This window comes from Phyllobates terribilis, unplaced genomic scaffold (assembly GCF_046119375.1).
Source record: "Phyllobates terribilis strain yellow unplaced genomic scaffold, ASM4611937v1 Scaffold_1__5_contigs__length_1240528914, whole genome shotgun sequence".
NCBI lineage: Eukaryota > Metazoa > Chordata > Amphibia > Anura > Dendrobatidae > Phyllobates > Phyllobates terribilis.
The window spans coordinates 417,446,546-418,599,978 of NW_027362761.1; the positions used below are offsets into that span (position 1 = coordinate 417,446,546).

The 1,153,433-nt window shown below is 45.8% G+C and overlaps 1 protein-coding gene across 2 annotated transcripts in view; it reads left to right on the forward strand.

Moving 5' to 3' along the window:
• Nucleotides 1–6,501, forward strand: part of TRIM36 (tripartite motif containing 36) — a 132,006-nt gene extending 125,505 nt beyond the window's left edge. For both annotated transcript variants that reach the window (XM_073677178.1, XM_073677186.1), the window contains exons 8-10: nt 519–806; nt 1,693–1,990; nt 4,281–6,501. In XM_073677178.1, the coding sequence (XP_073533279.1) occupies nt 519–806; nt 1,693–1,990; nt 4,281–4,635 (941 nt within the window). In that variant the 3' untranslated portion in view covers nt 4,636–6,501. The remainder of the gene's footprint in view (nt 1–518; nt 807–1,692; nt 1,991–4,280) is intronic.
• Nucleotides 6,502–1,153,433: the final 1,146,932 nt, after the last annotated feature.

Genomic DNA, 1,153,433 nt, shown 5'->3' on the forward strand with positions numbered 1-1,153,433 from the left:
TGATCGGGGGAGGAGCGGCTCTCTGAGGTGCTCCCAGATCACTGAGCATAAGGCAGAGGTGGTCTCTCACTGCAGGGGGCGGGAGGGTGAGGAGAGCTGCCTATGGACTATAAGACGCAGGCACTTTTCAACATGATTTTTTTTTCTTGCTGAAAAATTGTCTTTTAGGCCATGTTCACACATTCAGTTTTTTACCTCTGTTCTACTCCTGGTTCTGGCTTAAAAATACAATCAGACGAAAAGTAGAATAGTACCGTGCACCACTCCTGTATTTTTCACCCACTTCTGGTTTTTGTTTACAAATAAGGAGGTAAAAAAAAATCCCCAAATACTCAACGTGTGCCTTTTTATAGTCTGAAAAATGCAGTGCTAACTTGCAGGACCCTGAAAGACTTTTTTTTTCATAGTAGTAATTGGTATGGATTGATGCCAAGATTATAATTTATTACAAAACTAAATTGTTTTTAAAAAAAAAAAAAAATTCCTTATTGAACATGTATCTTTTTGTATATTCTTAGCTCTAGAGGTGCCGCAGATCAATACGGATGAGAGCAGAGTGTACAACAACGCAAAGATCTGCTGGAATCAGCGTAACGACTCCGGCTTCACAGATGGCTATATTCTGGAGTACCGCAAACTTGATAATCAAGATCCTTCATGGAATGAAATTGAAGCAACAAGTACAAGTAAAGTCATCTCTGATCTGGACCTAAACAGCTCCTACTGCTTCCGGGTGCAGGGCCTTAGGGGCTCCATGTGCAGCACCCATAGCAAAGAAGTCGTCCTCCAGACACCACCTGCTCCAGGTAAAGCTTTGTAACCTTCTCCGATCGCTGTCCCATGGGCTTCTGAGTGACACACGGGCGGCTATTTGCAAGGCACTGGCTATTCAATCACTGTAGAGGTGATGGAATGTAAATGGCAGCAAATCTTGCATTTCTGATGCCTCCATGCTTGTAAAACAAGGCAGTGACACAACAAACTTACTGTATGTGTGGCAATATTCAAGAAAGAATCTTCATGTGTGTATTCTCATGTTTTGCCTTTTGGATCAGTGGAAACAATCCACACTGAAAATCCAAAAACACCACCTGTGACCGATCACATCTGAATGTGCCTTGGGGAGTAAGAACTTGGGAGGAATGTTGTGATCTCCATTTAGATGGGAGGTAGCTCTGCCGTGATGCATTTTATTTACCTTGAAATTAGAGGGAATCCGCCAGCAGGTTATTGCTATGTAATCTGAGAGCAGCACGGTGTAGGGGCTGAGACCCTGACTTCAGCAACGTGTCACTTGCTTGGCTGCATGCTGTCATTTTGATACATTTGCGGTTTTCTCTAGCTGTTCTCTGAATCCTGAGCTCTGTATAACCCCCCCCCCCCCACATCACTGATTGGCAGCTTTCTGTCGATATACAGTTTAATCAGTGGAGGCAGGGTTACACAGAGCTTTTGACTAGGAGGCAGGAGACTCCTAGTTCTGTAGTGGTGATCTCCTACTGATAAAACTGACTTTATTGAAACGACAACACAGCCTAGTAAGTGACACAACACTGGAATCAGGGTCTCTACCCCCACAGAATGGCGTGCTTAGATTACATAAAAACCTGCTGACATATTCCTTTTAAATCTTTTGCTGTAAAAAATATTTATTTTTTCCTCCTAATTCACTTGATTTTTTTTTTTCCTAAGTGTTCAGCTTTCTGTTTGATGATAAATGTGGCTTTAACAAGGAGCACCTGATGCTTAACGACATAAGGAACAACGTGGAAAGTGTCGCCGGTCATCCCCTACTACTCGGAGCTGAACGTGTTCAAGTAGGGTGTTACATGTGCCTTGACTACATTATCGGCGATGCTGGCATCACGAAGGGCAAGCATTTTTGGGCCTTCTCGGTCGAGCCTTACTCATACATGGTGAAAGTTGGAGTTGCATCGGATATCAAGCTGCAAGAATGGCTCCATAACCCTCGTGACATTAGTAGTCCCAGGTAATCTAGAGGATAGTTTAAAAAAAAAAAAACAACTAATGAACTAAACTGGTACTGCTAACGAAAACCATAATTCTCCAGTAAAAGATCACTGATCTAATCCGAAGAGCAGCTGAAAAATGTAACTTTATCACATTCAATCACTGAATATGAGCTCTGCTTCTAGCTGAAAATATTCATTTGTTTAAGCAGAAGCCATGTCCCTAGCTACAGATCTCATTAGTCTCCGTCTACTGTGTGATTGAGTCAGACCCACCCTGGGGGGGTATTCCAGTGTCGACGCCAACTAGCTGTCTAAAAAGAGAAATTGCTGAGAAATTAGTTTTGTTGATGAATTTTCTGCCTGGAAGAAAACCCTGAACATACTGAGATCGGTCTACTGCGTGCTAATTCACCCTTTTATTATGGTGCAGCCTTCACAAGAAGTCCACTGTATGAACTGCATGCACTTAGGAACTCTGGAAAATTGATGGACTCTAGTCTGTGTGTATGGGGGAAGGCTTCTAAACCTACCGATACCGGCAGGATCTCCACTTCTGACAGATATCAGGTGGTGGAATACTCCATCTCTTCAGACTCCCTTCAAAACCATAGAGCACTGAAGGCAGTTGGCCAGATAATGATGTAATGTGTACTTAGTATAGGTATCATCATTGTTTGCTGGGTGGGTGCCTGAACCTTGTAATCAGCTGCTTAAGGATGCAAGCTCTGTGTCCCCTTCATTGTTTATCAGGCACAGCTCTGTTCTTTTGTAGTAAACTGTAATACCGGGCACTACACCTTTTATCCCATTCAGGTGAATGGTTCTGAGCTGCAATACAAAGCGCAACCGATATTAAAGTTTTAAAACGCATGTGGTACTCGCCAAAGTACCTTGCAATGTGTGATCTGAGGATTTCTGAGAGTTTAAAATTCATAATCTTAATGGGCTATTCTAAGGGTGACCAGTTATAAAGGGTACCTGTCAATTTGGATAGGATCAATCTGCAGTTAAAGGGGTACTCTGGGGAGATCAGTTTTTTGGTTTTTTTTTTTTGTACGGTCCCTGCCCTCAAACTAAAAAGATGAGATGCCCAGTGCTCTTCTATTATCTTTGCAACACCTGTCATTCCATGTGACAGGAGCTGATCTTCACTGCTGCCCCCTCCCATCTGGAACATTACGTCACACAGCAATGTGCAGCTCCCCACAGTGAGTAACAGTCTGCTTAGAAACGGCTATTATCAGGAGACTGGCTGATAGTAACAGCCTGGAGCTGCACACTGATGTAATGTCCCAGACAGAGGGGTGAGCAGTGCAGTGAAAAGCAGCTCCTGTCACACCAGCCCCCTGATAATGTCTGAGGGGAAGGGGCTTGGTTTGTTCACCATTATTAGCCCTGCAGTGAAGGAGATCTTATCGGGGCTGGCTGCTACTAGAAGTTGGGGGAGAGGGGCCACTACCTCGCCACACACCCCTCATTTCAGGCTACTGACAGGGAGACCTTATCAGGGGGTTGGTGTGACGGGAGCTGCTTTTCACTGCACTGCTCTGCTCACCCCTCCATCTGGGACATTACTTCAGTGTGCAGCTCCATGCTGTTACTATCAGCCAGTCTCCTGATGATAGCTGTTTCTTTGCAGACTGTTACTCATTGTGGGGAGCTGTACACTGCTGTGTGATGCATTTTCCCAGATGGGAGGAGGGTGCAGTGAGGAGCAGCTCCTATCACACTGAATTAAGTGTCCTAAAGATAATAGAAGTGCATCGGGCATCTCATCTTTATAGTTTGAGGGCAGGAACAGTACAAAATTGATCTCCCCAGAGTACAACTTTAAATAGCGTTTAAAGTGCCCAGCCGACTTACTGGAAGTGCAGCAACCGTCTGACTGAAAGCCGTCGGTTCCCCGGAGGAATAAAGTAAATTTTCACCTCAGTATTTGACAGCTGGCATTGCAGTGAATCGGTACAGAGCCGACTGTCAATGTGACAGGGCGTGCTTAGAGCAGTTACTCACAGTATAGTGATCTAAGACTGTAGCAGTGCCAGTAAGTCTGTATGACTGAAAGCTGGCAGCTCCCAGGAGGAATAAAGTTAATTTCCCTCCTGATGCTGCACTTTCAGTACTTTAGCCTGGCACCTTTCTAATGCTTTTAACCTGCCGATTAACACTATCTGCAGGTGTATGGCTTTATCTAATTTGACTGGTTCTCGTTAATGAACCAGATGACCCATTTCAAGCACCTGTAGGGATGTTATGTACGTAATAAGAAAAATTCATAACCTAGTTCTCCTTGTGTTTTTTTTCCAGATATGATCAGGATAGTGGTCACGACAGTGGCAGTGAAGATGTTGCCTTTGACTCGTCCCAGCCTTTCACCTTGGCTACAATAGGCATGAGAAAGCTCTTTATCCCCAAAGCGTCTAATGTTTCCACCACTTATGGGGAGCGCATTCTCCCTCTGCCTGTCCGAATAGGGGTTTGTCTGGACTATGAAAAGGGAAAAGTGGGGTTCTACGATGCCACCAACATGAAATGTCTGTATGAAAGAGAAGTGGACTGCATCGGAACAATGTATCCCGCGTTTGCCTTGATGGGCGGTGGAGCAATTCGTTTGGAGGAAGTAATTACTGAAAAACACTTGGATTATTCTCAAGAAATGTAACCAAGAAATCGATTGTTGTTCTCTCGTTATGCGCAGAGTTCTCAAATACATGTGTAAAGCTGTCCTCCACGCTTTTGCACCTCCTTCTCGTCATTTTAAATGTCATTCCACCGTCTGTTTTAGCTGAAGGCCACAGGAATAAGCCTTCATATCCGATTTATGTGTCTGAACGTCTGTCCCTTAAAATGACTCTCCTTTTAAAGGGCTTTTTTTTTTTTTTTTTCTTTTTTTTTTTTTTAGAATGAAATATCAGATTTTATTGTCTAGAATCGTTTAATTCTAGATTATTTTAGGTGTATCTATGAATTACTGAGAGTGCTCTTGGAGGGAGCCATTTTCAAGTTTAATTGATCTGTATCCAATATAGCATATATTTTTTTTTTTTAGTGCCTTTAATGTAGCGGTGGCCTCATTAATGAACTGTTTTCCATGTGTTCATTGATGAGTTGGCGGTACAATGAATGTTTTGTATTTATTTAATTGTTTTTTTTTCTGTGTAGTTTATTGACTTCTCACTACGATGTTTCCTAAAACACATTCTTTGTATGTACTATTTATGATGTGTGAATGTCTTTTATCAAGTCACTAGACACAGCGGACACTATCGTACTACTGTACTGACAAAACAGGATATATATGTATTCAGTTAGATCCACAACTGTCTCTCGAGTTAAAGGGCTATTGCTTGTTTACATAGGAAATTTACTGCATTTTCCAAATTGCATTTTGTCGAATAGAAAACTTTTAGGGATATTATGAAGAAATGTAAATCTATAGTTGCTTGCTGAAGGTTGTAGTACTGATCTTCAGCGTACAACCGGAGGTCACGTAAAGACTACTGAGGATTTGAAGTTTTCCGTTGTGGTTCAGGTAAAGGCTTTCATAACTAATGTATGAGATTGATCTCTGCTACAGACAGTGCCACTCTTGTCTATGGATTGTTGGGTATTGCAGGGCCTCCCCATCCAGGTGAATTGAATGCAGATGTAATCCATTTCACAACCCATGGACACCAGATGTGCAAAAAGAAACTTTTTTTTTTTTTTTTTCTAATCTCGTATTACCCCTTTGCTCATAAATGAAACTTTTAATCTCCAGATTGCATGGCTTTGTGAGAACTAGACAGGACTGCAGGCCTTTCACTTTTTTTTTTTTTTAACAACTTTTTTCTAAAACAGCTGGTACAATGGGGAACACTTCCACCCAGTTTTACTCTTTGACCAACTTTGAAAGTAAGGGGCAGTGTTTATATCATGTGTTTGCCATTTTTGCAGAACACTGCAATTTTTGGGAGAAAAAAAAATTGCAAACCCATTATGTTCTAATGGTTGGTTATTGGGTTGCTCTGAACCACTAGTCCACTTCTCCTTTGCACTAGGTTTGCCTTAATATATCTTAATGAATGCCTTGATAAGACCTCAATGTCAAATAAACTACCTATAAGGGGCATATAACACTAACCACCAGGGCCTTTTACAAGAACCAAATAGAACCAAGCTTCTATTTCTACACTTCTTCACTTTTGTGCACTGATCTAAACTCCTGTTTCATCTATTACTGTATATTGGGATTAAAGTAATGAACGAATTTGTAACTACTGGGGGGGCACACACGTAGGTACTCACGACATGCCACACACCTCCACCCCATAGGCTGGTTCTCTGCATTGCTGACTAATGGTTAAAGCACCTCGTAGCTGTTTTCCTTGGTTAAAGGCACTTTATAGCATAGACTTTTCTGTGTGCTATGCAATACTAGAAATGTGCAATTATGCTGCTAGACTGATAAACATTTTGGTACTACTGTAAGGAAATATATACATTATGGAGTTATTGATTTCCTTAAAGCTTTACTGTTAAGACATCTGTGAGCAAAAAACTAAATGTTTTTTTGTGTTTTTAAGTAAAATATTAAAATTTCTTTTTTAAGTGTATTGTCTTGTCCATTTATAGCGACATTGTACCAGGATTGTGAGCCACAGAGGCTTTCATTGTAATAATGTGTGAGGGCATTGTTTTTTTTGTAGTCAGATTGACGGGATAATTGTAGGGCTGTATGGGATAACCATTCTGGAGCGCAAAACTTCTAAAGCCCCCAATAAAGCACAAATTTAAAAAACAAAAAAACAAACTGTAGAAACAATGATTAATAAGCGCTATAGGGTTGAAACCTCCTGGTGACAGGTTACTCACATGCTATTAGAGCCTTTAATCCTTCAATACATTCCTTGATTGTAGAATTTTATTTTGACATCTTGGAGAAATCCAACGTTTTAGTTGCAAGTGCAGGTAGATGGGTACTGCACTTCCACCTATTCCTACCTCTCTCCCCTAAATCACTACCCACCTCTGAAAGGTCAGTCTTCTGTTGGGGATGAGTCTTCGCCCTAGATTTTGCACAGGCGTATTCATTGCTCCTTGGTCATCTCAGAGGTAAGCGCTTTAATGTTGCGAGAACGGGGTGATTGATCTGCGCATGGGCTGCCCCCTCTAAGGACACTACTCCCAGGGCAATGACTAAAAATGTTGGGCGTGGGAAGCAGGTCATTGAGAGAAGGGTGACCTGCCAGTCAGAGACGGGCAGGAGAGCTGGAAGTGCAGGGCCAGCACTTGTGACTATCTTCAACGAAGGATTTCTCTAAAATGTCAAAATAACCCTACAAGCAAGGGCTGGATTTAAGGCAATGTTCAGTATTTGGTCAGTATTTTATATCTGTATTTGTAAGCCAAAACCAGGAGCGGAATAATCAGGAAAAGAATAGAAACACGTCACCAGTTCTGCATTTTTCACTCGCTTCTGATTTTGGCTTACAAATACTGATTGGAAATACTGACTACTGAATATGTGAACATGACCGAAGGCTTAACTTCACATGCCGTTGTTTAGGTTTCTTAACATCCTGAGGGAATCTGTCAGCAGAATTATGTACGGTAATAGTCTGATTCCAGTGATGTATCGCTTATTGGGCTCTGTTACTGTTTCAATCTGCTGATTTTAAAATCAATGTTTTATGACTACACAACTTGGAGTCTTGTAGTAAACTTGCTCTGTGCAACCCTGCTATCATTAGAGTGGCAGCTTTCTGTGTACACTGTACATAATGTGTGGTGTGGGCAGGTTACAAAGGGCCCACAAATTGTGGTTGTATTAAAATAACAGCAAGCAGCCCAGCTAGTGACACATCGCTGGAATCAGGCTATCATCCCCTACATCATGCTGCTCTCGAACTATAAAACTTTGTGACATTCCAGTGTAAGTATTTTTACAAGACTGCAATTTTAAAATATTTTTTGCTGGAATGGTGATGATTGGGTGAAGTGGACCTGAATTGTTCACCTGGAGGATTGGAAGAAGAGCAGGTGGGAAGGGCTGCTCATATAACAGTTTAGGTATGCGATCAGTTTGGTGATTAAACAGATCTGTTTTAGGGCGCAGTCAGACAGCCATATAAATTGGATCAAGATTGGAGTGCAAAGCAATGCTCTGACTGGCCAGCAGCACTCCCAACCAGAGTGACAGATGCATACAAATACATGAAGCTGTCACTCTCGGATCAAGAGCTGCTGGCCAGTCTGAGTCTTGCATTCTGATCTCGCTCTGATTTATTTGGTCTTCTGATTGCACCCTTAAAGGGAGTGTCCGCACAACATGACCGCCCAGACCACGCACAGGTGCTTGGTGCACACTGAGCAAGACTAAGAAATCCAGTACCCCTTCCCACCATACAATTTTTCCTTTCTCCTATGACAGCACCACCTGAGAGAGGGTATCCGCCCACCAAAGACAGGAACCTACTGAATAAAAAGGTGGTACCTCTCTTCCGCGTCAGTTTTGGTTCCTGTCCTTGATGGGAGCCTCTCTAGGTTGTGCCTCGCCTACCTGTTCGTGGGATCTGGAGCTGGATCCCGGGATCCATGCAGCCTGGAGCCCGTGAAGAAGCAGCAGATAGGTCCTCTGTTCCCAGCCCCATCTTGCTGGTACCTGGGTCTGCGTGCGGGGGGGGGGCGCCTTCGGGGGTCCCCTCCCACGTGCGCTGGGTCCGGCGGCCGGGTCTGCGCACGCACGGTGGTCGTGGCTGGGCGCACCGGCAGGCAGGCCTTCTGGGGTCACATCGCGCCCAGTGACGTAGCGCGCCGGAAGTGCGGGCTGCGCATGTGAGGGGTCGTGTCGCACCCTAGCACGAGTGTGCCAGAAGCGGGGCAATGTTGTGGTTACGGATTCCAGAAATTATAATCAATGTGCCTGAATATTTTGTGTGACAAAGATTGCTATAGGGTCTTGAGGGGTAATCCTACTGGTGAATATTTGGATGATCTGAAATTGTTGGCATCTGAGGGCCTGACAAGTGGGGTTATCAGCAAGAAAGAATTTGATTTTATCTGCCCTAAATTCCCAATAATGGCCACATTCTATAGCCTCCCCAAGGTGCATAAGGGGACGAGTCCTTTGAAAGGATGTACTATAGTGGCAGGGGTGGACAGTCTTACCCAAAATTTGGGTGTGTATCTTGATAAAATCTTGAGACCATTTGTTATTGGCCTTAATTCACACATTGGAGATATCAGTGACCTATTGAGAAAATTGGATGCCATATCTGTGGATCCTGATGTAATGCTGGCTAGTATTGACGTGGAATCCCTATATTCATTAATTCCCCATGAAAAGGGCCTGGAGGCCTTCTTGCGTAGCAGAGGTTGTCAATTTGCTGACCACAATGAGTTTATTAAAGTCTATCGAGCTTTGCCTGAACAGAAATGTTTTTCTATTTGACAACCAGTACTTCCACCAGCTCAGGGGGACTGCGATGGGGAGTCCCTGTGCCCCATCGTACGCCAATCTTTACCTGGGCTGGTGGGAGGAAACAATTGTGTTTCGGGAATGTCCTGTGGAAGGTAGTGAGAGGATATCCCTATGGATACGGTAGATCAATGATATCCTAATTTTTTGGAAGGGGGACTCCATACAATTTGATACCTTTTGTGAAGGCGCTCAACAAAAATAGTCTTAATTTGTGGTTTACATGTGAAATAGGCATCAATACCTTGCCTTTTCTGGATATTTTGTTATGTAAGAAGGACAGTAGTATCTCTACCTCGACATATCGTAAAAAAACAGCTACACATTCACTATTGAAATGGGAGAGCAATCACCCCTTGCCCTTGAAGAAAGGATCCCAAAGGGCCAGTATCTGAGGGTCTGTAGAAATTGTTCAGATAATGTGGTTTTTGATCAGCAGGCCTCTGAACTGCGAGATAGATTTATTGAAAGAGGGTACGCCAAAAAAGTTCTAGCCAAGGCTTACGAGGAAACTCTGGCAAAGGATCGTATGACTCTTTATCCATCTCCACAGGATCAGGAAATAAATGACACATGTAGAGTGATCACTACCTACTCAAATAAGGCACATGAGGTCAGAAAAATTCTCCAGAAACACAAGTGGCAAGGGGTGCTTTAAATGTAGTGGATGTGTAGCATGTAAGGTGATCACACAGAGTAAAACTTTTGAGAGTAAGGTGACTGGAGAAATACACTATATTCATTCCTTCATAAATTGCAGATCTAAAGGGATTATTTACAAAGCCACATGTCAATGTAATATCGAATATGTGGGTAAAACGAAAAGAGAACTCAGGAGGCGTATAGGTGAACATTTGTGTGATATTGTTAATAAAAAGGACACACCCTTAGCTAAACATGTTAACACCATGCATGAGGGCAAAGTTGATTCGGTCAGGTTCATAGGTATTGATAAGGTCAAGTTTCCAGAGAGGTGGGGATTGGGATAAGGCTCTACTTCAAAGAGAGGCCAAGTGGATACACTATTTACGTACGCTGGCACCTAGTGGATTTAATGAACAAATCTTGTATAAATGTTTCCTATAGGTTGAGGGACAATCTAGGGAAAGGAGTGTAGGGACAGCCGCTGTCGAGTGCCACTGTGCAGGTCTAGGGTGCCAACCTCCGCTGTCGGGTAGGGAGTAGGACCTAGGTCAGTGTAGAAGAGATCTGGTGTGCCATGCTGTATCCTTTTGGCCTCTTATATGGGGCTTCCATTTTTTGCCAGGGTTTCCCTTATTTATTTTAGAAATATACCATTTATTTGCCTATTCTATGGTGTGTATTGTTCTCTCTACCCCGTACTTCATATGCTGACCCTTTGGGGTAATGTTCCAAATGGTTTGTTGTGGACAAATATGTGTTTGGTCTTGGCCTTCTATTTATGCCTGCTTAGCTGTCTGGTGAAGATAGCCCTATGATGGGAGGCCATGCTTAACCCTTAAGGGGTGGGACGATGGATGCTTGCTTTTTCTTAAAAGTTGATTTGCTATAAATAACTTGGTCCCATTATTTGATATTTTGCTGCGTGATTAGAGTGGCGAATATATCTGAATGGAGGTGAGGAGGTATACTATATCCCCCACTGTGGTAGTGGATTACTTTTTTCCTTCCTCCCTCCCCAACCACCGCTCTGTGGAATCCAGATTAGGATCGGCGGTTTTGGTCTTATTGAAGCGCTAGGGTAGTGTCTAAGATGCGCCTCATTGATGCATACATGCGTTCCAGCAACCGGAAACAGGGAGGACGTCACCGGATGTGATGTCAGCTAGATCCCGTATGCGTTCCACCTGGATGGTGGATGCGTTCCAGATACTGGATATACCAGCCCACGTGACCGGAAGTGACATAGCGGTGTGTTGTTAGCGCTGCAGTTTAAAGGAGACATCGTGTAGGAAGTGACAGGTGGAACCCTGGGTCTTCTGAGAGGAGGATAAGGGCTGATTGTAATGGTGGAGACCCTGAGCCCTGTTTTCAGTCTCCCCTGATGAATCTATTTGGGAGGAAACTCGTTGGGAGCAGGATACCTCCAATATTTTTTGGTCATGAACAATAGGATGACATTACACCAGGATGAATCAAGCCATGATGCACTTTAGCATTGGGTGAGAGTGTTTCATTTTGCTTGGTATAACAACAACCCGAAGGATTCTTTCAGTGAGGCTTTGATTTTCCCTGACATGGTCCACGGTACCTTTTTTGAATAAAGAGCATGTGGGATTTTACTGTATAGTCCATGGTACCTTTTTGTTAAAGGGCATGTGGGATTTCATTTTATACCTAAAGCTTTTGATAATGTATTGTACACTCCTGTGAGATGAGTTGCAGGATTTTTATAGGTGCCAGGTTGGAGAATATTATCTTGACCGATTATACATTTTTTGAGGGTATACATGGTATCTCTATATGATTGTTACTAAAAATGTCAACCAACACTAGGAAGGGTAATATTTAACTGTATGATCCTCTATGTTCTGGATGAACTGAGGCTGACTCTTCTAAACCCTATATACTTGGTATTTGGCATTTTAAGGTGTGGTTTGCATGTATATACAGCTATAAGCTGTTGATGGTAATTCAGAAGACCCAGGGTTCATTATATGGCTCATTGGGTTTTTGATCTAAAGGAAAATTTTAATATATATCTAATAAACGTTATATTTTAACTATCTTGCTTATAACCAGTCTGAGTCTTGCATTCTGATCTCGCTCTGATTTATTTGGTCTTCTGATTGCACCCTTAAAGGGAGTGTCAGCACAACATGACCGCCCAGACCACGCACAGGTGCTTGGTGCATACTGAGCAAGGCTAAGAAATCCAGTACCCCTTCCCACCATACAATTTTTCCTTTCTCCCATGAAAGCACCACCTGAGAGAGGGTATCCACCCACCAAAGACAGGAACCTACTGAATAAAAAGGCGGTACCTCTCTTCCGCATCAGTTTTGGTTCCTGTCCTTGATTGGGGCCTCTCTAGGTGGTGCCTCGCCTACCTGTTCGTGGGATCTAGAGCTGGATCCCGGGATCCATGCGGCCTGGAGCCCGTGAAGAAGCAGCAGATGGGTCCTCTGTTCCCAGCCCCATCTTGCTGGTACCTGGGTCTGCGTGCGGGGGGGCGCCTTCCGGGGTCCTCTCCCACGTGCGCTGGGTCCTGCGGCCGGGTCTGCGCACGCACGGTGGTCGTGGCCGGGAGCGCCGGCAGGCAGGCCTTCCAGGCTGCGCATGTGCAGGCTCGCGTCGCGCCCAGTGACGTAGCGCGCCGGAAGTGCGGGCTGCGCAAGTGAGGGGTCGTGTCGCGCCCTAGCACGAGTGTGCCAGAAGCGGGGCAATGTTGTGGTTACGGATTCCAGAAATTATAATCAGATGTGCCTGAATATTTTGTGTGACAAAGATTGCTATAGGGTCTTGAGGGGTAATCCTACTGGTGAATATTTGGATGATCTGAAATTGTTGGCATCTGAGGGCCCGAGCGCTAGAAGCCCGGGTCTGCGCTTTCCAGGGACATCCCCGTTTGCAAGCGCGCCACGAGCCGCTGGGTCTGCGCATGCGCAGGAGGGATCCTGCGGCGTAGCGCGCCAGCTGGCATGTGAAAAAAAAAATGTATTTATTTTAGTGAAAAATCTAAAATAAAGTATATATAAAAAAAGTACAAGAAAATTTAATGACAAAAAGAGAGCACACTGCTGCCGGAAGGGGAGGAGCCCAAAGGAGGTGGAGCCCCCTTATGCTTTAAAAGGATGGGAAGCAGTCAAGATGGCGGTGTCTGCATCCCCGTCATCATGAGTGAGAAGCTGCAGTCACCTGGGCAGAAGCAGTCACCGCCGCAGGAGGAACAGCAGCAGCCACAAGCGCCTAAGCAGCGTAAACAGCTCAAGCAAAATGTGAGACAACGGAAGTCTTCCCATCATCAGAGCCACAGCAGTGGGGGTTGTACGAGTGCCGGCAGAACCTGTCAGAAGAAATCTCGTGAATCCACCTCCGCCAGATGGGAGCGTTCATGTGAACGGCAACCACCGCCTCCGGTACCCTAGTCTGAACGGCATTGTGGTGAGTGATCTTCGTGAAAGTTCACCTTAGTAATGTGCTCTTCCTGGTTTTTTTCTCTTTTCTCTCCTTTCATTTCTTTCTGGTTGTTAGGAACCAAAAAAAATAGTAGTTCCAAGAATAAGAATAAAGAGTGTGCATTATGTAAAGTTAGCCTTCCCAGCTCTTACGCTAAGAACCTTTGCTCTGGTTGTATCCAGAAAACTATAGTAGAGGAGTCCCCTAGTTTTTCTATTGATTTAAAAACCTTTATCCAGACTGAGGTCAGGGATTCCTTAAAGAACTTGACCTCTCATAAGAGGAGGAAGCAGAAACTGGTTTCCTCGGACTCAGAGGAATCGGTAGAGTCCCGTTTCACGAGGGAATATCCTTCCCCCTCTGATCTCTCTTCGTCGTCTTCATCAGAGTCTTCGGATGATGATGGAGGGGATAGGCCTTGTTTTTCGGTGGACAATACTGAAAGATTGGTCAAGGCTATTAGAGTGACTATGGGTATTGCTGATGCCAAAGCTCCCAGAACAGTTCAGGACGTCATGTTCAGGGGCTTAGATCAGAAGAGGAGATGCACATTCCCAGTTAACGAGAGGATCAGGACTCTTTTATAGATAGGGAATGGAAAAAACCAGAGAGGACAGGCCAGCTGCCGCCTTCTTCTAAGTGGAGATACCCTTTTGAAGAGGAGGATGCAGCTAAGTGGGACAAAACCCCTAAAATTGATATGGCCATTGCGAAGTCCTCAAAGATCCATACTGCCCTTTGAGGATTTGGGGACCCTAAAAGATCCGCTTGATAAAAAGGTGGAGTCTTTTCTAAAACAGGCCTGGGAGTCCTCAGCTGGGGCTCTGAAATCGGCAGTGGCAGCCACCTGCACCGCCAGGTCTATGATGATCTGGCTTCAACAGTTAGAGGACCAGATCAAAGGGAATGTCTCTAGAGAGAAAATTCTGTCGGGTCTTCCTCTTTTGCAGGGGGCGGCTGCTTTCCTTGCAGATGCATCGGCAGATTCAGTTAGTCTGGCTGCCAGGTCAGCAAATCTTTCTAATGCAGCTCGTAGGGCATTATGGCTCAAGAGCTGGCCAGGGGATGTGCAGGCAAAATCTAAACTATGCTCAATCCCTTGCGAAGGGACTTTCTTTTTGGGAAGGCCTTAGATGACATCCTGGATAAGGCTGCGAACAAGAAACATGGGTTTCCTACTGTGTCTGTTCCCCGATATAAGAGCTCCTTTCGGAAGAGGAAATACAATCGGAGCAAGTTTCCCAGAGACCAGAGTGGTTTGAGACACAGGAAGCAGAATACCAGAGGCTTCATGTTTGGGGGTCCATCCTCCGAGAATAAGAAAGCCCCTAAGTGACGGACCTCCCCAGGTGGGAGGAAGGTTGTCCCACTTCCTTCCCGCCTGGGAAAAAATCTCGTCCAGTGCTTGGATTTTAGGGATAATCAGGAGGGGGCTGAAGTTGGAGTTCAAAAACATTCCCAGAAACAGTCAGGATTTCAGCCCCCAGAGGCCTAAAGGAGCAGATGGCCCTGCAACAGGAAGTACTCACTTTGGTTGTGAAGGGGGTTCTAGTAGAAACACTTGTACCTGAGCAAGGGAGAGGGTTTTACTCAACTCTCTTCCTAATAAAGAAGCTGGATGGCTCCTTCAGAACCATTGTCAACTTGAAGAAGCTGAACGACCATTTGATTTACAGGCCATTCCAGATGGAATCAATAAAATCGGCCATAAAAATGTTGTTTCCAGAATGTTATGTGTGTGTCCTCGATTTGAAGGACGCTTACTACCACGTCCCAATCTTTCCTGCACACCAACAGTTTGAGGGTAGCTGTACGGTTCGGCAAGCACAAGGCATTTTCAGTTTGCAGCTCTTCCCTTTGGCATCTCCATGGCTCCAAGGGTTTTCACAAAGATTATCCTGGAAGTTACAGCGCATCTAAGTGAGAAAGATATCCTAGTCATCCCTTACCTGGATGATTTTTTTAGTGGTGGGCAGATCAAAACAATTCTGCGCACTTGCTCTGGCGGAAGTCATGGCCAGTCTAAATGGCCTGGGTTGGATGTTAAATTTAGAAAAATCGAGACTGAACCTTTCTTGGTTCCAATCATTCCTGGGTCTCATTTTCGACTCTGAAAACCAGACTTGTCTTCTGCCAGAGGACAAGAAACTGAAGATCAGCTCCCTCATATCACGCGTAATCAGCAATCCATCCATGACCTTGAGAAATGCAATGTCTCTATTGGGTACGATGACCTCTTCTATCCCAGCAGTTCAGTGTGCTCAGTTCCATTCCAGACATCTTCAGCAGGAGATCCTGACAGCAGACAAACGGCTCAGAGGTCGCCTGGATGGAAGAATATCCCTTTCAAGTTTAGTAATCAACTCGCTGGACTGGTGGATGAATCCGGTAAATCTATCTCTGGGGGGTTCCTTGGTCTTTCCAGGTGTCAGATACGATTACGACAGACGCAAGCACAGACGGCTGGGGAGCTCACCTGAGAGATCATTCAATACCAGTCCTCTGGTCGGATAGCGACACGTGTCTCTCCTCCAACATGAGGGAGCTGTTGGCAGTCAGAAATGCGCTAGTAGAGTTCAGTTCTCTTCTTCAGGGTCATCACATCCGGATAATGTGAGACAACCAAACGACAGTCGCCTACATCAATCGTCAGGGGGGTACCAGATCCCTTCCTCTGATGTTAGTAGCGGATCAGATCCTTCGTTTTGCGGAGAGTCCTCTATTCACGCTCTTGGCGCTGCATATAAGAGGAGAGGAGAACGTAAAAGCCGATTTTCTAAGTCGACACAACTTGAAACAAGGAGAATGGGAATTGAATCCAGCGGTATTCCAGCAGATTGTCGGCTGATGGGGACAACCTCAGATAGATCTGTTTGTGAACAAACACAATCGGAAAACCAAAATCTTTTGCTCCCTGAATCCGAAGGAGAAGCAGTTTGCGGTGGACGCGCTGCAAATTCCTTGGGACTTTACCCTGGCCTTTTGCCTTTCCCCCTCTAATGCTGATCCCTATATCCTGAGGAAGATCCGAGAAGAACAGGCGAGGGTTATATTGATCGCCCCGTTTTGGCCCAAGAGACCATGGTTCACTTGGATGAAGAGAATGTCCCAAGCGGATCCATGGGTTCTTCCGGACACCCCAGATCTCCTCAGGCAGGGCCCAGTCTTCCATCCCAAAGATCGGGCCTGCATTTGACTGCCTGGATTTTGAAAGGTCACTACTAACGCAGGAGGGGTTTTCTCCAGGTCTAGTTACTACTCTACTGGCGAGTAGGAAGCCGGTGATGACTAGGATCTATGGCAGAACCTGGGCTAAATTTCTGTCTACCTCGGGTCAGTCCGCCAAAGGGAGGGTTCCTATTGGGGCCATCCTGGAATTCCTTCACAAAGGCTTAAGCATGGGGTTAGCCACCAGTACCCTTAAGGTACAAGTATCAGCTCTGGGGGCACTATATAATTACGACTTGGCAGCGAATAGGTGGATCATCAGATTCATTAAAGCTTGCAGTAGATCTAGACCTATTCCGACTCCAAGGATGCCTCCTTGGGACCTTAATCTGGTTCTAGACGCGCTAACCAAGCCTCCCTTTGAGCCCTTAGAGGAAGTTTCGGAGAAAATTCTCACCTTAAAAACAGCCATGCTGGTAGCTCTAACGTCAGCTCGTAGGGTTAGTGATCTGCACGCGCTGTCAATTAACCATCCTTTCACTCAGGTGTGTATGGATAGAATAATCTTAAGGCCGAGTCTGGTCTTATCTTCCAAAAGTAGCCTCCAAATTCCATAGGACACAAGTAATTACTCTCCCTTCATTCTATCCTGACCCTAGAGATTCAGAGGAACAAAAACTTCACACTTTAGATGTTAAGAGGGTATTAGTCCAGTATTTGGAGGTGACTAAGGCCTGGAGAAAAAATGACGCCTTATTCATCTCATTTCAGGGGGCTAGGAAAGGGCTTAAGGTTACAAGGGGGACCATAGCTAGGTGGGTCAGGGACACCATTGGCTTAGCGTACTCTTCTAGCAATCTGCCAGTTCCAGGGAACCTGAAGGCCCACTCCCCCAGAGCTGTAGCTGCTTCCTGGGCTGAGAAGGCGGATGTGCCCATCGACATCATATGTAAGGCGGCAACTTTGTCATCACCCGCTACATTTTACAAGCATTACCGTCTTGACCTTTCCTCTTCTACTGATCTGTCCTTTGGGAGGAAGGTGTTGCAACCGGTGATCCCTCCCTCTGGTGTCTGATCTCTCTAAATCTCTCAGGTGGTGCTGTCATGGGAGAAAGGAAAAGATCCTAGTTACTTACCGGTAACGGGATTTTACAGAGCCCATGACAGCACCCTATTAATTCCCTCCCCTTTATCGCTTATGGTGTTCACTTCTTAGGGTGTTTTATTAAGAAATGTTTAGGTGGTAGTTATGTACTAACCTATTTTTCGGAGGCCCTCTCATGCTCTGAAACAAAAACTGATTCGGAAGAGAGGTACCGCCTTTTTATTCAGTAGGTTCCAGTCCTTGGTGGGCGGATACCCTCTCTCAGGTGGTGCTGTCATGGGCTCTGTAAAATCCCGTTACCGGTAAGTAACTAGGATCTTTTTTTTGTTTGCTTTTTTTTGCATTGGACTCTGGCTCCTCTAAAGCCAGAGCTTTCAAAACAAGAGGAGAGTAGAGAAATGGAGAACAAGTAACAAGGTGCACAGAATTGCACGACCATACCAAGTGCTTGCGCTTGGTTTGAACAGTTGCTTTCTGCTGATCACCCACAAAAAAATCTAATTTAAACAATGTGTACATTCACATAGGGGGCTTGGCCCCAATAAAATTCATAGAGTGTATAGTAGTACAGATTTTGCCAATCTTATTTTACATATGTAATAAATCTGTATGTGAAATAAGGAGACTTTGATGCCCTGTTCTACTCTATTAATAATCTTTATGTAGCGCCAACATATTCCGTAGCACTTTACATACCTTACCATGGCTGTCCCCATTGGGGCTCACAATCTAGATTCCCTATCAGTATGTGTTTGGGGTGTGGGAGGAAACCGGAGAACCCGTAGGGAAACCCACGCAAAGAACATAGAACATACAAACTCCTTGCAGATGTTGCCCTTGGTGGGATTTGAACCCAGGACCCCAGCGCTGCAAGGCTGCAGTGCTAACCACTGAGCCACCATGCTGCTCACTCTATTAATTGCAATCCACTGCAACTCCCCCTTATGCGAATTAGCAGAGCTCACTTTGCAGCACTACCTCAATTGAATCCTCATCCTTGCACATATTGACAGTGTAGACCCTAAGAGCGCACTGTCGGTGCAGATATGCTCTCATCCGTCTTATGTGCAGTGGTCGCTTGCTGCCCTGTGATCCTGTGTGCAGCAGGCAGGAGCACAGACCCGAGTGTGCTTGCTCTGACACCGTGCATTCGTCTCTGCTGGGCTACTGAAGAGTCAGTGCGGGCAGGGCTGGGGATTCACTTTAAACTGTGCTGTAGGCCACGGCCCCACTATCCGTATTTGGTCAGTATTTTTTCTCCGGAGTAGGAGCCAAAACCAGGAGTGGGTGATAAATGCAGAATTGGTGACTTTTTTCTATTATACCTTTTCTCTGATTGTTCCTCACCTGGTTTTGGCTCCCACTCCTGAGAAAAAATACTGACCAAATACTGATAGTGGGGCCATGGCCTTAAAGTGAAATTGGTAATCTGTAGATGTATGGTTTTGTAGGGGCCAAGTGCCCTAACTGAACGTACAAGTGGCTTAAATTTAATATGTATTTAATATATATTTTATTATTAAGCAGGTAATGACACTGCTGGAGAAGAGGTATTCCTAAGCTGCATCCCTAATGCAATGCTACCAGCACAGAAATGTCCCATTGTGCAGGGCTTTTGTTGTTTTTGCTGGAAGGCAACAATTCAAGTAATTTGTTACACCTCTTTGTACAGTCTGTAATAATCTGGACTATAAGGTTTGTTATGACAGTCTTCAAGGCTGTTTTTCTTTTCTTACTGTGGATACTAAAAAGATGACCATAAACTTGTGGACTGATTTATGGGATACATAATTGATTCAGGATTAAGAGGTTTAGTCAGCACTTTATTTTGGGTGACAGTTGGCTCACCTCTGTTCTACCAAAATGTATAGGCACATTTTAAGGAGAAGGGTCAGCGTGCCAAATTACAGGTGATCAGCCTCTGTTTTATTCCAAATCAAACATGACCCAATTATACATCACATTATCCATAAGTAATAGTTACGTTTTGGGCATAAGCACCAGCTTCGGCTGAGCAGGACCACAGAACAAATTGGCCCACAGCGGTAAACGCAGCAGTTTAGAGCCATAAAAAGACAGGTTGTCAGTTGTCACACAACCAGCGCTATGGAAAAAAGCACTACTGATTGTCAAGTGGTTTAAAATATGAATATTTTATTATTTTGAATTGAGACATTTCCATCAAAAGGCAGAATGGTCTAATTATACCTGTCTGCAAAGGCTTCTCACGAGAATTGGAGGGAGGAAAAAAATGCCTGTCCAAAATGCCACAATCTGAATAAAAAAAAACAAAACACAACTAGTTCAGGATCTGACTACCTTCTGAGTCTGGGTGGAGGACTATGCTAAGAAAGTAGCTGCTGGAAAATGGTAAATTAATGGTCAGATGTAGTGATGAGCGAGCACTAAAATGCTTGGGTACTCGTTCAAGTCGAGCAAATTGGAATGCTCGGGTGCTCGGACCCAGTAACGAACCCAATGTAAGTCTATGGGAAACTTGAGCATTTTTCCGGCGGCTCCCCCCGGCGGTCTGCAGAGGGTCTAAAAATTGTCCAAATCGATGGGAACAGTGCTCGTATGACCTGGGAACAGCATGGGGAAGACTCCTGGAAGCATTTATGACTCCCAGGTCACTGCTGTCAACAACGTTGTCAGAGGTATTACACCACTTTTATGGACTCACAATAAACCGTACGATAACGAAACCAAAATGGATTTTCCTGGGAAATATGATAAGGAACATCCTTTCCAAGGTAATGAATTGTATATAAGGCAAAATAAATAACCAAAAACAAAAATTCTCCTCCACACCTTGGGCTATGTTCACTTTTGCATTGCTTTCAACCAAGACAAATGCATTTACCAGGAAATGTCATTTTAACATTTTACAACCTTATCTGGCCATGTGGTGTGTGACACATCATCAGACACATCCTGTTTCATTTATGATAGAGGGACTCTGAAAGTCACAAATCCTATTTTTATAGGGCCATCAGGCGGCCCTTACTATTCTTAAAGGGCCAGCAGTCGGCCCTCGCTATTGTTATAGAGCCATCAGCCGGCTATGCTTTGTTGTTCCCATTATTAACGAGTGGGTCTCCTATACTGATATTGCGTATACAGTGACTGCAAGGGCTGCCAAAAATTTAGAGGACTCCAATGCCCCTTGCAAGAGATGTAGCGGTCGGAGAGCCTCCTGCAAAACATGCTCTCATTATTAGGAAGTGTCTCCCATAATGTTTGCCTATGCAGTGAAGCAATGGCTGCCAAAAATTTGGAGGAACTCCAATGCCCCTTACAAGAGATGTAGATGTCGGAGGAAGGAGGAGGACAAGAGTAAATAGACAAAATCAGGAAGCGTATACCCAGGTCTAGGTTTGAAGACAGAGGTGCATGGGAATAGAGTCAGACCTCCCAAAAAAAAGACACTGTATTTGAGTTTGTTACACTGCTATCATTCGGTGGTGTTGAGAAGTCTGGCCCAATCCTGCCCTTGTTCATTTTTATAAGAGTCAGCCTGTCAGCATTTTCAGTAGATAGGCGGATGCGCCTATCGGTTATAATTCCACCGGCGGCACTAAAAACCTACTCTGACATAACGCTAGCGGCAGGACAAGACCTCCAAGACGTAGAGAGTCAGTTCATGCCACGTGTCCAGCTTGGATACCCAATAATTATAAGGCACAGAGGAATCACGGAGGACGTTGGTACGGTCGGCAAGGTACTCCCTCACCATCTTCATAAACTTTTCATTCCTTGAGAGAGTACCCCGTGTATCAGGGCTTGTGCGATGGGAGGGTCTGAGAAAACTGTCCCAGAACTTTGACAGTGTTCCTCTGCCTCTGCTTGATTGCATTTCTGTCTCTCTCACCTGTACTCCTCAGTTGTCCAACGAAGTCTGACCTCTGCTGCCAGCGTTTTCAGATGGGAATTTTTTTAATAATTCCGCAACAAGGGCCTTCTTGTACTGCCCCATTTTATTAGGCCTGTCCTGCTAGGGAATAAGAGACAGAAAGTTCTCCTTGTAGCGTGGGTCTAGAAGTGTCACCAACCAATAATGACTGTCACCCAAAATTTGGACAAGACAAGGGTCACGGGAAAGGCAGCGTAACATAAACTCAGCCATGTGTGCCAGACTGTAAAGAGGCAAGACTTCCGTGTCCTCACCAAAAGGACGACTGACCATGCTCTCCTCCTCATCCTCCTCCTCTTCCTCCTCACTGTCCTCATGCTATCCACGCTGAACAGACAGTATGACAGTTGTGCAGGTAGTACCGTCTATAGCGCAGGAAACTAGCTCCTGTTCTTCTTCCTCCTCTTCCTCATTGTCACCCAATCCACATTGGGATGAGATGAGGCTTGGCTGTGTGGAATCACCCTGTATGGTTCCTTGCTCCATCTCATTGTACTCCGCCTGCAATGCATCCTCTTTAATTGTGAGCAGAGAGCGTTTCAGAAGACAGAGAAGCAGGATGGTGACTAATTTATGGCATCATCGCCACTCACCACCTTGGTAAAGTCCTGAAAGTTTTGGAGGATGGTACATATATCTGACATCCATATCCACTCCTGAGGTCTTATGTGTGGAGTCTGAACTGAATACCAATGGCCTTGTTGATGCTGACAGTCAACAACTGCCCTCTTCTGCTCACAAATCCTTCCCAACATGTGCAATGTAGAGTTCCAACGCGTGGGGACATCGCAGATCAGTCGGTGAGCTGGAAGCTGCAAACGCTGCTGAAGCACGGCAAGGGGGCGGAAGCTGTAGCTGACTTTCTAAAATTTGCATACAGGCGGCGTACTTTGACAAGCAGATCCGACAGATCCGGGTAGGTTTTGATAAATTGCTGAACCACGAGGTTAAGCACATGGGCCAGGCATGGTACGTGTGTGAGCTCGCCTCACCTCAGAGCTGCCACTAGGTTCCGGCTATTGTCACACGTGACCATGCCTGCCTGTAGGTTCAGCGGTGTCAGCCACAGATCTGCTTGCTGTTTCAGAGCTGTCACCTAAGCATATTAGCTTCAGCACAGCCTGTTGGCGCTTGGCCGAGGCAGTGCTGCTGTGCTTCCAGCATGCGACTGATGTGGTCATTTCAGAGATAGAGGCTGAAGAGGAGGAGGAGGTGCAGGAGCTGTAGACTATGGGGGCAACCCGGATTCACCCAGGGCCCGCAATCCTCGGCGTCGGGAGGACGTGTTCCATCCCAAGGTCCGAGTGGGTCACGGCTTCCACTATATTAACCCAGTGTGCAGTCAGCGAGATGTACCGTCCATGCCCACAAGCAATTGTCTACGTGTCCATGGTTAGGTGGACATTCCCAGTAACTGCGTTGTTAAGGGCACGTCTAATGTTGTGGGACACGTGCTCGTGTAATGCGGGGACAGCACACAGGGAGATAGTGGCGGCTGGGGACTGAGTACCGAGAGATGGCCGCCACCATCAGGCCACGGAAAGCTTCCGTCTCCACGAGCCTGAAAGGCAACATTTTCCCCTCCCCCATGACAGCACACCTTGAGAGAGGATCCGCCCCACCAAGGACAGGAAACCATCTGAAATAAAAGGGCGGTACCTCTCCCTCGCTTCAGTTGGTTTCCTGTCCTTGATGGGGAACCTGTCTGGAAGAAAGAAGACTTACCTGGGGCTGTCCCGGTGTGGAAGAGCGGGCACTGGCCTGTGCACTGGGTTCAGTATCCCAGAAGCGCCGTCCGCAGCTTCCCCTGGGGTCTCTGCGCCGAGCGGGGCGCACGCGGTGAGGCAGGCTCTGTCCTCCCGGAGACCGCGGCGCCGTCCTCCCCCTGCAGTGTGGAACGCTTCCGGGTGTGACGCGCCTGACGTCACGGCGCAGGGCGGCGCGCTGGGTGACGTCAGGAGGCGGCGCCGATCCAAGATGGCGGCGCCCATCGGAGCGTCCCAGGCCGGTTTTTTTCAACGGAGCTCCGGCCTGGCAAAGGGGGAGGACCCACAGACCGGAGGAGGCTGGATGGCCCTATATTTAAGGGGGGGGGAGCTTTCCTGGAAGCGTGGTGCGCTTCTGAGACATGGCTGATCCAGATAGCCAGGAGCAGCAGCTTACCCCCCCACCTCAGCAACAGAAGCAGAGGGATGCATCGTATACAGACAGCCACTCGAGTAATCGTAGTGGCAGCCGCAGGAGTAAGGCTTCGAGCGCCTCGGGACCATCCAGAATGGAATCATCAGTTCCGCGACAGCCTCCGAATCCGGTACCCGTTTGTGACCTCCGAGGGTGAGTGAGCTTCGTGAATGTCACTGATTAGTAACGGGAAGTCTCTTATGTGCTTCCTTTTTTTAGGAGCCTAAGAAGAGTAGTGCCAAGCAAAAGCATAGGATGTGTGCCCTTTGCCAAGCTTCTCTCTCAGTAGAGTGGCAGAAACCACTTTGCCAGGGCTGTGTGACCAAAACCATAGCTGAGAATTCCCAGGATTTTGCTGCAAATTTAAAGTCCATAGTACATGCAGAAGTTCAGGGGTCCCTGAAGGGGTTCCTTAGAGGGAAGAAAAGGCCCCGTAGAGAGGTTTCCTCCGTCTCTGATTCCTCCCAGTCCGAGGAGCAGTGGGATTCATCGTCCTCTTCCTCATCGGGGGGCGGTAGACCCTGCTTCCCCATTGAGAATACAGACAGACTGGTTAGGGCAGTAAGATCAACCATGGGTCTGGAGGAAGAGAGAGCATCTAAATCCCGGGAGGACATCATGTTTGCGGGCTTGGGAGAGCGGAAGAGACGCTCATTTCCGGTGAACAGTAAGATTCAGGGCCTCATTGACCGGGAGTGGAGGAGACCTGAGAGATCAGGGGCTTTACCCTCCTTCTCCAAAAGAAGGTACCCCTTCGAAGAGAAGGATGCGGAACCTTGGGATAAGATCCCCAAGGTGGACGGGACTGTGGCAAGGTCATCAAAGAGATCTTCCCTGCCCTTGGAGGACTCTGGCGTCCTAAAAGATGCCCTGGATAAAAGAGCTGACTCCTTCCTGCGCCACACGTGGGAGGCGGCAGCAGGTGGCCTAAAACCAGCGGTGGCTAGCACCTGTGTGGCGAGGTCCTTGATGGTGTGGCTTCAACAGCTGGAAGACCAGCTTAAAGATAAAAAGGTCTCCAGACAGGCAATACTTGCAGAGCTACCTTTAATTCAAACAGCATCGGCCTTCCTGGCCGACTCTTCAGCTGACTCGGTCAGACTGTCAGCTAGGGCAGCGGGACTATCCAACGCAGCCAGGCGGGCCTTGTGGCTCAAGGGTTGCCCAGGCGACCTACCTTCGAAACAGAAACTGTGCTCCCTCCCGTGTGACGGTAGACTCCTGTTTGGCCAAAAGTTAGAGGACCTGTTAGAAAAAGCAGGCGATAAAACCAAAGGGTTCCCGGGATTTTCGGGGGAACCAAGAAGATTTAGTTTTCGGAGGAGAAAATTTAACCGGGGTCGTCCTCCGGGAGACAAAAAGAAATGGGAAGCCAAGTCCAAAAAAGAATCGGGCTACATGTTTGGAGGACCATCCTCGAGTTCGAAGAGATCCTCCCAATGACGCCAGGCTGGAAGTGGGTGGAAGGCTTTCCCACTTTTTTCCAGCTTGGGACGCGATAACAACAAACCCATGGATTCTGAAAATTATCAGTGGGGGCCTGAAGATCCAGTTCAGCCAGACCCCCTGGCGGACCTTTGTGGTTACCCCCCTACGAAAGGTCCAGGAAGAACAATTAGCCCTGGAAACAGAAGTGTTAGAGTTAGTAGGAAAGCAGGTCCTTCTCGAAGTACCAGCAACACAGAGAGGGAGGGGGTTCTATTCCCCACTATTCATGATAAAAAAACCAAACGGGTCCTTAAGGACCATCATCAACCTCAGGAGTCTGAACCAAGTAGTAGAAAACCAGACTTCCAAAATGGAGTCAGTAGGCTCGGCAGTGAAGCTCTTACATCGCAACTGCTTTATGGCTGTAATAGACTTGAAGGACGCATATTATCACGTCCCAATCCATCCGGAGTATCAGAAGTATCTGAGAGTAGCCCTGTTTATTCAGGGGAAGCTGAGGCATTTTCAGTTTGCTGCCCTACCCTTTGGCCTCTCCATTGCCCCGAGAATATTTACGAAACTAATAGCAGAAGTGACAGCCTTCCTACGGATCAAGAATGTAGTGATCGTGCCATATTTAGACGACTTCTTGATAATAGGGAAAACAGAAGCTCACTGCTCCAGTCAGCTCCTAGTGGTCACGGAAGTGTTGCATCAGCTGGGGTGGTTAGTAAATTTCCAAAAATCAAGACTAACCCCCTCCAGGACTCAGACCTTTCTGGGTCTAATCCTAGACTCTCGTCGTCAAACCTGCTTCCTCCCAGAGGACAAAATCTGCAGGTTAATTGCATTAGTCTCGAAGGCCATTCAAGCTCCAGAGATGTCTCTGAGAGAGGCAATGTCCCTCCTGGGTTCTATGACGGCCTGTCTCCCAGCAGTAATGTGGGCCCAGGGGCATATGAGGTGGCTTCAGTGGGAGGTCCTGTCAGCACAGAGGTCCTGCAACGGGCGTTTAGAAGGCAGGCTCTCTCTCTCCCCAGAAGTAGTAGATTCTCTTTCGTGGTGGACAGTCAGGGGAAATCTGACCACAGGCGTTCAATGGTCCAGATCGATAGATCGGGTAGTTACGACCGACGCAAGCAGTTCCGGATGGGGGGGTCATCTGGCAGAACTCTCAATACAGGGTCACTGGGCTTACCACGAGAGGGGATCATCCTCAAACTTAAAGGAGCTTTGGGCAGTAGAAAGATCCCTCAGGGGCTTCCTCCCTCACATCCAAAATCACCATGTCCAGGTCAGGTCCGACAACCGGACCGCAGTAGCCTATGTGAATCACCAAGGAGGGACAAGGTCACGCCCTCTGATGGTGGTGGCAGACAGGATCCTTGGTCTAGCAGAGCGAAACCTCCTATCCCTCAGCGCCCTTCACATAAAGGGGATAGAAAACGTGAAGGCAGATTTTCTAAGCCGCCATACCCTGAGACAGGGGGAGTGGGGGTTGAACCCGGAGGTCTTCCATCAGATTGTCCAGTTATGGGGGCAGCCAGACATAGACCTGTTCGCCACAAGGGCAAACAGAAAGGTGCAGAGATTTTGCTCCCTAAATCCGGCAGAAAATCCCCATGCCATAGATGCCCTCCAGATTCCTTGGGGGTTCAGGAAGGCCTATGCCTTTCCGCCATTAGTGATGATTCCAGTAGTGGTGAGGAAGATCCGGGAGGAAGGCGCCAGGGTGATTTTGATAGCCCCTTTTTGGCCCAAGAGGCCTTGGTTCTCTCTGCTTCGGCTAATGTCGGTGTCAGATCCCTGGATTCTACCAGAGAGGCCGGACCTTCTCATGCAGGGACCAGTATTCCATGCCCAGGCCAGGGGATTCCATCTTTCGGCATGGAATTTGAGAGGTCGCTATTGAGTAGCAAGGGGTTTTCACCAGGCTTAGTTTCTACTTTATTGGGGAGCAGAAAACCGATTACAACTAAGATTTATAGCAGGGTTTGGGGTAAATTCCTAGAGGTTATAGATATTCCGCTATCGAGCAAACCTCCGATCAGAGGGATCCTGGAATTTCTGCAAAAGGGGCGGGACCTGGGTCTAGCTACAGGGACCCTTAAGGTTCAAGTTTCAGCTTTGGGAGCACTCTACAATTGTAATCTGGCTGGGAATAGGTGGATCTCGAGGTTTATCAAGTCCTGTGCCAGAGCTGGACCGGTTAGGTCCATGGGTGTTCCTCCTTGGGACCTGAATTTAGTCTTGAACGCTCTTACTAGTGAACCATTCGAACCCCTACACAAGGTTTCTCCAAAAATTCTCACCCTTAAGACCATCCTTCTAGTGGCCTTAACATCAGCCCGTAGGGTGGGGGATCTGCAGGCCCTCTCGGTTAATCCTCCTTACACACAAATCTTTGAGGATAGGGTCACCTTGCGGCCAGATCCAGCATACCTTCCCAAGGTGGTATCTAGATTTCACCGTAGTCAGGAGATTGTGCTACCCTCGTTCTGCAGCAATCCCAAGAACCCAGGGGAAGTCAGGTTCCATAGCCTAGATGTTAGGAGGTCCCTGCTACAGTACATTCACATGACTAGTCTGTGGAGGAAAGACTGTTCTCTGTTCCTGGCCTTTCAAGGGTGTAGGAAAGGTCATGGGGTGTCCAAGGGTACCATCTCTAGGTGGCTCAGGGAGGCCATTTGCTTAGCCTATACGTCCACAGGGGTTCCAGCCCCGGACAATGTGAGGGCTCATTCCACCAGAGCCGTTGCAACCTCCTGGGCAGAGAGAGCAGACGTCTCGATCGAGCAGATATGTAGGGCTGCTACTTGGTCTACACCATCCACCTTCTTTAAGCACTATCGGTTGGATCTATCCTCTTCTGATCTCACCTTTGGGAGAAGGGTACTTCAGGCGGTGGTCCCTCCCTAGGGTGCTCATAAATTCTCCAAAATTCTCTCAAGGTGTGCTGTCATGGGGAAGGGGAAAACACCAAGGTTACTTACCGGTAGCCGTTTTTTCCTGAGCCCATGACAGCACCCGTAGTTTCCCCCCCTTATTTTTTCTATGTTTCTCACACCCTGGTGTGCACTGTGTGGGGTGGTGTGTATTTGTATATTGTGGTGTTGGTTATGTGCCTAACCTGTTTAGGGAGGTCCTCTCAATGCTCTGTAAACAACTGAAGCGAGGGAGAGGTACCGCCCTTTTATTTCAGACGGTTTCCTGTCCTTGGTGGGGCGGATCCTCTCTCAAGGTGTGCTGTCATGGGCTCAGGAAAAACCGGCTACCGGTAAGTAACCTTGGTGTTTCGAGCGCAAGCATTCGCGAAATGTGTGAATTTAGTAGTGTGGCCTGTGGGGCGCTCCAAGGACTGGGGTAGGGACAACTGAACACTGCGCTGGGACAAGGACATGGACGTGCTTGTTGATGGTGCTATTTGAGAGTGTGCAATGACAGGTGCAGGGCGGGAGGCATCTTGACATGCTCCATGGACAGGGGATTGGCGTGCACGCACAGCAGCAGAACAGGCAGTGGTGTCATCCGCAGACACTGTTGCTGGACCCTGTGGTTCGGCTCACTTAGTCGGTTGCTTTGCTGCCATGTGCCTGATCATGCTGGTGGTGGTCAGGCTGCTAGTTTTGCTACCCCTGCTGATGCAGGCCTGGCAGGTGATGCAAATGGCCTTTTTGAGGTTATCTGCAGAGTCTTTAAAAAATAACCAGATTCGGGAAGACCTAACAGTTGTATTGGCTACTTCCGTTGTGTTGGCGTTAGGAGGAAAGCTTTCTCGCCTTGTGACTGTGGCCACCAAACTGCTTGTTCCTGTCTGTTGTGGTGCTACACCTCCCTCCCCCTGTGTGCTGCTGTCCTCGCTCTGTATATCCCCCTGCCAGGTTGGGTCAGTTACTATATCATCCACCACCTCGTCTTCCACTTCCGCACCCTGGTCCTCCTCCTGACTTTCTGGCAATTGTGTGTCATCATCATCATCATCATAATCCACCTCTTGCGACAGTAATTGCACTTTCCCACCATCGCCTTCATGTGACCGTGGTTGCTCCAATATTTAGGCATCTCTACAAGCATTCTTCTCTTGACTCGCTTGAAGCTGGCTGGGCGAGAGGCCCGAATCTACAAGTGGAAAAGTGAACAGCTCTTCGGAGTGTCTAAGTGTGGGATCAGTTGACTCCAGACACTCGGCATGGTGGGAGGAAGGAGGATCAGGGTGAGGAATATGCGGTCCAGACTCACGGCTACTGAGACTAGACCATGTGGAAGACAGGGTGGTGGTGGCGGCTAAGTGACTGGAAGTACTATCTGCTATCCAACCAATAACCTATTGACACTGCTCTGTGTTCAATAGTGGTGTTCTGCAGTCCCCTATTAATTGGGACAGGAAGGTCGAGCGACAAGATGTGGGTGTTTGTTATGGGAAAATTTTCAACTTGTCCAAGGCCACATCCTCGGCCTCAGGATCTGCATGCACCATCCCCGTCCACTCCCCCGTCCCTTGCCACGCAATATTTTCCACGTTCACAAGAAATGGCTGATTTTGGAACGCAGTTATATGTGATACGTCTGACAGAGAACCACGGTTTTAAATAGTATCCCTGTAATTTACTAATATTATTCTACATAGAGACCTAGTATGAATAGCTTCACCGACACACTGCAACGGAATGAAAATGGAAGAAATATATGATTTTTGAACAGTCTTATAGGTGATATGTCTGACAGAGAACCACGGTTTTAAATAGTAGGCCTGTAATTTACTAATATTATTCTACACAGAGACCTAGTGTGAATAGCTTCACCAACACACTGCAATGGAATGAAAGTGAAGAAATGGCTGATTTTGGAACACTCTTATAAGTGATATGTGTGACAGAGAACCACGGTTTTTAATAGCAGGCCTATAATTTGCTAATACTATCCTTCACAGACACCTAGTGTGAATAGCTTGACCGACACACTGCAACGGAATGAAAATGGAAGAAATGTATGATTTTTGAAAAGTCTTATAGATGATATGTCTAACAGAGAACCACGGTTTTAAATGGCAGGCCTGTAATTTACTAATATTATTCTACACAGAGACCTAGTGTGAATAGCTTCACTGACACACTGCAACAGAATGGAAAAGGAGGTCAATATTTTCCATGTTCAGTTCAAATTTCTGGATTTTTATCACTGAAATATGGAACAGATCTGACTTTATTCTGCAGTGAGAACAAGCAAATGGAGCAGAAAAATGGTGTACTCTGGATTGCTTTTTAAGCAAATAACCAGGATTAAGATAAAAAAAAAATTGCCTTTCTATGTCTAGAAATATCTGTAATTATTACAGCAGCGCAGCAGACAGGACATTCAATGGACCCTCTTGTGGTGTATCATACACTGCAGTCTGCCACATACACTGCCTGCCTACCTAGCAACGATGATATGCAGCTGGATTAATCCTCAGAAGGACTGTTAGTTCAGATGGATATATATATACAGTACAGACCAAAAGTTTGGACACACCTTCTCATTTAAAGATTTTTCTGTATTTTCATGACTATGAAAATTGTACATTCACACTGAAGGCATCAAAACTATGAATTAACACATGTGGAATTATATACTTAACAAAAAAAAGTGTGAAACAACTGAAAATATGTCTTATATTCTAGGTTCTTCAAAGTAGCCACCTTTTGCTTTGATGACTGCTTTGCACACTCCTGGCATTCTCTTGATGAGCTTCAAGAGCTAGTCACCGGAAATGGTTTTCACTTCACAGGTGTGCCCTGTCAGGTTTAATAAGTGGGATTTCTTGCCTTATAAATGGGGTTGGGACCATCAGTTGTGTTGTGCAGAAGTCTGGTGGATACACAGCTGATAGTCCTACTGAATAGACTGTTAGAATTTGTATTATGGCAAGAAAATAAAAGCTAAATAAAGAAAAACGAGTGGCCATCATTACTTTAAGAAATGAAGGTCAGTCAGTCCGAAAAATTGGGCAAACTTTGAAAGTGTCCCCAATTGCAGTTGCAAAAACCATCAAGCGCTACAAAGAAACTGGCTCACATGAGGACCGCCCCAGGAAAGGAAGACCAAGAGTCACCTCTGCTTCTGAGGAAAAGGTTATCCGAGTCACCAGCCTCAGAAATCGCAGATTAATAGCAGCTCAGATTAGAGACCAGGTCAATGCCACACAGAGTTCTAGCAGCAGACACATCTCTTCAACAACTGTTAAAAAGAGACTTTGTGCAGCAGGCCTTCATGGTAAAATAGCTGCTAGGAAACCACTGCTAAGGACAGGCAACAAGCAGAAGAGACTTGTTTGCTCTAAAGAACACAAGGAATGGACATTAGACCAGTGGAAATCTGTGCTTTGGTCTGATGAGTCCAAATTTGAGATCTTAGGTTCCAACCACCATGTCTTTGTGCGACGCAGAAAAAGTGAACGGATGGACTCTACATGCCTGGTTCCCACCGTGAAGCATGGAGGATCCGGTGTGATGGTGTGGGGGTGCTTTTCTGGTGACTCTGTTGGGGATTTGTTCAAAATTGCAGGCATACTGAACCAGCATGGCTACCACAGCATCTTGCAGCGGCATGCTATTCCATCCGATTTGCGTTTAGTTGGACCATCATTTATTTTTCAACAGGACAATGACCCCAAACACACCTCCAGGCTGTGTAAGGGTTATTTGACCAAGAAGGAGAGTGATGGGGTGCTACGCCTGATGACCTGACCTCCACAGTCACCAGACCTGAACCCAATCGAGATGGTTTGGAGTGAGCTGGATTGCAGAGTGACGGCAAAAGGGCCAACAAGTGCTAAGCATGTCTGGGAACTCCTCCAAGATTGTTGGAAGACCATTTCCAGTGACTACCTCTTGAAGCTCATCAAGAGAATGCCAAGAGTGTGCAAAGCAGTCATCAAAGCAAAAGGTGGCTACTTTGAAGAACCTAGAATATAAGACATATTTTCAGTTGTTTCACACTTTTTTGTTAAGTATATAATTCCACATTTGTTAATTCATAGTTTTGATGCCTTCAGTGTGAATGTACAATTTTCATAGTCATGAAAATACAGAAAAATCTTTAAATGAGAAGGTGTGTCCAAACTTTTGTTCTGTACTGTATATATGTTGTGGAATACCTATACCAATAGGACGTTCAATGGACCCTCTTGTGCTGTATCATGCACTGCAGTCTGCCACATACCCTGCCTGCCTAACTCTTGCTATCACATTCACCACTGGAGAAACTGCGCTCATTGTATGGTCATCTTGACGCCCTTTTTTTTTTCTAGTAGTGTTAAATATGGGAGCAGAGAACCATCTGTCTTCAATAACAATAGTGCAAGTTCTCGAAATTTTATTAGATATATATATTATATATTTTAATATTTTTTAGTCAGTATATACTATGGATCAGAGTACCCCTTAAAATTTTATGCGGCCCTTAGGAGTGGTACAATTACAAAATGTAGTTGAAACATGATTTTCACCTAGTATAAGTGAGACACCTGGAGGAAAAGGTGTGGAATTACAGAGAATGGATAGCTGCAGTATACAGAACATTTTAAATGACGTGTTTTTGTACAGATGGCTTCTATGTGTATTCTTCCATGAGAACATTATAAAGTAAAATAAGTTTAGCACCTTAAGATTTTACAGGAAGAACTTGGATCCAGAAATCCCATTTGTGCTGGCTAAAATCCAAATCTAATTTCCTATAGGCTCACAAATTATAGGGACTACGGACACATAACAGTGAAAGAAACTAAAGGACATCATAGTTAATGGTGCCATTTTGTTACCATTTGCCTCAGTTATACAATGGACTTGTATTCCACAGGGTGCCTGGCCTATTAACCAAAAGAAGTGTTGGGTGTTGGGGTTCACAGGGCTCTGGTCTAGTCATTATTGATGTGGCCGCTGGACCAGGGTCTTGTGAATCTTTTTTCTCGAGGCTGATTGTGAAGGTACTAGCCTTATGATATATTCACAGTCATTATAGTGTTTGGTTACAGAAATTCATGTAAATGAAAAATCTTTTTCACAACAGAGTTGTTTGTGTAAGATGCATATGGATTTCTTCAGTCGAATGGGACAGTAGCAGTTTGTGTGATTATAACCTTTGTAGGACTTCACTAATCTCTCCATATTCTAATCATTTGGATCGTCAGTGGACCTTTTGGGTACTTAGAAATTTTGATGAACATTATGGACAAAAGTGTTGAAACAGCTACAACTTACACCTATGGGAGCTTTTTTAACCTCCCACCCTAAATCCAGAGACCTTAATATGGATCCCTCCCCCCTCCTTATTCGCAAAAGGAGTTGCCACTCTGCTGGGAAGGTTTTCTACAAGACTTTGAAGTCTGTCTAGGGGAATTTTTGTCCATTTGTAACACGGGTACTTTAGATGCAGCAACACAGAAACACAGAGCAACCAATGCAGGGTTAATAAACAGGGTAAGTTTATGATAACAGGGTCAATCTCCACGCAGGGAGTAACAGGTGAAAATATGAGGGAAAACAAGGGAAGTAGCAAGTAAAAGTCTTTAACTGACAGTTCACAGTTTAACTAGATATAGCAGAGTTGAACTGGTTGTAAACGACAGTTTTTACACTTAGCTGACTCTCTTCCTCCGCAAGGCAGTTGCCGTGTTGATTTCTTCAGGCTACCCCGCCCAAACAATGCTCCGTCTTCTGGCGGCAGCGGGCGGTCTCCGGTTTTACCCGCTGAGCCCCTAGTCCATAACACGGCACCTCACATGCTTGGCTCCACAGAGCCTGCGTCTCTTCTCCCTCTAGTCGTCTTGACTGCTCCGGTCCACTGCACTCGGCTCTTGCTCCCAGTACTGGAGCCAGGAGCCTGGACCCTCTCACACTGCTCTCCTGAGCAGGACTCTGCTCTCCCTTTCCCACGCAAAAGTCCTCGTCTCTCCCTCTCTCTAGCCACGCCACCAGTTTTCCGGTCACCTGACCTCCCAGATCTCACTCTGGACATGCCTCCAGCTTCCCAGTCACCTGACTCCTGTGCTGGAAGCCTGTCTTCCCCCTGCAACCAGAGGTACGGCCACGGCAGTTCCGGATCCCTTGTTCTGAAAGTACTTACACCCCGGTCTTCCCTCTTACACCCCTGCTCTCCTTTAACTCGCCATTCCACGGGCGAGAGTTCCTTCACCAAACGTTCACATTCTTGGACTTCCTGGACGATACGGTACCATATGAATTGATCTTGTTCGTAACGATGAGGAGGCACTCCTGCTGTTGTTCGTTCTGACCGGTGTAACTCAGTTTGACCGATGGGGGGGTGCAGGGTCACTCGGATTCCCAATCTCCGCCTGCCCGGTGGCTTCAACCGAGGTTGTTCCCTCGCCGCCTGCACTGGGGAATGCAGGTAATCGACTGCTGGGGCTCGGAGGTAGAACCAACATTTCTTCTTCGTCCACATCGTGGCTTGGGGCAACTGTGACAGGACCCTCGCTAGAAGCAGGTGATTCTTCTCCATCCTCGTCATCTTTAGACAGACAGGGTCGCAGCATACCACGATGAATCACTCTGGTAGGGGCTCCTTCCGCCCCCTCGGGTTGAACTTCATACACAGGTCCTTCAGCGCCAATCCTGCGCTTCACTCGGTGCGGGGTCCGTTCCCACCGCCTACTCAATTTGCCCCGGGGCCGCCTGTCCCGAACCAACACCCGCTCCCCGGGCCTCAGAGCTGTCACCTCGAAGAGGCAATGTCTCATGATGTTTGAGCTCCTGAAACTTTCGTTGTACCAACCGTCGGAGGGTCTGCAGTCGATGCCGATGTTCCCGGACCCAGGAAGACATCCCCGTCCGTGGGTAGTCCTCCTCGAGGTCCAGCTCTAACTCGGTAATCTCTCGCCTCTTTCACCCGAACAGCAAGGTATAACCCCGTCGTACTATTCACTCGGTTGTTGTAGACCCACACCAGCTTGGCCACAAACTCAGGCCATCGTACCTTCCGATCTTCCTCCAACGTGCGGAGCATTTGGATCAGTGTCCGATTAAAGCATTCACAGGCCCCATTTCCTTGAGGGTGGTAAGGAGTAGTCCGTGACTTCTCAATCTTGTACAACCAGTGCAGCTCTTCCATAACCCGGCCTTGGAAGCAGGCGCCTTGATCGGAATGGATCCTCTTTGGGCAGCCGTACACCAGAATGAATTCTCGGCAGATAGCCTGCGCAGCTGACTCGGCGGTCTGGTCTCTGGTAGTGGTCACTACCGCAAACTTTGTGAAGTGGTCTGTCATTACCAGGCAATGTTCATACCCGAGATGCGCCGGTCCAACAGTCAAATAGTCGATCATCAGCACCTCCAAGGGGGCAGAAGTTACAATGGTTTGTATGGGGACCCGTTGCTCCGGGGGCATAACCAGCTCACAGGTCCGACATCTTCGACAAGTGTCTTCTATTGTTGCTCGCAGTCGGGGATGATACACCAGCCTCTGCAACCACTGAAATGTCTTCTCTGGTCCAAAGTGAGCCCCTCGTTCATGAGCCTCCTTAGCCACTACTCCGACCAACTTCTCTGGGATCACCACTTGCCAAGTGGTCCCGAACTCTCGCAGTAGCTGCACCCGTCGGAACAGCAGCCCGTCTCGCAAACACAGTCTCTCCCATTGTCCCAGCATTTTCAATGCTCCCGGGGACAGGGTACTACTTTCTTCTTGACTGGGGACTTGCCGCGAAGCCACCCATTGACGTAATTGAGCAACTTCTCTGTCAGTCTGTTGAAGTCGGATCCAGTCATCTCTTGGCCGCCCTAGCACTTGTTCTTCCGACGTCACTCCGATCTGTCCCTGCGCCGCGCCCAGCGGTCCCACGAAAGCAGGAAGCTAGGGGTCTCATCCGCCTCCAAATCTTCATCGCGGTCATGATTAGGCCGTTCATAAGTCACTCTGGAGAGGGCGTCGGCGTGAGTATTCTCTGCCTTAGGCCGTTAGGCGATCTTATACCGGTACCTGGCCATGCGGGCCACCCACCGCTGCTCCAGGGCCCCCAATTTCGCATTCTCCAGGTGGGCCAGCGGGTTATCTTATCTCACAAGTCCTTCGGACCCGGACAAATATTCTGCAAACTTCTCGGTCATTGCCCAAACCAGAGCCAGCAACTCTAATTTGAAAGAGCTATAATTATCTGGGATCCTCTCGGAGTCGTGAAGGGAGCGGCTGGCATACGCAATCACGCGCTCTTCCCCCTTCTGTACTTGGGATAACACGGCTCCCAGACCATGCAGGCTCCCATCAGTGTAGAGTATGAATGGTTGGGAGAAATACGCATAGGCTAGTATTGGGGCCTCGGTCAGGGCACGGAAGGCCTCTTCCTGGCTGCTTCCCCACCGAATCACCTGATTCTTGGAGCCCGCCGGCACTCCCTTAAGTAGCTCCAGTAATGGGTTGGCTATGCGGGTGAAGTTCTTCATGAATCTTCGGTAGTACCCGGCAAGTCCCAGGAAGGCCCAAACATCCTTCACTGTCTTCGGAGTAGGCCACTCCTGTACGGCGGCCAACTTTTCCTGGGTGGGCCTGACTTCTTCACCGGACTCAGTATGACCGAGATATTCGATCTGTTTGTGGAACAGGTGGCACTTCTGGGGTTTCAACTTTAGGCCATGACTCTATAGGCGACTCAGTACTTGCTCCAGTCGCTGGAGGTGCTCCTGGAAGGTGGCGGTATAGACAATTATGTCGTCAAGGTAAATCAGTGTTGCCTCAAAGTTCAAATCGCCCAGGCACCTCTCTATCAAACGATGGAACGTCTCGGGGGCGTTAGTCAGGCCGAAGGGCATCCGATTGAATTCGAACAGTCCCATGGGTAATATGAACTCCGTCTTCGCACGGTCATGTTCGGCCACGGGCACCTGCCAGTACCCACTGGCCAGATCCAGAGAGGAGAAGTATCTTGCCTTCCCCAAGGCCGACAGGGACTCTTCGATTCGGGGTAGTGGGTAACAGTCCCGTACTGTACAGGTATTCAGTCATCTATAGTCCACACAGAACCGCAGGGTCCACACAGAACTGCAGGGTCCCATCTTTCTTCCGAACCAGGACAATCGGGGCTGCCCACAGACTCTTGACTCTCCCGTATCACACCATTCTGTAACATATGGGCTAGCATCTCCTTAACCTCTTTATACATCTGGGGAGGTATCTGCCGGTATCTCTCCCGCACTGGGGCAGCGCTCCCCGTGGGAATCTCGTGGGTAATGGCTTCGGTGCAACCAACATTATCCACATGGCGAGCAAAGACTTCCTGGTACCCCTGCAGTACCTTCTCAACTTGCTGCACCTGTCGAGGTGTAAGTCCCATCAATTCAGCCCGCATTCGTTCTAGGATTCTTCGTCCCCCCTTCGCACTAGCCCAGTGGGATTCCGGTGGTGACCGCCAGAGTCCAGGGGTCTCCTCGTACAGCGGACAGCTGTACCACATCAGGTCGCACCAACTTCTCTGGCATTCCCAGAATCTGGGCTATTTCCACCTTGGGAGGGAGTGTGAGATCATCTTCGCCCAGATTAACACACCACACTATAACATTGCCACCCTGAACGGTGGCCAGTGTCTGAGCCACCAAGAGTCCGGGGGGTACTTTGTCCATCGATGTTGGTTCTATCTGAACTTCGACCCCCTCAAGAGGTGTGCAGGCCTGTGCAGATAACGTGAGTACAGTTTGTCCGGGCGGTAAGGTGAGCGCCGTAGCTGCGGGCACTATTATTTTCCCCATGATCTTCCGTTCACTCGACGTCTCCTGAGCCTGGGCAGCTCGCATTAGTTGTTGAAAGACCCTCCTTTGGGGGGTTCGCGGGTCCCACTGGTCTAGAGGAATCACCTTCGGCTCACTAATCAGGATTTGCCCGATCTCTTTCAGCACATTCATTCCGAGGGTCACCGGGGGTCCACTTCCGGTTCCCCCTGCGACCAGGACGACTCCTTTTTTTCCCACATCTTTTCCACACACTCGGATCTTCATCCATACCACACCTGCGACCGGGATGGGTAATTGATTAGCTTCCATGAGTCTAATTACTGGTCCCCATTAAGGCCGCGCTATCTCTGAAAATCGCTGTTGGAAGTAGGCTTCTGTCATCTCAGTCACCTGGGATCCCGTGTCAATCAGGCAGTGAACAGCCCGAACGCTTATTTTGGCCCAGACAGTCGGGCTGGTGGAAACAAGGTCCTTGGGACTTCCTCTTTTTCTTTCCCCTTCCTCAGGCTCCGGGCTGTGTCCCCCAAACACGGAGACCACTAGTTTAACGGCTGCCGTGACAGGGGCTGCCCTCGGCTAGCACAGCCCCTGGCGTAATGTCCTGCGCCTCCACACTTCCAGCAGGTTGTGTCTCTGTCTGTGTAGGGCTGCCTCACTTCTCTACGGAACTCTTCTGCAGGGCAGGGCCTGAATTAGATTCTTTCCATAACTGGGGCAATCGATCTGGGTAACTCTGGTGTTGGGGCAGGGGTCTTCTTGAGACTGGACCATTCATCCCGCATCTCCTGTATCTCCTTTCGCATCTCTCGAGCCCATTCCGGTTCAGCTGCAGGCGGGGTGGGTACCTCATTACTCCAAACCATCCCTGCCAGGGCCGTCACCCCCATCTCCTGCTCTCTCACACGTGCCTCCGCCCCCACTTCTAGAAAAGTCATATGTGGGTTGGCGCGCAGGCGCTCCCGCAAGGCCTGCTTCAGCTGCACATCCCTGAGGCCTGCCACAAACTGGTCCCTTAAGATCACTTCAGGGGGGGCCCATTCCCAAATTCCCCATGTCGTCTTTTCTAGTGTTATAGGCATGCACCCTCTGTTAGGCATTAACATACTGCGTCACAGTCTCCCCCTCCTGCTGCACTTGGTGAAACAGCTGTATCCTCAGCTCTCCTACATTGGTGTGATCCCCATGCATCTCCTCCAGTATCCGCACCACTTTTTCTACAGTATCCCGATCATAGGGAGGGCGGTACATCACGGATTGTCGGGCCTCGCCGTCCATGGCCAGTAAGGCTATTTCGGCTTGCATAGTTGGGGTCATCGGATGCATACGTAACATACTCCTAACTCTCTCAATCCAGTCCCACAGCATCATATTGTCCCCGGTGAACTTTGGGAGATTGCTGAGCATGGCCCCCAACGGCAAGCTAGATTTAGGGGGTCCCAGGATGGACTGCTCTGCAGTGTCTGTGTCTAACGACTGCATCCTGCCGACTATGCCAAATGTAACATGGGTACTTTAGATGCAGCAACACAGAGCAGCCAATTCAGGGTTAATAAACAGGGGCAGTGTAGCATCGGCGTCTCTGCCTCCTGCCCGGCAGAGACGCCGTCCCCCTTACCGCCACGGTCCTGCTCTGGCGTCTTCTGGCCTCCCTGCAGCTGTTGCTGGTGCGCGCAGCTTCCCTGGCCCTGTGCTTAGGGCGCACGCGCTCCCGCCCTCTTAAAGGGGCCGCGCGCGCCATCCTAAAAAGTCCCCGGCCAATGGCCGGAGGACTTCCCCTATAAAAGGCACCTCCTCCAATATGGAGGTGCCTGTGCAAGGTTGTTGCTCTGTATGCTAAACTCTGCTTCAGCCCACAGGTCCCGCTGCCTGTCTGACTACCAGTCTAGTCCGTCTATCAGTCCAGTCTAACAGCCTGATTACCAGTCCAGCCCGACAGTCTTCTTACAGCCCAGTCCGCTAGTCTGTCTATGGGCTTGGCCAGTCCACTTATCCGGAGCCTCCACCTGCTACCTGTCTCCGCCTGCCAAGGACTCTCTCCAGCCCGACGGTCTGCCTCCGGTCAAACCCACCAGTCTGTCTATGGGCTAGGCTAGCCTGCCTACTTGGAGAACTTGCCTGTTACCTGGAGGCTCTGGCTGCACCTGCCGTGTATACCTGACAGCCTACCTAGAGGCTCCTGCCTGTCACTTGCCGTGACCACCAGGCAGCCTACCTAGAGGCTCCTGCCTGCAACTGCCGTGTATACCTGACAGCCTACTTAGAGGCTCCTGCTAGTTTCCTGCCGTGTCTGCCAGCCCGTCTGCCCGGATCGTTCATCAGCCTGCCTGCCATGCTCATCTGCTGTACCAGTCAGTCTCTGCCTTCTGACCCGTGGGAGTCACCTGCTCTCATACAAGGTCAGTCCCCAGAGTAGCACCTGGTCCCTCTGCTCGGTCCTTCCCTGGTCACGGAGTTAATTGAGCCGCCGTACGGCCTTGGTCGGTCCGAGTTGATACCTAATTGCGCCCCTCTGGTCCCTCCTTGCACCGCAGCACAGAGGTTCCACCACCCGGATCCGTAACAGGAAGTTTATGATAACAGGGTCAATCTCCACGCAGGGAGTAACAGGGGAAAATATAGGGGAAAATGAAGCACCCCGAGGGTTCGGTTGCTACAGAGGTATTGCACCTCAACCAGAGGTGTGATATTCCACTCCCGGGAAAGGATGGAGTGTGGACCAGGGCGCAGTTAGCTGCATACACACACTCACCCCATTTCCGGGGGACAGCTCGACGGTGCTCCCATTTATGCAGGCACAACTGACCATGTCCCTGGCTGGAGTGGGGAGGGGGGAGAGAACCCAGTGATGTAGGAGCAGAAGGGGATGGTTTCTGGAGCATAGTAAGGAGCTCATTGGGTGCAGGTCACCTGAGCTCAGGCACAGAGAAGCAGATAAAAGGTGGGAGCCATCTTAAGTCAGGAAGAAGTTCAGTCCAGTTCAGAAGGGAGAGAGAGCTGACAGGGAGCCGAGGCTCAGCCTGAGCTCAGCTCCACGAGGCAGGCCTGGAGAGAAGGCCGGGGCCAGAGAGGAGAAGAGAAGAAGGAGAAGGAAGGAAGGAGAAGAGACAGAGGAGTAGAAAGGCTCCAGAAACAAGAAGGCAGATGGGATCCAAAGAGAGCAGAACAGACAGCAACTGTTGCAATCCCGCGTTATATCGGGTGAAGGGTCAGGCTATAGAAGGGTACCGGATTCCCAAGTTGGTGGAGGTAAATCATCCCTCAGTCAAGAACCGGAGGTCGTGATCATCTATTGGTGCGACCCCCCGCCAAACCTGCTAGGAAGGCACCATATAGGATAGCAGGAAGCGGAGGCCAACGTTTGCCCGCAAAGGTCCGCGGTAGCTGGACAGAAGTTTGGTCACTGGTGGGGCACGAGAGGCCAGAGAAAGGACAGAAAGGAGTCCTGTGCCATACTCCTGAATTGCCTGGGGGTTGACCAAGCCCCTCACCTGGTGGACGCAGCACGGCTTGGGCAGTCATTGCTGACAGAAGTGACATCGATAACAACTGTGAGTAAAAACCCTGGACTGCATCATTGGACTCTGTGTGATTTCTGCTGCGCCGGCACCATCACCCCCAGCATCCACCTACATTGCCCTGAGGCTACACTCTTCCCGTGGGGAGTTATCCTATCCCTGTGCTGCACACCAACATCAGCCTCAGCGGTCTGCCTTGCAGCGGCGGTCATCCCTGACCGCAATCCACGGGTGGCGTAGTTGGACATTCATAACTCTACAAATAGACTGCCACAGCATTTGGTCTGACCACCCTGAGCCACGGGATCGGGTTGCCACTACTACCCCCAGCATCGCACAGAAGCCCGGTCCCCGGTGCCCCACGGCCCAGGGGGCGAGTCAGCTTTGGCGTAGTCAGCAGGATCGTGACCAACCCACCACAAACGGATATTGCGTGCCTGAAAAGAGACTGCTTCACAGTATTGAAAATGGCGCCTGCCCCGGCGCCATAATGTGCGCGCCAAAAGACAACAGGAAGCCACCTCCCATCGTGGGCCAGGTCCCAGAATGGCGCCAAAGAAGGAGCCCACCCCCAACAGCCATGAGTGCGGCTGTAGAGATGTCCATCAAGGTGGGGGGGCTGCCCCTGAGAGTGATTGTCAGGAGATTGCCCCAGGACCACCCCCAACAGGGGCGGAAAGAGAAGAAAACCGGGAGGCAGGGTGTGGTTTGGATCAGTCTCACCAGACCACACCCGGAGATGGAGAGGAGCGTCAACTCCAGCACCCTGGCAAGCGGCCTGCTGCAGGCCGAGTCTCCGTACAGCTTCACGGAGCTGATGGCTCAGCTCCCCGCAGAAGACCCTGAGTTCCTGCGGACTGCGCTGGAGGAGCTGGACCGGATGATGGTCCGAGCGCAGAGGGACGTCATCGCCGGATGGAGGGAGGAGATGGCCCGGCGGGTCGCGACCCGGCAGCAAGAAACGCTGCCAGTACCCGGCAGTGTGCCTGCCCCCGAAGACGGAGAGAGAAGACCGGAGGCCGAGAGCAGCGCTGCCGCGGAGGCAGGTAAGGCGGACACCCCTGCCCCGGGTCCTGACACCGAAAGCTTACCCCCGGATCCCGCCGAGGAGCCAGAAGTCTCGGGAGCCGCTGCAGCTTCCACGCTCCCGCCGCATACACCTGGGCCTCAAGCCGCGAACACCGCCGCTGAACCATGCCCCACGTCGTGCCCCCTGACCCCAGGTGCGGTTGGAAGCGGCCTGCTCCAGGCCCGGTCGCAAGGTCTGGCCTTCCCAGGCGCCCCCCAACCGCGTGCGCCCCCGGTCCCGAAGCCACCACCCCTTGGGACTGACCTGTACAGCCAGCTCGCCGGACCCGATGGAGAGCCGGTCCCTGTACCAGAAGGATGGGTCCACCCTTGTCTCCGGGTGGCCCTGTCCGCAGAGGGTGGAGCCCTGCTTCGTCCGCTCCTGCCTGCTCCACAGCCTGTTGATGTCCCCCAGTTCCCGATCGAAGAGGTTCAGTACGAGTGGGACCAGGCTGGGGAGGACCTCATGGGGTTCTCGCAGGAGACGTGGGCGGCCGCAGCCCGCAGGCGGGAGTTCTGTCACCGACAGGTGGCGCAGTTGGAGAAGGAGATGCGGGTGCAGCGCCAGAGGCATGAGCAGTTGCAGGCCCGGAGCGCGGAACAGAAAATGCGCGCCCGGCGAGACCCCCAAACCGCACGCAGTCCCAAAATCATAGGGACCGTGGTGAAATTCCAACAAGAGGAGGGGTGGGGTTTCATCAGAGACCCGACAACGGACATGGATGTGTTTGTTACCCGGAGAGACGAGGAGAGCCACCTGCCGGAAGGTCACCAGGGGCGGGATCTGTTCCCAGGAGATCGGGTAATATACACCCGACATCAAGGCCTAAAAGGGTGGTATGCCCTCAGTATCCAGAAGGTGGAGGAGGAACAGTACCAGGAGCATTGCTACCCAGAGGACCCGAACGGGTCTGAAGAATATTATGAGGAGGAAGAAGGTGCGCAAGGAGGACACCGCTACTGATGAGCGGCAGCGTACAATGTATATAGTTACCCGTCAGAGTAAAAGAGGCTGTTGCCTGTATGTCGTTTGAATAACCGGCTGAGGACTGGGAGCAGCCAACTTAGTGAACTCTCCGGCCGAGGACTGGGAGCGGTCAATTCTGTAAATAGTTGCACTTCATAAAGTGCCCCCTACTGGTTTTATAAGAAACTACAACAACTGACCTCAGAGCAAAAACCCGTTAGAGGTGGCCGAAGATGAGGTCCAGCAGCTGGATCAGCTATGCCCTGCAGCCACCCCAGGGCCTACGTTGAGGGTTTACGAACGGGTCCCTCCTGTTAAAAGTTTTGCCAAAGTTTGCATTTTATAGAAAGATGGACACATCGTTGCAAGTTGCACAGTGGCCAATGAAGAAGAGAATTTACTTAAAAAAATGTTTTACCTGAAAAAGTTTTATATATAGAATTGTTATATATGCTGGTAGGAGAGTTACATGATATTGAAAATGTTTTGCATGATGGCTGATAAAAGAGTTCCGGTGGTATTAAAGATGCAGTATAATGTTTGGTAAAAAAAAACCAAAAAACAAAAAAAAACTTTAATTCTGCATGTCTTGTAAATCAAATGTTTTTGCTCTGTTCCAGCCCGAGGACGTGCTGTGGTTTACCAGGGGGGAATGTAGCGCCCCGAGGGTTCGGTTGCTACAGGGGTATTGCACCTCAACCAGAGGTGTGATATTCCACTCCCGGGTAAGGATGGAGTGTGGACCAGGGCTCAGTTAGCTGCATATACACACTCACCCCATTTCCGGGGGACAGCTCGACGGTGCTCCCATTTATGCAGGCACAACTTACCATGTCCCTGGCTGGAGTGGAGAGGGGGGAGAGAACCCAGTGATGTAGCAGCAGAAGGGGACGGTTTCTGGAGCATAGTAAGGAATTCATAGGGTGCAGGTCACCTGAGCTCAGGCACAGAGAAGCAGATAAAAGGTGGGAGCCATCTTAAGTCAGGAAGAAGTTCAGTCCAGTTCAGAAGGGAGAGAGAGCTGACAGGGAGCCGAGGCTCAGCCTGAGCTCAGCTCCACGAGGCAGGCCTGGAGAGAAGGCCGGGGCCAGAGAGGAGAAGAGAAGAAGGAGAAGGAAGGAAGGAGAAGAGACAGAGGAGTAGAAAGGCTCCAGAAACAAGAAGGCAGAAGGGATCCTAAGAGAGCAGAACAGACAGCAACCGTTGCAAACCCGCGTTATATCGGGTGAAGGGTCAGGCTATAGAAGGGTACCGGACTCCCAAGTTGGTGGAGGTAAATCATCCCTCAGCCAAGAACCGGAGGTCGTGATCATCTATTGGTGCGACCCCCCGCCAAACCTGCTAGGAAGGCACCATATAGGATAGCGGGAAGCGGAGGCCAACGTTTGCCCGCAAAGGTCCGCGGTAGCTGGACAGAAGTTTGGTCACTGTTGGGGCACGAGAGGCCAGAGAAAGGACAGAAAGGAGTCCCGTGCCATACTCCTGAATTGCCTGGGGGTTGACCGAGCCCCTCACCTGGTGGACGCAGCACGGCTTTGGCAGTCATTGCCGACAGAAGTGACATGGATAACAACTGTGAGTAAAAACCCTGGACTGCATCATTGGACTCTGTGTGATTTCTGCTGCGCCTGCACCATCACCCCCAGCATCCACCTACATTGCCCTAAGGCTACACTCTTCCCGTGGGGAGTTATCCTATCCCTGTGCTGCACACCAACATCAGCCTCAGCGGTCTGCCTTGCAGCGGCGGTCATCCCTGACCGCAATCCACGGGTGGCGTAGTCGGACATTCATAACTCTACAAATAGACTGCCACAGCATTTGGTCTGACCACCCTGAGCCATGGGATCGGGTTGCCACTACTACCCCCAGCATCGCACAGAAGCCCGGTCCCGGGTGCCCCACGGCCCAGGGGGTGAGTCAAAAACAAGGGAAGTAGCAAGTAAAAGTCTTTAACTGACAGTTCACAGTTTAATTAGATATAGCAGAGTCGAACTGGTTGTAAACGACAGTTTTTACACTTAGCTGACTCTATCCCTCCACAAGGCAGTTGCCAGCTGATGCTGGTGTTGATTTCTTCAGGCTTCCCTGCCCAAACAATGCTCCGTCTTCTGGCGGCAGCGGGCGGTCTCCGGTTTTATCCGCTGAGTCCCTAGTCCATAACACGGCACCTCACGTGCTCGGCTCCACAGACCCTGCGTCTCTTCTCCCTCTAGTCGGCTTGACTCCTCCGGTCCACTGCACTCGGCTCTTGCTCCCAGTACTGGAGCCAGGAGCCTGGACCCTCTCACACTGCTCTCCTGAGCGGGATTCTGCTCTCCCTTTCCCATGCAAAAGTCCTCGTCTCTCCCTCTCTCGCAAAAGTCCTCGTCTCTCCCTCTCTCTAGCCACGCCACCAGTTTTCCGGTCACCTGACCTCCCAGCTCTCACTCTGGACACGCCCCCAGCTTCCCAGTCACCTGACTTCTGTGCTGGCAGTCTATCTTCCCCCTGCAACCAGAGGTACGGCCCCGGCAGTTCCGGATCCCTTGTTCTGAAAGTACTTACACCCCGGTCTTCCCTCTTACACATTCATCCTGAAGAGCATTTGAAAAGTCTGACGCTGATGTTGGCCGAGAGGACCAGGATCGCAATCTCTTCTAGTTCATTCAATGAAGGTGAGAACAGGGCTCCATGCAGGCCAGTCATGTTCTTTCACACCAAACTCCAAAAAAAAAAAATGCCCTTCTGGACTTCGCTTTGTGCAAACTGTTCCCGCAAAGTTGGAAATATACAATTGTCCAAAAAGTATGGTATGCTGGTATGCTGAAGCATTAAAGGGAACACGTCGCCAGGTTTGTCCCTTACAGTATGAGATAAGACCACCACATTTCAGCCGTCATTTACAACATGCTAATATGCTGTGTATTTGCTCCCGATCCAGCCTGCAACAAAAGAAAAATACCTTTTATTTTACTCACCTACGGGGCGTATATTGTACGTCCCTACGTCATCCACACAGTGTCCAGCATCATGCTCCTGCGCAGGCATACTTCTCTGCCCTGACTAGAGGACAGTGTGGAGGCCAGGTACATTGGAGAGACAGAGTAGGGGGTTATATTTTGTGCAGGGAGCACAGTGAGGGGTATTGTTTATTCAGGGGCACAGCATGGGCACATATATTTATATTCAGGAGAAAAAAATGCATGCCGATTGTACATGCGTTTTCCTGCCAGGGACATGCGGAAATGGAGCGTTATTCACTGACATTTCCGCATGCGGATTGACAAGCGTTTTCCAAGCGCTTAGCATCACTTGGAAAGTGCTTGTGACAACTAGGTCACACTATATAAATCCATGCAAACTGCATGGATTTATATAGTGTGACCCGAGAGAGTGGTTAAAAAAAAAAATATATATATATACTTACCCTCCGATGGCCCGTGCTGGCTTGCTTCGCTCGGTGCCGGCAGCGGTGGATTGAAAGACCTGCCGACGTCAGCATCGCGTGACCCGTCACATGACTCTGACGTCAGCGCAGGTCCTTCAATCCACTGCAAAGTGCTGTGAAGCAAGTAGGAGCGCAGCGCGGGCCGCCAGAAGGTAAATATACATTTATTTTTTACTTTATTCTTTTTTTTACAGATTTTTTACAGATTTTTTAATGGTACCTGGGTGTGGATGAGACTCTCCTCTCCTCTACACCCGGGTACCATCCGCACATTAGAACGCGCCAATTACGCAAGTACAGATGCAGTCTTGCGGAATTGGCTCGTTCTAATGCAAGTCAATGGCGGCGAAAACGCAGCATTTCCGCAAAATAATTGGTAGTGCTGCGTTTTTTTCCGCAATGATAATCCGTAGCGGAAATTTCCGCAGCATGTGCACAGCACATGCGGATTATCATTGGGGAACATTGCTGTCCTTCTACCATGCATTTTTAATGCGTTTTCGCAGCTGCAAAAACGCTGCAGAAATGCATTAAAAACGCATGGTGGGCACACAGCCTTATAGTGACTAAGCTATTTTTAAGGGCACCATATTTGGAGTGTGTAGCAGAAGACCATAGAAGAAGGAAGTCTGCAGAGACTAAAGCCCCCGTCTCACATAGCGAGATCGCTGCTGTGTCACGGTTTTGGTGATGCAACAGCGACCTCACCAGCGATGTCGCTATGTGGGACACTTTGCAGCGATCAGGCCCCTGCTGTGAGGTCGCTGATCGCTGCAAAGTGTCCTGGACCATTTTTTGGTCGTTGCCCTCCCGCTGGTCAGCACACATCGCTGTGTGTGACCAGCGGGAGCAGCGATCAGGCTGGTAACCATGATAAACATCGGATTACTAGGGGCACACGCGCACTTAGTAACCCGTTGTTTATCATGGTTACGAGCCTGCTAAAGTGAGCGGTAACCTCCCGCTCACCGTAGCAGAGTGGTAACCATGATAAACAATGGGTTACTAGGTGCGCGTGTGCCCCTAGTAACCCGATGTTTATCATGGTTACCAGCCTGCTCCTGCTTCAGCAGGCTGGTAACCAGGAGCAGGACATCGTGGAAAGATTCTTTCCACGATGTCGCTGATCCCCTGATCGCTGGTGTGCCTGCCTGTTTGACAGCTCACCAGCGACCACATAGCGACGCAACAACGATTCCTGACAGGTCGAATTGTTGTCGGGATCGTTGCAGCGTCGCTAAGTGTGACGGGGCCTTAATTGTGGATGTGAAAAGTCATCATTGTGTCTCGACCAGATGGTGATAAAAGGGATGAGAAAGACACCAATCAGAGAAATGGTCACCTATAAGGTACCTGAATACAAATATTTATTTGTGATATGTCTAATCAGTACTGTACTTCCTTTAGGCTGTCTGATCATGGCTGAGTGATAACAGTATCTCCTTACCATTGTTAAAGACATACTGAACGTTTATGTTTATTCGATACAAATGTATTGGATTGATCCTTGTATTGAAGGGGTTGTCCGTTTTCAGAAAATGTTGGTCACCAAGTGCAGTTTGTTGTAAAAACAAACAAACTGGGCTTTACTCACTGTTCCTGGGCTTTACTCACTGTTTCTGGGTGCTGGGTTTTGTATGCCGCGTTGATGTCACATCAATATCGTGGCGGCCAATCAATGACCTCAGCAACTCTGAGCAGGGCGTTCCATCTGTACTGGCAAAGCCATTGATCTCACTGACTGGCTGCTGTGCTATCGACATGACTGCGGCGCTGCAGTCAATTCCAGACACAGGAGCAGAGGCGGTAATTTATCAGTCTGGTGATGTAAGGCTTACATTCAGCTGTTTGGCCATGGAAGCTCTCGGTGCACAGATTTGTGCTGACATTAATGCTGCAGAAGGTATGGTGCTGATATTGAGTCAGCGGAGTGTTGGCAACTTTTATGCACTCTGCACTTTACGACTTTGCTCTGTAACTTTAGGTAGTCTGCAACTTTGTCCATGAGTTGCTATGATTTTTAAATTCTTCTATTTTCAATAATTCTACTCATATTGTAGAATTTTTAGGAGGGAAGAAATTTCAAGAACTGACTTGTGATATCATATTACAGCACCACACTCGTATCAGTGACCTTTTAGAACGAACCATTGTCACAAATGTAGTAAAGGAAGACGGCATGGCGAGGGGACAGATTTTATACATCTGTGGCAATGGGACTACATGAAAAACTGGAATTGAAATATTAAAGGGGTTGACAGTTTTTGGGGATATTTTTATACAAAGTGTACAATTATTCAGCTAGTCTGTTTTTAATCATGTGATGTCATAGACCTAATAGAAAAGAAAATAATTAACTTGGTAGAAGGGCAAAATGAGCAATTTTAAATGCACCGCTCTACATAATGTGATGACTGCAATATATTAAGAGGATAAAAATTTTGATCGGAGTGCTTCTTTAAGTAAAAAAAAAAACTATCCTGGAAGGTAGCCAATCCCTTTAAGACATGTGTCCTAAAACTAAAGTCCGTATACTTTGAATGGAAATAATCTGTAATTAAATAATCAGCTACACAGACACCTTCACCGCGTTATCACTGTTTCTTTTGAAGTGCAATATAATTCAAATATAAGCTCTGTGTTGGATGCACATCTATAAATGTAGTCAGTGACTGTAAATTATATAATTTTTTCTGGGCTACAGAAGAAAACATTAATGAATGAAAGATTGCATCTCATAGATGTGTAGACATTTTATTATCTTTATGAGATGAGATTTCGAAAAAATTATTCTTCAAGGAATGCGCTCAGCCCGTGAAATTTAGTCACTGTACATGTTATTAGATTTGCTTGAGAAGTCATTTTTTTATGAGCTTCTCTTGGTCTGTAGCTGTTCCATAAATAAGTAGAAAGGCAATGACTCTGTTAGGCTCATCTGTTAAGGTGGATTCACAAAACCGCAGGTTAGTGACTGTGGCTATACGGACCAAGGGTGTTGGCACAGTCGGCTAGATGGCATGTGGGAGAGAGAGGACTTGGGCACACTGGAAACCACAGGACCAGGAGGACAGCCCAGGGAGGAATTGGCAAGTCCGAAGCAGAGGAAGGCAGAAGAACCATAGGCATTTTGCAAGGATGAATGTATAATATGAACAGAGTTCAATAATTGTTTATTGTGCCTACTGCATACCTCCCAACTTTTGAAGAACAGAAAAAGGGACAAATCATAGGGCGTGCTTAGCGTCAAATTTTGGCCACGCCCCTGGCCACATCCCGATACACACCCATTTACCATTATCTTTCTTCCCCGGCAGGAGAAGTTGTTAAAGGGGGCTGGCAGTGAGGGAAATTTAGCTGACGCCCAAGACTGCAGGTTGTAGACCCAAATCCGAGACTGTCGGCTGTATCCGGGACAGTTGGGACTAGAGATGAGTGGATCGATTCATGGGTCTCCAGTCCAGAGTCCAGATCAGTGCTACCTGGCAGCTGGACGGGAGGTCGCGAATCTCTTATCTTCCGGGGCAGCGCGATGTTGTCTGTGCGTCCTGCTCATCTCTCGTTGGGACCCGAAGATTATTTTTTGTTCATTCATTCACAGTCGGAGGCGACAGAACTTTCTCATCTTTATGTTGCTTCACTACACGACATCTGGCTTTTTTGTGTCTGTAAGGTCATGTGCACACGTTGCAGAAATACTATGTTTTTTGTTTTCAGCAGATGTCCGCACCAAACTCCACAATAACTGTCTTCTCCCCCTTATTTGATGCGTATCTGGTGCTGCTGTGAAGCCGTGTTTTTAATGTGCTTTTTATAGTACAGAAAAGCTTTGATTCTACACTTTAATAAAGTATCTGCGTTTTTTTAGGCTGCACATAAAAATCTACATAAAAGAAAGCACCAAAACTGCACAGTTCAGCAGCGCACAGCGGGCGCCTTTTTTGTTAAAGTAGTTTTTATTAAGGATTTTTTACATAAATGGGGTAAAGAAAAAGGGGGGAGACATATTATAAGTACACAGTAATATAGAAAAAGGAGGGGGAGACATAAATACACAGTAATATAGAAAAAGGGGGGAGACATAAATACACAGTAATATAGAAAAGGGGGGAGACATATTATAAATACACAGTAATATAGAAAAGGAGGGGGAGACATAAATACACAGTAATATAGAAAAAGGGGGGAGACATATTATAAATACACAGTAATATAGAAGAAGGGGGGAGACATTATAAATACACAGTAATATAGAAGAAGGGGGGAGACATATTATAAATACACAGTAATATAGAAGAAGAGGGGAGACATATTATAAATACACAGTAATATAGAAGAAGAGGGGAGACATATTATAAATACACAGTAATATAGAAGAAGGGGGGAAACATATTGTAAATACACAGTAATATAGAAGAGGGGAGAAATATTATAAATACAAAGTAACATAGAAGCAAACAACAACAAAATAAAAGCGAAAAAGCTAAATTTAAAGGGATGAAAGATATAGGCAAAATAATAGGTAGAAAGAGTTAAAGAAGTTGGCCACAACTTTTTATTATACCCCCAATGTATCCCCCCGGGGCCCATAAGTGTCTTTGTAATTACCTCCTGGTGCTGTTTCTGCCTGTGAGCGGTGCTATCCGTGGCTGCTCACAGGCATCACGTGACCCCGCCCTGACGCCACAACAAGTGAGGCGCACGCTTTCCCAATGAATGGGGAGAGGGAGAGCGCATGGTTGATGCTGGGTGTGACGTGTGGGGTAACCCCGCCCACCGCCTGGCAGCCACCGGTGGAATGCGGAAGAGGTACCCTCGGCTGCAGCCTGGACTTGTCGTGACATCAGCGGATGCCAGAGATGGCTCCAGCCGGGGGGCCAGTGATCCCTGTGAACGGTCAGTGATAGCGCCGCTCGCAGGCAGAACCTGCAACAAAAGGTAATTACAAAGACACTTATGGGCCCCGGGGGGGATACATTAGGTAGGGGATAATAAGTAGTGGACAACCCCTTTAAGGATGAGAGGGGGGAAGGAAAAATATGGTTTATTAAGGAAAATGGGAAAAAGGGAAAAATTAAAAATTAAAGGGATAGAATGAAAAAGATTGTTATGTACAGGATAGGCAAGGGAAAGGGGTTACGATACATGTAAAAGATACCTTATATATAAAACATTTAAGAGGTAGGAGGGGAAGAAAAGGAACGGGAAAGGCAAGGAGAGAAAAGGGTAAGGAAGAACACCTGTAAAAACAGCTGGAGAGACAAGAATATAGATAAATAATAACTTCTAAATAATGTAAAATGCTATTGAATTCTATTAGCAGGCGTAGTTCTCATGAAATCACATACACTTTGATTCGACAATTAAACAGCAGAATTTTTGTGCAAAAAAGCAGCAGAAAACATGCAGCATTTACACTACATATGAACACGGTCTAAATTTTGAAGCAAAGTGGATATGATTCCATGAAATCTCTGCCCCCTGTGGACTGAAGACGCTGCTGAACTCTGCGGTTTTGGTGCATTTTTTCTCTATAGGCTTCTTCTGAAAAAATGCATGAAGAAAAAAATGGCGCTGCATTTTTAAGTGCAAAATCAAAGCTTTTCTGTACTATTAAAAAGTGTTAAAAACTCTGCTTCATATCTGCCCCAAAACCGCATCAAATAAGCAGGAAAACGCATAAAAGAAACGCAGCAAACACCAATAATCAGAGAAGATTGTTATTGCGCCGTATGGTGCTGACACCTGCAGAAAAAAGCAGTAGAAAGAGTGCAGCATTTGCGCTACGTGTGAACACGGCCTCAGCATTACCGTTTTATTACATTTTATGGGTTTAATAGAGAAAAAATATCAATCACGCCATTTTTTAAAAATCATTTACCGATCCCCGTAAATAATCTGATCGCTGTGTTGTGCGGGTCGTTACAATTACAGGGACACCAAATATGTCCTTGTTATTTGCTGATTTGTAATGTTCATTATTTTTTACAAAACGCATTGAAAATGACAATATTTTTTTCATTAACAAGTGTTTTTCATTATTATTTTTTAGCAATTTTATAGGCTGAAAAAATCTCTTATTCTCCCTGTAGAATAAAAATACTTAAAGCGAAGGTGCCATCAATTTTTTTTGTCTTTTTGTGAAAATAACATTATAATATTAAGTTAAGCTTTGTAATGCAGTGTTTGCATAGATTGCAAACACTGCAACATGCAAAATATCTATAAAAAAAAAAAGATTACCTATACTTGCAGCTAGGGGAAGCATCTTCCTGTATAGACCTCAAGCAGCTACAGTAATGCTTACTTGCATTACGTTAGCTGCAAAATTGGGGCAGTGTCCTTGTGACATCAATGTTTTCCTCCCCTTTTAGGTGTTATACTACACCCAAAAGTGGGGGAAGCAGAATAAAGACTAGAGACAATGCACCGCCATTTTCTTGGTGACTGCACTGTGATCTAATCTCAACCAGCTACTAAACAGGAAGTGGATCTCAGTATATTTACAGAAGAGCAAGCAGAAGGAAGACAACGGACTGTGGAGCAACGTGAACCTGAGGAGCAGAGCTGCACGCAGTGGAGAAGAGAGCAGCTGCGAGGCCAGGACCGAGAAGACTAAGGCTATGTACCCACGATGCAGAAATGAAGCAGAAATTTTCCTGACCATTTCTGCATCTCCTTTCCAGAAAAACGCATGCGGATTCTATGTGCGGTTTTGGTGCGTTTTTGATGCGTTTTTCATGTGTTTTTTCATGCGTTTTGTAAGCTTTTTTGAAGCCAAATAAAGTTAGTGAAAAAAGAAAAAAAAAAGGGCCAATTTGATGTCTTTTCCTAGTCAAACCCCTTTTCACCATTTTGGAAGTATACTTCAGGATGCCACGTCTCTTCGCTTTTGCTTGTCCTTGTATACTTCACTTGCCCGGTCCCATATCTCTGGGTACTTTTTCACCTACAATGTAAGGAAGGATAGATAGATACACACACATATATATATATATATATATATATATATATATATATATATATACAGTACAGACCAAAAGTTTTGACACACCTTCTAATTTAAAGATTTTCTGTATTTTCATGACTATGAAAATTGTACATTTACACTGAAGGCATCAAAACTATGAATTAACACATGTGGAATTATATACTGAACAAAAAAGTGTGAAACAACTGAAAATATGTCTTATATTCTAGGTTCTTCAAAGTAGCCACCTTTTGCTTTGATGACTGCTTTGCACACTCTTGGCATTCTCTTGATGAGATTCAAGAGGTAGTCACCGGAAATGGTCTTCCAACAATCTTGAAGGAGTTCCCAGAGATGCTTAGCACTTGTTGGCCCTTTTGCCTTCACTCTGCGTTCCAGCTCACCCCAAACCATCTCGATTGGGTTCAGGTCTGGTGACTGTGGAGGCCAGGTCATCTGGCATAGCATCCCATCACTCTCCTTCTTGCTCAAATAGCCCTTACACAGCCTGGAGGTGTGTTTGGGGTCATTGTCCTGTTGAAAAATAAATGATGGTCCAACTAAACGCCAGCCGGATGGAATAGCATGCCGCTACAAGATGCTGTGGTAGCCATGCTGGTTCAGTATGCCTTCAATTTTGAATAAATGCCCAACGGTGTCACCAGCAAAGCACCCCCACACCATCACACCTCCTCCTCCATGCTTCACGGTGGGAACCAGGCATGTAGAGTCCATCCGTTCACCTTTACTACGTCGCACAAAGACACGGTGGTTGGAACCAAAGATCTCAAATTTGGACTCATCAGACCAAAGCACAGATTTCCACTGGTCTAATGTCCATTCCTTGTGTTCTTTAGCCCAAACAAGTCTCTTCTGCTTGTTGCCTGTCCTTAGCAGTGGTTTCCTAGCAGCTATTTTACCATGAAGGCCTGCTGCACAAAGTCTCCTCTTAACAGTTGTTGTAGAGAGGTGTCTGCTGCTAGAACTCTGTGTGGCAATGACCTGGTCTCTAATCTGAGCTGCTGTTAACCTGCGATTTCTGAGGCTGGTGACTCGGATAAACTTATCCTCAGAAGCAGAGGTGACTCTTGGTCTTCCTTTCCTGGGGCGGTCCTCATGTGAGCCAGTTTCTTTGTAGCGCTTGATGGTTTTTGCAACTGCACTTAGGGACAATTTCAAAGTTTGCCCAATTTTTCGGACTGACTGACCTTCATTTCTTAAAGTAATGATGACCACTCGTTTTTCTTTACATAGCTGCTTTTTTCTTGCCATAATACAAATTCTAACAGTCTATTCAGTAGGACTATCAGCTGTGTATCCACCTGACTTCTGCACAACACAACTGATGGTTCCAACCCCATTTATAAGGCAAGAAATCCCACTTATTAAACCTGACAGGGCACACCTGTGAAGTGAAAACCATTTTCGGTGACTACCTCTTGAAGCTCATCAAGAGAATGCCAACAGTGTGCAAAGCAGTCATCAAAGCAAAAGGTGGCTACTTTGAAGAATCTAGAATATAAGACATACAGTATTTTCAGTTGTTTCACACTTTTTTGTTAAGTATATAATTTCACATGTATTAATTCATAGTTTTGATGCCTTCAGTGTAGATGTACAATTTTCATAGTCATGAAAATACAGAAAAATCTTTAAATGAGAAGGTGTGTCGAAACTTTTGGTCTGTACTGTATATATATATATATATATATATATATATATATATATATATATATACATATACATACACACACACATGGCCAACCCCTCCCCCCAATATCCAATTGAGGCCCTTTCACATTTCAGAATCTCCGGTACAAGTGGTGATGACTTTTTCCACACATACCGGAGACACACACACCCCCATTTCAAAGTATCCTAGGTCACGCATACGCTGTATAATAATCTTACATTTCAATGTATTTAAAAATAAAAAAAATTGTGTGGGCTCACGCATATTTTTAATAACCAGCAGAGGGAGAGCAGACGGATGAGGGCTGATGTTATAGTCTGGGAAGTAGCCAAGGATCATGGCCCCTCTCTAGGCTATTAATATCAGGCCGCAGCAGTTAGCTTAGCCTTTACTGCCCATTCTACAAGGGCCCCCCCCATAAAAAATATATAGGGTCCCCCTACAAATTGGTGCCAGCAAAGGCTAGGCGGACAGCTGCGACCTGATATTAATAGCCTAGAAAGGGGCCATGGTTATAGGCCCCCTACCAGGCTATAATATCAGCCCTCAGCAGCCCCAAATTTGGCGCATCATTTTGTGCGCCAAATCTGGCGCTTAGCCTCGCTCTTCCACGCTGCCCTGGTGCGGTGGCAGGGGGTAATAGTGGTGAGGTTCATGTCAGCGCCAGCTGCCATGAAGCCCAGGTTAGTAATGAGGGGCATCTATAAGACACCCCCATTACTAACCTACAAAGAGTTAAAAAAAAACACACTAGACCCAGAAAAAAAATTGTTTATTTGAAATAAATGACACAATTTTATTTAATTATTAATTTACTAAAAAAAAAATAATTACCTGTCCACGTTCCTGCGCTGATCTCCCATGCACAGCTGTCACATCTGGAGATGTGACAGCTGTCATGGCTGCTGTAAGCTCACACTGCCGGGAACACATCCGCTCCCAGCAGCGTGAGCCCCTGACTGAGGTCACCGGAGTGCATTCAGTCAGCGCAGCTCCGGTGACCTTTTTTACGGCCCTGCTGTACCCTGGGAATTTCTCACGGTCAGCGGGGCCGTAAAGGAGCTCACTGGAGTAGCGCTAGCTGAACTCTGGTGAACTCGGTTATGAAATGACGGGGCTGCTTTACGGCCCCGTCATTGTAGCGGCAGCGGCGGTTTAGAGTGGTCACATTTTATGTGGCTGCTCTAAACTGGAGATCTTCGTGGGACACTCGTGGACTACTACGGAGGGGTAAGGATACACTTGTGGTTTATTATTTTATATTTTATTACAGGAGATCGATGGCTTCGGGGAATTAGGTGTCTAGGCAGGGGCGTACATAGAAGTCATGGGGCCCCATAGCAGAAGCTCTAATTGGGCCCCCTCCTCCACAAAAAAATAAAGAAATATTTGTCTGTGTCACAGAAGAGCAGATCTCATAACTTTTCAGCCTTTACATAGAAATTTTCCTCCTTCTGAAGTCGTAGATTCCTCTTTCATTGCCCCATAAAGTATGATGCCAACAAAAGTGCCCCCCAAACAGTATGATACCCCTATGGTGCATTCCTCCACATGCACAGTATAATGACCCTATTGTACCCCACTTCAACTACCACGGCAAAGTATGGTGACCCTAATGCAGTATAATCCCCCAACTGTGAACCCCACAGAGCCCTCCATACACTCTCATGGCCCCCACACAGCCCTCCAAACAGTATAATGGCCCCCACACAGCCCTCCAAACAGTATAATGGACCCCACACAAACCTTCACACTGTACAATTGCTTTCATACAGTATAATGGTCCCCCACATAGCCCTCAAATATTATAATGGCCCAACATAGCCTTCCATATAGTATAATACACCACCGATAATCTTCCATATAGTATAATGCACCCCCATAATCCTCCATATAGTATAATGCTCCCCCCATAATTCTCCATATAGTATAATGCGCCCCCCATAATCCTCCATATAGTATAATGAACTTCCCATGGTCCTCCATAGAATATAATGCACTCCCCATAGTCCTCCATACAGTATATTACACGCGCCATAGGGTAAAATGCAGCCCCCATATAGTATAATGCACGCCACAGTCCTGCAGTATTATGGGCACCACGTACTCACTGATTTTAAAATACCGTATATTTTAAATAAACTGACCCGAATATAAGCCGAGGCCCCTAATTTTACCACATAAAAATGGGAAAACCTATTGACTTGAGTATAAGCCTAGGGTGGGAAATGCAGCAGCAGCTAAATTTCCCATCCTGGTATGTGTGGCCCCCTCAATCCCTGATATCTGTGGCCCCCACAATCCCTGGTATGTGTAGCCTCATCAATCCCCCAATCCCTGGTATGTGTGGCCCCCTCAATCCCACAATCCCTGGTATGTGTAGCCTCCTCAATCCCTCAATCCTGGTATGTGTGGCCTCCCTAATCCCCCAATCCTGGTATGTGTGGCCTCCTCAATCCCCCAAACCTGGTGTGGCCTCCTCAATCCCCCAATCCTGGTATGTGTGGCCTCCTCAACACCTCAATCCTGGTATGTGTGGCCTCCTCAACCCCTCAATCCTGGTATGTGTGGCCTCCTCAACCCCTCAGTCCTGGTATGTGTGGCCTCCTCAACCCCGGTATGTGTGGCCTCCTCAACCCCTCAATCCTGGTATGTGTGGGCTCCTCAATCCCCCAATCCTGGTAAGTGTGGCCTCCTCAATCCCCAAATCCTGGTATGTGTGGCCTCCTCAATCCTCAAATCCTGGTATGTGTGGCCTCCTCAATCCCCCAATCCTGGTAAGTGTGGCCTCCTCAATCCCCCAATCCCTGGTAAGTGTGACCTCCTCAATCCCCCAATCCTGGTATGTGTGGCCTCCTCAATGCCCCAATCCCTGGTAAGTGTGGCCTCCTCAATCCCCCAATCCTGGTAAGTGTGGCCTCCTCAATCCCCCAATCCTGGTATGTGTGGCCTCCTCAATCCCCCAATCCTGGTATATGTGGCCTCCTCAATCCCCCAATCCTGGTAAGTGTGGCCTCCTCAATCCCCCAATCCTGGTAAGTGTGGCCTCCTCAATCCCCAAATCCTGGTATGTGTGGCCTCCTCAATCCCCCATTCCTGGTATGTGTGGCCTCCTCAATCCAAGTATCCTAGTATGTGTGGCCTCCTTAATCCCAGTATTTTGGTATGTGTGGCCCCCTCATCCCCCAATCACTGCACACAAAACAATAAACACTAAGACTGTGTGCCCACAATGCGTTTTTAATGCGTTTCTGCAGCGTTTTTGCAGCTGCGGAAACGCTGCAGAAACGCATTAAAAACGCATGGTAGAAGGGCAGCAATGTTCCCCAATGATAATCCGCATGTGCTGTGCACATGCTGCGGAAATTTCCGCTGCGGATTATCATTGCGGAAAAAAACGCAGCACTACCAATTATTTTGCGGAAGTTCTGCGTCTTCGCCGCCATTGACTTGCATTAGACCGCATGGATTACGCATCACTGTATATGTAGATGCGTAATCCAAGCGTTCTAATGTGCGGATGGTACCCGGGTGTAGATGAGAGGAGAGTCTCATTCACACCCAGGTACCATTAAAAAATCTGTAAAAAAAGAATAAAATAAAAAATAAATGTATATTTACCTTCCGGCGGCCCGCGCTGCGCTCCTACTTGCTTCCCGGCACTTTGCAGTGGATTGAAGGACCTGCGCTGACATCAGAGTCATGTGACGGGTCACGCGATGCTGACGTCGGCAGGTCTTTCAATCCACCACTGCCGGCACCGAGCGAAGCAAGCCAGCACGGGCCATCGGAGGGTAAGTATATATTAATTTTTTTTATTTTTAACCACTCTCTCGGGTCACACTATATACACTGTGTTCCAAATTATTATGCAAATAATATTTTCTCAGATTTTCTCAAACTTATGGTGTGGCACCCATGCTCCCCTGACCTCAACCCCATTGAGAACCTCTGGAGCATCATCAAAAGGAGTGTCTATGATGGCGGGAGGCAGTTCACATCTAAGCAACAGCTCTGGGAGGGTATTCTGTCCTCATGCAAAACAATTAAAGCAGAAACCATCCAAAACCTGACAAATTCAATGGATGAGAGAGTTCAGAAGCTCCTTTCGAACAAGGGGTCCTATGTGCAAATGTAACATCACCTAGAATAAAGTTTTGAGTTGAAAACTGTTTGATTTCAGTTTGTAATAACCTGCTAATGCTTATAATTTCAAAAATGACCATTTTTTTGTTCTTTATTAAAATAAAAAGGTTGAAAACTCTGCTGTGCATAATAATTTGGAACATGCATTTTGAGTGCAGTTTGAGTTTTTATTTTTTTAAAAATATACTGTTATCATAGTCAGTTTGTACAAAAACCTTTCAGTTGTACTCTAATAGTTATTTGACTGGAAAATTACAATGACTGCAATTCATATAGGTAATTTGGGAAAATCTGAGAAAATATTATTTGCATAATAATTTGGAACACAGTGTAAATCCATGCAGTTTGCATGGATTTATATAGTGTGACCTAGTTGTCACAAGCACTTTCCAAGTGATGCTAAGCGCTTGGAAAGCGCTTGTCAATCCGCATGTTGAAATGTCAGTGAATAACGCTCCATTTCCGCATGTCCCTGGCAGGAAAACGCATGTACAATCGGCATGCGTTTTTTTCTGCCAGGGAGATGCAGAAACGCTCAGGAAAAAATCCTGAGCAATTCTGCATCGTGGGCACATAGTCTAAAACTTTTGAATATAAATATATGTGCCCATGCTGTGCTCCTGAATAAATAATACCCCTCACTGTGTTCCCTGCACAAAATATAACCCCCTACTCTGTCTCTCCAATGTACCTGGCCTCCACACTGTCCTCTAGTCAGGGCAGAGAAGTAAAAATCTGTAAAAAAAGAATAAAATAAAAAATAAATGTATATTTACCTTCCGGCGGCGCGCACTGCGCTCCTCCTTGCTTCCCGGCACTTTGCAGTGGATTGAAGGACCTGCGCTGACGTCAGAGTCATGTGGCGGGTCACGCGACGCTGACGTCGGCAGGTCTTTAAATCCACTGCTGCTGGCAGCCGGGACCGAGCGAAGCAAGCCAGCGCGGGCCATCGGAGGGTAAGTGTGGCACCCCAGGGGTCTGGTTACCACAGTAATAGAGATATTATGTCTGAGAGCAAGTGGGAGGTTTCTCTGGTCAGGAGCCCTAAGCATGCAACACGGCCCACCCAGACCTGGGAGGGGAGGAATCTGCCCTTATAAACTGGGTCTGGGGCGGGATTAGGAGAGACAGAGCCTGCAGAACAAGCAGAGCAGTCAGAGTCAGAGTGAAGTCCCAGACAGAGACGCAGTCAGGTCTGGAGGACAGCAGACACAGGGAAAGTGACAACAGGAGCTCTGTAGGAGCAGGAGCGAATACCAGGGGCTGGAGCTGAGCAGAGTTCGCCCTGGTTGAAGACACTAATACCGGACACGGAGTCCGAGGCTGTGGGGACATCCAGGTCCAGCAGCAGAATCCAACCGGCAGGGGATTCCATGTCCTCTGGCCTTTGAAGCCCGAAGGCACGGTCACAAGCAAGGGACCAGCACCGCCATCGTGAAGCGGAGGCTAACGGAAGGCCCCAAGTCACCGGCCATACGGGTGAGCACCACACGGTATACTCAGGGACGTGGGCTACTTCTACCCGCATAGAGCAAGGTAGCCAGGAAAGAGTGCAGATAGTCGGGGAGGCCTACAACTCCACCTGGCCAGGGGAGATCCTGCTTGCTCACAGACTGACCAGGCCCCTACTGCTAACCAGTACTCCCGGGAGGGTCTGCTTTATACCATCAGTAAAGACCCTGAACTGCACCACACGTCTCTGTGTTTCATCGCCGCTCCAGCACCATTACTACTGGGACGCTCACACCATCACTCCCATCATCCACTCTAGCTGCCTTGAGGCAATACTTCTCCTGTGGGGAGTTATCCCATGCTTGGCTGCGCATACAACATCAGCGCAGCGGCGGTCCCCACTGACCGCAATCCACGGGTGGCGTAGTCGGACACTTATTATAACACCAATAGACCGCCACTGGTTTGACCGCCCTGGGCACGGACCGGGTCACCGCCACACTGAGACTACAACCCCCAGCGATCCGGCTCCGGGCATCCCCCTGCACAGCACAGGCCCAGGGGGCGAGTCATAAGTATATATTTCTTTTTTTATTTTTAGCCACTCTCTCGGGTCACACTATATAAATCTATGCAGTTTGCATGGATTTATATAGTGTGACCGAGCTGTCACAAGCACTTTCCAAGTGATGCTAATCGCTTGGAAAGCGCTTGTCAATCCGCATGCGGAAATGTCAGTGAATAATGCTCCATTTCCGCATGTCCCTGGCAGGAAAACGCATGTACAATCCGCATGCGTTGTTTTTCTGCCAGGGAGATGCAGAAACGCTCAGGAAAAAATCCTGAGCATTTCTGCATCGTGGGCACATAGCCTTATACTCACCTTCCTTCCTCACCTCTGCTCCAGCGCTGAGTCCTGTCTGCAGCAGCTCATGTCGGCATCTGACAAGATGCCGAGGTGAGCTGCTGCTGCTGCTGCCGGCACATTCACTCCTCTCCACGCCGGGACTATGGGTGTGAAGAAGCGTGAATATGCTTTCTCTTTAGCAGCGGGCACTGACAGGAGCCGCGGCTCAGCGCTCCTCTGTGCCCACTGCTGAAGAGAATGAATATTCCCTCTTCTCCATGCCCTTGGGAGTGGAGAAGAGGGAATATTCATGTCTCTTTAGCAGCGGGCACACATAGTAGCTGCGGCAGGGGCTACTGCGTGTGCCCCGCTCCTCCACTGCTGCAACCCGCTCCTCTGCCGCCGCAACCTCCTACTCACCTATCCTCCTCGTTCCCACGCTGCTTGGGGCCCTCCCGGCTCACAGGCCCCCTCCGGTCACGGGCCCCATAGCAGTGGCGTGGTCTGCCACCATTGGCGGTACCCCAGTGTGTCTAGGTGAGTATAGGTGTATTTTTTTATTTTTTACTTTATTTTAGGTGGCGATCGGTGGGGACAGGTAATGTATAAACTAAATTTATTTTAGGCAACCACTAGCCACCAATAAAATGTAATTTTAAAATTTGTGGTCCAAAAAAAAAAAAAAGGGGACTGTAAATTAAAAAAAAAATAAATAAATAAGTGAAATCAAAAAAATATGGGGGCATGAAAAAAATAAAAAAAAGATATAGGGGCAAAATATAAACCTATGGGGGCCAAAAACTAACATATGGGGGCAGTTTAGAGGACACATTAGGGCAATTTTAACAGCAGGATCAGGCTGATGGGAACTACTGCTCCCATCAAGCTGATCCTGCTGGCACTATTGGACGGGGGACAGACATAGGCCGATGGGAGTAGTAGTGTCACATCAGCCTATGTCTGCCTGAATGAAGACACCGCACAGAGCACCCGCAGACAGGATGGGAGAATATGAGAGCAGAGCTGGGGGAACTTGTGTGTGTGTGTAAAAAGCTTCCAATTACATGTCCTCAGTGTGGAAGCTCTGGGCCACAATGAAATGGCACCTAGACACACCTACAGCTGTGAATTGAGCAGCCCACAGAGGTGTGCCCAGTTCACAGCTAATGTGGCTACAATGTTACAGATAGGGTGGCATCCAACAGCTGAAGCCTATGTGCAGGGCTGCCATATTTGAAGGAGTGTGAGTGTAGTGTAGTAACTCTTACACTCCTGAAAAGCAAGATGGCAGCCCCCAGTAGCTGCAAAACAAATTAATAAAAAATAAACTATAAATACTGGGCACTTGAAAATATGTTATAACATTAAGGAATTTAACATTTTAATTTATTTTACATAATGTAAAAATGCGGCACCTTCCCTTTAAATTGTACACAGCAGTATAATTCTATCAGTACATTTAGCCTAGTCAGCGTCTGTAGTACAGATCAAGTAGACAGAATTCTCCTATTGACATCACTAGAGCTTGTGGCTTAACAGCTTAATGTCTGTGTCAATGAAGATTTAAGGTTTGTGGTTTCAAGACCAGTGACTCACAGAAGGAAAAATACATTTTTGTAATTGCTCAGAAATTTACTACTTTTATAGGACCAAAAAAATCATTTTCTTCTGCTCAGTATACAGGCACCATAAAAATACATTATTATACACAATGTATTTCTATGGAGTTGTATGAGCTTCTTCTAGAGTCATTGCCTGCAATGTAGAGTCAAGATAACCAAATTCTCCCTATGATTTTCTCCCTATGATTTTCTTCTTATGATTTTCTCCCTATGTTCACCATTGAGAGATCTAGCTCAGTGGTTTGAGCTACAGCCTCTAGATACTGAGATCCCAGTTGGAAGTAAGTTTGAGTCCTGATGAGATCATAGAAGAAAGAAGAGGTGTGTAATATAATTTAATTTATTCACTTGCAGCGCCCCCACCCCCTGAAGAGGAGGAGCTATGGATCGATGAAAACATCAGAGAGGTGAGTATAAATAGATCCCGGGAGAACTGCTGTGATGGGACAGTTGGCAGCTATTCTACTGTAGCCTATGGGTCAATACAGAAGGTGGGTAGTGGAGGGTGAATCGGCAGGACTAAGGGTATGCAGAAATCACAGAATTGCAAGAGAAATGCCCAATATGAACAGATGGTGAAGCACTCCGAACTGCAACTGAACTCTAACATCTAACATCTAAATACTAAGAAACAGGTTTGTTTCTAACTAAGCCTTAAAAGGCTTAGGGAGATGATGTCACGGAGACATGCCGAGCAACTTGTAAAACCCGAAGGGGGGAAGGAAGTCGAGCCCGACCTACCTAGGGTTAACAGACACTAAATTTATGAAGTTTATATCAAGGGAAAATATTGTAACCAACGTGATTTTATTATTATATTATATGATTGTTAGAATATTGTACTTATCAGTTTTAATACTAGAATAAACAGTATTAATGAGAACAAATACTGATTTCCTGAAAACATAAATCTCATGTAGTGCAGCATACAATCTAATTAGCTAAATTCTGTTACTTGTGTTTTTTCATTTCTTTTAATGCATTTAGTAAATTATTTTTTATGCATTTTTTACACTGTGATTATTTTTTTGGGGTATTTCAAGTTTTAATTAAAATTACTTTATTTTGGAGACTTCTTGTTTGCTGAGCTTTCATAAAACCTTATTGATAAAGTCTTGAGTGAATTACATACGTTTTTACTGCATTTCCAGATGTTCGGTTTTTATAAATGGATTTTTTGTATCTCATTCAAGTCTATGGGGAAAATTCACAAATAAAATGCACATCTACCGCAAGAGATTAACATCCTGTGGACTTAAAAAATGCATTTTAAATCAATTCTACAGCTTTAAAGAAAGCACAATGGACATGAACTTTAAATAAATCTCATCCTCTTTGCTGGAACTGTCATATGCTGCATTTTTTTGTGCACAAAAATACTCATCATGGGAACTTGGCCATAGACAAAGCAAACTTATACCAGACAGACTTAAAATGTGCCAAATTAATTAAAGTGTTTTTATGCTGTTTAATAAATCTGGTCTATTTTTAGACTGTCTAGTCTAAGTTCATACTATTACTTCACTCACTTTGTGCCAGAAACTTGCATCAAGAATTTGGCAAATTTTTTAACACATGGCATTGTATATTAGTGCACACCCGAGTGAAATCAATCCCCTTTTTAGCAAGGTTATGCACCCCTGATAGACAAGGGGCAGAAATTGACTAAAAATCACAGGTTCCGGTTCATCAAAACGGCATTTTGTACATCAGTCTTGATGAATAGTTCTCTGGAGTAACACGTGCCAAATTCATTAAGAGTTATGCACGTCTTAATGAATTTGGTGCATCTTTCTGCCATGTTAATTGGTGCCATGTTTGTTTGTGATACTGAATATGGCTCATCAATGCTGTGGTTCCTGTATGGTTCACAGTCTAATGATGGCTGGTAACAACCACTCAGAGCATCTCCTTACCATTGTTAAGGACATGCTGGGAGTTGTAGGTTTATACAATATATGTGTATATGGGTCTGACTTGACATTACAATTGATTGCTGTGGTAAGCTTTGTTGGAGTAGTCATATACTGATGATGGTTCTGGTGATGTATTCATGTACTGATGATGGTTCTGGTGATGCATTCATGTACTGATAGTGATTCCGGTTATTTTGGTTGTGTATTCAAGTACTGATAGTGCTTCTGGTGCTTTATTCATGTACTGATGGTGGTTCTGGTGATGTATTTATGTACTGTTGATGGTTCTGGTGATGTATTCATGTCCTGATAATGTTTCTGGTGATATATTCATGTACTCATGACAGTTCTGGTAATGTAATCATGACATGATGATGGTTATAGTGATGTATTCATGTAATAATAGTGGTTATAGTGATGTATTCACATACTGATGGTGGTTCTGGTGATGTACTCATGTACTGATGAAAGTTCTGTTGATGTATTCATGTACTTATGGTGGTTCTGTTGATTTAAATATATTCAAAGCTTATGGAAAGCTAGGCATTTATAGTTATGAACATTATATTTATCTTTGTTTATCAATTCTCTATATCAGCAAGCAGATATTAGCTTAGATATAGTGTTTCAGTGGATAGTATCACACACGATTGGCTTAGGCTAGATTCACACTTGCGAAAACTCTGGCGCATATTTATTTGTCTCCTAATAGACGTTACTTTCATCAGGCAGATTCCTTTGACTATAGTGGGGTCTGCTTGGTTTCCACTAGGGTATTTGTCAAATGCTGGACATCTTAACTGAAACCAAACAGCAGCCATTATAGTTAAGCTATACTAGTGTCTATTGACCATACTTGGATTTGACAATTCAATTATAGGATGTAAGGGATGAATATAGCTATTTGTCCCTGGTATCATGTAAACAGTCAATGAGTGATTTCTATATCGAATAGTGAAATTGCACCCCCTGGTAAACCCCCCTGGTACCCCTAAAGTACACAGTTTTTTTATTTTGCTGGTATTTTATTGCTGAAAAAGGTAACAATTCTTGTGGAAGAGCTTGTTACCTGAACGATTTGGGGTAGATGTGTTAATGCTCCTATTATATTACCTCATTCTCTGACCCATTCATTTGCTGGGGGCAACAAACTACGTTGTCCCAGCCATGGCTCTATATAGTGCAAGGGATCAAAGAATCTCAGGTTCAAGTTTCCTATGGGGACCGAAAAAAAGGGAAAAGTAAAACATAAAAGTCTAAAAATGTTTAAAAAATAAAAAAAAGAAAATATAAAAGAAACTGAAAAATTGCATTACCCCCTTTTTCATAATGAAAAATGAATTAAAAAATTAAACATATTTGGTATCACCACACCTGTCCGATCCATCAAAATATAAAATTGTTTAACCCATACGGTAAATATCGTAAAGAAAAAAATTAAACTGCCAAAACTGCTGTTTTTTTTGTTGTTGCATCTCCCACCAAAAAAAATACAATGAAAAGCAATCAAAAAGTATAATTTTTTAATCCACTAAAATAGTTGAAAAAAAATATACATGTTTTGTATTGCTCTAATCGTACTGACTTGACAAATCGTGCTGCCAGGTCAATTTTACTGCAACATTAATGCTGTAAAAATGAAACCTAAAAAGCAATCAAAGAATTGTGTTTTTTTTCATCATTTTACCACACTTGGATTTTTTTCAATATTCCAGTACATTTTAAATACACAGTATATCACAAAAGTGAGTACATCCTTCCCATTTTTGTAAGTATTTTATTATATCTTTTCATGGGACAACACTGAAGATATGACACTTTGATACAATGTAAAGTAGTCAGTGTACAGCTTGTATAACAGTGTAAATTTGGTGCACCCTCTACATAACTCAACACACAGCCATTAATGTCTAATCCGCTGGCAACAAAAGTTTGGTACACCCCTAAGTGAAAATGTCCAAATTGTTCCTCATGTGTCAATATTTTGTGTGGCCACTAGTGTTGAGCAAGTATGTTCTATTAACCCTTTCGCCGAGTATGCTCGGGGGTCTTGGTCGTCTTGGTCGGGGGTCCTCTTGTGTGGCAGTCTCCTGCACTTTCCATCACTTATTTAATTGGGTAAGCTAGGACTTTGTATGCATTTCTGTCTCAACGACATGTGCGTTTAATGAATGTGCTCCCTTATGGTTGCACCCTTTTGCACTTAATACACACTGTTTGATAGAGTGATTTAATATGCACCAGCATTGCCCTTTTTCACTGATGACTATCTGTGAACATTTATGTATCTGATATACAGACATCAGGTCTGATTGATGTATTGGTCCAAGTGTATGGTTCTGTGCAGCACTGCACACACATTTTTTATGTATCAGTGTCTGTTCTGTCTATGTCTTACAGTTTTGTACACCTTTTAATAGATTTGAATAAAATTTGGATTTTAGTCAACCAAACTCCGTATGTTCTCTCCTAAATTCAATAAATGCTATTTATGGAGTCTTATAGGGTTGCATAGTCAATACTAATCGACCTTGCTCCCGGATATTCACATGTATAATGCTGTATCTGGGATTATATATACTAATTTGTGCTCCGAGTATTTATAGCTGCTCGGTGATGGTTGAATCACTCCCGTGTGCATGATTTGCAACTGTTTGACAGCTTTATTACATGTGAGGAATGTCTATTTCTTACACATTCCTCACATGTAATAAAACTGTCAAACAGTTGCAAATCATGCACACGGGAGCAATTTAACCTTATCACCGAGCAGCTATAAATACTCGGAGCTTGGCCCGAGCATACTTGGACAGAACATACTCGCTCAACCCTAGTGGCCACCATTATTTTCAAGCACTGCCTTAACTCTCTTGGGCATGGCATTCACTAGAGCTTCACAGGTTGCCACTGGAATCCTCTTCCACTCCTCCATGATTCCTCCGTGAATTGATATCGGTTGCAGAATTTAGAAGGGAGGGAGAGGAAGGGGGCTCCCTCTCCCCTCCGATCGGCGCCCCCGCGACGTTATAACACAGGTACTTTAGATGCAGTGACACAGAAGCACAGAGCAGCCAATACAGGGTTAATAAACATGGAAAGTTTATGATAACAATCTCCACGCAGGGAGTAACAGGGGAAAATATGGGGAAATAGCAGGTATTAGTCTGTAACTGACAGTTTACAGTTTAACTAGATGTAGCAGAGTCAATCCGGTAACAAACGACAGTTTTTTCACTTAGCTGACATGTATCCTCTACAAGGCAGTTGCCAGCTGGTGCTGGTGACGCTGTCTTCAGGCTTCCCCGCCCAAACAATGCTCCGTCTTCTGGCGGCAGCGGGCGTTTTTACCCGCTGAGCCCCTAGTCCATAACAGTGCACCCCACGTGCTCTGCTCCACGGACCCTGCATCTCTTCTCCCTACAGTCAGCTCGACTCCTCTGGTCCACTGCACTCGGATCCCTTGCTCCAAGTCCTGTAGCCAGGAGCCTGGACCCTCTCACACTGCTCTGCTCCGCAGGACCCAGCTCTGCTTTTCCGCGCAAACGTCCTCGTCTCTCCCTCTCTCTCGTCACATCAGGAGTCCCTCTGTCACCTGACCTCCCAGCTCTCCCTCTCGACACACCCCTTGCTTCCCTGTCACATTGTTAGAACCCTCCTGTTAGTTTTTTCTATCTTGTGTTTTGCGGTCACATGACCATCTGCCTATATATTCCAGCTCCGCCCATCTGGCTTTGCTGGACTTCAGTGTTGTTTGACTGTCTCTCTAGCCAGGTGCTTCGGTGCCTATCTCTGTCTAGTTCGCTTGGTCCTCTGGGACCTCTAGTACTTTTTGTCAATTTGTCTTTTGTGCTCTGCAACAACTTCTGTTTGGGAGGTGTCCCATTTTTGTCCCAGTCCTTAGTTCTTTTAGGGACCCCTCCCTTAATTCTATAGGTCTTCGTTCAGACTAGCCGAGGACGAAGGCGGGTCTGTTCACTAGGAACAGGCAGCCCGCTACATCGTAGGGATTCAGCTTAGTCTTACTCTAGGGACAGCTTTCTCCTATCTTTCCTTAGTTCTTGTTGCAGATCGTAACAGTAAGTCCAGCCCAAACAAAAAAACTAAAAGGAAAGAAATTCGGGGATCAGTATGGTTTCTGTCCAGGAGTTGGCTCAACGCCTGCAGGGATTGTCTCTGGAGGTGGCCGAGCTTCAGCAACACGTGAGTAGCTGTCCTGGAGCGCATTTTGTTGAACCCAAGGTAGGACTGCCTGATTTTTTTTATGGTAAACAGCAAGATTTTTTTTCCTTTAAAAATGCTTGTTTGTTATATTTTCCTTTTCTCTCCAGCCTAATGATCCGTGTTTAAGTTCTGTTGAAGAATTTTTTTCTGCTATGGGGCTATTATATGATGATCCTGATCGAATCTCATCTGCTGAATCAGAACTTAAAAGTTTGAATCAGGGGTCAGATGATGTTGAAAATTATTGCACACACTTCAGGAGATGGGCTTCAGAAGTTAAATGGAATGATTCTGCGCTAAGATGTTTATTTCTTGCTGGTCTGAGTGAAAGGGTTAAGGATTTGCTAATTGCATTCCCTGCACCTGAGACTCTGCAGGAAGCTATGCAGTTAGCTGTTCGTGTGGACAGGAGACTGAGGTCCAGGGTTAATGATGTAAAAACTCCTGTAACTTCAGGTCCTAGTTCCCAGAAAATCTTCTCTGACAGCGGAGAACCAATGGAGGTTGGGGCGATGTCACTCCGCTCTCAGGAAAGAGATCGGAGATTCGCCGAAGGTTTGTGTCTTTATTGTGGTAAAGATGATCATTTGATTAAGTATTGTGAGCGTCATTTAAGTAAAAAAAAAAAAAAAAGGTCAGTTACGCCCGTATAGCTTGTTTACGCTCTGCAGGAGTGTTTCTTTCTGGGAGTACTACTCTGCAGGGAGATTTGATTGAATTTCAGGTATTTGTGGATTGTGGTTCAACACTTAATGTGATTGATAAAGGGTTTTTGGAAAACCTTAAATTGAAATCCAAACCTTTGTCATCACCTATTTCTGTGGTTGCAATTGATAACACTCCTTTGAAATGTATTACTCACAAGACTGCTGCATTTCCTCTCACTATCAATGGAGATGACCAAGAAATTTTGGACTTGGTTGCTTTGGATAATTTGCCCTCTCCAGTTGTTCTAGGATTGTCTTGGTTAAGACTGCACAATCCTTTATTGGACTGGTCTACTAATGTGATTAAGTCTTGGAGTCCGAAGTGCTATGATAAATGTTGTAATGGTCGCATTGCGGTTGTGGAAAAGGGGGAATTACCTGTACCTATTCAAGATTTTTGGAGGGTTTTTTCAGAGGAGGAGTCGCAAGTTTTACCTCCTCATAGGGATTATGATTGCGCCATTGAGTTTGTTCCGGGTGCTACTCTTCCCAAAAGTCGCTTGTTTAATCTGACTATCCCTGAAAGAAAGGCCTTGGAGGAGTACATCCTTGTGCATTTTTTTCGAAAATTTTTTCGGAAACCGAATTGAATTATGATGTTGGAAATCGGGAGTTGCTGGCTATTAAACTTGCGTTTGAACACTGGCATCATTTTTTGGAGGGCGCTAGATTTCCTATTCAGGTTTTCACAGATCATAAGAATTTGATCTATCTGGATGCTGCCAAGCGTTTCAATGCCCGTCAAGCTAGGTGGGCCCTTTTTTTTTATCGGTTTCATTTTTCTGTTACCTATATCCCTGGTACTAAAAATGTTAAAGCCGATGCTTTATCTCGCAGCTTCTCTCCTACGGTCGGTGCCGAGGAGGAGGAGAGCATTTTGCAGAAAGGAGTTGTGGTGGCGGCTTTGGACTCCGTTTTGGAGAATGGGATTCTGAATGCTCAAGATGATGCTCCATCTAACACTCCCCATGGGAGGTTGTTCGTGCCTAGAGCCTTTAGGAGAGATTTGCTTGTGGAGTGTCATGAGTCTCGGTTGGCAGGTCATCCAGGAGTTTTGGAGACTAATAGACTTATCAGTCGCAGTTTTTAGTGGCCTGGATGGCAGAAGGAAGTCATCAAGTGGGTGCGCCAGTGTACTGTGTGTGCTAGGTCAAAGGCTTCACATACTCCTGCTGCGGGGTTGCTTTGCCCTCTGGAGGTTCCTAGTGCGCCTTGGATGCATCTCACAATGGATTTTATTACGGGTCTTCCTGTGTCCGAGGGTTTTACTGTCATCTGGGTGGTCGTGGACCGTTTTAGTAAGATGTGTCAATTGGTTCCGTTCATTAAGTTGCCCTGCGCCAAGACACTCGCTAAGGCGTTTGTTAAGGAGATTGTCAAACTCCATGGCATTCCCACAGATTTTGTTTCTGATACAGGACCTCAGTTTGTGGCTCGCTTTTGGCGTGCTTTTTGTGACAGGTTGGGAGTCCATTTGTCATTTTCGTCCGGTTATCATCCTGAGTCTAATGGGCAGACTGAAAGAAAGAACCAGGATGTTGAACAGTTTTTGCATTGTTTTGTGGCAGACAATCAAGAGGTGTGGTCTGAGTTTCTGCCTCTCGCAGAATTTGCTCTTAACAATCATACATCCTCCTCTGCTGGGTGTTCTCCTTTTTTTGTTGTACTGGGAGACATCCGTCTTTTGGTTCGTTCTCCAAATTAGGGCCGGAGGAGGAGAATTTTTCCGGTGATTTGGAGAGAGTTTGGACTAATGTACGTTGCAACCTTCAAGAGGCTAACAAGAAGTCCAAGAAGTATTTTGACAGGAAACGTAAAGAGGTTTTGTTTACTGTGGGTGACATGGTTTGGTTGTCCTCGAAGAACCTGCGGTTGAGGATTCCCTCTAAAAAACTGGGTCCTAAGTTTGTGGGTCCATTTAAAGTGCTTCTGGTTGTTAACCCGTCTGCTGTTAGGTTGGATGTTCCTACTTCCTGGAAGATTAATCCTGTGTTTCATGTTTCCTTGTTGAAAAAGGCTGACGTATCTGATAGGGACGCCACTGTCACAGTTCCTCCTGTGGTGGAAGACGGCGAATTTGAAATTTTACGTATCTTGAATTCTAGATGGCATAGAGGGAGATTACAGTATCTTGTCTCCTGGAAGGGTTTCGGTCCCGAAGACAACTCCTGGGTAAGGATGGATGATGTCTCTGCTCCTAGGCTTGTTAAAGCTTTCCACAGGAGGTTTCCGGATAGACCTGGGCCTGGAGGATCCGGAGGATCCTCATAAAAGAGGGGGTACTGTTAGAACCCTCCTGTTAGTTTTTTTCTATCTTGTGTTTTGTGGTCACGTGACCATCTGCCTATATATTCCAGGTATGCCCTTCTGGCTTTGCTGGACTTCAGTGTTGTTTGACTGTCTCTCTAGCCAGGTGCTTCGGTGCCTACCTCTGTCTAGTTCGCTTGGTCCTCTGGGACCTCTAGTACTTTTTGTCAGTTTGTCTTTTGTGCTCTGCAACAACTTCTGTTTAGGAGGTGTCTAATTTTTGTCCCAGTCCTTAGTTCTTTTAGGGACCCCTCCCTTAATTCTATAGGTCTTCGTTCAGACTAGCCGAGGACGAAGGCGGGTTTGTTCACTAGGAACAGGCAGCCCGCTACATCGCAGGGATTCAGCTTAGTCTTACTGTAGGGACAGCTTTCCCCTATCTTTCCTTAGTTCTTGTTGCAGATCATAACACACATGACTCCTCTGCTTGCAGTCTGTCTTCCCCCTGCAACAAGAGGTACGGACCCAGCAGTTCCGGATCCCTTGTTCTGAATGTACTTACACCCCGGTCTTCCCCCTTACACTCCCGCTCTCCTTTAACTCGCTATTCCACGGGCGAGAGTTCCTTCATAAAACATTCACATTCTTGGACTTTCTGCACGATACGGTACCATATGAATTGATCTTGTTCGTAACGGTGAGAAGGCACTCCTGCTGTTGTCCGTTCTGACCGGCGTAACTCAGTTTGACCGATGGGGGGTGCAGAGTCACTCGGATTTCCAATGTCCACCTGCCCGGTGGCTTCAACCGATGTTGTTCCCTCGCCGCCTGCACTGGGGACTGCAGGTAATCAATCGAGTGCTGGGGCTCGGAGGTAGAATCAACAACTCTTCTTCGTCCACATCGCGGCTTGGGGCAACTTTGACAGTTCCCTCTCTAGAAGCAGGTGATTCTTCTCCATCCTGGGGTCGCAGCATACTACGATGAACCACTCTGGTAGGGGCTCCTTCAGCCCCCTCGGGTTGAACTTCATACACAGGTCCTTCAGCGCCAGTCCTGCGCTTCACTCGGTGTGGGGTCCGTTCCTACCGCCTACTCAGTTTGCCTCGGGGCCGCCTGTCCCGAACCAACACCCGCTCCCCGGGCCTCAGAGCTGTCCCTCGAAGAGGCAATGTCTCATGATGTTTGAGCTCCTGAGACTTTTGTTGTACCAACCGTCGGAGGGTCTGCAGTCGATGCTGATGTTCTTGGACCCAAGAAGACACCCCCGTCCGTGGGTAGTCCTCCTCGGGATCCAGCTCTAACTCGGTGATCTCTCTCTCCTTTCATCTGAACAGCAAGGTATAAGGAGTGAACCCCGTCGTACTAGTCACTCGGTTGTTGTAGACCCACACCAGCTCGGCCACAAACTCAGGCCATCGTACCTTCCGATCTTCCTCCAATGCGCGGAGCATTTGGATCAGTGTCCGATTAAAGCGTTCACAGGCCCCATTTCCTTGAGGGTGGTAAGGAGTAGTTGGTGACTTCTCAATCTTGAACAACCGCGGCAGCTCTTCCATCACCCGGCCTTGGAAGCAGGTGCCTTGATCAGAATGAATCCTCTTTGGGCAGCCGTACACCCGAATGACGTCTCAGCAGATGGCCTGCGCAGCTGACTCGGCGGTCTGGTTTCTGGTCGGGGTCACTACCGCAAACTTTGTGAAGTGGTCTGTCATTACCAGGCAATGTTCATACCCGAGTTGCGCCGGTCCAACAGTCAAATAGTTGATCATCAGCACCTCCAAGGGGGCAGAAGTCACAATAGTTTGTATGGGGACCCGCTGCTCCGGGGGCTTTACCAGATCACAGCTCCGACATCTTCGACAAGTGTCTTCTATTGTTGCTCGCAGTCGGGCATGATACTCCAGCCTCTGCAACCACTGAAACGTCTTCTCTGGTCCGAAGTGAGCCCCTCTTTCATGAGCATCCTTAGCCACTACTCCGACCAACTTCTCTGGGATCACCACTTGCCAGGTGGTCCCGAACTCTCGCAGTAGCTGCACCCGTCGGTACAGCAGCCCGTCTCGCAAACACAGTCTCTCCCATTGTCCCAGCATTTTTAGTGCTCCCGAGGACAGGGTACTCCTCTCTTCTCGACTGGGGACTTGCCGCAAAGCCACCCATTGACGTAATTGAGAAACTTCTCTGTCAGTCTGTTGAAGTCGGATCAAGTCATCTCTTGGCCGTCCTAGCACTTGTTCTTCCAACGTCTCTCCGATCTGTCCCTGCGCCGCAGCCAGCGGTCCCACGAAACTTCGGAAGCTAAGGGTCTCATCCGCCTCCAAATCTTCATCGCGGTCATGATCAGGCCGTTCATATGTCACTCTGGAGAGGGCATCGGCGTGAGTAATCTCTGCCATAGGCCGGTAGGCGATCTTATACCGGTACCTGGCCATGCGAGCCACCCACCGCTGCTCCAGGGCCCCCAATTTCGCATTCTCCAGGTGGGCCAGCGGGTTGTTATCTGTTCTCACCAGTACTTCAGACCCGGACAAATACTCCGCAAACTTCTCGGTCATTGCCCAAACCAGAGCCAGCAACTCTACTTTGAAAGAGCTATAATTATCTGGGTTCCTCTGGGAGTCGTGAAGGGAGCGGCTGGCATACGCAATCACGCGCTCTTTCCCCTCCTGTACATGGGATAACACGGCTCCCAGACCATGTAGGCTCCCATCAGTGTGGAGTATGAAGGGTTGGGAGAAATCCGCATAGGCAAGTATTGGGGCCTCGGTCAGGGCCATTTTTAGGGCACGGAAGGCCTCTTCCTGGCTGCTTCCCCACCGAATCACCTGATTCTTGGAGCCCGCCGGCACTCCCTTAAGTAGCTCCAGCAAAGGGTTGGCTATGCGGGTGAAGTTCTTCACGAATCTTCGGTAGTACCCAGCAAGTCCAGGATGGCCCGAATGTCCTTCACTGTCTTCGGGGTAGGCCACTCCTGTACTGCGGCCACCTTTTCCTGGGTGGGCCTGACTCCTTCACCGGACACAGTATGACCGAGATATTCGATCTGTTTGCGGAACAGGTGGCACTTCTGGGGCTTCACCTTTAGGCCATGACTCTGTAGGAGACTCAGTACTTGCTCCTGTCGCTGGAGGTGCTCCTCGAAGGTGGCGGTATAGACAATTATGTCGTCAAGGTAAATCAGTGTCGCCTCGAAGTTCAAATCACCCAGGCACCTCTCCATCAGACGCTGGAACGTCCCGGGGGCGTTAGTCAGGCCGAAGGGCATCCGATTGAACTCGAACAGTCCCATGGGTAATATGAACGCCTTCTTCACACGGTCATGTTCGGCCACGGGCACCTGCCAGTACCCACTGGCCAGATCCAAGGAGGAGAATTATCTTGCCTTCCCCAAGGCCGACAGGGACTCTTCGATTCGGGGTAGTGGGTAAGAGTCCTGTACTGTACAGGCATTCAGTCGTCTATAGTCCACACAGAACTGCAGGGTCCCATCTTTCTTCCGAACCAGGACAATCGGGGCTGCCCACGGACTCTGACTCTCCCGTAACACACCATTCTGTAACATATGGGCTAGCATCTCCTTAACCTCTTTATACATCTGGGGAGGTATCTGCTGGTATCTCTCCCACACTGGGGCAGCGCTCCCAGTAGGAATCTCATGGGTAATAGCTTCGGTGCAACTTAAATCATCCTCATGGCGAGCAAAGACTTCCTGGTACCGCTCCAGCACATCCTCAACCTGCTTCACCTGTCGAGGTGTAAGTCCCTTCAATTCAGCCCGCATTCATTCTAGGATTCTTCGTCCCCCCTTTGCACTAGCCCGGTGGGGTTCCGGCGGCAAGGTGACTGCCAGAGTCCAGGGGTCTCCTCGTACAGCGGACAGCTGTACCACATCAGGTCGCACCAACTTCTCTGGCATTCCCAGAATCTGGCTTATTTCCACCCTGGGAGGGAGTGTGAGATCATCTTCGCCCAGGTTAAGACACCGCACTATAACATTGCCACCCTGGATGGTGGCCAGTGTCCAAGCCACCAAGAGTCCGGGGGGTACTTTGTCCATCGATGTTGGTTCTATCTTAACTTCAACCCCCTCAAGAGGTGTGCAGGCCCGTGCGGATAATGTGAGTACAGTTTGTCCGGGCGGTAAGGTGAGCGCCGTAGCTGCTGGCACTATTATTTTCCCCAGGATCTTCCCTTCACTCGACGTCTCCTGAGCCTGGGCAACTCGGATTAGTTGTTGAAAGACCCTCCTTTGGGGAGTTTGCGGGTCCCACTGGTCTAGAGGAATCTCCTTCGGCTCACTAAGCAGGATTTGCCCGATCTCTTTCAGCACATTGATTCCGAGGGTCACCGGGGGTCCACTTCCGGTTCCCCCAGCAACCAGGACAACTCCTTTTTTTCCCACATCTTTTCCACACACTCGTATCTTCATCCACACCACCCCTGTGACCAGGATGGGTAATTGATTAGCTGCCATGAGTCTAATTACTGGTCCCCATTCAGGCCGCGCTATCTTTGGAAATTGCTGTTGAAAGTAGGCTTCTGTCATCGTAGTCACCTGGGATCCCGTGTCAACCAGGCAGTGAACAGCCCGACCGCTTATTTCGGCCCAGACAGTCGGGCTGCTGGAATCTAGGTCCTTGGGACTTCCTCTTTTTCTTTCCCCTTCCTCAGGCTCCGTGCTGTGTCCCCCGATCACGGAGCCCACTAGTTTAGCGGCTGTCGTGACAGGGGCCGCCCTCGGCTAGCACAGCCACTGGTGTAATGTCCTGCGCCTCCACACATCTAGCAGGTCGTGTCTCTGTCTGTGTAGGGCTATCTCCCTCCTATATCGAACTCTCCTGCAGGGGGGGTCCTGAATTCAATTCTTTCCATAACTGGGGCAATCAATCTGGGTATCTCTGGGTCGGGGCAGGGTTCTTCTTGAGACTGGACCATTCATCCTGCATCTCCTGTATCTCCTTCCACATCTCTCGAGCCCATTCCGGTTCACCTGCAGGCGGGGTGGGTACCTCATCACTCCGAACCATCCCTGCCAGGGCCGTCACCCCCATCTCCTGCTCTCTCAAACGTGCCTCCGCCCGCACTTCTAGAAAAGTCATACATGGTTTGGCGCGCAGGCGCTCCCATAAGGCCTGCTTCAGCTGCACATCCCTGAGGCCTTCCACAAATTGGTCCCTTAAGATCACGTCAGGGGAGCCCATTCCCAAATTCCCCATGTCGTCTTTTCTAGCGATATAGGCATGCACCCTCTGTAAGGCATTAACATACTGCGTCACAGTCTCCCCCTCCTGCTGCACTTGGTGAAACAGTCGTATCCTCAGCTCTCCTACATTGGTGGAATCCCCATGCATTTCCTCCGTATCTGTACCACTTTTTCTACAGTATCTCGGTCATGGGGAGGGTGGTACATCACGGACTGTTGGGCCTCGCCGTCCAGGGCCAGTATGGCTATTTCGGGTTGCATAGCTGGGGTCATCGGGTGCATACGTAACATACTCCTAACTCTCTCAACCCAGTCCCACAGCATCATATTGTCCCCGGTGAACTTTGGGAGATTGCTGAGCAAGGCCCCCAGTGGCAAGCTAGATTTAGGGACTCCCAGGATGGACTGCTCTGCAGTGTCTGTGTCTAACGACTGCATCCTGCTGACCACGCCAAATGTAACACAGGTACTTTAGATGCAGTGACACAGAAGCACAGAGCAGCCAATACAGGGTTAATAAACAGGGAAAGTTTATGATAACAAGATGAATCTCCACGCAGGGAGTAACAGGGGAAAATATGGGGAAATAGCAGGTATTAGTCTGTAACTGACAGTTTACAGTTTAACTAGATGTAGCAGAGTCAAACCGGTAACAAACGACAGTTTTTTCACTTAGCTGACTTGTATCCTCTACAAGGCAGTTGCCAGCTGGTGCTGGTGACGCTGTCTTCAGGCTTCCCCGCCCAAACAATGCTCCATCTTCTGGTGGCAGCGGGCGGTCTCCGTTTTTACCCACTGAGTCTCTAGTCCATAACAGTGCACCCCACGTGCTCAGCTCCACGGACCCTGCATCTCTTCTCCCTACAGTCAGCTTGACTCCTCTGGTCCACTGCACTCGGATCCCTTGCTCCAAGTCCTGTAGCCAGGAGCCTGGACCCTCTCACACTGCTCTGCTCCGAAGGACCCAGCTCCGCTTTCCTGCGCAAATGTCCTCGTGTCTCCCTCTCTCTCGTCACACCAGGAGTCCCTCTGTCTCCTGACCTCCCAGCTCTCCCTCTCGACACACCCCCTGCTTCCCTGTCACATGACTCCTCTGCTTGCAGTTTGTCTTCCCCCTGCAACAAGAGGTACGGCCCCGGCTGTTCCGGATCCCTTGTTCTGAAAGTACTTACACCCTGGTCTTCCCCCTTACAATGTCATCGCGAGGGGCCGATCGTTGCCATGGTGACCCGATGTCATCATGATGACATCCGGGTCACCAGGGCTAGCAAGCTAGTTAAATCATGTGCAGGGGCAGTGCAGCACTGATGGCTTATAAAGCATTGCCATGCTTTATAAAGCCATCGGACTGCAAAAGTAAAAGTCTCATAGAGGGACTAAGTAAAAAAAAGTAAAAATATTTTTTACAATATCAAAAAATAATAAAAATAAAAGTATATTGTACCCATAAATAAGTAATTATACAGTACAGACCAAAAGTTTGGAGACACCTTCTCATTTAAAGATTTTTCTGTGTTTTCATGACTATGAAAATTGTACATTCACACTGAAGGCATCAAAACTATGAATTAACACATGTGGAATTATATACTTAACAAAAAAGTGTGAAACAACTGAAAATATGTCTTATATTCTAGGTTCTTCAAAGTAGCCACCTTTTGCTTTGATGACTGCTTTGCACACTCTTGGCATTCTCTTGATGAGCTTCAAGAGGTAGTCACCAGAAATGGTTTTCACTACACAGGTGTGTCCGGTTAGGTTTAATAAGTGGGATTTCTTGCCTTATAAATGGAGTTGGGACCATCAGTTGTGTTGTGCAGAAGTCTGGTGGATACACAGCTGATAGTCCTACTGAATAGACTGTTAGAATCTGTATTATGGCAAGAAAAAAGCAGCTAAGTAAAGAAAAATGAGTGGCCATCATTACTTTACGAAATGAAGGTCAGCCGGTGCGAAAAATTGGGAAAACTTTGAAAGTGTCCCCAAGTGCAGTTGCAAAAACCATCAAGCGCTACAAAGAAACTGGTTCACATGAGGACCGCCCCAGGAAAGGAAGACCAAGAGTCACCTCTGCTTCTGAGGATAAGTTTAACCGAGTCACCAGCCTCAGAAATCGCAGGTTAACAGCAGCTCAGATTAGAGACCAGGTCAATGCCACACAGAGTTCTAGCAGGAGACACATCTCTTCAACAACTGTTAAGAGGAGACTTTGTGCAGCAGGCCTTCATGGTAAAATAGCTGCTAGGAAACCACTGCTAAGGACAGGCAACAAGCAGAAGAAACTTGTTTGGGCTAAAGAACACAAGGAATGGACATTAGACCAGTGGAAATCTGTGCTTTGGTCTGATGAGTCCAAATTTGAGATCTTTGGTTCCAACCACTGTGTCTTTGTGCGACGCAGAAAAGGTGAACAGATGGACTCTACATGCCTGGTTCCCACCGTGAAGGATGGAGGAGGAGGTGTGATGGTAAGGGGTGCTTTGCTAGTGACACTGTTGGGGATTTATTCAAAATTGAAGGCATACTGAACCAGCATGGCTACCACAGCATCTTGCAGCGGCATGCTATTCCATCCGGTTTGCGTTTACTTGGACCATCATTTATTTTTCAACAGGACAATGACCCCAAACACACCACCAGGCTGTGTAAGGGCTATTTGACCAAGAAGGAGAGTGATGGGGTGCTACGCTAGATGACCTGGCCTCCACAGTCACCAGACCTGAACCCAATCGAAATGGTTTGGGGTGAGCTGGACCGCAGAGTGAAGGCAAAAGGGCCAACAAGTGCTAAGCATCTCTGGGAACTCCTTCAAGATTGTTGAAAGACCATTTCCAGTGACTACCTCTAGAAGCTCATCAAGAGAATGCCAAGAGTGTGCAAAGCAGTCATCAAAGCAAAAGGTGGCTACTTTGAAGAACCTAGAATATAAGATATATTTTCAGTTCTTTCACACTTTTTTGTTAAGTATATAATTCCACATGTGTTAATTCATAGTTTTGATGCCTTCAGTGTGAATGTACAATTTTTATAGTCATGAAAATACAGAAAAATCTTTAAATGAGAAGGTGTGTCCAAACTTTTGGTCTGTACTGTATATTACTCTTCAGTTAACACCGTAAAAAAAATTTATTAAAAACTAGGCAAAAAACAATGATTTTTCATCTTACCGCCAAACAAGAAGTGGAGTAAAACACAATAAAAAGAATAACTGTAATTAAAACTGTAATCACTGAAAATGCCATCTTGTCCCGCAAAAAACAGGGTGCCATACAGCTCCATCAGTGTAAAAATTGAAAAGTTATAGCTCTCAGAATATAGTGATGCAATAATAATTCTTTTTTTTATAAAATAGTTTTTATTGTGTAAAAGCGCCAAAACATAAAAATATGCTATAAATGTGGTATAGCTGTAATCATACTGACCCAAAGAATAAAGTTTCCTTATCAATTTTACCACACGCGGAATGGCATAAAACCCCCCCAAAAAAAACAATTCCTGAATTGCTGGAATTTGTTCATTCTGCCCCCCAAAAATCGGAATAGAAAGCAATCAAAAAATGTCATGTGCCAGAAAATGGTACCAATAAAAATGTCAACTCGTTCCGCAAAAAACAAGTGCTCATATGTCAACAAAAATAAGGAAAAATTAAAGCTCTCAAAATATGGTGATGCAAAAATTAGTTTTTGCAAAAAAAACCTCTTTTAGTGTGTGACAGCAGCTTAACATAAAAAAACTATATAAATCTGATATCGCTCTAATTGCACTGACTCAAAGAATAAAGTCGTCTAATCACTTGTACTGCATGAGGAACTGCGTAAGAAATAAATAAAAACAATTCTTCACCTGCTGTTGATTTGTTCATTCTTCCTCCCAAAGATTGTAGTAAGGCTCGGCTCACATTTATCCTGCGCTCTGCGCTGAGTGCTTACACCGGGATTTCCGTGTAAATCTCTGAAATACATGATTCAGATGGAACCATATTCCCTGTAAAGAGACAGATAGAGGCACTGTGGATGCCGTCTGGCCTATGATCAGGCTGTGTCCATCTTTTTGCATAAAAGTGCGATCGGCCACAGTTTTGTGCACCTCTGAAAAGAAGTACACCGCTGAACAGAGGCCAATCGGAGTCCAGAGTAACTCTGCTGCCTCATTACAGTGAATGGATTGTTCTGGGGTTTCATCTGAATCATGTCATTCGGAGATTTAGATGGAAACCCCTATGTAAATGCTCAGCGAAGAGCGCAGGATAAATTGGATCCCAAACATTATATAAAATGTTCCCAATAAAAGTTTCAACTCAGTCCGCAAAAAAAGCAAGTCCCCACTCAGGTCCATCATCTCTTAGCGGAAATATAGGGGGCTCCACGTTACTGGTAGTACAAAGGATATGGAAAAAAGCTATGGCTCCTCGCCCCCCAAAAGATATCCAGCAAATTCTGCACTCCTAAATCCAAATGCCCCCTTTCTTCTGAGCCCCACAGTGTGCCTAAACCATTTTTAGCGTCCACATGTTTGGCATTTCTGTAGCAATGAGAGCCCACTTAATTTACGGGTGCATGTCTTCAGAAGCACAAGCTGGGCATAGCATACTGGTCACTACAACGTACTGGGCACTATGATGTACAGAACCTACAATAGCAAATTTGCAATTTTCACTCAGCAACATCCACTGCTGCTTGTTTATGGAAAACACCCATGTAGTCAAAATCATCACTACACCTGTAGATAAATTCCCAGAGGGGTATAATTTCCAAAATGGGGTCACTTGAGGGGGGATTCTGCTCTTCTAGCACTTAGGGGCTCTATATATGGAGTCTGCAACTATTCTAAGAAAATCTGTGCTCCAAGAGGCAAATAGCGCGCTGTCCCTCTCGAGTGGCTAAGCAGTACTGTGCCCAGTGTCAGAAAGCTTTTGATATTTTTTTTTGTTGGCAGGTGGGGGGATCAAATAAGTGCAATTCTGAAATATCAATAATTTTTTTGTTTATAGCATTTATTGTAGAGTTAATCAATTCCATATTTTAATAACCAAACATTTACAGATGCAGCGATACCAATTATGCTTATTTGTTTTCATTTCTTTTTTTAATGCGGGAGAAGAAGGGGTGATGCATTTATTTATTTAATTTATTTTTTTACTTTATTTTTAGTTTCCATAGCGGATTTGAACATAATCCTTAACTTCACTCCACATGACTTCTATATCTAGCTGTAAGAACTGGCATCCATTGTTTTAGTAATGCCAGACTGACCAATGTGTTCTCACCGCTGGAAGAAGACTTTTACGGATGTGTAAAAAGTTTTTTTTCAGATATGTTTTAAGTAATTTCTCTATTTTAAGGGGTGAGAAGTGGGAAGGCATGATTACTATTTTATATACCGGTATATTTAAAAAAATATATTTTTCACTTTTACTGACTATGCAGTGTGCAACTGTCAAATCATTGCTCTGTCTGCTGTGCTTTAAATACTTAAAACTTACTTAGTTGTGCTTTGCCGGTAACTACTGCCTTTGCAGCAAACAAGATAGATACATATCCATCATGCAATCCCATCAGAGAGGCATCTGATTAACTGCAGATTTATTCTTTAGCAGGACAATGACCCCAAACATACTGCCAATGTCATTAAGAACTATCTGCTGTGTAAAGAAGAAGGCGTCCTGGAAATAGTGATATGGCCCCCAGAGACCAGATCTCAACATCAGCAAGTCTGGCTGGGATTACATGAAGAGACAGAAGGATTTGCGCAATCTTACATCCACAGAAACTCTGTGGATAGTGATCCAAGATTTTTAGAACAACCTTCATTCGAGTTCCTTCAGAAACTTGATACTTTGATGCTCTCTTGAAGGCAAAGGGAAGTCACACCAAATATTGATTTGATTTAGATTTCTCTTTTGTTCACTCACTTTGCATTTTGTTAATTAATAAATAAAACTACGAACACTTCTATTTTTGAAAGCATTCCTACTATGTAGTATTTTTTCTCTCTTTCCAAAATCAAAACTTTTGCTTAAAACTTTTTTAAGGTTACAAACCTCTCTCACCATCAAAGTCAGACTTTCTTCCTGTATAGTTGCCTATCTTTGCTGTACTACATGTCAGGTTTTACTAATTGCTCTACTACCTCACTGGCATCATCATCAAAGGCCCTTTAAGATCCATTTGGACACACCCATAAGTCTGTGTTGTCTTCAGTTGCAGTTTGTTTGGAGTTTGCTATTATCCAGTGTTTTCAGCTGTAACCATCTTTTCAAACTCCTGTGATTTTTACAACGTGCATCATCTGCTCATCCGACTTGTTTATTAACCCATCATTTGCTTTAACCATGATGAACTGTTATTTAGAGACTATTGATATTATGCTGTAACCATTTTTGCATTCTCCTGTGGTTTCTGCAATGTGCATCTAATGCAACCTGCTTTATTTTATCCGTTGACTGCTGTATGCATTACAAACTATTATTTAAAGACTTTTCACAATATTGTCATCCCTGACAATTCGAATAGTTTCTGCAATCTGCATCCACTGCTACCTGCTGATTATCCCATCATCTGCTGTGTATATTACGAATTGCAATCTGGAGACTATTTACATTCCGCTGTAATCATCTCTGCAAAACCTCTTTGATTTAGTCAACTTTCATTTACATCCTGGTTCAGACCTGCTAGTTAAATCTTCACCTACTCTCCATTGTTTGTTTGCACTCTTGTCTCTGTGGCATCTCATGTGTCCTACTTGGAAGGACATGCTGCTCTTCTCTCCTATGATGGATGCTGTAGATACTTGGTGAAGGTCTGTTTCTCCCACTATTGTATATATTTCCCACTGTAAATAATACTACTAGAACGTATAAGTTATAGTAAAGTAAATGGCAAAATTCTCACTTTATCTTTGTTGTGTCTATAAGTTGTGGACAAGAATGGACAGCCTCCTGTATTTTTTCTTTCTTCTTCTTCTTCTTATTATCATTATTCGTTACCAATACTATTATTGTTAGTCCAAAGGTATTTTTAGATCTAACTTTAAGAGGAAAGTGTAACAGATTTCTCAACATGTAACACTAGATGGCAGTATTTCCTTGAATACGTTCATTTTACACCATCCATTTACTGATTGCTTTCTTAATATAAAATCATGTGGCTAAATGAAGATTCCCCTAGAGAAAGTAAAAAAAAACATTTTAGAAATTATTAGAAAACTGAAATGAATTTGAAACCTTTTGCAATAATTTTTATCTGATTTTCTTGATGTCAAATATCTATCATTTACTACAGATATACAGTCGGATTTATTTTCATTTTTTAATACACACAAAATGTAAATAGTATGACAATATTGACCTGCATTATATTGGATGTTTAAAATGATCCTTGAGCAAATGACATAGAAGTCTGTACTTTGTCATACACAATGTAAGCGATTTGCCTAAGCATTTATGCCAGAATACGCAAAACACTTTGAAAACAAGCAAAACTTTTGTTCAATGCGGAGTTGCACAAAAATTTGGCGACTTTTGGTTTGAAGCAGCTCCTCCAAAATGAGTAGAGCTTGGAAAAAGCTAGGATGGGGTATGCCGGTCAAATTCAGCAAAAGTTCTAGTGTTTCTTCTGCCAGAAATGCTACTCTATTGACTGGAGTAGTATTTCTGGCTAGGCACACGCCACAGAGACGATGAGCAGAATTTATTTGTGGCATGCGCATCTTGAAATTGGCATATCATACTCATTGGCAAATTAAATTGGCATATCATACTCAAGCGAAGTATTTAGTACATAAGGGGTTCTCAAGGAATTAAATAAAATGTGTCCCTTATATAATTCCGTGTCAGGACGTACTGCAGATTGAAGACATACAGCTCCCGAGACCTGTGTCTCAACTGACAAGGGCTGTGTCACACATACCTGTCAGCCGGGAGCAGGGCTGTGATTTGTGAAGAAATATATCTATTCCTTGCTGAGCACAATGAGATTATCTCCAGCTTCATCCTCCTCAATGATTATTTGGTTTCCAGTTGGGCACAGTCAGTTTCTGTGCACTGCTATGAAGCTGTAAGTCTGACAAAAGGAATAAGAGGAGGCTGAAGCAGGAGATCTCCTTGCCAAGCACAACGTGGGCTAAAACATTTTTCTTCACATTACATAGCCGTCCTCACGACCGACTGAAATATGTGTGATACAGCTCTTATCAGTTGAAACACAGTTCTCAGAAGCTGCAAGTCTTCAGTATGTAGCCCGTCCTTACACATGAATAGGACAAGCTGAAGTTTGAATTATATTTGGGATGCCATTTTATCTCATTCTTGGAGAACCTCTTATGTATTACTTTATTTTCCAATTAAATCTTTACTACCGTACAAACCCTTATTAATAGCCCAGGGTGCAGCAAAATAAAAACAAACAACCATGCTTGCCTCCTAGACGACACTATGCTTACAAGCCCAGCGATATGTCTCCCACTGGTCCTCTTACTTAGGCAATGTCACTTGAATGTTGCAGCCAATCAGTGGTCATTGATCAGGTACAGCCTTCATTATGCCATTAGACTGTGAGAAACACTGTCACTGAGGCTGGCATGATGTGTTAGTTAGATGTATAGTTAGTTATTCATTTTACCCATAATCTGGGTATATGGTCTTGTCATTGAACAACACATTTCAGCAATTCATTGTCACCAAATTAGCAATTGTAAAAGTGACCAGATATAAAGTTTTTTACCCTGTTATGTGCATCTGAGTCTGGGCTCAAAGCAGGGTCCATAAAGGCATGGTTGGGTGAGTTTGGTGTGGAAGAATTTGACCACCCCGCAAAGAGCCCTAACCTCAACCACATCACTCACCTTTGGATTTAACTAGAATGGAGATTTCCCAAGACAAACTCCAAAAAAAGGTACAGTGCTTCAAAAGTTACAAAAAATGAAGTAGTGAAAAGACATACATCCAAGGCAAAAATGATATAACTAGTGTTGAGCGAGCACTAAAATGCTCGGGTGCTCGAAGCTCGGGCTGAGCTCACCGTGATACTCGGGTGCTCGACCCAAGCAACGAGCCCATACTATGGGAGACCCGAGCATTTTTGCGGCGGCACCCGCGGCAGTCTGTAGAAAGCCTAAAAAGTGCCCAAAATGATAGTGACAGTGCTCAAAAGACATGGGGACAGCATGGGCATCGCCCCAGGAAGCATTTCTGACCCCAAGGTCACTGCTGTCAACAACGTGGTCAGAGGTATTAAGCCACTTTTACGGGCTCACAATAAAACGTTCAAAAACGAAACTGAAATGGTTTTCCTGTGAAATATGTTAAGGAACTTCCTTTCCAGGGTAAAGACTTGTGTATAAGGTAAAATAAATAACCAAACACAAAAATACTCCTCCACACCTTGGGCTATGTTCACAAGTAGCATTTTTTATGCGTTTTTACACTTTTGTATTGCTTTCAACCGTGACAAATGCATTCACCGGGAAATGTCATTTTAACATTTTACAATCTTATCTGGCCATGTGCTGTGTGACACATGCATAAAGTGCTGAAAAGACATGGGAACAGCATGGGGAAGACCCCTGGAAGCATCTCTGACACCCAGGTCACTGCCTAAGAGTATGCCCATCAGAAGTGATCCTTGCCGCATCAGAAGATGCAGACTTGCAACTATCCCCGTGCAAGTCCTTGTCCCAGAGCAGTGTTCAATTGTACCCCCTCCATTCCTTGCAATGTAAGCGCAAGTATGCAGCCTGCCACCCACCCACCCCCAGGCTGCAATACCATACTGCTAGCATGCACTTGAAATGGGGCCTTTTAGTTTGGAGGAGGCCGAAGCTGGCCACTACCTCATGGCTGCTTTGGCAGCGAGGTATCCATACTCAGTCCCCAGCCGCCCGGCGGCCGGGTGTCCACGCTCAGTCCCCAGCCGCCTGGGGGCGGCCGGGTGTCCATAAACGGTCCCCAGCCACCCCTATTTCTCCTTGGAAGTTCCCCCACACTTTTCTTAGCCCGTCCTGCTTTAGGGCAGCATTGGACGAGCCCACCAGAGAACCAGACTCCTCCAGTGGGCCCTGGCTTCTCCATCAGGGGAGTTGAGAGTGCCAAGGTGAGGAGCATGATGATGATGATAGAAGTTAGCATCTGCTTTGTTTTCTTGGAATGCAAGCGTAAGTGTGCAACCTGACACCCACCCACCCCCAGGCTGCAATACCATACTGCTAGCTTGCACTTGAAATGGGGCCTTTTAGTTTGGAGGAGGCCGAAGCCGGCCACTATCTCATGGCTGCTTTGGCAGCGAGGTATCCATACTCAGTCCCCAGCCACCCGGCGGCCGGGTGTCCATACTCGGTCCCCAGCCGTCCCTCGGCCGGGTGTCCACACACGGTCCCCAGCCACCCCTATTTCTCCTTGGAAGTTCCCCCCACACTTTTCTTAGCCCGGCCTGCTTTAGGGCAGCATTGGACGAGTCCACCAGAGAACCAGACTCCTCCGGTGGGCCCTGGCTTCTCCATAAGGGGAGTTGAGAGTGCCAAGGTGAGAAGCATGATTATGATGATACAAGTTAGCATCTGCTTTGTTTTCTTGAAATGCAAGTGCATTTGGCGCTTTTGGCGCATATCCTACCTCCTCCGAGGATTGCTGGATGTTGCCCTACTACTATCCCAGTTCTATGACTGCCGTTAAAACAAAGCTTCAGGTGATGAATGATGGATGAGGTGATGGCAAAGGAGAAAGAGCAGGAGGAACAGGCACCATTCACATCAATATCAGGTCAGTCAACCACACATGTCTTGTAGGATATGTTTCTGTACCAAAAGGAGCGGTTCGGCTACACAGTTATAGGGCATACAGTGAGTGCAATGCCTACTAAAAATTTTGAGGCACTCCAATGCCCCTTGGAAGTGACATGGAGTTCAGAAGGCCTTAACTAAACCGTTTTTTCCATTTATAGCAACTGGGTCTCCTGTGTACTGTTGGCCTAAGAAGTGAATGGATGGCTTTCCAAAAATTATGAGGAACTGCAATGCCCCTTGAAACAGACGTGGATTACAGCATACTAAAAACTTTCTACCCATTATTGGGGAGTGGGTCTCCCTTAGTGTTCGCCTATGCATTGAAAAGCAAAAGCTGACTAAAATTAGGAGGAAATGCAATGCCAGTTGGAAGAATGGTGGAGGTCCCAGTGGAATAAAAAGACAATATCAATGCCCCTTGGAAAAGTGGTGGAGGTCGCAGTAGCTTAACAAGATGGTTTTAATGCCCCTTGGAAGAATTGTGGAGGTCGCAGTGGAATAAAAAGACAATATCAATGCCCCTTGAAAAAGTGGTGGTGGTCGCTGTAGCTTAACAAGACGGTTTTAATGCCCCTTGGAAAAGTGGTGGAAGTCGCAGTAGCTTAATAAGACGGTTTTAATGCCCCTTGGAAGAATGGTAGAGGTCGCAGTAGCTTAACAAGATGGTTTTAATGCCCCTGCGAAAAGTGGTGGAGGTCGCAGTGGAATAAAAAGACAATATCAATGCCCCTGGGAAGAGTGGTAGAGGTCGCAGTAGCTTAACAAGACGGTTTTAATGCCCCTTGGAAGAGACTTGGAGGTCGCAGTGGAATAAAAAGACAATATCAATGCCCCTGGGAAAAGTGGTGGAGTTCGCAGTAGCTTAACAAGACGGTTTTAATGCCCCTTGGAAAAGTGGTGGAGGCCGCAGTAGCTTAACAAGACGGTTTTAATGCCCCTTGGAAGAATGGTGGAGGTCGCAGTGGAATAAAAAGACAATATCAATGCGCTTGAAAAAGTGGTGGAGGTCGCAGTAGCTTAACAAGACGGTTTTAATGCCCCTGGGAAAAGTGGTGGAGGTCGCAGTAGCTTAACAAGACAGTTTTAATGCCTCTTGGAAGAATGGTGGAGGTCGCAGTAGCTTAACAAGACGGTTTTAATGCCCCTTGGAAGAATGGTGGAGGTCGCAGTGGAATAAAAAGGCAATATCAATGCCCCTTGAAAAAGTGATGGAGGTCGCAGTAGCTTAATAAGACGGTTTTAATGCCCCTTGGAAGAATGGTGGAGGTCGCAGTAGCTTAACAAGACGGTTTTAATGCCCCTGGGAAAAGTGGTGGAGGTCGCAGTGGAATAAAAAGACAATATCAATGCCCCTGGGAAAAGTGGTGGAGGTCGCAGTAGCTTAACAAGACGGTTTTAATGCCCCTTGGAAAAGTGGTGGAGGCCGCAGTAGCTTAACAAGACGGTTTTAATGCCCCTTGGAAGAATGGTGGAGGTCGCAGTGGAATAAAAAGACAATATCAATGCCCCTTGAAAAAGTGGTGGAGGTCGCAGTAGCTTAACAAGACGGTTTTAATGCCCCTTGGAAGAATGGTGGAGGTCGCAGTGTAATAAAAAGACAATATCAATGCCCCTTGAAAAAGTGGTGGAAGTCGCAGTAGCTTAGCAAGACGGTTTTAATGCCCCTGGGAAAAGTGGTGGAGGTCGCAGTAGCTTAACAAGACAGTTTTAATGCCTCTTGGAAGAATGGTGGAGGTCGCAGTAGCTTAACAAGACGGTTTTAATGCCCCTTGGAAGAATGGTGGAGGTCGCAGTGGAATAAAAAGGCAATATCAATGCCCCTTGAAAAAGTGGTGGCGGTCGCAGTAGCTTAATAAGATGGTTTTAATGCCCCTGGGAAAAGTGGTGGAGGTCGCAGTAGCTTAACAAGACAGTTTTAATGCCTCTTGGAAGAAAGGTGGAGGTCGCAGTAGCTTAACAAGACGGTTTTAATGTCCCTTTGCAGAATTGTGGAGGTCGCAGTGGAATAAAAAGGCAATATCAATGCCCCTTGAAAAAGTGGTGGAGGTCGCAGTGGCTTAACAAGACGATTTTAATGCCCCTTGGAAAAGTGGTGGAGGTTGCAGTAGCTTAACAAGACGGTTTTAATGCCCCTTGGAGGAATGGTGGAGGTCGCAGTAGCTTAACAAGACGGTTTTAATGCCCCTTGAGAGAATGGTGGAGATCGCAGTGGAATAAAAAGACAATATCAATGCCCCTTGAAAAAGTGGTGGAGGTCGCAGTAGCTTTACAAGACAGTTTTAATGCCCCTGGGAAAAGTGGTGGAGGTCGCAGTAGCTTAACAAGAATGTTTTAATGCCCCTTGGAAGAATGGTGGAGGTCGCAGTGGAATAAAAAGACAATATCAATGCCCCTTAAAAAAGTAGTGGAGGTCGCAGTAGCTTAACAAGATGGTTTTAATGCCCCTTGGAAGAATTGTGGAGGTCGCAGTGGAATAAAAAGACAATATCAATGCCCCTTGAAAAAGTGGTGGTGGTCGCTGTAGCTTAACAAGACGGTTTTAATGCCCCTTGGAAAAGTGGTGGAAGTCGCAGTAGCTTAACAAGACGGTTTTAATGCCCCTTGGAAGAATGGTGGAGGTCGCAGTAGCTTAACAAGATGGTTTTAATGCCCCTGCGAAAAGTGGTGGAGGTCGCAGTGGAATAAAAAGACAATATCAATGCCCCTGGGAAGAGTGGTGGAGGTCGCAGTAGCTTAACAAGACGGTTTTAATGCCCCTTGGAAGAGACTTGGAGGTCGCAGTGGAATAAAAAGACAATATCAATGCCCCTGGGAAAAGTGGTGGAGTTCGCAGTAGCTTAACAAGACGGTTTTAATGCCCCTTGGAAAAGTGGTGGAGGCCGCAGTAGCTTAACAAGACGGTTTTAATGGCCCTTGGAAGAATGGTGGAGGTCGCAGTGGAATAAAAAGACAATATCAATGCGCTTGAAAAAGTGGTGGAGGTCGCAGTTGCTTAACAAGACGGTTTTAATGCCCCTGGGAAAAGTGGTGGAGGTCGCAGTAGCTTAACAAGACAGTTTTAATGCCTCTTGGAAGAATGGTGGAGGTCGCAGTAGCTTAACAAGACGGCTTTAATGCCCCTTGGAAGAATGGTGGAGGTCGCAGTGGAATAAAAAGACAATATCAATGCCCCTTGAAAAAGTGGTGGTGGTCGCTGTAGCTTAACAAGACGGTTTTAATGCCCCTTGGAAAAGTGGTGGAAGTCGCAGTAGCTTAACAAGACGGTTTTAATGCCCCTTGGAAAAGTGGTGGAGGCCGCAGTAGCTTAACAAGACGGTTTTAATGCCCCTTGGAAGAATGGTGGAGGTCGCAGTGGAATAAAAAGACAATATCAATGCCCCTTGAAAAAGTGGTGGAGGTCGCAGTAGCTTAACAAGACGGTTTTAATGCCCCTTGGAAGAATGGTGGAGGTCGCAGTGTAATAAAAAGACAATATCAATGCCCCTTGAAAAAGTGGTGGAAGTCGCAGTAGCTTAGCAAGACGGTTTTAATGCCCCTGGGAAAAGTGGTGGAGGTCGCAGTAGCTTAACAAGACAGTTTTAATGCCTCTTGGAAGAATGGTGGAGGTCGCAGTAGCTTAACAAGACGGTTTTAATGCCCCTTGGAAGAATGGTGGAGGTCGCAGTGGAATAAAAAGGCAATATCAATGCCCCTTGAAAAAGTGGTGGCGGTCGCAGTAGCTTAATAAGATGGTTTAAATGCCCCTGGGAAAAGTGGTGGAGGTCGCAGTAGCTTAACAAGACAGTTTTAATGCCTCTTGGAAGAAAGGTGGAGGTCGCAGTAGCTTAACAAGACGGTTTTAATGTCCCTTTGCAGAATTGTGGAGGTCGCAGTGGAATAAAAAGGCAATATCAATGCCCCTTGAAAAAGTGGTGGAGGTCGCAGTGGCTTAACAAGACGATTTTAATGCCCCTTGGAAAAGTGGTGGAGGTTGCAGTAGCTTAACAAGACGGTTTTAATGCCCCTTGGAGGAATGGTGGAGGTCGCAGTAGCTTAACAAGACGGTTTTAATGCCCCTTGAGAGAATGGTGGAGATCGCAGTGGAATAAAAAGACAATATCAATGCCCCTTGAAAAAGTGGTGGAGGTCGCAGTAGCTTTACAAGACAGTTTTAATGCCCCTGGGAAAAGTGGTGGAGGTCGCAGTAGCTTAACAAGAATGTTTTAATGCCCCTTGGAAGAATGGTGGAGGTCGCAGTGGAATAAAAAGACAATATCAATGCCCCTTAAAAAAGTAGTGGAGGTCGCAGTAGCTTAACAAGATGGTTTTAATGCCCCTTGGAAGAATTGTGGAGGTCGCAGTGGAATAAAAAGACAATATCAATGCCCCTTGAAAAAGTGGTGGTGGTCGCTGTAGCTTAACAAGACGGTTTTAATGCCCCTTGGAAAAGTGGTGGAAGTCGCAGTAGCTTAACAAGACGGTTTTAATGCCCCTTGGAAGAATGGTGGAGGTCGCAGTAGCTTAACAAGATGGTTTTAATGCCCCTGCGAAAAGTGGTGGAGGTCGCAGTGGAATAAAAAGACAATATCAATGCCCCTGGGAAGAGTGGTGGAGGTCGCAGTAGCTTAACAAGACGGTTTTAATGCCCCTTGGAAGAGACTTGGAGGTCGCAGTGGAATAAAAAGACAATATCAATGCCCCTGGGAAAAGTGGTGGAGTTCGCAGTAGCTTAACAAGACGGTTTTAATGCCCCTTGGAAAAGTGGTGGAGGCCGCAGTAGCTTAACAAGACGGTTTTAATGGCCCTTGGAAGAATGGTGGAGGTCGCAGTGGAATAAAAAGACAATATCAATGCGCTTGAAAAAGTGGTGGAGGTCGCAGTAGCTTAACAAGACGGTTTTAATGCCCCTGGGAAAAGTGGTGGAGGTCGCAGTAGCTTAACAAGACAGTTTTAATGCCTCTTGGAAGAATGGTGGAGGTCGCAGTAGCTTAACAAGACGGTTTTAATGCCCCTTGGAAGAATGGTGGAGGTCGCAGTGGAATAAAAAGACAATATCAATGCCCCTTGAAAAAGTGGTGGTGGTCGCTGTAGCTTAACAAGACGGTTTTAATGCCCCTTGGAAAAGTGGTGGAAGTCGCAGTAGCTTAACAAGACGGTTTTAATGCCCCTTGGAAGAATGGTAGAGGTCGCAGTAGCTTAACAAGATGGTTTTAATGCCCCTGCGAAAAGTGGTGGAGGTCGCAGTGGAATAAAAAGACAATATCAATGCCCCTGGGAAGAGTGGTGGAGGTCGCAGTAGCTTAACAAGACGGTTTTAATGCCCCTTGGAAGAGACTTGGAGGTCGCAGTGGAATAAAAAGACAATATCAATGCCCCTGGGAAAAGTGGTGGAGTTCGCAGTAGCTTAACAAGACGGTTTTAATGCCCCTTGGAAAAGTGGTGGAGGCCGCAGTAGCTTAACAAGACGGTTTTAATGCCCCTTGGAAGAATGGTGGAGGTCGCAGTGGAATAAAAAGACAATATCAATGCGCTTGAAAAAGTGGTGGAGGTCGCAGTAGCTTAACAAGACGGTTTTAATGCCCCTGGGAAAAGTGGTGGAGGTCGCAGTAGCTTAACAAGACAGTTTTAATGCCTCTTGGAAGAATGGTGGAGGTCGCAGTAGCTTAACAAGACGGTTTTAATGCCCCTTGGAAGAATGGTGGAGGTCGCAGTGGAATAAAAAGGCAATATCAATGCCCCTTGAAAAAGTGATGGAGGTCGCAGTAGCTTAACAAGACGGTTTTAATGCCCCTTGGAAGAATGGTGGAGGTCGCAGTAGCTTAACAAGACGGTTTTAATGCCCCTGGGAAAAGTGGTGGAGGTCGCAGTGGAATAAAATGACAATATCAATGCCCCTGGGAAAAGTGGTGGAGGTCGCAGTAGCTTAACAAGACGGTTTTAATGCCCCTTGGAAAAGTGGTGGAGGCCGCAGTAGCTTAACAAGACGGTTTTAATGCCCCTTGGAAGAATGGTGGAGGTCGCAGTGGAATAAAAAGACAATATCAATGCCCCTTGAAAAAGTGGTGGAGGTTGCACTAGCTTAACAAGACGGTTTTAATGCCCCTTGGAAGAATGGTGGAGGTCGCAGTGTAATAAAAAGACAATATCAATGCCCCTTGAAAAAGTGGTGGAGGTCGCAGTAGCTTAGCAAGACGGTTTTAATGCCCCTGGGAAAAGTGGTGGAGGTCGCAGTAGCTTAACAAGACAGTTTTAATGCCTCTTGGAAGAATGGTGGAGGTCGCAGTAGCTTAACAAGACGGTTTTAATGCCCCTTGGAAGAATGGTGGAGGTCGCAGTGGAATAAAAAGGCAATATCAATGCCTCTTGAAAAAGTGGAGGCGGTCGCAGTAGCTTAATAAGATGGTTGTAATGCCCCTGGGAAAAGTGGTGGAGGTCGCAGTAGCTTAACAAGACAGTTTTAATGCCTCTTGGAAGAAAGGTGGAGGTCGCAGTAGCTTAACAAGACGGTTTTAATGTCCCTTTGCAGAATTGTGGAGGTCGCAGTGGAATAAAAAGGCAATATCAATGCCCCTTGAAAAAGTGGTGGAGGCCGCAGTGGCTTAACAAGACGATTTTAATGCCCCTTGGAAAAGTGGTGGAGGTTGCAGTAGCTTAACAAGACGGTTTTAATGCCCCTTGGAGGAATGGTGGAGGTCGCAGTAGCTTAACAAGACGGTTTTAATGCCCCTTGAGAGAATGGTGGAGATCGCAGTGGAATAAAAAGACAATATCAATGCCCCTTGAAAAAGTGGTGGAGGTCGCAGTAGCTTTACAAGACAGTTTTAATGCCCCTGGGAAAAGTGGTGGAGGTCGCAGTAGCTTAACAAGAATGTTTTAATGCCCCTTGGAAGAATGGTGGCGGTCGCAGTGGAATAAAAAGACAATATCAATGCCCCTTGAAAAAGTAGTGGAGGTCGCAGTAGCTTAACAAGATGGTTTTAATGCCCCTTGGAAGAATTGTGGAGGTCGCAGTGGAATAAAAAGACAATATCAATGCCCCTTGAAAAAGTGGTGGTGGTCGCTGAAGCTTAACAAGACGGTTTTAATGCCCCTTGGAAAAGTGGTGGAATTCGCAGTAGCTTAACAAGACGGTTTTAATGCCCCTTGGAAGAATGGTGGAGGTCGCAGTAGCTTAACAAGAAGGTTTTAATGCCCCTGCGAAAAGTGGTGGAGGTCGCAGTGGAATAAAAAGACAATATCAATGCCCCTGGGAAGAGTGGTGGAGGTCGCAGTAGCTTAACAAGACGGTTTTAATGCCCCTTGGAAGAGACTTGGAGGTCGCAGTGGAATAAAAAGACAATATCAATGCCCCTGGGAAAAGTGGTGGAGTTCGCAGTAGCTTAACAAGACGGTTTTAATGCCCCTTGGAAAAGTGGTGGAGGCCGCAGTAGCTTAACAAGACGGTTTTAATGCCCCTTGGAAGAATGGTGGAGGTCGCAGTGGAATAAAAAGACAATATCAATGCGCTTGAAAAAGTGGTGGAAGTCGCAGTAGCTTAACAAGACGGTTTTAATGCCCCTGGGAAAAGTGGTGGAGGTCGCAGTAGCTTAACAAGACAGTTTTAATGCCTCTTGGAAGAATGGTGGAGGTCGCAGTAGCTTAACAAGACGGTTTTAATGCCCCTTGGAAGAATGGTGGAGGTCGCAGTGGAATAAAAAGGCAATATCAATGCCCCTTGAAAAAGTGGTGGAGGTCGCAGTAGCTTAACAAGACGGTTTTAATGCCCCTTGGAAGAAAGGTGGAGGTCGCAGTAGCTTAACAAGACGGTTTTAATGCCCCTGGGAAAAGTGGTGGAGGTCGCAGTGGAATAAAAAGACAGTATCAATGCCCCTGGGAAAAGTGGTGGAGGTCGCAGTAGCTTAACAAGACGGTTTTAATGCCCCTTGGAAAAGTGGTGGAGGCCGCAGTAGCTTAACAAGACGGTTTTAATGCCCCTTGGAAGAATGGTGGAGGTCGCAGTGGAATAAAAAGACAATATCAATGCCCCTTGAAAAAGTGGTGGAGGTCGCAGTAGCTTAACAAGACGGTTTTAATGCCCCTTGGAAGAATGGTGGAGGTCGCAGTGTAATAAAAAGACAATATCAATGCCCCTTGAAAAAGTGGTGGAGGTCGCAGTAGCTTAGCAAGACGGTTTTAATGCCCCTGGGAAAAGTGGTGGAGGTCGCAGTAGCTTAACAAGACAGTTTTAATGCCTCTTGGAAGAATGGTGGAGGTCGCAGTAGCTTAACAAGACGGTTTTAATGCCCCTTGGAAGAATGGTGGAGGTCGCAGTGGAATAAAAAGGCAATATCAATGCCCCTTGAAAAAGTGGTGGCGGTCGCAGTAGCTTAATAAGACGGTTTTAATGCCCCTCGGAAAAGTGGTGGAGGTCGCAGTAGCTTAACAAGACAGTTTTAATGCCTCTTGGAAGAAAGGTGGAGGTCGCAGTAGCTTAACAAGACGGTTTTAATGTCCCTTTGCAGAATTGTGGAGGTCGCAGTGGAATAAAAAGGCAATATCAATGCCCCTTGAAAAAGTGGTGGAGGTCGCAGTAGCTTAACAAGACGATTTTAATGCCCCTTGGAAAAGTGGTGGAGGTCGCAGTAGCTTAACAAGACGGTTTTAATGCCCCTTGGAGTAATGGTGGAGGTCGCAGTAGCTTAACAAGACGGTTTTAATGCCCCTTGAGAGAATGGTGGTGATCGCAGTGGAATAAAAAGACAATATCAATGCCCCTTGAAAAAGTGGTGGAGGTCGCAGTAGCTTTACAAGACAGTTTTAATGCCCCTGGGAAAATTGGTGGAGGTCGCAGTAGCTTAACAAGAATGTTTTAATGCCCCTTGGAAGAATGGTGGAGGTTGCAGTGGAATAAAAAGACAATATCAATGCCCCTTGAAAAAGTGGTGGAGGTCGCAGTAGCTTAACAAGATGGTTTTAATGCCCCTTGGAAGAATAGTGGAGGTCGCAGTGGAATAAAAAGACAATATCAATGCCCCTTGAAAAAGTGGTGGAGGTCGCAGTAGCTTAACAAGATGGTTTTAATGCCCCTTGGAAAAGTGGTGGAGGTCGCAGTAGCTTAACAAGACGATTTTAATGCCCCTTGGAAAAGACGTGGAGTTCGCAGTAGCTTAACAAGACGGTTTTAATGCCCCTTGGAAGAGACCTGGAGGTCGCAGTGGATTAAAAAGACGGTTTTAATGCCCCTTGGAAGAGACGTGGAGGTCGCAGTGGAATAAAAAGACAATATCAATGCCCCTGGGAAAAGTGGTGGATGTCGCAGTAGCTTAGCAAGACGGTTTTAATGCCCCTTGGAAAAGTGGTGGAGGTCACAGTAGCTTAACAGGATGGTTTTCATGCCCCTTGGAAGAATGGTGGAGGTCGCAGTAGCTTAATAAGACGGTTTTAATGCCCCTTAGAAGAATGGTGGAGGTCGCAGTCGAATAAAAAGACAATATCAATGCCCCTTGAAAAAGTGGTGGAGGTCGTGTAGCACCCTGAGGATTCGGCTGCTACAGGGGTATTGCACCTCAACCCAGAGGTGTGATATTCCACTCCCGGGCAAGGATGGAGTGTGGATCTGAGCTCGGTAGGCTGCATGCACTACACACATCCCATTTCCGAGGAACAGGCCGACGGTACTCCCACTTAGAAATGTGCAGGTACGACCGAGTCTGTTCCTGGCTGGAGTGGGAGGGGGGTGGTACATCCCAAGTAGTGTAGGGGCAGATAGGGGGAGCAGCCTGGGTAAAGATAGGAGCTCATTGGGTGCTGGTCACCTGAGCTCACACATAGAGGGTGTATATAAGGTGGGCACCATCAAAGATCAGGGTCAGTCTGTCAGAATCAGGAAGAGGAGCAGAGCAGAGCCCTAGAGAGAGAGAGAGAGGAGAGAGAAAGAGAGACCCAGAGGGGGAAGCAGAAGAGAGGACTCTAAGATCCCAAATTAAAACAACGGGTGAAGAGCCGGCATCAGGGTACCGGAACCCAAGCTGGTGGGGGCAAAAACACACCCCAGCCAGAGACCGGAGGCCGTGGGCAGCGTCTGCCACGGCCACCCACCACATCCACCACGAAGGCATACCACGTGGAGGGTCAGGGAACCCAAGGCCAAGGGTCACCCAACAGAAGGCCCGAGGGAGCTGGACCTGGGTGGATCACTAGTGGGGACGGCCAGAGAAAGGACAGAAGGAGAGCTCAGGGTCACGCTCCGGACTCGCTTGGGGGTTGGCTGGATCCAGGACCTGGTGGACGCAGCACGGCTCGGGTAGTCACTTGAAGCTGGAGTGACCGGAACATCAGCAGTGAGTAAATACCCTAAACTGCACAACCCGACTCTGTCTTCCTTTAACACCTATGCTGCACCACCACAACCCCCATCCTTTGCACCTGACCCCCTGAGGCTATACCCCACCCGTTGGGGGTTATACCACCACAAGCTGCACCCTCACCATCAGCCTCAGCGGACCCTGCTGCAGCGGCGGCCATAGTGACCGCAACACAACGGGTGGCGTAGTCGACATTAAGAACTTAATAACATCTGTAGGACTGCCACATACAACTGAGTTTGACACCCTGGGCACGGACCGGGTCACAGCCACTCGGAAGACTACAACCCCCATCTGATCCGGCTCCGGATATTCCCACTAACGAATATGGCCCAGGGGGCGCGTCAACTTTGGGTAGTCGGCAGGATTACGTGCCCGCAACACCCGGGTACTGCGTGCCTGAAGAAAAGGACAAGTTTACCTCAAAAAGAAGTCTCCTGCCGGTTCCGGAGGGTCCCCGCCATCGGACTCCATCACAGGTCGATTCCCGCCGGTTGTCCGCCATTAACAGCTTTTTCCCGCCATCTGCAGAGTTTCCCGCCACTGGGAAGCGATTCCCGCCATTTCCAAAGGTTTCCCGCCTTGGAAGAGCGGACGCCATTATGGGCGTGCCAGAGGTTGGTGAGAGGCCGCCTCCCATCGTGGGCCAGGACCGAAAATGGCGCCAAAAGTGGAAACCGCCCCCACCAACAGAGACTGTGATGCTAGAGGTGTCTGTCAGCGTGAAAGAACAGCCCCTGGAGCTGACAGTCACCAAGTGGCCCCGGGACCGCCCTCGAGGGGGGAGGAGACGAAAGGAGAGAACAAAGATGGGTGCCGCCTGGAGCAGTCTGGAGCGAGCGCACCCGGAGACAAGAAGTCTGGAGAGGAGTAGCAGAAAAGCTCACCCGGAGATGTCCAGAGAGCAGAGCAGCACCGGCCCGCTGGCCAGGAGCCTGCTGGAAGAAGAGCAGAGCAGCACCGACCCGTTGGTCAGGAGCCTGCTGGACACCACGACCCCACTAGGCCTAGTGGAGGTCCTTGCACAGCTCCCCCGAGACCGGGAGTGTGCGCAGACTGCCCTGGAGGGCCTCGCACGGAGGATGGCCCGGGTACAGCGCGAGATATTGGCGGAATGGAGCCGGGAGATGGCCCAGCAAGCTGAAACCAAGACGCAAGCTGAAACCAAGACCCGGAGCACGCCAGCCGAGATGAGGAAGGAGACCGCCTCTGAGGATGGCGCGGGAGGACCCAAGGCCGGAGACGGCGCCGAGAAGGGAGCCGAACGCATGGAGGCAGGTAAAGGGGACGCCTATACCCCAAGCCGTGACACCGCTTACCTGCCCCAGCTCCCCGTCGCAGAGCCCGAAAGTCCCCCTGCTGTGCCCGAAAACGCCATGTCACCGACGCAGACTAGGCCCCAACCGGAAGCCGCCGCCGCGACCCCTGTGACGTCACACGCCTCGACCCCGAGCGTGACCAAGCAGGAAGTACCACCAGCCTGGTCGCAGGGCCTAGAATTCCCGGGCGCCGCAACACCAACAGCGCCCCCTACCTCCGCGGAGCCTCCGGCCTGGCCGCAAGGCCAGGTAGCCCAGGGCGCCGCCGTCCTAACGGTGCCCTTCACCTTCCAGGTGCCCCAGGCCTGGCCGCAAGGCCTGGGCAACCCGGGCGCCACCACCACCGCGCCCGCACCCGTAAAACCAAGGGTGCCGCGTCTGGGAGAGGACTTGTTTGCCCAGCACACGTGGCCGGACGGGCAGCCTTTCATCTGGCCCCAGAAGTATTACGAACTGGAGCACCAGAGGAGGGTTGGGGCCATGTGTGCACCCCTGATTCCGGCTCCGAAGCCCGTAATAAGGATCTCGCCCCCGCTAGCGGAAGCACAGTTTGAGTGGGACCCCACCGGAGAAGATCTAATGGGGTTCACTCAGGAAACTAGGGCAGCTGCAGCAGAGCGTGCGGAGTGCTGCCGCCAACAGCTCGAGGAGTTTGCGAGGGAGCGGAGAGAGAGGCGGGTCCGGGAACAACAGGCCCAAATAAGGAGCGCCGAGCAAAAGAGCCGGACCAGGAGGGACCCCCGTGCAGCGCACAGTCCCCGTACCACCGGGACTGTAATCAAGTTCAACCAGCAGCATGGGTGGGGCTTCATTAGAGACAACAACACCCCCGGCGACGTCTTTGTCACGCGCAGAGACGTGGAGTCCCATCTGCCGGAGGGGCACAGAGGTCGTGACCTCTACATCGGAGACGAGGTCACCTTCACCCGGCACAAGTGTGCCAAAGGACCTTATGCCCTCCACGTACACCGCCTGACGGAGGAGGAGTTGCGGTGCGAGAAGGAGGAGCAAGAGGACCCGGACGGGTCTGAAGTAACAACCAGCTGTAAGCAAAGAGCAGGAGGAAGACGCCGTTGAGTGCGGCAGAGCAGGTGCTGTAAATAAGTTACCCAATCGGGGTATAAAGAAACTGAAACTGTTGCTACATATATATAGTCCCCGTTGGGACCAGCTGAGTGAACTGTTTACCCGTTTACCCCTTAATCCCACAGGCTGAGGACTGTGAGCAGCCATTCCCTTTCCCTCCTTACCTGGCCGGCTCCAAAGCCCGTAAAGAGGATCTCGCCCCCGCTAGCGGAAGCGCAGTTTGAGTGGGACCCCACCGGAGAAGATCTCATGGGGTTCACTCAAGAGACTCGGGCAGCTGCAGCGGAACGTGCTGAGTGCTGCCGCCAACAGCTCGAGGACTTTGAGAGGGAGCGGAGAGAGAGGCGGGTCCGGGAACAGCAAGCTCAAGTAAGGAGCGCGGAGCAGAAGAGCCGGGCCAGGAGAGACCCCCGTGCAGCGCATAGTCCCCGCACCACCGGGACTGTGATAAAGTTTAATATGCAGCATGGGTGGGGCTTCATCCGAGACCACCGCACCCTAGGCGACGTCTTCGTGACCAGGAGAGACGTTGAGTCCCACCTACCGGAGGGACACAGAGGTCGTGACCTTTACATCGGGGACGAGGTCACCTTCACCCGGCACAAGTGTGCCAAAGGACCCTACGCCCTCCATGTGCATCGCCTGACGGAGGAAGAGCTGCGGTGTGAGGAGGAAGAACAAGAGGACCCGGACGGGTCTGAAACTAGAGCCAAAGGTAACCAAAAAGCAAGAGCAGGAGGACGCCGTCGTTAAGTACAGCGAAGCAGGAGCTGTATATAGTTGCCCGTCGGGGCACCATAAACTGAAACTGTAACTGCTGCTAATATAGTCCCCGTTGGGACCAGCAAGTGTGAACTGTTACCCGTTTAACCCCTAAATCCCACTGACCGAGGACTGAGAGCGGTCATTCCTCCCTAATACCTGGCCGAGGACTGAGAGCGGTCATTCCTCCCTAATACCTGGCCGAGGACTGAGAGCGGCCAACTTCCCCTGTATATAGTTGCGCTTCCTAAAGCGCCCCCTACCGGTTTTATAGGAAAACCAGTTTTTCTAAGAGACTGTCGCACTTTTCCCGGACACACGTTGCACAGTGTCCGGAGGAGGAACCTGAAACAAGAGACGACGAGAAAGTTTTATCTGCTAAGATATGTTATTTATATATGTTTATGCAAAAATTTGTATGTTTGGTGTTGTTTATGTCTTACAGCCCGAGGACGTGCTGTGATTTACCAGGGGGGAATGTAGCACCCTGAGGATTCGGCTGCTACAGGGGTATTGCACCTCAACCCAGAGGTGTGATATTCCACTCCCGGGCAAGGATGGAGTGTGGATCTGAGCTCGGTAGGCTGCATGCACTACACACATCCCATTTCCGAGGAACAGGCCGACGGTACTCCCACTTAGAAATGTGCAGGTACGACCGAGTCTGTTCCTGGCTGGAGTGGGAGGGGGGTGGTACATCCCAAGTAGTGTAGGGGCAGATAGGGGGAGCAGCCTGGGTAAAGATAGGAGCTCATTGGGTGCTGGTCACCTGAGCTCACACATAGAGGGTGTATATAAGGTGGGCACCATCAAAGATCAGGGTCAGTCTGTCAGAATCAGGAAGAGGAGCAGAGCAGAGCCCTAGAGAGAGAGAGAGAGGAGAGAGAAAGAGAGACCCAGAGGGGGAAGCAGAAGAGAGGACTCTAAGATCCCAAATTAAAACAACGGGTGAAGAGCCGGCATCAGGGTACCGGAACCCAAGCTGGTGGGGGCAAAAACACACCCCAGCCAGAGACCGGAGGCCGTGGGCAGCGTCTGCCACGGCCACCCACCACATCCACCACGAAGGCATACCACGTGGAGGGTCAGGGAACCCAAGGCCAAGGGTCACCCAACAGAAGGCCCGAGGGAGCTGGACCTGGGTGGATCACTAGTGGGGACGGCCAGAGAAAGGACAGAAGGAGAGCTCAGGGTCACGCTCCGGACTCGCTTGGGGGTTGGCTGGATCCAGGACCTGGTGGACGCAGCACGGCTCGGGTAGTCACTTGAAGCTGGAGTGACCGGAACATCAGCAGTGAGTAAATACCCTAAACTGCACAACCCGACTCTGTCTTCCTTTAACACCTATGCTGCACCACCACAACCCCCATCCTCTGCACCTGACCCCCTGAGGCTATACCCCACCCGTTGGGGGTTATACCACCACAAGCTGCACCCTCACCATCAGCCTCAGCGGACCCTGCTGCAGCGGCGGCCATAGTGACCGCAACACAACGGGTGGCGTAGTCGACATTAAGAACTTAATAACATCTGTAGGACTGCCACATACAACTGAGTTTGACACCCTGGGCACGGACCGGGTCACAGCCACTCGGAAGACTACAACCCCCATCTGATCCGGCTCCGGATATTCCCACTAACGAATATGGCCCAGGGGGCGCGTCAGTCGCAGTAGCTTAACAAGACGGTTTTAATGCCTCTGGGAAAAGTGGTGGAGGTCGCAGTAGCTTAACAAGACGGTTTTAATGCCCCTTGGAAGAATGGTGGAGGTCGCAGTGGAATAAAAAGACAATATCAATGCCCCTTGAAAAAGTGGTGGAGGTCGCAGTAGCTTAACAAGACAGTTTTAATGCCCCTTGGAAGAGACGTGGAGGTCGCAGTAGCTTAACAAGACGGTTTTAATGCCCCATGGAAGAGACATGAAGGTCGCAGTAGGTTAACAAGTTGGTTTTAATGCCCCTTGGAAGAGACGTGGAGGTCACAGTGGAATAAAACGACAATATCAATGCCCCTGGGAAAAGTGGTGGAGGTCGCAGTAGCTTAACAAAACGGTTTTAATGCCCCTTGGAAAAGTGGTGGAGGTCGCAGTAGCTTAACAAGATGGTTTTAATGCCCCTTGGAAGAGACGTGGAGGTCGCAGTGGAATAAAAAGACAATATCAATGCCCCTGGGAAAAGTGGTGGAGGTCGCAGTAGTTTAACAAGACGGTTTTAATGCCCCTTGGAAAAGTGGTGGAGGTCATAGTAGCTTAACAAGACAGTTTTAATGCCCCTTGGAAGAGACGTGGAGGTCGCAGTGGAATAAAAAGACAATATAAATGCCCCTTGCAAATTTGGTGGAGGTCGCAGTAGCTTAACAAGACGGTTTTAATGCCTCTTGGAAGAGACGTGGAGGTTGCAGTGTAATAAAAAGACAATATCAATGCCCCTGGGAAAAGTGGTGGCAAGAGCCATACAGTACAGCATATTAAAAACATTATTCCCATTATTGGGGAGTGGGTCTCCCATAGTCTTTGCCTATGCCTTCCAAGCAAAAGCTGCCAAATTTAGGACGGAGGAACTTGCAATGCTGGCAACACGGACCACGGTCACCCTGGTGGTACAGTGGTGGTGGAGGCTGAGGATAAGGAGAAGAGCAAAACACAGCTGAAATGAGGAAGCGTATACCCATGTGTGGGTGTGAAGCGGTGCATGGGAATACACCTCCCGAAATAACACAGAGGATTTGACTTTATATTACTCTGCTGTCATTTGGTGGTGATGAGAAGTCTGGCCCAATCCTGCCCTTGTTCATTTTGATAAGGGTCAGCTTGTCAGCATTGTCAGTTGACAGGCAAGTGCACTTATCAGTTATAATTCCCCCAGCGGCACTAATAACAAGTTCCGATAACACGCTAGCGGCAGGGCAGGCCAGGACCTCCATGGCATACAGAGCGAGTTCATTCCAAGTGTCCAGCTTGGATACCCAATAATTAAAAGGCACAGAGGAATCACGGAGGACGCTGGTACGGTCGGCAAGGTACTCCCTCACCATCTTTTGAAACTTTCCACTCCTTGTGAGAGTACCCCGCGCCTCAGGGCCTGTAAGCTGGGCTGGTCTCAGAAAACTGTCCCAGAATGTTGACAGTTTTCCCCTGCCTCTGCTGGATTTGAGTTGCGTCTCTCTCGCCTGTACGCCTTGGTTGGTCAACGAACTGTGACCTCTGCCGCTAGCGTGTTCAGATGGGAATTTTTTTAACAGTTCTGCAGCAAGGCCCTTCTAGTACTGCCCCATTTTTGTAGACCTCTCCACCTCAGGAATAAGAGAGTGAAAGTTCTCCTTGTAGCGGGGGTCTAAAATTGTCACCAACCAGTAATGACTGTCACCCAACATTTTGACAACGCGAGGGTCACGGTTAAGGCAGCATAACATAAAGTCAGTCATGCGTGCCAGACTGGTAACGGGCAAGACTTCCGTGTCCTTACCAAGATGATGACTGACCACGCTCTCCTCCTCCTCCCCCCTGTCCTCAGGCAACCCACGCTGAACCGACGGTATGACAGTTGTACAGGTACTACCGTCTACAGCGCATGATACCAGCTCCTGTTCTTCCTCCTCCTCCTCTCCCTCATTGTCCCCCAATGCACATTGGGATGAGATGAGGCTGGGCTGTGTGTAATCGCCCATTACGGGTTCTTGATCCATCTCATCATACTCTGGCTGCAATGCCTCCTCTTTAACCCCTTAAGCCCCGAGGGTGGTTTGCACGTTAATGACCAGGCCAATTTTTACAATTCTGACCACTGTCATTTTATGAGGTAATTACTCTGGAACGCTTCAACGGATCCCCCTGATTCTGAGACTGTTTTTTCGTGACATATTGTACTTCATGATTGTGGTAAAATTTCTTCGATATCACTTGCGTTTATTTGTGAAAAAAATGGAAATTTGGCGAAAATTTTGAAAATTTTGCAATTTTCAAACTTTGAATTTTTATGCCCTTAAATCAGAGTGATATGTCACACAAAATAGTTAATAAATAACATTTCCCACATGTCTACTTTACATCAGCACAATTTTGGAACCAAAATTTTTTTTCGTTAGGGAGCTATAAGGGTTAAAAGTTGACCAGTGATTTCTCATTTTTCCAAAAAAATTTACAAAACCATTTTTTTAGGGACCACATCACATTTGAAGTCACTTTGAGAGGTGTTTATGACAGAAAATACCCAAAAGTGACACCATTCTAAAAAATGCACCCCTCAAGGTGCACAAAGCCACATTCAAGAACTTTATTAACCCTTCAGGTGCTTCACAGAAATTTTTGGAATGTGGAAGAAAAAAATGAACATTTAACTTTTTTCACAAAAATGTTTCTTTAGACCCAATTTTTTTTATTTTCACTGGGGTAACAAGAAAAAATGGACCCCAAAATTTGTTGTGCAATTTCCCCTGGGCACGCGGATACCCCATATGTGGGGAAAAAACACTGTTTGGGCGCACGGCAGGGCTCGGAAGGGATGGAGCGCTGTTTGACTTTTTGATTGTAAAATTTGCTTGAATAATTAGCTGACACCATGTTGAGTTTGGAGAGACCCTGTGTGCCCAAACATTGGAGCTCCCCCACAAGTGACCCCATTTTGGAAACTAGACCCCCAAAGGCACCTATCTAGATGCATAGTGAGCACTTGGAACCCCCAGGTGCTTCACAAATTGATTCGTAACAATGAAAAAGTGAAAAAAAAAACACTTTTTCATTTTTATGAATCAATTTGTGAAGCACCTTGGGGTTCCAAGTGCTCACTATGCATCTAGATAGGTGCCTTGGGGGGTGTAGTTTCCAAAATGGGGTCACTTGTAGGGAGCTCCAATGTTTGGGCACACAGGGACTCTCCAAATGCAACATGGTGTCCGCTAACAAATTGAATGGAAAATCGGCTCAAATTATTAGCGGACACCATGTTGCATTTGGAGAGCCCCTGTGTGCCCAAACATTGGAGCTCCCCCACATGTGACCCCATTTTGGAAACTAGACCCCCCAAGGCACCTATCTAGATGCATAGTGAGCACTTGGAACCCTCAGGTGCTTCACAAATTGATTCGTAAAAATGAAAAAATGAAAAAGTGAAAAAAAAACACTTTTTCATTTTTATGGATCAATTTGTGAAGCACCTGGGGGTTCCAAGTGCTCACTATGCATCTAGATAGGTGCCTTGTGTGGTCTAGTTTCCAAAATGGGGTCACTTGTGGGGGAGCTCCAATGTTTAGACACACAGGAGCTCTCCAAATGCAACATGGTTCCAATTTGTTAGGGGACACCATGTTGCGTTTGGAGAGCCTCTGTGTGTCTAAACATTGGAGCTCCCCACAAGTGACCCCATTTTGGAAACTAGACCCTCCAGGGAACTTATATAGATGTGTGGTGAGCCCATTGAACCCCCAGGTGCTTCACAGAAAATCATAATGTTGACTTGTGAAAATAAAAAAAAAATATTTTTTCCACAAAAATGCAAAAAAAAATATTTTCACAAGGGTACCAGGAGAAATTGCACCCCATAAGTTGTTGTGCAATTTCTCCTGAGTACGCATATACCCCATGTGTTGGAAAAAACTACTGTTTGGGCGAATGTAAGGGCTCGGAAGGGAAGGAGTGACGCTTTTGAACGTAGACTTTGATGGAATGGTCTGCGGGCGTCATGTCATGTTCTCAGAGCCCCTGATGTGCCTAAACAGTGAAATGCCTAACAAGTGCCCCCTTTTTGGTAGTTAGTTGATTTTTGAATTTTGTAATGTAGTGTTGTACATCAGTTGTGTAGGACAATCTGACGAACACTAGACAACTGACGTATGACAACCTGACGAACACTACGTCAGCTGTGTAGTGTTCGTCAGGTTGTCATACGTCAGAAATTAATTCAATAGTCCATCGAAGTATGGTACCTTTTGAAGCAGTCTTTCATACACAGGCCAGGTTTGTGAGGGCAGGTGTCACATTGATAAATGGTGTCCTTGCTTATTCCACTTTTCTAACACACTCGGCACCTCTTTTGTGACTTTCCTTTTTTTCCGCTGTGAGGGATCTGCCCTGGGAAATGCTGGCCTGGTACAATTCTCGGTCCTTCAATTCCAGAAGTACTGGGGCCCGCTCTGTCACCGCTGCCAAATATCAGGGCCTTGATAACTGTTTCCTGAAACTGAAGATACGACGCTGAAGTCTGGCCTGCACATTGTGACAGAAGGAAAGCATTGTGCATTGTGCACAGCCAGCTTCTTGTACCACACTCTGGACTTTCTCAAAGCACTGTATGGCTGGAGGACTTGATCAGAGAGATCAACTCCCCCCATGTACTTGTTGTACCCCACTACACAGTCTGGTTTAGCGACCTGTGTAGTGGAACCTCGTACAGTGCTGAGTGTGCTGCCATCACCATGTATGGTGGTCAAGAAAAGCACATCCCTTTTGTCCTTGTACTTGACCATCAACAGGTGGTCGCTACATTGGGCTCTGCTCTCACCCCTTCTGAGCAGCTGCCCAATTAGCGTCTTTGGGAGGCCTTTCTGAATTTTGCGGACAGTACCGCAGGCTGCGGTGCGTCGCGCAGAGAGGGACTGGAAGAGCGGGATACTTGTATAAAAGTTATCCACATAGAGGTGATAACCTTTATCAAGCAGTGGGTGCACCAAGTCCCACACAATTTTCCCACTCACTCCCAGAACAGGAGGGCATTCAGGGGGTTCAATCCGGGAGTCCTTCCCTTCATAAACTCTAAACTTGTGAGTGTAACCTGAGGTACTCTCACAAAGTTTATACAGCTTGATCCCGTACCTTGCCCTCTTACTGGGCAGGTACTGCCGGAATCCAAGCCGCCCCTTAAAAGAAATTAAGGACTCATCCACACAGATGTCCTTTTGGGGCACGTACACTTCACCAAACTTGTTGAAGTGTTCGATGACAGGCCGAACTTTGAAAAGACGATCAAAGTTCGGGTCATCGCGTGCAGGACACCTTGCATTATCTTGGTAATGCAAGAACTTGTAGATGGCCTGAAAGCGTGTCCGGGGCATGACTATTCGGAACACTGGAGTGTTATACAAAACGTCAACACTCCAGTATTGCCGAAGCTCGGGCTTCTTCAAGATCCCCATAAGAAGGACCAGGCCCCAAAACGTCATCATTTCTACGGCGTCTACAGGAGACCAGTTAGAAAATGATGAAGAGGGGTTTTGTTCTAAAAATTGATGAGCATACAAATTAGTTTGGCCCACCAGGAGGTTTATAAAATCCTCAGAGAAAAAGACTTTGAAAAAGTCTATTTCTGTGAGGCCGGTGGTGTCAAACTTGATTCCTGATTCCGCTACGAAATCAGGAATCAGCGGCTCATAATTTTCGGGGGGCGAAGTCCATATAGGCTCAGTAGTGGGGGGCGCTGGAACATCTCTCCTGCGACGACGGTGGGACGGGCCAGCAGAAACTGAGGAAGAGGAGGAAGAAGAGAAGGAGGAAGACGACGAGGAGTCGGAAAAATAAAGAAATGTGGGATCCTCACCCTCACTGTCAGTGTCGGAGGCAAGAATAGCGTATGCCTCCTCCGCTGAATACTGAGTTTGGGATGAGCAGGACATTGTTTGTTATGTATGTGGTGCGTGTGTGTCAATACTTTATTGAGAGTGTGTGTGTGTCAGTACTTTATTTAGAGTGTGTGGAAAAAGGAAATACTGTATGTGGTGCAAACAGCGAGCACAAGTGTGGATTGGTGAACTATGCCACCGATCAATACTCGGCGGCTGCTGGATGTGCGCACAAATGTGTGGGGAGTGGGAAGAGGGGAATTGGGTTGGATGAGGGGAGATCAGAGATTACTTACCAAAGTCCTCTCTGTTCTTCTTTCAGGACCGGGAGCCCGGAGCAGGAGCCCGGCGCTGGTGACCGGGAGCCCGGAGCAGGAGACCGGGAGCCCGGAGCAGGAGACCGGAGCAGGAGCCCGGAAGCCCGGAGCAGGAAACCGGGAGCCCGGAGCAGGAGACCGGGAGCCCGGAGCAGGAGCCCAGAGCAGGAGACCGGAAGCCCGGAGCAGGAGACCGGAAGCCCGGAGCAGGAGACCGGGAGCCCGGAGCAGGAGACCGGGAGCCCGGAGCAGGAGACCGGAGCAGGAGACCAGAAGCCCAGAGCAGGAGACCGGGAGCCCGGAGCAGGAGACCGGGAGCCCGGAGCAGGAGCCCGGAGCAGGAGCCCGGAAGCCCGGAGCAGGAGACCGGGAGCCTGGAGCAGGAGACCGGGAGCCCGGAGCAGGAGCCCGGAGCAGGAGACCGGAAGCCCAGAGCAGGAGACCGGAAGCCCGGAGCAGGAGACCGGGAGCCCGGAGCAGGAGACCGGAGCAGGAGACCAGAAGCCCGGAGCAGGAGACCGGAGCCCGGAGCAGGAGACCGGGAGCCTGGATCAGGAGTCCGGGAGCCTGAAGCAGGAGCCCGGAGCAGGAGCCCGGAAGCCCGGAGCAGGAGACCGGGAGCACGGAGCAGGAGCCCGAGCAGGAGACCGGAAGCCCGGAGCAGGAGACCGGGAGCCCGGAGCAGGAGACCGGGAGCCCGGAGCAGGAGACCAGGAACCCGGAGCAGGAGACCAGGAGCCCGAAGCAGGAGACCGGTACTGGAGCTGGAGATCAGAAGCAAAAGAATTAACAGGGACACTGGGGTGAGGCGGATTGGGGTGGGAAGGGGGGTAAAAAGACAGGGGAGTGGGAAGAGGGTTTAAAAAGACAGGGGAGTGGGAAGAGGGGGATTGGGGTGGATGAGGGGAGATCAGAGATGGACTTACCAAAGGGTCAGCAGGACTGGAACAGAAGACCCAGAGCAGGAGCCCGGGAGCCCGGAGCAGGAGACCGGGAGCCCGGAGCAGGAGACCAGGAACCCGGAGCAGGAGACCAGGTGTTACAACTCTCCTGTTAGTTTTTTTTTAGTTTGCTGGTCACATGACCATTTTGCCTATTTAATCCGGCTCCGCCCTCCTGGCTTTGCTGGACTTCATTTGTATTTACTACTGTTGAGCTAGCTTGTTGCTCTATTGCCGTTCTCTGTTAGTTTTGCTAGGTCTTCGGACCTCTATGCTTTTTGTTGTGTGTTTGTCTTTGACTGCTACTATTTCTGCTAGGAGGTGTCCAACTTGTCCCAGTCCCTAGATCTTGTAGGGATCCCTCCCCCACATCTATAGGTCTGCGTTCAGACTAGCCGAGGACTTTAGGGGGGTCTGATCGCAGGATCAGGTTCCCCGTTACATTGTAGGGATCTAGTTTAGTTCTATTGTAGGGACAGATCTCCTGCCTTTCCTTAGTCTCTGTAGCAGATCATAACAGTAAGTCCAGCCATAAAAAAAAAAAAAAATAAAAAGGAAAGGATTTGCTCTGGGGAAAGACCTCCAGTTTTCCATCATGATCTCGGTGCAAGATTTGGCTCAACGCTTGCAGGGACTCTCTCTGGAGGTGACCAAGCTCCAACAACACGTGAGTAGCTGTTCTGGAGCGCATTTTATGGAACCAAAGGTACGTCTGCCTGATCTATTTTTTGGCGAACAACAAGATTTTTTTTTTTTTAAAAATGCTTGTCTATTATATTTTCATTTGAGACCCGGATCCTCTGGTGATGAATCACAGCGCATAGGATTCATAATGTCACTTTTGCGCAAAGATCCTCAGGATGGGCCTTCTCTCTCCAACCTAGTGATCCGTGCTTTAGTTCAGTGGATAGTTTTTTTTCTGCTTTGGGTTTGTTGTACGATGATCCTGATCGTGTCTCATCTGCTGAGTCTGAATTAAGACGTTTGAGGCAGGGATCAGGTAATGTGGAAAAATATTGTTCTCACTTCCATCGGTGGTCTGCCCAGGTAGGGTGGAATGATTCAGCTTTGAAAAGCTTGTTTCTCGCAGGGCTAGGTGAAAGGGTTAAGGATTTACTGATTGCTTATCCCACACCTGGAAACTTGCAGGAGGCAATGCAATTAGCTATACGGGTGGACAGGAGACTGCGTGCAAGGGTTAATGAGAGCAAATCCTCTGCTATGTCAGCTTCGAGTCCTAAGAGGTTCTGTGCTGACAATGGAGAGCCGATAGAAATTGGGGCGATGGCACCCCGCTCTGAGGAAAAAGACCGCCGACTTTCTGAAGGCTTGTGTTTGTATTGCGGAAGCTCTGGTCATTTTATTAAGAGCTGTGTGCTTCGTAAGAAGAAAGAAAAAAAAATGGTCAGTCATGCTCGTATTGCCTGTTTAATTTCTAAGGGGGTATTCCTATCTGCCACTACTGCTGCTCAGGATGAATTAATTGAATTTCGGGTATTTGTGGATTGTGGATCTACTCTGAATGTGATTGATGGGGGATTCTTGGAAAAACTTAGATTAGAACCTAAAACTTTGTCATCCCCTATTGCTGTGGTTTCTGTCGATGGCTCTCCCTTGAAGAGTGTTACTCACAAGGTCTGTGAATTTCCCCTCACTATTAATGGTATTCACCAAGAAAATTTGGATTTGTTGGTATTGGATAATTTGCCTTCTCCAGTAATATTGGGGTTACCCTGGTTAAAATTGCACAATCCTGTACTGGATTGGTCTACCAATGAAATTAAGTCCTGGAGCCCTAAGTGTTATGACAAGTGTTGTAACGGACGCATTGCTGCTGTGGATAGAGGGGAATTGCCTGTACCTATTCAGGATTTTTGGAGAGTTTTTTCTGAGGAGGAGTCGCAGGTTTTGCCTCCCCATAGAGACTATGATTGTACCATTGAATTTGTCCCTGGAGCGACTCTTCCTAAGAGTCGTTTATTTAATCTTACTATTCCTGAGAGAAAGGCTTTGGAGGAATACATACAGACAAGCTTGGCCGCTGGTCACATTAGGCCTTCCAAGTCTCCTGTGGCTGTTGGTTTTTTTTTTGTGAAAAAAAAAGATGGCGGTTTACGTCCTTGTCTGGACTTTCGTGAGATTAATAAAATTACTGTACGCAATCCTTACCCACTACCATTGATTCCCGATTTATTTAACCAGTTAGTGGGGGCCAAGTGGTTCTCTAAAATTGATCTCCGGGGGGCATACAATTTATTGGTCATGAAGGAGGGTGATGAATGGAAGACTGCTTTTAACACTCCTGTGGGTCATTTTGAGAATCTGGTTATGCCTTTTGGTCTCACCAATGCTCCAGCATTTTTTCAGAATCTTATTAATGATATCCTTAGACCTTTAATCGGCAAAGCTGTGGTGGTGTATTTGGATGACATTTTGATCTATTCGCCGGATCTGGAGTCTCATTGGCGGAGCGTACGTGAGGTATTAGTTATTAATGGACAATTCGCTTTTTGCTAAGCTGGAGAAATGTGAGTTCGCTGTACAGAGAATTAGTTTTTTGGGCTACATTATCTCCAGTGAAGGTTTTGAGATGGACCCGGTTAAAGTTCAAGCTGTGCAGGAATGGCCTAGGCCTATTGGTTTGAAATCGATACAGAGGTTTTTGGGTTTCGCCAATTATTACAGAAAATTCATAAAAAATTTTTCTATTATTGTCAAACCGCTGACCGATCTCACCAGGAAAGGTGCTAGTGCGGTTCAGTGGACTTCTGAGGCCATTGAAGCTTTTGTGTTTTTAAAGGAGAGGTTCACCTCTGCTCCCATCCTTATGCAGCCTGATGTGACTAAGCCGTTTTTGGTTGAGGTTGATGCTTCTTCGGTGGGGGTTGGTGCGGTGTTGTCTCAGGAAAACAAGGATGGAGTACATTCCTGTGCCTTTTTTCAAAAAAATTTTCCGAGACTGAACTTAATTACGATATTGGTAATCGGGAATTGCTGGCGATTAAACTCGCATTTGAACACTGGCGTCATCTCTTGGAAGGTGCTGAATTTCCCGTTCAGGTTTTCACTGATCATAAAAATCTGATCTATCTTGATGCTGCCAAGCGCTTGAATGCCCGTCAGGCTAGGTGGGCACTTTTTTTCTCGCGGTTTAATTTTTCCGTTACTTACATCCCGGGTACCAAGAATGTTAAAGCGGATGCTTTGTCTCGCAGCTTTTCTCCCATGGTCGGTGTTGAGGAGGAAGAGGAGACCATTTTACAAGAAGGTGTTGTGATTGCTGCTTTGGACTCCGTTTTGGAGGATGAGATTCTTAAAGCACAGGAGAATGCCCCATCTAACACTCCCCATGGGAGGTTGTTTGTGCCTAGGACCTTTAGGAGAGATTTGTTTGTTGAGTGTCATGAGTCTCGGTTGGCAGGTCATCCAGGAATTTCTGAGACCAAGAGACTTGTGGGTCGCAGTTTTTGGTGGCCTGGATGGCAGAAGGAAGTCATTAAGTGGGTGCGCCAATGTACTGTGTGTGCTAGATCCAAGTCTTCGCATGCTCCTGCTGCGGGGTTGCTTTGCCCTCTGGAGGTTCCTAGTGCACCTTGGACACATCTGGCTATGGACTTTATTACTGACCTTCCTCCCTCTGAAGGTTTCACGGTCATTTGGATGGTCGTGGACCGTTTTAGCAAGATGTGTCGCTTGGTTCCCTTCATCAAACTACCTTGCGCTAAGACACTCGCCAAGGCCTTTGTCAAGGAAATTGTCACACTACATGGTGTTCCTACTGACATTGTTTCTGATAGGGGACCTCAGTTCGTGGCTCGTTTTTGGCGTGCCTTTTGTGACAGGTTGGGAGTTCATTTGTCGTTTTCATCCGGATATCATCCTGAGTCTAATGGCCAGACAGAAAGGAAGAACCAGGATGTTGAGCAGTTCTTGCGTTGTTTTGTGGCAGACAATCAAGAGGGGTGGTCTGAGTTTCTGCCACTTGCTGAATTTGCTCTTAACAACCATACATCCTCTTCTGTTGGGTGTTCGCCTTTTTTTTGTTGTTCTGGGAGACATCCGTCTTTTGGGTCATTCTCCAAATTGGTTTCGGCTGTGCCTGAGGAGGAGAGTTTTTCCGGTGATTTGGAGAGAGTTTGGACGGATGTGCGTGGTAATCTTCAGGAGGCTAACAAAAAATCTAAGAGGTACTTTGATAGGAAACGGCAAGAGGTTTTGTTTGCTGTTGGTGACATGGTTTGGTTGTCCTCTAAGAATCTGCGATTGAGGATTCCTTCTATAAAATTGGGTCCCAAGTTCGTAGGGCCCTTTAAGGTACTTCAGATAGTTAACCAATCTGCTGTTAGGCTGGAGGTTCCTACGTCCTGGAGGATTAATCCGGTGTTTCATGTTTCTCTGTTGAAAAAAGCTGATGTGTCGGATGGTGACGCCTCTGCCACTGTTCCTCCGGTGGTGGAGGACGGGGAATATGAAATTTCCCGCATCCTAAATTCTAGACGGTATAGAGGGAGTTTGCAGTATCTCGTCGATTGGAAGGGTTTCGGACCTGAGGATAACTCATGGGTGAGGGCGGATGATGTTTCTGCCCCCAGACTTGTCCGAACGTTTCACAGGAGGTTTCCTGGTAAGCCTGGGCCTAGGGGATCCGGAGGATCCTCTTAGAAGAGGGGGTACTGTTACAACTCTCCTGTTAGGTTTTTTGTAGTTTGCTGGTCACATGACCATTTTGCCTATTTAATCCGGCTCCGCCCTCCTGGCTTTGCTGGACTTCATTTGTATTTACTACTGTTGAGCTAGCTTGTTGCTCTATTGCCGTTCTCTGTTAGTTTTGCTAGGTCTTCGGACCTCTATGCTTTTTGTTGTGTGTTTGTCTTTGACTGCTACTATTTCTGCTAGGAGAGTGTCCAACTTGTCCCAGTCCCTAGATCTTGTAGGGATCCCTCCCCCACATCTATAGGTCTGCGTTCAGACTAGCCGAGGACTTTAGCGGGTCTGATCGCAGGATCAGGTTCCCCGTTACATCGTAGGGATCTAGTTTAGTTCTATTGTAGGGACAGATCTCCTGCCTTTCCTTAGTCTCTGTAGCAGATCATAACACCAGGAGCCCGGAGCAGGAGACCGGTACTGGAGCTGGAGATCAGAAGCAAAAGAATTAACAGGGACACTGGGGTGAGGTGGATTGGGGTGGGAAGGGGGGTAAAAAGACAGGGGAGTGGGAAGAGGGGTAAAAAAACAGGGGAGTGGGAAGAGGGGGATTGGGGTGGATGAGGGGAGATCAGAGATGGACTTACCAAAGGGTCAGCAGGACTGGAACAGAAGACCCAGAGCAGGAGACCGGGAGCCCGGAGCAGGAGACCGGGAGCCCGGCGCTGGTGACCAGGAGCCCGAAGCTGGTGACCGGGAGCCCGTCGCAGGAGCCCGTCGCAGGAGCCCAGGAGCCCGGTGCAGGAGACCAGGAGCCCGAAGCTGGTGACCGGGAGCCCGGCGCAGGAGCCCGGAGCAGGAGCCCGGGAGCCCGGAGCAGAAGCCCGGAGCAGGAGACCGGGAGCCCGGAGCAGGAGACCAGGAGCCCGGAGCAGGAGACCAGGAGCCCGGCGCTGGTGACCAGGAGCCCGAAGCAGGAGCCCGGGAGCCCGGAGCAGGAGACCAGGAGCCCGGTGCAGGAGACCAGGAGCCCGGAGCAGGAGACCGGTACTGGAGCTGGAGATCAGAACCAAAAGAATTAACAGGGACACTGGGGTGAGGCGGATTGGGGTGGGAAGGGGGGTAAAAAGACAGGGGAGTGGGAAGAGGGGGATTGGGGTGGATGAGGGGAGCCCGGCGCTGGTGACCAGGAGCCCGGCGCTGGTGACCGGGAGCGGAGCTGGAAACTCGGAACAGAGCTGGAGACCGCTGCAGGACGCAGAAAAAAAGGTAAGGGGGGGAGGGGGGATTGGGGTGGATGAGGGGAGAACAGACTTACCAAAGTCTTCTCTGCAGGATCAGCAGCACGCTCTGGAGCAGGAATCACAGCAGGTCAGAAGCAGAAGATCCAGGAGCTGGAGCAGAAGATCCAGGACGCTGGAACAGAAGATCCAGGAGCAGCGGCAGCAGCAGCAGTGACTGGAACAGTGAGAAGATGGTCTTGTGGTGTCACAGAATATTCTGTGGCACTACAAGGCCCAGCACAGACACATCAGATGTGATCGCTCTGTAGAAATCCTCACCAAGTGTGAGGGTCTGCAGGGCGGTCACAGGGTGATGATGGGGTGGTGACAGGTGGAGGTAATCTGATTGGAGCAATCATTGATGACATTGATCGCTCCAATCAGAGTACCTGAATACAGGTGACCAGGCGGTCACAGGGAGGTGTCACCTCTCTGTGACCCCCTGTGGTGCATGTTGTGCCCCAGCCATCTGATTCGTGACACTGATTGCACCAATCAGACATGGCTGGAGCAGAGCACGCACCACAGGGGGTCACAGAGAGGTGACACTTCCCTTTGACCGCCGGTCACCTGTATTCAGGTACTCTGATTGGAGCGATCGATGTCATCATCGATCACTCCAATCACAGTAGTCTGGGGGCTTGAATCACATTACAGGGGGTCATGGGGCGGTGACAGGCAGGTCACAAGCCGGTCACCGCCCCAAGACCGCGCTGTCACCGCGCGGTCGCGCTGCGATCGGTGCGATTGATGTGATCGGCGATCGCACCGATCATAGCAGTCTGGGGCCAGGGCTGGGGTGTCCTAGCAACAGCCTAGGATCGGTGCTCTTAGGAGCACCGATCCTAGGCTGCAGATCACTGTTTCCGGCAATCAAATTGTCGGAAACAGTGAGAAATGCTGTGATTGGCTGTTCAGATTTGAACAGCCAATCACAGCGATCGCTGGTGCGGGGGGGGGCAGCGACAGCCCCCGGGATGATGACTCCATCTACCAAGAGGTAGGATGGCACCGTAACTTTAATGCTGTCACCGCGACTTAAGTCTGGGATATGGACAAATGAATGCTGCGGTGGGACGTGGACGTTGATGCTGTTTCTTGAGAAACTGCCATAACAAGTGAAGACTAAGAGGAGGGGGCATCTTTGCATGCAGTATGGACAGGGGATTGCCTTGCACGCACAACAGGGGGTTCTATTACACACACAACAGCGGAAGAAGCAGTGGTGACACCCGCTGACACTGGACGTGGACCCAGGGTTCGCCCCACAAAGTCGGGTGCTTTGCTGCCATGTGCCTGATCATGCTGGTGGTGGTAACGCTAGTAGTTTTGTCACCCCTGCTGATGCTGGCATGGCAGGTGCTACAAATGGCCTTTTTGGGGTTATCAGCAGAGTCTTTAAAAAAATTCCAGACTCTGGAAGACCTACCGCTTGTACTGGCAACGTCCCTCGTGTTGGTGTTACAGGGAACTGTTGCCCGCCTTCTGTGTGCGGCCACCACACTGCTTCTTCCTGCCTGTTGGGGTACTCTGCCTCCCTCCCCCTGTGTGCTGCTGGCCTCGCTCTGCGTGTCCTCCTGCCACGTTGGGTCAGTTACTAGATCATTCACCACCTCCTCCTCTTCCACTTGCACACCACGATCCTCCTCCTCACTTCTTGGCAATTGTGTCTCGTCATTGTCCACCTCTTGTGACAAATTGCCAGCGTCGACTTCCTCTGGCCGTGGCTGTTCAAATATTTGGGCATCGCTACATGGGATCTCCTCTTCCACCACTTCAAGCGGAGCAGGCAAGGGGCCCAAATATGGAAATGGACCAGTGAACAGCTCTTCAGGGTGTCTAAGTGTGGGATCAGTTGCTGTCTGACGACACTCAGTATGGTGGGAGGAAGGAGCATCAGGGTGAGGAGGAGTATGCGGCGAGACTCATGGCTACTAAAACTTCACTGTGTGGATGACAGACCGGAGGTGGTGGTGCCCAGGTAACTGGAAGTATTATCTGCTATCCAATTAATAACCTGTTCACACTGATCAGTTCGCAATACTGGTGTTGTAGTGTGCTTCCCTAGTAATTCGGTCAAGAAGTGGGAGCAAGAAGATGTGGCTGTTGGTTGTGGCACATTTTCACCTTGGCCACGGCCCCGTCCTCTACACGCACCATCACCAGAATGTCAAGTTCCACATCCCTTGCCACGCGCCTTGCTCATTGTAAATGAAGTAAAATAGCTTACACTCACTCTATCAATGGAAAAAGGGTAATAAAAAGGAGATTAGAACCGTGGAAGATGAAAACCACAGTTCTATTTGTCTGGCCTACACCAGAATCTTTTAAACAGATATATTTGTGACTGAACAGACAGGGAGACACTATTACTGTTTTTTTTTAAGTAAAACAGGCCAAAAGCAGGATAATACAGAGATTTGACCCGTGGAACTGCAAAACCACAGTTATAGTTATGTGGCGTACACCAGAATCTTTTAAACAGATATATTGGTGTCTGACTAGTCTGGGAGACACTATTACAGTTTTTTTTACGGCAAAAAATGCCAAAAGCAGGATAATACAGAGATTTGACCCGTGGAACTGCAAAACCACAGGTCTATTTCTCTGGCCTACACCAGACTGTTTTAAACAGATATATTGGTGTCTGACCAGTCAGGGAAACACTATTACAGTTTTTTTACGGCAAAAAATGCCAAAAGCAGGATAATACAGAGATTTGACCCGTGGAACTGCAAGACCACAGTTATAGTTATGTGGCGTACACCAGAATCTTTCAAACAGATATATTTGTGTCTGAACAGTCAGGGAAACACTATTACAGTTTTTTTTATGGCAAAAAATGCCAAAAGCAGGATAATACAGAGATTTGACAAGTGGAACTGCAAAACCACAGTTCTATTTCTCTGGCCTACACGAGAATCTTTTAAACAGATATATTGGTGTCTGATCAGTCAGGGAGACACTATTACAGTTTTATTTTATGGCAAAAAATGCCAAAAGCAGGATAATGCAGAGATTTGACCAGTGGAACTGCAAGACGACAGTTATAGTTATGTGGCCTACACCAGAATCTTTCAAACAGATATATTGGTGTCTGACCAGTCAGGGAAACACTATTACAGTTTTTTTTATGGCAAAAAATGCCAAAAGCAGGATAATACAGAGATTTGACCCTTGGAACTGCAAAACCACAGTTCTATTTCTCTGGCCTACACCAGAATCTTTTAAACAGATATATTGGTGTCTGACCAGTCAGGGAGACACTATTACAGTTTTTTTTTACGGCAAAAAATGCCAAAAGCAGGATAATACAGAGATTTGACCCGCGGAACTGCAAAACCACAATTCTATTTCTCTGGCCTACACCAGACTCTTTTAAACAGATATATTGGTGTCTGACCAGTCAGGGAGACACTATTACTGTTTTGTTTTACGGCAAAAAATGCCAAAAGCAGGATAATACAGAGATTTGACCCGTGGAACTGCAAAACCACAGTTATAGTTTTGTGGCCTACACCAGAATCTTTTAAACAGATATATTGGTGTCTGACCAGTCAGGGAAACACTATTACTGTTTTTTTTTACGGCAAAAAATGCCAAAAGCAGTATAATACAGAGATTTGACCCGTGGAACTGCAAAACCACAGCTCGATTTCTCTGGCCTACACCAGACTCTTTTACACAAATATATTGGTGTCTGACCAGTCAGGGAGACACTATTACTGTTTTTTTTCACGGCAAAAAATGCCAAAAGCAGGATAATACAGAGATTTGACCCGTGGAACTGCAAAACCACAGTTATAGTTGTGTGCTGTACACCAGAATCTTTTAAACAGATATATTGGTGTCTGACCAGTCAGGGAGACACTATTACAGTTTTATTTTATGGCAAAAAATGCCAAAAGCAGGATAATGCAGAGATTTGACCAGTGGAACTGCAAGACCACAGTTCTAGTTATGTGGCCTACACCAGAATCTTTCAAACAAATATATTTGTGTCTGAACAGTCAGGGAAACACTATTACAATTTTTTTTATGGCAAAAATGCCAAAAGCAGGATAATACAGAGATTTGACCCGTGGAACTGCAAAACCACAGGTCTATTTCTCTGGCCTACACCAGAATCTTTTAAACAGATATATTGGTGTCTGACCAGTCAGGGAGACACTATTACAGTTTTTTTTACGGCAAAAAATGCCAAAAGCAGGATAATACAGAGATTTGACCCGTGGAACTGCAAAACCACAATTCTATTTCTCTGGCCTACACCAGACTCTTTTAAACAGATATATTGGTGTCTGACCAGTCAGGGAGACACTATTACTGTTTTTTTTTACGGCAAAAAATGCCAAAAGCAGGATAATACAGAGATTTTACCCGTGGAACTGCAAAACCACAGTTATAGTTATGTGGCCTACACCAGAATCTTTTAAACAGATATATTGGTGTCTGACCAGTCAGGGAAACACTATTACTGTTTTTTTTTACGGCAAAAAATGCCAAAAGCAGGATAATACAGAGATTTGACCCGTGGAACTGCAAAACCACAGCTCGATTTCTCTGGCCTACACCAGACTCTTTTACTCAAATATATTGGTGTCTGACCAGTCAGGGAGACACTATTACTGTTTTTTTTTATGGAAAAAATGCCAAAAGCAGGATAATACAGAGATTTGACCCGTGGAACTGCAAAACCACAGTTATAGTTATGTGGTGTACACCAGAATCTTTTAAACAGATATATTGGTGTCTGACCAGTCAGGGAGACACTATTACTGTTTTTTTTCACGGCAAAAAATGCCAAAAGCAGGATAATACAGAGATTTGACCCGTGGAACTGCAAAACCACAGTTATAGTTATGTGGCGTACACCAGAATCTTTAAAACAGACATATATTTGTGTCTGAACAGTCAGGGAGACACTATTACAGTTTTTTATTACGGCAAAAAAAAGCCAAAAACAGGATAATACAGAGATTTGACCCGTGGAACTGCAAAACCACAGTTCTATTTCTCTGGCCCACACCAGACTCTTTTTTAAACAGATATATTGGTGTCTGATTAGTCAGTGAGACACTATTACTGTTTTTTTTATTGCAAAAAATGCTAAAAGCAGGATAATACAGAGATTTGACCTCTGGAACTGCAAAACCACAGTTATAGTTATGTCGTGTACACCAGAATCTTTTAAACAGATATATTGGTGTCTGGCCAGTCAGGGAGACACTATTACTGTTTTTTTTTACGGCAAAAAATGCCAAAAGCAGGATAATACAGAGATTTGACTCGTGGAACTGCAAAACCACAGTTCTATTTCTCTGGCCTACACCAGACTCTTTTAAACAGATATATTCGTGTCTGACCAGTCAGGGTGACACTATTACAGTTTTTTTTACGGCAAAAATGACAAATGCAGGATAATACAGAGAATTGACCCATGATACTGCAAAACCACAGTTATAGTTATGTGGCGTACACCAGAATCTTTTAAACAGATATATTGGTGTCTGACCAGTCAGGGAGACACTATTACAGTTTTTTTTATGGCAAAAAATGCCAAAAGCAGGATAATACAGAGATTTGACCCATGGAACTGCAAAACCACAGTTATAGCTATGTGGCGTACACCAGAATCTTTTAAACAGATATATTGGAGTCTGACCAGTCAGGGAGACACTATTACAGTTTTTTTTTACGGCAAAAAATGCCAAAAGCAGGATAATACAGAGATTTGACCCGTGGAACTGCAAAACCACAGTTCTATTTCTCTGGCCTACACCAGACTCTTTTAATCAGATATATTGGTGTCTGAACAGTCACAGACACACTCAATTTTTTTTTTTGGGGGAAAGAAATACCAAAAGGTTAATAAAACGTGTATTTGGACAGTCTGACTGAGGAAAAAAAAATAGATTTAGATGAAAAAAAAAAAGGATTTTTCCTGGCCCCTGAGACCGGGGGATAAGTTTAGCAATTTGACCAACAGGAGCACACAGGACTGTAATGCAGCGTTTGCTGGTATAACCACTGCGTCTCCTATACAGCCTGCCTGCCTGATATCTGGGATGGATATTAGTCCTGAGAAGGACTGTTTGTTTGATTTGGCAGGCTTTAGAGACCCTACACTAACTATTTCGGAGTATACACTATGTGCCGAATTATTAGGCAAATGAGTATTTTGATCAAATGATACTTTTTATACATGTTGTCCTACTCCAAGCTGCCAATTAAGTAAATCTGGGGATGTGCATCTCTGTAATGAGGAGGGGTGTTGACTAATGACATCAACACCCTATATAAGGTGTGCTTAATTATTAGGCAACTTTCTTTCCTTTGGCAAAATGGGTCAGAAGAGAGATTTGACGGGCTCTGAAAAGTCCAAAATTGTGAGATGTCTTGCAGAGGGATGCAGCAGTCTTGAAAATTCCAAAGTTTTGAATCGTGATCACCGAACAATCAAGTGTTTCATGGCAAATAGCCAACAGGGTCGCAAGAAGCGTGTTGGCCAAAAAAGGCGCAAAATAACTGCCCATGAATTGAGGAAAATAAAGCGTGAAGCTGCCAGGATGCCATTCGCCACCAGTATTGCCATATTTCAGAGCTGCAACGTTACTGGAGTATCAAAAACCACAAGGTGTGCAATACTCAGGGACATGGCCAAGGTAAGGAAGGCTGAAAAACGACCACCTTTGAACAAGAAACATAAGATAAAAAGTCAAGAATCGGCCAAGAAATATCTTAAGACTGATTTTTCAAAGGTTTTATGGATTGATGAAATGAGAGTGACTCTTGATGGGCCAGATGGATGGGCCAGAGGCTGGATCAGTAAAGGGCAGAGAGCTCCACTCCGACTCAGACGCCAGTAAGGTGGAGGTGGGGTACTGGTATGGGCTGGTATCATCAAAGATGAACTTGTGGGACCTTTTTGGGTTGAGGATGGAGTGAAGCTCAACTCCCAGACCTACTGCCAGTTTCTTTAAGACAACTTCTTCAAGCAGTGGTACTGGAAGAAGTTGGTATCGTTCAAGAAAAACATGATTTTCATGCAGGACAATGCTCCATCACATGCATCCAACTACTCCACAGCGTGGCTGGCCAGTAAAGGTCTAAAAGAATAAAAAATAATGGCATGGCCCCCTTGTTCACCTGATCTGAACCCCATAGAGAACCTGCGGTCCATCATAAAATGTGAGATCTAGAGGGAGGGAAAACAGTACACCTCTCGGAACAGTGTCTGGGAGGCTGTGGTGGCTGCTGCACACAATGTTGATCGAAAACAGATCAAGCAACTGACAGAATCTATGGATGGAAGGCTGTTGAGTGTCATCATTTCTAAATTTTGTGCACTGATATTGGTTTACCTGGTGAAAATAAACAAGTCAGATGGGATTATATTTGGTTTTTATTAAGTTGCCTAATAATTCGGTACAGTAATAGTTACCTGCACAAACAGATATCCTCCTAAGATAGCCAAATCTAAAAAAAAAAACACACCAACTTCCAAAAATATTAAGCTTGAATATTTATGAGTCTTTTGGGTTGATTGAGAACATAGTTGTTGATCAATAATAAAAATAATCCTCTAAAATACAACTTGCCTAATAATTCTGCACACAGTGTAAATCTCTCTCTAGCTCAGCAGCACTGACCCTACACTGGCTGATCCGGAGCGACTGTGTCCAAGATGGTGGCACCCTGTTTTAAATTCTCGAGGTGACGCTGTGCGGCCAGCCAATCACAGTAATGCCCACAAACAACATGGCTGCGGCATTACAGTGACTGACTGGCAATCCCTGCATGTTCATTGGCTCTGTAAAGAGCACCAATCATGCAGGGCGGAGACCCGAGCTCCCGCCCGAGTAACCCGGAAGTGCTCGGTGCTTGCCGAACAACCCTAGTAGTGAGATGCTCGGGCGAGTAACGAGCAGTGTCGAGCATGCTCGCTCAACACTAGATATAACACAATGAGGGATGAAGAAAGCCTTTATAGATTAGATCTGTGAGTAATTTTTTGCAGAGCAATCACCACAGAAATTTGGGCAGATCTACAATTCACGTTTTCTATCCTGGATCTGTAACAATAAGTTTTTCTGGAGTAGATACTAGAATGGGTCTCATCTATACCCTTCATCCCTACTCCTGGTCAGGTGAGAGGAGGATAGCTAATTGTATGCACTGAACAAGGGAGAAAATATCTAAATCCAATTTATGTCATATTTTCATATCAGAGTATCATTTTTTTTTTAACAGCCTTCGACTTGATCTCGAGCCATGGTGACAATGCATATCAATCTGTAGGAAGATCGATCTGCAAGTCTAGAGAGGTCCATCAGGAACTTCTTCACCGTTATTTTGATAGTTTCAAGCCATCAGGTAGCTGATCTTCCTCTTCGCCTTGATCCTTCCATTCTTCTGACCATGATGTCCTTCTCCAGTTATTGCGCTCGTCGTATGATGTGTCCAAAGTAGGCAAGTCGTAGTCGTATTAGTGATATGACATGGAAATACAGCATTTACATTGCCACTTGAGGTCTCTGAGACTAGTGTCCTAGATACGACCAGTCTTACAGTATTTGGGAGCAATTATCTTCACCTTCGATTTAGCAACTATTCACTATCTCATCACCCCTTAGTTTGGACACCCGATACAATAACTTCCCTTGAACAGCGAAGTGTGAGTACCTGGTGTCTGTCCCCGGCCCTTGAACAACCCTATTACAAACAGTAACATTGTCCCACGTCCCCTTTAAGGTCAAGTCCCGAACTTTAGCAGACCCAAAGTCCTCTCCGGGCACCTCTAGCTCAGGGAGGTTGGCCTCCTCGGTCACAGTCTCGTTCTTGTCGCCGGCAAGGGCACACAATGGGAACTCATCCACTTCAGATTTCGACAGGGGTATTTCCCTAGGGACCTGGCTTTTATCCACGTTACTCAGTCCGGTTCCCTTCCCCCACAAGTCCCAGAACAAAGAAAAATCGCGCCCCAATATGACGGGATGTATCAGGTCCTTGACCACCCCGACCTCGTGTAATTGGGCACCACAGTTTGTTCCCACTGTCACTATGGCCACAGGGTAGTCCTTGACGTTCCCATGTATGCAGCGGTGGCCCACAGTTTTGGCAGGGACCAGCTGATGGAGAAGGGTGGCACTGATTAGGGTCACCAGACTCCCTAAGTCCAATAGTCTAAGCACCATCACCCCATTAATGGACACGGCACACGTCTGCAGCCCCTCACCAGAATGACCATTCATGCTGCAGGCATAATAGGAACAACGCCGGCCTAGGCTGCAGTCCATTGGTTCAGGGGACATATGGCACCTCTGCCCACTGCTCCGGAGGCAGCTTTTCCCGCTCTGCTAACCTTTCGAATACAGTCAGAAAATCTTCAACATCATCCCCTGGGGTCATCTTTTGCATACCGCCTACCAGACGTATGAAATACCACCTGGACTTGGGGGAGGGACGGTTTCCCTGCTGCAGATCTCCTTTGCTAGGAGGTCAATCTGCCAATGCTGCTGTTGGATCTGCTGCATCAAGAGTTTATTAGTCTCCTGCTGTATCTGCTGGCTCTGTTGCTGCTGCTCTCATTGCTGGTGTAGAAGCTCCCGCTGCTGCTGCATGTTTTTAGTTCTGCAGGTGCTGTTGATGTTGCTGTTCTTGGCTGTTCTTGGCTCTGGAGCAGGTGCTTGAGGAGCTCCTCCATGCTGCCGGACATCTCTGGCTGGCTGGTGGCCTTTACCCAGGATATCCACCAATCTCTGTGGCAGGTACAACTGGTGTTCCTGGAATCTTGCTTGCACTCTCACACCAACTGTGGCAAGATGACTTGCTCGGCTGTAGTCGGAAGTAGACACAGGAACGGTTTCGTCTGCAGGTTTATTATATCAGCATAAAGCACTGCAGACTTCAGCAAAATAAACTCAGCCTTGCTGGCATAAACATAAAACTAAAGACAAAGGATAACACAGTCCATATGTGTGCGGGTTCGACTGCACCAATTTGCAGCACACTTCAGTTCCTCCTGAGCTGAAGTTCCACCGTCTGGAGACTTGTCACTCCAAACTCCCAACAGCAGAAAAAAAAACAGTGACTAAGCATTTAACCTTGCTTAGCCACACCCTGAGGTGGAGATATGGTGAATGACTCCCCTCCCGTCTCTATGTCATTCACACAAAACCACTCCCTTCACAATGGTGATTTAACCTCCCGACATATAATATGCCGAAGAAAAGTTATAGGTTCAGCTCACTAAGGCTAGTAGCCGTAGTGAAACATATCTCCCCTCACATATAACATCAGTGACTCTTTTAAACAGATATATTGTTGTCTGACCAGTCAAGGAGACACTATGACAGTTTTTTTTATGGCAAAAAATGCCAAAAGCAGGATAATACAGAGATTTGACCCATGGAACTGCAAAACCAGAGTTATAGCTATGTGGCGTACACCAGAATCTTTTAAACAGATATATTGGTGTCTGACCAGTCAGTGAGACACTATTACAGTTTTTTTTACGGCAAAAAATGCCAAAAGCAAAATAATACAGAGATTTGACCCGTGGAACTGCAAAACCACAGTTCTATTTCTCTGGCCTACACCAGACTCTTTTAAACAGATATATTGGTGTCTGACCAGTCAGGGAGACACTATTACTGTTTTTTTTTCACGGCAAAAAATGCCAAAAGCAGGATAATACAGAGATTTGACCCATGGAACTGCAAAACCACAGTTATAGTTATGTGGCATACACCAGAATCTTTTAAACAGATATATTGGTGTCTGACCAGTCAGGGAGACACTATTACTGTTTTTTTTATGGCAAAAAATGCCAAAAGCAGGATAATACAGAGATTTGACCCATGGAACTGCAAAACCACAGTTATAGTTATGTGGCGTACACCAGAATCTTTTAAACAGATATATTGGTATCTGACCAGTCAGGGAGACACTATTACAGTCTTTTTTTACGGCAAAAAATGCCAAAAGCAGGATAATACAGAGATTTGACCCGTGGAGCTGCAAAACCACAGTTCTATTTCTCTGGCCTACACCAGACTCTTTTAAACAGATATATTGGTGTCTGAACAGTCACAGACACACTCAATTTTTTTTTTTGGGAAAAAAAATACCAAAAGGTTAATAAAACGCGTATTTGTACAGTCTGACTGAGGAAAAAAAAAAAAAAAGGATTTAGATGAAAAAAAAAAGGATTTTTCCTGGCCCCTGAGACCGGGGGATAAGTTTAGCAATTTGACCAACAGGAGCACACAGGACTGTAATGCATCGTTTGCTGGTATAACCACTGCGTCTCCTATACAGCCTGCCTGCCTGCCTGATATCTGGGATGGATATTAGTCCTGAGAAGGACTGTTTGTTTGATTTGGCAGGCTTTAGAGACCCTACACTAACTATTTCGGAGTATACACTGTGTGCCGAATTATTAGGCAAATGAGTATTTTGATCAAATGATACTTTTTATACATGTTGTCCTACTCCAAGCTGCCAATTAAGTAAATCTGGGGATGTGCATCTCTGTAATGTGGAGTGGTGTTGACTAATGACATCAACACCCTATATAAGGTGTGCTTAATTATTAGGCAACTTTCTTTCCTTTGGCAATATGGGTCAGAAGAGAGATTTGACGGGCTCTGAAAAGTCCAAAATTGTGAGATGTCTTGCAGAGGGAAGCAGCAGTCTTGAAAATTCCAAACTTTTGAAGCGTGATCACGGAACAATCAAGTGTTTCATGGCAAATAGCCAACAGGGTCGCAAGAAGCGTGTTGGCCAAAAAAGGCGCAAAATAACTGCCCATGAATTGAGGAAAATAAAGCGTGAAGCTGCCAAGATGCCATTCGCCACCAGTATTGCCATATTTCAGAGCTGCAACGTTACTGGAGTATCAAAAACCACAAGGTGTGCATTACTCAGGGACATGGCCAAGGTAAGGAAGGCTGAAAAACGACCACCTTTGAACAAGAAACATAAGATAAAACGTCAAGAATGGGCCAAGAAATATCTTAAGACTGATTTTTCAAAGGTTTTATGGACTGATGAAATGAGAGTGACTCTTGATGGGCCAGATGGATGGGCCAGAGGCTGGATCAGTAAAGGGCAGAGAGCTCCACTCCGACTCAGACGCCAGTAAGGTGGAGGTGGGGTACTGGTATGGGCTGGTATCATCAAAGATGAACTTGTGGGACCTTTTTGGGTTGAGGATGGAGTGAAGCTCAACTCCCAGACCTACTGCCAGTTTCTGGAAGACAACTTCTTCAAGCAGTGGTACTGGAAGAAGTTGGTATCGTTCAAGAAAAACATGATTTTCATGCAGGACATTGCTCCATCACATGCATCCAACTACTCCACAGCGTGGCTGGCCAGTAAAGGTCTAAAAGAAGAAAAAATAATGGCATGGCCCCCTTGTTCACCTGATCTGAACCCCATAGAGAACCTGCGGTCCATCAAAAAATGTGAGATCTAGAGGGAGGGAAAACAGTACACCTCTCGGAACAGTGTCTGGGAGGCTGTGGTGGCTGCTTCGAAAACAGATCAAGCAACTGACAGAATCTATGGATGGAAGGCTGTTGAGTGTCATCATTTCTAAATTTTGTGCACTGATATTGGTTTACCTGGTGAAAATAAACAAGTCAGATGGGATTATATTTGGTTTTTATTAAGTTGCCTAATAATTCGGCGCTGTAATAGTTACCTGCACAAACAGATATCCTCCTAAGATAGCCAAATCTAAAAAAAAAACCACTCCAACTTCCAAAAATATTAAGCTTGAATATTTATGAGTCTTTTGGGTGATTGAGAACATAGTTGTTGATCAATAATAAAAATAATCCTCTAAAATACAACTTGACTAATAATTCTGCTCACAGTGTAAATCTCTCCCTAGCTCAGCAGCACTGACCCTACACTGGCTGATCCGGAGCGACTGTGTCCAAGATGGCGGCGCGTTGTTTTAAATTATCGAGGTGACGCTGTGCGGCCAGCCAATCACTGTAATGCCCACAAACAACATGGCTGCGGCGTTACAGTGACTGGCTGGCAATCCATGCATGTTCATTGGCTCTGTAAAGAGCGCCAATCGTGCAGGGCAGAGATCCAAGCTCCCGCCCGAGTAACCCGGAAGTGCTCGGTGCTCGCCGAACAACCCGAGTAGTGAGATGCTTGGGCGAGTAACGAGCAGTGTCGAGCATGCTCGCTCAACATTAGATATAACACAAAGAGGGATAAAGAAAGCCTTTATAGATTAGATTTGTGAGTAATTTTTGCAGAGCAATCACCACAGAAATTTGGGCAGATCTACAATTCACGTTTTCTATCCTGGATCTGTAACAATAAGTTTTCTGGAGTAGATACTAGAATGGGTCTCATCTATATCTATGTAGGAAGATCGATCTGCAAGTCTAGATAGGTCCATCAGGATCTTCTTCACCGTTATTTTGATAGTTTGAAGCCATCAGGTAGCTGATCTTCCTCTTTGCCTTGATCCTTCTCTTCTTCTGACCATGATGACCTTCTCCAGTTATTGCGCTCTTCGTATGATGTGTCCAAAGTAGGCAAGTCGTAGTCGTATTAGTGATATGACATGGAAATACAGCATTTACATTGCCACTTGAGGTCTCTGAGACTAGTGTCCTAGATACGACCAGTCTTACAGTATTTGGGAGCAATTATCTTCACCTTCGATTTAGCAGCTTTTCACTATCTCATCACCCCTTAGTTTGGACACCCGATACAATAACTTCCCTTGAACTGCGAAGTGTGAGTACCTGGTGTCTGTCCCCGGCCCTTGAACAACCCTATTACAAACAGTAACATTGTCCCACGTCCCCTTTAAGGTCAAGTCCCGAACTTTAGCAGACCCAAAGTCCTCTCCGGGCACCTCTAGCTCAGGGAGGTTGGCCTCCTCGGTCACAGTCTCGTTCTTGTCACCGGCAAGGACACATCCACTCATCCACTTCAGATTTCGACAGGGGTATTTCCCTAGGGACCTGGCTCTTATCCACGTTACTCTGTCCGGTTCCCTTCCCCCACAAGTCCCAGAACAAAGAAAAATCGCGCCCCAATATGACGGGATGTATCAGGTCCTTGACCACCCCGACCTCGTGTAATTGGGCACCTCAGTCTGTTCCCACTGTCACTCTGGCCACAGGGTAGTCTTTGATGTTCCCATGTATGCAGCGGTGGCCCACAGTTTTGGCAGGGACCAGCTGATGGGGAAGGGTGGCACTGATTAGGGTCACCAGACTCTCTAAGTCCAATAGTCTAAGCACCATCACCCCATTAATGGACACGGCCCACGTCTGCGGCCCCTCACCAGAATGACCATTCATGCTGCAGGCATAATAGGAACAACGCCGGCCTAGGCTGCAGTCCATTGGTTCAGGGGACATATGGCACCTCTGCCCACTGCTCTGGAGGCAGCTTTTCCCGCTCTGCTAACCTTTCGAATACAGTCAGAAAATCTTCAACGTCATCCCCTGGCGTCATCTTTTGCATACCGCCTACCAGACGTATGAAATACCACCTGGACTTGGGGGAGGGACGGTTTCCCTGCTGCAGATCTCCTCTGCTAGGAGGTCAATCTGCCAATGTTGCTGTTGGATCTGCTGCATCAAGAGTTTATTAGTCTCCTGCTGTATCTGCTGGCTCTGTTGCTGCTGCTCTCATTGCTGGTGTAGAAGCTCCTGGTGCTGCTGCATGTTCTTAGTTCTGCAGGTGCTGTTGATGTTGCTGTTCTTGGCTGTTCTTGGCTCTGGAGCAGGTGCTTGAGGAGCTCCTCCATGCTGCCGGACATCTCTGGCTGGCTGGTGGCCTTTACCCAGGATATCCACCGATCTCTGTGGCAGGTACAACTGGTGTTCCTGAAATCTTGCTTGCACTCTCACACCAACTGTGGCAAGATGATTTGCTCGGCTGCAGTCGGAAGTAGACACAGGAACAGTTTCGTCTGCAGGTTTATTCTGCAGGTTTATTATATCAGCATAAAGCACTGCAGACTTCAGCAAAATAAACTCAGCCTTGCTGGCATAAACATAAAACTAAAGACAAAGGATAACACAGTCCATATGTGTGCGGGTTCGACTGCACCAATTTGCAGCACACTTCAGTTCCTCCTGAGCTAAAGTTCCACTGTCTGGAGACTTGTCACTCCAAACTCACAACAGCAGAAAAAAAACAGTGACTAAGCATTTAACCTTGCTTAGCCACACCCTGAGGTGGAGATATGGTGAATGACTCCCCTCCGGTCTCTATGTCATTCACACAAAACCACTCCCTTCACAATGGTGATTTAACCTCCCAACATATAATATGCTGAAGAAAAGTTGTAGGTTCAGTTCACTAAGGCTAGTAGCCGTAGTGAAACATATCTCCCCTCACATATAACATCAGTGACTCTGTCACAATATTTGGTATCTATAAACTCATAATGACCTGGAGAATCATACTGGCAGGTCAGTTTCAGCATTTAGTGAACATGGTAAAAAAAAAAAAACAACTGTGGAATTGCACTTTTTTTTTCAATTTCACCGCACTTGGATTTTTTTCCCCATTTTACAGTCCTCAATATGATAAAACCAATTGAGACATTCAAAAGTAAAAAAGTTATGGCTGTGGGAAGAGGAGGAGCAAAAAATGAAAGTGCAAAAATGGAAAATGGCCCCATTGTGAAGGGGTTAATATCTTTGTGAGCGCTCCTGCGCCTCTGGTGTGCGTATCACAAACACCACCCAGTTGATGCACACGTGACTTGAATGCGACTGTAAAGGGACACTTGTAAAGGTTGACTTGCCCACACACCATTTTAATAAGCCAGCGAGATGCCTGTTCTGGTAACACACTAGGATTCACACCACCCAGCTTTTCCAAGCACATGACAGGTACAGTTCTTGCACTCTGGCATACACAGGGTAATACAATCAGGCTTTACTTACCCTGAGGTTGTGGGTACATTTAGAGCTGCAAGGATCAAGCTTAGCTTATTTACTTTTACATTTAATATACACAAGAAAGTACAGTGCTTAAAAAGTTCCAAAAGATAACAAAAAGACATACACTTAAGGGGAACCTGTCATATCCTATCTATTATGTAAACTGCCCCATTGCGTTGTTAGTGATGCAATGTGCATCACGAACATGCTTTTTTCATTAAAATCGGTGCTGATATCATGAGTATATAGCATTTTATAAACTTATATGATACCTGCTCATTTAGTCATAGGTGTGTGATCCTCACATTCAGTCATGGCTGGTGCCGCCCACACATTTGAATTCTGCTCCAGGCACGCACTGAAGTAAGTATGGGGTGCTTGCGAAGTATGACATGGCCAGCCAGCAAAGCTTGCAGCGAGGGGAGCCACGCATGCGCTGTGACGAGTGGTTCCCGTGCGTGTGCAGTGTGGCAGTATAGTAACCAGCTTCACTGTGCATGCGCTGTGACAAGTGGATCCCTGGGCATGCGCAGTGAAGCTGTGTAGTTCCCAGCTTCACTGTGTGTGGCCGCAGCCGCTACCCTCCCCTGCAAGCTTTGCTGGCTGGCCATGTCATACTGCGCAAGCACCCCACACTTCAGAGCAAGACGGGAGCAGAATTCAAATGTGTGGACAGAGCCAGCCCTGACTGAATGCGAGGATCACACCCCTATGACTAACGAGCAGATATGATTATAAGTATGTAAAGTGCTATATACTCATGATATCAACACTAGTGATGAGCGAGCACTAAAATGCTCGGGTGCTTGAAGCTCGGGTCGAGCACATTGGAATACTCGGGTGCTCGACCCGAGCAACGAGCCCAATGTAAGTCTATGGGAAACTCGAGCATTTTTTTGGCGGTCCCCCCCGGCGGTCTGCAGAAGGTCAAAAATTGCCCAAATCGATGGGAACGGTGCTCAATTAAACGTCAGGCAGGCAGAATATATAGGCAGACAGGCAGGGTATATAGGAGGGTGCATGAAAAACATAGCAGGGCAACTGGAACACACTAGTGCCCTCCGATTTTCATGCACCCGTCTCTTTAAAAAAGCCGGCAATTCATCAGCGGCATACATCGGTACCCGACAATTTAGAAAAGAAAGAATAGAGCATCACACATAGATTAGATAGAAAGAAACATGTCAGTCACATATATAATAAGTACAGTGATAGTGTTGGTTACTGTACTTGTCATTTAGTGTTAAAATAAAGGATTTATAAAAAAAAAATAATAGTGTTTTTGTCTCTTTAAAAAAGCCGGCCAGCAATTCATCAGCGGCATACACCGGTACCAGACAATTTAGAACAGAAAGAATAGAGCATCACACATAGATTAGATAGATAGAAGCATGTCAGTCACATATATAATAAGTACAGTGATAGTGTTGATTACTGTACTTGTCATTTAGTGTTAAAATAAAGGATTTATTAAAAAAAAAATTGGCGTAGGGTTCCCCGTAATTTTAGTCTCTAGTGGAGGTTAAGCAGACAGCTGGGGCAGATGTTTGAAGCCTGGGAAGGGGGTAATACCCATGGAGCTTCCCAGGCTACTAATATCAGCCCCCAGCTGAATACCTAGCCTTTACTAGCTATTAAAATGGGGGACCCCAAAAAAGAATGATGTGGGGTCCCCCCTATTTTATAGCTTGCAAAGGCTAGGCAGACAGCTGGGGGCTGATATTAATAGCCCAGGAAGGGTGCCATGAATATTGGCCCCCTCCAAGGCTAGAAACACCAGCCGTCAGCCGCCCCAGAAATTGCTGCCTATTTGTACCTGGCCGGACACAACAATATAGGGAAGCCATTTTTTTTTTTATTATTTCATGAATTTCATGAAATAATTTAAAAAAAAATTGACGTGGGGCTTCGCCCTATTTTTGTGTCTAGCCAAAAAAATCTGCAACGCAGGGAGGTCCAAACTTTCTGGGCCCCCCCCGCTGCAAATTGCAGTCCGCAGCCACCCCAGAAAATGGCGCGTTCATAGAAACGCCATCTTCTGGCGCTGTACCCAACTCATCCAGGGCCCTGGTGCGGTGGCTCACTGGGTAATAAAGGGGTTAGGGCCAGCTTGGTATTATCAGCTGGCCCTAAGCCCGAAATTCATGGGGTCACGCCAATATTAGACATGGCCACCATGAATTTCTAGTAAAGTATTTAAAAAAAACACAACACCCAGAATAAAGTCGTGCATGAGGTGAGCTGAGTTCATTGGACATGAACTCGGCTCATCTGGATGCCGTCACAGCCAGACACTGAGGAGCGCTTCTCAGTGTCTGCGGCATGGCAAGCTGGATGTCAGCTTTTGGCTGTGATCCAGCCTGTCATGTGAATGTAGCAGAGCTGGAGCTGTCCTGGGAACCATGGAAAGGTAAGGATGAGGTTGCTTTATTATTTTACTTTTAGTGCAGAAGACATTGGTTTCAGCTGGAATGGGCGTGATTGTAAGTATGGTTTAATTTAGAACATTAAAGAATTGTGTGTTTATTTCAATTAAAGGACTTCATTCTGGGTGTTTGTGTTTTTTTTAACTTTAACTATGGGGTTAATAATGGGGGTGTCTTATAGACGCCTCTCCATTACTAACCTGGGCTTGATGTCAGCTGGCATTATAAGCTGACATCAACCCCAGCCCTATTACCCCACTGCCACCGCTACAGGGCAGTGGGAAGAGCGAGGCTAAGTGCCAGAATTGGCGCATCCTATGGATGCGCCATTTATGGGGCGGCTGACGGCTGGTGTTTCTAGCCTGAGAGAGGGCCAATATTCATGGCACCCTTCCTGGGCTATTAATATCAGCCCCCAGCTGTCTGCCTAGCCTTTGCTAGCTATTAAAATAGGGGGGACCCCATGTCATTTTTTTGGGGGGTCCCCCATTTTAATAGCTGGTAAAGGCTAGGTATTCAGCTGGGGGCTGATATTAGTAGCCTGGGAAGCTCCGTGGGTATTACCCCCTTCCCAGGCTTCAAACATCTGCCCCAGCCGTCTGCTTAACCTCCGCTAGAGACTAAAATTACGGGGAACCCCACGCCAATTTTTTTTTTAATAAATCCTTTATTTTAACACTAAATGACAAGTACAGTAACCAACACTATCACTGTACTTATTATATATGTGACTGACATGTTTCTATCTATCTAATCTATGTGTGATGCTCTATTCTTTCTGTTCTAAATTGTCGGGTACCGGTGTATGCCGCTGATGAATTGCCGGCTTTTCATGTTTCACTGTGAGCACTGTTCCCATCGATTTGGGCAATCACTGTAATGCCACAACCACCATGGCTGCGACATTACAGTGAGTGGCAGACAATCCCTGCATGATGGCTGCTCTAAATAGTGCCAAACATGCAGGACGAGGACCCGAGCTCCCGCCCGAGCATCGTGCAAGTACTCGGCGAGCTCCGAGCATCTCGAGTACTGAGATGCTCGGGCGAGTACCGAGCAGTGGCGAGCATGCTCGCTCATCACTAATCAGCACCGATTTTAATGAAAAAGTGTGTTATTGATGCACATTGCATCACTAACAACGCTATGGGGACAGTTTAAGGCAAAAACAGTATAAAACAAAAAAAGGGATAAATTAAGTCCATATAGGATAGATTCATGAGCAATTCTCTAAGGTGCTAGAGGGCGGTAACCATAATTGAGCTGCGGCTCCATTACACCCTGGCACTTTAAAGGAAAATCGTGTCCCAATCCCAGTGTGCTGTCTCATGTAGGGTGCATTACACTCACTTGTAGTCCTCATGCTTCCGCTATCTTCATTTCTCCATATTGTGGAAGAACCGCACACAACTCAGGGGACACCCGTTTTGTTTCAACACATAAAAGTTTACTGGACAGTTAAAGTACATCAGATTGTATCACACAGTATTGGGCACAGCACCCTATGTTTCTTGTTTCAGTAATAGAGTGGATTTCCTACTTTACTTTCCATTCTTCCTGAACTATTCCTACATCCACCGATCCTGTCAGCCCCAGGGATTTCTTGTTCAGTCCTGCAGTATATCCGAAATCCATTACCTTTCCCTCACACGGTTCCACGTCCATCTTCCTCTCTACGAAAGGGGTTAAAGTGCTCTTCAAAGCACCTGTATTGTGCCGTAGGTTCCGAATGTTGGAGGAATGTCCGCAGGGAGTCTTGTAAAGCCTCATACCGCCCAGAACATTTTGTACTCGCTTCTGCTATCAGCCCACTGCACCTTGAAATTCACCTTGTCACTTAGCAAACGAACTCTCCCACTAATTAAAACGGGAACTGATTCCATTTTTACTGCCCCTCCCAAACATTTAACTATATCCCTGCAGCCTGTTGCAGGGCAAATCTCCCTTACAAACACTCTGCCTCTTACCCTAGTATTGAAAACTCTTATCGACATTTATTTAATACTTTGTACAAAAGTCTTCGCTGGTGATGACAGCTTCAAGATGCCACCTGAATGGAGAAACTAATCGCATGCATTGCTCAGGTGTGATTTTGGCCCATTCTTCCACACAAACACTCTTCAAATCCTGAAGGTTCTGTGGGCTCCTTCTATGAATGCTGAGCTTAAGTTCCTTCTACAAATTTTCTATTGGATTCATGTCAGGTAATTGGCTGGGCTAGCAGCTTTATTTTCTTTCACTGAAACCAATTGAGAGTTTCCTTGGCCGTGTGTTTGGAATCACTGCATTGCTGAAATGTCCTCGTTTCATCTTCATCATTCATCCTTTCTTCAATCATATGAAGTTTGGCAGTGCTGTATGCTGAAAAACAGCCTAACCCATGATGTTCCCACCTCAAAACTTCACTATGTGGTACGGTGTTTTTGGAGTGATATGCAGTGCATTTTGGCTTCCAAACATGGTGTGTATTATGGTATCCAAAGAGTTCAATTTTGGTCTCATCTGACCAGACTATATTTTCCCAGTTTTTCATAGGCTTGTCTAAATGTTGTTGAGCAAACTTTAAACGTGCTTGAACATGCCTTTTGTTCAGCAATGGAGTCTTGCATGGTGATCATGCATACAGGCCGTGGAGGTTGAATATCTGCTGATATCATGTCTTTCGATAGCTCTCAACAAGTGGTTCTTAGCTCTAGGACAACTCTTCTGATAATTCTTTTCCCTCCTCTATTTGAAATCTTGCGGGAAGCTACTAGTAGTGGCTGGTTTATGGTGAAATTATGTTCTTTCAACTTTCGGATTATGGCTCCAACAGTGCTCATTGGAACCTTCAGTAGTTTTTAAATTCATAGGTAATGAATGCCATTAGTATATTTTGCAACAATAAGTTTGCAAAGGTCTTGAGACAGCTCACTGGTTTTACCTATCATGAGATGTTTCTTGTATGGCCCCTTGGTTATCAGACACCTTTTATAGGCCATAGGTTGAACCAGCTGATATTATTTTTTACTAAGTGGCAGGATTGCTTTTTATTTACTGATGGATTTCAGCTGGTGTGATGACTTTCCATGTTTTTTTGCTCCTCCCTTTCTTCACGTGCTCAATACTTTTTTCCTGTGTCATTTATCATTATTACACATAAGATAATTTATGGACATATATGGTTTGATTTTTTTGCCTGTGTGAATTGGATGGATTGTTACATTTACTTTGTTTCATTGCTCCTGAGAAAAGGACTGTTTATGTCAGGGGTATTGCTAGCATTAAAGATCTGAGGCTCCGGTCCCGAACTTTTTGGCCATAGCCCCGGATCTCCTGCAACTGTCGCACTTAACTGTGTCGACGTCAACATGACACTGACCAGAGGAGGGCCGGTCCCAAATTAACTGTGAGCTCTTGCTGTCTTAGCAGCCAGGTTCTGACACTGCACTTTCAAACTGTACTGAGCCAACGGCATCTCAGCATAGCAGATGCACGCACTATACTATGCGCGGTCATGTCTGCTAGCCTGACGTCACAAAGAGCGAGAGATTTGCAGAAGAGGATCCCGAACAGAAGTGTAGGCCAGAGCGGAGACAAGCCGCACAGCAGATGAGCGCTATCTGCCTGGCTACTCCAATCGAGAGATGCAAAAGCTTCCACAATGTATTTATATTTATCTGGGATTGTATGTATCTGTAAATTTATGTTTGTGTGTATATATGTGAATATATCTATTTATATAAAATTGTGTGTATGTAGTTGTAAATGAGTGTAAATATATATAGATATGTATGTGTGTATTTGTACATATATGCAGAATTGTATGTGTGTATGTATTTATGTATACAGTATGTACAGGTCTGTGTATCTGCAATTATAGATATTTTTGTAAGATGTGTGTGTATGTAATAGTGTATTGTGGTGTATGTTTGTGTAAAACATATGTCTTCGACATATGACATACAGGGAACGTCACATGCCAAATTCCTGCCTTTGAAGCGGACTCGCAAGTGTGGCGCCCTGCTGCGCATTGGTGCCACAGAACCCAGAAGGGTGCATGGATGTACTTCTCCACAAGAGGCCCTCACACATTCACACACCTCCACCCTACCACCTCAGACCACCAGAGGGAGCCCGTTAGGGATATATATAGGGAGGGTGGAGCCAGGCAGCTTAGCTTAGTGTTTAGTCTGAAGTGAGTTCAGACAGTTCCTGCTCAGACACAGAAAGGGACAGAGCTCAGAGGTGAGCAGAGAGCGTGCTGATGCTCAGAGAGAAGCGAAGAGGCAGCACGCTGGCTGCTGTGCTTAGGCGAGCCAAGGCCTACAGCACGAGTGAAAACCTAGTGAGGGCCCTGAGTGTGGCCGAAGGCGAGAGGAGAAGGAAGAAATAGCGAGGGGGCAGAGGAGCATACCAGGCTCACCCCGAGATATATACCGGACACCGGGTCCTCGCCTACAGGGACCCCTGTACACCCAGTAGGGTCCACCGGAGCCCCTGGAGGACTACAGGTCCCAGGTTTACCAAACGCTGACTACAGTACCAGGGCTAGGAGTCACGGAGGCCCCAGCGACCAGGGAGAGTGATCTTCAAAAGAAGGCCCTACCACCAGGTCAGCAGGTGCAAGGGAGAGACAGACAGTAACCGAGCTAGGCCTAGTTCCAGGCAGGCCAGAAGCTTAACGAGTAAAGCCACAGATCAGGAGACCCTATAGCCGCTCACTGGGGAGAGTCCAATAGTGCGCCCTTCGTCCGGAGTACCCTGGACGGTGCCTGCATCATCACCAGTAAAGGTACTGAAGCTTACCCCCGTGTGAGTGTCTGTCTTTCCCTCGGGACCGTCCTGCGGTCTCTCACCAGCATCCATCATCTACCCCTACACTGCCCTGGAGTTAGCTCTACCTGTGGAGAGTCACACCATCCCTGCTGCCGTAACACCCGCTCCAAATAGCTGTAGCCCCTGGGCAGCTCCCCTTATCCTGGTCAGGAAAAAGGATGGAAGCATGAGGATTAGTGTTGAGCGATACCTTCCGATATCGGCAAATATCGGATCGGATTGGATCGGACCGATACCCCAAAAGTATCGGATATCGCCGATTCCGATACCGGAAACCAATGCAAGTCAATGGGACAGAAATATCGGAATGAAAATAAACCCTTTCTTTCCTTGTAGGTTAATTCTACATGAAGGAAAACAACTAAGAATAATGTAGAATGTATTGGGGGAGGTGGGGGAGACAATAAAGGCATAGAGGTTTAGCCCAATCAAATGGAATAGCAGGAATTAATATTTTTTTTAAGACGTTCTGAGTTACGGAAATATTGACTATGTTAAGTATTTTTATATTTTGTCAGATATTTATGTTTCACTACTTTCATGCTCTTCACCTTCTTTTTTACTTCTCCCACACTTTCTCCTTCATCATCCTCAGCATCAGCATCTTTTTCATCCACTTCTTATTCACCTTCTTCATCTTCTTCTTCTTCACCTTCTTCGTATTATTCTTTTTTTTTACATTCTTCATATTCTTCTTATTCAACTATTATTCTTCTTCATATTCTACTTCTTCATATTCTTCTTCTTCATCATACTCTTATTTGTGACAGGCATTCCTGTAGTTGTTATCTATAAAAGTTTGAACATTACACCTTTCGTTCTGCCCGTCACAAAAGATTTACAACAGGATTTGTCCGCGTTCAGTTTGGCCTGCAGCAGCAAGTCTTTTCCAGGGGCACCACGAGGAGGAACGGACTCACCCCCATACACTGCTTAGTCATCTTCTGCTTATAATTTAGATATTATCTTTTGCTCTGATTTTTAGTCTTATGCTTAATGTTCTTCCGCTTTTTGTTCTGCAGCTTCTTGTACTTCTGCTTCTTGGTTTTCTGTCTCTTGTTCTTCTGTATCTTGGTGGTTGTCTTCTCTTCTTTGTCCTCTTGGTCAACTTCTTCAGGGTCATCTTCTTGGTCTTCTTCGGGGTGGTCTTCAGGGTCGTCGTCTTCGGGGTCCTTGTCTTCAGGGTCATCGTCTTCGGGGTCCTCGTCTTCGGGGTCCTCGTCTTCTTTGGGTTGGTCTTCAGGGTCCTCGTCTTCAGGGTCCTCATCTTCGGGGTCCTCGTCTTCTTCGGGGTGGTCTTCAGGGTCCTCGTCTTCTTCGGGGTGGTCTTCAGGGTCCTCGTCTTCAAGGTTGTCGTCTTCGGGGTCCTCGTCTTCTTTGGATTGGTCTTCAGGGTCCTCGTCTTCAGGGTCCTCGTCAGGGAGATCCAGAGTGATTACCAAGAACCATTTCAAAAAGCTTGAACTTGGAAATGTAGCAGAAGGTACAAGAAGGCTGAGGAACTACCGAGGACCAGCTGACGGTACTGGAACCCGGATGGGTAGCAGAAGGTACAAGAGCCAATGGAACTACCGAGGACCAGCTGACGGTACTGGAACTCGGTTACTAAGCAGGAGGTACCTGTGCCAGAAAGCACTACCAAGGACCAGCAGATGTTGGTGGAACTTGGATACCGAGAAGGAGGCACCTAATCCAAAGGCACTGCCGAGAACCAGCTGACGGTACTGGAACCCGGATGGGTGGCAGAAGGTACAAGAGCCAATGGAACAACCGAGGACCAGCTGACCATACTGGAACTCGGTTACTAAGCAGGAGGTACCTGTGCCAGAAAGCACTACCAAGGACCAGCAGACGTTGGTGGAACTTGGATACCGAGAAGGAGACACCTAATCCAAAGGCACTGCCGAGAACCAGCTGACGGTACTGGAACCCGGATGGGTAGCAGAAGGTACCCATGTAAAAAAAAATTTCAAGGCCGTGAGCCGGCCGCAGTTACCAAAACCCACAGTCCTACAGGGGGTGCTTGTCCTATTGGCACTATGGAATCAGCCTTCATTGCCAGATCCCGCAGCCCACATAGGAGTCACCTAAACTGCAGGCACCATAGAGTCGGCTAACCCGACCGCAACACAACAGGACAACGCATTGGAGGCAAAGTGACGTTGACACTACCCGGAAACAGCTGGCATGCTGGAATCAGGCTGGGCAGGAGGGAGTACCCGTGCCAAAGACACTGTCGAGAACCAGCTGACGGTACTGGAACCCGAATGGGTAGTAGAAGGCACAAGAGCAAATGGAACTACCGAGGACCAGCTGATGGTACTGGAACCCGGATGGTTAGCAGAAGGTAAAAGAGCCAATGGAACTACCGAAGACCAGCTGACGGTACTGGAACTTGGTTACTAAGCAGGAGGTACCTGTGCCAGAAAGCACTACCAAGGACCAGCAGACGTTGGTGGAACTTGGATACCGAGAAGGAGGCACCTAATCCAAAGGCACTGCCGAGAACCAGCTGACGGTACTGGAACCCGGATGGGTAGCAGAAGGTACCCATGTAAAAAAAAGTTTCAAGGCCGCGAGCCGGGCGCAGTTACCAAAACCCACAGTCCTACAGGGGGTGCTTGTCCTATTGGCACTATTGAACCAGCCTTCATTGCCAGATCCCGCAGCCCACATAGGAGTCACTTAAACTGCAGGCACCATAGAGTCGGCTAACCCGACCGCAACACGACAGGACAACGCATTGGAGGCAAAGTGACGTTGACACTACCCGGAAACAGCTGGCATGCTGGAACCAGGCTGGGCAGGAGGGAGTACCCGTGCCAAAGACACTGCTGGGAAACAGCTGGCGGTGCTGGAACCCAGGGTAAATACTAAAAACAGAGTGGAGCCAGAGGCGTAATTGGAGCAACTTTAAAATCTGTAGTAGTGTGAATGTGGACAGAGCAGGAGAATTTGCCGGACACACAGCTGGGGATCAGCTGACGTTACTGAACCCCAATAACACTGGAGCAAGCGTTGACTATGCAGACGGCACTTCTGAGCAGCAACTAGCGGTATTGGAGCCCAGGGTAAATACTAAAAACAGAAGAGCCAGAGGTGTAATTGGAGCAAGTTTTAAATCAGTAGTACAGTGGATGTGGACAAAGCAGGAGAATTAGCCGGACACACAGCAGGGGAACAGCTGACGTTACTGAACCCCAATAACACGGAAGCAAGTGTTGACTGTGCAGACGGCACTTCCGAGCGCCAACTGGCAGTGTTGGAGCTCAGGGATAATACTGAAAACAGAGGAGCCAGAGGTGTAATTGGAGCAACTTTAAAATCTGTAGTAGTGAGAATGTGGACAGAGCAGGAGAAATTGCCGTCCGCACAGCAGGGGAACAGCTGACGTTACTGAACCCCAATAACACGGCAGCAAGTGTTGACTGTGCAGACGGCACGTCCGAGCGCCAACTGGCGGTGTTGGAGCTCAGGGATAATACTGAAAACAGAGGAGCCAGAGGTGTAATTGGAGCAACTTTAAAATCTGTAGTAGTGAGAATGTGGACAGAGCAGGAGAAATTGCCGTCCGCACAGCAGGGGAACAGCTGACGTTACTGAACCTCAATAACACGGCAGCAAGTGTTGAGTGTGCAGACGGCACTTCCGAGCGCCAACTGGCGGTGTTGGAGCTCAGGGATAATACTGAAAACAGAGGAGCCAGAGGTGTAATTGGAGCAACTTTAAAATCTGTAGTAGTGAGAATGTGGACAGAGCAGGAGAAAATGCCGTCCGCACAGCAGGGGAACAGCTGACGTTAGTGAACCCCAATAACACGGCAGCAAGTGTTGACTGTGCAAACGACACTTCCGAGCAGCAACTAGTGGTATTGGAGCCCAGGGTAAATACTAAAAACAGAGGAGCCAGAGGTGTAATTGGAGCAAGTTTTAAATCAGTAGTACAGTGGATGTGGACAAAGCAGGAGAATTTGCCGTCCGCACAGCAGGGGAACAGCTGACATTGCTGAACCCCAATAACACGGCAGCAAGTGTTGACTGTGCAGACGGCACTTCCGAGCGCCAACTGGCGGTGTTGGAGCTCAGGGATAATACTGAAAACAGAGGAGCCAGAGGTGTAATTGGAGCAACTTTAAAATCTGTAGTAGTGAGAATGTGGACAGAGCAGGAGAAATTGCCGTCCGCACAGCAGGGGAACAGCTGACGTTACTGAACCCCAATAACATGGCAGCAAGTGTTGACTGTGCAAACGGCACTTCCGAGCAGCAACTAGTGGTATTGGAGCCCAGGGTAAATACTAAAAGCAGAGGAGCCAGAGGTGTAATTGGAGCAAGTTTTAAATCAGTAGTACAGTGGATGTGGACAAAGCAGGAGAAATTGCCGTCCGCACAGCAGGGGAACAGCTGACGTTACTGAACCCCAATAACATGGCAGCAAGTGTTGACTGTGCAGACGGCACTTCCGAGCGCCAACTGGCGGTGTTGGAGCTCAGGAATAATAATGAAAACAGAGGAGCCAGAGGTGTAATTGGAGCAACTTTAAAATCTGTAGTAGTGAGAATGTGGACAGAGCAGGAGAAATTGCCGACCGCACAGCAGGGGAACAGCTGACGTTACTGAACCCCAATAACACGGCAGCATGTGTTGACTGTGCAGACGGCACTTCCGAGCGCCAACTGGCGGTGTTGGAGCTCAGGGATAATACTGAAAACAGAGGAGCTAGAGGTGTAATTGGAGCAACTTTAAAATCTGTAGTAGTGAGAATGTGGACAGAGCAGGAGAAATTGCCATCCGCACAGCAGGGGAACAGCTGACGTTACTGAACCCCAATAACACGGCAGCAAGTGTTGACTGTGCAGACGGCACTTCCGAGCGCCAACTGGCGGTGTTGGAGCTCAGGGATAATACTGAAAACAGAGGAGCCAGAGGTGTAATTGGAGCAACTTTAAAATCTGTAGTAGTGAGAATGTGGACAGAGCAGGAGAAATTGCCGACCGCACAGCAGGGGAACAGCTGACGTTACTGAACCCCAATAACACGGCAGCAAGTGTTGACTGTGCAGACGGCACTTCCGAGCACCAACTGGCGGTGTTGGAGCTCAGGGATAATACTGAAAACAGAGGAGCTAGAGGTGTAATTGGAGCAACTTTAAAATCTGTAGTAGTGAGAATGTGGACAGAGCAGGAGCAATTGCCGTCCGCACAGCAGGGGAACAGCTGACGTTACTGAACCCCAATAACACGGCAGCAAGTGTTGACTGTGCAGACGGCACTTCCGAGCGCCAACTGGCGATGTTGGAGCTCAGGGATAATACTGAAAACAGAGGAGCCAGAGGTGTAATTGGAGCAACTTTAAAATCTATAGTAGTGAGAATGTGGACAGAGCAGGAGAAATTGCCGTTCGCACAGCAGGGGAACAGCTGACGTTACTGAACCCCAATAACACGGCAGCAAGTGTTGACTGTGCAGATGGCACTTCCGAGCAGCAACTAGCGGTATTGGAGCCCAGGGTAAATACTAAAAACAGAGGAGCCAGAGGTGTAATTGGAGCAAGTTTTAAATCAGTAGTACAGTGGATGTGGACAAAGCAGGAGAATTTGCCGGACACACAGCTGGGGAACAGCTGACGTTACTGAACCCCAATAACACGGCAGCAAGTGTTGACTGTGCAGACGGCACTTCCTAGCGCCAACTGGCGGTGTTGGAGCTCAGGGATAATACTGAAAACACAAAAGCCAGAGGTGTAATTGGAGCAACTTTAAAATCTGTAGTAGTGAGAATGTGGACAGAGCAGGAGAAATTGCCGTCCGCACAGCAGGGGAACAGCTGACGTTACTGAACCCCAATAACACGGCAGCAAGTGTTGACTGTGCAAATGGCACTTCCGAGCAGCAACTAGCGCTATTGAAGCCCAGGGTAAATACTAAAAACAGAGGAGCCAGAGGTGTAATTGGAGCAAGTTTTAAATCAGTATTACAGTGGATGTGGACAAAGCAGGAGAATTTGCCGGACACACAGCAGGGGAACAGCTGACGTTACTGAACCCCAATAACACGGCAGCAAGTGTTCACTGTGCAGATGACACTTCCGAGCGCCAACTGGCGGTGTTGGAGCTCAGGGATAATACTGAAAACAGAGGAGCCAGAGGTGTAATTGGAGCAACTTTAAAATCTGTAGTAGTGAGAATGTGGACAGAGCAGGAGAAATTGCCGTCCGCACAGCAGGGGAACAGCTGACGTTACTGAACCCCAATAACATGGCAGCAAGTGTTGACTGTGCAGACGGCACTTCTGAGCGCCAACTGGCGGTGTTGGAGCTCAGGGATTACAGTTCAGGTGGTAGGAACATGAACACAACAGGAGACCTGGATACTGTTGCCAACCAATTATTTATTTTGGAAGAGGACTGGCAAATTCATGAGAGATCCAGGCCTTCTTCATTTTGATAAAAGTAAGCCGGTCAACGTTATTGGAGGATAGTCGCATGCGACGGTCTGTTAGTACACCACCTGGGGCACTAAAGACGCGTTCCGATAATACACTAGCAGCAGGGCAAGCTAGCACCTCCAATTCATACTGACTAAGCTATGGCCATGTATCCAGCTTACAGACCCAAAACTTGAAGGGAGAAGAGCCGTCTGGGAGTACACTAAGAGGGCAAGACATGTAGTCTATCACCATCTGACGGAAACGTTGCCTCCTGCTGACTGGAGCCGTCTGTGATGGTGTAGACATTTGTGGCGGCGGGGACACAAAACTTTGCCACATTTCGGCCATACTGGTCTTGCCTTGTGCTAAGGCACTGCTTCTGCTCCCTCTTTGTGCAGAGCTTCCTCCACTGCCTCAACGCACTGAGCTGCTTTGTAAAGCACTAGCAGCACTGCTCTCAGTTGGAATGGAGAACATGATGGAATGCACCAGTGCGTCTTGGTACTCCCGCATTTTACGCTCCCGGTTCAACGGTGTTATGAGGCTTTGTAAGTTGTCCCGGTAGCGAGGATCTAGGAGGGTGGACACCCAATAATCAGCCGTGTTGAGAATGTGGGCGATGCGGCGGTCGTTTCTCAGGCACTGCAGCATGAAATCAACCATGTGCTGCAGACTGCCAACTGGCCAAGAAACGCTGTCCCCTGCTTGAGGCGTGATCTCTGCCTGCTCTGCATCACCCCACCCTCGCTCTAGATACTGACTACTAGAGCATTGTGTACCTCCCTCCTCTGGACAGATGTCTTCCTCATCCATTGACTCCTCCTCATCCTCCTCACAAAGTGTCCCCTGCCTAGGCCTTTGTGAGGAACCACGTTGCGCAGACTGTAGAGAAGCAGATGGCATTTGTGACTCCTCATCCTCCACCTCTTCCAAAACCTCGTCCCTTAGTGCTTGCAGTGTTTTTTCAAGCAGGCAGATAAGGGGGATAGTCATGCTGACTAGTGCATCATCTGCACTCGCCATCCGTGTGGAATAATCGAAGGCACGCAAAACGTGGCAAATGTCCTTCATAGAGGCCCACTCAGTGGTGGTGACGTATGAACGGCGCGCACTGCGACTTGTTTGCGCCTGCTGCAGCTGGTACTCCATTACTGCTGCCTGCTGCTCACACAACCTCTCCAATATATGTAACGTTGAATTCCACCTGGTGGGTAGGTCACATATGATGTGATGTTCCGGAAGACGTAATCAGCGCTGCAGAGCTGCAATGCGTGATCTTGCGTTGCTGGAACGCTGCAAGTGAGCGCACTCTATGCGGACCTTGTGAAGCAGTGCACCAAGATCCGGATAGTCCCTCAAAAAACTCTGCACGACCAAGTTGAGCACATGTGCCAGACATGGGATGTGAGTGAGGTTGCCTAGGCCCAGAGCTGCCACCAGATTTCGGCCATTGTCACATACTACCATGCCTGGCTGGAGATTCGCTGGCACAAACCACACGTTGCTCTGCTGCTTGATGGCATTCCAGAGCTCCTGCGCTGTGTGGCTTCGATTCCCCAAAGAAATGAATTTTAATACGGCCTGTTGACGTTTGGCCACGGCTGTGCTCATATCGGTCATCATAACAGGTAACCGTTCACGGGTCGATGTGGAGCAGCGCTGATTCAGAGGAACTGGAGTATGAGGAGGAGTCAATGTGTACAGACTGGATTCCTGCAATCCTTGGAGTTGGCAGAACACGTCCAGCGCCACTCTCAAGATCTGTACCCAGCTCCACAACATTTACCCAATGGGCAGTGAGGGAAAGGTATCGTCCCTGTCCATGCTTACTGGTCCACGCATCAGTGGTCAGGTGGACCTTGCTACTGACGGCGTTTTGCAGCGCATGTTTAATATTTGTTGCAGGGCAGGGACGGCTTGCCTGCTGAAATAAAAGCGGCTGGGCACGTTGTATTGTGGGACTGCCAATGCCATAAAGTTACGGAAGGTGTCAGTCTCCACCAGCCTGAATGATAGCATTTCAAGGGCCAGTAGTTTAGCAATGCCAGCATTCAGAGTCTGTGCTCGGGGGTGGTTTGCCGAGTATGGGCGCCTTTTCTCCCATGCCTGTGCTAACGATGGCTGTAGACTGGCCTGGGAGTGTGAGGATGACTGGGAAAGTGGTGCTGTGGGTGGAATTACACTGTGTCTCTGTACAACAGTGCCAGAGATTCTTCCATGGCGATCCTGTGAGGAAGCCGAACCAGCTGTGTGTGAGCTGGAGGAAGAGGCTACAACACGAGCTGAAGAGGTGGTAGGTGGCACTGTAGATTGGTCTAGGTCTTCAGTGTGTTTTTGTACCTCCACCACGTGCTAGGTCCATTCATGTTTCCACATATTTGTGGTATTGAGGTTGCTGTCACTTTTCCCTCTTTTCACCTTCTGATTACACAGCTTGCATTTGACAAAGCAAATGTCATCTGCAACTGTGTCAAAAAAGGACCAGGCACTGCAAGTCTTGGGAGCGCCCGCTTTGGATTTTGGAAGAGCCATGATCCTAATGGGTGCCGAAGTGGAGGCTACAGGCAACCAAGTCTGCCCCCTCCCTCTCCCTCCTTTTTGGGCTGTTCAGGGAATCTCTTCCTCAGAGCTGCTCCCACCACCTTCCTGTCCCTCACGACATGATGGGTCAAGGACCTCATCATCTACACCACTCTCTTCAAACAACTGCTTCTCCTGGGTAGTCTCGACAGCACAGTACACACCAGAAAGTGGCACCTGAGTCTCATCATCAGATGCGTACTGAGGTGTGCTGCTGACCATAGGCACTGGCCCACCCGCCTCTTCAGATTCAGAGAGACAAAACGGTTGCGCATCACTGCATACTACCTCTTCTTCAAATTCTCGAATTCTGCTTGGCTGGCCCCCTCTTTCCAAGCCAAGAGATTCAGAGAACAGAAGTAGAGATGGCTCCTGTCCAGGGCTCTCTGACTGCCTGGGCAATTTGGCAGGTGGTGAAGAGACAGATTGGTGCTCTTCAGTGCTCAGGACCTGAGAGGATCTGGAACTAATTGAAGTCGATGCGTTAGCTGCCATCCATCCGACAACGGCTTCAATTTGGTCCTCCCGCAGCAATGGGGTACGGTTAGCTCCTACAAAGCTGCGCATAAAGGACTGTTCCCTGGTAAAACTGGGGGATGCTGAGTCACTGGTGCCCGCAGCAAGCACAGAATCCCCACGTCCTCTCCCTGCAGAAACTCCACGCCCACGCCCACGCCCACGACCACATGCCTTACTCCCTGCCTTCTTCATCTTGGTAGACTGATAAAGATAGGCAGAAAAGTACTAAGGGCTTAGTGTGCTTATTCCTGAACAGCTGCTAACAGGTATAAGAAACACTAATTTTATAAAGTGTGGACTAGACTTTAATATGAGCTAATGTGGCCTACACAACTGTAAAGTGGAGTGTTTGGTGAACTTTATTTAGGTTTTTTTTGTCACAAAAAGACACTGGATGTGCCCAAAGATGTAATACCGATAGTATCACAAACTTTTTGTAGCTATTACAATGTAGGAAGGTAACCTACAATGCAATAGATGAGGCTACAAAAAATAGGCTAATACTAATCTGGCTGGGGCTGCAGGGCACAATGCTGCAGAAAGGCTCCTCTAACTACTCCTATATAGTGTGTTTGGAACCAATGTAGCTGAATACGGATGGAACCACCACTAGTGTTGAGCCACCCCCGTAGTGTTCGAGTTCGGTTCGGTTCGTCGAACACCCGTGTGTTCGCCGAACTGTTCGTCGAACACCTTCGAACACCGTTAAAACCAATGGCAGGCAAACAAAAACACATAGAAACACATAGAAAACACCTTCAAAGGTGTCCAAAAGCTGACAAACTGCTCAGAAGACACAACTAACACATGGAAAAGTGACAAGTACATATAGTCATGCGAAAAGAAAAGAGGTGGAGGAGTAAAAGGAGGGGGAGACACAGATATAGGCATGTCATGCCCTTCTAAAATCCAAAAAGTGAGAAGCCGACACGTTCAGTCCGCTCCTGCCCGTGCCACCTCCGTGTCGCCGGGTTTGTGCCAGAGCTGCGGTGAACCCTGACGGCCAGCCCCCCTCTCCCAATACTGGTGCCTGTCCGCTGGTGGGTCGAGCGAGCCCCCCTGTGGTGGAGGCAGCTCTAAGCTTTTTAATTTAAATTGTCTCTCTAATTTGAATGAATACACTTTAAATCCATTTACAAGGATCTATTGGAGGGCAAGTCTCATGCCAGCAGCCGCGTAATTCCAGCTCCAGTAGCGTCCACTAAAGCTGCTGCAGTTAAAAAGCTTTTATAAGGATCGAGCTCGGCTGTCCACCGCAAGGCATCCTACTGCCAGTCCCAGCCCCTATGCCTTGGGGTGCCTCCTGATGCTCTTCACTGAGTATCCCGTGGTCCCGAAGCATTTCCTTTGAAAAAATTAAGTGTCCAAACTACAGGTGGTGTAGCTTGCTTAACAGCCGGGATAATCCGCTGACTAGCAGACACTGCTACTAGGCACAAAGTATTTCCTGGGCTAGATGCAGTTAAAAATTTGTAATTAGATACTCTTGTTTCGATGCTGAGAAAGCATTCCATAGAGTCTCCTGGCACGCCATATATGATTCTCTTAAAAAGCTTGGGGTAGGGGTCTAGGGGACCCTTTTATAGCCAAAATCACGGCCCTGTATCACAATACGTCACCTAGGCTGAAGATAAATGGAACTGTAGCACCCTGAGGGCTCGGCTGCTACAGAGGTATTGCACCTCACCCAGAGGTGTGATATCTCACTCTCAGGTAAGGATGGAGTGTGGATCAGGACCCGACACCTGCATGCATTACACCACATTGCCGTGGGGCAGGGCGACCAATATGCCTCTGAGATGGGCACGACAGTCCCTGTCCCTGGCTGGAGTGGGGGGAGGGAACACTGAGGAAGGGGAACCCTGTAGTGCAGGAGCAGGGAGGAAGCAGTTCCTGGGTGCATTGAGAAGGGAGTATAAAAGGTGGGCACCATCTTAGTTCAGTGCAGAGAAGTCTGAGCAGAAGTGGCAGGGAGCAGGGGCTCTGCATGAGCTCTGCTCCGGAGGCGGGCCTAGTAACAGAGGCCCAGGCCTGGAAGAGGGAGAAGGAAGGAAGAGGAGCGGAGAAGGCTCCAGGAACGAGGAATGAAGGGATCCCAGGGGTGCGGACGGGTGAGTCGCCACCGCACGCCCGAATCCACCTGCGTGGAGGGGTCAGGCCAAAGGGGGAGACCGGTCCCCGAAACTAGTGGAGGCAGGAAATGACCCTCAGCTAGAAACCGGAGGCTGTGACATTTTATGTGGTGCAGCCCCTCGCTACACCCGCTAGGAAGGCACCACATAGGGTCAGGGAAACTGGCGCCAAGTTTACCAAGAGGAGGCCCGAGGCAGCCGGACAGAAGGGTTGGTAAGAAAGGCCAGACAAAGGACACACAAGGGGGTCCTGTGAAGCGCTCCAAAGTTATCTGGGAGTTGTCTGAGCCCCTCACCTGGTGAGCACAGTACGACGTGGGCAGCCGTTACCTGCAGACGTGGTCTGGATAATAAGAACTGTGAGTAAAGGCCCTGGACTGCATCACTGACTCCGTGTCGTTACTGCTGCTGCCCTGCACCATCACCCCCATCCTCCGCATACACTGCCCTGAGGCTATACTCCTCCCGTGGGGAGTTATGCTACGCTCTGCTGCACCCACAACACCAGCCTCAGCGGTCTGCCCTGCAGCGGCGGTTCACTCTGACCGCAATCCACGGGTGGCGTAGTCGGACATTTAAACATCAAAACCACATAAATAGTTCCGCCACTGGTTTGACCACCCTGAGCCACGGAACCGGGTCGCCGCCACGAAGACTACAACCACCAGCATCCACCAAAAAGGGTCCGACTCCGGGTGTCCCAAGGCCCAGGGGGTGCATCAGAACATTTTCATCACCTTTCACAATCACCAATGGGACAAGGCAGGGATGTCCTCTGTCCCCTCTCTTATACATCCTAGTGACGGAGCACCTGCTCTCATCAATTCGCCATAACCCCAATATTAGGTGGATTGAGGTGGGAGGCACCGAGTACAAGTGCTCTCTATTTGCTGATGATGTCCTAGTATATATCACTCAATCACATATATCTATCCATGCTGTTATGGCTGAAATAGATCACTTTGTTACATGGTCAAATTTTAAAATCAATGCAGCGAAGTCTGAGGCCCTCGATGTCTCCCTCCCCAAATCCATGTAGGATTCCATCCAGTCCAACTTTCCCTTTGCCTGGCCCTCACAGGGTATCAAATACTTAGGAATTCCTATTCATAGAGACCTCTCCCATCTATGTTATCTTAATTTTGGGCCCTTTATTGAACAACTCCATACAGACCACGGTTGGCAAGTTAGAACTGTAAGATTCACTATGTGAACCACTGGTGTTTTGTGGAAAAGCACATGTACACTGTGTTCCAAATTATTATGCAAAAAGTGTTTAGGAGTGATAAGGGAAGAATTTGTTTGTTTGTCAGTTAAACTCATTGATGGTGATGTGTGTCAGGGCTCTTTATATCACTGTAAGCAATTGCAGACACCTGTGCTAATTAGTTTGGCAGGTGTGTCCAATGAAAGGCAAGACTACTTAAGAAGGCTGTCTCACATTATTAAGCAGCCTACATTTTCTGCCAAAATGGGAAAGAAAAAGGATGTGTCGGCTGCTGAGAAGCAACAAATTGTGGAGTGTTTAGGTCAAGGCATGACTACAATCAACATTGTGCGATGATCAGGATGAAGTGTCTTGGCAATCAAGAAGTATGTAGCTGATTCACAGTACACACGTGTGCGTGCTGATAAGGGCAAATTGAGGACTCTTTCCTACAGGCAATTACATCAGGTTAAAAGAGCAGCGGTAAAAAAGCCTTGTCATAGCAGCAGACAAGTTTTTGATGCTGCTGGTGCCTCCAACGTCCCCCGAACAACAAGATGCAGGGTCCTTCAGAGGTTTGCAGCTGTGCATACGCCATCCTGTCGACCTCCTCTATCCACTTCACACAAGCAGAAACGGCTCCAGTGGGCTAAACATTACATGAAGACTGATTTCAAAACTGTTTTGTTCACGGATGAGTGCCGTGCAGCGCTCGATGGTCCAGATGGATGGAGTGGAGGATGGCTGGTTGATGGACACCCCACGCAAACACGGCTACAGCGCCAACAAGGAGGAGGTGGAGTAATGTTTTGGGCTGGAATCATGGGGAGAGAGATTGTCGGCCCCTTTAGGATCCCTGAAGGCGCTAAAGATGAACTCCATAATGTATGTGGATTTTCTCAAACAGCACTTCCTGCCATGGTTCAAGAAGAAGAACCGTGTATTTCACAGCAAGATCATTTTTTTGCATGATAATGCACCATCTCATGCTGCACATAAAACATCTGCATCTCTGGCTGATATGGGCATAAAAGGGGACAAACTTATGGTGTGACCCCCATGCTCCCCTGACCTCTACCCCATTCAGAACCTCTGGAGCATCATCAAAAGGAGTGTCTATGATGGCGGGAGGCAGTTCACATCTAAGCAACAGCTCTGGGAGGGTATTCCGTCCTCATGCAAAACAATTGAAGCAGAAACCATCCAAAACCTGACAAATTCAATGGACGAGAGAGTTCAGAAACTCCTTTCGAACAAGGGGTCCTATGCGAAAATGTAACATCACCTAGAATAAAGTTTTGAGTTGAAAACTGTTTGATTTCAGTTTCTAATAACCTGCTAATGCTTATAATTTCAAAAATGACCATTTTTTTGGTCTTTATTAAAATGAAAAGGTTGATCGAAAAGTTTGGGGGATCTAAGAGTGTGGCAACCCAGTAGTCATGATTACTTCGAATTCTGACAATATGAGGGTCATGTTGCAGGTAGTGCAGCAAGAAGGCACTTATGTGTCTTGCGCATCTCGGAGCCCCAAAATTATTTTCCAGGCTAGATGCAGCTAAAAATTATTATTAATTTTAAATCTGGTGGAGCTTAGTATAGATGGCCTAATAGGATCAGTGCTGCACACTGCTACAAAGCCCAAATTATTTTCCAGTCAAGATACAGATAAACATGATTAGTAATTTTAAATCTGGAGGAGCTTATTATAGATGGCCTAATAGAATCAGTGCTGCACACTGCTACAAATCCCAAATTATTTTCCAGCCAAGATACAGATAAACATGATTAGTAATTTGAAAGCTTAAAACGGTTGGTAGGGTGATTTTAACCAATCATCAAGCTTTTACTCTCCCCAGGATGACACAGGGGTAGAAAAGTCGTTTCGGATCCATGATTTGTTCATCTTTATGAACGTGAGTCTGTCTACATTATCAGTGGAGAGCCGCGTGCGCTTATCTGTCAGCACACCACCAGCAGCGCTGAACACACGTTCAGACAGAACGCTGGCTGCGGGGCATGACAAGATCTCCAAGGCGTAAGTGGCTAGCTCCGGCCATTTATCCAGATTGGAAGCCCAAAAAGAGCAAGGGTCCAGTGACAGAGTCATGGCTTCAATGTTTACTTGGAGATACTCCTGTACCATCGTCTCTAGGCGTTGACTATGTGTCAGACTTCTTGTCTTCTGTGGCCTTGCAAAGGATGGGCTAAAAAAGTGGTGAAATGATTCCGCAAAATTGATGTTACCAGCAGATACTGTGGTTCTGTTACGGTTTGAGTGCTGAACACTTGACGGTCCCACGGTTGGCAAGTTGGAACTGTGAGATTCACTACGTGCACCACTGGTGTTTTGTGGAAAAGCACATGTAAGATTCTGCAACAGTCTCTGCTGATACTCCTGCATGCGTGCATCCCTTTCTATGGCAGGAATAATTTCTGCAAATTTACTTTTGTACCGGGGATCTAACAGTGTGGCAACCCAGTAGTCAGGATTATTTCTAATTCTCACAATTCGAGGGTCATGTTGCAGGTAGTGCAGCAAGAAGGCACTCATGTGTGTTGCGCATCCAGGAGCACCAAGTCCCTGTTGTGTTGGTGGCGAGGTAACAATCATGCTTCCTTCCTCTGTCCTCTCCCCCCAACCTCGCACAACAGAAATGTGATCAAGGTCTCCCTCATCTGATGAGTCTTCCATCAGTTCGTCCTCCACTTCTTCCTGGGCTCCTGCACCTTCCTCACTAGTTTGGCTGCTACCATGCGCCCTGGTAAAACCATCTCCCCCACCCTCACATGCCTGCCGCCTTGGTGTTGCCGACCGTCTGGACCTTGCAGATGTTAGCCCTTCCGCATACAACTCCTCCTCCTCTACTTCCTCCACCTCCTCTTGTGCCACCACCTGATTCCGAATTCTGTTTAACATGTGCTCCAGCATGTAAATCACCGGAATAGTCATGCTGATAATGGCATCGTCAGCACTAAACATCTTCGTCGCCATTTCAAAACTGTGCAGAAGGGTGCATAGGTCCCTGATCTGAGACCACTCCTCCAGCGTGATTTGCCCCACCTCTGGATCTCGTTGGCCCAGGCTATACGTCAGAACGTATTGCACCAGGGCTTGTCGGTGCTGCCATAGTCGCTGCAACCTGTGCAGAGTTGAATTCCACCGGGTAGGCACATCGCATTTTAGCCGGTGAAGTGGCAGGCCCAACGACTTCTGTAGAGATGTAAGTCGCTGAGCTGCGGGATGCGAACGGCGGAAGTGAGCACACAGCGACCGTGCCCTCTGCAGAAGGCCATCTAGTCTGGGATAGTGGGCTAAAAATTGCTGGACAGCCAGGTTCAACACGTGAGCCATACAAGGCACGTGTGTGACATTGCCCCGGCGAAGGGCCGCACCCAGGTTTGCAGCATTGTCGCACACGGCCTTCCCTGGTTTCAGGTCCAGTGGAGACAACCATTCATGAAATTGGTTCTCCAGAGCTGACCACAACTCCTCAGCTGTGTGACTCACATTTCCCAGACATTTCAAAGTAAAAACCGCCTGATGACGTTGAGCCCTACTGCCAGCATAGTAAGGAGGTGTGCAGGATCCCTTCTGCGCAGTTAGAAAGCTTGTGGCATGACCAGACAGGCTTTGGGTGCAGGTGGAAGACCGAGAGGAGGTTGAGGAGGCAGAAGCAGTGGAGGAACTTTGACATAAAGAGGATTGACGCACAACTCGTGGGGACGGCAAGACTTGGACAGCAGCCCCTTGTCCTGCTGTCACCATAGTTAAAAAAGAGGAGAGTAGATTCAGCTCACCTGATTGCTGTAGGCTTTGGAAGGAAGCACGGGTACGTGTGGCCTCACGTGTTTGCAGGAAAAAAAGGTTGAAGAAACCAGCTTCCAAAAGTGCAAATATTTATTGAAGCAAATCCACGCAGTTTAAAAATTTCCAAATTACATCGGGGAATCTCACATGGAAAAAACGCAACGCGTTTCGAACACAGAGCTGTGTTCTTTGTCAAAGCTAACATGCATATGACACTCTATAGTATTATATCCAATAACAACCAATCAGATCGATATGCTTGGTCACATGAGAGTGAATAAGGTGCATAATTAGTGTGAGCCAATCACATAAAATGGAAGAAACGATAAAACCATTGTAAAGAGAAAGAACAAAAAAAACAAAAAAAACAAAACAAAAAAAAAAAGAAGATAAAATTCATTTTAACATGGAATGTTACATGAAATAAATAAAATAAACTGACAGAAACATGAAGTAGAATCAATAATGAAACATGATTTCACGGCGTGCATTGAGTCCGTCTGGGAAACGGGATCCAAGGTTGTAGATCCAGAATGCTTCTCTGGTGAGTAAACGGTGTCTGGAATCTCCTCCTCGATGTGCAGGTTTAACCCTCTCTATACCAATGACCTGTAGAGAACTGCACGATCTCTGGTGAAATTGAATAAAATGCCTAGAGGCATGTGAAATATTACGGTTGGTACTAGAAAGAGAAGATATATCAGTTAAATGTTTTGAAATGCGAACTTTAAGATTTCTTGTTGTGCAACCAACATATATAAGATCACAAATTTTAGATAGAATTATATAGACCACATTCGTGCTGTTACAATTTATGTGTCCTTTGATTTTGAAAGTTTCTGTGTGGTTATAATTGAAAAATTCTTTAGTAGCTGATGTATGTTTGCATGTCCGACATCTATTTTGGCCGCACTTATAGAAACCAGAGTAATTTAGCCAAGTATTACTTTTTGAATTATTAGAGGAGAAAAAAGACGGTGAAACGATATTACCAATAGTGACACCTCTCCTTGCTACTACAGAGCAATTGGATTGTAAAATTTTGGATAAAGTTGCATCCTCATACAAAATGGATATGTGTTTGAAAAAAATAGATTTGATTATATTAAACTGAGGGCTATACTGCAATGACAAGACTAGTCTATTAGAATTATTGTGAACAATATGTGGTACCAAATTTTGGTGTCTCTTGTGTTTGATTATTTGTTTGGCTCTGCTCAGGGTCCATTTAGGATACCCCCTTTCTGAAAGTTTGGACCATGTATGTGTAAGTTCTGTAGATAGAGTGTTTTCATCATTGCAGTTCCTTGCAACACGTGTGAATTCACCCACAGGTAATGCTTTGATAGTATGGGGCGGATGACTACTACTTGCATGCAAAATAGTATTTCCAGACTGTGGTTTACAGTAAGTACTAGTCAATATGTGTTGATCTGGGATGCCCCGCAAATTCAAATCCAGAAATGAAATGGCAGAAATTTCAACCCTATACGTAAATGTCAGGTTGCAATGATTGACATCTAAATATTGCACAAAGTCGGGTATGGCAGACACATCGCCCGACCAAACAAACAGTAAGTCATCTATGTACCAGCCATACCAAACCAGGTGTTTGGTAAAGGGATTATCAGTACTGTAAAGATAACCTTCCTCCCAATAGGCCATAACTAGATTGGCTAATGATGGAGAGTGTTTAGCACCCATTGACACGCCTCTCGATTGTAAATAATATTGGCCATCAAAAGAAAAATAATTACATGTCATAAGAAAATTGACCACTTGTATAATAAATGTACATAGGTCTTCCGTATAATCACTATATTTTTTCAGATGATATGAGAGTGCTTCCACTGCATTTTCCCGAGGGATTGAGGTATATAATGCCGTTACGTCACAAGCAATCCATGCAAAATCTCGTCTCCAAACTATATTAGAAAGTTGTCCCAATACATCTCCAGTATCTTTGAGAAAACCAGCTGTTCGTTGTGATAATGGTTGCAAAAGCGAGTCAACCCACTCACTTAATCGTTCAGTGACTGATCCTATGCCCGAGATGATGGGCCTCATAGGGGGTGGGCTGACTCCCTTATGTACTTTGGGCAATGCATGCATAATAGGGGTGATTGGAAAAACTACCAAAAGGTAATCTCTTTGGTTTTTAGATAATACACCCAACATGTAACCGTCACTTACAATTTCATAGGTTTGTTTTTTAATATCTACAATCGGATCACACCTTAATTTACGATATGTGGATGAGTCCTCCAATAAAGATGCAACCTGGGATCTATATGTGTCAGTGTCCAGCACAACTACTAAGCTCCCCTTATCAGCCATACGCATAACAATATGTGGCATATTTCTCAATTCCTGCAATGCTTGATGGTGTAAAGATGATAAGTTATGGTGGGAACCATGATGCTTGACATCCTGTGCCAGCGATTTGAGCTCTCTTTCCATTGTGTCCTGGAAGCGATCCATACAGTCCACCCGTGTTTGTAAGGGATAAAAAGAAGGATTTCTGGTTTTGAACGAAGTAAACATCGAGGTTTGAATAGAAGCCGGTTCCAAAGGATTCTGAAGATCCTGCAAATGCAATAAAGACATCTGTTCTTTGAAATTCAAGTCTCTGTATTCATTGACAGTAATTTGAGGGAGTTCAGGTTGCTCATTGTCCTCTGTTGTAAAGTGTTTTTTTATAGTAAGATTCCGTATGAATCTATTCAGATCCAATAGAGTGGAGAAAAGGTTGAAATTACGGTCTGGTACAAAATTCAAGCCAAGTGAAAGAACTTCATCTTGTTTCTGAGTTAAAACTTGTTTTGACAAATTCAGAACATTGGATTTATGTGTTGTTAGAAATATTTCTTTCGGCGAGTTGTCATGCCTGGGGGGTTTGCGGTGTTTGCGTCCTCCCCTCCTTTTCCGTTTTTTGTCTGTTTGTGGCTCTTGTAATATTTAAGCTTGCGATAATAAGTGAGATTCTCCTGAGTTTCTGTATCTGTTACATTACTGTCAATTGACTCTTGGTCAGAGGAACTAAAACTGACGTGGAAATCAGATGGCGTATTAGACTGATTATTTTTCTTTTTTAAAATGGACTTAGGTGATTGGGAGGTGCGTGCCCACCTACCCCAATCATACACCTGTTGTTGTGAATAATCCATTTGATCCCTTTGGAATTTAGACTTTTTCCGTGTCATAATAGTGGTTTCTAATCTGGAAACTGCTTGTTGTATGCGGTCATTAAATGTCTGATAATCAGGGTTAATTTTGTATTGCTCCAATTTATTGTGTGTGGCTTCAATCTCTTTTTGTAATTCAGTGAGTTTTGACTCCTCATGTTTGATAATGAGCCTCATCAGATTCAAGGAGCAGTCTGAAAGGAGCTGATTCCAGTTCACAACAAATTCCTCAGAGTAAATAGTTGTGGGTATTTTTTTGATTCTTAAACCTCTAGGGATCATATTTTTGTGCATGTAATTCGACAGAGTGGTTTGATCCCACCAAACTTTGGTTTCATTTAGCATGAGTTTTTCCAATTGCTTAAATAAAGCGCTCATGTCATTCACATCTGAGGGGTTAATAGAGTCCACAGAAAAAACACTCTCCGCCTTACGTAGGCGTTCAGATTGAGAGTGTGCCATCTGATTTTTATGCACCAAAAAGTTTAAGTATATAGCCTTAAGCAAATAATTCCACAATATTTGTTATCTTCATTAGTCCTGATATGGTTCAATATGAAAAAATATTATAGTGGAATTGTGAGCACGAAAATATGACCATTCAAAGTGAAAAAAGAGGAGAGTAGATTCAGCTCACCTGATTGCTGTAGGCTTTGGAAGGAAGCACGGGTACGTGTGGCCTCACGTGTTTGCAGGAAAAAAAGGTTGAAGAAACCAGCTTCCAAAAGTGCAAATATTTATTGAAGCAAATCCACGCAGTTTAAAAATTTCTAAATTACATCGGGGAATCTCACATGGAAAAAACGCAACGCGTTTCGAACACAGAGCTGTGTTCTTTGTCAAAGCTAACATGCATATGACACTCTATAGTATTATATCCAATAACAACCAATCAGATCGATATGCTTGGTCACATGAGAGTGAATAAGGTGCATAATTAGTGTGAGCCAATCACATAAAATGGAAGAAACGATAAAACCATTGTAAAGAGAAAGAACAAAAAAAACAAAAAAAAAAAAAGAAAAAAAAACAAAAAGAAAAAAAGAAGATAAAATTCATTTTAACATGGAATGTTACATGAAATAAATAAAATAAACTGACAGAAACATGAAGTAAAATCAATAATGAAATATGATTTCACGGCGTGCATTGAGTCCGTCTGGGAAACGGGATCCAAGGTTGTAGATCCAGAATGCTTCTCTGGTGAGTAAACGGTGTCTGGAATCTCCTCCTCGATGTGCAGGTTTAACCCTCTCTATACCAATGACCTGTAGAGAACTGCACGATCTCTGGTGAAATTGAATAAAATGCCTAGAGGCATGTGAAATATTACGGTTGGTACTAGAAAGAGAAGATATATCAGTTAAATGTTCTGAAATGCGAACTTTAAGATTTCTTGTTGTGCAACCAACATATATAAGATCACAAATTTTACATAGAATTATATAGACCACATTCGTGCTGTTACAATTTATGTGTCCTTTGATTTTGAAAGTTTCTGTGTGGTTATAATTGAAAAATTCTTTAGTAGCTGATGTATGTTTGCATGTCCGACATCTATTTTGGCCGCACTTATAGAAACCAGAGTAATTTAGCCAAGTATTACTTTTTGAATTATTAGAGGAGAAAAAAGACGGTGAAACGATATTACCAATAGTGACACCTCTCCTTGCTACTACAGAGCAATTGGATTGTAAAATTTTGGATAAAGTTGCATCCTCATACAAAATGGATATGTGTTTGAAAAAAATAGATTTGATTATATTAAACTGAGGGCTATACTGCAATGACAAGACTAGTCTATTAGAATTATTGTGAACAATACGTGGTACCAAATTTTGGTGTCTCTTGTGTTTGATTATATGTTTGGCTCTGCTCAGGGTCCATTTAGGATACCCCCTTTCTGAAAGTTTGGTTGTTATTGGATATAATACTATAGAGTGTCATATGCATGTTAGCTTTGACAAAGAACACAGCTCTGTGTTCGAAACGCGTTGCGTTTTTTCCATGTGAGATTCCCCGATGTAATTTGGAAATTTTTAAACTGCGTGGATTTGCTTCAATAAATATTTGCACTTTTGGAAGCTGGTTTCTTCAACCTTTTTTTGTCACAATAGTTACCCAGTGCCCAGTCAGCGACATGTAACGCCCCTGTCCATGCCTACTCGTCCAAGTGTCTGTGGTGAAATGCACCCTGTCACACACAGAGTTTCTCAAAGAAGCGGTGATGTTGTGTGCGACATGCTGGTGGAGCGCAGGCACACCTTTCTTTGAGAAGTAGTGCCGACTGGGCATCTGGTACTGGGGCACTGCGACGGACATAAGGTCTCGAAAATCCTCTGTGTCCACCAGGCGGAAAGGCAGCATTTCTGTAGCCAAGAGCTTGCAGATGGTGAAATTCAACCTCTTAGCTTTCTCATGGCTAGGAGGAAATGGTCTTTTACTTGTCCACATCTGAGGGACCGAGGGCTGGCTATTGTGCTTAGACGGGGTTGATAAGGGTTGGAATGAGACCCAGGACAGCGACCCGGTTGTCAGCCGTATCAAAGAACTGATAACCCAGGAAGGTTCCTCCCTGGAGAAGGATGCTCCTCCACAAGCCAAGCAACTGTGGAATGAGAGAAGCCGGCTGTTCATCTATAGAGAGAAGCTGTGCCGAAGGTATGTCAACCCTAGGACCCATGAGATGGTATGGAAGATCGTAGTGCCCAGGACAGACATCCAGATGGTGTTGGAGGCCTACCATGATCAAGCAGGGCACTTTGGCTGGAAGAAGTTAGAAACCCTCCTGAAGAATCGGTTTTATTGGGTTGGAATGCGGAGTTCCATAGAGAGGTGGTGCCAGGATTGTGGACCCTGTAGCCTCAGAAGAAAAGACTACAGCAGCCAGAAGGCACCCCTGCAGTCCATCATGACAAACCAGCCCCTAGAGATCGTCTCTCTGGATCACGTCAAGCTGTCACCCAGCAGATCAGGCTACTCGTATGCCCTGACCATGGTGGATCACTACTCCAGGTTCCTGGTGGTAGCCCCCGTCAAGGATCTGACGGCAGAAACTGCAGCAAGGATATTTCAAGCATACTTCTGCAGGCCCCATGGATACCCGGATAAGGTGCTGACGTATCAAGGCCCCGCCTTTGAAGCCGAGCTGTTCAAAGAGTTTTGCCATCTGTACGGGTGTAAGAAGATCCGGACTACACCGTACCACCCCCAAGCCAATGGGTTATGTGAGAAGATGAATAACATCGTCATCGACCTGTTGAAGACCTTACCTCTAGAAGAAAGAAACTAGTGGCCAGACAAACTACCTGACCTGGCAGATCTGTACAATCACATACCTGTGAGTTCCACCAATTGTACTCCGGCGTACCTCATGAGAGCAAGACTCGGAAAGTTGCCCATGGACCAGGAGGTTGGAGTGGCAGAGCCAGAAGCAGATATGTCCACTGAAGACTGGGATACGACTCGACAGGAGCAGTACAAGAGAGTACTGTCGAAGACAGTCTAAGTAGGGTGAGAGATAAGCAGGAAGCACAGTACAACAAGAGTGCACCAGCTGAACCCTTGACACCGGGAGAAGTTGTGCTGAAACTAGAGAAGAAGCCATAAACTTAACGACCAGTGGGAAAGAGAACCTTACACTGTGTTGAATTCCAGATTGATAATAGGAAAACCTGTCTAATTAGCAAAGATGGAGGAAGAACGACTGCAACGGTATCAAGAGACCATCTGAAGTTGTGCCCAAGTCCGCTGAAGCCCCAGGAGGAAGTGCCTCTCACCGTACCGGAGGAGCCTAAAGAAGAAGTACTCCATACTGACTTAGGAGATTTCCCGGCAGATTGGCCTCAATTGGATGGAGCGGTAATAATACCTGTGATACACTTCTACCAACAGCCAGAAGACTCTCCACTGCAAGTAGGACCTGTAAGTGCCCCAGAAGAGCCTGCTCAGGAAGAATCCCCGGAAGAAGGATCACCGGTAGAAGCTGAGCCAGTAGGCCCAGTAACCAGTGTACTTGCCAGTCCCGTAGAGAGGTTAAGGCAGTCTTGCAATCCACCCACACATAGAGCGGAAAATAGCGCAAGCATCCACACTACACGCATCCCAGTACTACGTAGGTCATTGCGTAGCACAAAAGGCCAGACCCCTGTCAGGTATAAGGAGTAAATAGAAAAATACCTGCAGTATAAATAGTTACCCAGTAGGGTATTGCATAATGTTTATTGTATAAACTGAAATATATGTGTTTATTTAGCAACCCGTAAGGGTATATATATAAAAGGACTTGTAGGCTGAGGACTGTGAGCAGCCCAAAAACTGTTCATGTACATAGTTGCACTCCCTGGAGTGCCTTTTAAGTGACCACTGAACTGAAAACCCGTTTGGCGTGGCCCAAGACGTGGTCCAGCACCTGGATCACCTATGCCCTGTAGCCACGCCCAGGGCCTACGTTGAGGGTTTTCAGGCGGGTCCCTCATGTTCCTTCATCGGTGAAATGGACACCATTTACTTGAAAAACTCTGAACTTGTTTTATATATATTTATTGTGTTAATAATGTTACCTGTAACGTTCAAGAAAAGTGCCTCCCATAAAGGGAAGAAATGTTGATGTTATTGTTAAACCTGTTTTTGAAAAATGCTTCAGTCCAGGAGTACTGAGTTTTACTAGGGGGGAATGTGGCGCCCTGCTGCGCATTGGTGGCACAGAACCCAGAAGGGTGCATGGATGGACTTCTCCACAAGAGGCCCTCACACATTCACACACCTCCACCCTACCACCTCAGACCAGCAGAGGGAGCCCGTTAGGGATATATATAGGGAGGGTGGAGCCAGGCAGCTCAGTTAGTGTTTAGTCTGTGAGTTGAGAGCGTGCTGACGCTCAGAGAACAGCGAAGAGGCAGCACGCTGGCTGCTGTGCTTAGGCAAGCCAAGGCCTATAGCACGTGTGAGGGCCCTGAGTGTGGCCGAAGGCGAGAGGAGAAGGAAGAAATAGCGAGGGGGCAGAGGAGCATACCAGGCTCACCCCGAGATATATACCGGACACCGGGTCCGCGCCTACAGGGACCCCTGTACACCCAGTAGGGACCACCAGAACCCCTGGAGGACTACAGGTCCCAGGTTTACCAAACGCTGACTACAGTACCAGGGCTAGGAGTCACGGAGGCCCCAGCGACCAGGGAGAGTGATCTCTAAAAGAAGGCCATACCACCAGGTCAGTAGGTGCAAGGGAGAGACAGACAGTAACCGAGCTAGGCCTAGTTCCAGGCAGGCCAGAAGCTTAACGAGTAAAGCCATGGATCAGGAGGCCCTATACCCGCTCACTGGGGAGAGTCCAAAAGTGCGCCTTTCGTCCGGAGTACCTTGGACCGTGCCTGCATCATCACCAGTAAAGGTACTGAAGCTTACCCCCGTGTGAGTGTCTGTCTTTCCCGAGGGACCGTCCTGCCGTCTCTCACCAGCATCCATCATCTACCCCTACACTGCCCTGGAGTTAGCTCTACCTGTGGAGAGCCACACCATCCCTGCTACCGTAACACCCGCTCCAGAGGACTGCTCCGCAGCGGTGGCTCCCTTTAGCCGCATTCCACAGGTGACGTCACAAACTTTTCAAATCCCCTATAAACATCCCCCTTTTTACTGACCGCCCTGGGTCACGGACCAGGCCAGCCACCGTGATATCCCCCACCGGCATACACAGAGGCCCGGCTGCCGAGTACCCCACGGCCCAGGAGGTGAGTCACAAGCTGAGCCCACATCTTTACCAGCAAAAAATGGCTGTAATAATCAGCCATCATCTGCGTCTAACAGCTGCGGGTGAAGCAGAGTTTTGCCCTCAGCTATTGACCTGTCAAATGCCGCTGTCAATCTGGAGAACACAAAGAGGAGAAGAGAACTGTCTGAGGATTTGAGAGCCAAAATTACTGAAAAATATCAACAACCTCAAGGTTACAAGTCCACCTCCAGATATCTTGATGTTCCTTTGTCCATGGTGTGCAACATAATCAAGCAGTTTACAACCCATGGCATTGTAGCTAATCTCCCTGGACATGAATGGCAGGGAAAAATAGTCCAGAGGGTGGATAAGCCACCTCAATCAAATTCCAAAGAAATTTAAGCTTTCTTGCAGGTTCATGGTGCATCAGTGTCAGCGTGAACTATCTGACATTTGAATGAAATGAAACGCTATTGCAGGAGACCTGGGATTACGCTACTGCTGACACAGAGACATAAAAAGCAAAACTGCAGTTTGCCAAATTGTACGTAAGTAAGTCAAAATCCTTCTGGTAAAGCGTCTTGTAAACAGATGAGACCAAAATACAGCTTTTTAGGAAAGCACATCATTCTACTGTTTACCGAAAATGGAATGAGGCCTACAAAGAAAAGAACACAGAATGTTGGAGGTTCAAAGATATTTTGGGGTTGTTTTGCTGTCTCTGGCACTGGGTGCCTTGACTGTGTGCAAGGCATCATGAAATCTGAAGATTACCAAAGGATTTTGGGTCGCAATGTAGTGCCCAATGTCAGAAAGCTGGGTTTGCGTCCAGCAGGACAATGACACCAAACATACTTCAAGAGGCATCTAGGAATGGATGGATCAAAGCGCTGTAAAGTTCTGAAGTGGCCAGCAATGAGACCGGATCTAAATCCCAGTGAACACCTATGGAAAGAGCTTACAATTGCTGTTGGGAGAAGGCACCCTTCAAATGAGAGACCTGGAGCAGTTTACAAAAGAAGAGTGGTCCAAAATTCCAATTGAGAGGTGTAAGAAGCTTGTTGATAGTTATAGGAAGCGACTGATTGCAGTTATTTATTCCAAAGGATGTGAAACAAGATATTAAGTTGAGGGTGCCAACAATGTTAACCATCTTATTTTTGGGATTTTGTGTGAAATGATGTCCAATTTGCCTTTTTTTCCTCAGTTTTTTGTGTTCCAATACACAAAAAGGAAATAGACATGTGTATAGCAAAACATGTGTAATTGCAATAATTTTCTGGGAGAAATATTTCATTTTCTGGAACAATTTTAAGGATGTCAACACTTTCGGCCATGACTGTATGGAATAAAGTGGTGTACATGAGGCTGCTGTATATACATCACCCAGAATACACTGAGACATAAGTACACTGAATACATTGCTGTTAGGGATGAGCGAGTAGTGAAATAATCGGACTCGCTATACTCGAGTAGGTCCCAATACTCGGGTACTCGTTACGAGTAGCGAGTCCAATGTAAGTCAATGGGAAAAGCGAGTAAGCCGAGTAATTGTCTGCTGGAGCCTATAAAGCGGTCTGGGGGCTGAGGAAAAGGCTGAAATGGGTGCATGATTGCTTAAAAGCCGGTGGTAAAAAGTCGCCGGCTTTTAAACAATCACTCAGCCCCATACTCGCTTCCCCGCAGCCTCCCATCCCGATCCTCTGCTCCCCCGCCACCTCCCATCCCGATCCTAAGTTAGGTGCTTCGCTCCTCGCCCGGTTCTAACTTATGATCAGCATGGGAGGCGGAGGGGGAGCGGGAGCGTACATCAGGGAGTGTGGAGCGCAGCACCGAACTGGAAAGCCGGCGGTGAAGTCTTTTCACTGCCGGCTTTCCCGCCAGTTATTTCAAATGAACAGCTGAGGTATCAGCTGATGCTGATCAGCTGTTCATTTGAAGTAGCCGCGGTGCCCTCACAGGGTTCATGTGAGTTCATGCTTGACTGCATGAACTCACAGCAACTTTCCCACGGCCGCACAGCTCAGCTACATCTCTGGTAGAGAATCTCTACCAGAGATGTAGCTGAGCTAAAGAAGAAGACTCCATTGTACTACGTCAGACGGAAGATAATTTTTTTTTAATAAAGATGGAGTCTCTAAGTGTTTTTTTGTTTTATTTGTAATAAAATATTTTTTTCTATGTGTTGTGTTTTTTTGAAATACGTTACTAGAAATTCATAGCGGTCATGTCTAATATTGGCGTGACCCCATGAATTTCGGGCTTAGGGCCAGCGGATAATACAAAGCTGGCCCTAACCCCTTTATTACCCAGTGAGCCACCGCACCAGGGCCCTGGATGAGCTGGATACAGCGCCAGAAGATGGCGTTTCTATGAACGCGCCATTTTCTGGGGTGGCTGCGGACTGCAATTTGCAGCGGGGGCGGGGCCCAGAAAGCTTGGGCCACCCTGCGCTGCGGATTCCAGCCCCCAGCTGCCTAGTTGTACCTGGCTGGACACAAAAATAGGGTGAAGCCCCACGTCAAATTTTTTAAAATTATTTCATGAAATTCATAATTAAAAAAAAGGGCTTCCCGATATTTTTGCTTTCAGCCATGTACATTTAAGCAGCTGGGGGTCGGGGGCAGCCCGTACCTGCCTGCTGTACCTGGCTGGCATACAAAAATATGGCGAAGCCCACATCAAATTTTTGTGAAAATTTAAAAAAAATAGGGCTCCCTTGTATCTTCTTCACATCGAATAGAGAAGTCAATAAATAACATCAGGGAAACTTTTTTTAACAAGAAAATATCTTTCTTCACTGTCTCAGTGGACAGTGCAGAAAAATACGCATACATAAAAAAAGCAGCGTGTGTGCGCAGCTGTAATGTGTAAATGTTTCAAAAATGTATGGTGTAAATGTATATAACATGGGGGCACCTGGTCAGGGACTGCACGAGTGTACAAACCCTGTTTGAAGTACTGTTATTTATTGCTGGCAGACTGTGACTCGTATGCCATGTACGCACTGAGCTATAATAAGTGACGTAGGAGCAAGTGATGATCGAGGCGATCTTCTGACAGCTCAGTGTGTAAGTGGCGTAAGGATAGCTAACTGCCCTAGGGGTTGTGTGATGGTTAACGCAGGAAGAATCCACCCATCATCATCAGTAGTAGGGCTTCACAATTATAAAAGTTAGACTACTGTCCTTGTTGTTCCACTGCCACTGCACAATGTGCAGGCATAGGCATGTTGCTTCAAAAAATTAGCCCAAGGGGCTGTCTGATGGTTGATGAAGGAAGCAGGCCTCATGGGCCAGACAATCATGAAGCTAGGACTTCTAGCACAGTACTTCCACTGCCCAATGTGCAGGCATAGGCATGGTACCTCAAAAAATTAGCCCAAGGGGCTATATCTTGGTTGATGAAGTAAGGAGGTCCCATCACAAGTGCCTCCGATGGGAAATATAAATTAATGGAACAGTGTTTCTAGGGTTTTGACCATAAGGAACATGTGGCAGGAGCAGGAGTAGGGTACTCGTGTAAGATTAAGGAAATTGTTTTTGTATGGAAAGGGATGGACGTGAACACCTGTAGCATAAAAGAACATTTTGCGTGACTTTAGCTTTTGATCATGTCTTCTGGAGGGCTTAAGAACTGTGGTGAAATCCAGTCCTTGTTGAATTTTATCAGATTCAGCCTGTCTGCATTCTCTGTAGTCAGCCGTGTCCGTGTATCGGTGATGATTGCCCCAGCGGCACTGAAAACACGCTCTGACATCACACTAGCAGCAGGGCAGGCCAGCACCTCCAAGGCATATAAGGAGAGCTCTGTCCAACTATGAAGCTTGGATACCCAGTAATTAAACGGAACAGAAGCATCAGTAAGGAAGCAGGTATGGTCACTTACATACTCGTTGACCATGTTGTTCAATTTCTCTCTCCTTGACATGGTTACCGGACCACCAAGCCCTTGCTGATGAGAAGGTTTATTGAAGATGGCCCAGTTTGTGGACATCTTCCCCCCACCTCTTTTGGACATGCTGGGCGTGTCTCTCCCCATGAATGACTGCTGTTCCAAAGAGCTGGTACCTCTGCTAACAGCAGTGTCTGAGGGTGATCTTGTCATCAAATTGTCGACAACAGCCCTCTTGAAGTATTCAATTGTAAAACCCCTTGGTGACTTCAACAGTAGCGAAGGAAATTTGTCCTTGTACTCGAATTTCCCATTGACTTACATTGTACTCGTTACTCCTAGCGAGTAATCACAAGGAAACTCGGGGAGTAACGAGTAGCCTGAGTACCGTACTATTCGGCGAGTACCGAATAGTAACGAGTATAATCGCTCATCCCTAATTGCTGCATATCACAATTGAGACACTGAGACTCTGCTGTATACATGACATAGGATACACTGTGACTACTGTGTACATCGCATAGTATACGCTAAGATTGCTGTATATAAATCACATAGGAAACACTGAGACTGCTGTATATACTGTACATCACATACACTATGCATAATTATTAGGAAATTTGTATTTTTTTCATTATTCATTTTATTATTGAACATCTACATTACTGTTGGTCAATCCAAAAGGTCAATAAACCTGAATATTTAAGAGACTAAAGGGGAGGCTTTATCTTTCCCATGAGAATATCTATGTGTGCATAATTATTGGGCAACTAACGGTGTACAGAATTATTATGCAACTAAATATAAAACGTAAATTTTATTTTAAGTTTATTTTCATCTGATCAAAGTGAGAATAATAAGTAAACAACTCAAAATATACAGGAATACATTTATGACATTTAAAAAAAAACATATCAATGACCAATATGGACCCCCTTCTTTCCAATAACAGTCATTAGCTTTCCACCCATGGAGTCTGTCAGTTTCTTGATCTGTTGAAGATCAACTTTTTTGGCCATTATCAACCACAGCCTCCCAGACACTGTTCAGAGAAGTGTAATGTTTTCCTTCATTGTAAATCTCCTGTTTAAGTCCCCACAAGTTCTCAATAGGGCTTAGGTCAGGTGAGGAAGGGGACATGTCAGTATTTCATCTTTGACGCCTTTACTGGCTAGCCAAACAGTGGAATACTTCGATGCATGCAATGGAGTTTTGTCCTGCATAAAAATCATGTTTTTTCTGAAAGATGCAGACTTTTTCCTATACCAATTCTAGAAAGTGTCTTTTAATGACTGTCAGTAGGTTTGGGAGTTGATTTTGAGTCTATCTTCAACCTGAAAAAATCCATCCAGCTCATTTTCAATAATAACTCACCTCTACTTTGCTGGAGTCTGAGTGGAAGTGGAGGTCTGTGCCCTTTAGTGATCCAGCCACATGCCCATTTATCTGGTCTGTCAAAAGTCACTCTCATCTCATCAGTCCATAAAACCTTTACAAAAACTTTCTTCAGATATCTCTTGGCCCAGTCTTGATGTTTCAATTTATGTGTCTTGTGCAGTGGTGGTTGAGTTTCAGCCTTCCTTATCATGGCCATGTCTTTGAGCACTGAACACGTTGTACTTCTGGGCACTCCAGGGAGGTTGCAGTTCTGGAATATGACAGCATTGGAGGATAATGGCTTCCTGCTCGCTTCACATTTGGTTCTTCTCAAATCTTTGGCAGTTAATGTGCGTCTTTTTTTCTCAACACGTTTTTTGCGACTCTGGTGACTATTAACAGCAAAACTTTTTATGGTCCTGTGCTCACGCTCTAACATTTTGGTAATTTTAAGTAGTGCTGTACCCCTCTGTAAGAATTTTAACAATTTTTAATTTTTCAAAGTCAATTTTTTTGGCCTATTTTGGCTGAGGAACACAAGCTGCCTAATAATTATGCTCACCTTGATAAAGGGTGTTGATATCCTTAAGACTCAGAAATACACATCACCTGATATGCATCTAACCAATAAGCATTCAAGTTTATTCAGCTTGGAGTTGAAAAATATGCAAAAAAAATGATATGGTCAAAATATTCAGTTGCCTAATAATTATACACACAGTGTAGAATACACTTAGATTGAAATATACAACACATAAGATTCACTGAGACTGTTGTATATATATCACATGGGGGACACTGTGACTGCTGTATATACATCGCATAGGATACACTGTGACTGCTCTATACATCACATAGGATACACTGAAACTGCTGTATATACATCGCATATGATTCACTGAGAATGCTGTCTATACATCACATGGGAGACATTGTGGCTGCTTTATACATCACATAGGATACAGTGAGACTGCTGTATATACATCGCATATGATTCACTGAGAATGCTGTGTATACAATGCATAAATGACACTGAAACTGCTGAATATACATCACATAGAAGTTACTGAGACTGCTGTATACATCACATAAGAGACATCAAGACTGTTATATATATACACCACATATGATTCATTGAGAATGCTGTATATACATCACATAGAATACTCTGAAACTGCTGTGTTTTATATATACTGCTCAAAAAAATAAAGGGAACACTCAAATAACACATCCTAGATCTGAATGAATGAAATATTCTCATTGAATACTTTGTTCTGTACAAAGTTGAATGTGCTGACAACAAAATCCCACAAAAATCATCAATGGAAATCACATTTATTAACCAATGGAGGCCTGGATTTGGAGTCACCCCCAAAATTAAAGTGGAAAAACACACTACAGGATGATCCAACTTTGATGTAATGTCCTTAAAACAAGTCAAAATGAGGCTCAGTATTGTGTGTGGCCTCCACGTGCCTGTATGACCTCCCTACAATGCCTGGGCATGCTCCTGATGAGGGTGCGGATTGTCTCCTGTGGGATCTCCTCCCAGACCTGGATTAAAGCATCCGCCAACTCCTGGACAGTCTGTGGTGCAACCTGACGTTGGTGGATGGAGCGAGACATGATGTCCCAGATGTGCTCAATTGGATTCAGGTCTGGGGAACGGGCGGGCCAGTCCATAGCTTCAATGCCTTCATCTTGCAGGAACTGCTGACACACTCCAGCCACATGAGGTCTGGTATTGTCCTGCATTAGGAGGAACCCAGGGCCAACCGCACCAGCATATGGTCTCACAAGAGGTCTGAGGATCTCATCTCGGTACCTAATGGCAGTCAGGCTACCTCTGGCGAGCACATGGAGGGATGTGCGGTCCTCCAAAGAAATGCCACCCCACACCATTAGTGACCCACTGCTAAACCGGTCATGCTGAAGGATGTTGCAGGCAGCAGATCGCTCCAGACTCTGTCATGTTTGTCACATGTGCTTAGTGTGAACCTGCTTTCATCTGTGAAGAGCACAGGGCCCCAGTGGCGACTTTGCCAATCCTGGTGTTCTGTGGCAAATGCCAAGCATCCTCCACGGTGTTGGGCTGTGAGCACAACCCCCATCTGTGGACGTCGGGCCCTCATACCACCCTCATGGAGTTGGTTTCTAACCGTTTGTGCAGACACATGCACATTTGTGGCCTGCTGGAGGTCATTTTACAGGGCTCTGGCAGTGCTCCTCCTGTTCCTCCTTGCATAAAGGCAGAGGTACCGGTCTTGCTGCTGGGTTGTAGCCCTCCTACGGCCCCCTCCATGTCTCCTGGTGTACTGGCCTGTCTCCTGGTAGCACCTTCAGCCTCTGGACACTATGTTGACAGACACAGCAAACCTTCTTGCCACAGCTCGTATTGATGTGCCATCCTGGATGAGCTGCACTACCTGAGCAACTTCTGTGGGTTGTAGAGTCCGTCTCATGCTACCATGAGTGTGAAAGCACAACCAACAATCAAAAGTGACCAAAACATCAGCTAGAAAGCATTGGTACTGAGATCTTTCCTGTGGTCCCCACCTGCAGAACCACTCCTTTATTGAGGGTGTCTTGATAATTGCCAATAATTTCCGTCTATTGTCTATTCCATTTGCACAACAGCATGTGAAATTGATTGTCAATCAGTGTTGCTTCCTAAGTGGACAGTTTGATTTCACAGAAGTTTGATTCACTTGGAGTTATATTCTGTTGTTTAAGTGTTCCCTTTATTTTTTTGAGCAGTGTATATCACATAAGAGTCACTGAGACTGCTGTATATAAATCACATAGAAGTCACTGAGATTGCTGTATACATCACATAGGAGACATTGTGACCGCAGTATATATATCACCTAGGATACACTGAGACTGCAGTATACAGCAAATAGGAGACTCTCAGGCTGCGGTATATACTGAGACTACTGTATGTTAGAACTCTCCTGTTAGGTTTTTTCTATTTTGCTGGTCACATGACCTTTTTGCCTATTTAATCCTGCTCCGCCCTTCTGGCCATGCTGGACTTCATTGTAATTTCTACTCTTAAGCTAGCCAGGTGCTGTGTAACCATTCCCAGTCAGTTTAGCTAGGTCTTTTGACCTTTATGTTCTATGTTGTGTGTTTGTCTTTTTTCTGCTACAATTTCTGCTAGGAGGTGTCCATCTTTCTCCCAGTCCCTAGTTCTTGTAGGGATCCCTTCCTCACATCTATAGGTCTTCGTTCAGACTAGCTGAGGACTTTAGCGGGTCTGATCGCAGGATCAGGTTCCCCGTTACATCGTAGGGATCTAGCTTAGTTCTATTGTAGGGACAGATCTCCTGTCTTTCCTTAGTGCTTGTAGCCTATCATAACAGTAAGTCCAGCCCATAAATATCTCTAAGGAAAGACCTCCAGTTTCCATCATGGTGTTGGTTCAGGATTTGGCTCAACGCCTGCAGGGACTCTCTCTGGAGGTGGCCGAGCTCCAACAACACGTGAGTAGCTGTTCTGGAGCGCATTTTGTGGAGCCAAAGGTACGATTGCCTGATTTATTTTTTGGTGAACAACAAGATTTTTTTTCCTTTAAAAAAGCTTGTTTATTGTATTTTCATTTGAGACCCAGATCCTCTGGATGAATCACAGCGCATAGGGTTCATAATGTCACTTTTGTGCAAAGAACCTCAGGGATGGGCCTTTTCTCTCCAACCTAGTGATCCGTGCTTTAGATCAGTGGATAGTTTTTTTTCTGCTTTGGGGTTGTTGTATGATGATCCTGATCGTGTCTCATCAGCTGAGACGGAATTGAGACTTTTGAGACAGGGATCAGGTAATGTGGAAAATTATTGTACTCACTTCCGTCGGTGGTCTGCTCAGGTGGGGTGGAACGATTCAGCTCTGAAAAGTTTGTTTCTTGCTGGGCTAGGTGAAAGGGTTAAAGATCTGCTCATTGCTTATCCTACACCTTGGAACTTGCAGGAGGCAATGAAATTAGCTATACCGGTGGACAGGAGACTGCGTGCAAGGGTTAATGAGAGTAAATCCTTTGCCATGTCAGCTCCTAGTCTTGAGAGGGTCTGTACTGACATTGGAGAGCCGATGGAGATTGGGGCGATGTCACCCTGCTCTCAGGAAAAAGACCACAGGTTTTCTGAAGGTTTGTGCTTTTATTGCGGAAAATCTGACCACTTTATTAAGAACTGTGAGCTTCGTTTGAACAAAGAAAAAAAAAGGTCAGTTACGCCCATATTGCCTGTTTAAATTCTAAGGGGGAGTTTGCAGTATCTCGTCGCTTGGAAGGGTTTCAGTCCCGAGGATAACTCATGGGTGAGGGCGGATGATGTTTCTGCTTCCAGACTTGTCAGAGCGTTTCACAGGAGGTTTCCTGATAGGCCTGGTCCTAGGGGATCCGGAGGATCCTCTTAAAAGAGGGGGTACTGTTAGAACTCTCCTGTTAGGTTTTTTCTATTTTGCTGGTCACATGACCTTTTTGCCTATTTAATCCTGCTCCGCCCTTCTGGCCATGCTGGACTTCATTGTAATTTCTACTCTTAATCTAGCCAGGTGCTGTGTAACCTTTCTCAGTCAGTTTAGCTAGGTCTTTTGACCTTTATGTTCTCTGTTGTGTGTTTGTCTTTTTTCTGCTACAATTTCTGCTAGGAGGTGTCCATCTTTCTCCCAGTCCCTAGTTCTTGTAGGGATCCCTTCCTCACATCTATAGGTCTTCGTTCAGACTAGCTGAGGACTTTAGCGGGTCTGATCGCAGGATCAGGTTCCCCGTTACATTGTAGGGATCTAGCTTAGTTCTATTGTAGGGACAGATCTCCTGTCTTTCCTTAGTGCTTGTAGCCTATCATAACACTGTATACATCACATAGAATACAATGAGACTGCTGTTATACATCAGATACACTGAGGCTACTATATATATATACATCACATAGGATACACTGAAACTGCTGAATACATCACGTAGATAGGAGACTATGAGACTGCTGTGTACATTACATGGGAAACACTAAAACTGTTGCATACATCACATAAGATCCACTAAGACTGCTGTATAGATATCACATAGTATTCACTGAGGCTGCTGTCTATGTATCACATAAAAAATACTGAGACTACTGCATACATCACATAGGATACATTGAGACTAGGGATGGGCAAACCCGAACGGTAAAGTTTGGGGTTAGTACCGGACACCTAGTGTCTCCCAGAAGTTCGTGTTACTATTCAGGTTCAACAGCCGAATAAAACTTGTTAAAAGGCTCCAACGCAGCTAACGAACAAGCTTTAAGACTGTGGGCACTTCTGGCACCATCACACCCAAGCCAAGTATTGGCATGGCTTTTATTGGACAGCGCTACCCATGACCCAGCTTGTTAAAGCCGGATCACGGATGGCGTCAGAGACAGTGTAAGAGAAATAAATAATTAAATAATTTAAAAAAATGACATGGGGTCCCCCCAATTTTGATAACCAGCCCAGGTAAGGCAGACAGCTGCGGGCTTAGGCTGGGAAGGTCCCTGGTAATTGGGCCTGTCCCAGCCTAAAAATATCAGTCTGCAGCAGCCCCATAATTGGCATATCAATTGATACACCAATTCTGGCGCTTTGCCCGGCTCTTTCCAATTGCGCTGGTGTGGTGACAATCAGGGTGATAGCAGTTAGGGTTGAAGACAGCTGTGATTTGTCAAAAATCATGGCTGAAATCAACCCATGGGGTTAGTAATGGAGAGGTGTCTATTAGACACCCCCATGACTAACCCGGTAATTAAAAATAAAAACACACACACAGAAAAAAAACAATTTATTTGAGAAAAAACACACACAGAAAAACTTTATTTTAATAAAGACTCCCTCACACTTTCCCTTGTTCTCCAATTTATTAAAAAAAAGTTCCTACGAAGCTCCTCCGTCGTAGTCCACGATGTCTCCGGCGTCTCTGAATAGCAGTAAAGTAATGCCATTCACAGACGCAAGGTGCTGACTACAATTCTCTTCAGAGCCGCTGGCTCAATGCTTCTCTCAATGAAAGCCAGAAGCTCTGCTGAGAGTTGTTGTCACTACCCAGCACCTGTGAAAAGCATACATACATACAATGATTAAGGACCATAGGGTCTGAAACGAGTCTGTACATCACCTCCTCCCGTGGGGGCTGTGACTTTTCTGCATATGATTTTTAAAATACTTTTCCAATAAAGGATTATTGATTTTAAAGAAGACTTTTGGATGCTGGATCACTCCTTTTTTTTTCCTAGAAAAAAATCTGTTTCACGTATGCAACAAAAAAGTCGGTCATGTAATTGTGGGGGCTATTGGTTACGCTTTTAGATTAAATGTACCACTCTTCTGATAAACTCTATCCCAATTCAACTTTTGTAGAACACCTTCTGTTGAAGACCATTAAGCTCTATCGGGAATATTTGGTGCTTTATTATGGAGAGGATTTCAGATCATGATAGTTTAAAAGTAATTCAAGTCTGCACAAGCAAAGCATTGGCAGATCATTATAAAGATTTACAATCAAAGTTGAACATTTTTATGATTGCGTGGATTTACTCTTTATTGGAGCGTATTAGAACAGATTCACTATGTAAAGGTGATAATAATCCTTCCTTAATAGAGTAATCAAAGATGGAATTTCAATAACAGAGGAGTATATATGAAATTTGGATTAGTACTATACTAAAGCAGGATCAATATTCTCTCTAAGCTTTTAAATCATTAGATGCAAATCCTCTTTGGAGGAGACATTAAAGACATTGCTGGAAGTGTTCAGCAATCACACCTTAGCTTAATACAAGGCTTTTGAAGAAGTTTATGACAAGTTACATACAACTTTCCATCAACTTTCATTAATTGCAAAATAGATGTAATGTTCCCCTCATTCCAAATATGTATCCATGTTATAATAACTTAAAAGATATATGCACAATTTTGCATCTCAAAAAGTTAAGCAAATGTGAAAGATATACGGTAATCATTATGATCCTTATTTATATGGTGCCAACATATTCCACAACACTTTACAATTCAGAGGGTACATGAACAAACAAAATAAGATATTAGAGGTACAAGTAACTACAAAAAACACAAAGTGTGGGGCCTTCAAACAAGCTTGCAATCTATTAGGAAAATGGGGGTGACATTAAAGGTGAAAGTACTTCATTTGTAATTTAGTCCAGCCATCACAAAATTGACCTACAGTGGTGGCCAAAAGTATTGGCACCCCTGCAATTCTGTCAGATAATACTCAGTTTCTTCCTGAAAATGATTGCAATCACAAATTCTTTGGTATTATTATCTTCATTTAATTTGTCTTCAATGAAAAAACACAAAAAGAATTGTCCTAAAGCCAAATTGGATATAATTCCACACCAAACCTAAAAAAGGGGGTGGACAAAAGTATTGGCACTGTTTGAAAAATCATGTGATGCTTCTCTAATTCATGTAATTAACAGCACCTGTAACTTACCTGTGGCACCTAACAGGTGTTGGCAATAACTAAATCACACTTGCAGCCAGTTAACATGGATTAAAGTTGACTCAACCTCTGTCATGTGTCCTTGTGTATACCACATTGAGCATGGAGAAAAGAAAGAAGACCAAAGAACTGTCTAAGGACTTGAGAAACCAAATTGTGAGGAAGCATGAGCAATCTCAAGGCTACAAGTCCATCTCCAAAGACCTGAATGTTCCTGTGTCTTCCATGCGCAGTGTCATCAAGAAGTTTAAAGCCCATGGCACTGTGGCTAACCTCCCTAGATGTGGACGGAAAAGAAAAATTGACGAGAGATTTCAACACAAGATTGTGAGAATGGTGGATGAAAAACCTCGACTAACATCCAAACAAGTTCAAGCTGCCCTGCAGTCCGAGGGTACAACAGTGTCAACCCGTACTATCCGTCGGCGTCTGAATGAAAAGGGACTGTATGGTAGGATACCCAGGAAGACCCCACTTCTTACCCCGAGACATAAAAAAGCCAGGCTGGAGTTTGCCAAAACTTACCTGAGAAAGCCTAACACGTTTTGGAAGAATGTTCTCTGGTCAGATGAGACAAAAGTAGAGCTTTTTGGGAAAAAGCATCAACATAGAGTGTACAGGAAAAAAAAAGGCATTCAAAGAAAAGAACACGGTCCCTACAGTCAAACATGGCGGAGGTTCCCTGATGTTTTGGGGTTGCTTTGCTGCCTCTAGCACTGGACTGCTTGACCGTGTGCATGGCATTATGAAGTCTGAAGACTACCAACAAATTTTGCAGCATAATGTAGGGCCCAGTGTGAAAAAGCAGGGTCTCCCTCAGAGGTCATGGGTCTTCCAGCAGGACAATGACCCAAAACACTTCAAAAGCACTATAAAATGGTTTGAGAGAAAGTACTGGAGACTTCTAAGGTGGCCAGCAATGAGTCCAGACCTGAATCCCATAGAACACCTGTGGAGAGATCTCAAAATGGCAGTTTGGAGAAGGCACCCTTCAAATATCAGGGACCTGGAGCAGTTTGCCAAAGAAGAATGGTCTACAATTCCAGCAGAGCATTGTAAGAAACTTATTGATGGTTACCGGAAGCAGTTGTTCACAGTTATTTTGGCTAAAGGTTGTGCAACCAAGTGTTAGACTGAGGGTGCCAATACTTTTGTCTGGCCCATTTTTGGAGTTTTGTGTGAAATGATCAATGATTTGATTTTTGCTTCATTCTCTTTTGTGTTTTTTCCTTGCAAGCAATTTAAATGAAGATAATAAGACCAAAGAATTTGTGATTGCAATCATTTTCAGGAAGAAACTGAGTATTATCTGACAGAATTGCAGGGGTGCCAATACTTTTGGCCACCACTGTATATGCTTTTGTGATAATAAGGATATAATAAACTGGAAACCAAGCAACATTATAATAATAATGTTAATAATAACAGAAGGTGAAGATAAGACCTTAAAGGCATTGTCCACTAGCGGTCATCCCTTATAAATTACCACATAGTGTTGCCTATAATAGAAAAAAAATCTATAGTAATACTCATCTCACAGACTGGCGACACTTCTCTGTTTTAAGCCATTTGTCCCTTGCTGGTCTTGTGACATAAAGAATGCCACATGACTGCTGCAGCCAATCAGTGACTGCTGATTGGCTACAGATTTACAATTCTATCAGAAAAGAAGTCTATGCAGGCTGCAGTCAATCACAGGCCCCTGATTACCTGCAACAGTCAAATGACTTTGTTTATGTCAGTAGACTGGCAGAGGACACAGGTGTCAATGTGGAGAACCCATGCCAGTCCAGGAGGTAAGTAAAAATCTCTTTATTGTATGCAGTACTCTGAGGCCATTCATTAGAGGTTGGCCAGTAGCGGACAACCTTGTAATCAATAATTATTTGAGTTGTAACAATGGAAGCAGTGCAGATCTTTTTTCACATAATTGTCTATGTTTCAACACTTTCATTTGAACCCTTATAAAAATATTTTAGAAAAGTCTCCAACATTAACTAATATTAAAGGGAATCTATCTGCAGGAACTAACACTGTGTTAGTTTTCAAAGACAAGTCCAGCAATACGTTTAAATTTTCAGTCTGTTGCTATATTACTGAGAAATCAGAGTTTGAATTGATATGCAAATGGCCATGATATATCTGTAGCCTCTGTCACTCCAGCTCTATTCCCTGCTCAGCACGACTCCTCCTGCTTGACTGATAGCTCCTTTGCCTGTAGTCACAGAGCATAGAGATGATGTCATTGAAAAATACAACTCGTCCTGCCAAAAAACAAGTCTCCACGCAACTATGCCGACGGAAAAATGAAAAAAAAAGTTTTGGTTCTTGGAAGAAGGGGAGAAAAAAACAAAAGTGGTAAAACTGAAAATCGCAATGTTGGGAGGGCGTTAAAATTGTGTTTTCTTTAAGGTTAGCCATACTGTAATCATTGGCACGTTATTTGTAATAGAGTGCTGCTTCCCATTTTGATAAACCGGAACATTAGGTAAAATGCATAATTGAGTTAAGTAGAAAAGATATCATTCATAAATTAATCATGTAAAATTCTTTCTACTGTGCAAATTCCTTTCCAAACACTTTAACTGTAAAATATTTTGAAACCTTTCGAAAGAGGTTCAAGTTGAATTAATGGAAGACATTGATGTTCTCATTGAGTTTTTCTTCATAGGCGTAAACATTTGACAATAAATTACTGCTACCTTTTGAATGAATACTTCCCGTATATTTTAATAGGAAATTATTGATTTTTTTTTCTTCCACATCTCTCTCTCTCTCTGAAACATTACTTGGCCACTGAGAATTCTTGCATAGCTCTCTCTAATGTTAATCACTGTCAGACTCTGTCAGTACATTTTCGCCTGACATCATCTTGTGCTGATGTAAAAGAAATCATAGAAAAAGAACATAGCCTTAAAATAAGTCAACTCCTTAAATTTTACATAGCACATAAAAACATAAAGAAAATGTATAAGGTGAAGAGTGGTCTGCACATGATTGTAATTATGAAAATTGCATAAGATGACCCTCAGGAGTGTTGAAACATGGGCAACAGGTATCAGGCAGTGGCTGTATTATCTAACCCAGTCCGCTGATTGACAGGTCTCTTCCATTGGCAAGCGGGTAGGGAGAAACCACTGGGGACCCCCCTATCCGACTAGTCTACAGAGCAGTTAAGGTCCCCAGTGGCTACTTAAGTATGTTTTTACACTGAAACACAGCAGCATACCAGAGTTAAACATACCTGGATGAGATAATACAGCCAGTATCTGATACATGCTGCCCACGGATTTTGCAGCAGGTATCAGCTGATAGGTTTTTATTTTCATTTATTTTATTTGCTTATATAGCGCCACTAATTCCACAGTGCTTCTCAGACAATATTGGCACTGTCCCTGTTGGAGCTCACAATCTAAATTCCCTATCAGTATGTCTTTTGAGTGTGGGAGGAAACCGGGAACCCACGCAAACACGGGGAGAACATACAAACTCCTTGCAGATGTTATCCTTGGTGGGATTTGAACCCAGGACCCCAGCTTTGCAAGGCTGCAATGCTAACCACTGAGCCACCGAGCTGCCTCTTTAAATAATGCTGTTACCTTTAATTAAATGAAATCTAAGGTTATAGAATTTAAAAAAATTGTCATTTATTACTAAAATCATATTTAAAAAAGAGAAAAACAAAGTCATTATTTTATAACATATAAATTATTAGGGGAATAGAGATACAGTATATTCATTATTCAGCTAAGCCATAAATACCAATAAACTACTGGACAGTAAGTAAAATATTCGTGTGGTGTAGATGCTGGACGCAGAAATGAAAAAATGCCTTAGTCCTCATCAGAGCAGACTGAGTGCCGGACCAAGGCAAAGTGAATCTTTTTGCTAATTTGTACACATTTGTAGTGTGTACCTTTCTGTAGGATTTTGAACCTTATAATAAGCATACCCCAAGAGATACCATAGAAGGTTGTATTATGTTATCCATAACTGATAGTGGAATGTTTATAGTTAAAGGGAACCTGTCATGTAAAAAAGGTCTTTAACCTGCAGATATAGGGTTAATCTGCAGGCTAATAGCATTCTGATGCTGCTGGTGCCCGCACTGAGAGCCCTGTTGCCAGCAGGAAATTAACTTTATTCCTCGGGCGTTAAGTCATAGGAGTGGACCGGCGCGGCTTCAGTCATCACACAGTACATAGTGAGTGACGGCTGTAACTGCTTTCCCAGCACTGACTGGCAGCCAGCTCTAATGCTGAGCCAGCCGTCAGTCAGTGCCGGGACATGGTTTTATCCGCTGCTCACTATGTACTGAGCGGTGACTGAAACCACGCCAGTCCACCCTCATGACTGAAAGCAGAAGGCTGCCAGGAGGTATAAATTTAAAGAGGTGGTCCACTACATTGTATAATGCCCCCATCGATTTACACCTTTTAACCAAGTATTTTTGTAAATACCTTCTGCTTCCATATGTGCCTGTGAGCGGTACTATTGTTGACCGCTTAGTCCGCATCACATGACCCCGGTTGCAGCCACCGCTGACATCCACTGATGTCATATCAACTTCCAGATTTCCTGGATTCCACCAGGCATGACCCAGTCACATGCAGCCCACAGATTGACTGAGCTTTGGGGGGTGTTTCACCACATGTCACAACCCAGTATTCAGCGCGATACTGGGCTGGAAGGTTTTTCAAAAATACTTTGTTAAAAGGTGTAAATTGATGGGGGCATTATACAATGTAGTGGACCACCTTCTTAATTTCCTACAAGCAGTGGGGCTCTCGGTGTGAGTGCCGGACAGCTTCAGAATGCTCTTAACCTGCATATTAACTCCATATCTGCATTTTTTTTACATGACTGGTATCCTTGAAGGGAGGTCCACCAACTGGTCTGAGAGACCCCTGTTCTTCACATAGGGATAAGTGCCAGAGGTGAGACTAGCATTTATTGTAAATTTATGGAACATATCATGGATATGCCATAAAAATCCACATTGGAAATATCGTTTTAAATTCAGACCTGTTATTGATTAGGAGTTGTTAAAATAAAGAGGATTTTCCTGCAGTCATAGTTTCAGGTAAATACCATTTTAATAATGTGCAGCAGTCTAATAGGAAGTCCGGCTACAGGGAGAAAATGAACTTATATTCTCCCTGCAGCCTTTCGCTTCCACCCATCGAGGCGTTGCCAGGACAGTGAACAGTTAGTGTTTACTACACAGAGAGCTGTAATCACGCTCACTGCTCCTTGAATGATATCCTGATCTGCAGTGTATGTATGGAAGGACATGTTGGAGTTATTACAGTGCACTCACTGTGTAGTGAGTGCTGACCGTCCACTGCCCTGGCACTGCCAAGATGATTGGAAGCGAGCAGCTGCAGGAAACATATAAGCTTATTTTCTCCCTTCAGTCGCATTTCCAATTAGACTGCTGCACACAGGACCGAGTCAAGGGTTTTGCAGGCTAGAAAACTGCCTAGTGCCCTACCTCCTGCCTCTCCGAGGGAGTGCACTTTGGGAAAAAAAAAACATGGCTGAATGCCTGCAGCCGTCTGACTCCTTCCTCTGGCTGCAGGCATTCAGCACAGTGACGGCCAGGGCGCAGGCACACAGGGAGCAGTGTCAGTTACTCACACCACTCACCCCTCTCTCTGCCTGCGCTCCGGTACTGGCAACAGGCCACGCGGCTGTTATGGGGCTCCCACCCATTATCGCAAGTTCAACTGTATCGGCATCTTAGATGCCAACACAGTTGAAAGCAATGTTGAAACCGAGAGCTTCAGCTGATGCTCCCTCCCCCATCATTCTTCCTCGGCGTCTGATTTCTCAATGCTGCAGGCGTGATGAATTCACTTCATGGCGTTCCCTGCACTGAGATGTGTGGTGCTTCAGAAAGCTCGCTGCCAAGACCGGAGTCGGGGGAACAAGGAGGAGAGGTGAGAATTGTATTTTTTTTAAATCAGTAAGAATATTGTGGTGGCCAGAATACTGGAGCCCCCTAAAGACAGACTCTTATCTAAGAAGCTGTCTACAATGCCAAACATAGAGATCTCCTGCAGCCAACTGCATGGCGACTGTCTGTCATCTCTGAAATACCCGTGACAACTATGTAGAGGATTATGGGGAGAGCATTACACTATATGGAGGACTATGAAGAGTGCAATATACTATATGGAGGACTATGGGGAGTGCTTTATACTGTATGGAAGACTATGGAGAGTGAATTTTACTGTATGGAGGACTATGGGGACTGCATTATACTATATGGAGGACTATGGGGAGTGCATTATACTGTATGGAGGACTATGGGAAGTGCATTATATAGGAGTGCATTATATTATATGGAGGACTATGGGAAGTGCACTATACTATATAGAGGACTATGGGGAGTACATTATATTATATAGAGGACTATAAGGTGCATTATACTATATGGATGACATTATACTATATAGAGGACTATGGGGTGCATTAGACTATATGGAGGACTATATGGAAGGGTATGCGGGGCTATTTTAATATTTAGAGGGCTATGTGAGAGGCTTTATACTGTATGCAAGCAACTATACAGTGTGAAGGTTTGTGTGGGGTACATTATGCTGTGTGGGGGGCTTTGTGGGGGCCACATTACAGTGTGGAGAGGTGTGGGGCCATTATACTGTATGTAGGCTGTGGAGACCCGAGGGGTCAGTGGGTGATCTTGTCTGCTGGCCCGAGACCGCAGGGCTCATCCCACTGAATGCCCGCTCTCCTCTCCCGTGGGCATAATACTACTCAGACAACACAAGGTGAGGGTAAAACAGTGTGGCAATACTTTATTGAACCATCAAACAGACTAGAACAGTCCCAGCAAATACCCAAGATGTTGCAGATTACATAGTCTCACCCTTCCGTTGACTCACCTAGATTAGAGCAGCTGCAACTTCGGGGCTTCCAGGGCCGACTACCCCCACCAGTGGCACCCCACTTTTGGCAGCACAAACAGAGAGGAGGTAACGACAAGCTTAAGAAGCTGACAGTCCATTGAGGTGCGTGGCCAGGCAACCAGAGGGTCTCAACCTTGCTTCTTCAACCGTCTCCAAGGAGCCAGGTGATCGGTGGGTCCCAATTCTGGCTTCCCCGAACATATCCATGGGGCCAGTTGACCGGGGGCTCCCAATCCTGGCTTCCCCAAACATATCCTGTGGTTCAGTGATGGACAATGGAGTAGATCTGTATTCTTTCAGCTAGGGCCATTGTCCTTAAGGCTGGCATCCTGTAAAATGACAAATCTGTCTCCCTCTTGATGGAGCCATGATGTTCTGGCAGCTGTCCTGTAGTGTGCTCCTGGCTGTGATTTTATAAAGTTCCTCTCTCTTGGCAGAAGGATAGAAAATTCCTTTTTATACTCACATCTGTGGTTCAGGTCATCATCCAGAGGTCAGGGGGAAGTGGGATGAGATCAACTCCAATTGTTTGAGTATTTATAATTTATCCTTCAATGTTTGCAAGTTAACAAACTGCATGGCCTGGTCCAATGTGTAATCAACATATTAGCAAACATTGATTTTTCAATGACCCTGCATTCTTGTCTTGCAAAGATAGCAATAACTTGTAGGAACTGATATAAGAGGAAAACAGCAGCCATTCAACAATTTACAAATATCAATTCAACCTGCAAGAAGAGTCAACATTCAAGCTGATATGATCAATGGCTCAGGTCTCTTGACCTCCTGAAGAAAAATATGTCTGGCCTAATTAAGATTAAATGCTGTGTTGTCACATAGGCCCATTACACTGCATGGAAAGCTGTGTGGGGGTCACAGTTGGGGGGTCATACTGTGTTGGGGTCACCATACTTTTCCAGGGGAATTGAAGGGTGGGGTACAGTAGAGTCATCATACTGTGCGTGTGGAGTGTACTGTGGAGGAATTGACTGTGGGGGTATCTTACATTGTTTGAGAGGTGTACTTTTGTTGATAAAATACTTTATGAGTACAATGAAAGGAAAATCTAGGGCTCCAGTAAGATATTTTTTATGCAGAGGGCATTTTAATAACACTTTTATTTTACCGTCTGGGGATGTGCTACAAAAGACCGGAGAAGAGAGAAGACTTCAGAGAAGAGCTGTGGATGTGAAAAGTCATCATGCCGTCTGGTGAAGATGGAGACGAAAAGAAAGAAATGACTCAGAGAAGTTGTCACCTATTAGGTGCTTGAATGTAAATGTTTACACATGATACTGCTTGCGTTTTATCAGTATTGTGGTTCCTGTATGGTTCAAAGTCTGATAATGACTCATAAGAACAACTCCCAGCATCTCCTTACTATTGCTTAAGACATACTGGGAGTTGTAAGTTCATGACAGACAAGTGTATATGGGCCTGACTTGACATTGCAACTGATTGCTGTACTGATGGTGGTTCTAGTGACATATTCATGTACTAATGGTGGTTCTATAATGTATACATGTTTTGATGATGGTTCTGGTGTTGTACTTATTTACTGACTATTGTTCTCATGATGTATTTATGTACAGATGGTTCTAGTGACGCATTAATGTACTGATAGTAGTTCTGATGATGTATTCATATACTGATGATGGTTCTGGTGATGCATTTATCTACTGATAGTAGTTCTGGTGCGGTATTCATGGACTGATGGTGGTTCTAGTGACCTAGTTATTTACTGATGATGGTTCTGGTGCCGTATTTACGTACTAGTGATGGCTTTGGTGTTCTATTTATGTACTGATGATGATTTTGGTTTCGTATTGATGATGGTTCTGATTATGAATAAGTCACCAGAACAATCATCACTAAATGAATACATTAAAATTATCTGAAAAAGTCACCAAAACCACCATCAGTACAAGAATATGGCACTAGAACAACCATCACTACATGAATACATCAAAAGAACCACCATCCGTACAAGAATGCATCACCAGAACTACCATCTGTACAAGAATATGGCACCAGAATCACCATCAGTTTTGTTGCAAACTGTATTTGTCGCATGATGGATGTAAAAATTATCATATGCATCTCTTTATCTATAATGGGGTCTGTTTAGTTTCCATTAGGATATCTGCCAAATGCTGGACGCCTTAACTGAAACTAAACAGCCCCTATAATAGTTAAACTATATTGATTTCCATGACTGTTCTTGGGTTTGACATTTAAAATATAGGATGTTAGGGATGAATATAGCTATTTATTCCTTGTATTGTGTAAATGGTCCATAATCAATGAATGATTCTATACCTCACTTTGAAAATATACTCACTGTTGAGCCTCACCCTCAAAATGCATCTCTTTTTTTTACTTTTTCTGGTATTTTTTTGTGAAAATCAATTCTAGTGAATGTAGTCATCAGAGTTTGTTACTGGAAGGAAAGGAGGGGGGGCGTTAGGGGACCTGTTACTTTAGTCTCAGCAGGCTCAGGGTTCATTGGAGGTGTGAAGGGACCCATCGGCTTCATCTGCCTAGGGCAGCAAAATACCCTGACCCGGCCTTGGCTGCACATAATTAAAGTAAAAAACCCCAAGGAGATGAACAGGAATATAAGTTGGTGTGCAAGCAGCAAGTAAGCACATGTTCACACTGGCCACTAAACAGACAAAAACCCAAGATAAAAACATTATATGCAAATACCCTACAGTAAATAAATAAATGAGCCCTCAGCCCGTATCCACACGCATGTCACGTGACAAATGGTAAGGTTTTAATATTAGAGGTTAGGACTGTCCCGAATAGGGTCACCATGACGTGGTGGGATGGCTTTTAATATTTTTTTTAATCACAATTATGCTAACTAAGTACCCTATGTTATTTTCCTGCACTATTGCTGTTTATTTATTTATTTATTGCATGGTATTTCCTTATATTGATTTTATCTTGGGTTTTTGTCTGTTTAGTGACCGGTGTGAACATGTGCTTACATGCTGCATGCACACCAACGTATATTCCAATTCATCTCTTTGGGTTTTTATGTTTCAGTCTGTTTGCAGTCAGTGTATATAAAGGTGTGGTCAGCCTTTTTTTCTAGCTGGACATTACATTAACGCAGTTTCCCATGGTTGCGTGTCCACTAGCTGGGTCTGTCCTTCTCAGCCCTTGTACACACGTATGTCATGTGACAAATGGTAAGGTTTTAATATCAGAGGTTAGGACCGTCCCGAATAGGATCACCATGACGTGGTAGGATGGGTTTTGCATTTTTTTTAATCAAAATTATGTCAACTAGGTACCCTATGTTATTTTCATGCACTATTGCTGTTTATGTATTTATTTACCACAGGGTATTTGCTTATAATGTTTTTTTCTTGGGTTTTTACATGATAAAAATATTATTTACCTGCAGATTACCATTCTGACTGCAGGTAAAAACCCTTTTTTCTACTGTTGACAGGTTACCTTAAAAGGTATATTCTCAAATTGATTATTCAGTTGCACACTTTTCCTACCCTTTGGTTTCCTGCTTTGTCAGGGGTGGTATATTCCTGAAGACTGATAGTTCAAATCAATGGCATGGGAGAGAACTGTGTTCTCTCCCAGGATGTTAGTAGAGGCAGCTTTGTCTCTGTAGCTTGAGAGAAGTGCCCGCTGCATGGGCACTGACCAAGATAACAATGCATTCAGTATAATCATTATATTGAGCACTTTGATATCTTTGTAGCCACTTTTCCAGAACACAGTAGCCGTTGACAAATTCATATCTACTGTAGCATACAGTTATATGAAAAAGTTTGGGCACCCCTATTAATCTTAAGCTTATTGTTTTATAAAAATTGGTGTTTTTGCAACAGCTATTTCAGTTTGATCTATGTAATAACTGTTGGACACAGTAATGTTTCTGCCTTGAAATGAGGTTTATTGTACTAACAGAAAATGTGCAATCTGCATTCAAACAAAATTTGACACGTGCATAAGCATGGGCACCTCACCAGAAAAGTGACATTAATATTTAGTAGATCCTCCTTTTGCAAAAATAACAGCCTCTAGTCGCTTCCTGTAGCTTTTAATGAGTTCCTGGATCCTGGATGAAGGTATTTTTGACCATTCCTCTTTACAAAACAATTCCAGTTCAGTTAAGTTTGATGGTCGCCGAGCATGAACAGCCCTCTTCAAATGATCCCACAGATGTTCAATGATATTCAGGTCTGGGGACTGGGATGGCCATTCCAGATCATTGTAATTGTTCCACTGCATGAATGCCTGAGTAGATTTGGAGCGGTGTTTTGGATCAATGTCTTGCTGAAATATCCATCCCCTGCGTAACTTCAACTTTATCACTGATTCTTGAACATTATTGTCAAGAATCTGCTGATACTGAGTGGAATCCATGCGTCCCTCAACTTTAACAAGATTCCCGGTGCCGGCATTGGCCACACAGCCCCAAAGCATGATGGAACCTCCACCAAATTTTACTGTGGTTAGCAAGTGTTTTTCTTGGAATGCTGTGTTTTTTTGCCGCCATGCATAACGCCTTTTTGTATGACCAAACAACTCAATCTTGGTTTCATCAGTCCACAGGACCTTCTTCCAAAAAGAAATTGGCTTCTCCAAATGTGCTTTTGCATACCTTAGCCGACACTGTTTGTGGCGTGCTTGCAGAAACGGCTTCTTTCGCATCACTCCCATACAGCTTCTCCTTGTGCAAAGTGCGTTGTATAGTTGACCGATGCACAGTGACACCATCTGCAGAAAGTTGATGCTGCAGCTCTCTGGAGGTGGTCTGAGGATTGTCCTTGACTGATCTCACCATTCTTCTTCTCTGCCTTTCTGATGTTTTTCTTGGCCTGCCACTTCTGGCCTTAACAAGAACTGTCCCTGTGTTCTTCCATTTCCTTACTATGTTCCTCACAGTGGAAACTGACAGGTTAAATCTCTGAGACAGCTTTTTATATCCTTCCCCTGAACAACTATGTTGAATAATCTTTGTTTTCAGATCATTTGACAGTTGTTTTGAGGAGCCCATGATGCCACTCTTCAGAGGAGATTCAAACAGGAGAACAACTTGCAAGTGGCCACTTTAAGTAGATTTTCTCATGATTGCATGCACCTGGCTCTGAAGTTCAAAGCTCAATGAGGTTACAAAACCAAAAAAAGTGCTTTAGTAAGTCAATAAAAAGTAGGTAGGAGTATTTAAAACAAGAAAATGATAAGGGTGCCCATACTTATGCACCTGTCAAATTTTGTTTGAATGCAGATTGAACATTTTCTGTTAGTACAATAAACCTCATTTCAAAGCAGAAACATTACTGTGTCCAACAGTTATTATATATATGAAACTGAAATAGCTGTAGCAAAAACACCAATTTTTATAAAACATTAATCTTAAGATTAATAGGGGTGCCCAAACTTTTTCATATAACTGTATATACTGCAGTGGTCAGTGAGTGGATTGCCTTACCTTGATTGAAGCTAGTGCTTCCTGGGAGCTAGACACTCACTGCCCAGTGTGCTGCTAGTAGGAGTGGGGCTTACTGGCCACTCAGTTAAGATTCCCTAGGGGTTGCTCTTGGCATTCTGTATTATATTCAGGTTTTTTTGTGCCCAGAGAAACCTCCCTCCCCCCACTTATGACATACACCATATATTTTCTCTTTTGTCATAAACTGTTAGAAAACTGAAATGGAAAGACTTGGAACTATAAACTTTCTTTTGTAAAGAACATAGAACATGCTAAGAAATTATTTTTACAGAACATTTGAGAAGCATCATAAAGCCAAATTTTGTACAATTGCTGATTAAGTTCATTTTGCTTTATTAATTACTCTTCATTTAGATGAACTCATTTTCATTCATTTTGTTGTCCTTGCTTGTTGCAACATATTACAGAGGACTAGATTCTTTTGTCTAGAGGAGCAGGAGACACAATGTTCAGATCTAAACTTAACAAAAGGGAGGAACAATATGGCAAGCTTGTGATGTAAAACCTCAAGGTTTTTTCCTACGTATTCTTTATTTAATCTTACAGCTCAGTAAAATACCTTGAACCTGTTTGCATATACAGTGAGTGCATGATTTATCTATCTCTTTATATATGCATGTCTATATGCACAGTATCTATCTATCTACAGGTGCATCTCACTAAATTAGAATATTATAAAAAAGGTAATTTATTTCAGTTCTTCAATACAAAAAGTGAAACTCATATTATATAAAGTCATTACAAACAGAGTGATCTCTTTCAAGTGTTCATTTCTGTTAATGTTGATGCTTATGGCTTACAGCCAATGAAAACACAAAAGTCATTATCTCAGTTAATTAGAATACTTTATAACAACAGCTTGTAAAATGTTTTTAAAATCCGAAATGTTGGCCTACTGAAATGTATGTTCAGTAAATGCACTCAATACATCAATGTGGCGTGGTATGGAGGTGATCAGCCTGTGGCACTGCTGAGGTGTTTTGGAAGCCCAGGTTGCTTTGATAGCAGCCTTCAGCTCGTCTGCATTGTTGGGTCTGGTGTCTTTCATCTTTCTCTTGACAATACCCCATAGCTTCTCTATGAGGTTAAGGTCAGGCGAGTTTGCTAGCCAATCAAGCACAGTGATACTGTTGTTTTTAAACCAGGTATTGGTACTCTTGGCAGTGTCGACAGGTGCCAAGTCCTGCTGGAGAATGAAATTTCCATCTCCAAAAAGCTTGTCGGCAGAGGGAAGCATGAAGTGCTCTAAAATTTCCTGGTAGATGGCTGCGCTGACTTTTGTCTTGATAAAACACAGTGGACCTACACCAGCAGATGACATGGCTCCCCAAACCATCACTGATTGTGGAAACTTCACACTAGACCTCAAGCAGCTTGGATGGTGTACCTCTCCACTCTTCCTCCAGACTCTGGGATCTTGATTTCCAAATGAAAATTGGAACTCTGGAACCTTGTGGAGTGTGTCAATGACTGCCTTCTGGACATCTGTCAAGTCAACAGTCTTCCCCATGATTGTGGAGCCTACTGAAACAGACTAAGGGACCTTTTTAAATGATTAGGAAGCCTTTGCAGGTGTTTTTTAGTAAATTATTTTAATTTACTGAGATAATGATATTTATGTTTTCATTGGCTGTAAGCCATAATCATCAACATTAACAGAAATAAACACTTGAAATAGATCACTCTGTTTGTAATGACTCTATATAATATATGAGTTTCACTTTTTGCATTGAAGAACTGAAATACATTAACTTTTTGATGATATTCTAATTTAGTGAGATGCACCTGTAGTCTATGTTGGTGAAGTGGAGTGAGAAAAATATAGGCATAAATTAAATTTATGGGATCAAATAACTAAAAATTGGCATGTGCATATGTATTCACCACTTTTGCTATGAAACTCTTAAAAAATTCTGAAACAAGCAATTACCTTCATAAGTAGCATGCTTAGTGAAAGGAAGTCCACCTGTGTGCAATCTAAGTTTCATATCGTCTGTTAGTATATACATAACTTTTCTGAAAGGCCACAGAGGCATCAACACCATCAAACAAGAGGCACCACGAACCAAACAACACCATGAAGACCAAGGAGATCTCCAAACAAGTCAGGGACAAGTTGTTGAGAAGTAAGAGTCAGGGTTGGGTCATAAAAAAATATCCCAATCTCTGATGATACCCCGAAGCACCATCAAATCCATCATCATCAAATGGAAAAAATATGGTACCACAACAAACCTGCCAAGAAAGGGCTGCTCACCAAAGCTCACAGCCCGGGCAGTGAGGGCATTAATCTGAGAGGCAGCACAGAGACCAAAGGTAACCCTGAAGGAGCGACAGAGTTTCCAAGCAGAGACTGGAGTATCTGTCCATACGACCACAATAGTCGTACACTCCATAGAGGTGGCCTTTATTGAATAGTGGGCAGAATAAAAGCCTTTACTTACACACAACAATTTTAAGGCTCATTTTGATCTTGCCAAAAGACATGTGGGAGACTCCCAAAATGTATGGAGGAAGGTGCTGTGGTCAGATGAGACCAAAATTTAACTTTTTCGCCACCACAGTAAACGCTATGTCGGGCGCATAACCAACACATCTCATCACCCCAAGAACACCATCCCCAAAGTGAAACATGGCGGGGGTAGCATCATGCTGTCGGAATGTTTTTCGGCAGCAGGGACAGGGAGAATGGTCAGAGTTGAAGGGAAGATGGATGGTGCGAAATACAGGGATATTCTTGAGCAAAACCTGTTTCATTCTGTCAGTGATTTGAGACTGGGACAGAGGTTTACCTTTCAACAAGACAATGACTCAAAGCATACTGCTAAAGTAACACTTAAGTGTTTTTTGGGGGAAAGTGTAAATGTTTTGGAGTGGCCTAGTCAAACCCCAGACCTTAATCTAATTGAGAATGTGTGGTCAGACTTGAAGTTTGCTGTTCACCAGAGGAAACCATCTAACTTGAAGGAGCTGGAGCAGTTTTGCCTTGAGGAATGGGCAAATATCCCAGTGGCAAAATGTGGAAAGCTCATAGAAACTTATCCAAAGTGACTTGCAGCTGTAATTGCAAGTACTGACTTTAGGGGGTGAATTGTTATGCACACTATAGTTTTCAGTTATTATGTCCTATTTGTTGTTTGCTTCACAATAAAAAGAAAACCAAATGTTCACAGTTGTAGGCATGTTCTTTACATGAACTGATGCAAACCCTAAAAAACCCTGTGAAATTCTACTGCAGGCTGTGAGGTAGCAAAACACGTAAAAAGCCAATGGGGGTGAATACTTTCGCAAGCCACTGAATCTATTGTTGAAAGAAAACAATAGTGTTGAAAATTATGGGTTCAAGACACAGGTCCCTAATATTGTGCCTTTTTACAAAATAAGTATCACAGAACAATCAACACTTCAATAGTGTGATAGTGAAAACAAATATATAAGGGTTTATTTGCCAAGATATGGGTGCAATGTTTTGGCTCTATTTACACTGAGCCTTCCTCAATGAACAGCATGGTATATAGAGTGTGTATAGATAGATAAAATACATAATTACTAGTGTTGAGCATTCCGATACTGAAATATCGGGTATCGGCCGATATTCGCAGTATCGGAATTCCGATACTTAATTCCGATACTTTTGCAATATCGTATACCGTAATCGGAAGTTCCCATAATGCAATGAGCCATTTTCATTTTATTCAGCCAATGAGGATCCTAAGAAGTGTGGGCACATCCTGTTAGGCATGTAGGCATCTTAACTAATGGCATTGCTGTGATTGGCTGCTGAAATGATGTCATGATGCACTATAAAAGCCGCTGCCGCCATTTTGAGCTCACTCTGCTGTGAATTCAGTTAGGGATAGGACGCTGTTGTTCTGAGGGACAGTTTTAGCTACCTATTTGGTCTATTCTGCTTTACCCAAGCTACTTTATAAATCGCTGTGCCTTGCAGTGCTAGTGCACAGTTCTCTGTGCTGTTCACCGCTTTCTGCAAGGTCTCTGTGTGTGAGTGCAGCTCACCCTGTAGTGTGTACTTCAACCACGTCTGGTTGTAGTGCACTCAGTGTGTGTCACTGCCTCATACATTATCCTTTTTTGCCAATTCATAATTTTTCCTGATATCTCCTATTAGTGTGGTGGTTCCATCCGTATTCAGCTAAATTGGTTCCAAACACACTATATAGGAGTAGATAGAGAAATTTTTTTGGTCTTGCAGCGCTAGTGCACAGTGCTCTGCATCTGTGCTTGACTCGCCCCCTGGGCCGTGGGGCACTCGGATCCGGGCAATAGGGAGACGATGGGGGTAGTAGTGGCGACCCGGTTCCGTGGCTCAGGGTGGTCAGGCCAATGGTAGTCTGCTATGTTCTGCTGATAATGTCCGACTACGCCAACCGTGGATTTGCGGTCATTAGGTACCGCCGCTGCAAGGCAGACCGCTGGGGCTGATGAGGTGTGCAGCTGGGATGGTGTGACTCCCCACGGGAAGAGTGCGGCCCCAGGGCAGTGTAGTGGATGTTGGGAGTGATGGTAGTGAGAGTCCCGGTGCTGATAGTGCTGGAGGAGCAAGGAGCACACAGACAACAAGTTGCAGTCCAGGGTCTTTACTGAAACAGGTAAACTGACCCATAAACAGTCCCGGCTAGGAGGGGATCTGGATGTCTGAGAGCAACGGGGAAATTGGCCCTGGTCAGGGTGAGGGTGTAGGCCTACCGTGCTTTCTGCGCTCCTTCTGGCTATCTCCTCCTGATAGGGTAACAGCCCACGTTTCCGAGCTTTCCGTGTTTTCTCGCCTGTATGGCCTGCGACGTGGGTTCCTTTCTGCTCCCAGCCTTGTACGGCTTTACTGGTCCCTTCGGTTGTGGCAGGGCCTCCAGGCTTCTTAGGCCAAGGAATGTGCAGTCCCTTGCGGACTGGTTCTCTGCTGGGCGATGTGGAATCCTTCCAGCCTCAGACACCAAAGTCTGGTAAAATTAAGTCCTTTCTCTGCCAAGACAGGCTCTCTTCGCCTCTTGTCTCTGGCTTGTGGCTCTCCTCCTGCCACACTTCCTCTTAGGTGCAATCAACTTTCTGTCCCTGCTCCACTCTGGGACACGTCTCAGTGCTGAGACAGGCTTTCCAGTTCTCTCTAACCCTGCCCTCAGTACCAGCTTTTATAGGGGCAGCCTGCTCCCCCTACTGGCCTGAGACAGGAGGCATTGCATGCTAATGTTCCCCTGACCAGAGAACCTCCCCCTTGCTCTCAGACACAGCTTTAATTACACTTGTGGCATCCAGGTCAGGGTGACACATTCCCCCCTAGTGAAATTTAGTACTCCGGGACTAAACAATAAACAAAGACAATATGCATAACTATAAAACATTAATAGACAGACGACGCACAGATTGAGTTCTTAAGGTCACAGTGTGGTCTGTGACCGGGTGTCCATATCACCAATACAACGGGGAGCCTTAACCAGGTGGGGGTCTGTCCTACCCCAAGTCCTTTACAGTCTTAGTTCATTTCTGGGTTAGGCTCAGAATGCAGTCCATACAAGGTCCCAGTTATAAAAAGTCCATAACCTGTGAGTCCTTACGGTAGCTGCAAGAAACTGAAACACACTATTAATAAACATGCAGGTAACTTGGCAAACATTTCAACATTTGGCAACAGGGTTATTTACAATTTAGTGCATCCTATATTCTCCAGCGAGCGGGTATCTGTCCCTTTGTGCTCCTGGTGGACCTCCTTAACCCACTGTCTGGTGGTGGACCAACCTGGCTTTCCCCACTAGCATTAGGGGTACAGCTACCAGCTGGGTGTACAGGTAGGGCAGGCAGCTGTCTGCGGGTCCTTTGACTTACCGCAGGCATGGCAGGCTCACTGTCAGCAGAGGGTTGACTCTCCTGGGCTGCTGGTACAGGCTCTTCTGCCTCTGGAACTGCTTGCTCCTCTTCACCTTCCGGCTCTGGTGTTGGTTGTTGCTGGGCCGGTTGCAGGAAATGCAGGACGGGTAACACTATGGCATCATTTATGCGAGTCCAGGACTGAGGGAACTCTCCGAGAACGGTGCTGATCATTTCTTCCTTGTCCTCTGCGGGTTCAAGGTCACTCTGATCCTCTTCTGCACTACGGAGTTGCTCGGGGCACCTTTTGAGGTGGTCTCTGGAGACGACACTAGTGGTTTGTCCTCCGTCCTTGGTGATTACGCACACCTTTGGGTTGTCGTGATCAGACTGCAGTACGGTGTAGGGTTCCCTTTCCTACTGGTCATCCAACTTATGTAGCCTTCTTTTTCGCTTTAGGACTTGCTCACCAGGTTCCAGGGGACCAGCAGGGGCGTGTTGATTGAAGAGTTTTTCTTGCCTCTCTCTCACCTGGCCAGGCTCTTCTCCACACTCTCCTGTACCCTCTTGTACTGCAGTTGCCTTTCCGTATCCCAGTCCGCATCCAGGGAGGTGTCCTCAGGTATTAGGACTCCCATCTACAGGTCTACGGGCAGCTTACCTGGTCTAGCTTGCATCAGGTAAGCCGGGGTGCAGTTTGTAGCATTCACAGGGATATTGTTGTACATGTCTACCAGGTCCGGCAATTTTTCTGGCCACAGGCTGCGTTCCTCCAGGGGCAACGTCTTCAGGAGATCAATGACTATATTGTTCATCTTCTCACACATCCCGTTGGTTTGGGGGTGGTAAGGCGTTGTCCGAATCTTCTTACAGCCATAGAGGTTGCAGAACTCCTGGAAGATTTCGGCTTCGAACGCTGGACCCTGGTCCGTCAAGACCTGTTCCGGATACCCGTGTGGACGACAGAAGTATTGCTGGAAGGCTCTGGCTGCTGTTTGGGCTGTCAAGTCTTTTACCGGGACCACCACTAGAAAACGGGAATAGTGGTCCACGATTGTCAGGGCATAGATGTATCCAGACCGGCTTGGAGCCAATTTGACGTGGTCCAGAGCTACCAGCTCAAGAGGCTGCGTGGTGACGATGGGCCTCAAGGGTGTCTTCTGGCTGGTACGGTCCTTCCTCCTTAAGTGACAAGGGCCACAGTCTCTGCACCATTTTTCCACAGCTCCTCTCATGCCGACCCAAAAGAACCTTCCTCTTAGTAGGAACTCCAGTTTCTTCCAACCGAAGTGTCCCGCCCTGTCATGGTAAGCCCCCAGGACCATAGCTGCATCCCGCCTTGGGACCACGACTTGCCAGGTCAGCTCGTGCGTCCGGTGGTTAACAATCCTTCTGCACAACTTGCCTTCGTAGAGGAACAGCTTGCTCTTCTCCTTCCATAGCTGCTTGGCTTCCTCTGGGGCATCTGGATCTAGGCGGGCGTCTTCCCGGGTCAGCAGATCTTTCACCAGGCGGACTGCAGGGTCACTATCTTGGGTTTCGGCCCAGCTGTGGTGAGGTAGGGGATTCATCATCACAGTTGTTAGATCCTCCTCCTTCACGCGGTGAGAGTGTTGAGCGGCTCCATACCGGTGAAACGCGGGGAGTTCTACCTCTTCCAGCTCTTCTGGGTCTTCGTCGCCTTCAGGTAAGTGAGGCATCCTTGATAGGGCGTCCGCGTTGGCGTTGGTTTTGCCTGCCCGGTACTTGATCACAAAGTCATAGTTGGAGAGACGGGCCATCCACCGCTGTTCCAGGGCACCCAGTCTTGCATTGTCCAGGTGTGTCAACGGGTTGTTGTCCGTGTACACAGTGAACTTCCCGGAGGCCAGGTAATGCTTGAAGTGTTCCGTCACGGCCCACACCACCGCCAAGAATTCTAGCTTGAAGGAGCTGTAATTCTCCGGGTTCCTCTCGGTGGGCCTCAGCTTCCGGCTGGCGTATGCGATCACCCGTTCTCTGCCCTGTTGGTTTTGGGACAGTACGGCTCCCAGTCCCACATTACTGGTATCTGTGTGGAGAATGAAAGGCTGGCCGTAATCAGGGTAGGCCAGGATCTCATCCCCCGTGAGGGCCATCTTTAGCTGGCGGAAGGACTCCTCTTCCGGTTTATCCCACTTGAAAGGTGGCTTTTGACTCCTGGACTTAGACTGTCTGATCAGGAGATCCTGCATAGGAGCTGCCATCTTGGTGAACCCGGGGATGAACCTTCGGTAGTAGCCTACCAACCCGAGAAACTGTCTCACCTCTTTGATGTTCGAGGGGCTTGGCCAGCTCTTGATTGCCGTGACCTTGTCAGGGTCGGGGGCCACTCCTTCCGCGCTTACCACGTGCCCTAGGTACTGGACCTTTGGTTTCAGCAGGTGACACTTCGATGGTTTCACCTTCAGGCCATAGCCTGCCAGGGCTTCGAACACCTCGGCCAGGTGCTTTAGATGGTCTTCGTAGGTCTTCGAATAGACGATCACGTCGTCCAGGTAAAGGAGGACCGTCTCGAAGTTTCGGTGCCCTAGACAGCATTCCATCAGCCTCTGGAAGGTCCCTGGTGCGTTGCAGAGCCCGAAGGGCATACAGTTGAACTCACTCAGTCCCATCGGGGTGGTGAAGGCGGTCTTCTCCTTGTCAGCCTCTGCCACAGGAACCTGCCAGTACCCGCTAGTAAGGTCCAAAGTAGAAAAGAAGTTAGCTGATTTTAGTGCGGCTAAAGACTCCTCTATTCTAGGCAGCGGATATGCGTCTTTGTGGGTGATACGGTTGATTTGTCTATAGTCCACGCACATTCTCATGGTGCCGTCTTTCTTTTTGACCAGAACCAAGGGGGCTGCCCAGGGGCTACAGCTGTCTCTAATGACCCCAGCTTCTTTCATCTCTCTTAGCATGCCCTTGGCGTTCTGGTAGTGTGCAGGGGGTACAGGTCTGTGTCTTTCTTTTATCGGTGGGTGGCTCCCTGTGGGGATGTGGTGTTCTATCCCCTTTACTCTGCCGAAGTCTAGCGGGTGCTTACTAAAGACTCTCTCGTACTCCTGTACCACCCGGTAGACTCCTTGTTTTTGGTGCAGGGGAGTGGAGTCAGCACCCACGTGGAGTTTCTGGCACCAGTCCTCCTTTTGTTTCTGGGAGCCATTACCCTCCGCCTGAGGAGATGGAGGCAAGGGTTCCACGGCCCTGATAGCTTTGTGTTCGACCACAAACAGCTTGGCGAGTGTAGCGTACCTGGGTAAGTGTACCTCCCCCTCCCCAATGTTGAGGATGCGGACGGGCACCCTCCCATGACGGACATCAACCACCCCCCGGACTGTCAAAATGGTGGGCCTGCTGTCTGAGTACACGGGTTCTACCATGGCTTGGTAGTCTCTACCTCTCAACCCGATTGCAGTCCGACACCAGATCATCATTTCACTTTTGGGAGGCATGGAAATGGGGAATGGGTCACTCAGTCTTACGCTACCGATCTCACCACCAGACAGTTCTACCTGCTGCCGTCTCATCAGGGCTTTTATCTCCTTGTTGAGGACTCTCTGTTGGCTGGAACTAGCATTCACCGCCACCTGTTGTAGAATTACAATTACCTCTGAAAGACAATTTTCAATTACATTAGTACCCACAGTTATTTTAGGGTGACTTTCACGACGGTCAATGTCCACAATAATCACTCCCTGTGCCGGTAGTTCAACTTTACCAATTTTAATGGTCATCTCCTTGAACCCCATTTGCAGCACGGGTAAGCCATTACTGGCGATGATGCTCAAGTTACTGTCTGGATACCGTGTGATATCAGCATCAGTCCAAAACTGCTTAAAAAGTACATAAGGGATAGTGGTTACTTGCGACCCAGTATCCAGCAAGGCGCTCATGGGGATACAGTCCAGCACCACGGGTAAAACCGGGCGCCCCCCAACGTACTTATTACGCCAATTGTAAGGGCCTGGTGATCTTATGCCTGGGGGTTGGCCCTCTGCCCCAGGTTGGACCCGTTTAAATTACAGTACCTGGAAATGTGTCCGGGCTGGTTGCATCGACGGCAAATGGGCTGTCCATCCTCTGCGTAGCAGTCTGTGGGCCTCCCTCGGAACGACGGGATCCGCCACGGGACATCCTCCGGACTTGAAGCCAGCTCGATGGGTCTTGACGGGTCCACTTGCAACGCCTGGACGGTCCTGGTCAATGCCGCAACGCTCCTGGTTAGCTCCTGGACTTGGTGGTGCAGGCCTTTCGACGGGGCTTGGTTCAGGGCCTGTGCATCAGCCTCCACGGAGTCCATAGAAGAGGGCGCCACCTCCTGGTGGTAGGTGATAGCAGGGCGCCGGGGGTTTATAGCGCCACTGGTTGCAGATTCACGGAGCACCCTTATGGCCCTGTCCTTAAATTGGGCAAAGGTCAGGTCAGGGTTCTGAAAGAACATGAGGCGCAGTTGGGCCCTGTGGGCGCTAGACAGCAGACCCTCTATGAATTGTTCTGTTAGCAGCTTATCAGTTTCCTGCACACTGCCAGGGTCAGTTTGTTGAATAGCCCTCAAGGCTTCCTGCAGATTTAGGGCATAGTCTCTGATGCTGTCCTGTGCCCGCTGCTTACACCCATAGAACCTCATTTTAATCTCAGCAGAGGTACGTGTATCAAAGGTACCCCGCAGCTGGGCCAGAATACCCTTCACAGTCCTTTTCTCCTCAGTGGGCCATGATTTTACCTCCCTCTGGGCTGCGCCAGTTAACTGCCCTGTTAATATGCTGACCTTCTGTTCCTCTGTCAGGGGGTAAACGTGGAACAAACTGTATAGCCTTTCCTTGAAGTCAGTTAGGGCATGGGGCTCCCCTGAGTATTTGGGCAGCCAGGCCGCTCCAGGGATGTAGGGCAGGGAAAAGGGCATCACCGCTGCTGCAGCTGCGTTGGTGGTAGTGGGCGCCTCTGTATCCGACATCTTTCTACCCCCCTAGTGGACCGTGGCCTACCTTCCGACGATCCTCTTCTGTAGGCCGCGGCTCCGCTGCTGCTGCTATGGACGAGGACCTGGCGTCGCGTCCTGATGACGTCAGCGTAGCTCTCTCTCCCTTCCAGGACCTTGCGCAGCGTCGGTGCGTGGGGCGGAGCTTCGGGTCTCGCGCGCTTTCGGCGTCCACGCCCCTCTTCTTCCCACGCGGCGTCCTGGAGATGGCGTCTGATGGCGGGAATCGGCTCCAGATGGCGGGAAACGACTCTGGACGGCGGGAAACTTCGCCACAGGTAAGTTACAAAAGTCTTTTTCAGGCACGCAGTACCCGGTGGTTGCGGGCACGAGATCCTGCCGACTACGCCAAAGCTGACTCGCCCCCTGGGCCGTGGGGCACTCGGATCCGAGCAATAGGGAGACGATGGGGGTAGTAGTGGCGACCCGGTTCCGTGGCTCAGGGTGGTCAGGCCAATGGTAGTCTGCTATGTTCTGCTGATAATGTCCGACTACGCCACCCGTGGATTTGCGGTCATTAGGTACCGCCGCTGCAAGGCAGACCGCTGGGGCTGATGAGGTGTGCAGCTGGGATGGTGTGACTCCCCACGGGAAGAGTGCGGCCCCAGGGCAGTGTAGTGGATGTTGGGAGTGATGGTAGTGAGAGTCCAGGTGCTGATAGTGCTGGAGGAGCAAGGAGCACACAGACAACAAGTTGCAGTCCAGGGTCTTTACTGAAACAGGTAAACTGACCCATAAACAGTCCCGGCTAGGAGGGGATCTGGATGTCTGAGAGCAACGGGGAATTTGGCCCTGGTCAGGGTGAGGGTGTAGGCCTACCGTGCTTTCTGCGCTCCTTCTGGCTATCTCCTCCTGATAGGGTAACAGCCCACGTTTCCGAGCTTTCCGTGTTTTCTCGCCTGTATGACCTGCGACGTGGGTTCCTTTCTGCTCCCAGCCTTGTACGGCTTTACTGGTCCCTTCGGTTGTGGCAGGGCCTCCAGGCTTCTTAGGCCAAGGAGTGTGCAGTCCCTTGCGGACTGGTTCTCTGCTGGGGGATGTGGAATCCTTCCAGCCTCAGACACTAAAGTCTGGTAAAATTAAGTCCTTTCTCTGCCAAGACAGGCTCTCTTCGCCTCTTGTCTCTGGCTTGTGGCTCTCCTCCTGCCACACTTCCTCTTAGGTGCAATCAACTTTCTGTCCCTGCTCCACTCTGGGACACGTCTCAGTGCTGAGACAGGCTTTCCAGTTCTCTCTAACCCTGCCCTCAGTACCAGCTTTTATAGGGGCAGCCTGCTCCCCCTACTGGCCTGAGACAGGAGGCATTGCATGCTAATGTTCCCCTGACCAGAGAACCTCCCCCTTGCTCTCAGACACAGCTTTAATTACACTTGTGGCATCCAGGTCAGGGTGACACATACTGTTCACCGCTGTCTGCAAGGTCTGGTGTGTGAGTGCAGCTCACCCTGTAGTGTGTGCTTCAACCCCGTCTGGTTGTAGTGCACTCAGTGTGTGTCACTGCCTCATACATTGTCCTTTATTGCCAATTCATAATTTTTCCTGATATCTCCTATTAGTGTGGTGGTTCCATCCGTATTCAGCTAAATTGGTTCCAAACACACTATATAGGAGTAGATAGAGAATTTTTTTTGGTCTTGCAGCGCTAGTGCACAGTGCTCTGCATCTGTACTGTTCACCGCTGTCTGCAAGGTCTGGTGTGTGAGTGCAGCTCACCCTGTAGTGTGTGCGTCAACCCCGTCTGGTTGTAGTGCACTCAGTGTGTGTCACTGCCTCATACATTGTCCTTTATTGCCAATTCATAATTTTTCCTGATATCTCCTATTAGTGTGGTGGTTCCATCCGTATTCAGCTAAATTGGTTCCAAACACACTATATAGGAGTAGATAGAGAATTTTTTTTGGTCTTGCAGCGCTAGTGCACAGTGCTCTGCATCTGTACTGTTCACCGCTGTCTGCAAGGTCTGGTGTGTGAGTGCAGCTCACCCTGTAGTGTGTGCTTCAACCCCGTCTGGTTGTAGTGCACTCAGTGTGTGTCACTGCCTCATACATTGTCCTTTATTGCCAATTCATAATTTTTCCTGATATCTCCTATTAGTGTGGTGGTTCCATCCGTATTCAGCTACATTGGTTCCAAACACACTATATAGGAGTAGATAGAGGAGCCTTTCTGCAGCATTGGGCCCTGCAGCCCCAGCCAGATTAGTATTAGCCTATTTTTTGCAGCCTCATCTATTGCATTGTAGGTTACCTTCCTACATTGTAATAGCTACAAAAAGTTTGTGATACTATCGTTATTACATCTTTAGGCACATCCAGTGTCTTTTTGTGACAAAAAAAACCTAAATAAAGTTCACCAAACACTCCACTTTACAATTGTGTAGGCCACATTAGCTCATATTAAAGTCTAGTCCACACTTTATAAAATTAGTGTTTCTTATACCTGTTAGCAGCTGTTCAGGAATAAGCACACTAAGCCCTTAGTACTTTTCTGCCTATCTTTATCAGTCTACCAAGATGAAGAAGGCAGTGAGTAAGGCATGTGGTCGTGGGCGTGGGCGTGGAGTTTCTGCAGGGAGAGGACGTGAGGATTCTGTGACTGCAGGTAGAGGACGTGGGGATTCTGTGCCTGCTGCGGGCACCAGTGACTCAGCATCCCCCAGTTTTACCAGGGAACAGTCCTTTATGCGCAGCTTTGTAGGAGCTAGCCGTACCCCACTGCTGCGCGAGGACCAAATTGAAGCCGTTGTCGGATGGATGGCAGCTAACGCATCGACTTCAATTAGTTCCAGATCCTCTCAGGTCCTGAGCACTGAAGAGCACCCATCTGTCTCTTCACCACCTGCCAAATTGCCCAGGCAGTCAGAGAGCCCTGGACAGGAGCCATCTCTACTTCTGTTCTCTGAATCTCTTGGCTTGGAAAGAGGGGGCCAGCCAAGCAGAATTCTAGGATTTGAAGAAGAGGTAGTATGCAGTGATGCGCAACCATTTTGTCTCTCTGAATCTGAAGAGGCGGGTGGGCCAGTGCCTATGGTCAGCAGCACACCTCAGTACGCATCTGATGATGAGACTCAGGTGCCACTTTCTGGTGCGTACTGTGCTGTCGAGACTACCCAGGAGAAGCAGTTGTTTGAAGAGGGTGGTGTAGATGATGAGGTCCTTGACCCATCATGGCGTGAGGGACAGGAAGGTGGTGGGAGCAGCTCTGAGGAAGAGATTCCCCAAACGGCCCAAAAAGGAGGGAGAGGGAGGGGGCAGACTTGGTTGCCTGTAGCCTCCACTTCGGCACCCATTAGGAGCATGGCTCTTCCAAAATCCAAAGCGGGCGCTCCCAAGACTTGCAGTGCCTGGTCCTTTTTTGACACAGTTGCAGATGACATTTGCTTTGTCAAATGCAAGCTGTGTAATCAGAAGGTGAAAAGAGGGAAAAGTGTCAGCAACCTCAATACCACAAATATGTGGAAACATGTGCGGGCTAAGCACGTGGTGGAGTTACAAAAACACACTGAAGACCTAGGCCAACCTACAGCGCCACCTACCACCTCTTCAGCTCGTATTGTAGCCTCTTCCTCCAGCTCACACACAGCTGGTTCGGCTTCCTCACAGGATCGCCATGGAAGAATCTCTGGCACTGTTGTACAGAGACACAGTGTAATTCCACCCACAGCACCACTTTGCCAGTCATCCTCACACTCCCAGGCCAGTCTACAGCCATCGTTAGCACAGGCATGGGAGAAAAGGCGCCCATACTCGGCAAACCACCCCCGAGCACAGGCTCTGAATGCTGGCATTGCTAAACTACTGGCCCTTGAAATGCTATCATTCAGGCTGGTTAGACTGACACATTCCGTAACTTTATGGCATTGGCAGTCCCACAATACAACGTGCCCAGCCGCTTTTATTTCAGCAGGCAAGCCGTCCCTGCCCTGCAACATCATGTGGAGGGAAAAATTAAACATGCGCTACAAAACGCCGTCAGTAGCAAGGTCCACCTGACCACCGATGCGTGGACCAGTAAGCATGGACAGGGACGATACCTTTCCCTCACTGCCCATTGGGTAAATGTTGTGGAGCCGGGTACAAATCTTGAGAGTGGCGCTGTACGTGTTCTGCCAACTCCAAGGATTGCAGGAATCCAGTCTGTACACATTGACTCCTCCTCATACTCCAGTTCCTCTGAATCAGCGCTGCAGGAGCCGTCACGGTCTACCTCCACATCGACCCGTGAACGGTTACCTGTTATGATGACCGATATGAACACAGCCGTGGCCAAACGTCAACAGGCCGTATTAAAATTAATTTCTTTGGGGAATCGAAGCCACACAGCGCAGGAGCTCTGGAATGCCATCAAGCAGCAGAGCGACGTGTGGTTTGTGCCAGTGAATCTCCAGCCAGGCATGGTAGTGTGTGACAATGGCCGAAATCTGGTGGCAGCTCTGGGCCTAGGCAACCTCACTCACATCCCATGTCTGGCACATGTGCTCAACTTGGTCGTGCAGAGTTTTTTGAGGGACTATCCGGATGCACTGCTTCACAAGGTCCGCATAGAGTGCGCTCACTTGCGGCGTTCCAGCAATGCAAGATCACGCATTGCAGCTCTGCAGCGCCGATTACGTCTTCCGGAACATCGCATCATATGTGACCTACCCACCAGGTGGAATTCAACGTTACATATGTTGGAGAGGTTGTGTGAGCAGCAGGCAGCAGTAATGGAGTACCAGCTGCAGCAGGCGCAAACAAGTCGCAGTGCGCGCCGTTCACACTTCACCACCACTGAGTGGGCCTCTATGAAGGACATTTGCCACGTTTTGCGTGCCTTCGATTATTCCACGCGGATGGCGAGTGCAGATGATGCACTAGTCAGCATGACTATCCCCCTTATCTGCCTGTTTGAAAAAACACTGCAAGCACTAAGGGACGAGGTTTTGGAAAAGGTGGAGGATGAGGAGTCACAAATGCCATCTGCTTCTCTACAGTCTGCGCAACGTGGTTCCTCACAAAGGCCTAGGCAGGGGACACTTTGTGAGGAGGATGAGGAGGAGTCAATGGATGAGGAAGACATCTGTCCAGAGGAGGGAGGTACACAATGCTCTAGTAGTCAGTATCTAGAGCGAGGGTGGGGTGATGCAGAGCAGGCAGAGATCACGCCTCAAGCAGGGGAAAGTGTTTCTTGGCCAGTTGGCAGTCTGCAGCACATGGTTGATTTCATGCTGCAGTGCCTGAGAAACGACCGCCGCATCGCCCACATTCTCAACACGGCTGATTATTGGGTGTCCACCCTCCTAGATCCTCGCTACTGGGACAACTTACAAAGCCTCATAACACCGTTGAACCGGGAGCGTAAAATGCGGGAGTACCAAGACGCACTGGTGCATTCCATCATGTTCTCCATTCCAACCTAGAGCAGTGCTGCTAGTGCTTTACAAAGCAGCTCAGTGCGTCGAGGCAGTGGAGGAAGCTCTGCATAAAGAGGGAGCAGAAGCAGCGCCTCAGCACAAGGCAAGACCAGTATGGCCGAAATGTGGCAAAGTTTTGTGTCCCCGCCGCCACAAATGTCTACACCATCACAGACGGCTCCAGTCAGCAGGAGGCAACGTTTCCGTCAGATGGTGACAGACTACATGTCTTGCCCTCTTAGTGTACTCCCAGACGGCTCTTCTCCCTTCAAGTTTTGGGTCTGTAAGCTGGATACATGGCCAGAGCTTAGTCAGTATGCATTGGAGGTGCTAGCTTGCCCTGCTGCTAGTGTATTATCGGAACGCGTCTTTAGTGCCGCAGGTGGTGTACTAACAGACCGTCGCATGCGACTATCCTCCGATAACGTTGACTGGCTTACTTTTCTCAAAATGAACAAGGCCTGGATCTCTCATGAATTTGCCAGTCCTCTTCCAGAATAAATAATTGATTGGCAACAGTATCCAGGTCTCCTGTTCTATTCATGTTTCTACCACCTGAACTGTAATCCCTGAGCTCCAACACCGCCAGTTGGCGCTCGGAAGTGCCGTCTGCACAGTCAACACTTGCTGCCGTGTTATTCGGGTTCAGTAACGTCAGCTGTTCTCCTGCTCTGTCCACATTCTCACTACTACAGATTTGAAAGTTTCTCCAATTACACCTCTGGCTCCTCTGTTTTCAGTATTATCCCTGAGCTCCAACACCGCCAGTTGGCGCTCGGAAGTGCCGTCTGCACAGTCAACACTTGCTGCCGTGTTATTGGGGTTCAGTAATGTCAGCTGTTCCCCTGCTGTGCGGACGGCAATTTCTCCTGCTCTGTCCACATTCTCACTACTACAGATTTGAAAGTTTCTCCAATTACACCTCTGGCTCCTCTGTTTTCAGTATTATCCCTGAGCTCCAACACCGCCAGTTGGCGCTCGGAAGTGCCGTCTGCACAGTCAACACTTACTGCCGTGTTATTGGGGTTCAGTAACGTCAGCTGATCCCCAGCTGTGTGTCCGGCAAATTCTCCTGCTTTGTCCACATTCTCACTACTACAGATTTGAAAGTTTCTCCAATTACACCTCTGGCTCCTCTGTTTTCAGTATTATCCCTGAGCTCCAACACCGCCAGTTGGCGCTCGGAAGTGCCATCTGCACAGTCAACACTTGCTGCCGTGTTATTGGGGTTCAGTAACGTCAGCTGATCCCCAGCTGTGTGTCCGGCAAATTCTCCTGCTTTGTCCACATCCACTGTACTACGGATTTAAAACCTCCTCCAAATACACCTCTGGCTCCTCCGTTTTTAGTATTTACCCTGGGCTCCAATACCGCTAGTTGCTGCTCAGAAGTGCCATCTGCACAGTCAACGCTTGCTCCAGTGTTATTGGGGTTCAGTAACGTCAGCTGATCCCCAGCTGTGTGTCCGGCAAATTCTCCTGCTTTGTCCACATCCACTGTTCTACGGATTTAAAACCTCCTCCAAATACACCTCTGGCTCCTCCGTTTTTAGTATTTACCCTGGGCTCCAATACCGCTAGTTGCTGCTCAGAAGTGCCGTCTGCACAGTCAACGCTTGCTCCAGTGTTATTGGGGTTCAGTAACGTCAGCTGATCCCCAGCTGTGTGTCCGGCAAATTCTCCTGCTTTGTCCACATCCACTGTACTACGGATTTAAAACCTCCTCCAATTACACCTCTGGCTCCTCTGTTTTCAGTATTATCCCTGAGCTCCAACACCACCAGTTGGCGCTCGGAAGTGCCGTCTGCACAGTCAACACTTACTGCCGTGTTATTGGGGTTCAGTAACGTCAGCTGATCCCCAGCTGTGTGTCCGGCAAATTCTCCTGCTTTGTCCACATTCTCACTACTACAGATTTGAAAGTTTCTCCAATTACACCTCTGGCTCCTCTGTTTTCAGTATTATCCCTGAGCTCCAACACCGCCAGTTGGCGCTCGGAAGTGCCGTCTGCACAGTCAACACTTGCTGCCGTGTTATTGGGGTTCAGTAACGTCAGCTGATCCCCAGCTGTGTGTCCGGCAAATTCTCCTGCTTTGTCCACATCCACTGTACTACGGATTTAAAACCTCCTCCAAATACACCTCTGGCTCCTCCGTTTTTAGTATTTACCCTGGGCTCCAATACCGCTAGTTGCTGCTCAGAAGTGCCGTCTGCACAGTCAACGCTTGCTCCAGTGTTATTGGGGTTCAGTAACGTCAGCTGATCCCCAGCTGTGTGTCCGGCAAATTCTCCTGCTTTGTCCACATCCACTGTACTACGGATTTAAACCTCCTCCAAATACACCTCTGGCTCCTCCGTTTTTAGTATTTACCCTGGACTCCAATACCGCTAGTTGCTGCTCAGAAGTGCCGTCTGCACAGTCAACGCTTGCTCCAGTGTTATTGGGGTTCAGTAACGTCAGCTGATCCCCAGCTGTGTGTCCGGCAAATTCTCCTGCTTTGTCCATATCCACTGTACTACGGATTTAAAACCTCCTCCAAATACACCTCTGGCTCCTCCGTTTTTAGCATTTACCCTGGGCTCCAATACCGCTAGTTGCTGCTCAGAAGTGCCGTCTGCACAGTCAATGCTTGCTCCAGTGTTATTGGGGTTCAGTAACGTCAGCTGATCCCCAGCTGTGTGTCCGGCAAATTCTCCTGCTTTGTCCACATCCACTGTACTACGGATTTAAAACCTCCTCCAAATACACCTCTGGCTCCTCCGTTTTTAGTATTTACCCTGGGCTCCAATACCGCTAGTTGCTGCTCAGAAGTGCCGTCTGCACAGTCAACGCTTGCTCCAGTGTTATTGGGGTTCAGTAACGTCAGCTGATCCCCAGCTGTGTGTCCGGCAAATTCTCCTGCTTTGTCCACATCCACTGTACTACGGATTTAAAACCTCCTCCAATTACACCTCTGGCTCCTCTGTTTTCAGTATTATCCCTGAGCTCCAACACCGCCAGTTGGCGCTCGGAAGTGCCGTCTGCACAGTCAACACTTACTGCCGTGTTATTGGGGTTCAGTAACGTCAGCTGATCCCCAGCTGTGTGTCCGGCAAATTCTCCTGCTTTGTCCACATTCTCACTACTACAGATTTGAAAGTTTCTCCAATTACACCTCTGGCTCCTCTGTTTTCAGTATTATCCCTGAGCTCCAACACCGCCAGTTGGCGCTCGGAAGTGCCGTCTGCACAGTCAACACTTGCTGCCGTGTTATTGGGGTTCAGTAACGTCAGCTGATCCCCAGCTGTGTGTCCGGCAAATTCTCCTGCTTTGTCCACATCCACTGTACTACGGATTTAAAACCTCCTCCAAATACACCTCTGGCTCCTCCGTTTTTAGTATTTACCCTGGGCTCCAATACCGCTAGTTGCTGCTCAGAAGTGCCGTCTGCACAGTCAACGCTTGCTCCAGTGTTATTGGGGTTCAGTAACGTCAGCTGATCCCCAGCTGTGTGTCCGGCAAAATCTCCTGCTTTGTCCACATCCACTGTACTACGGATTTAAACCTCCTCCAAATACACCTCTGGCTCCTCCGTTTTTAGTATTTACCCTGGACTCCAATACCGCTAGTTGCTGCTCAGAAGTGCCGTCTGCACAGTCAACGCTTGCTCCAGTGTTATTGGGGTTCAGTAACGTCAGCTGATCCCCAGCTGTGTGTCCGGCAAATTCTCCTGCTTTGTCCATATCCACTGTACTACGGATTTAAAACCTCCTCCAAATACACCTCTGGCTCCTCCGTTTTTAGCATTTACCCTGGGCTCCAATACCGCTAGTTGCTGCTCAGAAGTGCCGTCTGCACAGTCAATGCTTGCTCCAGTGTTATTGGGGTTCAGTAACGTCAGCTGATCCCCAGCTGTGTGTCCGGCAAATTCTCCTGCTTTGTCCACATCCACTGTACTACGGATTTAAAACCTCCTCCAAATACACCTCTGACTCCTCCGTTTTCAGTATTTACCCTGGGCTCCAATACCGCTAGTTGCTGCTCAGAAGTGCCGTCTGCACAGTCAACGCTTGCTCCAGTGTTATTGGGGTTCAGTAACGTCAGCTGATCCCCAGCTGTGTGTCCGGCAAATTCTCCTGCTTTGTCCACATCCACTGTACTACGGATTTAAAACCTCCTCCAAATACACCTCTGGCTCCTCCGTTTTTAGTATTTACCCTGGACTCCAATACCGCTAGTTGCTGCTCAGAAGTGCCGTCTGCACAGTCAACGCTTGCTCCAGTGTTATTGTGGTTCAGTAACGTCAGCTGATCCCCAGCTGTGTGTCCGGCAAATTCTCCTGCTTTGTCCACATCCACTGTACTACGGATTTAAAACCTCCTCCAAATACACCTCTGGCTCCTCCGTTTTTAGCATTTACCCTGGGCTCCAATACCGCTAGTTGCTGCTCAGAAGTGCCGTCTGCACAGTCAATGCTTGCTCCAGTGTTATTGGGGTTCAGTAACGTCAGCTGATCCCCAGCTGTGTGTCCGGCAAATTCTCCTGCTTTGTCCACATCCACTGTACTACGGATTTAAAACCTCCTCCAAATACACCTCTGACTCCTCCGTTTTTAGTATTTACCCTGGGCTCCAATACCGCTAGTTGCTGCTCAGAAGTGCCGTCTGCACAGTCACCGCTTGCTCCAGTGTTATTGGGGTTCAGTAACGTCAGCTGATCCCCAGCTGTGTGTCCGGCAAATTCTCCTGCTTTGTCCACATCCACTGTACTACGGATTTAAAACTTGCTCCAATTACACCTCTGGCTCCTCCGTTTTTAGTATTTACCCTGGGTTCCAGCACCGCCAGCTGGTTCTCGGCAGTTCCATTTGCTCTTGTACCTTCTACTACCCATCCGGGTTCCAGTACCGTCAGCTGGTTCTCGGCAGTGCCTTTGGATTAGGTGCCTCCTTTTCGGTATCCAAGTTCCACCAACGTCTGCTGGTCCTTGGTAGTGCTTTCTGGCAAAGGTACCTCCTGCTTAGTAACCGAGTTCCAGTACCGTCAGCTGGTCTTCGGCAGTTCCATTGGCTCTTGTACCTTCTGCTACCCATCCGGGTTCCAGTACCGTCAGCTGGTCCTCGGTAGTTCCATTTGCTCTTGTACCTTCTACTACCCATCCGGGTTCCAGTACCGTCAGCTGGTTCTCGGCAGTGACTTTGGCACGGGTACTCCCTCCTGCCCAGCCTGGTTCCAGCACGCCAGCTGTTTCCGGGTAGTGTCAACGTCACTTTGCTTCCAATGCGTTGTCCTGTCGTGTTGCGGTCGGGTTAGCCGACTCTATGGTGCCTGCAGTTTAGGTGACTCCTATGTGGGCTGCGGGATCTGGCAATGAAGGCTGGTTCCATAGAGCCAATAGGACAAGCACCCCCTGTAGGACTGTGGGTTTTGGTAACTGCGGCCGGCTCGCGGCCTTGAACTTTTTTTTACATGGGTACCGTCTGCTACCCATCCGGGTTCCAGTACCGTCAGCTGGTTCTCGGCAGTGCCTTTGGATTAGGTGCCTCCTTCTCGGTATCCAAGTTCCACCAACGTCTGCTGGTCCTTGGTAGTGCTTTCTGGCACAGGTACCTCCTGCTTAGTAACCGAGTTCCAGTACCGTCAGCTGGTCTTCGGCAGTTCCATTGGCTCTTGTACCTTCTGCTACCCATCCGGGTTCCAGTACCGTCAGCTGGTCCTCGGTAGTTCCTCAGCTTTCTTGTACCTTCTGCTACATTTCCAAGTTCAAGCTTTTTGAAATGGTTCTTGGTAATCACTCTAGATCTCCCTGACGAGGACCCTGAAGACGAGGACCCTGAAGACCAACCCTAACAAGACGAGGACCCCGAAGACGACGACCCTGAAGACGAGGACCCTGAAGACCACCCCGAAGAAGACGAGGACCCTGAAGACCACCCTGAAGAAGACAAGGACCCTGAAGACCACCCCGAAGAAGACAAGGACCCCGAAGACGAGCACCCAGAAGACCAACCCGAAGAAGACGAGGACCCCGAAGACAAGGACCACCGAAGACGACGACCCTGAAGACCACCCCGAAGAAGACCAAGAAGATGACCCTGAAGAAGTTGACCAAGAGGACAAAGAAGAGAAGACAAGCACCAAGATGCAGAAGAACAAGAGACAGAAAACCAAGAAGCAGAAATACAAGAAGCTGCAGAACAAAAAGCAGAAAAACATTAAGCATAAGACTAAAAATCAGAGCAAAAGATAATATCTAAATTATAAGCAGAAGATGACTAAGCAGTGTATGGGGGTGAGTCCGTTCCTCCTCGTGGTGCCCCTGGAAAAGACCTGCTGCTGCAGGCCAAACTGAACGCGGACAAATCCTGTTGTAAATCTTTTGTGACGGGCAGAACGAAAGGTGTAATGTCCAACCTTTTAGAGATAACAACTACAGGAATGCCTGCCACAAATAAGAATATGATGAAGAAGAAGAAGATGAAGAAGATGAAGAAGTAGAATATGAAGAATGTAAAAAAAAAGAATAATACGAAGAAGGTGAAGAAGAAGAAGAAGATGAAGAAGAAGTGGATGAAAAATATGCTGATGCTGAGGATGATGAAGGAGAAAGTGTGGGAGAAGTAAAAAAGAAGGTGAAGAGCATGGAAGTAGTGAAACATAAATATCTGACAAAATATAAAAATACTTAACATAGTCAATATTTCCGTAACTCAGAACGTCTTAAAAAAAATATTAATTCCTGCTATTCCATTTGATTGGGCTAAACCTCTATGCCTTTATTGTCTCCCCCACCTCCCCCAATACATTCTACATTATTCTTAGTTGTTTTCCTTCATGTAGAATTAACCTACAAGGAAAGAAAGGGTTTATTTTCATTCCGATATTTCTGTCCCATTGACTTGCATTGGTTTCCGGTATCAGAATCGGCGATATCCGATACTTTTTCGGTATCGGTCCGATCCAATCCGATCCGATATTTCCCGATATCGGAAGGTATCGCTCAACACTAATAATTACATAATGTAAACATATTTCATTCAGTAATAATTTTACAAAATGCAACATTAATTAAATGCAACTTTAAGTGCATTATAGTGTGCAATTAAAGTGCATTTGCCAATAGTAGAAGCATAATATCCACAATCCAAAAAGATTTCTATAACAGTCCATAAACTCCATAATTATATTCATTAACCCTAATCTAATACATCCTTACGAACAGCATAAAATTTGCTTTTTATGCACATTTTTCTTACTCCATAGATCCAAGAGATGCCAATCCATATAAGGAGTCAGAGTCAGTACGTAGCTGCAGAAGGGGGGAGCAGAAGGGGTAGTTGCTCCAGGTCCTTCACTAGGAGGGGTTTACCTGGAGCAACCATTACTCTTAACTGTATCAATGTGTACATATTGCAGATACAGTTAAACTGTATGGTAGAACAGGGGAGACATGCTTTCTGTTCTGTAGACTGCACATTGCTTTAGGGCTACATCCTATAGAACAGCAAGATGATGCACTGGACAAGTCACAGGCTGAGCAATGTGATAACATAACAACGCCAGGAATCGGACGTCCTGGGCGTGCCCCGGAGCGATAACATCACCTCGTTGGTTTGCCCGCACCTTGCCACGGACTCTCCAGAAGCTGGAGTTACAGTAGGTGAATATATAATGTTTATGCACTGAAGCATTATAAGAAAACCCTGCAATGCGCCCTGGATGAAGCCGCACCTCCTACACAGAGAACAACTCGGCACAGACGGCGACAACCCTGGCACACGCTGCAAACACGTTTTCTTCAGCGGCGCTCCAGGTGTGCCGAACGGCTGTGGAGAAAATCTAATCTGGCCAAAGATTTCCTCCATTATAAATTTATGCTTAAAACCTATAAGTCCGCCCTTCACCCCTCCAAACAAACCTACTTTAACAACCTCATCGTCTCACTGTTCAATAATCCTAAACGCCTCTTCGACACTTTTCACTCTCTCCTTAATCAAATAGCACAGGCCCCGACCACCGACCTCAGCACTGACGAGCTAGCCAATTATTTCAAAGAAAAAATTGACCATATCCGACAGGAAATTTTCACCCAATCCCCAAATGTTATACATGCTCCTCCCTCCCACAGTGCATCTTGCTCACTTTCTGACTTCGAACCAGTCACGGAACTAACTAAAATATTCAACCTCTCCCTCTCATCTGGTATCTTTCCCTCCTCATTTAAACACTCCAGCATACAACCATTACTTTAAAAACCTTCCCACGACCAGAACTGTGCTGCTAACTACAGACCTGTTTCCAATCTTCCCTTTATCTCTAAACTCCTTGAACGCCTGGTCCATTCCCGTCTAATCTGCTATCTCTCAAATAACCCTCTTCTTGACCCTTTACAATCTGGTTTCCACTCTTTACATTCTAATCAAACAGCACTCAATAAAGTCTCTAATTATCTACTAACAGCCAAATCTAATGGTCACTACTCCCTGCTGATTCTCCTAGATCTCTCCGCAGCATTTAACACTGCTTTGGTGTCCATCATACTGTGCATAGAATAGCTTATAGCCCATCATACTGTGTATAGAATAGTTGCTGGGGCATCTTACTGCACATATGGGAGCTGTAGGGCCATCATACTGTGCATAGGTGAGCTGTGGGGTATCATACTGTGTATAAGGGAATTGTGGAGACATCATACTGTGTACAGAGTAGCTATGGAAACATCACACTATGTGGGGGGCTTTGGAGCTCATCATACTGTGTATAGAAGAGCTGTGGGAGCCACCATACTGTGTAAAGGGGGATATGGGTGCATCATACTGTGTATGGGGGAGCTAAGGGCCAATAATATTGTGTATGGGGAAACTATGGTCACATTATACTTTATATACGGGAGCTGTGGGGACATCACATTGTATATATGAGGAAACTGTGGGGATATCGTACTGTGTATAAGTGACCTATGGGAACATCATACTGTGTATAGTTAGCTGTGGAGGTATCATGCTGTGCATAGAGAAAAAGTGGGGACATCATACTGCGTATAGGGAAGCAATGGAGACATTATACTGTGGGGGCTTTGGGGCCCATCACACTTTGTATACAATAGCTTGTGGCCCATGATACTATGTATAGGGTAACTGTTGGGGCATCATACTGTGTATAGGGGAGCAATGGATACATCATACTGTGTGACGGGCTTTGGTGTCCATCATACTGTGAATAAAATAGCTTGTGGCCTAATTATACCGGAGTATAGAGTAGTTGTCAAAGCATCATAGTGTATATATGTGGTGGGGACACCATATTGTGCATAGGTGAGCTGTGGAGGTATCACACTATGTGTAGGGGAACTGTGAGGACACCATACTATGCATAGGGGAGCTGTGGGGGCATCACTCTTTGCATAGTGGACTGTAGCTGCATCATATATTTCTAACCCCCAGCTTTTAAAAGCCAGAAACTGCACAAAAAAATGCCAGTTCTGCATTATTGTGCAGTTTCTGTTATGTTCTGCTACCAGAGCTAAGGAAAGAGAGGAGATCTGTCCCTACGATAGAACTCAGCTGAATCCCTACGATGTAACAGGGAACCTGATCCTGCGATCAGACCTGCTAAAGTCCTAAGCTAATCTGTACGGAGACCTATAGATGTGGGGAAGGAATCCCTACAAGTACTAAGGACTGGGAGGAATATGGGACACCTCCTAACAGAAATAGTAGCAGACAGACGAACAAACAAAATATATAGAACATAGAGGTCCGTAGACCAAGCAAACTAACAGAGTTAGATACAGAGCACAGGCTAGCTAGAAAGTAGTTATACAATGAAGTCCAGCAAAGCCAGAAGGGCGGAGCAGGATTAAATAGGCCAACAAGGTCATGTGACCAGCAAAGGAAAAAAAACCTAAGAGCAAGGTTCTAACAGTACCCCCCCTTCTAAGAGGATCCTCCGGATCCCCTAGGACCAAGCTTATCAGGAAATCTCCTGTGAAACGCCCTGATAAGTCTGGACGCGGAAACATCATCCGACCTCACCCAAGAGTTATCCTCGGGTCCGAAACCTTTCCAGGCCACAAGATACTGCAAACTACCTCTATACCGTCTAGAGTTAAGGATGCGAGAAATTTCAAATTCCCCGTCCTCCACCACCAGAGGAACAGAGGCAGAGGCGTCACAATCCGATACAACAGCTCTTTTCAACAGAGAGACATGAAATACCAGATTAATTCTCCAGGAGGTAGGAACCTCCAACCTAACAGCAGATTGGTTGACAACCTGAAGCACCTTAAAGGGCCCTACAAACTTGGGACCCAATTTCTTAGAAGGAATCCTCAACCGCAGATTCCTAGAGGACAACCAAACCATGTCACTGTAGCACCCTGAGGATTCGGCTGCTACAGGGGTATTGCACCTCAACCCAGAGGTGTGATATTCCACTCCCGGGTAAGGAAGGAGTGTGGAACTGAGCTCAGATAGACTGCATGCACTACATACATCCCATTCCAGAGGAGCAGGCCGACGGTACTCCCACTTAGAAATGTGCAGGTACAACCGAGCCTGTTCCTGGCTGGAGTGGGAGGGGGGTTGGTACATCCCATGTAGTGTAGGGGCAGATAGGGGGAGCAGTCTGGGTAGTGATAGGAGCTCATTGGGTGCTGGTCACCTGAGCTCACACATAGAGGGATATATAAGGAGGGCACCAACTAGAATCAGGGTCAGACGCTGAGAACAAGTCAGTTGGAGAGGAGAGAGAAGGAAACAGCAGCCCTGGAGAGAGAGAGAGTGGAGCAGAGAAAGACCCAGAGGGGGAAGACTGAAGGGACCCAAGAACCCAAATTAGAGCACCGGGTGAGGAGTCAGCAAGAGGGTACCGGAACCCAAGCTGGTGGGGGTAAAGACATTCCCCAGCCAGAGACCGGAGACCGTGGGCAGTGTCTGTCACGGTCACCCACCACATTCACCCCGAAGGCACACCACATGAAGGGTCAGGGAACCCAGGGCCAAGGGTGTCCCAAAAGAAGGCCCGAGGGAGCTGGACCTAGGTGAATCACTGGTGGGGACGGCTGAAGAAAGGACAGAGGGAGAGCTCAGGGTCACGCTCTGGACTTGTTTGGGGGTTGGCCGGATCCAGGACCTGGTGGACGCAGCACGGCTCGGGTGGTCACTAGCAGCTGGAGTGACCGAAACATCAGCAGTAAGTAAACTCCCTTAACTGCACAACCCGAGTCTGTCTTCATTGCCGGCTGCACCGCACCACCACAACCCCCATCCTCTGCGCCTGTCCCCTCTGAGGCTATACCCCTCCCGTTGGGGGTTATCTCACCAAGCTGCGCACCCACCATCAGCCTCAGCGGACCCTGCAGCAGCGGCGGCCACAGTGACCGCATCACAACGGGTGGCGTAGTCGACACAAAAGAACTGTAGTAACATCTGTAAAGCTGCCACATAACACTTAGCTTGACGCCCTGGGCACGGGACCGGGTCACAGCCGCTCGGAGACTACAACCCCCCCCATCTGATCCGGTGCCGGGTATTCCCCTCAAAAAGGAATATGTCCCAGGGGGCGAGTCATCACCAACAGCGAACAAAACCTCCTGTCGTTTCCTATCAAAGTAGTCTTTAGATTTTCTGTTGGCCTCCTGAAGATTACCACGCACATCCGTCCAAACTCTCTCCAAATCACCGGAAAAATTCTCCTCCTCAGGCACGACAGATCCCAACTTGGAGAACGACCCAAACGATGGATGTCTCCCAGAACAACAAAAAAAAGGCGAACAACCAGCAGAAGAAGATGTATGATTGTTCAGAGCAAATTCAGCAAGTGGCAGAAACTCAGACCACCCCTCTTGATTGTCTGCCACAAAACAACGCAAGAACTGCTCAACATCCTGGTTTTTCCTTTCTGTCTGGCCATTAGATTCAGGATGATATCCGGACGAGAACGACAAATGAACTCCCAACCTGTCACAAAAGGCACGCAAAAAACGAGCCACGAACTGAGGACCCCTATCAGAAACAATGTCAGTAGGAACGCCATGAAGTCTGACAATTTCCTTGACAAAGGCCTTAGCGAGAGTTTTAGCGCAGGGCAGTTTGATGAAGGGAACCAAGTGACACATCTTGCTAAAACGGTCCACGACCACCCAGATGACAGTAAAACCCTCAGAGGGGGGAAGGTCAGTTATAAAGTCCATAGCCAAATGTGTCCAAGGAGCACTGGGAACCTCCAAAGGACAAAGCAACCCCGCAGCAGGAGTATGTGAGGACTTAGATCTAGCACATATAGTACATTGACGCACCCACTTAATGACTTCCTTCTGCCATCCAGGCCACCAAAAACTGCGACCCACCAGTCTCTTGGTCTCAGAGATTCCGGGATGACCTGCCAACCGAGATTCGTGACACTCAACAAACAAATCTCTCCTAAAGGTCCCAGGCACAAACAACCTCCCATGAGGAGTGTTAGATGGGGCATTCTCCTGTGCTTTAAGAATCTCATCTTCCAAAACGGAGTCCAAAGCAGCTATCACAACACCTTCTTGTAAAATGTTCTCCTCTTTCTCAGCACCGACTATGGGAGAAAAACTGCGAGACAAGGCATCCGCCTTAACATTCTTAGTACCAGGGATGTAAGTAACGGAGAAATTAAACCGTGAGAAAAACAGTGCCCACCTAGCCTGACGGGCATTCAGGCACTTGGCAGCATCAAGATATATCAGATTTTTATGATCCGTAAGAACCTGAACGGGAAATTCCGCACCTTCCAAGAAGTGGCGCCAGTGTTCAAATGCGAGTTTAATAGCCAATAATTCCCGATTACCAATATCGTAATTCAGTTCAGTCTCCGAAAATTTTTTTGAAAAAAAGGCACAGGGATGTAATCCATCCCCGTTATCCTGAGACAATACTGCGCCAACCCCCACAGAGGAAGCATCAACCTCAACCAAAAACGGCTTAGTCACATCAGGCTGCATAAGGATGGGAGCAGAGGTGAACCTCTCCTTGAGATACACAAAAGCTTCAATGGCCTCAGAAGACCACTGAACCGCATCAGCACCTTTCCTGGTGAGATCGGTCAGAGGTTTGACAATACTAGAAATTTTTTTTATGAATTTTCTGTAATAATTGGCGAAACCTAAAAACCTCTGTATCGATTTCAAACCAATAGGCCTAGGCCATTCCTGTACAGCTTGAACTTTAACCAGGTCCATCTCAAAACCTTCGCTGGAGATAATGTAACCCAAAAAACTAATTCTCTGTACAGCGAACTCACATTTCTCCAGCTTAGCAAAAAGCGAATTGTCCATTAATAACTGTAATACCTCACGTACGCTCCGCCAATGAGACTCCAGATCCGGCGAATAAATCAAAATGTCATCCAAATACACAACCACATTTTTGCCGATCAAAGGTCTAAGGATGTCATTAATAAGATTCTGAAAAAATGCAGGAGCATTAGTAAGACCAAAAGGCATAACGAGATTCTCAAAATGACCCACAGGAGTGTTAAAAGCAGTCTTCCATTCGTCACCCTCCTTCATGCGCAACAGATTGTATGCCCCCTTAAGGTCAATTTTAGAGAACCACTTGGCCCCCATTAACTGGTTAAACAGATCAGGAATCAATGGCAGTGGGTAAGGATTGCGTACAGTAATTTTGTTAATCTCACGAAAATCCAGACAAGGACGTAAACCGCCGTCCTTTTTTTTTACAAAAAAAAATCCAACCGCCACAGGAGACTTAGAAGGCCTAATGTGACCGGCGGCCAAACTTGTCTGTATGTATTCCTCCAAAGCCTTCCTCTCAGGAATAGTAAGGTTAAATAAACGACTTTTAGGAAGAGTCGCTCCAGGGACAAATTCAATAGAACAATCATAGTCTCTATGGGGAGGCAAAACCTGCGATTCCTTCTCAGAAAAAACTCTCCAAAAATCCTGAATAGGAACAGGCAATTCTCCCCTATCCAAAGCTGCAATACGCCCGTTACAACACTTGTCATAACATTTATGGCTCCAGGATTTAATTTCACTGGTAGACCAATCCAGTACAGGATTGTGAAATTTTAACCAGGGCAATCCCAATATTACTGGAGAAGGCAAGTTATTCAAAACTACCAAATCCAATTTCTCATGGTGAACACCATTAATAGTGAGAGGAAATTCACAGACCTTGAGAGTAATATTCTTCAAAGGGGAGCCATCCACAGAAACCACAGCAATGGGGGATGATAAAGGTTCGGGTTTTAAATTGAGTCTTTCCAAGAATCCCCCATCAATAACATTCAGAGTAGACCCACAATCAACAAACACCCGAAATTCCATTAATTTTTCCTGAGCAATCGTGGAAGCAGCTAAAAATACACCCTTGGAATTTAAACAGGCAATACGGGCATGACTGACCATTTTTTTTTCTTTCTTCATACGAAGCTCACAGCCTTTAATCAAATGACCAGATTTTCCGCAATAGAAACACAAGCCTTCAGAAAATCTACGATCGTTTTCTTGAGAGCGAGGTGCCACCGATCCAATCTCCATCGGTTCACCACTGTTAGTACACACATTCTCATAACCAGAAACTGACATAGCAGAGGATTTGCTCTCATTAACCCTTGCACGCAGTCTCCTATCCACCCGTATAGCTAATTGCATAGCCTGTTGAAAATCTTCAGGTGTAGGATAAGCAATTAGCAGGTCTTTAACCCTTTCATTAAGCCCAGCAAGAAATAGACTTTTCAGAGCAGAATCGTTCCACCCTGTTTGAGTAGACCAACGACGGAAATGAGTACAATATTTTTCCACATTACCTGATCCCTGTTTCAAACGTCTCAACTCAGTCTCAGCTGTTGCGACACGGTCAGGATCATCATATAATAGTCCCAAAAAAAACTATCCACTGATCTGAAGCATGTATCACTAGGTTGCAAAGAAAAGGCCCACTCCTGAGGCTCTTTGCGCAAAAGTGACATTATGAACCCTATGCGCTGGGATTCATCCCCAGAGGACTTGGGTCTCAAACGAAAATACAATAAGCAAGCATTTTTAAATGAAAAAAATTCTCGGTGTTCACCAAAAAATAAATCCAGCAAACATACCTTAGGCTCCAAGAAATGTGCTCCAGGACAGTTACTCACGTGCTGACGGAGCTCGGCCACTTCCAGAGAGAGTCCCTGCAGGCGTTTAGCCAAATCCAGAACCGACACCATGATGGAACAGAAAAATCTTTCCTTAGAGAATTTGCGGGCTGGACTTACTGTTATGTTCTGCTACCAGAGCTAAGGAAAGAGAGGAGATCTGTCCCTATGATAGAACTCAGCTGAATCCCTACGATGTAACAGGGAACCTGATCCTGCGATCAGACCTGCTAAAGTCCTAAGCTAGTCTGTACGGAGACCTATAGATGTGGGGAAGGAATCCCTACAAGTACTAAGGACTGGGAGGAATATGGGACACCTCCTAACAGAAATAGTAGCAGACAGACGAACAAACAAAATATATAGAACATAGAGGTCCGTAGACCAAGCAAACTAACAGAGTTAGATACAGAGCACAGGCTAGCTAGAAAGTAGTTATACAATGAAGTCCAGCAAAGCCAGAAGGGCGGAGCAGGATTAAATAGGCCAACAAGGTCATGTGACCAGCAAAGGAAAAAAAACCTAAGAGCAAGGTTCTAACAGTTTCCAAGGTTAAACATGTAGAAGTGCATTTGGTGACATCATGTTCATGTGACCAAAGGCCTTTCACCTGGAGGGAGTATGGAGGATCCGAAGGTGAGGGAGCATAGTAACACCACTACACTGTGTGTGTTATATACTGATGTGTGAGTTATATATTAGTGTGTGGGTGTGCATGTAACATACATTTGGTGTTTGTTTAATATGAAGTGTACATGTGCGGCACCCAGCTGTTCACAGGTACCACAGGACCCAGGGTGCATGGATGGACTTCTCCACAAGAGGCCCTCACTACATACAAACACCTTCACCCTTCCACCTCATACCAGCAGAGGGAGCCCTGTTAGGGACATATATATGGAGGGTGGAGCCAGGCAGTCAGTCAGAGTTTAGAGTCAGAGAGTCTGGGAGCGTGCTGATGTTGAGAGCAGCGAAGACGCAGCACTGCTGAGTTCTGAGGGCCCCGAGTGTGGCCGACGGTGAGGAGGAGAGGAGAGAGGAGTTGGGGGGGCAGAGGAGCATCATAGGCTCACCCCAAAGATACAAACCGGACACCGGGTCCGCGCCTACAGGGTCCTTTATACCCAGTAGGGACCACCGGCATTCCAGGAGGACTATAAGTCCCTGGCCGACCTGAAGCTAAACCCTTAACAGGACCAGGAACCAGGAAGGCCCCAGAGTTACCAGGGATAGTGGTTGCCAGCAGAAGGTCCTACTACCAAGCGACAGGTGAAGGAACAGCACGACACATAAGCTAGGCCCAGTTGCAGGCTGGCCAGGAGCATACAGAGAGGCAGACACGGACCAGGAGGCCTTATACCCGCTCACTGGGGAGAAGTCCTGAAGTGCACCCATCCTACTGAGTACCCTAGACCGTACCTGAGGCCCGCTCCACCTGTGGGGAGCCGTTCCATCCCAGCTGCCTTATCAACTGCCTCAGAGGTCTGCAGCAGCGCTGGTACAAATTACCAGAAACCACAGGTGGCGTCACGATCGAACTATAAACCCCATATAAACTTTCCCCCCTTTTAGTTGACCGCCCTGGGCCACGGACCGGGCCAGCCACGTGACATATCCCTCACCCCCAGCATCTATCGGCTCGGACACCGAGTACCCCATTGCACTGGGGGCGCGTCACATGTATAACATACAATGTTTGGGTGTGAAGTATGGATTGTGTATGTCTAACATTCAGTATGTGTCTGTATGTGTAGCATGGAGTGTGTGGGAGCATGTACTTGAGTGTGTGCAGTATCACACTTATATACCGCTACAGCAGATGAGAGTTTGTTAGCAGTCACCAAACGAACTAGCAAAATGAAACTCATTCTTGCCTTTTTATGATTCAGAATGAAATACCCGATGGGACAAGCGCTCCCAAACTTGCAAGGATTGGAAAATTAGCTCTTTATCTTCAAAAGATATATTTCACTCTGTTTTCTTGATGTAGTATTAGAGATACCTATATAAGCTTCCTAAAGAAAGGAAAGGTAGGGAGGGGGAATAATGGAATAATAAAAAGAAAAAAAAAAAAAAGAAATTTTATAGATAATGTATAACTTGAAAATAAAATATAATTTTTTTGAACTTGCACATATATATGTATAGAAAAACAGCTGACATGATTAAACTGAAACAATACTTGGTATCTATATGGTTAATCTAATCCAATTAACATAACCAGGTGCAATTGTGAAGACTATATAACTCTCATATACTCTAAGATATGTTCATACCTGAAGAAGGCTATGTTTTATTTTATAGCCGAAACGTGTTGTTTTATTGTTTTAATATATACTGCATTGAGAAAACAGAGTGAAAGAAATCATTTGAAGATAAAGAGTTAATTTTCCAATCCTTGCAAGTTTGGGAGCGCTTGTCCTATCGGGTATTTCATTCTGAATCCTATCCTACGGATCCCTGGCTGAGAGATCCTGTCACACCCGTGATGAAGCTGCATACCTGAGGAGTTGGACACTGAAACAAGACCGTGAGGTCGACATGCAGTATTACAAGATAATTTAAAGGTGAGCTTAAAACCTTTTTCTTTTCCTAATCTATATAGAAAATCTACACTTAGATCTGCGCTTGTTTCTCGACCTCCCCCTATCTTTTAGACCCCACAGCCTTGAAGTCGAAACTGTTGTCTTGCCTTTTCATGAAATTTGACTCATCTTTCTGGCTGCAATCTCTACTATGAGTATTGTGCGGTTGCATAGTGCATCCGCTATCATGTAAAGTAAATGATTAGCGGATTAATAAAATATTGTGGGTGCATTAACAGAATGGTGGAGTGCACAAGCTGGTTAATTTAAGAAAGTGTACATCTGTAAAGCATGGTTAGCTAGGCGAGGACAGGCTGGAGTGTAAATATTTGTGTTGAGTTCTAGACTATTATATGATATTTCACTGAATATGCTAGAGTACACTTTATATGCACAACCTTATTCAATGGGCACAAAAGAGTTGAATCTCTCATTCAATGTACAATACAGAATTCTTAGCCCTGGTTCACGTTTAAATGAAATGCATCATTTTCCTTGGCATATTTTATTCTGCATTTCCATAGTTCTTTGTTTTTGCTGTTTGTTTACTCGTCTATTTCTCATGTTATGTTTGAAATGCAAACATAAGGACTGTAAAAATAAAATGTACCATTACTTTGTGCATTTATGTGATGCTCATTTCTCATAGAGATTTCAATTTCTTTATTTTAATTTCCTATGTAATCTGTTTTGAAGGTATATGTAAGAAGCCAGGAACCTTTTTTAAAATTGAGAAATTTTAATATATGATATATTCTGATGATTTGGCTCATCTTTCATTTGAGAAGTCAGGTAATAGACCATTAGTCTGTGATTGCTATGTATATACTTCAATCAATATACCCTGGCTTTTCTCTTCTGTTATTGTGATCTAATCAATTTAACCTTGAGAATTTTATAGGCAGAAGAGCTGGCACTTGGCTCATGAAACATTGAATTCAAGGAATATATTACAGGCAGTGGAGGCAATCTCCAAATTCTGATGGGTCATTTCTTCTCAATGTTAGAATGACAGATATAATGTAATAAGTTCAGCCTTTATCATGTTAGAAATAAAGAGAGCAGAAGCCTCTGTTGTAACTGGTTTCAACTTCAAGCTTAAGTATAAGGCCTAACTGTAAAATGGTGAGTGTTAAGACTTGAACTGCGGTGTAGGATTTCATAGATGTGGCCATCCTAGTGGCTTGTGATTTTGGTGGTTATATAGATTTACCCATCAGAATTGAGCCCTGAGTTCCCTTCATCAGTAACCCTCTTGGTCTTTCTCATGGGAACTTGCACCTGCTCAATTGAACTAGATTCTATGACTAATGTATAATAGTACTGATGTCCCAATTTAGGGGACGTTGTAATCGAAAGTTAGAGCATTATCCGATACCATGGTTATGCAGGCCATTTGGGCAGTTTATAAGGGCACATAGCCAAAAAGGGAACACGGATATATGAGATAAATATTTCTCATTAGGCATCATGTCAATCTGGCTGAAGTGAATAATAAATATGATGGTTGAGTCTAATGACCATTATTATCAGCACACCCTTTTCCGTGACAATGGCCAATTATCAAATTATTTTTTACATGGGGGTCTAAACTTCAAGTCCCCCACCAATATTTCTTTTTTGACTAGAATAACTGGATGCAAAGTGATCGCGCAGTTACTATGGACATGACTTAATGTGTTTTTGACTTACCACAATGTAACTTGTTCCTTTATTAGGTACTAAAAATGCCAACATTGGCTGTTAGGTGTTAAATGATTATAATGATTTTAGCATGCATATAAGAATAAAACTTTTATTGCAATATTGGACATAATTACAAAGAACAAAGTGGATTAAAATGGAAATGAGACAATGCTTAATATGATCACTGATGAATGAAAGGATAATACAATATGTAATGAGTCATGATGGATCATAATACCAACATGAATATTGCAGGCAAATTCATTGATTTGAAAAGATGGTGATTAGTGGACATTACAAAAAATTCTGTGCCTTGAACCTAGTAGAATATTTTTTTCCAAAGGTATATATTTTTCCTTAGTATACAGGATATATATAAATACTTTATATATTTTTTAATATTTGCAATACATATATATATTTTTGCTTTCATAGCAATAGGATGTACAGGTAAGGTCAGTTATAAAAAATACTAAAGAAGCAGGCCAGCTAAAATATTTTTCTATCTCTACAACCCGACCTTATTAATGTGTGATAGGGTCTGTGCGATAGGAGCTTATGATCTCCCCCTATGGAGAACTTCAGTGGTGCAGTACATTAAGTTTCATCATACAAGAAATTCTGTTGACTGTTTCTGAAAACATAAAGCCATGTAGTTGCCAGGTGGTCACCAGGAGATAACCTAACTAGCAAGAAGTATACTAGGAATTTTCAGATAAATAGGACCAGCTAAATAAGGTAATACTAGCTGAAGTGTATATATTGGAGGACTAGAAAAATTAATAGAAAAAAATACTGGAGCGCTACAATAAAACTATTAATTTTTTGTGTAGTGTACAGACTTATCATCTCCCAAGAGGTAAATTCCAAAAGACTATAAAGGAGATTTATTAACATAAGTGCATCACTGGAAAGTGCACCAATTAGTCAAAGTACCGTGTGCTAAATTCATAACATGGCATATGCCTCTTAAGGAATTCAAAGTTGCCTACAAAACTGTGCCAGCTGTTATGTCTTACTTTTTGAGCTGAGCAGAAGTCACTGATGACGTTGATGCCGCAAGAAGAACCATCCAAGTAATGGAGGTTGTCAAAGTTCATGGTAGCTGGAAGAGCAATGGCTGTAGTGGCTGATGGTTTTGCATTGGTGGACCAAAGAAGTAAAGTTGGGTTAAAGGCACAGTGGAGTAAGAGCCAAGCAACTAGGTATTTCAAGAGACTAACGTGTGATGATATAACAGAGTCCTGCAAAATAAACAGCTAAAGTAGATATATCAGGAGACTCACAAGTTAACATAGCAGAGTCCAGTAGTTGTAGCAGAGCTAGAAAACTCACAAAACAATATAGCTGAGATCAGCAGTTGTAACAGAGCTGGGTTAGTAAGAAAGCCCTTCTGAGGCATATGCTGGAGCCCAACAAGGTAGTAGCGACAATAATGCTAACTACCGGCATACTCAGGCGGATTTCCGCAGTATGACAAGGACAAAGACCCCAATGTTGGAGCCAGTATCAGGTGAGTAACACTAAGTAGTAAGTAGAGTTATTCTCAAACACTTTTGTGACAGAAAAGTGATAGTTTGTAACAGTTTTAAGTTACATCTCTGGCTTCCCCTACAAATCAATAAGCCTTGAGCACCCATGGCTGAGTTGCCGGATCACTAGCAGTCCTTACATTTTTTTTCTTCTGACCATGTTTGTAGATATTAATCACTACATACTGGGAACACCCTACCTGCCAGTTTTATTACCTGATCCATCTGGACACTTAGCAATTACAATTTGACACTTATCAAACTGTCTCAGATCCATACACATGTCCATTTTCACAATGGTCACTGGTCCACTTTGGCTAATAGAGTCAAGTTCCAAGGGGGGACTTTACTCTATAATGTGCATTTGCCCTAATATAGCATATGAATAAAACAATTCCTTTGCTTCGAATACCTCCTTGTAACTAACTGTGAAATATATAGAAATATAGATCCCACACTTCGTGAGAAACAACCATGCCCAGCTGCAAAGACTGGCTACACATACTGATTACAAGGTTTGAGAGGATAGAATAGATTCTCTGACATAGTATAAAGTTATATCTATATATATAATTGTCTTATCCCGTCTGTCTGTCTGTCTGTCTGTCCAGGAAATCCCGCGTCGCTCATTGGTCCGGCAGCCGCCAATCAGCGCCGCGGGATTTCTGAAAAAAGATGGCGGCCGTTAGTGGCTCATCTGCGGGACGGAGCTCAGCGGCGATGCAGCCGGGAGATGAGCGCCGCGAGGCGCTCATCTCCCGGCCGGTAACAGCAGAAGGACCCCGACCGCCGGACCCATCTGCGGGACGGAGATGCAGCTGGGAGATGAGCGGCGCGAGGCGCTCATCTCCCGGCCGGTAGCAGCGGAAGGACCGCCGGCGTCGCTGACCTCCATGCGGAAGGGAGGACCGGGAGCGGCGCTGCGGGTCGGGATACTTCTGCTGCGAGCGCCCGCTCATGTCCCGGGTTCTCGCAGCCGAAGTAGCCGCACAGGCAGCCGCTCCCCGGTCCTCACCAAGACGATTCAATGATTGGTCGCGGTCTTCGGACCCGACCAATCACTGATCTTAGCGCAAAAGTTAAATACCGCTTGGCTGATTGGTCGCGGACGCTGCCCGCGACCAATCACCGATTTGGGCGCCACATTTAAATATCGGCCGCGACCAATCAGCACAGCGGTGTTTAAATGTGGAATCAAGATCGGTGATTGGTCGCGGCCGATATTTAAATTTGGCGCACAAATCGGTGATTGGTCGCGGGCCAAGACCGCGACCAATCACCGATTTGTGCGGCACATTTAAATAGCGGCCGCGACCAATTGGATGTCAGCGCCGCTCCCCGGTCCTCCCTTCACACCCTAGCCGCATGGATGTCAGCGGCGCTGCCTGTGCGGATACTTCTGCTGCGAGAACCAGGGACATGAGCGGGTGCTCGCAGCAGAAGTATCCCGACCCGCAGCGCCGCTCCCCGGTCCTCCCTTCACACCCTAGCCGCTGATGTCCCCACAGTATCCGCATGGTGTTACAAAGATCCGGACATTTGTATTAAAAATCGCTGATTGGCCGCTGGCGGTGCACGCGACCAATCACCGATTTGGGCGCCAAATTTAAATATCGGCCGCGACCAATCAGCACAGCGGTGTTTAAATCTGGAGCCAAGATCGATGATTGGTCGCGTCCAATATTTAAATTTGGCGCCCAAATTGGTGATTTGTCGCGGGCAGCGCCAGTGACCAATCAGTGATTTTTAACACAAATGTCCGGACCTTAGTAACACCATGCGGATACTGTGGGGACATCAGCGGCTAGGGTGTGAAGGGAGGACCGGGGAGCGGCGCTGCCTGTGCGGATACTTCCGCTGCGAGAACCAGGGACATGAGCGGGCGCTCGCAGCAGAAGTATCCCGACCCGCAGCGCCGCTCCCCGGTCATCCCTTCACACCCTAGCCGCTGATGTCCCCACAGTATCAGCATGGTGTTACAAAGGCCCGGACATTTGTGTTAAAAATCGCTGATTGGTCGCTGGCGCTGCCCGCGACCAATCACCGATTTGGGCGCCAAATTTAAATATCGGCCGCGACCAATCACAATCTTGGCTCCACATTTAAACACCAATGTACTGATTGGTCGCGGACGCTATTTAAATGTGGCGCCAAAATTTGTGATTGGTCGCGCCCAGCTTCGGCGACCAATCAGCACAGCGGTGTTTAAATGTGGAGCCAAGATCGGTGATTGGTCGTGGCCGATATTTAAATTTGGCGTCCAAATCGGTGATTTGTCACGGGCAGCGCCAACGACCAATCAGCGATTTTTAACACAAATTTCCCGACCTTTGTAACACCATGCGGATACTGTAGGGACATCAGTGGCTAGGGTGTGAAGGGAAGACCGGGGAGCGGCGCTGCGGGTCGGGATACTTCTGCTGCGAGCAGTCGCTCATGTCCCGGGTTCTCGCAGCGGAAGTAGCCGCACAGGCAGCGGCGCTCCCCGGTCCTCACTAATACGATTCCGCTTCCCGCTCCTCACCAATACGATTCTCTGATTGGTCGCGCTCTCCGCACGCGACCAATCAGTGATCTTGGCGCTAAAGTTAAACACCGCTCTGCTGATTGGTCGCGGCCGCTGCCCGCGACCAATCACCGATTTGGGCGCCACATTTAAATAGCGTCCGCGACCAATCACCGATCTTGCCGCCACATTTAAACACTGCTGTGCTAATTGGTCGCGGAAGCCAGCCGCGACCAATCAGCGAGCTTGGCGCCAAATTTAAACAACGCTCTGCTGATTGGTCGCGGACGCCAGACGCGTCCAGTCAGCGAGATTGGCGCCAAATTTAAACAACGCACTGCTGATTGGTCTCGGTCGCTGGCCGAGATCAATCAGCGATTTTGGCGCCAAATTTAAACACCGCTCTGCTGATTGGTCGCAGGCCGGCGACCAATCAGCGATTTTGGCGCCAAATTTAAACACCGCTCTGCTGATTGGTCGCGGCCGCCATCCGCGACCAATCAGCGAGATTGGCGCCAAATTTAAACAACGCTCTGCTGATTGGTCGCGGTCGCCGGCCTCGACCAATCAGCAGAGCGATGCAGAGCGAGGTTTAAATTTGGCTCCAAAGTCGCTGATTAGTCGCGTCTGACGGCCGCGACCAATCAGCAGAGCGTTGTTTAAATTTTGCGCCAAAATCGCTGATTGGTCGCGGCCGGCGGCCTCGACCAATCAGCGATTTTGGCGCCAAATTTAAACACCGCTCTGCTGATCGGTCGCGGCCGGCGACCAATCAGCGATTTTGGTGCCAAATTTAAACCCCGCTCTGTATCGCTCTGCTGATTGGTCGCGGTCGGCGGCCGCGACCAATCAGCAGTATTGGCGCCAAATTTAAACACCGCTCTGCTGATTGGTCGCGACTAATCAGCGATTTTGGTGCCAAATTTAAACACGCTCTCCAGTCCTCACTAACACGGTTCGCAGATTGGTCGCGGACGCTGCCCGCGACCAATCACCGATATTGCCGCCAAATTTAAACACCGCTTTGCTGATTGGTAGCGGCTGCCTAACGCGACCAATCAGCGAGTTGGGCGCCAAATTTAAACGCCGCTCTGCTAATTGCGCCCCGTCGGCCGCATACCTATTCTAGAATACCCGATGCGTTCGAATCGGGCCACCATCTAGTAGATATATATATACTTTGCAATAACAGTGTATGACAAGTGGCCCTTCTTTGACAGAAGGCCTATGTATAACTACATTTATGTCAATCATGTTAATACATATGTTGGAGAATAGTTAATGATCATACAATGAGCAATCATTAGTGGTAATGTATAATCATGGATTACCTATCCACTACCATTTGATAAAAGAAATACATTAAATGTACATAATTAGTTCATTAATACTGACTGGATTGTGTGAATAGTTGAAATCTATTGATCTACTTCAGAAAAGGAAAGTTATACTTACTGTGCCATATGTCAGCTTGATGTGGGCAGCATTATCTGTACCTGCTTCATGTATTAATCAATAGAGCTTTGACAGATGTAGAAACTGGTAGAAGAAAAATAGAACTATTTTTAAGACTCTAACATATGTGTATATAGAAAGTGGGAGAATGGATAGATAGTTACAGATAGATAGATAAATAGATAGATATTGTATATAAATATTGTATATATATATTGTATATTCCGCAGCGCGCATGATTTATTATACATTAATTATAAAATATTTATTATCAACTATAAATTTAAAGGGAACCTGTCATGTAAAATAATGCTATGAACGTGCAGATATAGAGTTAATCTGCAGGTTAATAGTGTTCTGACACTGTTTGGTGCTGGCACTGAGAACCCCAGCTCTGTGGGTGAAATTTTACATCCATTTTACAGCACTGAAGTTCGGGTCTCCATTGTGTTATATAGTGTTTGAGGTCCGGGGTTAAGTTCGGGTCCCAAACCGGACTTTTTAAAAAGTCCGGCTGAACCTGGCGAACCCGAACATCCACGGGTTCGCTCATCACTTATATTAACCTTTTTCCAAGTCTTTCATTGTCTTAAGAATGGTAAAGTTTTGTTATCACGTTAAATGGACATTTAAATAAGAGCACCAAGCCCTGTGTTCATTCACTAAATTTATCATATTCATTCCACATTACATAAATACAACCCCTGGCAAAAATTATGGAATCACCGGGCTCTGAGGATGTTCAATCAGTTGTTTAATGTTATTGAAAAAAACCAGATCACAGACATGGTACAAAACTAAAGTCATTTCAAATGGCAACTTTAGGGCTTTAAGAAACACTAAAAGAAATCAAGATTAAAAATGTGGTACTCAGTAAGGGTAATTTTTTTCAGACCAAGCAGAGGGAAAAAATTCTGGAATCACTCAATTCTGAGGAAAAAATTATGGAATCATGAAAAACAAACACACAAAAGAACACTCCAATACATCACTAGTATTTTGTTGCACCACCTCTGGCTTTAATAACAGCTTGCAGTCTCTGAAGCATTGACTTAATGAGTGACAAACAGTACTCTTCATCTTTCTCTGATTGCTGTTGCCAGATCAGCTTTGCAGGTTGGAGCCTTGTCATGGACCATTTTCTTCAACTTCCACCAAAGATTTTCAATTGGATTGAGATCCGGACTATTTGCAGGCCATGACATTGACCTTATGTGTCTTCTTTCAAGGAATGTTTTCACAGTTTTTGCTCTATGGCAGGATGCATTATCATCTTGAAAAATGATGTCATCATCCCCAAACTTCCTTTCTATTGATGGGATAAGAAAACTGTCCAAAATATCAATGTAAACTTGGGCATTTATTGAAGATGTAATGACAGCCATCTCCCCAGTGCCTTTACCTGACATGCAGCCCCATATCATCAATAACTGTGGAAATTTGCATGTGCTCTTTATGCAGTCATCTTTATAAATCTCATTGGAACGGCACCAAACAAAAGTTCCAGCATCATCACCTTGCCCAATGCAGATTGGCGATTCATCACTGAATATGACTTTCATCCAGTCATCCACAGTCCACGATTGCTTTTCCTTAGCCCTCTGTAACCTTGTTTTTTTCTATTTAGGTGTTAATGATGGCTTATGTTTAGCTTTTCTGTATGTAAATCTCATTTTCTTTAGGCGGTTTCTTACAGTTTGGTGACAGATATTGACACCAGTTTCCTCCCATTCATTCCTCATTTGTTTTGCTGTGCATTTCCTGTTTTGGAGACATATTGCTTTAAGTTTCCGGTCTTGACGCTTTGATGTCTTCCTTGGTCTACCAGTATGTTTGCCTTTAACAACCTTCATATGTTCTTTGCATTTGGTCCAGATTTTAGACACAGCTGACTGTGAACAACCAACATCTTTTGCAATATTGCGTGATGATTTACCTACGTTTAAGAGTTTGATAATCCTCTCCTTTGTTTCAAATGACATCTCTCGTGTTGGAGTCATGATTCATGTCAGTCCACTTGGTGCAACAGCTCTCCAAGGTGTGATCACTCCTTTTTAGATGCAGACTAACGAGCAGATCTAATTTGATTCAGGTGTTAGTTTTGTGAATGAAAATTTACAGGGCGATTCCATAATTTTTTCCTCAGAATTAAGTGATTCCATAATTTTTTCCCTCTGCTTGGTCTGAAAAAAATTACCCTTACTGAGTACCACATTTTTTAATCTTGATTTCTTTTAGTGTTTCTTAAAGCCCTAACGTTGCCATTTGAAATTACTTTAGTTTTCTGCTTTTTTTCATAATTTGATTCCATAATTTTTGCCAGGGATTGTAGTACAGGAACATTTAAAGAAGATGACAGAAATTAATTCATGGTACTTTTATCTTCAATGTGATGGTACTAATATTAGCAGGGAGACTTGTCAGAAGCCTCAACTATGCATAAAAATTCTTTTCAGTTTCTTTCTCTTTTTTTTTTTAAATAAAAAGAAACATGAATTGTACTGAGCTTATTGTTTAAAGGAAATATTTGTATATATAAATCTATATATTTAATTTAATGAATAACCTTATATAAAAATATAGATACTTCAAAGTAAGAATGCTTTCATAAATAGAAGTTAAGTTATTTTTATCAGTTAACAAAATGCAAAGTGAATGAACATAAGAGAAATCTAAATCAAATCAATATTTGGCGTAACCGCCCTTTGCTTTCAAAACAACATAAATTCTTCTAGGTACACGTGTATAACATCACAGATTTCATTAACTGGGAAGGAAGCTTGAAACTAAGTGAGGAACAGTCAAGATTTGCTACTAAGGAGAGGTTGTGGAAGATAATTTTAAGTCACAGGTCATACACCATGACAAGAAAGAGCCTAACAACAAGAAAAAAGAAATTATACTGCATCTGCAAGGTCTCTACCAGACAAAGATTTCAAAGCAGACCAAGGTTTCAAGTTGTGCTGTTCAAGCCGTTTTGAAGAAGCACATGATCAATGTTGAGGAATGTATATGCAGTGGTTGGCCAAGGAAACTTAGTGCAGAAGATGAGAGACCCATCTTTCTTACTGTCAAAATTGGAAGAGCAGAGCCATCAGCTCAGTACTGGTAGCAACCAGTAGGACCCAGCTACATACTTCTACTGTTCGGAAAAGTATGGCCAGAAGTGGCATTCATGGAAGAATTGTGGCTAAAAAGCCATACCTTTGACATGAAAATAAGGCCAAGTATCTAAACTGTGTGCAAAAACATACGAACTTCGGTAAAAGAAAAATGGGAGCAGGTGCTCTGCACTAATGAGTCAAAATTTGAAATATTTGGCTGTAACAAAAGTTAGTTTTTTTCGCCAAAGGGCTGGAGAGTGGTACAATAATAAGTCTGCATTCAACGGTGAAACTTGGTGAAGGTTCCATACATGTTTAGGGCTGCATTTTCAGCAAAGTTTGGGATTTGATGTGGATTAATGGTTCCTCAATGCTGAGAAATACAGGCAGATACTAATCCATCATGCCATACTATCATGAAGGCGTTTAATTGGCAACAAATTTATTCTGCATCAGGACAACTACTCCAGACAGCCAATACCATTACGAACTATCTTTAGGTTCAAGAAGGTCAATGGGTCCTAGAAATGATAATGAAGTCACCACATAATTTATGTTGATTAGAAGCAAAAGGGACACCCCAAATGTTGATTTGATATAGATTTCTCTTTTGTTCATTGACTTTGCATTTTGTTAATTGATAAAAAAAAACTATTAGCACTTTTAGTTTTGCAAGAATTCTTACTTTGTATCATTTTTCTACACTAGCCTAAAATTTTTCCACATTATTGTTTATGCAAACCTAAGGTAGAGTTTTACAGAAAATCTCCTTCTATATACAGGGTGGTCCAAAAGTAGGTGGACAGAAAGTGTAATAAGTTTATGAAGGGGGAGATTTATCAAACATGGTGTAAAGTGAAACTGGCTCAGTTGCCCTTAGCAACCAATCAGATTCCACTTTTCATTCCTCACAGACTCTTTGGAAGATGAAAGGTGGAATCTGATTGGTTGCTAAGGGCAACTGAGCCAGTTTCACAGATCTAGTTTTCACAGATAGATCTCCCCCAAATCTGTTTTCTTTTCAGATAATTCAGATAACACATAATGGCAAATAATTTAAATACAGATCAAAGAAAATGGATTTTAACAGAGTATTGGAAATCTCAAAATGCTGAAACCGTTAGAGTAAATTGGGTTGAAACATTTGGTACTCAAGCCCCAAAGAGACAAACCATTTACCGCATTCGTGACAAATTCAATGACACTGGCTCAATCCTTAATGCTCCAAAAACTGATCGACCCAAAACAGTCTGTACAGAAGATAATAAACAACTTGTTGCTGAAACATTTGTTCAGAGTCCAAATAAGTCCACAGAAGAGCCTCTTTGGAATTGGGAATTTCACGAGCTTCTATCATGTGAATCCTGAAATCTATTGGGTGGAAAGCTTATCGTCCACGTCTAATTCATGGTTTATTGGAGGATGATCCAGACAGGCGGCTGCAATTTAGTGAGATTATGCTTAAACGAAATTGAAGAAAATCCAGTAATTTTAGATAACATTATGTGGAGTGATGAAGCTTTTTTAAATTATCCGGCCATATTAACAGACATAATTGTATAAACTGGTATAATGAGAACATGCATTTAACATTAGAGCAACAACTAAATGAACCTGGTGTCAATGTTTGAGGTTGTATTTCAAGTTTCAGTGTTTTAGGACCAGTATTTTTTGATGGAACAGTCACAGGAGATAAGTATCTTGAAATTCTAATGAATCAAGTTGTTCCCCAGTTACAGCAACAGCGTAATTCAAATGACCTTTATTTCCAACAAGATGGGGCCCCTCCACAATATTCAAGAGTAGTCCGCGAGTATCTTGATGAAACATTTCCTAATAAATGTATTGGCCGAAAAGGCCCACTTGATTGGCCGGCACGTTCACCAGACTTGACCCCAATGGATTTTTTCTTTTGGGGAGTACTCAAGGACAAAGTTTATAGTCGAAAACCAAAAAGTGTCAGTGATTTGAAAAATTACATAAGAGATGCATTTCAAGAAATTAATACCCAAACAGACTTGTGCAAAAAAGTTTGTCGAAGCGTAAGAGGCAAACTTCAAAGCTGTGCAAATTGTAATGGAAAACAGTTTGAGCACCTACGTTGATAAAATTTAAGGGCTTTTGTATTATTGTTCAGAATAAAATTTAATTGTCAATGTTGTGCTTGTGTTAGTAAATATAATTTTATATATAAATTAAAATAAATGTTATTATTTTCTAGCCACCTACTTTTGGACCACCCTGTATATTGTACTTATTATTTATATTTAATTCTGTGGTACATTCTGTTCAAAAAATATTTTTCATTTTTACTTGTAAACCAAATGATTTTAAAAGGCAACTTATTTTATAGATGCATGTTGTGTGGTATTTCGGTACATTTTTGAGTAAAATTGTTCTGAATTTTTAAAATATGGAAATAATTATTTTTATAAACTATAAATGAAATTTTGTTTATTATGCCGTTTTTTAAAGATAATAACAGTGGTTATTATGTAGAGGGCCTGCTATTTTAATAATAAGATATGTAAAGGGGTAGTCTGAAACTAAAGTTTGGGCACCCCTGGTCAAAATTACTGTTATTGTGAACAGTTAAGCAAGTTGAAGATGAAATGATATTTAAAAGGCCTAAAGTTAAAGATGACACATTTCCTTTGTATTTTAGGCAAAAAAAGTCTAGTCATTTTTTTCATTTTAAAAATTGCAAAAAGGAAAATGGGCCGATGTAAAAGTTTGGGCTCCGTTGGAGATTTGTGTGTTCAGATAACTTTGACCAAGGTTTCAGACCTTAAGTAGCCTGTTCGGGTTATGGCTTGTTTACTGTCATCATTAGGAAAGGCCAGGTGATGCAAATTTCCAAGCTTTATAAAAATCCAGCCTCCTCTAACCTTGTGCCAAAAAACCGAAGCCATGGATTCTTCTAAGCAGCGGCCTAGCACTCTGAAAATGAAAATGGTGGAGGCCCACAAAGCAGGAGAAGGTTATAAGAAGTTAGAAAAGTTTTTTCAAGTTGCCCTTTCCTCAGTTTGAAATGTTATTAAGAAATGATAGTTAACAGGAACAGTGGAGGTCAAGATAAGATCTGGAAGACCAGGCAAAATTTCAGTGAGAGCTGCTCCTAGGATTGCAAGAGAGGTAAATCAGAACACCCACTTGATTGCAAAGACCTTCAGATACATTTATCAGACTCTGGAGTTGTGGTACATTGTTCTACTGTTCAGAGACACCTGCACAAATTTGGCCTTCATGGAAGAGTCATCAGAAGAAAATCTCTCCTGCATCCTCACCATTAAATTCATCATCAGAAGTATGAAAAACTACATCTAAACAAGCCTGATGTATTTTGGAAACAAGACCCGTGGACCGATGAGGTTAAAATAGAACTCTTTGACAATGCTCAAAGGTATATGTGAAAAAAAAAGGGCACAGAATTTCAGGAAAAGAACATCTCGCCAAGCATTAAGCAAGGGGGTGGATTAATCATGCTTTTGGGTTGCGCTGCAGGCAATGGTACGGGGAACATTTCACAGGTAGAGAGAAGAATGAATTCAAAGAAATTTCAACAAATTCTTGATGCAAACATAACATCATCTGTAAAAAAGCTGAAGTTGAAAAGAGGATGGCTTCTAAAAATGGATAATGATCCTAAACATACGTCAAAATCCACAATAGACTACCTCAAAAGGTGCAAGCTGAACAAGCTGAAGGTTTTATAAAGTCCCCTGATCTGAACATCATTGAAAATCTGTGGCCGGAATCTCACAGAACTGGAAGAATGTTCCAAGGAAGAAATGGATGAAAATCCCTCAAGCAAGAATTGAAATTCTCTTGGCTGGCTGCAAAAAAACATTTACAAGCTGTGATACTTTCAAAAGGGGGTGCTACTAGGTACTAATCATGCAGGGTGCCCAAACTTTTGCATCGGCCTATTTTCCTTTTTGTAATTTTTAAAATGTAAAAGATAAAAATATTTTTTTTTTGCCTAAAATACACAGGAAATGTGTCATCTTTAACTTTAGGCTTTTTAGAGATCATTTCATCCTCAACTTGTTTAACTGTTCACAATGACAGTAATTTTGACTTGGGGTGCCCAAACTTTTACATGACACTGTAATCTAATCACTTTTCTAATATAGTTAGAAAAAAATTCTCTACTGTTTCCTCTCACCTCTATCTTCTTGACTTTTTTTTTCAACTTCCGTTTTCATGATGTTTCATTCTGAGACTACCCAGTTCAAGCTGGAATACTCAATCAGGACGTCTTCACGGAAGCAGTGACTGTGGTCACTGACACAGCTGCTTTCCTCACCATGAAACAAAGTGTCATCAATAATGCCACCTTCAGAGGCTGGTCTAGTCCTTGCTCTACTGAGGATGCTTCGGTTGTCAATTCCAACGCATGCTCAGTATCAGCTACTTGCTTATAGTTCTATATTTCCTTTGAATGGCCAGTGACAATGCACTCTTTCTCCAGCTCTAATAACAAGTGACAAGCTGGCAAGAGAGTGCACTGTCAGTGCGCATTGTAAAGGAGAGAATGTGGAGAGCAGGAAGAACTTAAACCTGCTCCACCCTTGAAACAGACATCACTGTGACATATATAACTGTAACCTTGTAGCTCATACTGAGCATGCACTGGAATTCACAAACAATGCGTGCTCAGTAGAGCAGGGACTAGACCAACATCTGAAACTCATGTCACTGATAACACTTAGTTTCAGGGTGGGTAAAGCAGCTGAGGCAGTGACTGCTTCAGGCGCCGCCCACTAATGACATCCTGTTTAAGTATCCCAGCATGCTCTGGTGATTTTGAAATAAAATTTAATCAAAAAGGAAGAAAAAAATGCACAACGATAGAATAGAGAGGGAGAGAGGGAATTTTTAATTAAACTATATTAGAAAGTGACTAGGTTATTATATTAAATAAAAAGTCATTTAGGATTAAATTAAACTTTGTTTTGGACGACCCCTTCAATCTCTTTTGTTGCCCATTTACTTTGTCTATTTACTTGTTTTCCAAGGTAGTCATCAAACCCTTAATATGAATCTGCCTTGTGATGTAAAGATTAGTGTTGAGCGAGCACTAAAATTCTCTGGTGCTCGAAGCTCGGGCCAAGCTCACCGTGATACTCGGGTGCTCGACCCGAGCAATGAGCCCAATGTTAGTCTATGGGAGATCCGAGCATTTTTGCGGCGGCACCCCCGGCAGTCTGTAAAAAGCCTAAAAAGTGCCCAAAACGATAGTGACAGTGCTCAAATGACATGGGGACAGCATGGGGATCGCCCCAGGAAGCATTTCTGACCCCCAGGTCACTGCTGTCAACAACGTGGTCAGAGGTATTAAGCCACTTTTATGGGCTCACAATAAAACGTTCAAAAACGAAACTGAAACTGCTTTCCTGTGAAATATGTTAAGGAACTTCCTTTCCAGGGTAAAGACTTGTGTATAAGGTAAAATAAATAACCAAAAACAAAAATACTCCTCGACACCTTGGGCTATGTTCACAAGTAGCATTTTTTATGCGTTTTTGCACTTTTGTATTGCTTTCAACAGTGACAAATGCATTCACCGGGAAATTACATTTTAACATTTTACAGCCTTATCTGGCCATGTGCTGTGTGACACATGAATACAGTGCTGAAAAGACATGGGAACAGCATGGGGAAGACCCCCAGAAGCATCTCTGACACCCAGGTCACTGCCTAAAAGTGTGCCCATCAGAAGTGATCCTTGCCGCATCAGAAGATGCAGACTTGCAACTATCCCTGTGCAAGTCCTTGTCCCAGGGCAGTGTTCAATTGTACCTCCCCCATTCCTTGCAATACAAGCGCAAGTATGCAGCCTGCCACCCACCCACCCCCAGGCTGCAATACCATACTGCTTGCTTGCTTGCACTTCAAATTGGGCCTTTTAGGCATGTGGAGGTGGAATCTGGCCACCACGTCATGGCTGCGTCGGCGGCCTGGTAACCATACTCAGTCCCCAGCCGCCCGGCGGCCAGGTGTCCACGCTTGGTCCCCAGCTGCCAGGGGGCGGCCGGGTGTCCATACTCGGTCCCCAGCCGCCCCACCGTGGGGTGCCCACACACGGTCCCCAGCCGCCCCTATTTGTCCCGGTGCGCCCTATACACAAGCGCGCATACCAAAACATTACCTGTGCCCTCCCCAGTGCATTTAGTGGGAAGGACAGCCTAACCACAAACACGTGGACAAGTGAATGTGGCCAGGGATGGTCCATCTCCCTGACTCCTTCACACTGGGTTAATATTGTGGAAGCCGGGACACAGTTGGACACTGGGATGCAACACGTCCTCCAGACAAGTCAATCAGGCTTCAACACAAAGTTCATAAGGTAGAAAGCAGCAGTGGTCGGCCTCCTACACAACGAGTAAATTATTCATGATCATGAGGCCATCCATCTCCTTAGCTTTCTGTTCCTTGGAATGCAAGCGCATGTATGTAGTAGCGGCTAGGCCTGAGGTGGTCAGCGTTTTGGCGCATATCCTACCTCCTCTGAGGATTGCTGGATGTTTTCCTGCTACTATCCCAGTTCTATGACTCTCGTTAAAACAAAGCTTCAGGTAATGAATGATGGATGACGTGGTGGCAAAGGAGAAAGAGCAGGAGGAACAGGGACCATTCACATCAATATCAGGCCAGTCAACAACACATGTCTTGTAGGATATGTTTCTGTACCAAAAGGAGCGGTTCGGCTACACAATTATAGGGCATACAGTAAGTGCAATGCCTACCAAAAATTTTGAAGCACTCCAATGCCCCTTGGAGGTCAGAACGCCTTAACTAATCCGTTTTTTCCATTTACAGCAACTGGGTCTCCTGTACACTGTTGGCCTAAGCAGTGAATGGAAGGCTTTCCAAAAATTATGAGGAACTGCAATGCACCTTGAAACAGACGTGGATTACAGCGTACTAAAAACCTTCTACCCATTATTGGGGAGTGGGTCTCCCTTAGTGTTCGCCTATGCATTGAAAAGCAAAAGCTGACTAAAATTAGGAGGAAATGCAATGCCCGTTGGAAGAGTCGTGGAGGTTAGAGGTAATTAAAAACAACATTTCAATGCCCCTTGGAAGAGCTGTGGAGTTCAGAGTGGTTTAACAAGACGGTTTTAATGCCCCTTGGAAGAGACGAGGAGTTCAGAGTGGTTTAGCAAGACGGTTTTAATGCCCTTTGGAAGAGACGTGGAGTTCAGAGTAGTCTAACAAGACGGTTTTAATGCCCCTTGGAAGAGATGTGGAGGTCACAGTAGCTTAACAAGATGGTTTTAATGCCCTTTGGAAGAGATGTGGAGTTCAGAGTGGTTTGACAAGACGGTTTTAATGCCCCTTGGAAGAGACGTGGAGGTCACAGTAGCTTAACAAGATGGTTTTAATGCCCCTTGGAAGAGACGTGGAGTTCAGAGTGGTTTAACAAGACGGTTTTAATGCCCCTTGGAAGAGACGTGGAGGTCACAGTAGCTTAACACAATGGTTTTAATGCCCCTTGGAAGTGACGTGGAGTTCAGAGTGGTTTAACAAGACGGTTTTAATGCCCCTTGGAAGAGACGTGGAGTTCAGAGTGGTTTAACAAGACGGTTTTAATGCCCCTTGGAAGAGACATGGAGGTCACAGTAGCTTAACAAGATGGTTTTAATGCCCCTTGAAAGAGACGTGGAGTTCAGAGTGGTTTAACAAGATGGTTTTAATACCCCTTGGAAGAGACGTGGAGGTCACAGCAGCTTAAGAAGAGGGTTTTAATTAGTGTTGAGCCACCCCCGTAGTGTTCGAGTTCGGTTCGGTTCGTCGAACACCCGTGTGTTCGCCGAACTGTTCGTCGAACACCTTCGAACACCGTTAAAACCAATGGCAGGCAAACAAAAACACATAGAAACACATAGAAAACACCTTCAAAGGTGTCCAAAAGCTGACAAACTGCTCAGAAGACACAACTAACACATGGAAAAGTGACAAGTACATATAGTCATGCGAAAAGAAAAGAGGTGGAGGAGTAAAAGGAGGGGGAGACACAGATATAGGCATGTCATGCCCTTCTAAAATCCAAAAAGTGAGAAGCCGAGACGGCCAGTCCGCTCCTGCCCGTGCCACCTCCGTGTCGCCGGGTTTGTGCCAGAGCCGCGGTGAACCCTGACGGCCAGCCCCCCTCTCCCAATACTGGTGCCTGTCCGCTGGTGGGTCGAGAGAGCCCCCCTGTGGTGGAGGCAGCTCTAAGCTTTTTAATTTAAATTGTCCCTCTAATTTGAATGAATACACTTTAAATCCATTTACAAGGATCTATTGGAGGGCAAGTCTCATGCCAGCAGCCGCGTAATTCCAGCTCCAGTAGCGTCCACTAAAGCTGCTGCAGTTAAAAAGCTTTTATAAGGATCGAGCTCGGCTGTCCACCGCAAGGCATCCTAGTGCCAGTCCCAGCCCCTATGCCTTGGGGTGCCTCCTGATGCTCTTCACTAAGTATCCCGTGGTCCCGAAGCATTTCCTTTGAAAAAATTAAGTGTCCAAACTACAGGTGGTGTAGCTTGCTTAACAGCCGGGATAATCCGCTGACTAGCAGACACTGCTACTAGGCACAAAGTATTTCCTGGGCTAGATGCAGTTAAAAATTTGTAAGTAGATACTCTCGTTGGATGCTGAGAAAGCATTCCATAGAGTCTCCTGGCACGCCATATATGATTCTCTTAAAAAGCTTGGGGTAGGGGTCTAGGGGACCCTTTTATAGCCAAAATCACGGCCCTGTATCACAATACGTCACCTAGGCTGAAGATAAATGGAACTGTAGCACCGAGGGCTCGGTTGCTACAGACGTATTGCACCTCACCCAGAGGTGTGATATCTCACTCTCAGATAAGGATGGAGTGTGGATCAGGACCCGACACCTGCATGCATTACACCACATTGCCGTGGGGCAGGGCGACCAATATGCCCCTGAGATGGGCACGACAGTCCCTGTCCCTGGCTGGAGTGGGGGGAGGGAACACTGAGGAAGGGGAACCCTGCGGTGCAGGAGCAGGGAGGAAGCAGTTCCTGGGTGCATTGAGAAGGGAGTATAAAAGGTGGGCACCATCTTAGTTCAGTGCAGAGAAGTCTGAGCAGAAGTGGCAGGGAGCAGGGGCTCTGCATGAGCTCTGCTCCGGAGGCGGGCCTAGTAACAGAGACCCAGGCCTGCAAGAGGGAGAAGGAAGGAAGAGGAGCGGAGAAGGCTCCAGGAACGAGGAATGAACGGATCCCAGGGGTGCGGACGGGCGAGTCGCCACCGCACGCCCGAATCCACCTGCGTGGAGGGGTCAGGCCAAAGGGGGAGACCGGTCCCCGAACTAGTGGAGGCAGGAAACGACCCTCAGCTAGAAACCGGAGGCTCTGACATTTTATGTGGCGCAGCCCCTTGCTCCACCCGCTAGGAAGGCACCACATAGGGTCAGGGAAACTGGCGCCAAGTTTACCAAGAGGAGGCCCGAGGCAGCCGGACAGAAGTGTTGGTAAGAAAGGCCAGACAAAGGACACACAAAGGGGGTCCTGTGAAGCGCTCCAAAGTTATCTGGGAGTTGTCTGAGCCCCTCACCTGGTGAGCACAGTACGACGTGGGCAGCCGTTACCTGCAGACGTGGTCTGGATAATAAGAACTGTGAGTAAAGGCCCTGAACTGCATCACTGACTCTGTGTCGTTACTGCTGCTGCCCTGCACCATCACCCCCATCCTCCGCATACACTGCCCTGAGGCTATACTCCTCCCGTGGGGAGTTATGCTACGCTCTGCTGCACCCACAACACCAGCCTTAGCGGTCTGCCCTGTAGCGGCGGTTCACTCTGACCGCAATCCACGGGTGGCGTAGTCAGACATTTAAACATCAAAACCACATAAATAGTTCCGCCACTGGTTTGACCGCCCTGAGCCACGGAACTGGATCGCCGCCACGAAGACTACAACCACCAGCATCCACCAAAAAGGGTCCGGCTCCGGGTGTCCCAAGGCCCAGGGGGTGCGTCAGAACATTTTCATCACCTTTCACAATCACCAATGGGACAAGGCAGGGATGTCCTCTGTCCCCTCTCTTATACATCCTAGTGACGGAGCACCTGCTCTCATCAATTCGCCATAACCCCAATATTAGGTGGATTGAGGTGGGAGGCACCGAGTACAAGTGCTCTCTATTTGCTGATGATGTCCTAGTATATATCACTCAATCACATATATCCCTCCCTGCTGTTATGGCTGAAATAGATCACTTTGTTACATGGTAAAATTTTAAAATCAATGCAGCGAAGTCTGAGGCCCTCGATGTCTCCCTCCCTAAATCCATATAGGATTCCATCCAGTCCAACTTTCCCTTTGCCTGGCCCTCACAGGGTATCAAATACTTAGGAATTCCTATTCATAGAGACCTCTCCCATCTATGTTATCTTAATTTTGGGCCCTTTATTGAACAATTCCATACAGACCACGGTTGGCAAGTTGGAACTGTGAGATTCACTACGTGCACCACTGGTATTTTGTGGAAAAGCACATGTAAGATTCTGCAACAGTCTCTGCTGATACTCCTGCATGCGTGCATCCCTTTCTATGGCAGGAATAATTTCTGCAAATTTACTTTTGTACCGGGGATCTAACAGTGTGGCAACCCAGTAGTCAGGATTATTTCTAATTCTCACAATTCGAGGGTCATGTTGCAGGTAGTGCAGCAAGAAGGCACTCATGTGTGTTGCGCATCCAGGAGCACCAAGTCCCTGTTGTGTTGGTGGCGAGGTAACAATCATGCTTCCTTCCTCTGTCCTCTCCCCCCAACCTCGCACAACAGAAATGTGATCAAGGTCTCCCTCATCTGATGAGTCTTCCATCAGTTCGTCCTCCACTTCTTCCTGGGCTCCTGCACCTTCCTCACTAGTTTGGCTGCTACCATGCGCCCTGGTAAAATCATCTCCCCCACCCTCACATGCCTGCCGCCCTGGTGCTGCCGACCGTCTGGACCTTGCAGATGTTAGCCCTTCCGCATACAACTCCTCCTCCTCTACTTCCTCCACCTCCTCTTGTGCCACCACCTGACTCCGAATTCTGTTTAACATGTGCTCCAGCATGTAAATCACCGGAATAGTCATGCTGATAATGGCATCGTCAGCACTAAACATCTTCGTCGCCATTTCAAAACTGTGCAGAAGGGTGCATAGGTCCCTGATCTGAGACCACTCCTCCAGCGTGATTTGCCCCACCTCTGAATCTCATTGGCCCAGGCTATACGTCAGAACGTATTGCACCAGGGCTTGTCGGTGCTGCCACAGTCGCTGCAACATGTGCAGAGTTGAATTCCACCGGGTAGGCACATCGCATTTTAGCCGGTGAAGTGGCAGGCCCAACGACTTCTGTAGAGATGTAAGTCGCTGAGCTGCGGGATGCGAACGGCGGAAGTGAGCACACAGCGACCGTGCCCTCTGCAGAAGGCCATCTAGTCTGGGATAGTGGGCTAAAAATTGCTGGACAACCAGGTTCAACACGTGAGCCATACAAGGCACGTGTGTGACATTGCCCCGGCGAAGGGCCGCACCCAGGTTTGCAGCATTGTCGCACACGGCCTTCCCTGGTTTCAGGTCCAGTGGAGACAACCATTCATGAAATTGGTTCTCCAGAGCTGACCACAACTCCTCAGCTGTGTGACTCACATTTCCCAGACATTTCAATGTAAAAACCGCCTGATGACGTTGAGCCCTACTGCCAGCATAGTAAGGAGGTGTGCAGGATCCCTTCTGCGCAGTTAGAAAGCTTGTGGCATGACCAGACAGGCTTTGGGTGCAGGTGGAAGACCGAGAGGAGGTTGAGGAGGCAGAAGCAGTGGAGGAAAAATGACATAAAGAGGATTGACGCACAACTCGTGGGGACGGCAAGACTTGGACAGCAGCCCCTTGTCCTGCTGTCACCATAGTTACCCAGTGCCCAGTCAGCGACATGTAACGCCCCTGTCCATGCCTACTCGTCCAAGTGTCTGTGGTGAAATGCACCCTGTCACACACAGAGTTTCTCAAAGAAGCGGTGATGTTGTGTGCGACATGCTGGTGGAGCGCAGGCACACCTTTCTTTGAGAAGTAGTGCCGACTGGGCATCTGGTACTGGGGCACTGCGACGGACATAAGGTCTCGAAAATCCTCTGTGTCCACCAGGCGGAAAGGCAGCATTTCTGTAGCCAAGAGCTTGCAGATGGTGAAATTCAACCTCTTAGCTTTCTCATGGCTAGGAGGAAATGGTCTTTTACTTGTCCACATCTGAGGGACCGAGGGCTGGCTATTGTGCTTAGACGGGGTTGATAAGGGTGTCCCCGGCAAACTGCCGGTCTGTGAGGAAGATGCAGGCGGACATGTTAGGTTGCCTTGATCCAAAGGTGGTGCTATCGATGTCGGACAGCGCTCAAGACCAGCTGGTGTTACCACCTCCAAAGAAAATGATGACCTGCCAATCACGCTGGCTGTTGCGGGTAAAGAGGTGGCAGGTCTGCGCCCCAAAACAGGTGTGACTGCTGTCCCCCCAGTCACAGAGGATGAAGAGGCCGCGGATGCACAAGATATGGCAGACGGTGGTTGGCCCGGCCGGCTAGACCGCATTGTAGCACACTGAGCTTCCCACTGCAACTTATGCTTCATGTCCATGTGCCGGTTCATGCATGAAGTACTCAAACTATGTATTTTTTGGCCTCTACTTAGCTTTTGCTGACAAATGTTACAGATAACACGAGTTGGGTCATCTTTATCGATCTGAAAAAATGCCCAGGCTATGCAAGGCTTAGCACCCATGCGACCTGAAGAGCCACCACGACTTGTGGTGAGAGGCAGAGTTGTGTTTGAGGATGCAGTTGTTGACGTGCTTCCAGTACTACGTCTCTGTCCAGGAAGGCGCAACCTGACCTCGTCGTCACTAGCATCTTCCTCCACCTCCTCTGCTGACCTCATCTCTTGGCTGACTGTGGGTTGACAGTAAGTGGGATCTCCGACCTCATCATCATCACCCTGTGCGTTATCACACCCGTCGTCCTCAGAGCCAACCTGTTCCTGCCCTGACAAAAAACTAAAGTTGTCGCTCCAATCAGGTATTTGAGTCTTATCATCGTCTTCCTCATTGTCTCCACCAACAGGAGTTACAGTTTGGGAATGAGGGTCTACATTATGGTCAGAACCTTCTGCGTCTGGTCCTGGATCCGACTCATAAAGATTCTGGGCATCAGTGCAGATCATTTCCTCGTCTGGATTCACAGAAGCGCTGGAGTCGACCTCTGATTCCCAGGCTATAGTATGAGTAAACAGCTCTGCAGACTCAACCATCTGTTCTACCTCATACTCAGACGGGCAGCTGGAGATTTGGGAGCTGTGAGGAAGCAAGTGCGATTTGGGTGACACCTTTGAGGACTGGAGTATTTGTGATGTTGAAGTTGATGTGGAGGAGAGCCCACTTAAAGGAGCACTTGATATCCGTTGAAGCACCTGCTGTTTTTGTGCCTCATCTGGAATTTGTAGCGATTGGCGTGGCCGTAAGAAAGGGATCTTATCACATTGTCCGCTAAAAGAAGTAGACATTTTAGTTTGGCTGGAAGATGGTCTTTCTTCTGCACCTACCCCACGGACACAACCTTTTTTCCCCTTCCCAACACGCCTATTCCCCTTTCCACCAGCAGCAGGCCTTTTTCCACTCATTTTGGTGGTTAACTAATTCACAACTCTGGAGTTGTTTGCACAAAAAAACAATGGATGGTAACCGAGCAGAGCTGAGTGGCCAAACTGTGGTATTAGGCCAAAACTATTGGCTGGGTTAGATGCAGAAAAAAAATATTTTTAATTTGCAACCTGATGGAGGTCAGTATAGATGGACTAATAGACCAAGTCCCACACACCGCTAGAAGCCCAAATATTTTTTCAGAGCTAGATGCAGAAATTTTTTTTATTCAATTTGCAACCTGATGGAGGTCAGTATAGATGGACTAATAGACCAAGTCCCACACACTGCTAGAAGCCCAAATATTTTTTCAGAGCTAGATGCAGAAAAAAATTATTTTTAATTTGCAACCTGATGGAGGTCAGTATAGATGGACTAATAGACCAAGTCCCACACACTGCTAGAAGCCCAAATATTTTTTCAGAGCTAGATGCAGAAAAAAATTATTTTTAATTTGCAACCTGATGGAGGTCAGTATAGATGGACTAATAGACCAAGTCCCACACACCGCTAGAAGCCCAAATATTTTTTCAGAGCTAGATGCAGAAAAAAATTATATTCAATTTGCAACCTGCTGGACGTCAGTATAGAAGGACTAATAGAACAAGTCCCACACACTGCTAGAAGCCCAAATATTTTTTCAGAGCTAAATGAAGAAAAAAATTATTTTTAATTTGCAACCTGATGGAGGTCAGTATAGATGGACTAATAGACCAAGTCCCACACACTGCTAGAAGCCCAAATATTTTTTCAGAGCTAGATGCAGAAAAAAATTATTTTTAATTTGCAACCTGATGGAGGTCAGTATAGATGGACTAATAGACCAAGTCCCACACACCACTAGAAGCCCAAATATTTTTTCAGAGCTAGATGCAGAAATTTTTTTTATTCAATTTGCAACCTGATGGAGGTCAGTATAGATGGACTAATAGACCAAGTCCCACACACTGCTAGAAGCCCAAATATTTTTTCAGAGCTAGATGCAGAAAAAAATTATTTTTAATTTGCAACCTGATGGAGGTCAGTATAGATGGACTAATAGACCAAGTCCCACACACTGCTAGAAGCCCAAATATTTTTTCAGAGCTAGATGCAGAAAAAAATTATTTTTAATTTGCAACCTGATGGAGGTCAGTATAGATGGACTAATAGAACAAGTCCCACACACTGCTAGAAGCCCAAATATTTTTTCAGAGATAAATGAAGAAAAAAATTATTTTTAATTTGCAACCTGATGGAGGTCAGTATAGATGGACTAATAGACCAAGTCCCACACACTGCTAGAAGCCCAAATATTTTTTCAGAGATAAATGAAGAAAAAAATTATTTTTAATTTGCAACCTGATGGAGGTCAGTATAGATGGACTAATAGACCAAGTCCCACACACTGCTAGAAGCCCAAATATTTTTTCAGAGCTAGATGCAGAAAAAAATTATTTTTAATTTGCAACCTGATGGAGGTCAGTATAGATGGACTAATAGACCAAGTCCCACACACCGCTAGAAGCCCAAATATTTTTTCAGAGCTAGATGCAGAAAAAAATTATATTCAATTTGCAACCTGCTGGAGGTCAGTATAGAAGGACTAATAGAACAAGTCCCACACACTGCTAGAAGCCCAAATATTTTTTCAGAGCTAAATGAAGAAAAAAATTATTTTTAATTTGCAACCTGATGGAGGTCAGTATAGATGGACTAATAGACCAAGTCCCACACACCGCTAGAAGCCCAAATATTTTTTCAGAGCTAGATGCAGAAAAAAATTATATTCAGTTTGCAACCTGATGGAGGTCAGTATAGATGGACTAATAGAATGATGCTATGCCCAAAAGATTTTACTTCACTAGGTGCAGTAAAAAAATTGGTATTCTATACACAGGTGGTATATCTTGCAACACAGATAGGCTACTCCACTGACTAACACACTCTGCAATAGGCCAAAAAGGATTAGCTTTGCTAGATTCAGCCAAATGCTGTGAAAAAAACTTGCACAGCACTGGCACAGACCTGCCTGGCAAAAACTGATAGGAACTGATGTAACCTAGTCCTGAAAAGGACTCCAATTACAATTAGTCTTTACTCCCACAATCTATCTATTTAAGAGCACAGACCTGCCTGATAAAAGTCGTAGGAAATGCTGTAACCTAGTCCTTAAAAGGACTGCAATCACAACTATTCCCTACTCCCAAGCTATCTGTATATTTGTGCGAAAATTGGCTTGAAATTAACAAGGTATAGCGCACACAGCAACAGCGGTGCCGTCTAACACGCAGCTGCAGCAGTGAGAAAATGGTGGCGACGGGGAAAATGGCTTGGTCTTATAGGGCAAGGACATGTGACATACACTGCCAATCACACATGCCCTTGCTTGTGTGAAAAAAAGCACTTCGCTCCGTGTGTGCGCTGCTGATAGGCTGACAGATTGCACCTCCCCACTGCAAATGCGGGAAAGAGAAAAAAAAATGGAGATCTTCATTGTTCCTGCAGAGATCCATCCCCTGCCCCTCCCCCCGCCCCGCTGTACACTCAAACTGCGTATTAACATTAATTTTCATCATTACTGAGAAAAAATCCAGTTATGATTTTGGTGCACGAACAGTTATCGAACATAACCTCGAACAGCCGAATTTTTCTCAAATTGTTCGTGTTTGCCGACCGGCTCGAACACCGCCCAAAACAGCTCGAATTTGAGATTGGCGAACAGTTCGAGTAGAACAACGCTCATCTCTAGTTTTAATGCCCCTTGGAAGAGACGTGGAGTTCAGAGTGGTTTAACAAGACGGTTTTAATGCCCCTTGGAAGAGACGTGGAGGTCACAGTAGCTTAACAACACGGTTTTAATGCCCCTTGGAAGAGATGTGGAGTTCAGAGCCTGAAAACTTGCTTTAAAAGCAATATTTGTTTTTGTTATTAGGTTCAGTAGTTGAATACATTTAGTAGTGTACTTTGTTTACTCAATCCATAATAGTGATCTATGATGCTGATTAAATTTGTGTAAATTTCTGTCTAGAATAAAGCAAGTACAATAATATTCAATTTAGCTTGACAAAATATATTTGTTAAAACTGACACATCAGAAATCGATAAAATGGTTTGCTTGCTTTCGGAAATGAAATAGTTACATATTAAACTTTAATCACCTTTCCCTGGTGAAGGCAGAAATTTATCAAGTTCTGCAGAGAATTAAAGATGCTCATTGAATGCTTTCCTAGTTATTAATCACAATCAGGGTCTGTGAGTAATTTTATAATTACCTATATCAGAGGTCAGATTATTGATGTACTTCGCTGACTCTATTAGGTAGTTGGCAAAAATGGCCTGCTTGAGATACAGAGAAAATAATGCAGTGTATCATCCAAAATTTCATCTCTAGAATTTTTTTTAGAAATTCTGCACTTGTCACTTACGTGTCTGTGCCTGGGAAACCACATTTAGAAGAGTGAAAAATGGTAAAAAGTGAAATATCAGTGGTGACATTCACATAGTTATATATGGAATTGTGATTTCCACTTTCAATTAGTAATAAGCTATGCTTTTATTGGTATATAGGCTTATTTATATGTTTACTCCATGGGAGTTACAGCAGCTCGTAAGATTTGCAGCTGCAGATTGTTGCGTCTTGACACTTTGTCACCTATGGCACTGATGAAGATAGACAATTAAAGCTCTTGGCTATTTTCTTTAGTACCGTAGAGTTTGAATGGCAAGTTGCATGCGCAAATAGCAGCTCCATTAAACTCATCCAAGTTGTGGTCCAATATATAGGTGATAATTTATCTAAACTCATATCCTGCCAAATTTAGTCCCTAAGGGTCTGTGGCCGAAACAGGTCCACTGCCTCTTGGTCAGTTTGAGTACTCCTTAAAGGGGTTGTGCGGTCAAAAGTGATAAGTCTGTAGTCACTCAGTGTGACTGCAGATTTATAAATCCCCCAAGTGCAGGTACTGTGCGCTGCAGGGATTCGCCGGTATGAGACCCGGTAATGGAGGGTATGTATGTGTTATACATGCCCTGGCCAGTGAGCGCGGCCTTGCTCTCCATATACTAGTATTGAGCGAACCCGCGCCTTCTAGTCGGACGTGCCCACTGGCCGTCCACGTCACTAGGCGGGGCTTGGCCTTGCTCCATACTAGTGTATGGAGTGAGGTGGCGCTAAATGGCTGGGGGTATGTATAATTTATACATATCCACCGGTCCCGGATCTCATACCTGTGAATCCCCGCAGCACACAGTGCCTGCACTGGGGGGATTCATAAGTCTGCAGTCACACAGAGTGACTGCAGACTTATCACTTTTGACCGGACAACCCCTTTAAAGGGGTTCTCCAAGAATGAGATAAAATTATATCACTCATATAATTCAAACCGCAGCCGAAGCTGAGAGGAACCCGCATATGTGTCAGGTATAATCACACACAGCTCTGCAGTGAGCTCAGGAGAGCAGAGAGCGGCCATTACACATCACACTGGTAACTCCTCCTTCATGTATAATAATCTCTGGAGGCAGAGTTATCTTCCAGGTAGCCTCCTCCCCATAGCCTGGAAGAGGTCATTTATATAAAATGATAAAGAATGATTTCTCAATAGCAAGAAATCTAATATGAGGCATACAGGGATAACCCTTTATAGCAGGCTATAACCTGTATGCCCATATTAATAGTTTATAAAGGTCAAATGTCGTGACAGATTCCCTTTAAAAGGGAATTTATTTTTCTGCAAATAAATATTTTTTTGTGTAATTAAAAATGATGTAATTTTCCAATATACTTTCTGCATAATTTACCTCACAATTTTCAAGCTCTTTACTTTCTATCATTGAAAAGGAACCTATTATTGATTTCTAGATGATAAAATGTTGCCCTGCTCATCACAAGTTGCATGGAAGACAACTCTGATACTTATCTAACTATTCCGGCACTGGTTTGATCATCATTCAACCCTGGAAGTAAAACAGGAAGTTTCTATTGAATGATTGCAACCAGGGGACTTGAAAACTGTAACAAGTTAATACAGAAAGTATTTTTTAAAAAAAATTGAATGATTATTGTATGTGCTAAAACCAGAACAGCCCTTTATTTGCAATTTTTCTAAAATCCTCAAAAATCTCCTTCCTATGGTGAAGACCACGACCTATAATAGTAAAGGCCGGGCTTTAAAATTAAATAAAGGGGAGGGCCCACAAGAAAATTTTACAATTTTTAAAGGGGTATTCTTGGGTTATGAAATTGGTATAGTTAACCCCTCTACGACCTTGGGATTTTCTGTTTTTGCATTTTCGTTTTTTGCTCCCCTTGTTCCCAGAGCCATAGCGTTTTTATTTTTTGGGCAATATGGCCATGTGAAGGCTTATTTTTTGCGGGACGAGTTGTACTTTTAAACACTATCACTAGTTTTACCATATCTTGTACTGGAAAACAGGAAAAAAATTCCAAGTGCGGTGAAATTTAAAAAAAAAATGCAATTCCACAGTTGTTTTTTTTTCTTTCCACGTTCACTGGATGCTAAAACTGACCTGCCGTCATTATTCTCCAGGTCATTACGAGTTCGTAAACACCAAACATGTATAGGTTCTTTTTTATTTAAGTGGTGAAAAAAAATACAAAATTTGCTAAAAAAAAAAAAAAAAAAAAAAAAGGCGCCATTTTCCGAGACCCGTAGCGTCTCCATTTTTTGGGATCTGGGGCCGGGTGAGGGCTCATTTTTTGCATGCCGGGCTGACATTTTTATTGATATCATTTTGGGGTAGATACGATGTTTTGATCTTGATCGCCCGTTATTGCATTTTATTGCAATATTGCGGCGACCAAAAAAAACGTAATTCTGGCGTTTGGAATTTTTTTTTTCGTTACGCCGTTTACCGATCGGATTATTATTTTTTTATATTGATAGATCGGGCGATTCTGAACTCGGCGATACCAAATATGTGTATGTGGGGTTTCTTTTTTATTATTTTATTTTGAAAGGGGCAAAAGGGGGGTGATTTAAACTTTTATATTTTTTAAATTTTTTTTATATTTTTAAAAACATTTTATTTTACACTTTTTGCTTGCTTCTATAGTCTCCATAAGACACTAGAAGCAGCAACTGTCTGATCGCCTCTGCTACATAGAGGTGATGAGCAGATCACCTCTATGTAGCAGAAATGCTCCTGTACTAAGAGCGCTGACCACTAGGTGGCGCTCATAGCGATCTTTACATGACAACCACTGGGGTCTGCTGCAGACCCTGGGTTGTCAAGCCCACCTATCAGTGACCCGCGATCACGTGACGGGGTTACTGATGGGCAGGGTAAGTGACGCGCTTCCGGCGCATTGCTGTTAAATGCTCCTGTCAGAGATTGACAGTGGCATTTAACTGGTTAACAGCCATGAGTGGATCACGACTCCACCCGCGGCTGTTGCGGGCACATGTCAGCTGTAAGAATCAGCTGACATGTGCCCGGTTCAGTGTGTGCTCAGCGCCAGAGCCCATGCTGAACCGGGGGTGATGGCCTGGGGCGTACTAAAACGCCCCAGGCCAGTAAGGGTTTAAATAACATGAAAATAAGCAAGTTTGCAATTGAATTGCTTGTTATAGATGCTATCATTCTCCCGCAATCTTATCTTACATAGTGTATTGCCAAGGAGATTGACTGCTACAGTAGTAATTGCATTCCAGGCTGAGGATTTAACTACTGATGCACCAGCCAACTCTCTCCAACCCACTGATTTCTATACAGAAGTTAGCTGCTCACTCCCACTCACTCCTTGACAGCCTCTAACCTGGAGCTGATGTTATCAGTCCTGCAAAATCAAACGGTATTTATTGCTCACTCGAGCCAGGCGCTTGTTGAAAGGCCCTGTTATCTCTATATGCAAAAATATGGATAACATAATAGACTTCGGAATAAACCACTGAAAGATGTTAAGGTGTCACAGCAGCACGATGAAGTTCCTGAACCAGAACTATTACTCATGGAGGAATGCCCACTCCTTCAAGCAACCAGAAGTTAAAATAGGCTTGGAGAGCTGTGCTGCTAAAGACACAAGTTGAGAAAATATACACAATCGAAATATATATTAATCCCATTCACGCCGCAGCCATTTTTCTTTTTTGCTCCCCTTCTTCTCAGAGCCATAACTTTTTTAATTTTTGCTCAATATGTCCTTGTAAGGGCTTGTTTTTTGCGGGACAAGTTGTAATTTTGAATGACACCATGGGTTTTACCAAATGGTGTACTGGAAAACTGGAAAAAAATTCCAAGTGTGGTGAAATTGCAAATAAAAGTGTAATTCCACAATGTTTTTTTTATGTTTTTTTTGCCAAAAAACCTAAATGATAAAACTGACCCACCATTATGATTCTACAGGTGATTCACAGATACCAAGGATGTATAGGTTCTTTTTTATTTAAGTGGTGAAAAAAATTGCAAAGTTTTTTTTTAAAAAAAAGCACCATTTTCCGAGACCCATAGCATAGTAACAGGGCCGGCTCCAGGTTTTTCTGGGCCCCGGGCGAAAGAGTCTCAGTGGGCCCCTTTAACACATACCACGATTCATGATGCAGAGATACGGCGGAGAAATATATATATATATATATGTATATATATTTATATATATATATATATATATATATATAGTACAATGCAAAGATTTCACTTCTTACATTACATGAGTGATATCTATTGTAAATTCCACAATAGCTCAGAAACCGGTGAATCGCTCCATACGGAATACTGGCCCCCATATAACGCTTCATACGGAATACTGGCCCCCATATAAGGCCCCATAAGGAATACTGGCCCCCATATAAGGCTCCATGCGGAATACTGACCCCCATTTAAGGCTCCATACGGAATACTGGCCCCCATATAAGGCTCCATACGGAATACTGGCCCCCATATAAGGCCCCATGCGGAATACTGGCCCCCATATAAGGCCCCATACGGAATACTGGCCCCCATATAAGGCTCCATACGGAATACTGGCCCCCATATAAGGCTCCATACGGAATACTGGCCCCCATATAAGGCTCCATACGGAATACTGGCCCCCATATAAGGCTCCATACGGAATACTGGCCCCCATATAAGGCCCCATACGGAACACTGGCCCCCATATAAGGCTCCATACGGAATACTGGCCCCCATATAAGGCTCCATACGGAATACTGGCCCCCATATATGGCTCCATACGGAATACTGGCCCCCATATAAGGCTCCATACGGAATACTAGCCCCCATATAAGGCTCCATACGGAATACTGGCCCCCATATAAGGCTCCATACGGAATACTGGCCCCCATATAAGGCTCCATACGGAACACTGGCCCCCATATAAGGCCCCATACGGAACACTGGCCCCCATATAAGGCTCCATACGGAATACTGGCCCCCATATAAGGCTCCATACGGAATACTGGCCCCCATATAAGGCTCCATACGGAATACTGGCCTCCATATAAGGCTCCATACGGAATACTGGCCCCCATATAAGGCTCCATACGGAATACTGGCCCCCATATAAGGCTCCATACAGAATACTGGCCCCCATATAACGCTCCATACAGGATACTGGTCCCCTTATAAAGCTCCATACAGGATACTGGCCCCCATATAACGCTCCATACAGGATACTGGTCCCCTTATAAAACTCCATACAGGATACTGGCCCCCATATAACGCTCCATACAGGATACCGGTCCCCTTTTAACGCTCCATACAGGATACCGGTCCCCTTATAACGCTCCATACAGGATACTGGCCCCCATATAATGCTGCATGCAGGCTGTTACCCCCCACATAATGCCCCATACAGGCTGCCCCCCCCTTATAATGCTCCATGCAGGCTGTTACCCCCCACATAATGCCCCATACAGCCCCCCCCCTTTTAATGCTCCATGCAGGCTGTTACCCCCCACATAATGCCCCATACAGGCTGCCCCCCCCCTTATAATGCTCCATGCAGGCTGTTCCCCCCCACATAATGCACTATGCAGGCTGCCCCCCCCCTTTATAATGCCCCATGCAGGCTGTTCCCCACCTTATAATGCCCCATGCAGGATGTCACCCCCCTCTTTATAATGCCCCATGCAGGATGTCCCCCCCTCTCTTTATAATGCCCCATGCAGGATGTCCCCCCCTCTCTTTATAATGCCCCATGCAGGATGCCCCCCCTCTCTTTATAATGCTCCATGGAGGATGCCACCCCCCCTTCTCTTTATACTGCCCCATGCCTCCATACATTAAAAAAAAAAAATCAAATACTCACCTCCCTTCTCCTCACCTGCTACCTGCTGCTCGGGTCCGAACTCCAGCGTTGTCGGCGTTGTCCCGCTCAGCGCTCCCTGTGACGGCTCAAGGGAGGGCGCGGTGTAAAGACGTCACCGCACCCTCTGACCTGAGACGTCACAGGGAGCGCAGAGCAGGAAGACAGTTGATCTGCGGAGGCACGGGGAGAGGTAAGTATCCGGCTGCCGGGGCCCTGAGCAAGCGGCGGAGAAGGGCGGGCGCTGACACCGCTCTCCTCCGCCCATAGCCCAGCGGGGTGCGCGACCGCCAGTGGGCCCCTCTGCCTGCTCAGGGCCCCGGCATTTGCCCGGGTGCGCCGGGTGCTGACGCCGGCCCTGCATAGTAAGATAGTAACATAGTCTTCCTTCAACCTTAAAAACTAAGTCCATCTAGTTCAACCCATAGCCTAACATGTTGATCTAGAGCAGGGGTCTCAAACTCGGCTGGGTATATGGGCCGCACATGGAAAAAATTTGAATTTGGGGGGCCGCATTCTTTGTTCAATGTGACATTTTTAGTGATACCATTTTTTTTGTATACACCTTTTGAACATTTTTGCCGTGTTTATTTTTTTATGGCTTGGGTCGTTATGGATGTGGCGATAATAAACGTGCACTTTTTTGTGTTTACTTTAGTTTACATATAAAACAGCATTTTTAGTGCCCAATATTTTTTCATGCTTTATTTTATTTTTTATTTTTTTTACAATTTTATTTCCCCCAATTGGCCACATACAGTAATATTGTCTTACAATTAGCATCATATAGTAATAATGGAAAACATCTTGTAGTAATGTTCCCCATCCAGGTCCCCATCCTGTGGCTATGTGCCCCATCCAGGTCCCCATCCTGTGGCAACGTTCCCCATCCTGGCGCCCATCTTGTACTAATGTGCCTCATCCAGGTCCCCATCTTGGGGCTATGTGCCCCATCCAGGTCCCCTTCCTGTGGCAATGTTCCCCATCCAGGTCCCCATCTTGTGGCTATGTGCCCCATCCAGGTCCCCATCTTGTGGCTATGTGCCCCATCCAGGTCCCCATCTTGTGGCTATGTGCCCCATCTTGTGGCTCTGTGCCCCATCCAGGTCCCCATCTTGTGGCTATGTGCCCCATCCAGGTCCACATCTTGAGGCTATGTGCCCCATCCAGGTCCACATCTTGTGGCTATGTGCCCCATCCAGGTCCCCTCTTGTGGCTATGTGCCCCATCCAGGTCCCCATCCTGTGGCTATGTGCCCCATCCAGGTCCCCATCTTGAGGCTATGTGCCCCATCCAGGTCCACATCTTGTGGCTATGTGCCCCATCCAGGTCCCCTCTTGTGGCTATGTGCCTCATCCAGATCCCCATCTTGTGGCTATGTGCCCCATCTAGGTCCCCATCCTGTGGCTATGTGCCCCATCCGGGTCCCCTCTTGTGGCTCTGTGCACCATCCCGGTCCCCATGTTGTGGCTCTGTGCCCCCTGTGCTGTTCTTCACACACATAAAATATAAAAAAAAAAAAGATGATTCTCACCTGTCCTCCGTTCCCTCGGCGGCCTTCCTGCAGATGTGGCCCGCAGGCACCACAGAGTCCGACCCCTTGACGATCCCGACCTGGTCCAGGAGGAGCCGCCGACAGCAGCGCTGCATTGCCGCACAGAGACTGTCTCCCAGCACAGCATTTTCAATGTCAGCCGCCGGCCAATCAGAGGCCAGCAGCTGACATCTGCATATGGCAATGACGTCATACTCGCTGCGCCGACACGCAGATATCAGCTGCTGGCCTCTGATTGGCCAGCGGCTGGCATTGGAAATGCAGTGCTGGGAAACAGTCTCTGTGTGGCAATTCAGCGCTGCTGTCGGCGGCTCCTCCTGGACCAGGTCGGGATCGTCAAGGGGTCTGTGCCTGCGGGCCGCATAAAGCAGCCTCAGGGGCCGTATGCGGCCCGCGGGCCGCGTGTTTGAGACCCCTGATCTAGAGGAAGGCAAAAAAAACCATGTAGCAAACAGTAAGCTCCACATTGGGGAAAAAAATTCCTTCATGACTCCACATATGGCAATCAGACTAGTTCCCTGGATCAATGCCCTATCAAGGAATCTAGTATATATAACCTGTAATGTTATACTTTTCAAGAAAGGCATCCAGGCCCTTCTTAAATTTTAGTAGTGAATCACTCATTACAACATCGTGCGGCAGAGAGTTCCATAGTCTCACTGCTCTTACAGTAAAGAATCCGCGTCTGTGATTATGATTAAACCTTCTTTCCTCCAGACGTAGAAGATGCCCCCTTGTCCCCGTCTCAGGCCTCAGAGTAAAAAGATCAGTAGAAAGGTCTTTGAACTGTCCCCTCATACATTTGTACATGGTAATAAGATCACCCCTAAGCCTTCATTTTTCCAAACTAAATAACCCCAAGTGTAATAACCTGTCTTGGTATTGCAGACCCCCCAGTCCTCTAATAGTCTTGGTCGCATCTATTAGAAAACCCTCCAGGATTTTACCCACAGTAGAGGTTAAGCTTACAGGCCTATAATTTTCAAGTCCAGTTTTTGTCCCCTTTTTTAATATTGGCACCACATTTGCTATACGCCAGTCCTGTGGTACAGACCCTGTTATTATGGAATCTTAGAAGATTAAAAATAATGGTCTGTCTATGACTTTACTTAATTCCTGCAGTACTCGTGGGTGTATCCCATCCGGGCCCAGGGATTTGTCAACTTTAGTGATTTTTAGACGCCGCCGTAATTCCTGCTGGGCTAAGCAAGTGACATTTAATGGAGAATTTTTGTTATCTCTGATCATGTTTTCTGTCATGTGATTTTCTTGTGTAAATACTGTTGAAAAAATCATTTAGCATATTCACTTTTTCCTCATCCTCATCCACCATTTCACCCAGACTATTTTTATGGAGGCCAACACTTTTTTAGTTTCTTACTATTTAGTTAAAGAATATTTTGGGATTATTTTTACTTTCTCTGGCAATGAGTCTCTCTGTCTCAATCTTTGCTGCCTTGATTTGGTTTTTACAGAATTTATTTAATTTTCTGTATTTATTTAATGCCTCATCACTACCTACTTGCTTTAGTTCTGTAAATGCTTTCTTTTTGTCACTTATTGCACCCCTTACAGCCCTATTTAGCCATAGTGGTTTCCTCCTATTTCTAGCATGTTTATTCCCATAGGGTATATATTGTGCACAGGTTCTATTTAGGATGCTAATAAATGTCTCCCATTTGCTTTGTGTAGTTTTATGTCTCAGGATATCGTCCCAGTTTATTGCACTAAGATCATCTCTCAACCGTTGGAAATTTGCCTTCCTGAAGTTTAGTGTCCTTGTAACCCCTCTACTACACATCTTATTAAAGGATACATGAAAACGTATTATTTTGTGATCACTATTACCCAAGTGACCCCCAACTCGTATATTTGATTGCGGTCTGGCCTGTTGGTTAATATAAGGTCTTGCAGTGCCCCACTTCTTGTTGGGTCCTGAACCAGTTGTGAAAGGTAATTGTCTCTCATAGTTGTCAAAAACCTATTACTTTTGCTGGAACTTCAAGCTCTCTGGAGCTTGAGGCCGAGTTCGCATTTGTCTAAAGTCGTCTAAAGCTAAGCATTCTCCCCCTGTTTGTCTACCCTTGTTGTTTATAGAGTTTAGTGGAGATCGACTAGTGCTCATCTCCTTCCATTCCTAGGCTTAGCCATATGCCAGGGAAAGACAGGGCAAGGTATGCGTGTGGCGATTGCTGAAGAGGCAATATAGGGACGGTAGTTGAGACAGGGTGACACTAGACCAGTCTAGGAGGTCTCCACTTCCCCCTTTCCCTAGTGTCTGGGCTCCCTTTCCTTCTTCCCTCTGTGTTGAACTAAGTCTTTCCCACACCTGATGTGACAATGTGCTGCAAAAACCTGATTTAAACAATGGGTCATTTTCTGATGATAGCTTCCATTTAAGCCTTAGGCACATAGACCAATTTGTACAGAAACTGCTATTTTTATAAAGCCCTTAACCTAATAAATTCGACCTTATAAACATTCCTACCTGGTGATACTTACCGATAAGCAGAATTTTTATAGCTTGTGTATGTGAGGAAAGAACTCAAACCTTCACTTTACTTTTCCTTAATATTCAATTAAGTTTATTTTTTTCAAGTCGGTCATTGGAACAAATCGAGTTTTCAAAAATACAGTGCCTTTGGGTTCTGTAAGTGTAAAACGTTGTTCTTTATTTAGTTCAAGTCTGGAGAGATGACATTCATGTATTTTTACTGAGGAGTAAATTAAAAGCTGTCAATCTCAGTTTTTTTCAGTTATCCGTTAAATTACTAGGTAGCTTTATGTTCTAATGTGCAGTTCAGGAAGATACACAAATGGTGGACTTGAAACTGAATTGGCAACACAAATTATTAGTACTTCAGATTGTAGTTTCTTTTAAAATGTGGGTGACTTTTGATATTTCTTGGTAAATGTGAATATTCAGCTATCTGACATATCCTATAAAACTACAAAAAGGAAAAAATTTAAAGAGGTTATCTGGGACTGAGATGCCCATCATCTCATTGATGTTAATGAGAGATGAGCTCTGGATGGTCATTAGAGAGTGCATGGTGCTGTGGTGTTCTGATTCTGTGTACTCCCATTGGACATGGTGCCAAGTATCAGCTGATCTGTGAGGGTGCCGAGGATCAGACCCCCACCAATATGATATTAATGACCTATCCCATAGTTAGGTAATCAATATCTCAGTCATGGGAAACCTTTTAAGCATTCACATTTATGAAACTTTTTCAAAATTAATATCCTGGCTGACTGTTATTGTGAACAGTTAAGCAAGTTGAAGATAAAGTGATCTCTAAAAGGCCTAAAGTTAGAAATGACACATTTACATTGTATTTTAAGCAAAAAAATATATATATTGTAATCTTTTCATTTTAAAAATTACAAGAAGGAAAATGGACCAATACAAAAGTTTGGGCACCCTTGGAGATTTGTGTGCTCAGATAACTTTGACCAAGGTTTCCGACCTTAATTAGCCTGTTAGGGTTATGGCTTGTTCACTATCATCGATAAGAAATGTCAGGTGATGTATATTTACCAGCTTTATAAAAACGTAGACTCCTCTAACCTTGTGCCAAAAAACAGCAGCCATGGGTACTTCTAAGCGGCTGCCTAGCACTCTTAAAATTAAAATGGTGGAGACCCACAAAGCAGAAGAAGACTATAAGAAGATAGAAAAAGCGTTTTCAAGGTGCCCTTTCCTCCGTTCGAAAAGTAATTAAGAATTGGCAGTTAAGAGGAACAGTGGAGGTCAAGATAAGGTCTGGAAGACCAAGAAAAATTTCAGTGAGAGGTGTTCGTAGGATTGCTAGAGAGGTAAATAAGAACCCCCACATGACTGTAAAAGACCATCAGAAAGATTTAACAGATTCTGTAGTTGTGGTACATTGTTCTACTGTTCAGAGACACCTGCACTAATATGGCCTTCATGGAAGAGTAATCAGAAGAAAACCTCTCCTGCATCTCCACCATAAAATTCAGCGTCAGAACTATGCAAAAGAACATCTAAACAAACCTGATGCATTTTGGAAACAAGTCATGTGGACTGATGACTAGTGTTGAGCGAGCACTAAAATGCTCGGGTGCTCGAAGCTCGGTCCGAGCTCACCGTGATACTCAGGTGCTCGACCCGAGCAACGAGCCCAATATTAGTCTATGGGAGACCCGAGCATTTTTGCGGCGGCACCCCCGGCAGTCTGTAGAAAGCCTAAAAAGTGCCCAAAACGATAGTGACAGTGCTCAAATGACATGGGGACAGCATGGGGATCGCCCCAGGAAGCATTTCTGACCCCCAGGTAACTGCTGTCAACAACGTGGTCAGAGGTATTAAGACACTTTTATGGGCTCACAATAAAACGTTCAAAAACGAAACTGAAATTGTTTTCCTGTGAAATATGTTAAGGAACATCCTTTCCAGGGTAAAGACTTGTGTATAAGGTAAAATAAATAGCCAAAAACAAAAATACTCCTCCACACCTTGGGCTATGTTCACAAGTAGCATTTTTTATGCGTTTTTGCACTTTTGTATTGCTTTCAACCGTGACAAATGCATTCACCGGGAAATGTCATTTTAACATTTTACAACCTTATCTGGCCATGTGCTGTGTGACACATGCATACAGTGCTGAAAAGACATGGGAACAGCATGGGGAGACCCCTGGAAGCATCTCTGACACCCAGGTCACTGCCTAAAAGTGTGCCCATCAGAAGTGATCCTTGCCGCATCAGAAGATGCAGACTTGCAACTATCCCCGTGCAAGTCCTTGTCCCAGGGCAGTGTTCAATTGTACCTCCCCCATTCCTTGCAATGCAAGAACAAATATGCAGCCAACCACCCACCCACCCGCAGGCTGCAATACCATACTGCTAGCTTGCACTTGAAATGGGGCCTTTTAGTTTGGAGGAGGCCGAAGCTGGCCACTACCTCATGGCTGCTTCGGCAGCGAGGTCTCCATACTCTGTCCCCAGCCGCCACTATTTGTCCCGGTAACCTTTCCCACACTTTTCTTAGCCTGGCCTGCTTTAGGGCAGCCTAGGATGAGCCCACCAGACAACCAGACTCCTCCGGTGGGCCCTGGCTTCTCCATCAGGGGAGTTGAGAGTGCCAAGGTGAGGAGCATGATGATGAGGATAGAAGTTAGCATCTGCTTTGTTTTCTTGGAATGCAAGCGTAAGTTTGCAGCCTGCCACCCACCCACCCCCAGGCTGCAATACCATACTGCTAGCTTGCTTGCACTTGAAATGAGGCCTTTTAGGCTTGTGGAGGCAGACGCCGGCCACCATGTCATGTCAGTCCCCAGCCGCCCGGCGGCCGGGTGTCCACACTCAGTCCCCAGCCGCCCCTATTTGTCCCGGTGCACCTTATGCACAAGCGCGCATACCAAAACATTACCTGTGCCCTCCCCAGTGCATTTAGTGGGAAGGACAGCCTAGTCTGCTGTAGTGTGTGCACGCCAACTCCCTATTCATGGCACATGCGAAGATGCCTCCCGCCCTGCACCTGTCGTTGCAGACTTGCAACAATCCCCGTTCAAGTCCTTGTCCCAGGGCAGTGTTCAATTGTACCTCCCCAATTCCTAGCAATGCAAGCGCAAGTATGCAGCCTGCCACCCACCCACCCCCAGGCTGCAATACCATACTGCTTGCTTGCACATGAAATTGGGCCTTTTAGGCATGTGGAGGCGGAATCTGGCCACCACGTCATGGCTGCATCGGCGGCCTGGTATCCATACTCAGTCCCCAGCAGCCCGGCGGCCGGGTGTCCACGCTTGGTCCCCAGCCACCAGGGGGCGGCCGGGTGTCCATACTCGGCCCGCGGCCCGGGTGCCCACACACGGTCCCCAGCTGCCTAGGGGCAGCCGGGTGTCCATAAACGGTCCCCATCCCCCCCTATTTGTCCCGGTGCACCTTATACACAATCGCGCATACCAAAACATTACCTGTGCCTCCTCAGTGCATTTAGTGGGAAGGACAGCCTAACCACAAACACATGGATAAGTGAATGTGGCCAGGGATGGTCCATCTCACTGACGCCTTCACACTCGGTTAATATTGTGGAAGCCGGGACACAGTTCGACACTGGGATGCAACACGTCCTCCAGACATAGAGGATTGCGGGTCCTGGGTCAATCAGGCTTCAACACAAAGTTCAGAAGGAAGACAGCAGCAGTGGTCGGCCTCCTACACAACGAGTAAATTATTCATGATCATGAGGCCATCCATCTCCTTAGCTTTCTGTTCCTTGGAATGCAAGCGCATGTATGTAGTAGCGGCTAGGCCTGAGGTGATCAGCGTTTTGGCGCATATCCTACCTCCTCCGAGGATTGCTGGATGTTTTCCTGCTACTATCCCAGTTCTATTACTCCCGTTAAAACAAAGCTTCAGGTGATGAATGAAGGATGAGGTGGTGGCAAAGGAGAAAGATCAGGAGGAACAGGGACCATTCACATCAATATCAGGCCAGTCAACCACACATGTCTTGTAGGATATGTTTCTGTACCAAAAGGAGCGGTTCGGCTACACAATTATAGGGCATACAGTGAGTGCAATGCCTACCAAAAATTTTGAGGCACTCCAATGCCCCTTGGAAGTGACATGGAGGTCAGAGGGCCTTAACTAAACTGTTTTTTCCATTTATAGCAACTGGGTCTTCTGTACACTGTTGGCCTAAGCAGTGAATGGAAGGCTTTCCAAAAATTATGAGGAACTGCAATGCACCTTGAAACAGACGTGGATTACAGCGTACTAAAAACCTTCTACCCATTATTGGGGAGTGGGTCTCCCTTAGTGTTCGCCTATGCATTGAAAAGCAAAAGCTGACTAAAATTAGGAGGAAATGCAATGCCCGTTGGAAGAGTCGCGGAGGTTAGAGGTAATTAAAAACAACATTTCAATGCCCCTTGGAAGAGCGGTGGAGCTCAGAGTGGTTTAACAAGACGGTTTTAATGCCCCTTGGAAGAGACGTGGAGTTCAGAGTGGTTTAACAAGACGGTTTTAATGCCCCTTGGATGAGACGTGGAGGTACCAGTGGAATAAAAAGACAATATCAATGCCCCTTGGAAGAGTGGTGGAGGTCCCAGTGGAATAAAAAGACAATATCAATGCCCCTTGGAAGAGTGGTGGAGGTCGCAGTGGAATAAAAAGACAATATCAATGCCCCTTGGAAGAGTGGTGGAGGTCGCAGTGGAATAAAAAGACAATATCAATGCCCCTTGGAAGAGACGTAGAGGTCACAGTAGCTTAGCAAGACAATTTTAATGCCCCTTGGAAGAGACGTGGAGTTCAGAGTGGTTTAACAAGATGGTTTTAATGCCCCTTGGAAGAGACGTGGAGGTCACAGTAGCTTAACAAAGCGGTTTTAATGCCCCTTGGAAGAGATGAGGAGTTCAGAGTGGTTTAACAAGACGGTTTTAATGCCCCTTGGAAGAGTGGTGGAGGTCCCAGTGGAATAAAAAGACAATATTGATGCCCCTTGGAAGAGTGGTGGAGGCCGCAGTGGAATAAAAAGACAATATCAATGCCCCTTGGAAGAGTGGTGGAGGTCCCAGTGGAATAAAAAGACAATATCAATGACCCTTGGAAGAGACGTGGAGGTCACAGTAGCTTAACAAGACGGTTTTAATGCCCCTTGCAAGAGACGTGCAGTTCAGAGTGGTTTAACAGGATGGTTTTAATGCCCCTTGGAAGAGACATGGTGGTCCCAGTGGAATAAAAAGACAATATCAATGCCCCTTGGAAGAGTGGTGGAGGTCCCAGTGGAATAAAAAGACAATATCAATGCCCTTGGAAGAGTGGTGGAGGTTACAATGGAATAAAAAGACAATATCAATGCCCCTTGGAAGAGTGGGGGAGGTCGCAGTGGAATAAAAAGACAATATCAATGACCCTTGGAAGAGACGTGGAGGTCACAGTAGCTTAACAAGACGATTTTAATGCCCATTGGAAGAGATGTGGAGTTCAGAGTGGTTTAACAAGACGGTTTTAATGCCCCTTGGAAGAGACGTGGAGGTCACAGTAGCTTAAATAGATGGTTTTAATGCCCCTTGGAAGAGACGTGGAGGTCATAGTGGAATAAAAAGACAATATCAATGCTCCTTAGAAGAGACGTGGAGGTCCCAGTGGAATAAAAAGACAATATCAATGACCCTTGGAAGAGACGTGGAGGTCACAGTAGCTTAACAAGATGATTTTAATGCCCCTTGCAAGAGCCATGCAGTACAGCATATTAAAAACATTATTCCCATTATTGGGCAGTGGGTCTCCCATAGTATTTGCCTATGCCTTCCAAGCAAAAGCTCCCAAAAATTAGGACGGAGGAACTTGCAATGCCCCTTACAAGAGCCATGCAGTACAGCATATTAAAAACATTATTCCCATTATTGGGGAGTGGGTCTCCCATAGTCTTTGCCTATGCCTTCCAAACAAAAGCTCCCAAAAATTAGGACGGAGGAACTTGCAATGCCCCTTACAAGAGCCATGCAGTACAGCATATTAAAAACATGATTCCCATTATTGGGCAGTGGGTCTCCCATAGTCTTTGCCTATGCCTTCCAAGCAAAAGCTGCCAAAAATTTGGACGGAGGAACTTGCAATGCCCCTTACAAGAGCCATGCAGTACAGCATATTAAAAACATTATTCCCATTATTGGGGATTGGGTCTCCCATAGTCTTTGCCTATGCCTTCCAAGCAAAAGCTGCCAAAAATTAGGACGGAGGAACTTGCAATGCCCCTTACAAGAGCCATGCAGTACAGTATACTAAAAACATTATTCCCATTATTAGGGAGTGGGTCTCCCATAGTCTTTGCCTATGCCTTCCAAGCAAAAGCTGCCAAAAATTAGGATGGAGGAACTTGCAATGCTGGCAACACGGACCACGGTCACCCTGGTGGTATAGTGGTGGTGGAGGCTGAGGATAAGGAGAAGAGCAAAAAACAGCCAAAATGAGGAAGCGTTTACCCATGTGTAGGTGTGAAGCGGTGCATGGTAATACACATCCCGAAATAACACAGTGGAATTGACTTTATGTTATTTGCTGTCATTTGGTGGTGATGAGAAGTCTGGCCCAATCCAGCCCTTGTTCATTTTGATAAGGGTCAGCTTGTCAGCATGGTCAGTTGACAGGCGAATGCGCTTATCAGTTATAATTCCCCCAGCGGCACTAAAAAGATGCTCCGATAACACGCCAGCGGCAGGGCAGGCCAGGACCTCCAAGGCGTACAGAGCGAGTTCATTCCAAGTGTCCAGCTTGGATACCCAATAATTAAAAGGCACAGAGGAATCATGGAGGACGCTGGTACGGTCAGCAAGGTACTCCCTCACCATCTTTTGAAACTTTCCACTCCTTGTGAGAGTACACAGCGCCTCAGGGCCAGTAAGCTGGGCGGGTCTCAGAAAACTGTCCTAGAATGTTGACAGTGTTCCCCTGCCTCTGCTGGATTGGAGGTGCGTCTCTCCCACATGTACGCCTTTGTTGGGCAACGAACTGTGACCTCTGCCGCTAGCGTGTTCAGATGGGAATTTTTTTAACAGTTCTGCAGCAAGGGCCTTCTGGTACTGCCACATTTTTGTAGAACTCTCCACCTCAGGAATTAGAGAGTGAAAGTTGTACTTGTAGCGGGGGTCTAAAAGTGTCACCAACCAGTAATGACTGTCACCCAACATTTTGACAACGCGAGGGTCACGGTTAAGGCAGCGTAACATAAAGTCAGCCATGCGTGCCAGACTGGTAACGGGCAAGACTTCCGTGTCCTCACCAAGATGACGACAGACCATGCTCTCCTCCTCCTCCTTCTCCTCCTCCCCCCTGTCCTCAGGCCACCCACGCTGAACCGACGGTATGACAGTTGTACAGGTACTACCGTCTACAGCGCATGATACCAGCTCCTGTTCTTCCTCCTCCTCTCACTCATTGTCCCCGAATGCACGTTGGTATGAGATGAGGCTGGGCTGTGTGTAATCGCCCGCTACGGCTTCTTGATCCATCTCATCATACTTGATCTCTTGATCCATCTCAACTTTAATTCTCTGCAGAGAGCGTTGCAAAAGACAGACAAGTGGGATGCTGATGCTAATGATGGCGTCATCGCCACTCACCATCTTGGTGGACTCCTCAAAGTTTGTCATGATGGTACATATGTCAGACATCTAGGTCCACTCCTGAGGTCTTATGTGTGGAGTCTGACCTGAATATCGACAGCCTTGTTGCAGCTAGTACTCCACAACTGCTCTCTTCTGCTCACAAATCCTTTGCAACATGTGGAGGGTAGAGTTCCAACATGTGGGGACATCACACACCAGTCGGTGTGCCGGAAGCTGCAAACGCTGCTGCAACACAGCAAGGGCAGCGGAAGCTGTAACCGACTTCCAAAAATGAGCTGACAGGCGGCGTACTTTGACGAGCAGATCTGGCAACTCGGGGTACGATTTAAGAAACCGCTGGACCACGAGGTTAAGCACATGAGCCAGGCATGGTACGTGTGTGATCTCGCCTCGCCTCAGGGCTCCCACCAGGTTACGGCCATTGTCACACACGACCATGCCTGGATGTAGGTTCAGCGGTCTCAGCCACAGATCTGCCTGCTCTTTCACAGCTGTCCACAACTCACAAGCAGTGTGAGGTTTATCACCTAAGCTTATGAGTTTCAGCACAGCCTGTTGCCGCTTGGCTGAGGCAGTACTGCAGTGCTTCCAGCTTGTAACTGATGTGGTGATATCTGAGATGGAGGCTGAACATGAGGATGAGGAGGTGGATGATGCGCAGGAGCTGTACTATGTGGGGGCAACTCTCACTGACATTGGGCCCGCAATCCTCGGTGTGGGGAGGATGTGTTCCGTCCCAAGGTCCGACTGGGTCCCGGCTTCCACTATGTTTACCCAGTGTGCCGTCAGGGAGATGTACCGTCCCTGGCCACAAGCACTTGTCCACGTGTCTGTTGTTAGGTGGACTCTCCCATTAACTGCATTGTTGAGGGCACGGCAGATGTTTTGGGACACATGCTTGTGTAGTGCGGGGATGGCACAAAATAGTGTTGGCTGGGGACCGAGTACCGAGGGTCGGCCACCGCCATAAGGTTGCAGAAGGATTCTGTCTCCACCAGCATAAAAGGCCGCATTTCCAATGCAAGCAGTCGTGAAATGTGCGAATTTAGGACTGTGACCTGTGGGGCGTTGGCTGCGAATTTGCGCTTTCGTTCAAAGGGCTGGGATATGGACAATTGAACGCTGCGGTTGGACATGGAAGTTGATGCTGTTTCTTGAGAAACTGCCATAACAAGTGAAGACTGAGGGGAGGGGGCATCTTTGCATGCAGTATGGACAGGGGATTGCCTTGCACGCACAACAGGGGGTTCTCTTACACGCACAACAGCGGAAGAAGCAGTGGTGACACCCGCTCACACTGGTCGTGGACCCTGGGGTTCGCCCCACAAAGTCGGGTGCTTTGCTGACATGTGCTTGATCATGCTGGTGGTGGTCATGCTGGTAGTTTTGTCACCCCTGCTGATGCTGGCCTGGCAGGTGGTACAAATGGCCTTTTGGGGTTATCAGCAGAGTCTTTAAAAAAATTCCAGACTCTGGAAGACCTACCGGTTGTACTGGCAACGTCCCTCGTGTTGGTGTTACGGGGAACGGTTGCCCGCCTTCCGTGTGCGACCACCACACTGCTTCTTCCTGCCTGTTGGGGTACTCTGCCTCCCTCCCCCTGTGTGCTGCTGGCCTCGCTCTGCATGTCCTCCTGCCACGTTGGGTCAGTTACTAGATCATCCACCACCTCCTCTTCTTCCACTTCCACACCACGGTCCTCCTCCTCACTTCGTGGCAATTGTGTCTCGTCATCGTCCACCTCTTGTGACAAATTGCCAGCGTCACATTCATGTGGCCGTGGCTGTTCAAATATTTGGCCATCGCTACATGGGATCTCCTCTTCCATCACTTCAAGCAGAGCAGGCGAGGGATCCAAATATGGAAATGTAACAAAGAAAATGACGGCACTTCCACTACAAGAAATATGTGTGAACAGGTGCTTACTAAGAGCAGCTACCTCCATATATAATGAACAAATAAAGTAGCACACTGTAACACTGAGTATGTAGATATGAAATATGAAATATGAATAGCATAACTGCTGTAGAAAATGGAAATAAATGAAATTTTTTTTTTTTTTTTAGCGCATGTAAATATGAAGTATGAAATATGAATAGCATTACTGCTGTAACATAAATGAGAAATCTTAGCGCATAAATTGGCCAATTCATGTGTACCTGAAAGCCGCGGTAAGGCGTTTCTCGATGTCAAGACCTAACCATGTGAATACCTCTCTAAGAGACCTCCGTCTGCTTATGTGTTGGAAAGTCAGATCCTGATGCATTTAAAACCACCTGCGGCATCGGGGTGGAGTGCTCAGTCAAAGCTTAAATCTAGTAACAAAGAAAATGACGGCACTTCCACTACAAGAAATAGGTGTGAACAGGTGCTTACTAAGAGCAGCTACCTCCATATATAATGAACAAATAAAGTAGCACACTGTAACACTGAGTATGTAGATATGAAATATGAATAGCATAACTGCTGTAGAAAATAGAAATAAATGAAAAATGTTTTGAAAATTTTTATTAGCGCATGTAAATATGAAGTATGAAATATGAATAGCATTACTACTGTAAAATAAATGAGAAATCTTAGCGCATAAATTGGCCAATTCATGTGTACCTGACAGCCGCGGTAAGGCGTTTCTCAATGTCAGGACCTACCAATGTGAATACCTCTCTAAGAGACCTCCGTCTGCTTATGTGAGGGAAAGTCAGATCCTGATGCATTTAAAACCACCTGCGGCATGGGGGTGGGGGTAGAGTGCTCAGTCAAAGCTTAAATCTAGTAACAAAGAAAATGATGGCACTTCCACTACAAGAAATAGGTGTGAACAGGTGCTTACTAAGAGCAGCTACCTCCATATATAATGAACAAATAAAGTAGCACACTGTAACACTGAGTATGTAGATATGAAATATGAAATATGAATAGCATAACTGCTGTAGAAAATAGAAATAAATGAACAATTTTTTTGAATTTTTTTGTTAGTGCATGTAAATATGAAGTATGAAATATGAATAGCATTACTGCTGTAAAATACATTTTCTACAGCAGTTATGCTATTCATATTTCATATCTACATATTCAGTGTTACAGTGTGCTACTTTATTTGTTCATTATATATGGAGGTAGCTGCTCTTAGTAAGCACCTGTTCACACCTATTTCTTGTAGTGGAAGTGCCGTCATTTTCTTTGTTACTAGATTTAAGCTTTGACTGAGCACTCCACCCCCATGCCGCAGGTGGTTTTAAATGCATCAGGATCTGACTTTCCCACACATAAGCAGACGGAGGTCTCTTAGGCTGTGTGCACACGATGCGTTTTTATGCGCTTCCGCAGCTGCGTAAAAGCTGCGGAAACGCATTAAAAACGCATGGTAGAAGGGCAGAAATGTTCCCCAATGGAAATCCGCATATGCTGTGCCCATGCTGCGGATTTTTCCACAGCGTTTATGCTGCGCTCAAAAATCCGCAGCATGTCCATTAATTTTGCGGAAACGCGGCGTTTTCGCCGCCATTGAATTGCATTAGAACGCGCCAATTCCGCCAGACTGCATTTGTACTTGCGTTATTGGCGCGTTCTAATGTGCGGATGGTACCCGGGTGTGGAGGAGAGGAGAGTCTCATCCACACCCAGGTACCATTAAAAAACCTGTAAAAAAAGAATAAAATAAAAAATAAATGTATACTTACCTTCTGTCGGCCCGCACACCGCTCCTGCTTGGTTCCCGGCACTTTGCAGTGAGTTGAAGGACCTGCGCTGATGTCAGAGTCATGTGACGGGTCACGTGACGCTGACGTCAGCAGGTCTTTCATTTCAATGTTGCCGGCAAGGGAGAACGGAGTGAGCAGGACAGCGCGGGCCATCGGAGGGTAAAGTATACATTTATTTTTTATTTTTACCATTCTTTCGGTCACACTATATAAATCCATGCTGTTTGCATGGATTTATATAGTGTGACCTAGTTGTCAAGCACTTTCCAGGTGATGCTAAAATCGCGTGGAAAGCGCTTGTCAATCCGCATGCGGAAACGCATGTGGAAACGCATGTGAATCCGCATGTATTCCGCAGGAAAACGCATGTACAATCCGCATGCGTTTTTCTGCCAGGGAGTTGCAGAAATGATGCAGAAATTTTCTGCTTCATTTCTGCATCGTATGCACATACCCTTAGAGAGGTATTCACATGGTTAGGTCCTGACATCGAGAAACGCCTTACCGCGGCTGTCAGGTACACATGAATTGGCCAATTTATGCGCTAAGATTTCTCATTTATTTTACAGCAGTAATGCTATTCATATTTCATACTTCATATTTACATGCGCTAAAAAAAATTGGCAAACATTTTTTTCATGTATTTCTATTTTCTACAGCAGTTATGCTATTCATATTTCATATTTCATATCTACATACTCAGTGTTACAGTGTGCTACTTTATTTGTTCATTATATATGGAGGTAGCTGCTCTTAGTAAGCACCTGTTCACACCTATTTCTTGTAGTGGAAGTGCCGTCATTTTCTTTGTTACTAGATTTAAGCTTTGACTGAGCACTCCACCCCCATGCCGCAGGTGGTTTTAAATGCATCAGGATCTGACCTTCCCACACATAAGCAGACGGAGGTCTCTTAGAGAGGTATTCACATGGTTTGGTCCTGACATCGAGAAACGCCTTACCGCGCCTGTCAGGTACACATGAATTGGCCAATTTATGCGCTAAGATTTCTCATTTATTTTACAAAACCTACAAAAGACAAAAAATATATCTCATACCCTACCATCATTATATATAAATGTAAAGCAAAGTTGCATATTAAATATAGGGTACTTAGTGAACTATTTTTGATCAAAAAAAGTATACAAGCCGTCCCACCTAGGTGGTCTGGAGTTGGGACCCGGTCCTATTTGTCTACCCTTTTATATGCATTACTTCAACTTTGATATACAGTAAGGTTTTTAATATAGACAGTGTAGGTACCGTCGCAATTTAGGGTCACCTTGTTGCTGGTGGGATGGCTTGTATACTTTTTTTGATCAAAAATAGTTCACTAAGTACCCTATATTTAATATGCAACTTTGCTTTACTTTTATATATAATGATGGTAGGGTATGAGATATATTTTTTGTCTTTTGTAGGTTTTGCTTCTTTTTGCTAGTGTGAACATGCTCCTATTTCTTGCATGTGTACCATCTTAGACCTCAGTTCACATTGCTTGGTTTTTTGTCTTGTTTGCATTCTGTGCAAATTAAGGGTGTGGCATCCCCTTTGTTGAGCTGATTAGTATATATGTAGCTTACCACGGGCCTAGGTGGTCTGGAGTTAGGACCCGGTCCTATTTGTCTTCCCTTTTATATGCATTACTTCAACTTTGATATACAGAAATCTTAGCGCATAAATTGGCCATATTTCATATCTACATACTCAGTGTTACAGTGTGCTACTTTATTTGTTCAAATATGGAAATGGACCAGTGAACAGCTCTTCAGAGTGTCCAACTGTGGGATCAGTTGCTGTCTGACGACACTTGGCATGGTGGGAGGAAGGAGTATCAGGGTGAGGAGGAGTATGCGGTCAAGACTCACGGGTAATAAGACTTGACCGTGTGGAAGACAGACCGGTGTTGGTGGTGCCCAGGTGACTGGAAGTATTATCTGCTATCCAATTAATAACCTTTCACACTGATCAGTTGGCAATAGTGGTGTTGTTGTGTGCTTCCATAGTAATTCGGTCAAGAACTGGGAGAGAGAAGATGTGGCTGTTGATTGTGGCACATTTTCACCTTGGCCACGGCCCCGTCCTCTGCACGCACCATCACCAGAATGTCCAGTTCCACGTCCCTTGCCACACTCGTTGCCCATTGTAAATGAAGTAAAATAGCTTACACTCGCACTATCAATGGAAAAAGGGTAATAAAAAGGAGATTTGAACCGTGGAAGAGGAAAACCACAGTTCTATTTCTCTGGCCTTCACCAGAATCTTTTAAACAGATATATTTGTGTCTGAACAGTCAGCGAGACACTCAAACTGTTTTTTTTTTATGGAAAAAATGCAAAAAGGTGGCGAACACCCAGATTTGAACAGTGGAAGAGGAAAACCACAGTTCTAGTTCTCTGGCCTACACTAGAATCTTTAAAACAGATATATTTGTGTCTGAACAGTCAGCGAGACACTCAAACTGTTTTTTTTTATGATAAAAAGGCAAAAAGGTGGATAACACCCAGATTTGAACCGTGAAAGAGGAAAACCACAGTTCTATTTCTCTGGTCTACACCACAATCTTTTAAACAGATATATTTGTGTCTGAACAGTCAGCGAGACACTCAAACTGTTTTTTTTTTATGTAAAAAGGCAAAAAGGTGGATTACACCCAGATTTGAACCGTGGAAGAGGAAAACCACAGTTCTATTTCTCTGGTCTACACCACAATCTTTTAAACAGATATATTTGTGTCTGAACAGTCAGCGAGACACTCAAACTGTTTTTTTTTATGTAAAAAGGCAAAAAGGTGGATTACACCCAGATTTGAACCGTGGAAGAGGAAAACCACAGTTCTAGTTCTCTGGCCTACACTAGAATCTTTTAAACAGATATATTTGTGTCTGAACAGTCAGCGAGACACTCAAACTGTTTTTTTTCATGGAAAAAGGGCAAAAAAGTGGATAATACAGAAATTTGAACCGTGGAACTGCAAAACCACTGTTCTAGTTATCTGGCCGAAACCAGACTCTTTTAAACAGATATATTGGTGTCTGAACACTCATAGACACACTCAATTTCTTTTTTTTGGGGGGGGGGGGAATACCAAAAGATTAATAAGATGGGTATTTGTACAGTCTGACTGAGGGAAAAAAAAAAAGAGGATTTAGATGAAAAAAAAAGGATTTTTCCTGGCCCCTGAGACCTGGGGCTAAGTCTAGCAATTTGAGCAGCAGCAGCAGCACACAGGACTGTAATGCAGTGTTTGTTGGTATAACCACTGTGTCTCCTATACAGCCTGCCTGCCTGCCTGCCTGATATCTGGGATGGATATTAGTCCTCAGAATTTTGCAGGCTTTAGAGACTCTACACTACCTATTTTGCAGCATAAATCTCTCCCTAGCTCAACAGCACTCTCCCTACACTTTCTGATCCGGAGTGACTGTGTCCAAGATGGCGGCGCCCGGTTTTAAATACTTCGAGGTGACGCTATGCGGCCAGCCAATCACTGTAATGCCCACAACCAACATGGCTGCGGCATTACAGTGACTGGCTGGCAATCCCTGCATGTTCATTGGCTCTGTAAAGAGCGCCAAACATGCAGGGCGGAGACCCGAGCTCCTGCCCTAGTAACCCGAAAATGCTCGGTGCTCGCCGAACATCCCGAGTAGTGAGATGCTCGGGCGAGTACCGAGCAGTGTCGAGCATGCTCGCTCAACACTACTGATGAGGTTAAAATAGAACTCTTTGGCCAAAATAATCAAAGGCATGTGTTGAGAAAAAAGGGCACAGGATTTCAGGAAAAGAACATCTCGCCAACCATTAAGCATGGGGGTGGATTAATCATGCTTTGGGGTTGTGTTGCCGCCGATGACACGGGAAACATTTTCACGGGTAGAGGAAGGAATGGATTTAATGTAATTTCAACAAATTCTTGATGCAAATATAACACCACCTGTAAAAAAAAAAAAGCTGAAGTTGAAAAGAGAATGGCTTCTACATTAAAGATGATTGTATGGTCACTGTATGTACATGTACAGTATAAAGGAGTTCCAGTACTACTCCTTTAGTTCTCATTCATATGCCTGTGTTTAAACACGAATTTGAAAGAAATAGTACCGGTGTCATCAGTGTTTTGGATGAATGTGTTATCAGTGTTTTCTCCATGTTTCTGTTTTTACCATCAGTGTTTCATCAGTGTTTTTTTGCAGATGGATAAATAAATGAATTACAAAGCTTTTCCTATCCTTTGCAATGTTAAATATGGACAGCACACAGATGATACATAGATGCTATCTGTGTGGTATCCGTGTTTTTCATGGACCCATAGACTTGTATTGGCCCTGAAGAAAAACGGACATGTCTCTGTGAGTCTGCACGGACACACAGTTCGTGAAAAAAATCAGGGAATGGGAATAGCACCATAAATGATAATAGGTACAAGTTCTATCCATGAAAAACAAAAACGGACGCAACACATACGTGCAACACAGATGTCTGAATGAGGCCTTAATGGGAATGTCTGGGATTTTTTTTTATATAGCCCTCTTTGCAACATACCATTTCATTTTTAAGCTAATAAATATAGTAGATTCATTAGCATGGGAGTTAGGGCAAGAGTTACTATCTGAATGATGTTTTTAACTTTATTACTTTTAAGAATGTATATAGGTTCCTGGAAATTTAAAGTTGCTCTGTGCTGTTGGCTGATTTCTGTATTCCTTTATTTTTTATCTTCAAGAACTTTTGTCTTTGACATGCACAGTTGTGAAGCAGCAAGCTATGGATTCAGTGAGCATTCCCTGTCTAACCTGTCCATTTATGTTTTCCCTTCTTAATGCTCTAGCTAATGTCTTCTCCATTGCCTCTTCCACACTGACATAGCCATGTGTAAGCTGTGCTTTCTGTGAATCTAGGGGGTGGGTGGTAAGAATGGAGTTCCACTCCTCTGCCAACTCATGTAATTTTATTGTATGACAATGTATTACATGGCACTGTATGTTACTGCATTCTGTGTGCTGTCCTCCTGTTAGGCTGCAGTTCCTGTTAGTTGGGTATTACAGGGTTAACTGTAGGGCCGTCCCAGAGTGGGGAGGAGGATTGGGGATTGTGGGATAGTTCCAGGAAAAAAGGAATGAAAAAGGAAGTTCAGGTTGCGAGAGGGAGAGAACAGAACACCCTCAGCTAAAAAGAAGATCATTATTGGGTGTGTAGGAACCAGTAGCAAATGAAGCCAGACTCATCAACAGCACTTTAGTGGCAGCAAACAGGCAAGTCAGAGGACATACAGTGAGAAAAAATACAGGAACATCTTTAGAAGACTTAGGCTGGGTGCCCACGTAGCGTTTTTCAAGCGTTTATGCTGCGGAATTCCGCAGCGGCAACACTAGGTAATCCGCCCCCCATGGTCCCCAAGGGGATTCCGCATGTTCTATGCACATGCTGCGGATTTTTCCGCAGCGTTTATGCTGCGTACAAAAATCCGCAGCATGTCATTTAATTTTGCGGAAGCGCAGCGGAACTCCCGCCATTGACTTGCATTGAAACGCATAGAAACCGCGACTGTACATTTGTACAAGTGGCTTCTATGCGTCTCTATGTGCGGATGGTACCCAGTTCTGGAGGAGAGGAGACTCTCATCCAGACCTGGGTACCATTGTACCTGTAAAAAAAGAATAAAATAACAAATAAAGTTTATACTCACCTTTCCGAAGGCTTGTCTCTGAATGCCGGCATCGCTTGAGGACCTGCGGTGACGTCACAGTCATGTGACCGCAGGCCCTTCACCGCTCTGTCTCGCGATATGCCGGCAGCCGGGAACCAGACAGGAATGAGCGCTGCTGCACTCACCGGGGCCTCGGGGGTGAGTATAGCTTTATTTGTTTTAATTTTTACGGTTCACACTGTATAAATCCAAACCGTTTGCATGGATTTATGTAGTGTGACCTAGTTGTCAAGCACTTTCCAAGTGATGCTATTGCCTGGAAAGCGCTTGTCAATCTGCATGCGGAAACGCATGTGAATCTGCATGTGGATCCGCATGTATTCTGCAGGAAAAACGCATGCACAATCTGCATGCGTTTTTTCTGCCAGGGAGATGCAGAAATGCTGCAGAAATTTTCTGCTTCATTTCTGCATCGTGGGCACATAGCCTTAGTGTGAATGGTTCTAGTGCTGGACAGACTTGAGAGCTTCGGTTAGTCAGACAGTGTCAGCAGGTTTGGGAACGAATAGGAAGAAGACATCGGTTGAATCTCCTCTATGTTTATTCCCGGGGAAAGATTACTCTGAGTGCAGTATCACAGTGAAACATGTCGACCCGGGTGGTGTAACACTAGCATTATGGAGGTCTTCTGCATAAGCTGTGAACTTTTAGCAACTTTAATCAGAGGTAATGTGCTGTCACCAGTAACCACTAAGCACATGCCTCTGGTGCAGAAGTGAACAACAAGTGATTATTCCCTGCTTTCCAGTTGGTTGGATGGTAAAATGGACTTAGTTTTTAACCAATTGTCTGGTTTCCTCATCTTGGGTATAAAGGGTCTGGTGTCACGCAGACTGTGACAGGGCTGAACATAAAGGTGTCCATTGCTACATCACCCCACACAAACACCCAGGAACCCCATTTTCTGTACTGTACCAGACGCTCAAACTGTAGTACTCGCCCATGGCTACCGCCTCGGGCACCGCTTTAAATCCACCTTAGATGTCTCGTCACAGATATATAAAATGCAGTGAATTATGTTGACTCTCACTGACTACAGGGACTTCTACCATACAGTAGACTACCAAGAATACCAAGAAAGTTGACTACAAGTACAGTACTTAGCAAAAGTTATAGTCAGGAGTAGAAAAATGCTGCAGAGTAAAAATACTTTCAAAAATTGAATTTTTAATAGTTTATTTTCATCAATTAACAAAATGCAAAGTGAATGAACAAAAGAGAAATCTAAATCAAATCAATATTTGGTGTGACCACCCCACAGCATCAATTCTCCTACATACTCTTGCACACAGGTTTTGAAGGAACTTGGCAGGGAAGTTGTTCTAAACAGTTTGGAGAACTAACCACAGATCTTCTGTGGAAGTAGGGTAGTGTGGCGCCCCTGAGGGTTCGATCGCCACAGGAATGCTGCACTTCTTCAATGGAGTGTGGTGTTCCTCCTCTGAGGTAAGACCAGTGTGATGGTTGTGACCTTACCTTTTGCATCCAACACCACATCTCCACCAGAGGGAGCTAGTATGCACTAGGTGCTGCTCCCCTGGTTACAGGGAGACTGGGGAACACAAAGTGGTAGGAACCAGTTAGTGGGTGTGGGTGGAGGAACACTAGTTAGTTACACTTCAAATTTCATATTTAATAGAATGCCATCTTTGATCTTGGTCCTTTGTTAGTCCTTGGTCTCTGGCAGTCTGTCTGTCAAGTGGTCGTCTTGGTTGCTGTCAAAATACTGTGTGTAATGTGACTTCCCTCCGGGAGCGCAGATCCTGTGTGGGCCTGCACCGGCATGGGACACAGCCCTCGTACCCTGATCTTTGGGACGAGAGGTAGGTTGCAGACAAGGAATGTCTCAACCCGGCCGAGGACCAGGATCAAGAAGGCCCCGGGAGCTTTAGAGTGTGGCTCCCTAGCAAATGGGTCCCGGGGAGGATGCAGACTGTAACATACCTGGCGGCGTCCTTGCATGGTGGTCCATCTCCCACTGTGCAAGAGGGCGCACTTGATCTCCTGTCCAGAATGTCTCTCTGGCTTCCCTCCATGCTGTCTGTTTGTGTCTGTTTCTGCTGCTTAAGGGCGGCGCCCGATCACTTCCTGCCTTTTGTACCTGCTGTGGGTCACACCCCTTGTGCGTCCTCAGCCTATTGCTGTCTGTCACTTGGTATATAGCTCAGCAGCTCCCTTCTATCCCTGCCTGAGCATAGTGTTTCCTTCAGTGTGTGCTTGCACTCTGAAGGTGCCAGGTCCCGTCTCTTGTCTCCTGCTTTTTGTATCAGTTCCCGTGTCTGAACTGAGTCCTGTATGTCTCCTGCTTTGCGGTATCAGCTCCCGTGTCTGAACTGTGTCCTGTATGTCTCCTGCTTTGCGGTATCAGCTCCCGTGTCTGAACTGAGTCCTGTATGTCTCCTGCTTTGCGGTTTCAGCTCCCGTGTCTGAACTGAGTCCTGTATGTCTCCTGCTTTGCGGTATCAGCTCCCGTGTCTGAACTGTGTCCTTTTTGTGTTCTCTGGTCTGTCCTGTCTGAACACGCTCCTTGCCTGTTCGTTCCGCCTTCTAGTGGCCGATTTCCTAGACCCGCTCCTGTGTCTGGTCTGTCCTGTCTGAACACGCTCCTTGCCTGTTCGTTCCGCCTCTCTGGGGGCCGTATTCCCAGACCCGCTCCTGTATCCCTCTGCAGTGTCGGTCTCCTCCGTACACTCAGTTCCAGTCTGAACTCTCTCCTGTCCTTTACCTGTTTTGCCTCTATGTCCGTTCCCTTCCTTTTTCTGCAGAGTCTGAACTCGTACCTAACTCCTGCTTGTTGTCTCTGCAAGTACTGTGTGAGTATCTGGCTCTGTCTTTCCCTTCCTGTCTGTTCCGTGTGAACAGAGCCCTGTCCTCCCTGCTCAGCCTTGTCTGCACTCTAGCTGTGCTTGCCTGTAACCCTCTGCCTGTATTGTTCCTGAGTCCCGGTGTGTACTGGGTCCTATCCCGCCTGTGTTCCTACCTGCTAGTACCTCCCTGTCTGCACTCTAGCTGTGCTTGCCTTTACCCCCCTGCCTGCATACCCGCCTGCCTGCATACCAGTCGTGCCTGCCTATACCCACCAGTCTGTGTGCCAGCCTACCAGCCTGTTCCTGTATTCCCCTGTGTGGGTCAACAGCCGTGTCCGGGGTCTGTCCTGGAGTAGCACCTGGTCCCTCTGCTCGGTTCCTCCTTGGTGCACTGGCGTCGTATGCCGTCGTGCGACCCTGGTCGGATCGGGTGAATACTTAGTCACGCCCCTCCAGGCATTCACTCTCCGGCACGGTCCAGTGGAATCACTACCAATCACACGCACACGCCGCTCAGCCCGGGCGTGTGCATAACAGCATGCTCAGGCCATGGTTCCCGTTGAGCCCCACGGCCTTCGCTCTTTGAGAAGTTTTTCCAGCGAATACATGCATTAAAATAAATAAATAAATTTTTTCCCCCTTTAGCTGAGTTCCAGGCGAATTACGCACCCGTCCAGATGGATCTATCAGCTCTCGTTCCTGCGGATCCGCCACGTTACTATGGGGATCCAAGACAGTGTCGTGCATTTGTGGAGCAATGCATGCTACACTTTAAGGCCTACCCTCTCTATTTTCCTTCCGATTGGGCTAAAGTGGCCTTTATGATTGACTACCTAGCGGGTGATGCCTTGAAATGGGTCACCCCCCTATGGGAAGCATGGGATCCTGTCATCCTTGACCTGCAGGCCTTCCTGGTGGCCTTTCGTATGGTCTTCGAGGACCCTAACTCTGAAGCCCCTGCTGAAGCTTCACTTCCCAATATCCCGGAGCAGCCCCGACGGGTAATGTGTGTGGGTAGCGCAATAGTCCTCCAGCCCAATGAGACTACTGCCCACCCAGAATCCTCACAGGGTGACTACGCTTTCCGGAATACTTCTCTCAACCTCAAGAGGCAGTCCAGACGTGCTAGACTTAGAGGCAAGCCGTCACGCCAGGGTCTGTCCTCCCTGAGACCTCCTGACCCCAACCTTGAAGTCCCTACTGAAGCTTCATCTCCCTGTATCCCGGAGAAACCCCAATGGGTAATGTGCGTGGGTAGTGCACCAGTTCTCCTGGCTGAAGAGACTTCTGCCCATCCAGACTCCACACAGGAGAACTTCCTGCACCCGGCATCAGATGCTTCTCTCTCTTTAACCGGTGTGCATGTCCAAGGATGCTCCAAAGCTGTGGTTACCTCAGAGTCTGTGCACCTCTACTACCTGGCGGAGGATCCCCTGTTGCCTCCTGAACCCTCCGGGATACCACTCGATGACAAATGGAGAGAGACTTCTCTACACCCGGTACACAATACTTTGTCCGCTTCGTCCTGTGAGCCTGACAATGGGTACCCCAAAGTGGTAGTTACCTCCGAGTCTCTACACCCCTCCGACCAGGCGGAGGATCTCCAGTTGTCTCCTGAACCCTTCGGGGTGCTACCTGGTAGCGAAAGGACAGAGACTCTCCTATACTCTGTACCTGATACCTCGCTCGCTTCATCCAGTGAGTCCAACCTAGTGTACTCCGAAGCAGAGGTTACTCCTGAGTCTCTACACCCCTCCGACCAGGCGGAGGACCTCCAGTTGTGTTCAGAATCCTTCGGGGTGCCACCTGGTGGTGAATGGACAGAGACTTTCCTATACTCTGTACCTGATACCTCGCTCGCTTCGTCCAGTGAGTCCAACCTAGTGTACTCCGAAGCAGAGGTTACTCCTGAGTCTCTACACCCCTCCGACCAGGCGGAGGACCTCCAGTTGTGTTCAGAATCCTTCGGGGTGCCACCTGGTGGTGAATGGACAGAGACTTTCCTATATCCTGTACCTGATACCTCGCTCGCTTCGTCCAGTGAGTCCGACCTAGTGTACTCCGAAGCAGAGGTTACTCCCGAGTCTCTACACCCCTCCGACCAGGCGGAGGACCTCCAGTTGTGTTCAGAACCCTTCGGGGTGCCACCTGGTGAATGGACAGAGACTTTCCTATACTCGGTACCCGATACCTCGCCTGCTTCCTCCAGTGAGTCTGACCTAGTGTACTCTGAAGCAGTTGTTTTCTCTGAGCCTCTGCACTCTTCTGACCCGGCGGAGGACCTCCAGTTGTTTCCTGAATCCTCCGGGATACCACCAGATAACAAAGAGACAGTGACTTTTCCTCATTATGTACCTGATAACCCGTCTATTTTTTCCTGTGAGCTTGACAAGATGTACCTCGAAGCAGAGATTACCCTCAAGTCTCTGTCCCCCTCCAACCCAGTGAACGACTGGTCCTCGAATTCCCTGCGGAAGATTCTGGCAGGCCTGAAGAAGAGGGGGCGTAAGGGGGGAGGTACTGTAACATACCTGGCGGCGTCCTTGCATGGTGGTCCATCTCCCACTGTGCAAGAGGGCGCACTTGATCTCCTGTCCAGAATGTCTCTCTGGCTTCCCTCCATGCTGTCTGTTTGTGTCTGTTTCTGCTGCTTAAGGGCGGCGCCCGATCACTTCCTGCCTTTTGTACCTGCTGTGGGTCACACCCCTTGTGCGTCCTCAGCCTATTGCTGTCTGTCACTTGGTATATAGCTCAGCAGCTCCCTTCTATCCCTGCCTGAGCATAGTGTTTCCTTCAGTGTGTGCTTGCACTCCGAAGGTGCCAGGTCCCGTCTCTTGTCTCCTGCTTTTTGTATCAGTTCCCGTGTCTGAACTGAGTCCTGTATGTCTCCTGCTTTGCGGTATCAGCTCCCGTGTCTGAACTGTGTCCTGTATGTCTCCTGCTTTGCGGTATCAGCTCCCGTGTCTGAACTGAGTCCTGTATGTCTCCTGCTTTGCGGTTTCAGCTCCCGTGTCTGAACTGAGTCCTGTATGTCTCCTGCTTTGCGGTATCAGCTCCCGTGTCTGAACTGTGTCCTTTTTGTGTTCTCTGGTCTGTCCTGTCTGAACACGCTCCTTGCCTGTTCGTTCCGCCTCTCTGGGGGCCGTATTCCCAGACCCGCTCCTGTATCCCTCTGCAGTGTCGGTCTCCTCCGTACACTCAGTTCCAGTCTGAACTCTCTCCTGTCCTTTACCTGTTTTGCCTCTATGTCCGTTCCCTTCCTTTTTCTGCAGAGTCTGAACTCGTACCTAACTCCTGCTTGTTGTCTCTGCAAGTACTGTGTGAGTATCTGGCTCTGTCTTTCCCTTCCTGTCTGTTCCGTGTGAACAGAGCCCTGTCCTCCCTGCTCAGCCTTGTCTGCACTCTAGCTGTGCTTGCCTGTAACCCTCTGCCTGTATTGTTCCTGAGTCCCGGTGTGTACTGGGTCCTATCCCGCCTGTGTTCCTACCTGCTAGTACCTCCCTGTCTGCACTCTAGCTGTGCTTGCCTTTACCCCCCTGCCTGCATACCCGCCTGCCTGCATACCAGTCGTGCCTGCCTATACCCACCAGTCTGTGTGCCAGCCTACCAGCCTGTTCCTGTATTCCCCTGTGTGGGTCAACAGCCGTGTCCGGGGTCTGTCCTGGAGTAGCACCTGGTCCCTCTGCTCGGTTCCTCCTTGGTGCACTGGCGTCGTATGCCGTCGTGCGACCCTGGTCGGATCGGGTGAATACTTAGTCACGCCCCTCCAGGCATTCACTCTCCGGCACGGTCCAGTGGAATCACTACCAATCACACGCACACGCCGCTCAGCCCGGGCGTGTGCATAACACAGACAGAGAGGAGCACGCCACCTGTCCTCGCCTACCTGATCTATTCAGAGGGATTCCGGCTGCAAGAGGGGTACCGGCCCCCGACACCCGACCTTGTACTCTACGTCCAGGACGGGAAAGCCCGGTTAGGCCCTGAGGATCCCGCCGGGCGTCGGATGGAGAGGAATTGCCACTCGAGCCCTACAACTGAGAAGAGCTCAGAGGGAGACCCGGCCTATCTACACACGCACAGACGGGAAAGGGTGAAGTCTGTAGTGCAGGAACACTCTGGTGTAGGGTCGCTACCGAACACTGGACTTCCTCGGAGGTAGTCGGACCCCCGTCCCTGGTGGCCGCAGGACTCCGCGAGGAGCAGGGAGTCGCCTTCCCGCTAACATCTCCGAGTGAGTAAAGCTTTGGAAGTTCACCCCTATGGCCTCCGGACTGTTCATTACGCGCCATACCATGCGACGCGGTGCCCGTACTCCCCGCGCTACTGCTACCCCCCTTCTTCGTCTTGTTTGCCTGCCCTGAGGCCTTGCTCCGCCTGTGGGGAGCAGTAATAACTTTAGCCGCCATGACATCGAGCCTCAGTGGACTGCTAGCGGTGCTGGTGGCCCTTCACCAGACACCACAGGTGGCGTAGTCGTAAAAATCAGCCACTCAACCCGGAATAGCCCACACCATCTCTTTCTAATGTGACGGCCCTGAGCACGGGTCGGGCCCCGGCCACGGCTGCATCCCATCTCTTCGACACAGGGCCCGACACCGAGTCCCCCAACACCCAGGGTAAAACACGGGCTTTCTGAGTAGAGGCGTCACAGTAGCACAAATCCCTCTATCTCTTCATGCAACCCCAGACATATTTGATGATGTTGAGATTAGGTTCTGTGGGGTTATATCATAACTTCCATGACTTTTGCTCATTGCACTGAAAAGATTGATAATAACATTGGCTCTGTGTTTGGAGTTGTTGTCCTGCTGCAGAATCAATTTGGAACCAGTCAGATACCTCCCTGACGATATTACATGATGGCTAAGTATTTGCCTATATTGATAACACTATTAATCACCATATCCACAACTCCAAATTCAGTCCCAAACTTGCAAAGAACCTCCACCATGCTTCACTGTTGCCCGCAGGCACTCATTATTGTACTGCTCTCCAGCCCTTCAGCAAACAATCTTCTGTTATAGCCAAATATTTGAACTTATCAGTGCAAAAGAGCTTGAACAGCACATCTTGAAACCCTGTCTGCTTTGAAATCGTTGCCTGGAAGAGAACTTGCAGATGCAGTATGTTGTATCTGTTTATGCTTTAATTAACCCCTTCCTGACATCCACCATCCATGTACGGCGCAGTGGGAAGTGCATTCCCAAAAACTTCTATACATTTATGGCACAATGATCTTGCTGTTTCACAAGCAGAGCCAGCAAAATCATCAATGATTGTCAGCTGTATACCATAGCTGACACCCTGCTGTAACAGTCACAATATTTGCTAGCTCTGATCACATCCATTCAACCCCTCAAATGCCACTTGACAGAGGCATCTAGAAGCCTTTTTGAGGGAAGGGGCTCCCTCTTTACGCCCATCGACACCCCACGATTGTGATCGCGAGGTACCAAAGATTGCCGTGATGCCCAGCTGAGTAATGGCCTTTGAGTTACCCAGCTATGGCGGCCAGTAAGGCCCTGCCATAAGTAGTGTCGAACACGTCTCTTGTAATTGTTAGACTGATACTGACAGCTGTAATACCTTGCAATGGATATGTTAGATTAATGATCAAACTACTAGAAGTAAATGTACTGGGACTATGTAAAATAGTTTTAACATTTTTTTTTTAATTTTTAAAAATAAAAAACGTGGAATGTTTTGCAACTAAAAATGCTATTTTTATGTGAAAAAAAGTAAACAAAACTGTAACAAAAGTAAACAATACTGTACATATAATTGTTATCGCTGAGTCTGTAACAACCTAATCTATGAAACTGTCCTGTTATTTAAACTATATGATGAACATCGTAAAAAATAAATAAAAAACTTACCAAAAATATGACTTTTTTCATCACACTGACATAAAAAATGTCATAAAAAGTCATCAAAGAGTCATATGTAAAACAAAATGGTATCACTTTAAAGGTGGTACCAGAAAAAAAACAAGCCCTCTTATGCACTGATAGACAAAATATAAAAGTTATAACTGCAAGAATGGCAAAAACAAATTATTGTTTGTAAAAAATAGTTTTTAGTGTGCTAAAGAAGCAAAACAAAATATACCTGTATAAAGGTAGTATAAAACAACATTTTAGTTGAAAGAATGTCATTTTTCCTTTTTTTTATTCCCATTTGCCTTAATTCCTTTGAAGAACCTTAAGGCTATTTTCACATGTTGCGCTTTTGCTGCATTTTTTTGTTGCTGCTTTTTATGCAAATTAAAAGCTGGTTTTTACAGTACTAGCAAAAGCTATGAGATTTCATAAATCTCATGCCCACGCTTGTGTTTTTGTTCCTGACTGAATTGGAAAACTGCTGCATTTTAAAAAACTGCAGCATTTTAATTCTTTTGTCAGGGTAAAAGAGAATATATATATTTGTAACTTTTATACTTTTGTAACTTTTATACGCTTTTTTGCTAATGTACTAACCACCATTTTGTATCATATAACAATAAGCTTTCCTTGCTACGTAATACTCAAATCGAAACTTAAACTAAGACATTTCCAGCGTTGCCAAGATTTATTTCAGAGAAACGAAACAAGATTATAAGCTGACGGCTGCAATATCTGCCCAGAGACTGAGATAAGGAGATGTGGACCAATCAGGAGTGGCCAGACACTGGACTTTCATTGTTTAACCCGCCCCGGACAACCCCTTTTCCCTCCCATTATGTAGTGTATTTAGATTTGTGTATGTAAAAATAAACGCAGAACAATGCTGAGGAGGTTGACTGTAGTAGTCTTCTGAGCATGCTCTGAGCTTGAACCAGCTTGTTGTCTGACTCATTCTTTGAATGGTTGACCCATGCTCATAGTTTGAATTTGGAGTGACTGGAGGACGAGTGGAATGTCATCACGACCCCCACACTTTCAGCGTTTTTGCAGTATTTTTGCTGCATCCCCCCCCCCCATAAAAAACTATGAATTAATGCAAAAAATGTTGGCTTCAGTTTTTGCAGCGGTTTTAGTGAAAAAAAGGCATGTACAGCAGAATGTCAAACCCATTTATTTTTGGGATTTTCCCAAGTTCAAACCAAAATGTCTTGGTATCCTCACATGAGCCTGGCAGTTAGGATTAGTACAGTTCAGTACTAAAGTGTTATATGGTTTCACATACCAGTATGTATCGCATTGGTGGCCTAACACCTTGCATTGTTCATGCTTGTATGGTGGAAGCAAAGCTATACTTTGGAATCCTGGAAAACGCAGCAAAAAAACGCAGCAAAAAACACAGCAACAGCTCAGCAAGAAAAGCAACAAAACCTGCTTTTTGTCTGTAGCTTTATTACTGCCAAGAGATCAGTTTTTTGCTGCAGAAAAAAAAGCAGCAAAAAAGCAATGTGTGAACATAGCCTAAGGTTTAATAAACTTCATGAATGTGGTTTTGAATGCTTTGAGGGTAGCAGATTCTCGAGTGGTATCACTTTACAGGTTTTCTGACTTATAGGGCCCTCAAAGTCACCTCAAACTGAATAGATTTCTAAAAAAAATAGATTTTGTAAATTTTTATGAAAAAATGAAAATTGCTGCAAATGCAATTCAAAAACACTAACAAAATAAAAGGGCCTTTCAAAAATCATACTTATGTGCTGCATGTATACCATTTTCAACCAAGCTCAAATTTTGTGTTTTTTTCTTTGTATATTTTGCATTCTGTGCAAACCTGGGTGTGGCCTCCCTTACTAGAGCTGGATAACACATTTAAAAGCTTCCCTTGGCTGGTGTTCCCAGTTTGGAAACGGAGCCTCAGTCTTCCCTTATTCACACAGAGGTCAACTTTGACACATGGTAAGGTTTTTAATATTAGACAGAGTAGGTTCTATCCTGAACGGGTTCACCTTGTTGCTGGTGGGATAGCTTTCATGCTATTTTTGATCAAAAACAGTGTTACTAAGAACCCTATTTTATTTAAATGCACTTACTTTTATTTATTTACAGCAGGGTTTATGTTCATTTTCATTTTGCTTCTTGTAGGTTTTCTGATTCATGGCCATTGTGAAACATGCACTTATGTGCTGCATGTATACCATTTTAAACCAAGCTCAAATTTTGTGTTTTTTTCTTTGTAAATTAAACATGGAAAAAGGAGTTTCTTAAATATTTTGTGTGGCATAACTATCTATTAAAAGTCTGAATCATTGGGAATGGAGAAAGCATTTTAAAGTAATTACCACTTAAATTGATTCTTTTCAGATTAAAAAAATGGGGCTTTGTCAAGAAGGTGAAAACAGGCTTTGGCATGTAAGCAGATAGATGGAAATAGAATACTTCGGGCATACGGTCTCCAGTGAAGGTGTGTACCCAACGAAGGAAATAGTGGCTGCCACGCAGAAGTGGCCTACGCCAGCAACATTTAGAGAGTTAAGAGCATTCCTGGGTCTGTTGGGGTATTATTAGTGATGGGCGAGCACTAAAATGCTTGGGTGCTCGATGCTCGGGTTGAACAAATTGGAATGCTCGAGTGCTTGACCCAAGCAGTGCTCAAATGACATGGGAACAGCATGGGGAAAACCCCTGGAAGCATTTCTGACTCTCAGGTCACTGCTGTCCACAACGTTCTCAGAGGTATTACGCCACTTTTACAAACTCACAATAAAACATACAAAAACAAAACCAAAATGGATTTTCCTGGGAAATATGTTAAGGAACATCCTTTCCTGGGTAATGACTTGTATATAAGGCAAAATAAATATACAAAAACAAAAATGCTCCTCCACACCTTGGGCTATGTTCACACATAACGTTTTTGATGCGTTTTTGCTCTTTTGCATTGCTTTCAACCAAGACAAATGCATTAACTGGGAAAAGTCATTTTAACATTTTACAACCTTATCTGGCCATGTGGTGTGTGACACATCATCCGACACATCCTGTCTCATTTATGATGGAGGGACTCTGAAAGTCACAAAGCCTATTTTTATAGATCCATCAGGTGGCCCTTACTATTCTTAAAGGGCCAGCAGTCGGCCCTCGCTATTGTTAGAGAGCCATCAGGCGGCTATGCTTTGTTCACATTATTAACGAGTGGGTCTCCTATACTGCTATTGCGTATGCAGTGACTGCAAGGGCTGCCAAAAATTTGGAGGCACTATAATGTCCCTTGCAAGAGACGTAGAGGTCAGAGAGCCTCATAAAACCAATGTTCCCATTATTAGGAAGTTGTCCTCCCATAGTGTTTGCCTATGCAGTGAATGCAAAAGCTACCAAAAATTTTAAGGAACTCCAATGCCCCTTGCAAGAGACATAGAGGTCGGAGAGCCTCCTAAAAACAATGTTCCCATTATTAGGAAGTGGGTCTCCCATAGTGTTTGCCTATGCAGTGAAGCAACGGCTGCCAAAAATGTGGAGGAACTCCAATGCCCATTGCAGGAGGTGATATGGTAGATATGGTGGTGAATGATATGGTTATGGAGGATGAGGAGAAGGAGGAGGACAAAAGCAAATAGACAAACTGTGCAAATAGACAAAATCAGGAAGCATATACCCATGTCTGGGTGTGAAGACAGAACTGCATGGGAATAGAATTAGACTTCCCAAAAAAAGACACTGTTTATGAGTTTAGGTTACGCTGCTATCATTCAGTGGTGTTGAGAAGTCTGGCCCAATCCAGCCCTTGTTCATTTTTATAAGAGTCAGCCTGTCAGCATTTTCAGTTCACAGGCGGATGCGCCTATCGGTTATAATTCCACCGGCGGCACTAAAAACCCGCTCTGATAAAACACTAGCGGCAGGGCAGGCCAGTACCTCCAAGTCGTAGAGAGCCAGTTCATTCCACGTTTCCAGCTTGGATACCCAGTAATTATGAGGCACAGAGGAATCACAGAGGACATTGGTACGGTCGGCAAGGTACTCCCTCACCATCTTCCCAAACTTTGCACTCCTTGTGAGAGTACCCCGTGCCTCAGGGCCTGTAAGATGGGAGAGTCTGAGAAAACTGTCCCAGAACTTTGACAGTGTTCCCCTGCCTCTCCTGGATTGGAGTAGTGTCTCTCTCGTCTGTACTCCTTGGTTGTCCAACAAAGTGTGACCTCTGCCGCCAGCGTTTTCAGATGGGAATTTTTTTAATAATTCCGCAACAAGGGCCTTCTGGTACTGCCCCATTTTAGTAGACCTGTCCGCCTCGGGAATAAGAGATAGACATTTCTCCTTGTAGCGTGGGTCTAGTAGTGTCACCAATCAGTAAAATTTTGAGAACGCGATGGTCACGGGAAAGGCAGCGTAACATAAACTCAGCCATGTGTGCCATACTGCTAACAGTCAAGATTTCCGTGTCCTCACCAAGAGGACGACTGACCATGCTCTCCTCCTCCCTATCCTCAGGCCATCCACGCTGACCAGACAGTATGGCAGCTGTGCTGGTAGTACTGTCTATAGCGCATGAAACTAGCTCCTCCTCCTCTTCCTCACTGTCACCCAATCCACGTTGGGATGAGATGAGGCTGGGCTGTGTGTAATCACCCTGTATGGTTGCTAGCGCCATTTCATTGTGCTCCGCCTGCAATGCATCCTCTTTGATTGTGAGCAGAGAGCGTTTCAAAAGACAGAAGCAGGATGGTGATGCTAATTATGGCATCATCGCTGCTCACCATCTTGGTGGAGTCCTCAAAGTTTTGGAGGATGGTACATATGTCTGACATCCATGTCCACTCCTGAGTTCTTATGTGTGGAGTCTGTACTGAATACCGATGGCCTTGTTGATGCTGGTAGTCAACAACTGCCCTCTTCTGATCACAAATCCTTCCCAACATCTGCTAGGAAGAGTTCCAATGCGTGGGGACATCACACACCAGTCGGTGAGCCGGAAGCTGCAAATGCTGCTGAAACACTGCAAGGGCGGCGGAAGCTGTAGCTGACTTTCTAAAATGGGCACACAGGTGGCGTGCTTTGACAAGCGGATCCGGCAGCTCCGGGTAGGTTTTGAGAAATCGCTGAACCACAAAGTTAAGCACATGGGCCAGGAATGGTACATGTGTGAGCTCGCCTTGCCTCAGAGCCACTAGGTTCCAGCCATTGTCACACACAACCATGCCTGGCTGTAGGTTCAGGTGTGTCAGCCACAGATCTGCCTGTTCTTTCAGAGCTGTCCACAACTCTTCAGCGTTGTGTGGTTTTTCACCTAAGCATATTAGCTTCAGCACAGCCTGTTGCCTCTTGGCCAAGGCAGTGCTTCCAGCTTGCGACTGATGAGGTCATTTCGGAGATGGATGCTGTAGAGGAAGAGGAGGTGGTGCAGGAGCTGTAAATTGTGGGGGCAACCCTGATTGACCCAGGGCCCGCGATCCTCAGTGTCAGGAGGATGTGTTCCATCCCAAGGTCCAACTGGGTCCCGGCTTCCACTATGTTAACCCAGAGTGCCGTCAGCGAGATGTTCCGTCCCTGCCCACAAGCACTTGTCCATGTGTCCGTGGTTAGGTGGACTTTCCCAGTAACTGCATTGTTGAGGGCACGGCTAATGTTGTGGGACACGTGCTTGTGTAATGCTTAGATGGCACACCGGGAGAAATAGTGGCGGCTGGGGACTGAGTACCAAGGGACGGCCGCCGCCATCAGGTTGCGGAAAGCTTCCGTCTCCACCAGCCTAAAAGACAAGATTTCGAGCGCAAGCAGTCGCGAAATGTGTGAATTTAGTAGTGAGGCCTATGGGGCATTGGCTGCATATTTGCGCTTGCATTTCATGGACTGGGGTATGGACAACTGAACGCTGTGCTGGGACAAGGACTTGGACATGCTTGCTGATGATGCTCTTCGAGAATGTGCAATGACAGGTGCAGGGCAGAAGGCATCTTTGCATGCGCCATGGACAGATTGGCTTACACGCACAACAGCGGAAGAAGCAGTAGTGCCACCCGCAGACACTGTTCCTGGACCATGGGGTTCGGCCCACTTCATCGGGTGCTTTGCTGCTATGTGCCTGATCATGCTGGTGGTGGTCAGGCTGGTAGTCTTGCTACCCCTGCTGATGCTGGCCTCGCAGGTAGTGCAAATGGCCTTTTTGGGGTTATCGGCAGAGTCTTTAAAAAACAACCAGACTCGGGAAGACCTAACAGTTGTACTGGCAACTTCCGTCATGTTGATGTTACTGGGAACAGTTGCCCGCCTTCTGTCTGCGGCCACCACACTGCTTCTTCCTGTCCATTGTGGTTCTACGCCTCCCTTCCTTTGTGTGCTGCTGTCCTCACTCTGTAGCTACTTTCGATCTCCTCTTGCCCTGCTTCAAGTGGACAGGGCGAGAGGACCGAATCTATAAATGGAAAAGTGAACAGCTCTTCGGAGTGTCCAAGTGTGGGATCAGTTGTCTCTGGGTACTCGGCATGGTGGGAGTAAGGAGGATCAGAGTGAGGAATATGCGGTCGAGATTCACGGCTACTGAGACTTGACCGTGTGGAACACAGGGTGGTGGTGGTGGTGGCTAAGTGACTGGAAGCATTATCTGTTATCCAACCAATAACCTTTTCACACTGCTCTGTGTTCAATAGTGGTGTTCTGTGGTCCCCTATTAATTGGGACAGGAAGGTTGAGCGAGAAGATGTGGGTGTTTGTTGTGGCACAATTTCAGCTAGTCCACGGCCTCTGCCTCGTCCTCTGCATGCATCATCATCACCATCACGTCCACTTCCCCGTCCCTTGCCATGCGCTTTTTCCCATTTTAAATGGAGGACAATATTTTCCACGTTCATTACAAGTGTCTGGATTTGAACCTCAGTGATATGTGATACGTGTGACGGACAAACCACAGTTTTAAATAGCTGGCCTGTAGGTAACTATTTTTAACAATGAACTGGTGTCAATAACTTTGCTGACACACTGCAGCAAAATTTCAATGGAGGCCAGAAATGGCAGAATTTTCAGCGCACTTATATGTGATCCGTGTGACGGACAAACCACGATTTTAAATAGATGGATTTTTAGCTCTGTAATATGGAAATGATCTGGCTGTATTCTGCAGTGCCAACAAGCAAATGGCACAAAAAAACTGTGTTCTCTGGATTGCTTTTTAAGCAAATAATCAGGATTAAGATCCAAAATAAAATTATTCCTGGCCCCTGATACCTGGGACTATTTCTAGAAATATCTGTAAAAGCACCAGCAGCAGACAGAACTGGAGCTCTTTTATTATAAAAGTACAAAAACACATATACAAAACACAAAAACCAAACCACAGATACAATTATACAACAAACAAACAACTAACAACCAACAAAACCCCAGCAAGACATAACCTAAAATCTGAAATTATACAAGTCCAACAAAGAAATATGTGACAACACAAAGTCCAAGTCCTCCAGCAGACTCTCTAGGAGACCCCCCAGCAAGGGAAGACCCTACCATACCTCCAGGGTGCGCCCTAAAACGCACCCGACCCCCAGCATACACAACATCCATACCTGCACATTCATACCTAACCCCCTAAAAAAAAAGAAAACTAAATAACTGGCCCATCGCCAAAAATAAAGAAATAGGCCACCTAGCCGAAAATTTAATGCACAGCAACCCTATATTTTTTTTTTTTTTTCCCACCACCATTTTTTAACACCCAAGGTCCCACGAAAGTCTGTGGCCTTATCACAGCATCTCTTTTTAGGTCCCACGAAAGTTTGTGGCCCACAAATAACGGGTCCTTTTTCCCGCATCCCGTAGGACGTCCATTCTCCCAAAAACCCCCCACCCAACCTACACTAAACCCCCCCGTGCGCAAATTACACATACATACAATACACAAAACTATACATGTATATACAGTACTCAACATAACCAAAGCAAACACAACATAACAATAGCACAATATAAACAAATGACCATAACCATGAACAAAAGTCAGACCCAAGTTCAGTACTTGCAAGCCCTATATTCGGGTTTCCAATACCGTAAAACAAAAAACTATAATGTGAGGGGAGCAGCCCACCACCAGGAAACTGGAGACTACCGAGGTTCTCACCCTAATCTAGCACACAAACACCCTGTCCCTCCCTATTAAAGAAAAAGAAAAACCTGTCCCTACCGCCCTACCAATCTATCCCTACCTGTCCCTACCTGTCCCTCTCTGACCCTCACTACCAACCTAATGCTAACTACCTATCCCTAAAGACTGTCCCTACCTGTCCCTCCCTGACCCTACACATCCACCTGACCCTACAAATAAATATAAAATATAGAAAGGACTAAACTAACCCTATCACAGACACACATACCCTAACTCTCCCTAGGGCACATTAAATGAGAACCCCCTCCATAGAAGGGAAGCCCTCCCTGCACCCAGCCTCTCATACTCCAGCGAGCGCACTTTTGCCAGGTCACCCAGGATGTTCCTAATCACCTCTTCCCGGGGGCGGACTTTATGCTGGGTGGACACTAAACACCGTGCATTCCACGTGTAAAACCTAGTCACTAAACTAACTAAGAAGACAGTGCCCCGATCTCGGCCACCAAGGGACCTGAATGCCCCATAGGCCCACTCCGCATAGGAAAGGCCTGCCAGCCTAGGCCAGCCAATGGAAGCACCCACCCTACTGTAGACCTCTGTATTAAAGGGACATTGAAGCAGGAAGTGCTCCATGCTTTCAAGCATGCCGCCACACTCCTCGCGGGGACAATCCCGGTCATCAGAGTTCCTGTAATTCAGGTTGCCCCTCACATACAGTCTCCCATGGAAGCAGCGCCAAGTCAAGTCCCAAAACTTCAAGGGGATCCGCTTAGAGTTTAATAACCCGAGCCCCACCTCCAGATCCCGGCTTGGGCAATCCTTGAGGGCCAGGGGCTTCTGGAAGTGGGTCAACAGAACCCTATTGTCAAGTAACCTCCTTGACAAGGTCCTGATCTCCCACACTCCCAGACCCCACCGGCGGATCGCCTTCACAACCAGGGTAGCATAAGCCGGAAGATGCCCATGAGGCGTGCGAAGGTCCTTCACCCGCCCTCCTGTCTCCCATTCCTGGAAGAAAGGCCGAAACCACCCCCTACAGGAGAATACCCACGGAGGAGCCCTCTCTAACCAGAGGTTGGCGATGTTTGCCTTAAGAAAGGTGTTTACTAGAAACACCACCGGGTTGACCATACCCAACCCTCCTAGTCTCCTCGTGCGGTACGTGACCTCCCTCTTGATCAGGTTCAGCCTATTCCCCCATAATAGTTGGAAGAACAGGCTGTAGACCCGTGTCCAAAGAGGTTCTGGCAAGATGCAGACGCTGCCCAGGTATATTAATAAAGGGAGCAAATACCCCTTGGCCAGGTTAACCCTTTCCCTCAGGGTCAAGGACCAACCCTTCCACTGATCCACCTTCTGGGCGGCAATCTTAAGTCTGCCCTCCCAGTTTTGCTGGGGATAGTCCCCCGGGCCGAAACTGATGCCTAAAATTTTTGCTGTGGCCTGAGGCCCTGGAAGGGTGTCCGGGAGATCAAAACTTGGATCTCCCCCTCCCAGCCAGAGACTCTCACACTTATCCCGGTTGATCATGGACCCAGAAGCCACCGAGTAGCGCTCAACTTCAGACATGACCCAGTCCGCCTCCTCTCTCGAGGATACAAAGAGGGAAACGTCGTCGGCGAACGCCACTACCCTCAAGGTGGCCTCTGGCTCCGCCCGGTCCATCCTGACTCCCACCAACGGTCCGCGTTCCACTCTCCTTAAAAAGGGGTCGATCGCGAACACGTATAACAGTGGGCTCAGAGGACAGCCCTGGCGGACACCAGACCTCACCTCAAAAGGGGGTCCGACCCAACCGTTCACAAGCGGAAAAGTCTCTGCCCCATTGTATAATACTCTCAACCAATCAACAAACCTCCCAGGCAGACCGTACCTCAGAAGGACGGATCAGAGGTACTCATGGTTAACCCGGTCAAAGGCCTTCGCCTGGTCTAAGGACAGCAAGTACCCCTTCCAGAGACCTGCCCTGCCCTGCTCCACTGCCTCTCGGACACCGAGCACAGCACTAAAAGTACTGCGGCCTGGAACAGAGCAGTGCTGGGCCCCCGAAAGGAGCCGGGGTGCAAACTTCACCAACCGATTGAAAAGCACCTTTGCCAGAACCTTTCGGTCCGTATTGAGAAGCGCTATGGGACGCCAATTCTCAATACGGGACGAGTCTTTACCCTTTGACAGGATAATCAGGGCGGACTTCCTCATTGAACCGGGAAGAATGTCCGAGGAGAGACATTCATTAAAAACCTCAGTCATGAGGGGGACCAAAGAGTCCCTAAAAGTCCTGTAAAACTCGGATGTTAAGCCATCCGGACCGGGCGATTTTTTTGGGCCGGAGCCCATCAATGGCCCGTCTCACTTCCTCTTCCCTGATTGCTTCTGCCAAACCATGAAGAGAGGGGTCATCCCCTGGTTCAGGGATGGTTTCAGCCAGGAAAGCCGACATCTCATCCCGATCTGGATCCCTCCTTCCCAAGAGATGCGAGTAGAAGGATCTGACCACCTCCAGGATCCCTGATTTGGATCTGTTCAGGGAACCCGTACTGTCGATCAGTCCTGCTACCATCTTGCAACTCACTGACATCCTGCAGTTCCTGTAGGGGTCGGGCGAGCGGTACCTCCCGAAATCCCTCTCAAAAGCTAAGGATGTGTGCCTATCATACTGGCACCCCTTGAGCAAGGCCTTCACCCTGGAGATTTCCTCACGGTCCCCTCCAGTCGAGACGAGCTGCTCGAGTTTCCTCCCCAGCTCCCGATACAGGCGGTACCTGTTCAGGCCTCTGAGGCTCGAAAGCTGACGGAAGAACCCCGCAACCCTTGTTTTGAAGATCTCCCACCACTCAGACTTACTGCTACAGAGACCCAAGAGAGGCACCTGGCTCTGAAGAAATTCCTCAAAGGATTGTCTCACATCCGCTTCTTCCAACAGGGACGAATTCAGCTTCCATAGGCCTCTCCCTATCCGGGGAGTCTCTGCAACATTCAAAGAAAAGGAAATGAAACAGTGATCGGAGAATTCCACCTCAACAGCGGACACTGCAGAAGAGACGGCTTCCTCCTTTAAAAAAAACCTATCTATCCTAGACCTACAACTACCCCTATGAAAGGTGAAACCCCCGTGACCTGGGGTGTGCCGGATGTGGACATCCACCAGGCGAGCTTCGCTTGCTATGCTGTTAAGGGTATTACTATCAAAAGCCAGCCTTCGGTCTCCGGGGCCTCCCCTATCACGGGATCTGGTTATAGTATTAAAGTCCCCACCGAAGACCACCTGCCGGCTGGTAAAAAGATAGGGCTTGATCTTCAGGAAGAGACAATTACGGTCCCACTCTGACTGTGGACCATAGATGTTAATGAGCCGGAGCTCCTGTCCCCCCATGAAGACGTCAAGGACCAAGCACCTCCCCATTTCTACCTCGATCACCCGTCTGCATTCCACCGAAGCGGCCTTAAAAAGGACCGCTACCCCGCTATACGGCTCGGCCGCAAGAGACCAGTATGAGGGCCCGCACCTCCACTCCCTCCTTGCTTTGTAAATGGCCCCCATGTCCGTTAGTCTGGTCTCCTGCAAAAATAAAATGTCAGCCTCAACTCGGTTGAAAAAATCAAAGGCCATAAATCTGGCCGCATCTGACTTTATACTGGCGACATTAATCGACGCCAGAGTCAACGGGGTAGGTTCCGCCATCATGGGTGATTGAGTTAGACGGCCTTCTTTTTAACCGCACCCCTCAATTTACCTTTTTCACCCTCAGAGGAGGAGCCAGACTCTCCCCTCCTCTTTAGTGACACCGAGGTGTCCATAGCACCCGTCACCACCTTCCCAGTCTTACCGGGTTCCTCACCCCTGGACCCCAGGGCAGTCCCCCCCCCAGAGGAAAGTGAGCCCTCCGGAGGACGGACCCCGCCGCTCCCTGAAGGCACCTCAGATGTTACCGCCGGTCCCTCACCCCCGACCTCCGACACAGCAGAGTCATCGAGGGCATGGAACCGGTTGGAGAGGGGGATCAGAGGGGAGCCGGTGAGCCCTTCCGTAGGCACCTTAGTGGCCAGGGGGGGGGCCTTAGATGTTTTTGCCCCTTTTCGGTTCCTCCTCCGACTCTTACTGGTCTTATTGTCACCTTTTGTTTTAGGCTGCTCCACCACCTCCTCGTCCAGACTTTCATACTGGGAGGAGTCATCAGAAGCAGCCACCTCCTCCCTCTCCATCCTCCTGATCTCCTCGCTCACCGCCTCCTCCCCCAGGGCCTCAGGGGCACCGGCTGCCGCTTCCGAGGAGGGTACAGACATCACCCCAGTCGCCTGGGGCTTATCCTGCCCCCTACCCCCACGGCGCCTCACCTGATGCCACTGGTGGGCAGATGTACTGGCCACGCCTTCCTTCACCGGCCCCTCAGCTCCTCTCCCGCCCCCACCTCCGGCTCCAGCAGAGGATGCACCGCTGGGGACCCCCCCATGGCTCTCCCCCGCCTGACCAGAGATGGTGTTAGAAAAGGAGCGGGGGCAGCGGCTGTACGGGTGACCTAGGTCACCACACAGGTGACACCTAATGTCACCACAGGCCGCGGCAAGATGACCTACCCCGCCACACAAGGCACATTTCTGCACCTTGCAGCCCGCGCTGAAGTGGCGGGGATCACCGCACCTGTGGCAGACCTTTGGTTGCCCCTGGTAGAAGATCAGGATCCTGTCCCTCCCCAGGAATGCTGAGGAGGGGATGTGGCTGACAGTACCGCCTGAGACCTTCAACCTCATCATGAAGGTCCAGCCCCCTGACCAGATGCCAAACTCGTCCCTGTTCTTTTTTGGGACGTCCGTGACCTCCCCATAGCGGGAAAGCCACGTCATAATATCGACCCCAGAGAGCGACTCGTTATTAGTTAGAACGGTCACTCTCTTTACTCCATTTTGACGAGACACCGCCTGCACGGCAAAGTCTCGCCAGCCGGGCTCCCCCTTCACCAGTTCAAAATTCGACCAAAAAAGCTCTAGGCCCTCCGGCCGAACAAAACTGATGTCGAAGATGGGGGTACCAAAAGGATGGATCAGGGCAAAGATGTCAGTCGCCCTGAAGTTCATCTTCAGGAGGAGCTCCACGACCCTTGCTCTTGGCGGGCACGCTTCACTGTCCCTCCACCGAAGACGAACTACATTCCTCCTGGCCACCCCCTGCCCGGCTGTCGGGAGGGACCACGCTGTCTCCCCCTCCTTTTTATCTTGGAAGGCGGCCAGGCCATGTCTATCTAGCCAAAAGGCCAGGTCCACCTCTCTTCCCTCTACCTGGATCATCCGTTCTCCCTTCTTGAGGGCCTCCAGGAAATGGCGTCGCAAGTCACCGTCCCTGAGGTCCAGAGGTGAGGAAGCCCCCCGAGAAGACCCCGAGGCCCCGGCTACTACCCCCGCAAAACTCCGGGGACCAGCAGCCGGGGGGGCAGATGGACCAGCCCCACCCCCACTCCCCCCACTAGCAACAGACACACCAGCACTCGCTTCCTCCACCACAGACACATCCATACCGACAGTCACCCCACTTGCCCCACTCCCACTCACATGCACACTGGGGTCACAGTTGTTTTTTTTCTCCACACACTTTCTGCCAGCAGGTTTTCCAACAGCATTACTACTGCTGCCACCTGCTGGCAGCACCTTCCCTGCCGGGGGGTTTTGGGAGCCTGGTGCTGCAGCTATTTTTGCCGGCGCCCCTGCCCCAGATAAGCCCGTGGGCACAGAGGACACTGGCAGGCAGGCACCACCTCCATTTTTAGCCACAGCTGTGGCACTACTGCTCCCAGCAGCTGCCGGCGCTAAGCCCCGGCCCTTTTCGGGTGAAGCCACGCCCACTTGTGCGGGATTTACCCGCGAGGACACGCCCCCTGCACCAGGCAGCACAGTGGGGGCCCCAGAGGCCACTCCCACTGGTGCCGTGGGTGATAGGGAGGCCACGCCCCCCGCACCAGGCAGCACAGTGGGGGCCCCAGAGGCCACTCCCACCGGTGCCGTGGATGACAGGGAGGCCACGCCCCCCACACCAGGCAGCACGGTGGGGGCCCCGGAGGCCACTCCCACCGGTGCCGTGGGTGACAGGGAGGCCACGCCCCCCGCACCAGGCAGCACAGTGGGGGCCCCAGAGGCCACTCCCACCGGTGCCGTGGATGACAGGGAGGCCACGCCCCCCACACCAGGCAGCACAGTGGGGGCCCCAGAGGCCACTCCCACCGGTGCCGTGGATGACAGGGAGGCCACACCCCCCACACCAGGCAGCACGGTCGGGGCCCCAGAGGCCACTCCCACTGGTGCCGTGGACGGCTGGGAGGCCACGCCCCCCGAAGCTGGCCGCGCCGGGACCCCCGAAGCCGACCCGGAACTGGGTCTACTCACAGGGGCCCCTGGACCAGCGGCACCAGCTGTCAGGGGCATAGCACCCCCTACCGTCACACCCTTCACCACAAACAGCCTGGCCACCCCAGCTCCGGCGGCCGGCCCCAGGCTAGGCCACTCCCGCTCAGCACCCAGCGGCGGTGGAGCCCCCCGCGCTGACCCATTACTGGGCCCCTGCGCAGGGGGCCCCGACCTCGCCACGGATTTTGCCAGGGGAGCAAGCCCCACCTTTCCTTTATGAGCCGGCTCTGCCGGAGCCGCAGGCCCCGCGCCCTTCACCTTACCAGGTCTCTGGGTCCCTGAAAGTGATCCAGATTTAGTGGATCTGTGCGTGAGGGACCCAGACACCCCAGCACACGCCGCCGGAGATGCGGCCCCGGCTGTCGGTGCGCCGCCAGCAGAGCAGGAGGCAGCGGCAGATGTACAAGCCGCCCCCTGCGCGCCAGCAGGCGCACCAGGTGCCAGGCCAGACCTCCCTTTTACAGGGGATCCAGCCTGAGCACCACCACAGATCACACCCACCGTCGGGCCGCCCTCCGCGCCATGCTCCATATCAGACACCTTGGACCCACTGCCTCCATTACCACAAACAGAGGCAGCGCTCTGCGTGCCATGGCCTATGTTCTCCCCGCTCCCTTGCTGTGGACCCACAACAGAGTCCAAGCCGTGGTGGGTGGCGGGTGCCGCACAACGGGACAGGGGGGCCCCAGAGAGGGTGACAAACACAAATTTATGTGCAATAGATGTTTTCTTTTTTTTTTTTGCTTTTCTCTTCGTCCCCCTCCCGGGTGCCTCATCCTCGCAGATCTCATCCCCAAACGTAAGCTGACCAAAACGTACCGGGGACTCGATCTGCTGGATCTGCTGCATGATAAGGCAGCCCCCCTCACTGCTGCTACTCCCATCCTCCTCATCCTCCCCCTCGCTCCCGCTGCCCTCTGAAGGGCTAGAATCAGACGGGAGAGCCATCTGCTCAGGGGCTATCCCGCTATGCGATGCCTGGAGATCACTTACCAGGCCACCAGGCGGTGGGTAGGGTGCGACCTCCTCCACGCATACCTCTTCTTCCTCCTCCTCCACCACCTGGCTGGGGCCCTGCGACCCCTCCAGAGCCCCACTGGTCATGGCTCTGAACCGGTCATCATTAAGCAGCTTCTCCATGAAGGGTCCACTGCCCGCCAGTATGGTGCTCCTGCGGTCTTCCAGGTCTTGAATGGCCCGCTTGATCTTCCGGACCGCGGCGGATAGCTCAGGCTTCTTACTGCCAGAGGCCCTCACGTGGCGTCCTCATACTCGCAGAGGTGCGCATGTATACGGGAGGCATAGGTGACGGTTGCCTCCCTCGACGCCTTGGTACCCCAATCAGGGGGCACCGCTGCAGCACCTCCGCTCGTACTCGACCTACCTCCGGAGGGAGGAGCCGCCGCGGTCGTAGCCTCGGGGGTCCTCCGGGTCCTCATGCTGGAACCCCTGCTGTCTTGGCCAGATCTTGTAGCCTTAGCCGGCTTGGTGTTCCTCCCACCCCCCGCCAGCTTGGACCGGGAGGTGGGAGCCGGGGGCCCAGCCCCGGAGGCCAGTCCCACTCTGAGCCTTGTTTCCTGGGAAGGGGGCAGACAAAAAAGTCCCAGATGACAAGAAAAAAACCTCCCTTCCCAGGAGCTCTCTCCACAGCAGCACACAGTCCAGACAGCACACTCAGCACAGCTCACTGCAGGCTCCGCCTCCACCACTTCCTGAAACAAGCTGCAACAGGCAGAACTGGAGCTCTTTTATTATAAAAATATAAAACAAACCATAAAAACACACTACACAAAGAACCAAAACACAAACCCCAACGAAACACAAACAAATCCAAAATTATAATGTCCAGTATAAATTATAAAGCAAAGCAAAAAATGTCCTACAATGTTCATAACATAAAGTACATTTCCCAAAATCCCCCCAGCAAGGGAAGACCTTAAACCTTTTTTTCAAAAAATATCCCCTTCCAACATTCACTCCACATTCATACCTAAACCCCCAAAACAAAACAACAAACTGGCCCACTGCCAAAAACAAAGAAATAGGCCACCTGGCCGAAACAAAACTTAATACACAGCAAACCTTTTTTTTGTAGTTTTTTATATATTTTTTTTTTTCCCCACCACCATTTTTTAAAACACCCAAGGTCCCACGAAAGTCTTTGGCTTATCACAGCATCTCTTTTTAGGTCCCACGAAAGTTTGTGGCCCACAAATAACGGGTCCTTTTTCCCGCATCCCGTAGGACGTCCATTCTCCCAAAAACCCCTCCCCCTCCCCCCCTGAAACCCCCCACCCAACCTACACTAACCCCCCCGTGCGCAAATTACACATACATACAATACACAAAACTATACATGTATATACAGTACTCAACGTAACCAAAGCAAACACAACATAACAATAGCACAATATAAACAAATGACCATAACCATGAACAAAAGTCAGACCCAAGTTCAGTACTTGCAAGCCCTATATTCGGGTTTCCAATACCGTAAAACAAAAAACTATAGTGTGAGGGGAGCAGCCCACCACCAGGAAACTGGAGACTACCGAGGTTCTCACCCTAATCTAGCACACAAACACCCTGTCCCTCCCTATTAAAGAAAAAGAAAAACCTGTCCCTACCGCCCTACCAATCTATCCCTACCTGTCCCTCTCTGACCCTCACTACCAACCTAATGCTAACTACCTATCCCTAAAGACTGTCCCTACCTGTCCCTCCCTGACCCTACACATCCATCTGACCCTACAAATAAATATAAAACATAGAAAGGACTAAACTAACCCTATCACAGACACACATACCCTAACTCTCCCTAGGGCACATTAAATGAGAACCCCCTCCATAGAAGGGAAGCCCTCCCTGCACCCAGCCTCTCATACTCCAGCGAGCGCACTTTTGCCAGGTCACCCAGGATGTTCCTAATCACCTCTTCCCGGGGGAGGACTTTATGCTGGGTGGACACTAAACACCGTGCATTCCACGTGTAAAACCTAGTCACTAAACTAACTAAGAAGACAGTGCCCCGATCTCGGCCACCAAGGGACCTGAATGCCCCATAGGCCCACTCCGCATAGGAAAGGCCTGCCAGCCTAGGCCAGCCAATGGAAGCACCCACCCTACTGTAGACCTCTGTATTAAAGGGACATTGAAGCAGGAAGTGCTCCATGCTTTCAAGCATGCCGCCACACTCCTCGCGGGGACAATCCCGGTCATCAGAGTTCCTGTACTTCAGGTTGCCCCTCACATACAGTCTCCCATGGAAGCAGCGCCAAGTCAAGTCCCAAAACTTCAAGGGGATCCGCTTAGAGTTTAATAACCCGAGCCCCACCTCCAGATCCCGGCTTGGGCAATCCTTGAGGGCCAGGGGCTTCTGGAAGTGGGTCAACAGAACCCTATTGTCAAGTAACCTCCTTGACAAGGTCCTGATCTCCCACACTCCCAGACCCCACCGGCGGATCGCCTTCACAACCAGGGTAGCATAAGCCGGAAGATGCCCATGAGGCGTGCGAAGGTCCTTCACCCGCCCTCCTGTCTCCCATTCCTGGAAGAAAGGCCGAAACCACCCCCTACAGGAGAATACCCACGGAGGAGCCCTCTCTAACCAGAGGTTGGCGATGTTTGCCTTAAGAAAGGTGTTTACTAGAAACACCACCGGGTTGACCATACCCAACCCTCCTAGTCTCCTCGTGCGGTACGTGACCTCCCTCTTGATCAGGTTCAGCCTATTCCCCCATAATAGTTGGAAGAACAGGCTGTAGACCCGTGTCCAAAGAGGTTCTGGCAAGATGCAGACGCTGCCCAGGTATATTAATAAAGGGAGCAAATACCCCTTGGCCAGGTTAACCCTTTCCCTCAGGGTCAAGGACCAACCCTTCCACTGATCCACCTTCTGGGCGGCAATCTTAAGTCTGCCCTCCCAGTTTTGCTGGGGATAGTCCCCCGGGCCGAAACTGATGCCTAAAATTTTTGCTGTGGCCTGAGGCCCTGGAAGGGTGTCCGGGAGATCGAAACTTGGATCTCCCCCTCCCAGCCAGAGACTCTCACACTTATCCCGGTTGATCATGGACCCAGAAGCCACCGAGTAGCGCTCAACTTCAGACATGGCCCAGTCCGCCTCCTCTCTCGAGGATACAAAGAGGGAAACGTCGTCGGCGTACGCCACTACCCTCAAGGTGGCCTCTGGCTCCGCCCGGTCCATCCCGACTCCCACCAACGGTCCGCGTTCCACTCTCCTTAAAAAGGGGTCGATCGCGAACACGTATAACAGTGGGCTCAGAGGACAGCCCTGGCGGACACCAGACCTCACCTCAAAAGGGGGTCCGACCCAACCGTTCACAAGCGGAAAAGTCTCTGCCCCATTGTATAATACTCTCAACCAATCAACAAACCTCCCGGGCAGACCGTACCTCAGAAGGACGGACCAGAGGTACTCATGGTTAACCCGGTCAAAGGCCTTCGCCTGGTCTAAGGACAGCAAGTACCCCTTCCAGAGACCTGCCCTGCCCTGCTCCACTGCCTCTCGGACACCGAGCACAGCACTAAAAGTACTGCGGCCTGGAACAGAGCAGTGCTGGGCCCCCGAAAGGAGCCGGGGTGCAAACTTCACCAATCGATTGAAAAGCACCTTTGCCAGAACCTTTCGGTCCGTATTGAGAAGCGCTATGGGACGCCAATTCTCAATACGGGACGAGTCTTTACCCTTTGACAGGATAATCAGGGCGGACTTCCTCATTGAACCGGGAAGAATGTCCGAGGAGAGACATTCATTAAAAACCTCAGTCATGAGGGGGACCAAAGAGTCCCTAAAAGTCCTGTAAAACTCGGATGTTAAGCCATCCGGACCGGGCGATTTTTTGGGCCGGAGCCCATCAATGGCCCGTCTCACTTCCTCTTCCCTGATTGCTTCTGCCAAACCATGAAGAGAGGGGTCATCCCCTGGTTCAGGGATGGTTTCAGCCAGGAAAGCCGACATCTCATCCCGATCTGGATCCCTCCTTCCCAAGAGATGCGAGTAGAAGGATCTGACCACCTCCAGGATCCCTGATTTGGATCTGTTCAGGGAACCTGTACTGTCGATCAGTCCTGTTACCATCTTGCAACTCACTGACATCCTGCAGTTCCTGTAGGGGTCGGGCGAGCGGTACCTCCCGAAATCCCTCTCAAAAACTAAGGATGTGTGCCTATCATACTGGCACCCCTTGAGCAAGGCCTTCACCCTGGAGATTTCCTCACGGTCCCCTCCAGTCGAGACGAGCTGCTCGAGTTTCCTCCCCAGCTCCCGATACAGGCGGTACCTGTTCAGGCCTCTGAGGCTCGAAAGCTGACGGAAGAATCCCGCAACCCTTGTTTTGAAGATCTCCCACCACTCAGACTTACTGCTACAGAGACCCAAGAGAGGTACCTGGCTCTGAAGAAATTCCTCAAAGGATTGTCTCACATCCGCTTCTTCCAACAGGGACGAATTCGGCTTCCATAGGCCTCTCCCTATCCGGGGAGTCTCTGCAACATTCAAAGAAAAGGAAATGAAACAGTGATCGGAGAATTCCACCTCAACAGCGGACACTGCAGAAGAGACGGCTTCCTCCTTTAAAAAAAACCTATCTATCCTAGACCTACAACTACCCCTATGAAAGGTGAAACCCCCGTGACCTGGGGTGTGCCGGATGTGGACATCCACCAGGCGAGCTTCGCTTGCTATGCTGTTAAGGGTATTACTATCAAAAGCCAGCCTTCGGTCTCCGGGGCCTCCCCTATCACGGGATCTGGTTATAGTATTAAAGTCCCCACCGAAGACCACCTGCCGGCTGGTAAAAAGATAGGGCTTGATCTTCAGGAAGAGACATTTACGGTCCCACTCTGACTGTGGACCATAGATGTTAATGAGCCGGAGCTCCTGTCCCCCCATGAAGACGTCAAGGACCAAGCACCTCCCCATTTCTACCTCGATCACCCGTCTGCATTCCACCGAAGCGGCCTTAAAAAGGACTGCTACCCCGCTATACGGCTTGGCCGCAAGAGACCAGTATGAGGGCCCGCACCTCCACTCCCTCCTTGCTTTGTAAATGGCCCCCATGTCCGTTAGTCTGGTCTCCTGCAAAAATAAAATGTCAGCCTCAACTCGGTTGAAAAAATCAAAGGCCATAAATCTGGCCGCATCTGACTTTATACTGGCGACATTAATCGACGCCAGAGTCAACGGGTAGGTTCCGCCATCATGGGTGATTGAGTTAGACGGCCTTCTTTTTAACCGCACCCCTCAATTTACCTTTTTCACCCTCAGAGGAGGAGCCAGACTCTCCCCTCCTCTTTAGTGACACCGAGGTGTCCATAGCACCCGTCACCACTTTCCCAGTCTTACCGGGTTCCTCACCCCTGGACCCCAGGGCAGTCCCCCCCCCCAGAGGAAAGTGAGCCCTCCGGAGGACGGACCCCGCCGCTCCCTGAATGCACCTCAGATGTTACCGCCGGTCCCTCACCCCCGACCTCCGACACAGCAGAGTCATCGAGGGCATGGAACCGGTTGGAGAGGGGGATCAGAGGGGAGCCGGTGAGCCCTTCCGTAGGCACCTTAGTGGCCAGGGGGGGGGCCTTAGATGTTTTTGCCCCTTTTCGGTTCCTCCTCCGACTCTTACTGGTCTTATTGTCACCTTTTGTTTTAGGCTGCTCCACCACCTCCTCGTCCAGACTTTCATACTGGGAGGAGTCATCAGAAGCAGCCACCTCCTCCCTCTCCATCCTCCTGATCTCCTCGCTCACCGCCTCCTCCCCCAGGGCCTCAGGGGCACCGGCTGCCGCTTCCGAGGAGGGTACAGACATCACCCCAGTCGCCTGGGGCTTATCCTGCCCCCTACCCCCACGGCGCCTCACCTGATGCCACTGGTGGGCAGATGTACTGGCCACGCCTTCCTTCACCGGCCCCTCAGCTCCTCTCCCGCCCCCACCTCCGGCTCCAGCAGAGGATGCACCGCTGGGGACCCCCCCATGGCTCTCCCCCGCCTGACCAGAGATGGTGTTAGAAAAGGAGCGGGGGCAGCGGCTGTACGGGTGACCTAGGTCACCACACAGGTGACACCTAATGTCACCACAGGCCGCGGCAAGATGACCTACCCCGCCACACAAGGCACATTTCTGCACCTTGCAGCCCGCGCTGAAGTGGCAGGGATCACCGCACCTGTGGCAGACCTTTGGTTGCCCCTGGTAGAAGATCAGGATCCTGTCCCTCCCCAGGAATGCTGAGGAGGGGATGTGGGTGACAGTACCGCCTGAGACCTTCAACCTCATCATGAAGGTCCAGCCCCCTGACCAGATGCCAAACTCGTCCCTGTTCTTTTTTGGGACGTCCGTGACCTCCCCATAGCGGGAAAGCCACGTCATAATATCGACCCCAGAGAGCGACTCGTTATTAGTTAGAACGGTCACTCTCTTTACTCCATTTTGGCGAGACACCGCCTGCACGGCAAAGTCTCGCCAGCCGGGCTCCCCCTTCACCAGTTCAAAATTCGACCAAAAAAGCTCTAGGCCCTCCGGCCGAACAAAACTGATGTCGAAGATGGGGGTACCAAAAGGATGGATCAGGGCAAAGATGTCAGTCGCCCTGAAGTTCATCTTCAGGAGGAGCTCCACGACCCTTGCTCCTGGCGGGCACGCTTCACTGCTCCTCCACCGAAGACGAACTACATTCCTCCTGGCCACCCCCTGCCCGGCTGTCGGGAGGGACCACGCTGTCTCCCCCTCCTTTTTATCTTGGAAGGCGGCCAGGCCATGTCTATCTAGCCAAAAGGCCAGGTCCACCTCTCTTCCCTCTACCTGGATCGTCTGTTCTCCCTTCTTGAGGGCCTCCAGGAAACGGCGTCTCAAGTCACCGTCCCTGAGGTCCAGAGGTGAGGAAGCCCCCCGAGAAGACCCCGAGGCCCCGGCTACTACCCCCGCAAAACTCCGGGGACCAGCAGCCGGGGGGGCAGATGGACCAGCCCCACCCCCACTCCCCCCACTTGCAACAGACACACCAGCACTCGCTTCCTCCACCACAGACACATCCATACCGACAGTCACCCCACTTGCCCCACTCCCACTCACATGCACACTGGGGTCACAGTTGTTTTTTTTCTCCACACACTTTCTGCCAGTAGGTTTTCCAACAGCATTACTACTGCTGCCACCTGCTGGCAGCACCTTCCCTGCCGGGGGGTTTTGGGAGCCTGGTGCTGCAGCTATTTTTGCCGGCGCCCCTGCCCCAGATAAGCCCGTGGGCACAGAGGACACCGGCAGGCAGGCACAACCTCCATTTTTAGCCACAGCTGTGGCACTACTGCTCCCAGCAGCTGCCGGCGCTAAGCCCCGCCCCTTTTCGGGTGAAGCCACGCCCACTTGTGCGGGATTTACCCGCGAGGACACGCCCCCTGCACCAGGCAGCACAGTGGGGGCCCCAGAGGCCTCTCCCACCGGTGCCGTGGGTGACAGGGAGACCAAGCCCCCCGCACCAGGCAGCACAGTGGGGGCCTCAGAGGCCACTCCCACCGGCGCCTTGGATGACAGGGAGGCCACACCCCCCGCACCAGGCAGCACGGTGGGGGCCCCAGAGGCCACTCCCACTGGTGCTGTGGACGGCTGGGAGGCCACGCCCCCCGAAGCCGGCCGCGCCGAGACCCCCGAAGCCGACCCGGAACCGGGTCTACTCACAGGGGCCCCTGGACCAGCGGCACCAGCTCTCAGGGGCATAGCACCCCCTACCGTCACACCCTTTACGACAAAAAGCCTGGCCACCCCAGCTCCGGCGGCCGGCCCCAGGCTAGGCCACTCCCCCTCGGCACCCAGCGGCGGTGGAGCCCCCCGCGCTGACCCATTACTGGGCCCCTGCGCAGGGGGCCCCGACCTCGCCACGGATTTTGCCAGGGGAGCAAGCCCCACCTTTCCTTTATGAGCCGGCTCTGCCAGAGCCGCAGGCCCCGCGCCCTTCACCTTACCAGGTCTCTGGGTCCCTGAAAGTGATCCAGATTTAGTGGATCCGTGCGTGAGGGACCCAGACACCCCAGCACACGCCGCCGGAGATGCGGCCCCGGCTGTCGGTGCGCCGCCAGCAGAGCAGGAGGCAGCGGCAGATGTACAAGCCGCCCCCTGCACGCCAGCAGGCGCACCAGGTGCCAGGCCAGACCTCCCTTTTACAGGGGATCCAGCCTGAGCACCACCACAGATCACACCCACCGTCGGGCCGCCCTCCGCGCCATGCTCCATATCAGACACCTTGGACCCACTGCCTCCATTACCACAAACAGAGGCAGCGCTCTGCGTGCCATGGCCTATGTTCTCCCCGCTCCCTCGCTGTGGACCCACAACAGAGTCCAAGCCGTGGTGGGTGGCGGGTGCCGCACAACGGGACAGGGGGGCCCCAGAGAGGGGGACAAACACAAATTTATGTGCAATAGATGTTTTCTTTTTTTTTTTTGCTTTTCTCTTCGTCCCCCTCCCGGGTGCCTCATCCTCGCAGATCTCATCCCCGAACGTAAGCTGACCAAAACGTACCGGGGACTCGATCTGCTGGATCTGCTGCATGATAAGGCAGCCCCCCTCACTGCTGCTACTCCCATCCTCCTCATCCTCCCCCTCGCTCCCGCTGCCCTCTGAAGGGCTAGAATCAGACGGGAGAGCCATCTGCTCAGGGGCTATCCCGCTATGCGATGCCTGGAGATCACTTACCAGGCCACCAGGCGGTGGGTAGGGTGCGACCTCCTCCACGCATACCTCTTCTTCCTCCTCCTCCACCACCTGGCTGGGGCCCTGCGACCCCTCCAGAGCCCCACCGGTCATGGCTCTGAACCGGTCATCATTAAGCAGCTTCTCCATGAAGGGTCCACTGCCCGCCAGTATGGTGCTCCTGCGGTCTTCCAGGTCTTGAATGGCCCGCTTGATCTTCCGGACCGCGGCGGATAGCTCAGGCTTCTTACTGCCAGAGGCCCTCACGTGGCGTCCTCATACTCGCAGAGGTGCGCATGTATACGGGAGGCATAGGTGACGGTTGCCTCCCTCGACGCCTTGGTACCCCAATCAGGGGGCACCGCTGCAGCACCTCCTCTCGTACTCGACCTACCTCCGGAGGGAGGAGCCACCGCGGTCGTAGCCTCGGGGGTCCTCCGGGTCCTCATGCTGGAACCCCTGCTGTCTTGGCCAGATCTTGTAGCCTTAGCCGGCTTGGTGTTCCTCCCACCCCCCGCCAGCTTGGACCGGGAGGTGGGAGCCGGGGGCCCAGCCCCGGAGGCCAGTCCCACTCTGAGCCTTGTTTCCTGGGAAGGGGGCAGACAAAAAAGTCCCAGATGACAAGAAAAAAACCTCCCTTCCCAGGAGCTCTCTCCACAGCAGCACACAGTCCAGACAGCACACTCAGCACAGCTCACTGCAGGCTCCGCCTCCACCACTTCCTGAAACAAGCTGCAACAGGCAGAACTGGAATAGACCCTCTTGCTATATGCACTGCAGTCTGCCACATACACTACCTGTTTGCCTCGCACTGATATCTATGCAGCTGGTTTAGTCCTCAGAAGGACTGTTAGTTGAGATGGATATGTGTATATGATGGTATACCTACACTAACTAAGAAACAAGCAAATCTCTCCCTAGCTCAGTAGCACCTCTCCCTACACTGCCTGATTCCGGAGTAGACTATGATGAACATGGCGGAGCCAGGTCTGATATAGACCTGATGATGCTGTGTGGCCAGTCAATCACTGTAATGCTACAACCAACATGGCTACGGCATCACAGTGTGTGGCAGACAATCCCTGCATATTCATTGGTGCTCTAAAGAGCGCCAAACATGCAGGGAGGGGACCCGAGCTCCCGCCAAGCAACACAGGGAATACTCGGCGAGAGCCGAGAATCTCAAGCATCTCATGGAAGTCCATGTGTACATTTGCACATTTTGTAACAGAAAGGACCTTTCAATGGTTGCAACGTCTTGTGTATTGGCCACAACTATGTCAAGTGGTTGAAGAAGTTTGTCAGAAGTGCCCTCAGTGTGAATTGGCTATGCCTCAGGTGATAAGGATGTCTGAGCCGTTGGAAGTGTTGATGGTGGACTACCTAGTGATCGGTTCATCCCATAACAGTTGTGAATATTGCCTGGTGATAACGGACCATTTCAAGAAGTTTGCAGTTGTGACTCTTACCAGGGATCAGATGGCAATGTCAGCGGCCCGAAGAGGATTCACTCCGACTGTTCTGTCTACTCATGAGCAGAATGTTCATAGAGTTATTCTAGTTGCGACCTGTAGAGGTCACCAGTTGTCTGTTTATGTTGTTTAGAAGCTGCACATCATCTAGTAATACTCTTATAGCCACAAGAGTCTGTCCCCTTTAAGAATGTGTGCAGAGGGACCGCCGCCCTCCTTCAAGGAGAAAGAGTTCCCGTAATGAGTTTTTCCCGGGCTTTCAGGGAAGCAGATAAGACGTGTGTCTGGCTTTACACTCTACAACTTTTCTCTTGTCAGATGATTCCGGTAAGAGCAAATACAGTTGCATGTTTTGTGTGAAGTACTGTAAAGTGAAGTGTATTGTGCTCTGAGATACACCATTTAGTTAATGCCTCTTGCACTGTACTCAGGTTGATGCATTCTGTATAGAATAGAGCCTGTGGCAGTTATCTACCCCAGTTACTCCTGTTTACTGTAATCTGTATTATCACTATGTTAGTGCTAGTTTCTTTAATGTACCCAGTACTGACTATCATCATTTTGTATTGTGTTATAGTTTTTACCACACTATCAAGTTCATACCATCACCATTAAATCAAGATTACAGAACGCTACAGTCTATTTAATTGAGTATGAATGAGGGTTAAGCTGTATGCTAAATAACCCACAGCATCATACGTGGAGGAAGGCAGAACACTGACCAAGGAGCATGTTTCCAAGGGAGAGTCATGGAGAAACTGCACTGACTCTATGGCATTGAGAAGTCCAGGACAATGCCCTATCACTATCATGGAAATGGGGCTTGTGAATGTTCAACAGACTGTTGTTACAGATGCTAAGGACATTGGAAGACAATCGAAAAATGAAGTGGCTTGAATTTGTGCCAGAGTTGGTGTGGGTATACAAGAACCGAGCTCACGCCACAACTGTGTTCACGCCTTATACATTCCTGTTTGGCCATAACTGCTGCAAGATAACTGAGCTGGAACTCAGAAGAAGAGTGCACCAGAATGAATAGATCCACCTGGGTCTGAGAACACTGGCACTGGTTGCAGACGATGAGGCGGCTAGTTGGGCAAAGATTCCAGGAAATGAGCAATCCTGATGCGCCCCTAGTGCACTACAGCCCGGAGAGTGAGTCCTGATATGAGAAAAGAGTCCTAGGGGCAAGTTGGATTACAGATATGAGGTGACTCCTCCCCGAGTGATGGAGAGAGTACACCCGAGAATTCGGTGTATGAGGTCCAGCCCGAGGGAGAAAATGGGGCACCAGGAACAGTGCAACACCGCTCCGTCCCTGTGTGTCTAAAGGGGGGGGGGAGTGATGGAACCCCCAAAAGAGCAGAGGGATTCTGCAGCAAGGAGGTTTGCGGATGATGAAGATGAGTGTTGGGTAGTACCTGCAGTGCCAAGAGAAGTAACACTACACTGAACTCACAGGAGGAGTATCAGAAGCCTCAAGTGCTTTGAAAAAGACAAGCCAGGAGGGGCTTCAAAAAACTGAGAGTGCCGATGCTGGTGTTCCACCCACAAGATACACGGAGGATGACTTCATTTGGCAGTACTTAATGCAGGAGACACAAGAATGTGCTCGATTACTAGCAATGCTGGGACTGCCCCTGAGGAGCATCGTCTGGGAACTGGCGAGTTTAAAGAAGTGAGGAATGTAAGGAGATGAACACATGAGAGATTTCCACACTTTGAGGCCTAATAGAGTATTGGCAAGCAAGCACCGCATCTGCTGGTCAAATTTTATAGGACAAAAGAAAGTAGCAAAAACTGCATCAGCCAGAACTGTAGGGCGAAGTACATGGTACAATGTAGGGGAAGAGATTGGGGGAGACACCAGGTCAGGTGACATCTGTGGGGAAGTTATTAATTATAAAAAGGCCCAAGAGGGTAGAGTCGGTGCCTGGACCTGTAGCAGGACAGATGTGCGGTGCAGCAGAACTGGCTTATAGCCGCCATTGCGAGTAACCAGAACTGAGTGAAGAAACAAGTAACCAGATCCAAGTGAGGAAATGAGTAACCATATTCGAGTGAGAGACCGAGTAACCAGAACCGAGTAACCAGATCCGAGTAAGGAGCCAAGTGACTAGAACTGAGTAACCAGATCCAGATCCGAATGACCAGAACCAGAGACAAGAGACCAGAGCAGGGAGACCTGAGCCGAGTACACAGAGCCTTGGCAGAGAGACGACAAGGCTGCAGAAGAGGGATGTTCGTGTAAGCTGTAACTTCAGGTGTAGACGTACGGTACAAAGGGTCATGCTGCAGGGGACTACAGAGGTCAGCACAATGGGCGTGCGAAGTGACTGATTGATGAGGGACTTCTGGCCTAACAATGTAGTATTGCAGACTCCCGTAGGGGCCTATACGACTGATCGTACTGTGACACCTTATTGATATTAAGTATATAATAATAATAATAATAATAATAATAATTTTTATTTCTATAGCACCAACATATTCCGCAGCACTTTACAATTAAGCGGGGACATGTACAGACAATAAATTCAATACAAGGTAAGACCGTTTAAACAGTTACATTAGGAGTGAGGTCCCTGCTCGCAAGCTTACAATCTACAAGGAAATGGGTGGACACAATAGGTGATCTTATATGTGCTCACATGTTTTGTTTTTCGCTTTGTGGGTGGAGTTTAGTGATTTCAGATGTTTTTGGCTGATTGTTTAGTTGCAACTTTTTAAAGAGTCATAAAATTAGCTGCATCTCCACTACAGTGCCCTCTTGGAGTGATTCTCTGTACATCAAGCCAAAAGGCCTATTTTTGCAACATTTTTGCTCAAGAGTCACAAATTGGTTAATGATAGGAAGAAAACCCAATTTGGACTTTTCACAAAATTCATGGGCCCCTTTCCTCCATTTTGATAAATTTAGCACAATAAACTTCAGCAAATACAAGACAAAAACACACCTGTGACTTAGAAAAAAGACTCAAAAGATGAATAGTGGCTCATGTCTAAACATGAACTCTATTATTTAGGTGCATTGCTTTTCAGACAAATGTTGACAATGTTGCACACATTTTCCATCCACTAGTTGTTTTGGGTGCTTGAAAGGTTGTCATTGAATTTTTTGTTCCCAATATTAAATTATCTCTATGACAGCTTTCAATTAATATTACATTTTATATAATTAAGTTTCCAGCTGTTATAATTTCAGTCTGATTGATGGCTGGTGTTTGGATTAATTCTTTTCAAGGACTATTTAAAGTTCTCATTCATGAATAGTTTAATCGATGCTCTTCCATTTTTGATCACACATATACATAATATAAATAAATATAAATAATGAAACATAGCATATTTCTGTCAGATTAGATAAAACAAAATCATTCAAGTTACTTTTCTGAAGACCATTAAACCCTTCCAATGAAGGATTATACTTTAGGTTCATGTATTTAGACTACATGCGTTTATCTTTCTATTAGGATTTGATCTACTATGGTCCATTGGAGAGATTTTTTTTTGTTCGAGATATCTGCTGAAAGATTTGCATGGCAGCAGCAGAAGTTATAAAATTCTCATGTATAATACTTAAATAGGTTGTCCGACCCCGAAATCCAAAACTTTTTTTAAGCTAATCTACGCTGTATTGTAATATACAATACCCCCAGCTCTGACCTCTATCATCACTCCAGTATTGGAAATAACAGAGCAGGGACCCTGTGTCCTCATCTGTGGAAAGCAGCACAATAACTCCACTCCACACCACATCCACAGTGGTGACAGAGTCTCCACATCATCCCTGACATAGGAATACTGTGAATGGAAAAATCTATTGTGATATGTGTGTGCAAGAGTGTAAGTATATATGTATGTGTAGTATATATCTTATAATAACCTAATAATACACTGCAGCTACTGCGGAACCTTATTCTACAGTGATGTGTGTGCAAGAGTGTAAATGTGTGTATCTACATATATACCTCCTAATACACCTCAGCAGCTGCAGAACCTCAGTCTATACTGATATGTGTGTGTGCAAAAGTATAAATTTGCGTGTGTATATCTACATATATACCTCATAATACACTACAGCTGCTGTAGAACCTCATATATTCACACCTCAGCTGCTGCAGAACCTCTTAATTCACACCTCAGCTGCTGCAGAACCTCATGTTTCTATGTTTCATAATACACACTTCAGCTGCTGCAGAACCTCTCAATACATCTTGGGCCTCCTTCACATGTATGCGTGAAAGTGTGGCACGGTCAATTTTTACCATCTGTGTGTACGTGAGTTTCATCCATGTGACACGTACCAGAATAAAATGCATTGAAGAAATTACTGATTTTTATGTGTTAAAGGGAACCTGTCACCAGAAAAAATGCGATTAACCTGCAGATATGGGGTTAATCTGCAGGTTAATAGCGTTATCAACCTGCTCGGTGCCCGCACTTAGCCAAGCGCTGTGGGGAGAAAATTAAGTTTTCCCCCCCCGCAGAATTCTGGTTTCAGTCATGCGGTCGCCACTGGTTCAGTCACCGCTCTGGAGTGTACAGAGCTCTCACTGTAACTGTGTCCCCGGCCCTGTCCCAATGCAGAGGCTGTCAGTCAAGGCCGGGGGCGCAGTTACAGCTAGAGCACTGTATACTTCAGAATGGTGACTGAACCAGTGCTGGCGCAGCCTCCATGACTGAAACCGGGACCCTGCGGGGAATAAAGTTCATTTTCTCCCTGCAGCATTTGGCTACAATGCAGGCACCGGGCAGATTAGTAATGCTGTTAACCTGCATTTTAACTCCATAACTGCAGGTTAATAGAATTTTTTCAGGTGACAGGTTCCCTTTAACCCCTTTACCCCCGAAGGTGGTTTGCACGTTAATGACCAGGCCAATTTTTACAATTCTGACCAGTGTCACTTTATGAGGTAATTACTCTGGAACTCTTCAACGGATCCCCCTGATTCTGAGACTGTTTTTTCGTGACATATTTTACTTCATGATAGTGGTAAAATTTCTTTGATATGACTTGTGTTTATTTGTTAAAAAAATCTGAAATTTTGAGAAAATGTGCAATTTTTGAAATTTTAATTTTCAAATCCTTAAATCAGAGAGATATGTCACACAAAATAGTTAATAAATAACATTTCCCACATGTCTACTTTACATCAGCACAATTTTGGTATCACATTTTTTTTTTATTAGGAAGTTATAAGGGTTTAAAGTTGATCAACAATTTCTCATTTTTGCAAAAAAATGTACAAAACCATTTGTTTTGGTACCACATCACATTTGAAGTGACTTTGAGGGGCCTTTATGACAGAAAATACCCAAAAGTGACACCATTCTAAAAACTGCACCCATCAAGGTACTCAAAACCACATTCAAGAAGTTTAGTAACCCTTCAGGTGCTTCACGGGAATTTTTGGAATGTGGAAGAAAAAAATGAACATTTAACTTTTTCACAAAAAAGTTACTTTAAACCCAATTTTTTTTTTAGTTTTGCAACGGTAACAGGAAACAGGAAATGATGGACCCCAAAATTTGTTGTGCAATTTATCCTGAGCACGCCAATACCTCATATGGGGGAGAAAACCACTGTTTGGGCGCACGGCAGGGTTCGGAAGGGAAGGAGCTGCATTTGACTTTTTGTAGTAAAATTTGCTTGAATAATTAGCGGACGCCATTTCACGTTTGGAGAGCCCCTGATGTGCCTAAATAGTGTAAACCCCAAACAAGTGACACCATTTGGAAACTAGACCCCTAGAAACTAGACCCCACAAGTAATACCATTTTGGAAACTTATCTAGATGTGTGGTGCGCACCCTGAAGCCCCAGGTGCTTCACAGAAGTTTATAACATAGAGCCGTGAAAATAAAAAATCAAACTTTTTCCACAAAAATGATCTTTTACGTGATACCCCATATGGGGAAAATACACTGTCTGGGCGCACAGCAGGGTTCAGAAGGGAAGGAGCACTGTGTGACTTTTAGAAAGTAAAATGGGCTGGAATTGAGAGCGGACGCCATGTCACGTTTGGGGAGCCCCTGATGCGCCTAAACAGTGGAACCCCCCCACAAGTGACCCCATTTTGGAAACTAGACCCCTCAAGAATTTTATCCGGGTGTATAGTGAACATTTTTAACCCATAGGTATGACACAGAATTTGATAACATTAGGTCATCATATTGAATAAGTTGTCATTAGTCTTGAGCGCAAGTGCTCACTACTTGAGTTTGTATCGGGTACTTGCACCATGTATTGCGGGTGCTTGAGTGACATGCTTGAGTCCCCTCCCCCCCCATGTTTCATGGTTGTTAGACACACAAAAAAAACATGCAGGGATCGCTCGTGCATGGCAGGCAATCCCCGCAAGGTTTTATTGGCCTCGAAGCATATGGGGCGGAGACTCGAGCAAGTCACTTGAGCACCTGCGATACTTGGTGTATACCCGAGCACCCAATGCAAACTCAAGTAGCGAGCACTTGCGCTCAACACTAGTTGCCATATCGTCATCATTTTTTTTTCTTTACTTTTGAAAAAATCCCAACCCTAGCACAACCCTAAGCCTAGCACAACCCTAAGCCTAGCACAACCCTAACCCTAGTACAAACCTAACCCTAGCACAATCCTAACCCTAACACAACCCTAACACTAGAGTTTATTTTTTACGTCTTTCCTCGTGCAGTATAAGTGATTAGACGACTTTATTCTTCGGGTCGGTGCGATTACAGCGATGCCAGAGTCATATCGGGTTTTTATGTTTGGCAGCTGTCACACACTAAAAGACGATTTTTTTGCAAAGACTAGTTTTTGCAATCATTTTTCCATATTTTGACCGACGGAGTCATGTGAGGGCTTGTTTTTTTGCGGGACGAGTTGGTACAATTTTCAGGCAAATGACATTTTTTGATCACTTTCTATTCCGATTTTTGGGAGGCAGAATAAACAAGAACCAACAATTCAGGATTTTTTTTTCCTTTTATGCCATTCCGCGTGTGGTAAAATTGATAAGGCAGCATTATTCTTCGGGTCAGGCCTAGCTTACCTCCCCTTGCTCCCATTTCGGGGGTTAATGTGCTGGGAGCGGTGCGGGATTCTCACAGCTGACACCCGGTGGCGATTGCCCCCCACAGCTTCTGTGCAGGCGTGATCACATTGTGAGTAATGGTACATATCTGGTCCATAAGGCCCAGGGCACAGGGATGACGATGTCAGTAAGGGGTTAAGGATGGGCAAAGATAATGATAGATGGAGAGATAGATAAATAGGTAGATAATAGATATCCAGCAGATATATAACTTCACAACCATACAAGACATTATAAAATTGCACCATTTAGTGCCTGGCATGTGGAGCTTATTGTCCAGCTTTGTATTAACCAAATGTACAGTACAGACCAAAAGTTTGGACACACCTCATTTAAAGATTTTTCTGTATTTTCATGACTATGAAAATTGTACATTCACACTGAAGGCATCAAAACTATGAATTAACACATGTGGAATTATATACTTAACAAAAAAGTGTGAAACAACTGAAAATATGTCTTATATTCTAGGTTCTTCAAAGTAGCCACCTTTTGCTTTGATGACTGCTTTGCACACTCTTGGCATTCTCTTGATGAGCTTCAAGAGGTAGTCACCGGAAATGGTCTTCCAACAATCTTGAAGGAGTTCCCAGAGATGCTTAGCACTTGTTGGCCCTTTTGCCTTCACTCTGCGGTCCAGCTCACCCCAAACCATCCCAATTGGATTCAGGTCTGGTGACTGTGGAGGCCAGGTCATCTGGCGTAGCACCCCATCACTCTCCCTCTTGGTCAAATAGCCCTTACACAGCCTGGAGGTGTGTTTGGGGTCATTGTCCTGTTGAAAAATAAATGATGGTCCAACTAAACGCAAACCGGATGGAATAGCATGCCGCTGCAAGATGCTGTGGTAGCCATGCTGATTCAGTATGCCTTCAATTTTGAATAAATCCCCAACAGTGTCACCAGCAAAACACCCCCACACCATCACACCTCCTCCTCCATGCTTCACGGTGGGAACTAGGCATGTAGAGTCCATCCGTTCACCTTTTCTGCGTCGCACAAAGACACGGTGGTTGGAACCAAAGATCTCAAATTTGGACTCATCAGACCAAAGCACAGATTTCCACTGGTCTAATGTCCATTCCTTGTGTTCTTTAGCCCAAACAAGTCTCTTCTGCTTGTTGCCTGTCCTTAGCAGTGGTTTCCTAGCAGCTATTTTACCATGAAGGCCTGCTGCACAAAGTCTCCTCTTAACAGTTGTTGAAGAGATGTCTGCTGCTAGAACTCTGTGTGGCATTGACCTGGTCTCTAATCTGAGCTGCTGTTAACCTGCGATTTCTGAGGCTGGTGACTCGGATAAACTTATCCTCAGAAGCAGAGGTGACTCTTGGTCTTCCTTTCCTGGGGCGGTCCTTATGTGAGCCAGTTTCTTTGTAGCGTTTGATGGTTTTTGCAACTGCACTTGGGGACACTTTCAAAGTTTTCCCAATTTTTTGCACTGACTGACCTTCATTTCTTAAAGTAATGATGGGCACTCATTTTTCTTTACTTAGCTGCTTTTTTCTTGCCATAATACAAATTCTAACAGTCTATTCAGTAGGACTATGAGCTGTGTATCCACCAGACTTCTGCACAACACAACTGATGGTCCCAACCCCATTTATAAGGCAAGAAATCCCACTTATTAAACCTGACAGGGCACACCTGTGAAGTGAAAACCATTTCCGGTGACTAGCTCTTGAAGCTCATCAAGAGAATGCCAAGAGTGTGCAAAGCAGTCATCAAAGCAAAAGGTGACTACTTTGAAGAACCTAGAATATAAGACATATTTTCAGTTGTTTCACACTTTTTCGTTAAGTATATAATTCCACATGTGTTAATCCATAGTTTTGATGCCTTCAGTGTGAATGTACAATTTTCATAGTCATGAAAATACAGAAAAATCTTTAAATGAGAAGGTGTGTCCAAAATTTTAGTCTGTACTGTATAAATAAGTAGAAAAAATGATGTGGGGCTCCCCTATTTTGGACATCTAGCCAAGGTAAAGCAGACAGCTGCGGGCTTATATTATCAGGCTGGGAAGGTTCCTGGTTATTGGGCCTGCAGCTGCTCCAGAAGTGGCGCATCACAATAGATGTGCCAATTCTGGCACTTAGCCTTGGCTCTTCTCGATTTACTCTGGTGCGATGGCAAATGGGGTAATGGTTTATAGGGTTGATATCAGCTGGGATGAGTCAGCTGGCATTAAGCACCGGGGTTAATAATGGAAAGGCGTCTGTCAGACACCCCCATTACAAGCTCAGTAATAAAAAGGAAAAACACACACAAAAATACTTTATTGAAATAAACACTTCCCGACACTCCCTCGTTCACTGCTTTACTTAACAAAAAGAAAAAATCCCATGCAGGCCAGACATAGTCCACCTGATCTGACGTGGTCCAGCGAATTTGACAAACAAAGCCTATGGAGCCTCATTCTGACACTCCATAGACTTTGACAACCAACCACGTGATTCTGTGACTCTAGACTAGATAGATGAATGAGGGAGGAATGGATGGATGGATGAGGGAGGGATGAGGGAGGGATGGATGCCCTCAGCACAATATACTAGCCTATGTAGAAGCTTTCCTTCCTGGTTAGTCCAATCAGCTGAGTGATTCGTGCTACCTTGTACTGTGTGCTGCATGGGGAGGCTTGAGCAGGAGGCAGGGGGAGGGTCTGTCAGAGACTGGGATTGTGGTGTCTGTTGTGAAATTAGACCGGTCTCTGTCAGACAGTAAAACTAGTCAGGGTGTGAGTAGCTCCTCCAGAATCAGGAGAGAGCTACCCATATGACTATGTGTGCTATATAGGACACCATGCAGAATGCTGACAGGGAATATATTACAAACTGTTGGCATTCTGCATTCTACATACACACACAAATTATAAAGAAAGCCTGGATAACCCCTTTAAATTTATTGTATATGATAGTCAGTAGCATAGCTATCAAAAAGGAAATGGACAGAAGGGGTGGTTGCTCCAAGCCCACTTAAACAGTTGGGCCCACCTAGCGCAACCATCACCCTTAGCTGTATTGGTCTACATAGCATTAGAATACAGTTAAGCTCTGCAGGTAATGCAGAGAGCCATGGTCTCTCTCCTCAACTACTTTCTATTCAGTAGGCCGCAGGTCGCTTTTGACCTGCGCCCTACAGAACGGCAGGGCTGCCGTGAGTTTATTACTAGCAGTACTGCTGTCAGGGGTCCGGACGGAAGCCTAAAGAAATGGGGCATATTTGCGTCCAATGCAACTGAGCATATATGCATACCTTCCAACTGAAGAACAGAAAGACGGACAAATTATTCCGCAAATTTTAACCACACACTAGACACACTTATAGCCACACTCATTTACCATTTCTTCCTACCCTGACAAGACTAGATGTCAGATTGGCTGGTGGTAGCGAGGGACATTTAGCAGATGCTGGTGACTGCAGGGCATAAACCCAAATCCTGCATTGTCCAGCTTTATCCAGGACGTTTGGAATTAGAAATGAGCAGTTCGATTCATGGGACTCCGGTCCAGTGTCCAGATCAATGATACCTTGCGGGTGAATTGGAGGCCCATGAATCTCTTACCTTCTGAGGTCCCCGGCGCAGCTTTTGATTAATCAGGGCTGGCGTGATGACATATGTACGTCCTGTTCATTCCTAGTTGAAACCTATGGATTTATTTTTTGCATCAGCTATTGACTCAGTTGCCCCTCTCATGCTTGGCAGAGTGCGACGAATCAATATACAATTCTGACACACTAATCTCACTAAAAAGCTTCTGCTAGTGTCCAGGGTTGCTGAGCCGCGCTGGAAGAAAACACACTCACAGGAAGACTTTACCACCTTCAGAAAGCAAACTTTACATTCAAGTTGGCCCTCACCTCTGATAAATAGGAATACTCCACAACTCTCATATCTTCTCTACACAACAACCCTAAACAGTTATTCAACACTTTTAATTCCCTTCTCCGCCCATCATTGCCCCTCCGACCTCCCTCATTTCTGCAGAAGACTTTGCCGCTCATTTCGAAAACGAGGTCAACTAAATCAGGCAAGCCTTTACTGTCTTTAACAGCCTTTCTTTCATAACTTTCCTCCCCACCATCACTGAAAAATAGCTTACTCATCTTCAAAATTCTAAATCGCACCTCCACTTCACAAGTTGTGCACTTGATCCCATTCCATCCCATTTCCTCCTTAACCACACCACCATACTTATCCCATCTCTTCTATCATTAACTTCTGGAACCTTTCCTACTGATTTAAAAATGCAACAATCACACCTATACTGAAGTCATTCCAACCTCTATATCCAGGTATCATTCTGTATCACTGCTCCTGTTCGCCTCCAAATTCCTCGAACAACACATCCACATCAAACTTTCCTCCTACCTCTCATCCAACTCACTCTTTGACAACCTACAGTCTCAGATCTCCTCATACCTTATTAACTGCACATTTAGTGTCTTGCATTCCCATACTATCTTCTCATCCCATCCTCTCTCTGTTATCATCCCTCAAGGCTCTGTCTTAGGACACCTACTTTTCTACATCTATACCTTTGGTCTGGACAATTCTTAAAGTCCCAGGGGTTTCAGTACCACCTATAGTCTGATGACACTCAGATCTACCTCTCTAGCCCAGACATCACCTCTCTGCTGTCCAGAATCCCAGAGTTTCTTTTCATCAACGTGAAAATGTGGACAAAACCAAGCTCCTCATCTTTCCTCCATCCCACTTAACTCCCCTATCCTATCTATCTATCTATCTATCTATCTATCACAATAAATAACATCACGTTTTCCCCTGTACTGGAAGTCCGCTGCCTCGGAGTAACTTTTTACTCTGTCCTGTTGTTCAACCCACAGATCCAAGCTCTTACCATAACCTGCCGCCTCCAACTCAAAAATATTTCCAGAATCCATCCTTTCCTGAGCCAAGAATCTACTAAAATGTTAGTGCATGCCATCATTATCTCCCTCCTTCACTGCTGCAATATCCTCCTTTGTGGTCTCCCAGCTAACACTTTCGCACTTCTCCAGTCCATCCTTAACTCTGCTGCCCGGTTAATCTACCTCTCTTCTTGCAACTTCTCCACTTCTCCCCTCTACAAATACCTTCATTGGCTTCCATTTCCCTAATGTATCCAGTTCAAACTACTAACATTGACCTACAAAGCCTTCCATAATCTGTCCCCCTATATATCTATGAACTAATTTCCCGATACCTACCCACACATACTCTTCAGTTCTCCCAAGACCTTCTTTTCTCCTTCACACTCATAAGTTTCTCCCCCAATTGCCTCCAAGATTTCTCTCAAATATACCCCATCCTCTGGAATTATGTGCCCCAACATGTTCAATTATCCACCACATTAGGAACCTTCAGATGGAACTTGAAAACTCATCTCCTAAAGAAAGCTGACAGCTTGCAATAACCCTGCAATCTGTTATTGTTAGTTTGTTGTAATTTATATCTGTATTTTGTATGTGAACCCCTTTTCACATGTACAGCACCATGCAATTGATGTTGCTTTGAAAATAAATACTACTACCACTAATAATAATTTGAGTTTCTGAACATTGGTCTTAATAAATTAAGGGGTTTGGTCAGGGTCTAAATTAATTTTGGAATCTAGTTGGAGGTTGGATTTCAATTAGACATCTGGTTGGAATTTTGTCATTTGGTCTAGGCACTATGCACATGACTTGGGTGTCATATGGGAGGAGGTGGTGGAGACATTGTGGGATGTGTGTCGGCTCACCAGGTTGGTATAAATGTGTATACCTGTGTCCACATCAGTATAACACTGTACCTGTTGCAAATAGATTTGATTCTTTGCAGTAATGTTGCTATTCAGTCACAAGCTGTCGCTGTTGCCTAAGCATTGCTGAAAGACTGTGAGATGCATGCAAAATGTCATAGATGGAGCTACAATCTGAGTGATATGAAACACAGGAAGAGGAAGTGCGGCCATTTTAAAAGCAGTCTGCAGTTATTCAAAAGAGGGAGAGGATGGGCTGGAGTGAATCCAACGACATCCTGTCATGGAAGCGTCCGGAGCAGACCCGGGTCAGTAAGAATTTCAGCCTCCTGGCTGAATGTCTGTATAATATTTTGAATGTTTTTTATTTTCTTGTTGTAATTCAGCCACATTGGAGAGTTTCCGAGCATGAACCCCCTTTTTTAGGTCATGCCACAGCATCTCAATCGGATTAAGGTCAGGACTTTGACTAAGCCACTCCAAAGTCTTAATTTTTTTCTTAAGCCATTCAGAGGTGGACTTGCTGGTGTGTTTTGGATCATTGTCCTGCTGCATAACCCAAGTGCGCTTCAGCTTGAGGTCACAAACAAATGGCCGGGCATTCTTCTTCAGGATCTTTTGGTAGACAGCGGAATTCGTGGTTGCATTTACCACAGCAAGTCTTCCATGTCCTGAAGCAGCAAACAGCCCCAGACCATCGCACTACCACCACCATATTTTAATGTAGGTATGATGTTCCTTTTCTGAAATGCTGTGTTACTTCTACACCAGGTGTAATGGGATATACAGCATCCAAAAAGTTTAACTTTTGTCTCGTAAGTCCACAGAGTATTCTCCCAAAAGTCTTGGCGATCATCAAGATGTTTTCTGGCAAAACTGAGAAGAGCCTTTATGTTCTTTTTTGCTCAGCAGTGGTTTTCGTTTTGGAACTCCACCATGCAGGCCATTTTTGCCTAGTCTTTTTCTTATGGTGGAGTCATGAACACTGACCTTAACTAAGGAAAGTGAGGCCTGCAGTTCTTTGGATGTTGTTGTGGGGTCTTTTGTGACCTCTTGGATGAGTCGTTGTTGCGCTCTTGGGGTAATTTTGGTCTGCTGGCCACTCCTGGGAACGTTCACCACTATTCCATGTTTTCGTCATTTGTGGATAATGGCTTTCACTGTTTTGTTGGAGTCTCAAAACTTTAGAAATGGCTTTATAACCTTTTCCAGATTGATAGATCTCAGTTACTTTGTTTCTCACTTGTTCCTGAATTTCTTTGAATTGCAGCATAATGTCTAGCTTTTGAGGATCTTTTGGTGTACTTCACTTCGTCAGGCATGTCTTACTTAAGTGATTTCTTGATTGAGAACAGGTGTGGCAGTAATAAAACCTGTGTGTGGCTAGGGAAATTGAACTCAGCTTCCCAAAGATGTGGTAAACCACAGTTAATTTATGTTTTAAGGGGAGGGCAATCACTTTTTCACACAGGGCCCTGTACGTTTGGATTTGTTTTTCACTTAATCATAAAGATCTTCATTTAAAAACTGCATTTTGTGTTTACTTGTGTTATCTGTGTCTAATATTTAAATTTGTTTTGTGATTTGAAACATTTCAGTGTGACAAACATGCAAAAGAATAAGAAATCAGGAAGGGGGCAAAGCCTTTTTCACACCACTGTATATGTGGGGAACTCTGGTGGCATTACAACTTTTGTTGAGACATTCGGGGCATTACTACTTGCTAAGGAGACACTCAGAGGACATTATTACTTTTTTAAGAGCACTTAGGGAACAAAAATAAATGTTAAGTGGGCACTTAAGAATACAGGCATTCAGAATAACTGTCAAAGGATATACGGTGGACCTTATTAATTTCGGGGAGGAAAATGTGTCCATTATTAATTTCTAAGGCACTCCTAGAGGGTATGAATGTGTTCTAGTGGGCAATTTTACCATCTAGAGGGCACAAATGGGTACAGTGGTTGGCATTATTACTATGAGGGGCACTGACAGGATTACTGTTACCATATCACGTATTAGGTGCAGTAATAGGGACATACATGGCAACCACAGGTTAGCTTTGGGGTATCCTGCAGAATGGAGACTTTGTGTAGGTTGGGAGTAGATGAGGACAGTGCTGAAAATGTGAGAAATCTTTGGAGACTAACGTCCCACCTACTAGTCAAAGTCCTAATTAGCATAGGAAAAGCGGAGGTTATAAATACTTTTTTTAACATGAGTGTAAGTGAATAACATTATAAATGACTCGTTATGCAGGAAATTTAGTAATACCAATGTGAATGCTGTTGGGTTGGAGGGCATGGGGGACCTGACATTTTTCATTTAACTACATAGTCAAGCAGAGAAAAGTGCGGATGGGAGGTGAATAGAGCTGGGGAGGTAAGAGTCTTGGGAAGTGCTCTCACCATGCCTAGAGCACTTAAGCCTCATTTGCATATGAAATTAAACATCAGTTTTTTTTCAGTCAGGTAACAACAACAGATTGCATAAATAAAGGTGTGGATGACATATCTTTCAGAGAGAAAAATTACCATCTAAACAGTATGGGCGAACGGGTTTTTGATTGCTTTTGACACAGTCTCTTTAAACTCCAATCATTCTCTTCCCCACCCAGGAAACTGTCCCCCCCCAATTATATAGCCATCTTCTGTAGCTTGTGTTTTCATGTCAGCAATAGGAGTGGTGTAATACATTAGACGCATCTTACTGACTTACAGTAAGGTCAATTGTATTTTTAATTTTCTAACTCAAATATGGTGCTGCAGGCTATGCTATGTGCACCATCATTGATTTTTTTATTGCAGATCTAGCAGTTATGCCCTAAACCTAGAGTCTGAGGAGAACAAAATGCACCCCTGCGACAAAACAAGCCAACAGTGCAGTAATTGCAAAGAGTTGGTGGAGAGCCATGCTTCCTATTTCATATTTTATTTGAATGTCTGAAAATACTGAAATAAATAATAGAGGAAATCGTGATGATGTTACATAATTTGTCACTTCACTGTATATAATGGAACTACTCAAAACTAATTATCATGTACAAATGTAATATGCTAAATAAGTATAATTTTGTTATTAATATTTTATTCATATCAAACAGACCTACTGTAAAATGTTGTTTTGGGGCGAAAAGAAGCAAAATCATCACAAAGTTCACCTGTTAGAGCTAATGCACAGATGGAAAATAAAATTAGAACTCACATAATCATCCTTAACTGGTGAAAAACAGAACATCATAAATTTGATTGAAATTAATGGATTGAATTAAAAGAGTTTCTCATTTATTTGAATTTATGCTTAGTCAGTTTTTTATGTAAATTGTAAGGCATCCTTAGCGGAAGACAGTTTTGCATAGTAAGTAAAAAAATTTATTTGATAGAAGCTAAATTACCTATTTTATAATCTGGCTTGCTTAGAAAAACATGGCTTGTATACAACCGGGTTGTAGTTTCTTACCAAAAGTGACCAAAGACTTGAAAAGATTTGTGAGAAAAAAGGTAGACGTTTTTCTAGAAACCACAGTGCTGCAGCTTAGCCCATTTTTGCAAATATGTATTGATTGTCAATCTTTAGGCTAGACCATGAATGTGATATCCAGGGGTGTCCTAGGAGTTCAGGCACTGGACAAAATGACAGAAATGAACTACATAATCAGGTACAGATGCATGTAAACTATAATGGGTTTACAGCAGATCAGTAGGGGTCCCATTGGTCATACCCCAAAATGCAGAAAGTATAGAAATTGACTAGTACTACCTACAGTATTAAATGAACACGCAGGTGCAAGTACACAGTGGCTGCAGTATCAATGCATATATACAAATGACAAATAACAGCACTCTGCAAATATTAAATGCATGAATTTCACTATTGCTACACGCAACGTTATAAGAGGGTTGAAAATTAGTCTGGCACACTCTCATACTTATCAGTCAGCTTCTATGTGAAGTCCTGGCACCAACTGCCATGTTAATGATATGTTTTTATATGTAGTGCAATTTTGTATACTATGCAGTGTGTTTGTATGTATGCTGCAACATCTGTGACAGATCCAGTGAAGTGCTGCATTTGTGATGGATTCATTGGTGCTATGTTCATGAAGACATTTTGTAGAAAAAGTTACCTGAGTCTAGCATGCCTAGATAGCATTCCATTGAGTAGAAGGAGTGATGTCTGAAGTGATGGATGCAGGGCATAAAGAGTTATTACACTGAACTGCTGTGTTAAATGCTAAGTCCTTGAGAGTATAGAATTAGAATATGTAGGTGTATGCACACCCATAGTATGATACATAAAGTGAGTTCTACTGTGTTGTTTTGGGATTGAGCTCAGAACGATTTGCAAATGAGCTTCAAGCATAAGCAAAACAGAAGTCCAGAGAGGAAGGTGCCAAGTAGAGGTAAGCAGCTAAATGCTTCTCTACAGTTGTACTAAGAAGAGTTTAGCATTCCTGTATGAGAGAGTTACTATTACAGAAAGGGAATTGATTGTCACTGCAGAAGTCATAACAGAAGCTTTATTCCTATGAGTGAAAAGTGTATTCATTCACAATTTGTTTAGCCACCATAATAGCAAAGATTAGACACTGCAGAGGGAAGCGTAGAGGTTTATTCCTGACTGTGAGGATTCCTTGGCACTACAGATGATCGAATTAATCTGCTGTGAATCGACTTCGAGTCAAGTTTTATGAAATTAGCAGGTCCTGGCGAATTCAAACAAATTGAGATTCGATTTGCAAGGATCCAAGAAAAAAAATATCCACAGCCATTTCATACATTGCTGAAGATTCCATCATTCAGAGAGCAGGCTCACATGGCGTCATAGTCTCCCCCATAGTACCTTGCAAATATCATATCACATGGTCTAGTGTAGCCAATCAGGGAGGACTATCTTAGGCACTATAAAAAATGAGGGCAGTGAAAGCAGTAGCCATTTTATGGTTTTACAACCCAGAGCATTAATTTTGCATTCTTTTTTTGGCAACATTCCAGATATTTAAATGCAACAGTCTACCTCACAATGTGTGCCTGTTTATAATAAATGTTTCCATTTTTTGAACACGTAATATTCAAATATTATACCCATATATGCCACACAAATACAGTGGCCTGTTGCAGGTGCTGGCTTTTGGAATGTGAACCTTGCAAGTTTTTCTTGTTACAGCCTTTTTGCTAAAGGCCCAAAGGGTGTTATGTGTATATATATTTTAAAATATTTGAAAAAAGGACTATTTGAATTTTTGCATACTTGATTTACTAGTCCAAATAAAGGGAATCTATCACCAGGTTTTTGCAACCCCATCTGAGATCACCATGCAACTTCTGCAGCTATCACTACCACGCCAGCCACACATCTCGTAGCTGCCCACTATGTTTTATAGGGCTCTTCAGTACTGCTGCTGTTGTGGCTGTTGTTACTAGCCCTACACTGCCAGTTATCTCCTTGCCTGTCCTGTCCTTTTCTATACTGTGCAATTACAGCCACTGGCACTACATTACCACACATGTCTCCTTATAGCTATACTGTCATACTGCACTGCTGCTGGGCAGTAGGCCCTTTACACAAACATGAAACTGGTCTAAAAATAGGGATTCATTTTTTCATGGCTTGTTCACAAGTCATTGCTATTTCATTGCTCTAAATAAAGATATAAGTTTTCAATGGCTCATTGTTTAGTCAATTTGAGAAATTTGAGAAAAAATTTTAACTTCTAGTTGAGAAGTCATTGCTTCTTCACTTTTGAAACAGCATACCAGTTTCTGCTCCCTAAAAAAGGGATAATTTTGAAGGGCTTGAGAAAATAAAAAGCATAGAGGCTGCCAGTCAAGGAGTAGGAGGTAGCGCTGGGTGGGGAATTGAGCTAGAGTGACAGAAGTTTCAGATCTACAGCTTAATTTGCATATCAATTCAAACGCTGATTGTTCAGTAATGGAGGAATAGACTGACCATGTAAAAGTATTGCTGGACATGTTTTTGAAAGAGCTATATATGCATGTAAAAAATTTTGGATGTAAAATCCTGTGGACAGTTTCCATTTAAAGAGCTTAAAGGAGTTCAATACAGTCCTTGAGACCTCAGGGTGTTTCTGAACAATTACAGGCTTTACAGTATTGATATTTTTAGCAAATCGATTCACTGCCAATTGAATTTTTTAGGTCTGGTAAATTCTTCTTGCCACCTCTACTTGGCACACGTGACAAGAGGCATCTAAGTGCTGAAGACTGTGTACTAAGTGTAAGAGAAGTACTACATCAGAGACCAGAGGTTGATATCTGGAGTTCTTTTGGAAATAATTGCTTTGCAGAATTGTATTTATTGTAGGATTTTAGGCTACTAATGACTAATATTGCAGGAATAACCATGTAAAGAGTAATTGCATCCAAGTAATTCATGTGGCTGTATCTTAACTAAAGTGACCATCCTATCACTAAGGGTTGGAAAGTGATAGCTACCATTGTTATTACTGTAAAGATACCTACCCAGCTAAGAGCAGCAGCTCTATAAGATTAAATCATAGCCCTGAAATGTGCAATTATCTTATGTGATGGAGTAGTGTCTTAAAACAAAATCCAATCTTAATAATAAACCAGCTAATAACGACCAAACAACCGATTCAGGTAAAGATCAACAAAAACTCAAATCAACCTCTTCGGTTCAAACTACTGACTCTCCCCCTGGGCCGTGGGGCACTCGGATCCGGGCAACAGGGCAATAATGGGGGTAGCAGTGGCAACCCGGTCCGTGGCTCAGGGTGGTCAGACCAGTGGCAGTCTTCTATATGTTTTGCAATGTCCAACTACGCCACCCGTGAATTGCGGTCAGGGCTAACCGCCGCTGCAGTGCAGGCCGCTGGGGCAGATGTAAATGTGCAGCACTGAATAGTACAACTCCCCACGGGAGGAGTATGGCCCCAGGGCAGTATATAATGGATGATGGAGGGGATGATTCCGACAGCAATAGCCAGGAAACGGAGGCCTCTTTAACAGTTCAGGGCCTTTATTAGAACAGGTGAGACGACCCAAAAACAGTCCCGGCTAGGAGGGGGCCTGGATGTCTTAGAACAAGTGGGAAGCTGGCCCTGATCAGGGTGAGGGTGTAGGCCTACCGTGCTCTCTCTGGCTATTTCCCTCCTCGTGGTGTAATAGCCCACATTCCTGAGCTTGCCGTGTCTTCTCGCCCGTATGGCTTGCAACTTGGGTCCCTTTCTACTCCCGGCCTGGAATGGCTTTGCTGGTCCCTTCTGCTGTGGTGGAACCTCCAGGCTTCTTAGGCCAGGGAACATACAATCCCCTGCAGACGGGTTATTTGCTGTAGGACTTGGAATCCTCACAGCCTCAGACACCAAAGTCTGGTAGATTAGTTTCTCTATCTTCCAGGACAGGCTCTCTTCGCCTCTTGTCCCTGGCTCGTGGCTCTCCTACTGCCACACGGCCTCTTAGGCTGCAACACAACTGTTTGTCCCTGCTCTGGGACACCTCTTTCTTCAGAGACAGGTTGTCCAGTTCTCTCTAACCCTGCCCCCAGTTCCAGCTTTTATAGGGGCAGCCTGCTCCCCCTACTGGCCTGGGACAGGAGGTACTGCATGCTAATGGTCCTTGACCAGAGAACCTCCCCTTTGCTCTCAGACACAGCTTTATTATACATTTGTGGCATCCAGGCCAGCGTGACACACTACCACTGACCTAAAACCTGAAGGCAACTCAGAAATAATTGAAACTCATCCAGAAAATCAAAGATCATCCCCTGAAGACTTGATGGCATATGAAAATTCACAAGTCATTACTAAACGTAAAGAAAGAGAAATACCGACCAGACCTCACCTAAATTACAGTCTTTCAGACGATACTGACTCTGAAGATGACACTAAATTCAAAAGCTCAGTTCATCGAAGATCAAGAAAGGATAACTCTGAAGATGACCCTTTACTGAACTTCAACGTGGGTCAACCTATGGATAGAGACTTTTTTCACAAACTCTTCTCTGCTTTCAAGCAGTCTCTAAAGGAAGACCTCACAGAACAGTTTGATGACATGCGATACTCACTAGCGACAGTTGTCTCCAAAACAGAAAACCTTCGGTATGGGTGAGCAAGACAGACAGACTAGACAATGGAGGCTGTAGTGCTTGGACAGCAAATGGTGAAGTAGAATAGTAGGCCAAAAAGAAGTCTGAGACTCATCAATGAGAGAGTGAAAAACAGTCAAAGTAACAGCACAGTATAATAGACTCCTCAATGTAGTAGAACTGAGTAGATCAGGAGACTCATGGTAGCGATGTAGCAGAGTTGAGTGTTGTAGCAAAACTGAATTGCACAGCATAGCTGGGCATGTCAGGGGACTCCCTTGTGATGATGTGAAAAAGCCAGTAGCACAGCAGAGCGGCGTATGTTTGGAAACTCACTTGTAGTATTGTAAAGGTGGAGAAGATGGATGAACAACCTCTCTGAAGACCCTTCATATAATATGTCCTGAATGCAACCAATAAAAGAGTGGCATAAGTTCCTACCTACAGCAGGCAAGTGGGTACTTATAGGATGAAAATTAGTTAAGAAAGTCTTAGTGTTTGCCAGACTTGAAGGTCTTAGTGAAGGAATATGAGGCCTGGTGGCTGGGACACATTCATATAAGGAATAGCAGATCGTATATATGCAGAAAGTAGGATTGAGTGTGGGAAGTCACAGCGACACACATTGACCTGTGTGATTCTTAGGCTATGTGCACATGGCGCGTTTTTGCAGCTTTTTTTCCGCATGGAAATAGGCCAAAAACGGTATGTAATCCGTGTGCCAGCTAATGCAATGACAATCCTGAAGTGCTGTGCACATGATCAGTAATTTTCCAGTCAAGATTGTCATTGCGTTTAAATCTGCAGCATGTCAATTCTCTGCGCAAATCCGCAGCAAAAATACAGGTATAAAAATATTTGCGTATTTGCTGCGGATGTTTGCTGCGTATTCGACTGACTCAATTCAAGTCAATGAGTCAAAAACGTGGCAAAAGCACACAAAGAATTGCCCACGGGAGACTCCTCCTCCCATCATCCTACGGCTGCTCCCACTCACGATAGCAGTAGAAAGCGTGGCTGAGGGGAGAAGTAGTCTCCTTAGCCGGCGTCTTTGCATGGTGTAAAAATATATTGATAATAAAATAAAAAAAACACTTATATTCATCTGTCTGCGTACCCCTAGAGTCCCACGGTGATCCGATCACCCGGCAGCTGGCAATACACTGACGGGAGAGAGATCGCTCCCGGCAGTATATAGCGCTGCGCTGCTGGGACTGAGTTCACCGGAGTCCATCGGCTGAAGATCAGCTGCCTTCACTTACGGCATCGGTGCTGCGTGATAATTTTCCCACGCAACACTGATTCAGTAAATCAGTAAAAGATGATGAACTCATGTGACCACACTCCTACAGCACAGCACTATACACTGACAGGAGTGATTACACTCCTGTCAATGTATACAGTGCTGTCCTCCACAACAGCCATAGCAGTGGCTGCTGTAGAAGTGACCCAGATCTTCATGGGACACTGTGGATTATGACATCACGGTGGACAGGTGAGGGATATTTTTGTTTTTTATTTTGGGTTTCTTGCAGGAGACGAGGGCTTTGGGGATTAGGCGTTAGGTGAGTATACAATGTTTTTTATTTTTAAATAAATTAAAACTGTGTAATTTTAATTAAAATAAAAGACTTTATTCTGGCCGTGTTTTTATTTCAAAACCTTTACTACGGAGTTAGTAATGGGGGCGTCTTATAGACGCCTCTCCATTACTAACCTGGGCTTCATGTCAGCTGCCAATACTAGACTGACATGAACCCCAACTCTATTACCCCATTTGCCACCGCATCAGGGCAAGTGGGAAGAGTGGAGGCTAAGCGCCAGATTTGGCGCATCTTGAGGATGCACCAGTTCTGGGGCTGCTGAGAGCTGATATTATTAACCTCAGAGGGGGCCAGGATCCATGGCCCCTTCCCTGGCTATTAATATCATCCCGCAGCTGTCTGCCTAACCTTTGCTGGTTAGATTTTATAGGGGGACCCTATGTCAATTTTTCTGAGGTTCCCTGGTAATCTAGCCAGTAAAGGCTAAGCAAACAGCTGTGGGTTGCTATTAATAGACTGTTAACATTTTTGGCTAATGGCTCCTTCCCCGGCTAGTAATATCAGCCTCCAGTGGTTGGTGTTAGAACTCTCCTGTTAGTTTTTTTTTAGTTTGCTGGTCACATGACCATTTTTGCCTATTTAATCCGGCTCCGCCCTCCTGGCCTTGCTGGACTTCATTGTATTTACTACTCTTGAGCTAGCTTGGTGCTCCGTTGCCGTTCTCTGTTAGTTTTGCTAGGTCTTCTGACCTCTATGCTTTTTGTTGTGTGTTTGTCTTTGACTGCTACTATTTCTGCTAGGTGTCCAACTTATCCCAGTCCCTAGTTCTTGTAGGGAACCCTCCCTCACATCTATAGGTCTTTGTACAGACTAGCCGAGGACTTTAGCGGGTCTGATCGCAGGATCAGGTTCCCCGTTACATCGTAGGGATCTAGTTTAGTTCTATTGTAGGGACAGTTCTCCTGTCTTTCCTTAGTCTCTGTAGCAGATCATAACAGTAAGTCCAGCCCTAAAAAAAAAAAAAGAAAAAAAAAAAATTTTCTCTAAGGAAAGACCTCCAGTTTTCCATCATGGTCTCGGTTCAAGATTTGGCTCAACGCTTGCAGGGACTCTCTCTGGAGGTGGCCAAGCTCCAACAACACGTGAGTAGCTGTTCTGGAGCGCATTTTGTGGAACCTAAGGTACGTCTGCCTGATTTATTTTTTGGCGAACAAGATTTTTTTTCTTTTAAAAATGCTTGTTTATTGTATTTTCGTTTGAGACCCGGATCCTCTGGTGATGAATCACAGCGCATAGGGTTCATAATGTCACTTTTGCGCAAAGATCCTCAGGGATGGGCCTTCTCTCTCCAACCTAGTGATCCGTGCTTTAGATCAGTGGATAGTTTTTTTTCTGCTTTGGGTTTGTTGTACGATGATCCTGATCGTGTCTCATCTGCTGAGTCTGAATTGAGACGTTTGAGGCAGGGATCAGGTAATGTGGAAAAATATTGTTCTCACTTCCGTCGGTGGTCTGCCCAGGTGGGGTGGAACGATTCAGCTTTGAAAAGCTTGTTTCTTGCAGGGCTAGGTGAAAGGGTTAAAGATTTACTGATTGCTTATCCCACACCTGGAAACTTGCAGGAGGCTATGCAATTAGCTATACGGGTGGACAGGAGACTGCGTGCAAGGGTTAATGAGAGCAAATCCTCTGCTATGTCAGCTCCGACTCCTGAGAGGGTCTGTGCTGACAATGGAGAGCCGATGGAGATTGGGGCGATGGCACCCCGCTCTCAGGAAAAAGACCGCAGGCTTTCTGAAGGCTTGTGCTTCTATTGCGGAAATTCTGGTCATTTTATTAAGAACTGTGTGCTTCGTATGAAGAAAGAAAAAAAAAATGGTCAGTCATGCACGTATTGCCTGTTTAAATTCTAAGGGAGTATTCCTATCTGCTACTACCGCTGCTCAGGATGAATTAATTGAATTTCGGGTATTTGTGAATTGTGGTTCTACTCTGAATGTGATTGATGGGGGATTCTTGGAAAAACTTAGATTAGAACTAGAGATGAGCGTTGTTCTACTCGAACTGTTCGCCAATCTCAAATTCGAGCTGTTTTGGGCGGTGTTCGAGCCGGTCGGCGAACACGAACAATTTGAGAAAAATTCGGCTGTTCGAGGTTATGTTCGATAACTGTTCGTGCACCAAAATCATAACTGGATTTTTTCTCAGTAATGATGAAAATTAATGTTAATACGCAGTTTGAGTGTACAGCGGGGCGGGGGGAGGGGCAGGGGATGGATCTCTGCAGGAACAATGAAGATCTCCATTTTTTTTTCTCTTTCCCGCATTTGCAGTGGGGAGGTGCAATCTGTCAGCCTATCAGCAGCGCACACACGGAGCGAAGTGCTTTTTTTCACACAAGCAAGGGCATGTGTGATTGGCAGTGTATGTCACATGTCCTTGCCCTATAAGACCAAGCCATTTTCCCCGTCGCCACCATTTTCTCACTGCTGCAGCTGCGTGTTAGACGGCACCGCTGTTGCTGTGTGCGCTATACCTTGTTAATTTCAAGCCAATTTTCGCACAAATATACAGATAGCTTGGGAGTAGGGAATAGTTGTGATTGCAGTCCTTTTAAGGACTAGGTTACAGCATTTCCTACGACTTTTATCAGGCAGGTCTGTGCTCTTAAATAGATAGATTGTGGGAGTAAAGACTAATTGTAATTGGAGTCCTTTTCAGGACTAGGTTACATCAGTTCCTATCAGTTTTTGCCAGGCAGGTCTGTGCCAGTGCTGTGCAAGTTTTTTTCACAGCATTTGGCTGAATCTAGCAAAGCTAATCCTTTTTGGCCTATTGCAGAGTGTGTTAGTCAGTGGAGTAGCCTATCTGTGTTGCAAGATATACCACCTGTGTATAGAATACCAATTTTTTTACTGCACCTAGTGAAGTAAAATCTTTTGGGCATAGCATCATTCTATTAGTCCATCTATACTGACCTCCATCAGGTTGCAAACTGAATATAATTTTTTTCTGCATCTAGCTCTGAAAAAATATTTGGGCTTCTAGCAGTGTGTGGGACTTGGTCTATTAGTCCATCTATACTGACCTCCATCAGGTTGCAAATTAAAAATAATTTTTTTCTTCATTTAGCTCTGAAAAAATATTTGGGCTTCTAGCAGTGTGTGGGACTTGTTCTATTAGTCCTTCTATACTGACCTCCAGCAGGTTGCAAATTGAATATAATTTTTTTCTGCATCTAGCTCTGAAAAAATATTTGGGCTTCTAGCGGTGTGTGGGACTTGGTCTATTAGTCCATCTATACTGACCTCCATCAGGTTGCAAATTAAAAATAATTTTTTTCTGCATCTAGCTCTGAAAAAATATTTGGGCTTCTAGCAGTGTGTGGGACTTGGTCTATTAGTCCATCTATACTGACCTCCATCAGGTTGCAAATTAAAAATAATTTTTTTCTTCATTTATCTCTGAAAAAATATTTGGGCTTCTAGCAGCGTGTGGGACTTGTTCTATTAGTCCATCTATACTGACCTCCATCAGGTTGCAAATTAAAAATAATTTTTTTCTGCATCTAGCTCTGAAAAAATATTTGGGCTTCTAGCAGTGTGTGGGACTTGGTCTATTAGTCCATCTATACTGACCTCCATCAGGTTGCAAATTGAATAAAAAAAATTTCTGCATCTAGCTCTGAAAAAATATTTGGGCTTCTAGCGGTGTGTGGGACTTGGTCTATTAGTCCATCTATACTGACCTCCATCAGGTTGCAAATTAAAAATAATTTTTTTCTGCATCTAACCCAGCCAATAGTTTTGGCCTAATACCACAGTTTGGCCACTCAGCTCTGCTCGGTTACCATCCATTGTTTTTTTGTGCAAACAACTCCAGAGTTGTGAATTAGTTAACCACCAAAATGAGTGGAAAAAGGCCTGCTGCTGGTGGAAAGGGGAATAGGCGTGTTGGGAAGGGGAAAAAAGGTTGTGTCCGTGGGGTAGGTGCAGAAGAAAGACCATCTTCCAGCCAAACTAAAATGTCTACTTCTTTTAGCGGACAATGTGATAAGATCCCTTTCTTACGGCCACGCCAATCGCTACAAATTCCAGATGAGGCACAAAAACAGCAGGTGCTTCAACGGATATCAAGTGCTCCTTTAAGTGGGCTCTCCTCCACATCAACTTCAACATCACAAATACTCCAGTCCTCAAAGGTGTCACCCAAATCGCACTTGCTTCCTCACAGCTCCCAAATCTCCAGCTGCCCGTCTGAGTATGAGGTAGAACAGATGGTTGAGTCTGCAGAGCTGTTTACTCATACTATAGCCTGGGAATCAGAGGTCGACTCCAGCGCTTCTGTGAATCCAGACGAGGAAATGATCTGCACTGATGCCCAGAATCTTTATGAGTCGGATCCAGGACCAGACGCAGAAGGTTCTGACCATAATGTAGACCCTCATTCCCAAACTGTAACTCCTGTTGGTGGAGACAATGAGGAAGACGATGATAAGACTCAAATACCTGATTGGAGCGACAACTTTAGTTTTTTGTCAGGGCAGGAACCGGTTGGCTCTGAGGACGACGGGTGTGATAACGCACAGGGTGATGATGATGAGGTCGGAGATCCCACTTACTGTCAACCCACAGTCAGCCAAGAGATGAGGTCAGCAGAGGAGGTGGAGGAAGATGCTAGTGACGACGAGGTCAGGTTGCGCCTTCCTGGACAGAGACGTAGTACTGGAAGCACGTCAACAACTGCATCCTCAAACACAACTCTGCCTCTCACCACAAGTCGTGGTGGCTCTTCAGGTCGCATGGGTGCTAAGCCTTGCATAGCCTGGGCATTTTTTCAGATCGATAAAGATGACCCAACTCGTGTTATCTGTAACATTTGTCAGCAAAAGCTAAGTAGAGGCCAAAAAATACATAGTTTGAGTACTACATGCATGAACCGGCACATGGACATGAAGCATAAGTTGCAGTGGGAAGCTCAGTGTGCTACAATGCGGTCTAGCCGGCCGGGCCAACCACCGTCTGCCATATCTTGTGCATCCGCGGCCTCTTCATCCTCTGTGACTGGGGGGACAGCAGTCACACCTGTTTTGGGGCGCAGACCTGCCACCTCTTTACCCGCAACAGCCAGCGTGATTGGCAGGTCATCATTTTCTTTGGAGGTGGTAACACCAGCTGGTCTTGAGCGCTGTCCGACATCGATAGCACCACCTTTGGATCAAGGCAACCTAACATGTCCGCCTGCATCTTCCTCACAGACCGGCAGTTTGCCGGGGACACCCTTATCAACCCCGTCTAAGCACAATAGCCAGCCCTCGGTCCCTCAGATGTGGACAAGTAAAAGACCATTTCCTCCTAGCCATGAGAAAGCTAAGAGGTTGAATTTCACCATCTGCAAGCTCTTGGCTACAGAAATGCTGCCTTTCCGCCTGGTGGACACAGAGGATTTTCGAGACCTTATGTCCGTCGCAGTGCCCCAGTACCAGATGCCCAGTCGGCACTACTTCTCAAAGAAAGGTGTGCCTGCGCTCCACCAGCATGTCGCACACAACATCACCGCTTCTTTGAGAAACTCTGTGTGTGACAGGGTGCATTTCACCACAGACACTTGGACGAGTAGGCATGGACAGGGGCGTTACATGTCGCTGACTGGGCACTGGGTAACTATGGTGACAGCAGGACAAGGGGCTGCTGTCCAAGTCTTGCCGTCCCCACGAGTTGTGCGTCAATCCTCTTTATGTCATTTTTCCTCCACTGCTTCTGCCTCCTCAACCTCCTCTCGGTCTTCCACCTGCACCCAAAGCCTGTCTGGTCATGCCACAAGCTTTCTAACTGCGCAGAAGGGATCCTGCACACCTCCTTACTATGCTGGCAGTAGGGCTCAACGTCATCAGGCGGTTTTTACATTGAAATGTCTGGGAAATGTGAGTCACACAGCTGAGGAGTTGTGGTCAGCTCTGGAGAACCAATTTCATGAATGGTTGTCTCCACTGGACCTGAAACCAGGGAAGGCCGTGTGCGACAATGCTGCAAACCTGGGTGCGGCCCTTCGCCGGGGCAATGTCACACACGTGCCTTGTATGGCTCACGTGTTGAACCTGGTTATCCAGCAATTTTTAGCCCACTATCCCAGACTAGATGGCCTTCTGCAGAGGGCACGGTCGCTGTGTGCTCACTTCCGCCGTTCGCATCCCGCAGCTCAGCGACTTACATCTCTACAGAAGTTGTTGGGCCTGCCACTTCACCGGCTAAAATGCGATGTGCCTACCCGGTGGAATTCAACTCTGCACATGTTGCAGCGACTGTGGCAGCACCGACAAGCCCTGGTGCAATACGTTCTGACGTATAGCCTGGGCCAACGAGATTCAGAGGTGGGGCAAATCACGCTGGAGGAGTGGTCTCAGATCAGGGACCTATGCACCCTTCTGCACAGTTTTGAAATGGCGACGAAGATGTTTAGTGCTGACGATGCCATTATCAGCATGACTATTCCGGTGATTTACATGCTGGAGCACATGTTAAACAGAATTCGGAGTCAGGTGGTGGTGACGCGCCCCTGGGCCTGTGTCGCGCTGCGTTGCGCACGCGGGAGCCTACCCGGAGCCGGATCAGTGGAGGGTTGTAGTCTCGTGGCGGTGACCCGGTCCGTGCCCAGGGAGTCAAACTAGACGGCAGTCTATTAGTAGTAAATAGTTGAGGACTACGCCACCCGTTGAGTGCAGCCAGGGAGCTGCTGCTGCAGGGCAGACCGCTGAGGCCGGTGGTAGGATTGTGCAGCGTGATAGTATAACCCCCAACGGGAGGGGTATGGCCTCAGGGCAGCCGACGTGGATGATGGGGGTAGCAGGAACCACTCAGAGACGGTACGGTGTAGTTCAGGGTCTTTACTGGTAACAACGACAGACCCTCCCGGAGTACTTGCTAGCAAACGGGGCCTGGTCAGTCTTTGAGCAGATGGGATCTCCCCTGGCCAGGCATAGTTGTAGGCCTCCCAAACTGACTGTACTCTTCTGGCTACCTTGCTAGAAGCTGATGTAAGTAGCCCACGTCCCTGAGTGTACCGTGTGGTGCTCACCCGTATGGCCGGTGACTCGGGGCCTTCTAATGGCTTCCGCTCCACGATGGCGGTGCTGGTCCCACGCGTGTGACCGTGCCTTCGGGCTTCTGGGCCAGAGGACCTGAAATCCCCTGCCTGACGGATTCTGCTGCTGGGTAGGAGTTAGTCCCCACAGCCTCGGACTCCGGGTCCGGTAAAGAATCTTCTTAGTCAGGGCGAACTCTGCAGCTGCCAGCCCCTGACTCCTTGTAACTCTGCTGTTTCCTATGCTGCTTCTTGTCTCCACTCTCCTTGTCTCACTCACCCTGCCTCAGCCCCGGGTTTATACAGGGGAAGTTCTTCCCCTCCCAAGACTGGGCAGGAGGTGTGGCATGCACAGGATCCCTGACCAAAGGACCTCCCACCTGCTCTCAGACATAACATTACATTACTGTGGAAAACCAGACCCCTGGGGTGCCACATTCCCCCCTAGTGAAATTTAGTACTCCGGGACTAAACACATTTAGAAAAACATAACAAAGTATAACAATAACAACACAATAAGAAAAACACATAAGATGGTTGCGGCGTGTCCGCAACCGGGTGCAGTCTTTGAAGAAAAGCAAAGGTGTCCATTTCACCAACACAGGGAGACGTAACCAGGTAGGGGTATGTCCTACCCCGAGTCCTTAACAGTCTCTAGTCCATCCTGGGTTACGCTCCAACTATATACAAGGATTCCCGGTAAATCCACCAAGGTTTCCTAAAAACAACTGGAAACACAAAATTATTCACAAGCAACAATACACAGAAAAACATAAATAAAACAATTTATACACTTTAAATTCTCCAGCGTGCGGGTAACTGGCCTCTAGTGGCCCGAGTGGACCTACGGAGCTGACTGTCTGGCCCTGAACTACAGGGTGTAGGAGCTGTCAAGGGTAAACTGGGCAGCTGTCTACCGGCTCTTTGTCTCACTAGGGGTACGGCAGGCTCACTATAAGCAGAGGGTTGATTCTCCTGTTCTGCTTGTGTGGAGTCTTCTGCCTCCTGGACCGGCTGTTCTTCCAGCTCTACCCGTTGCTCCGTAGGTTCTTGGGATGATGGTTGGAGGAAGGTGAGTACGGGTACCACAACTGCACCATTGACTTGAGTCCAAGACTGAGGGAAGTCCCCGAGCACGGTACTAACCATATCTTCCCTTTCTTCCACGGGTCGATGGTCTTCTTGTTCCTCTTCAGGGTTCCTCAGTTGTTCGGGACACTTCTTCAGGTGGTCCCGGGATACAATGGCTGTGGTTTCCCCTCCGTCTTTACTGATGGTACAGACCTTCGGGTTCTCGTGGCTTGAGGGCAGTACGGTGTACGGGTCCTCCTCCCACTGGTCATCCAACTTGTGGAGCCGTCTTTTCCTCTTCAAGACCTGCTCTCCGGGTACCAGGGGAACAGCGGGAGCATACTGGTTGTAAGTTTTCTCTTGTCTTTCCCTAGCCTGACAGAGACTTCGCTCCACGCTCTCTTGTACTCTCCGGTACTGCTGCTGCCTCTCTGTGTCCCAGTCTGTTTCTGGTGAAGTGTCCTCAGGTGTCAGGACTCCCATTTCCAGGTCAACAGGTAACTTACCAGGTCTCGCCCTCATTAGGTAAGCCGGGGTACAGTTGGTGGAACCTACCGGGATGTGGTTGTATAGGTCCACCAGATCGGGCAACTTCTCAGGCCACAGACTGCGTTCTTCCAGGGGCAATGTTTTTAGCAGATCCATTACCACCTGGTTCATTTTTTCACAAAGTCCATTAGTTTGCGGATGGTAGGGTGTCGTCCTTATCTTCCGGCAGCCATACAGATTGCAGAATTCCTGGAAGACCTCCGCTTCAAAGGCAGGTCCCTGGTCCGTCAGCACTTGGTCCGGGTACCCGTGTGGACGGCAGAAGTGCTGCTGGAAGGCTCTAGCTGCTGTTTGAGCCGTTAAGTCCTTGACGGGGACGACAACCAAGAACCGGGAGTAATGATCCACGATGGTTAACGCGTAGACGTAGCCACTTCTGCTTGGGGTCAGTTTTACATGATCCAAGGCTACCAGTTCCAACGGTTGCCGGGTGACGATGGACTGCAGGGGAGTCTTCTGGCTGGCCCGGTCCTTCCTTCTCAGATTGCACGGGCCACAGTCTCTGCACCACTTCTCGATGGTTCCCCTCATGCCTACCCAGTGGAACCGCTCGCGCAGCAGGAACTCCAGCTTTTTCCACCCGAAGTGTCCAGCTCCGTCGTGGTATGCCTCCATCACCATGGCTGCGTCTCTTCGTGGCACCACTACTTGCCAGAGTAGTTCATGCGTCCGGGAGTTGACCATTCTGCGGCACAACTTCCCCTTGTAAAGGAATAGTCGACTCTTCTCCGCCCATAGTTGTTTGGCTTCCTCCGGAGCGTCTGGTTCAAGGCGAGCCTCCGGCCGAGTCAGCATCTCCTTCACTAGTCGGATGGCAGGGTCGCTGTCTTGCGTTTCCGCCCAGTTGTAGTGGGGTAAGGGGTTCAACGTAGCAGCCTGCTTACCCCTTACCCGGTGGGAATACTGGATAGTCCCATGACGGTGGAACGCAGGGAGTTCAACTTCTTCCAGTCCCTCCGGATCTTCTCCTTCGTCCGGCAGGTTGGGCATCCTGGACAGGGCATCCGCGTTAGTATTGGAGCGTCCTGCCCGGTATTTGATTGTGAACTCGTAGTTGGACAGACGGGCCATCCACCTCTGCTCCAGGGCACCGAGTCTTGCCGTGTCCAGGTGTATCAACGGGTTGTTATCCGTGTATACGGTGAACCGGGAAGAAGCGAGGTAATGCCTAAAGCGCTCGGTGACTGCCCATACCACGGCCAGGAACTCTAACTTAAATGAGCTGTAATTCTCGGGGTTCCTTTCGGTGGGTCGCAGTTTTCGGCTGGCATAGGAGATTACTCGTTCTCTCCCCTGCTGAATCTGGGACAGTACGGCTCCTAGCCCGATGTTACTGGCGTCGGTGTAGAGGATGAAGGGCTGGCTATAGTCCGGGTACGCCAAGATTTCATCCCCCGTGAGGGCCATCTTCAGCTGGCGGAAGGACTCCTCTTCTAGCTCCTCCCATTTGAAGGGCGGCTTCTGGTTCTTGGCCTTCCGGGACTGGCCTATCAGGAGGTCCTGCATAGGCGCTGCCTTTTTGGTGAAACCGGGAATAAACCTTCGGTAGTAGCCTACCAACCCTAGGAACTGCCGCACTTCTTTTACGCTGGAGGGGCTTGGCCATCCCTTAATTGCGGTGATCTTATCGGGGTCGGGAGCCACTCCGTCAGCGCTCACCACGTGTCCCAGGTATTGCACCTTTGGTTTCAGGAGGTGACACTTGGAGGGTTTCACCTTTAGGCCGTAACTCGCCAGAGCTTCGAACACCTCCGCCAGGTGTTTCAGGTGGTCCTCATAAGTTTTGGAGTATACGATGACATCGTCCAGGTACAACAGGACCGTCTCAAAGTTTCTGTGGCCCAGACAGCACTCCATTAATCGTTGGAAGGTTCCTGGGGCGTTGCAGAGTCCGAACGGCATGCAGGTGAACTCGCTAAGTCCCATCGGGGTGGTGAATGCGGTCTTCTCCCGGTCCGCCTCTGCTACAGGAACCTGCCAGTACCCGCTAGTGAGATCCAAGGTAGAGAAGAAGTTAGCAGATCTTAAAGCAGCCAATGACTCCTCTATCCTTGGTAAGGGGTACGCATCCTTGTGTGTGATACGGTTGATTTTCCGGTAATCTACACACATCCTCATGGTGTTGTCTTTCTTTTTGACTAAAACTAGTGGGGCTGCCCAGGGGCTACAGCTATCCCGGATTACCCCAGCCTCCTTCATGTCTCAAAGCATCCCCTTGGCGTGTTGGTAGTGTGCAGGGGGTACGGGTCGATACCTCTCTTTTATGGGAGGATGATCTCCCGTGGGGATGCGGTGTTCCACCCCCTTGACCCGCCCAAAGTCTAACGGGTGTTTACTAAACACTCTCTCATACTCTTGAACCACCCGATAGACTCCTTGTTTCTGATGTGAGGGAGTGGAATCAGTACCCAAATGTAGTTGCTGACACCAGTCCTCCATGTCTTTCTTAGAGCCGTTACCTTCCTCCGGGTGAGATGGAGGCAAGGGTTCCACAGATTGTATAGAATTTTGATTAGTGGTATATAATTTGGCTAGCGTGGCATACCGGGGCAGGTACACTTCCCTCTCCCCGATATTTATTATGCGAATGGGCACCCTCCCATGGCGTACATTGACCACCCCCCGTGCTGTCAAAATGGTGGGCCTACTGTCTGAGTAAACTGGTTCCACCATTGCCTGGTAATCTCTTCCTCTCAGACCAATAGCTGCCCGGCACCAAATCATCATTTCACTTTTTGGGGGCATGGCAATAGGAAAAGGGTCACACATTCTTACGCTACCAATCTCACCGCCGGAGAGTTCCACTTGTTGCCGTTGCATCAGTGCCCGGATCTCTTTCTGGAGCACCCGCTGCTCGCCGGAGCTGGCGTTCTTGGCAATCTGCTGTAAAAGGAAAATCACCTCTGCAAGACAATTTTCAATTACGTTAGTTCCCAGAGTTATTTTTGGGTGACTCTCATGTTTATCAATATCTACAATGATCAGTCCCTGTGCGGCCAGTTCGACTCTACCGATTTTGAGGGCCACCTCTTTAAATCCGATCTGTGGCACGGGCTGGCCATTGCTGGCGATGATACTCAAGTCGTCGTCAGGGTAGTGGGTAATATCCGAGTCATTCCAGTACTGCTTGAAGAGCACGTACGGGATGGTGGTGACCTGTGACCCGGTATCCAGTAGGGCACTCATGGGAATGCCATCCAGTACCACAGGCAAGACTGGACGTCCTCCCACATATCTGTCGCGCCAGTTCGATGGGCCTGGTGATCTTTTTCCTGGGGGTTGGCCCTCTACCCCAGGTTGTGCCCGTTTAAAGAACAGTACCTTTCCATATGTCCGGATTGATTGCAGCGGCGGCAGATGGGTCGTCCGTCCTCGCTGTATCGGTCACTGGGTCTTCCTCTGGCCGGTGGGGTCCTCCTTGGTCGACGCCACGGGATGTCCTCCGGTCCGGATGCCAGCTGGATCTTCCCTGGGGTGGAAACCTGTAAAGACTGCACAGTTCGGGTTAGCGCAGCAACGCTCTTAGCTAGCTCTTGGACCTGATGGTGTAGGTCTGGAGCCGGGTCATTGTCCAAAGCCTGCGCATCAGCTCCCACAGGCCCTGCTGACAAGGGCGCCACCTCCTGGTAGTAAGTGGTAGTGGGGCGTCTGTGGGTCACAACGCCACCTGGTGCCGGTTCTCGGAGCACCCGGATGGCTCTGTCCTTGAACTGTGCAAAGTCCAGATGGGGATCCTGTAAGGCCATTGCCCGCAACTGGGTTCGGTGGGCATTGCAATATAAACCCTCTATAAATTGTTCAGTCAACAGCCTGTCCTCGTTTCCCACCCCATCAGGGTCGGTCTGCTTTATGGCCCTCAGGGCCTCTTGTAGGTTTAGTGCATAGTCCCTTATACTCTCATGCGCTCGCTGCTTGCACCCGTAAAATCTAAGCTTAATCTCGGCTGAGGTGCGGGTATCAAAGGTGTCCTTCAGCCGGGTTAGTATCCCTGCGACAGTCTTCCTCCCAGGTGGCCAGGATTTTACTTCCCTTTTGGCTGCCCCGGTTAGTTGGGCCACCAGGATGCTCACTTTTTGCTCTTCTGTGAGGGGGTACACCTGGAAGAGGCTATCCAGCTTTTCTCTAAAGTCATGCAGGGTATGTGACTCCCCTGAGTACTGGGGTAGCCAGGCTGCTCCCGGGATATAGGGCATGGTGAAGGGCATAACTGCAGCAGCGGTAGCGCTGGCGGGGGTTGGGGCAGTGAAGCTCTCCTCCGTATCCGACATCTTCCTCCCCCCTAGTGGACCGTGGCCTACCTTGCGATGATCCTCTTCCGTAGGCCGCGGCTCCGCAGTGGATCGTCAGGGTTGAGGACCTTCCGTCGCGCTCCTGTGACGTCGGCGTCTGCTGGGCTCCTTCCAGGACCTTACGCAACGTCCGGACGTGAGGCGGGGCTTCAGTTCTCGCGCGCTTTCAGAGTCCACGCCCCTCTTCTTCCCGCGCGGCGTCCCCAAGATGGCGTCCAACGGCGGGAAAACTCCACGGATGGCGGGAAGAAGGCCGAAGATGGCGCCGGATGGCGGGAAACTTCACCGATGGCGGGAAGAAGGTAGAAGATGGCGCCGGATGGCGGGAAACCTCCACGGATAGCGGGAATCTTCACCACTGGTAAGTTTGAACAGTCTTTGCTTTTCAGGCACGCAGTACCCGGTGGTTGCGGGCACGAGATCCTGCCGACTACGCCAAAGTTGACGCGCCCCTGGGCCTGTGTCGCGCTGCGTTGCGCACGCGGGAGCCTACCCGGAGCCGGATCAGTGGAGGGTTGTAGTCTCGTGGCGGTGACCCGGTCCGTGCCCAGGGAGTCAAACTAGACGGCAGTCTATTAGTAGTAAATAGTTGAGGACTACGCCACCCGTTGAGTGCAGCCAGGGAGCTGCTGCTGCAGGGCAGACCGCTGAGGCCGGTGGTAGGATTGTGCAGCGTGATAGTATAACCCCCAACGGGAGGGGTATGGCCTCAGGGCAGCCGACGTGGATGATGGGGGTAGCAGGAACCACTCAGAGACGGTACGGTGTAGTTCAGGGTCTTTACTGGTAACAACGACAGACCCTCCCGGAGTACTTGCTAGCAAACGGGGCCTGGTCAGTCTTTGAGCAGATGGGATCTCCCCTGGCCAGGCATAGTTGTAGGCCTCCCAAACTGACTGTACTCTTCTGGCTACCTTGCTAGAAGCTGATGTAAGTAGCCCACGTCCCTGAGTGTACCGTGTGGTGCTCACCCGTATGGCCGGTGACTCGGGGCCTTCTAATGGCTTCCGCTCCACGATGGCGGTGCTGGTCCCACGCGTGTGACCGTGCCTTCGGGCTTCTGGGCCAGAGGACCTGAAATCCCCTGCCTGACGGATTCTGCTGCTGGGTAGGAGTTAGTCCCCACAGCCTCGGACTCCGGGTCCGGTAAAGAATCTTCTTAGTCAGGGCGAACTCTGCAGCTGCCAGCCCCTGACTCCTTGTAACTCTGCTGTTTCCTATGCTGCTTCTTGTCTCCACTCTCCTTGTCTCACTCACCCTGCCTCAGCCCCGGGTTTATACAGGGGAAGTTCTTCCCCTCCCAAGACTGGGCAGGAGGTGTGGCATGCACAGGATCCCTGACCAAAGGACCTCCCACCTGCTCTCAGACATAACATTACATTACTGTGGAAAACCAGACCCCTGGGGTGCCACAGTGGCACAAGAGGAGGTGGAGGAAGTAGAGGAGGAGGAGTTGTATGCGGAAGGGCTAACATCTGCAAGGTCCAGACGGTCGGCAGCACCAGGGCGGCAGGCATGTGAGGGTGGGGGAGATGATTTTACCAGGGCGCATGGTAGCAGCCAAACTAGTGAGGAAGGTGCAGGAGCCCAGGAAGAAGTGGAGGACGAACTGATGGAAGACTCATCAGATGAGGGAGACCTTGATCACATTTCTGTTGTGCGAGGTTGGGGGGAGAGGACAGAGGAAGGAAGCATGATTGTTACCTCGCCACCAACACAACAGGGACTTGGTGCTCCTGGATGCGCAACACACATGAGTGCCTTCTTGCTGCACTACCTGCAACATGACCCTCGAATTGTGAGAATTAGAAATAATCCTGACTACTGGGTTGCCACACTGTTAGATCCCCGGTACAAAAGTAAATTTGCAGAAATTATTCCTGCCATAGAAAGGGATGCACGCATGCAGGAGTATCAGCAGAGACTGTTGCAGAATCTTACATGTGCTTTTCCACAAAATACCAGTGGTGCACGTAGTGAATCTCACAGTTCCAACTTGCCAACCGTGGGACCGTCAAGTGTTCAGCACTCAAACCGTAACAGAACCACAGTATCTGCTGGTAACATCAATTTTGCGCAATCATTTCACCACTTTTTTAGCCCATCCTTTGCAAGGCCACAGGAGACAAGAAGTCTGACACATAGTCAACGCCTAGAGACGATGGTACAGGAGTATCTCCAAGTAAACATTGAAGCCACGACTGTGTCACTGGACCCTTGCTCTTTTTGGGCTTCCAATCTGGATAAATGGCCGGAGCTAGCCACTTACGCCTTGGAGATCTTGTCATGCCCCGCAGCCAGCGTTCTGTCTGAACGTGTGTTCAGCGCTGCTGGTGGTGTGCTGACAGATAAGCGCACGCGGCTCTCCACTGATAATGTAGACAGACTCACGTTCATAAAGATGAACAAATCATGGATCCGAAACGACTTTTCTACCCCTGTGTCATCCTGGGGAGAGTAAAAGCTTGATGATTGGTTAAAATCACCCTACCAACCGTTTTAAGCTTTCAAATTACTAATCATGTTTATCTGTATCTTGACTGGAAAATAATTTGGGCTTTGTAGCAGTGTGCAGCACTGATCCTATTAGGCCATCTATAATAAGCTTCACCAGATTTAAAATTAAAAATAATTTTTAGCTGCATCTAGCCCGGAAAATAATTTTGGGGCTCCGAGATGCGCAAGACACATAAGTGCCTTCTTGCTGCACTACCTGCAGCATGACCCTCATATTGTCAGAATTCGAAGTAATCATGACTACTGGGTTGCCACACTCTTAGATCCCCCAAACTTTTCGATCAACCTTTTCATTTTAATAAAGACCAAAAAAATGGTCATTTTTGAAATTATAAGCATTAGCAGGTTGTTAGAAACTGAAATCAAACAGTTTTCAACTCAAAACTTTATTCTAGGTGATGTTACATTTTCACATAGGACCCCTTGTTCGAAAGGAGCTTCTGAACTCTCTCGTCCATTGAATTTGTCAGGTTTTGGATGGTTTCTGCTTCAATTGTTTTGCATGAGGACAGAATACCCTCCCAGAGCTGTTGCTTAGATGTGAACTGCCTCCTGCCATCATAGACACTCCTTTTAATAATGCTCCAAAGGTTCTGAATGGGGTAGAGGTCAGGGGAGCATGGGGGTCACACCATAAGTTTGTCCCCTTTTATGCCCATATCAGCCAGAGATGCAGATGTTTTATGTGCAGCATGAGATGGTGCATTATGCAGAAAAATGATCTTGCTGTGAAATACACGGTTCTTCTTCTTGAACCATGGCAGGAAGTGCTGTTTGAGAAAATCCACATACATTATGGAGTTCATCTTTAGCGCCTTCAGGGATCCTAAAGGGGCCGACAATCTCTCTCCCCATGATTCCAGCCCAAAACATTACTCCACCTCCTCCTTGTTGGCGCTGTAGCCGTGTTTGCGTGGGGTGTCCATCAACCAGCCATCCTCCACTCCATTCATCTGGACCATCGAGCGCTGCACGGCACTCATCCGTGAACAAAACAGTTTTGAAATCAGTCTTCATGTAATGTTTGGCCCACTGGAGCCGTTTCTGCTTGTGTGAAGTGGATAGAGGAGGTCGACAGGATGGCGTATGCACAGCTGCAAACCTCTGAAGGACCCTGCATCTTGTTGTTCGGGGGACGTTGGAGGCACAAGCAGCTTCAAAAACTTGTCTGCTGCTATGACAAGGCTTTTTTGCCGCTGCTCTTTCAACCTGACGTAATTGCCTGTAGGAAAGAGTCCTCAATTTGCCCTTATCAGCACGCACACGTGTGTACTGTGAATCAGCTACATACTTCTTGATTGCCAAGACACTTCATCCTGATCATCGCACAATGTTGATTGTAGTCATGCCTTGACCTAAACACTCCACAATTTGTTGCTTCTCAGCAGCCGACACATCCTTTTTCTTTCCCATTTTGGCAGAAAATGTAGGCTGCTTAATAATGTGAGAGAGCCTTCTTAAGTAGTCTTGCCTTTCATTGGACACACCTGCCAAACTAATTAGCACAGGTGTCTGCAATTGCTTACAGTGATATAAAGAGCCCTGACACACATCACCATCAATGAGTTTAACTGACAAACAAACAAATTCTTCCCTTATCACTCCTAAACACTTTTTGCATAATAATTTGGAACGCGGTGTACATGTGCTTTTCCACAAAACACCAGTGGTTCACGTAGTGAATCTTACAGTTCTAACTTGCCAACCGTGGTCTGTATCGAATTGTTCAATAAAGGGCCCAAAATTAAGATAACATAGATGGGAGAGGTCTCTATGAATAGGAATTCCTAAGTATTTGATACCCTGTGAGGGCCAGGCAAAGGGAAAGTTGGACTGGATGGAATCCTATATGGATTTAGGGAGGGAGACATCGAGGGCCTCAGACTTCGCTGCATTGATTTTAAAATTTTACCATGTAACAAAGTGATCTATTTCAGCCATAACAGCAGGGATGGATATATGTGATTGAGTGATATATACTAGGACATCATCAGCAAATAGAGAGCACTTGTACTCGGTGCCTCCCACCTCAATCCACCTAATATTGGGGTTATGGCGAATTGATGAGAGCAGGTGCTCCGTCACTAGGATGTATAAGAGAGCGGACAGAGGACATCCCTGCCTTGTCCCATTGGTGATTGTGAAAGGTGATGAAAATGTTGTGACGCACCCCCTGGGCCTTGGGACACCCGGAGCCGGACCCTTTTTGGTGGATGCTGGTGGTTGTAGTCTTCGTGGCGGCGATCCGGTTCCGTGGCTCAGGGCGGTCAAACCAGTGGCGGAACTATTTATGTGGTTTTGATGTTTAAATGTCCGACTACGCCACCCGTGGATTGCGGTCAGAGTGAACCGCCGCTACAGGGCAGACCGCTAAGGCTGGTGTTGTGGGTGCAGCAGAGCGTAGCATAACTCCCCACGGGAGGAGTATAGCCTCAGGGCAGTGTATGCGGAGGATGGGGGTGATGGTGCAGGGCAGCAGCAGTAACGACACGGAGTCAGTGATGCAGTTCAGGGCCTTTACTCACAGTTCTTATTATCCAGACCACGTCTGCAGGTAACGGCTGCCCACGTCGTACTGTGCTCACCAGGTGAGGGGCTCAGACAACTCCCAGATAACTTTGGAGCGCTTCACAGGACCCCCTTTGTGTGTCCTTTGTCTGGCCTTTCTTACCAACACTTCTGTCCGGCTGCCTCGGGCCTCCTCTTGGTAAACTTGGCGCCAGTTTCCCTGACCCTATGTGGTGCCTTCCTAGCGGGTGGAGCAAGGGGCTGTGCCACATAAAATGTCAGAGCCTCCGGTTTCTAGCTGAGGGTCGTTTCCTGCCTCCACTAGTTCGGGGACCGGTCTCCCCCTTTGGCCTGACCCCTCCACGCAGGTGGATTCGGGCGTGTGGTGGCGACTCGCCCGTCCGCACCCCTGGGATCCCTTCATTCCTCGTTCCTGGAGCCTTCTCCGCTCCTCTTCCTTCCTTCTCCCTCTTGCAGGCCTGGGCCTCTGTTACTAGGCCCGCCTCCGGAGCAGAGCTCATGCAGAGCCCCTGCTCCCTGCCACTTCTGCTCAGACTTCTCTGCACTGAACTAAGATGGTGCCCACCTTTTATACTCCCTTCTCAATGCACCCAGGAACTGCTTCCTCCCTGCTCCTGCACTGCAGGGTTCCCCTTCCTCAGTGTTCCCTCCCCCCACTCCAGCCAGGGACAGGGACTGTCGTGCCCATCTCAGGGGCATATTGGTCGCCCTGCCCCACGGCAATGTGGTGTAATGCATGCAGGTGTCGGGTCCTGATCCACACTCCATCCTTATCTGAGAGTGAGATATCACACCTCTGGGTGAGGTGCAATACGTCTGTAGCAACCGAGCCCTCGGTGCTACAGTTCCATTTATCTTCAGCCTAGGTGACGTATTGTGATACAGGGCCGTGATTTTGGCTATAAAAGGGTCCCCTAGACCCCTACCCCAAGCTTTTTAAGAGAATCATATATGGCGTGCCAGGAGACTCTATGGAATGCTTTCTCAGCATCCAACGAGAGTATCTACTTACAAATTTTTAACTGCATCTAGCCCAGGAAATACTTTGTGCCTAGTAGCAGTGTCTGCTAGTCAGCGGATTATCCCGGCTGTTAAGCAAGCTACACCACCTGTAGTTTGGACACTTAATTTTTTCAAAGGAAATGCTTCGGGACCACGGGATACTTAGTGAAGAGCATCAGGAGGCACCCCAAGGCATAGGGGCTGGGACTGGCACTAGGATGCCTTGCGGTGGACAGCCGAGCTCGATCCTTATAAAAGCTTTTTAACTGCAGCAGCTTTAGTGGACGCTACTGGAGCTGGAATTACGCGGCTGCTGGCATGAGACTTGTCCTCCAATAGATCCTTGTAAATGGATTTAAAGTGTATTCATTCAAATTAGAGGGACAATTTAAATTAAAAAGCTTAGAGCTGCCTCCACCACAGGGGGGCTCTCTCGACCCACCAGCGGACAGGCACCAGTATTGGGAGAGGGGGGCTGGCCGTCAGGGTTCACCGCGGCTCTGGCACAAACCCGGCGACACGGAGGTGGCACGGGCAGGAGCGGACTGGCCGTCTCGGCTTCTCACTTTTTGGATTTTAGAAGGGCATGACATGCCTATATCTGTGTCTCCCCCTCCTTTTACTCCTCCACCTCTTTTCTTTTCGCATGACTATATGTACTTGTCACTTTTCCATGTGTTAGTTGTGTCTTCTGAGCAGTTTGTCAGCTTTTGGACACCTTTGAAGGTGTTTTCTATGTGTTTTTGTTTGCCTGCCATTGGTTTTAACGGTGTTCGAAGGTGTTCGACGAACAGTTCGACGAACAGTTCGGCGAACACCCGGGTGTTCGACGAACCGAACCGAACTCGAACACTACGGGGGTGGCTCAACACTAATTAGAACCTAAAACTTTGTCATCCCCTATTACTGTGGTTTCTGTTGATGGCTCTCCCTTGAAGAGTGTTACTCATAAGGTCTGTGAATTTCCCCTCACTATTAATGGTATTCATCAAGAGAATTTGGATTTGGTGGTATTGGATAATTTGCCTTCTCCAGTAATATTGGGGTTACCCTGGTTAAAATTGCACAATCCTGTACTGGATTGGTCTACCAATGAAATTAAGTCCTGGAGCCCTAAGTGTTATGACAAGTGTTGTAACGGACGTATTGCTGCGGTGGAAAAAGGGGAATTACCTGTACCTATTCAGGATTTTTGGAGAGTTTTTTCTGAGGAGGAGTCACAAATTTTGCCTCCCCATAGAGACTATGATTGTACCATTGAATTTGTCCCTGGAGCGACTCTTCCTAAAAGTCGTTTATTTAATCTTACTATTCCTGAGAGAAAGGCTTTGGAGGAATACATACAGACAAGCTTGGCCGCCGGTCACATTAGGCCTTCCAAGTCTCCTGTGGCTGTTGGATTTTTTTTTGTAAAAAAAAAGATGGCGGTTTACGTCCTTGTCTGGACTTTCGAGAGATTAATAAAATTACTGTACGCAATCCTTACCCACTGCCATTGATTTCTGATTTATTCGCCTGATCTGGAGTCTCATTGGCGGAGCGTACGTGAGGTATTACAGTTATTAATGGACAATTCGCTTTTTGCTAAGCTGGAGAAATGTGAGTTCGCTGTACAGAGAATTAGTTTTTTGGGCTACATTATCTCCAGTGAAGGTTTTGAGATGGACCCGGTTAAAGTTCAAGCTGTGCAGGAATGGCCTAGGCCTATTGGTTTGAAATCGATACAGAGGTTTTTGGGTTTCGCCAATTATTACAGAAAATTCATAAAAAAATTTTCTATTATTGTCAAACCGCTGACCGATCTCACCAGGAAAGATGCTAATGCGGTTCAGTGGACTTCTGAGGCCATTGAAGCTTTTGTGTTTCTAAAGGAGAGGTTCACCTCTGCTCCCATCCTTATGCAGCCTGATGTGACTAAGCCGTTTTTGGTTGAGGTTGATGCTTCTTCGGTGGGGGTCGGTGCGGTGTTGTCTCAGGAAAACAAGGATGGAGTACATCCCTGTGCCTTTTTTTCAAAAAAATTTTCTGAGACTGAACTTAATTACGATACTGGTAATCGGGAATTGCTAGCGATTAAACTCGCATTTGAACACTGGCGTCACCTCTTGGAAGGTGCTGAATTTCCCATTCAGGTTTTCACTGATCATAAAAATCTGATCTATCTTGATGCTGCCAAGCGCTTGAATGCCCGTCAGGCTAGGTGGGCACTTTTTTTCTCGCGGTTTAATTTTTCCGTTACTTACATCCCGGGTACCAAGAATGTTAAAGCGGATGCTTTGTCTCGCACCTTTTCTCCCATGGTCAGTGTTGAGGAGGAAGAGGAGAGCATTTTACAAGAAGGTGTTGTGATTGCTGCTTTGGACTCCGTTTTGGAGGATGAGATTCTTAAAGCTCAGGAGAATGCCCCATCTAACACTCCCCATGGGAGGTTGTTTGTGCCTAGGACCTTTAGGAGAGATTTGTTTGTTGAGTGTCATGAGTCTCGGTTGGCAGGTCATCCAGGAATTTCTGAGACCAAGAGACTTGTGGGTCGCAGTTTTTGGTGGCCTGGATGGCAGAAGGAAGTCATTAAGTGGGTGCGTCAATGTACTGTGTGTGCTAGATCCAAGTCTTCACATGCTCCTGCTGCGGGGTTGCTTTGCCCTCTGGAGGTTCCTAGTGCACCTTGGACACATCTGGCTATGGACTTTATTACTGACCTTCCCCCCTCTGAAGGTTTCACGGTCATCTGGGTGGTCGTGGACCGTTTTAGCAAGATGTGTCACTTGGTTCCCTTCATCAAACTGCCTTGCGCTAAGACACTCGCTAAGGCCTTTGTCAAGGAAATTGTCAGACTACATGGTGTTCCTACTGACATTGTTTCTGATAGGGGACCTCAGTTCGTGGCTCGTTTTTGGCGTGCCTTTTGTGACAGGTTGGGAGTTCATTTGTCGTTTTCATCCGGATATCATCCTGAGTCTAATGGCCAGACAGAAAGGAAGAACCAGGATGTTGAGCAGTTCTTGCGTTGTTTTGTGGCAGACAATCAAGAGGGGTGGTTTGAGTTTCTGCCACTTGCTGAATTTGCTCTTAACAACCATACATCCTCTTCTGCTGGGTGTTCGCCTTTTTTTTGTTGTTCTGGGAGACATCCGTCTTTTGGGTCATTCTCCAAATTGGTTTCGGCTGTGCCTGAGGAGGAGAGTTTTTCCGGTGATTTGGAGAGAGTTTGGACGGATGTGCGTGGTAATCTTCAGGAGGCTAACAAAAAATCTAAGAGGTATTTTGATAGGAAACGGCAAGAGGTTTTGTTTGCTGTTGGTGACATGGTTTGGTTGTCCTCTAAGAATCTGCGATTGTTGATTCCTTCTAAAAAATTGGGTCCCAAGTTCGTAGGGCCCTTTAAGGTGCTTCAGATAGTTAACCAATGTGCTGTTAGGTTGGAGGTTCCTACCTCCTGGAAGATTAACCCGGTGTTTCATGTTTCTCTGTTGAAAAAAGCTAATTTGTCGGATGGTGACGCCTCTGCCACTGTTCCTCTGGTGGTGGAGGACGGGGAATATGAAATTTCCCGCATCCTAAATTCTAGACGGAATAGAGGGAGTTTGCAGTATCTTGTCGCTTGGAAGGGTTTCGGACCTGAGGATAACTCATGGGTGAGGGCGGATGATGTTTCTGCTTCCAGACTTGTCAGAGCTTTTCACAGGAGGTTTCCTGATAAGCCTGGGCCTAGGGGATCCGGAGGATCCTCTTAGAAGAGGGGGTGCTGTTAGAACTCTCCTGTTAGGTTTTTTTTAGTTTGCTGGTCACATGACCATTTTTGCCTATTTAATCCGGCTCCGCCCTCCTGGCCTTGCTGGACTTCATTGTATTTACTACTCTTGAGCTAGCTTGGTGCTCCGTTGCCGTTCTCTGTTAGTTTTGCTAGGTCTTCTGACCTCTATGCTTTTTGTTGTGTGTTTGTCTTTGACTGCTACTATTTCTGTTAGGAGGTGTCCAACTTATCCCAGTCCCTAGTTCTTGTAGGGAACCCTCCCTCACATCTATAGGTCTTCGTACAGACTAGCCGAGGACTTTAGCTGGTCTGATCGCAGGATCAGGTTCCCCGTTACATCGTAGGGATCTAGTTTAGTTCTATTGTAGGGACAGATTTCCTGTCTTTCCTTAGTCTCTGTAGCAGATCATAACAGTTGGCTTTCCCTCTGCTAGTTATGAAAATGACGTGGGAGCCCTTGCCATTTTTTTTTACTTTAGGCTATGTGCCCACGATCCAGACGTAGCAGCTCTTTGGGCGCAGCATATTTTTGCTGTGTCAAAAATGCTGTGTTCTATTGAACACAGGTAAATCCGTGCGCGAACCATGCATATTTACAGCATTCAATACATTATAGTGGTCAAATTTCTATTATGGAGACTAGCGACTCCGCAAGTGAATTTGACATGCTTTGGTCCTGAAAGACGCACTGCATGTCAGTGTCCACGGGTGTCTGCAGCCTCAGATGCATGCATAGTGGACATGGGACTTTTAGAAATGACATCCACTATGCTGTAACATTTGGACGCTACAGGTTTGACATTGCATAAACATGCAGCATCAAACCCACAGCATTTCCTGATCATGGGCACGTACCCAAACTCACCAGCAGCATGCTTCTTTCTGTAGCGGAGACGCTAGTCTACACTGCAGATTTTGACCCATTTGAAATATCATTACATGTGGTGGATTCGCATGTACTGACATAATAAGTGTGGCATTAGAATAAAGCATTTTTGATGCAGCGAAATTAAGCTGTGTCCAAAGCGCTGCTAGTTGCTGATCATGGGGACGTAGCGGCTAACTAAACAGCTGTGAGCTGTTAATAATAGCCAGGGAACCCTTCCTAGGCTAAAATTAGCAGCTCTCAGCTGCCCCAGAAATTACATGAATGGTTTTATGGGATTTGGTGTCGCTGATGTGTCACCCTGGCCTGGATGCCACAAAATGTAATAAAGCTGTGTCTGAGAGCAAGGGGGAGGTTCTCGAGTCAGGGGAACATTAGCATGCAGTACCTCCTGTCTCAGGCCAGTAGGGGGAGCAGGCTGCCCCTATAAAAGCTGGTGCTGGGGGCAGGGTTAGAGAGAACTGGATGACCTGTCTCTGTACTGAGACTTGTCCCGGAGCAGAGCAGGGACAGAAAGTTGTATTGCACCTAAGAGGAAGTGTGGCAGGAGGAGAGCCACAAGCCAGAGACAAGAGGCGAAGTGAGCCTGTCTTGGCAGATAAAGGACTTAATTTACCAGACTTTGGTGTCTGAGGCTGGGAGGATTCCACATCCCACAGCAGATAACCAGTCCGCAGGGGACTGTATGTTCCTTGGCCTAAGAAACCTGGAGGCTCTGCCACAACAGAAGGGACCAGTAAAGCCGTACCAGGCCGGGAGCAGAAAGGAACCCACGTCGCAGGCCATACAGGCAAGAATACACGGAAAGCTCGGAAACGTGGTCTGTTACCCTATAAGGAGGAGATAGCCAGAAGGAGCGCAGAAAGCTCGGTAGGCCTACACCCTCACCCTGACCAGGGCCAATCTCCCAATTGCTCTCAGATATCCAGGTCCCCTCCTAGCCGGGACTGTTTATGGGTCAGTTTACCTGTTTTAGTAAAGGCCCTGGACTGCAACCTGTTGTCTGTGTGCTCCATTGCGCCACCAGCACTTCCGGTACTGGGACTCTCACCACCATCACTCCCACCATCCATTATACTGCCCTGGGGCCGCACTCTTCCCGTGGGGAGTCACACTACCCTAGCTGCACATCTCATCAGCCCCAGCGGTCTGCATGCAGCGGCGGTTCCTAATAACCGCAATCCACGGGTGGCGTAGTCGGACATGATCATCAGCGCATAACGGACTACCACTGGCCTGACCACCCTTAGCCACGGAACCGGGTTGCCACTACTACTCCCATCGTTTCCCTACTGCCCAGATCCGAGTGCCCCACGGCCCAGGGGGCGAGTCAGCTTTGGCGTAGTCGGCAGGATTTCGTGCCCGCAACCACCGGGTACTGCGTGCCTTCAAAAGACTGTCATACCTGCCGTGGTGAAGGTTCCCGCCATCCGGAGCCGTTTCCCGCCATCTTCAGTCGGTTCCCACCATCTTCAGCTGTTTTCCCGCCATCCGAAGTCGTTTTCCCGCCGTCGGACGCCATCTTCAGGACGCCGCGCGGGAAGAAGAGGGGCGTGGACGTCCAAACCGCGCGAGATCTGAAGCTCCGCCCCACGCACCGACGCTGCGCAAGGTCCTGGAAGGGAGAGAGAGCGACGCTGACGTCATCAGGACGCGACGCAAGGTCCTCGTCCAGAGCAGCAGTAACGGAGCCGCGGCCTACAGAAGAGGATCGTCGGAAGATAGGCCATGCTTAACTAGGGGGGAGGAAGATGTCGGACACAGAGGCGCCCACTACCACCAGCGCAGCTGCAGCAGCGGTGATGCCCTTTTCCCTGCCCTACATCCCTGGAGCGGCCTGGCTGCCTAAGTACTCAGGGGAGCCCCATGCCCTGACTGATTTTAAGGAAAGGCTGTACAGTTTGTTCCAAGTTTACCCCCTGACAGAGGAACAGAAGGTCAGCATACTAACAGGGCAGTTAACTGGCGCAGCCCAAAGGGAGGTAAAATCATGGCCCACTGAGGAGAAAAGGACCGTGAAGGGTATTCTGGCCCGGCTGCGGGGTAACTTTGACACACGTACCTCCGCTGAAATTAAAATGAGGTTCTATGGATATAAGCAGCGGGCACAGGACAGCATTAGAGACTATGCCCTAAATTTGCAGGATGCCTTGAGGGCCATCAAACAAACTGACCCTGGCAGCGTGCAGGAAACGGACAAGCTGCTAACAGAACAATTCATAGAAGGTCTGCTGTCTAACGCCCACAGGGCCCAACTGCGCCTCATGTTCTTTCAGAACCCTGATCTGACCTTTGCCCAATTTAAGGACAGGGCCATAAGGGTGCTCCGTGAACCCGCAACAAGTGGCGCTATAAACCCCCGGCGCCCTGCTCTCACCTACCACCAGGAGGCGGCGCCCTCCTCTATGGACTCCGTGGGGGCTGATGCACAGGCCCTGAACCAAGCCTCGTCGAAAGATCTGCACCACCAAGTCCAGGAGCTGACCAGGAGCGTCGCGGCGTTGACCAGGACCGTCCAGGCGTTACAAGTGGACCCATCAAGACCCATCGAGCTGGCTTCAAGTCCGGAGGATGTCCCGTGGCGTCGACAGAGGAGGATCCCGTCGTTCCGAGGGAGGCCCACAGACCGCTACGCAGAGGATGGACAGCCCATTTGCCGTCGATGCAACCAGCCCGGACACATTTCCAGGTACTGTAATTTAAACGGGTCCAACCTGGGGCAGAGGGCCGACCCCCAGGCATAAGAGCACCAGGCCCTTATAATTGGCGTGATAAGTACGTTGGGGGCGCCCGGTTTTACCCGTGGTGCTGGACGGTATCCCCATGAGCGCCTTGCTGGATACCGGGTCGCAAGTAACCACTATCCCTTATGTACTTTTTAAGCAGTATTGGACTGATGCTGATATCACACGGTATCCAGACAGTAGCTTGAGCATCATCGCCAGTAATGGCTTGCCCGTGCCGCAGATGGGGTTCAAGGAGATGACCATTAAAATTGGTAAAGTTGAACTGCCGGCACAGGGAGTAATTATTGTGGACATTGACCGTCGTGAAAGTCACCCTAAAATAACTGTGGGTACTAACGTGATTGAAAATTGTCTTTCAGAGGTAATTGTAATTCTACAACAGGTGGCGGTGAATGCTAGTTCCAGCCAACAGAGAGTCCTCAACAAGGAGATAAAAGCCCTGATGAGACGGTAGCAGGTAGAACTGTCTGGTGGTGAGATCGGTAGCGTAAGACTGAGTGACCCATTCCCCATTTCCATGCCTCCCAAAAGTGAAATGATGATCTGGTGTCGGACTGCAATCGGGTTGAGAGGTAGAGACTACCAAGCCATGGTAGAACCCGTGTACTCAGACAGCAGGCCCACCCTTTTGACAGCCCGGGGGGTGGTTGATGTCCATCATGGGAGGGTGCCCGTTCGCATTCTCAACATTGGGGAGAGAGAGGTACACTTGCCCAGGTACGCTACACTTGCCAAACTGTTTGTTTTCGAACACAAAGCTATCAGGGCTGTGGAACCCTTGCCTCCATCTCCACAGGCGGAGGGTAATGGCTCCCAGAAACAAAAGGAGGACTGGTGCCAGAAACTCCATGTGGGTGCTGACTCCACCCCCCTGCACCAAAAACAAGGAGTCTACTGGGTGGTACAAGAGTACGAGAGAGTCTTTAGTAAGCATCCGCTAGACTTCGGCAGAGTAAAAGGGATAGAACACCATATCCCCACAGGGAGCCACCCACCAATAAAAGAGAGACACAGACCTGTACCCCCTGCACATTATCAGAACGCCAAGGGTATGCTGCGGGAAATGAAAGATGCTGGGGTCATGAGAGATAGCTGTAGCCCCTGGGCAGCCCCCCCGGTTCTGGTAAAAAAGAAAGACGGCACCATGAGAATATGCGTGGACTATAGACAAATCAACCGTATCACCCACAAAGACGCATATCCGCTGCCTTGAATAGAGGAGTCTTTAGCCGCACTAAAATCAGCTAACTTCTTTTCTACTTTGGACCTTACTAGCGGGTACTGGCAGGTTCCTGTGGCAGAGACTGACAAGGAGAAGACCGCCTTCACCACCCCGATGGGACTGAGTGAGTTCAACTGTATGCCCTTCGGGCTCTGCAACGCACCAGGGACCTTCCAGAGGCTGATGGAATGCTGTCTAGGGCACCGAAACTTCGAGACGGTCCTCCTTTACCTGGGCGACGTGATCGTCTATTCAAAGACCTACGAGGACCATCTAAAGCACCAGATCGAGGTGTTCGAAGCCCTGGCAGGCTACGGCCTGAAGGTGAAACCATCGAAGTGCCACCTGTTGAAACCAAAGGTCCAGTACCTAGGGCACGTGGTAAGCGCGGAAGGAGTGGCCCCCGACCCTGACAAGGTCACGGCAATCAAGAGCTGGCCAAGCCCCTCGAACATCAAAGAGTTGAGACAGTTTCTCGGATTGGTAGGCTACTACCGAAGGTTCATCCCCTGGTTCACTAGGATGGCAGCTCCTATGCAGGACCTCCTAATCGGACAGTCTAAGTCCAGGAGCCAAAAGCCGCCCTTCAAGTGGGATAAACCGGAAGAGGAGTCCTTCCGCCAGTTGAAGATGGCCCTCACGGGGGATGAGATCCTGGCCTACCCTGATTATGGTCAGCCTTTTATTCTCCACACGGACGCCAGTAATGTGGGACTGGGAGCAGTACTGTCCCAAAACCAACAGGGCAGAGAAAGGGTGATCGCGTACGCCAGCCGGAAGCTGAGGCCCACCGAGAGGAACCCGGAGAATTACAGCTCCTTCAAGCTAGAATTCTTGGCGGTGGTGTGGGCCATGACAGAACGCTTCAAGCATTACCTGGCCTCCGCAAAGTTCACCGTGTACACGGACAACAACCTGTTGACACACCTGGACAATGCAAGACTGGGTGCCCTAGAACAGCGGTGGATGGCCCATCTCTCCAACTATGACTTCGTGATCAAGTACCGGGCCGGCAAAACCAATGCCAACACTGATGCCCTATCGAGGATGCCTCACTTACCTGAAGGTGACGAAGACCCAGAAGAGCTGGAGGAGGTAGAACTCCCCGCGTTTCACCGGTATGGAGCCGCTCAATACTCCCACCGCGTGAAGGAGGAGGATCTAACAACCGTGATGATCAATCCCCTACCTCACCACAGCTGGGCCGAGACCAAAGATAGTGACCCTGCCATCCACCTGGTGAAAGATCTGCTGACTCAGGAGGACGCCCGCATGGATCTGGATGCTCCAGAGGAAGCCAAGCAGCTGTGGAAGGAGAAGAGCAAGCTGTTCCTCTATGAAGGCAAGCTGTGCAGAAGGATTGTCAACCACCGGACGCACGAGCTGACCTGGCAAGTCGTGGTCCCAAGGCGGGATGCAGCTATGGTCCTGGGGGCTTACCATGACAGAGCGGGGCACTTCGGTTGGAAGAAACTGGAGTTCCTGCTAAGAGGACGGTTCTTTTGGGTCGGCATGAGAGGGGCTGTAGAGAAGTGGTGCAGAGACTGTGGCCCTTGTCACCTAAGGAGGAAGAACCGTGCCAGCCAGAAGACTCCCTTGAGGCCCATCGTCACCATGCAGCCTCTAGAGCTGGTAGCTCTAGACCACGTCAAGTTGGCTCCAAGCCGGTCAGGGTACATCTACGCCCTGACAATCGTGGACCACTATTCCCGTTTTCTCGTGGTGGTCACGGTAAAAGACTTGACAGCCCAAACAGCGGCCAGAGCCTTCCAGCAATACTTCTGCCGTCCACACGGGTATCCAGAACAGGTCCTGACAGACCAGGGTCCAGCGTTCAAGGCTGAAATCTTCCAAGAGTTCTGCAACCTCTATGGCTGTAAGAAGATTCGGACAATGCCTTATCACCCACAAACCAACGGGATGTGTGAGAAAATGAACAATATAGTCATTGACCTCCTGAAGACGTTGCCCCTGGAGGAACGCAGCCTGTGGCCAGAAAAACTGCCGGACCTGATACACCTATACAACCATATCCCGGTGAATGCTACAAACTGCACCCCGGCTTACCTGATGCGAGCCAGACCAGGTAAGCTGCCCGTAGACCTTGAGATGGGAGTCCTAATGCCTGAGGACACCTCTCTGGATGCGGACTGGGATACGGAAAGGCAACTGCAGTACAAGAAGGTACAGGAGAGTGTGGAGAAGAGCCTGGCCCAGGTGAGAGAGAGGCAAGAAAAACTCTTCAACCAACACGCCCCTGCTGGTCCCCTGGAACCTGGTGAGCAGGTCCTGAAGCGGAAGAGTAGGCTACATAAGTTGGACGACCAGTGGGAAAGGGAACCCTACACCGTACTGCAATCTGATCACGACAACCTGAAGGTGTGCGTGATCACCAAGGACGGAGGAGAAACCACTAGTACCATCTCCAGAGACCACCTCAGAAGGTGTCCCGAGCAACTCCGTAGTGCAGAAGAGGATCAGAGTGACCTTGAACCCGCAGAGGACAAGGAAGAAATGATCAGCACAGTTCTCGGAGAGTTCCCTCAGTTCTGGACTCGCATAAATGATGCCATAGTGGTACCCGTCCTGCATTTCCTGCAACCGACTGCGCAACAACCTGCACCAGAGCCGGAAGGTGAAGAGGAGCAAGTGGTTCCAGAGGCAGAAGAGCCTGTATCAGCAGCCCAGGAGAGTCAACCCTCTGCTGACAGTGAGCCTGCCATGCCTGCGGTAAGCCAAAGAACCCGCAGACAGCTGCCTGCCCTACCTGTACACCCAGCTGGTAGCTGTACCCCTAACGCTGGTGGGGAAAGCCAGGTCAGTCTACCACCAGACAGTGGGTTAAGGAGGTTAACCAGGAGCACAAAGGGGCAGATACCCGCTCGCTGGAGAATATAGGGTGCACTAATTGTAAATAACCCTGTTGCCAAATGTTGAAATGTTTGCCAAGTTACATGCATGTTTGGTAATTCTGTGTTTCAGTTTCTTGCAGCTACCGTAAGGACTCAAAGGTTATGGACTTTTTTATAACCGGGACCTTGTATGGACTGCGTTCGGAGCCTAGCCAAGGAATGAACTAAGACTGTAAAGGACTTGGGGTAGGACAGACCCCCACCTGGTTAAGGCTCCCCGTTGTATTGGTGATATGGACACCCGGTCACAGACCACACTGTGACCTTAAGAACTCAATCTGTGCGTCGTCTGTCTGTTAATGTTTTATGGTCATGCATATTGTCTTTGTTTACTGTTTAGTCCCAGAGTACTAAATTTTACTAGGGGGGAATGTGTCACCCTGGCCTGGATGCCACAAAATGTAATAAAGCTGTGTCTGAGAGCAAGGGGAAGGTTCTCTAGTCAGGGGAACATTAGCAAGCTCCACCCCCCTCTCAGGCCAGTAGGGGGAGCAGGCTGCCCCTATAAAAGCTGGTGCTGGGGGCAGGGTTAGAGAGAACTGGATTACCTGTCTCAGTACTGAGACTTGTCCCGGAGCAGAGCAGGGACAGAAAGTTGTATTGCACCTAAAAGGAAGTGTGGCAGGAGGAGAGCCACAAGCCAGAGACAAGAGGCGAAGTGAGCCTGTCTTGGCAGATAAAGGACTTAATTTACCAGACTTTGGTGTCTGAGGCTGGAAGGATTCCACATCCCACAGCAGATAACCAGGGGGCGAGTCACTGACACCTTGCCCTTTGTTTAGTGATGAAGAGGTGTTAACCAGACAGGCTCATTACTAAACCTGTAAGCTGTAAGTAAAGAGTTAAATAAGCACACACACTGAGAGTAAAACACTTTATTTGAAATAAAACAGACACATTCTTTAATCATTTAAATTAACTAATATACTCACCCCAGGTCCGACAGTAATGCAAGGGTATAAACGATGTCCCACGTTTTTTTTTTCAAATATCTTTATTTAGCTCCAAAAAGCATTCATTGCTGTACAAAAACTCATCAAAAAATGCATTAAAAAACTGCATCAAAAACGCAGACAAAAGCAAAACGTGTTTTTGCAGCAGCATTTTTACTGCTAAGAGATGCAGAAACCTTGCAGAAATTTCTGCAATCAAATCCTGCACATGCGCACATACCCTTATACTGACAGGATAGAAGTACCCAGGAAAACTTGGCTGTACAATTGTAACATCCTTCACAAGCTATGCGCCGCCACTTATAACCATCAAGATTGTACTATTGCATTTAACAGAAGGTAACCTAATGCTACCAGTTGTATATATGTTTTACAAGTTGATCCAGTAAAGAAAAGTTTATTTTCCAATCCACTCCTCTCTCATTCATCTGGAAGTCGTTGGGTCCAGGGCTGCCAACTACAGTATATCGGCAGATGCATATACATGAGGTAATGACACCCACACCCAGTGAGGAACCCTTTGTTACGGTGATTGGGACCAAGCACTTCACCTCCCCCACTGTGGTCCATCGCTTACAGTGATGTAGCAGAACCCAGTGGCACAGCATAGCTGAGGACGTTGTAGACAAACCAGTAATCAAGATTAGTGAAGCATTGAACAACTGTCCTAAATAGTAGCTAGCATGCCAACTATCTGAATACTCGGTCATTGTGTCATCATCTGAGTTCACAAGAAAAGGTGTAACACATTACATATTCAAATACACTTGCCTAAACTGTGTATTGTTACCGATATAGTACCAATCATTTTTTATAGAATAATTTACTAATATGGAATTTGGCATGAAATATAAACAGAGATTGATATTGCATGTATTCAAATTCTTAGTCAAAATTATAACACTAACACCAATTTCTCAGTAATTTACAATTAAATTATATTCTGAATATATAAAGTGTAATGTTAGTGATTTCAAATTAAAGGGGCCAGGCACGGATCCCCGCAGCTACACCACTCAATGTCAGTCCTCCAAATCCCAAGAGTGAGCAACACACACATAGCCAGGACCCTGCCAGCCCAAGTTGCCAGTCTACAGGTGCACATAAGTGGCCACTCCTTGACCAGAACCTCCTCTGCTCTTCCCAATAGAACACTTGAGAGAAGCAGTAAAAGGACCGAGTCAGCAATCAGCTGCAAGCACGCAAATCATACACAACACCTGAGCTAGCTTATAATTCCCAGGAACAGAATCTCAGAAGTGTGCTCCAGGATACCATGGCAACTCAATGCACACAACAACAGAAGGAGCCTGCCGTAACTGGATATAAGCTGGTCCTGAAGCTTTGGCATATGAGTAACAATACCAACCTTTTTAGAGTTGAGAAGAGTCAGACAGAGAAGAATGAGGATGCTTTACATAAAATTTTATAAGTAAACTGAGGGCATTAACACTCTTTTTAGGAACCTAAATTCTCTCTTTAGGATCCACTTAACTACAGAAATTCTCCTGTAAGGGGGGAATTCGGTTGACATTTGATTCACGCCCCTAAGCACCTGACATAGTGATTCCTGGGTGTGTGTGCAGTTGCGTATCTGTTATCGGCACGTTTAGAATACAGTATGTTCTTCCATGACTAGTGTGGCACTGGACCCCTTTAAGTTTCCAATGATGAAACTGCTTTGTAAAAATAAAGATCTGTTTACTGAGGGTAAAACTTATAAAGAAAGGGTAGCAGGCATAATGCTTGGCTCTTTCTTCTGCTCAGCACAGACGCACATTCTTAATGATTTTGGACAGTGACACATTATTTGTGAGACAAGTTACAGATGCATAACAGTTTACGCTGTGGGCCTCCATCTGCCCAGTAGAGGGACACATGGGTCAATGTGTTACACTGTGCCCACTGAACCCTAAATGGACTCTTATAAACAATGTAAGGGAGCTCTCAGTAGCTACCACCTTACTGACATGCCGCAGCCTGACTGACACCGTATTCTTTTGATCTACTTGTCTGGCTAACACTGTGACTTTCTTTAACTCCTAAATTAGGTGCCCTAACTTGCCTGCCATTAGTAAACTGCCACCACTGTAGGATTGCTTTTTGAATAACTTGCTCCCTTGCTAGTCTGTCACTTCCATACACACACCCAGTGTTGATAGCCTTTCTCTGAAGGCAACATTCCTCTTCTCCAGTTCACTATATATAGGAACAATTAAACCAGGAACTAACACACCAGTTCCCATTACTCCTCCCCAACTATGAACCGGCCCTATAATTATACTGTCGAAAATGTCTAAACAAATTGCATATCCCTGTAAGAAACAATTATCTCAAGACAACTTTAACTCCTCCTGACTTGAGCCGTAATAATACGTCCCTGTGCCCTGGGCTTTATGGACCAGGTACGTATTACTACATCTCAACAATCGCACCCAGCACTTTAACCCCTTAAATGCTGCGATCACTGCAATTGCAGCATTTAGTGAGCGAGCAGAAAGACAAAAGCCCCTCAGCTCTTGGATCGGACACTCCGCGACGTCATTGCGGGGTTCCGATCTTTGCCATGGTGACCCAATGTCATCATGACTACATCCGTGTCACCAGGCTCTACACTGTATTCCAAATTATTATGCAAATAATATTTTCTCAGATTTTCCCAAATTACCTATATGAATTGCAGCCATTGTAATTTTCCAGTCAAATAACTATTAGAGTACAATTGAAAGGTTTTTGTACAGACTGCCTATGATAACAGTATATTTTTAAAAAAATTAAACACTCAAACTGCACTCAAAATGCATGATCCAAATTATTATGCACAGCAGAGTTTTCAACCTTTTCATTTTAATAAAGAACAAAAAAATGGTCATTTTTGAAATTATAAGCATTAGCAGGTTATTACAAACTGAAATCAAACAGTTTCCAACTCAAAACTTTATTCTAGGTGATGTTACATTTGCACATAGGACCCCTTGTTCGAAAGGAGCTTCTGAACTCTCTCATTCATTGAATTTGTCAGGTTTTGGATGGTTTCTGCTTCAATTGTTTTGCATGAGGACAGAATACCCTCCCAGAGCTGTTGCTTAGATGTGAACTGCCTCCCGCCATTATAGACACTCCTTTTGATGATGCTCCAGAGGTTCTCAATGGGGTTGAGGTCAGGGGAGCATGGGGGTCACACCATAAGTTTGTCCCCTTTTATGCCCACAGCAGCCAGAGATGCAGATGTGTTATGTGCAGCATGAGACGGGGCATTATCATTCATACTACTCTCAACATTGTCCCCCCGACAGGGGACAATGATGAGAACAGCTTGATTCCCAGGCGTTTTGCAGCCCGTGCAGCACGAAAAAAATGGACATGTCAATGTGTTTTGCCCATGTACATATGGTCCGTGGAAACACACTGACGTGAGTTAGTGATGAGAGAGCATGCTTGCCACTATTCGTTACTTGCCCGAGTATCACAGTGCTTGAGATGCTCGGTGCTCGGCGAGTAATTTTGAAATGCTCGGACGGGAGCTCAAGTCCCCGCCCCACATGTTGGGTGCATTTTTGGCAGTCAATTACTATGCAGGGATAGCGTGACAGTCACTATAATGCCGCAGTTGGTTGGTTGTGGCATTACAGTGATTGGCTGATTGCATAGCGTCATCGGGTCTATATAAGATTTGGGACCCTATACTCATCAAAGTCTACCGGTCAAACAGGCAAAGTAGGGAGAGGTGTTGCTGAGTGAGGGAGAGAATTGGTTATTTTTAAACAGAGATTCCACATCACTATTAGAAATGTACTCTAAGGCCACAGCCCCACTATCAGTATTTGGTCAGTATTCGGTGAGTATTTTTTCTCAGGAGTGGGAGCCAAAACCAGGAGTGGGTGATAAATGCAGAATTGGTGCACTTGTTTCTATTATACTTTTTTTCTGATTGATCCTCACCTGGTTTTGGCTCCTACTCCTGAGAAAAAATACTGACCGAATGCTGACCAAATACTGAAGAAAATATTAATCCTGCTGATAGTACTAGCTAGGTAGAGTTTGCGAAGACTTAGTACAGCACAGAATAGGGTTCATTGTACGTTGTTTCTGCTGCTGGAACTCCTATCAATAGCCCTAGATATCAGGGCTGATAATATTCTTTTTACTCTTAATCCTGCTAACTTTGGTCAAAAGCAATATAATACACCATTTTTACTGCTCCATTTGCTTTTTAGCAGCATACAGCCAGATTTGGTTGATTTGAATAGCATTGCTGTATTGTGGAAGCAGAGAAACTTGTCCATCATCTCAGGTGGTGAAATATTACTGCAGTATTAATCTTGTTTTTTTTTGCAATCTGCAAAATATTATACTCCATTTAAAGTCTGCTACTTGTGTGTCAAAAATATATCAACACGCTGACCAATACCATCGCTATACCCTCACTGGGCAAAATAATTGGTCATCAGACATGATCAAATACTGCGGTATTAATCCTGATTTTTTTGTCAAACTGCAAAATATTATGGCCCATTTAAAGTCTGCTACTTGTGTGTCAGAAAAATATTCACACTTGTTCGCTGACCAATGGTATTGCTATACCCTCACTGAGCAAAAAAATTGGTCATCAGACTTGATCTAATACTGCGGTATTAATCCTGATTTTTTTGGCAAGCTGCAAAATATTATAGTCCATTTAAAATGGGCAAGATGCGTGGCAAGGGCGCATGGCAAGGGATGGGAAATGGACGTGATGCTGATAGGGCATGCAGAAGCCGAAGCCATGGGCAAGATGAAACCTTGCCTGCAGAGGGAGCACAACAAACACCCACATCATGTCAACCTACCTTCCTGTCCCAATTTCTAGGAGGCCGCGGAACACACTCGAAGTCAGAGCAGTGTGAAAAGGTTGTTGGTTGGATAGCAGGTAATGCTTCCGGTCAGTGTGCCACCACCACCACCTGTCTTCCACACGGTCAAGTCTCAATAGCCGTGAGTCTAAACCACATATTCCTCACCCTGATCCTCCTTCCTCCCACCATGCCGAGCGCCCAGAGACAAGTGACACCACACTTGGACACTCTGGAGCGCTGTTCGGTCCGCTTCAAGCGGGGCAAGAGGAGATCTTTAGCGATGCCCAAATATTTGAGCAGCAACGGTCACACGAAGGCGATGGTGGGAAACTGCAATTACTGTCGCAAGAGGTGGATGAAGATGATGATGAGACACAATTGCCAGCAAGTCAGGAGGAGGCCCAGGGTGCATACATGGAAGACTAGGTGGTGGACGATGAAGTCACTGACCCAACTTGGCAAGATGACTTGCATAGCGAGGACAGCAGCACAGAGGGTGAGGGAGGTGTAGCACCACAACAGGCAGGAAGAAGCAGTGGGGTGGCCACAGACACAAGGCGGGCAACTGTTCCCAAAAAGACCAATACGATGGAAGTTGTCAGTCCAACTGCTAGGTCATTCCAAGTCTGGCTCTTTTTTAAAGACTGTCCAGTTAACCTAAAAAGGCCATATGCAACATCTCCTATGCCAGAATAAGCAGGGGCAGCAAAACTACCAGCCTGACCACCACCTGCATGCTCAAGGCCATGACAGCAAAGCACCCAACTAGATGGACCAAACGCCAGGGTCCAGAAACAGTGTCTGCGGGTGACACCACTTCCTCTTCCCCTGTTGTACGTGCATGCAAAGCCTCCGTCCATGATGGAGGCGAAGATGCCTCCCACCCTGTACCTGTCGTTGCACACTTGCAACCATCACCGTCCACATCCTAGTCCCAGTGCAGCGTTCAGTTGTCCCTACCTCAGTCTTTTGAACGCAAGTGCAATTACGCAGCCAACAAACCACAGTCCACAACACTAAACTGTCATATTTCTCAACTACTTGCACTAGAAATGTTGCCTTTTAGGCTCGTGGTGAAACGAGCTTTCTGCGACCTCAAGGCGGCAGTCCCTCGGTACTTGGTCCCCAGCTGCCACTATTTCTCCCAGTGTGCCATCCCTGCCTTACACAAGCACGTGTCCCAGAACATTACCGTTGCCTCAACAATGCAGTTACTGGGAAGGTCCACCTAACGAGGGACACATGGACAAGTGCTTGTGGCCAGGGATGGTACATCTCACTGACGGCACACTGGGTCAATATTGTGAAAGCTGGGACCCAGTTGGACCCTGGGACAGAAAACATCCTCCTGATGCTGAGGATTGCGGTCCCTGGGTCAGTCAGGGTAACCCCCACATTCTACAGCTCCTGCACCTCCTCCTCCTCTTCAGCCTCCATCTCCAAAATGACCACATCAGTCGAAAGCTGGAAGCACTGCCTCAGCCAAGTGGCAACAGGCTGTGCTGAAGCTAATATGCTTAGGTGACAAACCGCACACTGCTGCAAAGTTGTTGAAAACTGTAACAGAGCAGGAAGATCTGTGGCTGTCACCACTGAATCTACAGCCAGGCATGGTCGTATGTGACAATGTCCGGAACCTGGTGGCGGCTCTGAAGCTTGGCAACCTCGCACACGTACCATGCCTGGCCCATGTGTTCAACCAAGTAGTTCAGCATTTTCTCAAAACCTACCCAGATCTGCTTGAGCTGCTTGTGAAAGTACGCCGTGTGTTTGCCCATTTCAGAAAGTCAGTTACAGCTTCCACCGCCCTTGCCGCGCTTCGGCAGCATTTGCAGCTTTCAGCTCACTGACTGGTGTGCGATGTCACCACGCATTGGAACTCAATGTTGCATATGTTGGAAGGATTTGTGAACAGAAGAGGGCAGTTGTTGAGTACCAGCTTCAATATGTCCGTCTGTATTCAGGTCAGCCTCTGCACATAAGAGCTAATGAGTGGGCATGGATGTCTGACATCTGTGTCGTCCTCCAAAACTTTGAGGACTCCACCAAGATGGTGAGCGGCGAGGACGTCATTATTAGCGTCACCATCCCACTTCTCTGTCTACTGAAATGTTCACTGCTCACAATTAAAGAGGAGGAATTGCAGGCGGAGCACAATGAGATGGAGCAAAGAACTATACAATGTGATGCTACACAGCCCAGCCTCATCTCATCTCAACGCGGATTGGGTGATAATGAGGAGGAACAAGAGGAGGAGGAACAGGAGCTGGTTTTCTGCACTACAGATGATACTACACGCACAACATTCATACCGTCTGTTCAGCGTGGATGGCCTGAGGAGAGGGAGAACGAGGAGGATTATCAGGAGGAGGATCAGGAGGAGAACATGGACAGTTGTCCTCTTGGTGGGAACAAGGAAGTCATTGCTATTGGCAGTCTGAAACACATGGCTGACTTTGTGTTCCGCTGCCTTTCCCATGACCCACGCATTTTGTGCGACAGTAATTACTGGTTGGTCACACTTCTAGACCTGTGCTACAAGGAGAACTTTCTATCTCTCCTTCCCGTGGCCGAAAGGGCTAATAAAATGTTGCTGTACCAGAAGGCCCTTGTTGATAAATTATTAAAAAAATTCACAGCTGACAACGCTGGCGACAGAGGTCACAATTCCTTGGACAACTAAGGAGTACAGGCAAGGGAGACACAAACCAGATGCAGTAGAGACAGGGGAACACCTTCAAAGGTCTGGGACAGTTTTTTCAGACTCTCCCAGTGCCCAAGCTCTGATGCGCGGGTTACTCTGACAAGGAGGGAAAAGTTTTGGAAGATGCTGAATGACTACCTTGGCAACGGTACCAGCGTTCTCCGTGATCCTTCTGTGCCTTACAACTATTTTGCATCCAATCTGGACACGTGGCATGAACTGTCTCTCTATGCCTTGGAGATCCTGGCCGCTAGCATTTTGTCAGCGATGGTTTTTAGTGCCACCGGGGGTATTATAACATATATGCAATAACAGTATATTGTAGAACATGGAATGGATTTTAATTGGCCTTCCCATTATTAAGGAGTGGATCTCCTTAATAATAGGAAGGCCAATTCAAAACGATTCTATATTCTACAATATTACCTCTCTTATCTGAAAATCGTTTACGGGTGAGCTATCGCGGTATGGATAACATATTACACCAATCCAGCCAGGTATTATTGCCTTATACTGCATAATGTTGCTGTAAAAAATATTAAAAATCTATTCTATTCCCTATCGATACCGCTGTTAGCTGCATTTACAATAGGGACAGGTGCAAGGTATCATCAGCTGGAGATGAGTGTTGTTCATGGTCGTCGAATACATCTCTTCCACAGTGCATCACTTGATATTTTCCATGCACTCGTTGACCGATTCATCATTTTTAACAGTGATCTGTAATTAGAAAATGATGAAAGCAGACAGGGTTGCTTGTGTTTTTCACAGTTTGGTGGTGCAACTCAGCAAAAAAAAAAAACCTCTTCAGAGCTGGTTAAATTCTATTTTCTATTGTAGTATATGACCTCTCTTATCTAAGATAGCGTCTTACAGGCATCTAGTCAGGGATTATTATATTATACTACATGCTGAAAAACAATAAAAAAATAGGGACAGGTGCTAGATTATCAGCTGGAAATGAGTGTTCATTCTGGATGTGTCTGATCATGTCTCACACACCACTTGGCCAGATAAGGTAGTAAAATTTTAAAATTACATTTACTGGTGAATGTATTTTTCACCGTTGAAAGAAATGCAAAAGTGCAAAAACGCATCGAAAACTCTACATGTGAAAATAGCATAGGATGTGGAGTAGCATTTTTGTTTTTGGTTATTTATTTTGCCTTATATATAAGTCATTACCCTGGAAAGAATGTTTCTTAACATTTTTTTCCAGGAAAATCCATTTTTGCTTAGTTTTTGTATGTTTTATTGTCAGTCTGTAAAAGTAGTGTAATACTGATATGTGAAAGAGGCCGCTTCATTATAGTGAATGGATCCCTCAGGGGTTTCATCTGAATTAAGTCACTCATAGATTTAAATGGAAACCCCGATATCAGTGCTCAATGTAGAGTAGAGGATAAATGGGAACATTTTACATAACATTTTGGATCACGATAAAAGCTTCGAGTCAATCCACAAAAAGAGCATGTCTCTCCTCAGGTCCGTCATCTGTTAACGGAAATATAGGGGGCTTCCACGTTACTAGTAGCACAAAGGCTCTGGAAAAGCAAAATGGCCCTTGCCCCCCAAAAGAAATTCAGCAAATTCTGTGCTCCCAAATACAAATGCCCACCTCCCTTTTGAGCCCCACAGTGTGCCTAAACCACAGTTAGCGTCCACGTTTGACCTTTCTGTAGCGATGAGAGCTCACCTAATTTAAGGGTGTATGTCTTCAGAAGCACGAGCTGGGCACAACGTATTGGTCACTATAATGGCAGTTTGCAATTTTCACTCATCAGCATTCACTGCTCCTTGTTTCTGGAAAACACCCATGTAGTTGAAATCCTCATCACTCCTGTAGATAAATTCCCAAAGGGGTATAATTTCCAAAATGGGGTCACTTGCGGGGGGAACCTGCTCTTCTAGCAATTAGGAACTGTGTATATGGAGTCTGCATACTATTCTAGGAAAATCTGCTGTCCAGGAGGCAAATAGCGCTCCATCCCTCCCGAGTCTCGACGTGTGGGTAAGAAGTACTGTCCAGTCACATCTGAGGTTTTTCTACATTCAGCAGAAATTTTGTGACACATTTTGGTGCCATTTTTACCTATTTCCCAGTGTGGAAATGTAAAATCTGGGGCTAAAACAAAACTTTGGTGGTAAAAATGTAATTATTCTTCCTTCATCGCCTAATGGTGTAAAATTCTGTAAGGCACATGTGGTGTCAACATGCTCACTGCACCCCTAGATGAATTCATTGAGAGGTGTAGTTTGTAAAATTGGGTCTCTTATGGAGGGGTTCTGCTGTTCTGGCACCTCAGGGTGTTAGAACCTTGCTCTTAGGTTTTTTTTCCTTTGCTGGTCACATGACCTTGTTGGCCTATTTAAGCCTGCTCCGCCCTTCTGGCTTTGCTGGACTTCATTGTATATCTACTTTCTAGCTAGCCTGTGCTCTGTGTCTTGCTCTGTTAGTCTGCTTGGTCTACTGACCTCTATGTTCTATATATTTTGTTTGTTCGTCTGTCTGCTACTATTTCTGTTAGGAGGTGTCCCATATTCCTCCCAGTCCTTAGTACTTGTAGGGATTCCTTCCCCACATCTATAGGTCTCCGTACAGACTAGCTTAGGACTTTAGCAGGTCTGATCGCAGGATCAGGTCCCCTGTTACATCGTAGGGATTAAGCTGAGTTCTATCGTAGGGACAGATCTCCTCTCTTTCCTTAGCTCTGGTAGCAGAACATAACAGTAAGTCCAGCCAGCAAATTCTCTAAGGAAAGATTTTTCTGTTCCATCATGGTGTCGGTTCAGGATTTGGCTCATCGCCTGCAGGGACTCTCTCTGGAGGTGGCCGAGCTCCGTCAGCACGTGAGTAACTGTCCTGGAGCACATTTCTTGGAGCCTAAGGTATGTTTGCCGGATTTATTTTTTGGTGAACACCGAGAATTTTTTTCATTTAAAAATGCTTGCTTATTGTATTTTCGTTTGAGACCTAAGTCCTCTGGGGATGAATCCCAGCGCGTAGGGTTCATAATGTCACTTTTGCGCAAAGAGCCTCAGGAGTGGGCCTTTTCTTTGCAACCTAGTGATACATGCTTCAGATCAGTGGATAGTTTTTTTTCTGCTTTGGGGCTATTATATGATGATCCTGACCGTGTCGCATCAGCTGAGACTGAGTTGAGACGTTTAAAACAGGGATCAGGTAATGTGGAAAAATATTGTACTCATTTCCGTCGTTGGTCTACTCAAACAGGGTGGAACGATTCTGCTCTGAAAAGTCTATTTCTTGCTGGGCTCAGTGAAAGGGTTAAAGACCTGCTAATTGCTTATCCTACACCTGAAGATTTGCAACAGGCTATGCAATTAGCTATACGGGTGGATAGAAGACTGCGTGCAAGGGTTAATGAGAGCAAATCCTCTGCTATGTCAGTTTCTGGTTATGAGAATGTGTGTACTAACAGTGGTGAACCGATGGAGATTGGATCGGTGACACCTCGCTCTCAAGAAAAAGACCGTCGATTTTCTGAAGGCTTGTGTTTCTATTGCGGAAAATCTGGTCATTTGATTAAAGGTTGTGAGCTTCGTATGAAGAAAGAAAAAAAAATGGTCAGTCACGCCCGTATTGCCTGTTTAAATTCCAAGGGTATATTTTTAGCTGCTTCCACGATTGCTCAGAAAAAATTAATGGAATTTCGGGTGTTTGTCGATTGTGGGTCTACTCTGAATGTAATTGATGGGGGATTCGTGGAAAGACTCAATTTAAAACCTGAACCTTTATCATCCCCCATTGCTGTGGTTTCTGTGGATGGTTCCCCTTTGAAGAATATTACTCTCAAGGTCTGTGAATTTCCTCTCACTATTAATGGTGTTCACCATGAGAAATTGGATTTGGTAGTTTTGAATAACTTGCCTTCTCCAGTAATATTGGGATTGCCCTGGTTAAAATTTCACAATCCTGTACTGGATTGGTCTACCAGTGAAATTAAATCCTGGAGCCATAAATGTTATGACAAGTGTTGTAACGGGCGTATTGCAGCTTTGGATAGGGGAGAATTGCCTGTTCCTATTCAGGATTTTTGGAGAGTTTTTTCTGAGAAGGAATCGCAGGTTTTGCCTCCCCATAGAGACTATGATTGTTCTATTGAATTTGTCCCTGGAGCGACTCTTCCTAAAAGTCGTTTATTTAACCTTACTATTCCTGAGAGGAAGGCTTTGGAGGAATACATACAGACCAGTTTGGCCGCCGGTCACATTAGGCCCTCTAAGTCTCCTGTGGCGGTTGGATTTTTTTTTGTAAAAAAAAAGGACGGCGGTTTACGTCCTTGTCTGGATTTTCGTGAGATTAACAAAATTACTGTACGCAATCCTTACCCACTACCATTGATTCCTGATCTGTTTAACCAGTTAATGGGGGCCAAGTGGTTCTCTAAAATTGACCTTAAGGGGGCATACAATCTGTTGCGCATGAAGGAGGGTGACGAATGGAAGACTGCTTTTAACACTCCTGTGGGTCATTTTGAGAATCTGGTTATGCCTTTTGGTCTTACTAATGCTCCTGCATTTTTTCAGAATCTGATTAATGACATCCTTAGACCTTTGATCGGCAAAAATGTGGTTGTGTATTTGGATGACATTTTGATTTATTCGCCGGATCTGGAGTCTCATTGGCGGAGCGTGCGTGAGGTATTACAGTTATTAATGGACAATTCGCTTTTTGCTAAGCTGGAGAAATGTGAGTTCGCTGTACAGAGAATTAGTTTTTTGGGCTACATTATCTCCAGCAAAGGTTTTGAGATGGATCTGGTTAAGGTTCAGGCTGTGCAGGAATGGCCTAGGCCTATTGGTTTGAAATCGATACAGAGGTTTTTGGGTTTCGCCAATTACTACAGAAAATTCATAAAAAAAATTTCTAGTATTGTCAAACCTCTGACTGATCTCACCAGGAAAGGTGCTGATGCGGTTCAGTGGTCTTCTGAGGCCATTGAAGCTTTTGTGTATCTCAAGGAGAGGTTCACCTCTGCTCCCACCCTTATGCAGCCTGATGTTACTAGGCCATTTTTGGTTGAGGTTGATGCTTCCTCTGTGGGGGTTGGCGCAGTATTGTCTCAGGATAACGGGGATGGATTACATCCCTGTGCCTTTTTTTCAAAAAATTTTTCGGAGACTGAACTGAATTACGATATTGGTAATCGGGAATTATTGGCTATTAAACTCGCATTTGAACACTGGCGCCACTTCTTGGAAGGTGCGGAATTTCCCGTTCAGGTTCTTACGGATCATAAAAATCTGATATATCTTGATGCTGCCAAGCGCCTGAATGCCCGTCAGGCTAGGTGGGCACTGTTTTTCTCGCAGTTTAATTTCTCCGTTACTTACATCCCTGGTACTAAGAATGTTAAGGCGGATGCCTTGTCTCGCAGTTTTTCTCCCATAGTCGGTGCTGAGAAAGAGGAGAACATTTTACAAGAAGGTGTTGTGATAGCTGCTTTGGACTCCGTTTTGGAAGATGAGATTCTTAAAGCACAGGAGAATGCCCCATCTAACACTCCTCATGGGAGGTTGTTTGTGCCTGGGACCTTTAGGAGAGATTTGTTTGTTGAGTGTCACGAATCTCGGTTGGCAGGTCATCCCGGAATCTCTGAGACCAAGAGACTGGTGGGTCGCAGTTTTTGGTGGCCTGGATGGCAGAAGGAAGTCATTAAGTGGGTGCGTCAATGTACTATATGTGCTAGATCTAAGTCCTCACATACTCCTGCTGCGGGGTTGCTTTGTCCTTTGGAGGTTCCCAGTGCTCCTTGGACACATTTGGCTATGGACTTTATAACTGACCTTCCCCCCTCTGAGGGTTTTACTGTCATCTGGGTGGTCGTGGACCGTTTTAGCAAGATGTGTCACTTGGTTCCCTTTGTCAAACTGCCCTGCGCTAAAACTCTCGCTAAGGCCTTTGTCAAGGAAATTGTCAGACTTCATGGCGTTCCTACTGACATTGTTTCTGATAGGGGTCCTCAGTTCGTGGCTCGTTTTTGGCGTGCCTTTTGTGACAGGTTGGGAGTTCATTTATCGTTCTCGTCCGGATATCATCCTGAATCTAATGGCCAGACAGAAAGGAAAAACCAGGATGTTGAGCAGTTCTTGCGTTGTTTTGTGGCAGACAATCAAGAGGGGTGGTCTGAGTTTCTGCCACTTGCTGAATTTGCTCTGAACAATCATACATCTTCTTCTGCTGGTTGTTCGCCTTTTTTTTGTTGTTCTGGGAGACATCCGTCGTTTGGGTCGTTCTCCAAGTTGGGATCTGCCGTGCCTGAGGAGGAGAATTTTTCCGGTGATTTGGAGAGAGTTTGGACGGATGTGCGTGGTAATCTTCAGGAGGCCAACAGAAAATCTAAGGACTACTTTGATAGGAAACGACAGGAGGTTTTGTTCGCTGTTGGTGACATGGTTTGGTTGTCCTCCAGGAATCTGCGGTTGAGGATTCCTTCTAAGAAATTGGGTCCCAAGTTTGTAGGGCCCTTTAAGGTGCTTCAGGTTGTCAACCAATCTGCTGTTAGGTTGGAGGTTCCTACCTCCTGGAGAATTAATCCGGTATTTCATGTCTCTCTGTTGAAAAAAGCTGTTGTATCGGATTGTGACGCCTCTGCCTCTGTTCCTCCGGTGGTGGAGGACGGGGAATATGAAATTTCTCGCATCCTTAACTCTAGACTGTATAGAGGTAGTTTGCAGTATCTTGTGGCCTGGAAAGGTTTCGGACCCGAGGATAACTCTTGGGTGAGGTCGGATGATGTTTCCGCGTCCAGACTTATCAGAGCGTTTCACAGGAGATTTCCTGATAAGCCTGGTCCTAGGGGATCCGGAGGATCCTCTTAGAAGGGGGGGTACTGTTAGAACCTTGCTCTTAGTTTTTTTTTCCTTTGCTGGTCACATGACCTTGTTGGCCTATTTAAGCCTGCTCCGCCCTTCTGGCTTTGCTGGACTTCATTGTATATCTACTTTCTAGCTAGCCTGTGCTCTGTGTCTTGCTCTGTTAGTCTGCTTGGTCTACTGACCTCTATGTTCTATATATTTTGTCCCTTATTCCTCCCAGTCCTTAGTACTTGTAGGGATTCCTTCCCCACATCTATAGGTCTCCGTACAGACTAGCTTAGGACTTTAGCAGGTCTGATCGCAGGATCAGGTCCCCTGTTACATCGTAGGGATTAAGCTGAGTTCTATCGTAGGGACAGATCTCCTCTCTTTCCTTAGCTCTGGTAGCAGAACATAACACAGGGGCACTGCCAATGTGACATGGCTCCGTCCAACAATACCAGCAAAATATGAACTCCAATATGGCCCTTCTGAGCTTTGCACTGTGCCTCAGAAGTAGTTTTCGATCACATATGGGGTATCTGCGTGCTAAGGAGAAATTGCACAACAAGTTTTGGGGTCCACTTTCTCCTATTACCCTTGTGAAAATAAAAAAACTGGAGCTAGAAGATCATTTTTGTGGAAAAAAGTGATATTATTTTATTTTCACAGCTCTACATTAGAAACTTTTGTGAAACACTTGGTGGTTCAAAGTGCTAAACACACATCTAGATAAGTTCCATGAGGAGTCTAGCTTCCAAAATGGGGTCACTTGTGGGGGGTTTCCACAGTTTAGGAACATCAAGAGCTCTTCAAACGAGACATGGCGTCTACTAATTATTCACGCAAATTTTACAATCAAAAAGTCATATGGCGCTCCTTGCTGAAAAAAGTCCTACCTGTATGCCTCATATCATATACTTTGTTGAGAAACCATCTTTTATCACGTTATGTAAATGATCTCTCCAGACTATGGGGAGGACATTGCCTGGAAGATAACTCTGCCTCCAGAGCTTATTTTACATGAAGGGGAGTTACCAGTGTGATGTGTAATGGCCGCTGTCTGCTCTCCTGATCTCACTGCAGAGCTGTGTGTGATTATACCTGACACATCTGCAGGTTCCTCTCAGCTTCAGCTTCCATCTCACAGACAGACAGGGCAGCAATATTGTTACAATACAGCAGAGCTCAGAGAGCTGCAGAAAATGTGTTTGCAAGAAGACAAATTTCATTTTATCCTGTCCTGTGTTAGTTACTTGTCTCACACTGGTAACTCCTCCGTCATGTAAAATAATCTCTGGAGGCAGAGTTATCTTCCAGGCAGCGTCCTCCCCAGAGCCTGGAAGAGGTGATTTAAATTAAGTGATAAAAGATTATTTGATTTCTCAACAACAAAGCATCTGATATGAGGCATACAGGTCGGACATTTTTCAGCTGTCTATAGCCTGTATGCCCATAATGATAGTTTAGATAGGTCAAATGTGGTGACAGATTCCCTTTAACATTCTACCCAGTTCATTGTTATATAAATTTGTGATTGAGGATAATCTGACATTTGCATGTAGGTGAAAATTGGGTCCCTGGAGTTGGTTACTGGTGGGCCCTTGGCACCCCAGTCTGACACTGTGGGAGGCTAATTAGTAATTGCAATTAGTCTAGCATTGAGCAACAGTCCTAAATAGTAGCTAGCATGCCAATTACCTGAATACTGGGTGCCACAGGAGAACAGAAGGAGCCGGCAGGATCACAAGACATGAAGGGGAGCTTGGGCTGGTCCTGGGACAGGTGAAGATCAGTAATCAATTTTTCATTAATAATGTGGCAAAATAAATTTCGCAAGATAATGCTTTCACTCAAAAGTTATCTATTTGTCAATATATTATAATAACTGTCTTTACTGTAAAATCTGAAATTCATATAATATGCAGAAAAGCATGGTGGCATGACAGAACATGCTTGGAAATGTATTGTCTCATTTCGTGATTACTTGCTTAGATTGGTTTTGGAAAGTAATTTGCTTTATCCAGATATGAATTTTATGTAGTTATATTTGTGATATCTAATTTCTAATGCCTAGTAAATGCAATATACTTCACATTTGTCAGTGCTTCTATGTAAAATCAGCTAGTTCTGCTTGTGTTATGTGCATTACAACCCTCATGGACTCTATACATACAATAGATGTGTTAAAGTATTCTTGAGGGTAAAAAGCAATTTCCAGATAATAATTCTATAGACATTGCAGGACTTCTAAGCATGATATTAGTAGAAACGTACAGAAAACATCTGCTGCTTAATCATAAACACTTATTTAGCTATTTGTAAGCAATCTGTTTTCTTCTTACTTATTTGATGTGCTACTCTTGTGTCGGGACTATAAACACCAAAGTTCAGCCACACTAGGTTCGCATAGAATAGTCAAAACACCTGCCCCACCCCCTGGATGACGCTGCATGTGATGTGCTCTGCTGCCCTGGGGGATACATCATGCACCATGTATAACCTGCCTCCTTATCTAGATATGACTTTTTGATTTGTCCCGCGCTGCATAAATGAAATTTCCTGCTTGTCTGAAGCCTCGCACCTTGACAAAGGCAGACACCGAAACGCACGTCAGGATCTGGCACCATTCCAGCAGGAGGAGATGCCTTCAGGTTAGTGTTTATATCTACTGTCATTTTACCAATCTAGCACTTTGTACATTGCCTGAACTTATGGATGCACATATGGTTGTTGCTGATCCAAGACATATACATATAATGCAATTAATATATTATCTAAGTGCATGGTGCCTATGCTATGAATTGAATTGATATATGTATTTAATATTTTATTTATGATACATTGACTCTTGTATTTATTGCACTATGCACTTTATATTAATTGGCCCTTTATGAACTTACCCTTCACAAATTTCTATTGACTTGTGTATTAGATATCTCCTCCTGCTGTTTGTTGCCACCTCGTGTGTACTCAATTAATTGTTTACCTTAAATAATAAAGATTTTCATTTTATTTCAATTACAATCACTTGTGGTTATACTTTTTATGTAAATTGGTGCTATCTTTTGTCAGGATGTATAGGAGGCATTCTGCCCTAGGTTACATTCTAGCTATCAGTTAAAAAGACTCTTTTTCAGTTGAACTTTGCTTTTGAATTTGGAAAATACTCGACATTCAATTTCCATGGGAAATTGTCACTGCTGGACATTAAAACATGTCCCTTCTCCCCATACAATAGCCAAATAACAAAGTTTACCTCTTCCATACTTAATCCAATTAAATATTAGTGTATACTAAGGACAGGTGCAGTGGCGTACGTAGAAACCATGGGGCCCCATAGCAGAAGTCCTAATTGGGCCCCCCCTTCCCTCTTGGTAGAGTAGGCGGGGTCACGGCACATAGGAGGAGTTACAGAATGGCATGCCTCATAAATTTTAAAACAGAGAGGGACATGTATTATGGCACATACAGGGTAATTTTTCTCCTATTGAAGTCCTTTACTGTTCTCTCCCACTACAATATCCCTTTTTTGGCCCCACAGAGTATGATGCCTTCAAAAATGCATCTAACACATTGCATGATACCCCTCCAAACAAACACGGTATGATTACCCAGTGTCCCCAAAACAGAAAGATGTCCCCACAAGTAAATACGTCCACACAATATGAGACCCCCCTTATCACTCTGCACAGTATAATGGCCCCACAAGTACAATTTCCCCCCACACACACACACAGGGGTGGATTAAGAGTAGCAAGGGCCCCAGGCAGTTTAGAAGGTGCGGCCCCCCCTCCCCCCCACACACACCCTGTGATAGATCATGTGATAGTTCACGTGAAATTAATTTGGCACAATATTAATATATTAATTATAATAATTTTTTTTAGGCTGTGTGCCCACTATGCGTTTTTTAAGCGTTTCCGCAACGGCAATTCCGCTGCAGAAACGCTTAAAAAACACTTGGTAGAAGGTCTGCCATGTTCGCCAATGATAATCCGCATGTGCTGTGCACATGCTGCGGAAATTTCCGCTGCGGATTATCATTGCGGAAAAATCCGCAGCGCTACCAATTATTTTGCAGAAGCATGGTGTTTTCGCCGCCATTGACTTGCATTGGAATGCATAATATCCGCATCACTGCATGTGCACATGCGGATATCATGCGGTTCAATGTGCGGATGGTACCCGGGTCTGGAGAAGAGGAGACTCTCTTCCAGACCGGGGTACCATAGTACCTGTAAAAAAAAGAATAAAATAAAAAATAAATATTATACTTACCTTCTAAGGGCCCCCAGTGTCTTTATCCGATGCGTCCTGGCTTGCCGGCAGCTCGCTGTAGAATAAAGGACCTGTGGTGACGTCATTTAGTCATGTGACTGGTAATGCGACTGCTGACGTCGGCAGGCCATCAGAAGGTAAGTATATATTTATTTTTTATTTTTTATCATTCTTTTACGGTTACACTATATAAATCCATGCCGGTTGCATGGATTTAAATAGTGTGACCAAGTTGTCAAGCACTTTCCAAGTGATGCTAAAATCGCTTGGAAAGTGCTTGACAACTCGCATGCGGAAATGCATATGAAGAACGCTTTACTTCCACTTGTCCCGGGCAGGAAAAACGCATGTAAAATCCGCATGCGTTTTTTCTGCCAGATGCAGAAATGCTCAAAAAAAATCCGGAGCATTTCTGCATCGTGGGCACATAGCCTTACATTAATTGTATGACTTAATATTGAGCACACGTAGCCATCTATACACAGCGGGAGGCCACACGTAGTCTACTATACACAGCGGGAGGCCGCACGTAGCCATCTATACACAGTGGGAGGCCGCACGTAGCCATCTATACACAGTGGGAGGCCGCACGTAGCCATCTATACACAGCGAAATGCCACACGGCGCCTACAAGATACAGCGGGTGGCCACACGGTGCCATCTACACACAGCGGGAGGCCGCACGTAGCCATCTATACACAGCATGAGGCCGCATGGCGCCATCTATACACAGCGGGAGGCCACACGTAGCCATCTATACACAGCGGGAGGCCGCACAGCGCCCCCCAGAGACAGCGGGAGGCCGCACGCAGTCACGCACACACTCAAACATATACAGACATATACATACACGCATGAACACATTTGAAACACAAAAATTCATATAAACAGACATCACACAATGATATCTGCCTGCACACACACACTCACTCAATCACACACACTCACACACACTAACACACACACTCTCATACACACTCACTCACACTCACTCACACTCACACTCACTCACACATACTCACACACACACACACACTCACCATCCCCTGGCTCGGCTCCAATCATCCAGCTTCTCTCCGGTGCAGCAGTGCAGGCCGGGCACGCACTGCGTGACGTCATACTAGCAGACACGGCCGCGCACAGGGCCGTGTCTCCTAGCAAACAGGGAAGTTAACAGGTGCAGTGCTGGCCCGGCCAAAGAAGAAGCAGCGGCCGTGTGTACAATGCACATTAGAAGTATGTTGATGTATTAAATAGGTGTCATCAGTTTGTATTACCTCATGTTACACTGTATTGCAGATTACCTGTATCTATGTATTGTACAGTATATGTTCTGAATACATTGTTATTACATCCTATAGTTTCACCCTTTCCTGTCAAATCTACAATCAATAAAAGAAGGTTACAAGTTCACAGCCTCTCTTTTTCTTAAAGAAGACAGGGGGTTTAGCTATATGTCTCACTGCACACCGTGCTATCGTGTGGGGACAGAATAGTGAAACAACTGCTAAGAATAAGCTCAGATGATCTGACTATATGAAGCCCGCCATTATCCACGTGGAGCCCGCAACGGATATCGCAGCTGTCTACTAACGGTCACATCATGTCTGAAGGACGAGCATCCTCTACCCAAGACGAGATCATGAGTTGGTTCCTCAAAGGCATCATCTGTCAGCAATGCTGCCGCCATCGCCCGCGCAAAAGCAGAAGCAGTGAAAGCACGAGCTGCCTTTGCTGAGGCAGAGATCCAACTGAAACTACAGCGAGTATCCCTGGAGGCAGAAAGAGCACGCCAACAAGCTTCCCTGGAGGCAGAAAGAGCACGCCAACAAGCTTCCCTGGAGGCAGAAAGAGCACGCCAACAAGCTTCCCTGGAGGCAGAAAGAGCACGCCAACAAGCTTCCCTGGAGGCAGAACGAGCATTCCTGGATGCACAAAGAGCAATAGAAAAGGCACGCTTAGAAGCAACGTTAGAGAGGCTTGGTATCGAGAAAGAAACAGCAGCAGCCATAGCAGAAGCTGAAGCGTTAGAGGATGCCATATCTTTTGACCGCGAACACAGCGGACGCAGCAGTGTATTAGGTCCACAGCAAGACCCTCACGATTCATTGCAGCGCACTTCAGAGTACGTCCAGCAACATTCCAAAGCAGACAGCCACCCAGACCTAAAGCCAGAGGGAGTACATTTTGTCAACAAGACAAGCCAGCCCAGAAAGTCAGCTATGAGTTGCCCTGCCATGGACAAGAGAGTACATATAGGGGTAAGACTGAATACAATAATCTTTCTCCAGAGCAGAGGATCCAGAATCGGCCCAAACTTAGAGAGACTCCCTTTGCCTCAGAAAGGTACTACACCAGTTGGACTAAACCAGAGATGTCAAACAGGTATGACCGCACAGCATACATGCACTCTGACAACACACCATCAACTGGTATCAACGCCAACCGATCTACAATAGACTTTGCCAAGTTCCTTGCTCGACGTGAGTTGGTCACTAAGGGACTTGTAAAGCTCAGTGATCGCGCTGAAAATTACAGAGCCTGGCGAGCCTCCTTCCAAAATGCCATCAGAGACATAGGTCTATCAAGTAGCGAAGAAATGGATCTCCTGGTAAAATGGCTAGGAAGTGAGTGTGCCGAGCACGCAAAGAGAATCAGAGACATTGATGTAAATTGTCCAGATGTGGGATTCAAAAGAATTTGGAATAGACTTGATGAATGCTACGGCTCCGTAGAGGTTATAGAAAGTGCCTTGTTTAAGAGAGTAGAAGACTTTCCTAAAATAGCTAGCAAGGACTATTCAAAGCTTAGAGAGTTAACTGACTTGCTAATGGAGTTGTATGTAGCAAAAACACAAGGGGATCTTATGGGGTTGACATTTCTTGACACTGCTAGAGGTGTGAACCCCATAGTTCAAAAGCTCCCAGACAACTTGCAAGACAAGTGGCTTATGCATGGTTCTAGGTATAAACAAATTAACAATGTACCATTTCCTCCATTCGATGTGTTTGTAGATTTTGTCTCTGAACAAGCAAGAATTAGGAATGATCCTAGCTTTGATTTCACGCTGTCATGTGCCAGTACCTCTGTAAGTAAACCTCATAGAGCAACTATAGAGGTCCACAAAACTAAAGTTTCCTCCACAGGTTCTGTTCACAAAGAGTTCAGTTCCCGTAAAGGAGAAGATAAATCCAAGGACCCAAGCAGACAGTGTCCCCTACACAAGAAGCCACATTCCTTACTTAAGTTAAGAGCTTTCAGAGAAAAGCCATTGGAAGAACGGAAGGCCTTCCTGAAGGAGAACCACATCTGCTACAAATGCTGTTCTTCAACATCCCACTTCGCCAGGGACTGTGAGGTTAGTGCAAAGTGTGTCGAATGTGACAGCGCTGGACATAACACAGCTCTACACCCTGGACCACCAACGGGCACTCTGCCACAAGTCCAAGAGCATAGCGGGGAGCTAAAGGAAATGAGTACTGATGCTCCAGCAATTACTTCTAAATGTACAGAAGTTTGCGGAAACCTTATAGGATGCAAGTCCTGCTCTAAAATTTCCTTAGTGAGAGTTTACCCAGCAAACAGAAAAGACAAAGCCGTCAAAGTATACGCGATTTTAGACAATCAGAGTAACAAGTCGTTAGCAAAGTCTGCCTTCTTTGATAGCTTTAACGTCAGAGGACCCAGTGCCCCCTACTCTCTGAAGACTTGTGCTGGTATTGTAGAGACCGCTGGTAGAAGAGCAACAGGTTACGTACTCGAGTCTTTAGATGGCAAAATGTGTCTGCCCTTGCCAACCATACTGGAATGTAATCAGATTCCCGACAACAGGTCTGAAATACCTACGCCTCAAGTAGCATCGCATCATCCTCATCTGAAGCGTATAGAACGCCCTATCCCCAACCTTGATTCAGAGGCTCAGATAGTCTTACTCCTTGGGAGAGATATATATCTATAATGATTGCATTTGGGATGGTCGACCAAGATCACCTTGGGTGTACAGTCTTCCGCAAAACGAAAGAAGACAATCGTACAGCAATGTCGGTTGAAGATAGACTGTTCCTAGAGATGATGGAGCAAGGAATGGTGCAGGACGAAAATAAGTGCTGGATTGCACCCCCACCCTTCAAGCCTAGAAGACAACGCATGCCTAACAACAGAGAACAAGTTTACAAATGATTGATCTCCCTCAGGCACAGCTTCCGTAATAAACCAGAGATGAAGGACCATTTCTTTACCTTCATGGAGAAGATATTTAAGAACGGTCATGCTGAATTAGCACCTACACTTCAAGACTCCGAAGAGCGCTGGTACCTGCCTTTGTTTGGAGTGTATCACCCGAAGAAGCCAGGTCAGATCCGGGTAGTATTTTATTCGAGTGCCAAGCATGAAGGTGTCTCATTGAATGATGTCTTGCTATCAGGCCCGGACCTAAACAACATGCTCCTGGGAGTGCTTCTCCATTTCCGTAGAGACTCTATCGCATTCACAGCAGACATTCAACAGATGTTCCTTTGCTTCTTTGTAAAAGAAGAACACAGAAATTTCTTGAGGTTCCTGTGGTTCAAAGATAATGATCCAAAGAGGTTACAGAATATCGCATGAAAGTACATATTTTCGGTAACAGTCCTTCTCCTGCAGTGGCCATCTACGGTTTGAGACGCGCCGCTCAAGAGGTAGAAGCAAAGTACGGGACAGATGCCAGACTCTTTATAGAGAAGGATTTCTACGTGGATTATTGCTTGAAATCGATGCCCACAAATGAGACCGCGATTAGTCTTCTTAAAAGAGCTCAGGACACGCTCGCTCTATCTAACCTGAGGTTACACAAGATCGCTTCTAACAGCAAAGAATTGATGGAAGCCTTTCCTCCTGAAGATCGCTCAAATGGCTTGAAAAATTTAGATCTAGGCATAGACTCCCCACCAATGCAACGGAGCCTCGGCCTATTATGGGACATAAAAGCGGATACTTTCACCTTCCAGGTTAGCAGAGAAGATAAACCCTTTACTCGCAGAGGAGTGCTATAGACCATAAGCAGTTTATATGACCCAACTGTTCTGACCCCAGCCATGTTGCTTACCCAAAAGACCGAACCTAATTGCTCTCCACCCAGAGAATTTAATGTTAAAGACCGTTACAAGAGTCAATGGAGACAAGTACAGAATCTCTCCAACGCCCTTTGGGACAAGTGGAGGAAACAGTACCTTCCTACTCTGCAACCGAGGAGAAAGTGGCAAACCAGCAAGCCTAACCTCCAGCCCGGCGATGTAGTACTAATGAAGGACTGTCAGTCTCGAAGAAACGAATGGCCGTTAGGTCTCATTACCCAAACGTTCCCGAGTAAAGACGGAGTTGTACGTAAAGTTGAAGTTAAAACAGGGAAACAAGGCGAGGCAAAATTGTTCCTCAGGCCAGTAGGGGAACTCGTCCTCTTGTTCTCGTCTGATAAACTCAATGTGACGTCGGCTGACATCAAACGGGGAGTGTCCTGTCCTGACAATAAAGCCAGGCTATTGAAATACATGTCTATGTTCATTACACATTCTTATGTATTGAACTTTGTTTGTTTGGTAACAGCACCATCTGCTGACCATTTAATGTAAACATTTTAGTTTCAGTTTGCAATGTATTTTGGGAGTTTCTGAGGCATTCTGGGAATATTGCAATGCATTGTGGAGTTGATACTATGACACTGCAGAAATACCAGCAGCTATTTCCTGCATTCTCTTGAAGAGGTATCAGACCACTCATCTGCTGTCTTATGCTCCTCAAACAGCCTGTCCTAAGCATAGTTGGTAAGTTACTATCTATGTGTTAGTATGCAGTGTAAGAGGTACAATGCACATTAGAAGTATGTTGATGTATTAAATACTGTAGGTGTCATCAGTTTGTATTACCTCATGTTACACTGTATTGCAGATTACCTGTATCTATGTATTGTACAGTATATGTTCTGAATACCTTGTTATTACATCCTATAGTTTCACCCTCTCCTGTCAAATCTACAATCAATAAAAGAAGGTTACAAGTTCACAGTCTCTCTTTTTCTTAAAGAAGACAGGGGGTTTAGCTATATGTCTCACTGCACACCGTGCTATCGTGTGAGGACAGAATGCTTGATAACAATGAGGCTGTGTGCCCAGGTAGCATTTTTCAAGCGTATATGCTGCGGAATTTCCGCAGCGTGAACGCTTGAAAAACGCATGTATATCCGCACCCCATGGTCCCCAATGGGATTCCGCAAGTTCTATGCACATGCTGCGGATTTTTCCGCAGCGTTTATGCCGCGTTCAAAAATCCGCAGCATGTCATTTAATTTTGCGTTTCCGCAAGCGGAATTGCCTTTGTCCAATGCATAAAAAACGCAAGGCAATTTCGCATGTGGAAAACGCGTGATAAACGCGCGAAAAATGCGCGATAAACGCGTGCGGAATTCCGCATGCGTTTTTCCGGGAGAGGACTTGCATTTATGCAGCAGAAATTTTCTGCTTCATAAATGCAACGTGGGCACATAGCCTGAAACACAAAGTTCACATCACATTATGTTGCCACTTCTGATCACACAGATCGTTGCGGGGCAGGAAATAGAGACATTTGTAGCTATGACGCCCTCCATGATGGGTATTTATTGTATATTCATTTTACACATGGAGCTCAGCTTCTCCTGCTGCCCAATACTGATGATGCAAATCAGTGCCAGGCAGAAGAGAATTGTGCAAATATGAACATACAGAAAATACTCTAAATGATCAGGCACTAGCTCTCTGTCCAATCATTAAGGAAATGATCGAGGGGGTTGGGAATGCTGGGTCCCCCTGATCAGGAACTATAAGACCCAGACTTTTAAGTAAGATATTTTTCTTGTTAAAAATTGTGTCTTATAGCCCTAAAAATGCATTATATAGAAAAAAACTATAATGCAATTGTCCTAAATAAAAAAAAATTATGCACATAGGTAGCGATATATACTCACCCTTCTAGCTGGCGGCAGCTCCAGTGACCAGTCTGTGATGCTTCTTCTATTCACATGGGCTGCAGATGGCTGTGCATTTTTTGCAGCTTGTCAGTGGCATTCAGCTCCAGACCATGAGGCCAGTGATCTGCAGCCATGGTAAACACAAGCATCAGGGAATGCCATGCTAGAGATACTAGGGGTAGAAATAGGTGTGTTTATAGGTTTATTAATGGGGTTTATGCAGACAAAAGGTGCTTATTACCAGGAGGCCAGATTCTGTAAAAATAACAAAATAAATCACTCACCTGCTGTCCCTCACCCGGATCCATTGCAGGCCACCCTGTGGTTTGCGCCAGCAGCAATGATGCCAATGTTCTACTAGACACACAACTGGTGCAGCTTGTGATGCATACAGTTCAAGACTGCTGCCTCCTATCACAAGATCCAGTGCTCCTGTGTCTGGTAGAATGATGGCAACATTGATGCTGGGGCAGACCACAGATCAATCTGCATTGGGTCCAGGAGGGTGACAGGAGGTGAGTATGATTTTGTTATTTGCACAAAATCTAGCAGCATTAGAACCTTTTGTCCAAACAATCTCTTTAAAGGACATGTATTATTTCTGGTGTTCAGCGCTTTCATTATTTTATCTCCTTTAACAGCTGATACCCATGATCCACAGGCTGCATGTATCAGGCATCGGCTGTATGATCACAGCCAGGTTTGTCTCACTCTGAAACACTGTGGTATTTCATAGAAAAACTGACTTTATTCGGCCTCTTTCACACATCAGTGTCTCCTGTACATGTGGTGACAGTTTTCACATGTACTGGAAACACTTACACACATAGACACATTCAAATGAATGGGTCTGTGCACATGTCAGTGTGTTTCCACGGACCGTGTGTCCGTGGAAACACACTGACATGTCCGTGTTTGGCAATTCACTTGGGCCACAAAACGTCCAACACACGTGCACACTGATACACATGGATGACATCCGTGTGTCATCAGCGTGACATGTCCTGGCGCCTGGGAATCAATAGTACAGTTAGTGCTGCGATCAGCGAGAGCATGGGACAATGTTGAGAGTAGTATTCTGCTGAGCTCAGAGAGCATCCTGTCCTGTCACACAGTGAGCTCAGCACAGCTCAGGGCCTGCTCACTGCAGCAACTCATTATCCTTTGCTCCTCAGCGTGTGCTGAGCGTTATTCTTATTTTTACACTAGGAGACAGTGGGAGCAGAATACTACTCTCAACATTGTCCCTTGCTCTCGCTGATTGCAGCGCAAGCAGAGGACAATGATGAGAGATTCCTTCAGCGCCCGGCGCCTGGGAACAGCGCAAACTGTACCGTTGATTCCCATGTGCTGGTACATGTGATCCTGATGCGGCACACGGGTAGCACACAGTTGCGAAAATATCAGGACATGTGAAACAGACCTTAGCAGCTGAGGACGGAGCTGTGCTGTGAACTAGTCATACAGGCGAGTCCCCACCTGCTGCCAGTGACTGACAGGTCTCTGCTTAAGTGCGCATATAGGCAAAGACCTGTCAGTCACATCAGCGGGCGGTGAGAAGTGGCCAGGGACCCGCCTGTCCGACTAGTCTACATCACAGCTCTGTCCCCGGCTGCTAATAAAGTCTGTTTTTCCCTGAAATACTGCAGTGTTTCAGAGTCAGACATACCTGGCTGGGGTCATAAAGCCGGTACCTGATACATGCGGTCCACAGTTTGGGCAGCATGTATCAGGTTCACTTTAAATATATTTATTCACCTCTATGTTCACATGTGCCACTTCAGCCCCACACATGGGGCCTTTCTTAAACTTGTAATGGAGGTGAAATGCCACATATGATGATATGTGAATACATGTAGAGTATGTTCTAAATACATGTGCATCACATAGACATATGTACACAGATACATGGACATGGCACATTTAGAAACATATTAGACATTCACATACACACATATACATATGCACACACATTACACATGCACTTACCCTTTCTGCAGCTGATTGCACATGAAGTATGCTACCCTGGACAGCAATGGGGCCCTGAATTTCCAGCTTCTTCTTCCTGTAGCCTGTACTTATAGCTTCTCTCTGAAGCAGGTTCCCACTCTCCTGGGGGCTGGGGCCCAACAGCAGAGCTGTCTTGCTGTAATTGCAGGGCAGGAGGGGAAAACTGAGCAGTAATAAACTTAGAAGAGGAAGCAGAGAGAACAGGGGCCATGTTATAAAGCAGCCGCACTCCTCTACTGAAGCCCGGAGCTGGTGGGCGGCGCCTCCTCTCCTGCTCTAACAGAGTAGACACTGAGGCATCCTTCCTCTGTGGGGCGGACATAGTGCAGTCAGAGGTGGATCCTTCACCTGACTTCGGCTCACCGAATTCTCCAGTGGTTCTGATTATGCCTGATTATTTTCAACTGTATCTGCATCCTAAGTATGCAAATACTGTTGAAATTGTGATGGGGGAATGGAGGAGTCCAATGCGGTTTCACACCAGGTCCCCCTGTCTCACTGTCCCCATAGCAGCTGCATGAGCTGCCGCTATGGACGGTACCCCCTTGATGACTATACTGTGTGCAGAATTATTAGGCAAGTTGTATTTTAGAGGATTATTTTTATTATTGATCAACAACTATGTTCTCAATCAACCCAAAAGACTCATAAATATCCAAGTTTAATATTTTTGGAAGTTGGAGTGTTTTTTTTTTTAGATTTGGCTATCTTAGGAGGATATCTGTTTGTGCAGGTAACTATTACTGTACCAAATTATAATCCCAAATTATAGTACCAAATTATTAGGCAACTTATTAAAAACCAAATATAATCCCATCTCACTTGTTTATTTTCATCAGGTAAACCAATATCAGTGCACAAAATTTAGAAATAAACATTTATGACATGCAAAAACCAAAACCCAAAAAATTAATGATCAATATAGCCACCTTTCTTTATGATGACACTCATCAGCCTTCCATCAATAGATTCTGTCAGTTGCTTGATCTGTTTTCCATCAACATTGCGTGCAGCAGCCACCACAGCCTCCCAGACACTGTTCCGAGAGGTGTACTGTTTTCCCTCCCTGTAGATCTCATTTTATGATGGACCACAGGTTCTCTATGGGGTTTAGATCAGGTGAACAAGGGGGCCATGTCATTATTTTTTCTTCTTTTAGACCTTTACTGGCCAGCCATGCTGTGGAGTAGTTGGATGCATGTGATGGAGCATTGTCCTGCATGAAAATCATGTTTTTCTTGAACGATACTGACTTTTTCCTGTACCACTGCTTGAAGAAGTTGTCTTCCAGAAACTGGCAGTAGGTCTGGGAGTTGAGCTTCACTCCATCCTCAACCCGAAAAGGTCCCCCAAGTTCATCTTTGATGATACCACCACATAACAGTACCCCACCTCCACCTTGCTGGTGTCTGAGTTGGAGTGGAGCTCTCTGCCCTTTACTGATCCAGCCTCTTGCCCATCCATCTGGCCCATCAAGAGTCACTCTCATTTCATCAGTCCATAAAACCTTTGAAAAATCAGTCTTAAGATATTTCTTGGCCCATTCTTGATGTTTTATCTTATGTTTCTTGTTCAAAGGTGGTCATTTTTCAGCCTTCCTTACCTTGGCCATGTCCCTGAGTATCGCACACCTTGTGCTTTTTGATACTCCAGTAACGTTGCAGCTTTGAAATATGATAAAACTGGTGGCGAATGACATCTTGGCAGCTTCACGCTTGATTTTCCTCAATTCATGGGCAGTTATTTTGCGCCTTTTTTGGCCAACACGCTTCTTACTACCCTGTTGGCTATTTGCCATGAAACGCTTGATTGTTCGGTGATCACGCTTCAAAAGTTTGGAAATTTCAAGATTGCTGCATCCCTCTGCAAGACATCTCACAATTTTGGGCTTTTCAGAGCCCGTCAAATCTCTCTTCTGACCCATTTTGCCAAAGGAAAGGAAGTTGCCTAATAATTAAGCACACCTTATATAGGGTGTTGATGTCATTAGTCAACACCCCTCCTCATTACAGAGATGCACATCACCAGATTTACTTAATTGGGAGTTGGCTCTCAAGCCTATGCAGCTTGCAGAAGGACAACATGTATGAAAAGTATCGAAGTGATCAAAATATGCATTTGCCTAATAATTCTGAACACAGTGTATGTATTCTCTCATCCGAGAAAATCGGGTCGATTAATCAAATCTGGTCAGAGTTTGATCAGAGTCCGAGTATAATGTGATCCAATTCTCTCAATCTTCTCCATTTTGTCAGTCCATGGAAATTGGATTGCGCTAAGATGTCATCAGAGTACAGTCCGATAGTTTCCGTGGACTAATTGACCTGCATGGCCGTGTGCGATCCAAATATCGGATCAAACTCTGGCATGCGATGACTTTTTCCTTGGATAAACTCTGTCGGAGGAAAAAATTGGACATGTGCACGACCCCATTGGTCAACCGATGGTTTGTCGGATTGCACTCGGACCAATATTGTAAGTATTTGCATGAGCCCTAATATCATTAAATATTATGATGTGAAAAAGTATTCTTAAGTTGCCCCATACTATTCAGTATTTGCCACACTGTATGGTTTCTGATCTGATTATAAACTATAGAGGAAATTTGTCGTTCTTTCTACACCTGAAAACTAACATCAAAAAGTCTCAAAATGTGTTGATGATAAAATTTATACTAAATTTTGTAACTTTCTGCATCAGTCCTCTCTCTTTTTCAAAATGTATGTGAAGCTTGGTAAAAGGGAATAAGACTTAGGCTATGTGCCCATGAAGCAGAAATGCTGCGGATTTTAAATGCATTTTTTCTGCCAGGTAGAAGCGCAAGTGAAGCATTTTGAACATGCGATTTCGCATGTGGGTTGTCAAGTGCTTTTCCAAGCGATTTTAGGATCACTTGGAAAAGTGCTTGACAACTTGGTCACACTATATAAATGCATGCAACCGGCATGGATTTTATTTAGTGTGACCAAGTTATGATGCTGCAAATGCAGCATCAATAGTAAAACAAAATAAAAAAAAACATTATACTCACCTTCAGATGGCCCCTGGTCTCCTCAGCGATGCGTCCGGTATCTTCGGCGGCTCCCGGTGCTCTAAAAAGGACCTTCCATGATGTCATTTAGTCATGTGATGGTCACGCGACCATCACCTGACCGCTGACGTCAGCGGTCGCGTGACCGTCACATGACTAAATGACATCACGGAAGGTCCTTGCAGACCACCGCCGAAAGCCAAGGAGACAGCAGCACCGCTCAGAGGAGACCGGGGGGCGCCGGAAAAGTGAGTATAAGGTTCTTTTTTATTTTAATTCTTTTTTAACTACAGGTACTATGGTACCCGGGTCTGGAGGAGAGTCTCCTCTTCTCCAGACCCAGGTACCATCTGCGCATTGAACCGCATAATATTCGCATGTGCACGTGTAGTCATGCAGATGTTATGCGTTCCAATGCAGGTCAATGGTGGCTAAAATGCCGCGATTCCGCAAAATTAATGGTAGTGCTGCAGAATTTTCCGCAATGATAATCCGCAGCGGAAATTTCCACAGCATGTGCACAGCACATGCGGATTATCATTGGGGAACATTGCAGACTTTCTACCAAGTGTTTTTTAAGCGTTTAACTGTCATGAGCTTCATGAAATAGGTTTCTATTGACAAGCAGCTGGACACACACTTTAAGGGAACCTGTCTTGTCAAACAATGTTGTTAACCTGCAGATGTTTGGTTAATCTGCAAGTTAATAGCATTCTAAAGCTGTGCGCCTATCAGGATGAAATTAACTTAAAGGGATTTTCCCACAAATAAAAGTTCATTTTAAAAATTGGCTGTGTCTGACCTTGTGTGAGGTATGTTCTGTACACGGTCCTTGGAACGCAAGCGCAAATACTCAGCCAACGCCCCATAGGCCACACGAATGCTTCCTCTCGAAATGTTGTCTTTTAGGCTCGTGGAGACGGAATCTTTCCGCAACCTGATGGCGGCGGTCATCCCTAGGTACTTGGTCCCCAGCCGCCACTATTTCTCCCGATGTGCTGTCCCCGCATTACACGAGCATGTGTCCCACAACATTAGATAGGCCCTCAACAACGCAGTTACTGCGAAAGTCCACCTAACCACGGACACGTGGACAAGTGCTTGTGGGTAGGGATGGTATATCTCACTGATGTCACACTGGGTTAATATAGTGGAAACCGGCACCCAGTCGGACCTTGGGACGGAACAAATCCTCACGATGCCGAGGATTGCGGGCCCTGGGTAAATCAGGGTTGCCCCCACATTCTACAGCTCCTGCACCTCCTCCTCCTTCTCCTCGTCAGCCTCCATCTCTGAAATGACCATATCAGTCGCAAGCTGGAAGCACTGCAGCACTGCCTCAGCCAAGCGACAACAGGCTGTGCTGAAGCTAATATGCTTAGGTGACAAACCGCACAATGCTGAAGAGTTGTGGACAGCTCTGAAAGAGCAGGCAGATCTGTGGCAGACACCGCTGACCCTACAGTCAGGCATGGTCGTGTGTGACAATGGCCGGAACCTGGTGGCGACTCTGAGGCGAGGCAAGCTCACACACATACCATGCCTGGCCCATGTGCTTAACCTCGTGGTTCAGCGGTTTTTCAAAACCTACTCAGATCTGTCGGATCTGCTTGTCAAAGTACGCCACCTATGTGCCCATTTTAGAAATTCAGCTACAGCTTCCACCGCCCTTGCCGTGCTTCAGCAGCATTTGCAGCTTCCAGCTCACCAACTGATCTGAAATGTCCCCACGCATTGAAATTCTACATTGCAGATGTTGGGAAAGATTTGTGAGCAGAAGATAGCAGCAGTTTTTGACTACCAGCATCAACGAGGCCGTCGGTATTCAGTTCAGAATCCACACATAAAACCTCAGGAGTGGACATGGATGTCAAACATATGTGCCATGCTCCATAACTTTGAGGACCCCACCAAGATGGAGAGCGGTGATGACGCCATAATTAGCATCACCATCCCACTTCTCTGTCTTCTGAAATGCTCTCTGCTCACAATCAAAGAGGATGCATTGCAGGCGAGATGGAGCAAGGAACCATACAGGGTGATTCCACACAGCCCAGCCTCATCTCATCCCAACGTGGATTGGTTGACAATGAGGAAAAGGAGGAGGAGGAAGAACAGTAGCTGGTTTCCTGCACTATAGACGGTACTACCTGTACAACTGTCATACCGTCTGTTCAGCGTGGATGGCCTGAGGACAGCGAGAAGGAGGAACAGAAGGAGGATGAGGAGGAGAGCATGGTCAGTCGTCCTCTTGGCGAGGACATGGAAGTCTTGCCTCTTTGCAGTCTGGCACATATGGCTGAGTTTATGATATGCTGCCTTTCCCGTGACCCTCACGTTTTCCAAATTTTGGGTGACAGTCATTATTGGTTGGTGACACTTCTAGAGTCACGCTACAAGGAGAACTTTCTGTCTCTTATTCCCTTGCATGACAGGCCTAATAAAATGGGGCAGTACGAGAAGGCCCTTGTTGCGGATTTATTAAAAAAATTCCCATCTGAAAACGCTGGTGGCAGGGGTCACAGTTCGTTGGACAACCAAGAAGTACCGGTGGGAGAGACACAAATGCAATCCAGCAGAGGTAGGGGAACACTGTTAAAGTTCTGGGACAGTTTTCTCAGACCCTCCCATCACACAGGCCCTGAGGCACAGGTTACTCTCCCAAGGAGGGAAAAGTTTTGGAAAATGCTGAGGGAGTACCTTGCCGACCGTACCAACGTCATCCATGATTCCTCTGTGCCTTATAATTATTGTGTATCCAAGCTGGACACATGGCATGAACTGGCTCTCTAAGCCTTGGAGGTCCTGGCCTGCCCTGCCCTAGCCAGATTTTTAGTGCCGCTGGTGGAATTATAACCGATAGGCGCATCCGCCTGTCAACTGAAAATGCTGACAGGCCGACTCTTATAAAAATGAACAAAGGATGGATTGGGCCAGACATCTCAACACCACCAAATGATAGCAGTATTTTTGGGAGGTCTAACTCTATTCCCATGCACCTCTGTCTTCACACCCAGACATGGGTATACACTTCCTGATTTTGTCTATTCGCTCTTGTCCTCCTCGTTCTCCGCATCCTCATCCTCCACCACCATATCACCACCATATGTACCATATCAACATATCTACGTCTCTTGCAAGGGACATTGGAGTTCCTCAAAATTTTTGGCAGCCCTTGCTTCACTGCACAGGCAAACGGTATAGGAGACCAATGTCCTAATAATGGAAACCTTGTTTTCAGGAGGTCCTCCGACCTCTACATCTCTTGCAAGGGGCACTGAAGTTCCTCCAAATTTTTGGCAGCCTTTGCTTCATTGCATAGGCAAACAGTATGGGACACCCACTTCCTAATAATGGGAACATTGTTTTCAGAAGGCCATCCGACCTCTACGCCTCTTGTAAGGGGCATTGGAGTTCCTTCAAATATTTGGCAGCCGTTGCTTCACTGCATAGGCAAACAGTATGGGAGACCCACTTCCTAATAATGGGAACATTGTTTTCAGGAGGCCCTCCGACCTCTACGTCTCTTGCAAGGGGCATTGGAGTTCCTCCAAATTTTTGGCAGCCGTTGCTTCACTGCATAGGCAAACAGTATGGGAGACCCACTTCCTAAAAATGGGAACATTGTTTTCAGGAGGCCCTCTGACTCTGACCTCTACGTCTCTTGCAAGGGGCATTGGAGTTCCTCCAGATTTTTGGCAGCCGTTGCTTCACTGCATAGACAAACAGTACGGGATACCCACTTCCTAAAATAGGAACATTGTTTTCAGGAGGCCCTCTGACCTCTACGTCTCTTGCAAGTTGCATTGGAGTGCCTCCAAATTTTTAACTGCCATTGCAGTCACTGCATAGGAAAACAGAATGGGAGACCCTCTCCTTTATAATGGGAACATGTCGTACTCGTTACCGTGGCCCAGTTGTATGTGTCTTTAAATTGTTAATATGGTTTTTCCTACATTTTGACAGACGTTGGACTCACTGCATACCCTATAACTGAATAGCAGACCCTCTCCTTTCTTATGGGAACATGTCATTACTGTGGCCCAGCTCTATGTGTCTTTAAATTGTTAGTGGGGTTTTTCCCAAATTTTGGCAGCCCATGCAGTCACAGCATGGGCATTACCACTATAGGAGATCCGCTCCTTTATAATGGGAACATTTTTTTTACTGAGACCCTCCTCTATATCTTTTCAAAGGGATATTGGGTTGCGTCCAAATTTTTGCCAGCCCTTGCAGTCACTTCATACCCAATAACAATATAGGAGACCCACTTGTTAATAATGGGAACAACAAAGCATAGCCGGCTGATGGCTCTCTTAACAATGGCAAGGGCCAACTGCTAGCCCTTTAAGAATAGTAAGGGCCGCCTGATGGCCCTATAAAAATAGGCTCTGTGACTTTCAGAGTCCCTCCACAATAAATGAAACAGGATGTCTGATGATGGGTAACACACCGCATGGCCAGATAAGGTTGCAAAATGTTAAAATTACATTTCCTGGTGAATGCATTTGGCTCGGTTGAAAGCAATGCAAAAGTGCAAAAAAACATCAAAAACGCTACGTGTGAACATAGCCCAAGGTGTGGAGGAGCATTTTTGTTTTTGTATATTTATTTTGTGTAATATACAAGTCATTACCCTGGAAAGGATGTTCCTTAACATATTTCCCAGAAAAATCCATTTTGGTTTCGTTTTTGTATGTTTTATTGTGAGTCCATAAAAATGGCGTAATACCTCTGACAACATTGTTGACAGCAGTGACCTGGGAGTCAGAAATGCTTCCAGGGGTCTTGCCCATGCTGTTCCAATGTCATTTGAGCACTGTTCCTATCGATTTGGCCATTTTTTAGGCCCTCTGCAGACCGCCAGGGGGAGCTGCCAGAAAATGCTCGAGTTTCCTATGGACTTACATTGCACTCGTTGCTCAGGTCGAGCACTCGAGCATTCCAATTTGCTCGACTCGAACAACGAGTACCCAAAAATTTTAGTGCATCACTAATGAAATCTAATCATCTGCCAGTTGAAGACAAAATCATTAGGCCTAGAATGTGAAGATTTTCCCTTTCTGCTTTTAGCTTCTTAACATTTAAAAATGACCTGATCATTCACAGCAACAATAAATTATATGAGCTCTTCCAGATTTATATACCACTTGCAATTCTGTGATATTGACTCCAATGTTTTTTTTTGCTCAGTAAAGGCCATAAAACATGAGCATAATAAAAGGGTAATTGCGAATAATCAGTTTAGTCTGAGGCACTAAACTACCTACAATTTGTTATTTCTGATAACATTATATATAGATTTGGGATAGGCCAGCTATAACAATAATTACTATTAATTCTAATTTATTGGACAGCCAGGACCATTAGTATCAAATTACATTTACTTAATGCAGTCAAATTAGGAAAACAGTAAATTGTTTTGTTGCTAGCCAGCTAAATATGGAATTTAGCCGGGAGCAGATTCACAGTGATGTTAGAATTTTACTGAATTTTTATTGTATTTTTATCCCCATATGTTATAGAGTAGAAGACTTAATTATTCCATTAGGGTTTAATACCATAGTAATACCGTAGAGAGTTTGCAGCTATTTTACGGCAATAACATAAAAAAGTAACAAACATGTTTTTCTATCATTTAATATACATGTTTTTTAAATTATATTTTCTTATTTTACACTTCAACATAAAAATCTAGCATAGTTATTTGCACAAAATTATTTTTTTCTTAGCTTAATGGATTTGTCCATCCATATTTTTTTTTAAATGTCCCAGCATGGGAAAAAAAATAATCATATGCACCTTAATGATCCTACACTTTTTTTCCCCACTGGGCATCTTGGTCACCACTGCAGCCAGTGATTGATTTCAGTTATCACATACCTGAAGAGGAAATGTAAGGGTGGTGGACAATTGCTGTCGCTTTCCTAGTCCTGAAGACACCAATAGCGTCATTGTTGTGTATTGTGATGTAATGTGTCATGTGAAGTGTAATATGTTCCTGTGTAATGTATAGTAATATATTAATATGAAGTATAATATGCATAGTGTGTACCAGTATTGTTAGTAATGTTGGTAATGTACAATGTAGGATGTGATAATGTAAGGTATTATAATGTTTGCATAGAACTGTGTGAAAGTTTACGTCTGCCCAGCAACAGGCTTCAGGGCCAGAGACAGTTAATGTTGGGACTAGCCCACAGTGGAGGGGTTAGTGCTAGGGACAGAGACAGTTCTTTCTAAAACTTCAGTTACGATCTAATGTGCAGTAAGGACAGATGTACAGTATAGTCTCTAGGCTGTCGAGGCCATGTGCATTGGGTGACATGTGGCAGGTGGAGAAAGAGACCGGACTGGAGATAGCGTGAACCTCGAGTGTGGATGGGGATACAGGGTGTGAATAGCATGGGAACTAGAGACTGATCCTCGAACAGAGTGACCCAAGACGATAGTAGCCGGAGTATGGAACCCTAGCAGCCAGGCCCCTTAACCGTCAATGTACTGAGTTAACCAGAATTGGCATGTGAACATAATCAACCAGCCCAGCGGATTCCCACTAGACGTCAAGGAGTGCAAAGCTTTACTCCAGTCATTGTAGTACCCCTAAGGAGACTGGACGTGGGACTGCAGGAAAGGAAGGTGACAGTGTTAGTGTGCTCTAACGCTGGACTGGGTTGCACTGGGACTCACCAGCCCAGTTAGTTAAAATCTGACCATTCTGTGTTTATTAAATGATCAATATTTCAGCATTGATGCCAATTTATTTTCTTAACCTAAACCAAATTTGGGAGGGTTTCAGCTTTCAAAAGAGTAATTTATAAAAACAATGGATGAATTTAACGTCAGGTTATAAGCTTTTATTTACATAACATGGATAAGCGACATAACTTCTGTCAGGGAGTGTATACACGGCGTGCAGAATTATTAGGCAAATGCGTATTTTGATCACTTTGATACTTTTTATACATATTGTCCTACTCCAAGCTGCATAGGCTTGAGAACCAACTGCCAATTAAGTAAATCTGGTGATGTGCATCTCTGTAACGAGGAGGGGTGTTGTCTAATGACATCAACACCCTATATAAGGTGTGCTTAATTATTAGGCAACTTCCTTTCCTTTGGCAAAATGGGTCAGAAGAGAGATTTGACAGGCTCTGAAAAGTCCAAAATTGTGAGATGTCTTGCAGAGGGATGCAGCAGTCTTGAAATTTCCAAACTTTTGAAGCGTGATCACCGAACAATCAAGCGTTTCATGGCAAATAGCCAGCAGGGTCGTAAGAAGCGTGCTGGCCAAAAAAGGCGCAAAATAACTGCCCATGAATTGAAGAAAATCAAGCGTGAAGCTGCCAAGATGCCATTCGCCACCAGTTTTGCCATATTTCAGAGCTACAACGTTACTGGAGTATCAAAAAGCACAAGGTGTGCGATACTCAGGGACATGGCCAAGGTAAGGAAGGCTGAAAAACGACCACCTTTGAACAAGAAACATAAGATAATACGTCAAGAATGGGCCAAGAAATATCTTAAGACTGATTTTTCAAAGGTTTTATGGACTGATGAAATGAGAGTGACTTTTTATGGGCCAGATGGATGGGCCAGAGGCTGGATCAGTAAAGTGCAGAGAGCTCCACTCCGACTCAGACGCCAGCAAGGTGGAGGTGGGGTACTGGTATGTGCTGGTATCATCAAAGATGAACTTGTGGGACCTTTTCGGGTTGAGGATGGAGTGAAGCTCAACTCCCAGACCTACTGCCAGTTTCTGGATAACAACTTCTTCAAGCAGTGGTACAGGAAGAAGTCGGTATCGTTCAAGAAAAACATGATTTTCATCCAGGACAATGCTCCATCACATGAATCCAAATACTCCAGAGCGTGGCTGGCAAGTAAAGGTCTAAAAGAAGAAAAAATAATGACATGGCCCCCTTGTTTACCTGATCTGAACCCCATAGAGAACCTGTGGTCCATCATAAAATGTGAGATCTACAGGGAGGGAAAACAGTACACCTCTCGGAACAGTGTCTGGAAGGCTGTGGTGGCTGCTGCACGCAATGTTGATCGAAAACAGATCAAGCAACTGACAGAATCTATGGATGGAAGGCTGTTGAGTCATCATAAAGAAATGTGGTTATATTGATCACTAATTTTTTTTGTTTTTGCATGTCAGAAATGTTTATTTCTAAATTTTGTGCACTGATATTGGTTTACCTGGTGAAAATAAACAAGTGAGATTGGATTATATTTGGTTTTTAATAAGTTGCCTAATAATTTGGCACAGTAATAGTTACCTGCACAAACAGATATCCTCCTAAGATAGCCAAATCGAAAAAAAGCCCACTGCAACTTCCAAAAATATTAAGCTTGGATATTTATGAGTCTTTTGGGTTGATTGAGAACATAGTTGTTGATCAATAATAAAAATAATCCTCTAAAATACAACTTGCCTAATAATTCTGCACACAGTGTATATCCAACTGAACGAACAGTCCTTCTGAGGACTAAACCAGCTGCATATATTCAGTGGTAATAGCAGGAGGCAGGCAGGCAGTGTATGTGGCAGGTTGCGGTGCATGATACAGCACAAGAGGGTCCATTAAATGTCCTGTTAGCATAGGTATTCCACAACATATATATATATATCCATCTGAACTAACAGTCCTTCTGAGGACTAATCCAGCTGCATATAATCAGTGCTAGGCAGGCAGGCAGTGTATGTGGCAGACTGCAGTGTATGATACGTCACAAGAGAGTCCATTGAATGTCTTGTTTGGTGCTGCTGTAATAATTACAGATATTTCTAGACAAAGCCTAAGATATCAGGGGCCAGAGCAATTTTTTTTTATCTTAATCCTGGTTATTTGCTTAAAAAGTAATCCAGAGTACACCATTTTTCTACTTCACTTTCTTATTCTTACTGCAGAATAAAGTCAGATCTGTTCCATATTTCAGCGATAAAAATCCAGAAATTTAAACTGAACGTGGAAAATATTGGCCTCCTTTTCCATTCTGTTGCAGTGTGTCGGCCAAGCTATTCACACTAGGTGTCTGTGAAGAAGAATATTAGTAAATTACAGGCCTGCTATTTAAAACCGTGGTTCTCTATTAGACATATCACCTATAAGACTGTTCCAAAATCAGACATTTCTTCCATTTCCATTCTGTTGCAGTATGTCGGTTAAGCTATTCACACTAGGTGTCTGTGAAGAATAGTATTAGTAAATTACAGGCCTGCTATTTAAAACCGTGGTTCTCTGTTAGACATATCACCTATAAAACGGTTCCAAAATCAGACATTTCTTCCATTTCCATTCTGTTGCAGTATGTCGGTTAAGCTATTCACACTAGGTGTCTGTGAAGAATAGTATTAGTAAATTGCAGGCCTGATATTTAAAAATGTGGTTCTCTGTTAGACATATCACCTATAAGGCTGTTCAAAAATCAGACATTTCTTCCATTTCTATTCTGTTGCAGTGTGTCGGTCAAGCTAGTCACACTTGGTCTCTGTGTAGAATATTAGTAAATTACAGACCTGCTATTTAAAATCGTGGTTCTCTGTCAGACGTATCACATATAACTGCGTTCCAAACCAGCCATTTCTCGTGAAGGTGTAAAATATTGTCCTCCATTAAAAATGGGCAAGGTGCGTAGCAAGGGACTGGGAAGTGGATGTGATGGTGCATGCAGAGGCTGAGGACGTGGCCGTAGGCAAGCTGAAATTGTGCAACAACAAACACCCACATCTTGTTGCTCGACCTTCCTGTACCAATTAATAGGGGACCACAGTACACTACTATTGAACCCAGAGCAGTGTCAAAAGATTGTTGGTTGGATAGCAGATAATGCTTCCAGTCACTTTGCCACCACCACCACCACCCTGTCTTCCACATCGTCAAGGTTCAGTAGCCGTGAGTCTGAACCACATATTCCTCACCCTGATACTCCTTCCTCCCACCATGCCGAGTGCCCGGAGACAACTGATCCCACACTTGGACACTCAGAAGAGCTGTTCACTTTTCCATTTGCAGATTAGGGTCTCTCGCCCGACCAGCTTCAAGCGAGTCAAGAGGAGAACACCTGTAACAATGCCCAAATATTGGAGCAGCTGCGGTCACATGAAGACACAAGGCGGGAAAGCGTTTCTCGTGACGCCAACACAACGGAAGTTGACAGAACAACTGTTAGGTCGTCCCGAGTCTGGTTATTTTTTAAAGACTCTTCAGATAACCCCAAAAAGGCCATTTGCACCACCTGCCAGGCCAGCATCAGCAGGGGTAGCAAAACTAGCAGCCTGATCACCACCAGCATGATCAGGCACATGGCAGCAAAGCACCTGTTACGGGTCTGGGAGGTGGAACCTCTGTGCTACGGTGCAAGGAGGGACTCAGAGGGGCGTAACTAAGTATCAACTCAGACCGACCCTGGTCGTACGGTGGCTAACGACTCCGTGCCCAGGGAGGGACTGAGCCGAGGGACCAGGTGCTACTCTGGGGACGACCTTGTAAGGGAGCAGGTGACTCCCACGGTACAGATGGCAGGGACTGACCGGAATAGCAGGTAGGCACAGCAGGCAGGCTGGCGAGCAGAATCCTCCATATAGGCTATCAGGTAGACACGGCAAGAGTCTCTAGGTGGGCTGGTAGGTGGTCACGGCAAGTGACGGCAGGAGCCTCCGGGTAGGCACGGCAGGTAACAAGCGGGTAACAGGCAGGTCTCAGGCAAGTGCTCCCAGGTGAGCGGGCTGGCAGGCACGGCAGGTAACAGGCAGGCAACAGGCAAGCGCTCCCAGGTGAGCGGGCTGGCAGGCACAGCAGGTAAAAGGCAGGTAACAGGCAGGTAAGAGGCTGGCGGGCAGGTCTGATAGTCAGGCTAGCAGCGGGACCTGAGCGCTGAAGCAGAGGTAAGAAACACTGTGCAACAACTTTTGCTCGGGCACCTCCATTTTGGAGCAGGTGCCTTATATATGGGAGGGCCCTCGGCTATTGGCCGGGGACTCCTTAGGACGGCGTGCGCGGCCCCTTTAAGAGGGAGGGAGCGCGCGCACCCTAAGCACAGTGCCCGGGGAGCTGCGCGCACCGGCAGGAGGAAGAGGAGCGCCGGAGAACGCAGAGCGGGGAGCGCGGGGAGCGAGGAGGTGAGTGGGACGGCGTCTCTGCCTGGCAAGGGGCAGAGACGCCGATGCTACAGTACCCCCCCTTTACGCCCCCTCTTTTTTAGGCCAGAAAGGAATTTTTCAAGGAGAAGCGAGGCATGAATGTTCTCCCTGGGTTCCCAAGTTCTCTCCTCTGGGCCAAACCCCTTCCAATCTACTAGAAAAAGGGTCTTTCCTCTTACCCTCTTAGTGGCCAGAATGTTCTCTACCTCAAAACCGTCCTCAGCGGAAACCGGAGCAGGGGGAGTACCTGGATTGTTGGAAAAAGAGTTAAATACAACTGGTTTGAGGAGAGATATATGGAAGGAGTTAGGAATCCGTAAGGTGGCCGGGAGTTTTAACTTGTAGGCCACTGGGTTGATTTGTTTGAGAACTTGAAATGGGCCAATGAACCGAGGACCAAACTTATAGGAGGGTATTTTGAGTCGGACATGTTTGGAAGAGAGACAGACTTTATCTCCCGGGCGGAATTGAGGCGGATCCAGACATCTCTTGTCAGCATGTTTCTTCATCCGCTCGGAGGACTGAAGAAGTGCGGACCTAGTATTTTCCCAAATGATGGAGAATTCGCTGACAAGAGCCTCCGCGGCAGGGTTGTCCACCGAGGCGGAGATGGGAAATGGAATCCGAAGAAGTTGACCGTAGACCACGAAGAACGGGGACTTAGAAGTAGATTCGCTCTCATGGTTGTTGTAGGAGAATTCGGCCCATGGTAGGAGCTCCACCCAATCGGAATGGAGAGCGTTAACAAAGTGCCAGAGGTAGCTGGTAAGGATTTGGTTGATACGCTCCACTTGGCCATTGGACTGTGGATGGTAGGTGGAGGAGAAATCCAGGGTGACATCCAGTAGCTTACAGGTAGCTCTCCAGAAACGTGAGGTGAACTGAACCCCTCAATCTGACACAATATGGAGGGGTAGGCCATGGAGACTGAAGATATGACGGAAGAAATCCTTGGCCAGCTCCGATGCAGACGGGAGACAAGGCAGAGGGATGAAGTGGGCCATCTTAGAGAAGCGGTCGGCGACCACCCAAATGACTGTACAACCGGCAGAAACAGGGAGATCAGTAATAAAGTCCATGGCAATGTGCTGCCACGGGGCAGCAGGTACAGGAAAAGGCAGGAGCCGACCGGCTGGAGGATGTCTGGGAACTTTGTTGCGGGCACAGGACGAACACGCCGAGACAAAGTCTACCACATCCTTGCGCAGGGTAGGCCACCAGTAATGCCGGGTAATGAGTAGGAAGGTCTTCTTTTGGCCAGCATGGCTAGCTAGTTTAGATGAATGACCCCAGTGAAGAACCTTCTCACGATCTGGTACCGCTACAAACGTCTTACCGGGTGGAAGACGGGTCAGATCCAAGGGGGCCACATTCATCACTTTGGAGGGGTCGACGATGTGCATAGGCTCCTCCTCTTGATCGGAGGACAGGAAGGATCGGGACAAGGCGTCGGCTTTGACATTCTTGTCCGCCGGGTGGAAATGTAGGACGAACTCAAAGCGGGCGAAGAACAAAGACCACTGGGCCTGACGCGGATTGAGTCTTTGGGCATTCTGGAGATATGCCAGGTTTTTGTGGTTCGTATAGATGATCACCGGGTATAGAGCCCCTTCAAGCAGGTAACACCACTCCTCCAGCGCCAATTTAATGGCTAACAGTTCTCGGTCTCCTATGGAGTAGTTGCGCTCAGACGAGGAGAAGAGTTTGGAGAAGAAGCCTCAGGATACCATTCTCCCGGATGAAGACTTTTGGGTGAGCACCGCTCCGGCTCTGGAGGAGGAAGCATCAACCTCCAGGTAGAACTGTTTGTTAAAGTCCGGACGGTGCAGCACTGGGGCAGAGGAGAAGGCTTGCTTTAAGGAAAGGAAAGCCTCCTCAGCTTCGGGCGACCATTCCTTGGGATTTGCTCCCTTACGGGTGAGCGCAGATATGGGAGCAGTCCGGGAAGAGAAGTGCGGGATGAAGAGACGATAGTAGTTGGCGAAGCCCAGGAATCGCTGAATCGCCTTCAACCCCTCCGGATGGGGCCATTTTAGGACAGAGAGCTTCTCGGGATCCATTCGTAGGCCTGTCTGGGAGATAACATAGCCCAGGAATGGAAGAGAGGTCTGCTCGAAGAGGCACTTCTCGAATTTTGCATAGAGGTGATTCTGCCTGAGCCTAAGCAGGACTTGACGAACATCCCTCCGGTGTGTGGGAAGATCCAGAGAGAAGACCAAGATATCGTCCAGGTACACCACCACGCAAGAGTAAAGAAGATCACGGAAGATGTCGTTGACCAATTCTTGGAAGACGGCGGGAGCATTGCAGAGACCAAAGGGCATCACACGGTATTCATAGTGACTGTCCCGGGTATTGAATGCCGTCTTCCACTCGTCTCCTTGACGGATTCGGACCAGGTTATACGCCCCACGTAGTTCTAGCTTGGTAAAGATCCTAGCTCCCTTAAGACGGTCAAACAACTCGGAGATGAGCGGCAGGGGGTATTTGTTTTTTACCGTGATTTGGTTGAGTCCTCTATAGTCAATACAGGGGCGTAATGAACCATCTTTCTTCTTGACGAAGAAGAATCCGGCTCCAGCCGGGGAGGTAGATTTCCGGATGAATCCCCTGGCCAGATTCTCCTCGATGTACTCCGACATGGCCCGGGTTTCGGCCGAAGACAATGGGTAAATACGCCCATGGGGTGGAGTGGCGCCGGGTACCATGTCGATCTGGCAATCATATGGCCTATGAGGTGGCAGTGTCTCTGCTTCCTTTTTACCGAAGACATCTGCATAGGACCAGTAAGGTGCCGGTAGACCAGGTAAATTAGCCGGGGTAGGTGGAGGACGAGCCGGGCGACCTGGAACCAGGCAGGTCCTATGGCAATCCTGCCCCCACCGGAGTACTACACCGGATTGCCAGTTCAACACGGGTTCATGTGTCTGGAGCCAGGGTAGACCTAGCAATAGGGAGTGAGAGAGTCCGGACAGCACATGGAAGGAGATCTTCTCAGAGTGCAGCATTCCCACCTGCAGGGTTATGGGTTCAGTGACGAGCAGGATGGTCACCGGAAGGAGTCTTCCATCCACGGAGGCGACTGACAATGGTTCAGCCAGAGGTTTGGTGGGAATCCGGTATCTCTCTACCAGGGACTGGGAAATTAGGTTTCCAGCAGCTCCAGAATCCATGTGAGCAATTTCAAAGTGACGGTTCTCTTCCCAGGAGATAGAGACAGACAAAGTCAGGGACGGAGAGGGCTTACTTTTGCCTAGGACGACCTCTCCGAGCGGTCCTAGATTCTGGAGTTTCCCGGCTTCTCTGGGCAGGAACGGATGAAGTGCTCCTTACTGCCACAATAGAAACGGCTCGGCGTGACTCTTGGCGAGATTTGACCATCTTGGTCTGGTTGAGAGGCAGGTCTCTGGAAAGTAGGAGCAAGGCGAGGAAACTTTCTCTCCCGGGTAGTCTCTTTGGTACGTTCTTGGAACCGGATGTCAATCTGGGTAGCTAGTGATACCAGGTCATCCAGGGTGGTAGGAATGTCCCGACCGGCTAACTCGTCCTTAATCCAACCGGAAAGACCCTCCCAGAAGACGGACACCAGAGCCTCGTTGTCCCAGGCAAGCTCAGAAGCGAGGGTACGGAACCGTATGGCATATTGGCCCACGGTGAGACACTCTTGGCGGAGTCGTAGCAGAGAGGAGGCTGAAGAGGATTTTCGTCCTTGTTCATCGAAGACTTTCCAGAAAGCAGCGAGGAAAGACTATATGTAATACTATTGTAGGAACTCGAGGATTCTGGTAGCGTGGGGCAATGAACAATCAGAGACGGGTTTCTTTAATGCAAATAGTGTATTTGTGCAACAGCAATAACACCCAAAAACAATATACAGATAACCCGTAGTGACATGCACTGAAAAGTCCAGCGATATTAAGTCTTTGGAACCTATATAGCAAAGTCGGCAAGGTTCTTACGACTGAGTCCTCACACAAATGTGATCAAAAGGTAAGTCTGTGACACACTGGTGACGTGGCTTGATTCAAACACTGCTGGTGTAGTAAGAGTCAGATGCAGGTATGCAGTAGCCACAGGGAAGTCCAAAAACAAGTTCACAAGTTAATCCCAGATGCGGCGTAGATTCAGGGAAGTCCAGAAACAAGTTCACATTTAAGTATTATTCCAGTAAATAGTTCCAGCAGCCCTCACCGGAGGGAGTGAACGAAGGGTTAAACAGCAACACACAGTTCAGAACACAGTTCTTACCAGGTAGAGTGAGCCAAGGGTTAAATTCCAAAGTCAACAGGTTAATGATAACACAGTGAGTGTAGCTTACATAGGCAGACAATGTCCAGAGCCACAGGTAGAAGCTCACTGCTGCTGAGAAACACCTGAAGATTAACCTGGTAAATACACAAGAGATCTTGGAGATAATAGAAGAACAAGGCAGCTGGACTGAAGGGAAACAGAAGCAGAATACTCCAGCAAGGAAGCCAGCACCTGAGCCGGGTTTTAAACAAACGAACAGGAAGTAGGGAACACAAGAACAGCAAACTCCATTTTAACAAAGGGCAAAATCATTCACAAGGTTACCTAGAAAACCCAGAATACTGACATGATAGGTCGGACACCAGGGGATCCCCTCTCTCCCACAGGGGATTTAGCCATGCCAGTGCTTCCCCAGTGAGATGGGACATGATGAATGCCACCTTGGCCCGGTCGGAGATTAACTGATGTGCCAAGAGTTCAAAGTGCAGGGTGCACTGGTTTATGAAACCTCGAGCTAAGGCGGGGTTGCCGGCAAAACGTGGAGGTGCCGAGAGCCGGGGTCCATAGCCGAACGCCATAACAGGACTAGGTTGTGGTGCCGCGGAAGCAGGCGCTGCTTGACCAGAGACGGACACAGATGGATCAGACAATGCGCCTAGGCGAGAGTTAACAGACCGCAGGAAGGACAGGACCGACTCCTGTTGTGCCCTCTGACGTAAGACCTCCTGGTGCAGGTCGGAGTTTGCGGGGGTCTGGGGGCCACCAGGTTCCATGGCCCGAGCAAACTGTTATGGGTCCGGGAGGTGGAACCTCTGTGCTACGGTGCAAGGAGGGACCCAGAGGGGCGTAACTAAGTATCAACTTGGACCGACCCTGGTCGTACGGCGGCTAACGACTCCGTGACCAGGGAGGGACCGAGCCGAGGGACCAGGTGCTACTCTGGGGACGACCTTGTAAGGGAGAAGGTGACTCCCACGGTACAGATGGCAGGGACTGACCAGAATAGCAGGTAGGCACAGCAGGCAGGCTGGCGAGCAGAAGCCTCCAGGTAGGCTATCAGGTAGACACGGCAAGAGTCTCTAGGTGGGCTGGCAGGTGGTCACGGCAAGTGACGGCAGGAGCCTCCGGGTAGGCACGGCAGGTAGCAAGCGGGTAACAGGCAGGTCTCAGGCAAGTGCTCCCAGGTGAGTGGGCTGGCAGGCACGGCAGGTAATAGGCAGGCAACAGGCAAGCGCTCCCAGGTGAGCGGGCTGGCAGGCACGGCAGGTAACAGGCAGGCAACAGGCAAGCGCTCCCAGGTGAGCGGGCTGGCAGGCACGGCAGGTAACAGGCAGGTAACAGGCAGGTAACAGGCTGGCGGGCTGGTCTGGTAGTCAGGCTAGCAGCGGGACCTGAGGGCTGAAGCTGAGGTAAGAAACACTGTGCAACAACTTTTACTCGGGCACCTCCATTTTGGAGGAGGTGCCTTATATATGGGAGGGCCCTCGGCTATTGGCCGGGGAATCCTTAGGATGGTGCGCGCGGCCCCTTTAAGAGGGAGGGAGCGCGCACGCACCCTAAGCACAGTGCCCCGGGTGCCGCGCGCCGGCAGCAGGAAGAGGAGCGCCGGAGAACGCAGAGCGGTGAGTGCGGGGAGCGAGGAGGTGAGGGGGCTGAGACGCCAATGCTACAGCACCCAACTAAGTGGGCCAAACCCCAGGGTCCAGCAAGAGTGTCTGCGGGTGCCACTACTCCTTGTTCTGCTGTTGTGCATGCACGCCAATCCCTTGTCCATGGCGCATGCCAAGATGCCTCCTGCCCTGCACCTGTCATTGCACACTCTCAACTAGCATCATCAGCAAGCACGTCCACATCCTTGTCCCAGCGCAGCGTTCAGTTGTCCCTACCCCAGTCCTTGGAATGCAAGTGCAAACATGCAGCCAACGCCCCACAGGCCACACTACTAAATTCACACATTTCGTGAATGCTTGCACTCGAAGTGTTGCCTTTTAGGCTCGTGGAGACAGAAGCTTTCCGCAACCTGATCTCGCTGGCCATCCCTCGGTACTCTGTCCCCAGCCGCCATTATTTCCCCCGGTGTGCCATCCCCGCATTACACGAGCACGTATCCCACAACAATAGATGTGCCCTCAACAACGCAGTTACTGGGAAAGTCCACCTAACCACGGACACGTGGACAAGTGCTTGTGGTAAGGGATGGTACATATTGGTGATGGCACACTGGGTTAATATAGTGGAAGCCGGGACCCAGTCAGACCTTAGGACAGAACACGTACTCCTGATGCCGAGGATTGCGGGCCCTGGGTCAGTCAGAGTTGCCCCCACATTCTACAGCTCCTGCTCCTCCTCTTCAGCCTCCATCTCTGAAATGACCACATCAGTCGCAAGCTGAAAGCACTGCCTCGGCCTAGTGGCAACAGGCTGTGCTGAAGCTAATATGCTTAGTTGACAAACTGCACAATGCTGAAAAGTTGTGGACAGCTCTGAAAGAGCAGGCAGATCTGTGGCTGACACCACTGACTCTACAGCCAGGCATGGTCGTGTGTGACAATGGCCGGAACCTCGTGGCAGCTCTGAGGCGAGGCGAGCTCACACATGTACCATGCCTGGCCCATGTGCTTAACCTTGGGGTTCAGCGGTTTCTCAAGACCTACCCGGATCTGCCAGATCTGTTTGTCAAAGTACGCAGTCTGTGTGCCATTTTAGAGAGTCAGCTACAGCTTCCGCCGCCCTTGCCGTGCTTCAGCAGTGTTTGAGCGTTTACAGCTTCCTGCTCACCGACTGATCTGCGATGTCCCCACGGGTTGGAACATTGCAGATGTTGGGAAGGATTTGTGAGCAGAAGAGGGCACTTGTTGACGACCAGCATCAACAAAGCCGTCAATATTCCATCCCGCTTCTGTCTTTTGAAACATTTTCAGAGCCCCTATGTGCGTTTCGCTTGTTAGACACTGGATTTCTTTTTTTTGTTTACCCTTGAGAAAGCGTGTATTTAACACGTGAAACTCACGTGGGGGCTCTGCACTTTCTGCTTATGCATTCCCTGGGGGGGCTTCACCTGCCACATGGGTAAGGTTTCTTTCATTGAAATATTCAATGGTGTTTTTTAAAAATACTTTCAATGACACGTGTGACATAGGTGGAACCTTGACATGTATACAATCATTCCTATCAGTCATAATATAATACCTTCTATACCTGCATGTTGCATGTGTTTTCCCCACCCCAGGTTTTTGGTTGTTGCTATTTTTCCTGTCCTGGTTATTTGTAAGATTGAATCTTTTTAACTAGCATTTAATAAAAATTCATATTTTATACACACTCCCTTAGCTCCTCCTCTTTTCAAGTGTTTATTTAGGAGTATTCTTGATTTTTTTACATGCATGAATGATCTATGATGATCTAATTATTTGTATTTCATTATGCCAATGGGATTTGTATTTTTATACCCTATAACTGTATAGCAGACCAACTCCTTTCTAGTGGAAACATGTCGTTACTGTGGCCCAGCTCTATGTGTCTTTAAATTGTTAGTGGGGTTTTTCCTAAATTTTGTCAGCTGTTGGACTCACTGCATACCCTATAACGGAATTGTAGACCCTCTCCTTTCTAATGGGAACATGTCATTACTGTGGCCCAGCTCTGTGTCTTTAAATTGTTAGTAGGGTTTTTCCTAAATTTTGGCATCTGTTGGACTCACTGCATGCCCTATAACTGAATAGCAGACCCTCTCCTTTCTTATTGGAACATATCGTACTCATTACTGTGGCCCAGCTCTATGTGTCTTTAAATTGTTAGTGGGGTTTTTCCTAAATTTTGGCAGCCATTGGACTCACCTGCCACATGGGTAAGGTTTCTTTCATTGAAATATTCTATGGTGGTTTTTTTTTTACATACTTTCAATGACACATGGGTAACATAGGTGGAACCTTGACATTTATACAATTAATCGGATCAGTCATAATATAATACCTTCATTTAGGAGTGTGAAGTGACCGCGGGCAAGGCCGCGCATTGGTATCTATGATCTGGCCCAGCAAGATCCCCACACACAGACTCTATCTTGACAACCGTATCTTTACTCGTATACATTTTTAACACAGCAAAGAAAAAAACAATAAATGACAACCGTAAATATGCACAGTAATAACGTGTACTGATAAGCTGACCCTCACTGTCCCTACTCACACGTTACCAGTCCTTTACTCCAGAAGGATGTGTCCCCCGTCGCAGGCCTGTCTGTCTATGCAGGAGGGCGTCCCAGCCGGAAAAAAACAGGAACAGCAGAATTCGCGGAAAGAAAGGAAGGGATACTTCGGCCTCTCGCCAGAGGTCCCGCTTACAGTCTCTCTGGTCCGGATAGAAGCTCTGGTGGGTCCCCTTATGTAGTCCACACTCCAGTAGCAGGGAGTGTAACAGCTGAATCCTTCAGCAGTGCAGGAGCTGGGGAAGGCTCCGAGGATATGGTGTCAGATAGAAGAAATCACGTTGAGAGTCTTTCCTGCGCCACACACGAGGGCCTGCACACCGTCCTGGCTCTTTTCACAGACCACAGCAGACTCTGCGCGCGCTTTTTCCTGCTTCCCACTTTGGTCACGTGACTCTCTAGGGTGGGACACAGGAGGCTCAGTCTTTTTCTCTGTCATCACACCCTGCGCAGGTGCAACCTCTGGCCACAAGGTGGCAACATCATCCTGTGTAATCACTTCTGTAACAGGCTCTATATCAATTATCACAGAACAGCCAGAGCCGGCCAGCTCACTACACGTGTTCTTGATTTCTTTACATGCATGAATGATCTATGATGATTAGTGTTGAGCGAGCACTAAAATGCTCGGTTGCTCGAAGCTCGGGCCGAGCTCGCCGTGATACTCGGGTGCTCGACCCGAGCAATGAGCCCAATGTTAGTCTATGGGAGACTCGAGCATTTTTGCGGTGGCACCCCCGGCAGTCTTTTAAAAGCCTAACAAGTGCCCAAAACGATAGTGACAGTGCTCAAATGACATGGGGACAGCATGGGGATCGCCCCAGGAAGCATTTCTGACCCCCAGGTCACTGCTGTCAACAACGTGGTCAGAGGTATTAAGCCACTTTTACGGGCTCACAATAAAACGTTCAAAAACGAAAGTGAAACTTTTTTCCTGTGAAATATGTTAAGGAACACCCTTTCCAGAGAAAAGACTTGTGTATAAGTTAAAATAAATGACCAAAAACAAAAATACTCCTCCACACCTTCGGCTATGTTCACAAGTAGCATTTTTATGCGTTTTTGCACTTTTGTATTGCTTTCAACTATGACAAATGCATTCACCGGGAAATGTCACTTTAACATTTTACAACCTTATCTGGCCATGTGCTGTGTGACACATGCATAAAGTGCTGAAAAGACATGGGAAAAGCATGGGGAAGACCCCTGGAAGCATCTCTGACTCCCAGGTCACTGTCTAAAAGTGTGCCCATCATAAGTGATCCTTGCCGCATCAGAAGATGCAGACTTGCAACTATCCCCATGCAAGTTCTAGTCCCAGGGCAGTGTTCAATTGTACCTCCCCCATTCCTTGCAATGCAAGCGCAAGTATGCAGCCTGCCACCCACCCACCCCCAGGCTGCAATACCATACTGCTTGCTTGCTTGAACTTGAAATTGGGCCTTTTAGGCATGTGGAGGCGGAATCTGGCCACTACGTCATGGCTGTGTTGGTGGCCTGGAATCCATACTCAGTCCCCAGCCGCCCGGTGGCCGGGTGTCCCCGCTTGCTCCCCAGCCTCCAGGGGGTGGCCGGGTGTCCATACTCGGTCCCCAGCCACCCCTATTTGTCCCGGTAACCTTTCCCACACTTTTCTTAGCCTGGCCTGCTTTAGGGCAGCATTGGCCGAGCCCACTGGACTATCAGACTACTCCGGTGGGCCCTGGCTTCTCCATCAGGGGAGTTGAGAGTGCCAAGGTGAGGAGTATGATGAGGATGATAGAAGTTAGCATCTGCTTTGTTTTGTTGTAATGCAAGCGCATGTATGTAGTAGCGGCTTGGCCTGAGGTGGTCAGCGTTTTGGCGCATATCCTACCTCCTCCGAGGATTGCTGGATGTTTTCCTGCTACTATCCAAGTTCTATGACTCCCGTTAAAACAAAGCTTCAGGTGATAAATGATGGTTGAGGTAGTGGCAAAGGAGAAAGAGCAGGAGGAACAGGGACCATTCACATCAATATCAGGCCAGTCAACCAGATATGTCTTGTAGGATATGTATCTGTAACCAAAGGAGCGGTTCGGCTACACAGTTATAGGGCATACAGTGAGTGCAATGCCTACCAAAAATTTCGAGGCACTCCAATGCCCCTTGGAAATGACATGGAGATCAGAGGGCGTTACCTAAACCTTTTTTTCCATTTATAGCAACTGGGTCTCCTGTGCACTGTTGGCCTAAGCAGTGAATGGAAGGTTTTCCAAAAATTATGAGGAACTGCAATGCCCCTTACAAGAGCCATGTGTGGCACCCCAGGGGTCTGGTCACCACAGTAATAGAGATATTACGTCGGAGAGCAAGTGGGAGGTTTCCTGGTCAGGATCCCTTATACATGCAACATCCTCCTGCCCCAGTCCTGGGAGGGGAGAATTCTGCCCTTATAAACTGGATCTGGGGCGGGGTTGAGTGAGTCAGAGAACAGTCAGAGTCAGAGTGAGAGCAAGGGAAAGTAACAGCAAGGAGCTCTGTAGGAGCTAGGAGCTAAAGACCAGGGGCTGGAAGCTGAGCAGAGTTCACCCTGGCTGAAGACAATAGGAACCGGACACAGGAGTCCGAGGCTGTGAGGACTTATATATCCAGCAGCAGAAACCAGCCGGCAGGGGATTTCAGGTCCTCTGGTCATAGAAGCCCGGAGGCTCAGTCACAAGCAAGGGACCAGCACCGCCGTCGTGGAGCGGAGGCTAACAGAAGGCCCCAAGTCACCAGCCATACGGGTGAGCACTACATGGTACACTCAGGGACGTGGGCTACTTCTACCCGCTTACAGCAAGGTAGCCAGGAAGAGTGCAGACAGACGGGGAGGCCTACAACTCCACCTGACCAGGGGAACTCCTGCTTGCTCACAGACTGACCAGGCCTCTTATGCCAGCCAGTACTCCCGGGAGGGTCTACCTTATAATCATCAGTAAAGACCCTGAACTGCACTGCAACGACTCTGAGTCGTTCCTGCTGCGCTCGTGCACCATCACCCCCATCATCCACACTCACTGCCCTGAGGCTATACTCCTCCCGTGGGGAGTTATCCCATTCTCTGCTGCGCACACAACACCAGCCTCAGCGGTCTGCCTCGCAGCGGTGGTACTCCCTGACCGCAATCCACGGGTGGCGCAGTCGGACAATTAACCTCAAAACCTAAGAAAGACTGCCACTGGTTTGACCAGCCTGAGCCACGGGACCAGGTCACCGCCACGGAGTCTACAGACCCCACAGACCCGGCACCGGGTATCCCACACACGTGTACACATGGCCCAGGGGGCGCGTCACATGCAGTACAGCATATTACAAACATAAGTCTCATTATTGGGGAGTGGGTGTCCCATAGTATTTGCTTATGCCTTGCAAGCAAAAGCTGCCAAAAATTAGGACGGAGCAACTTGCAATGCCCCTTACAAGAGCCATGCAGTACAGCATATTACAAACATAAGTCCCATTATTGGGGAGTGGGTGTCCCATAGTATTTGCTTATGCCTTGCAAGCAAAAGCTGGCAAAAATTAGGACGGAGCAACTTGCAATGCCCCTTACAAGAGCCATGCAGTACAGCATATTACAAACATAAGTCCCATTATTGGGGAGTGGGTCTCTCATAGTATTTGCTTATGCTTTCCAAGCAAAAGCTGCCAAAAATTAGGACGGAGTAACTTGCAATGCCCCTTACAAGAGCCATGCAGTACAGCATATTACAAACATAAGTCCCATTATTGGGGAGTGGGTGTCCCATAGTATTTGCTTATGCTTTCCAAGCAAAAGCTGCCAAAAATTAGGATGGAGCAACTTGCAATGCCCCTTACAAGAGCCATGCAGTACAGCATATTACAAACATAAGTCCCATTATTGGGGAGTGGGTCTCCCATAGTATTTGCTTATGCTTTCCAAGCAAAAGCTGCCAAAAATTAGGACGGAGCAACTTGCAATGCCCCTTACAAGAGCCATGCAGTACAGCATATTACAAACATAAGTCCCATTATTGGGGAGTGGGTGTCCCATGGTATTTGCTTATGCTTTCCAAGAAAAAGCTGCCAAAAATTAGGACGGAGCAACTTGCAATGCCCCTTACAAGAGCCATGCTGTACAGCATATTACAAACATAAGTCCCATTATTGGGGAGTGGGTGTCCCATGGTATTTGCTTATGCTTTCCAAGCAAAGCTGCCAAAAATAAGGATGGAGGAAATTGCAATGCTGGCACCCTGGTGGTATAGTGGTGGTGGAGGCTGAGGATAAAGAGAAGAAGATAAAACAGCCAAAACGAGGAAGCGTATACCCATGTGTGGGTGTGAAGCGGTGCATGTGAATACAACTCCCGAAATAACACAGTGGATTTGACTTTATGTTACTCTGCTGTCATTTACTGGTGATGAGAAGTCAGGCCCAATCCAGCCCTTGTTCATTTTGATAAGGGTCAGCTTGTCAGCATTGTCAGTTGACAGGCGAGTGCGCTTATCAGTTATAATTCCCCCAGCGGCACTAAAAACACTCTCCGATAACACGCTAGCGGCAGGGCAGGCCAGGACCTCCAAGGCGTACAGAGCGAGTTCATTCCAAGTGTCCAGCTTGGATACCCAATAATTAAAAGGCACAGAGGAATCACGGAGGACGCTGGTACGGTCGGCAAGGTACTACCTCACCATCTTTTGAAACTTTCCACTCCTTGTGAGAGTACCCGGCGCCTCAGGGCCTGTAAGCTGGGCGGGTGTCAGAAAACTGTCCCAGAACATTGAAAGTGTTCCCCTGCCTCTGCTGGATTGGAGTTGCATCTCTCTCGCCTGTACACCTTGGTTGGGCAACGAACTGTGACCTCTGCCGCTAGCGTGTTCAGATGGGAATTTTTTTAAGAGTTCTGCAGCAAGGGCCATCTGGTACTGCCCCATTTTTGTAGACCTCTCCACCTCAGGAATAAGAGAGTGAAAGTTCTCCTTGTAGCGGGGGCCTACAAGTGTCACCAACCAGTAATGACTGTCACCCAACATTTTGACAACGCGAGGGTCACGGTTAAGGCAGCGTAACATAAAGTCAGCCATGCGTGCCAGACTGGTAACGGGCAAGATTTCCGTGTCCTCACCAAGATGACGACTGACCATGCTCTCCTCCTCCTCCTCCTCTTCCTCCTCCCCCCTGTCCTCAGGCCACCCACGCTGAACCGACGGTATGACACTTGTACAGGTACTACCGTCTACAACGCATGATAGCAGCTCCTGTTCTTCCTCCTCCTCCTCCTCCTCCTCTCCCTCATTGTCCCCCAATGCATGTTGGGATGAGATGAGGCTGGGCTGTGTGTAATCGCCCGCTACAGCTTCTTGATCCATCTCATCATACTCTGGCTGCAATGCTTCCTCTTTAATTCTCTGCAGAGAGCGATGCAAAAGACAGACAAGTGGGATGCTGACACTAATGATGGCGTCATCGCCACTCACCATCTTGGTGGCCTCCTCAAAGTTTGTCAGGATGGTACATATGTCAGACATCCAGGTCCACTCCTGAGGTCTTATGTGTGGAGTCTGACCTGAATATCGACGGCCTTGTTGCAGCTGGTACTCCACAACTGCTCTCTTCTGCTCACAAATCCTTTTCAACATGTGGAGGGTAGAGTTCCAACGTGTGGGGACATCACACACCAGTCGGTGTGCCGGAAGCTGCAAACGCTGCTGCAACACAGCAAGGGCGGCGGAAGCTGTAGCCGACTTGCGAAAATGAGCTGACAGGCGGCGTACTTTCACGAGCAGATCTGGCAACTCGGGGTACGATTTAAGAAACCGCTGAACCACGAGGTTAAGCACATGAGCCAGGCATGGTACGTGTGTGATCTCACCTCGCCTCAGAGCCGCCACCAGGTTACGGCCATTGTCACACACGGCCATGCCGGGATGTAGGTTCAGCGGTCTCAGCCACAGATCTGCCTGCTCTTTCACAGCTGTCCACAACTCACAAGCAGTGTGAGGTTTATCACCTAAGCTTATGAGTTTCAGCACAGTCTGTTGCCGCTTGGCGGAGACAGTACTGCAATGTTTCCAGCTTGTAACTGATGTGGTGATATCTGAGATGGAGGCTGAACATGAGGAGGAGGAGGAGGAGGATGCGCAGGAGCTGTACACTGTGGGGGCAACTCTGACTGACATAGGGCCCGCAATCCTCAGTGTGGGGAGGATGTGTTCCGTCCCAAGGTCCGACTGGGTTCCGGCTTCCACTATGTTTACCCAGTGTGCCATCAGAGAGATGTACTGTCCCTGGCCACAAGCACTTGTCCATGTGTCCGTTGTCAGGTGGACTCTCCCAGTAACTGCATTGTTGAGGGCACGGCAGATGCTTTGGGACACGTGCTTGTGTAGTGCGGGGATGGCACGCCGGGCAAAATAGTGTCGGCTGTGGACCGAGTACCGAGGGATGGCCACCGCCATAAGATTGCGGAAGGATTCCGTCTCCACCAGCCTAAAAGGCAGCATTTTCAACGCAAGCAGTCGTGAAATGTGCGAATTTAGGACTGTGGCCTGTGGGGCGTTAGCTGCGAATTTCCGCTTTCGTTCAAAGGTCTGGGATATGGACAATAGAACGCTGCGGTGGGACGTGGACGTTGATGCTGTTTCTTGAGAAACTGCCATAACAAGTGAAGACTGAGAGGAGGGGGCATCTTTACATGCAGTATGGACAGGGGATTGCCTTTCACACACAACAGGGGGTTCTATTGCATGCACAACAGTGGAAGAAGCAGTGGTGACACCCGCTGACATTGGTCGTGGACCCTGGGTTTCGCCCCACAAAGTCGGGTGCTTTGCTGCCATGTGCCTGATCATGCTGGTGGTGGTCAGGCTGGTAGTTTTGTCACCCCTGCTGATGCTTTCATGGCAGGTGGAACATATGGCCTTTTTGGGGTTATCAGCAGAGTCTTTAAAAAAATTCCAGACTCTGGAAGACCTACCGCTTGTACTGGCAACGTCCCTCGTGTTGGTGTTACGGGGAACGGTTGCCTGCCTTCTGTCTGCGGCCACCACACTGCTTCTTCCTGCCTCTTGGGGTACTCTGCCTCCCTCCCCCTGTGTGCTGCTGGCCTCACTCTGCATGTCCTCCTTCCACGTTGGGTCAGTTACTAAATCATCCACCACCTCCTCCTCTTCCACTTGCGCACCACGATCCTCCTCCTCACTTCCTGGCAATTGTGTCTCGTCATCGTCCACCTCTTGTGACAGATTGCCAACGTCGACTTCCTGTGGCCGTGGCTGTTCAAATATTTGGGCATCGCAACATGGGATCTCCTCTTCCACCACTTGAAGCGTATCGGGCGAGGGGCACAAATATGGAAATGGACCAGTGAACAGCTCTTCAGAGTGTCCAAGTGTGGGATCACTTGCTGTCTGACGACACTCGGCATGGTGGGAGGAAGGAGCATCAGGGTGAGGAGGAGTATGCGGTCGAGACTCACGGCTACTAAGAGTTTACCGTGTGGAAGACAGACCGGAGGTGGTGGTGCCCAGGTAACTGGAAGTATTATCTGCTATCCAATTAATAACCTGTTCACACTGATCAGTTCTCAATACTGGTGTTGTTCTGTGCTTCCCTAGTAATTCGGTCAAGAAGTGGGAGCGAGAAGATGTGGCTGTTGGTTGTGGCACATTTTCACCTTGGCCACGGCCCCGTCCTCTGCACGAACCATCACCAGAACGTCCACTTCCACGTCCCTTGCCACGCGCCTTGCCCATTGTAAATGAAGTAAAATAGCTTACACTTGCACTATCAATGGAAAAAGGGTAATAGAGAGTAGATTAGAACCGTGGAAGAGGAAAACCACAGTTATTGTTTACTGGGGTATACCACACTTTTTTAAATAGAGATATTTGCGGCTGAACAATAAGCGACACACTCAAACTGCTTTTTTTTAGATACCAAAGGCCCAAAACTGGATAGTACAGCAATTTGACCCGTGGAACTGCGAAACCACACTGGGATGTCGGGCCTACACAAGACTATTTTCAACAGATATATTTTTGTGTCACAACAGTCAGGAGACACTACTGTTTTTCTTTACGGAAAAAACTACCAAAAGCTGAATAATAGAGATTTTTTACCGTGGGATGGCAAAACCACAGTTATTGTTTACTGGGGTATATCACACTTTTTTAAATAGAGATATTTGCGGCTGAACAGTGAGCGACACACTCAAACTGCTTTTTTTTAGATACCAAAGGCCCAAAACTGGATAGTACAGCGATTTGACCCGTGGAACTGCGAAACCACACTGGGATGTCGGGCCTACACAAGACTATTTTCAACAGATATATTTTTGTGTCACAACAGTCAGGAGACACTACTGTTTTTCTTTACGGAAAAAACTACCAAAGGCTGAATAATAGAGATTTTTTACCGTGGGATGGCAAAACCACAGTTATTGTTTACTGGGGTATACCACACTTTTTTAAATAGAGATATTTGCGGCTGAACAGTGAGCGACACACTCAAACTGCTTTTTTTTTAGATACCAAAGGCCCAAAATGGATAATACAGAGGTTTGAACCGTGGAAGTGCAAAACAACACTTCTGTTTCTCTAGCCTACACCAGACTATTTTCAACAATTATATTTGTGTCTGAAAAATCAGAGACACGCTTTTTTTTGGGGGGGCGGGGGGGGACACCAAAAGGTTAATAAGACGGGTATTTGTACAGTGTGAAGGAGGAAAAAAAAGGAGGATTTAGATGAAAAAAAAAGGATTTTTCCTGGCCCCCGACACCTGGTGCTATGTCCAGCAATTTCAGCAACAGGAGCACACAGGACTGTAATGCAGCGTTTGCTGGTATAACCACTGTGTCTCCTATACAGCCTGCCTGCCTGGTATCTGGGATGGATATTAGTCCTGAAAATGACTGTTTGTTTGTTCTGGCAGCCTTTACAGACCCTACACTAACTATTTTGCAGTTTATATCTCTCCCTAAATCAGCAGCGCTGTCCCTACACTGTCTAATCCGGAGCGACTGTGTCCAAGATGGCGGCGCCCGGTTTTAAATACTCGAGGTGACGCTGTGCGGCCAGCCAATCACTGTAATGCCCACAACCAATATGGCTGCAGCATTACAGTGACTGGCTGGCAATCCCTGCATGTTCATTGGCTCTGTAAAGAGCACCAAACATGCAGGGCGGAGACCCGATCTCCCGCCCGAGCAACCCGGAAATGCTCGGAGCTCTATGTGTCTAAATTGTTAGTGGGGTTTTTCCTAAATTTTGTCAGCCATTGGTTTCACCTGCCATATGGGTAAGGTTTCTTTCATTGAAATATTCAATGGTGTTTTTTTTTTTTACATACTTTCAATGACACGTGTGACATAGGATTGATTGTATACATGTCAAGGTTCCACTGTCACGGGTGTGTCGCCACGAAGATCATCACGATTACACAGCCTGACTTCTCGCAGCTGACTTTTTGGTGCTTTGTGTTTTCGGCAGTGAGGGAGTTAATTCTCTCTCTCTCTGTGCTAGACGAGGTCCAGCCTCGCCCAGCTGCAATCAATGCTGCTGTAGTGAGTCTCCTTCAAATGCCTGCTGGTCTGTTTGGGAAGTGTCGGTGAAAGCATTTCATACAGACTTACAGAGCGGATCGTGGTATTTGGAGTTTCTGAGATAAGTGTATTTGGAGTGGTTTTTCCCTTCCTCGCTTTATCATTTATCTCCTTTCCCGTTGGTGTTCCCTCTGTTGTAGTTGTGTAGTTTTTGTATGCAAGGTGGTTTTGGTTTTTCCCTTGTACTGTCTTGTTCGTCTAAGTACTGTGTGTGGGCATATTATTACTTGTCCTCTTTTGTTGTGATCGGGGTCCTTCTCAGGACTAGATTACTTAGGTGCAGGGATCCTCAGGAGGTAGGGGTTACGCTGGCGGCCTGGACCTCTGTACCTTTAACAGTACCTCCAGGTTGAGGGATTAGTCAGGGCCCCAGCTTAGGGTCAGCTTAGGCCCCCTACCTCCAGTATACAGAGACAGCGTGACATTTTCACCGACCCACTTAGTTTTTCTCCAGCTACCATGGATCCAGTAGCCGGTCTAGCTCGGCAGTTGCAGAGTTTGTCCATGGAGCTGGCGGACGTTAGGTCCAAGGTTTTGCATCCTCAGGAGCAAGCCGGACCAGAACCTAAAGTAGCTCTCCCTGACAGGTTCACTGGGGGGCGGGACAAGTTTTTTGTTTTCCGGGAGGCATGCAAATTGTACTTTCGGCTGCGGCCTCGGTCATCGGGGAGTGAAGAACAAAGGGTGGGAATTGTCATCTCGCTCCTACAAGGGGACCCACAATCTTGGGCGTTCTCTCTTCCCCCGGGCTCCCCGGCTCTCCAGTCAGTGGATAGGTTTTTCGCTGCTCTGGGACTCGTATATGATGACCCAGATCGGATCTCCCTTGCTGAGTCTAAGTTACGTAGGATCCAGCAGGGAGATCGTCCGGCGGAGGAATTCTGTTCGGAGTTCCGTAGGTGGGCCACGGACACCCAGTGGAATGACCCGGCTCTTAGGAGCCAGTTTTGTCAAGGTTTATCCGACAAATTACAGGATGTGTTGGCACAGTATGACTCTCCCGCGTCACTGGAAGCCGTTATGGCCCTGGCTATTCGCGTTGACAGACGGCTTCGGGAGAGGTGCGGGATAACTCGACCCCCTGTGATGACTCCACCTCCTACAAGGTCCCCTCATATGGTGGTTCCCCTGGTCAGTCCAGAGGAGCCTATGCAATTAGGAGGGACATCATTTCGGGGGAGGGGACCGGTGGTGTGCCATAAGACAGGAAGGTGTTTCTTCTGCGGGAGAAAGGGACATTTTATTGGGGGGTGTCCATCCCATCCCTTGCAGAGTGAAGAGTCGTCGGAAAACTGTTGATCCCAGGTTGTGTGGTGGACGGCAATCTGGGAGTAGGTATTTCGTCCCTAGGTTCGTCTCAGTTTCTCGTACCGGCGGAGGTGGTGGTGGGTACGAGAACTGAGAGGATATCTGTTCTTCTGGATAGTGGGGCCGGGGCTAATCTGGTTGATGCTCAGTTTGCCCGGGTTCAAGGTATGCGATTGAGTGAGTTGGCTAAACCCATCCCCATATTCTCGATCGATGCCAGGCCTCTCGGTCAGGGAAGTTTTTTGCAAGCTGTGCATGACGTAAAACTTCAAGTGGGGGCGATACATAAAGAACTGTTGTCTTGCTACGTGTTGGAGGGTCTTCCCACTCCTATAGTGTTGGGCCTTCCTTGGTTAACTAAGCATAACCCGGTTATTAATTGGCAAACCAGAGAGATAAGCCAATGGAGTAAATTCTGTAATAAAAACTGCATGAACACTGTCATCGGTGCGGTTACTCCTTGGGTCTTACCTCCATTTCTGGCGGACTTTGAGGATGTATTCTCGGAGAAAGGGTGTCAGGAACTACCTCCTCATCGCGAGTATGACTGTTCTGTAAAACTGCTCCCTGAGGCCAAGTTACCTAAAGCTAGGTTGTATAACCTTTCTGGTCCTGAGAGGCAGGCCATGAAGGATTATATTTCAGAAAGTCTGGCTAAGGGGCATATTAGACCTTCATCTTCACCGGTGGCTGCGGGGTTCTTCTTTGTTAAGAAGAAAGATGGAGGCCTACGCCCTTGCCTGGATTTCCGTGAACTTAATCGGATTACGGTCCGAGATCCGTATCCACTCCCACTTATTCCCGATCTCTTTAATCAGATCGTGGGCGCCAAATGGTTCTCTAAGTTGGATCTCAGGGGGGCGTACAATCTGATTAGGATGAAGGAGGGGGATGAGTGGAAGACGGCGTTTAACACTCCGGAGGGGCATTATGAGAACCTTGTCATGCCATTCAGTCTGACTAATGCCCCGGCGGTGTTCCAACACTTTGTTAATGACATTTTTCGCCGCCTGGTGGGACAGTTTGTTGTCATATATCTGGATGATATCTTAATTTACTCGCCGGATCTGGTGTCTCATCAGGAGTACGTTAGGCAGGTGTTACAGATCTTGCGGGATAATAAACTGTATGCCAAATGGGAAAAGTGTGTGTTCGCCGTACAGGAACTCCAGTTTTTAGGCTTCCTGGTTTCAGCGTCCGGTTTTCGTATGGACCCTGGGAAAGTGCGGGCAGTTCTTGAGTGGGATCGGCCAGAGAATCTTAAGGCACTACAACGTTTCCTGGGGTTTGCTAATTATTACCGGAAGTTCATTCGTAATTTCTCGTCCATGGTTAAGCCTCTCACAGACATGACTAAAAAGGGGACGGATTTTTCTAGGTGGTCTGACAAGGCTTGTCAAGCATTCTCCTGCTTGAAAAAATGTTTTGCCTCGGCACCCATACTCATTCAACCTGATGCGTCACAGCCATTCATTGTAGAGGTAGACGCTTCTGAGGTAGGGGTGGGAGCAGTATTGTCACAAGGTTCGTCCCCTGGTAAGTGGCATCCGTGCGCCTTTTTCTCTAAAAAATTGTCGTCCGCTGAGAGGAATTACGATGTCGGCAATAGGGAACTCTTGGCCATTAAGTTAGCTTTTGAGGAGTGGCGCCATTTTTTGGAGGGGGCAGTCCATCCGGTCACCGTCATCACCGATCACAAGAACCTGCTATATCTGGAGTCCGCGAAACGTCTGAATCCCAGACAAGCTAGGTGGTCATTGTTTTTTACCAGGTTTAATTTTGTCGTTACATATCGTCCTGGGTCAAAAAATGTAAAGGCGGATGCCTTATCTCGCAGTTTCCCTGGGGCCGGGAATACGGACGACCCGATTCCTATCCTTCAGGAGGGGGTGGTGGTTTCGGCAGTATGCTCTGAGCTGGAGGAGGAGGTATTGGAGGCTCAGGGGGACGCCCCTGTTGGACCTCCGGGGAGACTGTTTGTTCCAGATCAGTTGCGACAAAAGGTGATCGAGGCACACCATAACTCAGTTTTGGCAGGACACCCGGGGAGTAAAGCAACTGTGGATCTCCTCTCGCGTCGGTTTTGGTGGCCTAACTTACATAAGGAGGTGGTAACTTTTGTCGCGTCCTGTGGGGTTTGTGCGTGCTCTAAGACCTCACATACCCGTCCGTCTGGGGCCCTCTTACCTTTGAAGATCCCGGAGCGTCCTTGGACTCATCTGTCTATGGACTTTATTACGGACCTCCCTCCGTCTTCGGGTAAAACGGTCATACTCGTTGTAGTGGACAGGTTCAGCAAGATGGCACATTTTATCGCTCTTCCGGCTCTCCCTAATGCTAAAACTCTTGCGCAGGTGTTCATTGGGGAGATTGTGAGGCTTCACGGGGTACCCTCCGATGTGGTGTCTGATCGGGGGTCTCAGTTTGTGTCCAAGTTCTGGAAGGCGTTTTTTGCACGGCGGGGGATGCATTTGTCATTCTCATCGGCTTTTCACCCTCAGACCAATGGTCAGACGGAACGTATGAACCAGAGCTTGGAGACATATCTCCGGTGTTTTGTGTCAGAGAACCAGGAGGACTGGGCTTCTTTCTTACCTCTGGCAGAGTTTGCTCTTAATAATAGGCGGAGCGAGTCCACTGGTAAGTCCCCGTTTTTTGGGGCATATGGTTTTCACCCCCAGTTTTGTACTTTCAGTAGGGGGGGCTCTTCGGGGGTTCCTGAGGAGGAACGATTTTCCTCATCACTCGCTTCAGTATGGAGAGGGGTGCTGAAGAATCTGAATACTATGGGGAACCGATACAAACGTATGGCTGATAGGAGGAGAGTGTCTGGTCCGGACCTAAGTGTGAACGATCGGGTATGGTTGTCTACCAGGAATATTAAACTTAAGGTTCCCTCCTGGAAACTGGGTCCCAGGTTCATCGGGCCGTACAGAATCAGTTCTATTATTAATCCGGTGGCATTCCGTCTTGACCTCCCCCCTACGTTTAAAATTCACAACGTGTTCCACAGATCGTTGCTTAAGAGGTATGTGGCGCCGGTGGTACCGTCACCTTTACCTCCCCCTCCAGTGGTGGTCAATGGTAACTTGGAGTTCCAGGTATCAAGGGTCATCGATTCACGTTTTAATCGCCGGTCCCTTCAGTACCTGGTTCATTGGAAAGGGTATGGTCCTGAGGAGAGGATGTGGGTTCCTGCGTCGGATATTAACGCAGACCGATTAGTTCGGGCCTTCCACACGACTCACCCGGATAAACCTGGCCCTGAGGGTCCGGAGGCCCCTCGTAGAAGGGGGGGTACTGTCACGGGTGTGTTGCCACGAAGATCGTCACGATTACACAGCCTGACTTCTCGCAGCTGACTTTTTGGTGCTTTGTGTTTTCGGCAGTGAGGGAGTTAATTCTCTCTCTCTCTGTGCTAGACGAGGTCCAGCCTCGCCCAGCTGCAATCAATGCTGCTGTAGTGAGTCTCCTTCAAATGCCTGCTGGTCTGTTTGGGAAGTGTCGGTGAAAGCATTTCATACAGACTTACAGAGCGGATCGTGGTATTTGGAGTTTCTGAGATAAGTGTATTTGGAGTGGTTTTTCCCTTCCTCGCTTTATCATTTATCTCCTTTCCCGTTGGTGTTCCCTCTGTTGTAGTTGTGTAGTTTTTGTATGCAAGGTGGTTTTGGTTTTTCCCTTGTACTGTCTTGTTCGTCTAAGTACTGTGTGTGGGCATATTATTACTTGTCCTCTTTTGTTGTGATCGGGGTCCTTCTCAGGACTAGATTACTTAGGTGCAGGGATCCTCAGGAGGTAGGTGTTACGCTGGCGGCCTGGACCTCTGTACCTTTAACAGTACCTCCAGGTTGAGGGATTAGTCAGGGCCCCAGCTTAGGGTCAGCTTAGGCCCCCTACCTCCAGTATACAGAGACAGCGTGACATCCACCTATCAGTCATAATATAATACCTTCTATACTTGCATGTTGCATGTGTTTTCCCCACCCTAGGGTTTTTGCTTGTTGCTATTTTTCCTGTCCTGGTTACTTGTAAGATTAAATCTTTTTAACTACCATTTAATAAAAAATCATATTTTATACACACTCCCGTTGCTCCTCCTCTTTTCAAGCTCTATGTGTCTTTAAATTGTTAGTAGGGTTTTTCCTAAATTTTGGCAGCCATTAGACTCACTGCATACCCTATAACTGTATAGCAGACCCGCTCCTTTCTAATGGGAACATATCGTACTCATTACTGTGGCCCAGCTCTATGTGTCTTTAAATTGTTAGTGGGGTTCTTCCTAAATTCTGTCAGCCATTCACTCACTGCATATCCTATAACTGTATAGCAGACCCTCTCCTTTCTAATGGGAACATGTCGTTACTGTGGCCCAGCTCTATGTGTCTTTAAATTGTTAGCGGATTTTTTCCCAAATTTTGGCAGCCCTTGCAGTCACAGCATGGGCATTACCACTATAGGAGATCCGCTCCTTTATAATGGGAACATTTTTTTTACTGAGACCCTCCTCTATGTCTCTTCAAAGGGGTATTAGCTTGCGTCCAAATTTTTGGCAGCCCTTGCAGTCACTTCATACGCAATAACAATATAGGAGACCCACTTGTTAATAATGGGTACAACAAAGCATAACCGGCTGATGGCTCTCTAACAATAGCGAGGGCCGACTGCTGGCCATTTAAGAATAGTAAGGGCCGCCTCATGTCCCTATAAAAATAGGCTTTTTGACTTTCAGAGTCCCTCCATCATAAATGAAACAGGATGTGTCTGATGATGTGTCACACACCACATGGCCAGACAAGGTTGTAAAATGTTAAAATGTCATTTCCAGGTGAATACATTTGTCTTGGTTGAAAGCAATGAAAAAGTGCAAAAACACATGAAAAATGCTATGTGTGAACATAGCCCAAGTGGTGGAGGAGCATTTTTGTTTTTCTATATTTATTTTGCCTTATATACAGGGTGGGCCATTTATATGGATACACCTAAATAAAATGGGAATGGTAATGGTGATATTAACTTCCTGTTTGTGGCACATTAGTATATGGGAGGGGGAAAACTTTTCCAGATGGGTGGTGACCATGGCGGCCATTTTGAAGTCAGCCATTTTGAATCCAACTTTATTTTTTTCAATGGGAAGAGGGTCATGAGACACATCAAACTTATTGAGAATTTCATAAGAAAAACAATGGTGTGCTTGGTTTTAACATAACTTTATTCTTTCATGAGTTATTTACAAGTTTATGACCACTTATAAAATGTGTTCAAAGTGCTGCCCATTGTGTTGGATTGTCAATGCAACCCTCTTCTCCCACTCTTGACACACTGATGGCAACACCGCAGAAGAAATGCTAGCACAGGCTTCCAGTATCTGTTGTTTCAGATACTGCACATCTCGTATCTTCACAGCATAGACAATTGCCTTCAGATGACCCGAAAGATAAAAGACTAAGAGGGTCAGATCGGTAGACCTTGGTGGCCATTCAACTGGCCCACGACGAATCCACTTTCCAGGAAACTGTTCATGTAGGAATGCTCGGACCTGACACCCATAATGTGGTGGTGCACCATCTTGTTGGAAAAACTCAGCGAACGTGCCATCTTCAGTGCATAAAGAGGGCAACACATCATCATGTAGCAATTTCAGATATCCAGTGGCATTGAGGTTTCCATTGATGAAGAATGGCCCCACTATCTTTGTACCCAATATACCACACCATACCATCAATTTTTGTGTTCCAACAGTCTTGGAGGGATTTATACACTGTGGGTTAGTGTCAGACCAATAGCAGTGGTTTTGTTTGTTAACTTCACCATTCACAAAAAAGTTTGCCTCATCACTGAACATAATGTTCTGTGTAAGCTGAGGGTCCTGTTCCAATTTTTGTTTTGCCCATTCTGCAAATTCAATGCACCGATCAGGGTCATCCTTGTTGAGATGCTGCAGCAGCTGGATTTTGTAAGGGTGCCATTTGTGAGTAGCTAATATCCGCCAAAGGAATGTTTGACTGATGCCACTCTCCAGTGACATTCGGCGAGTGCTACGCTGTGGGCTCTTGCTGAATGAAGCTAGGACAGCCACTGAGGTTTCTTCATTAGTGACAGTTTTCTTGCATCCACATTTTGGCAAATCCAACACTGAACCTGTTTCACGAAATTTGGCAAGCAGTTTGCTAACTGTCGCATGGGAGATGGGTGGTCTTGTAGGGTGTCTTGCATTGAAATCTGCTGCAATGACCCGGGTACTGCGTTCACCAGACATGAAAACAATTTCTATCCGCTCCTCACGTGTTAACTTCTGCGACTTGTCAATGGCTGTAAATAAAGAGAAACTTGTAAATTTCTCATGAAAGAATAAAGTTATGTTAAAACCAAGCACACCATTGTTTTTCTTATGAAAATTCCCTTTGAAAAAAATAAAATTGGATCCAAAATGGCCAACTTCAAAATGGCCACCATGGTCACCACCCATCTGGAAACGTTTTCCCCCTCCCATATACTAATGTGCCACAAACAGGAAGTTGATATCACCAACCATTCCCATTTTATTTAGGTGTATACATATAAATGGCCCACCCTGTACAAGTCATTACTCTGGAAAGGATGTTCCTTAACATATTTCCCAGGAAAATCCATTTTGGTTTAATTTTTGTATGTTTTATTGTGAGTCCTTAAAAGTGGCGTAATACCTCTGACAACGTTGTTGACAGCAGTGACCTGGGAGTCGGAAATGCTTCAATGGGTTTTCCCCATACTGTTCCCATGTCATTTGAGCACTATTCCCATCGATTTGGGCAATTTTTAGGCCCTCTGCTGACCACTGGAAAAAATGCTTGATTCTCCCATAGACTTACATTGGGCTCGTTGCTCGGGTCGAGCACCCGAGTATTCCAATTTTCTCGACTCGAACGAGTACCAGAGCATTTTAGTGCCCGCTCATCACTATTAGAGACTACTGTGCTACAGGATAACACAGAATGAAGAAAGAGGAGAGTGACGTTGTACTTGTTGGTAATTTTTCGGTGTACCTTCAATGACCTCACTTTCATCCATTTCGCTAAATCAAACATTTCCATTTTTTCTTTTAAAGTAGTGCCTGGTTTACCATGATGTATGGCATAAATTAAAATAGGATTGACTGACTTTGGAGCTGTCTTAATTACTGGTGGAATTTTTTAATTTACAACATTTTTCAAAGCAAAATATTAAAGTTTAGTACAAACAAGTCGGTTAATTATAAGTATAAAACCTTATCCTTACTAACTCTGATGTGAAGAACTAAAGTGTTTTTGTGGAGCGGAAATGGCTATGGGACCTTTTCTTCCATTTCACTAGATTTCAGTAAAAAGAAGTCTTATTTCTGTATGAATAAGCAAATCATGAACATTGGGAATTCAGGTTTAGAAGTGTGATTTTTTTTACAAACTAATTACTGTTATTTTGATGACAAAAAAACCCTCTTCTCTCAGTTCAGTCCTCTCGAATAGTTTACGCTTGTCTTCTTATTCTCTCAGATGTTTACATAACACAATTATATAGGTCATTCAATTGGTATACGTTTCTATGATACAGCTTGAGAAAAAATCTAAAGAAGCACTAAACCTTGAGTCCTAAATGTAAAAAAACCAAATCTTATAAATGAGCTGTGAGCAAAATTACATCTATAATCACTCGCAATCAGGGGCCACTAAGGAGGTCACTAAGTGAGCGCCATAGAATAACTAGAGGAAGATGATGTTTAAAGAGCTGTTCCCATTATAAAAAGTTAACACCTATGCAAATGATAGTTAATATTGTGAGTATTGGATGGGGTCTAACCTGTAGGAGTACCAATGACCACAAGAATGGGGATCTGAAATGCGTAATCGGAGTGGAGCAGAGGCCATGCTTGCACACAACCACTCCATTCAATGTCTATGAGACTGCCATACAAGTCTAAGTGCTATAAATAGCTATCTCCGGTAGTGGCATAGAGATTTATGGGATCATGTACCACTCCATTCTGAGGGTGGCATTTCAGAACCCTTTTCTTGAGATAGGTTGGGGTCTGACTGTCAGTAATTATTTTACTAAGCCGTTTACTAAGCCTTTCACTCTTGTAAATTACATCAAAATACCAACGATACTAATGCTCATCCAATATGCTGCTTATTAAGAGCACAGCATGAACATAGAATTAGTACCTCCTGGAGTAAACTCATCACAGGTTGGTGTATAGGGCACTTATGAGACTTGCATCAGCATCTGATGAACCGGGGGAAATGTCAGGGTCCATTGCACTTGGGAGGTCCACTCGGCATGGATTTTCATTGGAGACATAGGCTGTACACAAGCATTGGATGTGCACAATGCATGAATGGAGCAGGCTCAGTACCTGAGCCCGCTCCACACAGCGATGGGGTCAGCTTTGTTATACAGCCAGCACCCCAAGTCCAACTGCTGCAAGTGAAGAAGTTTAATTGGAACAGTTTAACCCCTTAAATGCTGCTGCAACATTTGAGAAGTTGAAAATGAAATGCCATTCCCATGCAACGTGATTACAGGGTGCCGATGGCATTGACATGGCAGCCGGGGCCTTCTCTCGGTACCCTTTGTCTGCCATGCTTGTACATTTAAAATATGAAGTGAGCCAGTGACTGGTTTACAGGGAACTGGCAATTTTAAAAGGATTGCAGTGTATTGTAAAAGGATCACGCAATCGCAGCTTCAAGTCCCCTACAGAGACTAATAATGAAAAAAAACAATGAAAAATATTTTTTTCAAGTAAAAGATCGAATCACTTCCGTGTTTCTGAAACATAAATAAAATATAAAACAGAAAAAAAAAATTGGTATCACTGCATGTGTTGCTTTCCAAAGCTAATAAAATCTAATATTCATTTTATATGGTGAATGCAAAACAAAAGAAATCGAACTGGCAATATAACTTTTTAAGTAATTTTGCCTCTAAAGAAAGTGGAATAAACAGAGATTAGAAAGTTATATGGACCCCAAAATGATAATGATAAATGCTACAGCTGGTACTCCAAAAAACAAAAAAGAAAGGAGTTATAGCTCTTGGAATTAAAGGCCTATTGAAATTCTGCCGTACAAGCATAAACCGGGAACTGGCCCTGGATATTGTTGCTTGTATCCTATGATGATGTCAGCCTCCAATCATACGTCAATGGCCTAATAACTGGCTCTGTGTGTCAACCTAAATATAACCTAATACAAAAACTCTGATAGTATCACTTTTCAGACACAGCCTAATTTTCTTCTTTTACTGCTACATAGACCTATATCAAAATGTAACATTTACAAATCCTGTTTACTTTTTGCTAGGAGTACAGTAAGCAGTGACAGGTGACTGCTGCAGACCCTGAGATAGGCGGCAGGGTTATATAGCTCCAATTGACCTTAAGTTCTAGCTTGTTTCTTGTCTGCAATTTCATGCAATTTAGATAAATGGTTTGATAACCCAATCCTAGGTGTATTAGATTACAAGAAGTCTGCACCTCATACAGTCTATTTATATTAATAGCAGACGTGCCATCCGTCTCAGGTAGTGCCCAACATCTGTTATGTTATCTATGCTAAAGTCCTAAGATTAATGCTTTATTTACATATCTTGAAATGTTAAAAGTTATTTATTTTATACAGACCATCATACACGAGGCTTGTTCAATATCACTGATATTACTGTGGCAAGTAACCACTCATCTGGTTTCATTGCATGAAGCTATACTGTTATCATGGTTTTGAATGACTATATTGGTAATTTAAACCCATTCCTGGCTCAATTTGACATTTTTAGCTGTGTGACAAGAAAAAAACATAAACACTATTCAATCTGTTTCAATTTTTGGGGAGCGAAATCATTTTATGATACATCAATTTATGACATATTGCATTGAAAGATTTAAAATAGATGACATGTTTTATATTGTTCATTTTTCAATAACTTTCAATAAATGTTCATATTTATCAATAACTTTACTGAAACTGTGTTAAAAGGAACCTGTCACATCCAAGACCCTATTTATGTACAGACATAGTTGTAATCAGCAAGTAAATAGTGTTTAAATCATGTTAGGTTTGTTTACTCACAACAAATACATACAAGTAAGTATGATAATGTGTCAATAACTAACATGTAACCGACAAATAGACACATAACCACAAAAAGATGAATAAAATACCAATTTTTATTAAATAATTCATGTAAAAATATATATAGAAAGAAAAAAGGGGGAACAAGAAATGGTAAAAATGGGAAAGGTCAATCAGACCACACACAAAAAAGACACCATAAATAGATAGGTAAACCCATCAATATGAATATATGCCTACCAAAATGTATATGTTTCCACAAATAACAGATAAAGTGCACTGTGCAAAAGAGTACAAAAATTATTATTAGATCCATCCATATAACACAATTATATATATATAGTAGTAAATAAATCCAAGTGGATATGTATTATTGGATGAATCCATAAATATGCATACATATAATAAGTATTGCACTCCACCAATAAATATAATGAGACCATATACATTAAAATGCAAAAGAATAAATACACAGATAGGTACTAACCCTCAAGGTAAGTAGTGTCACATGTGTGAGTCCTGCATCCAACGCATGTTTCGCTGTCGCTTTCTCAAGGATACTGAGGTGAACATGGGAGAGAGTGTATATATATAAGAGTCTGGATCCGCCATAAATGATTATAACCAGGTGGAGCAGGGAAAGAAAAATTAGTACCATGCATGGTAACATCCGGAGTGGCGTCCCCCAACAGCAGGTGCGTCTCAAAAGAGCGCAACCACCCAGGGAGACGATAAACCGGAGTGCGTTCCACAGTGGAACGCATAGGGGCCGGAAATGCGCTCCACCGTGGAACGCTGGGAACGGAACCGAAAATGATGTCACTAAAGCAATTTGCATAAGCGCTGGTAAGGGGTGAGTCCGATAATAGAATGATGCGTGCCACAGTGGAACGCAATGAGCAAAGAATGGTAATAGCGCTGAATAGCAGCCTATGATGAGGAAACCATAGAAAAAACAGAAAAGTGGATCAATTAAAGTGACTATGTGAAGTGCCATAATGAGACCCAAGGAGGAGTATAGAAAAGTATATATAGGTGAAAAAAATATATCAATATGAATGACACATAAATAATATATATATATATACCTATATATATATACACATATATATATCTAAAAGAAAAATATATATGAATGATCTCATGTGAAATCTCTAGTATAGAAATATAATACAAAAAGTGTATCCTAGCCCAAATTCATGTGAGTGAATGAAATAAAATAAAAAATATATAAAAATAAAATTGTACAATACAGACAAAAATAATCATATATGAAATAGACATCAATGTGAATAAATGTGTATTATAAACATGTGCCTACATATTCTAAAAATGAATATGAAATACATAAGCAAGGTAAAAATTCTATACAAAGACAATTATATGAAGAATCAGATGAAAACGGGATCCTCATAGGCAGCCCAGTAGACCCAACTTCACCTCAGAAAAAGAACGCAGGTGGGCTTTAAAGATGATGGATCTTGATAGGTTTGTTTACTGCAAGAGTTAAGGCCCCGTCACACTTAGCGACGCTGCAGCGATCCCGACAACGATACGACCTGTCAGGGATCGTTGCTGCGTCGCTATGTGGTCGCTGGTGAGCTGTCAAACAGGCAGGCTCACCAACGATCAGGGGAGCAGCGACATCGTGGAAAGAATCTTTCCACGATGTCCTGCTCCTGGTTACGAGCCTGCTGAAGCAGGAGCAGGCTGGTAACTATGGTAAACATTGGGTTACTAGGGGCACACGCGCTCCTAGTAACCCGTTGTTTATCATGGTTACCACTCTGCTACAGTGAGCGGGAGGTTACCGCTCACTTTAGCAGGCTCGTAACCATGATAAACAGCGGGTTACTAAGTGCGCGTGTGCCCCTAGTAACCCGATGTTTACCATAGTTACCAGCCTGATCGCTGCTCCCGCTGGTCACACACAGCGATGTGTGCTGACCAGCGGGAGAGCAACGACCAAAAAATGGTCCAGGACGCTTTGCAGCGATCAGCGACCTCACAGCAGGGGCCTGATCGTTGCAAAGTGTCACACATAGCGACATCGCTGGTGAGGTCACTGTTGCGTCACTAAAACCATGTGCTATGTGAGACGGGGGCTTTACAGAGAGAAAATGAAGTTATATTATTAGTGTAACTACAAATATTATCAGTATGCTTTGAGTCATTGATTTGTTGGAAGGTGAACTTCTGTCCCAGTCTCAAATCACTGATAGACTGAAACAGGTATTGCTCATGAAAATCCCTGTATTTCGCATCACCCATCTTCCCCTCGACTTGGACCATTTTCTCTGTCCTTGGTGTTCTTGGGGTGATGAACATTTGTTAGCTTGGCGCCAGACATAGTGTTTACCTTTGAAGCCAAAAAGTTCAATTTTGGTCTCATCTACCTTTCTCCATACATTTGTGGAGTCTCCCACATGTCTTTTGGCAAACTCGAAACAAGCCTTACAATTTTGTGTGCAAGTAAAGGCTTTTTTCTGTCCACACTTCCATAAAAGGTTACTTTTATGGAGTGTACGGCTTACTGTGGTCGTATAGACGATATTCCAGTATAATTTTATACCATTGGGCAATGAAGAAAAAATAATTACATTTTTACCACCAAAATTTTGTTTTAGCCACAAATTTTACATTTTCACATGGGTAAGTGGGTAAAAATGGCACCAAAATTTGTCCCACAATTTCTGCTAAACGTGGCAATACCCCATATGTGCTTGTACAGTACTGCTTAGCCACATGACGAGACTTGGGAGGGACGATGCGCTATTTGCCTCCTGGAGCGCAGATTTTCCTAGAATAGTTTGCAGACTCCATATACAGAGCCCCTAACTGCTAGAAGAGAAGAAGAGAAGAATCCACCCTCAAGTGACCCAATTTTGGAAATTATACTTTATCCTTTGGGAATTTATCTACTGGTATAGTGACGATTTTGACTCCATGAGTGTTTTCCAGAAACAAGCAGCAGTGGATGTTGCTGAGTGAAAATTGAAAACTGTCATTGTAGTGACCAGTACGTTGTAGTGCCCAGTATGCTGTAGTGACCAGTACGCCGTGGTGTCCAGTACGTTATAGTAACCAGCTCATGCTTCTGGAGACATGCACTCATAAATTAGGCGGGCTCTCATCACTACAGAAATGCCAAACATGAGGACGCTAAATGCGGTTTAGGCACACTGTGGCTCAGAAGGCAGGAGGGCATTTGGATTTGGAAGCGCAGAATTCACTGGATTTCTTTTGGTGGGTGAGGAGCCATAGCGCGTTTCCAGAGCCTTTGTACTACCAGACACAGCTGATCCACAGAGCAAGGTGCTGGCAGCACCGCTATCCAGCATTACCTGACAGCCTATAACCGGATGTTTTACCAGTCCCTACATGCTTACCTGGACTAAGAGTCTAGCTTCTAAAGAACCCTACCTACCTGAATACACAGCTATCATTTCTATACATATACTAACCAGTAGAAATAGCGACTGAATTGAATAAGGCCGAGTGGGCCGAAACGTCTTCACTGTTCGCTATATTCTTTGTATTGTCGCCTTCTACCACTGGTCTGGTTTAAGTATTTCTACTTATGCTGTTTTAATAAACCACACTTTGCATCTATACGAGAGTGCGATGTATTAACTCTACTATATTCTGTGACAGTTCAGACACAAATATATCTGTTTAAAAGAGTCTGGTGTAGGCCAGAGAAATAGAAGTGTGGTTTTGCATTTCCACGGTTCAAACCTCTGTATTATCCACTTTTGGGCCATTTTTACCTAAAAAAAACAGTTTGAGTGTGTCGCTCACTGTTCAGCTGCAAATATATCTATTTAAAAAAGTCTGGTATACACCAGTAAATTATAACTGTGGTTTTGCTGTTCCATGGTAAAAAATCTCTATTATCCTGCTTTTGGTATTTTTTCCGTAAAGAAAAACAGTAATAGTGTCTCCTGATTGTTCAGACACAAATATATCTGTTTAAAAGAGTCTGGTATACACCAGTAAATTATAACTGTGGTTTTGGCATCCCACGGTAAAAAATCTCTATTATCCAGCTTTTGGTATTTTTTCCGTAAAGAAGAACAGTAATAGCGTCTCCTGATTGTTCAGACACCAATATATCTGTTTAAAATAGTCTGGTGTAGGCCCGAGAAATAGAAGTGTGGTTTTGCAGTTCCATGGGTCAAATCTCTGTATTATGCTGCTTTTGGCATTTTTTGCCGTAAAGAAAAACAGTGGTAGTGTCTCCTGATTGTTCAGACACCAATATATCTGTTTAAAAGAGTCTGGTATACACCAGTAAATTATAACTGTGGTTTTGCCATCCCACGGTAAAAAATCTCTATTTTCCAGCTTTTGGTATTTTTTCCGTAAAGAAAAACAGTAATAGTGTCTCCTGATTGTTCAGACACAAATATATCTGTTTAAAAGAGTCTGGTATACACCAGTAAATTATAACTGTGGTTTTGGCGTCCCACGGTAAAAATCTCTATTATCCAGCTTTTGGTATTTTATGACGAGACACAATTGCTAGGAAGTGAGGAGGAGGATCGTGGTGCGCAAGTGGAAGAGGAGGAGGTGGTGGATGATCTAGTAACTGACCCAACGTGGCAGGAGGACATGCAGAGCGAGGCCAGCAGCACACAGGGTGAGGGAGATTCACAACCAAAACAACCACGATCAAACAGCCAATTAAAACTGATTTATTATTCCTTTTCATTAAAAATTGTTATCGTATACAGATAATTGGTACAAAAAATAATGCAAGACAACACATAGTGTGCAAAAAATTACACCGCAATATGGGACACACAGGACCCCGGTTGTACTGCCCAATAGTATTAGATAATCATCAAAGCAGCATGGCGTATATACCTGAGCTAATATAATCTGACTAATAAAGACAACTCATGTACTAAGTGGTTATATTATTAAAAAAGAGGGCTCATATCCTAAAACATTGTAAGGTCCCTGAAAACTAAATAGTGTTAGTACACGTCACAGGGTCATGTTATACCTCTATCCAACCACCATGTGTGTATCTCTATGCATGTAGTAACAATATATATATAATAACAGTATATGGACCTACAATACACTGGTACTATACATTATAGTTCTGTATATGATGACAATATCACTTGGTATATCTATAGAGACATGTATCACAATAAGTACCTAAATACCAAACCGCTACTTTGTTGGGCTTCCAACGTGGGTCCTGCTCCCAGGGTGAGGGAGGCAGAGTACCCCAACAGGCAGGAAGAAGCAGTGTGGTGGCCGCACACAGAAGGCAGGCAACAGTTCCCCGTAACACCAACACGAGGAACGTTGCCAGTACAACCTCTAGGTCTTCCAGAGTCTGGAATTTTTTTAAAGACTCTGCTGATAACTAGAGATGAGCGTTGTTCTACTCGAACTGTTCGCCAATCTCAAATTCGAGCTGTTTTGGGCGGTGTTCGAGCCGTTCGGCGAACACGAACAATTTGAGAAAAATTCGGCTGTTCGAGGTTATGTTCGATAACTGTTCGTGCACCAAAATCATAACTGGATTTTTTCTCAGTAATGATGAAAATTAATGTTAATACGCAGTTTGAGTGTACAGCGGGGTGTGGGGAGGGGCAGGGGATGGATCTCTGCAGGAACAATGAAGATCTCCATTTTTTTTCCTCTTTCCCGCATTTACAGTGGGGAGGTGCAATCTGTCAGCCTATCAGCAGCGCACACACGGAGCGAAGTGCTTTTTTTCACACAAGCAAGGGCATGTGTCATTGGCAGTGTATGTCACATGTCCTTGCCCTATAAGACCAAGCCATTTTCCCCGTCGCCACCATTTTCTCACTGCTGCAGCTGCGTGTTAGACGGCACCGCTGTTGCTGTGTGCGCTATACCTTGTTAATTTCAAGCCAATTTTCGCACAAATCTACAGATAGCTTGGGAGTAGGGAATAGTTGTGATTGCAGTCCTTTTAAGGACTAGGTTACAGCATTTCCTACGACTTTTATCAGGCAGGTCTGTGCTCTTAAATAGATAGATTGTGGGAGTAAAGACTAATTGTAATTGGAGTCCTTTTCAGGACTAGGTTACATCAGTTCCTATCAGTTTTTGCCAGGAAGGTCTGTGCCAGTGCTGTGCAAGTTTTTTTCACAGCATTTGGCTGAATCTAGCAAAGCTAATCCTTTTTGGCCTATTGCAGAGTGTGTTAGTCAGTGGAGTAGCCTATCTGTGTTGCAAGATATACCACCTGTGTATAGAATACCAATTTTTTTACTGCACCTAGTGAAGTAAAATCTTTTGGGCATAGCATCATTCTATTAGTCCATCTATACTGACCTCCATCAGGTTGCAAATTGAATATAATTTTTTTCTGCATCTACCTCTGAAAAAATATTGGGCTTCTAGCTGTGTGTGGGACTTGTTCTACTAATCCATCTATACAGACCTCCATCAGGTTGCAAACTGAATATATTTTTTTCTGCATCTACCTCTGAAAAAATATTGGGCTTCTAGCTGTGTGTGGGACTTGTTGTATTAGTCCATCTATACTGACCTCCATCAGGTTGCAAACTGAATATATTTTTTTCTGCATCTACCTCTGAAAAAATATTGGGCTTCTAGCTGTGTGTGGGACTTGTTCTATTAATCCATCTATACAGACCTCCATCAGGTTGCAAACTGAATATATTTTTTTCTGCATCTACCTCTGAAAAAATATTGGGCTTCTAGCTGTGTGTGGGACTTGTTGTATTAGTCCATCTATACTGACCTCCATCAGGTTGCAAACTGAATATATTTTTTTCTGCATCTACCTCTGAAAAAATATTGGGCTTCTAGCTGTGTGTGGGACTTGTTCTATTAATCCATCTATACAGACCTCCATCAGGTTGCAAACTGAATATATTTTTTTCTGCATCTAGCTCTGAAAAAATATTTGGCCTTCTAGCAGTGTGTGGGACTTTCTCTATTAGTCCATCTATACTGACCTCCATCAGGTTGCAAATTGAATATAATTTTTTTCTGCATCTAACCCAGCCAATAGTTTTGGCCTAATACCACAGTTTGGCCACTCAGCTCTGCTCGGTTCCCATCCATTGTTTTTTTGTGCAAACAACTCCAGAGTTGTTAATTAGTTAACCACCAAAATGAGTGGAAAAAGGCCTGCTGCTGGTGGAAAGGGGAATAGGCGTGTTGGGAAGGGGAAAAAATGTTGTGTCCGTGGGGTAGGTGTTAAAGCAACAGTAACATCTGCAGAAGAAAGACCATCTTCCAGCCAAACTAAAATGTCTACTTCTTTTAGCGGACAATGTGATAAGATCCCTTTCTTACGGCCACGCCAATCGCTACAAATTCCAGATGAGGCACAAAAACAGCAGGTGCTTCAACGGATATCAAGTGCTCCTTTAAGTGGGCTCTCCTCCACATCAACTTCAACATCACAAATACTCCAGTCCTCAAAGGTGTCACCCCAATCGCACTTGCTTCCTCACAGCTCCCAAATCTCCAGCTGCCCGTCTGAGTATGAGGTAGAACAGATGGTTGAGTCTGCAGAGCTGTTTACTCATACTATAGCCTGGGAATCAGAGGTCGACTCCAGCGCTTCTGTGAATCCAGACGAGGAAATGATCTGCACTGATGCCCAGAATCTTTATGAGTCGGATCCAGGACCAGACGCAGAAGGTTCTGACCATAATGTAGACCCTCATTCCCAAACTGTAACTCCTGTTGGTGGAGACAATGAGGAAGACGATGATAAGACTCAAATACCTGATTGGAGCGACAACTTTAGTTTTTTGTCAGGGCAGGAACAGGTTGGCTCTGAGGACGACGGGTGTGATAACGCACAGGGTGATGATGATGAGGTTGGAGATCCCACTTACTGTCAACCCACAGTCAGCCAAGAGATGAGGTCAGCAGAGGAGGTGGAGGAAGATGCTAGTGACGACGAGGTCAGGTTGCGCCTTCCTGGACAGAGACGTAGTACTGGAAGCACGTCAACAACTGCATCCTCAAACACAACTCTGCCTCTCACCACAAGTCGTGGTGGCTCTTCAGGTCGCATGGGTGCTAAGCCTTGCATAGCCTGGGCATTTTTTCAGATCGATAAAGATGACCCAACTCGTGTTATCTGTAACATTTGTCAGCAAAAGCTAAGTAGAGGCCAAAAAATACATAGTTTGAGTACTTCATGCATGAACCGGCACATGGACATGAAGCATAAGTTGCAGTGGGAAGCTCAGTGTGCTACAATGTGGCCTAGCCGGCCGGGCCAACCACCGTCTGCCATATCTTGTGCATCCGCGGCCTCTTCATCCTCTGTGACTGGGGGGACAGCAGTCACACCTGTTTTGGGGCCCAGACCTGCCACCTCTTTACCCGCAACAGCCAGCGTGATTGGCAGGTCATCATTTTCTTTGGAGGTGGTAACACCAGCTGGTGTTGAGCGCTTTCCGACATCGATAGCACCACCTTTGGATCAAGGCAACCTAACATGTCCGCCTGCATCTTCCTCACAGACCGGCAGTTTGCCGGGGACACCCTTATCAACCCCGTCTAAGCACAATAGCCAGCCCTCGGTCCCTCAGATGTGGACAAGTAAAAGACCATTTCCTCCTAGCCATGAGAAAGCTAAGAGGTTGAATTTCACCATCTGCAAGTTCTTGGCTACAGAAATGCTGCCTTTCCGCCTGGTGGACACAGAGGATTTTCGAGACCTTATGTCCGTCGCAGTGCCCCAGTACCAGATGCCCAGTCGGCACTACTTCTCAAAGAAAGGTGTGCCTGCGCTCCACCAGCATGTCGCACACAACATCACCGCTTCTTTGAGAAACTCTGTGTGTGACAGGGTGCATTTCACCACAGACACTTGGACGAGTAGGCATGGACAGGGGCGTTACATGTCGCTGACTGGGCACTGGGTAACTATGGTGACAGCAGGACAAGGGGCTGCTGTCCAAGTCTTGCCGTCCCCACAAGTTGTGCGTCAATCCTCTTTATGTCAAAGTTCCTCCACTGCTTCTGCCTCCTCAACCTCCTCTCGGTCTTCCACCTGCACCCAAAGCCTGTCTGGTCATGCCACAAGCTTTCTAACTGCGCAGAAGGGATCCTGCACACCTCCTTACTATGCTGGCAGTAGGGCTCAACGTCATCAGGCGGTTTTTACATTGAAATGTCTGGGAAATGTGAGTCACACAGCTGAGGAGTTGTGGTCAGCTCTGGAGAACCAATTTCATGAATGGTTGTATCCACTGGACCTGAAACCAGGGAAGGCCGTGTGCGACAATGCTGCAAACCTGGGTGCGGCCCTTCGCCGGGGCAATGTCACACACGTGCCTTGTATGGCTCACGTGTTGAACCTGGTTGTCCAGCAATTTTTAGCCCACTATCCCAGACTAGATGGCCTTCTGCAGAGGGCACGGTCGCTGTGTGCTCACTTTCGCCGTTCGCATCCCGCAGCTCAGCGACTTACATCTCTACAGAAGTCGTTGGGCCTGCCACTTCACCGGCTAAAATGCGATGTGCCTACCCGGTGGAATTCAACTCTGCACATGTTGCAGCGACTGTGGCAGCACCGACAAGCCCTGGTGCAATACGTTCTGACGTATAGCCTGGGCCAACGAGATCCAGAGGTGGGGCAAATCACGCTGGAGGAGTGGTCTCAGATCAGGGACCTATGCACCCTTCTGCACAGTTTTGAAATGGCGACGAAGATGTTTAGTGCTGACGATGCCATTATCAGCATGACTATTCCGGTGATTTACATGCTGGAGCACATGTTAAACAGAATTCGGAGTCAGGTGGTGGCACAAGAGGAGGTGGAGGAAGTAGAGGAGGAGGAGTTGTATGCGGAAGGGCTAACATCTGCAAGGTCCAGACGGTCGGCAGCACCAAGGCGGCAGGCATGTGAGGGTGGGGGAGATGGTTTTACCAGGGCGCATGGTAGCAGCCAAACTAGTGAGGAAGGTGCAGGAGCCCAGGAAGAAGTGGAGGACGAACTGATGGAAGACTCATCAGATGAGGGAGACCTTGATCACATTTCTGTTGTGCGAGGTTGGGGGGAGAGGACAGAGGAAGGAAGCATGATTGTTACCTCGCCACCAACACAACAGGGACTTGGTGCTCCTGGATGCGCAACACACGATTGCCTTCTTGCTGCACTACCTGCAACATGACCCTCGAATTATGAGAATTAGAAATAATCCTGACTACTGGGTTGCCACACTGTTAGATCCCCGGTACAAAAGTAAATTTGCAGAAATTATTCCTGCCATAGAAAGGGATGCACGCATGCAGGAGTATCAGCAGAGACTGTTGCAGAATCTTACATGTGCTTTTCCACAAAATACCAGTGGTGCACGTAGTGAATCTCACAGTTCCAACTTGCCAACCGTGGGACCGTCAAGTGTTCAGCACTCAAACCGTAACAGAACCACAGTATCTGCTGGTAACATCAATTTTGCGGAATCATTTCACCACTTTTTTAGCCCATCCTTTGCAAGGCCACAGGAGACAAGAAGTCTGACACATAGTCAACGCCTAGAGACGATGGTACAGGAGTATCTCCAAGTAAACATTGAAGCAATGACTGTGTCACTGGACCCTTGCTCTTTTTGGGCTTCCAATCTGGATAAATGGCCGGAGCTAGCCACTTACGCCTTGGAGATCTTGTCATGCCCCGCAGCCAGCGTTCTGTCTGAACGTGTGTTCAGCGCTGCTGGTGGTGTGCTGACAGATAAGCGCACGCGGCTCTCCACTGATAATGTAGACAGACTCACGTTCATAAAGATGAACAAATCATGGATCCGAAACGACTTTTCTACCCCTGTGTCATCCTGGGTAGAGTAAAAGCTTGATGATTGGTTAAAATCACCCTACCAACCGTTTTAAGCTTTCAAATTACTAATCATGTTTATCTGTATCTTGGCTGGAAAATAATTTGGGCTTTGTAGCAGTGTGCAGCACTGATCCTATTAGGCCATCTATAATAAGCTCCACCAGATTTAAAATTACTAATCATGTTTATCTGTATCTTGACTGGAAAATAATTTGGGCTTTGTAGCAGTGTGCAGCACTGATCCTATTAGGCCATCTATACTAAAGCTTCACCAGATTTAAAATTAATAATAATTTTTAGCTGCATCTAGCCCGGAAAATAATTTTGGGGCTCCGAGATGCGCAAGACACATAAGTGCCTTCTTGCTGCACTACCTGCAGCATGACCCTCATATTGTCAGAATTTGAAGTAATCATGACTACTGGGTTGCCACACTCTTAGATCCCCCAAACTTTTCGATCAACCTTTTCATTTTAATAAAGACCAAAAAAATGGTCATTTTTGAAATTATAAGCATTAGCAGGTTGTTAGAAACTGAAATCAAACAGTTTTCAACTCAAAACTTTATTCTAGGTGATGTTACATTTTCACATAGGACCCCTTGTTCGAAAGGAGCTTCTGAACTCTCTCGTCCATTGAATTTGTCAGGTTTTGGATGGTTTCTGCTTCAATTGTTTTGCATGAGGACAGAATACCCTCCCAGAGCTGTTGCTTAGATGTGAACTGCCTCCCGCCATCATAGACACTCCTTTTAATGATGCTCCAAAGGTTCTGAATGGGGTAGAGGTCAGGGGAGCATGGGGGTCACACCATAAGTTTGTCCCCTTTTATGCCCATATCAGCCAGAGATGCAGATGTTTTATGTGCAGCATGAGATGGTGCATTATCATGCAGAAAAGTGATCTTGCTGTGAAATACACGGTTCTTCTTCTTGAACCATGGCAGGAAGTGCTGTTTGAGAAAATCCACATACATTATGGAGTTCATCTTTAGCGCCTTCAGGGATCCTAAAGGGGCCGACAATCTCTCTCCCCATGATTCCAGCCCAAAACATTACTCCACCTCCTCCTTGTTGGCGCTGTAGCCGTGTTTGCGTGGGGTGTCCATCAACCAGCCATCCTCCACTCCATCCATCTGGACCATCGAGCGCTGCACGGCACTCATCCGTGAACAAAACAGTTTTGAAATCAGTCTTCATGTAATGTTTGGCCCACTGGAGCCGTTTCTGCTTGTGTGAAGTGGATAGAGGAGGTCGACAGGATGGCGTATGCACAGCTGCAAACCTCTGAAGGACCCTGCATCTTGTTGTTCGGGGGACGTTGGAGGCAGAAGCAGCTTCAAAAACTTGTCTGCTGCTATGGCAAGGCTTTTTTGCCGCTGCTCTTTCAACCTGACGTAATTGCCTGTAGGAAAGAGTCCTCAATTTGCCCTTATCAGCACGCACACGTGTGTACTGTGAATCAGCTACATACTTCTTGATTGCCAAGACACTTCATCCTGATCATCGCACAATGTTGATTGTAGTCATGCCTTGACCTAAACACTCCACAATTTGTTGCTTCTCAGCAGCCGACACATCCTTTTTCTTTCCCATTTTGGCAGAAAATGTAGGCTGCTTAATAATGTGAGACAGCCTTCTTAAGTAGTCTTGCCTTTCATTGGACACACCTGCCAAACTAATTAGCACAGGTGTCTGCAATTGCTTACAGTGATATAAAGAGCCCTGACACACATCACCATCAATGAGTTTAACTGACAAACAAACAAATTCTTCCCTTATCACTTTTTGCATAATAATTTGGAACACAGTGTACATGTGCTTTTCCACAAAACACCAGTGGTTCACGTAGTGAATCTTACAGTTCTAACTTGCCAACCGTGGTCTGTATGGAGTTGTTCAATAAAGGGCCCAAAATTAAGATAACATAGATGGGAGAGGTCTCTATGAATAGGAATTCCTAAGTATTTGATACCCTGTGAGGGCCAGGCAAAGGGAAAGTTGGACTGGATGGAATCCTATATGGATTTGGGGAGGGAGACATCGAGGGCCTCAGACTTCGCTGCATTGATTTTAAAATTTGACCATGTAACAAAGTGATCTATTTCAGCCATAACAGCATGGATGGATATATGTGATTGAGTGATATATACTAGGACATCATCAGCAAATAGAGAGCACTTGTACTCGGTGCCTCCCACCTCAATCCACCTAATATTGGGTTTATGGCGAATTGATGAGAGCAGGTGCTCCGTCACTAGGATGTATAAGAGAGGGGACAGAGAACATCCCTGCCTTGTCCCATTGGTGATTGTGAAAGGTGATGAAAATGTTCGGACGTGCCCCCTGGGCCTTGGGACACCCGGAGCCGGACCCTTTTTGGTGGATGCTGGTGGTTGTAGTCTCCGTGGCGGCGACCCGGTTCCGTGGCTCAGGGCGGTCAAACCAGTGGCGGAACTATTTATGTGGTTTTGATGTTTAAATGTCCGACTACGCCACCCGTGGATTGCGGTCAGAGTGAACCGCCGCTCCAGGGCAGACCGCTGAGGCTGGTGTTGTGGGTGCAGCAGAGCGTAGCATAACTCCCCACGGGAGGAGTATAGCCTCAGGGCAGTGTATGCGGAGGATGGGGGTGATGGTGCAGGGCAGCAGCAGTAATGACACGGAGTCAGTGATGCAGTCCAGGGCCTTTACTCACAGTTCTTATTATCCAGACCACGTCTGCAGGTAACGGCTGCCCACGTCGTACTGTGCTCACCAGGTGAGGGGCTCAGACAACTCCCAGATAACTTTGGAGTGCTTCACAGGACCCCCTTTGTGTGTCCTTTGTCTGGCCTTTCTTACCAACCCTTCTGTCCGGCTGCCTCGGGCCTCCTCTTGGTAAACTTGGCGCCAGTTTCCCTGACCCTATGTGGTGCCTTCCTAGCGGGTGTAGCGAGGGGCTGCGCCACATAAAATGTCACAGCCTCCTGTTTCTAGCTGAGGGTCGTTTCCTGCCTCCACTAGTTTCGGGGACCGGTCTCCCCCTTTGGCCTGACCCCTCCACGCAGGTGGATTCGGGCGTGCGGTGGCGACTCGCCCGTCCGCACCCCTGAGATCCCTTCGTTCCTCGTTCCTGGAGCCTTCTCCGCTCCTCTTCCTTCCTTCTCCCTCTTCCAGGCCTGGGCCTCTGTTACTAGGCCCGCCTCCGGAGCAGAGCTCATGCAGAGCCCCTGCTCCCTGCCACTTCTGCTCAGACTTCTCTGCACTGAACTAAGATGGTGCCCACCTTTTATACTCCCTTCTCAATGCACCCAGGAACTGCTTCCTCCCTGCTCCTGCACTACAGGGTTCCCCTTCCTCAGTGTTCCCTCCCCCCACTCCAGCCAGGGACAGGGACTGTCGTGCCCATCTCAGGGGCATATTGGTCGCCCTGCCCCACGGCAATGTGGTGTAATGCATGCAGGTGTCGGGTCCTGATCCACACTACATCCTTACCTGAGAGTGAGATATCACACCTCTGGGTGAGGTGCAATACCTCTGTAGCAACCGAGCCCTCAGGGTGCTACAGTTCCATTTATCTTCAGCCTAGGTGACGTATTGCGATACAGGGCCGTGATTTTGGCTATAAAAGGGTCCCCTAGACCCCTACCCCAAGCTTTTTAAGAGAATCATATATGGCGTGCCAGGAGACTCTATGGAATGCTTTCTCAGCATCCAACGAGAGTATCTAATTACAAATTTTTAACTGCATCTAGCCCAGGAAATACTTTGTGCCTAGTAGCAGTGTCTGCTAGTCAGCGGATTATCCCGGCTGTTAAGCAAGCTACACCACCTGTAGTTTGGACACTTCATTTTTTCAAAGGAAATGCTTCGGGACCACGGGATACTCAGTGAAGAGCATCAGGAGGCACCCCAAGGCATAGGGGCTCGGACTGGCAGTAGGATGCCTTGCGGTGGACAGCCGAGCTCGATCCTTATAAAAGCTTTTTAACTGCAGCAGCTTTAGTGGACGCTACTGGAGCTGGAATTACGCGGCTGCTGGCATGAGACTTGCCCTCCAATAGATCCTTGTAAATGGATTTAAAGTGTATTTATTCAAATTAGAGAGACAATTTAAATTAAAAAGCTTAGAGCTGCCTCCACCACAGGGGGCTCGCTTGACCCACCAGCGGACAGGCACCAGTATTGGGAGAGGGGGGCTGGCCGTCAGGGTTCACCGCGGCTCTGGCACAAACCCGGCGACACGGAGGTGGCACGGGCAGGAGCGGACTGAACGTGTCGGCTTCTCACTTTTTGGATTTTAGAAGGGCATGACATGCCTATATCTGTGTCTCCCCCTCCTTTTACTCCTCCACCTCTTTTCTTTTCGCATGACTATATGTACTTGTCACTTTTCCATGTGTTAGTTGTGTCTTCTGAGCAGTTTGTCAGCTTTTGGACACCTTTGAAGGTGTTTTCTATGTGTTTCTATGTGTTTTTGTTTGCCTGCCATTGGTTTTAACGGTGTTCGAAAGTGTTCGACGAACAGTTCGACGAACAGTTCGGCGAACACACGGGTGTTCGACGAACCGAACCGAACTCGAACACTACGGGGGTGGCTCAACACTACTGAAAACCACAAAAAGGCCATTTGTACCACCTGCCATGCCAGCATCAGCAGGTGTGACAAAACTACCAGCCTGACCACCACCAGCATGATCAGGCACATGGCAGCAAAGCACCCGACTTTGTGGGGTGAACCCCAGGGTCCACGACCAGTGTCAGCGGGTGTCACCACTGCTTCTTCCGCTGTTGTGTGTGTAATAGAACCCCCTGTTGTGTGTGCAAAGCAATCCCCTGTCCATACTGCATGCAAAGATGCCCCCTCCTCTCAGTCTTAACTTGTTATGGCAGTTTCTCAAGAAACAGCATCAACGTCCGCGCCCACGTCCCACTGCAGCGTTCAATTGTCCATATCCCAGACCTTTGAACGAAAGCGGAAATTCTCAGCCAATGCCCCACAGGCCACAGTCCTAAATTCGCACATTTCACGACTGCTTGCGTTGGAAATGCTGCCTTTTAGGCTGGTGGAGACGGAATCCTTCCGCAACCTTATGGCGGTGGCCGTCCCTCAGTACTCGGTCCCAGCCGACACTATTTTGCCCGGTGTGCCATCCCCGCACTACACAAGCACGTGTCCCAAAACATCTGCCGTGCCCTCAATAATGCAGTTACTGGGAGAGTCCACCTGACAGCGGATACGTGGACAAGTGCTTGTGGCCAGGGACGGTACATCTCCCTGACGGCACACTGGGTAATCATAGTGGAAGCCGGGACCCAGTCGGACCTTGGGACAGAACACATCCTCCCCACACCGAGGATTGCGGGCCCTATGTCAGTCAGAGTTGCCCCCACAGTGTACAGCTCCTGCGCATCATCCTCCTCCTCCTCCTCATGTTCAGCCTCCATCTCAGATATCACCACATCAGTTACAAGCTGGAAGCACTGCAGTACTGCCTCCGCCAAGCGGCAACAGGCTGTGCTGAAACTCATAAGCTTAGGTGAGAAACCTCACACTGCTTGTGAGTTGTGGACAGCTGTGAAAGAGCAGGCAGATCTGTGGCTGAGACCGCTGAACCTACATCCAGGCATGGTCGTGTGTGACAATGGCCGTAATCTGGTGGCGGCTCAAAGGCGACGCGAGATCACACACGTACCATGCCTGGCTTATGTGCTTAACCTCGTGGTTCAGCGGTTTCTTAAATCGTACCCCGAGTTGCCAGATCTGCTCGTCAAAGTACGCCGCCTGTCAGCTAATTTTCGTAAGTCGGCTACAGCTTCTGCCGCCCTTGCTGTGTTGCAGCAGCGTTTGCAGCTTCCATCACACCGACTGGTGTGTGATGTCCCCACACGTTGGTACTCTACCCTCCACATGTTGCAAAAGATTTGTGAGCAGAAGAGAGCAGTTGTGGAGTACCAGCTGCAACAAGGCCGTCGATATTCAGGTCAGACTCCACACATAAGACCTCAGGAGTGGACCAGGATGTCTGACATATGTACCATCTTGACAAACTTTGAGGAGTCCACTAAGATGGTGAGTGGCGATGACGTCATCATTAGCGTCAGCATTCCACTTGTCTGTGTTTTGCAATGCTCTCTGCAGAGAATTAAGGAGGAGGCATTGCATCCAGAGTATGATGAGATGGATCAAGAAGCCGTAGCGGTCGATTACACACAGCCCAGCCTCATCTAGTCCCAATGTGCATTGGGGGACAATGAGGGAGAGGAGAAGGAGGAGGAGGAAGAACAGGAGCTGGTATCATGCGCTGTAGATGGTAGTACCTGTACAAGTGTCATACCGTCGGTTCAGCGTGGGTGGCCTAAGGACAGGGGGGAGGAGGAGGAGGAGAGCATGGTCAGTCATCATCTTGGTGAGGACATGGAAGTCTTGCCCGTTACCAGTCTGGCACGCATGGCTGACTTTATGTTATGCTGCCTTAACCGTGACCCTCGCGTTGTCAAAATGTTGGGTGACAGTCATTACTGGTTGGTGACACTTTTAGACCCCCGCTACAAGGTGAACTTTCACTCTCTTATTACTGAGGTGGAGAGGTCTACAAAAATGGGGCAGTACCAGAAGGCCCTTGCTGCAGAACTGTTAAAAAAATTCCCATCTGAACACGCTAGCGGCAGAGGTCACAGTTCGTTGCCCAACCAAGGCGTACATGCAAGAGAGACGCAACTCCAATCCAGCAGAGGCAGGGGAACACTGTCAATATTCTGGGACAGTTTTCTCAGACCCTCCTTTCGGACAGACCCAGAGGCGCGGGGTACTCTCACAAGGAGTGGAAAGTTTCAAAAGATGGTGAGGGAGTACCTTGCCGACCGTACCAGCGTCCTCCGTGATTCCTCTGTGCCTTTTAATTATTGGGTATCCAAGCTGGACACTTGGAATGAACTCGCTCTGTACGCCTTGGAGGTCCTAGCCTGCCCTGCCGCTAGCGTGTTATCGGAGCGTGTTTTTAGTGCCGCTGGGGGAATTATAACTGATAAGCGCACTCGCCTGTCAACTGACAATGCTGACAAGCTGACCCTTATCAAAATGAACAAGGGCTGGATTGGGCCAGACTTCTCATCACCACCACATGACAGCAGAGTAACATAAAGTCAAATCCACTGTGTTATTTCGGGAGTTGTATTCACATGCACCGCTTCACACCCACACATGGGTATACGCTTCCTCGTTTCGGCTGTTTTATGTTCTTCTCCTTATCCTCAGCCTCCACCACCACTATACCACCAGGGTGACCGTGGTCCGTGTTGCCATTATTGAAAGTTCCTCCATCCTTATTTTTGTCAGCCTTTGCTTGGAAGGAATAAGCAAAGACTGTGGGATACCCACTCCCCAATAATGGGAATAATATTTTTAAGATGCTGTACTGTATGGCTCTTGTAAGGGGCATTAAAACCGTCTTGTTAAGCTACTGTGACCTCCACCACTTTTCCAAGGGGCATTAAAACCATCTTGTTAAGCTACTGCAACCTCCACGTCTCTTCCGAGGGGCATTAAAAGCATCTTGTTAAGCTACTGGGACCTCCAGGTCTCTTCCAAGGGGCATTAAAAACGTCTTGTTAAGCTACTGCAACCTCCACCATTTTTCCAAGGGGCATTAAAACCGTCTTGTTAAGCTACTGCGACCTCCACGTCTCTTCCGAGGGGCATTAAAACCGTCTTGTTAAGCTACTGCGACTTCCACGTCTCTTCCGAGGGGCATTAAAAGCGTCTTGTTAAGCTACTGGGACCTCCACGTCTCTTCCAAGGGGCATTAAAACTGTCTTGTTAAGCTACTGCGACCTCCACCACTTTTCCAAGGGGCATTTAAACCGTCTTGTTAAGCTACTGCGACCTCCAAGGCTCTTCCGAGGGGAATTAAAAGCGTCTTGTTAAACCACTCTGAACTCCACAGCTCTTCCAAGGGGCATTGAAATGTTGTTTTTAATTAACTCTAACCTCCACGACTCTTCGAACGGGCATTGCATTTCCTCCTAACTTTTGGCAGCTTTTGCTTGGAAGGCATAAGCTAAGACTATGGGAGACCCACTCCCCAATAATGGGAATAATGTTTGTAATATGCTGTACTGTATGGCTCTTGTAAGGGGCATTAAAACCATCTTGTTAAGCTACTGCGACCTCCACGTCTTTTCTGAGGGGCATTAAAACCGTCTTGTTAAGCTACTGTGACCTTCACCACTTTTCCAAGGGGCATTAAAACCGTCTTGTTAAGCTACTGCGACCTCCACGTCTCTTCAAAGGGGCATTAAAAGTGTCTTCTTAAACCACTCTGAACGTCACAGCTCTTCCAAGGGGCATTGAAATGTTGTTTTTAATTACCTCTAACCTCCACGACTCTTTCAACGGGCATTGCATTTCCTCCTAATTTTAGTCAGCTTTTGCTTTTCAATGCAAAGGCGAAAACTAAGGGAGACCCACTCCCCAATAATGGGTAGAAGGTTTTTAGTACGCTGTAATCCACGTCTGTTTCAAGGGGCATTGCAGTTCCTCATAATTTTTGGAAAGCCTTCCATTCACTGCTCAGGCCAACAGTGTACAGGAGACCCAGTTGCTTTAAATGGAAAAAACGGTTTAGTTAAGGCCCTCTGACCTCCATGTTACTTCCAAGGGGCATTGGAGTGCCTCAAAATTTTTGGTAGGCATTGCACTCACTGTATGCCCTATAACTGTGTAGCCGAACCGCTCCTTTTGGTACAGAAACATATCCTACAAGACATGTGTGGTTGACTGGCCTGATATTGATGTGAATGGTCCCTGTTCCTCCTGCTCTTTCTCCTTTTCCACCACCTCATCCATCATTTATCACCTGAAGCTTTGTTTTAACGGGAGTAATAGAACTGGGATAGTAGCAGGAAAACATCCAGCAATCCTCGGAGGAGGTAGGATATGCGCCAAAACGCTGACCACCTCAGGCCTAGCCGGTACTACATTCATGCGCTTGCATTCCAAGAAAACAAAGCAGATGCTAACTTTCATCATCATCATGGTCCTCACCTTGGCACTCTCAACTCCCCTGATGGAGAAGCCAGGGCCCACCGGAGGAGTCTGGTTCTCTGGTGGGCTCGTCCAATGCTGCCCTAAACCAGGGCTGACTAAGAAAAGTGTGGGGGAAGGTGACTGGAGAAATTGGGGCGGCTGGGGACCGTTTATGGACATCCGGCCGCCCCCAGGCAGCTGGGGACCGTGTGTGGACACCCGGCTGCGGGGCGGCTGAGAACCGAGTATGGACACCCGGCCGCCCCCGGGTGCCTGGGGACGGAGTATGGATATCAGGCCGCCGAAGCAGCCATGAGGTAGTGGCCAGCTTCGGCCTCCTCCAAACTAAAAGGCCCCATTTCAAGTGAAAGCTAGCAGTATGGTATTGCAGCCTGCGGGTAGGTGGGTGGTTGGCTGCATATTTGCGCTTGCTTTGCAAGGAATGGGGGAGGTACAATTTAACACTGCCCTGGGACAAGGACTTGCACGGGGATAGTTGCAAGTCTGCATCTTCTGATGCGGCAAGGATCACTTCTGATGGTCACACTTTTAGGCAGTGACCTGGGAGTCAGAGATGCTTCCAGGGGTCTTCCCCATGCTTTTACCATGCCTTTTCAGCACTGTATGCATGTCACCCAGCACATGGCCAGATAAGGTTGTAAAATGTTAAAATGACATTTCCCGGTGATTTGTCACGGTTGAAAGCAAAACAAAAGTGCAAAAACGTATGAAAAATGCTACTTGTGAACATAGCCCAAGTTGTGGAGGAGTATTTTTGTTTTTGGTTATTTATTTTACCTTATACACAAGTCTTTACCCTGTAAAGGAAATTCCTTAACATATTTCACAGGAAAACCGTTTCAGTTTGGTTTTTGAACGTTTTATTGTGAGCCCATAAAAGTGGCTTAATACCTCTGACCACGCTGTTGACAAAAGTTACCTGGGGGTCAGAAATGCTTCCATGGCTGATCCCCATGCTCCCCCCATGTCTTTTGAGTACTGTCACTATCGTTTTGGGCACTTTTTACGCTTTCTACAGACTGCCGGGGGTGCCGCTGCAAAAATGCTTGGGTCTCCCATAGACTAACATTGGGCTCGTTGTTCGTGTCGAGCACCTGAGTATCACGGTGAGCTCGGCCCGAGCTTCGAGCACCCAAGCATTTTAGTGCTCGCTCAACACTTTTACACAACAAAAAATGTTTCATAGAAAAAATTATTATTTTTGCATCACTGTATTCTGAGAGACATAACTTTTTATTTTTTCCGCTGATGGAGCCGTATGGTGGCTTGTTTTTTGCAGGACAAGATGACGTTTTCAGTTATACCATTTTTATTTACATTAATTTTTTTGATTGTGTTTTATTTCACTTTTTGTTTGGTGGTATGATGAAAAAGCATTGTTTTTTGCATCTCTTTTTATTTTTATTTTTTACGGTGTTCACTGAAGGGATTAACTAGTGTAACAGTTTTATGGGACATGTCGTTCTGGATGCGGCAATAGCAAACATGTATTTTTTTATTATTATTTTTTTTACACAACATTAAAAATTTATCAGTACAATATATATTGTGACAAAGTCACTGGTAAAGTGCTGGAGGGGAGATATGTTTCCCTGAGGCTATTAGCTTCAGTGAATTAAAACCGTTAAGTTTCCTCCAGCATGTTATTTGCTGAGAGGGGTTAAGTCTATTTGTAAGGAAATGTTTTTATGAAAACAACCATAGAACGGGCGGGAGGTGGTTCTCCATATCTCCACCACAGGGTGTGGTATGGAGTTTAAATACTTGGCCTGCTGAGGCATTCAGTGTTAAGTAGGTCTGGAGAGAGGAACTCCAGGTCTGTTTGTGTGGAGCTAACCTGGACCATGTGGAGTTGCTGAACTCTGGGCAGGCGGATCCCTGCTACTACAAAGACTTTGCTTTTGTGTTACCACTTTGTTTTGTTTTCCCTGTTTAGCCCAGCGGGCTGTGTTTTCTTTTATGGACTCAGTTTGGTTTATGCTTAATTTTAATAAACCAACCAGAAGTTTTAAAGAGACAGCGCACCTGTCTCTACCTCCGTGTGCAGCTGAGTGAGCGATCTACCACAATATATATATATATTTTTTTATTTTCTGATTTTATTTAAATATTTTTTAATTTTTCTTAACTTTTTTACTTAGTCCCACTATGGGACTTTCACTTTTACCAGTCTGATTGCAGTTATAAAGCATAACAATGCACAAGCATTGTCATGCTTTGTAACTGTCATATCTGCACTGATACAAGTTAGTTAGATCATGCACTGCGAATGATCTAACTAAATTGCTAGTGCCTGATGACCCAGATGTTGTCATGATGACATCGGGTCACCATGGCAATGATCGGGCCCCCACAATAACGTCGCATGGGCGCCGATCGGAGTGCTGGGGGACCTAGGGCTCCCTCTACATTCCTGCTACCAATCGCAGCATTTAGGTGGTTAAAGTGTTGGGAGCGGTGTGGGCACCGCTCCTGACACTGAGTTCTGGGTGTCAGCTATCAGAATCAGCTGACACGCGGCGGTGATCGGGCGTGCACAGCACCTGTGTGCGCAATATCGCCAGGATGTACTCATTACATTCAAGGTCGGGAAGCATTTCCCAACCAGGACATACTGAGTACTGAGTATGTCTAAGGTCGTGAAATAGGGGTTAAATAGACACAACCCAAAATGAACATATACCCTGCTGTAAGTAAGTAAAAAGCAATTGTGCATATGACTGACATTGGATACTTAGTAAACGCATTTTTTGCTAAAAAAAACGTAAAAGCCATCGGACCAGCGACAAGGTGTACCCAAATGGGATGGTCCTAAACCCTATTATTAAAACCTTATAAATAGTGATGAGCGAGCACTAAAATGCTCGGGTGCTTGATGCTCGGGTCGAGCACATTGGAATACTCGGGTGCTCTGCCTGAGCAACGAGCCCAATGTAAGTGTATGGGAAACTCAAGCATTTTTCAGGTGGCTCCCCCCGGCAGTCTGCAGAGGGCCTAAAAATTTCCCAAATCGATGGGAACAGTGCTCAAATGACATGGGGACCCCTGGAAGTATTTCTGACTCCCAGGTCACTTCTGTCAACAACGTTGTCAGAGGTATTACGCCACTTTTACGGACTCACAATAAAACATACCAAAACGAAACCAAAATGGATTTTCCTGGGAAATATGTTAAGGAACATCCTTTCCAGGGTAATGACTTGTATATAAAGCAAAATAAATAACCAAAAACAAAAATACTCCTCCACACCTTGGGCTATGTTCACACGTAGCGTTTTTGATGCGTTTTTTCACTTTTGCATTGCTTTCAACCGTGACAAATGCATTCACCAGGAACTGTCACTTTAGCATTTTACAACCTTATCTGGCCATGTGGTGTGTGAGATATCATCAGACACATCGTGTTTCATTTATGAAAGAGGGACTCTGAAAGTCACAGCCTATTTTTATAGGGCTAGCAGGCCGCCTTTACTATTCTTAAAGGGCCAGCAGTCGGCCCTCACTAGTCTTAGAGAGCCATTAGCCGGCTATGTTTTATTGTTCCCACTACTAAAGAGTGGGTCTCCTATACTGTTATTGCATATCAAACCAAGAAAAAACGAAAAAGGAGCCCACAATATTGCAAAAAATAATGTATATCAAAATTTATTAATACATAAATAATCAGACAGATACAGGAATCAGTGCAGAAAACTGATGAGGCGTTAAAACCCGCAACAACCCTCTACACATGGCAAACTCCAATTCAGGACTCAAAAGGTACAAAATTGTATATATATTTAAGATATCCAAATAATCAAGAGATCATCGCCATACAAAAAATAGTATTGTCTATCCTCTCTATAAAATTTACAGAGAGGGTAATATATAAATACATAGTTTCATAGTACAGCGTGTATACTGAACTGCCCACACTGTCCTATGCGTGCTGGGTACAAATTCCCTATCACATGCTAGATATAACTGTGAGTGACTTGCTGGGGTCACTACTGTATACGTACCAGGGATATCAAACTTCAGCACGGAACTGTCAGGGGATAGTCAGAAGTTTAGAAGTCCGTCTGGGGTCGGCACATGCGGAGCAGGGATGCCCCGATGTGCGTTTCGATGGTTCCCTTCGTCAGGGGCATGTTTGCTGCCTCACTATCACTCGCTTTTATCGGCGCCAAGTGCGCCGCAGAACCAGAAGTGACGCGTGCGTCACCATGGGGACCAGGACGCCGGCCGGCGTCTGCGTCATGAGACACTGGCGGGGCGAGGCAATGGCCCCGGCGCCGCACGCCACAAAGACACAGAGAGCCGGCAGGCGCACCGATTCATACAGCCCGCACGCGTTCATGATCGTCTCCTTCACTAGATAAGATAGCTTATCTTTGTGCAGTCATATCCCTCTCATCACCTTATACCATGGTACACTGAATCAATGCTAAAATAACATGATGCTTCATATGAGAGGGATATACAAAAAAAGGGGGAATTACAAAAAGGAATAACAAAAAAGGAGGAAAGGGGGGGGGGAAGAGAGGGGGAGAAAAAGGAAAGGGGAAGGAAAGAAACCAAGTGCGACATGTGAGGTAAAAAAAGTGGAAAAGGTAAAAGCCTAATAATACCCCATCCGGCCATATCTGGCATCCCAGGTTATATTCGTATCAGACAGCAAGCACATATATAGATAATATTATTTGTTTGTAAGGGTCCTCTTTAGGCGACCAGATGAATAGGGACACCATCCGACTGTATCAGATGTATATCCCAATAATTGCCCAAGTACACATATATATGCTATCACACACATCTGTATATATACATATGTGTATGTGCTATATACACATATATGCGTATACACATACCTCATGGCGAAGATATAACAATACCTTGTATACCCATTATATAGGAAACATCAAATATGCTATAAAAATATGTTAACTTAGAAAGTATACAACATTATAGTACAGTATAGTACAGGATATCAAAATATATCATGAAAATAAGCATCAATCAGCTATCTCATTTTATATAGCATTGTCATATGAGTTTATATTTGAGTTCATATTTGTATAGTGGATGTCATATTTGTATAGATACAGTTATAATTTCATCTTCACAACTCTAATTGTTTAATGTCTCCACCATGCAGGCTGTAATCCATGATCCCTCGCAGTCTTGTATGGACCGGACGGAGCAGTACGTCTGACAGAGAGCCTATTCACAAGGCCGGATCAAAAAACCACCCCCAGGTTATAGGAAAGAGAACGACCAAAGAAGGGTAAGGTCCTAATTGGTGCAAGAGAAACAGTGAGTTAAAATCATTAAAATCATGCTATAATAAATATTACATTAAAACTAAAACCCGGCCTCAATTACATATGGCCACCTTAAATAGGACTATGACTAAAAGTTACGTGTATAGTCATATTGTGGTAGAAGACTGGGGACTAGAGAAAGGGGGAATAACTGATGCTCTCATTTAGTCCCTTCGGATGCAATGTATTAAGGGTCCAAATCCAGCGGGATTCCATTTGAGCCAGTTTTTGGCCCACCTTACCCCCCCGTATATTGGGTATTATACAATCAATACCCCTTATTCTAAGCTTAGACGCATCACAATTATGGTGGGTCTTAAAGTGACGAGGTAACGTTTTAAGAGTGGATGTGTCCGTGTGGTCAGCTGCCGCGATAATACCCAAGAAGTGCTCGCGGACACGCACCTTAAACTGGCGGGTAGTCATGCCCACAAATATAAGTCCACATGGACAAGTGGCAAAATATATAACATATTTAGTGGTACAGGTGATGAATCTATTGATCCTGTAGACTTTAGACCCGTCAGATTTAAATAACGTGTCACAGCGTTCCACGTTTGGGCACGCAACGCACTGACCACAGGGGACACATCCACTCCTCCTACTACTAGGAGGAGTGGATGTGTCCCCTGTGGTCGGTGCGTTGCGTGCCCAAATGAGAGCATCAGTTATTCCCCCTTTCTCTAGTCCCCAGTCTTCTACCACAATATGACTATACACGTAACTTTTAGTCATAGTCCTATTTAAGGTGGCCATATGTAATTGAGGCCGGGTTTTAGTTTTAATGTAATATTTATTACAGCATGATTTTAATGATTTTAACTCACTGTTTCTCTTGCACCAATTAGGACCTTACCCTTCTTTGTTCGTTCTCTTTCCTATAACCTGGGGGTGGTTTTTTGATCCGGCCTTGTGAATAGGCTCTCTGTCAGACGTACTGCTCCGTCCGGTCCATACAAGACTGCGAGGGATCATGGATTACAGCCTGCATGGTGGAGACTAGAGATGAGCGTTGTTCTACTCGAACTGTTCGCCAATCTCAAATTCGAGCTGTTTTGGGCGGTGTTCGAGCCGTTCGGCGAACACGAACAATTTGAGAAAAATTCGGCTGTTCGAGGTTATGTTCGATAACTGTTCGTGCACCAAAATCATAACTGGATTTTTTCTCAGTAATGATGAAAATTAATGTTAATACGCAGTTTGAGTGTACAGCGGGGTGGGGGAGGGGCAGGGGATGGATCTCTGCAGGAACAATGAAGATCTCCATTTTTTTTTTTCTCTTTCCCGCATTTACAGTGGGGAGGTGCAATCTGTCAGCCTAGCAGCAGCGCACACACGGAGCGAAGTGCTTTTTTTCACACAAGCAAGGGCATGTGTCATTGGCAGTGTATGTCACATGTCCTTGCCCTATAAGACCCAGCCATTTTCCCCATCGCCACCATTTTCTCACTGCTGCAGCTGCGTGTTAGACGGCACCGCTGTTGCTGTGTGCGCTATACCTTGTTAATTTCAAGCCAATTTTCGCACAAATCTACAGATAGCTTGGGAGTAGGGAATAGTTGTGATTGCAGTCCTTTTAAGGACTAGGTTACAGCATTTCCTACGACTTTTATCAGGCAGGTCTGTGCTCTTAAATAGATAGGTTGGGAGTAAAGACTAATTGTAATTGCAGTCCTTTTCAGGACTAAGTTAGATCAGTTCCTATCAGTTTTTGCCAGGCAGGTCTGTGCCAGTGCTGTGCAAGTTTTTTTCACAGCATTTGGCTGAATCTAGCAAAGCTAATCCTTTTTGGCCTATTGCAGAGTGTGTTAGTCAGTGGAGTAGCCTATCTGTGTTGCAAGATATAGCACCTGTGTATAGAATACCAATTTTTTACTGCACCTAGTGAAGTAAAATCATTTGGGCATAGCATCATTCTATTAGTCCATCTATACTGACCTCCATCAGGTTGCAAATTGAATATAATTTTTTTCTGCATCTAGCTCTGAAAAAATATTGGGCTTCTAGCTGTGTGTGGGACTTGTTGTATTAGTCCATCTATACTGACCTCCATCAGGTTGCAAACTGAATATATTTTTTTCTGCATCTACCTCTGAAAAAATATTGGGCTTCTAGCTGTGTGTGGGACTTGTTCTATTAATCCATCTATACAGACCTCCATCAGGTTGCAAACTGAATATATTCTTTTCTGCATCTACCTCTGAAAAAATATGTGGCCTTCTAGCAGTGTGTGGGACTTTCTCTATTAGTCCATCTATACTGACCTCCATCAAGTTGCAAATTAAAAATAATTTTTATCTCCATCTACAGTACCTCTGAAAAAATATTTGGGCTTCTAGCTGTGTGTGGGACTTGTTCTATTAGTCCATCTATACTGACCTCCATCAGGTTGCAAATTGAATATAATTTTTATCTGCATCTAGCTCTGAAAAAATATTTGGCCTTCTAGCAGTGTGTGGGACTTTCTCTATTAGTCCATCTATACTGACCTCCATCAGGTTGCAAATTGAATATAATTTTTATCTGCATCTAGCTCTGAAAAAATATTTGGCCTTCTAGCAGTGTGTGGGACTTTCTCTATTAGTCCATCTATACTGACCTCCATCAGGTTGCAAATTAAAAATAATTTTTATCTGCATCTACCTCTGAAAAAATATTTGGGCTTCTAGCTGTGTGTGGGACTTGTTCTATTACTCCATCTATACTGACCTCTATCAGGTTGCAAACTGAATATATTTTTTTCTGCATCTACCTCTGAAAAAATATTGGGCTTCTAGCTGTGTGTGGGACTTGTTGTATTAGTCCATCTATACTGACCTCCATCAGGTTGCAAATTCAAAAAAATTTTTTGTCTGCATCTAGCTCTGAAAAAATATTTGGCCTTTTAGCAGTGTGTGGGACTTTCTCTATTAGTCCATCTATACTGACCTCCATCAGGTTGCAAACTGAATATATTTTTTTCTGCATCTACCTCTGAAAAAATATTGGGCTTGTAGCTGTGTGTGGGACTTGTTCTATTAATCCATCTATACAGACCTCCATCAGGTTGCAAACTGAATAAAAAATTTTTCTGCATCTACCTCTGAAAAAATATTTGGGCTTCTAGCTGTGTGTGGGACTTGTTCTATTAGTCCATCTATACTGACCTCCATCAGGTTGCAAATTGAATATAATTTTTTTCTGCATCTAACCCAGCCAATAGTTTTGGCCTAATACCACAGTTTGGCCACTCAGCTCTGCTCGGTTCCCATCCATTGTTTTTTTGTGCAAACAACTCCAGAGTTGTGAATTAGTTAACCACCAAAATGAGTGGAAAAAGGCCTGCTGCTGGTGGAAAGGGGAATAGGCGTGTTGGGAAGGGGAAAAAAGGTTGTGTCCGTGGGGTAGGTGTTAAAGCAACAGTAACATCTGCAGAAGAAAGACCATCTTCCAGCCAAACTAAAATGTCTACTTCTTTTAGCGGACAATGTGATAAGATCCCTTTCTTACGGCCACGCCAATCGCTACAAATTCCAAATGAGGCACAAAAACAGCAGGTGCTTCAACGGATATCAAGTGCTCCTTTAAGTGGGCTCTCCTCCACATCAACTTCAACATCACAAATACTCCAGTCCTCAAAGGTGTCACCCCAATCGCACTTGCTTCCTCACAGCTCCCAAATCTCCAGCTGCCCGTCTGAGTATGAGGTAGAACAGATGGTTGAGTCTGCAGAGCTGTTTACTCATACTATAGCCTGGGAATCAGAGGTCGACTCCAGCGCTTCTGTGAATCCAGACGAGGAAATGATCTGCACTGATGCCCAGAATCTTTATGAGTCGGATCCAGGACCAGACGCAGAAGGTTCTGACCATAATGTAGACCCTCATTCCCAAACTGTAACTCCTGTTGGTGGAGACAATGAGGAAGACGATGATAAGACTCAAATACCTGATTGGAGCGACAACTTTAGTTTTTTGTCAGGGCAGGAACAGGTTGGCTCTGAGGACGACGGGTGTGATAACGCACAGGGTGATGATGATGAGGTTGGAGATCCCACTTACTGTCAACCCACAGTCAGCCAAGAGATGAGGTCAGCAGAGGAGGTGGAGGAAGATGCTAGTGACGACGAGGTCAGGTTGCGCCTTCCTGGACAGAGACGTAGTACTGGAAGCACGTCAACAACTGCATCCTCAAACACAACTCTGCCTCTCACCACAAGTCGTGGTGGCTCTTCAGGTCGCATGGGTGCTAAGCCTTGCATAGCCTGGGCATTTTTTCAGATCGATAAAGATGACCCAACTCGTGTTATCTGTCACATTTGTCAGCAAAAGCTAAGTAGAGGCCAAAAAATACATAGTTTGAGTACTTCATGCATGAACCGGCACATGGACATGAAGCATAAGTTGCAGTGGGAAGCTCAGTGTGCTACAATGCGGTCTAGCCGGCCGGGCCAACCACCGTCTGCCATATCTTGTGCATCCGCGGCCTCTTCATCCTCTGTGACTGGGGGGACAGCAGTCACACCTGTTTTGGGGCGCAGACCTGCCACCTCTTTACCCGCAACAGCCAGCGTGATTGGCAGGTCATCATTTTCTTTGGAGGTGGTAACACCAGCTGGTGTTGAGCGCTGTCCGACATCGATAGCACCACCTTTGGATCAAGGCAACCTAACATGTCCGCCTGCATCTTCCTCACAGACCGGCAGTTTGCCGGGGACACCCTTATCAACCCCGTCTAAGCACAATAGCCAGCCCTCGGTCCCTCAGATGTGGACAAGTAAAAGACCATTTCCTCCTAGCCATGAGAAAGCTAAGAGGTTGAATTTCACCATCTGCAAGCTCTTGGCTACAGAAATGCTGCCTTTCCGCCTGGTGGACACAGAGGATTTTCGAGACCTTATGTCCGTCGCAGTGCCCCAGTACCAGATGCCCAGTCGGCACTACTTCTCAAAGAAAGGTGTGCCTGCGCTCCACCAGCATGTCGCACACAACATCACCGCTTCTTTGAGAAACTCTGTGTGTGACAGGGTGCATTTCACCACAGACACTTGGACGAGTAGGCATGGACAGGGGCGTTACATGTCGCTGACTGGGCACTGGGTAACTATGGTGACAGCAGGACAAGGGGCTGCTGTCCAAGTCTTGCCGTCCCCACGAGTTGTGCGTCAATCCTCTTTATGTCAAAGTTCCTCCACTGCTTCTGCCTCCTCAACCTCCTCTCTGTCTTCCACCTGCACCCAAAGCCTGTCTGGTCATGCCACAAGCTTTCTAACTGCGCAGAAGGGATCCTGCACACCTCCTTACTATGCTGGCAGTAGGGCTCAACGTCATCAGGCGGTTTTTACATTGAAATGTCTGGGAAATGTGAGTCACACAGCTGAGGAGTTGTGGTCAGCTCTGGAGAACCAATTTCATGAATGGTTGTCTCCACTGGACCTGAAACCAGGGAAGGCCGTGTGCGACAATGCTGCAAACCTGGGTGCGGCCCTTCGCCGGGGCAATGTCACACACGTGCCTTGTATGGCTCACGTGTTGAACCTGGTTGTCGAGCAATTTTTAGCCCACTATCCCAGACTAGATGGCCTTCTGCAGAGGGCACGGTCGCTGTGTGCTCACTTCCGCCGTTCGCATCCCGCAGCTCAGCGACTTACATCTCTACAGAAGTCGTTGGGCCTGCCACTTCACTGGCTAAAATGCGATGTGCCTACCCGGTGGAATTCAACTCTGCACATGTTGCAGCGACTGTGGCAGCACCGACAAGCCCTGGTGCAATACGTTCTGACGTATAGCCTGGGCCAACGAGATCCAGAGGTGGGGCAAATCACGCTGGAGGAGTGGTCTCAGATCAGGGACCTATGCACCCTTCTGCACAGTTTTGAAATGGCGACGAAGATGTTTAGTGCTGACGATGCCATTATCAGCATGACTATTCCGGTGATTTACATGCTGGAGCACATGTTAAACAGAATTCGGAGTCAGGTGGTGGCACAAGAGGAGGTGGAGGAAGTAGAGGAGGAGGAGTTGTATGCGGAAGGGCTAACATCTGCAAGGTCCAGACGGTCGGCAGCACCAAGGCGGCAGGCATGTGAGGGTGGGGGAGATGGTTTTACCAGGGCGCATGGTAGCAGCCAAACTAGAGAGGAAGGTGCAGGAGCCCAGGAAGAAGTGGAGGACGAACTGATGGAAGACTCATCAGATGAGGGAGACCTCAGTGGTGCACGTAGTGAATCTCACAGTTCCAACTTGCCAACCGTGGGACCGTCAAGTGTTCAGCACTCAAACCGTAACAGAACCACAGTATCTGCTGGTAACATCAATTTTGCGGAATCATTTCACCACTTTTTTAGCCCATCCTTTGCAAGGCCACAGGAGACAAGAAGTCTGACACATAGTCAACGCCTAGAGACGATGGTACAGGAGTATCTCCAAGTAAACATTGAAGCCATGACTGTGTCACTGGACCCTTGCTCTTTTTGGGCTTCCAATCTGGATAAATGGCCGGAGCTAGCCACTTACGCCTTGGAGACCTTGTCATGCCCCGCAGCCAGCGTTCTGTCTGAACGTGTGTTCAGCGCTGCTGGTGGTGTGCTGACAGATAAGCGCACGCGGCTCTCCACTGATAATGTAGACAGACTCACGTTCATAAAGATGAACAAATCATGGATCCGAAACGACTTTTCTACCCCTGTGTCATCCTGGGGAGAGTAAAAGCTTGATGATTGGTTAAAATCACCCTACCAACCGTTTTAAGCTTTCAAATTACTAATCATGTTTATCTGTATCTTGGCTGGAAAATAATTTGGACTTTGTAGCAGTGTGCAGCACTGATTCTATTAGGCCATCTATAATAAGCTCCACCAGATTTAAAATTACTAATCATGTTTATCTGTATCTTGACTGGAAAATAATTTGGGCTTTGTAGCAGTGTGCAGCACTGATCCTATTAGGCCATCTATACTAAAGCTTCACCAGATTTAAAATTAATAATAATTTTTAGCTGCATCTAGCCCGGAAAATAATTTTGGGGCTCCGAGATGCGCAAGACACATAAGTGCCTTCTTGCTGCACTACCTGCAGCATGACCCTCATATTGTCAGAATTCGAAGTAATCATGACTACTGGGTTGCCACACTCTTAGATCCCCCAAACTTTTCGATCAACCTTTTCATTTTAATAAAGACCAAAAAAATGGTCATTTTTGAAATTATAAGCATTAGCAGGTTGTTAGAAACTGAAATCAAACAGTTTTCAACTCAAAACTTTATTCTAGGTGATGTTACATTTTCACATAGGACCCCTTGTTCGAAAGGAGCTTCTGAACTCTCTCGTCCATTGAATTTGTCAGGTTTTGGATGGTTTCTGCTTCAATTGTTTTGCATGAGGACAGAATACCCTCCCAGAGCTGTTGCCTAGATGTGAACTGCCTCCCGCCATCATAGACACTCCTTTTAATGATGCTCCAAAGGTTCTGAATGGGGTAGAGGTCAGGGGAGCATGGGGGTCACACCATAAGTTTGTCCCCTTTTATGCCCATATCAGCCAGAGATGCAGATGTTTTATGTGCAGCATGAGATGGTGCATTATCATGCAAAAAAATGATCTTGCTGTGAAATACACGGTTCTTCTTCTTGAACCATGGCAGGAAGTGCTGTTTGAGAAAATCCACATACATTATGGAGTTCATCTTTAGCGCCTTCAGGGATCCTAAAGGGGCCGACAATCTCTCTCCCCATGATTCCAGCCCAAAACATTACTCCACCTCCTCCTTGTTGGCGCTGTAGCCGTGTTTGCGTGGGGTGTCCATCAACCAGCCATCCTCCACTCCATCCATCTGGACCATCGAGCGCTGCACGGCACTCATCCGTGAACAAAACAGTTTTGAAATCAGTCTTCATGTAATGTTTGGCCCACTGGAGCCGTTTCTGCTTGTGTGAAGTGGATAGAGGAGGTCGACAGGATGGCGTATGCACAGCTGCAAACCTCTGAAGGACCCTGCATCTTGTTGTTCGGGGGACGTTGGAGGCACCAGCAGCTTCAAAAACTTGTCTGCTGCTATGACAAGGCTTTTTTGCCGCTGCTCTTTTAACCTGACGTAATTGCCTGTAGGAAAGAGTCCTCAATTTGCCCTTATCAGCACGCACACGTGTGTACTGTGAATCAGCTACATACTTCTTGATTGCCAAGACACTTCATCCTGATCATCGCACAATGTTGATTGTAGTCATGCCTTGACCTAAACACTCCACAATTTGTTGCTTCTCAGCAGCCGACACATCCTTTTTCTTTCCCATTTTGGCAGAAAATGTAGGCTGCTTAATAATGTGAGACAGCCTTCTTAAGTAGTCTTTCCTTTCATTGGACACACCTGCCAAACTAATTAGCACAGGTGTCTGCAATTGCTTACAGTGATATAAAGAGCCCTGACACACATCACCATCAATGAGTTTAACTGACAAACAAACAAATTCTTCCCTTATCACTTTTTGCATAATAATTTGGAACACAGTGTACATGTGCTTTTCCACAAAACACCAGTGGTTCACGTAGTGAATCTTACAGTTCTAACTTGCCAACCGTGGTCTGTATGGAGTTGTTCAATAAAGGGCCCAAAATTAAGATAACATAGATGGGAGAGGTCTCTATGAATAGGAATTCCTAAGTATTTGATACCCTGTGAGGGCCAGGCAAAGGGAAAGTTGGACTGGATGGAATCCTATATGGATTTGGGAAGGGAGACATCGAGGGCCTCAGACTTCGCTGCATTGATTTTAAAATTTGACCATGTAACAAAGTGATCTATTTCAGCCATAACAGCATGGATGGATATATGTGATTGAGTGATATATACTAGGACATCATCAGCAAATAGAGAGCACTTGTACTCGGTGCCTCCCACCTCAATCCACCTAATATTGGGGTTATGGCGAATTGATGAGAGCAGGTGCTCCGTCACTAGGATGTATAAGAGAGGGGACAGAGAACATCCCTGCCTTGTCCCATTGGTGATTGTGAAAGGTGATGAAAATGTTCTGATGCACCCCCTGGGCCTTGGGACACCCGGAGCCGGACCCTTTTTGGTGGATGCTGGTGGTTGTAGTCTTCGTGGCGGCGACCCGGTTCCGTGGCTCAGGGTGGTCAAACCAGTGGCGGAACTATTTATGTGGTTTTGATGTTTAAATGTCCGACTTCGCCACCCGTGGATTGCGGTCAGAGTGAACCGCCGCTCCAGGGCAGACCGCTGAGGCTGGTGTTGTGGGTGCAGCAGAGAGTAGCATAACTCCCCACGGGAGGAGTATAGCCTCAGGGCAGTGTATGCGGAGGATGGGGGTGATGGTGCAGGGCAGCAGCAGTAACGACACGGAGTCAGTGATGCAGTCCAGGGCCTTTACTCACAGTTCTTATTATCCAGACCACGTCTGCAGGTAACGGCTGCCCACGTCGTACTGTGCTCACCAGGTGAGGGGCTCAGACAACTCCCAGATAACTTTGGAGCGCTTCACAGGACCCCCTTTGTGTGTCCTTTGTCTGGCCTTTCTTACCAACCCTTCTGTCCGGCTGCCTCGGGCCTCCTCTTGGTAAACTTGGCGCCAGTTTCCCTGACCCTATGTGGTGCCTTCCTAGCGGGTGTAGCGAGGGGCTGCGCCACATAAAATGTCACAGCCTCCTGTTTCTAGCTGAGGGTCATTTCCTGCCTCCACTAGTTTCGGGGACCGGTCTCCCCCTTTGGCCTGACCCCTCCACGCAGGTGGATTCGGGCGTGCGGTGGCGACTCGCCCGTCCGCACCCCTGGGATCCCTTCGTTCCTCATTTCTGGAGCCTTCTCCGCTCCTCTTCCTTCCTTCTCCCTCTTCCAGGCCTGGGCCTCTGTTACTAGGCCCGCCTCCGGAGCAGAGCTCATGCAGAGCCCCTGCTCCCTGCCACTTCTGCTCAGACTTCTCTGCACTGAACTAATATGGTGCCCACCTTTTATACTCCCTTCTCAATGCACCCAGGAACTGCTTCCTCCCTGCTCCTGCACTACAGGGTTCCCCTTCCTCAGTGTTCCCTCCCCCCACTCCAGCCAGGGACAGGGACTGTCGTGCCCATCTCAGGGGCATATTGGTCGCCCTGCCCCACGGCAATGTGGTGTAATGCATGCAGGTGTCGGGTCCTGATCCACACTACATCCTTACCTGAGAGTGAGATATCACACCTCTGGGTGAGGTGCAATACCTCTGTAGCAACCGAGCCCTCAGGGTGCTACAGTTCCATTTATCTTCAGCCTAGGTGACGTATTGCGATACAGGGCCGTGATTTTGGCTATAAAAGGGTCCCCTAGACCCCTACCCCAAGCTTTTTAAGAGAATCATATATGGCGTGCCAGGAGACTCTATGGAATGCTTTCTCAGCATCCAACGAGAGTATCTAATTACAAATTTTTAACTGCATCTAGCCCAGGAAATACTTTGTGCCTAGTAGCAGTGTCTGCTAGTCAGCGGATTATCCCGGCTGTTAAGCAAGCTACACCACCTGTAGTTTGGACACTTAATTTTTTCAAAGGAAATGCTTCGGGACCACGGGATACTCAGTGAAGAGCATCAGGAGGCACCCCAAGGCATAGGGGCTGGGACTGGCAGTAAGATGCCTTGCGGTGGACAGCCGAGCTCGATCCTTATAAAAGCTTTTTAACTGCAGCAGCTTTAGTGGACGCTACTGGAGCTGGAATTACGCGGCTGCTGGCATGAGACTTGCCCTCCAATAGATCCTTGTAAATGGATTTAAAGTGTATTCATTCAAATTAGAGAGACAATTTAAATTAAAAAGCTTAGAGCTGCCTCCACCACAGGGGGGCTCGCTCGACCCACCAGCGGACAGGTACCAGTATTGGGAGAGGGGGACTGGCCGTCAGGGTTCACCGCGGCTCTGGCACAAACCCGGCGACGCGGAGGTGGCACGGGCAGGAGCGGACTGAACGTGTCGGCTTCTCACTTTTTGGATTTTAGAAGGGCATGACATGCCTATATCTGTGTCTCCCCCTCCTTTTACTCCTCCACCTCTTTTCTTTTCGCATGACTATATGTACTTGTCACTTTTCCATGTGTTAGTTGTGTCTTCTGAGCAGTTTGTCAGCTTTTGGACACCTTTGAAGGTGTTTTCTATGTGTTTCTATGTGTTTTTGTTTGCCTGCCATTGGTTTTAACGGTGTTCGAAGGTGTTCGACGAACAGTTCGACGAACAGTTCGGCGAACACACGGGTGTTCGACGAACCGAACCGAACTCGAACACTACGGGGGTGGCTCAACACTAGTGGAGACATTAAACAATTAGAGTTGTGAAGATGAAATTATAACTGTATCTATACAAATATGACATCCACTATATCAAATATGAACTCAAATATAAACTCACATGACAATGCTATATAAAATGAGATAGCTGATTGATGCTTATTTTCATGATATATTTTGATATCCTGTACTATACTGTACTATAATGTTGTATACTTTCTAAGTTAACATATTTTTATAGCATATTTGATGTTTCCTATATAATGGGTATACAAGGTATTGTTATATCTTCATCATGAGGTATGTGTATACGCATATATGTGCATATAGCACATACACATATGTATATATACAGATGTGTATGATAGCATATATATGTGTACTTGGGCAATTATTGGGGTATACATCTGATACAGTCGGATGGTGTCCCTATTCATCTGGTCACCTAAAGAGGACCCTTACAAACAAATAATATTATCTATATATGTGCTTGCTGTCTGATACGAATATAACCTGGGATGCCAGATATGGCCGGATGGGGTATTATTAGGCTTTTACCTTTTCCACATTTTTTACCTCACAAGTCGCACTTGGTTTCTTTCCTTCCCCTTTCCTTCCCCCCCCCCCCCCCTTGCCCCCCCTCTTTCCTCCTTTTTTGTTATTCCTTTTTGTAATTCCCCCTTTTTTTGTATATCCCTCTCAAATGAAGCATCATGTTATTTTAGCATTGATTCAGTGTACCATGGTATAAGGTGATGAGAGGGATATGACTGCACAAAGAAAAGTTATTTTATCTAGTGAAGGAGACGATCATGAACGCGTGCGGCTGTATGGATCGGTGCGCCTGCCGGCTCTCTGTGCCTTTGTGGCGTGCAGCGCCTGGGCCATTGCCCAGCCCCACCGGTGTCACATGACGCGGACGCCGGCCGGCGTCCTGGTCCCCATGGTGACGCACGCGTCACTTCCGGTTCTGCGGCGCACTTGGCGCCGATAAAAGCGAGTGATAGTGAGGCAGCAAACATGCCCCCTGACGAAGGGAACCATCGAAATGCGCGTCGGGGCATCCCTGCTCCGCATGTGCCGACCCCAGACGGACCTCTAAACTTCTGACTATCCCCTGACTGTTCCGTGCTGAAGTTTGATATCCCTGGTACGTATACAGTAGTGACCCCAGCAAGTCACTCACAGTTAATCTAGCACATGATAGGGAATTTGTACCCAGCACGCATAGGACAGTGTCGGCAGTTCAGTATACACGCTGTACTATGAAACTATGTATTTATATATTACCCTCTCTGTAAATTTTATAGAGAGGATAGACAATACTATTTTTTGTATGGCGATGATCTCTTGATTATTTGGATATCTTAAATATATATACAATTTTGTACCTTTTGAGTCCTGAATTGGAGTTTGCCATGTGTAGAGGGTTGTTGCGGGTTTTAACGCCTCATCAGTTTTCCGCACTGATTCCTGTATCTGTCTGATTATTTATGTATAAATAAATTTTGATATACATTATTTTTTGCAATATTGTGGGCTCCTTTTTAGTTTTTTCTTGGTTTGGTTCGCAAATTTATGGCGATGGAGTCTTATGTTGTCCGTAATAGGGTAGTATTGAATATAGTAATATTTTACGTCTATAAACACTTGGTATGATATACACTACCTGCTCATGATTAGTATGTACTATGTTATTGCATATGCAGTGAGTGGCTGCCCAAAATTTGGACGCACCCCAATACCACTTTGAAAATTTGGATGCACCCCAATACCCCTTGAAGAGACTTAGAGGAGGGCCTCCTGAAAACAATGTTCCCATTATTAGGAAGTAGGTCTCCCATTGCGTTTGCCTATGCAGTGAATGCAAGGGTTGCCAAAAATTTTGAGGCACTCCAATGCCCCTTGGAAGAGACGTGGAGGTCAGAGGGCTTCCTGAAAACAATGTTCCCATTATTAGGAAGTGGGTCTCCCATTGTATTTGCCTATGCAGTGAATGCAAGGGCTGCCAAAAATTGGGAGGCACTCCAATGCCCCTTGGAAGAGACGTGGAGGAGAGCCTCATAAAAAATGTTTCCATTTGAAAGGAGCGGGCCTCCTATACTTGTATTGCCCATGCACTAAGTGTATGGGCTGACAAACATTTACCCCTGGGGGGTATACATGAACATACTGTATAAATTTTTTTTTTTACGGGCATCATAAACACCCTTTAAAAAAATTATGTGGGTGTTGCATCACGGATCACGGTCACCCTGGTGATATGGTAGTGGAGGATGAGGAGAAGGAGGAGGACAAGAGCAAATAGCCAAAATCAGGAAGCGTATACCCATGTCTGGGTGTGAAAAGGTGCATGGGAATACACCTCCCAAGAAAAGACACTGGATTTGAGTTTATGTTACACTGCTATCATTCGGTGGTATTGAGAAGTCTGACTCAATCCAGCCCTTGTTCATTTTTCTAAGAGTCAGCCTGTCAGCATTTTCAGTTGACAGGCGGATGCGCTTATCAGTTATAATTCCACCAACGGCACTAAAAACCCGCTCTGATAAAATGCTGCCGGCAGGGCAGACCAGGACCTCCAAGGCATAGAGAGCCAGTTCATTCCACGTATCCAGCTTGGATACGTAATAATTATAAGGCACAGGAATCACGGAGGATGTTGGTACGGTCAACAAGGTACTCCCTCAGCATCTTCCCAAACTTTGCACTCCTTGTGAGAGTACCTCGCGCCTCAGGGCTTGTGCGATGGGAAGGTCTGAGAAAATTCTCCCAGAACTTTGACAGTGTTCTCCTGCCTCTGCTGGATTGGAGTTGTGTCTCTCTTGCCTGTACTCCTTGGTTGTCCAACGAAGTGTGACCTCTTTAATAGTTCCGCAACAAGGGCCTTCTGGTACAGCCCCATTTTTGTAGACCTGTCCGCCTTAGGAATAAGAGATATAAAGTTCTCCTTGTAGCGTGGGTCTAGAAGTGTCACCAACCAGTAATGACTGTCACCCAAAATTTTGAGAACGCGATGGTCATGGGAAAGGCAGCGTAACATAAACTCAGCCATGCGTGCCAGACTGCTCACAGGCAAGACTTCTGTGTTCTCACCAGGAGGATGACTGACCATGTTCTCCTCCTCCTCTCCGTCTTCTGGCCATCCACGCTGAACAGACGATATGACAGCTATGAAGGTAGTACCATCTATAGTGCATGAAAGTAGCTCCTGTTCTTCCTCCTCCTCCTCTTCCTCATTGTCCCCCAATCCACATTGGGATGAGATGAGGCTGGGCTATGTGTAATCACCTTGTATGGTTCCGTGCTCAATCTTGGTGAAGTCCTCAAAGTTTTGGAGGATGGTACATATGTCTGACATCCATGTCCACTCCTGAGGTCTTATGTGTGGAGTCTGAACTGAATACTGACGGCCTTGTTGATGCTGGTACTAAACAACTGCCCTCTTCTGCTCACAAATCCTTCCCAACATCTGCAGTGTAGAGTTCCAACGCGTGGGGACATCACACACCAGTCTGTGAGCCGGAAGCTGCAAACGCTGCTGAAACACGGCAAGGGCGATGGAAGCTGTAGGTGACTTTCTAAAATGGGCACACAGGCGGTGTACTTTAACAAGCAGATCCGGAAGCTCCGGGTAGGATTTGAGAAACCGCTGGACCACGAGGTTAAGCACATGGGCCAGGCATGGTATGTGTGTGAGCTCGCCTCGCCTCAGAGCCGCCACCAGATTCCGGCCATTGTCACACATGACCATGCCTGCCTGTAGGTTTGAGCCACAGATCTGCCTGCTCTTTCAGAGCTGTCCACAACTCTTCAGCATTGTGTGATTCGTTACCTAAGCATGTTAGCTTTAGCATAGCCTGTTGCCGCTTGGCCAAGGCAGTGCTGCAGTGCTTCCAGCTTGTGACTAATGTGGTCAATTTGGAGATGGAGGCTGAAGAGGAGGAGGAGGCTGAAGAGGATGAGGTGCTGGAGCTGTAGACCGTGGGGGCAACCCTGATTGACCCAGGGCCCGCAAGCCTTGGCATCGGGAGGACGTGTTCTGTCCCAAGGTCCGACTGGGTCCCAGCTTCCACTATGTTAACCCAGTGTGTCGTCAGTGAGATGTACTGTCTCTGCCCACAAGCACTTGTCCACATGTCCGTGGTTAGGTGGACTTTCCCAGTAACTGCGTTGTTGAGGGCACGGCTAATGTTTTGGGACACGTGTTTGTGTAATGCGGGGACGGCACACTGGGAGAAATAGTGGCGGCTGGGGACCGAGTTCCGAGGGACGGCTGTAGCGTCGGCGTCCCTGCCTCCTGTTAGGCAGGGACGCTGTTCCCCTCACCTCTCCGTTCCGAGCCCGGCGCCCTCCTCCCGCTCTGCTGGCAGCGCGCGTTCCTTCCCGGCCACGGTGCTTAGGGCGCGCGCGCTCCCCCCCTCTTAAAGGGGCTGCGCGCGCCGTCCTAAGGAGTCCCCGGCCAATGGCCGGAGGACTTCACCATATATAAGGCACCTCCTCCAAAATGGAGGTGCCCGAGCAATGTTGTTGCACTGTTCACTACTCTGCTTCAGCCCTCAGGTCCCGTTTCCAGTTACCTGCCAGTTTCCTGCCAGTTTGCTGTCTGATTCCTGCCTGTTATCCGCTTACCTGCTTGCTAGCCTGAGGTCCGACGGTCTGCCTTCCGACACCTGTCAGTCTGTCTATGGACCAGCTTGCCCGCTCACCTGGGAGCGCTCACCTGCTACCTGTCTGCTAGGCTACCTGGAGGCTCCGCCATCACGTGCTGTGACCACCTGCCAGTCCAGAGACTCTTGCCCGCTCACCTGGGAGCACTCATCTGCTACCTGCCTGTTAGCCTACCTGGAGGCTCCGCCGTCACATGCTGTGACCACCTGCTTATCCAGAGACTCTCGCCTGCTCACCTGGGAGCACACATCTGCCATCTGCCTGCTAGCCTACCTGGAGGCTCAGCCGTCACAGGTCGTACCTACCCTTTACCCAGAGACTGTCCCGGTCACTTGCCGTGACCTCCTGCCCGTTCACCCAGAGACTGCCCCGGTCACTTGCTGTGACCTCCTGCCCGTTTACCCAGAGACTGTCCCGGTCACCTGCTGTGACTACCTGCCTGTCTTCCCTGGTCGCCACCCGCTTCCTTACAAGGACCGCCCCCTTGTATAAGTTGCTCAGAGGTTCCGCCTCCCAGACTCGTTACAGTTTGCTCGGGCCATGGAACCCGGTGGCACCCAAGCTCCCTCGCTCTCGGACCTTTGTCATGAACTGTCCCGTCAGAGGTCCCAACAGGAGTCCATCCTGAGTCACCTGCGGAATGTCAATTCTCGCCTGGACACTCTGACTGCTCCACCAGCAACCACCGCTAGTGTCATGACTCGCAACCCGGCAGCTCCGCTGCCCACCAATACCATGGTATCCTGCTCCGGACCCCGGCTTTCTGCACCTTCTCGCTTCGGAGGCGACTCCGCTCAGGCTCGGGGCTTCATAAACCAGTGCACTCTGCACTTTGAACTCCTGTCCCACCAGTTTAACTCCGACCGGGCCAAAGTAGCCTTCATCATGTCCCATCTCACGGGGGAGGCACTGGCTTGGCTAAATCCTCTATGGGAGAGAGGAGACCCCCTGGTGTCCGACTTGCCTGCCTTTCTCACGGCTTTCCGGAAAGTCTTCGACAAACCCGGACGGAAGACCTCATCCGCATCGTCTCTGCTACGCCTCCGTCAGGGAAATCTCACCGTGGGCCAATATGCCATACGGTTCCGTACCCTTGCCTCGGAGCTGGCCTGGGATAACGACGCTCTGGTATCTGTCTTCTGGGAGGGTCTGTCCGGCCGTATTAAAGATGAACTCGCCGGTCGGGACATTCCTACCACTCTCGATGACTTAATAACTCTTGCCACCCGGATTGACCTACGGTTCCAGGAGCGTGCCAAAGAGGTCACCCGTGAGAGGAGGTTTCCACGTCTAGCTCCTACCTTCCAGAAACCCGTCACTCCCTCCGTTTCTCCCCAGGTACACTCTCCTGAGCCTATGCAGGTCGACCAGACCAAGATGGTAAAAACCCGTCAGGACTTACGCCGTGCCGAGGGGAGCTGCTTCTACTGTGGCAGCAAGGAGCAACGGATCCGTACCTGCCCGGAGAGGTCGGGAAACGCCTGTGTCTAGGTTCGCTCAGAGAGGTCGACCTAGACAAGAATAAATCCTCTCCATCTCTGCTGCTGTCAGTCTCAATTATCTGCGGGGAGAACCGTTATTTTGAACTAGCCCAACTTGACTCTGGAGCAGCCGGGAATCTTATTTCACAGTCCCTGGTAGAAAAACACCGCATTCCCACCAAACCTCTGGCTGTACCCTTATCTGTCACTGCCGTGGCTGGGGGCCTCTTACCACGTCCCATCCAACTCATCACCGAATCCATTACTCTGCAGGTGGGAATGCTACATTCTGAGAGCATCTCTTTTCACGTTCTGCCTGGACTCTCTCACGCCCTCTTACTAGGCCTACCTTGGCTCCAGAAACATGCACCCGTGCTTGACTGGAAGACCGGAGAAGTCCTTCGCTGGGGACAAGACTGCCATAAGACTTGTTTGGTTCCCGTTCATCCCGTCCGTCCTTCTCCTACCCCAACTAATCTACCTGAACTTCCGATTCCTTATTGGTCATTTGCTGATGTCTTTAATAAAAAGGAGGCAGAGACATTACCCCCTCATAGACCATACGACTGTCCTATCGACCTGCTACCCGGTACTACGCCTCCCCGTGGGCGTATTTACCCATTGTCCGCTGCTGAGACCCGGTCGATGTCCGAATATATTGAGGAGAATCTGGCCTGGGGATTCATCCGGAAATCTACCTCTCCGGCGGGAGCAGGCTTCTTTTTCGTTAAAAAGAAGGACGGCTCTCTCCGTCCCTGTATAGACTATAGAGGCCTTAACCAGATCACGGTGAAGAATAAATACCCCCTTCCGCTCATTCCGGAATTATTTGATCGTCTGAGGGGGGCTAGAATCTTCACCAAACTGGACCTCCGTGGGGCGTACAACCTGGTCCGTATCCGTCAGGGGGATGAATGGAAGACTGCATTCAACACCCGGGACGGCCACTATGAATATCTGGTAATGCCCTTTGGTCTCTGTAACGCTCCTGCCGTCTTTCAAGAGTTGGTCAATGACATCTTCCGGGACCTTCTCTACTCCTGCGTAGTGGTGTACCTGGACGACATCTTGGTCTTCTCTCCGGATCTCCAGACTCACCGGAGGGATGTTCGTCAGGTCCTGCTCAGGCTCAGGCAGAATCACCTCTTCGCTAAATATGAGAAGTGCCTCTTTGAGCAGACCTCGCTTCCGTTTTTGGGCTACATTATTTCTCAGACCATCCTCCGAATGGATCCAGAGAAACTGTCTGCCATCGAGGAATGGCCTCGACTGGAGGGGTTGAAGGCTATTCAGCGGTTCCTGGGCTTCGCCAACTACTACCGCCTCTTCATACCGCACTTCTCTTCCCGGACTGCCCCAATTTCCGCGCTCACCCGTAAGGGCACTAATCCCAGAGAGTGGCCGCCCGAAGCAGAGGAGGTTTTTCTTTCTTTAAGACAGGCCTTCTCTTCCGCCCCGGTGCTGCATCGCCCGGACGGCAACAAGCAGTTCTTCCTGGAAGTTGACGCCTCCTCCTCTGGAGCTGGTGCGGTACTTACCCAAAAATCGTCTTCCGGGAGAATGGTAACTTGTGGCTTCTTCTCCAAACTCTTCTCCTCTTCTGAGCGCAACTATTCCATAGGAGACCGAGAGTTATTGGCCATCAAGCTGGCATTGGAGGAGTAGCGTTACCTACTTGAGGGGGCTCTTCACCCGGTAATAATTTACACTGACCACAAGAACTTGGCTTACCTCCAGCATGCACAGAGACTTAACCCACGCCAAGCCCGGTGGTCCTTGCTTTTTGCTCACTTTGATTTTGTTCTTCATTTTCGCCCGGATGACAAAAACATCAAAGCGGACGCCTTGTCCCGATCCTTTCTGGTGTCTGACCTCGAGGAAGAACCTAAACATATCATCGATCCTGCCAGAGTAATGCAGGTGGCTCCCGTGAGTCTAAATCATCTCCCTCCCGGTAAGACGTTCGTATCGGTACCTGATCGGGAGAAGATCCCACACTGGGGTCATTCGTCTAAACTAGCTGGCCACGCCGGTCAGAAAAAGACCCTCCAGCTTATTACCCGGCACTACTGGTGGCCTACCCTGCACAAGGACGTAATAGACTTTGTTTCTGCCTGTGTGTCCTGCGCCCGCAACAAAGTTCCGAGACACCTGCCAGCCGGTCGCCTCCTTCCGCTTCCTGTACCTGCTGGCCCCTGGCAGCATATAGCTATGGATTTCATAACTGATCTCCCCGTCTCTGCCGGTTGTATGGTCATTTGGGTGGTCGCTGACCGCTTTTCCAAGATGGCTCACTTTATTCCCCTGCCAGGCCTCCCGTCTGCACCCGAGTTGGCTAAAGACTTTATCCGCCACATCTTCCGTCTTCATGGCCTGCCCCTCCACATCGTGTCGGATCGTGGGGTACAGTTCACCTCACGTTTCTGGAGAGCCACTTGTAAATTGCTAGACGTCACCCTGGACTTCTCCACTTACCATCCACAGTCTAATGGTCAAGTGGAGCGGATCAATCAGATCCTGACCAGTTACCTCCGGCAAGTCGTTAATGCCCACCATTCTGACTGGGTGCATCTCCTGCCATGGGCCGAATTCTCTTACAACAATCACGAGAGCGAATCTTCCTCCAAATCCCCGTTTTTTGTAGTCTTCGGTCAGCATCCTCGGATCCCATTTCCCGTCTCCACTTCGGTGGATAATCCGGCTGCGGAATCTCTTGTTAACAAATTTTCCTTCATGTGGGAGAGTACTCGGTCCGCACTGCTTCAGTCGTCCGAGCGTATGAAAAGACATGCTGACAAAAAACGGCTGGATCCTCCTCAATTCCGTCCAGGGGATAAGGTCTGGCTCTCGTCCAAGTATGTCCGGCTCAAGATTCCTTCCTATAAGTTAGGGCCTCGGTTCATCGGTCCTCTGGAGGTCATCAGTCAGATCAACCCGGTGGCCTATAAATTGAAACTCCCGGCCAACTTGCGGATCCCTAACTCCTTCCATGTATCTCTCCTCAAACCCGTGGTACTTAATTCTTTTTCCAAGTCTACAGGTACGCCTCCTGCTCCGGTTTCCGTTGAAAACGAATTTGAGGTAGAGAACATTCTGGCCACAAAAAGGGTAAGAGGAAAGACCTTTTTTCTAGTAGATTGCAGGGGGTTTGGTCCTGAGGAGAGAACGTGGGAGCCTCGGGAGAACATCCATGCCCCTCTCATCCTTGCTAAATTTCTGTCTGGCCTAAAAAAGGGGGGGCCTAAAGGGGGGGGTACTGTAGCGTCGGCGTCCCTGCCTCCTGCTAGGCAGGGACGCTGTTCCCCTCACCTCTCCTCTCCGAGCCCGGCGCCCTCCTCCCGCTCTGCTGGCAGCGCGCGTTCCTTCCCGGCCACGGTGCTTAGGGCGCGCGCGCGCTCCCCCCCTCTTAAAGGGGCCGCGCGCGCCGTCCTAAGGAGTCCCCGGCCAATGGCCGGAGGACTTCACCATATATAAGGCACCTCCTCCAAAATGGAGGTGCCCGAGCAATGTTGTTGCACTGTTCACTACTCTGCTTCACCCTCAGGTCCCGTTTCCAGTTACCTGCCAGTTACCTGCCAGTTTCCTGCCAGTTTGCTGTCTGATTCCTGCCTGTTATCCGCTTACCTGCTTGCTAGCCTGAGGTCCGACGGTCTGCCTTCCGACACCTGTCAGTCTGTCTATGGACCAGCTTGCCCGCTCACCTGGGAGCGCTCACCTGCTACCTGTCTGCTAGCCTACCTGGAGGCTCCGCCGTCACGTGCTGTGACCACCTGCCAGTCCAGAGACTCTTGCCCGCTCACCTGGGAGCACTCATCTGCTACCTGCCTGTTAGCCTACCTGGAGGCTCCGCCGTCACATGCTGTGACCACCTGCTTATCCAGAGACTCTCGCCTGCTCACCTGGGAGCACACATCTGCCATCTGCCTGCTAGCCTACCTGGAGGCTCAGCCGTCACAGGTCGTACCTACCCTTTACCCAGAGACTGTCCCGGTCACTTGCCGTGACCTCCTGCCCGTTCACTCAGAGACTGCCCCGGTCACTTGCTGTGACCTCCTGCCCGTTTACCCAGAGACTGTCCCGGTCACCTGCTGTGACTACCTGCCTGTCTTCCCTGGTCGCCACCCGCTTCCTTACAAGGACCGCCCCCTTGTATAAGTTGCTCAGAGGTTCCGCCTCCCAGACCCGTTACAACGACTTCCGTCTCCACGAGCCTAAAAGGCAACATTTCGAGCGCAAGCAGTCGTGAAATATGAGAATTTAGTAGTGTGGCCTGAGGGACGTTGGCTGCATATTTGCACCTGCATTCCAAGGACTGGGGTATGGACAACTGAACGCTGTGCTGGGACAAGGACGTGCTTCCTGATGCTGCTATTTGAGAGTGTGCAGCGACAGGTGGAGGGCAGGAGGCATCTTCGCATGCACCATGGACAGGGGATTGGCTTGCATGTACAACAGCGGAAGAAGCAATGGTGCCTCCCGCAGACACTTCCTGGACCCTGGGGTTCAGCCCACAAAGTCGGGTGCTTTGCTGCCATGTGCTTGATCATGCTGGTGGTGGTCAGGCTGCTAGTTTTGCCACCCCTGCTGATACTGGCCTGGCAGGTGGTGCAAATGGCCTTTTTGGGGTTATCGGCAGAGTCTTTAAAAAGCAACCAGACTCGGGAAGACCTAACAGTTGTACTGGCAACTTCCTTCGTGTTGGTGTTACGGGGAATGGTTGCCTGCCTTCTTTCTGCGGCCACCACACTGGTTCTTCCTGCCTGTTGGGGTGCTCTGCCTCTCTACCCCTGTGTGCTGCTGTCCTCGCTCTGCATGTCCTCCTGCCAGGTTGGGTCAGTTACTAGATCATCCACATCCTCCTCCTCTTCCACTTCCGCACTCTGGTCCTCCTCCTGACTTTCTGGCAATTGTGTCTCATCATCGTCCACATCTTGTGACACTTTCCCACCGTTATCTTCGTGTGACCGTGGCTGCTCAAATATTTGGTCATCGCTACATGCGATCTCCTCTTGTCCCGCTTCAAGCGGATCGGGTGAGAGGCCCGAATCTATAACACTCTTCAGAGTGTCCAAGTGTGGGATCATTTGTCTCCGGGCACTCAGCATGGTGGGTGGAAGTAGGATCAGGGTGAGGAATTTGCGGTCCAGACTCACGGCTACTGAGACTTGACCGTGTAGAAAACAGGGTGGTGGTGGTGGTGGTTAAGTGACTGAAAGCATTATCTGCTATCCAACCAACAACCTTTTGACACTGCTCTGGGTTCAATAGTGGTGTGCTGCGGTCCCCTAGGAATTGGGACAGGAAGGTCGGGCAAGAAGATGTGGGTGTTTGTTGTGCCACAATTTCAACTTGCCCACGGCCTTGGCCTCGGCCTCTGCATGCACCATCACCATCACATCCAGTTCCCCATCCCTTGCCACGTGCCTTGCCCATTTTAAACGGAGGACAACATCTTCCACGCTCACTACAAATGGCTGAATTTGGAGCGAACTTATATGTGATCCGTGTGATGGACAAACCACAGTTTTAAACACCTGGCCTGTAGGTAACTATTTTGAACAGCAAACTGGTGTCAATTGCTTCACTGACACACTGAAACAAATTTTTAATGGAGCGTAGAAATGGCAGTATTTTCTGAAAATGTATATGTGATCCGTGTGACAGAGAAAACATGGTTTTAAATACCTGACCTGTAGGTAACTATTTTGAACAGCAAACCGGTGTCAAAAACTTCGCTGACACAGTGAAAAAAATTTGAATGGAGGCCAAAAATGGCAGTATTTTCTGAAAACGTATATGTGATCCGTGTGACGGAGAAACCACAGTTTTAAATAGCTGGATTTTTAGCGCTGTAATATGGAAAGGACCTGGCTGTATTATGCAGTGTCAACAAGCAAATGGCCCAGAAAAGCTGTGTTCTCTGGATTGCTTTTTAAGCAAATAATGAGGATTAAGATCCAAAAAAAATTATTCCTGGCCCCTGAGACCTGGGCCTTTGTCTAGAAATATCTACCAACAGCAGAAGGCAGAACTGGAATTGAACCTCTTGTGCTATATGCACAACAGTCTGCTATATACACTGCCTGCCTGCCTATATACACTGCCTGCCTGATATCTCTGCAGATGGATTAGTCCTCAGAAGGACTGTTTGTTGAGATGGCTATGTGCAATGTACTTGTTTTTTCCCTACACTACCTAATAAACAACCAAATCTCTCCCTAGCTCAGCAGCACCTCTCCCTACACTGCCTGATTGCGGAGTAGACTAACGAGCACAGCGGCGCCAGGTCTGATATAGACCTGAGGACGCTGTGCGGCCAGCCAATCACTGTAATGCCACAATCACCATGGCTTCGGCATTACAATTAGTGGCAGGCAATCCCTGCATGTTCATTGGCGCTCTAAAGAGAGCCAAACATGCAGGGAGGGGACCCGAGCATCCGCCAGTGCATCTCGCAAACTCCGAGCATGTCGAGTACTGAGATGCTCGGGTGAATACCGAGTAGTTGCTAGTATGCTCGCTCGCATCACTACTTATAATGTGTCAAAAATGACCTTAATGTGAATAAGGGCCAAGCAGGACCGGGGTCTTACTGTGGACACCCAGCCACGGGAAGCTATGTAAATGCGATGCCCAGCTCTCAGGTTTTGTCTTTTTAATTATACAGTACAGACCAAAAGTTTGGACACACCTTCTCATTTAAAGATTTTTCTGTATCACACTGAAGGCATCAAAACTATGAATTAACACATGTGGAATTATATACTTAACGAAAAAGTGTGAAAAAACTGAGAATATGTCTTATATTCTAGGTTCTTCAAAGTAGCCACCTTTTGCCTTGATGATTGCTTTGCACACTCTTGGCATTCTCTTGATGAGCTTCAAGAGTTAGTCAGAGGAAATGGTCTTCCAACAATCTTGAAGGAGTTCACAGAGATGCTTAGCACTAGTTGGCCCTTTTGCCTTCACTCTGCGGTCCAGCTCACCCCAAACCATCTCGATTGGATTCAGGTCTGGTGACTGTTGAGGCCAGATCATCTGGTGTAGCACCCCATCACTCTCCCTCTTGGTCAAATAGCCCTTACACAGCCTGGAGGTGTGCTTGGGGTCATTGTCCTGTTGAAAAATAAATGATGGTCCAACTAAACGCAAACCGGATGGAATAGCATGCCGCTGCAAGATGCTCTGGTAGCCATGCTGGTTCAGTATGCCTTCAATTTTGAATAATTCCCCAACAGTGTCACCAGCAAAGCACCCCCACACCATCACACCTCCTCCTCCATGCTTCACTGTGGGAACCAGTCCATCCGTTCACCTTTTCTGCGTCACACAAAGACACGGTGGTTGGAACCAAAGATCTCAAATTTGGACTCATCAGACCAAAGCACAGATTTCCACTGGTCTAATGTCCATTCCTTGTGTTCTTTAGCCCAAACAAGTCTCATCTGCTTGTTGCCTGTCCTTAGCAGTGATTTCCTAGCAGCTATTTTACCATGAAGGCTTGCTGCACAAAGTCTCCTCTTAACAGTTGTTGAAGAGATGTGTCTGCTGCTAGAACTCTGTGTGGCATTGACCTGGTCACTAATCTGAGCTGCTGTTAACCTGCGATTTCTGAGGCTGGTGACTCGGATAAACTTATCCTCAGAAGCAGAGGTGACTCTTGGTCTTCCTTTCCTGGGGCGGTCCTCATGTGAGCCAGTTTCTTTGTAGCGCTTGATGGTTTTTGCAACTGCACTTGGGGACCCTTTCAAAGTTTGCCCAATTTTTGCACTGACTGACCTTCATTTCTTAAAGTAATGATGTCCACTCGTTTTTCTTTATTTAGCTGCTTTTTTCTTGCCATAATACAAATTCTAACAGTCTATTCAGTAGAACTATCAGCTGTGTATCCACCAGACTACTGCACAACACAACTGATGGTCTTAACCCCATTTATAATGCAAGAAATCCCACTTATTAAACCTGACAGGGCACACCTGTGAAGTGAAAACCATTTCCAGTGACTACCTCTTGAAGCTCATCAAGAGAATGCCAAGAGTGTGCAAAGCAGTCATCAAAGCAAAAGGTGGCTACTTTGAAGAACCTAGAATATAAGACATATTTTCAGTTGTTTCACACTTTTTTGTTAAGTATATAATTCCACATGTGTTAGTTCATAGTTTTGATGCCTTCAGTGTGAATGTACAATATTCATAGTCATGAAAATACAGAAGAATCTTTAAATGAGAAGGTGTGTCCAAACTTTTGGTCTGTACTGTATATATTGAAAAGTTTCTTAATTCCCATATGTACTATTGATTTCTGGAAAGAGAAATCCATTAGAAAAAAATGCTACATTGGAAGATAAAAAAAAATGTATAAAAACCCCCAAAACACAATATATGTTATAAAATATATTTAGCTATATTGATATATAGGCATATCTTTTTAACTATAGAAATAAATGAAAATAATAATAAAAATATATCCACACAGTGACATAAATAGTTTATGTAGTAAATGTGTTAGTCAGTCTTTAGAATAATTGTGTCCTTTGAGATTTATTTTTCTTTATTTAGCCAGTGTAACATTTTTACAAAATTTTTTTTTTCTTGTGGACAAATTGCATTGTTTTAACTTATTTATGTTTTTTTGTTATTTTGTGACCTGAGTTACTTCTACTGTATATTTCATGGGAGACGTCTGTGCAAAAATGCTTTTCATTGTTCTTTGTTTGGTTTTATTGTCAAATATGATTTTCCCAGTAAAGATATTTCTGAGAAAATTCAGTTTTAGAATAGGATTTAAAGGGAACCTGTCACAATGAACATGGTGTCTGATCTGCACACAGCATACTATACAGCAAGAGGAGGTGAGTAGGTTCATGTACATTTTTGTTGAAAAGATTAAATATGGCTTGTCTTTTTTCATTCAAATCTGCTCTTTGTTTGCTAAGTAGTCCAGTGTGTGGCACTATTCATTGTCTTACAGCCTTTCTTGTTTTGTTTTTTTTTAATAAAAAATGGCATAAAAGCCATCCTACCATGGCAAGGCAACCCCATTCGGAGTGGCCGTACTCTGTCTAATATTAAAAACCTTACCATCTGTCAAAGTTGACTTCAGTGTGTGAATAAGGGCAGACAAAGCACCAGGTCCCGAACTGTGAACATCAGCCTTGGGAAGCTATTTAAATGTATTATCCAGCTTTAGGAAGGGAGGCCACAACCTTGCTTACAAAGAAAACACAAAAATTGAGCTTGGTTTGATCAAAAACAGTGTTACTAAGAACTCTATGTTATTTAAATGCACTTCTGATTTGTATTTATTTATTTACAGAAGGGTTTATGTTCATTTTGCTTTTTGTAGGTTTTTCTCTGATTTATGGCCAGTGTGAAAGTGCTTGTATATGCTGCATGTATACCAACTTAAAGTAAGCTCAATTTTTGTGTTTTTTCTTGGTAGCTTGGCATTCTGTGCAAGCCAGAGTGTGGTCTCCCTTCCTTGAGCTGGAAATAACATTTAAATAGCTTCCCAAGGCTGCTGTCCTCAGTTCCGGACTCGGTCCTTTGTCTGCCCTTATTCATACATTGAGGTCAACTTTGATACATGGTAAGGTTTTTAATAGTAGACAGAGTAGGATCATCCCAAATGGGGTCGCCTTGCCGTGGTGGTATGGCTCTTATGCTATTTTTGATCAAAAACAGTGTTACTAAGAACCCTATGTTATTTAAATGCACTTGCTTTTTATTTATTTACAGCAGTTTATGTTAATTTTGCTTCTTGTAGTTTTTTTCTGATTTATGGCCTGTATGAAAGTGCATTTATGTGCTGCATGTATACCAACTTAAACCAAACTCAATTATTGTATTTTTTTTAGCCTTTATTGTATACCTAGATGTTTCTGTCACTCCTAAGTAGGATCAACTACTGAACTGCAAAGCATAGAAAAAATGGGAGTTAAGTAACAAAAATACAAGTTATAATGGCAAAAAATATAATAATCTGCTCAGATAATGCTGCACCTTACCATGCTGCCTACAGATAGTACTGCATGTTTAATGTGACAAGTACCCTTTCAGCCTTTCATGAGTAAATAAACAATACCAGTCAAAAGTTTGGACATCACTGCCTAAGCAATGGTTTCCCAGTTATTACTTTGAATGTAAACATTGTAGATTCAAACTAAAAGTAGTATAGCCATAAAGGAATACATATGGAAACAAGTAGTATACCAACACATGTGATGTGAAGGCAAAAGGGCCAACAAGTGCTAAGCATCTCTGGGAACTCCTTCAATATTGTTGGAAGACCATTTCCAGTGACTACCTCTTGAAGCTCATCAAGAGAATGCCAAGAGTGTGCAAAGCAGTCATCAAAGCAAAAGGTGGCTACTTTGAAGAACCTAGAATATAAAACATATTTTCAGTTATTTCACACTTTTTTGTTAAGTATATAATTCCACATGTGTTAATTCATAGTTTTGATGCCTTCAGTGTGAATGTACAATTTTCAAAGTCATGAAAATACAGAAAAATCTTTAAATGAGGTGTGTCCAAACTTTTGGTCTGTACTGTATGTGAATGGTTAACCTTGACCACACTGTTAGCATTGAAAGTTTATTAATAATTGTTTAGTCCCTCATTATATGGGAAATATTAGCAGTGAGACAACATCGAACTAGTAGGAGACTAGTGGACGTGTTCATTATCAATGAATATAGGTGATACCTTGGAAAAGATAATATAGTTTCTCTCACTGGTGACAAATCAATAAATGATAATGCTTTACATCAAGACTATATAAAGACCACACATTCATTGTAATTTTAAAATTGCACAATTTTTCTTTTATTGTTATAGGTAAATAAAAGTTATATATTAATAGAGAATCTTGAGTTAGGGATCATTTGCCTTATGGCAAATAAGTCCTCTGTCAGCCGAACTCTTTGTGAGCTCGCTCTCTCTCTCATCTACATCAACCAATCATATGTACATAGCCCCCTCCAGAGACACAGCCACAGCAGCACAGAGGATGTCAGGAGAGCCAGCTACAGCAGCAAAGAGGATGTCAGGAAAGCCAGCCACAGCAGCACAGAGGATACCAGAAGACCTTGCCACAGCAGCAAAGAGGATGTCAGGAGAGCCAGCCACAGTAGCACAGAGGATGTCAGGAGAGTCAGCTACAGCAGCACAGAGGATGTCAGGGGACACTGCCACAGCAGCAAAGAGGATGTCAGGAGAGCCAGCCACAGTAGCACAGAGGATGTCAGGAGAGTCAGCTACAGCAGCACAGAGGATGTCAGGGGACACTGCCACAGCAGCACAGAGGATGTCAGGGGACACTGCCACAGCAGCACAGAGGATGTCAGGAGACCCTGCCACAGCAGCATAGAGGATGTCAGGAGACCCTGTCACAGCAGCACAGATCTCAGGAGACCCTGGCACAGCAGCTCAGAGGATGTCAGGAGAGCCAGCCACAGCAGCACAGAGGATGTCAGGAGAGCCAGCCACAGCAGCACAGAGGATGTAGGGAAAGCCAGCCAAAGTAACACAAAGGATGTTAGGAGAGCCAGCCACAGCAGCACAGAGGATGTCTCTCCTGACATCCTCTGTGCTGCTGTGGCTGGCTCTCCTGAATGTGTGTATGTGTGTGAAAAAGGAGAGTCCTATCAGTCTAGGAGAGCAGGGCCTGGACCAGCCTCAGGCTAGTCAGCTGAGACACAAAGTCCCTGGCTAGCCTTTCAAAGAATATTTTCTGTTAAACGCCGCAGTGTTTTAAGCATATAGTGCAGCCAGACTTTGATTAATGCTGCCTGTGGATTGGGCTGCATGATTCAGATAACAGGTTCCTTTTAATACTCCATATAATTCAAGGATTACTCAAAGTCATAATATGTTCGAGTCCTAAAGACAGGGGTATTTAAAGTGATCTGATGTATTGATTGAATTTAAGTTAGTTCTAGTTTAGTTTCATCTCATTTAGTCAACTGCTATGAATTATATATTTACAATATACATTTCCAAAAAATGAAAATTATGCTAATTGTAACTGTTTTTAAAGTAGAAATTAGAACTCTATCTGTACATCTCCCTTCATGTATATAACAAAGTTAGTTTTGCTATGCCTACATTTTTGGAGTACAACATTGTATAATAAATGTTAATGCAAAAAATATAAGCTTATGTTAGAAAACATAGCATTTGTGTGCCAGATGTAAAAATTACCAAAGTGCAGTACGATATCTGATCACATAGATGTTCCACAGATTAGGGGTTTTCTTATCTCCTGCAGGTAATTATTTATGTACTGGAGCTTGGTTTCAGCTGCCATCAAACACATCCAAAAATTCCTTTTAGGCTGTAAGATCAGAAGATGCAAGCCAACTCGATGACCTTATTGCTTATTTATAAGTGATGACACAATGAGAAAAGGATCACTCACAAAATCTCAATCTTTCTCTACTCTGATATCTAGCATCCAACGGTTTGCTGCAACTAATTGCAATTATTTATTCATCCTATCAATTTAGGTGATATTCAAGAGCATTTGCACCCAATACTGTAATGCACTTACTAGAATTGTCTGCTGGTTAAATGGTGGCTGGCATATCCAACACTAGGGAGGATTTCTGCTGAGGTAGCACCAACATTTTTGCCATTTTATTTATTGAACTTCAGTTAGCATAATCCTCCTGAATGTATTACAATTCCATAGACACTAAAGGAGTTGTCCAGTTTAGAAAACTCTTTTGACATATACCTTATTAGTGTCACATCTCCAACAGGACCTGCTCCTGCAACATCTGCTTTTGTTGCCAGGCACTGCCGTATTTATTCTGTGGGCGGCGCTGGTGATAGAAGAGACATTGGAACCGGAAACTCTTGACACTGCACGCTCTGTACAACCACTAAGATTAGGGTGTCTGTGACCTGGAGAGCAGTCCAATGTGACATTAAGGGCATATCCAGCTGGAGTTATCAGCTCCCTGCTCCAGCCAATTGGAGGGCACCACACCCTATTTAAGCTTCCAGTTACTGCCTGAAGCTGCCAAATATAGCCTTGTGCTCCTCTGGTTTAGTCCTGTCTGCTTCGCTCCTGTATATTATCATCTTTTCCTGTTGTGACCTCGGTTTGTGTTTCTGACTGTTCTTTTGTATTCTGATACCTTTCCTACCCTCTTAGTTCTGACCTGGGTATCTGACCACTCCTGCCAGCCTCCACCACCACCCCTATTTAAGTCCAGATCCCTGTACAGGTGTTAAAGGGTAAAGACCAGGGCAACTCCTGGGATCTGGCAATCGGAGAGGCTTGGGTTAAGCCTGTTAGTGGTGGCCATGTTAGAGCTGCCAGATGACCACTCACAGAGCCTCATTACAATTAGGGTATTCTTACTGTAGTTATCAGATAGTGGGCTCTCCCGTAAAAAATCCTCATCTCTTGACTAGGCTGCCTCTTGCTGTGATGGACCTGTACTGAGATGGATTACACAGACAACCAGTTGCTTAAATGTTCACTGTATAAAATCTTATTTCGCCTGTGGTGACGTTGCAGCTTAATTGAATACCTACTGCCAGATTTCTCCTGCTGATTGTTGAGACTGCCAGTTGTGGGGCATTACGTGATCAGCCTTTTGTCAATATTTTTAGATCAATCTTTACTGCACAATTTAACTGTCAAAAATAACAATGAAACAGTAGAGAGAATCTTGATGTTGGTAGTCAAAGGGATTCAATGTTGTACCATATAATTGCCTCCTGACATGTGTGCTTCATCTTTGTGCTAAATAGTTTACAGGAATGAATATAAACTGAATTCTTGCAAACAGAATTGATAAGGCACATCCAGTTTGCCCTCTGGCAGTTTGAAAGCAATAATTCCAATCAGGTTCTATAGCTTTTAAATGTAACTATATTGTGTTACTAGTAGGGAATACATTTTTCTTTTGATGTTATGAAGTATTATTACCAGATAGGAATGTATCACAGCCTTGAACAAACTGCTTTTCTGAATTGTTATAAATCATGATGTTGCTTTTATTAAAAATTCTGAGGTCCTGTTCTAACTAGAGATGAGCGTTGTTCGACTCGAACTGTTCGCCAATCTCAAATTCGAGCTGTTTTGGGCGGTGTTCGAGCCGTTCGGCGAACACGAACAATTTGAGAAAAATTCGGCTGTTCGAGGTTATGCTCGATAACTGTTCGTGCACCAAAATCATAACTGGATTTTTTCTCAGTAATGATGAAAATTAATGTTAATACGCAGTTTGAGTGTACAGCGGGGTGGGGGGAGGGGCAGGGGATGGATCTCTGCAGGAATAATGAAGATCTCCATTTTTTTTTCTCTTTCCCGCATTTACAGTGGGGAGGTGCAATCTGTCAGCCTATCAGCAGCGCACACACGGAGCGATGTGCTTTTTTTCACACAAGCAAGGGCATGTGTCATTGGCAGTGTATGTCACATGTCCTTGCCCTATAAGACCAAGCCATTTTCCCCGTCGCCACCATTTTCTCACTGCTGCAGCTGCATGTTAGACGGCACCGCTGTTGCTGTGTGCGCTATACCTTGTTAATTTCAAGCCAATTTTCGCACAAATCTACAGATAGCTTGGGAGTAGGGAATAGTTGTGATTGCAGTCCTTTTAAGGACTAGGTTACAGCATTTCCTACGACTTTTATCAGGCAGGTCTGTGGTCTTAAATAGATAGATTGTGGGAGTAAAGACTAATTGTAATTGCAGTCCTTTTCAGGACTAGGTTACATCAGTTCCTATCAGTTTTTGCCAGGCAGGTCTGTGCCAGTGCTGTGCAAGTTTTTTTCACAGCATTTGGCTGAATCTAGCAAAGCTAATCCTTTTTGGCCTATTGCAGAGTGTGTTAGTCAGTGGAGTAGCCTATCTGTGTTGCAAGCTACACCACCTGTGTATAGAATACCAATTTTTTTACTGCACCTAGTGAAGTAAAATCTTTTGGGCATTGCATCATTCTATTAGTCCATCTATACTGTCCTCCATCAGGTTGCAAATTGAATATAATTTTTTTCTGCATCTAGCTCTGAAAAAATATTTGGGCTTCTAGCAGTGTGTGTGACTTGTTCTATTAGTCCATCTATACTGACCTCCATCAGGTTGCAAACTGAATATAATTTTTTTCTGCATCTAGCTCTGAAAAAATATTTGGCCTTCTAGCAGTGTGTGGGACTTTCTCTATTAGTCCATCTATACTGACCTCCATCAGGTTACAAATTAAAAATAATTTATATCTGCATCTAGCTCTGAAAAAATATTTGGCTTCTAGCTGTGTGTGGGACTTGTTCTATTAATCCATCTATACAGACCTCCATCAGGTTGCAAACTGAATATAATTTTTTTCTGCATCTACCGCTGAAAAAATATTTGGGCTTCTAGCTGTGTGTGGGATTTGTTCTATTAATCCATCTATACAGACCTCCATCAGGTTGCAAACTGAATATATTTTTTTTCTGCATCTACCTCTGAAAAAATATTTGAGCTTCTAGCTGTGTGTGGGACTTGTTCTATTAGTCCATCTATACTGACCTCCATCAGGTTGCAAACTGAATATAATTTTTTTCTGCATCTAGCTCTGAAAAAATATTTGGCCTTCTAGCAGTGTGTGGGACTTTCTCTATTAGTCCATTTATACTGACCTCCATCAGGTTGCAAATTAAAAATAATTTTTATCTGCATCTAGCTCTGAAAAAATATTTGGCCTTCTAGCAGTGTGTGGGACTTTCTCTATTAGTCCATCTATACTGACCTCCATCAGGTTGCAAACTGAATATATTTTTTTTCTGCATCTACCTCTGAAAAAATATTGGGCTTCTAGCAGTGTGTGGGACTTTCTCTATTAGTCCATCTATACTGACCTCTATCACGCTGCAAATTCAAAATAATTTTTTGTCTGCATCTAGCTCTGAAAAAATATTAGGCCTTCTAGCAGTGTGTGGGACTTTCTCTGTTAGTCCATCTATACTGATCTCCAACAGGTTGCAAATTAAAAATAATTTTTATCTGCATCTACCTCTGAAAAAATATTTGGGCTTCTAGCTGTGTGTGGGACTTGTTCTATTAGTCCATCTATACTGACCTCCATCAGGTTGCAAACTGAATATAATTTTTTTCTGCATCTAGCTCTGAAAAAATATTTGGCCTTCTAGCAGTGTGTGGGACTTTCTCTATTAGTCCATCTATACTGACCTCCATCAGGTTGCAAATTAAAAATAATTTATATCTGCATCTAGCTCTGAAAAAATATTTGGCCTTCTAGCAGTGTGTGGGACTTTCTCTATTAGTCCATCTATACTGACCTCCATCAGGTTGCAAATTAAAAATAATTTTTATCTGCATCTACCTCTGAAAAAATATTTGGGCTTCTAGCTGTGTGTGGGACTTGTTCTATTAGTCCATCTATACTGACCTCCATCAGGTTGCAAACTGAATATAATTTTTTTCTGCATCTAGCTCTGAAAAAATATTTGGCCTTCTAGCAGTGTGTGGGACTTTCTCTATTAGTCCATCTATACTGACCTCCATCAGGTTGCAAATTAAAAATAATTTTTATCTGCATCTAGCTCTGAAAAAATATTTGGCCTTCTAGCAGTGTGTGGGACTTTCTCTGTTAGTCCATCTATACTGACCTCCATCAGGTTGCAAATTAAAAATAATTTTTTGTCTGCATCTAGCTCTGAAAAAAATATTTGGCCTTCTAGCAGTGTGTGGGACTTTCTCTATTAGTCCATCTATACTGACCTCCATCAGGTTGCAAATTCAAAATAATTTTTTGTCTGCATCTAGCTCTGAAAAAATATTTGGCCTTCTAGCAGTGTGTGGGACTTTCTCTATTAGTCCATCTATACTGACCTCCATCAGGCTGCAAATTAAAAATAATTTTTATCTGCATCTACCTCTGAAAAAATATTTGGCCTTCTAGCTGTGTGTGGGACTTGTTCTATTAGTCCATCTATACTGACCTCCATCAGGTTGCAAACTGAATATAATTTTTTGTCTGCATCTAGCTCTGAAAAAATATTTGGCCTTCTAGCAGTGTGTGGGACTTTCTCTATTAGTCCATCTATACTGACCTCCATCAGGTTGCAAATTAAAAATAATTTACTGTCTGCATCTAGCTCTGAAAAAATATTTGGCCTTCTAGCAGTGTGTGGGACTTTCTCTATTAGTCCATCTATACTGACCTCCATCAGGTTGCAAACTGAATATATTTTTTTTCTGCATCTACCTCTGAAAAAATATTGGGCTTCTAGCTGTGTGTGGGACTTGTTCTATTAATCCATCTATATAGACCTCCATCAGGTTGCAAACTGAATATAATTTTTTTCTGCATCTACCTCTGAAAAAATATTTGGGCTTCTAGCTGTGTGTGGGACTTGTTCTATTAGTCCATCTATACTGACCTCCATCAGGTTGCAAACTGAATATAATTTTTTTCTGCATCTAGCTCTGAAAAAATATTTGGCCTTCTAGCAGTGTGTGGGACTTTCTCTATTAGTCCATCTATACTGACCTCCATCAGGTTGCAAATTAAAAATAATTTATATCTGCATCTAGCTCTGAAAAAATATTTGGCCTTCTAGCAGTGTGTGGGACTTTCTCTATTAGTCCATCTATACTGACCTCCATCAGGTTGCAAATTCAAAATAATTTTTTGTCTGCATCTAGCTCTGACAAAATATTTGGCCTTCTAGCAGTGTGTGGGACTTTCTCTATTAGTCCATGTATACTGACCTCCATCAGGTTGCAAACTGAATATATTTTTTTTCTGCATCTACCTCTGAAAAAATATTGGGCTTCTAGCTGTGTGTGGAACTTGTTCTATTAATCCATCTATATAGACCTTCATCAGGTTGCAAACTGAATATAATTTTTTTCTGCATCTACCTCTGAAAAAATATTTGGGCTTCTAGCTGTGTGTGGGACTTGTTCTATTAGTCCATCTATACTGACCTCCATCAGGTTGCAAACTGAATATAATTTTTTTCTGCATCTAGCTCTGAAAAAATATTTGGCCTTCTAGCAGTGTGTGGGACTTTCTCTATTAGTCCATCTATACTGACCTCCATCAGGTTGCAAATTCAAAATAATTTTTTGTCTGCATCTAGCTCTGAAAAAATATTTGGCCTTCTAGCAGTGTGTGGGACTTTCTCTATTAGTCCATCTATACTGACCTCCATCAGGTTGCAAACTGAATATATTTTTTTTCTGCATCTACCTCTGAAAAAATATTGGGCTTCTAGCAGTGTGTGGGACTTTCTCTATTAGTCCATCTATACTGACCTCCATCACGCTGCAAATTCAAAATAATTTTTTGTCTGCATCTAGCTCTGAAAAAATATTTGTCCTTCTAGCAGTGTGTGGGACTTTCTCTATTAGTCCATCTATACTGATCACCATCAGGTTGCAAATTAAAAATAATTTTTATCTGCATCTACCTCTGAAAAAATATTTGGGCTTCTATCTGTGTGTGGGACTTGTTCTATTAGTCCATCTATACTGACCTCCATCAGGTTGCAAACTGAATATAATTTTTTTCTGCATCTAGCTCTGAAAAAATATTTGGCCTTCTAGCAGTGTGTGGGACTTTCTCTATTAGTCCATCTATACTGACCTCCATCAGGTTGCAAATTAAAAATAATTTTTATCTGCATCTAGCTCTGAAAAAATATTTGGCCTTCTAGCAGTGTGTGGGACTTTCTCTATTAGTCCATCTATACTGACCTCCATCAGGTTGCAAATTAAAAATAATTTTTTGTCTGTATCTAGCTCTGAAAAAATATTTGGCCTTCTAGCAGTGTGTGGGACTTTCTCTATTAGTCCATCTATACTGACCTCCATCAGGTTGCAAATTCAAAATAATTTTTGTCTGCATCTAGCTCTGAAAAAATATTTGGTCTTCTAGCAGTGTGTGGGACTTTCTCTATTAGTCCATCTATACTGACCTCCATCAAGCTGCAAATTAAAAATAATTTTTATCTGCATCTACCTCTGAAAAAATATTTGGCCTTCTAGCTGTGTGTGGGACTTGTTCTATTAATCCATCTATACTGACCTCCATCAGGTTGCAAACTGAATATAATTTTTTTCTGCATCTAGCTCTGAAAAAATATTTGGCCTTCTAGCAGTGTGTGGGACTTTCTCTATTAGTCCATCTATACTGACCTCCATCAGGTTGCAAATTAAAAATAATTTATATCTGCATCTAGCTCTGAAAAAATATTTGGCCTTCTATCAGTGTGTGGGACTTTCTCTATTAGTCCATCTATACTGACCTCCATCAGGTTGCAAATTAAAAATAATTTTTTGTCTGCATCTAGCTCTGAAAAAATATTTGGCCTTCTAGCAGTGTGTGGGACTTTCTCTATTAGTCCATCTATACTGACCTCCATCAGGTTGCAAACTGAATATATTTTTTTTCTGCATCTACCTCTGAAAAAATATTGGGCTTCTAGCTGTGTGTGGGACTTGTTCTATTAGTCCATCTATACTGACCTCCATCAGGTTGCAAACTGAATATAATATTTTTCTGCATCTAGCTCTGAAAAAATATTTGGCCTTCTAGCAGTGTGTGGGGCTTTCTCTATTAGTCAATCTATACTGACCTCCATCAGGTTGCAAATTAAAAATAATTGATATCTGCATCTAGCTCTGAAAAAATATTTGGCCTTCTAGCAGTGTGTGGGACTTTCTCTATTAGTCCATCTATACTGACCTCCATCAGGTTGCAAATTAAAAATATTTTTTTTTCTGCATCTACCTCTGAAAAAATATTGGGCTTCTAGCTGTGTGTGGGACTTGTTCTATTAATCCATCTATATAGACCTCCATCAGGTTGCAAACTGAATATATTTTTTTTCTGCATCTACCTCTGAAAAAATATTGGGCTTCTAGCTGTGTGTGGGACTTGTTCTATTAATCCATCTATACTGACCTCCATCAGGTTGCAAACTGAATATAATTTTTTTCTGCATCTAGCTCTGAAAAAATATTTGGCCTTCTAGCAGTGTGTGGGACTTTCTCTATTAGTCCATCTATACTGACCTCCATCAGGTTGCAAATTAAAAATCATTTTTATCTGCATCTAGCTCTGAAAAAATATTTGGCCTTCCAGCAGTGTGTGGGACTTTCTCTATTAGTCCATCTATACTGACCTCCATCAGGTTGCAAATTAAAAATAATTTTTTGTCTGCATCTAGCTCTGAAAAAATATTTGGCCTTCTAGCTGTGTGTGGGACTTGTTCTATTAGTCCATCTATACTGACCTCCATCAGGTTGCAAACTGAATATAATTTTTTTCTGCATCTAGCTCTGAAAAAATATTTGGCCTTCTAGCAGTGTGTGGGACTTTCTCTATTAGTCCATCTATACTGACCTCCATCAGGTTGCAAATTCAAAATAATTTTTTGTCTGCATCTAGCTCTGAAAAAATATTTGGCCTTCTAGCAGTGTGTGGGACTTTCTCTATTAGTCCATCTATACTGACCTCCATCAGGTTGCAAACTGAATATATTTTTTTTCTGCATCTACCTCTGAAAAAATATTGGGCTTCTAGCAGTGTGTGGGACCTTCTCTATTAGTCCATCTATACTGACCTCCATCACGCTGCAAATTCAAAATAATTTTTTGTCTGCATCTAGCTCTGAAAAAATATTTGGCCTTCTAGCAGTGTGTGGGACTTTCTCTATTAGTCCATCTATACTGATCACCATCAGGTTGCAAATTAAAAATAATTTTTATCTGCATCTACCTCTGAAAAAATTTTGGGCTTCTATCTGTGTGTGGGAATTGTTCTATTAGTCCATCTATACTGACCTCCATCAGGTTGCAAACTGAATATAATTTTTTTCTGCATCTAGCTCTGAAAAAATATTTGGCCTTCTAGCAGTGTGTGGGACTTGTTCTATTAGTCCATCTATACTGACCTCCATCAGGTTGCAAACTGAATATAATTTTTTTCTGCATCTAGCTCTGAAAAAATATTTGGCCTTCTAGCAGTGTGTGGGACTTTCTCTATTAGTCCATCTATACTGACCTCCATCAGGTTGCAAATTAAAAATAATTGATATCTGCATCTAGCTCTGAAAAAATATTTGGCCTTCTAGCAGTGTGTGGGACTTTCTCTATTAGTCCATCTATACTGACCTCCATCAGGTTGCAAATTAAAAATATTTTTTTTTCTGCATCTACCTCTGAAAAAATATTGGGCTTCTAGCTGTGTGTGGGACTTGTTCTATTAATCCATCTATATAGACCTCCATCAGGTTGCAAACTGAATATATTTTTTTTCTGCATCTACCTCTGAAAAAATATTGGGCTTCTAGCTGTGTGTGGGACTTGTTCTATTAATCTATCTATATAGACCTCCATCAGGTTGCAAACTGAATATAATTTTTTTCTGCATCTAGCTCTGAAAAAATATTTGGCCTTCTAGCAGTGTGTGGGACTTTCTCTATTAGTCCATCTATACTGACCTCCATCAGGTTGCAAATTAAAAATAATTTTTTGTCTGCATCTAGCTCTGGAAAAATATTTGGCCTTCTAGCAGTGTGTGGGACTTTCTCTATTAGTCCATCTATACTGACCTCCATCAGGTTGCAAATTCAAAATAATTTTTTGTCTGCATCTAGCTCTGAAAAAATATCTGGCCTTCTAGCAGTGTGTGGGATTTTCTCTATTAGTCCATCTATACTGACCTCCATCAGGCTGCAAAATTAAAAATAATTTTTATCTGCATCTACCTCTGAAAAAATATTTGGCCTTCTAGCTGTGTGTGGGACTTGTTCTATTAATCCATCTATACTGACCTCCATCAGGTTGCAAACTGAATATAATTTTTTTCTGCATCTAGCTCTGAAAAAATATTTTGCCTTCTAGCAGTGTGTGGGACTTTCTCTATTAGTCCATCTATACTGACCTCCATCAGGTTGCAAATTAAAAATATTTTATATCTGCATCTAGCTCTGAAAAAATATTTGGCCTTCTAGCAGTGTGTGGGACTTTCTCTATTAGTCCATCTATACTGACCTCCATCAGGTTGCAAATTAAAAATAATTTTTTGTCTGCATCTAGCTCTGAAAAAATATTTGGCCTTCTAGCAGTGTGTGGGACTTTCTCTATTAGTCCATCTATACTGACCTCCATCAGGTTGCAAACTGAATATATTTTTTTTCTGCATCTACCTCTGAAAAAATATTGGGCTTCTAGCTGTGTGTGGGACTTGTTCTATTAATCCATCTATACAGTCCTCCATCAGGTTGCAAACTGAATATAATTTTTTTCTGCATCTACCTGAAAAAATATTTGGGATTCTAGCTGTGTGTGGGACTTGTTCTATTAGTCCATCTATACTGACCTCCATCAGGTTGCAAACTGAATATAATTTTTTTCTGAATCTACCTCTGAAAAAATATTTGGGCTTCTAGCTGTGTGTGGGACTTGTTCTATTAATCGATCTATACAGACCTCCATCAGGTTGCAAGCTGAATGTAATTTTTTTCTGCATCTAGCTCTGAAAAAATATTTGGCCTTCTAGCAGTGTGTGGGACTTGTTCTATTTGTCCATCTATACTGACCTCCATCAGGTTGCAAATTAAAAATAATTTTTATCTGCATCTAGCTCTGAAAAAATATTGGGCTTCTAGCAGTGTGTGGGACTTTCTCTATTAGTCCATCTATACTGACCTCCATCAGGTTGCAAATTAAAAATAATTTTTTGTCTGCATCTAGCTCTGAAAAAATATTTGGCCTTCTAGCAGTGTGTGGGACTTTCTCTATTAGTCCATCTATACTGACCTCCATCAGGTTGCAAATGCAAAATAATTTTTTGTCTGCATCTAGCTCTGAAAAAATATTGGGCCTTCTAGCAGTGGTTGGGACTTTCTCTATTAGTCCATCTATACTGACCTCCATCAGGCTGCAAATTAAAAATAATTTTTATCTGCATCTACCTCTGAAAAAATATTTGGCCTTCTAGCTGTGTGTGGGACTTGTTCTATTAGTCCATCTATACTGACCTCCATCAGGTTGCAAACTGAATATAATTTTTTTCTGCATCTAGCTCTGAAAAAATATTTGGCCTTCTAGCAGTGTGTGGGACTTTCTCTATTAGTCCATCTATACTGACCTCCATCAGGTTGCAAATTAAAAATAATTTTTTGTCTGCATCTAGCACTGAAAAAATATTTGGCCTTCTAGCAGTGTGTGGGACTTTCTCTATTAGTCCATCTATACTGACCTCCATCAGGTTGCAAACTGAATATATTTTTTTTCTGCATCTACCTCTGAAAAAATATTTGGGCTTCTAGCTGTGTGTAGGACTTGTTCTATTAGTCCATCTATACTGACCTCCATCAGGTTGCAAACTGAATACAATTTTTTTCTGCATCTACCTCTGAAAAAATATTTGGGCTTCTAGCTGTGTGTGGGACTTGTTCTATTAGTCCATCTATACTGACCTCCATCAGGTTGCAAATTGAATATAATTTTTTTCTGCATCTAACCCAGCCAATAGTTTTGGCCTAATACCACAGTTTGGCCACTCAGCTCTGCTCGGTTCCCATCCATTGTTTTTTTGTGCAAACAACTCCAGAGTTGTGAATTAGTTAACCACCAAAATGAGTGGAAAAAGGCCTGCTGCTGGTGGAAAGGGGAATAGGCGTGTTGGGAAGGGGAAAAAAGGTTGTGTCTGCGGGGTAGGTGTTAAAGCAACAGTAACATCTGCAGAAGAAAGACCATCTTCCAGCCAAACTAAAATGTCTACTTCTTTTAGCAGACAATGTGATAAGATCCCTTTCTTACGGCCACGCCAATCACTACAAATTCCAGATGAGGCACAAAAACAGCAGGTGCTTCAACGGATATCAAGTGCTCCTTTAAGTGGGCTCTCCTCCACATCAACTTCAACATCACAAATACTCCAGTCCTCAAAGGTGTCACCCCAATTGCACTTGCTTCCTCACAGCTCCCAAATCTCCAGCTGCCCGTCTGAGTATGAGGTAGAACAGATGGTTGAGTCTGCAGAGCTGTTTACTCATACTATAGCCTGTGAATCAGAGGTCGACTCCAGCGCTTCTGTGAATCCAGACGAGGAAATGATCTGCACTGATGCCCAGAATCTTTATGAGTCAGATCCAGGACCAGACGCAGAAGGTTCTGACCATAATGTAGACCCTCATTCCCAAACTGTAACTCCTGTTGGTGGAGACAATGAGGAAGACGATGATAAGACTCAAATACCTGATTGGAGCGACAACTTTAGTTTTTTGTCAGGGCAGGAACAGGTTGGCTCTGAGGACGACGGGTGTGATAACGCACAGGGTGATGATGATGAGGTTGGAGATCCCACTTACTGTCAACCCACAGTCAGCCAAGAGATGAGGTCAGCAGAGGAGGTGGAGGAAGATGCTAGTGATGACGAGGTCAGGTTGCGCCTTCCTGGACAGAGACGTAGTACTGGAAGCACGTCAACAACTGCATCCTCAAACACAACTCTGCCTCTCACCACAAGTCGTGGTGGCTCTTCAGGTCGCATGGGTGCTAAGCCTTGCATAGCCTGGGCATTTTTTCAGATCGATAAAGATGACCCAACTCGTGTTATCTGTAACATTTGTCAGCAAAAGCTAAGTAGAGCCCAAAAAATACATAGTTTGAGTACTTCATGCATGAACCGGCACATGGACATGAAGCATAAGTTGCAGTGGGAAGCTCAGTGTGCTACAATGCGGCCTAGCTGGCCGGGCCAACCACCGTCTGCCATATCTTGTGCATCCGCGGCCTCTTCATCCTCTGTGACTGGGGGGACAGCAGTCACACCTGTTTTGGGGCGCAGACCTGCCACCTCTTTACCCGCAACAGCCAGCGTGATTGGCAGGTCATCATTTTCTTTGGAGGTGGTAACACCAGCTGGTGTTGAGCGCTCTCCGACATCGATAGCATCACCTTTGGATCAAGGCAACCTAACATGTCCGCCTGCATCTTCCTCACAGACCGGCAGTTTGCCGGGGACACCCTTATCAACCCCGTCTAAGCACAATAGCCATCCCTCGGTCCCTCAGATGTGGACAAGTAAAAGACCATTTCCTCCTAGCCATGAGAAAGCTTAGAGGTTGAATTTCACCATCTGCAAGCTCTTGGCTACAGAAATGCTGCCTTTCCGCCTGGTGGCCACAGAGGATTTTCGAGACCTTATGTCCGTCGCAGTGCCCCAGTACCAGATGCCCAGTCGGCACTACTTCTCAAAGAAAGGTGTGCCTGCGCTCCACCAGCATGTCGCACACAACATCACCGCTTCTTTGAGAAACTCTGTGTGTGACAGGGTGCATTTCACCACAGACACTTGGACGAGTAGGCATGGACAGGGGCGTTACATGTCGCTGACTGGGCACTGGGTAACTATGGTGACAGCAGGACAAGGGGCTGCTGTCCAAGTCTTGCCGTCCCCACGAGTTGTGCGTCAATCCTCTTTATGTCAAAGTTCCTCCACTGCTTCTGCCCCTCAACCTCCTCTCGGTCTTCCACCTGCACCCAAAGCCTGTCTGGTCATGCCACAAGCTTTCTAACTGCGCAGAAGGGATCCTGCACACCTCCTTACTATGCTGGCAGTAGGGCTCAACGTCATCAGGCGGTTTTTACTTTGAAATGTCTGGGAAATGTGAGTCACACAGCTGAGGAGTTGTGGTCAGCTCTGGAGAACCAATTTCATGAATGGTTGTCTCCACTGGACCTGAAACCAGGGAAGGCCGTGTGCGACAATGCTGCAAACCTGGGTGCAGCCCTTCGCCGGGGCAATGTCACACACGTGCCTTGTATGGCTCACGTGTTGAACCTGGTTGTCCAGCAATTTTTAGCCCACTATCCCAGACTATATGGCCTTCTGCAGAGGGCACGGTCGCTGTGTGCTCACTTCCGCCGTTCGCATCCCGCAGCTCAGCGACTTACATCTCTACAGAAGTCGTTGGGCCTGCCACTTCACCGGCTAAAATGCGATGTGCCTACCCGGTGGAATTCAACTCTGCACATGTTGCAGCGACTGTGGCAGCACCGACAAGCCCTGGTGCAATACGTTCTGACGTATAGCCTGGGCCAACGAGATCCAGAGGTGGGGCAAATCACGCTGGAGGAGTGGTCTCAGATCAGGGACCTATGCACCCTTCTGCACAGTTTTGAAATGGCGACGAAGATGTTTAGTGCTGAAGATGCCATTATCAGCATGACTATTCCGGTGATTTACATGCTGGAGCACATGTTAAACAGAATTCGGAGTCAGGTGGTGGCACAAGAGGAGGTGGAGGAAGTAGAGGAGGAGGAGTTGTATGCGGAAGGGCTAACATCTGCAAGGTCCAGACGGTCGGCAGCACCAAGGCGGCAGGCATGTGAGGGTGGGGGAGATGGTTTTACCAGGGCGCATGGTAGCAGCCAAACTAGTGAGGAAGGTGCAGGAGCCCAGGAAGAAGTGGAGGATGAACTGATGGAAGACTCATCAGATGAGGGAGACCTTGATCACATTTCTGTTGTGCGAGGTTGGGGGGAGAGGACAGAGGAAGGAAGCATGATTGTTACCTCGCCACCAACACAACAGGGACTTGGTGCTCCTGGATGCGCAACACACATGAGTGCCTTCTTGCTGCACTACCTGCAACATGACCCTCGAATTGTGAGAATTAGAAATAATCCTGACTACTGGTTGCCACACTGTTAGATCCCCGGTACAAAAGTAAATTTGCAGAAATTATTCCTGCCATAGAAAGGGATGCACGCATGCAGGAGTATCAGCAGAGACTGTTGTAGAATCTTACATGTGCTTTTCCACAAAACACCAGTGGTGCACATAGTGAATCTCACAGTTCCAACTTGCCAACCGTGGGACCGTCAAGTGTTCAGCACTCAAACCGTAACAGAACCACAGTATCTGCTGGTAACATCAATTTTGCGGAATCATTTCACCACTTTTTTAGCCCATCCTTTGCAAGGCCACAGGAGACAAGAAGTCTCACACATAGTCAACGCCTAGAGACGATGGTACAGGAGTATCTCCAAGTAAACATTGAAGCCATGACTGTGTCACTGGACCCTTGCTCTTTTTGGGCTTCCAATCTGGATAAATGGCCCGAGCTAGCCACTTACGCCTTGGAGATCTTGTCATGCCCCGCAGCCAGCGTTCTGTCTGAACGTGTGTTCAGCGCTGCTGGTGGTGTGCTGACAGATAAGCGCACGCGGCTCTCCACTGATAATGTAGACAGACTCACGTTCATAAAGATGAACAAATCATGGATCCGAAACGACTTTTCTACCCCTGTGTCATCCTGGGGAGAGTAAAAGCTTGATGATTGGTTAAAATCACCCTACCAACCGTTTTAAGCTTTCAAATTACTAATCATGTTTATGTGTATCTTGGCTGGAAAATAATTTGGGCTTTGTAGCAGTGTGCAGCACTGATTCCATTAGGCCATCTATAATAAGCTCCACCAGATTTAAAATTACTAATCATGTTTATCTGTATCTTGACTGGAAAATAATTTGGGCTTTGTAGCAGTGTGCAGCACTGATCCTATTAGGCCATCTATACTAAGCTCCACCAGATTTAAAATTAATAATAATTTTTAGCTGCATCTAGCCCAGAAAATAATTTTGGGGCTCCGAGATGCGCAAGACACATAAGTGCCTTCTTGCTGCACTACCTGCAACATGACCCTCATATTGTCAGAATTCGAAGTAATCATGACTACTGGGTTGCCACACTCTTAGATCCCCCAAACTTTTCGATCAACCTTTTCATTTTAATAAAGACCAAAAAAATGGTCATTTTTGAAATTATAAGCATTAGCAGGTTACTAGAAACTGAAATAAAACAGTTTTCAACTCAAAACTTTATTCTAGGTGATGTTACATTTTCACATAGGACCCCTTGTTCGAAAGGAGCTTCTGAACTCTCTCGTCCATTGAATTTGTCAGGTTTTGGATGGTTTCTGCTTCAATTGTTTTGCATAAGGACAGAATACCCTCCCAGAGCTGTTGCTTAGATGTGAACTGCCTCCCGCCATCATAGACACAACTTTTGATGATGCTCCAGAGGTTGTGAATGGGGTAGAGGTCAGGGGAGCATGGGGGTCACACCATAAGTTTGTCCCCTTTTATGTCCATATCAGCCAGAGATGCAGATGTTTTATGTGCAGCATGAGATGGTGCATTATCATGCAAAAAAATGATCTTGCTGTGAAATACACGGTTCTTCTTCTTGAACCATGGCAGGAAGTGCTGTTTGAGAAAATCCACATACATTATGGAGTTCATCTTTAGCGCCTTCAGGGATCCTAAAGGGGCCGACAATCTCTCTCCCCATGATTCCAGCCCAAAACATTACTCCACCTCCTCCTTGTTGGCGCTGTAGCCGTGTTTGCGTGGGGTGTCCATCAACCAGCCATCCTCCACTCCATCCATCTGGACCATCGAGCGCTGCACGGCACTCATCCGTGAACAAAACAGTTTTGAAATCAGTCTTCATGTAATGTTTGGCCCACTGGAGCCGTTTCTGCTTGTGTGAAGTGGATAGAGGAGGTCGACAGGATGGCGTATGCACAGCTGCAAACCTCTGAAGGACCCTGCATCTTGTTGTTCGGGGGACGTTGGAGGCACCAGCAGCTTCAAAAACTTGTCTGCTGCTATGACAAGGCTTTTTTGCCGCTGCTCTTTTAACCTGATGTAATTGCCTGTAGGAAAGAGTCCTCAATTTGCCCTTATCAGCACGCACACGTGTGTACTGTGAATCAGCTACATACTTCTTGATTGCCAAGACACTTCATCCTGATCATCGCACAATGTTGATTGTAGTCATGCCTTGACCTAAACACTCCACAATTTGTTGCTTCTCAGCAGCCGACACATCCTTTTTCTTTCCCATTTTGGCAGAAAATGTAGGCTGCTTAATAATGTGAGACAGCCTTCTTAAGTAGTCTTGCCTTTCATTGGACACACCTGCCAAACTAATTAGCACAGGTGTCTGCAATTGCTTACAGTGATATAAAGAGTAGAGATGAGCGTTGTTCTACTCGAACTGTTCGCCAATCTCAAATTCGAGCTGTTTTGGGCGGTGTTCGAGCCGTTCGGCGAACACGAACAATTTGAGAAAAATTCGGCTGTTCGAGGTTATGTTCGATAACTGTTCGTGCACCAAAATCATAACTGGATTTTTTCTCAGTAATGATGAAAATTAATGTTAATACGCAGTTTGAGTGTACAGCGGGGTGGCGGGAGGGGCAGGGGATGGATCTCTGCAGGAACAATGAAGATCTCCATTTTTTTTTCTCTTTCCCGCATTTGCAGTGGGGAGGTGCAATCTGTCAGCCTATCAGCAGCGCACACACGGAGCGAAGTGCTTTTTTTCACACAAGCAAGGGCATGTGTCATTGGCAGTGTATGTCACATGTCCTTGCCCTATAAGACCAAGCCATTTTCCCCGTCGCCACCATTTTCTCACTGCTGCAGCTGCGTGTTAGACGGCACCGCTGTTGCTGTGTGCGCTATACCTTGTTAATTTCAAGCCAATTTTCGCACAAATATACAGATAGCTTGGGAGTAGGGAATAGTTGTGATTGCAGTCCTTTTAAGGACTAGGTTACAGCATTTCCTACGACTTTTATCAGGGAGGTCTGTGCTCTTAAATAGATAGGTTGTGGGAGTAAAGACTAATTTTAATTGGAGTCCTTTTCAGGACTAGGTTACATGAGTTCCTATCAGTTTTTGCCAGGCAGGTCTGTGCCAGTGCTGTGCAAGTTTTTTTCACAGCATTTGGCTGAATCTAGCAAAGCTAATCCTTTTTGGCCTATTGCAGAGTGTGTTAGTCAGTGGAGTAGCCTATCTGTGTTGCAAGATATAACACCTGTGTATAGAATACCAATTTTTTTACTGCACCTAGTGAAGTAAAATCTTTTGGGCATAGCATCATTCTATTAGTCCATCTATACTGACCTCCATCAGGTTGCAAACTGAATATAATTTTTTTCTGCATCTAGCTCTGAAAAAATATTTGGGCTTCTAGCAGTGTGTGGGACTTGGTCTATTAGTCCATCTATACTGACCTCCATCAGGTTGCAAATTAAAAATAATTTTTTTCTTCATTTAGCTCTGAAAAAATATTTGGGCTTCTAGCAGTGTGTGGGACTTGTTCTATTAGTCCTTCTATACTGACCTCCAGCAGGTTGCAAATTGAATATAATTTTTTTCTGCATCTAGCTCTGAAAAAATATTTGGGCTTCTAGCAGTGTGTGGGACTTGTTCTATTAGTCCTTCTATACTGACCTCCAGCAGGTTGCAAATTGAATATAATTTTTTTCTGCATCTAGCTCTGAAAAAATATTTGGGCTTCTAGCGGTGTGTGGGACTTGGTCTATTAGTCCATCTATACTGACCTCCATCAGGTTGCAAATTAAAAATAATTTTTTTCTGCATCTAGCTCTGAAAAAATATTTGGGCTTCTAGCAGTATGTGGGACTTGGTCTATTAGTCCATCTATACTGACCTCCATCAGGTTGCAAATTAAAAATAATTTTTTTCTGCATCTAGCTCTGAAAAAATATTTGGGCTTCTAGCGGTGTGTGGGACTTGGTCTATTAGTCCATCTATACTGACCTCCATCAGGTTGCAAATTAAAAATAATTTTTTTCTGCATCTAGCTCTGAAAAAATATTTGGGCTTCTAGCAGTGTGTGGGACTTGGTCTATTAGTCCATCTATACTGACCTCCATCAGGTTGCAAATTAAAAATAATTTTTTTCTTCATTTAGCTCTGAAAAAATATTTGGGCTTCTAGCAGTGTGTGGGACTTGTTCTATTAGTCCTTCTATACTGACCTCCAGCAGGTTGCAAATTGAATATAATTTTTTTCTGCATCTAGCTCTGAAAAAATAGTTGGGCTTCTAGCGGTGTGTGGGACTTGGTCTATTAGTCCATCTATACTGACCTCCATCAGGTTGCAAATTAAAAATAATTTTTTTCTGCATCTAGCTCTGAAAAAATATTTGGGCTTCTAGCAGTGTGTGGGACTTGGTCTATTAGTCCATCTATACTGACCTCCATCAGGTTGCAAATTAAAAATAATTTTTATCTGCATCTACAGTACCTCTGAAAAAATATTTGGGCTTCTAGCAGTGTGTGGGACTATTTGTATTAGTCCATCTATACTGACCTCCATCAGGTTGCAAATTCAAAATAATTTTTTTCTGCATCTAACCCAGCCAATAGTTTTGGCCTAATACCACAGTTTGGCCACTCAGCTCTGCTCGGTTACCATCCATTGTTTTTTTGTGCAAACAACTCCAGAGTTGTGAATTAGTTAACCACCAAAATGAGTGGAAAAAGGCCTGCTGCTGGTGGAAAGGGGAATAGGCGTGTTGGGAAGGGGAAAAAAGGTTGTGTCCGTGGGGTAGGTGTTAAAGCAACAGTAACATCTGCAGAAGAAAGACCATCTTCCAGCCAAACTATAATGTCTACTTCTTTTAGCGGACAATGTGATAAGATCCCTTTCTTACGGCCACGCCAATCGCTACAAATTCCAGATGAGGCACAAAAACAGCAGGTGCTTCAACGGATATCAAGTGCTCCTTTAAGTGGGCTCTCCTCCACATCAACTTCAACATCACAAATACTCCAGTCCTCAAAGGTGTCACCCAAATCGCACTTGCTTCCTCACAGCTCCCAAATCTCCAGCTGCCCGTCTGAGTATGAGGTAGAACAGATGGTTGAGTCTGCAGAGCTGTTTACTCATACTATAGCCTGGGAATCAGAGGTCGACTCCAGCGCTTCTGTGAATCCAGACGAGGAAATGATCTGCACTGATGCCCAGAATCTTTATGAGTCGGATCCAGGACCAGACGCAGAAGGTTCTGACCATAATGTAGACCCTCATTCCCAAACTGTAACTCCTGTTGGTGGAGACAATGAGGAAGACGATGATAAGACTCAAAAACCTGATTGGAGCGACAACTTTAGTTTTTTGTCAGGGCAGGAACAGGTTGGCTCTGAGGACGACGGGTGTGATAACGCACAGGGTGATGATGATGAGGTCGGAGATCCCACTTACTGTCAACCCACAGTCAGCCAAGAGATGAGGTCAGCAGAGGAGGTGGAGGAAGATGCTAGTGACGACGAGGTCAGGTTGCGCCTTCCTGGACAGAGACGTAGTACTGGAAGCACGTCAACAACTGCATCCTCAAACACAACTCTGCCTCTCACCACAAGTCGTGGTGGCTATTCAGGTCGCATGGGTGCTAAGCCTTGCATAGCCTGGGCATTTTTTCAGATCGATAAAGATGACCCAACTCGTGTTATCTGTAACATTTGTCAGCAAAAGCTAAGTAGAGGCCAAAAAATACATAGTTTGAGTACTTCATGCATGAACCGGCACATGGACATGAAGCATAAGTTGCAGTGGGAAGCTCAGTGTGCTACAATGCGGCCTAGCCGGCCGGGCCAATCACCATCTGCCATATCTTGTGCATCCGCGGCCTCTTCATCCTCTGTGACTGGGGGGACAGCAGTCACACCTGTTTTGGGGCGCAGACCTGCCACCTCTTTACCCGCAACAGCCAGCGTGATTGGCAGGTCATCATTTTCTTTGGAGGTGGTAACACCAGCTGGTGTTGAGCGCTGTCCGACATCGATAGCACCACCTTTGGATCAAGGCAACCTAACATGTCCGCCTGCATCTTCCTCACAGACCGGCAGTTTGCCGGGGACACCCTTATCAACCCCGTCTAAGCACAATAGCCAGCCCTCGGTCCCTCAGATGTGGACAAGTAAAAGACCATTTCCTCCTAGCCATGAGAAAGCTAAGAGGTTGAATTTCACCATCTGCAAGCTCTTGGCTACAGAAATGCTGCCTTTCCGCCTGGTGGACACAGAGGATTTTCGAGACCTTATGTCCGTCGCAGTGCCCCAGTACCAGATGCCCAGTCGGCACTACTTCTCAAAGAAAGGTGTGCCTGCGCTCCACCAGCATGTCGCACACAACATCACCGCTTCTTTGAGAAACTCTGTGTGTGACAGGGTGCATTTCACCACAGACACTTGGACGAGTAGGCATGGACAGGGGCGTTACATGTCGCTGACTGGGCACTGGGTAACTATGGTGACAGCAGGACAAGGGGCTGCTGTCCAAGTCTTGCCGTCCCCACGAGTTGTGCGTCAATCCTCTTTATGTCAAAGTTCCTCCACTGCTTCTGCCTCCTCAACCTCCTCTCGGTCTTCCACCTGCACCCAAAGCCTGTCTGGTCATGCCACAAGCTTTCTAACTGCGCAGAAGGGATCCTGCACACCTCCTTACTATGCTGGCAGTAGGGCTCAACGTCATCAGGCGGTTTTTACATTGAAATGTCTGGGAAATGTGAGTCACACAGCTGAGGAGTTGTGGTCAGCTCTGGAGAACCAATTTCATGAATGGTTGTCTCCACTGGACCTGAAACCAGGGAAGGCCGTGTGCGACAATGCTGCAAACCTGGGTGCGGCCCTTCGCCGGGGCAATGTCACACACGTGCCTTGTATGGCTCACGTGTTGAACCTGGTTGTCCAGCAATTTTTAGCCCACTATCCCAGACTAGATGGCCTTCTGCAGAGGGCACGGTCGCTGTGTGCTCACTTCCGCCGTTCGCATCCCGCAGCTCAGCGACTTACATCTCTACAGAAGTCGTTGGGCCTGCCACTTCACCGGCTAAAATGCGATGTGCCTACCCGGTGGAATTCAACTCTGCACATGTTGCAGCGACTGTGGCAGCACCGACAAGCCCTGGTGCAATACGTTCTGACGTATAGCCTGGGCCAACGAGATTCAGAGGTGGGGCAAATCACGCTGGAGGAGTGGTCTCAGATCAGGGACCTATGCACCCTTCTGCACAGTTTTGAAATGGCGACGAAGATGTTTAGTGCTGACGATGCCATTATCAGCATGACTATTCCGGTGATTTACATGCTGGAGCACATGTTAAACAGAATTCGGAGTCAGGTGGTGGCACAAGAGGAGGTGGAGGAAGTAGAGGAGGAGGAGTTGTATGCGGAAGGGCTAACATCTGCAAGGTCCAGACGGTCGGCAGCACCAAGGCGGCAGGCATGTGAGGGTGGGGGAGATGGTTTTACCAGGGCGCATGGTAGCAGCCAAACTAGTGAGGAAGGTGCAGGAGCCCAGGAAGAAGTGGAGGACGAACTGATGGAAGACTCATCAGATGAGGGAGACCTTGATCACATTTCTGTTGTGCGAGGTTGGGGGGAGAGGACAGAGGAAGGAAGCATGATTGTTACCTCGCCACCAACACAACAGGGACTTGGTGCTCCTGGATGCGCAACACACATGAGTGCCTTCTTGCTGCACTACCTGCAACATGACCCTCGAATTGTGAGAATTAGAAATAATCCTGACTACTGGGTTGCCACACTGTTAGATCCCCGGTACAAAAGTAAATTTGCAGAAATTATTCCTGCCATAGAAAGGGATGCACGCATGCAGGAGTATCAGCAGAGACTGTTGCAGAATCTTACATGTGCTTTTCCACAAAATACCAGTGGTGCACGTAGTGAATCTCACAGTTCCAACTTGCCAACCGTGGGACCGTCAAGTGTTCGGCACTCAAACCGTAACAGAACCACAGTATCTGCTGGTAACATCAATTTTGCGGAATCATTTCACCACTTTTTTAGCCCATCCTTTGCAAGGCCACAGGAGACAAGAAGTCTGACACATAGTCAACGCCTAGAGATGATGGTACAGGAGTATCTCCAAGTAAACATTGAAGCCACGACTGTGTCACTGGACCCTTGCTCTTTTTGGGCTTCCAATCTGGATAAATGGCCGGAGCTAGCCACTTACGCCTTGGAGATCTTGTCATGCCCCGCAGACAGCGTTCTGTCTGAACGTGTGTTCAGCGCTGCTGGTGGTGTGCTGACAGATAAGCGCACGCGGCTCTCCACTGATAATGTAGACAGACTCACGTTCATAAAGATGAACAAATCATGGATCCGAAACGACTTTTCTACCCCTGTGTCATCCTGGGGAGAGTAAAAGCTTGATGATTGGTTAAAATCACCCTACCAACCGTTTTAAGCTTTCAAATTACTAATCATGTTTATCTGTATCTTGACTGGAAAATAATTTGGGCTTTGTAGCAGTGTGCAGCACTGATCCTATTAGGCCATCTATACTAAAGCTTCACCAGATTTAAAATTAAAAATAATTTTTAGCTGCATCTAGCCCGGAAAATAATTTTGGGGCTCCGAGATGCGCAAGGCACATAAGTGCCTTCTTGCTGCACTACCTGCAGCATGACCCTCATATTGTCAGAATTCGAAGTAATCATGACTACTGGGTTGCCACACTCTTAGATCCCCCAAACTTTTCGATCAACCTTTTCATTTTAATAAAGACCAAAAAAATGGTCATTTTTGAAATTATAAGCATTAGCAGGTTGTTAGAAACTGAAATCAAACAGTTTTCAACTCAAAACTTTATTCTAGGTGATGTTACATTTTCACATAGGACCCCTTGTTTGAAAGGAGCTTCTGAACTCTCTCGTCCATTGAATTTGTCAGGTTTTGGATGGTTTCTGCTTCAATTGTTTTGCATGAGGACAGAATACCCTCCCAGAGCTGTTGCTTAGATGTGAACTGCCTCCCGCCATCATAGACACTCCTTTTAATGATGCTCCAAAGGTTCTGAATGGGGTAGAGGTCAGGGGAGCATGGGGGTCACACCATAAGTTTGTCCCCTTTTATGCCCATATCAGCCAGAGATGCAGATGTTTTATGTGCAGCATGAGATGGTGCATTATCATGCAGAAAAATGATCTTGCTGTGAAATACACGGTTCTTCTTCTTGAACCATGGCAGGAAGTGCTGTTTGAGAAAATCCACATACATTATGGAGTTCATCTTTAGCGCCTTCAGGGATCCTAAAGGGGCCGACAATCTCTCTCCCCATGATTCCAGCCCAAAACATTACTCCACCTCCTCCTTGTTGGCGCTGTAGCCGTGTTTGCGTGGGGTGTCCATCAACCAGCCATCCTCCACTCCATCCATCTGGACAATCGAGCGCTGCACGGCACTCATCCGTGAACAAAACAGTTTTGAAATCAGTCTTCATGTAATGTTTGACCCACTGGAGCCGTTTCTGCTTGTGTGAAGTGGATAGAGGAGGTCGACAGGATGGCGCATGCACAGCTGCAAACCTCTGAAGGACCCTGCATCTTGTTGTTCGGGGGACGTTGGAGGCACAAGCAGCTTCAAAAACTTGTCTGCTGCTATGACAAGGCTTTTTTGCCGCTGCTCTTTCAACCTGACGTAATTGCCTGTAGGAAAGAGTCCTCAATTTGCCCTTATCAGCACGCACACGTGTGTACTGTGAATCAGCTACATACTTCTTGATTGCCAAGACACTTCATCCTGATCATCGCACAATGTTGATTGTAGTCATACCTTGACCTAAACACTCCACAATTTGTTGCTTCTCAGCAGCCGACACATCCTTTTTCTTTCCCATTTTGGCAGAAAATGTAGGCTGCTTAATAATGTGAGAGAGCCTTCTTAAGTAGTCTTGCCTTTCATTGGACACACCTGCCAAACTAATTAGCACAGGTGTCTGCAATTGCTTACAGTGATATAAAGAGCCCTGACACACATCACCATCAATGAGTTTAACTGACAAACAAACAAATTCTTCCTTTATCACTCCTAAACACTTTTTGTATAATAATTTGGAACGCAGTGTACATGTGCTTTTCCACAAAACACCAGTGGTTCACGTAGTGAATCTTACAGTTCTAACTTGCCAACCGTGGTCTGTATGGAGTTGTTCAATAAAGGGCCCAAAATTAAGATAACATAGATGGGAGAGGTCTCTATGAATAGGAATTCCTAAGTATTTGATACCCTGTGAGGGCCAGGCAAAGGGAAAGTTGGACTGGATGGAATCCTATATGGATTTGGGGAGGGAGACATCGAGGGCCTCAGACTTCGCTGCATTGATTTTAAAATTTTACCATGTAACAAAGTGATCTATTTCAGCCATAACAGCATGGATGGATATATGTGATTGAGTGATATATACTAGGACATCATCAGCAAATAGAGAGCACTTGTACTCGGTGCCTCCCACCTCAATCCACCTAATATTGGGGTTATGGCGAATTGATGAGAGCAGGTGCTCCGTCACTAGGATGTATAAGAGAGGGGACAGAGGTCATCACTGCCTTGTCCCATTGGTGATTGTGAAAGGTGATGAAAATGTTCTGATGCACCCCCTGGGCCTTGGGACACCCGGAGCCGGACCCTTTTTGGTGGATGCTGGTGGTTGTAGTCTTCGTGGCGGCGACCCGGTTCCGTGGCTCAGGGTGGTCAAACCAGTGGCGGAACTATTTATGTGGTTTTGATGTTTAAATGTCCGACTACGCCACCCGTGGATTGCGGTCAGAGTGAACCGCCGCTGCAGGGCAGACCGCTGAGGCTGGGGTTGTGGGTGCAGCAGACCATAGCATAACTCCCCACGGGAGGAGTATAGCCTCAGGGCAGTGTATGCGGAGGATGGGGGTGATGGTGCAGGGCAGCAGCAGTAACGACACGGAGTCAGTGATGCAGTCCAGGGCCTTTACTCACAGTTCTTATTATCCAGACCACGTCTGCACGTAACGGCTGCCCACGTCGTACTGTGCTCACCAGGTGAGGGGCTCAGACAACTCCCAGATAACTTTGGAGCGCTTCACAGGACCCCCTTTGTGTGTCCTTTGTCTGGCCTTTCTTACCAACCCTTCTGTCCGGCTGCCTCAGTCCTCCTCTTGGTAAACTTGGCGCCAGTTTCCCTGACCCTATGTGGTGCCTTCCTAGCGGGTGTAGCGAGGGGCTGCGCCACATAAAATGTCACAGCCTCCGGTTTCTAGCTGAGGGTCGTTTCCTGCCTCCACTAGTTTCGGGTCCGGTCTCCCCCTTTGGCCTGACCCCTCCACGCAGGTGGATTCGGGCGTGCGGTGGCGACTCGCCCGTCCGCACCCCTGGGATCCCTTCATTCCTCGTTCCTGGAGCCTTCTCCGCTCCTCTTCCTTCCTTCTCCCTCTTCCAGGCCTGGGCCTCTGTTACTAGGCCCGCCTCTGGAGCAGAGCTCATGCAGAGCCCCTGCTCCCTGCCACTTCTGCTCAGACTTCTCTGCACTGAACTAAGATGGTGCCCACCTTTTATACTCCCTTCTCAATGCACCCAGAAACTGCTGCCTCCCTGCTCCTGCACTACAGGGTTCCCCTTCCTCAGTGTTCCCTCCCCCCACTCCAGCCAGGGACAGGGACTGTCGTGCCCATCTCAGAGGCATATTGGTCGCCCTGCCCCATGGAAATGTGGTGTAATGCATGCAGGTGTCGGTTCCTGATCCACACTCCATCCTTACCTGAGAGTGAGATATCACACCTCTGGGTGAGGTGCAATACCTCTGTAGCAACCGAGCCCTCAGGGTGCTACAGTTCCATTTATCTTCAGCCTAGGTGACGTATTGTGATACAGGGCCGTGATTTTGGCTATAAAAGGGTCCCCTAGACCCCTACCCCAAGCTTTTTAAGAGAATCATATATGGCGTGCCAGGAGACTCTATGGAATGCTTTCTCAGCATCCAACGAGAGTATCTAATTACAAATTTTTAACTGCGTCTAGCCCAGGAAATACTTTGTGCCTAGTAGCAGTGTCTGCTAGTCAGGGGATTATCCCGGCTGTTAAGCAAGCTACACCACCTGTAGTTTGGACACTTAATTTTTTCAAAGGAAATGCTTCGGGACCACGGGATACTCAGTGAAGAGCATCAGGAGGCACCCCAAGGCATAGGGGCTGGGACTGGCAGTAGGATGCCTTGCGGTGGACAGCCGAGCTCGATCCTTATAAAAGCTTTTTAACTGCAGCAGCTTTAGTGGACGCTACTGGAGCTGGAATTACGCGGCTGCTGGCATGAGACTTGCCCTCCAATAAATCCTTGTAAATGGATTTAAAGTGTATTCATTCAAATTAGAGAGACAATTTAAATTAAAAAGCTTAGAGCTGCCTCCACCACAGGGGGGCTCGCTCGACCCACCAGCGGACAGGCACCAGTATTGGGAGAGGGGGGCTGGCCGTCAGGGTTCACCGCGGCTCTGGCACAAACCCGCCGACACGGAGTTGGCACGGGCAGGAGCGGACTGAACGTGTCGGCTTCTCACTTTTTGGATTTTAGAAGGGCATGACATGCCTATATCTGTGTCTCCCCCTCCTTTTACTCCTCCACCTCTTTTCTTTTCGCATGACTATATGTACTTGTCACTTTTCCATGTGTTAGTTGTGTCTTCTGAGCAGTTTGTCAGCTTTTGGACACCTTTGAAGGTGTTTTCTATGTGTTTCTATGTGTTTTTGTTTGCCTGCCATTGGTTTTAACGGTGTTCGAAGGTGTTCGACGAACAGTTCGGCGAGCACACGGATGTTCGACAAACCAAACCGAACTCGAACACTACGGGGGTGGCTCAACACTAGTTCTAACCATGTATGAAAGAAAAAAAACAATCAATCCTGAATGGCTCAACTGTATTGTATTATCTATATTAACTACAGAACAGCCCAATAATGGCCCCAGTTTTTTTGCTACGTCATCTGAGGGCAGCATGATATAGGGATGGAGACCCTAATTCTAGCAGTGTCACATACTGAGCTGCTTGCTGCAGTTTTTATGAAATCATTGTTTTATCTGCTACAGATCTAACATTTCTCTAAATGCTGAACTCTGTACAACCCGGCTCACACCACTGATTGGCAGCTTACTTTGTACACTGTACATTGGCAGAAAGCTGCAAATTGGTAGTGGAGGAGGTGCTTCACTGAACTCATCAATACGGCAACAGTTTTACTAGCACTCTAGTGATAATCTATTGCTCTTGTTATGTTCTGCAATTAAGAACTAAGGAATAGGAGGGAAAAGCTGTCCCTGCACTGAGACTCTGCTTAAACCCTACTCTGTGGTGGGTGCCCTATTACTTGTGAATAGCCCCACCGACGATCCTGCACTGAACTCAAACGAAGACTTGAAGGAAGGGGAAAGGGTGTCCCTAACAGATCTAAGGACTGGGATTAAAAACAGGTGACCTCCTAACAGAAAAGTTAGTTGCAGAAATGAAAATTAAAGGAAACAAAACTGGTGGTACAAGAAGTCCCAGGATATCAATTGTCCTAAGCACAAAGAACTAACAAGGCAACTTAGCCAGAGCACAAGCGTAACAACACTGATGTCCAGCGAGGAATGGGAGACAGGGCCTGAGTTATAAAGAGTGAGGAGATCACGTGACCAAGACACCCAGCACCAGAGGAAAAGACTAGAAGCCAGCAAACCACAAAAAGATAGCCGATAGTAAAACAACATAGATTATAACACCTCATAAAACAGTAATTGTACCAAACCTAAATCAAGCAGCCCAGTAAGTGACACATCACTGGAATCAGGGTCTCTGTCTCCACATTATGCTGCTCTATACCCTTTACTGTATATCTAGGCACAGCTCAAATTAAGATAATTAACCCTTTCACCCCGAAGCCTTTTTTCAGCTTCCTGACCAGGATGATTTTTTGAATTCTAAACAGTGTTACTTTATGAGGTACTAACTAGTGATGAGCGAACATACTCGCCACTGCTCAGTACTTGCCTGAGCATCACTGTGCTTGGCACTTAGCGAGTATTTCTGGGTTGCTTGGATGGGAACTTGAGTCCCCGCCCTGCTGCGGGCTTAGGGGAGCCAATGAACATGCAGGGATTGCCTGCCATGCACTGTAATGTCGTAGCCATGTTGGTTGTGGGCATTACAGTGATTGCCTGGCCGCACAGCGTCATCAGGTCTATATAAGACCTGGCACCGCTATGCTCGTCACAGTCTACCCTGGAAATAGACAGAGTAGGGAGAACTGCTGCTGAGTCAGGGAGAAATTTGCATGTTTATAGTTAGTATAGGTATTCCACAACATATATATATATATATATATATATATATATATATATATATCCATCTGAACAACCAGTCCTTCTGAGGACTAATCCAGCTGCATATATTCAGTGGTGATAGCAGGAGGCAGGCAGTGTATGTAGCAGACTGCAGTGCATTTAGTGTAAGAGGATCCATTGAACATTCTGTCTGCTGCTGCTGTTCTTACAGATATTTGCAGACATAGCCCAAGATATCAGGAGCCAGGGCTATTTTTTTTCTTAATCCTGGTTATTTGCTTAAAAACCAAGGCAGGCAGGGTATGTGACAGACTGCAGTGCATGATACAGCATAAGAGGGTCCATTGCATGTTCAACTTCTGAATCTTCCTGTTCTTACAGATATTTGAAGACATAGCCCCAGGTATCAGGGGCCAGGGAAATTTTTTTTTTCATCTTAATCAGGGTTACTTGCTTAAAAACCAAGGCAGCCGGGGTATGTAACAAACTGCAGTGCATGAAACAGCTCAAGAGGGTACATTGCATGTGTGTCACCCTGGCCTGGATGCCACAAATATAATAAAGCTGTGTCTGAGTGCAAGGGGGAGGTTCTCTGGTCAGGGGAACATTAGCATGCAACACCTCCTGTCTCAGGCCAGTAGGGGGAGCAGGCAGCCCCTATAAAAGCTGGAACTGGGGGCAGGGTTAGGGAGAACTGGATGACCTGTATCTGGACTGAGACATGTCCCAGAGCAGAGAGGGACAGTTGTATTGCACCCTAAGAGGAAGTGTGGCAGTAGAAGAGCCACAAGCCAGAGACAAGAGGCGAAGTGAGCCTGTCTTGGCAGACAAAGAACTCCATTTTACCAGACTTTGGTGTCTGAGGCTGTGAGGATTCCACGTCCTGCAGCAGATAACCAGTCCGCAGGGGACTGTATGTTCCTTGGCCTGAGAAGCCCGGAGGCTCTGCCACAACAGAAGGGACCAGCAAAGCCGTACCAGGCCGGGAGTAGAAAGGGACCCACGTTGCAGGCCATACAGGCGAGAATACACGGTGAGCTCGGACCGTGGGCTGTTACCCTATCAGGAGGAGATAGCCAGAAGGAGCGCAGAGAGCACGGTAGGCCTACACCCTCACCCTGACCAGGGCCAATTTCCCAATTGCTCTCAGACATCCAGGTCCCCTCCTAGCCGGGACTGTTTGTGGGTCAGTTCACCTGTTCTAGTAAAGACCCTGGACTGCAACCTATTGTCTGCATGCTCCTTGCTCCTCCAGCACTAACGGTACTGGGATGCCCTACACCATCACCCCCATCGTCCATTATACTGCCCTGGGGCTGCACTCTTCCCGTGGGGAGTCACACTATCCCAGCTGCATACATCATCAGCCCCAGCGGTCTGCCTTGCAGCGGCGGTTCCTAATAGCCGCAATCCACGGGTGGCGTAGTCGGACATCACTTAAAACTCATAAATGGACTACCACTGGTCTGACCACCCTGAGCCACGGAACCGGGTAGCCACTACTACCCCCATCGTTTCCCTATTGCCCGGATCCGAGTGCCCCACGGCCCAGGGGGCGAGTCAGGTTTGGCGTAGTCGGCAGGATAGTAACCAAACCGCCACAAACGGGTATTGCGTGCCTGGAAAAAAAGACAGTACACGCACCTGAAAAGAGGTTTCCCGCCATCTGGAGCCGTTTCCTGCCATTTTCAGCCATCTCCCACCATCTTCTGTTGTTTCCCGCCATCTTCAGCCATTTTCCCGCCATCGGACGCCATCTTCAGGACGCCGCGCGGGAAGAAAAGGGGCGTAGACGTCCAAACCGCGCGAGACCCGAAGCTCCGCCCCACGCACCGACGCTGCGCAAGGTCCTGGAAGGGACAGAGAGCGACGCTGACATCACCAGGACGCGACGCAAGGTCCTCGTCCGGAGCAGCACCAGCGGAGCCGCGGCCTACAGAAGAGGATCGTCGGAAGGTAGGCCACGCTTAACTAGGGGGGAGGAAGATGTCGGACACGGAGGCGCCCACTACCACCAGCGCAGGTGCAGCAGCGGTGATGCCATTTTCCCTGCCCTACATCCCTGGAGCGGCCTGGCTGCCTAAGTATTCAGGGGAGCCCCATGCCCTAACTGACTTTAAGGAAAGGCTGTACGGTTTGTTCCAAGTCTACCCCCTGACAGAGGAACAGAAGCTTAGCATACTAACAAGGCAGTTAACTGGCACAGCCCAAAGGGAGGTAAAGTCATGGCCCGCTGACGAGAAAAGAACTGTGAAGGGTTTTCTGGCCTGGCTGCGGGGTACATTTGACACACGTACCTCCGCTGAAATTAAAATGAGGTTCTATGGATGTAAGCAGTGGGCACAGGACAGCATCAGAGACTATGCCCTAAATTTGCAGGAAGCCTTGAGGGCCATCCAACAAGCTGACCCTGGCAGCGTGCAGGATACGGATAAGCTACTAACAGAACAGTTTATAGAAGGTCTGCTGTCTAGCGCCCACAGGACCCAGCTGCGCCTCATGTTCTTTCAGAACCCTGATCTGACCTTTGCCCAATTTAAGGACAGGGCCATAAGGGTGCTCCGTGAACCCGCAACAAGTGGCGCTATAAACCCCCGGCGCCCTGCTCTCACCTACCACCAGGAGGCGACACCCTCCTCTATGGACTCTGTGGGGGCCGATGCACAGGCCCTGAACCAAGCCCCGTCGAAAGATCGGCATCACCAAGTCCAGGAGCTGACCAAGAGCGTCGCGGCATTGACCAGGACCGTCCAGGCGTTACAAGTGGACCCGTCGAGACCCATCGAGCTGGCTTTAAGTCCGGAGGATGTCCCGTGGCGTCGACAGAGGAGGATCCCGTCGTTCCGATGGAGGCCCACAGACCGCTATGCAGAGGATGGACAGCCCATTTGCCGTCGATGCAACCAGCCCAGACACATTTCCAGGTACTGTAATTTAAACGGGTCCAACCTGGGGCAGAGGGCCAACCCCCAGGCATAAGGTCACCAGGCCCTTACAATTGGCGTAATAAGTACGTTGGGGGGCGCCCGGTTTTACCCGTGGTGCTGGACGGTATCCCCATGAGCGCCTTGCTGGATACTGGGTCGCAAGTAACCACTATCCCTTATGTACTTTTTAAGCAGTATTGGACTGATGCTGATATCACACGGTATCCAGACAGTAACTTGAGCATCATTGCCAGTAATGGCTTACCCGTGCCACAGATGGGGTTCAAGGAGATGACCATTAAAATTGGTAAAGTTGAACTACCGGCACAGGGAGTAATTATTGTGGACATCGACCGTCGTGAGAGTCACCCTAAAATAACTGTCGGTACTAACGTGATTGAAAATTGTCTTTCAGAGGTAATTGTAATTCTACAACAGGTGGCGGTGAATGCTAGTTCCAGCCAACAGAGAGTCCTCAACAAGGAGATAAAAGCCCTGATGAGACGGCAGCAGGTAGAACTGTCTGGTGGTGAGATCGGTAGCGTAAGACTGAGTGACCCATTCCCCATTTCCATGCCTCCCAAAAGTGAAATGATGATCTGGTGTCGGACTGCAATCGGGTTGAGAGGTAGAGACTACCAAGCCATGGTAGAACCCGTGTACTCGGACAGCAGGCCCACCATTTTGACAGCCCGGGGGGTGGTTGATGTCCATCATGGGAGGGTGCCCGTTCCCATCCTCAACATTGGGGAGAGAGAGGTACACTTACCCAGGTACGCTACACTTGCCAAACTGTTTGTTGTCGAACACAAAGTTATCAGGGCCGTGGAGCCTTTGCCTCCATCTCCACAGGCGGAGGGTAATGGCTCCCAGAAACAAAAGGAGGACTGGTGCCAGAAACTGCATGTGGGTGCTGACTCCACTCCCCTGCACCAAAAAGAAGGAGTCTACCGGGTGGTACAGGAGTACGAGAGAGTCTTTAGTAAGCACCCGCTAGACTTTAGCAGAGTAAAAGGGATAGAACACCATATCCCCACGGGGAGCCACCCACCAATAAAAGAGAGACACAGGCCTGTACCCCCTGCACATTATCAGAACGCCAAGGGTATGCTGCGGGAAATGAAAGAAGCTGGGGTCATTAGAGATAGCTGTAGCCCCCCTGGTTCTGGTAAAAAAGAAAGACGGCACCATGAAAATGTGCGTGGACTATAGACAAATCAACTGTATCACCCACAAAGACGCATATCCGCTGCCTAGAATAGAGGAGTCTTTAGCCACACTAAAATCAGCTAACTTCTTTTCTACTTTGGGCCTTTCTAGCGGGTACTGGCAGGTTCCTGTGGCAGAGGCTGACAAGGAGAAGACCGCCTTCACCACCCCGATGGGACTGAGTGAGTTCAACTGTATGCCCTTCGGGCTCTGCAACGCACCAGGGACCTTCCAGAGGCTGATGGAATGCTGTCTAGGGCACCGAAACTTCGAGACGGTCCTCCTTTACCTGGACGACGTGATCGTCTATTCAAACACTTACGAGGATCATCTAAATCACCTGGCCGAGGTGTTCGAAGCCCTGGCAGGCTATGGCCTGAAGGTGAAACCATCGAAGTGTCACCTGCTGAAACCAAAGGTCCAGTACCTAGGGGACGTGGTAAGTGCGGAAGGAGTAGCCCCCGACCCTGACAAGGTCACGGCCATGAAGAGCTGGCCCAGCCCCTCGAACATCAAAGAAGTAAGGCAGTTCCTTGGGTTGGTAGGCTACTACCGAAGGTTCATCTCTGGGTTCACTAAGATGGCAGCTCCTATGCAGGACCTCCTGATAGGACAGTCTAAGTCCAGAAGCCAAAAGCCACCCTTCAAGTGGGATAAACCGGAAGAGGAGTCCTTCCGCCAGTTGAAGATGGCCCTCACAGGGGATGAGATCCCGGCCTACCCTGATTATGGCCAGCCTTTTATTCTCCACACAGACGCCAGTAATGTGGGACTGGGAGCCGTACTGTCACAAAACCAACAGGGCAGAGAAAGGGTGATCGCGTATGCCAGCCGGAAGCTGAGGCCCACCGAGAGGAACCCGGAGAATTACAGCTCCTTCAAGCTAAAATTCTTGGCGGTGGTGTGGGCCGTAACGGAACGCTTCAAGCATTACCTGGCCTCCGCAAAGTTCACTGTGTACACGGACAACAACCCGTTAACACACCTAGACAGTGCAAGACTTGGTGCCCTGGAACAGCGGTGGATGGCCCGTCTCTCCAATTATGACTTCGTGATCAAGTATCGGGCAGGCAAAACCAATGCCAACGCTGATGCCCTATCGAGAATGCCTCACTTACCTGAAGGTGACGAAGACCCAGAAGAGCTGGAGGAGGTAGAACTCCCCACGTTTCACCGGTACGGAGCCGCTCAATACTCCCACCGCGTCAAGGAGGAAGATTTAACCACTGCTATGATCAATCCCCTACCTCACCACAGCTGGGACGAGACCCAAGATAGTGACCCTGCAGTCCGCCTGGTGAAAGATCTGCTGACCCAGGAAGACGCCCGCTTAGGTCCAGATGCTCCAGAGGAAGCCAAGCAGCTATGGAAAGAGAAGAACAAGCTGTTCCTCTATGAAGGCAAGCTGTGCAGACGACTTGTCAACCACCGGACACACGAGCTGACCTGTCAAGTCGTGGTCCCAAGGCGGGATGCAGTTATGGTCCTGGGGGCTTACCATGACAGAGCGGGGCACTTCGGTTGGAAGAAACTGGAGTTCCTGCTAAGAGGACGGTTCTTTTGGGTCGGCATGAGAGGGGCTGTAGAAAAGTGGTGCAGAGACTGTGGCCCTTGTCACCTAAGGAGGAAGGACCGCACCAGCCAGAAGACACCCTTGAGGCACATCGTCACCACGCAGCCTCTTGAGCTGGTAGCTCTGGAACACGTCAAACTGGCTCCAAGCCAGTCAGGATACATCTACGCCCTGACAATCGTGGACCATTATTCCCGTTTCCTAGTGGTGGTCCCGGTAAAGGACTTGACAGCCCAAACGGCGGCCAGAGCCTTCCAGCAATACTTCTGCCGTCCACACGGGTATCCGGAACAGGTCCTGACGGATCATGGTCCAGCGTTCGAAGCTGAAATCTTCCAAGAATTCTGCAACCTCTATGGCTGTAAGAAGATTCAGACAACGCCTTATCATCCACAAACCAACGGGATGTGTGAGAAAATGAACAATATAGTCATTGATCTCCTGAAGACGTTGCCCCTGGAGGAACGCAGCCGGTGGCCAGAAAAACTGCCGGACCTAATAGACTTGTACAACCATATCCCGGTGAATGCTACAAACTGCACCCCGGCTTACCTGATGTGAGCCAGACCAGGTAAGCTGCCCGTGGACCTGGAGATGGGAGTCCTAACACCTGAGGACACCTCCCAGGATGCTGACTGGGATACGGAAAGGCAACTGCAGTACAAGAAGGAACAGGAGAGTGTGGAGAAGAGCCTGGCCCAGCAGAGAGAGAGGCAAGAAAGACTCTTCAACCAACACGCCCCTGCTGATCCCCTAGAACCTGGTGAGCAGGTCTTGAAGCGGAAGAGAAGGCTACATAAGTTGGACGACCAATGGGAAAGGGAACCCTACACCGTACTGCAGTCTGACCACGACAACCCGAAGGTGTGCGTGATCACCAAGGAAGGAGGAGAAACCACTAGTACCGTCTCCAGAGACCGCTTAAAAAGGTGCCCCGAGCAACTCCGTAGTGCAGAAGAGGATCAAAGTGACCTTGAACCCGCAGAGGCCAAGGAAGGAATGATCAGCACCGTTCTCGGGGAGTTCCCTCAGTCCTGGACTCGAATAAACGATGCAATAGTGGTACCCGTCCTGCATTTTCTGCAACCGGTTCTGCAACAACCTACACCGGAGCCGGAAGACAAAGAGGAGCAAGCAGTTCCAGAGGCAGAAGAGCCTGTACCAGCAGCCCAGGAGAGTCAACCCTCTGCTGACAGTGAGCCTGCCATGCCTGCGGTAAGCCAAAGGACCCGCAGACAGATGCCTGCCCTGCCTGTAAGTCCAGCTGGTAGCTGTACCCCTAACGCTAGTGGGGAAAGCCAGGTCGGTCCACCACCAGACAGTGGGTTAAGGAGGTCAACCAGGAGCACAAAGGGGCAGATACCCGCTCGCTGGAGAATATAGGGTGCACTAAAATTGTAAATAACCCTGTTGCCAAGTGTTGAAATGTTTGCCAAGTTACCTGCATGATTATTTATAGTGTATTTCAGTTTCTTGAAGTTACCGTACGGACACAAAGGTTATGGACTTTTAATAACCGGGACTTTGTATGGACTGCGTTCGGAGCCTGACCAAGGAATGAACTAAGACTGTAAATGACTTGGGGTAGGACAGACCCCCACCAGGTTAAGGCTCCCCGTTGTGTTGGTGATATGGACACCCGGTCACAGACCACACTGTGACCTTAAGAACTCAATCTGTGCGTCACTTTCCTGATAATGTTTTATGGTCATGCATATTGTCTTTGTTTATTGTTTAGTCCCGGAGTACTAAATTTTACTAGGGGGGAATGTGTCACCCTGGCCTGGATGCCACAAATAAATAAAGCTGTGTCTGAGAGCAAGGGGGAGGTTCTCTGGTCAGGGGAACATTAGCATGCAATACCTCCTGTCTCAGGCCAGTAGGGGGAGCAGGCTGCCCCTATAAAAGCTGGAACTGGGGGCAGGGTTAGGGAGAACTGGACGACCTGTCTCTGGACTGAGACGTGTCCCAGAGCAGAGAGGGACAGTTGTATTGCACCCTAAGAGGAAGTGTGGCAGTAGAAGAGCCACAAGCCAGAGACAAGAGGCGAAGTGAGCCTGTCTTGGCAGACAAAGAACTCCATTTTACCAGACTTTGGTGTCTGAGGCTGTGAGGATTCCACGTCCTGCAGCAGATAACCAGTCCGCAGGGGACTGTATGTTCCTTGGCCTGAGAAGCCCGGAGGCTCTGCCACAACAGAAGGGACCAGCAAAGCCGTACCAGGCCGGGAGTAGAAAGGGACCCACGTTGCAGGCCATACAGGCGAGAATACACGGTGAGCTCGGACCGTGGGCTGTTACCCTATCAGGAGGAGATAGCCAGAAGGAGCGCAGAGAGCACGGTAGGCCTACACCCTCACCCTGACCAGGGCCAATTTCCCAATTGCTCTCAGACATCCAGGTCCCCTCCTAGCCGGGACTGTTTGTGGGTCAGTTCACCTGTTCTAGTAAAGACCCTGGACTGCAACCTATTGTCTGCATGCTCCTTGCTCCTCCAGCACTAACGGTACTGGGACGACCCTACACCATCACCCCCATCTTCCATTATACTGCCCTGGGGCCGCACTCTTCCCGTGAGGAGTCACACTATCCCAGCTGCATACATCATCAGCCCCAGCAGTCTGCCTTGCAGCGGCGGTTCCTAATAGCCGCAATCCACGGGTGGCGTAGTCGGACATCACTTAAAATTCATAAAGGGACTACCACTGGTCTGACCACCCTGAGCCACGGAACCAGGTAGCCACTACTACCCCCATCGTTTCCCTATTGCCCGGATCCGAGTGCCCCACGGCCCAGGGGGCGAGTCACATGTTCAACTCCTGACTGATCCTGCTGTGACAAATATTTGTAGACATAGCCCCAGGTATCAGGGGCCAGAGCAATTTTTTTTTATCTTAATCTAGGTTGTTTGCTTAAAAAGCAATCCAGAGTACACAATTTTTCAGCTAAATTTGCTTGTTAGCACTGCAGAATTCAGCCATATCTTTTCCATATTACAGCAATAAAAATCCAGAAATTTGTACTGAACGTGGAAAATATTGGCCTCCATTTCCATTTCGTTGCAGTGTGTCAGTGAAGCTATTCACACAAGATTGCTGTGAAGAATAGTATTAGTAAACTACAGGCCCACTTTTTAAAACCGTGGTTCTTCGTCAGACATATCACATATAACTGCGTTCCAAAATCAGCCATTTATAGTGAACGTGGAAAATATTATCCTCCATTTATAGATTGTAGCAGTGTGTCAGTGTACACCATTTTACAGCTCCATTTGCTTGTTGACAGAATACAGCCAGATTTTTTTAGTTTAATTCATATTACGGTATTGTGGAAGCAGAGGAACTTTTTTCAATGATCAGACGCACGTGATCCATATGATGCCGTATTAATACAGAAATTTTGTGGAGTGTGCCAAATATTCCACTCCATTTAAAGTCACCCACGTGTGTTTTGTTTAACCAATTGACACTTGGTCGCTGACAAATACCATACTGCCTGAAACCGTGGCCATCAGACGTTATCCCATATGACTGTCCTAATAATCCAGCAATTTTTGTGAGTGTGTGAAATATTACACTCCATTTAAAGTATTGCAGTTGTGGGTTCAAACCTATTCACAGTTGGCCGCTGACAAATAGCATATCTGTGAACAATATTATCAGAGTATTAGGCCACTTTTACGGACTGACAAATAAGAAAACATAGAAACAAACTAAAATCTAAAAAATGTTAAGAAACATTCTTTCCAGGGTAATGACTTGTATATAAGGCCAAAGAAATAAAAAAAATAAAGTTATGGACTGTGGAAGACATTTATACGACCAGAATGAACACTCATGTGTAGATAGTGATGATATTACCTAGCAGCAGCACCTGTTCCTATTGTAAATGCATCTGACAGCGTTATCATTAGGCAATAGAATAGATTTTCAATTTTTTTGGGCAGCATTAGCAGCACGCAGTATAAAGCAATATTACCTGGCTGGATAGGTGTAATACGCTATCCATACTGCTATACCTCACTCGTAAAAGAATTTCTGATAAGACAGTTAATATTCTAGAATATAAAATCTATTTGAATTGATCTTCCCATTATTAAGGAGTGTGTCTCCTATACTGTTATTGCGTATGCAGCAATTTCAAGGGCTGGCAAAATTAGGATGCACGCCAATACACATTGGAAGAGACGTAAAAAAAAAAAATAAATAAATAAAAACATAGTTGGATTTTTATTTAGTATAAAAACCAGACTCGCCTATGTAAGCTTAATGTAATCACATTGTTCAGCTCCTGGACCTCCTCCTCCGGTTCTGCCTCCGAAAATGAATACATCAGTCACAAGCAGGAAGCACTGCAGCACTGCCTTGGCCAAGCGGCAACAGGCTGTGCTGAAGATAATATGCTTAATTGCTTAGGTGACAAACTGCCCACCGCTGCAGAGTTGTTGAAAGCTGTAACACAGCAGCCTGATCTGTGGCTCTCACCGTTGAACATACAGCCAAGCATGGTCGTGTGTGCCAATGGGTGGAACCTGGTGGTGGAGAAATGACAGCCGGAGTAGATACGATTTCCCTCTATGACAGTCCTTTCACTGAGCTAAAGAATATGGCAGTGGTGAAATATAACTCTCATGAGAAGCAGTGTCAGTGAAAAACATTGGGCCCACCAGAGGATTTGATTTTGAGGGCCAACCTTTCTTCCCCGCTCAAGAGCCCCATAGCAGCTGCAAAGTTTGCACTATCATGAGCTCTCCTGATGGAGAAGCTAGGGTCCACCCGAGGATTCTCGGGTGGGCCCGTAAAACCCTGCCGAGAAGCAGCCCTGGCTAAGAAAAGTGTGTGGCAAGGTTCCAGGACACTCTATGACTGCTTTTTTTTTTTTACTGTGGACTGGCTCCAGCAATCTATAAGATTGCAATCTATGATCCCTGCACTGGCTCCCCATTGGCCAGAGACTTCAGTTCAAAACCATAACCATGACATGCAAAGCCATCCACAACCTGTCTGCTCCATATATCTGTGAGCTAGTCTCCCGGTACATACCAGCACGCAACCTCCGATCCTCACAAGATGTCCTTCTCTACTCCCGTCTTCTCTCCTCTTCCCACAATCGCATACAAGATTTTTCCTCTGCATCCCTTTTTCTCTTGAACTGTGTACCCCAACATATCAGACTCTCGCCTACTGTTGAAACCTTTAAAAGGAAGCTGAAGACTAGAGATGAGCGTTGTTCTACTCGAACTGTTCGCCAATCTCAAATTCGAGCTGTTTTGGGCGGTGTTCGAGCCGTTCGGCGAACACGAACAATTTGAGAAAAATTCGGCTGTTCGAGGATATGTTGGATAACTGTTCGTGCACCAAAATCATAACTGGATTTTTTCTCAGTAATGATGAAAATTAATGTTAATACGCAGTTTGAGTGTACAGCGGGGTGGGGGGAGGGGCAGGGGATGAATCTCTGCAGGAACAATGAAGATCTCCATTTTTTTTTCTCTTTCCCGCATTTGCAGTGGGGAGGTGCAATCTGTCAGCCTATCAGCAGCGCACACACAGAGCGAAGTGCTTTTTTTCACACAAGCAAGGGCATGTGTCATTGGCAGTGTATGTCACATGTCCTTGCCCTATAAGACCAAGCCATTTTCCCCGTTGCCACCATTTTCTCACTGCTGCAGCTGCGTGTTAGACGGCACCGCTGTTGCTGTGTGCGCTATACCTTGTTAATTTCAAGCCAATTTTCGCACAAATCTACAGATAGCTTGGGAGTAGGGAATAGTTGTGATTGCAGTCCTTTTAAGGACTAGGTTACAGCATTTCCTACGACTTTTATCAGGCAGGTCTGTGCTCTTAAATAGATAGATTGTGGGAGTAAAGACTAATTGTAATTGGAGTCCTTTTCAGGACTAGGTTACATCAGTTCCTATCAGTTTTTGCCAGGCAGGTCTGTGCCAGTGCTGTGCAAGTTTTTTTCACAGCATTTGGCTGAATCTAGCAAAGCTAATCCTTTTTGGCCTATTGCAGAGTGTGTTAGTCAGTGGAGTAGCCTATCTGTGTTGCAAGATATACCACCTGTGTATAGAATACCAATTTTTTTACTGCACCTAGTGAAGTAAAATCTTTTGGGCATAGCATCATTCTATTAGTCCATCTATACTGACCTCCATCAGGTTGCAAATTGAATATAATTTTTTTCTGCATCTAGCTCTGAAAAAATATTGGGCTTCTAGCTGTGTGTGTGACTTGTTCTATTAATCCATCTATACAGACCTCCATCAGGTTGCAAACTGAATATATTTTTTTCTGCATCTACCTCTGAAAAAATATTGGGCTTCTAGCTGTGTGTGGGACTTGTTCTATTAATCCATCTATACAGACCTCCATCAGGTTGCAAACTGAATATATTTTTTTCTGCATCTACCTCTGAAAAAATATTGGGCTTCTAGCTGTGTGTGGGACTTGTTCTATTAATCCATCTATACAGACCTCCATCAGGTTGCAAACTGAATATATTTTTTTCTGCATCTACCTCTGAAAAAATATTGGGCTTCTAGCTGTGTGTGGGACTTGTTCTATTAATCCATCTATACAGACCTCCATCAGGTTGCAAACTGAATATATTTTTTTCTGCATCTACCTCTGAAAAAATATTGGGCTTCTAGCTGTGTGTGGGACTTGTTGTATTAGTCCATCTATACTGACCTCCATCAGGTTGCAAACTGAATATATTTTTTTCTGCATCTACCTCTGAAAAAATATTGGGCTTCTAGCTGTGTGTGGGACTTGTTGTATTAGTCCATCTATACTGACCTCCATCAGGTTGCAAACTGAATATATTTTTTTCTGCATCTACCTCTGAAAAAATATTGGGCTTCTAGCTGTGTGTGGGACTTGTTCTATTAATCCATCTATACAGACCTCCATCAGGTTGCAAACTGAATATATTTTTTTCTGCATCTACCTCTGAAAAAATATTGGGCTTCTAGCTGTGTGTGGGACTTGTTCTATTAATCCATCTATACAGACCTCCATCAGGTTGTAAATTGAATATAATTTTTTTCTGCATCTAACCCAGCCAATAGTTTTGGCCTAATACCATAGTTTGGCCACTCAGCTCTGCTCGGTTACCATCCATTGTTTTTTTGTGCAAACAACTCCAGAGTTGTGAATTAGTTAACCACCAAAATGAGTGGAAAAGGGCCTGCTGCTGGTGGAAAGGGGAATAGCCGTGTTGGGAAGGGGAAAAAAGGTTGTGTCCGTGGGGTAGGTGTTAAAGCAACAGTAACATCTGCAGAAGAAAGACCATCTTCCAGCCAAACTAAAATGTCTACTTCTTTTAGCGGACAATGTGATAAGATCCCTTTCTTACGGCCACGCCAATCGCTACAAATTCCAGATGAGGCACAAAAACAGCAGGTGCTTCAACGGATATCAAGTGCTCCTTTAAGTGGGCTCTCCTCCACATTAACTTCAACATCACAAATACTCCAGTCCTCAAAGGTGTCACCCCAATCGCACTTGCTTCCTCACAGCTCCCAAATCTCCAGCTGCCCGTCTGAGTATGAGGTAGAACAGATGATTGAGTCTGCAGAGCTGTTTACTCATACTATAGCCTGGGAATCAGAGGTCGACTCCAGCGCTTCTGTGAATCCAGACGAGGAAATGATCTGCACTGATGCCCAGAATCTTTATGAGTCGGATCCAGGACCAGACGCAGAAGGTTCTGACCATAATGTAGACCCTCATTCCCAAACTGTAACTCCTGTTGGTGGAGACAATGAGGAAGACGATGATAAGACTCAAATACCTGATTGGAGCGACAACTTTACTTTTTTGTCAGGGCAGGAACAGGTTGGCTCTGAGGACGACGGGTGTGATAACGCACAGGGTGATGATGATGAGGTCGGAGATCCCACTTACTGTCAACCCACAGTCAGCCAAGAGATGAGGTCAGCAGAGGAGGTGGAGGAAGATGCTAGTGACGACGAGGTCAGGTTGCGCCTTCCTGGACAGAGACGTAGTACTGGAAGCACGTCAACAACTGCATCCTCAAACACAACTCTGCCTCTCACCACAAGTCGTGGTGGCTCTTCAGGTCGCATGGGTGTTAAGCCTTGCATAGCCTGGACATTTTTTCAGATCGATAAAGATGACCCAACTCGTGTTATCTGTAACATTTGTCAGCAAAAGCTAAGTAGAGGCCAAAAAATACATAGTTTGAGTACTTCATGCATGAACCGGCACATGGACATGAAGCATAAGTTGCAGTGGGAAGCTCAGTATGCTACAATGCGGCCTAGCCGGCCGGGCCAACCACCGTCTGCCATATCTTGTGCATCCGCGGCCTCTTCATCCTCTGTGACTGGGGGGACAGCAGTCACACCTGTTTTGGGGCGCAGACCTGCCACCTCTTTACCCGCAACAGCCAGCGTGATTGGCAGGTCATCATTTTCTTTGGAGGTGGTAACACCAGCTGGTGTTGAGCGCTGTCCGACATCGATAGCACCACCTTTGGATCAAGGCAACCTAACATGTCCGCCTGCATCTTCCTCACAGACCGGCAGTTTGCCGGGGACACCCTTATCAACCCCGTCTAAGCACAATAGCCAGCCCTCGGTCCCTCAGATGTGGACAAGTAAAAGACCATTTCCTCCTAGCCATGAGAAAGCTAAGAGGTTGAATTTCACCATCTGCAAGCTCTTGGCTACAGAAATGCTGCCTTTCCGCCTGGTGGACACAGAGGATTTTCGAGACCTTATGTCCGTCGCAGTGCCCCAGTACCAGATGCCCAGTCGGCACTACTTCTCAAAGAAAGGTGTGCCTGCGCTCCACCAGCATGTCGCACACAACATCACCGCTTCTTTAAGAAACTCTGTGTGTGACAGGGTGCATTTCACCACAGACACTTGGACGAGTAGGCATGGACAGGGGCGTTACATGTCGCTGACTGGGCACTGGGTAACTATGGTGACAGCAGGACAAGGGGCTGCTGTCCAAGTCTTGCCGTCCCCACGAGTTGTGCGTCAATCCTCTTTATGTCAAAGTTCCTCCACTGCTTCTGCCTCCTCAACCTCCTCTCGGTCTTCCACCTGCACCCAAAGCCTGTCTGGTCATGCCACAAGCTTTCTAACTGCGCAGAAGGGATCCTGCACACCTCCTTACTATGCTGGCAGTAGGGCTCAACGTCATCAGGCGGTTTTTACATTGAAATGTCTGGGAAATGTGAGTCACACAGCTGAGGAGTTGTGGTCAGCTCTGGAGAACCAATTTCATGAATGGTTGTCTCCACTGGACCTGAAACCAGGGAAGGCCGTGTGCGACAATGCTGCAAACCTGGGTGCGGCCCTTCACCGGGGCAATGTCACACACGTGCCTTGTATGGCTTACGTGTTGAACCTGGTTGTCCAGCAATTTTTAGCCCACTATCTCAGACTAGATGGCCTTCTGCAGAGGGCACGGTCGCTGTGTGCTCACTTCCGCCGTTCGCATCCCGCAGCTCAGCGACTTACATCTCTACAGAAGTCGTTGGGCCTGCCACTTCACCGGCTAAAATGCGATGTGCCTACCCGGTGGAATTCAACTCTGCACATGTTGCAGCGACTGTGGCAGCACCGACAAGCCCTGGTGCAATACGTTCTGACGTATAGCCTGGGCCAACGAGATTCAGAGGTGGGGCAAATCACGCTGGAGGAGTGGTCTCAGATCAGGGACCTATGCACCCTTCTGCACAGTTTTGAAATGGCGACGAAGATGTTTAGTGCTGACGATGCCATTATCAGCATGACTATTCCGGTGATTTACATGCTGGAGCACATGTTAAACAGAATTCGGAGTCAGGTGGTGGCACAAGAGGAGGTGGAGGAAGTAGAGGAGGAGGAGTTGTATGCGGAAGGGCTAACATCTGCAAGGTCCAGACGGTCGGCAGCACCAAGGCGGCAGGCATGTGAGGGTGGGGGAGATGGTTTTACCAGGGCGCATGGTAGCAGCCAAACTAGTGAGGAAGGTGCAGGAGCCCAGGAAGAAGTGGAGGACGAACTGATGGAAGACTCATCAGATGAGGGAGACCTTGATCACATTTCTGTTGTGCGAGGTTGGGGGGAGAGGACAGAGGAAGGAAGCATGATTGTTACCTCGCCACCAACACAACAGGGACTTGGTGCTCCTGGATGCGCAACACACATGAGTGCCTTCTTGCTGCACTACCTGCAACATGACCCTCGAATTGTGAGAATTAGAAATAATCCTGACTACTGGGTTGCCACACTGTTAGATCCCCGGTACAAAAGTAAATTTGCAGAAATTATTCCTGCCATAGAAAGGGATGCACGCATGCAGGAGTATCAGCAGAGACTGTTGCAGAATCTTACATGTGCTTTTCCACAAAATACCAGTGGTGCACGTAGTGAATCTCACAGTTCCAACTTGCCAACCGTGGGACCGTCAAGTGTTCGGCACTCAAACCGTAACAGAACCACAGTATCTGCTGGTAACATCAATTTTGCGGAATCATTTCACCACTTTTTTAGCCCATCCTTTGCAAGGCCACAGGAGACAAGAAGTCTGACACATAGTCAACGCCTAGAGACGATGGTACAGGAGTATCTCCAAGTAAACATTGAAGCCACGACTGTGTCACTGGACCCTTGCTCTTTTTGGGCTTCCAATCTGGATAAATGGCCGGAGCTAGCCACTTACGCCTTGGAGATCTTGTCATGCCCCGCAGCCAGCGTTCTGTCTGAACGTGTGTTCAGCGCTGCTGGTGGTGTGCTGACAGATAAGCGCACGCGGCTCTCCACTGATAATGTAGACAGACTCACGTTCATAAAGATGAACAAATCATGGATCCGAAACCACTTTTCTACCCCTGTGTCATTCTGGGGAGAGTAAAAGCTTGATGATTGGTTAAAATCACCCTACCAACCGTTTTAAGCTTTCAAATTACTAATCATGTTTATCTGTATCTTGGCTGGAAAATAATTTGGGCTTTGTAGCAGTGTGCAGCACTGATCCTATTAGGCCATCTATACTAAAGCTTCACCAGATTTAAAATTAATAATAATTTTTAGCTGCATCTAGCCCGGAAAATAATTTTGGGGCTCCGAGATGCGCAAGACACATAAGTGCCTTCTTGCTGCACTACCTGCAGCATGACCCTCATATTGTCAGAATTCGAAGTAATCATGACTACTGGGTTGCCACACTCTTAGATCCCCCAAACTTTTCGATCAACCTTTTCATTTTAATAAAGACCAAAAAAATGGTCATTTTTGAAATTATAAGCATTAGCAGGTTGTTAGAAACTGAAATCAAACAGTTTTCAACTCAAAACTTTATTCTAGGTGATGTTACATTTTCACATAGGACCCCTTGTTCGAAAGGAGCTTCTGAACTCTCTCGTCCATTGAATTTGTCAGGTTTTGGATGGTTTCTGCTTCAATTGTTTTGCATGAGGACAGAATACCCTCCCAGAGCTGTTGCTTAGATGTGAACTGCCTCCCGCCATCATAGACACTCCTTTTAATGATGCTCCAAAGGTTCTGAATGGGGTACAGGTCAGGGGAGCATGGGGGTCACACCATAAGTTTGTCCCCTTTTATGCCCATATCAGCCAGAGATGCAGATGTTTTATGTGCAGCATGAGATGGTGCATTATCATGCAGAAAAATGATCTTGCTGTGAAATACACGGTTCTTCTTCTTGAACCATGGCAGGAAGTGCTGTTTGAGAAAATCCACATACATTATGGAGTTCATCTTTAGCGCCTTCAGGGATCCTAAAGGGGCCGACAATCTCTCTCCCCATGATTCCAGCCCAAAACATTACTCCACCTCCTCCTTGTTGGCGCTGTAGCCGTGTTTGCGTGGGGTGTCCATCAACCAGCCATCCTCCACTCCATCCATCTGGACCATCGAGCGCTGCACGGCACTCATCCGTGAACAAAACAGTTTTGAAATCAGTCTTCATGTAATGTTTGGCCCACTGGAGCCATTTCTGCTTGTGTGAAGTGGATAGAGGAGGTCGACAGGATGGCGTATGCACAGCTGCAAACCTCTGAAGGACCCTGCATCTTGTTGTTCGGGGGACGTTGGAGGCACAAGCAGCTTCAAAAACTTGTCTGCTGCTATGACAAGGGCTTTTTTGCCGCTGCTCTTTCAACCTGACGTAATTGCCTGTAGGAAAGAGTCCTCAATTTGCCCTTATCAGCACGCACACGTGTGTACTGTGAATCAGCTACATACTTCTTGATTGCCAAGACACTTCATCCTGATCATCGCACAATGTTGATTGTAGTCATGCCTTGACCTAAACACTCCACAATTTGTTGCTTCTCAGCAGCCGACACATCCTTTTTCTTTCCCATTTTGGCAGAAAATGTAGGCTGCTTAATAATGTGAGACAGCCTTCTTAAGTAGTCTTGCCTTTCATTGGACACACCTGCCAAACTAATTAGCACAGGTGTCTGCAATTGCTTACAGTGATATAAAGAGCCCTGACACACATCACCATCAATGAGTTTAACTGACAAACAAACAAATTCTTCCCTTATCACTACTAAACACTTTTTGCATAATAATTTGGAACGCAGTGTACATGTGCTTTTCCACAAAACACCAGTGGTTCACGTAGTGAATCTTACAGTTCTAACTTGCCAACCGTGGTCTGTATGGAGTTGTTCAATAAAGGGCCCAAAATTAAGATAACATAGATGGGAGAGGTCTCTATGAATAGGAATTCCTAAGTATTTGATACCCTGTGAGGGCCAGGCAAAGGGAAAGTTGGACTGGATGGAATCCTATATGGATTTGGGGAGGGAAACATCGAGGGCCTCAGACTTCGCTGCATTGATTTTAAAATTTGACCATGTAACAAAGTGATCTATTTCAGCCATAACAGCATGGATGGATATATGTGATTGAGTGATATATACTAGGACATCATCAGCAAATAGAGAGCACTTGTACTTGGTGCCTCCCACCTCAATCCACCTAATATTGGGGTTATGGCGAATTAATGAGAGCAGGTGCTCCGTCACTAGGATGTATAAGAGAGGGGACAGAGGACATCCCTGCCTTGTCCCATTGGTGATTGTGAAAGGTGATGAAAATGTTCTGATGCACCCCCTGGGCCTTGGGACACCCGGAGCCGGACCCTTTTTGGTGGATGCTGGTGGTTGTAGTCTTCGTGGCGGCGACCCGGTTCCGTGGCTCACGGTGGTCAAACCAGTGGCGGAACTATTTATGTGGTTTTGATGTTTAAATGTCCGACTACGCCACCCGTGGATTGCGGTCAGAGTGAACCGCCGCTGCAGGGCAGACCGCTGAGGCTGGTGTTGTGGGTGCAGCAGAGCGTAGCATAACTCCCCACGGGAGGAGTATAGCCTCAGGGCAGTGTATGCGGAGGATGGGGGTGATGGTGCAGGGCAGCAGCAGTAACGACACGGAGTCAGTGATGCAGTCCAGGGCCTTTACTCACAGTTCTTATTATCCAGACCACGTCTGAAGGTAACGGCTGCCCACGTCGTACTGTGCTCACCAGGTGAGGGGCTCAGACAACTCCCAGATAACTTTGGAGCGCTTCACAGGACCCCCTTTGTGTGTCCTTTGTCTGGCCTTTCTTACCAACCCTTCTGTCCGGCTGCCTCGGGCCTCCTCTTGGTAAACTTGGCGCCAGTTTCCCTGACCCTATGTGGTGCCTTCCTAGCGGGTGTAGCGAGGGGCTGCGCCACATAAAATGTCACAGCCTCTGGTTTCTAGCTGAGGGTCGTTTCCTGCCTCCACTAGTTTCGGGGACCGGTCTCCCCCTTTGGCCTGACCCCTCCACGCATGTGGATTCGGGCGTGCGGTGGCGACTCGCCCGTCCGCACCCCTGGGATCCCTTCATTCCTCGTTCCTGGAGCCTTCTCCGCTCCTCTTCCTTCCTTCTCCCTCTTCCAGGCCTGGGCCTCTGTTACTAGGCCCGCCTCCGGAGCAGAGCTCATGCAGAGCCCCTGCTCCCTGCCACTTCTGCTCAGACTTCTCTGCACTGAACTAAGATGGTGCCCACCTTTTATACTCCCTTCTCAATGCACCCAGGAACTGCTTCCTCCCTGCTCCTGCACTACAGGGTTCCCCTTCCTCAGTGTTCCCTCCCCCCACTTCAGCCAGGGACAGGGACTGTCGTGCCCATCTCAGAGGCATTTTGGTCGCCCTGCCCCACGGCAATGTGGTGTAATGCATGCAGGTGTCGGGTCCTGATCCACACTCCATCCTTACCTGAGAGTGAGATATCACACCTCTGGGTGAGGTGCAATACCTCTGTAGCAACCGAGCCCTCAGGGTGCTACAGTTCCATTTATCTTCAGCCTAGGTGACGTATTGTGATACAGGGCCGTGATTTTGGCTATAAAAGGGTCCCCTAGACCCCTACCCCAAGCTTTTTAAGAGAATCATATATGGCGTGCCAGGAGACTCTATGGAATGCTTTCTCAGCATCCAACGAGAGTATCTAATTACAAATTTTTAACAGCATCTAGCCCAGGAAATACTTTGTGCCTAGTAGCAGTGTCTGCTAGTCAGCGGATTATCCCGGCTGTTAAGCAAGCTACACCACCTGTAGTTTAGACACTTAATTTTTTCAAAGGAAATGCTTCGGGACCATGGGATACTTAGTGAAGAGCATCAGGAGGCACCCCAAGGCATAGGGGCTGGGACTGGCAGTAGGATGCCTTGCGGTGGACAGCCGAGCTCGATCCTTATAAAAGCTTTTGAACTGCAGCAGCTTTAGTGGACGCTACTGGAGCTGGAATTACGCGGCTGCTGGCATGAGACTTGCCCTCCAATAGATCCTTGTAAATGGATTTAAAGTGTATTCATTCAAATTAGAGAGACAATTTAAATTAAAAAGCTTAGAGCTGCCTCCACCACAGGGGGGCTCGCTCGACCCACCAGCGGACAGGCACCAGTATTGGGAGAGGGGGGCTGGCCATCAGGGTTCACCGCGGCTCTGGCACAAACCCGGCGACACGGAGGTGGCACGGGCAGGAGCGGACTGGCCGTGTCGGCTTCTCACTTTTTGGATTTTAGAAGGGCATGACATGCCTATATCTGTGTCTCCCCCTCCTTTTACTCCTCCACCTCTTTTATTTTCGCATGACTATATGTACTTGTCACTTTTCCATGTGTTAGTTATGTCTTCTGAGCAGTTTGTCAGCTTTTGGACACCTTTGAAGGTGTTTTCTATGTGTTTCTATGTGTTTTTGTTTGCCTGCCATTGGTTTTAACGGTGTTCGAAGGTGTTCGACGAACAGTTCGACGAACAGTTAGGCGAACACACGGGTGTTCGACGAACCGAACCGAACTCGAACACTACGGGGGTGGCTCAACACTACTGAAGACCCACCTCTTCTGACAATCCTGCAACCTGCAGTAACCCTCGCTCCACCATGTCGCTGTACGACCAGCTATAGCCTCACCTACTGTATCCTCACCCATCCGTTATAGACTGTTTGTGTGCCCTCACGGGCTGGGTCCTCTCTTCTGTTGTACTTGTATCTGGGTCAATTGATGGCACTTTCCTGGTGACTGCTCCTAAATTGATGTGTTTTGGCAGCTTTTGGTCCTGTTTGTAGGTGTTGTGTATACATTTGGTTTTGACACCCATTGAATCCAATGGCGTTTGGAAATGTTCAGCGAATATTCGACAGTTACATTGGTGAATATTGCAAAAACAGTGATTGTAATCCAAAACGAATATTGAAATATTTGCTTGTCTCTAATCAGAAACACCCTTACAAAAATGATGTGGGTGTTGCATCACGGTGTCCTTGGTGATATGGTGGTGGAGGATGAGGAGAAGGAGGAGGGCGACTAAAATAGAGCAATTCCTGAAGGGTATACCCATGTCTGGGTGTGAAGGGGGGGTGCATGGGAATAGACCCCCCCAAAAACAACCACTGGATTTGATTTTAATGTTTGATGCTATCATCTGGTGGTGTTGAGAAGTCTGGCCCTATTCTGCCCTTGTTCATTTTTATAAGAGTCAGCCTGTCAGCATTTTCAGTTGACAGGCGGATGCGCCTATCAGTTTTATCAGTTGTAATGCCCCTGGCGGCACTAAAAACTATCTCTGACAAAACTCTAGCGGCCAGGACCTCCAAGGCTTAGAAAGACAGTTCATGCCACGTGTCCAGCTTGCATCTACCAAAACTTTTCCTTCCTTGTCAGAATGCACCATGTATCAGGGCTTGGGCGCTGGGAGGATCTGAGAAAACTTTCTCAGACCCCAGACCTTTGATAGCTCTCTCCTGCCTCTGCCGCATCTGGTTTGTGCCTTCCTTGCTTGTACTCCTTGGTTGTCCAATGAACTGTCTGACTGTGACCTCTGCCACCAGTGTTGTCAGATGGGAATTTTTTTTTGTTATAATTCTTCAACAAGAGCCTAATCTTAATATCTCCCAAAATGAACTCCTTCAGGTTCCTCCCCCTACTAACATACCTATACCTGATTTGCAATTTCCTTTAGGTGGTGCCACCATAACTCCCACTCAGCACGCTTGCTATCTTGCAGTCATATTTGACACACAACTTTCCTTTATTCAACTTGGAAAAGCACTCACTTGCTCATATCACCTGCACCTTAAAAACTTCTCCAGAAGTCGACCTTTTCTCACCTTTGATACTGTGAAAACTCTTACTGTCACTCTTACTCATTAGTGCAACTTCTTCTAATCAGTCTCCCTCTAATCAAACTGTCTCCTCTCCAATCCCTTCTGAATGCAGCAGCCAGGGTCGTATTTCTATCAAGCCGCTTCACCGACGTCTCTACCCTGTTCCAGTCATTGCACTGGTTACGTTAAAAATCACTACCGAATACAATACAAACTCATCTCTCTCACCCACCAAGCTGTCAACAGTTCTGCACTGGCTATATCTTTTTCCTCATTTCTGTGTATCACCCCTCCTGTGCCCTCCATTCTGCAACTGATCTAAGACAGGAATCCTCTTTAACCAGAACCTCACACCTCCGTCTCCAAGAATTCTCTCGTGTCTTGCCAGTTTTCTGTAATGCCCAAAATGCGTAATTGTCACGGTAAAGGCAGGGGAACATAAAGTAGGCCTTGTGTGCCAGACTGACAACAGCCAAGACTTCCCTGTTTTCACCAAGAGTATTACTGTCTATGTTCTCTTCCTCCTCCTCCTCATTATCACCCAATCCGCGCTGAGATGAGGCTGGACTGGTTAGCATCACCCTGTACAGTTCTTTGCTCCGCCTGCAATGCCTCTTCTTAAACTGTGAGCAGCGAGCATTTCAGTAGACAGAGAAGCAGGATGGTGACGCTAATTGTGGCATCATTGCAGCTCACCATCTTGATGGAGTCCTCAAAGTTTTGGAGGAAGGCACACATGTCAGACATCCATGCCCACTCATCAGCTCTTATGTGTGGAGGCTGACCCGAATGCCTACGGATGTGTTGAAGCTGGTGCTTAACAACGGCTCTCTGCTGATCAAAATCATTCCAAATATATGCAATATTGATTTCCAACGCGTAGTCACATTGCACACCAGTCGGTGAGCTGGAAGTTTCAAACGCTGCTGAAGCCCTACCAGTCAGCTGTAGCTGACTTTCTGAAATGGGCACACACACGGAGTACTTTCAAAAGCAGATCTGGTAGATCCGTGTAGATTTTGAGAAACTGCAGAAGCACCAAGTTGAGCACATGGGCCAGGCATGGTACATGTGCAAGCTTGCCTAGCTTCAGAGCTGACACAAGGTTCTCTGATACAGCTTTCAACAACTCTGCAATGGTGTGCGGTTTGTCGCCTAAGCATACAGTCCTGCTTATTGTTATTGGCACACATGAAGTTTATGTAAATAATCTGGAATATGTCCTGAAAAATGAATCAAGTGATGGAGATTGGAGGCTGAAGAGGAGGAGGTGGTGCAGAAGCTGTAGAATGTAGGGGTAACCCTGTTTCACCCAGGGCCTGCAGTCCTCTGCATTGGGAGGACATGATCTGTCTCAGAGTCCAACTGGGTCCCGGCTTCCACAATATTAACCCAGTGGAATGCGTCAGTGAGATGAACCGTCCCTGACCACATTCACTTAGGCGGTCATTCCCACTTAAGTGCACTGGGGAGGGCACGGGTAATATTCTAGGACTCACGCTTGTGGAAGGCGGAGATGATACCGGGAGAAATAGTGGCGGCTGGAGACCGAGTATGGACACCCGGCCGCCGCCGCCGTGAGGTTGTGGGAAGCTTCCGCCTCCACAAGCCTAAAAGGCAACATTTCAAGTGCAAGCAGCTGTACTGAAATGTGGCAGTTTAGTATTGCGGCCTGAGGGTGGGTGGCTGGCTGCATACATTGCGCTTGCATTCCAAGTAACAGAAAACTAAGCCTCTATCATCATCATGACCTCACCTCGGCACTATGAACTCTCCTGAAGGAGAATCCAGGGCCCACCAGAGGATTCTCTGGTTCTCTGGTCGGCCCGTCCAACTTTGCTGAGAAGCAGCCTTGGCTAAGAAAAGTGTGTGGGAAGGTTCCTGGACACTCTATGGCTGATTTTTTACTGTGGGGGAAACCTATGCAAACACGTGGGAGAACATACAAAATCCTTGCAGATGTTGTCCTTGGTGGGATTTGATCCCTGGACCCCAGTGCTGCAAGTCTTCAGTGTTAATCACTGAGCCACTGTGCTGCCCTCTCTGTTCTCCTTCTGATATTTAACATGCTGGACAAACTTGCACCTACTGCCACTCAGTATCTTCAGCTCCTTTGTGAGAAACTAATGTATTTGGGGAGCCACTCAGTCTGCCAAATAAAATTTCTGAGAAGGAAATAGTGGATGGCTTCACTTCTGGTACTGGGTGGCAATACCAAACCACTGGAAATATTCCATGCTGGTTGGAGCTAAGCTGATTCCCACAGAAAAGTAGCAGCAGTAAGCTAAGTGGCCTCTATAATCATCACAACCTCACCTCAGCACTATAAACTCTCCGGATGGAGAAGCCAGGGCCCACAGAAGGAGTCTCTGGTTCTCTGGTGGGCCTGTCCAACCCTGCCGAGAATCAGCCCTGGCTAAGAAAAGTGTGTGGGAAGATTCCCAGACACTCTATGGCTGTTTTTGTTTTTTTTTACTGTGGACTGGCTCCGTACCGTCCCTGGCCACATTCACCTGTCCATGTGTTTATCGTTAGGCGGTCCTTCCCAGTAAGTGCACAGGGGAGGGCATGGGTAATTTTCCAGGACCCGCACTTGTTGAAGGCGGAGACAATACCGAGAGAAATAGTGGCGGCTGAGGACCGAGTATGGAGGTTGTGAAAAGCTTCCGCCTCCACGAGACTAAAAGGCCACATTTCAAGTGCAAGCAAGCAGTCCAAAAATGTGGCAGTTTAATATTACGGCCTGTGGGTGGGTGGATGGTTGGCTGCATACTTGCGCTTGCATTCCAAGTAACACAAAGCTAAGGAGATGGATGATCCAACCATCATGAATAATTTGGTCGTTTTCTAGGAGACCGAGCACAATATTTGTTATGATCTGCTACAGGGACTAAGGAAAGACAGGAGAACTGTCCCTACAATAGAACTAAACTAGATCCCTACGATGTAACGGGAAACCTGATCCTGCGATCAGACCCGCTAAAGTCCTCGGCTAGTCTGAATGAAGACCTATAGATGTGAGGGAGGGATCCCTACAAGAACTAGGGACTGGGATAAGTTGGACACCTCCTAGCAGAAATAGTAGCAGTCAAAGACAAACACACAACAAAAAGCATAGAGGTCAGAAGACCTAGCAAAACTAACAGAGAACGGCAACAGAGCACCAAGCTAGCTCAAGAGTAGTAAATACAATGAAGTCCAGCAAGACCAGGAGGGCGGAGCCGGATTAAATAGGCAAAAATGGTCATGTGACCAGCAAACTAAAAAAAAACTAACAGGAGAGTTCTAACAGTACCCCCTCTTCTAAGAGGATCCTCCGGATCCCCTAGGCCCAGGCTTACCAGGAAACCTCCTGTGAAACGCTCTGACAAGTCTGGAAGCAGAAACATCATCCGCCCTCACCCATGAGTTATCCTCAGGTCCGAAGCCCTTCCAAGCGACGAGATACTGCAAACTCCCTCTATACCGTCTAGAATTTAGGATGCGGGAAATTTAATATTCCCCGTCCTCCACCACCGGAGGAACAGTGGCAGAGGCGTCACCATCAGACACATCAGCTTTTTTCAACAGAGAAACATGAAACACCGGGTTAATCTTCCAGGACGTAGGAACCTCCAACCTAACAGCAGATTGGTTAATTATCTGAAGCACCTTAAAGGGCCCTACGAACTTGGGACCCAATTTTTTAGAAGGAATCCTCAATCGCAGATTCTTAGAGGACAACCAAACCATGTCACCAACAGCAAACAAAACCTCTTGCCGTTTCCTATCAAAGTACCTCTTAGATTTTTTGTTAGCCTCCTGAAGATTACCACGCACATCCGTCCAAACTCTCTCCAAATCACCGGAAAAACTCTCCTCCTCAGGCACAGCCGAAACCAATTTGGAGAATGACCCAAAAGACGGATGTCTCCCAGAACAACAAAAAAAAGGCGAACACCCAGCAGAAGAGGATGTATGGTTGTTAAGAGCAAATTCAGCAAGTGGCAGAAACTCAGATCACCCCTCTTGATTGTCTGCCACAAAACAACGCAAGAACTGCTCAACATCCTGGTTCTTCCTTTCTGTCTGGCCATTAGACTCAGGATGATATCCAGATGAAAACGACAAATGAACTCCCAACCTGTCACAAAAGGCACGCCAAAAACGAGCCACGAACTGAGGTCCCCTATCAGAAACAATGTCAGTAGGAACACCATGTAGTCTGACAATTTCCTTGACAAAGGCCTTAGCGAGTGTCTTAGCGCAAGGCAGTTTGATGAAGGGAACCAAGTGACACATCTTGCTAAAACGGTCCACGACCACCCAGATGACCGTGAAACCTTCAGAGGGGGGAAGGTCAGTAATAAAGTCCATAGCCAGATGTGTCCAAGGTGCACTAGGAACCTCCAGAGGGCAAAGCAACCCCGCAGCAGGAGCATGTGAAGACTTGGATCTAGCACACACAGTACATTGGCGCACCCACTTAATGACTTCCTTCTGCCATCCAGGCCACCAAAAACTGCGACCCACAAGTCTCTTGGTCTCAGAAATTCCTGGATGACCTGCCAACCGAGACTCATGACACTCAACAAACAAATCTCTCCTAAAGGTCCTAGGCACAAACAACCTCCCATGGGGAGTGTTAGATGGGGCATTCTCCTGAGCTTTAAGAATCTCATCCTCCAAAACGGAGTCCAAAGCAGCAATCACAACACCTTCTTGTAAAATACTCTCCTCTTCCTCCTCAACACCAACCATGGGAGAAAAGCTGCGAGACAAAGCATCCGCTTTAACATTCTTGGTACCCGGGATGTAAGTAACGGAAAAATTAAACCGCGAGAAAAAAAGTGCCCACCTAGCCTGACGGGCATTCAAGCGCTTGGCAGCATCAAGATAGATCAGATTTTTATGATCAGTGAAAACCTGAATGGGAAATTCAGCACCTTCCAAGAGGTGACGCCAGTGTTCAAATGCGAGTTTAATCGCCAGCAATTCCCGATTACCAATATCGTAATTAAGTTCAGTCTCAGAAAATTTTTTTGAAAAAAAGGCACAGGGATGTACTCCATCCTTGTTTTCCTGAGACAACACCGCACCGACCCCCACCGAAGAAGCATCAACCTCAACCAAAAATGGCTTAGTCACATCAGGCTGCATAAGGATGGGAGCAGAGGTGAACCTCTCCTTTAGAAACACAAAAGCTTCAATGGCCTCAGAAGTCCACTGAACCGCATCAGCACCTTTCCTGGTGAGATCGGTCAGCGGTTTGACAATAATAGAAAATTTTTTTATGAATTTTCTGTAATAATTGGCGAAACCCAAAAACCTCTGTATCGATTTCAAACCAATAGGCCTAGGCCATTCCTGCACAGCTTGAACTTTAACCGGGTCCATCTCAAAACCTTCACTGGAGATAATGTAGCCCAAAAAACTAATTCTCTGTACAGCGAACTCACATTTCTCCAGCTTAGCAAAAAGCGAATTGTCCATTAATAACTGTAATACCTCACGTACGCTCCGCCAATGAGACTCCAGATCAGGCGAATAAATCAGAATGTCATCCAAATACACAACCACATTTTTGCCGATTAAAGGTCTAAGGATGTCATTAATAAGATTCTGAAAAAATGCTGGAGCATTGGTAAGACCAAAAGGCATAACCAGATTCTCAAAATGACCCACAGGAGTGTTAAAAGCAGTCTTCCATTCATCACCCTCCTTCATGCGCAACAAATTGTATGCCCCCCGGAGATCAATTTTAGAGAACCACTTGGCCCCCACTAACTGGTTAAATAAATCAGGAATCAATGGCAGTGGGTAAGGATTGCGTACAGTAATTTTATTTAATCTCACGAAAGTCCAGACAAGGATGTAAACCGCCATCTTTTTTTTTTACAAAAAAAAATCCAACAGCCACAGGAGACTTGGAAGGCCTAATGTGACCGGCGGCCAAGCTTGTCTGTATGTATTCCTCCAAAGCCTTTCTCTCAGGAATAGTAAGATTAAATAAACGACTTTTAGGAAGAGTCGCTCCAGGGACAAATTCAATGGTACAATCATAGTCTCTATGGGGAGGCAAAATTTGTGACTCCTCCTCAGAAAAAACTCTCCAAAAATCCTGAATAGGTACAGGTAATTCCCCTTTTTCCACCGCAGCAATACGTCCGTTACAACACTTGTCATAACACTTAGGGCTCCAGGACTTAATTTCATTGGTAGACCAATCCAGTACAGGATTGTGCAATTTTAACCAGGGTAACCCCAATATTACTGGAGAAGGCAAATTATCCAATACCACCAAATCCAAATTTTCTTGGTGAATACCATTAATAGTGAGGGGAAATTCACAGACCTTATGAGTAACACTCTTCAAGGGAGAGCCATCAACAGAAACCACAGCAATAGGGGATGACAAAGTTTTAGGTTCTAATCTAAGTTTTTCCAAGAATCCCCCATCAATCACATTCAGAGTAGAACCACAATCCACAAATACCCGAAATTCAATTAATTCATCCTGAGCAGCAGTAGTGGCAGATAGGAATACTCCCTTAGAATTTAAACAGGCAATACGGGCATAACTGACCATTTTTTTTTCTTTCTTCAAACGAAGCAAACAGTTCTTAAGCACAAGCCTTCAGAAAGCCTGCGATCTTTTTCCTGAGAGCGGGGTGGCATCGCCCCAATCTCCATCAGCTCTCCATTGTCAGCACAGACCCTCTCAAGACTCGGAGCTGACATAGTAGAGGATTTGCTCTCATTAACCCTTGCATGCAGTCTCCTGTCCACTCGTATAGCTAATTGCATAGCCTCCTGCAAGTTTCCACGTGTGGGATAAGCAATCAGTAAATCCTTAACCCTTTCACCTAGCCCTGCAAGAAACAAGCTTTTCAAAGCTGAATCGTTCCACCCCACCTGGGCAGACCACCGACGGAAGTGAGAACAATATTTTTCCACATTACCTGATCCCTGCCTTAAACGTCTCAATTCAGACTCAGCAGATGAGACACGATCAGGATCATCATACAACAAACCCAAAGCAGAAAAAAAACTATCCACTGATCTAAAGCACGGATCACTAGGTTGGAGAGAGAAGGCCCATCCCTGAGGATCTTTGCGTAAAAGTGACATTATGAACCCTATGCGCTGTGATTCATCACCAGAGGATCCGGGTCTCAAACGAAAATACAATAAACAAGCATTTTTAAAAGAAAAAAAATCTTGTTGTTCGCCAAAAAATAAATCAGGCAGACGTACCTTTGGTTCCACAAAATGTGCTCCAGAACAGCTACTCACATGTTGTTGGAGCTTGGCCACCTCCAGAGAGAGTCCCTGCAAGCGTTGAGCCAAATCTTGAACCGAGACCATGATGGAAAACTGGAGGTCTTTCCTTAGAGAAAATTTTTTTTTTTCTTTTAGGGCTGGACTTACTGTTATGATCTGCTACAGGGACTAAGGAAAGACAGGAGAACTGTCCCTACAATAGAACTAAACTAGATCCTTACGATGTAACGGGGAACCTGATCCTGCGATCAGACCCGCTAAAGTCCTCGGCTAGTCTGAACGAAGACCTATAGATGTGAGGGAGGGATCCCTACAAGAACTAGGGACTGGGATAAGTTGGACACCTCCTAGCAGAAATAGTAGCAGTCAAAGACAAACACACAACAAAAAGCATAGAGGTCAGAAGACCTAGCAAAGCTAACAGAGAACGGCAACAGAGCACCAAGCTAGCTCAAGAGTAGTAAATACAATGAAGTCCAGCAAGACCAGGAGGGCGGAGCCGGATTAAATAGGCAAAAATAGTCATGTGACCAGCAAACTAAAAAAAACCTAACAGGAGAGTTCTAACAATATTAACACAGTGACATGCGTTAGTGAGAGGTACCGTCCCTGGCCACATTCACTTGTTTACATGTTTGTGGTTAGGCGGTCCTTCCCATTTAAGTGCACTGGAAAGGGCACGGTAATTTTCTGGGACCCTCGCTTGTGGAAGGCGGAGACGATACCGCGAGAAATAGTTGCGGCTGGTGACCGAGCATGGACACCTGGCTGCCGCCAGCATGAGGTTGTGAAAAGTTTCCGCCTCCACGAGCCTAAAAGGCAACATTTCAAGTGCAAGCAAGCAGTCCAGAAGTGTGGCAGGTTAGTATTGCGGCCTGTGGGTAGGTGGGTGGTTGGCTGCGCTTGCATTTCAAGTAACACAAATCTAAAGAGATGGATGATCCAACCATCATGAATAATTTGGTCGTTTTCTAGGAGAACGAGCACAATATTAATGCAGTGACATGAGTTAGTGAGAGGTACTGTCCCTGACCACATTCACTTGTTCACATGTTTGTGGTTAGGGTTCTGCCTCCACGAGCCTAAAAGGCAACATTTCAAGTGCAAGTAGTCCAGAAATGTGGCAGTTTAGTATTGCGGCCTCCGGGTGGGTGGCTAGCTGGCTGCATACTTGCTCTTGCATTCCAAGAACTGTGGTAGGGACAACTGAACGCTGCAAAGGGACAAGGACATGGACGGTGATGGTTGCAAGTCTGCAATGACAGGTGCAGGGCGGGAGGCATCTTTGCATGCGCCATGGACAGGGGATTGGCGTGCATGCACAACAGGGGAAGAGGCAGTATTGTCACCCGCAGACACTGTTTCTGGACCATAGTGTTTGGCCCAGCTTTCAGGTGCTTTGCTGTCATGTGCCTGAGCATGCTGGTGGTGGTCAGGCTGGTTGTTTTGCTGCTCTTGCTGATGCTGGCCTGACAGATGTTGCAAATGGCTTTTTTGGGGTTATCTAAACAGTCTTTAAAAAAGAACCAGACTTGGGAAGACCTAACAGTTGTACTGGCACCTTCCGTCATGTTGGTGTTCCGGGGAGCAGTTGCCCTCCTTATGTCTTTGGCCACCACACAGCTTGTTCCTGCCTGTTGTGGTGCTACACCTCCCTCCCTTGTATGCTGCTGTCCTCGCTCTGCATGTCCCCTTGCCAGGTAAGGTCAGTGACTTCATCGTCCACCACTTCATCTTCCACTTCCACAACCTGGTCCTCCTCATGACTTTCTGTCCATTGTGTCTCATCTCCATCTCTTGCGACAATAATTGCACTTTCCCACCATCAACTTCGGGTGACCATGGCTGCTCAAATCACAACATGCGATCTTCTGTTGCCCTGCTCAAAGCTGGCCGGTCAAGAGGCCTGAATCTATCGATAGAAAAGTGAACAGCTCTTGGGGTAACCCAGGACTCTAATCTCTCCTTCAAACCACATAACCAAACTCTTTCCACTTCCGAGCGAGAGGCCAGAATCTATCAATGGAAAGATGAACAAAACAGCTCTTCGGAGTGTCTAAATGTGGGATCAGTTGTCTCAGGGCACTCGGAATGGTGGGAGGAAAGAGGATCAGGGTGAGAAAGATGCTAACTCCAAGTAAAAAAATCACCCGGATCTGCACATTCCTCAACTGCGAATCTACAAAAACACTAGTGCATGCCCTCATCATCTCCCTTCTCGACAACTGCAATTTCCTACTCTGTTGCCTCCAGTCTAACACTCTTGCATTCCTACAATCTATCCTAAACTCTGTTGCCCGACTAATCCACCTGTCCCCTCGCTATTCCCTGGCCTCTCCTCTCTGTTAATCCCTTCACTGGCTCCCCATTGCCCAGAGACTGTTATGTTCTGCAACTAAGAACTAAGTAATAGGTGGCAAAAGTTGTCTCTGCACTGAGACTCTGCTTAAACCCTATGCTAGGTTGGGTGCCCTATTCCTTGTGAATAGCCCCACCGACAATCCAGCACTGAACTCAAATGAAGACCTGAAGGAAGGGGAAAGGGTGTCCCTAAAAGATCTAAGGACTGGGAGCAAAAACAGGAGACCTCCTAAAGGAAAAGTTAGTTGCAGAAATGAAGATTAAAGGAAACAAAACTGTTGGAACAAGAAGTCCCAGGATATCAATTGTCCTAAGCACAAAGAACTAACAAGGCAACTTAGCCAGAGCACAAGCGTAGCAACACTGATGTCCAGCAAGGAAAGGGAGACAGATGCTAAGATCATGTGACCAAGACACCCAGCACCAGAGGAAAAGACTAGAAGCCATCAAACCACAAAAAGATGGTTGAAAAGTAAAACAACATAGATTCTAACAGTACCTCCCCTTTTACGAGGATCCTCCAGATCCTCTAGGCCGAGCCTTACCAGGAAATCTCCTGTGAAAAGCCTTAATTAGCCTTGAGGCTGAGACCTCCTCTGCCTTCACCCAGGAATTATCCTCGGGGCCGAAACCTATCCAGGACACAAGATACTATAATTAAGATACTGTAATCTCCCTCTATGCCACCTGGAATCCAAAATGCGAGAAATCTCAAATTCACCGTCCTCATCAACAGGAGGAACAGTTGGCTTTGCCTGCTTTTTAGGCGTGTCCACCTTCTTAAGTAACGACACATGAAACACAGAATTAATCCTCCAGGACGAGGGAATGCCCAACCTCACCGCTGCCGAGTTGACAATCTGACCCACTTTGAAAGGACCCACAAATTTAGGCCCCAGTTTTTTAGAAGGAATTTTCAAACGAAGATTCCTAGAGGACAACCAAACCATCTCCCCAACAGCAAACAAGGACTCCTATGTTTTCTTTGTCAAAATACCTTTTTGATCTCCTGTTAGCCTCTTTAAGATTCAGGCGTACACTAGTCCAAACACTCTCCAAATCACCAGAAAAATTGTCCTCCTCTGGTACAGCAGCCCCAACTTTTAAAAATGGACCAAAAGATGGATACCTGCCAGTACAACAAAAAAAAGGAGAACACCCAGCCAAGGAAGAAGTATGATTATTAAGGGCAAACTTCGCAAGTGGTAGAAATTCCACAAATTTTCCACAAAATCTGCCACAAAACATCTCAAAAACTGCTCGACATCCTGGTTCTTCCTTTCAGTCTGTCCATTGGACTCTGGATGATACCCCGACAAGAATGACAAATGAATTTTCAATCTGTCACAAAAAGCACGCCAAAAGCGAGCCACAAACTGTGGTCCTCTATCGGAAACAATGTCCGTGGGAACACCATGGAGCCTGACAATCTCCTTCACAAAAGCCTTACCAAGAGTCTTGGCGCAAGGTAACTTGTTGAATGGAACCAGAAGACACATTTTACTAAACCGGCCCACAACAACCCAGATTACAGAAAAACCCTCCGATACAGGCAGATGGTGATAAAATCCATGGCAAGGTGCGTCCATGGCGAACTAGGAACTTCCAAGGGGCACAGCAACCCCGCAGCCGGAGCGTCAGAGGCCTTCGACCTAGCGCACACATAGCATTGACGCACCCACTTGATGACTTCTCTTTGCCACCCTGGCCACCAGAAACTCCGACCGATAGACTTCCTAGTTTCCGAAATCCCTGGGTGACCCGCCAACCGAGACTCATGACATTCAACAAACAACACTCTCCTCAAGGCTCTAGGCACAAACAATTTACCACATGGAGTGTTAGTTGGTGTCGCACTCTGAGCTCCTAGGATGCAATTCTCCAACTCAGAATCCAATGCAGCCACCACCACCCGTCTCTGCAAAATTCACTCCTCCCTCTCAGCATTCACTGCTGGAGAAAAACTACGAGACACAGCGTCAGCCTTAACATTATTTGTCCCCGGGACAAAGGTTACGGAAAAATTGAAACGGGCAAAAAACGGTGCCCACCTAGCCTGATGGGCATTCAAACGTTTAGCTGCGTCCAGATGAATTAAATTCTTATGATCAGTGAAAACCTGTATAGGATGTCGAGCACCCTCCAAAAAATGTCGCCAATGCTCGAACGCGAGTTTAATAACCAACAACTCACGATTCCCAACATCATAGTTGAGCTCTGTCTCAGAAATTTTTTTTGAAAAGAAAGCCCAGGAATGCACCCCATCCTATCCTCCTGGGACAGAACTGCCCCTACGCCTATAGATGAGGCATCCACCTCAACCAAAAATGGCTTGGTCTCATCGGTCTGGATAAGAACAGGAGCAGAGATGAACCTCTCCTTGAGATACTCAAAAGCTTCAATAGTCTCAATGGACCATTAGACTGTATTAGCACCCTTCTTGGAGAGATCAGTAATGGGTTTAGCGATGACAGAGAAATTCTTTATGATTTTCCTGTAATAATTGGCAAACCCCAAAAACCTTTGTACAGACTTCAAACCTTCAGGCCTCGGCCACTCCAGCACAGCCTGAACTTTCACCGGGTCCATCTCAAAACCATCACAAGAGAAAAAGTAACCCAAAAAACTAATTTTCTGGACAGCAAACTGACACTTCTCCAATTTAGCAAAGAGTGTGTTATCTCTCAGTATCTGAAGAACTTCACGGACTCTCTGCCAATGAGACTCAAGATCTGATGAATAAATCAAAATATCATCCAGATAAACGATAACACTCCTACCTATCAAGGGTCTCAGAATGTCATTGATGAAATTTTGAAAAAATGCAGGAGAGTTAGTAAGCCCAAAAGGCATCACCAAACACTCAAAATGACCTTCCGGGGTGTTAAAAGCTGTCTTCCATTCATCTCCATCCTTCACCCGCAGCAAATTATATGCCCCACGAAGGGCAATCTTAGAAAACCATTTAGCTCCGGTCAATTGGTTAAACAAATCCGGAATAAGTGGTAACGGGTAAGGATTGCGCACAACAGCCGCAATGTGAACATTACAACACTTACCATAACACCCCTGACCCCAGGATCTTATGGAACCAGACGACCAGTCCAGCAAAGGATTATGCACTTTTAACCAGGGCAACCCCAGGACGACCAGGGAAGGCAATTAGGAAATACAAATAAGTCAATCTGCTCCTGATGTTCCATATTCATAGTAAGCGGAAACCCAGGGACCTTTCGAAGAATGCTCCCATGCTCCAGGGGAGTATTATCAATCGCCACCACAGGAAAAGGAGACAACAAAGGTTCAGAACCAAATTTATACTTTTCAAGAAATTGTTGATCAATCAAATTAAGTGCAGAGCCACAATCCACCATTACCTGAAACTCAATCGAACGACCCTGACAGGTGGTATTACCAGGAAAAAACACCCCAGCAGAATGTAAAAATGCAATGCGAACGGGATTTCTACTGACAATTTTTTTTTATTTCCTTAAGCGAACCTCGCATTGCTTTAAAAAATGATCAGCCTTACCACAATACAAGCAAAGTTCCTCAGAGAACCTCCTGTCCCTCTCCTTGGAACGGGATGACATCGTGAGAAACAGAATCCAGCAATAAAGGAAACTTCTCCGCAATCTTTCTGGCCCTCAACCTTCTATCCACACCGATAGCCAACTGCATGGCAACTTGCAAAGTATCAGGTGCAGGGAATGCAATGAGCAAATCTTTAACCCTTTCACTCAAGCCTGCCAGAAACTGAAACTTGAGTGCAGGGTCATTCCACCTGACCTCTGCAGACCATCGTCTGAACAGGGTACAATAACTCTCAGCATCTAGAGAGCCCTGTTTGAGACGACTGAGCTCTGCCTCAGCTGATGTAACCCTATCAGGATCATCATACAGCAAACCCATGGCATCAAAAAATGCCTCCACAGACCTCAAACAATGATCATCAGAAGACAAGGAAAACGCCCAGATTTGAGGTTCTTTACGCAGCAGAGACATAATAATCCCTACACACTATAGTTCACTTCCAGAAGATCTAGGTCTGAGCTGAAAATACAACAAACAAGCATTTTTAAATGAAAAAAAATCCTGTCATTTCCCCGAGAAACACTCAGGTAATCCTACCTTAGGTTCTTCATAGCGTTCTACAGGGTATTTACTCACATACTGCTGAAGACCAGCAACCTCCAGAGTCAACCCTTGCAAGCGTTGAGCAAGCTCCTGGATGGTACTCATACTGAATCCAGGAAGAGGAGAGGAGAAAAAAAAAAAAAAAAACTTTTTTTTTTTTAAACGGGGCTGGACATACTGTTATGTTCTGCAACTAAGAACTAAGGAATAGGAGGGAAAAGCTGTCCCTGTACTGAGGCTCTGCATAAACGAAGTTTGATCAGCTGATAGAAAACCTTCAACTTATTGACTGGGACAAAGTACTTAATCAATGGAATACGAATAGTAAATGGGAAACCTTCAAAAGAATTCTGAATACTCAGTGCGAGAGGTATATACCGTATGGGAATAAAAGGGCCAGAAATAAGAGGAAACCAATATGGTTGAACAAGAACGTAAAAGGGGCGTTAAATAGCAAAAAAGAGGCATTCAAGAGATTAAAACAGGAAAACAGTAAGGAGGCACTAATGTGTTACAAGGAAAAAACGAGAACCTGTAAAAAACAAATAAAAATAGCGAAGGAGGAAACAGAGAAACGTATTGTTAGGGAAAGTAGATCAAATCCCAAACTGTTCTTTACGTATATAAATAGTAAAAGGATTAAATCGGATAATATTGGACCGATAAAAAGTGAGGAAGGCAAAATCATAGAGAAAGATGAGGATAAAGCTAATCTATTAAATAATTTTTTTTCGACAACTTTCACAAAGGAAATAGAACTAACAGGAGAAATGAGAAGTGACAAGCTTAATCCTCCACTAAGTATGACTAATCTAACCCAAGTTGAGGTACAGAAACGCCTCAGTAACATTAAAATAAACAAATCACCAGGACCTGATGGCATACACCCACGGGTACTAAGGGAACTAAGTAATGTGATAGACAGACCGTTATATCTTATATTTAAGGACTCTGTTGAGACTGGGTCTGTACCACTTGATTGGCGACAGGCGAATGTAGTGCCAATATTCAAAAAGGGAGCGAAAAGTGACGCCGGAAACTATCGGCCGGTGAGTCTGACGTCCGTTGTGGGCAAAATTTTTGAAAGCTTCATTAAAGAGGCAATTACGGAGCATCTTGATGCTAATAATCTTTTAATCCCGAACCAACATGGATTCACGAGGAATCGCTCCTGCCAAACAAACCTGATTGACTTCTACGAGGAGGTTAGCTCTCGATTAGATCAGGGGGAACCAGTGGATGTCGTGTATCTCGACTTCTCAAAAGCGTTCGATAGCGTGCCACATAATAGGTTGGTATACAAAATGAGAATGATGGGGCTGGGGGAAAATGTCTGCAAGTGGGTAGCTAACTGACTAAAGGATAGAAGGCAGAGGGTGGTTATAAATGGAATATTCTCAGATTGGGTAAGCGTCACTAGTGGGGTACCACAGGGGTCTGTACTAGGCCCAATGTTATTTAATATCTTTATTAACGACATAGTCAACGGGATAAATAGTAAAATATCAATATTTGCAGATGACACAAAGTTATGTAAAACAATTAATACAAAAGAGGACAGTGCAGACCTACAGAGGGATTTGGATAAGCTGGGTAGGTGGAGCATTAAATGGCAAATGAGGTTTAACGAGGAGAAATGTAAGGTCATACATATGGGAAGGAAAAATGGAAGTCACCAGTACTCACTGAATGGGAAATCATTGGGGAATTCAGAGATGGAGAAGGACTTGGGCATCTGGATTGAGAGCAAACTAAATTGGAATGCCCAAAGTCAGGCCGCTGCTGTAAGGGCAAACAGGGTAATGGGATGTATCAGAAGAGGTATAGCTGCAAAGGATGAGAACATTGTTCTTCCACTGTACAAAGCACTGGTCAGACCACACTTGGAATACTGTGCTCAGTTATGGGCCCCAATATATAGAAAGGATATAAATGAGCTTGAAAAGGTACAAAGGAGGGCAACAAAATTAATAAAGGGAATGGAGGGACTGCAATACCCAGAGAGGTTGGCAAAACTAGGACTATTCACCCTGGAAAAGAGAAGGTTGAGGGGGGACATAATAAATGTGTACAAATATGTTAGGGGACAGTATAGAGATCTTGCCTGGGATTTGTTCAAAAGGAGGGATATTACGGTAACAAGAGGGCATTCACTAAGACTGGAAGAGAAAAGGTTTCAGCACCAGCATAGGAAGGGGTTCTTTACGGTAAGAGCAGTGAGAATATGGAATTCACTGAGTGAGGAGGCGGTAATGTCAGATTCACTACACCAGTTCAAGCGGGGACTGGATGCATTTCTAGATACCAGGCAGATTTCAGCATATACAGTACAGACCAAAAGTTTGGACACACCTTCTCGGTTAAAGATTTTTCTGTATTTTCATTACTATGAAAATTGTACATTCACACTGAAGGCATCAAAACTATGAATTAACACATGTGGAATTATATACTTAACAAAAAAGTGTGAAACAACTGAAAATATGTCTTATATTCTAGGTTCTTCAAAGTAGCCACCTTTTGCTTTGATGACTGCTTTTCACACTCTTGGCTTTCTCTTGATGAGCTTCAAGAGGTAGTCACCGGAAAAGGTTTTCACTTCACAGGTGTGCCCTGTCAGGTTTAATAAGTGGGATTTCTTGCCTTATAAATGGGGTTGGGACCATCCGTTGTGTTGTGCAGAAGTCTGGTCGATACTCTGCTGATAGTCCTACTGAATAGACTGTTAGAATTTGTATTATGGCAAGCAAAAAGCAGCTAAGTAAAGAAAAATGAGTGGCCATCATTACTTTAAGAAATGAAGGTCAGTCAGTGCGAAAAATTGGGAAAACTTTGAAAGTGTCCCCAAGTGCAGTTGCAAAAACCATCAATCGCTACAAAGAAACTGGCTCACATGAGGACCGCCCGAGGAAAGGAAGACAAAGAGTCACCTCTGCTTCTGAGGATAAGTATATCCAAGTCACCAGCCTCAGAAATCGCAGGTTAACAGCAGCTCAGATTAGAGACCGGGTCAATGCCACACAAGAGTTCTAGCAGCAGACACATCTCTTCAACAACTGTTAAGAGGAGACTTTGTGCAGCAGACCTTCATGGTAAAATAGCTGTTAGGAAACCACTGCTAAGGACAGGCAACAAGCAGAAGAGACTTGTTTGGGCTAAAGAACACAAGGAATGGACATTAGATCAGTGGAAATCTGTGCTTTGGTCTGATGAGTTCAAATTTGAGATCTTTGGTTTCAACCACCGTGTCTTTGTGCGATGCAGAAAAGGTGAACGGATGGCTCTACATGCCTGGTTCCCACCATGAAGCATGGAGGAGGAGGTGTGATGGTGTGGGGATGCTTTGCTGGTGACACTGTTGGGGATTTATTCAAAATTGAAGGCATAATGAACCAGCATGGCTACCACAGCATCTTGCAGCGGCATGCTATTTCATCCGGTTTGCGTTTAGTTGGACCATCATTTATTTTTCAACAGGACAATGACCCCAAACACACCTCCAGGCTGTGTAAGGGCTATTTGACCAAGAAGAAGAGTGATGGGGTGCTACGCCGGATGACCTGGCCTCCACAGTCACCAGACCTGAACCCAATCGAGATGGTTTGGGGTGAGCTGGACCACAGAGGGAAGGCAAAAGTGCCAACAAGTGCTAAGCATCTCTGGGAACTCCTTCAAGATTGTTGGAAGACCATTTCCGGTGACTACCTCTTGAAGCTCATCAAGAGAATGCCAAGAGTGTGCAAAGCAGTCATCAAAGAAAAAGGTGGCTACTTTGAAGAACCTAGAATATAAGACATATTTTCAGTTGTTTCACACTTTTTTGTTAAGTATATAATTCCACATGTGTTAATTCATAGTTTTGATGCCTTCAGTGTGAATGTACAATTTTCATAGTCATGAAAATACAGAAAAATCTTTAAATGAGAAGGTGTGTCCAAACTTTTGGTCTGTACTGTACTTAAAAATAAAATAAAATAGTAGGTTGATACAGGGATTTATTCTAACTGCTGGTTTCAGAGTCGGGAGGGAATTTTTCCTCAGGTGAAGATTGGCTAAATCATTTGGGGTTTTTGCCCTCCTCTGGATCAACTTTAGCAATTACAGAACTAACAGGTCGAACTTGATGGACGCAAGTCTTTATTCGGCTGTACAAACTATGTATGTTACTATGTTACTATGTAAACCCTACACTGGGGTGGGTGCCCTATTCCTTGTGAATAGCCCCACCGACGATCCTGCACTGAACTCAAACAAAGACTTGAAGGAAGGGGAAAGGGTGTCCCTAAAAGATCTAAGGACTGGGAGCAAAAACAGGTGACCACCTAACAGAAAAGTTAGTTGCAGAAACGAAAATTAAAGGAAACAAAACTGGTGGTACAAGAAGTCCCAGGATATCAATTGTCCTAAGCACAAAGAACTAGCAAGGCAACTTAGCCAGAGCACAAGCGTAACAACACTGATGTCCAGCGAGGAATGGGAGACAGGTGCTGATTTATAAAGAGTGAGGAGATCAAGTAACCAAGACACACAGCACCAGAGGAAAAGACTAGAAGCCAGCAAACCACAAAAAGATGGCCGAAAAGTAAAACAACATAGATTCTAACAGAGACTCCTGTTCTAAACCCTAACCTTGGCATGCAAAGCCATCTACAACCTGTCTCCTCCATACATCAGTGACCTAGTCTCCCGGTACTTACCTGCACGCAGCCTCCGATCCTCACAAGATCTCCTTCTCTAAGCCCCTCTTATCTTCTCTTCCCACAATCGCATACAAGATTTCTTCCGTGCATCACCGTTCTCTGAAAACTCTCTACCCCACCATTTCTGACTCTCGCCTACTGTTGAAACCTTCAAAAAGCACCTGAAGACCCACCTCTTCCGACATGTGTACAACTGCAGTAACCCTCGCTCCGCCATACCGCTGCACAAACCGCTCTATCCTCTCCTACTGTATCCTCACCTATCCCTTATAGACTGTGAGCCCTCGCGGTTAGGGTCTTACAAGATTATTATAATTGGTTTTGCGATGTATACACCTTTTTCACACGTAAAGCACCATGGAATAAATGACGACAAGGTAATAATAATAATGTTGTCCAGACTCACATCTACTGAGTCTGGAACATGTGGGACACAGGGTGGTGGTGGCAAACTGACTGGAAGCTTTATCTGCTATCCAACCAACAACCTTTTCACACTACTCTGGTTTTGATAGTGGTGTTCCGTGGCCCTCTAGAATTTGGGACTGGAAGGTAGTTCTACATGACGTGGATGTTTGTTGTGCTCCCTCAGCAGGCACAGTTTCATCTTGCCCATGGCCTATCACCATCACCATAATGTCCACTTCCCCGTCCCTTGACACACACCTTGCCCATTTTAAATGGAGCTTAATATTTATCACGTTGCCAAAAATGTCTGTATTATTACTTCAGTAATATAGGATCATGTCTGATGAGATGACCACAGTTTTAGGCAGTAACCTGGGAGTCAGAGATACTTCCAAGGGTCTTCCCCATACTGTTCCCATGTCTTTTCAGCACTGTATGAATGTGTCTGATCATGTCTCACACACTACATGGCCAGATAAGGAAGTAAAATGTTAAAATGACATTTCCCGGTGAATGTATTTTTCTCCCTTGAAAGCAATGCAAAAGTTCAAAAATGCATCAAAAATGCTATGTGTGAACATAGCCCAAGGTGTGGAGGAGCATTTCTGTTTTTGGTTATTTATTTTGTCTTATATACAAGTCATTACCCTGGAAAGGATTTTCCATAACATTTTTCCCAGGAAAATCCATTTTGGTTTCGTTTTTGTATGTTTTATTGTTAGTCCGTAAAAGTGGCGTAATACCTCTGACAACATAGTTGATAGCAGCGACCTGGGAGTCAGAGATGCTTCCAGGGGTCTTCCCCATCCTGTTCCCATGTCATTTGAGCACTGTTCCCACCGATTTGGGCAATTTCTAGGCCATCTGCAGACCACCGGGGGGGGGGGCCGCCTGAAAAATGCTCGAGTTTCCCATAGACTTACATTGGGCTCGTTGCTCGGACCGAGCACTCGAGCATTCCAATTTGCTCGACCCGAGCAATGAGTACCCTATTATTTTAGTGCTCGCTCATCACTAGTAGTAACTCTGGAACGCTTCAATGGATCCAGTGATTCTGAGATTGTTTATTCATGACATATTGTACTTCATGATAGTGGTAAAATATCTTTGATATGACATTTTTATTTGTGAAAAAATCAGAAATATGGTGAAAATTGTAAAAATTTAGCAATTTTCAAAATTTAATTTTTATGCCCTTAAATCAGAGAGTCATGTCACACAAAATAGTTAACAAAAATTTGTTGTGCAATTTCTCCTGAGTACGCCAGTACCTCGTATTGGCGTACTCAGTCGAAAACTACTTTTGAGGCATAGTGCAAAGCACAAAAGGGAGGAAGCGCCATATTAGAGTTCAGATTTTGCTGGACTGGTTTGAGCATGCCATGTCACATTGGTAGAGCCCCTGATGTGCCAGATCAGCCAAACCCCCCAAAAGTGACCCCATTGTGCAAACTACACCTCTCAATTAATTCATCAAGGGGTGCAGTACTCATATAGACACCACAGGTGCCTCAGAATTTTATACAATTGGCCGTGAAGAAAGAATAATTTACATTTTTACTAGTGTTGAGTGAGCACTAAAATGCTCGGGTGCTCGAAGCTCAGGCCGAGCTCACCGTGATACTCGGGTGCTCGACCCAAGCAACGAGCCCAATGTTAGTCTATGGGAGACCCGAGCATTTTTGCGGCGGCACCCCCGGCAGTCTGTAGAAAGCCTACAAAGTGCCCAAAACGATAGTGACAGTGCTCAAATGACATGGCGACAGCATGGGGATCGCCCCAGGAAGCATTTCTGACCCCCAGGTCACTGCTGTCAACAACGTGGTCAGAGGTATTAAGCCACTTTTATGGGCTCACAATAAAACGTTCAAAAACCAAACTGAAACTGTTTTCCTGTGAAATATGTTAAGGAACATCCTTTCCAGGGTAAAGACTAGTGTTGAGCCACCCCCGTAGTGTTCGAGTTCGGTTCGGTTGGTCGAACACCCGTGTGTTCGCCGAACTGTTCGTCGAACTGTTCGTCGAACACCTTCGAACACCGTTAAAACCAATGGCAGGCAAACAAAAACACATAGAAACACATAGAAAACACCTTCAAAGGTGTCCAAAAGCTGACAAACTGCTCAGAAGACATAACTAACACATGGAAAAGTGACAAGTACATATAGTCATGCGAAAATAAAAGAGATGGAGGAGTAAAAGGAGGGGGAGACACAGATATAGGCATGTCATGCCCTTCTAAAATCCAAAAAGTGAGAAGCCGACACGGCCAGTCCGCTCCTGCCCGTGCCACCTCCGTGTCGCCGGGTTTGTGCCAGAGCCGCGGTGAACCCTGATGGCCAGACCTACTCTCCCAATACTGGTGCCTGTCCGCTGGTGGGTCGAGCGAGCCCCCCTGTGGTGGAGGCAGCTCTAAGCTTTTTAACTTAAATTGTCTCTCTAATTTGAATGAATACACTTTAAATCCATTTACAAGGATCTATTGGAGGGCAAGTCTCATGCCAGCAGCCGCGTAATTCCAGCTCCAGTAGCGTCCACTAAAGCTGCTGCAGTTAAAAAGCTTTTATAAGGATCGAGCTCGGCTGTCCAGCGCAAGGCATCCTACTGCCAGTCCCAGCCCCTATGCCTTGGGGTGCCTCCTGATGCTCTTCACTGAGTATCCCATGGTCCCGAAGCATTTCCTTTGAAAAAATTAAGTGTCTAAACTACAGGTGGTGTAGCTTGCTTAACAGCCGGGATAATCCGCTGACTAGCAGACACTGCTACTAGGCACAAAATATTTCCTGGGCTAGATGCAGTTAAAAATTTGTAATTAGATACTCTCGTTGGATGCTGAGAAAGCATTCCATAGAGTCTCCTGGCACGCCATATATGATTCTCTTAAAAAGCTTGGGGTAGGGGTCTAGGGGACCCTTTTATAGCCAAAATCACGGCCCTGTATCACAATACGTCACCTAGGCTGAAGATAAATGGAACTGTAGCACCCTGAGGGCTCGGTTGCTACAGAGGTATTGCACCTCACCCAGAGGTGTGATATCTCACTCTCAGGTAAGGATGGAGTGTGGATCAGGACCCGACACCTGCATGCATTACACCACATTGCCGTGGGGCAGGGCGACCAATATGCCTCTGAGATGGGCACGACAGTCCCTGTCCCTGGCTGGAGTGGGGGGAGGGAACACTGAGGAAGGGGAACCCTGTAGTGCAGGAGCAGGGAGGAAGCAGTTCCTGCGTGCATTGAGAAGGGAGTATAAAAGGTGGGCACCATCTTAGTTCAGTGCAGAGAAGTCTGAGCAGAAGTGGCAGGGAGCAGGGGCTCTGCATGAGCTCTGCTCCGGAGGCGGGCCTAGTAACAGAGGCCCAGGCCTGGAAGAGGGAGAAGGAAGGAAGAGGATCGGAGAAGGCTCCAGGAACGAGGAATGAAGGGATCCCAGGGGTGCGGACGGGCGAGTCGCCACCGCACGCCCGAATCCACCTGCGTGGAGGGGTCAGGCCAAAGGGGGAGACCGGTCCCCGAAACTAGTGGAGGCAGGAAACGACCCTCAGCTAGAAACCGGAGGCTGTGACATTTTATGTGGCGCAGCCCCTCGCTACACCCGCTAGGAAGGCACCACATAGGGTCAGGGAAACTGGCGCCAAGTTTACCAAGAGGAGGCCCGAGGCAGCCGGACAGAAGGGTTGGTAAGAAAGGCCAGACAAAGGACACACAAAGGGGGTCCTGTGAAGCGCTCCATAGTTATCTGGGAGTTGTCTGAGCCCCTCACCTGGTGAGCACAGTACGACGTGGGCAGCCGTTACCTGCAGACGTGGTCTGGATAATAAGAACTGTGAGTAAAGGCCCTGGACTGCATCACTGACTCCGTGTCGTTACTGCTGCTGCCCTGCACCATCACCCCCATCCTCCGCATACACTGCCCTGAGGCTATACTCCTCCCGTGGGGAGTTATGCTACGCTCTGCTGCACCCACAACACCAGCCTCAGCGGTCTGCCCTGCAGCGGCGGTTCACTCTGACCGCAATCCACGGGTGGCGTAGTCGGACATTTAAACATCAAAACCACATAAATAGTTCCGCCACTGGTTTGACCACCGTGAGCCACGGAACCGGGTCGCCGCCACGAAGACTACAACCACCAGCATCCACCAAAAAGGGTCCGGCTCCGGGTGTCCCAAGGCCCAGGGGGTGCATCAGAACATTTTCATCACCTTTCACAATCACCAATGGGACAAGGCAGGGATGTCCTCTGTCCCCTCTCTTATACATCCTAGTGACGGAGCACCCGCTCTCATCAATTCGCCATAACCCCAATATTAGGTGGATTGAGGTGGGAGGCACCGAGTACAAGTGCTCTCTATTTGCTGATGATGTCCTAGTATATATCACTCAATCACATATATCCATCCATGCTGTTATGGCTGAAATAGATCACTTTGTTACATGGTCAAATTTTAAAATCAATGCAGCGAAGTCTGAGGCCCTCGATGTCTCCCTCCCCAAATCCATATAGGATTCCATCCAGTCCAACTTTCCCTTTCCCTGGCCCTCACAGGGTATCAAATACTTAGGAATTCCTATTCATAGAGACCTCTCCCATCTATGTTATCTTAATTTTGGGCCCTTTATTGAACAACTCCATACAGACCACGGTTGGCAAGTTAGAACTGTAAGATTCACTACGTGAACCACTGGTGTTTTGTGGAAAAGCACATGTACACTGCGTTCCAAATTATTATGCAAAAAGTGTTTAGGAGTGATAAGGGAAGAATTTGTTTGTTTGTCAGTTAAACTCATTGATGGTGATGTGTGTCAGGGCTCTTTATATCACTGTAAGCAATTGCAGACACCTGTGCTAATTAGTTTGGCAGGTGTGTCCAATGAAAGGCAAGACTACTTAAGAAGGCTGTCTCACATTATTAAGCAGCCTACATTTTCTGCCAAAATGGGAAAGAAAAAGGATGTGTCGGCTGCTGAGAAGCAACAAATTGTGGAGTGTTTAGGTCAAGGCATGACTACAATCAACATTGTGCGATGATCAGGATGAAGTGTCTTGTCAATCAAGAAGTCTGTAGCTGATTCACAGTACACACGTGTGCGTGCTGATAAGGGCAAATTGAGGACTCTTTCCTACAGGCAATTACGTCAGGTTGAAAGAGCAGCCTCAAAAAAGCCTTGTCATAGCAGCAGACAAGTTTTTGAAGCTGCTTGTGCCTCCAACGTCCCCCGAACAACAAGATGCAGGGTCCTTCAGAGGTTTGCAGCTGTGCATACGCCATCCTGTCGACCTCCTCTATCCACTTCACACAAGCAGAAACGGCTCCAGTGGGCCAAACATTACATGAAGACTGATTTCAAAACTGTTTTGTTCACGGATGAGTGCCGTGCAGCGCTCGATGGTCCAGATGGATGGAGTGGAGGATGGCTGGTTGATGGACACCCCACGCAAACACGGCTACAGCGCCAACAAGGAGGAGGTGGAGTAATGTTTTGGGCTGGAATCATGGGGAGAGAGATTGTCGGCCCCTTTAGGATCCCTGAAGGCGCTAAAGATGAACTCCATAATGTATGTGGATTTTCTCAAACAGCACTTCCTGCCATGGTTCAAGAAGAAGAACCGTGTATTTCACAGCAAGATCATTTTTCTGCATGATAATGCACCATCTCATGCTGCACATAAAACATCTGCATCTCTGGCTGATATGGGCATAAAAGGGGACAAACTTATGGTGTGACCCCCATGCTCCCCTGACCTGTACCCCATTCAGAACCTTTGGAGCATCATTAAAAGGAGTGTCTATGATGGCGGGAGGCAGTTCACATCTAAGCAACAGCTCTGGGAGGGTATTCTGTCCTCATGCAAAACAATTGAAGCAGAAACCATCCAAAACCTGACAAATTCAATGGACGAGAGAGTTCAGAAGCTCCTTTCGAACAAGGGGTCCTATGTGAAAATGTAACATCACCTAGAATAAAGTTTTGAGTTGAAAACTGTTTGATTTCAGTTTCTAACAACCTGCTAATGCTTATAATTTCAAAAATGACCATTTTTTTGGTCTTTATTAAAATGAAAAGGTTGATCGAAAAGTTTGGGGGATCTAAGAGTGTGGCAACCCAGTAGTCATGATTACTTCGAATTCTGACAATATGAGGGTCATGCTGCAGGTAGTGCAGCAAGAAGGCACTTATGTGTCTTGCGCATCTCGGAGCCCCAAAATTATTTTCCGGGCTAGATGCAGCTAAAAATTATTATTAATTTTAAATCTGGTGAAGCTTTAGTATAGATGGCCTAATAGGATCAGTGCTGCACACTGCTACAAAGCCCAAATTATTTTCCAGCCAAGATACATATAAACATGATTAGTAATTTGAAAGCTTAAAACGGTTGGTAGGGTGATTTTAACCAATCATCAAGCTTTTACTCTCCCCAGGATGACACAGGGGTAGAAAAGTCGTTTCGGATCCATGATTTGTTCATCTTTATGAACGTGAGTCTGTCTACATTATCAGTGGAGAGCCGCGCGCGCTTATCTGTCAGCACACCACCAGCAGCACTGAACACACGTTCAGACAGAACGCTGGCTGCGGGGCATGACAAGATCTCCAAGGCGTAAGTGGCTAGCTCCGGCCATTTATCCAGATTGGAAGCCCAAAAAGAGCAAGGGTCCAGTGACACAGTCGTGGCTTCAATGTTTACTTGGAGATACTCCTGTACCATCGTCTCTAGGCGTTGACTATGTGTCAGACTTCTTGTCTCCTGTGGCCTTGCAAAGGATGGGCTAAAAAAGTGGTGAAATGATTCCGCAAAATTGATGTTACCAGCAGATACTATGGTTCTGTTACGGTTTGAGTGCTGAACACTTGACGGTCCCACGGTTGGCAAGTTGGAACTGTGAGATTCACTACGTGCACCACTGGTATTTTGTGGAAAAGCACATGTAAGATTCTGCAACAGTCTCTGCTGATACTCCTGCATGCGTGCATCCCTATCTATGGCAGGAATAATTTCTGCAAATTTACTTTTGTACCGGGGATCTAACAGTGTGGCAACCCAGTAGTCAGGATTATTTCTAATTCTCACAATTCGAGGGTCATGTTGCAGGTAGTGCAGCAAGAAGGCACTCATGTGTGTTGCGCATCCAGGAGCACCAAGTCCCTGTTGTGTTGGTGGCGAGGTAACAATCATGCTTCCTTCCTCTGTCCTCTCCCCCCAACCTCGCACAACAGAAATGTGATCAAGGTCTCCCTCATCTGATGAGTCTTCCATCAGTTCGTCCTCCACTTCTTCCTGGGCTCCTGCACCTTCCTCACTAGTTTGGCTGCTACCATGCGCCATGGTAAAACCATCTCCCCCACCCTCACATGCCTGCCGCCTTGGTGCTGCCGACCGTCTGGACCTTGCAGATGTTAGCCCTTCCGCATACAACTCCTCCTCCTCTACTTCCTCCACCTCCTCTTGTGCCACCACCTGACTCCGAATTCTGTTTAACATGTGCTCCAGCATGTAAATCACCGGAATAGTCATGCTGATAATGGCATCGTCAGCACTAAACATCTTCGTCGCCATTTCAAAACTGTGCAGAAGGGTGCATAGGTCCCTGATCTGAGACCACTCCTCCAGCGTGATTTGCCCCACCTCTGAATCTCGTTGGCCCAGGCTATACGTCAGAACGTATTGCACCAGGGCTTGTCGGTGCTGCCACAGTCGCTGCAACATGTGCAGAGTTGAATTCCACCGGGTAGGCACATCGCATTTTAGCCGGTGAAGTGGCAGGCCCAACGACTTCTGTAGAGATGTAAGTCGCTGAGCTGCGGGATGCGAACGGCGGAAGTGAGCACACAGCGACCGTGCCCTCTTCAGAAGGCCATCTAGTCTGGGATAGTGGGCTAAAAATTGCTGGACAACCAGGTTCAACACGTGAGCCATACAAGGCACGTGTGTGACATTGCCCCGGCGAAGGGCCGCACCCAGGTTTGCAGCATTGTCGCACACGGCCTTCCCTGGTTTCAGGTCCAGTGGAGACAACCATTCATGAAATTGGTTCTCCAGAGCTGACCACAACTCCTCAGCTGTGTGACTCACATTTCCCAGACATTTCAATGTAAAAACCGCCTGATGACGTTGAGCCCTACTGCCAGCATAGTAAGGAGGTGTGCAGGATCCCTTCTGCGCAGTTAGAAAGCTTGTGGCATGACCAGACAGGCTTTGGGTGCAGGTGGAAGACCGAGAGGAGGTTGAGGAGGCAGAAGCAGTGGAGGAACTTTGACATAAAGAGGATTGACGCACAACTCGTGGGGACGGCAAGACTTGGACAGCAGCCCCTTGTCCTGCTGTCACCATAGTTACCCAGTGCCCAGTCAGCGACATGTAACGCCCCTGTCCATGCCTACTCGTCCAAGTGTCTGTGGTGAAATGCACCCTGTCACACACAGAGTTTCTCAAAGAAGCGGTGATGTTGTGTGCGACATGCTGGTGGAGCGCAGGCACACCTTTCTTTGAGAAGTAGTGCCGACTGGGCATCTGGTACTGGGGCACTGCGATGGACATAAGGTCTCGAAAATCCTCTGTGTCCACCAGGCGGAAAGGCAGCATTTCTGTAGCCAAGAGCTTGCAGATGGTGAAATTCAACCTCTTAGCTTTCTCATGGCTAGGAGGAAATGGTCTTTTACTTGTCCACATCTGAGGGACCGAGGGCTGGCTATTGTGCTTAGACGGGGTTGATAAGGGTGTCCCCGGCAAACTGCCGGTCTGTGAGGAAGATGCAGGCGGACATGTTAGGTTGCCTTGATCCAAAGGTGGTGCTATCGATGTCGGACAGCGCTCTACACCAGCTGGTGTTACCACCTCCAAAGAAAATGATGACCTGCCAATCACGCTGGCTGTTGCGGGTAAAGAGGTGGCAGGTCTGTGCCCCAAAACAGGTGTGACTGCTGTTCCCCCAGTCACAGAGGATGAAGAGGCCGCGGATGCACAAGATATGGCAGACGGTGGTTGGCCCGGCCAGCTAGGCCGCATTGTAGCACACTGAGCTTCCCACTGCAACTTATGCTTCATGTCCATGTGCCGGTTCATGCATGAAGTACTCAAACTATGTATTTTTTGGCCTCTACTTAGCTTTTTCTGACAAATGTTACAGATAACACGAGTTGGGTCATCTTTATCGATCTGAAAAAATGCCCAGGCTATGCAAGGCTTAGCACCCATGCGACCTGAAGAGCCACCACGACTTGTGGTGAGAGGCAGAGTTGTGTTTGAGGATGCAGTTGTTGACGTGCTTCCAGTACTACGTCTCTGTCCAGGAAGGCGCAACCTGAACTCGTCGTTACTAGCATCTTTCTCCACCTCCTCTGCTGACCTCATCTCTTGGCTGACTGTGGGTTGACAGTAAGTGGGATCTCCAACCTCATCATCATCACCCTGTGCGTTATCACACCCGTCGTCCTCAGAGCCAACCTGTTCCTGCCCTGACAAAAAACTAAAGTTGTCGCTCCAATCAGGTATTTGAGTCTTATCATCGTCTTCCTCATTGTCTCCACCAACAGGAGTTACAGTTTGGGAATGAGGGTCTACATTATGGTCAGAACCTTCTGCGTCTGGTCCTGGATCCGACTCATAAAGATTCTGGGCATCAGTGCAGATCATTTCCTCGTCTGGATTCACAGAAGCGCTGGAGTCGACCTCTGATTCCCAGGCTATAGTATGAGTAAACAGCTCTGCAGACTCAACCATCTGTTCTACCTCATACTCAGACGGGCAGCTGGAGATTTGGGAGCTGTGAGGAAGCAAGTGCGATTGGGGTGACACCTTTGAGGACTGGAGTATTTGTGATGTTGAAGTTGATGTGGAGGAGAGCCCACTTAAAGGAGCACTTGATATCCGTTGAAGCACCTGCTGTTTTTGTGCCTCATCTGGAATTTGTAGCGATTGGCGTGGCCGTAAGAAAGGGATCTTATCACATTGTCCGCTAAAAGAAGTAGACATTTTAGTTTGGCTGGAAGATGGTCTTTCTTCTGCAGATGTTACTGTTGCTTTAACACCTACCCCACGGACGCAACCTTTTTCCCCTTCCCAACACGCCTATTCCCCTTTCCACCAGCAACAGGCCTTTTTCCACTCATTTTGGTGGTTAACTAATTCACAAATCTGGAGTTGTTTGCACAAAAAAACAATGGATGGGAAACGAGCAGAGTTGAGTGGCCAAACTGAGGTATTAGGCCAAAACTATTGGCTGGGTTAGATGCAGAAAAAAATTATATTCAATTTGCAACCTGATGGAGGTCTGTATAGATGGATTAATAGAACAAGTCCCACACACAGCTAGAAGCCCAATATTTTTTCAGAGGTAGATGCAGAAAAAAATATATTCAGTTTGCAACCTGATGGAGGTCAGTATAGATGGACTAATACAACAAGTCCCACACACAGCTAGAAGCCCAATATTTTTTCAGAGGTAGATGCAGAAAAAAATATATTCAGTTTGCAACCTGATGGAGGTCAGTATAGATGGACAGTATAGATAGTCCCACACACAGCTAGAAGCCCAATATTTTTTCAGAGGTAGATGCAGAAAAAAATATATTCAGTTTGCAACCTGATGGAGGTCAGTATAGATGGACTAATACAACAAGTCCCACACACAGCTAGAAGCCCAATATTTTTTCAGAGGTAGATGCAGAATAAAATATATTCAGTTTGCAACCTGATGGAGGTCTGTATAGATGGATTAATAGAACAAGTCCCACACACAGCTAGAAGCCCAATATTTTTTCAGAGGTAGATGCAGAAAAAAATATATTCAGTTTGCAACCTGATGGAGGTCTGTATAGATGGATTAATAGAACAAGTCCCACACACAGCTAGAAGCCCAATATTTTTTCAGAGGTAGATGCAGAAAAAAATATATTCAGTTTGCAACCTGATGGAGGTCTGTATAGATGGATTAATAGAACAAGTCCCACACACAGCTAGAAGCCCAATATTTTTTCATAGGTAGATGCAGAAAAAAATATATTCAGTTTGCAACCTGATGGAGGTCTGTATAGATGGATTAATAGAACAAGTCCCACACACAGCTAGAAGCCCAATATTTTTTCAGAGGTAGATGCAGAAAAAAATATTTTCAGTTTGCAACCTGATGGAGGTCTGTATAGATGGATTAATAGAACAAGTCCCACACACAGCTAGAAGCCCAATATTTTTTCAGAGCTAGATGCAGAAAAAAATATATTCAGTTTGCAACCTGATGGAGGTCTGTATAGATGGATTAATAGAACAAGTCCCACACACAGCTAGAAGCCCAATATTTTTTCAGAGGTAGATGCAGAAAAAAATATATTCAGTTTGCAACCTGATTAAGGTCAGTATAGATGGACTAATTCAACAAGTCCCACACACAGCTAGAAGCCCAATATTTTTTCAGAGGTAGATGCAGAAAAAAATATATTCAGTTTGCAACCTGATGGAGGTCTGTATAGATGGATTAATAGAACAAGTCCCACACACAGCTAGAAGCCCAATATTTTTTCAGAGGTAGATGCAGAAAAAAATATATTCAGTTTGCAACCTGATGGAGGTCTGTATAGATGGATTAATAGAACAAGTCCCACACACAGCTAGAAGCCCAATATTTTTTCAGAGGTAGATTCAGAAAAAAATATATTCAGTTTGCAACCTGATGGAGGTCTGTATAGATGGATTAATAGAACAAGTCCCACACACAGCTAGAAGCCCAATATTTTTTCAGAGGTAGATGCAGAAAAAAATATATTCAGTTTGCAACCTGATGGAGGTCTGTATAGATGGTTTAATAGAACAAGTCCCACACACAGCTAGAAGCCCAATATTTTTTCAGAGGTAGATGCAGAAAAAAATATATTCAGTTTGCAACCTGATGGAGGTCTGTATAGATGGATTAATAGAACAAGTCCCACACACAGCTAGAAGCCCAATATTTTTTCATAGGTAGATGCAGAAAAAAATATATTCAGTTTGCAACCTGATGGAGGTCTGTATAGATGGATTAATAGAACAAGTCCCACACACAGCTAGAAGCCCAATATTTTTTCAGAGGTAGATGCAGAAAAAATATATTCAGTTTGCAACCTGATGGAGGTCTGTATAGATGGATTAATAGAACAAGTCCCACACACAGCTAGAAGCCCAATATTTTTTCAGAGGTAGATGCAGAAAAAATATATTCAGTTTGCAACCTGATGGAGGTCTGTATAGATGGATTAATAGAACAAGTCCCACACACAGCTAGAAGCCCAATATTTTTTCAGAGGTAGATGCAGAAAAAAATATATTCAGTTTGCAACCTGATGGAGGTCTGTATAGATGGATTAATAGAACAAGTCCCACACACAGCTAGAAGCCCAATATTTTTTCAGAGGTAGATGCAGAAAAAAATATATTCAGTTTGCAACCTGATGGAGGTCTGTATAGATGGATTAATAGAACAAGTCCCACACACAGCTAGAAGCCCAATATTTTTTCAGAGGTAGATGCAGAAAAAAATATATTCAGTTTGCAACCTGATGGAGGTCTGTATAGATGGATTAATAGAACAAGTCCCACACACAGCTAGAAGCCCAATATTTTTTCAGAGGTAGATGCAGAAAAAAATATATTCAGTTTGCAACCTGATGGAGGTCTGTATAGATGGATTAATAGAACAAGTCCCACACACAGCTAGAAGCCCAATATTTTTTCAGAGGTAGATGCAGAAAAAAATATATTCAGTTTGCAACCTGATGGAGGTCTGTATAGATGGATTAATAGAACAAGTCCCACACACAGCTAGAAGCCCAATATTTTTTCAGAGCTAGATGCAGAAAAAAATTATATTCAATTTGCAACCTGATGGAGGTCAGTATAGATGGACTAATAGAATGATGCTATGCCCAAAAGATTTTAGTTCACTAGGTGCAGTAAAAAAATTGGTATTCTATACACAGGTGGTATATCTTGCAACACAGATAGGCTACTCCACTGACTAACACACTCTGCAATAGGCCAAAAAGGATTAGCTTTGCTAGATTCAGCCAAATGCTGTGAAAAAAACTTGCACAGCACTGGCACAGACCTGCCTGGCAAAAACTGATAGGAACTGATGTAACCTAGTCCTGAAAAGGACTCCAATTACAATTAGTCTTTACTCCCACAATCTATCTATTTAAGAGCACAGACCTGCCTGATAAAAGTCGTAGGAAATGCTGTAACCTAGTCCTTAAAAGGACTGCAATCACAACTATTCCCTACTCCCAAGCTATCTGTAGATTTGTGCGAAAATTGGCTTGAAATTAACAAGGTATAGCGCACACAGCAACAGCGGTGCCGTCTAACACGCAGCTGCAGCAGTGAGAAAATGGTGGCGACGGGGAAAATGGCTTGGTCTTATAGGGCAAGGACATGTGACATACACTGCCAATGACACATGCCCTTGCTTGTGTGAAAAAAAGCACTTCGCTCCGTGTGTGCGCTGCTGATAGGCTGACAGATTGCACCTCCCCACTGCAAATGCGGGAAAGAGAAAAAAAAATGGAGATCTTCATTGTTCCTGCAGAGATCCATCCCCTGCCCCTCCCCCCACCCCGCTGTACACTCAAACTGCGTATTAACATTAATTTTCATCATTACTGAGAAAAAAACCAGTTATGATTTTGGTGCACGAACAGTTATCGAACATAACCTCGAACAGCCGAATTTTTCTCAAATTGTTCGTGTTCGCCGAACGGCTCGAACACCGCCCAAAACAACTCGAATTTGAGATTGGCGAACAGTTCGAGTAGAACAACGCTCATCTCTAGTAAAGACTTGTGCATAAGGTAAAATAAATAACGAAAAACAAAAATACTTCTCCACAACTTGGGCTATGTTCACAAGTAGCATCTTTTATGCGTTTTTGCACTTTTGTATTGCTTTCAACCGTAACAAATGCATTCACAGGGAAATGTCATTTTAACATTTTACAACCTTATCTGGCCATGTGCTGTGTGACACATGCATACAGTGCTGAAAAGACATGGCAACGGCATGGGGAAGACCCCTGGAAGCATCTCTGACTCCCAGGTCACTGCCTAAAAGTGTGCCCATCAGAAGTGATCCTTGCCGCATCAGAAGATGCAGACTTGCAACTATCCCCGTGCAAGTCCTTGTCCCAGGGCAGTGTACCTCCCCATTCCTTGCAATGCAAGCGCAAATATGCAGCCAACCACCCACCCACCCGCAGGCTGCAATACTATACTGATAGCTTGCACTTGAAATGGGGCCTTTTAGTTTGGAGGAGGCCGAAGCTGGCCACTACCTCATGGCTGCTTCGGCAGCGAGGTCTCCATACTCTGTCCCCAGCCGCCACTATTTGTCCAGGGAACCTTCCCCACACTTTTCTTAGCCTGGCCTGCTTTAGGGCAGCATTGGACGAGCCCACCAGACAACCAGACTCCTCCGGCGGGCCCTGGCTTCTCCATCAGGGGAGTTGAGAGTGCCAAGGTGAGAAGCATGATGATGATGATGATAGAAGTTAGCATCTGCTTTGTTTTCTTGGAATGCAAGCGTAAGTGTGCAGCCTGCCATCCACCCACCCACCCCCAGGCTGCAATACCATACTGCTAGCTTGCTTGCACTTGAAATGAGGCCTTTTAGGCTTGTGGTGGCAGACGCCGGCCACCATGTCATGGCTACGTCGGCGGCCTGGTATCCATACTCAGTCCCCAGCCGCCCGGCGGCCGGGTGTCCACACTCGGTCCCCAGCCGCCAGGGGGCGGCCGGGTGTCCATACTCGGTCTGCAGCCACCCCTATTGGTCCCGGTGCGCCTTATACACAAGCGCGCATACCAAAACATTACCTGTGCCCTCCCCAGTGCATTTAGTGGGAAGGACAGCCTAACCACAAACACGTGGACAAGTGAATGTGGCCAGGGATGGTCCATCTCACTGACGCCTTCACACTGGATTAATATTGTGGAATCCGGGACACAGTTGGACACTGGGATGCAACACGTCCTCCAGACATAGAGGATTGGGGGTCCTGGGTCAATCAGGCTTCAATACAAAAGGTAGACAGCAGCAGTGGCCGGCCTCCTACACAACGAGTAAATTTTTCATGATCATGAGGCCATCCATCTCCTTAGCTTTCTGTTCCTTGGAATGCAAGCGCATGTATGTAGTAGTGGTCAGGCCTGAGGTGGTCAGCGTTTTGGTGCATATCCTACCTCCTCCGAGGATTGCCGGATGTTTTCCTGCTAATATCCCAGTTCTATGACTCCCGTTAAAACAAAGATCCAGGTGATGAATGATGGATGAGGTGGTGGCAAAGGAGAAAGAGCAGGAGTAACAGGGACCATTAACATCAATATCAGGCCAGTCAACCACGCATGTCTTGTAGGATATGTTTCTGTACAAAAAGGAGCGGTTCGGCTACACAGTTATAGGGCATACAGTGAGTGCAATGCCTACCAAAAATTTCGAGGCACTTCAATGCCCCTTGGAAGTGACATGGAGGTCAAAGCAACTGGGTCTCCTATACACTGTTGGCCTAATCAGTGAATGGAAGGCTTTCCAAAAATTATGAGGAATTGCAATGCCCCTTGAAACAGACGTGGATTACAGCGTACTAAAAACCATCTACCCATTATTGGGTAGTATGTCTCCCTTAGTGTTCGCCTATGCATTGAAAAGCAAAAGCTGACTAAAATTAGGAGGAAATGCAATGCCCGTTGGAAGAATCGTGGAGGTTAGAAGTAATTAAAAATAACATTTCAATGCCCCTTGGAAGAGTTGTGGAGTTCAGAGTGGTTTAACAAGACGGTTTTAATGCCCCTTGGAAGAGACGTGGAGGTCACAGTAGCTTAACAAGACGGTTTTAATGCCCCTTGAAAGAGACGTGGAGGTTCCAGTGGAATAAAAAGACAATATCAATGCCCCTTGGAAGAGTGGTGGAGGTCCCAGTGGAATAAAAAGACAATATCAATGCCCCTTGGAAGAGTGGTGGAGGTCCCAGTGGAATAAAAAGACAATATCAATGACCCTTGGAAGAGACGTGGAGGTCACAGTAGCTTAACAAGATGATTTTAATGCACCTTGGAAGAGACGTGGAGTTCAGAGTGGATTCACAAGACGGTTTTAATGCCCATTGGAAGAGACATGGCGGTCACAGTAGCTTAACAAGATGGTTTTAATGCCCCTTGAAAGAGACATGGAGTTCAGAGTGGTTTAACAAGACGGTTTTAATGCCCCTTGGAAGAGACGTGGAGGTCACAGTAGCTTAACAAGACGGTTTTAATGCCCCTTGGAAGAGATGTGGAGTACAGAGTGGTTTAACAAGACGATTTTAATGCCCCTTGGAACAGACGTGGAGGTCCCAGTGGAATAAAAAGACAATATGAATGACCCCTGGAAGAGTGGTGGAGGTCCCAGTGGAATAAAAAGACAATATCAATGCCCCTTGGAAGAGTGGTGGAGGTCCCAGTGGAATAAAAAGACACTATCAATGACCCTAAGAAGAGACGTGGAGGTCACAGTAGCTTAACAAGACGATTTAATGCCCCTTGGAGGAGACGTGGAGTTCAGAGTGGTTTAACAAACGGTTTTAATGCCCCTTGGAAGAGATGTAGAGGTGACAGTAGCTTAACAAGATGGTTTTAATGCCCCTTGGAAGAGACGTGGAGTTCAGAGTGGTTTTACAAGACAGTTTTAATGCCCCTTTGAAGAGACGTGGAGGTCACAGTAGCTTAACAAGACGGTTTTAATGCCCCTTGGAAGAGACGTGGAGTTCAGAGTGGTTTAACAAGACGATTTTATTGCCCCTTGGAAGAGACGTGGAGGTCCCAGTGGAATAAAAAGACAATATGAATGCCCCTTGGAAGAGTGGTGGAGGTCCCAGTGGAATAAAAAGACAATATCAACGCCCTTTGGAAGAGACGTGGAGGTCCCAGTCGAATAAAAAGACAATATCAATGCCCCTTGGAAGAGACGTGGAGGTCACAGTAGCTTAAGAAGACTATTTTAATGCCCCTTGGAAGAGAAAAGGAGTTCAGAGTGGTTTAACGAGACGGTTTTAATGCCTCTTGGAAGAGACGTGGAGGTCACAGTAGCTTAACAAGATGATTTTAATGCCCCTTGGAAAAGACGTGGAGGTCCCAGTGGAAGAAAAAGACAATATCAATGCCCCTTGGAAGAGTGGTGGAGGTCCCAGTGGAATAAAAAGACAATATCAATGACCCTTGGAAGAGACGTGGACGTCACATTAGCTAAACAAGACGATTTTAATGCCCCTTAGAAGAGATGTGGAGGTCACAGTAGCTTAACAAGACGGTTTTAATGCCCCTTGGAAGAGACGTGGAGTTCAGAGTGGTTTAACAAGACGGTTTTAATGCCCCTTGGAAAAGACGTTGAGGTCACAGTAGCTTAACAAGACGGTTTTAATGCCCCTTGGAAAAGACGTGGAGGTCACAGTAGCTTAACAAGACAGTTTTAATGCCCCTTGGAAGAGACGTGGAGTTCAGAGTGGTTTAACAAGACGGTTTTAATGCCCCTTGGAACAGACGTGGAGGTCCCAGTGGAATAAAAAGACAATATCAATGACCCTAGGAAGAGACGTGGAGGTCACAGTAGCTTAACAAGACGATTTTAATGCCCCTTGGAAGAGACATGGAGTTCAGCGTGGTTTAACAAGACGGTTTTAATGCCCCTTGGAAGAGACGTGGAGGTCCCAGTGGAATAAAAAGACAATATCAATGCCCCTTGGAAGAGTGGTGGAGGTCCCAGTGGAATAAAAAGACAATATCAGTGACCCTTGGAAGAGACGTGGAGGTCACAATAGCTTAACAAGGCTATTTTAATGCGCCTTGGAAGAGACGTGGAGTTCAGAGTGGTTTAACAAGACGGTTTTAATGCCCCTTGGAAGAGACGTGGAGGTCACAGTAGCTTAACAAGACGGTTTTCATGCCCCTTGGAAGAGACGTGGAGGTCCCAGTGGAATAAAAAGACAATATCAATGCCCCTTGGAAGAGTGGTGGAGGTCCCAGTGGAATAAAAAGAGAACATAAATGACCCTTGGAAGAGACGTGGAAGTCACAGTAGCTTAACAAGACGATTTTAATGCCCCTTGGAAGAGACGTGGAGGTCACAGTAGCTTAACAAGATGGTTTTAATGCTCCTTGGAAGAGACGTGGAGTTCAGAGTGGTTTAACAAGACGGTTTTAATGCCTCTTGGAAGAGATGTGGAATTCAGAGTGGTTTAACAAGACGTTTTTAATGCCCCTTGGAAGAGACGTGAAGGTCACAGTAGCTTAACAAGATCGTTTTAATGCCCCTTGGAAGAGACGTGGAGATCAGAGTGGTTTAACAAGATGGTTTTAATGCCCTTTGGAAGTGATTGGAGGTCACAGTAGCTTTACAAGACGGTTTTAATGCCCCTTGGAAGAGACATGGAGTTCAGAGTGGTTTAACAAGACGGTTTTCATGCCCCTTGGAAGAGACATGGAGTTCAGAGTGGTTTAACAAGACGGTTTTAATGCCCCTTGGAAGAGACGTGGAGGTCCCAGTGGAATAAAAAGACAATATCAATGCCCCTTGGAAGAGTGATGGAGGTCCCAGTGGAATAAAAAGACAATATCAATGACCCTTGGAAGAGACGTGAAGGTCACAGTAGCTTAACAAGACGATTTTAATGCCCCTTGGAAGAGACGTGGAGGTCAACGTAGCTTAACAAGACGGTTTTAATGCCCCTTGGAAGAGACGTGGAGGTCACAGTGGAATAAAAAGACAATATCAATGCCTCTTGTAAGAGGCGTGGAGGTCCCAGTGGAATAAAAAGACAATTCCAGTGATCCTTGGAAGAGACGTAGAGGTCACAGTAGCTTAAAAGACGATTTTAATGCCCCTTACAAGAGCCATGCAATACAGCATATTAAAAACATTATTCCTATTATTGGGGAGTGGGTCTCCCATAGTCTTTGCCTATGCCTTCCAAGCAAAAGCTGCCAAAAATTAGGACGGAGGAACTTGCAATGCCCCTTACAAGAGCCATGCAGTACAGCATATTAAAAACATTATTCCCATTATTGGGGAGTTGGTCTCCCATAGTCTTTGCCTATGCCTTCCAAGCAAAAGTTGCAAAAATTAGGACGAGGAACTTGCAATGCCCCTAACAAGAGCCATGCAGTACAGCATATTAAAAACATTATTCCCATTATTGGGGAGTGGGTCTCCCATAGTCTTTGCCTATGCCTTCCAAGCAAAAGCTGCCAAAAATTAAGACGGAGGAGCTTGCAATGCTGGCAACATGGACCACGGTCATCCTGGTGGTATAGTGGTGGTGGAGGCTGAGGATAAGGAAAAGAGCAAAAAACAGCCGAAATGAGGAAGCGTATACCCATGTGTGGGTGTGAAGCGGTGCATGGGAATACACCTCCTGAAATAACACAGTGGATTTGACTTTATGTTACTCTGCTGTCATTTGGTGGTGATGAGAAGTCTGGCCCAATCCAGCCCTTGTTCATTTTGATAAGGGTCAGCTTATCAGCATTGTCAGTTGACAGGCGAGTGCGCTTATCAGTTAAAATTCCCCCAGCGGCACTAAAAACACGGTCCGATAACATGCTAGTGGCAGGGCAGGCCAGGACCTCCAAGGCGTACAGAGCGAGTTCATTCCAAGTGTCCAGCTTGGATACCCAATAATTAAAAGGCACAGAGGAATCACGGAGGATGCTGGTACAGTCGGCAAGGTATTCCCTCACCATCTTTTGAAACTTTCCACTCCTTGTGAGAGTACCCCGCACCTCAGGGGCCTGTAAGCTTGGCGGGTCTCAGGAGCGTTGACAGTGTTCCCCTGCCTCTTCTGGATTGGAGTTGCGTCTCTCTCGCCTGTACGCCTTCGTTGGGCAACGAACTGTGACTTCTGCCACTAGCGTGTTCAGATGGGAATTTTTTTAACAGTTCTGCAGCAAGGGCCTTCTGGTACTGCCCCATTTTTGTAGACCTCTCCACCTCAGGAATAAGAGAGTGAAAGTTCTCCTTGTAGTGGGGGTCTAAAAGTGTCACCAACCAGTAATGACAGTCACCCAACATTTTGACAACACGAGGGTCACGGTTAAGGCAGCGTAACATGAAGTCAGCCATGTGTACCAGACTGGAAACGGGCAAGACTTCCGTATCCTCACCAAGATGACGACTGACCATGCCCTCCTCCTCCCCCCTGTCCTCAGGCCACCCACACTGAACCGACGGTGTGACAGTTGTACAGGTACTACTGTCTACAGCGCATGATACCAGCTCCTGTTCTTCCTCCTCCTTCTCCTCTCCCTCATTGTCCCCCAATGCACATTGGGATGAGATGAGGCTGGGCTGTGTGTAACCGCCCACTACGGCTTCTTGATCCATCTCATCATACTCTGGCTGCAATGCCTCCTCTTTAATTCTCTGCAGAGAGCGTTGCAAAAGACAGACAAGTGGGATGCTGACGCTAATGATGGCGTCTTCGCCACTCACCATCTTGGTGGACTCCTCAAAGTTTGTCAGGATGGTACATATGTCAGACATCCAGGTCCACTACTGAGGTCTTATGTGTTTAGTCTGACCTGAATATCGATGGCCTTGTTGCAGCTGGTACTCCACAACTGCTCTCTTCTGCTCACAAATCCTTTCCAACATGTGGAGGGTAGAGTTCCAACATGTGGGGACATCACACACCAGTCGGTGTGCCGGAAACTGCAATCGCTGCTGCAACACAGCATGGGCAGCGGAAGCTTTAGCCGACTTCCGAAAATGAGCTGACAGGCGGCGTACTTTGACGAGCAGATCTGGCAACTCGGGGTACGATTTAAGAAACCGCTGAACCACAAGGTTAAGCACATGAGCCTGGCATGGTACGTGTGTGATCTCGCCTCGCCTCAGAGCCGCCACCAGGTTACAGCAATTGTCACACACGACCATGCCTGGATGTAGTTCAGCGGTCTCAGACACAGATCTGCCTGCTCTTTCACAGCTGTCCACAACTCACAAGCAGTGTGAGGCTTATCACCTAAGCTTATGAGTTTCAGCACAGCCTGTTGCCGCTTGGCGGAGGCAGTACTGCAGTGCTTCCAGCTTGTAACTGATGTGGTGATATCTGAGATGGAGGCTGAACATGAGGAGGAGGAGGAAGATGATGCGCAGGTGCTGTACACTGTGGGGGCAACTCTGACTGACATAGGGCCCGCAATCCTCGGTGTGGGGAGAATGTGTTCCGTCCCAAGGTCCGACTGGATCCCGGCTTCCACTATGTTTACCCAGTGTGCCGTCAGGGAGATGTACCGTCCCTGGTCACAATCACTTGTCCAAGTGTCCGTTGTCAGGTGGACTCTCCCAGTAGCTGCGTTGTTGAGGGCACGGCAGATGTTTTGGGACACGTGCTTGGGTAGTGCGGGGATGGCACACCGGGCAAAATAGTGTCGGCTGGGGACCGAGTCCCGAGGGACGGCCACCGCCATAAGGTTGCGGAAGGATTCCGTCTCCACCAGCCGGAAAGGCAGCATTTCCAATGCAAGCAGTCGTGAAATGTGCGAATTTAGGACTGTCGCCTGTAGGGCTATGGCTGTGAATTTGCGCTTTTGTTCAAAGGTCTGGGATATAGACAATCGAACGCTGTGGTGGGATGTGGACGTGGACGTTGATGCTGTTTCTTGAGAAACTGCAATAACAAGTGAAGACTGAGAGGAGGGGACATCTTTGCATGCAGTATGGACAGGGGATTGCCTTGTACTTACAACAGGGGGTTCTCTTACACGCACAACAGCGGAAGAAGTAGTGGTGACACCCACTCACACTGGTCGTGGACCCTGGGGTTCGCCCCACAAAGTCGAGTGCTTTGCTGACATGTGCCTGATCATGCTGGTGGTGGTCATGCTGGTAGTTTTGTCACCCCTGCTGATGCTGGCCTGGCAGGTGGTACAAATGGCCTTTTTGGGGTTATCAGCAGAGTCTTTAAAAAAATTTCAGACTCTGGAAGACCTACCGGTTGTACTGGCAACGTCCCTCGTGTTGGTGTTACGGGGAACGGTTACCCACCTTCTGTCTGCGGCCACCACATTGCTTCTTCCTGCCTGTTGGGGTACTCTGCCTCCCTCCCCCTGTGTGCTGCTGGCCTCGCTCTGCGTGTCCTCCTGCCACACTGGTTCAGTTACTAGATCATCCACCACCTCCTCCTCTTCTACTTCCGCACCACGGTCCTCCTCCTCACTTTGTGGCAATTGTGTCTCGTCATCGTCCACCTCTTGTGACAAATTGCCAGCATCGTCTTCCTGTGGCTGTGCCTGTTCAAATATTTCGCCATCGCTACATGGGATCTCCTCTCCCACCACTTCAAGCGCAGCAGGCGAGGGGTCCAAATATGGAAATGGACCAGTGAACAGCTCTTCAGAGTTTCCAACTGTGGGATCAGTTGCTGTCTGACGACACTCGGCATGGTGGTGTTAGAACCTTGCTCTTAGGTTTTTTCCTTTGCTGGTCACATGACCTTGTTGGCCTATTTAATCCTGCTCCGCCCTTCTGGCTTTGCTGGACTTCATTGTATAACTACTTTCTAGCTAGCCTGTGCTCTGTATCTAACTCTGTTAGTTTGCTTGGTCTACGGACCTCTATGTTCTATATATTTTGTTTGTTCGTCTGTCTGCTACTATTTCTGTTAGGAGGTGTCCCATTTTCCTCCCAGTCCTTAGTACTTGTAGGGATTCCTTCCCCACATCTATAGGTCTCCGTACAGACTAGCTTAGGACTTTAGCAGGTCTGATCGCAGGATCAGGTTCCCTGTTACATCGTAGGGATTCAGCTGAGTTCTATCGTAGGGACAGATCTCCTCTCTTTCCTTAGCTCTGGTAGCAGAACATAACAGGTGGGAGGAAGGAGCATCAGGTTGAGGAGGAGTGTGCGGTCGAGACTCATGGCTACTAACACTTGACTGTGTGGAAGACAGACCGGAGGTGGTGGTGCCCAGGTGACTGGAAGTATTATCTGCTGTCCAATTAATAACCTGTTCACACTAATCAGTTCGCAATAGTGGTGTTGTTGTGCGCTTCCCTAGTAATTCGGTCAAGAACTGGGAGCGAGAAGATGTGGCTGTTGGTTGTGGCACATTTTCACCTTGGCCACGGCCTCATCCTCTACACGCACCATCACCAGAGCATCCAGTTTCCCGTCCCTTGCCACGCACCTTGCACATTGTAAATGAAGTAAAATAGCTTACACTCGCACTATCAATGGCAAAAGGGTAATAAAAAGGAGATTAGAACCGTGGAAGAGGAAAACCACAGTTCTAGTTCTCTGGTCTACACCAGAATCTTTTAAACAGATATATTTGTGTCTGAACAGTCAGCGAGACACTGAAACTGTTTTTTTTTATGTAATAAAGGCAAAAAGGTGGATAACACCCAGATTTGAACCGTGGAAGAGGAAAACCACAGTTCTATTTCTCTGGCCTACACCAGCATCTTTCAAACAGATATATTTGTGTCTGAACAGTCAGCGAGACACTCAAACTGTTTTTTTTAATGCAAAAAGGTGGATTACACCCAGATTTGAACCATGGAAGAGGAAAACCACAGTTCTATTTCTCTGGCCTACACCAGAATCTTTTAAACAGATATATTTGTGTCTGAACAGTCAGCGAGACACTGAAACTGTTTTTTTTATGTAAAAAAGGCAAAAAGGTGGATTACACCCAGATTTGAACCGTGGAAGAGGAAAATCACAGTTCTATTTCTCTGGCCTACACCAGAATCTTTTAAACAGATATATTTGTGTCTGTACTGTCAGTGAGACACTCAAACTGTTTTTTTTTAATGCAAAAAGGTGGATTACACCCAGATTTGAACCGTGGAAGAGGAAAACCACAGTTCTATTTCTCCGGCCTACACCAGAATCTTTTAAACAGATATATTTGTGTCTGAACAGTCAGCGAGACACTCAAACTGTTTTTTTTTATGCAAAAAGGTGGATTACACCCAGATTTGAACCGTGGAAGAGGAAAACCACAGTTCTATTTCTCCGGCCTACACCAGAATCTTTTAAACAGATATATTTGTGTCTGAACAGTCAGCGAGACACTCAAACTGTTTTTTTTTTATGAAAAAAAGGCAAAAAGGTGGATAACACCCAGGTTTGAACCATGGAAGAGGAAAACCACAGTTCTATCTCTCTGGCCTACACCAGAATCTTTTAAACAGATCTATTTGTGTCTGAACAGTCAGCGAGGCACTCAAACTGTTTTTTTATGGAAAAAAAGGCAAAAAAGTGGAACTGAAAAACCACAGTTCTAGTTATCTGGCCGAAACCAGACTCTTTTAAACAGATATATTTGTGTCTGAACACTCACAGACACACTCAATTTTTTTTGGGGGGGGGTGAAATACCAAAAGGTTAATAAGACGGGTATTTGTACTGTCTGACTGAGGAAAAAAAAAAAAAGAGGATTTAGATAAAAAAAAAAAAGGATTTTTCCTGGCCTCTGAGCCTGGGTCTAAGTCTAGCAATTTGAGCAGCAGCACACAGGATTGTAATACAGTGTTTGTTGGTATAACCACTGTGTCTCCTATACAGCCTGCTTGCCTGCCTGATATCTGGGATTAATATTAGTCCTAAGAAGGACTGTTTGTTTGATTTGGCAGGCTTTATAGACCCTACACTACCTATTTCACAGTATAAATCTCTCCCTAGCTCAGCAGCACTCTCCCTACACCGTCTGATCCGGAGCGACTGTGTTGAAGATGGCGGCGCCCGGTTTTAAATACTCGAGGTGATGCTGTGCGGCCAGCCAATCACTGTAATGCCCACAACCAACATGGCTGCGGCATTACAGTGACTGTCTGGCAACCCCTGCGTGTTCATTGGCTCTGTAAAGAGCGCCAAACATGCAGGGCGGAGACCCGAGCTCCCGCCCGAGTAACCCGGAAATGCTCGGTGCTCGCCGAACATCCCGAGTAGTGAGATGCTCGGGCGAGTACCGAGTAGTGTCGAGCATGCTCGCTCAACACTAATTTTTACCACTAAAATGTTGTTTTAGCTCTAAGTTTTTATTTTTTCTAAGGGCTAATAGGAGAAATTTTTACAACAAACTGAGATCCATTTTTTCCTGAGTGCGCCAATACGCTAAATGTAATTGGGAAATACTTTTCAGGCACAGTACAAAGCTCAGAAGGGAAGGAGCGCCATATTATAGTGCAGATTTTACTGTTATGGTTTGTGGGTGCCATTTCCCACTGGGAGAAAGGTGCCAGAACAGCAGAAACCCCATGTTACCCCATTTTACAAACTACACCTCTCAATGAATTCATCTAGGGGCAGTGATCATATTGACACCACAGGTGTGTCACAGCATTTTATTCCATTGTTCATTGAAGAAAAAATAATTACATTTTTACCACCAAAAATTGTTTTATCCCCAGATTTTACATTTTCACACTGGGAAATGGATAAAAATGGCACCAAAATTTGTTCCACAATTTCTGCTGAATGTAGAAATACCCCATGTGTGGCTGTGCAGTACTGCTTAGCCATATGGCGAGACTCAGGAGGGAAGGAGCGCTTTTTGCCTCCTGGAGTGCAGATTTTCTTATAATAGTATGCTGACTCCATATACAGAGCCCCATACGTGCTAGAAGAGCGGAATCCTTCTCAAGTGACCCAATTTTGAAATTATACCCCTTTGTGAATTTATCTACAGTTGTGCTACGATTTTGACTCCATGGGTGGTTTCCAGAAACAAGCAGCAGTGGATGTTGCTGAGTGAAAATTGCAAACACAATTTTAGTGACTAGTACGCTGTAGTGACCTGCTCGTGCTGCTGGAGGTTTGCACCCATAAATTAGGCAGGCTCACATCACTACAGAAATGCCAAACATGAGGACGCTAAATATGGTTTAAGCACACTGTGGCTCAGAAGAGAAGGGGGCATTTGGATTTTGTGGCGAAGAATTTGCTGGATTTCTTTTGGAGGGCGAGGTGCCATATCACTTTTCCAGAGCCTTTGTGCTAGCAGTAACGTGGAAGCCCCTATATTTCTGTTAACAGATGACGGATCTGAGTGGGGACTTGCTTTTTTTTGTGAATGGAGTTGAAGCTTATATTGGGAACATTTTACATAACGTTTGGGATTGCACTTATCCATTGCTCTACGCTGAGCACTTATATCGTTTTTTCCCTTCTAAATCTCCGAGTGCTGTGATTCAGATGAAACCCCCGAAGGATCCATTCACTATAATGTGGCAGCAGCATTACTCTGAACTCCATCTGTCCTCTGTTCAGCGGTGTCCTTCTTTTCAGAAGTGCACAAAACTGTGGCTGATGGCGCTTTTATACACTTCTAAAAAGACGGATAACGCTGGATCACAGGCCAGACGGCGTCCACGGTGCCTCCATCTGCCTCATTACAGGGAATCTTCCTTCAGGCTGAATTGAAAAAGCCAGGGCGAAACGGTGTAGTCGGGGTGGTAGCCGGGTAGCAGGCTCCAAATCAGCAGTAAGTAAAAACCATGTTTGATTATTTATAAACTTGATTTAAATTCCTGCCCTTGTGTAACACTTGGAGTAGCTGATACAGCGTGTTAGAACAAAACAATGCTACAATAAACATAGGCAATTGCATTTTTTATTGAGCCACTTTCTGACATACAGTACAGACCAAAAGTTTGGACACACCTTCTTGGTTAAAGATTTTTCTGTATTTTCATTACTATGAAAATTGTACATTCACACTGAAGGCATCAAAACTATGAATTAACACATGTGGAATTATATACTTAACAAAAAAGTGTGAAACAACTGAAAATATGTCTTATATTCTAGGTTCTTCAAAGTAGCCACCTTTTGCTTTGATGACTGCTTTTCACACTCTTGGCATTCTCTTGATGAGCTTCAAGAGGTAGTCACCGGAAAAGGTTTTCACTTCACAGGTGTGCCCTGTCAGGTTTAATAAGTGGGATTTCTTGCCTTATAAATGGGGTTGGGACCATCAGTTGTGTTGTGCAGAAGTCTTGTCGATACTCTGCTGATAGTCCTACTGAATAGACTGTTAGAATTTGTATTATGGCAAGCAAAAAGCAGCTAAGTAAAGAAAAATGAGTGGCCATCATTACTTTAAGAAATGAAGGTCAGTCAGTGCGAAAAATTGGGAAAACTTTGAAAGTGTCCCCAAGTGCAGTTGCAAAAACCATCAATCGCTACAAAGAAACTGGCTCACATGAGGACCGCCCGAGGAAAGGAAGACAAAGAGTCACCTCTGCTTCTGAGGATAAGTATATCCGAGTCACCAGCCTCAGAAATCGCAGGTTAACAGCAGCTCAGATTAGAGACCGGGTCAATGCCACTCAAGAGTTCTAGCAGCAGACACATCTCTTCAACAACTGTTAAGAGGAGACTTTGTGCAGCAGACCTTCATGGTAAAATAGCTGTTAGGAAACCACTGCTAAGGACAGGCAACAAGCAGAAGAGACTTGTTTGGGCTAAAGAACACAAGGAATGGACATTAGATCAGTGGAAATCTGTGCTTTGGTCTGATGAGTTCAAATTTGAGATCTTTGGTTTCAACCACCGTGTCTTTGTGCGATGCAGAAAAGGTGAACGGATGGCTCTACATGCCTGGTTCCCACCATGAAGCATGGAGGAGGAGGTGTGATGGTGTGGGGGTGCTTTGCTGGTGACACTGTTGGGGATTTATTCAAAATTGAAGGCATACTGAACCAGCATGGCTACCACAGCATCTTGCAGCGGCATGCTATTTCATCCGGTTTGCGTTTAGTTGGACCATCATTTATTTTTCAACAGGACAATGACCCCAAACACACCTCCAGGCTGTGTAAGGGCTATTTGACCAAGAAGGAGAGTGATGGGGTGCTACGCCGGATGACCTGGCCTCCACAGTCACCAGACCTGAACCCAATCGAGATGGTTTGGGGTGAGCTGGACCACAGAGGGAAGGCAAAAGTGCCAACAAGTGCTAAGCATCTCTGGGAACTCCTTCAAGATTGTTGGAAGACCATTTCCGGTGACTACCTCTTGAAGCTCATCAAGAGAATGCCAAGAGTGTGCAAAGCAGTCATCAAAGAAAAAGGTGGCTACTTTGAAGAACCTAGAATATAAGACATATTTTCAGTTGTTTCACACTTTTTTGTTAAGTATATAATTCCACATGTGTTAATTCATAGTTTTGATGCCTTCAGTGTGAATGTACAATTTTCATAGTCATGAAAATACAGAAAAATCTTTAAATGAGAAGGTGTGTCCAAACTTTTGGTCTGTACTGTATACTGGCACTTTGCACTTTTCATTATTTTTTTCTTGCTGCTATTAATTATAGGGAGTATTGATACTTTATGATATAAAAGCACTGGCACTTTCAAAATTATTTTAGCATATTCCTCTACGACATTTATCAGTATATTAAAACTTTAGAACTGAATCTAATCAAGGGAAGAATAATAAACAAAAAAACCCTTTTTTTACCTGCTGTGCTACCTGATTGCTACATTCTTTGATACCTTTGCTTATTTTCTATATGTTTTTATATTTATTCATAATAAAAATAAAAAATTCTAACAATTAATGTATGCCTCATTTTAATGGAGACATTATGAGTGCTCTGTTAATGTGTTGTTGATACTAAATATGTGTACTTTTTTTTTTACACAAATGTATTTATTGGATTCATATTTTTTCTTTTTCTTTGTTCTTTATTTTGTGATTTTTTTTTTAAAGATTTTTATGATTTTTATTAACTTTTTTTTACTTTTTACATTGTCCTACTATGGGACTTCAACTTTCCCTGCCCTGATTACTGATCTAATACTCTGCAATACTTCTGCACTGCAGAGCATCAGATCAGCATCTGACAGGCAGGGAGGAGGAGTCTCAGCTCATGCTCTCTTAGCAGGCGCTGACAGGCCACCTTACCTGAAGGACCCCGTGGCCATCTTGGGATCGTGGGTAACCATGGATAAAATCAGCAGACTCCTGTTCACAGACTCAATTAATCAGTCAGACTCTAACCTCTACAACATGGGCAAAACCAAATAGCTTTCTAAGGATGTCAGGGACAAGATCATAGACCTGCACAAAGCTGGAATGGGCTACAAAACCATAATTAAAACTCTGGGTGAGAAGGAGACAACTGTTGGTGCAATAGTAAGAAAATGGAAGAAATACAAAATGAATGTCAATCGACATCGATCTAGTGCTCCATGCAAATCTCACCTCGTGAGGTATCACTGATCATGAGGAAGGTAAGAGATCAGCCTAAAACTACACGGGGGGAACTTGTTAATGATCTCAAGGCAGCTCGGACCACAGTTACCAAGAAAACCATTGGTAACACGCCTTAAAGGTTTAAAATCCTATAGTGCCTGCAAGGTCCCCCTGCTCAAGAAGGCACATGTGCAGACCCGTCTAAAGTTTGCAAATGACCACTTGGATGATTCTGTGAGTTATTTGGAGAAGGTGCTGTGGTCAGATGAACAAAAATTGAGCTCTTTGGCATTAATGAGTACAACCCTAAGAACATTGTCCCAACCGTGAAGCATGGTGGGGGAAACATTATACTTTGGGGGTGATTTTCTGCAAAGAGGACATGACGACTGCAACGTACTGAAGGGACGATGGATGGGGTCATGTATCGCGAGATTTTGGCCAACAAACACCTTCCCTCAGTAAGAGCATTGAAGATGGGTCATGGCTGGGTCTTCCAGCAAGACAATGACCCAAAACATACAGCAAAGGCAACAAAGGAGTGGCTCAAAAGAAGCACAGTAAGGTCATGGAGTGGCCTAGCCAGTCTCCAGACCTTAATCCCATAGAAAACGTGTGGAGGGAGTTGAAGCTCTGAGTTGCCAAGCGGCAGCCTCAAAATCTTAATGATTTAGAGATGATCTGCAAAGAGGAGTGGGCCAAAATTCCTCCTGACATATGTGCAACCCTCATCATCAACTACAAAAAACGTCTGACTGCTGTGCTTGCCAACAAGGGTTTTTGCCACCAAGTATTAGGTGTTGTTTGCCAGAGGGATCAAATACTTATTTCTCACTGCAAAATGCAAAAAAGTTTAATTTATACAATGTGATTTTCTTGATTTTTTTTGGGATATTCTATCACGCACTGTTAAAATTAACTTATCCTTAAATTTATAGACTGTTCTTGTCTTTGTCAGTGGGCAAACTTACAAAAACAGCAATGGATCAAATACTTATTTCCTTCACTGTATACTACTCTTTGTGGGAACACAGATCAACGCATGTCAGGAAGGAGTTAAGCTGAGCAAACACAACTATAGGTGCTGAAGAGCTGTTGTGCCTAATAAACACAGGAGGGGTGTGCAATTGCACAATATTCCATCATTTTTTTTTATAGAACAAGTGTTTATAGTTATCTCTGGAAATGCTTGTTTTGTCTCCCTACATTTATTCAATTAGTAAAATTGGTTAAAGGCACATTTACATGAGCTGATAATCGCGGTAAGGTGTTTGTTAGAATTCGAGCTCAGTAATAATCTGCTTGTGCAAACATACTGTACCATCAATTACCTTTCAAACAAGCAAAACTCTGGTGTGATTGAATCTTCGTTTTCGTCAGCGTATTGTCAGTATGAACACGTGATATGTATCGGATAGTGATATTTGATGCGCACAGAATTATCTAATTAACAATAGTTCTGTGCTCATAGAATTCTGGTTGGCTTGTCTAAACAGGACAGTAAACGTTTGCCTATCGCCTATGATCAGCAGTCATTTAATGGCTGATGTTAGCTCATCTAAATGCGACTTTAGTTTAAAGAGCACTTATCAGCCGGATTCTGGATTGTAAAGTAAAGACAAACAGTCATGGCCAAAAGTGTTGGTACTCTTGAAATAGTTCCAGAAAATGAAGTATTTCTCCTGGAAAAGTATTGCAATTACACATGTTTTGTTATACACATGTTCATTTCCTTTGTGTATATTGGAACAACACAACAAAACAGGCAAAAAAGGCAAATTGGACATAATTTCACATAAACCAAAAAAATGGTCCGGACAAAATTATTTGCATCTTTCCAAAATTGTGGGTAAACAACTTTGTTTCAAGCATGTGATGCTCTTTTAAACTCGCCTGTGGCAAGTAACAGATGTAGGCCATATGAATATCACACCTGAAACCGGATTAAAAGGAGAGAAGTTGACTCAATCTTTGCATTGTGTGTCTGTGTGTGCCACACTAAGCATGGAGAGCAAAAAGCAGAGAAGAAAACTGTCTGAGGACTTGAGAACCAAAATTGTTGAACAATATCAACAATTTCAGTATTACAAGTCCATCTCCAGAGATCTTGATGTTCCTTTGTTGACGGTGTGCAACATATTTAAAAAGTTTACAATCCATGGAACTGTAGCTAATCTCCTTGGACGATTAGGGAAGAGAACAATTTATGAAAGCTTGCAAAGCAGGAGAGTCCGGATGGTGGATAAGCAGCCCCAATCAAGTTCCAAAGAAATTCAAGCTGTCCTGCATGCTCAGGGTGCATCAGTGTCAGCGCAAACTATCCATCAACATTTGAATGAAATTAAACGCTATGGCAGGATACCCAGGAGGACTCCACTTCTGACACAGAGACATAAAAAAGCAAGGTTGCAGTTTGCCAAAATGTATGTGGGTAAGCCAAAATCCTTCTGGAAAGCATCTTGTGGACAGATGAGACCAAGATAGAGATTTTTGGTAAAGCACATCATTCTACTGTTTACCAAAAATGGAATGAGGTCTACAAAGAAAAGAACACAGTACCTACAGTCAAATATGGGGGAGGTTCAAAGATGTTTTGGGGTTGTTTTGCTGCCTCTGGCACTTGGTGCCTTGCCTGTGTGCAAGGCATCATGAAATCATAAGATTACCAAAGAGTTGTGGGTGGCAATGTAGTGCCCTAAGTTTGCATCCTAGGTCATGGGTCTTCCAGCAGGACAAACATGAAGCACCCAGAAATGGATGGAAACAAAGCGCTGGAGAGTTCTGAAGTTTGAACACATATGGAGGGACCTTAAAATTGCTGTTGGGAAAAGGCACCATTCAAAAATTAGAACGATTTGCAAAAGAAGAGTGGTCCAAAATTCAAGTTGAGAGGTGTAAGAAGTTGTTGATGGTTATAGGAAGCGATTGATTGCAGTTATTTATCCCAAAGGATGTGCAACCAAGTATTAAGTGGAGAGTACCAATAATTTTGTCCTCCCCATTTTTGGGGGTTTTGTGTGAAATTATGTCCAATTTGCCTTTTTTCCCTCTGTTTTTTTTTTTTTTTGCGTTGTTTCAATACACACAAAGAAAATGAAATGTGTATAACAAAATGTGTAATTGCAATAATTTTTGAAGAGAAAAATATCAAGGGTGCCAACACTTTCGGCCATAACTGTAGCTATAATCACACTTTAATGCAGATCAAATTGACACATTTTATGAAGAAACCACAATCTCACAAAGCTGCCATCCTTGATGGGGGAGGCGCATGTGTTGTAACTTACACATTACGTAATTGAGCCGAGTAATTGATCTGCTCATGAACTGCAGTGACATTGATGGTGGCTGTGCGAGATTTTGGCCAGGGAAGACAGGTCATTGAAAAAGAAGCTACCTGTCAGTCCAAGACTGGAGGCAAGTAAAGAGGCCGGCAAATAATCAGACTGACAAGAGAAGACCAAGAACAGCATCCAGTCCAGCAACAACATCATCAGTGAAACCCAGGTAGCAGGGCCGGCTCCACGTTTTTGTGGGCCCTGGGCGAAAGAGTCTCAGTGGGCCCCTTTAGCACATACCATGATTCATGATGCACAGATACCACAGAGAAATATATATACAGTATATATAGTACAATGCAAAGATTTCACTTACTACATTACATGAGCGATATCTATTGTAAATTCTACAATAGCTCAGAAACCGGCGAATCCTCACAGCGCACAGTGCAGACCGGAGAGTATAGTCCTCCATACAGTATAATGGACCCCATATAATGCTCCATACAGGATATTGACCCCCATAAAATGCTCCATACAGGATACTAGCCCCCATATAATGCCCCATACAGGATACTGACCCCCATATATCGCTCCATACAGGATACTGGTCCCCATATAAAGCTCCATACAGAATACTGGCCCCCATAAAATGCTCCATACAGGATACTGGTCCCCATATAAAGCTCCATACAGGATACTGATCCCCATATAACGCTCCATACAGGATACTGGTCCCCATATAACGCTCCATACAGAATACTGGCCCCCATAAAATGCTCCATACAGGATACTAGTCCCCATATAAAGCTCCATACAGGATACTGGTCTCCATATAACGCTCCATAAAGGATACTGGTCCCAATATAACGCTCCATACAGAATACTGGCCCCCATATAACGCTCCATGCAGGCTGTTCCCTCCTTATAATGCCCCATGCAGGATGTCACCCCCCTTATAATGCCCTATGCAGGATGTCACCCCCCCTTTTAATGCCCTATGCAGGATGTCACCTCTCCCCCCTCCATATAATGTCCCATGCAGGATGTCACCTCTCCCCCCCATATAATGCCCCTTGCAGGATGTCACTTCCCCCCCTTTAATGCCCCATGCAGGATGTCAGACCACCCCCTCCCTTATAATGCCCCATGCAGTATGTCACCCACCCACCCTCCTTATAATGCCCCATGCAGGGTGTCACCCCCCCTTATAATGCCCCATGCAGGATGTCACTTCCTCCCTCCCCCTCTTATAATGCCCCATACAGGATGTCGCACCCCCCTCACCTTATAATTAATGCCCCATGCAGGATGTCACACCCCCCTCCCTTATAATGCCCCATGCAGGATGTCACCCCCCCACCATATAATGCCCCATGCCCCCATACATGAAAAAAATAAAAAAATCCCATACTCACCTCACTTCTTACCTGCTGCTAGCGCTGCTCCGGACTCCAGCGTCTCCTGCTCTGCACTGTGACAGGTCAGGAGAGAGCGCGTATGGTGTAAAGACATCACCTCGCCCTCTGACCTGAGACGTCACAGTCAGAGGACGCGGAAGACGCTGCAGAGGCATGGGTAAGTATTGTGCCGACTGTCGGGGCCCTGAGCAAGCGGGGCGGGGCGCTGACACCGGCACCGCACCGCTCACGGGTCCCATAGCGCGGCGGGTGCCCAATGGCAGTGGGCCCCTCCGCCTGCTCAGGGCCCTGGCACTTGCCCGGGTGCGCCGGGTGCTGACGCCGGCCCTGCCAGGTAGGTAAAAATATGTGAACTTATAAATTACCTTTGTTCGTCTTCTACCCCTAGAATGGCGCCAGGCCCCAACACGCTATTCTAGCCATGTCTTTACTATCCAAAATCCTACTTACAGGTTCTATTTAAGTCTGAGTCATGGCCTCATTTTATCAGTTATTTTTTGCCCTTGAAGGAAAAAGTGAAAGAAGCCAGAACAGCACAACTCCATTTATTATGTTGTGGTCATTGCTGAGGACAGAATCTCAGTTACTACTCAATTAAATAACATCAGCTCCTATTTAAAGGGGTCTTGTCATGAGGATACCATGACAGAGAGGGGTTAGAAGATTGTGGCGTCTGGCTACACATGCACCTGAACTGGTGGAATCTTCTTTGCCTTCCAATTAGCTGTGCTGATTTCCCTTGTTATGATGCAGCCAGAATTAAACAGTTCTGTTTATCTCCTAGAGCTCTCCATCCTGAGTTATATCAGCTGTTCTGATTTCTTCACTCCCCTCTTGTCTTAGTTTGATTAGATGCCAATGATAGCTTGCTATAACCTGATTTGGAGCTGGAGGTGTGAGCCGTGTGAAGAGAGGTCGTCTAGGAGTCGCCTCTGTATATATCTGTTTGGAAGTTTGTTTGAGTGTCTTCTTTACCTTATCTCCTATTTGGTTAGCCTCACCTTTTCCTTCCCCTTCACCTTTACTCTAGTCTGGGAGCACATTGAGTGATTGCTGTTTCTTTTATTCATGTCTGTTTACCTGTGTGCCTTCATCTTAGCGTTCCTGCTGCTCTATGCATTAGTCAGGGTCATTCTCAGGGTAAGACAGGGATGAGAACGTGATCGCCGCATGTGGTTAAAAAACCCATCTAGGGACACTAGGGAGCTTAGGGTTGCGTAGGGCAAGTGTCAGGGGTGTCCCACTTTAATCTTTACATAGTGTCAGGGCTCCCCTTCCCTTTCATCTCACTGTATGCCATCTTGCTTCTGGCAGAAGCGTGACAGGTTTCCAGGCTTTTCACAAAAGTCTGTAGTCACTGAATGTGACTGCAGAATTGCGAATACTCACATCGGGCACCACGTGATGTGAGAATTCTCCGGTGTCTGTGGCAAGACCGAACAGTCATGTGACCACATGTATGTGATACGCATATGTGACGCCCAGCTGCGCTTGGTATCACAGATCTTAGAAGAGTGCATTGATGAATTCCTCCACAAGAGGCCCCCATAAACATTCACACATCTCCACCTTCCACCCCAGACGAGCAGAGGGAGCCCGTTAGGGATATAAATAGGGAAGGTGGAGCCAGGCAGTTCAGTCTGGAGTCGACAGAGAGCCAAGTCTGTTGAGAGAGTTCCTGCAGTAGAGAAGCCTGAGAGAGGTCAGTCTGCAGTGGAGCACGGTCCAGACTCAGTTGTAGCTCAGAATAGTGAGCTTTAGGTGTGCCGGCGCCATAAGATCGGTGAAGCGCGGCAAGCTGCCGTTAGTGTGAGTAGCCTAGTGAGGGCCCGAGTAGGCTGAAGGTGAGTGGAGAGTTAGTACATAGGGGGCAGAGGAGCTTAACTAGCTCACCCGGAAGAATTTACCGGACACTGGATCCGAGCTTACCGGGATCTCTATGACCCAGTAAGGCATAACCGGAATCCCCGGAGAACTACAGGTCCCAGGATCGCTAAAGTGCTGATACGTAACAGAGCCAGGAAACACATAGGCCCCGCAAGCTGAGGAGCGTGTATTCCAAGAAAGGCCCTACCACAAGGTCAGCCAGCGCAGGACGGAGACAAAGTTAGGCCTAGCTCCAGGCAGGTCAGAAACTTACTACGCAGAGGCAAGTAACAGGAGGCCCTACACCCGCTCATTGGGGAGGATCCTGATATGCACCCTTCACCCTACAGTGCTCCGGGAAGTGCCTGAATTTCCATCAGTTAAAGGTACTGAAGTGACTATCGTGTCTGTCCCTGTTCTTGCTCTGACCCGGCTGGGTCTCACCTGTCCTTCACCCCCCTCTCCGTACGCTGCCCTGAGGCCCAGCTCCACCTGTGGGGAGATATACCATGGAGCTGCCTTATCACCGGCCTCAGTGGACTGCGCAGCGCTGGTGATTCTCACCAGAAGCCACAGGTGGCGTCACAAACTTTAATAAAACTAAGAATCCTATTAGCCCCTTTTTAAAGAGTGACCCCAGGGTACGGGCCCGGGAGCCGACCACCGCGACATCCCCAAGGCCAGGCAAAGGCCCGGGTACCGAGTCATCCCCATCCCCTGGGCTAGTCATCTCTCTCCTGGGGTCACGAACAGGATACGCGTGCCCGCTGCAACGACGGAGTGTTATGCCTGCTGCCACCGGGTACTGTGCGCCTTTATTGATGTGAACTGTATATTTGACTGTGGTGAAGAGTGCCGCCATTGTTGCACCGCCGAGCGAGAAGAAGGGCGTAACTGCGGGAAACTGAGGGGCGTATCTGAAAAAGAGCGCGAAGCCCCGGACACGCCTCACGCCTCACGCCTCGACGTCAAACCAGGAAGCGGCAGGTCCTGGAAGGAGCGTCGCTGAACGCTCTGACGTAGGACGCAAGCGACGCAAGGTCCTGACCTGAAGATGACCGTCACCTGCGGAGCTACGGCCTACCGGAAGAAAAACTAGAAGATAGGCCACGGTTAGCTAAGGGGGCGCCAGAATGTCCGACGAACAGCACAACGCCGGAATACCGGTTAACGGCCCTGATGTTCAACCCGCGCCCGACGCCGAGCAGGCCGAGGCGGCCGCTCCACCAGCAGCGCCTGTAACCCCTGTCATTCCCATAACTCTACCATACATTCCTGGAGCAAAGTGGCTCCCCCAGTACAACGGCAAACCAGATACCCTGTCTGGATTCAAACGGAAGATATGCGGTATCTTAGACATGTATTCTATGACAGGCAAGCAAAGAGCCGCTGTTGTATTAGGACAACTGACTGGTGCTGCGGAACGGGAAGTGGAAACATGGTCGGCCGCAGACCAGGAGTCAGTGTCCGCAATCTTTCAGAAGCTACAGACTGTCTTTGAGGATCTTACTGAGTCGGACCTCCGGATGAGGTTCTACAATTGTTCCCAACGGCCGGAGGACAATGTTCGGGACTACGCCTGGCGTCTACAAGGGGCCCTGCGGGCACTGAAACAGGTTAGTCCGACCAGCATAGAAAATGAAAACAAAATGCTGAAGGAACAGTTTGTCCGGGGACTGAGGTCTCCAGAGGAGAGCAGGACTGTGCGTTGGTGGTCCTTGGATCATCCAGATGCCACTTTTGACAATCTTAAGGACATGGCTATAAAAGGACTGCAGCCCCTGGAAACAAATGCCATCCTATGTTACCAGGGTGGGGCTACCCCAGTGCCTGCTACACCCACCTTTTTCCCAGTGGCTGCTGAAGCTAAGGTTCCAGCAACGTCCCCTAAAGAACTGGACAGTCTGCGCTCTGAAGTGCACCAGTTGAGTAAAACCCTGACCACTGTGCTGAGTGCCCTGCAGCTGCGGACGGAGCCCGAGGAAGGAGGGAAAATCCTTTTAGCCGATAGCCCTGAGGATGTCCCCTGGATGCGAAGGAGGAGGAGGCCAACACCACCCTCTACGAGGATCAGTGACCAGCGCCGTCCACAGAAGGACCCTACCTGCTACCGCTGCCGCAAGACCGGACACACCGCCCAGAATTGTCCTTTAAACGAGAAAACCCTGGGGCCGAGGGCCGACACCCAGGAGTAAACTCACCAGGCCCATCAGACTGGTACAACAGGTTCGTCGGAGGAAGACCTCTCCTGTCCATTGTGTAGGACGGGATCCCAATGCACGCTCTGCTGGACACAGGATCTCAGGTAACCATCATGCCTGACGTCCTCTACAAGAGGTTCTGGTCCATGGACGACCTAAGTCCGCCAGCTCCAAATCTTTCTGTTTATGCCTCAAATGGACTCCCCCTTAACCTAATCGGGGTTAAGAATGTGACTGTAAAAGTGGGGAGAGTGGAGCTGAAGGACCAGGGGCTAATTGTAGTAGAGACTAATCCTGATGACACCAATCCGTATATGGTACTTGGCACTAACATTGTTGGTAACTGTTTGGGAGACGTTGTGTTCTTGCTCCAACAGATAGCTGACACTGCCAAACAAAGACAAAGGAGGGCACTGCAGAATGAGATCCGAGTCCTGATGTACCAACAGCAAGTAAGGTTAACAGATGGTGAAATCAGTAATGTGCGGGTGACGGACCCCATACCCATTGTCATCCCCCTAATGAGTGAAATGCTCATCTGGTGTAGAGCTGCTATAGGTCTTAGAGGACAGAGCTACCAGGCGGTAGTAGAACCCCTTTGGTTCGAGCATAGACCCACGCTCTTAACCGCCAGAGGAGTGGTAGATGTACATAATGGGAGGGTGCCCGTCCATCTTCTCAATTGTGGGGAAGATGAGGTCAGATTGCCCCGTTATGCCACTGTTGCCAAATTACATGCTGTAAATAACAACTGCATTCACAAGGTGGAGTCCTTAACCTCGCCAGTTGAAGTGGAGGATAATGACCCTGCAATCCAGGTGGAGGATTGGTGTCAACAGCTCCATGTTGGGACAGACACCACTCCTGCCCATCAAAAACAGGGTGTACACCGGGTGGTTAAAGAATACGCGCAGGTGTTCAGTAAACATCCACTTGACTTCGGGAGGATTAAGGGGGTTCAACACCATATCCCCACAGGCGACCATCCCCCAATCAAAGAACGTTATAGGCCTATACCACCAGCACACTACCAGAAGGCAAAGGAAATGTTGCAAGACATGAGGAAGGCGGGGGTAATAAGGGATAGTTGTAGTCCCTGGGCAGCTCCCCTAGTGCTAGTTAGGAAAAAGGACGGGAGCATGAGAATGTGTGTAGATTACCGTCAAGTAAATCGCATTACACATAAAGATGCATACCTTTAACCACGCATAGAGGAGTCCCTAGCTGCCTTAAAGTCTGCAAATTACTTTTCCACCCTTGACCTCCACTAGTGGGTACTGGCAAGTAGCTGTGGCTGAGGAGGATCGGGAGAAGGCGGCCTTCACAACCCCGATGGGACTCTGCGAGTTCAACAGTATGCCGTTTGGACTCTGCAATGCCCCCGGAACGTTCCAGAAATTGATGGAGTGCTGCCTGGGACACCGCAACTTTGAGACTGTGTTACTTTACCTGGACGACGTGATAGTGTACTCCAGAACGTACGAGGACCACTTGAAACACCTGGCATAGGTATTTGAGTCACTGTCCCGGTACGGGATGAAGTTGAAGCCCTCAAAGTGCCACCAGCTCAAGAGAAAGGTACAGTACCTGGGGCACATTGTCAGTCCGGAAGGGGTAGCACCAGACCCGGAGAAGGTCACTGCCATCCAGAAGTGTCTGGAGCCGAAGAACCTCAAGGAGGTGCGTCAGTTCTTGGGACTAGTAGGATACTACCGGAGGTTTGTAAAAGACTACACCAAGAAAGCAGCTCCTCTGCAAGACCTCCTGGTAGGGCAGTCCCCCAAAGGCAGAAATCCCCAATCCACTGGGGTAAGGAGCAAGCCGAGTCATTTAGGAGTAGTGTTGAGCCACCCCCGTAGTGTTCGGTTCGGTTCGTCGAACACCGGGATGTTCGAGGAACTGTTCGTCGAACTGTTTGTCGAACACCTTAGAACACCGTCGAACACCATTAAAACCAATGGCAGACAAACAAAAACACATAGAAACACATAGAAAACACCTTCAAAGGTGTCCAAAAGCTGACAAACTGCTCAGAAGACGCTCTCTTTAAAAAAGTCGGCCGGCAATTCAGCAGCGGCATACACCGGTACCCGACAATTTAGACAAGAAGGAATAGAGCATCACACATAGATTAGATAGATAGAAACATGTCAGTCACACATATAAGAAGCACAGTGACAGTGTTGCTTACTGTACTTGTCATTTAGTGTAAAGCATTTATTTAAAAAAATAATAGTGTTTTCATGCACTGTCTCTTTAAAAAAGCCGGCCAGCAATTCAGCAGCGGCATACACCGGTACCCGACAATTTAGACAAGAAGGAATAGAGCATCACACATAGATTAGATAGATAGAAACATGTCAGTCACACATATAAGAAGCACAGTGACAGTGTTGCTTACTGTACTTGTCATTTAGTGTAAAGCATTTATTTAAAAAAATAATAGTGTTTTCATGCACCGTCTCTTTAAAAAAGCCGGCCGGCAATTCAGCATCTGTACCCGACAATTTATAACAGAAAGATAGAGCATCACACATAGATAGATATAAACATGCCAATCACATATATAATAAGTACAGTGATAGTGTTGGTTACTGTACTTGTCATTTAGTGTAAAGGATTTATTTAAAAAAATAATAGTGTTTTCATGCACCGTCTCTTTAAAAAAGCCGGCCGGCAATTCAGCATCTGTACCCGACAATTTAGAACAGAAAGATAGAGCATCACACATAGATTAGATAGATAGAAACATGTCAGTCACATATATATGAAGTACAGTGACAGTGTTGATTACTGTACTTGTCATTTAGTGTTAAAATAAAGGATTTATTAAAAAAAAAATTGGCGTGGGGGTCCCCGTAATTTTAGGCTCTAGCGGAGGTTAAGCAGACGGCTGGGGCAGATGTTTGAAGCCTGGGAAGGGGGTAATACCCACGGAGCTTCCCAGGCTACTAATATCAGCCCTCAGCGGAATACCTAGCCTTTACTAGCTATTTAAATGGGGGACCCCCCCAAAAAAATGACGTGGGTTCCCCCCTTTTTTAATAGCTAGCAAAGGCTAGGCAGACAGCTGGGGGCTGATATTAATAGCCCAGGAAGGGTACCATGAATATTGGCCCCCTCCCAGGCTAGAAACACCAGCCGTCAGCCGCCCCAGAAATGGCGCATCCATAGGATGCGCCAATTCTGGCACTTAGCCTCGCTCTTCCACGCTGCCCTGGTGCGGTGGCAGGGGGTAATAGGACTGGGGTTGATGTCAGCTTATAATGCCAGCTGACATCAAGCCCAGGTTAGTAATGGAGAGGCGTCTATAAGACACCCCCATTACTAACCCCATAGTCAAAGTTAAAAAAAAAACACAAACACCCAGAATAAAGTCCTTTAATTGAAATAAACACACAATTCTTTATTGTTCTAAATTAAACCATACTTACCATCACGCCCATTCCAGCTGAAGCCAACGATCTCCTGCAATAAAAGAAAAATAATAAAGCAACCTCATCCTTACCTTTCCATGGTTCCCACGACAGCTTCAGCTCTGCTACATCGAGATGACAGGCTGGACCGCAGCAGAACGCTGCCATCCAGCCTGTCATCTCGCAGACACTGAGAAGCACAGGCTTGCTTGCGCTCCTCAGTGTCTCTCTGTGACGGCATAAAGATGAGCCGAGTTCATGTCCAATGAACTCGGCGCATCTCATGCACGTCACTGACAGCGTGGGAGAATTCTCCTGCACTCAGCGCTTCAGCGTGAGAATTTTCCCACGCTGTCAGTGACGTGCATGAGGTGAGCTCATGTCCAATGAACTCAGCTCACCTCATGTACGTCACTGACAGCGTGGGAGAATTCTCACGCTGAAGCGCTGAGTGCAGGAGAATTTTCCCACGCTGTCAGTGACGTGCATGAGGCTGATATTTAAATTTGGCGCACAAATCGGTGATTGGTCGCGGGCAGCGTCCGCGACCAATCAGCACGGTAGTGTTTAACTTTGGCGGCAAGATCAGTGATTGGTCGCGCGCCAAGACCGCGACCAATCACCGATTTGGGCGCCACATTTAAATATCGGCCGCGACCAATCAGCACAGCGTTGTTTAAATGTGGATCCAAGATCGGTGATTGGTCGCGGCCAATATTTAAATTTGGCGCACAAATCTGTGATTGGTCGCGGGCAGCATCCGAGACCAATCAGCACAGTAGTGTTTAACTTTGGCGGCAAGATCAGTGATTGGTCGCGGTCAAGACGGCGACCAATCACCGATTTGTGCGGCACATTTAAATATCAGCCGCGACCAATCACCGATTTGGGCGCCAAATTTAAATATCCTCCGCGACCAATCACCCATCTTGGCTCCACATTTTAACACCGCTGTACTGATTGGTCGCGGACGCTATTTAAATGTGGCACAGCACAGCGGTGTTTAAATGTGGAGCCAAGATTGGTGATTGGTTGCGGCCGATATTTAAATTTGGCGCCCAAATCGGTGATTGGTCGCGGGCAGCGCCAGCGACCAATCAGCGATTTTTAACACAAATGTCCGGATCTTTGTAACACCATGCGGATACTGTGGGGACATCAGCGGCTAGGGTGTGAAGGGAGGACCGGGGAGCGGCGCTCCGGGTCGAGATACTTCTGCTGCGAGCAGTCGCTCATCTCCCGGCTTCTCGCAACGGAAGTATCCGACCAGGCAGCGGCGCTCCCCGGTCCTCACCAATACGATTAGCTGATTGGTCGCGCTCTCCGCACGCGACCAATCAGTGATCTTGGCGCTAAAGTTAAACACCGCTCTGCTGATTGATCGCGGACGCTGCCCGCGACCAATCACCGATTTGGGCGCCACATTTAAATAGCGGCCGCGACCAATCAGCGAGCTTGGCGCCAAATTTAAACAACGCTCTGCTGATTGGTCGCGGACGCCAGACGCGTCCAATCAGTGAGATTGGCGCCAAATTTAAACAACGCTCTGCTGATTGGTCGCGGACTCCAGCCGCGACCAATCAGCGAGATTTGCGCCAAATTTAAACCCCGCTCTGCTAATTGGTCGCGGATGCCGGCCGCGACTAATCAGCATTATTGGCGCCAAATTTAAACACCGCTCTGCTGATTGATCGCGGTCGCCGTCCGCGACCAATCAGTAGTATTGGCGCCAAATTTAAACCCTGCTCGGCTGATTGGTCACGGTTGCCGGCCGCGACCAATCAGCAGTATTGGCGCCAAATTTAAACCCCGCTCTGCTGATTGGTCACAGTTGCCTTCCGCGACCAATCAGCGATTTTGACGCCAAATTTAAACACCGCTCTGCTGATTGGTCGCGGCCGGCGATTGCGACCAATCAGCATTATTGGCGCCAAATTTAAACCCCGCTCTGCTGATTGGTCGCGATGCCGGCCGCGACTAATCAACATTGTTGCCGCCAAATTTAAACACCGCTCTGCTGAATGGTCGAGGTCGTGACCAATCACCATTATTGGCGCCAAATTTAAACACCGCTTTGCTGATTGGTCGCGACCACAACCTATCAGCATTATTGGCGCAAAATTTAAACCCTGCTCTACTGATTAGTCGCGACCGCCGGCCGTGACCAATCAGTGATATAGTTGCCAAATTTCAACACCGCTTTGCTGATTGGTCGCGGTTGCTGGCCGCGACCAGTCAGCGATTTTGGCGCCAAATTTAAACACCGCTCTGCTGATTGCGCCGGGTCTGCCGCATACATATTCTAGAATACCCGATGCGTTAGAATCGGGCCACCATCTAGGTTCATGAAATAATTTAAAAAAAAATTGACGTGGGGCTTCGCACTATATTTGTGTCCAGCCAGGTACAGCAGGCAGGAACGGGCTGCCCCCAACCACCAGCTGCCTATTTGTACCTGGCCGGACACAACAATATAGGGAAGCCCTTTTTTTCTTAATTATTTCATGAATTTCATGAAATAATTAAAAAAAAAATACGTGGGGCTTCGCCCTATTTTTGTGTCCAGCCAGGTACAACTAGGCAGCTGGGGGCTGGAATCTGCAGCGCAGGGAGGCCCAAGCTTTCTGGGTCCCCCCAGCTGCAAATTGCAGTCCGCAGCCACCCCGGAAAATGGCGCATTCATAGAAGCGCCATCTTCTGGCGCTGTACCCAACTCATCCAGGGCCCTGGTGCGGTGGCTCACTGGGTAATAAAGGGGTTAGGGCCAGCTTGGCATTATCAGCTGGCCCTAAGCCCGAAATTCATGGGGTCACGCCAATATTAGACATGACCACTATGAATTTCTAGTAAAGTATGTAAAAAAAACACAACACCCAGAAAAAAGTCCTTTAATTGAAATAAACACACAATTCTTTATTGTTCTAAATTAAACCATACTTACCGTCACACCCATTCCAGCTGAAGCCAACGATCTCCTGCAATAAAAGAAGAATAATAAAGCAACCTCATCCTTACCTTTCCATGGTTCCCACGACAGCTTCAGCTCTGCTACATCGAGATGACAGGCTGGACCGCAGCAGAACGCTGCCATCCAGCCTGTCATCCCGCAGACACTGAGAAGCGCAGGCATGCTTGCGCTCCTCAGTGTCTGGCTGTGACGGCATCCAGATGAGCCGAGGTCATGTCCAATGAACTCAGCTCACCTCATGTACGTCACTGACAGCGTGGAAGAATTCTCCTGCACTCAGCGCTTCAGCGTGAGAATTCTCCCACGCTGTCAGCGACGTACATGAAGTCAGCTGAGTTCAATGGACATGAATGAGCTCACCTCATGCACGTCACTGACAGCGTGGGAAAATTCTCCTGCACTCAGCGCTTCAGCGTGAGAATTTTCCCACGCTGTCAGTGACGTGCATGAGGTGAGCTCATTCATGTTCAATGAACTCGGCTCACCTCATGCACGTCACTGACAGCGTGGGAAAATTCTCACGCTGAAGCGCTGAGTGCAGGAGAATTCTCCCACGCTGTCAGTGACGTGCATGAGGTGAGCCGAGTTCATTGTCGGCTCATCTGGATGCCGTCACAGCGAGACACTGAGGAGCGCAAGCATGCCTGCGCTTCTCAGTGTCCGCGGGATGACAGGCTGGATGGCAGCGTTCTGCTGCGGTCCAGCCTGTCATCTCGATGTAGCAGAGCTGAAGCTGTCCTGGGAACCATGGAAAGGTAAGGATGAGGTTGCTTTATTATTTTACTTTTATTGCAGGAGATCGTTGGCTTCAGCTGGAATGCGCGTGGTGGTAAGTATGGTTTAATTTAGAACAATAAAGGATTGTGTCTTTATTTCAATTAAAGGACTTTATTCTGGGTGTTTGTGTTTTCTTTTAACTTTGACTATGGGGTTAGTAATGGGGGTGTCTTATAGACGCCTCTCCATTACTAACCTGGGCTTGATGTCAGCTGGCATTATAAGCTGACATCAACCCCAGCCCTATTACCCCACTGCCACCGCTACAGGGCAGTGGGAAGAGCGAGGCTAAGTGCCAGAATTGGCGTATCCTATGGATGCGCCATTTCTGGGGCGGCTGACGGCTGGTGTTTCTAGCCTGGGAGGGGGCCAATATTCATGGCACCCTTCCTGGGCTATTAATATCAGCCCCCAGCTGTCTGCCTAGCCTTTGCTAGCTATTAAAATAGGGGGGACCCCACGTCATTTTTTTTGGGGGGGTCCCCCATTTTAATAGCTAGTAAAGGCTAGGTATTCCGCTGGGGGCTGATATTAGTAGCCTGGGAAGCTCCGTGGGTATTACCCCCTTCCTAGGCTTCAAACATCTGCCCCAGCCGTCTGCTTAACCTCCGCTAGAGCCTAAAATTACGGGGAACCCCACGGCAATTTTTTTTTAAATAAATCCTTTATTTTAACACTAAATGACAAGTACAGTAATCAACACTATCACTGTACTTCTTATATATGTGACTGACATGTTTCTATCTATCTAATCTATGTGTGATGCTCTATTCCTTCTATTCTAAATTGTCGGGTACAGATGCTGAAATGCCGGCCGGCTTTTTTAAAGAGACAGTGCATGAAAACACTATTATTTTTTTTAATAAATCCTTTACACTAAATGACAAGTACAGTAAGCAACACTGTCCCTGTACTTCATATATATGTGGCTGACATGTTTCTATCTATCTAATCTATGTGTGAAGCTCTATTCTTTCGGTTCTAAATTGTCAGGTACCGGTGTATGCCGCTGCTGAATTGCCGGCTTTTCATGTTTCACTGTTGGCACTGTTCCCATCGATTTGGGCAATCACTGTAATGCCACAACAACAATTGCTGTGGCATTACAGTGAGTGGCAGACAATCCCTGCATGATTGGTGCTCTAAATAGCGCCAGACATGCAGGACAAGCTTTTGGTGCACGAACAGTTATCGAACATAACCTCGAGCAGCCGAATTTTTTGCAAATCGTTCGGGTTCGTCGAACAACTCGAACACCGCCCAAAACAGCTCGAATTTGAGATTGGCGAACAGTTCTAGTCGAACACCGCTCATCTCTATTCAGGAGATGAAGGAGATCCTGACAGGTGATGATATCCTAGCCTACCCTGACTACAGCCAACCGTTCCTGCTGTATACAGATGCCAGCAACGAAGGACTGGGAGCTGTCTTAAGTCAGAAGCAGAATGGCCAAGAGATAGTGATCGCATAGGCAAGCAGGAAGCTCCGCCCGACTGAGAGGAACCCAGAGAACTATAGTAGCTTTAAGTTGGAGTTCCTGGCCCTGGTCTGGGCCATCACTGAAAGGTTCAAGCACTATCTAGCCTCCAGTAAGTTCACTGCCTTCACTGATAGCAACCCCTTGACCCATCTTGAAACAGCTAAGCTAGGAGCGCTGGAACAATGATGGATGGCTCGGCTGTCAAATTACCAATTTACAATTAAATACCGGGCGGGCCGCAAGAACGCCAACACCGATGCCCTGTCCAGGATGCCTCACCAGTCAGATGCAGAAGAAGAAGTGGATGGTCTGGAAGAGATTGAGCTACCTGCCTTTCACCGGAATGGGATAATCCATGAGCAACGAGCCTCCAGGAGGCAGCGTGGAAAGACAATAAACCCCCTGCCTCACCACAGCTGGAAAGAGACCCAGGACAGTGACCCGGTTGTCAGCTGCATCAAGGAGCTGATAACCCAAGAAGATGCGTCTCTGCAAGCAAAGCAGCTGTGGAACGAGAGAAGCCGGCTGTTTATCTACCATGAGAAGCTGTGCCGGAGGTACGTCAATCCAAAAACCCATGAGATGGTATGGCAGATAGTGGTCCCGAAGACAGACATCCAGATGGTATTAGAAGCTTACCACGATCAGGCGGGGCACTTTGGCTGGAAAAAACTAGAGACCCTGCTGAAGTGTCGATTCTACTGGGTAGGAATGCGCAGCTCCATTGAGAGGTGGTGCCGGGACTGTGGACCCTGTGGCCTTAAAAGAAAAGACTACAGCAGCCGGAAGGCACCCCTGCAACCCATCAAGACGACTCGACCCCTGGAGATCGTGGCCCTGCACCATGTCAAGCTGTCCCCCAGCAAGTCAGGGTACTCCTATGCTCTGACCATGGTGGATCACTACTCACGTTTCCTGGTGGTCGCCCCCGTCAAAGACCTGACGGCAGAGACAGCAGCAAAGACGTTCCAAGCATATTTCTGTAGACCCCATGGTTACCCTGAGCAGGTGCTGACGGACTCCTTGAGGCTGAGTTGTTCAAGGAGTTCTGCCATTTGTACGGTTGTAAAAAGATAAGAACTACACCGTACCACCCACAAACCAACGGTCTCTGCAGAAAGATGAATAACATCATCATCGACCTGCTAAAGACCATACCACTTGAGGAGAGAAACCAGTGGCCAGACCTACTACCTGATCTATTAGATCTGTACAATCATATACCAGTAAGTTCCACCAACTGCACTCCGGCATATCTCATGCGGGCAAGGCCAGGAAAGCTGCCCATGGACCTGGAGCTTGGTGTTGTTGAGCCTGAAGCTGACATGACCACTGAAGACTGGGACATGACCAGACAAGAGCAGTACAGGAGGGTGCAAGCCTGTGTCGAGGACAGTCTCACTCGGGTGAGAGAAAAGCAGGAGGCGCACTACAACAAAAACGCGCCCGCAGAACCCTTCACACCTGGTGAAGTAGTATGGAAAAGGAAAAGACGAAACCACAAACTTGATGACCAGTGGGAGAAAGAACCCTACACTGTGTTACAGTCAAGATTTGATGACAAGAAGACCTGCATAATCAGTCGAGATGGAGGAAGAACGTCTGCAACAGTGTCCAGGGATCACCTAAAGTTGTGTCCAGACCTACTAAAACCCCAAGAAGTGCCTCTCACTGTACCAGAAGAGCCTAAAGAACCAGTAATACATACTGATTTGAGAGACTTCCCGGCGGATTGGCCTCAACTAGGAGGAGCAGTAGTTATCCCTGTAATCACCTTCTACCCACAGCAAGAAGAACCTATAAGTGCTGCAGAAGAGCCTGCTCAAGCAGAATCCCCGGAAGAAGGATCCCCGGTTTGAACAGAGCAAGAAGGCCCAGCCAATGGTATGCTTGCTAGTCCAGTAGCGAGGTCAATACAGTTAAGTAGCCCCTCCACACCTAGCACTGACATATTGGGAGGTAGTACACCTATTAGTACATCACGCATCCAGGTACTACGCAGATCAACACGTAGCACGAGAGGTAAACCCCCTGTCAGGTACACTCAGTAAAATAATCAAATTTCTGAAAATGTAGATAGTTACCCCTGGGATATTGGGTATTAAATTGTAATGTATTGTATTATATTGTGTACTTTCTTACATGTATGTCTTTAATAATTTGTGCTTTGCCTTGCAAATAGACAATTCAAGTGGCATGGACACTTTACCCTATTAATTCCTTTATTGCTTACCTAAGAACTCAGCGGCTGAGGACTATGTGCAGCCCAAAAACTGCTTTTTGTATATAATTGCGCTCCCTGGAGTGCCCCTTTAGGTGACCTCAGAAGGAAAACCTGTCTGGAGTGGCTCTACTGGAGGTCCAACACGGGATCTTCATGCCCTGCAGCCACCCCAGGGCCTACATTGAGGGTTTGGGACAGGTCCCTCAAACCACCAAGTACTCTACCCTGTGAGATGGACATCCTGTCTGGGAACCTCACCACAAGAGACTTGAATTCTGAGGACGCTTTGTATCCGTTTATATTGTTATGCAACGTTTAAGAAATGTGCCTCCCATAAAGGGAAGATTGTTAATGGTTATTGTTGTTTCAAAATGTACTTCAGCCCGGGAGTGCTGAGCTTTGCTAGGGGGGATTGTGACGCCCAGCTGCGCTTGGTATCACAGATCCTAGAAGAGTGCATTGATGGATTCATCAACAAGAGGCCCCCATAAACATTCACACATCTCCACCTTCCACCTCAGACCAGCAGAGGGAGCCCGTTAGGGATATAAATAGGGAAGGTGGAGCCAGGCAGTTCAGTCTGGAGTCAAAAGAGAGCCAAGTCTGTTGAGAGAGTTCCTGCAGTAGAGAAGCCTGAGAGAGGTCAGTCTGTAGTGGAGCACGGTCCAGACTCAGTTGTAGCTCAGAATAGTGAGCTTTAGGTGTGCCGGCGCCATAAGATCGGTGAAGCGCGGCAAGCTGCCGTTAGTGTGAGTAGCCTAGTGAGGGCCTAGTAGGCCGAAGGCAAGTGGAGAGTTAGTACATAGGGGGCAGAGGAGCTTAACTAGCTCACCCCGAAGCATTTACCGGACACCGGATCCGAGCTTACCGGGATCTCTATGACCCAGTAAGGCATAACTGGAATCCCTGGAGAACTACAGGTCCCAGGATCGCTAAAGTGCTGATACGTAACAGAGCCAGGAAACACATAGGCCCCGCAAGATGAGGAGCGTGTATTCCAAGAAAAGGCCCTACCACAAGGTCAGCCAGCGCAGGACAGAGACAAAGTTAAGCCTAGCTCCAGGCAGGTCAGAAACTTACTACGCAGAGGCAAGTAACAGGAGGCCCTACACCCGCTCATTGGGGAGGATCCTGATATGCACCCTTCACCCTACAGTGCTCCGGGACGTGCCTGAATTTCCATCAGTAAAAGGTACTGAAGTGACTATCGTGTCTGTCCCTGTTCTTGCTCTGACCCGGCTGGGTCTCACCTGTCCTGCATCCCCCTCTCCGTACGCTGCCCTGAGGCCCAGCTCCACCTGTGGGGAGCTATACCATCGAGCTGCCTTATCATTGGCCTCAGTGGACTGCGCAGCGCTGGTGATTCTCACCAGAAGCCACAGGTGGCGTCACGAACTTTAATAAAACTAAGAAACCTATTAGCCCCTTTTTAAAGAGTGACCCCAGGGTACGGGCCCGGGAGTCGACCACCGCGACATCCCCAAGGCCAGGCAAAGGCCCGGGTACCGAGTCATCCCCATCCCCTGGGCTAGTCACATACTCCCAGGCCACATTTCAACTAGACATGCCCAGTTTTGCTTGATTTACTTGCATTAAGTGAAACAGCACACATCTAGTCAGAATGTAACTGAAAGTATACATATTGCATACTTGCGGTTACATGACTGCTTGTCTTTCCGCACGTGCCGGAGAATCCTCACAGCGCGTGCTGCACCCGATGTGAGGATTCACAAGTTTGCAGTCACATAAAGTAACTGCAGACTCATGTGAACAGTAGTGTTGAGCCACCCCCGTAGTGTTCGGGTTCGGTTCGGTTCGTCGAACACCGGGATGTTCGAGGAACTGTTCGTCGAACTGTTCGTCGAACACCTTAGAACACCGTCGAACACCGTTAAAACCAATGGCAGGCAAACAAAAACACATAGAAACGCATAGAAAACACATTCAAAGGTGTCCAAAAGCTGACAAACTGCTCAGAAGACGCTCTCTTTAAAAAAGCCGGCGGGCAATTCAGCAGCGGCATACACCGGTACCCGACAATTTAGAGAAGAAGGAATAGAGCATCACACATAGATTAGATCGATAGAAACATGTTAGTCACATATATAAGAAGTACAGTGACAGTGTTGGTTACTGTACTTGTCATTTAGCGCAAAGGATTTATTAAAAAAAATACTAGTGTTTTCATGCACCGTCTCTTTAAAAAAGCCGGCCGGCAATTCAGCAGCGGTACCCGACAATTTAGAACAGAAAGATAGAGCATCACACATAGATTAGATAGAAATATGTCAGTCACATATATAAGAAGTACAGTAACAGTGTTGGTTACTGTACTTGTCATTTAGTGTTAAAATAAAGGATTTATTAAAAAAAAAAAATTGGTGTGGGGTTCCCCGTAATTTTAGTCTCTAGCGGAGGTTAAGCAGACGGCTGGGGCAGATGTTTGAAGCCTGGGAAGGGGGTAATACCCATGGAGCTTCCCAGGCTACTAATATCAGCCCCCAGCTGAATACCTAGCCTTTACTAGCTATTAAAATGGGGGACCGACCCAAAAAAATGACGTGGGGTCCCCCCTATTTTAATAGCTAGCAAAAGCTAGGCAGACAGCTGGGGGCTGATATTAATAGCCCAGGAAGGGAGCCATGAATATTGGCCCCCTCCCAGGCTAGAAACACCAGCCGTCAACCGCCCCAGAAATGGCGCATCCGTAGGATGCGCCAATTCTGGCACTTAGCCTCGCTCTTCCCACTGCCCTGTAACGGTGGCAGTGGGGTAATAGGGCTGGGGTTGATGTCAGCTTATAATGCCAGCTGACATCAAGCCAAGGTTAGTAATGGAGAGGCGTCTATAAGACACCCCCATTGCTAACCCCATAGTCAAAGTTAAAAAAAACCACTAACACCCCGAATAAAGTCCTTTAATTGAAATAAACACACAATTCTTTATTGTTCTAAATTAAACCATACCTATCGTCACGCCCATTCCAGCTGAAGCCAACGATATCCTGCAATAAAAGAAAAATAATAAAGCAACATCATCCTTACCTTTCGATGGTTCCCAGGACAGCTCCAGCTCTGCTACATCGAGATGACAGGCTGGACCGCAGCAGAAAGCTGCCATCCAGCTTGTCATCCCGCAGACACTGAGAAGCGCAGGCATGCATGCGCTCCTCAGTGTCAGGCTGTGACGGCATCCAGATGAGCCGAGGTCATGAGGCTGAGTGCAGGAGAATTTTCCCACGCTGTCAGTGACGTGCCTGAGGTGAGCCAAGTTCATTGGACATGAACTCGGCTCATCTTTATGCCGTCACAGCGAGACACTGAGGAGCGCAAGCATGCCTGCGCTTCTCAGTGTGTGCGGCATGGCAAGCGGGATGGCAGCATTCTGCTGCGATCCAGCCTGTTATGTGAATGTAGCAGAGCTGAAGCCGTCGTGGGAACCATGGAAAGGTAAGGATGATGTTGGTTTATTATTTTACTTTTATTGCAGGAGATCGTTGGCTTCAGCTGGAATGGGCGTGATGGTAAGTATGGTTTAATTTAGAACAATAAAGAATTGTGTCTTTATTTCAATTAAAGGACTTTATTCTGGGTGTTTGTGTTTTTTTTAACTTTGACTATGGGGTTAGTAATGGGGGTGTCTTATAGACACCTCTCCATTACTAACCTGGGCTTGATGTCAGCTGGCATTATAAGCTGACATCAACCCCAGCCCTATTACCCCACTGCCACCGCTACAGGGCAGTGGGAAGAGCGAGGCTAAGTGCCAGAATTGGCGCATCCTACGGATGCGCCATTTCTGGGGCGGCTGGCGGCTTGTGTTTCTAGCCTGGGAGGGGGCCAATATTCATGGCACCCTTCCTGGGCTATTAATATCAGCCCCCAGCTGTCTGCCTAGCCTTTGCTAGCTATTAAAATAGGGGGGACCCCACGTCATTTTTTTGAGGGGTCCCCCATTTTAATAGCTAGTAAAGGCTAGGTATTCAGCTGGGGGCTGATATTAGTAGCCTGGGAAGCTCCGTGGGTATTACCCCCTTCCCAGGCTTCAAACATCTGCCCCAGCCATCTGCTTAACCTCCGCTAGAGCCTAAAATTATGGGGAACCCCACGCCAATTTTTTTTTAAATAAATCCTTTATTTTAACACTAAATGACAAGTACAGTAATCAACACTGTCACTGTGCTTCATATATATGTGACTGACATGTTTCTATCTATCTAATCTATGTGTGATGCTCTATTATTTCTATTATAAATTGTCGGGTACCGCTGCTGAAATGCCGGCCGGCTTTTTTAAAGAGACGGTGCATGAAAACACTATTATTTTTTTAGTAAATCCTTTACACTAAATGACAAGTACAGTAATCAACACTATCACTGTACTTATTATATATGTGACTGACATGTTTCTATCTATCTAATCTATGTGTGATGCTCTATTCTTTCTGTTCTAAATTGTCGGGTACCGGTGTATGCCGCTGCTGAATTGTCGGCTTTTCATGTTTCACTGCGAGCACTGTTCCCATCGATTTGGGCAATCACTGTAATGCCACAACCACCATGGCTGTGGCATTACAGTGAGTGGCAGACAATCCCTGCATGATTGGTGCTCTAAATAGCGCCAGACATGCAGGACACGCTTTTGGTGCACGAACAGTTATTGAACATAACCTCGAACAGCCGAATTCTTTGCAAATCGTTCGGGTTCGTCGAACGACTCGAACACTGCCCAAAACAGCTCGAATTTGAGATTGGCGAACAGTTCTAGTCGAACACCGCTCATCTCTAGTGAACAGCCTGGACAACCCCTTTAATTGAATAGGAGCTGATCTGCAGTTCTCATCAACAAGCACTGCGCAGTGAATGGAGCTGCTCTGTTTCAGCTCTGTGCACTGTTTACATCCGGCCAGTGTTGGTGCTAAAGCAGCTGATGGTGGTGTTGTCGAAACTGATCTTCATATAGGGGTTTTCATGTATAAAAGGGAAAGCAAAGATGAAAGTGGGGTTGTTTGCTTTCTCCTTTTTTTTCAATAGGGAAAAGGGGCTTTTTAAAATAGTATGAAACAGTTATTTTGCATATGATTTGTTTTTTTTTCTTTTTGAATTGTATGTTTAAAATTGAGCACAATAAAAAGGCAATAAAATATACAAAAATCATAATACGTGGAAATGCATTGAAATTACAGTATGTGCGTTCTCTATCATCCTTTCAGTTTCCTTGTTTATTGCAGAAATTCAGAGAGAAGGATAAGGATTTGATTTCTCAAGGTATTACTTCTTAGCTCTCAAAATCAGCTGTAACATTTTTTACTCCTGTTTTATCTTCCCCAGATTGCTAATTTTATTTCCATAGCTCAGTCATTGGATAGCTGAACATACCTGCAGTCTACTGCTATATCCAGATGCTTCTAGTTTTTTTGACATTGCCTTCAATGACCTTCAGTATGTCAGTTTCTCTCTAACGCAATTTCTCCTTCTTAGCTTGTGTCATGTCTGACTTGGGAGGATTCTAGCATGTAGACTGTCGCACACTTGACTGCAGTCCTTTTACTTCATGATCTTTGACATGAATGATTTATATGCCACTAGAATGATTTGTCCTTGGATGTGTCACATGAGGGCGAAAGAGTGCTGCAATCTGCTGTCATCTTATGGGTCATTATACGGTGAGAATAGTGACGCAGTTGGAAGCTTATATGACTTACGTCTGTGCACTGTTAATGTCTGACATCCAATATGGCAGCAACTTTTTTGACATTGATGCCACCATGGAGGTTATAAATTAGCATCACTAATAGACTAGATCAATAGTTTTATTTATTTTTAACTTGCATTCTATATTTCATGCTATTATTCTTTCTTGCTAATAGAACACAAAGTGACATGCAGTAAAGTGTTTTGTCTTTGCGGCATTAATAGTCTGTAGCTTAGTTCTCTGTGAATGAAAGTTTTCTCATTTCTGGCACTGATCATTTAAAAGCAGAGGTGTCTACATGTATTTGTTGTAAGTCAGTAGGGATTGAGCATGTTGCAGCCATTTTTTATTGTTGGAGTTAATGGGAACCTGTCAGGTCCTCCGTGCCCCCAGAACCACCAGAAGTTGTGTCTGCATATATAAACACCCTGTCTAACAGTCCCTTTATAACATTGGACACATAAACAGATCTTTAGAAAAAGTATTTATAAAGTCAGTTTATGATATCTAAATGAGGGCTTTGACTAGTTGAGGGGGCGTTAGTGTCCCCAGACCAGATGCTCACTTAACATGTTATCATGGGGCAAGATAACATAACTTAGAAGCGCTGGCATCATCACCAACGTTATTCTTATCTTGCGCATGTGCACGGCTTCTTCCCTTCTCATCATTGATCCTCTGAAGTCGGGTGTGCAGAAGACTTTTAATCATGCGCAGTGCACCTCTCTGACCGTTTTGAGCTCTACAAAGTGAACACTCGTCTCTGATTCCTGCGTTTTATTTATTTTTGCAAGCTTTGTTTTTATGTGTCGGAAACTCCTGTAAAAATGAGAACTCTCTGATATAAGTTGGAAAATCTTCTACACCACCAAAATCTCCTGAATGTTTCCCAGAAATCATATGTATCATATTTAGGGGCATGGCTTGAAAAAAGGAGCAAAAAATTATCAGAAAATAAATTTGTTTCTGTATTTGGTTTTTACTAGCATTAATATTTTTTATATCTTTACACAATTTCAAGCGTTATTTATTGTAATATTTGCAGTGGCCATACAGTCCTTTTAAGAGGTTACACACGAGGGTTTGCAATGCAAAGCAGTAGATTATGTTGTCTCTATTACATTATAACATTAAAAATTCTTGAAATTAGTTGCAAAATATCAATGTTACATATCAGGCCTCATTCACATATCTGTGAAAAAATGATACCATCAGTGTCATCATTCTTGTGCATCAGTATCATCAGTGTTGTGTATCAGTGTGTCATAAGTGTGTCCTTTTTTACCATCAGTAAGTCATCAGCGTTTTTCACCGATGGGTAAAGAAAGATTACAAAGTTTCAGCTATCCTTTGCAATGTTAAACATGGACAGTAGACTGATGCCATCCATGTGCTGTACATGTTTTTCATGGATGCAAAAATTTATATTGGCCCTGGTCATCCATGCTGATGGAAAAAATGTACATGTCTCGGTGTGTTTTGCATGGACACACGGTCCATGTAGAAACACGGACGAGTGAACGGTCCTATAGATTCTAATGGGTACATGTTGTATCTGTGAAAAAAATGGATACAACATGTGCAAGCAACACGGACATGTGAATGGTGTCTGCAGACGAGTGTATGAAATATTGTTCGAGTTTCATCCAGAAAACTAGAACATTTGCCATGTGCCATCCATGTGTCAGTTTTTTACGTCCATGTGACATCTGTGTGACGTCTATGTGCTATGCGTGTGTGATCCGTTTTCATACAAGTACATTAAAACATGTAGATGATCATATAGGTTTATAATAGAATAAAAATCAGATGCCACTCTGATGGTCCGTGTGGGATCCGATTTTTTTCTCGCACCCATAGACTTGAATGTGTGGGTCTCATCTGAGGCTCAGATGAAGTAGGACATGCTGCGATTTTTTTTCTCACATATAGTTAGACCGAGTAAAAAATTGTTCATCTGAACAGCCCTATTGAATAACATGGGTCAGTGTGTGGTCTGTGTGCTATCTGATTAAAATATCGGATAGCACATGTCCGATTCATACTCTCGTCTGTAGGCACCCTTACCCATACAGTTGAGCAACAATCTTTGCCTGGTGACTGTTTGTACTAGACAAATGACAGCAATATTTCGGCTACATTGTGTAAATACTTTATGCCCAAAAATCGTAAAAGTATTCTCGGAGTGATACCTTTATTGGCTAACCAGAAAAATAATATATATATATGCAAGCTTTCAGAGCACAGGGATTCCTTCTTCAGGCAATATTACAAATGAATTGATAAGACAAAAGGCACAACATTTAAGAGATGTTACAGCAAGACATTTGTTCATGAGGTGTAGGGGGTGATGCCTCCTAATGATAAGTCAAAGAGATCAAATTTAGGGTTTTTAGTTGCAAATGGAGACTGTCTGGTGGAGGTGTGAATTGAATCCATGTAGTGAGTCATAAACCCAGGTGTTAGATTGAGTCCTGTTGTCAAGGAATTGAACATTCTTATCAGTTTGAATTCCCAAATTTTTCTCTCTCTGTCGTCCTTGAAATGACCTTTTAGTATTAAAACTTTTAGATCTGTCATACAGTGTCCTGGGCCAGAGAAATGTTTTCCCACAGGCGTGTCCAGTTCATTCTTAATTGTGTGTCTGTGTAAATTCATTCTCATTTGCAGTTTTTGCATAGTTTCTCTAATATAAACTCCTTCCGGGCACCTTGTACATTGTATCATGTATACCACATTGGAGGATGTACATGAAAAGACATCCATGATTTTGTAGTCCTGATTTGTGTTCATTGGCTACATTCACAAGGCTATATTGTGGAAACCATGCTATCTTATGGTGAGTGGGATTATCTTTGTGGTTCTCATTGCAGGAACAGGTGACATTTTCTGCTGGTATCGGTATAAATCTCTGAATACTAGAGCAAGAGCATTGTATATATCAAAGAAGACAAGATAATAGGCACTGAATGCCACAATGTGCACTTGAGACTAAACGCTTCAATTTTACTGGCCACTAAGTAACAGTTACTTCATACACTGCTATTTTTTCTTTCTGTATTGGGCAATTAGGTTTGGGCACTGAATATAGCAAAGACTTCAATTCTCCAAAAATTAAAAACTGCATGTCATGAAAAATGAGCTGAATATGACACATTTTTAAATAGATATAAGACCTTATGGGACCAATCTCTGTATAATGCCACAGGCCACCAGGGAACCAGTTAATGGGCATTAGGTATAATACTGAGAGGGACTGCACTACCCAATTACAAAGCAGAATGAATGTGCAGTGAAGTCCTACATTCTGAATTTAATCTACTGCTCATTTGAAGAAGAATATTTCCTATATGTGCATTGCATCATTTCTTAGAAATATATCATAATAGTTAGCACTAAGCAGGTTGTAATTGGCACTTAGCAGTCCATTAAAGAGCCCTAATAGCATTAATACTGTTGATGAGGCAATATTCAAGAGTCATCATTTCCCATACCCTAGAGTTACAGTATATTCATCATAATCATAAAAGCTTGAAGGAAAAAGACTAAACACATTCTTCACAATCATTATATGAGATCTTAAGATGGTAGCATTATGTATTTGGGGCACATAACATAAATTTACATCATATGGTCGTGGCAGATGTATGGCGCATGCTGACAATGCTAGCATCTGCCTGTAGCAGCAATGGCCAGATCTTGGTCCGATTGGTTCTGTTTAACGATTTAAATGCCGCTATCAATTACTGACAGTGGCCTTTAAATGTAAACTTCTGTCACAATGGGTTATCATGGGTAGTGATGAGAGAATTTGTTTGAAATCTGAACTTACAACTTAAATTCAACACGAATATGGCACATTCAGAAAGGCGAGCAAAATTTCTTAAATTCGGGAAAAATCTGCAACGTTCGGAGAATAAATGCGGGAATGTGATTGCGGGGCAACTACAGCGTTTTTAACAGTTTTGCAAGCTAGTGCTTGTGTATGATGAGCGGGGGGACGTGGTAGATGAGAGGGGAGGCTGGTGATAGCTCAGAACAGGTCAGATCAACAGCGCGCCTGTAATATTTTTTTTTCTTCCTGTAGACGGTAATTTTAAGTCAAGATAGCGTGGCTAGCCAATCAGAGCGCAGGAAACATCCACACTGTCCACTGTCCAAACACAAGGGCTTCTGCAATTGGCTGCTGAAATCACATGTCCTCTCTGTATAAAAAGCTCTGTTCCCTCAGCTCCATTTTATGCATGTCACTTTTGGAGACAGACGCTGCTGAGTGTGCGCCTGTGTACTGAGAGATATTAGCTAGATAGATGGGCGCTTGTGTGGAAGTCAGATAATGTAGATAAGTCCTGTTCTGTGTACCTGTTTAATCAACATTGCAGCACATTTTTTTTTCTTGTGCAATTACTGAGATTCTGACAGAAAGAGCAGGGCCCACGCCATAGAACAGTGTTGTGCACCGGTTGTATTGTGCTACATGCACGAGTATACCTTCAATCTATTTTTGCACTTGCTAATGTGATAAAGAAAGCAAGCAAGCCCTTGTAGGCCACTTTTTGATTTTGTGGGGTTGAAATTCAGCTATCTGCAGAGCATGTCAGTGCAGAGTTTCTGAGTGCAGAGCACAAAAAAAATTTGTTTCATTTGCTTATGTTTACCATAGTACCTGTAAAACAAAAGAATTTAAAATAAAAATAAAAAAATACATTATACGCATCTTCTGATGGCCCCCGGTCTCCATAGTGATGCGTCCTGGCTTTCCGGCGGCTCGCAATGGTCTAAAAGGACCTTCCATGATGTCATTTAGTCATGTGACAGGTCACGCGACCGTTGATGTCGGTGGTCGCGTGACCTGTCACATGACTAAATGACATCATGGAAGGTCCTTTTAGACTACCGCGAGCCGCCCAACACACCGGACGCACCGGACAAGGAGACCAGGGGCCATCGGAAGGTGAGTATAATGTTTATTTTTTACCATTCTTTTACTATAACTTAGTCACACTACAGTCATGGCCAAAAGTATTGAGAATGAGACAAATAGTAATTTTTCCAAAGTTTACTGCTTCATTTTTTGTAATGGCAATTTGCATATACTTCTGAATGTCAAAGAGTGATCAGCTTAACAGCAATTACTGTACTTGCAAAGCCAATATTTGCCCAGAAAATGAACTTTAACCCCCAAAACACATTTCAACATCATTGCAGTCCTACCGTAAAAGGAGCAGCTAACATCGTTTTAGTGATTGATCCATTAACACAGGTGTGGGTGTTGATGAGGACAGGGCTGGCGATCAATCAGTCATGATTAAGTAAGAATGACATCACTGGACACTTTAAAAGGAGGCTGGTTCTTGGTATCATTGTTTCTCTTCAGTTAACCATGGTTATCTCTAAAGAAACACGTGCAGCCATCATTGCACTGCACAAAAATGACCTAACAGGGAAGAGTATCGCAGCTACAAAGATTGCACCTCAGTCAACAATCTATCACATCATCAAGAACTTCAAGGAGAGAGCTTCCATTGTTGTCAAAAAGGCTCCAGGGCGCCCAAGAAAGACCAGCAAGCGCCAGGACCGTATCTTAAAACTGTTTCAGCTGCGGGATCGGACTACCAGCAGTGCCTAGCTTGCTCAGGAATGGCAGCAGGCTGGTGTGAGTGCTTCTGCACGCACTGTGAGGCGGAGACTCTTTGAGCAAGGGCTGGTTTCAAGGAGGGCAGCAAAGAAGCCACTTCTCTCTAGAAAAAAACATCAGGGACCGACTGATATTCTGCAAAAGGTACAGGGAGTGGACTGCTGGGGACTGGGGCAAATTTTCTCTGATGAATCCCCTTTTCGATTGTTTGGGACATCTGGAAAACAGCTTATTCGGAGAAGAAGAGGTGAGCGCTACCACCAGTCTTGTCTCATGCCAACTGTAAAGCATCCTGAAACCATTCATGTGTGGGGTTGCTTCTCAGCCAAGGGAATCGGCTCACTCACAGTCTTGCCTAAAAACACAGCCATGAATAAAGAATGGTACCAGAATGTCCTCCAAGAGCAACTTCTCCCAACCGTCCAAGAGCAGTTTGGCGCCCAACAATGCCTTTTCCAGCATGATGGAGCACCTTGCCATAAAGCAAAGGTGATAAATAAATGGCTCATGGAACAAAACATAGAGATTTGGGGTCCATGGCCTGGAAACTCCCCAGATCTTAATCCCATTGAGAACTTGTGGTCAATCATCAAGAGACGGGAGGACAAACAAAAACCAACAAATTCTGGCAAAATGCAAGCATTGATTATGCAAGAATGGACTGCTATCACTCAGGATTTGGTCCAAAAGTTGATTGAGAGCATGCCAGGGAGAATTACAGAGGTCTTGAAGAAGAAGGGGCAACACTGCAAATATTGACTTGCTGCGTTAACTCATTCTAACTGTCAATATAACCTATTGGTACTCATAATATGATTGCAATTATATTTCTGTATGTGATATAAACATCAGACAAACACTAATAAAAACCAGAGGCCAGCAGATCATGTGAAAATATAATTTTGGTGTCATTCTCAAAACTTTTGGCCATGACTGTATATAAATCCATGCGGGTTGAATGGATTTATATAGTGTGACCAAGTTGTCAAGCACTTTCCAAGTGATACTAAAATCGCTTGGAAAGCGCTTGACAACCTGCATGCGGAAATGCATGTGAAAAACGCTTCACTTACGCTTGTCCCTGCCAGGAAAAACGCATGTAAAAACCGCATGCGTTTTTTCTGTCAGGGAAATGCAGAAATGCTCAGGAAAAATCCGGAGCATTTCTTCATTGTGGGCACATAGCCTTAGCCCAGTTTGTCATTTTTTGGGTGGATGAACTTCAGCTGTATGCACAGTAAAACAAATATATTTTTGCTGTTGGCAGGCAGAGTCCACAAAAGATTTTTTTGTGTCGCAGACATGTTACACTCTGCTAAAAGCCACCTACTATCTTAGTGGCTGTGAACCTCAGCTGTTTTCAGAGTAAAAAATTAGATTTTTTGTCTTGCTAGGCAGAGTCCACAAAAGATTTTTTTGTGTTGCAAACATGATACACTCTACTAAAAGCCACCTACAACATTAGTATCATTGAAGTTCAGCTGTTTTCATAGTTAAAAAATGAATTTTTTTGTCTTGCTAGGCAGAGTCCATAAAATATTTTTTTGTGTCGCAAACGTGATACACTTTGATAAAAAACACCTACTATGTTAATGACGGTGAACCTCAGCTGTTTTCAGAGTAAAAAAAAATATTTTTTATCTTGTTAGGCAGAGTTCACAAAAGATTTTTTGTGTCGCAAACATGATACACTCTGCTAAAAGCCACCTACAACATTAGTGGGTTGAAGTTCTGCTGTTTTCAGAGTTAAAAAAAAGATTTTTTGTCTGCAACATGATCTCCGTATAGTTAAGATTCTAAATAATGCTGCCTACTGGGTTGCCACTCTGTTAGATCCACGTTGTAAGAGTAAATTTTGCCAGATGCTTCCCGTCCTGGAAAGAGACCCGCTAATGTTGGAGTACCGAAAAAAGCTTTTAAGCAACCTTAATAGAGCTTTTACAGACTGTACAGACTAGGCGATGTTGTAGTTTTTAGTGTGCTGCGTTGATCTTGCAGAATTGCAGTCTATTATATGGCTTGTGTGGCTGCTCTTGCTGCTGCTGCAGGTTTTAGGCCCTAATTTTTTGCAATGTGGAGCACACAGATTTGGTCTCTCAATCCATTGGGTTGGCTGTAGTGGAAGAGGTGTCATTCCTAATTCTACAATTTCTACTGTACTCAAATTGATGCCACTTTGTTGGTGTTAGGCCCTAATTTAGGGAAATATGAACACTCCTGATTGGGTCTCCATGTGCTGGAGTGGCGGTAGTGGAAGAGGTTTTGATCTCCTTTACAATAGTTATTGTTATGGTATATAGAGCAGACTACATCTCATCTTAAAATTGTTTATGGCAGATATTGTTCTCCACACAGGGGTACACAAACCTGATAATCTTAAAATTGGTATATAAAGCAGGCTACATCTCCGCTTAAAATTGTTTGGGGCAGATATTCTTCTTAACACAGGGGTACACAAACCTGATAAACTCAAAATTGGTATATAAAGCAGACTGCATGTCAATTTAAAATTGTTTGCGGGAGATATTCTTCTACACACAGGGGTACACAGACATGCAAAACTAAAAATTGGTATATAAAGCAGACTACATCTCAACTTAAAATCGTTTGGGCCAGATATTCTTCTCTACACAGGGGTACACAGCCCTGATAAACTCAAAATTGGTATATAAAGCAGGCTACATCTCCGCTTAAAATTGTTTGGGGCAGATATTATTCTCCACACAGGAGTACACAAACCTGATAAACTCAAAATTGGTATATAAAACAGACTACATCTCAGCTTAAAATTGTTTGGGGCAGATATTGTTCTCCATACAGGGGAAAAAAAAAAAGTTGGGTACGAGCAGCTTCCTGACCCTTGACTGTACTGTGATGTCAAGGCAAGACGAGGAGGAGGTTGACTGTGAGGGTGAGGAATGGGATAACACATTGGATGATGATGAGTTTGTACATCCTAGTTGGTGTGAACCCAGAGGCACGCAGCTGAGTAACTCATCTGAGGAGGTGGAGGAGGGGGAAGATGAGGAGGTTACGTTGCATCCTATGGCGCAGACACGGAGTGAGGCAAGCAAGAGGAGCACTGCATCTTTAGCGACAACTGTGGCAGTGACCAGCAGTGGTCGCGGGTCTGCAGCTCCCAGGGGCGGCTAAGGTTGCCTAGCCTGGGCCTTTTTTGAGACCGCAAAGGATGAGCCAGCTCATGTTATCTGCAAACTTTGCAATAAAAAACTCAGTAAAGGGAAAAAGTGCAATAATTTGACTACGACATGCATGAACCTTCACATGTGCTATCAACATGCGTTACTCTGGCAATCTCACTGCGATAAAATGCGGACCTCAACAACCATCAGCCGCCCCATCAATTGCATCCACTGCTTCTTCCTCCTCCTCTGTTACTGTGCCAAGTATTGTCACGCAGGTCTCCCACCGGAGAACGTCTGGTTCTCTACCCGCTCCAGTCAGGCTGAGTGAGAGACCGTCAGCTGTAATGGAAGCAGACTTGCCTGCTGTGTTTGTTTCACTGAGCACACCACATGTTTCTCAATCCACCTTAACATCTGCGCCTGCACCTCAATCACGGTCCAGCAGTTTGTCTGTTTCATCGTACTCCTTCCTCTCTCAGCACTGCCGCCAGCTATCGGTCCCACAGTTGTGGTCACGTAAAAGATTGTTTCCTCCCACACATGACAAAGCTAAGAGGTGGAACTCCACCATCTCCAATCTGTTAGCCATGGAAATGGTGGTGTCAGGCCCTAATTTTTTGAACTGTGAACACTCCTATATGGCTGCTTTTTTACTGAGGAGGAAACCGGAGAACCTGGGGTAAACCCCCTCAAACACGGGGAGAACATACAAACTACTTGCAGATGTTGTCCTCTATCATCATAAAGGAGTTAGCTAGGAGACCGACCACTGCTGCTGTCTACCTTGTGAACATTGTGTTGAAGCTTGCAAGGTGTCACAGGTTTACCGTGACAGAGAGGAGCCAGAAGACCACAGCGTCTGATTCCTCCCACTCCTGCAGTCATTAGAAGCCTTTTGCCTTCATATTATTCGGTGCAGGGGTTAACCCTAGCATGTGTGACTTCACAGATCTACACTTTTATGTAATGGGGGCCTTTTTCCTCCATCATATGGAGAAACTCATCTAAATAACTTTTACAAGTTTATTTCAAAATTGAAAAATATGATATGAATAATGCACAACATTTTAATTATAATTTTTTGTAGAAAACACCAAAAAACATTTTTTTTCTTCCAAATTTCAAACAAAGATATGAAAAACACACAAAGGTATATTAATCTAGAGTAAACTAGCTGCAGCTACATTTCTCTTCTAACTTTTTCTTTTCAATTTTATTGGTCTTCCAAACAATTTTCACATGTTATCTTTTCTGAAGAATGTTCTTTACAGACATTTTCCCCACAAGTGGTACAATATCGCTCAGTTTTCCTCTCTAAGTTTCTTGGAAAAATGAAACAACGCTTTCGTTTTCTTTCTCCTGGCCCTGGAATATGCTGAAACTGTACGCCACACCATTTCATTGCTTCTTTAGTTTGCTTTGGCAAGCATTTCATGTTGCTTCGCTCCATCATGTGAGGCATTACAAGTTCATGGCAAAGGTCCTTCAAGAATAGGTGTCTCCTGTCCTTCCTCCTTGCATGGAATTCTGGATGAGTTTCTGTATAAGTAATGAATGAATTCAGGGATGCTACATATTAGTATATTTGAAAAAATTACTACAGGCCAACATCTTGTTTGCCTCTTGTATGAATATTTTCCCACCATTTCATCCATTTTGTCTACACCTCCTTTAGTTTTATTGTAATACAGGATGATTTCTGGTTTCAATTTCCTATCATTGCTGTCAATACTGCAATCATAATGCATGGTACTGAGTAATATAACGGATTTCTCCTTCTTCGTTTTGTCAGATACCAGTGTCGCTTTGTTGTTGAAACCAAAGACACTCTCATAAAGTGCTCGCTGTGGATTTTGTTTCATTGCTTGAGGAATTTGACGTCGGTTTGGCTTCATAGTACCAACAAGTGTAACAGCTTTTTCAAGCAGAAAATTGCCCAGTGCAATATTGGTAAAATAATTGTCCATGGTAATGTTTCTACCTGAATTGTATATTGGTACAGCAAGTGTTTTCACAATCTCAGACCCTAGATCTTTCTGTACTGGTGCATCAACTTCTTTGCCACAGTAGATAAGCCCATTTATGCAATAAGAATTTGCAGAATCACACATCCAGAAGATTTTTATTCCATACTTGGCTGGTTTACTGGGCATATATTGTATGCACTTGCAACGTCCTCTGAAGGGTACAAGTTGCTCATCTACTGTAATACTAGTACTAGAATTGTAAAGTTTGGTGCAATTTTTGATAAATATTTTCCAGATATAACTGATAGGGGCTATGTTGTCTTTTTGGAACCTCGCTGAATGAGTTCGCTTATCATCAAATCGAATGTTTCTTCTAATTTCCTCATATCTGTCCACTGCCATTGTCGCTTTATAGTGTGGATCAGAAAGTGGGTCCAGAAATAATTCTCTGATTGGAACATCATACGATTTTTGACTCCCTGCCAGCAGTAAAAGTCCAATATATGCGTAAAGTTCCTCTTTTGAGATATTTTTCCAGGACTTATTTTTTGCAGAAGCGATACGTCTTCCTTCTAGGGCTTATCACTCCCTCCCAAAATGACATGACATCCTCACATGGCATGATCCACCCCCTGACCCTTCCTCCAGCAACCCTGACTACAAATAAAGTAACTGGAGACACAAACACTGCTGAGTACATGATAAAAATAGCAGGGGCCTAAAAGGCCCCCGTTCCGTACTGATGTCATTTTCCCCAAAAAAGCATTGTTACACCAAAATGCCTATCAAAAATATTATATGAACAGCTTTATATTACCAACAATGACATACTTGAGGAATACCTAGAGTTTCAAAATTCTAATTAAAGTAATTTTGCAGATTGCTAAAAGGCCCCCGATACACATTGCAGGGTTAATCTGCTCAGTTGTGAGCTCCTGGAAGCTGACTGTGATTTAGGCTGTCAGCAGATTTGTCCCATGCATCTCCCCTACTGTGATAAGCATGTATCCCAACACATCAGACTGTCGCCTACAGTGGAAACCTTGAAAAGGAAGCTGAAGACCCACTTCTTGTGACAAGCATGCAAACTGCGGTAACCCTCGCTCCAGCATACCGCTGCACAACTAGCTGTACCCTGACCTGCTGTATCCTCACCCATCCCTTGTACATTGTGCGCCCTCGCGGGTAGGGTCCTCTCTTCTCTTGTACCAGTTGGTGAGCCCTTTTCACATGTAACGCGCCACGGAATAAATGTCGCTGGAATAACATTAATAATTATAGTACTTATACTCTGGGTTAATTGATGGCACTTTCCTGGTGTCTACCCCTAATTTGATGTGTTTTGGCAGCTTTTGGGCCCGTTTGAAGGGTTGTATAGGTTTTTTTTGCCCCCCCCCCATTGAATCCTATGGTGTTTGAAAATGTTCGTCGAATGTTCGATGAATAAAATCGGCGAATGTCTAAATATTCGGCGAACATTTCCGAACCAAACATTGAAATGTTCACTGATCTCTAATCATGGGTCCTGCTGAAAGTTCCTATAAATGTCATCTTGATTCTCCTTTTAAGTGCGGTCATTTGACTAATTGTGGAATAAAATTGCATATTGCTCTTAAATATCTACTGAAAGATCATGCTCTGCTGTTTTTACATCTTCCCTAGAGATGTAAGGATATGGATCAGAAATATGCAAGCTCAGCTACTGCTACATGCTGACTGCGACCATCCTTGTGAACAGGAACAAGGATCTCCCATTTTACCAATCACTGGTACTTGCAACTTTTGTGGCATAAAAGCTTGGATAAATCTTCCCCAATGTGCACAGTTAATAGGCAATTTGTATTTTTGATGATTAATTTTATTACTGAACAACTACAGTTCTATCTGTCAATGTCACGCACTGTGTAGGAAAGACTAAGTGCAACACAAAGGGAAGAATGGTAGGGAGCCCAGAATTTAAGAAAAGGGGGGAAGTGGAGACCTCCTAGGCTGATCTGATATCACCCTGTCTCCTCTACAATCCCTATATTGGTTCTTCAAATATCACCGCACAGGAACCTACCCCTGTATTTCCCTAGTGCTTGGCCCTGGATTGTGAAGAGGGTATGAGCACTAGTCGATCCCCACTAACAACTAAAGATCACAAAGGAGACAAACACAGGTAAAAAAGTAGCTTAGCTTCAGCTGACTTCAAAGAGAACTCCAAACATTTTCCTAGCACCAGAGAAGTAGAAAGCAGTCTGAAATAGCTCCAAGCATTCACAATAAAACATGTGAATATCACCAACACCTTCCTGCTGCAAAGTGAAACTATTTAAACACCCAGGACAGGGTATCAATTAGAGCACAAAGGAGGTAGCCGCTGGGTCCTAGAGTGAAACAGCTAAGAAGGTGTCTGTAATACCAAATGAAGAGATCTTCTGCAACCAACTGCAGGGCGACTGTCTGTCACATCTGACACACCTGTGACAGTACCTTCCCCCTCCACGAGTGGCCTCCAGACAATCAGGACAAGGTTTCTCAGGATAAGAGGTGTGGAATGAACGAACCAACCTGGAGCATTCACCTCTCTGATGCTGAAACCCACATCCTCTTCTCTGGACCATAACCCTTCCAGTGCACCAAGTATTGTAGAGTACGGCGTTGGAGATGAGAATCTACAATCCTCGAAATCTGAAACTCCAGATTACCATCAACCATTACTGGGGGCAGCGGTAGAGGTGAGGGCTCAAGAGGTTCCATACTTCTTGAATAAGGACCTGTGGAAAACATTGTGGACCTTAAGGTCCTGAGGAAGCTAAAGACGAAACGCTGCTGGGTTAATGACGGCAATTATATTATAGGGACCAATAAACCTAGGTCCCAGCTTCCAAGAAGGAACTTTCAATCTTATATTCCTGGTAGAAAACCACACAAAGTCATTCACATTCAGGTCCAGACCTGGCAAGCTTTTTCTGTTAGCCATACGCTTACACCTGTCTCTCATGATCTTTAAAGTACTCAGAACCCCCCGTGACATTGAGGAGAGTGACGAAGCAAACCATTCCTCCTCAGGAACTCCTGAAGCTCCTCCCCCATTAAAAGTACCAAACTGTGGAAGGTAACCATATGCACCAAAGAACGGTGACCTGCCAGTGGACTCGTGACGATGATTATTAATGGCAAATTCTGCCAGCGGTAAGTAGGATGCCGAATGCTCCTGATTTTAGGAAACGCAACACCTGAGGTAGGTCTCCGAATTCTAATTGACTCGTTCAGTCTGTCCATTCGACTGAGGGTGAAATGCAGAGGAAAAGGACAGCTGCACCCCCAGTCGAGAACAGAATGCTTTCCAGAGCTTGGAAACAAACTGGGTCCCCCGATCTGACACCACATCGGAGTGAACCCCATGAAGCTTCACAATCTCATTTACAAACACCTAAGCAAGTGTCTTGGCATTTGGAAGTGCAACGAAGTGAACCATTTTACTGAACCTATCTACAACCACCAAAACTACTGTTTTGCCTGCAGAAACCGGTAGGTCAGTAATAAAATCCATGGACAAGTGTGTCCATTGCCTGCTAGGGATAGGTAACGGAAGAAGAATACCAGATGGACGGGTATGCAATACTTTAGAATGTGCGCAAATACTACAAGCATATACGTGTTCAATCACATCCCAATGCAACCCCGACCACCAAAAACGACGAGAGAGGATGTCCGCGGTTGCTTTATCACCTGGATGACCAGCAAGCACAGAGTTGTGATGTTCCTTGATTACTTTGCCGTGCAGATTGGATGATACAAATAACCTTCCTGAAGGGCAGGAGACAGGGGCGTCCCCCTGGGCCTACAAAAACTCACTCACTAGTTCAGAAAACAATGCAGAAATGACTACCCCTTTCTGTAATTTCAGGGCAGGGTTCTCATGGTCACCACCACCAGGGAAGCTCCGGGACAAAGCATCAGCCTTGACATTTTTGACTCCTTGAAGAAAAGTGACAACAAAATTGAACCTTGCAAAAAACAGGGACCATCTGTCTTGCCTAAGGTTGAGACGTTTAACTTATTGGAGATATGACAGGTTCTTATGGTCAGTAATAACAGTAATAGGATGGACAGCCCCCTCCCGCAATGTTGCCATTCTTCGAACACCAATTTGGTCGCCAAAAGTTCCCTATTACCCATGTCATAAGTTCTCTCAGCCGAAGACAATTTTTTAGAAAAGAAAGCGCATGGATGCCATTTACCAGGGGATGGACCCTGAGACAACACAGCCCCAACCCCCACATCCGACGCATCAACTTCCACAATAAAGGGCTGGGAAACATTGGGTTGACTGAGTATAGGTGCCATGGCAGCCTCACTATTTGGAAAAATCAGATCCCTTCCTGGTTATGTCATTAAGGGGTTTCATGATTACTGAGTAATCAAGGACGGCTCGGATCTTCTCTGGATCCATCCAAAAACCCGAAAATGACAACAAGTACCCCAATAACTGCACCTCATGAATGGCAAAAACACATTTTTCTAGTTTGGCATATAGTTTGTTGACCCTTAAAATCTTGAGCACCTGTTTAACATGCCCCCAATGTGTCTGAAAATCAGATGAGTTAACCAAAATATCATCCAGATAGACCTCCACAAACCTCCCCAACAAATGATGAAAACTATAATTTATGAAATGCTGAAACACCGCAGGTGCGTTGGTCAAACTGAACGGCATAACCAGACTCTCGAAATGCCCTTCCGTGGTATTGAATGCTGTTTTCCATTCATCCCCTTCTCTGATTCTAACCAGATTGTAGGCTCCCCTTAAATCCAACTTGGAGACTACCTTAGTTCCCACAACCAGGCTGAACAAATCTGGAATCAGGGGAAGAGAGTATGGATCTCTGACTTTAATTTGATTTAATTCCCGGAAATCTAAACAGGGACGTAGGCTGCCATCTTTTCTCTTCATGAAGAAGAACCCTGCTGCCACGGGCGAAAATGAGGGCCTGATGTGTCCCTTCTCCAGACTTTCCACAATGTAATCCTTCATGGCTTGTGTCTCAGGGCCAGAAAGATAGTCTGGACTTTGGTAGCTTAGCTCCAGTCGTCAGGTTGATAGGACAGTCATATGCACGATGAGGAGGCAAATCCTGACACCACCTCTCAGAAAAAATGTTCTCAAAACCAGGCAGAAAAACAGGTAATATTTCCATAGAGACTGTAGGAAGGGAAATATATAAACAGTTCTTATGGCAGTAATCTCCCCATTCAATGATTTCCCTGGCTTGCCAATCCACCAACAGGTTATGTTTCACTAGCCAGGAAGACATTTGGGGTAGGAAGACTGTCCAGGACATAGCTAGAGATTATCTCACAATCAACCGATTCCACCCTCAGTTTTACACTATGTACAATCTGAGTTAGTGCTTTCTGTGCAAGTGGCACTGAGTCGACGGCGAAGATGGGAATAGGCTTAGCTAAAGTACAGCAACCAAGACCATGAGCTTTCACAAACTCAGCATGAATCATGCTGACTCCAGCACCACTGTCAACAAACACAGAAATTTTCTCAGTTTTGCTCTGTAGCACCACCTCTGCTGTCAGGACAAACTGAGAACTGCAGATTGGCGAAAAAAGCACCCCTTGTTTATCTAACTCCAGACTACCAAGGGTTAATCAAGTCTCCTTTTGCTTAGGGATCGAAGGACAGGCCCCAATAAAATGTCCCTTTTTCCCACAAAAAAAAATGCACCTTTTATCTTGCGAAACTCCAGAGGCACCCCCTAACTGCATGGGTTCCTCCACCTCCCCCAGTACTGGTCCACTGCCAGACCACTCTTCTGGCAGAGGTACACAGCCCTGACAAGAAGGCCCTGGAGAAGGCGGTCTCACTCACCTATCCCGAAGGCGTCTATCAATACTTATAGCCAAAGACGTGGCAGCCTCCAAGGACCCAGGGATTTCATGTACTGCCAAAACATCTTTCAATAATAATATTCTTTTTATTTGGGGGATTTTTTAACAATTTTTAGGGAGGGGGTTATAGTCAATAAAGTGAGTGATAAAACATAACAGAATGATCTAAAACTATTTCAACTAAACAAGTAAGTAAGAAGTTCTATCCAAAGAATAATCAAGAGAGAAAAATGGGTAGGTGCAAGAGGAAAAGAATGTGGAAGGAAAAGTTAGGAAATGTAGAGGGGAAGGGCAAGGAAAGAAAAGGGCCAAGGGAAAGGTTGGATCAGATAAACGTGGAGAGTCGGGACAGGGGAAAAGATCATTGGGTCTGAATACTTATGACCATGTGATATTTCAGTTTTTCTTTTTTAATAAATTTGCAAAAATTTCTACATTTCTGTTTTTTTCAGTCAAGATGGGGTGCAGAGTGTACTTTAATGAGAAAAAAATAAACTTTTTAGAATTTACCAAATGGCTGCAATGAAACAAAGAGTGAAAAATTGAAAGGGGTCTGAATACTTTCCGTACCCACTATAGTTGAAAATTAACCCTCTGGCTGTTTTTAATTACTTTTCCGACCTTTTGTTAACCCTATCTTAACCTTTTTGAGATGTGTTGCTGCTAGAGATGAGCAGATTGATCCTTGGAGGATGGAGTTCGTGTCAATGTTCCTAAAATTCATAGTTTCACGCAAATTCAATGGGTCTCTCATCAATTTCTAAATGAGTTATTTTTTTAAATGAAATAGATAAATATCTAACTTTCAACTATTGATATGTGTTCCAGTGGTATCCTTCTTTTTAAGCATCTTTGGAGTGCAAAGCATGATCAAACAGGTTTTGTGCATGCCTAAAAAGACAGGACAGTGTCAGAATTAAAGCCAGATGGAGTTAAAATTGACTCTGCCTTCCTAATTATAGTGAATGTTTCCATTATGAAATCTCATTTTTTGGGGATTTAGGTGGAAACCCACGATATAATTGATTAGTGTAGAGTACAGGATAAATGTGAACCTGGCTCTAAAACTGATCAAAAAATGTCATGTACACCAAAATGGCATCAATAAAAACTTAAACTTATCCCATAAAAAACAAGCCCCCAATCAGGTTCATCACAATCAACAAAAATAGTAGATACCAATCAAGTTAGAGTTACATTTCCAAATCCAAATGTACCCATCTGTGGTGAACAACACAGTATGCCAATACCACAATTAGCATCCACGTGTATGGCATTACAGTTGCATGGAGTACTTACTTCACAATTTCTGTTTTGCGTGTCTCCAGAAGCAAAAATTGGGCACAATGTATTGGGCTATAAGCTGGCAAATTTGTAGTTTTCATTCCGCAACAACTAATGCATGCTTTTTTCCCCAGAAAACACCCGTGGGACAAAAATAGTCACTGCACCTCTATATGAATTCATCGAGGGGTCTAGTTTCCAAAATGGTGTACAGGGCGGCCCGAGAGATTACGGCGCCCTAGGCGAAACTATTTTGTTGCGCCCCTACTATTCTTGGCAGTAGATGAAAACTTGGGATATAAATTTAGGAGCAAAATAAACCACAACAACAATGATTAATTAACTCTCTCCTAACTCTTTAATCTTCTGAGAAGTTGTATAGGACAAATATATACAAAGTAATCAATAACAAAAAACAAAAACGACCATAGGTAATTAAAATTAAAGTTTCCTTGCCTTTTTTTTGAAAAGGATGACACTAAGTCACCGAGATTAATTTGTTTAGCAACTTCAGATTCTATCGAAATTGTTGCCAACCCAACCAACCTCTCGCGTCATATTTGCCCTTAAATATGTTTTAATTAGCTTTAGTTTTGAGAAGCTTCTCTCTCCTGAGGCCACGGACACAGGCAGAGTCAAAAGAATTCTTAGAGCCACCACCAGGTTGGGGACACTTTCTTTCAAGTCAGATTTAAGCAAAAGTTCAAGAACGTCTTTTGGTGATGAATCTTCTGGAACACGTCTTGACATTGCCTGCAGTTCACAACATAGCTCTATGGCATCGATGTCTTTTACTTCGTTGTGTGTAAGAGACTTTTCCAGAGCTTTACAATTATCCAGAACAAATTTGCTTAGTTTTCTCTCAAGTGAACGGATGAGGTACAAAAATCCAAATTTCAATTCCATTTCTTTCTGCTGAGTGAACCTCTCATCAACTGAATTTATAGCAGTATCTAAGATCGCAAAGTAAAAGTTAATTTTGAAACTCTGTTTCTCATCTCTTATGGGCTCATCTTTCCCTTCATAAGAGAACTGTCTGTTTTTTTTCTTTAAACGTTTTGGCGCAGAACTTGACTCAAAATTAGCTGGTATGCCAAGCTCTTCTGCAATTTCCCTCGCATCAACTAACAGCTTCTCAAACTCTTCATCGCTTCTTAATGATTGCAGATATTTCTTTGTTTTGTCAAGGTGTTGAGAAGCAGCAGCTAAATCGAATTCTTGTGACTGAAGTAACTTACTTGTCAAATTGATTTCGTACAAAATGTTGAACCATACTAGAACAGATGTAACAAAAGAAAAGGTTCCAACTTGTTTAGCAAGACCTTGAGCTTCTAGCCAGGAGACATTTCCAGAGCTTCCTGTGAGACTAATATTTTCTGCTATGTCCATTAGGGCATCATGGACTTCGCTCAATTGGTAACGGAGGGGGGCCAGAGCATCAATTCAACTTTCCCACCTTGTTTCGCTTAGAGGTTTTAGAGTCAGAGATGGCAAATGACGCACGAGTACTTCCCAACGCTAAGTTGACGAAGAGAAAAATACGTAGAGATTTTGAACTAACAGGAAAAAAGTTGTCGCTCCAAAACAACATTTAGCGGCATTGTTGACGACTAAGTTTAGAGAATGGGAGCTGCAAGGCACAAAGAATGCACGTGGGTTTATGTCCAAAATTCGTCTTTGTAGTCCAATGTTTTTTCCCTTCGTGTTGCTCCCATTGTCGTAGCCTTGCCCTCGTAAGTTGTCTACAGAGAGCGACAGTTCTTCAAATTTGTTCAAGACAGCGGCTGTCAAACCACCTCCAGTTGTATCAGAAACAGGAATGAATCCCAAGAAGTGCTCTTTAATTTCAAACTTTTTGTCTTCTGATGTGGAAACAAACCGAACAATGATAGTCATTTGTTCAACATGAGACACGTCAGAAGTACAATCCAGCACTACAGAAAAGTATTTTGCAGTTTTGACATCGTCAAGAATCTTTTCCTGAATACCATTACTTAGCAGTTGAATAATCTCATTCTGTATTGTTTTTCCCAAATAATGTGCATGAATCTCTTTGTCCCGGATTTTCCGAATGTGCTCACACATGACGGGATCGAACATAGCCAAATACTCCACAAATTTCAAAAAGTTCCCATTATTAGATGCAAATAATGCATCATTTGATCCACGGAACGCTAAGTTTTGCGTACCTAGTACCCTCACTAGAGCTATCAACCTTTCTAAAATTTGATGCCAGTATTTTTCTTGCTCTTCAATTTTGCGTAAGTATTCTTCGTCAATGGTCTTGTTCATCTTAAGTCTATTTTCGAGTTCCTTCCATTTTTGAAAGCTAATCATGTGATCTTTGCTTTTTTCGTGGCTGGCTAAAATAGCAGATATGTTTTTCCAGTCATTTACACCATCAGTACCTAAGGCTGAGCGTTTGATGATTCCTAGTTGAAGTGATGAGTCTGGAAACAACGTGCAGCAAAAACAAAAAACTGAATTTTTCTGAATAGAATACGTTAGCCAATTGCGTTCAAGACTTTCACCATTGACAAGATGACGTTGATAGTGAACACAAGAAAATTTTCTACGATTAGTGTCCAAAGGAAAATCGAAATCTTTAACTTGTGTGGGGCCGAGTTTTACTACATCTAGGCGTGTCATCATTGATTACGGTCCACGTAGCGGAATCGTCCGAATAGTCTTTGCGTAGTATTTCTATAGATGTACCAGCCTACATGTCAGTACTGGTACTTTGATCAGATCTACCACCAGATATTGATGGTTGTAGTAACAAATTCTATTTCCACATTCGATATTTCCGAGGCAACAGAAGCCTGTTGTTCCAACGTTTAGAATTCCGCATCTTCATTTCTATTGCTTAGATATTTTAAAAATGACCCTTTGATTTTTGAAAGTGATTTCTCCTCCTCAGCTTTTCTTTTATGGTTCTGAAACCCCGAAAGTTTTTTCTCTTTATCAGCCATGACTCGTTACAACACACAGCATTTACCTAAAAGTTAACGCGCCGATTAAAATTGTTATCTGAACATTATATAATACGATTTTACTTTTAAGACAAAAACCACAAATTTCTTTAACAATTTCCAATGTTTCCAATATTTTTGAAAATCAAAACAATATACCTACCTCGCAGCGCCTAACACTTTAGAACCTAGGCCAAAAATTTACTAAAAACCTCCTATTTTCTATTTGCATTCATGAAACCTCATGGAACAATGAATCTAATGAATATACAAAATAACAGCAATGGCTCACATGATAAAGCATGCAAACAGTAGAGACATACCTCGGAAATATTATAATCGCGCGCGCCGATATGCAAAAAACGCAGATACTATCTCCCTTGCCTTAGCTGGCCTGACTGGCAGTCCAGGCAGTCTACGCCAATGCGTCAAAACAGACTCCTCCCACTAGCCGCATCGACTGCTGATGACATCTATCAATATAATCGCCAACTAGTACCTAGTACCTAAAGTCCAAACTACGTATAAATAGGCCATATGGTACACCTACCTTTTACGTATACGTATTTTTTTCTCTCGGGCGCCCCCTTAGTGTAGTGTGTGCATTTTTGGTTGTTTGCTTTGCTTTGCCAACATTTGAAAACTTAGGAGCAAAATAAAGGCGCGGGATCAAACACCTGTCAGCAGACGATGCAAACGACTCACGTCCGTAGTTTAGCGCCTCCTTTCCGTGCGTAAATTGAAGCTCAATGGTTTTTCTTTTAAATTTATGGTAAAAAATTTTATGTACACTTTTCTTTCCATCCCTAAAACTTTTTGCCTTTTGAAAAGATTTTTTATAATTTTTTCTATTTTTTCTCTGGCGCCCCCTTAGGGTCGGCGCCCTAGGCGGCCGCCTAGTTCGCCTATACGTTCGGGCCGGCCCTGATGGTGTAACTTTTTTTTTTGCTGTTTTGCCATGTTAGGGGCTCTGCAAATAACACCCACAATCTATTCAAGCAAAACAGCAGCACTTCTGCATGACAGAAGTGGAATAGTGCTCCTATCCTCTGAGCCCTGCTGGGCAAGCAAACAGAAGATTCTGATGACATTTGGGATATCACAGTTTTCAGGAGAAATTGTGTTATAAATTGTGGGATCCATTTTTTTCTATTACCAATTGTGATAATGAACTTTGCTGCTAATATAACATTTTAGTGGTTAAATGGGCCATGGAAAATAAAATAAAAATATTTTTTTGACACTAAAATGTTATATTAGTGACAATTTTTTCAATTTTCAATAGGGATAATAGGAAAAAATGGACCTCACAATTTCTTCAGAATACACTATATGTGATTGTAAGATACTGTTTGAGTACAGAGCAGGGCTAGGAAATAACGGAGCACCATTTGGCTTTTGAACAACAGATTTTATGTGAAAAGACTGTGGGATCCCAAAGTGTGCCAGAACAGCAGAAACTGACATTTTGGAAATTACACTGCTCAAGGGATCTAGTCATATGATGTATATTCTCAACCCACTGATATCTCACAGAATTTTATAAGATTGGGCCTAGAAAACAAAAAAGTACAATTCTATAAATTTCTGGAATGCACTTTTGGGTTCAAAATACTCATTGAATTCCACGTAGTGTAGTTTCCACAAAATGTGGTTACTTGTGGGGAAGAGGAGGGGGGTTTATCTCATTTGGTAGAAATTGCATAACAAATTTTGGAGTCCATTTTTCACTATTATCCCTTGTTAGAATGAAAAAATTGAGGCTAAAGTAAGATTTTAGTGGAAACATTTTTTCACTTGTGGGATGTTTTTGATTTTTTGCACATCACGCACTCTGAAAATGCAATATGGTTTCTGCAATCTATTCCAGCCAAATAGCAAATAGCGCTTTTTTCCTTTCTGATACCTACCATACGCCACTCCATAAGCTTCAACCAAATATGGTATATGACCGCATTAAGGAGGCATTGAATAAAAAAATTGTGGGGTTAATGTTTTTCCTGTTATCTCTGGTGAAAATTATAAATTTAAGGCTAACACTTTGCTGTTAAAAGTTCCTAAACAGGTTTATATGTTCACAGAAAATGTTTAAAGTGAATAAGTTGAGTAAAAAATACCTTTTTATATGTTTTCTGGTTTTCTTGTGGCATCTTAATGTCATAGTGAATAAGAGAGATTGTGAGAGGAATTCAAAGTGACAGCAGGTGACTTACCCTTCATTGGCTCAGCTGCCACATCACTGCCTTTACAGCCACCTTCCCCATTGATGTGGTTAAATAGTCCCTTTCTACATTCCGGCATCAAAGGAATCCCTTTTTATTTTTCTAAAAATTAAGTGTGCATCTATTATTTCACTTCCAAAAACACTTTGATATGTAATTTTGAATCGTCATATGCTCATTATAAACTAATAATGTGTGTATATGCTTAGACTAGTATAAAAAATTATATATATATATATATATATATATATATATATATACAGTTAGGTCCACCATATATATTCAGAGCCATACTGTGTGCTCAGATCCAGCCAAATGCAGCCAAACTGATTGGTCGTCGTTTCATACTACAGATGGACAATGACCCAAAACATAAAGCCAAAGCAACCCAGGAGTTTATTAAAGCAAAGAAGTGGAATATTCTTGAATGGCCAAGTCTGTCACCTGATCTCAACCCAATTGAGCATGCATTTCACTTGTTAAAGACTAAACTTCAGACAGAAAGGCCCACAAACAAACAGCAACTGAAAACCACCGCAGTGAAGGAGGAAACACAGCGTCTGGTGATGTCCATGAGTTCAAGACTTCAGGCAGTCATTGCCAACAAAGGGTTTTCAACCAAGTACTAGAAATGAACATTTTATTTACAATTATTTAATCTGTCCGATTACTTTTGGTCCCTTTAAAAACAGGATGGCACCTGTTAAGGAGCTGAAACTCCTAAACCCTTCATCCAATTTTAATGTGGATACCCTCAAATGAAAGCTGAAAGTCTGAACTTCAACTGCATCTGAATTGTTTTGTTTAAAATTCATTGTGGTAATGTCTAGAACCAAAATTAGAAAAATGTCTCTGTCCAAATATATATGGACCTAACTGTATATATATATTATATATATATATGCATATGACTTGCCCCCTGGGCCATGGGGCACCCGGAACCGGGCTTCTATGCGATGCTGGGGGTAGTAGTGGCAACCCGATCCCGTGGCTCAGGGTGGTCAGACCAAATGCCGTGGCAGTCTATTTATCAGTGTTTTGAATGTCCGACTACACCACCCGTGGATTGCGGTCAGGGATGACCGCCGCTGCAAGGCTGACCGCTGAGGCTGGTGTTGGTGTGCAGCACAGGGATAGGATAACTCCCCACGGGAAGAGTGTAGCCTCAGGGCAATGTAGGTGGATGCTGGGGGTGATGGTGCAGGCGCAGCATAAATCACACAGAGTCCAATCGTGCAGTTCAGGCCTTTTACTGACAGTTGATATCTAAGTCACTTCTGTCAGCAATGACTGCCCAAGCCGTGCTGCGTCCACCAGGTGAGGGGCTCGGTCAACCCCCAGGCAACTCTGGAGTGTGGCACAGGACCCCCTTCTATCCTTTCTCTGGCCTCTTGTGCCCCACCAGTGACCACGCTTCTGTCCGGCTGCCTCGGGCCTTCTCTGGTAAAACCAGTTTCCCTGACCCTATGTGGTGCCTTCCTAGCGGGTGTAGCAAGGGGTCGCACCAATAAATGATCACGACCTCCGGTTCTTGGATGATTTACCTCCACCAACTTGGGAATCCGGTACCCTTCTGCGGCCTGACCCTTCACCCGATATATCGCGGGCTTGCAACGGTTGCTGTCCGTTCTGCTCTCTTAGGGTCCCTTATGCCTTCTTGTTTCTGGAGCCTTTCTACTCCTCTGTCTCTTCTCCTTCCATTCTTCTCCTTCTCCTCTTCTCCTCTCTGACTCCAGCCTTTTCTCTAGGCCTACCTTCTGAGCAGAGCTCCTACAGAGCTTCTGCTCCCTGTCACCTCGCTACTGTACTGACCACCGAACTAAGATGGCTCCCACCTTTTATCTGCTTCTCTGTGTCTGAGCTCAGGTGACCTGCACCCAATGAGCTCCTTCCTATGCTCCAGAAACTGTCCCCTCTGCTCCTACATCACTGGGTTCTCTCCCCCCTCCCCACTCCAACCAGGGACATGGTCAGTTGTGCCTGCATAAATGGGAGCACCGTCGAGCCTAGTCAATCATGTCTGCATAAATGGGAGCACCGTCGAGCTGTCCCCCGGAAATGGGGTGAGTGTGTGTAACTGAGCCCTGGTCCACACTCCATCCTTACCTGAGAGTGGAATATCACACCTCTGGTTGAGGTGCAATGCCCCTGTGGCAACCGAACCCTCGGGGCGCCACACATATACACATATTTACAGCGGATGAAATAAGTATTGAACACGTCACCAACGAGCAAATATATTTTTAAAGATGCTCTTGACATGAAACTCTCACTCGTTGTCGGTAACAATCCATCCAATCCACACAGGCAAAGAAATCAAACTATAGATGTCCATAAATTAGCAAACAAAAGCCTTTGTTGGTGATGACAGCTTCAAGATGCCTCTTGTATGGAGAAACTAGTCGCATGCATTAAAGGTCGGACTGGGACACCAAGATACCGGAGAATTCTCCGGTAGGCCCGGGTCCACGGTGGGCCCCCAAGCAGGATGCACAGGGGGCCCACTGGTTTCCAACGACGCACATTCACTTGCATCCTTAACATGACTGCAGACCTATCAGTGGCCGGCGGCTGACGTAAGGGTGATATACACCGGTGCAGCTGCACTGGGACCAGTAAGTGCAGGGGGCCCTTGTAGGGCGGCTAATAATGAGCTCGATCTGACCTGCTTCTCAGAGACTGAGGCTCCTGAGGGCTCATGGCCAGATTGCCCTCATCATACGCTGCGGGCAGGGAGCGATCCCTGCAGCTCTGCTGCTGACAGGAGGAAAACGGCAGCGGACCTGCAGGGATCCGTCCTCTGCTTCTTGCCTGGCGCTTTCTCCTTGACACAGGTGCGCATGTCTTGATGACGTCATCATGCAGCGCGGGCCTGTGTCAGGGAGAAAGTTGCCGACAACGACGATGCTGGGTAAGTGTAAGCGTTGTTTATTTTTTTGTTTGTTTTTTTACTAATATACTGTGGAGAGGTCCAGGACAATGAGGGTGGTGGGGGAGACAATGATGGAGGTGGTGGAGACAATGATAGGGATACATAGTAACATAATAATGTACAGTGGGTACAGAAAGAATTCAGACCCCTTTAAATTTTTCACTCTTTGTTTCATTGCAGCTATTTGGTAAATTCTAAAAAGTTCATTTTTTTTTCTCATTAAAGTACACTCTGCACCCCATCTTGACTGAAAAAAACAGAAATGTACAAATTTCTGCAAATTTATTAAAAATGAAAAGCTGAACTATCACATGGTCATAAGTAGTGTTGAGCATTCCGATACTGTAATATCGGGTATCGGCCGATATTCGCGGTATCGGAATTCCGATACTTAATTCCGATACTTTTACAATATCGGATACCGGAATCGGAAGTTCCCATAATGCCTGCGCTCTGCAGTGTCTGTGAAGGATGACAAGTTGGATGGCAGCGCGATCCAGCCTGTCATCAGAATGCCATCCCAGCGGGGGAGAATTCTCCTGATTGTTTAAAAGCCGGCGGGCGGTATAAAGCCGCCGGCTTTTAAACAATCACACAGCCCCATACTGCTTCCCCGCAGCCTCCCACCCCGATCCTCCGCTCCCCTCGCCACCTCCCATCCCGATTGTAAGTTAGGACCGGGCGGGGAGCGCAGCTCCAAGGAGCGGGGAGTGAAGGACCCGGGCGGGGAAGCCGGCAGTGAAAAGACTTCACCGCCGGCTTTCCCGTTCTGTGCTGCGCTTTCCCGCCGGTTATTTCAAATGAACAGCTGAGGTATCAGCTGATGCCGATCAGCTGTTCATTTGAATTAGCCGCGGTGCCCTCAGAGGGTTCATGTGAGTTCATGCTTGACTGCATGAACTCACATGAACTTTCCCACGGCCGCACAGGTCAGCCTCACCTCCCAGACGATCAGACCGTCATGATTAGTGTGTGTGCGGGGTGTGTGTGCGGGGTGTGTGCGCGATGTTTGTGCGGGTGTGCGCGGTGTCTGTGCGATGTGTGCGGGTGTGTGCGGTGTGTGTGCGGGTGTGTGCGTGCAGGCAGACATAGGCCGATGTGACACTACTACTCCCATCGGCCTATGTCTGTCCTCCGTCCACTCCTGCCAGCAGGATCAGCTCGATGGGAGCAGTAGTTCCCATCAGACTGATCCTGCTATTTAAATTGCCCTACTGTGTCCCCAATAAATTTTAAATACATGTCATTGGTGGCCAGTGGTTACCTAAAAGAAATTAGTTCATACATTACCTGTCCCCGCCGATCGCCACCTAAAATAAAGTAAAAAATAAAAAACTACACCTATACTCACCAAGACACCTAATTCCCCGAAGCCATCGATCTCCTGTAATAAAATATAAAATAATAAACCACAACCTTATCCTTACCCCTCCGTAGCAGTCCACGAGTGTCCCACGAAGATCTCCAGTTCAGAGCAGCCACATAGAATGTGACCGCTCTGCTCCGGTTAGCTCCTTTACGGCCCTGCTGTATCGTGAGAAATTCCCACGGTACAGCAGTGCCGTAAAGGAGGTCTCCGGAGCTGCGCTGCCTGAATGCACTCCGGTGACCTCAGTCAGTGGCTCCCGCTGCCGGGAGCGGACGTGTTCCCGGCAGCGTGAGCTTACAGCAGCCATGCACAGCTGTCACCATCTCCAGATGTGACAGCTGTGCATGGGAGATCAGCGCAGGAACGTGGACAGGTAACTATTATTTTTAGTAAACTAAGAATTAAATAAAATTGTGTGTTTTATTTCAAATAAATTATTTTTTTCTGGGTGTAGTGTGTTTTTTCTTTTTAACACTTTGTAGGTTAGTAATGGGGGTGTCTTATAGACGCCCATCATTACTAACCTGGGCTTCATGGCAGCTGGCGCTGACATGAACCCCACCACTATTACCCCCTGCCACCGCACCAGGGCAGCGTGGAAGAGCGAGGCTAAGTGCCAGAGTTGGCGCATCCTATGGATGCGCCATTTCTGGGGCGGCTGACGACTGGTGTTTCTAGCCTGGGAGGGGGCCAATATTCATGGCACCCTTCCTGGGCTATTAATATCAGCCCCCAGCTGTCTGCCTAGCCTTTGCTAGCTATTAAAATAGGGGGGACCCCACGTCATTTTTTTGGGGGGGGTTCCCCATTTTAATAGCTAGTAAAGGCTAGGTATTCAGCTGGGGGCTGATATTAGTAGCCTGGGAAGCTCCGTGGGTTTTTCCCAGGCTTCAAACATCTGCCCCAGCCGTCTGCTTAACCTCCGCTAGAGACTAAAATTATGGGGGATCCCACGCCATTTTTTTTTTAAATAAATCCATTATTTTAACACTAAATGACATTTGAGGAGTTAATAAAGATGCAGTCCCTAAATTATTATTTATTTTTTAATTAATTTTTCCCAAAACTTTTGACGTGGGCTTCGCCATATTTTTGTATGCCAGCCAGGTACAGCATCCAGCTTCTATGAACGCGCCATTTTCCGGGGCGGCTGCGGACTGCAATTTTCAGCGGGGGGCAGAAAGCTTGGGCCTCCCTGCGCTGCAGATTCCATCCCCCAGCTACAACAAGGCAGCTGGGGGCTGGAATCCGCAGCGCAGGGAGGCCCAAGCTTTCTGGGCCCCACCCGCTGCAAATTGCAGTCCGCAGCCGCCCCGGAAAATGGCGCGTTCATAGAAGCGCCATCTTCTGGCGCTGTACCCAACTCATCCAGGGCCCTGGTGCGGTGGCTCACTGGGTAATAAAGGGGTTAAGGCCAGCTTGGCATTATCAGCTGGCCCTAAGCCCGAAATTCATGGGGTCACGCCAATATTAGACATGACCACCATGAATTTCTAGTAAAGTATTTAAAAAAAACACAAACACCCAGAAAAAAGTCCTTTAATTGAAATAAAGACACAATTCTTTATTGTTCTAAATTAAACCATACTTACAGTCACGCCCATTCCAGCTGAAGCCAACGATCTCCTGCAATAAAAGTAAAATAATAAAGCAACCTCATCCTTACCTTTCCATGGTTCCCAGGACAGCTTCAGCTCTGCTACATCGAGATGACAGGCTGGACCGCAGCAGAACGCTGCCATCCAGCCTGTCATCCCGCAGACACTGAGAAGCGCAGGCATGCTTGCGCTCCTCAGTGTCTCGCTGTGACGGCATCCAGATGAGCCGAGGTCATGTCCAATTGACGCGCCCCCTGGGCCAGTGCTGTTTGGGGATTACCCGGAGCCGGATCAGATGGGGGTTGTAGTCTCCGAGTGGCGGCGACCCGGTCCGTGCCCAGGGTGTCAAACTCAGTGTGTGGCAGTCTTTACAGATGTTGGTAAAGGTCCTTAATGTCGACTACGCCACCCGTTGATTTGCGGTCAAAAGGCCGCCGCTGCAGCAGGGTCCGCTGAGGCTGGTGGTATGTGTGCAGCTCTGGTAGTATAACCCCCAACGGGAGGGGTATAGCCTCAGGGGGTCAGATGTAGAGGATGGTGGTTGTGAAGGTGCAGGATGAATCAGCAAGAAGACTCAGAGTCGGGCTGTGCAGTTCAGGGGTTTTTACTTACGGGTGTTCTTATGGTCACTCTGGCCTGAAGCGACCACCCGAGCCGTGCTGCGTCCACCAGGTCCTGGACTCGGCCAACCCCCAAGCAATTCTGGAGCGTGGTCCTGAGCTCCTGTCTGACTTTCCCTCTCTTCTGGCCGTTCTCACCAGGGATCCACTTATGTCCGGCTCCCTCGGGTCTCTTGGTGGGTACACCTCTTCTGGGTTCCCTGACCCTATACTTGGTATGCCTTCCTAGTGGATTTAGTGAGGGTCGTGGCAGATCCTGCCCACGACCTCCGGTCTCTGGCTGAAGATTAGTGGCCTCCACCAGCTTGGGATCCGGTACCCTGGGTGCCAACCCTTCACCCTGCTGTTTGTATTCTGGGGTCTTGGGGTTCCTTCTTCTTCTCTCTGGGTCCTTCTGACTCCTCTCTCTCTCTCTCAGACTTGGCCTTGGAGCTGGGCCCAGCCGGAACCACAACTCCCTGTCAGCCCTTCTGGCTGAGCTTCTCTGCTCTGCTCCTCAGGACTGATTCACTCTACAAAAGACCCTGTTCTAAGATGGTGCCCACCTTATATACTCCCTCTATGTGTGAGCTCAGGTGACCAGCACCCAATGAGCTCCTAGCATTACCCAAACTGCTCCCCCTATCTGCCCCTACACTACTGGGATTTTCCACCCCCCTCCCACTCCAGCCAGGGACAGACACTATCGTACCTGCACATATACTGGTGGGAGTACCGTCGGTCTGTCCCCCGGAAATGGGATGTATGTAGTGTATGCAGCTATCTGAGCTCAGTTCCACACTCCATCCTTACCCGGGAGTGGAATACCACACCTCTGGCTTGAGGTGCAATACCCCTGTAGCAGCCGAGTCCTCAGGGTGCTACATTCCCCCCTGGTAAATCACAGCACGTCCTCGGGCTGTAAGAGAATAAAAACATCCACAAACATACATTTTTTTTCATAAAACATAAACATATAAAACATTATATATATCATCAGCATAAAACTTTTCATAGTAAACATTCTTGTTCCTCCGGCCACGCTGCAACTTGTGACCGGGTAAAGTGCGACAGTCTCTTGTAGTAAAAACAACAGTTTCCTATAAAACCGGTAGGGGGCGCTTTAAGAAGCGCAACTATATACAAGGGGAATATGGCCGCTCTCAGTCCTCGGCCAGTGGGGAAAAGGGATGGCTGCTCACAGTCCTCAGCCTGTGGGGAGACGGGACACACTGGAACAGTTCACACTTGTCCCAACGGGGACCTTATTTTAAGTTAGCAGCATGGCATATACCCTGACGGGTAACTATGTACAGTCTCTTTACCGTACTTTAATGACGGCGTACTCCTGCTCCTCCTTCAGACCCGTCCGGATCCTCTTGCTCCTCTTCACACCGTAGCTCCTCCTCCGTCAGCCGGTGTACATGGAGGGCGTAGGGTCCTTTGGCACACTTGTGCCGGGTGAATGTGACCTCGTCCCCTACATATAGGTCACGACCTCTGTGTCCCTCCGGCAGATGGGACCCCACGTCTCTGCGGGTGACAAAGACGTCGCCGGGGGTGTGATGATCCCTGATGAAACCCCAACCGTGCTGCAGTTGGAATTTAATTACAGTCCCGGTGGCACGGGGACCGTGGGCTGCACGGGGGTTCCTCCTGGTCCGGCTCTTCTGCCCTGCACTCTGTTCCTGCAGCCGCTGCTCACGGACCCGCCTCTCTCTTCGCTCCCGGTCGAAGACCTCTAACTGCTGCCGGCAGCATTCCACACGCTCAGCTGCGGCTGCCCGAGTCTCTTGGGTGAATCCCATGAGGTCTCCTCCGGTGGGGTCCCACGCAAACTGCGCTTCCTCCAACGAGAGTGGGGTGATCTTAACGGGCTTCGGAACCGGAATCAGGGGCTCATCTAGGGGTCTTTCTTTCCGGAGTCGGGGATGGTGGAACTCCGGTGGCCACACAAAGGGCTGCCCATCCGGGCACGTGTGCTGGGCAAACAAGTCTTCACCCAGGTGCGGCACGGTTGACGTTGAGGGCGCGGTGGTGGTAGCGGCGCCCGGGTTCACTAGGCCTTGCGACCAGGCTTGGGGCACCCTGAAGGTAAAGGGCACCGTGAAGACGGCGGCGCCCGGGGTTACTTGGCCCAGCGACCAGGCCGGTGACTCAGCAGAGGTAGAGGGCGCTATTGGTACTGCGGCGCCCGGGGGTACTAGACCTTGCGACCAGGCCGGTGGTGTTTCCTGCTTTGCCGCGCTCAGGGTTGAGGCGCGTGACGTCACAGGGGTCGCGGCCGCGGCTTCTGCTTGAGGCCTTGTCTGGAGCGGTGACGATGCAGCGACGGGCACGGCAGGGGGAATTTCGGGCTCTGCGACGGGGAGCTGGGGCAGGCACGCGGTTTCTCGGCTCGGGGTAGTGACGTCCCCTTTACCTGCCTCCACCTGTTCAGCTCCCTCTTCGGCGCCGTCTCCGGCCTTCACTCCTCCTGCACCATCCTCAGAGGCGGTCTGTCTCCTCGTCTCGGGTGGCGTGCTTCGCTGGCGGGTTCCAGCCTGCTGGGCCATCTCTCTGCTCCATGCGGCCAGTACGTCCCGCTGCACTCGGGCCATCCTCTGAGCCAAGCCCTCCAGTGCGGTCTGTGCACGCTCTCGGTCTCGGGGGAGCTGTGCCAGGATCTCCACCAGGCCTTCTGGGGTTGTCGCTTGCAACAGGCTCCTGACCACTGGGTCGGTGCTGCCTGCCTCTCCCTCCATCTCCGGGTACGGCTTCTCCGGAGTCCTCTCCAGACTTCTTGTCTCCGGGTGCGCTCTCTCCAGACTCCTCCAGGCTGCACCCATCTTCTCTGTTTTGTTCTGTCTCCGCCCACATTGAAGGTGGTCCCGGGGCAACTTTGTGATTGTCAGTTCCAGGGGCAGTTCTCTCACGCTGATGGACATCTCCAGCATCACAGTCTCTGTTGGTGGGGGCGGTTTCCGCTTTTGGCGCCATTCCTTGACCTGGCCCACGATGGGAGGTGACCTCTTGCCACCCTCTGGCACGCCCATAATGGCGTCCGCTCTTCCAAGGCGGGAAATCTTCTGGAAATGGCGGGAATCGTCTCCCAGTGGCGGGAAACTCCGTGGATGGCGGGAAAAAGCTGCAGATGGCGGGCAACCGGCGGGAAACGATCCGTGATGGCCTCCCATGGCGGGGACCCTCTGGAACCGGCGGGAGACTTCTTCTTGAGGTAAATTTGGAACTTTTCTTCAGGCACGCAGTACCCGGTGGTTGCGGGCACGAAATCCTGCCGACTACGCCAAAGTTGACGCGCCCCCTGGGCCAGTGCTGTTTGGGGATTACCCGGAGCCGGATCAGATGGGGGTTGTAGTCTCCGAGTGGCGGCGACCCGGTCCGTGCCCAGGGTGTCAAACTCAGTGTGTGGCAGTCTTTACAGATGTTGGTAAAGGTCCTTAATGTCGACTACGCCACCCGTTGATTTGCGGTCAAAAGGCCGCCGCTGCAGCAGGGTCCGCTGAGGCTGGTGGTATGTGTGCAGCTCTGGTAGTATAACCCCCAACGGGAGGGGTATAGCCTCAGGGGGTCAGATGTAGAGGATGGTGGTTGTGAAGGTGCAGGATGAATCAGCAAGAAGACTCAGAGTCGGGCTGTGCAGTTCAGGGGTTTTTACTTACGGGTGTTCTTATGGTCACTCTGGCCTGAAGCGACCACCCGAGCCGTGCTGCGTCCACCAGGTCCTGGACTCGGCCAACCCCCAAGCAATTCTGGAGCGTGGTCCTGAGCTCCTGTCTGACTTTCCCTCTCTTCTGGCCGTTCTCACCAGGGATCCACTTATGTCCGGCTCCCTCGGGTCTCTTGGTGGGTACACCTCTTCTGGGTTCCCTGACCCTATACTTGGTATGCCTTCCTAGTGGATTTAGTGAGGGTCGTGGCAGATCCTGCCCACGACCTCCGGTCTCTGGCTGAGGATTAGTGGCCTCCACCAGCTTGGGATCCGGTACCCTGGGTGCCAACCCTTCACCCTGCTGTTTGTATTCTGGGGTCTTGGGGTTCCTTCTTCTTCTCTCTGGGTCCTTCTGACTCCTCTCTCTCTCTCTCAGACTTGGCCTTGGAGCTGGGCCCAGCCGGAACCACAACTCCCTGTCAGCCCTTCTGGCTGAGCTTCTCTGCTCTGCTCCTCAGGACTGATTCACTCTACAAAAGACCCTGTTCTAAGATGGTGCCCACCTTATATACTCCCTCTATGTGTGAGCTCAGGTGACCAGCACCCAATGAGCTCCTAGCATTACCCAGACTGCTCCCCCTATCTGCCCCTACACTACTGGGATGTTCCACCCCCCTCCCACTCCAGCCAGGGACAGACACTATCGTACCTGCACATATACTGGTGGGAGTACCGTCGGTCTGTCCCCCGGAAATGGGATGTATGTAGTGTATGCAGCTATCTGAGCTCAGTTCCACACTCCATCCTTACCCGGGAGTGGAATACCACACCTCTGGCTTGAGGTGCAATACCCCTGTAGCAGCCGAGTCCTCAGGGTGCTACACAATGAACTCAGCTCACCTCATGCACGTCACTGACAGCGTGGGAAAATTCTCCTGCACTCAGCGCTTCAGCGTGAGAATTTTCCCACGCTGTCAGTGACGTGCATGAGGTGCGCCGAGTTCATCGGACATGACCTCACCTCATGCACGTCACTGACAGCGTGGGAAAATTCTCACGCTGAAGCGCTGAGTGCAGGAGAATTCTCCCACGCTGTCAGTGACGTACATGAGGTGAGCCGAGTTCATTGTCGGCTCATCTGGATGCCGTCACAGCCAGACACTGAGGAGTGGAAGTATGCCTGCGCTTCTCAGTGTCTGCGGGATGACAGGCTGGATGGCAGCGTTCTGCTGCGGTCCAGCCTGTCATGTCGATGTAGCAGAGCTGGAGCCGTCGTGGGAGCCATGGAAAGGTAAGGATGAGGTTGCTTTATTATTTTTCTTTTATTGCAGGAGATCGTTGGCTTCAGCTGGAATGGGCGTGATGGTAAGTATGGTTTAATTTAGAACAATAAAGAATTGTGTGTTTATTTCAATTAAAGGACTTTTTTCTGGGTGTTTGTGTTTTTTTTAAATACTTTACTAGAAATTCATGGTGGTCATGTCTAATATTGGCGTGACCCCATGAATTTCGGGCTTAGGGCCAGCTGATAATGCCAAGCTGGCCTTAACCCCTTTATTACCCAGTGAGCCACCGCACCAGGGCCCTGGATGAGTTGGGTACAGCGCCAGAAGATGGCGCTTCTATGAACGCGCCATTTTCTGGGGTGGCTGCGGACTGCAATTTGCAGCGGGTGGGGCCCAGAAAGCTTGGGCCTCCCTGCGCTGCAGATTCCAGCCCGCAGCTGCCTAGTTGTACCTGGCTGGACACAAAAATAGGGCGAAGCTCCACGTTTTTTTTTTTTAAATTCATGAAATTCATGGAATAATTAAGAAAAAAAGGGCTTCCCTATATTGTTGTGTCCGGCTAGGTACAAATAGGCAGCTGGTGGTTGGGGGCAGCCCGTTCCTGCCTGCTGTACCTGACTGGACACAAATATAGGGCGAAGCCCCACATCAATTTTTTTTAATTATTTCATGAATTTCCTGAAATGATTTAAAAAAAATTGACGTGGGGCTTCGCACTATATTTGTGTCCAGCCAGGTACAGCAGGCAGGAACGGGCTGCCCCCAACCACCAGCTGCCTATTTGTACCTGGTTGGACACAACAATATAGGGAAGCCCTTTTTTTCTTAATTATTTCATGAATTTCATGAAATAATTAAAAAAAAAAAATACGTGAAGCTTCTCCCTATTTTTGTGTCCAGCCAGGTACAACTAGGCAGCTGGGGGATGGAATCTGCAGCGCAGGGAGGCCCAAGCTTTCTGCCCCCCCCTCCCCCCCGCTGAAAATTGCAGTCCGCAGCCACCCCGGAAAATACCCGACAATGGCGCGTTCATAGAAGCTGGATGCTGTACCTGGCTGGCATGCAAAAATATGGCGAAGCCCACGTCAAAAGTTTTGGGAAAAATTAATTAAAAACTAAATAATAATTTAGGGACTGCATCTTTATTAACTCCTCAAATGTCATTTAGTGTTAAAATAAAGGATTTATTTTAAAAAAAATTGACGTGGGGCTTCGCCCTATATTTGTGTCCAGCCAGGTACAGCAGGCAGGAACAGGCTGCCCCCAACCACCTGCTGCCTATTTGTACCTGGCCGGACACAACAATATAGGGAAGCCCTTTTTTAAAAAAATTATTTCATGAAATAATTAAAAAAAAATTGACGTGGGGCTTCGCACTATATTTGTGTCCAGCCAGGTACAGCAGGCAGGAATGGGCTGCCCCCAACCACCAGCTGCCTATTTGTACCTGGTTGGACACAACAATATAGGGAAGCCCTTTTTTTCTTAATTATTCCATGAATTTCATGAAATAATTTGAAAAAAAAATGCGTGGGGCTTCGCCCTATTTTTGTGCCCAGCCAGATACAACTAGGCAGCTGGGGGCTGGAATCCGCAGCGCAGGGAGACCCAAGCTTTCTGGGCCACCCCCGCTGCAAATTGCAGTCCGCAGCCGCCCCAGAAAATGGCGCGTTCATAGAAGCGCCATCTTCTGGCGCTGTACCCAACTCATCCAGGGCCCTGGTGCGGTGGCTCACTGGGTAATAAAGGGGTTAAGGCCAGCTTGGCATTATCAGCTGGCCCTAAGCCCGAAATTCATGGGGTCACGCCAATATTAGACATGACCACCATGAATTTCTAGTAAAGTATTTAAAAAAACACAACACCCAGAAAAAAGTCCTTTAATTGAAATAAACACACAATTCTTTATTGTTCTAAATTAAACCATACTTACAGTCACGCCCATTCCAGCTGAAGCCAACGATCTCCTGCAATAAAAGTAAAATAATAAAGCAACATCATCCTTACCTTTCCATGGCTCCCACGACAGCTTCAGCTCTGCTACATCGAGATGACAGGCTGGACCGCAGCAGAACGCTGCCATCCATCCTGTCATCCCGCAGACACTGAGAAGCACAGGCATACTTCCACTCCTCAGTGTCTGGCTGTGACGGCATCCAGATGAGCCGAGGTCATGTCCAATGAACTCAGCTCACCTCATGTACGTCAGTGACAGCGTGGGAAAATTCTCCTGCACTCAGCACTTCAGCGTGAGAATTTTCCCACGCTGTCAGTGACGTGCATGAGGTGAGCTGAGTTCATTGGACATGACCTCACCTCATGTATGTCACTGACAGCGTGGGAGAATTCTCACGCTGAAGCGCTGAGTGCAGGAGAATTTTCCCACGCTGTCAGTGACGTGCATGAGGTGAGCTGAGTTCATTGGACATGAACTCGGCTCATCTGGATGACGTCACAGAGAGACACTGAGGAGCGCAAGCATGCCTGCGCTTCTCAGTGTCTGCGGGATGACAGGCTGGATGGCAGCGTTCTGCTGCGGTCCAGCCTGTCATCTCGATGTAGCAGAGCTGAAGCTGTCGTGGGAACCATGGAAAGGTAAGGATGAGGTTGCTTTATTATTTTACTTTTATTGCAGGAGATCGTTGGCTTCAGCTGGAATGGGCGTGATGGTAAGTATGGTTTAATTTAGAACAATAAAGAATTGTGTCTTTATTTCAATTAAAGGACTTTATTCTGGGTGTTTGTGTTTTCTTTTAACTTTGACTATGGGGTTAGTAATGGGGGTGTCTTATAGACGCCTCTCCATTACTAACCTGGGCTTGATGTCAGCTGGCATTATAAGCTGACATCAACCCCAACCCTATTACCCCCTGCCACCGCACCAGGGCAGCGTGGAAGAGCGAGGCTAAGTGCCAGAATTGGCGCATCCTATGGATGCGCCATTTCTGGGGCGGCTGACGGCTGGTGTTTCTAGCCTGGGAGGGGGCCAATATTCATGGCACCCTTCCTGGGCTATTAATATCAGCCCCCAGCTGTCTGCCTAGCCTGTGCTAGCTATTAAATTAGGGGGGACCCCACGTTATTTTTTTTGGGGGGGTTCCCCCATTTTAATAGCTAGTAAAAGCTAGGTATTCAGCTGGGGGCTGATATTAGTAGCCTGGGAAGCTCCGTGGGTATTACCCCCTTCCCAGGCTTCAAACATTTGCCCCAGCTGTCTGCTTAACCTCCGCTAGAGCCTAAAATTACGGGGAACCCCACGCCAATTTTTTTTTAAATAAATCCTTTATTTTAACACTAAATGACAAGTACAGTAATCAACACTGTCACTGTACTTCATATATATGTGACTGACATGTTTCTATCTATCTAATCTATGTGTGATTCTCTATTCTTTCTATTCTAAATTGTCGGGTACAGATGCTGAATTGCCGGCCGGCTTTCTTAAAGAGACGGTGCATGAAAACACTATTATTTTTTTAAATAAATCCTTTACACTAAATGACAAGTACAGTAAGCAACACTGTCACTGTACTTCATATATATGTGACTGACATGTTTCTATCTATCTAATCTATGTGTGAAGCTCTATTCTGTCTGTTATAAATTGTCGGGTACCGCTGCTGAATTGCCGGCCGGCTTTTTTAAAGAGACGGTGCACGAAAACACTAATATTTTTTTTAATAAATCCTTTACACTAAATGAGAAGTACAGTAAGCAACACTGTCACTGTACTTCATATATATGTGACTGACATGTTTCTATCTATCTAATCTATGTGTGATTCTCTATTCTTTCTATTCTAAATTGTCGGGTACAGATGCTGAATTGCCGGCCGGCTTTCTTAAAGAGACGGTGCATGAAAACACTATTATTTTTTTAAATAAATCCTTTACACTAAATGACAAGTACAGTAAGCAACACTGTCACTGTACTTCTTATATATGTGGCTGACATGTTTCTGTCTATCTAATCTATGTGTGAAGCTCTATTCTGTCTGTTATAAATTGTCGGGTACCGCTGCTGAATTGCCGGCCGGCTTTTTTAAAGAGACGGTGCACGAAAACACTAATATTTTTTTTAATAAATCCTTTACACTAAATGACAAGTACAGTAAGCAACACTATCACTGTACTTCATATATATGTGACTGACATGTTTCTATCTATCTAATCTATGTGTGAAGCTCTATTCTTTCTGTTGTAAATTGTCGGGTACCGGTGAATGCCGCTGATGAATTGCCGGCTTTTCATGTCATTCTACATTATTCTTAGTTGTTTTCCTTCATGTAGAATTAACCTACAAGGAAAGAAAGGGTTTATTTTCATTCCGATATTTGTGTCCCATTGACTTGCATTGGTTTCCGGTATCGGAATCGGCGATATCCGATACTTTTTGGGTATCGGCCCGATCCAATCCGATATGATATTTCCTGATATCGGAAGGTATCGCTCAACACTAGTCATAAGTATTCAGACCCTTTGCTCAGACACTCATATTTAAGTCACATGCTCTCCATTTCCTTGTGATCCTCCTTGAGATGGTTCTACTCCTTCATTGGAGTCCAGCTGTGTTTAATTAAACTGATAGGACTTGATTTGGAAAGGCACATACCTGTCTATAGAAGACCTCACAACTCACAGTGCATGTCAGACCAAATGAAAATCATGAGCTCAAAGGAACTGCCTAAGGAGCTCACAGACAGAATTGTGGGAAGGCCAAGGTTCTGCATTACTCAAGGTTCCTAAGAGCACAGTGGCCTCAATAATCCTTAAATGGAAGAAGTTTGGGACCACTGGAAGTCTTCCAAGACCTAGCTGTCTGAGCAATCATGGGAGAAGAGCATTGGTGAGAGAGGTAAAGAAGAACCCTAAGATCACTGTGGCTGATCTCCAGAGATGCAGTAGGGAGATGGGAGAAAGTTCCACAAAGTCAACTATCACTGCAGCCGTCCACCAGTCCGGCCTTTATGGCAGAGTGGCCTGACGGAAGCCTCCCCTCAGTGCAAGACAAATGAAAGCCTGAATAGAGTTTGCTCAAAAACACATGAAGGACTCCCAGACTATGAGAAATAAGATTCTCTGGTCTGATGAGATGAAGATAGAACTTTTTGGTGATAATTCTAAGCGGTATGTGTGGAGAAAACCAGGCACTGCTCATCACCTGCCCAATACAATCCCAACAGTGAAATATGGTGGTGGCAGCATCATGCTATGGGGGTGTTTTTCAGCTGCAGGGACAGGATGACTGGTTACAATTGAAGGAAACATGAATGCGGCCAAGTACAGAGATATCCTGGATGAAAACCTCTTCCAGAGTGCTCTGGACCTCAGACTTGGCCGAAGGTTCACCTTCCAACAAGACAATGACCCTAAGCACACAGCTAAAATAACAAAGGAGTGGCTTCAGAACAACTCTGTGACCATTCTTGACTGGCCCAGCCAGAGCCCTGACCTAAACCCAATTGAGCATCTCTGGAGAGACCTGAAAATGGCTGTCCACCAACGTTCACCATCCAACCTGACAAAACTGGAGAGGATCTGCAAGAAAGAATGGCAGAGGATCCCCAAATACAGGTGTGAAAAACTTGTTGCATCATTCCCAAGAATACTCATGGCTGTACTAGCTCAAAAGGGTGCTTCTACTCAATAGTGAGCAAAGGGTCTGAATACTTATGACCATTTGATATTTCAGTTTTTCTTTTTTAATAAATTTGCAAAAATTTCTACATTTCTGTTTTTTTTTCAGTCAGGATGGGGTGCAGAGTGTACTTTAATGAGAAAAAAATGAACTTTTAGAATTTATCAAATGGCTGCATTGAAACAAAGAGTGAAAAATTTAAAGGGGTCTGAATACGTTCCGTACCCACTGTAGGTTGAATAAAGACCTAGGTCCATCAAGTTCAACCTTTCTTCCCCAATTGTTCTCCCTACACTAACACTTCACTAAATTACTGGGACTAGGCCTCACAAATGTATTATTGTCATTTTTATTATTGGTACACTAGGGAGGGTGGGAGAGCAATGATAATGGAGGGGAGGACAATTATGGAGATGGGGCAATAACAATGATGGGGATGGGAAGATAACAATGATGGGGAGATAACAATGATGGGGATGAGGGAGAACAATGATGATGGAGTTGGGGGAGAGCAATGATGAGGATGGAGAGAAAAATGATGAGGGAGAGCGATGATGGAGGTAGGGGAGAGCAAAGATGGAGGAGAGCAATGATGGGGATGGGGTGAACAATGATGGAGGTCAGGGAGAGCAATGATGGAGGAGGTGGGGGAGAGCAATGATGGAGGAGGTGTGGGAGAGCAATTATGGAGGAGGTGTGGGAGAGCAATGATGGAGGCGGTGGGGAGAGCAATGATGGAGGAGGTGGGGAGAGCAATGATGGAGGAGGTGGGGGAGAGAAATGATGGAGGAGGTGGAGGAGAGCAATGAAGGGGAATAGGATGAGCAATGGTGAGGTGGGGAGAGCAATGCTGGAGATGGGGAGAGCAATGATGGAGATGGGGAGAGGACAGTGATGGGGATGAGGGAGAACATTGATGGAGAAGGGGGAGAGCAATGATGAAGATGGGGAGATATGAAAATTATGGAGGTAGGGAAGATATGACAATGATGGAGGTTGGGGAGATATGAAATTGATGGAGGGGGAGAGGACAATGATGGAGGTGGGGGAGAGGACAATGATGGAGGTGGGGGAGAGGACAATGATGGAGGTGGGGAGATGACAATGATGGAGGTGGGGGAGAGGACAATGATGGAGGTGGGGGAGAGGAAAATGATGGATATATTTTGATTGGTACATGTCTCTAATAGTATATTGATGGTGGGGTGTACATATCTGAATTCAGGGGCGCAGTGCGGGGGAGACACATGTATGTATACAATATACACATGTGGTCAAAATTGTTGGTACCCCTCGTTTAATGAAAGAAAAACACGCAATGGTCACAGAAATAACTTGAATCTGACAAAAGTCATAATAAATTAAAAATCTATGAAAATGAACAAATTAAAGTCAGTCATTGCTTTTCAACCCTGTTTCCACAGATTTTTTTTTAAAAATTAAACTCATGAAATAGGCCTGGACAGAAATGATGGTACCACTGAAAATAATGGGACAAAAGGGACATGTTAAATCAAGTTGTGTAAACTAATTAGCATCACAGGTGTCTACAATCTTGTAATCGGTCAGTGGGCCTGTATATAGGGCTACAGATACTCACTGTACTGTATGGTGACATGGTGTGTACCACACTCAACATGGACCAGAGGAAGCAAAGGAAAAAGTTGTCTCAGGAGATTAGAAAGAAAATTATAGACAAGCATGTTAAAGGTAAAGGTTATAAGACCATCTCTAAACATCTTGATGTTCCTGTTACTACAGTTGCACATATTATTCAGAAATTTAAGATCCATGGGACTGTAGCCAACCTCCATGGACATGGCTGCAGGAGGAAAAATTGATGACAAATCAAAGAGATGGATACTACGAATGGTAACAAAAGAGCCCAGGATAAATTATAAAGAGATTAAAGGTAAACTTCAAGCTCAAGGAACATCAGTGTCAGATCGCACCATCCGTCGTTATTTGATCCAAAGTGGACTTCATGGGAGACGACCAAGGAGAACACCATTGTTGAAAAAAAAACATAAAATAGCCAGACTGGAATTTGCCAAACTACATGTTGACAAGCCATAAAGCTTTTGGGAGAATGTCCTATGGACAGATGAGCCAAAAATGGAAGTTTTTGGCAAGGCACATCCGCTCTATGTTCACAGATGGAAAAATGAAGCATATCAAGAAAAGAACACTGGCCCTACTGTGAAACATGGAGGAGGCTCTGTTATGTTCTGGGGCTGCTTTGCTGCATCTGGCACAGGGTGTCTTGAATCTGTGTAGGGTACAATGAAATCTCAAGACTATCAAGGGATTCTAGAGAGAAATGTGCTGCCCAGTGTCAGAAAGCTTGGTCTCAGTCGCATGTCTTGCAACAGGATAATGTCCCAAAACACACAGCTAAAAACACCCAAGAATGGCTAAGAGAAAAACATTGGACTATTCTGAAGTGACTTTCTATTAGCCCTAACCTAAATCTTATTGAGCATCTTTGGAAAGAGCTGAAACATTCTGTCTGGAAAAGGCAACCTTCAAACACGAGACAACTGGAGCAGTTTGCTCATGAGGAGTGGGCAAAATACCCGTCGAGAGGTGCAGAAGTCTCATTGACAGTTACAGAAATCGTTTGATTGCAGTGATTGCCTCAAAAGGTTGTTCAACAAAATATTAAGTTAAGAGTACCATAATTTCTGTCCAGGCCTATTTCATGAGTAGAGATGAGCGTTGTTCTACTCGAACTGTTCGCCAATCTCAAATTCGAGCTGTTTTGGGCGGTGTTCGAGCCGTTCGGCGAACACGAACAATTTGAGAAAAATTCGGCTGTTCGAGGTTATGTTCGATAACTGTTCGTGCACCAAAATCATAAATGGATTTTTTCTCAGTAATTATGAAAATTAATGTTAATACGCAGTTTGAGTGTACAGCGGGGTGGGGGGAGGGGCAGGGGATGGATCTCTGCAGGAACAATGAATATCTCCATTTTTTTTTTCTCTTTCCCGCATGTACAGTGGGGAGGTGCAATCTGTCAGCCTATCAGCAGCGCACACACGGAGCGAAGTGATTTTTTTCACACAAGCAAGGGCATGTGTCATTGGCAGTGTATGTCACATGTCCTTGCCCTATAAGACCAAGCCATTTTCCCCGTCGCCACCATTTTCTCACTGCTGCAGCTGCGTGTTAGACGGCACCGCTGTTGCTGTGTGCGCTATACCTTGTTAATTTCAAGCCAATTTTCGCACAAATCTACAGATAGCTTGGGAGTAGGGAATAGTTGTGATTGCAGTCCTTTTAAGGACTAGGTTACAGCATTTCCTACGACTTTTATCAGGCAGGTCTGTGCTCTTAAATAGATAGATTGTGGGAGTAAAGACTAATTGTAATTGGAGTCCTTTTCAGGACTAGGTTACATCAGTTCCTATCAGTTTTTGCCAGGCAGGTCTGTGACAGTGCTGTGCAAGTTTTTTTCACAGCATTTGGCTGAATCTAGCAAAGCTAATCCTTTTTGGCCTATTGCAGAGTGTGTTAGTCAGTGGAGTAGCCTATCTGTGTTGCAAGATATACCACCTGTGTATAGAATACCAATTTTTTTACTGCACCTAGTGAAGTAAAATCTTTTGGGCATAGCATCATTCTATTAGTCCATCTATACTGACCTCCATCAGGTTGCAAATTGAATATAATTTTTTTCTGCATCTAGCTCTGAAAAAATATTGGGCTTCTAGCTGTGTGTGGGACTTGTTGTATTAGTCCATCTATACTGACCTCCATCAGGTTGCAAACTGAATATATTTTTTTCTGCATCTACCTCTGAAAAAATATTGGGCTTCTAGCTGTGTGTGGGACTTGTTCTATTAATCCATCTATACAGACCTCCATCAGGTTGCAAACTGAATATATTTTTTTCTGCATCTACCTCTGAAAAAATATTGGGCTTCTAGCTGTGTGTGGGACTTGTTGTATTAGTCCATCTATACTGACCTCCATCAGGTTGCAAACTGAATATATTTTTTTCTGCATCTACCTCTGAAAAAATATTGATCTTCTAGCTGTGTGTGGGACTTGTTCTATTAATCCATCTATACAGACCTCCATCAGGTTGCAAACTGAATATATTTTTTTCTGCATCTACCTCTGAAAAAATATTGGGCTTCTAGCTGTGTGTGGGACTTGTTGTATTAGTCCATCTATACTGACCTCCATCAGGTTGCAAACTGAATATATTTTTTTCTGCATCTACCTCTGAAAAATTATTGGGCTTCTAGCTGTGTGTGGGACTTGTTCTATTAATCCATCTATACAGACCTCCATCAGGTTGCAAACTGAATATATTTTTTTCTGCATCTACCTCTGAAAAAATATGTGGCCTTCTAGCAGTGTGTGGGACTTTCTCTATTAGTCCATCTATACTGACCTCCATCAGGTTGCAAACTGAATATAATTTTTTTCTGCATCTAGCTCTGAAAAAATATTTGGCCTTCTAGCAGTGTGTGGGACTTTCTCTATTAGTCCATCTATACTGACCTCCATCAGGTTGCAAATTAAAAATAATTTTTATCTGCATCTACAGTACCTCTGAAAAAATATTTGGGCTTCTAGCTGTGTGTGGGACTTGTTCTATTAGTCCATCTATACTGACCTCCATCAGGTTGCAAATTGAATATAATTTTTATCTGCATCTAGCTCTGAAAAAATATTTGGCCTTCTAGCAGTGTGTGGGACTTTCTCTATTAGTCCATCTATACTGACCTCCATCAGGTTGCAAATTGAATATAATTTTTATCTGCATCTAGCTCTGAAAAAATATTTGGCCTTCTAGCAGTGTGTGGGACTTTCTCTATTAGTCCATCTATACTGACCTCCATCAGGTTGCAAATTAAAAATAATTTTTATCTGCATCTACCTCTGAAAAAATATTTGGGCTTCTAGCTGTGTGTGGGACTTGTTCTATTACTCCATCTATACTGACCTCCATCAGGTTGCTAACTGAATATATTTTTTTCTGCATCTACCTCTGAAAAAATATTGGGCTTCTAGCTGTGCGTGGGACTTGTTGTATTAGTCCATCTATACTGACCTCCATCAGGTTGCAAATTAAAAATAATTTTTATCTGCATCTACAGTACCTCTGAAAAAATATTTGGGCTTCTAGCTGTGTGTGGGACTTGTTCTATTAGTCCATCTATACTGACCTCCATCAGGTTGCAAATTGAATATAATTTTTATCTGCATCTAGCTCTGAAAAAATATTTGGCCTTCTAGCAGTGTGTGGGACTTTCTCTATTAGTCCATCTATACTGACCTCCATCAGGTTGCAAATTAAAAATATTTTTTATCTGCATCTAGCTCTGAAAAAATATTTGGCCTTCTAGCAGTGTGTGCGAATTTCTCTATTAGTCCATCTATACTGACCTCCATCAGGTTGCAAATTAAAAATAATTTTTATCTGCATCTACCTCTGAAAAAATATTTGGGCTTCTAGCTGTGTGTGGGACTTGTTCTATTAATCCATCTATACAGACCTCCATCAGGTTGCAAACTGAATATAATTTTTTTCTGCATCTAGCTCTGAAAAAATATTTGGCCTTCTAGCAGTGTGTTGGACTTGTTCTATTAGTCCACCTATACTGACCTCCATCAGGTTGCAAATTCAAAATAATTTTTTGTCTGCATCTAGCTCTGAAAAAATATTTGGCCTTCTAGCAGTGTGTGGGACTTTCTCTATTAGTCCATCTATACTGACCTCCATCAGGTTGCAAACTGAATATATTTTTTTTCTGCATCTACCTCTGAAAAAATATTGGGCTTCTAGCTGTGTGTGGGACTTGTTCTATTAGTCCATCTATACTGACCTCCATCAGGTTGCAAATTGAATATAATTTTTTTCTGCATCTAACCCAGCCAATAGTTTTGGCCTAATACCACAGTTTGGCCACTCAGCTCTGCTCGGTTCCCATCCATTGTTTTTTTGTGCAAACAACTCCAGAGTTGTGAATTAGTTAACCACCAAAATGAGTGGAAAAAGGCCTGCTGCTGGTGGAAAGGGGAATAGGCGTGTTGGGAAGTGGAAAAAAGGTTGTGTCCGTGGGGTAGGTGTTAAAGCAACAGTAACATCTGCAGAAGAAAGACCATCTTCCAGCCAAACTAAAATGTCTACTTCTTTTAGCGGACAATGTGATAAGATACCTTTCTTACGGCCACGCCAATCGCTACAAATTCCAGATGAGGCACAAAAACAGCAGGTGCTTCAACGGATATCAAGTGCTCCTTTAAGTGGGCTCTCCTCCACATCAACTTCAACATCACAAATACTTCAGTCCTCAAAGGTGTCACCCCAATCGCACTTGCTTCCTCACAGCTCCCAAATCTCCAGCTGCCCGTCTGAGTATGAGGTAGAACAGATGGTTGAGTCTGCAGAGCTGTTTACTCATACTATAGCCTGGGAATCAGAGGTCGACTCCAGCGCTTCTGTGAATCCAGACGAGGAAATGATCTGCACTGATGCCCAGAATCTTTATGAGTCGGATCCAGGACCAGACGCAGAAGGTTCTGACCATAATGTAGACCCTCATTCCCAAACTGTAACTCCTGTTGGTGGAGACAATGAGGAAGACGATGATAAGACTCAAATACCTGATTGGAGCGACAACTTTAGTTTTTTGTCAGGGCAGGAACAGGTTGGCTCTGAGGACGACGGGTGTGATAACGCACAGGGTGATGATGATGAGGTTGGAGATCCCACTTACTGTCAACCCACAGTCAGCCAAGAGATGAGGTCAGCAGAGGAGGTGGAGAAAGATGCTAGTAACGACGAGTTCAGGTTGCGCCTTCCTGGACAGAGACGTAGTACTGGAAGCACGTCAACAACTGCATCCTCAAACACAACTCTGCCTCTCACCACAAGTCGTGGTGGCTCTTCAGGTCGCATGGGTGCTAAGCCTTGCATAGCCTGGGCATTTTTTCAGATCGATAAAGATGACCCAACTCGTGTTATCTGTAACATTTGTCAGAAAAAGCTAAGTAGAGGCCAAAAAATACATAGTTTGAGTACTTCATGCATGAACCGGCACATGGACATGAAGCATAAGTTGCAGTGGGAAGCTCAGTGTGCTACAATGCGGCCTAGCTGGCCGGGCCAACCACCGTCTGCCATATCTTGTGCATCCGCGGCCTCTTCATCCTCTGTGACTGGGGGAACAGCAGTCACACCTGTTTTGGGGCACAGACCTGCCACCTCTTTACCCGCAACAGCCAGCGTGATTGGCAGGTCATCATTTTCTTTGGAGGTGGTAACACCAGCTGGTGTAGAGCGCTGTCCGACATCGATAGCACCACCTTTGGATCAAGGCAACCTAACATGTCCGCCTGCATCTTCCTCACAGACCGGCAGTTTGCCGGGGACACCCTTATCAACCCCGTCTAAGCACAATAGCCAGCCCTCGGTCCCTCAGATGTGGACAAGTAAAAGACCATTTCCTCCTAGCCATGAGAAAGCTAAGAGGTTGAATTTCACCATCTGCAAGCTCTTGGCTACAGAAATGCTGCCTTTCCGCCTGGTGGACACAGAGGATTTTCGAGACCTTATGTCCATCGCAGTGCCCCAGTACCAGATGCCCAGTCGGCACTACTTCTCAAAGAAAGGTGTGCCTGCGCTCCACCAGCATGTCGCACACAACATCACCGCTTCTTTGAGAAACTCTGTGTGTGACAGGGTGCATTTCACCACAGACACTTGGACGAGTAGGCATGGACAGGGGTGTTACATGTCGCTGACTGGGCACTGGGTAACTATGGTGACAGCAGGACAAGGGGCTGCTGTCCAAGTCTTGCCGTCCCCACGAGTTGTGCGTCAATCCTCTTTATGTCAAAGTTCCTCCACTGCTTCTGCCTCCTCAACCTCCTCTCGGTCTTCCACCTGCACCCAAAGCCTGTCTGGTCATGCCACAAGCTTTCTAACTGCGCAGAAGGGATCCTGCACACCTCCTTACTATGCTGGCAGTAGGGCTCAACGTCATCAGGCGGTTTTTACATTGAAATGTCTGGGAAATGTGAGTCACACAGCTGAGGAGTTGTGGTCAGCTCTGGAGAACCAATTTCATGAATGGTTGTCTCCACTGGACCTGAAACCAGGGAAGGCCGTGTGCGACAATGCTGCAAACCTGGGTGCGGCCCTTCGCCGGGGCAATGTCACACACGTGCCTTGTATGGCTCACGTGTTGAACCTGGTTGTCCAGCAATTTTTAGCCCACTATCCCAGACTAGATGGCCTTCTGCAGAGGGCACGGTCGCTGTGTGCTTACTTCCGCCGTTCGCATCCCGCAGCTCAGCGACTTACATCTCTACAGAAGTCGTTGGGCCTGCCACTTCACCGGCTAAAATGCGATGTGCCTACCCGGTGGAATTCAACTCTGCACATGTTGCAGCGACTGTGGCAGCACCGACAAGCCCTGGTGCAATACGTTCTGACGTATAGCCTGGGCCAACGAGATCCAGAGGTGGGGCAAATCACGCTGGAGGAGTGGTCTCAGATCAGGAAACTATGCACCCTTCTGCACAGTTTTGAAATGGCGACGAAGATGTTTAGTGCTGACGATGCCATTATCAGCATGACTATTCCGGTGATTTACATGCTGGAGCACATGTTAAACAGAATTCGGAGTCAGGTGGTGGCACAAGAGGAGGTGGAGGAAGTAGAGGAGGAGGAGTTGTATGCGGAAGGGCTAACATCTGCAAGGTCCAGACGGTCGGCAGCACCAAGGCGGCAGGCATGTGAGGGTGGGGGAGATGGTTTTACCAGGGCGCATGGTAGCAGCCAAACTAGTGAGGAAGGTGCAGGAGCCCAGGAAGAAGTGGAGGACGAACTGATGGAAGACTCATCAGATGAGGGAGACCTTGATCACATTTCTGTTGTGCGAGGTTGGGGGGAGAGGACAGAGGAAGGAAGCATGATTGTTACCTCGCCACCAACCCAACAGGTACTTGGTGCTCCTGGATACGCAACACACATGAGTGCCTTCTTGCTGCACTACCTGCAACATGACCCTCGAATTGTGAGAATTAGAAATAATCCTGACTACTGGGTTGCCACACTGTTAGATCCCCGGTACAAAAGTAAATTTGCAGAAATTATTCCTGCCATAGAAAGGGATGCACGCATGCAGGAGTATCAGCAGAGACTGTTGCAGAATCTTACATGTGCTTTTCCACAAAATACCAGTGGTGCACGTAGTGAATCTCACAGTTCCAACTTGCCAACCGTGGGACCGTCAAGTGTTCAGCACTCAAACCGTAACAGAACCACAGTATCTGCTGGTAACATCAATTTTGCGGAATCATTTCACCACTTTTTTAGCCCATCCTTTGCAAGGCCACAGGAGACAAGAAGTCTGACACATAGTCAACGCCTAGAGACGATGGTACAGGAGTATCTCCAAGTAAACATTGAAGCCATGACTGTGTCACTGGACCCTTGCTCTTTTTGGGCTTCCAATCTGGATAAATGGCCGGAGCTAGCCACTTACGCCTTGGAGATCTTGTCATGCCCCGCAGCCAGCGTTCTGTCTGAACGTGTGTTCAGCGCTGCTGGTGGTGTGCTGACAGATAAGCGCACGCGGCTCTCCACTGATAATGTAGACAGACTCACGTTCATAAAGATGAACAAATCATGGATCCGAAACGACTTTTCTACCCCTGTGTCATCCTGGGGAGAGTAAAAGCTTGATGATTGGTTAAAATCACCCTACCAACCGTTTTAAGCTTTCAAATTACTAATCATGTTTATCTGTATCTTGGCTGGAAAATAATTTGGGCTTTGTAGCAGTGTGCAGCACTGATTCTATTAGGCCATCTATAATAAGCTCCACCAGATTTAAAATTACTAATCATGTTTATCTGTATCTTGACTGGAAAATAATTTGGGCTTTGTAGCAGTGTGCAGCACTGATCCTATTAGGCCATCTATACTAAAGCTTCGCCAGATTTAAAATTAATAATAATTTTTAGCTGCATCTAGCCCGGAAAATAATTTTGGGGCTCCGAGATGCGCAAGACACATAAGTGCCTTCTTGCTGCACTACCTGCAGCATGACCCTCATATTGTCAGAATTCGAAGTAATCATGACTACTGGGTTGCCACACTCTTAGATCCCCCAAACTTTTCGATCAACCTTTTCATTTTAATAAAGACCAAAAAAATGGTCATTTTTGAAATTATAAGCATTATCAGGTTGTTAGAAACTGAAATCAAACAGTTTTCAACTCAAAACTTTATTCTAGGTGATGTTACATTTTCACATAGGACCCCTTGTTCGAAAGGAGCTTCTGAACTCTCTCGTCCATTGAATTTGTCAGGTTTTGGATGGTTTCTGCTTCAATTGTTTTGCATGAGGACAGAATACCCTCCCAGAGCTGTTGCTTAGATGTGAACTGCCTCCCGCCATCATAGACACTCCTTTTAATGATGCTCCAAAGGTTCTGAATGGGGTAGAGGTCAGGGGAGCATGGGGGTCACACCATAAGTTTGTCCCCTTTTATGCCCATATCAGCCAGAGATGCAGATGTTTTATGTGCAGCATGAGATGGTGCATTATCATGCAAAAAAATGATATTGCTGTGAAATACACGGTTCTTCTTCTTGAACCATGGCAGGAAGTGCTGTTTGAGAAAATCCACATACATTATGGAGTTCATCTTTAGCGCCTTCAGGGATCCTAAAGGGGCCGACAATCTCTCTCCCCATGATTCCAGCCCAAAACATTACTCCACCTCCTCCTTGTTGGCGCTGTAGCCGTGTTTGCGTGGGGTGTCCATCAACCAGCCATCCTCCACTCCATCCATCTGGACCATCGAGCGCTGCACGGCACTCATCCGTGAACAAAACAGTTTTGAAATCAGTCTTCATGTAATGTTTGGCCCACTGGAGCCGTTTCTGCTTGTGTGAAGTGGATAGAGGAGGTCGACAGGATGGCGTATGAACAGCTGCAAACCTCTGAAGGACCCTTCATCTTGTTGTTCAGGGGACGTTGGAGGCACCAGCAGCTTCAAAAACTTGTCTGCTGCTATGACAAGGCTTTTTTGCCGCTGCTCTTTCAACCTGACGTAATTGCCTGTAGGAAAGAGTCCTCAATTTGCCCTTATCAGCACGCACACGTGTGTACTGTGAATCAGCTACATACTTCTTGATTGCCAAGACACTTCATCCTGATCATCGCACAATGTTGATTGTAGTCATGCCTTGACCTAAACACTCCACAATTTGTTGCTTCTCAGCAGCCGACACATCCTTTTTCTTTCCCATTTTGGCAGAAAATGTAGGCTGCTTAATAATGTGAGACAGCCTTCTTAAGTAGTCTTGCCTTTCATTGGACACACCTGCCAAACTAATTAGCACAGGTGTCTGCAATTGCTTACAGTGATATAAAGAGCCCTGACACACATCACCATCAATGAGTTTAACTGACAAACAAACAAATTCTTCCCTTATCACTCCTAAACACTTTTTGCATAATAATTTGGAACACAGTGTACATGTGCTTTTCCACAAAACACCAGTGGTTCACGTAGTGAATCTTACAGTTCTAACTTGCCAACCGGGGTCTGTATGGAGTTGTTCAATAAAGGGCCCAAAATTAAGATAACATAGATGGGAGAGGTCTCTATGAATAGGAATTCCTAAGTATTTGATACCCTGTGAGGGCCAGGCAAAGGGAAAGTTGGACTGGATGGAATCCTATATGGATTTGGGGAGGGAGACATCGAGAGCCTCAGACTTCGCTGCATTGATTTTAAAATTTGACCATGTAACAAAGTGATCTATTTCAGCCATAACAGCATGGATGGATATATGTGATTGAGTGATATATACTAGGACATCATCAGCAAATAGAGAGCACTTGTACTCGGTGCCTCCCACCTCAATCCACCTAATATTGGGGTTATGGCGAATTGATGAGAGCAGGTGCTCCGTCACTAGGATGTATAAGAGAGGGGACAGAGAACATCCCTGCCTTGTCCCATTGGTGATTGTGAAAGGTGATGAAAATGTTCTGACGCGCCCCCTGGGCCTTGGGACACCCGGAGCCGGACCCTTTTTGGTGGATGCTGGTGGTTGTAGTCTCCGTGGCGGCGACCCGGTTCCGTGGCTCAGGGCGGTCAAACCAGTGGCGGAACTATTTATGTGGTTTTGATGTTTAAATGTCCGACTACGCCACCCGTGGATTGCGGTCACAGTGAACCGCCGCTCCAGGGCAGACCGCTGAGGCTGGTGTTGTGGGTGCAGCAGAGCGTAGCATAACTCCCCACGGGAGGAGTATAGCCTCAGGGCAGTGTATGCGGAGGATGGGGGTGATGGTGCAGGGCAGCAGCAGTAACGACACGGAGTCAGTGATGCAGTCCAGGGCCTTTACTCACAGTTCTTATTATCCAGACCACGTCTGCAGGTAACGGCTGCCCACGTCGTACTGTGCTCACCAGGTGAGGGGCTCAGACAACTCCCAGATAACTTTGGAGCACTTCACAGGACCCCCTTTGTGTGTCCTTTGTCTGGCCTTTCTTACCAACCCTTCTGTCCGGCTGCCTCGGGCCTCCTCTTGGTAAACTTGGCGCCAGTTTCCCTGACCCTATGTGGTGCCTTCCTAGCGGGTGTAGCGAGGGGCTGCGCCACATAAAATGTCACAGCCTCCTGTTTCTAGCTGAGGGTCGTTTCCTGCCTCCAATAGTTTCGGGGACCGGTCTCCCCCTTTGGCCTGACCCCTCCACGCAGGTGGATTCGGGCGTGCGGTGGCGACTCGCCCGTCCGCACCCCTGGGATCCCTTCGTTCCTCGTTCCTGGAGCCTTCTCCACTCCTCTTCCTTCCTTCTCCCTCTTCCAGGCCTGGGCCTCTGTTACTAGGCCCGCCTCCGGAGCAGAGCTCATGCAGAGCCCCTGCTCCCTGCCAATTCTGCTCAGACTTCTCTGCACTGAACTAAGATGGTGCCCACCTTTTAAACTCCCTTCTCAATGCACCCAGGAACTGCTTCCTCCCTGCTCCTGCACTACAGGGTTCCCCTTCCTCAGTGTTCCCTCCCCCCACTCCAGCCAGGGACAGGGACTGTCGTGCCCATCTCAGAGGCATATTGGTCGCCCTGCCCCACGGCAATGTGGTGTAATGCATGCAGGTGTCGGGTCCTGATCCACACTCCATCCTTACCTGAGAGTGAGATATCACACCTCTGGGTGAGGTGCAATACCTCTGTAGCAACCGAGCCCTCAGGGTGCTAAAGTTCCATTTATCTTCAGCCTAGGTGACGTATTGTGATACAGGGCCGTGATTTTGGCTATAAAAGGGTCCCCTAGACCCCTACCCCAAGCTTTTTAAGAGAATCATATATGGCGTGCCAGGAGACTCTATGGAATGCTTTCTCAGCATCCAACGAGAGTATCTAATTACAAATTTTTAACTGCGTCTAGCCCAGGAAATACTTTGTGCCTAGTAGCAGTGTCTGCTAGTCAGCGGATTATCCCAGCTGTTAAGCAAGCTACACCACCTGTAGTTTGGACACTTAATTTTTTCAAAGGAAATGCTTCGGGACCACGGGATACTCAGTGAAGAGCATCAGGAGGCACCCCAAGGCATAGGGGTTGGGACTGGCAGTAGGATGCCTTGCGGTGGACAGTCGAGCTCGATCCTTATAAAAGCTTTTTAACTGCAGCAGCTTTAGTGGACGCTACTGGAGCTGGAATTACGCGGCTGCTGGCATGAGATTTGCCCTCCAATAGATCCTTGTAAATGGATTTAAAGTGTATTCATTCAAATTAGAGAGACAATTTAAATTAAAAAGCTTAGAGCTGCCTCCACCACAGGGGGGCTCGCTTGACCCACCAGCGGACAGGCACCAGTATTGGGAGAGGGGGGCTGGCCGTCAGGGTTCACCGCGGCTCTGGCACAAACCCGGCGACACGGAGGTGGCACGGGCAGGAGCGGACTGAACGTGTCGGCTTCTCACTTTTTGGATTTTAGAAGGGCATGACATGCCTATATCTGTGTCTCCCCCTCCTTTTACTCCTCCACCTCTTTTCTTTTCGCATGACTATATGTACTTGTCACTTTTCCATGTGTTAGTTGTGTCTTCTGAGCAGTTTGTCAGCTTTTGGACACCTTTGAAGGTGTTTTCTATGTGTTTCTATGTGTTTTTGTTTGCCTGCCATTGGTTTTAACGGTGTTCGAAGGTATTCGACGAACAGTTCGGCGAACACACGGGTGTTCGACGAACCGAACCGAACTCGAACACTACGGGGGTGGCTCAACACTATTCATGAGTTAAATTTTTTTAAATATTCTGTGGAAGCAGGGTTGAAAAGTAATGACTGACTTTCATTTGTTAATTTTCATAGATTTTTAATTTATTATTACTTTTGTCAGATTCAAGTTATTTTTGTGACCATTGTGGGTTTTTCTTTCATTAAACAAGGGGTACCAACTATTTTGATCACGTGTGTATGTGACCTTGTTTTTTTTAGGGCTGTGTTGACCATTTTTACAAGAGGAGTCATAGCTGGGAGATGTTGACATGAAGGTCTGACTAGATGGAGAGGAAGCATCAGAAACTGACTCTAATCAGATGAGACGTCAGCGGTAAGTTCCTGGATGTAAATTTTATTCTGAATCTGCACTGTATGACTTAGAGTGATAATGTTGTATCCAGTTCCTGGCCCCCATGTCCCTGGCCCCCATGTCTCTGGTCCCAGGCCCCCATGTCCCTCACCCCCATGTCTCTGGTCCCTGGCCCCCATGTCCCTGGCCCCGTGTCTCTGGTGCCTGGCCCCCGTGTCTCTGGTCCCCATGTCCCTGTCCACCATGTCACTGGCCCCTGGTTACCTGGCCCCCATGTCCATGGCCCCCAAGTCTCTGGTCCCCATGTCTCTGGTCCCTGGGCCCCCATGTCCTTGGCCATCATGTACATGGGGTCCAGGGACATGGGGGACCAGGGACATGGGGGCCAAATATGGGGGAATTATTCATTAAAGGGGCCAGGTTGAGGGACTAAAAGGTAATCTGTTACCCCTTGGGACATCTAAAACCTATTAATATGGGCATACAGGTGATAGAAATGTTAAACTTGTCCTACCTGTATGCCTCATATTAGTGGTCTTGTTGTTAAGAAATCTTGTTTTATATCTTTATGCTAATGATTCCTTCCAGACCCCGGGGCATAGGGTGCCTGGACGAAATCACTGCCTTTTCTCTTTATTATAATAGCAACACCCTCCCCTGCACGTCACAGTGCCTTGTGACTCTTGTCATAGTCTTAGTCCTAACCATCATCCTAACCCTAATCTTAATCCTAACCCTCATCCTAGTCTTAATCTAAGTTCTAACCATAGTCTAAACCCTAATTACGGTTTGAAAAAATAGGTGAAATTAAAAAATTTGTAATATTAGATTATTGAAAAATTTGTTTATTACATTATATATACAGTACAGACCAAAAGTTTGGACACACCTCATTTAAAGATTTTTCTGTATTTTCATGACTATGAAAATTGTACATTCACACTGAAGGCATCAAAACTATGAATTAACACATGTGGAATTATATACTTAACAAAAAAGCGTGAAACAACTGAAAATATGTCTTATATTCTAGGTTCTTCAAAGTAGCCACATTTTGCTTTGATGACTGCTTTGCACACTCTTGGCATTCTCTTGATGAGCTTCTAAAGGTAGTCACCGGAAATGGTCTTCCAACAATCTTGAAGGAGTTCCCAGAGATGCTTAGCACTTGTTGGCCATTTTGCCTTCACTCTGCGGTCCAGCTCACCCCAAACCATCTCAATTGGATTCAGGTCTGGTGACTATGGAGGCCAGGTCATCTGGCGTAGCACCCCATAACTCTCCTTCTTGGTCACATAGCCCTTACACAGCCTGGAGGTGTGTTTGGGGTCATTGTCCTGTTGAAAAATAAATGATGGTCCAACTAAACGCAAACCGGATGGAATAGCATGCCGCTGCAAGATGCTGTGGTAACCATGCTGGTTCAGTATGCCTTCAATTTTGAATAAATCCCCAACAGTGTCACCAGCAAAGCACCCCCACACCATCACACCTCCTCCTCCATGCTTCATGGTGGGGACCAGGCATGTAGAGTCCATCCGTTCACCTTTTCTGCGTCGCACAAAGACACGGTGGTTGGAACCAAAGATCTCAAATTTGGACTCATCATACCAAAGCACAGATTTCCACTGGTCTAATGTCCATTCCTTGTGTTCTTTAGCCCAAACAAGTCTCTTCTGCTTGTTGCCTGTCCTTAGCAGTGGTTTCCTAGCAGCTATTTTACCATGAAGGCCTGCTGCACAAAGTCTCCTCTTAACAGGTGTTTAGGGTCACCTTGCCGCTGGTGGGACGGCTTGTATACTTTTTTTGATCAAAAATAGTTCACTAAGTACCCTATATTTATTATGCAACTTTGCTTTACATTTATATATAATGATGGTAGGGTATGAGATATATTTTTGTCTTTTGTCTTTTGTCTTTTGCAGGTTTTGCTTCTTTTTGCTAGTGTGAACATGCTCCTAATTCTTGCATGTCTACCATCTTAGACCTCAGTTCACATTGCTTGGTTTTTTATCTTGTTTGCATTCTGTGCAATTTAAGGGTGTGGCATTCCCTTTTGTTGAGCTGACTGGTATATATGTAGCTTACCACGGGCCTGGGTGGTCTGGAGTTGGGACCCGGTCCTATTTGTCTACCCTTTTATATGCATTGCTTCAACTTCGATATACAGTAAGGTTTTTAATATAGGCAGTATAGGTACCATCCCAATTTAGGGTCACCTTGCCGCTGGTGGGACGGCTTGTATACTTTTTTTGATCAAAAATAGTTCACTAAGTACCCTATATTTATTATGCAACTTTGCTTTACATTTATATATAATGATGGTAGGGTATGAGATATATTTTTGTCTTTTGTCTTTTGTCTTTTGCAGGTTTTGCTTCTTTTTGCTAGTGTGAACATGCTCCTAATTCTTGCATGTCTACCATCTTAGACCTCAGTTCACATTGCTTGGTTTTTTATCTTGTTTGCATTCTGTGCAATTTAAGGGTGTGGCATTCCCTTTTGTTGAGCTGACTGGTATATATGTAGCTTACCACGGGCCTGGGTGGTCTGGAGTTGGGACCCGGTCCTATTTGTCTACCCTTTTATATGCATTGCTTCAACTTCGATATACAGTAAGGTTTTTAATATAGGCAGTATAGGTACCGTCCCAATTTAGGGTCACCTTGCCGCTGGTGGGACGGCTTGTATACTTTTTTTGATCAAAAATAGTTCACTAAGTACCCTATATTTATTATGCAACTTTGCTTTACATTTATATATAATGATGGTAGGGTATGAGATATATTTTTGTCTTTTGTCTTTTGCAGGTTTTGCTTCTTTTTGCTAGTGTGAACATGCTCCTAATTCTTGCATGTCTACCATCTTAGACCTCAGTTCACATTGCTTGGTTTCTTAACAGTTGTTGTAGAGATGTGTCTGCTGCTAGAACTCTGTGTGGCATTGACCTGGTCTATAATCTGAGATATTGTTAACCTGCGATTTCTGAGGCTGGTGACTCGGATAAACTTATCCTCAGAAGCAAAGGTGACTCTTGGTCTTCCTTTCCTGGGGCGGTCCTCATGTGAGCCAGTTTCTTTGTAGTGCTTGATGGTTTTTGCAACTGCACTTGGGGACACTTTCAAAGTTTTCCCAATTTTTCGTACTGACTGAGCTTCATTTCTTAAAGTAATGATGGTCGCTGGTTTTTCTTTACTTAGCTGCTTTTTTCTTGCCATAATACAAATTCTAACAGTCTATTCAGTAGGAATATCAGCTGTGTATCCACCAGACTTCTGCACAACACAACTGAGGGTCCCAACCCCATTTATAAGGCAAGCAATGCCACTTATTAAACCTGACAGGGCACACCTGTGAAGTGAAAACCATTTCCGGTGACTACCTCTTGAAGCTCATCAAGAGAATGTCAAGAGTGTTCAAAGCAGTCATTAAAGCAAAAGGTGGCTACTTTGAAGAACCTAGAATCTAAGACATATTTTCAGTTGTTTCACACTTTTTTGTTAAGTATATAATTCCACATGTGTTAATTCATAGTTTGGATGTCTTCAGTGTGAATTTACAATTTTCATAGTCATGAAAATACAGAAAAATCTTTAAATGAGAAGGTGTGTCCAAACTTTTGGTCTGTACTGTATATATTTTTTTAAAAAAGGGGATACTTATTTTAACTTTGGAAAGCTCTCCCAGCACTTCTACATTTATTCTCTCACAAAACTGTAAGTGAGAGAATGATAAAAGAGGCAGAGAGTAACGGAACGAAAGAAAGTGAGCAGTGAGATGACATACAAATCATGGGGGAACTTTGGAAGGAGTCCTGAGAAGCCAAGGAGCCATGGGAGGAGAGAGACTGCTGGATAAGTAAATGCTTTGTATTTTGAATTGCTACTGCGAGTGCAGAGAGCAACAGTGAGGAGTTTGTCATCTGGCTGCAGTTCTCTGCATAGACATACAGTAACGGTTAATGCTTTCAGTTCAATGAGCTTTGTCATCTCTGTCGTTACCTGTGCAGAGAGAAGAAACCAAATGACAAATGACAACTACTGTTGCTCTCTGCAATAATAGCAGCGATTAAGCAGACAAAGCACTTACTGACTGCTTCACTGATTCAGTTCCCTGGTAGACAGCAGGAGACTTGTGGGAGGAGAAATCTGTGAAGGGACAGATATAGAAAGGGGTGGGGGCAAGACTGACCTGTGTGACCAGAGGGGGAGCTGAATCAGTGAAGCAGTCAATAAGTGTTTGTCTTTTCCATCACTGGTGCTAGCACTGAGAACACAGCACTTGTAATGAGTTTTTCATCTGGTTGCTGTGATCTGTGGAGGCAGTGATGGAGATGACAGAACTCTCAGACAAAACTGTCATCCCGAAGATTGTCGATGTACAGAACTGCAACCAGATTGCTGACATATCACAACTAGTGTTGAGCATTCCGATACTGAAATATCGGGTATCGGCCGATATTCGCGGTATCGGAATTCCGATACTTAATTCCGATACTTTTACAATATCGAACACCGGAATCGGAAGTTCCCATAATGCCTGCGCTCTGCAGTGTCTCTGAAGTATGACAAGCTGGATGGCAGCGCTCAGCTGAGATCCAGCCTGTCATCAGAATGCCATCCCAGCGTGGGAGAATTCTCCTGATCGTTTAAAAGCCGGAGGGCGGTAAAAAGCCGCCGGCTTTTAAACAATCACACAGCCTCATACTGCTTCCCCGCAGCCTCCCACCCCGATCCTCCGCTCCCCTCGCCACCTCCCATCCCGATCGTAACTTAGGACCGGGCGGGGAGCACAGCACCAAGGAGCGGGGAGCGAAGGACCCGGGCGGGGAAGCCGGCAGTGAAAAGACTTCACCGCCGGCTTTCCCGTTCTGTGCTGCGCTTTCCTGCCAGTTATTTCAAATGAACAGCTGAGGTATCAGGTGATGCCGATCAGCTGTTCATTTGAAGTCGCCGCGGTGCCCTCAGAGGGTTCACGTGAGTTCATGCTTGACTGCATTGCATGAACTCACATGAACTTTCCCACGGCCGCACAGGTCAGCCTCACCTCCCAGACGATCAGCCCGTCATGATTGGTGTGTGTGGGTGTCTGTGCGTGTGTCTGCGAGTGTGTGCAGGGTGTCTGTGCGTGTGTCTGCGAGTGTGTGCAGTGTCTGTGCGATGTCTGCGGGTGTGTGTGTGCAGGCAGACATAGGCCGATGTGACACTACTACTCCCATCGGCCTATGTCTGTCCCCCGTCCACTCATGCCAGCAGGATCAGCTCGATGGGAGCAGTAGTTCCCATCAGCCTGATCCTGATATTTAAATTGCCCTACTGTGTCCCCAATAAATTTTAAATACATGTCATTGGTGGCCAGTGATTACCTAAAATAAATTAGTTTATACATTACCTGTCCCCGCTGATCGCCACCTAAAATAAAGTAAAAAATAAAAAACTACACCTATACTCACCTAGACACCTAATTCCCCGAAGCCATCGATCTCCTGTAATAAAATATAAAATAATAAACCACAACCTTATCCTTACCCCTCCGTAGTAGTCCACGAGTGTCCCACGATGATCTCCAGTTTAGAGCAGCCACATAGAATGTGACCGCTCTGAACCGCTGCCGCCGCTAGAATGATGGGGCCGTAAAGCAGCCCCGTCATTGCATAAGCGGGTTCTCCGGAGTTCAGGCAACGCTGCTCCGGTTAGCTCCTTTACGGCCCTGCTGTATCGTGAGAAATTCCCACGGTACAGCAGTGCCGTAAAGGAGGTCTCCGGAGCTGCGCTGCCTGAATGCACTCCGGTGACGTCAGTCAGTGGCTCCCGCTGCCGGGAGCGGACGTGTTCCCGGCAGTGTGAGCTTACAGCAGCCATGCACAGCTGTCACCATCTCCAGATGTGACAGCTGTGCATGGGAGATCAGCGCAGGAACGTGGACAGGTAACTATTTTTTTTTAGTAAACTAAGAATTAAATAAAATTGTGTGTTTTATTTCAAATAAATTATTTTTTTCTGGGTGTAGTGTGTTTTTTCTTTTTAACACTTTGTAGGTTAGTAATGGGGGTGTCTTATAGACGCCCATCATTACTAACCTGGGCTTCATGGCAGCTGGCGCTGACATGAACCCCACCACTATTACCCCCTGGCACCAAACCAGGGCAGCGTGGAAGAGCGAGGCTAAGTGCCAGAGTTGGCGCATCCTATGGATGCGCCATTTCTGGGGCGGCTGACGGCTAGTGTTTCTAGCCAGGGAGGGGGCCAATATTCATGGCACCCTTCCTGGGCTATTAATATCAGCCCCCAGCTGTCCGCCTAGCCTTTGCTAGCTATTAAATAGGGGGTACCCCACGTCATTTTTTGGGGGGGTCCCCCATTTTAATAGCTATTAAAGGCTAGGTATTCAGCTGGGGGCTGATATTAGTAGCCTGGGAAGCTCCGTGGGTATTACCCACTTCCCAGGCTTCAAACATCTGCCCCAGCCGTCTGCTTAACCTCCGCTAGAGCCTAAAATTATGGGGGATCCCACGCCAATTTTTTTTAAAATAAATCCTTTATTTTAACACTAAATGACATTTGAGGAGTTAATAAAGATGCAGTCCCTAAATTATTATTTATTTTTTAATTAATTTTTCCCAAAAATTTTGACGTGGGCTTTGCCATATTTTTGTATGCCAGCCAGGTACAGCATCCAGCTTCTATGAACGCGCATTTTCCGGGGTGGCTGCGGACTGCAATTTGCACTGAGGGGGGGGGCAGAAAGCTTGGGCCTCCCTGCGCTGCAGATTCCATCCCCCAGCTGCCTAGTTGTACCTGGCTGGACACACAAATAGGGAGAAGCCCCACGTATTTTTTTTTTTAATTATTTCATGAAATAATAAAGAAAAAAAGGGCTTCCCTATATTGTTGTGTCCGGCCAGGTACAAATAGGCAGCTGGTGGTTGGGGGCAGCCCGTTCCTGCCTGCTGTACCTGGCTGGACACAAATATAGTGCGAAGCCCCACGTCAATTTTTTTTTAATTATTTCAGGAAATTCATGAAATAATTAAAAAAAAATTGATGTGGGGCTTTGCCCTATATTTGTGTCCAACCAGGTACAGCAGGCAGGAACGGGCTGCGCCCAACCACCAGCTGCCTATTTGTACCTGGCCGGACACAGCAATATAGGGAAGCCCTTTTCTTAAAAAATTATTTCATGAAATAATTAAAAAAAAATTGACATGGGGCTTCGCACTATATTTGTGTCCAGCCAGGTACAGCAGGCAGGAACGGGCTGCCCCCAACCACCAGCTGCCTATTTGTACCTGGTTGGACACAACAATATAGGGAAGCCCTTTTTTTCTTAATTATTTCATGAATTTCATGAAATAATTAAAAAAAAAATACGTGGGGCTTCGTCCTATTTTTGTGTCCAGCCAGGTACAACTAGGCAGATGGGGGCTGGAATCCGCAGCACAGGGAGGCCCAAGCTTTCTGGGCCCCACCCTCTGCAAATTGCAGTCCGCAGCCACCCCGGAAAATGGCGCGTTCATAGAAGTGCCATCTTCTGGCGCTGTACCCAACTCATCCAGGGCCCTGGTGCGGTGGCTCACTGGGTAATAAAGGGGTTAAGGCCAGCTTGGCATTATCAGCTGGCCCTAAGCCCGAAATTCATGGAGTCACGCCAATATTAGACATGACCACCATGAATTTCTAGTAAAGTATTTAAAAAAAACACAACACCCAGAAAAAAGTCCTTTAATTGAAATAAACACACATTTCTTTATTGTTCTAAATTAAACTCTACTTACCATCACGCCCATTCCAGCTGAAGCCAAGGATCTCCTGCAATAAAAGAAAAATAATAAAGCAACCTCAACCTTACCTTTCCATGGTTCCCACGACAGCTTCAGCTCTGCTACATCGAGATGACAGGCTGGACCGCAGCAGAACGCTGCCATCCAGCCTGTCATCCCGCAGACACTGAGAAGCGCAGGCATGCTTGCACTCCTCAGTGTCTCTCTGTGACGGCATAAAGATGAGCCTAGGTCATGTCCAATGAACTCGGCTCACCTCATGCACGTCACTGACAGCGTGGGAAAATTCTCCTGCACTCAGCGCTTCAGCGTGAGAATTTTCTCATGCTGTCAGTGACGTGAATGAGGTGAGGTCATGTCCAATGAACTCAGCTCACCTCATGCACGTCACTGACAGCGTGGGAAAATTCTCACGCTGAAGCGCTGAATGCAGGAGAATTCTGAATGAGGTTGCTTTATTATTTTTCTTTTATTGCAGGAGATCGTTGGCTTCAGCTGGAATGGGCGTGATGGTAAGTAGAGTTTAATTTAGAACAATAAAGAATTGTGTGTTTATTTCAATTAAAGGACTTTATTCTGGGTGTTTGTGTTTTTTTTTTAACTTTGACTATGGGGTTAGTAATGGGGGTGTCTTATAGACGCCTCTCCATTACTAACCTGGGCTTGATGTCAGCTGGCATTATAAGCTGACATCAACCCCAACCCTATTACCCCACTGCCACCGCTACAGGGCAGTGGGAAGAGCGAGGCTAAGTGCCAGAATCCTATGGATGCGCCATTTCTGGGGCGGCTGATGGCTGGTGTTTCTAGCCTGGGAGGGGGCCAATATTCATGGCACCCTTCCTGGGCTATTAATATCAGCCCCTAGCTGTCTGCCTAGCCTTTGCTAGCTATTAAATTAGGGGGGACCCCACGTCATTTTTTTGAGGGGGTCCCCCATTTTAATAGCTAGTAAAGGCTAGGTATTCAGCTGGGGGCTCATATTAGTAGCCTGGGAAGCTCCATGGGTATTACCCCCTTCCCAGGCTTCAAACATCTGCCCCAGCCATCTGCTTAACCTCCGCTAGAGACTAAAATTAAGGGGAACCCCACGCCAATTTTTTTTTTAAATAAATCCTTTATTTTAACGCTAAATGACAAGTACAGTAATCAACACTGTCACTGTACTTCATATATATGTGACTGACATGTTTCTATCTATCTAATCTATGTGTGCTGCTCTATTCCTTCTATTCTAAATAGTCGGGTACAGATGCTGAATTGCCGGCCGGCTTTTTTAAAGAGACGGTGCATGAAAACAATATTATATTTTTAAATAAATCCTTTACACTAAATGACAAGTACAGTAAGCAACACTGTCACTGTACTTCATATATATGTGACTGACATGTTTCTATCTATCTAATCTATGTGTGAAGCTCTATTCTGTCTGTTATAAATTGTCGGGTACCGCTGCTGAATTGCCGGCCGGCTTTTTTAAAGAGACAGTGCATGAAAACACAATTTTTTTTTTAAATAAATCCTTTACACTAAATGACAAGTACAGTAAGCAACACTGTCACTGTACTTCATATATATGTGACTGACATGTTTCTATCTATCTAATTTATGTGTGAAGCTCTATTCTTTCTGTTCTAAATTGTCGGGTACCGGTGTATGCCGCTGATGAATTGCCGGCTTTTCATGTAATACATTCTACATTATTCTTAGTTGTTTTACTTCATGTAGAATTAACCTACAAGGAAAGAAAGGGTTTATTTTCATTCCAATATTTGTGTCCCATTGACTTGCATTGGTTTCCGGTATCGGAATCGGCGATATCCGATACTTTTTGGGTATCGGTCCGATCCAATCCGATACGATATTTCCTGATATCGGAAGGTATCGCTCAACACTAATCACAACTGTTTCGCTCTGCACTGACAGCAGCCATTGAAACAAACATTGATTTAGCTGCCCTCATCATGAAGAAGGGGGTAGAAGGAGCAGTGTCTTCAGATGCTACCCACACCTAAGAGCTTTCAGTCAGGTAGATGAGATCTGGCTGTCTGACTCATGGAGAGATCCTCCTGCATGGCTTAGGTGGCCATTTAAAAAGGAGAGGGAAAAAAGCATGCTCGGCCTCTAGAAGAGAGGGTTAGGCCACGTTCCCATGTTCAGTATTTGACATCAGTATTTGTAAGCCAAAACCAGGAGTGGGCGTGAAAAATACAGAAGTGCTGCAGATATTTCTATTATACAAAAAAAGGGCATGGACCACCCCTCCAAAAAATCATACATTTGATCTAATGCCTCTCGGCAAAAATATATACAGTGCATTGTGAAAGTATTTGGCCCCTTTGAACTTTTCTACCTTTTGCCACATTTCTGGCTTCAAACATAAAGATATAAAATTCTAATTTTTTTGGGAAGAATCAACAACAAGTGGGACACACTCGTGAAGTGGAATGAAATGAATTGGATATTTTTAACTTTTTAACAAATTAAAAACTGAAAAGTGGGGCGTGCAATATTATTCGGCCCCTTTACTTTCAGTGCAGAAAACTCACTCCAGAAGTTCAATGAGGATCTCTGAATGATCCAATGTTGTCCTAAATGACTGGTAATGATAAATAGCATCCACCTGTGTGTAATCAAGTCTCCGTATAAAATCACCTGCTCTGTGATAGTCTCAGGGTTCTGTTTCAAGTGTAGAGAGCATCATGAAGACCAAGGAACACACCAGGCAGGTCCGAGATACTATTGTGGTGAAGTTTAAAGCTGGATTTGGATACAAAAAGATTTCCCAAGTATTAAACATCTCAAGGAGCACTGTGCAAGTGATCATATTGAAATGGAAGGAGTATCAGACCACTGCAAATCTATCAAGACCCGGCCGTCCCTCTAAACTTTCATCTCGAACAAGGAGAAGACTGATCAGAGATGCAGCCAAAAGGCCCATGATCACTCTGGATGAACTACAGAGATCTACAGCTGAGGTGGGAGAGTCTGTCCATAGGACAACAATCAGACGTACACTGCATAAATCTTGCCTTTATGGAAGAGTGGCAAGAAGAAAGCCATTTCTCAAAGATATCCATAAAAAGTCTTGTTTGAAGTTTGCCACAAGAAACCTGGGAGACACATCAAACATGTGGAATAAGGTGCTCTGGTCAGATGAAACCAAAATTTAACTTTTTGGCCACAATACAAAACGATATGTTTGGCGTAAAAGCAACACAGCTCATCACCCTCAAAACACCATCCCCACTATCAAACATGGTGGTGGCAGCATCATGGTTTGGGCCTGCTTTTCTTCAGCAGGGACAGGGAAGATGGCTAAAATTGATGGGAAGATGGACGGAGCCAAATACAGGACCATTCTGGAAGAAAACCTGTTGGAGTCTGCAAAAGACCTGAGACTGGAACGGAGATTTATCTTCCAACAAGACAATGATCCCAAACATAAAGCAAAATCTACAATAGAATGGTTAAAAAATAAACGTATCCAGGTGTTAGAATGGTCAAGTCAAAGTCCAGACCTGAATCCAATCGAGAATCTGTGGAAAGAGCTGAAAACTGCTATTCACAAACGCCCTCCATCCAACCTCAATGAGCTCGAACTGTTTTGCATGGAAGAATGGGCAAGAATTTCAGCCTCTCAATGTGCAAAACTGATCGAGACATACCCCAAGCGACTTGAAGCTGTAATCGCAGCAAAGGTGGCGCTACAAGGTATTAACTCAAGGGGGCCGAGTAACATTGCACGCCCCACTTTTCAGTTTTTAATTTGTTCCACTTCACGATTGTGTCCCACTTGTTGTTGATTCTTCCCCAAAAAATTAGAATTTTATATCTTTATGTTTGAAGCCAGAAATGTGGCAAAAGGTAGAAAAGTTCAAGGGGGCCAAATACTTTCACAATGCACTGTATAACTGAACATGAGGTTCTTAGTTTAACATTCTGATCAGACTGTATGAAGCCCACTGCCACGTCATGGCAAACCTCGTAGTGGGTCCTAACATTTCCTGCCTAAAAGGAGTGGCGCAGTGCGCCAACCACCACCACAGCGACAATGCACCAGCAGGGTGGGCGGCCCGGTGCCTCACAACACCCATGCTGCAAGACTAAGTTCCCATGACTCCAGACCGCACCGCCCCACAAGCACAAAACCACAGCAACAATGGCCGACACACTGCACCAATACCGCATGAAAGGAGCATTTCTACCTTCCTCAAGCTCCCAAGTGAGAGCAAAAATAGGCTAGACCCTCTTTGCAGTCTCCTTCTAATTAAACTAAGAATCTCGTGTTCAGTTTTATATATTTTTGCCGAGAGGCATTAGATCAACGTATGTTTTTGGAGGTGCTGTCCATTCTCTTTTTCAGCTTAATGCATGATCTGTGCTTTTTTTTTCACATGTGCACTTCTTCCATTTGGCACAGGCGATTTTAATTAGCAGGAGACTGCAAAGAGGGTCTAGCCTATTTTTGCTCTCACTTGAGAGCTTGAGGTGAGTCACAATGCTCCTTTCATGTGGTGTTGGTGCAGTGTGTCGGCCACTGTTGCTGTGGTTTTGTGCTTGTGGGGCGGCGTGGCCTGGAGTCATGGGAACTCGGTCTTACAGCATGGGTGCTGTGAGGCACCAGGCCGCCCGCCCTGCTGGTGCGCATTGTCGCTGCAGCAGTGGTTGGCGCACGGCTCCGCTCCCATTCAGGCAGGAAATGTTAGGACCCACTAAGAGGTTTGCCGTGACGTGGCAGTGGGCTCCATACAGTCTGATTATAATGTTAAACTAAGAGCCTCATGTTCAGTTTTATTTATTTTTGCCGAGAGGCATTAGATCAACGTATGTTTTTGGAGGTGTCGTCCATTCTCTTTTTCAGCTTAATTTCTATTATACATTTCCTCTGATTGTTCCACTCCTGGTTTTGGCTTCCAAATACTGATGTATAATACTGACCAAATACTAAAAGTGTGAACTTTGCATTAAATGGACGGACATAGAGGCCAATAATGATAAAGCTAGAGCATGCCATACTATAGCATCATTTTTAATACATTTAAATTGCAAAAGTATTTATTTCTATGATGTCTGCAGCATTCCTTATATGTTATATGATGATAAAATCCCTTTAAATTGCCCAATCCTTCTCTCCAACAGCTGAAGTCAGGAGGCTTCCATACACATGGTCTCATGTGTTAGGCAGACTATAATGTGTTGTGCTTTTACAAACAAATTGATCTTCATAAATTGATGCAGATCAATGTAAAATGCACTAAAGATTAAATTCAATGAAATTCCTTATGAATGCATGTTTTCTGTTTAACCTTCTTTGATATATAGAGACAAGTTAGTAAAGATTGATTATCACAACTTTATCACTTTACATTAAAAACTACATTTGTATAATATACCCCTGAACCATTTTCTAAGATTGCATTTTACTTTTTACTTAGCTACAATATACCGCTTGAAAGCCACTTAGCCACAATTCATAACCTACTGTTCGATTCTCCAAGTGGCATTTTTTTCAACAACGCTTAGTTTTAATATAAATAATTCATTTTGGTAATGCAGTAAAAGCATTAAAACAAATTGAGTATTCAGGTGCAATACAAATACATATGCATTATCAAAGTCTGAAAGCTAAAACACAAGGTAGTTTTAGTAATGTCATTTGTAACCTTCTGTCTATCTTAGATACGTTCATCACTTTTGTGATACTGCCACACTTATCTGATGAGGCACAGTTAGACACAGAGGCGGACCTACCGCCGGTGCAGCCGGTGGAACTGCACCGGGGCCCGGCAGTGCAGGGGGACCCTTGCCGAGTGATTAATATTAAGGGCAATCTGGCCTGCTTCTCGGAGCCCCAGGCTCTGGGGGGCCCATGGCCAGATTGCCCTCATCATATGTGGCGGGCAGGGAGCAATTCCTCCAGCTCCGGTGCTGACAGGAGGAAAATAGCAGCAGAGCTGGAGGGATCCGTCCTCACCTCTGCTTCCTGTCTGGCGCTTCCTCCCTGACACAGGCCTGCGCTGCTTGATGACGTCATCATGCAGCGCGCGCCTGGGTCAGAGCAAAAGTTTCCGGCAACGAGGAGGATGCTGCTGCAGGGGAGCGGGCTGAGAGGCAAGTTGTGTTTTTTATTATTTCTATACTGAAATGCTGGGGAGAGGAACAGGAGAATGAGGGGAGGAGGGGGAGAACAATGAAGGGCCTTTAGAGAGCAATGATGAGGCTGGGGAGAGCAATAATGGGGCTGGAGAGAGCAATAATGGGGCTGGAGAGAGCAATGATGGGGCTGGGGAGAGCAATGATGGGGCTGGGGAGAGCAATGATGGGGTTGGGGCTGGGGAGAGCAATGATGGGGATGGGAAGGCAATGATGGGGTTGGGGAGAGCAATGATGGGGCTGGGGAGAGTAATGATGGGGATGTATAGAGCAATGATGGGGCTTGGGAGAGCAATGATTGGGATGGGGAGACCAATGATAGGGATGGGGAGAGCAATGATAGGGATGGGGAGAGCAATGATGGGGATGGTGGAGCTGGGGAGAGCAATGGTGGGGTGGTGTGGGGAGAGCAATGATGGGGGTGGTGGGAGAACAATGATGGGGTGCTGAGAGAGAGCAATGATGGGGGTTGCTGGGAGAGAAATAATGGGGGTGTTGGAAGAGAGAAATGATGGGGTGCTGGGGAGAACAATGATGGGGATGGTATGGATGGGGAGAGCAATGATGAGGATGGTGGGGATGGGGAGAGCAATGAGGGGGCTGGGGAGAGCAATGATGGGCTGGGGAGAACAATGATGGGGCTGAGGAGAGCAATGATGGGGCTGAGGAGAGCAATGATGGGGATGAAAGGAGCAATGATGGGGATGGAAAGAGCAATGATGAGGATAGGGAGCGCAATGATGGGGATGGGGAGAGCAATGATGATGATGGTGGGGCTGGGGAGAGCAATGATGGTGGTTGCTGGGAGAGAGCAATGATGGGGTGGTGGGAGAACAATGATGGGGGTGCTGGGAGAGAGCAATGATGGGGGTTGCTAGGAGAGCAATGACAGGGGTGCTGGGAGAGAGCAATGATGGTGGTGCTGGGAGAGAGCAATGATGGGGATGGTGGGGATGGGGAGAGCAATGATGAGGATTGTGGGGATGGGGAGAGCAATGACGGGGGTTCTGGGAGAGAGCAATGATGGGGTGCTGGGAGAGAGCAATGATGGAGGTGCTGGGAGAGAGCAATGATGGAGGTGCTGGGAGAGAGCAATGATGGGGGTTTCACTTTGCTTATAACATAGTAACATAACACAGTAGCATAGTTTTTAAGGTTGAAGGAAGACTAAGTCCATCTAGTTCAACCCATAGCCTATCATGTTGATCCAGAGGAAGGCAAAAAAAAACAATGTGGCAAACACTAAGCTCCACATTGGGGAAAAAAAATCCTTCCCGACTCCATACGATAATCAGACTAGTTCCCTGGATCAATGCCCTATCAAGGAATCTAGTATATATAACCTGTAATATTATACTTTTCAAGAAAGGCATCTATGCCCTTCTTAAATTTTAATAGTGAATCACTCATTACAACATCATGCGGCAGAGAGTTCTATAGTCTTACTGCTCTTACAGTAAAGAATCCACGTCTGTGATTATGATTAAACCTTCTTTTCTCCAGACGTAGAAGATGCACCCTTGTCCCCGTCTCTGGCCTCAGATCAGTAGAAAGGTCTTTGTACTGTCCCCTCATATACTTGTACATAGTAATAAGATCACCCCTAAGCCTTCGTTTTTCCAAACTAAATAACCCCAAGTGTAATAACTTGTCTTGGTATTGCAGACCCCCCAGTCCTCTAATAACCTTGGTCGCTCTTCTCTGCACCCACTCTAGTTCAGCTATGTCTTTCTTATACACCGGAGACCAGAACTGTACACAGTATTCTAAGTGTGGTCGCACTAGTGACTTGTATAGAGGTAAAATTATGTTCTCCTCATGAGCATCCCATTATTTTATTTGCCTTTGCAGCAGCTGCCTGACACTGGCCACTAAACGTGAGCTTGTCATCCACCAATACACCCAGGTCTTTTTCAGTTACAGTTTTGCCCAGTGTTTTACAATTAAGCATATAATTATGCATTTTATTTCCTCTGCCCAAGTGCATTACCTTACATTTATCCCCATTAAAGCTCATTTGCCATTTATCAGCCCAAGCTTCTAGTTTACATAGATCCTCCTGTAATATAAAATTGTCCTTCTCTGTATTGATTACCCTGCAGAGTTTAGTGTCATCTGCAAATATTGAAATATTACTCTGTATGCCCCTACAAGGTCATTAATAAATATGTTAAAAAGAAGGGGGCCCAATACTGACCCCTGTGGTACCCCACTGTTAACTGAGACCCAGTCTGAGTGTTTTCCATTAATAACCACCCTTTGTTTCCTATCACTGAGCCAATTCTTAACCCACATACATATATTTTCCCCTATCCCCAATTGTTCTCATTTTATGTACCAACCTTTTGTGTGGAACCGTATCAAAAGCTTTTGAAATGTCCATATACACAACATCCACTGCATTTCCTTGGTCCAGTCCGGAACTTGCCTCCTCATAAAAACTGATCAAATTAGTTTGACAGGAACGGTCTCTCATAAACCCATGTTGATATTGGGTCATGAGGTTATTCTTCTTCAGATACTCTAGTATGTAGCGCTGGCGTCCCTGCCCTCTGCTAGGCAGGGATGCTGTTCCCCTCACCCCTCTGCTCCGAGCCCGGCGTCCTCCTCCCGCTCTGCTGGCAGCGCGCGCTCCTTCCCGGCCACTGTGCTTAGGGCGCGCGCGCGCTCCCTCCCTCTTAAAGGGGCCGCGCGCGCCGTCCTAAGGAGTCCCCGGCCAATGGCCGGAGGACTTCACCATATATAAGGCACCTCCTCCAAAATGGAGGTGCCCGAGCAATGTTGTTGCACTGTTCACTACTCTGCTTCAGCCCTCAGGTCCCGTTGCCAGTTACCTGCCAGATTCCTGCCAGTTTGCTGTCTGATTCCTGCCTGATATTCTGCTTACCTGCCTGCTAGCCTGAGGTCCGACGGTCTGCCTACCGACTCCTGTCAGTCTGTCTAAGGACCAGCTTGCCCGCTCACCTGGGAGCGCTCCTCTGCTACCTGCCTGAAAGCCTGAGGTCCGACGGCCTGCCCTCCAACTCCTGTCAGTCTGTCTATGGACCAGCTTGCCCGCTCACCTGGGAGCACTCACCTGTTACCTGCCTGCTAGCCTACCTGGAGGCTCCGCCGTCACGTGCTGTGACCACCTGCCATTCCAGAGACTCCTGCCCGCTCACCTGGGAGCGCACACCTGTTACCTGCCTGCTAGCCTACCTGGAGGCTCCGCCGTCACGGGCTGTGATCACCTGCCATTCCAGAGACTCTCGCTTGCTCACCTGGGAGCACACATCAACCATCTGCCTGCTAGCCTACCTGGAGGCTCTGCCATCACAGGTCGTACCTGCCCTTTACCCAGAGACTGCCCCGGTCACTTGCCGTGACCTCCTGCCCGTTCATCCAGAGACTGCCCCGGTCACTTGCCGTGATCTCCTGCCCGTTCATCCAGAGACTGCCCCGGTCACTTGCCGTGACCTCCAGCCCGTTCACTCAGAGACTGTCCCGGTCACCTGCTGTGACTGCCTGCCCGTCTTCCCTGGTCGCCACCTGCTCCCTTACAAGGACCGCCCCCTTGTATAGTAGCTCAGAGGTTCCGCCTCCCAGACCCGTTACAGTTTGCTCGGGCCATGGAACCCGGTGGCACCCAAGCTCCCTCACTCTCGGACCTGTGTCATGAACTGTCCCGTCAGAGGTCCCAACAGGAGTCCATCCTGGGTCACCTGCGGAATGTCAATACTCGCCTGGACACTCTGACTGCTCCACCAGCTACCACCGCCAGAGCCATGACTCGCAATCCGGCAGCTCCGCTGCCCACCAATACTATGGTATCCTACCCCGGACCCCGGCTTTCCGCACCTCCTCGCTTCGGAGGCGACTCCGCACAGGCTCGGGGCTTTATAAATCAGTGCACCCTGCACTTTGAACTCCTGTCCCACCAGTTTAACTCCGACCGGGCCAAAATTGCGTTCATCATGTCCCATCTCACCGGGGAGGCCCTGGCCTGGCTAAATCCTCTATGGGAGAGAGGAGACCCCCTGGTGTCTGACTTGCCTGCCTTTCTCACGGCTTTCCGGAAAGTCTTCGCCGAACCTGGACGGAAGACCTCATCCGCATCATCTCTACTACGCCTCCGTCAGGGAAGTCTCACCGTGGGCCAATATGCCATACGGTTCCGTACCCTTGCCTCGGAGCTGGCCTGGGATAATGGCGCTCTGGTATCTGTCTTCTGGGAGGGTCTGTCCGGCCGTATTAAAGATGAACTTGCCGGTCGAGACATTCCTACCACTCTCGATGACCTAATAACTCTTGCCACCCGGATTGACCTACGGTTCCAGGAGCGTGCCAAAGAAGTCACCCGTGAGAGGAGGTTTCCACGTCTAGCTCCTACTTTTCAGAAATCCGTCACTCCCTCCGTTTCTCCCCAGGTACACTCTCCTGAGCCTATGCAGGTCGACCAGACCAAGATGGTCAAAACCCGTCAGGACTTACGCCGTGCCGAGGGGAGCTGCTTCTACTGTGGCAGTAAGGAGCACCGGATCCGTACCTGTCCGGAGAGGTCGGGAAACGCCTGTGTCTAGGTTCGCTCAGAGAGGTCGACCTAGACAAGAATAAATCCTCTCCATCTCTGCTGCTGTCAGTCTCAATTATCTGCGGGGAGAATCGTTATTTCGAACTAGCCCAACTTGACTCTGGAGCGGCCGGGAATCTTATTTCACAGGCCCTGGTAGAAAAATACCGCATTCCCACCAAACCTCTGGCTATACCATTATCTGTCGCTGCTGTGGATGGGGCCTGTTACCACGTCCCATCCAACTCATCACCGAATCCGTAACTCTGCAGGTGGGAATGCTGCATTCTGAGAGCATCTCTTTTCATGTTCTGCCTGGACTCTCTCACGCCCTCTTACTAGGTCTACCTTGGCTCCAGAGACATGCACCCGTGCTTGACTGGCAGACCGGAGAAGTCCTTCGCTGGGGACAGGACTGTCATAAGACTTGTTTGGTTCCTGTTCATCCCGCCCGTCCTTCTCCTACCCCAACTAATCTACCTGGACTTCCGATTCCCTATTGGTCATTTGCTGATGTCTTTAATAAAAAGGAGGCAGAGACATTACCCCCTCATAGACCATACGACTGTCCTATCGACCTGTTACCCGGTACTATGCCTCCCCGTGGGCGTATTTACCCATTGTCCGCTGCTGAGACCCGGTCGATGTTCGAATATATTGAGGAGAATTTGGCCAGGGGATTCATCCGGAAATCTACCTCCCCGGCGGGAGCAGGCTTCTTTTTCGTAAAAAAGAAGGACGGCTCTCTCCGTCCCTGTATAGACTATAGAGGCCTTAACCAGATCACGGTGAAGAATAAGTACCCCCTTCCGCTCATTCCAGAATTATTTGATCGTCTGAGGGGGGATAGAATCTTCACCAAACTGGACCTCCGTGGGGCGTACAACCTGTTCCGTATCCGTCAAGGGGATGAATGGAAGACTGCATTCAACACCCGGGACGGCCACTATGAATATCTGGTAATGCCCTTTGGTCTCTGTAACGATCCTGCCGTCTTTCAAGAGTTGGTCAATGACATCTTCCGGGACCTTCTCTACTCCTGCGTAGTGGTGTACCTGGACGACATCTTGGTCTTCTCTCCGGATCTCCAGACTCACCGGAGAGACGTTCGTCAGGTCCTGCTCAGGCTCAGGCAGAATCACCTCTTCGCTAAATATGAGAAGTGCCTCTTTGAGCAGACCTCGCTTCCGTTTTTGGGCTACATTATTTCTCAGACCGGCCTTCGAATGGATCCAGAGAAACTGTCTGCCATCGAGAAATGGCCCCGACCGGAGGGGTTGAAGGCCATTCAGCGGTTCCTGGGCTTCGCCAACTACTACCGCCTCTTCATTCCGCACTTCTCTTCCCGGACTGCCCCAATTTCCGCGCTCACCCGTAAGGGCACTAATCCCAGAGAGTGGCCGCCCGAAGCAGAGGAGGCCTTTCTTTCCTTAAAACAGGCCTTCTCTTCCGCCCCGGTGCTGCATCGCCCAGATGGCAACAAGCAGTTCTTCCTGGAGGTTGACGCCTCCTCCTCTGGAGCCAGAGCGGTACTTACCCAAAAATCATCTTCCGGGAGAATGGTAACTTGTGGCTTCTTCTCCAAACTCTTCTCCTCTTCTGAGCGCAACTATTCCATAGGAGATCGAGAGTTATTGGCCATCAAGCTGGCATTGGAGGAGTGGCGTTACCTGCTCGAAGGGGCTCTTCACCCGGTAATAATTTACACTGACCACAAGAACTTGGCTTACCTCCAGCATGCCCAGAGACTTAACCCGCGCCAAGCTCGGTGGTCCTTGTTTTTTGCTCGCTTTGATTTTATTCTTCATTTTCGCCCGGCTGACAAAAACATCAAGGCGGACGCCTTGTCCCGATCCTTTCTGGTGTCTGATCTCGAGGAGGAACCGAAACACATCATCGATCCCGCCAGAGTAATGCAGGTGGCTCCCGTGAGTCTAAATCGTCTTCCTCCCGGTAAGACGTTCGTATCAGTACCTGATCGGGAGAAGATCCTACACTGGGGTCACTCGTCTAAACTAGCTGGCCACGCCGGTCAGAAAAAGACCCTCCAGCTTATTACCCGGCACTACTGGTGGCCTACCCTGCACAAGGACGTAATAGACTTTGTTTCTGCCTGTGTGTCCTGCGCCCGCAACAAGGTTCCGAGACATCTGCCAGCCGGTCGCCTCCTTCCGCTCCCAGTACCTGCTGCCCCCTGGCAGCATATAGCAATGGACTTTATAACTGATCTTCCCGTCTCTGCCGGTTGTACGGTCATTTGGGTGGTCGCTGACCGCTTTTCCAAGATGGCTCATTTCGTTCCCCTGCCAGGCCTCCCGTCTGCACCCGAGCTGGCTAAAGACTTTATCCGCCACATCTTCCGTCTTCATGGCCTGCCCCTCCACATCGTGTCGGATCGTGGGGTACAGTTCACTTCACGCTTCTGGAGAGCCACTTGTAAACTGCTAGACGTCACCCTGGACTTCTCCTCCGCTTACCACCCACAGTCTAATGGTCAAGTGGAGCGGATCAATCAGAACCTGACCAGTTACCTCCGGCACTTCGTTAATGCCCACCATTCAGACTGGGTGGATCTCCTGCCATGGGCCGAATTTTCTTACAACAATCACGAGAGCGAATCTTCCTCCAAATCCCCGTTTTTTGTTGTCTTCGGTCAGCATCCTCAGATCCCATTTCCCGTCTCCACCTCGGTGGACAATCCGGCTGCGGAATCTCTTGTTAACAAATTTTCCTCCATATGGGAGAGTACCCGATCCGCACTCCTTCTGTCATCCGAGCGTATGAAAAGACATGCTGACAAAAACGTCTGGATCCTCCTCAATTCCGTCCAGGGGATAAGGTCTGGCTCTCGTCCAAGTATGTCCGGCTCAAGATTCCTTCCTATAAGTTAGGGCCTCGGTTCATCGGTCCTCTGGAGGTCATCAGTCAGATCAACCCGGTGGCCTATAAATTGAAACTCCCGGCCAAATTGCGGATCCCTAACTCCTTCCATGTATCTCTCCTCAAACCTGTGGTACTTAACTCTTTTTCCAAGTCTACAGGTACGCCTCCTGCTCCGGTTTCCGCTGAAAACGAATTTGAGGTAGAGAACATTCTGGCCACCAAAAGGGTAAGAGGGAAGACCTTTTTTCTAGTAGATTGGAAGGGGTTTGGTCCTGAAGAGAGAACGTGGGAGCCCCGGGAGAACATCCATGCCCCTCTCATCCTAGCTAAATTTCTCTCTGGCCTAAAAAAGGGGGGGCCTAAAGGGGGGGGTACTGTAGCGCCGGCATCCCTGCCCTCTGCTAGGCAGGGACGCTGTTCCCCTCACCCCTCTGCTCCGAGCCCGGCGTCCTCCTCCCGCTCTGCTGGCAGCGCACGCTCCTTCCCGGCCACTGTGCTTAGGGCGCGCGCACGCTCCCTCCCTCTTAAAGGGGCCGCGCGCGCCGTCCTAAGGAGTCCCCGGCCAATGGCCGGAGGACTTCACCATATATAAGGCACCTCCTCCAAAATGGAGGTGCCCGAGCAATGTTGTTGCACTGTTCACTACTCTGCTTCAGCCCTCAGGTCCCGTTGCCAGTTACCTGCCAGATTCCTGCCAGTTTGCTGTCTGATTCCTGCCTGATATTCTGCTTACCTGCCTGCTAGCCTGAGGTCCGACGGTCTGCCTACCGACTCCTGTCAGTCTGTCTAATGACCAGCTTGCCCGCTCACCTGGGAGCGCTCCTCTGCTACCTGCCTGCTAGCCTGAGGTCCGACGGCCTGCCCTCCAACTCCTGTCAGTCTGTCTATGGACCAGCTTGCCCGCTCACCTGGGAGCGCTCACCTGTTACCTGCCTGCTAGCCTACCTGGAGGCTCCGCCGTCACGTGCTGTGACCACCTGCCATTCCAGAGACTCCTGCCCGCTCACCTGGGAGCGCACACCTGTTACCTGCCTGCTAGCCTACCTGGAGGCTCCGCCATCACGTGCTGTGATCACCTGCCATTCCAGAGACTCTCGCTTGCTCACCTGGGAGCACACATCAACCATCTGCCTGCTAGCCTACCTGGAGGCTCTGCCATCACAGGTCGTACCTACCCTTTACCCAGAGACTGCCCCGGTCACTTGCCGTGACCTCCTGCCCGTTCATCCAGAGACTGCCCCGGTCACTTGCCGTGATCTCCTGCCCGTTCATCCAGAGACTGCCCCGGTCACTTGCCGTGACCTCCAGCCCGTTCACTCAGAGACTGTCCCGGTCACCTGCTGTGACTGCCTGCCCGTCTTCCCTGGTCGCCACCCGCTCCCTTACAAGGACCGCCCCCTTGTATAGTAGCTCAGAGGTTCCGCCTCCCAGACCCGTTACATAGTATTGCATCTCTCCAGGATTTTACCCACAGTGGAGGTTAAGCTTACTGGCCTATAATTTCCAAGTTCGGTTTTTGTCCCCTTTTTCAATATTGGCACCACATTTGCTATACGCCAGTCCTGTGGTACAGACCCTGTTATTATGGAATCTTTAAAGATTAAAAATAATGGTCTATCTATGACATTACTTAATCCCTGCAGTACTCGTGGGTGTATCCCATCCGTGCCCGGGGATTTGTCAACTTTAGTGATTTTTAGATGCCACCTTACTTCTTGCTGGGTTAAGCAAGTGACATTTAATGGAGAATTTTTGTTATCACTAATCATGTTTTCTGTCATGCGATTTTCTTGTGTAAATACGGTTGAAAAAAAAATCATTTAGCATACTGGCTTTTTCCTCATCCTCATCCACCATTTCACCCAGACTATTTTTAAGGGGGTCAGCAATGATTCTCTCTGTCTCAATCTTTTCTGCCTTGATTTGGTTTTTACAGAATTTATTTAATTTTCTATATTTATTTAATGCCTCATCACTACCTACTTGCTTTAGTTCTCTTAATGCTTTCTTTTTGTCACTTATTGCGCCCCTTACAGCTCTATTTAGCCATAGCGGTTTCCTCCTATTTCTAGCATGTTTATTCCCATAGGGTATACACTGTGTGCAGAATTATTAGGCAAGTTGTATTTTAGAGGATTATTTTTATTATTGATAAACAACTATGTTCTCAATCAACCCAAAAGACTCATAAATATCCAAGCTTAATATTTTTGGAAGTTGGAGTGGTTTTTTTTTTAGATTTGGCTATCTTAAGAGGATATCTGTTTGTGCAGGTAACTATTACTGTACAGAATTATTAGGCAACTTAATAAAAGCCAAATATAATCCCATCTCACTTGTTTATTTTCACCAGGTAAACCAATATCAGTGCACAAAATTTAGAAATAAACATTTCTGACATGAAAAAAACAAAAAACAAAAAAATTAGTGATCAGTATAGCCACCTTTCTTTATGATAACTCTCAACAGCCTTCCATCCATAGATTCTGTCAGTTTCTTGATCTGTTTTCGATCAACATTGCGTGCAGCAGCCACCACAGCCTCCCAGACACTGTTCTGAGAGGTGTACTGTTTTCCCTCCCTGTAGAACTCACATTTTATGATGGACCACAGGTTCTCTATGGGGTTCAGATCAGGTGAACAAGGGGGCCATGTCATTATATTTTCTTCTTTTAGACCTTTACTGGCCAGCCACGCTGTGGAGTAGTTGGATGCATGTGATGGAGCATTGTCGTGCATGAAATCATGTTTTTTCTTGAACTATACCGACTTCTTCATGTACCACTGCTTGAAGAAGTTGTCTTCCAGAAACTGGCAGTAGGTCTGGGAGTTGAGCTTCACTCCATCCTCAACCCGAAAAGGTCCCACAAGTTCATCTTTGATGATACCAGCCCATAGCAGTACCCCATCTCCACCTTGCTGGCGTTTGAGTCGGAGTGGAGCTCTCTGCCCTTTACTGATCCAGCCTCTGGCCCATCCATCTGGCTCATCAAGAGTCACTCTCATTTCATCAGTCCATAAAACCTTTGAAAAATCAGTCTTAAGATATTTCTTAGCCCATTCTTGACGTTTTATCTTATGTTTCTTGTTCAAAGGTGGTCGTTTTTCAGCCTTCCTTACCTTGGCCATGTCCCTGAGTATCGCACATCTTGTGCTTTTTGATACTCCAGTAACGTTGCAGCTCTGAAATATGGCAAAACTGGTGGCGAATGGCATCTTGGTAGCTTCACGCTTGATTTTCCTCTATTCATGGGCAGTTATTTTGCGCCTTTTTTGGCCAACACGCTTCTTTCGACCCTGTTGGCTATTTGCCATGAAATGCTTGATTGTTTGGTGATCACACTTCAAAAGTTTGGAAATTTCAAGACTGCTGCATCCCTCTGCAAGACATCTCACAATTTTGGACTTTTCAGAGCCCGTCAAATCTCTCTTCTGACCCATTTTGCCAAAGGAAAGGAAGTTGCCTAATAATTAAGCACACCTTATATAGGGTGTTGATGTCCTTAGTAGTGTTGAGCCACCCCCGTAGTGTTCGGGTTCGGTTCGGTTCGTCGAACACCGGGATGTTCGAGGAACTGTTCGTCGAACTGTTCGTCGAACACCTTAGAACACCGTCGAACACCGTTAAAACCAATGGCAGGCAAACAAAAACACATAGAAACACATAGAAAACACCTGCAAAGGTGTCCAAAAGCTGACAAACTGCTCAGAAGACACTCTCTTTAAAAAAGCCGGCCGGCAAATTCAGCAGCGGCATACACTGGTACCCGACAATTTAGACAAGAAGGAATAGAGCATCACACATAGATTAGATAGATAGAAACATGTCAGTCACACATATAAGAAGCACAGTGACAGTGTTGCTTACTGTACTTGTCATTTAGTGTAAAGGATTTATCAAAAAAAATATTAGTGTTTTCATGCACCGTCTCTTTAAAAAAGCCGGCCGGCAAATTCAGCAGCGGCATACACCGGTACCCGACAATTTAGACAAGAAGGAATAGAGCATCACACATAGATTAGATAGATAGAAACATGTCAGTCACACATATAAGAAGCACAGTGACAGTGTTGGTTACTGCACTTGTCATTTAGTGTAAAGGATTTATTAAAAAAAATATTAGTGTTTTCATGCACCGTCTCTTTAAAAAAGCCGGCCGGCAATTCAGCATCTGTACCCGACAATTTAGAACAGAAAGAATAGAGCTTCACACATAGATTAGATAGATAGAAACATGTCAGTCACATATATAATAAGTACAGTGATAGTGTTGCTTACTGTACTTGTCATTTAGTGTAAAGGATTTATTTAAAAAAATAATAGTGTTTTCATGCACTGTCTCTTTAAAAAAGCCGGCCGGCAATTCAGCAGCGGTACCCGACAATTTAGAACAGAAAGATAGAGCATCACACATAGATTAGATAGATAGAAACATGTCAGTCACATATATATGAAGTACAGTGATAGTGTTGGTTACTGTACTTGTCATTTAGTATTAAAATAAAGGATTTATTATTAAAAAAATTGGCGTGGGGTTCCCCTTAATTTTAGGCTCTAGCGGAGGTTAAGCAGACGGCTGGGGCAGATGTTTGAAGCCTGGGAAGGGGGTAATACCCACGGAGCTTCCCAGGCTACTAATATCAGCCCCCAGCTGAATACATAGCCTTTACTAGCTATTAAAATGGGGGACCCCCCAAAAAAAATGACGTGGGGTCCCCCCTAATTTAATAGCTAGCAAAGGCTAGGCAGACAGCTGGGGGCTGATATTAATAGCCCAGGAAGGGAGCCATGAATATTGGCCCCCTCCCAGGCTAGAAACACCAGCCGTCAGCCGCCCCAGAAATGGCGCATTCATAGGATGCGCCAATTCTGGCACTTAGCCTCGCTCTTCCACGCTGCCCTGGTGCGGTGGCAGGGGGTAATAGGGTTGGGGTTGATGTCAGCTTATAATGCCAGGTGACATCAAGCCCAGGTTAGTAATGGAGAGGCGTCTATAAGACACCCCCATTACTAACCCCATAGTCAAAGTTAAAAAAAACACAAACACCCAGAATAAAGTCCTTTAATTGAAATAAAGACACAATCCTTTATTGTTCTAAATTAAACCATACTTACCGTCACGCCCATTCCAGCTGAAGCCAACGATCTCCTGCAATAAAAGAAAAATAATAAAGCAACCTCATCCTTACCTTTCCATGGTTCCCACGACAGCTTCAGCTCTGCTACATCGAGATGACAGGCTGGACCGCAGCAGAACACTGCCATCCAGCCTGTCATCCCGCAGACACTGAGAAGCGCAGGCTTGCTTGCGCTGCTCAGCGTCTCTCTGTGACGACATCCAGGTGAGCCGAGTTCATGTCCAATGAACTCGGCTCACCTCATGCACGTCACTGACAGCGTGGGAAAATTCTCACGCTGAAGCGCTGATTGCAGGAGAATTTTCCCACGCTGTCAGTGACGTGCAGGAGGTGAGCTGAGTTCATTGGACATGAGCTCACCTCATGCACATCACTGACAGCGTGGGAGAATTCTCCTGCACTCAGCACTTCAGCGTGAGAATTTTCCCACGCTGTCAGTGACGTGCATGAGGTGAGCCGAGTTCATTGGACATGACCTCGGCTCATCTGGATGCCGTCACAGCGAGACAGTGAGGAGCGCAAGCATGCCTGCGCTTCTCAGTGTCTGCGGGATGACAGACTGGATGGCAGCGTTCTGCTGCGGTCCAGCCAGTCATCTCGATGTAGCAGAGCTGAAGCTGTCGTGGGAACCATGGAAAGGTAAGGATGAGGTTGGTTTATTATTTTTCTTTTATTGCAGGAGATCGTTGGCTTCAGCTGGAATGGGTGTGATGGTAAGTATGGTTTAATTTAGAACAATAAAGAATTGTGTCTTTATTTCAATTAAAGGACTTTATTCTGGGTGTTGTGTTTTTTTTAAATACTTTACTAGAAATTCATGGCGGTCATGTCTAATACTGGCGTGACCCCATGAATTTTGGGCTTGGGGCCAGCTGATAATACCAAGCTGGCCCTAACCCCTTTATTACCCAGTGAGCCACCGCATCAGGGCCCTGGATGAGTTGGGTACAGCGCCAGAAGATGGCGCTTCTATGAACGCGCCATTTTCCGGGGTGGCTGCGGACTGCAATTTGCAGCGGGGGTGGCCCAGAAAGCTTGGGCCTCCCTGCGCTGCAGATTCCAGCCCCCAGCTGCCTAGTTGTACCTGGCTGGACACAAAAATAGGGCGAAGCCCCACGTACTTTTTTTTTAATTATTTCATGAAATTCATGAAATAATTAAGAAAAAAAGGCCTTCCCTATATTGTTGTGTCCGGCCAGGTACAAATAGGCAGCTGGTGGTTGGGGGCAGCCCGTTCCTGCCTGCTGTACCTGGCTGGACACAAATATAGTGCGAAGCCCCACTTCAATTTTTTTAAATTATTTCAGGAAATTCATGAAATAATTAAAAAAAATTGACGTGGGGCTTCGCACTATATTTGTGTCCAGCCAGGTACAGCAGGCAGGAACGGGCTGCCCCCAACCACCAGCTGCCTATTTGTACCTGGCCGGACACAACAATATAGGGAAGCCCTTTTTTTCTTAATTATTTCATGAAATAATTTAAAGAAAATTGACGTGGGGCTTCGCCCTGTTTTTGTGTCCAGCCAGGTACAACTAGGCAGCTGGGGGCTGGAATCCGCAGCGCAGGGAGGCCCAAGCTTTCTGGGCCACCCCCGCTGCAAATTGCAGTCCGCAGCCACCCCGGAAAATGGCGCGTTCATAGAAGCGCCATCTTCTGGCGCTGTACCCAACTCATCCAGGGCCCTGATGCGGTGGCTCACTGGGTAATAAAGGGGTTAGGGCCAGCTTGGCATTATCAGCTGGCCCTAAGCCCGAAATTCATGGGGTCACGCCAATATTAGACATGACCACCATGAATTTCTAGTAAAGTATTTAAAAAAAACACAACACCCAGAAAAAAGTCCTTTAATTGAAATAAACACACAATTCTTTATTGTTCTAAATTAAACCATACTTACCATCACGCCCATTCCAGCTGAAGCCAACGATCTCCTGAAATAAAAGAAAAATAATAAAGCAACATCATCCTTACCTTTCCATGGTTCCCATGACAGCTTCAGCTCTGCTACATCGAGATGACAGGCTGGACCGCAGCAGAACGCTGCCATCCAGCCTGTCATCCCGCAGACACTGAGAAGCGCAGGCATGCTTGCGCTCCACAGTGTCTCTCTGTGAGGGCATCCAGATGAGCCGAGTTAATGTCCAATGAACTCGGCTCACCTCATGCACGTCACTGACAGCGTGGGAAAATTCTCCTGCACTCAGCGCTTCAGCGTGGGAGAATTCTCACACTGAAGCGCTGAGTGCAGGAGAATTCTCCCACGCTGTCAGTGACGTGCAGGAGGTGAGCTGAGTTCATTGGACATGAGCTCACCTTATGCACGTCACTGACAGCGTGGGAAAATTCTCCTGCACTCAGCGCTTCAGCGGGAGAATTCTCACGCTGAAGCGCTGAGTGCAGGAGAATTCTCCCACGCTGTCAGTGACGTGCAGGAGGTGAGCTGAGTTAATTGGACATGAGCTCACCTTATGCACGTCACTGACAGCGTGGGAGAATTCTCCTGCACTCACCGCTTCAGCTTGAGAATTTTCCCACGCTGTCAGTGACGTGCATGAGGTAAGCCGAGTTCATTGGACATGAACTCGGCTCATCTGGATGTCGTCACAGAGAGACGCTGAGCAGCGCAAGCAAGCCTGCGCTTCTCAGTGTCTGCGGGATGAGAGGCTGGATGGCAGTGTTCTGCTGCGGTCCAGCCTGTCATCTCGATGTAGCAGAGCTGAAGCTGTCGTGGGAACCATGGAAAGGTAAGGATGAGGTTGCTTTATTATTTTTCTTTTATTGCAGGAGATCGTTGGCTTCAGCTGGAATGGGCGTGACGGTAAGTATGGTTTAATTTAGAACAATAAAGGATTGTGTCTTTATTTCAATTAAAGGATTTTATTCTGGGTGTTTGTGTTTTTTTTAACTTTGACTATGGGGTTAGTAATGGGGGTGTCTTATAGACGCCTCTCCATTACTAACCTGGGCTTGATGTCAGCTGGCATTATAAGCTGACATCAACCCCAACCCTATTACCCCCTGCCACCGCACCAGGGCAGCGTGGAAGAGCGAGGCTAAGTGCCAGAATTGGCGCATCCTATGAATGCGCCATTTCTGGGGCGGCTGACGGCTGGTGTTTCTAGCCTGGGAGGGGGCCAATATTCATGGCTCCCTTCCTGGGCTATTAATATCAGCCCCCAGCTGTCTGCCTAGCCTTTGCTAGCTATTAAATTAGGGGGGACCCCACGTCATTTTTTTTGGGGGGTCCCCCATTTTAATAGCTAGTAAAGGCTATGTATTCAGCTGGGGGCTGATATTAGTAGCCTGGGAAGCTCTATGGGTATTACCCCCTTCCCAGGCTTCAAACATCTGCCCCAGCTGTCTGCTTAACCTCCGCTAGAGCCTAAAATTAAGGGGAACCCCACGCCAATTTTTTTAATAATAAATCCTTTATTTTAATACTAAATGACAAGTACAGTAACCAACACTATCACTGTACTTCGTATATATGTGACTGACATGTTTCTATCTATCTAATCTATGTGTGATTCTCTATTCCTTCTATTCTAAATTGTCGGTACCGCTGCTGAATTGCCGGCCGGCTTTTTTAAAGAGACGGTGCATGAAAACACTATTGTTTTTTTTGATAAATCCTTTACGCTAAATGACAAGTACAGTAAGCAGCACTTTCACTGTACTTCGTATATATGTGGCTGACATGTTTATATCTATCTAATCTATGTGTGAAGCTCTATTCTTTCGGTTCTAAATTGTCGGGTACCGGTGTATGCCGCTGCTGAATTGCCAGCTTTTCATGTTTCACTGTTGGCACTGTTCCCATCGATTTGGGCAATCACTGTAATGCCACAACCACCATGGCTGTGGCATTACAGTGAGTGGCAGACAATCCCTGCATGATTGGTGCTCTAAATAGCGCCAGACATGCAGGACACGCTTTTGGTGCACGAACAGTTATCGAACATAACCTCGAACAGCCGAATTTTTTGCAAATCGTTCGGGTTCGTTGAACAACTCGAACACCGCCCAAAACAGCTCGAATTTGAGATTGGCGAACAGTTCTAGTCGAACACCGCTCATCTCTAGTCCTTAGTCAACACCCCTCCTCATTACAGAGATGAACATCACCAGATTTACTTAATTGGTAGTTGGCTCTCAAGCCTATGCAGCTTGGAGTAGGACAACATGTATAAAAAGTATCATGTGAGCAAAATACTCATTTGCCTAATAATTCTGCACACAGTGCATGTTGTGCACAGGTCCTATTCAGGATGCTAATAAATATCTCCCATTTGCTTTGTGTAGCTTTATGTCTCAGGATATCGTCCCAGCTTGTTGCACTAAGATCATCTCTCAACCGTTGGAAATTTGCCTTCCTGAAGTTTAGTGTCCTTGTAACCCCTCTAATACACATCTTATTAAAGGATACATGAAAGCTTATTTTGTGATCACTATTACCCAAGTGACCCCCAACTCGTATATTTGATATGCGGTCTGGCCTGTTGGTTAATATTAGGTCTAGCAGTGCCCCCCTTCTTGTTGGGTCCTGAACCAGTTGTGAAAGGTAATTGTCTCCTATAGTTGTCAGAAACCTATTACCTTTGCTTGAACTACAGGTTTCTGTCCCCCAATGTATTTCAGGGTAGTTGAAGTCCCCCATAATAATTACTTCTCCTTGAATCGCTGCTTCATATAGTTGCTTTACGAGGATATTCTCCGCAGCTTCCATTATTTTTGGAGACTTATAACAAACCCCTATCAGTAATTTATTATTTTTCCCCCTCCTCTTATCTCCACCCACAGGGACTCTACATTTTCATTAGATTCACATATATTCTCCCGCCAGATGGGTTTTAAGGATGATTTTACATATAAACACCCCCCCCCCTCGCTTGTTTGTACAGTCATTTCTGAACAGACTATAGCCCTGTAAATTAACTGCCCAGTCATGGCTCTCGTCCAGCCATGTCTCAGATATCCCCACCATGTCATAATTATTTTCCAACAAAATTAATTCTAATTTCTCCATTTTGTTGGTGAGGCTTCTGGCATTAGTGTACATGCATTTTATGTATCTCTCTGTACCTCTATTCCTTCTTACTTTATTGACTGTTCTAACCCCACCCCCAATTTCTTTATTTGTGCCCAGGTCACTATCTGCACTATCTTCTCACCTATAAAATGAATACTCCCTAATCCCTAATTTAAACACTCCTCCAACCTTCTAGCCATTTTCTCCCCCAGCACAGCGGCACCCTCCCCATTGAGGTGCATCCGGTCCCTAGCATAGAATCTGTAGCCAAGTGACTGTACTGTAAAGCCTTGTATATTTTCCATGTGCACAGAACCTTACAGTTAATTGGGGAGAGTCACAGAGACTGAATAATTTATATTATTGGCCGGTGGAGATTATAGTTAATGGGGGGCACAGTGCTGCTTATCACTTTATATTTTGATTACTATGTGGCTAATAGTATATTAATGGAGGGGGTACATATCTGTATTCAGGGGCACAGTAAAGGGGAGACACATGTATATATACAATATATGTGACCTTCTTATTTTCTAGGATGGAGATCATCGTGACAAGACAAGTTGTGGCTGGGAGATGTCGACATGAATGTCTGACCAGATGGAGAAAAAACAGCAGAAACCGACTCTGATCAGATGAGACGTCAGTGGTAAGTGCCTGGATGTAAATATTATTCTGTATCTGCACTGTGTGACTTGGAGTGATAATGTTATCTGTAAAATCCCTTAGGCTGCATTCTCACATTTGTGTGAAATGCCTGTGTGCTGCCAGATTTTTTTATGGCATGGTCCACGGACTCATAGAGTTTTATAGATCCATTCACACATTCATGAAAATCACGGATCTGAGAATGAAATCTGTGAGGGTCAGAGAATGTCCTGTTCTGATCCGATTTTGAGGATCAGAATAGGACATGCTCAATGCGTCTGTAAAAGCAGGCAGCACACCGACACTGCACACAGATACAGGAATGTAGCCTTATTATGTATAGCACAGTCCCTTAGTATATAGTGTACTCACTTATTATGTATAGCGCCATCCTTAGGTACAGTATATAGTTTCATCTTTTATTATGTATAACACCCTCCTTTATTACGTAGCAAAGCAGTCATCAATGCAAAAGGTGGCTACTTTGAAGAACCTAGAATATAACACATATTTTCAGTTGTTTCACACTTTTTGTTAAGTATATAATTCAACATGTGTTAATTCATAGTTTTGATGCCTTCAGTGTGAATGTACAATTTTCATAGTCATGAAAATACAGAAAAATCTTTAAATGAGAAGATGTGTCCAAACTTTTGGTCTGTACTGTACATCTGTAGCTTTGTCGCCATAAAAGGTGGGGGGCCCAGACACATTTCTTGCACAGGGACCCCAAGCAGTCAGTGTTAGACATAATTCCTTAAGTGACAAGATGAAATACGGAAATATTTGAAAGCAATGTCTGGTTGTGGTCTTTAGTTTTTTAGGACAGTAAAGCTCTTGATATATAAAGGAACCTTGAAAACAGGGACACAAAGTAATTCATATGTCAGTTTTATAAGAAAATTAAAATAAACAGATAATCATTAGTGATGCTCGCTACTGCTCGGGGCTCACCCGAGCATCTCACTGCTCGAGATGTTCAGCGCTCGCCGAGTATTTCTGGGGTTGCTCGGCGGGAGCTCGGGTCTCTTCCCTTCATGTATGGCGCTCTTTACAGAGCCAATGAACATGCAGGGATTGCCTGCCGCTCACTGTAATGCTGTAGCCATGTTGGTTGTGGCATTACAGTGATTGGCTGGCCGCACAGCGTCATCAGGTCTGTATCAGACCTGGCGCCGCCATGCTCGTCACAGTCACTGTCACAGTCACTCCAGAATCAGACAGTGTAGGGAGAGATGCTGCTGAGCTAGGGAGAGATTTGCTTGTTTCTAGTTAGTGTAGGTGTACCAAACTATATTAGAGACACATATCCATCTCACTAAACAGCCCTTTTGAGGACTAATCCATCTGCAGAGATATCAGGCAGGCAGTGTATATAGGCAGGCAGGGTATATAGCAGACTGCAGCACATAACACAAGAGGCTCCATTCCAGTTTTGTCTGCTGCTGCTGTTAGATATTTCTAGAAATAGGCCCAGGTCTCAGGGGCCAGGAATAATTTTTTTTGGGATCTTAATCCTCATTATTTGCTTAAAAAGCAATCCAGAGAACACCGTTGTTCTGCGCCATTTGCTTGTCGGCACTGCAGAATACAGTCAGGTCTTTTCCATATTACAGCGCTAAAAATCCAGCTATTTAAAACTGTGGTTTGTCCATCAGACAGATCACATATACGTTTTCAGAAAATACTGCCATTTCTGGGCTCCATTTAAAAAAATTTCAGTGTGTCAGTGAAGCAATTGACACCAATTTGCTGTTCGAAATAGTTACCTACAGGCCATCTATTTAAAACTGTGCTTTGTCCGTCACACGGATCACATATACGTTTTCAGAAAAAACTGCTATTTCTGGGCTCCATTAAAAAAAATTTTCAGTGTGTCAGTGAAGCAATTGACACCAGTTTGCTGTTCAAAATAGTTACCTACAGGCCAGGTATTTAAAACTGTGGTTTGTCTGTCACACGGATTACATATAAGTTCGCTCTAAATTCAGTTATTTGTAGTGAGCGTGGAAGATATTGTCCTCCATTTAAAATGGGCAAGGCACATGGCAAAGGACGGGGAACTGGACGTGATGGTGATGGTGCATGCAGAGGCCAAGGCAGTGGGCAAGCTGAAATTGTGCCATAGCAAACACCCACATCTTCTCGCTCGACCTTCCTGCCCCAATTAATAGGGGACCGCAGGACACCACTATTGAACCCAGAGCAGTGTGAAAAGGTTATTGGTTGGATAGCAGATAATGCTTCCAGTCACTTAGCCACCACCACCACCACCACCTTGTCTTCCACACAGTCAAGTCTCAGTAGCTGTGCATCTGTATATTCCTCAGCCTGAACCTCCTTCCTCCCACCATACCGAGTGCCCGTAGACAACTGATCCCACACTTGGACACTCTGAAGAGCTGTTCACTTTTCCATTCATAGATTCGGGCCTCTCGCTTGGTCCATTTGAAGCGGGGCAAGAGGAGATCGCATATAGCGATGCCCAAATATTTGAGCAGCCACGATCACACATGGGCGACAGTGGGAAAGTGTCACAAGAGGTGGACGATGATGAGACACAATTGCTAGAAAGTCAGGAGGAGGACCAGAGTGCAGAAGTGGAAGACGAGGTGGTGGATGATATAGTAACTGACCCAACCTGGCAGGAGGACATGCAGAGTGAGGATAGCAGCACACAGGGTGGGGGGGGAGGCAGAGCACCCCAACAGGCAGGAAGAAGCAGTGTGGCGGCCGCAGAAAGAAGGCAGGCAACCGTTCCCCGTAACACCAACACGAAGAATGTTGCCAGTACAACTGTTAGGTCTTCCCGAGTCTGGTTGTTTTTTAAAGACTCTGCCAATAAGCCCAAAAAGGCCATTTGCACCACCAGCCAGGCCAGCATCAGCAGGGGTGGCAAAACGACCAGCCTGACCACCACCAGCATGATCAGGCACATGGCAGCAAAGCACCTGACTTTGTGGGCCAAACCCCAGGGTCCAGGAACAGTGTCTGCGGGTGGCACCACTGCTTCTTCCGCTGTTGTGCATGCAAGCCAATCCCCTGTCCATGGAGCATGCTAAGATGCCTCCTGTCCTGCAACTCTCAAGTAGCAGCATCAGGAAGCATGTCCACGTCCTTGTCCCAGCGCAGCGTTCAGTTGTCCATGTCCTTGGAATGCAAGCGCAAATATGCAACCAACGCCCCACAGGCCACACTATTAAATTCCCACATTTTGCGATTGCTTGTGCTAGAAATGTTGCCTTTTAGGCTCGTGGAGGCAGAAGTATTCCGCAACCTGATGGCGGTGGCCATTCCTCGGTACTCATTCCCCAGCCGCCACTATTTCTCCCGGTGTGCCGTTCCCGCATTACACAAGCATGTATGACAAAATATTAGCCGTGCCCTCAACAACGCAGTTACCTGGAAAGTCCACCTAACCACGGACATGTGGACAAGTGCTTGTGGGCAGGGACTGTACATCTCGCTGACGGCACAATGGGTTAACATAATGGAAGCTGGGGCCCAGTCAGACCTTGGGATGGAACACGTCCTCCCGACGCCAAGGATCGCAAGCCCTAGGTTGATCAGTGTTGCCCCCAACAGTCTACAGCTCCTGCACCTCATCCTCCTCAGCCTCCTCCTCTTCTTCAGCCTCCATCTCCGAAATGTCCACATCAGTCACAAGCTGGAAGCACTGCAGCAATGCCTTGGCCAAGCGGCAACAGGCTGTGTTGAAGCTAATATGCTTAGGTGACAAACCGCACAATGCTGAAGAGTTGTGGACAGCTCTGAAAGAGTAGGTAGATCTGTGGCTCACACCGCTGAACCTACAGCCAGACATGGTCGTGTGTGTGTCAATAGCCGGAACCTGGTGACGGCTCTGAGGCGAGGCAAGCTCACACACGTACCATGCCTGGCCCATGTGCTTAACCTCATGGTTCAGCGATTTCTCAAATCCTACCTGGAGCTGCCAGATCAGCTTGTCAAAGTACGCCACCTGTATGCCCATTTTAGAAAATCACCTACAGCTTCCGCCACCCTTGCCGTGTTTCAGCAGCGTTTGCAGCTTCCGACTCACCGACTGGTGTGTGATGTCCCCACGCTTGGAACTCTACATTGCAGATGTTGGGAAGGATTTGTGAGCAGAAGAGGGCAGTTGTTGACTACCAGCTTCAACAAGGCCGTCGGTGCTCAGTTCAGACTCCACAAATAAGACCTCAGGAGTGGACACGAATGTCAGACATATGTACCATCCTCCAAAACTTTGAGGACTCCGCCAAGATGATGAGTGGCGATGATGCCATAATTAGCATCACCATCCTACTTCTCTGTCTTCTGAAATGCTCTCTGCTCACAATCAAAGAGGATGTATTGCAGGCGGAGCACGATGAGATGGAGCGAGGAACCATAGAGGGTGATTACACACAGCCCAACCTCATCTCTTCCCAATGTGGATTGGGTGACAATGAGGAAGAGGAGGAGGAGAAGGAGCTAGTTTCATGCACTATAGATGGTACTACCTGCACAACTGTCATACCGTCTGTTCAGCATGGATGGCCTGAGGACAGGAAGGAGGAGGAGAGTATAGTCAGGCGTCCTCTTGGTGAGGACACGGAAGTCTTGCCCTGTTAGCAGTCTGGCACGCATGGCTGATTTTATGTTATGCTGCCTTTCCCGTGACCCTTGCGTTCTCCAAATTTTGGATGACAGTCATTACTGGTTGGTGGCAGAGGTCACAGTTTGTTGGACAACCAAGGAGTACAGGCGAGAGAGACACAACTCCAATCCAGTAGAGGCAGGGGAACACTGTCAAAGTTCTAGGACAGTTTTCTCAGACCCTCCATCTTACTGGCCCTGAGACATGGGGTACTCTCACAAGGAGTGCAAAGTTTGGGAATATGGGGAGGGAGTAACTTGCCGACCGTACCAACGTCCTCTGTTATTCCTCTGTGCCTTATAATTACTGGGTATCCAAGCTGGACACGTGGAATGAATGGTCTCTCTACGTCTTGGAGGTCCTGGCCTGCCCTGCCGCTAGCGTTTTATCAGAGCGGGTTTTTACTGCCGCCGGGGGAATTATAACCGATAAGCGCATTCGCCTGTCAACTGCAAATGCTGACAGGCTGACTCTTACAAAAATGAACAAGGGCTGGATTGGGCCAGACTTCTCATCACCACCGAATGATAGCAGCATAACCTAAACGCAAAAACTGTGTCTGTTTTTGGGAGGTCTAATTCTATTACCATGCACCTCTGTCTTCCCACCCAGACATGGGTATACGCTTCCTGATTTTGTCTATTTGCTCTTGTCCTCCTCCTTCTCCTCATCCTCCATCACCATATCATTCACCACCATATCTGCCATATTACCTCCTCTACGTGTCTTGCAAGGGGCATTGGAGTTCCGCCAAATATTTGGCAACTTTTGCATTCACTGCATAGGCAAACACTATGTGAGACCCACTTCCTAATAATGGGAACATTTGTGTTTTTGCTTTTGCAATGCAAAAGTGGAAAAACACATAAAAAACGCTACGTGTGAACATAGCCCAAGGTGTTGAGGAGCATTTTTGTTTTTGTATATTTATTTTGCCTAACATACAAGTCATTACCCTGAAAAGGATGTTCCTTAACATATTTCCCAGGAAAATCCATTTTGGTTTCGTTTTTGTATGTTTTATTGTGAAAAAGAGGCGTAATACCTCTGACAACGTTGTTGACAGCAGTGACCTGGGAGTCAGAAATGCTTCCAGGGGTCTTCCCCATGCTGTTCCTATGTCATTTGAGCCCTGTTTCCATTGATTTGGGCAATTTTTAGGCCCTCTGCAGAGTTTCCCATAGACTTACATTGGGCTCGTTGCTCGGGTCGAGCAACCGAGCATCGAACACCCGAGCATTTTAGTGCTCCCCCATCACTATTTGAGACCCCTGCCTTATGGAACAGAGAAAAAATTGTGGCACTCACCCTGTGGCTAAAAAGATATTCCTTTATTACATACCAGGTAGAGGATACAGACAGAAAAAACACTCACGGACGTTTCGCACTGCCAAGCGTTTCATCCAGGCTCTGTTATCTGCTCTACCCAACCCCCATAATATTTTGTTGTGCCAGGCTGGTGGAGAAAAATAAAAAACAATTAATTCGTAACACACTATTTACATAAATAAATAAGCTCTCTATCAGGGGATTGAACGCCAGCATTCCACACGCCAGGTGGAGAACCTCTCCACTAGGCATAATCAGTGATTCATGTTAGTAGCCTATGTAGTCATTTGTGACTGCGATTTTGCTATTTTGGTAAGACAATTTGCCCTACGTTCAAACGTTTTAATGCGCATGTGATATCTTTGGAAACAGGTTTGGGGTCACCATACTTAATACAACATAGTTGTACGATAAGTTAGTACAACAAGTTCGTAACGGCAATCTATGAGCAATATGATTTGCAGCAATAGCACATGTCGACCCCCTGCCATTTCAGTGAAACAGACATAACTTATTATTACAAAAGGAAGTAGAACTAATTATAAGATTGGAAGCTTTGGGGCCTTTAGGGTTAAATTATAGAAACAATGTAAGTCCCTTTCTAAAAAATACATGAAAACATTTGAACTGTAATGCATTTGTGATTTGTGTTAGTATAGTTGAGAGTTTCCCTGCCTGTTGTACGGAAGACTGGGGTTCCATCCCTCAACATGGAGCTTATGTATATATGTAAATTGTGGGTTATTATGTAATTGTTTTTTATATGTCTCAACCTACGTGGCAAAACAGGCTTTAATGGGGGTTGGATGGAGCTGATAACAGAGCCTGGATGAAGCGCTTGGCAGCATGAAACGGCCATCGCTCCTTTTTACTGTCTGTCTGTATCCTCCATCAGGTATGTAATAAAGGAATATTTTTTTAGCCAAGGGGTGAGTGCCACAATTTTTTCTCTGTTCCTATTTTGGATATTGCCTGTCTCCTGTTGAGCACCACATATGACTATGTTATAACTGATAAGGACTTAAACAATACTCCATTCATTTTACCTACTTCGGTTTTGATGATATTTCATTTGAGGATCCCCAGTGCATGCTGTCAAAGGTGACGTCATCAGGGGGCAGAGGCAGTGGTCACTGTCACAACCTCTTTCTTCATACCTGAAATGAAGCATCTTCGGTGACGTCTTTTTCAGGAGTTGGGCTAGTCCTGGCTCTACTGAGCACGCATCAGTTGACAATTCTGACATATGCTCAGAATAGAGAGGGAGTAGTAGGGAATTTTTAAGTAAGGTATATTAGAAAGGTGATTAGATGATTACAATAAAAAATAGACATTTAGGATTAAAATCAATATTAGTTTCAGACCACCCCTTTAAAGCACCTAGTGAGCCAGTGTAAAGGTCATTATGAAGGTAGGGTTGCTGCAGGGTCAGTAGAGACATCACCTATTGTGATTGATGGATCCTGTGTAATCAGCTGTGTACGAAACTATTACCTGTCATTGCTGGATAATCCTTCCTCTGATGAGTAGGAGCCTTGCTGAAAACTCTTCATGAAGGACAGGAAGTATGAGTCTAAAAAAAAGCCCAAGTGGCCAGTGTGAAAATTGCAAGACTTCTTTTTTTTTTTAATTAAAATATGGAAAGAAAGGGCAAATTGTTTAAAATATACGTGTAACACAAAAACTTTATTTAAACAATAGGTCATTTTCTGATGAAGGCTTCTCTATAATGGCGGAATATGTAGTTATTATTATTAGTAGTAGTAGTTCACAAATTATGTGTCTAATATATTCATCTAGTGCTGCTTGTTTGTAATTAGTGTGCAACCTACAAATTGCAACTTGAGAAATATGTAACAACACTAGTTAGATTATGTAGCTTGCAACAAAAGGTTGGATTTACACAATGTATGAAACTATCAGTATCCAGAACATAATTTTAATTGCATGTTAAAGAGAAAGTGCAAACCAGTCCACTGAAGTTCAGCATCACTAATTATAGCTTATATAAACCTAACTATTATTATTTTTTTATTATTTAATAGACTCTGCACATGCAGCTGTTAATTTTATTGCCATGCAACCAAAACAACAAAAGAGACATTCTCTAGAAGTGTAGGTCATTATGCATGATCTGGTAACAACTGGTTCCAACATACTGGAGTCCAACAAATATAAGACAGCTGCACAACTCCATGGTCACTTTATAAGGCTAGATTCACATATCCATGTGAGCTTTACCATCCGAGAGAAACGGACATATGTTTTCTCAGGTGTCATCCTAGTTGCATCAGCTTTTCTTCTCTCATTCCTTATTTTTTCACAGCAGCAGGTAGACTGTCTGAACTTTTTTATCGATTGACTTTTATCGTTAAAAATGGATGAATCTAGGATAGAACACAGAAATCTAAAGTCTGTCTTCCTAGTTTCAGCCATGTTTCACAGATCAACATAGCCTTTAATAGCCGAGTCCGATGTGTAAAACCGATGAGAATAGGACATACACAGAGTCTTCTAGACCTGAGAAACTGACCCATTTTTAAAACTGATGTATGTATAGTTAAACGAAAGTCTATGGGTCTTTGTAGAAAAAACAGACAACACTTGGACATGTCACGTGGAAGTGTAAATGTAGCATTACAGTTATACTTCAAGTGGTGAATAATGTCACATTCAAGATTTAGAGCAAAAGGTTATTGCAAAGTTGGATCATGTAGAGTGGAGTAATCTGGTGTTTTATCCTTGTGTTAACTGAAGTGACCAATGCATTGTTTATATCAGAGATTTTAAGCAATTCATCTTTATACATTGCAGGACTTTGTTCTGAAAAAAACATTGTACAGTTTTTCAGTTACATTTTTGATATTTTCCTGTATTTATTTAAACCCCCCATACACTTTGGACTAAAGTTGGATGAACTCGCCAATATCGACAGGTTTGGCTGAAAGGCTATAGTGTGTAAGGGGGACCCTGACAAATAATTGTCGATGGAGTGGAGGTTCTAGAATGTCTGATTTCAGACTGCTGATCCTTTTATTCTCTCTGAGATAAGCCGCCGCCAGAGATGCATGGCAGTGGCTCACTAATAGAAAGCACAAGAGTGCTCGGCAGAGATATACAGTGGGTACGGAAAGTATTCAGACCCCTTAAATTTTTCACTCCTTGTTTCATTGCAGCCATTTTTTTCTCATTAAAGTACACTCTGCACCCAATCTTGACTGAAAAAAAAATAGAAATGTAGAAATTTTTGCAAATTTATTAAAAATGAAAAACTGAAATATCACTTGGTCATAAGTATGCAGACCCTTTGCTCAGACATTCATATTTAAGTCACATGCAGTCCATTTCCTTGTGATCCTCCTTGAGATGGTTCTACTCCTTAATTTGAGTCTAGCTGTGTTTAATTAAACTGATAGGACTTGATTTGGAAAGGTACACACCTGTCTATATAAGACCTCATAGCTCACAGTGCATGTCAGACCAAATGAGAATCATGAACTGCCCAAGGAGCTCAGAGACAGAATTGTGGCAAGGCACAGATCTGGCCAAGGTTATAAAAGAATTTCTGCATTACTCCAGGCTCCTAAGAGCACAGTGGCCTCGATAGTCCTTAAATGGAAGAAGTTTGGGACCACCAGAAGTCTTCCTAGACTTGGCCGTCCAGCCAAACTGAGCAATTGTGGGAGAAGAGCCTTGGTGCGAGAGGTAAAGAAGAACCCCAAGATCACTGTGGCTGAGCTCCTGAGATGCAGTAGGGAAATGAGAGAAAGTTCCACAAAGTCAACTATCACTGCTGCCCTCCACCAGTCGGGCCTTTATGGCAGAGTGGCCTGACGGAAGCCTCCCCTCAGTGCAAGACATATGAAAGACCGCATAGAGTTTGCTCAAAAACACATGAAGAACTCCCAGACTATGAGAAATAAGATTCTCTGGTCTGATGAGACAAAGATAGAACTTTTTGGTGATAATTCTAAGCGGTATGTGTGGAGAAAACCAGGCACTGATCATCACCTGCCCAATAAAATCCCAACAGTGAAACATGGCGGTGGCAGCATTATGCTACAGGGGTATTTTCCAGCTGCTGGGACAGGACGACTGGTTGCAATTGAAGGAAACAGAGTGCTCTGGACCTCAGACTTTGTTGGAAGATTCATCTTCCAACAAGACAATGACCCTAAGCACACAGCTAAAATAACAAAGGAGTGGTTTCAGAACAACTCTGTGACTATTCGTGACTGGCCAAGCAAGAGCCCTGACCTAAACCCAATTGAGCATCTCTGGAGAGACCTGAAAATGGCTGTCCACCAATGTTCACCATCCAACCTGACGGAACTGGAGAAGATCTGCAAGGAAGAATGGCAGAGGATCCCCAAATCCAGGTGTGAAAAGCTTGTTGCCTAGCTCATGGCTGTACTAGCTCAAAATGGGTGCTTCTACTCAATACTGAGCAAAGGGTCTGAATACTTATGACCATGTGATATTTCAGTTTTTCTTTTTTAATACATTTGCAAAAATTTCTACATTTCTGTTTTTTTTCAGTCAAGATGGGGTGCAGAGTGTACCTTAATTAGAAAAAAAATGTACTTTTTAGAATTTACCAAATGGCTGCAATGAAGCAAAGAGTGAAAAATTTAAAGGGGTCTGAATACTTTCCATACCCACTGTATGGGAGAGATGCTGAAATAACTGCCAACCAAACAATTAACCAAACTACCTAAGTTGATGGGGCATTAAAGGGCGATTTTCATGGTTTAAAATTGGTATAGTTGGTTAGACAGCATTAAAATAAGCAAGTTTGTAATTGACTTGCTTTTTTATCTGCTTTCATTATTTTGCATTGAGAGTTTTTATCTTACATAGTGTACAGCTTGTTGGCAAGGAGACTGACCACCAGATCCTGGCCAAGTATGCACAGTAGCTACATTCCAGGCTAAGGAGTTAATTCCAAAGATTAAAGGCATCTCTTTGCGGACCATTGATTTCTATACAGCAGTTAGCTGCTTTTCTCCCCCTTCCTGTCAGCTCTTGATTCAGAGTTGCTGTTATGAATTCTGCATAGTTGCAAGCTGCCATCTGCCTGGTTGCTGCTTACAGAGCAGTTCTTCTAATCACTCCTCTCACTTTCCTTGTGAGCCATGTGTTTGTTAAAAAGCACTGTTATCTCTACATGTAAAAAACCCCCAAAGATTACAGGTGGTGGATGTGCAGTACCAGACCACGGCCACTATCCTGTTGACGGAGCTGTGCTGAGCACACTCGGCAGTCGCTGACACTGTGAACAGCTGATAGGCAGGGGTGCCAGATGTCGCATCCCTACCAATCAGATACTGACGACTTATCCAAAGGGTAGGCCATCAATATAAAAGTCAAGGACAACCCCTTTAAATACCAGTGAACAAGCTATAATAATCCTAGAGCCTCCTTTCAGCCAGTAGTGTATAGTAATGTGTGGAGTTGTGTCAGGTCCCCACATTCTGGGGACCTGAGAGACACATATGGTTCCTGGTTAATTCTGCTCAAAGAACAGTGATACAATATTTTATATTTGTACTTAAATCCAGTAGTCATAAATGAAGCATAGCACATAGCAGATTCAGCAAGAGAAAACAAAGTATTCCATGCCATTACTGTTATTATTTTGGAAGTAACATTTGCTTTGAATCCAGAAAACATAAAATTTGATTAAATAGATTGTTTTTAGTGCAGTAAAATGCTGTAATTCAGAATGAGCAATCATTGATTTGCTTTCATTATTCTGGCTGGCAGTAGCCTCCATGCTATTAATTAAACTGGTTACGAACCGACATATAATTGAATATGTTACTATTTATGCATCTTACTCTAAAATACTTTATATGTAAATTTATATAAGACCTCAAATGTGTTTATTTGAATCTTTTTCTGTATTGGAATTGAGTCATTGATTGATCTTTCATACGTATCGCTTCTCACAGACTTTATAAACCCTGAATCTCAGTAAATCATTGTTACATTAGAACTTTGTGTGTTGCAATGTGATATTGTTAAAGCTAGCGTCTCAACTTATATCACTTAGCATTTCACTGACATTGATTTCCAGAAAACTGTGAAAAAGTTCTAGATCCTAGCAATCTGTTGTTGTTTTTTTTTGGCTTAATTATATTTATCCCCCCGAAACACAAATTAAACCATTTATGTAGGTATTTAGGGTACTTAGCCAATATAAAAGTCTTACCTGTAGTATAGATTTTAGTGGCTTACTTGCCAGAAAAACCCTGAATACATTTATTACAAATGAGGGGGCTTCCGTGCATGTCCAAGTGGTGAGTGATCCTTTACAACCCTTCAATTTGCATACTGTTCACTTTATTTTGATTAAGACCAACGTTCACATGTTCAGCATTTGGTCAGTATATTGCATCAGTATTCATAAGCCAAAACCAGGAGTGGGTGATAAATACAGAAGTGGTGACGTGTTTCTATTAGACTTTTCCTCTGATTGTTCCACTCCTGATTTTGGCTTATAAATACTGATGTAAAATACTGAACGTATGAACATGGCCTTACTCAAGCGAGCGTTGTCTAAACTCAATCAGTGACACTGCAGGAGCCCAGCCATGCTCATTGTAAGTGTGCACTCTCATCGCTGGCTCCTGTCTGTGGCCGCAGCTGTACTGTACTGTTTTATTGACAAGAGCCAGTGATTAGAGTGCACATTTACACTGAGCATGACTGGACTCCTTTAGCATCACTGCAAATGCGCTGAACTGCTGATTGAATTATTATTATTTATTATTGTAGCGTCATTTATTCCATGGCGCTTTACATTTGAAAGGGGTATACATAGCAAAAAACAAGCACAATAATCTTGAACAAAAATGAGTCAGGGACTGGTACAGGAGAGGAGAGGACCCTGCCCGCAATGGATCACAAGCTACAAGGGATGGGTGAGGATACAGTAGGTGAGGGCAGAGCTGATCACGCAGTGTGGTGGAGCGAGGGTTACCGCAGGTTGTACGTTTATCGAAAGAGGTGGGTTTTCAGGTTCCTTTTGAAGGCTCCACGGTAGGCGAGAGTCCAATATGTTGGGGTAGAGAGTTCCAGAGAAGGAGGGATGCATGGGAGAAATCTTGTATGTGATTGTGGGAAGAGGAAATAAGAGGGGAGTAGAGAAGGAGATCTTGTGAAGATAAGAAGTTGCGTGCAGGTAAGTACCAGGAGACTAGCTCACAGATGTATGGAGGAGACAGGTTGTGGCTGGCTTTGTATGCCCAGGTTAGGGTATTCAGGTGCTTGATTGACACTTCAGTGCTGTCAATCAAGTTATAACAAAGTGGTCAATATGCAATACTGAGGGGGCGAGCAATGCACTCAGTGGTTTAATCAGTGAGTGATTTGGCAGTGACAGACACCCTTGTAGAATTTTTTTTTTCCTTGTTATTTGTTTTTCTATATTATAATCAGAGGCGAATATCTGAGCATCGGCGAGTGATTGGAAGTGCATCATATTGTGGTGTATTCAGGTCTCCCACTTTATTTTCCTATAAATAATGGAGGCTGGCTCTTACTGAGCATAATCATGCAACTTGTGTGTTTACAGGGCATAATTAGGAACTTCTTGAGTGAACTAATAACCCAAATGAAAAAGCTTTAGGGCAGGGCCAAACGGCTGTAGATTCTCTCACCCTAGAGAATCGTGTCAATTATACAAATTACACTCATCAAATTCTGATCAGTGTGTGATTATAGTGTGTTATGACCCTCTCGGATGAGGAGAAGATGGAGAAAAAAAATTTCTCCATGTTCTCTATTCTGTCAGTGTGCTGAAATGGGAAGTCATCCAAGTGCAGTCCGACGTCAACGCACTCATCGATTTGCATGGCGGAGTGCGATCTGAATATTGGATCCAACTTGGATGTGTAGCGAATTTTTTCTCAGGCAGTAGGAGGATAAAATCAGACATATGCACGAGCCTATAGACTAACATTGGTGGGGGTGCAATCTGATGTTTTGTCAGATCGCCTTTGACGCTCATCGGCACCTGCCCTTACGCTAACAGAATTAATAGTGAAAACTCTCTAATGAGGAAGTTGCTAACAGGCAGCTAGAAGTACTCATAGAGGTATAGGAATTCTTCACTAAATGTCATACTGCAGTAAACAAATAACTATAAGTAATGATTAGTAATCTAGTATTAACTATACAGAATATGTATGGTCGTTATATAACTAGATACGTTAGTGATGGCTTGCTGTCATTTTAGGACCTCAATCTGTGTTATACTGGTTCATATTTCAATACAGACATGTTTTCCAAATAATGGTACCAAGCATTATATAGAAAATTTCTGATATTATGCCAACCTGAAAAAAATATCTATATGATTGTGCCACCAATATAGTACAGTCCATAAAATAGTTCAAATTACATAGCAGTGTTGCCAGAGTAAGTACCTTGCAAAATATGTATAATTGTGATTACCAGAAAACTGCTCATACAAGTGTGCTAAAAATCACTTGTACAAACAAAAGTCTAAGACAGACTAGTGTGCATGCAACTGTATCAGCCGCAGTGCTGCAATAATATAACACACTTACAGTATCTCTTCCATGTTCCTGCACCACTCTGTACTCCTTCATTGCTAGCAAATATGTGGGCAGTAGAGTTTGTATGAATCAGTTTGCTACCGCTGCACAGGAGCAGGAGTACCACCTCTTACCTACCAGCATCCACAGCACCTCTTACCTACCAGCATCCACAGCTGGCCTGGCACAAGTGTATCATGCTGCAACAATGACACTGTGCCAGGTCAGTTAATCAAAAGATGAGCCATGGATCCCGACATCTTAGAGGCGGTAGACCTCTCCCTTGCAGCGGCTATGGACCACTGTCGTGGCCGATGGAATGGGACGTGCGGATAGATTCACACCAACTCTAGTGTGCGAGTCTGAACAGAGAAAATGAATTGTAGTTATATCGTCTTTCTACAGGCAAAAATGGGTAGTGGATAGCATAAGTTGCTAGAAAGAATAGTAGTTGCAGTTTTTGATAGTGCTGAGGGTGATTTCACATTGCGTTTAGGCACCCATTCAGTGACCCCGTTGGGGCTTAAGTCCAAACCCCCTGAAAAACAGGATTCGGACGTATGTGCCGATGAGGCAATAGACTATAATAGTGCCGACATAGCGAACGTGCGCTCTACCGTGCATCATTTTGGGTGTGTATGGCTACTGAAGGCAGACACTCAGATGTAGTAGACTGCATCTGGGTGTCTGGCTCCAGTAGGCGTACATGCCCGAAGATGATACACAACAGAGTGGATGTTTGCTCTGTTGGCACCATTATAGTCTATGGTCCCATAGGCGCATAGTCCGAATCCCATTTTGTGGGAGTTCAGACGTAAGCCTTGTCGGGGCCACAGAACAAGTGCCTAAATGCAATGTGAAAGAACCCTAAGAATCAAGGACAGTCTCAGAAAAGTCATAAAAAGAGGTGAAATTTGGCTTTAAGTCTATATTTATAGTTTTTATAATTTTAGGCATGCATGTACTACCAAAGATTGTAATCTGAAGAAATGTGTATACAAAAATGCAGAAAGTGTTTATTTTGTGTTATCAAAATAATGCACCTATACACTGTGTGCAGAATTATTAGGCAAGTTGTATTTTAGAGGATTATTTTTATTATTGATCAACAACTATGTTCTCAATCAACCCAAAAGACTCATAAATATCCAAGCTTAATATTTTTGGAAGTTGGAGTGTTTTTTTTTAGATTTGGCTATTTTAGGAGGATATCTGTTTGTGCAGGTAACTATTACTGTGCCGAATTATTAGGCAACTTAATAAAAAACAAATATAATCCCATCTCACTTGTTTATTTTCACCAGGTAAACCAATATCAGTGCACAAAATTTAGAAATAAACATTTCTGACATGCAAAAACCAAAACCAAAAAAATTAGTGATCAATATAGCCACATTTCTTTATGATGACACTCAACAGCCTTCCATCCATAGATTCTGTCAGTTGCTTGATCTGTTTTCCATCAACATTGCGTGCAGCAGCCACCACAGCCTCCCAGACACTGTTCCGAGAGGTGTACTGTTTTCCCTCCCTGTAGATCTCACATTTTATGATGGACCACAGGTTCTCTATGGGGTTCAGATTAGGTGAACAAGGGGGCCATGTCATTATTTTTTCTTCTTTTAGACTTTTACTGGCCAGCCATGCTGTGGAGTAGTTGGATGCATGTGATGGAGCATTGTCCTGCATGAAAATCATGCTTTTCTTGAACGATACCGACTTTTTCCTGTACCACTGCTTGAAGAAGTTGTCTTCCAGAAACTGGCAGTAGGTCTGGGAGTTGAGCGTCACTCCATCCTCAACCCGAAAAGGTCCCACAAGTTTATCTTTGATGATACCAGCCCATACCAATACCCCACATCCACCTTGCTGGCGTCTGAGTCGGAGTGGAGCTCTCTGCCCTTTACTGATCCAGCCTCTAGCCCATCCATCTGGCCCATCAAGAGTCACTCTCATTTCATCAGTCCATAAAACCTTTGAAAAATCAGTCTTAAGATATTTCTTGGCCCATTCTTGACGTTTTATCTTATGTTTCTTGTTCAAAGGTGGTAGTTTTTCAGCCTTCCTTACATTGGCCATGTCCCTGAGTATCGCACACCTTGTGCTTTTTGATACTCCAGTAACGTTGCAGCTCTGAAATATGGTAAATCTGGTGGCGAATGGCATCTTGGCAGCTTCACGCTTGATTTTCCTCAATTCATGGGCAGTTATTTTGCGCCTTTTTAGGCCAACACGCTTCTTTCGACCCTGTTGGCTATTTGCCATGAAATGCTTGATTGTTCGGTGATCACACTTCAAAAGTTTGGACATTTCAAGACTGCTGCATCCCTCTGCAAGACATCTCACAATTTTGGACTTTTCAGAGCCAGTCAAATCTCTCTTCTGACCCATTTTGCCAAAGGAAAGGAAGTTGCTTAATAATTAAGCACACCTTATATAGGGTGTTGATGTCATTAGTCAACACCCCTCCTCATTACAGAGATGCACATCACCAGATTTACTTAATTGGGAGTTGGCTCTCAAGCCTATGCAGCTTGGAGTAGGACAACATGTATAAAAAGTATCATGTGAGCAAAATACTCATTTGCCTAATAATTCGGCACACAGTGTAATGGTTGGTTATCAAATGCAACATCCTGAAATAACACAAATCATGTGTCCTAAAATTCAATGTTATTCAAGTTTATTTAATTTAATTATTAACAGCTTTTGTTGGAAAATTACAATAGCTGCAAAAAGAAGTATTACAAAAGAGACATCTTCTCAGTCATATCAAGTAACAATTAAATTGTCATTTTGACTAATGTGTAGGTTGAGAATAATAAGTTTTTTTTGTCTAAAAAAAAAAAAAGCCGATTCTGCATCATTGTGGGAAATGCTAAGTACAGCAATATACAGTACAGTACATTTGTTATTCCTGGATTACAAATAACAGAAAATGATGCAAAGGATAGCAATGCATTCTCAAATATGATGTTATATATTGAAAAATTGTGCAACTTAATAAAACTTCTTTATAAAATAATTGACAGAATAATGTTCAATACTTTTTAGTTTAGGGTTTTGGATGTAAATTAAACTTCTTATTCAGTGCAAACAGTTGCAAAAATTAAAGTATGTTCCAGTTCAAACAAATTATACAAAAATAGGGAAAGCGCTCCTTGTATAAATCTGTGGATCTACTTTCAATACCAGATTGTGCACTGCTCAGCTGAGGAGGTTGTGCCTGTTAGGCACAACACTGGAGAGGTCGTATGAGTACACTAGAGATGGCTGCAGCTCCGACTGCTGGTTCCTAGGCGTATAGTGCTGGAACTGGAATTAACATTGGAGAAAAACTTGTTAGTTCTGAGGAAGGAGTTGGATCAACTCCGAAACGTGTAACACCATAAAAAAACCTCCTTCTACCTGACTTTGGGACATCCTTCACCCACTGGCAGTGTCCGGAAAATCCCATAATTTTTTCTGATTCTCAAAAGTTCTAACAAATTATCACCTATCCAGAAGATAGATGAGAACTTCTAGATCAGTGTGGGTATAAACACTGGGCCATCACTGATCGCAAGAATGAGGATCCCATGTCCCTTATTCGTACATATGGCTGCTCCATTCAAAATGCATAAAACTGACAGATAGCAAAATGCAGCACACGGCTATCTCAGTCAGTCCCACAGAATCTTAATTTGAATAGGGCATTCAGGACCCTTACACTGGCTATTGTGAGGGTCCTACCAGCCATAACCCCACTGATCTAGCAGTTATCACTTATCATGTTGACAGGTAATAGCATCTTACAACTAGGATTCCCTTATAACATATAAATAGAATGATTATTTCAAGAAAAACTGTCAGATTCAAGCAAAGTACCTGCAACATGTGGACCACACCATGCAAAAAGTAATTTTTGTTTGACAGTTTACTGCATTATTTCCACAGAATAATTATGCAGTAGACTGCATCTTTTTCAGCCAAAATGAGCAGTTGCAACAACAAATTGAGATGTAAAATATTATCCCTAACACACACAATATTTTTCAACATTTTTAAATGATTTTCAAGTGCTTTCATAATGGCTATGCCAAGTATTTTTTTGTGTCATTTTTTATTTTAAACAATTGTAACGTAAATTTTTAATGGTGATTCTGAAGTCCTATAAAGGAGCCTATGGAAAAAATATGAGAAAAACCGCTATACCCATATCTGCTGCGTTTCGAAAAAACAATTCAGAAACACACACAAAAAAGAAATAATACTGTTTTTGTACATTTATGTAATGATAGCAGTGTGTTTTAAACAACTGAGAAAAAGCTCAATCCTCATAATAGCATCTCCCATATGCACAAAGGCACCGGGAACTGCACATTCAATTCCAAATGAAAACATGAACAAAACATCAATTTTTAAACTGAAATTTAAGACAAGGGAATAATAGGTTGCTAAAAAAAATAGCAGTGTCTGCATTTTCATTTACAAACCCGAATATTTACAGTATAAACTGAAATTTGTTTACAGACTTTCCTGTTAATCACTGAACTAATATTTCATTGTATAACCTTTATTTCTGATAACTGCTTCACATCTGTGTGGTATGGAGTCAACTAACATCTGACACCTGCGAACAGATATTCCAGCCCAAGCTGACTGGACTACAATCCACAGTTCTTTTGAATTCTTAGGTTTTGTATCAAAAACAGCATTGTTGATGTCACTCCACAAATTCTCGGATTGAGGTTTGGGGATTGGGATTTCTGCACTTCTTTATATATTTTCCCCTCTCCAATCAACTTATTGATCAAAGTTCTTTCTCCTGTGGTACATTGTGGGAAATGACCCATTTTACTCACTGAGCAATGGCTGAAACAAACAGGTACAACATTTGCTGTCCTCCTTTTTTAAATAAGGACCATAATAAATGCTAAAACTGACCTGCCATTATGATTTTCCAGGTCATTAAGAGTTTGTAGATGCCAAACATGTATAGGCTGTTTTTTATTTAAGTCGTGAAAAAAATCCAAAATTTGTAAAATTTGTAAAAAAAAAAAAAAATGGTGCCATTTTACAAGACCCGTAGCTTCTCCATTTTTTGGGATCTGGGGCCTGGTGAGGGGTTATTTTTTGGGCGCCGAGGTGACGTTTTTATTGACACCATTTTGGGATAGATGCAATGTTTTGATCGCTTGCTATTGCATTTTATTGCATTGCTGTTGCGACCAAAATAAGTAATTCTGGCGTATTGATTTTTTTTCTCGTTACGTCATTTACCTATTGGATTATTTTTTTTACATCTGGATAGATCGGGCGTTTCTGAACTCAGTGATATCAAATATGTGAGCACAATATCAACAGACTACATCATATCCAAGAAAAGGACCCTATGCCATATAATCTATGGGCCCAAGTAGTTATATGAACATTACTCAATTAAAGCATTATCCTAAAAAATCTGGAGTAAACAGTCCATTGTAAAGTATAACAAAATTTATTACACGTATACAATAGGCATACATAATAACAGACAGAAGTTAATACAAAGTCAATGACCGGACTCAGGTGTTAGAAGACATACTACTCAATAGAGTATCCAGGGTGGGAAGAGAAAGAGCCGGGATATAAAAACCCACAATCATAAGCAAGTGCCTACATCAACAAAAGGGCCAATCAATATATAAATTGCCTAAGTGCAAGAGTAATATATGTAAGTTGTAATGGCATACAATTAGTTAATATAATGATGAAACTTGTGTTTTGAACCGGAAGTATGCAGTGGAAATAAATATATTCAGGCTCATCTCTTACCCATATTCCCCATGTGGAGTAGCGTGTCACCAGCTCCAACGAGCATTTCTGCGCCTTTGGTGCCCCGTGATCATGTGACAGGGGTGCCGATGGGCGGGATTATCGACGCGCTTCAGGTAAGTGCGAGTTAAGACTGACAGCAGCATTTAACTAGTTAACAGTTGCTAGTGGATCGTGATTCCATCCACGGCTGTTAGGCGCACATAACAGCTGAATAGATCACCTGTCATGTGCTGGAAAAGATGCAGGCTCAGCACCAGAGCCCACATCAAAGAGAGGGAGACGACCTATGACGTACCTATATGTCATAGGTAGTGAAGGGTCAATACCAGAAACAGTAATTAAACACATTATTGATGTTAGACTGCTATTTTGAAAATAGCTGTACATATTTCAATATTTTGCTATAGACTTTAAAGCTGATAATTGGGGAAACAGGCGTTCCTAGAAACGTTCATTTGCAATTATCGAACTGTCTAAATGGACCCTTACTAGGACAATTTCAAATCGGAAATTAGTAAAACTTCCAATCTGTTTTCTAATCATGATAATCTTCCTCATTCAATGAAACCTTATAATTAACACATTTACTTCCAGGGACTAATTAAGAGACAGCATTACTTAAAAATTGGATAAAAGGATCATATTGCTATACTTCAGGGGATTGTAATCTTAAAAGCAGATTATTATGTAAAATGAAAATAATGCAATGATTAATACTATAGGTGCAAGTAGAACAAAGCAAATAAACTTCAATGACTTGGAAATTAAATGTAAATAATCTACAGTGTAAGAAGTTGCTTCTCTGAATTGAATTCCAGCTAGCAGTGTAGTAGACTTGCCGAACTACTGTTTATGTTTATGATTCAAAGTCAGTGATGGTATTAAGATCCATGCAGACACTGAACAAGCAGTGGATGCTTGGAGAAAGCAAAATTGTAAACGCTGCCTTGGCTATAAAATACTTGCTGTAGAATAAATTTCTATGTTTACAAAGTAAAAATTACACAAATTAATATTTTCATTTTTAGGCCGGGGTGACATGAACGTAGAATCTCTTATGCGAGAGAATTGGATCGAATATGTTAATGACACTCCTATCAAACTCTGATCCGAGTTTGATCAGAATGTTAGCTTAGTGTGATTCGATTCTCTCAGAAGAGAGAATCATAGCACATGTAAGGAGATGATGGAGAACAAGATTTTTCCATCTTCTCCATTGTGTAAATCTGCGGAAATCCGATTGCACTCGGATTTCATCCGGGGGCAGCCCAATGTTTCCCAATGTTTCCCACGCGCCCATAGACTTGCACTGAGTGGCATCTGACTTGCGCTGCCGAATCTGCATGAGAAAAAAAAACGCTGATCAGCACTGCCGCATTACGTATCATTTGTCCAAGTGCTATCTAATAAAAAATCAGATAGCACTCGTCCGATGTATATGCTCGTTTGAGCGAGCCCTTAGTTGGAGGCTCACTTTAAAAATTAAAGGGTCTGTCTCACCGCTATGTGACTTGAACATTTAAATGGTATAGTGAAAAGACAGACATTAGGACATGTGGATATCATAGAGAGGAGTCCTTTAATGGCTAGAACTATGCCCTCCATGTAATGTTTTGCTTAAAAATGGCTAATGTTTTATTCTTGTAAAGGAAAGCTTGACTTCATGTGACTGTCCCTTTAGTATTAGCCAATTAAAGCTAAGCAATAAGTAACAAGAAATATCTTGAAAAACTAACGGAAAGGCTACAAATACTGCTGAACAACCCCTTATTAATGGTACAAAGATGCTGCATAAGTTAAAAAAAATCTATATTTACATTCCAGACCAGTGCTGCAACTCCGTTCTAAGCAATGTGACTCCGGACGGTTTATTGATAAAAATAAGGTCATATTATTGCTGCCGCGAATCAGTGGCTGCTGATCAACAGCAGCCTTTACAATTCATCCCTGTAAAAAGGATATAGCCTGCTAAACTGTGACAACTCATGGAGCACCATATTAGTTTTATAATATCCAATGTGTTAAAGAGGACCTTTCACCAAATTTTGTATGTTGATGTAATAGTGGCTGCAGAAAAACTTTTTTTTTTTTTTAAATTTTGATTCTCCATTGCGGAGTTATTAGAAATCAAGGTATTTGCCACTTGTTCAGTTAAATTTAAAGTCTATGTGGGTGCTTCACTGAGGGAGGGGTGTGTACTCCTTCTCCCTGTATGATGATGACCAATCATAAGAAAGCAACAACCCACTGGTCAAAGAAGAACACACCCTGCAATAACTCAGAGCAAGTTTCTCAGTGTATGCAATTTAAGGATATAGCCAGTTCTCCTTGTCTCCTGGTCTAAACTTGTCCATGATTAGAAATTGCAGGGAGAATAGCACAGATGACTAACACCTTTCAGAAAAGGTCACTATATTGAGCTTTCACTGCAGAGAGATTACAGGTTACTGTGAGCACAACAGACATAAGTGTGATGTTCATACATTTGAGCTCATATCTGGACTGTTAGTGTGGGGGAGAGAGGCAGTACAGCAGCGGTGACAGTGCTATGAGAGGAAGAGAGCTGATAGAAGGGTTTGTAATATGACACAGCTAACCTCAGCTTTGTTGCTTCCTCCCCCACTACAGGGACCTTATCTAAAAGGTATGTCATCTGTCTTCTTCTCCCAGCACTTTCTAATCATGCAGAAGGTTAGATCAAGACCAGTGCTATCTGTCATACATCTCACTCCGAAAAACTGGCTCTAATCTTTGATTCGGGGTGTGATCTACTTTCTCCTTTATGTTGCTGCATGCTTATGATTGGTCAGCATCATACAGGGAGGAGAAGTACAAGCCCCAAGTGAAAATTATCTGATAACACCCACTTGGACATAACAATAGTTATACACCAAATTCTTTGTTGTGGAAATATTACCAATCAAAGAGGTGAAAAAATAGAAAAAAGTTGTATTCCACTCTGCAGCCACAATTACATTGTGTGTCCATTTCAGCATGAAAAATTTGGTGAAAGGTCCTCTTTAAAGGGAACCTGTCATATCCTAGCTACTATCTACACTCCCCCATTGCTTTGTTAGTGGTGCAATATGCATCACTAACAAGCTTTTTTCATTAAAATTGGTGGTGTTATAATGATTTTATAACATTATATATACTTTGTCCTACCTGCTAATTTTCAGTCATAGGGGTGTGATTTTGCTATTCAGTCAAGTGCGGGCACCACATTGAGTCACTGCTGGCGCCGCCCACATATTTGAATATTGCTCCCTGCAAGCGCTGATATTATTGTGGCGCATGCGCATTTCTACATGTCCGGCCGCTGGTCCCCGTGCCTGCGCAGTGAGGCTGTGTGGTTACCAGCTTCACTGTGCACGGTCAGGGAGCCACAGGTCATAGTGCATGCGCAGTAAAGCTGGTAACCACACAGCCTCACTGCTCACGAGCGGGGAGCAGAGGGTCATAGCGCATGCGCATTGAAGCTGCGAACTACACAGCCTCACCGCACATGCAGTGCACATTGCATCATTAACAAAGCAATGGGGGCAGTGTAGATAGTAGCTAGGACATGACAGGTTCCCTTTAAGTGTCAGTAATTTGTATGTGGATTATATAATGTGATTTTTTATTGCTGTATGTGATTTTCTAAGTGTATTAAATTAAATAACAAAATTTAGTTTAGGTTGGCAACAATTATGTTACCATATGCATTGAAACATGTATTTGTATAAAGAAGAACTGTAGATTAACTAATATCTGTGGCGCACGGGACACCCTGATTATTTTCCTTTGTCAGTCATGTTTATCATGATTTTTAAAATCTCATTAAATATGGCATCCATTTGTCTTCATGTCAATTAATTTCTCCTTCAAATTTGCACAAATTAAAAATAAAGAAAACAAATACATGTAATAAGTAAGAGAATGGAATGTCCAAATTTGCCTGGCAGCAAAGCAGATGGTGCAATCACTTGATGAATGGTATGCATCTTGGCTTCCAACAAAGCGTCATGTTCCTGAAGAAGGAACATACAGTAGTACAGTGTCAAATTAGTCTTGGCTAAGTTCTCTACTTAGTTGTTTGCCATATGCATTATGTTATGGACTTGGATTTTGTGCCATCTCTACAAAGTGAAAATGTTTAAAGCTGTCAAGCATAAGATAGTTTCAATGCAGATTAAACTAAAACTAAAACTGGAAAATGTAATGCTTATTACCAGAATAAATTTGGAAATGGAGATTTACGGTAAACATCCAAAAACTTGGGATATGTTCAAATGTAAAGCTCATTGATTTCATTTAGACATGGCTGTCTGTCAAATTGTCTGAATGCACTGACTATCTGGATATAGTCAGCATATAATTATTGTATTATATGCAATGCATAATCTCTCTTTCAAATAACTGATAGTTCTTTGTATTTTCTCGTTATTTTTATGTTACCCTTTCTCAATTATCCTGCTCCAACCTGAACTTTCAAAGGGTTCTATGCTTAGAAATGCCAAAAAAATACTACTGTACTCTTCCTACATAATACAAGCATATGTGTAAAACTGACAATCAACAATGACAGCTTCATACAGTGCCTATAATAATAAAATGTATTGGTATTAGGCAAGGCTGAAAGTTTAAAGCTTATGAGTTATGGTGCATTTAGACATGCTGATTTCAGCCAATCAGTGCATCTTAACAAGCGCTGATCGACTATATATACAATACTGTACAAAAGTTTTAGGTAGGTGTGGAAAAAAACCTGTGAAGTAAGAATGATTTAAAAAATAGAAGTGTTAACAGTTTAATGTCATCAAATAACAAAATGAAAAGTGAATGAACAAAAAATAAATCAAATCAATATTTGTTGTTACCACACTTTTCCTTCAAAACTAAATCAAATCATCAATTTTTTTAAGTGACCACCCCTTGCGTCTTTTGCCTTTAAAACAACATCTAGGTACACTGGCACAAAGTCAGGGATTTTGTAATATTATAGTCAGGTGTATGAGTAACCAATTATACTAAACAGGTGACAGATGATCATTGAATCATCATATTCATGTGTAGGCTGAAACATAGTTATTAACTGAAACAGAAACAGCTGTGTAGAAGGATTGAAATGCTTACTCATAATCACCAGCATGTTTACATCAGGGTATAATCGGAAACTGTTCTTACTAGCAGTCCTTTACCAATTATTTGTAAATAATGGGAGGGTTCAGCGCATGTGCGCAATGTCATAGCACACTTCTTGACATCATGACGCTGTAAGCTTTGAATTCTTGCACAGAACACTCTTGGGCTCTCATTAAAGTCAGATTTCCTTACCGATGGTGAGAGGCCTGGAGATTACTACGCTAGCAGAGGAGATTGGAAGATGTGTCAAAGACCAGAGGAGCTATAAAGGTGAGTATAAGGATTTTTTTTAATAGTTTGATGGCCTCTTATGGTTTAGAAAAATGGTGGCCAGGAGAGTGGGGGGATGTGTGAGGGGACAGTAGAGGGGAGAAATGTGTGAGGGGTTAGTAGGGTTGAAGTGGGAGGGGACAGCATGGGGAGAATTGCTTTGGGGTGGAGAAATGTTTGAAGGGATAATATGGAGGAGAAAGGTGTGAGGGGGCACAGTATAGAGACTGGGTACTGTGAGAGGTCAGTATAGAGAGGGGGAAGCATATGAGGACAATGTGAGAGCACAATATAGAAGGGACAGTATGTAGACGGGAGTGTGAGAAGGGGGTACAGTACAGACTGCGTAGTATAGGTAGACTCAGTGTGAGGAGATAGTTTGAAGTGGGGGCCCAGTATGGAAAGGAGATGACAGTGTGGAGGCCATATATTATAAGAGGGACAATGTGGAGACAATATTTTATAGACGAGGATAGTGTGGAGGCTACATACCATAATAGTGACAGTGTGGAAGTCATATTTTCTGCAGGGAGTACAGTAAAGGGAACAGCATAGGTCAGATATTTCTACTCAGGAGCATTACAGTCACACTGTTTTATTTAAGGGCACTATATTGGAATGTGCTGCAGAAGACCAGAGAATGTAAAAGTCTGCAGGGATGAGCCTTGTATATGAAAAGTCATCATGCGTCTGGACAAGATGAAGAAGAAAAAGAGTGACTCCAATCAGAGAAAATGTCACCTATAAGGTACCTGGGTATAATTGTTTATTTGTAATACTGCCTGTGTTTCATCAGTGCTGTGGTTCCATTATAGCCTGCATTTGGATGACGACTGATAGCAACAACTGCCAGCATCTCATTACCATTGTTAATGACATTTTAGGAATTGTAGGTTCATACAATACAATTATATATGGTGCTTACCTGATGCTACATTTGATCACTGTACTAGGCATGGTGATGTATTCATGTAATAATGGTATTTCTGGTGCTGTATTCTTGTACTGATAATGGTTCTGGTCATGTATTAATGTACTGATGGTGGTTCTGGTGATGTATTTCTGTACTGATGGTGGTTCTGGTGATGCAGTCATGCACTGGTTGTGGTTCTGGTAATGTTTTTCTGTACTGAATGGGGTTGTTGTGATATAGTAATTTACTGATGAGGGTTGTAGTGATGTGTTTATGTACTGCTGGTGGTTCTGGTGATGCATTCCTGTGCTGTTTTTGGTTCTCATCCTGTACCTATGTAACAATCGATAACTTAAGATTCCGTGATACATAGCCATGTTAACAAAGTACAGTATTGTGCCATTTTATAAGCGAAGTGTTACTTTATTTGTATTTATGTTTGGAGCATTAAAGGGGTTGTCCAGGTTTGTGATGACAGTATGCAGTCACGCTATGTGACTGCATACTTCTGAATTTTGACAGCATGTCTACTGCACAATGTTAGGATTCTCTAGTGAGAGTGGGAGGTCACATAACTACATGTATGCAATTTGCATATGTGGAGACGTGTGCTAACTAAACGTGCACTGCCTTGCTCAATTCACTTGTATTGAGTGAGACTGCTCACGTCTAGTCAGCATGTGGCAGGCAATATGCAAATAGAATATTTGCACCCACATGACCACCCACTCTTGCTGCCAGCATGAGACAATTCTGACAGTGTGCAGTGCACACATTGTGAGGATTCAGAAGTCTGCAGTCACATAAAATGACTGCTGACTTTCATCACAAACCTGGACAATTCCTTTAATTATAAAATCAAGCACTGTGGCATGCTCAATCCTAATAGAGTATAATATACTCACTGTCAGGATTCAGTTCTGCTTGCCAATTTCAGTGGTCATCACATGACCACTCATGCGATTTTCATACTTACGATCACATGCTGACCAGCTTCTCTTCCTGCTTTTCTCAATGTAGCAGGGGCTGTAATATTTCACTGAACACTGAGAGTATTAGTAAGAGCAGCTAGATGGCACATGACTAAGAATACAATTTGCATATGAGTGGTCACATAATGACTACTCAAACCGCTTAAGCTGCATATACGAGAAGGTGAAAACTGATTTTTTGCCCTGAGTGCAGGAAGACCTAGATCTGCCTCTGCACTCACTTTAGTAAACCTCCCCTTTTATAATTTTTTTTAAATATTACTGAACTTCTTTACATCATGTGGCCAGCTGGAAGATGTTACCAGATGTAATACCTAAAAAAGGACACAAATCCTGTATTGAAAAAAAACGTAAAACAGTTTTTCACTTTAATATAGGCTGTATGTATCAGAAGTAGCCCAGCCATGTTCTAACACTTCAAATGAGTTTATTTGATACTATTTAATAATATTACATAAATTTATTAAAGACCTGTCAGCACAAGTTTGGAATATAAAATAAAGACATAAAATGATACATTTGTAAAAGAAATCCATGTAGTTAATTTTTGTAATCACAAGTTGAGTTATACGCTAATTAGGCACTGTACACCTCACTTGTTCTTCTGTGTATTTTCCAACCCCTCTTCGGTCTTTGAATGACAGGTCACTGCTTTTTCTGTGACCAGCCTCCTCCAGCTGAAATCAAATGCCTGTGCTGTCATTGCTGCAGGTGGTGCATGAGCAGTCAAGTGTATATGTCATTGATCCGCAAACTCAATCTGCATGTGCCTCGGCCATGGCAATGAAGGCACCAGAATGAGATTTCAAACAGAGGAGGAGATCACTGAAAAGCAGTGACCTGTGGTTCAATGACCAAAGGCAGGTGGACGGGAAATGCACAGACTGGCAGGAGATGACCAAGTGTACCGTCCAGCCCCTGTGCACTTGTGCCTAATTAGCATATAACTTCAACTGAGGGGATTACAAAATAATAACTCCACAAATTTCTTCTACAAAGGTATCATTTTAATTTGCGTTACACCGCCATTATTGTTGTCTTTATTTTAGATTCCAAATTCGTGCTGACAGGTCCTCTTTAATAATAGGTCCATGTGCCAACATTTGTTTTTAAATGCTTTAATGTATGACTCTAATGTTATGTATTATGAGATATTCATTAAATTCAGCATATGTGCAGGTACATTGCTTGGCTCTTACATTTTATCATTCACATTGGGGAAGGCTAATAATAGATCCTGCTAATGCCAATGCATTCATCATCTTGTTTTGCTTGAGGGTAGAACATGGTGTTCATGGAGTCTGAGAATTGATGATGTGGGTGACATAAAGTTTTATATTTCAGAATATCATAGTACTTCTCTTTCTCTCTTGAAATGTAATAGAAACTGGTTCATACAGCATCCGAAGGGTTAAATAAATTCTATATACCATTGAACCTAGCAGTGGTCGCATTTAGAAAAATTCTAATGACTGATAATAATATAATAAGTTAGAGTCAAGGAAAAAACTATAAAACCCACCTAAACTGCTAAATGAATACAGAGTTTGAATAAATATGGTGTCAACAACTATTTCATAAAGAAAAACACCAAACATCTTATTTATTACATAAATAATGCTGAAATTGTAGTAATCTCCATAAATGAAAAAAGACCCCTATCCAATCAAACATCAACAGCAAATAAATAATTGATGGTAGTGCGCTAAGCTACAAAAGTCTATGGGCTATCTGCACCAACACACATTTTTATCTCTAGCCATAGACTGGTTCAGAAGAATATTGTAGATGCCATATGTATCATTGTTCTTCCCTTCTGGCAGAATAATAAGAAAATTTTTTTTGCGGCTAATAACCACTTCTCGACATCCGCGGATGTTGGGTGCCGGCTTAGGGAGCAGACAAAGGAGCTGTCCCCTCTCAATATGGGCATGTCCTGTTCCCTCTCAATATGGCATAGGAGCTGACATCTCTCTCATAATGGATGCTGGCAGTGTTACCCAGCTTGCTTCTGCATCTATCAGTAGTGACAAGAGCTAGCTCCTATCGCTTCTGTAAACCCCTTAAATTTTAATACCAGTCTGTTCAGGGGTGTCGATGAGTTGTCAAGTCAGGTGGGGACCTGCTCAAAGTACCCATGGTTGCCATGTCAATGCTCCTATGAAGCCCATCTACAGTCAACTACAAATAAAAAACTGAAGGTAGTGTTCGGTGCTATATCAGTGCAATCTGCACCACCACACTTTTTTTAACCCCAAATATAGCAAGGCATTAAATTATCATAAATATAGCAAATGCCATACATGTTTCTTGCAAACTATTTAAATTATACAAGAGATGGGTAGCAGAATTAGTTGGCTAATCCAATTAAAAAATACATATTTTAAAACATGGGTACACCCTAAAGAAAGAAAAACACACAAAGTGATAACTTTGGTGAAAGGTCCCCTTTAAAAAGCATCCAATACATTACAATTTTGGTATTGCTGTAATTGTACCTGGACCAAGAGAATCATGTTACTAGGTCATTCATATCACACAATGAACACCGTAACCACAAAATAAAAAAAAATAGTTTACTTTAATTTTTTTTTCACTATTGCACAGCACTTGAATTTTTTTCCTGTTTTTCAGTACATTGAATGGTGAAATTGACTCATTTAAAATTATGTGTCCTGCAAAAAACTTGCCCTCATATGGCTATATCGATGTAAAAATAAAAAAGTTTTGGCTCTTGGAAGAAGGGGAGGAAAAATGTTTATATGGGGTTGTCCATCAGTGGCTTTGGGGCATAACATAACACCCAAAACCAACAAGAACTTGCAAAATGTAATTTGGGGAATACATATCCACAGCATAAGCAGATTCTATCGAGGACAATGTGGGCTACCGCCTGGGGCCCAAAGCTCAAAGGGCTCATCATTATAATGTTTTGTGCAGCACTATCGGCAATATCTCCGGGCAGAGAGCTTTCCTGAAGTTCCGCTGCTGGCAAGGGAACTCCAGTCGCTCTTTCTGTGACGTGCCTCAGCTAGCGCTGGCGCGATGATGTCATGTACGTGCTGGCCACAAGAAGAAGTGGAGCCGCAGGAGATCATATGGAGAGGTAAGTATTAAAACTTTTTAAAAAAAGTAAAAGTAAGTGAAATGATATTATATTATAATGAATTGAGGGTGGGGGTGGGAGAGAGGACATGACATAATGAATTGGGCGGGAGGAGGGCATGTAAATATTATAAATTGAAGGGGCATATAATTATAATGAATAGGGGGAGTCAGAGGTGCACAGTGGTGGGGAATTGAGGATGCAGGAGAGTGACTGTTAATGAACTGGGAGAAAGAGTACAGTAGCTAATAAACTGCTCATAAATGGCTCAGTGGTAGATTATCAATTTACATTTGTAATGGTGGGTTGCATATTTAATGGTTGGTGCACGTCTGTATTCAGCGGTGAAGGGTAGGGGAATTCTTATTCAGGAAACAAATGTGTACATATATGTGACTTTTATTTTAAAGGACGCGGTGAACAGTGCAGCAAATTCTGCAGTGAACGAGTAACGGCTTTAGGACGACGGCATGAAGGTTTGACAAGATGAAGAAGAAAAAGTCTGTAATCAGACGAGATGTCGAGATGTCAGGGGTATATTTATTCTGTATAGGAGTATGTTTACAGGTAGAGATGAGCGGTGTTCGACTCGAACTGTTCGTCAATCTAAAATTCGAGCTGTTTTGGGCAGTGTTTGAGCCGTTCGGCGAACACGAACAATTTGAAAAAAATTCGGCTGTTTGAGGTTATGTTCGATAACTGTTCGTGCACCAAAATCATAACTGGATTTTTTCTCAGTAATGCTGAAAATTAGTGTTAATACGCAGTTTGAGTGTACAACGGGGCGGGGGGAGGGGCAGGGGATGGATCTCTGCATAAATAATGTAGATCTCCATTTTTTTTTCTCTTTCCCGCATTTACAGTGGGGAGGTGCAATCTGTCAGCCTATCAGCAGCGAACACACGGAGCGAACTGCTTTTTTTCACACAAGCAAGGGCATGTGTCATTGGCAGTGTATGTCACATGTCCTTGCCCTATAAGTCCCAGCCATTTTCCCCGTCGCCTCCATTTTCTCACTACTGCAGCTGCGTGTTAGACGGCACCGCTGTTGCTGTGTGCGCTATAATTTCAGTGTTAATTTCAAGCCAATTTTCGCACAAATCTACAGATAGCTTGGGAGTAGGTAATAGTTGTGATTGCAGTCCTTTTGAGGACTAGGTTACATCATTTCCTATGACTTTTATCAGGCAGGTCTGTGCTCTTAAATAGATAGGTTGGGAGTAAAGACTAATAGTAATTGCAGTCCTTTTGAGGGCTAGGTTACATCAGTTCCTATCACTTTTATCAGGCAGGTCTGTGCTCTTAAATAGATAGGTTGGGAGTAAAGACTAATTGTAATTGCAGTCCTTTTCAGGGCTAGGTTACATCAGTTCCTATCACTTTTTGCCAGGCAGGTCTGTGCCAGTGCTGTGCAAGTTTTTTTCACAGCATTTGGCTAAATCTAGCTAAGCAAATCCTTTTTGGCCTCTTGCAGTGTGTGTTAGTCAGTGGAGTAGCCTATCTGTGTTGCAAGCTACACCACCTGTGTATAGAATACAAATTTTTTTACTGCACCTAGCCAAGAAAAACCTTTTGGGCATAGCATCATTCTATTAGTCCATCTATACTAACCTCCACCAGGTTGCAAATTCAAAATAATTTTTATCTGCATCTAGCGCTGAAAAAATATTTGGGCTTCGGCTTGTAGAAGTGTGTGGGACTTGTTCTATTAGTCTATCTATACTAACCTCCACCAGGTTGCAAATTCAAAATAATTTTTAGCTGCATCTTGCCTGGAAAATAATTTTGGGCATAGTAGCAGTGTGTGGTACTCATTGTATTAGTCCATCTATACCAAGCTCCACCAGCTTTGAAATTAATAATAATTTTTAGCTGCATCTTCCCAATAGTGGTAGCAATAGAAATATGGGGCGCGCTCCTGGCTAACAAAAATATGCGCTTCATAACAAAAAACACCAGCCAAGCGCACTGCATTAATAAGATGGCATCATCGTCTCTCCCATCTACACCGGCTAGCATTCCTGTGCCTAAAACACAATGTATGGGTCCGCGCTAGCCACGATGCTGAGGGGTCTAAAGCTGCTGCTAACGCTTTATCACAATTCAATTGGCAGATTTTCACAGAGCTCCTCCCCAACGCCCACCCATCGGGCAACAGTTGCCCACCCTCCCTATGGGATCTAGTGGCGAATAGTTGATGCCATTAATCAGAGCGTCAGTTGCCCCGTCGACGTGGCAAGCATACGGTAAGGCATGGGAAGAGTGGACACGACTAGTAGCAGGCAGACGGTTTGACCAATGTGAACAAGCCAAATTACAAGTCACCATAGAATTTCTCCACCAGCTAATGATGAGGGGCATATCAGGGGCGTCAGCGCAGCGGTGTCTGACCGGAGTAGCATTTCACTTCCAACTACTGAATTGGGGAGATGTGACAAAGAGATTCATCATCAGACAATCCATAAAAGGGTGGAAAAGGGGTCAGCCAAGTCAGGAGTGTAGACGTCCCATCCCGTGTCACTAAAACTGATTTCTCACATCATATCCCTAACACCATTAACATGACACTCACAATTTGAAGCAACACTACTGTCTACTGCATTTGCGATCGCCTTCTTCGGGGCGCTATGCATAAGCGAATTAGTCCTTCAATCCAAAATTACCACCAGTGGAGGCTTATTACACCAGGACGTAGTCATAGCCGCTAATGCAATACGTCTACGCATACGCCAATCGAAAACGGTTCCAGCGGGCAGTGGCACTTGGGTACTTCTACAACACACAAACGGTACTCTGAGTCGGGTAACAATAGTAAAAACATATATAACCATCAGATCACACAGTAATTTCTTCCTATCACACATTGATGGAACGCCATTATCAAAATACCAGTTCCAAGCTATATTTAATAAATGCATAACATCGGCAGGGAACCACTCCAAAGATTACGGGACACACTCATTCCGCATAGGCGCGGCCATGGAAGCAGCAAGAGCAGGACTGTCAGAAACGGAAGTTCAGAGGATAGGGAGATGGCGATCCACGTGTTTGGCGAGATACATAAGACCGGACTTGTTATCCTAACGTGATTTGTTTCTTTTACAGGTGACGCTAAGACAACAGTGTGGGTGATGATAGGCCACTCATATATATTGGGCAGAAAAAAGGGCGAAAGTCCGCCCAGGCGGGAGGAAATTAGAGTTTCATAACACATATTTCAACTGGAGAGGTATTAGAGGCCTGCTATGGCCACAGGTACTAATGGAGGTAATCAAGGTAGGGAGAGAGGCAAGAGGTCCGGTCATCTTAGTTATACAGGCCGGGGGAAACGACCTAGGTCATCACAAGAGCGCATAACTAATGGCAATGAGGGAACTGGACACTGAGCGCTTCAGAGAATTTTTCACAAAACTAACTATAGTATGGTCAGAGATTGTGCTGATAGCCGTATGGCAAGGTGCGCGAGACATCACGGCCATCGAACGGACAAGGCGGGTAATAAATATTCGGATGGCAAAATTTAGAAGAGACAGAGGCGGTGTAGTGATACAACACCGACAACTGGAAGGAGATAAAGCAGGCCTCATACGGCCCGACGGTGTTCACTTAATGGATATTGGACTGGACATATTCCTGTCAGGACTCCAGGACGGAGTGGAACAAGCGTTAAGAGTGATGGATGGGGGTCAGAGTCCTGCATACGAGTACGCAGGATCCTCCGTGGCCTGGAAATAGAAAGGACATGTTGGAGAGTTACACTTGTTGGCCAACTTGCCGGTGTGGAGACCCAGGGCATGCTGCAACAAGCTGAATTATTTTAGAAATAAAATGCCTTTCTAATGGAATGAGTATAAAGAGTTAATAAAGCTGTGACTGATCCTCACCCATCCAGTTGTAAGAGTTACATTATTGTATTGTCAAGGAAAGGGGGGCGGTAGGGGGGCTGAGCGTCTGGGTTTGGTTGGAGGTCCCCACAGTCTGCCTAGGCTAGATGCATTTAAAAATTCTTATTAGATTCACAGGCGGTGCAGCTTGCTTCGCAGCTGGGCTACTACGCCCAAAAGTATTGCCTAGGCTAGATGCAGTTAAAAATTCTACGCTGACTAGCAGACACTGAAGCTTTGGAGCAGACCTCTGAGTAAACAACTCTTCAGACTCAACCATCTGTGCTACCCCAAGCCATAGTGTATGTAGTTTCTTACAGTTAAAAGGGGGGGGGGGGGCGACCCAACCCACCTGGAATTGACGATGCCAACGTCACGTAAAACACAGCAAGGGGACACCAAAAAGAGTCTCCATTTTTTTCCAAAAATTGTGGCACAGACACCACTTAAGTGGCATCAATTGCCCCAGAGTTGCTTAAAACGGTTGGTGAGGTGATTTTACCAAATCCTCAAGCTTTTAGTCTCCCCAGGATGACACAGGGGTAGAAAAGTCCTTGCGAATCCATGATTTGTTCATCTTTATGAACGTGAGTCTGTCTACATTCTCAGTGGACAGCCGTGTGCGCTTATCTGTCAGCACACCACCAGCAGCGCTGAACACACGTTCAGAGAGAACGCTGGCTGCAGGGCATGACAAGATCTCCAAGGCGTGAGTGGCGAGCTCCGGCCATTTTTCCAGATTGGAAGCACAAAATGAGCAAGGGTCCAGTGACACAGTCATAGCTTCGATGTTCACTTGGAGATACTCCTGTACCATCCTCTCTAGGCATTGACTATTTGTCAGACTTCTTGTCTCCTGTGGCCTTGCAAAGGATGGTCTAAAAAAGTGGTGAAACAATTCCACAAAATTGCTGTTACCAGCAGATACTGTGTTACTGTTACGGTTTGAGTGATGAATAGTGTTGAGCGAGCACTAAAATGCTCGGGTGCTCGAAGCTCGGGCCGAGCTCGCCGTGATACTCGGGTGCTCGACCCGAGCAACGAGCCCAATGTTAGTCTATGGAAGACTCAAGCATTTTTGCGGTGGCACCCCCGGCAGTCTTTTAAAAGCCTAACAAGTGCCCAAAACGATAGTGACAGTGCTCAAATGACATGGGGACAGCATGGGGATCGCCCCAGGAAGCATTTCTGACCCCCAGGTCACTGCTGTCAACAACGTGGTCAGAGGTATTAAGCCACTTTTACAGGCTCACAATAAAACGAAAGTGAAACTTTTTTCCTGTGAAATATGTTAAGGAACATCCTTTCCAGGGAAAAGACTTGTGTATAAGTTAAAATAAATGACCAAAAACAAAAATACTCCTCCATACCTTCGGCTATGTTCACAAGTAGCATTTTTTATGCGTTTTTGCACTTTTGTATTGCTTTCAACTATGACAAATGCATTCACCGGGAAATGTCATTTTAACATTTTACAACCTTATCTGGCCATGTGCTGTGTGACACATGCATAAAGTGCTGAAAAGACATGGGAACAGCATGGGGAAGACCCCTGGAAGCATCTCTGACTCCCAGGTCACTGTCTAAAAGTGTGCCCATCATAAGTGATCCTTGCCGCATCAGAAGATGCAGACTTGCAACTATCCCCATGCAAGTTCTAGTCCCAGGGCAGTGTTCAATTGTACCTCCCCCATTCCTTGCAATACAAGCGCAAGTATGCAGCCTGCCACCCACCCACCCCCAGGCTGCAATACCATACTGCTTGCTTGCTTGAACTTGAAATTGGGCCTTTTAGGCATGTGGAGGCGGAATCTGGCCACCACGTCATGGCTGTGTTGGCGGCCTGGAATCCATACTCAGTCCCCAGCCGCCCGGCGGCCGGGTGTCCATACTCAGTCCCCAGCCACCCCGCGGCCGAGTGTCCACACGGTCCCCAGCCACCTGGGGGCAGTCGGGTGTCCATAAACAGTCCCCAGCCGCCCCCATTTATCCTTGGAACATTCCCCCACACACTTTTCTTAGCCCGGCCTGCTTTAGGCAGCATTGGACGAGCCCACCAGAGAACCAGACTCCTCTGGTGGGCCCTGACTTCTCCATCGGTGGAGTTGAGAGTGCCAAGGTGAGGAGCATGATGATGATGACAGAAGTTAGCATCTGCTATGTTTTCTTTTAATGCAAGTGTAAGTGTGCAGCCTGCCACCCACCCACCCCCAGACTGCAATTCATACTGCTAGCTTGCACTTGAAATGGGACCTTTTAGTTTAGAGGAGGCCGAAGCTGACCACTACCTCATGGCTGCTTCGGCAGCGAGGTATCCATACTCAGTCCCCAGCCGCCCCTATTTTTCCTGGTGTGCCTTATACATAAGATTAAGCGCGTATACCAAAACATTACCTGTGCCCTCCCCAGTGCATTTAGTGGGAAGGAGAGCCTATTCCGCTGTAGTGTGTGCATGCCAAACCCCTGTTCATGGTACATGCGAAGATGCCTCCCACCTTGCACCTGTCATTGCAGACTTGCAACTATCCCCATTCAAGTCCTTGTCCCAGGGCAGTGTTCAATTGTACCTCTCCCATTCCTTGCAATGCAAGCGCAAGTATGCAGCCTTCCACCCACCCACCCCCAGGCTGCAATACCATACTGCTTGCTTGCTTGCACCTTAAATTGGGCCTTTTAGGCATGTGGAGGCGGAATCTGGCCACCACGCCATGGCTGTGTCGGCGGCCTGGTATCCATACTCAGTCCCCAGCCGCCTGGAGGCCGGGTGTCCCCGCTTGCTCCCCAGCCTCCTACCTATTTGTCCCGGTAACCTTTCCCACACTTTTCTTAGCCTGGCCTGCTTTAGGGCAGCTTTGGCCGAGCCCACCGGACTATCAGACTCCTCCGGTGGGCCCTGACTTCTCCATCAGGGGAGTTGAGAGTGCCAAGGTGAGGAGCATGATGAGGATGATAGAAGTTAGCATCTGCTTTGTTTTGTTGTAATGCAAGCGCATGTATGTAGTAGCGGCTAGGCCTGAGGAGGTCAGCGTTTTGGCGCATATCCTACCTCCTCCGAGGATTGCTGGATGTTTTCCTGCTACTATCCAAGTTCTATGACTCCCATTAAAAAAAAGCTTCAGGTGATAAATGATGGTTGAGGTAGTGGCAAAGGAGAAAGAGCAGGAGGAACAGGGACCATTCACATCAATATCAGGCCAGTCAACCAGATATGTCTTGTAGGATATGTTTCTGAAACAAAAGGAGCGGTTCGGCTACACAGTTATAGGGCATACAGTGAGTGCAATGCCTTCCAAAAATTTCGAGGCACTCCAATGCCCCTTGGAAATGACATGGAGGTCAGAGGGCATTAACTAAACTTTTTTTTCCATTTATAGCAACTGGGTCTACTGTGCACTGTTGGCCTAAGCAGTGAATGGAATGCTTTCCAAAAATTATGAGGTACTGCAATGCCCCTTACAAGAGCCATGTGTGGCACCCCAGGGGTCTGGTCACCACAGTAATAGAGATTACGTCGGAGAGCAAGTGGGAGGTTTCCTGGTCAGGATCCCTTAAACATGCAACAACCTCCTGCCCCAGTCCTGGGAGGGGAGAATTCTGCCCTTATAAACTGGATCTGGGGTGGGGTTGAGTGAGTCAGAGAACAGAGAACAGTCAGAGTCAGAGTGAGAGCAAGGGAAAGTAACAGCAAGGAGCTCTGTAGGAGCTAGGAGCTAAAGACGAGGGGCTGGAAGCTGAGCAGAGCTCGCCCTGGCAGAAGACAATAGGAACCGGACACAGGAGTCCGAAGCTGTGAGGACTTATATATCCAGCAGCAGAAACCAGCCGGCATGGGATTTCAGGTCCTCTGGCCATAGAAGCCCGGAGGCTCAGTCACAAGCAAGGGACCAGCACCGCCGTCATGGAGTGGAGGCTAACAGAAGGTCCCAAGTCACCAGCCATACGGGTGAGCACTACACGGTACACTCAGGGACGTGGGCTACTTCTACCAGCTTACAGCAAGGTAGCCAGGAAGAGTGCAGACAGACGGGGAGGCCTACAACTCCACCTGGCCAGGGGAACTCCTGCTTGCTCACAGACTGACCAGGCCTCTTATGCTAGCCAGTACTCCCGGGAGGGTCTACCTTATAGTCATCAGTAAAGACCCTGAACTGCACTGCAAAGACTCTGAGTCATTCCTGCTGCGCTCGTGCACCATCACCCCCATCATCCACACTCACTGCCCTGAGGCTATACTCCTCCCGAGGGGAGTTATCCCATTTTATGCTGTGCACACAACACCAGCCTCAGCGGTCTGCCTCGCAGTGGTGGTACTCCCTGACCGCAATCCACGGGTGGCGCAGTCGGACAATTAACCTCAAAACCTAAGAAAGATTGCCATTGGTTTGACCAGCCTGAGCCACGGGACCGGGTCACCGCCACGGAGACTACAGACCCCAGAGACCCGGCACCGGGTATCCCACACACGTGTACACACGGCCCAGGGGGCGCGTCACATGCAGTACAGCATATTACAAACATAAGTCCCATTATTGTGGAATGGGTGTCCCATGGTATTTGCTTATGCCTTGCAAGCAAAAGCTGCCAAAAATTAGGACGGAGCAACTTGCAATGCCCCTTACAAGAGCCATGCAGTACAGCATATTACAAACATAAGTCCCATTATTGGGGAGTGGGTCTCCCATAGTATTTGCTTATGCTTTCCCAGCAAAAGCTGCCAAAAATTAGGACGGAGCAACTTGCAATGCCCCTTACAAGAGCCATGCAGTACAGCATATTACAAACATAAGTCTCATTATTGGGGAGTGGGTGTCCCATGGTATTTGCTTATGCTTTCACAGCAAAGGCTGCCAAAAATTAGGACGGAGGAACTTGCAATGCTGGCACCCTGGTGGTATAGTGGTGGTGGAGGCTGAGGATAAGGAGAAGAAGATTAAACAGCCGAAATGAGGAAGCGTATACCCATGTGTGGGTGTGAAGCGGTGCATGTGAATACACCTCCCAAAATAACACAGTGGATTTGACTTTATGTTACTCTGCTGTCATTTGGTGGTGATGAGAAGTCTGGCCCAATCCAGCCCTTGTTCATTTTGATAAGGGTCAGCTTGTCAGCATTGTCAGTTGACAGGAGAGTGCGCTTATCAGTTATAATTCCCCCAGCGGCACTAAAAACACGCTCCGATAACACGCTAGCGGCAGGGCAGGCCAGGACCTCCAAGGCGTACAGAGCGAGTTCATTCCAAGTGTCCAGCTTGGATACCCAATAATTAAAAGGCACAGAGGAATCACGGAGGACGCTGGTACGATCGGCAAAGTACTCCCTTACCATCTTTTGAAACTTTCCACTCCTTGTGAGAGTACCCCGCGCCTCAGGGCCTGTAAGCTGGGTGTCAGAAAACTGTCCCTGAACGTTGACAGTGTTCCCCTGCCTCTGCTGGATTGGAGTTGCATCTCTCTCGCCTGTACGCCTTGGTTGGGCAACGAACTGTGACCTCTGCCGCTAGCGTGTTCAGATGGGAATTTTTTTAAGAGTTCTGCAGCAAGGGCCTTCTGGTATTGTCCCATTTTTGAAGACCTCTCCACCTCAGAAATAAGAGAGTGAAAGTTCTCCTTGTAGCGGGGGTCTACAAGTGTCACCAACCAGTAATGACTGTCACCCAACATTTTGACAACGCGAGGGTCACGGTTAAGGCAGCGTAACATAAAGTCAGCCATGCATGCCAGACTGGTAACGGGCAAGATTTCCGTGTCCTCACCAAGATGACGACTGACCATGCTCTCCTCCTCCTCCTCCTCTTCCTCCTCCCCCCTGTCCTCAGGCCACCCACGCTGAACCGACGGTATGACACTTGTACAGGTACTACCGTCCACAACGCATGATAGCAGCTCCTGTTCTTCCTCCTCCTCCTCCTCATCTTCCTCATTGTCCCCCAATGCACGTTGGGATGAGATGAGGCTGGGCTGTGTGTAATCGCCCGCTACGGCTTCTTGATCCATCTCATCATACTCTGGCTGCAATGCCTCCTCTTGAATTCTCTGCAGAGAGTGTTGCAAAAGACAGACAAGTGGGATGCTGACACTAATGATGGCGTCATCGCCACTCACCATCTTGGTGGCCTCCTCAAAGTTTGTCAGGATGGTACATATGTCAGACATCCAGGTCCACTCCTGAGGTCTTATGTGTGGAGTCTGACCTGAATATCGACGGCCTTGTTGCAGCTGGTACTCCACAACTGCTCTCTTTTGCTCATAAATCCTTTGCAACATGTGGAGGGTAGAGTTCCAACGTGTGGGGACATCACACACCAATCGGTGTGCTGGAAGCTGCAAACGCTGCTGCAACACAGCAAGGGCGGCGGAAGCTGTAGCCGACTTGCGAAAATGAGCTGACAGGTGGCGTACTTTCACGAGCAGATCCGGCAACTCGTGGTACGATTTAAGAAACCGCTGAACCACGAGGTTAAGCACATGAGCCAGGCATGGTACGTGTGTGATCTCACCTTGCCTCAGAGCCGCCACCAGGTTACGGCCATTGTCACACACGACCATGCCGGGATGTAGGTTCAGCGGTCTCAGCCACAGATCTGCCTGCTCTTTCACAGCTGTCCACAACTCACAAGCAGTGTGAGGTTTATCACCTAAGCTTATGAGTTTCAGCACAGCCTGTTGCCGCTTGGCGGAGGCAGTACTGCAATGCATCCAGCTTGTAACTGATGTGGTGATATCTGAGATGGAGGCTGAACATGAGGAGGAGGAGGATGCGCAGGAGCTGTACACTGTGGGGGCAACTCTGACTGACATAGGGCCCGCAATCCTCGGTGTGGGGAGGATGTGTTCCGTCCCAAGGTCCGACTGGATCCCGGCTTCCACTATGTTTACCCAGTGTGCCGTCAGAGAGATGTACCGTCCCTGGCCACAAGCACTTGTCCACGTGTCCGTTGTCAGGTGGACTCTCCCAGTAACTGCGTTGTTGAGTGCACGGCAGATGCTTTGGGACACGTGCTTGTGTAGTGCGGGGATGGCACACCGGGCAAAATAGTGTCGGCTGGGGACTGAGTACCGAGGGACGTCCACCGCCATAAGATTGCGGAAGGATTCCGTCTCCACCAGCCTAAAAGGCAGCATTTCCAATGCAAGCAGTCGTGAAATGTGCGAATTTAGGACTGTGGCCTGTGGGGCGTTAGCTGCGAATTTCCGCTTTCGTTCAAAGGTCTGGGATATGGACAATTGAACGCTGCGGTGATGCTGTTTCTTGAGAAACTGCCATAACAAGTGAAGACTGAGAGGAGGGGGCATCTTTACATGCAGTATGGACAGGGGATTGCCTTGAACACACAACAGGGGGTTCTATTGCACGCACAACAGTGGAAGAAGCAGTGGTGACACCCGCTGACACTGGTCGTGGACCCTGGGTTTCGCCCCACAAAGTCGGGTGCTTTGCTGCCATGTGCCTGATCATGCTGGTGGTGGTCAGGCTGGTAGTTTTGTCACCCCTGCTGATGCTGGCATGGCAGGTGGAACATATGGCCTTTTTGGGGTTATCAGCAGAGTCTTTAAAAAAATTCCAGACTCTGGTAGACCTACCGCAACGTCCCTCGTGTTGGTGTTACGGGGAACGTTTGCCTGCCTTCTGTCTGCGGCCACCACACTGCTTCTTCCTGCCTGTTGGGGTACACTGCCTCCCTCCCCCTGTGTGCTGCTGGCCTCACTCTGCATGTCCTCCTTCCACATTGGGTCAGTTACTAGATCATCCACCACCTCCTCCTCTTCCACTTGCGCACCACGATCCTCCTCCTCACTTCCTGGCAATTGTGTCTCGTCATCGTCCACCTCTTGTGACAGATTGCCAACGTCGACTTCCTGTGGCCGAGGCTGTTCAAATATTTGGGCATCGCAACATGGGATCTCCTCTTCCACCACTTCAAGCATATCAGGCGAGGGGCCCAAATATGGAAATGGACCAGTGAACAGCTCTTCAGAGTGTCCAAGTGTGGGATCACTTGCTGTCTGACGACACTCGGCATGGTGGGAGGAAGGAGCATCAGGGTGAGGAGGAGTATGCGGTCGAGACTCACGGCTACTAAGAGTTGACCGTGTGGAAGACAGACCGGAGGTGGTGGTGCCCAGGTAACTGGAAGCATTGTCTGCTATCCAATTAATAACCTGTTCACACTGATCAGTTCTCAGTACCGGTGTTGTTCTGTGCTTCCCTAGTAATTTGGTCAAGAAGTGGGAGCGAGAAGATGTGGCTGTTGGTTGTGGCACATTTTCACCTTGGCCACGGCCCGTCCTCTGCACGAACCATCACCAGAACGTCCACTTCCACGCCCCTTGCCACGCGCCTTGCCCATTGTAAATGAAGTAAAATAGCTTACACTTGCACTATCAATGGAAAAAGGGTAATAAAGAGTAGATTAGAACCGTGGAAGAGGAAAACCACAGTTATTGTTTACTGGGGTATACCACACTTTTTTAAATAGAGATATTTGCGGCTGAACAGTGAGCGACACACTCAAACTGCTTTTTTTTTAGATACCAAAGGCCCAAAACTGGATAGTACAGCGATTTGACCCATGGAACTGCGAAACCACACTGGGATGTCGGGCATACACAAGACTATTTTCAACAGATATATTTTTGTGTCACAAGTCAGGAGACACTACTGTTTTTCTTTACCGAAAAAACTACCAAAACCTGAATAATAGAGATTTTTTACCGTGGAACAGCAAAACCACAGTTATAATTTACTGGTGTATACCAGGCTTTTTAAAATATATATATATTTGCGGCTGAACAGTGAGTGACAGACTCAAACTGTTTTTTTTAGATACAAATGGCCCAAAAGTGGATAATACAGAGGTTTGTACCGTGGAACTGCAAAACCACACTTGTATTTCTCGGGCCTACACCAGACTATTTTCAACAGATATATTTGTGTCTGAAAAATCAGGGAGACACTATTTTTTTTTTTTTTACAGCAAAAAATGCAAAAAGCAGGATAATAGAGATTTTTTACCGTGGAACAGCAAAAGCACACTTCTGTCTCTCTGGCCTACACCAGACTATTTTCAACAGATATATTTGTGTCTGAAAAATCAGGGAGACACTATTTATATATTTTTTTTACAGCAAAAAATGCAAAAAGCAGGATAATAGAGATTTTTTACCGTGGAACAGCAAAAGCACACTTCTGTCTCTCTGGCCTACACCAGACTATTTTCAACAGATATATTTGTGTCTGAAAAATCAGGGAGACACTATTATTATTTTTATACAGAAAAAAATGCCAAAAACAGGATAATAGAGATGTTTTACCGTGGAACATCAAAACCACAGTAATAATTTACTGGTGTATACCAGGCTTCTTAAAATATATATATATTTGCGGCTGAACAGTGAGCGACACACTCAAACTGTTTTTTTTAGATACAAATGGCCCAAAAGTGGATAATACAGAGGTTTGTACCGTGGAACTGCAAAACCACACTTGTATTTCTCGGGCCTACACCAGACTATTTTCAACAGATATATTTGTGTCTGAATAATCAGGGAGACACTATTTTTTTTTTTTACAGCAAAAAATGCAAGAAGCAGGATAATAGAGATTTTTTACCGTGGAACAGCAAAAGCACACTTCTGTCTTTCTGGCCTACACCAGACTATTTTCAACAGATATATTTGTGTCTGAAAAATCAGGGAGACACTATTACTATTTTTATACAGCAAAAAATGCCCAATACAGGATAATAGAGATGTTTTACCGTGGAACATCAAAACCACAGTAATAATTTACTGGTGTATGCCAGGCTTTTTAAAATATATATATATTTGCGGCTGAACAGTGAGCGACACACTCAAACTGTTTTTTTTAGATACAAATGGCCCAAAAGTGGATAATACAGACGTTTGTACCGTGGAACTGCTAAACCACACTTGTATTTCTCGGGCCTACACCAGACTATTTTCAACAGATATATTTGTGTCTGAAAAATCAGGGAGACACTATTTTTTTTTTACAGCAAAAAATGCAAAAAGCAGAATAATAGAGATTTTTTACCATGGAACAGCAAAAGCACACTTCTGTCTCTCTGGCCTACACCAGACTATTTTCAACAGATATATTTGTGTCTGAAAAATCAGGGAGACACTATTATTATTTTTATACAGCAAAAAATGCCAAAAACAGGATAATAGAGATGTTTTACCGTGGAACATCAAAACCACAGTAATAATTTACTGGTGTATACCAGGCTTTTTAAAATATATATATATTTCATAGAATCATAGAATGGTAGAGTTCTAAGGGACCTCCTGGGTCATCTGGTCCAACCCCCTGCTCAAAGCAGGATTCACTAAGTCATCTCAGACAGATGTCTGTCCAGCCTCTGTTTGAAGACGTCCATTGAAGGGGAACTCACCACCTCTCGTGGCAGCCTGTTCCACTCATTAATCACCCTAACTGTCAAAAAGTTTTTTCTAATATCTAATCTGTGTCTCCTCCCATTTAGTTTCATCCCATTGCTTCTAGTCTTTCCTTGTGCAAATGAGAATAAAGATGATCCTTCTACAATGTGACAGCCCTTGAGATATTTGTAGACCGCTATTAAGTCTCCTCTCAGTCTTCTTTTTTGCAAGCAAAACATTCCCAAATCCTGCAACCGTTCCTCATAGGACATGGTTTGCAGACCAATCACCATTCTGGTCGCTCTTCTCTGAACTTGCTCCAGTTTGTCTATGTCTTTTTTAAAATGTGGTGCCCAAAACTGTACACAGTATTCCAGATGAGGTCTGACCAAAGAGGAGTAAATACCGATAATGACTTCACGTGATCTAGACTGTATGCTTCTGTTAATACATCCCAGAATTGTATTTGCCTTTTTTGCTGCTGCATCACACTGTTGACTCATGTTCAGTCTATGATCTATTAGTATACCTAAGTCTTTTTCACATGTACTGTTGCTTAGCTCTATTCCTCCCATTCTGTATATGCTTTTTTCATTTTTATTGCCCAGATGTAGTACTTTGCATTTTTCCCTGTTAAAAAACATTCTGTTGGTTGCTGCCCACTGCTCCAGTTTATTTAGGTCTTTTTGAATCCTCTCTCTCTCTTCTCTAGTATTAGCTATCCCTCCTAGCTTTGTGTCATCAGCAAATTTAATCAGTTTACCCTCAATTCCTTCATCTAAATCATTGATAAAGATGTTGAACAATACAGGTCCCAGGACGGAGCCCTGTGGTACCCCACTTGAGACATTCATCCAGCTGGATGTGAAGCCATTTACAACCACCCTTTGAGTCCGATCACTAAGCCAGTTATGAATCCACATAACAGTTGCCTGGTCCATTGCATACTTGGTCATTTTTTCAATAAGGATGGTGTGAGATACTTTGTCAAATGCTTTGCTTAAGTCAAGATATACTATATCTACAGCATTTCCCTGATCCACCCAGTCAGTGGATTTGCGGCTGAACAGTGAGCGACACACTCAAACTGTTTTTTTTAGATACAAATGGCCCAAAAGTGGATAATACAGAGGTTTGTACCGTGGAACTGCAAAACCACACTTGTATTTCTCCGGCCTACACCAGACTATTTTCAACAGATATATTTGTGTCTGAAAAATCAGGGAGACACTATTTTTTTTTTTTTTTACAGCAAAAAATGCAAAAAGCAGGATAATAGAGATTTTTTACCGTGGAACAGAAAAAGCACACTTCTGTTTCTCTGGCCTACACCACACTATTTTCAACAGATATATCTGTGTCTGAAAAATCAGGGAGACACTATTATTATTTTTATACAGCAAAAAATGCCAAAAACAGGATAATAGAGATGTTTTACCGTGGAACATCAAAACCACAGTAATAATTTACTGGTGTATACCAGGCTTTTTAAAATATATATATATTTGCGGCTGAACAGTGAGCGACACACTCAAACTGTTTTTTTTTAGATACAAATGGCCCAAAAGTGGATAATACAGAGGTTTGTACCGTGGAACTGCAAAACCACACTTGTATTTCTCGGGCCTACACCAGACTATTTTCAGCAGATATATTTGTGTCTGAAAAATCAGGGAGACACTATTTTTTTTTTTTTTTTACAGCAAAAAATGCAAAAAGCAGGATAATAGAGATTTTTTACCGTGGAACAGCAAAAGCACACTTCTGTCTCTCTGGCCTACACCAGACTATTTTCAACAGATATATTTGTGTCTGAAAAATCGGGGAGACACTATTTTTTTTTTACAGCAAAAAATGCAAAAAGCAGAATAATAGAGATTTTTTACCATGGAACAGCAAAAGCACACTTCTGTCTCTCTGGCCTACACCAGACTATTTTCAACAGATATATTTGTGTCTGAAAAATCAGGGAGACACTATTATTATTTTTATACAGCAAAAAATGCCAAAAACAGGATAATAGAGATGTTTTACCGTGGAACATCAAAACCACAGTAATAATTTACTGGTGTATACCAGGCTTTTTAAAATATATATATATTTGCGGCTGAACAGTGAGCGACACACTCAAACTGTTTTTTTTAGATACAAATTGCCCAAAAGTGGATAATACAGAGGTTTGTACCGTGGAACTGCAAAACCACACTTGTATTTCTCGGGCCTACACCAGACTATTTTCAACAGATATATTTGTGTCTGAAAAATCAGGGAGACACTATTTATTTTTTTTTTTACAGCAAAAAATGCAAAAAGCAGGATAATAGAGATTTTTTACCGTGGAACAGCAAAAGCACACTTCTGTCTCTCTGGCCTACACCAGACTATTTTCAACAGATATATTTGTGTCTGAAAAATCAGGGAGACACTATTATTATTTTTATACAGCAAAAAATGCCAAAAACAGGATAATAGAGATGTTTTACCGTGGAACATCAAAACCACAGTAATAATTTACTGGTGTATACCAGGCTTTTAAAAATATATATATATTTGCGGCTGAACAGTGAGCGAAACACTCAAACTGTTTTTTTTAGATACAAATGGCCCAAAAGTGGATAATACAGAGGTTTGTACCGTGGAACTGCAAAACCACACTTGTATTTCTCGGACCTACACCAGACTATTTTCAACAGATATATTTGTGTCTGAAAAATCAGGGAGACACTATTTATTTTTTTTTTTTACAGCAAAAAATGCAAAAAGCAGGATAATAGAGATTTTTTACCGTGGAACAGCAAAAGCACACTTCTGTCTCTCTGGCCTACACCAGACTATTTTCAACAGATATATTTGTGTCTGAAAAATCGGGGAGACACTATTTTTTTTTTACAGCAAAAAATGCAAAAAGCAGAATAATAGAGATTTTTTACCATGGAACAGCAAAAGCACACTTCTGTCTCTCTGGCCTACACCAGACTATTTTCAACAGATATATTTGTGTCTGAAAAATCAGGGAGACACTATTATTATTTTTATACAGCAAAAAATGCCAAAAACAGGATAATAGAGATGTTTTACCGTGGAACATCAAAACCACAGTAATAATTTACTGGTGTATACCAGGCTTTTTAAAATATATATATATTTGCGGCTGAACAGTGAGCGACACACTCAAACTGTTTTTTTTAGATACAAATTGCCCAAAAGTGGATAATACAGAGGTTTGTACCGTGGAACTGCAAAACCACACTTGTATTTCTCGGGCCTACACCAGACTATTTTCAACAGATATATTTGTGTCTGAAAAATCAGGGAGACACTATTTATTTTTTTTTTTACAGCAAAAAATGCAAAAAGCAGGATAATAGAGATTTTTTACCGTGGAACAGCAAAAGCACACTTCTGTCTCTCTGGCCTACACCAGACTATTTTCAACAGATATATTTGTGTCTGAAAAATCAGGGAGACACTATTATTATTTTTATACAGCAAAAAATGCCAAAAACAGGATAATAGAGATGTTTTACCGTGGAACATCAAAACCACAGTAATAATTTACTGGTGTATACCAGGCTTTTTAAAATATATATATATTTGCGGCTGAACAGTGAGCGAAACACTCAAACTGTTTTTTTTAGATACAAATGGCCCAAAAGTGGATAATACAGAGGTTTGTACCGTGGAACTGCAAAACCACACTTGTATTTCTCGGGCCTACACCAGACTATTTTCAACAGATATATTTGTGTCTGAAAAATCAGGGAGACACTATTATTATTTTTATACAGCAAAAAATGCCAAAAACAGGATAATAGAGATGTTTTACCGTGGAACATCAAAACCACAGTAATAATTTACTGGTGTATACCAAGCTTTTTAAAATATATATATATTTGCGGCTGAACAGTGAGCGACACACTCAAACTGTTTTTTTTAGATACAAATGGCCCATAGAACTGCAAAACCACACTTCTATTTCTCTGGCCTACACCAGACTATTTTCAACAGATATATTTGTGTCTGAAAAATCAGAGGCACACTTTTTTTTTTTGGGGGGGGGCACCAAAAGGTTAATAAGATGGGTATTTGTACATTGTGAAGGAGGAAAAAAAAAGAGGATTTAGATTAAAAAAAAGGATTTTTCCAGGCCCCCGGGACCTGGAGCTAAGTCCAGCAATTTCAGCAACAGGAGCAGCCCTCAGGACTGTAATGCAGCGTTTGCTGGTATAACCACTGCGTCTCCTATACAGCCTGCCTGCCTGATATACCTGGGATGGATATTAGTCCTGAGAAGGACTGTTTGTTTGATCTGGCAGCCTTTACAGACCCTACACTAACTATTTTGCAGGATATATCTCTCCCTAAATCAGCAGCGCTGTCCCTACACTGTCTGATCCGGAGCGACTGTGTCCAAGATGGCGGTGCTCGGTTTTAAATACTCGAGGTGACGCTGTGCGGCCAGCCAATCACTGTAATGCCCACAAACAACATGGCTGCGGCATTACAGTGACTGGCTGGCAATCCCTGCATGTTCATTGGCTCTGTAAAGAGCGCCAAACGTGCAGGGCGGAGACCCGAGCTCCCGCCCGAGTAACCCGGAAATGCTCGGTGCTCGCCGAACATCCCGAGTAGCGTGATGCTCGGGCGAGTACCAAGCAGTGTCGAGCATGTTCGCTCAACACTAGTGATGAAGACTCGACAGTCCCACGGTTTGCAAGTTAGAACTGTGAGATTCAGTACATGCACCACTGGTGTTTTGTGGAAAAGCACATGTAAGATTCTGCAACAGCCTCTGCTGATACTCCTGCATGCGTGCATCCCTTTCTATGGCAGGAATAAGTTTTGCAAATTTACTTTTGTCCCGGGGATCTAAGAGTGTGGCAACCCAGTAGTCGGGATTACTTCGAATTCTTACAATCCGAGGGTCATGTTGCAGGTAGTGCAGCAAGAAGGCACTCATGTGTCTTGCGCATCCAGGAGGATCAAGTCCTTGTTGTGTTGGTAGCGAGGTAAGAATCATGCTTCCTTCCTCTGCCCTCTCCCCCCAACCTCGCACAACAGAAATGTGATCAAGGTCTCCCTCATCTGATGAGTCTTACATGCCCATCGCCAGTTTGTCCTCCACTTCTTCCTCGGCTCCTGCACCTTCCTCAACAGTTTGGCTGCTACCATGCACCCTGGTTAATCCCTCTCCCCCACCCTCCCATGCCTGCCGCCTTGGTGTTGCCGACCGTCTGGACTTTGGAGATGTTATCCCTTCCGCATACGACTCCTCCCCTACTTCCTCCACCTCCTCTTGTCCCACCACCTGACTCTGAATTCTGTTTAACGTGTGCTCCAGCATGTAAATCACCAGAATAGTCATGCTGATAATGGCATCATCGTCAGCACTAATCATCTTCGTCGCCATTTCAAAACTGTGCAGAAGGGTGTGTGGCGCCCCTGAGGGTTCAGTCGCCACAGAGGTACTGCATCTCACCCAGAGGTGTGGTATCTCACCCTCAGGTAAGGAAGGAGTATGGCTCGCGACCCTAACACCTGCATCCAACACATACCCGCAGTGGGGGTAGGGCAAGATTGCTCCTAAGGGAGAGTACAGTCCCAGGTCCCTAGCTGGTGGGAGGGTCCTATGTAGTGGGTGTGGGTGGAGAAAGCAGCTTAGGGGAGCACATGACAGGGAGAGTATAAATAGGAAGCCATCTTAGAAAGAGCAAGCCAGTCAGAGGAGGAGAAGTGACAGGAGCAGAGGCTCTGCATGAGCTCTGCTCCGGAGGCGGGCCTAGCCTGGGAGGCCCGGGACTGAAGGAGAGAAGAGGGAGCAGGAAGGCTCCAGGAACCGAAGGGACCCTAGGGGTACGGGCCGTGCAGAAGGCCACCTGTACGCCCGCTGCTACCAGGAGGTAAAGGGGTCAGGCCAGATAAGGGGAACCGGTCCCTCAACTAGCGTAGAAACAGCAAGGCTCAGCTAGAAACCGGAGGCTGCAGCATTTCATGTACTGCAGGCCAGAGTCCACACCAGTCTCACTAAGAAGGTAGCCACATAGGACCCAGGGGACGGAACACACGTCACCCACCAAGGCCCGAGGATACCGGATAGAAGTGTCACTGGGTGTGAGGTGCAGGGAGAAGGCCAGAGAGAGGACACACAGAAGGGGGTCCTGCTAAGTACTCCGGAGCTATCTGGGGGTGGACTGAGCCCCTCACTGAGTACGCACAGCACGACATGGGAGATAGCTCTGGTACCTGTAATCTGGACTGCAACAACTGTGAGTAAAGATCTTGGGACTGCATCACATAGACTCTGTGTTCATTACTGACTCCCTGCACTACAACCACCATCATCCCCCCACACTGCCCTGAAGCTACACTCTTCCTGTGGGGAGTAATAATACCATTGCTGCAAAACCACCAGCTTCAGAGGACTGTTCCGCAGCGGCGGCCCCTTTGGCCGCACTCCACAGGTGGCGTAGTCGGACATTATAAAACACATATATACAAATTACCCTTGTATTGGGTCACGGACCGGGTCGCCGCCACAGTGACTACAACCCCCAGCGTCTACCGGCCCGGCTACGGGTACCCCACGGCCCAGGGGGCGCGTCAACTTCATAGGTCCCTGATCTGAGACCACTCCTGCAGCGTGATTTTCCCCACCTCTGGATCTCGTTGGCCCAGGCTGTACGTCAGAACGTATTGCACCAGGGCTGCCACAGTCGCTGCAACATGTGCAGAGTTGAATTCCACCGTGTCGGCACATCGCATTTCCAGCCGTTGAACTGGCAGGCCCAACGACTTCTGTAGAGATGTAAGTCGTTGAGCTGCGGGATGCGAACGGCGTAAGTGAGCACACAGCGACCGTGCCCTCTGCAGAAGGCCATCTAGTCCGGGATAGAGGGCTAAAAATTGCTGGACAACCAGGTTCAACACGTGAGCCATACAAGGCACGTGTGTGACATTGCACCGACGAAGGGCCGCACCCAGGTTTGCAGCATTGTCGCACACGGCCTTCCCTGGTTGCAAGTCCAGTGGAGACAACCATTCATGAATCTGGGTCTCCAGAGCTGACCACAACTTCTCAGCTGTGTGACTCACATTTCCCAGACATTTCAAAGTAAACACAGCCTGATGCCGTTGAGCCCTGCTGCCAGCATAGTAAGGAGGTGTGCAGGATTCCTTCTGCGCAGTTAGAAAGCGGGTGGCATTACCAGACAGGCTTTAGGTGCAGGTGGAGGACCGAGAGGAGGTTGAGGAGGCAGAAGCAGTGGAGGAACTTCTAGATAAAGAGGATTGACGTACAACTCGTGGGGACGGCAAGACTTGGACAGCAGCCCCTTGTCCTGCTGTTACCATAGTTACCCAGTGCCCAGTCAGCGACATGTAAAGCCCCTGTCTATGCCTGCTCGCCCAAGTGTCTGTGGTGAAATGCACCCTGTCACACACAGAGTTTCTCAAAGAAGCGGTGATATTGTGTGCGACATGCTGGTGGTGTGCAGGCACACCTTTCTTTGAAAAGCAGTGCCGACTGGGCATCTGGTAGTGGGGCACTGCGACGGACATAAGGTCTCGAAGATCCTCTGTGTCCACCAGGCGGAAAGGCAGCATTTCTGTAGCCCAGAGCTTGCAGATGGTCAAATTCAACCTCTTAGCTTTGTCATGGTTAGGAGGAAATGGTCTTTTACTTGTCCACATCTGAGGGACCGAGGGCTGGCTGTTGTGCTTAGACGGGGTTGAGTAGCGTGTCCCCGGCAAACTTGCCGGTCTGTGAGGAAGATGCAGGCAGAAAAGTTAGGTTGCCTTGATCCAAAGGTAGTGCTCTCGATGTCAGAGAGCGCTCAACACCAGCTGGTGTTTCCACTTCCAAATGAAATGATGACCTGCCAATCACACTGGCTGTTGCAGGTAAAGAGGTGGCAGGTCTGCGTCCAAAAACATGTGTGACTGCTGTCCCCCCAGTCACAGAGGATGAAGAGGCTGCGGATGCACAAGATGGGGCAGACGGTAGTTGGCACGGCCCGCTAGGCTGCATTGTAGCACAGTGAGCTTCCCACTGCAACTTATGCTTCATATCCATGTGATGGTTCATGCATGAAGTACTCAAACTATTGATTTTTTGGACTCTACTTAGCTTTTGGTGACAAATATTACAGATAACACGAGTTGGGTCATCCTTATCGATCTGAAAAAATACCCAGGCTATGCAAGGCTTAGAGCCCATGCGACCTGAAGAGCCACTACGACTTGTGGTCAGAGGCAGAGTTGTGGTTGAGGATGCAGTTGTTGACGTGCTTCCAGTACTCCGTCTCTGTCCAGGAAGGCGCAACCTAACCTCGTCGTTAATAGCATCTGTGATGCCCAGCTGCGCTTGGTATCACAGATCCTAGAAGAGTGCATTGATGGAATTCTCCACAAGAGGCCCCCATAAACATTCACACATCTACACCTTCCGCCTCAGACCAGCAGAGGGAGCCCGTTAGGGATATAAATAGGGAAAGTGGAGCTAGGCATTTCAGTTCCTCTGAAGAGTTCCTGCAGTAGAGAAGCCTAAGAGAGGTCAGTCTGCAGTGCTGCTCAGTCTAGTCTAGAGAACTCAGTTAATAGTTCAGCAGTGGAGCACGAGGCTCCTGTTAGCTAGATTCAGGGAGCCCAGTTAGAGCTTAAGGTGTGCCGGCGCCATAAGATCGGTGAAGCGCGGCAAGTTGCCGTTAGTGTGTATAGCCTAGTGAGGGCCCGAGTAGGCCGAAGGCGAGTGGAGAGTTAGTACATAGGGGGCAGAGGAGCTTAACCAGCTCACCCCGAAGCATTTACCGGACACCAGATCCGAGCTTACCGGGATCTCTATGACCCAGTAAGGCATAACCGGAATCGCTGGAGAACTACAAGTCCAGGATCGCTAAGGTGCTGATACGTAACAGAGCCAGGAGACGCTTAGGCCCCGCATACTGGGAGCGTGAACTCCAAGACAAGGCCCTACCACAAGGTCAGCCAGCGCAGGACAGAGACAAAGTTAGGCCTAGCTCCAGGCAGGTCAGAAACTTACTACGCAGAGGCAAGAAACAGGAGGCCCCATACCCACTCATTGGGGAGGATCATGATATGCACCCTTCACCCTACAGTGCTCCGGGATGTGCCTGAATTTCCACCAGTAAAAGGTACTGAAGTGACTACCGTGTCCGTTCCTGTTCTTGCTCTGACCCAGCTGGGTCTCGCCTGTCCTGCATTCACCCTGCATACGCTTTTCTGAGGCCTAGCTCAACCTGTGGGGAGCTATAACATCGAGTTGCCTTATCACCGGCCTCAGTGGACTACTGCAGTGCTGGTGCTTCTCACCATATACCACAGGTGGCGTCACAAACTCTTATAAAATTAACAATTATCCACCCTTTTAAAGACTGACCCCAGGGTACGGGCCCTGGAGCCAACCACCGCGACATCCCAAAGGCCAGGCAAAGGCCCGGGTACCGAGTCATCCCCATCCCCTGGGCTAGTCACATCCTCCTCCACCTCCTCTGCTGACCTCATCGACTGGCTGACTCTGGGTTGACACTAAGTGGGATCTCCAACCTCGTCATCATCACCCTGTGTGTTCTCACACCCGTCGTCCTCAGAGCCAACCTCTTCCTGCCCTGACCGAAAAGTCAAGTTGTCGCTCCAATCAGGTATTTGAGTCTCATCATCGTCTTCATCATTGTCTCCGCTAACAGGAGTTACAGTTTGGGAACGAGGGTCTACATTATGCTCAGAACCTTCTTCATCTGGTCCTGGATCCGACTCATAAAGATTCTGGGCATCAGTGCAGATCATTTCCTCGTCTGGATTAACAGAAGCTCTGGAGCAGACCTCAGTTTCCCAGGCTATAGTATGAGTAAACAGCTGTGCAGACTCAACCATCTGTGTTACCCCATACTCAGACGGACAGCTGGAGACTTGGGAGCTGTGAGGAAGCAAGTGCGATTGGGGTGACACCTCTGAGGACTGGAGTATTTGTGATGTTGAAGTTGAGGTGGAGGAGAGCCCACTTGAAGGAGCACTTTATATACGTTGAAGCACCTGCTGTTTTTGTGCCTCATATGGAATTTGTAGCGATGGGCGTGTCCGTAAGAAAGGGATCGTATCACATTGTCCACGAAAAGAAGTAGACATCTTAGTTTGGCTGGAAGATGGCCTTTCTTCTGCAGATGTTACTCCCCCCACCGCGGAGGGGCTCGACCCACCAGCGGACAGGCACCAGTATTGAGAGAGGTGGGCTGGCCGTCAGGGTCCACCGCAGCTCTGGCACAAACCCGGCGACACGGAGGTCGCACGGGCAGGAACGGACTGGCCGTGTCAGCTTCGCACTTTTTTGGTTTTAGAAGGGCATGACATGCCTATATCCGTGTCTCCCCCTCCTTTTACTCCTCCACCTCTTTTCTTTTCGCATGACTATATGTACTTGTCACTTTTCCGTGTGTTAGTTTTGTCTTCTGGGCAGTTTCTCAGCTTTTGGACACCTTTGAAGTGTTTTCTATGTGTTTTCTATGTGTTTCTATGTGTTTTTGTTTGCCTGCCATTGGTTTTAATGGTGTTCGACGGTGTTCGACGAACAGTTCGACGAACAGTTCGGCGAACATACAGGTGTTCGACGAACCGAACCGAATTCGGGCACTACGGGGGTGGCTCAACACTATTTTCAGGGACTGACCGATGGCACTAAACGGCCTCCAACTGGTAAACCATTAGGCACTTATTTATTGCCATTTGTCTGTTTAAACAGGTTATTAAACTATGCGCACTGAGCGATCCGTCCCATATTATATAGCGTCTTCTGTTGTATATATGGTGCTATTCCTTATTAAAAAGCATGCCCTTTGGTTATATATAGCACCATCCTGTATTATATACCGTCCTCTTCTTATATATAGCACTGTTTCTTATTACATAGTATCCTCTATTACGTATAGCACTATGATATATATAGCTCTGTACACAAGGGAAAAAAATGAGCGCACCACATGTAGTCTCTGTCATTCTGCATCTGCAGATGTACACTGGAGCACCTGTGTGTTAATCACGTGACCTATTACATGATCTCTCAAGGGAATTATGTGACATGTCACATGATAGATCGGGTGCTGGGGGGCCCACGTCCTCTAAACTACCTAGGGTCCTGACTACTCGTAATGGACCCCAATCCACAAACACCCTCTCAAACTATATCATTTGGAGTAGAAACCATCATCTTCAACTAATGGTAATATGGGCAGCTGGGACACTTGAGCTTACCATTCCCTATTTTGTCCACCATCATCCTCTCACAGTCATGCATGCTTACTCTTTCAGCTTCACCTTCAGTATGGCCGATCCTTTGTCTACCTAATTTGTGTTGCCAAATTCAAGCAATCTGCTCATTTGTCATAGCACTGACAGTAGTTTCAGCATTTAATATCTATAAGAAAGATCTCTTCTAATCTGATACGTAGTGACAGGATCCGCTCAGATGATCATGTGATTTGCTTTTATGTGACAGATGTTTGCACAATTTGTTATTTCTCAGAGCTGAACTTCAAATTAACATTTTTACCCTGTGGTGTCACTATAAACTTGTCACTAATTAGCAACGAGTCGACATGGTTGGGATGTGCACAATGACGGGCAATACACAACTCATGCTGCAGCATAGGCTTCTCATTATAAGTATACACATAAAGTAAACATCCCTAAAATATGAATGATGCATTCTCTGTAATAAAATAAAATATGTTCCTGGCAAAGCAAAGCTGCCCTCTGTCTTTCTAAATTTGATTTGGAAAAGGGATTTACAATTGTATTTGACATAGCAAGAATAATATAAAGTCCATAAATATTTTTTACAAAGATGATCTCATATATTATGTTGATTCCCTGTAGGGTCATGAGTAAAATCTAGAAATATGAAAACATTGGTTTTGTCTAAAGCAGCTAATCATACATTTGTTAACCCCATTCCAATATATGGTGTAATAGTATGTCTTATATTGGGTGCCCATGTATGGAACATGCTCAGGAGCTGAGCCCACACCAAAATGGGCAGATGCCAGCTGTAATATATAGATGGCATTAGCCTGTAACTACAGCGGCTTCAGAATGCTCTGATCGCCAGCCACGTAAAGGGAACCTGTCATCTCAAAAAACATTAACTTGGAGATATGTGGTTAATCTGTAGGTTAATAGCATTCTAAAACAGTGCAGCCACTGCACTGATGGCATGGCTACTGGAAGGAAATGGACTTTATTCCTTCCGGCAGCCTCTAGCTTTCAGCCAGAGAATTGGCCAGAGCATCTTCAGTCACCACTCAGTATACAGCGAGTGGTGGCTGAGATCACATCCCAGCACTAACTGACAGCCTGCTCTACATTGCATCAGAACAGAGTTAGCTGTGATTCGGTGCTGGGGCATGGTAACTGAGCACGACAGATTCCTTTTAAAGTCCGTTGTCAATCTTTGAGAGGGGCATTTAAATGATGTGATCGCCAGTGCAAGTGGTCACCTTCTTCCACCAGCTCACTGCGACTCAATTGTTGGAAATTGATGGGTAGTTAGGGCAACTGGAGTTCTGCTGAAAGCCCCCATCATTGCCATCTTGGTCCTCCTTTGAAGCCCAGCATGGGTGGACATCATAAGGGAACATCATTTTCACTACATATTCAGGTTTCAGACCCCTGGAAAAAAAAATTAAAATTTGAATTACCTCCTTTTGTCCCATTAAAAATAAAGAAGTAAAAAAATATTTAATCATATTTAATATTGCTTCATCAAAAAAGTCCGGTCTATCAAAATATAAATTAACTTGCCTAATTAGTAAATGGCTTAGTTAGAAATATCGAAATGCGAGAATTGTGTTTCGTTTTTGGTCAGCACAACACTGCAAAAAATGTAATTAGAAGCGATAAAATAATTGTATCTACCTCACAATCATTATTATTATTTTTTATTATTATAGCGCCATTTGTTCCATAGTGCTCTACCTGTGAAAAAGAGGGTATACATAGCAAAAACAATTACAAAAATATTGAACACAAACGCAACGGCAAACTGGTACAGGAGGAGAGAAGACCCTGCCCGCGAGGGCTCACAGTCTACAAGGGATGGGTGAGGAGACAGTAGGTGAGGGTAGAGCTGGTCATACAGTGGTGTAGTGGAGCGATGGTTAATGCAGGTTGTAGGCTTGTCAGAAGAGGTGGGTCTTCAGGTTCCTTTTGAAGGTTTCCACTGTAGACGAGAGTCTGATATGTTGGGGTAGAGAGTTTAAGAGTTGGGGGGATACACGGGAGAAATCTTGTATGCGATTGTGGGAAGAGAAGATAAGAGGGGAGTAGAGCAGGAGATCTTGTGAGGATCGTAGGTTGCGTGTAGGTATGTACCAGGAGACTAGGTCACAGATATATGGAGGAGACAGGTTGTGGATGGCTTTGTATGCCATGGTTAGGGTTTTGAACTGGAGTCTCTGGGCAATGGGGAGCCAGTGAAGGGATTGACAGAGAAAAGAGGACGGGGAATAGCAGGGGGCCAAGTGGATTAGTTGGTAGCAGAGTTTAGGATAGATTGGAGGGGTGCAAGAGTGTTAGAGGGGAGACCACAGAGCAAGAGGTTGCTGTAGTCGTGGCGGGAGATGATGAGGGCATGTACTAGTGTTTTTGCAGATTCGTGTTTGAGGAATGTGCGGATCAGGGAAATGTTTTTGAGTTACAGTCGGCAGGAAGTGGAAAGGGCTTGGATATGTGGTTTGAAAGAGAGAGCAGAGCCCAGGGTTACCCCGAGGCAGAGAGCTTGCGGGACTGGGGAGAGTGAGCAGTCATTGATTTTGATGGATAGGTCAGATAGGAGGGGCTAAGTGAAATAGGGGAAAGATGATGAATTCAGTTTTATCCATGTTAAGTTTTAGAAATCTAGCAGAGAAGAAGGATGAGATAGTGGACAGACATTGTGAGATTCTAGTTAGTAAGGAGGTGATATCAGGTCCAGAGAGGTAAATCTGTGTGTCGTCAGCATAGAGATGATACTTAAAGCCGTGGGACTCTATGAGCTGTCCCAGGCTGAGGGTGTAGATTGAGAAGAGCAGAGGTCCTAGGACTGAACCTTGGGGGACACCGACAGATAAGGGGCAAGATGAGGAGGTGGTGTGTGAGTGAGAAACACTGAAGATCCTGTCTGTTAAGTATGACGAGATCCAAGATAGGGCCAAGTCTTTGATGCCAAGAGATGAGAGAATCTGTAGTAAGAGGGAATGGTCCAGTGTGTTGAAGGCAGATGACAGGTCCAGGAGGAGAAGGACAGAATAGTGTTGCTTGGATTTGGCGGTTAGTAGGTTGTTGGTGACTTTAGTCAGGGCAGTTTCAGTAGAATGGTGCGGTCAGAAGCCAGATTGTAAGCGGTCAAAGAGGGAGCAGGAGGAGAGATGGGAGGACAGTTCAAAATGGACGTGTTGTTCGAGTAGTTTTGAGCCATAGGGGAGAAGTGATATGGGGTGATAGCTAGTCAGAGAGGAGGGGTCAAGGGAGGGTTTTTTGAGGATGGGTGTGATCGAGACATGTATGAAGCATGAGGGGAAGACACCAGTTGTTAGTGACAGGTTGAAAATGTGGGTTAGAGTTGGGATGAAGACTGCAGTAAGGTTAGTTATGAGGTGGGATGGGATAGGGTCAAGTTCACAGGTGGTGAGGTGTGACTTGGAGAGTAAGGAGGAAAGTTGATCTTCCGTAATGACGAAGAAGCTGGTTTTGAAGGAGGAACACTGAGTAGATATGAGAAGGGGCTATGGGGACTTTAGGCTAAAACTTTGTCTGATGGTATCATTCTTTTGCTTGAAGAATGAGGCAAAGTCCTCGGCTGAAGTGAGAGGAGAGGGAGGAGGCGCTGGAGGACGGAGGAGAGAATTGAAAGTGTTGAATAGCTGTTTAGGGTTGTGTGATAGGGAGGATATTAGAGATGAGAAGTAGGTTTGTTTTGCTGCAGTGAGTGTGGACTTGAAAGTAGTGAGGGACTGTTTGAATGCGATGAAGTGCTCGTTGGAGTGGTACTTTTTCTATCTCCGCTCAGCAACCCTGGAGGTCCGACTCAGTTCTTTCGTCAGGCTGGTGTGCCAGGGTTGCCTGTGGATTGTGCGAGCTTTGGTATGTGTGAGGGGAGTGACCGAATTGAGGGCTGCAGCTGTTGTGGTGTTATATAATGCAACAGCAACATCTGTTTCATGTAAGGAGCTTATGTCTGTAAGAGGGAGAAGGAATTCAGATAGTGAGTGTAGGTCGAGGTGTTTGAGATTTCTGTGAGGATATACAAGTTTGTGGAGTGGGGATTGTTCACCTAGGGAGAAGAGGGAAGAGAATGTGAGTAGGTTGTGGTCAGATAGAGGGAGAGGTGAGTTAGAGAGGTCAGATAGGGAACAGAGGTGGGTGAAGATGAGGTCCAGTGTGTGGCCATCTTTGTGAGTGCAAGGCAGGAGGAGGAAGTGAGGGATAGAAGCTTAAAGACAGATTAGTGGGAAGTGTCAATGGCGATGTTGAAGTCGCATTTGATGATAGTGGGGATGTCAGTGGAAAGGAAGTTAAGCAGCCAGGTGGTAAAGTGTTAGAAGAAAGTGGTGGTTGTCCCTGGGGGGTGGTAAATGACAGCCAGTTGGAGGCTGGAGGGGGAGTAGATGCGCACACAGTGTGCCTCGAAAGAGGGGAAAGTAACAGAGAGCGGCAGTGGAATTGGGGAGAAGGAGCAGTTATCAGACAGGAGGATACGAACTCCTCCACCATGCTTGCCACTGGAGCGGGGTGTGTGAGAAAGATGAAATCCACCATAGGAAAGTGCAGCTGGAGAAACTGTGTCAGATGGGGTGAGCAAGGTTTCTGTGATACCGAAAAAGGAGAGTTTGTTAGTAATGAAAAGATCATGGATGTAGGAAAGTTTGCTGCAGACAAAGCGTGCGTTCCATAGACCTCCTGTTAGTGGGACTGGGGAAGCGGGGGCTGGGCGGATGGGTATAAGAGGGTTACAGAGGGTTAGAGAGTTTACGGAAATTTGTGGTAGGTCGTGGATAAGAGGTAGAAGTGACTGTGGGGATGTGGTGAGGAGGGCCAGGATTTGGAGAGATATCGCCAGCAGTGAGGAGAAGATATCAATAAAGACGTGAGCTTCCTGCCATGCAAAAAACGAGCTCCGTTGACAGAAAAATGAAAACATTATGGGTCTCAGAATTTTTTTTTTTTTTTTATGCGAACTTCTGATTTTCTTCTTTTCTCCACTTAAATAATAACAAAAACCTATACAAGTTTGGTAACACAGTAATCATACTGATCTGTACATTCAATCATGCATCACGCATGCTCCAATTTGTAATTTCTTGTTGTTTCTTCCAATTTGCCTGAAAATGAAGTAGGTCTTACAATATTTTTTAATTGGTCTTGAATAGTAAAGATGTAGCCATTCTTAAAATAACAAATATTTTACAATGCAGAAACATATTCCAAAGAATATGAAGACCCCCATATACATTAGACTAACGGTGGCTGAACAGGCCAATATCACCGGGCTTGGCTGACATTCAAATGTGTATGGGGGCCTCTTGACTTTCCCCCAACTTTCTGCGCCACCATCCTTCTTGCGTGTCTTGCGCATTAGTTTAACAATGGCTACATACAGTATATACTTATTCACACAACCTGTCCTGTTGCATACACTGTTCATTGTATTGCAGGTGTCACAATGATTAACCTTAGACAAAAAGAGCTTCTTTTGATAAGTTATTTATGATTTTTTTGATAATAGGTATTTATTTATTACTGACATTTTTTCTGAGATTTTTAGTACATTCAGCGTGATGTATACTTTATAATATTTTTATTTTTACAACATTTTATTATATTTTTGTATTTTTTTTCCATATTGTCTTCTTGATTTTTTTTATGAAGTTATTGGTTAAAGTAGCAAGAACGTTTCATACTCAGAGTTATAACTTACATTATTAATTTGTGCTATATATTTTCTAAATAACAATAACTTTCCCACAATAAAAAGTTATTCAAACCATTTGCCAGTTTTTGAACTGTTGTCACTTTCAATGACCCTAATGGCATACCCGTATTGTTACTGAAAACAATCATTGTATTATTTTCCTTGCTCAGCATAGGGTTTAATAGAGTTGACAGCAATACATAAAAATGACATAAAATTGACTGTAAAAAAAAAAGTCAAAAGGAAAATCACCAAATAAGTTTGAAAAGTAGAGTAACAATGGTAACATTTTTGTTACCCCTGATTTGTGAGGTTGTAGTATGGCATAGTACAAGCTCCGAATTTTCTGCCTCCATTATATAAGATGAATTTCCGACTCCCTTGTTCTTTGTTGCTTCAGTGCTTCTTTACATCATTTTAAGCAAAACTACATATATCTTATCAATCGGATACAATGTATTTTGACCCACCCACAGCCTTCATTATTGTAAATCAAATGGAGGCACAAGTAAATAGTCATCAGTCCCCTGCTGATGATATTGTATGCCACTATTTATTTATTTTACTCACTTATAAAGCGCCATTGATTCCAAAGTGCTTCACAGACATTATGGTCACTGTCCCCGTTGGTGCTCACAATCTAGAACCCCTATCAGTATGGCTTTGAAGTGTGGGAGGAAACCAGAGGAAACCCACACAAACACGGAGAGAACATACAAACTCCTTGCAAATGTTGTCCTAGGTGGGATTTGAACCCAGGACCCCAGTGCTGCAAGGCTGCAGTGCTAACCACTGAGCCAACATGCCACTATCATAATAACATATAAACTAATGTAAACAAAACATATTAGGCATCATTAGTAAATGATGGGACCAATAACACGAATAGTGACACATATTACTTGTAACAATGTAAGGATTAAGTATGAATATAAACAACACAAAAAATTAGCTGTAACAGCAAATGAATCAAAAATCAAGACCTAAAAAGGACAGAGCAACCCTATAATAAAGTCATAAAATCGCAAAATTTTATTGAATCATATGATAAAACATAGTAAGAAGAAGGGGGAGGGAAAAGGGAGACACTCAAGGGGGAAGGCAGGCCAGGGGGAAAGAATGCATCAATAAATAACAATAATAAATAAAGAAGACTTGCATGACCCTATGACATGAATTGAGTGAACACAATAAATAAATATATAGATAATAGCAGCGATTACTAATGGAGGCAATGATATAAGGAAATCAGACTAGTAAAGTGCACAATGTTGCAGATAATCTCATATTGCCTCCAAAGAAAATTACATCAATAGGCCACAAAAGACAACCAAGTCATGTGAGCTGTAAGGTAAGTGGAGAATACTGACCCCCAGGATGCCACTCCTCACAACCAACGCGCGTTTCGCCAATGCTTTGTCAAGATTATGAGTGAGGCCAGTAAGTTGGTGTATATATACAGAGAGACCGGTGGTTAATTAGTGTTGGCAGGTGGAGGCGCACGTACCATGCATGGAGATCCCGACGTCACATCCTGTAAGGCAGACGCGTCTCCATGGAGCGCGGCCGCCAGGGAGGAAGTGATGTCGGCGTGCGTGTCAGCGTGAGCCGCATGAAGGGAAGCAGGAAGTAATATTAGCGAACGTGTCAGCATGAATCGCATAGGGGGAGGAACAACTCGTCAAAGCTGGGTAAGTATATTGGATATAGTGGTGCTGTCAGTGCTGAATGAAGTACAAAGAAAAGTGCATCGTGCTATGGCCTCATGAATCAAAGTACAAAAACTAGATAAATAAAAGGAGGCAATGTGACAACATGAAAAGTAATAAATGGGTAAAAGGAACCCAGTGTAAAAAATAGTGAGTAGTAAAGTAAATAATAATAAGATGAAATGAAAAATAAGTGAAAATTAAAAAATAATGAAAGTAAAAAAATATAAAAATAAGAATAATAAAAAAATAAAAAATAATAAATAATAAAAAATAATAAATGGAAAATACCAATTGGGAAAAAAAAAAATTAATAAAAAATAGATAATAAAAAATAATGAGGAAAAATAATATAAAATAAAATATAATACGAAAAAAAGAATAATAGAATAATATAATAGTGAACAAATATAAATACAAGTATAAACACGAACAGTAAGAATTAAATAAAGTGACACGTGCAGCAGAAAGGCTCTTCCTCTAAGGATGAATTCATGACAGGCTATGATGATCCATGGCTCCTCCTGCAAGTTGACTAGAAGGAAAGTGACCGACCATAAGGTGGATGACAACGAGCGAAAGAACTAAAGAGACTGAAATAAGAAAAAGCAAATTAAATCAAAAAATAAAAACAACCGAATTTAAAAACAAGCCACATAAAGACAAAAAATGCAGCACATAAAGACAAGGAAATATTTAGAGAAAAGGTACAAAACTATATGATTCATTTAGACCATGAGGTGATATCGCATCAAGAATGGTAATCCACCTCACCTCCTTTTGTGCTAATAATTTTTTCCAATTACCCCCCCGAATGTCAGGGTAGACCCTGTCAATGCCACTCACCTTCAATGTCGAGGGATCACAATCATGGAACTTTTTGAAGTGGCGGGGAATGGTTTTCAAATCCTCAAGGGAGTCATTCTCTCTAGCTGCCTTTATATCTAGGACATGTTCTCGTCCTCCTACGCAATTCTCTTGTTGTCATCCCGATGTAAATTTTGCTGCATCACGATTTGCTAAATTTCCATTTATATACTTTGTTATTATCTCTGTCAGATTGATCACATTGGTATTTATATGTTTTTGTCATCTTAATTTGTTTCTCCCAAAGTGTGAAACATTCCTCCATTTCTTCATTAAATTTATCAAAGTCATTTATTAACATCAAAGATTTTAATTTATCTTCTCTTGCAGTGATCTCTGAATCAATCTCATTCAAGGTGGTCCCATTCTTGTCAATAATTAGACCCAAGAATTCACATGAGCATTTATCACATACCTCTTCCCACTGTGTTCTAAGGGCCAACAATGGGGCTGCCGTCCTTGTGGCGGATGTGTAGCTTGTCCCAATATTGAATCAACTAAGATCTTTACCAATGCTGATAACTCACGCAGATTTAAGATCACTCACACCATGTCTTGCGACACAGTTGGTGTGATTTATAGCGCTAGGTGTCCCTGCAACAAAATTTACATCGGGATGACAACAAGAGAATTGCGTAGAAGAACACAAGAACATGTCCTAGATATAAAGGCATCTAGAGAAAATGACTCCCTTGAGGATTTGAAAACCATTCCCCGCCACTTCAAAAAGTTCCATGATTGTGATCCCTCGACATTGAAGGTGAGTGGCATTGACAGGGTCTACCCTGGCATTTGGGGGGGTAATTGGAAAAAATTATTAGCAGAAAAGGAGGTGAGGTGGATTACCATTCTTGATGCGATATCAGCTCATGGTCTAAATGAATCATATAGTTTTGCACCTTTTCTCTAAATATTTCATTGTCTTTATGAGCTGCATTTTTTGTCCTTGTGGCTTGTTTTTAAATTCAGTTGTTTTTATTTTTTTATTTTAATTAGCTTTTTCTTATTTCAGTCTCTTTAGTTCTTTCGCTCGTTGTCATCCACCTTATTGCCAGTCACTTTCCTTCTAGTCAACTTGCAGGAGGAGCCATGGATCATCAAAGCCTGTCATGAATTCATCCTTAGAGGAAGAGCCTTTCTGCTGCACGTGTCACTTTATTTAATTCTTACTGTTCGTGTTTATACTTGTATTTATATTTGTTCACTATTATATTATTCTATTATCATTTTTTTCGTATTATATTTTATTTTATATTATTTTTCCTCATTATTTTTTATTATCTATTTTTTATTAATTTTTATTTTTTATTTTCTCAATTGGTATTTTCCATTTATTATTTTTTATTTATTATTTATTATTTTTTATTTTTTTATTATTCTTATTTTTATATTTTTTTACTTTCATTATTTTTTAATTTTCATTTATTTTTCATTTCATCTTATTATTATTACTTTATTACTCACTATTTTTTACACTGGGTTCCTTTTACCCATTTATTACTTTTCATGTTGTCACATTGCCTCCTTTTATTTATCTAGTTTTTGTACTTTGATTCATGAGGCCATAGCACGATGCACTTTTCTTTGTACTTCATTCAGCACTGACAGCACCACTATATCCAATATACTTACCCAGCTTTGACGAGTTGTTCCTCCCCCTATGCGATTCATGTTGACAAGTTCGCTAATATTACTTCCTGCTTTCCTTCATGCGGCTCACGTTGACATGCACGCCAACGTCACTTCCTCCCTGGCGGCCGCGCTCCATGGAGACTTGTCTGCCTGGCAGGATGTGACGTCGGGATCTCCATGCATGGTACGTGCGCCTCCACCTGCCCAAACTAATTAACCACCGGTCTCTCTGTATATATACACCAACTTACTGGCCTCACTCATAATCTTGACAAAGCATTGGCGAAACGCGCGTTCGTTGTGAGGAGTGGCGTCCTCTGGGACAGTATTCTCCACTTACCTTACTGCTCACATGACTTGGTTGTCTTTTGTGGCCTATTGATGTAATTTTCTTTGGAGGCAATATGAGATTATTTGCAACATTGTGCACTTTACTAGTCTGATTTCCTTATATCATTGCCTCCATTAGTAATCGCTGCTATTATCTATATATTTATTTATTGCGTTCACACAATTCATGTCATAGGGTCATGCAAGTCTTCTTTATTTATTATTGTTATTTATTGATGCATTCTTTCCCCCTGGCCTGCCCTCCCCCTTGAGTGTCTCCCATTTCCCTCCCCCTTCTTCTTACTATTTTTTTTCACATGATTCAATAAAATTTTGCGATTTTATGACTTTATTATAGGGTTGATGTGTCCTTTTTAGGTCTTGATGGATATAAAAAAATAAAAAGATCACATTAACTCACCCAGTCTGGATATAATTCAATATATTAAAGGCACGGAGCAGAATCTCGGGAGCCTCCTGGATAGAAATGGTGAACTAGAAGGCAGGTATCCAGCAACCGTGATGCACAGGACTTATAAAACATCATTGTTAGTAACTATTAAAATATCATCAAAGGAAAAACAAAAATAAAAAAACAGTAGGCCTATACTTTACAAGCACTAAGTACTCAAAATCACAGGATGGATCAAATTGTGATTAGACACTTATCTTATCTTAAAGTATCTTTGTGCAGATTTTTGAAACCACCAATGCATGGATTCGCCGGTTTCTGAACCGGGAACAGCAGTGATATATGCGATATGCATACTCCTTGGCAGAAACCGTCTAATGGGGGTGGCCTCGCTCCATGCAAATGTATGTAGCGAGGGCATGCCCACTAGACATCCACACCCTCGCTCAATATTCTTGTATGGAGCAAGGCTGCACCCACTAGATAGTTTACCATCTGATTTTTTGTTGCTTTTATTAATGGAAATGGTGGAACCACTGTGCTGTGATTCGAAGAGAACCTGGAGGGGCGTAACTAGGTGAACACCCGACTCTTTGCTAGAGCCCCTGATGGTGTGATTAGACTTGGCTCCAGATGGACGCCATGTACTACACCAGGACGGACTTTGGACTCCCGGCAGCTGACCCGCAAGGGAATGACCAAGAAGAAAAGGTTCAGCTGGTACAGGCAAGCACAGCTGGAACCCAGAAGTGACAGGTGCTGGCGGGCACAGCTAGTATACAGACAGGCACTGGCAGGTGCAGGCAGGAACCGCTGGTATACAGACTGGCACTGGAAGGTGCAGGCAGGTATGGCTGGTATACAGGTAGGCACAGGCAGATGCAAGTGTGGCGCCCATGCGGGTTCAGTCGCCACAGAGGTACTGCATCTCACCCAGAGGTGTGGTATCCCACTCTCAGCTAAGGATGGAGTACTGCCCGGGACCCACACACTTGCATCCAACCCTACAGTATTCCAGACCAGCAGGAGGGGCAAGATGCGCTGCTCCTCTGCTGAGCCCTGTCCCTGGCTGGGGTGGGGGGAACCAAGAGAGGGGGAACCATGTAGTGGGTGTGGATGGGGAAGGAGTTTAGGGAAGCACTTCAGTAGGTGCATAAAAAGGGATGGAACCATCTAGAAGGGTTCCAGTCAGAGGAGGACAGTGAGTGGGAGCAGGAGCTCTACAGGAGCTCGGCTCAGAAGAGCGGGCCTAGTGAGAGGCCCAGGAGTTGAGACTGATTGAATAGAGGAGAGGAACAGAAAGGAAGGCTCCAGAAGGGAAGAGAGGATCCTAGGGGTACGGGAAGTGCTGGAGGCCACCCGTACACCCGAATCTACCAGGACATGGAGGGATTAGGCCGCAGAGGGGACCGGCCCCTAACTAGTGAGAATTGCAATGTTCAGCTAGAAACCGGAGGCTTCTGTACTTTTAGGGTGCAGTTACCATAGCCACAATTACATCGCCGAAAAAGGTGGCCACAGAGGGTCCAGGGGACTGCAGTTCGCCCGACAAGATCCGAGGCTACCGGCTTGGGACACTGATTGTGAGGCGCAGGGCAGGAGGGTGAGAGCCAGCGCAGGAAGACGACTGAGAAAGGCACATAGAACAGGGTCCCGTTAAGTACTTTTGAATTATCTGAGGGATTGCTGAACCCCTTCCTTGGTGAACGCAGGATGACATGGGTGGTTAACGTCCGGAAAGTGTAACCTGAGGAACTTAAGAACTGTGAGTAAAACCCTGAAGACTGCACCCCACTGTCTCTGTGAATAATTGCTGCGCCCTCACCTGCCTGCGCTACACAGCACCCATCACATCTACTGTTAAAGATAAGATTCTAAAATCTACTAAAAAAACATTATATGAAACTCTGATGTATACTAAATATCTATACTTATATTTTGTTATATGTTAGGATGAATCTTGTTTTGCATATATCTGTTATATTGGATATCATTTAGTCATATATACCCTCACTTTAATATATTATGAAAACCTTGATATATGTATTATATATCTGCACTTGTGTGTCACTATATATATATATATATATATATATATATATATATATATATATATATATATATACCCTGAAAGAACTAGTTGGAACTGGTTATAGAAGTGGACTTTCAAATTGTTTACAAGAAGGAGACAAAGGATTCAACATGGCACCTCCCAAGAGAATATCCTGGCGAATGAGGAGAATACCTGGGAGGAAACATTTAACCCCGTAGGACAACATAATAAGACTTATCTATACCATGGGCCAGAGACTACTGTGATTGCTCAATTGCCTCAGGGCGACACCCTATTGGGACCTTCCTTTATACTGAATATATATATATGTTGTGCTGGATTAATAAACACATCTCCTTTCCTGCGCCATTTCTCTTCAAGAGAAGTTCAGTATCTGACTCTGTTTGTCCGATATCAAAGCTTCAAGTATACACTTGAATCAGTTAATTTGGCACGGGATAAGCAAAGAGTTGGGGTCCTTTGAACCTCACTTCCACAATTGGCGCAACCAACGTGGGGCACCACACAGGCACCACACCAGGGTAGACCGAATGAAGGTGTCCAGCTGTGGATCGTGGATGACTGGATAGGCCTGATTACCCCCCTTACACGGTAAGTCTAGTTTAATTACACTGTAATTACAGACTTGCTTGTGTTTCCAGTCGTTCATAGATTAGCAGAGGGCACAAGTCAGTCTGTTGTGGTAATCCTTAAGTGGGGGTAGGTGTGACCCTGCTGGTGCTATCGAAACCCACTCACATTCCAATCCACTGTAACCTTTGCTTATTCTAATTTGTTTGTGTTTGAGACTGTGACTTAGTGGATGGGCTGTTGTGTGTGACTTATGAACAGAGTACTCTCCTGGTTGTACTCTCACATTGCATCTCCATATACCTCCTGTTCTTTGGAAAAAAAAGAGAGAATGCAGGGGGGATGATGTGAGAAAGGGAAAAAGTTTTGCAGTTCTGTATCGCTCCCTAGACAACGTCCTGTTCTTTGTCGATAGAACGCACGAGGGTGGATACAGAAGCTAGGCTGGCCAGCTAGTATCTGCCGTTATTGTTTATATAAGGAGATTATTCTGTTTCATTGAGTACTGTTTCATTGTACTGTGTTAACATTCTTCAGCCATTCAGAAATTCTTGAGACTGTTCACAAAGAAAGCTGAGGTGTCAAATAACAGCTATAGCGCTCAGACCCTGGTGGCTGAAAGGGAAGGGGTTAAGCATATTGCTAGAGTTAAACAGTTAATGGACATTGTAGGAATGAATAAGAGGAAGAGAGAACAGATGATAATGATGATGTATATTGCATGTACAGTATGTTAAGCCCCATGTTTTTAATGTTGCTTTGAAAACTGTTGAGCCACCACCTTATAATGACCTCAGGGAGTGGACATGTTGTAGGAGTGATGTGCAAACTTTAGACTCTCGGGACAATTGTTTACATTGTGGAGTTCATAGCTCATTCAACCCCCTTCCCCGACTGACTTTGTAGCCACAGCTCCTTCTCCTCCTCTTGACTGTTCTCGGACAGACACACCACCTGGGTGCCCTCCCACCTTTGGAATGCATGACTCAAAGGAAGTCCCACCCACAGGTACTTCCTTTGGCGGCCATCTTACACCACCCGTAAGACCTGATAACAATGAGACGACAGATATTCCAAAGCCTAATGCCCAATTAGTTCCTCCACCAGTTTCTATATATCCAGTTGTGACTATGCAAGGACAATACTACACCCCACCTCAGCAATCTACCTCAGCATCTCCCGCACCTCCGACACCAATGTTCCCAGCTCTTACATCACCTGTCCCTCAGTCAGGTGAAGGGGCTCCATCTGTTGCCCCATCATATCAAGATGTGGATAATGGCAGCTTTGTGTCGGTCCCCCCAGAGGACTGGGATCCTATTTTTGAGAAAATGATTACCCAGGGACAGACAGGGGCTGGGGTACTAATTTCTGTGGGTGTAGGGAACATGGTCAATCAGTGGGTGGATGCTATAGTGAATACTACCAATAGCCACCTGCAGCACAGGGGGGCCTGGCTAGAGATATTGTTATGGCAGGGGGAGACAGTATTCAAAGGGAAAGTGATAATATTGTGCGACGACATGGTCCTTTTCAGCCAGAAATGGTTACGGTTACAGAATCAAGTGATTTACCCTGTAACACTATTATTCATGCAGTGGGGCCCATCTATGACCCTTCCTATCCAGATAATAGTGCACGGATCTTGCGCCAGACTGTACATGCAGCATTAGACACTGCAAACAAGATTGCTGGCATTAAGACTATAGCACTTCCTTAAATTAGCTCCGGTATCTTTGGATACCCAGTCAGAGCATGTGCAAGGGAGCTAGTACAGACCGTGATAGAAGATGCTTCTAAGCCTTCTTGCCATCTAACCGAGATACGCCTAGTCAGTAAACAGACTGACACTGCAAGGGCAATGAAACATGCTTGTCAAACAAATGTGACTCCCATCACACCAGTACCAATTAAAAATGATGTGGATGAAGAAGAGTTGCTGTCAGGCCTACCTAGACCACCATCTAATTTAACCCCTTAGCCTATCACGCCACCACCTGCTCTTGGCAAACCAGAACCTATCACGTATGTAAAATTCACACCGACTCAGGCCATGACACTCTGCAACCAATTGCCAGACCCAGAGAAACAACCCATGCCTTTCTACCGTGCAGTTTTGGCTATTCAGAAGACATATTCAGCTACGTGGCAAGATTTGTCCTCTCTTGTGTCTGTTAAAGCAGGAGATGCATATTGGCCTGTAATAGAAAGATCTCTGGATGATGTCCGGTTAGTCTCTGATACTACATGGGAATCGGGACAGGATTTCTGCCAGCAACTTAAAACATGGGCTCAGGAGAAATTAAGTGACCAGTCGACCAATTTATCAGATATTACACAGGAGGAGAAAGAATCAGTGGAAAGGTATGAAGCCAGAATGACTCAAATGTTCCAAGACATGGGTATTTTAGTTTCTTCCTTTGTTCGTGGCCTTAGAGATGACCTTAAGAAACTGATCACTACAGCTAGGCCAGAAATCGAGACTCTAGATATGAAAACTACAGTGCTCATAGCTAAAGGATTTCAAAAGATTACTCCAAAGCAGAAGAAAGCAGTCACTGTCATGTTAACTACAGATGAAGAAGATTATCTCATAATGCCCCATATCTCAGCAGACCCGTGCCAAGTTCCCTATGGCAAGCCACAGGGACAGCAATACTCCCAGCACCAGACTCCAGTTGTTTATTACCCACCACAACAATCTTATCAAGGAAGGCAACAAAGATCTTTTACTGGCCCCTGCTATAGATGTGGCAAGATTGGCCACATGAGGAATGATTGTAGAACGCCCAGAAATCATTGTAACCCACTCCCAAGATTAAGACAACCCACAGGACAAAAGTACAGGCAAAATCAAGATGCGAGGAATCAGCCTCACTCCCAGCAATAGGAATTTGGCGGTCTCGTGTCAACAATGGTGTCTAAATCTGGCTTCACGTGTCCCAAGGTACCCTTACAGGTGGAAGGACAAACGCTTGAATTTATGGTTGACACGGGCGCTGCCAGAACTGTTATACGCCAAGATGAGTTGCCATTTTCTAATATGACTACTAAAGACTTTATTACGTGCGTAAGGGTGGATGGGAAACCTACTAAAGCCCATTTGACTCAACCGGTACAGATTGGACTCTATGAAGAGTTGCTCGCCAGGTTGGTTGTCTCCCCCACCTGCCCTGTTAATCTCCTTGGAGCTGACCTACTCGCCAGATTACGAGCAAATATCCAATACACTTCTACAGGTCTCCAGTTGATCCTACACAACCCGCGCACAGAAGTTATTCTTCAAGATGAAGATATGTGTGTGCTCCAAGCCGTGCCTCTGCTTCTTTTTGAATTAACAATGGGATATGGAGTACCAGACCACATTGTCTCCCAAGTACCCGATCATCTCTGGTCAAAAGGACCAGATGATATTGGGTGCCTCAGGGTACTCCCTGTTTCTGTGCAACTGAAGGAAGGGGCACAATTACCCCGAGTGCCCCAATACCCTCTCAAGGCAATACATGAATCTTCTCTCAAAGAACAAATCATGGCCCTATTAAAGAATGGTGCTCTCGTCAGATGCGTTTCTCCCTGCAACACACCCTTGTTTCCAGTAAAGAAGAAACCAGTGAAAGGTCAGCCAGATAAATTTAGACTTGTACAAGATCTCAGAGCCGTTAATGAGGCAACAGTGTTGGAATCTCCAGTGGTCCCAAACTCACACACTCTTCTTTCTGGAGTACCCCCAGATGCCATGCACTTTACCGTTATTGATCTTGCAAATGCTTTTTTCAGCGTACCGCTCCACGAAGACAGTCATTTCTTGTTTGCCTTTACTTTTCAAGTATCCCAATTCACTTGGACAGTAATGTCACAGTGAGCTCAAAATTCTCCAAATCAGTTCACTCAGGCCTTGTCAGTATGTCTCTAACCATGGAAAGATTCACATCCCGACTCTACGCTGCTACAGTATGTTGATGACCTTCTTCTCTGCGCCCCAACCTTCTAGGATTGTGAGAGTCTATCTCTTGATCTCCTTCTACATCTTGCTGCACAGAACTGTAAAGTCTCCAAGGACTGGTGCCACCAGAAGGTTGTCTTTCTAGGCCATTGTCTATCTCAGGGCCTCCAACATTTAACGGATGAAAGAAAACAAGCCATTGTGGATATACCTTTCCCTAAAGGGTATAAACAATTCCAAGCCTTCTTAGGCCTCGTCACTAGTGTTGAGCCACCCCCGTAGTGTTCAGGTTCGGTTCGGTTCGTCGAACACCGGGATGTTCGTGGAACTGTTCGTCGAACACCTTAGAACACCGTCAAACACCGTCGAACACCGTTAAAACCAATGGCAGGCAAACAAAAACACATAGAAACACATAGCAAACACCTTCAAAGGTGTTAAAAAGCTGACAAACTGCTCAGAAGACACTCTCTTTAAAAAAGCCAGCCGGCAATTCAGCAGCGGCATACATCGGTACCCGACAATTTAGACAAGAAGGAATAGAGCATCACACATAGATTAGATAGATAGAAACATGTCAGTCACATATATAAGAAGTACAGTGATAGTGTTGATTACTGTACTTGTCATTTAGTGTTAAAGGATTTATAAAAAAAAAAAATTGGCGTGGGGTTCCCCGTAATTTTAGTCTCTAGCGGAGGTTAAGCAGACGGCTGGGGCAGATGTTTGAAGCCTGGGAAGGTGGTAATACCCACGGAGCTTCCCAGCCTACTAATATCAGCCCCCAGCTGAATACCTAGCCTTTACTAGCTATTAAAATGGGGGACCCCCAAAAAAATGACGTGGGGTCCCCCCTATTTTAATAGCTAGCAAAGGCTAGGCAGACAGCTGGGGGCTGATATTAATAGCCCAGGAAGGGTGCCATGAATATTGACCCCCTCCCAGGCTAGAAACACCAGCCGTCAGCCGCCCCAGAAATGGCGCATCCATAGGATGCGTCAATTCTGGCACTTAGCCTCGCTCTTCCCACTGCCCTGTAGCGGTGTCAGTGGGATAATAGGGCTGGGGTTGATGTCAGCTTATAATGCCAGCTGACATCAGGTCTAGGTTAGTAATGGAGAGGCGTCTATAAGACACCCCCATTACTAACCCCATAGTCAAAGTTAAAAAAAAGCACAAACACCCAGAATAAAGTCCTTTAATTGAAATAAACACACAATTCTTTATTGTTCTAAATTAAACCATACATAACATCATGCCCATTCCAGCTGAAACCAACGATCTCCTGCAATAAAAGTAAAATAATAAAGCAACATCATCCTTACCTTTCCATGGTTCCCACGACAGCTTCAGCTCTGCTACATTCACATGACAGGCTGGACCGCAGCAGAACGCTGCCATCCAGCTTGCCATGCGGCAGACACTGAGAAGCGCCGGCATGCTTGTGCTCCTCAGTGTCTCGCTGTGACGGCATAAAGATGAGCCGAGGTCATGTCCAATGAACTCAGCTCACCTCATGCATGTCACTGACAGCGTGGGAAAATTCTCAGTGCTCAGCGCTTCAGCAGGAGAATTCTCCTACGCTGCGATGGCATTGAGATGACAGGCTGGATCACAGCTGAGCGCTGCCATCCAGCTTGTCATCCTTCAGAGACACTGCAGAGCGCAAGCATGCCTGCGCTCTGCAGTGTCTATGAAGGATGGCATGCTGGATGGCAGTGCTCAGCTGCCATCCAGCCTGTCATCTCAATGCCATCCCAGCGTGGGAGAATTCTCCTGCTGAGCGCTGAGAATTTTCCCACGCTGTCAGTGACGTGCATGAGGTGAGCTGAGTTCATTGGACATGAGCTCACCTCATGCACGTCACTGAGAGCGTGGGAAAATTCTCCTGCACTCACCGCATGCGCAGGAGAATTTTCCCACGCTCTCAGTGACGTGCATGAGGTGAGCTGAGTTCATTGGACATGACCTTGACTCATCTTTATGGGGGTCCCCCATTTTAATAGCTAGTAAAGGCTAGGTATTCAACTGGGGGCTGATTTTAGTAGCCTGGGAAGCTCCGTGGGTATTACCCCCTTCCCAGGCTTCAAACATCTGCCCCAGCCGTCTGCTTAACCTCCGCTAGAGACTAAAATTACGGCCAATTTTTTTTAAAATAAATCCTTTATTTTAACACTAAATGACAAGTACATTAATCAACACTATCACTGTACTTCTTATATATGTGACTGACATGTTTCTATCTATCTATGTGTGATGCTCTATTCTTTCTGTTATAAAATGTCGGGTACCGATGCTGTATTGCCGGCCGGCTTTTTTAAAGAGACGGTGCATGAAAACACTAATATTTTTTTTAATAAATCCTTTAACACTAAATGACAAGTACAGTAACCAACACTGTCACTGTACTTATTATATATTTGACTGACATGTTTCTATCTATCTAATCTATGTGTGATACTCTATTCTTTCTGTTCTAAATTGTCGGGTACCGGTGTATGCCGCTGCTGAATTGCCGGCTTTTCATGTTTCACTGTGAGCACTGTTCCCATCGATTTGGGCAACCACTGTAATGCCACAACCACCATGGCTGTGGCATTACAGTGAGTGGCAGACAATCCCTGCATGACTGTTGCTCTAAATAGCGCCAGACATGCAGGACACGCTTTTGGTGCACGAACAGTTATCGAACATAACCTCGAACAGCCGAATTTTTTGCAAATCATTTGCGTTCGTCGAACGACTCGAACACCGCCCAAAACAGCTCGAATTTGAGATTGGCGAACAGTTCTAGTCGAACACCGCTCATCTCTACTCATCACCTACTGTAGACAATGGATCCCCGATGCTTCAAGACTCATGCAACCTCTCTATGATGACCTAAGAGAAGTTAATCTTATCGACGATGGTCATAACATACCCAGCCAGATGTATGACTCCTTTGAGAAGCTAAAATAAGCCATCACATCTGCCCCAGCCTTGGGCATACCTGTTTATACCAAGCCCTTCTACCTTTTTGTACATGAAGTCAAGGGACATGCCTCTGGAGTTCTCGCCAAGAAACATGGAGGCAGCATGAGATCCGTTGCCTACTGCTCAGCAAGGCTTGATCCTGTTGCCAGAGCCGCCCCTTCATGTCTCAGAGCTGTTCAGGCTGCACACTAGCTTCTTGACAAGACGGCTGATGTGATCCTCGGACATGAAACCCGTGTTATGGCTCCTCACGACCTCAAGGCTATCCTTGCTCAGACACAGCCAAGATTCCTATCTGCGCAAAGACATGTCCGTCTTGAGTGTTACCTTTTGCTTCCTGAGAACATCACTCTCCACAGATGTACAGTACTCAACCCTGCCACTCTGCTGCCTCTTTCTAGGGGGGATGATGTGGACAATTCTCCTCCCGTTAATCTCAGGCCCCATGATTTTGACCCAGACGGCCCGAATATAGAAGATCTCCTTGAGCATGATTGCATTGAACAGATGATGTCAGAAGCACAACATAATTTGAAGATCCAAGAAGAGCCCCTCCCCAATCCAGACCTCCAGATGTGGATGGATGGCTCTAGGTTTGCTGATAAAGCAGGAAGATTCCACACGGGCTACGCAGTTGTCACGATGGACCAGCCTGTCTCAGTAGGCCCATTGCCCCCGTCCATGACAGCTCAGGAGGTGGAGCTAGTTGCACTCACAGAGGCTTGCAAGGCAGGGGAGGGCAAGAAGATCAATATCTATACGGATTCAAACTATGCTTTTGGTGTGGCACATGATTTCTGTTATCTGTGGAAGAACAGAGGATTTCTTACAGCCACCAGGACACCCATCAAACACGCAAGTCTTGTAAAAGACCTTTTGGAGGCATTAAAGTTGCCATAAGAAATAGCTGTAATCAAAGTCCGAGCACACAGATGCTTGGATACAAAAGAAGCCCTGGGTAATCATTATGCAGATGAAGCAGCAAAGAACGCAGCCCTTCAGTGGTGCCCAGGGAAAGAGACAGCAGAAGTGGCACGGCAGGAACAACAAATCTCAGCCCAAACAATGGTTATGACAAGAAGTCAGAGACAAATCCAAGACCAGAATGAGAGTGAACATATAACACCACCATGGACCTTACTATACAAACATCAGGCAGAAGCTGGAGCAGAAGAAAAAGAAGAGTGGAAGAATTTGGGAGCTAAGCAGGACAAGTATGGCCTATGGATGTTAGGTCCAAGAGTATGCCTTCCACGAACACTACACCCAGCAGCAATCTCATGGGCTCATGGAGCCACACTCCTGGGAAAAGATCAGCTGTTCCAAAAGATAAACAAATTATACTTGGCGCCTGGAATATCAACACCCATTCTGCGATACACAAAGGCCTGCTTGATCTGTGCAACTTGCAATCCAGGAAAAACAGAGAAGACTCCACCAAAACATCTGGCAAAACAACTATACCCATTTCAGATAATCCAAGTTGACCATATTCAGATGCCCAAAGTAGGGAAATATGAATATGTTTTGGTAATAGTGGATATGTTTTCAGGCTGGCCTGAGGCCTACCCAGTCACTAACATGACAGCCCACACCACAGCTAAGAAACTGATGACAGAGGTTGTGTGTAGGTTTGGGGTACCAGAAGTAGTAGAAAGTGACCAGGGACCAGCATTCACAGCCCAACTCTACAGGGATCTGTGGAGTATGGTAGGAACCAGCTTAGGCCTTCATACGCCTTACAATCCCAAAAGTAGTGGGAAGGTTGAGAGACTAAATGGTACTTTAAAGTAAAAATTGTTGAAGATTAATCAGGAGACACAAATTCCCTGGCCAGACGGCCTTCCCATTGCCCTGTTCCCAATCAGAAACACCCCGACAGGCCAACACAAACTGACTCCCTATGAAATTTTGTTTGGAGGAGCCCCAAGGTTGGGAGGGTATTTCCCCCAAGAGAGGGTTGCAGGTAGTGATACCCTTGTTAACTATGTAATACAATTGTCCAAAGAACTTGCAATAACACATGCTGCAGATTTGTGTTCTATCCCAGATCCTGACAGTGATGAGCATACTCACTCAATCAAACCTGTAGACTGGGTGGACGTTAAGAAGCATGTCCAGAAGTCCTGCCTGGATCCCAGATACGAGGTCCCATTCCAAGTGATCTTGGTGACACATACATCAGTCAAAGTCGAAGGGAAGGCCATTTGGATCCACGCTTCACATTGCAAGAAGACCCCAGCACCAGCACAGCCATGAAACTGTATATTTTTTTCTGCATTGTTTTTGTGAGCTCTCAGAATCCCGAGTCCCAGGTAGCAATTACTAAAACGGGAGGTGTACCTACCTTCTGGTATAATGCCACCAGCATTCAAGTGGCAACGTTTAGATTTGATTATTGTAGCATTGTTCCCTGTTATCATGAATATGCTACACAAATAGGTAGGGCCGCCCAATTGAGGAGAGGGCAACAATATATATGTGTAACAGAAGGGGGATGGGGAGAGAGTTGTAGTTCAGGGGAAGAGGCTGCGTGGAACACGGGATGATTGGGGGTACAGACCTCAGGTAGCACTAAATAAGCAGGACACCAAACGAAGATCCCTCCTTATCAGAATGACCCTCACCAAACAACAGACAACACGTAATTGTGGGAACATAGGAAGTTGTAACCCCCTAATTTTAAATATTGACTCTCCCCAACCTAGAGATGCAGAATTATATGTGATGGGAACATATATAAGTGGAGGTTGCTATGGTTGTTCTGATCTCAGGAAGTTTAAATTAGCTGACAAGAATTCGCCTGAGTGGCAAACCTATCAAAAGTCATTGAAACCTATAAATTCAAATCGCCTGATGCCTCACATTCTAACTTTCCTAGGAATGACCGCAATCATGAACCCTACTTTTGAAGATGTTTTTGCTATTGAAACAGGGTTTTCAGAGACTAATGTATGGTTAGAATGGATGAAATATACAGCCAGCCAATATAATAAATCTAATTGCTATGTGTGTGCGGGAGCTAGATCCCATTTAGGCTCTGTCCCTCTGAATGTACCATCTGAAATAGAAAAATGTTTTCTAAGTTTATTCACTAATCAGTCTTCTGATGACCCTGTATGTGAGAAATGGACGCAGAAATATCCTATTGTTACCACGGCACCCAGTCCAGTTAATGGTATTACTATCTACAAAGGTGTTTTCACAGTGAAGGAACTGGTAGATTTCTAGGGAATTTTGCTGAAGGGTATTGTGCCAGGTTTAGCAATGCCACTAAGAAACAAATCACTAATCAGATCCAATCTGTGGCAGATGTTTTCTGGATATGTGGAGATATGAAAATTAGGTCCAGACTTGAAGGTGATTGGACAGGACAGTGTGCATTGGCCAAATCTATCATGCCTTTCCATATAGTAACAGAAGGAGAGGGTGTCAAGAAATCAGAAGGTCTCCATAGGACAAGAAGGGGAGTGGGAATAAATATCAAAGGAAATCTGGATCCCCATGTCTATATTGATGCTATAGGAGTGCCAAGGGGGGTACCAGACGAGTTTAAAGCCAGAGATCAAGTTAAAGCAGGATTTGAATCCTTCGTCATGCCCCTGGTAACTATCAACAAGAATGTAGATTGGATTAATTATCTGTATTATAACCAGCAGAGATTTGTAAATGCTACTAAAGATGCCCTACAGGGTTTGACAGATCAACTAGGTCCTACATCAGTAATGGCATACCAGAATAGAATGGCCCTGGATATGATTTTAGCAGAAAAAGGGGGCGTATGTAAGATGTGCGGGGACTCTTGTTGTACCTATATTCCAGATAATGTTGGCCCTACAGGCAAAGTAACAATTGCTCTAAAGAAACTTACTAGTTTATCAGAAGAACTTAAAGAAAATTCAGGGATCAAGGATCCATGGGTACAGTATTTCTCATGGATGAGTGGCTGGCAGAAATATTTAGTTCAGGTGGGGATGGCAATTCTTGTAATTATGATTATACTAGCGATGATGGCATGTTGTGTTGTTCCTTGTATACGGAAACTAATACGAAAAACTGTGGATCCTATAATGGTAATGACTGATGAGGAAACTAATAACTGGACAGAAGAATCTTTGACAACAATCCAGATTAAACAGTCAGTCTTAAGTAATAAGTCTAACACTTGATTGTGGCACCTGTATAGTTCCCTTGTTTGTCGTGGTTTGTGTGTGTTCGTGTCCATCCGGCAGTGTAGCGGACAGGCTTGTCTGGGGAATCCGGCTTCGGCTGCCTCCTCCCACTAGGGGATGAGAAGTACATGGTCAGGTCTGTGTGTTTGCACTTCGGCTGGAGCATTCACCCACTGCGAAAGGAGAAGGGAGCTGTGAAAGCAGTATTCATTTAGTTATATCTAGAATGTATATTATTAAATGTAACCTCTATATTCTTTTGTGTGAAATTTTTGCTATGTATTTCTACAAGTGCTAAGCAGAGAGGGGATCTGATGAAGGGTTTCAAAAATGTTTTTAGGGGGGACTGTTAAAGATAAGATTCTACAATCTACTAAAAAAACATTATATGAAACTCTGATGTATACTAAATATCTATACTTATATTTTGTTATATGTTATGATGAATCTTGTTTTGCATATATTTGCTATATTGGATATCATTTAGTCATATATACCCTCACTTTAATATATTATGAAAACCTTGATATATGTATTATATATCTGCACCCGTGTGTCACTATATATATATATATATATATATATATATATATCCTGAAAGAACTAGTTGGAACTGGTTATAGAAGTGGACTTTCAAATTGTTTACAAGAAGGAGACAAAGGATTCAACATGACACCTCCCAAGAGAATATCCTGGCGAATGAGGAGAATAACTGGGAGGAAACATTTAACCCCATAGGACAACATAATAAGACTTATCTATACCATGGGCCAGAGACTACTGTGATTGCTCAATTGCCTCAGGGCGACACCCTATTGGGACCTTCCTTTATACTGAATATATATATATGTTGTGCTGGAATAATAAACACATCTCCTTTCCTGCACCATTTCTCTTCAAGAGAAGTTCAGTATCTGACTCTGTCTGTCCGATATCAAAGCTTCACGTATACACTTGAATAAGTTAATTTGACAAGGGATAAGCAAAGAGTTGGGGTCCTTTGAACCTCACTTCCACACTACCTCATACAACATCTACACTGCCCTGGAGCTAAGCTCTGCCTGTGGAGAGCTAAACCAACTCTGCTGCATCACCATCAGCTCCAGAGGATCTGCACCGCAGCGGCAGCTACATATAGCCGCATACCACAGGTGGCATCACGAACATTAAACTATAAAAACTATAATCTCCTTTTATTGACCGCCCTGGGTCATGGACCGGGTCACTGCCACTGTGACATCCCCTGCATCGACCGGCCCGGCACCGAGTACCCCACGGCCCAGGGGGCGCGTCACAAGCAGGTGCGGCTGGTATACAGACTGACATGGCTAATGCCGGCAGGTACGCTGGAAGGTACAAGCAAGGACATAAAAGGAACAAGCAAGAACAAGCAGGTATGGGCAGGTACAGGCAGACACTAGTGGCAACTAGCGAGTACTGGCTGGTACTAACAAGCTGGGGACCTGAGAACTAACAAGCATGCAAACAAACAAGGTGGATGTGCCTTAAATCATAAGTGTCTCCCAGCCAATGGCTGGGGAATTTTTAGGACGACGTGCGCTGTTCTTTTAAGAGGCAGGGAGAGCGCGCCCTAAGCACGGTGTACAGGGATATGCGAGTCATGCGCGGACTCCAGGCAGGAGCCGGAGGAGGAGAAGGAAGTGCAGGATGGGGGCGGTAAGTAAGTCGGCATCCCTGTCTGGGGAGGAGGGTAGCATCCAGGGACGCTGGCGTTACAATGTATTTGTGTTAAAGAGATAGAAAGACAATGGATAGAAACCTAGTAAACCTCCAAGTGTTATATGCGTCTTTTCATAGTGAATAGAGCCACTGTGAATCAATTTTTTTTATCGATTTCTGGAAATTTTAAAGATTCAATAAAAGTAGAGAATATTCACCATCCACAAATATGGTTAAGGGTCATTTTACCTGTAAAATGACAATTGAGGTATAACTTTAGACTTGGACTGGCCTAGCGGAGAATCAGTGGATCCTCTGGTGGACCCAATTCTCCGGACCTTCCCTAATCACTGCATCTTGCTGTTTACCAGGGATCTGAGGGCCCTAGCAACAGCCAATCCGGGCTTCCTTCTCAGTGATGCACACAGCAGGTCATCAACAGCTGTGATTGATGCCAGGAAGAGAACAGCCAATCTGGACAAGGGACAAAGCCTGTTCAGCGCAGTGGTGGGAGAAAGAAAACATGAGCAAAAAGAATACAGTGCAAGGAGCCAGTGAAGAAGCAGAGCGGAAGGAACAGAGAAGAGAGGGAGCAGAAAGACGTAGGTGTAACATACCTCCCAAATTTTGAAGAACAGAAAGAGGGATAAATTATGCGGTGCGAATAGCGCACCATGGAAAATTTTAGTCACACCTTGGCCACACCCCAATCCACACCCATTTACCATTTCTTTCTAACCTGGCAGGAAGATATGTCAGAGGAGCTGTAGTAGTGAGGGACATTAAGCACACGACCAAGACTGCAGTTCGTAGACCCAAATTCTGGATTGTCCCACTGTATCCGGGACAGTTGGAACTAGACATGAATGGATCAATTCACGGGACTCCGGTCCAAGGTCTAGATCAGTGCTACCTGGTGGCTGGATGGGATATCTTATCTTCTGGTGTCGCTGGTTCAACTTTTGATTAGCCGAGGCTGGCGTAGCGTCATTTGTGCGTCCTACTCATCTCTAGTTGAGACCTATGGATTCATTTTTTGTTTATTCATTCACAGTCGTAGCAGCCAGAACTATCTCATGTTTATGTAGCTTCACTATATGACATATAGCTTTTTGGTGTCTGTAAGGCCATGTTCACATGTTGCATAAATACTGTGTTTTTTGTTTTTTGCAGATGTCTACACAAAACTACACAATAACAATCTGCTCTGATTATTTCTGAATTTTTTAGATCTTTTTCCCCTTATTCAATGCATTTTTAGTGCAGATGTGAAGCCGCATTTTTAAAGGTGTGCTTTATAGTACAGTAAAGCTCTTCTGCACTTAAAAAAGTAACTGCAGTTTTTTACATGCGTGTTTTTAGGCTCCACATAGAAGACCAGAGAGAAAAAAAGCACCAAAACCGCACAGTTCAGCAGCATCTTTAGACACACAGGGGATGCAGTTTTCATGAAACCATATCCAGTTTGCTTGGAATTTCTATGCAAAAAAGCAACAGAAAATATGTAGTATTTACTCTACATGTGAACATGGTCTAAATTTCCAAGCAAAGTCGATTTAATTCTATGAAATCTCTGTCTTCTGTGCGTCTAAAGATGCTGCTGAACTGTGCAGTTTTGGTGCATTTTTTCCTCTGTAGGCTTCTTCTGAAAAAAAAAAAAAAACACTATTGCATTTTTAAGCGCAGATTCAAAACTGTTCTGTACTACTAAAAAAAAAGTCTGCTTCATATCTGCACTAAAATCACATTAAATGAAAGGGAAAACGCATAAAAGAGACACAGCAAACACACAATAATCAGAGAAGATTGTTATTATTGTGTGTGGGGAGGACACCTGCAGAAAAAAAGCAGTGGAAAGAAAGCAGCATTTAATCTACATGTGAACATGGCCTCAGCATTACATTTTTATTACATTTTTTATGGGTTTATAGGAGAAAAAAATATCAATCACGTCATTTTTTCTACATCATCTACTGATTCCCTATCTGATTGCTGTGTTGTGCGGGTTGTTACTATTACAGGGATACCAAATATGTTTGTTATTTGCAGATTTGTGATTTTTATTATTTAAAAAAGGTGCATTAAAAATTACATTTTTTTTATTATCAAGTGCTTATTATCAAGTGTTTTTCGTTATTTTTTAGTAATTTTAGGATGAAAAAATCTCTTTTATTCTCCCTCTAGAACACAAATACATAGAAATACACTGGAAAAATAAGGAAAATTTCAGCTCCTAAAATTCCAATATTTATTTAAAAAAATTATAAACATGAATCAGGCTTTGATAAAGAATGCCTGCATGCATTTAAAATGCGTTCCTCTGCACTGTGGATTCATGTGTTTAATTTTTTGACATAAACATTGGAATTTTAGGAGCTGGAATTTTCCTTATTTTTCCTATTTACAGACGTGTGGTCACACAGTTTCCCTTCTCCTGCACGATTAGGACAGAGAAGGTGAGCTGATTTCCAAACCCTTTTTTTCTTACATTGTACATAGCAGTGTATTTCTATAGTATCAGTATAATTAGTCTGTAGAGTCAGAGTCTGCAATACAGTTCAAGTATGCAAAATTCTTCTTACTATGTCACCAGAGTCTGTGGCTGCTTTAGCTCCTGCCTGTAATGTTGAAGGTTGTGGGTTCAAATACTTTTGTAATTTTTTTAAAATTATTTTTAGATGTTTTATAGGAACAAAAATATCTGACTTTTTTTCATCTCTAGCATACAGAGAACATTGAAATACATTGTATCTCTATGGACTTGTATAATCTGCTTCTGTGTTCACTGTCTGCAATACAGGTCTAGATCACCAAGTTCTCCAATCTACATCATTGTGGGCTGTGGCTCATAGATAGTGCTGCAGCCTCCAAACATGGTGATGTGAGTTTGAGTCTTGTGGAGACTAATTCACAGGAGAGGGGTGACTATTACAGTTTAATTTGTGCACTGGGAAGAGAGATGCAGCCCAACCGCAAAGAGCAATTGAGCGATGAAGACATCAGAGAAAGGTGAGTATTAAAAGCAAATCAAAAGCCCTGATGTGCCAGGATGGGGTTTTAAGATTTGCTATGTCACTTGTCCCATGTGCAGGGCATTGCATTAGCTTAGGTATCCATGGTTATTACCACTAACAGCTAACTAAGAAAAATTAGTGGAAATTTTGTCCACTTGCAATCAAAAAACACCCCACTCTATCAAATCAGAAACAGCAATATGTGGGAGTACAATACAACTTAACTTTTAATAAATATAATTAAGATAATAAGGTGCGATCTAGAAAGAAGACAGATTCCCCAAACAGGGTCTAAGTGACCTTTTTTAATGAATGGAGGTCAGTCTCTCTTGTATAAAACTATATATAACAAAAATATTATCCCGATTACCCTTCAGTAAGGTGTTCTAGGTCATAATAATGAAAGGTACTATGTTGTGGATCCAGTGAGACACTAAAAGGACAATAGTCAACCCTCAGTCGAAAGGTCCACCACAATCCAGTAGATAATTGCATCCTAATGCAGAATAGTTTTAGGACAATTGAATATTAATTAGCTGTTAATGAAATATAAATCAGTACAAAACATTCATCCTCGGAGATAAACCTATATCTCACAAGTGATTAGCTGACAGTGGTCAGACAAAATATAACTCCATCAGCTAAAGTAACCAGACCAAATAAAGACAATTAGATATATGGTCAAAAGTACACGGTATAATGCGGTATCATTTATGCAGACACACCTCACCCAAAGTTTCCTCTCTTTTCCCTGCCCCCTTTCTTTTCCCCTCCCCTTCCTCGAATCTCCACCTTACATTGCGATTTACTGACCTAATGAGAGTACCTATAGGGCTAGACTGCAAACCTCTTTCTTCTTCTGGATCACATCTGTCAGGGTGAAGTGTATCTCCACCTGTGGCAGAGAACAACAAATGGGTGAGAACGTTCCTATTTGTTTCTAACCAACTGTGTGTTCTGATATATACCAGGGACTGTGTACTGGTTTGATCTAATGTGTACTTTTGACAATATATCTAATTGTCTAGGTTTGGTCTGGTTACTTTAGCTGGTGGAGTTATATTTCATCTGACCACTGTCGGCTAATCACTTGGGAGATATAGGTTTATCTCCAAGGATGAATGACTTGTGTTTATTTATATGTCATTAACAGCTAATTAACATTAAATTGTATTAAAACTATTCTGCATTAGTACACAATTGTCTAATGGATTGTGGTGGACCTTTGGACAGAGAGTTGACTATTGTTCTTATAGTGTCTCACTGTATCTGCGACATAATACCTTTCATTATTATGACAAGAACGCCTTACTGAAGGGCAGTCGGGATCATATTTTTGTTGTATATAGTTTTATATAAGAGATACAGACCTTCATCCACTAAAAAAGGTCACTATACCTTGGCTGGGGAATCTGCCTTCTCTGTGCAGCACCTTTTTATCGTAAATATATTCATTAAAAGTTAAGTTGTATTGTACATTCACATATTGCTGTACCGGATTTGATATAGTGAGGTGTTTCTGATTGTAAGTGGACTATATTTCCACTAATTTTGCTTTTCTCTGTTAACTATATAAGGGTATGGCAGATTTTTTTATCTGTTGGTGTGAACACGGATCAATGGCTTAGTGAGGCAAAGGACATATTTTCGGATCAAGTCTTTACTCAAAAAAAAAAGTAGCTTCCATCTGATAACATAGCCTTTATAGAGCTAACGCAGACCTATAGGAACCAGATAAACTCCTGGTGGGAGGTGCAGAGCTTGGAGAGTTATCTTAAGGCAGGCATCACCCCACGGCGGTTGAGAATTAACCTTACGGTAGGTAACAGATACAAAAATCCAGAATGGAAGAAGGAGGCTACAAATAGTTTCTTACGGTTTATGCGAATCTTATTGGAAGAGGAGAAACAAACACTGTCAGCTCCTAATAACAAACTAAAAGAGCAAGTGGAGATAACTAAAATTTTGCATCAGAAACCGATTTCTCTGTTAGGGAAAATAAGTTACAAACAAACCTAGAACACTTTCAATATCATCTGAAAGAAAGCAAGAATCAACAGTATATGAGGGACATACAAGATTTTAAGGATAACAAAGCATATTTGCAGTGTAATGGGACCGCAATTGGCATGAAGTGTGCACTGGTTTATGCAAATTTATACATGGGGGTGTTTGAAGAGCCATTTATACATAAAATAGATTTTTTTCTAGATATATTCACTTTTACGGATGGCTTATTGATGATATGATTTTCATTTGGAAGGGGCCTAAGGAGACACTTATTGATTTTTTAAAATATTTGAATGGCAATGAGTGGGGACTAGTGATGAGCCTTTTGGCGAGCATGCTCGGGTGCTCGCCGAGTATTTTGGCGTGCTCGGCAGTTTTCTTACTGTCACCGCGGCTGCAAGTGTCACGGCTGTTAGACAACTGTGACACATGCTGAGATTGCCTGTTTGACAGGTCATTTACCTATGGCTGATGTCAATGATTAATTCGGCCATACCATCTGTCTGCCTACTTGACCGTCCATTGTCTGTCTTCTACATCGTTCTATTGCTGTTAGTGCCACACTGCCAATGGCCCATGATCACCTAGACTGCAGTTGCTGAACCTACATTGCTAGACATCGAATTGCCTGTCCTGTCTTAATTCTCTACCATGCAGCTTTTGCCACTGCCACTGCACTGTCACACATCTCCTGAATGTCTCCTGTGTTTTTCAGTCATAGATTGTACTGCTGATGGAAAACCTTTCCTCTTGAGAGTACAAAAACATGTAACATCTCCCAAAATAGGGCTATGTTTTGGAACACTTTGGTGACAAGCCATTGCTCCTTCATTATCTAAAATAGCAGCCTACTCATGCTCCCTTAAAAGGGATAATTCTTGGATGGCTTGATAAAAAGCCTTTGTAATTGCTAAATCATTTTGTGAAAAGCAAACCTGTTGAGGATCCCAAAAAAGGGATTTTTTTCACTCTTAGTTGAGAATCTATTACTTCTCCACATTCAAAACAGTGCAGCTGTTTTGTCTGCCTAAATTAAGGGATAATTTTTGGACAGTTTGTGAAAAAAATAGTTCTACTTCATTTAGCAAAGGACAAAACTATTGCTAGTTCCCAAAAGGAAAGGCTGTGTTTGCATTACAGAGCTCAAAACAGGTTCAATACACACATAGCAGTTCTCAGAATATTATACACGGACAATAAGAGGCTTTACAGTAATGAGATTTGTGCAAATGTATTTCAAGCAATCTACTCATCTCTACTCTTTACATGTTGCCTTACCCAGACTATTTTTAACCCCTTAACAACCGCCAATAAGCATTAAAACGGCAGCAGTTAAGGGGCCTTATTCCCTCATTCCTGCTTTAAAATGGCAATCGGGAAAAAGGATGTGGCGCCACCCCAGAGTTGGAAAATCTCTGGAGTCTCAGCTACCTAATCCCCGATCACGTGGTTGCTGTTGTGTGAATAATGGCGATCACAAAAAAAAAACTGTGCCCTCTGTTACAATGATTTTTCTCTCTTCTGACATGATATACATGTCAAGGGAGAGAGGATTGATGTCCCCAAGCCCTCCTGGTACCCCTGCCATCCCCTGGTCCCTCTTGGTCCATCCCTGGCCCTCCACGTCATCTTCCTGTAAAAAAAATGACAAGCGCATGAGCGTTGCGCCTGCCGAGATCTGCCGGCCGGTACCCGGCAACAATTGGGAATTTTTCCTATTGGTTCCTTTTGATCACTGTGATAGACCCAAAAATTTATCAAATCCCCCTTTCACATCCTCTTAGTTAGATAAAAAAATATTTTTTTTCCATTCTTTGCCTTTAGAGTTGGAGTTAGGGTTGTGTTAGGGTTGGGGTTAGGGATGGGGTTGGGGTTAGGGGTAGGGTTAAGTTTGGGTTAGGGTAGGGTTAGGGTTGTGTTAGGATTAGGGTTTGGGTTAAGAATTAAACAACAATTGTTGTGGTCCATTTGCTCTTGTTACCCTTGTGAAAATAAAAAAAATTGGGTCTAAAGTAATTTTTTTGTGAAAAAAAGTTAAATGTTATTTTTTTCTTTCCAAATTGCTTCAGTTACTATGAAGCACCTGAGGGGTTAATAAACTTTTTGAATGTGGTTGTGAATACCTTGAGGGGTGCAGTTTTTAGAATTGTGTCAATTTTGAGTATTTTCTGTCATAAAGACCTCCCAAAGTCACTTCAAATGTGATGTGGTCCCTAAAAAAATGGTTTGTAAATTTTGTTGAAAAAATGAGAAATCGCTGGTCAACGTTGAACCCTTATAACTTCCTACCAAAAAAAAATTATGTTTCAAAACTTGTTCTGATGTAAAATAGACATGCGGGAAATGTTATTTCTTAACTATATACCAGACATAACTCTCTGGTTTAAGGGTATAAAAATTCAAAGTTTGAAAATCGTGGAATTTTCCAAATTTTCACCAAATTTCCATTTTTTTCACAAATAAACTCAAGTCATATCAAACAAATTTTACCACTGTCATGAAGTACAATATGTCATGAAAAAACATTCTCAGAATCAGTGGGATCCGTTGAAGCGTTCCAGAGTTATTACTACATAAAGTGACACTGGTCAGAATTGTAAAATTTGGCCTGGTCATTAAGGTCAAAATTGGCATCCGTCACAAAAGGGTTACATTTTGCCATGATATGACTGATTGACATATGCCAACTTTAAATATCAGCTACTGCTAATATGTAATGACGCAGGCAAAGCAGATGTAACCGATGATATGGACAGTCAGTGTGTAGCTGTATTTATAATTCCATCGCACAACTCCTTTAGGAAATAAAAATGCGTTTAAATCACTTTAAAGCATGAGCTGTAAATGCCATGTAATTGCCGTGATCCAACAGTTACTGAAAGTAATTTTGCTTTTAGATTTGTAAAATATGCATGTCATCCACTTATTTTTAGCTGAGGTTGTAAATTATGTAGGTTCAGTTTAAATAAGCATTTTAGTAATAATACGTACAGGCAACGACCCATAAGATCATCATAATCAAGTTATATTCTTAGAGTCTACTGTAACGGCAGAATTTTAACCAACGTAATACTAAAAATATTTATAGCAATAATTTTTCAATACTTGCATAAAAGAAATGTGGTTCTGAGCAAAGGAATCCACTAAGCCGTATACTGTAGGCAGTGCACAATTTCATGATTCAAATTAAAAAGCAACAATCATACAGATAAGAAATATGATGCAATGTAAAATGTATTTGAGCAGAATATCTTATGATCATGTAGTTTAAGTGGAACTCCAGTGAACTCCAATAAGAGGAGAAATAGGAGTGTATGGTATGAATAATCAAAAAGATAATTGTATTAAATATAACACTAAAATCACACATGATAAAACCAGCTGTGAACAGGACATACAGAAATAATTGCCAGCCATAGGGAGTTTTGCAAGTTCCACAATAACTTTAGCAACACTGCATACTAAGTAGTGTTGAGCCACCCCCGTAGTGTTCGGGTTCGGTTCGGTTCGTCGAACACCGGGATGTTCGAGGAACTGTTCGTCGAACTGTTCGTCGAACACCTTAGAACACCGTCGAACACCGTTAAAACCAATGGCAGGCAAACAAAAACACATAGAAACACATAGAAAACACCTGCAAAGGTGTCCAAAAGCTGACAAACTGCTCAGAAGACACTCTCTTTAAAAAAGCCGGCCGGCAAATTCAGCAGCGGCATACACCGGTACCCGACAATTAAGACAAGAAGGAATAGAGCATCACACATAGATTAGATAGATAGAAACATGTCAGTCACACATATAAGAAGCACAGTGACAGTGTTGGTTACTGCACTTGTCATTTAGTGTAAAGGATTTATTTAAAAAAATATTAGTGTTTTCATGCACCGTCTCTTTAAAAAAGCCTGCCGGCAATTCAGCATCTGTACCCGACAATTTAGAACAGAAAGAATAGAGCTTCACACATAGATTAGATAGATAGAAACATGTCAGTCACATATATAATAAGTACAGTGATAGTGTTGCTTACTGTACTTGTCATTTAGTGTAAAGGATTTATTTAAAAAAATAATAGTGTTTTCATGCACTGTCTCTTTAAAAAAGCCGGCCGGCAATTCAGCAGCGGTACCCGACAATTTAGAACAGAAAGATAGAGCATCACACATAGATTAGATAGATAGAAACATGTCAGTCACATATATATGAAGTACAGTGATAGTGTTGGTTACTGTACTTGTCATTTAGTATTAAAATAAAGGATTTATTATTAAAAAAATTGGCGTGGGGTTCCCTTAATTTTAGGCTCTAGCGGAGGTTAAGCAGACGGCTGGGGCAGATGTTTGAAGCCTGGGAAGGGGGTAATACCCACGGAGCTTCCCAGGCTACTAATATCAGCCCCCAGCTGAATACATAGCCTTTACTAGCTATTAAAATGGGGGACCCCCCAAAAAAAATGACGTGGGGTCCCCCCTAATTTAATAGCTAGCAAAGGCTAGGCAGACAGCTGGGGGCTGATATTAATAGCCCAGGAAGGGAGCCATGAATATTGGCCCCCTCCCAGGCTAGAAACACCAGCCGTCAGCCGCCCCAGAAATGGCGCATTCATAGGATGCGCCAATTCTGGCACTTAGCCTCGCTCTTCCACGCTGCCCTGGTGCGGTGGCAGGGGGTAATAGGGTTGGGGTTGATGTCAGCTTATAATGCCAGCTGACATCAAGCCCAGGTTAGTAATGGAGAGGCGTTTATAAGACACCCCCATTACTAACCCCAAAGTCAAAGTTAAAAAAAACACAAACACCCAGAGTAAAGTCCTTTAATTGAAATAAAGACACAATCCTTTATTGTTCTAAATTAAACCATACTTACCATCACGCCCATTCCAGCTGAAGCCAACGATCTCCTGCAATAAAAGAAAAATAATAAAGCAACCTCATCCTTACCTTTCCATGGTTCCCACGACAGCTTCAGCTCTGCTACATCGAGATGACAGGCTGGACCGCAGCAGAACGCTGCCATCCACCCTGTCATCCCGCAGACACTGAGAAGCGCAGGCTTGCTTGCGCTGCTCAGCGTCTCTCTGTGACGACATCCAGATGAGCCGAGTTCATGTCCAATGAACTCGGCTCACCTCATGCACGTCACTGACAGCGTGGGAAAATTCTCACGCTGAAGCGCTGATTGCAGGAGAATTTTCCCACGCTGTCAGTGACGTGCAGGAGGTGAGCTGAGTTCATTGGACATGAGCTCACCTCATGCACATCACTGACAGCGTGGGAGAATTCTCCTGCACTCAGCACTTCAGCGTGAGAATTTTCCCACGCTGTCAGTGACGTGCATGAGGTGAGCCGAGTTCATTGGACATGACCTCGGCTCGTCTGGATGCCATCACAGCGAGACAGTGAGGAGCGCAAGCATGCCTGCGCTTCTCAGTGTCTGCGGGATGACAGACTGGATGGCAGCGTTCTGCTGCGGTCCAGCCAGTCATCTCGATGTAGCAGAGCTGAAGCTGTCGTGGGAACCATGGAAAGGTAAGGATGAGGTTGGTTTATTATTTTTCTTTTATTGCAGGAGATCGTTGGCTTCAGCTGGAATGGGTGTGATGGTAAGTATGGTTTAATTTAGAACAATAAAGAATTGTGTCTTTATTTCAATTAAAGGACTTTATTCTGGGTGTTGTGTTTTTTTTAAATACTTTACTAGAAATTCATGGCGGTCATGTCTAATACTGGCGTGACCCCATGAATTTTGGGCTTGGGGCCAGCTGATAATACCAAGCTGGCCCTAACCCCTTTATTACCCAGTGAGCCACCGCACCAGGGCCCTGGATGAGTTGGGTACAGCGCCAGAAGATGGCGCTTCTATGAACGCGCCATTTTCCGGGGTGGCTGCGGACTGCAATTTGTAGCGGGGGGGGGCCCAGAAAGCTTGGTTCTCCCTGCGCTGCAGATTCCAGCCCCCAGCTGCCTAGTTGTACCTGGCTGGACACAAAAATAGGGCGAAGCCCCACGTACTTTTTTTTTAATTATTTCATGAAATTCATGAAAAAATTAAGAAAAAAAGGCCTTCCCTATATTGTTGTGTCCGGCCAGGTACAAATAGGCAGCTGGTGGATGGGGGCAGCCCGTTCCTGCCTGCTGTACCTGGCTGGACACAAATATAGTGCGAAGCCCCACTTCAATTTTTTTTAATTATTTCATGAAATTCATGAAATAATTAAGAAAAAAAGGGCTTCCCTATATTGTTGTGTCCGGCCAGGTACAAATAGGCAGCTGGTGGATGGGGGCAGCCCGTTCCTGCCTGCTGTACCTGGCTGGACACAAATATAGTGCGAAGCCCCACTTCAATTTTTTTTAATTATTTCATGAAATTCATGAAATAATTAAGAAAAAAAGGGCTTCCCTATATTGTTGTGTCCGGCCAGGTACAAATAGGCAGCTGGTGGATGGGGGCAGCCCGTTCCTGCCTGCTGTACCTGGCTGGACACAAATATAGTGCGAAGCCCCACTTCAATTTTTTTTAATTATTTCAGGAAATTCATGAAATAATTTAAAAAAAATTGACGTGGGGCTTCGCACTATATTTGTGTCCAGCCAGGTACAGCAGGCAGGAACGGGCTGCCCCCAACCACCAGCTGCCTATTTGTACCTGGCCGGACACAACAATATAGGGAAGCCCTTTTTTTCTTAATTATTTCATGAAATAATTTAAAGAAAATTGACGTGGGGCTTCGCCCTGTTTTTGTGTCCAGCCAGGTACAACTAGGCAGCTGGGGGCTGGAATCCGCAGCGCAGGGAGGCCCAAGCTTTCTGGGCCACCCCCGCTGCAAATTGCAGTCCGCAGCCACCCCGGAAAATGGCGCGTTCATAGAAGCGCCATCTTCTGGCGCTGTACCCAACTCATCCAGGGCCCTGATGCGGTGGCTCACTGGGTAATAAAGGGGTTAGGGCCAGCTTGGCATTATCAGCTGGCCCTAAGCCCGAAATTCATGGGGTCACGCCAATATTAGACATGACCACCATGAATTTCTAGTAAAGTATTTAAAAAAAACACAACACCCAGAAAAAAGTCCTTTAATTGAAATAAACACACAATTCTTTATTGTTCTAAATTAAACCATACTTACCATCACGCCCATTCCAGCTGAAGCCAACGATCTCCTGAAATAAAAGAAAAATAATAAAGCAACATCATCCTTACCTTTCCATGGTTCCCATGACAGCTTCAGCTCTGCTACATCGAGATGACAGGCTGGACCGCAGCAGAACGCTGCCATCCAGCCTCTCATCCCGCAGACACTGAGAAGCGCAGGCTTGCTTGCGCTCCACAGTGTCTCTCTGTGAGGGCATCCAGATGAGCCGAGTTAATGTCCAATGAACTCGGCTCACCTCATGCATGTCACTGACAGCGTGGGAAAATTCTCCTGCACTCAGCGCTTCAGCGTGGGAGAATTCTCACACTGAAGCGCTGAGTGCAGGAGAATTCTCCCACGCTGTCAGTGACGTGCAGGAGGTGAGCTGAGTTCATTGGACATGAGCTCACCTTATGCACGTCACTGACAGCGTGGGAAAATTCTCCTGCACTCAGCGCTTCAGCGTGGGAGAATTCTCACGCTGAAGCGCTGAGTGCAGGAGAATTCTCCCACGCTGTCAGTGACGTGCATGAGGTGAGCTGAGTTCATTGGACATGAGCTCACCTTATGCACGTCACTGACAGCGTGGGAGAATTCTCCTGCACTCACCGCTTTAGCGTGAGAATTTTCCCACGCTGTCAGTGACGTGCATGAGGTGAGCCGAGTTCATTGGACATGAACTCGGCTCATCTGGATGTCGTCACAGAGAGACGCTGAGCAGCGCAAGCAAGCCTGCGCTTCTCAGTGTCTGCGGGATGAGAGGCTGGATGGCAGCGTTCTGCTGCGGTCCAGCCTGTCATCTCGATGTAGCAGAGCTGAAGCTGTCGTGGGAACCATGGAAAGGTAAGGATGAGGTTGCTTTATTATTTTTCTTTTATTGCAGGAGATCGTTGGCTTCAGCTGGAATGGGCGTGACAGTAAGTATGGTTTAATTTAGAACAATAAAGGATTGTGTCTTTATTTCAATTAAAGGACTTTATTCTGGGTGTTTGTGTTTTTTTTAACTTTGACTATGGGGTTAGTAATGGGGGTGTCTTATAGACGCCTCTCCATTACTAACCTGGGCTTGATGTCAGCTGGCATTATAAGCTGACATCAACCCCAACCCTATTACCCCCTGCCACCGCACCAGGGCAGCGTGGAAGAGCGAGGCTAAGTGCCAGAATTGGCGCATCCTATGAGTGCGCCATTTCTGGGGCGGCTGACGGCTGGTGTTTCTAGCCTGGGAGGGGGCCAATATTCATGGCTCCCTTCCTGGGCTATTAATATCAGCCCCCAGCTGTCTGCCTAGCCTTTGCTAGCTATTAAATTAGGGGGGACCCCACGTCATTTTTTTTGGGGTGTCCCCCATTTTAATAGCTAGTAAAGGCTATGTATTCAGCTGGGGGCTGATATTAGTAGCCTGGGAAGCTCCGTGGGTATTACCCCCTTCCCAGGCTTCAAACATCTGCCCCAGCCGTCTGCTTAACCTCCGCTAGAGCCTAAAATTAAGGGGAACCCCACGCCAATTTTTTTAATAATAAATCCTTTATTTTAATACTAAATGACAAGTACAGTAACCAACACTATCACTGTACTTCATATATATGTGACTGACATGTTTCTATCTATCTAATCTATGTGTGAAGCTCTATTCTGTCTGTTATAAATTGTCGGGTACCGCTGCTGAATTGCCGGCCGGCTTTTTTAAAGAGACAGTGCATGAAAACACTATTATTTTTTTTGATAAATCCTTTACGCTAAATGACAAGTACAGTAAGCAACACTGTCACTGTACTTCGTATATATGTGGCTGACATGTTTCTATCTATCTAATCTATGTGTGAAGCTCTATTCTGTCTGTTATAAATTGTATGGTACCGCTGCTGAATTGCCGGCCGGCTTTTTTAAAGAGACGGTGCATGAAAACACTATTATTTTTTTTGATAAATCCTTTACGCTAAATGACAAGTACAGTAAGCAGCACTTTCACTGTACTTCGTATATATGTGGCTGACATGTTTCTATCTATCTAATCTATGTGTGATGCTCTATTCTTTCGGTTCTAAATTGTCGGGTACAGGTGTATGCCGCTGCTGAATTGCCGGCTTTTCATGTTTCACTGTTGGCACTGTTCCCATCGATTTGGGCAATCACTGTAATGCCACAACCACCATGGCTGTGGCATTACAGTGAGTGGCAGACAATCCCTGCATGATTGGTGCTCTAAATAGCGCCAGACATGCAGGACACGCTTTTGGTGCACGAACAGTTATCGAACATAACCTCGAACAGCCGAATTTTTTGCAAATCGTTCGGGTTCGTCGAACAACTCGAACACCGCCCAAAACAGCTCGAATTTGAGATTGGCGAACAGTTCTAGTCGAACACCGCTCATCTCTAATACTAAGGTGCAACACAATAAAAAGTGCCATAAACCAGTCTAGTGCCAAAGTTATTTAAGTTGTACATACTAGGGAGTATGTAAACACACAATCCACAGAGGGTTAATGCCTATATAGCCACAACAGGTTACTATTTTGTAATCTGCCCAGTGGCATCCAAAGGAATGTAAACATTCTTACCCAAGTGAAGGCAGGCAAAAAGGAAAAAAACAGGTGGGGATGAACCCCTGCAGGCTCCCGAATCGTGTTTAGCGTGTATAAATAGTCACTTTCTAAGGGGAGTTTTTTTGTGTATGAAGGACCATGTATGCATGGTTAACTGTCACGTGGCATCTCACATGATCGGTAATTGCCCTATAGCACTGTACCTCCAGCGCTTGCGCGCCTCCTCAGCTGCATCACCCATCCGCCCCCGGCCATCAGAACCATGGCTCATGTGCGGGAGCGTGGAAGGGTTTCCATGGCCCCCGGACATGCGCAGCGGATGTATAGATGCCAGTAAGCGTTGGCCGATCCCGGGAAATGAGGCGCGTGCGCACAAAAGCAGGAATTGAGCAAAGGTAAATCTGGCCCAAAAGTGTGTTATATGAAATATACAAGAGCCATACAGTCAAAGTGCATGATAACAACAGCAGCAACATTTAAATAGAGTCACCCAAATGTAAAATACAAACAATAAATAATGATTGCATAACACCCAGAAGTATGGTGAATTTGGCTGCAGATGCTTTCTCAAGGGGTGTCAAAGAAGCTGGTTCTTGAAAGGTAATACAACACAAAGATGTCATCGGTCAAAGGAAGGCAGCAACAGGAAAAACCTGGATACATATGAAGAGGAGAAATCAATAAAAAAGTGCAACACAAAAACACAAACAAACATAAAAATCCAGTTAAAACATGGAAAAGGTATGGAGGGGTCAAAACGAAAATACTCAACATGAAAAAGTAATATTGTTAAGAAGAGGGGGGCCATGTCTACAAAAAGTAGGAGAAACTAAGAGACCCATTCAATATATTGGGAGCCATTGCATTAAGTGTGACAATTCATGTAGCCTCCCATTGGGCTAGAAGTTTTCTAATGTTACCTCCTCTAATGCCCATGCCTCGGTACCTCTCACCATGAGTGTCTAGGGATCACAGTCATGGTGGGTCCCGAAATGTTGCGGAATCGTCTTTAATTGAGAGGGGTCGACCACTGACTTGGCCGCACCAATGTACCACACATGCTCACGGACCATTACTCTAAGTTACCTAGATGTAAGGCCCACATATACAGTATAAGTTTACAACTGCATGTAGTGTAGTAGATGATATTAGTATTACCACACGAGATCCAGTGTTTGATACAGAATTGTCTTTTGCCATCAGACGTGTCAAAGGTTCTGCAGTCCAAGACATTGGCGCAGGCAAGACAGTGGCCACATGGGAAACAACCCACAACAGGCTGACGTGATCCAAAAAAGTTCATTTTAGCCAGTACATAATGGCTTTTGACCAGAAGATCTTTTAGGTGTCATGGAGGGTATATTGCCAAGGACGGGACCAAGGAAGGGTTCGGTACTCAAGAGTTTATTTAAGATAGCCCTCATGTTTGAAACTCATGGTTGAAAGTAGAGATAAACCGGATTTTGTAGTACTCAACCTCTTTGTTCTTCTGTTTGTTTGGGTATAGTAATTGGTTACGAGTGATTGCCCTAGCCCTACTGTAACCCGATTTGATGTTTCTCCGGCTATACCCTCTTTCCTCAAACCTGCTTCTTAATTCTCTTGCCTGTACCTCGAACTTCTGATCCGAAGAGCAGATCCGCCTCACCCTTAGGAACTGTCTGACTGGGATGGCACTAATGGTGGCACAGCCATGAATGGAGTGTGCATGTATGTAAGAGTTCACTGCCTTCAACTTCCTGAAGACATCAGTCTGGATGCTGGCCTGTTCCACCTCCAGAGTGACATCCAAGAAGTCAGTTTTTTTAGGATGGTATTTATAAATCCGGTGAATATTGTAGTTGTTAATATTTATTCCGCTCATGAATTTCTCGAGCTGCTACGTCGTCCCACGCACAGAAACAGGATGTCATCTATATATCTATACCAGCACAGTACTTAGTCAGTGGCCCACGTGCCCACATCACCAAAGAGGGATCTCTCCCAGGTGCCCAGGAAGAGATTGGTGTACGCGGGCTAGCAGGCCCCAAGAAGAAGCAGACCACCCGAAGTCCAACGGAGTGATGAATACAGGTGTACAGTGATTTCACATCAGCTGCAACCAATAAGGTTTGCTCGTCCACAAGGATGCCATACACCCTGGTGAGGGCATCTGTTGTATCTCTAATGTACGAAGGTAATGTTTCAACTAAAGTAATATAAAAGTCAATAAATTTGCAAATGGTATCGCATAAGCCATCTATACCTGACACAATCGGGCTCACGGTTGGGTTGGCGGCATACTTGTGGACTTCGGGGAGAAGATAGAATGTAGGGGTCTTGGGGAACCTGACGGTCAAGCTGATTAACACTTGTTTGGTAATTACTAGTGATGAGCGAGCACTAAAATGCTCGGGTGCTCGAAGCTCGGGTCGAGCACATTGGAATACTCGGGTGTTCGACCCAAGCAACGAGCCCAATGTAAGTCTATGGAAAACTCGAGCATTTTTCTGGTGGTCCCCCCCGGCGGTCTGCAGAAGGTCAAAAATTGCCCAAATCGATGGGAACGGTGCTCAATTAAATGTCAGGCAGGCAAAATATATAGGCAGACAGGCAGGCAGGGTATATAGGAGGGTGCATGGAAAACATAGCAGGGCACTTGGAACACACTAGTGCCCTCCGATTTTCATGCACCCATCTCTTTAAAAAAGCCGGCCGGCAATTCATATACACCGGTACCCGACAATTTAGAACAGAAAGAATAGAGCATCACACGTAGATTAGATAGATAGAAACATGTCAGTCACATATATAATAAGTACAGTGACAGTGCTGGTTACTGTACTTGTTATTTAGTGTTAAAATAAAGGATTTATTAAATAAAAATAATAGTGTTTTTGTCTCTTTAAAAAAGCCGACCGGCAATTCATCAGCAGCATACACCGGTACCAGACAATTTAGAACAGAAAGAATAGAGCATCACACATAGATTAGATAGATAGAAACATGTCAGTCACATATATAATAAGTACAGTGATAGTGTTGATTACTGTACTTGTCATTTAGTGGATTTACTTAAAAAAAAATTGGCGTGGGGTTCCCCGTAATTTTAGTCTCTAGCGGAGGTTAAGCAGATGGCTGGGACAGATGTTTGAAGCCTGGGAAGGGGGTAATACCCACGGAGCTTCCCAGGCTACTAATATCAGCCCCCAGCTGAATACCTAGCCTTTACTAGCTATTAAAATGGGGGACCCCCCAAAAAAATTACGTCGGGTCCCCCGTATTTTAATAGCTAGCAAAGGCTAGGCAGACAGCTGGGGGCTGATATTAATAGCCCAGGAAGAGTGCCATGAATATTGGCCCCCTCCCAGGCTAGAAACACCAGCCGTCAGCCGCCCCAGAAATGGCGCATCCGTAGGATGCGCCAATTCTGGCACTTAGCCTCGCTCTTCCCACTGCCCTGTAGCGGTGGCAGTGGGGTAATAGGGCTGGGGTTGATGTCAGCTTATAATACCAGCTGACATCAAGCCCAGGTTAGTAATGGAGAGGCATCTATAAGACACCCCCTTTACTAAACCAATAGTCAAAGTTAAAAAAAAACGCAAACACCCAGAATAAAGTCCTTTAATTGAAATAAACACACAATTCTTTAATGTTCTAAATTAAACCATACTTACCATCACGCTGACCGGCATGTACGCCGAACGGTCCGTCGAACGGTTCGTCGAACACCGTCAAACATCGTTAAAACCAATGGCAGGCAAACAAAAACACACAGAAACTGTAGCATCGGCGTCTCTGCCCCCTGCCAGGCAGAGACGCCATCCCACTCACCTCCTCGCTCCCCGCACTCCCCGCTCTGCTTTCTCCAGTGCTCCCCTTTCTGCTGCTGGTGCGCGCAGCTCCCCGGGCACGGTGCTTAGGGTGCGCGCGCTCCCTCCCTCTTAAAGGGGCCGCGCACGCCGTCCTAAGGAGTCCCCGGCCAATAGCCGAGGGTCGTCCCATATATAAGGCACCTCCTCCAAAATGGAGGTGCACGAGCAAAAGTTCTTGCACAGTATTTCTGACCTCTGCTTCAGTACTCAGGTCCCACTGCTAGCCTGACTACCAGTCCTGCCCGCCAGCCTATTACCTGCCTGTTACCTGCCTGTTACTTGCCGTGCCCGCCAGCTCGCTCACCTGGGAGCACTTGCCTGTTGCTTGCCTGTTACCTGCCGTGCCTGCCAGCCCGCTCACCTGGGAGCACTTGCCTGTTGCTTGCCTGTTACCTGCCGTGCCAGCCAGCCCGAGACTTCTGCCGCCACTTGCCGTGTCTACCTGATAGTTTACCTGGAGGCTTCTGCTCGCCAGCCTGCCTGCTGTGCCTACCTGCTATTCCGGTCTGTCCCTGCCATCTGTACAGTGGGAGTCACCTGCTCCCTTACAAGGTAGTCCCCAGAGTAGCACCTGGTCCCTCTGCTCGGTCCCTCCCTGGTCACGGAGTCATTAGCCGCCGTACGACCAGGGTCCGTCCGAGTTGATACTTAGTTACGCCCCTCTGGGTCCCTCCTTGCACCGTAGCACAGAGGTTCCACCTCCCGGACCCGTAGCAGGAACACATAGAAAACACTAGAGATGAGCGTTGTTCTACTCGAACTGTTCGCCAATCTCAAATTCGAGCTGTTTTGGGCGGTGTTCGAGCCGGTCGGTGACACACGAACAATTTGAGAAAAATTCGGCTGTTCGAGGTTATGTTCGATAACTGTTCGTGCACCAAAATCATAACTTGATTTTTTCTCATTAATGATGAAAATTAATGTTAATACGCAGTTTGAGTGTACAGCGGGGCGGGGGGAGGGGCAGGGGATGGATCTCTGCAGGAACAATGAAGATCTCCATTTTTTTTTCTCTTTCCCGCATTTGCAGTGGGGAGGTGCAATCTGTCAGCCTATCAGCAGCGCACACACGGAGCGAAGTGCTTTTTTTCACACAAGCAAGGGCATGTGTGATTGGCAGTGTATGTCACATGTCCTTGCCCTATAAGACCAAGCCATTTTCCCCGTCGCCACCATTTTCTCACTGCTGCAGCTGCGTGTTAGACGGCACCGCTGTTGCTGTGTGCGCTATACCTTGTTAATTTCAAGCCAATTTTCGCACAAATATACAGATAGCTTGGGAGTAGGGAATAGTTGTGATTGCAGTCCTTTTAAGGACTAGGTTACAGCATTTCCTACGACTTTTATCAGGCAGGTCTGTGCTCTTAAATAGATAGATTGTGGGAGTAAAGACTAATTGTAATTGGAGTCCTTTTCAGGACTAGGTTACATCAGTTCCTATCAGTTTTTGCCAGGCAGGTCTGTGCCAGTGCTGTGCAAGTTTTTTTCACAGCATTTGGCTGAATCTAGCAAAGCTAATCCTTTTTGGCCTATTGCAGAGTGTGTTAGTCAGTGGAGTAGCCTATCTGTGTTGCAAGATATACCACCTGTGTATAGAATACCAATTTTTTTACTGCACCTAGTGAAGTAAAATCTTTTGGGCATAGCATCATTCTATTAGTCCATCTATACTGACCTCCATCAGGTTGCAAACTGAATATAATTATTTTCTGCATCTAGCTCTGAAAAAATATTTGGGCTTCTAGCAGTGTGTGGGACTTGGTCTATTAGTCCATCTATACTGACCTCCATCAGGTTGCAAATTAAAAATAATTTTTTTCTTCATTTAGCTCTGAAAAAATATTTGGGCTTCTAGCAGTGTGTGGGACTTGTTCTATTAGTCCTTCTATACTGACCTCCAGCAGGTTGCAAATTGAATATAATTTTTTTCTGCATCTAGCTCTGAAAAAATATTTGGGCTTCTAGCGGTGTGTGGGACTTGGTCTATTAGTCCATCTATACTGACCTCCATCAGGTTGCAAATTAAAAATAATTTTTTTCTGCATCTAGCTCTGAAAAAATATTTGGGCTTCTAGCAGTGTGTGGGACTTGGTCTATTAGTCCATCTATACTGACCTCCATCAGGTTGCAAATTAAAAATAATTTTTTTCTTCATTTATCTCTGAAAAAATATTTGGGCTTCTAGCAGCGTGTGGGACTTGTTCTATTAGTGCATCTATACTGACCTCCATCAGGTTGCAAATTAAAAATATTTTTTTTCTGCATCTAGCTCTGAAAAAATATTTGGGCTTCTAGCAGTGTGTGGGACTTGGTCTATTAGTCCATCTATACTGACCTCCATCAGGTTGCAAATTAAAAATAATTTTTTTCTGCATCTAGCTCTGAAAAAATATTTGGGCTTCTAGCAATGTGTGGGACTTGGTCTATTAGTCCATCTATACTGACCTCCATCAGGTTGCAAATTGAATAAAAAAATTTTCTGCATCTAGCTCTGAAAAAATATTTGGGCTTCTAGCAGTGTGTGGGACTTGTTCTATTAGTCCTTCTATACTGACCTCCAGCAGGTTGCAAATTGAATATAATTTTTTTCTGCATCTAGCTCTGAAAAAATATTTGGGCTTCTAGCGGTGTGTGGGACTTGGTCTATTAGTCCATCTATACTGACCTCCATCAGGTTGCAAATTAAAAATAATTTTTTTCTGCATCTAGCTCTGAAAAAATATTTGGGCTTCTAGCAGTGTGTGGGACTTGGTCTATTAGTCCATCTATACTGACCTCCATCAGGTTGCAAATTAAAAATAATTTTTTTCTTCATTTATCTCTGAAAAAATATTTGGGCTTCTAGCAGCGTGTGGGACTTGTTCTATTAGTCCATCTATACTGACCTCCATCAGGTTGCAAATTAAAAATATTTTTTTTCTGCATCTAGCTCTGAAAAAATATTTGGGCTTCTAGCAGTGTGTGGGACTTGGTCTATTAGTCCATCTATACTGACCTCCATCAGGTTGCAAATTAAAAATAATTTTTTTCTGCATCTAGCTCTGAAAAAATATTTGGGCTTCTAGCAGTGTGTGGGACTTGGTCTATTAGTCCATCTATACTGACCTCCATCAGGTTGCAAATTGAATAAAAAAATTTTCTGCATCTAGCTCTGAAAAAATATTTGGGCTTCTAGCGGTGTGTGGGACTTGGTCTATTAGTCCATCTATACTGACCTCCATCAGGTTGCAAATTAAAAATAATTTTTTTCTGCATCTAGCTCTGAAAAAATATTTGGGCTTCTAGCAGTGTGTGGGACTTGGTCTATTAGTCCATCCATACTGACCTCCATCAGGTTGCAAATTAAAAATAATTTGTTTCTTCATTTAGCTCTGAAAAAATATTTGGGCTTCTAGCAGTGTGTGGGACTTGTTCTATTAGTCCTTCTATACTGACGTCCAGCAGGTTGCAAATTGAATATAATTTTTTTCTGCATCTAGCTCTGAAAAAATATTTGGGCTTCTAGCGGTGTGTGGGACTTGGTCTATTAGTCCATCTATACTGACCTCCATCAGGTTGCAAATTAAAAATAATTTTTTTCTGCATCTAGCTCTGAAAAAATATTTGGGCTTCTAGCAGTGTGTGGGACTTGGTCTATTAGTCCATCTATACTGACCTCCATCAGGTTGCAAATTAAAAATAATTTTTTTCTGCATCTAGCTCTGAAAAAATATTTGGGCTTCTAGCAGTGTGTGGGACTTGGTCTATTAGTCTATCTATACTGACCTCCATCAGGTTGCAAATTAAAAATAATTTTTTCTTCATTTAGCTCTGAAAAAATATTTGGGCTTCTAGCAGTGTGTGGGACTTGTTCTATTAGTCCTTCTATACTGACCTCCAGCAGGTTGCAAATTGAATATAATTTTTTTCTGCATCTAGCTCTGAAAAAATATTTGGGCTTCTAGCGGTGTGTGGGACTTGGTCTATTAGTCCATCTATACTGACCTCCATCAGGTTGCAAATTAAAAATAATTTTTTTCTGCATCTAGCTCTGAAAAAATATTTGGGCTTCTAGCGGTGTGTGGGACTTGGTCTATTAGTCCATCTATACTGACCTCCATCAGGTTGCAAATTAAAAATATTTTTTTTCTGCATCTAGCTCTGAAAAAATATTTGGGCTTCTAGCAGTGTGTGGGACTTGGTCTATTAGTCCATCTATACTGACCTCCATCAGGTTGCAAATTGAATAAAAAAAAATTCTGCATCTAGCTCTGAAAAAATATTTGGGCTTCTAGCGGTGTGTGGGACTTGGTCTTTTAGTCCATCTATACTGACCTCCATCAGGTTGCAAATTAAAAATAATTTTTTTCTGCATCTAACCCAGCCAATAGTTTTGGCCTAATACCACAGTTTGGCCACTCAGCTCTGCTCGGTTACCATCCATTGTTTTTTTGTGCAAACAACTCCAGAGTTGTGAATTAGTTAACCACCAAAATGAGTGGAAAAAGGCCTGCTGCTGGTGGAAAGAGGAATAGGCGTGTTGGGAAGGGGAAAAAGGTTGTGTCCGTGAGGTAGGTGCAGAAGAAAGACCATCTTCCAGCCAAACTAAAATGTCTATTTCTTCTAGCGGACAATGTGATAAGATCCCTTTCTTACGGCCACGCCAATCGCTACAAATTCCAGATGAGGCACAAAAACAGCAGGTGCTTCAACGGATATCAAGTGCTCCTTTAAGTGGGCTCTCCTCCACATCAACTTCAACATCACAAATACTCCAGTCCTCAAAGGTGTCACCCAAATCGCACTTGCTTCCTCACAGCTCCCAAATCTCCAGCTGCCCGTCTGAGTATGAGGTAGAACAGATGGTTGAGTCTGCAGAGCTGTTTACTCATACTATAGCCTGGGAATCAGAGGTCGACTCCAGCGCTTCTGTGAATCCAGACGAGGAAATGATCTGCACTGATGCCCAGAATCTTTATGAGTCGGATCCAGGACCAGACGCAGAAGGTTCTGACCATAATGTAGACCCTCATTCCCAAACTGTAACTCCTGTTGGTGGAGACAATGAGGAAGACGATGATAAGACTCAAATACCTGATTGGAGCGACAACTTTAGTTTTTTGTCAGGGCAGGAACAGGTTGGCTCTGAGGACGACGGGTGTGATAACGCACAGGGTGATGATGATGAGGTCGGAGATCCCACTTACTGTCAACCCACAGTCAGCCAAGAGATGAGGTCAGCAGAGGAGGTGGAGGAAGATGCTAGTGACGACGAGGTCAGGTTGCGCCTTCCTGGACAGAGACGTAGTACTGGAAGCACGTCAACAACTGCATCCTCAAACACAACTCTGCCTCTCACCACAAGTCGTGGTGGCTCTTCAGGTCGCATGGGTGCTAAGCCTTGCATAGCCTGGGCATTTTTTCAGATCGATAAAGATGACCCAACTCGTGTTATCTGTAACATTTGTCAGCAAAAGCTAAGTAGAGGCCAAAAAATACATAGTTTGAGTACTTCATGCATGAACCGGCACATGGACATGAAGCATAAGTTGCAGTGGGAAGCTCAGTGTGCTACAATGCGGTCTAGCCGGCCGGGCCAACCACCGTCTGCCATATCTTGTGCATCCGCGGCCTCTTCATCCTCTGTGACTGGGGGGACAGCAGTCACACCTGTTTTGGGGCGCAGACCTGCCACCTCTTTACCCGCAACAGCCAGCGTGATTGGCAGGTCATCATTTTCTTTGGAGGTGGTAACACCAGCTGGTCTTGAGCGCTGTCCGACATCGATAGCACCACCTTTGGATCAAGGCAACCTAACATGTCCACCTGCATCTTCCTCACAGACCGGCAGTTTGCCGGGGACACCCTTATCAACCCCGTCTAAGCACAATAGCCAGCCCTCGGTCCCTCAGATGTGGACAAGTAAAAGACCATTTCCTCCTAGCCATGAGAAAGCTAAGAGGTTGAATTTCACCATCTGCAAGCTCTTGGCTACAGAAATGCTGCCTTTCCGCCTGGTGGACACAGAGGATTTTCGAGACCTTATGTCCGTCGCAGTGCCCCAGTACCAGATGCCCAGTCGGCACTACTTCTCAAAGAAAGGTGTGCCTGCGCTCCACCAGCATGTCGCACACAACATCACCGCTTCTTTGAGAAACTCTGTGTGTGACAGGGTGCATTTCACCACAGACACTTGGACGAGTAGGCATGGACAGGGGCGTTACATGTCGCTGACTGGGCACTGGGTAACTATGGTGACAGCAGGACAAGGGGCTGCTGTCCAAGTCTTGCCGTCCCCACGAGTTGTGCGTCAATCCTCTTTATGTCATTTTTCCTCCACTGCTTCTGCCTCCTCAACCTCCTCTCGGTCTTCCACCTGCACCCAAAGCCTGTCTGGTCATGCCACAAGCTTTCTAACTGCGCAGAAGGGATCCTGCACACCTCCTTACTATGCTGGCAGTAGGGCTCAACGTCATCAGGCGGTTTTTACATTGAAATGTCTGGGAAATGTGAGTCACACAGCTGAGGAGTTGTGGTCAGCTCTGGAGAACCAATTTCATGAATGGTTGTCTCCACTGGACCTGAAACCAGGGAAGGCCGTGTGCGACAATGCTGCAAACCTGGGTGCGGCCCTTCGCCGGGGCAATGTCACACACGTGCCTTGTATGGCTCACGTGTTGAACCTGGTTGTCCAGCAATTTTTAGCCCACTATCCCAGACTAGATGGCCTTCTGCAGAGGGCACGGTCGCTGTGTGCTCACTTCCGCCGTTCGCATCCCGCAGCTCAGCGACTTACATCTCTACAGAAGTCGTTGGGCCTGCCACTTCACTGGCTAAAATGAGATGTGCCTACCCGGTGGAATTCAACTCTGCACATGTTGCAGCGACTGTGGCAGCACCGACAAGCCCTGGTGCAATACGTTCTGACGTATAGCCTGGGCCAACGAGATTCAGAGGTGGGGCAAATCACGCTGGAGGAGTGGTCTCAGATCAGGGACCTATGCACCCTTCTGCACAGTTTTGAAATGGCGACGAAGATGTTTAGTGCTGACGATGCCATTATCAGCATGACTATTCCGGTGATTTACATGCTGGAGCACATGTTAAACAGAATTCGGAGTCAGGTGGTGGCACAAGAGGAGGTGGAGGAAGTAGAGGAGGAGGAGTTGTATGCGGAAGGGCTAACATCTGCAAGGTCCAGACGGTCGGCAGCACCAGGGCGGCAGGCATGTGAGGGTGGGGGAGATGATTTTACCAGGGCGCATGGTAGCAGCCAAACTAGTGAGGAAGGTGCAGGAGCCCAGGAAGAAGTGGAGGACGAACTGATGGAAGACTCATCAGATGAGGGAGACCTTGATCACATTTCTGTTGTGCGAGGTTGGGGGGAGAGGACAGAGGAAGGAAGCATGATTGTTACCTCGCCACCAACACAACAGGGACTTGGTGCTCCTGGATGCGCAACACACATGAGTGCCTTCTTGCTGCACTACCTGCAACATGACCCTCGAATTGTGAGACTTAGAAATAATCCTGACTACTGGGTTGCCACACTGTTAGATCCCCGGTACAAAAGTAAATTTGCAGAAATTATTCCTGCCATAGAAAGGGATGCACGCATGCAGGAGTATCAGCAGAGACTGTTGCAGAATCTTACATGTGCTTTTCCACAAAATACCAGTGGTGCACGTAGTGAATCTCACAGTTCCAACTTGCCAACCGTGGGACCGTCAAGTGTTCAGCACTCAAACCGTAACAGAACCAAAGTATCTGCTGGTAACATCAATTTTGCGGAATCATTTCACCACTTTTTTAGCCCATCCTTTGCAAGGCCACAGGAGACAAGAAGTCTCACACATAGTCAACGCCTAGAGACGATGGTACAGGAGTATCTCCAAGTAAACATTGAAGCCACGACTGTGTCACTGGACCCTTGCTCTTTTTGGGCTTCCAATCTGGATAAATGGCCGGAGCTAGCCACTTACGCCTTGGAGATCTTGTCATGCCCCGCAGCCAGCGTTCTGTCTGAACGTGTGTTCAGCGCTGCTGGTGGTGTGCTGACAGATAAGCGCACGCGGCTCTCCACTGATAATGTAGACAGACTCACGTTCATAAAGATGAACAAATCATGGATCCGAAACGACTTTTCTACCCCTGTGTCATCCTGGGGAGAGTAAAAGCTTGATGATTGGTTAAAATCACCCTACCAACCGTTTTAAGCTTTCAAATTACTAATCATGTTTATCTGTATCTTGACTGGAAAATAATTTGGGCTTTGTAGCAGTGTGCAGCACTGATCCTATTAGGCCATCTATAATAAGCTTCACCAGATTTAAAATTAAAAATAATTTTTAGCTGCATCTAGCCCGGAAAATAATTTTGGGGCTCCGAGATGCGCAAGACACATAAGTGCCTTCTTGCTGCACTACCTGCAGCATGACCCTCATATTGTCAGAATTCGAAGTAATCATGACTACTGGGTTGCCACACTCTTAGATCCCCCAAACTTTTCGATCAACCTTTTCATTTTAATAAAGACCAAAAAAATGGTCATTTTTGAAATTATAAGCATTAGCAGGTTGTTAGAAACTGAAATCAAACAGTTTTCAACTCAAAACTTTATTCTAGGTGATGTTACATTTTCACATAGGACCCCTTGTTCGATAGGAGCTTCTGAACTCTCTCGTCCATTGAATTTGTCAGGTTTTGGATGGTTTCTGCTTCAATTGTTTTGCATGAGGACAGAATACCCTCCCAGAGCTGTTGCTTAGATGTGAACTGCCTCCCGCCATCATAGACACTCCTTTTAATGATGCTCCAAAGGTTCTGAATGGGGTAGAGGTCAGGGGAGCATGGGGGTCACACCATAAGTTTGTCCCCTTTATGCCCATATCAGCCAGAGATGCAGATGTTTTGTGTGCAGCATGAGATGGTGCATTATCATGCAGAAAAATGATCTTGCTGTGAAATACACGGTTCTTCTTCTTGAACCATGGCAGGAAGTGCTGTTTGAGAAAATCCACATACATTATGGAGTTCATCTTTAGCGCCTTCAGGGATCCTAAAGGGGCCGACAATCTCTCTCCCCATGATTCCAGCCCAAAACATTACTCCACCTCCTCCTTGTTGGCGCTGTAGCCGTGTTTGCGTGGGGTGTCCATCAACCAGCCATCCTCCACTCCATTCATCTGGACCATCGAGCGCTGCACGGCACTCATCCGTGAACAAAACAGTTTTGAAATCAGTCTTCATGTAATGTTTGGCCCACTGGAGCCGTTTCTGCTTGTGTGAAGTGGATAGAGGAGGTCGACAGGATGGCGTATGCACAGCTGCAAACCTCTGAAGGACCCTGCATCTTGTTGTTCGGGGGACGTTGGAGGCACAAGCAGCTTCAAAAACTTGTCTGCTGCTATGACAAGGCTTTTTTGCCGCTGCTCTTTCAACCTGACGTAATTGCCTGTAGGAAAGAGTCCTCAATTTGCCCTTATCAGCACGCACACGTGTGTACTGTGAATCAGCTACATACTTCTTGATTGCCAAGACACTTCATCCTGATCATCGCACAATGTTGATTGTAGTCATGCCTTGACCTAAACACTCCACAATTTGTTGCTTCTCAGCAGCCGACACATCCTTTTTCTTTCCCATTTTGGCAGAAAATGTAGGCTGCTTAATAATGTGAGAGAGCCTTCTTAAGTAGTCTTGCCTTTCATTGGACACACCTGCCAAACTAATTAGCACAGGTGTCTGCAATTGCTTACAGTGATATAAAGAGCCCTGACACACATCACCATCAATGAGTTTAACTGACAAACAAACAAATTCTTCCCTTATCACTCCTAAACACTTTTTGCATAATAATTTGGAACGCGGTGTACATGTGCTTTTCCACAAAACACCAGTGGTTCACGTAGTGAATCTTACAGTTCTAACTTGCCAACCGTGGTCTGTATGGAATTGTTCAATAAAGGGCCCAAAATTAAGATAACATAGATGGGAGAGGTCTCTATGAATAGGAATTCCTAAGTATTTGATACCCTGTGAGGGCCAGGCAAAGGGAAAGTTGGACTGGATGGAATCCTATATGGATTTAGGGAGGGAGACATCGAGGGCCTCAGACTTCGCTGCATTGATTTTAAAATTTTACCATGTAACAAAGTGATCTATTTCAGCCATAACAGCAGGGATGGATATATGTGATTGAGTGATATATACTAGGACATCATCAGCAAATAGAGAGCACTTGTACTCGGTGCCTCCCACCTCAATCCACCTAATATTGGGGTTATGGCGAATTGATGAGAGCAGGTGCTCCGTCACTAGGATGTATAAGAGAGGGGACAGAGGACATCCCTGCCTTGTCCCATTGGTGATTGTGAAAGGTGATGAAAATGTTCTGACGCACCCCCTGGGCCTTGGGACACCCGGAGCCGGACCCTTTTTGGTGGATGCTGGTGGTTGTAGTCTTCGTGGCGGCGATCCGGTTCCGTGGCTCAGGGCGGTCAAACCAGTGGCGGAACTATTTATGTGGTTTTGATGTTTAAATGTCCGACTACGCCACCCGTGGATTGCGGTCAGAGTGAACCGCCGCTACAGGGCAGACCGCTAAGGCTGGTGTTGTGGGTGCAGCAGAGCGTAGCATAACTCCCCACGGGAGGAGTATAGCCTCAGGGCAGTGTATGCGGAGGATGGGGGTGATGGTGCAGGGCAGCACCAGTAACGACACGGAGTCAGTGATGCAGTTCAGGGCCTTTACTCACAGTTCTTATTATCCAGACCACGTCTGCAGGTAACGGCTGCCCACGTCGTACTGTGCTCACCAGGTGAGGGGCTCAGACAACTCCCAGATAACTTTGGAGCGCTTCACAGGACCCCCTTTGTGTGTCCTTTGTCTGGCCTTTTTTACCAACACTTCTGTCCGGCTGCCTCGGGCCTCCTCTTGGTAAACTTGGCGCTAGTTTCCCTGACCCTATGTGGTGCCTTCCTAGCGGGTGGAGCAAGGGGCTGCGCCACATAAAATGTCAGAGCCTCCGGTTTCTAGCTGAGGGTCATTTCCTGCCTCCACTAGTTCGGGGACCGGTCTCCCCCTTTGGCCTGACCCCTCCACGCAGGTGGATTCGGGCGTGCGGTGGCGACTCGCCCGTCCGCACCCCTGGGATCCCTTCATTCCTCGTTCCTGGAGCCTTCTCCGCTCCTCTTCCTTCCTTCTCCCTCTTGCAGGCCTGGGCCTCTGTTACTAGGCCCGCCTCCGGAGCAGAGCTCATGCAGAGCCCCTGCTCCCTGCCACTTCTGCTCAGACTTCTCTGCACTGAACTAAGATGGTGCCCACCTTTTATACTCCCTTCTCAATGCACCCAGGAACTGCTTCCTCCCTGCTCCTGCACTGCAGGGTTCCCCTTCCTCAGTGTTCCCTCCCCCCACTCCAGCCAGGGACAGGGACTGTCGTGCCCATCTCAGGGGCATATTGGTCGCCCTGCCCCACGGCAATGTGGTGTAATGCATGCAGGTGTCGGGTCCTGATCCACACTCCATCCTTATCTGAGAGTGAGATATCACACCTCTGGGTGAGGTGCAATACGTCTGTAGCAACCGAGCCCTCGGTGCTACAGTTCCATTTATCTTCAGCCTAGGTGACGTATTGTGATACAGGGCCGTGATTTTGGCTATAAAAGGGTCCCCTAGACCCCTACCCCAAGCTTTTTAAGAGAATCATATATGGCGTGCCAGGAGACTCTATGGAATGCTTTCTCAGCATCCAACGAGAGTATCTACTTACAAATTTTTAACTGCATCTAGCCCAGGAAATACTTTGTGCCTAGTAGCAGTGTCTGCTAGTCAGCGGATTATCCCGGCTGTTAAGCAAGCTACACCACCTGTAGTTTGGACACTTAATTTTTTCAAAGGAAATGCTTCGGGACCACGGGATACTTAGTGAAGAGCATCAGGAGGCACCCCAAGGCATAGGGGCTGGGACTGGCACTAGGATGCCTTGCGGTGGACAGCCGAGCTCGATCCTTATAAAAGCTTTTTAACTGCAGCAGCTTTAGTGGACGCTACTGGAGCTGGAATTACGCGGCTGCTGGCATGAGACTTGCCCTCCAATAGATCCTTGTAAATGGATTTAAAGTGTATTCATTCAAATTAGAGGGTCAATTTAAATTAAAAAGCTTAGAGCTGCCTCCACCACAGGGGGGCTCTCTCGACCCACCAGCGGACAGGCACCAGTATTGGGAGAGGGGGGCTGGCCGTCAGGGTTCACCGCGGCTCTTGCACAAACCCGGCGACACGGAGGTGGCACGGGCAGGAGCGGACTGGCCGTCTCGGCTTCTCACTTTTTGGATTTTAGAAGGGCATGACATGCCTATATCTGTGTCTCCCCCTCCTTTTACTCCTCCACCTCTTTTCTTTTCGCATGACTATATGTACTTGTCACTTTTCCATGTGTTAGTTGTGTCTTCTGAGCAGTTTGTCAGCTTTTGGACACCTTTGAAGGTGTTTTCTATGTGTTTCTATGTGTTTTTGTTTGCCTGCCATTGGTTTTAACGGTGTTCGAAGGTGTTCGACGAACAGTTCGACGAACAGTTCGGCGAACACACGGGTGTTCGACGAACCGAACCGAACTCGAACACTACGGGGGTGGCTCAACACTAGAAAACACATAGATAACACCTTCAAAGGTGTCCAAAAGCTGACAAACTGCTCAGAAGACACAACTAGCACATGGAATAGTGACAAGTACATATAGTCATGCGAAAAGAAAAGAGGTGGAGGAGTAAAAGGAGGAGGAGACACGGATATAGGCATGTCATGCCCTTCTAAAATCAAGAAAGGCTGGAGTAAAAATCTAAAATCAGCGTACCAACACCCAGAGGTCGTGACAAGAAAATTAAAAAAAATAAATATCTTTAGGTAGAATTGCGGTTCCATTCGGAACACTTTCCTTACAAGACGTAGTGGTATCCCCGTTGGGAGTCGTGCTAAAAACGGAACCCAATACATTCGGACTAATCCACCATTTGTCATATCCAAGGGGCAGGTCAGTAAACGACAACATCGACGCGGAACTAAGTACAGTAGTATATACTGCACCTCCTTTGACAAGGCAATCAGGCGGTCAAGAAGTTGGGAAGGGGCACCCTAATGGCCAAAACAGACATTGAGGGGGCATTCCGGTTACTTACTACCTCTGCCTCTGAATAGTGTCTGCCTATTGGGCTGCTTCTGGGAAGGAGCATACTATATAGATCGCTGTTTGCCCATTGGGTGCTCCATATCCTGCTAACTATTTGAGGTGTTTAGTTGCTTCCTCGAATGGGTCGTCATGGACGTTTCTAAGGGGGCACATATTATCCATTACCTCGACGACTTCTTATGCCTGGGCCCAAAAGATTTGCCACAGTGTGAATACACGCGGTAGTCCACCTGTGAGAAGGAGAGAGCTGGAGGGAGAGCGGACACCACAGAGCCGAGGGGTTAGATGGAGATTGGAAGAAGGAAAGAGGGCGAGGGAGGTAAGGGAGTACGGTGGAAGGCCGACCTGAGCTCCCCCACGTTCCTGCTGGGCGGGGAACAGCCCTGGGAAGAAAATCCGCTTACGCATCCCTTTGAGGTTACGGGCGCGAGCGAGCAGAGGGACTATGCTGGAGTGCGAAGCCGACACGGCCAGGCCGTTCCTGCCTGTGCGACCTCCATGTTGCCGGGTTTGTGCCAGAGCCGCGGTGGACCCTGATGGCCAGCCCCCCTCTCCCAATACTGGTGCCTGTCCGCTGGTGGTTCGAGACACCCCATGGTGGAGGCAGGTCTAATCTCTGTAATTTAAATTGGCTCTGTAATTTGAATGAGTACACTTTAAATCCTTTTATAAGGATCTATTGGAGGGAAAGTCTGGTGCCAGCAGCCACGGTAATTCCAGCTCCAGTAGCTTCCACTAAAGCTGCTGCAGTTAAAAAGCTTTTATAAGGATCGAGCTTGGCGGTCTTCCCCAAGGCGTGCTACTGCCAGTCCCAGCCCCTTTGCCTTGGAGCGCCTCCATGATGCTCTTGGCTGAGTGTCCCGGGGGTCCGAAAAAATTAAGTGTCCAAAGCACAGGTGGTGTAGCTTGCTTAACAGCTGGGCTACTCCGCTGACTAGCAGACATTGCTACTAGACCCAAAGCATTGCCTGGGCTAGATGCAGTTAAAAATTGTTATTAGATACAAAGGCTGTGTAGCTTGCTTCAGATGGGCTACTCCGCTGACTACGAGACACTGCTACTAGCCCAAAATGATTGGCTGGGTTAGATGCAGTAAAAAATTGTTATTACATACATAGGCGGTGTAGCTTGCTTCACAGCTGGGCTACTACGCTGACTAGCAGACACTGAAGCTTTGGAGCAGACCTCTGATTCCCAGGCTATAGTATAAGTAAACAGCTCTGCATACTCAACCATCTGTGTTACCCCATACTCAGACGGGCAGCTGGAGACTTGGGAGCTGTGAGGAAGCAAATGCGATTGAGGTGACACCTCTGAAGACTGGAGTATTTGTGATGTTGAAGTTGAGGTGGAGGAGAGCCGACTTGAAGGAGCACTTGATATCCGTTGAAGCACCTGCTGTTTTTGTGCCTCATCTGGAATTTGTAGCGATCGGCGTGTCCGTAAGAAAGGGATCATATCACCTTGTCCACAAAAAGAAGTAGACATCTTAGTTTGGCTGGAAGATGGTCTTTCTTCTGCAGATGTTACTGTTGCTTTACCACCTACCCCACGGACACAACCTTTTTTTCCCTTTCCAACATGCCTATTCCCCTTTCCACCAGCAGCAGGCCTTTTGCCACTCATTTTGGTGGTTAACTAATTGGCAACTCTGCAGTTGTTTGCACAAAAATCGATGGATGGAAACCGAGCAGAGCTGAGTGGCCAAACTGTGGTACTAGCCCAAAAGGATTGGCTTGGTTAGATGCAGTAAAACAATTTTATTAGATACACAGGCGGTGTAGCTTGCTTCACAGCTGGGCTACTCCAATGACTATGAGACACTGCTACTAGGCCCAAAAGGATTTCCTGGGTTAGATGCAGTAAAAAATTGTTATTAGATACACAGGTAGTGTAGCTTGCTTCAGATGGGCTACTCCACTGACTACCAGACACTGCTACTAGGCCCAAAAGGATTTCCTGGGTTAGATGCAGTAAAAAATTAGAATTAGATACACAGGCGGTGTAGCTTCCTTCACAGGTGGGCTACTCCGCTGACTACGAGACACTGCTACTAGGCCTAAAAAGATTTCCTGGGTTAGATGCAGTAAAAAATTAGAATTAGATACACAGGCTGTGTAGCTTCCTTCACAGGTGGGCTACTCCGCTGACTACGAGACACTGCTACTATGCCCAAAAGGATTTACTGGGTTAGATGCAGTAAAAAATTGTTATTAGATACACAGGTGGTGTAGCTTGCTTCAGATGGGCTACTCCACTGACTACCAGACACTGCTACAGGCCCAAAAGGATTGGCTGGCTTAGATGCAGTAAAAAATTGTTATTAGATACACAGGTGGTGTAGCTAGCAACACAGGCTACTCCAATGACTAACAGACACCGCTACAGGCCCAAAAGGATTTGCTGAGCTACATTTCGCCAAATGCTGTGAAAAACACTTGCACAGCACTGGCACAGACCTGCCTGGCAAAAAGTGCTATGAACTGCTGTAACCTAGCCCTCAAAAGGGCTGCAATTAGAACTAGTCCCTACTCCCTAAACCTATCTCTCTATGTAACTGGAAATTTGCTTGCAATTCACTCAGTTATACTGTATAGTGCCCACAGCAGCAGCGATGCGGTCTAACACTCAGCTGCAGCAGTGAGAAAATGGTGGCAACGGGGAAAATGGCTGGGTCTTATAGGGCAAGGACATGTGACATACACAGCCAATGACACATGCCCTTGCTTGTGTGAAAAAAAGCACTTCGCTCCGTGTGTGCGCTGCTGATAGGCTGACAGACTGCACGCCCCACTGTAAATGCGGGAAAGAAAAAAAAAATGGAGTACGGCATTATTTCTGCAGAGATCCATCCCCTGCCCCTCCCCCCGCCCACTCTACACTGAAACTGTCCATTAACATTGATTAACAGTATTACTGTGAAAAAATCCAGTTACGCTTTTGGTGCACGAATAGTTATCGAACATAACCTCGAACAGTCGAATTTTTTGCAAATCGTTCGAGTTCGTCGAACGACTCGAACACCGCCCAAAACAGCTCGAATTTGAGATTGGCGAACAGTTCGAGTCGAACACCGCTCATCTCTAATAATCATGTAATATTTTACAAGTAAATTGAAAAGTCATACTAATAGAAAATACTAATTCATTCATAAATATATAGATATGATGGTGGATGGTCATTTGATGTAATTGATGTAATTTGATGTAAAATGATGTAAACACATCTCATGTTTCTTCTCTGGCATTTTTTGTTATTATCTCTACCATGACTATGAAGTATGCACCACTACTACTTTTATATACTGCTCATTTATTTGGTTTTCAATATAAAGGACAGTGGTCAACATTTACTGAATCTGTCTACTACTGTAGTTAGACAGCACAAAAGTAGACCTGGCAGTTATAAGATATGCCAAAGTCTGTGTGTTAGATTTGATGTATCTTACACAAAATTGGGCAATTATGCCAATTATTTGGGTTAGTAAAAACCATGAGTTTGCAACTAAAACCGGCATGTATCACTAATCTGGCAAATTTTTAGACCCCCATCCATACCACCTTTTTGAATCTACAATGATTTACACCAAAAGAACGTGCATACATACGCCAGATTTCTGACACAACAATTTTACTTCACAGAATATGTTGAGTGTCCTTTATTTTATTTTAGGTTATTCTTTTTATTGTTCCCCAGATTTAGCCCTGGGTATTTTCCCGTCAATAGAATTTACAAGTGATAGAAAATAAATATTGCTGTTAACCGCTAACTATGCAAAAACTTTATGAAGTAGCTTCCACCACTGGTCATGACTTGTTTCTCAGTTGTCCAATCTATTCTGTGTGTGCTAAATAGAGCCGATAGAGAAATATTCCTGATTTTATTTCTACGATGCCAGGATGATATGGACTCCCTGTCTCCACATAAATGCCTGCATTTGGGAGTCAGAATCTGTGATATGTGAAACAAAGTTGTCCTGCCTGCTGTATATTTATGGGATGTAAACAGCTTAAACTCTTCATTACTGTCTCTATTTTTGGTTTCCTAGCATTGCTGTAAATTCAGCAGGCACCTTTATCTTAGTAACCTTTCTTACATATTTTGCATTTACAAGAGCAAGAGCATTTAGACTTCCTTACGATGACCTTACTCTTTTAACTTTCAGTAGTGCTTATATATTTGTCTGCAGTCTGTGTAAAGTGGTCATAAGATATGCAATACAGGTGAAATGCAGTATGATTGTTCATTGATTTCAGGGCTTTTTTGTTCTACAAATCTCTGTCATCCGCTATAATGAGGCCAAATAGGCCAACTGCCCTGAATACTTCAATGTCAGCTGTTCCCTTTATACAACATATTAACTTATTTCCTCCAGGATATTTAATTAATTACAAAATCTGTCACATTTCATAATGCATTACAATGAGTCAGTTAAAATGATAGCTGTTGGACATTATCTGAAAGTTATCATAAAAATATAGGCAACTAGAGATGAGTAGATCAAGCAAAATTCAAATTCACCTGTTCGCGCTGATTTTCTTGGGACATTCAATTGGCAGAACAGTTATATTCCACAAATTTAATGTCCCTTATTTTGCTCTGAGGTCTCTCCAGACCCTAGAGCATAATAAATGTAAGATGTAAGAAATAAAAAAATACTTATACTGACCTTACCTCTCATGTGCCATCATGATATCACGACCTTTCACATGCTTTTGCAGAACCCTCCAGGGTATGATCACAGAACCATCAAAAGTTTTGCTGCAAAAAGTCAACATCGTCGAAAAAACATGCTGAGAGACGCACATTAATTGCCAAAGTTTTGAGAGAAATAAGATGTGAAGAGATCAGAAACCCATTGTCTTCTAGTGCTGCCATATTCCAGAACTGCAACCTCTCTGCAGTGACTAGAAGTACTCAGAGACATGGCCAAGGTAATGAGGGCTGAAACCTGACCACCAGTGAGCAGGACACATAAGTTGAACCGTCAAGACTGGGCCAAGAAATGGCTAGCCAAGATGGAGTATTTCGATTCATGCAATGGAGCATTGTCCTGCATAAAAATCATAGTTTTGTTGAAAGATGCAAACTTTTTCCTGTACCACTTCATGAAGAAAGTGGCTTCTAAAAACTGGCAGTAGGTGTTGTGCACCTCCTTGTGTCACACCAGAATTCTTACTCCATTCCCTGACTGAAGTAAGTAAATTAGATGAGCTGTGGAGTCTCTCCCCCTTGCCGTGATACCAAATCGCCTCAGTCCCGCCCATTTTAGTGAATCCAAATTTGTTGATTTTTCAAAGCAACTTATGCTAGAAATCTGACAAAATTGTTTCGATGAATCAGTGCTTTAGACTTTTGTAAACATAATAGATCATGGGTAACCTTTAGAGATTGATTCTTTTGAAATTCCAATTAGCCAGGTTTTAAAACATTTTTGTGAATAATTCAATTCACAATAAATAAATTTGCATCAAATCGCAGGTACTTCATTTGCCCTTAAAAGACATGTATGACACACTGAGGTCTCCTAGAACTGTTTTGAACCTCTTTTGAGTTTTTTTACATAAAAACAGCCTTAGTAAAGTCTAAGTGACCTCAAACTATCTGACTAGGGAAAAACAGATGGTAAACTGTGGTAACCAACAACTTGCTTAAAAACAAAATGTATTACCAGACTTATTAAGCTACTTAAATTATCAAAAATGGTCCAAAAATTATGCCTTTTGGGTACAAATTCCTGTCTTGCTAAAATTTATATACAGGCAGCGCAAACAGAAGTAACCATGGCTAAAGTATTTCTATTTGGTGAGTATCAAAAGCTTTGTACTTTGATAAATGAAATATCAATAGCAATAACTTTTTCACAAACAAAAATTATCCCTTTATTTAGGAAGCAGTAGAAAAATCTTCAGGAAAGAAGATGTCTTAATATAGCACTATAAACACAGTGGGCAGCCAGGAGATGTGTGGCTGGCATGGCGGTGCAGTGGCAGTGTTAGAAGTTGGTCAGTAGAAAAATTTGATACTCAGGTAAAGCAATGTCTGGGTGTTTAGGGCCAGTAACAGCATGCCTGGCAGCAGCAGTGCAGCACAGTATAGATGACATTCCAAAGATATGAGACACTAGAGTCTTTTTTAACTCCCTAAAAAAAGTTAGCTTTTATTTCATCCTTAAAAATGTATAGCAACAATACATAGCAACATTTCGGCAGTACCTGACCTTTGTCAAGTATAAAAGAAAAAAAATGTGACGCGAGTCACTACAGAAATAACAGTCTCAGAAGAGGAGAGAAAAGACTAATATTACTGAAAGAAATATAATATTAGAGCTACTTACTAGATAAAAATAGGGAGGTCAAACAATCCAAAGTCAAGTCCAGGAAGATGGCGCAGTAAAAAGGGAGCAGACAAAAGAGTAGTCAGATAACAAGCAAATGGTCAAAATCCAGGTAAGGGAAAATAGTCAGGCTGGGTCAGGCACAGAGCACAGAGAGATCAGTCCTACACAGGTAATACCAAGTGTACAATTGACACTGGGTGAAGGAGCTAGCATGCTTAAGTAGAAGACTAATCAAGGGAAGTGAACACAGATGATTGCAGAAACAACCCAGCAAACCCAAAACAGACTGACAGCCTCCACACAATAGAAACCTAGCAGACAAGGAAAGTGTGGAGACCGTGCCAAAAAGAGATAAAACAGCCAATATAGATTGTAAAACATTTCAGCTATTTATACGCCATTTGAAATGGGCTCCACCTCTTCCTCCACCTCTAATCCTATCCCCATTATCATAGCAACTGGTGCCTTCTGCCTTTGGAATGTAGTTATTCAATTGGCTTTGAGGGAAACCGAATGAAAGGAAGCACAGAATTGCATGAGATGTCTATATTAGAATGAGTACAGATGACACGATGGCAAGGGAGTAGATGCCTGGCCGGGCATGGGCCATCGGCACTTGTGGCAGCAGAATGATGTAGAATAGAGTTGAACCACCCCCGTAGTGTTCGAGTTCGGTTCAGTCCGTCGAACACCCGTATGTTCGCCGAACTGTTAGTCGAACACCGTTAAAACCAATGGCAGGCAAACAAAAACACATAGAAACACATAGAAAACACATAGAAAACACTTCAAAGGTGTCCAAAAGCTGACAAACTGCTCAGAAGACTCAACTAACACATGGAAAAGTGACAAATACATATAGTCATGCAAAAAGAAAAGAGGTTGAGGAGTAAAAGGAGGGGGAGACACAGCTATAGGCATGTCATGCCCTTCTAAAACCAAAAAAGTGCGAAGCTGACACGGCCAGTCCGTTCCTGCCTGTGCGACCTCTGTGTCGCCGGGTTTGTGCCAGAGCTTCGGTGGACCCTGACGGCCAGCCCCCCTCTCCCAATACTGGTGCCTGTCCGCTGGTGGGTCGAGCGAGCCCCCCTGCGGTGGAGGCAGGTCTAAGCTTTTTAATTTAAATTGTCTCTCTAATTTGAATGAGTACACTTTAAATCCTTTTACAAGGATCTATTGGAGGGCAAGTCTGATGCCAGCAGCCGCGGGAATTATAGCTCAAGTAGCGTCCACTAAAGCTGCTGCAGTTAAAAAGCTTTTATAAGGATCGAGCTTGGCGGTCCACTTCAAGGCGTCCTACCACCAGTCCCAGCCCCTGTGGCTTGGGGTGCCTCCCGATGCTCTTCACTGAGTGTCCCGGGGGCCCGAAGCATTTCCTTTGAAAAAATTAAGTGTCCAAACTACAGGTGGTGTAGCTTGCTTAACAGCTGGGATAATTCGCTGACTAGCAGACACTGCTACTAGGCACAAAGTATTTCCTGGGCTAGATGCAGTTAAAAATTTGTAATTAGATACTCTCCTTGGATGCTGAGAAAGCATTCCATAGAGTCTCCTGGCACGCCATATATTATTCTCTTAAAAAGCTTGGGGTAGGGGTCTAGGGGACCCTTTTATAGGCAAAGTCACGGCCCTGTATCGCAATACGTCACCTAGGCTGAAGATAAATGGAACATTTTCATCACCTTTCAAAATCACCAATGGGACAAGGCAGGGATATCCTCTGTCCCCTCTCTTATACATCCTAGTGACGGAGCACCTGCTCTCATCAATTCGCCATAACCCCAATATTACGTGGATTGAGGTGGGTGGCACCGAGTACAAGTGCTGTGCATTTGCTGATGATGTCCTAGTATATATCACTCAATCACATATATCCATCCCTGCTGTTATGGCTGAAATAGATCACTTTATTACATGGTCAAATTTTAATATCAATGCAGCAAAGTCTGAGGCCCTCGATGTCTCCCTCCCCAAATCCATACAGGATTCCATCCAGTCCAACTTTCCCTTTGCCTGGCCCTCACAGGGTATCATATACTTAGGAATTCGTATTCATAGAGACCTCTCCCGTCTATGTTATCTTAATTTTGGGCCCTTTATTGAACAACTTCATACAGACCACGGTTGGCAAGTTAGAACTGTAAGATTCACTACGTGAACCACTGGTGTTTTGTGGAAAAGCACACGTACACTATGTTCCAAATTATTATACAAAAAGTGTTTAGGAGTGATAAGTTAAGAATTTTTTTGTTTGCCAGTTAAACTCATTGATGGTGATGTGTGTCAGGGCTCTTTATATCACTGTAAGCAATTGCAGACACCTGTGCTAATTAGTTTGGCAGGCGTGTCCAATGAAAGGCAAGGCTACTTAAGAAGGCTGTCCCACATTATTAAGCAGCCTACATTTTCTGCCAAAATGGGAAAGAAAAAGGATGTGTCGGATGCTGAGAAGCAACAAATTGTGGAGTGTTTAGGTCAAGGCATGACTACAATCAACATTGCCAAGACACTTCATCCTGATCATCGCACAATCAAGAAGTATGTAGCTGATTCACAGTACACACGTGTGCGTGCTGATAAGGGAAAATTGAGGACTCTTTCCTACAGGCAATTACGTCAGGTTAAAAGAGCAGCGGCAAAAAAGCCTTGTCATAGCAGCAGACAAGTTTTTGAAGCTGCTGGTGCCTCCAACGTCCCCCGAACAACAAGATGCAGGGTCCTTCAGAGGTTTGCAGCTGTGCGTAAGCCATCCTGTCGACCTTCTCTATCCACTGTACACAAGCAGAAACGGCTCCAGTGGGCCAAACAATACATGAAGACTGACTTCAAAACTGTTGTGTTCACCGATGAGTGCTGTGCAACGCTCAATGGTCCAGATGGATGGAGTGGAGGATGGCTGGTTGATGGACACCCCATGCAAACACGGCTACGGCGCCAACAAGGAGGAGGTGGAGTAATGTTTTGGGCTGGAATCATGGGGAGAGAGATTGTCGGCCCCTTTAGGATCCCTGAAGGGGTAAAGATGAACTCCATAATGTATGTGGAGTTTCTCAAACAGCACTTCCTGCCATGGTTCAAGAAGAAGAACCGTGTATTCCGCAGCAAGATCATTTTCATGCATGATAATACATCGTCTCATGCTGCACATAACACATCTGCATCTCTGGCTGATATGGGCATAAAAGGGGACAAACTTATGGTGTGACCCCCATGCTCCCCTGACCTCAACCCCATTGAAAACCTCCTCATCAAAAGGAGTGTCTATGATGGCAGGAGGCAGTTCACATCTAAGCAACAGCTTTGGGAGGGTATTCTGTCATCATGAAAAACAATTGAAGCAGAAACCATCCAAAACCTGACAAATTCAATGGACGAGAGAGTTCAGAAGCTCCTTTCGAACAAGGGGTCCTATGTGCAAATGTAACATCACCTAGAATAAAGTTTTGAGTTGAAAACTGTTTGATTTCAGTTTCTAATAACCTGCTAATGCTTATAATTTCAAAAATGACCATTTTTTTGTTCTTTATTAAAATGAAAAGGTTGATCGAAGAGTGTGGGGGATCTAAGAGTGTGGCAACCCAGTAGTCATGATTATTTCGAATTCTGATAATCTGAGGGTCATGTTGCAGGTAGTGCAGCAAGAAGGCACTCATGTGTCTTGCGCATCTAGGAGCCCCAAAATTATTTTCCGGGCTAGATGCAGCTAAAAATTATTATTAATTTGAAAGCTGGTGGAGCTTAGTATAGATGGCCTAATAGAATCAGTACTACAAACTGCTACAAGGCCAAAATTATTTTACAGGTAAGATAGACATAAACATGATTAGTAATCATTTGAAATCTGGAGGAGTTTAGTATAGATGGCCTAATAGAATCAGTACTGCAAACTGCTACAAGGCCCAAATTATTTTCCAGCCAAGATACAGATAAACATGATTAGTAATTTTAAATCTGGTGGAGTTTAGTATAGATGTCCTAATAGAATCAGTACTGCACACTGCTACAAGGCCCAAATTATTTTCCAGCCAAGATACAGATAAACATGATTAGTAATTTGAAAGCTTAAAACGGTTGGTGAGGTGATTTTAACAAATCATCAAGCTTTTACTCTCCCCAGGATGACACAGGGGTAGAAAAGTCCTTTCGGATCCATGATTTGTTCATCTTTATGAACGTGAGTCTGTCTACATTATCAGTGGAGAGCCGCGTGCACTTATCTGTCAGCACACCACCAGCAGCGCTCAACACACGTTCAGAGAGAACGCTGGCTGCGTGGCATGACAAGATCTCCAAGGCGTAAGTGGCGAGCTCCGGCCATTTATCCAGATTGGAAGCCCAAAAAGAGCAAGGGTCCAGTGACACAGTCATGGCTTCAATGTTTACTTGGAGATACTCCTGTACCATTGTCTCTAGGTGTTGACTATGTGTCAGACTTCTTGTCTCCTGTGGCCTTGCAAAGGATGGGCTAAAAAAGTGGTGAAATGATTCCGCAAAATTGATGTTACCAGCAGATACTGTGTGTCTGTTACGTTTTGAGTGCTGAACACTCGACGGTCCCACGGTTGGCAAGTTGGAACTGTGAGATTCACTACGTGCACCACTGGTGTTTTGTGGAAAAGCACATGTAAGATTCTGCAACAGTCTCTGCTGATACTCCTGCATGCATGCATCCTTTTCTATGGCAGGAATAATTTCTGCAAATTTACTTTTGTACCGGGGATCAAACAGTGTTGCAACCCAGTAGTCAGGATTATTTCTAATTCTCACAATTCGTGGGTCATGTTGCAGGTAGTGCAGCAAGAAGGCACTCATGTGTCTTGAGCATCCAGGAGCACCAAGTCCCTGTTGTGTTGGTGGCGAGGTAACAATCATGCTTCCTTCCTCTGCCCTCTCCCCCCAATCTCGCACAACAGAAATGTGATCAAGGTCTTACTCAACTGATGAGTCTTCCATCAGTTCGTCCTCCACTTCTTCCTGGGCTCCTGCACCTTCTTCACTAGTTTGGCTGCTACCATGCGCCCTGGTAAAACCATCTCCCCCACCCTCACATGCCTGCCGCCTTGGTGCTGCCGACCGTCTGGACCTTGCTGCAGATGTTAGCCCTTCCGCATACAACTCCTCCTTCTCTACTTCCTCCACCTTCTCTTGTGCCACCACCTGACTCCAAATTCTGTTTAACATGTGCTCCAGCATGTAAATCACCGGAACAGTCATGCTGATAATGGCATCGTTAGCACTAAACATCTTCATCGCCATTTCAAAACTGTGCAGAAGGGTGCATAGGTCCCTAATCTGAGACCACTCCTCCAGCGTGATTTGCCCCACCTTTGGATCTCGTTGGCCCAGGCTATACGTCAGAACATATTGCACCAGGGCTTGTCAGTGCTGCCACAGTCGCTGCAACATGTGCAGAGTTGAATTCCACCGGGTAGGCACATCGCATTTTAGCCGGTGAAGTGGCAGGCCCAACGACTTCTGTAGAGATGTAAGTCGCTGAGCTGCGGGATGCGAACGGCGTAAGTGAGCACACAGCGACCGTGCCCTCTGCAGAAGGCCATCTAGTCCGGGATAGTGGGCTAAAAATTGCTGGACAACCAGGTTCAATACATGAGCCATACAAGGCACATGTGTGACATTGCCCCGGCGAAGGGCCGCACCGAGGTTTGCAGCATTGTCGCACACGGCCTTCCCTGGTTTCAGGTCCAGTGGAGACAACCATTCATGAAACTGGTTCTCCAGAGCTGACCACAACTCCTCAGCTGTGTGACTCACATTTCCCAGACATTTCAAAGTAAAAACCGCCTGATGACGTTGAGCCCTGCTGCCAGCATAGTAAGGAGGTGTGCAGGATCCCTTCTGCGCAGTTAGAAAGCTTGTGGCATGACCAGACAGGCTTTGGGTGCAGGTGGAGGACTGAGAGGAGGTTGAGGAGGCAGAAGCAGTGGAGGAACTTCGAGATAAAGAGGATTGGCGCACAACTCGTGGGGACGGCAAGACTTGGACAGCAGCCCCTTGTCCTGCTGTCACCATAGTTACCCAGTGCCCAGTCAGCGACATGTAACGCCCCTGTCCATGCCTACTCGTCCAAGTGTCTGTGGTGAAATGCACCCTGTCACACACAGAGTTTCTCAAAGAAGCGGTGATGTTGTGTGCGACATGCTGGTGGAGCGCAGGCACACCTTTCTTTGAGAAGTAGTGCCGACTGGGCATCTGGTACTGGGGCACTGCGATGGACATGAGGTCTCGAAAATCCTCTGTGTCCACCAGGCGGAAAGGCAGCATTTCTGTAGCCAAGAGCTTGCAGATGGTGAAATTCAACCTATTAGCTTTCTCATGGCTAGGAGGAAATGGTCTTTTACTTGTCCACATCTGAGGGACCGAGGGCTGGCTGTTGTGCTTAGACGGGGTTGAGAAGGGTGTCCCCGGCAAACTGCCGATCTGTGAGGAAGATGCAGGCGGACATGTTAGGTTGCCTTGATCCAAAGGTGGCGCTATCGATGTCGGACAGCGCTCAACACCAGCTGGTGTTTCCACCTCCAAATAAAATGATGACCTGGCAATCACGCTGGCTGTTGCAGGTAAAGAGGTGGCAGGTCTGCGTCCCAAAACAGGTGTGACTACTGTCCCCCCAGTCACAGAGGATGAAGAGGCCGCGGATGCACAAGATGTGGCAGACGGTGGTTGGCCTGGCTGGCTAGGCCGCATTGTAGCACAGTGAGCTTCGCACTGCAACTTATGCTTCATATCCATGTGACGGTTCATGCATGAAGTACTCAAACTATGTATTTTTTGGCCTGTACTTAGTTTTGCTGACTAATGTTACAGAGAACACAAGTTGGGTCATCCTTATCGATCTGAAAAAATGCCCAGGCTATGCAAGGCTTAGCACCCATGCAACCTGAAGAGCCACCACGACTTGTGGTCAGAGGCAGAGTTGTGTTTGAGGATGCAGTTGTTGACATGTTTCCAGTACTACGTCTCTGTCCATGAAGGCGCAACCTGACCTCGTCGTCACTAGCATCCTCCTCCACCTCCCCTACTGACCTCATCGACTGGCTGACTGTGGGTTGACAGTAAGTGGGATCTCCAACTTCGTCATCATCACCCTGTGTGTTATCACACCCGTCGTCCTCAGAGCCAACCTCTTCCTGCCCTGACAAAAAACTTAAGTTGTCGCTCCAATCAGGTATTTGAGTCTCATCATCGTCTTCCTCATTGTCTCCACCAACAGGAGTTACAGTTTGGGAACGAGGGTCTACATTATGGTCAGAACCTTCTGCGTCTGTTCCTGGATCTGACTCATAAAGATTCTGGGCTTCAGTGCAGATCATTTCCTCGTCTGGATTCACAGAAGCTCTGGAGCCGACCTCTGATTCCCAGACTACAGTATGAGTAAACAGCTCTGCAGACTCAACCATCTGTTCTACCCCATACTCAGACGGGCAGCTGGAGACTTGGGAGCTGTGAGGAAGCAAGTGCGATTGGGGTGACACCTCTGAGGACTGGAGTATTTGTGATGTTGAAGTTGAGGTGGAGGAGAGCCCACATAAAGGAGCACTTGATATCCGTTGAAGCACCTGCTGTTTTTGTGCCTTATCTGGAATTTGTAGCGATTGGCGTGGCCGTAAGAAAGGGATCTTATCACATTGTCCGCTAAAAGAAGTAGACATCTTAGTTTGGCTGGAAGATGGTCTTTCTTCTGCAAATGTTACTGTTGCTTTAACACCTACCCCACGGACACAACCTTTTTTCCCTTCCCAACACGCCTATTCCCCTTTCCACCATCAGCAGGCCTTTTTCCACTCATTTTGGTGGTTAACTAATTGACAACTCTGGAGTTGTTTGCACAAAAAACAATGGATGGAAACCGAGCAGAGCTGAGTGGCCAAACTGTGGTATTAGCCCAAAAGTATTGGCTGGGTTAGATGCAGTAAAACTATTTTATTATATACACAGATGGTGGAGCTTAGTATAGATGGACTAAAATAACAAGTCCCACACACTGCTACAAGTCCAAATTTTTTTTCAGAGCTAGATGCAGATAAAAATTATTTTTAATTTGCAACCTGGTGGAGGTTAGTATAGATGGACTAATAGAACAAGTCCCACACACTGCTACTAGCCCAAATTTTTCTTCAGAGCTAGATGCAGATAAAAATTATTTTTAATTTGCAACCTGGTGTAGGTTAGTATAGATGGACTAATAGAACAAGTCCCACACACTGCTACAAGCCCAATTTTTTTTTCAGAGCTAGATGCAGATAAAAATTATTTTTAATTTGCAACCTGGTGGAGGTTAGTATAGATGGACTAATAGAATAATGCTATGCCCAAAAGGTTTTACTTGGCTAGGTGCAGTAAAAAAATTTGTATTCTATACACAGGTGGTGTAGCTTGCAACACAGATAGGCTACTCCACTGACTAACACACACTGCAAGAGGCCAAAAAGGATTTGCTTAGCTAGATTTAGCCAAATGCTGTGAAAAAAGCTTGCACAGCACTGGCACAGACCTGCCTGGCAAAAAGTCCTAGGAAATGCTGTAACCTAGTCCTGAAGAGGACTGCAATTACAAGTAGACCCTACTCCCAACCTATCTATTTGAGAGCACAGACCTGCCTGGCAAAAAGTCCTAGGAAATGCTGTAACCTAGTCCTCAAAAGGACTGCAATTACAATTAGTCCCTTCTCCCAACCTATCTATTCCTATCTATTTAAGAGCACAGACCTACCTGATAAAAGTCGTAGGAAATGATGTAACCTAGTCCTCAAAAGGACTGCAATCACAACTATTCCCTACTCCCAAGCTATCTGTAGATTTGTGCGAAAATTGGATTGAAATGAACACTCAAAGTATAGCGCACACAGCAACAGCGGTGCCGTCTAACACGCAGCTGCAGCAGTGAGAAAATGGTGGCTACGTGGAAAATGGCTGGGTCTTATAGGGCAAGGACATGTGACATACACTGCCAATGACACATGCCCTTGCTTGTGTGAAAAAAAGCAGTTCGCTCCGTGTGTGCGCTGCTGATAGGCTGACAGATTGCACCTCCCCACTGTAAATGCAGGAAAGAGAAAAAAAATGGAGTCTTCATTATTTATGCAGAGATCCATCCCCTGCCCCTCCCCCCGCCCCGCTGTACACTCAAACTGCGTATTAACATTAATTTTCAGCATTACTGAGAAAAAATCCAGTTATGAGTTTTGTGCACGAACAGTTATCGAACAAAACCTCGAACAGCCGGATTCTTTTCAAATCGTTCGTGTTCGCCGAACAGATCGAACACCGCCCAAAACAGCTCGAATTTGAGATTGGCGAACAGTTCGAGTCGAACACCACTCATCTCTAATGTAGAATTAAACTGATAGTCAAGTAGACAGGGAGATGTTATAGCCACTCTAAGTGGTAAAACACTGGGTAAAACTGTCACTGAAAAAAACTTGGACATATGGGTGGATGGCAAACTAAACTTTTGTAACCACTGCAGGCAGCTGTTTCATAGGCAGATAAAATAATGGGAAGCATTTAAAGAGGCTTAGATGTTTATGACATGAACATAGTTTTGTATCTACAGTGCCTATAAGTAGTATTCAACCACCTGCAGATTTAGCTGGTTGACACATGCGGAATTAACTTGGCATTGTGACATTTGTACTGTCGATCAGCCTGGAAGTGGGAAATGCACTGCAGCAAATTTTTTTTTTTTTTTTTTTAAAACGTTAAAAGTTAATTCAGAGTGTCATTTATTATTCAACCCCTCAAACCACAAGAATCCTGTTTGGTCCCCCTAAAGTATTAAGAAGTAGTTCAGGCACCAAGAATAATGAGCTTCACATGTGTGGATTAAAGATCTCTTTTGCCAGCCTTTTCTGACTATTTAAGACCCTCCCCAAACTTGTGAACAGCACTCAGACATGGTCAACATGGGAAAGACAAAGGAGCATTCCAATGCCATCAGAGACAAGATCGTGGAGGGTCACAAGGCTGGCAAGGGGTACAAAACCCTTTCCAAGGAGTTGGGCCTACCTGTCTCCACTGTTGGGAGCATCATCCGTAAGTGGAAGGCTTATGGAACTACTGTTAGCCTTCCACAGCCAGGACAGCCTTTGAAAGTGTCCTCCCATGCCGAGGCCAGGCTTGTCCGAAGAGTCAAGGCTAACCCAAGGACAACAAGGAAGGAGCTCCGGGAAGATCTCATGGCAGTGGGGACATTGGTTTCAGTCAATACCATAAGTAACGTACTCCACTGCAATGGTCTCCGTTCCAGACGAGCCCGTAAGGTACCTTTACTTTCAAAGCGTCATGACAAGGCTCCTCTACAGTTTGCTCATGATCACTTGGAGGACTCTGAGACAGACTGGTTCAAGGTTCTATGGTCTGATGAGACCAAGATCGAGATCTTTGGTGCCAACCACACACGTGACGTTTGGAGACTGGATGGCACTGCATACGACCCCAAGAATACCATCCCTACAGTCAAGCATGGTGGTGGCAGCATCATGCTGTGGGGCTGTTTCTCTGTCAAGGGGCCTGGCCATCTGGTCCACATCCATGGGAAGATGGATAGCACGGCCTACCTGGAGATTTTGGCCAAGAACCTCCGCTCCTCCATCAAGGATCTTAAGATGGGTCGTAATTTCATCTTCCAACAAGACAACGACCCAAAGCACACAGCCGAGAAAACCAAGGCCTGGTTCAAGAGGGAAAAAGTCAAGGTGTTGGAGTGGCCTAGTCAGTCTCCTGACCTTAACCCAATTGAAAACTTGTGGAAGGAGCTCAAGAATAAAGTCCACATGAGACACCCAAAGAATCTAGATAACTTGGAGAAGATCTGCATGGAGGAGTGGGCCAAGATAACTCCACAGACCTGTGCCGGCCTGATCAGGTCTTATAAAAGACGATTATTAGCTGTAATTGCAAACAAGGGTTATTCCACAAAATATTAAACATAGGGGTTGTATAATAATTGACCCACACTTTTATGTTTAAAATTTAATAAAATTCAACTGAGCAACATAACTTTTTGGTTTGTAAGATTTATGCTTCTGTTCATAAAACCTACTCTCGTTTGCAGTTTGAAGGCTCTAACTTATTTGCATCTTATCAAACCAGCTAAATCTGCAGGGGTTGAATACTACTTGTAGGCACTGTATACAAGTCACTAGTGTGGTGTGAGAGAGATATTTTCCAACTCCAAAGTTCGGGTCCCCATTGATTTCAATGATGTTTGGGTTTAGGTTCATGTTGGAGTACAGTTCTGGTACCCGAAACCGAACTTTGGACTAAAGTTCTGTGGGGTACCAGAGCCCGAACTTCCATGGGTTCGCTCATCCCCAATGGCCACATTTACAATACAATACAATTTTGGGCTCCAGTGATATAAGAAGGACATAGCTGAACTAGAGAGGATGCAGAGAAGATCAACCAAGCTAATTAAATGAAGGGCTGATCTGCAATACCAACAAAGGATTTCAACCTTGGGGTTATTTAGCTTTGAAAAACAAAGGCTTAGGGCTGATCTTATTACAATGTACAAACAGGGTCGGCCTGGGCCAACGGGGGAACGGAGGATTCTCCGATGGGCCCAGGCACTGACATCTGCTGGCACAGTGAAGATATGTCACATGTGCCAGCGATGCACAAATTGACCGCTCTCCCACGTTGTCTAATTGGGAGGAGCAGTGACATTAAAAGATATCAGGGCGCAACAGCGCTCACTTACAACTAGTGAGCCGCAATCTACAGCAGGCGAGTGCGTCTTCAGTGTTTTTAATGATGTGTGCACTGCTTTCCCTGGTTGCCTAACTCTTGGAGGAGCCGCAAGCAGTACATCCCCCCTCCTCCCAGCCTGTACGTCACTACTCCTCGCAACTCCTTTCAGAGTTAAACAAATCGGGAGAGCAGTGCACGCATCACTGATAACACTGAAGACATGCTCGCCTGTTGGAAACTGCAGCTCACTAGTTGTAAGTCAGCGTTGTTGCGCCCTGATATCTTTTTATTTCACTGCTCTTCCCTGTGTTGAACAAGCAGGGAGAGCACTGCAGGTCTTGATAAGGCTAACACTGATTGGCCGCAGCGCAGTCAATTAGTGTTAGCTTTGCTTGTGTCCTCCCTGGCTGGACAGCAGGGCTCAAGTAATGAGCTGTACTGTGATTCACAAAGCACTCTCCCCTCCCCCACAGTGTAAGCAGCAGAGGAGGATACTGTATATGACTCCCTGCTACAGCTGCAATGATTGAAGGAGGCCCCCCTGCCAGCGTAACAGTGAGTAAATGCAAATGGAGGGCCTTTAGTCAGAAATGATAGAGGGGAAGGGGCTAAGTAACTTAGGGGTGACTGAGGGCCCTATTCCCTCATCGCTCCTTTCACCCCAGACTGACTGCACGGTGCTCTCCATCCCCCTTATCACCCCTGACTGCACTCCCTCCCCCGTATCACCCCTGACTGCACCCCTCTCCCATAACACCCCTAACTGATCCCCATCACCCTATATTACCCCTGACTGCACACCCTCCCTGTATCAACCTTGACTGAACTCCCTCTCCCATATCACCCCTAACTGATTCCCATTCCCCTATATCACCACTGACTGATCCCCTTCCCCCTATATCACCCCTGACTGAGCCCCCCCACCCTGTATCGCCCCTGACTGAGCCCCTTCTCCCTGTTTCACCCCTGACTCACCCCCTCTTCCTGTATCATGACTGACTGAGCATCTTCTCCCTGTATCACCCCTGAAAGCACCCCCTCCCCTGTATCACCCCTGACTGCAGCCCCTCCCTCTATATCACCCCTGACTGACCCCATTCCCCTACATCACCCCTAACTGATCCCCATCCCCCTACATCACCCCTGACTCTACCCCATCCCCGTATCACCCCTGACTGCACCCCATCCCCCTATATCACCACTGACTGAGCCCCCTCCCCCTGTATTACCCCTGACTGAGCCCCCTTTCCTGTATCACCCCTCACTGACACCCTCTCCCTGTATTACCGCAGACTGACTGAGCATCTTCTCTTTGTATCACCCCTGACTGCGCCCCCTCTACCTGTATCACCCCCGACTGACTGAGCATCTTCTCCCTGTATCACCCCTGACAGCACACCCTCCCTGTATCAACCCTGACTGCACTCTCTCTCCCATATCACCCCTGATTCCCATTCCCCTATATCACCCCTGACTGCACTCCCTTGCCTTATATCAACCCTGACTGATCTCCTTCCCTGTATATCACCCCTGACTGGGCCCCCTCCTCCTGTATCACCCCTGACTGAGCCCCTCTCCCTGTATTAACCCAGACTGACTGAGCATCTTCTTTCTGTATCACCCCTGACTGTGCCCCCTCTCCCTGTATCATCCCCGACTGACTGAGCATCTAATCCCTGTATCACCCCTGACTGACCCCCTCTCCCTTTATTAACCCAGAATGACTGAGCATCTTCTTTCTGTATCACCCCTGACTGTGCCCCCTCTCCCTGTATCATCCCCAACTGACTGAGCATCTTCTCTCTGTATCACCCCTGAATGTGCCCCCTCTCCCTGTATCATCCCTGTCTGACTGAGCATCTTCTCCCTGTATCACCCATGACTGCCACCCTCTACCTGTATCACTCCCTACTGACTGAACATCTTCTTTCAGTATCACCCTGACTGAGCATCTTCCCCCTGTATCACCCTTGACTTACCTCCTCTCGCTGTATCACCCCTGGTTGACTGAGCATCTTCTCCCTGTATCACCCCCCAATGACTGCGCCACCTCTCCCTGTATCACCCCTACTGACTGAGCCCCCTCTCCCTGTATCACCCCCCCACTGACTGCGCCCCCTCTCCCTGCATCACCCCTGACTGAGCCCCCTCTTCCTGTATTACCGCCGACTGACTGAGCCTCCTCTCCCTGTATCACCCCTGACCTGAACCCCTCTCCCTATGTCACCCTTCACTGACTGAGCATCTTCTACCTGTATCACCCCTGACTGCGCCTCCTCTCCCTGTATCACCACCTCCAGACTGAGCATCTTCTCCCTGTATCACCCCTGACTGACCCCCTCTCCTTGTATCACGACTGACTGAGCATCTTCTCCCTGTATCACCCCAGACTGAACTCCTCTCCCTGTATCACCCCAGGCTGACTGAGTATCTTCTCCTTGAATCACCCCTGACTGCACCCCCTCTCCCTGTATCACCCCCCTACTGACTAAGCATATTCTCCCTGTATGACTGCTGACTGCACCCCCTCTGCCTGTATCACCCCTGTCTGAGCTCCTTTTCCCTGTATCACTCCTGACTGGCTGAACATCTTCTCCCTGTATCACCCCCTACTGACTGGGCATCTTCTCCCTATATCACCCCTGACTGTGACCCCTCTCCCTGTATCACCCCCTACTGACTGGCTGAGCATCTTCTCCCTGTATCACTCCTGACTGCACCCCCTCTCCCTGTATCACCCCCTCCTGACTGAGCCCCTTCTCCCTGTATCACCCCTGACTGAGCCCTTTATTCTCGTATCACTCCTGACTGACTGCATTCCCTCTCCCTGTATCACCCTTGACTGAACCCCTCTCCCTGTATCAACACCAACTGACTTAGCATCTTCTCTCTGTATCACCCCTGACTGAGCCCCTTCTCCCTGTATCATCCTTGACTGTGCCCCCTCTCCCTGTATCACCCACTACTGACTGAGCTTCTTCTCCCTGTATCACCCCTGACTGAGCCCCTTCTTCCTGTATCACCCCTGACTGCACGCCTTCTCCCTGTATTGCCCCTGACTGTGCCCCCTCTGCATGTATCACCCCTGACCAGAACCCCTCTCCCTGTATCACCCCCTACTGACTGAGCCTCCTCTCCCTGTATCATCCCTGACTGCGTAGCTCTCCCTGAATCACCCCAGACTGGCTGAGCATCTTATCCCTATATCACTCCTGACTGACTGAGCCCCCTCCCCTGTATCACCCTTGACTGTGTTCGCTCACCATGTATCAGCCCTGACTGAATCCCCTCTCCTTGTATCACCCCTGACTGAACCCCCTCTCCCTGTATCACCCCTCTCCCTGAACCTCCTCTCCCTGTATCTGCCCTGACTGAGTTCGCCCCCCATGTGTCACCCCTAACTTATTAAATGTTTTTTTCCCCCACTACTAACAAAATGAGGCCCTTAATAAAAAGTTATGGCCTTAAATGTGGCAGGGAAATTTACGTATGTGGAATGTGTATATGCAAGTGTATGAAGGGATGTGGTTAAAAGCTCTTTCAATATCAATTCCAATGTCATACATAAGTGATTTAGGGCCCCACGCCACTATTAGAGGGTACATTCACATTATGTAATTGCTGCAGAATTTCTACAATGGAAATCCCACAGCAAATTGACAGCAGTAATATCCACACAGGTATTGTGCAGATATTGTTGCATTTACTACTGGTCCACCTTTACCGCTGACTTAATCCTTTTGTTTTTTAAAGTATGAAATCGGTGGTGAATATCCGCAGCATAAATTGGTACATTGTTCATGTGAAATCCGCAGCATTGGTTAATTCACGTTGTGGATTTTCTTAGTGTATGGATGAGATGTCATAAAATTTCATCCACTATGCTTGTGCTATAAAACATTGGTTTAGTGGTTAATACACATCAGGGGACATTTATCATTGAGTTTGCACCAAAATGTGAGCACCAGCTCTTTCTATAACAATAAAACGTTTACTGCCTTATATTTTACCCTGATATTAGCATGTATTACCACACAATTGGTGGTCTTGTATTTATTTCTATGTAGCTACATAGTGGGCCCCAAGAATGATTTTCTCTGGTGGGCCCAATGTATTCCAGTCCGACTCTGTGTACAAATATATGAAGGAACAGTACAGAGATCTTTTCTAATGATCTTTTTTATACCTGGACCTGCGACAGGGACAAAGGAAATATGTGAAAAAAATTTAAACATGCATATTCAACCATAATAAAAAAACATAAACCACACCGCCTTTACCAGCAAAAATATCTATTGCTTATGGCTTGTCCATCTCACAAGAGAGGTAGCATGCTTCCTCAGATATACAAGCCTAAGTTTGAGTATTTTTCTTCAGTAGCTTTGTGAAGATTTAATCTGCCCTCTATTTTGTTGTAGTGCAATTTTAAGAATGAAAGCAAAAATGCTACTACTAACCCTTGACTTTGATGTGGGCTCGCAAGTCGAGCCCGCACCTTTCCCGGCAGATGATGGCTGTGTTGTACAGAAATCATCTGACTCTAACAGCTGCGGGGGGATCCTGGTAAATGCCACTGTTAATCTGGAGGGGTGCATCATTTTATATACCCATCTGCGTGCCCGTTACATGACTGCAGAGCGCTGATGGATTGCCATGATGGCTATGTGGATGAAACAATAATAAGTTATAGCTCTTGGAAGAAAGTGAGGAAAAAACGAAAGTGACAAATGGAAAATCACCCTGACAGGAAGAGATTAAGATGCAGAACTGCAATATTCCACAGTTCAATGAATTCACACTAACACAGACTCTGCAGGTCAAGCACCTCCCTATCATTTGAAACCCCTATTTTAGACTGTAAAATTCTAAAATAGCCACTGCTTTAGCTACTCACAATTTATAATCCACCCCGATTGGCTTACCTCTCTTTTCTAAGTTTGGATAGAGAATCAAGTGTGATCATTATCTTGGAAATGGAATATATCTCAAATGACTATCACAATATTCATATAGCACATAAAAAGTTTCAGACAGCAAATATTAGATTTCAGGGTCCCTTTAACACACACATACGTACATACATATATAAATACTAACATAAAAACATAAAATAAATGTAATTCAATTCAAGTCATTCAGAAATTTTCATGTCCAATATGATTATTTCCAACCAATAATAAAATCTCAAATCTAGGTATATGCTGTAGCATCTTGATTTATTGAAAAACAAATTAAGAATGATATAAATAAAGCAATTTTTCCTGTTTATAGCTTGGATTACATTTTCTCAAATTAATTAAAAAAGAACATAATGTCAATTACAGCAGTCTCCTGCTGGTGTGAAATTCTGTAGAGTATTAATGTACAGAGTGTGGGGATGTTACAAATCACCAGGGAAGAATGAGTTTTCTGTCAGCACCGTAATGTGGATTACTTATGGACAAGTGAAGGCTTCACATCTCTTGCATAAATGATCCATAAATTGAAGGAATAAGTACCAGACCTAATGTAAGAACATAATAATTAAATTACATTAATACTGCAAGGAATAAAATATATCAGAGTAATATTTTATATAAAAAGATTGGGACTAAGGTCACAAAAATCACAGAATTTGAGTCCATGGTATCTATACAAATTCAATGGAAATGTGCATACCTACACTATTTTTGGACAGCAGTATTTAAAATCAACAGTCAAATCATAAGCATTCAATAGTTATGGGTTCACCTCAGGTAGCCCTTTATGACTTCTGTCAGTGGTCAAAAGTGGCCCGCTAACACATTATGTTATTGATGTTAGAATGGTCAAGTCACCACTTGCATCTAATCTGGTAGAGTGGGTTTGTAGGTGAATCACCTGGTGTTGATGGAGTAAATGGTGGCAGAAGATATACACCACTTAGACACACCTGGTTAGAATGAACTGGCATTAAGACAAACTTTGGTAAGGTTCATGTTATAATTACCGCTATTCCTTCCATTATTTCTTATTTTATTTTTATAATCATAGTACAATTGAATGGTGTTGAATTACTAGGCAAATATAATATAAATAAAATATAAAGGCAAGCTGATGTGCTTAGATAAACATGTATGGGACTGGGTTATAGCAGAGAATGTAGAACCCTTAAAGTCGGATCAGCTCTGACTACATGTGAGATGCACAACAAACTTCCCGAACTGCGGAAACGCATCCTGAACTGAGTTAATTATTATGGCTTAAATAGTCTGTGCCAGGTCTTGGGACATTCACTGTGAGGCAAGTTGGCAGGCTGATGACTAAAGACTGAGTAAGGCTGTGTGCCCACGATGCGTTTTTAATGCGTTTCTGCAGCGTTCTTGCAGCTGCGGAAACGCATTAAAAACGCATGGTAGAAGGGCAGCAATGTTCCCCAATGATAATCCGCATGTGCTGTGCACATTCTGCGGAAATTTCCGCTGCGGATTATCATTGCGGAAAAAAACGCAGCATTACCAATTATTTTGCGCAAATGCTGCGTTTTCGCCGCCATTGACTTGCATTAGAACGCGCCAATTCCGCAAGACTGCATCTGTACTTGCGTAATTGGCGCGTTCTAATGTGCGGATGGCACCAGGGTGTAGAGGAGAGGAGAGTCTCATCCACACCCAGGTATCATTAAAAAATCTGTAAAAAAAGAATAAAAAAAAATAAAAATGTATATTTACCTTCCGGCGGCCCGCGCTGCGCTCCTACTTGCTTTCCGGCACTTTGCAGTGGATTGAAGGACCTGCGCTGACGTCAGAGTCATGTGACGGGTCACGTGACGCTGACGTCGGCAGGTCTTTCAATCCACAGCTGCTGGCACCGAGCGAAGCAAGCCAGCGCGGGCCATCGGAGGGTAAGTATATATTTATTTTTTTATTTTTAACCATTCTCTCGGGTCACACTATATAAATCCATGCAGTTTGCATGGATTTATATAGTGTGACCTACAAGCACTTTCCAAGTGTGGCTAATCGCTTGGAAAGCGCTTGTCAATCTGCAAGCGGAAATGTCAGTGAATAACGCTCCATTTCCGCATGTCCCTGGCAGGAAAACGCATGTACAATCCGCATGTACAATCCGCATGTACAATCCGCATGTACAATCCGCATGTGTTTTTTTCTGCCAGAGAGATGCAGAAACGCTCAGGAAAAAGTCCTGAGCATTTCTGCATCGTGGGCACATAGCCTTAGTGATGTGAGACCACCTTGTTGTCTACAGACTGAGTGCAGCTGTTCAATGGAGTACTGTTATAGCCGCTCTTGAACTGTGGTTCATATGGAAACAGATACTAAGGGAATTCACAAGCATGAGTGGTACTGCACAAAAAGGCAGGAGACTATATTATGATGAAGTTGGGTAGCAGAGGATCCTGACCAGTAGGCCTGAGTTCAGCCAACATGATGTTCCCACTGGGCTTTAGTCTCTAAGCAGAGGTGAATCAGTAGGGAATCTTTGTGGAACAGAGGAGCATAGTCAGGGTAAAAGGATATAGAATCTACAGGGTCCTGTGAAGCTGCTCCATTAGGTCTGAGTGTCGTTATAGGGAAACTGTCAACTGAAATAACTCTATTAACATGCTGAGATGGGGTAATCTGCAAGTTAATAGTGTTGTGAATGTTATGCACACGCCCGGACTGACTGGCGTGTGCGGGAGAAGTGGTTCCACTGGACCATGAACCGGAGAGTGCCTGGGGCGTGACTAAGTATCTGGCCGATCCGACCAAGATGGCACGACGGCATACGACGCCAGTGCACCAGGGAGAAACCGGGCAGAGGGACCAGGTGCTACTCCAGGTCAAACTCCGGACACGGGGGTTGACCCACACAGGGATTACTGGAACAGGCAGGTTAGGCTGGCACAGACTGGTGGATATAAGCGAACACGGCAGGTATGCAGACGGGTGGATACAGGCGAATATGCAGGCAGGGAGGTACTGGCCGAAAGGACGGGCTAGAGCACAGAGAGGACAAGACCCAGTACAGACTGTGTCACAGAAACAGAACCGCAGATGCGGTAGCCAAACACAGCAGAGAGGGAACGCCCGAAGCGGTGGGCAAGAGCAGAGCAGGACGGGACTGCCAGAGCAGCGAGCACAAGCAGAGCAGGACAGGACTGCCGGAGCAGCGAGCAGATGCAGAGCAGGACGGGGCTGCCGGAGCAGCGAGCAGAAGCAGAGCAGGACAGGACTGCCGGAGCAGCGAGCAGATGCAGAGCAGAAACCGCAGGAGCGGCAAGCAAGGCAAGAGCAGAGTGGAAACCGCAAGAGCGGTAAACAAGGCAGGAGCAGAGCAGAAACCACAGAGCGGCTAAGAAGGCCGCAGCAGAGCGGAAACCGCAGAGCGGCAAACAAGGCAGGAGCAGAGCGGAAACCGCAGAGCGGTAAACAAGGCAGGAGCAGAGCGGAAACCGCAGAGCGGCTAAGAAGGCCGCAGCAGAGCGGAAACCGCAGAGCGGCAAACAAGGCAGGAGCAGAGTGGAAACCGCAGAGCGGTAAACAAGGCAGGAGCAGAGCGGAAACCGCAGAGCGGCTAAGAAGGCAGGAGCAGAGCAGAAACCGCAAGAGCGGCAAGCTAAGCAGGAGCAGAGCGGAAACCGCAGAGCGGAAAACAAGGCAGGAGCAGAACGGAAACCGCAGAGCGGTAGGCGAGGCAGAAGCAGAGCGGAAACCGCAGAGCAGCAAGAACCGCCGGAGCGGCGAACGAGACAAGGCAAGGGGATAGGACTCTGTTCACAAAGAACAGACGGAGAAGGAAAGGCAGAACCAGAAGCACACAAAGTACTTACAAAGAAGTAGCGAGCGTACACTAAATTCACAACAGAGGTACAGAGACGACGAGAAGGAATTTAGGAGCAAGTTCAGACTCCGCAGAAAGACGCAGAAAACAGACATAGAGGGAAAAGGGAGAAAAGGCTAAAGTAGAAACGAGGCACAGACAACTGGGAACAGAGGAACGGGAACAAATACAGCAAGGCTGGGACACAAACAGGACTCTGTTCAGACGGGAACAGATACCGCAAGGCACAGACAGGCAGATCTAGGAATACAGCCCCTAGAAGGCGAAAGAACAGGCTAGAAGCGTGTACACAAGAACAGACCACAGTTCAGACACAGAACTGGAGAACAGGCAGGAAAACAGGATAGGACCTGGCACGTCAGAGACAAAAAGCCGACTGACAGGACACAATGCTCAGGCGCCATCTTGAGGAAGAAGGTGGTATAAATACCCAAAGATGGACAGCAATAGGCTGAAGGTGCAACAGGGGCGTGTCCGCAGCAGGTACAAGAAACAGGAAGTTCAGCGGGCGTCGCCCTATGCAGCCAAAACAGACAAACAGACAGCAAGGAGGGAAGCCAGAGAGACATCCTGGACTGGAGATCAAGTGCGCGCTCTTGCACAGTGGGAGATGGACCACCATGCAAGGACGCCGCCAGGTATGTTACAGTGAAGCTGTCCGGCACCGCCACATAGACCCACTCTGCCAGGAGGAAATTAACATTATTCCCCCAGCATTCTGGCTTCAGTCATGGGGGCGGCGCAGTCACCGCTTTGTGTATAATGAACAGCAGCTTTAATTGCGCCCCCCATACTTAGTCAGTGCAGGGGGATGAAGTTATGGCCGCCGCTCTCTATACGCAGAGTGGTGACTGAACAACCGATATGTGACTGAAATCGGGAATGCTAACGGGGGGAAGTAAGATCATAAAGTTTCATCCTGGCAGCGTGAGTTTTAGTGTCAGCACCGAGCAGCTTCACACGGATATTAACCTGCAGATTAACCCCACATATGCAAGTTAATAGCGTTATTTCAGGTGACAGGTTCCCTTTAAGAAAAAAGTCGGTAACTAGTGAAAGAGAGAGGGTTGGAGTGTGGGAGCTATTGGGGATGAGTGAGGCAAGCTCTGGCAGTGAATGGCTTTCCAAAGACTCAATGGAGCACAACAAAAATGGTAAAAGACAGTAATCACTTTGGAGCGTTCCAACTCTGGTGGATCTTGATGTATTTTATGGTCCCCAGTGAAGAACTGCTTTGGAAAATGCGGTGCCACTATTGGGGAAAAAAGTTTTCTGTTCATTCTGTAACACAGGTGTCAGGATGCAACGCACAGAGACCATGATTCGGGAACAGTCAGGGGTTGATATCACCACTTTATATGTATAACAATTAAATACAATTTTAAAAGGGGTTAGTAACAATGGAAATCAATAGTAATTTGAATTAAGAAAAGGAATCTTTCAGCAAGTAACAGTAAAGTTCTTTTCTGTAGTGCGGTGCACCCAGTTGTGGGAGTCACCACGTAAGTTCTCTTTCTCTCTATATGGCCCTAGTGGGGGGTCACTGGTTCTTCCCACTAGGCCGTAAGTCTCTTCCATATATAGTGAATCAGGTCCCGTTGAGCCTCCCATGCACCACTCGGCCTCCTCCAAACCTGAAGTCCTAATCCCAACTGTCCCTGGTACCATAGGTGAAATTTGGAAGTGACGGCCCAGCTCACTTGCGCTGTTCCTCCGCTATTGCTGGGGTGCCTCTCCTGTCACAGTCTTCTCTCAGCTCTTCTCGGCTTGACCATCGATGGTAGTCTCTCAGGCTTGGGGCATGGGTGTCCAGACCTCGGCTCTTCAAATCTTCTATCACAACGTGGTTCCACTTGATTTCGCCTGGCCAGCAGATGGCAATGTTTCCTCACTAATGGCACATCCTGAAGGAGTTCTCCTTATGTTTTGTTGCCTTCTACTACAATTCTAAAAGGAAACACTCCCATTATCTAATTAAAATGATAAATGATAACAAATAACAATATTATGAATTATTATAAGTTTTTCCAGTTTACAAAACAAATTATAAACCCATTTATGAGAAGTAAATGTACAGTATTTATGCAGTTTTTGCAGTTTAATAGCATCTGGAATTTTGCCTAGCCCTTTACATTCACCTAATATAGTAGTGGCAGGGAGTCAGAAATGGTATTTTCTCCATGTATATATCCATATACAGTACAGACCAAAAGTTTGGACACGCCTTCTCATTTAAAGATTTTTCTGTATTTTCATGACTATGAAAATTGTACATTCACACTGAAGGCATCAAAACTATGAGTTAACACATGTGGAATTATATACTTAACAAAAAAGTGCGAAACAACTGAAAATATGTCTTATATTCTAGGTTCTTCAAAAGTAGCCACATTTTGCTTTGATGACTGCTTTGCACACTCTTGGCATTCTCTTGATGAGCTTCAAGAGGTAGTTACCGGAAATGGTTTTCACTTCACAGGTGTGCCCTGTCAGGTTTAATAAGTGGGATTTCTTGCCTTATAAATGGGGTTGGGACCATCAGTTGTGTTGTGCAGAAGTCTGATGGATACTCACTGATAGTCCTACTGAATAGACTGTTAGCTGCTTTTTTCTTGCCATAATACAAATTCTAAGTAAAGAAAAACGAGTGGCCATCATTACTTTAAGAAATGAAGGTCAGTCAGTCCAAAAAATTGGGAAAGCTTTGAATGTGTCCCCAAGTGCAGTTGCAAAAACCATCAAGCGCTTCAAAGAAACTGGCTCATATGAGGACTGCTCCAGGAAAGGAAGACCAAGAGTCACCTCTGCTTCTGAGGATAAGTTTATCCGAGTCACCAGCCTCAGAAATCGCAGGTTAACAGCAGCTCAGATTAGAGACCAGGTCAATGCCACACAGAGTTCTAGCAGCAGACACATCTCTTCAACAACTGTTAAAAGGAGACTTTGTGCAGCAGGCCTTCATGGTAAAATAGCTGCTAGGAAACCACTACTAAGGACAGGCAACAAGCAGAAGAGACTTGTTTGGGCTAAATAACACAAGGAATGGACATTAGACCAGTGGAAATCTGTGCTTTGGTCTGATGAGTCCAAATTTGAGATCTTTGGTTCCAACCACCGTGTCTTTGTGCGACGCAGAAAAGGTGAACAGATGGACTCTACATGCCTGGTTCACACCGTGAAGCATGGAGGAGGAGGTGTGAGGGTGTGGGGGTGCTTTGCTGGTGACACTGTTGGGGATTTATTCAAAATTGAAGGCATACTGAACCAGCATGGCTACCACAGCATCTTGCAGCGGCATTCTATTCCATCCGATTTGCATTTAGTTGGACCATCATTTATTTTTCAACAGGACAATGACCCCAAACACACCTCCAGGCTGTGTAAGGGCTATTTGACCAAGAAGGAGAGTGATGGTGTGCTACGCCAGATGACCTGGCCTCCACAGTCACCAGACCTGAACCCAATCAAGATAGTTTGGGGTGAGCAGGACCGCAGAGTGAAGGCAAAAGGGCCAACAAGTGCTAAGCATCTCTGGGAACTCCTTCAAGATTGTTGGAAGACCATTTCCGGTAACTACCTCTTGAAGCTCATCAAGAGAATCCCAAGAGTGTGCAAAGCAGTCATCAAAGTAAAAGGTGGCTACTTTGAAGAACCTAGAATATAAGACATATTTTCAGTTGTTTCACACTTTTTTGTTAAGTATATAATTCCACATGTGTTAATTTATAGTTTTGATGCCTTCAGTGTGAATGTACAATTTTCATAGTCATGAAAATACAGAAAAATCTTTAAATGAGAAGGTTTGTCCAAACTTTTGGTCTGTACTGTATATATGAACACAACATTATGAGAAAACATTATTTTGTCACACACCTACCACCTGCAGAGAGAGATGCATTACGCATACGTGTCAAATAATTCAGCTATGCTGTCTCTGGGTCACCTTACCTTCCTCAGCTCGTTAAGATCTACCAAGAAGTGAAAATAGAAAGTCATTGGTGTTCATATTGACGTAAGTAAGTCTTCTTATGTTTCCTTATTTATTTCATAGTAGAGTTTGCTTCTTAGTAGATGCAGCATAAAACTGTTTTTGCTTGTGACACTAGATATCTCCTTACCTCTCTATAATTATACATGTTCACACCACGAGTAAGGAAATTCTCCTGATATATACATCTAATAAGCCTCAAACTTGCAAAGAACCTCCACAATACTTCACTTTTGCCAGTGGACGCTCATTAATGTGTCACTCTCCAGCTTTTCGGCGAATACACTGCAAGCTGTTATAGCCAAATATTTAAAATTTTGACTCAACAGTAGTGATGAGCGCAGGGCCGGCTCCAGGCCTTTTCTGTTATGTGTTTTTAGAAATAACATGCATAAGCATGGTCGATCCACATTAAAAAAGCAGCCATAGAGTGTCTGGGAACCTTCCCCCACACTTTTCTTAGCCAGATCTGCTTTTCGGCAGAACCGGAGACTCCTCTGGCGGGCCCTGGCTTCTCCTTCAGGAGAGTTCATAGTGCCGAGGTGAGCCCATGATGATGATAGAGGCCACCATCTGCTTAGTTTTCTGTTACTTGGAATGCAAGTGCAAGTATGCAGCCAGCCACCCACCCACAGGCCGCAACAGTAAACTGCCAGATTTCTGGGCAGGTCTTTGCACTTGAAATATGGCCTTTTAAGCTCGTGGAGTCGGAAGCTTTTCACAGCCTCATGCCGGCGGTGGCCGGGTGTCCATACTCGGTCCCCAGCTGCCACTATATTTCCCGGTATCGCCTCCACCTTCCACAAGCACGGGTCCCACAACATTACCCGTGCACTCCCCAGTGCACTTACTGGGAAGGACCAACTAAACACAAACACGTGGACAGGTGAATGTGGCCAGGGACGGTACGGAGCCAGTCCACTACTTTTTGCTAAGAGTTTTATTTAGGTCGGTGAAAGGACTGACATAGAGGGAAACCGTATCTACCCTGCGTGTCATTTCTCCCAGGAAGTCCTGTAATTGAGCTTGTTGCAGAAGCAAAGGCAGCCTGTCCAACATCAACTCGCACTTGTCGGTGGTGCTTTGACACACACACATCTTTCTTTGTGCATTTAATTTCTTGAATACAGAGTTGGACAATGGCCTGATCTGTAATGCATTTTGAGAAATAACATGCATAAGCATGGCCAATCCACATTAAAAAAGCAGCCATAGAGTGTCCGGGAACCTTCCCCCACACATTTGTCCATACTTGGTCCCCAGCCGCCACTATATTTCTCCTCCGCCTTCCACAAGCACGGGTCCCACAACATTACCCGTGCCCTCCCCTGTGCACTTACTGGGAAGGGCCGGCCAACCACAAAAAACCAGGACATGTGAATGTGGCCAGGGACGGTACGGAGCCAGTCCACAACTTTTTTTGCTGAGAGTTGTATTTAGCTCGGTGAAAGGACTGACATAGAGGGAAACCATATCTACCCTGCGTGTCATTTGTCCCAGGAAGTCCTCTAAAGCTGCTTGCACTTGAAATGTGGCCTGAATATTACTGCTGGTACTTTTCTGTGGAAATTTGCTTGCCTCCTTCCAGCCTGGAATATTTCCAGCAAACTATGGTACGACGCCATGGTATTAGCACTGCCCCCAGTACAAGAAGCGAAGCCATCCCCAATTTCCTTCTCAGGAATTTTATTTGGTAGACTGAGTGGCTGCCCAAATACATTTTCTCACAAAGGAGCTGAAGATAGAGTGGCAGTAGGTGCAAGTTTCTCCAGCCTGTTAGATATTAGAGGGTGAACAGCAGCACATTGGATCAGTGGTTAGCACTGAAGCCTTGCAGCGCTGGGATCCTGGGTTCAAATCCCAGCAAGGACAACATCTGCAAGGACTTTGTATGTTCTCCCCGTGTTTGCATGTGTTTCCTCCACAGTAAAAAAGCAGCCATAGAGTGTCCGGGAACCTTCCCACACACTTTTTTTAGCCAGAACTGCTTCTCTGCAGGGTTGGACAGTCCCACCAGAGAATCCTCTTGTGCGCCTTGGCTTCTACCTCATGATAGCGCTAACTTTTCAGCTGCTATGGGGCTCTTGAGCAGGTGAGAAAGGTTAGCCCTCAGAATCAAATCCTCTGGTGGGCACAATGTTTTTCATTCTGAAACAGCTTCTCAGTGGGAGTTGTATTTCAGCACAGCCATATTCTTTAGCTTGGTGAAAGGACTGGCATAGAGGGAAACCGTACCTACCCTGGCTGTCATTTCTCCGTCACCAGGTTCCACCCATTGTCACACACGACCATGCCTGGCTGTATGTTCAGCGGTGAGAGCCACAGATCAGGCTGCTGTGTTACAACTCTGCAGCGCTGGGCGGTTTGTCAATTAAGCATTAAGCATGTTATCTTCAGCACAGCCTGGTGCCTCTTGGCCAAGGCAGTGCTGCAGTGCTGTCAGCTTGTGACTGATGTGGTCATTTCGGAGATGGAGAAGGAGGTGCATGAGCTGAACAATGTGATTACATTGAGGTTTAATTGGTGACGCTGTTTTTTATACTAAAGAAAGATCCTATTGTTTTGGGTTTTTTTACGTTATTTTTTAAGACAAATGCATTCACAGGGAAATGTCATTTTAACATTTCACAACCTTATCTGGTAATTTGGTGTGTAACACATCATCAGACACATCCTTTTTTATTTATGATGGAGGGACTCTGAATGTCATAAAGCCTATCTTTACAGGGACATCAGACAGCCCTTACTATTCTTAAAAGGCAAGCAGTCGGCCCTAACTATCGTTAGAGAGCCATCAGCTGGCTATGCTTTGTTGTTCCCATTATTAACAAGTGGGTCTCCTATACTGTTATTGTGTATCCAGTGATTGCAAGGGCTGCCAAAAATTTGGACGGAACCCAATACCCCTTTGAAGAGACATAAAGGAGGGTCTCAGTAAAAAAAATGTTCCCATTAAAAAGGTGCGTGTCTCCTATAGTGGTAATTCCCATGCTGTGACTGCAAGGGCTGACAAAATTTGGGAAAAACCCCACTAAGAATTTAAAGACACATAGAGTAGGGCCACAGTAACAAGGTACGACATGTTCCCATTAGAAAGGAGAGGGTCTGCTATACAGTTGTAGGGTATGCAGTGAGTCCAACGGCTGACCAATTTTAGGAAAAACCCCACTAAGAATTTAAAGACACATGGAGCAGAGCCACAGTAACAAGGTACGACATGTTCCTATTAGAAAGGAGAGGGTCTGCTATACAGTTATAGAGTATGCAGTGAGTCCAACGCCTGATCAATTTTAGGAAAAACCCCACTAAGAATTTAAAGACACACGGAACAGAGCCACAGTAACAAGGTACGACATGTTCCCATTAGAAAGGAGAGGGTCTGCTATACAGTTGTAGGGTATGCAGTGAGTCCAACGGCTGACCAATTTTAGGAAAAACCCCACTAAGAATTTAAAGACACACAGAGCAGGGCCACAGTAACGACAAATTCCCATTAGAAAGGAGAGAGTCTCCCATAGTGTTGGCCTATGCAGTGAATGTAAGGGCTGCCAAAAATTTGGGGGCACTTCAATGCCCCTTGGAAGAGATGTGGAGGAGGGCCTCATAAAAAAATGTTCCCATTAGAAAAGAGCGGGCCTCCTATACTAGTAATGCCCATGCACTAAGTGTTTAGGCTGACAAACATTTACCCCTAGGGGGTATACATGAACATACTGAATAAATTTTTTTCTTTACAGGCATCATAAAAACCCTTTAAAAAAATTATGTGGGTGTTGCATCACGGACCACGGTCACCCTGGTGATATGGTGGTGGAGGATGAGGAGAATGAGGAGGACAAGAGCAAATAGACAAAATCAGGAAGCGTATAGCCATGTGTTGGTGTGAAAAGGTGCATGGGAATACACCTCCCAAGAAAAGACACTGGATTTGAGTTTATGTTACGCTGCTATCATTCGGTGGTGTTGAGAAGTCTGGCCCAGTCCATCCCTTGTTCATTTTTATAAGAGTCAGCCTGTCAGCATTTTCAGTTGACAGGCGGATGCGCTTATCAGTTATAATTCCACCAGCGGCACTAAAAACCCGGTCTGATAAAACGCTGGCGGCAGGGCAGGCAAGGACCTCCAAGGCATAGAGAGCCAGTTCATTCCACGTATCCAGTTTGGATATCCAATAATTATAAGGCACAGAGGAATTACGGAGGATATTGATATGGTCGGCAAGGTACTCCCTCAGCATCTTCCCAAACTTTGCACTCCTTGTGAGAGTACCCCGCGCCTCAGGGCCTGTGCGATGGGAGGGGCTGAGAAAACTCTCCCAGAACTTTGACAGTGTTCCCATGCCTCTGCTGGATTGAAGTTGTGTCTCTCTCGCCTGTACTCCTTGATGGTCCAACGAAGTGTGCCCTCTGCCGCCAGCGTTTTCAGATGGGAATTTTTTTAATAGTTTCGCATCTAGTGCCTTCTGGTACTGCCCCAGTTTTGTAGACCTGTCCGCCTCAGGAATAAGAGATATAAAGTTCTCCTTGTAGCGTGGGTCTAGAAGTGTCACCAACCAGTAATGACTGTCACCCAAAATTTTGAGAACGCGAGGGTCATGGGAAAGGCAGCGTAACATAAACTCAGCCATGCGTGATGACTACTAACAGGCAAGACTTCCGTGTCCTCACCAAGAGGATGACTGACCATGCTCTCCTCCTCCTCTTCCTCTCTGTCCTCTGGCCATCCACACTGAACAGACGGTATGACAGCTATGCAGGTAGTACAGTCTATAGTGCTTGAAACTAGCTCCTGTCCTTCCTCCTCCTCCTCCTCTTCCTCATTATCACCCAATCCACGTTGGGATGAGATGAGGCTTGGCTGTGTGTAATCACCCTGTATGGTTCCTTGCTCCATCTCATCGTGCTCTGCCTGCAATGCATCCTCTTTGATTGTGAGCAGAGAGTGTTTCAGAAGACAGAGAAGTGGGATGGTGACGCTAATTATGGGGTCATCGCAGCTCACCATCTTGGTGGAGTCCGCAAAGTTTTGGAGGATGGTACATATGTCTGACATCCATGTCCACTGCTGAGGTCTTATGTGTGGAGTCTGAACTGAATAACGACGGCCTTGTTGATGCTGGTACTCAACAACTGCCCTCTTCTGCTCACAAATCCTTCCCAACATCTGCAGTGTAGAGTTCCAATGCGTGGGGACATCACACACCAGTCTGTGAGCCGGAAGCTGCAAATGCTTCTGAAACACTGCAAGGGTGGCGGGAGCTGTAGCTGACTTTCTAAAATGGGCACACAGGCGGCTCACTTTAACAAGCAGATCTGGCAGCTCTGGGTAGGATTTGAGAAACCACTGAACCACGAGGTTAAGCACATGGGCCAGGCATGGTACGTGTGTGAGCTTGCCTCGCTTCAGAGCCACCACCAGGTTGCGGCCATTGTCACACACGACCATGCCTGGCTGTAGGTTCAGCGGTGTGAGCCACAGATCTGCCTGCTCTTTCAGAGCTGTCCACAACTCTTCAGCATTGTGCGGTTTTTCACCTAAGCATATTAGCTTCAGCACAGCCTGTTGCCGCTTGGCCGAGGCAGTGCTGCAGTGTTTCCAGCTTGTGACTGATGTGGTAATTTCAAAGATGGAGGCTGAAGAGGAGGAGGAGGCTGAGGAGGATGAGGTGCAGGAGCTGTAGACCGTGGGGGCAACAATAATTAACCTAGGGCCTGCAATCCTTGGCGTCGGGAGGATATGTTCCGTCCCAAGGTCCGACTGGGTCCCGGCTTCCACTATGTTAACCCAGTGTGCCATCAGCGAGATGTACCATCCCTGCCCACAAGCAGTTGTCCACGTGTCCGTGGTTAGGTAGACTTTACCATTAACTGCATTGTTGAGAGCATGGCTAATGTTTTGGAACACGTGCTTGTGTAATGCGGGGAACGGCACACTGGGAGAAATAGTGGCGGCTGGGGACCCAGTACCGAGGGACGGACGCTGCCATAAGGTTGCGGAATGCTTCCATCTCCACGAGCCTAAAAGGCAACATTTCGAGCGCAAGCAGTCGTGAAATGTGAGAATTTAGTAGCTTGGCCTGTGGGGCGTTGGCTGCATATATGCGCTTGCGTTCCAAGGGCTGGGGTATGGACAACTGAATGCTGCGCTGGGACAAGGACATGGATGTGCTTCCTAATGCTGCTATTTGAGGGTGTGCAATGACAGGTGCAGGGCAGGAGGCGTATTCGCATGCACCATTGACAGGGGATTGGCTTGCATGCACAACAGCGGAAGAAGCAATGGTGCCACCCGCAGACACTGTTCCTGGACCCTGGGGTCGGCCCACAAAGTCGGGTGCTTTGCTGCCATGTACCTGATCATGCTGGTGGTGGTCAGGCTGCTAGTTTTGCCACCCCTGCTGATGCTGGCCTGGCAGGTGGTGCAAATGGCCTTTTTGGGGTTATCGGCAGAGTCTTTTAAAAACAACCAGACTTGGAAAGACCTAACAGTTGTACTGGCAACTTCCTTCGTGTTGGTGTTACGGGGAATGGTTGCCTGCCTTCTGTCTGCGGCCACCACACTGCTTCTTCCTGCCTGTTGGGGTGCTTTGCCTCCCTCCCCCTGTGTGCTGCTGTCCTCACTCTGCATGTCCTCCTGCCAGATTGGGTCAGTTACTATATCATCCACCACCTCATCTTACACTTCCGCACCCTGGTCCTCCTACTGACTTTATGGCAATTGTGTCTCATCATCGTCCACCTTTTGTGACACTTTCCAACCGTCGCCTTCGTGTGACCGTGGCTGCTCAAATATTTGAGCACCGCTACACGCAATCTCCTCTTGCCCCGCGTCAAGTGGACTGGGCGAGAGGCCCGAATCTATAAATGGAAAATTGAACAGCTCTTCGGAGTGTCCAAGTGTGGGATCAGTTGTCTCTGGGTACTCGGCATGTTGGGAGGAAGGATCAGGGTGAGGAATATGCGGTCCAGACTCACTGCTACTGAGACTTTGCCGTGTGGAAGACTAGGTGGTGGTGGTGGTGGCTAAGTGACTGGAAGCATTATCCGCTATCCAACCAACAACCTTTTGACACTGCTCTGGGTTCAATAGTGGTGTACTGCGGTCGCCTAGAAATTGGGACAGGAGGGTCAGGTGAGAAGATGTGGGTGTTTGTTGTGGCACAATTTCGGCTTGCCCACGGCCTTGTCCTCGGCCTCTGCATGCACATTACCATCACGTCCAGTTCCCCGTCCCTTGCCACGTGCCTTGCCCATTTTAAATGGAGGACAGTATCTTCCACGCTCACTACAAATGACTGAGTTTGGAGCGAACTTATATGTGATCCGTGTGATAGAGAAAACAGAGTTTTAAATACCTGGCCTGTAGGTAAGTAGTTTGAACAGCAAACTGCGGTGAATTGCTTCAATGACACACTAAAGGAAATTTTTAATGGAGGCCAGAAATGGCAATATTTTCTGACAACGTATATGTGGTCCGTTTGACGGAGAAAACAGAGTTTTAAATAGCTGGAATTCTAGCGCTCTAATATGGAAAGGACCTGGCTGTATTCTGCAGTGCCAACAAGTAAATGGCGCAGAAAAAATGGTGTTCTCTGGATTTCTTTTTAAGCAAATAATGAGGATTAAGATCCAAAGAAAAGTATTCCTGGCCCCTGAGACCTAGGCCTTTGTATAGAAATATCTAACAGCAGCAGAAGGGGGAATTGGAATGGAGCCTCTTGTGCTATATGCACTGCAGTCTGCTATATACACTGCCTGCCTATACACCCTGCCTGCCTGACAACTCTGCAGATGGATTAGTCCTCAGAAGGACTGTTTGTTAAGATGGATATGTGTAATGTACGGTTTTTCTCCCTACACTACCTAATACACAAGCAAATCTGTCCCTGACGCAGCAGCACCTCTCCCAAAACAAGCAAATGGCGCAGAAAAACGGTGTTCTCTGGATTGCTTTTTAAGCAAATAATGAGGAATAATATCCAAAGAAAAGTATTCTTGGCCCCTGAGACCTGGGCCTTTGTATAGAAATATCTAACAGTAGCAGAAGGCAGAATTGGAATGGAGCCTCTTGTGCTATATGCACTGCAATCTGCTGTATACACCGCCTGCCTATACACCCTGCCTGACTGATATCTCTGCAGATGGATTAGTCCTCAGAAGGACTGTTTGTTAAGATGGATATGTGTAATGTACGGTTTTTCTCCCTACGCTACCTTATACACGATCAAATCTCTCCCTGACACAGCAGCAGCTCTCACTACACTGTCTGATCCGGAGTGACTGTGATAAGCATGGCAGCGCTAGGTATGATATAGACCTGATGACGCTGTGCGGCCAGCCAATCGCTGTAATGCCCACAACCAACATGGCTACGGCATTACAGTGCATGGCAGACAATCCCTGCATGCTCTCTAAAGAGCACCAAACATGCAGGGAGGGGACCCGAGTTCCCGCCCGAGCAACCCGGAAATACTCGGCGAGCGTCAAGCATCTCGAGCAGTGAGATGCTCAGGCGAGCACCGAGCAGTAGCGAGCATGCTCGCTCATCACTATTCAACAGTCCTTGTAAAAGGTATTACTTTTGGCAGCAATTCTTCCACAAAGGCTACATGTGTCCAGACTTCTTTGAACAGCAAATGGGTGTAACTGGGTTCCACGGTTGCTGCCTAATCTGAGCTGATGGCACTGCTAAACATCTTATGATTTTGAATGGAAGTAACAATCATGATGTGTCTTTCATCTGCCGCACTTAGTTTCCTTGGCTGACCACTACAGTCCTCAATGTTGGACATTTTTTTGGTGTAATATGTATGAGTCATGTATTATGTTTGTGAAATATACTTGTTTGGGTGTCATGTATTTTGTGTAATATATACAGTGGGGAAAATAAGTATTTGATACACTGCCAATTTTGCAAGTTTTCCACCTACAGAGAATGGAGAGGTCTGTAATTTTTATTGTAGGTACACTTCAACTGTGAGAGACTGAGCCTAAAAATAAAAGCCAGAAAATCACATTGTATAATTTTTAAATAATTAAATTGAATTTTATTGCATGAAATAAGAATTTGATCACCTATCAACCACCAAGAATTATGGCTATCAAAGACCAGTTAGTGTTTCTTTAAGAAGCCCTTCTACTCTGCACTCATTACCTGTATTAATTTAACCTGTTTGAGCTCGTTACCTGTATAAAATACACCTGTTCACACACTCAATCAATCACACGCCAAACTCTCCACCGTGGTTAAGATCAATGAGCTGTTTATGGACACAAGGGGCAAAATTGTAGACCTGCACAAGGCTGGGATGGGCTACAGGACAATGGGCAAGCATCTTGATGAGAAAGCAACAACTGTTCTCACAATTATTTGTAAATGGAAGAAGCACAAGATGGCTGTCAATCTTCCTCTCTCTGGGGCTCCATACAAGATATCGCCTCGTGGGGTAAGAATGATGCTGAGGAAAGGTCAGGAATCAGCCCAGAACCCCATGGGAGGACATGGTCAATGATCTGAAGAGAGTTGGACCACAGTCTCATACCTTACTATTATTAACACACTACGCCATCATGGATCAAAATCCTGCAGGGCACGCAAGGTCCCCCTGATCACGTCATCACATCTCCAGACCTGTTTGACGTTCGCCAATGACCATCTGGATGATCCAGAGGAGGCATGGGAGAAGGTCATGTGGTCAGGTGAGACCAAAATAAAACTTTTTGGTATCAACTCCACTCACCGTGTTTGGAGGAAGAAGAAGGATGAGTACAACCCTTAGAATACAGTCCCAACCATGAAGCATGGTGGGGGAAACATCATACTTTGGGGGTGCTTTTCTGCAAAGGGGACAGGGTGACTGCACCGTATTGAAGGGAGGGTAAACGGGGTCATGTATTGCGAGATTTTGGCCAACAACCTCTTTCGCTCAGTAAGAGCATTGAAGATGGGTCATGGCTGGGTCTTCCAACATGACAATGACCCAAAACACACAGCCAGGGCAACTAAGAAGTGGCTCAATAAGAAGCATTTCAAGGTCCTAGAGTGGCCTAGCCAGTCTCCAGACCTGAACCCAATAGAAAATCTTTGGAGGGAGCTGAAACTCAATGTTGCCCAGCGACAGCCCAGTAACCTGAAAGTTTTGGAGAAGATCTGTATGGAGGAGTGGGCCAAAATCCCTGATGCAGTGTGTGAAAACTTGCTCAAGAACTACAGGAAACCTCTGACCTCTGTAATTGCAAACAAAGGTTTCTGTACCAAATATTAAGTTCTGTTTTTCTATGGTATCAAATACTTATTTCATGCAATATAATGCAAATTATTTATGTAAAAATCATACAATGTGATTTTCTGGATTTTTTTTGGTTTCTGTCTCTCACAGTTGAAGTGTACCTACAATAAAAATTACAGACCTCTCCATTCTTTGTAGGTGGGAAAACTTGCAAAATTGGCACTGTATCAAATATTTTTTAGCCCACTGTATGCGTCATCTATTATATGTAATACATATGCATCAAATATTATACATACTATTTATATATAGTTGCAATGTATTATGTGTAATACATAGAATGTTAGAGTTGGAATGGTCCTCCAGGGTCATCTGGTCCAACCCCTTGCACAATGCAGGATTCACTAAAGCATCTCAGACCGATGTTTGTCTAGTCTCACTTTGAAGATTTCCATTGAAGGAGAATTCATACATGCATATATATGTGTGTGTGTCATGTTTTATGCATGTGCATTATATAATTATATACAGTACAGACCAAAAGTTTGGACACACCTTCTCATTTAAATATTTTTCTGTATTTTCATGACTTTGAAAATTGTACATTCACACTGAAGGCATCAAAACTATGAATTAACACATGTGGAATTAAATACTTAACAAAAAAGTGTGAAACAACTGAAAATATGTCTTATATTCTAGGTTCTTAAAAGTAGCCACCTTTTGCTTTGATGACTGCTTTGCACACTCTTGGCATTCTCTTGATGAGATTCAAGAGGTAGTCACCAGAAATGGTCTTGCCACAATCTTGAAGGAGTTCCCAGAGATGCTTAGCACTTGTTGGCCCTTTTGCCTTCACTCTGCGGTCCAGCTCACCCCAAACCATCTCGATTGGGTTCAGGTCTGGTAACTGTGGAGGCCAGGTCATCTGGCGTAGCACCCCATCACTCTCCTTCTTGATCAAATAGCCCTTACACAGCCTGGAGGTGTGTTTGGGGTCATTGTCCTGTTGAAAAATAAATGATGGTCCAACTAAACACAAACCGGATGGAATAGAATGTCGCTGCAAGATGCTGTGGTAGCCATGCTGGTTCAGTATGCCTTCAATTTTGAATAAATCCCCAACAGTGTCACCAGCAAAGAACCCCCACACCATCACACCTCCTCCTCCATGCTTCACGGTGGGAACCAGGCATGTAGAGTCCATCCGTTCACCTTTTCTACGTCGCACAAAGACACGGTGGTTGGAACCAAAGATCTCAAATTTGGACTCATCAGACTAAAGCACAGATTTCCACTGGTCTAATGTCCATTCCTTGTGTTCTTTAGCCCAAACAAGTCTCTTCTGCTAGTTGCCTGTCCTTAGCAGTGGTTTCCTAGCAGCTATTTTACCATGAAGATCTATTCATTTGGTGTTGGTGCTATGTGGCAGCCAATGCTGCTGTGATGTTGTGTCTGTGGAGTGGTGTGATCTTGCAGCATGGGTGCTATGGGGTAATCGGTGACTCCCCTGCTGGTGCACTCTCGTGACGGCGGTGGTCGGCACACAGTGCCACAACAGTTATGTATAGGTATATGTGTATATACTGTATATATATATAAGCTTAGGTCCAGAAATATTTGGACAGTGACACAAGTTTTGTAATTTTAGCTGTTTACCAAAACATATTCAAGATACAGTTATATAATCACAATGGGCTTAAAGGTCAGACTCTCAGGTATAATTTGAGGGTATTCACATCCTAATTGGAGTTAGGGTTTAGGAATTACAGCTCTTTAATGCAGTGAAGGAAATAATTATTTGATCGCTTTCTGTTTTTGTAAGTTTGCCCACTGACAAAGACTTGAACATTCTATAATTTTAAGGGTAGGTTAATTTTAACATTGAGAGATAGAATATCCAAAAAGAAATCAAGAAAATCACGTGTATAAATTAGATAATTTTTTTTGCATTTTGCAGTGAGAAATAAGTATTTGATCCCCTACAAACCATTATGAGTTCTGGCTCCTACAGACCTGTTAGACGCTCCTAATCAACTCGTTACCTGCATTAAAGACAACTGTCTTACATAGTCACCTGTATAAAAGACTCCTGTCCACAGACTCAATTAATCAGTCAACATAGATATAAAGAAATAGTCGGCACTCCGTAGTCCTTGCTAGTGGTTGGTAGTGCACGTGGAGAGATAGATTGCAAGCAAAGTAGAAAGATCCCGCCACTCACGTGCATACTATCAATTCATTTATTCCACATGTAGAAAAACTACAACAAAACGTTTCAGCCCCTTGCAGGCTTTTGTCAATTAATCAGTCAGACTCTAACCTCTACAACAAGGGCAAGACCAAAGAGCTCTCTAAGGATATCAAGGACAAGATCATAGACCTGCACAAAGCTGGAATGGGCTACAAAACCAGAAGAAAGATGCTGGGTGAGAAGGAGACAACTGTTAGTGCAATAGTAAGAAAATGGAAGAAATACAAAATGACTGTCAATCGACATCGATCTGGGGCACCATGCAAAATCTCACCTTGTGGGGTACCCTTGATCATGACGAAGGTGAGAGATCAGCCTAAAACTACACAGCGGGAACTTGTTAATGATCTCCAGGCAGCTGGGACCACAATCACTAAAAAAAACAATTGGTAACACATTACGCCTTAAACGATTAAAATCCTACAGTGCCTGCAAGGTCCCCCTGCTCAAGAAGGCACATGTGCAGGTCCATCTGAAGTTTGCCAATGAACACCTGGATGATTCTGTGAGTTATTGGGAGAAGGTGCTGTGGTCAGATGAGACAAAAATTTAGCTCTTTGGCATTAACTCAACTCACCATGTTTGGAGGAAGAAGAAGGATGAGTACAACCATAAGAACATTGTCCCAACCGTGAAGCATGGTGGGGGAAACATCATACTTTGGGGGTGTTTTTCTGCAAAGGGGACATGACGACTGCACTGTACTGAAGGGAAGATGGATGGGGTCATATAATGCAAGATTTTGGCCAACAACCTCCTTCCTTCAGTAAGAGCATTGAAGATGGGTCATGGCTGGGTCTTCCAGCAAGACAATGACCCAAAACATACAGCCAAGGCAACTAAGGAGTGGCTCAAAAAGAAGCACAGTAAGGTCATGGAGTGGCCTATCCAGTCTCCAGGCTTTAATCCCATAGAAAACTTGTGGAGGGAGTTGAAGCTCCGAGTTGCCAAGCGACAGCCTCAAAATCGTAATGATTTAGAGATGATCTGCAAAGAGGAGTGGACCAAAATTCCTCCTGACATGTGCGCAACCCTCATCATCAACTACAAAAAACGTCTGACTGCTGTGTTTGCCAATAAGCATTTTGCCACCAAGTATTAAGTGTTGTTTGCCAGAGGGATCAAATACTTATTTTTCACTGCAAAATGCAAAAAAAATTATCTAATTTATGCAATGTGATTCTCTTGATTTTTTGGGGGGATATTCTATGACTCAATGTTAAAATTAACCTACCCTAAAAATTATAGACTGTTCATGTCTTTGTCAGTGGGCAAACTTACAAAAACAACAAGGGATCAAATACTTATTTCCTTCACTGTATGTAGTTGCTTCTTTTTAAAGGGACCAAAAGTAATTGGACAATTATCTCAAAAGCTCCTTAATGGGCTGCATGAGCTATTCCCTCATTAATCCATCATTAATTAAGCAGGTAAAAGGTCTGGAGCTGATTCCAGATGTGGTATTTGCTTTTGGAAGCTATTGCTGTGAACCAACAACATGCCATCAAAGGAGCTTTCAATGGAAGAGAAATAAACCATCATTAGACTGAAAAAAAGAAGAAAACCATCAGATAGATAGCAGAAATGCTAGGAGTGGCTAAATCAATAATTTTGGAACATTCTGCAAAAAAGAACACACTGGTGAGCTTATAAACCCAAAAATGTTTGGACATCCACGAAAGACAACAATGGTGGATGATCGCAGAATCATTTCCATGGAGAAGAAATACCCCTTCGCTAGATCTACCCAAGTGAAGAACACTCTCCAGGAGGTAGGTGTTTCAGTATCTAAGTCTACCATAAAGAGAATACTTCATGAGATCAAATACAGAGGGTTCACCACAAAACCATTAATTAGCTCTAAAAATAGAAAAGCTAGATTAGACTTTGCAAAAAAAAAAATTAAAGAAACAAGCCCAGTTCTGGAAAAGCATCATTTGAACAGATGAAAGTAAGATCAACCTGTGCCAGAATGATGGGAAGAAGATAGTATGGAAAAGGCTTGGAACGGTTCATGATCCAAAGAACACCACATTGTCTGTAAAACATGGTGGAGGCAGTGTGATGGTGCGGGCATGCATGGCTTCCAATGACACTGGATCACTAGTGTTTATTGATGATATGACTGAAGACATAAGCAGCCATATGAATTCTGAAGTGTACAGGGCTATACTTTCTGTTCAGATTCAACCAAATGCAGCAAGGTTGACATAAGCAACCGAGGAGTTGCTGTCCAAATATTTCTTGGCCTAACTGTATATGTATGTTTAATATACTCATTTATGTCTCATTTATTATGTGTCATATAAATGGGTGTCATGTGTTATGTAAAATATGTATATATATAAAAAATATAATAATTCGCGCTGAGCTGCTGGATATAGGAGAAGAAGTAGAGTTGTTTTAAAATCAATAAAATGAGTTTATTAAAGTAGGAATGGAGCATTGATACACCCTAACTCACGCACCTCTTTTTTCCTTCTAGGGGTCATTGCAAACCTATGATCTCTCTGATAATACTGACCGCCTACTATCAAATCGGATCTCATCTTATCTCCCGCATCTAATCTACCCTTTTTTTGGATACAACCCTAATGACTTTTATATATTAAGCATTGCTATTTACGTATTTTAATCCTACTTTAACAAACTCATTTTATTGATTTTAAAGCAACTCTACTTCTTCTCCTATATCCAGCAGCTCAGCGCGAATTATTATATTTATTTATTAATTACCTTTTTAGACAACTGTGGTTTTGTTTACAATTCGCTGCAGACTTGTTGGTCATATTCCCGAGAGCGCCACTGTATCATCTCTCTTCTGAGCATATATATATATACAAGGTGGGCCATTTATATGGATACACCTAAATAAAATGGGAATGGTTGGTGATATCAACTTCCTGTTTGTGGCACACTAGTATATGGGAGGAGGAAAACTTTTCCAGATGGGTGGTGACCATGGCGGCCATTTTGAAGTCAGCCATTTTGGATCCAACTTTATTTTGTTCAATGGGAAGAGGGTCATGTAACACACTTATTGAGAATTTTATAAGAAAAACAATGGTGTGCTTGGTTTTAACATAACTTTATTCTTTCATGAGTTATTTACAAGTTTCTCTTTGTTTTCAGCCATTGACATGTCACAGAGGTTAACACGTGAGGAGCTGATAGAAATTGTGTTGATGTCTGGTGAACGTAGTACCCGGGTTATTGCAGCAGATTTCAATGCAAGACACCCTACGAGACCACCCATCTCCCATGCTACAGTTAGCAAACTGCTTGCCAAATTTAGTGGAACAGGTTCAGCGTTGGATTTGCAAAAATGAGGACGCAAGAAAACTGTCACTAATGAAGAAACATCAGTGGCTATCCTAGCTTCATTCAGCAAGAGCCCACAGCGTAGCACTCGCCGCATGTTACTGGAGAGTGGCATCAGTCGGACATCCCTTCGGCGGATATTAGCTATTCACAAATGGCACCCTTACAAAATCCAGCTGCTGCAGCATCTCAACGAGGATGACCCAGATCGGCGCACTGAATTTGCAGAATGGGCAAAACAAAAATTGGAACAGGACCCTCAGTTTATACAGAACATTATGTTCAGTGATGAGGCAACCTTTTTTGTGAATGGTGAAGTTAACAAACAAAACCACAGCTATTGGTCTGACACTAACCCACAGTGGATAGATCCCTCCAAGACTGTTGGAACTCAAAAATTGATGGAATGGTGTGGTATATGGAGTACAAAAATAGTGGGGCCATTCTTCATCAATGGAAACCTCAATGCCACTGGATATCTGAAATTGCTACATGATGATGTGTTGCACTCTTTATGCACTGAAGATGGCACGTTCCCAGAGTTTTTCAAACAAGATGGTGCACCACCACATTATGGGTGTCAGGTCCGAGCATTCCTACATGAACAGTTTCCTGGAAAGTGGATTGGTTGTCGTGGGCCAGTTGAATGGACACCAAGGTCTCCCGATCTGACGCCCTTAGACTTTTATCTTTGGGGTCATCTGAAGGCAATTGTCTATGCTGTGAAGATAGGAGATGTGCAGCATCTGAAACAACGGATACTGGAAACCTGTGCTAGCATTTCTTCTGTGGTGTTGCTATCAGTGTGTCAAGAGTGGGAGAAGAGGGTTGCATTGACAATCCAACACAATGGGCAGCACTTTGAACATATTTTATAAGTGGTCATAAACTTGTAAATAACTTATGAAAGAATAAAGTTAAGTTAAAACCAAGCACACCATTGTTTTTCTTATGAAACTCTCAATAAGTTTGATGTGTCACATGACCCTCTTCCAATTGAAAAAAATAAAGTTGGATCCAAACTGGCTGACTTCAAAATGGCTGCCATGGTCACCACCCATTTGGAAAAGTTTTCCACCTTCCATATACTAATGTGCCACAAACAGCAAGTTGATATCACCAGCGAGCATGCTTGCCACTGCACGGTGCTCGCCCGAGCATATCACTGCTCGAGATGCTCGGCTCTCACCGAGTATTTCGGCGGGAGCTCGGGTCTCCTCCCTGCATGTTTGGCGCTCTTTACAAAGCCAATGAACATGCAGGGATTGCCTGCCACCACCTCTAATGCCGTAGCCATGTTGGTTGTGGCATTACAGTGATTGGCTGGCCGCACAGCGTCATCAGGTCTATATCAGACCTGGCGCCGCCATGCTCGTCACAGTTACTCCGGAATCAGACAGTGTAAGGAGGGTTACTGCTGAACTAGGGAGAGATTTGCTTGTTTCTAGTTAGTGTAGGTGTACCAAACTATATTAGAGACAGATATCCATCTCAACAAACAGTCCTTCTGAGGACTAATCTATCTGCAGAGATATCAGGCAGGCAGTGTATATACGCAGGCAGGTATGGTATATAGTAGACTGCAGTGCACATAGCACAAGAGGCTCCATTCCAGTTTTATCTTCTGCTGCTGTTAGATATTTCTAGAAATAGGCCCAGGTCTCAGTGGCCAGGAATACTTTTTTTTGGATCTTTATCCTCATTATTTGCTTAAAAAGCAATCCAGAGAACACTGTTGTTCTGAACAATTTTCTTGTTGGCCCTTCAGAATACAGCCAGGTCCTTTCCATATTACAGCGCTAAAAATCCAGCTATTTAAAACTGTGGTTTGTCCGTCACACAGATCATATATAATTGCACTGAAAATACTGCCATTTTTGGCATCCATTAAAAATTAGTTTCAGTGTGTCAGTGAAGCAATTGACACCAGTTTGCTGTTCAAAATAGTTACCTACAGGCCAGGTATTTAAAACCGCGGTTTGTCCATCACAAGGATCACATATACGTTTTCAGGAAATACTGCCATTTCTGGCCTCCATTAAATTTTTTTTTCAGTGTATCAGTGAAGCAATTGACACCAGTTTGCTGTTCAAAATAGTTACCTACAGGCCAGGTATTTAAAACTGTGGTTTGTCCGTCACATGGATCACATATAATTTCGCTCCAAATTCAGTCATTTGTAGTGAGCGTGGAAGATATTGTCCTCCATTTAAAATGGGCAAGGCACGTGGCAAGGGACGGGGAACTAGATGTGATGGTGATAGTGCATGCAGAGGCCGAGGCCGTGGGCAAGCTGAAATTGTGCTACACCCACATCTTCTCGCTCGACCTTCCTGTCCCAATTAATAGGGGACCGCAGAACACCACTATTGAACACAGAGCAGTGTGAAAAGGTTATTGATTAGATAGCAGATAATGCTTCCAGTCACTTAACCACCACCACCACCACCTTGTTTTCCACACGGTCAAGTCTCAGTAGCTGTGAGTCTGGACCACATATTCCTCACCCTGAACATCCTTCCTCCCACCATGCCGAGTGCCCGGAGACAACTGATCCCACACTTGGACATTCCGAAGAGCTGTTCACTTTTCCATTTATAGATTCGGGCCTCTCGCCCGGTCCACTTGAAGTGGGGCAAGAGGAGATCGCATGTAGCGATGCCCAAATATTTAAGCAGCCATGGTCACACGAAGGCGATGGTGGGAAAGTGTCACAAGAGGTGGACGATGAAGAGACACAATTGCCAGAAAGTCAGGAGGAGGATCAGAGTGCGGAAGTGGAAGACGAGGTGATGGATGATATAGTAACTGACCCAACCTGGCAGGAGAACATGCAGAGCGAGGACAGCAGCACACAGGGGGAGGGAGGCAGAGCACACCAACAGGCAGGAAGACGCATTGTGGTGGCCGCAGAAAGAAGGCAGGCAACCGTTCCCCGTAACACCAACACGAAGCAAGTTGCCAGTACAACTGTTAGGTCTTCCCGAGTCTGGTTGCTTTTTAAAGACTCTACCGATAACCCCAAAAAGGCCTTTTGCACCACTTGCCAGGCCAGCATCAGCAGGGGTGGCAAAACCACCAGCCTGACCACCACCAGCATGATCAGGCACATGGCAGCAAAGCACCCAACTTTGTGGGCCGAACCCCAGGGTCCAGGAACAGTGTCTGAGGGAGGCACCACTGCTTCTTCTGCTGTTGTGCATGCAAGCCAATCCCCTGTCCATGGTGCATACGAAGATGCCTCCTGCCCTGCACCTGTCATTGCACACTCTCAAGTAGCAGCATCAGGAAGCACGTCCACGTCCTTGTCCCAGCGCAGCATTCAGTTGTCATTATACCAGTCCTTGGAACGCAAGCACAAATACGCAGCCAACGCCCCACAGGCCACACTACTAAATTCCCACATTTCGTGACTGCTTGTGCTAGAAATGTTGCCTTTTAGGCTCGTGGAGATGGAAGCATTCTGCAACCTGATGGCGGTGGCCGTTCCTCGATACTCGTGCCCCAGCCGCCACTATTTCTCCCAGTGTGCCATTCCCCGCATTACACAAGCACGTGTCCCAAAACATTAGCCGTGCCCTCAACAATGTAGTTACCGGGAAAGTCCACCTAACCACGGACACGTGTACAAGTGCTTGTGGGCAGTGATGGTACATCTCGCTGACGGTACACTGGGTTAACATAGTGGAAGCCGGGACCGAGTCGGACATTGGGACGGAACACGTCCTCCCGACGCCAAGGATCGCAGGCTCTAGGTCAATCAGGGTTGCTCCCACAGTGTACAACTCCTGCACCTGTGTGACAATGGGCAGAACCTGGTGACGGAGAAATGACTGCCGGAGTAGATACGGTTTCCCTCTATGCCAGTCCTTTCACTGAGCTATTAATATGGCTGTGGTGAAATACAACTCCCACTGAGAAGCTGTTTCAGATTGAAAAACATTGGGCCCACCAGAGGATTTGATTCTGAGGGTTCACCTTTCTCCCCTGCTCCAGAGCCCCATAGCAGCTGCAAAGTTAGCGCTATCATGGACTCTCCTGATGTAGAAGCCAGGGCACACCAGAGGATTCTTTGGTGGGACCGTCCAACCCTGCCGAGAAGCAGTCCTGGCTAAGAAAAGGGTGTGGGAAGTACACTCTATGTCTGCTTTTTTACTGAGGTGGAAACCCACGCAAACATGGGGAGAACATACAAAATCCTTGCAGATGTTGTGTTTGCTGGGATTTGAACCCAGGATCCCAGTGCTGCAAGGATTCATTGCTAACCACTGATCCATTGTGCTGCCGTTCACCCTCTGATATCTAACAGGCTGGAGAAACTTGCACCTACTGCCACTCTATCTTCAGCTCCTTTGTGAGAAACTAATGTATTTGGGCAGCCACTCAGTCTACCAAATAAAATTCCTGAGAAGGAAATTGGGGATGGCTTCGCTACTGGTACTGGGGGGCAGTGCTAATACCATGGCGTCGTACCATAGTTTACTGGAAATATTCCAGGCTGGTAGGAGGCAAGCAGATTCCCACAGAATAGTACTAGCAGTAATTTTCCGGGACCCGCGCTTGTAGAAGGCGGAGACAACACCGCGAGAAATAGTGGCAGCTGGGGACCGAGTATGGACACGAGGCATGAGGTTGTGAAAAGCTTCTGCCTCCATGAGCCTAAAAGGCCACATTTCAAGTGAAAGCAGCTTTAGAGAACTTCCTGGGAGAAATGACAGCTGGACTAGATATGGTTCCCCAAGTCCTTTCACCAAGCTAAAGAATATGGCTGTGGTGAAATGCAACTCAGCAAAAAAAGCTGTGGACTATCTCAGTACCGTCGCTGGCAACATTCACTTGACCAAGTGTTTGTGGGTAGGCGGTCCTTCCCAGTAAGTTCACTGGGGAGGGCACGGGTAATGTTGTGGGACCCATGCTTGTGGAAGGCGGAGACGACACCAGGACAAATAGTGGCGGCTGGGGACCAAGTAGGAATACCCGGTCGCCGCCGCCATAAGATTGTGGACAGCTTCCGCCTCCACGAGCCTAAAAGGCCACATTTCAAGTGCAAGCAGCTGTCAAAAATTTGTCAGTATAGTATTGCAGCCTGTGGGTGGGTGGGTGGCTGGCTGCATACGTACTCTTGCATTCCAAGGAATGGGGTAGGGACAACTGAATGCTGCACTGGGACAAGGACGTGGATGGTGATTGTTACAAGCCTGCAATGACAGATGCATGGTGGGAGGTATCTTCGCTTGCACCAAGGATCACTTATGATGGGCACACTTTTAGGCAGTGACCTGGGAGTCAGAGATGCTTCCAGGGGTCTTTCCCATGCTGTTCCCATGTCTTTTCAGTGCTGTATGCATGTGTCTGATGATGTGTCCCACACCAGATAACATTGTAAAATGTTAAAATTACATTTCCCAGTGAATGCATTTGTCTTGGTTGAAAGTAGTGTTGAGCGAGTATGTTCTGTTCCAAGTATGCTCGGGCCGAGCTCCGAGTATTTACAGCTGCTCGGTGATATGTTTGAATCGCTCCCGTGTGCATGATTTGCAACTGTTTGACAGCTTTATTACATGTGAGGAATGTGTAAGAAATAGACATTCCTCACATGTATTAAAACTGTCAAACAGTCGCAAATCACGCACACAGGAGCGATTCAAACATATCACCGAGCAGCTGTAAATACTCGGAGCTCGGCCCGAGCATACTCGGTGATAGGGTTAACAGAACATACTCGCTCAACACTAGTTGAAAGCAATGCAAAAGTGCAAAAGCGCATCAAAAACGCTACGTGAGAACATAGCTCAAGGTGTGGAGGAGTATTTTTGGGTTTGGTTATTTATTTTGCCTTATATACATATTTCCCAGGAAAATACATTTTGGATTTGTTTTTGTATGTTTTATTGTGAGTCCGTAAAAGTGGCGTAATACCTCTGACAACGTTGTTGACAGCAGTGACCTAGGAGTCAGAAATGTTTCCAGGGATCTTCCCCATGCTGTTCCCATGTGATTTGAGCACTGTTCCTATCGATTTGGGCAATTTTTAGGCCCTATGCAGACCGCCGGCGGGAGCCACCTGAAAAATGTTCGAGTTTCCCATAGACTTATATTGGGCTCGTTGCTCGGGTCGAGCACCCGAGTATTCCAATTTGCTCGACGCGAGCAATGAGTACCCTAGCATTTTAGTGCTCGCTCATCACTAATCACCAACCATTCCCATTTTATTTAGGTGTATCCATATAAATGGCCCACCCTGTATATATATATAAACACTGCTCAAAAAAATAAAGGTAACACTCAAATAACCTAGATCTCAATGAATGAAATATTCTCATTGAATACTTTGTTCTTTACAAAGTTGAATGTGCTGACAACAAAATCACACAAAAATCATCAATGGAAATCAAATTTATTAACCAATGGAGGCCTGGATTTGGAGTCACCCCCAAAATTAAAATGGAAAAACACACTACAGGCTGATCCAACTTTGATGTAATGTCCTTAAAACAAGTCAAAATAAGGCTCAGTATTGTGTGTGGCCTCCACGTGCCTGTATGACCTCCCTACAATGCCTGGCATGCTCCTGATGAGGTTGCAGATGGACTCCTGTGGGATCTCCTCCCAGACCTGGACTAAAGCATCTGCCAACTCCTGGACAGTCTTTGGTGCAACGTGACATTGGTGGATGGAGTGAGACATGATATCCTAGATGTGCTCAATCGGATTCAGGTCTGGGGAACGGGCGGGCTAGTCCATAGCTTCAATGCCTTCATTATTATTATTATTTATTATTATAGCGCCATTTATTCCATGGCACTTTACATGTGATAGGGGTATACATAGCAAAAACATTTACATAATCTTAACAAAACTAGTCAGTGATTAGTACAGGAGGAGAGAGGACCCAGCCCGCGAGCGCTTACAGTCTACAAGGGATGGATGAGGATCCAGTAGGTGGGGGTAGAGGAGGTCATGCAGTAATGTGGTGGGGTGATGGTTACTGCAGGTTGTAGGCTTTTCGGAAGAGGTAGGTCTTCAGGTTTATTTTGAAGGCTTCCATGGTAGGCGAGAGTCTGATATGTTGGGGTAGAGAGTTCCAGAGTAGGGGGGATGCGCGGGAGAAATCTTGTATGCGATTGTGGGAAGAGGAGATAAGAGAGGAGTAGAGAAGGAGATCTTGTGAGGATCGGAGGTTGCATGCAGGTAAGTACCGGGAAGACTAGATCACAGATGTAAGGAGGAGACAGGTTGTGGATGGCTTTGTATGCCATGGTTAGGGATTTGAACTTGAGTCTCTGGGAAATGATTAGCCAGTGAAGGGATTAACAGAGGGGAGTGGCTCGGGAATAGTGGGGGGACAAGTGGATTAGTCGAGCAACAGAGTTTGGGATAGATTGGAGGGGCGCAAGAGTGTTGGAAGGGAGGCCACAGAGCAAGAGGTTGCAGTAGTCAAGGTGGGAGATGATAATCAAAAGCACTAGTGTGTTTGCAGAGTCTTTGCTGAGGAATGCGCGGATATGGGAGATATTTTTGAGTTGGAGTCGGCAGGGAGTGGAAAGGACTTGGATTTGTGGTTTGAAGGATAGATCAGAGTCCAGGGTTACCCCAAGGCAGCGAGCTTGTGGGACTGGGGAGAGTGAACAGCCATTGACGTTGATGGATAGGTCAGATGGGGGATATGAATGAGAGGGTGGAAAGATGATGAACTCTGTTTTATCCATGTTAAGTTTTAGAAATCTGGCAGAGAAGAAGGATGAGATGGCGGACAGACATTGTGGGATTTTGGTCAGTAGGGAGAAGATATCGGGTCCAGAGAGGTAGATCTGTGTGTCATCAGCATAGAGGTGATACTGAAAGCCATGAGACTCTATGAGCTGTCCCAGGCCAAAGGTGTAGATGGAGAAGAGCAGAGGTCCTAGAACTGAACCTTGGGGGACACCGACAGATAAGGGGCGAGATGAGGAAGTGGTGCGTGAGTGGGAGACGCTGAATGTCCTGTCTGTTAGGTATGAGGAGATCCAAGATAGGGCCAAGTCCGTGATGCCAAGAGATGAGAGAATCTGTAGTAAGAGGGAATGGTCGACTGTGTCGAAGGCAGATGACAGGTCCAGAAGGAGGAGGATGGAGTAGTGTCGCTTGGATTTGGCGGTTAGTAGGTCGTTGGTGACTTTGGTCAGGGAAGTTTCAGTCGAGTGATGCGGTCGGAAGCCAGATTGTAGGGGGTTGAAGAGGGAGCAGGAGGAGAGGTGGGAGGACAGTTCAAGGTGGACATGTTGTTCTAGTAGTTTTGAGGCATAGGGGAGAAGTGATATGGGGCGGTAGCTAGTCAGAGAGGATGGGTCAAGAGAGGCCTTTTTGAGGATGGGTGTGATTGAGGCAGGTTTTAAACATGAGGGGAAAACACCGGTTGTTAGTGACAGGTTGAAGAGGTGGGTTAGGGTTGGGATGAAGTCTGTGGTGAGGTTAGGGATGAGGTGGGATAGGATTGGGTCAAGTTTGCAGGTGGTGAGGTGTGATTTGGAGAGTAAAGAGGAGACTTGACCTTATGTAATGGTGGAGAAGTTGGGTTTGGAGGAGAAAGGTTGAGTAGATAGGAGGAGGGGTTGTGCGAACTTTAGGCAAAAGCTTTGTCTGATGGTGTCAATCTTCTGCTTGAAGAATGAGGCAAAGTCTTCAGCTGAAATGAGAGAAGAGGGAGGAGGCGCTGGAGGACAAAGAAGAGAATTGAAAGTATTAAATAGCTGTTTAGGGTTGTGGGACAGGGAAGATATGAGAGTTGAGAAGTATGTTTGTTTTGCTGCAGTGAGTGTGGACTTGAAAATGGTGAGGGATTGTTTGAATGTGATGAAGTGCTCGATGGAGTGAGAATTTTTCCATCTCCTTTCCGCAACCCTGGAGGCCTGTCGCAGTTCTTTAGTAAGTTTGGTGTGCCAGGGTTGCCTGTTGATTGTGCGAGCTTTGGTGTGTATGAGAGGGCCGATTAAGTCGAGAGCTGCAGCTATTGTGGTGTTATATAAAGTGGCAGCAACATCTGCATTTTGTATGGAATTTAGGTCTGTAAGAGGGAGGAGGGATTCAGAGAGTGAGTGTAGGTCGAGGTGTTTGAGGTTTCTGTGAGCGCGTGTAAGTTTGCGGAGTGGGGATTGTGCACCTGGAGAGGAGAGGGTAGAGAATGTGAGGAGGTTATGGTCAGAGAGATGGAGAGGTGAGTTAGAGAGGTTAGATAGGGAACAGAGGTGGGTGAAGATGAGATCCAGTGTGTGGCCATCTTTATGAGTAGCTGCAGAAGACCATTGAGCAAGGCCGAAGGAGGAAGTGAGGGATAGGAACTTAGAGACAGACGAGTGGGAAGTGTCAATGGGGATGTTGAAGTCACCCATTATGATAGTGGGGATGTCAGTGGAAAGGAAGTGAAGCAGCCAGGTGGTGAAGTGGTCTAAGAAAGTGGTGGCTAGCCCTGGCGGTTAGTAAATGACGGCCAGTTGGAGGTCAGAGGAGGAATAGATGCGCACACAGTGCACCTCAAAAGAGGGGAGTGTAACGGAGGGTGGCAGTGGGATTTGGGTGAAAGCGCAGGTATCTGACAGGAGAAAACCTACACCTCCACCATGTTTGCCGTTGGGGCAGGGGGTGTGGGAAAGGTGGAACCCGCCATACGAAAGTGCAGCTGGGGAGGCTGTGTCAGAGGGGGAGAGCCAGGTTTCGGTGATGGCGAGGAAGGAAAGTTTGTTAGTAATGAAAAGGTCGTGGATGTAGGAAAGTTTGTTGCAGACGGAGCAAGCGTTCCATAGAGCTCCTGTTAGTGGGACTGAGGAAGTGGGGATTAGTTGGATGGGTATGAGGTTAGAAGGGTTGCGACAGTTTGTGGAAGGTTGTGGATAGGAGGTAAAAGTAACTGTGGGGATATGGCGAGGAGGACCAGGATTTGGAGAGATATCTCCAGCAGTGAGGAGGAGCAGAAAAAGTGTTAGCAGGTGGGAGCAGGAGAGAGCATGAGGTGTCTGTCTGTGTTTGGAGATACAGGATTGAATGATGAGGAATAATTCTGAGGAGGAGGTGAGATGAGTGGGGAGGATGGAGGGAGAGATGAACAGTTCCTTACTAGGTGTTGGGATTTGAGGGGTTAACTAGGAAGTGGAGGACTATAGGGCAAAAAGTGAGAGCTAACAGAAACATAGTTAAAAGAGAGTAAGTGGTCAAAGTGTTGGTTACCTGACTCCTGCCCTGACTAACTGCCTCTGAAATAACTGCCACTTATCTCCGAAGCCACTTTGCACAAGAAGACGCGTGCACAACCCAGCACGCGTGCACCCCTTAAGGAGCTTCTAAATATATAGGGCACACTAAACCATCAGGTGAGGGGCATTGTGGGAGCTGCTTGTGGCTAAATTAGCAGCTGCTCACCTCACCAGGATATGGCCTGGTGATTAAAGACAGAGCTAGGACTCTGTAGGCTCTGCAGTTTGGCACCTCTAAACATCAGATAAAATCTACAGTGGGGAAAGGACAGACATATGTGTGTATTGAATGGAATGGGACAGATAAAGCAGAAATATCAAGCAGAGAATTGTACCAGTAAGTTGAATCAGGGAAGCAGAGCAATAGATGGCGACATATACAGCAAGCAGAGGAATGTGCAGGAGCAGAGCATGTACCAGTAAGTTTAATTAGGGAAGCAGAGCAATAGGTGGTGACATATACAGCAAGCAGAGGAATGTGCAGGAACAGAGCATGTACCAGTAAGTTGAATCAGGGAAGCAGAGCAATAGATGGTGACATATACAGCAAGCAGAGGAATGTGCAGGAACAGAGCATGTACCTGTGTGAAAAGAGAAGAAGACGGGTGTTAGTCTATGGCCTCTGAAATAACTGCCACTTACCTCCGAAGTCACTTTGCACAAGAAGACGCGTACACAAACCAGTACACATGCACCCCTTAAGGAGCTTCTAAATATATAGGGCACACTAAACCATCAGGTGAGGGGCATTGTGGGAGCTGCTTGTGGCTAAATTAGCAGCTGCTCACCTCACCAGGATATGGCTGGGTGATCAAAGACAGAGCTAGGACTAGGAGCTATCTCCGAAGCCACTTTGCACAAGAAGACGGTTGCACAAACCAGTACACGTGCACCCCTTAAGGAGCTTCATCTTGCTGGAACTGCTGACACACTCCAGCCACATGAGGTCTGGCATTGTCCTGCATTAGGAGGAACCCAGGGCCAACCGTACCAGCATATGGTCTCACAAGGGGTCTGAGGATCTCATCTCGGTACCTAATGGCAGTCAGGCTACCTCTGGTGAGCACATGGAGGGCTATGCGGCCCCCCAAAGAAGTCTCACCCCACACCATTACTGACCCACTGCCAAACCGGACATGCTGAAGAATGTTGCAGGCAGCAGATCGCTCTCCACGGCGTCTCCAGACTCTGTCACGTCTGTCACATATGCTCAGTGTTAACCTGCTTTCATCTGTGAAGAGCACATGGCGCCAGTGGCGACTTTGCCAATCCTGGTGTTCTGTGGCAAATGCCAAGCGTCCTGCACCGTGTTGGGTTGTGAGCACAACCCCCATCTGTGGACGTCGGGCCCTCATACCACTCTCATGGAGTCGGTTTCTAACCGTTTGTGCAGACACATGCCCATTTGTGGCCTGCTGGAGGTCATTTTGCAGTGCTCTGGCAGTGCTCCTCCTGTTTCTCCTTGCACAAAGGCGGAGGTAGCGGTCCTGCTGCTGGGTTGTTGCCCTCCTACAGCCCCCTCCACGTCTCCTGGTGTACTGGTCTTTCTCCTGGTAGCCCCTACGCTTACAGACACAGTAAACCTGGCAAATGGCAAGACACAGTAAACCTCCTTGCCACAGCTCGCATTGATGTGCCATCCTGGATGAGCTGCACTACCTGAGCAACTTCTGTGGGTTGTAGAGTCCGTCTCATGCAACCACGAGTGTGGAAGCACAACCAACATTCAAAAGTGACCAAAACATCAGCCAGAAAGCATTGGTACTGAGATGTGGTCTGTGGTCCCCACCTGCAGAACCACTCCTTTATTGAGGGTGTCTTGTTAATTGCCAATAATTTCCATCTATTGTCTATTCCATTGGCACAACAGCATGTGAAATTGATTGTCAATCAGTGTTGCATCCTAAGTGGACAGTTTGATTTCACAGAAGTTTGATTTACTTGGAGTTATATTCTGTTGTTTAAGTATTCCCTTTATTTTTTGAGCAGTGAATATATACAGTACAGACCAAAAGTTTGGACACACCTTCTCATTTAAAGATTTTTCTGTATTTTCATGACTATGAAAATTGTACTTTCACACTTAAGGCATCAAAACTATGAAGTAACTCATGTGAAATTATATACTTAACAAAAAAGTGTGAAACAACTGAAAATATGTCTAAGATTCTAGGTTCTTCAAAGTAGCCACCTTTTGCTTTGATGACTGCTTTGCACACTCTTGGCATTCTCTTGATGAACTTCAAGGGGTAGTCACCGGAAATGGTTTTCACTTCACAGGTGTGCCCTGTCAGGTTTAATAAGTGGGATTTCTTGCCTTATAAATGGGGTTGGGACCATCAGTTGTGTTGTGCAGAAGTCAGGTGGATACACAGCTGATAGTCCTACTGAATAGACTGTTAGAATTTGTATTATGGCAAGAAAAAAGCAGCTAAGTAAAGGAAAACGAGTGGCCATCATTACTTTAAGAAAGGAAGGGCAGTCAGTCTGAAAAATTGGGAAAACTTTGAAAGTGTCCCCAAGTGCAGTTGCAAAAACCATCAAGCGCTACAAAGAAACTGGCTCACATGAGCTGCTAGGAAACCACTGCTAAGGACAGGCAACAAGCAGAAGAGACTTGTTTGGGCTAAAGAACACAAGGAATGGACATTAGACCAGTGGAAATCTGTGCTTTGGTCTGATGAGTCCAAATTTGAGATCTTTGGTTCCAACCACCGTGTATTTGTGCGACGCAGAAAAGGTGAACGGATGGACTCTACATGCCTGGTTCCCACCGTAAAGCATGGAGGAGGAGGTGTGATGGTGTGGGGGTGCTTTGCTGGTGACACTGTTGGGGATTTATTCAAAATTGAAGGCATACTGAACCAGCATGGCTACCACAGCATCTTGCAGCGGCATGCTATTCCAACCGGTTTGCGTTTAGTTGGACCATCATTTATTTTTCAACAGGACAATGACCCCAAACACACCTCCAGGCTGTGTAAGGGCTATTTGATCAAGAAGGAGAGTGATGGGGTGCTACGCCAGATGACCTAGCCTCCACAGTCACCAGACCTGAACCCAATTGAGATGGTTTGGGGTTAGCTGGACCACAGAGTGAAGGCAAAAGGGCCAACAAGTGCTAAGCATCTCTGGGAACTCCTTCAAGATTGTTGGAAGACCATTTCCGGTGACTACCTCTTGAAGCTCATCAAGAGAATGCCAAGAGAGTGCAAAGCAGTCATCAAAGCAAAAGGTGGCTACTTTGAAGATCCTAGAATATAAGACATATTTTCAGTTGTTTCACACTTTTTTGTTAAGTATATAATTTCACATGGGTTAATTCATAGTTCTGATGCCTTCAGTGTGAATGTACAATTTTCATAGCCAAGAAAATACAGAAAAATCTTTAAATGAGAAGGTGTGTCCAAACTTTTGGACTGTACTGTATATATATATATATATATATATATATATATACTGTATATATATATATATTTATTTATATATATAGGTATAATTTATTAAGTGTAATATATATACAGTGGCATGCGAAAGTATTTACCCCATTGGCATTTTTCATGTTTGCTACTTCACAGCTTAGAATTTCACAGTTTTTTTAGGGTTTCATCAGTTCATGCAAAGAACATGCCTACAACTGAACATTTGATTTTCTTTTTATTGTGACGGAAACAACAAACAGGACAAAATTACTAAAAACTTTAGTGTGCAGTACTATTCTCTCCCCTAAGGCAGTACTTTGTAGAGCCTCCTTTTGTGGCAATTACAGCTGTCAGTCTCTTTGGATAAGTCTCTATGAGCTTTCCACATCTTGCCACTGGGGTTTTTGACCATTCCTCAAGGCAAAACTGCTCCAGCTCCTCCAGATGGTTTCCTCTGGTGAACAGCAATCTTCAAGTCTGACCACAGATTCCTAAATGGCTTTGACTAGGCCACTCCAGAACATTTACACATTTCCCCTTAAACCACTTGAGTGTTGCTTTAGCAGTATTCTTTCGGTCATTGTCTTGTTGGAAGGTGAACCTCTGTCCCAGTTTCAAATCATTGAAAGACTGAAATAGGTTTTGCTCAAGAATATCCCTGTATTTTGCACCATCCATCTTCCCCCAGATTCTGACAATTTTCCCTGTCCCTGCTGCTTAAAAACATTGCCACAGCATGATGCTGCCACCACCAAGTTTCACTGTGGGGATAGTGTTCTTGGGGAGATGAGCTGTGTCGGTTTGGCACCAGACATAGCATATACCTTGGTGGCCAAAAAGTTCAATTTTGGTCTCAGCTGACCACAGCACCTTCCTCCATACATTTTGGGAGTCTCCCAAATGTCTTTTGGCAAACTCAAAACAAACCTTACAACTTTTGTGTGCATGTAAAGGCTTTTTTCTGCCCACTCTTTCATAAAGGCCAGCTCTATGGAGTGTACGAATTTATTGTGTATTTTTGGACAAATACGCCAGTCTCTGCTTGGGAACTCTGCAGCTCCTTCAATGTTACCTTTGGTCTCTGTACTGCCTCTCTGATTACTGGAAAAAATTATATATATTATATATTTTTACACTTTATTATTCTTACAGGGTAAAGCCAGGACATCAATGGTGACCTTGTAAATTAGGGGCTTGCACCTCTGCGATACCGCACTTCTAATCGAATAGTATAGGCATATAATAGGCTGCCGGATAGGCACTGTGCTACATGTGTGTGATTTGAGCCCTATTTCAAGCTTCATCTATGTGCAGTGCTAATACTAGGCAATCACTCCCTCCATGGATTGAGAGGTTGAGAGTGGTTGTACATCAGCATTTTGCACCTGTGTTACCTCCTTCTAGTAAGGGGGTCTGTTGCATCCTATTTGTGCAGTTTTCTTGAGACCTTGGCTGGTAAATACCATGGACTTTTTGCTATATTTCTAATTGAATTATTTTAGGAATTTTAAATGTTCCTCTTATTGCTTTGGCTGTGCTATTAATTTTACTGTAGTGTAAGGATTTTCAAGACAGTGAGAACCCTTGAACTTGGGTTGCGAGCATGCATATTTCGGCCAAAATATTAACCAATACCTCCTATTAGTAAACATTATATATTTTTGCACTTTTGCATTCTTACAGGGTGCAGCCAGGCAAAGCAATAGTAACCGTGTAAATTATGAGCTTGCACCTCTGTAATAAGGGGGTCTGCTGCAATCTGTTTGTGCATTTTCCTTGAGACATTGACTGGTAAATACCATTGCCTTTTTGCTATGTTTCTTCTCTCAGATTAATGCCCTCGTTGCCTGAGCTATGAGTTTTGGTGGGCGTCCCTCTCTGCATTTTCTTTGTACTCATCATCTTTGCGACACCATATAGTTTTGAAGCCATCAGTTCCAAAAACATTTATCTTGCTCTCATCACTCCAGAGTATACACTGTGTGCAGAATTATTAGGCAAGTTGTATTTTAGAGGATTATTTTTATTATTGATCAACAATTATGTTCTCAATCAACCCAAAAGACTCATAAATATCCAAGCTTAATATTTTTGGAAGTTGGAGTGTTTTTTTTTTTAGATTTGGCTATCTTAGGAGGATATCTGTTTGTGCAGGTAACTATTACTGTGCAGAATTATTAGGCAACTTAATAAAAACCAAATATAATCCCATCTCACTTGTTTATTTTCACCAGGTAAACCAATATCAGTGCACAAAATTTAGAAATAAACATTTCTGACATGCAAAAACAAAAACCAAAAAAATGAGTGATGAATATAGCCACCTTTCTTTATGATGACACTCAACAGCCTTCCATCCATAGATTCTGTCAGTTGCTTCATCTGTTTTCGATCAACATTGCGTGCAGCAGCCACCACAGCCTCCAAGACACTGTTCCGAGAGGTGTACTGTTTTCCCTCCCTGTAGAGCTCACATTTTATGATGGACCACAGGTTCTCTATGGGGTTCAGATCAGGTGAAGAAGGGGGCCATGTCATTATTTTTTCTTCTTTTAGACCTTTACTGGCCAGCCACGCTGTGGAGTAGTTGGATGCATGTGATGGAGCATTGTCCTGCATGAAAATCATGTTTTTCTTGAACTATACCGACTTCTTCCTGTACCACTGCTTGAAGAAGTTGTCTTCCAGAAACTGGTAGTAGGTCTGGGAGTTGAGCTTCACTCCATCCTCAACCTGAAAAGGTTCCACAAGTTCATCTTTGATGATATCAGCCCATACCAGTACCCCACCTCCACCTTGCTGGCGTCTGAGTCGGAGTGGAGCTCTCTGCCCTTTACTGATCCAGCTTCTGGCCCATCCATCTGGCCCATCAAGAGTCACTCTCATTTCATCAGTCCATAAAACCTTTGAAAAATCAGTCTTAAGATATTTCTTGGCCCATTCTTGATGTTTATCTTATGTTTCTTGTTCAAAGGTGGTCGTTTTTCAGCCTTCCTTACCTTGGCCATGTCCCTGAGTATCGCACACCTTATGCTTTTTGATACTCCAGTAACGTTGCAGCTTTGAAATATGGCAAAACTGGTGGCGAATGGCATCTTGGCAGCTTCACGCTTTATTTTCCTCAATTCATGGGCAGTTATTTTGCGCCTTTTTTAGCCAACACGCTTCTTGCGACCCTGTTGGCTATTTGCCATGAAACGCTTGATTTTTCGGTGATCACGCTTCAAAAGTTTGAAAATTTCAAGACTGATGCATCCCTCTGCAAGACATCTCACAATTTTGGACTTTTCAGAGCCCGTCGAATCTCTCTTCTGACCCATTTTGCCAAAGGAAAGGAAGTTGCCTAATAATTAAGCACACCTTATATAGGGTGTTGATGTCATTAGTCAACACCCCTCCTCATTACAGAGATGCACATCACCAGATTTACCTAATTGGTAGTTGGCTCTCAAGCCTATGCAGCTTGGAGTAGGACAACATGTATAAAAAGTATCATGTGATCAAAATACTCATTTGCCTAATAATTCTGCACACAGTGTAAAGTCCCAGTAGTTTTCATATTTTTCAGCATGGGCCCTGGCAGATTGTAGGTGGCCTTATTTGTGCATAGGTTTCAGGAGAGGCTTCCATTGTGGAATTCACTCATGCATCCTATTCTTCTGCAGTCTTCACTGTCTTGTGTCATGGGAAACTCTCCCCCTTGCTTGGCTTTCTGCTTCTTTAGCGAACTGCAGTGAATTTGTATGTCAGTTTTCTTCAATCCTCATCATCAGGAGATGCTCTTGTTTTGGTATCAACTTCCATGGTTGGCCTGGGCGTCTCTATGACATTTTTGCAGTTCCTTCTTCGTTCAATTTTTGTGTCCCTTTTGCTACAGTATTCTGACTGATAAGTGAAGCTTTGCTGATCTTCTTGTAGCCTTCACCTTTCTTATGTAAATAAATTATTTTCTTTCTCTGGTCTTGTGACATTTCTCTACCCTGGCTGCAGGTTATTGCAAATAAACAAATCTAACTATACTCACCTTACCTGGGTCCACTGATGAGCCTCCACCACTGTTCCCACTGTTTGTCATTGGCTGCAGCGCTTTCACGACATCGACAGTGCGGCAGTCAATCAGTGTGCTCAGTAGCTGTGCCAGTGTAGACAGAACATCCCTTCAGAGCTGCTAAGTGCACTGATTGGCTGCCGTGATATCGATTTGATGTCAGTGTCGCAGTCTATGTCAGACAATAGGAGCAGTGGCAGAGACTCGACGCTCAACCCGGGGAAGGTGCTTACAGCACGATTTGTTTCATTATAGTAGCCTGCAGCCGGGAACCAATATTTACTGAAAGTGAACAACCCCTTTAAGATATCTTCTTGTACTCTATAATTAAGGACCTTCATTTACAGTGTTTGATCACCTGTCCTATTGATATAAAGATTGCACAGGCGCACTACTATCTAAAAGCTATGTAAATGGTACTACAACTCCAATAAGCCATGCACTTTTGTGAGCTAAAAGGACTAGGAAAGGTTTTCAATTTCTTAAAATAAAAAAGGCCACAAGTACTGGTCTTCAAAATCATGGCGAATTGCTGCACAATGTATATTAGAAAAATAATTGTTTCATAATATAAATTGGCTTTGGTTACTGAATCTGTAATACATCGGAAAATAATTCTGGAATTCTGGAATAGAATTTAATATAATAGATTTGCTTTACAATAACAGCTATATTCTTTACCACAAATATCTTTTCAGTTTTCCTGTCATTTTATCCCATGTTGCAAATATTTCAGTTATTAATCCCCCTCCTAAATAACACCCATCAACCAATAATGTGTTCCTGGATTAACCTTTAACAATACACATAACTTGTATGCTCTGTTAATTATTTATTGATTTTTACAACTACGGACTTGAGAAAAGCCAGATGTTCATTTCTCATTTACCTTTGGCATTCAACAAATATTACCATAAAATATTCATAGATTTTTATTAGCACTTATTTAATTAGACATAGTGTGATTCTCTGCTTGAGTAAGCAGAGATGTTTTTAATAACCTTCTTGATTAAAACAACTTGCCCTTGAAATTCCAGCTCTCAATGGCTGGGACTTTTATTGCATGTGTTGTGATTACTGCAAGTGAGAGGGGTTTTAGCTAAAAACAAATCTGTTGATCTAGGGATACCTTATAACAGACTGATGTGCAAAAAAATGTGTTTTCTAGCATTTTATTGCTTTTTTTCACAGTACCAATATATACTGAATGGCCATATTATCTGGTGCAACATCCTAACACTAGACAGAACGTACTGCTTGCACTCAAAATATCATTTCATAGGGATTTCCATCTCTTCTTTTGATCAAACAAAGTGCAAATGCTAATACAAGTGTAAATGTGTTCATTACTGGACTTAACTTCTATTTAGGAAAAGTAATATGTAACCTCTACCAGATTTTGATTGGAGTAAAGGATTTTCAATAGAATATAATGGTATCTACAGTTAATGAAATGGACACAGGAGTTGTGCCTTGTCAAAAGCAGTAGGTGCCAGCTGATACTTCCTTTCCTATTTAATTAACCCATTAGGTACCAAAATACCGTATTTTTTAGACCATAAGACGCATTTTTTCCCCCCAAATGTGCGTCTTATGGTCCTGTGATTTACAGGAAAATGACTGCTTGAGCCAGCTCATGTGCAGATTGGTAGCTCGAGCGGCCATTTTACTGTACATCAAAGCTTCAGGAAGATGGCCGCCCACACAGGAAAGCCACACACGTTGCTCTGCCAAGCCGCTCACCGGCCCCGGCCTCCAGCCAGAAACTGGCCCAAGGTACCGGCCCCCAGCCAGACACCAGCCCCAGCCAGACACCGGCTCCATGCACTGGCCCCCTGGCACCGCCCCCCCAGCCAAACACCGGCCCCCAGCCAGACACCAGGCCTCAGCCAGGCACCGGATCTCAGCTAGGCACCAGGTCTCAGCCAGACACCGGGCCTCAGCCATCTCACCTCTTCACCTGCAGCCACCAAGTTCCTGAGGGAGGGAATGGAGGGCCCTGCAATCCTGCTCCACCACCACCGCAACTCCCCACTGCTGGAGCCCAGGCTTCATGAAGGACCCTGCCTCCTGTCACCCTCGCTCCACCGCCCCCCATGTAAGATACCTATTCACACTATAAGATGGACCCCCATCTTACAATATAAAAAATATTTTTTTTCCTATACTCCACCCCAAAATTTTTGGTGCGTCTTATGATCTGATGCGTCTTATAGTCCGAAAAAATACGGTAAATGCTAACTGCAGCACCTAAACAGTTTGTTATTACAAGTTTATACTGTAATAGTATGTCCAATACAGCATCTGAGGGGTTTGATAGAGGGAGGTGGCTTCCTCTTTAAACCCATTAGACTCTTGCAATGTGTTCATAGGCCACACATATGCCAGAGCCATCTCCTATTAACACTGACAGTAAAGGCTCTTTAGAACGGTCACATTTTTGATCCGAGTATGATCCGAAAAAACATTGGATTACACTCAGGCCAATGTTTTAAGGTAGAAATTTTTTTTTCCCATCTGCTCCACACACTGTGATCAAACTCTGAATGTGATTAGAATAACCGACCCAGTTTTTTCGGATGAGAGAAAATCTGGTGGTGTGACCCTAGCCTTATAATGCTTTGAAATTCTAGCTGCTTCTAACACCCTAGTCGGACAAATTATAGCACAATTAAGTTCATAAAGTTTAATACAATGATGAAAAAGTCTCCTCACAAAACATAAAAAACATTTTTTCTTTGAATATTTGATATCACTACAATCATAACAGCCCGTAAAAAAGATAACATTATTTAAATCACAACAAAAAAAGGAAAAAACAGGAAAAATTGCTGTTTATTTCTCATTCCCTTCAGAAACAAAAACATCAAAATTCAAATAATAGATTGTAAGAAATCAATAATGATTAAAAAAAACACAACCAGTCCCACAAAGAAAGCAAAACTCATATGGCTTTTCTAATAAAAAAAAATGTTGGAAAGTTATCACTCTATGTATGCGTCAAAACTATTTTTTCCCATAAAACATGCTTAATTTAGATAAAGCACAAAACATAAAACACTATGCACTAATATCTTTGTAATCCTTACTACAGAGTGCATAGTGTGAAACAAAACAAAAACAATTGAGGAATTACAGTATTTTTCCACCTATGCAAAAAAAAGTCAATGAAAGTTAACCGATCTATGTACCACTTGCGCAAATAAAAGTATAAGTTGCTCTATAAAGAACCTACATAGTGCTTTTGTTGATGGAAAAGTAAAAAGAAAGTTATACTGTAGCTTTTCGAATACATTAATGGAAAAAATGAAAAAAAAAAATGTGGGTCCTGAAAATAACTAGAATATCCATATGGTATTCTAAGCACTAACCCGATAAAGACCAATCTGATTTCAGTATTCTTGTATGTCAGTGTGTTATTTTTTGCCATAATTTCTAGATCTACATCTACAGTTTCGTTCTCCAGATGTTATGAAGTCTTTACCTGATCAAGACAGAAGTTAGAGGACCAATCACTAAAACTATGGTATTTCTTAACTAGTTTAAATGCCGCTGTTCTCCTGAATCTGGCAATGATTTTGTTTTATTCCTGCTCCTTTCGGTTCCCGAGATATAACACCCTATTCCCTTTATGTAAATGTAGCCTTTTTAGCCAAGTGGGCATGTTTATCAACTTTTTCTTCACAAATGCCTTCTTGAGGACTACACCCAGCTGGCTATAATTACTAGATTTATATATAGAGAAGAAACGGCCATATCTCAGTGAATTAGGAGGTGCAGGAACAAAAAAACAAACATGTCAGATTCAGGGAAACAGTATTTAGAACAGGTAAACAGAAATTACTTATTTATGTTAAGTGACGAGTCCCCTTTAAGACTTTTGAATTTGACAAGGATCCCAATGAGATTTGGGGCTATTTTCTAGGGTTGTTTTCATGATAAGCTATGTTGTGAAGGAGAGCATGAAGCATAGGAATTCTAACAAAAGTATGGAGCCCATCTGACATCAGTGTGCCTCCCATAAAGAGGTGTGCAAGGGGGTGGGTACTTTATTTGGAAGTGGGATGCAAAGTAAATCCATTAAATATTATCAACACATATTGTCACTTGTATATAAAACTAACACATACTGCACCCCTTGAATATATCACTTCCATACACCCTTTGTTATATATAATAATTATATTCATTGCTGAAGTATCGTTTAGAGCTCTGCATTTTCAGCGTGCCATTAGCACATTGATAATACACTGACCAAAATTATCCTATGTAAAAGTACATATGAGCGATCTTCTACATGGACTGATGGCATTGCGGGCCGCTCTTGCACCCTTCCAGGATGGAGTGGGCACACAAACCTAATCACAGCCACATGGCCTACCCATTTATTAACCACTTCGCGCCAGAGCCTGTTTTTGCCTTCGTGACCAGGCCAATTTTTTCAATTCTGACCACTGTCAATTTATGAAGTAATTACTCTGGAACGCTTCAACGGATCACAGCTGATTCTGAGATTGTTTTTTTGTGACATATTGTACTTCATGATAGTGGTAAAATTTCTTCGATATCACTTGCGTTTATTTGTGAAAAAATCGGAAATTTGGCAAAAATGTTGAAAATGTTGCAATTTTCAAACTTTGAATTTTCATGCCCTTAAATCAGAGAGATATGTCACACAAAATAGTTAATAAATAACATTTCCCACATGTCTACTTTACATCAGCACAATTTTGGAACCAAAATTTCTTTTTGTTAGGAAGCTCTAAGGGTTAAAAGTTGACCAGCGATTTCTCATTTTTCCAGCAAAATTTACAAAAACATTTTTTTAGGGACCACATCTTATTTGAAGTGACTTTGAAGAGCCTTTATGACAGAAAATACCCAAAAGTGACACTATTCTAAAAACTGCACCCCTCAAGATGCTCAAAACCACATTCAAGAAGTTTATTAACCCTTCAGGTGTTTCACGGGAATTTTTGGAATGTGGAAGAAAACAATGAACATTTAACTTTTTTTCACAAAAATGTTACTTTAGACCCAATTTTTTTATTTTCACAAGGGCAACAGGAAAAAATGGACTAAATAGTTTGTAGTTCAATTTCTCATGAGCGTGCTGATACCCCATATGTGAGGGAAAACCACTGTTTGGGCACACTGCAAGGTTCGGAAAGGAAGGAGCGCCATTAGACTTTTTGAATGTAAAATTTGAATAAGTAGCGGACGCCATGTTGCGTTTGGAGAGCTCCTGATGTGCCTAAACAGTGGAAACCCCCCACAAGTGACACCATTTTGGAAAATAAATCCCTTAGGGAACTTATCTAGATGTGTGGTGAACACCTTGAACCTCAAGGTGCTTCACAGAAGTTTATAATATTGAGCTGTAAAAATAAAATTTTCACATTTTTCCCACAAAAAAGTTTTTCATCCCTTAATTTTGCATTATCATAAGGGTAATAGGAGAAATTGCACTATGAAATTTGTTGTGCAATTTCTCCTGAACACGCTGATACCCTATATGTGGAGGAAAACCATTGTTTGGGCGCACGGCAGGGTTTGTAAGGGAAGGAGCGCCATTTGACTTTTTGAATGTAAAATTTGCTTGAATAATTAGCGGACGCCATGTCGCATTTGAGGAACCTCTAATGTGCCTAAATAGTGGAAACCCCCCACAAGTGACACCATTTTGGAAACTGGACCCGTTAGGGAACTTATCTAGATGTGTGGTGAGCACCTTGCACCCCCAGGTGCTTCACAGAAGTTTCTAATATTGAGCCGTAAAAATAAAATTTTCACATTTTTCCCACAAAAAATGTTTTTCATCCCCTAATTTTGCATTATCATAAGGATAACAGGAGAAATTGCACCATGAAGTTTGTTGTGCAATTTCTCCTGAGTACGCCGATACCCCATATGTGGGGGAAAATCACTGCTTTGGTGTACGGCAGGGTTCGGAAGAGAAAGGAGCGCTATGTTGGCTGGGATAGGTTGCAGACACCATGTCACATTTGAAGAGTCGCTGACATGCCGAAACAGCAGAAACCCCCACAAGTGACCCCATTTTGTAAACTACACCTCTCAAGGAATTCATATAGGGAAGTAGTGAGTATTTTTTAATTTTGAAATTTATACCATTGGGCAGTGAAGAAAACATAATTATATTTTTACCACAAAAAAATGTTTTACCCTCAGATTTTACATTTTCACACAGGGCAATGGGTAAAAATGGTGCCAAAATGTGTCACACAATTTCTTCTAAAAGTGGCAATACCCCATATGTGGCTGCATCGTACCGCTTAGCCATACGGCGAGATCTGGGAGGGACGGAGCGCTATTTGACAATTGGAGAACAAATTATTGTAGAATAGGCATTTGGATTTGGGAGCACAAAATTTTCTGAATTTCTTTTGGGGGGCAAGGGCCATTTCGCTTTTCCAGAGCCTTTCTGCTACCAGTAACTTGGAAGTCCCTTATATTTTTAACAGATGACGGACCTGAGTGGGGACTAGCTTTTTTTGAGGACTGAGTTGAAGCTTTTATTGGGAACATTTTACGTAACATTTATCCGGCGCTCTATGCTGAGCACTTACATCGGGGTTTACATCTAAATTTCCAAGTGATGTAATTCAGATGAAACCACTGCGGGATCCATTCACTGTAATGAGGCAGCAGAGTTACTCTGGACTCCGTCTGGCCTCTGTTTAGTGGTGTCCTTTTTTTCAGAAGTGCACAAAACTGTGGCCAACCGCACTTTTATGCACGCCTAAAAAAACTGACACCGTGGGATCACAGGCCAGACGGCATCCACAGTGGCCTATATCTGCCTCATTACAGGGAATCTTCCGTCATGGGTTCCGTCTGAATCACGTATTTCAGAGATTTACACGGAAACTCTGGTGTAAGTGCTCAGCGCAGAGCACAGGATAAATGTGAGCAGAGCCTTACTGCGATCTTTGGGAGACATAATAAACAAATCAGTAGCAGGTGAAGAATTGGTTTTATTTATTTTTTACGCCGTTCCTCGTGCAGTATAAGTAATGAGATTACTTTATTCTTCGGGTCGGTGCGATTACAGAGATACCAGATTTATATCGGGTTTTTATGACTGACAGCTGTCACACACTAAAAGATGCTTTTTTTGCAAAATCTAGTTTTTGCATCGCCACATTTTGAGAGCTATAATTTTTCCACATTTCGGCTGACAGAGTCATGTGACAGCTTGTTTTTTGCGGGATGAGTTGATATTTTTATTGGTACCATTTTTGGGTACGTGACATTTTTTGATCGCTTTCTATTCCTTTTTTTGGGAGGTAAAATTAACAAAAACCAACAATTCAGGAATTGTTTTTTGAGGTTTTTTTTTATGTCGTTCTGCATGCGGTAGAAGTGATAAGGCAACATTATTCTTCAGGTCAGTACGTTTACAGCGATACTACACTTACTGTATATTTTTTTATGTTTTGGCGCTTTTACACAATAAAACAATTTTATTGAAAAAATATTTTTTTGCATCGTTTTATTCTGAGAGCTATAACTTTTTTATTTTTCGGCTGATGGAGCTGTATGGCGGCTTTTTTTTTGTGGAACAAGATGATGTTTTCAGCGGTACCATTTTTATTTCCATTTTGCTTTTTGATCGCATTTTTTTTCCACTTTTTGTTTGGCAATATGATAAAAAAGCATTGTTTTTTGCTCAGTTTTTTATTTATTTTTATTACGGTATGCACAGAAGGAGTTAATTACTGTGACAGTTTTATAGATCGGGTTTTTTCGGATACGGCGATACCAAATATGTGTACTTTTTTTGTTTTTGCATAAATATACGGATTTATTGGTTTAATATTTTATTTATTTATTTTTATTTATTTTGTGATTTTTTTTAACAGTTTGAAAACATGTTTTAGACTTTTTTTACATTTTTACTTAGTCCTGTATGGTACATTAATTTTTATTTTTCTAATCACTGTTCTCATGCAATGCAATAGACATTGCATTGTATTGCATTGCATGAGAGCTTTGCTGACAGTTTCACACTGTCTGTCTCCTGCTAGACTTCAGCTGCAGGCTGAGCCTAGCAGGACACCATACATGGCAGATCCGGAGGCGGTCATGTGACCTCCGGCTGCCATGACAATGGCAGGTCCTGTAAGACATCAGGGGGCCGTCGGAGAGGTAAGTGGGTGACCTCCTCTTCTCTCACTATCTTCTAAATGCCAAGATCACTATAGATCGCGGCATATAGAAGATAGAAAAGGGTTAACATCATTGGGACCTGATCCAATTAGGTCCCAATGATGTCCCCTGTCAGAGCTGTCGCTCTGCACTGCACACGCAGCGCTTGCAGGACCCTGGGGGTCCTGAGGGCTGCGGGACCACCAACCGTTCATAAACGTCGGCGCTGCACAGATCCCAGGCGTTTATGTACAGTGGGCGGTCTGGAAGCAGTTAAAAGAGCCAGGCCTAAGGTCAGGGCCGTATTTGGCATTCATGCCGCCCGAGGCACTTTAAGTGGTCACGCCCCTTACTGATGAGTCAAACTATGAGTATGTGCTCACAACATCTATTTAAGGCAGATGTGCTACGTAACTGACCTGAAAAAGCACTAATTAAATGATAAAAAGAATGAACATATGCACTTTCTGCGCATATATTCAGCCTTTTGAGCGTCTTTTAACCGCTTAAGTTTTTTCAAATATGCCAAGCAGTTAAAATAGGTAAACCAACCATTTTTTGTGTGGTTACCGCTAGGAAGCCGCTCACTAGTACTTAATACAATTTCAATAAAAAAAAAAACATTGTTCAAAAATGTTGTAAAAGAAGCAAAAACAAGCCGCTTTAGGACAAAAAAGACATCAATGTAGCAGTTCTCTTATAGAGAAGACAAGAGCGCTCAACAAAGGGACTGCTCCTGCACATGGGAGAGTCAGGTGATATAGCTGCCAGCTGAATGATGGGACATCTGTCTATAATGTATGGGGGGCTTTAGTCAAATACTTGTTCAGCTGATATATATGGCCTCATTCAGATAGCTATATTTTTAGTCTGGCACACTGACCGTATAATGATCTACTATCCAGTCTAATAAATAAAATATTGCTACATCTACATGCCTACATCACCAGAACCACTGTCGCCACACGACATCATCATCAGAACCAACATCACTTCATTACTACATCATTAGAACCACCATTGGTACATTACTGCATAACCAGAATTACCGTCGGTACATGACTAAATCACCAGAACCACTGTCAGTAAATAACTACATCACCAGAACCACCGTCGGTACACAACTACATCACCAGAACCACCGTCAGTACATCACCAAGTTTAGTGCAGTGATCAATTGCAATGTCAGGTCAGTCCAAAATACAGTTTTGTTGATCTAATATGTACATGGCCATGCTGTCTTCATCACAATCTATACACATGAATAAGCTGTCTGCTAATATTTTTTCTCTACTACAGTATGCCACCAATGCTCATTTGGACAACATTTTATTGTTTGTGTACATTTTGCTTGTAATGAATAAGGCATACTTTTCATCATTATATATTAACAAGCTGTGTCTATATAGCCTACATTTTTTATGTTACAAATGGGTTTTCTTTTGCTGCAGTATACATAATGTTCTTTCATAGAAGCAAAACTACTACAGCAGGTAAAGCAGGATTTAAATTATAGGGTCATATATTTTCAGACAAATGTTCTTGGTTCACTGGATAAATATATGCCCCCAACCACTGCATATATTTCTGTTTAAAAAAATAACAAAAGTCATTTAAAAGTGAAATACTTTACCATTTAAAAGAGAACTATGACTATATGGTATGTATGATTGGTGGAAATGTCTTTGTATTTGACATTTACTGAGTAAATTTAAGGCAAGCAAAGCAAGTTCACTTACGTTTATTTTGTGCAAATATATCTTACATTTTTTCAATACTATATGTCATATTTTTATATTTTATATAATCATGCTGGATTTACCTACAGTCACAGTTTGCAGTGCCAACAGAGTCTTGATCCAGCACACGATTAGAACTCCTGTTATGAATGCAATCGCTTAAAGGCTATTAACACTTTTGTGGCAATTCTTTTTGTTAATAATGGCTAATAATAATTTTCCTATTGAGTTTCAGTGAAACATTTTCACTATGTGCCTTCTATAGCCTTTGTGAATATATATAACTTTTATATACGGCAGGTGAAATAAGTATTGAACACGTCACCAATTTTCTAAGTAAACATATTCCTAAAGGTGCTAATGACATGTAATTCTCACCAGATGTCGGAAACATCCCATCCAATCCACACAGGCAAAGAAATCAATCCATAGATGTCCATAAATAAGTTATGTGTAATAATAAGAACTAACACAGGCAAAAAGTTTTGAACACGCTTACTGAAATTTATTTAATAAAATCGCTGTGGAATTAATGGTGCTATATTAATGAGTAAAATAAATAAATCCGTCTATCCACTATTATACATGTCTATGTACTAATGCATAACTAGAAAGCAAGGCATAGGCAATACAGGTATAATAACAAGTCCAGCAATTTCTCTATTGTATGTCATTGGCTATGTGCACACTGAAGATGCCACTTAAGATGAGACCAAACTGAGATAGAGGTAAGTAAAGTTTCCTTTTCTTTTATTGTATCTGTTGTTATTCACCTGACCATGCTCAGATGCCAGCCAGGCCTTGAAACCTTCCGGGATGTCCAGATTCCTTTGTACTAAACCATGCCAGATTACTGTGGTGACGTGGCAAACACCTCTGACATCATCACTCAAAGCCTTTTAAGGCTAGGTCTGGCAGGAATTTGCTGTTGGAGTATTAAGATTGCATTACTTTCGGCAACGAAATGCTTGTCAAGAATTGTTTCACCTTACACTAAACTTAAGCTCTAGCCAGATAACTAATTATTTCCAACTACTTCTGAATTACATTCAACTCCCATAAGTTATTTCCCAGCTCAGTCCAACTTATATAAGCACAGTTTTTAGTTTGCCAATATATTTCTGCTCTGTGTATGAGAACCGCTTCTCTGCGAGTAAATTTTCCAATTTTTCACTGCTATCCTGCAGTTAACCATTGCCCTGTTGCAAGTTCCTGTTTGCATATATCTGTGCTATAAACCATAACTCTTCAAGAAAATTACCAGATTGCCCATTCATCTATTTTTCCTGTGTGTAACAGCACTTCCACGAGCAAGAACCAGTTGCCATTGCATTATTGCTATCCTCTTATTTACAATTGCTGCTGGTTCTGTTGTGTGTTCTCACCTTTGCCTCTGCTTTATCTGATGCTTCCTGCTCCTTTTGTCTGTCTGCCATTCCGCATACACCGCTGTCATGGTACTCGCTGATCCAGATACCATCCGGCAATACTCACTCTGCTGTTCTATCACGTCCATGCTATTCACCCTGACTTATGGCTTAGAGAATTCAGTTTGAAGTCACATCAGAACATAATAATGCAAATTAAATTGAAATAAATGTAATTAAGCAAATCTGCAAAATTCGAATCCTATGTAAGGACTTGTTCCCATTTTTTGTAATCCATCCTGTGTGTCATAACTATAAATGCAGAAAGGAAACAACTAATTTTCAAGGAAGTGAGACACCTAGTAGCCATAACTTTAGAGAAAGTGTTCAGCCCCAAAAAAAAACACTTCTGGTAATATTACACATTTGATAGAGTGGCTAGATTAACAATATGTTAAACACATTTGTTAAAATTAGAGAAACTGTCTAAGAGCTACCAAATATTTTAATGCCACACATGACTTCAATTGTGGCCTACTTAATGGGTTGAATGTGTGGCTGTAGACATTCAAGGCCTACAGAATCCTAAAATTCAAGATAGATTTAATTTGTTTAGTCAGTTTACTGAGTGATTGAGAGATCTGGAAAATCTGAGTGTTATATTCTTTTAATAGAGAGCAGCAGTTCAGATTGGCTAATATTTATTGAAAACCCCTTTCAATAACTAGCATGAGTGGAATAATAACATCATTATACCATTTCAAAGATCAATGCCTGGTTGCAATATTTTACAGACAGTTGGTACAGAAATGCTTACACAAAGGCACAATTTCTGCAAAGGTGACAACAACAAACAAGCATTATGGGGTTGTCTCATGAATAACTATTATTCAAAACTCAATATGCCATGGAAAGTGAATTGAATTTGCAAAATATAGTACTTCTGTTAAAAATAGTGTGTGATTTAGTATACACATTACATTTCTTTCTGTGGTAACCCCCCTGCTGTTTCTCCTGTGGCCGCAGCAAATGCAGTGATTGGCTGCAAGAATCAGATCGCACTCGCCAATGCAAGTCAATGGGTGCAAGAAGAAAAATTGCATGGCCCACCATGCATGTGCAGTCCGATTTTTGCTCACACATCTCAAAGGAAACCTAACATTTCATCAGCCAAGTATACTAAATTCACAGCCCGATTCGTCAGAATAGAATAGGTAGAATAGATATATAGATAGAATATATAAGTAGAAATATGTCAGTGAGATATAAAATCAGTGCTTTGGGTGTGTAGTTTTCTGTACTTGTATTTAGCTAATAAATAAATGAAAAAAAATGGAGATGGAGTCCCCCATATTTTTAATAACCAGCTAAGGGAAAGCAGACAGCTGTGAGCTGGTCTTATTATGCTGGGAAAGGGCCTATAACCATGGAGCTGCTTAGCCCATTAATATCTGCTCATAGCTGTCTGCTAAGCCTTTACTGGTTATTAAAAAGGGGGACTTTAAAAAAAAATGACGTTGGGTCTGCCCTATTTTTACTCACCAGCAAATGCTAAGCAGACAGCTGCATGCTGCTATTAATAAACTGGGAAGGTCGATGGATATATTGGCCCTTCCCAGCCTAATAAGAGCAGCTCTCATCCGCCCCAGAAATGGCACATCCAATGCAGTTCAAAGCCGCTGAACTGTGGTAACCTTACTGATGTCACCACTTGCAGTGAGCTTGAGAACTGGCAGTAAGTTCTCACACTGTGATGAGCGGTGACATCAGTAAGGTTATTGCACTTCATGTTTTCAGCATCTTCCATTCAACCTGTGTTCATATACTGTATCTTCTCTCAGTTCACAGGGTAAATCCAGTTTTGCACGTCAACCAGTATTAAAGGGTTGTAATCGATTAGATGAAAGGAACTGACCTTTTTCCATAGGATTTAATCTGGTATGTCAGAACTAGTATTGCAAATTAGCCACAATAAATTAAATGTTACTAAGCTGTAATTTCAATAGCTGACCAAAGACTGAAGTGGCACTGTTTCAGGAAAAAGAAAACAGACTTTTGTTTTCTAATCTAAGACAGATCTGGATTACTTTTGAAACTTTGACCCCATTGAGACCCATGAATGACAATTTTTCACAAGCAATATACCACCTTGCTGCCTTGCTGTTAACCAATAATAGATTCAAAATGTATTACTATGAGTCGTATGAGAATTATTGCACAAAATGTAAAAAATAATACTTTTACTTGTGTTTTATTTTAGAATTGCTCTTCTATTAGCATCATATTTTCTGTTTGATGATTTTTGTTACCATATTTATTGTGTAGTTCAAAGCAAACACATCACGCTGAACGCCAGGATGAAGACAGAGTAATGATTTAGTTCCTGTTGTATGGCTACAGGCTAACATATATATAATGCAAATAATTCTTTCCGGATGGCAAATTTAGTTCATTCTGTTATTACAACATTAGTAACTTCATAGAAAATCTGAAATAGTAAAATAATGCTAATATGACTTTTACTGCATCTCACACATACAGCACCATTTAAATGTATTTCTCCTGTAAATGAAAATATCAGTCAATTTAAGAAATAATATCTAATACATAATGGCGAAAGTCTGAGGGGAACGTCTCCTGAATAAAATGTCATTAATTAGATGAAGATCTATACAAGAAAAAAATTGTGGTTTTTTTTTAGTGATGTAGCTGTTTTTTTTCCTTACAACTTCCCTAGCTGTCGGTACAGATGTGCCCATCCTTAGTTTTTCTTTAACCCCTTAAGCCCCGCGGGTGGTTTGCACGTTAATGACCGGGCCAATTTTTACAATTCTGACCACTGTCAATTTATGAGGTAATTACTCTGGAACGCTTCAACGGATCCCCCTGATTCTGAGATTGTTTATTCGTGACATATTGTACTTCATGATTGTGGAAAAATTTCTTCGATATCACTTGCGTTTATTTGTGAAAAAAATGGAAATTTGGCGAAAATTTTGAATATTTTGCAATTTTCAAAATTTGAATTTTTAAGCCTGAAATCAGAGCGATATGTCACACAAAAGAGTTAACAATTAACATTTCCCACATGTCTACTTTACATAAGCACAATTTTGGAACCAAAATTTTTTTTTGTTAGGGAGCTATAAGGGTTAAAAGTTGACCAGCGATTTCTCATTTTTCCAACAAAATTTATAAAACCATTTTTTTAGGGACCACATCACATTTGAAGTCACTTGGAGAGGTCTTTATGACAGAAAATACCCAAAAGTGACACCATTCTAAAAACTGCACCCCTCAAGGTGCTCAAAACCACATTCAAGAACTTTATTAACCCTTCAGGTGCTTCACAGGAATTTTTTGAATGTGGAAGAAAAAAATGAACATTTAACTTTTTTCACAAAAATGTTACTTTAGACCCAATTTTTTTTATTTTCACTGGGATAACAAGAAAAAATGGACCCCAAAATTTGTTGTGCAATTTCCCCTGGTCACGCAGATACCCAATATTTGGGGAAGAAACACTGTTTGGGAGCACGGCAGGGCTCGGAAGGGAAGGAGCGCCATTTGACTTTTTGATTGTAAAATTTGCTTGAATAATTAGCGGACGCCATGTTGTGTTTGGAGAGCCCCTGTGTGCCCAAACTTTGGAGCTCCCCCACAAGTGACCCCATTTTGGAAACTAGACCCCCCAAGGCACCTATCTAGATTCATAGTGAGTAAAAATGGAAAAGTGTTTTTTTTTTCACTTTTTCATTATTACAAATCAATTTGTGAAGCACCTGGGGGTTCCAAGTGCTCACTATGCATGTAGAAAGGTGCCTTGGGGGGTCTAGTTTCCAAAATGGGGTCACTTGTGGGGGAGCTCCAAAGTTTGGGCACAGAGGGGCTCTCCAAACGCAATGTGGTGTCCGCTAACAATTTGAGCCGATTTTCCATTCAATTTGTTAGCGGATACCATGTTGCATTTAGAGAGTCCCTGTGTGCCCAAACATTGGAGCTCCCCCACAAGTGACCCCGTTTTGGAAACTAGACCCCCCAAGGCACCTATCTAGATGCATAGTGAGCACTTGGAACCCCTAGGTGCTTCACAAATTGATTCGTAAAAATGAAGAAGTGTTTTTTTTTTTCACTTTTTCATTATTACGAATCAATTTGTGAAGCACCTGGGGGTTCCAAGTGCTCACTATGCATCTAGAAAGGTGCCTTGGGGGGTCTAGTTTCCAAAATGGGGTCACTTGTGGGGGAGCTCCAAAGTTTGGGCACAGAGGGGCTCTCCAAACGCAATGTGGTGTCCGCTAACAATTTGAGCCGATTTTCCATTCAATTTGTTAGCGGATACCATGTTGCATTTAGAGAGTCCCTGTGTGCCCAAACATTGGAGCTCCCCCACAAGTGACCCCATTTTAGATACTAGACCCCCCCAAGGCACCTATCTAGATTCATAGTGAGCACTTGGAACCCCTAGGTGCTTCACAAATTGATTCGTAAAAATGAAAAAGTGTTTTTTTTTTCACTTTTTCATTATTGCGAATCAATTTGTGAAGCACCTGGGGGTTCCAAGTGCTCACTATGCATCTAGAAAGGTGCCTTCGGGGGTCTAGTTTCCAAAATGGGGTCACTTGTGGGGGAGCTCCAAAGTTTGGGCACAGAGGGGCTCTCCAAACGCAATGTGGTGTCCGCTAACAATTTGAGCCGATTTTCCATTCAATTTGTTAGCGGATACCATGTTGCATTTAGAGAGTCCCTGTGTGCCCAAACATTGGAGCTCCCCCACAAGTGACCCCATTTTGGAAACTAGACCCCCCAAGGCACCTATCTAGATGCATAGTGAGCACTTGGAACCCCTAGGTGCTTCACAAATTGATTCGTAAAAATGAAAAAGTGTTTTTTTTTTCACTTTTTCATTATTACGAATCAATTTGTGAAGCACCTGGGGGTTCCAAGTGCTCACCATGCATCTATAAAGGTGCCTTGGGGGGTCTAGTTTCCAAAATGGGGTCACTTGTGGGGGAGCTCCAAAGTTTGGGCACAGAGGGGCTCTCCAAACGCAATGTGGTGTCCGCTAACAATTTGAGCCGATTTTCCATTCAATTTGTTAGCGGATACCATGTTGCATTTAGAGAGTCCCTATGTGCCCAAACATTGGAGCTCCCCCACAAGTGACCCCATTTTGGAAACTAGACCCCCCAAGGCACCTATCTAGATGCATAGTGAGCACTTGGAACCCCTAGGTGCTTCACAAATTGATTCGTAAAAATGAAAAAGTGTTTTTTTTTTCACTTTTTCATTATTACGAATCAATTTGTGAAGCACCTGGGGGTTCCAAGTGCTCTCTATGCATCTAGATAGGTGCCGTGGGGGGTCTAGTTTCCAAAATGGGGTCACTTGTGGGGGAGCTCCAATATTTGGGCACACAGGGGCTCTCCAAACGCAACATGGCGTCCGCTAACAATTTGAGCCGATTTTCCATTCAATTTGTTAGCGGACACCATGTCGCGTTTGGAGAGCCCGTGATGTGCCTAAACAGTGGAGCTCCCCCACAAGTGTCCCCATTTTGGAAACTATACCCCTCAAGGATTTTATTAAGGTGTATAGTGAACATTTTGAACCCAGAGGTACGGCACAGAATTTGTTTACATTAGGTCATCATATTGAATAAGTTGTCATTATTCTTGAGCGCAAGTGCTCGCTACTTGAGTTTGCATCGGGTACTCAGGTATGCACCATGTACAGCGTGTGCTCGAGTGACATGCTCGAGTCCCTGCTCCGCATGTTTCACGGTTATTAGACACCCAAAAAAAAACATGCGGGGATCGTTCGTGCATGGCAGGCAATCCCCGTAAAGTTTTTTGGCCGCGAAGCATATGGGACAGAGACTCGAGCATGTCACTCAAATACCCACGATACTCAATGCATACCAGAGCACCCGATGCAAACTCAAGTAGCGAGCACTTGCTCTCAACACTAGTCGCCATATCGTCATCTTTTTTTCTTACTTTTCAAAAAAATCCCAACCCCAGCCCTAACCCTAGCACAACCCTAGCCCTAGCACAACCCTAGCCCCAGCACAACCCTAGCCCCAGCACAACCCTAGCCCCAAACCCAGCCCTAACCCTAGCCCAATCCTAACCCAAGAGTTTATTTTTGACGCCGCTCCTTGTGCGGTATAAGTGATTAGACGACTTTATTCTTCGGGTCGGTGTGATTACAGCAATGCCAGAATCATATGGGGTTTTTATGACTGACAGCTGTCACACACTAAAAGACGCATTTTTTGTAAAATCTAGTTTTTGCATCGCCATATTTTGAGAGCTATAATTTTTCCAGATTTTGGCAGACAGTCATGTGATGGCTCGTTTTTTGCGGGATGACTTGACATTGTTATTGGTGCCATTTTCAGGCACGTGACATTTTTTGATCGCTTTCTATTCCAATTTTTGGGAGGCAGAATAAACAAAAACCAACAATTCAGGAATTGTTTTTTTTTTTTTTTTTATTCTGCTCCGCGTGTGGTAAAATTGATGAGGTAGCTTTATTCTTCGGGTCAGTACGTTTACAGCGGTACCACATTTGTATCATTTTTCTATGTTTTGGCGCTTATACACAATAAAAGCTATTTTATAGAAAAAAATATTTTTTAGTATCACTTTATTCTGAGAGCTATAACTTTTTTATTTTTCGACTGATGGAGCTGTGTGGTGGCTTGTTTTTTGCGGGACGAGATGACGTTTTCAGCGGTATCATTTTTATTTATATGCGTCTTTTTGATCGCGTGTTATTCCACTTTTTGTTTGGCGGTATGGTGATAAAGCATTGTTTTTTGCTTCGTTTTTTTTTTTTTTTTTTTACCGTGTTCACTGAAGGGGTTAACTAGTGGGACAGTTTTATAGGTCAGGTTGTTCCGGACGCGGCGATACCAAATATGTGTACTTTTATTGTTTTTTTTTTATTTTTTTTATAATAATATTTATTGATGGGTACATTATATTTTTATTTTTGGTGTATTATTTTTTTTATTTTTTTATAATATTTTTGCACCTTTTTTTTTTTTTTTTTTTCAACTTTCACACAGTTTATACACTTTATTACTTTGTCCCACTCTGGGACTTTCATTTTTTTTTTCTGATCGCCTGCATGGCACAGGAATGGAGCACCATCCCTATGCCATGAAGGCTGTCAGAAGTGCACAGTGTGAAGATTGCTTGGAGATGCACTGCGCATGTCCAAGCAATCTTCCTGCTCTCTGGTGACCCGGATGTTGTCATGACGACATCGGGTCGTCATGGCAACACCCGGGAAGCCTTTGCAGACTGCGCTGGAAGCCGGAAGAGGAGGTGAGTATCGCCGATCACCTCCCCTTGCCCCCGCAATGCCGCGATCGACTTCGATCGCAGCATCGCGGGGGTTAATGTGCTGGGAGCGGTGCAGGACCGCTCCCTGCACATAGTACCGGGTGTCAGCTGTGACAATCAGCTGATACCCGGCGGCGATCGCGCCCGCACAGCCTGTGTGCGCGCGTGATCGCGATGACGTACTAATACGGGTCTGGCTCTTAAGTCCCAGGGCACAGACGCGTATTAGTACGTCAGATGTTATTAAGGGGTTAATTACATAACTTATATGAATTGTCAGGATAGCAATTCAATATCATGCACTGAAAAAAAATATTGCTATATATGCTTTTTACTTAGAAGTCTTGGGCGACATCGGACTGACAGATGGTATTTTTCAAATCATCTCTTATAGGCCCAGTAAAATAAAGTATAAAAGATAAAGGTATAGATTATTTTTTTTAATACTATGGTGTGAAAAAGTATTTGCCTCCTTCCTGATTTCTTTTACATGTTTGTCACACTTAAATGTTTCAGATCACAAAATAAACGTAACTATTAGACAAACATAACTCAAGTAAACACAAAATGCAGTTTTTAAATTAAGGTCTTTATTAGTGATGAGCGAGCACTAAAATGCTCGGGTACTCGTTGCTCGGGTCGAGCACATTGGAATACTCGGGTGCTCGACCTGAGCAACGAGCCCAATGTACGTCTATGGGAAACTCGAACATTTTTCAGACAGCTCCCCCCGGCGGTCTGCAGAGGGCCTAAAAATTGCCCAAATCGATGGGAACAGTGCTCAAATGACATGGAAACAGCATTGGGAAGACCCCTGGAAGCATCTCTGACTCCCAGATCACTGCTGTCAACAACGTTGTCAGAGTATTATGCCACTTTTACGGACTCACAATAAAACATACAAAAACTAAACCAAAATGGATTTTCCTGGGAAATATGTTAAAGAACATCCTTTCCAGGGTAATGACTTGTATATAAGGCAAAATAAATAACCAAAAACAAAAATACTCCTCCAAACCTTGGGCTATGTTCACACGTAGTGTTTATGATGCGTTTTTGCACTTTTGCATTGCTTTCAACCAAGACAAATGCATTCACCAGGAAATGTCATTTTAACATTTTACAACCTTATCTGGCCATGTGGTGTGTGACACATCATCAGACACATGCATACATTGCTGAAAAGACATGGGAACAGCATGGGGAAGACCTCTCGAAGCATCTGTGACTCCCAGGTCACTGCCTAAAAGTGTGCCCATCATAAGTGATCCTTGGCGCATGCGAAGATGCCTCCCGCCATGCACCTGTCGTTGCAGACTTGCAACAATCACCATCCACGTTCTTGTCCCAGTGCAGCGTTCAGTTGTTCCTACCCCATTCCTTGGAATGCAAGCGCAAGTATGAAGCCAGCCACCCACCAACCCACAGGCTGCAATACTATACTGCCAAATTTTTGACAGCTGCTTGCACTTGAAATGTGGCCTTTCAGGCTCATGGAGGCAGAAGCTGTTCACAATCTTATGGCGGCGGCGACCGGGTGTCCATACTCGGTCCCCAGCCGCCACTGTTCCTCCCGGTGTCGTCTCCGCCTTCCACAAGCACGGGTCCAACAACATTACCATTGCCCTCCCCAGTGCACTTACTGGGAAAGACAGCCTAACCACAAACACGTGGACAGGTGAATGTTGCCAGGGACGGTATGGAGCCAGTCCAGAGCTCTTTTTGCTGAGTTGCATTTCACCACAGCCATATTCTTTAGCTTGGTGAAAGGATTAGGGAAACCATATCTACAAAGCTGTCATTTCTCCCAGGAAGTCCTCTAAAGCTGCTTTCACTTGAAATGTGGCCTTTTAGGCTCGTGGAGGTGGAAGCTTTTCATAACCTCATGCCGGCGGCTGCCGGGTGTCCATACTCGGTCCCCATCCGCCACTGTTTCTCGCTGTATCGTCTCCGCCTTCCACAAGCACGGGTCCCACAACATTACCCATGCCCTCCCTAGTGCACTTACTGGGAAGGACCGCCTAACCACAAACACGTGGACAGGTGAATGCAGCCAGGGATGGTACGGAGCCAGCCACAGCTTTTTTTGCTGAGAGTTGTATTTCACCACAGCCATATTATTTAGCTTGGTGAAAGGACTGGCATAGAGGGAAACCGTATCTACTCTGGGTGTCATTTTTCCCAGGAAGTCATCTAAAGCTGTTTTTGCAGAAGAAATGGCAGCTCGTCCAACATCAACTCGCACTTCTAGGTGGTGCTTTGACACACAGAAATCTTTCTTTGCGCATTTAATTTCATGACTACAGAGTTGGGCAATGGCCTGATCTGCAATCCGGTTTGAGAAATAACATGCATAAGCACGTCCGATCCACTTTAAAAAAACAGCCATAGAGTGTCCGGGAACCTTCCCCCACACTTTTCTTAGCCAGGGCTGCTTGTTCGGCACGGTTGGACGGACCCACCAGAAAACTGGATAATCCTCCGGTGGGCCCTGGCTTCTCCTTCAGGAGAGTTCATAGTGCCGAGGTGAGGCCATGACGATGATAGAGGCCATCCATCCACAGGCTGCCATACTAAACTGCCAGATTTCTGGGCAGCTGCTTGCACTTGAAATGTGGCCTTTTAGGCTTGTGGAGGCAGAAGCTTTTCACAACCTCATGCCTCATGCCTCGTGTCCATACTCGGTCCCCAGCCGTCACTATTTCTCCCGGTGTTGTCTCCGCCTTCTACAAGTGCGGGTCCCTGAACATTACTGCTGGTACTTTTCTGTGGGAATTTGCTTGCCTCCTACCAGCCTGGAATATTTCCAGTAAACTATGGCACGACGCCATGGTATTGGCACTGCCCCCAGTAACTGTAGCGAAGCCATGCCCAAATTCCTTCTCAGAAATTTTACTTGGTAGACTGAGTGGCTGCCCAAATACATTAGTTTCTCACAAAGGAGCTGAAGATAGAGTGGCAGTAGGTGCAAGTTTCTCCAGCCTGTTAGATATTAGAGGGTGAATGGCAGCACATTGGATCAGTGGTTAGCACTGAAGCCTTGCAGTGCTGGGATCCTGTGTTCAAATCCCAGCAAGGATAACATCTGCAAGGACTTAGTACGTTCTCCCCATGTTTGCGTGGGTTTCCACCTCAGTAAAAAAAGCAGCCATAGAGTGTCCGGAAACCTTCCCAAACACTTTTCTTAGCCAGGGCTTCTTCTTGGCAGGGTTGGACAGTTCCACCAGAGAATCCTCTGGTGTGCCCTGGCTTCTACATCAGGAGAGTTCATGATAGCGCTAACTTTGCAGCTGCTATGGGGCTCTTGAACGGGGGAGAAAGGTGAGACCTCAGAATCAAATCCTCTGGTGGGCACAATGTTTTTCAATCTGAAACAGCTTCTCAGTGGGAGTTGTATTTCACCACAGCCATATTCTTTTGCTCAGTTAAAGGACTGGCATAAAGTGAAACCGTATCTACTCCGGCAGTCATTTCTCTGTCACCAGGTTCCGCCCATTGTCACACATGACCATGCCCGGCTGTATGTTCAGCGGTGAGAGCCACAGATCAAGCTGCTGTGTTACAGCTTTCAACAACTCTGCAGCGCTGGGCGGTTTGTCACCTAAGCATTAAGCATGTTATCTTCAGCACAGCCTGTTGCCGCTTGGCCAAGGCAGTGCTGCAGTGCTTTCAGCTTGTGACTGATGTGGTCATTTCGGAGATGGAGGAAGAGTTGCAGGAGCTGAACAGTGTGATTGCATTGAGGTTACATTGGCGACTTTGTTTTTATACTAAAGAAAGATCCTACTGTTTTTTTTTTTTTACGTTATTTTTTAAGGCAAATGCATTCACCGGGAAATGTCATTTTAACATTTTACAACCTTATCTGGCAATGTGGTGTGTGACACATCATCAGACACATCCTGTTTCATTGATGATGGAGGGACTCTGGAAAGACACATAGAGCAGGGCCACAGTAACAATTACGACATGTTCCCATTAGAAAGGAGAGGGTCTGCTATACAGTTATAGGGTATGCAGTGAGTCCAACAGCTGACCAAATTTAGGAAAGAACCCACTAAGAATTTAAAGACACATAGAGCAGGGCCACAGTAACAAGAACGACATGTTCCAATTCGAAAGAAGAGGGTCTGCTATACAGTTATAGGGTATGCAGTGTGTCCAACGGCTGACCAAATTTAAGAAAAACCCCACTAAGAAATTTAAGACACAGAGAGCAGGGCAACAGTAATGACAAATTTCCATTGGAAAGGAGAGAGTCTGCTATACAGTTATAGGGTATGAAGTGAGTCCAATGGCTGACCAAATTTAGGAAAAACCCCACTAAGAAATTAAAGACACATAGAGCAGGGCCACAGTAATGACAAATTCCCATTAGAAAGGAGAGAGTCTCGCATAGTGTTGGCCTATGCAGTGAATGCAAGGGCTGCCAAAAATTTGGAGGCACTTCAATGCCCTTTGGAAGAGACATGGAGGTCAGAGGGCCTCCTCAAAACAATGTTCCCATTATTAGGAAGTGGGTCTCCCATAGTGTTGGCCTATGCAGTGAATGCAAAGGTTGCCAAAAATGTAGAGGCACTCCAATGCCCCTTGGAAGATACGTGGAGGAGGGCCTCATAGAAAAATGTTCCCATTATAAAGGAGCGGGACTCCTATACTTCTAATGCCCAAGCACTAAGTGTATGGACTGACAAACATTTAACCCTGTGGGGTATACATGAACATACTGTATAAAAAATATTTTTTACGGGCATCATAAACACCCTTTAAAAAAATTATGTGGGTGTTGCATCACGGACCATGGTCACCCTGGTGATATGGTGGTGGAAGCTGAGGAGAAGGAGGAGGACAAGAGCAAATAGCCAAAATCAGGAAGCGTATACCCATGTCTGGGTATGAAAAGGTGCATGGGAATACATCTCCCAAGAAAAGACACTGGATTTGAGTTTATGTTACGCTGGTATCATTCTGTGGTGTTGAGAAGTCTGGCCCAATCCAGCCCTTGTTCATTTTTATAAGAGTCAGCCTGTCAGCATTTTCAGTTGACAGGCAGATGCGCTTATCAGTTATAATTCCACCAGCGGCACTAAAAACCCGCTCTGATAAAACGCTGGCGGCAGGGCAGGCCAGGCCCTCCAAGGCATAGAGAGCCAGTTCATTCCACGTATCCAGCTTGGATATCCAATAATTATAAGGCACAGAGGAATCACGGAGGATGTTGGTACGGTCGGCAAGGTACTCCCTCAGCATCTTCCCAAACTTTGCACTCCTTGTGAGAGTATCCCGCTCCTCAGGGCCTGTGCGATGGGAGGGTCTGAGAAAATTCTCCCAGAACTTTGACAGTGTTCCCCTGCCTCTGCTGGATTGAAGTTGTGTCTCTCTCGGCTGTACACCCTCTGCCGCCAGCGTTTTCAGATGGGAATTTTTTTAATAGTTCCGCAACAAGGGCCTTCTGGTACTGCCCCATTTTTGTAGACCTGTCCGCCTCAGGAATAAGAGATATAAAGTTCTCCTTGTAGCGTGGGTCATGGGAAAGGCAGCGTAACATAAACTCATCCATGCGTGCCAGACTACTAACAGGCAAGACTTCCGTGTCCTCCCCAAGAGGATGACTGACCAGGTTCTCCTACTCCTCCTCCTTTATGTCCTCTGGCCATCCACACTTAACAGACGGTATGACAGCTGTGCAGGTAGTACCATCTATAGTGCATGAAACTAGCTCCTGTCCTTCCTCCTCCTCCTCCTCATTGTCACCCAATCCACGTTGGGATGCGATGAGGCTGGGCTGTGTTTAATCACCCTGTATGGTTCCTTGCTCCATCTCATCGTGCTCCGCCTGCAATGCATCCTCTTTGATTGTGAGCAGAGAAAGTTTCAGAAGACAGAGAATCGGGATGGTGACGCTAATTATGGCGTCATCGCCGCTCACCATCTTGGTGGAGTCCTCAAAGTTTTGGAGGATGGTACATATGTCTGACATTCATGTCCACTCCTGAGGTCTTATGTGTGGAGTCTGAACTGAATACCCATGGCCTTGTTGATGCTGATACTCAACAACTGCCCTCTTCTGCTCACAAATCCTTCCCAACATCTGCAGTGTAGAGTTCCATGCATGGGGACATCACACACCAGTCTGTGATCCGGAAGCTGCAAACGCTGCTGAAACACGGCAAGGGCGGTGGGAGCTGTAGCTGACTTTCTAAAATGGGCACACAGGCGGCGTACTTTAACAAGCAGATCCGGCAGCTCTGGGTAAGATTTGAGAAACCGCCGAACCACGAGGTTAAGCACATGGGCCAGGCATGGTACATGTGTGAGCTCGCCTCGCCTCAGAGCCGCCACCAGGTACTGGACATTGTCACACATGACCATGCCTGGCTGTAGGTTCAGCGGTGTGAGACACAGATCTGCCTGCTCTTTCAGAGCTGTCCACAACTCTTCAGCATTGTGCAGTTTTTCACCTAAGCATATTAGCTTCAGCACAGCCTGTTATCGTTTGGCCGAGGCAGTGCTGCAGTGTTTCCAGCTTGTGACTGATGTGGTCATTTCGGAGATGGAGGCTGAAGAGGAGGAGGAGGCTGAGGAGGATGAGGTGCAGGAGCTGTAGACCGTGGGGCAACCTTGATTGACCTAGGGCCCGCAATCCTTGGTATCGGGAGGATGTGTTCGGTCCCAAGGTCCGACTGGGTCCCGGCTTCCACTATGTTAACCCAGTGTGCCGTCAGTGAGATGTACTGTCCCTGTCCACAAGCACTGGTCCACGTGTCCGTGGTTAGGTGGACTTTCCCGGTAACTGTGTTGTTGAGGGCACGGCTAATGTTTTGGGACACGTGCTTGTGTAATGCGGTAACGGCACACTGGGAGAAATAGCGGCGGCTGGGAACCGAGTACCGAGGGACAGCTGCCACCATCAGGTTGCAGAATGCTTCTGTCTCCACGAGCCTAAAAGGCAACAATTCGAGCGCAAGCAGACGTAAAATGTGAGAATTTAGTAGTGTGGCCTGTGGGGTGTTGGCTGCATATTTGCGCTTGCGTTCCAAGAACTGGGGTATGGACAACTGAACGCTGCGCTGGGACAAGGACATGGACGTGCTTCCTGATGCTGCTACTTGAGAGTGCGCAATGACAGGTGCAGGGCAGTAGGTATCTTCGCATGCACCATGGACAGGGGATTGGCTTGCATGCACAACAGCGGAAGAAGCAATGGTGCCACCTGCAGACACTGTTCCTGGACTCTGGGGTTCAGCCCACAAATTCGGGTCTGATATAGACCTGATGACGCTGTGCGGCCATCCAATCACTGTAATGCCACAACCACCATGGCTGCAGCATTACAATGAGTGACAGGCAATCCCTTCATGTTGATTGGCGCTCTAAAGAGCGCCAAACATGCAGGGAGGGGACCGAGCTCCCACCGAGCAACTCCGGAAATACTCGGCGAGCACCGAGCATCTCAAGCAGTGAGATGCTCGGGCGAGCACCGAGCAGTAGCGAACATGCTCGCTCATCACTAGTCTTGATTCTTTATTATTAAGGGGGAAAAAAATCCAAAATCTAAACCTACAGGACCCTGTGTGAAAAGGTGATTGCCCCTCCCCCCTCAAAACATAAAATAACTGGTTTATCTCATCTTTGGGAAGCTGAGTTCAATTCCCTTAGCCACACGCATGTCTGATTACTGCCATACCTGTTCTCAATCACAAAATCACTAAAATAGGACCTGCCTGACAAAGTGAATTAGACCAAAAGATCCTCAAAAGCTAGACATCATGCTGCGATCCAAAGAAATCCAGGAACAAATGAGAAACAAAGTAATTGAGATCTATCAGTCTGGAAAAGGTTATTTCTAAAGCTTTGGGACTCTAGCAAACCACAGTTAGAGGCATTATCCACAAATGGCAAAAACATGGAACAGTGGTAAACCTTCCCTGGAGTGGCCAGTCGACCAAAATTACCCCAAGAGCGCAGCGACTACTCATCCAAAAGGTCACAAAAGACCCCACAACAACATCCAAAGAACTGCAGGCCTCACTTGCCTCAGACCAAGTCAGTTAAGGTCAGTGTTAATGCCTCCACCATAAGAAAGAGATTGGGGAAAAATGGCATGCATAGCAGAGTTCCAAGATGAAAACCACTGCTGAGCAAAAAGAACATAAAGGCTTGTCTCAGTTTTGCCGGAAAACAACTTGATGATTGCCAAGACTTTTGAGAGAAAACTCTGTGGACTGACGAGACAAAAGTTGAACTTTTTGTAAGGTATACAGTACAGACCAAAAGTTTGGACACACCTTCTCATTTAAAGATTTTTCTGTATTTTCATGACTATCAAAATTGTACATTCACACTGAAGGCATCAAGACTATGAATTAACACATGTGGAATTATATACTTAACAAAAAAGTGTGAAACAACTGAAAATGTGTGTTATATTCTAGGTTCTTCAAAGTAGCCACCTTTTGCTATGATGATTGCTTTGCACTCTCTTGGCATTCTCTTTATGAGCTTCAAGAGGTAGTCACCGGAAATGGTCTTCCAACAATCTTGAAGGAGTTCCCAGAGATGCTTTAGCACTTGTTGGCCCTTTTGCCTTCACTGTTAGAGCTCTCCTGTTAGGTTTTTTCTATTATGCTGGTCACATGACCGTTTTTGCCTATTTAATCCTGCTCCGCACTTCTGGCCTTGCTGGACTTCATTGTAATTTCTACTCTTAAGCTAGCCAGGTGCTTTGTTACCTTTCTCAGTCAGTTTAGCTAGGTCTTTTGACCTCTATGTTCTATGTTGTTTGTTTGTCTTTTTACTGTTACAATTTCTGCTAGGAGGTGTCCATCTTTCTCCCAGTCCCTAGTTCTTGTAGGGATCCCTCCCTCACATCTATAGGTCTTCGTTCAGACTAGCTGAGGACTTTAGCGGGTCTGATCGCAGGATCGGGTTCCCCGTTACATCGTAGGGATCTAGCTTAGTTCTATTGTAGGGACAGATCTCCTGTCTTTCCTTAGTGCTTGTAGCAGATCATAACAGTAAGTCCAGCCCAAAAAAAAAATTTCTCTAAGGAAAGACCTCCAGTTTCCAACATGGTGTCGGTTCAGGATTTGGCTCAACGCCTGCAGGGACTCTCTCTGGAGATGGCCGAGCTCCAACAACACGTGAGTAGCTGTTCTGGAGCGCATTTTGTGGAGCCAAAGGTACGATTGCCTGATTTATTTTTTGGTGAACAACAAGATTTTTTTTCCTTTAAAAATGCTTGTTTATTGCATTTTCGTTTGAGACCCAGATCCTCTGGTGATGAATCACAGCGCACAGGGTTCATAATGTCACTTTTGTGCAAAGAACCTCAGGGATGGGCCTTTTCTCTCCAACCTAGTGATCCGTGCTTTAGATCAGTGGATAGTTTTTTTTCTGCTTTGGGGTTGTTGTATGATGATCCTGATCGTGTCTCATCAGCTGAGACGGAATTGAGACATTTGAGGCAGGGATCAGGTAATGTGGAAAATTATTGTACTCACTTCTGTCGGTGGTCTGCTCAGGTGGGGTGGAACGATTCAGCTCTGAAAAGTTTGTTTCTTGCTGGGCTAGGTGAGAGGGTTAAGGATCTTCTGATTGCTTATCCTACACCTGGAAACTTGCAGGAGGCAATGCAATTAGCTATACGGGTGGACAGGAGACTGCGTGCAAGGGTTAATGAGAGTAAATCCTCTGCCATGTCAGCTCTGAGTCTTGAGAGGGTCTGTACTGACACTGGAGAGCCGATGGAGATTGGGGCGATGTCACCCCGCTCTCAGGAAAAAGACCGCAGGTTTTCTGAAGGTTTGTGCTTTTATTGCGGCAAATCTGACCATTTCATTAAGAACTGTGTGCTTCGTATGAACAAAGAAAAAAAAAAGAGGTCAGTTACGCCCGTATAGCCTGTTTAAACACTAAGGGTGTATTTCTTTCTGCTACTACCGCAGCTCAGGAAGAATTAAATGAATTTCGGGTATTTGTGGATTGTGGTTCAACTCTGAATGTGATTGATGGGGGATTCTTGGAAAAACTTAATTTAAAACCCAAACCTTTGTCATCCCCTATTGCCATGGTTTCTGTCGATGGTTCTCCCTTGAAATGTGTTACTCACAAGGTTTATGAATTTCCCCTCACTATTAATGGTATTCACCAAGAAAATTTGGATTTGGTGGTATTAAATAATTTGCCTTCTCCAGTAGTTTTGGGGTTGCCCTGGTTAAAATTGCACAATCCTGTACTGGATTGGTCTACCAATGAAATTAAGTCCTGGAGCCCTAAGTGTTATGACACGTGTTGTAACGGGCGCATTGCGGCTGTGGATAAAGGGGAATTACCTGTACCTATTCAGGATTTTTGGAAAGTTTTTTCTGAGGAGGAGTCGCAAATTTTGCCTCCCCCATAGAGACTACGATTGTACCATTGAATTTGTCCCTGGAGCGACTCTTCCTAAAAGTCGTTTATTTAATCTGACTATTCCTGAGAGAAAGGCTTTGGAGGAATACATACAGATGAGCTTGGCCGCCGGTCATACCAGACCCTCTAAGTCACCTGTGGCTATTGGATTTTTTTTTGTTAAAAAAAAGGACGGCGGTTTACGTCCTTGTTTGGACTTTTGCGAGATTAATAAAATTACTGTACGCAATCCCTACCCACTGCCATTGATTCCTGATTTGTTTAACCAGTTAGTGGGGGCCAAGTGGTTCTCTAAAATTGATCTCCGTGGGGCATACAATTTGTTGCGCATGAAGGAGGGTGATGAATGGAAGACTGCTTTTAACACTCCTGTGGGTCATTTTGAGAATTTGGTTATGCCTTTTGGTCTTACCAATGCTCCAGCATTTTTTCAGAATCTTATTAATGACATCCTTAGACCTTTGATCGGCAAAAATGTGGTTGTGTATTTGGATGACATTTTGATTTATTCGCCTGACCTGGAGTCTCATTGGCGGAGCGTACGTGAGGTATTGCAGTTATTAATTGACAATTCGCTTTTTGCTAAGCTGGAGATATGTGAGTTCGCTGTACAGAGAATTAGTTTTTTGGGCTACATTATCTCCAGTGAGGGCTTTGAGATGGACCCGGTGAAAGTTCAAGCTGTGCAGGAATGGCCTAGGCCTATTAGTTTGAAATCGATACAGAGGTTTTTGGGTTTCGCCAATTATTACAGAAAATTCATTAAAAATTTTTCTATTATTGTTAAACCACTGACCGATCTCACCAGGAAAGGTTCTAATGCGGTTCAGTGGACTTCTGAGGCCATTGAAGCTTTTGTGTTTCTAAAGGAGAGGTTCAGCTCTGCCCCCATCCTTATGCAGCCTGATGTGACTAAGCCGTTTTTGGTTGAGGTTGATGCTTCTTCTGTGGGGGTCGGTGCGGTGTTGTCTCAGGAAAACAAGGATGGAGTACATCCCTGTGCCTTTTTTTCAAAAAAAATTTCTGAGACTGAACTTAATTACGATATTGGTAATCGGGAATTGCTGGCTATTAAACTCGCATTTGAACACTGGCGTCATCTCTTGGAAGGTGCTGATTTTCCCATTCAGGTTTTCACTGATCATAAAAATCTGATCTATCTTGATGCTGCCAAGCGCTTGAATGCCCATCAGGCTAGGTGGGCACTTTTTTTTTCACGGTTTAATTTTTCCGTTACTTACATCCCGGGTACCAAGAATGTTAAAGCTGATGCTTTGTCTCGCAGCTTTTCTCCCATGGTCGGTGCTGAGGAGGAGAGCATTTTACAAGAAGTTGTTGTGATTGCTGCATTGGACTCCGTTTTGGAAGATGAGATTCTTAAAGCACAGGAGAATGCCCCATCTAACACTCCCCAAGGGAGGTTGTTTGTGCCTAGGACCTTTAGGAGAGATTTGTTTGTTGAGTGTCATGAGTCTCGGTTGGCAGGTCATCCTGGAATTTCTGGGACCAAGAGACTTGTGGGTCGCAGTTTTTGGTGGCCTGGATGGCAGAAGGAGGTCATTAAGTGGGAGCGTCAATGTACTGTGTGTGCTAGATCTAAGTCTTCACATACTCCTGCTGCGGGGTTGCTTTGCCCACTGGAGGTTCCTAGTGCACCTTGGACACATCTGGCTATGGACTTTATTACTGACCTTCCCCCCTCTGAGGGTTTCACGGTCATCTGGGTGGTCGTGGACCTTTTTAGCAAGATGTGTCACTTGGTTCCCTTCATCAAACTGCCCTGCGCTAAGACACTCGCTAAGGCCTTTGTCAAGGAGATTGTCAGACTCCATGGTGTTCCTACTGACATTGTTTCTGATAGGGGACCTCAAGTCGTGGCTCATTTTTGGCGTGCCTTTTGTGACAGGTTGGGAGTTCATTTGTCATTTTCATCTGGATATCATCCTGAGTTTAATGGCCAGACAGAAAGGAAGAACCAGGATGTTGAGCAGTTCTTGCGTTGTTTTGTGGCAGACAAGAGGGGTGGTCTGAGTTTCTGCCGCTTGCTGAATTTGCTCTTAACAACCATACATCCTCTTCTGCTGGGTGTTCGCCTTTTTTTTGTTGTTCTGGGAGACATCCGTCTTTTGGGTCATTCTCCAAATTGGTATCGGCTGTGCCTGAGGAGGAGAGTTTTTCAGGTGATTTGGAAAGAGTTTGGACGGATGTGCGTGGTAATCTTCAGGAGGCTAACAAAAAATCTAAGAGGTACTTTGACAGGAAAAGTCAAGAGGTTTTGTTTACGGTTGGTGACATGGTTTGGTTGTCCTCTAAGAATCTGCGGTTGAGGATTCCTTCTAAAAAATTGGGTCCCAAGTTTGTAGGGCCCTTTAAGGTGCTTCAGGTAGTTAACCAATCTGCTGTTAGGTTGGAGGTTAGTACCTCCTGGAAGATTAATCCGGTGTTTCATGTTTTTCTATTGAAAAAAGCTTATGTATCAGATAGAGACGCCACTGCCACTGTTCCTCCGGTGGTGGAGGACGGGGAATATGAAATTTCCCGCATTCTTAATTCTAGACGGTATAGAGGGAGTTTGCAGTATCTTGTCGCTTGGAAGGGTTTCGGTCCCGAGGATAACTGCTGGGTGAGGGCAGATGATGTTTCTGCTTCCAGACTTGTCAGAGCGTTTCACAAGAGGTTTCCTGATAAGCCTGGGCCTAAGGGATCCGGAGGATCCTCATAGAAGAGGGGGTACTGTTAGAACTCTCCTGTTAGGTTTTTTCTATTATGCTGGTCACATGACCATTTTTGCCTATTTAATCCTGCTCCGCCCTTCTGGCCTTGCTGGTCTTCATTGTAATTTCTACTCTTAAGCTAGCCAGGTGCTTTGTTACCTTTCTCAGTCAGTTTAGCTAGGACTTTTGACCTCTATGTTCTATGTTGTTTGTTTGTCTTTTTACTGCTACAATTTCTGCTAGGAGGTGTCCATCTTTCTCCCAGTCCCTAGTTCTTGTAGGAATCCCTCCCTCACATCTATAGATCTTCGTTCAGACTAGCTGAGGACTTTAGCGGGTCTGATCGCAGGATCGGGTTCCCCGTTACATCGTAGGGATCTAGATTAGTTCTATTGTATGGACAGATCTCCTGTCTTTCCTTAGTGCTTGTAGCAGATCATAACATTCACTCTGCAGTCCAGCTCACCCCAAACCATCTCGATTGGGTTCAGGTCTGGTGACTGTGGAGGCCAGGTCATCTGGCGTAGCACCCCATCACTCCCCCACTTGGTCAAATAGCCCTTACACAGCCTGGAGGTGTGTTTTGGGTCATTGTCCTGTTGAAAAATAAATGATGGTCCAACTAAACGCAAACCGGATGGAATAGCATGCCGCTGCAAGATGCTGTGTTAGCCATGCTGGTTCAGTATGCCTTCAATGTTGAATAAATCCCCAACAGTGTCACCAGCAAAGCACCCCCAAACCATCACACCTCCTCTTCCATGCTTCACGGTGGGAACCAGGCATGTAGAGTCCATCCGTTCACCTTTTCTGCGTCGCACAAAGACACGGTGGTTGGAACCAAAGATCTCAAATTTGGACTCATCAGACCAAAGCACAGATTTCAACTGGTCTAATGTCCATTCCTTGTGTTCTTTAGCCCAAACAAGTCTCTACTGCTTGTTGCCTGTCCTTAGCAGTGGTTTCCTAGCAGCTATTTTACCATGAAGGCCTGCTGCACAAAGTCTCCTCTTAACATTTGTTGAAGAGATGTGTCTGCTGCTAGAACTCTGTGTGGCATTGACCTGGTCACTAATCTGAGCTGCTGTTAACCTGCGATTTCTGAGGCTGGTGACTCGGATAAACTTATCCTCAGAAGCAGAGGTGACTCTTGGTCTTCCTTTTCTGGGGCGGTCCTCATGTGAGCCAGTTTCTTTGTAGCACTTGATGGTTTTTGCAACTGCACTTGGGGACACTTTCAAAGTTTTCCCAATTTTTCGGACTGACTGAGCTTCATTTCTTAAAGTAATGATGGCCACTAGTTTTTCTTTACTTAGCTGCTTTTTTCTTGCCATAATAGAAATTCTAACAGTCTGTTCAGTAGGACTATCAGCTGTGTATCCACCAGACTTCTGCACAACACAACTGATGGTCCCAACCCCATTTATAAGGCAAGAAATCCCACTTATTAAACCTGACAGGGCACACCTGTGAAGTGAAAACCATTTCCGGTGACTACCTCTTGAAGCTCATCAAGAGAATGCCAAGAGTGTGCAAAGAAGTCATCAAAGCAAAAGGTGGCTACTTTGAAGAACCTAGAATATAAGACATATTTTCAGTTGTTTCACACTTTTTGTTAAGTATATAATTCCACATGTGTTAATTCATAGTTTTGATGCCTTCAGGGTGAATGTACAATTTTCATAGTCAAGGAAATACAGAAAAATCTTTAAATGAGAAGGTGTGTCCAAACTTTTGGTCTGTACTGTATGTCAAATTACATCTGGCGTAGAAGTAACACAACTTTTCAGAAAAGGAGCATTCTACTAACAGTAAAATATGGTGGTGGTAGGGTGATGTTTTGGGGCTGTTTTGCTGCTTCAGGACCTGGAAGACTTGCTGTGGTAAATGAAACCATGAATTCTGCTGTCTACCAAAAAATCCTGAAGGAGAATGTCCGGCTATCTGTTCGTGACCTCAAGCTGAAGCACACTTGGGTTATGCAGCAGGACAATGATCCAAAACACACCAGTAACTCCACCTTTGAATGGCTTAAGAAAAACAAAATTAAGACTTTGGAGTGGCCTAGTCAAAGTCCTGATCTTAATCCGATTGAGATGCTGTGGCATGACCTTTAAAAATTCGGTTCATGCTCAGAAACCCTCCAATGCGGCTGAATTACAAGAATTGTGCAAAGATGAGTGGGCCAAAATTCCTCCAGAGCATTGTAAAAGACTCATTGCCAGTTATCACAAACGCTTGATTGCAGTTGTTGCTGCTATGGGTGGCCCAACCAGTTATTAGGTTTAGAGGGCATTCACTTTTTTCACACAGGGCCCTATAGGTTTTGATTTCTTTTCCCTTAATAATAAAGACTTTTATTTAAAAACTGCATTTTGTGTTTTCTTGTGTTATCTTTGTCTAATATTTAAATTTGTTTTGTGATCTGAAACATTTAAGTGTGACAAACATGCAAAAGAATAAGAAATCAGTAAGGGGGCAAACACTTTTTCACACCACTGTATAGGAGTAACATCCATGGCACATACATATTTTTTTAATGTTTGCTTAACCTACCCCCATCATATATTTTGGTATAAGTCAGATAGGAAGGTGAGTTACAGAAGAATACATCTGTATATTGGAAGAACATACTGCATTATTGTATGGTTTGTATGTAGTGCAGCAAAGATGTTTACTTTATGGCAGCTGCAATGAATAAAGAGTTCTAGGTGTTTTATAGAAAAATACTGAGTGAAGCAGCTAGTCAGAATTAAGATGATGCCACTGAGAAGAAGAGCGGAACATCACTGGATACCGGAGAAAGCGGCGTTAGATGAGTATATTAAAACACTCACACTACACACCATACATATATACATACATTTAGTGAAAAAAATATTCATGGGAGTGCTTCTTTAAGTAGGTATACATAGTTTATATTGCTATATTTCAAAGAAGATCTTTCACCAAATTTTTCATGTTGAACTGGACAAACAGTGTAATTGTGGCTGCAGAGGGGAATAAAACATTTTTATTTATTTTTTTTTTAATTTTGCCTCCATTGTTGAGATACTAGCAATCAAAGTATTTGGCAACTAATGAGTTAACTTTTGTTAAGTCCAAGTGGGTGTTATGGATAGCAGCTCATACAGGGGAAAGAAGTGCAGGCCCCCAGTGAAAAGTATCTAATAACACCCACTTGCGCTTAACTAAAGTTAACTCATTAGGTGCCAAATACTTTGATTCCTAATATTTCCACAACGGAGATGCAAAATAAAAAAAAAAATGTTTTATTTTGATCTGTAGCCACTAGCCACTATTACTTTGTGTGTCCAGTTCAACATGAAAAATGTGGTAAAAGGTCCACTTTTATCTGGAACATTTTTTTATTCAATCAAACTATCCCTTTAAATAGCAGATACTGTAAATTATTATAGTCATTGGGAAATAATTGGGTATAGTGCTTTTCCTCCAAAACAAGCGTGTATATATTACTACCCTCTTTTATTTTGACCTACAGCAATACAATAGAGCCGTCATCTGTCAATCACTCGCTCCTTAGTAACAATGTGATGACTTTACACAGCAAATCTGAAAAGTAAGTTGCAGGAGATAGGGAAGGTCAGCTTATTGTATGTGCACAGTGACCATGAAAAATGCTTTTTTTTAATGTTTGTATTGTCATTTAAAATACATATATATTTTCTATAGCCTCTAATAACACATTTAAAATGTTTAAAAAAGTTTATATAAAAAGTTTGGTTTGTTATAGGTCATTCATAATGTTAGACAAATAGGAGCCCCGAGATAGACCAAATAAAAACATGGGACAAGAGCCAGAACTGTAGCAACGCTTGATGGAACAAGAGATTTTTAGTACTGATTTCTGTGAGAAGATTGGTTCGATTAACTATATGAAACTTGAGCAATCTTGTGCTGCACAATAATGATCCACTCTGTATTTCAGTATAGAAAATTTCTTCAGGTCTTTACTATTTTAAGCTGGAAAAAAGAATAATTGAAATTGTAGCATTATATTTATCATGTGTATATTCTACTGGTGGTGTATAAGGACATGTTCATTGTAGTTTTGAATATTGTTGGCCTCTACTGTGTACTTTTGTCTTGTTGATCATAAGATGGAAGTGCTGTAACATGTGAGGAACTATGAACCTGTCACCAGGTTTGGCCGCTATAAGATACGGCCACCACCTTTCAGCCCTCATATACAGCATTGTATAATGCTGTATATAAGCGCCTGATCCAACTTGCAAGAGAAGAAAAAGAGCTTTTATTATACTCACCTGGGGGGAGGTCCGGTCCGATGGGCGTCGCTTGTCTTGGTCCAGCACCTCACTCCTTCGTGAAATGATGTCCTCCTTATTGCTTTATGTATATAACGCGTCCCTAGGTCATCCACACAGTTTCCCCGGCATAGTGCTCCTGTGCAGGTATACTTCTCTGCCCTAAAGAGGGCAGAGCAAAGTACTGCAGTGCTCAGGCGCCGGGAAAGGTCAGAGAGCCCAGGCACATGTGCACTACAGTTCTTTATTCTGCTCTGGTCAGGGCAGAGAAGTACGCCTGCACAGGAGCACGATGATGGGGAGACTGTGTGGATGACGTATGGGACACATCATCCACACGTAGCAAGAAGGAGGATGGCATCAAAAGAAAAATGGAGACATCAGACCAAGATGAGAGACGTCCCTCAGACCGGACTTCCTCCAGGTGAGTATAATAAAAGTTATTTTTCTTGTCTTGCCCGTTGGGTTGTTGTTATATATACTGCATTGTAGAATGCTGTATATCAGGGCTGAAAGGTGGTGGCTGTATCTCATATCTGCCAAACCTGGTGACAGGTTCCTTTAAAGAAAAATTTGGTGGACTTTTCTCTGAATGTGGGCACAGTCGGCATTTTAAACAAAGCTTTTTCTGCCATGAAACTAGATGAGTAAAATGCTGCCCTCTGTGATCAACACCTAAAAACTCAGCTGCACTAAAGCTTCATATTTCTGTCATGTATTGGGTCAAGTCCTAAGGTGTAGGCTCAAGAGCTGTTTTACAAAATCAGTATCTGTCTCTAACAGCAGCAGCCAGAGCTGAGCTCTGATTGCTGTTTTTAATTATCTAGATAGAATTGTCAATCTCTAACATGGGCATTTAAGTCACTGGTGTAGCACCATCCTACAGTATTGATGATTTGTCCTGGCAGGCAGGCAATTAGGGAATTACTTTTGTCTTTTCTGTTTTGGAAACAGACAAGTGGAAATAACATGCAAAATGGATTGCATAACTAATGCAAATGGATGTAGAGGGGCCCCATTGATGTTTATGAATTCTGTTATATTTCTGGTCTTACAACTAAGAAAAAAAAGTCCTGCATTTCAAACTTTTTTCTTCTTTTTTAAAATGAAACAAAATGGGATCTCTTTCGCACAATAATTCCACTTGTCTAAAACAGAAATGCACTAATGTGAAAGCAGCCTTACTTATTTTCTATTCAGATTACACTCATAATATGGTCTGAAATTGGCAGAGTGTGTATACTTGACAAAACACAAGTAAGGTACTCAAAGGTGCTGCTCCTATGAGTCATAGATGCAGATTCAGACACCCATATTTGTATGTGTATTCAGTAAGCTTTGCATCCAATTATTGTGTGCTTTTTGGAGTTTGTCTCACCAATCAGGATGGGGTCTGGACACGGCTGGAGCAAGGTATTTTGATACCCTAGGCAGATGAAGCCAATGTGCCCTCCCCCTTCTCCAGTCAATGAACCCTCAGCCCCTTAGCAAAGTATATAGAATCATTGATTGATTGTGGACCATTCACATAATGCCAGGGACAAATAGCGATATTCATCCCTGCCATCCCGTGTTGTATATGTCAGATACAAGAACAGTCATGGAAACTAATATAGCTTAAAGGGATTTTCCCACAAATGAAGTTAATTTTAATCAATAGATCTTTGAATAATAATAACTTCCACAATTGGATGTTTTTAAATAAAATGTCCCTGTGCTGAGATAATCCTATAAATGTGCCCCTGCTGTGTACTGTGTAATGGCCGTGTCTGAAGATGTACAGAACACGGTCTGATCATACCACATCTCCTGGTCAGGGGAGGAAGCAAAAGAGTATATAGACATTGCAGCAGGGGATCGCAGCTGATTCTTTCTGTGAGGTAAAACATTTCATTGCCTGTATTTAAACAATGTTTTACTTCAAAGAAAGAATCAGCTGCAATCCCCTGCTGAAATGTCTGTATACTCTTTAGCTTCCTCCCATGCCCAGGAGCTGTGGTATGATCAGACCATGTTCCTATACAGTCAGACACATCCATTACACAGTAGACAGCACGGACACATTTATAAGATTATTTCAGCACAGAGACATTTTATTTAAACACATCCAATTGTGGAACTTATTATTATTCCAAGATCTATGGATTAAAATGAAGTTTTGTTTGTGGGAAAACCCCTTTAAGCTATATTAGTTTAACTATAACGGAGTCTATTTGGTTTCAGTTAAGGTGTCCAGCATTTGGTGGATACCCTATTGGAAACTAAACAGACCCCATTATAGATAGAGGGATAGATACGTATAATGTTTTTTGTGTCCGTCATGTGACAAATACAGTTTGCAACAAAACTGATGGTGGTTATGGTGCCATATTCCTGCATGTATAGTGGTTCTTGTGACATATTCATATACTAATGGTGGTTCTGTTGTCATATTCCTGTACTTTTGGTGGTTCTGGTAACATATTAATGTAGTGATAGTAATTTTGCTGTTGTATTCATGTACTACTGATGGCTCTGGTGATGTATTCATGTAGTGATGATGCTTCTGGTGCTGTATTCATCACCAGAACCATCATCAGTACATGCATATAAAACCAAAATCATCATCAGAACATAAAGAGAACACCATAGCCATCAAATAGTATATAAATATGACACCAGAAACATCATCAGTAAATAATTAGGTCACTAGAATCAACATGAGTACATGAATACATCACCAAAACCACCATAAGTCGATGAATACGTCACCATAACTGCTATCTGTACTTTAATGCGTCACCTGAACCACCATTAGTGCATGAATGCATCACCAGAACCATAATCAGTACATGAATAAATCAAAATATCAGTAAATACATACATCAGTACATAAATACATTACCAGAACCACCATTTGTACATGACAACATCACCAAGCTTAGTACAGCAATCAATTGTAATGTCAAGTCAGCCCCATATACATGAACATACAACTTCTAGTATGTCCTTAACAATTGTAAGGAGGTGCTGGGAGTTGTTTTAATCAGTCATTATCAAACTACGGTTCATACAGGAACCACAGTATTGATGAAACAAAGTCAGTATCAATAAATAAACATTTACATCCAGGTACCTTGTAGGTCCAATCTTCTCTTATTGGAGTTGTTCTTTTTTTTCGTCTCCATTTTGTCCAGAATTCATGATGACTTTTCACATTCACATCTCATCTCTGCAGATTTCTCTCTTCCCTGGTCTTCTGCAGCAAATCCCTCACACGGTGTTCTTAAAAATAAGAGTGTTATTAAACATCTGTCCAAACTATGACTTAAATAAGCCTTCTATGGTATATGGTCTCTACACTCTCCACCTTAATGAGATTTAACCACCACACTGTCTGCTATTATCATCTATAATTGCCACACCATCTGCCCTTATGAACCACGATCTATATCATGTCTGTCCCCTCTCCACTGTTCTCCCTTACACTCTCTATTTCTTCACACTGTCCCACCATGTTAAACTCTCTCCATACTGTGTCCCCATTTAAAGCTGCCCCCTCTCCATATCAATTACGTGTCACCTCTTAACACTATGTCCTCATACTGTTCACCAAACTGTACCTTCTCCTCACAGTGTCCCTCTACACACTATGATGGTCACCAGAGCCACTCCTACAGTATGATATGCACAAAAGCTCCCAAATATACACTATGAAGTCCTCCAAAGGCCCCCCATGCAGTATAATGTCCACAACAGCCCCATTATATAGTATGGTCACCATCACAGCCTCCCATATATAGTATGCTTTTGATGGCCCCTATTCAATGGCAAACTATTGTAAGAAAAGTAAAAAAAAAAAGTCACCTATTCGAGGCTCCCTGTACACCATGGTTGCCTTATCTTCTTCTATCCTGTCTAATGGTGGACGCTGGATGGCGTGATGACATCACTGCACCTCATCATCTGACATCCCCTGGATGCACAGCCTCCAACAGGGCGCAGGCCGGAAATGGCCTGCATTCTGATGGAGTCACCGGTCAAGCAGAGAGTTGATTACAGCTCCTCTACTTCTGTCCCGGGTGGCGCTCACAGCAGTTGTATTCGCGTGGTCTGAAAGATGCAAATGCATTTGAGAGCAGGGCGAGAGCCACAGGCGGGGAGCAGGCAGGGAGAGGGGTCAGCGTTGTCAGTGACTGACAATACTGAAACTACTCCCCTGTGTGTTCGCTCCCATGCAATGTCAGTTTTTTTTTTCTCAAAGTTCACCCACCTTGGGTAGGCATGAGGTAGCGCCCTAGGCGAGTGCCTACCCCTCAACCCGGCCCTGGGTCAGGGAAAGCAGCAGCCATTATAGGGTTAGGAGCCCACAGCTCATCATTATAGATAGGGGATAGGAAGATCTAAATCTGATTGCAGTCTCCTACAGCAGCATTGAAAAATGGGAGTGGTAGTCGAAGTCTGTGAGTGATAATAAAAAGATTCCAGTGATGGCGAGGTGTTGGACCTGTATAGTCAGTGTGACAGAATTATTGATTTGTGATATACTGCTGTCCAGAATCTTGATAACTTTTTTTTATTCATCATTCACTGCAAACAAGGAAGGCAGTTTAATGCTCCTGAGTCTGTTCTAATATTGTTACTGAAGAAAAATACTGAAACCAAGGGCTGTGCATCAGAGAAAGTGTGCTTCCTGGCTTGTTAGACAGATAATCTATAAGATACATAAGCTATATTTTTGCAATTCAGAAAAAAATTCACAAAAGAAAAATCTCCACATTTTGGAGATTTAAACGTAACTGTCTATCACACAAAATGTATGTGTTTATTGGCACACTTCTTTGTTGTAATAGTCCAATATTAGATCTATACATGACACCAAAATTACAGGCATCTACCCCAAAAAACAGAGAATTTTTGGACCAGTTTTACAACTTAAGTAGCCTAAAAAGTCTGTTAGTGCAGTGTGCTGTTAAATTTTCTTTTGGTTACCACTGGTTACCATCCGCTTTCCTCTACCCAGATAGCTTGAGGTCTCTTAGATACTAAAAAGGCTATATTTGCATTAAAGTGCTCAAATAATTTCTCATTTATTTCTATTTTTCTACATCAGTAATGCTATTCAAATTTCACATATTTCATATTCGCATACTTAGCGTTACAGTGTGCTGCTTTGTTTGTTAATTGTATATGGAGGTAGCTCCTCCTAGTAAGCACCTGTTCACAACTATTTCTTGTTTTGGAAGTGCCGGCCATTTTTTCTGTTTTCTGTTTCTATGTATAAGCTTTGACTGAGCACTCCACCTCTGTGCCAAAGGCGATTTTAATTACAGCAGAATACTATTATCCCACACACAAGCAGACATAGTCATTCAGAGAGGAGTTTACATTGATAGGGTCCTGGTATTTTTGAGAAACGCCTTACCGTGGCTACCAGGTACACATGAATTGGCCAATTTATGCGCTAAGATTTCTCATTTATTTCTATTTTTCTACAGCAGTAATGCTATTCAAATTTCATATATTTCATGTTCGCATACTTAGCATTGCAGTGTGCTGCTTTGTTTGTATTCTTGTAGACCTCATAGTGTTCTTCTGGGCAATTAGATGCTTTTCCATATTGAGACTCAAATCAAGCTTTAGGGAAAATATGTCAAAGCTAACAAATTCAAGTTTTTTAAAAAAAAAAATCACTAGTATTTTGATTATACATTTTCAGTTTCTGTGTGTCTGCACTCCTGGCTATGTGTCTTCTGGTGTCTGCCTGTTGTCCTGATCCTCGGTGTTCCAATTGCTTTTCGGCAAGTACTGCTTGTTGTGCCAAGTTGTCCACCCTGACCTATGGCTTAGAGAATCTACCCCACCTATTGAGACCATAACACTTTTTTGGCATCAGGTATATATTTCTTTTTAAAAGTGTAGTAAAGCTACACTTCTAAAAAACATATACTTACAATAAATAGTTGAACTTAAAGGGATTGTCCCACAAACAAAAGCTTATCTTATAAATGTACCCCTGCTGTGTACTGTGTAATGGTCATGTCTGACCATACAGGAACATGGTCTGATCATACCACAGCTCCTGGGCAGAGGAGGAAGCAAAAGAGAGTATACAGACATTACAGCAGGGAATTGCAGCTGATTCTTTTTGGGATGGTAAAACATTTCACTGCCCGTTTTTAAACAATGTTTTACTTCAAAGAAAGAATCAGCTGTGACCCCCTGCTGTAATATCTATATACTCTTTCTTCCTTCCCTGCCCAGGAGATGTGGTATGATCAGACCTTGTTTCTGCACGGTCAGACACAGCCATTACACAGTACACAGCAGGGGCACATTTATAAGATTATCTCAGCACAGGAACATTTTATTTAAATACATTTAATTGTGCAAGTTATAATTATTCAAAGATCTGTTGATTAAAATGAACTTTTTATTCATGGGAAAACCCCTTTAAGTATAGTTGTACTACATGTGATTATTACAACCTATGGCTCTGCAGTTCGCTAACTTGAATATCTCTTTTTATGGGGGGCTGAGGGTTCATGTGGATTTGACCCATTGATGCCAACATTGTAATGTAGAAAACCCGTTATTCAAAATTTGGACCAGGTTTTTAAATGTATCTAGGCTTCCTTCAAATAAGAGTAGGTTCTGTTTGTGAATTATATGCTGTCTCAGATAGATTTCTTTTTGTTATGTTTTATAATAAAGGAGGCTATATTTTTCTTCTGATTGTGTAACACTACCCATTAAAGGGGTTGTCCGGGACATTTATAGGAATTAACAATGACTAACATGCAGAATTTTAACTGTTCAATAGACTGTTAGGATAATGTCTTTTTTCACATTCCCCGTGCTTGTCACATGACTGCTATATATTCAGTTAGCATGCAGTCAGTCACATGCCATCCAGCTTCTCTTCCGCTTTTCTCAATGGTCTGAATTGAGAGTAATGGAAGAGAAGTAGGTTGGCACGTGATTGTTAGTATGCATACTGCAAGTGTTGTGGTCATGTGATGACTGCAGAGTGTGAAATCAGAGTGTGAATTCAATAATATGATAACCTAACAATGTATTACAGACTGTAAGGATTTTGTATGAGTCAGTGTCAAGTCCTATAAATAAACCATTTAAATTTTTGATGTACTGACTAGTGTTGAGCCACCCCCGTAGTGTTCGAGTTCGGTACGGTTCGTCGAACACCCGTGTGTTCGCCGAACTGTTCGTCGAACTGTTCGTCGAACACCTTCGAACACCGTTAAAACCAATGGCAGGCAAACAAAAACACATAGAAACACATAGAAAACACCTTCAAAGGTGTCCAAAAGCTGACAAACTGCTCAGAAGACACAACTAACACATGGAAAAGTGACAAGTACATATAGTCATGCGAAAAGAAAAGAGGTGGAGGAGTAAAAGGAGGGGGAGACACAAATATAGGCATGTCATGCCCTTCTAAAATCCAAAAAGTGAGAAGCTGACACGTTCAGTCCGCTCCTGCCCGTGCCACCTCCGTGTCGCCGGGTTTGTGCCAGAGCCGCGGTGAACCCTGACGGCCAGCCCCCCTCTCCCAATACTGGTGCCTGTCCGCTGGTGGGTCGAGCGAGCCCCCCTGTGGTGGAGGCAGCTCTAAGCTTTTTAATTTAAATTGTCTCTCTAATTTGAATGAATACACTTTAAATCCATTTACAAGGATCTATTGGAGGGCAAGTCTCATGCCAGCAGCCGGGTAATTCCAGCTCCAGTAGCGTCCACTAAAGCTGCTGCAGTTAAAAAGCTTTTATAAGGATCGATCTCGGCTGTCCACCGCAAGGCATCCTACTGCCAGTCCCAGCCCCTATGCCTTGGGGTGCCTCCTGATGCTCTTCACTGAGTATCCCGTTGTCCCGAAGCATTTCCTTTGAAAAAATTAAGTGTCCAAACTACAGGTGGTGTAGCTTGCTTAACAGCCGGGATAATCCGCTGACTAGCAGACACTGCTACTAGGCACAAAGTATTTCCTGGGCTAGATGCAGTTAAAAATTTGTAATTAGATACTCTCGTTGGATGCTGAGAAAGCATTCCATAGAGTCTCCTGGCACGCCATATATGATTCTCTTAAAAAGCTTGGGGTAGGGGTCTAGGGGACCCTTTTATAGCCAAAATCACGGCCCTGTATCACAATACGTCACCTAGGCTGAAGATACATGGAACTGTAGCACCCTGAGGGCTCGGTTGCTACAGAGGTATTGCACCTCACCCAGAGGTGTGATATCTCACTCTCAGGTAAGGATGGAGTGTGGATCAGGACCCGACACCTGCATACATTACACCACATTGCCGTGGGGCAGGGCGACCAATATGCCTCTGAGATGGGCACGACAGTCCCTGTCCCTGGCTGGAGTGGGGGGAGGGAACACTGAGGAAGGGGAACCCTGTAGTGCAGGAGCAGGGAGGAAGCAGTTCCTGGGTGCATTGAGAAGGGAGTATAAAAGGTGGGCACCATCTTAGTTCAGTGCAGAGAAGTCTGAGCAGAAGTGGCAGGGAGCAGGGGCTCTGCATGAGCTCTGCTCCGGAGGCGGGCCTAGCAACAGAGGCCCAGGCCTGGAAGAGGGAGAAGGAAGGAAGAGGAGTGGAGAAGGCTCCAGGAACGAGGAATGAAGGGATCCCAGGGGTGCGGACGGGCGAGTCGCCACCGCACGCCCGAATCCACCTGCGTGGAGGGGTCAGGCCAAAGGGGGAGAACGGTCCCCGAAACTAGTGGAGGCAGGAAACGACCCTCAGCTAGAAACCGGAGGCTCTGACATTTTATGTGGCGCAGCCCCTCGCTACACCCGCTAGGAAGGCACCACATAGGGTCAGGGAAACTGGCGCCAAGTTTACCAAGAGGAGGCCCGAGGCAGCCGGACAGAAGGGTTGGTAAGAAAGGCCAGACAAAGGACACACAAAGGGGGTCCTGTGAAGCGCTCCATAGTTATCTGGGAGTTGTCTGAGCCCCTCACCTGGTGAGCACAGTACGACGTGGGCAGCCATTACCTGCAGACGTGGTCTGGATAATAAGAACTGTGAGTAAAGGCCCTGGACTGCATCACTGACTCCGTGTCGTTACTGCTGCTGCCCTGCACCATCACCCCCATCCTCCGCATACACTGCCCTGAGGCTATACTCCTCCCGTGGGGAGTTATGCTACGCTCTGCTGCACCCACAACACCAGCCTCAGCGGTCTGCCCTGCAGCGGCGGTTCACTCTGACCGCAATCCACGGGTGGCGTAGTCGGACATTTAAACATCAAAACCACATAAATAGTTCCGCCACTGGTTTGACCACCCTGAGCCACGGAACCGGGTCGCCGCCACGAAGACTACAACCACCAGCATCCACCAAAAAGGGTCCGGCTCCGGGTGTCCCAAGGCCCAGGGGGTGCATCAGAACATTTTCATCACCTTTCACAATCACCAATGGGACAAGGCAGGGATGTCCTCTGTCCCCTCTCTTATACATCCTAGTGACGGAGCACCTGCTCTCATCAATTCGCCATAACCCCAATATTAGGTGGATTGAGGTGGGAGGCACCGAGTACAAGTGCTCTCTATTTGCTGATGATGTCCTAGTATATATCACTCAATCACATATATCCATCCATGCTGTTATGGCTGAAATAGATCACTTTGTTACATGGTCAAATTTTAAAATCAATGCAGCGAAGTCTGAGGCCCTCGATGTCTCCCGCCCCAAATCCATATAGGATTCCATCCAGTCCAACTTTCCCTTTGCCTGGCCCTCACAGGGTATCAAATACTTAGGAATTCCTATTCATAGAGACCTCTCCCATCTATGTTATCTTAATTTTGGGCCCTTTATTGAACAACTCCATACAGACCACGGTTGGCAAGTTAGAACTGTAAGATTCACTACGTGAACCACTGGTGTTTTGTGGAAAAGCACATGTACACTGTGTTCCAAATTATTATGCAAAAAGTGTTTAGGAGTGATAAGGGAAGAATTTGTTTGTTTGTCAGTTAAACTCATTGATGGTGATGTGTGTCAGGGCTCTTTATATCACTGTAAGCAATTGCAGACACCTGTGCTAATTAGTTTGGCAGGTGTGTCCAATGAAAGGCAAGACTACTTAAGAAGGCTGTCTCACATTATTAAGCAGCCTACATTATCTGCCAAAATGGGAAAGAAAAAGGATGTGTCGGCTGCTGAGAAGCAACAAATTGTGGAGTGTTTAGGTCAAGGCATGACTACAATCAACATTGTGCGATGATCAGGATGAAGTATCTTGGCAATCAAGAAGTATGTAGCTGATTCACAGTACACACGTGTGCGTGCTGATAAGGGCAAATTGAGGACTCTTCCTACAGGCAATTACGTCAGGTTAAAAGAGCAGCGGCAAAAAAGCCTTGTCATAGCAGCAGACAAGTTTTTGAAGCTGCTGGTGCCTCCAACGTCCCCCGAACAACAAGATGCAGGGTCCTTCAGAGGTTTGCAGCTGTGCATACGCCATCCTGTCGACCTCCTCTATCCACTTCACACAAGCAGAAACGGCTCCAGTGGGCTAAACATTACATGAAGACTGATTTCAAAACTGTTTTGTTCACGGATGAGTGCCGTGCAGCGCTCGATGGTCCAGATGGATGGAGTGGAGGATGGCTGGTTGATGGACACCCCACGCAAACACGGCTACAGCGCCAACAAGGAGGAGGTGGAGTAATGTTTTGGGCTGGAATCATGGGGAGAGAGATTGTCGGCCCCTTTAGGATCCCTGAAGGCGCTAAAGATGAACTCCATAATGTATGTGGATTTTCTCAAACAGCACTTCCTGCCATGGTTCAAGAAGAAAAACCGTGTATTTCACAGCAAGATCATTTTTTTGCATGATAATGCACCATCTCATGCTGCACATAAAACATCTGCATCTCTGGCTGATATGGGCATAAAAGGGGACAAACTTATGGTGTGACCCCCATGCTCCCCTGACCTCTACCCCATTCAGAACCTCTGGAGCATCATCAAAAGGAGTGTCTATGATGGCGGGAGGCAGTTCACATCTAAGCAACACCTCTGGGAGGGTATTCTGTCCTCATGCAAAACAATTGAAGCAGAAACCATCCAAAACCTGACAAATTCAATGGACGAGAGAGTTCAGAAGCTCCTTTCGAACAAGGGGTCCTATGTGAAAATGTAACATCACCTAGAATAAAGTTTTGAGTTGAAAATTGTTTGATTTCAGTTTCTAATAACCTGCTAATGCTTATAATTTCAAAAATGACCATTTTTTTGGTCTTTATTAAAATGAAAAGGTTGATCGAAAAGTTTGGGGGATCTAAGAGTGTGGCAACCCAGTAGTCATGATTACTTCGAATTCTGACAATATGAGGGTCATGTTGCAGGTAGTGCAGCAAGAAGGCACTTATGTGTCTTGCGCATCTCGGAGCCCCAAAATTATTTTCCGGGCTAGATGCAGCTAAAAATTATTATTAATTTTAAATCTGGTGGAGCTTAGTATAGATGGCCTAATAGGATCAGTGCTGCACACTGCTACAAAGCCCAAATTATTTTCCAGCCAAGATACAGATAAACATGATTAGTAATTTTAAATCTGGTGGAGCTTATTATAGATGGCCTAATAGAATCAGTGCTGCACACTGCTACAAAGCCCAAATTATTTTCCAGCCAAGATACAGATAAACATGATTAGTAATTTGAAAGCTTAAAACGGTTGGTAGGGTGATTTTAACCAATCATCAAGCTTTTACTCTCCCCAGGATGACACAGGGGTAGAAAAGTCGTTTCGGATCCATGATTTGTTCATCTTTATGAACGTGAGTCTGTCTACATTATCAGTGGAGAGCCGCGTGCGCTTATCTGTCAGCACACCACCAGCAGCGCTGAACACACGTTCAGACAGAACGCTGGCTGCGGGGCATGACAAGATCTCCAAGGCGTAAGTGGCTAGCTCCAGCCATTTATCCAGATTGGAAGCCCAAAAAGAGCAAGGGTCCAGTGACACAGTCATGGCTTCAATGTTTACTTGGAGATACTCCTGTACCATCGTCTCTAGGCGTTGACTATGTGTCAGACTTCTTGTCTCCTGTGACCTTGCAAAGGATGGGCTAAAAAAGTGTTGAAATGATTCCGCAAAATTGATGTTACCAGCAGATACTGTGGTTCTGTTACGGTTTGAGTGCTGAACACTTGACGGTCCCACGGTTGGCAAGTTGGAACTGTGAGATTCACTACGTGCACCACTGGTGTTTTGTGGAAAAGCACATGTAAGATTCTGCAACAGTCTCTGCTGATACTCCTGCATGCGTGCATCCCTTTCTATGGCAGGAATAATTTCGGCAAATTTACTTTTGTACCGGGGATCTAACAGTGTGGCAACCCAGTAGTCAGGATTATTTCTAATTCTCACAATTCGAGGGTCATGTTGCAGGTAGTGCAGCAAGAAGGCACTCATGTGTGTTGCGCATCCAGGAGCACCAAGTCCCTGTTGTGTTGGTGGCGAGGTAACAATCATGCTTCCTTCCTCTGTCCTCTCCCCCCAACCTCGCACAACAGAAATGTGATCAAGGTCTCCCTCATCTGATGAGTCTTCCATCAGTTCGTCTTCCACTTCTTCCTGGGCTCCTGCACCTACCTCACTAGTTTGGCTGCTACCATGCGCCCTGGTAAAACCATCTCCCCCACCCTCACATGCCTGCCGCCTTGGTGCTGCCGACCGTCTGTACCTTACAGATGTTAGCCCTTCCGCATACAACTCCTCCTCCTCTACTTCCTCCACCTCCTCTTATGCCACCACCTGACTCCGAATTCTGTTTAACATGTGCTCCAGCATGTGCAGAAGGGTGCATAGGTCCCTGATCTGAGACCACTCCTCCAGCGTGATTTGCCCCACCTCTGGATCTCGTTGGCCCAGGCTATACGTCAGAACGTATTGCACCAGGGCTTGTCGGTGCTGCCACAGTCGCTGCAACATGTGCAGAGTTGAATTCCACCGGGTAGGCACATCGCATTTTAGCCGGTGAAGTGGCAGGCCCAACGACTTCTGTAGAGATGTAAGTCGCTGAGCTGCGGGATGCGAACGGCGGAAGTGAGCACACAGCGACCGTGCCCTCTGCAGAAGGCCATCTAGTCTGGGATAGTGGGCTAAAAATTGCTGGACAACCAGGTTCAACACGTGAGCCATACAAGGCACGTGTGTGACATTGCCCCGGCGAAGGGCCGCACCCAGGTTTGCAGCATTGTCGCACACGGCCTTCCCTGGTTTCAGGTCCAGTGGAGACAACCATTCATGAAATTGGTTCTCCAGAGCTGACCACAACTCCTCAGCTGTGTGACTCACATTTCCCAGACATTTCAAAGTAAAAACCGCCTGATGACGTTGAGCCCTACTGCCAGCATAGTAAGGAGGTGTGCAGGATCCCTTCTGCGCAGTTAGAAAGCTTGTGGCATGACCAGACAGGCTTTGGGTGCAGGTGGAAGACCGAGAGGAGGTTGAGGAGGCAGAAGCAGTGGAGGAACTTTGACATAAAGAGGATTGACGCACAACTCGTGGGGACGGCAAGACTTGGACAGCAGCCCCTTGTCCTGCTGTCACCATAGTTACCCAGTGCCCAGTCAGCGACATGTAACGCCCCTGTCCATGCCTACTCGTCCAAGTGTCTGTGGTGAAATGCACCCTGTCACACACAGAGTTTCTCAAAGAAGCGGTGATGTTGTGTGCGACATGCTGGTGGAGCGCTGGCACACTTTTCTTTGAGAAGTAGTGCCGACTGGGCATCTGGTACTGGGGCACTGCGACGGACATAAGGTCTCGAAAATCCTCTGTGTCCACCAGGCGGAAAGGCAGCATTTCTGTAGCCAAGAGCTTGCAGATGGTGAAATTCAACCTCTTAGCTTTCTCATGGCTAGGAGGAAATGGTCTTTTACTTGTCCACATCTGAGGGACCGAGGGCTGGCTATTGTGCTTAGACGGGGTTGATAAGGGTGTCCCCGGCAAACTGCCGGTCTGTGAGGAAGATGCAGGCGGACATGTTAGGTTGCCTTGATCCAAAGGTGGTGCTATCGATGTCGGACGCGCTCAACACCAGCTGGTGTTACCACCTCCAAAGAAAATGATGACCTGCCAATCACGCTGGCTGTTGCGGGTAAAGAGGTGGCAGGTCTGCGCCCCAAAACAGGTGTGACTGCTGTCCCCCCAGTCACAGAGGATGAAGAGGCCGCGGATGCACAAGATATGGCAGACGGTGGTTGGCCCGGCCGGCTAGGCCGCATTGTAGCACACTGAGCTTCCCACTGCAACTTATGCTTCATGTCCATGTGCCGGTTCATGCATGAAGTACTCAAACTATGTATTTTTTGGCCTCTACTTAGCTTTTGCTGACAAATGTTACAGATAACACGAGTTGGGTCATCTTTATCGATCTGAAAAAATGCCCAGGCTATGCAAGGCTTAGCACCCATGCGACCTGAAGAGCCACCACGACTTGTGGTGAGAGGCAGAGTTGTGTTTGAGGATGCAGTTGTTGAAGTGCTTCCAGTACTACGTCTCTGTCCAGGAAGGCGCAACCTGACCTCGTCGTCACTAGCATCTTCCTCCACCTCCTCTGCTGACCTCATCTCTTGGCTGACTGTGGGTTGACAGTAAGTGGGATCTCCAACCTCATCATCATCACCCTGTGCGTTATCACACCCGTCGTCCTCAGAGCCAACCTGTTCCTGCCCTGACAAAAAACTAAAGTTGTCGCTCCAATCAGGTATTTGAGTCTCATCATCGTCTTCCTCATTGTCTCCACCAACAGGAGTTACAGTTTGGGAATGAGGGTCTACATTATGGTCAGAACCTTCTGCGTCTGGTCCTGGATCCGACTTATAAAGATTCTGGGCATCAGTGCAGATCATTTCCTCGTCTGGATTCACAGAAGCGCTGGAGTCGACCTCTGATTCCCAGGCTATAGTATGAGTAAACAGCTCTGCAGACTCAACCATCTGTTCTACCTCATACTCAGACGGGCAGCTGGAGATTTGGGAGCTGTGAGGAAGCAAGTGCGATTGGGGTGACACCTTTGAGGACTGGAGTATTTGTGATGTTGAAGTTGATGTGGAGGAGAGCCCACTTAAAGGAGCACTTGATATCCGTTGAAGCACCTGCTGTTTTTGTGCCTCATCTGGAATTTGTAGCGATTGGCGTGGCCGTAAGAAAGGGATCTTATCACATTGTCCGCTAAAAGAAGTAGACATTTTAGTTTGGCTGGAAGATGGTCTTTCTTCTGCAGATGTTACTGTTGCTTTAACACCTACCCCACGGACACAACCTTTTTTCCCCTTCCCAACACGCCTATTCCCCTTTCCACCAGCAGCAGGCCTTTTTCCACTCATTTTGGTGGTTAACTAATTCACAACTCTGGAGTTGTTTGCACAAAAAAACAATGGATGGGAACCGAGCAGAGCTGAGTGGCCAAACTGTGGTATTAGGCCAAAACTATTGGCTGGGTTAGATGGAGAAAAAAATTATATTCGATTTGCAACCTGATGGAGGTCAGTATAGATGGACTAATAGAACAGGTCCCACACACAGCTAGAAGCCCAAATATTTTTTCAGAGGTAGATGCAGAAAAAATATATATTCAGTTTGCAACCTGATGGAGGTCAGTATAGATGGACTAATAGAGAAAGTCCCACACACTGCTAGAAGGCCAAATATTTTTTCAGAGCTAGATGCAGACAAAAAATTATTTTGAATTTGCAACCTGATGGAGGTCAGTATAGGTGGACTAATAGAACAAGTCCCACACACTGCTAGAAGGCCAAATATTTTTTCAGAGCTAGATGCAGAAAAAAATTATATTCAATTTGCAACCTGATGGAGGTCAGTATAGATGGACTAATAGAACAAGTCCCACACACAGCTAGAAGCCCAAATATTTTTTCAGAGGTAGATGCAGAAAAAAATTATATTCAGTTTGCAACCTGATGGAGGTCTGTATAGATGGATTAATAGAACAAGTCCCACACACAGCTAGAAACCCAATATTTTTTCAGAGGTAGATGCAGAAAAAAAAATATTTTTAATTTGCAACCTGATGGAGGTCAGTATAGATGGACTAATAGAGAAAGTCCCACACACTGCTAGAAGGCCAAATATTTTTTCAGAGCTAGATGCAGAAAAAAATTATATTCTGTTTGCAACCTGATGGAGGTCAGTATAGATGGACTAATAGAACAAGTCCCACACACAGCTAGAAGCCCAAATATTTTTTCAGAGGTAGATGCAGATAAAAATTATTTTTAATTTGCAACCTGATGAAGGTCAGTATAGATGGACTAATAGAGAAAGTCCCACACACAGCTAGAAGCCCAAATATTTTTTCAGAGGTAGATGTAGATAAAAATTATTTTTAATTTGCAACCTGATGGAGGTCAGTATAGATGGACTAATAGAGAAAGTCCCACACACTGCTAGAAGGCCAAATATTTTTTCAGAGCTAGATGCAGATAAAAATTATTTTTAATTTGCAACCTGATGGAGGTCAGTATAGATGGACGAATAGAGAAAGTCCCACATACTGCTAGAAGGCCAACTATTTTTTCAGAGCTAGATGCAGAAAAAAATTATATTCAGTTTGCAACCTGATGGAGGTCTGTATAGATGGATTAATAGAACAAGTCCCACACACAGCTAGAAGCCCAATATTTTTTCAGAGGTAGATGCAGAAAAAAAATATATTCAGTTTGCAACCTGATGGAGGTCAGTATAGATGGACTAATAGAACAAGTCCCACACACAGCTAGAAGCCCAAACATTTTTTCAGAGGTAGATGCAGATAAAAATTATTTTTAATTTGCAACCTGATGGAGGTCAGTATAGATGGACTAATAGAACAAGTCCCACACACTGCTAGAAGGCCAAATATTTTTTCAGATCTAGATGCAGATAAAAATTATTTTTAATTTGCAACCTGATGGAGGTCAGTATAGATAGACTAATAGAGGAAGTCCCACACACTGCTAGAAGGCCAAATATTTTTTCAGAGCTAGATGCAGAAAAAAATTATATTCAGTTTGCAACCTGATGGAGGTCAGTATAGATGGACTAATAGAACAAGTCCCACACACTGCTAGAAGCCCAAATAATTTTTCAGAGCTAGATGCAGAAAAAAATTATATTCAATTTGCAACCTGATGGAGGTCAGTATAGATGGACTAATAGAATGATGCTATGCCCAAAAGATTTTACTTCACTAGGTGCAGTAAAAAAATTGGTATTCTATACACAGGTGGTATATCTTGCAACACAGATAGGCTACTCCACTGACTAACACACTCTGCAATAGGCCAAAAAGGATTAGCTTTGCTAGATTCAGCCAAATGCTGTGAAAAAAACTTGCACAGCACTGGCACAGACCTGCCTGGCAAAAACTGATAGGAACTGATGTAACCTAGTCCTGAAAAGGACTGCAATTACAATTAGTCTTTACTCCCACAATCTATCTATTTAAGAGCACAGACCTGCCTGATAAAAGTCGTAGGAAATGCTGTAACCTAGTCCTTAAAAGGACTGCAATCACAACTATTCCCTACTCCCAAGCTATCTGTAGATTTGTGCGAAAATTGGCTTGAAATTAACAAGGTATAGCGCACACAGCAACAGCGGTGCCGTCTAACACGCAGCTGCAGCAGTGAGAAAATGGTGGCGACGGGGAAAATGGCTTGGTCTTATAGGGCAAGGACATGTGACATACACTGCCAATGACACATGCCCTTGCTTGTGTGAAAAACAGCAGTTCGCTCCGTGTGTGCGCTGCTGATAGGCTGACAGACTGCACCTCCCCACTGCAAATGCGCGAAAGAGAAAAAAAAATGGAGATCTTCATTATTCCTGCAGAGATCCATCCCCTGCCCCTCCCCCCACCCCGCTGTACACTCAAACTGCGTATTAACATTAATTTTCATCATTACTGAGAAAAAATCCAGTTATGATTTTGGTGCACGAACAGTTATCGAACATAACCTCGAACAGCCGAATTTTTCTCAAATCGTTCGTGTTCGCCGAACGGCTCGAACACCGCCCAAAACAGCTCGAATTTGAGATTGGCGAACAGTTCGAGTAGAACAACGCTCATCTCTAGTACTGACAATTTAAATTGTCAGTAGTTATGTATGAAGTACATATAGCCACTCTATATACAGTATGAGCTTGACATAGCCTACATATACAGTATGAGACCCTACATACCCTGCTATATACAATATGAGCCCCCATATAGCCTCATATATACAGTATGAGCCCACACATAGGCTCCTATATACAGTATGAGCCCCACATAGCACCCTGTATACTGTATGAGCCCCCACATAACCTCTTTATATACAGGGTGGGCCATTTATATGGATACACCTAAATAAAATGGGAATGGTTGGTGATATTAACTTCCTTATTGTAGCACATTAGCATATGGGAGGGGGAAAACTTTTCCAGATGGGTGGTGACCATGGCGGCCATTTTGAAGTCGGCCATTTTGGATCCAACTTTATTTTTTTCAAAGTGAAGAGGGTCATGTGACACATCAAACTTATTGAGAATTTCATAAGAAAAACAATGGTGTGCTTGATTTTAACTTAACTTTATTCTTTCATGAGTTATTTACAAGTTTATGACCACTTATAAAATGTGTTCAAAGTGCTGCCCATTGTGTTGGATTGTAAATGCAACCCTCTTCTCCCACTCTTGACACACTGATAGCACAGGCTTCCAGTATCCGTTGTTTCAGATGCTGCACATCTCGTATTTTCACAGCATAGACGATTGCCTTCAGTTGACCCCAAAGTCTAAGGGGGTCAGATCGGGAGACCTTGGTGGCCATTCAACTGGCCCACGATGACCAATCCACTTTCTAGGAAACTGTTCATGTAGGAATGCTCGGACCTGACACCCATAATGTGGTGGTGCACCATCTTGTTGGAAAAACTCAGGGAACATGCCATCTTCAGTGCATACAGAGGGCAACACATCATCATGTAGCAATTTCAGATATCCAGTGGCATTGAGGTTTCCATTGATGAAGAATGGCCCCGCTATCTTTGTACCCCATATACCACACCATACCATCAATTTTTGTGTTCCAACAGTCTTGGAGGGATCTATCCACTGTGGATTAGTGTCAGACCAATAGCGGTGGTTTTGTTTGTTAACTTAACCATTCACAAAAAAGTTTGCCTCATCACTGAACATAATGTTATGTGTAAACTGAGGGTCCTGTTCCAATTTTTGTTTTGCCCATTCTGCAAATTCAGTGCGCCGATCTGGGTCATCCTCGTTGAGGTGCTGCAGCAGCTGGATTTTGTAAGGGTGCCATTTGTGAGTAGCTAATATTCGCCGAAGCGATGTTCGACTGATGCCACTCTCCAGTGACAAGCTAGGACAGCCACTGATGTTTCTTCATTAGTGACAGTTTTCTTGCTTCCACATTTTGGCAAATCCAACACTGAACCTGTTTCACGAAATTTGACAAGCAGTTTGCTAACCGTAGCATGGGAGATGGGTGGTCTCGTAGGGTGTCTTGCATTGAAATCTGCTAGAATGACCCGGGTACTGCGTTCACCAAACATCAACACAATTTCTATCCGCTCCTCACGTGTTAACCTCTGCGACATGTCAATGGCTGTAAACAAAGAGAAACTTGTAAATAACTCATGAAAGAATAAAGTTACGTTAAAACCAAGCACACCATTGTTTTTCTTATGAAATTCTCAATAAGTTTAATGTGTCACATGACCCTCTTCCCATTGAAAAAAATAAAGTTGGATCCAAAATGGCCATCTTCAAAATGGCCGCCATGGTCAGCACCCATCTGGAAAAGTTTCCCTCCTCCCATATACTAATGTGCCACAAACAGGAAGTTGATATCACCAACCATTCCCATTTTATTTAGGTGTATCCATATAAATGGCCCACCCTGTACAGTATAAGCCACACATAGCCTCCTATATAGAGTATGAGTGTGACACCCCAGGGGTCTGGTTGCCACAGTGATAGAGATATTACGTCTGAGAGCAGGTGGGAGGTCCTTTGGTCAGGGATCCTGTGCATGCCACACCTCCTGCCCAGTCTTGGGAGGGGAAGGACTTCCCCTATATAAACCCGGGGCTGAGGCAGAGTTAGTGAGAGAAAGAAGACAGAACAAGAGTAGAGAAGAGAAGCAGCATAGCAAGAAACATCAGGAGCTCTGTGGGGAGCAGTGTTACAACGAGTCAGGGGCTGGCAGCTGCAGAGCTCGCCCTGACTGAGAAGATTTCTAACCGGACCCGGAGTCCGAGGCTGTGGGGACTAACTCCTACCCAGCAGCAGAAACCGTCCGGCAGAGGATTTCAGGTCCTCTGGCCCAGAAGCCCGAAGGCACGGTCACACGCGTGGGACCAGCACCGCCAGCGTGGAGCGGAAGCCATTAGAAGGCCCCGAGTCACCGGCCATACGGGTGAGCACCACACGGTACACTCAGGGACGTGGGCTACTTATATCCGCTTCTAGCAAGGTAGCCAGAAGAGTGCAGTCAGTTTGGGAGGCCTACAACTCCGCCTGGCCAGGGGAGATCCCATCTGCTCAAGGACTGACCAGGCCCCGTTCACTAGCAAGTACTCCGGGAGGGTCTATCGTTGTTACCAGTAAAGACCCTGAATTACACCGCACCGTCTCTGAGTGGTTCCTGCTACCCCCATCATCCATCTGCTGCCCTGAGGCCATACCCCTCCCGTTGGGGGTTATACCATCTACGCTGCACCATCCATCCACCGGCCTCAGCGGACTGTCCTGCAGCGGCAGCTCCATAGCTGCATTCAACGGGTGGCGTAGTCGTCCTACATCTACCGCTGTTACATCGCCGCTCAGTTTGACTCCCTGGGCACGGACCGGGTCGCCGCCACGAGACTACAACCCTCAAGAGATCCGGCTCCGGGTAAGCTCCCGCGTGCGCATCGCAGCGCGACACAGGCCCAGGGGCGCGTCAACTTTGGCGTAGTCGGCAGGATTTCGTGCCCGCAACCACCGGGTACTGCGTGCCTGAAAAGCAAAGACTGTTCAAACTTACCAGTGGTGAAGATTCCCGCTATCCGTGGAGGTTTCCCGCCATCCGGCGCCATCTTCTACCTTCTTCCCGCCATCCGCGAAGTTTTCCCGCCATCCGGCGCCATCTTCGACCTTCTTCCCGCCATCCGTGGAGTTTTCCCGCCATTGGACGCCATCTTGAGGACGCCGCGCGGGAAGAAGAGGGGCGTGGACTCCGAAAGCGCGCGAGAACTGAAGCCCCGCCTCACGTCCGGACGTTGCGTAAGGTCCTGGAAGGAGCCCAGCAGACGCCGACGTCACCGGAGCGCGACGGAAGGTCCTCAACCCTGACGATCCACTGCGGAGCCGCGACCTACGGAACAGGATCATCGCAAGGTAGGCCACGGTCCACTAGGGGGGAGGAAGATGTCGGATACGGAGGAGAGCTTCACTGCCTCAACCCCCGCCAGCGCCACCGCTGCTGCAGTTATGCCCTTCACCATGCCCTATATCCCGGGAGCAGCTTGGCTACCCCAGTACTCAGGGGAGTCACATACCCTGCATGACTTTAGAGAAAAGCTGGATAGCCTCTTCCAGGTGTACCCCCTCACAGAAGAGCAAAAAGTGAGCATCCTGGTGGCCCAACTAACCGGGGCAGCCAAAAGGGAAGTAAAATCCTGGCCACCTGGGAGGAAGACTGTCGCAGGGATACTAACCCGGCTGAAGGACACCTTTGATACCCGCACCTCAGCCGAGATTAAGCTTAGATTCTACGGGTGCAAGCAGCGAGCGCATGAGAGTATAAGGGACTATGCACTAAACCTACAAGAGGCCCTGAGGGCCATAAAGCAGACCGACCCTGATGGGGTGGGAAACGAGGACAGGCTGTTGACTGAACAATTTATAGAGGGTTTATATTGCAATGCCCACCGAACCCAGTTGCGGGCAATGGCCTTACAGGATCCCCATCTGGACTTTGCACAGTTCAAGGACAGAGCCATCCGGGTGCTCCGAGAACCGGCACCGGGTGGCGTTGTGACCCACAGGCGCCCAGCTATCACTTACCACCAGGAGGCGGCGCCCTTGTCGGCAGGGCCTGTGGGAGCTGATGCGCAGGCTTTGGACAATGACCCGGCTCCAGACCTACGCCATCAGGTCCAAGAGCTAGCTAAGAGCGTTGCTGCGCTAACCCGAACTGTGCAGTCTTTACAGGTTTCCACCCCAGGGAAGATCCAGCTGGCATCCGGACCGGAGGACATCCCGTGGCGTCGACCAAGGAGGACCCCACCGGCCAGAGGAAGACCCAGTGACCGATACAGCGAGGACGGACGACCCATCTGCCGCCGCTGCAATCAACCCGGACATATGGAAAGGTACTGTTCTTTAAACGGGCACAACCTGGGGTAGAGGGCCAACCCCCAGGAAAAAGATCACCAGGCCCATCGAACTGGCGCGACAGATATGTGGGAGGACGTCCAGTCTTGCCGGTGGTACTGGATGGCATTCCCATGAGTGCCCTACTGGACACCGGGTCACAGGTCACCACTATCCCGTACGTGCTCTTTAAGCAGTACTGGAATGACTCGGATATTACCCGCTACCCTGACGACGACTTGAGTATCATCGCCAGCAATGGCCAGCCCGTGCCACAGATCGGATTTAAAGAGGTGACCATCAAAATCGGTAGAGTCGAACTGGCAGCACAGGGACTGATCATTGTAGACATTGACAAACATGAGAGCCACCCAAAAATAACTCTAGGAACTAATGTAATTGAGAATTGTCTTGCAGAGGTGATTTTCCTTCTACAGCAGGTTGCCAAGAACGCCAGCTCCGGCGAGCAGCGAGTGCTCCAGAAAGAGATCCGGGCACTGATGCGACGGCAACAGGTGGAACTCTCCGGCGGTGAGATTGGTAGCGTAAGAATGTGTGACCCTTTCCCTATTGCCATGCCCCCAAAAAGCGAAATGATGATTTGGTGCCGGGCAGCTATTGGTCTGAGAGGTAGAGATTACCAGGCAATGGTAGAACCAGTTTACTCAGACAGTAGGCCCACCATTTTGACAGCACGGGGGGTGGTCAATGTACGCCATGGGAGGGTGCCCGTTCGCATAATCAATATCGGGGAGAGGGAAGTGTACCTGCCCCGGTATGCCACGCTAGCAAAATTATATACCATCAACCAAAACTCTATACAGTCTGTGGAACCCTTGCCTCCATCTCACCCGGAGGAAGGTAACGGCTCTAAGAAAGTAATGGAGGATTGGTGTCAGCAACTACACTTGGGAACTGACTCCACTCCCTCCCACCAGAAACAGGGAGTCTACCGGGTGGTTCAAGAGTATGAGAGAGTGTTTAGTAAACACCCGTTAGACTTCGGGCGAGTCAAGGGGGTAGAACACCGCATCCCCACGGGAGATCATCCTCCCATAAAAGAGAGGTATCGACCCGTACCCCCTGCACATTACCAACACGCCAAGGGGATGCTTAGAGACATGAAGGAGGCTGGGGTAATCCGGGATAGCTGTAGCCCCTGGGCAGCCCCGCTAGTTTTAGTCAAAAAGAAAGACAACACCATGAGGATGTGTGTAGATTACCGGAAAATCAACCGTATCACACACAAGGATGCGTACCCCTTACCAAGGATAGAGGAGTCATTGGCTGCTTTAAGATCTGCTAACTTCTTCTCTACCTTGGATCTCACTAGCGGGTACTGGCAGGTTCCTGTAGCAGAGGCGGACCGGGAGAAGACCGCATTCACCACCCCGATGGGACTTAGTGAGTTCACCTGCATGCCGTTCGGACTCTGCAACGCCCCAGGAACCTTCCAACGATTAATGGAGTGCTGTCTGGGCCACAGAAACTTTGAGATGGTCCTGTTGTACCTGGACGATGTCATCGTATACTCCAAAACTTATGAGGACCACCTGAAACACCTGGCGGAGGTGTTCGAAGCTCTGGCGAGTTACGGCCTAAAGGTGAAACCCTCCAAGTGTCACCTCCTGAAACCAAAGGTGCAGTACCTGGGACACGTGGTGAGCGCTGACGGAGTGGCTCCCGACCCCGATAAGATCACCGCAATTAAGGGATGGCCAAGCCCCTCCAGCGTAAAAGAAGTGCGGCAGTTCCTCGGGTTGGTAGGCTACTACCGAAGGTTTATTCCAGGTTTCACCAAAAAGGCAGCGCCTATGCAGGACCTCCTGATAGGCCAGTCCCGGAAGGCCAAGAACCAGAAGCCGCCCTTCAAATGGGAAGAGCTAGAAGAAGAGTCCTTCCGCCAGCTGAAGATGGCCCTCACGGGGGATGAAATCTTGGCGTACCCGGATTATAGCCAGCCCTTCATCCTCTACACCGACGCCAGTAACATCGGGCTAGGAGCCGTACTGTCCCAGATCCAGCAGGGGAAAGAACGAGTAATCGCCTACGCCAGCCGAAAACTGCGACCCACCGAAAGGAACCCCGAGAATTATAGCTCATTTAAGCTAGAGTTCCTGGCCGTGGTATGGGCAGTCACTGAGCGCTTTAAGCATTACCTTGCTTCTTCCCGGTTCACCGTGTACACGGATAACAACCCGTTGACACACCTGGACACGGCAAGACTCGGTGCCCTGGAGCAGAGGTGGATGGCCCGTCTGTCCAACTACGAGTTCATAATCAAATACCGGGCAGGGCGCTCCAATACTAACGCGGACGCCCTGTCCAGGATGCCCAACCTGCCGGACGAAGGAGAAGATCCGGAGGGACTGGAAGAAATTGAACTCCCTGCGTTCCACCGTCATGGGACTATCCAGTATTCCCACCGGGTAAGGAGTAAGCGGGCTGCTACGTTGAACCCCTTACCTCACTACAACTGGGCGGAAACGCAAGACAGCGACCCTGCCGTCCGACTGGTGAAGGAGATGCTGACTCGGCCGGAGGTTCGCCTTGAACCAGACGCTCCGGAGGAAGCCAAACAACTATGGGCAGAGAAGAGTCGACTGTTCCTTTACAAAGGGAAGTTGTGCCGCAGAATGGTTAACTCCCGGACGCATGAATTACTCTGGCAAGTAGTGGTGCCACGAAGAGACGCAGCCATGGTGATGGAGGCATACCACGACGGAGCTGGACACTTCGGGTGGAAGAAGCTGGAGTTCCTGCTGCGCGAGCGATTCCACTGGGTAGGCATGAGGGGAACCATTGAGAAGTGGTGCAGAGACTGTGGCCTGTGCAACCTGAGAAGGAAGGACCGCGCCAGCCAGAAGACTCCCCTGCAGTCCATCGTCACCCGGCAACCGTTGGAACTGGTAGCCTTGGATCATGTAAAACTGACCCCAAGCAGAAGTGGCTACGTCTACGCGTTAACCATCGTGGATCATTACTCCCGGTTTCTGGTTGTCGTCCCCGTCAAGGACTTAACGGCTCAAACAGCAGCTAGAGCCTTCCAGCAGCACTTTTGCCGTCCACACGGGTACCCGGACCAAGTGCTGACGGACCAGGGACCTGCCTTTGAAGCGGAGGTCTTCCAGGAATTCTGCAATCTGTATGGCTGCCGGAAGATAAGGACGACACCCTACCATCCGCAGACTAATGGACTTTGTGAAAAAATGAACCAGGTGGTGATGGATCTTCTAAAAACGTTGCCCCTGGAAGAACGCAGTCTGTGGCCTGAAAAGTTGCCCGATCTGGTGGACCTATACAACCACATCCCGGTAGGTTCCACCAACTGTACCCCGGCTTATCTAATGAGGGCAAGACCTGGTAAGTTACCTGTTGACCTGGAAATGGGAGTCCTGACACCCGAGGACACTTCACCAGAAACAGACTGGGACACAGAGAGGCAGCAGCAGTACCGGAGAGTACAGGAGAGCGTGGAGCGAAGTCTCTGTCAGGCTAGGGAAAGACAAGAGAAAACTTACAACCAGTATGCTCCCGCTGTTCCCCTGGTACCCGGAGAGCAGGTCTTGAAGAGGAAGAGACGGCTCCACAAGTTGGACGACCAGTGGGAGAAGGACCCGTACACCGTACTGCCCTCAAGCCACGAAAACCCGAAGGTCTGTACCATCAGTAAAGACGGAGGGGAAACCACAGCCATTGTATCCCGGGACCACCTGAAGAAGTGTCCTGAACAACTGAGGAACCCTGAAGAGGAACAAGAAGACCATCGACCCGTAGAGGAAAGGGAAGATATGGTTAGTACCGTGCTCGGGGACTTCCCTCGGTCTTGGACTCAAGTCAATGGTGCAGTTGTGGTACCCGTACTCACCTTCCTCCAACCATCATCCCAAGAACCTACGGAGCAACCGGTAGAGCTGGAAGAACAGCCGGTACAGGAGGCAGAAGACTCTACACAAGCAGACCCGGAAAATCAACCCTCTGCTTATAGTGAGCCTGCCATACCCCTAGTGAGCCAGAGGGCCCATAGACAGCTGCCCAGTTTACCCTTGACAGCTCCTACACCCTGTAGTACAGGGCCAGACAGTCAGCTCCGTAGGTCCACTAGGGCCACTAGAGGCCAGCTACCCGCACGTTGGAGGATCTAAATGTTTAAGCTATCTTATATGTTTACTTGTTTATAGTTGCTTGTGTATAATTTTGTGTTTCTAGTTCTTTTTAGGAGTCCTTGGTGGATTTACCGGGAATCCTTGTACATAGTTGGAGCGTAACCCAGGATGGACTAAAGACTGTTAAGGACTCGGGGCAGGACAGGCCCCTACCTGGTTACGTCTCCCTGTTTTGGTGAAATGGACACCTTGCTTTTCAAAACTGCACCCGGTTGCGGACACGCCGTAACCATCTTATGTGTTTTTCTTATTGTATTGTTATTGTTATACCTTGTTATGTTTTTCTAAAAAAATATGTTTAGTCCCGGAGTACTAAATTTCACTAGGGGGGAATGTGACACCCCAGGGGTCTGGTTGCCACAGTGATAGAGATATTACGTCTGAGAGCAGGTGGGAGGTCCTTTGGTCAGGGATCCTGTGCATGCCACACCTCCTGCCCAGTCTTGGGAGGGGAAGGACTTCCCCTATATAAACCCGGGGCTGAGGCAGAGTTAGTGAGAGAAAGAAGACAGAACAAGAGTAGAGAAGAGAAGCAGCATAGCAAGAAACATCAGGAGCTCTGTGGGGAGCAGTGTTACAACGAGTCAGGGGCTGGCAGCTGCAGAGCTCGCCCTGACTGAGAAGATTTCTAACCGGACCCGGAGTCCGAGGCTGTGGGGACTAACTCCTACCCAGCAGCAGAAACCGTCCGGCAGAGGATTTCAGGTCCTCTGGCCCAGAAGCCCGAAGGCACGGTCACACGCGTGGGACCAGCACCGCCAGCATGGAGCGGAAGCCATTAGAAGGCCCCGAGTCACCGGCCATACGGGTGAGCACCACACGGTACACTCAGGGACGTGGGCTACTTATATCCGCTTCTAGCAAGGTAGCCAGAAGAGTGCAGTCAGTTTGGGAGGCCTACAACTCCGCCTGGCCAGGGGAGATCCCATCTGCTCAAGGACTGACCAGGCCCCGTTCACTAGCAAGTACTCCGGGAGGGTCTATCGTTGTTACCAGTAAAGACCCTGAATTACACCGCACCGTCTCTGAGTGGTTCCTGCTACCCCCATCATCCATCTGCTGCCCTGAGGCCATACCCCTCCCGTTGGGGGTTATACCATCTACGCTGCACCATCCATCCACCGGCCTCAGCGGACTGTCCTGCAGCGGCAGCTCCATAGCTGCATTCAACGGGTGGCGTAGTCGTCCTACATCTACCGCTGTTACATCGCCGCTCAGTTTGACTCCCTGGGCACGGACCGGGTCGCCGCCACGAGACTACAACCCTCAAGAGATCCGGCTCCGGGTAAGCTCCCGCGTGCGCATCGCAGCGCGACACAGGCCCAGGGGCGCGTCATGAGCCACCACATTCAATCATCCCATATATTTATGAAAAAAAACAACAACACATACTCACCTTGCTCCCGTTCCCCAAACACTCTGCTCCAGTCTTCGGTGCACCGACTCTACGCACAATATACTTGATATCAACTCGTCTGCTATCTCAATCGCATGTGCTGTTTGGTGGTAGAAGGAGCCAGCGTCCCCTCCTCCTCCAATGTATTCACCGTTGTCTGTTGATGCGGATAGCGGTGACAGAGGGTGGTGGATGGGTGGTGGGCGAGGGCAAGGTGCTATCTGTGGGCCACTGTTTCAGCCCTTCAATTGTCTGCTGGCAGGACTGGAACAGCCAGAGGGCCGGATGTGGCCCATGGGCTGCATTTTGCCCAGCTCTGATATATAGGGTTAAGGTGGAAATATGTAAAAAAATACTGGTTGGTAAGGAGTCTGGGAGTAAAGGGAAGTATAATAATTCAATATAAATCTCCACTAACAAGCGATATTACCTAATTGACCACAAGAGTCATGATGATGAAATATTAATCAAAGTACATGATCCCCAGTATTACTTATATTGCAGAAATAAAGAGCAATAGAAATAAAGCAGATTTTGAAAATGGTATACCATTTAGAGAATATGACATGCGAAGTGTGGTGAAAGAGTAAAGGTAAAGGGGGGGGGGATGTATCTGGGAATGCTTTTTGGTACTGATCCCCATTGCAGCCTTATGTTTTTTTCATTGCTAAAGTAAAACTAAAATAAAAGATAAATCTATACAAGTTTGGTATCGTCGTGCTTTTTACAAGACCAAGAATGCCTTAAAAACGGAACAAAAAATCAATGAAGGAATAGTGTTTACTCACTGCAAGTTTATATTGTTCAGTGGGGAGAAGCGACATTTCAATATTCGTCTCAGGCAGCAGGACAGCTAGAACCAACTCTGATTTCACAGCATTTCATAGAATTATACTTTCAGTCAGCCTATATAGAAAGCTTCTAAATAATAATCATAATGAATGACTCTAATACTAGCTACATAGATTAAAAATCAAGGCACCTATAGGATAGTTGTGACATCTTATAACAAATTGCATAAGGTTTAAATAAAACATGTGTCAATAGCTTCAAGGGAGACATCAGTAGATGTCAGAAATAGGAATTCTTCTATTGTTGAAATGCAGCAGCTGTTTCACAGTATCTGTAAAAAATGATCATGAAATATGAGCCAGCATGGAAATTAACGAGGGCTAAGAAACAGAATAGCCAGAAAAGAACAGCTGTGTCTGAGTTCACCAAGTCAGCAGCAGATTCAAAGGCTCTATGTGACAAAAAAATCAAGAGCTAGCACGCAATATAACCAAAGCCTGATCAAGAAATATAATGTATCATACTGCACATGGGGGCAAAAAAAAACTGTTCATGATGTCATAGCAATTCTACAGAATGTCCACTGTTCATAAGTGTCCCAAATATCAAGTGTTCACCTATCAGGATGCAGGTGTCATCATAAAAGAGACCAAAGTAGAAGACAGTAGCTGTGCTTAGCTCAATTCACAACACTGTCTTAAAGGGAATCTGTCACCCCCTGGGACTTTTCAGACCGCTAATATGGGCATAAAGGTGATAGAAATGTGAATCTATACTTACCTTTATGTCCCATATTAGCGGTCTGGTTTCTGTGTAATAGCTTTTTTATTAAATTATTCCTGGTAAACTTCGCGCCCCCCGGACGCCAAGAAATGCCCGCCTACTAGCCCTATTTCCATACTCACCCCACCAACCCTGCCCGTCACAGGGCCCTGTGACGTGCAGTTTCCGGCCGGATCCCGCACCTGCGCTGTTTCCTCTGTACAGACGGCGCTCTTCTCCCTGCCATCAGTGTAGTGTTTTGCAGCAGGGAACTTGTGCGCAGGCGCTTGGAAGGCTGAGTGACTCACCGGTGCCTGCGCACAAGTTCCCTGCTGCACAAGGCTACACAGACTGCAGGGAGAAGAGCGCCATCCGTACATAGGAAACAGCGCAGGCTCGTGATCCAGCTGGGAACGGCACGCCCATATTAGCGGTCTGAAAGTCCCAGGGGGTGACCAATTCCCTATAATAAGTGAATTATATGTAATTCAGTGCTGCACATTTACATGTGGATATGTAGAAAAATTAGAAAAATATTCTATGTTTTACAGGACTAAATGTCATTCATAGCTTTCTATAGGGTGGACAAACATATAGCAAAAGAAGACCTGTTCGAGTATGACGGACAGTTTTTTTGCTTTGCTTTATTAAGAGTCTGACTCTTTTAGTAGTACATGCTATGATTAAGAGCACAACAGGTTCTTGAAACGTCAGCACTGACTATGTATTACTAAGGATCTTAAAGAAGATGTAAATGAATATGGATATTTTTACTTTGGATGCTGAAAATCACTTTTTTCTTCCTATTCATAGGCTCAACAGGTCTGTGCATCCTTTAAGACTTGAGTTGGTTTACTTTCTTGTACTGTATTATAAAAATAACCACACAAAAAACTGTATCAATGGATTTGCTATAGATTTCATAATTTGACAAATCGCCACTTTAAATCTGCGAGATAATAGACATGCTGCCTATTCCCTACTGTAAATGTATAAATAAAACTGAATGTTACCATTTTCCTTGTCAAGAAGATGCATCTCTACTAGAGAAAAGTTAAGTGATCAGTAACAAATTGAGTTTATTCCAAATTTACCAAAAATTGCAGATTCTGGGAAATCAGAAATTTTGGGGATTTGATTAGCACAAATCCAGCAAAATGGCAGCCAGCAATTGCCACTTTACTGTCATTTGAGGGTTGGGAAGGGTTTAAAATAATAAAATACATTATACTCTCCTGTTCTAGGCCCATTCCTTACCGTACACCGCCTCTGACACTGCCACTTCCAGTGCTCCCCTCCTTCTTTGAGGTCAATTGATGTGAATGATGTGCATTGCCGCTCACATGACGCCAATTAATGGCCTCAGTAATGAAAGGAAGCACTGGAAGAACCAGTACAGAGGAACATGGAGTTGTAGCAGTGGCTGAGACAGGTGAATATAGTGAGTTTTATTATTTTTAATCCCTTCCATCCCCTCTATTTATTTTGTTTAAGGGTCTGGAGAGATATCAGAGCATAATATACATCTTTTCATGGCATGGCAAATATTATGTTTTTTTCTAAACCTTTTGCCAGCCCTCTACAGTTCAGGTGACAGCCATTTTACTAGATGTGCGCGGAATGTATTACAAAACATCTGTATTCTGTAGAATTATGACTTTTGTAAAATTTGAGTACAATTAAATCCCTAAACACCTTGTTATAAAATGCAAAAACAGCTCGCAAAATTGCAAATAAAAACCCCCAAAGGATTAATATATAAATCGGAGAAAAATAAAAAATGAAGTGCATGAATAAAAAGACTGAATGATTGGAACAAGTATAATGAATTAAAAAAAATATCTGTGGCTATAAATGTAACTATAAATGTAATGAACTAATGAAATCAAATATGACAGCTTATATTACAGCACTCATGTAGCACTAGGAGTTTCCAGGTTTATGGCATTGAGAAATTACATAAACCGGCCAGGGGAGGAGATTATTAGCTTCTTTTATTAACCAGAGAAACTTTTTGAATTCTCAGTCTTGAAACGAGATTCCCACAGGGTTTGAATTTAAAGAGGGATGTTATGTTCTATTATTAGTTCCATGTGGGTCCATCCTATTCTTTGCATATACCATATACATTTAGATTTATATCTAGGTTGGTAATCTCCCTTAACAACCCTCTTCTTTTTAATGCAGCTATACATTTTATATTATAGCATCCATGTAGCAACAGGGGTTTTGGACATTGAAAACTTGTGTAAAACGGCCAGGGTTTCTTCTTCAATTTTGGTTATCCATGATTAAGGACTGGTTTACAGTCAGAAACACGTAGGAAATTATATTGCTGAATTAAATTGAAGATGTCATTCATTTTTTAATTGCACATGAATAAAGTTATATTTTCTTACATGGATATTCGGCTGGAGGAGCTTTTTCAAATGGATCTATACAGCATTGAGTCTAGCAGGAGTGGCTTCCCCCGTGCTGAAGATCTCAGTCATATAGCAGGGGTAAACTGATTGTTCCTATTTTTGCAGATATTCTGTATGACACCCCAATGTGTAGGGACGTAAAGAATCACAAGAGGTTTGAGGCCATAATGCACTTCATTCATTACAGCAATAATTTGCTAGATCCCCTAAAAATTGACCTCACCCATCTAAACTTCAACGTTTTTCAAGCCTATACTGATTTGAAAAATGTAGTCATTGAGGAATCCCTCTTCTTATTCAAGGGGATACTAAAATTTGATCAGTATCATCCAAACAAAAAAGGCAGATGCGGGATGAAAGTTTATAAAGTCTGTGAAATCAGTACAGGCTGTACACCAATATAATAAAAAATATGGGAGACGTGGACCTTGCTGACTGGGTGCTACACCCCTATAGTGCCATCAAAAAAGGCAGAGTTTGCTACAAAAAGTTGTCAATTCATTTGGTTCAAATGGCAACTTGTAATACTATAAAGGAAAGCAGGGCAGCAGGCTTCTTACCTGGACTACCAGGGGAAAGTCATTAAAAAATATTTTTTGCAGATCTGGATAGGGACGTGAATTATTACAGGACAACATTTTACCTCCCAAGTGCCCCCAACTTCTCATAAAAGACTCCTCTAAAAGACATGCCGGGTATGTTTCAAAAATGGTATAAGGAAAGACACGGGGTGTTAATGTGATACATACCCAAACAAGTCAAGGTTGTGCAAGCGGAAATGTTTTTGGGTATACCATACATCCCTTGAGTATTAAATTAATTTATTTTCACTTCTCTTTTGGCCTTTTAGACATTTTCATGCTTTTATTTTGTAATTAATTTTTACCTCAATTTCAATCTATTTCTCGTAATAATATTGGACATCCAACATTTATATTTCACCAAAGACATCTCAAAATATAAATTCACATTATACTTCTAGATGAATATATGGAGGATTGAAATTTATATTTCAGCAAACTCATCTAAAAATTGTAATTCTCATTTACCACTAGATTAATATTTTGAGGTTGGGCCTTGCATTTCTACAATTATAGCTTATGTGTTGCCTTCATTCTGGGCCCTGCTTTGCTTTGTATGAGCAAATTTGTAATAAAAAGGACATATTTATGAAAAAATCCCAATATAAACTTGTTGACTTCCTTTACCCCAAATATATAACAAAATGGTAGAGTTAAAAAGTTAACGTACTTACTATATCCGAAGATAAATACCGTAAGGGGTGTAGTTTTCAAAATGGGGCCACTTCTTTTGGGGGGGGGGAAATCAGTTTTTCTGACAACTCAACGCCTCTGCAAGTGTGTGATGTGGCCTGAAATTAATTCTAGTCAAAAATGCTGCCTGAAAATCAAATGGTGCTCCTTTCATTTTGGCCCCCCCGTTGGTTTAGTAAGAAGATTAGGGCTACATTGGGGGTATTTCTATACACAGACGAAACAGAGCAATTAAAACTTATTATTTATTATTATAATATATATTTATTAACAAAAGCTCGGGATGGGCTAAAACGTCTTTCTATGTGGATATTCATTAAAGAAGCATTGAAACTGATGTGAGTGCTGGGATTTCACTATTTCTATGGACTGCAGCCTTCCACGTGCACCACAGATCTGTACGGAGTACTGACCCTTCTATTGAACATTGAAAGCGGTGAGGGACTGCTTGAATGTAATGAAGTGCTCGTTGGAGTGGGTTAATTTCCATCTCTGCTTAGCAACTCTGGAAACCCACCTCAGTTCTTTAGTCAGGCTGGTGTGCCAGGGTTGTCTGTTGATTGTGCTAGTTTTGGTATGTGTGAGGGGGCGACCGATTTGAGAGCTGCTGCTGTTGTGGTGTTATATAAAGAGGAAGCACCATCTGCATTGTGTAAGGAACTTTTGTCTGCAAGAGGGAGTAGGGACTCAGAAAGTCAGTACAAATCAAGGTGTTTGAAATTTCTGCGAGGGTGTGCAAATTTGTGGAGTTGGGATTGTGCACCTGGAGAGGAGAGAGAAGAGAATGTGAGTAGGTTATGGTCAGAGGGAGAGGTGAGTTAGAGAGGTTAGATAGGGAACAGAGGTGGGTGAAGATTAGGTTCATTGTGTGGCCATCTTTGTGAGTGGCTATGGAAGACCATTGAGCAAGGCCGAAGAGTGCACAGAGTGCACCTCAAAAGAAGGGAGAGTAATGAAGGGTGGCAGTGGAATTTGGGTGAAGAAGCAGTTATCTGACAGGAGAAAACCAACTCCTCCACCATGCTTGCTGCTGGGATGGGCGATGTGAGAAAGATGGAATCCACCATAAGAAAGTGCAACTGGAGAGGCTGTGTCAGAGGGGGTGAGCCAGATATAGATGATGGCAAGGAAGGAGAGTTTGTTAGTAAGGAAAATATCATGGATGTATGAAATTTTGGTGCAGAGAGAGCGTTCCTGTTAGAGGGACTAGGGAAGTGGGGGCTGGGCAAATGAGTATAAGGTTAGTGAGGTTGCGGAAATTTGTGATAGATCATGGATGGGAGGTAGAAATGACTATGGGGATGTGGTGAGGAGGACTAGGATTTGGAGAAATATCACCAACAGTGAGGAGGAGCTGAGAAAGTGTATGTGGGAGCAGGAAAGGGCATGAGGTGGTTTGTTTGGAGACAAAGGATTGCATGTTGAGGAATAGATCTGAGGAGGAGGTGAGATGGATGGGGAGGATGGAGGGAGAGATAACTAGTTCATTACTAAGTGCATGGATTAGGGGAGTTAGTAGGAAGTGAAGGACTATGAGGGTGAGAGTGGAAAAAAACTAAAACATTGGTTATAGTGACTTTGTATCCAGTTACCTTCAGTTCCCTTCTGATTACATTCTGGTGTAATTCATTGCCGTCCACTTATATGCTGCACTTGGATGATGCACCAGCAGACTACATCTATGCAGATGTATTACAATATATTTGCAACAAATGAATTCAGGTGTGAAACAGAGGGGAGAGGCCTGTAGGCATCTTTATCAGATAATTAAAGCTGAGCCAGATGCAAGGTAGAGTAAACAGGCAGGTCATAAAGAAAAGTGGTGATGGGGTTGTGGAGTGGTCAGTTGCAAAACATAGCAAGTAAATACATGCATTAAAGGTTGGGAATATCACAGGTAGGAAAAGCTGGGTAACATACCAAGTAAATACAAGCAATAGATGTTGGGAATATCATAGGTTGGAAAAGATGGGTAACAAGCTGGGTAACATAACTGCAAAAAGAATAGATAAATAGAAATGGTGGTTAGGGTGCGGTGATGGTAGATGACCTGGTGCATTCTCTATACATCATATTAAATTCTGGTGTAATTCATTGCAGTCTACTTATATGCTTCACTTGGATGATGCACCAGCAGACTACGTCTATGCAGATATGCAGATGTATTACTCACAATATATTTGAAAACAAATGCATTCAGGTGTGAAACAGAGGGGAGAGGCATGTACTCACCTTTATCAGATAATTTGATCGTTTGTCTAATTTGTTTGTTTTGTATGAGAAATCTGTCATAATAGTGATACATTTGTGAGAAAAAAATGCAAATTGTATTTTTTTATACTTGTTTTGCATCAAATTCTCAAAAAAAGGTTGGATCTAAGTACTCACTACACCCCGAGATAAAAGGTGCTGTTTTCAAAGTGGGGTCATTTCTGTGATGTTTATGTTGTTTAGATGTAAACTCTGCCATATTTCACTATCCTAAAATCAGTCTAAAATGGCTGCTGAATTCCCAGCCAAAGATTTTATACAAGCTACGAAAGTTTCTCCTAATTGGATGAAAAATATCATCTGATGTGATAGCTGCAAAGTATCATGGAGAAGCATGCGCGATTGTACCTTACGTCATGTCAGCCTTCTTTGACTGATGCAATCTTCTGAAATGTGTAAAAAGGCAATGGCCATTTTTTGAAGATTCATACTAATTGAATTGTAAATTGATTGAATTCGCCATGACCCACATTTTTTTTAGGATTTGACTTGAATTCAAATCACATAAAATTGGTAAAATAATCCAGAGATGATTTTCTGGATGGAATGACAACCAGGGATGTAATGGATTTTTTTTTTATTATTTCTGAACAGCTTATCCAAAAATAAAGGACAGCAAACATCTTTTCAGTCACATTGGAAAACACACATAATAAAGCATAATCATTACAGTCAATATATAGCATATGAATTCATTAGCAGCATTCACTGTGAACTGTACAATTTTATGATAATTAAAATCACAATAATCTGCACATGCCGATTCGGTGTTAAAAAAAATCATGCACACAAATTTTTTTTACTAGCAGTATAAAAAAGTCTTGTATATTCATTGATTCTCCAGCGATTTCGAGACAGTGGTAAACCTTCCCCAGACCTCTGCAGCTGCTTATATTGACAAGCAACATCCTGACACTGAAGAATAGATAATGGTTTCTCTTTTACTCTTCCACAAGCAGCATACACCATGCTAGGATATATGAATATTGACGTCAGACTTGCTGACAGATGATTTTACTAACTTACTTAAAAGGGTCTTTCCTAGGGTTTAGCTGTTGATGATGTATCCTAAGTATGCGCATAATGGTTGATCAATGGTGGTTGGGCCTTTAAAACCCTGTCAGTCAGCAAACTAAAAGAGTCACTTTATTTTTTGCACTGGCCCAGTGCTTTACATTAAGTTGTGGCTTTAACTCATACCGCAACTCAGTCCAATCAACTTGAAGGCTGCCTGTATGGATGAGCTGCTGTACGTGTGTAAGTGATACAGGGGCCTGGGTGCCTGGGGTCTTATCCTTACTGATCAAACATGGATGACCTATTATAACGGCTCTGGGAGGCGGAACCTCTGAGCAACTATACAAGGGGGCGGTCCTTGTAAGGAAGCGGGTGGCTCTCAGGGAAGACGGGCAGGTAGTCACGGCAAGAGACAGGGACAGTCTCTGGGTAGAAGGGCAGGTAGTCACGGCAAGTGACAGGGACGGTCTCTGAGTAGAAGGACGGGTACTCACGGCAAGTGACAGGGACAGTCTCTGGGTAGAAGGACGGGTTCTCACGGCAAGTGACAGGGACAGTCTCTGGGTAGAAGAACAGCAGGCAGGTGGCTGGTGAGCGCTCCCAGGTGAGCGGGCGAGAGTCTTTGGACAGGCAGGTGGTCACGGCAAGTGACGGCAGAGCCTCCAGGTAGGCTAGCAGACAGGTAGCAGGTGAGCGCTCCCAGGTGAGTGGGCAAGAGTCTCTGGACGGGCAGGTGGTCACGGCAAGTGACGGCAGAGCCTCCAGGTAGGCTAGCAGACAGGTAGCAGGTGAGCGCTCCCAGGTGAGCAGGCAAGAGTCTCTGGACAGGCAGGTGGTCACGGCAAGTGACGGCAGAGCCTCCTGGTAGGCTAGCAGACAGGTAGCAGGTGAGCGCTCCCAGGTGAGCAGGCAAGAGTCTCTGGACAGGCAGGTGGTCACGGCAAGTGACGGCGGAGCCTCCAGGTAGGCTAGCAGACAGGTAGCAGGTGAGCGCTCCCAGGTGAGCGGGCAGGCTGGTCCATAGACAGACTGACAAGTGTCGGAAGGCAGACCGTCGGACCACAGGCTTGCAAGCAGGTAAACGGATATCAGGCAGGTATCAAGCAGGAGTCTGGCAGGTGACTGGCAGGTAACTGATAACGGGACCTGAGGGCTGAAGCAGAGTGAAGGCTTTGCAACAACATTGCTCGGGCACCTCCATTTTGGAGGAGGTGCCTTATATATGGTGAGGTCCTCCGGCCATTGGCCGGGGACTCCTTAGGACGGCGCGGCCCCTTTAAGCAGGTAACGCCACTCCTCCAATGCCAGCTTAATGGCCAATAACTCTCGGTCTCCTATAGAATAGTTGCGCTCGGAAGAGGAGAAGAGTTTGGAGAAGAAGCCGCAAGTTACCATTCTCCCGGAAGACGATTTTTGGGTAAGTACCGCTCCGGCTCCAGAGGAGGAGGCGTCAACTTCCAGGAAGAATTGCTTGTTGCCGTCCGGGCGATGCAGCACCGGGGCGGAAGAGAAAGCCTGTTTTAAGGAAAGAAAGGCTTCCTCAGCTTCGGGCGGCCATTCTCTGGGATTAGTGCCCTTACGGGTGAGCGCAGAGATTGGGGCAGTCCGGGAAGAGAAGTGCGGTATGAAGAGGCGGTAGTAGTTGGTGAAGCCCAGGAACCGCTGAATAGCCTTCAACCCCTCTGGTCGAGGCCACTTCTCGATGGCAGACAGTTTCTCAGGATCCATTCGTAGGCCGGTCTGAGAAATTATGTAGCCCAAAAACGGAAGCGAGGTCTGCTCAAAGAGGCACTTCTCATATTTAGCGTAGAGGTGGTTCTGCCTGAGCCTGAGCAGAACCTGACGAACATCCCTCCGGTGTGTGGGGAGATCCGGAGAGAAGACCAAGATGTCGTCCAGGTACACCACTACGCAGGAGTAGAGAAGGTCCCGGAAGATGTCATTGACCAACTCTTGAAAGACGGCGGGAGCGTTACAGAGACCGAAGGGCATTACCAGGTATTCATAGTGGCCGTGCCGGGTGTTGAATGCCGTCTTCCATTCATCCCCCTGACGGATACGGACCAGGTTATACGCCCCACGGAGGTCCAGCTTGGTGAAGATTCTAGCCCCCCTCAGACGGTCAAATAATTCCGGAATGAGCGGAAGGGGGTATTTATTCTTCACCGTGATCTGGTTGAGGACTCTATAGTCTATACAGGGACGGAGTGAGCCATCCTTCTTTTTGACGAAGAAGAAGCCTGCTCCCGCTGGGGAAGTAGATTTCCGGATGAATCCCCGGGCCAGATTCTCCTCAATATATTCTGACATGGATCGGGTCTCAGCAGCGGACAAAGGGTAAATGCGCCCACGGGGAGGAGTAGCGCCGGGCATCAGGTCGATTGGGCAGTCGTATGGTCTATGAGGGGGTAATGTCTCTGCCTCCTTTTTATTAAAGACATCCGCATACGACCAATAAGGAGCCGGAAGACCAGGTAGATTGGCTGGAGTAGGAGAAGGACGGACAGGATGGACGGGAACTAAACAAGTCTTATGGCAGTCCTGTCCCCAGCGAAGGACTTCTCCGGTCTGCCAATCAAGCACGGGTGCATGTCTCTGAAGCCAAGGTAGGCCTAGTAAGAGAGCGTGAGAGAGTCCAGGCAGAACATGAAAGAAGATGCTCTCAGAGTGCAGCATTCCCACCTGCAGGGTTATGGATTCGGTGATGAGTTGGATGGGATGTGGTAAGAGGCCCCCATCCACGGCAGCGACAGATAAGGGTATAGCTAGAGGTTTGGTGGGAATGCGGTATTTCTCTACCAGAGACTGAGAAATGAGATTTCCGGCAGCTCCAGAGTCAAGTTGGGCTAGTTCAAAATAACGGTTCTCCCCGCAGATGATAGAGACCGACAGCAACAGAGATGGAGAGGGTTTACTCTTGTCTAGGACGACCTCTCTGAGCGATCCTAGACACAGGCGTTTCCCGACCTCTCCGGGCAGGAACGGATCCGGTGCTCCTTACTGCCACAGTAGAAGCAGCTCCCCTCGGCACGGCGTAGCTCTTGACGGGTTTTGACCATCTTGGTCTGGTCGACCTGCATAGGCTCGGGTGAGTGCGCCTGGGGAGTAGCGGGAGAAGTGACAGGTTTCTGAAAGGTAGAGGCTAGACATGGAAACCTCCTCTCACGGGTGACCTCTTTGGCGCGTTCCTGGAACCGGATGTCAATCCGGGTGGCAAGAGTTATTAAGTCGTCGAGAGTGGTAGGTATGTCCCGACCGGCGAGTTCATCTTTAATACGGCCGGACAGACCCTCCCAAAAGACAGACACCAGGGCGTCGTTATCCCAGGCCAGCTCCGAAGCAAGGGTACGGAACCGTATGGCATATTGGCCCACGGTGAGATTTCCTTGATGGAGGCGTAGCAGAGATGATGCGGATGAGGTCTTCCGTCCGGGTTCGTCGAAGACTTTCCGGAAAGCCGTGAGAAAGGCTGGCAGGTTGGACACCAGGGGGTCTCCTCTCTCCCATAGAGGATTTAGCCAAGCCAGTGCCTCCCCCGTGAGATGGGACATGATGAAGGCTACTTTGGCCCGGTCGGAGATAAACTGGTGGGACAGGAGTTCAAAGTGCAGGGTGCACTGGTTTATGAAGCCCCGAGCTTGAGCGGGGTCGCCTTCGAAGCGTGGAGGTGCAGAAAGCCGGGGTCCGGGGCAGGAAGCCATGGTATTGGTGGGCAGTGGCGCTGCCGGGCTGCGAGTCACGACACTAGCGGTGGTTGCTGGTGGAGCAGTCAGAGTGTCCAGGCGAGAGTTGACATTCCGCAGATGACTCAGGATGGACTCCTGTTGGGACTTCTGACGGGACAGTTCATGACATAGGTCCGAGAGCGAGGGAGCTTGGGTGCCACCGGGTTCCATGGCCTGAGCAAACTGTAACGGGTCTGGGAGGCGGAACCTCTGAGCAACTATACAAGGGGGCGGTCCTTGTAAGGAAGCGGGTGGCTCCCAGGGAAGATGGGCAGGTAGTCACGGCAAGTGACAGGGACAGTCTCTGGGTAGAAGGGCAGGTAGTCACGGCAAGTGACAGGCACAGTCTCTGAGTAGAAGGACGGGTACTCACGGCAAGTGACAGGGACAGTCTCTGGGTAGAAGGACGGGTTCTCACGGCAAGTGACAGGGACAGTCTCTGGGTAGAAGGACAGCAGGCAGGTGGCTGGTGAGCGCTCCCAGGTGAGCGGGCGAGAGTCTTTGGACAGGCAGGTGGTCACGGCAAGTGACGGCAGAGCCTCCAGGTAGGCTAGCAGACAGGTAGCAGGTGAGCGCTCCCAGGTGAGCAGGCAAGAGTCTCTGGACAGGCAGGTGGTCACGGCAAGTGACGGCAGAGCCTCCTGGTAGGCTAGCAGACAGGTAGCAGGTGAGCGCTCCCAGGTGAGCAGGCAAGAGTCTCTGGACAGGCAGGTGGTCACGGCAAGTGACGGCGGAGCCTCCAGGTAGGCTAGCAGACAGGTAGCAGGTGAGTGCTCCCAGGTGAGCAGGCAAGAGTCTCTGGACAGGCAGGTGGTCACGGCAAGTGACGGCGGGGCCTCCAGGTAGGCTAGCAGACAGGTAGCAGGCGAGCGCTCCCAGGTGAGCGGGCCGGCTGGTCCATAGACAGACTGACAGGTGTCGGAAGGCAGACCGTCGGACCGCAGGCTTGCAAGCAGGTAAACGGATATCAGGCAGGTATCAAGCAGGAGTCTGGCAGGTGACTGGCAGGTAACTGATAACGGGACCTGAGGGCTGAAGCAGAGTGAAGGCTTTGCAACAACATTGCTCGGGCACCTCCATTTTGGAGGAGGTGCCTTGTATATGGTGAGGTCCTCCGGCCATTGGCCGAGGACTCCTTAGGACGGCGGGAGGAGGACGCTGGGCACGGAGTGGAGAGGTGAGGGGAACAGCGTCCCTGCCTAGCAGGAGGCAGGGACGCCGACGCTACACCTATTCACTCAGTTCATTCCCAGAAAACCTCTTTAACGTCATTATACCAGACAATCTGATCAGATTTAAAACAGCCATAACCATATCTTTGTACATTTCAAAAGAAAGGTTGGGACATGAGTTATCATCTATTATTAAAATGTGTTATAAATCTCTGAGCCATGAACTTTACAAAGTGCACATTGAAGATAAATTTAGGCCCCTTCATCCATTAGTGTCATCATGAACTGGCAGTGGATATACAAAGTCTACCCCTGTTAAAATGCCTGCTTTTTGTCATGTAATAATATCTGACCAAGAAGAATCATTTCAGAACTTTTTCCACATTTACTGTCTCTTACAATCTGTACAACTCATTTGGAAAACAAACTGAAATCATTTCAGGTAGAAAAAGAAAAGCATAAAGCTAAAATAATGTGGGCACACCCTTAATCTAATTCTTTGTTAAGGTACTCTTTGCATTTGTGACAGCATTCAGTCTTTTTGGGTATGAGTCTATCAGCATGGCACATCTAGAATTGGCAATCTTTGCCCACCCTTCTTTGCAGTAGCGCTGCAAATCTGTCAAATTATGAGGGCATCTCCGGTGCACAGCGCCCTCTTCTGCTCAAGCCCCAGAATGTCCCCCTGTCTTCGGGCGAAGACATTCTTTTGTTGATTTGTTGGTAAATCCAGAAAAATTCAGCTAACCTTTATATGGGGTTAATCAGAGTCACGGTGAATGATGGTAGCGGTTTACTGACTACTAGTGTTGAGCGAGCCCTAAATGCTCGGGTGCTCAAAGCTCGGGCCGAGCTCACCGTGATACTCGGGTGCTCGACCCGAGCAACGAGCCCAATGTTAGTCTGCCCCCCCCAGAAGCAGGGCCGCACGCCGCACACCAGGGCCGGCGTCAGCACCCGACGCACACGGGCAAATGCCGGGGCCCTGAGCAGGCGGGGAGACCCTTCACCATCAGCATCCGCTCCCCCCCGCTTGCTCAGGGCCCCGGCACCCGGCAGAATACTTGCCCCTCCTGCATGGGGCATTATAAGGGAGGGCGGGTGTGTGACATCCTGCATGGGGCATTTTAAGGGAGGGGGTGTGTTTGACATGCTGCATGGGGCATTATAAGGGAGGGGGGTGTGACATCCTGCATGGGGCATTATAAGGGAGGGGGTGTGTGTGACATCCTGCATGGGGCATTATAAGGGGGGGTTTGACATCCTGCATGGGGCATTATAAGGAACGGGGTGTGTGTGTCATCCTGCATGGGGCATTATAAGGGGGGTGACATCCTACATGGGGCATTATATGGGGGGGAACAGCCTGCATGGGGCATTATGTAAGGGGAACAGCCTGCGTGGGGCATTATGTGGGGGGGACAGCCTGCATGAGGCATTATAAGGGAAGGGGGGTGTGTGACATCCTGCATGGGGCATTATAAGGGAGGGCGGGTGTGTGACATCCTGCATGGGGCATTATAAGGGAGGGGGGTGTGACATCCTGCATGGGGCATTATAAGGGAGGGGGGGTGTGTGACATCCTGAATGGGGCATTATAAGGAAGGGGGTGTGTGTCATCCTGCATGGGGCATTATAAGGGGGGTGATATCCTACATGGGGCATTATATGGGGGGAACAGCCTGCATGGGGCATTATGTGGGGGGACAGCCTGCATGGGGCATTATGTGGGGGGGACAGCCTGAATGAGGCATTATAAGGGAGGGTGGGTGTGTGACATCCTGCATGGGGCATTATAAGGAAGGGGGAGGTGTGTGTCATCCTGCATGGGGCATTATAAGGGGGGGTGACATCCTACATGGGGCATTATATGGGGAGAACAGCCTGCATGGGTTATTATGTAAGGGGAACAGCCTGCGTGGGGCATTATAAGGGACGGGGGGTGTGTGACATCCTGCATGGGGCATTATAAGGGAGGGGGGTGTGTGACATCCTGCATGGGGCATTATAAGGGAGGATGTGTGTGACATCCTGCATGGGGCATTATAAGGGAGGGGGTGTATGATATCCTGCATGGGGCATTATAAGGAAGGGGGTGTGTGTGTCATCCTGCATGGGGCATTATAAGGGGGGGTGACATCCTACATGGGGCATTATATGGGGGGAACAGCCTGCATGGGGCATTATGTAAGGGGAACAGCCTGCATGGGGCATTATGTGGGAGGGACAGCCTGCATGAGGCATTATAAGGGAAGGGGGTGTGTGACATCCTGCATGGGGCATTATAAGGGAGGGCGGGTGTGTGACATCCTGCATGGGGCATTATAAGGGAGGGGGGTGTGACATCCTGCATGGGGCATTATAAGGGAGGGGGTGTGTGACATCCTGCATGGGGCATTCTAAGGAAGGGGGGGTGTGTGTCATCCTGCATGGGGCATTATAAGGCGGGGTGATATCCTACATGGGGCATTATATGGGGGGAACAGCCTGCATGGGGCATTATGTAAGGGGAACAGCCTGCATGGGGCATTATGTGGGGGGGGGGCAGCCTGCATGAGGCATTATAAGGGAAGGGGGGTATGTGACATCCTGCATGGGGCATTATAAGGGAAGGCGGGTGTGTGACATCCTGCATGGGGCATTATAAGGGAGGGGGGGTGTGTGACATCCTGCATGGAGCATTATAAGGGAGTGGGGGGTGTCATCCTGCATGGGGCATTATAAGGGGGGGTGATATCCTACATGGGGCATTATATGGGGGAACAGCCTGCATGGGGCATCATGTGGGGGGAACAGCCTGCGTGGGGCATTATGTGGGGGGGAACAGCCTGAATGAGGCATTATAAGGGAAGGCGGGTGTGTGATATCGTGCATGGGGCATTATAAGGGAGGGGTGTGTGTGACATCCTGCATGGGGCATTATAAGGAAGGAGGGGGTGTCATCCTGCATGGGACATTATAAGGGGGGGTGACATCCTGCATGGGGCATTATATGAGGGGGAACAGCCTGCATGGGGCATTATGTAAGGGGAACAGCCTGCGTGGGGCATTATGTGGGGGGGGGGACAGCCTGCATGAGGCATTATAAGGGAATGGGGGTGTGTGACATCCTGCATGGGGCATTATAAGGGAGGGTGCGTGTGTGACATCCTGCATGGGGCATTATAAGGGAGGGGGTGTGTGACATCTTGCATGGGGCATTATAAGGGAGGGGGTGTGTGTGACATCCTGCATTGGGCATTATAAGGGAGGGGGGTGTGTGTGACATCCTGCATGGGGCATTACAAGGGGGGGGTGACATCCTGCATGGGGCATTATATGTAAGGGGGGGTGTCATCCTGCATGGGGCATTATAAGGGGGGTGATATCCTACATGGGGCATTATATGGGGGGAACAGCCTGCATGGGGCATTATGTGGGGGGAACAGCCTGTGTGGGGCATTATGCGGGGGGGTACAGCCTGCATGAGGCATTATAAGGGAGGGGTGGTGTGACATCCTGCATGGGGTATTATAAGGGAGGGCGGGTGTGTGACATCCTTCATGGGGCATTATAAGGGGGGGGGGAGTGACATCCTGCATGGGGCATTATAAGGGAGGGTGTGTGTGTGACATCCTGCATGGGGCATTATAAGGAAGGGGGGGTGTCATCCTGCATGGGGCATTATAAGGGGGGGTGAAATCCTACATGGGGCATTATATTGGGGGGGGAACAGCCTGCATGGGGCATTATGTGGGGGGAACAGCCTGCGTGGGGCATTATGTGGGGGGGAACAGCCTGCATGAGGCATTATGTGTGGGCAACAGCCTGCATGGAGTGTTATATGGGGGCCAGTATTCTGTATGGAGTGTTATATGGCGGCCAGTATTCTGTATGGAGCATTATATGGGGGCCAGTATTCTGTATGGAGCATTATATGGGGGCCAGTATCCTGTATGGAGCGTTATATGGGAGCCAGTATTCTGTATGGAGCGTTATATGGCACCAGTATCCTGCATGAAGTGTTATATGGGGGCCAGTATCCTGCATGGAGCGTTATATGGGGGCCAGTATTCTGTATGGAGCGTTATATGGGGGCCAGTATCCTGTATGGAGCATTATATGGGAGCCAGTATTCCATATGGAACGTTATATGGGGGCCAGTATTCTGCATGGAGCGTTATATGGGGCCAGTATCCTGCATGGAGCATTATATGGGAGCCAGTATTCTGTATGGAGCGTTATATGGGGGCCAGTATCCCGTATGGAGCGTTATATGGGGGCCAGTATTCCGTATGGAGCGTTATATGGGTGCCAGTATCCTGTATGGAGCGCTATTTGGGGGCCAGTATTCTGTATGGAGCGTTATACGGGGGCCAGAATCCTGGATGGAGTGTTATATGGGGGCCAGTATTCCGTATGGAGCATTATATGGGGGCCAATATCCTGTATGGAGCGTTGTATGGGGGCCAGTATCCTGTATGGAGCGTTATATGGGGGCCAGGATTCTGTATGGAGCGTTATATGGGGGCCAGTATTCTGTATGGAGCGTTATATGGGTGCCAGTATCCTGTATGGAGCGTTATAGGGGAGCCAGTATTCTGTATGGAGCGTTATATGGGGGCCAGTATCCTGCATGGAGCATTATATGGGGGCCAGTATCCTGCATGGAGCGTTATATGGGGGCCAGTATCCTGTATGGAGCGTTATATGGGGGCCAGTATACTGTGTGGAGCGATTCGCCGATTTCTGAGCTATTGTGGAATTTACAATAGATATCACTCATGTAATGTAAGAAGTGAAATCTTTGCATTGTACTATATATATATTTCTTTTCGGTATCTTTGACCATGGCTTGCCCCCCCTCTAGTTTTGATCCTGGGTACGCCCATGTCAGAGGTATTTAACCACTTTTATGGGCTCACAATAAAACGTTCAAAAACGAAAGTGAAACGGTTTTCCTGTGAAATATGTTAAGGAACTTCCTTTCCTGGGTAAAGACTTGTGTATAAGGTAAAATAAATAACCAAAAACAAAAGTACTCCTCCACACCTTGGGCTATGTTCACAAGTAGAATTTTTTATGCGTTTTTGCACTTTTGTATTGCTTTCAACCGTGACAAATGCATTCACCGGGAAATGTCATTTTAACATTTTACAACCTTATCTGGCCATGTGCTGTGTGACACATGCATACAGTGCTGGAAAGACATGGGAACAGCATGGGGAAGACCCCTGGAAGCATCTCTGACACTCAGGTCACTGCCTAAAAGTGTGCTAATCAGAAGTGATCCTTGCCGCATCAGAAGATGCAGACTTGCAACTATCCCCATGCAAGTCCACACACGGTTCCCAACCGCCTGGGGGCGGCCGGGTGTCCATAAACAGTCCCCAGCCGCCCCTATTTCTCCTGTCAATTTCCCCCACACTTTTCTTAGCCTGGCCTGCTTTAGGGCAGCATTGGACGAGCCCATCAGAGAACCAGACTCCTCCGGTGGGCCCTGGCTTCTCCATCAGGGGAGTTGAGAGTGCCAAGGTGAGGAGCATGATGATGATGATAGAAGTTAGCATCTGCTTTGTTTTCTTGGAATGCAAGCATAAGTATGCATCCTGCCACCCACCCACCCCCAGGCTGCAATACCATACTGCTAGCTTGCTTGCACTTGAAATGGGCCTTTTAGGCATGTGGAGACAGACGCCGGCCACCATGTCATGGCTGCGTCGGCGGCCTGGTATCCATACTCAGTCCCCAGCCGCCCGGCGGCCGGGTGTCCACGCTTGGTCCCCAGCTGCTAGGGAGGCGGCCGGGTGTCCATACTCGGTCCCCAGCCGCCCCGCGGCCGGGTGTCCACACACAGTCCCCAGCCGCCTGGGGGTGTCCGGGTGTCCATAAACGGTCCCCAGCCGCCTCTATTTCTCCTGTCAACTTCCCCCACACTTTTCTTAGCCTGGCTTGCTTTAGAGCAGCATTGGACGAGCCCACCAGAGAACCAGACTCATCCGGTGGGCCCTGGCTTCTCCATCAGGGGAGTTGAGAGTGCCAAGGTGAGGAGCATGATGATGATGATAGAAGTTAACATCTGCTTTGTTTTCTTGGAATGCAAGCGCATGTATGTAGCAGCGGCTAGGCCTGAGGTGGTCAGCGTTTTGGTGCATATCCTACCTCCTCCGAGGATTGCTGGATGTTTTCCTGCTTCTATCCCAGTTCTATGACTCCCGCTAAGACAAAGCTTCAGGTGATGAATGATGGATGAGGTGGTGGCAAAAGAGAAAAAGCAGGAGGAACAGGGACCATTCATATCAATATCCGGCCCGTCAACCACACATGTCTTGTAGGATATGTTTCTGTACCAAAAGGAGCGGTTCGGCTACACAGTTATAGGGCATACAGTGAGTGCAATGCTTACCAAAAATTTCGAGACACTCCAATGCCCCTTGGAAGAATGGCGGAGGTCGCAGTAGCTTAACAAGACGGTTTTAATGCCCCTTGGAACAGACGTGGAGGTCGCAGTAGCTTAACAAGACAGTTTTAATGCCCATTGGAAGAGACGTGGAGGTCGCAGTAGCTTAACAAGATGGTTTTAATGCTCTTTGGAAGAGACGTGGAGGTTGCAGTAGCTTAACAACATGGTTTTAATGCCCCTTGGAAGAGACGTGGAGGTCGCAGTAGCTTAACAAGATGGTTTCAATGCCTCTTGGAAGAATGGTGGAGGTCGCAGTGGAATAAAAAGATAATATCAATGCCCCTTGGAAAAGTGGTGGAGGTCGCAGTAGCTTAAAAAGGCGGTTTTAATGCTCCTTGGATAAGTGGTGGAGGTCGCAGTAGCTTAACAAGACGGTTTTAAAGCCCCTTGGAAGAGACGTGGAGGTCGCAGTAGCTTAACAAGATGGTTTTAATGCCCCTTGGAAGAGTGGTGGAGGTCGCAGTGAAATAAAAAGACAATATCAATGCACCTTGGAAAAGTGGTGGAGGTCGCAGTAGCTTAACAAGATGGTTTTAATGCCCCTTGGAAGAATGGTGGAGGTCGCAGTAGCTTAACAAGATGATTTTAATTCCCCTTGGAAAAGTGGTGGAGGTCGTAGTAGTTTAACAAGACGGTTTTAATGCCCCTTGGAAAAGTGGTGGAGGTCGCAGTAGCCTAACAAGACGGTTTTCATGCTCCTTAGAAGAGAAACGTGGAGGTTGCAGTAGCTTAACAAGACGGTTTTAATGCCCCTTGGAAGAGACGTGGAGGTCGCAGTAGCTTAACAAGACAGTTTTAATGCCCCTTGGAAGAGAAGTGCAGGTCGCAGTAGCTTAACAAGACAGTTTTAATGTCCCTTGGAAGAGACGTGGAGGTCGCAGTAGCTTAACAAGACGGTTTTAATGCCCCTTGGAAGAATGGTGGAGGTCGCAGTGGAATAAAAAGACAATATTAATGCCCCATGGAAAAGTGGTGGAGGGCACAGTAGCTTAACAAGACGGTTTTAATGTCCCTTGGAAAAGTTGTGGAGGTCGCAGTAGCTTAACAAGATGGTTTTAATGCCCCTTGGAAGAGACGTGGAGGTCGCAGTAGCTTAACAAGACGGTTTTAATGCCCCTTGGAAGAGTGGTGGAGTTCACAGTAGCTTAACAAGAAGGTTTAAATGCCCCTTGGAAGAGACGTGGAGGTCACAGTGGAATAAAAAGACAATATCAATGCCCCTTGGAAGAGTGGTGGAAGTCGAAATAGCTTAACAAGACTGTTTTAATGCCCCTTGGAAAAGTGGTGGAGGTCGCAGTAGCTTAACAAGACGGTTTTGATGCCCCTTGGAAAAGTGGTGGAGGTCGCAGTAGCTTAACAAGACGGTTTTAAGGCCCCTTGGAAAAGTGGTGGAGGTCGCAGTAGCTTAACAAGACAGTTTTAATGCCCCTTGGAAGAGACGTGGAGGTCGCAGTAGCTTAACAAGACGGTTTTAATGCCCCTTGGAAGAATGGTGGAGGTCGCAGTGGAATAAAAAGACAATATCAATGCCCCTTGGAAAAGTGGTGGAGGTCGCAGTAGCTTAACAAGATGGTTTTAATGCCTCTTGGAAGAATGGTGGAGGTCGCAGTAGCTTAACAAGACGGTTTTAATGCCCCTTGGATAAGTGGTGGAGGTCGCAGTAGCTTAACAAGACGGTTTTCATGCTCCTTGGAAGAGACGTGGAGGTCGCAGTAGCTTAACAAGACAGTTTTAATGCTCCTTGGAAGAATGGTGGAGGTCGCAGTGGAATAAAAAGACAATATCAATGCCCCTTGGAAAAGTGGTGGAGGTTGCAGTAGCTTAATAAGACGGTTTTAATGCCCCTTGGAAAAGTGGTGGTGGTCGCAGTAGCTTAACAAGACGGTTTTAATGCCCCTTGGAAGAGTGGTGGAGGTCACAGTAGCTTTACAAGATGGTTTAAATGCCCCTTGGAGGAGACGTGGAGGACACAGTGGAATAAAAAGACAATATCAATGCCCCTTGGAAGAGTGGTGGAGGTCGCAGTGGAATAAAAAAACAATATCAATGCCCCTTGGAAGAATGGTGGAAGTCGCAGTAGCTTAACAAGACGGTTTTAATGCCCCTTGGAAAAGTGGTGGAGGTCGCAGTAGCTTAACAAGACGGTTTTGATGCTCCTTGGAAAAGGGGTGGAGGTCGCAGTAGCTTAACAAGACGGTTTTAATGCCCCTTGGAAAAGTGGTGGAGGTCGCAGTAGCTTAACAAGACGGTTTTAATGCCCCTTGGAAGAGACATGGAGGTCAGAGTGGTTTAACAAGACGGTTTTAATTCCCCTTGGAAAAGTGGTGGAGGTCACAGTAGCTTAACAAGATGGGTTTAATGCCGCTTGGAAAAGTGGTGGAGGTCGCAGTAGCTTAACAAGACGGTTTTGATGCCCCTTGGAAAAGTGGTGGAGGTCGCAGTAGCTTAACAAGACGGTTTTAATGCCCCTTGGAAAAGTGGTGGAGGTCGCAGTAGCTTAACAAGACGGTTTTAATGCCCCTTGGAAGAGATGCGCAGGTCGCAGTAGCTTAACATGACGGTTTTAATGCCCCTTGTAAGAATGGTGGAGGTCGCAGTGGAATAAAAAGACAATATCAATGCCCCTTGGAAAAGTGGTGGAGGTCGCAGTAGCTTTACAAGATGGTTTTAACGCCCCTTGGAAGCATGGTGGAGGTCGCAGTAGCTTAACAAGACAGTTTTAATGCCCCTTGGATAAGTGGTGGAGGTCGCAGTAGCTTAACAAGACGGTTTTCATGCTCCTTGGAAGAGACGTGGATGTCACAGTAGCTTAACAAGACAGTTTTAATGCCCCTTGGAAGAATGGTGGCGGTCGCAGTGGAATATAAAGACAATATCAATGACCCTTGGAAAAGTGGTGGAGGTCGCAGTAGCTTAACAAGATGGTTTTAATGCCCCTTGGAACAATGGTGGAGGTCGCAGTAGCTTAACAAGACAGTTTTAATGCCCCTTGGATAAGTGGTGGAGGTCGCAGTAGCTTAACAAGACGGTTTTCATGCTCCTTGGAAGAGACGTGGATGTCACAGTAGCTTAACAAGACAGTTTTAATGCCCCTTGGAAGAATGGTGGCGGTCGCAGTGGAATATAAAGACAATATCAATGCCCCTTGGAAAAGAAGTGGAGGTCGCAGTAGCTTAACAAGACGGTTTTAATGCCCCTTGGAAAAGTGGTGGTGGTCGCAGTAGCTTAACAAGACGGTTTTAATGCCCCTTGGAAGAGACGTGGAGGTCGCAGTAGCTTATCAAGACGGTTTTAATGCCCCTTGGAAGAGTGGTGGAGGTCACAGTAGCTTTACAAGACGGTTTAAATGCCCCTTGGAAGAGACGTGGAGGTCACAGTGGAATAAAAAGACAATATCAATGCCCCTTGGAAGAGTGGTGGTCGCCGTGGAATAAAAAGACAATATCAATGCCCCTTGGAAGAATGGTGGAAGACGCAGTAGCTTAACAAGACGGTTTTAATGCCCCTTGGAAAAGTGGTAGAGGTCGCAGTAGCTTAACAAGAGGGTTTTGATGCTCCTTGGAAAAGGGGTGGAGGTCGCAGTAGCTTAACAAGACGGTTTTAATGCCCCTTGGAAAAGTGGTGGAGGTCGCAGTAGCTTAACAAGACGGTTTTAATGCCCCTTGGAAGAGACATGGAGGTCAGAGTGGTTTAGCAAGACGGTTTTAATTCCCCTTGGAAAAGTGGTGGAGGTCACAGTAGCTTAACAAGATGGGTTTAATGCCCCTTGGAAAAGTGGTGGAGGTCACAGTAGCTTAACAAGACGGTTTTAATGCCCCTTGGAAGAGACGTGGAGGTCAGAGTGGTTTAACAAGACGGTTTTAATGGCCCTTGGAAGAGACATGGAGGTCAGAGTAGCTTAACAAGATGATTTTAATGCCCCTTGGAAGAGTGGTGGAGGTCACAGTAGCTTAACAAGACGGTATAATGCCCCTTACAAGAGCCATGCAGTACAGCATATTAAAAACATTTTTCCCATTATTGGGGAGTTGGTCTCCCATAGTCTTTGCCTATGCCTTCCAAGCAAAAGCTGCCAAAAAATTAGGATGGAGGAATTTGCAATGCTAGCATCACGGACCACGGTCACCCTGGTGGTATAGTGGTGGTGGAGGCTGAGGATAAGGAGAAGAGCAAAAAAGAGCCGAAATGAGGAAGCGTATAACCATGTGTGGGTGTGAAGCCGTGCATGGGAATACACCTCCTGAAATAACACAGTGAATTTGACTTTATGTTACTCTGCTTTCATTTGGTGGTGATGAGAAGTCTGGCCAAATCCAGCCCTTGTTCATTTTGATAAGGGTCAGTTTGTCAGCATTGTCAGTTGACAGGCGAGTGCTCTTATCAGTTATAATTCCCCCAGAAGCACTAAAAACACGCTCCAATAACACGCTAGCGGCAGGGCAGGCAAGGACCTCCAAGGCGTACAGAGTAAGTTCATTCCAAGTGTCCAGCTTGGATACCCAATAATTAAAAGGCACAGAGGAATCACGGAGGACGCTGGTACGGTCGGCATGGTACTCCCTCTTTTGAAACTTTCCACTCCTTGTGAGAGTACCCCGCTCCTCAGGGCCTGTAAGCTGGGCGGGTCTCAGAAAACTGTCCCAGAATGTTGACAGTGTTCCCCTGCCTCTGCTGGATTGGAGTTGCGTCTCTCTCGCCTGTACGCCTTGGTTGGTCAACGAACTGTGACCTCTGCCGCTAGCGTGTTCAGATGGGAATTTTTTTTAACAGTTCTGCAGCAAGGGTCTTTTGGTACTGCCTCATTTTTGTAGACCTCTCCACCTCAGGAATAAGAGAGTGAAAGTTCTCCTTGTAGCGGGGGTCTAAAAGTGCCACCAACCAGTAATGACTGTCACCAAACATTTTGACAACGCGAGGGTCACGGTTAAGGCAGCGTAACATAAAGTCAGCCATGCGTGCCAGACTGGTAATGGGCAAGACTTTCGTGTCCTCACCAAGATGACGACTGGCTATGCTCTCCTCCTCCTACTCCTCCTCCCCCCCTGTCCTCAGGCCACCCACGCTGAACCGACTGTATGACAGTTGTACAGGTACTACCGTCTATAGCGCATGATACCAGCTCCTGTTCTTCCTCCTCCTCTTCCTCTCCCTCATTGTCCCTCAATGTACGTTGGGATGAGATGAGGCTGGGCTGTGTGTAATAGCCCATTACGGCTTCTTGATCCATCTGATCATACTCTGGCTGCAATGCCTCCTCTTTAATTCTCTGCAGAGAACATTGCAAAAGACAGACAAGTGGGATGCTGACACTAATGATGGCGTCATCGCCACTCACCATCTTGGTGGACTCCTCAAAGTTTGTCAGGATGGTACATATGTCAGACATCCAGGTCCACTCCTGAGGTTATATGTGTGGAGTGTGACCTGAATATCGACGGCCTTGTTGCATCTGGTACTCCACAACTGCTCTCTTCTGCTCACAAATCCTTTGCAACATGTGGAGGGTAGAGTTCCAACGTGTTTGGACATCACACACCAGTCGGTGTGCCGGAAGCTGCAAACGCTGCAACACAGCAAGGGCGGCGGAAGCTGTAGCCGACTTCCGAAAATGAGCTGACAGGCGGCGTACTTTGAAGAGCAGATCTGGCAGTTCGGAGTATGATTTAAGAAACCGCTGAACCACGAGGTTAAGCACATGAGCCAGGCATGGTACGTGTGTGATCTCACCTCGCCTCAGAGCCGCCACCAGGTTACGGCCATTGTCACACACGACCATGCCTGGATGTAGGTTCAGCGGTCTCAGCCACAGATCTGCCTACACTTTCACAGCTGTCCACAACTCACAAGCAGTGTGAGGTTTCTCACCTAAGCTTATGAATTTCAGCACAGCCTGTTGCCGCTTGGCTGAGGCAGTACTGTAGTGCTTCCAGCTTGTAACTGATGTGGTGATATCTGAGATGGAGGCTGAACATGAGGAGGAGGAGGATGATGCGCAGGAGCTGTACACTGTGGGGGCAACTCTGACTGACATAGGGCCCGCAATCCTCGGTGTGGGGAGGATGGGTCCCGGCTTCCACTACGTTTACCCAATGTGCCATCAGGGAGATGTACCGTCCCTGGCCACAAGCACTTGTCCACGTGTCCGTTGTCAGGTGGACTCTCCCAGTAACTGCGTTGTTGAGGGCACGGCAGATGTTTTGGGACACGTGCTTGTGTAGTGCGGGGTTGGCACACCGGGCAAAATAGTGTCGGCTGGGGACCGAGTACCGAGGGACGGCCACCGCCATAAGGTTGCGGAAGGATTCCGTCTCCACCAGCCGAAAAGGCAGCATTTCCAACGCAAGCAGTCGTGAAATGTGCGAATTTAGGACTGTGGCCTGTGGGGCATTGGCTGCGAATTTGCGCTTTCGTTCAAAGCTCTGGGATATGGACAATTGAACGCTGCGGTGAGACGTGGACATGGACGTTGATGCCGTTTCTTGAGAAACTGCCATAACAAGTGAAGACTGACAGGAGGGGGCATCTTTGCATGCAGTATGGACAGGGGATTGCCTTGCACGCACAACAGGGGGTTCTATTACACGCACAGCAGCGGAAGAAGCAGTGGTGACACCCGCTGACACTGGTCGTGGACCCTGGGGTTCGCCCCACAAAGTTGGGTGCTTTGCTGACATGTGCCTGATCATGCTGGTGGTGGTCAGGCTGGTAGTTTTGTCACCCCTGCTGATGCTGGCATGGCAGGTGGTACAAATGGCCTTTTTGGGGTTATCAGCAGAGTCTTTAAAAAAATTCCAGACTCTGGAAGACCTACCGGTTGTACTGGCAACATCCCTTGTGTTGGTGTTACGGGGAACTGTTGCCCTCCTTCTATGTGCGGCCACCACACTGCTTCTTCCTGCCTGCTTGGGTACTCTGCCTCGCTCCCCCTGTGTGCTTCTGGCCTCACTCTGCGTGTCCTCCTGCCATGTTGGGTCAGTTACTAGATCATCCACCACCTCCTCCTCTTCCACTTGCGCACCACGATCCTCCTCCTCACTTCGTGGCAATTGTGTCTCGTCATCGTCCACCTCTTGTGACAAATTGCCAACGTCGACTTCCTGTGGCCGTGACTGTTCAAATATTTGGGCATCGCTACATGGGATCTCCTCTTCCACCACTTCAAGTGGAGCAGGCGAGGGGCCCAAATATGGAAATGGACCAGTGAACAGCTCTTCAGAGTGTCCAAGTGTGCGATCAGTTGCTGTCTGACGACACTCGGCATGGTGGGAGGAAGGAGTATCAGGGTGAGGAGGAGTATGCGGTCGAGACTCACGGCTACTAAAACTTGATCGTGTGGAAGAAAGACCGGAGGTGGTGGTGCCCAGGTTACTGGAAGTATTATTTGCTATCCAATTAATAACCTGTTCACACTGATCAGTTTGCAATACTGGTGTTGTAGTGTGCTTCCCTAGTAATTCGGTCAAGAAGTGGGAGCGAGAAGATGCGGCTGTTGGTTGTGGCGCATTTTCATCTGGGCCTCGGCCCCGTCCTCTGCATGCACCATCACCAGAACGTTCAGTTTCACGTCCCTTGCCACGCACCATGCCCATGAAGTAAAATAGCTTACACTCGCACTATCAATGGAAAAAGGGTAATAAAAAGGATATTAGAACCGTGGAAGACGAAAATCACAGTTCTATTTCTCTGGCCTACACCAGACTCTTTTAAACAGATATATTGGTGTCTGACCAGTCAGGGAGACACTATTACAGGTTTTTTTTATGGCAAAAAATGCCAAAAGCAGGATAATACAGAGATTTGACCAGTGGAACTGCAAAACCACAGTTCTATTTCTCTGGCCTACACCAGACTCTTTTAAGCAGATATATTGGTGTCTGAACAGTCACAAACACACTTTTTTTTGGGGGGGGGGAATACCAAAAGGTTAATAAGATGCGTATTTGTACAGTCTGACTGAGGAAAAAAAAAAATACAGGATTGAGATAAAAAAAAAGGATTTGTCCTGGCCCCTGAGACCGGGGGATAAGTCTAGCAATTTGACCAACAGGAGCACACAGGACTGTATTGCAGCGTTTGCTGGTATAGCCACTGCGTTTCCTATACAGCCTGCCTGCCTGATATCTGGGATGGATATTAGTCCTGAGAAGGACTGTATGTTTGATTTGGCAGGCTTTAGAGACCCTACACTACCTATTTTGCACTATATATCTCTCCCTAACTCAGCAGCACTCTCCCTACACTGTCTGATCCGGAGCGACTGTGTCCATGATGGCGGCGCCCGGTTTTAAATACTCGAGGTGACGCTGTGCGGCCAGTCAATCACTGTAATGCCGCAAACAACATGGCTGCGGCATTCCAGTGACTGGCTGGCAATCCCTGCATGTTCATTGGCTCTGTAAAGAGTGCCAAACGTGCAGGGCGGAGACCCAAGCTCCCGCCCGAGTAACCCGGAAATGCTCGGTGCTCGCCGAACATCCCGAGTAGTGAGATGCTCGGGCGAGTACCGAGCAGTGTCGAGCATGCTCGCTCAACACTACTGACTACTATTTAACCTGAGTTAAATGTCAGTTTCTCATTGAATAAAGATTAACACATTAGATAAACTATTTTTATGATTTATAGGGGCGCTAGGAGACAGTGGTAGCACGGGTGCACTGCTGAAGCAGCAGGAGTTTTAAAAAGAGAGGACTAGGAAATTATTTATTTTACACTGTAATTATCGGCCATATTTTTTAACCTGAACAACCATACAGAGTAAATGATGAAATATTTTTACTAAATTTGTCAAACTGTATTTTCTAAGCATTTGATTTTTTTTACAGCTATTTTGGTTAGATATACATATTTCTAGAATAAATTACATCCTAGAAGGATAAACACATTTCTGCTGATGTCCTTTAGAAATGCATAATGCAAATATTTCAGTAATTTATTTACATATTAAACTGTCATTATTTCCAATATATTGTAGTTAGTTTTTTTTATTTATTCATTTATTATACACAAGATGAGATCGAACAAGGAATGACCAATGAAAATTATTTGCTGAAGCAGCACACAATGTACATTTAGCAGTGTTGGGACACGGCAAGATGAGGTTTTTCCGCATGCAGATGGAATAGAGATTACAAATCAGATTATGAACATCTCTACTCCGTCTGCTGCTTGAAAAATATCCCTTGAAAAGGACTGATGAATGCAGTAGACTCACTGAACAACTTGATTGATAAGAGATTAGGCAATATTAATTCCCTGAATTTTCACTTTTACAACTGAATTCAATATATGATGCTACAAGCAGAGACTCATAGTACATCTTGTCGACAGTTCATACAGCAGAAATTATTTTGATATGCAAAGCCTTGCAGCACTGTCTCTGGGTATAGGATTTAAGTTCGGACTTTTGTAGTCATCATTGCTAATTATTCTAATTATTTCATTCCTACTTATTAAGTTGCCTTGGTATTCAAACCGTGAACTTTTTTAATTTTCTTTCTTGAAACTGCTACATCCTGAATTTAAGTAGCTCTATGTAGTTCCCATGAGCCTCTGTACTATTAAAACACAGTGATGGCTATGTGAGCAGCAAGACTTGCAGCTTATCAGCTGACACCTGGCTCTAACAGTCAAGTGTAGAGATAACTCTAATCCCTTCCATTTAAGCTCTTATTTATGCCACTTGGTCTAACAAGAGAGAGGTAAGGTCTTTGTGACGCTCGCAGCCCTACCCTGGGAAGATGGGGGGTTACTCGGAGCCGGGTCAGATGTTTGGTGGGGTTGTAGCCGTGGCCTGGACTCGTTCCGTGACCAGGGCCGTCACATTAAAAAGGGTGTACGGGCTATCAGGGTTGAGTGGTTGCTATCGACTACACCACCTGTGGTACCTGGTGAAGGCCACCAGCGCTGCAGCAGTCCTCTGAGGCGGGATGTTGTGGCAGCCGACGTTGATACTACTCCCCACAGGCGGCGCAGGGCCTCAGGGCAGAGACGAGGATGGAGGGAGTCATAGTGAAGGAGGTCTGGCGCGGTGAGGTGCAGAAATAAAGAGTCCAGAGGCCATAGGGGTCGACTTCCAGAGTTTTTACTCACGGTAGAGCGTGCAGCTGCAAGGCTTCTCCCTGCACCTCGAGGAGTTCTGCGGTCACCAGCAACGGTCCGACAACCTCCAAGTAATTCAAGTGCTTAATCAGGACCCCGCACCAGAGTGTTCCTAGACTTCAGACCGAGTCCTCTCCTGTCTGTGTGTGTGTAGAAAGGCCGGGTCTCCCTCTGGACTACGCTCAGAACAAGGGTACGGGTGGCGACTCCGCTCCTTCCGTTACCCGGTGGGATCCTCTGTGCCTGCCGGGCTTCCCTGACTAGGACATAGAGTAGCAAAGTCAGGTGTCGGGGACCGGTACCCCTCTTGCAGCCGGAATCCCTCTGACTAGGCCAGAATAGCGAGGACAGGTGGCGTACACCGCTTCGTTTGCATCCCCCTGGGATCCTTTTGCGATGGAGCCACACTCCTAAGCTCCAGGCCTTCTTGGGCAGGGACCTTGACCGGGATGAGACAGCCGTTAACTCAAACCCGCTCCTCGACTCAAGGCCGGAGTACGAGGACCGTGTCCCCATCAACTGCAGGTTCACACAGAAAGCCACGTTCAGTGATGAAGACCACAATCAAAGACCATGAGCCCAAGATGGCTGTTTATTAAATATGAATTATTAATTGTAACCTAAATGTGCGTCCTCCACCCTCACCCTCTACATGGTTCCCCCTATCTTTTGGTTCCCCAGTCTCCCATTATCCAGGGAGGGGCAGCACACTGGTGCCTATTAGCCCCCCCTATTGGTGGGAGAAGTGTGGTGTTGGATGTAGAGGTGGGGTCCTGACCATTGCACCGTTCTTACCTCGAAGGAGGGATACCACACCCCATTGAAGAGGTGCAGCATCCCTGTGGCGGTCGAACCCTCAGGGGTGCCACATCTTCATGGCTTAAAGGAGCATTCTCAAATTGTCTCTTGAGCAGCTCAAAGCAATGCAGTCTCTTTCCTTCCTGGTTTTGTAATCCTTGAGTGACAGTTCTGGTAAACAACAGACCTGTAGTATTAATAGAAACTTTAAATATCAGCACAAGTTCTTCTGAAACACAATCAGCTATCAGTGGTTTGCTCTGAAGTATGTTCAGTTTTATCACTGGATTTCCAAATGGAAATAACAGGGGATTTGACAAGAACACAGCTCCAGACAACCAGAGCAGAGTGCTGTGATTATAAGACTTGCTCTCAGAGTATTTTGCAAGAATTATAACTGCATTGTGGCGCCCTGCTGCGCACTGGTGCCACAGAACCCAGAAGGGTGCATGGATAGACTTCTCCACAAGAGGCCCTCATTACATTCACACACCTCCACCCTACCACCTCAAACCAGCAGAGGGAGCCAGTTAGGGATATATATAGGGAGGGTGGAGCCAGGCAGTTCGGTGAGTTGGAGTTAGTCTCTCAGACACAGAGAGGGACAGAGCTCAGAGTTGAGCAGAGAGCGTGCTGACGCTCAGAGAGCAGCAAAGAGGCAGCACGCTGGCTGCTGTGCTTAGGCGAGCCAAGGCCTACAGCACGTGTGAAGGCCTAGTGAGGGCTCTGAGTGGGCCGAAGGCGAGAGGAGAAGGAAGAAGTAGCAAGGGGGCAGAGGAGCATACCAGGCTCACCCCGATATATATACCGGACACTTGGTCTGCGCTTACGGGGACCCTATATACCCAGTAGGGACCACCGGAACCCCTGGAGGACAACAGGTCCCAGGTTCACCAAACGCTGATTACAGTACCAGGGCTAGGAGTCACGGAGGCCCCAGCTTCCAGGGAGAGTGATCTCCAAGAGAAGGCCCTACCACCAGGTCAGCAGGTGCAAAGAGAGAGACAGTAACCAAGCTAGGCCTAGTTCCAGGCAGGCCAGAAGCTTAGCGAGTAAAGCAACAGATCAGGAGGCCCTATACCCGCTCACTGGGGAGAGTCCAAAAGTGCGCCCTTCGTCTGGAGTACCCTGGACCGTGCCTGCATCATCACCAGTAAAGGTACTGAAGCTTACCCCCGTGTGAGTGTCCGTCTTTCCTCCGGGACCGTCCTACCGTCTCTCCCCTGCACCACCATCCATTACACCCCACGCTGCCCTGGAGCTAGCTCTACCTGTGGAGAGCCACACCATCCCTGCTGCCGTAACACCAGCTCCAGAGGGCTGCTCCGCAGCGGCGGCACCCCTTAGCCGCATTCCACAGGTGGCGTCACGAACTTTCCAAATCCCCTATAATAAATTCCCCTTTTTACTGACCTCCCTGGGTCACGGACCGGGCCAGCCACCATGATATCCCCCATACCGGCATCCATAGGCCCGGCACCGGGTACCCCAAGGCCCAGGGGGTGCTTCAGTATCTCTTCAGAAGATGAGAGGATAGGGTTGAGAGGTGAGCAGCTAACTGTTGTATATAAATCAATGGGCGGTAGAGAGCTGACTGGGATGATAAGAGTTAACCCATCTCCTGGAATGCAACTACTGTGCACTCTTTGCCAGTGCTTGGCCCAGCTCCATGAAAACCAGATGTACACTGTAAAAGATAAAAGTTCTCATTGCAGGAGAATGACAGCATAGAGAAAAAGAAAGTCAATTGCACACTGGCTTATTTTAATGCTATCTAACTAATAAAAGCAATTTAAGAATTCGAGACTACCCCTTTAAAGAGGATCTTTTACCAGTTTTAGCAGTGATTGCAAAGCTGAATAAAACATAATTTTTATTTTCTAATTTCTCATCTTGGTTGCGGAGATATTAGTTGCTAAACTTTACCCAATTTCTCCTTCAACCAAGGGGTGCTAGCTGAGATTAATACTTTGGCTGAAGCATGATGCATCATGCAGGTAAAAAAAAGAACATATCCCCATAGAATGTTAGACACAGCTTTCACTGTGTGAGACATGTAGACATGTAATGATACACAGTCATGCTCTGATCAATGATCATACTACATTAAAAACATGCCTCCATCTGCAGCTCTTATTCCGCGTCACTGTCAGCAGAGCTGACAATGCCATGGAATGAGAGCTGCAGATGCAGAGGTGTTTCTAATGAAACTTTACAAGCTACTATCTCCATAACTGTGATCAGAAATTAAAATAAAAAAAACTAGATTTTATTCAGCCCTGCAGCCACTAATTTATTATGTGACCTGTTTCACTTGCAGACACTGCCGAAAGGTCTTCTTTAAATGTACATTTTAAATATTATCTGTACATGGCCATGGTAATACAAGTAAGTAATCTTTCTCATCGATCGTATTCAAATTTTGTTGCCAATGCATTTACTCACATTAAAGGGAGTCTGTCACCCCAAAAGCGCTAATTAAATCACTTATACAGAATTTTGGGGGACTTAGCCCCTATACAAATCATACCTGTAGTATATATTTTTGTGGTTTAGTTGCCAGAAAACAAAAAATACACTTTGTATTTAAATAAGGTGACTTCAGTTATGCCCCCTCACTTTGCAAATTGATCACTTTGTCATATTCGCCGATAGGTGCATAAAATGACACACTCAATGATGCACTCTGTTAATGCCACTGTCAGAGATTGACAGCAGCATTTAACAGGTTAACAGTCACTGACAGCGCTCCACTCAACCAGTGGCTGTTAAAAGCAGATGATCCTGGCTGTACCACCTGTAACACCTACCAGGTATGGAGCCAGCTCACTGCTTGAGATCGCTCTATACACCCACTACTGACTTGCACTGTACATGTATGGTGGATGTCGGTAAAGGGCTAAAATCTTGAGGCTTTATTTAGAGCTTTACATATAACTCCTGAACAGCCAGGTCATCATGTACATGAACAAACTCATTTCAGGCCACATGGGATACTAAATCATTCCATATTCAGCAAACTACAATTGGCTCAGTTCATTGGACTTTAGTTATAATGTCTCATCAACCACATTGTGCACTTGTATCTTCCATCTGTGCAGATCCACTCTTCAAAGACCCTTTATGAAAGATGAACCTATCACCTCAGAGCAGTTTATGTTCAACACTGACAAACTCATCACAGAAAGAATATCAATAGCACAGAAAATGATACTGATACATGATATTGGTCAAGGACATTTTATTCCAGATTTTTTACTTGGCCACGAGCTATATTTCATTTATCTTTGTGTACACTTTTGACACTAATGTCTTTAGGGTAAGTGCATGTTTATTCTCTGGGTTTGCTCTGGTGTTTATGTGATCTATTCCAAGTTTACACATACAACATTTTGCTGAAACTTATAGATTTAGAGAAAAAAACTAAAACTCACCTCTCCTCTTTGGCCACCACTGCTGCTTGTTAGTCTGTATGGTCCTCAGTATATCTTCTTACCTTCAATGAGTGTTGAATCTTCATTCTAGGCTGGGAATTTTACTATGCCTGGGATTACCCAGCCTAGTCACAGCTGAAAGTGTTGAGTAAAGTGTGTTTTGTATGGCCATGGCACGCGCGGTGATGTCACGAAATTGCTGCGACCTTACAACATGCATGCACAAAGATGTCTTGGGCATAGTCATGCACTCTAAGCCGGGACTTTCACTCGCATCTAGGCCTGGGACATCTCACGTGAATGTGCATTGTAAGTTCACAGTAAGGTCAGTCACAACATGAGCCACGACGCACATTTTTGGTCGGGAATTCCGACCACAACTAGGATCAGGACGACCCTGTTTGCATATCTATTGGGTTGTCTTAGGTCTAGTCACGCCCGGAAGTCCTGGTCTAGCATGAAGCTGCAGAGCGCAGGGTCAGAAAGGACGTGTGCCGTGAACCGTATTTGGAGAAATCATATCTCGCCAGATCTGCTAATTTTTAGGCAGGACTTAAAGGGGTTTTCCCACAAACAAAAGTTCATTTTAAAAATTGTCTGTGTCTGACCGTGTACGGAACATGGTCTGATCGTACCACAGCTCCTGGCCAGGGGAGGAAGCAAAAGAGTATACAGACATTACAGCACGGGATCGCAGAGGATTCATTTTGTGAGGTAAAAAATTGTTTAAAAACAGGCAGTGAAATATTTTACCTCACAAAATAAACCCTCTGCGATCCCGTGCTGTAATGTCTGTATTGTTTTTTGCTTCCTCCCCTGCCCAGGAGCTGTGGTATGTTCCGTACATGGTCAGACACCGACAATTATTAAAATTAACTTTCGCTCGTGGGAAAATCCCTTTAAGGTTTCTTAGCATAATATTGTCCAGAGCATCATGGTGCCTCCACCTGCTAGCTTTCATTACATAGTGCATCCTGATGCCATGTCTTCACCAGATAAGTGAAAATAAATATCACTGCACTCCCTTTGTAGGTGCTCGAGCAGGGGCCGAACCCTTTAGGACACAGTTCAAGAAACCTCGGGACTCAAAACGTCCTTTATATGTGAAAATTTATTTTAGCATGATAAACACACAGCAATATTACAACAAAACGTTTCGGTCATGATGACCTTCTTCAGTTGGCTGTAGAAGATAAAGAACAATGTAAGATCTTGTCGGGAAATATAATTCATTACAAACAATAATAAAAAAGACAAAAATAGCTTACAAAAATGATAGTAGTAATCTCGAATACAATGGGTGATTAGAGAAAAAAATAGTGCCCAGAGGGCATATTCGATAAATGAACACAGCAATATGATAATGGAAAATACATGTAGGGGAGAGGCGAGAGAGTGAGAGTACTCCGCTGACCTTAAGAGCTCACACTCTACAGGAGAGAGAGAGAGAGAAGACCCTTCTGCACAATAAGAACTAACACTCTTCATGAGAAAGAAAGAGAGAACCCTGTTAACTATAAGAGATTAAACTCTGCTGCAGGGAATAATTTACCCTGTGACTCTGAAGATGGAAAATGACTCTGCTGTACATACTGTGATCTGCTTTGGACCAGTGATCTTAGATGGCCCAGGTACTGATCCCTCATACAAGGTATGATAACCTATAAGATGTCATAGCTGGAGGCCATTACGCAAAATTAAAGGGGTATTCTCATCTCCAAGATCCTATTCCAATATGTATTAGGTGTAAAAATAATTATATTAGCAATACCTCCATTTAGAAATGTAGTATCTAAGGTCTACACGGATATCTAAGGTCCTGCATTGTCCTGCACATGAGGAAAGAGACATAGCGAATTGGAAAAACTATACTAGAATTCTAATGGGAAGTATTTGCTAATATTATTATTATTAGACCTACTACAAATTGGGATAGGATCTTGGAGATGGGAATACCCCTTTAAGTTAGACCTTCCTCCAATGCTTCAGTAGTGTGGGAGATGGTGCCAGAAAAGATTTTTTTTATCAAACCATGAATCAAATCTCAAAATGTTTCAATTCATGCTCATCTCCCCATGGTTATTCTTCTGGGACCACTTTTAATAGGTGCTACTAACAAATTAATATCAATGATACCTCACAAGTCTTGACATTTTGTAAATGCTCTGACCCAGTTGTTTATAGTTTAACCCCTTAAGCTCCGCGGGTGGTTTGCACGTTAATGACCGGGCCAATTTTTACAATTCTGACCACTGTCACTTTATGAGGTAATTACTCTGGAACGCTTCAACGGATCCCCCTGATTCTGAGATTGTTTTTTCGTGACATATTGTACTTCATGATTGTGGAAAAATTTCTTCGATATCACTTGCGTTTATTTGTGAAAAAAACGGAAATTTGGCAAAAATTTTGAAAATTTTGCAATTTTCAAAATTTGAATTTTTAAGCCCTGAAATCAGAGAGATATGTCACACAAAAGAGTGAATAAATAACATTTCCCACATGTCTACTTTACATCAGCACAATTTTGGAACCAAAATTTTTTTTTGTTAGGGAGCTATAAGGGTTAAAAGTTGATCAGCGATTTCTCATTTTTCCAACAAAATTTACAAAACCATTTTTTTAGGGACCACATCACATTTGAAGTCACTTGGAGAGGTCTTTATGACAGAAAATACCCAAAAGTGACACCATTCTAAAAACTGCACCCCTCAAGGTGCTCAAAACCACATTCAAGAACTTTATTAACCCTTCAGGTGCTTCACAGGAATTTTTTGAATGTGGAAGAAAAAAATGAACATTTAACTTTTTTCACAAAAATGTTACTTTAGACCCATTTTTTTTTATTTTCACAGGGGTAACAAGAAAAAATGGACCCCAAAATTTGTTGTGCAATTTCCCCTGGGCATGCAGATACCCAATATTTGGGGAAAAAACACTGTTTGGGCGCACGGCAGGGCTCGGAAGGGAAGGAGCGCCATTTGACTTTTTGATTGTAAAATTTGCTTGAATAATTAGCGGACGCCATGTTGTGTTTGGAGAGCCCCTGTGTGCCCAAACTTTGGAGCTCCCCCACAAGTGACCCCATTTTGGAAACTAGACCCCCCAAGGCACCTTTATAGATGCATAGTGAGCACTTGGAACCCCCAGGTGCTTCACAAATTGATTCGTAAAAATGAAAAAGTGAAAAAAAAAACACTTTTTCATTTTTATGAATCAATTTGTGAAGCACCTGGGGTTCCAAGTGCTCACTATGCATCTAAATAGGTGCCTTGGGGGGTCTAGTTTCCAAAATGGGGTCACTTGTGGGGGAGCTCCAATGTTTGGGCACACAGGGACTCTCCAAATGCAACATGATATCCGCTAACAAATTGAATGGAAAATCGGCTCAAATTGTTAGCGGACACCACGTTGCGTTTGGAGAGCCCCTCTGTGCCCAAACTTTGGAGCTCCCCCACAAGTGACCCCATTTTGGAAACTAGACCCCCCAAGGCACCTTTATAGATGCATAGTGAGCACTTGGAACCCCCAGGTGCTTCACAAATTGATTCGTAAAAATGAAAAAGTGAAAAAAAAAACACTTTTTCATTTTTATGAATCAATTTGAGAAGCACCTGGGGTTCCAAGTGCTCACTATGCATCTATAAAGGTGCCTTGGGGGGTCTAGTTTCCAAAATGGGGTCACTTGTGGGGGAGCTCCAATGTTTGGGCACACAGGGACTCTCCAAATGCAACATGATATCCGCTAACAAATTGAGCCGATTTTCCATTCAATTTGTTAGCGGACACCATGTCGCATTTGGAGAGCCCGTGATGTGCCTAAACAGTGGAGCTCCCCCACAAGTGTCCCCATTTTGGAAACTATACCCCTCAAGGATTTTATTAAGGTGTATAGTGAACATTTTGAACCCAGAGGTACGGCACAGAATTTGTTTACATTAGGTCATCATATTGAATAAGTTGTCATTATTCTTGAGCGCAAGTGCTCGCTACTTGAGTTTGCATCGGGTACTCAGGTATGCACCATGTACAGCGTGTGCTCGAGTGACATGCTCGAGTCCCTGCTCCGCATGTTTCACGGTTATTAGACACCCAAAAAAAAACATGCGGGGATCGCTCGTGCATGGTAGGCAATCCCCGTAAAGTTTTTTGGCCGCGAAGCATATGGGGCAGAGACTCGAGCATGTCACTCAAATACCCACGATACTCAATGCATACCAGAGCACCCGATGCAAACTCAAGTAGCGAGCACTTGCGCTCAACACTAGTCGCCATATCGTCATCTTTTTTTCTTACTTTTGAAAAAAATCCCAACCCCAGCCCTAACCCTAGCACAACCCTAGCCCTAGCACAACCCTAGCCCTAGCACAACCCTAGCCCTAGCAGAACCCTAGCCCTAGCACAACCCTAGCCCCAGCACAACCCTAGCCCCAGCACAACCCTAGCCCCAGCACAACCCTAGCCCCAGCACAGCCCTAGCCCCAAACCCAGCCCTAACCCTAGCCCAATCCTAACCCAAGAGTTTATTTTTGACGCTGTTCCTTGTGCGGTATAAGTGATTAGACGACTTTGTTCTTCGGGTCGATGTGATTACAGCAATGCCAGAATCATATGGGGTTTTTATGACTGACAGCCTGTGTGCGCGCGCGATCGCCATGACGTACTAATACGGGTCTGGCTCTTAAGTCCCAGGGCACAGACGCGTATTAGTACGGCAAATGTTGTTAAGGGGTTAAACAGGTTTTGGTGCTACATCCATTTACTTAAAAAAACTCAATGTTTTCATTTATATCACAATCTATACTTTAAAAAAATGGTAATCTTACATTTCTCACAGTAGTCACTGGGGCTTTTTTGACTCATACTTCCTGTCCTTTCAGGAAGAGTTTTAAGCAAGGCTCCATATTATCATAGGCAGGATTGCAATGACAGGTAACACCTCTATACAAGCTGATAACACAGGATCCATCAATCACAATAGGTGATGTCACACCTGAACCTGCTCCACTTTCATTCACAATGATCTGTGCACATGCTCATTAGATGCTTGTGTGGCACCCCAGGAGTCCGATTGCCACAGTAGCATTGCCTCCCTCACAAGAGGTGATGCCATGCCTGGTAGCAAGGAGGGGTCCCCTAATCAGGTATGCTAACATGCAACATGTTCCTGGCTTCAGACCAGCAAGAGGAGCTCCTCCCCTTAGCAACTGGGATTTGGAGGCGGGGTTAGTGAGACTTAGTGAGAGGAGTTGAAGTCAGGACTTTGAAGAGGAGAGATCTAGGGAGTGGAGCTGTGCGGCAGTTCACCCCTGAGGATAGGAGCATGGAAGGACCGGACACCGGAGTCCGAGGTTGTGGGGCACCGAAGGCCCAGCAGCAGAAACCGGAGGGCAGGAGACTGCAGGTCTCCTGGCCCCACCAGATACCCGGTGGCTTAGCAGCACCGCAGGGCCCAGCACCGCCACGTGGGAGAGACGCATCAGCAAGGCCCGAGCTGCCTGCCATACGGGTGAGAACAAGGACGTTGTACTCAGGGACGAGGGCCACAGCATAGCTGCAAGCAGCAAGGCTAGAGAGATTACTGCAAAAGGGAAGGCCTACAACTCCACCTGGCGAGGTGGATTCCTTACTTGCTTCCAGGCTGCCCGGACTTCCACTTGTAGCCAGCACCCGTGTCCCGGTCTGCCTAATCACCGCAAGTAAACATAAGAGAAAACCGCCATTGAGTTGTGGACTGATTATTAACTGCGCCATCAGCCCTGCACTACAACGCCCAGCATCACCTATAACATCTACAACATTTCTACACTGCCCTGTAGCTAAGCTCTACCTGTGGAGAGCCAAACCAACTCTGCTGCATTAAATACCAGCTTCAGAGGACCTGTGCTGCAGCGGTGGCTACCTATAGCCGCATACTACAGGTGGCGTCACGAATTGCATACATAAAAACTATAAAATCCCCCTTTTTACTGACCGCCCTGGGTCACGGACCGGGTCACCGCCACTGTGACATCTCCCCTAGCAACGACTGGCCCGGCACCGAGTACCCCATGGCCCAGGGGTCGCGTCAACTTGGTGTCACGAACAGAATTCACGAAGCCCGGTATAACCGGGTCCTGTGTGCCATAGACTTAACTAAACGGTGTTATCATGTGGTTTGCCGCCCGCGGAGGGGTAGCAAGAAGTCCTGATCCGGAACCGCCGGGTAAGAGATCCTTCCGCCTGCAGAGCAGCATACTGGTACATCAGCAGATGCCCAGGCCCTGGCTGAGGTTCACTAGAGGGGAGGAAGATGCCCAGCATGAGAGAGGATTCAGCCGCGGGCGCGGCCACCACCACTGTAATGCCGTTATTAATGCCATATATACCGGGGGGCGGCGTGGTTGCCCCAATACTCAGGGTAGTCGCACACCCTGACCGACTTTGAGGAGAGACTGCGCAGTTTGTTTAAAGTGTACCCCCTGTCAGAAGAGCAAAAAGTCAGCATCCTCATAGGACAGCTAATCAGTACAGCCATCAAACAGGTAGACCCCGACAGTGTGCAAGATGAGGACAGATTGCTAACTGAGCAGTTTATTGAGGGGCTCCAGTCTGGCGCTCACCGGACACAGCTCTGCAAAACCCTGATCTGAACTTTGCACAATTTTTTGCGAGAATCAATCCTAAGTGGCACTGCATCCCTCCGGCGTCCAGCTATCACATACCAACAGGAGGTGGCATCCTTTCCCCCAGCACCTGTGGAGACTGATGCGCAGACTCTAGACAATGACCCGTCTGCAGACCTACGCCTTCAGGTCCAGGAGCTGACCAAAAGTGTGGCTGCGTTAACCAAAACCGTGCAGGCCATGCAAGTGTTTCCCAAGGAAAAGATCCAGCTGGCTTCCAATCCAGGCGACGTCAGAGAAGAATTCCACTGACCAGAGGGAGGAACAGCGATCGCTACAACCAGGACGGACAACCCATCTGCTTCCGCTGACAAAAGGCGGGGCACTACGCAAGATTCTGTAATTTAAACGAGCAACCCTTGGGGCAGAGGGCCAACCCCCAGGAGTAAGACGACCAGGCCCACAAAGCTGGCAAGACAAGTACGTGGGAGGACAACTGGTCCTATCTGTCGTGCTTGATGGCATCCCAATGAACGCATTGCTGGACACTGGGTCCCTAGTGACCACGATGCCATATATCCTTTATAAACAATACTGGACTGATTCAGACATTACCCACAGTCCAGATAAACATCTTAACATCTATGCCAGCAATGGTCAGCCCTTGCCTCAGGTGGGGTATAAACAGGTGGCCATAAAAGTTGGCAAAGTAGAATTGCCATCACAAGGAATGATTATTGTGATATTGATTGCAGAGAAAGTCATCCTATGATAACCTTAGGCACCAATGTGATAGAAAATTGTCTTGGAGAAATTATTCTTTTGTTGCAACAGGTCGCAGAGACTGCCAGTTCCAGTCAGCAGCGAGTTCTGCAGAAGGAAATCAGAGCCCTGATGAAAAGACAACAGGTAGAGATGTCTGGTGGAGAAGTTGGCAGTGTCAGGATGAGTGATCCATTCCCCATTGAAATGCACCCTAGGAGTGAAATGTTAATATGGTGTCGGGCAGCAATCGGTCTCAGGGGTCAAGATTATCAGGCCCTGGTAGAACCTGTGTACTCTGATAGTAGGCCCACCATCTTGACAGCCAGGGGGGTAGTCGATGTCCGCAAGGGGAGAGTACCGATACGCATCTTGAATTGTGGAGAGAAAGAGGTCCATTTACCCCGGTATGCTACCCTTGCTAAGCTGTTCACTGTCAGTAACAATGCAATAAAGGCAGTGGAACCCTTGCCTCCATCCAAACCGGCGGAGGATAACGGCTCCAAGGGGCAGATGGAGGATTGGTGTCAGAAGCTACAAGTAGGCACTGACTCCACCCCTTTGCACCAAAAGCATGGAGTATACCGGGTGGTCCAAGAATATGAGCGAGTCTTCAGCAAACATCCACTAGACTTTGGGCAGGTAAAAGGGGTCCAACATCATATCCCCACGGGAGATCATCTGCCCATTAAAGAGAGGTCCTGGCCTGTACCCCCAGCTCACTATCAATGTGCCAAAGGAATGTTACGGGAGATGAAGGAGGCTGGGGTGATCAGAGATAGTTGTAGCCCCTGGGCAGCTCCATTAGTTCTCGTTAGAAAGAAAGATGGTACAATGAGGATGTGTGTTGATTACAGGCAGATTAACCGCATTACACATAAGGATGTGACGCCTCATTCTCGAAAGAGCCCTTTTAGTTTTGAGTTTACCCTGGGCGATGGGGGGACTCGGCGTCGGGTCCTGAGACGAAGAGATGGAGTGCAGCCATGGCCCGGACCCGACCCGTGCTCAGGGCCATCACATGAAAAGGAAGATGTTGTGGGCTCGTCTGGGTTGAGTGGCTTATTTAACGACTACGCCACCTGTGGTGCCTGGTGAAGGGTCACCAGCGCCGCTGCAGTCCGCCGAGACCTGGTGTCACGGCGGCCAAAGTTTTCACTGCTCCCCACAGGCGGAGCAAGGCCTCGGGGCAGGCAGGCTGGATGGAAGGAGGGGGGTAGCAGTGCGGGGAGTACGGGCACCGCGTCGCATGGCATGACGCAGATTGAACAGTCCGGAGGTCATAGGGGTGAACTTACAAGGCTTTACTCACTTATAGACGACAGCGGGAAGGCGACTCCCTGCTCCCCGCGGAGTCCTGTGGCTACCAGGGATGGGGGTCCGACTACCTCAGAGTAAGTCCAGCATTCAGTCGGGACCCTACACCAGAGTGTTCCTGCACTACAGACCTCTCCCTTTCCCGTGCGTGTGTAGATAGGCCGGGTCTCCCTCTGAGCTCCTCTCAGAACTAGGGCACGGGTGGCAATTCCTCTCCATCCGATGCCCGGTGGGATCCTCTTGGCCTACCGGGCTTTCCCAACCAGGACTTGGAGTGACGAGGTCGGGTGTCGGGGGCTGGTACCCCTCTTGCAGCCAGAATCCCTCTGAATAGATCAGCTAGGCGAGGACAGGTGGCGTACTCCGCTCCCTCTGCATCCTCCCCGGGACCCATTTGCTGTGGAGCCACACTCTAGAGCTCCCGGGCCTTCTTGCTCATGGTCCTCGACCGGGCTGAGATAGTCCTTATCTCCCGCCTGCCCATCATCCCAAGGCCTAGGGACTAGGGCCGTATCTCCCTCTCCTGCAGACCCACACAGGATCCACTTTCAGGGTAAGAGATCACGTTCTGACACCAGTCAGGGTACAGCCATAGTACAGCCGAGTACTGTCAGGCATCAGTCCAGAACAGTCAGAGAACCAAGAACCAAGATGGCCTTGAACTAAATATTAGATTTGAAGCGTAACTAACTTGTTGGTCTTCCACCCACACCCACTAACTGGTTCCTACCACTTTGTGTTCCCCAGTCTCCCTGTAACCAGGGGAGCAGCACCTAGTGCATACTAGCTCCCTCTGGTGGAGAAGTGTGATGTTGGATGCAAAAGGCTAGGTCACGACTATCACACCGGGCTTACCTCAGAGGAGGAACACCACACTCCATTTAGGAAGTGCAGCATTCCTGTGGCCGTTGAACCCTCAGGGGCGCTACAAGGACTCCTACTGATTACCCAGAATTGAGGAATCTTTAGCAGCATTGAGATCAGCTAACTATTTCTCCACCTTGGATCTCACCAGTGGGTACTGATAGGTTCCTGTGGCAGAGGTGGACAGAGAAAAGACCGCGTTTACAACACCAATGGGCCCCAGCGAGTTCAACTGCATGCCATTCGAGCTCTGCAACTCCCCAGGAACCTTCCAGCGGTTAATGGAGTGTTGCATAGGACACTAAAACTTCGAAACCGTCCTGCTGTACATAGATGATGTAATTGTCTACTCAAAGACATATGAAGACCACCTGGAGCACCTGGCCGAGGTGTTCGAAGCCCTATCTGGTTACAGCCTGAAAGTAAAGCCGTCCAAGTGCCACCTGTTGAAGCCCAAGGTGCAGTACCTAGGTCATGTGGTAAGCGCCAAAGGTGTAGCACCAGACCCTGAAAAAGTCACTGTGATCAAGGACTGGCCAAGACCCTCCACTATCAAGGAAGTACGGCAGTTCCTCGGGCTGGTAGGCTACTACAGGAGGTTCATCAAGGGTTTCACCAAGATAGCGGCACCCATGCAGGACCTTTTAGTGGGCCAGTCCAAGAAGGCCAAGAACCCGAAACCTCCGTTCAAATGGGGTAAACCAGAAGACAAATCTTTTATTCAACTGAAAATGGCTCTTACTGGAGATGAAGTCCTGGCCTACCCCGACTATGGCCAACCATTTGTACTCCATACGGATGCCAGCAACATGGGATTGGGAGCGGTGCTGTCCCAGGTTCAGCAGGGCAGAGAGAGAGTGATTATCTACGCCAGCAGGAAGCTCAGGCCCACGGAAAGGAACCCCGACAACTATAGTTACTTTTAAGTTGGAGTTTTTAGCCATAGTCTGGGCTGTAACAGAGCGCTTCAAACATTACCTTGCCTCCTCCAGATTTACAGTCATCACAGATAACAACCCGCTGACGTACCTAGAGACTGCGTAGCTTGGTGCCCTAGAGCAACGATGGATGGCCCGACTGTCTAACTACGAGTTTACCATCAAGTATCGGGCGGGGCATAAAAACACTAATGCTGATGCGCTATCCAGGATTCCCAACTTGCCAGATGGGGGAGAAGACCCGGAAGAGCTGGAGGAGATAGAGCTATCCGCTTTTCATCATCATGTGGTGACTCAGTGCTCCCACTGTGTGAGGGACAAACGCTCCGCCAACAGAGAGGCCACGTTCAAACCATTGCCCCACCATGGATGGGCAGAAACGCAAGACAGCGACCAGGCTGTCCACCTGGTAAAGGAGTTGCTGATACAAGCTGACTCGCACCCTGATCCAGATGCTCCACAGGAGACCCAACAGTTGTGGAAGGAGAAGGGCAAACTGTTCATCTACGAGGGATAGCTGTGTTGAAGAAGTATCAACTCCCGGACACACGAACTGGTCTGGCAGGTGGTAGTCCCAAGGCGGGATGCGCCAAAGGTCTTAGAAGTGTACCACGATGGAGCAGGATACTTCGGGTGGAAGAAGTTAGAAGTCCTGCTACGTGAGCGATTCTACTGGGTTGGCATGAGGAAAGCAATCGAGAGATGGTGTCGAGAATGTGGTCCATGCAACCTGAGACGAAAAGACCGTGATAGCCAGAGGGCTCCCCTGCAGCCCATAATCACCAAACAACCACTTGAACTGGTAGCCTTGGACCACGTGAAGCTAGCCCCAAGCCGGTCAGGCTATGTCTACGCTCTCACCATAGTAGACCACTACTCCCGGTTCTTGGTAGTAGTGCCAGTGAAAGACCAGATAGCTCAGACGGCAGCCAAAGTGTTCCAACAGCACTTTTGTCGCCCGCACGGTTACCCTGAATGAGTGCTTACCGACCAAGGTCCAACCTTTGAAGCAGAGGTGTTCCAGGAATTCTGCAATTTGTACGGCTGCAATAAAATCAGGATGACGCCGTATCATCCTCAGACCAACGGGTTGTGTGAGAAGATGAACCAGGTGTTAATAGACCTGTTGAAGATGTTGCCCCTTGAAGAACGTAGCCTGTGGCTAGAGAAGTTGCCAGATTTGGTGGACCTATATAATCACATCCCGGTGAACTCCACCAACTGTACACCCGCGTACCTGATGAGAGCAAGACCTGGTTTGCTACCTATCGACTTAGACATGGGAGTTTTAACACCAGAGACGACATCACCAGATGCAGATTGGGATACAGAGCGGCAGCAATAATACCGCAAGGTGCAAGAATGTGTGGAGAGAAGTTTGTCCCGGGCGAGACAAAAGCAGGAGAAAACTTACAATCAGCACGCACCTGCAGTTCCCTTATCACCTGGAGAACAGGTACTCAAGAGGAAGAGACGAGTCCACAAATTAGATGACCAGTGGGAGGTTGAGCCATACACCGTCCTACCTTCAATTTACGATAACACAAAAGTGTGCCTCATCAGTAAGAATGGAGGAGAAACTTCAGCGGCAGTCTCAAGAAATCACTTGAAGATATGCCCTGAACAGCTGAATCACACAGAAGAAGATCAAGGCAGCCCTCGGCCCACAGAAAAAGTGGAGGAGACGGTCCAGACAGTCCTCGGAGAATTTCCCCGGTCTTGGACGCAGGTGAACAAAGCGATTGTGGTACCGGTCCTGACCTTTCTCCAAGCGGCCTCACCGGAAGCTGCAGAGACTCCAGAACATCTGGAAGACCAGTCGGCCCCAGAGACAGATGCTTCATCAGCAGCAGATTAGGAGAATCTACCCTCTGCTAGCAGTGAACCTGTCGTACCCAGGGTGAGTCAAAGAATTCGTAGGAGATTACCTAGCCTACCGGTGTTACCTCAGACTACCTGTAGTGTAGTTCACACTGAACCCACCACACCAGGGGTAGACACTAGGGACCAGGGAAGGTCAATGACAACAAATGTACTCCGTAGATCGACCCGTAGTACTAAAGGTCAGCTCCCTGCCCGCTGGAGGAACTAAAGTGTAAGAGAACTAAAGAGTATGTTATAAATAATTGTAACCGTTAAATGATCTTGGTGTATATATTTGTTAAATTTATGGACAATTGGACTACAGGACTAGGTGTGGTCAGGACAATATTGGATATAGTTACTAATTGGCCTAGAAAATAAACCGCAGGCGTGGCTGAAGACCAGGCCCACCGAAAGAGTGCCCTGAAGCCATGCCCAGGGACGATACACAAAGTGGGTTGATGCGGTTCCCACCAGCCAAATTTCAGTTACCTGGATTGTGGTGTAAAGACTTAGCGCCGCAATGACTGTTTCCAATTCTAGTTTGGTTTTTGTAATTTTTGACTCATTACACTGTTTGTAATGTGAATTGTTGACTGTTAATTTTAAAAGGTATCCTCAGTCCGGGAGTACTGAAGTTAACTAGGGGGGAATGTGGCACCCCAGGAGTCCGGTTGCCACAGTGGCATTGCCTCCCTCACAAGAGGTGATGCCATGCCTGGAAGCAAGGAGGGGTCCCCTAACAGGTATGCTAACATGCAACATGTTCCTGGCTCCAGACCAGCAAGGGGAGCTCCTCCCCTTAGCAACTGGGATCTGGAGGCGGGGTTAGTGAGACTTAGTGAGAGGAGTTGAAGTCAGGACGTTGAAGAGGAGAGATCTAGGGAGTGGAGCTGCGCGGCAGTTCACCCCTGAGGATAGGAGCACGGAAGGACCGTACACCGGAGTCCGAGGTTGTGCGGCACCGAAGGCCCAGCAGCAGAAACCGGAGGGCAGGAGACTGCAGGTCTCCTGGCCCCACCAGATGCCGGGAGGCTTAGCAGCACCGCAGGTCCCAGCACCGCCACGTGAGAGCGACTCATCAGCAAGGCCTGAGCTGCCTGCCATACGGGTGAGAACAAGGACGTTGTACTCAGGGACGAGGGCCACAGCACAGCTACAAGCAGCAAGGCCAGAGAGATTAGTGCAAAAGGGAAGGCCTACAAATCCACCTGGTGAGGTGGATTCCTTACTTGCTTCCAGGCTGCCCGGACTTCCACTTGTAGCCAGCTCCCGTATCCCAGTCTGCCTAATCACCGCAAGTAAACATAAGAGAAAACCGCCATTGGGTTGTGGACTGATTATTAACTGCGCCATCACACCTGCACTACAACGCCCAGCATCACCTATAACATCTACAACATTTCTACACTGCCCTGGAGCTAAGCTCTACCTGTGGAGAGCCAAACCAACTCGGCTGCATTAAATACCAGCTTCAGAGGACCTATGCTGAAGCGGCGGCTACCTATAGCCGCATACCTCAGGTGGCATCACGAATTACATACATAAAAACTATAAAATCCCCCTTTTTACTGACCGCCCTGGGTCACGGACCGGGTCACCACCACTGTGACCGGCCCGGCACCGAGTACCCCATGGCCCAGGGGTCGCGTCACTTCAAAAAGAAGACAGGGTCAGTTTATTCTGGCTAATGTGCATTTATTGTTTTTTGAATCAACAGGAACTTAAAGCCTAATAAAGTCCAAGTTGCCAGTATGAAAATGACAAGATTTCTGCTTTTTTAATACAGATTGTGGTATGTAAAAAAAATGTCAAAAAACAAACAAAAAAACTGATTTAGGCTGTGTGCCCACGTAGCGTTTTTCAAGAGTTTTTGATGCGGAATTTCCGCAGCGGAAACGCTTGTAAAACGCTTGGTAACCCGCACCCCATGGTCCCCAATGGGATTCCGCAAGTTCTATGCACATGCTGCGGATTTTTCCGCAGCGTTTATGCTGCGTTCAAAAATCCGCAGCATGTCAATTAATTTTGCGTTTCCGCAAGCAGAATTGCCTTTGTCCAATGCATAAAAAACGCAAGGCAATTCCGCATGTGGAAAACGCGTGATAAACGCGCGAAAAACGCGCGATAAACGCGTGCGGAATTCCGCATGCGTTTTTCCGGGAGAGGACTTGCAGAAATGAAGCAGAAATTTTCTGCTTCATTTATGCAACGTGGGCACATAGCCTTAAATAGTAGGTCATTTTCTAATCATAACTTCCTTTTAAACACATAACAGGAGTCCATAATGACTTTAATGTGCTGCAGCACCACACTCTCAGGTGCGTTATAGTTGAGCCCATATAAGAAAGAGGTTTGATTGCATTTGAGCTATGTATGCTTTACTCATCATGTGTTAGATTGGGGTATAATTTGAGCAAGTGATAGGTCAAGACAATAGCCACCTAGAGTAGCAACTGTGGTAAGCAGAGAAAAACTAGGAGTTAGCAGGATTTGAGTGGTCGACGTGTCAGGAGATAACAATGGACTGACCGTTGTCCATTATCCGAGCTCAGTCCTTCTCAGCCCCTATCCACATGTACATCACTTGACAAATGGTAAGGCTTTAATATTAGAGGTTATGACCGTCCTGGTTAGGGTCACCGTGATGTGGTGGGATGGCTTAAACATTTTTTGGATCAAATTTATGTTATCTAAGCAGCCTATATTATTTTTATGCACTATTGCTGTTTATTCATTTACTGCAGGGTATTTGCTTTCAATGTTTTTATCTTGGGTTTTGCTATTCAGCTCTGTCCACTTTTGGTGCTATTGCATTCTCAGCCCTGTTGTGTCAAGTTACATAATTACAAACTCATCTCTGCAATAAAGATAGCTGCTAATGAATTAATTTTTGCTATACTGGTGCTATCTCACATTTGTGATCATGCTGTTCCTGTGTGAAACTACATCCCTTCTGCAAGACTTTAGATTGCATATACTGTATATCTCTGCTGTTTCTGTGGGAATTCCATCTGTGTTGCTTGATTCCATAATGCTGATACATCTCTGCTATTCCTGTGTGTAAACTAGACCTCTGCTGCGAGATACTAGATGGCATATACATCTCTGCTATTCCTGTTTGTGGCTGCACTCCTGTTACTTCCGGTGCTTCCAGCTCCCCTTACTCACCTGCAATCCAGCATACCCAGTTGTCTTGTTCATCATACAGCCACCTATTATCCAGCAAGTTCTTTCCCACTGTATCATTGCTTCAATCCAAACTTCTCATCCTGATGTACAGTTTACAGAGCCCACCTTACCAGATGAGCCTATACTGAATAGGTTTTAGGATTGTTTGCCTTATTCATAATAAGAATAGTAAATATAATGAGGTAAATTCTAACTGTCCTTTTGCTACACCTTTTCCATAGAAACTGTCAAAGCCAATATAAGAAATGTAAAATCAACTTAATTATGACTGTCTCTATTTGTCACGTTAAATTGATAGCAAGTGCATTTTATTGTACATGTATAATATTGTGTGCTCACACAGCATTACACCCACACATCAACCTTACTCGTTGTTAAGAGCCTTTGTTGAGGAAAGAAAGGATCTCCCATTCAGCAGTCTGTCACATATTGGCAAAATGCATGATTAGCTAGTCTTAAGAATTCCAAGGACAAAACACGATAATAAAGCACAGACATCCAGGCGTCTGCAGTCAAATGATTCATGCTGTTTGAAAACCTGCTTGGAGGAATCGTTGCCAAAGCTGCCCATCTGTGTCATAGAAAGCAACTTTCTAAAAAATGGAAATAAAATAGGGTAGACCCCGATGCATGGAGTAATCAAGCTCTACTTTGCTTCAGATACGCAGGTGCTACCTTGTGTTTATCTTTTACACCCCTGCAGTTACACTCTGTTCTATCTGCCATTCTCTATGCACAAGGTAATCATTACAAAAAGATATGTTACCTGCAGTTTTCTATGTGGAAATGGATTATAATTCCTAGTGTGCACTGTAAGAGGATGTTTGCAGGGGTTTATTTAGAAATCACTGGCCACTTAAGAAACAATTATAATTGGAGCCCCCTACACTAACAATGAACGGTAAATAAAAGGCTGAAACAGCACCACAAGTGCAGTAGTGGTACTTACACTCAGGGTCGGACTGGCCTGGCGATGTATTGGGGAAATTCCCGATGGACCCTTGCTCTGGACGAGAGAGGCGAAAGAATAATAATAATAAAAAAAAGCCTGCGGGTTTTATGGGCGCGAGCACGCAGCGTTTATTACCTGAACCGCTGCGTAGCACGTCTCGATAAAGCTGATGATTGTGCGTCTGATGTCGTCGGCTTATGACGTCACTGTCATGCGCCGGCTGCGAAGGGCGCACTTACGTCAGCCGCCGGCCTCTGCTAGGTCGGCGGCCATTTTAACATGAGTGCGCCGGATCTAAGCAGAGGACACCGCATGACATATGGGGGACAGAATGGTATATGGGGGCAGGGAGTGGCAGGATGGGTATGTTGGAGGGGCCAGGATGGATATATGGGGGGAGGCAGACTGTACACATGCAGGCCAGGACAAGGGATATATGGGGGCCAGGATGGATATATGGGGGGCCAGGATGGATATATTGGGGCCAGGACAAGGGACATATGGAGGCCAGAAAGGATATACAGTTAGGTCCATATATATTTGGACAGAGATAACATTTTTCTAATTTTGGTTCTAGACATTACCACAATGAATTTTAAACAAAACAATTCAGATGCAGTTGAAGTTCAGACTTTCAGCTTTCATTTGATGGTTTCCACATTAAAATTGGATGAAGGGTTTAGGAGTTTCAGCTCCTTAACATGAGCCACCCTGTTTTTAAAGGGACCAAAAGTAATTGGACAATTGACTCCAAGGCTATTTCATGGACAGGGGTGGGCAATCCCTTATCTCATTCTCAATTAAGCATATAAAAGGCCTGGAATTGATTTGAGGTGTGGTGCTTGCATTTGGAAGGTTTTGCTGTGAAGTAAACATGCGGTCAAAGTAGCTCTCCATGCAGATGAAGCAAGCCATCCTTAAGCTGCAAAAACAGAAAAAAAACATCCGAGAAATTGCTACAATATTAGGAGTGGCAAAATCTACAGTTTGGTACATCCTGAGAAAGAAAGAAAGCACTGGTGAACTCATCAATGCAAAAAGACCTGGGCGCCCACGGAAGACAACAGTGGTGGATAATCGCAGAATAATCTCCATGGTGAAGAGAAACCCCTTCACAACAGCCAACCAAGTGAACAACACTCTCCAGGAGGTAGGCGTATCAATATCCAAATCTACCATAAAGAGAAGACTGCATGAAAGTAGATACAGAGGGTTCACGGAACGGTGCAAGCCACTCATAAGCATCAAGAATAAAAAGGCTAGACTGGACTTTGCTAAAAAACATCTAAAAAAGCCAGCACAGTTCTGGAAGAGCATTCTTTGGACAGATGAAACCAAGATCAACCTCTACCAGAATGATGGAAAGAGAAAAGTATGGCGAAGGCGTGGTACAGCTCATGATCCAAAGCATACCACATCATCTGTAAAACACGGCGGAGGCAGTGTGATGGCTTGGACATGCATGGCTGCCAGTGGCACTGGGTCACTAGTGTTTATTGATGATGTGACACAGGACAGAAGCAGCCGAATGAATTCTGATGTATTCAGAGCCATACTGTGTGCTCAGATCCAGCCAAATGCAACCAAACTGATTGGTCGTCGTTTCATACTACAGATGGACAATGTCCCAAAATATAAAGCCAAAGCAACCCAGGAGTTTATTAAAGCAAAGAAGTGGAATATTCTTGAATGGCCAAGTCAGTCACCTGATCTCAACCCAATTGAGCATGCATTTCACTTGTTAAAGACTAAACTTCAGACAGAAAGGCCCACAAACAAACAGCAACTGAAAACCACCGCAGTGAAGGCCTGGCAGAGGATCAAAAAGGAGGAAACACAGCGTCTGGTGATGTCCATGAGTTCAAGACTTCAGACAGTCATTGCCAACAAAGGGTTTTCAACCAAGAGCTAGAAATGAACATTTTATTTACAATTATTTAATCTGTCCAATTACTTTTGGTCCCTTTAAAAACAGGGTGGCACCTGTTAAGGAGCTGAAACTCCTAAACCCTTCATCCAATTTTAATGTGGATACCCTCAAATGAAAGCTGAAAGTCTGAACTTCAACTCAATCTGAATTGTTTTGTTTAAAATTCATTGTGGTAATGTCTAGAACCAAAATTAGAAAAATGTTGTCTCTGTCCAAATATATATGGACCTAACTGTATGGGTGGTGGCAGGATTCACATATGGGCCGATAGGGTGTGTAACATTCCTGGCGGCGTGCTTGCATACTGCACCACCTCCCACTATGCAAGACCGCAATCTTACCTGTCAGTCCAGCCTGCAAACCATGCTATTGTTCATGCTGTGTGCTTGTCTCTTGACTGACTGCTTAGGGCGGCGGCCAGGTTACTTCCTGATTCTTATATCTGCTGTGGGCGCACCCCTAGTGTGTCTCCAGCCTATTGCTGTGAGTCACTGGATATTTAAACCCCCTCCACCCAGTAGGAGGTGCCTGAGCAACACTAACTTTCAGTGTGCGCCTTGACTCTGAAGTTGCCAGGTCCAGTTCTGTATCTTCTTGTCTGTTCCGCCACCTCTGGGGGCCGCATACCCAGACCTGTTATCTGTGTCTTCTTGTCCGTCTCCGCCTTCTCTGGGGGCTGTATACCCAGGGCTGTTCTTGTATCTCCTTGCAGTAGCAGTTCCTGTCTGAACTGTATCCGAGCATGTTATCTGTTTGTCTCTATGTCTGTACCTTCCCTTTTCCTGCAGTATCTGAACCTGCACCTAACTCCAACTTGTTGTCTCTGTACTTCTGTTTGTGAGTTTTGTGTCCACTCGCTACTTCATAGTAAGTACCGTGTGTGTATCTGGTTCTGCTTGTCCCTTTTCCCTTCCTCCGTATATCTTCCTGTATTTTCCAGTCTGTTCCATGTGAACAGAGCCCTGTCCTCTCTGCCTTGTCCACCGCACCAGCGGTTTCTCTCTGCTCTGACTTGCCCACCGCTCCGGCGGTTTCTCTCTGCTCTGACTAGCCCACTGCTCCGGCGGTTCCTCTCTGCTCTGCCTTGTTCACCGCACCTGTGGTTTAGTTCTGCCCTGCTTGCTCACCACTCCGGCGGTTCCCCTCTGCTCTGCCTAGCCCACCGATCTGGCGGTTCCTCTCTGCTCTGCCTTGTTCACCGCCCCTGCGGTTTAGTTCTGCTCTGCTTGCTCACCGCTCCGGCGGTTCCCCTCTGCTCTGCCTAGCCCACCGCTCCAGCGGTTCCTCTCTGCTCTGCCTTGTTCACCGCACCCACGGTTTAGCTCTGCTTGCTCACCGCTCCGGCGGTTCCCCTCTGCTCTGCCTAGCCCACCGCTTCGGCGGTTCCTCTCTGCTCTGCCTAGCCTACTGCTCCGGCGGTTCCTCTCTGCTCAGCCTTGTTCACCGCACTTGCGGTTCCGCTCTGCTCTGCCTTGTCCTCCGCTCCGGCGGTTTCGCTTTACTCTGCTTGTCTACCGCATCTGCGGCTCTGTTCCTGCCTCCCAGTTTGTACTGGACTCTATCCAGCCTGCGCTCCAACCTGCTAGTACCTACCTGTCTGCACTCCAGCCGTGCTTGCCAGTATTTCCCTGTCTGCACTCCAGCCGTGCTTGTCAGTACCCCCCCTGTCTGCATACCAGCCGTGCTTGCCAGCACCCACCTGTCTGCATACCAGCTGTGCTTACCAGTATCCACCTGTCTGCATACCAGTCGTGCCTGCCAATACCCACCTGTCTGTATGCCAGCCTAACCTGCCTGTTCCTGCATTCCCCGGTGTGGGTCAACAGCTGTGACCGGAGTCTGACCTGGAGTGGCACCTGGTCCCTCTGCTCGGTTCCTCCTTGGTTCATGGAGTCGTTAGCCGCCGTGCAACCTTGGTCGGATCGGGTAGATACTTAGTTACGCCCCTCCAGGCACTCCTTGGTTCATGGTACAGTGGGATCACTAATCACGCTCACGCCAGTCATTCCGGGCACGAGCGTAACAGGGTGGATATATGGGGGGGCAAGATGGATATATCAGGGGGCAAGATGGATATATGGGAGGCCGGCTGGAAACATGGGGGCCATGCTGGATGCATGGGGGCCAGGCTGGACACATGGAGGCCAGGATAAGTGATATATGGGAGCCAGGAAAAGGGATATATAGGGACCAGGACAAGGGATATATGGGAGGGGGTGTCAGGATGCACACATGGGGCCAAGCTGGACACATGGACAGGCCAGGCTGGACACATGGGGGGGCCAGGCTGAAAAAGGGACACGGTGGGGCCAGAGTGGAAAAGGGACACAGGGTGCTAAGCTGGACAAGGGACACGGGGGAGGGCAGGCTGGGGGATTATATTACTGTTTGGGGGCCAGAAGGAGGAACATACATTATTAGTTTATGGTTGCAAGTAGGGAACATAATTACTTTAGGGTCCAATTAGGGACATTTTTCCTTTGTAATATAATTTACTTTTTAGGAAACTGTTTTCCATGGGGGGAACAAAAGGGGGGTCCTGTTACTGTGCAGGGCGGCACTATGTCACTTTTTTTCTTCATCTGATGTAGTGAAGCTGTCGGGAAAAAGTGGAGAATATGATCTAGAAGAGATCAGTTATTGATAACTGTGTGTTATTTTATGCACAGACGAATCCTGGCTAGAAGAAGTGATGGTGGTCTGTGCCAGATGAAGAAGAAAAGCGAAGATGAAGGACTTCACCTAGGGGCGTCACTGGTGAATCAGTGTATTACATGCATGTACACTTACACTACACGCTACATAGTATATACAGAGCTCCTGTGTATGTCACTGGTGATCACTGTATTATCTGTACTTTATATACAGAGCTCCTGTGTATAATGTCACTGGTAATCACTGTATTACCTGTACACTATATGCAGAGCTCCTGTGTATAATGTCACTGGTGATCACAGTATTACCTGTACACTGACACTATATACAGGGCTCCTGTGTATAATGTCAGGGGTGTTCGCTGTATTACCTGTACACTATACACTATGCACAGAGCTCCTGTGTATAATGTCATTGGTGGTAATAACAGTGCTGTTAGTATTGTGGTTTGTATTCATGATCAGTATTGTAGTATTTGGTCACTACGTGGTGGTAATATGTAATCTGGTCATGGTGTGGCGGTATTCATTCCTTGTATGTGGTATTATTCGGCCACTATGTGGTGTTAATATGTGGTCTGATCCATGGTTTGGTGGTATTTGTCCCTTGTATATGATATTATTCAGTCACTATGTGATGGTAATATGTGATCTGGTCATGGGGTGGCGGTATTTGTCCCTTTTATGTGGTATTATTCGGTCACTATGTGATGGTAACATGTGGTCTGGTCACAGTAAGGCGGTATTTCTCCCTTGTGTGTGGTATTATTGGTCTTGGTATAGTGGATTCTTTATTTCCATTAGAGATTAAATGCTTGGAACACAGCGGTAGAAATGCACTTAGAAGGGTTCTCCAGTGAAAAAAGTAATCATCTCTCTACAGGATGTGATAAAGTATTGATTGGTGGGGGTCTGACTGCTGGGACCCAATCGGCAGAATGTGGAGCTTTAATCTCCATTAAACTAAAGCAGCATGTGCGAATTGACCACTGATCCATTCATTCCCTCAGTGACTGCGGAGACTGCTCTTGCTTTTTTCTTGGAGCCCCAAAGAGATTGAATGAGGCTGTGGTCAGACATCCCACATATCACTCCACTTTAAAATGGGGATAAGTGTCCTGTCAGGGATAAAACTTCCCCATTCTTCCAAACGGTGTGGTTTCCAAAGGTTGGACCTAAATGATCAATAAGTTATCACCTATCCTGTGGAGCCCATGGATCGGTGATGACTTGTTTTCACCAAAAAACCCTTTAATGCAAAGACACCCCAGTCCGACCCTGCTTACACTGCACTGGAATACCACCCCATGAATTGTATAGCAGTAGCTACACAGTTGTGAAACATTATATCATATAAATAAAAACTTGTTCAGACTATAAGAATAAACACACACTTAACTCACCCACTTAAAGTAGTACTCACCCTGTGCTGCCATATACCAGAATACACCCAGATTCTGAATGCTCTTTGTTATTTGGGGTAAATTAATTTTGCAGGTGGGAAGATACTATTTATAAACAAAATTATTGGAGCATTTACACATTATACCTACAAAAATGTTTACGACATTCCATTCTAAATTCATATACATTAAAAAGGGGTTAGTCACCTTTGCAGCTAAAAAAATCTTTCACTCTATCGTCAACATTTTGGAGGCATCTGTGGAAATTTTTGCCCATTCATAGAGAAGAGCATTTGTGAGGTCAGAGACTGATGTTGGACAAGAGGGTGTGGCTCATAGTCTCCATTCTAGTTTAAGGGCAGCATGGTGGCTCATAGGTTAGCACTGCAGCCATGCAGTGCTGGGGTCCTGGGTTCAAATCCCACCAAGGACAACATCTGCAAAGAGTTTGTATGTTCTCCCTGTGTTTGTGTGGGTTTCCTCCGGGTTCTTTGGTTTCCTCCCACATTCCAAAGACATACTGATAGGGAATCTAGATTGTGAGCCCCAATGGGGACAGTGCCAATAATGTCTGTAAAGAACTATGGAATTAATGACGCTATACAAGTGAGTAAGATAAATAAATAAACCCAAAGTTTTTGGATGGAGTTGAGGTCATTGCTCTGTAGGGTCAGTCAAGTTCTTTCACACTAAACTCACCCAACCATGTGTTAATAGACTGTATTTGTGCACTGTGGCACAGTCAAGATGAAATAGAAAACGGTCTTCTCCAAACTGTTCCTACAAGTTAAAAGCAGTCCAAAATGTCTTGGTATGCAAGCATTAAGAGTTCCCCTCAGTAGAACTTAGGAGTAGTGTTGAGACACCCCCGTAGTGTTCGGGTTCGGTTCGTCGAACACCGGGATGTTCGTGGAACTGTTCATCGAACACCATTAAAACCAATGGCAGGCAAACAAAAACACATAGAAAACACCTTCAAAGGTGTCCAAAAGCTGACAAACTGCTCAGAAGACACTCTCTTTAAAAAAGCCGGCCGGCAATTCAGCATCGGTACCCGACAATTTGGAACAGAAAGAATAGAACATCACACATAGATTAGATAGATAGAAACATGTCAGTCACATATATAAGAAGCACAGTGACTGTTGGTTGCTGTACTTGTCATTTAGTGTTAAAGGATTTATTAAAAAAAAATAACAGTGTTTTCATGCACCCGTCTCTTTAAAAAAGCTGGCCGGCAATTCAGCATCGGTACCCGACAATTTAGAACAGAAAGAATAGAGCATCACACATAGATTAGATAGATAGAAACATGTCAGTCACATACACTACCATTCAAAAGTTTGGGGTCACCCAGACAATTTTGTGTTTTCCATGAAAACTCATACTTTTATTTATCAAATGAGTTGCAAAATGATTAGAAAATATAGTCCAGACATTGACAAGGTTAGAAATAATGATTTTTATAAGAAAGAATAATTTTCTCCTTCAAACTTGCTTTCATCAAAGAATGCTCCCTTTGCATCAATTCCAGCATTGCAGACCTTTGGCATTCTAACTGTTAATTTGCTGAGGTAATCTTGAGAAATTTCACCCCATGCTTCCTCAATCCCCTCCCACAAGTTGGATTGGCTTGATGGGCTCTTTTTGCGTACTATACGGTCAAGCTGCTCACACAACAGCTCAATGGGGTTGAGATCTTTTGACTGCGCTGGACTCTCCATTACAGATAGAATACCAGCTGCCTGCTTCTTCCCTTCCCAGAGTCATTGTCCTGTTGTAGGATGAAATTGGCTCCAATCAAGTGCTGTCCACAGGGTATGGCATGGCGTTGCAAAATGGAGTGATAGCCTTCCTTATTCAAAATCCCATTTACCTTGTACAAATCTCCCACTTTACCAGCACCAAAGCAACCCCAGACAGATGGCGTCAAGCACTCTTCCAGCATCTTTTCAGTTGTTCTATGCCTCACAAATGTTCTTCTGTGTGATCCAAACACCTCAAACTTTGATTTGTCAGTTCATAAAACTTTTTTTCCAATCTCCCTCTGTCCATTGTCTGTGTTCTTTTGCCCATATTAATCTTTTCCTTTTATTAGCCAGTCTCAGATATGCCTTTTTTTTTGCCACTTTGCCCTGAAGGCCAGCATCCCGGAGTTGCCTCTTCACTGTAGACGTTGACACTGGCGTTTTGCGTGTACTATTTAATGAAGCTGCCAGTTGAGGAGCTGTGAGGCGTCAATTTCTCAAACTAGAGACTCTAATGTACTTGTCTTGTTGCTCAGTTGTGCAGCGGGGCCTCCCACTTCTCTTTCTACTCTGGTTAGAGCCTGTTTGTGCTCTCCCCTGAAGGGAGTACTACATACCGTTGTAGGAAATCTTCAGTTTCTTGGCAACTTCTCGCTTGGAATAGTCTTCATTTCTAAGAACAAGAATAGACTGTCGAGTTTCACATGAAAGTTCTCTTTTTCTGGCCATTTTGAGAGTATCAAAGAACAAACAAATGTAATGCTCCAGATTCTCAACTTGCTCAAAGGAAGGTCAATTTTATAGCTTCTCAAATCAGCCAAACCGTTTTCAGCTGGGCTAACATACTTGTGCAAGGGTTTTCTAGGGTTTTCTAAACATCCATTAGCCTTCTTACACAGTTAGCAAACACAATGTACGATTAAAACACCGGAGTGGTGGTTGTTGGAAATGGGCCTCTATACACCTACGTAGATATTGCAATAAAAACAAGACATTTGCAGCTAGAATAGTCATTTACCACATTAACAATGTATAGAGTGTATTTCTGATTCATTTAATGTTAGCTTCATTGAAAAAAAATGTGCTTTTCTTTCAAAAATAATCAAATTTCTAAATGACCCCAAACTTTTGAACGGTAGTGTATATAATAAGTACAGTGATAGTGTTGATTACTGTACTTGTCATTTAGTGTTAAAATAAAGGATTTATTTAAAAAAAATTGGCGTGGGGTTCACCATAATTTTAGTCTCTAGCGGAGGTTAAGCAGACGGCTGGGGCAGATGTTTGAAGCCTGGGAAGGGGGTAATACCCACGGAGCTTCCCAGGCTATTAATATCAGCCTCCAGCTGAATACCTAGCCTTTACTAGCTATTAAAATGGGGGACCCCATGTCATTTTTTGGGGGGTCCCCAATTTTAATAGCTAGTAAAGGCTAGGTATTCAGCTGGGGGCTGATATTAGTAGCCTGGGAAGCTCTGTGGGTATTACCCCCTTCTCAGTCTTCAAACATCTGCCCCAGCCGTCTGCTTCACCTCCGCTAGAGACTAAAATTACGGGGAACCCCATGCCAATTTTTTTTTTAATAAATCCTTTATTTTAACACTAAATGACAAGTACAGTAATCAACAGTATCACTGTACTTATTATATATGTGACTGACATGTTTCTATCTATCTAATCTACAGTATGTGTGATGCTCTATTCTTTCTGTTCTAAATTGTCGGGTACCGATGCTGAATTGCCGGCCGGCTTTTTTAAAGAGATGGGTGCATGAAAACACTATTATTTTTTTTAATAAATCCTTTAACACTAAATGACAAGTACAGTAACCAACACTGTCACTGTACTTCTTATATATGTGACTGACATGTTTCTATCTATCTAACCTATGTGTGATGCTCTATTCTTTCTGTTCTAAATTGTCGGGTACCGATGCTGAATTGCCGGCCGGCTTTTTTAAAGAGACGGGTGCATGAAAACACTATTATTTTTTTTAAATAAATCCTTTAACACTAAATGTCAAGTACAGTAACCAACACTGTCACTGTACTTCTTATATATGTGACTGACATGTTTCTATCTATCTAATCTATATGTGATGCTCTATTCTTTCTGTTCTAAATTGTCGGGTACCGGTGTATGCCGCTGCTGAATTGCCGGCTTTTCATGTTTCACTGTGAGCACTGTTCCCATCGATTTGGGCAACCACTGTAATGCCGCAACCACCATGGCTGTGGCATTACAGTGAGTGGCAGACAATCCCTGCATGATGTGAAAAAATCCAGTTACGCTTTTGGTGCACGAACAGTTATCGAACATAACCTCGAACAGCCGAATTTTTTGCAAATCGTTCGCGTTCGTCGAACGACTCGAACACCGCCCAAAACAGCTCGAATTTGAGATTGGCAAACAGTTCTAGTCGAACACCTCTCATCTCTAGTTAGGAGCCTAATCTATCCCCTGTAGAACAACATGATAGCATTATCCCTCATCCACCAAACTTTACAGTTAACACAATGCAGTCTTGCAGGTAATGTACTCCTGGCATTCGCCAAACCCAGACTTGACAAGCATGACTGATCACTTCACATGACTTGTTTTCAGTGTTCCAGAGTTAAGTGGTGGCATGCTTTATACCAGTCCAACAGATCTAGTACTTGGCATTGTCCTTGGTGATGTAGAGCTTGCATATAGCTGGTCAAAGCTCCCAGTGCTTCTGTGCTGATAATGCCAGGGGAGATCTGGAATTCTGGAGATATTGAGGAAGCAGAGGATTGGTGAATTTTATGTACTGTACATCTCAGCACTCCATGACCGGGCTTTGTAACTTTATGTGGTCTGTCACTTCATGATTGAGTTGATTTGATTTCTAAATGCTTTCATATTTCACTAACACTACTTAGGCTAAGTGCCCACGATGCAGAAATGCTGCATATTTTTTCTGCTTCTCCCTGGTAGGAAAAACGCATACGGGTTTTACATGCATTTTTCCTGCCAGGTAGAGGCGTTTGTCAAGTGTTTTTGCATGCATTTCTGCATGCGGGTTATCAAGCGCTTTTCCAAGCGATTTTAACATCACTTGGAAAAGTGCTTGACAACTTGGTCACACTATATAAATCCATGCAACCGGCATGAATTTATATAGTGTGACCAAGTAATAGTTAAAAAAAAGAATAAGAATGGTAAAATATAAAAAATAAAGATTATACTTACCTTCCGATGGCCCCCGGTCTTTTCTCCCCTGAGTCCAGTCTCTTGCACTGCTCGCGGTGGTGTGAAAGGACCTGCCATGACGTCATTTAGTCATGTGATAGGTCACGCAACCGCCGACGTCACCGGTAGCATGACCTGTTACATGACTAAATGACGTCATGGCAGGTCCTTTCACACCACCGCGACCCATACAACAGACCGGACGCAGCGGAGAAAACACTGGGGGCCATCGGAAGGTAAGTATAATCTTTATTTTTTATTTTAAATTCTTTTTTTAACAGGTTCTATGGTACCCGAGTCTGGAGAAGAGTCTCCTCTTCTCCAGACCCAGGTACCATCCGCACATAGAATCGTATAATATCTAATTAATAGACATGCTGCGTATTTTTCCGCAATGATAATCCGCAGCGGAAATTTCCACAGCATGTGCACAGCACATGCGGATTATCATTGCCAAGCGTTTTTTAAGCATTTTCGCTGCGGAAATGCCGTCGCAAAAATGCTTAAAAAACGCATAGTGGGCACGCAGCCTTAGAGTTGAAGGTGAAATATTTATGGAGAAAAAACTGACTAGTTACCTTGGTGGCATCCTATCAAAGTACCATCCTTGAATTTTGTGAGCTCTTTAGAAATGACCCCCTCTTCCCGAAATGTTTGTACAGGGTGGGCCATTTATATGGATACACCTAAATTAAATGGGAATGGTTGGTGATATCAACTTCCTGTTTGTGGCATATTAGTATATGGGAGGGGGAAATCTTTTCCAGATGGGTGGTGACCATGGCGGCCATTTTGAAGTTGGCCATTTTGCATCCAACTTTATTTTTTTCAATGGGAAGAGGGTCATGTGACACATCAAACTTATTGAGAAAAACATAAGAAAACAATGGTGTGCTTGGTTTTAACATAACTTTATTCTTTCATGAGTTTTTTTTACAAGTTTATGACCACTTATAAAATGTGTTCAAAGTGCTGTCCATTGTGTTGGATTGTCAATGCAACCCTCTTCTCCCACTCTTGACACACTGATAGCAACACCGCAGAAGAAATGCTAGCACAGGCTTCCAGTATCCGATGTTTCAGATGCTGCACATCTCCAATCTTCACAGCATAGACAATTGCCTTCAGATGATCCCAAAGATAAAAGTCTAAAGGGGTCAGATCGGGAGACCTTGGTGGCCATTCAACTGGCCCATGATGACCAATCCACTTTCCAGGAAACTGTTCTTATAGGAATGCTCGGACCTGACACACATAATGTGGTGGTGCACCATCTTGTTGGAAAAACTCAGGGAACGTGCCATCTTCAGTGCATAAAGAGGGCAACCCATCATCATGTAGCAACTTCAGATATCCAGTGGCATTGAGGTTTCCATTGATGAAGAATGGCCCCACTATCTTTGTAGCCCATATACCACACCATACCATCAAGATACGAGATGTTCAGCATCTGAAACAATGGATACTGAAAGCCTGTGCTAGCATTTCTTCTGCGGTGTTGCTATCAGTGTGTTAAGAGTGGGAGAAGAGGGTTGCATTGACCATCCAACACAATGGGCAGCACTTTGAACACATTTTATAAGTGGTCATAAACTTGTAAAAAACTCATGAAAGAATAAAGTTATGTTAAAACCAAGCACACCATTGTTTTTCTTATGAAATTCTCAATAAGTTTGATGTGTCACATGACTCTCTTCCCATTGAAAAAAATAAAGTTGTATGCAAAATGGCCAACTTCAAAATTGCCGCCATGGTCACCACCCATCTGGAAAAGTTTTCCCCCTCCCATATACTAATGTGCCACAAACAGGAAGTTGATATCACCAACCATTCCCATTTAATTTAGGTGTATCCATATAAATGGCCCACCCTGTACATGCGGTCTAGATAATTGATTTTAGCAAAAGGACTGAATGTAAATCCTGAATTCATCAATTAATATGTGATTTCTAATGCTTTTGTCCATATAGTGTGAATAAAGGACAAAAGCATGGATGACGGTCTTCTCAAAAAGTTGATACAAGGTAATAGAATAATGTAAAATATTTGCAAATGACTCACTGCTTGTAACATGCCCATGTCTGATATAGGCAATACATTTGTGATTTTCTAACAGGCCAAATAAATAGTGGCATTGAAGATATCAAGTGTGCCCCAGTGCAATGTTAGCAAGACAGTTGGGCATGAGGGGTTGGATGAGTTAGTAATGTTAGGCTTCACAGAAGGGGCCACAACAGGTGCCCTAAGCATAAGGGAACATCCTTTTTGCCAGATTGAAGCAGCTTTCTTTGGTGTTTTAGAATTGTATCAAGCCAATTGGTTTTATTTTAAAAAAAAATTGGCAAACTGAATGTAATGAATATATTTATGGATATAATTATCTTTATGAAGTGTCAGCTGTCTCATCTCCGTGATTATAGGCATGATCGGTTATCAGCTCAAGCAATTTGTTCAGCTTTTTACAATACACTCATTTATAATGTAATGGTGAATGTGAACATTATAAAGGCCAATTTTAGCCCAGATAATCTACACTGCTCAAAAAAATAAAGGCAACCCTGAAATAGCACATCCTATATCTGAATGAATGAAATATTCTCATTGAATACTTTGTTCCGTACAAAGTTGAATGTGCTGACAACAAAATCACACAAAAATCATCAATGGAAATCAAATTTATTAACCAATGGAGGCCTGGATTTGGAATCACCCCCAAAATTAAAGTGGAAAAACACACTACAGGCTGATCCAACTTTGATGTAATGTCCTTAAAACAAGTCCAAATGAGGCTCAGTATTGTGTGTGGCCTCCACGTGCCTGTATGACCTCCCTACAATGCCTGGGCATGCTCCTGATGAGGTTGCGGATGTTCTCCTGTGGGATCTCCTCCCAGACCTGGACTAAAGCATCCGCCAACTCCTGGACAGTCTGTGGTGCAACGTGACGTTGCTGGATGGAGCAAGACATGATGTCCCAAATGTGCTCAATCGGATTCAGGTCAGGGGAACGGGCCGGCCAGTACATAGCTTCAATGCCTTCATCTTGCAGTAACTGCTGACACACTCCAGCCACATGAGGTCTGGTATAGTCCTACATTAGGAGGAACCCAGGGCCAACCGCACCAGCATATGGTCTCACAAGGGGTCTGAGGATCTCATCTCGGTACCTAATGGCAGTCAGGCTACCTTTGGCAACTGCCAAATCGATCATGCTGAAGGATGTTGCAGGCAGATTGCTCTCCACGGCGTCTTCAGACTCTGTGACTCGCCCCCTGGGCCGTGGGGCACTCGGATCCGGGCAGTAGGGGAGCGATGGGGGTAGTAGTGGCAACCCGGTTCCGTGGCTCAGGGTGGTCAGGCCAGTGGTAGTCCGTTATGTGCTGATGATTATGTCCGACTAGGCCACCCGTGGATTGCGGTTATTAGGAACCGCCGCTGCATGCAGACCGCTGGGGCTGATGAGGTGTGCAGCTAGGGTAGTGTGACTCCCCACGGGAAGAGTGCGGCCCCAGGGCAGTATAATGGATGTTGGGAGTGATGGTAGTGAGAGTCCCAGTGCTGATAGTGCTGGAGGAGCAAGGAGCACACAGACAACAGGTTGCAGTCCAGGGTCTTTACTAGAACAGGTAAACTGACCCACAAACAGTCCCAGCTAGGAGGGGACCTGGATGTCTGAGAGCAACGGGGATATTGGCCCTGGTCAGGGTGAGGGTGTAGGCCTACCGTGCTTTCTGTGCTCCTTCTGGCTATCTCCTCGTTATAGGGTAACAGCCCACGTTTCCGAGCTTTCCGTGTATTCTCGCCTGTATGGCCTGCGACGTGGGTTCCTTTCTGCTCCCAGCCTTGTACGGCTTTGCTGGTCCCTTCTGTTGTGGCAGGGCCTCCAGGCTTCTTAGGCCAAGGAATATACAGTCCCCTGTGGACTGGTTATCTGCTGGGGGATGTGGAATCCTCCCAGCCTCAGACACCAAAGTCTGGTAAATTAAGTCCGCTATCTGCCAAGACAGGCTCACTTCGATTCTTATCTCTGGCTTGTGGCTCTCCTCCTGCCACACTTCCTCTTAGGTGCAATACAACTTTCTGTCCCTGCTGTGCTCCGGGACACGTCTCAGTGCTGAGACAGGCCATCCAGTTCTCTCTAACCCTGCCCCCAGCACCAGCTTTTATAGGGGCAGCCTGCTCCCCCTACTGGCCTGAGACAGAAGGTACTGCATGCTAATGTTCCCCTGACTAGAGAACCTCCCCCTTGCTCTCAGACACAGCTTTATTACATTTTGTGGCATCCAGGCCAGGGTGACACATTCCCCCCTAGTAAAATTTAGTACTCCGGGACTAAACAGTAAATAAAGAATAACAGGTATAACCATAAAACATTATCAGGAAAGTGACGCACAAATTGAGTTCTTAAGGTCACAGTGTGGTCTGTGACCGGGTGTCCATATCACCAATACAATGGGGAGCCTTAACCAGGTGGGGGTCTGTCCTACCCCAAGTCCTTCACAGTCTTAGTTCATTCCTTGGTTAGGCTCCGAACGCAGTTCATACAAGATTCCGGTTATAAAATGTCCATAACCTGTGAGTCCTTACGGTAGCTGCAAGAAACTGAAACACACTATTAATAAACATGCAGGTAACTTGGCAAACATTTCAACATTTGGCAACAGGGTTATTTACAATTTTAGTGCACCCTATATTCTCCAGCGAGCGGGTATCTGCCCCTTTGTGCTCCTGGTTGACCTCCTTAACCCACTGTCTGGTGGTGGACCGACTTGGCTTTCCCCACTAGCGTTAGGGGTACAGCTACCAGCTGGGTGTACAGGTAGGGCAGGCAGCTGTCTGCGGGTCCTTTGGCTTACCGCAGGCATGGCAGGCTCACTGTCAGCAGAGGGTTGACTCTCCTGGGCTGCTGATACAGGCTCTTCTGCCTCTGGAACCGCTTGCTCCTCTTCACCTTCCGGCTCTGGTGTTGGTTGTTGCTGTGCCGGTTGCAGGAAATGCAGGACGGGTACCACTATGGCATCATTTATTCGAGTCTAGGACTGAGGGAACTCTCCGAGAACGGTGCTGATCATTTCTTCCTTGTCCTCTGCGGGTTCAAGGTCACTTTGATCCTCTTCTGCACTACGGAGTTGCTCGGGGCATCTTTTGAGGTGGTCTCTGGAGACGGTACTAGTGGTTTCTCCTCCGTCCTTGGTAATCACGCACACCTTCGGGTTGTTGTGGTCAGACTGCAGTACGGTGTAGGGTTCCCTTTCCCACTGGTCGTCCAACTTATGTAGCCTTCTCTTCTGCTTCAGGACTTGCTCACCAGGTTCTAGGGGACCAACAGGGGCGTGTTGGTTGAAGAGTTTTTCTTGCCTCTCTCTCACCTGGGCCAGGCTCTTCTCCACACTCTCCTGTACCTTCTTGTACTGCAGTTGCCTTTCCGTATCCCAGTCCGCATCCGGGGAGGTGTCCTCAGGCGTTAGGACTCCCATCTCCAGGTCTACGGGCAGCTTACCCGGTCTGGCTCGCATCAGGTAAGCCGGGGTGCAGTTGGTAGCATTCACGGGAATATGACTGTATAAGTCTATCAGGTCCGGCAGTTTTTCTGGCCACAGGCTCCGTTCCTCCAGGGGCAACGTCTTCAGGAGATCAATAACTATATTGTTCATCTTCTCACACATCCCGTTGGTTTGGGGGTGGTAAGGCGTTGTACGAATCTTCTTACAGCCATAGAGGTTGCAGAATTCCTGGAAGATTTCAGCCTCGAACGCTGGACCCTGGTCTGTCAGGACCTGTTCCGGATACCCGTGTGGACGGCAGAAGTATTGCTGGAAGGCTCTGGCCGCTGTTTGGGCTGTCAAGTCCTTTACCGGGACCACCACTAGAAAACGGGAATAGTGGTCCACGATTGTCAGGGCATAGATGTATCCTGACCGGCTGGGAGCCAATTTGACATGGTCCAGAGCTACCAGCTCAAGAGGCTGCGTGGTGTCGATGGGCCTCAAGGGTGTCTTCTGGCTGGCACGGTCCTTCCTCCTTAGGTGACAAGGGCCACAGTCTCTGCACCATTTTTCTACAGCTCCTCTCATGCCGACCCAAAAGAACCTTCCTCTTACCAGGAACTCCAGTTTCTTCCAACCGAAGTGTCCCGCTCTGTCATGGTAAGCCCCCAGGACCATAGCTGCATCCCGCCTTGGGACCACGACTTGCCAGGTCAGCTCGTGCGTCCGGTGGTTGACAATCCTTCTGCACAACTTGCCTTCGTAGAGGAACAGCTTGCTCTTCTCTTTCCACAGTTGCTTGGCTTCCTCTGGAGCATCCGGATCCATGCGGGCATCTTCCTGGGTCAGCAGATCGTTCACCAGGCGGATGGCAGGGTCACTATCTTGGGTCTCGGCCCAGCTGTGGTGAGGTAGGGGATTGATCATCACGGTTGTTAGATCCTCCTCCTTCACGCGGTGGGAGTATTGAGCGGCTCCATACCGGTGAAACGCGGGGAGTTCTACCTCCTCCAGCTCTTCTGGGTCTTCGTCACCTTCAGGTAAGTGAGGCATCCTCGATAGGGCGTCAGCGTTGGCATTGGTTTTGCTGGCCCGGTACTTGATCACGAAGTCATAGTTGGAGAGACGGGCCATCCACCGCTGTTCTAGGGCACCCAGTCTTGCATTGTCCAGGTGTGTCAACGGGTTGTTGTCCGTGTACGCGGTGAACTTTGCGGAGGCCAGGTAATGCTTGAAGCGTTCTGTCACGGCCCACACCACCGCCAAGAATTCTAGTTTGAAGGAGCTGTAATTCTCCGGGTTCCTCTCGGTGGGCCTCAGCTTCCGGCTGGCATACGCGATCACCCTTTCTCTGCCCTGTTGGTTTTGGGACAGTACGGCTCCCAGTCCCACATTACTGGCATCTGTGTGGAGAATGAAAGGCTGGCCATAATCAGGGTAGGCCAGGATCTCGTCCCCTGTGAGGGCCATCTTTAGCTGGCGGAAGGACTCCTCTTCCGGTTTATCCCACTTGAAGGGTGGCTTTTGGCTTCTGGACTTAGACTGTCCGATTAGGAGGTCCTGCATAGGAGCTGCCATCCTAGTGAACCCGGGGATGAACCTTCGGTAGTAGCCTACCAATCCGAGAAACTGTCTCACCTCTTTGATGTTCGAGGGGCTTGGCCAGCTCTTGATTGCCGTGACCTTGTCAGGGTCGGGGGGCCACTCCTTCCGCGCTTACCGCGTGCCCTAGGTACTGGACCTTCGGTTTCAGCAGGTGACACTTCGATGGTTTCACCTTCAGGCCGTAGCCTGCCAGGGCTTCGAACACCTCGGCCAGGTGCTTTAGATGGTCCTCGTAGGTCTTTGAATAGACGATCACGTCGTCCAGGTAAAGGAGGACCGTCTCGAAGTTTTGGTGCCCTAGACAGCATTCCATCAGCCGCTGGAAGGTCCCTGGTGCGTTGCAGAGCCCGAAAGGCATACAGTTGAATTCGCTCAGTCCCATCGGGGTGGTGAAGGCGGTCTTCTCCTTGTCAGCCTCTGCCACAGGAACCTGCCAGTACCCGCTAGTAAGGTCCAAAGTAGAAAAGAAGTTAGCTGATTTTAGTGCGGCTAAAGACTCCTCTATTCTAGGCAGCGGATATGCGTCTTTGTGGGTGATACGGTTAATTTGTCTATAGTCGACGCACATTCTCATGGTGCCGTCTTTCTTTTTTACCAGAACCAAGGGGGCTGTCCAGGGGCTACAGCTGTCTCTAATGACCCCAGCTTCTTTCATTTCTCTTAGCATGCCCTGATAATGTGCAGGGGGTACAGGCCTGTGTCTCTCTTTTATCGGTGGGTGGCTCCCTGTGGGGATGTGGTGTTCTATCCCCCTTACTCTGCCGAAGTCTAGCGGGTGCTTACTAAAAATTCTCTCGTACTCCTGGACCACCCGGTAGACTCCTTGTTTTTGGTGCAGGGGAGTGGAGTCAGCACCCACATGGAGTTTCTGGCACCAGTCCTCCTTTTGTTTCTGGGAGCCATTACCCTCTGCCTGAGGAGATGGAGGCAAGGGTTCCACGGCCCTGATAGCTTTGTGTTCGACCACAAACAGCTTGGCGAGTGTAGCGTACCTGGGTAAGTGTACCTCCCTCTCCCCAATGTTGAGGATGCGGACGGGCACCCTCCCATGACGGACATCAACCACCCCCCGGGCTGTCAAAATGGTGGGCCTGCTGTCTGAGTACACGGGTTCTACCATGGCTTGGTAGTCTCTACCTCTCAACCCGATTGCAGTCCGACACCAGATCATCATTTCACTTTTGGGAGGCATGGAAATGGGGAATGGGTCACTCAGTCTTACGCTACCGATCTCACCACCAGACAGTTCTACCTGCTGCCGTCTCATCAGGGCTTTTATCTCCTTGTTGAGGACTCTCTGTTGGCTGGAACTAGCATTCACCGCCACCTGTTGTAAGATTACAATTACCTCTGAAAGACAATTTTCAATCACGTTAGTACCCACAGTTATTTTAGGGTGACTTTCACGACGGTCAATGGTCACAATAATCATTCCCTGTGCCGGCAGTTCAACTTTACCAATTTTAATGGTCATCTCCTTGAACCCCATCTGCGGCACGGGTAAGCCATTACTGGCGATGATGCTCAAGTTACTGTCTGGATACCGTGTGATATCAGCATCAGTCCAATACTGCTTAAAAAGTACATAAGGGATAGTGGTTACTTGTGACCCAGTATCCAGCAAGGCGCTCATGGGGATACCGTCCAGCACCACGGGTAAAACCGGGCGCCCCCCAACGTACTTATCACGCCAATTATAAGGGCCTGGTGATCTTATGCCTGGGGGTTGGCCCTCTGCCCCAGGTTGGACCCGTTTAAATTACAGTACCTGGAAATGTGTCCGGGCTGGTTGCATCGACGGCAAATGGGCTGTCCATCCTCTGCGTAGCGGTCTGTGGGCCTCCCTCAGAACGACGGGATCCTCCTCTGTCGACGCCACGGGACATCCTCCGGACTTGAAGCCAGCTCGATGGGTCTTGACGGGTCCACTTGCAATGCCTGGACGCTCCTGGTCAACGCCGCGACGCTCCTGGTCAGCTCCTGGACTTGGTGGTGTAGGTCTTTCGACGGGGCTTGGTTCAGGGCCTGTGCATCAGCCCCCACGGGGTCCATAGAGGAGGGCGCCGCCTCCTGGTGGTAGGTGAGAGCAGGGCGCCGGGGGTTTATAGCGCCACTGGTTGCAGATTCACGGAGCACCTTTATAGCCCTGTCCTTTAATTGGGCAAAGGTCAGGTCGGGGCTCTGAAAGAACATGAGGCGCAGTTGGGCCCTGTGGGCGCTAGACAGCAGACCTTCTATGAATTGTTCTGTTAGCGGCTTATCCGTTTCCTGCACACTGCCAGGGTCAGTTTGTTGAATAGCCCTCAAGGCTTCCTGCAGATTTAGGGCATAGTCTCTGATGCTGTCCTGTGCCCGCTGCTTACATCCATAGAACCTCATTTTAATTTCAGCGGAGGTACGTGTGTCAAAGGTATCCCGCAGCCGGGCCAGAATACCCTTCACAGTCCTTTTCTCCTCAGTGGGCCATGATTTTACCTCCCTTTGGGCTGCGCCAGTTAACTGTCCTGTCAATATGCTGACCTTCTGTTCCTCTGTCAGGGGGTAAACCTGGAACAAACTGTACAGCCTTTCCTTAAAGTCAGTTAGGGCATGGTGCTCCCCTGAGTACTTGGGAAGCCAGGCCGCTCCAGGGATGTAGGGCAGGGAAAAGGGCATCACCGCTGCTGCAGCTGCGTTGGTGGTAGTGGGCACCTCTGTATCCGACATCTTCCTCCCCCCTAGTTAAGCGTGGCCTACCTTCCGACGATCCTCTTCTGTAGGCCGCGGCTCCGCTGCTGTCGCTCTCTCTCCCTTCCAGGACCTTGCACAGCGTCGGTGCGTGGGGCGGAGCTTCAGGTCTCACGCGCTTTCGGCGTCCACGCCCCTCTTCTTCCCGCGTGGCGTCCTGAAGATGGCGTCCGACGGCGGGAAAACGACTTCGGATGGCGGGAAAACAGCTGAAGATGGCGGGAATCGACTGAAGATGGCGGGAAACGGCTCCGGATGGCGGGAACCTTCACCACGGTAGGTATGACAGTCTTTTGAAGGCACGCAGTACCCGGTGGTTGCGGGCACGAAATCCTGCCGACTACGCCAAAGCTGACTCGCCCCCTGGGCCGTGGGGCACTCGGATCCGGGCAGTAGGGGAACGATGGGAGTAGTAATGGCAACCAGGTTCCGTGGCTCAGGGTGGTCAGGCCAGTGGTAGTCCGTTATGTGCTGATGATTATGTCCGACTACGGCACCCGTGGATTGCGGTTATTAGGAACCGCCACTGCATGCAGACCGCTGGGGCTGATGAGGTGTGCAGCTAGGGTAGTGTGACTCCCCACGGGAAGAGTGCAGCCCCTGGGCAGTATAATGGATGTTGGGAGTGATGGTAGTGAGAGTCCCAGTGCTGATAGTGCTGGAGGAGCAAGGAGCACGCAGACAACAGGTTGCAGTCCAGGGTCTTTACTAGAACAGGTAAACTGACCCACAAACAGTCCCAGCTAGGAGGGGACCTGGATGTCTGAGAGCAACGTGGAAATTGGCCCTGGTCAGGGTGAGGGTGTAGGCCTACCGTGCTTTCTGTGCTCCTTCTGGCTATCTCCTCGTTATAGGGTAACATCCCACGTTTCCGAGCTTTCCGTGTATTCTCGCCTGTATGGCCTGCGACGTGGGTTCCTTTCTGCTCCCAGCCTTGTACGGCTTTGCTGGTCCCTTCTGTTGTGGCAGGGCCTCCAGGCTTCTTAGGCCAAGGAATATACAGTCCCCTGCGGACTGGTTATCTGCTGGGGGATGTGGAATCTTCCCAGCCTCGGACACCAAAGTCTGGTAAATTAAGTCCTCTATCTGCCAAGACAGGCTCACTTCGCCTCTTGTCTCTGGCTTGTGGCTCTCCTCCTGCCACACTTCCTCTTAGGTGCAATACAACTTTCTGTCCCTGCTCTGCTCCGGGACACGTCTCAGTGCTGAGACAGGCAATCCAGTTCTCTCTAACCCTGCCCCCAGCACCAGCTTTTATAGGGGCAGCCTGCTCCCCCTACTGGCCTGAGACAGGAGGTACTGCATGCTAATGTTCCCCTGACTAGAGAACCTCCCCCTTGCTCTCAGACACAGCTTTATTACATTTTGAGGCATCCAGGCCAGGGTGACACATCTGTCCCGTTTGTCACATGTGCTTAGTGTGAACCTGCTTTCATCTGTGAAGAGCACAGGGCGCAAGTGGTGACTTTGCCAATCCTGGTGTTCTGTGGCAAATGCAAAGCATCCTGCACGGTGTTGGGCTGTGAGCACAGCCCCCATCTGTGGACGTCGGGCCCTCATACCACCCTCATGGAGTTGGCTTCTAACCGTTTGTGCAGACACATGCACATTTGTGGCCTGCTGGAGGTCATTTTGCAGGGCTCTAGCAGTGCTCCTCCTGTTGCTCCTTGCACAAAGGCGGAGGTAGAGGTCCTGCTGCTGTTTTGTTGCCCTCCTATGGCCCCCTCCACGTCTCCTGGTGTACTGGCCTGTCTCCTGGTAGCGCCTCCAGCCTCTGGACACTACGCAGACAGACACAGCAAACCTTCTTGACACAGCTCGCATTGATGTGCCATCCTGGATGAGCTGCACTACCTGAGCAACTTCTGTGAGTTGTAGAGTCCGTCTCATGTTACCACGAGTGTGAAAGCACAACCAACATTCAAAAGTGACCAAAACATCAGCCAGAAAGCATTGGTACTGAGATGTGGTCTGTGGTCCCCACCTGCAGAACCACTCCTTTATTGAGTGTGTCTTGATAATTGCCAATAATTTCCATCTATTGTCTATTCCATTTGCACAACAGCATGTGAAATTGATTGTCAATCAGTGTTACTTCCTAAGTGGACAGTTTGAATTCACAGAAGTTTGATTTACTTGGAGTTATATTCTGTTGTTTAAGTGTTCCCTTTATTTTTTTGAGCAGTGTATAAATATACATATACATAGTGGCATGTAAAAGTTTGGACACCCCTAGTCAAAAGTACTGTTATTGTGCAAGTTGAAGTCTATATGTATTTAATGTATGTAATGTATATAATTTTTTTTAAAAAAAAGCTTATATACGGTACATATTTTACTGCTTTGATAATGTTTAACTTTGTACAAAGAATTTGGTTTGTATTGCTATTTTCCATTTTTTATTTTTCTGTCAATATAACTGTAAGAGGGATTTGTTTTTTGTAGGTTGTGCTTTCATTTTTTGTAACATTTTGGTATACAATACATACAACATTTTTATATTATTGTTAGGGGGGATCAAGGTGACTGACATTTTAGATTTTTTTTCAAAGAAACACAAAGATGGTGGTTTTTAATTTTATTAACAAAGGAGTACAAAGATGACGGCAAAAGGGACCTAAGCAGGCAACCAGCTGCCATGGTAACCCATCATCATTCAACTGTCTTTTTATGAGGGGGTGGCAATGTGTGAATAAATACAACTCCCCATCAAACCACCTAAACACTGATTGCAATGTTAGGAATTAAGACATTTAAGTGGTTAGAAAGAATCTGTCACCAGATCTCTCTGTATAAACTGCATAAAATATTAACTAAATCTCTTAAACTTGATGAGGCTTGTGTACTTGCTTTGATAATTTGTGCCAGATTAAGTGTTATAATCTTGTTATCAAAATAAACATTTTATGAGTCCATAAAATGCTCATTTTAATACCAGGTGGTAAAACTTTAAAAAGGAATATACAGCCATGAATTTTCAAAAGTAAGTACACCAGTCTCATAACATCTAAGAGATCTACTTAATAATGCATGCAATTTCTATTATGAAGTCTGGTAACAGAAGACATATATGTTTGTCTAAGGAGCAGACACATGTGCATGGCTGATTTCTGCAACTAGGCATCCGACGGAGAATACAGCAGTGCTCAGACTGGCGTCCCTGTCTCCCCACTGCTGGCCCTTTAATCCTTCCATGCACTGTGAGCATGTGCACACAGAATTTGCTACTGAGTGCATGGAATGAAGGATTAACCAGCATCATAACATTATTTGTGGGTGGAGATTGCCTGCTCTTCACTCTCGTCCCGCTGATGAAGACAGCAGTCACAGTGTCTCCTATGTGATGTATGTACTCCAGCATCAGTGTTTCCTATGTGATGTGTATACATCAGCCTCAATGTATACACGATATGATCCAGGCACAGTATCTTCTATTTGATGTATACTCACTAGAGATGAGCGTTGTTCTACTCGAACTGTTCGCCAATCTCAAATTCGAGCTGTTTTGGGCGGTGTTCGAGCCGTTCGGCGAACACGAACAATTTGAGAAAAATTCGGCTGTTCGAGGTTATGTTCGATAACTGTTCGTGCACCAAAATCATAACTGGATTTTTTCTCAGTAATGGTGAAAATTAATGTTAATACGCAGTTTGAGTGTACAGCGGGGTGGGGGGAGGGGCAGGGGATGGATCTCTGCAGGAACAATGAAGATCTCCATTTTTTTTTCTCTTTCCCGCATTTGCAGTGGGGAGGTGCAATCTGTCAGCCTATCAGCAGCGCACACACGGAGCGAAGTGCTTTTTTTCACACAAGCAAGGGCATGTGTCATTGGCAGTGTATGTCACATGTCCTTGCCCTATAAGACCAAGCCATTTTCCCCGTCGCCACCATTTTCTCACTGCTGCAGCTGCGTGTTAGACGGCACCGCTGTTGCTGTGTGCGCTATACCTTGTTAATTTCAAGCCAATTTTCGCACAAATCTACAGATAGCTTGGGAGTAGGGAATAGTTGTGATTGCAGTCCTTTTAAGGACTAGGTTACAGCATTTCCTACGACTTTTATCAGGGAGGTCTGTGCTCTTAAATAGATAGGTTGTGGGAGTAAAGACTAATTGTAATTGGAGTCCTTTTCAGGACTAGGTTACATCAGTTCCTATCAGTTTTTGCCAGGCAGGTCTGTGCCAGTGCTGTGCAAGTTTTTTTCACAGCATTTGGCTGAATCTAGCAAAGCTAATCCTTTTTGGCCTATTGCAGAGTGTGTTAGTCAGTGGAGTAGCCTATCTGTGTTGCAAGATATACCACCTGTGTATAGAATACCAATTTTTTTACTGCACCTAGTGAAGTAAAATCTTTTGGGCATAGCATCATTCTATTAGTCCATCTATACTGACCTCCATCAGGTTGAAAATTAAAACTAATTTTTATCTGCATCTACAGTACCTCTGAAAAAATATTTGGGCTTCTACCTGTGTGTGGGACTTGTTGTATTAGTCCATCTATACTGACCTCCATCAGGTTGCAAACTGAATATATTTTTTTCCTGCATCTACCTCTGAAAAAATATTGGGCTTCTAGCTGTGTGTGGGTCTTGTTCTATTAATCCATCTATACTGACCTCCATCAGTTTGCAAACTGAATATAATTTTTTTCTGCATCTAGCTCTGAAAAAATATTTGGCCTTCTAGTAGTGTGTCGGACTTTCTCTATTAGTCCATCTATACTGACCTCCATCAGGTTGCAAACTGAATATAATTTTTTTCTGCATCTAGCTCTGAAAAAATATTTGGCCTTCTAGTAGTGTGTCGGACTTTCTCTATTAGTCCATCTATACTGACCTCCATCAGGTTGCAAATTAAAACTAATTTTTATCTGCATCTACAGTACCTCTGAAAAAATATTTGGGCTTCTAGCTGTGTGTGGGACTTGGTGTATTAGTCCATATATACTGACCTCCATCAGGTTGCAAACTGAATATATTTTTTTCTGCATCTACCTCTGAAAAAATATTGGGCTTCTAGCTGTGTGTGGGACTTGTTGTATTAGTCCATCTATACTGACCTCCATCAGGTTGCAAACTGAATATATTTTTTTCCTGCATCTACCTCTGAAAAAATATTGGGCTTCTAGCTGTGTGTGGGTCTTGTTCTATTAATCCATCTATACTGACCTCCATCAGGTTGCAAATTCAAAATAATTTTTTTCTGCATCTAACCCAGCCAATAGTTTTGGCCTAATACCACAGTTTGGCCACTCAGCTCTGCTCGGTTACCATCCATTGTTTTTTTGTGCAAACAACTCCAGAGTTGTGAATTAGTTAACCACCAAAATGAGTGGAAAAAGGCCTGCTGCTGGTGGAAAGGGGAATAGGCGTGTTGGGAAGGGGAAAAAAGGTTGTGTCCGTGGGGTAGGTGTTAAAGCAACAGTAACATCTGCAGAAGAAAGACCATCTTCCAGCCAAACTAAAATGTCTACTTCTTTTAGCGGACAATGTGATAAGATCCCTTTCTTACGGCCACGCCAATCGCTACAAATTCCAGATGAGGCACAAAAACAGCAGGTGCTTCAACGGATATCAAGTGCTCCTTTAAGTGGGCTCTCCTCCACATCAACTTCAACATCACAAATACTCCAGTCCTCAAAGGTGTCACCCAAATCGCACTTGCTTCCTCACAGCTCCCAAATCTCCAGCTGCCCGTCTGAGTATGAGGTAGAACAGATGGTTGAGTCTGCAGAGCTGTTTACTCATACTATAGCCTGGGAATCAGAGGTCGACTCCAGCGCTTCTGTGAATCCAGACGAGGAAATGATCTGCACTGATGCCCAGAATCTTTATGAGTCGGATCCAGGACCAGACGCAGAAGGTTCTGACCATAATGTAGACCCTCATTCCCAAACTGTAACTCCTGTTGGTGGAGACAATGAGGAAGACGATGATAAGACTCAAATACCTGATTGGAGCGACAACTTTAGTTTTTTGTCAGGGCAGGAACAGGTTGGCTCTGAGGACGACGGGTGTGATAACGCACAGGGTGATGATGATGAGGTCGGAGATCCCACTTACTGTCAACCCACAGTCAGCCAAGAGATGAGGTTGCGCCTTCCTGGACAGAGACGTAGTACTGGAAGCACGTCAACAACTGCATCCTCAAACACAACTCTGCCTCTCACCACAAGTCGTGGTGGCTCTTCAGGTCGCATGGGTGCTAAGCCTTGCATAGCCTGGGCATTTTTTCAGATCGATAAAGATGACCCAACTCGTGTTATCTGTAACATTTGTCAGCAAAAGCTAAGTAGAGGCCAAAAAATACATAGTTTGAGTACTTCATGCATGAACCGGCACATGGACATGAAGCATAAGTTGCAGTGGGAAGCTCAGTGTGCTACAATGCGGCCTAGCCGGCCGGGCCAACCACCGTCTGCCATATCTTGTGCATCCGCGGCCTCTTCATCCTCTGTGACTGGGGGGACAGCAGTCACACCTGTTTTGGGGCGCAGACCTGCCACCTCTTTACCCGCAACAGCCAGCGTGATTGGCAGGTCATTATTTTCTTTGGAGGTGGTAACACCAGCTGGTGTTGAGCGCTGTCCGACATCGATAGCACCACCTTTGGATCAAGGCAACCTAACATGTCCGCCTGCATCTTCCTCACAGACCGGCAGTTTGCCGGGGACACCCTTATCAACCCCGTCTAAGCACAATAGCCAGCCCTCGGTCCCTCAGATGTGGACAAGTAAAAGACCATTTCCTCCTAGCCATGAGAAAGCTAAGAGGTTGAATTTCACCATCTGCAAGCTCTTGGCTACAGAAATGCTGCCTTTCCGCCTGGTGGACACAGAGGATTTTCGAGACCTTATGTCCGTCGCAGTGCCCCAGTACCAGATGCCCAGTCGGCACTACTTCTCAAAGAAAGGTGTGCCTGCGCTCCACCAGCATGTCGCACATAACATCACCGCTTCTTTGAGAAACTCTGTGTGTGACAGGGTGCATTTCACCACAGACACTTGGACGAGTAGGCATGGACAGGGGCGTTACATGTCGCTGACTGGGCACTGGGTAACTATGGTGACAGCAGGACAAGGGGCTGCTGTCCAAGTCTTGCCGTCCCCACGAGTTGTGCGTCAATCCTCTTTATGTCAAAGTTCCTCCACTGCTTCTGCCTCCTCAACCTCCTCTCGGTCTTCCACCTGCACCCAAAGCCTGTCTGGTCATGCCACAAGCTTTCTAACTGCGCAGAAGGGATCCTGCACACCTCCTTACTATGCTGGCAGTAGGGCTCAACGTCATCAGGCGGTTTTTACATTGAAATGTCTGGGAAATGTGAGTCACACAGCTGAGGAGTTGTGGTCAGCTCTGGAGAACCAATTTCATGAATGGTTGTCTCCACTGGACCTGAAACCAGGGAAGGCCGTGTGCGACAATGCTGCAAACCTGGGTGCGGCCCTTCGCCGGGGCAATGTCACACACGTGCCTTGTATGGCTCACGTGTTGAACCTGGTTGTCCAGCAATTTTTAGCCCACTATCCCAGACTAGATGGCCTTCTGCAGAGGGCACGGTCGCTGTGTGCTCACTTCCGCCGTTCGCATCCCGCAGCTCAGCGACTTACATCTCTACAGAAGTCGTTGGGCCTGCCACTTCACCGGCTAAAATGCAATGTGCCTACCCGGTGGAATTCAACTCTGCACATGTTGCAGCGACTGTGGCAGCACCGACAAGCCCTGGTGCAATACGCTCTGACGTATAGCCTGGGCCAACGAGATTCAGAGGTGGGGCAAATCACGCTGGAGGAGTGGTCTCAGATCAGGGACCTATGCACCCTTCTGCACAGTTTTGAAATGGCGACGAAGATGTTTAGTGCTGACGATGCCATTATCAGCATGACTATTCCGGTGATTTACATGCTGGAGCACATGTTAAACAGAATTCGGAGTCAGGTGGTGGCACAAGAGGAGGTGGAGGAAGTAGAGGAGGAGGAGTTGTATGCGGAAGGGCTAACATCTGCAAGGTCCAGACGGTCGGCAGCACCAAGGCGGCAGGCATGTGAGGGTGGGGGAGATGGTTTTACCAGGGCGCATGGTAGCAGCCAAACTAGTGAGGAAGGTGCAGGAGCCCAGGAAGAAGTGGAGGACGAACTGATGGAAGACTCATCAGATGAGGTAGACCTTGATCACATTTCTGTTGTGCGAGGTTGGGGGGAGAGGACAGAGGAAGGAAGCATGATTGTTACCTCGCCACCAACACAACAGGGACTTGGTGCTCCTGGATGCGCAACACACATGAGTGACTTCTTGCTGCACTACCTGCAACATGACCCTCGAATTGTGAGAATTAGAAATAATCCTGACTACTGGGTTGCCACACTGTTAGATCCCCGGTACAAAAGTAAATTTGCAGAAATTATTCCTGCCATAGAAAGGGATGCACGCATGCAGGAGTATCAGCAGAGACTGTTGCAGAATCTTACATGTGCTTTTCCACAAAATACCAGTGGTGCACGTAGTGAATCTCACAGTTCCAACTTGCCAACCGTGGGACCGTCAAGTGTTCAGCACTCAAACCGTAACAGAACCACAGTATCTGCTGGTAACATCAATTTTGCGGAATCATTTCACCACTTTTTTAGCCCATCCTTTGCAAGGCCACAGGAGACAAGAAGTCTGACACATAGTCAACGCCTAGAGACGATGGTACAGGAGTATCTCCAAGTAAACATTGAAGCCACGACTGTGTCACTGGACCCTTGCTCTTTTTGGGCTTCCAATCTGGATAAATGGCCGGAGCTAGCCACTTACGCCTTGGAAATCTTGTCATGCCCCGCAGCCAGCGTTCTGTCTGAACGTGTGTTCAGCGCTGCTGGTGGTGTGCTGACAGATAAGCGCACGCGGCTCTCCACTGATAATGTAGACAGACTCACGTTCATAAAGATGAACAAATCATGGATCCGAAACGACTTTTCTACCCCTGTGTCATCCTGGGGAGAGTAAAAGCTTGATGATTGGTTAAAATCACCCTACCAACCGTTTTAAGCTTTCAAATTACTAATCATGTTTATCTGTATCTTGACTGGAAAATAATTTGGGCTTTGTAGCAGTGTGCAGCACTGATCCTATTAGGCCATCTATACTAAAGCTTCACCAGATTTAAAATTAAAAATAATTTTTAGCTGCATCTAGCCCGGAAAATAATTTTGGGGCTCCGAGATGCGCAAGGCACATAAGTGCCTTCTTGCTGCACTACCTGCAGCATGACCCTCATATTGTCAGAATTCGAAGTAATCATGACTACTGGGTTGCCACACTCTTTGATCCCCCAAACTTTTCGATCAACCTTTTCATTTTAATAAAGAACAAAAAAATGGTCATTTTTGAAATTATAAGCATTAGCAGGTTGTTAGAAACTGAAATCAAACAGTTTTCAACTCAAAACTTTATTCTAGGTGATGTTACATTTTCACATAGGACCCCTTGTTCGAAAGGAGCTTCTGAACTCTCTCGTCCATTGAATTTGTCAGGTTTTGGATGGTTTCTGCTTCAATTGTTTTGCATGAGGACAGAATACCCTCCCAGAGCTGTTGCTTAGATGTGAACTGCCTCCCGCCATCATAGACACTCCTTTTAATGATGCTCCAAAGGTTCTGAATGGGGTAGAGGTCAGGGGAGCATGGGGGTCACACCATAAGTTTGTCCCCTTTTATGCCCATATCAGCTAGAGATGCAGATGTTTTATGTGCAGCATGAGATGGTGCATTATCATGCAGAAAAATGATCTTGCTGTGAAATACACGGTTCTTCTTCTTGAACCATGGCAGGAAGTGCTGTTTGAGAAAATCCACATACATTATGGAGTTCATCTTTAGCGCCTTCAGGGATCCTAAAGGGGCCGACAATCTCTCTCCCCATGATTCCAGCCCAAAACATTACTCCACCTCCTCCTTGTTGGCGCTGTAGCCGTGTTTCCGTGGGGTGTCCATCAACCAGCCATCCTCCACTCCATCCATCTGGACCATCGAGCGCTGCACGGCACTCATCCGTGAACAAAACAGTTTTGAAATCAGTCTTCATGTAATGTTTGGCCCACTGGAGCCGTTTCTGCTTGTGTGAAGTGGATAGAGGAGGTCGACAGGATGGCGCATGCACAGCTGCAAACCTCTGAAGGACCCTGCATCTTGTTGTTCGGGGGACGTTGGAGGCACCAGCAGCTTCAAAAACTTGTCTGCTGCTATGACAAGGCTTTTTTGCCGCTGCTCTTTCAACCTAACGTAATTGTCTGTAGGAAAGAGTCCTCAATTTGCCCTTATCAGCACGCACACGTGTGTACTGTGAATCAGCTACATACTTCTTGATTGCCAAGACACTTCATCCTGATCATCGCACAATGTTGATTGTAGTCATGCCTTGACCTAAACACTCCACAATTTGTTGCTTCTCAGCAGCCGACACATCCTTTTTCTTTCCCATTTTGGCAGAAAATGTAGGCTGCTTAATAATGTGAGAGAGCCTTCTTAAGTAGTCTTGCCTTTCATTGGACACACCTGCCAAACTAATTAGCACAGGTGTCTGCAATTGCTTACAGTGATATAAAGAGCCCTGACACACATCACCATCAATGAGTTTAACTGACAAACAAACAAATTCTTCCCTTATCACTCCTAAACACTTTTTGCATAATAATTTGGAACGCAGTGTACATGTGCTTTTCCACAAAACACCAGTGGTTCACGTAGTGAATCTTACAGTTCTAACTTGCCAACCGTGGTCTGTATGGAGTTGTTCAATAAAGGGCCCAAAATTAAGATAACATAGATGGGAGAGGTCTCTATGAATAGGAATTCCTAAGTATTTGATACCCTGTGAGGGCCAGGCAAAGGGAAAGTTGGACTGGATGGAATCCTATATGGATTTGGGGAGGGAGACATCGAGGGCCTCAGACTTCGCTGCATTGATTTTAAAATTTTACCATGTAACAAAGTGATCTATTTCAGCCATAACAGCATGGATGGATATATGTGATTGAGTGATATATACTAGGACATCATCAGCAAATAGAGAGCACTTGTACTCGGTGCCTCCCACCTCAATCCACCTAATATTGGGGTTATGGCGAATTGATGAGAGCAGGTGCTCCGTCACTAGGATGTATAAGAGAGGGGACAGAGGACATCCCTGCCTTGTCCCATTGGTGATTGTGAAAGGTGATGAAAATGTTCTGATGCACCCCCTGGGCCTTGGGACACCCGGAGCCGGACCCTTTTTGGTGGATGCTGGTGGTTGTAGTCTTCGTGGCGGCGACCCGGTTCCGTGGCTCAGGGTGGTCAAACCAGTGGCGGAACTATTTATGTGGTTTTGATGTTTAAATGTCCGACTACGCCACCCGTGGATTGCGGTCAGAGTGAACCGCTGCTGCAGGGCAGACCGCTGAGGCTGGTGTTGTGGGTGCAGCAGAGCGTAGCATAACTCCCCACGGGAGGAGTATAGCCTCAGGGCAGTGTATGCGGAGGATGGGGGTGATGGTGCAGGGCAGCAGCAGTAATGACACGGAGTCAGTGATGCAGTTCAGGGCCTTTACTCACAGTTCTTATTATCCAGACCACGTCTGCAGGTAACGGCTGCCCACGTCGTACTGTGCTCACCAGGTGAGGGGCTCAGACAACTCCCAGATAACTTTGGAGCACTTCACAGGACCCCCTTTGTGTGTCCTTTGTCTGGCCTTTCTTACCAACACTTCTGTCCGGCTGCCTCGGGCCTCCTCTTGGTAAACTTGGCGCCAGTTTCCCTGACCCTATGTGGTGCCTTCCTAGCGGGTGTAGCGAGGGGCTGCGCCACATAAAATGTCAGAGCCTCCGGTTTCTAGCTGAGGGTCGTTTCCTGCCTCCACTAGTTCGGGGACCGGTCTCCCCCTTTGGCCTGACCCCTCCACGCAGGTGGATTCGGGCGTGCGGTGGCGACTCGCCCGTCCGCACCCCTGGGATCCCTTCATTCCTCGTTCCTGGAGCCTTCTCCGCTCCTCTTCCTTCCTTCTCCCTCTTCCAGGCCTGGGCCTCTGTTACTAGGCCCGCCTCCGGAGCAGAGCTCATGCAGAGCCCCTGCTCCCTGCCACTTCTGCTCAGACTTCTCTGCACTGAACTAAGATGGTGCCCACCTTTTATACTCCCTTCTCAATGCACCCATGAACTGCTTCCTCCCTGCTCCTGCACTACAGGGTTCCCCTTCCTCAGTGTTCCCTCTCCCCACTCCAGCCAGGGACAGGGACTGTCGTGCCCATCTCAGGGGCATATTGGTCGCCCTGCCCCACGGCAATGTGGTGTAATGCATGCAGGTGTCGGGTCCTGATCCACACTCCATCCTTACCTGAGAGTGAGATATCACACCTCTGGGTGAGGTGCAATACGTCTGTAGCAACCGAGCCCTCAGGGTGCTACAGTTCCATTTATCTTCAGCCTAGGTGACGTATTGCGATACAGGGCCGTGATTTTAGCTATAAAAGGGTCCCCTAGACCCCTACCCCAAGCTGTTTAAGAGAATCATATATGGCGTGCCAGGAGACTCTATGGAATGCTTTCTCAGCATCCAACGAGAGTATCTAATTACAAATTTTTAACTGCATCTAGCCCAGGAAATACTTTGTGCCTAGTAGCAGTGTCTGCTAGTCAGCGGATTATCCCGGCTGTTAAGCAAGCTGCACCACCTGTAGTTTAGACACTTAATTTTTTCAAAGGAAATGCTTCGGGACCATGGGATACTTAGTGAAGAGCATCAGGAGGCACCCCAAGGCATAGGGGCTGGGACTGGCAGTAGGATGCCTTGCGGTGGACAGCCGAGCTTGATCCTTATAAAAGCTTTTTAACTGCAGCAGCTTTAGTGGACGCTACTGGAGCTGGAATTACCGCGGCTGCTGGCATGAGACTTGCCCTCCAATAGATCCTTGTAAATGGATTTAAAGTGTATTCATTCAAATTAGAGAGACAATTTAAATTAAAAAGCTTAGAGCTGCCTCCACCACAGGGGGGCTCGCTCGACCCACCAGCGGACAGGCACCAGTATTGGGAGAGGGGGGCTGGCCGTCAGGGTTCACCGCGGCTCTGGCACAAACCCGGCGACACGGAGGTGGCACGGGCAGGAACGGACTGGCCGTGTCGACTTCTCACTTTTTGGATTTTAGAAGGGCATGACATGCCTATATCTGTGTCTCCCCCTCCTTTTACTCCTCCACCTCTTTTATTTTCGCATGACTATATGTACTTGTCACTTTTCCATGTGTTAGTTATGTCTTCTGAGCAGTTTGTCAGCTTTTGGACACCTTTGAAGGTGTTTTCTATGTGTTTCTATGTGTTTTTGTTTGCCTGCCATTGGTTTTAACGGTGTTCGAAGGTGTTCGACGAACAGTTCGACGAACAGTTCGGCGAACACACGGGTGTTCGACGAACCGAACCGAACTCGAACACTACGGGGGTGGCTCAACACTAATATTCACCAGCTCCAGTGTCTCCTATGTGATGTATGTACACCTGCCCCGGTGTCTCCTATGTGATGAAAGTATGTCAGCCCCAATGTCTCCTATGTAATGTATATGCTCCAGTCCCAATGTTTCCTATGCATTTTATGTTCTCCTGCTTCATTGTCTCCTATGTGATGTATATGCTCCAGCTCAGTGTTTCCTATGTGATGTATATGCCCCAGCACCAGTGTTTCCTATGTAATTTATATGCACCTGTGTCAGGGAAATATTGAGGAATATTGAAAGTCTGACATAGATATTGCCCATTTCTCTCAGGTCTCTTCTTCACCCCCTCCATTATCACCCACAGCCAAAGGGCCTTACACAAACATATGGCAGCCAAGAAGTGCCACCAAGCTACTTAGGATGCGGGCCTCTTGTCCCTGGAAGAGGCAGGGGGTAATTACTGGCAGAATTGCACTAATTCGCGTGTAACTGGGAAAGTTGCTTTTCCAAGCTACAAAGAGAGTTTAACAGAAATCTCCAGAGAATCCGACTACGAAACGAAATATGAAATATTGTGGGTTCAATGTGTCTGACAGTAATGTGACCCATATTTTTAGTGACCAAATCAGTCCAGGAATGTATGCTTAGTTTTTCATAGGCATAGGCCCTTCTGGAGAGCTGTAGCACAAAAACACCAGAATAGCAGACTGCAACTATGCGATGTGTGGTCTCTAACTGAAGATAAAATCATAAGGGAAAAAATGGCGTCATTTGCAAGCTTCTGCGATCAACGAGCGATGAGTTATCGCAGAAGTTAGCATTTTTAATAAAAATGTGCAGGCTGGACACCAGCCCACATGATGTCACCACAAGGTGCATGTGGGTAAATCTCCCCTTAGGTATAAGAGAAGCCATGGAGAATAGAGGAACACTCATTGCCAGAGAGGTTTAAGGATTATAAGCAACGGGTCACGTTCGATAATGCTCAAATCAACTGGGGAGCCCCTCCTCCACCAATGCTGATTCATCCCTGCGAACTGTATAGTGTAAGTTGTCTTCTTTTATCCTGTTTATTTTATGTAACTGCTTTGCTTATGTATTTTTAATGTCTCCTTTGTAACATCCTTGTATATATTTTTTCTTAAACACTGCCTCCCTTTTAGATTAAATATAAAATGTAATAGTTCTGTTTCTTTTGTTCTGTAATCGTTCCCTTCCCCGAAGCCATATACACTACCAGAACGCAGGCGTCCAGCCAGGCCTGTATTATATTTCAAACTCGGCTGGTGGTGGCAGAGAATAATAATAAGTGGGCTAACATGAAACTGACAGTGATGGTGCGGTGGTGTAAACACGGATTCCAGGCTTTGGAACCCAGAGGTGTGACGCCATACTCTCACTGGTCGCTTGCCGATATCCACATAGCGAGTAGTTTGGATCATGTGCTCACGATTCCGGACGAAATACTGACAGCATGACGGCACGGTGAGATATCGCGTGATCTCGGACGCCAGGAAGCAGGTCGTCCCATGCAGGTGACCAGTGTCACGCCAGATAGTAGCATGGTCAATGGTAGCTGACCCATGACTAGCACAGCTCCAGAGGTGATGAGGAAGGATGGGGAGAAGCACGGGGATCATAAGGAAAGAGGTCCTGTACCGCCGATTGGTGTCACGACGGACTGTGACATGGCCGGTCATAGCTGCCCCATAGCTAGCCCGGTCCTCATAGGTTAGAGGAAGGTGTGTCCCCCTATCTGTCAGGAGTATGGGAGGAAGGTACCCATAGCCTGTCAGAGGTGTGGGGAAAATGTATCCCGAACTAGTCAGGATGATCGGAAAGCTGGATCCCCAGCTTGTCGGATCAGCAGGAAGGGTGGGCCAGGAGGTGGGCTTAACCCCTTTCTGACGTATGACCTAATAGTATGTCTTGGTAACCTGGGCCGATTGGACCAATGACGTACTATTAGGTCATATGGCAATCGCGCCGCACACAAGCGGTACGGGGCGATCGCCGCCTGCTGTCAGCTGATAGTCACAGTTGACACCCGGTACTATGTGCAGGGAGCGGTCCCGCACTGCTCCTGGCACATTAAACTCCTCAATGCGGCGATCGAAGTCGATCGCAGCATTCCGGTGGAAAGGGGAGGTGATCGGAATACTCACCTCCTCTTCTGGCCTCCAGCACTGTCTGCAGCGGCTTCCCGATTGTTGCCATGATGAACCGATGTCGTCATGACAACATCCGGGTCACCAGACAGCAGGAAGATTCTTTTATCATGCACAGTGCATGACCAAACTATATTCTCCCTGTGCAGCACTGACAGCCTGTTTAGCACAGGGATGGCGCTTCATTCCTGTGCTATACAGGCAATCAGAATAAAAAAAGTGAAAGTCCCAGAGTGGGACAAAGAATAAAAGTCAAAAAAGTGTTAAAAAATGAAAAAAAAAAGAGAGAAAAGTTTAAATATATATACCGGTATATATATAAAAAAAAAAAATCCACCTGAAATAAAAATATAATGTACCCATCAATAAATATTATTATGAAAAAAAACAAAAAAAACAATAAAAGTACACATATTTGGTATCGCCGCGTACAGAACGACCTGACCGATAAAACTGTCCCACTAATTAACCCCTTTAGTGAGCACGGTAAAAAAAAAAAAAAAACGAAGCAAAAAACAATGCTTTATCATCATACCGCCAAACAAAAAATGAAATAACACGCGATCAAAAAGACAAATATAAATAAAAATGGAACCGCTGAAAACGTCATCTTGTCCCGCAAAAACCAAGACGATATAGCTCCATCAGCCAAAAAATAAAAAAGTTATAGCTCTCAGAATAAAGTGATGCAAAAAATTTTTTTTTTATATAAAATAGCTTTTATTGTGTAAAAGCGGCAAAACATAGAAGAACTACAGTACAGACCAAAAGTTTGGACACACCTTCTCATTTAAAGATTTTTCTGTATTTCCATGACTATGAAAATTGTACATTCACACTGAAGGCATCAAAACTATGAATTAACACATGTGGAATTATATACTTAACAAAAAAGTGTGAAACAACTGAAAATATGCCTTATAGACTAGGTTCTTCAAAGTAGCCACATTTTGCTTGATGACTGCTTTGCACACTCTTGGCATTCTCTTGATGAGCTTCGAGAGGTAGTCACCGGAAATGGTCTTCCAACAATCTTGAAGGAGTTCCCAGAGATGCTTAGCACTTGTTGGCCCTTTTGCCTTCACTCTGCGGTCCAGCTCACCCCAAACCATCTCGTTTGGGTTCAGGTCTGGTGACTATGGAGGGCAGGTCATCTGGCATAGCACCCCATCACTCTCCTTCTTGGTCAAATAGCCCTTACACAGCCTGGAGGTGTGTTTGGGGTCATTGTCCTGTTGAAAAATAAATGATGGTCCAACTAAACGCAAACCGGATGGAATAGCATGCCACTGTAAGATGCTGTGGTAGCCAATCTGGTTCAGTATGCCTTCAATTTTGAATAAATCCCCAAAAGTGTCACCAGCAAAGCACCCCCACACCATCACACCTCCTCCTCCATGCTTCACGGTGGGAACCAGGCATGTAGAGTCCATCCGTTCACCTTTTCTGAGTCGCACAAAGACACGGTGGTTGGAACCAAAGATCTCAAATTTGTACTCATCAGACCAAAGCACAGATTTCCACTGGTCTAATGTCCATTCCTTGTGTTCTTTAGCCCAAACAAGTCTCTTCTGCCTGTTGCCTGTCCTTAGCAGTGGTTTCCTAGCAGCTATTTTACCATGAAGGCCTACTGCACAAAGTCTCCTCTTAACAGTTGTTGTAGAGATGTGTCTGCTGCTAGAACTCAGTGTGGCATTGACCTGGTCTCTAATCTGAGCTACTGTTAACCTGCGATTTCTGAGGCTGGTGACTCGGATTAACTTATCCTCAGAAGCAGAGGTGACTCTTGGTCTTCCTTTCCTGGGGCGGTCCTCATGTGAGCCAGTTTCTTTGTAGCGCTTTATGGTTTTTGCAACTGCACTTGGGCACACTTTCAAAGTTTGCCCAATTTTTCAGACTGACTGACCTTCATTTCTTAAAGTAATGATGGCCACTCGTTTTTTTACTTAGCTGCTTTTTTCTTGCGATAATACAAATTCTAACAGTCTATTCAGTAGGACTATCAGCTGTGTATCCACCTGACATCTGCACAACACAACTGATGGTCCCAACCCCATTTATAAGGCAAGAAATCCCACTTATTAAACCTGACAGGGCACACCTGTGAAGTGAAAACTATTTCCGGTGACTACCTCTTGAAGCTCATCAAGAGAATACCAAGAGTGTGCAAAGCAGTCATCAAAGCAAAAGGTGGCTACTTTGAAGAACCATGAATGTAAGACATATTTTCAGTTTTTTCACACTTTTTTGTTAAGTATATAATTCCACATGTGTTAATTCATAGTTTTGATGCCTTCAGTGTGAATGTACAATTTTCAAAGTCATGAAAATACAGAAAAATCTTTAAATGAGAAGGTGTGTCCAAACTTTTGGGCTGTATTGTATATAAATGTGGTACCGCTGTAAACGTACTGACCCGAAGAATAACGCTGCCTTATCAATTTTACCGCACGCGGAACAGCATAAAAAAAAAACATAAAAAAAAAATCTGGAATTGCTTGTTTTTGTTTATTCTGCCTCCCAAAATTCGGAATAGAAAGCGATCAAAAAATGTTAAGTGCCTGAAAATGGCACCATTAATAACGTCAAGTCATCCCACAGAAAACAAGCTGCCACATGACTTTGTCGGCCAAAATATGGAAAAATTATAGCTTTCTAAATATGGCAATGCAAAAGCTAGATTTTGCAAAAAAATGCGTCTTTTAATGTGTGATAGCTGTCAATCATAAAAACCCGATATGATTCTTGTATTGCTGTAATCGCACCGACCCAAAGAATAAAGTCGTCTAATCACTTATACCGCACGAGGAACGGCGTAAAAAATAAACTGTAGGGTTAGGGTTGTGTTAGGGTTAGGGCTGTGATAGGGTTGGGATTTTTTTTCAAAAGTAGAAAAAAAAAAGATGATGATATGGCGACTAGTGTTGAGCGCAAGTACTCGCTACTTGAGTTTGCATCGGGTGCTCAGGAATGCACTGAGTATCACGGGTGCTCAAGTTACATGCTCGAGTCTCTGCCTCATATGCTTAGTGGCCAAAAAAACCTTGTGGGGATTGCCTGCCATGCATGAGCGATTCCTGCAAGTTTTTTTTTGGGTGTCTAATAACCATGAAACATGCAAGCGGGGACTCAAGCATGTCACTCGAGCACCCAAGATACATGGTTCATACCCGTGTACCTGATGCAAACTCAAGTATTGAGCACTTGCGCTCAAGACTAATGACAACTTATTCAATATGATGACCTAATGTTATCAAATTCTCTGTCGTACCTCTGTATTCAAAATGTTCACTATACCCCTTGATAAAATCCTTTATGGGTGTAGTTTCCAAAATGGGGTCACTTGTGGGGGGGTTTCCACTGTTTAGGCACATCAGGGGCTCTCCAAACGCGACATAGCGTCCGCTCTCAATTCCAGCCAATTTTGCGTTCAAAAAGTCACACAATGCTCCTTCCCTTCTGAACTCTGCTGTGCGCCCAAACGCTGTATTTTCCCCACATGTGGGGTATTGGCGTATTCAGGAGAAATTGCAAAAAAGTTTTGGGGTCCATTTTCTCCTCTTACCCTTGTGAAAATAACAAAATTGGGGCTAAAACATTATTTTTGTGGAAAAAGTTTGATTTTTTTATTTTCACGACTCCATGTTATAAACTTCTGCAAAGCGCTTGGGGGTTCAGGGTGCTCACCACACATCTAGATAAGTTCCCTGAGGGGTCTAGTTTCCAAAATAGTGTCAATTGTGGGGGTTTTCACCTGTTTAGGCACATCAGGGCACATCTGCTAAGTATTCAAGTAAATTTTACATTCAAAAAAATCAAAAGGCGCTCCTTCCTTTCCGAACCCTGCCGTGCACCCAAACAGTGGTTTTCCCCAACATATTGGGTATCTTCTTACTCAGGAGGAATTTCACAACAAGCTGTATGGTGCAATTTCTTCTGTTACCCTTATGAAAATGCAAAATTGGGGGCTGAAAAACATTTTTGTGGGAAAAATGTGAAAATTTTATTTTTACGGCTCAATGTTCTAAACTCCTGTGAAGCACCTGGGGGTTCAAGGTGCTCACCACACACATAGATAAGTTCCCTGAGGGGTCTAGTTTCCAAAATGGTGTCACTTGTGGGGGGTTTCCACTGTTTAGGCACATCAGGGGCTCTCCAAACGCAACATGGCGTCCGCTAATTATTCAAGCAAATTTTACAATCAAAAAGTCAAATGGCGCTCCTTCCCTTCCGAACCCTGCCTTGTGCCCAAACAGTGGTTTTCCCCAACATATGGGGTATCTGCTTACTCAGGAGAAATTTCAAAACAAACTGAATGGTGCAAATTCACCTGTTACCTTTATGAAAATGCAAAATTGAGGGCTGAAAAACATTTTTGTGGGAAAATGTGAAAATTTTATTTTTACAGCTCAATGTTCTAAACTTCTGTGAAGCACCTGGGGGTTCAAGGTGCTCACTACACATCAAGATAAGTTCCCTGAGGGGTCTTGTTTCCAAAATGGTGTCACTTGTGGGGGGTTTCCACTGTTTAGGCACATCAGGGGCTCTCCAAACGCAACAGGGCGTCCGCTAATTATTCAAGCAAATTTTACATTCAAAAAGTCAAATGGCGCTCCTTCTCTTCTGAGCTCTGCGGTGCGCCCAAACAGTGGTTTTTCCCCACGTGTGGGGTATCTGCGTGCTCAGGGGAAATTGCACAACAAATTTTGGGGTCCATTTTTTCCTGTTACCGCTGAGAAAAAAAAAATTGGGTCTAAAGTAACATTTTTGTGAAAAAAGTAAAATGTTAATTTTTTTCTTCCACATTCCAAAAATTCCTGTGAAGCACCTGAAGGGTTAATAAAGTTCTTGAATGTGGTTTTGTGCACCTTGAGGGGTGCAGTTTTTAGAATGGTGTCACTTTTGAGCATTTTCTGTCATAAACACTAGAGATGAGCGTTGTTCTACTCGAACTGTTCGCCAATCTCAAATTCGAGCTGTTTTGGGCGGTGTTCGAGCCGTTCGGCGAACACGAACAATTTGAGAAAAATTCGGCTGTTCGAGGTTATGTTCGATAACTGTTCGTGCACCAAAATCATAACTGGATTTTTTCTCAGTAATGATGAAAATTAATGTTAATACGCAGTTTGAGTGTACAGCGGGGTGGGGGGAGGGGCAGGGGATGGATCTCTGCAGGAACAATGAAGATCTCCATTTTTTTTTCTCTTTCCCGCATTTGCAGTGGGGAGGTGCAATCTGTCAGCCTATCAGCAGCGCACACACGGAGCGAAGTGCTTTTTTTCACACAAGCAAGGGCATGTGTCATTGGCAGTGTATGTCACATGTCCTTGCCCTATAAGACCAAGCCATTTTCCCCGTCGCCACCATTTTCTCACTGCTGCAGCTGCGTGTTAGACGGCACCGCTGTTGCTGTGTGCGCTATACCTTGTTAATTTCAAGCCAATTTTCGCACAAATCTACAGATAGCTTGGGAGTAGGGAATAGTTGTGATTGCAGTCCTTTTAAGGACTAGGTTACAACATTTCCTACGACTTTTATCAGGCAGGTCTGTGCTCTTAAATAGATAGATTGTGGGAGTAAAGACTAATTGTAATTGGAGTCCTTTTCAGGACTAGGTTACATCAGTTCCTATCAGTTTTTGCCAGGCAGGTCTGTGCCAGTGCTGTGCAAGTTTTTTTCACAGCATTTGGCTGAATCTAGCAAAGCTAATCCTTTTTGGCCTATTGCAGAGTGTGTTAGTCAGTGGAGTAGCCTATCTGTGTTGCAAGATATACCACCTGTGTATAGAATACCAATTTTTTTACTGCACCTAGTGAAGTAAAATCTTTTGGGCATAGCATCATTCTATTAGTCCATCTATACTGACCTCCATCAAGTTGCAAATTGAATATAATTTTTTTCTGCATCTAGCTCTGAAAAAATATTGGGCTTCTAGCTGTGTGTGGGACTTGTTCTATTAATCCATCTATACAGACCTCCATCAGGTTGCAAACTGAATATATTTTTTTCTGCATCTACCTATGAAAAAATATTGGGCTTCTAGCTGTGTGTGGGACTTGTTCTATTAATCCATCTATACAGACCTCCATCAGGTTGCAAACTGAATATATTTTTTTCTGCATCTACCTCTGAAAAAATATTGGGCTTCTAGCTGTGTGTGGGACTTGTTCTATTAATCCATCTATACAGACCTCCATCAGGTTGCAAACTGAATATATTTTTTTCTGCATCTACCTCTGAAAAAATATTGGGCTTCTAGTTGTGTGTGGGACTTGTTCTATTAATCCATCTATACAGACCTCCATCAGGTTGCAAACTGAATATATTTTTTTCTGCATCTACCTCTGAAAAAATATTGGGCTTCTAGCTGTGTGTGGGACTTGTTCTATTAATCCATCTATACAGACCTCCATCAGGTTGCAAACTGAATATATTTTTTTCTGCATCTACCTATGAAAAAATATTGGGCTTCTAGCTGTGTGTGGGACTTGTTCTATTAATCCATCTATACAGACCTCCATCAGGTTGCAAACTGAATATATTTTTTTCTGCATCTACCTCTGAAAAAATATTGGGCTTCTAGCTGTGTGTGGAACTTGTTGTATTAGTCCATCTATACAGACCTCCATCAGGTTGCAAACTGAATATATTTTTTTCTGCATCTACCTCTGAAAAAATATTGGGCTTCTAGCTGTGTGTGGGACTTGTTCTATTAATCCATCTATACAGACCTCCATCAGGTTGCAAACTGAATATATTTTTTTCTGCATCTACCTCTGAAAAAATATTGGGCTTCTAGCTGTGTGTGGGACTTGTTCTATTAATCCATCTATACAGACCTCCATCAGGTTGCAAACTGAATATATTTTTTTCTGCATCTACCTCTGAAAAAAATATTGGGCTTCTAGCTGTGTGTAGGACTTGTTGTATTAGTCCATCTATACTGACCTCCATCAGGTTGCAAACTGAATATATTTTTTTCTGCATCTACCTCTGAAAAAATATTGGGCTTCTAGCTGTGTGTGGGACTTGTTGTATTAGTCCATCTATACTGACCTCCATCAGGTTGCAAACTGAATATATTTTTTTCTGCATCTACCTCTGAAAAAATATTGGGCTTCTAGCTGTGTGTGGGACTTGTTCTATTAATCCATCTATACAGACCTCCATCAGGTTGCAAACTGAATATATTTTTTTCTGCATCTAGCTCTGAAAAAATATTGGGCTTCTAGCTGTGTGTGGGACTTGTTCTATTAATCCATCTATACAGACCTCCATCAGGTTGCAAACTGAATATATTTTTTTCTGCATCTACCTCTGAAAAAATATTGGGCTTCTTGCTGTGTGTGGGACTTGTTCTATTAATCCATGTATACAGACCTCCATCAGGTTGCAAACTGAATATATTTTTTTCTGCATCTACCTCTGAAAAAATATTGGGCTTCTAGCTGTGTGTGGGACTTGTTCTATTAATCCATCTATACAGACCTCCATCAGGTTGCAAACTGAATATATTTTTTTCTGCATCTACCTCTGAAAAAATATTGGGCTTCTAGCTATGTGTGGTACTTGTTCTATTAATCCATCTATACAGACCTCCATCAGGTTGCAAACTGAATATATTTTTTTCTGCATCTACCTCTGAAAACATATAGGGCTTCTAGCTGTGTGTGGGACTTGTTGTATTAGTCCATCTATACTGACCTCCATCAGGTTGCAAACTGAATATATTTTTTTCTGCATCTACCTCTGAAAAAATATTGGGCTTCTAGCTGTGTGTGGGACTTGTTCTATTAATCCATCTATACAGACCTCCATCAGGTTGAAAATTTAATATAATTTTTTTCTGCATCTAACCCAGCCAATAGTTTTGGCCTAATACCACAGTTTGGCCACTCAGCTCTGCTCGGTTCCCATCCATTGTTTTTTTGTGCAAACAACTCCAGAGTTGTGAATTAGTTAACCACCAAAATGAGTGGAAAAAGGCCTGCTGCTGGTGAAAAGGGGAATAGGCGTGTTGGGAAGGGGAAAAAAGGTTGTGTCCGTTGGGTAGGTGTTAAAGCAACAGTAACATCTGCAGAAGAAAGACCATCTTCCAGCCAAACTAAAATGTCTACTTCTTTTAGCGGACAATGTGATAAGATCCCTTTCTTACGGCCACGCCAATCGCTACAAATTCTAGATGAGGCACAAAAACAGCAGGTGCTTCAACGGATATCAAGTGCTCCTTTAAGTGGGCTCTCCTCCACATCAACTTCAACATCACAAATACTCCAGTCCTCAAAGGTGTCACCCCAATCGCACTTGCTTCCTCACAGCTCCCAAATCCCCAGCTGCCCGTCTGAGTATGAGGTAGAACAGATGGTTGAGTCTGCAGAGCTGTTTACTCATACTATAGCCTGGGAATCAGAGGTCGACTCCAGCGCTTCTGTGAATCCAGACGAGGAAATGATCTGCACTGATGCCCAGAATCTTTATGAGTCGGATCCAGGACCAGACGCAGAAGGTTCTGACCATAATGTAGACCCTTATTCCCAAACTGTAACTCCTGTTGGTGGAGACAATGAGGAAGACGATGATAAGACTCAAATACCTGATTGGAGCGACAAGTTTAGTTTTTTGTCAGGGCAGGAACAGGTTGGCTCTGAGGACGACGGGTGTGATAACGCACAGGGTGATGATGATGAGGTTGGAGATCCCACTTACTGTCAACCCACAGTCAGCCAAGAGATGAGGTCAGCAGAGGAGGTGGAGGAAGATGCTAGTGACGACGAGGTCAGGTTGCGCCTTCCTGGACAGAGACGTAGTACTGGAAGCACGTCAACAACTGCATCCTCAAACACAACTCTGCCTCTCACCACAAGTCGTGGTGGCTCTTCAGGTCACATGGGTGCTAAGCCTTGCATAGCCTGGGCATTTTTTCAGATCGATAAAGATGACCCAACTCGTGTTATCTGTAACATTTGTCAGCAAAAGCTAAGTAGAGGCCAAAAAATACATAGTTTGAGTACTTCATGCATGAACCGGCACATGGACATGAAGCATAAGTTGCAGTGGGAAGCTCAGTGTGCTACAATGCGGCCTAGCCGGCCGGGCCAACCACCGTCTGCCATATCTTGTGCATCCGCGGCCTCTTCATCCTCTGTGACTGGGGGGACAGCAGTCACACCTGTTTTGGGGCGCAGACCTGCCACCTCTTTACCCGCAACAGCCAGCGTGATTGGCAGGTCATCATTTTCTTTGGAGGTGGTAACACCAGCTGGTGTTGAGCGCTGTCCGACATCGATAGCACCACCTTTGGAACAAGGCAACCTAACATGTCCGCCTGCATCTTCCTCACAGACCGGCAGTTTGCCGGGGACACCCTTATCAACCCCGTCTAAGCACAATAGCCAGCCCTCGGTCCCTCAGATGTGGACAAGTAAAAGACCATTTCCTCCTAGCCATGAGAAAGCTAAGAGGTTGAATTTCACCATCTGCAAGCTCTTGGCTACAGAAATGCTGCCTTTCCGCCTGGTGGACACAGAGGATTTTCGAAACCTTATGTCCGTCGCAGTGCCCCAGTACCAGATGCCCAGTCGGCACTACTTCTCAAAGAAAGGTGTGCCTGCGCTCCACCAGCATCTCGCACACAACATCACCGCTTCTTTGAGAAACTCTGTGTGTGACAGGGTGCATTTCACCACAGACACTTGGACGAGTAGGCATGGACAGGGGCGTTACATGTCGCTGACTGGGCACTGGGTAACTATGGTGACAGCAGGACAAGGGGCTGCTGTCCAAGTCTTGCCGTCCCCACGAGTTGTGCGTCAATCCTCTTTATGTCAAAGTTCCTCCACTGCTTCTGCCTCCTCAACCTCCTCTCGGTCTTCCACCTGCACCCAAAGCCTGTCTGGTCATGCCACAAGCTTTCTAACTGCGCAGAAGGGATCCTGCACACCTCCTTACTATGCTAGCAGTAGGGCTCAACGTCATCAGGCGGTTTTTACATTGAAATGTCTGGGAAATGTGAGTCACACAGCTGAAGAGTTGTGGTCAGCTCTGGAGAACCAATTTCATGAATGGTTGTCTCCACTGGACCTGAAACCAGGGAAGGCCGTGTGCGACAATGCTGCAAACCTGGGTGCGGCCCTTCGCCGGGGCAATGTCACACACGTGCCTTGTATGGCTCACGTGTTGAACCTGGTTGTCCAGCAATTTTTAGCCCACTATCCCAGACTAGATGGCCTTCTGCAGAGGGCACGGTCGCTGTGTGCTCACTTCCGCCGTTCGCATCCCGCAGCTCAGCGACTTACATCTCTACAGAAGTCGTTGGGCCTGCCACTTCACCGGCTAAAATGCGATGTGCCTACCCGGTGGAATTCAACTCTGCACATGTTGCAGCGACTGTGGCAGCACCGACAAGCCCTGGTGCAATACGTTCTGACGTATAGCCTGGGCCAACGAGATTCAGAGGTGGGGCAAATCACGCTGGAGGAGTGGTCTCAGATCAGGGACCTATGCACCCTTCTGCACAGTTTTGAAATGGCGACGAAGATGTTTAGTGCTGACGATGCCATTATCACCATGACTATTCCGGTGATTTACATGCTGGAGCACATGTTAAACAGAATTCGGAGTCAGGTGGTGGCACAAGAGGAGGTGGAGGAAGTAGAGGAGGAGGAGTTGTATGCGGAAGGGCTAACATCTGCAAGGTCCAGACGGTCGGCAGCACCAAGGCGGCAGGCATGTGAGGGTGGGGGAGATGGTTTTACCAGGGCGCATGGTAGCAGCCAAACTAGTGAGGAAGGTGCAGGAGCCCAGGAAGAAGTGGAGGACGAACTGATGGAAGACTCATCAGATGAGGGAGACCTTGATCACATTTCTGTTGTGCGAGGTTGGGGGGAGAGGACAGAGGAAGGAAGCATGATTGTTACCTCGCCACCAACACAACAGGGACTTGGTGCTCCTGGATGCGCAACACACATGAGTGCCTTCTTGCTGCACTACCTGCAACATGACCCTCGAATTGTGAGAATTAGAAATAATCCTGACTACTGGGTTGCCACACTGTTAGATCCCCGGTACAAAAGTAAATTTGCAGAAATTTTTCCTGCCATAGAAAGGGATGCACGCATGCAGGAGTATCAGCAGAGACTGTTGCAGAATCTTACATGTGCTTTTCCACAAAATACCAGTGGTGCACGTAGTGAATCTCACAGTTCCAACTTGCCAACCGTGGGACCGTCAAGTGTTCGGCACTCAAACCGTAACAGAACCACAGTATCTGCTGGTAACATCAATTTTGCGGAATCATTTCACCACTTTTTTAGCCCATCCTTTGCAAGGCCACAGGAGACAAGAAGTCTGACACATAGTCAACGCCTAGAGACGATGGTACAGGAGTATCTCCAAGTAAACATTGAAGCCACGACTGTGTCACTGGACCCTTGCTCTTTTTGGGCTTCCAATCTGGATAAATGGCCGGAGCTAACCACTTACGCCTTGGAGATCTTGTCATGCCCCGCAGCCAGCGTTCTGTCTGAACGTGTGTTCAGCGCTGCTGGTGGTGTGCTGACAGATAAGCGCACGCGGCTCTCCACTGATAATGTAGACAGACTCACGTTCATAAAGATGAACAAATCATGGATCCGAAACGACTTTTCTACCCCTGTGTCATCCTGGGGAGAGTAAAAGCTTGATGATTGGTTAAAATCACCCTACCAACCGTTTTAAGCTTTCAAATTACTAATCATGTTTATCTGTATCTTGGCTGGAAAATAATTTGGGCTTTGTAGCAGTGTGCAGCACTGATCCTATTAGGCCATTTATACTAAAGCTTCACCAGATTTAAAATTAATAATAATTTTTAGCTGCATCTAGCCCGGAAAATAATTTTGGGGCTCCGAGATGCGCAAGACACATAAGTGCCTTCTTGCTGCACTACCTGCAGCATGACCCTCATATTGTCAGAATTCGAAGTAATCACGACTACTGGGTTGCCACACTCTTAGATCCCCCAAACTTTTCGATCAACCTTTTCATTTTAATAAAGACCAAAAAAATGGTCATTTTTTAAATTATAAGCATTAGCAGGTTGTTAGAAACTGAAATCAAACAGTTTTCAACTCAAAACTTTATTCTAGGTGATGTTACATTTTCACATAGGACCCCTTGTTCGAAAGGAGCTTCTGAACTCTCTCGTCCATTGAATTTGTCAGGTTTTGGATGGTTTCTGCTTCAATTGTTTTGCATGAGGACAGAATACCCTCCCAGAGCTGTTGCTTAGATGTGAACTGCCTCCCGCCATCATAGACACTCCTTTTAATGATGCTCCAAAGGTTCTGAATGGGGTACAGGTCAGGGGAGCATGGGGGTCACACCATAAGTTTGTCCCCTTTTATGCCCATATCAGCCAGAGATGCAGATGTTTTATGTGCAGCATGAGATGGTGCATTATCATGCAGAAAAATGATCTTGCTGTGAAATACACGGTTCTTCTTCTTGAACCATGGCAGGAAGTGCTGTTTGAGAAAATCCACATACATTATGGAGTTCATCTTTAGCGCCTTCAGGGATCCTAAAGGGGCCGACAATCTCTCTCCCCATGATTCCAGCCCAAAACATTACTCCACCTCCTCCTTGTTGGCGCTGTAGCCGTGTTTGCGTGGGATGTCCATCAACCAGCCATCCTCCACTCCATCCATCTGGACCATCGAGCGCTGCACGGCACTCATCCGTGAACAAAACAGTTTTGAAATCAGTCTTCATGTAATGTTTGGCCCACTGGAGCCGTTTCTGCTTGTGTGAAGTGGATAGAGGAGGTCGACAGGATGGCGTATGCACAGCTGCAAACCTCTGAAGGACCCTGCATCTTGTTGTTCGGGGGACGTTGGAGGCACAAGCAGCTTCAAAAACTTGTCTGCTGCTATGACAAGGCTTTTTTGCCGCTGCTCTTTCAACCTGACGTAATTGCCTGTAGGAAAGAGTCCTCAATTTGCCCTTATCAGCATGCATACGTGTGTGTACTGTGAATCAGCTACATACTTCTTGATTGCCAAGACACTTCATCCTGATCATCGCACAATGTTGATTGTAGTCATGCCTTGACCTAAACACTCCACAATTTGTTGCTTCTCAGCAGCCGACACATCCTTTTTCTTTCCCATTTTGGCAGAAAATGTAGGCTGCTTAATAATGTGAGACAGCCTTCTTAAGTAGTCTTGCCTTTCATTGGACACACCTGCCAAACTAATTAGCACAGGTGTCTGCAATTGCTTACATTGATATAAAGAGCCCTGACACACATCACCATCAATGAGTTTAACTGACAAACAAACAAATTCTTCCCTTATCACTCCTAAACACTTTTTGCATAATAATTTGGAACGCAGTGTACATGTGCTTTTCCACAAAACACCAGTGGTTCACGTAGTGAATCTTACAGTTCTAACTTGCCAACCGTGGTCTGTATGGAGTTGTTCAATAAAGGGCCCAAAATTTAGATAACATAGATGGGAGAGGTCTCTATGAATAGGAATTCCTAAGTATTTGATACCCTGTGAGGGCCAGGCAAAGGGAAAGTTGGACTGGATGGAATCCTATATGGATTTGGGGAGGGAGACATCGAGGGCCTCAGACTTCGCTGCATTGATTTTAAAATTTGACCATGTAACAAAGTGATCTATTTCAGCCATAACAGCATGGATGGATATATGTGATTGAGTGATATATACTAGGACATCATCAGCAAATAGAGAGCACTTGTACTCGGTGCCTCCCACCTCAATCCACCTAATATTGGGGTTATGGCGAATTGATGAGAGCAGGTGCTCCGTCACTAGGATGTATAAGAGAGGGGACAGAGGACATCCCTGCCTTGTCCCATTGGTGATTGTGAAAGGTGATGAAAATGTTCTGATGCACCCCCTGGGCCTTGGGACACCCGGAGCCGGACCCTTTTTGGTGGATGCTGGTGGTTGTAGTCTTCGTGGCGGCGACCCGGTTCCGTGGCTCAGGGTGGTCAAACCAGTGGCGGAACTATTTATGTGGTTTTGATGTTTAAATGTCCGACTACGCCACCCGTGGATTGCGGTCAGAGTGAACCGCCGCTGCAGGGCAGACCGCTGAGGCTGGTGTTGTGGGTGCAGCAGAGCGTAGCATAACTCCCCACGGGAGGAGTATAGCCTCAGGGCAGTGTATGCGGAGGATGGGGGTGATGGTGCAGGGCAGCAGCAGTAACGACACGGAGTCAGTGATGCAGTCCAGGGCCTTTACTCACAGTTCTTATTATCCAGACCACGTCTGCAGGTAACGGCTGCCCACGTCGTACTGTGCTCACCAGGTGAGGGGCTCAGACAACTCCCAGATAACTTTGGAGCGCTTCACAGGACCCCCTTTGTGTGTCCTTTGTCTGGCCTTTCTTACCAACCCTTCTGTCCGGCTGCCTCGGGCCTCCTCTTGGTAAACTTGGCGCCAGTTTCCCTGACCCTATGGTGCCTTCCTAGCGGGTGTAGCGAGGGGCTGCGCCACATAAAATGTCACAGCCTCCGGTTTCTAGCTGAGGGTCGTTTCCTGCCTCCACTAGTTTCGGGGACCGGTCTCCCCCTTTGGCCTGACCCCTCCACGCAGGTGGATTCGGGCGTGCGGTGGCGACTCGCTCGTCCGCACCCCTGGGATCCCTTCATTCCTCGTTCCTGGAGCCTTCTCCGCTCCTCTTCCTTCCTTCTCCCTCTTCCAGGCCTGGGCCTCTGTTACTAGGCCCGCCTCCGGAGCAGAGCTCATGCAGAGCCCCTGCTCCCTGCCACTTCTGCTCAGACTTCTCTGCACTGAACTAAGATGGTGCCCACCTTTTATACTCCCTTCTCAATGCACCCAGGAACTGCTTCCTCCCTGCTCCTGCACTACAGGGTTCCCCTTCCTCAGTGTTCCCTCCCCCCACTCCAGCCAGGGACAGGGACTGTCGTGCCCATCTCAGAGGCATATTGGTCGCCCTGCCCCACGGCAATGTGGTGTAATGCATGCAGGTGTCGGGTCCTGATCCACACTCCATCCTTACCTGAGAGTGAGATATCACACCTCTGGGTGAGGTGCAATACCTCTGTAACAACCGAGCCCTCAGGGTGCTACAGTTCCATTTATCTTCAGCCTAGGTGACGTATTGTGATACAGGGCCGTGATTTTGGCTATAAAAGGGTCCCCTAGACCACTACCCCAAGCTTTTTAAGAGAATCATATATGGCGTGCCAGGAGACTCTATGGAATGCTTTCTCAGCATCCAACGAGAGTATCTAATTACAAATTTTTAACTGCATCTAGCCCAGGAAATACTTTGTGCCTAGTAGCAGTGTCTGCTAGTCAGCAGATTATCCCGGCTGTTAAGCAAGCTACACCACCTGTAGTTTAGACACTTAATTTTTTCAAAGGAAATGCTTCGGGACCATGGGATACTCAGTGAAGAGCATCAGGAGGCACCCCAAGGCATAGGGGCTGGGACTGGCAGTAGGATGCCTTGCGGTGGACAGCCGAGCTCGATCCTTATAAAAGCTTTTTAACTGCAGCAGCTTTAGTGGACGCTTCTGGAGCTGGAATTACGCGGCTGCTGGCATGAGACTTGCCCTCCAATAGATCCTTGTAAATGGATTTAAAGTGTATTCATTCAAATTAGAGAGACAATTTAAATTAAAAAGCTTAGAGCTGCCTCCACCACAGGGGGGCTCGCTCGACCCACCAGCGGACAGGCACCAGTATTGGGAGAGGGGGGCTGGCAATCAGGGTTCACCACGGCTCTGGCACAAACCCGGCGACACGGAGGTGGCACGGGCAGGAGCGGACTGGCCGTGTCGGCTTCTCACTTTTTGGATTTTAGAAGGGCATGACATGCCTATATCTGTGTCTCCCCCTCCTTTTACTCCTCCACCTCTTTTATTTTCGCATGACTATAAGTACTTGTCACTTTTCCATGTGTTAGTTATGTCTTCTGAGCAGTTTGTCAGCTTTTGGACACCTTTGAAGGTGTTTTCTATGTGTTTCTATGTGTTTTTGTTTGCCTGCCATTGGTTTTAACGGTGTTCGAAGGTGTTCGACGAACAGTTCGACGAACAGTTCGGCGAACACACGGGTGTTCGACGAACCGAACCGAACTCGAACACTACGGGGGTGGCTCAACACTAATAAAGACCCCTCAAAGTGACTTCAAATGTCATGTGGTCCCTAAAAAAATGGTTTTGTAAATTTAGTTATAAAAATGAGAAATCGCTGGTCATCTTTTAACCCTTAAAGCTCCCAAATAAAAAAAAAATTTGGTTCTAAAATTGTGCTGATATAAAGTAGACATGTGGGAAATGTTATTTATTAACTATTTTGTGTGACATACAGTACAGACCAAAAGTTTGGACACACCTTCTCATTTAAAGATTTTTCTGTATTTTCATGACTATGAAAATTGTACATTCACACTGAAGGCATCAAAACTATGAATTAACACATGTGGAATTATATAGTTAACAAAAAAGTGTGAGACAACTGAAAATATGTCTTATATTCTAGGTTCTTCAAAGTAGACACATTTTGCTTTGATGACTGCTTTGCACACTCTTGGCATTCTCTTGATGAGCTTCAAGAGGTAGTCACCGGAAATGGTCTTCCAACAATCTTGAAGGAGTTCCCAGAGATGCTTAACATTTGTTGCTCCTTTTGCCTTCACTCTGCGGTCCAGCTCACCCCAAACCATCTCGATTGGGTTCAGGTCTGGTGACTGTGTAGGCCAGGTCATCTGGCGTAGCACCCCATCACTCTCCCTCTAGGTCAAATAGCCCTTACACAGCCTGGAGGTGTGTTTGGGGTCATTGTCCCGTTGAAAAATAAAAGATGGTCCAACTAAACACAAGCCGGATGGAATAGCATGCCGCTGCAAGATGCTGTGGTAGACATGCTGGTTCCGTATGCCTTCAATTTTGAATAAATCCCCAACAGTGTCACCAGCAAAGCACCCCCACACCATCACACCTCCTCCTCCATGCTTCACGGTGGGAACCAGTCATGTAGAGTACATCCGTTCACCTTTTCTGCATCGCACAAAGACACGGTGGTTGGAACCAAAGATCTCAAGTTTGGACTCATCAGACCAAAGCACTAGTGTTGAACGAGCATGCTCGACACTGCTCGGTACTCGCCCAAGCATCTCACTACTCGGAACGTTCGGCGAGCACAGAGCATTTCCAGGTTACTCGGGCGGGAGCTCGGGTCTCCGCCCTGCATGTTTGGTGCTCTTTACAGAGCCAATGAACATGCAGGGATTGCCAACCAGTCACTGTAATGCCGCAGCCATGTTTGTTGTGGGCATTACAGTGATTGGCTGGCTGCACAGTGTCACCTCGAGTATTTAAAACTGGGCGCCACCATCTTGGACACAGTCACTCCGGATCAGACGGTGTAGGGAGAGTGCTGCTGATTTAAGGAGAGATTTATACTGCGAAATAGGTAGTGTAGGGTCTCTAAAGCCTGCAAAATAAAACAAACAGTCCTTCTCAGGACTAATATCCATTCCAGATATCAGGCAGGCAGGCAAGCAGGCTGTATAGGAGACACAGTGGTTATACCAACAAACACTGCATTAAAGTCCTGTGTGCTGCTTTTCAAATTGTTAGACTTAGCCCCAGGTCTCAGGGGCCAGGAAAAATCCTTTTTTTTTTATCTAAATCCTTTTTTTTTTTTTTCCTCAGTCAGACTGTACAAATACCCGTCTTATTAACCTTTTGGTATTCCCCCCCCAAAAAAAAAATTGAGTGTGTCTGTGAGTGTTCAGACACAAATATATCTGTTTAAAAGAGTCTGGTGTAGGCCAGATAACTAGAACTGTGGTTTTGCAGTTCCACCGTTCAAATCTCTGTATTATCCACTTTTTTGCCTTTTTTCCATAAAAAAAAACATTTTGAGTGTCTCGCTGACTGTTCAGACACAATTATATCTGTTTAAAAGAGACTGGTGTAGGTCAGATAACTAGAACTGTGGTTTTGCAGTTCCACGGCTCAAATCTCTGTATTATCCACTTTTTTGCCTTTTTTCCATAAAAGAAAAACAGTTTGAGTGTCTCGCTGACTGTTCAGACACAAATATATCTGTTTAAAAGATTCTGGTGTAGGTCAGATAACTAGAACTGTGGTTTTCCTCTTCCACGGTTCAAATCTGGGTGTAATCCACCTTTTTGCATAAAAAAACATTTTGAGTGTCTCGCTGACTGTTCAGACACAAATATATCTGTTTAAAAGATTCTGGTGTAGGCCAGAGAAATAGAACTGTGATTTTCCTCTTCCACGGTTCTAATCTCCTTTTTATTACCCTTTTGCCTTTGATAGTGCGGGTGTAAGCTATTTTACTTTATTTACAATGGGGAAGGCGCGTGGCAAGGGACGTGGAACTTGACGTTCTGGTGATGGTGCGTGCAGAGGACAGGGCCGTGGCCAAGGTGAAAATGTGCCACAACCAACAGCCACATCTTCTCTCTCCCAGTTCTTGACCGAATTTCGAGGGAAGCACACAACAGCACCAGTATTGCAAACTGATCAGTGTGAACAGGTTATTAATTGGATAGCAGATAATACTTCCACTCACCTGGGCACCACCACCTCCAGTCTGTCTTCCACACGGTCAAGTGTTAGTAGCCGTGAGTCTCGACTGCATTCTCCTCCTCACCCTGATGCTCAGACAGCAACTGATCCCACAGTTGGAAACTCTGAAGAGCTGTTCACTGGTCCATTTCCATATTTTTCCTCTCGCCTACTCCGCTTGAAGTGGTGGAAGAGGAGATCCCATGTAGTGATGGCCAAATATTTGAACAGCCACGGCCACAGCAAGGCGACTCTGGAAATTTGTCACAAGAGGTGGACGATGACGAGACACAATTGCCACAAAGTGAGGAGGAGAACAGTGGTGCAGATATGGAAGAGGAGGAGGTGGTGGATGATCTAGTAACTGACCCAACGTGGCAGGAGGACACGCAGAGTGAGGCCAGCAGCACACAGGGAGAGGGAGGCAGAGTACCCCAACAGGCAGGAAGAAGCAGTGTGGTGGCCGCAGACAGAAGGCGGGCAACCGTTTCCCGTAACACCAACACGAGGGATGTTGCCAGTACAACCGGTAGGTCTTCCAGAGTCAGGAATTTTTTTAAAGACTCTGCTGATAACTCCAAAAAGGCCATTTGTACCACCTGCCAGGCCAGCATCAGCAGGGGTGACAAAACTACCAGCCTGACCACCACCAGCATGATCAGGCACATGTCAGAAAAGCATCCGACTTTGTGGGGCGAACCCCTGGGTCCACGACCAGTGTCAGCGGTTGTCACCACTGCTTCTTCCGCTGGTGTGCGTGTAAGAGATCCCCCTGTTGTGCGTGCAAGGCAACCCCCTGTCCATACTGCATGCAAAGATGTCCCCTCCTCTCAGTCTTCACTTGCTATGGCAGTTTCTCAAGAAACAGCATCAACGTCCACGTCCCACCGCAGCGTTAAATTGTCCATATCCCAGACCTTTGAAAGAAAGCGCAAATTCTCAGCCAACGCCCCACAGGCCACAGTCCTAAATTAACACATTTCACGACTGCTTGCGTTGAAAATGCTGCCTTTTAGGCTGATGGAGACGAAATCCTTCCGCAACCTTGCGGCGGTGGCCATCCCTCGGTACTTGGTCCCCAGCCGACACTATTTTGCCTGGTGTGCCACCCCCGCACTACTCAAGCACGTGTCCCAAAACATCTGCCGTGCCCTCAACAACACAGTTACTGGGAGAGTCCACCTGACAACGGACACGTGGACAAGTGATTGTGGCCAGGGACGGTACATCTCCCTGACAGCACACTGGTTAAACATAGTGGAAGCCGGGACCCAGTCGGACCTTGGAACGGAACACATCCTCCTGACACCGAGGATTGCGGGCCCTATGTCAGTCAGAGTTGCCCCCACAGTGTACAGCTCCTGCGCATAATCCTGCTCCTCCTCATGTTCAGCCTCCATCTCTGATATCACCAAATCAGTTACAAGCTGGAAGCACTGCAGTACTGCCTCAGCCAAGTGGCAACAGGCTGTGCTGAAAGTCATAAGCTTAGGTGATAAACCTCACACTGCTTGTGAATTGTGGACAGCTATGAAAGAGCAGGCAGATTTGTGGCTGAGACCGTTGAACCTACATCCAGGCATGGTCGTGTGTGACAATGGCCGTAACCTGGTAGCGGCTCTGAGGCGAGGCGAGATCACACACGTACCATGCCTGGCTCATGTGCTTAACCTCGTGGTTCAGCGGTTTCTTAAATTGTACCCCGAGTTGCCAGATCTGCTTGTCAAAGTACGCCGCCTGTCAGCTCATTTTCAGAAGTCGGCTACAGCTTCCGCCGTCCTTGCTGTGTTGCAGCAGTGTTTGCAGCTTCCGGCACACTGACTGGTGTGTGATGTCCCCACACATTGGAACTCTACGCTCCACATGTTGCAAAGGATTTGTAAGCAGAAGAGAGCAGTTGTGGTGTACCAGCTGCAACAAGGCCGTCGATATTCAGGTCAGACTCCACACATAAGACCTCAGGAGTGGACCTGGATGTCTGACATATGTACTATCCTGACAAACTTTGAGGAGCCCACCAAGATGGTGAGTGGCTATGACGCCATCATTAGCATCAGCATCCCACTTGTCTGTCTTTTGCAACGCTCTCTGCAGAGAATTAAAGAGGAGGCATTGCAGCCAGAGTATGATGAGATGGATCAAGAAGCCGTAGCGGGCGATTACACACAGCCCAGACTCATCTCATCCCAACATGCATTGGGGGACAATGAGGGAGAGGAGGAGGAGGAGAAGGAAGAACAGGAGCTGGTATCATGCGCTGTAGACGGTAGTACCTGTACTACTGTCATACCGTCGGTTCAGCGTGGTGGCCTGAGGACAGGGGGGAGGAGGAGGAGGAGGAGGAGGAGAGCATGGTCAGTCGTTATCTTGGTGAGGACACGGAAGTCTTGCCCGTTACCAGTCTGGCACACATGGCTGACTTTATGTTACCCTGCCTTAACCGTGACCCTCGTGTTGTCAAAATGTTGGGTGACAGTCATTACTGGTTGGTGACACTTTTAGACCCCCGCTACAAGGAGAACTTTCACTCTCTTGTTCCTGAGGTGGAGAGGTCTACAAAAATGGGGCAGTACCAGAAGGCCCTTGCTGCAGAACTGTTAAAAAGAAATCCCATCTGAACACTCTAGCGTCAGAGATCACAGTTCATTGCCCAATCAAGGCGTACAGGTGTGAGAGACACAACTTCAATCCAGCAGAGGCAGGGGAACACTATCAAAGGTCTGGGAGAGTTTTCTCAGAACTTCCCATCGCACAGGCCCTGAGGCGCGGGGTACTCTCACAAGGAGTGCAAAGTTTGGGAAGATTCTGAGGGAGTACCTTGCCGACCGTACCAACGTCCTCCATGATTCCTATGTGCCTTATAATTATTGGGTTTCCAAGCTGGATACGTGGAATGAACTGGCTCTGTATGCCTTGGAAGTCCTGGCCTGCCCTGCCGCCAGTGTTTTATCAGAGCGGGTTTTTAGTGCCGCTGATGGAACTATAACTGATAAGCGCATCCGCCTGTCAACTGAAAATGCAGACAGGCGGACTCTTATAAAAATGAACAAGGGCTGGATTGGGCTAGACTTCTCAACACCACCGAATGATAGCAGCGTAACATAAACTCCAATCTAGTGTCTTTTCTTGGGAGGTGTATTCCCATGCACCTTTTCACACCCACACATGGGTATACGGTTCCTGATTTTTTCTATTTGCTCTTGTCCTCCTCCTTTTTCTCATCCTCCACCACCATATTGCCAGGGTGACCGTGGTCCGTGATGCAACACCCACATAATTTTTTAAAGGGTGTTTATGGTGCCCGTGAAAATTTTTTTTTATACAGTTTGTTCATGTATACTCCCCAGGGGTAAATGTTTGTCAGCCCATACACTTAGTGCATGGGCATTACAAGTATAGGAGGCCCGCTCCTTTCTAATGGGAACATTTTTTTATGAGGCCCTCCTCCACGTCTATTCCAAGGGGCATTGAAGTGCCTCCAAATTTTTGGCCGCCCTTGCATTCACTGCATAGGCCAACACTATGGGAGACTCTCTCCTTTCTAATGGGAATTTGTCGTTACTGTGGCCATGCTCTGTGTGTCTTTAAATTCTTAGTGGGGTTTTTCCTAAAATTGGTCATCTGTTGGACTCACTGCATACCCTATGACTGTATAGCAGCCCCTCTCCTTTCTAATGTTACTGTGGCCCTGCTCTGTGTGTCTTTAAATTCTTAGTGGGGTTTTTTCTAAAATTGGTCAGCTGTTGGACTCACTGCATACCCTATGACTGTATAGCAGACCCTCTCCTTTCTAATGGGAACATGTCGTACTTGTAACTGTGGCCCTGCTCTGTGTCTTTAAATTCTTAGTGGGGTTTTTCTTAAAATTGGTCAACCGTTGGACTCACTGCATACCCTATAACTGTATAGCAGCCCCTCTCCTTTCTAATGGGAACATGTCGTACCTTGTTACTGTGGCCCTGCTCTATGTGTCTTTAAATTCTTAGTGGAGTTTTTTCTAAAATTGGTCAGCCGTTTGACTCACTGCATACCCTATAACTGTATAGCAGACCCTCTCCTTTCTAATGGGAACATGTCGTACTTGTTACTGTGGCCCTGCTCCGTGTGTCTTTAAATTCTTAGTGGGGTTTTTCCTAAAATTGGTCAGCTGCTGGACTCACTGCATACCCTATAACTGTATAGCAGACCTTCTCCTTTCTAATGGGAACATGTCCTACCTTGTTACTGTGGCCCTGCTCTATGTGTCTTTAAATTCTTAGTGGGGTTTTTCCTAAAATTGGTCAGCCGTTGGACTCACTGCATACCCTATAACTGTATAGCAGCCCCTCTCCTTTCTAATGGGAACATGTCATACCTTGTTACTGTGGCCCTGCTCTATGTGTCTTTAAATTCTTAGTGGGGTTTTTCCCAAATTTTGGCAGCCCTTGCAGTCACAGCATGGGCATTACCACTATAGGAGAACCGCTCCTTTATAATAGGAACATTTTTTTTAATGAGACCCTCCTCTATGTCTCTTCAAAGGGGTATTGGGTTGCGTCCAAATTTTTGGCAGCCCTTGCAGTCACTGGATACGAAATAACAGTATAGGAGACCCACTTGTTAATAATGGGAGCAACAAAGCATAGCCGGCTGATGGCTCTCTAACAATAACTACGGTCGACTGCTGGCCTTTTAAGAATAGTAAGGGCCCTCTGATGTCCCTGTAAAAATAGGCTTTATGACTTTCAGAGTCCCTCCATCATAAATAAAAAAGGATGTGTCTGATGATGTGTCACACACCACATTGCCAGATAAGGTTGTAAAATGTTAAAACGACATTTCCCGGTGAATGCATTTGTCTTAAAAAACAAAACAATAGGATCTTTCTTTAGTATAAAAAACAGTGTCACCAATTTAACCTCAATGTAATCACATTGTTCAGCTCATGCACCTCCTCCTCCATCTCCGAAATGATCACATCAGTCACAAGTTGACAGCACTGCAGCACTGCCTTGGCCAAGTGGCAGCAGGCTGTGCTGAAGATAACATGCTTAATGCTTAATTGACAAACCGCCCAGTGCTGCAAAGTTGTTGAAAGCTGTAACACAGCAGCCTGATATGTGGCTCTCACCGCTGAACATACAGCCAGGCATGGTTGTGTGTGACAATGGGCGGAACCTGGTGATGGAGAAATGACAGCCGGGGTAGATACGGTTTCCCTCTATGCCAGTCCTTTCACCACGGAAAAGAATATGGCTGTGGTGAAATACAACTCCCACTGAGAAGCTGTTTCAGATTTAAAAACATTGTGCCCACCAGAGGATTTGATTCTGAGAGCTAACCTTTCTCACCCGCTCAAAGCTACAAATTTAGCGTTATCATGAACTCTCCTGAGGTAGAAGCCAAGGCACACCAGAGGATTCTCTGGTGGGACTGTCGAACCCTGCTGAGAAGAAGTCCTGGCTAAGAAAAGTATGTGGGAAGGTTCCCGGACACTCTATGGCTGCTTTTTTACTGAGGAGGAAACACACGCAAACACGTGAAGAACATACAAAGTCCTTGCAGATGTTGTCCTTGCTGGGATTTGAACCCAGGATCCCAGTGCTGCAAGGGTTCAGTGCTAACCACTGATCCGATGTGCTGCCGTTCACCCTCTAATATCTAACAGGCTGGAGAAACTTGCACCTACTGCCACTCTATCTTCAGCTCCTTTGTGCGAAAATGTATTTGGGCAGCCACTCAGTCTACCAAATAAAATTCCTCAGAAGGAAATTTGGGATGGCTTCGCTACTGGTACTGGGGGTAGTGCTAATACCATTGTGTCATACCATAGTTTGCTGGAAATATTCCAGGCTGGTAGGAGGCAAGCAAATTCCCACAGAAAAGTACCAGCAGTAATGTTCAGGCCACATTTCAAGTGCAAACAGCTTTAGAGGACTTCCTGGGAGGCGGAGGCGATACCGGGAAATATAGTGGCGGCTGGGGACCGAGTATGGACACCTAGCCGCCGCCGGCATGAGATTGTGAAAAGCTTTTGCCTCCACGAGCTTAAAAGGCCATATTTCAAATGCAAAGAGCTGCCCAGAAATCTAGCAGTTTAGTGTTGCGGCCTGTGGGTGGGTGGCTGGCTGGCTGCATACTTGCACATGCATTCCAAGTAACAGAAAACTAAGCAGATGGTGGCCTCTATCATCATCATGGCCTCACCTCGGCACTATGAACTCCCCTGAAGGAGAAGCCAGGACCCGCTGGAGGAGTCTCCGGTTCTCTGATGGGCCCGTCCAACCCTGCCGAAAAGCAGCCCTGGCTAAGAAAAGTGTGGGGGAAGGTTCCCGGACACTCTATGGCTGCTTTTTTAATGTGGATCGGCCATGCTTATGCATGTTATTTCTCAAAACGCATTACAGATCAGGCCATTGTCCAACTCTGTATTCAAGAAATTAAGTGGTCAAAGAAAGATGTGTGTGTGTGTGTCAAAGCACCACCGACAAGTGCGAGTTGATGTTGGACAGGCTGCCATTGCTACTGCAACAAGCTCAATTACAGGACTTCCTGGGAGAAATGACACGCAGGGTATATACAGTTTCCCTCTATGCCAGTCCTTTCACCGAACTAAATACACCATTCATCTATCCACGTGTTTGTGGATAGGCGGTCCTTCACAGTAAGTGCACTGGGGAGGGCACGGGTAATGTTGTGGGACCCGTGCTTGTGGAAGGCGGAGGCGATAACGGGAAAATATAGTGGCGGCTGGGGACCGAGTATGGACACCCGGCCGCTGCCGGCATGAGGTTGTGAAAAGCTTCCGTCTCCACAAGCTTAAAAGGCCATATTTCAAGTGCAAAGAGCGGCCCAGAAATCTGGCAGTTTAGTGTTGCAGCCTGTGGGTGGCTGCCTGCATACTTGCGCTTGCATTCCAAGGAATGGGGTAGGGACTAGAGATGAGCGTTGTTCTACTCGAACTGTTCGCCAATCTCAAATTCGAGCTGTTTTGGGCGGTGTTCGAGCCGTTCGGCGAACACGAACAATTTGAGAAAAATTCGGCTGTTCGAGGTTATGTTCGATAACTGTTCGTGCACCAAAATCATAACTGGATTTTTTCTCAGTAATGATGAAAATTAATGTTAATACGCAGTTTGAGTGTACAGCGGGGTGGGGGGAGGGGCAGGGGATGGATCTCTGCAGGAACAATGAAGATCTCCATTTTTTTTTCTCTTTCCCGCATTTGCAGTGGGGAGGTGCAATCTGTCAGCCTATCAGCAGCGCACACACGGAGCGAAGTGCTTTTTTTCACACAAGCAAGGGCATGTGTCATTGGCAGTGTATGTCACATGTCCTTGCCCTATAAGACCAAGCCATTTTCCCCGTCGCCACCATTTTCTCACTGCTGCAGCTGCGTGTTAGACGGCACCGCTGTTGCTGTGTGCGCTATACCTTGTTAATTTCAAGCCAATTTTCGCACAAATCTACAGATAGCTTGGGAGTAGGGAATAGTTGTGATTGCAGTCCTTTTAAGGACTAGGTTACAGCATTTCCTACGACTTTTATCAGGGAGGTCTGTGCTCTTAAATAGATAGGTTGTGGGAGTAAAGACTAATTGTAATTGGAGTCCTTTTCAGGACTAGGTTACATGAGTTCCTATCAGTTTTTGCCAGGCAGGTCTGTGCCAGTGCTGTGCAAGTTTTTTTCACAGCATTTGGCTGAATCTAGCAAAGCTAATCCTTTTTGGCCTATTGCAGAGTGTGTTAGTCAGTGGAGTAGCCTATCTGTGTTGCAAGATATAACACCTGTGTATAGAATACCAATTTTTTTACTGCACCTAGTGAAGTAAAATCTTTTGGGCATAGCATCATTCTATTAGTCCATCTATACTGACCTCCATCAGGTTGCAAACTGAATATAATTTTTTTCTGCATCTAGCTCTGAAAAAATATTTGGGCTTCTAGCAGTGTGTGGGACTTGGTCTATTAGTCCATCTATACTGACCTCCATCAGGTTGCAAATTAAAAATATTTTTTTTCTGCATCTAGCTCTGAAAAAATATTTGGGCTTCTAGCAGTGTGTGGGACTTGGTCTATTAGTCCATCTATACTGACCTCCATCAGGTTGCAAATTAAAAATAATTTTTTTCTGCATCTAGCTCTGAAAAAATATTTGGGCTTCTAGCGGTGTGTGGGACTTGGTCTATTAGTCCATCTATACTGACCTCCATCAGGTTGCAAATTAAAAATAATTTTTTTCTGCATCTAGCTCTGAAAAAATATTTGGGCTTCTAGCAGTGTGTGGGACTTGGTCTATTAGTCCATCTATACTGACCTCCATCAGGTTGCAAATTAAAAATAATTTTTTTCTGCATCTAGCTCTGAAAAAATATTTGGGCTTCTAGCGGTGTGTGGGACTTGGTCTATTAGTCCATCTATACTGACCTCCATCAGGTTGCAAATTAAAAATAATTTTTTTCTGCATCTAGCTCTGAAAAAATATTTGGGCTTCTAGCAGTGTGTGGGACTTGGTCTATTAGTCCATCTATACTGACCTCCATCAGGTTGCAAATTAAAAATAATTTTTTTCTGCATCTAGCTCTGAAAAAATATTTGGGCTTCTAGCGTGTGTGGGACTTGGTCTATTAGTCCATCTATACTGACCTCCATCAGGTTGCAAATTAAAAATAATTTTTTTCTGCATCTAGCTCTGAAAAAAAATTTGGGCTTCTAGCAGTGTGTGGGACTTGGTCTATTAGTCCATCTATACTGACCTCCATCAGGTTGCAAATTAAAAATATTTTTTTTCTTCATTTAGCTCTGAAAAAATATTTGGGCTTCTAGCAGTGTGTGGGACTTGTTCTATTAGTCCTTCTATACTGACCTCCAGCAGGTTGCAAATTGAATATAATTTTTTTCTGCATCTAGCTCTAAAAAAATAGTTGGGCTTCTAGCGGTGTGTGGGACTTGGTCTATTAGTCCATCTATACTGACCTCCATCAGGTTGCAAATTAAAAATAATTTTTTTCTGCATCTAGCTCTGAAAAAATATTTGGGCTTCTAGCAGTGTGTGGGACTTGGTCTATTAGTCCATCTATACTGACCTCCATCAGGTTGCAAATTAAAAATAATTTTTTTCTGCATCTAGCTCTGAAAAAATATTTGGGCTTCTAGCGGTGTGTGGGACTTGGTCTATTAGTCCATCTATACTGACCTCCATCAGGTTGCAAATTAAAAATAATTTTTTTCTGCATCTAGCTCTGAAAAAATATTTGGGCTTCTAGCAGTGTGTGGGACTTGGTCTATTAGTCCATCTATACTGACCTCCATCAGGTTGCAAATTAAAAATAATTTTTTTCTGCATCTAGCTCTGAAAAAATATTTGGGCTTCTAGTGGTGTGTGGGACTTGGTCTATTAGTCCATCTATACTGACCTCCATCAGGTTGCAAATTAAAAATAATTTTTTTCTGCATCTAGCTCTGAAAAAATATTTGGGCTTCTAGCAGTGTGTGGGACTTGGTCTATTAGTCCATCTATACTGACCTCCATCAGGTTGCAAATTAAAAATAATTTTTTTCTGCATCTAGCTCTGAAAAAATATTTGGGCTTCTAGCGTGTGTGGGACTTGGTCTATTAGTCCATCTATACTGACCTCCATCAGGTTGCAAATTAAAAATAATTTTTTTCTGCATCTAGCTCTGAAAAAAAATTTGGGCTTCTAGCAGTGTGTGGGACTTGGTCTATTAGTCCATCTATACTGACCTCCATCAGGTTGCAAATTAAAAATATTTTTTTTCTTCATTTAGCTCTGAAAAAATATTTGGGCTTCTAGCAGTGTGTGGGACTTGTTCTATTAGTCCTTCTATACTGACCTCCAGCAGGTTGCAAATTGAATATAATTTTTTTCTGCATCTAGCTCTGAAAAAATAGTTGGGCTTCTAGCGGTGTGTGGGACTTGGTCTATTAGTCCATCTATACTGACCTCCATCAGGTTGCAAATTAAAAATAATTTTTTTCTGCATCTAGCTCTGAAAAAATATTTGGGCTTCTAGCAGTGTGTGGGACTTGGTCTATTAGTCCATCTATACTGACCTCCATCAGGTTGCAAATTAAAAATAATTTTTATCTGCATCTAGCTCTGAAAAAATATTTGGGCTTCTAGCGGTGTGTGGGACTTGGTCTATTAGTCCATCTATACTGACCTCCATCAGGTTGCAAATTAAAAATAATTTTTTTCTGCATCTAGCTCTGAAAAAATATTTGGGCTTCTAGCAGTGTGTGGGACTTGGTCTATTAGTCCATCTATACTGACCTCCATCAGGTTGCAAATTAAAAATAATTTTTTTCTTCATTTAGCTCTTAAAAAATAATTGGGCTTCTAGCAGTGTGTGGGACTTGTTCTATTAGTCCTTCTATACTGACCTCCAGCAGGTTGCAAATTGAATATAATTTTTTTCTGCATCTAGCTCTGAAAAAATAGTTGGGCTTCTAGCGGTGTGTGGGACTTGGTCTATTAGTCCATCTATACTGACCTCCATCAGGTTGCAAATTAAAAATAATTTTTTTCTGCATCGAGCTCTGAAAAAATATTTGGGCTTCTAGCAGTGTGTGGGACTTGGTCTATTAGTCCATCTATACTGACCTCCATCAGGTTGCAAATTAAAAATAATTTTTATCTGCATCTACAGTACCTCTGAAAAAATATTTGGGCTTCTAGCAGTGTGCGGGACTATTTGTATTAGTCCATCTTTACTGACCTCCATCAGGTTGCAAATTCAAAATAATTTTTTTCTGCATCTAACCCAGCCAATAGTTTTGGCCTAATACCACAGTTTGGCCACTCAGCTCTGCTCGGTTACCATCCATTGTTTTTTTGTGCAAACAACTCCAGAGTTGTGAATTAGTTAACCACCAAAATGAGTGGAAAAAGGCCTGCTGCTGGTGGAAAGGGGAATAGGCGTGTTGGGAAGGGGAAAAAAGGTTGTGTCCGTGGGGTAGGTGTTAAAGCAACAGTAACATCTGCAGAAGAAAGACCATCTTCCAGCCAAACTAAAATGTCTACTTCTTTTAGCGGACAATGTGATAAGATCCCTTTCTTACGGCCACGCCAATCGCTACAAATTCCAGATGAGGCACAAAAACAGCAGGTGCTTCAACGGATATCAAGTGCTCCTTTAAGTGGGCTCTCCTCCACATCAACTTCTCATCCATCCTCCCAGTGGATGGCCATGGAACAATGAGGTGGAATAAGATTCTACAGGTGAACAACTGGCTACGTCGATGGTGCCGTCAACAAGGATTTGGATTTCTGGATCACGGAATGAATTACCTATACGATGGACTACTTGCTAGAGATGGGGTGCACCTTACGAAGACTGGAAAACATGTATTTGGAAGTCGCCTTGCTACACTCATCAGAAGAGCTTTAAACTAGAACAATGTGGGAAGGGAAGCAAAAGGCCAGAAAATGTCATACAGCTGACAAATACTATTGAGATCTCTGCTACTGGAAGTGGAAAAGAAGAACAAAGACAAAACAATTTAAATAATAAAAATATGGGAGGAAGAGAAACCAATCACAAACTAAAATGTTTTTATACAAATGCACAAAGCATGGGCAACAAACAAGGAGAATTGAAACTACTAATGCAGCAAAAGGAATATGATGTCATTGGAATCACTGAAACTTGGTGGGACGATACACATGATTGGAATAAAAGGCTAAAAGGATACAACTTATTTGCAAGAAACAGACTTGATAAACGAGGAGGAGGTGTTGCATTGTATGTTAGAAAAGCGTATATCTGCACAGAGATTGAAGCTTCAGAGACTGGGAGTTCTGTGGAAACTGTTTGGGTAAGAATACAAGGAGAGAACAACGGAAAGGACACCATTGTAGGCATTTACTACAGGCCACCTGGGCAAGCTGAAGATATGGATGCACTCTTTATGTATCAAATGACCAAGTTCTCCAAAAAATATGACGTAGTGGTCATGGGAGATTTCAACTATCCAGACATTTGTTGGGAATCTCTCTCAAGTAAAACTAACAGGTCAAGCAAATTCTTATCCTCTCTTGCTGACAACTTTATCTTCCAAAAGGTAGGGGAGAAAACAAGGGGATCTGCTACTTTGGATCTAATCCTTATAAACAGGGAGGAAATGGTTGAGGAGGTAAAGGTGGCTGGGACCCTAGGAGGCAGCGATCATGCTATTATAGAATTTTGGATAACTAGAGGAGGAAGACATGTGAAGACTCAAACTTCAAGGTTAGATTTTAGAAAGGCAGATTTTAAGAGACTCAGAAAGAGAATAGGAGGGATCCAATGGCTGGATGTCCTTAAGGACAAAAATGTCCAGGAAGGATGGGAAATTTTTAAAAATGAGATTCTCAAAGCACAATCGTTAACAATCCCGAAAAGTAGGAAGAATGGGAAGCATTTAAGGAAACCAGGATGGATGAACACAGAACTTAAACACATGCTAAAAAGAAAGAAAGAAATGTTTATTAAATGGAAAGAGGGAGGCATATCTAAAGAAGATTATAATGCAGTCTGCAGATCCTGTAGGGCACGTATCAGGTTAGCTAAAGCTGACAATGAATTAAGGCTTGCAAGAGATGTCAAAAGCAATAAAAAAGGATTTTGGGGGTATGTCAAAAGTAAAAGAAAAGTCAAAGATGCTATAGGATTTTTACAGGATGAAAATGGAGAAATGGTAAGAGAGGATGTTGAGAAGGCCGAACTTTTTAATTCCTATTTTGCATCTGTTTTCTCTCAGAAAGAAAATGTAACATCAACTGATCTTCACTGTCCTTTTAACGGAATAGAGGAATCCAAGTTATCTGTAAACCGAAAGATTGTGAGGGAATATTTAGCTAACATAAATGAGTTCAAGTCTCCAGGTCCAGATGAATTACACCCCAGAGTACTGAAGGAGATCGTAGAAGAAATTTTAGAACCACTCTCCATAATCTTTGAAAATTCTTGGAGAACAGGAGAAGTCCCAGAAGACTGGAGAAGAGCAAATGTTGTTCCTATCTTCAAAAAGGGGAAGAAGGTGGACCCAGGGAACTATAGGCCGGTGAGTCTGACTTCTATACCAGGAAAGATCTTTGAACAAATTATTAAACAACATATATGTAAGTACATGGATAAGAATGAAGTGATTAACCAGAGTCAGCATGGGTTTGTAACTAACAAGTCATGTCAGACTAACTTAATTTCCTTCTATGACAGAATCACTGACTGGGTGGATCAGGGAAATGCTGTAGATATAGTATATCTTGACTTCAGCAAAGCATTTGACAAAGTATCTCACACCATCCTTATTGAAAAAATGACCAAGTATGCAATGGACCAGGCAACTGTTAGGTGGATTCATAACTGGCTTAGTGATCGGACTCAAAGGGTGGTTGTAAATGGCTTCACATCCAGCTGGATGAATGTCTCAAGTGGGGTACCACAGGGCTCCGTCCTGGGACCTGTATTGTTCAACATCTTTATCAATGATTTAGATGAAGGAATTGAGGGTAAGCTGATTAAATTTGCTGATGACACAAAGCTAGGAGGGATAGCTAATACTAGAGAAGAGAGAGAGAGGATTCAAAAAGACCTAAATAAACTGGAGCAGTGGGCAGCAACCAACAGAATGGTTTTTAACAGGGAAAAATGCAAAGTACTACATCTGGGCAATAAAAATGAAAAAAGCATATACAGAATGGGAGGAATAGAGCTAAGCAACAGTACATGTGAAAAAGACTTAGGTATACTAATAGATCATAGACTGAACATGAGTCAACAGTGTGATGCAGCAGCAAAAAAGGCAAATACAATTCTGGGATGTATTAACAGAAGCATACAGTCTAGATCACGTGAAGTCATTATCGGTCTTTACTCCTCTTTGGTCAGACCTCATCTGGAATACTGTGTACAGTTTTGGGCACCACATTTTAAAAAAGACATAGACAAACTGGAGCAAGTTCAGAGAAGAGCGACCAGAATGGTGACTGGTCTGCAAACCATGTCCTATGAGGAACGGTTGCAGGATTTGGGAATGTTTAGCTTGCAAAAAAGAAGACTGAGAGGAGACTTAATAGCTGTCTACAAATATGTCAAGGGCTGTCACATTGTAGAAGGATCATCTTTATTCTCATTTGCACAAGGAAAGACTAGAAGCAATGGGATGAAACTAAATGGGAGGAGACACAGATTAGATATTAGAAAAAACTTTTTGACAGTTAGGGTGATTAATGAGTGGAACAGGCTGCCACGAGAGGTGGTGAGTTCCCCTTCAATGGACGTCTTCAAACAGAGGCTGGACAGACATCTGTCTGAGATGATTTAGTGAATCCTGCTTTGAGCAGGGGGTTGGACCAGATGACCCAGGAGGTCCCTTCCAACTCTACCATTCTATGATTCTATGATTCTATGATCCCAAATACTCCAGTCCTCAAAGGTGTCACCCAAATCGCACTTGCTTCCTCACAGCTCCCAAATCTCCAGCTGCCCGTCTGAGTATGAGGTAGAACAGATGGTTGAGTCTGCAGAGCTGTTTACTCATACTATAGCCTGGGAATCAGAGGTCGACTCCAGCGCTTCTGTGAATCCAGACGAGGAAATGATCTGCACTGATGCCCAGAATCTTTATGAGTCGGATCCAGGACCAGACGCAGAAGGTTCTGACCATAATGTAGACCCTCATTCCCAAACTGTAACTCCTGTTGGTGGAGACAATGAGGAAGACGATGATAAGACTCAAATACCTGATTGGAGCGACAACTTTAGTTTTTTGTCAGGGCAGGAACAGGTTGGCTCTGAGGACGACGGGTGTGATAACGCACAGGGTGATGATGATGAGGTCGGAGATCCCACTTACTGTCAACCCACAGTCAGTCAAGAGATGAGGTCAGCAGAGGAGGTGGAGGAAGATGCTAGTGACGACGAGGTCAGGTTGCGCCTTCCTGGACAGAGACGTAGTACTGGAAGCACGTCAACAACTGCATCCTCAAACACAACTCTGCCTCTCACCACAAGTCGTGGTGGCTCTTCATGTCGCATGGGTGCTAAGCCTTGCATAGCCTGGGCATTTTTTCAGATCGATAAAGATGACCCAACTCGTGTTATCTGTAACATTTGTCAGCAAAAGCTAAGTAGAGGCCAAAAAATACATAGTTTGAGTACTTCATGCATGAACCGGCACATGGACATGAAGCATAAGTTGCAGTGGGAAGCTCAGTGTGCTACAATGCGGCCTAGCCGGCCGGGCCAATCACCGTCTGCCATATCTTGTGCATCCGCGGCCTCTTCATCCTCTGTGACTGGGGGGACAGCAGTCACACCTGTTTTGGGGTGCAGACCTGCCACCTCTTTACCCGCAACAGCCAGCGTGATTGGCAGGTCATCATTTTCTTTGGAGGTGGTAACACCAGCTGGTGTTGAGCGCTGTCCGACATCGATAGCACCACCTTTGGATCAAGGCAACCTAACATGTCCGCCTGCATCTTCCTCACAGACCGGCAGTTTGCCGGGGACACCCTTATCAACCCCGTCTAAGCACAATAGCCAGCCCTCGGTCCCTCAGATGTGGACAAGTAAAAGACCATTTCCTCCTAGCCATGAGAAAGCTAAGAGGTTGAATTTCACCATCTGCAAGCTCTTGGCTACAGAAATGCTGCCTTTCCGCCTGGTGGACACAGAGGATTTTCGAGACCTTATGTCCGTCGCAGTGCCCCAGTACCAGATGCCCAGTCGGCACTACTTCTCAAAGAAAGGTGTGCCTGCGCTCCACCAGCATGTCGCACACAACATCACCGCTTCTTTGAGAAACTCTGTGTGTGACAGGGTGCATTTCACCACAGACACTTTGACGAGTAGGCATGGACAGGGGCGTTACATGTCGCTGACTGGGCACTGGGTAACTATGGTGACAGCAGGACAAGGGGCTGCTGTCCAAGTCTTGCCGTCCCCACGAGTTGTGCGTCAATCCTCTTTATGTCAAAGTTCCTCCACTGCTTCTGCCTCCTCAACCTCCTCTCGGTCTTCCACCTGCACCCAAAGCCTGTCTGGTCATGCCACAAGCTTTCTAACTGCGCAGAAGGGATCCTGCACACCTCCTTACTATGCTGGCAGTAGGGCTCAACGTCATCAGGCGGTTTTTACATTGAAATGTCTGGGAAATGTGAGTCACACAGCTGAGGAGTTGTGGTCAGCTCTGGAGAACCAATTTCATGAATGGTTGTCTCCACTGGACCTGAAACCAGGGAAGGCCGTGTGCGACAATGCTGCAAACCTGGGTGCGGCCCTTCGCCGGGGCAATGTCACACACGTGCCTTGTATGGCTCACGTGTTGAACCTGGTTGTCCAGCAATTTTTAGCCCACTATCCCAGACTAGATGGCTTTCTGCAGAGGGCACGGTCGCTGTGTGCTCACTTCCGCCGTTCGCATCCCGCAGCTCAGCGACTTACATCTCTACAGAAGTCGTTGGGCCTGCCACTTCACCGGCTAAAATGCGATGTGCCTACCCGGTGGAATTCAACTCTGCACATGTTGCAGCGACTGTGGCAGCACCGACAAGCCCTGGTGCAATACGTTCTGACGTATAGCCTGGGCCAACGAGATTCAGAGGTGGGGCAAATCACGCTGGAGGAGTGGTCTCAGATCAGGGACCTATGCACCCTTCTGCACAGTTTTGAAATGGCGACGAAGATGTTTAGTGCTGACGATGCCATTATCAGCATGACTATTCCGGTGATTTACATGCTGGAGCACATGTTAAACAGAATTCGGAGTCAGGTGGTGGCACAAGAGGAGGTGGAGGAAGTAGAGGAGGAGGAGTTGTATGCGGAAGGGCTAACATCTGCAAGGTCCAGACGGTCGGCAGCACCAAGGCGGCAGGCATGTGAGGGTGGGGGAGATGGTTTTACCAGGGCGCATGGTAGCAGCCAAACTAGTGAGGAAGGTGCAGGAGCCCAGGAAGAAGTGGAGGACGAACTGATGGAAGACTCATCAGATGAGGGAGACCTTGATCACATTTCTGTTGTGCGAGGTTGGGGGGAGAGGACAGAGGAAGGAAGCATGATTGTTACCTCGCCACCAACACAACAGGGACTTGGTGCTCCTGGATGCGCAACACACATGAGTGCCTTCTTGCTGCACTACCTGCAACATGACCCTCGAATTGTGAGAATTAGAAATAATCCTGACTACTGGGTTGCCACACTGTTAGATCCCCGGTACAAAAGTAAATTTGCAGAAATTATTCCTGCCATAGATAGGGATGCACGCATGCAGGAGTATCAGCAGAGACTGTTGCAGAATCTTACATGTGCTTTTCCACAAAATACCAGTGGTGCACGTAGTGAATCTCACAGTTCCAACTTGCCAACCGTGGGACCGTCAAGTGTTCAGCACTCAAACCGTAACAGAACCACAGTATCTGCTGGTAACATCAATTTTGCGGAATCATTTCACCACTTTTTTAGCCCATCCTTTGCAAGGCCACAGGAGACAAGAAGTCTGACACATAGTCAACGCCTAGAGACGATGGTACAGGAGTATCTCCAAGTAAACATTGAAGCCACGACTGTGTCACTGGACCCTTGCTCTTTTTGGGCTTCCAATCTGGATAAATGGCCGGAGCTAGCCACTTACGCCTTGGAGATCTTGTCATGCCCCGCAGCCAGCGTTCTGTCTGAACGTGTGTTCAGCGCTGCTGGTGGTGTGCTGACAGATAAGCGCACGCGGCTCTCCACTGATAATGTAGACAGACTCACGTTCATAAAGATGAACAAATCATGGATCCGAAACGACTTTTCTACCCCTGTGTCATCCTGGGGAGAGTAAAAGCTTGATGATTGGTTAAAATCACCCTACCAACCGTTTTAAGCTTTCAAATTACTAATCATGTTTATCTGTATCTTGACTGGAAAATAATTTGGGCTTTGTAGCAGTGTGCAGCACTGATCCTATTAGGCCATCTATACTAAAGCTTCACCAGATTTAAAATTAAAAATAATTTTTAGCTGCATCTAGCCTGGAAAATAATTTTGGGGCTCCGAGATGCGCAAGGCACATAAGTGCCTTCTTGCTGCACTACCTGCAGCATGACCCTCATATTGTCAGAATTCGAAGTAATCATGACTACTGGGTTGCCACACTCTTAGATCCCCCAAACTTTTCGATCAACCTTTTCATTTTAATAAAGACCAAAAAAATGGTCATTTTTGAAATTATAAGCATTAGCAGGTTGTTAGAAACTGAAATCAAACAGTTTTCAACTCAAAACTTTATTCTAGGTGATGTTACATTTTCACATAGGACCCCTTGTTCGAAAGGAGCTTCTGAACTCTTTCGTCCATTGAATTTGTCAGGTTTTGGATGGTTTCTGCTTCAATTGTTTTGCATGAGGACAGAATACCCTCCCAGAGCTGTTGCTTAGATGTGAACTGCCTCCCGCCATCATAGACACTCCTTTTAATGATGCTCCAAAGGTTCTGAATGGGGTAGAGGTCAGGGGAGCATGGGGGTCACACCATAAGTTTGTCCCCTTTTATGCCCATATCAGCCAGAGATGCAGATGTTTTATGTGCAGCATGAGATGGTGCATTATCATGCAGAAAAATGATCTTGCTGTGAAATACACGGTTCTTCTTCTTGAACCATGGCAGGAAGTGCTGTTTGAGAAAATCCACATACATTATGGAGTTCATCTTTAGCGCCTTCAGGGATCCTAAAGGGGCCGACAATCTCTCTCCCCATGATTCCAGCCCAAAACATTACTCCACCTCCTCCTTGTTGGCGCTGTAGCCGTGTTTGCGTGGGGTGTCCATCAACCAGCCATCCTCCACTCCATCCATCTGGACCATCGAGCGCTGCACGGCACTCATCCGTGAACAAAACAGTTTTGAAATCAGTCTTCATGTAATGTTTGGCCCACTGGAGCCGTTTCTGCTTGTGTGAAGTGTATAGAGGAGGTCGACAGGATGGCGCATGCACAGCTGCAAACCTCTGAAGGACCCTGCATCTTGTTGTTCGGGGGACGTTGGAGGCACAAGCAGCTTCAAAAACTTGTCTGCTGCTATGACAAGGCTTTTTTGCCGCTGCTCTTTCAACCTGACGTAATTGCCTGTAGGAAAGAGTCCTCAATTTGCCCTTATCAGCACGCACACGTGTGTACTGTGAATCAGCTACATACTTCTTGATTGCCAAGACACTTCATCCTGATCATCGCACAATGTTGATTGTAGTCATGCCTTGACCTAAACACTCCACAATTTGTTGCTTCTCAGCAGCCGACACATCCTTTTTCTTTCCCATTTTGGCAGAAAATGTAGGCTGCTTAATAATGTGAGAGAGCCTTCTTAAGTAGTCTTGCCTTTCATTGGACACACCTGCCAAACTAATTAGCACAGGTGTCTGCAATTGCTTACAGTGATATAAAGAGCCCTGACACACATCACCATCAATGAGTTTAACTGACAAACAAACAAATTCTTCCCTTATCACTCCTAAACACTTTTTGTATAATAATTTGGAACGCAGTGTACATGTGCTTTTCCACAAAACACCAGTGGTTCACGTAGTGAATCTTACAGTTCTAACTTGCCAACCGTGGTCTGTATGGAGTTGTTCAATAAAGGGCCCAAAATTAAGATAACATAGATGGGAGAGGTCTCTATGAATAGGAATTCCTAAGTATTTGATACCCTGTGAGGGCCAGGCAAAGGGAAAGTTGGACTGGATGGAATCCTATATGGATTTGGGGAGGGAGACTTCGCTGCATTGATTTTAAAATTTTACCATGTAACAAAGTGATCTATTTCAGCCATAACAGCATGGATGGATATATGTGATTGAGTGATATATACTAGGACATCATCAGCAAATAGAGAGCACTTGTACTCGGTGCCTCCCACCTCAATCCACCTAATATTGGGGTTATGGCGAATTGATGAGAGCAGGTGCTCCGTCACTAGGATGTATAAGAGAGGGGACAGAGGACATGACTGCCTTGTCCCATTGGTGATTGTGAAAGGTGATGAAAATGTTCTGACGCACCCCCTGGGCCTTGGGACACCCGGAGCCGGACCCTTTTTGGTGGATGCTGGTGGTTGTAGTCTTCGTGGCGGCGACCCAGTTCCGTGGCTCAGGGCGGTCAAACCAGTGGCGGAACTATTTATGTGGTTTTCATGTTTAAATGTCCGACTACGCCACCCGTGGATTGCGGTCAGAGTGAACCGCCGCTACAGGGCAGACCACTGAGGCTGGTGTTGTGGGTGCAGCAGAGCGTAGCATAACTCCCCACGGGAGGAGTATAGCCTCAGGGCAGTGTATGCGGAGGATGGGGGTGATGGTGCAGGGCAGCAGCAGTAATGACACGGAGTCAGTGATGCAGTTCAGGGCCTTTACTCACAGTTCTTATTATCCAGACCACGTCTGCAGGTAACGGCTGCCCACGTCGTACTGTGCTCACCAGGTGAGGGGCTCAGACAACTCCCAGATAACTTTGGAGCACTTCACAGGACCCCCTTTGTGTGTCCTTTGTCTGGCCTTTCTTACCAACACTTCTGTCCGGCTGCCTCGGGCCTCCTCTTGGTAAACTTGGCGCCAGTTTCCCTGACCCTATGTGGTGCCTTCCTAGCGGGTGTAGCGAGGGGCTGCGCCACATAAAATGTCAGAGCCTCCGGTTTCTAGCTGAGGGTCGTTTCCTGCCTCCACTAGTTCGGGGACCGGTCTCCCCCTTTGGCCTGACCCCTCCACGCAGGTGGATTCGGGCGTGCGGTGGCGACTCGCCCGTTCGCACCCCTGGGATCCCTTCATTCCTCGTTCCTGGAGCCTTCTCCGCTCCTCTTCCTTCCTTCTCCCTCTTCCAGGCCTGGGCCTCTGTTACTAGGCCCGCCTCCGGAGCAGAGCTCATGCAGAGCCCCTGCTCCCTGCCACTTCTGCTCAGACTTCTCTGCACTGAACTAAGATGGTGCCCACCTTTTATACTCCCTTCTCAATGCACCCAGGAACTGCTTCCTCCCTGCTCCTGCACTACAGGGTTCCCCTTCCTCAGTGTTCCCTCCCCCCACTCCAGCCAGGGACAGGGACTGTCGTGCCCATCTCAGGGGCTTGTTGGTTGCCCTGCCCCACGGCAATGTGGTGTAATGCATGCAGGTGTCGGGTCCTGATCCACACTCCATCCTTACCTGAGAGTGAGATATCACACCTCTGGGTGAGGTGCAATACGTCTGTAGCAACCGAGCCCTCAGGGTGCTACAGTTCCATTTATCTTCAGCCTAGGTGACGTATTGCGATACAGGGCCGTGATTTTGGCTATAAAAGGGTCCCCTAGACCCCTACCCCAAGCTTTTTAAGAGAATCATATATGGCGTGCCAGGAGACTCTATGGAATGCTTTCTCAGCATCCAACGAGAGTATCTAATTACAAATTTTTAACTGCATCTAGCCCAGGAAATACTTTGTGCCTAGTAGCAGTGTCTGCTAGTGAGCGGATTATCCCGGCTGTTAAGCAAGCTGCACCACCTGTAGTTTAGACACTTAATTTTTTCAAAGGAAATGCTTCGGGACCATGGGATACTTAGTGAAGAGCATCAGGAGGCACCCCAAGGCATAGGGGCTGGGACTGGCAGTAGGATGCCTTGCGGTGGACAGCCGAGCTCGATCCTTATAAAAGCTTTTTAACTGCAGCAGCTTTAGTGGACGCTACTGGAGCTGGAATTACCGCGGCTGCTGGCATGAGACTTGCCCTCCAATAGATCCTTGTAAATGGATTTAAAGTGTATTCATTCAAATTAGAGAGACAATTTAAATTAAAAAGCTTAGAGCTGCCTCCACCACAGGGGGGCTCGCTCGACCCACCAGCGGACAGGCACCAGTATTGGGAGAGGGGGGCTGGCCGTCAGGGTTCACCGCGGCTCTGGCACAAACCCGGCGACACGGAGGTGGCACAGGCAGGAGCGGACTGGCCGTGTCGGCTTCTCACTTTTTGGATTTTAGAAGGGCATGACATGCCTATATCTGTGTCTCCCCCTCCTTTTACTCCTCCACCTCTTTTCTTTTCGCATGACTATATGTACTTGTCACTTTTCCATGTGTTAGTTATGTCTTCTGAGCAGTTTGTCAGCTTTTGGACACCTTTGAAGGTGTTTTCTATGTGTTTCTATGTGTTTTTGTTTGCCTGCCATTGGTTTTAACGGTGTTCGAAGGTGTTCGACGAACAGTTCGACGAACAGTTCGGCGAACACACGGGTGTTCGACGAACCGAACCGAACTCGAACACTACGGGGGTGGCTCAACACTAGTAGGGACAACTGAACGTTGCAGTGGGACAAGGATGTGGACGGTGATTGTTGAAAGTCTGCAACAACAGGTGCATGGCGGGAGGCATCTTCTCATGCGCCAAGGATCACTTTTGATGGGCACACTTTTAGGCAGTGACCTGGGAGTCACAGATGCTTCGAGAGGTCTTCCCCATGCTGTTCCCATATCTTTTCAGCACTGCATGCTTGTGTCTGATGATGTGTCACACACCACATGGCCAGATAAGATTGTAAAATGTTAAAATGACAATTTCTGGTGAATGCATTTGTCTTGGTTGAAAGCAATTCAAAAGTGCAAAAATGCATCAAAAACGCTACGTGTGAACATAGCCCAAGTTGTGGAGGAGTATTTTTGTTTTTGGTTATTTATTTTGCCTTATATACAAGTCGTTACCCTTTAAAGGATGTTCCTTAACATATTTCCCAGGAAAATCCATATTGGTTTCGTTTTTGTATGTTTTATTGTGAGTCCGTAAAAGTGGTGTAATACTCTGACCACGTTGCTGACAGCAGTGATCTGGGAGTCAGGGATGCTTCCAGGGGTCTTCCCCATGCTGTTCCCATGTCATTTGAGCACTGTTCCCATTGATTTGGGCAATTTTTAGCCCTCTGCAGACCGCTGGGGGGAGCCACCTGAAAAATGCTCGAGTTTCCCATAGACTTATATTGGGCTCGTTGCTTGGGTCGAGCACCCGAGTATTTTAGTGCTCGCTCATCACTATATCCACATATACAGCAGTCTCGGTGTCTCCTATGTGTTGTATATACAGCAGACTCAATGTATCCTATTTGATGTATATAGCAGTCTCTGTGTTTTCTATGTGATGTATATACTGCAGTCTCAGTGTCTCCTATGTGACCTCTCACTGCGTGAGTTCTATAAATGTAACGTGAGCGGTGATGAATTTCCCTGTGTGAGGAAACATGCAGTGTAGAATACATCTGTGTATGAAACAATTTACTCCTGCGAGCCGTTCTATACTAAACTTATAGCAAAGAGTCGACTGTGCTTCAGACCGACGCAAACTTGGAAAAGCAGTTGCAAGTAGCAACATCATTAATGCCACATAAAGTCACACGTCTCACCAAAGAGAAGCAGTTCCAGCGTCACGTTTGGGGTGAGTTAATTAAGTGTTTCAACAAACATGACATGATCATTTTCAAGTTGATAATTTTGTATGGCCTACAAATTAGGTTATAAATATCCAAATGGCCCTTGGCAGAAAAAAAATATTCCCCTTGGCTAATTCTGAACACAACCACATCCTCAATTATAAGAGGGTGTGATTTTTATCTCCCACCTCAAAATGATTTCAGTTTGTCTCTCAATGGATTTGTATAGACTATGGATGACATTTACCTTTAATTCGTTGTGTGTGGTTCATTGGATCCCAAGCGAGAATGTTTTCATCATATTTCTGCAAGTATGGAAGATAGGTAACTGTCCGTTTCGGCTTCCTTTTTTTTACAAAAGTCACAGTAGATATGGACGTTCTATAGAGACACTATGTCCCAATTTATACTTCTCTGCAGTCCAAGGATGGCATCTCAGAGTTCCAACCTCTGCCATCAATGTTCTTTCTGTTATATTTTCCTTCTCACCTAACTCCTTTGTTGTTGGTTCCAGAAGAGATTTTGCAGGTAGCCATCTTCCTCCAGATTTAGTACAGCTATACGAAGAAGAAATTTCTAACCAAATAGCCATTTAAAAGTAATAAATACCTTGTCATGCTTATAACAAATTTACATAATAATGAAAAATTATGAATCTAAATATATAGCATACATAATGTCTATGACGGACCAGTTTCAGTTGAATTACATATTGGCTATACGCTATTAAACTCCAGTGAGTATTGAACCTAAATAGATTTATTGCACAGCTTTCATAAAGTCATCTTTACTAAGTGAATAAAATAGAATAGGAAAAAAAACATAGAAATGTGAGACCCGGAAGGATAGGAGAAGATAAAAAGGTATTAGATTCCTTCCTTTCCTGGAAAATCTAAAATATCTTCTTCTATTCCAGGGGCATTACAACTGTATCTGTTCCAGTTGCAAATGACTGAAACTGATCTCCTGTTACATTATCTTGCAAATTGCTGAGAGATTTTGCTGATGTACTTTCCAAATTCCATTCAGAGGTTGATGTCTTTGTGTACTTAATAACCCATGTAGATAAAACCCTCCTAATTCCTAAACTGTTATCCAGATTTAACCATTTACCTTCCTTTTTCTTTAAACCCCTCTTCAATTGTGTTTTGAGTTCTTTAAGAGACCTGTAAGTCATTTAATGACTACAATCTTCTGGATTTACTATCTGAATGCGGGAAAAATGTCCATGAAAATAACAATCTCCTTACTCCATCTCTGTAAACTGAAATTTACAGACTCGCCTGAGAAAACAAAAGGAGACATATTCCGAAATTCATTGCAATTTTCCCAGTAGGAAGCCAAGCATCAATAGATTCACAGGTTGGAAACAATATGTTCATCAGTTTCGAAATATAGGAAAAATTCAAAATGCAATACACTTTTTCCATTAACCCCGTCCCAACATTGCCAATTTCAGTTTTGTTTTTTCCTCCCTTGCTTCCAAGAGCAATACGTTTTTTATTTTTCTGTCTACAGGTAGATGAGGGCTTGATTTTTGTGGGATGAGTTGAATGTTTTAAGTGATATCATTTATTTTACCATATAATGTTCTGCAAACTGGGAAAAAAATCCATGTGCAGTGAAATTGTGGAAAAAAAACGCAATTCTGACATTGTTTTATATGAATTGTTTTTACAACTTACATCTTTTTGTAAAAGTGACCTGATAATATGATTATCACCATCAGTACGATTACGGCAATCTCAAACTTGTCCAGATTATTTAATTATTTTTGTGGTTAAAAAAAAACCAGAACACTTTATTATTTGGGTCAATGGAGTTGTGTAAGAGCTTATTTTTTGCAGGGCGAAATAACATTTTTCATAAGAATAGATTAGCGGCACTCACCATGTAAAGTAAAAACAGAATTAATTTATTGAAGTCCTGTGAAAACACATTGTAGCATCAGGGAGAGCAAGGAGAGATAAAATGTAGAGGTCTGTTTGCTGCACCTCTGCACCTGGGGCTAATCTATTCTTATGATTTCCTGGCAAACTTTTCCTGCTTGGGACTTTTTAGCAGAGCACTCCCCTTCAAGTGGTCTCCACATTGAGGATCGCAATCATAATTTTCCCATCTGCATTTCTTTGATAGTCCCGAGCTTATTGCTCCCTGACTCAAGACAATGTTTTTATTGATACCATTTTGGAATATACAGGTGCTTCTCACTAAATTAGAATATCATAAAAAAGTTAATTTATTTCAATTCTTCAATACAAAAAGTGAAACTCATATATTATATAGAGTTATTACAAACAGAGTGATCTATTTCAAGTGTTTATTTCTGTTAATGTTGATGATTATGGCTAACAGCCAATGAAAACACAAAAGTTATTATCTCAGTAAATTAGAATACTTTATAACAACAGCTTGAAAAATGTTTTTAAAATCCGAAATGTTGGCCTACTGAAATGTATGTTCAGTAAATGCACTCAATACTTGGTCGGGGCTCCTTTTGCATCAGTTACTGCATCAATGTGGCGTGGCATGGAGACGATCAGCCTGTGGCACTGCTGAGGTGTTATGGAAGCCCAGGTTGCTTTGATAGCAGCCTTCAGCTAGTCTGCATTGTTGGGTCTGGTGTCTCTCATCTTCTGTTCCTCTTGACAATACCCCATAGATTCTCTATGGGGTTAAGGTCAGGCGAGTTTGCTGGCCAATCAAGCACAATGATACTGTTGTTTTTAAACCAGGTATTGGTACTTTTGGCAGTGTGGACAGGTGCCAAGTCCTGCTGGAGAATGACATTTCCATCTCCAAAAATCTTGCCGGCACAGGGAAGCATGAAATGCTCTAAAAATTTCCTGGTAGACAGCTGCGTTGACTTTGGTTTTAATAAAACACAGTGGACCTACACCAGCAGATGACATGGCTCCCCAAACCATCACTGATTGTGGAAACTTTACACTAGACCTCAAGCAGCTTTGATTGTGTGCCTCTCCACTCTTCCTCCAGACTCAGGGACCTTGATTCCAAATGAAATGCAAAATTTACTTTCATCTGAAAACAACACCTTGGACCACTGAGCATCAATCTAGGTCTTTTTCTCATTGGCCCAGGTGAGACGCTTCTGGCGTTGTCTATTGGTCATGAGAGGCTTGATACAAGAAATGCGACACTTGTAGCCCATGTCCTGGATACATCTGTGTGTGGTGGCTCTTGTAGCAATGACTCCAGCAGCAGTCCACTCCTTGTGAATCTCCCCCCAATTTTTTAATGGCCTTTTCTTAATAATCCTTTCAAGGCTGCGGTTATCCCGGTTGCTTGTGCACCTTTTTCTACCACACTTTTTCCTTCCACTCAACTTTCCATTAATATGCTTGGATACAGCACTCTGTGAACAGCCAGCTATTTTAGCAATGTCCTTTTGTGGCTTACCCTTCTTGTGGAGTGTGTCAATGACTGCCTTCTGGATATCTGTCAAGTCTGCAGTCTTCCCCATGATTGTAAAGCCTACTGAAACAAACTAAGGGTCCTTTTTAAATACTTACGAAGCCTTTGCAGGTGTTTTTTGTTAATTATTCTAATTTACTGAGATAATGACTTTTGTGTTTTAATTGGCTGTAAGCCATAATCATCAACATTAACCAAAATAAACACTTGAAATAGATCACTCTTTTTGTAATGACTCTATATAATATAGATTCACTTTTTGTATTGAAGAACTGAAATAAATTAACTTTTTGATGATATTCTAATTTAGTGAGAAGAGCACTTGTATATGACATTTTGATTGCCTCTATCAGCATTTTTGCCTGTTGCGGAGACCAAAGAAAAGGCAATTTTGGTGTTTTGATTTTTTTTCTGTTTACAGTGTTTACCAATCAGGTTAATTATTTTTATATTTTGATAGATTAGACCTTTCTGGAAGTGTCAATATCACATATGTGTAATTTTTTATTTCCTTTACTAACTTTATTTTTAATACGGGAAAAAGTTGTGTGATTCAAACTTGTGAGTTAAAGTTTTATTTTTTCATATTTTTTTAAAAACTTTTTGTTTTACTTTATTTGTCTGTCCCCATAGGGGAATTGAACCTGCGATCGTCTGATCGATTGTGTTATATATAGAATTACCACAGTATTGCTGCATTTAGTAAAATTCACGGCCTCCTTTCAAGTCCAACCACAGGCTGGGTTTCAAGGGTGCACCGTGATCTTATCATGGGAGCGCCAATGGGCACGTAGAGTGAATCATCCCATTGCTGGCGCCCCGTTAATGCTGCTGTCAAAGCTTTACAGCGGCATTTAACAGGTGATAGTTAACCCCTTTCCGACCTGGTCAGTAATAGTATGCACCAGGTCGGGAAGGCCGGTTCAGCGGGGGCTCCGGCGGTGAGCCCGCACTGAACCGAGCACATGTCGGTTATTACAGCTGACATGTGCCCGCAACAGCCGCGGGTGGAATCGCAACAGCGGCATTTAACTCGCACTTCCGGGAAGCGCGTCCTAAGCCCCGCCCATCAGTGATGGTCACGTGATCACGGGTCACCAATGGGTGGGCATGACAACACAGGGTCTTCAGCAGATGCCTGTGGTTGTCATGTCTCAATTGCTATGAGCGCCACCTAGTGGTCAGCGCTCATAGCAAGTGAGCATTTCTCCTGCATACAAGCGATCTGCTCATCGCTTGTATGCAGTAGAAGCAATCAGACAACTGCTGCTTCTAGTCTCCTATGGAGACTATAGAAGCTAGCAGAAAGTGTAAAAAAAAAGTTTTTAAAAATATTAAAAAAATAAAAAAAATATAAAAGTTTAAATCACCCCCCTTTTGCCCCATTCAAAATAAAATATATATATATAAAAAAAACACATACACATATTTGGTATCGCCGCGTTCAGAATCGCCCAATCTATCAATGTAAAAGAAGAATTAATCCGATCAGTAAATGGTGTAACGATAAAAAAATTCTAAACGCCAGAATGACATTTTTTTGGTCTCCTTAACATTGCAATAAAATGCAATAACGGGTGATCAAAACATCGGATCTACCCCAAAATGGTATCAATAAAAACATCAGCCTGGTGCACAAAAAATAAGCCCTCACCCAGCCCAAGATCCCGAAAAATGGAGACGCTACGGGTCTCGGAAAATGGCGTCAGTTTTTTTTTCTTTTTTAGCAAACTTTGGATTTTTTTTTCACCACTTAAATAAAAAAGAACCTATACATGTTTGGTTGTCTACGAACTTGTAATGACCTGGAGAATAATGATGACAGGTCAATTTTAGCAATCAGTGAACGTGGTAAATATAAGGCTGTGTGCCCACGTAGCGTTTTTCAAGCGTATATGCTGCGGAATTTCCGCAGCGTAAACGCTTGAAAAACTCATGTATATCCGCACCCCATCTTCCCCAATGGCATTCCGCAATGTCAATGCCCATGCTGCGGATTTTTCCGCAGCGTATATGCTGCGGTCAAAAATCCGCAGCATGTTCATTAATTTTGCGGAAGCGCAGCGGAATCAATGTGCGGATGGCACCCAAGTCTGGATGAGAGGAGACTCTCATCCAGACCTGGGTACCAAAGAACCTGTTAAAAAAAGAATAAAATAAAGTTTATACTTATCTTCTGATGTTTTCCCTCCGTCGCGCTGTTGTCTGAAGGACCTGCCACGTCATTGAGTCATGTGACCCACCACATGACTCAATGACGTCACCGCAGGTCCTGCACACAACAGCGTGAGCCGCTCAAGACTCCGGACGGGGCAGAGAATGCATCGGAAGGTGAGTATAAAGTTTATTTTTTTATTTTTTACCATTCTGAACAAGTTGTCAAGCACTTTTCCAAGTGATGCTTGGAGAAGTGCTTGATAACCCGCATGCGGAAATGCATGCAAAGACGCCTCACAAACGCTTCTACCTGGCAGGAAAAACACATGTAATATCCGCATGCGATTTTCCCGCCAGGGAGAAGCGTAAAAAATATGCTTCAGGTCCGCAACGTGGGCACATAGCCTAAGACACAAAAAACAACTGTGGAATTGCATTTTTTTTGCAGTTTCACCGCACTTGGAATTTTTTTCCCGTTTTCCAGCACACGATATGGTAAAACCAGTGATGGCGTTTAAAAGTACAACTCGTCCCGCAAAAAATAAGCCCTCACATGGCCATATTGAACGAAAATTATAAAAGTTCTGGCTCTGGGAAGAAGGGGAGCAAAAATGAAAACACAAAAACAGAAAGACCCAAGGTCTTTAAGGGGTTAAGTTTCACCCACAGGTGTTAGAGGTAGGTTCTGGCTATGACACAGTCATTTCCTGCCGAGTATGGGGTGAGCGCACCCTGTGAGCCTGCTGCATATACCAGCTACTGACTTGCGCCGTACATGTATGGCAGATCACAGAATTACAGAATCATAGAAAGGTAGAGTTGGAAGGGACTTCCAGGGTAATTGTGCCCAATCCCCTAATCAAAGCAGGACTCACTAAACCATTTCAGACAGATGTCTGTCAAGCCTCTGTTTGAAGACTTCCATTGAAGGAGAACTCACCACTAGTGATGAGCGAGCGTGTTTGTTTAACCCTTTCGCCGAGCACACTCGGGTGCTCTCCGAGTATCTTCGACGTCCTCTTATATTAAGTTCAAGTCCCTGCATCTGCATGACTTATGACTGTTAGTCTCAACACATGTGCGGATTCCCTAACAAACAGACAATCTCTGCATCTGTTGAGGCTGACTAACAGCCATAAATCATGCAGACGCAGGGACTCAAACTTAATATACGAGCACGCTAAAGATACTCGGAAAGCACCCGAACGTGCTCGATGAAAGGGTTAAATGAGCACGCTTGTTCATCACTACTCATCACCTGCCTGTTCCACTCATTGATCACCCTCACTGTCAAAAAGTTTTTCCTAATATCTAATCTATATCTTCTCCCTTTCAGTTTCATCCCATTGCGTCTAGTCTTTCTTTGTGCAAATGAGAATAAAATTGATCCTACTACAGTGTGACAGCCCTTGAGATATTTGTAGTCAGCTATTAAGTCTCCTCTCAGTCTTCTCTTTTGCAAGCTAAACATTCCCAAATCCTCTAACCGTTCCTCATAGGACATTATTTGCAGACCGGTCACCATTTTGGTCACTCTTCTCTGAACTTGCTCCAGTTTCTTCATGTCTTTTTTAAAATGTGGTGCCCAGAACTAAACACAGTATTCCAGATGAGGTCTGACCAAAAAGGCGCAGAGGAGAATAATTACTTCATGTGATCTAGACTCTATGCTTCTGTTAATGCACCCCAAAAATGTGTTTGCCTTTTTTGCTGCTGCATCTCACTGTTTACTCATGTTGAGTCTGTGATCTATTAGTATACCCAAGTCATTTTCACATGTGCTGTTGCTTAGCCCTATTCCGCCAATTCTGTATATGCATTTTTCATTTTTCTTGCCCAGATGTAGGATGTTGCATTTCTCCCTGTTAAAAACCATTCTGTTAGGTACTGCCCACAGTTCCAGTTTGTTTAGATCTTTTTGAATTCTCTCTCTCTCTTCTCTAGTATTAGCTTTCCCTCTTAGCTTTGTATTATCCTCAAATTTAATCAGTTTACCCTCAATTCCTTCATCTAAATCATTGATACAGATGTTGAACTACACAGGGCCCAGGACAGAGCCATGTGGTACCCCACTTGATACATTCTTCCAACTGGATGTGCAACCATTTATGACCACTCTTTGGGTCCGATCACATATAAATCCACCTAACAGTTGCCTTGTCCATTCCATAGTTGTCATTTTTTCAATAAGGATGGTATGAGATACTCTGTCAAATGCTTTGCAGAAGTCAAGATATACTATATCTACTGCGTTTCCCTGATCCACCCTGTCAGTAATTCTGTCATAGAAGGAAATTAAGTTAGTCTGACATGACTTATTAGTACTTGCATACATGTTGTTTAATAATTTGTTCAAAGATCTTTCCTGGAATAGAAGTAAGGCTCACAAGCCTATAGTTCCCTAGGTCCACCTTCTTCTCCTTTTTGAAGATGGGGACAGCATTCGCTCTTCTCCAGTGTTCTGGGACTTTTCCTGTTCTCCAAGAATTTTCAAAGATTATGGAGAGTGGTTCAATAATTTCCTCTGCTATCTCCTTCAGTACCCTAGGATGTAATTCATCTGGACCTGGAGACTTGAATTCATTTATGTAAGATAAGTATTCCCTCACTATGTCTCTGTTTATAGATAGTGTGGATTCTTATATTCCTTTAATAGTACTGTGAAGTTCAGTTGATGTTACATTTACTTTCTGAGAGAAAACAGATGCAAATTAGGAATATAAAAGTTTGATCTTCTCAGCACAATTTTTTACCACTTTATCATTTTCATCCTGTAAAAATCCTATAGCATCTTTGACTTTTCTTTTACTTTTGGCATACCCACAAAATCCTTTCTTATTGCTTTTGACATCTCTTGCAAACCTTAATTCATTATCAGCTTTAGCTCATCTTATGTGTGTCCCACAGGTTCTGCAGACAGCATTATATTCTTCTTTAGATATGCCTCCCTCTTTCCATTTGATAAACATTTCTTTCTTCCTTTTTAGCATGTGTTTAAGTTCTGTGTTCATCCATCCTGGTTTCCTTAAATGTTTCCTATTCTTCCTTCTTTTAGGGATTGTTAACGATTGTGCTTTGAGAATCTAATTTTTCAAATTTTATCATCCTTCCTGGACATTTTTGTCCTTAAGGACATACAGCCATTGGATATCTCCTATCCTCTTTCAGGGTCCCTTAAAATCTGCCTTTCGAAAATCCATCCTTGAAATCTGACTCTTCACAGGTCTTCCTCTTCTAGATATCCAAAATTCTGTGATAGAATTGTAGGAGGTCAGCCCTTACTGGACATTAAATTACACTCTGACTTTAAGAGACCATGCTCCCCACTAATTATTGCTCTTGGACTAGTTGTTTTTGTGTGTGCTGTTGAAGGGAGAAGAACCAGGAAGTGAGAGAGACCTCATGTGTGTCTGAGGTAACAGACAGGACGTTTGCCTGTGTCCTGATAAGGAGAGATAATAAGTGCACCTGATGTTCTCTGGGGAAAAGATAAAGACAGGACTATTGAAAAATTGGTTGTCAGGACTGTGTCCAAAAGTAAAGAGCTACAACGCTTCTCCTGAACAGCTTCCCTGAAGATTGGTACCTGAAGTAACAGATAACACAGTGTGTCAACTATCCCTCTTCATTGAGTGGGGAATAAGACTTGCCTGACTGGGAGAGAGAAAGAGACCAAATCTACAGGAGATACTCGTAGAACTCAAGCACAACTCATCCGGCTCAGCTACAACAGAATCAAGCAGCAGGTATCTATTCCTGAACTACACAATTGTGAGTGAAACACCGGTACAGTACTGTGTGAGGGTGTAGCTCAGTTTTCTCTTTAACTCTGTAACAGTGGCCCAATTAGCGGAAAAGCCAGATAGTGAATTAGCCAAGGCTAGTTTGTAAACCTGATTTATACTATTTGTATTGTACTGTCAGTGCCATAGCTGGAGCATAGTTTTGTGATACGCTTCAGCTATTTATCCTTATATTCATGTTATTAACATCATTGTTAGAAAACACTGTTATTTCTATCTTCCGGCATATATCCTCTTTTACTTAATAAAGCCAATGTTTTGCTTCTGCCTCCTCATCTGCTGTGCCATACTTGAATCCTGAATTGCGGTGATCTTTGGACACCGCTACAGCATAATCGCTACTTCCTAAATTCCCAGCCACCTTTACTTCCTCAACCATTTCCTCCCTGTTGGTAAGAATTAGATCCAAGGTAGCAGATCCCCCTGTTCTCTCTTCTACTTTTTGGAAGATAAAGTTGTCAGCCAGAGAAGATAAGAATTTGGTGGACCTGTTACTTTTGCCTGAGAGAGATTCCCAACAAATGTCTGGATAGTTGAAATCTCCCATGATCACTACATCATACTTTTTTGATAACTTGGCCATCTGATGCATAAAGAGTTTATCGATATCTTCAGCTTGCCCAGGTGGCCTATAGTAAATGTCTACAATGATGCCCTTTCGTCAAGGGTTAATGAATAAAACAAATTAAATAGGAAGTAAATTACATGTTCACTAATATCTAAATATAGAAAATCATAAAAAATAGCAGTGAAAATTATGTCAGATAGTAGTAGTATTTTTTTCTAAGCATATTTATTTCAATTTACTAAATATATTAGGGGTTTACATGGTATGGTCACATACATGGATCCTGGTAATGCTTGAATTATACACCTGTGGACATTCTGTTCATACAGTGATGCTGAAAGTTTATGAACCCTTCATCATTTTTCAGATTTTTGCATAAATTTCAAAAACGACATCAGAGTTTCACACAAGTCAATAAAGAGAACAAAGTCCAATAAATGAGACAAAAATATTAAACTTTGTCTTTTTTTAATTAGAAAAATGATCCAATATCTCATGTCTGAGAGTGGCAAAATTATATGAACCTTTTATTTTAGTATCAGTGAGACCCTCTTATGCAGCAATAACTATATCTATATGTTTCTGGTAATTGTTGATTAGTCCTGCATATCGGCTTAAAATAATTCCTCCCTACAAAAGAGCTTCAACTTCCTCCCATGAACTGCTCGATTCAGTTCCTTCCACAACATTTCTATAGGATTGCTGTAGAAAAGCACTACATTACAACATAAAAAGTTCATACCATTTGTGAAACACAGTGGTGGTAGTATCATGGTTTGTAATTGGTTTGTTGCATCTTGGCCAGGACAGGTTGCAATCATTGCAAACAATGAATTCTGAATTTTGTCAGCAAATTCTATAATAAAATGTCAGGACAGCTGTCCATGAGCTGAATCTCAAGAGAATATAAGCCATGAGGCAAGACAATGACCTAAAGCACACAAGACATTCTACAAAAGAATGGTTAAAGCACCACTCCAGCATTTTTTTATTGCACCAATGGAGTTGTGCTTTAAATGTAAATCCCCTGCACTCTATCTAATACTCACCTTCTGGCATTTTCATCCTTTCTTGCCACCGCTCTTGTTGGTCTCCGGCGAAAAGTGACCTGCTCGCAGCACCAGTATTTCATGGAGCTGCGCAGAGGTCACTTTTCAATAGAAGTTAATGAGAACCTCGTTCTGGCTCTCATAGACTTGCATTGCGCTCTTGTGACGTAGCTTATGGCTTCGGGACAGTCAGAAGCTGTGCTCACAAAATGGTGCAGGGGAACCGGAGCGGCACTGAAAAAACTGAAGACACCAGAGGGTGAGTATATGAGCAGAGGCAGTGGGCTTAGATTTAAAGCACCAGTCTAGAGCTGAAAAAAATATACTAGAGTGGAGCTTAAAAAAAAAAATAAGATTTGGAATGGCCAAGTCAAAGTCCTGACATTAATTCTATTGAAATTTTGTGGAAAGACCTAAAGTAAGCAGTTCATTTGGAATAAAAACACCAACATAATAGAGATAAAGCTGTTTTGTAGAGAGGAATAGTCTGAAATCCCTTCAAGATGATTTGTAGTAGGAGTAATCAATTACCAGAAATGTTTAGTTATTATTGAACAAGGCAGTCACACCAGATACTGAGAGCAAAGGTTCACATACTTTTGCTACTCAGATATGTGGAATTGGATAATTTTCCTCAATAAAATAACAAAGTCTAATATATTTTACTCATTTGTTTGATTTGGTTCTCTTTATCTGCTTTTAGGACTTATATAAAAATCTAATGTAGTTTCAAGTCAAATGTATGCAGAAACATGGAAAATTCTGAAGGACTCACAAAATTTCAATCACCACTGTACTCCTTAAACTCTGAAGGATGTGGTCTTGTTTGAACCACTAAGAAGCAGTGTTTTTTGTTTTTTTCTTTCTGTGAGTTATAATGCTAATTTTACACTACCATGTATGTATTCTATTGAAAATTTGTTTTTTCCAAGATTACAAAAGAGATACATTAAGGCTACATTCCCACGATGAACTTTTGGTGAGTTTTTGATGTTGCAAAATTTCTGCACCATTTCTGAACTTATTATTTAATTTAGGTTACTTGCAGTTTTTCATTGCATTTTTGTGTGCGTTTTTTTTATTTAATTTTATTGTGTTTTTGATATTGTTTTTTGTCTCTTTTTGGTATGTTATATTTTAAATAAAGCTGCTTTGTTTTTTATATTTTCTGGTATATGGCATTGACAAAACGTTATTGATATACTTAGGTGCGGATTACAAGCATTTTTGACGCGCTTCCTCTGCGGAAAGGCACTAAAAATGAATGCACGTTTTTTACCTGCGGATTTTTCGCAACTAATGCAAGTCTATGGGAAAATCTGCACTGAAAACTCAGCGTACCCACACAAGAAATTAAGATTAAAAATATGCAGCGTCACAAATGGAAGTAGCCTAAAAAAGGACCTTTCACCAAAATTTTCAGGTTGAACGAAACACACTATGTAATAATGGCTGCAGGGAATAATAAAACTTTTTTATGTTTGGCACCTAATGAGGTAACTTGTGTTATCAGATAGCAACTTATACAGTGAGCAGAAGTACACGCCTCCAGTGAAAAGTATCGAATAGCACCCACTTGGACTTAACTAAAGTTAACTCATTAGGTGCCAAATACTTTAATTGCTAATATCTCCGCAACAAAGCTGCAAAATATATAAAAAAATAAAAGTTTTATTCTGCTCTGCAGTCATTACATTGTATGTCCAGCTCAACATGAAAAATTGTTAAGCGGTCTTCTTGAAAGAAGAGACCAATTGTCTTTTTCAATAGCAACATTTTGGGGGATTATATAAATTACATCTTAATTTCTAGTATATAATTTTATTCAAGAATTGTTTAAAAAACAGCAATTCTCCCATTGTCCTTTGGATTTTTTTTTACACCATTTATTATATAGTAGTAACCATGAGGTTATTGCTTATGGTTCGAAATGCAAAAAACTCCTGTTCAGTTAAGCCCAAAAAATACCTCTCTTGATGTATGGTAAACAATACACTTCTATTATTTTAGACGGGCAGCATATATTTCAGAGTAAATGACCGTGCTGGATCTCATATATACAATTGTCTACAAAAAGTAAGTCTCATTAAAACTCATCTTTGCCATCCATTTTTGGGCAGATCCTCTACATTTTGCTTGCTCTGGCTCATGGATCTACCGCTTCCTCGCCTTTCCATTTTCCCCCTTACTCACACTCTACTTGTATATTTTCTAACCCGACAGTTCTGATGGGACCTCTATTTCAGATGTTTTCTGAGGCAATGACAGCCAATATGAAGGTGCAATAAAAGCTTTTTTTCCTCCTAATAAAGCCAAAGGTGTGTTGCCTTAGCTCTCTTGATGGTACCTTGAATTGCCAAGTGACTGTTCATATAATAATATTCTGATCTTAAATCACAGATCTCTTGTTCTTTATGTACTACCTCTGTTTATACAAAATTCAATAAAAAAAACATTGTCATGAAAGAGAATATGTGCTCACATGATAGTTATACATAATAGAATTTAGAACATGTGGCAATGGATCACATTCAAGCATTCATTTAACTATATGTTAAAGAACAATTATATTCAGAACTAGTGGTGAGTTGCATTACTGGTACTGTTAACATAGTAAATATGCTAAGCCTGAGTATTGAGTATTTGATTGACCCTAGTAAATAAAGCTGGCCATACACATCAGACACCTACTGATTTTGGCAAGACTGGATGATGGACTCACAAATGGAAACCCATATGGACTGATGGGGTCAATCATGTGAGATTTCTGTCAGTTATGGGATGGATCCATTCTTTGCAAGAGTTCTATTTTTGTATTCCATTGTAGGAACAGAAAAAAACCTGAGTGCCAGTGTGAACCTAGCCTAATATAAATCAATTTCATTATTGGGAGATAGAAAGTTTAGAATTGAAAATGTTAATCGATGTCATGCCTCCAAATCCCCCTTTACACACAAATCGCTTTTTCATTATAATTTTTTTTTAAACTAAAACTATAACACAAGTGTGAATACTCTTCTACTATATATCTGCATCAATGCTGTTTACTAGGATGCTTGTTATTACGTCAGCATTTTACTCAGAAAAAGAGTAGACTTGGAGTGAAAAGACCTTGATAAAAGTCAAATTTGTCTACGGTAAAAATTTTAACGTGTTTGACACCAAAGTCATGTAAAGACGGGAGGAAAGAGATTAAAGATTGGTAAACCTGATGTCTGTATGAGAGATATGGGAATCAATTAAAAAAGTGTGAAGGTTGTACTATAATTAACTATAACCAATATAGACACTTATCTTCTTTGACTTCTAAAACTTATTTCACAGTCCTGGCATAGTTCTCCTTTTCTCTCTAACTTCTAACTTAGCAATATTATTTGTACTCAGTGCATACACTTATTTAACACAAGAGGAACATTGCCTGCACTTATCTATTGATTTTTTTGTAGTGTGCTGTGTGCACATTTGGGTTCCCTCTGTCTAGACACATTTTCATGATAAAACAACATCATAGGTATTAGTTAATGAGAATTAGTTTAATAGTACAACTAGAAACACATCATAGTTGTAGCAACATTTCTTTTAACGCAAAGAATAGATATTAGGGAACATAAATAAAGGTACCACTCAAGATGTTAAAATGTATGAGCTACACAAAAAAGTCTAGATCATAGAACAAGTCAGGAAATTGTAAGAAGACTGCAGCCAAAATCACAGATCAAGATAGATGGAAAAAATAATAGACTATAGGCCATCTATACCTTGCGCAAAATTGATATAGGAGAAATGGACACCCCCTTTTATTTAAAGTAATCTCTGGAGGCAGATTCTCAGTGAGATCATTGTCCGGCAAATAGTCCTGATCACCTCATTTACATGTAAGAAATCCTGGATTTCTCTGGAATAAGACATTAGATCGCAGATATCAAGGTATCATTTTAATCACCTGCAGGCCCATATAGACGGCTTAGGACGGTTGACCCTACTGACAGATTCCCTTTAAAAGAACAAACAAATATGATGGGAACCTAGCTTTAACAATGACAGAAAAAGTTAATTATCAGCATTTACTATAAAGTATTTAGTAATTTCGATTTTTCATTAGTTTTAATGTTTTGTCAGGTTGGCTTTTGCGAAAGTTGAGCTCTGGCTCCTTGGTTGAGTCCTTAATTACTATTTGCCCATAAACGATATAGGTACATACACAGGTGGTTCTTTCAAACAGTTGACTGGAAAATATTTGGTAAAAAATGTAATACTGGATAAGGAGCACATTGTTTCTATGGATATTAGACCTGGCATTTGGTAAATGAGGGCTTAGTGTTGTATTGTTATGTTCACGCACACACTTATGGCCAACTATACCCAAAAATATAGACCATGGATCCCTTTCTTAACTTGAAGGACCACCAAAATTACACCATGTATTTATTAATCCCGTGTCAGGGAAAAACAACCTGTTTCCTGTTTTTTTATTCATCTGAAGAGAATTAAATTACACTACTTATACAATTAAGACTTAACCTGTATCACACATTAAAAAAGAATCTAATGCTGCTTGGGCAGAGCAGTGAAATTACAATTTTTTATTGACTTCACAAACTTCACAGACAAAAGTACTCCTGAATGCTGAGTATACAAAAGGCTAAATGACTTTTTCTTTATTTACTCAGTGGGCTTTGTGTGTATCACACATGAAAAAACAACATAAAAGCAGACTGACACTAGTTTCCACCTGTGACAGAAAAAAAATGGAAAGCTATGAATAAATGAACATGTTTGCAAAGGGGGACCAAAAGAATATTATTTAGGTAAAAAAAAAGATAAAAAAAATAGATGAAAGATAAAAAGAAAAAAAGTATGTATAGTATACATTAGATCTGTGAGATTGACAATTCTGTGCATATTTTCTTTCTTGAACTGACATCTAGTCCTCCTTATCATGAGAAAAAAAGATGTTTAGGAAAATAGATTTTCTATATGTTCATTGGTCACTAATGGTTATCATATTCATATTTTGTGCACTTGGTAAAACAATGGATTAGTTATGTTTTAAAATAGACCCCATAATAGCCATTCAGGAATACATCGGCCTTCTTCTAAGACATAAGGCAACATTTACAATGCTGAATAAGTACATTTGAGATGAGGTCCTTAATGTATATTAAAAAGTGATTACAATTTTTAGGTATTGATATAATTATTACTTACAGTAAATTGCAAACATATTTGCATTTTCAGTTCTTCATTGCTCTGCTAAATGGATTGTAATTTGGAATAATGATGCATTCCTTGTGGGAGCAAATACTTGCTTGCAGTTTAAGTAATGGCTTAATGAGCTGTTTCAATTTATTTAGCCATTTTAAGAGCTCCATCATATAGTCCATTCTCTTCATTTTTCCCTTAGCAAAAAATTACTTACAAAGTATTCTAGAATAATTTTTGCCAGAACGGCACATTTAGATAATATTGAAAAAGTGAGAAAAATCAGTGAATCGAATATGTTCTACTGGATGCCAAAGTAATGGAGAAATTACATAGGGTATTTAAAGGGGATATCCGGGACTTAAAAAAAAAGTGCATAAGCACTAACAGGTGAGTAATTTCTACCTACCTGCCTGTTGTACCCGATGCCGTTCTCCGCCGGCACAAAGCGGTCACAGACTTCCACTGGCGTCACGTTAACAGAGCATCAGTTTCTCTTCCTGTTGACAGGGCGGGACTACTGGTATCATGCTGATTAACAAGCGGTTCTCAGCTGTCTAATTGGGGAAGCCAGCTGTCAATCAGCATAATGCCAGTAGTCCCACCCTGTCAACAGGAAGAAAAACTGCTGCTCTGTTGACAAAGAGAAGCTGAATCTCTGGCAGGAGCGGTCAATGACCAGCACTGGGTACAATGGACAGGTAGTTGCTTCTGTTAGCAACTACATGCCTTTTTCTTTAAAGTCCCAGAAATTCCCTTTAAGCTAATTGTTTATTTCATAATATGGCTCTACACAAGATAACACAGCATATGCCCATCATGCCCTGCAAGAACAACGGAATGGAATACAATTCCCTTCCTGCTTAAATGTAATGTGTAATTAGTAAATAACCTATCGTCAATATCATACCTATTGTTCTATACAGAATGTTTCAGTACTCTCAGTATCATTACAGACAGGATTACTATGAAAGGTAACACCTATACTATATACAGTACATAAAACAGGATCCACCATTTACAACATCTAATACTGCAGCTTCTCTCCCTTTCACAATGACTTTTGCCAAGATTAAAACAGGCCCAGTTTATACTTTTATACTATCATATAGGTTCTGAATCTGTCTGATGCTGTTAATGGCCATATGAAGAACAAGAAGTAGAAGTCTAAGTTTATACCTTGTGACCATTGAGAAAATTGCAAGATATTGAAAGACATATGAAAAAAAATTATCAGAATGTTTTTAAGAATATGTGTTATATAAAAACTTTATAAAAAATAAACCATTTTCTGATGACACATTAACTGACAAATGTTTGTCTAATCAACTATTAATTGGCTTTCCGAATTATGAACAAAATATGAATTATGAATCTTGGGTCATACTTACAACCCAGTAATTTCTGTTAGTGAAACATGATTAAATTGATTACTAATAGAAATGAATGAATGTTTTAAGATTCAAATTTGTCAAATTAGCCTAATTTTCTTAAGTTATCTATTTCACACGAATCAATTTGCTGTAAATCAAAAGTACTTCAAAGCTTCCATTTTTCTTGAAAAACGTGTATGACACTATTATGTTTTCCTCATATACTGATCACTGATGTGCTGTCACACACTATCTGTATAGTTTCTTTAGTGTTTTATGGCTTTCCTTCTTTATTTCTATGGCTAAGCTGTGAACTGTGACATTCTCTCACTATTCAAATTCCCCACAAAATAGCTGCTTAATTTCCTGCTTCTGCTTTTATACAGGTTATAATAGAACCTCCAGATTGGCTGTGCTATACCATGTGATGTGATAGCTACAAGGCATTATGGGAAAGCCCACCTGAGGTCATGTGATTCTTCTCTGGCAGATGTAATTTTCTGAAATGTGTAAAAAAGCACAAACATTTTAATCTTCATGAACAAATCGCAAATTGTTCAAATTCTTGAAAATTTGACATGAATTTGATTTTTATCAAGTCTATTTTTCTCATATCTTCTGATGAGCGAAGGTGCTCGCCACTGCTCGGTACTCGTCCAAGCATCTCACTGCTCGAGATGCTCGGTGCCCTACGGGTATTTCCTGGTTGCTCGGGCGGGGGCTTGGTTTCCGTCACACATATCACATATAAGTGCGCACACATATCACATATAAGTGCGCTCCAAATTCAGCCATTTCTGGCCTCCATTTAAATTTTGTGACAGTATGTCAGTGAAGTTATTGACACGAGGTCGCTGTGAAAAATAGGAACCTATAGGCCAGTTATTTAAAACTGTGATTTTCCATCACACGTATCACATATAAGTTTGCTCTAAATTCAGTTATTTCTGGCCTCCATTTAAATTTTGTTGCAGTGTATCAGTGAAGTTATTGACACGAGGTCGCTGTGAAAAATAATAACCCACAGGCCAGCTATTTAAAACTGTAGTTTTCCATCATACGTATTATATATAAGGAATTTCTGCCGCAAAAACGCTTAAAAAACGCTTGGTAATACGTGCCCCCTGGTCCCCAATGATAATCCGCATGTGCTGTGCACATGCTGTGGAAATTTCCGCTGCGGATTATCATTGCGGGAAAATACGCAGCATGTCCATTAATTTTGCGGACACGCAGCGTAATTGCCGCCATTGACTTGCATTGCACCGCATATTATCCGTATGAGCACATGTGCCCATGCGGATATCATGCGGTTCAATGTGCGGATGGTACCCGGGTTTGGAGAAGACTCTCCACCAGACCCAGGTACCATAGAACCTGTTAAAAAAATAATTTAAAATAAAAAATAAAGATTACACTTACCTTCTGATGGCCCCCGGTCTCCTCAGTGATGCGTCCAGTGTGTTGTATGGGTCGCAGTGGTGTGAAAGGACCTGCCATGACGTCATTTAGTTATGTGACAGGTCACGCGACCGTTGACGTCGGTGGTCACGTGACCTGTCACATGCCTAAATGACGTCATGGCAGGTCCTTTCACACCACCGCGACAGATACAACAGACAGGACGCAGCGGAGAAAACACCGGGGGCCATCGGAAGGTAAGTATAATCTTTATTTTTTACCATTCTTATTTTTTTTTTTTAACTATTACTTGGTCACACTATTTAAATCCATTCCGGTTGCATGGATTTATATAGTGTGACCAAGTTGTCAAGCACTTTTCCAAGTGATGCTAAAATCGCTTGGAAAAGCGCTTGATAGCCCTCATGCAGAAATGCATGCAAAAACGCTTGACAAATGCTTCTACCTGGCAGGAAAAACGCATGGAAAATCCGCAATCATTTTTCCTGCCAGGGAGAAGCGGAAAAAATATGCAGCATTTATGCATCGTGGGCACTTAGCCTTAGTGTGCTCCAAATTCAGCTATTTCTGGCCTCCATTTAAATTTTGTTGCAGTGTGTCAGTGAAGTTATTGACACAAGTTCGCTGTGAAAAATAGTAACCTACAGGCCAGCTATATAAAACTGTGGTTTTCCGTGACACGTATCACATATAAGTGTGCTCCAAATTCAGCCATTTCTGGCTTTCATTTAAATTTTGTTGTAGTGTGTCAGTGAAGTAATTGACACGAGGTAGCTGTGAAAAATACTAACCTACAGGACAGCTACTTAAAACTGTGGTTTTCCGTCACACGTATCACATATAAGTGTGCTCCAAATTCAGCCATTTCTGGCCTCCATTTAAATTTTGTTGCAGTGTGTTAGTGAAGTTATTGACACGAGGTCACCGTGAAAAATAATAACCTATACGCCAGCCATTTAACTGTGGTTTTCCATGACACGTATCACATATCACTGCGGTTCAAATCTAGCCATTTGTAGTGAACGTGGAAAATATTGTCCTCCATTTAAAATGGGCAAGGGATGGGGAAGTGGACATGATGGTGATGGTGCATGCAGAGGACGAGGCCGAGGCCGTGGACAAGCTGAAATTGTGCCACAACAAACCCCCACATCTTGTCGCTCAACCTTCCTGTCCCAATTAATAGGGGACCGCAGAACACCACCATTGAACACGAGCAGTGTGAAAAATTATATTGGTTGGATAGCAGATAATGCTTCCAGTCACTTAGCCACCACCACCACCACCACCCTGCCTTAAACACGGTCAAGTCTCAGTAGCCATGAGTCTGGACTACATTTTCCTCACCCTGATCCTCCTTCTTCACACCATGCTGAGTGCCCGAAGACAACTGATCCCACACTTGGACACTCCGAAGAGCAGTTCGCTTTTCCATTTATAGATTCGGGCTTCTTGCTCGGTCCACTTGAAGCAGGGCAAGAGGAGATCGCATGTAGCGATGCCTAAATATTTGAGCAGCCACGGTCACACGAAGGCGACTGTGGGAAAGAGTCACAAGAGGTGGATGATGATGAGACACAAGTGAGGAGTGCAGCACACAGGGGGAGGGAGGTGTAGCACCACAACAGGCAAGAACAAGCAGTGTGGTGGCCGCAGACAGAAGGCGGGCAACCATTCCCCGTAACATCAACATGATGGAAGTTGCCAGTACAACTGTTAGGTCTTCCCGAGTCTGGTTGTTTTTTAATATCTCTGCCGATAACCCCAAAAAGGCCATTTGCACCACCTGCCAGGCCAGCATCAGCAGGGGTAGCAAAACTAGCAGCCTGACCACCACCAGCATGATCAGGCACATGGCAGCAAAGCACCTGACTAAGTGGGCCGGACCCGAGGGTCCAGCAACAGTGTCTGCGGGTGACACCACTGCTTGTTCCGCTGTTGTGCGTGCACGCCAATCCCCTGTCCATGGCGCATGCCGAGATGCCTCCTGCCCTGCACCTGTGGTTAAACACTCTCAACTAGCACCATCAGCAAGCTCGTCCACGTCCTTGTCCCAGCGCAGCATTCAGTTTTCTCTAACCCAGTCCTTGGAACGCAAGCGCAAATACGCAGCTAACGCCCCACAGGCCACACAACTAAATTCACACATTTCACGAATGCTTGTGCTCGAAATGTTGCCTTTTAGGCTCATGGAGACGGAAGCTTTCCATAACCTGATGGCGGCGGCCGACCCTTGGTACTCGGTCCCCAGCCGCCATTTCTCCCGGTGTGCCATCCCCGCATTACACAAGCTAGTGTCCCACAACATTAGCCGTGCCCTCAACAATGCAGTTACTGGGAAAGTCCACCTAACTACGGACACGTGGACAAGTGCTTGTGGGCAGGGACGGTACATCTTGCTGACAGCACACTGGGTTAACATACTGGAAGCCGGGACCCAGTCGAACCTTGGGACGGAACACGTCCTCCCGACGCCGAGGATTGCGGGTCCTGGGTCAATCAGGGTTGCACCCACATTCTACAGCTCCTGCACCTCCTCCTCCTCTTCAGCCTCCATCTCCAAAATGACCATATCAGTCACAAGCTGGAAGCACTGCAGCACTGCCTGAGCTAAGCGTTAACTAGCTGTGCTGAAGCTAATATGCTTAGGTGACAAACCGCACAATGCTGAAAAGTTGTGGACAGCTCTGAAAAAGCTGGCAGATCTGTGTCTGACACCGCTGAACCTACAGCCAGGCATGGTCATGTGTGACAATGGGCGGATCCTGGTGGTGGCTCTGAGGCGAAGCAAGCTCACACACTTACCATGCCTGGCATAACCTCGTGTTTCAGTGGTTTCTCAAAACCAACCCGGATCTGCTTGTCAAAGTATGCCGTCTGTGTGCCCATTTTAGAAAGTCAGCTACAGCTTCCGCCGCCCTTGCCTTGCTTCAACAGCATTTGTAGCTTCCGGCTCACCGACTGGTGTGTGATGTCCCCACGAGTTGGAACTCTACATTGCAGATGTTGGGAAGGATTTGTGAACAGAAGAGGGCAGCTGTTGACTACCAGCATCAACAAGGCCGTCAGTATTCAGGTCAGACTCCACACATAAGACCTCAGGAGTGGACATGGATGTCAGACAACTGTATTATCTTCCAAAACTTTGAGGACTCCACCAAGATGGTGAGCGGCGATAACGCCATAACTAGCATCACCATCCCGCTTCTCTGTCTTCTGAAACGCTCTCTGCTCTCAATTAAAGAGGATGTATTGCAGGTGGAGCGTGATAAGATGGAGCAAGGAACCATACAGGGTGATTACACAAAGCCCAGCCTCATCTCATCCCAACGTGGATTGGGTGACAATGAAGAAGTGGAGGAGGAAGAACAGGAGCTAGTTTCCTGCACTATAGACAGCACTACCTGCACAACTGTCATACCGTCTGTTCAGCGTGGATGGCCTAAGGACAGGGAGGATGAGGAGGAGGAGAGATTGGTCAGTCATCCTCTTGTTGAGGACATGGAAGTCTTGCCTCTTTGCAGTCTGGCACAAATAGCTGAGTTTACGTTAAGCTGCCTTTCCCTTGAGCCTCGCGTTGTCCAAATTTTGGGTGATAGTCATTACTGGTTGATGATGCTTCTAGACCCATGCTACAGGGAGAACTTTATCTCTCTTATTCCCTTGCAAGACAGGCCTAATAAAATGGTGCAGTACGAGAAGGCCCTTGTTGCAGAATTATTTAAAAAATTCCCATCTGAAAACGCTGGTGACACAGGCGAGAGAGCCACAAATGCAATCCAGCAGAGGCAGGAGAACACTGTCAAAGTTCTGTGACAGTTTTCTCAGACCCTCCCATCGCACAGGCCCTGAGGTGCAAGGTACTCCCTCAAGGAGTGCAAAGATGGTGAGGGAGTACCTTGCCGACCGTACCAATGTCCTCCGTGATTCCTCTGTGGCTTAAAATTATTCGGTATCCAAGCTAGTCACGTGGCATGAACTGGCTTTCTATGCCTTGGAGGTCCTGGCCTGCCCTGCCACTAGCGTTTTGTCAGAGCAGGTTTTTAGTGCCGCCGGTGCAATTATAACCGATAGGCGCATCCGCCTGTCAACTGAAAATGCTGACAGGCTGACTCTTATAAAAATGAACAAGGGCTGGATTCGGCCAGACTTCTCAACACCACCGAATGATAGCAGCATAACATAAACTCAAATACAGTGTCTTTTTTTGGGGAGGTCTAACTCTATTCCCATGCACCTCTGCCTTCACACCCAGACATGGGTATACGCTTCCTGATTTTGTCTATTTGCTCTTGTCTTCCTCCTTCTCTGCATCCTCATCCTCCACCACCATATCACCACCATATCACCACCATATGTACCATATCAACATATCTACGTCTCTTGCAAGGGGCATTGGAGTTCCTCCAAATTTTTGGCAGCCGTTGCTTCACTGCATAGGCAAACACTATGGGAGACCCACTTCCTAATAATGGGAGCATTGTTTTTAGGAGGCTCTCTGACCTTTACGTCTCTTGCAAGGGGCATTCGAGTTCCTCCAAATTTTTGGCAGCCGTTGCTTCATTGCATAGGCAAACACTATGGGAGACCCACTTCCTAATAATGGGAACATTGTTTTTAGGAGGCTCTCTGACCTTTACGTCTCTTGCAAGGAGCACTGGAGTTCCTCCAAATTTTTGGCAGCCGTTGCATCATTGCATAGGCAAACACTATGGGAGACTCACTTCCTAATAATGGGAAAATTGTTATCAGGAGGCCCTCCGACCTCTACATCTCTTGCAAGGGGCATTGGAGTCCTTCCAAATTTTTGACAGCAATTGCAATCACTGCATAGGCAAACAGTATGGGAGACCCTCTCCTTTCTAATGGGAATATGTCGTTATTTTGGCCCTGCTCTATGTGTCTTTAAACTGTTAGTGGGGTTTTTCCTAAATTTTGTCAGCCATTGGACTCACTGCATACCCTATACCTAAATAGCAGACCCACTCCTTTCTAATGGGAACATGTCATACTCATTACTGTGGCCCTGCTTTATGTGTCTTTAAATTGTTAGTGGGGTTATTCCTCAATTTTGTCAGTCGTTGGACTCACTGCATACCCTATAACTGTATAGCACACCCGCTCCTTTGTAATGGAAACATGGCATTACTGTGGCTCTGCTCTATGTGTCTTTAAATTGTTAGTGTTGTTTTTCCCAAATTTTGTCAGCCCTTGCAGTCACAGCATGGGCATTACCACTATAGGAGACCCGCTCCGTTATAATGGGAACATTTTTCTTACTTAGACCCTCCTCTATGTCTCTTCAAAAGGGTATTGGGTTGCGTCCAAATTTTTGGCAGCCCTTGCAGTCACTGTATAGGCAATAACAATATAGGAGACCCACTCATTAATAATGGGAACAACAAAGCATAGCCGGCTGATGGCTCTCTAACAATAGCGAGGGCCAACTGCTGGACCCTTAAGAATAGTAAGGGCCACCTGATGGCCCTATAAAAATAGGCTTTGTGTCTTTCAGAGTCCCTCCATCATCAATGAAACAGGATGTGTCTGATGATGTGTCACACACCACATGGCCAGATAAGGTTGTAAAATGTTAAAATGACATTTCCCGGTGAATACATTTGTCTTAAAAAATAATGCAAAAAAAAAGCACAGTAGGATCTTTCTTTGGTATAAAAACCAGAGTTGCCAATGTAACCTCAATGTAATCACATTGTTCAGCTCCTGCACCTCCTCCTCCAGTTCAGCCTCCATCTCCAAAATGACCACATCAGTTACAAGATGAAAGCACTGCAGCACTGCCTTGGCCAAGTGGCAACAGGCTGTGCTGAAGATAACATGCTTAATTGCTTAATGCGTAGGTGACAAACCACCCACCTCTGCAGAGTTATTGAAAGTTGTAACACAGCAGCCTGATCTGTGGCTCTCACTGCTGAACATACAGCCAGGCATGATCATGTGTGACAATGGGCGAAACCTGGTGACAGACAAATGACAGCCGGAGTAGATACGGTTTCCCTCTATGCCAGTCCTTTCATCAAGCTAAGGAATATGGCTGTGGTGAAATACAATTCCCACTAAGAAACAGTTTCAAACTGAAAAACATTGGGATCACCAGAGGATTTGATTCTGAGGGCTCACCTTTCTCCCCCGCTCAAGAGCCCCATAGCTGCTGCAAAGTTTGCGCTATCATGAACTCTCCTGATGGAGAAGCCAGGGCTCACCCGAGGATTTTCTGGTGGGACTCTCCAACCCTGCCGAGAAGCAGTCCTGGCTAAGAAAAGTGTGTGGGAAGGTTCCCGGACACTCTATGGCTCATTTTTTACTGAGGTGGAAACCCACGCAAAAACGGGGAGAACATACAAAATCCTTGCAGATGTTATCCTTGCTGGAATTTGAACCCAGGATCCCAGTGCTGCAAGCTTCGGTGCTAACCACTGAGCCAATGTGCTGCCATTCACCCTCTGATATCTAACAGGCTAGAGAAACTTTCACATACTGCCACTCTATCTTCAGCTCCTTTGTGAGAATCTAATGTATTTGGGCAGCCACTCAGTCTACCAAATAGAATTCCTGAGAAGGAAATTGGGGATGGCTTCGCTACTGGTACTGGGGGCAGTGCTAATACCATGGCGTTGTACCATAGTTCACTGGAAATATTCCAGGCTGGTAGGAGGCAAGCAGATTTCCACTGAAAACTACCAGCAGTAATGTTCAGAGACCCTTGCTTGTAGAAGGCAGAGACGATACCGGGAAAAATAGTGACGGCTGGGGACTGAGTATGGACACCCGGCCGCCGCCGGCATGAGGTTGTGGACAGCTTATGCCTCCACGATCCTAAAAGGCCACATTTCAAGTGCAAGCAGCTTTAGAGGACTTCCTTGGAGAAATGACAGCTGGAGTAGATACAGTTTCCCAAGTCCTTTCGCCAAGCTAAAGAATATGGCTGTTGCACTTGAATTGTGGCCTTTTAGGCTTGTGGAGGCGGAAGCTGACCACAACCTCATGCGGGCGGCGTCCGGGTGTCCATACTCGGTCCCCAGCCGCCACTATTTCTCCCGGTATCGTCTCTGCCTTCCAAAAGCAAGGGTCCCACAACATTAATGCTGGTACTTTTCTGTGGGAATCTGCTTGCCTCCTATCAACCTGGAATATTTCCAGTGAACTATGGTACAACGCCATGGTATTAGCACTGCCCCCAGTACCAGTAGCGAATCCATCCCCAATTTCCTTCTCAGGAATTCTATTTGGTAGACTGAGTGGCTGCCCAAATACAACAGTTTATCACAAAGGAGCTCAAGATAGAGTGGCAGTAGGTGCAAGTTTCTCCAGCCTGTTATCAGAGGGTGAACGGCCGCACATTGGCTCAGTGGTTAGCACTGAAGCCTTGCAGCGCTGGGATCCTGGGTTAATAAAGGAGCCATAGAGTGTCCAGGAACCTTTCCACACACTTTTGTTAGTCAGGACTGCTTCTCGGCAGGGTTGGAAGGTCCCACCAGAGAATCCTCGGGTGGGCCCTGGCTTCTCCATCAGGAGAGTTCGTGACAGCGCAAACTTGGCAGCAGCTATGGGGCCCTCGAGCGGGGGATAAAGGTGAGCCCTCAGAATCAACTGCTTCTCAGTGAGAGTTGTATTTCACCACAACTATATTCTTTAGCTCGGTGAAATGACTGGCATAGAGGGAAACCGTATCTACTCCTACTGTAATTTCTCCGTCACCAGGTTCTGCCCACTCTCACACACGGCCATGCATGGCTGTATGTTAAGCAGTGAGAGCCACAGATCAGGCTGCTGTGTTACAGCTTTCAACAACTCTGCAACAGTGGGCAGTTTGTCACCTAAGCATTAAACATGTTAACTTCAGCACAGCCTGTTGCCGCTTGGCCAAGGCAGTGCTGCAGTGCTTTCAGCTTGTAACTGATGTGGTCATTTCGGAGATAGAGGCCGAACAGGAGGAAGAGGTGCAGGAGCTGAACAATGTGATTACATTGAGGTTACATTGGAGAGTCTGTTTTTTATACTAAAGAAAAATCCTACTGTGTTTTTTTTTTTTTTTCGGTTTACGTTATATTTTAAGACAAATGCATTCACCGGAATATGTTATTTTAACTTTTTACAACCTTATCTGGCTGTGCGGTGTGTGACACATCATAAGACACATCCTGTTTCATCGATGATGGAGGGATTCTGAAAGTCACAAAGCCTATTTTTATAGGGTCATCAGGCGACCCTTACTATTCTTAAAGGGCCAGCAGTCAGCCCTCACTATTGATAGAGAGCCATCAGCCGGCAATGCTTTGTTGTTTCCATTATTAACGAGTGGGAATCCCATACTGATATTGCGTATGCAGTGACTGCAAGGGCTGCCAAAGATTTGGACGCAACCCAATACCCCTTTGAAGAGACATAGAGGAGGGTCAAAGTAAAAAAAATGTTCCCATTATAAAGGAGCGGGTCTCCTATAGTGGTATTGCCCATGCTGTGACTGCAAGGGCTGCCAAAATTTGGCAAAAACCCCACTAACAATTTAAAGGCACATAGAGCTGGGCTAAAGTAATGACATGTTCCCATTAGAAAGGAGAGGGTCTGCTATACAGTTATAGGGTATCCAGTGAGTCCAACGGCTGCCAAAATTTAGGAAAACCCTACTAAGAATTTAAAGACACATAGAGCTGGGCCAAAGTAATGACATGTTCCCATTAGAGAGGAGAGGGTCTGCTATATAGTTATAGAGTATGCAGTGAGTCCAACGGCTGCCAAAATTTAGAAAAAACCCCACTAACAATTTAAAGACACATAGAGCAGGGACACAGTAATGACATGTTCCCATTAGAAAGGAGAGGGTCTGCTATACAGTTATAGGGTATGCAGTTAGTCTAACAGCAGCCAAAATTTAGGATAAAACACACTAACATTTTAAAGACACATAGAGCAGGGCCACAGTAGCGACTTGTTTCCATTAGAAAGGTGCGGTTCTGCTATACAGTAATAAGGTATGAAGTGAGTCCAATGGCTGCCAAAATTTAGGAAAGAACCCACTAACAATTTAAAGACACATACAGCAGGACCACTGTAATGACATGTTTCCATTAGAAAGGAACAGGTCTGCTATACAGTTATAGGGTATGAAGTGAGTCCAATGGCTGCCAAAATTTAGGAAAAACCCCACTAACAATTTAAAAACACATAGAACTGGGCCACAGTAATGATATGTTCCCATTACAAAGGAGCGTGTCTCCCATACTGTTTGCCTATGCAGTGAATACAAGGGCTGCCAAAAATTTGGAGGAACTCCAATGCCTCTTGCAAGAGACGTAGATATGTTGATATGGTACATATGGTGGTGATATGGTGGTGGAGGATGAGGAATCAGAGAAGGAGGAGGACAAGAGCAAATAGACGAAATCAGGAAGCGTATACCTATGTCTGGGTGTGAAGACAGAGGTGCATGGGAATAGAGTTAGAAGACCTCCCCAAGAAAAGACACTGTATTTGAGTTTATGTTCAGTGGCTTTGAGAAGTCTGGCCCAATCCAGCCCTTGTTCATTTTTATAAGAGTCAGCCTGTCAGCATTTTTAGTTGACAAGCGGATGCATCTAACAGTTATAATTCCACCGGCGGCACTAAAAAACCCCTCTGACAAAACGCTAGCAGCAGGGCATGCCAGGACCTCCAAGGCGTAGAGAACCAGTTCATGCCTCATGTCCAGCTTGGATACCCAATAATTATAAGGCACAGAGAAATCATGGAGGACATTGGTACGGTCGGGAAGGTACTCCCTCACCATCTTCCGAAACGTTGCACTCCTTGTGAGAGTACCCCGCGCCTCAGGGCCTGTCGTAGAACTTTGACAGTGTTCCCCTGCCTCTGCTGGATTGCATTTGTGTCTCTCTCGCCTGTCGTCATTGGTTGTCAAACGAACTGTGACCTCTGCCGCCAGCATTTTCAGATGGGAATTTATAAAATAATTCTGAAACAAAGGCCTTCTCGTACTGCACCATTTTATCAGTACTGTCCTGAAAGGGAATAAGAGACAGAAAGTTCTCCCTGTAGCCTGCGTCTAGAAGCGTCACCAACCAGTAATGACTGTCACCCAAAACTTGGACAACGCGAGGGTCATGGAAAAGGCAGCATAACATGAACTCAGCCATGTGTGCCAGACTGCAAAGAGGCAAGATTTCCGTGTCCTCACCAAGAGGACGACTGACCATGCTCTCCTCCTCATCCTCCTTCTCCTTCCTGTCCTCAGGCCATCCACGCTGAACAGACGGTATGACAGTTGTGCAGGTAGTCTCATCTATAACGTAGGAAACTAGCTCCTGTTCTTCCTCTTCCTCTTCCTCATTGTCACCCAATCCACGTTGGGATGAGGCTGGGCTGTGTGTAATCACCCTGTATAGTTCTTTGCTTCATCTCATCGTGCTCCACCTGCAATGCATCCTCTTTAATTGAGAGCAGATAGTATTTCAGAAGACAGAGAAGCGAAATGGTGACACTAATTATGGCGTCATCGCCGCTCACAATCTTGGTGGAGTCCTCAAAGTTTTGGAGGATGGTACAGATGTCTGACATCCATTTGCACTCCTGAGGTTTTATGTTTGGAGTCTGACCTGAATAACGACGGCCTTGTTGATGCTGGTAGTCAACAACTGCCCTCTTCTGCTCACAAATCTTTCCCAACATCTGCAATGTAGAGTTCCAATGTGTTGAGACATCGCAGATCAGTCAGTGAGCTGGAAGCTGCAAATACTGCTGAAGCACGGCAAGGGTGGCGGAAGTTGCAGCTGACTTTTTAACATGGGCACACAGGCGATGTACTTTAACAAGCAGATCCAGCAGATTCGGGAAAGTTTTGAGAAACCGCTTAACCACGAGGTTAAGCACATGGGCCAGGAATGGTAAGTGTGTGAGCTCGCCTCAGAGCCACCACCAGATTCCAGCCTCTGTCACACACGACCATGCCTGGCTGTAGGGTCAGCGGTGCCAGCCACAGATTTCTCTGCTTTTTCAAAGCTGTCCACAACTCTTCAGCGTTTTGTGGTTGGTCACCTAAGCATATTAGCTTCAGCACAGCCTGTTGCCGCTTGGCCAAGTCAGTGCTGCAGTGCTTCCAGCTTGCAACTGATGTGGTCATTTCGGAGATGGATGCTGAAGAGGAGGAGGTGCAGGAGCTGCAGAATGTGGGGGCAACACTGATTGACCCAGGGCCCGCAATCCTCAGCGTCGGGAGGACGTGTTCCATCCCAATGTCCAACTGGGTCCCGGTTTCCACTATATTAACCCAGTGTGCCATCAACGAGATGTACCATCCCTGCCCACAAGCACTTGTCCACCCACGTGTCCGTAGTTAGGTGGACTTACCCAGCACTACGTTGTTGATGGCACGTCTAATATTGTGGGTCACGTGCTCATGTAATATGGGGACGGCACACCGGGAGAAATAGTGGCGGCTGGGGACCAAGTACCGAGGGATGGCCACTGCCATCAGGTTGTGGAATGCTTCCGTCTCCACAGGCCTAGAAGGCAACATTTTGAGCGCAAGCTTTCATGAAATGTGTGAATTTAGTTCTGTGGCCTGTGGGACGTTAGCTGCATATTTGCACTTGCGTTCCAAGGACTGGGTTAGGGACAACTGAACGCTGCGCTGGGACGAGGACGTGGATGTGCTTGCTGATGGTGCTACTTGACAGTGTGCAATGACAGGTGCAAGGCGGGAGGCATCTTGACATGTGCCATGGACAGGAGATTGGTGTGCACACACAACAGCGGAAGAAGCAATGGTGTCTCCTGCAGACACTGTTGCTGGACCCTGGGGTTCAGCCCACTCAGTCGGGTGCTTTGCTGTCATGTGCCTGATCATGCTGGCAGGTGGTGCAAATGGCCTTTTTGGGGTTATCTGTAGAGTATTTAAAAAATGACCAGACTCGGGAAGACCTAACAGTTGTACTGGCTACTTCTGTCATGTTGGCATTACAAGGAACGCTTTCCCGCCTTGTGTCTGTGGCCACCACACTGCTTCTTCCTTCCTGTTGTGGTGCTATGCCTAATTCCCTCTGTGCGCTGCGGTCCTCGCTCTGTGTGTCCCCCTGCCAGGTTGGATCAGTTACTATATCATCTACCACCTCGTCTTCCACTTCTGCACTCTGGTCCTCCTCCTGACTTTCTGGCAATTGTGTCTCATCATCATCATCCACTCTTGCAACAGTAATTGTACTTTACCACCGTCGCCTTCGTGGGACCATGTCAGCTCCAATATTTGGGCATCGCTACACGCAATCTCCTCTTGACTTGCTTGCAGCTGGCCGGACAAGAGGCCTGAATCTACAAATGGAAAAGTGAACAGCTCTTCTGAGTGTCCCAGTGTGAGATCAGTTGTCTCCGGGCACTCGGCATGGTGGGAGGAAGGAGGATCAGGGTGAGGAATATGCGTTTCAAACTCATGGCTACTGAGACTTGACCATGTGGAAGACAGGATGGAGGTGGTGGTGGCCAAGTGACTGGCCAAGTGACTGGAAACATTATCTGCTATCCAACCAATAATCTTTTCATACTGCTCTGTGTGCAATAGTGGTGCTCTGCGGTCCCCTAGTAACTGGGACAGGAAGGTCGAGCGAGAAGATGTCGGTGTTTGTTGTGGCACAATTTCACCTTGCCCACAGCCACGTCCTCTGCTTCTGCATTCACCATCATATCCACTTCCCCGTCCTTTCCCCGTCCTTTGCCACGTACCTTGCCCATTTTAAATGGAGGACAATATTTTTCATGTTCACAAGAAATGGTTGATTTTGGAATGCAGTTATGTGTGATATGTCTGACAGAGAACCACGATTTTAAATAGCAGGCCTGTAATTTACTAATGAAGTAGTGTGAATATCTTCACTAACACACTGCAACGGAATGAAAATGTAAGAAATGTATAATTTCAGAAGTCTTTTTGGTGATATGTCTGAAAGAGGACCACGGCTTTAAATTGTATGCCTGTAATTTACTTATATTTTTCTACATGGAGACCTAGTGTGAATAGCTTCGCTGACACACTGCAACGGAATGAAAATAGAAGAAATGTATGATTTCAGAAGTCTTTTCGGTGATATGTCTGACAGAGAACCACGGCTTTAAATTGTAGGCCTGTAATTTACTAATATTATTCTAAACGGAGAACTAGTGTGAATAGCTTCGCTGACACACTGCAACGGAATGAAAATGGAAGAAATGTATGATTTTAGAAGTCTTTTCGGTGATATGTCTGACAGAGAACCACGGCTTTAAATTGTAGGCCTGTAATTTACTAATATTATTCTACATGGAGACCTAGTGTGAATAGCTTCATCGACACACTGCAACAGAATGGAATAGGAGGCCAATATTTTCCATGTTCAGTTCAAATTTCTGGATTTTTATCTCTGTAATATGGAACAGATCTGGCTTTATTCTGCAGTGAGCAGAAAAATGGTGTATTTTGGATTGCTTTTTAAGCAAATAACCAGGATTAAGATAAAAAAACAATTTTCCCTGGCCCCTGATACCTGGGGCTATGTCTAGAAATATCTGTAATTATTACAGCAGCAGCAGACAGGACATTCAATGGACTGTCTTGTGCTGTATTATACACTGCAGTCTGCCACATACACTGCCTGCCTATCTCAGATATATATATAGATTGTGGAATATCTAGACTAACAGAACGTTCAATGGACCCTCTTGTGCTGTATTATACACTGCAGTCTGCCACATACACTGCCTGCGTGGCAGGCAATCCCTGCACATTCATTGGCTCTCTAAAGAGCGCCAAATATGCAGGGAGGGGACCCAAGTTCCCATCCGAGCAACCCGGAAATACTCGCCGAGCGCCGACCTCATCGAGCACAGTGATGCTTGGGCAAGTACCAAGCAGTGGCGAGCGCGTTTGCTCATCACTCTCATCACTACTGCCATTACATCCCACCATCCTTCACAGCCGCCATATAGGTTACCCCTTGTTTTCGATTCATAAACTGAATATCAAATGTCATTTTGGCAGTATGTTTTAATTCAATGTCCAAATATTAGTGAATGTGGAATAATTTTAATGTTAATTATTTAACGGCTTTTAACTATAGGTGTGACATTTGTCGCTAATGTATGTTCTTTTGTAGTTTTTTATGTGATGGTGTTGCATATCTTCATCTCTGCAAGCAGCCAATGATGTAAACTTGGTAGAGATAAGCAAATAGGTTCCCGGTGAATTGAATTTGCCTCAAATTTTATAAAAAAATGCATTTTTCTTAATGCGAACATTTTGTAATTACCATAATTTTTGGACTATAAGACACACTTACAGTCCGTATATACAGTACAGATCAAATGTTTGGACACACCTTCACATTTAAAGATTTTTCTGTATTTTCATGACTATGAAAATTGTACATTCACACTGAAGGCATCAAAACTATGAATTAACACATGTGGAATTATATAATTAACAAAAAAGTGTGAAACAACTGAAAATATGTATTATATTCTAAGTTCTTCAAAGTAGCCACCTTTTGCTTTGATGACTGCTTTGCACACTCTTGGCATTCTCTTGATGAGCTTCAAGAGGTAGTCACCGGAAATGGTTTTCACTTCAAAGGTGTGCCCTGTCAGGTTTAATAAGTGGTATTTCTTGCCTTATAAATGGGGTTGGGAACATCAGTTGTGTTGGGCAGAAGTCTGGTGGATACACAGCTGATAGTCCTACTGAATAAACTGTTAGAATTTGTATTATGGCAAGAAAAAAGCAGCTAAGTAAAGAAAAACAAGTGGCCATCATTATTTTAAAAAATGAAGGTCAGTCAGTGCGAAAAATTGGGAAAACTTTGAAAGTGTCCCCAAGTGCAGTTGCAAAAAACCATCAAGCGCTACAAAGAAACTGGCTCACATGAGGACCGCCCCAGGAAAGGAAGACCAAGAGTCACCTCTGCTTCTGAGGATAAGTTTATCCGAGTCACCAGCCTCAGAAATCGCAGGTTAACAGCAGCTCAGGTTAGAGACCAGGTCAATGCCACACAAAGTTCTAGCAGCAGACACATATCTTCAACAACTATTAAGAGGAGACTGTGCAGCAGGCCTTCATGGTAAAATAGCTGCTAGAAAATCACTGCTAAGGACAGGCAACAAGCAGAAGAGACTTGTTTGGGCTAAAGAACACAAGGAATGGACATTAGACCAGTGGAAATCTGTGCTTTAGTCTGATGAGTCCAAATTTGAGATCTTTGGTTCCAACCACCGTGTCTTTGTGCGACGCAGAATGTAACATCCCTAGCGGCGTGCTAGCATGGCTTACCACCTTTCACCATGCAAGACCGCCATCTTACCTATCAATCCAGGCTGCACACTTTGCTCCAGTACCTGCTTGTCTACCGCACCTGCGGCTTTTGCTCTGCTTGTCTAGCGCACCTGCGGCTTTTGCTCTGCTCTGCTTGTCTACCGCACCTGCGGGTTTTGCTCTGCTCTGCTTGTCTACCGCACCTGCGGGTTTTGCTCTGCTCTGCTTGTCTACCGCACCTGCGGGTTTTGCTCTGCTCTGCTTGTCTACCGCACCTGCGGGTTTTGCTCTGCTCTACTTGTCTACCGCACCTGCGGCTCCGTTCCTGTATCCCAGTCTGTACTGGTCCCTATCCTGCCTGCGTTCCTATATGCCAGTACCCGCCTGTCTGCATGGCAGCCGTGCCTGCCAGTGCCCACCTGTCTGCATGCCAGCCGTGCCTGCCAGTGCCCACCTGTCTGCATACCAGCCGTGCCTGCCAATACCCACCTGTCTGCATACCAGCCTTGCCTGCCAGTACCCACCTGTCTATATGCCAGTTTAACCTGCCTGTTCCTGCATTCCCCGGTGTGGGTCAACAGCTGTGAACAGGATCTGTCCTGGAGTAGCACCTGGTCCCTCTGCTCAGTTCCTCCCTGGTTCACGGAGTCGACTGAGCTGCCGTGCGACCTTGGACCGGGTTGATACTTAGTTACGCCCCTCCAGGTACTCCTCAGTTCATGGTCCAGTGGGATCACTAGCCCTGCTCACGCCAGTCAGTCCGGGCGCGAGCGTAACACAGAAAAGGTGAACGGATGGACTCTACATGCTTGGTTCCCACCATGAAGCATGAAGGAGGAGGTGTGATGGTGGGGTGCTTTGCTGGTGACACTGTTGGGGATTTATTCAAAATTGAAAGCATACTGAACCAGCATGGTTACCACAGCATCTTGCAGCGGCATGCTATTCCATCCGGTTTGCATTTAGCTGGACCATCATTTATGTTTCAACAGGACAATGACCCCAAACACACCTCCAGGCTGTGTAAGAGCTATTTGACCAAGAAGGAGAGTGATGTGGTGCTGCGCAAGATGACATGGCCTCCACAGTCACCAGACCTGAACCCAATCGAGATGGTTTGGGGTGAGCTGGGCCTCAGAGTGAAGGCAAAAGGGCCAACTAGTGCTAAGCATCTCTGGGAACTCCTTCAAGATTGTTGGAAGACCATTTTGCGGTGACTACCTCTTGAAGCTCATCAAGAGAATGCCAAGAGTGTGCAAAGCAGTCATCAAAGCAAATGGTGGCTACTTCGAAGAACATAGAATATAAGACACATTTTCCGTTGTTTCACACTTTTTGTTAAGTATATAATTCCACATGTGTTAATTCATAGTTTTGATGCCTTCAGTGTGAATGTACAATTTTCATAGTCATGAAAATACTTTAAATGAGAAGGTGTGTCCAAACTTTTGGTCTGTACTGTATATGTATGCTATGGCTGTGGGTGGTGTGGGGTGTGGGGAGCGGCAGCAGGGGATGAGCGGGGCACAGGAAACAGCAGCCGCCTGCTGCAGCCTACGCTGTGCCCGCTACTAAAGAAAATGAATATTCAATGCTCCCCACGCCCATGGGCGGGGAGAGCAGTAAATATTCATTTTTTTAGTAGCGCACACACTGTAGTCGCAGCACGGCTCCTGCTGTGTATGGCGGTCATGTGTGCCTGTTATTAAAAACTATGAATATTCACTACAACCCACTCCCATGGGTTGTAGTGAATATTCATTCTCTTTAATAGCGGGCACACGTGACTGCCGGCCGCAGCAGGAGCCGCGGGTACAGTGTGCGTGCTATTAAGGAGAGTGAATGGTCACTGCTCCCCACGCTAACAGTCCCAGCATGGGGAGCAGTGACTATTCTGGCACAGCATCTTACAGTGTGAGGGCACATGGCAGTGATGCCATGCGCGGCTCACACAGTGAGATCAGTGTCTGCAGTAGAGCAGGACGCAGCGCTGGAGCAGAGAGGAGGTGAGTATAATTGTTTGGTTTTTTTGTGTGCAGCGTGATGGGGATCAGGGGGTGCAAAGCATACCAGGATGAGGGATGAAGGGGGCCATACATACCAGGAAGAGGGATGAAGAATGGCATACATACCAGGAGGAGGGATGAGGGGGGCCATACATACCAGGATGAGGGATGAGGGGGGCCATACATACCAAAATGAGAGATGAAGGGTGCCATACATACCAGGAGGAGGGATGAGGGTGGCCACACACCAGGATGAGGGGTGTCACTCATACTTGGATGAGGGATGAGGGGTGCTATGCATACCAGGATGAGGGATGAAGGGTGCCATACATACCAGAAAGAGGGATGAGGGGGCCATGCATACCAGGATGAGGGGTGCCATGCATACTTGGATGAGGGATGAGGGGTGCCTTGCATACCAGGATGGGGTATTGGGGTGCCATGCATACCAGGATGGGGATGAGGGGTGCCATGCATATCAGGATAGGGATGAGGGCCACGTATAACAGGATGAGGGACCATATATACCAGGATGGGGGATATTAACAGAATTGGGGGACATTACCTCTATAACAGTGTCAGCAGCAGGCCCCCTCCCCCTTAACAGTGCATCATGACCACATTTTTTGCTTACATTTCTTTTCTATTTTCCTCCTCTAAAACCTAGGTGCATTTTATGGTCCGATGCGTCTTATAGTCCAAAAAATACGGTATCTTCTTCAAGCACCATTTTGCAAATTTTGTTTATTTATCATTGCTGCAATGTGTAAGAAAAATTCTCCTATTCAATATGGCCACTGCTGAATTGCGCGCATGTGATTTGTGCACCCGGGTGTCAGAGTATCAGGCGACTTGGCAGATGCCACTTAGAGCGCTGCAATTGACTGCTGAACTGCTGTGCTTTTGGCCATGTTATGCACCCGTGTCCAACAATGGATGCACTGGACTGCACCGACAGCATGATGCAGCTAACTTTGTTCACATCTGGACCTTTACCTAATGTAAACTCCAACTGTAACTGTGAAATATCATGAGGACTAAAGGCAAATTTCCAAGTCTGAAGCAAAGGCAGAAGAGCTCAAAGCAAGGGTGGACAAATCATTGGTGGAACCTGTGCAGCCGCACAGGTGCCCAAGGAGTAAGGGGGTCACTGCCACCTTCAAAGCAGGTGCAATTGTGCAATATGGTGAGTCATTGGACTGCAGAGGGCCTATATAATGTTCTTGCACATTGGCCCTTTTTGTCTGTGTCCACTCCTGGCTCAAAGCTAATGGAATAACTTTAGTTCTAAGCTATTTGCAATAATCTCCTCGTGTGTATCTATTAAAGGGAACCTGTTACCAGAAAATAACACTATTAACCTGCAGATATGGGGTTAATCTGCAAGTTAATAGCGTTATTAACCTGCCCGGTGCCCGTCTGTAGACAAACGCTGCGGGGAGAAAATTAACTTTATTCTCCCCAGCAGCATATGGTTTTCAATCATGGGGTGGGGGGCATCAACGCGAGTTCAGTCACTGTTCTGAGAATGCAGAATAGGGGCTGTAACCGCGTCCCCAGCTCTGACTGACACTAGCTCTGTATTGGGGGCAACTGTCAGTCAGGACCAGGGGCGCGGTTACAGCCGCCGTTCTGTATTCTCAGAGCAGTGACTGGACCTGGCGCCGGCGCCACCCCCGTGACTGAAGAAGGAATGCTGCCAGGGTAAATAAAGTTAATTTTCTCCCTGCAGCGTTCAGGTAAGTGCGGGTGCCAAGCAGGTTAATAACGTTATTACCTGCAGATTAACCCTATATCTGCAGGTAGCATTTTTACTGGTGACAGGTTCCCTTTAAGTCTTATCAGTGTCAGATACGAAGCTGAATTACTAATTATTGCTACTGAAATGTAATTACTTAGCAAAGAAAACATTTCCTATTTTCTAATCTCCATTTAGTAGCTATAGCGCTACAATATATTGTTATTACACTACATGCATAGCCTTATTCATAATTGATAATAAACAATACAGTAGTTTCAATTACACAATTTAACAAATAATGGAAAATAATCCATTTAATCAGTATTGCCAAAATATTTGCACACAAATGATGCTAGAAAAATACAATAAATCTGTACTATAAAAAGTTTATATTCCTCATAAGCCTTACACTCTGATCTTCCTACATTTCATCTGTATAAACTGTGTGCACAAATATTTGCCAATTTGTATTTTTGACGATGAAATTTATTATCGAAGAACTACATTGCTGTCAATCCAAAAGGTTAATAAACCTGAAACCTGAATATTTAAGAGAGTAAAAGTGAGGTTTTGTCTTTCTTAGAATAACATCTATGTGTGCAGAATTATTGGGCAATTATTAGTGTGCAGAATTATTATGCAGCAATTGTTTATTTTAAATTGTTAAAGGGAGAATAAAAACCAAACAACTCAATGTACAAAATTATATTTCTGAAATTTAAAAAAAATATATCAGTATAGCTGCCCTTTTTATCAATAACAGTCATAAGTCTTCCATCCATGGAGTCTGTCAGTTTTTAAATCTGTTGACAATTAACTTTTTGGGCAGCGCCAACCACAGTCTCCAGATACTGTACAAAGTACTGTTTTCATTCACCATCAGTCTCCCATTTAAGAAGGTCCCACAAGTTCTCTATAGGGTTTAAGTAAGATGAAGAAGGGGCCATGACTTTTTTCTTTCATCATTAAGGCCTTTAATGGCTAGCCAAGCAGTAGAATACTTAGACGCATGTGATGGAGCATTGTCTGTATAAATCATGGTTTTCTTGAAAGATGCAGACTTTTTCCTGTACCACTGGGTGAAGAAATTCTAAAAACCGATAGTAGGTTTTGGAGTTGATTTTGAGACCATCTTCAAACCAAAAAGGTACATCTAACTCATCTTTAATAATATTAGCCCATAGCAGTACCTGACTCCACCTTGCTGGTGTCGAAATGGAGGTCTGTGCCATTACTGATCCAACAATGTACAGGTGCATCTCACTAAATTAGAATATCATCAAAAAGTTAATTTATTTCAGTTCTTCAATACAAAAAGTGAAACATATATTATATAGAGTCATTACAAACAGAGTGATCTATTTCAAGTGTTTATTTCTGTTAATGTTGATGATTATGGCTTACAGCCAATGAAAACACAAAAGTCATTATCTCAGTAAATTAAAATAATTAACAAAAAACACCTGCCAATGCTTCCTAAGCATTTAAAAAAGTCCCTTAGTCTGTTTCAGTAGGCTCCACAATCATGGGGAAGACTGAGGACTTGACAGATGTCCAGAAGGCAGTCACTGACACACTCCACAAGGTCCCAGAGTTCCAATTTTCATTTGGAAATCAAGGTCCCCGAGTCTGGAAGAAAAGTGGAGAGGCCACAATGCAAGCTGCTTGAGGTCTAGTGTAAATTTCCACAATCAGTGATGGCTTGGGAGCCATGTCATCTGCTGGTGTAGGTCCAATGTGTTTTATCAAGACCAAAGTCAGCGCAGCCGTCTACCAGGAAATTTTAGAGCACTTCATGCTTCCCTCTGCCGACAAGCTTTTTGGAGATGGAAATTTCATTCTCCAGCAGGACTTGGCACCTATCTACACTGCCAAAAGTACCAATACCTGGTTTAAAAACCACAGTATCACTGTGCTTGATTGGCCAGCAAACTCGCCTGACTTTAACCCCATAGAGGATCTTTGGGGTATTGTCAAGAGGAAGATGAGAGACACCAGACGCAACAATGCAGATGAGCTTGAATGCTGCTATTAAAGCAACCTGGTTTCCATAACACCTAAGCAGTTCCACAGGCTGATCGCCTCCATGCCACACCGCATTGATGCAGTAATTGATGCAAAAGGAGCCCCGACCAAGTATTGAGTGCATTTACTGAACATACATTTCAGTAGGCCAACATTTCGGATTTTAAAAACATTTTTCAAACTGCTGTTATAAAGTATTCTAATTTACTGAGATAATGACTTTTGTGTTTTCATTGGCTGTAAGCCATAATCATCAACATTAAGAGAAATAAACACTTGAAATAGATCACTCTGTTTGTAATGACTCTATATAATATATGAGCTTCACATTTTGTATTGAAGAACTGAAATAAATTAACTTTTTGATGATATTCTAATTTAGTGAGATGCACCTGTATCCATCCATCTGGTCCGTCAATAGTTACTCTCATCTCATCAATCCATAAAACGTTTGAAAAATCTCTCAGATACTTCTTGGCCCAGTCTTGACTCTGGAGATCGGGTTTCAGCCTTCCTTACCTTGCCCATGTCTCTGATCACTGAACACCTCATACTTCTGGGTACACCAGGGAATCTGCAGTTCTGGAATATGACCGTACTGGAGGATAATAAAATCCTAGTTGACTTCACGTTTGATTCTTCTCAAATCTTTGACAGTTAATGTGCAGCATCTTTTTTCCTCAACACATTTTTTTGTGACCATATTGATTTTGTACAACTAAACTTTTGATGATGCTGTCATCATGCCCCAATATCTTAGAAATTTCAAAAGTGCTGCATCCCTCTGTAAAACTTCTGTTATGCACACGTGGTAGTAAACACAGGGGTAAAGGATCTAACTATGAAAAAAATGCATAAACCCCTCCCAGATCCTGTACAGACTATAGTATCCAGTAATGCAGGCCCTAGTGGCTCCAGCATGACCTGGATAAGCCATGAAGATAGAACTAGTGAAGACAACTCAGACTTGGTTCCCTGAAAGGTTGTCGAGTGTATCACGTTCCTCCTAAGAAACAGAGGGAGAGTGCAGTGTTAGAAAAAACCCCAGCAGTAAACTTATTTGACTGGCCTTGATACTCAGAAGTAGGACTAAAACTCCAAGCGGAATCTACTAAAGACTATCATCAGCAGAAAGGACCAGCAGAGGTAAGGTTCAAATAGTAGCACCTGCAGTGTGATAGGACAGACTAGATAACAAATAAAAAACACCTGCTGTCCGAAAAGAATGGACAAAAGGAAAAGGTAAACAGCACCCGGAAAGCAACAGAAACAGCTGTGGCTCAGTGGACAGAGACACTGACAGAAGAGCATAGGACTGGCGGATCGAATCTCGAAGCATGACAGTACCCCTCCTCCACTCGACCTGCCAAGATCCCCATCCCTCAACGTCGTGGCCAGAACTCTTTTATCAGATGATTGGCATAAAATTATTCCAGATTAACCCAGGAGTTGTCCTCCGGGCCGTAACCCTTCCAATTAACTAAGAACTGCAGACGGTGTCTGACACGTCTGGAGCCCAAAACGCTCTCTACTTCAAACGCCTTATCCTTCTCTAAATCCATCTCAGTAGTGTCCTGAGTACTAGGCATCCTCTCAAGCCTCATAAGCAGGGAGGAATGAAAGGAATTATTGATCCTCCACACCACCAGGAGCTGGCGTTTCACTGTCACATGATTAAGGATTTTAATTACCTTATAAGGATCAACAAACTTGGGAGCAAATTTTCTTGACGGTACTTTTAGACAAAAATATTTTGAGAATAACTACACAAATTCTCCTACTCTAAAAATAGGAGCCCTCCTACATCTATGGTTAGCAGTTCTTTAGGCCCGGTCACAAGTCCCCAGTATAACTTTTTCAACCTCCTTCCATACCTTAACCAAGCGTGAAGAAAATGTCTGGTTATACAGAGTTATCCCATCGATCCCACTATTACCATACCATGTGTTTTAATGGCAGCTGGGGCCTAAGAGTATGTGATATATTTTATATGAAGGCATTCCTGTTGTATCTGAGTTTTTCAAGCAAAAGATGTTTTAGGAAAACATTATTGGGGCTTTTCCTGAACTTTTTTGTGTCTTTTCTGTTGTTTTTTTGTGGTGGGTATGCCCAGGGGTGGTTTAAGAATAGCAAGGTCCCCGGGCAGTTTAGAAGGCGCGGGCCCCCCCCACACACACACCTGATGTATCACGCGACATGTCTCATGATCCCCTGTGGTAGATCATGTGATAGTTCACGTGAAATTAATTTGGCACAATATTAATATATTAATTATAAAAAAATTTTTTTACATTAATTGTATGACTTAATATTGAGCACAATTAAGTATGCTGACATCCCCTATATACAGTATGAGACCCTACACACAATATGAGCTGCCACATAATCCTCCTATACACAGCAGGAGGTCGCACTGCGCCATCTATGCACAGCAGCATTGCCGCACATAGCCATCTATACACAGCAGGAGGCCACACGTAGCCATCTATACACAGCGGGAGGCCGCACGTAGCAATCTATATGCAGTATGAGGCCGCACGTAGCCATCTATACACAGCGGGAGGCCACACGGTGCCATCTATACACAGCAGGAGGCCGCACGTAGCCATCTATACACAGCAGGGGGCCGCAATGCGCCATCTATACATAGTAGGAGGCCAGACGGCGCCATCTATACACAGCGGGAGGCCGCACGGCGCCATCTATACAGAGCGGGAGGCCGCACTGTGCCATCTGTATCCAGCAGGAGGCCGCACGTAGCCATCTATACACAGCAAGGGGCCCCACGGCGCCATCTATACACAGCAGGAGGCCGCACATAGCCATCTATACACAGCGGGAGGCCACACGTAGCCATCTATAAACAGAGGGAGGCCGCACGTAGCCATCTTTACACAGCAGGTGGCCGCATGTAGCCGTTTATACACAGCGGGAGGCCGCACGTAGCTGTCTATACGCAACAGGAGGACGCACAAAGCCATCTATACACAGCAGGAGGCCGCACGTAGCCATCTATACACAGCAGGAGGCCGCTGTAGCCATCTATACACAGCAGGCGGATGCATGTAGCCATCTATACACAGCAGGAGGCCTCACAAAGCCATCTATACACAGCAGGGGGACGCACGGCGCCATCTATACACAGCGGGAGGTCGCACGTAGCCATCTATACACAGTATGAGGCCGCACGTAGCCATCTATACACAGCAGGAGGCCGCATGGAGCCATCTATACACAGCAGGAGGCCGCACGGAGCCATCTATACACAGCATGAGGCCGCACGTAGCCATCTATATGATTTGGTCGACAGGGTAGGGGTACTCGGATATCGGGATGGATGGGCTATTTTGGTGGGGATCACGGTTGGTCGGTTCCCGGTTCCATGCCCTGGACCCTCAGTGAAGTGATGGGGGTTAGGATGATGAGAGTACTGTGTCGTGACACCTCCTGTGGTAACTGTTAATATCGGTTACCAGCGCTGTGAATGGTCGCTGAGGTGATCGGCATACAGCTTGTCCAAACGCTATAGGCAATAATCACAAAGTAGGCACACACACATTAAGTCTTTGTTTCAGTACCTTTTTTTTTACTGATGTCCGGTAACAAGTACAGTTCAGGAGGGTAACCAGGTTTTTGGTGCAGGTAGAGTTATTCACCTTGGGGATTTGTGAGGCCTCCTCTAACACTGTGTGCATTGTTTGGGGTCAGTCCTGCCTTAAGCTGAACCTGCCACCTTGACTTTCTTTGGGGTCTTTCTCCACAACTGACAATGAGGACCTTTCCTTGGGGCTACCAATTTGTCTTTTTGAGCCCCTGGTCCTATACTTGGTCAAGTTTGGCACCTCTTTCCCCTTCTTCTTCAGGGGGGATAGATCCTCCTGATCTGTCCGGGTTTTCAATGCTATTCCTAAATTAATAGCAATCTCGGACTCCGGTGTCTGGGTGAGCTAAAGGGATAATCGTTTTATCTCTTTCTTTCTCCTTCTAGCCTCCGTCCCTCTCTCTAGGGCGCTTTCACAACACCGACCGGTTTCCTAGTTCAGGGCTTAACTGGTCCCCGGCCAACAACTCTCCTTTTTCATCCTTCCTTCACCCTCGTTTTTCAGACTAACTGCCACTTTGCTGTCTCCCTGGAAACTGACTCCTCCCCTCAGACCTAGGGTGGAAGGTGTTGTGTGCGCCCAAGGGTACATCTCCCCCTGCACCTATGGATCCTGTGGTAATCCCCCGTAGGGGTGCCACATATGCACAGCGGGAGGCCGCACGTAGCCATCTATACACAGTATGAGGCCGCACGTAGCCATCTATACACAGCGGGAGGCCACACGGTGCCATCTATACACAGCGGGAGGCCACACATAGCCACCTATACACAGCAGGGGGCCGCACTGTGCCATCTATACACAGCAGGAGGCCGCACATAGCCATCTATACACAGCAGGGACCAGCACTGCGCCATCTAGACATAGCAGAAGGCCGCACTGCGCTATCTATACACAGTGGGAGGCCGCCCTGCGCCATCTATACACAGCGGGAGGCCGCACGTAGCCATCTATACACAGCAGGAGGCCGCACGTAGCCATCTATACACAGCGGGAGGCCACACCTAGCCATCTATAAACAGCGGGAAGCCGCACGTAGCCATCGATACACAGCAGGAGGCTGCATGTAGCCATTTATACACAGCGGGAGGCCGCACATAGCCATCTATACACAGCAGGAGGCCGCACAAAGCCATCTATACACAGCAGGAGGCCGCACGTAGCCATCTATACACAGCAGGAGGCCGCATGTAGCCATCTATACACAGCAGGAGGCCACACATAGCCATCTATACACAGCAGTAGGCCGCACGAAGCCATCTATACACAGTGGGAGGCGGCACGTAGCCATCTATAAACAGCAGGAGGCCGCACGGCGCCATCTTTACACAGCAGAGGGCCGCATGTAGCTATCTATACACAGCGGGAGGCCGCACTGCGCCATCTATGCACAGCAGGAGGCCGCACAAAGCCAGCTATACACAGCAGGGGGCCACACATAGCCATCTATACACAGTATGAGGCCGCACGTAGCCATCTATACACAGCGGGAGGCCACACGGTGCCATCTATACACAGCGGGAGGCCACACGTAGCCATCTATACACAGCAGGGGGCAGCACGTAGCCATCTATACACAGCGGGAGGCAGCAAATAGCCATTTATACACAGCAGGAGGCCGCACGTAGCCATCTATACACAGCGGGAGGCCGCACGTAGCCATCTATACACAGCAGGAGGCCACACATAGCAATCTATACACACCAGGAGGCCACACGGAGCCATCTATACACAGCGGGAGACCGCATGTAGCCATCTATACACAGTGGGAGGCCACATGTAGCCATCTATACACAACGGGAGGCCACACGATGCCATCTATACACAGCGGGAGGCTGCACGGCGCCCCCCAGACACAGCGGGAGGCCGCACGGCGCCCCCCCAGAGACAGCGGGAGGCCACACGTAGCCATCTATACACAGCGGGAGGCCACACGGCACCCCCCAGAGGCAGCAGGAGGGTGCACGCAGTCATGCACACACATAAACATATAAAGACATATACATACACACATAAACACATTTGAAACACAAAAATTCATATAAACAGTCATCACACAATGATATCTGCCTGCACACACACACAAAAAAACTCACTCACACACTCACCATCCCCGGCTCGGCTCCAGTCGTTCTGCTCCTTTCTGGTGCAGCAGTGCAGGGTGCACACTGTGTGACGTAACACTAGCAGACAAGGCCGCGCACAGGGCCATGTTTCTTAGCTGTGATGCGGCTGGGCCAGCACACAGGGAAGTTAGCAGGTGCAGTGCTGGCCCGGTCGAAGAAGAAGCAGCGGCCCTGCACAGCTGCTGGGGGAGTGGTCCGGGGGCCCCCCCGCCTATGCCTGCTGGTATATGCCGCATTGGCGCCGGCGCCGCACATATTATAATGAGGGCAATCTGGCCATGGGTCTCCCGGAGCCCTTATTATAATCCGCCTATGGGTCTGCCACCAGTATTTTTTAACTTCTATGTATAAAATAATGAGTGACTTCCAAGTAGAAAAGTGAAAGCTGCCTGAAAAATGGTTAGGTTGCTTCTTTTAACAATTTTGCAGCTTTCGAAGCCTAAATCGGTTAAGAGAAGCTCAAAAATACTGAACATATGCACAGAAATTCATTTTGATATTCCAGTGCATATGTTCATTCTTTTTAGCATTTTTGGCAGCTTTCTGTATATACAGTGAAGGAAATAATTATTTGATCACTTGTTGTTGTTTTTGTAAGTTTGCCCACTGACAAAGACATGAACGGTCTATAATTTTAAGGGTAGGTTAATTTTAACATTGAGAGATAGAATATCCCAAAAAAATCAAGAAAATCACATTGTATAAATTAGATAAATTTTTTTGCATTTTGCAGTGAGAAATAAGTATTTGATTCCTCTGGCAAACAACACTTAATACTTGGTGGCAAAACCCTTGTTGGCAAGCACAGCAGTCAGACGTCGTTTGTAGTTGATGATGAGGTTTGCGCACATGTCAGGAGGAATTTTGGTCCACTCCTCTTTGCAGATCATCTCTAAATCATTAAGATTTTAAGGCTGTCACTTGGCAACTCGGAGCTTCAACTCCCTCCATAAGTTTTCTTAAGGTCTGGAGACTGGCTAGGCCACTCCATGACCTTACTGTACTTCTTTTTGAGGCATTCCTTTGTTGGCTTGGCTGTATGTTTTGGGTCATTGTATTGCTGGAAGAAACAGCCATAACCCATCTTCAATGTTCTTACTTAGGGAAGAAGGTTGTTGGCCAAAATCTTGCGATACATGACCTCATCCATCTTCCCTTCAGTACAGTGCATTTCCCCTTTGCAGAAAAGCACCCCAAAGTATAATGTTTCCCCCACCATGCTTTACGGTTGGGATGATATTCTTAGGGTTGTACTCATCCTTCTTCTGTCTCCAAACACAGCGAGTTGAGTTAATGCCAAAGAGCTCAATTTTTGTCTTATCTGACCACAGCACCTTCTCCCAATAACTCACAGAATCATCCAGGTGTTCATTAGCAAACCTCAGATGGGCCTGCACATGTGCACATGTGCCTTCTTGAGCAGGGGAACCTTGCGGGCACTACAGGATTTTAAATCTTTAAGGCGTAATGTGTTACCAATGGTTTTCTTGGTGACTGTGGTCCCAGCTGCCTTGAGATCATTAACAAGTTCCCCCCGTGAAGTTTTAGGCTGATCTCTCACCTTCCTCATGATCAAGGATAACCCACGACGTGAGATTTTGCATGGTGCCCCAGATTGATGTTGATTGACAGTCATTTTGTATTTCTTCCATTTTCTTCCTATTGCACCAACAGTTGTCTCCTTCTCTCCCAGCATCTTACTTATGGTTTTGTAGCCCATTCCAGCTTTGTGCAGGTCTATGATCTTGTCCCTGACATCCCTAAAAAGCTTTTTGGTCTTGCCCATGTTGTAGAGGTTAGAGTCTGACTGATTAATTGAGTCTGTGGACAGGAGTCTTTTATACAGATGACTATGTAAGACACCTGTCTTTAATGCAGGTAACGTGTTGATTAGGAGCATCTAACTGGTCTGTAGGAGCCAGAACTCATAATGGTTTGAAGGGGATCAAATACTTATTTCTCACTGCAAAATGCAAAAAAATGTATATAAAAATGTAATTTATACAATGTGATTTTCTTGATTTTTTGGGGGGGATATTCTATCTCTCAATGTTAAAATTAACCTACCCTTAAAATTATAGACTGTTCATGTCTTTTTCAGTGGGCAAACTTACAAAAACAGCAAGGGATCAAATAATTATTTCCTTCACTGTAAGGGCAGAGAATATGATGACAATGAGCTGTATTTTATGCGTTATCCTCCTGGAGGCTGCAGTTCCGGTTTGTCAGGGGTGACAAGATTAACTGTTGGACCGGCCCATAGTTGGTGTTATGATCTGCAACAAGTACTAAGGAAAGATAGGGGAAAGCTGTCCCTACAGTAAGACTAAGCTGAATCCCTACGATGTAGCGGGCTGCCTGTTCCTAGCGAACAGACCCACCTTAGTCCTTGGCTAGTCTGAACGAAGACCTATAGCATAAGGGGAGGGGTCCCTAAATTAACTAAGGACTGGGACAAAAATGGGACACCTCCTAAACAGAGAAGTTGTTGCAGAACACAAAAAGACAAACTGACAAAAAGGTACTAGAGGTCCCAGAAGGACCAAGCGAACTGATAGAGAAGGGCACCGAAGCACCTGGCTAGAGAAACAGTCAAACACAGAAGTCCAGCACAGCCAAAAGGGCAGAGCTGGAATATAAAGGCAGATGGTCACGTGACCGCAAAACACAAGATGGAAAAAAACAAACAGGAGGGTTCTAACAGTTGGGGAGGAGTAATAGGGACCAGTCTGGAAGTTCTTTTTTTTGTAGTGAGTTGTTGGCGAGAAACAAGAAAGGACTCCCTTTGAGGAAGGTTATCATCACCGAGTGTGTGTGGGAAGAGACCAAGAAAAAGGAGCAAGTTTCAGCAAGAGATCTTCAGTGGCAGCAGTGTTCTTCCTTAATAAAGGGTATATTTTGAACTTCGTGAAAAACTAAAAATTGCTGAGTACTGTGAATAGGCGGAACACCGTTACCAGTATTCTTCCTCTTCTGTTTCATATAAAAAACTAAAAATATGCCTAAGCATTAACAGGCAGGTAGTTGCTACCTATCTGCCTGTTGTGCCCGGCGCTGTTCATTGCCAGCACAGAGTGGTCACAGACCGCTCCTACCCGAAATTCAGCTGCTTCTTTTCCGTCTTGCTCTGTCGACGGAGCGTAGCTTCTGATGTCATTCTTATTCACGGTTGGCTCCCGCAGTTAGGCAGCAGGAATCAGGCTGTCAATCAGAATGACGTCGAAGTCCAGTCCCATCAACAGAGTGGAGTGTAAAAGAAGCAGTCGCTCTGTCATGTGGATAAAGGCTGAGAAGGACTGAGATCCGGCTAATGGACACTCAGGCATGGACAACTACATGAATGTAATGTCCAGCTCAAAGAAAAGGGAGGCCGCATCTTTATTTCCACAGAGTGCAAAAAAAACCTAAAGAGATGAACTGGAATATAAGTTGGTGCGCATGCATCGTATAAACGCATGTTCACACTGGCCACTGAACAGACAAAACCCAAGATAAAAACACAATAAAGAAATACCCTGTAGTAAATAAATAAATAGCAATAGTGCATGAAAATAATATAGGGTGCTTAGTTAACACAATTTTGATCAAAAAAACATATAAGCCATGCCAACACGTCATGGTGACCATATTCGGGACGGTCCTAACCTTTGCGCTGGACCGTCTCTGCCCTGGATCGGCGCCTTACTCAAGGTATAAAAACCAGGTTACTTGGTTTTTATACCTTGAGAAAGGCGCCGGTCTGGAGCAGAAACGCGTTGGTATTAATAAAAAACATTTTGGAATCCCAAGGCTCTTCAGTCCCACAGCGCAGCCTGCCGAAATGTGTCAATTTCCATTTTTGCCATTATACTTCTGGAAGAACCTTTTCCTACAGCCACGGGGCAGCAGCAGCAGCGGATTTCCACGCCTTTCTAGGTGTACCTGCACAGAACACCTTTAGGTGAGTGCTACCATCGATTATACCAGACGTTATTGCATTATTTTGTGTGTGCTTCTGTCCCTCTCCAGAGCTTCTCCAATGTTTTACTGTTAGCAATTTGCAATTTTCTAAATTCATTTTTCAAAATGCATGGCGTCTACAGTGAAACATGGTGGCAGTGTCTTTATGTGGGGTTGCATGAGTGATGCTGGTGTCAGGAAGTTGCATTTAATTAATGGTATCTTAAATTCACAGATGTACTGCTCTATATTGAAAGAGAAGATGCTACCATCACTCTATTCCCTTGGTAGATGTGCAATTTTCAAACAAGACAATGATCCAAAACACAAATCTAAGATCACTGTTGCATATCTGAAAAGGAACAGGGTAAAAGTGATTCAGTGGCCAAGTATCTCCTTATCTGAATCCAATTGAACACCTATGGGGAATTCTGAATAGACAAGTTGAGCATCACTCTCCATCCAGCATCTAAAAGAGGTTGTTGTTAAAAAATGGAAATAGATAGATATTGTAATATGTCAACTTGTTCATCCCATGCCTAGAAGACTTGGTGCTGTCCTTAAATATCATGAAATTCATACAAAATACTAGCTGTAGTAGTTTTTGATGTGGTGTATTCATTTTTGCATCAACTAATCTGAGTAAGGCTGTGTGCCCACGTTGCGTTTTTAATGCGTTTCCGCAGCGTTTTTGCAACTGCGGAAACGCTGCTGAAACGCATTAAAAACGCATGGTAGAAGGGCAGCAATGTTCCCCAATGATAATCTGCATGTGCTGTGCACATGCTGCGGAAATTTGCGCTGAGGATTATCATAGCGGAAAAAAATGCAGCACTACCAATTATTTTGCGGAAGCGCTGCGTTTTCGCCGCCATTGGCTTGTATTAGAACGTGCCAATTCCGCAAGACTGCATCTGTACTTGCGTAATTGGCGCGTTCTAATGTGCGGATGGTACCCGGGTGTAGAGGACAGGAGACTCTCCTCCACACCCAGGTACCATAAACAAAAGAATAAAATAAAAAATAAAGATTATATTCACCTTCCGACGGCCCCCGGACTCCTTCTCTTCGCTTGCTGACAGATCGCGCAGGACTGAAGGACCTGCGCTGACGTCTCAGTCATGTGACGGCAGGTCTTTTCAGTACCGCGATCTGACGGCAGCCAGCACAGGAGCGCTGCAAGTCTCGGGGGCCATCGGAAGGTAAGTATTAGTTTATTTTTTTATTTTTAACCACTCTCTCAGGTCACACTATATAAATCCATGCCGTTTGCATGGATTTATATAGTGTGACCTAGTTGTCACAAGCACTTTCCAAGTGATGCTAATCGCTTGGAAAGTGCTTGTAAATCCGCATGCGGAAATGTCAGTGGATAACGCTTCATTTCCGCATGTCCCTGGCAGGAAAATGCATGTACAATCCGCATGCGTTTTTTTCTGCCAGGGAGATGCAGAAATTCTCAGGAAAAAATCCTGAGCATTTCTGCATCGTGGGCACATAGCCTTAAACTGAAGATTTTGTGTTGAAAGTTATATTATTAACCTTACTTTCATTTTATGGGTTAAAAAAATGTTCTGTGGAACTCATTCTTGTCCAAATTTTTGAAGTTGTTCTTGTATTCAGTGAGATATTAATTAAAATCTTACTTTTTTTAAGAGGGTGCACTTATTTATAGATAGATAGATAGATAGATAGATAGATAGATAGATATCTCCAAAGAAAAAAAGGCAGCACTCCATATATAGTGGAAAAAATAGGACTTTATTAGCCCATCAAAATGGTCGCAACGTTTCGGCTGAGCACAGCCTTGAGAAAGGCTGTGCTCAGCCAAAATGTTGCCGTCCTGGTATGCATGGCACCCCTAATCCCCATCCTGGTATGCATGGCACCCCTAATCCCTATCCTGGTATGTATGGCCCCCTCATCCTTATCCTAGTATGCATGGTCCCCCTAATCCCCATCATGCTGCACATAAAAAAAAATAAACATTCCTACTCACCGTTCTTCTCTCTCCTTCAGCGCTGCGTCCTGTCTGCCCACAATGATCTCTCCATGTGAGCCACGCACGGCGTCACTGCCATGTGCGGCTCACAAGGAGTGATCAGCTGCCGGAAGTCACTGCTCCCCACACCGGGACTGTATGCGTGGGGAGCAGAGACTTCACTCTCCTTCATAGCCGGCACACAGTGTAGCCGCGCTGCGGCTCCTGCTGCTGCTGGCTATCTCGTGTGCCCGCTTATTAAAGGGCATGAATATTCACCCCCTCCCCTTAACAGCGGGCACAGGCGATTTCGGCAGCAGCAGGAGCCGCAGCGCGGCTACACAGTGTGCCGCTATTAAGGAGCATGAATATTCATTTTCTTTAGCAGCGGGGACAGTGTAGGCTGCAGCGGGCGGCTGCTGCCTCCTGTGTCCCGCTTCTCCACCGCTACCGCTCCCCCCACACCACACATATATATACACCCCCCTCAACATTCTGACTATAAGACCCCCCCCCATTTTCTTCCAAAAAAAGGAAAAAAGTGCATCTTATAGTCCGAAAAATACGGTAGTTCATATTAAATGGACTTGTTAAGTAGTGTCCAATCCCTTTAAGTGAAGTAGGGTGATTTGAATGTTAATGTATTTTTTACTTCTTTTATTTTTTTTATTTTAATTTTTTTAATTTTCTGCTTGTAATTTTTTTTTTTTTCTTATTTCTCTAGTCCCCCAAGGGAACTTAAACCTATGTTCTCTTGTACTATATACTGTAACGCTTCAGTGCCACAGGCTGAGCTTTATTGAAATACAACGATGGTGATAATCATAAGCTTCAGTCTCAGTGAGGGTGTTGGGCAATTGAATACCAACACTGATAGTAACCATTTAAATGCTGTAAAAAATTGATAGCAGCAACTAAATGGTTAAACAGCATCAATAGGATTCACGTACAGAGAATGTCAGAAAGGGGCTATATAGGTCAGCTATAGAATGATTAGGACCTTTACAGCTTTGCTTGTGGAAGATTTTGTTGACTTTCTAGCACAATTTCTCTACAAAAATATATTTTCTATTACATTTTACTATAGAAGAAAATGTACCACCTATTTTCTAGTCAAAATAATTGAAAAATATACTTGTATGATTATTGCTATCTGTCTTCGTTTCTCTAGGATACCCTAATACTTTCACTGTCAATTCTTTTCTTCCACTGGATAAATGACAAATAAAACAGTCTCATATTAATGGCAAATAAAAAAGCATTTACTTTTTTGTAAGAATAAGGAATCTTTGAGATTTAAACTAATTACTTGAGTCCTTCATGTGACCAAAATGAACACTTAACTCAGTTTCAGCCCATCAATATTCCATAGTCCGTATTTATAGATTCTTAAATTGTTTGGGAATTCACACTCTTCATTTCTTTATTTAAATTGACAGGGTGGACAACAATTGCATGAATATCGATTCGTAAAGGCAAGGTGAGTCAAAGAGTTAAAGCAGATTTAATGTATCTGTTAGGCTAACGAGCTGGAAAGATGATGGAAAATATCTAGCAATCAGTCTGTAAATCAGGCTCTGGTCATTGACTATTTACGTCAGATTGGTGGAGTTATTCCTTTCGAAGTCTTCAGATGTTGAGCAGTCAGCACAGTTCAAGCTGATTGAACCACAATATCAATAAGAAGAAATGAGTACCAGTGAAAATCAATGGTCATTTTAACCCAGGACTTTTACTTATTTCTGATTTTCAAGATTGAACCTCTCAATTTGAAACATAATCACATTGTTTGATGAATGCTAATATGTAATGGAGACTAAAACCGTATCTGGAGTCTTGTTCTGCCATATAGTTTAGGCATGTTAATAGAAGTAGCATTAGTACTAGAAACAGTAGAAATATTTTATTTTATTTTCTATAACTGTATGTTAAAAAGGTCTGTGTTTATTGCAGAACCACTCACAAGTTTTTATCCTCTTAATACACTGTGATCATCATATTATATAGCACTGTGTACTTAAAATTGCTCATTTTGCCTTTCTACCCAGTTAATTTTTCTCTTTTCCATTAGGCCTACAACATCATGTAATTAAATCCAGACTAGCTGACTCTTTCTATGCTCTATGTAGAAACAGGAAGTCTGTTTGCCTTGTCATCACTGCAAAAGTCTTTGGCAGGTGGAAGGAGCAGAGTAGCTGGTTAAGGAGTTGAACAGGAGATGACTCATGCAGGAAAAAGAGACTTCCTGTTTCTATTTAAAGCTTAGAAAGATTTAAAGGGGATATCTGGGACTTTTTAAAAAAAATGTGCCTAATCACTAACAGGCATGTAGTTGTTAACAGAGGCAACTACCTGTCTGTTGTACCCGGCGCAGGTCATTGACTGCTCCTGCCAGAGATTCAGCTGCTCCCTGTCAACAATTAGGCAGCTGGAAGCCGGCTGTCAATCAGCATAATACCAGTATGTGCTGGGGGAGAACGGTGCCAGGTGCAAAAGGCAGGTAGGCAGAAACTCCTTGCCTGTTAGTGCTTGGGCACATTTTTTGTTTTTCACAAAGTCCCGGATATCCCCTTTAACTAGTCTGCTTTTAATCATGTGATATCATAGACCTAATGGAAAAGAGAAGAATTAATTGGGTAGAAAGGCAAAACGAGCAATTTTAAGTATACAGTGCCATGTAATATGATGACTGCACTATATTAAGAGAATAAATGGTACTTTGATGGTACTTCTTTAATTTTAAAAGTGAGTGAATCTTTGGAAAATTCTGATTTGCCAGCTTTAGAGAATTTTTCAGGGAAATTCAATTCTCTTCTATTTAATTCTCTGTAAATGTAATCCAAAGCTGTCAATTACCTTGAAAAATGTGTATAACACTATTCTTTTATCCTCACACACTAATACTCCTCATTGCTGTGCTGTCACACACTATCTGGGCAGTTCCTTTACTCTTTTTTCTTTTTTTCCTCTCTATTTCTATGGCTAAGTTGTAAGCTCTGACGCCCATTCACTATCCGAATTTGCGACAAATGGCTGCTGCATTTCCTGATTCTGCTTTTATACAGGCTATTATTGTCTCTCCTGATTGGCATTGTTATACCATGTGATTTTATAATTGCAAGGTATCATGGGGAAGCCCTGCTGATCCCTCTATGGCTGATGCAAGTTTCTACAATGAGTAAAATAGCAGTGACTATTTACGCAAAGTCAATCACAAATTGTTCATCAGGTTTTGTGAATCCCTAAAAGATCATCATAAGTTCAATTAATTTGCACTAAATCGATTCACTCATCTCTAGTTCATTTTCAATATCCCAATTCTGTTGACAGATTCAAAATATATATCTTCTATAGTGTTTGTAATAAAATAGCATTAATATCAATGTTATTCATAAAATTAACGCAAATCTAATTTTGCTCTTATCTTATTATAATTGTAGTTTTTATAGCTCCAAGATATAGCGCTGTAAAAAGATTATCATCATCAATCAATCACTGTCTAAGTGTAAATTAACCAATTAGTATTCTTTTGGGGAGGTGGGGGTGGATTCCCTCTCCTCCCCAAACTTATGAATTCCCTCAGCGCATGCTCTGGGCGCTGCAGGGATTCAACAGTTTTTGAGCTGGGACTAATTCGGAATTAATTGATTTGCCTTGGGTAATGCATTCTCTAGAATAAAAGGGGTTGTCTGGTCCAAATCGACAAGTCTGCAGTCCTTCTGTGTGACTGCAGACTAATGAATCGCCCCCAGCACATGCATTGTGTGCTGTGGGAATTCACCAGGACCAGAGAGTACAGTGGGGAAAAAAAGTATTTAAAGAAGAAGTTACAGGTCTGAGAGAGCCAGAAATCTTGCTTGTCTGTAATTGACCAAATACTTATTTTTCACAAAAATTTGAAAAAAAATTCTTTCCAAATCAGACAATGTGATTATCAGGAATTGTTTTGTTTTCTCATTTTGTCTCTCATAGTTGAGGTCTACCTATGATGTCAATTACAGGCCTCTCTCATCTTTTTAAGTGGGAGAACTTGCACAATTGGTGGCTGACTAAATACTTTTGACCCCTCTGTATGTATGAGTTATACATACTTCTGGCCAGAACCTGTCTAGTGGTTGTGAACTCGATCCAAACACTTGTATTGAGCGTAGCTGAGCCCCGACTAGAGATGCCCCATCCAGTGGGCGTGATTGACTAGAGGGCGTGGCCTCGCTCCTTACAAGTGTAGGGAGCAAGGCCATGCCCACTGGATGGACTCTGGCTGGGTGTATGTATAATGCATACATACCCTCTGGTCCCGGCTCAGAAACTGGTGAATCCTCGAATAGTGCATGTGCTGGGGGGATTCATTAGTCTACAGTCACACAGAGTGACTGCAGAGTTATTTATTTGGACCAGACAACACCTTTAATTCTAGGGAATGCACTACCCAGGACAATTCAATTAATTCCAAATACCTACAGTCTTAAGCGTGGCCTAAAAATGCATTTCTTTAGACTGACCTATCGCCTCACCTCACTTACCTAATTATTCCCATTTTGCCCATACAAAAATGTCTTCAAAGTCAGGACCCTCGTAGCATCTATTCACACACCCTCCATGCACTAAATAACCCTCTGTGTCTGTCCTTGTACAAATATTGACTGGTGACCGGTTCATGCAGCGTTATGTACATATTCTATTTATTATATTGATGGCTGGACCGTACAAAACAAGCATTTTTTACCATTTACCTTTCGTGTCTCCCCTAGTTCCTCACAGATTGTAATCTTGCAGGCAGGAACCTCACTCCTTTTGGTATCTGAGTTGTGTTATTCTTTATTGTCTGTACAAGTCGTCTGTAAATTGTAAAGTGCTGCGGAATATGTTGGCGCTGTAGAAAAATTATTATTATAATAGAATGGAAAGGATTTGTAATATGAAGTGAGTGTGACGCGCCCCCTGGGCCAGTGTTGTTTGGGGGATACCCGGATCCGGATCAGATGGGGGTTGTAGTCTCCGAGTGGCGGTGACCCGGTCCGTGCCCAGGGTGTCAAGCTCAGTGTGTGGCAGTCCTACAGATGTTACTGAATGTTCTTTAGTGTCGACTACGCCACCCGTTGATTTGCGGTCACTACGGCCGCCGCTGCAGCAGGGTCCGCTGAGGCTGGTGGTGTGTGTGCAGCTCAGGTAGTATAACCCCCAACGGGAGGGGTATAGCCTCAGGGGGTCAGTTGCAGAGGATGGTGGTTGTGGAGGTGCAGTGAGGATGGTAATGAAACTCAGAGTCGGGCTGTGCAGTTCAGGGTTTTTACTTACTGCTTTTGTGTTGGTCACTCCGGCCTTGAGTGACCGCCCGAGCCGTGCTGCGTCCACCAGGTCCTGGACTCGGCCAACCCCCAGGTGATTCTGGAGCGTGTTCCTGAGCTCCCTTTCTGACTTGTCCTTCTCTCTGGCCTTCCCCACCAGGGATCCACCTAAGTCCGGCTCCCTCGGGCCTCTTGTTGGTAAAACCCTTGTCTCTGGGTTCCCTGACCCTATTCTTGGTTTGCCTTCCGGGTGGATTTAGTGGGTGGTCGTGGCAGATCCTGCCCACGACCTCCAGTCTCTGGCTAAGGATTAGTGCCCTCCACCAGCTTGGGATCCGGTACCCTTGTGCCAACTCTTCACCCTCTGGTCTAATTTTGGGTTCTTGGAGTTCCCTCTTCTCCCCCTCTGGGTCCTTCTTTTCTCCTCTCTCTCACTCTTTTGGCCTTGGAGCTGGCCGAGCTGCTCTGCTTGTCGGACCAAACCTCTACAAAAGACCCTGTTCTAAGATGGTTCCCACCTTATATACTCCCTCTATGTGTGAGCTCAGGTGACCAGCACCCAATGAGCTCCTAGCATTACCCAGACTGCTCCCCCTATCTGCCCCTACACTACTGGGATGTTCCACCCCCCTCTCACTCCAGCCAGGGACAGACGCTGTCGTACCTGCACATTTCTCTAGTGGGAGTACCATTGGTCTGTCCCCCGGAAATGGGATGTATGTAGTGCATGCAGCCTACTGAGCTCAGTTCCACACTCCATCCTTACCCGGGAGTGGAATACCACACCTCTGGCTTGAGGTGTAATACCCCTGTAGCAGCCGAATCCTCAGGGTGCTACATTCCCCCCTGGTAAATCACAGCACGTCCTCGGGCTGTAAGATATAAAAAACATCCAAAACATACAATTTTTTTTTTTTTTTCAAAACATCATAAACATATAAAACAATATATATATTATCAGCATAAAACTTTTTCAGATAAACATTCTTGTTCCTCCGGCCACGGTGCAACTTGTGACCGGGTAAAGTGCAACAGTCTCTTCAAGAAAAACAGTTTCCTATAAAACCGGTAGGGGGCGCCTTAGGAAGCGCAACTATATACAAGGGGATATGGCCGCTCTCAGTCCTCGGCCAGGTAATGGGAATAGGGACACACGGGTTAACAGTTTACTCTTGTCCCAACGGGGACATATTTAAAGCAGCAACAGTTCACTGTACCCCGATGGGTAACTATTTACAGTCTCTTTACCGTACTTTAACGACGGCGTCCTCCTGCTCCTTCTTTGTATTCAGACCCGTCCGGGTCCTCCTGCTCCTCCCCACACCGCAGCTCCTCCTCCGTCAGGCGATGTACATGGAGGGCGTAGGGTCCTTTGGCACACTTGTGCCGGGTGAAGGTGACCTCGTCCCCTACATACAGGTCACGACCTCTGTGTCCCTCCGGCAGATGGCTTTCTACGTCTCTGCGTGTGACAAAGACGTCGCCGGGGGTATGATGGTCTTTTATGAAGCCCCACCCATGCTGCAGGTTGAATTTAATCACAGTCCCGGTGGTACGGGGACCATGAGCTGCACGGGGGTTCCTCCTGGTCCGGCTCTTCTGCTCCGCGCTCCTTATCTGTGCTTGCTGTTCCCGGACCCGCCTCTCTCTCCGCTCCTTCCCGAAGACCTCGAGCTGCTGGCGGCAGCACTCTGCACGCTCCGCTGCGGCCGCCCGAGTCTCCTGAGTGAACCCCATGAGGTCTCCTCCGGTGGGGTCCCACTCAAACTGTGCCTCCTCTAGCGGGGGCTGGGTCCTCCTGACGGGCTTCGGAGCCGGAATCAGGGGCTCACACAGGGGCCTCGCCCTTTTGAGTTCCAGTTGGTAGTACTCCTGGGGCCATATGAAGGGCTGCCCATCCGGGCACGTATGCTGGGCGAACAGGTCCTCACCCAGGTGCGGTACTTTAGGTGTTATGGGCGCTGTGGTGGTAGCGGCGCCCGGGTTGACCAGGCCTTGCGACCAGGCTTGGGGCACGCTAAAGGAAAAGGGCACCGTAAGAACGGCGGCGCCCGTGGTTACTCGGCCCTGCGACCAGGCTGGTGGCTCCGCGGAGGTAGGGGGCGCTGTTGGAATGGTGGCGCCCGGGTGTACTAGGCCTTGCGACCAGGCCGATGGTATTTCCTGCTTTGCCGCGCTCAGGGTCGAAGCGCGTGACGTCACAGGGGTCGTGGCCGCGGTTTCCGGTTGAGGCCTAGTCTGCGGCGGTGACGATGCAGGGACGGGCACGGCAGGGGGAATTTCGGGCTCTGCGACGGGGAGCTGGGGCAGGCACGCGGTTTCCCGGCTCGGGGTAGAGACGTCCCCTTTACCTGCCTCCATTCGTTCAGCTCCCTTCTCGGCGCCGTCTCCGGCCCTGAGTCCTCCTGCACCATCCTCAGAGGCGGTCTGTCTCCTCGTCTCGGGTGGCGTGCTCCGCTGACGGGTTTCGGTCCGCTGGGCCATCTCTCGGCTCCACTCCGCCAACGTCTCTCGCTGCACCCGGGCCATCCTCCGTGCGAGACCCTCCAGCGCAGTCTGTGCACACTCCCGGTCTCGGGGGAGCTGTGCCAGGACCTCCACTAGGCCTAGTGGGGTTGTGGCTTGTAGCAGGCTCCTGACCACTGGGTTGGTGCTGCCTGACTCTCCCTCCATCTCCGGGTAGGCTTTCTCTGGACTCCTCTCCAGACTTCTTGTCTCCGGGTGCGCTCTCTCCAGACTGCTCCAGGCGACACCCATCTTCGTTCTCTTGTTCTGTCTCCGCCCACATTGAAGGTGGTCCCGGGGCAACTTAGTGATTGTCAGTTCCAGGGGCTGTTCTCTCACGCTGATGGACACTTCCAGCATCACAGTCTCTGTTGGTGGGCGCGGTTTCCGCTTTTGGCGCCATTCTTCGACCTGGCCCACGATGGGAGGTGGCCTTTTGCCACCCTCTGGCACGCCCATAATGGCGTCCGCTCTTCCAAGGCGGGAAATCCTTGGAAATGGCGGGAATCGTCTCCCAGTGGCGGGAAACTCCATGGATGGCGGGAAAAAGCTGCAAATGGCGGACAACCGGCGGGAAACGACTTGTGATGGGGTCCGTTGGCGGGGACCCTCCGGAACCGGCGGGAGACTTCTTTTTGAGGTAACGGTGAACTTTTCTTCAGGCACGCAGTACCCGGTTGTTGCGGGCACGTAATCCTGCCGACTACGCCAAAGTTGACGCGCCCCCTGGGCCAGTGTTGTTTGGGGGATACCCGGATCCGGATCAGATGGGGGTTGTAGTCTCCGAGTGGCGGTGACCCGGTCCGTGCCCAGGGTGTCAAGCTCAGTGTGTGGCAGTCCTACAGATGTTACTGAATGTTCTTTAGTGTCGACTACGCCACCCGTTGATTTGCGGTCACTACGGCCGCCGCTGCAGCAGGGTCCGCTGAGGCTGGTGGTGTGTGTGCAGCTCAGGTAGTATAACCCCCAACGGGAGGGGTATAGCCTCAGGGGGTCAGTTGCAGAGGATGGTGGTTGTGGAGGTGCAGTGAGGATGGTAATGAAACTCAGAGTCGGGCTGTGCAGTTCAGGGTTTTTACTTACTGCTTTTGTGTTGGTCACTCCGGCCTTGAGTGACCGCCCGAGCCGTGCTGCGTCCACCAGGTCCTGGACTCGGCCAACCCCCAGGTGATTCTGGAGCGTGTTCCTGAGCTCCCTTTCTGACTTGTCCTTCTCTCTGGCCTTCCCCACCAGGGATCCACCTAAGTCCGGCTCCCTCGGGCCTCTTGTTGGTAAAACCCTTGTCTCTGGGTTCCCTGACCCTATTCTTGGTTCGCCTTCCGGGTGGATTTAGTGGGTGGTCGTGGCAGATCCTGCCCACGACCTCCGGTCTCTGGCTAAGGATTAGTGCCCTCCACCAGCTTGGGATCCGGTACCCTTGTGCCAACTCTTCACCCTCTGGTCTAATTTTGGGTTCTTGGAGTTCCCTCTTCTCCCCCTCTGGGTCCTTCTTTTCTCCTCTCTCTCACTCTTTTGGCCTTGGAGCTGGCCGAGCTGCTCTGCTTGTCGGACCAAACCTCTACAAAAGACCCTGTTCTAAGATGGTTCCCACCTTATATACTCCCTCTATGTGTGAGCTCAGGTGACCAGCACCCAATGAGCTCCTAGCATTACCCAGACTGCTCCCCCTATCTGCCCCTACACTACTGGGATGTTCCACCCCCCTCCCACTCCAGCCAGGGACAGACGCTGTCGTACCTGCACATTTCTCTAGTGGGAGTACCATTGGTCTGTCCCCCGGAAATGGGATGTATGTAGTGCATGCAGCCTACTGAGCTCAGTTCCACACTCCATCCTTACCCGGGAGTGGAATACCACACCTCTGGCTTGAGGTGTAATACCCCTGTAGCAGCCGAATCCTCAGGGTGCTACAAGTGCATGTAAAGTGAGTGAATGTAGCAATTTTACCCATTTAGGAACTTGAGACAACCCCTTAAAGGGAATATGTCTCAATTTTTATTTTTGTATTAATAAATACTGTTTATGTAATACATTTTTTTAAATGGAAAATCAAATGTTGTGTTTTAACATGTCTTGATTTATTATTTTTTTCTGCAGCCATTGGCGGCTGCCATTTTGATTTGCTTACACAGTGTTCTGTGGTGCTAGGCTGCAACAGTGAGCAAAGCGTCAGGGCGTTAAATTGTGGGCACAGTTGGCAGCCTGACATTGTATTACTAATCCCAGACTACCACTCTCTTCTCACTGCTGAAAGGAGTCACCACCATAGGGCTGCTCTGAGCGGTGAGAGCAGGACTGCGGAGGTAACTTATTCCTGCAGTGAGAACTGCTCGGTAGCCTGAGTTTGGTAGTACAACAAAATGCTGCCCGACCTGCCCTCATCGCCACTATTAGTGCTGCAGTGTTCAGAGCACAGCAGAGAAATCATCACGCTGCTCTGAATACTGACTCAGCACTGCTATGTCAGTGTAAGCCTCATTCAAATATCGGAAATGCAAGGACGTATGAATCAGGCTTTACTGCTGAGTCTGTAAAGTGAATCAGAAATCTTCAGAGGTCCCTGCATTAGACATATGAATGAGGCTTTAAGCTTGCATAGCATTGCCAAGTTTCTAATCCCATCATGTGTGATACAGTCAGCTGAGTTATGTATCTAATCCCATCCTGTTTTATACACTCTGCTGAGCCCTGCATCTAATTCCATTCTGTGTGATATACTCTGCTGAGCCATATATCTAATCATATCATGTGTGATGTAGTCAGTTGAGCCGTGAATTTAATCTCATAATGTGCCAAACAGTCAATTGATCCATGTATCTAATCCTATCATGTGTGATACAGTCAGCTGAGCCATGTATCTAATCCTTTCATGTGTGATACAGTCAATTGAACCGTATATCTAATCCATCATGTGTGATATAGTCAGCAGAGCGGTGTGCCTAATCCAATCCTGTGTGATACACTCTGCTGAGCCATGTATCTAATCCCATCCTATGTGATAAACCCTGTTATATCCTTCATCTAATCACATCCAGTGTGATACACTCCGCTGAGCCCTATATCTAATCCCATCCTATGTGATAAACCCTGTTATATCCTTCATCTAATCACATCCAGTGTGATACACTCCGCTGAGCCCTATATCTAATCCCAGCCTGTGTAATAGACTATGCTGAGCCCTGTATCTAATCCCATCCTGTGTGATATACTCTGTGATTCAAATCACACCCTGTGTGATACATTATGTTATTCTAATCCCATCATGTGTGATACACTCTGCTGATATTCACACAAGGTGTGTGAAAGACTAAGTGCAATACAAAGGAAAGGGGGAAAGGGAGCCCAGATTCTAGGTAAAGGGGGGAGTGGAGACCTCCTAGGCTGATCTGATATCACCCTGTCTCCACTAACGTTCCTATATTGGTTCCTCACCAATCGCCACAAGCGAACCTAAACCCTGTATTTCCCTAGCGCTTGGCCCTGGATAGGGAAGGGTGGATGAGCACTAGTCGATTCCCACTGACAATTAAAGACAACAAGATAGACAGACACGGGGGAAAGTAGCTTAGCTTTAGCCGACTTCAGAGAGATAACTCCAAGCGTCCTCCTAGCACCACAGAGGAAGATAGCAGTCTGAGAGCTCCAAGTATTCACAAGTAAACGTGAGTATTTCCGACCCCTCTCTGCTGAAAAGTGAAACTATTTAAACACTCAGGCCAGGGTGTCGATTAGCAGGTGGGAGGTAGCCGCTGGGTCCTTGAGTGAAACAGCTAAGAAGGTGTCTGTAATGCGAAAGGAAGAGATCTTCTGCAACTAACTGCAGGGCGACTGTCTGTCACATCTGACACACCCATGACAGCTGAGCCCTGTATCTAACCACATCACATGATACCATCCAATGAGCTGTGTATCTAACCATAATGTGTGATACATCCATTGGGCCTTGTACATAAACCCATTCTGTGTGATACTCTCTACTGAGCCCTGTATCTAATCACATTATGTGTGATACATTCTGCTGAATCCTGTATCTTATCCCATCCTATGTGATACACTCTGCTCAGCCCTGTATTTAATCTCATCCTGTGGTTTACAGTGGCCTGTAAAAGTTTGGGCACCCCTGGTCAAAATTACTGTTATTGTGAACAGTTAAGCAAGTTGAAGATGAAATGATCTCTAAAAGGTCCAAAGTTAAAGATGACACATTTCCTTTGTATTTTAGAAAAAAAAAATGTTTTATTTTTGTCATTTACATTTTAAAAATTGCAAAAGGGAAAATGGGCTCATGCTAAATTTTGGACACCCTGCATGGTTAGTACCTAGTAGAATCCCCTTTTGAAAGTATCACAGCTTGTAAACACTTTTTGTAGCCAGACGAGTCTTTCAATTCTTGTTTGAGGGATTTTCATCCATTCTTCCTTGGAAAATTCTTGTAGGTCTGTGAGAATCCTGGGTCGTCTTGCATGCACTGCTATTTTGAGGTCTAGCCAAATATTTTCAATGATGATCAGATCAGGGGACTGTCAGCATGAAACCTTTTAAAGTAGTCTATTGTGGGTTTTAACATTTGTTTAGGATCATTATCCATTTGTAGAAGCCATCTCTTTTCAACTTCAGCTTTTTTACAGATAATGTTATGTTTGCATCAAGAATTTGTTGAAATGTCATTGAATCCATTCTTCCTTCTACCCATTGTAGAAATGTTCCCCATGCCATTGGCTGCAACACAATCACAAAACATGTTGATCCACCCCCATTCTTAATGATTGGCGAGATGTTCTTTTCCTGAAACTCTGTGACCGTTTTTTTCTACACATATACATTTGATCATTGTGGCCAAAGAGTTCTATTTTAATCTCATCGATACACAGATCTTGTTTCCAAAGAGCATTAGGCTTGTTTAGATGTTCTTTTACTTGCTTCTGACACTGATTTGTATGGTAAGGATGCAGGAGAGGTTTTCTTTCAATGACTCTCCCATGAAGGCCATATTTGTGCAGGTGTCTCTGAATTGTAGAACAATGTACCACAACTCCAGAGTCTGCTTGTTATGCTTGCGCCCGGACTGACTGGCGTGAGCATGATTAGTGATCCCACTGGACCATGAACCGAGGAGTGCCTGGAGGGGCATAACTAAGTATCAACCCCGTCCGACCAAGGTCGCACGACGGCTCAGTCGACTCCGTGAACCAGGGAGGAACCGAGCAGAGGGACCAGGTGCTACTCCAGGTCAGACCCCGGTCATAGCTGTTGACCCACACCGGGGAATGCAGGAACAGGCAGGTTAGCTGGTATGCAGACAGGTGGGTACTGGCAGGCACGGCAGGTATGACGGCAGGTGGGTACTTAGCAGGCATGGCTGGTATGAAGGCAGGTGGGTACTTAGCAGGCACGGCTGGTATGCAGACAGGCGGGTGCTGACAGGCACTGCTGGAATGCAGACAGGAAGATACTGGCAGGTATGAACGCAGGCTGGATAGGGACCAGTACAGACTGGGATACAGGAACAAAGCCACAGGTGCGGTGGACTAGCAGAGCAAAACCGCAGGAGCGGTGAACAAGCAGAGTGGAGCAAAACCGCAGGAGCAGTGAACAAGCAGAGCGGAGCAAAACGGCAGGAGCGGTGAGCAAGCAGAGAGGAGCAAAACCGCAGGTGCGGTGAACAAGCAGAGCGGAGCAAAACCGCAGGTGCGGTGAGCAAGCAGGGCAGAGCAAAATGGCAGGTGCGGTGAACAAGCAGAGCGGAGCAAAACCGCAGGTGCGGTGAACAAGCAGAGCGGAGCAAAACCGCAGGTGCGGTGAACAAGCAGAGCGGAGCAAAACCGCAGGTGCGGTAACAAACGGAGCAGAGCGGAACCGCCAGAGCGGTGAACAAGCAGAGCAGAACAGAACCGCAGGTGCGGTAAACAAGCAGAGCGGAGCAAAACCGCAGGTGTGGTGAACAAGTAGAGCGGAGCAAAACTGCAGGTGCGGTAAACAAACGGAGCAGAGCGGAACCACCAGAGCGGTGAACAAGCAGAGCAGAACAGAACCGCAGGTGCGGTGAACAAGCAGAGCGGAGCAAAACCGCAGGTGTGGTGAACAAGCAGAGCGGAGCAAAACCGCAGGTGCGGTGAACAAGCAGAGCGGAGCAAAACCGCAGGTGCGGTAAACAAACGGAGGAGAGCGGAACCGCCAGAGCGGTGAACAAGCAGAGCAGAACAGAACCGCAGGTGCGGTAAACAAGTGGAACAGAGTGAAACCGCCTTTGCTGAACAAAGACCATCAGGGGGTCCCAAACAACCGCAGCGGGACCGCAATCCAATTTTGTGACTGAGTTCTGGCCTCTGCTTTGCCTGACGAACATAGTCATCCTACATGGATTCTGTGCAGAGAGCTGCCTCTACAGGCTGGGGAACAGGAGGTCTTTGGGAGAACAGAACCTGGCGTGACGGTTTACCTCTACGCCTTGCACGTCTGGACTGCCTCTTCAGGTTGGGAAGGAAAGTATTCTGTGGAGCATTGTCATCCTGTGTGGATTCTGTGTGGGCAGCAGTCTCTTCAGCCTGGAGAACTGGTAGGCTACCAACACACATTACCCATCAGGGCTGCTCCGGGATACTGGGAAGGGAAGCTTTAGCAGAAGCCTCAGGGTTAGGGTCATCGAAGACCATTAGAAAGGCGACCAGGAAGGCCAGCAGGTGAAAGACGATAGGATCCCATGCTTCCCATAGAGTGTTGATCCAATTCAAGGCATCAACCGCTAAATAGGGCATCATGAATGCTACTTTCACCCGATCAGTGGGAAAATAGTGAGCATAAAATTTGAAATGTAGCATACATTGATCCACAAATGCATGGCTTTGTTTTGGATCCCCATAGGACCGTGGTGGATCCGCAGGAATGAGTGCTGATAACTCCATTTGGGCTGGTGCGTAAATCGCCTGGACCTCAGCTTGAGGAAAAAAAAAATTCTTGGTGCATGTATCCACCAGACAAGGATTTAAATGTCTCTGAGAGCGAAGGGCCATGGGGCTCAAGGGGAACCATGGCCTGAGCAAACTGTTACGCACGCGCCCGGACTGACTGGCGTGAGCGTGATTAATAATCCCACTGGACCATGAACCGAGGAGTGCCTGGAGGGGCGTAACTAAGTATCAACCCGGTCTGACCAAGGTCGCAAGGTGGTTCAGTCGACTCCGTGAACCAGGGAGGAACTGAGCAGAGGGACCAGGTGCTACTCCAGGTCAGACCCCGGTCACAGCTGTTGACCCACACCGGGGAATGCAGGAACAGGCAGGTTAGCTGGTAAGCAGACAGGTGGGTACTGGCAGGCACGGCAGGTATGACGGCAGGTGGGTACTTAGCAAGCACGGCTGGTATGAAGGCAGGTGGGTACTTAGCAGGCACGGCTGGTATGCAGATAGGCAGGTGCTGACAGGCACGGCTGGAATGCAGACAGGCAGATACTAGCAGGTATGAACGCAGGCTGGATAGGGACCAGTACAGACTGGGATACAGTAACAGAGCCGCAGGTGCGGTGGACTAGCAGAGCAAAACTGCAGGAGCGGTGAACAAGCAGAGCGGAGCAAAACCGCAGGAGCAGTGAACAAGCAGAGCGGAGCAAAACCGCAGGAGCGGTGAGCAAGCAGAGTGGAGCAAAACCGCAGGTGCGGTGAGCAAGCAGAGCGGAGCAAAACCGCAGGTGCGGTGAACAAGCAAAGCGGAGCAAAACCGCAGGTGTGGTCAACAAGCAGAGCGGAGCAAAACCGCAGGTGCGGTGAACAAGTAGAGCGGAGCAAAACCGCAGGTGCGGTGAACAAGCAGAACGCAGTAAAACCGCAGGTGCGGTGAACAAGCAGAGCGGAGCAAAAAAGCAGGTGCGGTGAACAAGCAGTGCGGAACAAAACCGCAGGTGTGGTGAACAAGCAGAGCAGAGCAAAACTGCAGGTGCGGTAAACAAACGGAGCAGAGCGGAACCGCCTGAGCGGTGAACAAGCAGAGCAGAACAGAACCGCAGGTGCGGTAAACAAGCAGAGCAGAGCGGAACCGCCGAAGCAGTGAAAAAGCAGAGCAGAGCAGAACCGCCGGAGCGGTGAACAAGCAGAGCAGAACAGAACCACAGGTGCGGTAAACAAGCGAAGCAGAGCAGAACCGCCGGAGCGGTGAACAAGCAGGGCAGAACAGAGCAGAAGGTGAAGGGAGACAGGACAGGGCTCTGTTCACATGGAACAGACTGAAAAAAATACAGGAAGATGGTTAGAACACAGGATGTAGATATGGAGGCAGGGAAAGGGGACAAGCAGAACTAGATACACACAAGGTACTTGCAATGAAGTAGCGAGTGGACACAAAACTCACAAACAGAAGTACAGAGACAACGAGTTGGAGTTAGGTGCAGGTTCAGACACTGCAATAAAAGGGAAGGTACGGACATAGAGAGAAACAAGTTACGGGCTAGGACACTGTTCAGACAGGAACTGAACCGGGAACAAGATACAGGAACGAGCCTGGGAACTCAGCCCCCTGGGTGGCTGAAATAGACTAGAAGTCAGATATACAGGTAGCGGCCCTGGGTACTCAGCCCCCAGGGTGGCGGGAACAGACTAAAAGTCAGAGGTACAGGTAGTGGCCCTGGGTACTCAGCCCCCAGGGTGGCAGAACAGACTAGATACAGGACAGGACCTGGCAACTCAGTTGCAAAAGACAAACTGAGTGAAAGTGTTGCTCAGGCACCTCCTACTGGGTGGAGGGGGTATAAGTATCCAGTGACTCACAGCAATAAGCTGGGGACGCATTAGGACTGTGCACACAGTAGCTATAAGAAATAAGCAGAAAGCCACGCCAACGCCCTAAGCAATCAGACAAGAGACATGGACACAACAGGTACTGGAGCAAAGAGTGCAGCATGGACTGACAGGTAAGATTGTGGTCTTGTATGGTGGGAGGTGGTGCACCATGCAAGCACGCCGCCAGGGATGTTACACTGCTAAATCTTCCTGAAGGACTTTTGCAGTCAAGAGGGGGTTCTGATTTGCTTCTCTATTAATCCTACAAGCAGCTCTCACTGAAATTTTGCTTGGTCTTCCAGACCTTATCTTGACCTCCACTGTTCCTTTTACCTACCATTTCTTAATTACATTTTGAGCTGAGGAAAGGGCAACTTGAAAACTCTTTACTATCTTCTTACAGCCTTCTACTGCTTTGTGGGCCTCCACCATTTTCATTTTAAGAGTGCTAGGCAGCTGCTTAGAAGAACCCATGGCTGCTGTTTTTTGCCGCAAGGTTAGAGGAACCTGGGAAATTTGCATCACCTGGCCTTTCCTAAGGATGACAGTGAATGAGTCATAACCCTAACATGTTAATTAAGGTCTGAAACCTTGGTCAAAGTTATCTGAATACATAAATCTCCAAGGGTGCTCAAATTTTTGCATCGGCTCATTTTCCTTTTTGTAATTTTTAAAATGAAAAACATGAAAATACATATATATTTTTTGTCTAAAATAGAAAGGAAATGTGTCATCTTTAACTTTAGGCTTTTTAGAGATTATTTCATCTTCAACTTGCTTAACTGTTCACAATGACAGTCATTTTGACCAGAGGTGCCCAACCTTGCAACTGTATATTCCTTGTATGTTATACCACCATATGTGATACACTCTGCTGAGCCATGTATCTAATCATATCACGTGATACACTCAGCTGAACCATGTATCTAATCACATTGTGTGATACACTCCATTGAGATGTGTATCTAATCCCTGCACGTGATATGGTTCAAGCATCTGATCTCAGCATGTGATATACAGTGGGGAAAATAAGTCTTTGATACACTGACGATTTTGCACGTTTTCCCACCTACAAAGAATAGAGATAGCTGTAATTTTTATCGTAGGTACACTTCAAATGTGAGAGACAGAATCTAAAAAAAATCCAGAAAATCACATTGTATGATTTTTAAATAATTAAATTACATTTTATTGCATGAAATAAGTATTTTATCACCTACCAACCAGCAAGAATTCTGTCTCTCACAAACCTGTTAGTTTTAATTTAAGAAGCCCTCCTACTCTGCACTCATTACCAGTATTAATTGCACCTGTTTGAACTTGTTACCTGTATAAAAGACACCTGTCCACACACTCAATCAATCACAATTCAATCTCTCCACCATGGCCAAGACCAAAGAGCTGTCTAAGGACGCCAGCGACAAAATTGTAGACCTGCAAAAAGCTGGGATGGGCTACAGGACAATAGGCAAGAAGCTTGGTGAGAAGGCAAAAACTGTCTCTACACCAAATTTTAAGTTCTGTTAAAATGCAAATTAATTATGCAAAAATCATACAATGTGATTTTCTGGATTTTTTTTAGATTCTGTCTCTCACAGGTGAAGTGTACCTACAATAAAAATTACAGACCTCTCCATTCTTTGTAAATGGGAAAACTTGCAAAATCGGCAGTGTATCAAATACTTATTTTCTCCACTCTAGTTTGTATATATAATCCCAGCAAGTCTTTAGTCTGTGTATCTACAATAATCCAGCATGTGGTACAGTCTGTGTATATAATAACAGCATATGATTTGGTGAGCAGCACCAACTAAAAGAATGTGCCAGCCGTCCTCGGTGACACTGTCCACATCTCAGTATCACTTTGCAGTCGCCAACAAAGTATCTCTGCACTGTGATTCTAAACTTCATTCCCCTATTTTTTTGCAAATGTCCAGAAGGGGTCGGGAGGAGAAATCACACACAAGCGAGGAGATCCCGCCCACATTTACTGCAGTCGTAATGCGAGCTAGCACTACACTAGCTTCCATAGCAAATTTCATCAGATGCTCCCCACTTAAAAGTGGAAAATGTTAAAACTTTTTACATTTTTTTCACATTTTATGCCATTAAAAAAAAAAAAAATTTAAGTTAAAAACATTAATACTTTACATTTTTTTCAATTATTAAAAACATAGCAAAACATAAATACTAAGGAAGGAAGCCATTAATTTGTGTAGTCCCAGCTAGAAGAGCTAACTGTTATAAAAGTAATATAAATATATTGTATTTATTGTAACAGCTTGTCCAATGTTTTTTTTAATGATTGGGATAAAATAATATAGATTTGAGTTTGTATTGTAATAAATTCAAAAGGCAAATCTGCTGTAAAGCTCTGAGATGAAAGATTTTCACAGACACAGACCTTAAATCTTAATTAAATAATAAAGAGCTATAGATATGTGATACTATTTTGGGCAGTAGAAATCATTATTCATGAAGCTACCATAAATTTTATTAAAAATATAGGAGTTTTCTGGTATATGTAAAAATGTTTATTATTAAAGAGGCTGACAAAAAAATAAGATTATCTGTATAAACATCTATTTTTAATTCTATTCTAACCACTTTTGTAATTTGTTTTATTTTAAAATTATACACTGCTCTCCTTATCCTGCTAATCCTATCTATTTTGAATTTTACTTTACTTCCTGTGATGTTTCATTTGAGGGGATTCTCATACAAGATGTTTTTTGGAGGATGGCCCTGCTGTTGTTAGAACCCTCCTGTTTGTTTTTTTCCATCTTGTGTTTTGCGGTCACATGACCATCTGCCTTTTTATTCCAGCTCCGCCCTTCTGGCTGGGCTGGACTTCAGTGTTTGACTGTTTCTCTAGCCTGGTGCTTCTGTGCCTTTCTCTGTTAGTTCGCTTGGTCCTTCTGGGACCTCTAGTACCTTTTTGTCAGTTTGTCTTTTGTGTTCTGCAACAACTTCTCTGTTTAGGAGGTGTCCCATTTTTGTCCCAATACTTAGTTCTTTTAGGGACCCCTCCCCTTATGCTATAGGTCTTCGTTCAGACTAGCCGAGGACTAAGGTGGGTCTGTTCGCTAGGAACAGGCAGCCCGCTACATCATAGGGATTCAGCTTAGTCTTACTGTAGGGACAGCTTTCCCCTATCTTTCCTTAGTTCTTGTTGCAGATCATAACAGCTGTCACCTCACCGCACCGCATTACAAGTCTCTATCATTCTCCCTGGAACAGGATGTCACCAGGTGATGGCGTTACGGTCACTTACAAGTTACCACATCTTTTATCAGTGTTGCCTCTACTGATGTCCGGAATCAATCACTGTGATAGAAGCAGGGAAGTGACCACAGCGCCACCCCACAGCTTCTGTCATTGATGATGTCCCCTGTTAATGTTCCGTTTCAGGGAAATAAACTGTGTTGCGGCAGTGGCAAAAGCTTTGGGGTGGCACTGCGATTACTTCTCTCTTTCTATCACTGTGATTGGCTCCAGACATCAGCAGGGGGTGTCAGTGATAGAAGATGTGGAAAGTTACCTCAGCACCACCCCCTGATGACGTCCTTGTCCAGGTGGGGGTGATAGACGCTGCGGGAAAGTGACTGCAGGGCCATCCTCCTGATGACATCCCTTTTTAGAATCTTTTCAAACAAAACATCACAGGAAGGCAAAAAAATAAAGGGATAAACTGATAAAGGAGAACAGTAGGGAATATTAAAATAAAGCAAATTACAAAAGTTGCTATGGCTTAAAATTAGATATTTATACAGGACATTTTATGTATCAGACAAAGCGTGTCTTCTGGTTAAAATACTTTATTGAGGTATTCTGAGTCAATAGAGATGGTCCCTCATTTAAGACTCTTGTCTATCAATAGGCAGGGTGCTTCTCACTCTAGAGAAAAGAGCATGTCCATGAATTACACAGACATGATTTTAATAACTATGTAATTTTTCATTTTCTCTATGATGGTGTTGCAGGGAAATTGGACAGCTGCTACCATGATAAACACAAATAAAAGCTTATAGTTGGGGATCCCAACAATGGGAGACCCCGTTATTAGTGATGGGCAAATTTATTCTGTAGAGTACAGATGTTTTTGTAATTCGCTTGTTGCAAATTCAGCAAAATGGTGCCCATCTGTTATAGCCATTATACTGAACAGTAGAGGGCTGTCAAAAGGTTAAAAGGTAACAAGAATAAGCATACTCACCTCACAGGCCACCACAACTGCTCTCTGCCTGCCGTTCAGTCCTCCATGCCTTTGTTGTGTCGCATACAGGCCGAAGCTTTCGGCCACAAGCAGGCCCTGGAGTTCACTGTGCATTCTTCAGGGCCTGCACTGGAGTAAGAGTAGAGGTATGTTTTTGTTTTCTTTCTAACCTTTTGCCGGCCGCTTACATCTATGGTCGCCCCTACTTCTCCCAGCCTGCTGTCCGGTCCTCCGTGCTTCCTTTGCACTGCATGTCCAACCTGGTGGTCACTCTAGGCAGGGGGTTCTGGCATTCAGCATGAATTCACTACGCATGGTCCATGGCCTATTCACAGCAATAAATCTTGACCTAGAGTAAACACCGGCCATGGCATCTGGCTGTAGGGCTCAGAGGTTACTGCGCATGTGTAGTTAGCTCATAGTCCTCCTTACAGCAGTGAAGTGAGTATGGATATTTTTATTTTTTTACATTTTAAAATTATTATGCTTTGGGATCTCTCCAGTGTTTAATAAGGGACGTTAAATTCAACGGTAATAACTTCTCTGTAAATAGAATTTCCCTGTAAAATATTTGTGAACAGGCAAATTAAAATTTTGTGAGATCAGTTCCTCTCTACCTGTGATTTGTTAGTTCATCACTAGATATCTTTAATTAATAGAAATCCATTTTCAAAGTGGAAAAAAACCCTTAAGACTATATTTACATCTGAAATTGAGGCTCGGTTGAGATGGTGGACACATATTAGGAAACCCAAAAGTCCAATTATGAATCCATTGGGCACTGATAATGTCAATCGCGTGACTCACCCTTTCTCAGCCTCAATTATGTTTTTAAGAAAGAAAAGAAAAATGGAAATCTCAATGCATATCTGAAGACACGCTAAGCTTTTTAGGAGTATAAAAAGTGCATATCTTGGAAAATATCAGGCGTTAAAACGTCGTGAAGCCTTTTGGATCCATACGTTGGATGCATTGGAACCTCGGGGTCTAAATAGAGAGTACGAGTTATCTAGCTTTCTGTAAACTGTATTAATTGTTGTTTTTTCTGTTTCAGACACGTACTACTTGATTCCTTTCTCTGGAACGGCATGAAATCTAATTTCTTCTCATAGAACCTTATTCACTCCGGTTGGCGATGATGTTGTCTGTTGATCAATGCTAGATATCCCCTACTCCTCTCTATTTTCTCCTCTCCTTTTCCTTTCCTTTATTTCAATCTAATACTACATTGGGGAGTGATCGGCATATTTCCTTATATTACTTTTCCTTACCCCCCCCCTTTTTTTCCCTTTTTCCCTTTGGTCTGGTTTATCCTTAAAAATGTGTTGCCGTATTTATCATGCCATTAGTCTCTCATAAGAATAATACTATTGCTAGCCAGAGGTCCATGCTCTATTAATAGCTGTGATTCCTTTATACATATTTCCCACTCATTTTAACTGCCTTTACCTATTTTTCTCTTTTCTGTTTGGATCTGGGTTATTGCAGATCGAATAGCATAACACCGGGTAGCGACAGACACATTTGTGCTTGTTACTTCCGTGTTGTGCTTGTTACTTCTGGAAGTGAGTCACGCAGGTCCTTTTGCTCAGATTACACTGCAACTAACAATGAAACAGGAAGTGACCGATTGGCAGGTCCTTGTCTCATTACACTGATAACATAAAAACCCAGGGGCTCACACAGACACTAGCGCCTTTCTCCTAGAAGTTGGTGCTTTTCCTCACAGCGCCATACAGGACTCTCTGATGCATGTATTTTGCTAACAATCCATGGGAAAGCTTATATTACTGTACCTGTCATTCTTCCATAGTTAAATGATGGGCAACATCCTGATTTAGCTCTTTATTCTATTACAGCTCTTTCTCCAGCCATACTTACACAGCTACAACATTCTGGTAATGGTGTTTTCATTATTTTTTCTTATCCCCTTTTCTCAATATACCTCTGGATCAGATATGCTACTTTAGTGTATAGATTCATTATCTTCTTTTACTCACGGCATGACTATATGCATTTTCTGAGATGTGATGTACTAACCATTTTTTCATATGTGTTTGGATGTATTGCCATATGACTATATTGTACCTCTTTTTTGACTTTGCTTCAATGTATTGATATATACACTATATTATACTTTGTTTAATGTTCTGAAGAAGGCCAATAAATAGGCCAAAACGTTAACATATATTGGCAAAAAACTGAATTGTTTTGCACAATAAATTTATTTTTTCTGCATGAAATCTTGGAGTGCCAAATCTATTTTTCTTACTCTTGGAAAATATCATATATGGTACATGTATTTTTTGAACTATGATACATGCACACAACATTTCTCAGGAAGAGAAGGAGTGACTGTTGACCTTAGGGACACAATACAAAGTCCAAAACCCACAACTTAACTGTTGATTATAAGCTGCAAAGAAAGAATATCTATTTTAGAATACCCAGTAAAATAGCTTTTCCATAGACAATTAAACCATTTTGTGCTTAGAATATCATATTGTGACTCCACATGGCTCATAAGTATTGCTTTTGATCCTAGCACACTCTAGAACAAAGAGTGATTGTGACCTCTGCAACCCTATTGCTATGCTATTATTCTGGGGCACTTTAAAACTGCATCATGTGTGGAAATCCTTTAGAGCAGGTCCTGGTTTGGCAGAGCTAATTAAGATCTGAATAGATGGAATAAAAAAGCATCTTGTCAATATTCTGGAAGCAAATTCAGCAGCCATACATTTAACATGTTCAGGGTTTAATAAAAATGAAAGAGATACAATTCAAATTTACAATCTATGATGGACAAATAAAGACACTAAAAATAGGTTTCATGTTAACAAAGAGACGACAATGAGAATTCAATTATGGTTTACAGTTATTATTCACTGATCAAGTCTTTTTTTATCAATATCTTAAATTGATGGGAAAATGGAATTTTTAAAGAGACTGCGAAGAAGATAAGTCTGTAGTCACACCGTCACAATTCCCCTGTATTACCCATTCAGTGGGCAGTCACTTGACAGCATGTAGGCTCTGACTGGCCCACGGGGGAACAGGGGAATCCCCTGGTAGACCCCTGTGCATGAGTGGGCCCTAAACCTCCTTTTAAGCAGAATTTGGCACAATACACTTGATGCACTATGTACAGACAAAGGCGACATATCATTCATTTAACAAATTACCCAGTTTTTTGTTATAGACCAGTAACATCATCTCTCCCTCAGAGATGAAGTTACTTGTGAGCCCTTGGCAACCCAGTCAAACATGAACCACATGTATGCATTTTACTTCCTTTGGTCATATGTCAACTAGTCTCATCCAACTTCTTTAATTCTCTTCTATTGAGAAAAGACAGATGAAACTAGTCGACATGTGTCTGCAAATATGCAAATTGCATACATGAAGTCACGTGATCGCTCACTCACATTGGTGAACACAGGGGAACCATCAAAGTGTGACGCATACCACACTTCATGACTGTGAAATCAATGTCGACTCCTGCAGCTTTGCTACAGCAGATATGGGGTGATAGCGTGGCAGCTCTGTGTATTCCATGTGACTTGTGGTGCTGTCTTGGGTGCTTAACAGTTACTTCTGTCTCTTTGCTCCCTGAGCTGAATAATCCTGTGTGGAACTGATACCATTTAAGTACCTATATTCCTGGCCACACTGCCAGTTATTTAGTTCAGCTAGACCGCATCTCTGCTCTACTGCTCTTGTAGTACTATTTTGGGCATCACATTTTCTGACCATAGCTTGTATTTTCACCACCTATTTGCTTTACGATTCTGTCTCCATCTTGCCCTCTTGGTAATGACTGCATGTGATGACCCTTCTTGCCGCCATCTTGCTCCACCGGTCAGCAGCATACTCGGTGACTTCAACCTAGAGGTCTGTTTAAGTCTAGATTCCTGTACAGGGGATAAAAGATGAAGGCAAGGACATCTCATGGAATCTGGAAGATAGAGAGGCTTGCTCTAAGGCTGACCAGCTGCAAGGCTGCCACAAATAGTGCAACCATGACATTGGCAGTCTGCAGTCACAAAAAGTCACTGCAGACTTTTCTCCTGACACTGGACAGCCCCTGTTTTCTTATTTTCTAACAAGACTGTAAATTTACAGTGGTGCCCCCTTCCTGATTTCTTATTATTTTGCCTGTACACTTAAATGTTTCTGATTATAACACTAATTTAAATATTAGACAAAGATAACAGAAGTAAACACAAAATTCAGTTTTTAAATTAAGGTCTTTATTATTAAGGGAAAAAAAGTCCAACCCTGTGTGAAAAAGTGATTGCCCCCTAAACCTGATAACTGGTTTGGCCACCCTTAGCAACAACAACTGCAATCAAGCATTTGCGATAACTGGCAATGAATCCTTTACAGCGCTTTGGAGGAATTTTGGCCCACTCATCTTTGCAAAATTGTTGTAATTCAACCACAATGGAGGGTTTCCGAGCATGAAACACCTTTTTAAGGTCATGCCTCAGCAGCTCAATCAGATTAAGGTCAGGACTTTGACTAGGCCACTCCAAAGTCTTAATTTGGTTTTTCTTAAGCTTTTCAGATGTGGACTTGCTGGTGTGTTTTGGATCATTGAC